Here is a 1,153,433-nt window from a genome sequence, read left to right as displayed (position 1 = left end):
TCCAGTTGAGTTTTCAACCCCTCTGCTAAACAGCAGAGACGTGCTTTCGCGGAATTGCGCCGTTTATTAATCGAACCGAACAAAAGGCGGGCAATTTTTCAAGCGTCGACCAGCTAGTAACCGCGAAGCGTACAATTTAAAAATGTCTAGGGATCGAATCGATTCATTTTCTCTCGGTCGGGACCAATGATCCGGACTATGGCGTGCTGGCTGTTACGAATCAGTTATATTAAACGGTGCCATATAACACGGTCAAACGGCTTCGAGTAATTTCGTGTAAATAAATTGTTGGAGAAATGGTGCCGAGATAGTCAGGTATCAGGTTTATTTACAGCTGGCGAACAATTCGCTGTTCTGCTGATTCCCGAGCTTATTTCCGAGATTCCCGGACCAATTTGCAGAAGACGGAGATAACACGCCGTTTGCGCGGAATCAGCGTACACACTGATGTAAGTATTACATATTCCCCTAATTTCAGCCATCGCAAATAGAACAGAATCTCTGGCAGTTGCATGCTTAGAACTTCCTCTAAAATGCAAGTCCAAGGAGACTCTGACAGACAGCTCCGTTGAACGATACTTAAAATTAACCTTTACCCAGCCGATGTATCATCAACTATTCTGCAACCATTTCTCGCACGAAGCCCTGTTAATAAACAACTCGGAAACTTCTAGAATCGATCTTAAGACTAGACGTTCCACATTATTCGTGTTACCGGTGAACGAAACAAGGTCTTTCGCGCGTATTAATGGACAAGCTCAATAACCCACGCGGTTTAACGCCGTTTCAACGAACTTGCGGGACCTCGAAAGGTTACGAATTAATTGTCGGCTGAAACTTTGACCAACGTTCGGTATCGAACTATTCGACTGGCTAAGAAGTTGGTAATTAACAATTGTCGCCGCCATCGAAAGCGGTAATTGATAACGAAACTCGACGCTGATTCTCCGACGATTATCCGCGTGTGATACGCGCTCGTTAAAGTATAATTCGCAGCTGGTGCTGGACTCGTCCTCGTGTTCCATTCTTTTCCGTATGCTAACGAAATTTCGTTCAATTATCGTTTCATTTAATAAAAGTCGAAAGACAAAGTGGAACGCGGAGGAGGCTCGGGGGCACAAGACGGTCACAGCGGCACAATTTCGCGGCGTGAGGCGACACGTACCGACGAATAAGGACTGCAATTATCGAAACTCTTGAACGAGAGTTGGCTAAACGTTGCGCTTTTAATGAAACTTTAAGGGGATACTCGCCGGCTTAATTGCGGGAACGTTCTTATCGGTTTTGTTATTGATCTCCTTTCTGTGTCGATCCGCTGTCCCAATTATCCTAATTGCGGCAAGAAACCGTAAGCGCCACCGCAAACTCGAATTTCACCAGAGTGCAGAAGGCAGTAACCCCAACTGGCCGGTTACGTGACTGATAAATGTTTGCAATGCCGAGAACTTAACGTGTAGGTAGTGAAGTTCTGAGTAAACTTCAACGCATTATTGCTGGCCATGGAACTCTACTGGATAAGGAACTTTGAGTGTAAACGAACATTTACGTTTTGGAGAGGAAATTATTCCATTTGAAGTTTGGAAAATATCTCATTCTGTTATCGAAATTATTACAGAACTTTCTGTATATTAAGCTCATCGAATTGCAATATTATTATCAGGTAAATATTTGTTTAAGCGAAGGACGCCTTTAAGATAGAAACTGTGCAAACACGGAGTTTGTTCGAGCCTCGTTTATTTATTATTGCGAAGATTTTAGTTCAACGAGAGGAACTGTCTATTTTTCGAGAAGAGAAATGGCGGAAGGAGAGAATCGACGGCGATTTCACGACCGGCAGTCCGCTGTATCGGATTCGTTTCGAAATTAAAAACAAGAAGCGCTTGGTTTGTTGGTTTTTCGATCAATTTAGATCGTCCTCGTTAAACAGTGAAGCGATCGGATATATTTTGCACCAGTTATTTGATGATCGCTTGGTAAACACACTTTCCAATATAATTGCAAAAACTAGCGATTAATTTAATAATACGAACTTCAGGAAAATATTTGCTTAGAGAAAGATGAGAAAAAGTTACAATACCTTTTATCATTTTTATTTGAGGTAGATTATGAATTTCGAACATTTTATCTTTTATAACAGCATTTGAAATCCGCGTATAAATATGATATTCAACAGGAAAGTGTGTCTACCGTGGTCTTTGAATAGTCAAAGAGTTTGCTAATTAAAGGTTACTGATAGAGTATTTATCCGGGGCTCGTTAAACATGCTTTTGCTTGTTTATTTGTCGCGTATCAATGTTTTCTGGAAAATTCCAGTCTCGGAAATTGGTCTGACACTTTTGAAAGAGCGCGCGCGAGGAAGTATGTCGAATTAGTTGAAACGAACTGACATGCTCGCACCTAATTAAAAGTTTCTCTCTTCTTTCAAAATACGTACTATTCGCTCGACGATAAACAGATTCTTTATATCCGCTCTTTGTAAACACCAAGTCCGCTAAACCTTTAAACCAGTTATAATACTCTGTTCAGCTTTCCGTGGTACAAACAAAAGATACTTGAATTAATATTTAACACTTTCATCGAGAACGGTGGCAGGCTGTACGCATTAATTAACATCTTTGCTGGCTACGCCGTCGGGAGCGTATTTTTCGTTTCCCTTTTTTTCTCCATCTCTCGAGAAAACAAACTTTCTACAGAAATCTAATTCCGCAAAGCGTCTCATCCGCCAGACACGAAAGTACGTGTCTATTCTGCGCGAGTTTAAAAAGAAGAAAGAATAATAGAGGAGGGATCCTAGGCGAAGCAAAAACACTCGAGGAATTCCAAAGGAAGGAACGTTTAGCTTGGCTCGCGTGCAAGACAAAGGAGACGCGAAACAGAGACAGCCGTGAAAATTGAGAAAGACGGAGGCGAGTGAGACAGTGAGAATACGGTCGGATCAGCCAGCGGTGGGATCCTGGCGTGATTAAACGTGTGTTAAAACCATATCCCGTCCTTCTGGAACGTTACACACGTTCAGAAGATTGCATCGTCGTGTTCTGCGCGATACGAACCCACACATGCACGCACACACGTCGTGTGTAAATTGCGAATGCTCCTCTCTTGCTACCAAGGTGCCTGGTTTTGTGTGTACACCGTGTAATAGTAGCGGTTCTCCGGCGCAGTAGGTTCAGCCGGTTCCGTGCCAGACAGCTAGGATCAACCATGGTGAACCTCGGTTTTGTCGAGATTCGATGTCGTACTTACCGTATGTTAGCTAAACGAGACAGAATTAAGTATCAAGACTGAGATACGGAGTTGAGTTTAATGCTCTGTTGCGTTTAAGAATTTTAGTATGGTCGAATTGAAGAGAAAAATGTAAAGTCCGTTTCGCAAAAAGATTACCATAACGCGAGATAGATTTTAGATAAAGAAAATTCAAAGGCAAAGAGTAGAGTAACTTTTAATCAAAAATTGTGATTAACTCGTAGTCGTAAGGAAGGAAGAGTAAATTGAATGTCTAGGTTGAAAGCAGGAAATTGCCGAGGAATGAAACCGCATTCGTCGACGCCCGACATCTAAATCACAGACACGACAATAACCAGGCATCGAGCGCGAGAAACACGAAGAGGGAAGACAGGATACCGATGAATTCTTCCATCCATTCGTCCCTTTCATCGACGTCGAAGGCTCGCTGCGACACGAAAGGTCAGCCGGCCGACGTGACATTAACAAATTGCCGTTTTAATGATCGCCGGCGAGGATTCGCGTGTAATTAGGAAGAAAGCGACCTTTTCTTTAATGTAAAGACATCGGGGTTTCCCCTGCGGCGGGCATAACAATGACGCAATAATGGCCTGGTGTAGTAACGCGCAAAACGGAAACCGGTTTTAGCCAAGCATGCAACTTCGAGAGGCTGCCCCGTCGGTAGTTTGTATTATTTGCCACTGCGGAGTGGCAGTTCTTCTAATTGGACTCGGCTATCTGCGAATCTATATTGCATTCCCAACCACCCTTCGGCGTAGCGGCGAAGCCGAGGCTGGGCGCAACCGTGGCTCACGGAAAATCGTGTTCCGACTATCGCTACGGCCCGTTTAATTCTGTAAAAATACCGCGACGGGACAGTGCCGAGTCTCGATGCAGCGCCGGCAAAACAATATCAGATTAGCAAGCCGAATGGAATATCGGCTTGGATACTACCGTGGCCGAGTCGTTTAACCGAAGGGGAGTTCGTTTCCGCGGTGTGTTTTCTACAAGAAGGAAAATACCATTCGCTCCCGTTCGTTTAGCTTTCTGCAATTCTTGGTCCGCAAATATTGAACATACTAGCAAAATATCGAAACACTGTAAATTCGTTAGTCATCAAGCTCTTAATTAACGCTGGCAAGAAGCTTGTTTCTCAAGTTGGAACGTTAAATCGAATTTCGCCTCCTAAAGCGATTAAAGGATAGTTGCTTTGGAAGAACGGAGAGTCGAAGCGATTTAACGAGACAGTTTACGAACAAACCGACAACAGCTGGTTAATTAAGGAAGAAACGACTCCTTTAACGTTTAAACAAGCTTCATCATCTACCGACTGACACACATTACCCGTTGTCGTAATCCGTTTAGATTAAACGAGAACCGCCTACTCGTTGCAGTTACCGCGATCAAAAGGAAGTTAGTTCAAGTATGCGATACGACATATCCGGCGCACGGTGTACACGCGAACACACACACACGACCATCTGTGCCGTGGCTTCGGCAGCGTGTATGCTCGCGACAAGTAACGCGTCTCCTTGATTATTGTCTCAAGGTAAAACGGCAGCGGGGATATGTTACTACCATTAAGCGCACGACGCGACGACACCAAATCCGCCGCCGCCGCCGCCGCCGCCACCGCTGCAGCAGCAGCAGCCACTGTCGCCGTCATCGTTCCGGACGGCGTCGACGCCGTCTACGAGATTGCGTTGCGTTGATACCGTCGCCGATGTTATCCGTCGACCGATCAAAATGCAGTTGCCAAGTCGTGTCCCATCTGGAAAGCATCTTGCTTAGCTACTTAATTCCAAACCGCTGAAATTCGCACGTTCGACTAACTCTTCGCTGCTATCATCAACGCCACTGGCACCGACCGTACAATCACCGAATCAGCGATATCCAGTGGCATTTCGCGAGTATCACCAACGTGTGGATGGTCATATACGAGAGCAACGACAACGTTCGACGCCGGCGGAGCCAATTCGATGGAGTTCGCTAGTACGCCGCTTGCGACCAGTTCGTGGGCTATTATTTGAACGGTTATTGGTACGATAGCGCGTATCTGCGCACCGTACATCACGGGGCCAACTCCACGGTTGTCACCCTGATTTCGACGTTCCGCCTGGTCCACGCCGCGTAACAACCCCTTCGCCGTTCACCGACCGACTCTTTCTCTTGCTCTCGCCTCCACTCTCCGTTCGTCCATCCGTTTGTCCGTCGTTCGGCCTCCATTCTACCCGCTACTCGTACAACGTACGCCGCGCCCAGTCCCCTCTGGCACGACTCGCCGCATAAATGTATGTTTCCAGGATTTCTGGTTGTCTGCCGAATGAATTATGGAGGCTCGACGACCAACGCCCGGCGACGCCGCCGCCGCGTTTCGACCAGCAGCATGGTCGAGATAGTGGGACATAAGGGGAAAAGGGGGCAGAGAACTGGGAAAAGCGGTACGATTAACTCGTCGCTCTATATACCGTGTTTACGGTCGCACAGGCCACGATTTCTTGCAGTTTCGCTGTTTACTTCGCGGCGTCTTCGCTTCAACGCGTCTGTTGTTCTCATTTCAGTCGTTTCGCGCTTCGCGGATTAGTTTCGCACTTTTTACCGGCTACGCTGTTATCGCGTTTTATTTCAGCGAATTTGACGTCGTTACCGGTGCAACGGGCTTCAGGGGGAACGGTTCTGAATTGGTGGTAGGAGAGAATTATCGGAGACGACGTGAATTCTGATAGTTGATGATAGATTGTTTTGCAGCTGGAGAAATGTTTCTAATCCGTTCGAGCTCTCTTTTACCATTATTCTTATTCGAGTTTGGTTCGTAAAGACATTTTTAACGAAAGAAGAAATGCGAACGATTTTGGTGATTCTTGTGTCTTACTCGATTAATAGTGTCATTGCAAACAGTCTAGAAATTCAAACATATCGTTCGATAAAACCATGCCGCTGCAATTGGATCTTGTGTTCATACAATTACTTTATCCAGTTACAACAAGAGACGACGCACACGCTGTTTGCCAATTACTAACCGCTACACGCCGTTATAATACTACAGACAATAGATACGATTCGAATCGCGATACAAGGGAAATCGATACCGATACTCCTCTTTGTTTACGTAAAATATGAACACGCTGTTAACAGTCACGACTCAATTAAACCGCTAATATCCCTAGAAATAAAGTTAATCGCCAAACACAAACTTTATTCCATCACTGTACAAACCAATACATTAGGTCGTCTGAAAAGTTTCTTTCGTTTTATAAGGGAGCAATGGACGCAGAACTTTTTCCGTTTTATATTATTTTATCGAATTACGTACGATCCATTTCGTTCTATGGAAATAAAGATCACAACGTTTGACAGATTAGGTTTCGTGTTTGTATAAAAATGCATCGTTGTAAAAATCGTGTCTGTAAAAGAAAGACACTTTTCGGACAACCTAATACGATAGAAACGAAATCTAGAATACAATCTTTCATTGCGATTCTATCGTTCTCTCGTTCCTCGCTATTGGAAAATTAATTTCTCGGTTCGCGTGATTCCAGCTTGCCTTCAAAGCTTGACGTGTATCGACAACCTCGGAACTTCTCAACTTCTGGGCGTTAGCATCTCGGAATTCAAGGGGTTGAAACGCGAAGTTCGTGGCCCATGTGGCTCGTTCAGACGATTCTGTCAGAGTGGGGGAAATAGAAGTCATTACGAGAGTCAAGACGTTTCTCGCGGACAGCCGAACGTGTTATCGCAATACAAACGCGAATCTGGACGTGCATTTTCGATACGCATAGATAAAAGTTGCATAGAAATGCACTTACTTCACGGAACTTCTACCTTTATAGTTGCTCGGACTCGCGCTAGTCATCTACGGTTGACGAGCGATTAACGTTGTTCAGCTTTGTTAGAACAGACGAATATTCTATTTGGTTGTTACGCAGTGGCCTTAAAACTTCATTGAAGAATCTGTGTGAGGTTTATGTTGTTGAGTATTGCGTTGTAGTTTATGCCGTCAAAGGGGTGCTTATAGTCGAGACTGTACTTATTACGATCCATTAGGTCTGATACTGGCCTTACGATATTCCCTTTTCATCGTACCGATCGAGATCTTACATCATTCTCCTCTTTTATCGTGATACATTGCAATTTGGATATCCTATACTTGTTGCATTACATTTGCAATTGCATTTACTTTGCCAATTCTTTCCACCGAAATACGTGTCAACTAAATTGAAAATCGTTCGAAACAGTTTCACGTCACCAAGAAGAAACAGTTCGGTGCAAATTTCCGGCATCGAAACCCGGTAAAACTGACACATTATCCGAAACGCTCTACTTATCCTTTGATCTTTTAAACGCTATTTAAAATAAGTGAAGGGCGGGCAGACGAGGAAACTTTTCAGCCTTCATCGAGTGGAAACTTCAAGTTGAGTACGTACTATACACAGAGACCGAAAGAGTTATGCCATTTCTGCTAATGAAACACGAACGACAAAGGAGACAGTGGAGCGCAATAACGAAGGACCGTACACACTTATAGTGGAAGTAGTTGCTGCTTTCTGTCACAACAATTCGCGGAAACGGGGTCGCTGCGAAGGGACGGGATCCTGCGAGGGCTACTGTTTGGAATGATCTCGACACCAAGCCACGAGTGCCTTCTCGAGCGGACTTCGCATCCTTGTTTTCGCAGCATTTCCAGCCATTGGACCGGAGGGATAGGACTGATTAATCGTGTCGACCGAGCCAACTGCGACTGGACAATGCAGCAGAAATATCGACATCTCTGCAGCTTCTATCTAAACCGACGTTCCGCGAGCTAACGTGCAACATCACCACGAACAACGTACAATCCCATGGTGAATCGTTTCAAATGAATAGCGACATTTATTTTCCTTGAAAATCTTTTCCAGAATTTATTGGCAAATATAAAGAAATCCGGTGAAATATTTGTTCCGTATCAGATGTTTGATGTAACGGTAACAAAGAAGAGAATGAGATCGTGGAACGGAAGTGTGTAAAAGTATCGTTTGCTGGCGACTAACTAGTTATATCTGTACATCTTTTAGTATTTCACTTCTGTGAAATAACGCTTTTAAGTAGCATTGAAATTATAGGAGGGTCGAACGTTCGCGAATCCTTTCACGCTGGTAAGAAGCGCTCCTCGAGCCGTGAATAAATAGTCTTCCGCGAGTTAACTGAAGTACCCACTCCTGGTCGTAGCCTGATAGTCCGATTCTGAAGAGTACTAACAAATTCGCGATAAACAGAGAGAATTGCTGGTAAAACTCTCTGAAGATGTATAATATGCTCGAGAATCGAAATGACAGGGAGGAAGGAGGGGAAAATGGAGAAAAAAGATAATATCATGATCTACTTCTCGTTAAATATCGGCCGAGGACTCGGTTTCAAGCCGCGAAATGTAATCGGTGTTATGGCCCATATCCAAAACGCGCTAGACGGATAAACGATGCTCCAACCGCCCTCAGTTTCGCATTAAATTCAGTACGCTTGAGATATGAAAGGGATACGAGAGACTGAAGGACGCCCTCCACGGTGGCACGCTTTAAATCGCGCTTCCTGACTGCGAATCGCCGCTTCCGCCCTGTGGATCCTGCGTTTAAGCAGGAATCAAGCGCCCTTGTTCTCGCGCCAAAAGTTCCCACGGGCCATTGAATCGAAATTTGCGCTCTTGCCTGGATACAAATGTCTTCGAGTTTACTTCGGTTCGCTACCACTTCGATGGACTATCAAAACGATTGAAACAGACAACCTCTTCTTCCATTACGTTGCGCACTCGTGACAATTGTTTCCCTCTGGAATTTTATTTCCTATTTTTATACAGCGCTTCTTTTTAATTGCACGAGACGAGACAGGTTATTGGACTGTGCGAACAACTTTTAACTTATCTTACTATTTAATTAAGTTTGTTGTATTATAGTCACTCGTTGTGAAACTTTCGACGAGCATTGATCTATCTTCCACAAAATTTACCACTGTTACCGTTATTTTCATGATGAATACCAAGAATTAGTTACTTTCGAGATCGTTTGACGAATCCGTGTCTTCTATCAACGCAACAGAGACCAAGCGTGAATTTTCGTCACATGTGCGGTTTCGTTTAACGAATCCCTTTTCGCGTATGCTTTTAGTCCAACACGGGCTCTGACCCGAACATTTATGTTCCAATTACATATATCTCGGCAAAAGTAATGGCAGTACCAACAGGCAAAAAACGTCTGCTCAAGTGTCGAAGAACCGTAAAGGATTTCAGAACGCGTTAACAACCTTTAATACCTTTCCGTAGCTATCTTAGCCCATCGGATTTATAAACAATCGTGATTTTGTGGAGAGGTCGCGACGAAACGAAGAAGGAAAATACTGACATCAGAAACTCGAGCCGGTCAAATCTCGCAAATCTCTGATTCGATGATCGGCTTCCGAGACAAAGATCTTCCGGTCTTGAGACTCGAGTTCGAGTCGCATTTACGTAAATTGCGGCGGAACACAGGCCGGGATTCAGCCCGATTTCCGCATTTACCATTCCTTCCCGCCCGTTTCCTGCTCCATCTCTTGATGCCCGTTCGCTCCAACCCCGGTTTTAGCCGCTGATTTCCCTTTTCCCTGTCCGTGACTCGTTCGTACCAAGACTTCCAGCTCCCCTTTTTCCAAGCCGTACCATCGATGTATCGTCTCATACCGGACGGCGACGATTTACCTTCCCTGGTCCTACAGACTCGCTGATTGACTAATCAGATTCAGCGCTTCTGATTCCTTTACCTCCTTTTCTTTCAGTTTCGCGACGCCTTCGCGGCTGATTGAACGCGATTAGGTCGTTCCTATAACCCGATTGAATTCGGATTTATGGATATTTGAAAGCGAGCGAGTCGGGTAATGCGGATTAGCCGCGTGACGAACGAATATTTTTCACGTACACGCGGCCCACGACATTGCACGTTCCAGATCCGAGCATCGAGATGCAATTCCTTCGAGTACCGCCACCGTTTTGCGATTGCATTATACGAATCAGTCGAATGAATAAATTTCTCGTGGATTTGTCTTCGATAAAACTTTGCCAAAGAATTGAAAATTCAGGTTCCCGTTTTCTGTATTTACATCGTAAACTTGCTCGAGAAATCTTGACGATGATTTGATGCAACTTTCATCCCCTGATTCAGAGATGTTTTATTATGTTACAAACCGAAACAGTGGGGTGACTGCGAGACGATCCACTCGTTGGTTACTCGTTGATTCAACCGAGCGAGATTATATTTCTTTTTGGTTTCCTTGCAGTTGTTCGGTTTCCCTCTGCACGTGGCTCCTTTGAAGCTCGAAGTTATCATCCATTTTCTCCCAAATAGGGAGAACACTTAGAAACCTCATGGCTAAAGCAATTAGATGGACGGATATCCGGTTTCAATGGGAAGCGTGCGGTCGACAGGCGAAAATGCTTTCGCGAAAACGTTACTAGACGAAAGACGAAACCCCTAACGAAGTGGCGTCTTCGAACGGAAAATTCGACGAGTAACCCTATACCAGCTCGCTTCTGATCCAGTCGTGTACTCCAGCCACGCCGGAAGATGTAACGAGCGGTGTAATAAACGCGTCGAGTAACCGGAAACCATCGTGCTGTTGCCTGTGCGGTGTGTATGATCCTCGTGTAATTCGTCTGGCAAATAATAAAGAGAAATTCTCTGGGAAACGTTGTACCGAATCATTTTATTATAACTTGCTTGGAATATTTCTCAATTTATACGTAGAAGCGATGAAATTATCAAGAAATATCCAGGACGATAATTCGATAAAAACCAACGACGAGTTTCAAAGCGACTCGAGTCTTTTTTTTTTTTTTTGAGAGAAAACAAATCATAGTCTGATCACCTATTATTTAACAAGAGCGTGGATTCCGAAGTCGCTGAGAAAGTCACGTGGAAAAAAGCAGAAGCGTTGGTCGAATGAGCGTGATTCGGTCGCGAAACAAGATTAAACGTATTTATACGTTCGAGCGTGGGATTTCGAGGCGTCGAGGGGGTGAGTAACACGGAGCATGACTATCCCCTGCAGGAAACGGACCAATAACTTGCCCACCCTTCCTCCGCACCTGGCCGTGATTTTACGATCGACATTTACGAACGACCCGGTGTACCGAAGTGGAAGTTTACGAGACCGATAATACGATCGATAACGTCACTCTTCGTCAGGAAGTTGATAGACGCTCGTAGCCAGCATTTCATCCTCCTCCCAGGATCCTCTTCGGTTATTATAATCAAATTTGTCGGATACGACTGCCACTAACCTGGGATTAAAGAGATCACGGGAAAGTGTGATTGGATACACGATGAAGTCGTTGAATCTTTCGTAGAATCGTTGCGTTTCGTCAATAACCATTCGGGAAAAATCAATGAATTTACATTGCTATGAAATTTTATAAAATATTTTACGAAGAAATAAATCAGAATTGCACGAGCGATCTTGTAAAATATATTGTTCGATTAAAGAATATCGTGAAGAAGGGAACTCAGTGTAATTTAAGTCAGAACAAAAAGTTTGCAAATCTAGTTCGTGATCGCCTAGATAATATTACATGATAAATAACGAGCCTCGGAGTCACGAAAACAATATTAATTTGTCATTGCACGAACGACCAAATTTTCCCCGCTTTCTCGCGTCGCTGGCTCTTGCACGATGTATGTCAGGCAAACGGCGCAGGTTTGCCCGCGCGGTCTCTGCTGACGTCCCGTGTTTCACCGCGCATTCTGCATTGGTAATTACTAAAGTAAACGCCGCCATTTACTGCCCTGTTTGCTATCGATTACAACGGATTCAATGACGGTCGCTTGATCGCCGCGGAAACAATCCTAACTCGTTCGATTTTAGTTCCATGCGAATTAATATGTAGCACAAAGGTTTTTAATTTCCACCGTTCGAACGGATTTAAGCACACGTTTCAATCGTCAGTGCATCATGAATGAACGATTCGTGTTCAATACATTCGATGACAATTTGATCAAATTACCAGGGTTTCGGCAAGTAACGGTCCTTTCCTATTCGCACCTCTGAACTTAGATGACTAAATACAAAATTTTGCTTACGAACCATACAGACAGTATTAGAAAAAGGTGAGTATTTATAAGGTATCATTCCAGACATCGAGATCACGAAAAGGTTCATCTACAAAAACGTTGTTTGAAGCTTAATATTTCACGCCAAAAATACGCTAGTAGCTGGCACGAATGAACGTCAACGAATCAGCTAACGATACTCTAATTGTTTCGCGTTTCGCGTTTCCTAGTCTGAGGAAATTCTATTATATTTCTTTCATTTACAGAGTTGAACACCCTGCGCAAGGTCGTAGGTTGTACAAATATTTTAATATACTTCGCCCATTAAGAATCGCGGTCACTTATCGTTCACGATCGAGCGGAAAAATATCGAGAGAACGCGAGATCACCTCGTCGATAGTAATTGTCAGCTGAGCGTTCTTTAATTAGCGATACCCTTGTTCCGGAGCTAATTCGATTGACCGCGCGCCGCGGCTTGCTAACCTTGGTCCGGTCGACAGGCGGTTGGAAAGGGAGAACCGGGTAATCGCGACTATCTTAACCCCAACGGACGTCTTGACATGTCAATAGGGCTACACGAACCAATTTTATCCTCGGGCTTGCCTCCTCTTTCGATCCTCACCTCGCCGCCGCCGATCTGACCTCACCTATACTTTCTGCTCATCGAGATAAACGATGCGGCGTCCGCTGCCTTATTGGCGTATCGCCGGATCACCGGTGGCCCCCTGTCACCGGCCGATTATTTCAGATAGGCGAGGAACCGGGTGTATAACTCGCGGCGCGGCACTTTGTGCCCGCCACGCGGCCTTCGACTTCGCTTGCCTAAGCCACGATGAATGCCGGACGGAGGACGATGGACGGCCACGTTCGAGCCGCGCGGCAATCTCCTCTTCGCTTGCGCGCACCGTGGAATGTCTTCGGTGAGAGGGTAAATCCCCGGTGCCGGACTCCGGACAGTTTGTAACACGCGTCACCGGGGCTAGTTACGGCGCTCATTGTGAATAGTATCGCCGGTAAATAGACGCAAAGATAAACCCTCGTGGGTGGTATAAAGAACGTTAAAGTCGCCTGTCCACCGGCTTATTCGCGGTAGAGTTCTTGTTGGAGAGTGTACGTAGGTCGGTGAAGTGTTTAGGTTGGAATAATCGAAGTGGTTTTGGTCGAAGGAATAGGAAACGGAATAATGAGATCACAGGGGGGATAACGTGAATGAATTGACACGACTGAGTGGCCTTTCTTAAGTGAAACACTATATCGAAAAACTATTTGCAGATTACATAATAGTATACGAATCTTATATTTTCTCCGTGACTGTAAAACAGATTGCTTTAAATGAAGTCAGCCTTCAAAAAATCATATCTACGCTTAATTCATCCTCCAATATTTCAACGAACAGCTCTCCGATATCTCGTTTCATTCGAAACAATTTACCTGACTCGCCATTGTCTACATTACGAGACAAACGACTATATTATCTTCTTCGCTGACTGAAATATCCGAAGATACGAAGAACCTGAGAGCGCGGTGAAAATCAGCGACACGATCTCACTCAGTCTCACGTCATAGAGTATTTTCCGTCTATTCGATGCCGGTGGTCCTCGGCTATGACATTAAACCGCGATCGCATTATTCAGATTGCACTTAATATGTTTACCAAATTGGGCGAGATTATATCAGCCACTTGCACGTGCATAATACCCGCCGCGCACGGTATGCACCCCGATCACACGGATGCTCTTACACCGCAAGCGGCTGGATCGTGTGCGTCGCCACAGACACTCGCATACAGAGACGATTGCGTTTGTGTGTGCCGCGCAACACGACGCCGGCGAAGGGATGTACGCAGAAATCGGTAACGATTCAAGCCGGTCAGTTGGTACGTGTAATCGATACACGCAGAAGTGTCCGGAGGTATTACAAGCTACGTAAAACGTGACCTAGTACCCGGTAGCACACTGTCAGAGTTTACCACGTTGCTGATACCACTAATTAATTCGCCGACGTGTAGGAGGCGAGATCGACGTGCTGAAGCTTGCTGATTCGCGAGATTACAACTTACGTATCAAGCGAGGACTACGGAATCGTGTTCGCGGCAACCCGACGGGATATTGCGGTCGATGAGGAACGTGACTTCGCAACGCGGACTACACACACTCTTTGCGATGTAACGCGAAAGCATTAAGAAATCTTCGTCTGTGACACGCGGTATTTTTGTTATTTTCGCCGCGCGCCACTGGTCACGTGTCGATCTGATCGACTTTACAGATACTTGGATTGCGTTTACCGAAGATGCGAGTGTTGGACAGTTCGTGTTCCGATTCATAAATGATCTTTCTTTGTTTATGGTACACGTTCGCGTTAAGAAAAACGACGATCAGCATGTAGCGGAGCTACGTATTAGTTAAAAATAAGACGCATCTATTTACGCCGTTGAAAATGTGTATAAAAGCAGAGCGATGTATTAAAAGATTCCTCTTCCAGTTCTAAATTTCTTCGATGAAGAGCAATGTACACGGTTTACTAGGTGTGAATGTATTGACTATACCGTTGTTTATGTTGTTCGAAGTATCGATCAGTTCTGTTTTTTTAAATATCGTACAGATGCTGCACGCATACCAATATTCGAAATAGATCCATCCCATGGCGTTGTTTTATCGACATGAATCGATAATACGGTAATTATCATGGTGGAAAGGGAAAGAAGGAGACGCATCGATCAGAACTCGAAACGTGACTCAATAACCAGTAGCTTGATACCAGGGATTTACCACGGTGCTCTGATACCGGCAATTAATTCGTCAACGTACCTCGTAACGACGCGATTGCCAGGGAAGCAGTCGCTTGTTTGCCAGCCGGTTTCAAAACGCTCACGAATCGTTATGCGCCGGCGACGAGGCGTAGTTGGTTCGTTAATGTTCCGGCAGAACCATGGCAGTACCTTAAATCTATCCTTCCAGTCGTCTTTTCTTCCACTTCTTTTTCTCTCTTTACGTTTCAAATGGCTGGCCAGTGTGTCACGAAAGACGTCGACCGATCAGAAAAGCGTGTAATTAACCAGCGACCAGGCCGCACTTCTTTTCTGGCAGGAAGTCATTATCCCCCGTCAATTCGGTTCTCCTCTGGGTAACGTTCAATTATGCTAATTCGAAACGGGCAAATATAATCGTCCGCCGGTAGAGTCGTGCCGGCGTACCTACACGGTCCTCGAATACCGCCCCTTTTCCCTCTTTCCCTTGTACCCGCCACTTTTGTTTTCCGAATCGTTCGATAGTTCATCTGTTTTCATACGATAAATACGGTGCGGTGCGAAACATCTGCCGCCGAGCCGGTTATCGAGACGCGATTAAGACGTCGACGATCGTGCCAACTAATGCGTGGCTGTCGATCCAGCAAAACGATGGATCGGAGTTTACGATCGTTCCTCAATGAACGGCTTATGGATTCTTCTTCTTTCACACGATCTTCCCGCGACAATTTTTATGCGAATAGTTATTGTTTCATTGAAATATTTCTATATATGAAACTTGTCATGTGTATATGTTCAATGGATATTCTTATAAATGTTATTTAACAGCAGTTTGATGAATAACAGGAAACAAACCTGTCTGTTAGCGCTATTGAAAGTGTACGTTGTAAGAGCGAGCGCCTCTCGAAGGTACTTCCCATGCACGAGTTGATTCGATAAGCTGAAAACGGTTGCGTTTGTAAAAGAAAAACATTTATTTAGCTTACAATAAACACACTTACATCAGTCAAGGGAAATGACGTGAAGGATCGCGCATACAAAAGACCAGAGACAAAGGTGGCTTGGAAACACAATGCCGGTAATCGTTCTTGATCGCTGATAGAACGAAGGCGACAGAGTGAGAGTCGAGCAATATATAACCTCGTCAAGGGTAAGTAATAAACTCTCGAGAAGAAATACCATTGATAATAGCGGGGTGAAGAGCGCAATGAAAACTCTCGAGGCCATCCTTGTACTTCTTTCTCGTTCCACTCTCAAACAAAAGCCTTTTCTACTGTCGATTGCAACCTTTGCGAAGCGAAAATGTGCTACTCTTGCGGACAAATTCACGCGAACTTCGATTAGGATAAGAATTATCTCACATCCCGTCCTTCCTACGTAATCTTCACTTATGCAGAATTTAAAAAATATATACAACGAATTATTTGACAAAAATATCCCAAAAAGAAGTATTTAAGTGCGTTATCGTCAACAGAAATCAAGACCTTCGGCTATTCTGTCGACTATGATCCACATTTGCTCTGGAACAGACCAGACGAAACGTGTTTTTGAGACAAGCAAGTACATTCGTAAGCAAAGGTCGAAGTGTACTCGAGGAAACGAAGAAGGCCGAACACGAATCTTCGAAAGAAATGGCTAAGCACAATCTGCTACGAATCACCGTTCCAAAGTCGATTATTCTTCTAGAACAGGAGCAAGAGTGGCGGCGATTCAACGTATATATACGGCCCTCGATTCAACCCATTGAACACATATCTCACGTCATAGTAGAGTGCCTCTAAAAGTCGCGGTCTCTGGCTCCTTAAACTCTTCGTCTTTCTTCTTTCTTTTCAATAGCAGAAAATAATTTGGCATTAAGCCGAACGGCCATTCGATTCGAGAAGTACCATTCCTTTTGTATTGTCGATCAGCTCCGCTTTTTCGCACTGTTTCTACCCGTCACCCCGTACCTTCGATGTTCGAGGGAGAAAATGAAGGAACGGAGCAGGAGATCGCGATAGCTAGAATTTCTTCTCCGCCCTTCTTTCCATGATAAACCAACGCGGACGCGTTGGATTTCGTCCAACAACCGTGTGCCGCCATCCATTTATGCCTTTGTATACTCACTGGCGTCATTAGAGCTCGATCAATTTTTCGTCCAATTAGGAAAGTCACGTGAAAGCCCGTAATGAGCGTAGTAAGTTAACGCATTTACTGAAACCAGAACGAACATGAGATGGCACACAATTCGTTTGCTCTTTGCTTTCTTATAGGCGGTAGTAGAAACAGTCGTAACTAATCAGACATCATATGGAAATACGAATATGTCTCACTACATGTAAATGAAATTCTCTACATTTTCTGACACCGGATTATTATAATAATATACAAATCTAGTTGAACTTCTACATTTGCAACTTAATTTTCTTTATCGAATTTTGCATAATATAGCGGCTCCTCTTAAAATAATTCCTTCCCACGCCCTTCGTTTTATCGAAAAGCATTTTGCCTAAGCGACTATCGAACAAGTTTCTGATGTCATTTTGCGCGCCGTCAAAGTCTGTGCCGGAAGAACAGCCGAGAGGAGAAAGAAATTGCATTTTGCCCGAAATTATCGCGAGAAGTATGCGTACAGACGTGCGCAAACGAGTCACTAATATCCGATGCAGCAGAGTCCGCAAGACGGGCAAATGGAAAGAAGTGGTCGCCATTATTGTACTCGCAAAATGAATATAAATCAATTAACCGACCCGTGCCGAAGAGAGAGCTAATCAAATTCAGTACTAGGAAAGGAGCATATTGTTTAACGGTCTAACGAATATTGACAGTGGTTAAGGAACGATGTTAATTCAATTATAGTATACGACGGAAGACGAAATATCGCGCCATCTAATGCGAAAGAGAAATCTTCGGACGTTTCAATTTTTACGCAGGACGCTTACAGTTCCATTTGCCGTGGAAAACATCGATGTTAACAAGTAGACGCGAAAATATATGCGGCTAATACAATTTATCGTCTTTCACCTTTCTATTTGTCTTCGGAAGAAAGCGTTTCCCTGATAACTATATTGCGTCTCGTTGTGAGATAAATATCAAATATTTAAGAACACGTCAGCATGAATATTACATAACTAATTTTTCATTATTTCCGCCCATTATTATAACTAACTTACGTTATCTAATAACGTTACCTTCACGATGGAAATGAAACAAACTACACGAGAACACTTCGAACGATCTACAGAGACTTTCTATTACTTTTCAGCCTTACCATTCATTGATCTCGACACTTGTTTCCATGCGTGATTTCAACGAAACGTATCGAACGCGGAGGAAGAACCAGCGCGAAATCTGTCGCTGTTAACGTTAATCCTGCGCGGAATTCAATTTGTATCCAGCGCCGCAGAAAATTGGTCTACTTCGTAATCGGGTTCGTCCGTTTCATCTTGCCTCGGCAGTTGGTTCGTGCGGGTGTCCATCATGCCGGCCGATAGCCGGACGCTCGTCCATCGTCTAGGAGGGCGAGAGAAGAGGTACGCGGTGATCATGGAGTGAGGAAAGAGAGAGGGCCACGGTTAATCGATCCGAAAGTAGATATCTCCGCAAAAGATACCCCGGGTCTCGGTAGAATGGGATCGTTCCCGTATAGACAGAGGCGTATAATAATCCATTAGTCCGATGGGCTAAATTGAGGGGCGCTTTGGGGGCGTCCACAAGAGTGAGAGAGAAGAGACAAGGGAAAGGGGCGAAACGGAGCAGGGGCAGAGGATGCGAAAGGGTGGCAAGCTTCTGTGAGGAGAACGATGGGGGTTTGGGGGAAAGAGTTGGCTGAGTTTGAAGTTGAGTAGTGGCAGGTGGAGATCGTTTTCTCTATCTCGCTTACACCTTTTTCTCTTTTCTTCCGATTCTCGTTCTCCGCCGTTTACTCTATATCTCTGTCTCTATGTACGTATATATCGCGTAGGTATATATATCGGTACATGTACACACGATATGCCTATCATGAGGGATGGAACATACCATACCCTGTTCCCATGGGGCAGACAATTAATTTACGAGTCAGGACTCTGTGGTCCATTCCTGTGTCCGTCCATTTAAGATTGATTAAGAGTCCTTCGAATCTAGGCTCTCCGTCGGTTAGTTCGTTCAGGGCATCGATCTTCCGGTTCGCGTCTTTCGCGAGAAAACAAGGAATCACCTCCACCCTTGCCCTACATCTTCACCGTTAATTAACTACTCGTTCCCGTAATGAACGAAATCGCGTCTAAAGATCTCTGAAACTAGGACGCAGACTATAGAAAGTTTCCAACGGTGAACGACTAACCTCCACTGAATCTTTGTCCCTTGTGAATAGCGTGAAACGATGTCGATAATTCAACGCTCGATAATTCAGTTTTCGATAAAATATCGAGACAAATGTTAGAAGAAACGTTTGACGTATCCTTCGCTTCAGATACATTTTAAGAATTTCTCTTATTACTTCCTATACAATAACAGAGATCTCAAAGGGATGCACAGTGGAATTCATAAGCAAACTTGCCACTAGCGTAGTAACATTAACTCGTCGCCTCGAAACGCACGTACATGCCCTTATGCGCACGTACGCACTTCGACTATGCGCGTGTATCATCGTTACGTCTATAGACGCGAGATCTGGGTTACGGAGTGCTCGTTTCGCGACATTATCTGCCCGGCTGTCCGGTCACGTAGTCTCTGTGACTGAGCAGGTTAAAGGTGGTCCGCATGCAACGAAAAGGTAATTTCGGCGGCCACTGTGCGCTCGCACCTGCAGAAAATAGCGCAACAGAAGCACGTCATTATCCACCTTATAATTATGACGCATAATTGCGACAGACAATCGTGCACGCTCTCATAATCTGCCTTCTAACGTACCTACTACTAATTATCCCGGCTTTGCGTTTTACAGAGAATGGCAAAATCTCTGTAGCTTCTTCCGATTATGCTTATAGTGTCTTTTGATATTTTTTTGCTCCTTTCAAAGTTTCCGATCATCTGTGCATTTAGCAGAGATTCGATTATAAATTTCACGAAGAATAGCGTGATCATTTCGTCATAAGTATTTATGTCGTTCGTCTTTCGATGTTACGATGAAAACTTTTATTGTTATTTTCAGTATTTAATTTGAAAAAATATATTCGTTGTAAGGTTTAATTCATCACTGATATACTTTAGAAGATCTAAATACCATAAATGACGTTTAAAGTTGCATTTCGAAGACGCGCGACTTAATCCTGTAATCCGATCCATTTCTCGCGAACGATGAATCATTCTTCGCATATTTCGCGGAAGTGCCCTAACGTTTCCTCGGAGCAGGCTAGCTTTCCACCACGAGAAAGAACGCAGAATGCTTCCTGACGCGACACTTCGATCGGAAATGGCGCGGAAGGAAAAGGGTGAGCAAGGTTTACGAGCATCCCTCATCCCGCCATTTTCGCCATAGACACAGACTCTTCCTCCTTATGATTCATGGACATATCGTTCGAATCATAGAGCCTGGAAGGGGTCGCCGCGTTCGAGACGCCAACAACGGGAAACAACCGGGGGTGAAGAACACTTTTCGAGGTCTGGCTGCTTGCGGCGGTATAGCGAGCGAGGAAGTGGGCGCGGTAAGGGGAAAATAAAGTACGGTTAGCGTGAGCATCCGACGTGGCGTGCAGACAGCGGCGTTATTAAAACAACCATCGCTGATTAGAAGAACTAATTTCTCCGGTGCACGTGAAATTTTTAAATCCGCGCGGCTGCTTCGCCGCTACCGAGTACAACTATTTTTCGCGTGTTCGCGGATCCTGTCAAAGGATGTTCCTGTCATTCGTAACACGCCTTTGAGAAGGACTCGGACGTGTACTAGCTTTGAGGTATTCTATCTCTTCTCTCTCGCTTCAATTTTCCGCTCTCGTTTTCGTTTCACTCGTGCCACCTGCTTCTGGTAACGGGCACGTCGTCTCTACCGCCCACGGCGGCCAGCCTGCCTTTTTACGGGGTTAATTTGTTTAGCCGCCTCGGTAACGACATCTCGTAAAACCACGTTCTCTATTTTTCGTTCGTAAAACATGCGTCCAGTCGGAAGGTCTGTCCGTTTCAACCAGCCTCGTTCCTCATCGCTTCCGCCTTTTTTCCCCTTTCCACTCCACTGTTGTGCACGCCATCGCCACCCTCGTATCGATGCTAAATTGCCGCTGACGGGGAGAGCCATACGAAATCGCTTCGCAACCCATGTGGGGCGACACCCAGTTCCGAGGAAACGATTGAACACTGCATTTGCAACGACGTCGGGGTCTTATGGTTTCGAGGAAATTCGATTTAGGGGAAGCGTCCGAGCGAGAAATCGCACACAGTGGTTTTCGGCGGAAAGAGACGGAGGGAAACTTCCGACTGTTTTAAATAAACGCTAATAGTAATCGTTACGCGCGAATAGTGAACGGGGTAATTATCACGATTAGCGTGTCAACTTTGTAATCGCGGTTACAGCTGCGAACTTATATCGCGAAAAAGAATTATGCCTCGTGATAGTGGAACGCGATAACGCTGTTAGATCGCCTTGGCGGCGGAACTGTAAAAGGTTGCATTTCTCTTCATCGGTGAATAATAACACCATAACCAGCGGGCGGTGCCTTCGAGGGCGTTAAATACAGGTACACGAGCAATTGCATATCGTGAAAACGCGAGGACTGCGGCTGCTATCAAGCACTGCCACCCGTAGCGGTTTGCTCGAAAAAGCAAGATAAATTTCAAACGAAAAAATAGAAGACGAAAGGAAAACCGCCGCGCCGTGCCGCCGGGGTCGGTGGTTAAAATACATCGGTCTTCTCCCCACTGGTTCGCAACCCACCCCGATTCACTCCCTACGTCGCTCTCGGGTATTCTTCACGCTCTACGAAAATTATCGTGCGCTCGTAATTTCGGTGAAAGGTATGCGAATCTTTCGCGTTCCGGCGTAACGAGGAAAATTGTTCGAGAGAGAAATAATGAATAGAGTTCGCGGATCCTGTAACGAGGAATTTCTGTCGTCGCTGTGCACTCAAAACTACAATGTAAATGCACGAAGTCTGCGTCCTTTCCAGCTTCGTTTAATCTAAAAAAAGGCTCCGGTTACTTCCATTAGTTTGTTGAAAAACCAAAACACATTAATCTCCATTGCGCGTTGCTGGGAACAGAAACGTGAATTTGTTTATCTATCTATTATTTCAAGAAAGAAGAAGAGAGGAAATTGTATTTTGTGCGGGATGTGAAATTATTTGAAAGCATCCAGATTAAACAAATTAATGTATCTCACGAAATTAAACTAAAGTTTGCGATATTATATTACGTAGGCACTGGAGGATCATTAAGAAACTTTCTGTATTTTAAATTTGGAAAAAGGACATCCCCCAAGTGTTCTATAATACCAGTACAAGTCTACATCGTTCTCTCAACTTCTATGCAAAAGATTCAAGCTACGCCCCAAGCCGTTTACAACAAGCAATACGAAAGCCAGAAACACGCGTAATCTGCATAAGAGAAATAACACTCCACATAAACTCCTGTTTAAAATTTCGCAAAAATTCCGAGTGATAATAAAAACCAGTTACTCGCGCAAGTGCAGACCTACGTCTCACATCGGACTGTTTAGAGATTCGATTTCACGGTGTTGAACCATGCACCGAAATGATTCAATGAAAACACGAAGCGACCTACGCGCACCGGTTGAACAATCGGACCATCGTAGCATCAATCTCTCTTTGGAAGGACAATACATCGCTTAACTGTCTTGCATAAAAGATTGTATAAAATACAGATATATTAGCGATGTCGGTTGACGCATTAATATTTAATGAGCTGAAATGGCGTCGTGTGCTTATTTTTTTAACGCGTTATCTATGCGTAAACAGGGTGAAATATGGGCCTCGAGGGGTAGCCGATGTTCTTGCCTCTTTTCGCGGATAACTCGAACGTTTTATGGCGACGCGTCGGCGACGGTCCACTTAAGAATGCCCACCATCGAATGTGCCCGGTGAAAGGATGTTTTAATTTACAGGCTGCCGCTAATGCGCCAGGTGCTGCACGGATCAAGCTCGTTCATTAACATGCAATCGTGGCCCCGCGCGAATAAATTTCACCTCCGCGCTCTGCGCCGAAGGGATTGTTTATTACGGCGGAATTCAATTCCGCAAAGCCCCGCGCGATTACCTTCAGCGCCTATCTCTTCGCCTCTGAATAGAAATTGATTCATCAAACCTGTAAAGTCGGAGGATATATATTCCATCGGTTTTCATAGTGTTACCTTCTTTCTCTTGTTCTACGCTGTTAGTATTTCTGTAGTTACAGGTTAGGCCAATTAAGATCCATTTGTTTCTCTTCGCATTATGGACATCGTTCTACCGTTCTTTATTTATTTTATTAGATCACGTCACGTTACGTTACGTTAGAAACAAGCTTCTTTTTCTTCCGCTTTCCTTAATTTTCATTTCACTCTTCCTTTTTCCCTTCTTTTTCATTCCCTTCCCTTGCTTCTTGCGTATCCTTCCCCGTCTTCTCTTTTCTCCGCTTCTTTCTTTCGCTTCATCACTCTCCGTTATTTCTTTTTCCGTTTTCCTGTCTACACGCTCTGCTCCTGTCTCTTCCTTTTCTTTCTTACTCTCTCGCTTCTCTTCACCTCGTAGAAAGAAATTCTTCTCTTTAACGATAAAAATGGTCAACTGTTTAATACGTATTGCTCGCCGAGTACGGGCTACCCTTTAGCGGAAACCAAGGGAATCATCAATGACAACGAGCCAGCAGGGCAAACATCGTACATTCGAAACGATCTAGCTACAGCTACGCTGACATCTGTCACCGTCGTCTGGCTAATGCACCGTTGCATAAGAAATCGAGGGAAATTAACTTACAACCGGCTAAATTCCTGAAACGTGGAAAATGGTGGCTCGTAGGAGCGAGATAGGATCGGGGATGGGAATCGGCGCAACAAAGGAGGAGAGGAGAGCAGAGGCAACGGGGGCTTCGTTGAAATCGTTATTGAGCCTCTTTCTAGACTTTCATCTCGGCTCAGAGTCGTCGACTACCATTTTCTTTAACTTCCATGGGATCGTGCAGCTTCCACTTTCCTTCCTTCGACCGTGGAAAACTTTCTTAATTCGAGCTTCCTCGCCCGTCCACGCGACAAAATTCCCGACCTTGCTGAGCTCTTCCGTTCTTCGAGTTCTTCAGCCGTACCAACCATTCGTCAGATTTTACCTAATCGTGGTAGCTGATCGTGAAACGATCATTCTGGTTGCGTGTGAAAATACGTTTCCGTACAGTTAAATATAATCAAATGATAAAGCGCAACCGATTCGTTAGTTTCAAGTTCCACAGAGAGATTAATAAAAATCTTCGATCTTGACAAGTCGAGAAACGTGGAAGTATGTAAATTTCCAGTTTGTGAGAGTTATGCTGCTATTACGAGGTATTTCCTGGTTCTCGAGGTCCGCATAAAGGTATAAGGTCGCTGATTGGTACAGGGTGTGTCCGCTTTTCGAAGAAGAAGCAGCCATGCATCTTCCAGCTAATAGAGCCGGAGTGTTTCCAGCGTGCCACGCTTCCTTCGATCAATTTATTACGCTCACTTAAGCTCGCTACCAAGTTCTTGTTTTGCGCCTTTTGCATCGGTCGTAGTTCGTTTCTTTTACGTCCTGGCTGTTCCTTCACCGCGTCTACCGCTTGGCGCACCTGATCGCCGATTTATTTCCATTCCTTCTTGCCCGTCATTTACGATTCTGGCTTCTCCATTCGAGGAAAACCAGAACGAAGTCGCCTTTATCGCCCTCGAACGCCTTCTTCTACCGTGTCATAATTCCAGAAAGAATTACAAATTGGAATTTTCCTTTTCCTTCATCCCCGATCCACCCTTTGTAGAATGGAATTCAATTCAACGCCAGTCATATTTTAATTTCGACGCTTTCTCGTCGAATATTTGCGTCGATTCTTTGCAGAAAGCTGTTCTTGAAGCTGACTCGATTACGTTGATTACGTACGCGTGACAGTTAATTCCACGTTTTCGTTGTCAATTTGCACCCTTTGCTTCTTCACGGTTCAACCGAATCCTCTTTCTACCTCGTTTCTTTCTTCTCTTTCCTCTCGGTTCGTTCTTATTGCTTCATCCATGATCGTCCAACTACTACAAACTCACCGTGATACGTATATCATCGCGGAGAACACGAAGAGACCGGTCCGCGATTATGATGCGGTGGTAGTTTGAAGTTCGCATAATAATAGGTCTCGAACGCGTGTTCCAGCGATGAGAATGCGCTGTGGGGCTGGAAACGCCGATTCCTTCGCTTCGATTAGTAGTTACCGATGCTAGACCGGCGTGTAACCAGCCCGAGATAGTTTCAGTTATCGTCTATAAAGTGCTAACGCTCGGATCTTACGCTCGTTCCTCGTAGGCTCGAGTTCCTCGCTCTCCTTACAACGCGCGTACCTTTTATTATCCATCGAGCATACTAAAACCGTTAAGATTCTCAGTTCCGCTCGATTAGGTCGATTATACAAAATCCAAACTTATAATTATCGCGCAAATCTCTCTTGATTTGCATACCGTCAAACGTGGCGTTGATTTAGATCGGTTCGTCATCTACCCACCGCCCCGACAACGGAACGCAAACTTTCTCACAGAAATAAGCTTGATTTCAGATCGCCATACAATACTTTTACGGTCTTGTGATTTTGCATGTTAGGGAACGTGTCCGGAATGCGAATAGGAGAGAACGCAATTCCTGGTTACCGCTTAATCGAACTGCCAGCCACGAAATGATTAATTCAGTCGAATAAACTGATCGACCAACGATCGGTCAGGAAAATGCCATTCTTCCGAACGACGGTCTACTTGAATGGGCCGCGGAGAATTAACAGCATGGAGAGCGAGGATCATAAGCTGGCCGTTATCCGCGTGGACGATTAAATTGAACGTATAAAAGGAGGCGGTCACGAATAACTGGTTGATTCGACGAAAATGAGCCTGCGTGACGCGGTGTAAACGATGCTGAATGGTAGTAGGTGCGCGCTAAATATGTAGAACGTAGACAGTGGAACGCGAGAGCCACCGCGTAAAACGTCAAACGGTTACGACGGCCCACCCTGGCTTTACGACGGTTTATGACCAGCCCGTACTCTCGGTCGAGATTTGGCACAGCGAGAATACGAGTGGTGTCACGAGCCTTTATGTCGGCATCGTTGCGCCACGCCGTGGCTTTTCGCCTCTTCCTTTCGTTTAAATATGAACGCGATAAAATTTATCGGCTCCTGAACAGCGGGCTACCATTCGAGTGTCGCATCGACGCGTTTATGATCGCATAGAATAGACATCGAGAGCATAAACGACGAATATTTTCATGATAATGAAGAAGAGATCTTTTTCGTAGCAGCGTAAGTGTGAGGAGCTTTTGAAAATTCTTTCATTGAATTTCGCCCAGTTTGTATAATAAACAATCGTTTGATTACCAGCTGTTGATTATGGATTCATCGTGTGCTGTCAGTATCCTTTTCATTTTTCGGTAGGTGTTCAAAAATATTGGAAGAAAAAGGGTGAACGATTTTAAGGAAAGTGTCATGAACAGTCTATCATTTTTTACGCTTTTGCTTCGTGCAAATTTCATCGCATTTTTCTTATCAAGGAAGATCAACCCCGAATAACACAGCAAGCGAAACACCCGGCAGATTTCAAAGCTTCGGGATAACCAGCTCGTTTAACCGCAAAATAAGAAAAGAAGGGAGAGTCGAAAAAAAGACATAGAAAAAAGGAGAAAATCTGTAGTAGCACCAGGGAAACAGCCGCAACGAGATTCGTTAGTTGTCTGGGAACTTGTTACCCGCCACGGCACACCGGAAATCCCACTCTCGTTTCGCAAATAACGCGAGAACGCAGAAAGGGGCGGAAGTGGACAAAACGAGAGATTGTTTGCGTGCCTCCCCGTAAAACGACCGTTTTTCCCGGCAGTGAAAAGCGTCGGAGAATTACAAGTCGAAACCGCTTAACCCGTGCGCGCGATGTCGGTGAAGGTCGACAAAGTAACATTGTTGCGAGAAGTAGACGACAGAAAGAGAAACCATTCTATCCTTGTCCTTTCTTCGGTCGTCCCCATTTACCGCGAGAAGAAAGGAAGAGCGATAGCGATACGAGAAAGGATAGTCTGAAGCGACGGTTCAAACAGCGGAAAAGGCATAACCGAGAAAAGTCTTCTCGTTCGAAATGACTGGGCTGCTCGGTTGCTCGCTTGCCTAAAGCTCGAGTGGGCTGGCTGAAAGCGTTTTCAGGCGGCAAGAAAGAGAAACGACCGTTGGTTAAACCGGGAAAAAAGAGAGAGAGAGAGAGAAAGAGAGATCAGAAAGCTGGGGTGATATCCCCCGAGACGACAGTGAAACGAAACACACACAAGGACAAGTAGCCACGAAACGAAGGGAGTGAAGAAGCGAGCCGAAGATAAGAGGCGCGGGGACCCAGAACGATGAAGAAGGAAAAGCGGACACGATTCAATGGAACCTTCGAGTTTTTCCGGTTCACGGTGTAGGGAATAATTGGGGCCGGGAAGATATTGACCCGAAAGAAGAAAAGCAACCGCGTAACCAGTGCGCCAGAAAACGGGAAATGGTCGAGCCGCGTATACGTGGCACAATGTTTTCGCACCGCAAAACGAAACGCAATGCTTAATGATTCTGACCCAAATAGGATCAATGCTGCATGCTGATGAAACCAATGACGGCTTCATTGTCGCGTGATTCGTTTCGAACGCTTTTCAACGGTGGTCTCCTCGTTCGAGCTGAGTGGGGGCGCGATTCATCTCTGTCGCACTGAATGTCCCTATTCTACTTCGCCCCCTCTCCAATAATAATTCGCCTCTTTCGCGAGTTTAAAGTCACTCTACGTTATTCCGTTCTCTGTAAGAGAATCTCGATTGACGGTGAACATTTTTTGTTTCGTATTTCAACAAAAATGTATCTTTACGACGAGAGTGAATAATGCGACTGGGTTGTGTAGGAGTTTTGTGTGTTGCGCCGGATCACGAAGAAGGAATTACCAGAGAAATTACTTCTTCCTTTCTTCCTTCCTTTTTATTGGTGCACAGGAATCTCGGGCGGAAGTAGAGGATTTCGCGGGAAACAAGGGTGTCGCCGTGCCACCGTGGTTGTAATTCTCCGTAGCGAGAATTTCATAAATAAAAAAGTTCCGCGACGACGCGGACGCGAAGTCGACGAGTGGTTGGAGAATAAGAAGTTTACCGAGCTGGCTCTGTTGCCGCTCTTCTTATGGGTTGCGATAGTTTTTCAGAAAATAACGCTTCGCCTTCGTTCCGCTCGCCACATTCGTCCTGTTCAAGGGACAGCTCGACCATACACTCACACACAGAGATATATTTTCTATTTTAAATTCGGTTTTTATTTATGTCCGCTACGACTCTGTGTCCCCGCGCTCTCATCTGCTCTTGCCTTCTCCGTTCTTTTTCCTTTTTTGATGTGCTTGTATCTCACTTGTTTATTTCTCCGAGATTTTATGACAGATTTGGGTCAACTTCCGCGCAGTGTAATGCAAAATAAATATTTATATCTTACGAAAAAAACGAATTGATAATCAGAATACATTCTCAGTAATATTTTTAGTATATTAATGTATTATTTCTTTTTACCGTGTATCTTTACGATCGGAGAAAATGATTCCTTTCGACAAAAGTTTCGACAGAAGTTTTGAATACCGTCTACTTCTTTGAATAACGAAGTCATTTCGGCGAATTTCCTCAAAATGGTCGCCTATATGGGAGAAATAGTCAAGCTCGTTGTCTCGCATCCGTTCGAGCGTCGAGTTTATTTTGCGCATTTTTAACAGGACGTTCGCGAAACACGTTTTGCGCATTCACCAAAATGTTCCAATCTATCGTGGCCTTGCATTGAACGGTGGTCGTTTCGCGCCAGGAAACGGTCGCATTACAGCAGACGTAAGCTCGCAAATCCTGTCGGCGCTTTTCCATACAATGTCGGAATGTGTATAGCGTAGAATGAAAAACCAGACACCATGGTCATCCTCGGTGAAAGAAGTTGCGAGGTTGCGTTTCTTTGCCGCCAAACGCCCCGGCAAATCTTCTCTACGTCCCATACTTTGCATCGAAACGACGAGAACTCTTCTTATGAAATTCCTCTTCGAACGCGGCCGCGTGAATACAAAGACCCGGTCAGAGTGATAGAAAAAGTTCACGCGCGTCTATTTCATCCTTCTATTCAGAGTTCCGCTCGCTTCTTCGTTCTGATCCGCGATCAATCGAGTAAATCTCGACACAGACGAAACCCTGGTGCGCTGCCGGCGAAAGAAATGCGCCCTCGCGACGTCGGATTCCACCAGCAATTTGATACTGGCAAGAGAAAACGGATCGCGTCGCTTTCCGTGGTTAGTCGTGCAGTAAATAAAGCTGTCTACCTTAAAACAATAAGATGGTCTCGCGAACGGATATCACAAGACCCGCTACCTTTCTCCCGAGCAATTTCGTTGCTGCGTCGGGACGGGTGCAGACTATCGGAAAACCGGGCATCTGCGATATTTGTCAACGGTGACTGTGGAGACAAATCGAAATGACGGGCATGAGATGGACGTTGAAACTGTCGCGAGTACGTGTAAGCGTCCTGACCTAACGATTTCTTCTACGAAACTAGCGCCTGTATATTTTGCGCCTATCATCTAAGAATTAACGCTGCGAACAGCCCTGCCACAGTTGCCGAGTTGAACTACTTCCTCGAGGACCATAAAGTTCTCTTCGTTCGTCTTATTGCTTTTCGCGATAGCAACGAGACGTTGTAGCACCTGCACTCTCCGAGTGATGAAGCGAAACACTTGTTACGTAAACAGCAGAGTCGATTTGAAAATACAGGTTTTCTGAAACGAGTACGTCGAATGGAAACGACGAAGGGAACTTTCCGTAAATTATCCGTATTGTCGGATAAATTCCAAATACACGGTAAAAGAGACTTTAATTCTGCTTATGTCAAGCTGTTTGTGGAAAGTCTACGACGAGCTTTCATATTCCAACGGCACCATTAACTTTGACACGGCGTTGCAAATTTTACTCTTTAGTACACTCGTATCCGTGGGAGCGCGAGAAAAAGTGGAGTATCGGTTCGAGTACTCCAGATAGCATGCTGGATAAGCTTCGGTCTCGAAGGCGTAATGCCCTGCCATTGTTATTCAGTGGGTTTCGCTGCCGAGCTAATGCGTTCAGATAAGAAGTGTTTTATATGCACGAAGGCAGAATAAGTTTCGAAGCCGAGTCTAGACAGATACGTACGGCCTTTCCGATTGCCCTTTAACATCCTTCGGATGTATTCTTATACTCAGAGTCGTTTACCAGCAAAGAGAGCCGAAAGTTTCTATTTTTCCTTCGTACCGCGTTTTTTCCTCTATTAATTAAAACGTGAACAAACGTCGTCAAGTAAAATAATACCAGAGTATTACACGTGTAATTTTAAATACCAGAAAGTTGCGTTATTACCGAACTAAAAGAATCGACTCGGATGAGAAATGATGCGTGGCAGATCTTCTTTCGAAGGTGTAGACAGATTATTAATCATCGATTATTATTAATCATTCTTAATTACTCTTCCGACGAACCTGCCAGAGTTATGCAGTAATCGATGCTATTTTTGACTCGTCGTATCACGGGTAAACAAATTACTCGAACATTTACAGCCAAACGTTTCGAGGATAATTTTTCACTTTGAAACATCGACACTTTCGCTTTCGCGCGAAATCCTGCGAGGCTGTCACCTTGATGGCCGGCTGCTTAATTTCCGGGATAGGCTCATTAATAACGGTAGGAAAAGGAACGCGTACAGGTTGATAGTCGGCGTGGAAGTCGGCCTTTGTTTCGACTTCCGGCCTCCCGATGCTTTTCACGGGAGCATCCACCCTTCCTGACGAGGGTACAAAACTTTCACCGACCCCTTTCTTCGTGCTCACCTCTACTCTTCGTATTCCCCGTAGGCAGTCTGGCTAGCTGGCTGACTCGTCGCTGGAACTTAAAACTTTTCCACTCGTCGACTCGAAATAGATGGATCTTACGAGGTTCGTTGCGTTTGTTTTTGAAACGGCCTCCATCTTCTTCCGTCTTACTTTCACTTCTTCTTCCCTTTCTTTCTCTTTTTTTCTTTTCTTTTTATCTTTTTGTCGGCGAGAACAGCGGTTCGCTGGAAGCTCCTTTCGATTAGCGATAAACGCTGGCGTGGAACAAGATGTCAGAACGTTATCCGAACGATATCGTCCGCCAAAGCAGTTTAGAGCCTTGAAAATTATCAAGATCCCCGACTCTCTTCTATCATATGTATTATCACTCTGTAAGAGTACCGTATATCGGGAAGTTTCGCTTCCTTGCCGTATATTCCAAGGGTGAAATTACAGGCTACGAGGGCCACGAACCCGGTGGTTAGGTCTCGCGAGCAAACACCGAAACCAATTTACGTGATTGCGAAAAATGAACTTATTTCACCCGGTGCCGGTAACCCAGCGCCAGCCGGCGATTAAGCGATCAACCTGACGATCTGGCCCGGACACGTAAGCGCTATTGCGAGGGTTGCTTTGAAAACCAGTACCCGACTTCCCACTTTTCCATCGCGCGTTACACCACGCACAAGCTTCACAGCCGCGCCTGTCTAAGTCACTAACGAAAATTGCAGCCTTAGAAACTGGCCCGCCCCGTCCCTAATTATATGCTATTACCCTAGCTGCGATTGTACGCGCACACACATGCGTTTCAAGGAATTACGTTTAGAGGAACACGTACCTTACAAATCCGCGTGTAATGGTCCCGGGCGTGTAAACGTCGACCGACACCCTCGTGTACGCTTCTCACGACGTTCACGCGAACGGTGATAAAGCGGGAAGAAAACCATAGACCGATGTATCGATTGTCCTCTAATAGACTTCAGAAGCAAGCGAGAAAGTGCCGTTCCGCGCAACGATCGGAGCCATTCGAGGACCGGTGCATGGGCAAATTATTGACATAATTTACGAAGTCGGATCGATATATCGACGATTTGCAGAGTCTCCCGGGTGGCGATGGTTCTTGGTGAATAACGAATGGGAGCCTGGTCAAGGGTTGGCGTGACGAATCGGAGGATTCTGGCCGACCGACTACGGATTCGTTGTTGCATGCAAGTAGATCGTAAGTTACCGACCCCTTCTCGCTGCTCTCCTCGTGAGATAAGACGAGCAAGCTCGGGAACGGTTTAACGCCAACTATTATAATCGACCCGCTCAGTTCTGGTAATTGCGATTGCCAGTAGAGTCGCTAATTGATTTCGATCGATAGTTGTACACCGTGGATAACGAATAATTACCTCTTAATCGCGACAGAAAGCGTTTACAACGCAAGCTATAAAATTTTTAATAAAGTATCCATAAGCAATATCCAATGTGGCGAAAATGGAATTTATAATTAATTGGCGAGTGAAACGAGCGATGTTCGATCGAGAACAGTGTACAGCATACGCAATGTCGCGATACGGGAATCGTCCCAAGTATCCTGGACTATCGTCCAGGGACGTAATAAATGCGTTATCGCGCACTGCGGAAACGATGATTTTAATTTGTCACGCCGCGTCTACTGGAGGTACGCCGTTCAAAATCAATTACAAACTTCGCAGATAGTAACAATAACGGGAGATTCCCTCGCGCGGGCTCGTTGCTCTGATTATTCAACGACCCAGTTGGACAAAGCCACAACGAATGCTCGTAGTTTACTAACGACCAACTTTTCCCGCTATTAAAGTAAATAATCTCTGATATTACTTCTTGTGGGATTGCGAAGCTTCCACAAATTGACAACAATTTATTCATTTCTAAAGTTTCCCTTGCGCTTCGATACCAAGAACTGTTTTCATAAATGCCAATTCATAATTTTCGTATTTCGCATAATAATTCTAATTTCCACGTCTTGGTCTCTACAACATAGCATCGTTTCCGAGTCGATACGTCGTAGAAACGGAGATTATATAATAAAAGGTTCAGAGCTATACGCACTGCACCGACTTGCTAACTGCCTCTTACAAGATATTCTGTTACATCCGAAACTTATTCACGACTCAGTTTACCTTCGTCGCGATATCGGTAGACAGAAAATTTCGCGTAGATAATTCATCGTGACGTAAATGGGTTTGCCTGTAAATCCTTAAGAAACCCCTTGCCGAACAGCTGCTCACCGAATCTCTTTCATCGGGGATCGTATTCCCATTCCCATTCGCTGCTCGTGTCGTCGTCTTTTGATTCATCCTGTACGAATCAGAGAAGATACACGAATCATCCACTTAATGAAACGTTTACATAAGCGACAAGGAGCTTCGTATCTTTGACTCGGCCGAAATAAAAATCTCGCCGGCAGTCGGGTCGGGCACTCCTTCCGAGACGGCGTCCTGAAGGCATAAACTCGTTTCAGGGAGAAGGCTGGTGGTTGGCTGCAACTCCAAATGCGTTTCCTCTCGGAACATTGCGTTGTAAGAAATTAAGACGTGGAAGGGAGAGGGGAAGGGGAGAAAACGTCGGGTGGGCGCCACGGAAATTTTGTTGTCGCTGGAAAAAGGAATTCTTGATACGATGGCATAGAAACTACCCTTCGCTTCTGAAAAGCTCTTCGGTGTCGCTTCGTTTCCTGCGTTGCATTTCCACCGTGTTTCGTACGCCAAGTATGTCGCGTGTACGTGTATCGCAGTGCGTATACACAGAAGGTCGACAAACAGCCGGTTTGTGTTGCTCGTGTGTATCGTCACGTCGGTGGAAGAAAAAGTTTCGGTGGCAGCGATCGTGGACGAAAGTGGACCGAGCGAACCGGGACTTGTTGTCGAGGGTCGGTTTCGAGTTCGCGGTTAACCGGAAAACGTCCGTTTCGACGACATATAAAACCCGCGCTCTGCACACTCGTGCAGTTTTTCGCAGGTCGCCGGCTACGCTTTCTGTCCTGCAAACGTGTTTGACCAAGTTCCAACATGCTGAGGAATTCTTGTCAGACCTTCCTAGAATTCTTCCAACCTCCGTTCTAATATCCTTCGCGAGATATTTTACGCGCTACGACTAGCAAAGAGATTCCTCTCAATTTCTGTACTTTCTGTTCCTTTTTTTCTTCAACGAGTATAAGTTGGGAAATAGTATACGTTTCTTGTGGTAGGAGGAGAAATTTCTGTACGATTACAGCGTGTTTCAAAGCGGCTACATCATTCGGTATCGGACGTTGAATTTGAACGACCCATAATTTTTTATTAATGTTCGCAGCAGGTGGGATTGTTAATTGCTCTCAGTCGCTGGATATTAGAAGGTATTCAAGACTGTATAATTGCGACGCCGTCGTTGACGACTGTTGAATATTTAAACGGGAAATTTAGGTATGCAGATTGGAAGTGTCTCGATTCCCTTTGGAAGATCGCTTCGAAAACACGATTTTACAATGTTGTCTTTGGAAAAAAGAACGTCGTATTCTGTGTATATACCCATATTCTATTTGATTAATATCAAACTTCTAAATTAACCGTAGATTTAATTTTCATTGGAACGATAAATTCTTTACTCGTAATTTATGTATTTTTCGGGACATTTGATTCGGAATACGAACAGAAAATTCCATGATGGTTCATAAGGAGTTATTGGATGTTTAAAATGTTTAAAGTGTTAGAGTTCGTTATCCTAAGTTCGATATCGGTCAAATTGAAAAATCCTATTTCCTACGGATTTTCTAGACCAACCTCGTACCCTTTAATAGCTCCGCCTTAACGTCAAGCACAGCCGGCGCGACATCCCTGTGGAGGACAGGGTTGAATATTTTATGTTGCGCTTTAAAGGCAGCATGCCGCGGAATTAAATACTTTTCAGCCATATCGAAGATACGAAATTACTCAAAGCAACGAGTTTTAATCAAATTTTATCGCGATACAGATGTTTTAAATAACATAGAATACAATCTTTCCGTGTTTGAAATAAACTCGTAAAATTCACCGTGTCTCGCCAGTTACGACACTAATTACAAAACAAGCGATGATTCTTTAATAAACTCTAGTCGTTTGTCGAAACGAAAACGTAGGAGAAGTTCCCATGTAGAGGAGTGTATACGCTTGGTTTCCCTGATAATACTCACTTCTTATACTAATATAGATACGTGTTTCGTGAAATCTCTGGTACTCGAGAAACCAAAAAGATTTGCAACGAAGACCGTACGATTGGAAGAGTGGCGCGACGAAGAAAATTTCAATGAAAGAGTCGAGAAGACGCTCCTCTTTCGGCGAGGCTCGTCGTGGGTGGAATACGAAAGTGGCGTGACAAAGTTGAACCTGCGTTGCGAATTCAAGGTAGAATTGGCATACGATCGGGACAGAGAACAGGACGATACTAATGCGTCGAGTGTCGCGTGACTCCGCAACTAGCTTGCAAAAGAAGGAGATCGTTATCCACGCGGTGGTAACCAGGCTCTCAAGAAGCACGCTTTCATCGTATCGGGCACGACGTTGTTTCCTTGTTGCCGAAAAAAATTGCAGTGAGAAGGCGGCTCGTACTGCGAGAATGATAAATAACACGTAGGAAGACGAGTATCATCGGTCAACTGTTAGACGGAAATCGCCTTGTTACCTGAATCGGCCGCATCGATCGAATATCTTGGAGTCGGAGGTGCTATCGTTCGTGCATCTTTTGGTAAAAGTGTATCGTGACCCAGAGACCTGGTGGCTTTGCCAGGAAATGATTTAGCTGATTGCTTCTCCACCCGTTGTTTATTGCCGAGGCATAGCCTTCTACGTTGGCATCGCGTGACGCCAGTTACACATCCCGGCTTTCATTAATCATTCGGCCATCACGCGAATTCCTGTTGTGCGTCGTCGACAACTATCGTTCGAAGAAATACTTGCTGTTTCTTCTATGATACTCCAGTGACGAGCGAATATTCGTTACGTGTATCTCTCAGGCCTTGCACAACGGTAACCTATTATTCGATCTATCGGTGAATCCTCGTCGTTCCTAAGAACAACGGTGGGACGCTCGTCGTGGTCGAGGCGAAGGCAAATTAGACGGAATGCATGCCCTTCGAGCACGGCCTCTGTCCTTTAACGACCGCTTTTACGAGCGATTCGTGGCCGCGAACTTTAACTTCGCCTGCGGCGTGTCTCGATCACGTAATTGCCATGACTGTATATCCCTTCTATCGACGTTTATTATTTCCGCCTATGCTATCGCGATAGCTGAGCAGAGAGGACGATGTACACGAAAAACGGTAGTCGTGCCGGGCATAGCTAAACACGCGATAAAATATTTTTATCGGTTGTAGGAGCGGTATAATTGCTTCTTGTTTGGCATTCCTAGCTGTAGCTTTTGCTTAAGATGAATCTCTGGCTTCCGCGTTCATCATAATGCATCTTTCGTTTTAATTATTTACACCTTCGCATCGTCGAACCGATTGCGATTTAAGTTTCATCGAATCCATTGCGATTTACTATTCGTACGTTTTTCTTAAATAAAGGAAAAAAAAAACGTAGGTACTCGAAATAAAAGTTACGGTATTATCATACGCTGGTCGTTAACTTTTAATGTCATTAGACAATCCCCGGTAAATTGTCATTAGAGATTCTCCGGTAAAGAATAACTAAAGAAGAATCGATGGTAATAACCTGCCATTAAAGAAGTAAAGAAATAGTGGTAACCGTTTCCCTTAAACGACATCGCCGTTTAAATCTCCGTGCTCGTGAGTTTTTCTTGCGAATTGTCACAAAGAGACCACGGATAATCGCTGCAAGTCGACTCATCGTGATCCACCGGCACGAATCATGACTTTCTCCACTCCGTAGAAGCACGCATTGTTCACATTCGAAGTGGCGCGTAATCGCAGCGTAACGGTCCGTAAACGTAGCCACGTTCTCCACGAAGAGAGCCACCGCGAAAAGCATCTTGGGATGGAAACGACGAGCAAGACCGCGGTTGCATAATTTACGACGCGAGTTTAACGACTATTTTCAGTGCTACTCCGCTTTTTGCCTCCACTAACGGTTCCCTCGACTTTGTTTCTCCTTCGCGCGATATCACCGACCTTTATCCCTGCTCATTCAAAAAAGAGGGACGTGCTTTTTTACGTAAGCTCGAGTTCATCCGGCGTGCCCAAGGAAGATCGATCCCGTTTCTTTCCCCCGGCTGGAAATCTCTTCCAAGCCGCCGCTTGTCGGACGCCTTGATTTGATTACACGAACAGGGGAAAGAATAGAATCGGCGAATCTGCTTGTGACGCTGCGATCGTACACGTGTACGGCTTGCTGCTTTAAAACATTAAAGAACCGTTTGACACACCCTTTTAGAGACTCTTTTTAACTCTCCTCGACATGCTGTAATATAGGATAATTAAAGGTTACGAGGAAATTTGTTTTAGCTTGCCACGCGTTACGTGTTACGTAAGTATCGAGTAATTGGATTTTAAAATTACCAGCTTTCGAACATTAAACCACGCGTCATTGAATTCATCGTAACAATCGTTCTCTCGCGACAAAGGGGGAAAAAATGTATAAAACAGGATCAGAGTCTTCGTCATAATTAACGTACCACTTAACCCACTTCGCCTAAAAAATGACGGAACCCTCCCTGCTCCATTTTTCTCATAAGTACGCCTACGTGCGTAACTGTGCTAGCAAGAAAATCAACCGCGTATTAGCAACGTGAACGCTCGGCATACCGGGCGTATGTATGTACAGTAGAATAAATTACCAATGTGCCTCGCGGCGTCGTTTCTTGTTAAAATAAAAAGCAACACCCGCATCTAACTGAAAAAGAGAAAAGTCTCCAAACTTCGAGATATTTACGTTTTCGTAGTTTTCGTTTTGAAACACGCAAAATCGTTGTTAAGCCACTGTAGTACCGTCAGTCAACGCCGAAACGTGAAAAAGTGACAGGTGCACGATTTAAAACGAATTTAGTAGATTTTACGCGAAGCTACTTGATAAAAACTTGCGAGGTGTCGAAGGGCACGCGACGGGATAGTCGCTGGATGCTTTCTAATTAATTTCATCCGACGAGCAGAACCGCGTCGTAATTGCCACGAAACAACGTTCGCACCTTACTTCCTTCTCCCACGTTTTGTGTCGACTCGGGAGCCGCTCTTAACTTTACGTCGGAGTATTTGTCACCGTGCACCGTGACAAAAGAACAAGCGTTAAGCATTCGTGCTACCTCCCCCTCTTCTCACTCTTAGTTGCTGCCCGAGCACCGTACGCGTCACCATGGAAGGAAGTGGCCTTTTGTTGCAACTTTTACTTTTATCCTGGAAACGCTGGGCCAAACAAAACGGCCAAGATAAACAGGAAAAAGGAAAATTCCACCGATCCAGCCGAGGAACCGCTCGTCTCTTTCGCTGGCGAAAATTTAAAGCACCTCTTGCCTACTGTTTCATTCCACTGAGAGTCACCAAGCATAGGCAATGTACACAAGATTTTAATTACTAAGAGAGGATCGTCGTTTATTTTAATCGTCGAATAAAACACAGAAATAAGTATTAACTCTAGTTGTTTTAGAAATATTCGAGTACATGCAATCGCCTTCCACATGCACATCGAACACGGAAATATAAATCGACGTAGTTAAACGATCGGTAACAAACGGTTTGCATTAACATAAGATAATTGAGCACCTCGAGTAACTTTAGAAGACGAGTATGAAAAAGCGATAAAGTTCCTTCGGCGAAAAGGAAACTAATCCAGCGGTGGAGTTGCATATTACAGTGCGAGATAGCGGAGTTTCGCTATGCACGGGCCGCAGACGGCTAAAAACAAACGAGTGTTTTTTGTAGCCACCGCAGCTCGTTCCTGGGTTGGGGTTGAAGCAAAAAAAAAAAAAAAGGAAAAAAAAAGAAAAAAAGAGAAGACTAAAAAAGAAAAAATGTAGATGTGTACGTCGCATCCACGAGAAGCAGCAGGGGTTGTTTCACACACGGGGCGCACACACCGCCATCTCCTGGCACGACGCGTTTCTGCCGGGATTGCGATTCGCGATACTCGCGCCCCGTTGCTTCATCAGCCGCCGATTGTTCGCGCGGAAAAGTTAATTGAACTTTGATTTCGACCGGCGCAACTAGAATCTCGAGGCAGGCGATTGATTTGCATTAGGTTTTATCAACGCGAGTCCGTCGCGCTTTCAGCGGTTTATCGTTTCATTCGATCGTGACTTCCGCTTGTTACCACCGAACGACATTGGCTCGCGAAGCTTCGTACTTCGTTTCATAAGAGAATCTCCACGAGTTGAATTTTTCGAACGTCTGTTTTAGTTCCAATCGTAGACTTGATAGATATTTAATTAAGTCCGCGGGAAATTGTCGAACATTGGGTTTGACGAGTTGTGTATCTTCCAAAATAGAGATTTAAATTGGAAGACTTGGTATGGAAATTTTGCAATAGAATTGCAAAACATATGATGGGAATAATTTTGTCTAAAATAGAAAATTATAGCAAAGAAACGAATTCCTATAATTTTAGAATTCCTATAGTTTGACCAGAGAAGTGGATAGAACATTATTATAAACGAATATACGTGAACTGTCTATGGATGTGAATATTTCTTGGAAATTTGCAGCGTATAAAAGGACAAGATATTTTAATATAGAGATAAAACATCTCCGATGTTTCAGTTTCTCCACGATGAATCCTCATTTCCGACATTGACGAATCAATCTGCCTCTATCAGATCGGAGATATGAGATATGGGATAGGTAGAAACGAACGAATAGAGAGTGGCCTGGCATCACTTAAACCTGGATTTAAATCTCGATCGACAATGTGATTGAAATGCGAGCTGATAGAGCGCCACGGCCATTGTCCGCGTTGACAATAAGGTTCGAAGGATCACAGCAGAGATACTACTACCGTTTGTCAACGATATATCCGTAATTTATCGATAACTGTGTCGCGTATAACTGCACGCCGGGGTGATCGAATCGAGAATAGTTTCGAAATTCATAGAATATAAAACAAATTATTAGAAACTGCACGAATCGTCAATTCCTTTTATATATTCCTCCTTGATTTCACAGAATTTTGAACGACACGATTAATTATTACGATTAACTTTCATTAAATTAAAAAAACGAATTTCCTTCGTAGACTGCCAATATTTCTACAAATTTAAATTTTTATGAACGTAACTAAAGAGATAGAAACTCGTTTCTTTAGGATATAAGACTTCAGATATTTGTATATTATATCGCGTTCTGTACATTTTTACGCGATACTTCTTCTAAATGCATAAATAATCATAGCCTATTAATAAATAATATCATACCGTAAACATTTAACGTGTCTTTTTCATTTCATTCATAAACGTGACAATGCATTTTCATGCTATTCCAAATAGTTTTATTTTATTTATATTATTCGCGGTTCATAAATATAGTATTTGACAATTTCTCGATTTCCCTATCGACGATTTCATTATTCCAAGAGTTTGGTTATTTTCGCTCTTTCGTTTCTTTCGTGCTTAGGTGCAGGAAAATCTCGCAACTCGACGTTCAGGAACCGTGTCTGTATACATATACACATCGTGATAACGTTCACGCTTACACGCTCAAATATATAGGTACATTGCTACGAGCCAGGAATAAAAATTGGACCAAAAATTCGTTGCCCCTGCAGTTTATACAGCTTCCCCATAATCGAGGAAGCACCGCGGCTAACATCGCCGTAACGAGGTGCGAACTTGCAAATATCGCGAATTACTTTCTACCCGGTTGGCAACGCTCCACGCGAACCCGATAAACTGTTATTTCGCGGTCGCGAAAGTTAAATTAGTCGCGGCGGAATCAGCTCCTCCGAGCGAAACTCTCCGTTTCGGAGTTTCCCGAGATGCGCTCGATCGTCTGTCAGGAAATGTAGTGGTGTCTGTTTATTTTCTTGCTGGCCCAGAGAATCATGGGTACATCGAATTAGTGCTAATTTCATTACCGAGAAATTAGTCAGCCGAGATAGGTTGCGATATCGAGCCGAGATCGTTTGAATATGCAATTGCGAATTACTTGAAAGCAATATCAAACTGTAATAGTAATTTAGAAAGAAACCTTAGATCCTAATGATACAAATTTTATTTCAAGGAAGATTCAAGCAAGCATTCGTAGTCAGACAAATCGTTTTTGTTCTTCGAAATTACAAATCGAAAATTATCGTTCGGTTTCTCCTTTAGACTATTGAGCATTATGAAGAAATGCAATATCATTTCTCACATTTCGCGAAGATGAAATCACGGTTGCCAAGCAGCACACGTGCAGATTTCGTGCAACGAGTTATTTTCTATCGCAACGAGAACCGAAAACGGGCATTGGTAAATCACAAGTAGGAATAGGTCACTGCCCATACAGTTTACACGCAAACGTGGCCCCTGTTTACCAAACAACCTGTCAAAGCTTTGCCCACCCAATTTTCCACGAGCAGCTAAGCCAACAATATAGTGTCATCCAGGTACGGTCTTTCGTGTGCTCTCTCTCTCTCTCTCTCTCTCTCATTCCAGTACCCTGTTGTCGAATCTCATACGCGTGTGTAGGTGAACATGCACGCGAGAAATGGGCGAAGAGATGAGAGCGAGAAAGAAAGACTGTCTGAGCCAAGCCGTCTACCTTTCTATTCATCTGGCTACCTGTGCCTGAATTTAGCTGCACCCAGTGCTCGTTATTACGCCTGCCTTCCAGCCTGGCCGTAATTAATGTACGAGTAAATTCGAGGGAGAGCAAGGGTGCTTGGCGCCCGTGGGAGGTCACGCGTCTTCGGTAGATACGACGATGTTGCTCTTGAGTAATTGCGCTGTGTTTTCCGCTTAGAAAAAAAAAAGAAAAAAAAAGAAAAGAAAGGGGAGAAAAGAAGGACGAATTCTTTCGGTGATATAAGCAGCAGTGATAGTAAGAACGATACGAAAATCGACAGAGCTTTCCATCGAGATTAATCGAGGCTACTTTTTGCTCGTTTAATTACGACAAAACCAAGTTTCCTCCATTAATTATATCCCCTGTTCCGCGTGTTTTTCTCTTTCTCTATCGCCGTTTCTCTCTCGTCCGAGCGAGATTAATTAATCGCCGACCAGGGCTCTATTATGCTCGCGCTCCTGTGCCTAACACGGGCATCGAAGCCAACCCGAAAATGCAGCCCGAGGAGAAAAAGCCGGAGACACCGTTCGCCGCAAAACATCTCTCAACGAATGATGATACCCCCCTCTCACCAGATATGGATTAAGACTTCCTCCATCAGTCTGCCGAACGCTGACAAAAAGCCACGAAATGATGGATGAGCCTTGTCGTGGACTCCGCGAGGCTCACCGGGCCGTAACGAAAAACCAGCCTTCTCTGTTCTCGTATGCGTACCGATCCCCAGGAAGAAACATTTCTACAAGAAACAACAGCGAAAAACCGAGAAACAAATCAGTTAATGGACGTGTATGAAATCACCGATTACCTTGCGTGAATTATCCTTAAATTGAAATGTCAACGACGATGATTTCTCTTCCAAGAAATCTTCAACTAAAAAATGAACGATATACATGTTTGGGCAAAAGATATCATTTCGTACGATATTAAAAGAACTTTTCAAATCTATCTAGTCTGCGTTTCCAACGATGCTACCTATTATGTAGAAAAAGTTAATCACGCCTTTTCAGATTATCAGGAACAATTGCCCCCTGCTTCTTCAAAAGTATCGAACGAACTTATAAAACGTTTAAAAGCTACGAACCCGGACTGAACACGACCCAACTGAAAACCAGTCGGAAAAAGTCGAACGTCGATAGGTAGCAGGTAACTGTCAGCCGTTCCACCTTGAAATTTCGGTCTCTTTATCCGGTGTTTAGTAGCGTGGCCGTCTCGTTCCCTCGGCGTTGGCTGGTCCACCGAAATACCCGGTATTGTTCGTCCCTTTCGCCAGCGGTACTCTGTCTTGTGCTCGTGACCGCTCTGCGTTTCCCCGTTCTTCGTCCTTCGTTCTCCATTATCTCTTTCTCTCTCTCCCCCTCTTTGTTCGTCCACAGGAGGCTTTGAATTCTCGCTCGACAACCCAGGGTAGAGAGGCGGACGACGCGTACACGCGGAAAGCCAGCCAACATCGAGCCAAGGAAGAAAAGGGAGAGTGGAAGAGAGGAAAACAAGAGAGGGGTATCTCATCCGCGCGCGCGAAAGCTTCCTTCAAAGAGTGCTCCATTATCCGCGCCAGGAAATCCGAGAGAAGTTCGAGCATCCGCCAAGATAATCGAATTCTTACTTCTCGGTCGCCCTTTATCTGCTGGCGGGCCGTCCCTTTCACCCCCCGCCCCTATTCCATCCCTACCCCGTGCAAGCATACATATTTATCCGCGCTCGTAATGCTTCTTCTTTGCCATAGGCTTATATCCTCTTTCCTTACCTCCATATTGCACTTATAGCAAGTTGTACACTCGTGCTCGAGGCACCTCCCATATGGTGTTAGCGCGACCCAATCGACTTGGCGGTCAAACCACTCTGTCGCGACATGTCACATTATGAGCGATCATCTGGAGATTCGTTTTTCTTTCTGACAATCTGCTACGACTACTCGCCAACTGCTTTTACCGATTTTCTCCCGCATATTTGAATTATTCATTCGTTTAGCATGTTCGAAACAGAAACGACGAGTTTTGTGTGTTCTTCGGTACTTAATACGCTCTCTGTGGAGTCCACTTTGGTTGTCCTTTATCTCTACCGATCGAATTATTAAAGTAGACAGTGAAACACAAACAATTAATTTCGCTTTGTTACGCCCGGTTCGTTATATTTTTCTGCCGTTATTCAAGAAATTATAATTACGTGAATAATTTCGCGTTGTTAGTATTTACACATACTCGTGTTGTTGATGAAGTGACACGCAGTGTGCAGAGAAATTTTTGCCTCGGTCACCGATGATTGACACGACGGTAAATGTGTTAAGTGGTACAAGTGTTAACCCATTCGAAACCGATGACACACGAGATGTATCGTTCGATATCTCTCCAAAATAGCCAATGACACACCAGGTGCGTCGTATATCGACGTTTCACGGAAAAATATTGCCACTCGTAAGAATTGTCTTACGGTAAAATTCCAGCTTCGTATTTTTGTCTCCTATGGAACATCACCTTTCCACGATCGCCTTGACTCGTGCGTTTTGCAAATTGTCCAATAAATACCGGCCACCAAAATGTTAATTAGAAAGCGGAATTTCCGTTTTCATTGTCCGGCCGTGAAACAAAGGAACCTTAACGAGGGCATTTATAGAGAAAGCAAGGAATACTGAGAGAATTTACAGTGGAGTTGCTCTCAGCAGCGCGGCCTACGGCGCACGATTCCGACCGTCGATAATTTACGCATACACATCCGATCGAAAACGGAGATTAAAGCTCGAGCGTGGGTGGCAAATTAAAAAAAACACGGGCCTCGCAGAGTCGTGAAAGCGGGGACATTTAATAAAGTTCGACGAAGCGTGGTCGGATCTCGCTGTGGTGTCCGAATCCGTGTCGGAATTGTAATTAGCGTACAAGCCAACACCGTGATTACCGATTCGATGCTCGATTCGAAGCGTTAAAAAATTATCGAATACCGTATCGCACAAGACCAGACCAGTTGCATTTCTCTCTTTCCTCGTGTTTCAAATGCAAACCGTCTCGCTTTAAGAATCAGCCAGGCTCCTGTATCGAGAGAACCTCCCAGAACTTTACTTTGAATTATTGTTAACCGTGTGATATTAATGGGAGCTTAATACAATTATTTAAAAAGGCTGTAAAAGATGAATTCTTGCGTAGCCGCAAAAAGTAATTACACGTTACTGTATTTATCATAGAATTTACGTATCAACGTACAAACAACGTAACAAATGTAAGTTTGTACTGTCGTAATCAACAGAGATAAAGCTAGAAACGGTACGAATTTTCTTCTTTATTTTAATTAATAGTTCTTAATAATAATTCTTAATTAATTAGGTTCAAGTATACTAAATTTCGTATCACTTGGCAGCATAAGAAGATAAATGAATTGTACATGCAAATATTCTTAGCAGCGACGGTAGATATTTTTAGTTTCTCGTTATATAATCAGAGATCTGAGTTCCCAGTTTTCTATAAGATCGTTATGAAACACGAAGGTAAAATAAACTGTTGAGCACAGGATCGTTACGCGTCGCATAATTCCGCATCTAAGTAGAAAAGAGTCGCTCCTTTCTATTTTTTTATCTATTATATATATGTAACAGGCTAATGTGAGATTAATGCCGAGTAGTATTAAAAATGTATCACACGTGGGCCATGACCGGGGGTCAGAGCTTTAGAATCACAATTAAGTGTGCAATTTATTCGACGCTTTATTTCCGTATAAATTTCGTTGGTCCCCGAGCACTCGAGCGGCCAACGGGGGCTGCTGGATCAGAACGAGGTAACGAGGAAGAAGGTGAAATTAATGTGTCTGCCGGTGGCCTGCAGTGAACAGGTCGAAACGCGCGAAATTCGAAGAAAAATCTGCTCCCCTCGGGAGTGCTTCCGAGATATCGCGGTGCTTTGTCGTCTAATAACTTAATCGAGATAAAAGTTGAGTTCATTTGTACTTTGTTCGATTCCAGCCAAACGATTGTCATTATAAACTATGAGTTTCGACATCTTCGTATCTATCGCTAATCTTTATTAGCAGTCTTTATAAATATTATTGGATGAGTAGATCTTACCGTGAAAAGAGTTACGTTTTCCAGGATGTACATTTTCGGTCTTCTTTCAGATTAATGGAATGTTCTGATACGTGCAGCAGGTACTTACCTGAAACAAAATAAAAATTTCGATTATTTAAATATAGCTACGGACCGACAAGAAGGCTTATAACGAATTTGTAATGCAATTTATCTCGGAACGATTTATCTCGTTTCGACTATCACGCTGGTAATACCGTAAGCATGTCGTCTGCAAACATTGCAACCGGTTTGACGACTCGCGAGAAATTCGCTGTGATAAGTGTTTTCTACGCGAGAAGCCTCGCGTGTAACAAAAACGTAAAAAGATCTGTATTACAAAACTTTACATTTATATCGATGCGTGATAAGCTATTTAATTGCAAGAAATATTGTATTAAATTGTAATATCGTTGAATAAAACTCAACGAATGCGAGGAACGGAAATTCAAGTAGATGCATCGGCAAATAACATGTTTCATAATTTTTGCGCGTGTATATGAGAGAGATGTAAAAATTACTATTTTTTTTAAATTTTGTTAAAGCAGTTGAATGAAAATTAAAATTCATCGTGACGCAACAATATATACGCTTGGAAATATTCGTTGACGAGGACGAGCTTTCGCTCTCCATCCGATAAAATTAAACGAGTTAGAATACACGCCTCGTTTACACGCGAATTTCTCCGGCTACCATCCCTTCTCCTGCTTCACTTTTTTATTCTTTCGTTTCACTTCCAGACACCAACGTCCTGGACAAATACGAATTCATTGCCGCATTAGCTGGAACGTTTGCCCCGAAGAGAGAAAACTGTCTTCCCCCTCGTCCTCCGACTTCCTTCGACGGTGAAAAAACGAACGAGGATACCGATAGGAATCAAGAACACCGCTCTTAAAGATTTCGTGCGATTTCAGTTGATTTTTATTATTACTCTCTAAAATTTCCATTTCCGGCGTATCAACTTTTAGAGAAAATTCGAAGAACCAAATATCAAAGTTAAACGTAATTTCACGTTCAGATTTTCATATTGCACCGTTTCCAACGATAGGCTATTCCAATCGAAATCCTCGTCGCAAAATTTCATATCACAGTTTTAGTTTTTTCACTACGAGTATAAAATATTGATGCAACATTGCAACGTACAAACTACGCCATAATAAAAACACAATGGGCCATTGTACAGGAAGAAAGGATCGCCGACCGTATTTGTTGCATTTTAAATACTTCATCGAAAAAAGTTGGCGTATTCATGGGGTACATGGATCGAACGTTTAACAATCCCACGGAATTTGTTAACGACCAACCATGAAACATATCCACTTGTTTCGTTTAACAATTTTTATCGCCAGACCATACCGCTCTGTATTTATCCACCATGCTTTTTTTTTCTTTTTATTATTGTCCATGCGATTTATACGCTTGTTTAAAATACCTTCTTTTTCCCTATCCACCCATTCTTTTTTTGATTTCCTTGTTTTTTTAATTGTTCATTCGTGTTTCGCGTGTTTACTTTCCAACACCGAACACTGACGGTAACTCGTTAGTTATTCACTTTGCTCAAGAACGAGCTCGATCAACGAGACGGCGTAAATATCCACGCAAATTTGACCATTGCTCACGCACGATATAGTACATAAGTTTGTTCAGCCGAATAGGTCGGTCGTTTTTTCGGTTGACTTCGTCATCGTACGAGGCTCGAACAATTATTGCTCGATGATCTACATTCGAGTAAAACCAGGGCTATTTTTTAATATCAGATCAAGCGTGCAGCACAGAGCGTGGCGACACAGACTCGGCGCGATTTGAAATTCAATCGATTCGTTTTTGCAGTACCGGCGTACAGGTTGGACGCGAGCAAAAGACAGGCTTGGCTTAATTCGATTCCACAGAAAAATGAACTGCTCGATACGAAGAAAATTGCGTACGAAGATCGGGAAAATGTACTCGATGACGTTCGAAGTGAAAATCACCCTTATAACGATTACGTGAATCTTTATTTACGTCTTATTGCGCGAAGATTGTACGTTTTGTTTTTATTACGTGGTACACATTTTTATGGTATGACGAAACGTAATTATCGCCATAAAAGCAGCTGTCACCGAATAATATTTCCGACTACTGGTAAAAGCGCGGAAACGCTCGTGACACGCGTGCGGTATTATTTATTCGAAGAGTATTGGATCGCCGATCCCGGCAAATACCACTTTTTCCGACGGAAATTGAATTTAACGTTTCTTGCGTGCCCGTTCATTTTAATGGGACAACGATCGATTTGTCGCTTCCAATTGCCGCGCCACGAATTCAACCGATTGCACGTGTTCACAAGGGGTATTACGTAAAATGATAATACGGTGAGCCTTGCAACGTTAGATTTAAGGTATCTTTGACAAATAAAACGTTCAAACACGAATGTAACATTCTATCAGATCCCCTTTTCGAACAACAAAAGCACACGAAGCAAGATAAGGAGATTTATTGCTATCCCTTCGGAATTTGTACACGTAAAAGCTTATAAAATTCTATAAAATGCTCTAGGAATATTTCACCCTTTATTAATGTATACACGGGAAAGTTTACAAAATTCCATAAAATCTTTTAAAAATATTTATCCAAAAGATGTAACAGAACTGAGGGAAACGAAGGGAGAAATAAATTTGAACTTCTCGACGAGATTTCATCGAACAGTCGAATCCTAAACAAAAGCAAGAAGGCGGAATGTTAGGTCTTGGTTTCTACATGGTATCAGAAGGATGCTAGCCACAAAGCTTGGCCATCCTCTACCGGTTTCGTGTCCTCGCGTCCGTTAGAAGGCAGCCTCGGGATCGATGTGCTCTAAATGACGCGATTCCCAGCTGAGATAAGGATGGTCCACTTTGAGTTTCGTTCGAGGTAGCTTGTCACATAGCGAGGAGAGCACGCGACGAAAGACCGCGACAAGCATTTAAACGTAGCGATAACCCTGCACCTTGTATCCCTCTGGGGCGGAAATTGGAGCGGTGCAAGCCAGCAAGGGTCATCAAAATCAGCTAGCACGATCGGCGAAGCAAATTCTGTCGCGATGTAGTCGATAAGATACTCCGTGCAGGTGCCTTAATTAAAGGTTCGACGTCAAACCGACTTTTTGGGTAGTTGACGGCACAAACGAAATTTCACGTCTGAAACCTTTTCAAATTTCTATTTTTACCGAAAACTATTTCAAAAATGTTGGTACATGTTGGTAAGTATTTCAGAACATTTTTAGATTTTGTAAACGTCTATAATGGTAAAAGATATTAGAATCTGACATAAACATTAACGTTTTGGAGTATAGATTTTTCGATGAAACATTAAAGAAGGCAAGGACTTTAATTTGTTCAACTTTTTGCTTTCGTACGTCGACCCAACTTATCGATACAACCAATTCAATTCCATTATTCGATATCCGTGTACCGAATTTCATAAAAATATTCGGTGTCCTAAACAAAACCAATCCGTACGATCAATTTCTCCAAAACCCGGACGTATCGTGATGCGAATGTATACAAGAAGCAAATATCAAATTCGGATGTAGCAATAAACACGGTGATATGAATACGAGTTTGCGAGATGTCTAACCGAATTTTCGTATTTTTTCCCCGTGGCAGCGTAATCGTTCTCTACCCGTTGTATCCCATTTCGCGGTAAATTGCAAACGTTCGCCCGGTTCAGCAGGGCAGAACATACTATCGCAAGAACGTTCGTACAGAGCGACGTGTGTACGCTTGAGCTTGTTGTTACCGATGGTTAAGATCCTCTTTCATCTTCAGAGCTCCCTCGTGTAGAGTTTACAGCGATATGGTGTGCTCAGCGTGCTTTTAGCCGTATTACTTCCGTCGGAATTGCAGCTTCCAGTATAAACTTTATTACATCTTATCGTCGTGCCCTGTGACTTTTGCCGGGGGAAAGTTATTTCGATTCCGTTGTATGGTTTATAAGGCGTCTTCGTTCCCTTGAAAATAACATAGGAGCTCGTATCTTGGAGAACCGTATGATTTTGGATCACGTTGCTCATGATATATGAACGTCCAATGACTCGTTATATCAGTAACAACTTAGAGATTCGACAATTTCTACAGCTGAATTAATTTATCTGGTGATTTGCCGATTAATGATTTGGCTCGCTTCCGTTACTAATACTCTCGTACTTCTAACCGTGACACTAATAAATATATACTTGGCAAATTTAGCATTGTAGAGAAGATTACTACTACTGCACTGTGTAACAAATACTCCATACGATTTTTAGATAATTTATTTTAGAGAATTTTAGAATTTTAGAGAATCGTCTTCTTATGATTATGAAATATTTTTAATCGGATCAGAGTAGATTGCCTCCGAAATCGTCTTTTTTTTCTATGCTAACTTAATGCCGGTTCTTGAATATATACGATAGGTTTCCTGTTACGAAAGCTAGGAAAAATGTTCCCTTTTACGTCAGCGTCGAAAGTAAGGAAACGCAAGGGGTTTCATCCCGGCGGACTGCACATAATTAAAGTGTCTTCGATGATAGAGGACGGAAAATATGAGAGAGGAAACTATCGATAATCAGCAGCCACGCTACTTCGTGTTTCAATACGTTGGAAATCGCAAAAGTGTTAAAAAGGGCTTCAAGGGCGGACTTCCCTAAGTACGAAGGGCTAGGTATTCGCTATGGTTACCTGGTACCGACGTACGCAATTAAAGAGTATCTCGCGTTCTCGAGTAGTCTGTTTCGAAACAATTAGAGCTACAGATACCCCTGTACCCCGCTCCCTCGTCTACGAAAGCTTCCGTGTAAAATAATTTCGTATAGGTTGTTAAACAGGAACGAAAACGAAACAAGAACAAAATAAAGTAAAACAAAACAATCTCTAACGTTTGCAACACCGTGAAACAAACAAGTACATTCCAAACAATTTCCAGTTACATCGTTTCGGTGAGGAGAATAAAATCCCGCGAAGTGGAAGGAGAAGGCAACCAATTTAATTCTGAATAACAACCGACACATTTTGCCTCTAAATTCGAAAAAATCAACGCGCGAAATAACATTCAAAATATTCATACCGTCTTCCTGAGTTTGAATGCTACTTCCATTTAACGCTGGTGGAAGCAGCCTTTCATAGTCGAACATTTCGGCCATCGAATCGGAAGAAAATATTAGTTGCCAGCCAACTCGAAGAAGGATTCACGGTCGTACTTGCGGACGTGTTTTCCGAAATATTCTGAGCGGTCGAAATTATACACAATACCGAATCCCACGCGTAATTATCATGTAACGTCGTTGGCCTATTGTGCATACGGCAACGTGAAAGATTAATTCGCTTAACCCAGTCGGCGCATTCCATTGTTTTGGATTAGTCCAGCGTTCTCCTGGTGTTCCCCTGTCCCGGCCGCGGCCTGCCAGCCAACTCCTCTACCATGAATTTATTCATACACGCCGGTGGTCGTCGTGGACCTTATTCCACCAGGGGCACCGCCGAACTTCGCGCACGACGGCGCAAAATGTATGATTCCGCCTTGAAATATCGCGAGCCTGCAGCTGGCATCCGAGCGCTAACGATGTTGGTAAACTTTCAACAAATGGGAAAATATTAAGCACTACTTTGGGAGAGCGTCTCTCCATCCGAGTGCATTCCCTCGTTGCACGCCACAAAACTCAACTGTGAGAAAATCATCGTACGTTTCATTGCGTTCGAATCGTTTATTAAATTGTTGTAGAAACGAATAACCAAGAACACTTAGCTACTCGAGATGGAAGAAAGGATAACGTACACAGGATAAGTGGACTTTTACATTTGTCATAACGTTCGTATATTCTCTAAACTAATTTGCGAAGTTACAAAACACCATTTCGCAACACCGTTTTAGCTTTGTACATCGCAGAGAACCAAAATTTGAATTTTAGGAGGATTGTAAAACACGGCAATTTAAATTGCCAGATCGATAGATTGGTGCGATACTTTATCAAACTTTGCCAGACCTTAAGTTCATTCGATAACAGTTTACTGCCAGTTGGACAATTTCACAGGAGAACGACTATTCGCAAATATATGGTGACGCGTGTTTAAATAATTGCAAAGTCACATAACGGTGGCAAAACCTGCTCCCAAGATATTCAAAATGGCTGGACCTTTTTCGAACAAAGCTCTAAATCATCGAGATGGAATATCGAGCTAACAAAATTTTATGGGATTCAACGGTGGCGGATAACGCATTTATTATCGGCAGACACCTTTGGCCAGTCGATACGTCCGCAAAACCATAAGCCTGACAAGCCGATCCCACGAGAGAATCGGTATTTGCGAGGTCAACACAAGGCCGCGCTCTGCCTTTACCACGGAGTCTTATCCCACGGGATGGCGGACAAAGATTCTAGTCAGTTTACTGCTATGCCGAGCCCCGCAGGGGAAACGAGAAAAGGAAAGCTCGCACCTAGATTTTCCTGCCGTCATATACCTAATCTCGATGGTGGCAGACTTCGCATTTCAGTGGCCGGCACTAGGATATCGTGCGCCTCGGGCGTGCACTGAAACATCCGCTGCCATTTCGTAGTGAAGTTCTCAGACGCACTGGAATCTCGTTAAAAACTCGATATCTCAGTTGGAATAAATAAATCGCCATGGCGCTCCGTTCTCTATCTTTTCAAATCGGAGGCAAAGGGTGTCATTTAATGATAATTCTGCAAATGTTAGCGATTGATAGATGAGAGGAATACTCGAAGATCGTAATTTATCCTGAGATACTATGAATTAGCTATAAGTAAAGTAAAGGGTTGGTTCCTGTAAAACGAGCGAAAAATATTTCCCTCCTGTAATCGATTTTCAGGCGAATCATTAGAGAAGCACGAGGCGCCGAAAACGAGGTCTTAGCTCCCTAAACCGTGCAACTCTTCATTAAGCAACTTCTTTGGCTAATCGCGGGTCTTCTAGCCTGAAAAACACGATGCTTCTTTCTCATGATGCATCGAGGCTCGTCGATCGAAGAGTTAGTTCCAGACTTTAGCTACGTCTTGGCAAAGCGTAACGGGGATGACTGGTAAACCGGCCGAGGAAAAAAGTCTCGGAGCTAATAACGCGACTCGAGACACTCCAGGCCACGAGAGCTAGCTCCGCACAAAAGCTCTAATGAAATTTACATAATGGCACGGGAACCTCCAGCCGTCCATCCGTCACGGTTTGTCTTCATCCTTCGCTCTATCTTCGCTCGGCTGTCTCTCTCTTTCTCATCTAGCAACGATGCTATCCTCGTTGCTCCTTCGACCCATCATATTCCACTCGCTCTTCGCTGCCGCATGACATTCCTGGTTCCATGGCGGTTTACACATAATTCGATATCCATTCTACTCGACGTGGATACCGCGATCGAATCACGATCGAATACCTTATTCAGGCTGACCATGTAAACGAGCTGTCGACATGGAAAATCGACAAGTTTTTCAGCTAGTAATTACGTTGAAGTTCGGACCAAAAGAATCCCATGAAAAATCGAACACCATCGCGATGACCGAGCTTGGACACGTAAGTTTCGCGAAGATCGTTACACGGATAGATCGATGTTATAGATTAACGTTGTACGGAATAAATGCGAATCGTGATGTAGGAAAGCCCGAGTTCGCGGTGCGTTCGTCAGGGCTTAAATCGAATCGCAAATTGCCCGATGCAAATAAAAATGTAGATTCGTTCCATCCTCCCCTTTGGCCTGCTCGACGAACATCCACGGTTTCGGTTCTGTTCTAACCGTGTTTTTCTCGAACTGGAAAAATTGCTGGCGTTCTTTCGCGATGGAATGAGATTTCCAGGCGTTAACCGCGAATACATATTTATAGCGTAGCGAGTCACAGCAAATTATTTAAAAAGGAATATCGCAGCTATTAAAACAGGGGATGCGCCGAGTATCTCTACCGTGTAAATCGATGAGCAACAGAACTCACGGGAAGATAAGATTCTATCCGGTGAAACGTGTAAGTGGAAAAGACAAACGACTTTCCTAGAAACGGAAACAGGAAGAAACGGAGCATGTAATCAACGAAATTTCGAATTCCTTCACGGACGGAGATTACCGGCGATGCTGACAAACGAATGAGCCGCGCATACCAAGGCCAAAAGAAAAACAACAGCAGGCAAGGAACAGGAGAGAAAGAGGTACTTTCCGCGAAGCTGGATACGAAAGGATCGCTCGATATGGGGGCTTTGAACTTAAGAAGGAAAGCACCGGAGGGCTTATCGGCGGAAAGAAGGAGAATGGAAGAATGACGATTGAGGTGGCGACGAGGAAAAGAAGGGAAAGAGAGAGAGAGAGAGAGAGAAGAGAAAAGAAAAAGAAGGATCCGGGCGAGAAAGATCGATAAAAAGGAGGGACGATTTAACCAATCGACGAAAACGTCGCAAGTGTTGGTTCGATAAAATTACAGTCTACACGCGATGAGGATCCCATGGAGAATGCAGGAAGTAGTCCTTCACGTTCTCCTCCGCCCCTTTCATCTCCATCCTCCCATCTCACGGACTCGCCGCTGAAAAGAGGACCTTCGACCCGCCTTCCTCTCATCCCTTATCGACTAGAAGGCCGGAGACAGGGAGCTAATAAATTCATAATTCAATATTGACTCGGGGATTGTCTCCGTCGTTGCCGCCGCGTAATTCCTCGCGGGTTTGCCAAGCTTTTAAACAATTAGCTACGAAAACAATTACCACGTCGCGGGCCAGACTTTCCCGGTTTTCCACGCCACCCTTTCGCGACAACAATCCTCGAAGTACGAGAGGCGGGTTATCTTAGCAAGCCGACTTCGCGCACCCCCGCACAATCGACAACACACAGACAACGCACTTTCGACGTAAGCTCAAGGTAAATATTTATCGCCCAGCATTATCCAAGGGACTCTCCGTTCCTTTGGATGTGCAGGTGAATCGGTCTCTTACTTACGAAACGTCCGGCGCGCGTGCCGATTAAGTTTACCGTGGAAATATTTTTCCAACGCGAGACGTCCATCGTGCACTTTTCGAGGGAAGCCTTTCCTTTTCTATCGGAACATCAATTCCTCGTCGTTTCAGTCATTGAGAAGGAAGGGTGGCTCGCCAACCCCATCGCTATACCTTTTAGCGGTCGATTGAAAATTGATAAACGGGTTTATAGGCCCTCTAGACGTTCTTCAGCTTTGCGATTATTTTTCCTTTCACGCGATGTACCTCGGTAACGTTACGTATCCTTTTACGTGTAAGCGGACGTGTATATATTGGACTATCTTAAAAATTTCTGTGACCTTCGAATCTCTCACGTAGAAACAGTACAACTTCGCAAATGAAAAATTCCAAGTAACTTTGAGCAAGTTCGATATAATCTTTGAGTGATTCAAACTGTCTTTCACGTAATTGTCAAACGATCTTTACTGATCTTCGCGCGAGCTTGGCTAATTCTCGATTCACTCCGACTGACTTTCAAACGGTACTAAATGGTGTTCGATTGACATTGGTTTCTTGATGACCGTATGTTTCAAAGTAATCTTAATTGCTCACTATTCGACCATTCGAATATCGTAGTAGCTTTCTTTGTTGAGATTTGCATAAACGTAATTAATCCCAGCCTCTCCGTTTATTAATCAACACTGCCAATTATCGTCGGCAAATCTTCGCCAGCAATTGATAATTCTAATTAAATGGAACTCGTGGGCCGAAGAATCGACCCTGCTCCATTCTTCACGGCAAGAAAGGCGTTGAAATGTAATCGCGCTGGTCAAGAAATTCTCGCAACGACTAGGAATACGTAATTACACGTACACCCGTGCAAATTAGTTTATTACGGCGAGCGTCAGTAATTTTTATGGAGCAAGGAATGTGGGCCGCGTTAATGAAATTTGCGCCGAACGTTTTAAAACGTCCGGCTTGCCGTGCACGTGCGGGCACAGCGCTCTACCACCAAAGTGGAAAAGAGAAAGATAGGGTCTGATTAGCGTACGCCGCAGCGGCACCAACCAGCGATAAATTATTCCCGCGGTTCTCGCGTTTGATTTAAAATTATTGCCCCGGTTTGTTCCGGGATTACGGGACACAAGGTATTACTCTTCCGTGCGCCAGTCCCGTAGCTGTGTTACAGGCGAAACTGACCGATTGTTGTTTAACCGTAATATGCACCTCGTCACGTATCGTACGGTACAACGCATAGAACGTATTTGCAAAAGTACACGCGATGAGTTGAAATAATATTGGTTCGAGTTTCATCGTAATAATCGTCTAAAATAAGATTAAAAATAAATAATCTAAATAAAAATAAAAAATAAACATTTTGTATGGTAAGCGTTCGGTGGCGTTTCGCGCGCCACGGTTGTAATATTAATCAGGACAATAATGATCTAAACTATTATTTGAATTCCATTTCAAGCGATAGTCACAGATTTTTCAATATTCCAACACTCTGTATCTCTTTAGCGGGGCCGTTTAAAACAACTCGCAATACCTTTTTCGCTCAATCGTATCGCCTATCATTAATTGAGAAGGATCACCCGGTGATCCACGAGCGAACTTGTTGAGCGATAATTTTTCGTCCAGCGACAACAAATGATTCCTTCGATACGTCGATCATTTCCACCGTACGCCTGGTGCGTCCATCGAGACAGCGAAATACCACGACCGGCTCTTTAATCCGTCGTTAATCACGACTGAGTAATGAGTTTTATCTGCAAATAATTAGTATCGACGTATCGGCTCGATGCGTCACCCTTAATATAGCGTGTCAACAGTTCCACGTACGTTGCGATGCTATGTTCTCGTCTACAATGTGTTTTCGTATCGTTTCTAGCACTTTTAAGAATCGCGTGTCGGCGATTTCACAAAATTACTTTTGGAGAGGGAAATAGGAACAATCGCCTAATTACATTCGAGGCAAATACTCTAAAAGAATTCAGAGCTCTCTGAGGAAGCACACAAGTAATCGCTGGAGGAAATTCACTAATAAATTAGGCGTTTTTACCGTACGGTACAGGGATTATTCGCTCGTAACTGGGTCGATCGATTAATGCGACCAAAGCACGACGTGTAAACGCGACCACTGACGAAAAAATAGAGAGGAAAAGACAAAAAAAAAAAAAAAAAAAACAATGAAAAAAGCGGCGATCGTTGAGATCATGCAAACTATGTTTGCCATGGGAGTCAAATCAAAAGTTACTCTGTGGGTAATTTCCTGCTAGCTACAAGAGAAAACGAAAGGTGTGGGAAGTAGCATTGGTGTGCTTCCGACTGACAGACTCGTGTACGCTTCCCTTCTCATTTTCTCTTTCGCTGTTCGGCAACCACCGGCTCAACACCGAGTATCCGTTTTCTCTCTTTCTCTTTCACCGCGTCTCGTTTTCTCTGTCCCAGTTCGAGGGTCCATGATAAAACGCGACACACGAAGTTACAAGTAGCTCTTTCGGTCGTTCGATTACGTTAACTCGTTGTGTCAGGTTCGCGCGCGAGATATTCTCTCTTCCCGATTCCACCTTTTTCTCTTTGAAGTCGGGGCCACTTAAACGGCTCTCGAACATTACCCCCTTTAGGACATCGGCCAGCAACACAGCCCTCGGAAAGAAAAGAGATGAGATCGTGGGTTTCCACTATCAAGAAGCTTTGATGGATTGTCTCGTGATTAAGATGTATCGCTGATAGTCAAAAGGACTCTTAGCGCATTTTCTCGATCACGGAGTTCTCAGTATGAAAACAAGGGACTCGCGTCGATACGGATCACAGTTTGCAGGGCTATTGCACGCGATCGAGCAAGATACTCCAAATAAAGCTCGGAGCTACGGCACGACGTAACCGTCGAATCGATCACGGCTTCGCAAATCGCTATTGGGTTTGTCGGTGTATCGTTTGCGAGGCTCGTCGATGAGCGAATCAAAGTTTCGCGGAGGTCATAGATCGAGAAACAATGCGGGAATGAGGGGGTTAAGCTTAGCGAAACAAGTTAGCGGAAGAAGCTTGTCGGAAGTCAGTTTCCAAGAGAAATCGTATCGAAGACTTTGCTGTCTCGTCAAAGATGCCGGCTACGATTTCTCGAGCGAGAGTAGAAATGGAACAGGAATTGTGTTTGCAAATATGTTCCTGTATACGGAACCGATTCGATTGATCTAGCGATTAAATATTCATCAAAGAAACAGTAGCGCAAGGTATCGTATGTATTTGACGAAACTTCGTTCGCAATTGACACGAGTGTTAGAATGCTCTGCTTTTTTCATCTCACACACATCGTATACACGACTGGCGCATGCAGCGTGATAAAATTAAAAAAGAAGCCAAAGGGTATGAACGAGCTTGATGTACGACGTGGACGAAAGGAACGAATCGTGTAACTCTGGAATCTCTTAAGAAGACGCCGTAATCTCGGGACTCTGAGCACGGTATCGAATTGCCAACGCCGTGGAGGATCGCGACAAGAAACGATGGAAGAGGAACCTAACAATTCCGCGAGAAGGTTGCCAGCAGAAAAAGCGAAGAAGCTAAGACGAAGGGTCGAACGTGCAGAACACGCCGCTGTAAAGGGGGTTGCAGATGACATCATTGGGAGCTTTTTATTCGCTTGTCCTACACGTCCGCGTTTCTCTTTTACGAGCTCTTATGAGGCGTTACGTATCACGTATTTGTTCGTTTGTGTAGCTCGCGTCGGCTAGTCGACAGAGAGGGAATCGTTGGAAATTTACGATCGCTTGATCGATACCTGGAACGAGGTGGCGAGGACCTCGTCAACTTTCCACGATAGCGCGAGAACTTCTTCCACGAACCTCTTCCTCTTCCAGTCGGCCAACTTTTTCCACGAACTTATATAAATTTAAATTCGTTGCTCGAGAGATGCGCTCCGGTATAACGGAACACGAAGGACATTAATATTTTGTAAACGTCGCCGACCGTTATGCATAGACAAAATTCTTTACGGGTGCAAAGCGCAGTTCGCGGACTACGAATATTACTTTTTAATGTTAAGACGAGCAGTTCGATCGACGGAAGAGCATTGGGAATAATATACAACGACGTCGTAAAGTTCTCTCCTCTTCCCGCGAGAAGTAAAAAAAAGAAAGAAAAAAAGAATAAACTGTTTCCGGCTGAGCGGTTCGACGGACAAGTCTACCTTTCCGCACGCCATCGAATAAACGCGGCAAATGTCGTTTTCCTAAGACACACCGTATTATTACCACTCGTCCAAGATCGTTCCAGACGTCTTTGATGACAGAGATTACAAGCGCGGAGACAGATATCCAGTTAATTAAATCCCCGCTATCCGTCTTCCTCGTGGCGCGGTTCTTAAAGAAGAGAGACAGCTTTGGAAAGGTCTTTGTCTTTGTAGGCAACGCGACTTCGGCACTGGGTCCTGCTTCTTTGGACGCCGGGGAGCGTACACATCCGACAGGAAAGTAACTACAAAGAAAGAAAACGTCCTGGTCGGAATGAAGAGCCAGTCAGCGGTGATCCTTTCAAAGGCACCGAAACTTCGACCCCACCTGTGATCTCTGACTTGGTCCGCTGAAAGTCTCCTGTAATTGGGATTACTGCCGATAGACAAAACCGGCTCGGCCTCTCTTCGATTCACTAAATTCCTTTTCTACGTCGAGACCCCTGAATGACCAAGTTTGCCAAGAGATAAATGAAAGTGGCTGACGTCAATAACCAACGAGAGATCCGCGAAAGAAATTGAGGAAAATCGATTGCCTAATAGCCGTGAGAAGCGAAAATTTAATCGACGAAAATTTACGCTCGTGTCTCACGGACGATTTCCGCGATTATCGTCACTCACTCCGTTACGAGTGCGGTTCGGTGTTCGAGTCGTAAAACAACGGTTGCCTTTCATTGTAATTGGACGTGTACAAGGCAAAAAGGATCGTAGAAGAGATCGTAGCGAGCGGCAAACTTATCGCGGCTAGCGTGAACCGAACACGATTGAGGAGGTTCGAGATGGCGGCGATAAGTGGAATTACAGCGTGCGCGACAGACACGCGCGACAATATCGGGCCACAGACGGTTAAACGAAGTACAGGTGATCGCGATGTTTTTCTCGGCGACGCCGATGGTTGGTTGTTTTCCTGTTTCTCAGCGGGCAAAGCTCCGCACGAATATCGCGGACAGAGATCTTGAGGAAGGGAAAAAACAATATTCGTCCGATAAAGCGACTTTTCGTATGACGATAAAACGAACAGCATCGGTCGTAAAACGTGGCGCTATATTTGTTTGCCGTGAGTACTTTGTATTGTTTACGAGTCGTAGCTTGCCGAAGTGGTGGAATTGTCGGCAGGACGCTGAACAGCGGGGACACTTGATTTTCTGGTATTTCGTAGGAACAGTGAAACCGTGTCTCGCATCCACCATGAGTTCATTGTGAAAGATTTCGCACGGGAGAAACAAAGAAGTTAAAAGATATCGTTCAAAAAATGAACAGATTCGTTTTTCACGGACGAACTGTTTCGAAACCTTTTATTTCGTTACATTCAAGAATTAAGCTTCAAATATAACAGAGGAAAGTGAAGCAGTCGCGTGACAGAATTGGCCTACCTTTTACCTTGCTCTGTTTCATTTCGTTACGTAATGCTCAACCTCGTTGCCAACTGTAATTTGTGCACAGTACTTTAACGCATGACCCGTGCCTCGCTATCGCAAACACACAGGGCAATCGTCGTTAACTGGCACTTCCTAAATCATTAAAATGATCGCCACGTACTGAGCGTACTTTACCATCCGGAACACGCGCCCCGATTACACTGTGTTCTAATTATCTTGATCCGCGGTCACGCGAATATTAGATTATAGTTTATATCGGTGAGCGATGCCTCCCATACTATTGGCAGTAATTGGAATAGCCTACGACAAATCGACTAACTAACAGAATCGCAGAGAGAATAGGGAAGAACGTTAGATTAGTCGTGCGATAACGTTACGGGTATATATCGCAGGGCGTGGGCGCTATATAAAAGCGATCTTCCTCCGAAAATTAAGCGCAAAACGAAAGAGAGTTTTCTTTGTCGAACACTCGAAGTTTCGTCTTGAAAAAAAATTGTTTGAAAGGAAGAATCGATTTTTACTCGACAAATTCTTTTCCCACGTTCCTCTTTGCGTTCTTTATTGAAAATCCGCTCCACTTAATCGTCGAGATTTCATTTGAAGCTAGCAAGTGGGCCAAAACAAGAGACGTCTCTTCGCCGATGGCATCTCGCGAAGAATAACGAAGAACGAGCGATCGATCGAACGATATCGTAAACAAGCATCCCAGACGATACCCGTCGAACAATACCTTTGGACAGCGTCGACAAAGACAAAGCTAGTAAACCTACTTACGCGACATACCAACCAGCCTACACCGGTCTCCATCGCTGCTTGTTGTTTCCTGTCATCGGTTTACTTCCACGATTATATCTGACCGAGTCGTTCCATTCAAAATCTGCTCCACTTAAGCGCGTCGAGCTCTCATTTGATCGCGGTGCGCCACTGCACTGCAGGAGGGAAATGTTCCTCATTATGCGGCACTACCAGTGACACGATAAAAATCATTACTCGGCTCGCGACGAATGATTTCCTTCATCGAGACAGGGCGTATTCATCGATCCAGCTAGCGACTCGCCAGCACACATGGCCGTGTTAGGTGAAACACGCGGACAGAGGTTGCATCGGAGTCCACGAAGCCCACGTGCGTGCAAAACAGGTAACATCATTCTAATATATTCTCATTAGCCGGTGTTTTAATTAGAGCGCTCATTAATGCCTGCTACGGTGCACTCGTCTCTCCCTTTTCCATGACCTCTTCTCCTTCTCTTTCATCCCGCTTCCTCCATCTCTCTTTTCCTCCGTGTCTGTCTTTCCCCTCGTGCATCTCGTCCCGCTCGCTCCAGTCTACCGCGTTCTTTCTCCGTACGTTTCCCGTCTGTTTCTTTCTCCCCGTTCACTCGCCGAGAGACTTCCAACGGGCGATCAGAATTAATATCTACATAGTTATCGCGTCTATGCTGTACGCGAACGCTACGACCCCGGCGACAGTTCTACAATCTCCACTTTATTTCCCTTAGCAACGCTTGCTTGCAGCGAGACCCTCGCCGACGAGATGGTAATCAACATCGGCCATCGTTCACGCGAATCGTTAATCGCTCCGGCTACAAATTCTCCAAGTTCTTTATTACGAGGCTGTCGGCTTTTTAACGACTACGATCGACATCGAAATGAAATTGGTAAAGTGGAAGTAAGAAAAATTTGAAGAAGTCGATAGAATAATAGTGGCGAGTGGGGATTAATTTGCATTATTTCGGGAGTTTGAATTTTCGTTGGAATTGGAATTTTGGATCGCCTACGATAGAGGCAACAAGGACATCCTGTCGACACGCAAAACCGTGATTCACAGTTCCGTGGCCGAATCAGGCCGGAGGTGGATCCTACGTCTCGTTCGCTTCCTCTTTTTCCCGAGGGAAGAATATTTTATGCAAACACGATGCTTCCCTTCGCAAGAAACGATTTCACCCCGTGGCTGGTTGGGCGAACGAAATTTAATCAAATTTTCGAAAACAACGAACACTCGCTATTACGGTTACACAAGCTCGATAATTATTCGATATCCAGTGCAGCTATCGCATGAATTCGCTTCTCGCGTGCAGAAATTAAACCGGAAGATATCGTCGTACGTGAGCTTCTTATTACGAAAACCCATGCACAGATCGTAATTCAAAAGATATACCCCATTAACAAATCTTCTTTTTCTTTTCTCTTCGATGCTAAATACTGACGCTTGTACTAAAGTCCACGCCCGAAGTATTCCTAGTTCAACATTCCTCTAACTGTTGCTTAAACCTTTATGGAAAACCATGCTTCGGCGCATTCTTTGTGTATCCGTAATTCATTCGCGAATTCAAATAACAAAGAACAATCGTGACCGTACTAGATATTATTACAGGCTCGTCAATCGATAGAGCAGGCGCGCAACTGTCAAAAACTGGGATCGGACGTGATTAGTCATCGCTCGTTCGCCTTGGCGAAATGATTTGATGTTTCGGCAACTCGTCGACTGGATCCGAACTACTCGTCACCCGACTGATATTGCGGGCAACTGGTTAAAAGATATGCAGAATGGATGCTGTCGCGGCGCACGATCTGGTTTCGCTGCTACCTAACCGGGATGGTTGGCTATCCAGCCTGTCGTCCATCCTAAATCAAGCCTAGTTGACGGACACGGGACAGTCTGCGTGGAACTTGCGGGTCACCTGTCTACGTAGGCTACCCTACCGGTTAAATCATCGCCTCCTGCCGCTTGCCCCTTCCTCGCCATCGCCTCACCCCATCCTCGATCCCCAGTAACGTGGCGAGTACCGGCAGAGCCAAGCTCTTCCCTCCTTCCCGTATGAGGAATAGCGCGGGTGCTGCTTTTGATTTAGCGGAATATGCTGCTGGCACTGACGACTCGCTCCCATTACGTTCCCCGTACCCCACCGGCCGATACACCCCCTTCAGAAACCTCCCCCGGCATCGTTACCCGGCCGTTCCTTCCATTTCGCCGACCAAGACCTCTAATTAATGGTCCAGCTCATTTCGCCGGCTCGGATACCACGAAAAATTATGCTCTTTTGAATACAGATGAACTTCTGTCTGGACGTTGCTGCCGTGCCCCCTCCCCCCGCGTCTTTTTTACCTTGTTTTCCAGTCACCGCTGCGCCGCTGTACCGCTGCACCCGGTGCCCGCAATGCGTTTTCATCGTTCGATAGGAAGTCTTGTCGGTATTAGATTTCGATGAATCTCAGATCTGTGAGTTCTAGATTTCTACGCATTTGTATTTCATTTTTACCATATATGAAACGAAATAGGTTTTAGTTTCGTTTACGCGAAGAAGTTCTCATCTTCTATGTCTAAAAACAGAGAATTAAATTTGTAAACTCTTCGAGTATTATTGTTCTCGAACGGAATTGAAAGGCTGGATAAAACAGCGAATAAAACTATTCGCAGTGAAAACTTTGGAAGCTTTAGAGAAGAAACTGTTCCGCGACAATTGAGAAAAAAGGCGACGAATTTTGAAATTCTAAATCCGCGACCACTCGAAGTGGCGAATAGGTGGCGGAATCAAGGCGAGTACGTCAACACTGCACAGACCGGAAGTAAGTGGCGGAAGTTTCAAGAAATAGGGAGAGCTCGGGCAGGATAACAAACAGTGAAAAGCGGTGATTTGTTCAAGAAGTAGAAAACGAACGAAGGAGAGGCGAGGGGAAAAACGAGCATGACGAGAGACATCGCTGCAATTCCCATTCAAATTAATGCAAACGTTCTTCGGTGCCGAAAGGAAGATTCTGGCCATGTTTTTCCTCTCTTCGTGAATCGGCGATGATGAACATTTGTGTCACGCCATTCTTTCAATCTGAATGGAGAAGGTCTGTTCTTTTTACACGCGTGAAGTCGCTTTTAAAACAGTAACAGTTTTCAAATGTTTCCTTCGCGTGCAATGAATATGGCAAAAGTAAGAAGTGGCTTATGAGCGAACGTTTATACTTCCGAGCGCTTTAAAAAATCAAAATTGTTTAAATTAAAAGAAAACAATTGTACAAGTATTTGTGGTTTTAAAAAATTAATTTCAATAAATAGAGATCTAGAAAATTTTATAGACGATATAGGATATTCTTAATCTTTAATTTTTCAATTATATTATATAATTATACAAACGTTTCCATTATTTTTCTCAAGTGTCCAATTCCTCGCATATTCAATAAAAACACGGACTCCCATATCTTTCTCTGAAAAGAGAATGAAAGTATCGATATGCCGCAACGACGTGACAATAATCAACAAAAAAGCTCGCGAAGCTCTGTGTCGGGCTCGTAGTCCTTACGATCAACATTTTTCCATTACCATGATGCGATGCGTATTGAAATAACATGAGACCGCCAAAAGGTAGTTGCCATGCTTCTCCTATGGCAAAACGCGAAAATATAATGTGGCGGCAGTGGTCCGTTTCGTCGATGACCGGACCGAGCCGCTACAATGCTGATGCGTCTCCCTCTTTCACTTTTATTTCCATTTCGTCTGTGCCAATCCCTGACGGTCCAACGTGTATGCTTTTCGTTTGACGAATTCATTCGAGGAGAGAAGGACAAAGGAGGAAAGCGGTACGTATGGGCGAAATAACGAACCGTTTGTCTGCGACGTTTCTACCATCTCGTAGCGCGTCACGTTGTGTATTAATTAAAAAATATTTCATGCATGAGAACGACTGAAATGCTCCCGGAATGAGCTACGTCTGCAAGGCGTCTGCGATGGAAGTCGTTTTTTAAGATATGCAAAAGTTGGCGCGGTAAGGTCTATAAAACTCTTGTACAATACTTGTCTTAAATTCTTCATCTCGAGTTCATAAATGTAGCTTGTCCATGGCAGTTCACTTTTCCAATTTTTAATTATAGAACATCCTCTTGCATCGAAGTTTAATGAAATGAAAATATATCTATCGTCGTATATAAATTATAAAACTATAGCTAAATTATGAACAGCTTTGGAGAATAACCAATCGCGACTAACCTAGCGTAAAATGAGAAAATATCGAGTGCAACTTGGAAAACAAAATACATACAATTGAGTCAAGAACATTAACGACGAATACTCGAGTAGCTACCGTGAATATACAATTTCTCATCGCGCAATCATGATTCTAAAGTTCCGTCCTGCAACCTTGAGCCAACCGTTTCAATCTGGGCTCGACAGAGGAAAAAAAACACGGACGTTAAACACTCGCGAAACTTGAAGCAATTAAAGTTCAATTCACACCCATCCCGAAACGTGATAAAATCGTTGGCAAAAGTCGATCGCAAAGTCCTTTCACAAAAACGAATCGACAAAGTTTTCCGGTAGAACGATCTCCCTCGAGCTTTCTGCCAAACTCGTGAAATCTCTTTGATTCGGCCGTCACTCGTGACAGGATGGTGTCTAAATGGGCCGCTTCTCTCAAGCAGCGCGATATTTCCGACGAAACAAAGGTGTGCCGGACCGATAGCGTTCACGGTCTGTCAGCTCCTTTACCTGGACCACGAATTCCATCAGCTTGTGTCTCGTTTCCCATCGTATACCCGGTGTAGGCACAGCGTTGTTGCGGTTTCTCGTGCGTGTTTATTTATTTACTCGGTCTTCCGGATAGCTGGAATCAAGATAAACGCGTGCAAAGGGTTCGAAAACTATGCGCGAAGCGAAGAACGAATAAGTTTCGACAACGAGAGTTAACGATACGATGGATCGGTTAAAGCTAACGAGTAAACGTCAAGAATTATCGCGTGTTAGATCTATCGTCGATTCGTTGGACAGTATAAAACGTTACACGCGGCGAAATGCTACGGATTACCGGCGGATGAGCACGCGAGCTAAACTCCGTGTGTCACCGAGTCGCGATTTTTCGCGCGGCAAGATGATAAATACGATTGAAAATGGAAGATATATGCGATACGAGCGTCATCGTGTATGCGAATCCTGTTACATTGCTTGTTTATACAGATGAAACTGATAATCGAAATAGATCTTTGATAGATAGTATGTTTCGAGAAAATACAAGCTTATAGAACATATCAGTCTTCCGGACTTATTACAGGAACGTGAAAATTGACATTCGGCAAATGGTAGATCAAATTTTTCACGAATCGCCATTGAGAAAATAGGGAAACTGAAAGGGTAATAATTTCAGTTAGACTGACTACAAATGGAAAAAGCACATAACCGGTGAGTTCTAGCGCGTAATTACACATTTCAAGAAGCGCAGGATCGACGGGATCGGACACTTGAATAATGCCACTCGCTAGAGATAAATTGTACACAGCCAAAGTTGAAATATCGTCGTTACGAATTTCAAACAACCAGATCCCGCTCTTTCCACGCGAAATAATCCCACGATCTGGAGAGCGAAATAAAGAGAGACGGGCATCGATATTTGATCCAGCCATCGAACAGCGACGCTGAATGAGAGTTATTAAATCATGCACCCGGAGTCTGATCAGGGTTCCGTTCCGCGCCTACTTTCACGAACGTGATCAGAATTTTTCTATCCGTATTTCCCGCGGATTCGATGTATTTACGCGGTTACCGGGGCTTGCTTTTCCTTTGGCTGCAAACCAGGCCGCCTCGACCTCGAAATAATCGGCAAATATTTGTCCGTCACGTGAGAACACGGCCAAATGATCGTCCTTGGTCGTTATTTCGGTCTTTTCGATACACATCGACCCGTTATTTGCCTCACCAACACCGCGCCCCGTGTACGATCGCACTCGAGATCCAAAGGATTAATCTTTGACTAGCAAGCGGCCGAGTGTTTGCCTTCCCGACGAGCTGAGCAAGCTGGATTATTATTACGCGCCGTGTAGGCTGCGAGATGCGTTCCATCACCAGGGAACCGCCTGTCTGCCAGATCACTTTAGAAGCCCGTGCTGATTCTCACTCGAAAACTCGTAAATAAGTGGCTGTCCGTTCCACCAATGAGGAACGTGAAACGTTACAAATCGAATTTTTAATTGACTATTATATTACAAGATATGAGTAAATACTTTATCGCACTTTGTGCCGTGAAATACTTTTTCTTTTACGGAAGATCGTTAACGTCCAGCTTCTAGACTTTTATGACAAAGTCTCCTGTCGTCTCGACATATAAAACAGTTCGTCGTGCAACAGGATATTTTTAACCGAATGAGAGATGACCCGACTGAAAGAGAAAGAGAGAGAGAGAGAGAGAAAGAGAGACTGAAATCATATTAACATCACGACGAGAGATCAGACAAAAGACCGTCCAACAGTTTATACAAACGCAACTTCAGAAGCAGCTTATATAATCGTCTTAATTGCTAAACGAGCCCGACGCAAACTCGTCCAGAGATGGCATAGTCTTCCTACGAGGGTTTAAAACATTTGTTGCGAGAAAACGACGTCTACTCTGATCCTTTCGCTTTTGTAAGTGGATCGTGGATTAAAGAACCCCTCTGTACCAGCATACGAATAAATAGCGTCGAAAAGTTACAAAAGGTACGATTTTCTTAATCGCGCGTCTTTCGCTCCTCGAAATATCATTTACGTATGAAATTTATCAATTATTATAATTAGCGAGACGACGCCGCGCCGACTAGAAACAAACGCTGCCGTATAAATTTCTATGGATTCTGGGTGTAATCCCTGGGCACCGGTGGCAGCACATGTGGAAATTAAAATTAAAGGAAGAAAAAGCTCGGGGTGGGCTATGAAGGCGAGAGCCACGGATGAAATATAAGTCTGTACGTGAAGGGAGCCACGGTAGCCGCTAATTTCCCTAATTTCGCTAATAAATTGCCCGAGACAAAAATTCCCCGGCGGATTGTAAAGGTATTAACTTCTTCTCCGATCCTTGCAGTTTTTCTGCGCCTCCCTTTCCGTCTATGGTATTCACTTTATCATCGAGTAATCTCGCGTGAACGAAATATTTCTCGATGAACACCAGATTAGAAACAAGTGGACGAAGATCAAATTGCAAAATGAGAATCACCTGATATACGAGACAGCTGTATTACTGTTCTGTATGCAAACCAACAACTTTCATTACACGACGTGGCTACATCTCGGTGGCTGTTGGCCGTTCATCCGAGCGTCACAATGTTCGCGAATATTTTCGCGGCACGGAAAAGAAACGCGGTGGTCAATTTTCGCCTGCCGCGAGCGATCCTCCGACCTATTCTCGTATAATGAAAGCCGCGACCTCGACTAGAGAATAAAAGGCAAAGCGAGGCAATAGCTTATTTTCTCCTCATCCTCTTTTTATCACGGTGCGAGCTACTTATGAATTACATTTGCAATTACGCCTGGCCGTCGTTCCTGAGACTCGTCCGCTCGCGAGCGCATATTTTAGGCGGTTCTCTCGCGACGACATGAAACGCGGCTCGCGTTACCGAGAAACGCCGTTGCTAAACACGCACCAGACTTTAGCAATTCTTTTTCATTTCCGTGTGCACACGCGAGCCCCTTCTTTTTTCTCCTCGTCTCTTTTACGTGGTTCTTCTCTCGCGCTTATTTCCCGTGGAATCTCGTGATTCATTCCTTTCAGGCTGCCTGGCAATTTACTCCGGTAACGTTTGCAGAAGTAGATACCGACAATTAGCCGGCTTAGAAATTTATTGTCCTCGTTTGATCCCTAATGGATATTTAATTTCGAGACTGACAAGACGATCTGCGGACACGTCTATTAATCATAGTAAAGTGGTGGCAATATTATCGCATCGATCTTCTTCCTGGCATACTTTTCGCGCTGGCATTCATCATTATTCGAAACGTTATCGTTGTTACATTCAACGACGCTACTGTCGTGGTCGCATTTTTCCGGTGATATATGTTCGCCGTATTTGTGTGCAGGCGCGATTCCAACTCGCGACAAGACGCAAATATGTTCGCCTGTGTTCAGTCCTCGCGTGTCAGCTTGAATTATGACCACTCCTTTCCTATTCGTCGGTCTAATCATCATTATATCCTTCTGGAACGGTAACTCTCCTTTGTGCCCTTCTCGAACTGCTTCGAGGCAATAAATCTAAACATCCGTGCGATTACTGAAAATCGTGTACGATTTTTACCGCAGTTCTTACCCAGCTATGTCACGACATTACCGAATGTAGTTCTCCGTTTAAGAGTTTAACGAACTCGTAAAAAGTCGGGTAATAAGCGCGAATAAAATATTCGCCATCTCCTTTGCAGGCTGTCCCGCCATTTGTAACAAACGTGTGGCGGACAGCTCGTAAAATCACAGCGTCCCCTGTGTCAATAAACCGAATTCGATTCGGCTTGCACCCATTCGGCACGGAATTTTCGCGTTATCGTTTCGTTTTAACCCTGCACTGTGGGGGGAAAAGAGGTGCGAAAGGGCGCTCGTGATTGACGCAAACGACGATTAAATTACGCGTAAGTCGGCAGGTTATCGAGTATCCATTCATCGATGGCAAACCCCAGCACCGCCGAACGGAATTACATTCTCTCTGAAAACGATCTCCGAAGCGCGGTTAATTTCGGCCCTTGGAAAACTCGAAGGTTCTCGAAACTATCAAATGTTTTTCATCGTATTGAAACCAATCGAGCATTCCATTGATATCGAGAAATACCTGAAACCGATCCTTAAAACCCATCGTTACAACGAAAACTTTCGGTTTTATTATATTTCTATGGAAATTCGAGCCACGTCCGAATAACATTGGAAATAAAACGAGACGACGACGGAAACGGGCGAAGAAGGAAGGGGTGACGTCATCCACCTGAAACCGAGAATCGCATAAAGCATTAACCGCGGTCTAATTAGCGCGCCCTTTCGCTCGAATAGCTTTTCGAAATTAATTCCCCCGCGAACGCGTGTCGCGACTCCGATGCTCTTCGCAAACGCACCATTGTAGAGAGACGCGCGAAGGGGGTGGGAAAAGTGGAAGACGTACTTTTAGTCGGAAAGCTCTCTTTTGGCCCAGTGACGTCGATCCATTGGGATAAGAAATGCCATTTCCTCGACACAACGAGCGTGTCATTATATGTCACATACAAGACGAGTCAGCCACGAATATACAATCTTCGTGCACCCCCTCGCGGTTCCCGTTCATCCTGCGGAATAAGGGAAAACTTCAGTCGGAAATTCGTACTACGATCGAGCTGCCTCGCGACTAACTCGAACGAAAGGACAAAGTGAATTGCGAATGCTTGTGAATAGGCGTCGGGCAAATATCTTGCATCTAGACGGTTGAAAAATTAAATCTTTCAACCCCGATAGAAAACCGAAGCGAATCTTCAATGGCAACCGATAATGATGCGATCTCGAGTTCGAGAATACCCATCTTTCGCTCTTCGACGAGTGTAACCGTCTTTATTTGAGACGCCAGCTTTAGAATATGTTTTGCACACTCGGTATACGTTGCAAGAATCGATAGTCTCAAGTGAGAATCTGCAAAGAATTATACATATATCGATGTGTCGGTACTCTTTTATCTCTCGTCGATGGTTTCTGTTAAACTTAATAGAAATTTTCACGAGACGATCAAACCAGTTAATGAAAAGCTGGAATTAAGAAGAGAGTTTACAATCGAACCTTGGATCATCAAACTGACACTTACGTTCCAACTGTGGCAGCAATAATTCCATTCGAGGCGGTAACAACATCGTCTACCTCGTAAATACAGTTTTCTATACCCAATATAAGATCCAACTTCAATCCTCTGGCGTAATTTACATTTCAACGAGCCACTACCTCGTTAAGTCGCGACAGAGGCACTGGAATTATATTACTCACAGTCTTGCCGTATTGTACCGGTTCGCATGAAACGCGCGACGTATCGTAACGTCATCGTTCATTCAAACAAGAACGTCTGAAACTTTGCGTAATGTCAGAGGCTCGTGTAGCACGTCAAATGGTAGGGTCTTCAATGTCTTCATTGTTGCAACTTTGTGCTCCTTTCGCCTCTCGTCTGATCTATGTTTCCGATTCTCCTTTACGATATTTTCTCTTCGAATCTATCGTAAACAACAGTCGTCTCTTTTTATTATTAATCGAATCCCATAGAATTATAATTATAAACCGACTATTATTCGTGCGACTCGTTCTTTCTACACAGACCGTGGAAATTCACGCGATACGCGTGAAAATCAAGATTAGAACGCGTTCACTCCTTCATTCGTCGAGATCATAGGGGTTCGTTGGCGAAGTCTCGGGATGGCGTCGATCGATTCGCTACGACTACGCAAAGACAGTTTATTTTACAATTACGATGTACACCATAAATAAACCAGCCGGGATATATATATAGTCGTGTACCTCGGTATGGTACGTGCACGTAAGCGTACGTAAGCTTATTCTCGTACGCTTTCGTTTTCCTTATTCTGGTAGTAGCCAAGGAGCGAAGAAACGCCGACCGTGCGAGATGCGAAATAGCAAGATAGCATTCGCCGCCATCCTTCACAGGCTCGTCGCACGATTTCTCATTAGATTTTTTATCGTACTACCGTCGTGGTATTAATTCGTGCGACGGCCGGTGAAATTTATGGAAGATCTCGGCGACGAAAGAAATCCGGCTCGGTGGATGGACACGCGGGGATACTCGTTTGTAATCACTACGGGTGTCCGATTAAGGCCGGTTATGCGAGGCGGAACCTCCTCGTGGAAAGACGAGCGCCTCGACTTTGTTGCTGCCTGATGAAACGCTCCGCTCCCGCTCGACTACTTCGCGGTCCTTCGATTTATGTCGGATTCGGTCGCTAGCGACAGGCCATCCTTGGTTAATTGGAACATGATTAAGCGCGTGCCGAAGATTTCGTTGCTTCGTAATTAAATTTCGACTCTGCACCTTCCCGCTGTTTCTCCTGATCAAAGCCGCCAGATACCATCCTCTCTCGAAAGGAGAGTCTCTGTCGAATTCTCTCGCGACTATGTACTAGGTACTAGCTAATTAAATTTCAACTTCGATCTCACCCCGATGGCTACACGCATCCAACTCTAATCCTCGTGCTCTTTGACTTTCGAAAATTTACGCCCGAGAGAGAATCGCCGCGGTCTCGTCGTCGAATAAAAGTATAAAACGGAGGCGAGATTAAATCGATAGCCGGCGTGCTCGAGGTAACTCGTAAAGCGTGAACGCACCTGCTGTGTCCGGCACCGCACACAAGGTGCGGGACAGGCTCAAAGCCTGCTTCAGTCGCTCCATACAAAGGCTACGCACAATAGAGTCAACTGATTTCGTAGAGAACCGACGAGGGCGTCGCTCCCCCAGCGAGACCGTCGACGCTGTTTACCGGAGGTTTTAGGGCGATGCCAGTTCGAAGGCAACGCTTCGTAACGAGAATCAAAGGCTGTCATCTGGAGCAAGTGTTACCGCCTGTCATCGCCAGATAACTTTGATCACTGCGCTTAAGCGGTCGATTCTCAAACGTAAACAGTCCTTCTGATAATTTTTTGATCGAATTAATTCTTTTCCATCGATGACGTGAATTTATTTATTTATTCACGGGTAAGTAATCTTCTGGTATACGCAAGGATAAGTATTATAAGGAATATAACATAATATTTAGATTACACTCGAAGAGGGAGATGATACTTTGAAGCAGATCGATCCCGATCTTAAAAAATATCCCTTTATTAGTATAAAGTGAAAATTTCGCAAATATTTGCTTTTAATGTACGTAAAGTCGAAAGGTCGTGTATTAAAAATGTTTGAAATAATTAAGGACGCCGATAAATTTCCGAAGATCGTTCGAGATATATTATGCCGCGCAACCTTCGAAGCGCGCCGATTATCATTTAACTAAACCGAATTAATTTGCGTATCTATCAGCTAGTTTCTCGCGCAGCTGCGGCATCGTAGCTCGATCTACGGGAAGGGGAACAGAATAGGGTACAATGTATGCGCGAATTCACGTTTCCATCCCCCGGATACGCGTATACCGAAGTATCAATGAATTAACATCGAACGATCGTAAATCCATCCGTGTCGTTGTTTGCTCAATTGTCGATTGCAAGTTTCCAATATTCCCTTCGAAACCAAAAAGACGTCTACTAGATTCCAATTCTATTAATTCCTGTCCGAATCCAATTAACTACCTTTTTGCGACTTCGTTAATCTCCAATTCGAAATTTCGCATAGCCTTACGAACCAAGATAAATCATTGATTTATCACGTAATCGACATTGGTCACGTATTGATAAATCAATGGGCACACGATATACACGTGGTGACTACAAAAAGTATTTGCACGTATTTTATCAAGCGTTATACATTTTACGTTTATAATATCGAATGTTTGTACTATAGGTATGAAAGTATAATACGTACTATCGGACGATATAGAGTTTAATATACAATACTTGGACGAATGAATGTTATACTGAACACAATGGTGTGTCGATAGTTTTCGTAGCTATTGTTGCACATAAAATGGAAGAAGCTGAAACTCCTACAAATTTATGGTTGTTATAACAGCAAAAAGTTGAACGAAATATCGTAATGTATCGAAAAATTCGATAATGTTGTATGAACGCTATTTATGCGATCGATCGTAGCTATTCATCGAGCTCGATATAAAAACGAACAGTATCGAAGAAATTTGGAAAATCCAACGATTCGGTGTTCTGCGTTACAACGTATCGTCACAAGCAACGGGTAAATCGTTGATTTAGCAGATGATCGACGTACGCACTCCTCAAATCACGTATATCAATAGATACCTATCGGGCTTGGAAAATAGATTGTAGCCCGCAACCTTCGACGATCGCCATCGGACCAAATGGAGTCAATTTGCGTATCTATCTGTCAGATACTCCTGGCGAGGAGACGATGACGGTCCGGGGGTCGCGGGATACTGCACGCGAAAGAGGAAGCCTCAATCGGTTATCGCACGTGCCTTCACGCATGTGTCACGGCACGCGCCCGCCAGCATCGAATGTCTGCGATTGATTTTAGACGCGCGTCGATGAGTGTACCGCTGCGCAACCGAGAGAGCCACGAAACCGGCTACCCTACAGCTTCTCCGTCCACCGCTCCCGGCTTCGTCCTGTCCTGCTTACAATAGACGAGCCACGCCAGGCTTTGTCGTTAATTAATTCGCAAATGCAATATTAATGATAAGTAATCAGCCGCGCCCGACTCTCACGCTCGTGGAAATCACCTATTACAATTACTAATTGCGTACACTGACGAAGCGCCACTAGCCGCTGCTGTTCTAAGCGGCAATGCATGCATGCATGCAACATGGTAACGAGACCGGAAATCGGGCTTATGCGAGGTAGTCGCAGACGGCATTGTAACCAACAGTCTGTGGTGAGCGAATGAAAGAACCGATTAGGTATGAAATCGGATACGATCTTCCAAAGAGACCGATCTCGATGGCAATTTTTATGGATAGAATTATTAAAGGGAAGCTTTAAGGGGTGGAAAAGCGTAGAGCGAACGAGGGAAGCAGCGGCTACCCGGTAATTCCAGAAACAGCCGGGATTATAGTCATCGCAGTGATCAGTACGCATACAGTTCGGACGATTAGCGTGGCCCTTTGATTAGCTCGCTCTAAACGAGGTTTCTCGTTACCGTGCGTATAACCGACCTCTTTACGCAATAGTTTGCCAATTCTCCGATTAGTCCCCCCTCATAGACCGTCGGTGGGGGGGGGTGGAACTGCGGTGAGAAAGGGTTGAAACGAATCGGACAAAGAGACAGAGCGAGAAAGAGAAAAGGGTAAAAGAGAAAGAGATGAAAACGCAAATGAGCGTCGAATCGGAGCTTCTTCGGGAGCTAACAACGCGTGGCTTTTGTCGGAGCCCGAGGCGTTCCACTGCTATACAGCGTCGCGCGTCCCTTCCGACGACTCTCGGCTTAATGGCGGCTTTGAAGCGATCTGCCGTTTGATGGATTTGACGATGTCATAATACATATGCCCCGGTAACAGCCAGTTTAACTCATCGTCTTCTGAATCATTGCGTATATATGCGAAGCCGGGCAATACCAACCCCCGTGATTTGGTTGCGGCAAGTAGGCTGGGTTGTGCGGGTCGATCGAGTCATACACGAATTAGATAATCCTGCAGGCCCTTTGTCAGATTGGCCAATTCGCTAATGTGCCGCGCAATAATGCCTGCGCTGCGTTAAAATCGCTCAACGGCCTCCATCCATTTGCGTTGGCTATTCTCGGTCTAAGTATCGCCGATAGCTTTTGCGAGAGGGGCTGGTAAGCTCTCGCACCATTGTTCATTCGCGAATTCTCCAATTTCCATGCTACCGACGCATCTGGGATTTACGATCAGCTCGACATACCGGTAGAAATCTATTCGAGCGCCAAAGAAAGATCGTACGTCAGTTCGGAATTAAATTTACACAGGTGGTTGTTAGTTACGCGATAGCGAAACTCGAGGTGGAATTATCAACGAACTGGTGAATACGATTCATCGGTACGATCTTAAGCACAGGATTGAATCCATTGTACTAACTCGTTTAATGGTGTCGAGCATCTCCGCCTAAGAGGATATTGATGACGTTAATCGCGCAGAATTTGCGTTGTTGGTTAAATTATAGCACCGCCGGGGTCGCAAAACAGTACTTTCATCGCACCTCTTTCGATCTATACGCTATAGAAAGACCTTATTCCTATTTACCAGAATGAAGAACCTGCTGTTAGAAATCTCGAGTGTTTGAAAAACGAACTGATCGTTCGTCTCGGATATTTAATTAAGCGTCGTGCATCCTCTGTTTGCACGTGTGTAATTCGATGTTTCTATACGCGCAGAGTTATACAACCCAAAACCCTGTACACGGATAAATCCGTCTTTTTAGAACGTTGAACGCCGACAGTATCACGACGCGCATCATCGACGCGGACTACCATTGGCCTCGACGCCAAAGACGGAAAACAGAATGGTTTGGGTGGTGGTGGCGGTAGGTGTACGTGGCGAGGGTGCAAAAGCGGAAACGTAGGGTCCGTTGCCGGATATTGAAAATACCTCGAGAGCCTTTGGACATACAAACGTACACCGTCTCGTGTCGTGGCGTTTCATCTGCGCGAGGCCACGCTGGGAAAGGGTCGAGGGATGATGCGACCGTGAAATACGAACGGACGGTTGCAGAGGAAGAGACCGGCCACGGATAAACATGACTTTGCGTCCAAACTAATGTCATTCGAGTCTGTTTGAGTTGCCACTATGAAGTCGTAAACGAGGAAATTCACTACGGTGAAATTCCGTTCGCATGCCATGGAAACAGGTTCTGGAGACGCGGATGATGGGATACAGGGAACGGAATGATGAACGTTCGCCTGGATAAACAGCAAAGTACGATTCGATTATTCACCGGTGAATGGAAAAGGACTGAATGATCGTTTCGTGGTTGATGACCATCTGAAATGTTTATCTTTGAATAAGAAACTACAGCTTTCAGTTACCGTGGTTATTTCGAAATGGTGTTGCATGTCGACCGAAGAGTCTAGAAACTACAAACCCTTTCTCTTGCTGGTAGTGCAAAACAGCTTTCCGATAAACAAAGATTACGCCGATCGATCTCTGACTTCTCAATTTCTAAGACGCGTTCTACTATGAAGGAAAACTTTCGTTCGTAAATTTTGAAGTAGACGTAGTTACCGAACGTAGCTGTCTAGCATTTCGGAGAGTAGTTGGTCCACGGACGAGTCAAGTTCGCGGCGAAGTTTCGGAAAACCGTGGTCGAGCTAAGTGCAAGTTTCTCGCAATTTATTAAAGATGCATTCCAAACCGACGAAATTTCGTCGACAAAAATAGCAGAAGTATCGTTGTCTATTAATCGCGGGGCAAAGTTTCATGGATGTTACGACGGTACACGATCAACGTTGTCAAAAATTTAGATCGCCGCGCTATCTGTACCGACGTTCGAGTTGGAAATTCTATTAGGATATTAAGTTAGCCGCTCGTGATGGACGCCGCGACGTTTTCAAAGGGGACAAAACGGGATCGGAATCACCAAGCAACGGCGGCCAAATTTAATCGACATCCGATCCACTCGACCTCGCGTGCCTCATCGCGCGATCGTTTCAGCGAAAAAGCGACCAGGACACTGACCACGGAACGGAGAAACAGACTCTATCTCACGAGGCATCGACACGAATTTTTAAGAAAGAAACGACGTCCCAGAACTAGGGGAAACGTGGAACGCCGACTAGCCTCATCGTTTGCTGATAAATTAAAAAACAGCCTGTGAACGCGCTATCGACGATCCTAATTGCACGATCGTGAGCTGGTTCACTTTGTCACGCGTTATGTCTGCTAAAAAATAATTAAAGTCTAGGCAAGCTGGGCTTTTGCACGCAAAATGCAAACAAATGATATTTTTATTAGGCTCGTGGCGTAACCGCGAGAAGGCTTGATAAGCCGTTTAAAACAGAACTTTAATTGCTATCTGGCATCTACTTTGGCTCGCGAATCGAGAGAAACTGGATCGGTCTGTATTTTTTCTTTCTTTTTTTTTTTCTTTGAAACATACCGGTGAAACGTCGGGTACTTTATTTTAGTACGTGTGGATGTACCTGGCTGAGATCACCATCGGGACGTTGTCTTTAGGGGGTATTATTTATCGTACTTGACAGAGAAACGCAACAAATGTTCCACGATAGGGGAACGGCTGAGAACAAGTTTAAATCTCACGACCGGCGACAGATATTCACACTCGAATACGAGTATCCGTTAAGATAACGCGCGAATAGAAGAGTGTAGCATACGGATGAACCTAAAAGCGACCCACGCGGTATCTTTATTTCAGGTCTGTTCATGTACAGGGTGCCTGAAAGTCGGTTTTCGACTTTCTCGTTCTCTTAAACTCGATCGTTCCCTCCTATCGAATCAGCATCGAAACACCTCTCTCGAAAGTCCCTAGCGAGCCTTGCGATTTTTAATAAAAGCCATCGTCAAAGGATCGCGAGAGTAGCTCGTTCAAATTAAACTGCAAGAGAATCCCGTGGACGAGACGCTTTCAGCAGAGACAGGGAAAGAAAGAAGAGCGAGGCAAGTCTCCTACAGTTTCAACGAGTCAGCCGACAGGGTATCGGGTAAATCTGCGAATTAAAGTTTCGCTGCGATCTAAGGAGAATTTCGTTATTCGCGACGGTGAATTCTGCCTAGCTCGGGAGAGATGATCCGTTATACGATCTTCGTTGGGCGGGCGATGATCGGTCGTGTTTCTCAAAGACCATCGAATAAACCGAGGCGCGGCACGTTTCCACTGTTTGGAAAGTAATTGGATCACCCTCTAGATCACGACTCGGCTCGCGAGAGACCAATATTCGAACGGCTGAGGACCGTGAACATTAGCCAGGGTTGAGACACGAATCCGCAATTACAAGATGCCGTCTGCCGTCGCAGTCCTTATCGAGTATTTACGTATCGATACCGTTATCGAGTCGTTTGCCTCGACTCGATCTGCTCGTGGCTTGGAGCATGGAGACGGGTTCTCTCACCTCGACCTTTCGATTCGAACCGTGGCGACGACCTCGGGAATGCCCGTAGTCAACGTGTGCACCGCCACGAAATTTCCTGGCGATGCCGGAGGAGCCGCGAGAGAGAGAGAGAGAGAGAGAAACGCGTCAGAAGATAAATCTTGGCTCCGGCGTCGATCGTTAATTACTCTCGTGCTTAGGCGGGAAATCAGTTTCAGATAAATCATTATGTACCTCTTCTCTCTATCTTCTCCCGCCCCGTTAAGCCCTGGTGTTAACCTCATCCTGCCACACAGCAATCCGTCCTTTTTTTCATGGTTTCTTACGTACTTTGGTGCGCAAGTAGGTGCGCGCGACCGGACCGGCAGTCGAGATTTACGCGCCTGTTCCGTCGCCGATGCAAATGCCTCCCCATAAACTCTCTCTCTATCGTCTTCCCGATAATACGGACCCGTTCGCGATAATTGGACGGGGATAGGCGTGGTGATCCACGACGCGATGACGATGTTCGTGCGTATCTTGTAAATGCCACGTGAACGTATCAGATTTGATTGAAGATAGTTGTGCACGATGGTAGTTTCAGGCGCGCTTCATCTCGGTTACGATGTTCTGGACGATAAATAATTCTTCTGCTTCCTCCGAAGAATAATTAGGCAAAAAGGCAGCGAGCTTTTTCTCCGATAGAAGACGGACAAGCTTTTCTAACTATTGCGACAACGTCGTTAAATGTATCCGGTTTAATGTAAAAATTATACGATCCTTTGACAAACTTTCGTATAATCATAACATCCGAAACAATAGCTAGCTACAAAAAGGAAAAAAGAAAAATAAAAAAAAAAAAAAAGGAGTGTGAATTTCCAAAGCGTTCCACGCGAATGGCTGCCACGCGATAGAAATTCATATTGTGTGCTCTCTTTGTTGCTTCGATCAAACGGGACACAGTGACGGGACAAAAGAAAGAAATGAAAAATCGAACAGCGCGTTTAAGAGGTGACGGCAGCGAGGACGGGACTATTTTTCTTCTGTGAAAAAACGCGGGGGAACGCCTACGCGGACACACGGGGATGGAAAAGCGAGAGAAGAATCGCGAAAATGGAGACGAAGGAAAAAAAAGAAAGAGGCGAACCGTTGACGGAGCAAGCTTTTCAAAACTGACCCATATTCTGTTCGTTCGACGATGATTCAGTTCATGCGGCGCATAAACGCTCTATACCGGGATTATCTGTGGCAATTTTTTATCCCTGCATACCGCAGCGAAACGCCTCTGGAACCTACCGAATGAATGAACCGGTGTCGTTCTCTCGCTACAAACATCAAGTACCGAATTAACGAGGCACGCAGGTAGCCGTAACTCGCCGCGAGCGTCTCTATTACGAGCTGCACCGGCTCTCGTCCGTGTGCGTTTGCTGTACCAACACGGTCATCACGTGCAATTTTCGATACGACGCGATAAAAAATTGCAAGGCCAAAGCAGCCGCGTGTCCTTGTCGTCTGATAATTGAGATCGTTTCCTCGTCGATTAATGGAACCGGGGATAGAAAGGGGAAAATTGGAGTTGATGGATGGGATGGGCTGATGGAGCATTTTTTTTCTTTTTTTCTACTTCAATCTCTTGTGTTAATTAATTCGAGAATAGCGTAAATTTTATACTTGTTGATTCCACAACTAAAATTTTGTTCTATTATAGCGATAAATGTACATATGAAAATCATAAGAGAAAATCACGTTAAGTATATTTTTCTTAATTTTTTTTTTTTTTTATTTTAATGTCAATGTTGGATATAGAACGTAATTGGAAATGAAAATAATCTGTTAATTCCGAAAATGTAATATCTCATAAGTTATGGAAGTTTTATGCAAGCCGGAGGTATAATTATCAAGACAAATAATATGTTAATATCTCGAATACTGTAATATCATTACATAATATGATTGTAATATCGTTTGAAATTGTCGAATGAGACGAAAAAGTACATGTTTAACTCGAAAACAAGATATAAAAACAATTTGGGTAATACGGGATTGATTAACAACGCACTGAATCTTGAAACTGTTCGTGTTAAAAATAGGAAATGCGATTTGTCGTGATTTTCCCTTGTAGTTTTACGACTTCTGACCGCGACAAATAGAAATATAGCTTATAAATAATAGCTTATAAAAATAAGTACAGTCGTGAACATTTCAGAAAGCAATGTTGAGTACCTATTTGCTGCGATGTCGCAACGTTCACCATTATCTGAATTTCAAACGCGCTTATTGCATTTGTCGCGTGGAGAGAAAAACTCGTAACGAGCCATGTTTTCCCGTATCGGGTAGAAGTGACGTTTAATATTGAACTGCTACCGTAGAATGTCATTTCATCCTTTTATGGCGCGACTACTTGTTCCGTATAATAACAGGCCCGGCGTCCTCGAGCAGCATGAAAAGTGACAGGTTGGACGAGATACACGCGTTCGAAGCGTTCGTAGAAAACGTCTTTCCGGAAAATTGTACGACGGACGCATTTTCGCAAAAGTAATTTGCCCGATATAGTAGAACGGAGCTTTTCGCGTGTCCCAGTGCCGTGTTGACGCACGTTGACATTTAGCAACCAGGCAAATTGTATTTGTTTTTTCCGTGAAATATTGAAATTCCCCGAATGCAATTTCGATTGCTCGCAAACGTTCGAAACCTCGTAAAACAGCCTCGAAAATCATTGTCGCGTTGTCACGGCAGCAAATTGATCATACGAAAGGAAATATCGTGCGATTTATATTCGTCGACGATATCCCTGAAAGACTCGCGGAAAGGAGTCTCGTGTTACTTGGAACGTCACGAAGCGCAACGAGACGGCGCGAGCAGTGCGTTTATCATTTCTCAAAAGCTCTGGAATATTCGTACCTTTGTGTGTCTAACCGTAAAGCCGAGCTTAGCCGACACTGTGTACGGACACACGCCCAAAAGAAGAAAGTTAAGAGGTATCAGGCAAGGAAACGGAAAGAAAGAAGAACGATTACCTTCCAGAAAGAACTGCACAGAGAACGCAGAGATAAAAAAGCTTTCTCTTCAACTGTTTCATAACAGTTTAGACTTCCGGGCTGGTGAACAACGCGGTCTTTGCCCTCCGTTACAAGAAACCTAACCGGTATTTTCTTTTTCGCTCTCTCCATCCCCGTTTCTCCGTCCCCTTTAATTTTCCCATGCACCGTACAACCCCCTTCGAGGTCCAGTCACCCTACAGATTCCATGAAAATATATACCCACGGGCGGCGCAATAACGCCTTCGATGATATCTGACGTTACAACAGAGCCACGATGTTCGTGGGGTGTCTTCGCCATGACACGATTCCATTCTACGGTTCCCCTGAAAAGTGTAGATGAAAGTCTGCTCCGAAAGCTCCCTCTTCTAATAATGAGTATAATAAACCTGGATCTTGTAACAGAAGGGAAAAGGACTTTGGTTTTGTTCATCTTCTCCCTCGTCGGAATACACTCTCCCCGTGAAATCCCTTTAGCCTCTTCATCGATAATAAAAGAAATCTCTAGCTTTGCAAGGGTGCGCTATCGTCCATTAATACACACGTTTCTTTAAACGTACATCGAATGCGGAACAGTTCGTCTTGGCGATCGTTAGTTTCTTTTGCAGCACATTGCAGCGAGGTAGCTGTATGTGGAAGAGGCGTGGTTGGAGTTCGCACGCCGTTGATCATGCGTCGTTATGAATATTGAAAGAGAAACGGGCCAAAACGTAGCTCGTTAAGCGCGTTAGTTTTTCCGTTGGTGGTGAACGAACGAATTTGTTTTTCACGCAGCAAATACGACGTCGGCTATGAATAATGGATAACCGTCAGAAACATTTGGCTGTTCGAGTTTCCACCTCTGCGCCAGAGGGGATACAGAAGTTCTCCTTGCACCTGCGCGCTTATAGCAGATGAATCGAATCGAGACACCGGGCCGGATAGACGTTCGAACTGGCAGTCAGTCACTCGGGTAGACAAGACGGACAGACGCGCGCGAGAGGGTGGTAGAATTCGTGACGTAGATACGAGACACGGAAAGCAAACGCGTTCCAACTCCAGTCTACGGATTCAGACGTTAATCGTCGATGGAGTGGATCGATCAAAAGCATTCCGTTTCACGTTTCGCGCGCAACGTTTAGTAACAAATGACCTCTGCAAAGCAACAGTAGCCGACGTGCTCAGATTGCAGGAAAGGAGACAGAAAGGCATGCGGTTTACCTCGAAGGGTGTGAATAGGTTAAAACAGAGAGCGCGAAATCGCGCCGCGATATATCGAAAAGCAATAACGAATCGGCCAGGCTAGACTATACAATTACGCCAAGTATGTGCAGTAATGCGGCGAGGATTCGCGCGACGTTCGTGGAATGCTGATTATCGGGCATCGATCGTTACGGAAATCGTTTCGTTCCGAGGCTTAAGGTGTGGAATGAATGGGTCGGGATTATACACAGCGCCCATTCTCCACACTGGAAGAAGTGGTATGAAAGTATGGGGATGTTTCAAATATATTAGACAACATTTTCACAACGAATATATCGTTAATTTTTAACTGCTGATCATTAAGAGGTATAAGCATGAATATTTGGTCATTAAGATTTCAGAATATTCGCAGATAATGTTCGCTTGTTTGATCAAGATCGCTTCAGTGTTAAAGAAAAGTCATCGGTGTCGCGTCATTGACAATTGTATCGAAGGTGATGCGAGGTTATTAAGGTCGCGTTGAAGTCTTTCCATTTGTCAGAATAATCGAACAATGACAGGAGTTTGCAGATTTTCTTGGCGAATTTGAAGAATGTATTAACTTTCAGAATCTAGGACTACATCGAACAGATATTTGCAGCTACTCGATAGCAGCTGCAGATAGTCGAGCCGAATGATTTAGCGAGACGATTTCACGGAAACCACTATCGTAAATGACGGTTTGTTTCAATATGAAAACCACTGTTCTCTCACATGCTTGTGCCCACGGGTACGCAAGCCTACGTAGAACAGTGTGAACGAGCTGGGCTGCTTTTATTATCGGTATTTCAATAAGTGTTACCTTTGATCGGAGCGTCAGCGTTAATGAAGTATGATCGTGGGATTAGGTGAAAACCGCGTAAACGAATTGCTCCATTAACGATTGGCGCGAGCCCACGAAACGATCGGGTGCGTTCAACACTATCTCTCGTGACTGCCATTTAAGCCAATTAATGTCGTCGATAGACAGAATTTTATTTGCAATTTTATTATTCTCGTTGCAGTTAGAAATTGAATATGGGTTATCGAAAATATCTCATGGATCGATAATCAATTATCATCGATTATTTTTGCCTAAAAAGGTCAGACTTTAAATCGAGCAACAGATACGCTATTCGATTCGTTTCAGGACGCTTCGAGTACCGATGTTTCTATTTTTTCTCTTTCTCCCGCGTTTTACTTCCAAGATATCGACGTATCATTTAAAACTGTTCTGCATAAATCGGTCGAAGCGTGTTTTCGAAAAGTCGTGACATTCGAGCGAAGATCAGGGCAATTTTATCCTGCTGCTTTAACACATTATCGCCTACTCAACGTTGCAAAGTGCGGAAAAGTTAAGTACAGGATACGAACTTCGGTCAACTGTTATCGAGACTCCCCTTAGCCGCAGAATGAGATCGATAGATTTAACCCACTTGCAGTGTATCAACTTTTCGTGACGGAATTATCTAACTGCTCTCCTTTCGCTACCCTGTGCCCACCCTCGGCCCCCTGTCACTAACGAAAACATATTTTTCGCTTCTTTCTTCAGCGGAAACTCTTCCTCCGAAGTCGCGCAACGAAAGTTTCCATCGCGAAGCCTCCAACTTTCCGCTTTACAATCTGTAGGCACGCGCAGGATATCTCCGTCTTTACCTCTGTTTTTATCCGAGCTTTCTTATTCATTTCTCTCTATCCGCCCTGTTAGCTCAAGGTTTTGTTTCAACAACGTCAAACATCGTTAACATTTAGCGCAAGCAGCGGACTGTTACGCGACATTGTTCCGTGTAACGTAAACTAATTAATCTTCTCAATCTTCTTATTCTCGGCTATTTCCGCTTTCTAAGAAAGTTTACATTTATATACAAGAATATTCGTATATTTTAGTAAAGAGATCGTAATTGAATTTCCGTGTTATTATAAATGGAAGCCGCAGAGAGGGAAGAAACGAACGATATTACGACGACGGATGAGAAAAAGCACGTTAGTGGAGACTAATAAACGATCAGGCCAAAGAGCGATCTTTACCCGCAGCAGATCGAGAAGCGTAGAGGGTGTGTAAGAACACCGAGACTGATTAAAAGCCGTGCATTACGACGAAAGCGGGGATAAATACAGGCACCTGTATTGTGGCATGCCGAGCCGCGTAGCGATAGTCTGCGGGCGTTCGCCGAGAGTTTATTCGTACGGCAAAGTCGTTAAGTGCACTTCCAGCCGGATAATTGCACGATGGTGCGCATAAATTTCGCGGAATAGTCGACGCCGTTCAATGGTCACCCGGTCTGTCGTTGCAGCGCCGGTTTCTAGAACCCCGCGACCACTTGTGTACATCGGACAATCGGGCCATTTCAACCGGATACCACCCTGCCGGAGTTTCGAACGTTATACGATATCGTGACGAGCTAATAATTCCGTGCGAGTTGTCATGCGAGAAACTTCGACCGACGCCAGCCACGTTTGATCTCGGAACATCGAAGCTCGTGGTGAACGCGGGACGTGGAAGAACAGAGAGAGAGGGAGCAACACTGAGATAGGGGCGCCTTTCTCTATACGTGTATATGTGTATATGTATATGTATAAACGCCGTGGGTGGAGTCGTTCAAGTCCACCCCTTAAATAGCCATCTCGCCACCGGCCTGTCCAGCGCAACGTCTACACCACGCGTCACATACTCAAAGCGGCGAACTATCGACGCGCCAAATTGACAAAGTTCGTGGCGTCGAGAAGCGCAGGATTTCCGGCCGATTCGCGCGAATAATAGTACGAATTAACGACTAGATTCCTCGAATCAAGCTCCCGGCTCGTTGCTTTTGTTTCGATTCGATAACGGCCAATTAAATATTGCGAATGTCAGAAATATTCTATTTTGCTTTCCGGCAAAAAATGGACTCTATACCGTCGATCTTTCATTCTTTTACATACACAGTCGTTTCCCCTGATCCGATAAATTCCAATCTTTCACGATTTATTTTGAAAATCGACAGGAAAATCGTCGATAGATAAAACACAAATAGACTATGGTTCGTGTTCTTTGTGAAACGTCCCTTGCTATGAGTAACGCTGGTAGTGTCGATTTTACGATTTTTGCGATAGATTTCATTGTACGATACGAGTGCTTCGACACGACCACGGTAACCGAAAAATTCCAGCGTACTATCAGTTTTGGCTGCGGAAATTCCAGCGATGTATTTCGTCGCGAGGTACCGCGACCAGAACGAGTATAACCGCATTACGATTTTAACGATACGCCAGACGATCTTCTCTTTGAAAAAGAATAGCCCGCCACGCGAACCAGTCGTACTTGGAGATACGCGGAGGGTTCGAGTTGGAAAAGGTTCGAGAGGGACACGTGCTATCGACAGATGTATATACACGGTGGCTGTGACGTAACTTTGTCACCCGAAACGTTTCTTCCATACCTGAAATTACAAAGAAACGCTTTCTGTGAGAACCGAACGATTCAGAGGTGGTGATACCGCGCAGGGAAAATATTTTCGGTGTTTGGGTAACAATGTTGACAAGATGGTGAGCTGATATTTCCCTTTTGTATATATTTTTCTTTTTTTTTTTTTAATGACTTTCGTTTGATTCGATGGAAAAATAGTAGTCATTTTTAGTAATTATTCCGAATACCGATAAAATCGCTCGAAAAATGTATTAATTTTTCTCATTCTCTGTTGTATCGGTGAGAGTAGATTTAGTTTAAATACGATCGCACAACAGTTACCTAACTATATAATTAATGAAACGGAAACGGCATTGAAATATATAAAATTGGAAGAATATAATGCCATTGCGCAAACACCATACGAGCATGACGCGTCGATTACGTTCTATTTAGGGACATATAATTACTGTCTCGTGAACGACTCAGCGCACACAAAATGGAAATTAAAAGCAAATGAAAGCTCGCAATCGAATCGAACAATTCTCGAATAAATTGTCCGTGGAAAGCGCAGAGCTTTCGTTTCGTGCGTAATTTGAGCCATCTGGCGTACCTCGGAGCGCTTCTCGGATTTATTTTGGTTTCACACGCAGATTCCAATTGAAACAATAGCAATAACCAAGCAAAAGGTATTTTCAGTATCAAACATCCTGCTATTTGCGATTAAATAATATGAACGAATAGTAGTAGAGAAGTACCTCAAGGGGAATAGGTGGAATGTGCAAGGCCATTGGTCAGACAAGTCGAAGTAATACGTCCGTGAAAAGTTAAGCTTTAATCCTTCCATTTGTGGCATTAAGCAAACTCTACCTCCACTAAATGCACGAAGCTTTCAAAACTTAAATAAACTTTCAAATTTAAAAATACGAAAATTGTACGTTTTATGCTTCAACAAACTACATTCTTATCGAAGGTACGTAACTTTGACAGACTTTTAAATTATCATTTTAAAAATACAGAAAATGTCCATTCTACTTTTTTATCTTATAACCGTACGATTACTCGTGCCAGAAATTGTCTCTTCATTAAGTACATTTAACTTTTAAATTTAACATTTGAAAAATACACGAAGTTCGTTCTACGCGTCCGTGTTTGGCAATCTTGTTCAGCTCTTCCGCAAACTGTATTCATTCTCGATAGATTTTCAAATCTAACATCTCGTATACGCGAAAGATATTCATTCTACTTCCATCTTACGTTCTTACAAGCACTCGTTGCTCGCCTACTCGATTATGATTCGCCACGTAACTTATTTTCATGTACGATGGTGTGCTGGACGTTAGGGTAGGTTAGAACTTTAACTAGCTACTTGAGCGGCAATTATTGGCAGTTCACGCGGGAATGGAAGCTTTTTCAATACCTCGGGATCGGCCTTTAATTTCCTTTCGTTTCTGCCGAGAAATAACAGTCACGCGTACCAAACTGCTCCCGCGGCCGGCGAAATTCTTCGGCCTTGCGTTCTTTTTCCTGTTGCCTCGTTTCTTCCGATCGAGGAAGTTATCGCGAAAGCAAATTACATCGATTCGAGTTGTAATTTCTTTTTTCACGGCTGTGCGTGTATACCGTTCAAGTACTAAGCGTACTTCTAAATTGCATGGCGGTTGCGTCTTTGGCAAAGTGAAACAGAATGAACGCGAAAGCAAACAATTCGAAGAGGACGACGTAACCGATCAATGATTCGTAATTTTCCGATTACACATCTTCGAATGACAGCACAGGAATTCGACGCGTCACGTTTGACGTAATTTTGCCAAAAACAATGCATCTTCCTCCAGATTGTCTGGCCCCTGAGTCACATTTACCGCTGCTTTTCGTGAGCCTAAAAATACTCTCGTACAGGATGAGCCGCGTGATATCGTTTTTTATGAAGATTGATAGTCGACCGCGTAAATTCGCTTACCAACGCTTTTCGAAAAATACTGGCGTTCTCCGATGCTACAGGTCTCTTTGATGTTTTTTCTTTAGCTCTTCCTTATTGCTCTTTAATTATATTTAATTATAATTATATGCGTATAAGGACGAGCAATTATTTCCCTTATTATTGCGAATCGTTTATCGCGTAGAAATTTCAGTGTGCGAAAAAAACGCGGAGCATGAAAGACTGTAGTCTCGGAGAATAGAAAGACTCAGTGAAGTTCATCGAACGAACGATTGTTCTGGCGAAATTATTCTCTTTTTTCTTCTACCTTACAAACGCCTATAAAATAATCAATTAACAGTTCACGTGTTCGAAACATACACAATAAATCTTAATAAAAGAAGCTTAATGACACTAAGAGAATACAAGACGAGAAATGCAATAGTTGGAAATAAATACCGACACTTCCAACTCCATTATCGAATCATGAGTTCATCGAAACGTTGAAAAGTGTCATTTACCGAGATTAATGCGAGTTATCCCCGGGCTTGGAGCTGAAATGAATACGAATCATCGGCTCTGATACCGTGATTGCCGGCTAAGTCTGTTTACTGACAACCGGCCATGGTGAAGTAATTGCCGGTTCTGATCGATGTACGTTTTAGCGCGAATGAAACGATGGCTACGGGCGTGCATGGGTTTGCGCTCGTTCATCCACCGACCGGATGGGGTAACAAGAATCTAGATAACGAGATTGTACGCAGTGGCGACAATCGACAACCTAATACTGTTAACCCCATGCGTTGTGCCTGTACAAGGCGACTAGGTATTTTTCAAAAATTGTTTCTGGGACGACTGATTCCCCGACGATTTATGATTCGTCCTTCTACCCACCTCCGGGCGAATCTTCGATTTCGCCCCATGAGTCGACGAGTTCGTGGCATTTCCATTTGTTCACGTGACACGAAACGTCGGATAACCATCTGAGCAAATGATTAATGCCTCCTTATCTGGCCTTCCATCCTTGCACAGAGAAACGGTGCAACGCGACGATACGTTCGCCCATTTGTTATCGACACGCAAGAGAAAACGAAAGCGTGTTACCGATCAGTTGCCTCGTTAAACGAGTCCTTACACGTAATTATGTCACTGTGCCGATGTTACGATGGAATTCCTCTGATCCGTCTCTCTTTGATTAATGACAGAAGCATACGATATCGGAGTTATCGGTTTCACTTCAGTTTCGCATATACATAACAACACGCTAATTCGATAAATATAATGCTCGGATAAACTTCGATATTCCGCCTTATGTACTCTTAACGGTACCCTAAATGGTACACATTTGCCGTACATGTCGTACATGCAAAGTTCATAATATCGCGGGTCACGAATTCACTAAGGCTGTAATTACGAGAAATTTCCAACATTTTTCGTGGGGAGAAAAGAAGGAAAGAAAGGAAGAAAGGGACGAAAATTTGGCTGGCAATAATTTCGTTCGGTTAAGCCATTCCTTTCGCGGAGTGCAGGTCGGAGGCGCGATAATTATACCGAATCGTTTCTCGATTTCGAGCGAACCTGTCCCCCTGCCGTCACAGGGGATTCATCACACGATAATCACCGTCTCGCTGCCAAGATCCTGCGCGCGATACGAGCCGAAGAATCGAACGAACGGACAGCCGAGCGAGCGTGTCTCTAATTACCGTCAGCGAATATTTGCAGATTAACGGCAGGAGCCGGTACCCGGTAGCCGAAATAAATGTCCGTATAAAAAGAACCGAACGATCTGCTCCACCGAGTCTTGGTCGGCAGAAAGAACGAGGAGAGGATGAGGGAAACGGTTGGAAATAAGGCGGCGCACGGCAACTCGCGTGTAAAAATTTCGCGTTCCTTTGGCTTCGAGTCGGTGGCATTGGAGAGCGTTGGAGCGATTTAACGGAGAGCCGCGTGATATTCCGCTGGACGATCGGAAAAGAAAGACCGGTGAGAAGATAGGGAAGGGCCAGTCTCTCCGAGAACTCTGGTTTAATAAGATTCAACACATGCGTCGTTTCGTTCATACATATATTCACGTGCATATATGTAGTATCGTGAGTGAGAGGCCGGGGAGTTGGCGGGTGAACCGCGTGAAGTGTCGCGAGAGCCGAGGCGTTAGGCGTTTGTTTTTCCATCGCGTAGTTTTGGAAAGAGTAGGCCTACGTGATCTTGCCCACGAGCGGTTGCCAAGCGACGGAAAAGAGGGGGAATCAACAGTCAGTGGTTGGCGAGGGGCGTTACCGAGAGAGTGTGGATGGCAGTTTGTAAAAAGTCGAGTCGTTATCTAATTATTTAATTGGGCTGTTTTCTGTATGTTTGGTGTGAATAGTTCAGGTTGAGCTACAATCGTCTTTTCTGTCAAATCAACATCTGTATCATCCATTCCTTGTAAATATATTATATCACGATATTACATTTTTTGGGGGCTCGTCCGGGATTGGACAAGACAGAAAACGAAACGGTTTAACAGAGCTATTCGCGCTAGTTGTGAGTTTACCGGTACGCGGTGCGGTAAAAGACGATATCGTTGACCATTTAAGTTGGTGTAGTGTGAAAAAATGGCTAACGTCGGGGACGAACGATTGTCGGGTGAAGAAGGTTCGACGCTGGAGGAGCTGAGAAGTAAGCTCGCGCGAATGAACCTCCCTATATCGGGCGCGAGGTCAGTGCTGATTGCGAGGCTGAATCGGGCGTGTAGGGCTGGACAATCGTATCCTAAGGGAGCGACGGGCGGTGAAGAGCCAACCGGTCAACGAGATTTAGAAAATGTACAGAGAGCTGAGCGTGATTGTAACGAAGACGAAAATGTTGAGAAAATGAATACGAAGGAGTTGAAAGAGCGCCTTGCTAGTTTGGGTTTAAAAACGACGGGAAGAAAAGCAGAATTACGCGCACGACTACAAGCGGCCATGGACGGTAACGATGTTTCGTCGGAAGAAGAAAGCGACGACGAAAGTGAGGACGAAGATGACAAAAAATACGCAAGAAGACACAAGAGAGGTACGCGAAGGGTGTATCAGGACCGTGATGAATATTGTCGAAGGGCATGTGTTGGTTCGACACTGAGTTTCAGAGACGTCGAAGATGCATTAGAGTCGTTTAGTGGCAACAAAGGTGAAAATGTCGAACGATGGTTCGAGTCGTTCGAGGAAGTCGCTGATACGTGCATGTGGTCGGATGGACAGAAGACAGTCTACGCGAGGAAGCTGCTGAAGGGATCAGCGAAAATATTCGCGAGCTTCGAGTGTCACGCCAGGACTTGGCATGAGTTGAAGAGGGGGCTAGTGAAAGAATTTTCGAGGAAAGTTAACAGTAGGCAGGTACATCAGAAACTTGAAGAAACAAAAAAGGAGAGTGATGAAGCATGTTTGGCTTACATGTACCGCATGCTCGAAATAGCCAGCCATGTGGACATAGAGGAGGAAGCAAAGGTGGAATACATAGTGGATGGAATAATAGACGACGAGAGAAATAAGGCTATATTATACGGCGCTACGTCAATCAAAGAATTGAGGAAGAGGTTAGTGATGTACGAAGAGCAGAAGAGTCGCAGAGTAAAGTCGATCGTGAAGCCGGCTAAAACCGAGAAGAAAGAGAAGCTCAGTCAATCTGCAGATGTAATGAAGAAAAGAAGATGCTTCATTTGTGGTAGTGAGGATCATCTAAGTGTTAAGTGTCCGGAGAGAGGAAAAGGTGTTAGGTGTTTCGAGTGCGGCGGATTTGGACATGTTGCAGCGAGGTGTACGGCGCGACCGAAAGAGACCTGCGTAGTGTCAAGATCCGAGAAGGGGAAGTATATGAAGGAAGTGATGATAGATGATTGTAGGTTTGGGGCATTAGTGGATACGGGTAGTGATCTCACATTCATTCGATCAGACGAGTATGCGAGGTTAGGGTCACCACCGCTAGGTAAATGTAAACTTAAGTTCGACGGTCTTAGTTCCGCTGGCAATGAGACCTGGGGTGAATTCACCAAGGTAATGTTGGTTGATGGGTATAAACTGCCAATCACTTTACACGTTGTTTCGAACAAAATATTGACGAAGCACGGCATGTTGTTGGGCACTGATTTTCTGGATCAGGTAGAATTACGGGTTAAGCGAGGCGAAGTGACTTTCTTGCGGCTTGACGAACAGACTAACAAAGACGTGCCGGATATATTTAGAATCAACGCGATAGAACAGACTGATGAAATAGACCTAACACACGTGCAGGAACCGCATTATCGGGAAGCAATTCGCGATATCATTAAGGGGTATAAGCCGGAGAAAAAGCGGGACGTTGGGATAACGGCAAAAATCGTGTTAAAGAGTGACAAACCTGTGGTTCGAAGGCCGCGAAGATTGGCACCTTCGGAGAAAAAAGAGGTGGACGAGTTGATGGAATTATGGAAGCAGGAGGAGGAGAAGGCTCAAGTTAAACGGAAGAAAGAAGCTGTTGAGAAAGAAGAACGGGAGAAACGTGAAAAAGAGCGACGAGACAGGCGTGATGGCAGTAACACTAAAGACGATCAAGACGGCGATCTTGGTAGTCCCACGTCTCATAAAGGTCGTAGTAGTAGTACCGGAAGTAGTAGAAGAGACAAAAGGCGGTCCAAATCTAGATCTAAGGAACGAGAGAGGGATCGTCAGAGAAGCGACAGAGATCGTGATAGAGATAGAGATCGAGAAAGAGATAGAGAAAGAGAAAGAGAAAGAGACCGTGACCGCGAAAGAGAGCGTGAAAGAGAACGTGAAAGAGATAGAGAAAGGGAAAGGGACAGGGAACGAGAAAGAGAACGTGAAAGAGAAGAAGCAAGGAAAACTGAAAGAGAAATTATGCGTGAAAGGGAGGAAGAGGAAGAGGCGAAGGAGAGGAAAAAGAACGAAAGAAGAGCGAGAGAAAAAGAAGCAGCTTATCAAGAGCGTTTGAGAGCATGGGAGACGCGGGAACGTCGCAAACAAAAGGAATATGAGAAAGAAGCGGAGAAACGCAGAGCAAAACGGGAAGCGAGAGAAAGGGAAGCAAAACGCATCAGATGACAGCGAGATAGAAGGCAACATCTGAGGGCAGATGTTATTGCAGGATGGCCGAGTGTAGTATCGTGAGTGAGAGGCCGGGGAGTTGGCGGGTGAACCGCGTGAAGTGTCGCGAGAGCCGAGGCGTTAGGCGTTTGTTTTTCCATCGCGTAGTTTTGGAAAGAGTAGGCCTACGTGATCTTGCCCACGAGCGGTTGCCAAGCGACGGAAAAGAGGGGGAATCAACAGTCAGTGGTTGGCGAGGGGCGTTACCGAGAGAGTGTGGATGGCAGTTTGTAAAAAGTCGAGTCGTTATCTAATTATTTAATTGGGCTGTTTTCTGTATGTTTGGTGTGAATAGTTCAGGTTGAGCTACAATCGTCTTTTCTGTCAAATCAACATCTGTATCATCCATTCCTTGTAAATATATTATATCACGATATTACATATATATATATATATATATACATATATGCGTGTATACGGATATACGTGAAAAGGGACGCGCGAATCGTGGCCGGTATCAGTATGCACGTTGTGCCACCAGCCGATCATAATTAGCATTTAATTAATTCGACTAATGTGCGAAACACGTTTATATTTACGACAAGGTAAGACCGGCAGCTTGGGCGAGTCTTGCTTTCCCCCGTCCCGACCTGTCGAGTATTCCCTTTCGCCGTGTGCTTCGCAACTGTGTTCATACATTCACCCATAGCGCACACAGAACCACGACCCACACGTACACACCTGCGTGTATCGTGAGCACGGACTATGGACACTCGATTTCGGCGTTTGATCGATTTACGAGCCAGCGCCGGGACAAAAAGGCTCGGTCCCCTCTTTCCACCCTGTTCCACCCTTTCGCCTCCACCCCTTTGCGAGCTCGCGACGTAGAAACGCAATTAATTCCGTTCAAATCTAAAAGGAATCGACGGAACGCAATTAATCCCGGGAGACGAGCAAAGAAGCGGTCGTCTAAGCGGTTTTGGTAATTAGCGAGGGAGATCGGTTCACGATTGTGTTGCATGCTGCCGTTGCCACGCGTGGGAGCAATTTCGCGTCACGATTAAGAAATATATTCTTCGGCGCTCGAGATCGATATCTCGCATGTGTTTTTTCTATCGCATCAAAATACACACACAGATAGATATATTAACGACTCACCGAAAACGATGCAAATCGCAGCAAGATGTAACACTTGCGATAATATTATAAAATTTGTTTCCTATCGAGAAATTTATTCACCTATATATACACGACCGTACAAAGATCCCACGTTCGTGTATATCCAAGAGAACCGTGTTTCGAGCTGAAACGATTCGAGAAAGGAACTGGCACGATAAGGAACTATCGCGCCAATTTCACGTGCAGCCATTCTGCCGTCGCGTCGTATCTAGGATCGAGTCGGCCTTCGACCGTAGCTGAACGAAACTGTCGGAGAAAAAGCTCGAAGGACATTTCTCTTTCGTGGGTCGAAGAAGCCGGATACCACTTGGCCGTTCGAGGATCGACCATTCGATGCCTCTCACCTCTGCTCTTTCTTTAAAAATCACAGAGAAGAACGCGGATGAACGTTGTCGCGACTCATCTTCTACCTGACCATACGCTACCGACCAAGGTGCATCGTTCTGTTACCACAAATACAGTGGCAACAGAAACGCGTGTCGTGTCGACGAACGATGCCACGTAAGCTAGCATCGTCTCGAACCTAGTACTCGCGAATGTAGCGCGCGTGTAGCCCTTTTCGTGCGTGCAAGAAGAGGATACCGTGGCTTCGTAGCTCGAGGATACCACTCTTTCATCCTTCGCATCTTCTGGTCGTCCTTCTCGTCGGCTTCCTCTCTCCACTCCCTCGTTCCCAGTGCGTGTCGAGCGCTCTCGCCTCGCCCTTGCCCTCTCATCCTTCCCTTCGACGACTCCTTCCTTCCCTCGGCCTCTTATAAGGACGCAGCAAACCTGTTTATTCTTACGTCTCGCGATGGGATGCTGCGATCTGGCGAAAGAGGAGAGGCCGAGAAGGTTGCAGGCAACCAGCTTCCAACGCGAGGATGCATGCACGAGGGGGAGCCCCTGCTCACCGAAATGCCGACCCCACTTGTCTGCCTACGAGCTGGCCCTCTTCTTTTCCTCGCAACCCTGTTTCGCGGTCCTCGCTGGCGGTAGGCGCGCGAGAACCGTCGATCGTCTCATTCAGCCACGCTTTGGCGACGAACTTTGCGCCCTCGACTCGCTCCCTCCCGAATATTCTAGTCGAGAATGTCGCTCGAAGTCGTTGGTACCGATGGAATGAAAGTGAAGAGGTTTCTAGAGCCATAACGATCACCCAAGATCAAATCGCTGCTGCTTCGCGTCTTTGTTCTAGGACGAGGTAGATCGTAGGTCTAATGTACGTAGGTCGGTGTACAGGTACAGGTTAGGATTTAATCAAGAAGCTTCTTTTTATTTAATACGCGTAACAGGAAACGATTGCTTCGTGCAAGCACGTGACGATTGTTCTATTCACGAAGAAGATTTCAAAGGAAGCTTCTGTAAAACCGTCTATGAGCAGCATTATCACAATCAACCGGTAGATGACTATTCGAAAGTTATACGTGATAAGGATTTTCCAAAGACAATCGAAGAAGAGAGAATCCCATAAGGCTTAATCCTTTGTAAAGCCAGGACAGATGTTTCAACGAAAGGATTTATCAGACGATTAGTTCCCAAACTGAGGAAGGTAAAGGGTCTACAAGAATATCCTCGGTATAAAGGAACGAGGTAAGCGGAGCAGAGACGCGTCGTATACGCTATAGCCGTTAGGGATCGGAGAACTAAAGCTCTGGGTGAATCCTCTAGATGCGTGACAGCGAGAAGAACGCGTCTCCGGGATAGAATTGGCAGCGAGGAAACACAGGAATCGACTGTGCCGGACGAACAAAGAGAGCAGCGAGGAACGATGGGATGGGGACGTCGAGGAATACCCAGGCGAAGGGGAATAAGAAGAGGCGAACGCGTCGCCGTGTCTGGACGAGCACGAATTCCATCGCGTCGCGATCGGGTTGCTTAGAAAGCCGGTCGCACTCCCGTGCTTCGCTGGCTGGTTGCACACATCGAAGATGGGAAGATACCATATAGAAGCGGTAAACGGACTAACGTATAAGAAAGCGGCAAAGTTCTTCCTTGGCCTCTGTCGATCTCTCTTTCTCCGGCCGTAGCTCGAACGCCGCCACCGCCTAGGCACCGCTGCAGCACTGATACAACAACCTGTTTCACCCGATTGCGGTTAGAACGCGACAAACACCGTGCTAAGTTATACGGTCTAATAACACCATTCGGACTGTGTGTCAGAGGCAAATTAGCCGGAAGACCGACATCGCGGTGATCTGTCAACGAGCCCGAGAAACCGACCGTGGAGGCGATCGTGACGCCGCGCTACGTCATCTCTCTCTCATCTCAGACGTGTTATCACGCGTATTCTTTATTTCCCGATTGTCATGGTGAATCTTAATGGGTCGGGGAACGATAATCCGCGAGAACGCCGATATAACACGGTCAACGGAATGCGAATGAGTCGGAAGAGGAAGCGATATGAGAAGCAGCTTGCATACAAATGTGCATGATGATAAAGTAATTCGAGGGACGTTGATACCGTGATTCGTTCGATTGGTCGGCCTGATAGATTCATCGAAAAGCAGACGAGGAAACTTCCGATACCGCGATAAAGGATACACGGATACTCTATGTAAGTCGAATTTCAGTTGAGAGCGTTCAAAGAATTCTTGCGAGTCAACTCGCGAAACGACAAATTCTTTCCATTCTCGGTGCAACGAGACTGCCTTTAGCCGGCGTGCGTAAATCGAAAAGCAGTCCCAAGAATTGAAATCAGATCTCGATTTCGGTTTTCCATTCCCCAGATCCTCTCTCGCGTATGCCCAAGCAACGCTATTCGCAGTCTCGCGCCAATGCGCATACCTACCGGTTCTCGAGATAGCTATTGATACTCATCGGGCTGTACGTCTGTGTCGCTTACAGGCTATACTTCGGATAACTATCGGCTGAGATGTGTGCGCTCGTCGATGCACGGTCTCGCCTCCGTGTACAAGCACGTCCGTTCGAGAATACGATTATACGCCATAACTCCTGTGTTATTGTGCATTCCCCGCCATTCTATCGCCGCGATATGTTGCCCGTCGATTTTTCTTAGAAACATTCGCATCCTCCCTCCGGCTACGTATTCTATCCGTTTTATCCTCGCCGTGAGGCGGCCGCGCGTTCGCGAGAGACACCGACTATTCGACCGAAGCCTCGGAGGAATCGAGCCGCGCATTACATTTATAATCGTCGCCACTCACGCGCGCTTTCTTGCCGAGTTTCATCCGAGAATCAATTATTCGGCGGATCATTAATAAAATGGTAGATCTCGAGCGCGATACCTATCGCGCCGTTACACCGAGGTACCGTCGTCGGAGTCTGCCGCGTGCTCCAACGTAGCGGACTTTCGTCGCTTGGTTGAACACAGCAGCTAGCTAGCTAAAGTCGAATGGGTGAAGTAAAGCGTGTGACGGAGGACGCTCGAACGTACTGGACACGAGAGGAAGCGAGAAAAGTTTCCAACTTCGTGAAGTTCTTGCCTTCGCCGGATTCTCTTCCCTGCGAGGTATATGGAATGTTAGAGGGAGAGAAACCGACAGAGAAAGGGATAGACAGGGTAGGAGAGAGAGAGAGAGGAAGTAGGCCACAGAGCTTTATTTCCTCTCGTTCGCCACCCCTCTCTCCTTCCTTACATACCGTTTCCACCGTCACCGTGGAGAACGAGAAAGCCGACCGTAATATCGAACTTCTGCTAAATTAATTTCCAACGATTTACATATGTCGGCCGCTATCGTTATGATAACAATACGTCGCTCCCCGTTCCCTGGCTTCCAATTTCATCCTATGTTCCTCTATTCCCTCGTAAGAGGATTTGCTCGCGTTTGGTGGCGAGTTCTGGTGTTGAGGAATCGATAACTTGAGCCAAGATGGACGAAAGATTTCGACCGTTTCGATAAGTAATGGATACCGGTAATTGGTCGCAAACACTGGCAGTTGGAAGTATTAGCAGCTCGTAAAACGTTCCTCACGCGAAATTGCACCGAACGATCTTTAACGGGCACCCAACGATACCCATGGCGAACGTGAGCCAGAAGCCTGAGAATTTTCTTAACTTCGTCGTCCTTCGGAAAAAGAGAAAAAAAGGGGAGAGAAAGACACAGAAACTCATAATGTTTTTCTGGCTGTAAAAGTCTATAAAATATATAGCTGTTAGAGCCAACTGGGAGGAACGTCTAGCGCTTGGCGTGGATCCGTTACCGAACCCCGGGCACGATTCTACTGCAACCGAGCGTAGCTGGGTCAGACAGTTGAACCGCATATCGCGCGCAGCTACTTTAGCGGGGCTATGGTCTACTTTATAAACGAAACAAGGAAGCATCCACCGAGAAACATATCGCGTACAGTTTTCACGTTCGGCACAGCGGATTTTTACCGGGAAGAAATTCCGCGTTAAAGAACTCCGCACTCGAGTATTCGTTTTCTCAAAGAAAACAAAATTAAATAATCATACTCGTACGAAATAACGACGGTATATATATCTAACGAGCATGTGAGAAGGTATACGGATGATAAAAAATACGCCGGAATAAATTGTAAAACATAAAAAATCAAATTTCGCATCATCTGTGTTGAAGTGGTGACCACTTCTAAGAAGACTCTACATCTGGTCTTTTTAGTTTTCTCAAGCACTAAAGCCATCGACAGCGTATAGACAATAGACTGGGACGAAGGCAGACCATAGACAGTTGACAGGCGACAATGGCTTCGGTGTTTTTCAGTTACAGGGTAACACTGCTAGCGCGCGGATTTGGACCAGCTCAAATTATATTCCTACTTGTACTTACACTTTTGTATTAAAATAAACTATCTACTTTACAATTTATCCACTCGTTTCTCCGTTTATACATCTAATAACCTCAACAATCTGTTTAAAAAGCGTTCAAATGAATCTGAATCGATACCCTCCCCCACCTTCTTCCACCTGACTACAACCTTTCGATCTAGTCCAATCTCATCGAGGTGTCAATGGGCCTTTTTCCAAAGTCCCCTATCACCGACCCTCGTGGCACCAGTCTGTTTTCCCTTTTGCGAATCGCTTTGAATTCGACCGATTGGCAATCGGTCGAGGTCTACCTGCAATTGATAGACGCTACATTTGAATGGAACGGACGGTCAGTATCGAAGGGGCCGAATAACAATAGGCGACTGGACTGAAAGAATAAACGAGCTTCTCTGTCGACCTTCCTCTAAGCATTGGACTCACGCTCCTCCGCGTCTGTTTCCTCTCGCTATCGCGCGTGTTACGGTCTGGTTTTCCCCGCGATCGAGCAACGAGCTACTTAGCTGGCAAATACGATTCGCGAACCGCTTCCACGACACTCTATAACATAATCAGTCGACGATGTATTTATCGGGCTATCCGAGTACAATGCCCATTGTCCCGCGATACCTGTTTTCGCGCCACGATCGCGAGTGACGTGCTTAGTTACTGGACCTGCTTTGTGCCGCTACCAATAACACTTCAAGTTTTTGTCGAGCAATGACTTATGACCGGACCTTTGTCGGGTGAGCGAGGAAAAAAGCGGAAAAGGTGCTGATTTCGATGAATCTCGTGGAAGAGCGCGGAAGGGAAGCATGGGCGGCAATAAATTTGTCGCGGAGGAAAGAAGTCGTTGAATTTTTAGGGATCTGGAATCGTGATTCTGTTCTGAATCGTAGCGTTGGGGTTTCTAGATCTTTGTTTAATTCGCGAAAATGGCAATCCGTCAAATTTTTCTCTTCCGAATATTATCGCGATTAAAGGCATCCTAATCGTTCGAATTGAAGATAAATAAATTTGACGGAATTGGTTGAAACATTCTGTCGCTTTATGATAATAGTTTCTTCGGTATCGTTCGAACGATACCGTTCGAAACAGGATACGACGAAAAGGCCATTTGCCGCGCGAATGAAGTTGATAACAAGCACGAGCAAGTTTTAGTATTTTCACGTACAGCGCTGCGATGGAATGCAGACGAATCGTGGAAGCTTCGATATATCAAATGTATTCTTTCTCCGGAATACGTTTTCAAGCTTCTGCATCCGCTTTCGCGAAAGTTCGAGAAAGGGGACGATAAATAAGTCCGTTTTCGCTGGCGTGATACGACTCTCGACTTTTCTTCCTGTCATCCTACCGGTTTGCGATAAACATATAAGCGACACAGAGTACAGAGAGCAACGAGACACAAGCGACATCGTTTCTTTCCTCCTTGTCTTTCCGCTTCTCATAAAACTGGTTTGCATTTTTTATATACATGTTGAACGGTACTTTGTGTGTTATAACGATTCATCTGCGAGAGAAGTTGCTTCTTCTTTCTTTGTCGAATTATAGACCCATGGAAGAAGCTTACAGTGAACGGAACACGCACTTATCGACTCGAGAACAATGTCTATTGTCAAGCAAAACTTATCCACTCGATACAACACGCCCGAGTACCTATTCACGTACGTGTCCCATTTGCATGCGTTTGTTAAGCTATTTCTGCCATTCCAAACTATTTCAACCAAGTACGCTTTTCTGCACGACGCGTTCTCTTATTCGCAAAAGGTCAGGATCGATAATTTGTCGGAACGTTCAACTCAACAGCTCAAGGGAACAAGAAGTTCCTTACGCAGCTGCCGCGAATTAATAAAACGAATCTTTTCCCTTTTTTCGACAGATGCGAAGAACTTGGAGAGTTAATTGAACGAAAGAGCAATGAGGCAGCTCTCCGAAGTCCTCGAAGAAACAAAGAAAGAGTCGTATAATGTGAAACTATGGCGGCGATTAGAGCAGACATATGACGTGATCACGGTCGATCGAATTCGACGCTTCGATCTGTCTTCGTTAGAGCAACGGTGCACGAAGGTGGACTGAATCGTGTTGACTCGAAGGGTGCAAAAACGACGAATAGCCGAATCTCTATCGTCGGCGGAACGGTCGGTGTCATGGAGAATCGAAGGCGAATAGGTCTTGCGCGGAAGGAAACGGAGAATTCGGTCTCGCTCCAAGTCACCCAGGATCTCGCACCATATTCGAGGATATCGAAGTTTCCGCAGGAACGGACTCTCCGTGAGATATGAGTTCGCGAACTGTCGACGAGACCGGCGTTCGCCACCGCCATCGTCCGCCTTGAGAAAATAAAATCTGCCAGATTACGGAATCCGTGCTCCGTGTGAGGTGGTCGTACGAAAGGCAAACGACGGCGGTTTGGTATATCGCAGCTTCAATCTTTCCACGTTTCGCAGAAAGAAGAAAGGAATCGCGTTTAGACGCCGTGCACGCCGAACGACTTATTGTCTTTTCTTCGTACTAGATGTATTTTCAACCTGACACTCGATTCTGACGAAGATTCTTTTCGTGTTACCGTTGATCCAACCGCCTGGCGAGTGACAAGTTGAATTTTTGATGACACGACGCTCGATCACCGAACCTATTGTCGTTTCATCTCAGGCGCCTCTTTGAAAATCTTTTAGCCGAGCCCCGGTGAAAAATGTTTCTGGAATACGGAGACCTTAAGATGGAAATATAAGACAGCGGAGGAACTGAAGTCGAATAGAAGGAAGTGGGCTTTCCTACACGCTGGAAGACAGTTGTAAAATCGACGTGGAGAGAATTCAAGCTGCATGAACGTTCGTGGAACGAAAATACAGAGGAATGTTGCCTGGTCGCGAAAATTTGTTTTTATTACGAACCATGGAAATAGTAGAAAAGAAATGACGTTGATTTTATTAAACGTGTGACTCCCCTACCCTATTCTCGAATATTTCGAATGTAAATCGAACTTCGAGGAAAGAAGATCGAGAAGCGATCGTTGCAACAACGTTAAATCCTCTTTTAAGAGGTTATTTCCTATCGCAAAAATTAATCGTTATTACAGACACGAAAGAGTTTACGAGATCGCTGGTGTCCAGCAATCGGTGAAAATATGAAAGAAAAAATCGTCGAGGCTGACGCGTGCCTCGAATTCAGTAACATTCTGCCCGGAAGTGCGGTGCAAGGGCAACGGTCGCGCTTACACACCAACTGCATCTGGTGACAAACGTGTCGGTAACCAACCGAAACCAGCGAAGGCGATTCGTCGTCAACCAAAGCGTAAACTGTGTTTCGGCTTTCTCCCTATTCCCCCAGTGGCGCAACCATTTTTCCCAACCCGCGATATATATATCATCCTGCAGCGCGATCCATTCTTCGCATTGCTCGATACACACGCCTGCACGGCGCCGGTCACACGTGTCCGATAGACGTTTTTCTCTAGCGAAACGCGACTGAAATGCACGGAAAGTAGCCTGAAACAACCCGTTTCTGGCTTTGTTATTTCTTGGCCGAGCGAGTTTTTGCGCTTTTCACGAAGATTTCTAAAAAAGGTTTGTACAAATCTCTGATATTTAAGTTCTCGATAAATCAGAGATTTTTAGAGATGTAAAACTAACTTTTCTTTTATTCCCTTTCCTCTTTCTTTGCGAGCCCTGTTCGATTTTAATTCCTATTCCATAAAATTGAAATATTCTCTTCTCAACGTATAGTCCATCTTTTCCTTAATTACATAATTCTAGCGCCGATCATTTCATGACGCATGTCTGCAGTTTGAATTTCACCATCTCGTCATCTAGGTTTGCGTAACGCGACTACGGAGGTTATCGAGGAACGTTTAAAATTGCTTCTTATCCACGCATCTGCCGGAGGCGAACCCTTTACGAGCGCAATTCGTTTTCGCGCAGTCGGTGAACACGCGATATTTATACGTCGTTATTACCTGCGCTATAACTATAACGCGCGGACAAGCGCGGCGCTTTCAGTTACATCTGGGAGCAATAAAGCGGGGCGGGTCGTGGTATAATAAAAAATGAAATAGCGAGACTATCGCGGAAACGAGTAAATTTTCAGTTGCAACCGTCGCTCGACGGTTTTTCAAACGAAATACCCTCGCGGTTCTCGCGCATCGCGGCTCCCGATGAGACGCATCGAACCTTCACCGTGAAAATTCCCGTTTTTCACCGATGTTAATGTTCCCATTACTATACAACAAAGGATTCCAATTTCGTCGAGACAATGCTGGGACTTTCCGCTCGCTTCAAAGCTAGAAAGGATCCTTTCAAACGTAGATGCACACAACGTCTTCGTGCTTCTTTCCGGCGCACGTGATCGACTTACCCTCGTGTACGCAAGATGCTCGCGTTCGCAAAGAATCTTCAATGCATGCACCCTGCCGTATAAAGCGATCTCGGGTGCGCACGTAGCAGGTAGCGAGTTCATTGAAACGGAACAGACTTTCGTAGAACGTGCACAACGCAGGGATCCCACGAAACATAAATTTCTTTTAGTCGTTAAAAAAACAGAAACACGCGGAATTCTCGTGCTATTTTCGTACGGGTATTCTATATGATATTTGTACGGCGATCTTTTTTCCATCCCTGGTGGTGGTACACGCGATTCCGTGCAACCGACACGACCCGACGATCAGGTGAAAATTCACGCGTGTACGTGCCGAGTGCGTACATTTACAGATCCGTAACCGCAAACTGTCCTGCATAATAAAGACGGGGAAATGTGTAAGGGTTGCCCGTGCGCGAAATTCCGTACACCAACGAACACGCACACACGAATGCACGCAATTCGCGGAACAAAATAGTGTGGGTGGACGCGGAGGTGTACGTGGTGGTGGTGCAACGTGTGCGAGCGAAACGCCGCTGCCGTTGGTCGTTGCTGGTTGCTCGCCGCTGCGAGGAAGACCGGGCATGTTTGCCGACAACAAATAAACGAAAATAAAGTGGCCGAGTAGCTACTCCGGAGCCCCGGCAGGGAGATCGGCTTCAATTTATACAACTCAGGGTTCGGACTTAATCTCGGAGACAGATTTACACCCACGGACGAGGATGGTGCGGACGAAGAAGGAGAAGGATGCGAAAGAGGAAGACGAAGAAAAGCCGAAGAGCAACGGAGAGGGAAAGGAGGTGGAGGCCGCGAGGCGACACGGTGGGAAGAGAACGACGGAATACAAGAACGACGGAAGAAGGAGGATACGTCAGTGTTTACTCGAGAATTCTCTCCCTCGTTCGACTTTCTCCGGCAGAACGAGTGGACGGTGAATCGAATAGAATCGAATCAACCGGCGGACAATGAAGACTAATTACCGTTGATATCGTTGTGTACGTACGGGAGACGTGCTAGGTTGAAAAAGTCGGTGGAAAAGGGACGGGAGTTTGGAGCGATGCGCGAGGAAGAAAAAGAAAGTGTGCTTCTACCAGCAGCCACTTCGTGGAACCGATAACTCTTCCGTCTGGAGCGCGGCGAGCCTTCCGCCCGGTGAAAAATGACTCATCCATCCCCCGTAATTAATTATTCGAATCGCGGCCGGGTTTATGCAACCTGTTTAATACCGTGCTCGAAACTTTCGTTGTCCTTAATAAATCTCGCGAGAGGACGTCCAGGGTCGCAACTCCGGTACGCGGCTCGCTCGACCATACTTAAGGATATTTAAGCCGAGTCGTTGCCTTAATATCGTTGCATTGGTAAAACCATTGTTTCGACCCGATATCGATCTTCTGTAAATTCGAACGACATGCACGCTTAATCTTATGCCGGCCGGAATGACAACCGCGCTCAATCTTGCCACCGAACGAGTTCGACGCACAACCATCGGTGTCCAGTGCATATGCGCGCGCCCACCCCAACCTTCGAATCTGTTATACTGCACACCCGTGTACCGATAGACAAGACGATCGACACGATATCGGCCCCGACATTCGGCTAGGTTAACATTGACATGCAAGCTATCGCCGTGATTCCCGAGGAACACCGACACCCTCGATACGAGTAAGCCTCGCTCTCGTCTCGTTCCCGTTTCCGAGAATCTCGCGCCCCGCCACCTCAACCGTGCTGTTTCAACACCGTTGTTTCACGTCCGGATAAACTGGTGTAATGGATAAACCGGTATACACGCGTTGCTCCCAGTGACTCTCGCCAGCTAGATTCCCACCTGCCTCGTCTCCCCACTTCTCTCTTTCCTCCCACGCGTGTGTCCCGTACAAAGTCGCACGACCTGGCCAGACGTTATCTCCGCGTTTGTTTATCCATCCCTGGCCCGGTGAAACCTCCGACCAAGTTGCATATTAATAAAAGTTTCGGCAAATTAGTTTAGTTTCGCTCGCTGGAGTTTAGCTTGCACGGCACGCCGACTTCCTCGGGCATGTAACTTGTACACGGACCACCACGTTTCCCGTAATTCCTTCACCTCGGCCGACCGCCACCGAAATTTCGTAGCGTGTCAAATGAACCGGCGCGAGATTAAGTGACGCTACGGTAACCGAATTATTCGCGATTCTCGTGTATCCCAGTAAACGTAGCTGCTGCGTTCAACGGCTCCCTTGGTCGACGTATCGTTAACCGCTCGACGCGATTTGTTCCTTCGTCGTTTGACAAGAACGACGATCGTCGATTCGACTCGACGAAATTCCACGTTCGACGTTCTCTTCGAAGGCTTGTCGCTGAAGCAATCTTCTCTCGAGGAAATTGCAACGACAAAACATATTGAAAATGTTCGAAGTCGGAAACAAGACGAAGCAAGTGGAACGACATATTAGGAAAATATACAACTGGTACCGTGTTCGCCTGGAAAGAAAGTTTGTGCGTTTCGCGTTCTCTGTATAGCCAAGGTTTCGTCGTTTGCACTCGGCGAATATTCTACGAATTCGTTCATATGTCTTAAGTCACGGTGCTCCTTACGTTCATGGCAGTGATCAAGAAAACGCGGAGAGTGGAGGTGAGAGGAGAAAGAGGGAAAAAGGAAGAACAGTGGATTGTGTTCGCACTTCCTAGGCGGCAGGAGAACTTGTAATCATATATCAAACTGAGTTCCGTCTCTTCCGCAGCATGGTTCGCTACTGATTCCACCTTCTGCAAACTCCTTAAGTCGAGCGGGCTACTTACGCACACCCTCGAACGTCCTTCCGTATGAATACAAATATACTCTGCCCCTATGGTCAGATGTGTCTCCGGGCTTCTATGCATAGCCCATAGCATGTAAATGCATATTCAAGTTGTTAGAATTGGACCGCGTTTAAAACCGAATAGCCTCAACAGCTATCGATTGTATTTCGTCCATTAACTCGAGAACGACTATAATGCGCCAAGGCGATAGTTTTGTCATATCGAACTACGAGAATCGGTTTACAGTTTCCTTAAACTGTGGCATATTTCGCGCGGACGCTGGTACCATAATTTGCAATTGTAAATTACCACTTGCGATTCTAATGAAAGTCCAGCCGCGCTGATTTCAAGCACAAATAACCAGCGAGTAAGAAACACATCCCAGTCGCCTATTATTCTACGGGGAAACCGTTCTCAGCGGTAGGATCTGTAGTAGGATATTCAGGGACGAATCATGGTTAGCGAGCGTAGCATGACAAAACCTTGAAGCCAAGATAATGTGATTAATAGAACTAAACGTTTCTCCCTGACCTCATCCCGTTTTCCACGGAACAGCTCAGACAAGAAACGTTCCTATTTTGTAGCGCGAAGACCTTCTCCGTGTTGTTCGGACACGAGAGAATCTAGGAATTCGCGGTTCGTCCTTTATAAAACCATCTCCTCAGGACGTCGAACGTGGAAATTCGCAATCGAAGCTGACGTGGTCAGCGTTTCGTGCGAACGCTTTCTCTTTATTCTCTTACGTATGATCTCTTTCAGAAGATTCGTCAATAAAGGAGCGAAAGCAATGTCCCAAGGCCGGGGATAAGTGCAGGAAGTGCGGTAGATCGAGTGGAAATAGCGTCGTTAGTTTTCCAGCAAGTGGCGCGAGACGAAAACCGTTTCCCGCGCTGGCACAAAAGTCGAAGAATCTTCGATGGCAGCAATCGGTCAAATGCTTTCGTTCCAACGGCGATCTCTCGATCAATCGAATTACCTCGTTTATTTAAAATGTGGTTATAACGTGGTACGATGTAACAATCGGGGTGCTATAACGAGAATTCAGTTCCAAGTCTCTTATCGCGCATTTATTTCAAGCACGATCAGCGATTTCCGCATAAGAGAAGATGTAGTTCTCACGTAGCTTGCGCGCAAACAAGCTACGAGTCGGTAAATTGTTAGAGAAGATTTTGTCAATGATGGATTATAGAAAGCCTAAGTATGAAAATCGATGAAAATGATTGATGGTGGAAATTGTATACGATGCTAATACCTGATATCGCAACGCAAAAGAGAACAGAGAGAAGAAGTTAAGCCAGCCCCTTTGCTTACCCAGCCGGTTCCTTGATTTTACTATCCCCGCTTTTCATATTTCGCTACGTAAACTAGACAGCGGTAGGTGTACTAACGAGGGGCTTCGTGTACTCTCGTCTTGCCTCGCTGCCACGTCAGACCGCACAATTTCAATGCTCGCAAAAACTGAAGAACCTCCAAGTACGTTACTACCATGCGCCATGTATACGGACGCGGCAAGCAACCCGTTGCACTAGATGATCAGAAGAAGCGTCAAGTGCGCTGCTAGCATGAACAACGGAGATGACGAGGGAGAAAGCGAGCGAAGATGGTTCCTTCGTGCGGAACGCGCGTATCGACAGCGCATCTTGACGATGCGTCGCTTCGGGTTTGCCTCGCGAAATAACCGTACCAGAAGCTATTGCGCCAGATGTCTAGTCACCGTTTTATTTCGCTTTATGATTGTCTGATAAATCGTACGATGATGTATCGCTGTTCCATCATCTCGACAAAGTGTCACATTTCTGCCTCGTTTCCCCATAGACGTACCAAGAAACGCGTCATCTCCAGTGTTCGATGCAAACACCTTTCACCTTTTGGTCATGTTTATCGTATTTCGCGAATCCACAGGTGAGCCACGTTCTTGCGTCTCACCGAAACCAGTCTCAAAGGAGATTACGAGGAACAAAGCGACCAGCGCATGGCGAGCAACAGAGCGAGAAACATGGACTGGTCGGTGGCAAGCGTGTCAGCCCGCAGACGATGTACATGCTGGTGGCTGCAATCCTGCCGATCTATACACATGTATATGTACGTACACGATGGACCGTGGAGACGTCGCCAGCGGACGTAGTCGCGATCTCGTGTTTCCATGGGTCACAAATAGAATATTTCCTATGCGTCGTGAATTCGAGCAACGACATTCGAGGAGGCAGCGATCAGGGTAGCGAAGGCTAGTGGAAGAGTAACAGGCCGTTCAAAAACGGAAAGGAGGAATGCGACGTGGCGCAAGAGCGTGTACGAGAAGACGAGGACGTGGAAACTCGACGGGGGGGCAGCGAACCGCCGTCGAATCGAGTTGCTCGAGGTGTACGCGGTTCGAGTGCGCGCGGCAAAGCTTGTACGCTGCCGCGTAACCGACCAGAAGAAGCATAAAATAATAACAAGAACAACGCGGCAGGCAGTCATCGAGCACGAGGATGTGCGCCGATGCGCATTTAACACGCCGTTGACTCGCCTCCGACCCGGCCTCTGCCGCTAAATTATTCCGACGTACGAACGAAAGGAACGTCCGCGACTCTTTGAGGAGACCGCGCGCGATCGCGCCACCGGCGCGTAAATTAATAAAACGCACTATGCCTGTACGTCGTCGCCGCACGTCAAATTAACCCCTTGGCGTGCGCGAGGGGCGGTCGCGTGATTTCTTTTGCGCCTGACGCATAGCAATTTGTACGGCTTGTCCCTCCTCACGCTCCGTATCGTCGCGCGTTCAGCTTGGCTATAGGTAAATGATTCACGGCCGGTGATTCGCCGTGTTTAATTACGACCGGATATCTTCTGAATATCATTACCCTGTATTATTGGTGGTAAATTATACCAAGATCGTAATGTACACGCAGGAGAAGATATCGTGTATCCTAGAAGTAAGAAATGGGAAAAAATGTTCGGTATTTGCAAGTAGATTAAAGTTCATCTGACTACGTAAGATATTCTACATCGGATATGCAATAAAAGCGTCGGCCTGTCGTTTCAAAGTTAAGTTTGATAATAAAACTCCGCGTTGCGATTGCAAAGTTTCAACCGCGTATCTTCCCAGAAAAAGAAACTGTAGGAACGAAGTGGCCGCTTCTAATGAACTTTCAGCAACGACTGTGCGCAGCGCGAGCTTAGAAACTCGGGAAAGTCTGTCCGTCATGTTCTTGGCGCGCGAGCTACTTCGTTTCCGCTTCGTTCTCGACGCTGCGCTGGCGAATAACGCTTCACGGAGGAAGCCTCGAGCAGCGGATGTCACTTTCCTCGGTCCCGCAATTCTCTACGATCTCCACCAGCACCCGCAGCTGGTTCACCGGGAAAACTTCTGACGCAAGATGTTTTCGCGCCAAGAATTCCCGCTCGGTCTTCCTGCTGGACGGCGAAAATTCGCGAGACCATCGTGGTTGCGGTGACATTTTCGCGACGACGCCTTTTGTACTTAGAGTCCGGTAGCGACGTCTACTCATTTTTCAACGAGTATGCGGCGTCGTTGCGCGGATATCCTACAGCGTTTCCCTCGAGAAGTTTTTCCCAGTAAAATTGTCAAAACATGTACCGCGTAGAATTAAAGAAACGAAAGATCCACTCGAGATGGGATTGCGAATAAAGAAATAAGAAAGAGAGTAATTCGTTCGGTGGAGAAGTTTCCAACGAAATGTTCCGGTTTTTCTTAGCCGTTTCCAACTTCCGAACGGCACTTTCGCGACAATTTCGAGAGTCGATAAGAGGGAACGGCGCGCGATCTTCACGGCGCTTTGTCGAAAGGATCGCTGCGAAATGCAAGAAGAACGTCTTAAGGAAACGAAGAAACGGTAGAAGGCAGACACTGTCCCGGGAATAAAATAGTAGCCCAAGGCGGGACGGAGTGGAAAAAGAGAGCGAGCGAATCGATGGAACGTTTCGGTACGAAATGACGAACAGGCGAAAAGGGGGAACGGCTTGAGAATAAGATAGTAAGCGGCGTAGTAAGAGTAATCGAACCATTGCCGCGTAAGAGGAATCTGTAACGCGGACGAGATAAAGGCGGGGTGCTATATCTATCCGGGAAAGCGGACCGAGAAAAGCGAGGAAGCGAGAGGTTAGAAGGATGGGTTACGTAGTGATTGCAGCTAGAATCGGAAGTCACCCGGGGAAAAAAGGGAAGAGAATCGGTGACTAATAGCTATGGGTCCAGCAACGGTGTTCGGTGACCGACACGAACCGCTCTTTGCTTTCTTTCCGCGTTTCTTGTCCCACGTTTTCCACAGCTTCGTCCCTCGAGTCCGCGTATTTTCGTTTCATTAGAAAAACTCGTTGCACAGAGGGACCGTTCTAAAGAGACGCAAACTTTCTCTGTATACGTATTCCTGCTGAGAATCTGTTGCGTAAAAAAGGCAAGGTAAGGTAAAGTGATCAAATATACCGCGGTCGAGATTCTCATTGAAAACAACGTTGGCTGCTACCGCGAGAATCTCTGCGCTGTAATCCTTTACTTAAGAAGAAGTTATTTCACCGTTCGTATCGCTAATAAAGACGCCAGACGCATTTATTATTCCCTTACACTCTATGAACGCATTTATTACCGTCCCCATCTCGTGGCTAATTTACTGCGTCAATTATTACTGGATATAATGCCAGAACTCGCGTATACTCGCGTAAATATCCTCTTTCAACGAGGCAACTTACAGCCATTTCTTCTGCTATCGGTTCACCGACACGTTCGACCAATGAATGCATTCTCCGAATCATTCTACGCGTTCGTGAAACCTGAAATCGTTTCATCGCGATCTATCGAGGTTCTTATTACGTCGTTTTGCATAAACAAGGACAATTACGATCCGAATAGTCGTTCAGCCGGATCTGCTTTTTCGCGATGGTTAACGGTGGAACGTTGATCCACTGGTTGGCGAACAAAAGAGTGCGTCGTCTTCGTTTTCGTGGCTGCCTTCGAGCATCGTGGACGTGACTGCGTCGATACAACCACGACGGGGACGAAAACAAGCCGGTTAATGAAGCGTACAGTACCCAGACGCATGCATCGTGCTGCTCGAGCATCTTCTGCAGCCGAGCAGTGCACCTGTCGTCGATTCAACGCCGCCAGAAGCATCCGGAACACCTTCCGCGATAACGTTCACGATCGTGCCAACGGCTCCAGTCCTCGGTGCTCACGTCCTCGGCTACGCGTGTTGAGGAAGCTTCTCAGAAGGAGCGTATAACATCGGCCAGCAGCGGAGATTAATAGTCCCCCGACTAGAGGGGGAGTCTCGGCTCGAGAGGAGAACTTCCGACGCCAGGATGCATTCGACACGTCCCAGCAGCGCGGCCTGTATCGCCGATGATTGAACGATTCGATGGCAAATGGTTAATCGCGTCGGAAGCATTGACGGATGTTATACATATGTATATTGTATTCTTGGTGGCAAGGAAATAAGATCTTTATTCCGACGTTGATGGCGAGGTTAATCCTAAGTAGATCTTTGTTAATGGCACGAAGATCGTCCAGAAAAAATATAATAAATCAGTTTTTCTGAATTTTTTAATATTACTATCGGATTTTTAAACTGTGAAAAAATATGATTTATGCCCTTTTTCTGTAACCTCCGCGTTTTAAGAGAAAATGTTTGCACCCCAACGAGATGAAAGTATATTCGCCAACGTCCTATTACAATTATCAAAAGAAAGTACCATTTCGTTCCGAGTTTATTAAGAGACACGGCAATTTTATTTTTCTGCAATTCTTCCATTGAATAGAAAAATGGACCGCTTAATTTCAGCGCGATAATCCGCTAGAATTGCTAGCAACCGCTTATAAGATCAGCGGCGAAACGCTGGTAGAAGATAACCCGTAGAGCAGAAGGCAAATGAGAGCGAGGGCATTTCACGTTTCGCTCAATGGCCATTAACCGAGTTTAAATGTCGCAGGAAAGTGCAATGTGAGGATAATACGTAAGTAATGACATTGTACGCGTACACGTGAAGGAACGGTCGACGAGTAACCTGGTCGACACTTTCTTTTTCTCCCGTTTCAGTCGTTGTAATTCGATGTTAGGCATTACACGCCAACGCTCGTGTGCGTTGCTGAACGAATGTAAACTCGCTTGGACAAGCGGTAGAAAAGAATATTAGGCTGGTGTGTGAGTATGGGTGCGTAAACCCCATCTGACAAAATGCGGACACCGGTTCTGGCTCGGAATCCAAGTACGAGCAGCATGCACTTGAACGCCCAAATAACCGATGTGTGAATTATGCGAAGAAGATTCAAATTACACAATTTTATCGAGCAGTTGAAGAGGCAGTAAAAAATACACGATTTCTGATTAAATATTTAACTAGACACTATCTAAAGTAACTAGAAATATTTATTTAGATCGAATTAGAACTTTCAATTTTAAACACATATTCCTATTCAAGTCATAATTAAAGTTCAAATTCGTATATTCTTAGTTCGATAAATAGTATATTAAAAATAATTTTAAGATGTTTTAAGATAATTTTAAATTTAAAGATGTTTAAAGTAATCTATTTCAGTTGCAGTCAATCTTACTGGAATATTAAAAATATTTTTTTCCAAGGATTACATCTATCGATTTCCCGCCAAATCTTCACGCGAGCTTCGGATTGTAAAAAAAGATAAGGGTACTATCTCGTCGGCGCGCACAGATTATCGAAACAGGCGACACCACGTTCGCATATTTCCTCGCGTTCCTCCGAACTTCGTCTTTATCGTTTTTCTTCCTACGTTACTTGGCATAATTGAAACTTTTTTTGCATATCTCTTTCCCCCGTACATTTTCCGCAGGTACTTCTACCCTCGTACACGATATCGTGCAATACGCGCGCATGTGCGAGCGAAAAACGTAAAATATGCACGCGACCGTGTGCGTGGTAACGAACGAGGATAAGTGAATTAAGAACAACTTGCTGCTCGTGTATCGCTCGAGTTCTTGTAAACGTTTTAATGAATGAGCGTGGAACGGGCTAAAAGTCGAAAATAAGCGATCCGGAAAGAGCTGAACTCGAATGAAATATAATAAACGAAATTACGTAATCCTTGTCGCACGAAGGTTTCGGTGTCGCGTTGTAAACAGATGCGACAACGTCTCGTAGAGTATTCGATCTATGCTCCAGTAGCCTACATAACCTACCATTTTGAGGTACCTACGTATAATCTGCAACAAATTTCGATAACAAGAGCGCGGCGTTTTTAAGATCAGATTGTGACACGAAGAAATAAAACACTGAAATTTTCTGTGGAGCAAATAGCTCGGTGAGTTAGCGTGGCCGATAATAACATCCCCCGAGCGTGGCTTTTGTAGGGCGCTATGTATATATTCGCTGAGAGAAACGCGCGCTGTGTGGAACTCACACGTCGCCGTTCGCACACAATTCTGATCGCTGCAGGAGATAGTTGGCTCGTTCGGAAGGCGTCGCGGCCAAGTAGCCGGAGCACGATCGGACGATGCAGCACGTTAATAAAGCACGCGCTCGCCAAAAGACCGTAATCGCGTTATGCAAAAATCCCGGCGAGATCCCAGCGCGATACGCGACGACTATGTGTAATGAAAAGTAGGCAAAAGCATGAAGGCAAAAGCCGGAAAGTCGAAGAAAAAGAAAGAGAAAGGGAGAGACAAAGAGGGGCAGAACTCGGTGCTTAACCTTACGACACCGCGTCACGCTACCCTCGACCGAACCCTCTCCCTCCATAACTTTCGACCTGCACGAAATCGCGCAATATCAACGGCGAAACGTTTTCGAACTTTTGAACCTCGTTAAAATTGCACGATGGCTGAAAAAGCTGTTTTGCCATCACGAGTTACTGTTATCGCCAAGCTAAACATACAGGTACCTACGATTGATCGCAGCGAGCCGCGGAAAATTGTTTCGTCAAACAATCGCGGCAACGATAACGTTATACGTATATGTATAACAATCTTAATTTCTACAGTTTTTGATACAGCAACTGGACAATGTTACCGGCTGAAAGAACTGTATTTCACTGTTATTTACACAAGGTGTATGTAGATGGTTAAGTAATAAGTGGTTAACTCATCGTGGCACCATGAGTCCCCTTCGATCAATAACCTTATTTACAAGGAGATATCAGGCAATTAACTACTGTAAATAGACGAACGCAACCAAGCGGAAAGGTATATTTCGACTAACAATGTCGTTGCGGATACGCAACCCGTACGCGTAAATATTTGGCCGTGGGAGTTGACTAAACCATAGCACTTTTCCTGATAAAATTAAGTGTAAAAATAAGTAAAAACTGGTAAACAACGATACGAAAGGAATGTCGAATCGCATGGTCTTTTACGGCGCATACGATTAAGTATTTTGACAGAAGGAATTCCAGCGGGAAACAAGCTGCCGGAATCGTGCCAATTAAAACGGAATTCGTTCGATACAGCTCAGGTATATATGGAGAGAGAGAGAGAGAGAGAGAGAGAGTATACAAGCACTAGCAATCGACGAATCGGTCTCACGCGCGCCCTCTTATCGACGATTCTTATCTGCCGACGATTCTGAGGCCAGTCACGGGTACCGGCAGCAAAGTGGCTTCTCTGAATAATCGATCATCTTTTTGGCCCAGGCCCGATGATGCCTCGGCGATGCAGCTTATCCGGGAGCGGCTCGAACGTCGCATTTGATAACGTTGTTTTATTGGACCGACCGCGAGCCGATGCATCTCACCGGTAATTAATTTCTCCGCTATCGCGATCACTGACACGCAACCAGCTCGAGTTATTCGAAGAAGTCCCGGTGAAGTGATAACGAACGTCGAATGGAGGAACAATTTCAGCGAGGGATACGTGGTACACCGTTCTACCGGGAAGACGCTCGCAAAGTTTCATATTTTGGCATAGAAAGATTGAATTTTTGTACGTTTTGTATTATGTGCGCGTTGTAAGTAATATAGGGCTTGCGCCGTCAGCCAACGTTAACTAGATAATAGTGGAGTCTAATAAAACGAGCTGAATGACATTCTGCTGGCACGTTTCGAGACACGTTCCTGCGATAATTGACGAACACTCAAGAAATAATTGTTTGCCACTAGAGCATCCTAGCCTTTTTACGTGTAGAGTCTATGTGCGTGGACCTAATCTAGTGATTTACGTTACTTTTCTTCGATGTGCCTAAGATGACACACGCCTGAGCTAAATACCAATACGATAAGTCCGCAAATCTGAGACTTTGCTAGTGATTTTCATAGTGCTACTCATAATTTTATCGAGCCAATCGTTGAGCGATATTTCGCAAGAAACGATCGAAAACTTGTCATTTCCCGGTTGTCCACCTTTCTTTATCTTGCCATTGTCTGCGACAAAAACTTTGATTCAACGTGACGACGATAGAATTCAGGATCCGACGCGAATTTCGTCGGTCGCGCTTGCGAACGAGCCACGATCGTGTAAAGAGGAAACGAAAAGGCAGCTGTCGCCGGTACGATGTACCGCTCGCCGTGAAATCGTAGCGAAGCGCATTTGTTGCCCCGGAGCGTGTCGAGTGCTCGTAGATCACTCAACCGAGCCTGTGCCACTTCCAATTCCAGAGAGATATATATATACGCGGCGTAAGAATGGCTCGTTTAACGTATGGCCGACTATCTGCACGGCCGAGCTCGCTAAATCGCGATCCATGACGCGCATGTTACCGCCGCGGATAGACAGTGCGTAAAACCGGCGGCAAATATCCGGCTAAGCGATAGAAACGGCCAGACCGCGAGATAGTTCATTGATAGCGGTCATGCTGCGCGCATAATCGCTAATTAATTAGCCGATTTCTATTTTACGACGATCTGGTTACTTAAGTGCACGGGATAAGCGAGGTGCTATTCGTTCAAAGACGGAGTTCGTCTCTTTGTCGAATTCTTTGTTGAATGTTGCTCGTACGTTAAAATTATTTTCATAAAAAAGGAATAAATGTAACGAAGAATACGACAATCTATAATGCTCGCATGTTATATCATAGAAATAGAATAGTGTTACTTATGCAAGGGTAGATTTAGTGTGTTTGATTGTGAATTTAAAACGTTGATGACATAAGTGGTTTTAATTAATCGATTATTCTTAATTAATGACACAAATGGCAGAAGAAGTGAAATGCACAGGAGGTAACTATATTTTTAAATATCTCTGTAAGCTATAGGTCGCACAAACGAGACTGTTCCGTCAGACTACGAGCGTGCCTTGATTTATTAATTTACAGACTATTGGTTCACGTTCGGAGCATCGGAGGATCCAGTCGAGTATTACGAATTGCGATTTGTCACGAATGCCTTCGATCGAACCATTTAGCAACTAATTGATCGATGAAAAGGGCGAAGGAAAATTCACCTTCAAGTAACACGTTAACTTAGCTATTGTACTTTGCGGTTCGAATGACTGGGAAATATCACCGATACGTTCAACCGCGATCGATTCCTAATAGTCGTGGTTATTTCCGTTCTGAACGACATTTGCAAAGAATCTACGATGAAATTGTTGGAAGAAATAGGGGCAGCAATAAAGAAATTTTTGAGGCTATAAATACAATAGCGAGCACGCGCTTCTCACCACCAGAGACACGAAACTTGGACCGCGGTATAATTTTCGTTCGCCGTGCCAACCTACGAAGATAGTTTAACTATCGCGGCCTACGGTCTCGGTGGGTTAATTAGTGTCAGTTTTCAAGTACGATAAGTCTCCGAGGGCTGTTCCAGCAACTGCAGTTTGAATAGAGTTACGGTTGCAGTTGCCGCGAAACAGTTACCGCCGGGTTTCGGAGTTTCGCCGATACAAGATATTCCTTTTATGCCTGTTGTTCGGTTGTTAAGTAGCGCTCATTCGACACCGTGAGTTTTCCCTTGTTTCCTAACCAGTGAGCGGAATTGCGAAGCCAACACGCGAAAATCGTGGCCGGCAAGAACTATAACTTCAGCCCCATCCACTAAACGTTCCCTTATACGTACTATACAAAAGACACGTTCCTCGGCAAGAATTTTCGCTTTCAAAAGCACCCGCGTTCTTCTTACCCCGGTTGGTTTCTCGTAGCAGCGCGTGCGGTTCCACAACGGGTCCGAACGAGAGGCAGGGACGGGGCAATAAATCGGATATTTAACACGTGATGCGAGATGTTATCGCGGGGTGGAAACGCGACTGCGGCGAGACCAACATTATCTCGTAAACGTGCACGAGTCACGGATCCCGTGTGGATAGCGCAAGGCAAAAAACCATCGTCCAAGTTTATCGGTAAGCAGAATCGGCATTGACTCGCGTTAATTTCGCGTTCAGCTCGGTAACCCCTTTTCGCGTGCGATACAACGATTAATACCGGCGGTTACCATTCGTTGCGAGCGTAACGCGAGCTGACTAACAGCGACGCACCTTGAAATTAATACCCCTCGGACTTCCACGTACCGCGCCGAATCTAAGAAACTAACTAGATTTATTCCGGCGAGATCGCCGGCCGAGATTGCGTTGGAATGCGCGGCAACCGTCGTGAAACGTCGCGACCATTCGACCAGAGTTTCGCTGATTTCGATAATCGTTTCGCGTGCCACGAGGTGTTAACCGATATATTTCTCTAACCCTCTGAGAGTCGAGACGAAGTCGAAACAACGAGACCAGTTCCTCCCTCCTTTTTCCCCTGCTTCCTTGAACTTCCCGCAGGTTACTGGCGGATCGTAACGACCCGAAGATTCCGTGGTGGCCTGCCAGAGGGATGGGCGACGGTCCGAGGGTTATACCTTTAATTAGCGGCTCGGCTGAACTTTTTGGCGGATAGATAAGAATATATTTACTGCGTTCTCCGACCCGTACTCCGAGTCGCGTCGCGAACTAAGGAAGCCAGCCGAACCACCTCTCTTCGACTTCGGTCTTGCCAGTATCTTATCCTGTACGCCGGGCCCCGCTGCTTCGCCGGAGATACCGTCGAAAAGCGGTCAGCGATGGATACGAGCCGTTGTTGAGATCAAACTACGCTGAATAAAAAGTAGCTACGCGTGCTTTACCTTTGCCGAGGTATCAGATAGGACGAATATAATACGTTTAGTAGAACAGATAAGCATCGTGTTTTTAAATAATTTCATAATATTACGTAGATAGTATCGTGAGATAAAAATTGAGCCAAAAGGCATAGAGTCTAGCATGACTAAAATTGTAAGCACGTGATACGTGTCCCCCGTGATATCGACGATGGAAGATCGAACGAACGCATGCGTAAAATTTGATATACGTAGTATAATACATAAAAACACGTCGAACGATCGAACTTGAGTCTCGAAGCCCGTGTGTGTTATCTGCAGCACGGCTAATTGATAACGCTGTCGAGATTAACTTTGCTCAAGCCAATTTAGGTAGTCAGATGCGCAGATTAAGGGCGAGGTGCAAAAGAAATCGCCCGCTTCCACGTCGCGACGGTGCAAATTTACTGCCGCTTGGCATGAAAGCCGATCTCTCTCCTCCTCTGATCGTCTTCCTTCGTGCCTCGCCGTTCCTCCTCTTTTTTTTCTCTCCCTGCACCCGTACCCCATCTCCCGACCCTTGCACCCTCACCTATCTTCTCTTTTCCTCGTTTTCTCCTTTTAATCTCTCTGTTCGCGCGTATCGAGCGGAGAACGCGAAGCCTAGAATTAACACGAAGTACAAGGGAACAACCAACACGATTCTATATCTTCCTTTGGTCTTTACTTTCTCTCTCCTTCTTTCATTGATAAACTAAACTAACTAAGTGGCAAACTAAGCAGATTCCCTCCCTCTCACGGCAATTTGTTTTTTTTTTTTTCACCCCTGTTTTCGGGATTGTAAGGACAAACGAGGCGTTCCAGCGATCGATCTCTGGAATCGGAGTCAAGCACCCGATTTCATGATCCGTACGCGCGAGCGTCGATAACAAGGGAGCACCGCGTTGGAAGAAGAAAAAAGGAGGAGAATGGGAAAGGTACGAGGAGATATAAAAGAGCGAAAGGGAGAAGATCAATTTCCAATCGGTACCGACGGGTTATTAAACACCGTTGAGTGCCACTTGTGCACGTCAGGGGGAAAACGGGATATAAACATCCGACGAGATAAACGACGCCCCGACGAAGGGCCCGCCTTCATCTTCGTCCCTCGAAAAGTACGTGTGCCACGCGTGCGAAAATTCAGGTTCGTTGTTTTCCCTTCCTTTTTATCAAGTGGTGAACAGTAGTTATGTGCGAAGTGTTGTAAATTCATCGTCTTTTCACGTCTGCTTTGAAACTTGCAAATATCTTTGAATATAAATTCAGTTGCTTATCCGTGTGTCGCAATATTGGAAAATAGGTAGTTTTGCCTCTATTCCGCGAATGTCGTTATTCAATGATACAATCTGTACTGATAACCGCCGAATTCCGGCAGCTATTAAACGCAATACCTGGGAAACAATCGCGGGGCCGGTTTCCAGATATCAATCACGCGACGCCGCTACTCGTCAATCCCACACGCGTTGCCTGAAAACCGTGGATAATCAAGCGATGGAAAGCGTCCTTCGTATTTTCTTGCCAATAATGCCAGAGTTGATCCGCGAATCGTAAATCGTGCGAGCGCCGACGTAGATAATGCCTGTTCGGTGCTCCGTGGAACCAGTTTCACCACGCGAAAGCTTGCTCTCGCTCGGCTCGATCTCCGCTCTGTTCTCTACCAACGTCGATCCCTGACGTGTACACCGAGTCCCGCGGTGCCCGGGGCAGTTTCTTTTCGCATCGACGTCGCAGACACATAAATACCCGCAGCTTCTGGTATACGATCGTCCCGCGATGCGACGCGACGAGTCTTCTCCTTCTTTCACGTTGCCTGGCTCGAAAACGGGCTCAAACGGACAGGTTAAGCAAGCCGCGCAAAAACTTATCGATTTTATGTCTCAATATGCGAGAGGAGCGCGCAACACGCTGCGAAATCACGATCCGCTGTGTCTCTTCTTTGACGAGCTGCAAAAAGAGATCGATGAAGCCGCGTGAAAACAGCACGATCGAGACGAAAGAAGCCGTGGTTAGATAAAAAGTGGATGAGTCTGCGACCAAGACTAAGACCGAGACGTCGCTCGAACGAGCTACGATCGAACACTGGGGAACACTATTAAAGCTTCTTACACTGATAAGCACCGTGGAACGTGACTAATTGATAATTGAGCGGCAACCGCATTGCCACGGATCGCCCGTCGGCTTCGTGGTGTTCGCGTACCTTTTGACACTGATCGAACTAGCCAACGAACGGAGAATTTCAATGTTTCATCGTGTCTGCCTGCCGCTTGCTCTTAATTTGATCTTCCTTCCGCTACTTAAACGTCTCCGATTCCCAGCACGTCGAACAGAATCGAAGTTGCAACAGGGGAGAACGATGTTGGAAGAGACGTCGATTTCATTCGCAGTTTCGCTCGATCCGTGAAAACGGGGCATCGAAACTCTTTGCGATTGGCCCGTGCTACTTCCGGAACACCGCATGTGCAAACTTTGATTCGGGCCAACTCGACGTAGCCTCTCTCGATCCTTATCGTGACCGTTCCGAACCGTAGATCCCTTGAATTGCAAGTTCCTGCCGCGCTACTTTCCACCGCCTCCGTTAAATCCTTTTCGGTTCTTGCCAGGCTGCACCTGTTTACGAACAGAAAACTTGTGTCTCCTTTCAGAGACGAGCGCTCGCTGCATCCGTCTCGAACCTCGTAATTGATTCGCGCGCTTTACGTCAAGTATCCTTCGCTTTCAGCGACTTGTTACGACGAACCCGGCTACAATTTCATTTTCGTCCTCCCATTGATCCTTGACGTTTACCTTTGCAACATCGAGACGAGAAAAATCGTATTCAAACATCGTGAACGACACACCCATGGAAAGTAATACCGATGTTCCTGTCCACGTATCGATGTATGGCGATACACGAAACTCTCAAACAAGATGAAGAATCCCTGGCCGACAACAATGCATTCTCGATACACGATTTACACGGCAGAAATGAATTCGTAACATGGAGCTGTAGAGCCTACGCGGTAACCCCACGTTCCCGAACTCGTTGCCCGTTAATCAATATCATTGTTTCGCATTACGGCGTTCGTCGTTCGACCCACGTAGGCTGCGCCCAGGGCTGCGACTCCTGACTCGTTTCGTGACCTCGAGCGAACACGAATCTTCGATTTCAGCATGGGATCCTCCGAGTATCGTCCGCTAAACGACCGATAATTCGTACGATCCGTTCTCCAGCCACTGGCTACACCTTGTCCTTACTTCGTTTCGTGCGGTTCTTGGTTCGATCGACGTCTACGACGACGACTACGACGACCCCCGGAGACGATTTTCCAACGATGTTCGTGTCTACGGCGGGTTGATGCGCACTCGCCCGGTATCTCGAGTGGCGTAGTCCGAGATTCTCGTGAAATCGTTCGTTAAACTCTCCGTAGTAACCACTTAAGAGTGGAACACGAAGGTAAAGTCGATCGAGGCAACGCGCCGGTAGCCAGCCATGCAAATGCGAAGCCTCGTTCCGTTACGAATCAATGCGATCGCTTAATTAGCGAAGAGCCCGATTCCTCTTCGCATTCGCCCTTCGTTCCACGCGGCTCTTAACCCGCTCGAGGGCCCCTTTCGTCTCACGTTTTCCATCTTCCTCCTTCCTTCTCTTCCGATAGGAATCCGAACATTCGGTTCTCTGTTCGGGGGGGGTCAAACAATTTCGAACCTTTTAAACGTCCATTTCGCCAGCAATCCGGATATTACGGCCTCCGACGTCTCAAAAGATCCCGCCCCGGGCAATGTTTCTCGAGATCCGCGCACGCACCGTTTCATTCGCTACATTTCGCATCCAGCAGCAATATTACTCTTCGACTCATCTCGGCTGGTGGAACGTTAAACTCAATTGCCCGAATTCGCAGTCGAGCACGATCGGATTTGAATAATTCGATCCTGCGATGGTACCCGCGTCCTCGCTGCTGCGGGTACAACGCATGGAACCAGTCGAACGTCTCTGCGTGTCTAATAGCGCGCACGTATTCTTCTTCCGCTATTCTAACGCAGCATCGAGGGCTTGTTTCACCGTCGCACGTCGTAAACCAGCGCCAAGTCCGTAAAACTGGCGAACGTCGTGTACCCTTCTGTCGTCAAAGTGTCGGTGTCACGTCGTAAAATTCTCCGGACAGATGCGAGTATATGTACTACGATGGGCGACATAATGTCACATCGAGTCGACATTTGGCTGGTTTAATATCCACGTTCTCTGCCGTTGTTTCGGGCTTACCATTGACCTATCTCGTTCCGCGGCCCTGTATTTCGCCTTCCGCTCTACTAAGTTTCCTCCCCGATCGGAGTCCCGGCAGTGCATTACGGAAACGCGTTCCAAGGCACAGCCCGGTGGCAACTCCATGGAACCAACCGGTGTTTCACGAAGCCGTTTGTCCGCTTTAGGGAGCGAAGTGTCGTAGGATCAAGGAGTCGGTTGATCGCGCCTCGGAGAAACGAGAGGGTGGAAGAGACCCCCGACTGTTGGCAACGAAGCACCACGAGGATAAGTCGCGGATCGGAGTGATAAACGACTGCGGCGTTATTAATTGCGGCCTCCATTAACTGATGAGCCCTCCATCTCGTCTCTCTTTCTCCGTTTCCCATCGGCTCTCGGCGCGCGCGTTACCTTCGTCCCTCCATGGCGGAGCGCAGGCTCGTTCCTAGCTGGTGTGTATTTGCGACGCTTTTTCTTCGTTGCCCGTTCCTCATTCTCGCGCGAGACCGTACGCTAGAGAGGGTCTTCGCGAGACCGAGTCAAAGGAGCCTGACGCTGTTGCGTGCCGCAAATGATCCACGATGGAGGGGCAAGGTGTACGGGCAAGGAGAAGCTACGATGCTTTGCAAATGAGCCAGGGGCAGCTCCCTAATTTTTACGGAGCTACTAATGAATCGCCTTCGCGTCCTTCGGCCAGTCTCAGACGTACCATACGGACGCTACCCTTTCTAAATATTTTCCTGCTTGTCGTTATCTTCGTTAGGATAAGCTCGGTGACTCGCTAGTAAACTGATAAGGGAATCGCATATCAAAGCGTGTAGTTCGATATACCGTGGAGATTTTCAAAAAATGCGTAATGACGTACGTACGTACACTGTGCGCTTTAAATACTCGATAGATGCTTGTGTTTGTTGCGACTCGCGTTCAAGCTTATTTTCGTCCGTTTTTCGCCAGTACACGCCGCGATCTCCTTTGAGCAGCCGACTCTCCACCACGAAGACACGATGGAAGCACGCGTTTATAGCCCCCAGCCGGTTTCTCGGTGTAATTACTTTTCGCGAAGTTACGCTTTCATAGAGGAGGGCGGTTCTAATTTTAAATTGTCATCGCCTTCAAGCGTACCGTCGCCATAATAAACGCATTTATTCGCCGCTCCGCTTTACCTTTATACGCCTCCGCCGGGCGGACCTACTTTTCGAAACGGACTGAATATAAAGAACCTTGTTACCGTGACGTAGCGTACAGTCGCAACGACACAATAATATCGGGGGAAAACGGCGTGCAGTTGGGGAAAAAGGGAGGGGAAGTGGCCCGTTGCCACAGGCATCCTCTTTCCGTATTCTAATTACTGCATTATAACGTCACGGTAATAGTTTAATAAGCGGCTCACCGTCAACGATCGCGATTTGCGCAACAAATTCTATCGCAAATAGCCACGTTACGTAGGTTTCTACTCTTTTACGGGAGTACGACGAACGATCATCGACTGACACGGTACGTCGTTTCGTCACAAATGAGAACCAGCTTGTCTTTTACACGATTCTTTCAAAGTTCTCGGCTAGTCGCGCCTTTACAAGCCAATAAATCGTAGAAACGTAATATGCAGTGTTATTTGCGGTTTAAATATTTATGCAGAAAAATATCTCTTTAGAGGAGAAACAATCCTAGTTTATCTGTCACGGTAATGAGAATTCGAAATATTCGAAATATTTGCTATAGAGAGGTTCAAGCTTGGAAATAACAAATAAGAAAATAAATGAAACAGATAATAATTAAATAAATATTTAAATAATTCATTCGTGTGTTTAAATATATTTACATTTACGTATATTCAAATATATATCCGTTACGATAGATTGTTAAGTCAATACGTCATGAGAAATCAATAAGCCAAAGTATAAATATAGAATGATTTCATCTGAAAAATGTATACATGTAAAAAGATGATAATATATAAATTTTCGCATACATGTAAATGAATGTATTCCTTCAATAATTCTCGTATCTAATAATAATTATTAATTAGATATATTTATTATATGTTTATAAATGATCATATATATATATATATAAATATTTATAAATTCACACGAAATATATCGCACGCGTTAAAGTACTATCCCATGAATGTAATACATTCCAATTTCGAAGCATAATGTAAAAAGAAACGATTACGAAGATCATTGTCTTAGAAGAGTCGATGCGATATTATGTCCCGATCGCTCAACGTCATCTTGATTTATTCACCTGTCGCGTCCATCGCCGAAATACGCAGCTCGTTTTAAGTCGAGCGTCCGAATCACCGATATAATTAATGTAAATACATCAGCGGCTCTCGAGAAGACTGAACGACGACACGAATGAAACGTATCGATCAAAAGATATCTATGGTGTTCGTAAACCCCGTAAATGATTACGCTATCGATATTCCCGCGGGGAAATTAATTCGATTATTTATTTCATTATCAAGACGAAAATATCGATACAACTTGTACGACATGTCTATATCGAATAAATCAGAAACGTAGGAAAGGCAAACGACAAAACGAAATTGCAAAGGGAGCGGAGAAAGGCCAAGATGGAAGGAAAAAGAGCAAAGGCGAAAGTATGAAAACAAAGAGCAATCATAACGATGGTAATCTCTGCGGTTGACGTATAATTACCTTCGTCAAGGCGTCTAGGAAAATAACCAATTTCAGAAGTGTTTATTGCAGTCCGTAGCCTCCTTCATTGTTCAGACCGTTAATGAGACGGAGCAGAACGAAACTGGATGGGAAAGAGAAACGGAGAAGGGAAGAACAGGGCAACCGGTATTACTTTTTAATTTTAATTGTACTTATCTGCCAGCGAGTCTCGAGGAAAACAGCTAAGGAGGAAAATAAACGGAGGAGATTGCCAGTTCGTCACCTTAGTTGAATTATCTGAATCGTTTCTAAGAGCTAGTCGACCGATTGGCAAAGAATCATAGAACGTTACGACCGATAATTGAGATATTTAATATATAATTTTGATTCCTACGAGCGGTCGTTCTTCCTCTCCGAAATTCTATGGATGAACCTTTAAAGTCGATCTGGAAAACAGCTTTTCCCCCGATGATGGCTTTTGAATCGAATCTGACTAGTCGCGTGATGAACTGCGCTTATTACACCGGAGGATGTGCTTTACTATGTCGGACAGATTTAGTTCGATCGACGCGTTGGCTGTCGCTGTAAATATTAAATGCCGCCCTCGTAAATCTCATTTGCCCTAAAACGTATCAGTGGGATATTATTCCGTGGCGAATGATAACGCGCGATTGCAGATTTATATCAATCAGGACACCGTGGTCCCCGATTAAAATTCACAGTAAAAATCGCGCTCTCTCTTTCTACCGGAATATCCGTATAAATTCGAAACGTATTCCCTTAGGATTTTACATCGAACCATTCGGCGGCATTTTAATATTTCATCTGAAATTCAAAATCGATAGACGCCGCGACCTGCCGCTTTTCCTCGTCTCCCCGAGATTACAGGTTTATTTAAACGACGAATTTCTCGGCGAAAAATAATTCTCGCCAGCGCTCGAGTCGAAAAGTTAGATCGTCTGAAAGTTCCAATCGACTCCGGATAGTAACCCGATGGAATTTGCTCGTCGATTCGATACGTTCGACTCGAAAAAGAATCGTTTAGAATCGAAATTCATTTTCTTCGGATTTGCTTGATTTGCAAAGCATGGACATCGCCACGGATGCTCTCGCGAACCTCGAGCCCGATTCTCCCGGGATCCTCGCAGCTATGTTCGAACTGCTGCTCACGTAGAACGCAGCGCGCGTCTTATTTGCTCGCAATCCTGCCGTGCGATCACGTTTGCGCGATTTAAAAGTTCTCTGTTCACGTTCCAAGTCGCGACCCTGAAGGGAAACTCGCTCGTGTATCGCCATAAACCTCGGCATCGACGATCGATTCGCTCGATCATTGAAACGACCACGAAAAAGAACGCTACGGTGAAAGAACGAGCAGATCGTATTCGACTCTTGCGAATTATTCGTGTCGAAGATTGCTGCGATATTCGAGCCGGCTCTCCCGTTGATTACAATTTTTCTCGATCGAGTCTCTCGTATTCAACGTGTCAACCTCGACGAGGATTACGCGTCAAATTCGACGAGCGAACCGCGAATGAATCGAATCGAGGTTCGAATCAACGAATCCGCGATCGAGAGCTGTATCGACGCGCGATAATAAGCTAGATACGAAACTCGATAATACGTTCAGGATGCGTCACTCGTTCAGCTTGTCTCCGTAATTCGATATATCGATCGATACCCGTAACCACGTATCCTGCGTCGTTTTAACAAACAGGGGATAGAGTGTTTGCGCTTATCGCGATAAAAGCGATGGGATTTTGCAATTAAAGAAAAACGGACGAGCTAGATTTCACGGTCGACAAACTTAAGTAGTAATTACTTGGAAAGATTTCGATCGAAACGTTCGTCGAATGGAAATCGTACTGAATCGTCGTACTGAATTGTTGAAAGTCGTCCGATAGGATGGTTTAGCGGCACATTCGGCGCGCAAGTATAAATTATTTTGTCGGGAAATGATCCGTTCGCGGTGGCTGCCTTTCACTGCGATCTCGCGCGAAAGGATAAGGCAAGGTGGAAATAAAAAGAAGCGAGCGAGTACCGAGAATCCAACACCGGTTGGCCACCGCCACAGCCAGGAACAGACGATCCAGCAGTGGCAGGAGATGGAGTGTGAAACATCGACTCATCTTTCCTGCCCTTCTTGCGCGCGTTACGACGCTCGACCTATCGTGCCTCGTAGTTGGATGAATCCTATCTTGAATAACGGAGGGTACTTTGGATAAAGCGACGATCGAGGTTAAAACGGGGATTATTCGCAGCGCAAAATTTAAAGGGAATATTCAAGAAATCTCGTTTGAAACTACTCTAGCTCTTGAATTCTCGTTTCTAGATCCGAGCACGATGAATCTTCTTTCATAATAGAGATGGAATCTCGAGAACAGTTTGCTTCCAAAACCGTTTGGCGACCAGTCAGAGCAGCGTTGATATAAAAATCGTTTTCTTCCGAACAACAAGCATTCCAACCGCTATCAGGCTATTAAAGAAAAGTCATGTTACAAAGCGCCGAAAACTTTAACCTGCTTCGCCGGCCTGATAATAGACCGATCGTTCTCATGAATCTTTCTTTATGATCGCCAAACTTCTCAAGCTCGATATGTGTAAAGCAAAGCCCACACATTCGTGGGCAGGGGATTTGAGTGTGGGTGTAGGCCAACATCCTAATACGCGTGCACACGTATAAATACATATATCTGTAGAAAAAAGGACGGAATACGTAGCAGAGATACGGCAATATATAAGATAATGTCTACGCAGCATGTTGGCTCTATATATACCACGCGCACTCGCTGTCCATGCATCATTGGCAAATACTTTCGGGGAACGACATTACCTCGGTACAAAGACTACTGCCGCGACAGCAAGTCGTCGCGCCAGTCGAGGTTTATGCTTGCTACGATCGATTCATTCGCTACCGAGTTGATGAAAACTTGGAGAGAATATAGAATAAGACATAAGATATAAATTCCAGTCAGAATATCCACGAATTTCAGCAACAACATTGTATATTTCTAAGAATTGCGATGATATATGGGATAAGAATAAGCCGAGGAGATTCGGAAAATTCGATATCTATCCTCGTATTTCGTTTAATTTTCCGGAGAAACGCGAACGAAACGCTGCAGGGCGTAGAAACGCACGGATCGAATTAAGAGAAACAACGTGGCGTATCAATACCTATGTCGCACAACATGCATCGGCTGGGTTTGTTGGACCATACTTCAATAAGCAGTTATTTATCGGTAATTCGACGGTTGTTTCGGTATCAGCAGGTAAGTGACTGAGGGGTCGCGACGAAGGAAGTAACAACAGGGGTCCAAGGGGCAAAAGACGTTGGTGAAAAGGGGGAAGAGGTGGAAGAGAGAGGGCGCGGAGGTTCGTAGCCAGAGAAATCGAGAAATGTGGGACGAGGGGTGCCATTAATTTGGCAGCCGTTGTTCGACTCGCCCACTGGACCTCTCGTCTCTCCCTCTACGGAGATCTTAGCCTACGTCCGAATTCCTCGGCTAACGTTCGAACTGCACATGCCGTAATATAAGTCTCTTTCCCTCCTCGTATCGTTCCAACTTCGTTCATCCTGTTACTCTCCTCTCTTCGTCTTCTCTCCGTTCTCTGTTCCTTGGTTTCCTTGTTTTCTTCCACCTTCGACCCCCTTCCTCTGCTTTTTCCTACCCCAGCCCTTCCCTCCCCCCTCCGACCAGCACGTTGCCATTCCTGTTCCCCGACTCTTTATTGCTTCTATCAACGTGCTCCGGTTGATTTATACATCTATATGTTCCGTTCCGCTCTGTTCTGCAAAGAGAGCAGAGAAGGCCTCGGAGAAGGCCGAGGAGAGAGGAGGCGAACGCGCTCGTGTGCCCCGCCGTACGTACGCGTTATGTGGCGGCTAGGTTGCGCAGCGAGAGTCCTACCTTGCTCACACAGGATGGATATAATATTATCGCCACGGATAAGTAGTTGCAGAGTCATACGTCTAATCGTGACGCGCGTATTGTATCTGAAGATACGTGGAGTCGGCGCGAGCAGAAATCATTTTTATACGGCAGTCCCGTTGCGAGCTCGCGAACTCTCCAGACCGGATATTGTATTCATATATCGAGTCACGCCGACCATGGCTAGTCAGTTTCGTAATTATCGCATCCTGTACGCGTTCGTCCATTGAACGTATTTATCGCTCTACTAAGAGATGGGATCGCGCTTCTCGGATTCAGGTATTTCTCGGTGAAAATAACAATCTAGTCTTCGATGCTGTTCGTACGTGTAGCGGATATCTTGCGTATCTGTACATAGCCGTAAAACGTATGACCGTCCACCTTAAGTTCGCGTGAAAAGAAAACATCAAGAACGATGTTGCAAACAGTTTAAGCGGCTAATCTCCACTGTATCCAAACGGTAAAGACTTTGTTCACGGAACGAAAGATCAAACGACAGATAAGAAGCCAAGCTCGATCGACCAAGAGCCCGTGTGCCTGGCCGCTTGCTTTTTTTCTTTTTTTCTTTTTTTTCTCCTCTGCACGTTCCCGTGTGGGTCATTCGGTTGGGCTGGCCGTCTCGCGTGGCTTCGCGTGTTAATCCCTTAAGCGCGATCCTCGTGTAAACCCGGAGACCTTCGGGATCGGATCGGTGCCAAGGCAAATACGAGTTGTTAAATACGCCGTGCACCACGTGGGGCGATAACAACCTACTACTCATGTTCGATACGCGTTACGTGCCACAGGGAGCTCGAATACCGCGTACGTAGCGCGAATAACTTGCCCCACGCTCGACCGCCTGCACGCTCGTTTCTCTCGAACCACCCAGCAACTCCCTTTTCTCCGTCATCGTATCCGGGTTCCACGCTCGCGAGTTTAAGCAAACGATGCGGCGTCGAGGGTTGCTCGAGCATAAGCCCCGATAGCCCGAGAATCTATCGAATGCTTAGGGGTTTCTATTCCAGAGGAACGGAGATAATTGTTTTGCCGCGCTTCTCGCTAATAGTCGCCTCGAAGAAGATCAATTACGAAGCGCGAATGTGTGTAATTAATATCCTTGTTTCCAAGAAGCATTTAAAAATCGTTGAGATTCGATCAACGGTGACTAGCAGATCGAGGAATCAGCCTCGTCGAGTTAATGAGTCACACATCTGTCTAAGACTGCCGTTATACGACGTTGCCCTGTAATAAACTAATGTCGCAGGTGCCGAGGTCTTGTACGTCTAATTTCCATCGCAACGAGACACGCCGCCACCCTATTATACTCGATTACGACACGCACCTCAAACACCCCGCTAACCCTAGCGAGACACGTTAACGGTAGTAGCTTCGAGAACACGTGAATCGATGCTTCTATACAATTTTCCCCTAACCCGTTCAACAGCCCAATATATCTCGCCGAGTCCGGTTGATAGGATGTAATTAGTAGGCACGATGAACGCGTTCCACGGCGCCATGAATTTCTACGTGCTGGAAAGTTAACGACTAGGAAAATTAAAATACCGAGAAGCCGACGTACGCGGTTTACCGGCCGCATCGACGATATTATCGGCCCTTAACGCACTATACGACGTTGCCTCCGGGATAGCGAGGCGGTCTGTCTAACAGCTTGGTGAACTTCGCGCTCCACCATAGATACGAAAGCGTGCATTCGATCGGATTGCCGAGAGGGATCAAAGATTCCGCTCGAAGCGGTTCGATCGCCGGCGATCGTTAATTATTGATCGAACAGCAGCGGAATAAGGGACCCCCCAGAGGGAAGCGATGCGTCTTCGTGAATTGCACAAAGTATCGCACCGACCGCACTTGTTGCGCGGCGCGCGTCCGCCGCACCGCTTAGAGCGACCGCGCTATCGTAACAATGTCACGCGTCCACGACCACGACGACGCGATACGCCGGCAGATCGCGAATCGATACGCAATTATCGTTACCCTCGATTCGTTAACCCGTTGTCTCGTTCCTGTAATAACGATAAATCCGCGGATGGGCCCTCGTAAAGAATCGCGACTCGCCCAATAAACCGTAGGTAACACGAGATTTTGGTATATAGGGTAGCCGCGTCTAATATATAAGATTGAACGCAGGCGACGATTAATTACGCTTGCCACGCGGAGACCGATTTCTGCCCTCGTCGTATTTCCTTAATTCACGAGCCTCGTCGAAAATATTATTTTTCTCGGGGTTGAGACAGGGAACGAGAGAAAGGGAGAGGGGTTGCGTACTCTACCTGAGTTTACCTTCAGTGTCGTCCATTCTCGCATGAGCATAAAGCACACGAGGATGGTGTGCGTCCGAATTCCTCGAAAGGGAACGGTGTGCGTGCTACGTCATACGAGACCTGCCTTCGGAACGCGGTATGATATGTTTAATAGCAGGATCACCAGGCCGGCTGTCCGGGGCTACTTCTCCTTTTCTCTCATTCTCAGTCTTTGGTTTTAGCTGTGAATGGCCGTCCACCCCGCTCCTTACAGTTATTAATGGCAGCATCGTCGAGCGGTCACCACCCGGCGTAGGAACCGGAGATGGCACCGATACTATTTCATACTTTATTTATTTACACGCAATCCGACGCACGATCTCGCCGGATAGCGCTCCACCGACGCGAATTTATGAAGTATGGCGAGGAAAGAGGAGCTTTCCGCTCGTTCTAGCTCCGTTTCGCGACGCCCCGAGCGTTTCCGTCTGTTCCAACCGGGGAACAAGTTCCCGCCTAATCACGATGATCGATAGAGACAAATGGAGTACACGGCTGGTTACTGCGAAACTTCTTACGATCAGACGAAAAACGTACCTTTGCCAAGCGATTACGATAAGAAGATTATAGCCTTCTCGTAGGAACACAGTTCGGAACAAATGCTTTGGAACTTACCTGAAACAGAGAAGAGGAATGTTCGATTAGGATATAGTTACTTACTTTTCGACGGAATATATATTTAATCGTTTGATCTTACGAAACAGTTTCGTCATTCAAGAGATTCTTCGTCTTTGAATTCCTAAGAAAATGACGATATGCTACGTGTGTGGTAAACTTTCTAACGGATAATTCCACCTCATAGGCTGCTGCTTTCCTAAGAAATGACGCTTCTAGTCGTTAGATCGCCATTAATTTATAAAGTCTACGTACTATTACCGCAAATCGACCAACTTGTTCGGTTAATTAGAAACGATACCTTCGTTCCTCGAATTACCGGAATCGATGCTTTTTAATCAAGCGTGTACAAACAGAAACTTGTGATAATTATACTGCTGCACGTAAAAGTGTCGACTACAGATATCTAGGCGTAATTACGCGATTCGATGTTCAGAAGGAAGGAAACCACTCGCTGTAGACAATATCGTTGGCCCGATGAAATCACATAATCGTTCTTGCGAGACGTGTGGGCGAATTGCAGGAACATGCTACTGGGACAAGTTCTTTCTCAGTTCGGCTCGTTATTCGCCGGTTGCGAAAGCGATATGCGCGTTACAGAAGCGGGAATGCGAAAGTAATTAGCGAGAGCCATCGTAATATCCGCATCTCGGCAATTACCCAGTGTACACGGCTCGTCAGTTATAGCCGAGCGTATTCAAGGTTTCCCGCAGAAACCCACAAACTTAATGTTCTTGTGGCGTTGGCTATAGGTGGGAACTAAGGCTACCGGTCATTCCGGGCCAGTCCTCGGCGACAGAGACACCAAAGACTGCAAATTACCGCGGAAGCCAGCGGCTCATCTAGCTACTTCCAACCACCGTACTACGTTGAGCAACGTTGCGGAACGATAACACGGCTTGCTACTTGAAATCAATCATTTTAATCACAGAACACAGCGCTTATCAAATACTCTTGCGCAGAAATTGTTCGGTTATTTTCTGTTTTCTTATTTAAGATCAGAGATCGTATCAACGAAAGGGTTACCGGCAACGCCATGGGGAAGAGCGCAGTGTGTTATTTTACGTTATATCGTGTCATTTTGGACGGTCCTGTTCGAATTCGGCTGTTGGCCGCCTTGCTCTCTTCTGAATCGTGCAGTGGTCGTTTGGTAGTTTTCGAAGCAGCCTGCATCAATATTTACGATGCGAGAGGATTGGTTATTTTTATGAATTAAGAGATACGTTATAAACGAATATAGATTTGCCAAAGACGAAGTACACTCGAGGAAGGCAAATATTTGACGACGTCCTACGCAGCAGCAATAACACAAAGTTTCGCATCGGGCACGCGTAAATTGCGGCATGACATTGGCGTTGGCCGAAACGACTCTCGTCGCATCTAACAGAATCGTTTCTAGTGGGCTGACACTGGAGTGCTTCCGAGTAGCTGGCGTCTGAGAAGCAGAACCTTCTCGAAATTCCAGCGGGTCAGGCTGTGGATCAACGGAACTAGGAATCCGGTACATTAACCGACCACAAAGCGTACAGTCCCACGCCGCGAATCGCTCGTAAACCGTACAAACATCGTTCGCGACGCTTCCTTTCTACGACCATCTAACTCCTCTTAACTGTCGCGTTTAAATGGCATTCTTTGCTTCCTCCTGGCAAACTCGAGCACCACGGAACCGTAGCCCATTAACGAACACAGCTTTTCCACCAATATTTATTTTGTGTACGTCACTCGTACGGGAAAGCTCAGAGAAATCTTTTGTCGAGGGCGAGCTACGCGCCTTGGAAGCTGGATCGATAGAAGAGGAATGCTCTTTCTTCGACAGAGTAACGTACCTATCACGAGGTACGTTAACTCTCGGTATGTTCGTCATACGTCGTTACGCGGGATGCTACCGTAATCTCGAATCGTACACGCGATGCAATTCCTACAAATTTATTTAGGTATCTCGGATAACGCGATAAAGTGTATATCGTTGTTCTCGATATCCTTAAACGACGAGTAAGTACACACATATCTCTTTCCTCTTTCACTCGACACCGTAGAAATCTCTACGGAAAATCGGAAGAAGGTAATTCGGAAATATACACTGGCTATAGATATATTCGATTTCGTCTTGACGATCGTTGGAGTAATTTTAAGCACCGCTGACCTACATACTGGTGATCCGACGTATCTACGTTCGGAATCAAACTCTACTCGCCGAATAGACCGATTATTGACCGTGGAGGGTCGTGCGCAGAGTGGTTGGCAACGAAGAATAGCAATGGCAGGATCATCGATGACGTTAAAAATGATTCGCGTGCAGTTAAGTGGCCCTCCGCTGGCTATGACGTTTGTCTAACCGGAATTCTAGAACAGCGGAGAAGGCTGAGAAAGCGCTATGGCTGACCAAGCTTTTAGAGGCACTTCTATCCTTCTTTTAAAGCGGAAATCAAATCGGTAATGGCTCTATTCGAGACGAAAGCCAGGGCGGAATAACCTTTTTTGTTAGCGATGAACCACGGCAAAACGTATCTATTATGTTGAAACGTCATTCGAGCACGCTTGAGCTCGGGATCCATAAATCTCGGCTGAACCATAGAGACAGATAATCTCCGCTTTCGCAGAAGTTGCACGGAAAATTGAGTATACAATCTCGGTGGATATTAAACGGTATGTAAGATACGATTTTACGCCGCCTAGAAGATTTTACAGAGAACCGAACCATAAGGATACCTCCCATCGCGTACTCGCGTCCTGGAAACGTACGAGCAAGAGCAGAGCGGAGAGTACAACGAGAGAAGAACGTAGCGACGAGAAAGGGGTCTTTACATAAAAATTTCCTACGGGCCGCATTAGCATCCGAAGCCCGGGATAATACAATAAATCGTTCGAGTACGTAGATCGTGATCCGGCAGAGAAAGAGGGCGGAATATTCGACAAGGTCCGCGAGCAAAGAAAACAACCACGAGCGATCGGTTTCATTGCGATGCGGCCACGATGCGGTCGCAGTCATCTCAGCATCGAGTATATACCTGCTAGAATTCCTCTACGGATCAGTAGCTTCGCGATAGGCAGTACAGGTACCGGTTATGTCACGGTATGCTCGAATACCCTGCGGGTCGAATCGCTACAGAACACGTACGACCTCCGAGCCGACTGGGACACTCCGCGGAGACAAAACGAAGTGAGAGGGACGTACGCGACGAGGTAGCCGACCAAGTGCCAATAATATCTTCATGGCACGTCGCGTCGGAAAGATATACACAGGAACAAGGTACATCGGGACCTGCGTTAGGTAGTTCACTCCCTCGAGGTAGCTGTACAGCGACCAACTCATCGCCACCAACCGAAAGAAAGTAAAACGAGCTTTCTCGCCGGTACAAGGTGTCATTCTTAACGATACTTCGACGACCAACGCCATCGCTCGATACGCAGCCGGTTTGTATATCGAGAAAATACTTCTGACCGGGAAGAACGCGACTCTGGTTCGTATTCCAACATGCTTGTTGAACGCGAGATACTCGATGAACGATGAACGATCGTTATCGGGGACAAGTATCGCCGAGATACGCATACAAATAGCGGTACTCGCGTGTTCGTTGCGCGAATTTTGTTTTATCGGGAGAGCGTAAGATGTCTCGACGTGGGTGGATTCGTTGTTCGTTATGGATTCTTTATTTAAGTTAATCCGCGGACTCGCTGATCGATAGGATACCGGCGATTTTCGGCTGTACGCAGCGTCGGTGAGAACGATGATTCATAAGCGACGGAACACGGCGGAGCACCTGAGAACGGGATAATTTCAACGCAGAAGTATGTAAATGTTATTACACGCGGTCGAGGAAATGTTTGACTTCGCGACAACGACGACGACGACAACGACAATGTTGAATTCGCGTGGACGGTGAAACATGGAACACCAGGTACCTGCAATTTTATATCATAATGCTATTTCAGGGGATGAACGTAAATATTTAATAGCGTGTACGACCTTACAGAATAAACGTAATAATTTGGTTTGCAGGAATTTTTGCCGCCGTCCTGCCCGAAAAGGAAAGTCTTCCATTGTTTAAGAAAGAAAAATTTCTAGGAAGATTGCGGGAATCCTCGTGTATCTTTCGTTCGGTTGAAAAATGTGCTCGTCCGTGGACGCGTACGGAACACAACAACATACCACCAAATATTAATCACCGCGACGAAGGGGGAAAAAGGGACGCAGGGTTGCGAAGTAGACGCTAAAGCTGCTCCACAGAATTCCGACCGACTGAGGTTAGATACATTGAACGCAACATGCCGCAAACATTTATATACAGGGGGAGAAGGGGGGTGCACATACACCAGCCCTCGTGTACGCAAGTGTGCCGAGACTATGGGAGCGAGACAGGGTTGGAGTAAGTAGGGGTAGCAACAACAGAGAGATAGAGAGAGAGAGAGAGAGAGAGGGAGAGAGAGAGAAGAGATACCACTTGCACCCTGGCATGGTGGTCGTGTAATTATGTCGTGATTTATAATGATGGCGGGCAGTCGCCGGTGCGCAATTCATCTACTAAATGAAACGCCCGAACCTTGTCACAGCAAGTTCGTCACTGCGACGAAGCTTCAACTTTTATTCGTATAAATTACGTCTATCGCGTACCCGAGATCCGCGGGTAAACAAAAACGTGTAATCACATTTTAAATTGCTTCGATCGCGCTTTGTACTTGCACGCGTATACATATGTATGTTCGTATGTGCGTTGATTACGATTTTATTTCGTTAAAATATTATTTCGCCGCCGAATATGTAATTTTCTCGTAACGAAGTTTGAAATAAAATATTTATTGGAATAAAATTCATTCGTTTAATTTCTTCCATTCGAAGCCATTCCTTGTAAGATATTCTCCGATCTCACGCCTTGGAAAGATGACTTAAAACGAATGATAATGAGAATTGATGACAACGCATTTACCATCTTTCGTAACCTCGACGGATCACACCGCGCCAGGCTTATCCGGAACGTAGGGATAGGAGCGTGTTTGCGCGAGGAATAGCGTATCGCTGGATGAGCAAATAAAAATGACGCTCTTTATCAAATCGCGCTTTCCTCTTCAGCCGCAGCTGACCGTCGATCACACGCGGTGGCGCGATCCACCAGTGGACGCGAGCTCATCAATCCTGGCCCGGCCATGAACGCGCTCGAAAATGTGCAAGCTTGAATTTTTCCAGGATGAATCATCTTTTTCCTCGGGTCACCGTGCCAGCAATAGCTGCCGTTTTACGTCACCCCTGGCAGTCGTTTAAGAGCACCGGTTATAGGACAATGACGTATTTGCTTCCATTCCACGAAGACGAACTCGCCCATTTACAAGATCCCCTCGAACGAAAGAACCTCGTATATCAATTTCTGTTTAATTTCTATTCGCGCGCAACATTCTCACGATCCAGCCAATTCAAGCAATCTCTCGTGTATCTACCATGTTGAAGAGTGACTGGAAATAGGAAGCCAAAGACAAACCCCTTGGATCTCGATTGCGAATAAGGTATTCCAAAGTCAATAGCGTCGCGATTGTAATCTGACCTAGGTGCGTAACAAGTGCATCTTGCCTCGTGTCGATAGATACCAGAGACTCCCGGGATCGGTGTACAGCGTCGACATCCTACACGCGACTAGTACATATATGCACCTTTGCTCCAATCAAAAGTTTGATCTACCTGTGACAGGCTGGAATTCGGGAATCGGAGATAGGTCTCGGCAATCACTTTGACTCGAAGACGTCGCGACACACGAACACACGATTCAAGCATCGATTACGAGGTATTGGATGATCCAACGAATCCTAACCGTATATCAGAGTCGTCTAGTTCGCAGGTTCTACTCGCGATTCTAACAACCGTTACCGGTAGCACTGCCGAGTTTCCGCGCCATGAACTGTTCGTCTAACTGCGTTGATTGCGTTCCAAGACTCGGCAAGTGATATCGCTCTATCCGAAACCCCTTACGCCTTCTCTTATTCCTCCAAAGATTCCACCCTCGTCTCTCTCTTCTTACCCTCGGCGTTCCACTATCTATATGTTATCTATTGCTCATCGCTGCCTAATCCTCGGTCCCCGTTCTCGTTACGGAACGTTCGCCTGTAATTTCTTTTCTTTCGTCGAGTTCCTCCCTTAAAATCTCCGCAACGTCGGCCCGTTCTCCCTCTGGTTCGTCTCGGTTCTTCCTCCTCGTCTTTCTACTCTTCTGCGTCTCCTTCTGTCTTATTCTTCCTCGGTCGTTAGGTTCGTCCACAGACTCGTCGTTCAGACGTTCTATGTTTTTTTAAGTAGGTGGATAAGGTCGTTAATGAAATTCCCTTCTGACCGGAGCGAGCGGTTCCTCTCGGCTAGTTCCTCGGTGTTTTTCACCGGTAACCTCGCTGAAAAGGATCTGCTAGGGTGGACGTAAACGGGATCCACCAGTTTTTCATCGACGACACAGAAGAGCGAGGCGGGACGTACGATAGGTTCGAGAGTCTGCCGTCACGTAGCTCGAGATTGGCTGGCTTCTTTTCGCAATGACTCGAGTAAGTTCTCCTGCCGGTCGAGTCTTCTAGTTTCCTTCTGTCTTGGACAAGGTAGGTAACTGCGCAAATGATCCGGAACGAGCAAAACACTGGAAACCCATTGCTTGTCCTTATTACACTTATTAGACGCAGAAAGCCCGGACAATGAGGAAGCTCCTGGTGGAGAATTTCCAGGACGGTCACAGCTATTGTGGATAGACTCCAGTCGACCGTTAATTGTACGTGAAGTTTATCGTGCTCCTTAATTAACGCGGTAAATCAACGCCGTCGAGTGTATGATATTTCCTGCTTCCTCTGTTTCGAGATCGGATGGATTACTACCATTCGGAGGTCGGGCGAACAGACACGCATAGTTGAAATTGTAAAGTTAATGAACACGCCCCGACTAGATTAAAAATATTCTAGCGGCGAAACGGTAAAAAAAAAAGGAAAATAACGGAAAGATGAAATAGAAGAAGTAAAAAAAGGGGTGAAGGGGGCGCGGGCAGCGGCTGCAGACTTTTTCGTAATTTAGTCGACGCTTTGTTCAATTGTACTCCATTGTTTCGCGTATTTGCCGTCGCAGAATGAAATGCATCGCGAACGACGGGAGATTTTATTAAAAATGTCCGCTTTCATCGGGCCACGTGGCCACCCTTGTTTCAGCCATGCTCTGCAAACACGTAGTTAATCGAGAAAAATCAGTGCGTAAACGAGGAGGTATGCGAGTCGCGGTGCACGGTGTAGAGTTATCGTTGCGAGAGAGGCGGTAGCACGGTATGGCGTAGCGTGGCGTGGCATGAAGCGACACGCGCGTGCATCGTATGATTTGCATCGGCGCAGAGAATACACACGATGTAATGGAGCACCGAGGCCGAGCAATTAAATTCCAATTTAATAAAGGCGCCGGGGGAATGTCGACGCCACGGCGAAGTTTCATTTCAACGGGGCTGGAATTCTGAGCGTGCGACCGCGTCTGCCTCGCGATGGTATGCGTATATACACGTTCACCGGTTGCGTTTCGAGTTACCAGGGACGAATCAATCACTGTTCCCCTGCAAAGCGATCGCAATGTTGCTATTCGATGCTTCACGACCAGCGGATAGTCGAACCGCGGCCGGAAAAAAATTCCTTTGAACCACCGTACTAACTTGGCCGTATAGCGCGAATGCCGATTCGATTCGATTTGGTTCGATACCTGTGCATCGTTCGGCCGTAATGAATTCTTTCGAATCGCTTTTGACGTCGGAGATTTCTGGATAAGTAAAAGAATAATAAAGATCCGGCAAATAGAAAAGATATATTTTTCGGAATCCAATTTCGTTGGTCGGCTATTCGAGATCGTACAGCGAAACCAGTTTCCAAGAATCCCGTATCCTCGTGCTATCATCTTGAAAATATCTGTCCAAACAAGCGAGCGAACCTCGTTTGAAAGAGTATGGGTGAAAACGACGTGAGAGCGATTTGACAGATCGATCGGGCTAATCCGCGACAAGGAGCGACCATGTAACCGTACGTGTAGTCGTTCGTGTCTACAACGGATCGCAGGATCTCGAGGAGTAGCATAGATAGAGGAGAGAAGAGCTGGAGGATACGTTTGCGGGGAGAACGGGATATAAAGGAACGATTCGGAAGCAATTCGGTAAGTACACGTCGATTTATGTCCGGGAATCGCCGATAGCTCACCTCCGCTATTTTCTCTTCCCCTTTCCCCGTGGTTGTTCCCTCGGACGAGCCTGCTTGCCACTGGATCGTCGAGGGAGGCATGCTCCGAAAGATCCGCGAATGTTATTGTACGAGAATGCCGGTCGTTTTCAGGCTCCCCTTCATATTTTATACACCCGGTATATAACGCGCCGAAGAACGTCCCCGATGGTCTATCTTATGACGTTATTTGCGGAGTGGTTCGAATTGATGGGCCGTCCGCCGACGATCCGTTTACCCGCACACCTCCTTGCTCCTGCAGGGGTAGGCCGAGGTACTTTGTCTCGAACGAATTACGACCGCAGCCCTTTCTCTGCAATCGCAAACATCGAAGATCGTTGCTCGTTCCTCCTCCGGTAGAAACATGATAAACACGGTCCAAAGTTGTAGTCGTTTCGGAAAACACAAGTTGGCAGTGGGGAACGCTCGTAGAATCTTCGATTCCATTTACCATCTGAATCGTAAATATAGTTGGCCGGAGTCGAAGAGAAAAATCGCGTCGTCGAAGTGAAAAACGACGGAGCGCGAGTTCAATTTATTAAGTCCCATCGCGTTATATCTTAGCGTCGCGAGAGAGGAGATCGCGGCGTACTTAATACTATTACTCACGAGACAGCGATTTCGTTGATGACGATGATTGATATTCCTCTGGAGTGTGCCGGTTTTGCTGTCGTCATCGCGTACACCTCGACGCTTGCACGCTATTCACCGCGAGCGAAACGCGAAGCGTTTTCACGCGGACACCGCCGCTTTCATTCGGGAGTGACACGCACGTCGCTCACCCCCAATTTTAACGTCCCTTTAATTATCGATTATTACGCTTTTTGACCCGTAATAGACGGCTCCGCGGAGGCATGCTGATTATTCAGCCGAGTTGCAGCTGTTGAATAATCCAGCCGGCCACTGATGGGTCAATGTTTTTCGTACCGTTATCCCTCATTTGCTTTATCTCTGATTCTGACTAAGACTAATGCGAGCGATTCGCCCGATCGTTTGTAACCCCCTCTGACCCTCGCACTCTCGAACCGGCTAGCACTCATTTACCCCCGGGAGCCACCCTCGTCTCGAGTCTTTTGCCGGCTAACAGGCTGTCATTTATCCGCCACGAGCCGATGTCTGGTTAGTACGGATAACTTTGTGGAAACGTTGCTATCGTTCAATCCGAGCCCGTGTCACAAGCTCGCTCGTATCTCTCGTCCTTCTATTATTTTCGTTCTTAAGAAATAATTTGACAAATTTGGTTCGTCTAAGACCGACTAAGCATCCAAAAATTGTATGCAAGGATTTGCCGAGTTTCCCACGTTTAACGCGGCATTACGCGGCCAACATTTTTCGCAAGTTTTATCACGCTCGTTTTCGAATCTCGTCGATATCAAACTCTCGTTTACCAGCGTCTAGAGAAGAACTGCCTCAATGATTGGTCGAGTTCTCTCGCTTTCGCTCATGACACGGGATCTACGCGATCATCCCAAGTACTTGCGCGACTATTCTCCAACAGTCGTGAACCTTGCCTTCTCGAAACAATGACTTTTAACGGCCAAAAGGAGGGAAACGGTTCAGCGAGCAAAAGTGGTTACACTCCGATTCCTCTGTAATTCCGTTTTCCTTTTTCGAACACTGTTTCCGACATGTTGGCCCGATTTACCGAATTATTTCCAACCACCGTTTCAGTGGAATCGACTGAAAACACAAAATAAACAGAACCAGTGGTAAAGTCGCTGAGCAACCAGATAATTATTATTTTCATCGTTCGACATTATAGAGACGTTTCGACGAACCAATATCCTGAAACCTTCCCTTCTAGATCGACATCGTTACGATGTTCTCTTAAAGGACGTTAAATTTATTTTCTCCTTGATTATTTGTTTTGCATCGGCTCTCTACTTTCATACAGCGGCTCAACCTTCATCCTTCGTTTACTTTCCTCCATTCGTCATCTCGTTTTTTGTCACAGACAACGTTACATTTCTCTGTCGTGCCGGAGAATTTACATCAGCCACCACACACGCGATTTCCTAAGAAATTCGTTGGCTAATGAAATTAAATTCCAACCAGCCAGCTTCCCTTTGCTTCTCTTCCCCCTTCGTCCACAGGATCCCCGCACAGTTTATGCGACGTATTGAGTTCCGCGCGTTCTACCCCCCGCCTCCCGGTTGCGAAAGTCCATGCAAAAAGTAATCCAAAATAATCCGCAGTGGGATGGGTCCCTTATCGTGTCGCAAGTTCGAGAAAGAAAACGAGCCCGGCCGAAGGCAGCAGAGTCGAGCCAGGGAAATAAAGAAGAGAAGAAGAAAAAAAAGAAGTCGACACCACGGTTGGCCCTCGCGCACGGCTCGTGCAAATAATTGGAACGTGCTGAACCCCTCGACTTTCTCGCTACTCTTTTAATTTCACTCGGCCTCCCTTAATTCGTCGCAGGTAGTTAGGAAAGACACTTCGAAGGATCGTTCTGATCCCTCCTCTCCCGTCTCTTCCCCCTCGATTCAAGTCGAATCGTTTCCGTCTTCATTCTTGCATCGAATTAACGCCCAAGTAGAACGTGGCTGCGTCTGGTCAGACCAATCGTACAGAGGTTTTCGCGAAAGCGGCTGGAAAACGACGCTAGAATTTTCGATTTTGGATCAGAGGAACAGTGCCCCGAAACTGATCGGATCGATACGAAATCACGTCACGCGATTCGCGGGAATTTCTCTTTGTAAAATTTCTGATCGCGAAACAACCAATCCCGAATCTGGTCAAATAAAACAAGCGTTTTTTTTCCCTAGCAAATAAATCTAAGCCTTGACGAATTCTCTGGATTTATTCATTCTTTTGTTTGCGCGTGTTCTCGCGAGATTTCGAAGATTACAACGATACTGTAAGCAGATATTTGCGAAGAGCAAATGGTCGACACCGCGACGGTTTGATTTGTAAGGGTATAGTACCGCGATGCTATACGCGATTTCAAAACAGATAGCTACGGTGTACATTGAAATTTGTATTTTTGGATGGTACGGAACGTTGAATATTCCTATAGGAAAAAAATATCGTCGATACTACAAGAGCAAGAATAACAGGAAAGTAACCATGGTGAAAATGTAAAAGAGAAATTGCGGACGTTGCGTCGGAACAAAGAATATAGATTTAATATGTCTGCGAGAGATACAGTCTAGTTTCTCGTTCGAGTACACCGGAAGAAAAATCTATACCGCATACAGATATGCTTCCTCGAGGATGTAAATTTCGAGGCTCGTGCATGTTCCCAGCTCCGAGCTATTTACATTCGCAAGAAATGGTACTCGCGGTCGATTTTGCGGCTTTCTCAACGATCAGCCACGCAACGAACCAGCTGATACTGCCGAAATAAAAAAGAACGAGAACACTGGGGGCAAATTTATCAATCTCGATGCGCGATTCGATACTTGGTATCCAATATAGAAACGTTCGCGTCATAAATCATCGTTTCCATAAAATACTTTTCTTAGACTACCGCCGTCTCGATCGAGTCGATCGAGACCGAGAGCCTATCGTTTCGAGAAGACCCTTGTCATCTATTTCATGGAAACAAGAAAAGAAGATCTCAAAGCGGATTATCGGCGTCTACTAAAAACGACATCGCCAAACATCAAAAATCGGCTAGCTCGAGGGACACTTGGTCAGCACGCAGGGTTCAGGCTGATCGATTAATTGCCCTTCCTTGTACATTCGTCTTGGGGGTCCTCGATCCCTCTCTCGTTTCATTAGAATTATTATGCGACACGACAAGGTCTGATTACGGTAGTATCAGTTCCATTTCAAGGCTAATATTACAAGCGATAATAGATCGACTTCCGACTCTGATTCGTTTGCCCGTAGATATTTCGTTTGCATCTGATTAACTTTCCTAACGCGACCATACGACACCGACCATCGAATATATTCGATGTCTCTAAATAATCACTCGTATCGATTATGTGTCGCTGATTTAATGGATAACTTAGTTTATAAAGGTTCATGGCAGCGTAATAGCGCGTGGAACTTGGAAACTTCGAAGGGCTCGCGTTAAGAAGGGCGAGGCAATATGGAAGTTGGTTCGGTGACAAGTATATAATAACGGAGGCTGGTTACATTAGGTTTGGTTGCGAAATACGAGGCAAGGGGGTCCGCCGGATTTAGGGTCGGCGCGAGGTTGTGGCCGCGCCACAGAGGCGCGTGCGAGAGCCAGTGAATCTTTGATGGTGCAGGTCGAGGCGGCCAACCCTCCATTACCCAACGAGGTTTCCCCACGAGGAATCCAACGATGGCTAGGAACGGTTAGCGACTGGCCGCATCGGAAAGCTCGGCGCATCGTGGTTCTCGTGCCGTTAGCCAGACCAAACGCTCTAACGAGGTCGTCTTTTTCCTAGAGGCCGAGCACGGACCACGTGTAAGTCTCCCAGTCAAATGTAGCCGCGGGGTCCTGAGCAGAATCTAATCTTCTCTTCAATTATTCTCGCGTTATCTGATACGGGCTGGCCCACGTGCCGAGATGAGATTCTCCTCGAGTCTGGCGATGTCTGTATGGATACGCTCTTCATCTACTTACTCGGAAAATCTGTTCTCAAGCCGACACTTTCACAGCTTGGCTAAGAAAGTTGGTTATATATAGTTTGAAGTACACGTTGATCCCAAACTGAAGGAAACTGGAAACTGCGTTTTGCAGGATAAGACATACAGAAGTTACAAGGCACGATACCATAACACGAGACAGATACTCGTATTATTCTATGAAACGAGAGCAGAAAATTAAAGCAGACCATTTAAATCGAACTTTTCTTACGAAGGTGTCGTCGCGAGAACGTCGCTATGGAGCTTTCGCCCTCCTTTTAACGTATATTCCAGCCGTGCGTACGACTTTGTTCTACAATGTCGCGCAACTTCCCGAGGTAAAGAAGAATGGAAGAAGCCGAGTTCGATACGAGGTTAAAGTCCACTCTTTCCACGTAAATGTGTCGCCGCCACTTACGCTGGCGCTTTCGAGGCCCAACCTGTGATCGAATCGCCGCCGCTTCCTCTCGAGAAGCGTAGGTGCGACGCGTGGGCAGCGGTGTATTTTCTGTTTCTTCTTTCCCTCCTTTTTTCTCTTCCGTTCTTTCATTTTCTTTTTTCTTTTTCCGCGGCCTCGGTATACGAGCCGGCAAAGGAAGAAAAAGACTCTCCGCCAGGTCAAAACGGGCAATGCATTCGTTGCATCATCGCAACGTAACGAGGCCATCTCGCCCCCGGCAAGTCGTTTCGTGCTCATCGAGGTCAGACGGAAGTAAGAAACGGACCGAGCCTACGAAGGAGGTTAAATCTCTTATCCGACAGACAAAGCTAGCGAGCGCGACTGTTTCCTTTTCTTTATTTTTCCTTTTGTACTTTCTTCTCCGTCCTTTCTTCGCCTATTCCCACCCGCAATCTATCCACGTTCCCGACGACCGGATGGCGCGGACTCGCTTCCTAAGATACAATCCTACGCAGCGTGCATGCAACGTATCGCAACCGGCTTTCGAGCTACGACAAACGAGTCTACAAAGTCGGGTAACGAGGATCCGAGCCCGGCTTCGCCTCCGGTTATATGGTCTTGCGATTTTTCCCTCGTGTCGCAGCGACCTCGAAACGCAGGAAGAATTTGGGGCTGAATGAGACGCCGCCACCAGGATCCATGAAACGAACTCGAGGAAATTCGGCTGGAAATACGTGGCATCGTGTCGTCGAGGGCTTCTATCGTTCTACTTAAGGCGCTCTTGTAGAATTTGAAACGAAAAGCTCGAGCCACGTAGAATCGGAACGATCGTTCGATGGCACGTACAACTTGGGGATTTTATAACGCTCGCGCGTCATAGAGTTCGCTGTTTCGAAGTAGCGCGTTCGATCGACGACTTTAACGTGGTTATGCACCGTGCATGTGTTTTTCGTTTGTCAATGCTCTGTGCATAAACGTTACTAACCGTAAAAAGCTCCGGGGAAAAGCCCCGGGGAGAAAGCAATCGCGCGATAACTGTTGATTCCGTTCTACGCGAGTCAATATACGCGTTAAACGTACAAACAAGCTCGTTACAAAAATCCGAGGAGAGGATGGCTCAGGCGTGTGTAGGAAATGGTAATTTGTGCACAGATTAACGAATCATCGTGTATCATTGATACCGAAATACGATTCCCACCAACCGACGCCGCACTCGAACCGAGTGAAATTACAACGAATCGGTCGCGAGCCTGCTGAACGCTAACGAAGTGTCGCGCGATCGTGATTACACGTCGCCGATGAACTTTTCCATGAATTTTTGAAAGCTATATCGTCAACGATTCTTTTCAATCGACCGATCAACGATGAAAATGGTTTCAAGCGAATACATCGTTCATGAAAACGTCGAACAAAGAGAGAGAGAGAGAGAGAGAGAAGTAAGGACGGGAACGGATTTGTTCGGCAAAGAAGAAAAACTTGTCATCGACTATGTTCGAGGTGCAGCAACCCCGACAGCAAAGGAGGATAGATTAAATGACAAAGTTTAACGTCTACGCAAAGTAAGCTGTCGCTCGAGCCAACGATCGAAGAGTGGACGAACTGTTCGCAGAAGAAAGAAAGAAAAGAAAAGGAATGGAACTGGAAAAAGAGATAGGCATTGCGAAGCTCGGATAAAGACGGAGAAGGGTACAGGTAGGGTGCAATTAAACAGAGCGGACACCACCCACCGATAGCGCCTGGGATAACTTCCTTCAGCCAGTGATTAAATTTTAATCCACTTCTAATTAGATTTTTTGTCAAGTTAAACGTAAGGGCAAAGCCCATTGCCTCTGGCGTAAGAAGGCAAGCCTGAAACCTCGCTGCAAGGGAAGAGATACACTTCATCCCGATCAGACCTGTCCAGTCGAGCTAAAAGGATTTATTTTAATTCAAACTTTTTAACGAGGATCGTTTGTCCGATATTTTAACGTCGTTAACACTAATTCCCCATCGTCGCGTCGACGGCAACAGGCTCTCAAACGTTTAGCTGTGTTGCGAATGAAAAATAAAACGCGTAACCGTTTCTACGTTTCCGATTCTCTATCCCTTTGATCGTTAATACGCCAACTTCCTGTTTTCAATGGGACAAAGCGGAATCGTTGCGTAGAAATCGAGGGAACCGATGAAAGGGAAATCTACTTTAAACGCCGCATCCCTCGTGTTTTTTCCCCACTCTCTTTTCCTCTCTTCCTTTTCACTCGCGAAAACTACCGGAACATTAAATTCTTTAGTCGATCGACAAACGCCTAAATACAGAAATTATCTCGGCGTACCATTTCCAGTTATTCGTCGGATCGTTTGTTGAATCGTTCGTTTCCCCATCGCCGGTAAGTAAATCTCCAAACATCGTTCGAGACTAATAAAAGAGACTGGCCGTCTAGCGGATAGGAGAGAGGGGAAACGTTCATGGAACGCGTCCATTTCCTCGATCAGCCTCAGGCGACGGAGCGCGATAGAAACGGTCGGGTTCGCACAGCCCAGGGGTTCTGACGTGGACGAATCGATGGGCAAACAAACGACGGATTTGGCTGGTTTCCTTTGGCGGGTTGGGTAGACCGAGAGCACGGCCGGACCGTCTCTATGCCTGGCCCTCGGCTCGGTACGCTGCAGCGCACTACCCTGTTCCTCGTGTCCATTCTACTTTGCATGCGCACATTCTGCCAGGCCCTATGGATCGTCGTACGTTCGTTCCGCCGTTAGTTTCCAGCAAGCATCGATGATTCGAGCTTGTAGGCAGCGGACCGCGCCAGGGCCGCTGGTCAGCAGTTACCGCAAAGTCAGTTCTATTCTAGTAGGGTCGACCTAGCCAATCCAGCGAGCCAGTCAACCCAGTCCGCTATTTCAACTAGCCGTACCACCAAGGAAGCACCTAATACCGTGTACCCTGGCCGCCAAACTCCTTCCATCCTTTCTAACTGGCTGCCAGTCCCTCTCATCCGCTTCGTACGGCCATTCTCTTAATTGAATTAGCCGGCCGGAATTAGCAATTTCGGATTAGCCTCGCGGTCTCTTCGATCTTTTCGGCGGCAGAAACTCGACCACGATCGAACGAGATCGTTCGCTAATAACGTAACTGCTACTAAAGATCAGCCTTTACGTTCCACGACCATGAATAGCCGGCTAAGTACCCGACGCTTTCGAAAAATCATCGAGAGAAAAAGAGAAAGGCATAGCAGAATAAAAGGGGATCGCGTTTCTTCGAGACGCGGTTTAAACGTAAACGCTCGGAACAATCTGTTTGAAAGTATCCTTTCATTTCGTCCGATGTATGCGGAGCTTCTTCCCGACGATAAACTTTACGACGAGGCTAAGTGTACGTTAATAAAATATACCGAGGAAAGACGAGAGGGAAGAGAAGAGGATTAAAGGAAATAAAAGTTTGGCAAGTCTGTTCGAATCTCCCTTACCGGTCGGGTGCTATTTCATTGCTCGGACGTGGACAGATAGACGACACTTATCCGCTGATGCTGATTTCTTCGAGCATACGCTTTCAGCTATCACGCTTCTTCCCTGGCTGTTGTACGTAACTTGCACTCTCAAACGTTTTAATATTATCCATCGATCGTTTCGTATCTTCCAAATATATATACTACACAGACTAAAACGTGATTCTATTTAATCGACTTTAATCAACCAGTTTTACGGGTAATGCCGAATTTTAAACGCAATTTAAACATATAATACGGTAGCTTGGCAAAAACCGTGGAATGGTAAAACATCGATCCGTCTTAACCTTTCCATCGGACGAATGATGGATGTCGGCATTTTCCCTGTCATTTGCTTCCTGATGCAACAAGATTTATGCTCCAAGAAACTGGTCGACGTGCACACGCATCTGTCAATATATGTAAATGAAACAGCTCCGAGCAAGCCTGTCGCAAATCGAACGCGACAATCCTCCGAAACATCCACGAACGTGCGTATGCTTCGGTAGAAACGAGAAAGTAGGTTAAAATATACAAAGACGAAAAATGAGAAAATAACACCATTCCGCACGATGATGGCCGAGATTTAATTTCACAACGTCACGTAGACGCGTTCGATCGAAATAACGTCTAACGCAATGCACGCACGGTTTACACTACGTCTCCTTGAAATGGAGTCGGGAGCGGATCATTTGCGTATCGTTGGCGCCGCTTACACGTATTCGCAGTCTGTACACTCGACGCGATGATACTCGAGAGTTCAGTGAATTTTGCATGTTAGACATTGAATTTGCATTGGTCGCGGACAAAATCATCGGGCCGGCAACGAAAGATCGACCGTCGTTTTTCAGCCCTTTCTCCTTCGCAGCTTTTATTCGTCTATCGTCCGTTGTTCGCGAGCACGATATTAAACGTATATCAATGGTAAATATTCGTTCGATTATAAACATTCGATGAACTGTATTATTTCATAGACATTTACGATTTCAAGGGAATAGTACAATATAAAGTAACGAGGAGTTACGACAAAAAAGCATAGTAGTACGGAATTAATTATTATCGGTATAGAATTAGTATGGAACGATTCAGATATGGAAAATTTCAAGACGAGACGAAACGCGAGATATATTTTACAGGAATCATTTAAAAACCTGTTGTGCAACGTGTGCTTCGAATTCCTCGACTTCTCGTCCATTGCTACCGTCCAGGTACTCGTTATCTGATATTATTACCTACTAATACCCGAGGTTCGACTACCGTCGCGTAGAGGGTACTTAGTAACTTTAGATCCGGCAAATCGGATCTAGCCTGACCCCACCCTGTCTTCTTCACTTCCGTACGCCGGGTCCGCTACCATTTATCTTCGCCTCAATCTTTCTCACGACTGAAATCCCTGTTCGACGTGGATCGCATGCAGCCCCGGTGTTTCAACTCCGATCGAATCGAACTATGCGCAGCTTAAAATCGCGTAAACGTTGCCATTGTTGCGAAATGTTCGCGGAGAATTCGGGTAAACTCCCTATTCTAACGTACGTTCTCAAGAATCGATTTCTAATTTCGAATACTAATTTTAAATAAACCATGTTGTTCCACGTAATATTCTTGAGTAATGGACGATTATTAATGATCGAGGATAATTACCGAGTAACTTTCTGTGTCGAAGAATCCGAGGTGTAAGAACGAAGAACAGAATGTCATTGGCAGCGCGCAATTGAGGATGGAGGCGCGGTTGAAAAATATCGAATGGATTATATTACTGGTATTAACGGACGCGCTTAGAATACCAAATGAATTATACAGGGATGCGGTTATTCTCAGCTTGCAGGTGTACTGAAAGCGAGAAGACCGGCTTTTTTCTCCGATGCCAGGCTTCCCGATGTCTCATCTAATCGCCGGATCTTATAATACGCGACTACTTACAAGATACGGTAGAGTGCATCTTACGTTACCACCGCACGTAGGAGCGCGTTATTCACGAAAATGGTAAATATTTCAAATAAACCCTGACTGCCTGCCGGACATATATCTTCCGGCTCTATCTCTGTTAGCCCCGTCGTGCATGGTATATCATATTCACGCGTGTATGCATCATGGTTAGTGCGTTGTGCTTGTCGGGCATCAGCGTGTTGTATCTTTAACCCCCGCCATAAGGTATCCGCGGTTTCACTTCACCCACGCCGATTATTAGAGAGAAAAAATTTCGAATAATCACGGACAAAGTCGCCAACAGTCAATCTCTCTATTTATTGGATGTGTAAGAAGCTGAATATGTTGAATACGTAAAGGCAGAGTGTGACAAAACTATCGGGAAGTTTTGTCTAGCACGAGCCAGAACCTTCGAGTCTTTTCACTTTCTTCTCCTTATTTGGCGTGAGAAGTCTGACAAAATAAGGAATACTTTTCGATGAAAGGTACGTTCTTCTTAGAAATACGAGGAAAGAATATTCGAATGCTAAGTTCGTTAACCTCGCCACGCTTTCGTCAAGATAACGAAAACGAAGTAGATAAAATCCAAGGAGGTCCGCGCTGTATAATAGATAGGGCTGTGATAGCGGTTTCTATAAACTCCACTTCCCTCAAATCATCGGAAAATAGAGTGTTCTGATGTGAAACTAAAGGTCTCTCTTGGCGGCGACGTGATCGGCGATAACTGGATCCGCTCTCATGGCCCCGTGAGAAACCGTAAAACGAACGTTATTGCCGGCAACGTCACCAAATTTCAGATCGATCGGCCACACTGTCGGACAGGGGCCAATAACACAAGCCGGCGATTTCCAGCGAACGTGCGTTCACCGTCTCGTCATAGAAACGATCGGACGTGGAAGAGACGGTCGCACGAAAAGCTAGAGGGTCGTTGGTCGCCTCTGTGACCACGTTTATCGTCCACGGCCGGCCACCGGCGGTCGTTTTTCTCTTTTGCCAGCCGTCAGCCAGTCGCGACTCTCTTCCTCTCCTCTACTTCCCATCCACCCTTCCCAACCTCACGCGCTATTAAATCATATCAGGCTCAGCCGGCAATTATTTAGGTATTAGCACTCTTTCTCCCTGCGTCGCGTTTCATTCAACGAGCGTTCCGCGCGACGCGACGCCGAGTTTTTCATTCGCGTGCTACGAGCACCGTGTGCCACGTTATTCGGCATTAGACGATATTTCTAGCTGCTTCGATAATTTGCATTTTTTTCGTTAGGTTTTTCGATATCGGATACGATGAATCATTTCGTAGAATAGAAGTTGAAACCGATCTCGATTTTGTTTCACAACGTCCGACGGTAGTTTTTATAGGTATCGCCAATTTATCGGCAGCTCGGACGATCGAAACGGGTTTAATCGTAGGTGAGGACAGTTTCCTTAAAAGAGGCGCACCAAAAGGGTAGACACGAGACGAACTGAAAGCTAGTTGAACGCTACGTCGCGTGACTCGTTGGTTTAAGTCTCCGTAGGCGGTCACGTGTCACTTCGAAACTAAAGAGACTTCGTCGTCTCATTTCTCGCGAGAGAAGGAACGCGTGCGCGTTAATGAGAAGACCGGCGTATAATGAATCGGGATCGATTTCTTGGTCACGAATCGGACTTACAAATCGCGCAGCAACTACCTACCTGTTCGTTCGCCGAAAACGACTCGCGTATAATTTATTGGATTCCTCCTGTGCGTCTTCGTGGCCAACAAGCTATATCTATCGCTCGACGATAATCCAGCAAAAAGATTCCAACCGGTATTTATTAGCCGGGTCGTCGCAATAGAAGCATCCGGGGACCGCGTGAATTCGCTTTCAAGTAAGCCGAAAAAACCTACGCCTCTCTTATCGAGTGGATCGAACTCGCGCGGATCGAGTGACCCACGACCGAACAACGGAGCCAAAATAACGACGTGGATTTTTCGCAGCCGTGACACTCCATCAAAGAGAGATCCTTTCGACTGCTATGCCCACGCGTTGACGACGTTATCGCTATTCAAATGCTATAACGGAGAATTCACTTTATATAGCCATACGTGTGCACGTAGCGCGTGAGAGTTAAAGGTTCGGCCGCTGTAAATAATCATTTCCTGCCGGCTCCTGTTTACGCCCATAGCTGGCTACGTTCGCGATGCATCCTCGTCCGGTTGGAGATTCCGGCCCGTTTCGTTTGGACGTTTCACAACGTGGAACGTTACAAGAACGCGGCAGAGGGTGGCGACGGGGTCGCCAGCAGCGACGGCGGCGGCGGCGAAAATGTTGGTCATAAAAATGTCCCGGAAAGGAATGGCCCCGATGGAGAAGAAAGCGGACGAGCTCTCGCAGCCGAGCGTGCCTTCGTGGATGGCTTCGCGCTGCATCGTCCGGCTGAACGGTGTATCGTGGGTGTGCATCGTCTTCTCCTCGTTTATGTAACCAGCAGAGTTTACGGCGCAAGTAAGTGCGGCCTGACCGTTCGACCCCGACCGACCTCCGCCTAACGTGGAAAAAGAGCCGAGCGCTCCTTCGAGATCACCGACTACTATAGGGCCCGGTGCTTAACCTCGTTTACACGCAAATTCGAATAAAGCCGCGCCCTCGTATGGCCGTTGCTACCCTTTATAGATCTTCCCTGTAACGGCGTAAGTATCCCAGAGTAAAGGGTTCGTCCTGCGAGTACGCTTGGCCGTCAGCAGTTTTTTCATCCGTTCCATATAACCGCGTTTTATGGTTGCTCGTTACTCGATGCACCTGTAAACCGCTAACGAAGGAATGGAAAACGTACGTGTTCGTATTGTCGGGTGTGAATAGATTTACGCGGTGCTCTAGTCTCGAGAATAAATCCATTCCGTTGGACACGAATATACGTGCACGTAATAGATATCTACCGATGAGATTTTCGATAGGAAACGTTGATCTCTACGTTTTCGTATTTTCGCGAAGAGACAAAGTCGAGGAATAAAGCATCGTTAAGAATTAGTATCAGAGAATATGCGCTGCGTATGCACCGTCGGACACTTCCGTGCAACACTTTCTCCGACCTCTTCTTGCTCTTCTTCCATTCAATCTGTAAGAGCTACGCTGGGCAACACTAAGTGGTCGTTACTTCGTACTTGGTCCATTTTCAGTCAGACAAGAAGATGACACGTTACCTTCTTACCTTCCTACCATTTATCTTTCCGGTTCTGCCCCTTTTACACTGTAATCTGCTTTTACAGCAAAACACCGCACGGCGTGGCTAGTCCGGGACGTCTTCAATGGATAAATTGATACCGAAGCTAGGCGGTTTGTTCGAAAGTATATGCAAATGTCATGCCACGAAAGCGTTTCTCGATGTCCTTCTCTGGTCCCTCAGGTAAAATACATCATGATAATTTATTGCACTTGTGATAGCTGGCCTCGATCCGTCGGGGTGTGCTTCTTGTGGAAGAGCACGAAATGTATCGCGTCGACGTTTTTCAGAGTAGTCAATGCGGATTGCCAACGACTTTCCGAAGAATAAAAGTCTTTCTGTTTAACCAGAGTTAAATCATGTTAATAGAGGTTGCACGAAAGCTGTGAAAAGGAGAAGTTTGCGATCGTCGTTAAATCATTTCGAACGAAAGTCTTCTCGCGATAGTCCGTGGAAGTTCTCGCGGAAAATCCAGTGTTAACATTATCGGTCGACCGAGCGTATTACCTTATCACGACAGGTTCGTACAATAGCAGAAAACAAAAACAGGACGATAATCGCATTTACCGTTTAACCACACCTGGCACAAAATCATATTTCACGCGATTTCAATCCGGTAATCGATTACGCGATAAATGGGAGAAATTACCGCGGAAATTTTACGTGGTCATCGACGCGTCGTCTACCCGACCTGGCGGTACAATCGCGGCGAAAAATTTCGCCGATCCAGTGGCGCCGGGCATCGACGGCGAAGCCGATTTCGCGCATAAAACACTTTTTCATTTTATAAGCCGTAAAATTCCGCCGCGTGTAAAAGCAAGAGTATTTTACTTATGTTTGATAGTTTATCGACCAGAGTGGGCTCCCTCGCAGACTCGATCATATTTAGCCTTATATTTCATTCCTGTGGATATTTCCTCCGCTCGTTGTCGTTGTGATAAATTTCAGCCTGGTGGCTCGTGTACCACTTACCGAAACGTCCAATAAATTCTAACGTATTAAATTAAATCGAATATACGCTGCTGGGTTACGCGTCGCGTCACGTGACATCCATCCGGGTTTGAATAAATATCTGTTTTTATTTGCGTTCGAAACGACGCGGCGCTTGAAATATTCGGTACTTTCAAAGTAAGTACTTTCGCAGTCGTTATCCGACAATCGAAATCCGTCGTTAGATTCGAGCACCCGTATGAAGAATACGAGAAGATGTCCATCGACTTAAGCACGCTCTCCTAAATTCATGGGCTCTGTCCCTTAATGGTTTTCTTCCTCGAAAGGACGAGCACGTTCCAATTAAGTGTTGGCTCTTACGGATCTCGTCCATTCGTAAAACTAAACCACTTAACCGAAGAACGAGGAAGGAACTCTCTGGCTACAAGCTACGAAACTAAGTAGATTAAATCGCGTTAAACTGTCCAGTGGTATTTTTAAACGTTTCGCAACGTAAGATCATGAACGAACGTCTAGGATTAGGATGTGCATGCACGGTTTAAATGTCGAACAAACGAGTTACTTAGTCTGTCCAACTGTTCCCGCAAGTTGAACGTTTCTTGAATCGACTACCGAGGTGTAAATACTTTTCTCTGCTTAATGAAACCTTGAACGAAGGATCAAAGAGTCGAGCACCGGATTACTCCTCCGTTACAAAATCACCGTTCGTCGTAACGAAAAATTATTAAACGAAACTTCGTTCCTGTCTTATAGGATCGAACCTATTCGAATCGTGTTTCAGATGCATTCAAAATTAAACACGATCTTCCTTATTGCCCTCTTATAACACGCGAACGTCCTAAAAAAAAAAAGGATCAGGTTTACACGCTTTATACCGTATAAATTCGATTAGAAAGCATTTGATTGAAACATTACAAAAACGTTATGAAGCTATTTAAATAAAGTACATGCTCGTTCGGCTGAAAGGCAATTTTATAAGGGGCACCTTAATACGATTCATGGTTACACGAGACGCGAGTACGGAGCGGTTAGCTTTAAAGCAGGCACGGGCATTAACGCAAAAAGAAAAAGATAACTCGACTACCTAGAAATTCCTTCGATAAACTATGGAGGCGGCGTAAAGGAACGTTTACGAGTTCACCTCTACCGTTCGTAGAGGCGTAGTGAGCAAGTGAGCGAGATGGAAAAAGTTATTGCTTCGAACAGCCCAATTAGAGAAGGATGAGTTAGATGGCAGGTCTTATATATCACTGAAGTTTCATCGAAGGCTACTCGGCTATTGTTATTCTGAAAACGGTAACCCGTTCTTCGGGACACGTTGCTCTACATGCAAACACGCAATCGGAGAACCGAACCCGCCGTGTTCCAGTGGGACGGCCGTAAAATGACCGCTTCCAAGTTATAGTTTGAAAGAAAGCGCTGGAAGAAATAATAAAATATAGGAGAAATCCTACGCTAGCTAATAATTGAGGTCCGTCTGCTTCTCCAGAGGCAGTCTTGTTCTCCTTGTCCCCGTTAACTCTTGAACTAATTGCAGATGCGTGACTGAATAACAAAGGCGCGTCGGTGAAGTAAAAAGTAAATTATACGGGAAAAGGTATGTAGTACATGCATGACGTTTGTCGACGATCGTATAATCAGTTAAGCGGAAGGTGCGATAATAAACGAAATTAGTTAGAAATCTGGACAAACCGCGAGAGAAATTTAATATCTAAAATAGTCATCTTGATGTTATAGTTGAGCAATTTCATACGGAAAAGCTTGACACATATTGCGTAACTCGTAGAACTCCACGTAGACCTTTACAAGCTCGTACAACAGGATTCGGCCAGCTTGAGGTTCGCACAGACTACTACAAACAGGAAAAACTCTTCGTACACCATGAAGGATCCATGAAATGCCCTACACATTTGTACAGACTTATAGGACTTTACACATGGCAATACGCATCCGTAGGACTCGTGGCATGTCGATAGAGCCGCACACAAACATCCTCGACAGCATAGAAGTGCATACGGACGGTCAAGAGAACTTGATCAGGCTAACATAGAACCACGTGCAAACCACTATAGAATCGGTAGAATTTGGCTCAGATCTTTGGTACGGACAACTCTCCGGAGGCATGAAACTACACGATAAACCAGCTACAGGATTTGTAGAACCTTACACTGCAGACGAGTTTCTGCCATTTCATGTAGTTTCAATTCTATCGATTGAAAAATAATTTTACGAAATATCCTGAATATACGATACTAAGATCTATAACAACTTGTACCTGTCCGTATGAACGGCGCTTACGTTAATTCCAACGACGCTGAATGATTCACTACTTTTTCAGCTACACGAAGCTACCTCGTTTCATTACGTGACAGGAAGGAAGAATAATTCATAAGTTCTAGAGAGGAAAGTTGCATGAAATGTACGGCGCCAGAGGCCATTTGCTAAACGCAGCCACTGGCATAAGGAAGAGAATACGTCAATGATCGGATTATATTACCAGCTTTCTTTTTTTTCACTGGTCACGGAGAGCCTACAATTATAATCGTGCAGCTGCATCCAGTGGCTTATACCGACCAATTATCTTGTCTCAATGCAATCTGTAATTTCAAACGCGGTCTTCTAAGGAGCCTATCATTAGATATAATATTTTTAGGACTGTTGATTACACCGTTAATTGGTCGGGAAAGGTTCCGCGCTCAGTGGTGTCGGTTAAGTATCGCCTATTAAACGGTCGATGGAGCACGTAACTAGACATAAAAATCATTGTATCGTTGAACACGTTGTACAGGCGAATTACACGAGCCATTTCCTAATCATTCTCGGTATCTTGTCTTCTTCGTACATCGAACGCTGAACGAGTCACTTAACGAGCAACAATTTGGCGAAAATGAATTTTTTTCGCTAATGGTTGCAACGTTACCGGATATGGAGGTGGCTCGTTAATTTGATCGATGCTGCTCCCTACGATACGAGAGATCGGCTCAAGATCTGCGTGTAACGTCTACCTTGTTTCTTGCGCGACAAAAAATGTTGATTACTTTTTAATATCAAGTCTAATCCACAGAATTGATCACGCGTTCATTAGCGGTACTTCTTTCGTGTCATTCTTCACGAGATAGTTTTTAATAGCTATCTAAAACACGCATTTTCTAATGTATACAGATGTCTAAAGTTTCTTACAGGAACAGGACGTTGGCAAAGCGGCATACAGTAATTGAGCGTGAAATGCACTTGCTCCAAGCAAAAAAGGTAAAACGAACACGACCATTTGGTCACACCCTGCTACGTAAACGGATTATCATCCCAGGACAAGAGTACCCTTTCATCTGAATATGCATATCGTAATCCATCTCGAATAGAAGGGAAACGCGTACGGTGTGAGATGAAACAGAAATGGCAGAAAATAGAAAGTGCTCGCGATATTTTAGAGCTTACTACTAGATTTACAAAGTCTACCGCCATTGGCATAATATCGCGCGATATAAAACTATCGCGTGTAATTGCTTTATTCGCGAATCGAGAATCGACTATACACCGCCCCGGTCCGTTCTTCGCCGAATGGGAATTATCTTTTCTCTCTTACGCGCGTATCTGACAAATCTAAAGCTCTCGCTTCAAAGAACGCGATTAAACTCGATTTGCATAATGTTTCGCTTGGTAAGGTGTGTTCGCGCGTAGACGTGACTCAGACACTCCCAAGTGACCCAAGAAGACGTTAGAAATGCTGCATGCAAAAATGTCTCGTCCTTTAAACGGTAATGAGATCGTTATGTACATCTGGACGAACATCGTTACTCGCTCAAAATCATTCAATTAACATAATTCGATGCAACGTTTTGCGGAAAAAGAGCGTACGAAAAACAGAGATGGGATAATTTTTACCTAACTCCGGCTAATTACCAAGCTCCTACCAACGTTTGTATAACAAAGGCCAACTACACGTTTGATTCGCGAGTATGTTTTCACGAATACGAAATAGCTTTCCCTTCGTTTCGTCTTGTGCCGTAACGGCAGTAAATTTCAAGAATTTCCTGGCGTCGTCGTGAATGTTAATTAGCGGAGACAGGTTGCGATCGGTTTTATTCGTTCTGTGTGACGTACAATTAAAATTTTAATAAGGGCCGAGAGTCGAACGCAGCATTACCGAAATTATAATCGAACGGGACGCTAGGAATGTCGAGCGGCTCGTTCTCCTTTCGGCTGCCAACCGGTAATTGTCCCGTCTTATGTCCCCCGACCAATTCCACTGCTCCTTCCGTGCGAACAAGAAAAAGCAGCCAATAGATTTTAGTCGAGTCGACAGTTAGTCGACCGATCGTATAATGTCGCGACGTTTCGTCTTTCTCTTCCTTCCTTCTTTCTTCCTTCCTTCCTTCCTTCCTTCCTGGCTCGGCGATCCCACCCGCTCCACGTCGCTTCCCCTCAAAACGTTAATTAATTTTACATCTCCGTAAAACGGTAGAAGCTAGTTCGCGGTGCTAAAAAGTTCGTCCATTTACCAGGGCGTGTTCCACCACCACGATGATTTTGATCCATGTGCACAATGTGCACGCCTACCTACGTGTGATGTGAATGGTCCTTTCTGCGATACAAGAAACTCAGCTCGTCGCTCCACGAATCCGATTCGTGGCTGCACGGGTAACTCTGATTTGACCAGCGAATCTTCCAGCGGTGGAAAGGTAGAGGAGAGCTAAAAGGCTCGTTCCGATTTTTGTCCGCAATGCCAGCGATCCTGGGAAAAGGGCGAACGCCGAAGAAGGAAGGAACGAATAGAAGGAAGCCGAGCGAACCGGCCGAGAGTGATAAATGGATGGGATTCAATTTGAGGCCAATCAACATTCTCGTCCTCTTCTCGTACTCCTTGCCTCGTCCGTTTGTCTTTTCACCGTTGCCCGCTGTCTTTCACTTTTTCTCGCACATTTCTACCCGTGTCGAGTACAACCTCCGCTGCTATGTTCGTTTCCTACATAGCCTTCTCCTGATACCGCGCTTTGTTTCCTTTTGCCCGTGCCGGTAGCCGAGCCAGACACATTTACCATTCCTTTTGCCTGTACACCGCGAAATAAGTACAATAACATCGCGTGCGCGTAACGCCGGCATCTTGGAATCTTGACGATCGTCGTGACTGTTCCACATCGAACGAAACTGCCCTTTTACGCGAAACGTACCCTCTTCCGAGGAATATATACTCGCATACCTGTCGCTATTTACGATCACGAAGTCCTCCCGACAACGGAATAGAACTCTGCGTGCAGTCGCTTCGTTACTTATGTAACTGGCCGATTAATTGCTCAGGGACGATATCCTCGCGCAACGAGAATTCCTTTCTCTATGAGTCGAGAGCCATTAGACGCTCGAACGATAACAGTGCTTTTCCCGAATCGGTATTTCGCAGCATTTTTTAAGAACACCGATTTATCGGATATGGTATATCCTATGTATCGTTAGACCAACCGCTAAGGGGTTTTAAAGCGAACCTACAAGCAAGTACATAGGAAGCCAACTATAAGCTCTATAGGTGTATTACAGATAGTACGGGGTTTCCTTTGCGTTACCATAATTAGGCTGCACAAACGAAAGGATCGAGGTGGTCCAAGCCTTTGTAACCGCGGCTGCAATTGCATCCGTTGTGCCAGCAAGGCGATCTTAAATGCAATTTTCGCGATGTAATTGACTTTCCGACATTTCGGGGCCGTCGAGTACCTTCGATTTACGTTCCCGTCAGAAGACCGCGCCTGTATCGTACCGCACCGAAATTTCGATCTACTACGGCGAATGTTCGAACGCGAAACTGGTCCAGGGAAACTTTGATTACCCATATTGTGTCGCAGTAAACTAAGTGAGTCATCTAATTACGTGCCAGTTTACGTGCCTTTTGTGTTATCACGAGATAACGAATGTCGATGTTCGGCCATCCATCCTTGTTCTACTTGGAATTCGTATGAATTTCAGGATTTATTCGTGTATTCTTCGAAACACAAAACGACGCTGAATTTTATCGATATACCGTGAATTTCTTCGATTCCATGTTAAATATGGCCAGCTAAAACTTTACGTCCGCGCGAACATTGCACAACGTGATGTAACGTTTTCCAAAGTATCGCAGGCGTGGAAACTTTTGTTCAACGACGTTGAAACCACGATCGTAGCTGTCTGCCGGCAAACCTACGTAAACTTAGCGTTATTATAGCGGCATAGTAGATACTACAGTTACACCTACTGCCTGTACCAACGCTCTAATATGCACTTTAAGTATGCAACCAGACGCTCAACTTCCAACTCTGTTTATCATGGCACCCGGCTATTTCACTCGCTATTATTTCCTACACCGTTTTAACGGATCTTACAGGGCGAAAACTTCGTTCGAGGATTGGAATTGTAGTTCGAATTACTCGAGAAACCTTGTTTACGAGATCCGTGTTTACGACCCAAACTCTCGGCTCTATCGCCGAGAGTCATGCATCGAAAATTAAAGACGTCAAATCGATAGGGTGTCGCGAAGGATGAGAGACGCGAACGAAAAACTAATTTCGGCTAGACAAACAGAGGAATTCATCTATTTACCGAAATGATCGATGATACGAAGTAATCTTTGGTGGCTGAGGCATCCTCGCTCGAATAACGAGAGCTTATCTTTCTCATGCAGGCCCTAACGGTGAACGACACGCTGGTCTTATACTTTTATTTCATCGAAGTGACGCGACTACGATCCCCGCAATCCTTCCATCGATCATTTCGCGATCAATCGCGTGTCAGGAAGATTGTTTCCGAGAGCCACTTATCCGGTACGTGTCTACCCTTGGCGAAACAAGGCCTCTCGCCATCGATCATCACGTAACCGCGCCACTTCCGAATTTCAAGTACGCATACACGTCGCAATTGGTTACCGTGAATTAGCCGGCCCGCTTACGAGTATTCCAAGAGGCAATCTAACGTTGATTACGCTTCGATTAATCACCGTTAGATCGGCCTGATTCTGGTCTCGTACGCAGATTCGATCTTCCCTGCTGTGGTTTCGTCCGAGGAACCGAGCAACAGAGAAGCGTCGAAAAAGGAGGCAACGAAGACGAGCAACAGTGGTACGGAAATGGAAATTTTTGCAGGGACAGGGAATTTTCACGGGACAACGCGTCACCGTGAAATTCTCTAACAACGTTACCGGGTGGGATAAACGCGCGAAACGCGGACAAACGAGGAAACACGATATTCACGGTAAAAATAATTTTATGCGCGTGCCGGCGAAAAGTTTCGGCAAGTGGTGGAAATCGAGTATCAAAGTTGGCCGACTCTCGAGCGGTAAGGAAATGAGCTCAACGAGTTGTAAAATCGCGAAGCTTTGAAAGTGTCGTAAAGATGCCACATTGCCGGGAAAGCAGCGTGTGCTCGACTACGAGAATAAAATCGTATAAACCGATCCGCGTTGTTCGACGTTCGTCAATTATGATATATAGACGTTTAATATCGAGACTTGCGGATCGAATTTAGGCAAACCGACGTACGCGTAAAAGGGAAATTCGTGTGAAAGAGAAATTCATTCGATTCGGGAATCGTCCGTATCTTCCTTAACTTTTCATCCATCGACCGATTCAGCGTAATCGGTTAAAAATATCGCCGTGCAAACAAATCGAAAACTCCTCTTCACACTCGATCTACGTCAACGGTATTTCCATAAAACAGTGACGAGACTGTAAGAGAGAAGTAACGCGGGGGTGCATCGATGGGTCGCGGGTGGTGCGCAAACACGATCGCTCAGATAGGCAACGCGTCGCAATCCCAAAGGATTTTCGCCTCGTGCTATCGCGCAATTCCAGATTCGGCAAACTCGTTCGACCCGCGGGGACGTATCTTTGGATGTAATGAGGGATGAGCAACGCGCACACAAGCGTGTGCGCGTCGAATAGATGGTATATTCGTGTGTACGAGTTGCTTATACCAGTACCAACTGGGCGAATCACCTGTAGGTACGAAATGGCAGTCGGATCAACGTGGAAGCTTAGGTGGGTAGAAACTCGTAATGAAATTCCAGACATTATTAATATTGCCAGGATAGGATAGGAATAGCAGTCAGCCGTCATGCGGGTAACTCGGCGAGGGGGATCAAGTCGCTGTCAAGCTACGTACCAGGCATCACGTGCAAATTCATCCTAGCTATCCAAAATTTCGCGAAGCATCGCGCACGTGGCTGACTCGCTTTCACGGTATACGCATGTTAAACCGTGTCAGGAAATCGGATCTCCTGAATGCACGCATCCGTTGCAGATACGCCTACCAAAATTTTCTCTTTATTTATGCATCCAGTCCCTTGGTAACCCGTCGTTGATGCGTAAATTCGCGTATATCGAAGTACGTACGAAATACCAGATACCCGCGAGCAGAGCGAAAAGTCGTAATTTCCTTTTCTTCCGCGTAATTGCGCGGTAATATCTGACGAACAAAGAAACGCTGCGGCCGCGTGTATTCGATAAATTACTCCATCAATTACCGCGCTCGGCTCGCGTGAGGGGAACAAGGTGACCTGAAACCGAGCCTGGCGAAGGGATCACGCTAGCGGAATGGGATCGGCCAGTCTTAACCCCTACGGCGATCGAAGCGAAGAGAACTCTCTTCGCAACCCTGATACGTCGCTCGAACGTTAAAGGATGGATATTCTAGTTGGATAACGTCCGGACTGGATCGCTATCTCTTATACGGCTGATTTTAATAGCCGGCAGAATTTTTACCAGGAAAAATGTTTTCTTCTCAAAGGGCAAGACCGTAAATTATTTTTCTAACGAAGATTGCTTAAAGTTCGACCCTTCTGAATATTCAGGCAGCCAGATAGGAATTTTCAAAGCGAGCCACCGTACACGTACATTCATTCGATAAAAGAGTATTAGCCAAGAATAAACGTTTCATAAGCCGGCGCTTTAATCCCCCGTATTCAGCGTCTTGGTGTGGCTCGATGAAAGAACCGTTCGATAACGAAAAGAGGAGCGAACACTGAATACGCGTGAGCACTAATTTGCGAGGAAAGCGTTATTATACGCGGAGGAGCAGGTACGCCATTAATCATCCCGGACGATCGTAGCCCGACATTAATTATCCGGGGCCATTTTCCTGGGTCGTGTGGCGCAGGCAGCGCGATTTCCCGGGTTCTGTCGGGCCTCAAAGCGTGCCTACCTCAGGGGTTCTCCGGGACAGCATTTGCGTGAAATTGATATGTTATCGCGTTATTAAACGGGTATGATCCTCGCGGCTTAGTGTAAACCGTTCCTGCGCGTAAAACGGGCATGCTCCGAGGCCTGAGAACGAACCGTATCCCGTCGTTGCCTCTGCCAGCACCCGTTCACCTACTCTCTCTCTCTCTCTCCCTCCCTCTCTCTCTCTCTCTCTCTCACTCTCTCTCTCTCCCTTCGCCTCCACTCTCTACACTCTATCGTACTTCGCACCGCGCCGGCAGATTCCACGGAATGGGAATTTGCTCGAATTTTAGAGCGATTATATCCATCAGAGCTACGCTTGCCAGAACCAGAGCCAACGTCATACCATTTATTATCCGTAATCAGAAATATGGCTGGTCCTTTACTCTTTCTTCCGCGGCAATTTTTCTCCCTTCAATTTTCTTCGCGCGTTTTATATTTTCATCTCTTCCCTTGTTGGCTCGTGCAACGATGATTCGCGATTCCGTGGAAATCCACTGGAGTATTTGCAGACAACCGCCAAACCAAATACTCTCGTTATTGAAATTTTATTGCCCGCGTCATCCTGCCGCTCGTCGTCTCGATCGCACCTGAACACAACAACGATCCGACAAACGCAACGACCAGATCGTCCCGTCGAATTTGAGTCAAGCTTAAAATTGTTTCCGCGAACCTTCGTACGTTCGGCGAACGAACAACGGGCTATCTTTGTCGACAGCTCGGGCGACCTACGTGTCACCTATACAGAAGCGAAACCTACACGATATGTGTGTCAATCGCACGCTCCGTAATCTCGAGGTGGTTTCGTGAACTTGGTCACCTACTTCCGCTCAAAACTTGTCAACCAGTTGGCAAACTACCGCGATGGAGGCAGAGTTTGAACGTCTGCTATATTCTTGGCCTCGCGTCGAGACTCGAGATTGGTCAGTCGCAATTCGTGTCACTCGAACCGCGAACTACGATCGGGGTCGAAAATCGAAAAACTTTGCGAAACTGGAGAAAGCTTGGGAGATCGAACTGCCGCGTAAAAAAGTCATGCCCTGAAAGTATGCGCGTAACCCAATACACGATTTTCCAAGTTATCGAATCTGTACGGTTGTTCAAGTACGAAACTGTTGGAGATTTGGAATGGCGGCGGAAACCGGCAGAAACGAACGTCGAACGATCCACGATCTTTTTAAATGGTCCGGTTCGATGCATGGAAGTTGGTTCGCTGCGATCGCGTTCGTTTGATCGTAAGTTCGTTTTTGTTGTCTAGCAAGCGCGATGACTAATGGTCTACAGGGGATCGTTCCCTGTTACCTGCTATTTGTGTACACGATTTTTCATAGTTTTTGCGCGCACGTACGCCTTGTTTTATAACGACGCCAATAACTCGAAATCGATTTGGCGGAGCGACCGGTGCCTTTGATGGAAGAACGAATTGAAATCGATGACTGACCGGTAGAAAGTTATAAAAGGGAAAAATAGAGATGGGAAGTCTGTCGGTGAAACTGGCACGATGGCGATACACCGAAATCCCGTAAACTTCTCGCCCCGCATTATCTCTAGAAGGTAAATAACGTTATAATCTTTGGGGACCCTCCGCGTTTTCTCGAATTTCGCTGCTACATCTGCGAACAGCACGTTGTGTAGTCGTGCTGGTCTGACTCTAGCACGTTTTTCCGATATCGTAGCAGTCAGCGGAACTGTGAGAATAATCGTTACGATTTCCGCGAAGCGAAACTCCGAGTTTCGTCCCAAATCGAGGACCAGACGATCCTATTTCGCATACGAACGAAAGACCTCGTCGAGATCGAAGGTTACGATCCTATTCGTGGCGACTGGATTCTCGTACGAACATAAGAGAAATTTCGAAGATAGCGGGAATCGTAGCGTAATACTCGCGTTACATGATAAATTCTCTCGAGTGATAGATGTTTTACGATGCAACGACAAATCGTTTCATATTCGCTTACCACTCCGAAGCAAGTACACTTTCTCCGGCGTCATTATTCTCGCAAGGTCAGTTTGCTGCAGGCGCCAGACGAAGCGAAAAGAACCCGTATAGTTGAAACGATTACAGACCGTATCGCGCGTAAACCTGGATATTATCCTGGCCCAGATATCGAGGCGAGAAACCGGTACGAAACCGTGCGTGCAGCTATGCATACTGATACGATGCACACGCGATCGAAGAAAGCTCACGGGGTCACAGCTAAAGATAGCGGGATGAAGACGGTATTTAGGAGAAGATGATCGACCAAGAAGCCGTGTCGGCTCGTTACGAGTCTGTCTTTTTATTTCTCGCCTTTTCTCTCTTTATCCGCTCGTATTACCACGTACGTTCGTATGCTTTCTCACGAACATCTCGCGAGTAACACGCTCTTCAGCTCGGCCGTCTGGCAGTCGCGGTTGAAACGAAATCTTAATGACACCTGTCTCGAGTGGCTGCTGCTCGGCGTTTCTCTTTATGTACCGAAAATCACGCGCGCGCCAGGAGGGAGGAGACGACGGATCGTAGTATTCGCGTCGGGTACACCTCTCGTTAATTCGTTAACTCCGGCCTGGCAATGCCAGCGAAAAAATTCCATTTTCACGGCAGCCGAGTTTCTCCGTCGAGTTGCAAATGTGCCAGTTCGTTTTGTCGTATTCCCGGAGAAACGTCAGCCGTCGAGTAACTGAAACGCTCGCGCGTCGATAAGATTCGTTGAAAAGGGTCGCGCGTGATGGTGATGAAACAGATGCAAAATGAAATGCACGCGAGAAGTCAAAGATCCCGCGTTAACGTACGTTGAAACACGACGGGAATAGAGAATCATTTTAGCGAATATATTCGAAGCAGTGGCGATTTTTATCCCTGGGAAGGGAACACGTGACCCGGACGACCATTCGTTCCAGGTCCAAAAGCATCAAGACTTTATCCTTCGCCCGGGCTGAATCTATCTCACGGGCCGATCAAACCGCATTCACCGACGCGACAATGCGCGTCGATCCTCGACCTCCACCCCTCTGCGTCATCGCGGTGATGGAGGAACGAAAGGAGGCGAAAAGAGGGCGAACAGGTCCCTATCAGCTCGGCAACCCCCGTCAGTCGCTGGCTTTCGTATAAATAAATATTGTCCAATGATTGATCGTTCGTCGTTGCGCTAGCGGGCAGGACATTACATCAACTAGCCCTGACACGCGGCTACGTCCCGAGGAGGGTCCGTATTTTTTATTTATCTCTTACGCTAGGTAATTTGTCATCGTGTCACAATGCTCGCCTTATGGAAGGGCCAGATAGTCGACGAGTTAAAATTCGTGTACGAATATAATTGTCGAAGAAGCCTTGGATAAGGACAAGCTTGATGGCGAACGGGATAATAGCACTCTGAAAGCAGTTGGCGAATCAACGTGGTGGGAGGTGGGAGGGGGGTATCACTCGGAAGAATGATATAGCTCGCAACTTTGAGTTATCGTAATTTTTAACGTAGTCGAACGGATCGTGTGACGTTACAGCGACGGCGAGGACGATTTTTCCGATTCAAAGGGAAAGAGGACGTACGATAAAGTAAATGGTCAAAGTTAGAGCGGGATCAACTATGTACGTATCATCGTCGATTTAAATATGTATCATTTTTGCCTCGTGATTCTTTGCTGTTTTACCAGTTACAGCTTGACAGGTTCGGATGAAAAACACGCGATTGTCAGAGCTGTCTGTTCGATTTAAATAAATCCACTTTGCACCACGTGCACCTTTAACAAGCATAATTTATGCTTTCGTGAGGGCAATTTGTTACGATCTGCTAAAGACCAACGAAAAGTCGCACCTGTGCATGCGACCGAACAAATTAATACGTCAATGATACATGTGCTATCAACCCCCATATTCAATGAGACATTAAGCCTTGCCTATATTTCATACCGTACGTGGCCCGTAATGTTGCGAAATTTATCGAAGGATGTAGCATCGTATCTTACGTGTTGCGTATATTTTATATATAGACGTAAGGAAAACGCTCGCTGGCGTACCCTTTCTATCCCATCTTTCTATTCGCGTCGGGTGCGACTGCGAGAAAGATGACGAATCGTTAAACTAAAGGTAACTGGTTCGCGTGAGATAAGTTTGAATTCCGTAGCCACGTTCTCTACACGTAAACACATGGCTGTTGACGACGTTCATTACGATCATCACCGTACGGACAATTAAACAGCCGTGAGGTTTCATTTATCACGATCGCGCGAAGGATAACTATCGCGAGAACGCGCGCGATGGTTAAAACCTTATACCTGCGAGGTACATTAAGGAGCGAAACGAGCGTTTGCCCGACTCCCCGTTCCTCGAAAGCTCTTCGCCTTACTTTCATCCATTATTCCTGACTGTAGGTAAGTCACCGCCACGATGTCGCGTGTGTGCACTTGCTTCGAACGCTTTGTACTCGCGCACGCCGTGGTTCGCGTGTAACAACCTCGTGTCCGCGAAAAACACGGAGCCTTAGAAACGCGTGAAAAATTTGCCCCTCTTTCCGTGCACTTTGCTCGCGTATAGGTACCACTGTAAAAGGAATCGGTAGCATCGGACGCTATTGTAGCTAGCGCGAGTGCTTAAAAACACGGGAGGTCGATTTGACATGTAGCAGCGGGCGGAAACATGTACTCCTCTTCCTCTGCCTCTTTCCCTTCGTGCGTTTCTTCGTGTAACTTTCTGACATAACGACCGAAAGAATGCCGAACAGCGTACCGTGCACGCGATGCAGCGAGGTCGACGACCCGTGTGTGCGAGAGATCCGCGGAACTTTGAATGAAACTTCGGAAAGAATGAGTCAACGTATGAGAAACGTTCCGTTTTAATAATTGGATCCGATTAAATTACACGCTGAATCGCGAACAGCTGGCCAAGTTGGAATACACGGAGTTATTTATTACGAAAAGAATCAACGTGAAATTTCTAGAATCGTTTCCCGCGTGATTCGCTACGCTTTATTCCGCGGTACGTTCTTCTCCTGTCTGTCGCGACCGATAAAAATACCGCGGCGTACCACCGATATAAAGATCAGCAATGGCACGAAAGAAAATCGTGGAACTGAGTCGATTTTAACTAGCATTCGTTCGTGGGTTAATTACGCGTGTTCCGTTGCCATTCCCGGCATGCAATGCTGATTCGCGTTTAAAACGGCCGGCTTAACAAAAAGCCGGACCATGATAATACACCGTCGCCGAGAGGAACAGTCGTCTTAGAAACTTCTGCCCGCTTACAGCTTAAAGTAACTCGTAAATCTCATTTTTCTCCACGGTAGCGTCTCCGGACCGGTTCCCTCTTCGCTCCCTCGTGTCACCGTACTAGCCAGCCAACTGGGACAAACTTTTTACAACGGCTTCTTAATGTAATGCATTTATTGTACCATAAAGCTTCTCGGCTGAATGTAGCTGAGAGTGATAACGAGACTCGTTTAACGCACAAATTTGATCACCGAGTTTCTGGGGAATTGCACCTCGAAAAATTTAATCATACCCTGTCCTCTTTCCTGTTATTTCAGGCCCGTTAAACGACTGAATTCTCGATCCAGCTCTTCCAAACGACTTAATTAGGCGGTGCATGGAAAATATGCGCCGACGATATTACTGGAAACCGCGTCGTTACGTGACCAGAGATGCTGCAGGCTGTCGGTCGAAAAGGCGTACGCGAAATAATAGCCGACACCATGTGTATATTCGCGATTGCACGCGCGTACTCGACCTGCGCGGAATTTCGTGCCGGTAACCATTTGCTTGTCAGAATTTTACACGTAACATCGTCGCGTTACGATCGGTTCCTTTTAAGAGAAGCATAAAGCCCAATTTAAAAGGAAGATTCGATATCTTTCACGAAGAATCGAAAGAAGGCGCATCGTCGAGCGATACCGTCCCGTTTTCGCGATATCGTCCTTCTCGTGGCACACCCCGGCCAATTCTCGATAAAAGTTCGATATTCGATTAGCGTCGACCGTTTAAAGAATAATATTTCTTTGCATTGCAAATTGGAATATGGGCCCGGGTGAGTTTTAAATGGAGTTTGGCGTCGGTCGATTTCTCCTGGCGATCGTGGATGATCGACGTCCGTGTAGCGTAAAAATTAAGTTAAAACAAAAAACTTGTCAATTTCCGAATAGGAGATCGATTTCTTTTATTTTTTTCACTCAATTTGTACAGTAAGATTTTTGATTCGCGATAATACACTTTTAATACTTGGGCTAGTTGAGAATTGTTACAGACTGACTGGATGATGATGAAGGGTGCATTTATATTGTTTTATTCGACGGAGTGGGAGAAGGCTTTGCTTGTACTTGTCATATATTTCGGAGAACGGCTAGAGTGACCGAATGCCACCCAGGCGGCTGAGAACGGATGGTGACCGGACGGTCACACGTGATAAGGCGCTCGGAATTTTGGTTTATCATAAGGCTGCTCGAATTTCACCTGTGACATTCCCCCCTTCTTAGATCGAACTTGGTCCCTCAAGTTTTCTTCAGAAGACTTTTGTGGAATCGGACTTGACGTGGCTTGAAAATTACGGCTGGTTCCTCCTCATCCTCTAGGTCGTATGTGTTGGTTGGAATATAGATGTTGGGTGTCGTGGCCAGGGTGCTTGGTACCGGTGGTGTTGTCGCATTGTGGCTATTGATTATGGTTTCATTTCGGCAGCAAAATAAATTGATACATAATTTGTTCGGTATACATTTCCTGATGCATTTGAATACCCCTATTTTGTTTAATCCATATATACCTAGTACGCCTAATGCTATGTACCCTAATATCTGGAGCGTGGTTAGTCCCCAATACTGTATATTTTTGATTCTATGTTCGAAATTAAGGGTTTCTATCTCGTCGCCTATTTTGTCGATCGTGGTTTTATAGCCTTGTAAATTATCTATTATCTTTGGTGCTCGCTCGAGTTTATCTAGGAGATGAGTGAAACTATCGTTTGTTTTGAGCGCTAGGGTTTTTGTTTTGATTTCGTATTCGACTTCGTTTTTTGTTTCGCCTATACGCATGTGTTCATCTTTGTACAATATATCGCAAGAAGTGTTGGCTCTTATAATGGAAGGCTTGTCGAGTTTTTGCAAGGTATGTTTCGTTTGGCAAATTGTGTCTATTTCTATTGGATTTGCCGGTATCGCAATGTAGCAGTTGCTAGTTTTGAGCGGTATAAAGCTAATGTCTTCAATCTTAAGTACAGTTATTTGGCAATGTTCAATGCGAGGTTTGAAGTTTATTATTTCGCTGCGACAATCGGTTCTCGAGTTTCTGTCATGGATTGGTAGTGTTTGTTTACATATAGTGGTTCCGGCTCGATTTTTACAAAATTTGTTGAAGTACTCGATATCAGCGTTTATAAATGAAAGACCTGAGGTCAAATACATCTGATGTTCGACTGCTGGAGCCAAAAATACTCCATTTCTCTTACTCGGGATAGGATATACTTGTAACATGTTCCATTCTGTGTTAGAGACTAAGGGTACTATGATTTTGAAAAATATTTTGTTATCTATTGTGAAGAGTTTAAGATCACTGATGTCGAGTATGAATTGAAAATGTTCGGTTTTGGCAGAGATCGCGGTGTTGTACATCTGGCTACCTATTGCCTTGGCGTAATTTTTTATAAATTCATCGGAGTCGAGTATTTGTGGACTGATTATTCCCTGTTTCCCTAATATCATGACGTTAAGTATTTCATCCAATTGGAAGTGTAAAGTTTGCATCGCGGTGTCGAGTTTCATGATCATCTTAAGCATAAGTCTATCGATATTTGCCTGCCGTTGTTGTTTTAATATATCGTTATGTGATTTTTCTAAGTGGTTTAGGTTTTCTGAGTTTAGAATTTTTCTAATAAGTGCTGTTTGATTAGCTATTATGGTCTTGATTTTATTATTGTCATCGAATAGTTTGTCCATATTCTCGTTTATGAGCGTAAGATCGTCATCGTCGAGAGTTCCGAACAGACTTTTCGATACGGAACCTATGATGTTGAGTAAACCTCGTGTGTTTCGGGTATGTGTTAACGCTTTCAAGTGTTTTGCGAGTTGTTTTAGGTTATTGATACGATTTTGTAATCCGTCTAACCCTTCAGCGTATTTTTTGCTGATTGTACGCGAGTCTATTGTAAACGTATATGATTCTATTGTGTTTATCTGCTCGTATATGTCGCTAGTGTCTAATCCTACTATAATATTGGCAGTATCGCTGTACAAATATCCTTTTCCTATGTTTTCTACGAATACAGAGTTTCCTTCTAATGGTGTAATATTTATTTGCGCGGATACTATTCCGGCAAAGAGGAGCGTCGACCTGGAAAATAAGGTTTTAAGCGATTACCGTGTATCTTTTTGTCTTGAATCAGATAGTATGGTGTACATACTTTATCAATCGTGTATGGTCCTAACCATTCCACATCAAGTTTATGCCTTTTATGATCGTTATGTATTAAAACGGAGTCTCCTTCTTTGAAAACTGATTGGGGTTTTATAATTTTACGTTTTTGATCGCGCTGATATCGCTGTTTGCTTTTGATCAATGTTTCGCGGGCGTGTCGGAGTCTAGAGTCCCATTCTTTTTTGCGGAACGTGACTTCGTCTGCGTATGTGCGTTGAGGATTCTTGGATATTGTGGAGGGAAGATTGGCTTGGTGTCCGAATGTAAGTTCGAATGGCGTGTAACCAGTGGAGTCGTGTATCATCGTGTTATATGCAAGGCATACAAAGTTAAGTTGATCGTCCCATTCTTCATCCGAATTTCGCTGTATCGATTTTAACATGTCCGTTACTACTGCGTGTGTTCGTTCTAAGGATCCGTTACTTTGTGGGTGGAAGGATGTCGTTTTGATATGTTTGATTTTGAACGCGTCTTCGTACTGTTGCATCAAACTAGATATAAAATTCTGTCGTAATTTCCTAACTCTGTTTTGGATAATTGATAGAAAGATTTATGGTTCGGAGTCATTTTGAGAACTTTGGGTAACGCGTCGGTAGATTTTTCCCAATCGTGATACTTTTTATCGAGTTCTATGTTCAAATTTTCGCGTTGTCTGGTCAGAACATGTATTCTAGATAATGCGTCGGCTGCAGTATTATCTTTTCCTTTCGTATATTCTATGTCGTATTCATATTCTTCTAATTTTAATCGCCATCTCATCAAGCGTGATGAGGGGTCTTTGCAGTTCTGTAGCCATTTTAGCGCTTGGTGATCGGTTCGGATGAGGAATTTCCGCCCTAACAGATATTGTCGGAGGCGTTTTACGGCCCATACTATTGCTAAAAGTTCTTTTTCTGTAGTGGAATAATTTCGTTCCGGTGGGTTTAGAGTTCGCGAGATATAACAACATGGATGTCCGTCCTGTGATAAGATCGCACCTATACCTTCGTTACTGGCGTCAGTCGTTAACGTGAATTGTTTTGCAAAGTCTGGGAATTTTAGTACGGGTGATGAACAGAGTTTGTCTTTTAATGTCTGGAATGCTTCCTGGGTTTTATCTGTCCAATGAAATGGTGTCTCCTTTTTTGTAAGTTCGGTCAATGGTTTCGCGATTTTGGAAAAATTTCTGATGAACTTACGGTAATAACCTGCTAGTCCTAGGAAAGATTTGATGTCTGTGGGATTACGTGGCTGTTTGAAATTGCTAACGGCTTCTAATTTTTTGGGATTTGGTTTTACGCCTTCGGCGGTTACTATATGTCCGAGATATTCTAACTCTGGTTTGAGAAATTCGCATTTGTCCGGCTGTATTTTGAGTCCGAGTTCGCGTAAGCGTTGCAATACTATCGCGAGGTTGCTATTGTGCTCTTCAATCGATTGTCCGAATATTATAATGTCGTCTAAATATACGAAGCAATGTTTATTTATGAGTCCTCTTAGCGCGGTATCCATCATGCGTTGAAATGTTGCTGGTGCATTCTTTAAACCGAATGGCATTCTATTGTAATGATAGTGTCCTTGTGGTGTGGAGAATGCTGTGTATTTCTTAGAGTCTGTATCCATTGGGATTTGGTGGAATCCGGAGGATAAATCGAGGGCTGAGAAGAATTTTGCGTTGCCTAATTGGGATAGTATGTCGTCTATGTCAGGTAATGGATATGCGTCTTGGTCAGTTAGCTCGTTTATTTTTCTGAAGTCTATTACAATTCGCCATTTCTGTTTCCCTGAGGCGTCTGCCTTTTTTGGTACTACCCAGACTGGTGAATTGTAAGGAGAATCAGATGGTTCTATGATGTTCTTTTGTAGCATTTCGTCCATTTGTCGTTTGATTTCTTCTTTGTGGCATTCAGGCGGTCGGTAAGATTTCGTGTTAATGATTTTATTTTCTTTTAACGTTATTGTGTGCTTAGCAAGGTTAGTGCATGGTAACAAGTCGGTCTCTAGATTGAATACGTCAAGGTAAAACAGCAATATCTTTTCGATTGGTTCGCGGAGAGTTTTTTCTATATGCGAAAGTCTAACTAAATCTTTAAATGTGGAGACTTGATCGTACGTGTTTGAATTTTCGATAAAATTGGTCATTTTGGCTGGGCACTCACCACCATTGATAAAGCATATCGTTGTCGGTTTTCCTTCCAGGTAGACTGTTTTTGACACTGCTTGTTTTGGAGGTACGTCGTTTTCCTGTTGCAATAAAAGAATATTATTGTCAAGTTTCAATTGTTGATTTGAAAGTTCAAATTTGAATTTAGATAGAGCTGGTAAACCGAGTATGCCGTCTTCTATAATTGGAAAGTTGTCTTCTACTATAAAGAATTCTAGGGTTTTGCCGAATAGTTTTACCAAGGCGTGTTCGTTAGTTTTAAATTTAGAGTGTCCCATCGAGAATTTTCGTTCTTTTGTTATTTCAGGTCGTAATACGCATCTTCGTTTAAGTATGTTAATTCCTGCTCCGCTGTCAACGAGGAATTTATGTCGCCGTCCGTCGGATCGTAAAAGTACTGTGGGGAGACTTCCTGTTGTGGCGTTAATTCGTAAGTCTGGTCTATTGTTTCCTCTGTTTCTTCCTTGTGTGTCTCGAGATTGTGGATTGCTGGTGGTCTCGGAAATTGGCTGGGCGTTTGAAAATTTCTGCATTGACTAGAGACATGTCCGATCTGATTGCATTTGAAGCATTTTAATTGAGTCCTTTGGGCAAGTGGCATTTGTTCAATTTGCCGAAAGCTTCTTGGCATTGGATTAGGTGTTGGAGTTGGTTTTTTAATGATTAGGTTGGGATTATTAGTTGTTAGTCGTCGCTGTTCAGGGAGTCGTAATCGTTCCGTCGGTTTTGGTCGTCGGTTTCGATCTTCCCTGAAGAATCGCTCTATGTCGGTGGCTTTTTTCTCGGCTTCAAGGATATTGTATGGTGGATTGGCGAGTAGTAATTGTCCTATTTCGGTTTTCAGACCTCGAATAAAATCGGTTACGGAGTCTCTTAAAATCCTGTCGTTCATAGCTCGTCTAGTAATTTCGTCACAGTATTCGTTCGTTATACTATATTGTAGCTTATTGAGCGCTCTGCGGAATCTGATGATATAATTTTGCACACTTTCGTCGTGACGCTGTCTCGTTTCGCGTAGCTGGTCTTGTTGTTCTCTAACGGAGTCTTGGGTGGCTACGTTTCGTCGTAGAGCATCGTACAGGTGTCCGTATTCGTTGATTGGTATATTGCGGATGGCCATTGCGGCTCTACCCGTGACTTTTCCGATTTTGATCATTTTTAGTAATAGCGTGGGTTCGCTACACATGGCTCGTAATTCACGTACTTCGCGTATGAACTCTTCTACTCCGATATCGTCTTCGCCGTTTAATTGTGGAATGCATGCTATCGCGTCTTTGGCCCGTAAGCTCGGAGGGGTGAATTGTGGTAGACGATCTTCGTAAGAGGGATGGTTGTCTGCCTCTGTTGGAATTGGAACGCACGGTGGGGAAGTTCTATCTCTCGCGGCAACAGATTCGTCCATGGTGATAAGGGAGCCTAGTTCTGTAGTAGCGTCGCGTCCTATTTTTATTTTGGAGATATTTTTGGCTAATAGTTCTATCTCCGCTGTACGCTTCCTATTCTCACTGTCGGCTGTCCGTTGTGTCTCTTCCATACGTCGCGTGAGAAGTTCGATTTGTTTTTGTATCATGTCGAGTCTGGCAAGAATCGAATTATCCGTAGCTCCTTTTGTAGAAACGGTTTCAATAGTTTCGACTTTGTCCTTTCGTGATGTAGACATGATTCTAATTGGGCTTATTGAACTATCGTAGCTATTTGAACTCGAAACGCTTGAGAAACTTGGTTTTCTCACACGGTAATGAAAAAATGAATCCAGATTTCTAGCTTACCGTGGTAGTTATGACCGTTGAGGAGTCTCTGGGATGTTTCTCTCTGGTTTTTTTTTTTTTTCTTAGATTCCGAATCTTATTCGTAGGCTTGCTCTGCGCTGACCGTAGTCCTCTCGTCTAGTTTCACCGTAGTGGAACGTTGAAAGTTGCTGCAGGGCTTCGTAGTAGCAAAGATTCGCGGTGGTTCGCTGATCCTTCGATCTTCAATGATGCGCGTACGCCGAAATCGTGATTTCGTTTACACTGAAGCGAATGGATCCTGGCAGGATCGCCAAAAATGTAGCGTAAAAATTAAGTTAAAACAAAAAACTTGTCAATTTCCGAATAGGAGATCGATTTCTTTTATTTTTTTCACTCAATTTGTACAGTAAGATTTTTGATTCGCGATAATACACTTTTAATACTTGGGCTAGTTGAGAATTGTTACAGACTGACTGGATGATGATGAAGGGTGCATTTATATTGTTTTATTCGACGGAGTGGGAGAAGGCTTTGCTTGTACTTGTCATATATTTCGGAGAACGGCTAGAGTGACCGAATGCCACCCAGGCGGCTGAGAACGGATGGTGACCGGACGGTCACACGTGATAAGGCGCTCGGAATTTTGGTTTATCATAAGGCTGCTCGAATTTCACCTGTGACATCCGCAACGAAGAAAAAGTTCCACGCCCGCTTTCCTTTGATTACATTTTGCATTCATAGCCCTGCTCATCATCGTCCTGCCGGATTTAAGGACTCTGCCAGTTAACGATCAATTTCGTTTCCTTCGACTCGCTCCCTTTCTAAATTTCGATCGGTCTACCATGTGTCGTCGTTACGACGTAATTGTAACATACATATATCGTCTACAAAGAGAATTCGATTAATACGGTAGAAGAAACAATTTAATATCGGATTTAACGAATTTCAAATGGACGACGATTTGACGATAAAGAGAAAGAAGACGTGAATAGAGTCTACGAAATAGGACGAAGAGTAAGGGAGGATGAGTTACATAATCGACCGAACGGCAGCACGATGTCGTAAGTTGATGAACAAATAAAACTTGACTAAGTGAATTTAGCGAATAGAGATGGAAGGAAAGAAAGTAGAACCAGTAAATCCATTGAAAAGTTTCTCGCTCGCAAACGGCGCGACTCCGGCAATATTGTTCGGGTCGTTCGTGGATGACCCTCCGGCGGTACGGCAGGATCTAAAGGCCACCGAGGCCTTCAGTTTTTTACGGGAAGCTTTAAGGTACGATGTGCATCCTTGCATGGCAAGAGGCACGGGTACGTCGATCGATGAACTTCGCAGGAATGCAAAGTACATCCGCGCATTGTTAAGTGGTTATTCGATAAATTCTCCGGGTAGAAAATACAAGGATAACACTGAATGTATGCGAATGAATTTCTGCATCGATTTCCCGACCGCTTTTAAATTATTCCTTCCGGAAAGCGGAAGTATAGTTCTTGTTCGACGTTTTTACGGGATAAAATTCGGAAACATTCGGATCCCAAAAACATGTTACAATTCCCATGCTTTCTCCGTAAAAACGAAAAAGACAAATTCTCGATAAGTTAAAAAGAAATACGACGAGACTCGGCAAGAAGCGGGAGTATAAAAAGGAGCGATCGATTCGATACGAAAGAGTGGGTCGAGTGTCTTAAAGTTGGACACTGGCGGTGTCACCTGGAACGAACATCGGTTGAATCACTTAGCTCGTTACGAGGGCAATTCAGGACGTGTCGGCGTGTTTGAGGTCTATGAAATAGAGAGAGGATAGGTTCATAGATACGCGATTTGAAAGGACATTTCGGTCCGGCAATAGGTGAAGTACGTTTCACAGGTATCGATAATTTCATGGCTCGTGCGCAGCCGGCACGTGCTTTCATCAAGTTCTCAAAGTTGCCAGACCACCCGAATTGTCGAGGACCGATTAAATTGTTCATTCTGTCGCACGGAACATACTCGTTACGCGTGGATCTCACGCCTACAAAGGGCGTTTCATTTACATAGGTGAAACGCACGCAACGGTTCTTGTGTCAAATGGAACTGCGATACCTAGGAATCTACAGATTTCAAACAGTTTTGCTACCACTCTGCCGGGACAAACGCGATCAAATATATAAATATTTCACAGTTTTAACCTTTATTCGACGGATTATCGAGAATTCTGTCCGTGCTAACGTATTGTTGTCACATTGTTTCGTTAACGCGTTTATTCTCGAACGAAGGAGAATTTACGAAGGCTGCTAACAAGATACAAAAATTATACGAATATTTCGAAGGTGAAACAGTTTGCGAATATCTGTATAGCGAAACGATTACTCTGAAGTTTTCATTGCGTATAAAGGACTACGAGCGATAGGATACGAGCAGGTAGAAGAAGAAAAGGGCATGGAAATAATAAAAAGAAGTTTTTATTGTGCCGCGACTTGGGTAGTTTTTGAACGTAGACCGCAAAAGAGTGCCGGAGGAGGAGTGAGTATATTTAGTGGCAGTGGACTCCACCCGCTGTCCGCCCAATATTAACTCGCGCCATAATGCGCTAAATTCCTACCACCATGCCGGGCATCCTTCCTTCCCCCGGAGCAAGAGCTTAAATCTCTCTTAGCACCGAAGTAACCGGCAACCTGTGCCGTGGCTCGTATATCCCGAACTCCGTTCCGAACAATCGCCCTTTCTTCCTTTTCCTTTCTCTTTCTCAGTTATGCCCAGACCGGGTGAATTTCGTCTCCACACCGGAGGAAAAACGGACATCTCCGAATCGGGCGTTTCCTACAGCGAGATTCTGATTCCTTTCACACTTTCCTCTCTCGAGGAATCAGGTCGGATACGCGAAACGTCGTACTTTTCTTTGTAGAAAAATTCGGAGAAACGATAAAAGTTTTTAGAAAGGAAGTCGTTTAAAGGAAAATAAGATGAGAGTTGGCATTCTGTTGCACGAAGCAAAGAAACGTTCTTGTAAAAAATTTAGAGACTGCACCTAGTAAAAGGAGCTCGTAAACTAGAATTATACCGCAAGACCTTAGCGCGTTATCAACGTGCTCGATACCGCGATCTAAATCTCGGCGAAGTATCTGCAGTTCGTCGAGTCTCGTCGAAAAAACCGTAACCTCGTAAAAGAAAGAGATTTAGAGACGTCCGTTCGTTTATCACCGAGCGTCATCGATTTCCACCACTAGCGGAGATCGGTCGGCTCGCGCGACCTCTATCAATTTCTCGGACACCCGGTACGTAAAGGACGTAAGTAGGTTCGCCGCATTACATTTATCTCGGTGTAACCGCCCGTGCAGACCGAGGCTGCACACCAGGATGCATTGATTATTCGCCGCGTAAAGCCCGGCATTACCAAAGTCTCTCTCATCCTTTATCCCGCGAGTCGCGCATCTGAATGCATCCTCCACGGTCTCCGTTCCTTTTTCCCTCCGTGTGGTTCGTGTTCGTCCTTCGTCCTCGCCCTTTGACCCTGTACACAGAGACCACCGCCTCCGGCTCTACTCTCCGGAATGGCCGCGCGACCGACCACGTTTTTTGTTCGCTGCGTTATATATCGGGCTCAATTAGTCATGCGACAAAAGACGTGTTAGTTTCCACTCGGAGCCGGTGAGAGGGCGATCTGCTTCGCTGAGCGCCGACAATGGCACAGGCTCGGGGCTGTCCGGCCACGCTGTCATCGGACGCAGACCGTGTTATCGTAATAACGCCCGCTGGATATCTTCGATAATTCGCGGCGAGGACGTGCCGCGATAGCCCGTCACCGCGGGTATCAGTTTTTAGAGCACGACCGAGAGGTCCAGACAGAGAGACGCGAAGAGCAAAACAGCGATGTTTAATCGTTGCAAAGGATCGCGGATCGATCGTGTTCGACGCTCATTGCTGGACCGATCGAGATTTACACACGGCAAAGGGACCGGCTATCGTGTAATCAGAGGCAGTTACGGGCTGAAAATTGCTCGACTACGAAGCTTTCGTCGTATACGGCGTCGAACGTTTTCATCGTTGTCGGTCAGAATAGCAAGAATTTACGTTCATTGGGATTTTTACGATTTCGAATTGTTTCATCATATTCCGAGTAATTTACTCCGGTAAATTTGGGAATTACGAAACACTAAAACTTTTACATTTGTAATAGATACGATTCTCGTCCTTTCTCCTCTTTTCTTCCTTCCTCGTCCTTTCCATTACACCCCCTCCCCTTTTTCGTTTGCTGTCTTTCAGACAGTTTCATAATTCGAAAATGTGCAATTTTATCCATGTTCATAGATAGCTTGAATTTCTTAAAATAACAATGCGTTTAATTTCTGAACGACGAAGGTTACACGGACGATCGTACAATGGAAAGCACGATTTTCCCCTGCCGCATCTCGATCAAAGCAGGCGAAAATAAAATCACAGTCGACCCAATTCGATTGTACCAACAATGAGAGCCGGCGTGTGAGTAAAGTGCAATTACCTATGCAAATACACCGCAACTAACGCTTTTTACGGTTCCTAGATGCCGTTCGTGATACACAACGATCAAATGCCCGGCGATCGACGTTTTCATCGCGAAGGACGGCCGCGCCCATTAAAACGATACCGATAGCGATCGCTCTTTGCTGCTTTCGACGTGCCTCCCATTAAATTCATCGACGAGGTGACCGCTGAAAAGCATCACGGAAATTCAACCCTATAACTCTGTTACGTTACACAAAATGACGATCTACTAAACGCACGTTAGCCGACAGTTACACGCATCGTTCCCATGAAATTTATGCAAACACGGACGCGCTTTAATGTATACAAGAGACAAACGAATTTCCACGATAAACCTGTATAGAAATCAATTACAAAATATTAGGCCGGTAACTAGCACTTGCTATTAAGAATGTTATATCTTCCGCATACGCGAACGAATATCCATAACGGGGAACGTCATATCATGCGAAAAGCATAATATACTCGGCAAAGAAGCCACGACCTCCGAACGTCATTATCAGTTACCGTCGCGATAATGTCAGTCCACGTAATTACATTGGTTAGCAGACATGTCACAGAAACGAAAAAAAAAGAGGTGAAGCGGGGAGGGAAAACTTACGTACATACACGCTAGTAGAAAGTTATTACAATGAGTTAGTGAAGCTACTTGATATGTAGGTCGCGTGAATTTTACACGAATACATATTGCCATATTAATATCATCGTTCTTATAAAAATCGACCGACACCCTCGATTCTGGTTTTCTTCTTAATTTTACGTTAGCACAGTCCTTGGTTGCTCAAATTGGGTTTCGCGTTTCACCATCGGCCTGGACAACGGAGAAAGGATTCGCGGACCTTTTTTCCAAATTATGAAACACACGCATTTGCATCGGAAGCGAGAACACGCGTCCACGGGTTCAAGGCCTCACGCGTTCGAAGATTTTATGCGTTTCCCAACGAGGCGCGGGCATCTCAGCGGCAAGCTGGGTACAGTAGTCGTTAAACTCCTCGACAGTTTAGTATCTCCCGCGTATTTTTATTATTCTTTTAACGAGACGCCTAATAAGGTCTACTTGCACCTTCGTTCCGTGTAATCGTGCTTCCGAGCAGACACTTTAAGATTTATTTAATTCAAAGATTCTCGACAGTCACTGTTACGAACTTTGTTTAATTAGTCCGCTCGCTTGTTATTCGCTCGAATCAACCGACGAAAGTACGCGAAAGAATACGAATGGTCTTTGGGCATGCGAAAACCCCAAAAAGAGAAAATTGGGTGATCGACAAAACGAATAGAGATAAAATTTCCATACATGGAGAGAATTGGAGAGGGGATGAAGAAGGATCTCGCGTAATAAAAGAGTCAGTTGCCTTCGTTGGGGTAATATAACGCCATAGTCCTTTCGATCGGCAAATAGAAACATTTTCGTTTATGGTTGTCCGATCGAAGCACTCCGGTGGACAGCACCGGATAACGATGCAAAGGAAGATGGTTGAAGTAAGGTGGATGAAGGGTGAAGGGATCGGAAAAAGTGTCTTAAGTCGCGTCTTTGCCTCGCAGAAATCCTCCCTCGCTCTGTTCCATCCGGTATCTCTTGTGTACGGTACACATTCGACGACAAAGACGAGCAGTGGCAAGGGCGAAAACTCCCAACCCGCCGCTGAACGGCGTTCCACAAAAGGCTAACCGAAAGGTGGTCCGGAAATAAAATGGAATCCACCATGGCATTGCGCGCCAAAAGCTAGCCGCGTTCACGATACTCCTGCCCCGAATAACGTTTTCGTTGTATCGTTGGTCTCCTCTACTGTGAAGCCCATTTCCTCCCACTTTTCTTTCTCCTTAGACCCTACGGCCGGCTAGACCGTCGTCCTCAGCAACTTCATACAACGTATCCCCCATTCACGGCTGCGTCCAATATCTGACCGAGCCTCGATTCATCCAGCGGAATGGAAGCGAGCCGAAGTACGCCGCTGAATTCGGATGTATATCAACGGAAAAAAGAGAAAAACATGTTTCTAGTGAAAGAAAGAAGGGGAACGTCCGACGAGTAATATCGATGCACATATGGCTTGTACGTGCTTGTATACGTTTAAGGTCTTACTTCCGAGGATACAGCTGGCACAGATGATCGGACAATTCTTCTCGAAGGAATTCGCTTCGCGTTGAAAGTACAGATTGTTTTTTCTTGGTTTTCGAGCGCAAAGGTAAATGGAATGAATTTCTTGTACCTTCTTGTCCTTCGATCTCTAGCGAAAGGCGGTACCAATCAATTCCTTTCTTCCGATTGGAAATGCAACGAGTTTCATCTTCGGAGGAATGGTAAACGGTATTTCTATTCCTTCGTTACAAACACGACGATATTGCAGGAGGATTTTCTTCGCGTTTACCGTTTCTTTCGCGAGAAGGATAAAACAGCGGATGATTTATTAGAGAGCCTTTAAACGCGAAACAAGCGAAGTGTAATCGACTCTCGTTGGTCTCCCAGCGGACCTTCTATAAAGGAACGTTAACACAATACTACGGTAAAGCAAGGCCTTGGTAAAGAAAAAACAGGTCGGAACATCGTTTTAATTGGAAATGAAAGTGACGAGGTGCGGGGTGGTGACGGTAAAGTGACTTAGCCACTGCCGTAGCCGAGTAGAGAGGTGAAAATCACAGGCCGACGTAAGCGCCTCGTTGTATCGACTTAATTGATGGAATAACCATAAACTCGACCTTATCGCTTCTTCGCCTTTCTTGACTACCCACTTCTCGACCTCGGTTATCGCGGAACCGATAAACCCTAGCGCCAATTTCTATCCTTTACTTTTGTCGAGATTTTATACTGCTTCGAGAGCCGTACGAGAGCGACGAATGCGAATTTCGTGTCTCAATTCTCGGCACACGCCAAACACGTACCGCATTCGAGAAGAAACATTATCGATTCTGTTTTCCTAGGTCTGATGAAACATTAATAGCACGCCAGCGAGCCTTGGGTGGAATTCCGTGTCATCCTCCTCCTATTTCCTTCTTTTTCATCCACCATTTTTTTCCATCTTCTCTCCTCTCCGGCCACGTCGCCGTCCTCTCGCTCCACCCTTTTTTCTACATCTTCGTCGACGTGTACTGCTTCGATGCAGTACGACACAAATCACATTATCTCCGTATCGTTGGCTCGGGCACGCGACTACGTGGACAAAGGGACACGGACGAACGTGGATTTCCACGGTATCTCGAATCACTACCTCCCTATTTCCATCGGCATCGTTTCACACACAGTCACAAAGCTACACGTTTCAGCGAGAAGCCATTCGCGAGATCTCGCTCGACAATCGGTCGCCACGATTATTTCGCAAACGTATACGGCGTGGCCAAGAATCCAGCTGTTTCCGGGTCAATTGATCGTTGGATGAGCTAACCGACTAGTTCTTAACATGACTGTGATAGAGGAAATGGAACTTATCCTATCGTCCTTAATCCATCTCTACTTTCAATCACCGACCAGTCGGTTGCCAAGATACTCGACCCGCTTGTATCCGTGTCCACGATTCACAAGGCAGTTTTACCTCCTTGGTTACCACGTGCAAGCGTACGCGACCGATTTATTTCCAGTTCAGGCGAGCCAACGAGTCTTCTTATCCGGCAGGAAAGTAAGCGAGGAAGCGAAATAGCCTGCATCAATGGAGACGCAACTTGTCGTATCTCTTTATTAATACATTAACATAATTATACCATAAACTACCGCGTCTTTACTACCGAACCCGCGCAACCTGTCTTCCTGGCGTCTTCTGGGGAGAAATTTGTTTTCCACGAGACGTCGTTGGCCATTTTTCAACGAGGAAATCGAAGCAAGTGAGCGATCGAATTAAACGAAGGAAAACGTTGCGTAACGACGAACCTTTCTTTTTCGATGACAAGAAAATCGTACGATAGACGATTCGCTCGACGAGAAAGGGAACAGAGAGTTAGAAAGCTGGAGGAAGGGGATGAAGTTACGGCGACTGGTGATTGCTGCACGCGTATTTGCAAGTCGCGTTCCATATGTAAAAGGTAACGGCATCTAAATCGCAGAACGTTCAGAACGGAAGTCTATTTCATTCGACGCAGCGAGAAATTCGGACGACGGTGGAACCAGCGCCGCATAGAGAATAAAAATCACCGGTTGTTCCATGATCCGTCGAGCGTTTCTCTTCTTTTTTCTCTTCTTTCTTTTCGTACGACGCGAAACGAACGCTCCTTCCATCGATTTTTATCAGTATTGTAAAAATTAGTTTCACCCAGTCGCGTACAGAGATTCCTCGATAGCGGATGAAAAGGCATGGAGAGAACAGGAAGTGTTTTCGTAATGATTTGTTTCGGGCAGAAAAAATTCGCGTGCATACACTGTTCTGCGAAAGAAGATCCGATCCGTTCTACTTTTTCGCAAATATATATATATATATATATATATATACATAGGGGATAACTAGGGAAAGGACATCTTCGACGTAACGTCAAACATCGTTACACAATATTCAAAGGATGAAAAAGCATGTGACGCGAAGGGGTGGCGCCTAATGTAGCGTGCGAGATAGATGGGTTACCACGGTGAAAGTTAATTCGCGTTTTCACTTCGACGACCAACGGGTCGATTGAAAGCGTCGCTCGTCCGTGCGAATAACGGTCACCGCAGCGTCTCCTAACGACATCGTTATCGATTTGTCTGTTCCGGGCACAACTTTATAAAGGGAAACTTTATTAACTCGTTATCAACCATGAAGTTCTTGTACATCTTCGTATCTCCGTTACAAATTCTCGCCTAGCCGATGAAAAATCGATATTTTCCCCTTAAATCGTTTGATTCCAAGTTTCTTCCTCTATGATCAGCTTGGAATTTCCGTTTTGTGTTAGGAAAACCGCCAGCCGCATCCAGAAACGTCGGATGGTCAACGTCTTATCCAGTTAGTGTAACGAAGGCAAACTAATCAACAAGCTATAAGTCGATTCCGGGGTCGGGAACGAATTCAGAGGCGTACACGTGCCGATTGGACCGATCTGCAAGTTAGTCCTCGACCAGACGCGACGTACTAATTAAAGGGCAACTTTGGAATGCAGGCTGGATGCAGAGGAGAACACGCCGATATATAGCCGGTTGGAATATTTGCCCATGTAAATGGAACCTTTCCTGGAACCTCTATTCACTCTGCAAGACGGTTCTCGTTCGCGTCTCAAAATCTATCTGCATGATTCTGAGGACTTAAGATTATATCTGGCTGCGCGTGCCGGATCGATTTGCATGAACAGATAGAGCCGTCCTTATTACAAGGATATCTATTAGGCGAATATGAAAGCACAAGCGGTAATCTAATTTTAATGCTCTCGTTGGGCACAATCTTTACGAATTGTCCTGCTCTATCTGGATAGAGTTGCTTCAATTATAATTTTGCACTCGTTGGATTAATCATATCGTAACCTATATCGCCGGCTCTTCAATCTCAAATTCCATAATACGTACGTATCGAACCAAGCTGATGACCTTATCGATCAAATAAAGAGACTGGACGGATAATGGTTGTTTCCGGATAAGACGTGTCCATCCATCGTTGGAATTACCACAATAAAATGGTGATACGCGAGGGAGACCTAAAAATCCTCGCACCACACTCCATCGTCGTCACTTACGGACACAGGTAATTTGTTAACCAACGAAAAGAAAATAAAAGACAGCTACGTTGCCCCGAGCATCGTACTACAATGATTGGTGGAATTGTCAGTTCGTTTTCGAGCAAATGAGCTCAAGTGGTACGCCTGAATGCAATCGTACAACTAACTTTCTAGTCTTTTTGTTACAATGCTTTTTTTCGTCTAGGAATAAAGTCGAACTGCCGGAAATAGAAGATAAGCCATAAGCATAGCCATTGAATCTAAGAAGGAAAAGATTGTTGCAAAGTCACTTCATCGTTTCGCAAGGGAGAGCTATGCCATGTGATTAACGTAATTAATTATCAAGCTTCGCTCTATCGAAATTAGATCGCATTGAACGAAAGCCGAAATCGCTTACATCGCCATCAAACTTTTTCTGGCCACGTTACGGTTTCTCTTGAGTTCTTGGAAAATCTCTGGCGATTTGATTAACTATCGAGCTGACGTCGACTTGATAAGCCATCCGTTCAGGAACCTTTTGTCGGATCTTTCTCTTAATGAGTCTATCGAGGATACATTTTTATGCTGCCTCAAGATCGCTAAGATTTGCGTGTTCTAAATCGTACGTACCTGTATCAAAGCGAACGTGTTCTGTGTCTATTTAAACTTCTTTGAGAGCGACACTTTTCGTTTTAAAAAATGACTAATCAGTGTAAAAATGTGTAACACCTCTATTATCTATTATGTATTTTTTGCTCCTATACAGATCCCTATTTTATTTTTTGTAAACTAACGACAGTTCCTCCCGTTTAAGATAACAAATAAATAAATTAATTGTTCGTTTTCTCGAACGACAGACTTCCCTGTTTCCTATGCTATATAGTACGATATTCTCCAAATCTTCAGTCAAACGTCGTAAAAGATTCGATCGCGAGGCTAGTCTTTGAATGACTGTGATTGAGCCGAGACGACAACCTGTCCGATCATTTGTATCGGCGCAGCACGTTCAATTGAATAACAAGCATGAAAAATTTACACGGGATGCATCCGTTATTGATTAAGCCTCGGGGACTCAACGTAAAGTAAGGGTGCCCTCGCGAAGGGAGCTCGAGTGGTTCCCGAGGGTGTCTATCCGTCCGTACGTCGTTCTCTCCACAAGTCTGAGAGCATATCGTGTACCCAGCCAACGAAAGACACATAAGTGTTAGCATGATCCCCTCTACCCGCTAACAATGTCGCTGACATGAGACAGACTGAAAAGGGTGGATTTCGTGCGGAACATTAAAATGCACATTCCACGAAAACGGTGCAACTTCCAAGCAAATAAATTACACGTATAATCTTTTTACAGCCCCGTGAAACAACTTTTTATACGTGACAACGAATCGTTACGATAAATCGGTTAAATATTTCCAACGATTACGTCCGAGACACTTGCAATTTCTCTGCAATTCCAAAGAACTATGATTTGTTTCCTTCGACGCGACCTATAGATAAAACGAAGCAACCCCCTAACCATACGGAACGATTTTCATTCCGATCTCGATACATCGGCCTCTCTCCTAAACTGACGTAAGTTATCGCGTTCATGGGTTTCATGCATCACCGTGTCCGCAGGACGTTCAGGATATAAGCAATGTAAGGGTGAAATGTAGTCTTGATGGCGCGAGGGTGAGAATCCAGACCAGAGGGAGGAATTGCCACGAATCCAGCGTACATCGGTCCCGACAAAAGGACGATATATTTTTTACGGATCACGATTCGTTCGACAACAACTTCCATCGTCTATAAACGTAACGGACGAGCCAAGTGCTTTCCGCACTTTACAGTCTCCCCGGGCTGCGTTAACGCTCTTCACCCGCGCCGACTTTTAGGCGAATAATATCCTTCGAGCAAATTGAAAAGTCGAAACTTCGAGACGCAAAACGCGTTCTTTCGAATTTATTACGCGTTTAAAGTTGACAAAGTTGGTCGGAACTCAATTCCTAGTACCATGGCCGAGCACGATTCCGGAGCAGCGTTTTAAAATACGACAACCAACGTATTACGAGGATGACTTTGAAAAACTACTTAGATGTGTAAGTAATAAATTCAATCGAATGCTGGTGGAATATCTTGACTGGGAACAGGGACAAAATAACGGGGTCGGTATCGAACGCGGCCCCGCGGAACAAGAACGAAACTTCGACGCACGATGCATCTTTGAAATTCGGAAGTAGCACGATTCCGGGGCGATGCGCATGAAAACCTACACTACTTCATCAAGTATCGTCGTAGGGAGGCACGTAGCGAGCATCAATTTCTCAACTTTCAGGCATACCTCTGTAATCTGTGCTTCCAACGTTTATCCTTTCCGACAATGCTGAAATTTTCAATTTCGCCCCGAGCGGATCGTCGCTACGTTAACGTTTCATCCGTGAAAGCTATCGCCTGCTTTGTAATTTTGAAATAAAAAGTGGCAAAAGTAAAAAGATACACGCGTAAAAGCAGCGGTCTTTTAAAGTGGTAACGACAGAGATAGTACGTAGATACGCGGGGTAATATCGAATTTAATTGGAATGGCAGAGAGGCAAAAAGCGACCTGTATCTGTCGCTTCTTATCCAGATGCGACATATAAGAGGCAATGGTAACCGGTTAGATATTTCGCCAGGAATACGGAATGTATAAATTTTTATACAGACGTATATTTACTTCGGCTTGTCAGTACCGCGAATTGGATGGTGCTAGTTTTCTGCAGCATTTTCATGAAAATACGTCCAAGCATATTGCTTCTATATCGTCAGTGCTTTCGTCTTCCTTGTACAAAATACGTAACACCCGGCTGCACGAGGAACTAGTTTTCCATTCGTAGGTATCGATCGCTAGTTTATTAACAGACGCCACGTTTCATGGGAGTCTTTCTACTTTAAATCAGTTGCTGATAAATTGATTGCGCACAATCAAGCAGAAGTAAATCTCGTATGAGATTTCAAATGCTTAATATCGTGCGCATGTCGTGCTAGAGAAAGAAAAAGATTGTTATAAATCGTGACAAGATAATTCTCCCGATGTGACGGCGGTTCGCGACAGCAAATCCTCCTTCACGAGAAAAATAATACTACAACCCTCTTACTTCACACTCATCGGTTCTACCGATCTCTATACCGGGCTTCGGGTGGGTGTTTGTACTGCCACCCTTAATTTCCCATCAAACATGTATCTTTCCCGCAAGCGCGAGGGTGCGCGAGTAAAGAAAAGGCAAGCAGCGGATGCTGTATCGATTGAAATTTAATATCTGGTCCCCAATGTAGCGGGCATCTCTCCTGTAAATAGAGGGGAACGCGTCCCTACCAGTTTTTCTCGGGGTGCCTTAGTCTACGATTTCACAGAACCTTCGCACGAGCAAAAATCTTTTCGAACCGAACGAGCTTCGAGCTCGTCCTCTTCACGCGTCAAACGCTAAGTCCCTCGGCATATTACAAACAGCAACGTATTTCCCTCTTGTGCCGGGAAACGAAATATTCCTACGGTGTATTTATAGACTCGTTCCAACGTATCTCGTATTCTATTCCGATGCTGAAAATCGTATTCACGTCCGAACGCGTACGCACGAATACGTCGGATAATACGGAATAACGAAGCTTGCGAAAAGACGAGGGCCGAGGAATGCATAATGCAACGAAGAAATTACAAGTTCAATCGAGGCAATAAATTGCATATCATCGGGCCAGTAGCCGCGCGCGCACACGGCCAGCGTTTCCATGCAGATTTATCAAGACGATAAAAAGCCTGATATCGGCGATCACGGGCCCTCATCGAGCCGATGGTCCTGCTTCATTCGTTGCACATATTTAAGTACCTCTTCCAACCACTCTGAATCGACACACGACGACGAGTCCACGGATAACGAGGACGTTCCGTACTCAGATCCAGTCGAACAGTGGCCAAGGCTGTATCCTCTCGATAGTCCCCGAGCATAATCGACTTTAAACGATCGGCCTTGCCGATCCACTGGACATCGTTAGGCAAACGCGATACGGAGGACGCCGATGCGCGTTTCATACATACAAGAACGTGAATTCCGCGACAACCACCACCAACAGAACCGTCGTTGCGTGTGTCGCCCAATTTCAAGCCAAGTCGAAACCGAACAAGAAGACGATAGGAACAGCAAGAGAACAACCTACGAAATTTGCCATTCGCTTCGAAGAAGGCCAGCAAGAATCTTGCGCTTTCTCCTGCAGCTTTTTACGTTCATCCAGCGACATGGTAAAATTCCAATATATAGCGTATGCAATTACACCGCATGAGAAAAATTTACGTCTTTTTAACAGCCGATCGTTCGAGACTCCGAGAGGGAAAATTTTACTCCGGAATAGAAGAACGAAATTTATGGCTGGAATCTCCATGCCAAAATGGCGAGCGTTTCTCGTGCAGTTGCCATTGCTAGCGGACATCCGAAACTTTGAAATTGGTTGGAGAAATTTCAGACTCGAGAAGAGTAAATCGAAAGAAATCACGGGGAAATCATTCCGGATTTTGGGACGTGCCGCTTCGATTTCGCGAGAACCCTACGAATCAAATCAAGCTAAGTGAACACGAACGAGGAAAACGAAATAAAAAGGAGTATAAAATCTGGGTATAAACTTGTTTAAGATGGAACGAAGCAACGAATGGAGATGTTGGTCCACGCTTGACCCGGAAATTGAAATTCCTGCGGACGTATTGGTTAATCGGACGCATTGAAGGAACAGCATCGAAGAAACGAACGAGTATAGAACGTGATTTTTTATCTTTTCCATCGATCGTCGATCGATCCAGTTTAACCGAGTTTTCGTGAATCTGAAAGCGGATTAGACGGAAAGACAAAAGGAAAGATACTCGCAGGACCTTAAAGGGGTTGTATGATATTTTCTCTTTAAAGGGAGCGAACGATATTCCGAATTTATAAGGCAACAGCGTCACGGCCAGCTGGGCCTTCAGCCAGATCGAGGTAAACCCACTCGGTTGGTTCCTCTATCCGAAACCTCTCTTCGTCGTTCGTAGAGCGAACGTACAGCGCCAGAACTCGAGGGTTTACGTTACGCTGTACATTACGCATTACATTGCCTCGTACGTTTCTGGAAACTTGCTGGCACGGAATTCAGAGCAGCATAGGAGAGGGTGCCGCGATTCCCGTATAACACATCGCCAAATCGACTTTCTTACGACGTCCTACGTTATCCTTTACGCGCGAGTATCGCGTGCGAGGATAACGTACCGACTGGTTGCGCTCCAGCTTTTTCGCGAAAACGTCCCTCCTCCACGCTCCCCCTATCCGCGGTGACAAACTATCGCGGCTTTTATGCGCTTTGCACGATCCGGCCGATGTACCGGATAGCTTCTCGAGAACAATAGCTACCGTCACTTTCAGCGGGAATACTGTGAATATTCTGTCGAGTTGCTTCAACCCCATCCGGCCGAGATTTCACGTACGCATTTATTTTCGAGACTTTTACGCGCGCTCTGTATATATATCTCGTTGAATATTGCCAAAATATGCTCTTGGAATATTCAAACGCCACCCTGGAGAGAATGCAAATATCGTGAAACGGTGAAACGTAATATCAACAAGAAGAAGAACGAAACTAAAGGAGAGAAGGCTCGAAGAGAATCAAAATATTTGAAGGAATACATGATCGTAAACGTTCGCAAAATGAAGACCGTAAAAATTCTCTGGCGAAATGAAAAATCTTGGAAATCCCTTTTTATCGCGACGTGGTATTCTCAATTCAGTAACAATGGCCTCGACGAGTCCCACGAATGATAACCTGACGTCTATCTAAATGGGGTCGACCGAGGGAGACGAGCTATCTGATCTAGTCCGCTACCTTGACACTGCAAAGATTAGTCGTGATTCTACCCTCGTTCTTTTTGGAACCGATCTGAAAATCCCGTCTGGTCTCCTGAGACAGGCGTTAAGTACGTCCCCAACGTCGTTCAAACGTCAAAGGCACGTAATCGCGGCTCACTCGAGCGAATATCCATAAAACGCAGTGTTTCGACATTCGGCCTGATGACAACGTTCGCCAAGTATAAAGTAAATCGTGCGAAACGAAATAGTTTTCTGAAAAGAGAAACAAAGACCGGTGAAGCTTTTGGTGGGGAAATCGAATCGACAAAGGAAAGGATAGACGTAAACGAAACCACGCGCAAAAGGAAACAGTTCCGAAAGAGATGGACGATAAAAATGGAGATATCTGTATTCTGGAATAACGATGATGAGCAAATAACTTACGCCCAATGATAAGATTTCACGTGGTTTTGTGTACCCACCAAATACGTGAAATGTCTTATTTTATTTTACCATGATACGTTACGATACCTATTGTAATTTACTTCGCCGATAAACCGGAGTAAAATGAAGATTTTCGCAACGCGAAATGGAAGTCGTGATGTGTCAATGTATAAGTAAAACAATACGACTCATTCAGGAAAAGTGGACGAAATGTACGTATAGGTGAGGTATAAAATTAAATAAGAATAAACCGGCTTGTTTCACGCATTTACCGCTTTCGTCACTCACATTATCGCGGACGCAAGATCTGGATAAATACGTTCGTTTGCTCTGGCACGCGATAAGTTTCGAGTGCGTTTTATCGTTCATTCCGCAGAGGAAACTGCGCTTTGATTCGTTGTAACGAACGTTGAAATATTAGAAACGACAGCCACGTTCCAATTAAGAAATATCAAGGCGTTTGCTTCGCACCGTGTATGCCGCAACGTGGAACATTGAAAACGATTAACACAGGATCGATACGTTTGTGCGAATCGAAATTATCAGGAAAATCTTCCGACGTTTGGTTTACGCGAAACCTGTCTCTGCGCCTCTGCTCGTAATTGTCTCGATAAGAATCCAGAATACGGAATCAACATCGTTAACGAGATTGTAAAGACAGCAATATGGCACGCTTAAGAACATCATGAAACGGGTCAGTGATTTCACCCATCATCCACAGAGCCGAACCAGCCGAGAGGAAGCATCGAGGGTTATTACAGGGAATGAACATCCATCCGTTCCCGCAACAGCATCCGTATATAACGAGATTCTCTGGCTGGTGGTTGTACACCCACGTCCATGAAAAGTCATTCCGTCGAAATCACCGCGACGACATAATTTCCTCGATCTCATCAGAGATTAGAGCAGCCAAGAACAAACACACAGCCAGAACGTCGAGAGGAAGACAAATTGAACACAGAGCAGACGCAATGCGGATTGCCAACCCAAACCCTACCATAAGCTTTCTCCTTTTTCTTTCGCGCGTTCTATGTCGTAAGCAAATTCTCCCTCACTGCGCTGGATCTCGCTTCCCCCTCACTCGGCCCCTTCTTGCGCCCTACCGTAAGAATCGAACGAAACTTTAGCTTCTTATCTATCTTACTCGGCCGGTTAGTGCGTGAAACGGAGAAGTTGGTCGGATGAGTAACGAGAAGTTAGAAACGAGACGAAGAGAAAAGAAAAGGTGAGGACTGAAAGGAGATACGAAGTGGTAGGACGAAGAGGTTAAAGCAATCGTCGGCGTGTTTCCGTATTTGTCGCTAGTTTTAATCTCCCTCTTGTCTGAATTCGATGTCCCGTTTAACGTAGATGGGACCGGTGCGCGCGAGAGAGCAATGTAATTATAAAAAGGAAAGAAACGACGGCAGGGAGATGATGGAGGGTTGAGCACCGGCCTATAATCTAACTAGTCATTGGCATCGAGACGATATTACGCTGGCCGTGATAGACATTTTTCGTATCGAAACCTTCAAAAGCGATCATCCCTCGTTTATTACGGTTATGTTCCCGCATGACAACCTGGCATTAAGAAGGGTCTGATACACCGTGTCGATCTAACGTGGCCACTTTATATCTCATCGAACGCAACGGGAAAGGGCAACGTGTTAATATTCGTGCACGGGGGAAAGTTAAAAGAGATCGATGTTTCTTTGGCGTTACAGAAATTTTAATATCATCTTCGAGTGTTTAAAACCGAGACCGGTTAGTAGAAGGAACATTGATGATACGCAAATAGTTAATGCGCTACCGCGAGCGCATAATTTCCTTTGATCCTAAACATCCTTTAATAACTCGCGCGTAAGTAACATCAGCTGTCACTACAAATACATAGGTACGTGTATCGCTGTAACGCGAATTAAGGTTAACGTCGTTACGTAAGATCTTCGTAAGATTTCAAGTTTAAACATAACGAAACCGGAGAACGTAACACCAAATGTGATCAAACGCGCGGAAGGCAGCTTTATATTTGGTCTTTCGCGTCTACCAGCGATATTCTTGGTTAAATCTAGAAAGAGCTTTTATGGATCATTGATAAAGATTTACGAAGGCTCGATATTCAACGTTCTAGAGCTTGAAGCGCTCAAAGATGCTTAAATATTGTTATACTAGCGAGTAGCCGAATCTAGTGGAACTAATCCAAAGAGACCCGCTCGACTCGAGTCACGCGCGCAGGAATAAACGAAAACGGAGCCTTTGATCTTCAACGTGCTAACTAATTATCATAATTTCTCATTTCTCATTTCTCATTTTTCTTAGTCGTGCACCTTCCTTTTGTTTCCTGCTCACTGATCGAATTCATATTTATTAATCCCCTTATCGTATAATCTAGTGATAATGAATTTGTCATGTAAATTACCGACGATGCCCTCATTGATAATCCTTCGTCATTATAAATACATCGCCACCATCTAATTAGCATACCTGAATTCCGCGCGAAGGCACATTGCGGTAGTACTTCGGAGAGCGACAGTTATGTTATGAATAAACGCGGCCTGCTTAACGAGCGTACCGCTTTAAGCTGCAGAAACTTTAGTGCTCCGAGAGCTTCCAACTTAAGACATCGACGATTCGTTTAAACCGACCGACTGACCGAACTTTTCTGATAATTCATCGAGCATCTTCGATACCACGATCGACCGTCGCGTCGGTGGTTCCGTCTCTTCTTGCAATCTCTTTGCCCTGTTTTCTCTGTTCGTGGCGTAAAGATTTCGTTATAGAACAGCGAACGTGTACGTACCTTGTGCACACGTACGTACATACGAATTCGTACACACATGTATACCTATAGGAGCGTACAGTGCGGCTCAATTTTAAAGTATCCGAGAGAAAAGTTGTAAGCAGCTTCCACTAGCGGAGTAGATACTGGAAAAGGAGTCGGTGCAGATGAAGGGGGACTTACGCTCGAAGCAACCTCATTGGCTAAGCCAGGCTCAACTCAAACTGCGCGGACTAACAACTCTGCATAATGAGAAAGTTCGGTCGTTTTCGGTTAAAGAAACTATTCAATTGGAACTTGAATATCCCAATACGACGACTCGTCGAAGCAGAGGCAAGAGTCGACAAATACAATTACGTACAGTTGCGATCATGCAAAAACAATCGAAGCGATCGTTTCAATAATTCATGGTTCTTTTGATATTCGCACGTACTCGCGATTCAACTGTTCTGCAGTCACAGACGTCTAATCGCATCGAAATAAAGCGATTGTATTACGTATCTTATAGATTCAAAGCGGTGATTCGGCTTCTGTTTCTCCATGTTCAGTTTTCACAGCGTTATTCAGCCGATAAATACGTGCTCCGGTTGGAAATTACACGATTCACAGGTTCTGTAGCTTCTATAGTTTCTGTTAAATTCCAGTGACTTTTACGAAACGAATTTGAGTAGCCTTAGGCAATTCGAGTCGTTCGTAGAAAAGGGCTCGCAGGAAATAGAATAAAACCTTTTTCCGTCGATTCGTAAAATTGCATGTAACCACCGTTCTACAGAATCCAACCGCCAATCCTTCAATCCCTACAATCCTGTACCCTCTCTCAACCTCTTCCTTCCCTTCGATCTTGCGTGACCTTTCCACAGCCGGTTACTGTGCTACGAACAGCATTAGATATTGATTGGATAAAAAGCATTGAGTAACCCTACGGATAAATGGAATTTCTTGGTTAACGTAAGCTCGCTGTACCTTTTAACCAAACTATGCGCCAATATTCTAAGAGTCTTAGACGGCACTGTGAATGTTCCAAATACGATATGAAAAATATAAATCATAAGACCAACGTCTTTTGGTCGCAATCGCGTTCGATATTCCGGGATAATATTGCGTAACTTTATCCTGTCGAAGACAAAGGATAACGCGGAACGGTAGAGATTTGGAAGACCGGTAACCGGATCCCACGCTTTGGACAAGATCGTTACGTTCGAGGAGATCGCAGAATCGAGAATTTACGATCTGACAACGTAACACGAACGAAACATCGCAGAAAGATACTTTATAACTAACCGCGAACGCTTACAGTTGGCTCATCCTTGGAATCGCTCGAGTACAACTAACGAACGACCAATTACATTCTAAAGTACGCTAGCGAAATTTAAATCATACAAGTAGCGCTCGTTTTGAAAATAGTCCTAGAATGTTCAGGATGATGAAAGAAATCGTTAAGTTACTATGACAACTAACATGACTATGTGCGATCGCCAAGAAATATCGCGTATCTCGTGTATGTATAATCCTCCTACAGAGTCTTACGTTGGCGGCATCGAAGAGTTACGATGGAAAAGGAGTACGACGAAAAAACGCGCGAACCCTACACGCGGTTAACTACCTGCAAGTTCCGGTCCACTGTGAACAGGTAAACCGGTCCAGCAGCGGCCATTATAACGACGCAAAAATATAGATGCCCCGAATACTTGCGGGAAAATACGCTCTACTCGGACCGTGACATTAACACCTAGAAAACATACGAGTGGACGTAATCGTATAAAACACGATTTCTCATTGACACGCCATCTAACGCCGACCAGTTCTTGTAAAGTCTATTCGAACAGCAATTGGTTTCGATATCGAGAGACAACAGGTTCGACAGAAAGAAGAGGAGCGGTGTACGCATAAGTCCAGTAGGTATAGCCGCATCCAGTGCCTGCGAACAGGTAAACCGGTCGATTCTTTATTTTCTCGTTTGCTTTTTTCGCGCAGTCTGTCCTTTCCACGGCGCCTTCGACGCCGTTCCAGAGCGAAAGAGGGGCATAGGCAGAAGCATTTTTATCGGATGAGTCTCGGCCACTTGCAGGAGCGGTCTGGGGGCCTGAACCGGGTTACCTGATACCAATGAATGAATACTCCTTATCCACAATGCGCTCGCTCGCTCCTCTCCTTCTGCTCGTCCCACAAAAAACCTGGCCGTTCTCGCTCTGTTCTCCGGCACGGTGTACCAACACCTTTCCCGTAGCTACGTGTCACGTTTAACGATCGCGCAGTTGCACACGCACGTGCATCACGGTTTGATGCAACGCGAAACTCACCGCACAAGACACGAACAGAGAAACACAGATACGGAAAGGGTAGAGAGGACGAAATACACACACACAGAGAGAGAGAGAGAGAGAGAGAGAGAGAGAGAGAGAGATGGTTGCAATTAGCTAATCTCTCGAGTAGAAACGATAATTGGTATAATCGATGCACCAATTAGAGAGAACGCGAAGCTAACGAGATTCGACCGGGCCACGCCGTCTAACCAACCGCTCTCTCCTCTCTCTTTCTCTTTCGCAACTACCCTCTCTGTCCTCTTTCTCTTTCTTGTTCTTTTCATCATCCACGATGCTGCTCCTTTTCGCGTTTGTGGATACCCTCTCGAGGGAGAAGATCTTCTTATCGTGGCCAACCACCGTATCGGATCCAGAGGGAGGAATACGAACCGAAGAAAAGCTTCCCATCGACCAGTGATAATAGCCATTTGGCGAGTATTATCTTGGAAAGCAATCCTAACCGGACGAACCTATGGTCGACGAACTTGGGGTAACGAAAGGCAACGATGCATAGAGGTACAGGCGCTGGAATTTAGGAAAGAAGCGTGGATGCTCGGCCGCGTTGGTTGAGAGATGCGAGAAAAGTATGTGCGGCTATGCGATGGAATTTTTATTTCCTTCTCTTGCAGATTCTTTTTTCTCGTTAGAAGGTTAGAATGAATAGGCGTAGGGAGCAGACTCGGCAGGAACGATCGGAGAACACCAAGGTGAAAATAACGGACCTTTCACACCGCCATACTATACTCTTTAAAGTCCAATATGTGCATCCATATACATACACGTGCGTACATCTATATACTGCACACACGGGCACGAACACGTACAGTGCCTCTATATGTATGTATGTACGAACTTTGGTCGCTCGCACGGTCAAAGGGTTAGGATATACCCTCTACGTTTCCCTTTACAGGGCCAGAAGCACTTTTGTCCTCGACAACGAGTATATAAGGCACGGAATATGAATTGGCGTTTCACGCTTATTGTGCGACAGGAGGTGAGAGTGTGCCGAATTAATAGCCACTCCAGAGAGACCCGGGTTTCGAATATACCGTCGTGCCACGCCGTCGAGAGAAAGAGGAGGCGAGGGTTTTCAACTCTCACCCCCGTGCCTCCCTCGAAAGTGTACCCGAAAAAAGCACGGCGTGAACTAGTCCACGTTAGTTCGCTCTGTGCACAACACTTCACAATGAAGGTGTTCCTCCGTTTTACAGACTGTATGACGAATCGACGCTGGCTTATATACGCGAAATTCGCTTTGACACGATTCTGTTCTGTGTTTAGCAAACTCCTTGAATTTCGCCTGATATTTTTTTATAAACACTCGAAAGTAAAATACCGGCTCATATTCTCGTATTTCTTCTCGTTTGTAGAACGAAATAATAAAAGTACCGGAAAGGCCGATTTCAAAATTAATCTAATTACATCGGCGCCGGTCGTAGAAAGTCGATAAAACTCCACACCCGATCCTTTTTTTCCTGATACTTTCCTTCCCAGTTTTTATTTCCTTCCTCTCTGTACTTCTTATCTCTTCTTCTTCTTTCAACCCATTCGATATGCCACGGCTAAACTCGATAAAAAGTTCAAAGAATACGGATGTTCCGATAGCGTGCTGGTTGTTCTTGTACGACACCTTACAAAGCAGTCGATGGAATCCTTCTCCGGGTCAGCTTTACGCAACAATTTTGACATTGTCTGGTTCGCTGTCGATGCGGGTATGCGAAGAGCGGGAAATGAGTTGCGGTGGACTATGCCGAACTTTAGATTGAATTCAACGCTAGAGTTCCGAAAAAGAAATCCGAACTGGACTTTCTTCGGTTATGGACTCTCGTGGATTTCCTTATTTCTTTTTCTCCTATGTACGTGTACGTTCCTTCGTCATCGGTATACGTTAGAGACGTATCCAATTTTCGGTGGATGAGACGGAATTTTTGAACTCGTTGGGAAGATCTCGCGAAACGAAGGGACATCAAAAGTCGTTCGTGCTCGTTCCTTTTTGTTCACGATCGACATTTTTATCTGGATACGTCGTTATTCGTGCTTGGGGACACGTGCTACTTTCGTTTGCCTTTCGCGACGAGAATTCGCTTTGACGCTTACGTGTCTTACGGTGAATATCAACGTCGATAAAGCGTTACGATCAAAAGGAATTAAATGACAAAGTGGCAATCCAATTTCTCGGCATGTTGCGTTTGCCGTTCGTCATAATTACATTCAATTAAAAGCCCAGCAGGTCACCACGTCCATGATAGAACACGCGTATATCGATAGATATATCGAGGCATATTCGCTGGAGCACCGCACAAGTGCGAAATCGAACTGATCCATGGAGAACCCGTATCTATAATGCATTCTCGTGCGACCACCGTAGCTGGCACACGGATGCTCTCATACACCGGCGTTCCTACAGATACGAAGCTACGTTTATTTCCGAATGGCGCTCTGTACGTAGTTCCGGCGTCGACACGATGCGACAGCCCGATCGCGGCACAAAACGGACGCCCCACCGCTTAAACTAAATAATGCATGAGATGGATCGAACGCAACATTTAAATACGTGTATTCAGTTGGAACGGTTGCTACTACCTTGGCCTTGCACGATCCGTGCCATTCGGTTAAACGATCGAATTTCTTGAAAATCGAAATTTCCCTCCTACTTTACTGCGCTACTGTGTGATATTAAAAGGGACGAAGAAACATTTGGCAGTTGTTATCGTTACATGGTTGATATCGTTGCTATCGTGTCAGCTATCGATATCCATAATGCGGCGAGAAAAGTACTTTGTAAGTTTCGTGCGAAACACGGAGCCATAAAGATCCAGGAAGGTGGAAAAAGGAGGAAAATAGTACGTAGTCGATGTCGCAGTAAAGTACGATCGTTCTTGCATGACTTACGGGCACATTTATAGGCACGAAACTGGGTTACGTGAAGACTGGTTTAAGAATTTTATTACAAATTCCCCAAACGCCACTGCTATGCCTTATATAGCGAAAGTTTTACACTTTCCTAGTTTCGAGTCAGCATAGAAGTTTGCGTTATAGTTTCTAATTTTAAAATCTGATTCGTCGCGGCTAAACTTCCGCGAAACTATTCCGTAACCGACGCACAGCTTGTCTCCGTGTATTTCGTATTTACGACGAACGAAGGAAGGATCGTAGCAAATTTACTAACAAGACGTTTCCGCTTCGATTCCCTCTTGCTACCTTCTAAGGGAACGAGTCAGTCGCGAGGAGAGCGCATCAAAGAGAAACGCGATAAGAAGAGGAACATACTGATACCTTGTTGATCAGCGCCGCTGTGATTAATCCTTTAAAGGAACTGGATCTAGTAGCCCTAAAAGAAACGCTCGTGGCCTTATTAACTTTTACTGGACGATGCACGATGCGTCGGTTACTAGAAAAGCATCGCACGCCGGGAAAGCTGACTCGTACGGTAACAAGCGTCGTTTACGCGCCGCTTAAACGATTCGCGAGGATCGAAACGGCGGGTGAATATAAATGAAGTTGTCTTTTGAGGCGAGCTGCCGCGTCAACTTTCGTCCATGTAACGTAATGAGACAGCAATCAAGAGGATTATCGGAGGTGTGACTTTGTCGGTTGCTCGAAAAAGGGATTACGGAACGCGACCCAAGCCACGAATGGAATAATTCAAGGCGGTTTGCAAACATTAACGCGTAACGAGATAAATAGGCAATTTGCGAGTTCCAACGAGTGACAAGAGTGGCGTTTCTTAAAAATTGTATAACTACGATCAATCGGAGATGGTTAACTTCGTTTAAGCACAGTTTAAGAACCTAACTCGCTGCCGCATCAACTTTCCTCTAAGAAAATTCGAATCTAAGGTGTCCTCTGCCGAGTGATCTCGTTTATTTCGTCCCGTCTGCTTCGCCGTTAAACGCTTTCCTGTTTTTCTCTCTTTTCGTTCTTTCGCGTGACTCGTGACAAAGAAACGATCATCCAGCTTGGATTACGAGCACATTTACGAGCAGTCCAGCCAACTCGTCCTTCGTTCTCGTTCTCGTCGACGTTCGCGGAGAAGCAAGACCGGCGGATTGAATCGAAAAGAGAGTGCCGAGGTAGAAGGAAGAAGAAGAGACGGAGAAACGTCGAAGTTAAAACCCCCGGAGGTACAATTTGGCGGGAAGAAGCGCGAGAAAGCGGGCAGGCGACGTAGTTCTACCGTGTTCGAGCTTGACGGCACTCAAACTGGAATTAATGCGTAATTAAGGCGCGTTCACGCGATTGTCGTCGCGGCTCAAGGGCCACTTAAGCTACGCTTCGTCCTACACTGGTTCATCTCGCTACCTTTAAATTGTTGAAATCGAAATGAACGGCGTTGATTGCGGGACGAATCCATTCGACTCTTTGTTTCAAAGAATAACGTGGTTCTTCCGCTCTTTTTTCCCCGTTTTCTCCCATCCGTGGATCCGTGACTAATTTCGTTTTAATGCTCGCTCGTCTCAGTCAAGCTCCGCTATTTTACCTTCTGGACACGCTTCATCGTATAATTACCACGGCCATAGCTCGGTATGTTTACACAATTAAGAAAGTCTACTACCGAAGAAGTGCGAACGAGCGTGTATAGCTATAGAATCAGAGAGTGTAGAGGAGAAGTCGGGGAGGCTGAGAAAATTTCTCGATGGAACTTGCCAAAGAGCTTATCCAGAGAAGACGTCTATTCACAGTTTCGGTCTTTGTGGATTTACAAGATTACCAACTTTGCGACCAGCTCGCGTTTACCTCCAGTGCCCGGCGAGACCCCTTGCTTCGGATTTGCATTCTTTAAGAAAAGTGACATCGAAAAGTTTCCTTTGCTATTTCACCTTATACCGGCTACACATTTTATTCGAACTAAACGGACACGTTTATCGATCTTTTACCTTTATTTCACGTAATTGATTAACACGAATAAAATGTTATGAATATGATTCGGAGTTGCGTGTAAAAAATAAAACACTATAAAACGTTTACTCTTTTGGTAGTTTTAAATATCATTCATAGCATCGTGACGACAAAATGATTTTAAAATTTTCCTGTCCAGCAAACTTGAAATTTCAATCGGTGAAACAAAAATACAGAACGCCACGTCATATCGCGATAACACACAACGCATAAAAATTCACTTTTAATAACGCAATTTTCTGTCAAATGCAGGCGAAAAAGGTGGATGTAAAAAACGATGAAATAAAAACGGTCGCTGGAAAAAGATACGCGTGGAATGCGCAGCTTGACCCAGTTGACAGGATGGATTTTGCACGAAACGCGCGTACTTCAACCTGTCCAAATCAACCAAAGCTTCTCGATGCGACACCGGCCGTGTATAGCCAACTTAAAATGGAAAACGAATTTTCGAACGCTTTGTCGAGCGATTCTCGAGCGATCGTTGCTCGCAATAAAAGTTAACGGCAGCTGGAAAATTAAGATCGTACAGCTTTTTATCCGAGAAAATATTCGAACGATTCAATCGCGAGGCTGTGTTTTATCAGCGCATCGCTCGAATTAAAATCGATAAAGTGATTCGTGCACAGGGAAACGAGTACGTGCTCAGGACACGATATTTCCGTAGATATTGCTCCATGTATTTATTCCGTGATGAATTATCGGACAGCATACCTTTCATCGTACTAAATACATATTTCATAATTAAACGCCGCGAAACTTGGGCTATGCCGAGAATGTCGAACATAAAGGGGATCGTGACGAGACCGGGGTGAGTTAGAAACGTGAAATTGTTCGTATCCCTTCGTGAAATATCACCCCTTCGTTCTCTGTCTTAATTCCGAATATTTAAATAGGGGGGTACATTACGCGCAGTCCTGCGCTGAAAAAAAAAATTAGTAATAACGCTTAGAGCTAGGGGCGACTTTCATTTTATTTCATTTCGCGCGGAAAAAGTATTTGTACATTGGAGAAAACGGAACTGATTGGATGGCTAATTAAAAACTATGTCGCGCGCAGCACAGATCTAAAAATGAACGAAATTAAATTCCATTTTTTGTTCTGTTTCCCATTTCCCATTTTCTATTTCCTTTTACCTTTTAAATTATCGTAGACCGTGCGTATTCGAAGGAAAAAACGAAACACGAAGTTTCTCTATGACTACGAGTAATGAAATTCTAATTTTAGATGGAGGGTTAGCAGGAAGTACACACTTATGAAGGGATATCCCGGCGACACTTAAGAGCTTAATTAACGCTACGCGAAACGTGGCTGCTTTTTGCACCGATGCATACCTTTCGAGCGGCACTGGCCCAAGCCAACCGGCGTTTCTGCTTTCGTGTGTATACGGTGCAGGTCCTTGTATGTGCACGTGTGTGAAAACATCAAGGGAGTCGAAATTAGGTTAGAACACATTGAGACGTTAGGGATGACTCGATTAAATGTAGCTTCCATCTGTTTAGATTTGGTTATGATATATGCCTTGATGATCGCCGAGGACCGATCGTATCTGCGATATAAGATCTTTAAGGATAAATATTTTCTCGTTGGAATTTATGCAGGTAAATTATGTCATATTTTGGTAAATTAATCGGATCCTTTTCGACTAAATTGAATATATCATAAGGAAATATGACCAAAAGCAAAATCTATAAATCTTACTTTCGAAGTAATATGTTATAAATAATGATATAAAAACCGAAGAAAGTCACCAGGTCGGTCCAGACGGTCGTTAGAACGGCGATAGTTAATCTCTCGAATAAGTCTAATAGCCACTTCTAAACTGTCGAAACGATCGAAGAGGTGCGCCAAATGTCGATAATGTACTTGGAAGCATACACCAGTCCGACAGTCCGCGCCCTTTCAATTTCGCTCATAACTAATGGCTCGAAACAGAAGACGATGTACGATTTAATATCAGGAATTGATATACCGCCTAAAGGAAAGTAATGCATCGCGCAATTAATTTGTGAAAAAAGAGTATTTCGATTTAATCGCGGACCACCTTGCGTCGCTTGAAACGCAAGTTTCTCTGTGAGAGTACCCGTTGCATTCATTAAACGCGATTCGCCGACATTGACATCTGTCGGGAAAATTTCCTCAAGATGAAGCGAACACCGAAAGAAGAGACAAAAACGAGAGGAAAAGAAAGGAGCGTGCAAAGGCGAAAGCAGAGAAAGGGTGGGAAGAAGAGGATAGGAACTTTAGACTCATTACTCAACCCCAGGATTCGGTAGAGAGGAAGGGCCAAGACCGGTATGAATGTCTCCTTTATTTCATTTTACGAAATAACACCGTCGTTTAACCCACTGGAGCTTGTATCGTCCAGACATCGTAATGGTGCTCGAAATGAGAACACGGTTTTTGTGAATCGCGATAAATAGGAACAGCTTTACGGCTACGGAAAACGTGTATGTCCAGCGCATAAACGCTCACCGATGGACCACCGAGTATTTCTGTTTCGCTGAAGAAATTAATGGGCAAAAGAAATCTTACTTGCAAACAGAAATATCATTGTTCGACGCTCACTTAATCTAACGTATCCACTTTGTAACATTTCGTTGAATCTCTTTTCTTATCAGGAACTATATTTCGTGGAATGTAGAATAATACTAGGACGCAGAATCGGTATGATAGTTCTCACTTGTGTAATATTATTATAACGAGTAATAAGAAAAAGTGGAGTGTACAAATGGATGGGAAAAGTAAGCCACCGTTGCGGGATGGTTATTCAAGTTAGCGGGAGTTTGAGAATTCCGTGAACCTCATAGCGGCCATGCGGACAAACAGAGTATCAATTTCCCCGGGAAATCCTCGTGTAATCCGCTAACAATGGACACTGGGGTTGGTTGGTCGACCCAAGATTCTCTTAGGCAAGCGCTGTATTTGAAACATTCAATGAAGATGAATTGTCTTATAAATGATCCCCTGATATATCCACGTAGAAAAATATTTTGACACTAAGCACTCCTCTTATCGTATTTCCACCTCGATACTTTCGTACATCCCCTTGTTTCGTTCTATAAGTTCTGTGTACGAGCGTGAAAGTTTTAGAACCGTACCGATAAAGTAACCAATAGTTGTTATCCCTTTCCCGATAAAAGCTATATTTTTGATCAGATGCTTCGTAGCGCGATTTCGCGCCCGAAGATGTATTATTTACCGCACCGCCTACCGGATATTATCTCCTACTAGAAAATCGTTTGGATTGGTCGACGCGTACCTCGATCTTCTCGCAAGGCCAGCTAAAACGAAAATGAAGGGAAAAATCGTGCACGTTCTCGAGAAAGTTTCCAAGGCGTATTCGCGTTTCTCCGGTAGTCAATTCTTACTGCGGATCAATTTAAAAAATTACCAAGAACAATGCTATCAATGCTATTTTCTGCGAAGATACGTATATCGTGAATTACGAATCTTATCGTTAAAAACTTTCTCGCCGCTTCTTAGTGGCGGCATTTCGTGGAAGATCTACGATCTCTGATTTATTATTCCATTTAACGTCTACACGTGTTGGGGCGAATGAACTCTGAAACCCTCCTTTAGTACGAAAGCTCCGTTAATTGCGGTATCGAACTTCGCAATCTCATTCGTCTTCGACCAACCGTGACGACACCACCTTCGTTCGAACGTATCGGTTACGGCCACTCTGACCGAGTGAAACGGACAGTTAGACTGAACGAACGAAGTCAGAGAAGTAGGGTTGTTCGAGCGGTCGCGGACTGTGGCGAGGGTGCAAGAGCTCGTGCGTGTTCGAGAGACGCTAAGAGCGTAAGAGACCGAAAGTGATGCGAGCGTGTGGAGCACAGAGGTAGAGAAGAATATATTATACCTAGCGTCAGCTGTGCTTTATAACCCAAGCATCAGGCTAGCGTCACGGTGTGGGTTTATATCGCGATACACAGTGCATCTGCCAACCCCTGTTCTCTCATGCGATCAGCTCCGCTCCTTTTTTCCTCGAGGTGCCATTCCTTCCCTTCTCCGTTCGCCTTCGACTATCTTCCCCTCGTTCTTCCCTTTCTCTCCTGCTCCGCTATACCGCAAGAGCAGTGGTTTTTGCGCCTCTGATCATTACACAGTCGTGCAGCTACACAGCTACACCGACCATCTCCAGAAGAGATGAAGTTATCCGTGCGTACGTGAGCAAGGTGTCAATACTTTTAGCCAGTCATGGAACTGGCAAAAACGATCACCGTCTCGACCGCAATTTAAAAAGACCAAATGGAATGCGTTATGACAGCAAGAACTGGTTCTTTATGAACATTTAATTCGTTTCGTTCGACGTTTTATGAGTTGAGAAACCTGGCGATTTCCAAGCACCATTTTTTCTACTTTTGGTTTATCGACGAATAAAACTCATCTCACAGTTGGAAACGCGGGTTATCGTCTTATTTCCTGCCTCGAGTTTCACGCTCACGCAGCCTCGATTCTCCTTTCCCTGCAGATGTCGTATATTTGTCGGTCGTAATCGCTAGACAGTCGGAAAAGTGTTCTTAAGACGAAGTCATTCATATTGTATAGCGTTTTGCTGCCGCATTCCCAAAGGCGAGATACATCTATAGACGAAAGGCGAGGAGATTTGAAGCGTAAAGCATCAAACAGGAGCCGTTGCATCGAAGAAAGCTAAGCCCTTATGAACATTTAAGTAACTCCCTAATGGAAGTTTAGATCTCGTCGCACCGTAGAAAGTTGATAACTCACCAGACACCCACCGTACACGGCTAAAATCTCGTTCGTAATTACGGACGCTGATGAGTACATACTCTGTCTCGAGCTAGCGTACAGTCAGACATGTTGACGTACCAGCTCCGTTGTTGGTAAATTTTCTAATTAAAGCAACCTTATCACGATCCTAAGTGTCTATAGAGTTTATTAAAAAAAATTCCTTATAATTTTTGGAAAAACGGGATCATTCTTACACTTCGCAGTTTGCAGGTATTACGTTATCAGACGTTTATTACTAATCGAACAAGACATATTCTCGAGACATTAGTCGCGCTCATTGTTTCAAAATGCAACCACCAAGAACGTGCCATTATACGACTCAAGACCATTTCATAGATCGGTAAAGCATGTGCTTGTAAAGCAGGCTGTAGTCTCGGCAGCATGCCGCGTATTAGGGCACGTGTGTACGATTATATATCCTCTCTACTGTGCACACGGTCCGCACACACTACTGTGAATTAAATTACGTCAGTCTATATCGTGTAACAATGCGCTCGCAAAATTACACGGGGAACCTGCACCTCTGCACGTCGTCAGTGGGACGTGTTACAGCTGTAATGAGGCAGAGTGATTTCACGATGAAACAGCGAGAGACAAGAGAATCCCGTGTATAAACCTAGAAGCCGCTGTGAATCACGTTACATTTATCTTCTTCTTCTTCATTCATGCTGAACTGTTAAGCTTCGCCTTCGGAGAACGATCTATTTGTCGGGAACGCCTTTCACCTTACGGAAAACTAAATTTAACTGCTTATACCGATCAACGCTAATCCCCAATTCATATTTCCCGACGTTTATTTATCGTAAATTAAATTAAAAATTAACCTCGCGTTACATATCGAGTGTTTGAAAACATGAAATCGTCTTCATCAAGAGGACACGTAATTTGTACAAATCGTTATTAAATTGTCTGAATAATAGATAAGCTACAACGCTTTTATAACAAATATAATGTTCAATATGCAGGACGTATTTGGCGATATCGTGGTACAAGAGCGTGTTCAATTGCAGAAACTGCTGAAGTACTTGCATCGCTTTCCGATACTATTGACAAGTGATGTATACGGTGCATATGAAAAATATCTATCCATGATACATTACACGAGAACATCATTTCGCTATGTAGCTGTTAATCGAATACACGGCGATCAATTTTATCAGAAATTTTTTATAATGTACGAACATAAATCCCATTACAACACCGTTCTATCGCTAATTTTTTTCCGATATAATTTAACAGCGCGATTCCATTCTCACTGGCTGTATAATCGATCGACGAAAACGAGACAGGGCAAAGAAAGGAATTGAAAAGAAAAGAAGGATAAAAGGACAACGACAAATTTTCGCGCGGATTACGCAACGTATCGCGCTCATTTTCATACCATCCAACGACGTAATCAAACGGCGCAATAAATCACCATCCTCGGTATGTTTTGTATTAATAAAAATTCCATTAATCTTCGCGGTACCGAAAGTAAAATAAAGGAGACAGGGAAAAAGGAGAAACAATTTAACCGAGTCTCGGTTCCAGGCCCCTAATAATTTAGTCGTCCGGTTGAGGGGTTGCCTGAAAATCGTCGCGCGATTCTTCACGGCGCAGCGTTAATTTTATTCCTGAGAGCGCGGAGAGCGTGAATTAGTGTCCAGAAAGGGATGGTACCACGCCGGCTACCATTACGGCCGAGTAACATACGTAAGGGCTCCACGTACGGACCGACCTGGCGCGATACCGACGAAGAAACATCTCCGCGTGCCGTGCTGGCACATAATTCATTGCCGGCAGGAAGCTTGTACCTTAATCTCATCGTATTCTGACCGAACCGCTGCAAAGGACGAAGATGCAGTGTGAAACGTACTGTAGCTTGTACGTGCAAACGCGGTGCTTATAAAGGCGACCAATGTATGCATGGTCCACGTACATAACTATCAGCGGAATGTATCATCTCCGTAGTCCAACGGCAGGACATGTTATTCTGACTACACACCAATCCCTGGCAATCCAATGGGAATTATTATGTAACCTCCATAATATAAATGCATCGAAGATTTGTCGAACGATAGACGTGTACGCGTGTACCTACCTACTGTACAATATTATGTGTAATGCTGTGACGCGATATATCGACAAAGATCGCATGGTAGATTGCATTGATGCGAGTGAAAATCATGTTCAACGAATCATTTTCATCGGCCTTTAATTGCATAGACACAACAGAGCATCGTAATGCAACTATACAACTATGTTGGTTCTTTCGGAGTACCTACATATTGTTGGAACTTTAAGTATCGATCGAAATTTATTGTATAATCGACGTTATACATATACACGCGCGTATATGACAACGTACCAGAAAAAGCGACAAAGATTAACGTGAAATTTTCGACAAAGCGAATATTCGACTGGACAACGTGAAGCGTGACAGCCATTCGAACTAGCGTGTTAGATCTGGAACAGAGTAGAATTTGGATACTAATTCCGTGGCGCCTGGTAGAAATTCGAGCCATGCCTAACGCACAATAACGTACTCGAATAACGCAACAACGTAAAACGACTTGGAACGAGTAGAATAATTCGTGAGCAATGCTTCGGTAATTGTTCGTCTTGCAATATGTTCGAAGATCGTACGGAAAATGAGACTTTGCACTTCATCTTGTATGTACGCGATTGAATCTGCGATGGAATTGATCGATGCACGTTCGAGTAAAAATCATAGCTAGTTACTCTCGAATACGCTTGCGCTAATACCGTCAATTTTAGTATTTTTCAATGCAATCACCTGGTAGAATTGCCTCGCATTACAATAAGGAAGTTGCATCGACCTGGGATGGAACGAAGAGCTTTACGGAGGGATTTGCAGAAAGAAACAAGGTAAAAAAAAAAAAAAGGTAAAGGAGACAGGTCTAGTGCATGTAAATAAGCGACAAGCAGCCTACAAGAAGAAAACTGGAATAACACGGGCTGTTATGGCAAAGTAAAGGCACCATGTTTTCAGCAGGCTTTGCTCCGTGATCAGGTGCTACTATGCCATTCTCGAATCGAGATAATGTGATTCGATATAGGGCCGGTTGCTAGGTAACATGCAATCAATAGGGAAAATGGAAGATCGAAGCCTATAAAAAGAACTTCCGATACAAATTCGCCCGATGTGTAATTTACTCGTTAACCAAATTTAGGATCTGCATCCGAAAGACACGAGCGTTTTTATCGACCAATCACGATGAATCTGTGTACATGCTCCAGGAAAAACGCTTGATTTATAAATTTAAATGTTAGCATACGTATAGAACACTTGTTTAATGAACCGATGGACTAACGATAATTAATACAAAACATTACACTCGAGGTTCTTGTAAACAGAGAATCAAAGAGACACTTTACCACATCGACAGCTTTAACGTAACGCACAGTCTATGTACAGACACAAAAATATTCACGTAATTTCCCTTCATTCGAGTGTGCGGATCGATCAGTTCAGTACGAGAATCATTTGATAGAAAGCTATTTGAGAATTACTAGCGTTGAATCACCGTTAATGGTACACAACGCTGGCACACGACAAACACACAGTGAGAGAAGAAAATCGGTCAGAGAGACCGAGAGGCAGAGAGAGGGAGAGGAAGAGAGAGAGAGAGAGAAAGAGAGTAAAATTGAAATAGAAAGAAAGAAAAAAAGAAAGGGGTGGGCAAATTAAAAATCGAACAATGGACTAATGCTTGGCAACCGCAATGACCACCATCGCGTGGTCGTTCTGATTTCGCAGATTCGGTCGGTAGTTATACTTTAACGTGGTGGTACTTAAATAAATTATCAATCGTGTTGAAAGCCACCGGCCCGGCCCCGGGAGAAGCCAGAGAACCAGCAGCGGGAGAAGGAGGCACGAAACGGGGAAGCCAGAAGCGAGGGGACCAACAGAAGTTGAAAGTGAGACGAAGCGTCGAGGGCGATTAAGCAAATATCCAATTTTCCTTTTTTCAACGGCCGACGTATGAACCGGTGCCTCGTTTTATACCGGGCAAGCTCGGCTTTTATTTGCGGTACGCCGGGCATTCGACGTTTGTTAAATCGCTATAAGCGGTTCGAGTGGTACCGAGAAGAATATAAATGGCTGCCGAATTGACTCGCGTGTCGGTGGAGCTACGGCGCGAGTGGGAAAGTAAATCATAAGGATCTAGGGGTGGGCGTTTTTTCCCTTTCCAACATAATTACAGACCTAAATGATATATTAGTTTGGTAATCGAATAGTGGTGCGCAATACCTCGATAACCGGTGTTGGAAGCATACGACAAACACCGCTGCATTGTAAATGCTTTCCGCGATGCATCTCGATCGCATGCATGAAAATGTAATTGTTATTTTTAAATCGAACGTAGTGAAAATTTGTAATTTGAAATAATTTGAGGGGAAGATTCTAGTATGCAAACGCAATAAGGATACGAATTTGAAATAACGCAAAGGTCGATTTAGATCGCTCCACGAAGAACGGGAACTCAATTTTCTCCCATTTTACGACGAATAAAACTCTGCTCAATGCGTTTCGATAAAGATATATACACACACCATGTATATACAGACACCAGTGTATATCGTATGCATGAGAGACAGTTTGCGAGTACTGGCTCCTTTATAGTTTGCTACCATACTCGATACATTGTGAAGATAGTGCAACATTCACTTGTCGAGAGTCAATTTTCTCGAACGAAACCATTACAAAGGGAGATCAGGTTTTTAGCGAAGCATCTCTTATCTTATGTTCTTCAATTATCTTCGAGATCGCGATAGTAACGGGGGCAAAAGTTGTTACGAGAAATTTTTATGAAAAATCCTCGCTAGCTGAATTATCAAGGCGCGTGCTGTACCTACTCTTCCACTTTTAACGTAATCCTCTTAACTTTCTTCTCTTTTTTCCTTTTTCAGACATATCTTACCAACTACGGTACCAACTACGGTGGGATTTGAATTTGTCGAGAGAAAATGAATACACGGTGCCACGATCCATTCTGGAATCTACGGTTACGTTTAGTATCGGTATCGAGATTGTGCACGAGCATTCTTACCAATGGCGGAACGTACATGGAAATGGGACTTGGAAAGTACATACTGTATTAAAGCTGGTCCAAATAAGCTTTGGAAAACTTTAAAATAGGTGTAGATTGTCTCAAATAGAATCGTACGATGCTTCGATACCGATCTACACGAAATACATGTCATTCGATATACTTCAATTAACTCTACGCCTTGTAGCCTGCTTTCAACCTTATTTGTTTTATCCTCGACCCACCAACGACGTACAACCCCTATCTTTTTTCCTTCCATTAATGAACAGGAAATTGAACTCCGAAAAAAAGTGACGTTAATGTCTTTCATTGTAGACGTGTACGCAGATACGCACATCCGACCAGCAAGACCCATCGATTTAGACGATAAAACGCGGACGACAACGCTCGACATTCAATCCCGCTTCGACAACGAATTGGTTTTTGCCCGTTAACCGAGCTCGCCCACCACTCTGCTCACTCCCATCCCTTTCTACCGCATTAGTCAACCACCCGACGAAACTCGAGGACAGATCGATCTTCGCTTCTCGACTCTCGGCTCCACTCAACTTCGATACTTGTAAAATTCTCTATCCTGGCTGGTGGTTCTTTAACGCTCGCGTGGATGCTGCACACGTATGCGCATCGTTGCACACGTGTACGCCTCGTGCACGTAACGGTTCGGCTTGCAGTGCACTTGACCCTCGCGCGAAACGCGGTCCAGTAAATCGATTTCGACGCTTCGACTCGACTCACCCGGTACATTTATAATGCCGGACCTCCGAGAGCCGCTCACGGCAACGCACGTACATCCTGAAGCCGGTAGGGGCGTGAACACGCCGGACCTTTTTCGTTCGGCTTTCAATTCCGCCCTTTTTTCCCTCGGCGTGCTACGGCGCGCCAAGAGGGAAAAGGAAACCGATCGAACGGAACCATCCACATGTACACCGCCCTCGTCACGCGTGTATCGGTGGTTTCACGGGAAGAAATATCGCGGTGATACGTCACGACTCCAATCGAGAAGCGCGCCGCGCTCGTGTACCCGGCGAAACGGTTTCGAGTTTCGAGAAGTAAAAAGCGAGAGGAAGGTCAAGAAATCGGTCTCTGAAACTCTTGCTCTATCTGTGGTTACGTTTAAAGGATTTGCCTCGTGGCGGTATATGTAGTTTATAGATATTCCTTGCTTTATTTCCTCTTCTTTTAATCCAAACACCATTGCACTTTTTGGGGCAGATACGGAACGATCTTCTACAAATGGAATGTGAAAAAACGTATAACAAAAGATTGCCATAGCGAAAGATATCATTGGGTAGAAATCTAGAGAAACCTAAATAGGAGTGTATAAAAGTAACGAAATGTAGAGGAAAAATAAAGTGTACGGATAAAGATGCAAAAATATTAAGTTGAAAAATATGATTTCCCGACAAGAAATGGTAGAATGGTCGCATAAATGGCGATAAAGATCTCACGTTCTCTATATCGAAACGGCCCCACTACACAGGAAAGCTCGCTTTTCCCACACGAGAAGGCGTTACCATTCGTGGAATGCTTCAACGTGGAAATGCGGTCGTCTCCTATCCGGAACAAGGACATTCACGGTAATATCTTGGATGAGATTAAACGGAGCTTGCATTCTTCGTATAGGGCGTAGGGTAATGTTCTCGATAAATACGATGTTTTCGGTGACTACACCAGAGATACGAGAAACACAATTGTGCGTATATAGAAACTAGAAAAACTACTTTCACATTCAAAATCTGTGTAAAACATCTAGCATTGTGCTACGTTGTTACATTTTGTGTATAAAAATTAAATGTTTTTTTAAACTATAACACACCGTTTCTAGAAGCGTTAAGTGCTTGGAATTTCTGCATTGATTATCTCGCAGCACGAATTTTGCGAATTTCACTTAAAACCTACCTTTGTTTTACACCGCAAATAATGTTAATCTAAAGTACTTGTATACGTATCTAAAAATACTTATTTCTTTGTGTAAATCGTCAAACGGAGAGTAGTACGAAGTACACGCGATCGTCGCCGAACAAATGTCTAACGGAACGAACTACATAGCTAGTTTCGCGGTATCTCGGATTTATCCGTATAGAATGCATAAATCAAGGCGATACAACGCGCGCCTCTAGAAGGTAATTACATCGAAAAGATACAGTGTACAAGATAAGAAGATTCTGTTGTAACTTACATTGGATTGGTGGAGTTCCAGTAGATGTCCGGCAGGCGGGAACAGGTGGCCTCCCGAGGGAAGGCCTCCATCACAGCTAACAGAAGAAGAAATAGGATGAACCAGGGCATGATGTCCAGCTGAATCTTGAGGCCGTTTGTATACCACTTCCAGGAAAAAGCTTTGTGTCGTATCGGTCACCTACGTCATCGGAGTGCATAATTAATAATGTAGTCGAGTTTGGCTGGATAATCAGCTTATACACGAAACACGGACGATGACTCAAAGCGTTGCTTGGTACAAGTATTTAGCGTCCCTCGGTATTACCGAGACCGAGAGAACTACTGTGCTTAAATAAAGCCGTAAACTGCACTGTGTAATTAGAATCCAAGAATTCAAGCTAATTAACGATTCAAGGGAGACTCCTATACCTTAGATATCCGCGAGAGCGTAGAAGATTCTACTGTAGACAATAAAAGGAAACTAAAAGCCCGCCGACTCGTACAATCGTAACGAAGAAACCTGGATTTAATTTGTACCACGGTACGGTCTTGTATTCCCGTAAAATCGTAACAACGTATTTTGCAGCCTATGCGTGAACAAAAACTTCGGTTTCACTCCTCGATCGTTTTTATCGTGTGACGATTCTATTAGGGCCGTACAAATATCGTAAAATTTTTATTAATATTACGATACATCCGCTGAATAAACTTATTTCGATTCTTCGATACCGCGTTAAAGATTACACGTTTATGTGCAAAGAACATAAGAACAAGGTGCAATGACGGAAATGGGTGGATCGCAAGACAAATTAAAAGTTTTACCGACTGAATGGTAGAACGATGGAGAAGCGAGATCAACCACCTAAGAGCAGCCGAAAGATACAAGAGGAACAACAAATCAAAAGTGCTGCTGATGATAATGCATTTTTCAATGCTGCTCGATGCTGCAAGCAAAGTATCATATAGTGTCGGATAAAAATAAAACAAGAAAACTGTACAATAAGAAACGATAAAAAGCAAGCAGACAGAGGCTGCCAAGTGTCCGGACGCAGCTATTGCAGTCACGTCTAGTTCAACCACGAAAGCTTGCGGGTAAAGCAACCAACTGCCTCCTGTTTCTTTTTCACGTTAACTTCGCTCAATTTATCCCCCATCTACCTGTCCTTCAACTTCCAATTCAGTACAAATGTATACATTTGAATACCGCAAAAATATGCATTTTGAATGTAATACCTTTTAATTTAATATTCGAAGAATCCGCATAAAGTATTTATTTGCAATTTTGTTACATGTCAAACGACAAATAGCAATACATCCGCATAAATTTCCGAATTTAATTTGCACGCTCGCGTCTACTGTCAGGCATGATCTCCTCAGCGAGATACCAGTTCAACGTTCGTTCTTCATTGCAAAAGACCCCCCATCGAGTGAATCTTGTTTGGAACAGAGTCACCTGCTTTCAGAGCCGTAGCTCCGGATGATCTCGAAGGGAAGGCGGAACTTTATTGCGTTCTTGCACGAAAGACACGTTTACGACGTGAGTCGGAAGAGAACGAGAGTAAAACGTGTGGCATGGTCCGATCAAGGAGAGAGAGAAGAAGACAGAGAGGCTGGAATAAAGCATGAAACACTGTACATCCAGTAGGAAAGAAGACCATTAAAGATCTACCGAGCTGTCGGATAGCTCGCTGTTCTGTTCGCGGGGCAGGCTCGGTCTTAGCTACGGGATTTTTCTTCCGTTCTCCGTTTCCGTCTTTTACTCTTTGTTTTGTCATTCCTCGCGCTCATCTTGCTTTCACTGCGACCTTTTTCTCCACTGATTTACCATGTCAACATCTGATTTTCTCGAGAAGTTTTAATATCACGATATGCGATACACCGTTTAGATTTCCCCTGTTATTCAAGGAAGTAACGTGAATTGATCGAATCTCAATCAATACACTTAGAAAACAACGCATTCCATAAAGCAACCGTAATTTCTTGCTTAATTATTTTCTGATTGCTTTTAGCTGTGAATCCTTTATGTTGAACGTTTCTTATGCTATAAAACTCTTTCTAGAGGTAATCGTTCTAGCTATTAATTAAGTTTCATTGCGAGACGTCAGTCATAAACTTCATCTCTAGAATTTATGTACTAATAATGATAAGAGAGAGAAGTACGTTGGGGACTTCTCATTACAACATAAAGACATCTTTCATAATTAATTATGTGTACACAACGGTAAACAACACAAATCAAATTCTCAATTATGTCTAATTATCTACGTACGCATACAGCTTGATAATTAAGTCCAGTTAACAAAAACAATTCCCAGCAACGTTCTAGAAAAAATAACGCATAACAAACATCGATCTACGTTACTCCGAAACTCTCGCGGTAAAATAAATCGTGGCAAAAATAGATTCGCTAACGTGGAACACAGTCATGTACACGACACTTCAACGAAAAAAAAAAAAAGAAAAAAGAAAATAAAACCAAACCATGTAGCAAAATTTAGATCCTCATTAGTGTCCCTTCCGTAACCAGCGCCTCGAAATGTTAATTAAAACCGACAAAAACAATATTGTCACAGAGCCGGTTAACTTGCAAAATGTATGCATATAGATTCATGCGTGTGCGTGTACGCGTACGTGTATACCAGCATATCCGTAATGGATGAGCACGGTTGTTTTGTTTTGAATGAATACCGGAGGCATCGCGCGTGCACGCGCACGCATATCTATATGCAGGTGCACGCAGACACATGCACAAAGGAACAGCGTAAGTGAATCGGCCGATACACATTCACGCATCGCATTCATACACATGAACTGTGGATAGGTAATGGTAAAGCGTGACAGGGTACTTACTTTTTACAAGTGACCGAGTGGGCTGCGTCTGCACTTTCGTCACGTAAACACCACCGTTTATTGTTCTTCGCGTAGACAAGCGTTTAACCGTGCGCGTGGCACAATTACAGACCGATTGCCTCCACGGAGCAACGCGTAATCCCGGCTAAATCGGACAAAGGATCTACGAAGAGGCTGGGGTGCGTGCACCACGAAAATCGAGCTCGAGAAATCGTTACTCCCGGTGATAATTGAAACCGGAATTAACCGCAACGATGTCGATTCGCGCGTAATCGAATTTCCGGCGTTAGCGTATAGAACGAGGGAATTTCCGGATACTAGCGATCAGTAGTGCAACCTTGAGAAATTCACGAAAACATACGATCAGCAAGGTGCAGATACGGGAGTAGCACGATATGTCGGATAGTTAAAAGCGATCGAACGAATTAATTAAGATGTTAATTAATCAATTAATTAATGCTGTAACGATGCGCGAGTAATTGGCCACGCGCTGTCTGTTGTCTCGATCGACACGTCGAATTTGGAATTCACGAGGTCGCGGCAATCCTTCCACTCGTACGGAGTAAACACGAGATGTCGATGACTTCCTTGTAATCCAACTGGAAAAGGAGCTTTCTTTACACACACGGGTACCTTTTTTCACGTGATGATACGATTCGTCCACGAGCACCAATCTTCGTAGCACACACGCGTACCGAAATGTCACGAACAACCACGCCGAATTAGTAACCGGTACACGCAGAACGTTGCAGTTGAATTTCGGTTGTTAAATGCGGGTTTTCTGCGCCAATGTACAGGATTCAACGTTTAGATTATAACGTTATGGCAAAACACGGCGTCTTGAATACCTTAAGACGATAGTCCTCTCTATGGTCTTTCGTAAAAACCGTGAAGGGAAGGTTAGTTCAATCACAAACCGGTCGTTAGTCGCCTCTCTCGGATTGTTTTCCTGAAGGGTCGGTCACGTACAAGTCGTGATACGCTCGATCGAATACAAGCTTCGAAACGTACCTCCTCTCTCGTATGCCAGAAATTTTATATTATTCCTTCTTCCGATATCGAGACAAATATTCCAACTCTGATATCTTCCTCGTAGTCGACCGAAAAACTATCGAACGAATCCAACCGTCCTCGAACGTCGCAACCAATACGATACTCCGTTTGCGCGCGAAACAAGATCTCAATTTTTCGAATGCGTCATATATCACAAGATTATGGTTACAACGTACTCTATATTTCAGATCAATGGCACTCCGTTGCTTCGACTTTTTATCCCCTCTTATACATCTGCAGAGATTTTGTCTTTATGACTTCCTCTGGAACAGATACTCGACCGTTGTCATCCTATGAGATACTTTTTTTTCGATTCGAGCTCGTAGATCGAACAAACTTCGATTCACCGATAGCCACCTTCAGTTAGAAACTTCGATGGTTCGTCGATGCACTCAGAGTAAACGTAACGGTGTTAAATCAGCGCACGCAACGACACTATAACACAAACCGACCGCGGGTAAAAGTAGTCGCGACGAATTATTTAGCCGCTACAACGGACACTGATCGAAGCACAAATTCGATTATTGGTAAATCTTGCGTAATGCTTTCGTACCGGTAGTGATTTCCACCATAAATAAGATACACGCGATCTAATACTTCTGGTGTATAAACCAAGCTTGCTCCTTCCCTGCAATTTGTCCTTGCGAGCGATTCGATATTCTCGTCCTGTTAACCTCTCTGATCTAAACGAATAAAATGTCACACGGCACAGATATCCCGTAAGGGTGCTTTACACGAGTCACGTTTAATCACTGTCAACAGTTTTGTTTCCTTTCCACTACTCTTTTCGCTGTCACTCTCCCTCTCCGTTATACGAATTGAAAACACGCGAGACAGACACCGGTAAGCACTGCGGCCGACACGATCGTGACCGAAGCGAACCGAACGAGATACGAGCGCTCGGTTCGAGTGGACCGAACGAACCAGTGTGTTACACCGGCAACTGATTTGCTACCGCAAAACAGTCGGTGAATACTGTTTAAATGGATGTTCTGTCACGATGCAATCCCTTCGTCTGCTTTGATCTTAGATGCAAGCGTGTATCTGTACTCTTTATTTTCACGAAGATCGCGTGGATTCTTTCAATCGCAGTCCGGTTCCGTGGCTGCTCGCTCGTCCGTTGGCGGGCTTCGAATGACGAGCTGCGATCGCTCCCCACGCAACGCTCCGGCTCTCTCACTCGTTCTCACTCGTACCTTGCGCATACTCTCTCTGTCACGTTCGTAAACGTTCTGTCTCGCTCTATCGCTTACTATCTTTCTCCCTTCCGCACGCGAGGCTTTCGCTGGCTGGCGCACACTCTCTTCCTCTTTCTCTTTCTCTCCTGACGATGCAGCCAAAGGAGAGCAACGAGGAAAGGACACGTTCGAGCGTATGCCTAGTAGCGTGTGTACGACAAAGACGAAGAGCAACGTGCGCAAGCGCCAAGAACGTACATACTTACTGGTGCTATCTGCTAGGCGGTAAAAGCACCCCCGCGAGCGCAACTTCCGTTCAGAGGAGGAAGAAGCGGGAGTCCCCGCAGCACCCTGCTGTAAGATACAGGGGGTGCGCGACTACCTAGCGCACCGAATACGTGCACACAAGAAAGATCCACCGCTATACGAACCTATCTCCTCGGTTGCGCGCGAGAGAAACATTTTTAACACCGATGAGGCGGCTCAGCCGGCCATCTCATTAAGGGTGTGCCACGGTGCAAGGGGCATGTTGCACTCGCACGATGCGTTTCGCCAAGCACGCAATTAAAAGTCGCACTTTCGTCGTCATTTAAAGTTGTTGTACGAAGTACGAAAAACGCATGAGACGCGAAGCTTTAAGTAAACTGTTTAAAATATCTCCTCGCCTTTGACGGAACTTACAGCGTATCTCGAAAGTTTTACTCGTATTTTGAAGAATTTTAAACAGTTTGTGGGAATAACTGTAACATTTCGTGATTCATTTTTTAAATACATTTTCTACCAATTTATTCCCTTTCTTTTTTTTTTTGTTCATTTAGTTTGTTTATGTTTAACCTCTGTAGCAATTTATTATTGCATGCACGCGTTGCCTGTTCCTTAATTGAATAAATGAAAACATGCAAATTCTCCATATTGGTTAAACGTTGATTTTCGATATTTTCGTTTAACTTCGTGTAAACAAAATCTCTTCTCTAATATTAATCAAATATGGTAGTTTTGTGATATATTGGATTAAACAAACCATTTTTCATTTTTTATCTTCATTCTACTTTTCAGTGAATATATAGGCAAAACATTATTTTTTATTTTGTATTGTATAAAAATCATTACTTAAAATTTATAAAAAGTAATATCTACTGTGACTTATGGAAACAATGTTTCAATCAATTCTAGAAATATTTATAATAATAAAACCTGAATTATTATGTGTGTGTGAATGGATGTTTATTCGCACAATGTGGAATTTACACGTGGAACGTCACTGATTTAATTATCATTTCTTTGTCAACTCTTCCTTTGTGCCAACTATTGTTAGTATTTACAGCAACTCATAGCTTCTGTTTTTGATCAACTTTTATTGTTGATTATTTAAAATTAATTACGATATCCATTGAGGTTCAAATTAATTCGTAAATGAAGATTGAAAATAATAAAGGTTTTTATCTATATCGTGATAAAGTTCGTAGAAAGGAATGTAAAACCTGATAGATAAGTAGAAATTTTAATAACGCGTGATTTAAACTTTGAAACTAACGTGAGAGTCTAAGATGTACTAAAACTTGCAACGGCTAACTTGTTCGGTGTTAGCTATTAAAGTCCTCTTATCTAAAAACTCCTTTAAAAGTGTACTACCAAAAAAGACGGCACCACAGTCCACAAGAAGCTAGCTTGCCTTGGTGACTTGGGAAAGATCGTATCTCTCTACTGTTTATCGACTTCACTCGGTAGTTACGCGTGCTTTCAATGCAATTTTTCAGTAACAAGCAACCTGTCAATATAGGGTAGAAAATTGGTCTGTTTTATTTTTTGAAAGGTAAATTGCGACATTTTTATTGCTAGGTATAAAATCTTTCGAAGCAATCGATACTCCGTTACTATCAGAGTTGCTTAATATACATGGAACTTTGCTTACGAAATTTATTCGATATAATACATTTACAACTCATTTAGAATGTTCATGTCCTAATGAAAACTTTCCAATTAATACGTCATATTAATATTTTATACACCGAAATTTGAGTATTAATAAAATTTTCAATTAATTTCTCGTAGCACAATATGTTTGAATGCAATGATTAGCATAGTGAAATTTTCAAGCAAATACATATAAAGTTTCAAACATTAATGAAGCTCCCTTCTTCTCCTATTATACATTGATTTAGCACTAAAAATGTTTTAAAAGAATAATTTCTGATAATGGCACCCATAATTATTAATTTCTTGAGAGAACGAATCATTGAAACGTAATCATGTTTCGCCAATGTTTCCCTCATTCAAAGATTCAACTACCGGAAGTCATTCGAGTGAAGTTTGGGATCAGACCGTGTAGAAATGTTCCATTACCTCGTTTCTATTTATGAATGGAGTATATTTTATGCATGAATAGTTAACCCAAATTCATTGGTATTCATATTCCAACAATTTCTTTCTGCAACATCGTAATCATTATAATTTTCTGAAATTATTCAGACGCCATATTCCATTACGATGTATTACATTTATGTAACGCACTCTTTTTATAATTATTACGAAATTATCTCGCATGTAAATAAAAATCGCTGCGGAAACGATTTTGGGAAAACAGTAAGTCGCTTAAATAAAGTTAAACTAAACTGTACAAAAAGATTGCAGTTTTAGTATACATGCATATGAGTAAGTTGTCTGGTAAATTACGATCGATATGTGGTAGAAACGACGTGTCGACGATCCTCATTTTTCTCCGCCGCTCTAAATAATGAAAGTCAACCCAGTCTTGGCAAATACCAGCCAGACGAGGAATTGTTGCGTGTTGCCTTGTTCCTGTCGTGTTCATTTTTGTTCGTTTCGGCCTGTCTTCGAAAGACAACCGTCCTCGTCCGTGTATTGAACTTTCTTCCTGCGATTAAATATTTAACGCCTCGATCGATACAGTTCCGTACATCCGCGGTCTGCGACACGAGCTATCTGGCTGTTCTATACGAAACTCTTCTACTGACCAGTCGGAGAAATTACTAACCGACCCTTTGCTTTCCTCGTACGCAAACACATTCGTGTACGTCACTCTCAATCTACTTCATCCTCCCTTTTCAAGCGACTAAAAACATTTTCTTGTATGAGACAGTCGAAGTGGCGGCGCCCTTGCAAAAATATCCGAGACACCCTTGAAAGAGGTCCTCTCAAAAATTCACTTATCATAACCCAAACATAAATATGTAGATCGTTCATAAAGTGATTTATAGCATTCTTTATAAAGTTTCACGAACGAAATTACCTACGTTACCTGCACCTTAAAGACAGGGGAATAAGTAAAGAAAAAATTTTAATACTTACAAAATCTACCGTAATTATTTATTACCGCAAAAAGATGTAAGTGTTTCGTAACAAAGCTACGCCTGTAACCATTGTATTGTAGTAGCCTCCATTTAGCAACTTTGTCATTTTCCTAATTGAGTTTCGATATTAATCCGTTCCTAAAAATTATTTGTATTCATCTTTAGATAATAGCTTAATAAGTGTAACGTATTATTAGTAAGATCCATAAATTACAGTAATCGTATAAATTACATTGTACAAATATTTTAAAATTTATCATATAAATATATAAACGATATTTCTCCCTTTCTAGACAGTTCTCCCTCAGATCGATATACGAAAGGCGCGTAAATGTCAATATTTATTGACGTGAACCCCTGTATCCCTTGACAATGATTGCCTTTGCTGTAGTTCACCTACCTGTCCTAACACCCACCACTTTACGTCCTTTTACCTTTTCTAACTCTCGCACGATATGTCATGCCATTTTCTTGGGGCGTGTTATAATTTATCTTCGGCAGTAACGTCGCGCTGGAAATGTAAGAAAGGGATGTTTATAACCGTGATTTATTACGTGAAACGTTTTAGAAAGCTTAAAAATACGAACTTTACAGAAATATGAATGAGCCACGATGTAATTGAAATAAAAAGTATCAGGCAATGTATTAAAAAGTGACATTTTTTTACGAACGTGTCCTTAATTTTTTCGTTTCGAACGTGTATTACATTTGTTTCATATGGACAAGTATTTAGAAGTACTTTTGTTCTGCGGTACATAAAGCTTTTAAACCGGTTGTCCCAGTTCTTTCGGAATTTTAATTCTAAAATATTCCACTACTTACTTTTTCTAACCGTTCATATTTTTATTGCAGTTATTTTCTCTCTCTGTTGAATGAATTAACTGACGCTGGTACATTGACCGCCCACCTAAAATAGAAGTTAAAGGGTAATTAGCTTAACACGATTAAGGTGGTTTAAATAAATCCCCAATAGTGGTAACAAGTTGAATTCAAACGTAGTTAAGCTTTTATAACCAGGAAGTTTAGAAATATGTGATTATGATATACATATATACTTTGTCCTTAATGTCATAGATTGTAGAATGACGATATAGAATCATTTGAAGTGACGTATATTCAAATTATTTTCAAGAAGGCCCTACCATACTTTATAATCGCCTATCTATCGTAATTTAAGTTGGATATGCGTTCACAGTTAACACAACATTTGATATGTTCTTAAGGCATCCCTTTTAATCACGATAGATCTTATCGTAATGTGATTTTCTTTACGAAGAAACCGATCAAAGGGTATTAGTCAAATTTGTTACTTATGTACATAAACGTAAATTAGTTGGTCAGAATATCTAGAGTTCATACCAGTTAACGAGCTGACCGCATGGGACAATACAGTTGACTTACGTCGTGACCGTACTGTGATCTTGCATTTGCGGCTAATCAGCAACTGAAATTGGTTTCAAAGGACTTACAGCTGGTATCGAATACATACTCCTAAATGTTCCTATAGTTGATACACCAACGATACAGACAGTTACACGTAGGTACATCTTAGTAGTATGGAAATAATATTCCAAGCTTTTCCGTTCAAATCCTCTTAATCGTCTTTCCTGTAAATCATAATTAAGAAATTATATAAACCAATAGAAATATTAATTTAATACCGTAATGTATAAGTATTATATTAAGGTGTAATTTCATCTACGTGATGTAGAAAGTTGTCCGTTTTCATTAATCATTTTCACATGTTGGTTAGTGCCGGAACGAATTTATAGAACACCGTGTATCTATTTAATCACTTTTATCGTGCGATACTTTGAAATCGATGTATACAACTCGTCAGAAGCATGTACTCAACTCTGGCACGGATGAATCTTTAACTTCATCAGCTTTTACAGTAGGTTTGCTTGAGTCGCGTCTCGAGCATCAAACGGAAAATGCAAGTCAGTTGGCCAATCCATTAAAACCATTTCATTGGAGACTTGCTGCGTAATGTCTATAACTCGACTGACTTGCATTACGTCGGTGATATTTCAGGTAGCATATGCCGAACGCTCGTAACCTGCTTCTCTTTCACGTTATTTTAGTATCTACATATGAAAAATAAAAAAGGTAATATATCTTAAAGCGAATCATCTCCATCTTTTTGTCTTAGCTTGCCCGAATGCAGGGGAAATTTATGTTACTATTTTACGTTAACTCTTCTGCGCTTCGGATCTAAATTTTGAGAAACAGAAGAAACGCGTCCTGTTATTTAGCTTAGAGTCTGAAATGCTGAAACTGTAACTACGGCTTTCCGTTTAAAATTGCTCGATAATGGCCGTTGCGGTTTCGGATCGATGGTCGGTTCTTTTGTAGGTGCACCAGGGTGTACGGTCGTGCAAACACGCTTTCATTCGTTCGTTCGTTTTCGCCCAATCCTGTCATCGAATTGTCTGTCCGACGTCGCTTCGCATGCACGTTTGTTCGTCAGTTTCGCAACTTTACAAGCAATAACCAAAAGCGTGCGGGACAGGTTTATGACTAGGCGCGGTGGTCCTTACGCTTTCGCATTACGCTCGACTGACAGCTGCGGTCGGATGTTCGTGATGCGTGCACGCTTTACGAACCATAGGTCTTCTTATCAGAGCTGATTGCATAGGAGGAAAACTACTTTATATTCAAAGAACCGACCTTCGGTTTTATCAGAGTTTCCATCATCAAATTATGGTTTAAATCCATCAAGATAGGAAAGAAAATATAATGACCTGTATCCAATATGAGATATGCGATACCGTACTTGTGTGGAACAACGAGTTTCCCGGCCTATCAATTAAGCGAAGATCGATATTCGTATAAAAAGAAAAAACATCCAGAAAATCTAGAATAGAATTCTATAGACCATGGTGCACATACGTACATGTATATATATATATATATATATATATATATACGAACGAACAACCAGGTGTCGAAGAAAGGAACTCTAGATTTCTTTATATACAGAGTTATTTTTAGTAAATCATCATGAAAGTAATGAACGACGTTTTTATCCTCCGGAACATATGCTGTGATTCTTTTCTATATCCCCGGTATAGCGTTTCCCTGTAGCACCTAGGCCAGTGATTTCTGATTGCTATAGGTAAATATATACTAAATTATTGACCACTCTGTCTATATTTTAAGAAAATATGGCGCGACAGTTCGCAAATTATCCACTTATTTCCTATGTGTTTAGCCACAGTAACGGGATAAATATTACAAGATAGCTATATCTCGACTTGTTTGTCAGAACATTCATACCGCGTATCCGAAATAGAATTATAAAGAGGACGTTCTACTGCTACATCGAAAATACGAACAATGACCCTGAGAAGAACTAACGAATTACTTACAGCGGGTTATGCAAACAACAGTCAGTCTATACTCGCGTCTCATGCTTGGCAACGGTGCACGTTCCACCCTATTACTCGGACAACTTTAAAATGGAATTCCATTTCGCTGATATTTAAAGTGATTCACGAGCTCGTTTCTATTTACGAAACAGATATCTACCGACTTCTCAGTGTCTGTCGTCATTAAAGAACAATCCGTAAGAAAGAAAACCGTATTTCCCCCTGGAGCGAGGGCACCTTTTGAGAAGGTTGGAACTGCAGACAAACTAGGCACTTTCTAACTCGTTGCGTGGGTGAAACAGAGATAGAATAAGTAGGTTAACGAAATGGTCGTTCGCAAGCTTGAGATACCGCCACCAATTTCAGTGGCCCTCAACTCGATTCGAAGTTTCTTCTAGCCGGTACGATCCCCATGGTAGAACGCGCCACGAAGCGACAACAATTTTCCAGTCGGTTGTTCCTCCTTCGTGCCACCACGCATGCATGCACAAAATGTACTTTGCACGTAAGCCTCGGAAACGGAAGATCACTGCCTCTTAGAAACGTCTGCGAGCTACGCCGGGATTGCGAATGCTACGCCGAAGAAGCGGAAAGGAACGAAAGGAAGAATTATCGGGAGCCACCGTTGGCAACGGGGTCTGCTTGATTAAGGCATACAAGAAAGACATTCCATCAGTGAATTCCTCGCAATCTGTTTTTCGACGAACGTCCAGTCGTTCCGCCTCAGCGTTAATTGCATTATTATCGACACCAGGACTAAATAACTTTTCTTTTTCTTACGTTCTCGATCTTTCTTGCATGCCCCGCATTCTTGACTTGCGTTCACTTAAAAACTAGTATTTATATATTTCTATAACGATTACTTTTTGATCGATTAATTTTATTATATTAAATAATTGACATATTTACTTCAAAATTAGACAAATTCTTCAAGATGTAAAAGGTTTTACAAGAAAGAAACAAGTAAACTTTGATTTGCACGTTGCATTCCATAAATATATCCAAACAACTGTGTTCGTGTCAGCCATACCAGCTTAGTATCGTGAGTATATCTCGATGACGAAGTTGATTCCATGACCCCTTTGGCTCTTTAGTCGGATGGTAACGTTCTGGTTTCCTGGGCCACCGTTGGTAATGCTGGCGTAGGCACCGTTACCATTGGTTTTCTGATCAAGTGCCTGGATCATGGTGATCCTTTCCCACCTTGAGACGTTGAATGTTTTTTCTTCGACGACGATCCTTCCCCAGGAAGAATTCTTAACGACACTCTGTCTGAGTACAAGCCTGTCACCAGGCATTCTGTACCCAACGATCAAGTTGTGTGACTTGTTTGTGTTGTTGGCGGCATAGTGACCGACTTGTGGAGCCGTGTTTACTTGCGCAAAGATTACAGCTACGGCAACTATTGCCAAGTAAATGATCGCTTTTTGCGCTCCCATGTTCGACGCGTTTGCGAAAGATTCGTACAAGTTCTGTGGTCTCGATTATGTTACTTTGTACAGACTGAGTTTTAATATCTGTTGGCTGCTTAAATATCTTGCACCGATCGGCTTATCAGTTACCTGACTTATCGCGATACGTTTGCAAGAGTGTACTTGTTCATTCCGGAAAAATTTGTTCTAGGAAAGGGCACTTGTAGACGATGATATTGTTTTCGTGTCATGTATGATAACATCGATCAATTATCGCTTGCGATAAATAAGCTACTTTCCCAGAATTAAATGTCACTTGTTAAAAATAAATATATCGTCTGGTTTAAATGTTCTCGATTACAAAACATAAACACTGAATCTTATTTATTCCACGAGTATAAAAAGATAAATTTGTCTAATTAATTTTATATTTCAACTATCAGTTCATCTGCGAATGTTGTCGTCATTTCTGACTCATCCTCGAAAACACAACTTGAAATTGTTCTGCGTATCATACGCAAACATTTTTATCTCTCCGCCATTTATGAAGCGTGAAACACGTCTCTATTACGATTGTTTCTTTCTTGGAAACTCGATGTAGAATAATAACTTATGAGAAAGATTCATATAGCGATATATTTTCAAATACAAGCGATAATCATCATTATCTACGATAGACCACCATGCGTAAGATGTTTGACCTCAATCTCGTAATAGACGGCGATCTCTATAATTCATGAGCATCCAACTCTATCTAATGCTGTATCCTGCTGTGTGTACTCTGTTCGCATGCACGCATACGCCCTCGGATTCTATGCACCTTCGATAGGTTGCGTTCACAAACTCACGGCATGAGGCCTTTGAAAGCATCCATATAACGTATTATGGAATGATTTAACTCATGCTTGTCTAAGTTATAGCAAAAATAGTCCAAATAACTAATTATACCGACGCAACGTAATTTTGAATACGGAGAATATACTCTACGATTCAAAGTTCGTTTACGATGTTATTATTTCCATGTATTTTGCACGTATAATATGGAGAATCAGATCTGTCCACGAATAAATATTTAACATCGCCATTGATACCTTGTATGCTCAGCTGATAGGATTTTTATCATTTTACCGCATGGTTTTTCGAGCTTTCGTTATACGCCACGGCAGATCGCGGAATTTCGCAGTTAGCGCCTTACATTAACAGCTCTGCTGACTGCGAGAGCTGGTGCCGCTTTGTCAAGGCCGTTGTAGGTTGTTTGCTCAGATGCTTGTTAACCGTGTGAGCATCCAATATGTTACCTCGTGTATGCACTTAGGTTCTGCATCGAGAGTAGATTCACTCGGATCATTAAGTCAATTGCTGGATACACGATGACAGAATATCGGTGGTAACAGCTACGACATGCATTCGCAGATGGAAATTATATCGCTAACAGGATGTTGGCTAAACTTTTGGTGTAGAAATAAAATTCGAGTGACAGATCGCTACAATAATTTCTATTATTAACCTGTTACAGCATGCGTTTCCTAAACGCGTTTCCTGTTTAATAAAGTGACGGCGAGAAACAACCCAATAATAAGCAAGTTTCGTCACTTTCATTTCCGTCAGATTACGTATGTTTATGCTTACAATTGGATCTTTCTCGCATGTCTAACTAAACTCAAAGTACATATATGTATAGTAAGCGTAGTAAGCGTATAGTATAGACGTGCATATTTCACAAGATAACCAACATAGATACCTTGCTTTCATACGCTTACAAACCATAAATACACAGGTAAGAGCCTTGGTCTCTACTTTCATACTCAGAAACGACGATGCACGATACGAGTGCACTTGCATTCTTCATTCGATGAAGGAACATTCGGTCGATTCCGGAGCTGCTTGAATCTAACACGCTGGGCGGAAGACGATATATCGACGACAATATGCTTTTACCATTAATTATCTGCTTGTGTTCGAAAATCCGAGACGAGGGTCGATTTCAACCGTCTTAACGAGCTCTCCGGTAATGCTGATCCAAGGGGTGAATCCGCTTTCCTCGTCACTCGAAACGTCTGCCTGTGAACGCAAACCGGTTGAGTCACGACAAATTTTCTATCGGTCATTGGCGAACGTTAGACGTTCGCATCTACCGCCGCGTTCGAACATCTACGGCATAACGGATCGCGTATTGTCGAATAATAATTAATACGTTACGATGAAATTTAATTGGATTATGATAAGAAGGATGAATTGGAACACGGTTCATCGGATCGATAATGCGAAACAGCGGGGATTTTCGTTGGAGCAACGTTAATTATAAATCGCTTTGCGAAGAGGAGAATGGAAGAATCGTGGGAGTATGAGGCTAAAGGGCAGGGATAAAGGGATAATAAGCGTTGAGGTTACCCGTTGGGACAATTAGGCGAACAGAAAAGTTCCATCGCAGTTTTGTAGCCTCCTGACCGCTCCTATAAGAGTCAGAATGGCAGCTACTAGTTTTCTCCATTACTCAAAGCCGTTTGCATCTTTCCAGGAATTAACATACTATATTGGACTCACACAGCGCATCAGACGGATGTGTCTGCACGAGTAACTAACGAAACGTTTATCCTTATCGATTATTCAAACACTAACATCTGTTAATACGTTGATACGTAAAGTGTTCGATCAGCAAGATGATCGACGGTAAATCTTTCTTAATTCTCAACGTAATTCTTTCCTTTAAAACACCGTGATGTTGATCGATCGATGGACGAGGATTTCGCGATATTTCGTCGACATAGTTCGCTTCAAATATAGAATTTGACGTTTCTCGAAAGTCATTGTTACATCGGTAATTACACAAACGTAATCGATCGGCTGTATGTTTGTTTCGAATCGAAATGGTGTATCGTGAATCCGTTATTCGTTGATCATACATTATGAAGAGAAACTCAGCTGCATTGAGCCGTGATAGTTTTGGTTTATGGTGTTCCGATCATCCCTATAGAGTTGCATGCGGCAGCGGCGTGCATTTGTACACGTAATTTGCATTCGTCGCAATACGATAAGGTTAAATAGTTACTCCCGACAACCACAATCCCAACGTTCTAAACATTCGATCGATTCGCTTGTATTATTACGATAGACCGTAACAATCTATCGTGTTCTTGTCCATCGTTATCGTCGTTGCGATCCTTCTCGCTGCATAATAAATATACTAATATCTAATTACGAGATCGATAAACAAACACTATGTAAATCTAAAAATCTGACAGGAGGTCAAATTGATCGAGTTCACGGCGCAACAAGGTTTCGTTAGCCTACAATTATCTCTTCATTTTCGATCAAGATATCCTATCCAGTATGGCATGACGATTACGATAAAAACGGGAATTATGGTGCACTGTGAGAAGCTCGTCGAATCGAAATTCTCGATAGATCCGTAACGTGGATGGCCGCAAGTTCCTGGCTAATCCTCGGGAAGCTCAGGCTGCAACGACGTCGATGCGCTTTCAGGAAAACGACGTGTGCGGCCGTAAAGTCATCGAACGACGTCCCGACGGTCCTTTCCCTGTGCGGGTAATCCTCGTAGATTGGCGCGGTGCAATAATTCGTCTGATATCGGCCTCATGGGGGCACGACCGGCAGGGGTGTTCAACGACCGATATTTTTTCCTCGAGAAGCGCCGGCCTCGATTTGTTACATGCCTTACCTGTCGTGCATCCTATCCTATCCTGCGTTCATCGTGCCAGTCGTGCCGAACATTCTCTTTATACGCCGCCACCTTTATGCATCGTTAAAACAGGCAGTCGCACCGCGCCAGTAGTAAAACCGCGGTAAATCGATGTATCGTTGTGACGACGATGCTTAAACGCGGCAAGGGTTGAATGGGAAGCAGAAAAATGAGAAAAACGAGAAACAGACCGAACCTCTGCTATTCGAGTGCTAAACTGCCTCGAAATAAATGAACGATACGACAGGAATATATCGAATCTTCTGAAAATTGTTCGAGGAATTGGAAAGATGTATCTTTGCTGACGCGTTTCACGTGTAGTGAAAGATCCGTTCGAACGTCGTCACGATGACAGAAATTAATACGGCAAACAGAACTTTTCGTTCGTTTGAAGAAAATTATGTAATAAAGGAAAAGATTCCTCCTGCGAGGAAGCTAGACGTCAGCAACTTAATTAAGACCTCTCGTCGTTGATCCTCCTACGAAATTTTCGTCGTCCGTTCTTCCGGAAGACGTGACAGAGACGAGCAAGAAGCGGAGAGACAAACACGGAATAGCCATGAACGCAGGAAGACCGGAAGGTGCTGCGAGGTAGCGTAAACAATTGCCAGCACAATTAGGAAACGTTTGTCCGTCTGTGTTTATCGAAGGATCCGTAACTAGCTAAGGTAACACCTATCCATTTGCTACTCGGCAACGAAGCTTCGGTTTGGTCATGCGGACAATCTACAGAAATGTTATTGCGTGTTGTGAAACGACGGATTCGTCAGAAAATCGATTATGACTCGAACGGGTACTTTCGCTCTCGATGTTATCCATCTTCGAGCACGTTATACAATGCAGTCTGTTGTCTGCCGTCTTCGACGAAATTTCTTTTTACCGCGAAAAGCTTGGCCATGGGTCAATCGCTTATCCTTATCTAGAATCGTTCCATAATCTAAGAAACTTTTATCTACCTATGAGTGTTAACGAGAAGTGGAATTAATCAAATAAAGCTCTCGCGAGAAACGTGCAATTCAACGAATTAACGAACTTGAGTTCTTCAACGTTAGCAGAAATTCGATTTGGATCACTTGCAGCTAAACGATCAGCATCGGTATAAAACGGATATTTTCCATTCTTTGTAATCGGTAAAGAACGGAATCGCTGGTTTCAGGCAGACTGCCCGGCAGATTATACGATTACGAGTTATGTCAGCGAAAATGGAGTTATTGGCGCACCAAGCACGGAGCATATGCCATGGAAGAACTTGCCCTGACGTACATTAATTTGATATTGGATAACCGTTTCCGTCGTCGGCGCGAACCGACGCGCAACGCGATTCCGAAGGCGCTACATAATGGATATTTCCTCTTTCGCGAAAAATGCATTACCGTATAGAAAATGGCAAATGTCGTTCATGCAAATTTTTTAACGTATATTGTTGATAACGAATTTTAACAGAGAATAAATCATAATTTTCTAACCGTTTGATAATTGCAAAGTAACGTAATATTTCCACCACCTTCGCGATTCTTTAGATAACTTATAACGCAATAGCAAGACATAATAAAAGCAAACGGGCAAGGAGACTAGATTTAGAAACAAAATTTCAAACGTTTCGATTATTTTCTCCTTAAAAAATGACCCTTCAAGTCGTATGAACTAACAGGTCTTTCGCATATAATGAAATCGTATCAAATTCTTTTAATATTTCATAAGAATTTCATATCTGTCGTTGCACTAGTTTAGCTACTTGTTGCGGACATTCCTCTCCGCTCGTATCTATGACAGAAAATGAGAATAGTCTTCAAAGAGATCTTAGGAAGACCTAGGAAGCTTATTTCCGTGGCGTTGTGTAGAAGGCGAATGCGTCGCGAAAAAACACTAATTTAGTTCAATCTGTCCGTTTCCGATAGATGTAGGTGTATGTACGTGGGCCGACATGCGGGTAATCGTTCTACGTTTCCAATCCCTGCGGATACAAATTTTTTAGAAAATCCTCGCTGGTCGCCCGTCGACTCGTTCTGTAATCTACAGACGTTATAACGGACCACCATTATCTCTAAAGAAAAAAAATAGTTAATGGTTGCAAAAAATTCATGAACCAAACGAGACAGGAAGGAAGAAAGGAATGATGGGAAAAGGGATACTTGCTTTTTACTTTCCTTCTTTCCCGTTCGTCTTTTACACTGCTTTACACTAGTCGATCGAACTCTATGCGGTTCTTGTTTTGCTATCGTCATTATCTTAAAATCTCGATCGTTTCGCGTAATCGAAAGATTATTATCATATTTTTCTGACTAATCGTTTACAGATAATCAAGAACGTGTAAGATGCGCTTAACTTGATTACAAAATAACGTCGGAGCTTATTTTTACAAAATTTATTACTCTTATATCGTTACATGTAATGTTCGTATTTTTTTAAACAGACTATATACTTAGTCGCAGTATAAACCTGAACTAAACGTAAAAGACGGATAGCGTGCAACGTCGCTGAAATATGGATACCGTGAAGGTACTAACAGACTCAAACAGAGAACTGGTCACATAATCCCTTGACGGCAAACTTGTCGCATTACCCGTTGCATCACGTTCGGCAACTAGGCGTTAGTTTCCAGCCAAGGGACATTAGGTTCGGAGATGCTAAGAGAGTTGACAACAGGCACGAGTCTCTTGTGAAACTAACGAGGCGAAGTTGACTTTGAGTTCTGAGAAATATGCGAGACAAATTACTGGACAAGCCCTATCGTCGCTACGGTACTTTTCCACCTATACAGATGCTTAAACGAAACTCCGTATGCACGAGACCAGTATGTGAATTCAATTAATTTCTCGATCAAGGGGAGCATTATCACTTTTTTTATCGAAGTGTATTATCTTTATCACATGCCGCATCAAATAAAAATTTATGCACCAGCTACGTTTAGAAATAGGTTGTCATAGAACGATATGACTCATATGATTGATATACGAATACGATCGTTGACAAATGTTTTATGCCATCGTTTAATTCGTGCTTTTACTTTTAAATTACAACCGGCTGTAACGTTCCACGTTGCAGCAATGAAAGGCTGATACATCATGTCCTATCGAAGGAAGCCATCAATAGCGTAACCAGGAAGCCGTCCAAAGTTCTCTAACGATGATGTATCGAGGCTGTACGAGACCCCTAACTTGCGACCATTCCGATACACCGTAAGTTACCGTTTCTTTCGTTCTTTCTTTCTTCTATCCTTTCCTTCGCCACCCTTACCGAGAGAAGCATTACGTCCCTTGGTATCCTTAAAGTTACCATCGATGATGACCGTGACAGATAGCCTGTCATAACTCGCCAATACGAAAAACATATCTGTGGTCTGACGTTTGCTAAAAAAGTAACGCATGCCGGTTTTTTGATGCAGAAATGGGCAAGAATTATGTCGGTCAAATCATGCAGCGTCATCAATTTTTCCTTAATAAACTAAGAGTTGAGTTTACGTTATACATCGTGTAATATAATATGTAAAAGTATTAAAATATATCTCTAGTTAACCTGAGGCTTTTTCATTTTCTTGTTTTCAATATATTTTAAAATACTTCGAATGTGTTTAACGTATACTCTCTGTGTGAAATATAACACAGTTCTCAGTTATATAGATCATTGGCTAAGCCGCGTCGAAATGGTATTTCCAAAGGAACGAAGGAATGCAGATTTTAATAGCTTATGGCAAAGAAGAGTTTGGAAAACTGTCAAATCAAGCTGCGATGACTTTTTAAAATAGAAACAGAGCTAGAGGGGTCAACGAGGAACTGTCAGAGTAGCTTTAGTTTTCCGAAACTGCGCCGCGTATTTCTGCATGGTGGAGACCACTCTTTTACGGTGATTCGCGACACTTTTTATCTTTCTGCTCTTTTACGCTGTCGCTCTTACTCTGGAACGACATTGATGATACATTAAAATTCATCCGCACCTTTATTGCCGGTCGTTTCATAAAAATTTTCCGGACGTTATCTTTTCGTGGCATCAGCCACGTTTCGAAGAAGCAATTTACGCGATTAGATTCGATAAAAAGGTACTTAATAATGTTTGAAATCGTGGCTGGAATACCAGAAAATAGGATTAATAATCTTTCATATAAATTATAGAAGAAGTTCTTTGGAGATAGCGTTCGTAGTAGCCTTAACAAACTCATAATTTTGGTCGACGAAACCAGAATGCTGCTTTCTATTTTGATTATGCGTCATAATTAAATTTATGAAAGTTGACAGTTTGGAACATCGTGCCATCCCAACGACGCGGAAATGCACTTGCCCCTTTAAATGCCTAAAGGGTTTACGTGCGTGCTTTTCCTCGTACACTGAAGTCCATATTTTTAACTGTTATTGCAACTCTGTGGAAGAAATTTAATGTTTACTTCAGAACTAAGAACATAATCGTTCTGCATTCGGAACTGGCCTTAATCATTAATAGAAATATACCTATATGTATATATTAAAATACGAAGCATGTATGAGCACTTACGGAAATTTCGAAAAATTCGAACTTTTAAATTTGAAACATATTTTCGAATGTTTTAAATTATAAATTGTAGTTTTAAATATTTGAAAATTCAAAAATTATTTGTTAAACTTTTCGAATGTATTAAAGTGAAGTAAAGTATTCATAATTGTGGAATGTTTTTTGAAGTACGTATATTTGATGTATATTTTTATTTTACTTCATTTCTGTGTTCTTCTTTACATGTAATCTACATATATATATATATACATATATATATATATATATATATATATATATATATATATATATATATATATATATATATATATCTTTAAATATAAAAATATTTCATAAATGATATATTGTAAAGTATGTAAACTGTCAACCTATTTATATAAACGAATGTAAAGAATATACTACATTGTATTTCAAATTTAAATTTGACGCAACGCATGCGCACTAAAATATTCGTTGAAAAATTTGAAAAGTTCACGTCACGTGACTCAATTTAAACGCGTCGCGTCGGTGTGGAAAGATGATTTTAATGATATAAATTTATATTAAAAAGTTGTTTAACTTACGCGATCGAATGGTCTTACAGACAGCGTAATGTACAAAAATTGAAATGTATAATACTCTAAATGTGAAGTGAAATAAGTGTAGAACGTTGAAATGAGCATCGATGGATCATTTACCCTGGAATAGAAATCGCAATGTAAGTCATAGATAAATTTTAGTTGCAATTTTCTTCGTTTTATTGAATAACAAATCGTATTGTTGAATATATCAATTACATACATTTCAAATATGTATAGTTTAAAGTAGAAATAAAGTATGTTTATTAAGTTAAAGAGAACTAAGAGTTTAGAATAATTTTAAACTCATTTAAATAAATGCAGTATAACGTTTATTTAATGTTTTAATTACACTGATTACATCAAAATCAAAATAGATTATACGAAGGTGAGATAAAATATATTTAAATCTTTTTCTTACTTCCTTTAATATCTTACATGAATCAACTGCTTAATCACAATTTGTATTTATCTCAGTTTGATCATTTTAAAGTGAAAATAAATATAAGACAGACAGGTAAAATCACTCAGAACAAAGTATGTTTATAGTAAGATTATCTTCATACAAATTTTGTTTACGACACTTTCCTTACAATTCTCATGAGAAATGTGTACAATTTAAAAATTATACTGGCTTTATCTCTACTTTGGGTGCTGCGTTCTATTTAAAATTTAAATTACATTATATTCAACACTCTACAATTGGAATGTTTTGTTAAATAATCATGGCATTTCTTAATTACACTTTTATAAAGTGGCAGTATATAATAAATTATCACTCTTAAAATAACTGCTAAATAGCTTAAAAATTCGGTATATATAAATATTATTTGTTAAAAGCAATGTAAAAGCAACAATATTTTGGTGATTAATCATGGTGTTAATTTGTGAATATACACTTGATCTCAACTGTAACATTCCTACTTAAACATAATGTAATCAATATCTACAGTTTTGATCATCTATTATACAGAATTATTAACTGATATGTGTAATGAATCCATAGAATATCTTCTTTCTTGTTGCGTTGTTTTCAACCATTGTTTGTGTTCGCACAAGTAAGGATATAACGGTACCACTAAGACACTGATATCATCAACCGATGCCATAGGTGAAAACTTCTCATCGGTTTCTTCAAGATTTTCTGATTTACCAACCCAAGCTCGTCCCACTAATCTACCACGTGCTGCTTGTACCAATTCTTGAGCACCCATTGTGAGTCTGTAAAACGGATAATTTTATAATCTTTATTTTTAATTACTACGAACTTTAATTCATACGAATTCTCTAATTTCTAAGAACAAAAGAAAGAAAAGAAAGTATACCTGTATTCTAATGATGGATTATCTGGAGTAAGTGTCTTTCTAAGTATATTTGCTGCCGTTTTATCTGATACAACATCCCAAAGTCCATCTGTAGCTACAATAATGCAATCACGTTCTGTGAGATTACAGCTATCTAAATTTATAGACTGCACTTCGGGTTGTGATGATAGGAATGGTTTTATATTAACTCCTGTACTTGCTGCTTTTAAGCCATGATCTCCAAAACCACGCGTTACTCCTATAGTACCCATTACACGACTCTATATAGTAAAAATATATTAAATCTTTTTTAACTAACTCACAATATTTTCTGATATTGAGAATATTTACCCTTTTGCCATGTCCAGATATAAGAGGTAGCTTCAAATCAGAGAGCGTTAAGACTTTATACGCCCAACCAGTCATAAAAGGTTCTCTATATAAAACCATAGATCCTAATTCTTTTTGCAAAGGTCGTTTTCTAAATTCTAGTGGTGTGAAATGACCTTTCAATAATTCGGTACTTCTTAGAAAACCTAATGCTCTGACACGATTTGATTCTGAATCAGGGGTATGATCTCTTGTTAACGCACGCTGACTGTCTCCCAAAACTAATACAGCTCTGTCAAGTGTACATTTGGTAATATTCTAATTTTTATCATCCATATTAGAAATTTAACTGTTGGCATTATTACCTTGAATCACCAGCACCTGCAGCATATAATCTACCATTGAGAAATAGAATGGTAATTGCTGTGCAACCTCCACCTCCTCCTTGAGCTTGTGCTTCTACCATTTGATCCATTTGTCTATATGCTAATTCAATAGCACCAATTACTAAATCTCTTCCTTTGATCAGTTCATCTTCATCTTCGTTTAGCAGCATATTGCCAGGTATTGCCATTAATCTTCCCTGGAAAAACAATTTAGGTTTAAAAATTTGACATTGAAATATATCAGCACAATTTTTATCTGTTCTTACAAGGATTATCCTATGTAAGTGTAGTCTTGCCGTTAAAGCCACTTGATAGCCAGCATGCCCATCAAACATAGAGAATATGACATAAGGTAACGTAACATTAACATCTGATAATTTGAGGTCTCCTCTGGTTGCAGAAGTTTGATCTTCATTCCATGTGCTTTTTCCAGCATTTATGCATTCTGCATAGCCAGCACACCATGGTAACCGACTCAAATCTCTTGGAACTATAATTGGTCTTACCCTATGATCAGCACTTACCTATTGATTATATAAATATTAAAGGTGTTTTTATTACTTATTATTACATATCCTGACAATAATGATGCTCTTAAATACTTACTTGAGTTTCTTCTGTTGTTAATCCTAGAAAACTGGGTCTACTATATGGTTTATTTTCTACTTCTGCAACAATGTTTAAATTAAGATAATCTGTTACTGCTTCGTTATCTGAGTCAGTAGGATATTGCAGACCGAGTTCACTTCCACCCACAACATTCATCAATACTGATTTAACTCTGTTCAGCATTTTTGATTATTATTTTTTATTATTATTTGTGAATACAGAAATCAGAAATATAGCACATATACAATGAATTTAATAGACTTTATCATGAAACATATCTTGAAAGGGAGATATCACTTCTAGTGATAACAACTGAGTCTGTTTCACTTTTTATCAAAAGACACGAATTCGCGTCTATGTACAACATTAGAAAGCAGGAAGTACAAATTTTAATTGCTAACTTGGTTATCTGTCATCTGTCAATTATTAATCACAAAACTAGTTCCGCACAAGAAATAATATTTTTATAATGCCAGTAATACTATCTTTAAAAATAAAATATTTCTGTATGGTTATGCTTCGAACTATTCATAAGTCTGTGTTTCCTTTAATTGGTATCATCTTGTTGACAAATGATTGTCAACAATAAGATAGGTTATTCCCTGACACGAGTAGCAGTAGCAGGTAGCTGTTTTACCGTAAACAACTCGCAACATAGATTTTACATCGGATATATTTTCATATTCCACGTTCTTAAGGATTCTGAGATCCTTATTTGAGATTTTAGCGTTACCAGATGATGTTACCGACGTGGTATGGATTAAGACAGAATGAGACAAGGTTTGCTTGGTAGAAATTTGACTTTTTGCATGATCGGTATTTCAGAACATGAGTCGCAAAGCTCTATAAGATGATACGTCTATGTTTTTTTTAGTTCACGTTTGTATTTAGGGCTTAAAAATACACATATGCAGAAAGCAGACAACGTTTGTACGATATCATAAGAAGTCGTAAAATTTGAGTGTTATTTATACGAATTGTTTGTAGGAATTTAATACATATTGAATATTTCGTAAATCAAATATGTCAAAAGGGAAGAAGAATGCATACAGTAGTGAGGTAATCACTTTCTTTCGTATTATTTCAGTGTGGTTTACCAACATTTGTATACCTCTTGTGAATACTTCTTCTGAATAAATATTCATACAGTTTAATTAATAGAAACATAATATTAAATTTTAGGAAGCTAGTAGTTCATCTGGCACTTCTTCTTCGCTATCATCTGACGAAGAAGTAGATGCTAGAGATTTAAAACCAATTAAAGAATATTTGTCAGATCACAGGGAATTAGCTCGTCAACTTTTTAAATCAGTTAAAGCTGAAAAAATACAAATGATGTTACCTCAAACATTAAAGGTATGCCAACTCTTGATATCATGTGTTAAGTAGGCTGTCGTTTCTCTTCTATTTATTAGAACCAAGTAATTTTATACAATGTAGTTCACAGAATTATTCCTTTCAGAAAATGGATTTTGGACAGTTAGAAAAATGGTGTGCTAATGAATTAAGTGGCATGTCAAAAACCCGTATATTGTGTATCTTAAATGGAAAACCTATGTTAGAATCATCAGATACAAATGAATCAGATGATTCAGGTATGTTTACTGTTATGCGTTTTAGAACTTACTAGTGGTAATTTATATATGGTATACAAATAATTATAGGACCCTCGTTGGAAATTATCTCAGATACAGAGGAATGGTTTACCGATGATGAAATATGTAAAAAGGAAGATGGTTCGAAATTACTTAAGGGAAAAATAAAGAAAGAGAGAATCAAACAAAAAGGAAAATCTCAACTTAATAAAAAAAGTGATAGTAAGTCTACTTGTAAGAAAATTCCTGATTGCACTCATAAAGATATACAAGTAAAGAAGGAGAATGTTATAGATAAAAGTAAAGAAAAGGATGGCGATAGCTTATTGGATTTGTTAGAGTTAGAAATGCGCGCAAGGGCAATAAGAGCTTTAATAAGGAAAGAGGAAGATGTAATACCAGATACTTCTAAATCTGTGGCAAGTAACGATACGTCAAATGAAAATGCTGCGGCTAAGACCGAGCAAGATGAGATAAAAGAAAAAGAAAATTGTAGAAGGCAATTGGAGAGAATTATTAGTGCTCAGCAGAATACAATTGCTGAAGATGAAGACGTTGTATTAGTTGTTCAACCAACTCCGACTATTGAATTATTGTCTAGTGATAGTGAAGCAGAACCTCATAGCGGTGTGCGTGTAAATAAAAAATTACAAAACGAACGAGTTATAGAGACCAAAGACAATATTAATCATACTGAGAATGGAGATTTAAATAATATTTGTAATATTAATAGCATAGAAAACTCGAAGGAAAATAAAGTAACTAAAAGTTCAACAGAAACAGATAAAGAAATAGATAATACACATAAAACTGAAACTTTTAAATGTAATTATAGCAATAATATACTTCGTAAAGATAGTCAATCAAAATCTAGTAGTAAGAGACGAAAAACAAAGAAAAAGTCTCATATAAAAGAGCAATCAAAAAATATAACTTCCAAAATTGATACAGATAATATAAAATCAAGTAATGCTAGTCAAAATATAAAAACCACAGAAGGTGACGATTGTTCGTCACAAGATGTGAACTTAGATGATAAAGTACACGAAAATAATATTAAATCAAAAATAACGCATAATAATCCTTCGGATAAACACGATTCTACCGAAACAAGTATTTCAAGCAAAGTAGGTTTAGATGAAGAAAAATCCATTGACTTGGATGAAATAATTGATTTAGATAACTATTGCGATGATATGGATGATATAGAAAATAGTGAGAACGATAAAAATAGTAAAGTTGTGGAAAAGAAGGAATGCAAATCGCAAATGGAAACAAATTCCCCACAGAAATCGAATGGAACTGAAACTTGGGCAAGTCGTTATTATCAAACGGACGATGTACAAAATGTAATAAAAGAGTCGAAGATCCAGTCGGAAATTCGTAAACGATTAAGGGAGCGTCAGAGACTTTCTAAGCTTAGCACGTCTCCGAATAAAAATTGTCCTTCGTCACTGCCTGTAGTACAGGCAACTAATAATAAAGTTATCGAAAAACATCCGATGGGTTCCGTCGATGAGTATTTGGCTTTAAAACACACTGCCGCTACAAGCCTTAATACTGTTAATAGCAACAATAGTTCTAACATATTAAAAGATAGCATAGTATCTATGAATACACATGTAGGTGCAAATAGATTAATTGAAAACGATCACGTGTCTAATGTATCTAATTCTGTATATTCTAAAAATCAAATAATTGACAAAGAACCTAACTTAAATGATAACACAAATGATAATGATATACCTGCTACGAAAAATGAGACTATAGTTAACATGATTAACGTTATGAATCCTGGTTAATATCATTTTTAAGTAATATACATAATTATAATAATTATATTTATAATTAGGTAATTGTAAATATATTTCACGAGCACTGTCTTCCAACAGTTGGACATAAAATACTTTTTGTACAACATTCCTATACTATAGAGTTGAAATAAGTCGTATTTTTCTCTGTAATTATAGAATGTAAAGAAACGAAAAATATGTAATTATAGACTCGAAGGAAATTGGTTACCGATTCTCATCTGCTATTACAATTACATAGAATCTATTGAATAGATTGATATTGGATTAGATAGAAATATGGAAGTATATGAACATCAGTTTCTATGAAAGTATTTATACTATTTTAAAAGTCTTTATCTAATAAGTGCCTGTAAATGGAATTTCATTATACGGATGAAAAATTATATTCTGTACAGTCCTGTTGGAAACTAAGTTATCAGGAACTAAGTTGGAAACTAAGATATGTAGTAAATTATTGATAGCGACGATGTTAAAAGCAATTTTTACACATGAATACTGTCTGTTACGTCAAATAGCTTTAATCCACTATGTTGCTTTGTAAATAATGATCTTAAAATAAAATTGTAGATATGGTACTATCCTATATTTTCCATGTATATTATTTTCACTATTTAGATTTAATACTTCTACTATTTAATACAAATCGTGTATGATTTAGCTTCATAAATTACAACAGAGAATAAAACCATACGATTGACGTATCATTTATATCTGATCTGTTTTTTGTAAGACAATCATATATTACTTAGAGATGATATATTACTCAAATACGTACTTACGTATCTGTCTTATGTATTTTACTTTACGAGCATTCTACATTCTAAATCACTGGCTTCTCTACTTTCGTTTCCGATTTTTGTCGTTCGTTAACACGCGGAAGAGTTTTCGATTCTTCGCAATTTCGCTAATTCGTACACTCGATAAAACCTGTACAATATATTCCTCAATCGTTCTTAAATTTCGCGAAATCATACACCCAACGCAGAACGACTTTTTCTTAAAAAGAAAGACAAACGAAGAAGGAAATGGAAAGAAAAGAAATAAAAAAGAGAGAATAACATGCATAGCGTTTACACTTGTATAATATCTATTACGATTCAAAGAGATGGGAACAGTGCGGAAGTAAAGATCGAACGTTCGATCGACGCTTGTGCACTTGTAACGCACAAACGATCTCGTACGACCTAGGAAATGCATGGGTTGGTCTGCGTAATCTCATTGACTTTGTGGCCGCGTGTACGAATGCTGTAGCGCAGGCATTACGACACCATGCACACACACCGGAAAGATTTTTCAGAACGACGACGGTCTTGGTACAAGGAACTTTCGATCGCGATGGATGGTTCCGGTGCCGTGGAACTTGGAAAGTTTCTCCGCGACGATGCAAATAAAAGGTACAAAAGGGAGGGAGACCGGTAACTTTGTACGGTAACAGAAAAGCCGATAGTAGACACTCTGCATCATGCGAGACAGATTGTTGACAAAGATTCGAGTGGAATTTAAATGAGTACATATAATCCTGTGACACGTTGCGCAACATAAGGCATTTCTATCTAGTCCACTTCCGATGAAAGTTACATTTAGAATTCCACAACACGATGTTACCGGTTAATATGGTGATAAATTCAGATGTCACCGTTACTACAGCTCTTTACGGTGATTTCTCTGATCGAATATGCATATGGACTATGGAAATAGCAAGGCTATATAATTATACATATGTATCTTTCTCTACAGAGGAATGTCCGTTTATCTGTTTCTGTTTGTACCCTTTGACTACTTTGGCATTAATAACAATGGAAAAATGAAATGCGATAGAGTACCGTCAATTTGACGTTTAAATAGAAAATTCAAACACTGCGTGCGAATAGCGAAAGATAGAAGAAAATCTGTCGAATATTCGTAACAAACGTAGTCCCAGTTTCCTCATTTTCAATAATGTTGATTAAACGGGTGTTATTTTCCACGTGGCTCCTCTTTTCCTTCAGGAATTCGATAAAGTTTTATCAGGGAGGAACATGGCTTAGGTGGTGGAAGTAATTTGTCGCACCCCTGTGAAATTACGGTCTAGTAATTACGATGAAGTTACGGTCTTATTTTAGTTACAACTCTGTTTCTCGTTAGAATTGTGCTGTAAATTGCAGGAAAAGTTCTTCGTTAACGTAACTAGTTAAATATCTTCTTTAAGGCTGTCAATTTCACGATATTACGATCTTACGAATCTTCCATTTCGTTTCATCTCAGTATCGTTTCATTTTTTCATCAACTTATGTTCCATTTTTTTCACCATGCAACAAGGGCAAGAGGGTGCGAGCAAGTAAAACGCAAACTCGAGATGCGTGCGTGTTGACAGAACCAATATTAACGTAATGTTGACGATCATTTCTAGTGCAAACAAGGTAGAGTCTATCGTCGAACGTGACTGATCGTATAGAATGAAGGATTGCATATTCCCTTCACGTCGCAACGCGTTGTATACTGGTATGGAATGCTAGAGATTTTGCAAATCTATAAGAAAGGAACAGACAACGAAAGTATGGAATACGCCATTAGATAGATAGGCATGTGACAGTTTCTATCCACATATTTGTGTCGTGCTAAAAAATTTGAAGATTCCTGTTCCGGTTGTTTCGCGAGCTTGAAACGAAACTTTTCTCGAGAGCATTCCTACTTCCTACATTACGGATGTATTATAAATTTCCATTTTCCATGAAGATATTCCATTTGCTCGATTTTGTTGACACGTATAGCAAGTTTATACGTTTACGTAGAAAGTGAAGGGGAATATCGGAAATGTATGCGCTGTACAGCAAATAAGAGATGTTTCGTCATTTGCAAAAGGAAAAAAAAAGAAGAAAAAAAAGAAGGAAACTAAGTCAGTACGAAATCAAAGGTTCAAATGTTTCATCATACGCGTGGCGAACTAGTTCGCATTCTTGCTACATTATTATATCAGGCAACCATATGAACGTTTTGCAATAAAAACAATAATAATAGCCCCCGCGTCTTTCTAATTAAAACAAGAAAGTATAGCTTTATTATTTTAACGTTGATACGTTTGCTTTCAAACGTCACTTTCGAATCTATTCGTATGGTATTCTTGTTACTTAGTTCACAAAGATTTCTTTAACGAATCTAAATGAATGCTAAATAGAAAATCTAAAGAAATAAAAGATACCTTTAACGGTTACTATCAAAGTTACGCAGGGAAAGAAGTTAGTACAAAACTAAAAGCGGTTACGTTAATGTATTCTTTATAAACGCAACAGTTTTTATCGTAGATTTTTTGTGATATGCGTACAAAAAATTGTTCTCCCAGTGTAGATCATTAACGAAACTTTATATCGTATGAATCGGATCACGGTGTAAAACGAAACACGCGAGGCTAGCGTGTAAAATCGGGCAAATAGCGGAAATAATAACGTGCGGAGATTGCACGATAACATAACGTCGCAATCGGTGCGTATGTATAGTGGGAAGCTCCTGACGCAACGCGCGGATTTCCACGTATATCAGAATAAAAAGTAGTGCGAATGTGAAGGTACCTCCTTATTCGTCTCTTCCAAGTATCTCCATAGAAGAGGCACAATAGAGATTGATGCAAACGCCAAGTCACGATTTTGTACGTTGTAAAACGAAAAAGAAAAGACGAAAGAAAAATAAGACACATCGTTCTAAAGCGGGTTGCGTAACATGGGTAGACGCGTCTACGTCGAGCTGCAGCACGTTCTGATTTCTCGGAAACACCTGGTGTTCAACGATTTCGCGCCAATTTCTGGGGAACGAGGAAGCACAGAAGTTGCTTGCCTGTGCCATGCGAATAAATAATTGGGAATTTTCTTACGTAGTTATTAGAGAGCGACTCGGCACGAAACTCGAAACGCGGTAAATGAAAGCATGCAACTTTTGATGGATTTATATTTATCTTCCGTTGAACAAACACAGAGAGCGAAACAATGGAAAATTCGAGGATTCATCGATCGATCTAAGTGTGCTTTGAATTTAGCGCGGTTTCAAGTATTTGCATATAATCTTACGATCGTGCAAGGTACGAAATGATCGTGAGATTGCATAATATAGATATGGAAAGTATTAGTCACAGTCAATGGTGTTTCCTTAAAGCTAATTACGAGTATCCTTCTATCATACGTTACGCTTCGTGATAATATTTTGCGTTGCTTACACGTCAAAAATCGTTTTGCTCGATTTAAACGCGAAACAGATGAAAATGATACGCGGGAAAAAATAATGCGTTCGAGCAAAAAAAAAGAAAAAAAAGAAAAACGTTTACATCACAATTGACGGAAACGTAACTCGCCGTATGCAATCGACATACCAGAGGTACCAATGTGTATGGTTGAGGCAATATCGTATCTGCATCGTTCCTCTTTGCACGCGACGCCATCCATATGCATTCTCCGGCTGATCGAAGAAATCTCTCTTTCTCTTTCTCTCTTACGCGAACTTCCTAGACCATTAAATATGATTACCTGGCTTGCGGCACGTTAAATAACGGGATTTGCTAACCAACAGTCTGCGTGTCTTGCTATATACGAAAGCATCGGTTAGCACGTTTTAAAACTCGCCTGGTCGCTAGGAGATAAACCTGGCTAATGGTTGTTGTATCTTAAAGACCTGGTAAATATTATACGGTAACGAAGCCCCGTTTCACCGTGGTTTATAAACTGCTTATTATTAAAACAGGTGCACTACCCGCGGTAGCCACCCCCTCTTCACGTTCCGTATCGTCGAAAATTCAATTTCGCTATCGAAAGCGTTCGAATTAATTAAACGAATCAGATACCGTTTAGTTTTTGTTACGATTCGATTCGATCATTTCCTGATATTTCGCTCGATGCGAAGCAAGTTGAACCGTGTACAATCTACAATTCATCTCGTCAATTAAGTACAATTATGCAACTCGTGGCAGCAGCAATTTGCTTGTTTCTCTAAATCAGCGATAATTTCTTCGGCACGCGGTTCGAAATAGCGAGCAGGATGCTCCAATATAATTTTGCAATCGATAGGCGAATGTTCGAAACACGATTGTGCTGCTTCGACGTAGTTTCCCTTGATCGTTGGACAAGGTCGATAGAACGGATATTCGCAGAGGGCATTCGTCAATGAGCTGAAATTGTCGTAAGCACGTCTCCTCGTTTCTGGCGAATTCGCTGAGCCAAGCAAACCACAGTCGCGTACGTACGCGACACGCTTCTGTAATTTCGTACCGCGTGTACACGTAACATACTCCAACGTTGCGCTCTCGACGCCCGTCGAACACGCTTTTCCCAGATTTTAAAATTCGATCATACGGACACCGGAGTCACTTTCGGTTTCTATTTGTTATCAGATTAGCGAGAGCGTAAAGGGGAAACGAACGTTGCACGCGGAAATGAAATCAGGCTAAGAGGAGAAAGGGTTCTTCGTTTGCTAATTACTAGGAATTATGATTCGTTCGGATAATGTCACGCTTATCAAGGAAATGTCGTTAAGTTCGGAGACGACATTTCGATTCGGAAAAATTCCATAGAAAATTTATTAGCTCGAGAAGTAGCATCGTTGTGTAAGATTTGCATGAAACACAGAGAAAGAAGACAAGGGTTGGAATGGTGGAAACATCGAGATTGCTCGAAGAGAACGGCGGGCGTGAACGTCGTCAAACTCCGCGGTACAAGTTTTTACGCGGTTGAACGTTCATTTCGTTTTCCCTTTCTACGCTATTAATTTGCCTGGCGATTCTATTCGCGTTAACGACCGTACAATTCGTACGAGCCTTTTTCTCGCTGACATTTCGCTTACGGTAAAGCAAGTGTACCTCATAACGTAACATTAATCGGTGAAAGTTCTGCCGCGATTCCTCCCGATCGCGTAACCGCTAACGCAGCTTTTTTCCTTATCGAGCAATCTTATGCCTGCGAAGGTTGCGTAATCGCTTTGTTATGTATAAAAAAATATCGCTTTATTCATTTATAAAAAACATATTATACAATAAAATTTAAGGTTCGGGATCACGGTGAATACAATATTGGTATATTCGACTGACGTCTACTACGAAGGGCACGCTTGTTCGTCGATTGGTGTTCACGTTTCGGCCAGCAAGCGTCTCGTGATCTCGGATGACCGGATTCACGAAATCAGCAATTGCGTCTTGTTGCGATCGATGGACAAGACGTACGTAGAAGGTCAAAGACTTTGATACTCTACCGAGTACAAGCCTTTGCTTCACAAATGCTCGTAACCTCCATAACCTCCGCCAAGATCGTGTCCACCTCCCAAAGACAGTCCACCACCGAATCCACCTCCGTGTCCACCTCCGTATCCTCCACCGAGTCCACCTCCGAAACCACCTCCGAATCCACCTCCGTGTTCCTTCACGACAATAGGTACAGCCTCCTTCACGACCAGGGGCACCTTAACAGGGTAGGGCACTGGTTTTGGTACAGTGACCGGTACCTTGACAGGTACCTTGACCGGCAGAGGCACCTTTATTGGCACCTTGACGGGCACCTTCACAGGGTAAGGTATTGGCTTCTCGACCGGGTAAGGCACTGGCTTTTCGACTGTAACAGGGTAGGGCTGAGGCACGTGGACAGGGTATGGCTTGTCGATTGGTACTTTGACTGGTACACTGACGGGTACGGGGACATGTTTTGTGACCTCTACTGGGTAAGGTTCTGGCACGTGGACGGTCTTTGTGACCGTGACTGCCGGGACGTGTTCCGCGGATATATGTTCGCTGCTACCAAAGCCGCCTCCGAAACCGCCTCCAAGGCCAAATCCTCCTCCGCCTCCACCTCCACCTCCATAACCTCCTCCGAAGCCATGATCACCCAAGCTAAGCTCCAAGCCGCGTTTCGTCTTCTCTTCTTTTGGTTGGGCGCTAGACTCCGCGGTCTTTTTCGCTTCCTCGGCCACGGCCGACAGTACCAGGCCGCAGAAAAGTAAGATCTGGGGGAAATAAATCGTGGATTATTAACATTGTTTTGAATGATATTTTCTATTGGTTTTAGAGAGGATTTTGATGGCAAATAACATTTTTTTTTTCGCTATTACGAGCGACAAGTAGCGAGAAAACAATCGTGCAACGTAAGTATTATTTGATCTTCTTAGGAGAAAAGTACACCGATTCGACGAATATGCTTCGATCGATTTAACCAATTGCACGAAGAACGACAACACGCTCAAATTTTCACCGGTAACGTCAGTTTCGTTCGCGTGGCTCGAGAGACGGGAATTCAAGTGGCTGCCTTACTGGAGCTACTCACTTTCAGCTTCTCTGTGCTGTTCATGTTGGTCGACAGTGAGCACACTGGTTCCTCGATGGTCTACCCTCGCTTTTATAGGGGACGCAACCGCCAGTCCGGCAGGCAACTCGAGCGTGCCGATGAAATTGTTGCGGAGTAGGAAGTTAAGAGAAGGAAAGGAAGAGAACGACGCCGTGGACGATGCTTTCCTCCGTTAGCTTTTGTCAGCCAACATTTAGCAAGTCGCTTCGCGTCCCGTTCAATTTCTTCCTGAATGCTGCCTAAGCTTTCAAAGCTTCTTTAACAATTCGGCAAATCCTTCGACACATTTTCGTCTCGTTCGATTCTTAATTTCACCTGTGCGCAACGACGCGCCTCCAACTTCTATCTAGAACAAGTCGAAATTTGTCGAATCTTCGGAGGATGATAAAAAGAGAAATATCGATCGAGTTTCGATTCAGATTATGCTCGTCCGGATTGTAGAGCGATCGCTTCAAACTTTCTCGTTACTTACGTACGTTTGCCGAGCCAGCGAGTTTTCAATTACAGGATGAACCATCAGAACGAACCGGTGCAACTAATACGGATTCGACTCTGACGGTGTCTCTTTTTAATCCGATTACTTCTCACAATACGTTCCTACATCTCTGCACTCACATTCCCGAGAGCTTCATTAATATTAAGAGCTTAATTAAAGCGAGAAGCGAATTATTAGAAGTTCTCGCAGGCATTCGAGTTACATCCTCCCGTATCTTTGCACCTTTTTCTCGTTGCTTCTGAGAACGAAGGGGCTTCTCTTACTACGAAACTCTCTATACACTTGTGTGCGTAAGTTTAATCCACATTCCGTCGGAAACTTTTTGGTTTGGAATAAAACGTTCCTTCTTGGTTATGCGCTCCTATTAAATTCAGTTAGCGTACTTTAATGATTTCTTCGATACAAGGTAACGGTACTATTGGTACGATACGAGGAAAGAACTATTTGAAAACGAAGTAGGAGATCAAGTTTTAAACGACAAAGGATCGTAATAATAAAACGATCTATATTCTTGAAAGTAAAACTAACGGAATCGTCGTCGTAACGGATATATCGACTACCCACCCGATCGAACGTTATTTGCGGTTCATTCGCGTACGCTTCCGAGTTACCGCCTGCAACGATTTTTGGTTATCACTCGGAGATCCCACGGGCGCGGTTAATTTCAGAATGACTTTGTACCTCGATCTCGCCTATTCGACAGCATTAGAATATCCCTGCGTATCCATGGTTTATCAGGCTTATCGGCGGGAATAAATTTCCATATATCTGAATTTGAATCTCCATATTTGAATCTGAAAATATTGATTTGACTCGTAGCCGTGCTAGCATGACGCGTTTCGACGGGCCGAGCTATCGCGACGTCGGTTCGATTGGGTTAGTCCGATCGGGCTGAATGAAAAGTGAGAGGAAGATGTTTGTCGATAGTTTCTGTCTCACCTTCAACCTGGATTAAATTGTTTTCGATGAATTTATAGTGATTTGCTGCGGTTGCAATCTCCTCGAACTAGAAAGTGATTTCCATATGAGAACGAAGTTTATCGATAGAAGTTCGATAGCCGTCTGTGCGTCATCGTGACGTGAAAGCGATCCGTGAATATGAAGTTCGGAAATTTATGCCATGGCATATCGGTTTGATATCGTCTCGAATGTCGAAGAGAAAATGTTAAGACGTACGTCAAGTGACATAACGACGCACTTTAATTAGACGAAACGTCGCGCCGGTAACCTGGTAATTGCGCAAGCCACTGTGACGCCAATGTGTTTGTTCGACGTTGCAGTTTCATTCATTGAATTTAAAGCTAATGACACGGATCGATGCTACGACCTGGTCAATTTTACTGCCATTAATTGTAATTACCATGCCTGCACTGATATGTTTCGTGCTGCTATTACGCCGCATGTACCCCCCAAGAATTAAAACGCGCGAAAGGTGTTAAGATGCATAAAATACGATCTGCGATACCTTCCACTTCTTCGGTTTTTGCGAGCGCTCGTACGTTCGTTTTACGTCGATGAGTACGCGATTACGTGGTTTCTCCAATTTTTTTCCTTTTTACTGAATCGTTATTTGTTAAGCAATTTGAAGCATTTCGCACGGATTATCTATCGGTGATTTGAATATTTATATAAAAAGACACATGTTAAGAAATCGTTTTTAATTACGATCTGCTTGACCAGAAACCGTTCAATTTACTCCGTGAAACACTGTACGTAATATTACGTACACGGAACTTTGTTAAGTACTCGAGATCGTATTACGTGGGGATTCTATTATACTCGTGTATGATTTTTGTCTACGATATTTCTGCCGAGAGTTCTTGCTTTCTAGTAATTCACGGCTATTTGTAACACACCAATTACATAAACGTCTGCATATTGTACTTCCTGTTATCGATACGTCGTGAATTTTTTATCGGTGCCTTTGGTTCTCATTTTCCCCAGAGCGATCTCATGTTATCGGTATTGCTTGCGGAAAAACGCACTTCCTCGATCTTTCTCGTTTTAATTCGATCGTATCGCGAACCTTCGAATCATCGCCAGACGTGATTTTAGACCACGTTCGAAGGAATCGAAGCCCTCGAACTTTGCATTCGTGCACCACGGTTACAGAAATGCAGCCTAAAGAGTACGAAGTAAATCCCTGTGGTCGACGAGCGTACAAGCAGACGGTAGGAGCGGAATTTTCGCGAAGTCTGCATTTCTGCTTCACCGACCGCAAACGTAACCTTATGCAATAATCGGAAAGGCTTTCGAGTCGGCCAGACCGTAGCTCTCATGAATATATGGATGGATGTTCTCGCTCAAGGTGTTTATCAAGCCGTTTTCCAGTTACGCCCTTTCCCCTTTTCGCCCTTTTCGCGACTTCCTCTCTTCCTCTAGAAGCAAACATAATTCGCGTTCTAGCGTGCCTTCGCTAAAGGGATGCTAAAAGGTGTTTCGTCGTCTACCTTTACCCGTTCTCTTACCTTTTCACCTTCGTCTTGTCTTCTTCCTTTATTCCACTTGTCTACGGCCTCTATCCGGTATATTTATCGACAGTATTATATCGTGTGAATATTAATGAACAAGATTTTAAGCATTTAAACGTTCAGCATAGCACGTTCGTGGTGGAGATACCATCGAATCTAATTTAACGATTTCTCGCTTTCCCGTTAGAAAATGATGACGAATATCTCGAGATATATTTCTGCCCTTTGCCAGGCGAGTTAATGTTAAAGGTACATTAGAGTCGTAGCCGAGCAGAGACTTTTTCTGCTCACGACGGAAGACTCCTTTCTAGCAGACTAGCGATACTTGTAATGAAAGTGGTCTCTGGTCAAATCACTTTGCATTAATTTCGTAAACCTGGTTAAAATATTGGCTAGCATGTCAGGAGTGAGAGTCACGTATAATGTCAAAGTATCCATAAAATGGTCATAAAACTGGTCCTGGTGAAAAGTTTCTGTCAGCTGAACGAAATATCGACGCAGTCCCGGTAGCTGTGTTATTAATTACCATCGCTAGATTTAATATCAACGCAAGATGTTTTCTCCCCTCTTCGGCCAGTTTATCGATCAGATTATAATACGTTCACAGCTCGTTAATTGCTACGATATGTGTACGATAGAAACCAATTATTAGCGTGTTTAAATGCGGCGCAACGTTGCAATTTGCTATCCGATGAATCAGCCGAAGGCGAACGAACGAACGATTCGTTTCACACGGCTACCGCAACGCACAAGAATATTGTAATTTGTTTTCTTTCGCAAAATTAAGTCACCTGTTGCTCGAAGGAAGCTCAAACCTATCCGACACACTGACTTATTTTCCTGTTTTGTCTCGTGAATCCGAGGAAAGTGTCGGGTAAAAGAAAACGACTGCCGCTAGAAACGCGCAACACGAAAGATCAGAACCGGCGTAGCATTGACGTTAGCGACAATGGTGTCGTTCACCGTGACGCCTAACAACTTCCTTCGCATATCGTGTATCTATCTTTTTTAATTAACCAAGCATCGAGCATAATGCCGGGAATCAGTCAATTAAGTACATAACATGCGCGTGTCCGAGACAAGAGGAGAAAGTTTCGCAGCGAGTCGCGTCCCTTTGCGAGTTTCGTCGTCGTGGCGCATTTACAATTTTTTTCCTTATTTAATTACAACTACATTACCGATGGAAATGGAGGAAAAACCGGCGTGCCGTAATTAATTACGGTTCGGCTCGATATCTGGAAACGTGTGCGATGGCACGCAAGTGCCATTACCTTTGCGAGGACAACGATCCAGCGATTTTCACCGGTGTTACGTATATTACCAAAAACTTTCTTGCGCGAGGTATTTTTGATCGCGTAATGAGAGGCTTGGAGGTTCCGAACTACATTGTACGAGCGAAGATTTACGCACTCAGCAGCCCCGGTGAAAGAAACGAAGCACTCAAGGCTTCGCAAATGTCTATCGGTCGATTTTATCCTCGATATTAAACCCTTAATTATACCCCTTTTACAACTTCACATCGATTAAACCTTATTCCAGGTTCTGACATTACATTTATTTTCTCTCGATCTGATTATATAAACGTTGCTTTATGCGTTGTACAATTGCTATAAGCAAATGCTTTAACACGCCACGAAATTTCGTTAGACGTTTAATCACATCTATTAGTCGATCGACGTAATCGAAGAATTCATTGCTGCAATTTATTGCAATTAAATTCGCTTTATCGAGCCACAGGAGACAGTAACGCGCGTGACGTAACGCGCTTTCGTAATAACGATATCAAATACCTAGCTAAAATACAGACAATGCAAGGACCAAAAAAGAGGAAAAGGAAAGAAATTCCCTTTAAGGAGAATTAGCGATCTTACGGTTCTTCTGTTCGATCGGAGAGATCTGAAAAATATTATCGTGTATCGAGAACGGAGAGGCATTGCGTAAGAGACCGAGGAGGTTCGATCGGAATTACGTCCGGAATCGTTTTTACGAGGCACGAGCGAGAACGACGGAATCTGAGGCGAGTAACGATCGCGCCGCTCCTTCCGAAGTGAAAGAAAAAGAAACGCCGAAGAAGACTGGTCGCTGCGATCATTGCACGCTAAATTGCTGGCTCCTCCTCGGCGAGTGAACGGACAAGAGAGCGATTCGAAACAGTTCGAATGTACAGGGGGTATGTTACGCGTGCGGCAGATCCGGGGATCCGGTAGTAATCAACCAGCTGGTTGGTAGCCCGTGGGAAAACGGCTTAACGCCGAACGAACGCCTTTGCACGGTGTGGTAGCACAATCGGTCCACTTTAATGTTGGCGGACGAGTAGGATTTTCCGGGGAGTGGGCCAGTAGCCACGGCGAAAGTGCCGGTATATATGCCAGTGATTGGCGCGATGTAACTTCAGTGTGCACCTTCGAACGATACCATGAGCACTCCACAGGTGAGCTCGCGGTTCCCCACTATATTCATACACGATACATATCATAGATTATCGTACACAAAACGGACAAAGGGATAGGGATTATGTAAGGTGAGAAACGGAGAAAGTTCGCCAGCGATACGCGGTTGCATTGTTGCGGAACATTTTTCAAACAGGCAGCTACATCGAAGAAAGCTTCTATTTTCTATTGTTCTTTATCGCGCGTTCCCTCGACACCGTTCCTCGACCTAACCGCGTCTACAGTGTTAAAGTCGTAGCCACAAGTCCGAAGAGCCGTGTTCTTATCGATAACATGATAACACGTTCGTGATAACTTACATTTATCGCTAGAGCTTCGTATATCGCTTTCGCCACGCACTTTCTCCCGTTAGGATATTATGTAAGTTAGCTATTTTCAACAACGTAAATCACGTTCGACGAAAGGAAACGTATAGACACCGCACACGATACATCATGTCTGTCGAAATACACCGTTCGTTCACTTAACCATGTTTATACCTTCAGAAGCTTATAATACTCGCCTTGGTGGCGACAGCCCTGGCCGGGGATGCTAAGGAGTCGAGCACGAAACCCGCCGTTGAGACGAAAGAAAAGAGCAAACGAGGACTGGAACTGAGTCTTGGAGGAGGCGGCGGCCTAGGAAGTTACGGAGGCCTGGGAGGTCATGGAGGTTTGAGTCTCGGCGGAGGCCTGGGAGGCCACGGAGGTTTGAGTCTCGGTGGAGGCCTTGGTGGAGGTCTCGGCGGAGGTCTAGGTGGAGGATTGGGAGGAGGAGGAGGAGGAGGAGGAGGTGGCGGTGACGGAGGTCGTATAACTGGTATCACGATTCACCGAGAGAATCAAGTTCGTGTACCACAACCGTACGCAGTCGAAAGGAACGTAGCTGTACCATACCCGGTCCCGGTTAAGATTCCCGTGGAAAACCCAATCCCTGTGCACGTACCGAAACCTTACCCAGTTCCAGTAGAGAAAGCAGTACCGGTGCCAGTGGAGAAACCGGTCCCAGTGCCGTATTCCGTGCCCGTCAAAGTGCCCGTCAAGGTGCCTTTCCCGGTTAGCGTGCCAGTAAAGGTTCCGGTCGCGATCGAAAAGGAGATTCCTTATCCAGTCAAGGTTCCCGTCGTCGTTAAGGAGTCCTACCCTGTTTTGGTTAGCGCTGGCGGTGGCGGTGGCGGCGGCGGTTTTGGAGGCGGATTTGGAGGTGGATACGGAGGTGGACACGGAGGTGGATTCGGAGGAGGTGGTTTTGGAGGACACGAACTGTCCCTCGGCTTACATCATTAGATAAGGATGAACTTCATCGACGTGGATCTTCATTCACACTCATATATTTGTATATAATGATTATATTTTTTTATGCAAAATAAATATTAAATTATTAAACGGTGTTTGTATGTATCGTGTTGGTTAGTTACAACGATTACCTTGAAATCTCTTAACCATTAAGCGATTAGACTATTGAAAATGTCTCGAGGTTTGTCGATAGGCTTTCCTTCTCTGCTGTTTAACGGCGCCGAGTAAATGAGCGTGGTTAGAAGATATCTTCCACGAAGGTATGAAACGGAAAGTATATTTATGTTTATTCCGCTCTCCGTCGAGAGCTTGGTCATATCTTCCCGAGCTTCTACCTATGTATCTTCCAAGTTCACGTTTAGACGCCGATGTATCTTTCTAGAACTATAGTTCGATCAAGATGTTTAAATACTACATCCCTGTGATGTTACCGTGGGAACACCGTGCAATTCTTGTTTGCTATTCTTAATTTAATGCACGTTTCCGTGGAAGATCGAGATGAAACGCGCATTATGAATTAAATTATTATGCTTATCTCCCTTTTGACTCCTTTGCGTCGTTTGTACTTGTTTGGTTCCGTCGTTTCACGAGGTAGAATGATTGAAATTTCATTCGAATGCCGCTCTATTTCCGCACGAGCTCTTATATTACACCTTCCGAAAGCTCTCTAACTGCTTTTTGAAGGTTCGTACCGTGGAGTATTTAATTAATTTTTGGCTTTTTCAGCGAGCTGCCAATTTTAGAAAATCTCGTTACAGCCGTTCCACGATACAACGATCTTTTAATTAATTCGACGTGTACTATTATAATTTCTAAGAAGCTTTTGTTATCGCACATATTTCATTTCCACTAATTTCATGTTGTTTACATTTAAACAAAGCGAGTTGCGTCACGAAATAACATTTATTAACAAAATCTATTATATTACAGGGAACGAGCGTTTACATCGCGCTGGTTGTTGTAACAACGTCGGCTGTTAGTTATGGCAAGTACATGAGAACTGTTTTATTAATTACGAACATATTACGATTTCCATTAAAATTGCACAATGAAAAATCCGACAATGTATGTCGACTGAATCAAACAGGATAGAAAATCACGTAGGAAATATTCCATCGCGTCGAACTCGAGTTTCTTCCGCCCTTCTCATATTTCCGTCCCATCGATGACGTTGCTTTTACTTTTCACGGAACATCTAAAGCGTCATATTTTAAAACGAGATAAAGGGAAAGTTCGGGAAACATTTTTGCTGTAGACGAAACACGCAAACACGGCATATAAACGTCGCGACGTCTCTTCCCTTTAGCGACATCGTCGCCGCCATGAACATCCGGCACTTTAAACGGCGCGATTTGCTCTTACGGTTCGTTAAAGCTGTGCTCTCTCTGCCGCGCCAAACACCGATTTCTCGATACACGGTTAACCAGAATCCGTCTTACATGAACAGAGAAACTGTGGTCCGACATGAACGAGCCTGAGCCACGCGCACCGGAAGCAAGGTAAAGGTCAGACAATTTTTCTTCCGCATCCGAGTTCCTACATCCCGTTGTTTAGATGGCGCCTTAACGATGTTTGCGAGTAATTTCATTTCTAACATTTGCGGAGCAATCTATATAACTACGTCGTGTGTACACACATTCGTACGTCTTTCTCCTCTTTCTCTTTCTTCCACCTTTTTTTTTATGTATCGGTCAATATTCGTGGAAACAGTTTCTCAAACATACAAATACTCCGATGCGGTTGCTATTGGTGCAAAAACATTGTTATCGTTTTGTAATTTGCGTTGTCCGCGTCGAATGTTTCGCAAAGTGAAAGTCCCATTTATTTGAATCGATCCATCGTGCAAATGTTTCTGCAAATCGAGTCACTCGGACGCGCCATTAGCATCGGCTTTCGTCGTTTCTTTTTCCCTCCTGTCCCGAGGATTTGCGTACGTTCGTAATGGTTTAACAGAAATTTGTTCGCGCTGGAGACGGGGGTGGGGTGGGGGGGGGCGATCATCGATGTTTCGCGCCTAATTACGATCGTTTCGAGCGGAGAGAAATCGTAAGGTCTCTCTTTCTGTCGCGAAACTAACCGTTCCGTTGAAGCTTGTGCAACCTCCCGACAATTTTCCATGCCACCGCGTCGCGTCGTGGCACAAATAAACGAAGAAACAGATGCTGTAATCTCGCTTCGGCAAAGCTGTACGAGATCCCTGACTGAGATGTGTTTTGCGTCAAAGTACGCTGGCTCGTCCTCTGTCCTTCGTCTAATCCCATAAAACTCGATATCCTTTTGATCTTGCAACGACGTTTCGTTATAACAGCCATTTTAATGCGACTCTCGCGAAACGAGATTACCTTATCCCGTGGCCGATCGTGAACTTACATTTAAAAATGGAATAGCGATTGAGTAGATTTAGCATGGCGTCCGTGATACTTTATTCTTTTACGAACGTCTAAGTAAGACATTTTTCTGCGAAGGAAATGCAGTGTATCCGATGGTAACGTGAACGCTCTCTAAAGTGGTTCTGCGGTTGCTTTTGATACTCGTCTTATTTTACGTTGTGTAATTTCACTGAAATGCTTTTTGGAGGTCAGGAGCACAGATCTGATTTCTCGTTTAAAGTCTCAACGAAGAACCAGGTAATTAACTCTACACGGTGATGCGAAATAGGTATCGCGGTTTAATTGCCTATATAATCGTGACTTTGTACGACACCAACGAATCATTTATTTATGAAATGTCAGATCGTATCTCTGGATTACATTCTTTATTTCGTTCAATCTTAATTTTACCAGGTTAACAGGTAACAGGTTCGCTCGCGTATCGAAATTTTTTCGATCGAATTCCGCGTTTCACTTAGTATCTTATATATAACATAGTCGTAAATCAAGGGGCGGAATCCTTGAAAACTCCATCGAGTTTCATACCGTATCTACTTCTTCTGACTTTCTATATTTCGTAGCTATTGCGTTCTCGGAATCGGTATCTCTTCTCATATCAGCAAACATTGTGGAAACTACGTACATATGTACGTTTCGCCGTGTGATCCGCGGCGAGACGTAAGAAAGCTTGAATATCGTCTTTTTATTGGCCAACTCAGGAATAATTACGATAGGTGGGCAGAAATTGTCAGTCGAATAAATCGTAACGATCGTTGGAAACGTTACGCGACACTACCGCGAAATTGCTGTTGCGTTGCTGCTTATCGTCGTAATAATTTTATTTTTACGACGGTGTTTCATCGCGGTAACAGCCCCCTTTTATCCGCAATCTGAAAAATTACCCGACCGCCGGACAGTCAGGTAATCATCGGTGCATAAACGGATAGCACGCGAGAAACTCAACCAGCTATGCGGAGATGTAACGCAGAGATTATATTATACACGTAATATCTTACGTCGTACGCGCGAGATTCGATTCGTCCCCGTTTCTCGCGCGGATTCTCTTAACGATACATAAAAATCTGGACTTTCTCAGAGTACCGTGACCTCGTCCGTCAGGACTTTCTTCAACGAGAAACCTTCTCGAATTAGCAAAAGTTCGTTCAAACGCGAAAGCCTCGTCGGTGAAGACGTTTACACAACTGGGCTACGTACGTTTGAAAGTCACCGTGGACTCGTTCCTCTTCTCTTTTCTCCGGGCACGCGACCATTTGCCGCAAAATTTCGAGGAAGAATGTCGAGCGATTTCCATCCTTTCTCGTTTCGCAATCGCGGCGAAAGAGAAAGGCAGGAAAAAGGAGCAAAAGCGTGGAAGAGACAAAGGAACAGTGGCGAAAGGAACGTTAAGGGAACCGATCGTTTTGGAATGAAACTCACGCATTCGATCGCACGCCTTTTCCCCCTTTCTATTCTTCCTTCTTCCTTGTGAGTAAGGCGAAAACTTGCTTTAAGCCCGGGATACCATAAACGAGTCTGTTTATGTAACGTAATAGAGCAATTATCGCAAAATCGATATTTCTTCGTCATGCTGTTTGATCCTCTTTTTTTGCTTCTTTCTGTTGCCCTTCTTTCTATTCTTTCTTTGCCCTTCCGAATGGATACTCCTTTTACTTCTTCCTCTTTCTCTTGCGGTTCTAAAGTGGTCCCGTATTAAGAGTTCAGGGAATGACGTTTCGATCTCTATCCTTTCTCCGTTTGACCAACTCGTAACTTTTACACGAGGAGCAATAAAAGATTAGTTTAGGCCGGAATCCATGCAATTTCTCCGGAAATGGTTTTCGTAACGACGACGAGCGATCACCGGTTCTCCTGCGTCGCTTGTAGTTAGACGGTGTTCCGTTTGGGCTCTGTGTATCTAGGATCTATGAGCTTCAGGTATAGTGTAAACGTAAATCATATATTAAGCTCGCTTCATACTGAAGTCCGTGTTAACGGACGCCTAATGTCCGATCGCCCCGATTTCAGGTGGCTCGAGTACAGCTGCTGCGCCGGTCGCTGATATCCGGAGACAATGTCCTCGCAGATCGATAATTTGCTGGGAATTTTGGATCTTCGAAACGAATTTCAATATTAATAGTATCCGTTAAATATCGACGTAATTATAAGTACGATCGATTCGTATTTAGTAAAATAATGTTGGCGAAGAAAGGTTTCACGGTTACCACGTTATATTCCATTCGAATACCGAAAATAGAAAAAGTTTCGCGTAGTTGGAAATTTTGCAAAGAGTATCCACAGTCGTTACGCTTAAACCAAACTACAGGACCATGTATACGTATACGTGGCGCAATATTAGCGGCTAACAGGATCCCACGGTGGCACGAGAACATTTGTATTCCGACGATATTGTTTCAGGAGTTCGAAATAAAGCCCACAATTTGTGAGAGACCACTTTGCTCTTAGCGTTTGTAATGGTAGAACGAGAGGTTTGGAGCACAGATAATTTGTCCGTGAATGGAATTAACGCCGTTAGGAACGTTAATAACACGTGTGATTCCGAGTTGCTAATTAAAAGATTTACGTGATAATGCAGCGGTCGGTTAAGAGCCAGCGTGCGAAATAGTTTTCCAAATGCGATTCGCTTATTATACCAAGTTAACGCGAGTCGCGGACAAAGGCGTGAGTTAATATTTCACACAAAAGGGAAGCAAATCTTGATAAAACAACGGGAGAGTCTTTAAGGATTCCGCGCAGCGCCGTTATAATCGAATGTTTTTTATCGTTTTCATACTCGTCGTTCCAACAGTAAATATCATGTTTATTCTTTTGTCTCGAGATTCAATTAAAATAGCGTATTTCATTGTCGTATCTCTAAAGATTTCGTCATCTGTAGATTCTTATTAGGTTTCAAGGTAGTCTACGCGATCTGTATGATATAGCAATTTTCTTTAGCGCTTTGTCTGGGATCTTGAACGATCTTAGCATCAATGGAAGTCTGGCATTGTATATCGATACACGTTCTTACGGAGCACGGCTGCACGGTGAATGGGATCGACTTTCTATTAATTACTTCCGTAGATTGAACTTACGTTGACGTCACGTGATTACAGACTTCCACATACCCTATCCGCTAGAGCTACTACTTCCGACTATTACACCGACTTTATCTGATTCGTTGAACTTTGCGTCTGGAGCATGCAGATATCTACATTCGATACTTGAGACGTGAGTCGGTAATTGTTAGAAGGTAATAATCTCTGAGGATGAAAAAAAAAAAAAAAAAAAAATAGGTTGAAACATTTTTAGGTGAAATTCCATTCTTCTCGGGTGAACAAGGACATTTTTTTTTTTCTACGATGGAATGTTTTATTCATTCACGATGGAAAGTATGTTGGAGAATTCAATTTTCTTTCAATTTAACAGGTAGTTCCGCCCATTCTTTTTGTTCCTCTTCTCCTTCCTTTTCACTTCTTTTTCTCATTTTCATTGCGTTCATTCTTTCGTTCCTTCTTCTCATTTTCATTGCGTTCATTCTTTCGTTCCCTCTTTCTCATTCCCAATTAAAGTCCTTGCCTTTCCCCTGATTTTCAGAAAAACTTTGTGATTTTCTTAATTTTTTCCTTTCAGTGCTCCATTTCCTGCCACGAATTCTCTCTTTCTTTCCTGGCTCGGTTGCTTCGCAGAATAAAAGGGAATTAATCAGTACTCGCCGTAACGGTACCATTTATATTCAATTACAACCGTGAAAGGATACACGTGAGTCGCTTCGTTTCTTTCAAGAATGTCTGCTTTTACGTTTCGTAGGAAGGAAAAACGATGGAACTTTTGTTCAAATTCTACCGGAACGAATCGACCAAGTGTAATTATGAATTTCCACGGAAATTCCGATGGCCCCTTACGACCGTGCGTTTCAAACCGTTTTGTAATCCTTTGGAAGACCGATAATGGGATTTTCTTGGTTCTTTAATTTTGCGCAAGAGCGAAACTGAGTAAATGTCCCGCGTTTGGTAAAGCGATCGATGAGCTTGTGGTCGGGCCAGTGACTTACGATTTGTACGAAAGCTTTCGAGATTTTTGCACACTTTTGTACAACGAAAAGCTTTCAGGTGGGGTGGAATAATACATGTGCAAAGACTGAGTTAACATCCGTAGCAAGCGGTTGACGTCCTTAACCGGTGATTGATTGAAACAAAGTTTCTATTTGATCAAACGATAGTTATCTTCGTCGCTTGCTTATTTTTAACCACGCTTTATCGCTCATATATTTTTCATTTTCAGAGTCATCTCGCTCGTACTCGTGTTCTTAGTTTTAGATTAAATTTCACGAGCCGACACGATGAATACGTGTCGGTAATTGTACGTCAAACGTATCGATTAACCTAAATCTAAATTCCGCAATAACGTTCAAACCCGCTTCTACGATAATTATGTGCCGTATCGCCATAGATTTTTTTCTACTCGTAATTGTAGATACCGTCACACTGTAATAACGGTTTATTCCGTCTAATTGATTTCAATACGCTTGATAACTTTTACTGATCAAATGAAACAGTGAAACACGTATGCTTTTGTGATGAATATCCATCCATGAACTTTGATTCCTGCGTTTAATTTAAATCACTTTGCTTCTGTTAACACATTTACCATTGTTTCATCACTGTGGCAAACGAAAGTATTTGTTGTATTATTCACGAACCGAATCAAATCGGGCTAATGTTCCTCCGCTGTAACGTTTCTTTTTCATATCTGATTCTTGCGTATTCGATTTCATTAACTTCAACCGTTCGTTGTGCCAATTAGATTCGTATTGCGAAATAGCAGTTTTCTGTCTATTAAATTATTTCAGTTTAGCGCGTTAAAAATATACCGAATCATCTTTCATTTACGATATGTTGAATATTTTTCCTGGAGAACGAACAATAACAGGAAGGAAAACGTTATAGCAATAGGGAATCTAAGCTGGCTGTATCACGATGGTACACATGCCCTTGTCTAGACGAATTCCCGAAGCTCCTAGACTCTCGATCGTAACGCTAGGATGGGTGAATATCGAGAGATATGCGAGCATTCCTCTATCCTCCAAGTCCCTACGGGTACCATAGCCGCACCATAGATAGAAATGCGTTTATATCGAGATGCCACGTAAATCGTGAATTCGATATCGAAGAGAACTATTTCGTTTCGATCTGATCTTTTGCTTCAACAATCTACGTTACGATTAGGAATATTTTATTTCTTCGTTCGTTTGTTAACATTAGATCGATCGATCGTACGTCTTCGTCGATACGCGCGAAATATTACTTTCATATGGTTTAATTAACTAACAGTACGATTCAGCGAAGCGTTCAATCTTTGCGTGGACTGTTCGAGACGCTAATAAAAACGACGAGAGAGCATTGGAAATTATTTTATCTTTTTGTTCGCGTATATATCCTTTCAAGTATGATATTTTATACAGACATCTCTCGTATCGTTAAGAAAGTGTTTCGTATGGTTTTGAGTACACTGGCACCTTCTCTTTGTTTCAAGTCTCATCGGAAACGTTTCGAATTCTGCGGCAGCCTGGGGGACAGTGAATCGATCGTTCGACCCCAGGAACAATTGGGTCGCTTCAATTATGCAAACCTAATTTTCGCCATCTGCGCGATTCGAAAGTGTCGGATTATTACGGAAAATCCTATTGGCAAAAGCATGTCATCTACAAAAGCGTAAATAGGACTGTGCACACGAGCTGGAAATCGTGGATTCGGTGGTGGCCAACTTATAATTAGTTAATTGCGTTCGAGATAACGATGCGTCTTTAGCGAGGCGGAAGCTCCAACTATAATAATACGTTAATTAAGAGCGCGCAATGCTCGTAACATAATCGCACTTTTTAAAACAAAATCGACCAGAGAAACCGTTTTCATATTTTCTTAATAAATAATTTCCTAATATTAAATGAAAAGAACACGATATTTGCGAGCAGTGAAATTAATATTCGGGAAACCGTGTCAGTTTTACGGTAGAAATGAAAAATTCTGATTAAAGCCCGTAACCGCTGAACATTTAAAAAAGTATTATCATTGCCGACGATCTTTGAGATTCCATACGGTTCCTTTAAAAGCATCGAAATCTTGTCGTGATACCCGTAAACGAACAAAAGAGGAGGTTATAAGGTACGGTACAGTTATTGGATCGTGGCTCGACTTTCTTTCGACCAGACTTCCTTTACGAACAAATTCCTCGGCTTAACATTCTTTACGAATGTCGTACTGCGGAGTTTGATTCTTGGTTGTTCACTTGCTCGGAAGGTTCCAGCTATAAGTCACATATAACACACACGGTCACATTTGACAAGTTGGTGCAGTCGATGGTGTGTGGAACATCGTCGACGGAGAAAAGTAATTTGGTTTGCTCCGCAAACACTGCTAGAAGTTCAACAGGAATTTTCAGTTGATCGTAGAACAAGGAATTGAAAATTGTACGAGATGCAATACTTTATAATTCTGTCACTCGTCAAATATACAAATATTTGTATTATACACACGTGTAGCATAGGTAATGACAATGGAAATTAATTGGAATTCATAGCATTTATGGATTAGCGAAAGTTCAATCGAGGTAAAACAGTATCTGTGTTGCGGTTGTTTGGTATTTGTGTGATGCGGTACAAACAACTACAGATGCGAAGGATTCGATACAGAAACTACTGGATTGGGTGCAGTCTGCTATAGACTATTTCAGGCTCTTGGATAACGTTATATAGTAGATTAGTTAGAAGTTGATACAAAGCATTAGATCTGCAGAAACTGATACAGACAGCATTGAATTATCTGAAATCTATACATGCAACTCTGAGTCGGTAGAATATGATATCGACCGTGCGAATATTATTAGAACATATAAACACCGCAATAAATATGCAAAAACCCCTATATTATAGACATCCAAATTTCTACACCCTGAATCTTGGACCACTGCGTCCAATATCAGATTTTGTGTACACAGTGGAGCTTGCGTAGTATTCTACGGATCTGATTTCGCTTCCGTAGAATTCTGATTTGAATGTTTGAATCCTTTTAAAAGAACTTCACATATAGGACGTTTATTAAAGCACCGGCCCCGTTTAATTTGGTAAATTAATGAAAGTTAATTAAAAAAATATTGTATTACCGCACTCGACTTTATCGATACTTTTTCGTTACACCTCATGCATACATAAAAGCAATAACGCTTTCTCTGATATTTTTTATATTGAACTACTCACTATGTTTATTTGATCGTATAGAGAGGAGTAGAAAGGTATTATTTTATACAGTATAAATTTCTGTTTATAAAACTGTTTGAATTTTTTAGTCGATATTTCTAGTGAATATAAAACTTACAATTTTTATAAGGTTAGATTTATTAAATCCGTTAAAAGCTAATACCCTTTGCTTTTATCGATCGCAATTAATTTTTCAATCCCTTGCATTGGGGCAATTCATAGCGTAGCATCCGGAAATGGTCAATCCACGGTTATTTTATTAAAAGTCCTAACACGAAGTGACAAGGTAAAACCTTCGCAAATGGACCAGTAATATTACGTATTAATACTTTTAGATGTCGTTCGTTCTACAAAAGCCTGTTAAATAATATTGGCACGATAACGAGCTGTGCTCATAAAATTCAAATATGAGAAGCCCAGAGAGTATGGTCCGACCGATTCAAGTCGATAGTTGGTCGACAATGTCGACTGAGATACACAGACGGCTGTAAAATTACTACTGCGATCAACAAATTACTTGTCCAAATAACATTCGAAATTAACGTGGTTATTCTTTTTCATATATTTTTCATAAAAATCGAAGAGTGGAATGACCATAAATGTTAATTTAGTGTCTCGCTATATACGTGATTCTTTGTTGTGTTCAATTTCTGTCAGAACAGAAAACACGAACGCGCGCGCCCGCGCGCTCGCGTGTGTGTGTCACAATTGGTCAACGGAAGTTGAACCACGTCGGTATCTGAGCCGAAGACAAATTTCCTCGGGGACCAGTTCGTGAATCAACTTTTTAAACTCTCTGCTGGGAGGTTCGTTAGCGATAACTCGAGCACGTCTGTACGCCACGGGCGTGAAAACTTTTGAAAGGGTGGTGGCCGGCCTTCGGAAATTACGGGCGACACGACCCTTTAGGGTGTATTCACAAGTTTTTCTCTGTTAGTTGTAATTCAGAACGAAGCGTCCGACTTGTCGAATGCACTCGTTTGTGCATTAAGAAACTTCGGTGTTGATGTTTAACGTTCCTTCATCATTTTGATATTGTATTTTACCATATATCTGTATCTATCTAGAACACTACTTTTATAAAATATCAATATGCTTAGGACACGTTGTTACAACGAATGTGAATCAATTACATCGATCGTTATCGCGATAACGAGCAGATTAATCTAGCAACTATTGCGTAATTCGAGCGTAATAATGTCTTTCTAATGTGTGCATGTTAAACGTACGCTTGGAACCTACTAATGAAAAGGCATTCCAGGTCAAGTACCTTGTCATTAATCAATCAGTTAATTGAGATGGTTTCATCGGTAAAGCATACCACTAGCCTTCGTCTTCGACAACCTCTCTGTAATATATCTACGATTCTCCTACGAATAATTAGATGTATCTGTTCAAATGTCTTACGATTGTTATTCAAAGTACGATATCACTTACTACAGCTGTAATGTTTTGTCTTTCCAATTATGTACTTTTAAATATAGCCCGATTTATCATTTTAACCAAGTCCGTAACCGCGGAAGAAATTGCTAAGTTTTTCTTAGTCGTGTCGCCATAATCGTTAGCCGCATGTTTAGGGGTAGCCGTGAATCGTCCAGTTTAACTGGTTGTTGCATATTGTTTTACCCGGCGCGTATCTCCGCACGATATACAAGGCAAAGGCGGTAAAACTGTGGCCGAGGCACGTTGCCAGGGACCACGCTCTCTCTCTTTTTCTCTCGCCACCTCACGTCGATAAATCTGACCGGGTACACCGGCATTTTAAACGCAATGTAAACCACCTGTAAAGTGCTCGCCTCTGCGCGGCCAACACGCCAACTTAACTGGACGCTCGCTGCGTCTGCCGGAAGGGCCGTTACACGCTCTCGCGCAAATGAGTCCCGTTTCATCGCGCTCCGTACCGTGCCGCGCGTTTTAATGTATTCCCCAGGCCGATATTGCTCGACCGTGCTTAAGTTTCTGACCGTTGTAACCAGCTATCAGTTTGTTTTGCGCATGTTGTTATCGTTGGTTTCTCCTCTTTCCATCTGTTCTCGCCCGCCCCTTTTCTCCTCCTCTGCTCCCTTTTTTAACGATAGAGCAATGATAGCGCAGCCAGCAAGCAGAGGCACACGCTTCACACTAGCAATTTTCACAATTTCTACGAGATAAGCGCGCGTTTTTTTTTTATCACAAATGGCTGTGTTACTTTTTTCTTTGGTTATCTCGAATATCGCAGGTTACGCGTCATCATAGATACGTTCTACTTTTATTCTTTTTCGTTTTCGTTTCGCCGGTGATGGTAGAAACAAACTATCTTATCGGGTAATTCTAGGTTCGTATAGGAGAGCCGATTTTTCTTTCTTACGTCCCCCTTGGAAAACAGAGGGGTTTTGGTCTCTTCTTAGACTCTCTTTGCTTTGCTTTCCGCTTTCGTACGATTCAAATCGCATAGATCTCAACAAGGTCGCAAACCACGATGTCAAGCTTTATGCGGGTCGTTTTACGAATCGTTTCCTGGGTATTCGGGAAGCTGCACAGCCTTCCACTCGTACAATCCCGCTGGATGGCACGAGAGGGTATATAAGAGGGATAATATCGTGTCTAGTGGGATTTGTCGGGGGTAAACAGAGTGCAAGGCCGCTGCAGGCGAACGTATTACCGCGGAATACCTCGAACACACATTCACCACTTCAGTGCCGTTTCTTTCGTTTCCGCAATACCCTTTCCATGCGTTGTATCGTCCATACCGTTTCTTTCGTGAGTCGAATCTGCCCCTTTGTGGATATCCTCGACGTTTCCTTCTATTCTCCCTTCTACTTTCCTTCCATCTTTAACTTCGCGTTCGGTCATCTCACCACCGTCCTCAAGAAATTACTTCTCACGGTAACGACTCGCGAATGTTTCAGATATAATAGAAACGAATCGTTCCTCTTACTTCTCCTAAACGCTATTTCCATGGTCACTAGAGAATGGCAGGGACACACGAATCATTTAATTAAAATCATCCCCGTTGAGTCCCCTGAGAAATCTTATTCGCGGCTAGGACCATACTCCCACGCGAATGTTAACTATACTACAATGCACGGTAAGCCAGGCGTTTGGTCGCTTGTTTTCACGTTCGGATTATATTCGCGTTCAAGAAGTCCCGCTCGTCGACGACTAAATTTTGGGAGTTACCGGGCTTCGATATCGTGCCAGGACAAACGCAATATTCCGCCTTACCCGAGCATGCACTCCGCTATGCTCAAGTAGTTCGTACGACTTTTTAATCTCACGCGACATGTGAATCCTTTCGCGTGTATAGGGTGGACCGGTGCGTGCACATTTCCTCTAGTTCTTCTATGATACGGACCGTATAGTCTAGGAATACGCAACGTGAATACGAAGCATTGCGATTCGTCGTGGATTTCACCGAACACGAAAATAACTCGATGTGATTTCATTAAAGGTACGTTACTTATTCAGTGCATTTGACATCGGGTTCTATCCAATTTATCAAGATTCAGATAGAAAGCAACGTGTACATTGTCGTTCAGCGATTTTTCACGTAATAGTTTTGCAACGAACGACCTCCAGGAATTCCACGAAGCCACGTAAATTACGATAAAATCAAGAATAACGTTATTCGAGAGATAATATGTATTGTTACGAAAAAGAATAAGGCTGTTAGAATCGGAGCGCTCGACGTCACTGCGCGATTACAATTTCCCCGAAGCGATAACACGCTGATTATATCCACTCGTGAAAAGTCGACCTTGGGCATACAGAGAGGGCTTAGGATGGAGTAATAGTCGTATCCGGGCCAAATAGATTTGGCTCGCCGCTACGTTTCCCTCGGTCCGCCGTAAATTTTGCCCGATAATCTGGAAAGTTTTCGGGCGAACGGGCAAGGAGGAGAGGACTCATTGCGAATCCCGTGCTCGTCCAGGCAAACGAAAAACGTGCGTTGTGAACGGTACAAGCGTGGCGTGTCCGTAAAGAGTAGAGATAAAACGATTTTTCATTCGATAGAGCGCACACCAACGCGTAACGACAGATTTTCGTATAAAAATCACTCGAAAAATAAACCGTTTGTATTCTCTCCATCGTTCGAGCACCAATTCCCTGTACTCCTCGTTTCTTTTCGCTTCTTTTCTGCTTTTGCCGTTTCGTTTAAAAACTCATTACCGAGAGATTACGGCGAGTTAATTTTTCGTCGAGATTAAAGTCGTTAAGAGCAACCGAACGTGTTTTCGAAAAAACAGAGCCGAACCGACCCATTAAGGTAGGATTATGAACACTTTTCTTTCTCCAGACGCACCACGAACTCGCAGATATACCTTCCGCTTCGTTTCAGAAATCCAACAAATGCGCGTCGAACGCCGCTTCTTTCTTTCTATCCGTCTCTCAGGGGATATTGCGGCGTACCGTTATACCCGAAAAGTATCAGACCATCCCCTAGGCTTCTCTGCCATTCCCAACATGCATCCGTTAAGACTAGTCTGCTCTTTCCGCTTCGTGCATTTAGGCTCCGCCAGCTACTCGATACTCTGTTACACCAGCGACGGTTCATCCATCTTTCCCGAACTGACGTACAGACATTCCCTTTTGGTTGGTTCGTTCCATCCTCTCTGTACGCCCGCCCCTCGAGAACGTTTGTTCTCGAATCCATTTTCGCCGGTAGGTAGGATTTCACGCTCTTATCCCGCGATTAACGCGATCGTAACGCGCAAATCTGCGCTGGCGCGCGGTCTGAGGTTCTCCTTGCTCGAGCGTGGACGAGTCAGTGGAAACGCGGAAAGTCCGACTGTTCGGCGACACGAAACGAAACGTAACGAAACGCGGATTTGTTTAGCTTTCACGTTTATACGCCATGAAACCGTGTAAAAATTCCGGCAGTTACGTAACAGTGTTCTAGCTATTAAGCGTTCGCGTTACGCGATGTACATTTTCGCGTGGATTTAGGCAGACGAGTTACGAAATTTATCCGCGTGCCAACTTTTCTTTCTCGATTACGTGTACGTGTCTTTACAGCGTCAGCCAACTTAGATTGAACGCGAATCCCGGAAAACTATGGTCCACGCTGGGAACTCGTTGACGACTACCAGCACGGCGACGACTGCCAGTTTCGTACACGATGCGGAACTTTGCTAATCAACGTCGCGCCGTTGATTACTGTTACGAATAAACCGAAGGAGAGCGTATTATGCTCGCTGCCTAGTTGGACTCGGTGTATGGATCATTTCGTGTTACAGGATATTCAGCTTGCAAATTGTTTTGGTTATTTAATTAATAATTCATTCCCTCTCGCATCTTTCTCTTGATCATATCGGAATGGTTTGCACAGCGTATAAATTATCGCGAATCAAATTGAATTCGTACGATGGTACGTGAAATCCTCAAATAATCCTTGTGAAAGTAATTCTCGTTAATATTGGTTTCCCATTATGCGCGTGTTATTGACAATTAATTAACAACAGCTTGTCGATAATCTCTCTTCCAAGCTTTCGTTGTCTTCGTTACGATAATTTGTTTGTTGTTAATAGGATCTTGTCGCTGACACTAGGAGGGCTCGTAACGTTTGTCGTGAGAATGTTAACGATCAGCAAGGAAGAAAAGAGGTCCTCCATTATCGTTATTTCGGGGTCCAGTGTTGCTTGGCAAATTCCGGGCATGTCGCGACTTTCACGGCAGAGGAGAGACGTTAATTCTCCTTACGACCTTTGTGCTTTCGCCCCGTGAATATAACTTATATCTGTGATTACGCCGCGCTTGAAATCGACGCTACGACCATATGAATTATTAATAATACGTGCGAACGAAAAATATGCGGTCGTAAAGGAATAAAAAGGAATCGGACAGATACGAGGTAGAAACGGCGCAAACATATTAATTCGAGATGATTGGCGAAGAAAGATGGAATCGTTTAAAGCAACGATACATCTTCGGAATTGACGCGAAGTAAAAAAATCATCTCGCCACGATCGCGAAATTTTAACCATTATTTTCCTTTTGTACTTCACAGCGAATCGAATTCTACTGTCGTTCTGTTCAAAGCATCGAATAAACAGTTCCCTTCGGTGCTGCTGTCTGGTCGCAGGATTATCGATAATTTGTTCCGCGAAATAACTCGAAGCTACGGGTCACGCTTGGAGGATTTCCTGTTATATCGCGAAGCAAACGAAGAAATCCAACTAGATGAGTATCCGTACCGTATCGGTACTACGGAGCAGTCGGGGCCAAAAGACATTAATATGCTAAGTAACCGCGCGTTGAGTCTACTACGGGGCGCGCTTTATCATGCGCAAAAATCGATGCCAGCTCACGATAGAAGCAGTTAACTTGGTCGTACCTTCTTTCATAATCGAAGCTCGAAGCGTTTCGTATTTCTCCGTGGTACGTACTTCTCCAAAATATTCTATTCGAACTTTGCATCCCTCGGAATCGTAGTTCTTCAAAAATAAATATTTCGGCGAACCTTCCGCGCGGTTGCCTTTCGAGAGCGATTCTTCAAGTTCCGCTCGGTATAGCGCATCCGTTCGACACATAGTGACGCTCGTAGCAGCGCACCCTCTTTCGGAGGTTGTTCGAAGTTACGACGAAGGAAATAAGGAGTGCGACAGTTTGTGTATCATCGATGAGGGGGAGAAAGAGTAATGCGCGATTGAGACAAGCGGATCGCCGTTTAGTTTACCAAACCCAGCCACGTTTCTTTTCTCCGCGTTCTTATCGCTGCGAGAACACACACACGAACGGAACTTAGCGGACCCAAGTTTTGTCGCGGTTTCCACGAAATTGCTTTATAATTCTTGATTTATGGTTTCTTCTTCCTCCGGTTGACGTCCTCTTCTCGCGATTTCCATCTCTTTCGCGTTTTTCTCCCAGTAGCTTTTCGGGCTAGGCCTGGTTGTTAGTCGCGCTAGTCTTCGTAACTCGCGTTTCTTCCGACACGGAGCGCCATTTAACATCCGTTTAAATATCACTTACTCGAATCACAGCCGTCTGCGAGAAGGATCGTCGCTTCGACCCTCCCGGGAGATTTCTCCAAGAAGATTCATCATCTGCGAGATTCTTTCCTTCGTGGTATCGGATGAAATTCTTCTAACGCGACACAGTGACTGATTCGACGATTAGCGAAACACGATTGGATCTTTACGAGGAAACGATGAAGAGATTACGTTATTCGGGGCGTAGCCTTTAGTGTCATGCACCCGGACACGAAATCAGATTTTGAAAGAGAAATAGAGAACATCGAAGTCAGTTTGTACGATAAGAAAAGCTATTTTCTATTTAACGTTATTTTCGACGATTCTACCAACATCCGACATATTGTCGTCTGAGAAACGTGTTCTCGGAACGTTGTAATTCTAGCAAATTAATTACGAATAATCGTACACGTAGCTGCAGTTCATTCCAAAATATGGAGAAGGGAAGGTTCAATTGAAAGGTAAAACGCGTATGTATCAAGTTAACACCGATACGTAGCATTTCGGTGAACGTGCAAACCAGTTCGCCTGGAATCTCAGCTAAACTAAGATTCTCAAGGAACAGGAAGGGTTGGTGCGCCAGAGGCTTCGTTGTCGAGTTGCTTTATCCATTCCCGAGTTAACGAAGTTAATCATTCCGATTAGTCTAACATTCTATCAGATACAGAAAGCAACCGCTGCTACCGGTGCAAGGGGATCGCGATTTAATGTCTGCGCGAGTCACGTTCGTGCGGAATTGCTGGCATCGGTCGCGTAACGGAGCTTCCTCTTTCGCGTATTGCCACTGATACGTGCTCACGTGGCTGGTAGGCAGTATCGGCTCTCGATCATGATTAGAGAGGACGCGGGTTGCTGCGCTAATGCACGGCCGTACGACTGTAGCCAGGGAATCTCGATAATATAATTACGACGTCGCCAGCCGCGTCCCTAACGTTTCCCTCGTCCATTTTCACGTAGCAGTTCGCACAATGGCTCGCTGAAATACGGATTACGCGATGTTACACTCTGCGCGAGTCGCTGTTGCCTGTGCAACTGACGATGAAACGCGTAATCGAAATGCCCGATGTAATAGTGAAAAGCGGATTGACCCTTGGGATCAATTGGCCCCCTAGTTTGGCTGGTTTGATCGATCAATCGACCCGTTTAACGCTCTATAATTGCCTTTATCGCTAATGTGACGCGATAAACTAGGAACAATTTTTCACGAGGTAATGAGACGAATATCGATAAAGGAAACAGACAAAGTTGCCGAGTACTTTTTACAGGTTTCTCTATGATTCTGTTCGTTCGAGTTAAGAAAGTTTTGTAATTTACGCGCGCTTCATTCACGAATTCGTTACGCCAAGGAAATAAACAGACGAAGCGTCGTGTAATGCATACGCAGCAGAATCAACTACCACTAAAAGTTGGAGAATGAATTGCTCGTGCGATAACTGCGTATCTCGAACGCGATACCTTTGCTCGAGAGCGTTTGTCGTCCGTATCCTAGTGTCTTTGCGAATGTAAACCTGCATACCCTAAATAATTAAACCTGACTCTTATCTCGTGAGAGAACAACTTCTCCAATAGAAACTTTTATCTTCCGTACATTTTTTTTTTCATGGATCCATTAACGCATTCAAAGGGACAGAGTTTATATCTGACAAACAATACGGACGGATTTAAAGTTAAAATCACACGTTAGGAGAGATCCGAGTACAACAGGGACAAAAGACCGATTATTATCAAATTTTCGATGGAACGAAAGAGCGGGCGACAGAGCGCGGCAAGCCACGATGTCCGCGAAACGAGATCACATTTCTTTCGTGCACGTCTAATGAAATTCATTTTTCACTGAAACGCGCAAACAATTTGATAATGTAATTTCGGCGAAAAACACGCGGGGCGTCGACGAATGAAAACACATAAGCTAGGAGCAACAACGGTGAATACAATGGAGTGGAGAACACGTGGGATGCAATAATGTTGAGAACATTGTGTGCAGCAGATAAAAGAACACGTTGATTGCAATAACGTTATCCAGCGTCATGCGCGAAAAAAGAGGAGACGCGTTGCTCGTAATAACGTCACCAAGTACGGGCAGAAAAAACGAGCAGAACGTAAGTGTGACGCCACAAAAATTCGCCGCGTAACGGGTGACGAGCTAATATCCCCGGTGAAATATTCGATATTTTCCGACAGCTTTCAGCGATGCATTGTTGAATAAGGATAGGAACAACGAACGGAACAAAATATTTATATTTGACGCGCGCGGTATCGTTGCAAACACTTTGGACGAACGAAAAGACATGCGACTTGCATTTGTTGAATAATGAAACAAAACAAAATAAATTATACAACGTTATTGGATTTGGAACTTTATACCTAGAAATTCAAGCTGTTCTGTATGGTTTTAATCCTATTGTATGTTTAATCCATTAGCGCAGGGTGTATCGCGTTGACGCTTATAAAAGAACTTCATTTTTTATCGGAAAACGATTAATAAAAGAACAGCATACGAACGCGAAATGAAATGACAGAACGAGACAAAATATTAACGCAGAGTTTGGAAAATCCATGCCTGAATATTTGATACTCCAAACCGACGACAACACAGAGAATACAAAAGACAATTTAACTTTTGTATTTAACTCGTTGTCAGCCGTACTTTATTTTAGGTGGTTGTAATAGTATGACAAAATGTCACGAATCGAACATAATGTTTGTGACGTTATAACGTTTGCAAAAGCAATCGACAACTGCTGTCTTTGTTTCACTTACATGTCGTTTTGATTGACAAAGAAAAAATGAAAAAAATAAGGAAAAAGGGTGTGCGAATCGATAGATAAAGGCTCTAGCAGGCTCCTGCTTTCGATATGGGGACATTGGATGTCAGAGAATGCTTTACAGAAATGGAATGGTTAAATGAGGACTTTCGAGGATTCTGGGTGGATCTCTCTGGTAACGAGAGTATAAGAGGTGCTATACATTGTATACACAAACGAAGAGATGAATGTTTAAACTGAGCGTGAGTGTTCTGTTGCTTGACTGAGCGTACGAGTGGAAACTACTCTAGAGGTCCGAACAGTAAACGTATTAAACTGGGAAAACAATGCTTACGTTATTTGCTGTTTGTAGATTCAAAATAATATGTACTAATAATAATAATATGCGGTAACGAGCAATCGACGTCAAATTATAAAATACGAGTCGCAAACATAATATCGCGGAGAATATCGTTTTTCTGACAAATCAGGATACGAACTGGAATAAAAAAAGAAAAACAGTGGAAGGATATAATAGGGATACGTGATAATCGATCAGTTTTAAATTCGTTTTCGTTCGAATGGAAATTTATCGCGTATCGCGCGATGTGCGAAACCACATCCGAGGCAATGCGCTTCAAAGTCATTTCGTCGTTTACCTGTATTGTATTTTGTCACGGTTGTTAAAGCGTCCAGAAACTGAAAGCCCGATCGTTCGCACCTGCTAGTCCCTTGATCGACGTACAAACGTATTTGCGAGTCAGTACCTACCTGTTTGTTGATTGCACTCCGATTTTAAGCACAATCGGGGTCCAGTGAATTTCGTTCTGCGAGCTTCGTGTTAATTGCAAGTATGCTTGGCGGCAATTACAACGTTTAACGCTTTGTTAGTGAACTCTGCACATTCTCTACGAATGCGACCATAATACTTTGTAATTTCATCATCGATTTTTCTACTCCATTTGTTTTCCGTCATTCGAGCCGATGTTCGCGTATTAACAGTTACTCCAAGTTCCGATATTCACGCTTCGATTTTTTGAAATTTTCTTCTACCTTCGAAGTTTCCTAAATCGAATTTCTACAAAATTTTCACCCTTGCTTTCAACGTTTTAACGAATTAAAAATGAAAACGAGGAAAGAAGAAAGAGGTTGAGCTCGAAGCAGATGACTCAAGAGAGTTTTCGTTAAAAGCATCCATCATGATTCTAAAACTAAGATAAATTCGTCTCTACGTAGTAACTAACTGTATCCTAGTTGCTTAATCAGCAGATGATTAAACAACGGGCGCATACACTCGACGATAAACACCGTCGAAAGTCGAAAAGCGACGTAACGAGCGCGAACAAAGTGACGCATCACGTACAAATATCTGGTTCAATTGAAATCCTAACGTCGCATTTACCTCCGAAAATTAGCAACTAGGCGACTCGGCGGATATTCGAAGAACTTTCGCATCGAGATACTACAACGAAGCAGAGCGAAAAATACTTTCGCGATACTTCGTCATCTCTCTTTCTTGGTTCTTTCTTCCATTCGCGACCCAGACAACGACGTATTTATGGATTCTGTTGACAATGGTAGAAAAAGAAAAGTTGGCAGCAAACGCGAACGCGACGCTTCCTTTCACTCGAAAAATTCTTCTTTTTCACGCGTTTGGTACTTCCTCTTCTCTTACATTTCGAACGATTATCACGAAGGATAATAAATTACCATTTTGCTTAATTAATTCACGTTGCATTTCCGTTCTCGTGCGTTTTCTTTTATCCTGCAATTTAAATGCTCGACGCAACGTTCCATTGAAATTAGAAACGAGGAATTAAGAGTCACGGGCGCAGCCAGTCGCGGTTTCGTATTTGCATGTGACGAAAGAACAGTGCTCCACTTGACGTGTGTTATTTCCGTTTCAACGAATTTCCATTTCTACAAACCGGAACGAGGTTTTTACAGCGCCGCGCGTCACGCCGCGACATACGCAAATCGTTAAACATTCAGGAAGTCATACGCTATAAAATGTAATACAAGCAAGCGTTTTTCTCTTTTACGGTGCCCGTGAGGGTCGTACGGGGTCTCGAGTTTCAGCCACCGCACCGAGATCCTTTCCACCGATATCCATATTCCACCGATGCGATCCTCGCTAAGAGGCTGAGAAGGAATACAATTTTTAAGATATACCATTCCCGAAACGTACAGATACGCCTACGTACACATAGATCCAACATTCTATTACGCTACTGTATTGGCCTGCATCGAAAATATCGACGGCATCGGCCACACGCACGAGTTATTCCGCAAAATCGTACTTGAGCCGTAGAGAAGCGTAATCGACGTGACTTTTGTCTCTACTTTTCTATGGCGTGTTCTTCATAAACCGATCGAACCATTGTCGTAGCGATACAACAAAGAACTTCGATACACAGGATACGTATCTTTTTTGTTTCTCTTTTTTCGAAATGCGAAATGCTGTAATCGGGCTGCACACGCACATCAGGAATCGCGCGTTGCACGGTAAAACCGTATCTGTCGATTGTTGGTGAAACGAGGCTGCGCTATTGAGAAGTTGCAGGCGAATAGCTCCGGAATTCTACGCGCTCCACGCATTGTCGACCTGCAAATACGTTTGGTAATTGTTCTAGTTAACTTTCGGATTCACGTCGCACCAATGGGAACGTCACCGACGCGTCTCTTCGGTACGAAAAAGAAAGAGGAATCAATCGTTAACTCTTGAAAAACGGAACGAATAGATGCGGTGTGCCGAACGTTCGACGCGCGAGATTCGAATTGAAAAGATCAGAATACCCCGAACGTATTTCTACAGAGACACGTCCTTCTTTCTTACAACTGCTTTTTCTTTCGTTAATTCCGTTCCGTGAATTTTCACGCAACCGCTTACGCCTGACATTCTCATTCCGTGGCGCATCAAGCGTCGATAAAACATTAAGCTAACGAATGGCCCGCTAGCCCAGTTTCTCGAGATACGTGTGTATAATGCAAGGAATTCGCGTTATATCGTAGGAAACTATCTCAAAGGTGTGATAAAGTTATGGTCTCCTAAAGGCTTTTAACGAGCAGCTCGCACGTGATATCTTTATTTAATCATACTCGGCCGACGTGATCTCGAATAAATTTTCCAAATAACATCATCGAGCAAGAAGCCTCACTTTGCTACTAGTCCGCGTTACCATTACGCCAAAGAGCATTGCCTTTTTGGGAAGTCGTATGTCGACGTTATACATGAGACGATGTAGGATTCTCTTCCGTTTGTACTTTGTACTCTCTCGTTTCACTTATTCGCACGACAGAGGTTCGTGGAATTTTACTTTATTCTAATTTTACTATAGTTACACTGAATATATTTGATCGAAGATACAATTTTCAGAAGGGAGGCACTTTGACGTGATTGTAACGCGATATCTCGCGATCGAATTCAAACGTTCGATAAAGTATAATCGTGGTTAGCTGATTCCTATTATCAGGTAAAATCGAACGATGATAAGAAATGAAAGTTTCGCTGACACGAAAAGCGAGCGACGGCTGAAATCCACTATCAAAGTAGACGTTTCCCTAGTGTCCCATACGTTTCCTTCCCTACTTTTCTAAAGTGCAAACCCAATGCGGATGTCCGCGAGAAACCACTCCAAGAACAGCTGCATATGGTTTCATAACCACTTCATAGATTCAAAATGCCACGCCGGATCGGTCCTTTTAATGTTACATTCGTCGCATACCGCCAGTCGAAAAATCCTGCCTTCCTCCATCGGCTTCCTCGAGTGCATTTGCTCATTCGGCGTTCGAATCTCAAATGGACGAATGCTCGCTAGTAGTGACATTGGCACACGCTGCTTTTCTATGTGGAACAGATCGTTTCTTATCTCTTCAAACTATGCTAAGCGCGTAAATTAATTCAGTCTCTTCAGATATTTATTCATTCGCGATAACTATTATGACTTAGATTTTTTTTTAGAATTTCTGTCTTTTATGGTAGTTTCGATGAAACGTTATTCTTATTTGAACGACGAAGGCTAGTACGAATTCTTTTGTTTAAAGAGGTAATCTATTATTTTTCAAATTTGACATAAAATCGAAGAATTTTACTAAGAAGTTCGAAACTTGAAATTTGTTTTGTCCGCTTTAATTTACATCGCTCACGGCAGTGTATATCGATTAAGACAGCGGAGGAAAAATGGCCAACGATCGCCATACAACGAAATTACGAAAAACATTCGTCGTGGACTGTGGTATTTCCGTGATGAAGATAAATACAGGTAAGCTGTCCCGTGCACAGCTTCGAATTCTGTTTGCTCGTTTAGTCGCGCCATCGACGCTGCGCCTTCCCAAGATTAACGATGGAAACCACCATCGGAAGTCGGAACGCTCGTCCGCCTGTACGTTTTGCTCGCGATCCGCTATCTCGTCCACGATCTCTAAACCCTTTGGCTCACGCCACTCGCGAATTAGGATAATAATCGTGCGATAGCCGACGAGGTCTCTTTCACCAATAGCCACGAAACTGCAAGATCGCGTGAGTTTTCTGTTCGGACAATTTCCTCGAGAATAGCGAGTCTCTGGTCTTTTTTGAGGGGTCGACCAAACGTTTCTTCGTGCCGCATCGCATTCGTGTCGGAAGACAGTGGCAATAAGGAGATATCGCGGCCATCAAGAGTAGCGTGTTTTCTATCGAACGTCGTCGATAGGCATTTCTAACGGCGCAGCGGCTTCTTCGACAGCGCAACTGTTCGTATCGATTGCCTCGTTTAATGTTCCGATCGTGTATCATTGACTTAGTAGCGACGATATGACGAGTTTAAGATATTCTTTCTAGAAACGCTATGTCTAAGAGACACTTGCTACGTTACTGGCTAATAACAAAGTCGAAGCATCGGATCGGCAATATTTGGTTATACGCTATAATACAATTGTTTCAGAGTCTGCGATAACAGACTGATATCAACTCCTCGTCGTTTCTCATTTTATCGCAATGACAACGTTTGTCTTGCGCCTTTTGAATCGCGATTTAACTATAGTTGAAAATCTCCGGCAAAGTTGCCTTCTCGGTTCCTATTATCTTTCCACGCATACATTAAGACCAGTTTCACAAAGAATGGCACGACTCGGCACTGTCTCGTCGTTGATAATTCAGCCGGCAGTAGGTCTAAACACTGGTTTAAACTGTGAAACCGGTGTTAAGCGACGCGTATAGCGCGGCTCGTAGCACGCGAGCGACGCCTAAGCTCCTAGGAACTCGGCCGGCCATACTTACGTTAGAACGGAAGGAACGGTAGACAGATTGCTGCAACTGCGACCCGTGCATCCTGCTGGAAGGAGAGAGTTGCACAAAGATAGTTTCCAAGATAGTTGAACTCGAATTAATTACCACGGCGCGACGTACGACCAGCCTGGCTTCAGTCAGGCCGTTTCCTTCTTTGACTTCTTTGAAACGCTCGATTTTCCACGAAACTTCGTGTCCCAAACGGAGAAGGAAACTCGCCGCAAAATCGACTTTTTTCGATAACGAGCCGTTTGATTAACGCCAACGTTCCAAGAAGCACCGAGTGGATTAATAGCGCGCCACTTCGTTCTTTTTCGTTTCTTCTGCTTTCCTTATTACGCGGAATATGGCCATATTACGCTACGCGAGAAAACCTCGTCAGCTATTTTGTCGGAAAAGTTGTCAAGTTTCGCGGGCCCGAAAAAGTACCGACCGCTGCAAAGTCGCGATTACTGGAGCGTTTGAGAAATACCCGCCTCCTACCCCTCGGCTAACGTCGTAGCCACGGATTTAATAATATGAAACGCGAACGAGCAGGTTGCATTTCCGCATAGATCGTGCTATACCGGAGTATATTAAAATCCCGCTAAGGTGTAATTGTGCGCCACTGCGTGAAACCGAAGATAAATAAAGTGCGGTCGGTAGCGCTTAGCAACTATACCTCGCTTGAGTATACTTTTCGGCAGAGCGCGCGTGCGTAATCGAAAGCGGCTCGATTATTCTGCGATGCAACGAATATAATTTCTGTATGGCTGTGTGCGGACTGCTGCTGCGTTGCTGTTACAGTGCGTTCGATAACACACATCGTGGAGTTAATCGATCGGGTAAATGTTTCCGACGTTTTTCGATCGAAAGGTTGATTAATTAATCCGCGTGAGTATCATCTGGAAGGAAGGTGCTTCCGCCCTTGTGTCTATACAACTTTATTTTTTTCATTTCTAACCTTTCGCCTACGTCGAAATCTTTTCGCCTCGTTCTAAACGTCTTTCGCGGTTGCTTTTAATTATCCAACGGTTCGATTCGGGAAAGTATTCCATTTTCAGAAGCAAAAGTTCGATGTCAAAGAAAAAGTTGGCTGTTGGCGGCACTTTCCGAACGAGTTGCGCCCCTATTGTTCGGTTTCCGCGCAATCTGACGCTTTCCCATAACTTTTACGTCCGTCAGGAGCCGCAAAACTCCATCAAGGGAACCTAATTTGCGGCGCGTGCAACCAAAGAATAAGGCCATCCGGTTTGCATAATCGCGCACAATCACACGACCGACGCGGGGAAAAGAGGGGAATCTTTCTACGAAGGACAGCTAATTAAAAAATCGTCTGCTAATGCATCGCCGTCGGGTAATTACAAGGAGTAATAGTCTCGCTACCTTATACAGTAAGCGCCCCGGTGGAACCGGGGAAAGTGAACCTTCCACTTTTTCCTCCTTTCATCCCGCCGGCATTCACTTGCTTTTCTGGCCAAGTGTGCCTCCCGGGAATAGGTACAGCGGTCTGTAAAAAGTACTCCGTTTCCTTCATTCCTGCGAGTCGGCAATCCCGCGTCGGTGAAATGCCTTTCAAAATTACCGCGTTAAAAGTTCAAAGCGACGACTGTTCGACATTGCAAGATCATCCTAGTTCCAGTATACCGTCCTCGTTACGGAACTTACGACCACCATTCGACCATCTCGTGTCCGTTTTAACTCGCGGAAAATTTATTTAAATATTTGGACCACCAGGAATTCGGGATGAAGCAACGGAGATCTGTTTCGATGTTCGTTGGTTAAAATCTAGCACCGTCCTGGATCGCTAAAGGATCAAGTAGAATGTGTAGTTCCCCCAAATCGAAACTCTCGGCTTTTGATAGGCGAAGCGTGCTGAAATTCGCGATTAAATTTACAATTTCTAATCCATCTCTAATTGAACGGAAAATTCGGAGGCTTGCGATCTGAAAACGAGGCAGAGCTTCGCGAGCTTGTTCGTTGCACGTTTCTCACGATTCCTCGATATTTGGACGCTGGTTTAAGCGAGGCAAGATGTAGCACAACGATGGGAGAACATGAAGCGTTAGCTCGTCGATCGTTAATTCCCAGTCTAATTACAAAGTCGTGGAAAACTACCGGTAAGATGTAATTTTCCCCGAGGTCGTAGATCACCAACAGCTCGATGCAATTTGTGTTTCATGGCACCGCATCTATCTTCCAAAGTGTTTGTGAATCCCGTGGAGCGGGAAGGCAGCGCACTTGACCCTCTTGCCAAAGGCGGCCGTTAGTCGCCTCTACGTATCACCTAGATACCTGGTCTTTGCATTGAAAATTTCTTTCGCCTCTTAAAGAGATCGATCGTAAAGCCAATTTTTATTTAAACTGTAGCATTCGCGTTAACGAGCTTGTTACGTTTCTTTCGAAAAAATTCATCTTAGTTTTCATTACGTGCTATTTTCGCGATAAAAACCATAACATGTCGTTCGTGTAGTATGAAAATAGATATAAGTCAAAAATAGAAAAAATATCGACACCGGAGACAGAAAGCGAGAATTTTTGAAACGCTCGAAATCTTCTATCGATCCTCACCCGACTCTTCTTCCATTTTCTAATGGAAGCGTAAATAAAGCCTCTAAATCATTAACCAGCATATTTCGAGAGATGAACTGACCTGATTTGTTTCGCGTTTATATTTTCTATATTAGAGGGTCCATTGGCTGAGGAGAATATGTGACAGAAAAGACAGAGAGCAGACAGGTAAGAGCTGATCGAAGAGAACACAGGAAACCAAGATGAAATTGCAAAGTCATCGATGTATCGTATAGCACGTCCCTCGGAATTCACACCCCGTGACGAACGTTCTAGTGTTTGTTGAACCAGCGAATATATTGGACACCTGACTCACTCTCAATTTAAAGGATTTACGTGCTTCTACCTATCTAGTATTTTCGTTGCAACCTGCTTGTCTAAACGTCGTCGGATATTCAGGTTATTTCGATAAAATAGCTGGCTGCCTTTCGATGAAAATTAATTTTCAAGTCGCTTTTTAATGCATCAAGCTTGAATAAAAATACCTGTACCGCATTGAGTAAGTTCCATAAAAATTTTAGTAAAAATGTATGTCGTCCAACGACCGTAACAATTTCAATTTGCAAATTGAATGTTTCAATCGAGCGTTACTGGCTTAGTTAAAGCTTCACACGTTATTTAACGATCATACCAATTTTTTGATACGTACGAAGATTAAAAATTTTAATTGGTTGCGTGAACCAATTCGAGTGATCGAGGAATTAATATTCTTATATTTAGATTTTAACGCTGTTCGACTGTTATGTCGATTTAAATATAAAAATTTCATTATTTAAAATCGAATTCGAACGCTATCGGACTGTCTAAACACTCGTAAAACGAAGTAATTGGTTTTCCATTTCTGTCTTTGTGACATTTTAAATCCTTTTCTATACCCTCGTTTCTCGGTTCACGTGGCGTATTGCCTGCTTGAATTACAATCTCTCTTCCATCGTTCGACAATAGCTATCGCTGATACGATAAAAGAGCTCGTGCGATTGCCTTGTACGTGTCAAGGTTCATGAGTCCGTGATCGCCAAGTGTGTTAAGTCCGCAAGCGGAAGTGAATCGGAACCGAGTTCTCGGTTCATTGCCAATGTGATTGAGATCTTGAAACGGCATTTCGCATACATTCAAATATTGCCACGAACCATGCTCCGTTTCCACGAGGATTTTAACCATCTCGCATTTGGCAAGCGAATCGATCAACGAGAAAATAAATCGATAGATTTTTCGGCTTGTTTCGACGCTTGATTAGTTACTTTTAAATGGAAATGTATCGATCGAAAGTACAGAAAAAGAAATAAATTATTTTCAAACACGTTTGATGCTCTTTTATCAGTTTTTCGCCTCGTCTCTTTAGTGTTTCACGTTTGGATAAAGCTACTTGCTCGCATCGTTCGTTACTAACTATATGTTTGGCCTTTCTACATAATGGAATAATAGACTCTGATATAATTAATCCGGTCGAACGACGCTTGAAGGGGTTTGTGATCACGACTAGCTGGTGTAATAGTCCACGGTGACTCGCATAATAGGTCTTCACTTACACAAGTTTCAGGAACCGTTTCGAGGGACGCGATGCGGTAATGCACGTCTAGCTGCAAATTGATTACTGATTCCTAAATTGTCTCTAAAGTTACTTTACACGTTTCACCGATGTGCCTGAGAAATTATATTCTCCTGCTTATGTTTACGTAACTTGGCGTGATGGATGTACGGTTACCGTCTGGTGTTAACTAACTAACCAGCGTATCATCGGTCGACCAGCCTCCTCCTAAGGTATCTGTGCCTCCCAATTAGTCGAGTTAGAATTGCAGATTCGGCTGGCATAGCTCGACGCTTCCCGCTATTTATGCATTCCCTGATTGAAATCCACGAAAGACCGCATGAAAATGAGACCTCTTGCATACACGTGCCCGCGTATCATCTATTCATCATGATAATTGGATTCTGGTGACACAGATCTCCAAGATCGGAGCACTCGAGTCCTCGTGATTGGATTTTGATCACGCGAAGCGGGCAACCGAACATGACAGGCAAGAACGAGCGTACTTGGCATAGGAAAATATAGCAAAATGACAGTTTGATGGGTCCTGAGTAGCTTTATGTGACGGAAACGCCAATCTTTGACCAGAGACTCAAACGCACAGATGTTTGCACAGGCGAAGTTGCGGTAATTTTAAAATAGTTCTCACAACTTGTCGCGGTTCTTAACTTGTAAAGTTGACGCGATTTGTATTGTAAACGGTGTCGTAGTCGATAGCCGAGATATCTAAGAGAGAAACTTTGATTTCTACGCGAGTATCAGCGAGGAGGAACGAGTTTACGTCCGCGTGACAGGACATGGGACGAGAAATTAAGGGTGCGAAGAAAATTCATCAACAAGGCCAAAAATATCGCGGAAGGATCATAAATTACCGCTAAACGAATGCGTCCTTCGAGAATACACGTTCTATCTCACTTAGCGGTGAGAAGCGTTCGGGACGAATTTTTCAGTATAAGAAAAAACTAGCAGCTCCGCTGTTGCCGCACGTGATCCAACTTGTTTCGAGACTCATTTAAGAGTAATTCAGTGGCGAGAATCCGCGTCCTTTTGGAGAACGGCGTAACGTTCGTATCAATTCTTGTTAGGGCGTGGTAATGCGCGATAACTTTTGGCAAAGGTTTCGCGGTGAAGAAATCCCAGGTTGGTAGCCGAATCGAGATAGAAAGCCCGAGTAAAAACCGTGGTACCGTTAAAAAAGGATTCGCGAGGAAAAAGAAGTCTGGAGGTTAGGTCGTATCCGATGGTTCAAAAACGACGAAGAAACAACGCGTAGGTGGATAGTCTGTTAAGAGAGGAACTGACGCTGGTACAACGGTAGAGAAAGAAAAGGAACAAGAAGAACGTTTGGAACCACCTAGGATCTTCGTAGCGATTTGTTCGCGAGGTTTGATTTATAAGTCTGCGAGAGTCGTCATGGGAGTGAGCCCAACCCCCACTGCTTTCTCGTCCGTTTGCTGCGGAATAGAAGAACCTTTGGTGGACTTTGGCGGTGTTGGAAAAGAAAAAGGAGAAAAGAAAGGAAAATGGGTAGAGGCAAGGAGTTTTAGGGAGCGATCGCCGGTCCGTGGCTTCACTTACGGATGATGCATTGCTCCGTAGTCGACTCCAGGCACAGAAGGATGGAACCGCGGTAATGGATTCGAAATGCTTGGAAATAGTCGATCCTTGTCACCGAGATACACTCGGAGCTCTGCCCCGTTCAGCATGGAATTCGCGATACGCGATTCCGCTCCGTCAGTTGAGCCACAAGCTCGCTCAACTTCGCCGTAATCCGGCCTTGATCTACGACGAATTTCGTCTGTTCCTTCGACGGAACGATTACAGCAGTCGTTCGTGCGATTAAAAATAGGGTAGTTAGACGCGGAAAATCTAGCTCCATAGACGTGGGAGAATCTTACGGATGAATGAAAATTTTCCTTTGGAATTTTTCTATTATTTAGAAATTAGTTCCTTTAGACTTATTTTGGTTCGTATGTAGCAAACAAAGTTACCGTTGCACGACTACTATCGGTATGCACCGTTTTCGAAATTGCTTCCTCTACGAAACACCAATCGAGATAAATCGGAAGAGGTCCAGTCGCCAAACTTACGCTTACCTACAGCTATTTGCTTGGAATTCCACAGAAGTTTGGCACACCCGAGTCAATACAGACATCCCCGAGGCGTAGCAACAAATAGCGACGGTCACGAGGATGTCATATCCTGGACCGACGACACTGGATTTATGGGTGCCGATTCACCTTAATACGAACTCGAAACAGCCCTGGCCTGTAGATCTGTGCGTGTACGCGCTGATGATTCGTTCTTTCACAGTTAAGCTTTAATCAAACTTTATGGCTAGCGTCGTATAGATTTTGGAATATTTGGCCAAAACAATTGACCGGTCTCGCAGTATGCATCGTTACGTACCGCAATCCACGTCAAACCACCAACGCGAACGAGCGGGCAAAATTCACGATCGCAAACGGTGTTTTTTCTTTCTTCTAAAGGGTTTGCGTCGATCAAAAACTGGCAGCCCGATTTTTATCGATCTGGATAGTCCACGGCGAAACGTAAAAACGTCGATAACGTTAACGAACGAAATTGGCGATTTTTATTTCCAAGTTGGCGCTCGTCCAGTTGTGCGCTATTTTACGCCTCCCAACAGCTCGTTCGACAGCATTGTTAGGAGAAACGCAGATTGGATATTGGATTTCACGTACGAGCTACTCGTCGCGCCTTTAGCGTGTAGGACAGCCCCTGCTCTTCGTCGCTCTCTCGATGTCCGCGTCGCCTACCGATTCTAGATCCTAAAATCGAGAGGCAATTTAATCGACGTTTCGTGGTGTTAGCCCTTTTTACGCGACGCGGTGTCCGAATCGTATTGTGGCTACGTAGCCGCGTATACATTTGGTTGACTTACAGCATCAAGAGACAGTCTACGTTATATTTTTCTTAAACAAATGTCTTGCCATTTAAAGACGCAATTCTGCGATTTACTGTGCACGACGAGACGCGACAGGGATTAAAGGGTCGAGCTTTCAAAGCTCCTCGCGTTTAATTGTTTCGACAAACAATTCGAACGTCGACGAGTCCCGTTGAATATTGTTGAGGTCATTCGATGTGTAATCAGAGAAAACTCGTGGATAAATTGTAAGGCAGAAAATATATTTAAATATAAGTGTAATTATAAGTAAGAATACAATTTGAACTGGTCCAGATCCGCACGCTAGCTGTGTTACCCAATAACTGAAAACGCCGAAGCCAACGTCGCCTGTCTACTGTTTATGGTCTGACTTCGTCGCAGTCTTTTGTCTACGCGCTGTCGATGGCTTCAGTGCTTGAGAAACTAAAAAGACCAGATGTAGAGTTTTCTTATAAGTGGTGACCACTTCAACAAATATTATAATTGGCGAATTCGAAGAGTATGGATAACGTGATCGCACTGCGAATAGAATTCGCTTCTTCGATGAAAAATCGAACTTTGCCGCATGATCCGGCCTATCAAGTTTGCTGGAATTCCGTTCGATCGCTCGAATCTTTTCGAATGGCGTACTTTTGCTGGAATTCGTCGTCGAGCTTCGCGTATCTCTCGAACGTACAAGTAAAGCACGCGTATCGATTCCGCACGATTCGCGAAACTCAGCGGCGACACGTCGCAGCTGTCCCTTTGATCAATCGACGGCTGATCGAGTGTGACGTGTGTGTCAGTGACACGGATGCCTTTGCCACATTAATGAACGCAAACGCGCGTGACAAGTAATGCAATTAATTACAGGCCACGCAATCCTCAGTTTCAATATTCTCGCCGTACCGTGCTCGCAATGTCATTGCGCTTGCATTCGCACGGCTGAGCCCGTCGATAGCAGCTTCGCTCACAAAGACATTACCGAGCTTCCGTTTTGCTGTCGCGGTAACGAGAAATGTCGAATAGACGGTTATGCGCCATGAGGAAACAAATGCACACCTGTGACCACGGGGCTAAACGTAGGGCTAAATTGCCGCTGAATGCAAATTCAGGATTTCCGGGATATTGTAAGAGCTGATCGAAGATTTTTCCTAAGGCGGTTTGCGGTTGTAGTTATCACCTCGTTCTTTGAAAGTTACTTTCATAAATTTTCATAGTAGAGCTACATTCACGCGTGTAAAGAACGCTAATGGATCTTAAATTTGCTTTTGATCATTTAAAAACTTGAACGTACGGTGATTTCGAAAACATTGAAAATCGGTACTCGAAGATTTAGATTCAAGAATTTAAGTTCGAGTTCAGATTTAGAAGTATAAACGTACAGTAATTTCAACGCCATTCATTGTGTCTCTCTATGAAAGATTTTGATTGACAATAAATAGACAGACACAGCGTCATTTTCAAAAAGCCGTATCCTAAACGAGTTAAAAACTATTCGGTGCACGAGTGGTTCCTGCGTAGTACTCGACATTGTATTTACCGCACTAAACCGATACACTCACTCATATGATTCGTTTATGTTTCATATTCAGTTTCTCTCTATGACGCGCTTTACGTTATGTTCGTTTTTTCGACCAAAAAGAGATTCTCTCGTGATTCGTAAAGTCGACTCTTAATCCTCGCGCCTGTTAAGTAAGAAAAAGATATATAACGTAGCAAATTATAAGCTTAATATTCTAAAGTTTTTATCGAGTTGGCGACTAACTGGTTGTCTTCGCCGTCGTACTCTTCTCTTGTAGAGGAGGTTCATAAAGTATAATATGTATTCAGGTATGACTAGAGGTCACCGCGTACGCTGTCGCGACGTCAATTTATAATCCTCGGGACCTATGCACTTTACGGTATAATGGATCCGGTTGATTTTACCAGCCTCTACCGTACAAACTGCTGTACGTTGTGTAGTGCAGCATATAAAGAGATAACTAGGCCGAGCCCTTATTGGTAAACCATAATTGGTTGTACCACATACGAGCACTTCATTTTCGAGATCTACAATACCTCGTTGAGTGCAGCGTGTGGCTGAACACAGTACTGCAAATTACTAGAACGCCAAAAACAACTGTGCTGAATTATCATAACAATGCGATGGGACGCGTTAAAAAACGAATTCGAATGTACAACTATCTCGAAAGGCATAAATGATTAACTTGACGTCGATCTCCACTGTACAAAGCACCGATCGTAAATGTTCGTTACATTTGTTACATTCGAAAAGACAATCACTCTTGCAAATCAAACTACGAATATCTCACGTCATGCACTCACAGATATTATCGAACAATTTGATTGGTCACGAACAAAAGTGCCGAACTCACAGGCGCGTAATTAGATTAATAAAGCTTCGGTTTCGACTGTGAACAGAATAGACGAATTGTACGTGATCGTCTATTCCACCGAGAAGATTACACCTAATCTATGGCGTTTCATTGGTTGAAATGAAATTCCAGTACTATGGAAGTCGATGGATGGAATCAATAGTCGATAGTGGCTATAGTATTTTCCTTTTGTATGAAAGTTTTATGGAAGTTTGCATTCGTGAATTTAATCATACGTTTCGCCGATCTGCAAATTCAATATGTTCATACGATTGATCATTTTCGTATTCCATTAATTTGATTGCCTTTCGAAAGGATTCGATATTGCGTTTAATAAAAATGTGTGTGTGTGTGTGTGTTTTTTTTTATTATTTTGATTCGCGGAAATAGGTTCTAACACAGATGAAAAATGTTGCGTGGCACCTGTTTAAGAGAAACTCATTCATGGATCGTGAATAAGCGTACAAAAAAGTTTTTCGGTATGGCATTGTCCCTATCGAAAATATTCGATAATTGAAAATATGTCGTTGAAACGAGTTGAATGTATACACGGTGGTGGCAACCAAAAATTCGAATGTCGTTTCAAATAACGGTGCAGCGAAACTTTATTTTATATGTCCCGTTATTATATGCCTTGCGTAGAGAAGCAGTTTAATTACAACGTATCTTTACCAGAACAGAACATGCGTGACCTGGATGTGAATTTATTCATTGAAGATCAAATAAGAGCACCTCCCTCAGGAAGTAATTACAATCTTCTATTAACTCGCACGGTCAAAGGATATTAATTGCTTCTCGTTTTCATGAGATTTACCAATATTCATAACCGTTCTCGTTTATTTAAAAAAAAAAAGCGCAGAAATTTTTCTATATAATAAATATCCACAAAAAGATAATTTAACTTTCATCGATCCTTTATGTCAATTTGACATGGCACGATAAATGTAAAGATTCGTTATGTTCTTTGTGGAATGCCCGATTGCATAGAAATTTCACGTACTTTTATTCTCGACGAAAGAATTTCCAAACTGAACTATCTGTCTTATTCGATCGCTCCACTCTAAACGATAAATTAAGTTAAGAAATTAAGTAAGTTAGTAAGAAAGTCGAGTCGATCATCGCGAGAGTTAAATATTAATTCTTTTGCAATCTCATCCTATAGATCGTGGAAAGAATGATTAGTTATTGAAAGTGAAATTTCGTTGACAGTATCGACAGGACTCGGCGAATAGCGTTTCGTTCCATTCACCACGCAACAGATTTCTCCGCAATAACGTAATGACGTTTTTCATTGATTTATTGCCAATTGATTATCTTCCGTCGGGCTGATTGGATGGCGCGACCTTTTATTCGTTTTCCTGTTGGCCGGAAACGAAAAATTTCCCGATAACGATTTTTACGGATAACGCGAGCACGTTGGCTTATCGCGTTACAGAAAATCACACAAACTTCTTTTTATGTTCTAAAAATTGGCTTCAGATACATCCACTGCATGTCACGATGAAAATGCAAGTATCACGATATTAACCCTATTACGATAGGGCATTAATATTCATTGAACGCAATTTATCACTAGATTAATTACCGTGGCCTTAGTCGCGATCGTTACCGACGTCCACCCACTGGCGCGTTTCAAGAACACAATTTGCGCGCGTAATCTCTTAACAATCCGCGACTTACGATATGAACTCGTGGCTCGTTCGCGAAGAACCGAAAGCTTTGTGTCTGCGACGTCTGAACAGCTCGCGGAGATTATTTTACCCGTGAGTGACTGTAATTCCTAATCGCCTGACGTCGTATTCGAGGAATAGCATCCGGCTCCAGCTGCAGATCGAACAATTATTCGCATACACGGTGACGCGCGCAATTTAGCCGACAGGGTCACGGCAACTTGGCGCAGAGATAATTTCGCGAGCCAATGGAGCTACTTCGTACGTGAAATTTTCCAACTACGTGTTCCGGGCAAAAGTTTACAAGTTATCAAGACCGCTTCTTAGCTCGCACTACACACGTACGCAAACACGGAATTCAATTCCGTACAGCGTGCTCGAGCATATAATAGTCTGCTATGTGTCTCTGTGTGTATTACGTAATGCTTTATGGTTTACGCTGCTTAATGCGCAAGCTTCAAACTTCCGGCCAGGGAGCGTCAGCTTCGCTCTTGCGCCTAAACGTGATAATTAATAGCAGCAACATCATTAACTCTATCGCGCGCGCCATCGCTCACGCGTGACGACGCACGCGAGTTTCATCGCGGTCGTTCTTTTTCCCTCTTTTGTCGATCGTTTTGTGAAATTCGCAACAGGAGGTCGCAAATGGTGAAATGGCGCGGCGCTGGCGAAGGCCGGTTGAATAGCAGATTGCAACGCGACCGATTATCTACGAGCTGTACACTGTGAACATAAATCATCCGAGCAAGGAACTGCTAGCAGGTGAAAACACAACGGTGCGAAGGGGCTGCCATTTACATGATAATTCGCAAGCTTTAGACGCATCGAAATTTTCCCCGATAGAGATCCATTGACGAGTTAATGCTAATCAAACTCTCGGGCGATAAATGTGCGTCTGTTAGACGGCTGATTATGGATCGATCGACTAATTATTTGTACAATAGCTAAAAGCGAATCATCGATAGCATAACGCGCAGCGTTGCTATACGAAACGCTATACCATAGTCGCTGGTCGAAGAGTCTCGTTTGTTTGCGAATATTCATTGTATAGAGACATGGAGACATTGGACGAGCGCGAGAGACGACCCGGATATCCAGTTCGGTTGGATACTCTGTTATGCGTTTACCGCTATGAGAATTTCGATTTGCTTTTCGTTCTTCGTGAATTTACCTTTCTGTTTATAGAGGTGGATTTATAACTTTTTAAATGAAGTATGGTATCGCGTATTCTCTCGACGAAACAATATCGCATGAAGAAATAAAGTGCCCGCGGAATAAATCCAGTTCCTCGGGGAACGAGCCACTTTTCGCAATTCCCGCTGGCCTATTGTAACAATGCCGGCAAAACGTTACGCGGGGGGAGCCGTGTTACACGCGATGCAACATTTAAGCAGCGCCTAAAGGGAAACACTCGATGCTATCGGCTGGTGAAATTGTACGCAACAAAGAAGGCACGTGGGAAACGCAATCGCGACTGGTTTTTCCAGCGTTTCTCGCGGCTTAAAACGCATCGTCGGTTCTTGGTTTTCGAATAAAATTATCGAAGCGTGCTTTACTGCGATCGATCGCGCCGTCATCGACCACCGCACTCGATGTCGAGCAGGAGTTGCCCGACACTTTAGAAAACAATTCGTCGATCGATGAGAATACCGGAAGGTGAAACGATAAAGAAAAAGAAACTGAGCTAAAGGGTTCTTATTTACTGGAAAGTTAGGTCGCGTTCAAAGTCATCGAGGCAATGCGACCTCGAGAACACTGGTCGAAATCAGTAGTCGATGTCGGTGATTTAAGACGTAAGATTGCCTCCTTTCTGAACGTCTTTTGTCGCGTGCACGCTCAAACTTCAACGTATTTTGAGACGGCAATTAACGTTAATAGCGTGGCAGTAGTTTCAGGAAAAATTACATTGTGCCTGGAAAACGAGAGGCTTTACGTCATGAAACGTTCGGGATAGACGTTGGTTTACTGTATCCTTCGTCTGTGTGTTTTTTGGGAATTCGGAAAGCTGGATGTAAGATAGCGTTGCCAAGTAGTTACGACAACTGATCTTAACGTAACGCCGAGTTTAAGACACAATTCGTCGACGTGAATTTATCGCGAGACGTAGGAGACGTAAAAGGATGATGGGGGAGGGATTAAGTTAGAGAGTAGTTTCTACTTTCCTGAAGTCGAGTCACGCCCAGAAACAATGAATAGGCGGTGTCGGTTTGAGAGTTTATGAACGAGGTGCTAAGTAGGCACTATAGATTGTCTTGTTAAAAGTTTCTCCCCATCACGTAGACGTGTATTTCCTTTCTCGTTAACGTTTAGAAAATTATTTTCCGCTAAAAGAATAAAGTACTTCAATTAAGATATAAAACATGCAGAGATTCTAATCTTTCCTGACGTAAAACGACACGAAACATATTTCAAAGCTGGCGTCAGACGTTCCATGATAAAATTGTTTCATTCGCGGATTGTGTTCCGAAGAAAACGACTTAAGAAGGAAGAAGGGGCGTTTAAAAATTTAATTTGCGCGGAAACCGTGTACGAGCACTGAATAATTTCTAAATAGAAGTGAAAGAGTCGGTCGGTAATTGGCGCAGAGGTTCTGTTGATTTTCTTAGTGAATGTTCCTTGGAAACATTTGCCTCATCTCGCTGTCGGTGTTACTTCGTGTATTTAAACAGCAGTCGGCTCTTAATCGTAGTTTCTGCACGTCTTGCTCGGTTCTCCCTTTCGTTCCTTAGCGCTGAACGTGTTCTTTGTTTCTGGATAGCTCTTCGTTCGTCTATTCACGAGCTTTCGTCCTTATTTTTCGGCACGCACGAAGAACTGAATCGGAATGGTCGAAGAGAGGGGAAAAAAAAAAAGAGAAGAGAAGTCGTTAGAGAACCGACGAATCCCGCGGTAATGACATCGTATGGAATTTTTCACGCTTTTCACAGGAAAGTTAAGCGGATGGGAGCTACGGCGGAAATCGTAGCGACTTATCGATGCGATAGAAATAGCGCTATGGACAAAAGGTGAAAGGGCAAACGAACGACCCTTTCTTTCATTCGCGGTACATGCCATTATTTATCGCGATTTGTTTAGAATGCACAGCGAAATATCGTTCGGATTCTCGGTAACGAAGCCGTAAGAACGTCGGCGAACGTTTCAACGATTTATCCATCGCTCGAATATCCTGGTACAGTGAATAGAGAACGGAGACAATGTCTTGGAGAAATAGTTATGATAAACGCGTCATTCGGTGTCCCTTGCAATTAAGCGATTTAGAGGGAAGCGAGATCACATAATTGAGAGTAATTACTTGGAATTTATGTTGCTTGATAATGATACCTATTACCATAGGAATTGATGTAGGCAATTAACCGCAAAATATTATGCTCCTATTTAAATCAAATTTAGTGAGTGCATAAAGGACCGGAACGATTCGGAGGATAGCCGCAGAATCCAGTAGTAACGTCGAGTAATCATCAGACACGCGTGTACACTGGCTGGAGAATGAACTTTCTGCTTCCAGAATTCTCAATGCGTATCTTTCTCTTCATCTTCCTTTCTCTGTTCACGAGTCCGCGCAAACCGCAATTTGCTACGCTCGCGTTTTTCTTTCCTCTAACTTCTCCTGGAGCTTCGTAAATCTCCTTCGTCTCCTTGCATTACTAGGCCACGTAACCGGCTCGAATCTGTTTTTTCTTCGGTCTTGCCTCTTCCACGCGGGACAAGCAGAAGACGGCGGAGTAACTCGAAGACAAATAGCACGGCAAAAAAAAAAAAAAAAAAAGAAAAGAAAAAAAGGAAGGATCGCGAACAGTGAAGGAAAGGGACAGGAGAAGAAATTCACCGTAGCACACGGCGCCTCATCCGTGCTCGCATTGTATACCCGAGACTGCTGGATATTACGAGCACGAGATGTTCCCGGCGTTCCTGCTTTCTTTTCCCTTTCTCCTGGTTACACGTTCTATGCTTTCTCCACTCTTACCGCTCGTCTTTTCTCTTTTCTCTGTACCCGAGGACGGATACTAATGGCCCGGAAGAGGCAAGAATGTGAGACTCCCAAAGGATGCCGCGAAAGGATTGCTCGCCCTTCTCGTGGATGCAATCTTTGAAGAGCAAGAGAGGTAAAATGGCCAGATTGAAGGAGAGTCCTACTTTTTTCGTTTAAAGGTACGAAATCGTTCGCTGACAAATTTCCCCGGTGATTAGATAGGGAAATAAATGAACAGCTTCGTCGGCTCGATAATGAGAACGAATGAAAAATGTCGCCGTGAGGAAAGACGGATCGGCAGACGTCCGTGATCTTATCGACTTTAATTATATGGCGTCTCTGCATGTAACACGTACTATGGCGATTACCGAGATAGAAATGAAACGGAAACGAGCGTGTACGCATCAAGGAGAATAGAGGTATCGCTGGTGCTCGTAAACAGCAAGATGTCAAAGCATCGTCGTCCTTTCTCGACAGTCATAGTTTTCCGCGTCGATATTTTTACGATCAATTTCCTCGTGAAAGCTAGACGGGCCGACGTCGTCAATTTTTGGATCCCCCGTATATCCTTGCATTTTCATTTTCCAAATAGTTTCACGCGCGAAACATTCGCCGGCAACATATCTGGACGGGAACCGGGTCGCGCAGAATTTCCGCGTGAAATTTTTCAGTCTAATGACGCACGGTTCGATGTGTAGCGTACCGAGAATGTTGGCACTTCGGGGTTGCAGTCTCGGAGGAAATTTCTTCGTTCAGGCAAGCGGAAAAGCGTGAATAACGCGTGACGCGTAAAAAAACGTTTTCGCGAATGAGAACGTAAGGGCGAATAAGTTCCGACCGGTCTTTCAACCAGGGGGAAAGATTTTGAAAAGATGCAAAAAGACGATTGACGGCCGTTCTTCCTCTCCTCTCTCTCTCTCTCTCTCTCTCTCTCTCTTTTCTCCGTTCTCTTAAATCTTCTCTCTGCAAAGAGCCCCTTTCACTGTACGCTGCCTTTTCATCCATTCAAGTCGATCGCAGCTTGAAAACTTTTGACACTATTTAAATACTCGACGTTAAGGAGCTTACGTCTTGTAATTTTCGAAAAACGTTTCGGAGTTGTATTGCCACCCCTTCTCGCCTTTTCTCGCGTTCGCAAACTCAAACAAACTAGGTCGTGTTCTAATCGATCGGGTCGTCGAATTGTTTCGCGCGTTAGATGGAAGCGAGAATACACTCTCGGGGCGAGATATACTCTCGGATGGTGTACAAGGAAACGTTACGTTAAAAGAAAACGAGGAAAATAAGCACGAAAAATCTTGAATGGGAGAAACGGTTGGACTATTTCGTTGATTTACAGTCACCTGCCAGATGGAATGAAAATCTGTCGAAACGACGGATGACCAAATCCATTGGAACGCGTAGCCACACCTAGCCGGCCAAAGATATTGGATTGCCTCCACTGTTTTCCTTAAGAGAGCCTCGAAACTCAAGATAAATCAATCGGTTGCGGATATTGCAGCGTCCCGATTTTTCACTCCGACGGTTGCGTTCGATTTTGCTCGTCCTCGGCTTCACGGATCGGATGTTACAGGATAAACTTCGTTCGCTCATGGCGTGATCGATAATCTATACCATACTGTAACGCGACCGTTATACGATAATTTAACACGGAACAGAAGCGGCAACTGCTTCGAAAGAAAGAGACAGATAAAACAGGAAGAACGAAGGAATAATAGCGTCGCGGGGCGAGAAAAGAAGAAGGAAAGCAGCAGCCGGAATCTCCGGCCGTTTCCAAATGAAACGTAGAGGGAAGTACTCGCAACGAGGACGAGACTTCTCATTTTCTTAAGTACTCGACGCACTACTCGCTATAAGGTATAACATCGCGGAAACAGGATGCCTTACCGTCGAAAGAGAAGGATCTCTCTTCGTCGTTGGAACATCCACTTCTTGACAATTTACTTAAAATCCGTCGGTAATGAAGTCCTTCCCCGAAACTTCGAATTTTAATGGAAATATTTTCTGTCGGCGTTACAACCCCAACCGGAGGGTGTATTTCATCGGATCTGATCCCTTCTGAGTTTCTCGTTGAGCCACCCTAACCTCCAATCTTTCGGGGGGAAAAAAAGAGTTCCTCGCAAACACCCTTCCCCCTCCCCCTCCTCAAATCTCGTCGTTTTGGGATCCTCGTCCTTTTCTTCCAGGGACCATCTGGCCAATCTACGCGAAACGATTTTCCTTTAAGTCATCCGAGAAAGGGAAACCATCGTATCGTGGCACGTCAAGTCGATCTTTAAATTCACCACCCCGAAGACGCTCCCCTCGTACATCGAGCTAATTCGAATCGCCATTCGCTGTCGCTCGTGACGCATGAATATCGACGAACAGCAGCAGATCTTTGAAATCTATATCAGGTACCCATACGGATCTCCTTTTACAAATTCCAACGATAGTAGTGCGAAGGACGATAGGCACGAGACCAGGTCGGTACACTGTTCGGAATTTACAAAATGATATGCAAATCCTGGCAATATCCTTCCATTCTTGGCCTCTCTTCGATTCAACCTGTCCCCGGCTCTTCTTTCTTCGTTCCACCCCAGCGCTTCCTTTCTGGCTATATCCTTTCTTCTTCCTTTCTCCTCGTCGCGCAACGTCATGACTTGTTTCCTGCATAATGCATGCCCCTCTCTTATCGACGGTCTCGGTTGGGGCTGTCTCGAGGCGTACGCGACTTCGGCAGCCTGCTGCTGAGTTCTCGTCGAGGCCGCGAGGTCGATCGTTTAGGCGTCGCTCAGACACCCGTTGAACCATTTTCGCGGATGACGATGCATCAATGTTTCACGAAAATCACGAGGGCTGACGCATCCATTTCGTGATCTCAATTATTTACGCCGCCACATTGCCTGGATGCCTTGAGTTCTTTCTTCTTCTACACCGCCATATCGATCTCCCTTCGAGATTTTATCTATCGGAGTGGCACCGACGTTTCTTTCCGATCTTTGCGTTCTTTGTATGACACGCCGTTGTATGAAATTTTGTACGAATAATTTACGTGAATATTTTTATGTCGTTCGATTTTTATCGATGGCGAAGATTATTCAAGTATGTCTGGTGTGTTTTAATTCAGATGACGGAGAAATGTTCAGACGCGTTGAGAAAATTTGCGTATTTGCGAATTCTGTCGTCAGTGTCGAAGGACGAGCGTAATTGCGAAGAACGAGACAAGGTAGGCAGCAAACACGTAGTTTGCATTTTTTCGCTAACATTGTGACATTTTCTGTTCGCGGGGATGTGAGACGCGTAATGACGTCCGTTACAAGACGAGAAGCAGAGAAACCGTAAACTCATTGTTATTTTCCTTTCGATATCGGACCTACCGAAACATTGACGAGCAGAGTACTGACAAGTGACGAGCGAAATTAGCAGACCAAGACCGTCGTTGCAAAAATTTTGATCGAATTAGAAAATGTACATAAAATTTTAGAACAGATCAAACCAGATAAAAAGCTTAAATCATAAAGATACTGTATAATAATTACTGTATAATAAATACTTTGAACGATAATTTAGATCTCGCTTTAAATTCGTTTGAAAATTTATGAATATAATGTACCTGATGAAAATGATTATTCTCTTACGTAACAATTATGTCGGAGCGTTAGCGGTTACCACGTTACAAGAAAAACTTTTGGTTCTCAGCTTAACAAGCTAGTCGCGAGCAACTGCGTAATGTTCTTACGTTGTCGCTGTTTCCTGAAAAACGTGTCCAGAAATGCAGTAGGCGGACGAGCGGCAGTCACGCACGCGGGTTACACCCGAAACGGGATGCACATCCTGTAGGAGATGGTGCACCGCTTGTCTGAATAGCTCTTGAAATATTACACAGGCTTTTTCTTCTGGAACACGTGCTGCACGGTTACGTTTTCGCGACACGAAGAAAGGAACGGCCGGCGGGACCAGATGTTATAAATACTTCGAACAGAGGCAAAAGAAATTCAATGGTATAGGGAAATTATCCATAAAAATCCTGCCAGTCTGAGCCTTTCGTAATAGTCGTAAAATTAAAAAATTGGGAGAGAAACTTTTTACGCGGGGTTAAACTTAAGCCGCCATTCTCCTTTATTTAAAATGTAGCCTCAGGAAATTTTAAGAGGAAGAATGTCCGATGGTGTAAGCATGTGAGAAACATCCGTCTTTCTGGAAAACATTTTTCTCTGTTTTTTTCCATTTTCCAAATCCATCTTTAAAAGCAGCGTCGGAATTTATATTTCACAAGGGTTCACGCCTTATCTTATTACTAACCACTTCCCATACATTTTATTGCCCCGGCTCATTTTGAAATTATGTTTATCTTGCCTAGAAACAAACTATTTAACGCCACCTTTCCAGTTTGCGAGGGATTTTAGCCAGACCCAAGGCATTCATGGCTAATTTCACGAGCGACGCCAGCTCCTGAGCGTAATTAGTCAGTGTCATGGCGCGTATTAATGTCGGCGGACACTTCATTATCAAAGAATGTCTGGTAAACGTGGCGCGTCCCTTCGAACGTAATGGAAATTCGTCTACGTGTATAGGTATAAATGCCATCCTTCATGAATCATACGTTTGAAAAGTGCTCGACATCGATATCAGCTCGATACGTCGCCAGTGTTTCCACGTGTTCGATGTGAAGAAGAGTAAACAGGCGACGTATAGTGGCCTAGAAAACTCCTCGCTGTACCTTCCTTCGGCAACGTAGCCTACTATAATTGCTAAACGCTTACTTAGCGTATACTTCTTCATGTAAGATACTTAAGGAGCTGTTTGCAAGTCATCAAGTTAATTTGTTTGGAAAATATATAGGTCGTTTGATAGCGTAGCTTCTCTTCAGCGAGCTAATATAAAGCGGTCCATAATGACCTGTGCGGTAGATTTTGCACAGCTTCTTTCTGCTAACAAGGATCTAAGGAGCGACGTCTAAATATAGTTTTGTTTAACTCGTGTTCTATATATAGTAACAAGCGACGCTTGTCATAATTTAGCATAATTTCTGTGCAAGAGCAGCATTTATCAATTCCATGAAGATTAAGACGAAGAATTCAACATCAATCATAATGGTCCGCTGCTAAAAATTAAGAAACTTCAACTATGAATTATCATCTTACTTTTGCACGTCTTAACGTTTTGGTGGACCTAACGTGTCGTGATAATTTTGGAAATTATCGATCGAAGTAATAGCCTTACACCACCGTGGAATGGAACGATCGAGGGTAAACGATCGAACGAGTTTTGAAGCGACACGATCCAATAATCGCGGGAGCAGAATGCTAATTGCGATTGGCACATTCGTCGGTCTGGACACGCGAACGAGTAACGTTGTTGCGATCATCCGTGAACAATGGTGCTCAACCGAAGTTTATTTATATGCAGCACGTTGCATGGCAGCTCGTAAATCTCGTGACGCTGGATGAACGGGTGTCGTTCGATCAGGATGTAGATGCTGTACACAGATCCGATTCCCCGGCTGGAAGAAACGCCGAAATTTCGAAACGGCCGAACAGTTACGTCGTGCCGTGGCGAACCTACGCGGCGCATGTTTATTGTCGCATAATGCATAACATTATGTAAATCACCGTTTCGCCGCTTACACTTGTACATCGTGGAAATAAACCGTGTCGGTGCGTTAGCGTAACAATGGGACCAACATACGAGTCCGCAAACGGCACCAACATCGCCGAGAATTGATCGATTTTCGATCGACATCGAACTCCATTGGCTTTCGTTATTTTAGATTATGCGGTGAGATAGAAGTTGGGTTACCTATATGCAAATTCCTAAATTATTTTTTGATACCTTTAATAGCAATCGAATTTCGATGATAGTACGGGGATGTAGATATTTCGAGATTACCGATCGTCTTTCGAATGGGAAAGGAAAACGTTTGGTCAGCCATGATTTTAGGGGAACGTGTCCGAGTGTCTGAGAAGGAAGAGTTTGCATGTTAGGATACGTAACATGGAAGTTGCGTACGCGAATTAGTTATCGAATGGTAGACGCTCGATTGCTCTATATCGTCTTATTTTATGTAGCGTAGAATATTGTAGAGTCGAAATTGTTTTATTCCGCAACTTTATCATCTTTGCAGAGCTATTACGTTAAAGTTCTTACAATAGTAGGGGGAAAATTAGCCGATAATCGAGCATGAATAAAATGTTTCCACTTAAAATCAAAAGAATATCGTAGCACTTTTGTTCGAAACTTTGAGTCGATCAAACTTTTTAAACTTTCGTGAAATTTCTGTCGAGACGATGGAAACCGGAGACAAAGGTGTTCACGAATATTTTACGGAAATAGTAGCCAGCCAATTGTAACTCGAGTTGCTGCAACTCGTCCAGAGCTGAAACAGAATAGCTCGTCTAATTGTTAATTTGTTCGTCGAAACGAAACGCTCGCGACTAATTTCGATGATCAAGTTACATCATAGGAAACGAATCCGTTTGAACGCCGTGGAGACCGAACCTAACAATTAGCATGGAAACATTGGAAACGCGCGTACGTACGTACGTACGTTGAAAATACGAGAAATCGGCCGCGTCCCAGGTGAAAACAATTAAACATGAAAACTAAATATGCTCAGACTGCTCGTGGCGGTAGGAATGAAATAGGAATTAGAATGCACAAGTTCATAGCGTTTTAATGAACGTACAGTACCTGAAACACAGCCGATAATAACCGGTTTACGGTCCAACTTGCTACACCTGTTACCAGTGAGGGTTCAATTAAAACTCCACGCGAATGATAAAAAAAAAAAAAAGAGAGGACGTAACGAATGAGCGTTAGTCTGTTAATTTATAATAATTTAATTACTCGTTGCCGTGGAAATGCGCCCGGCCAGGGGACGTTTCGACGATTAATTTGTTATTTCGTTACGTTAGCGTTCTGTCACGAAGTTGCATTGTTTCTCGTATTATCACACTCGGCAATAATGGAATCCGTTTGTTTTTAATTTCGATTATGAGCACGATTATTACCACTTCTGTAAACATCTTTTATGCTCTCCCGCGCGAGTTTACGCTTTTTAAGTGGAAATATTTTATTTATGCTCGATAATAATGCTGGGTCTATTGAACGAAGTTAACAATCATCTTAGTTCCTTTTTAAAATTACCTTTCAAAATATATCGTTAGGAAGTTAAAATACCTTACTTTATATTTCGCCCTCTATCAGTTGTTGTACAAAAATGAGCCAGATTCGTATCATTTCTGTAATATCTGCCACGAGAGATTTCTGTATTATCGCTGTTAATTCAATATTCGGCTCTAAAGATGCCCCCAGACAATTGATGATACTGTCAGTATTTCAAAGTTCTCAACATGAATGCGAATTATCAATAAACATTGACAACATTGTATCGATAACACGTATTGATCCGTTTTTGTTGAGGTCGTTGAATAGCTGTCGATATACATATATTGATAGTTTAAGGGCATCCCAACGAGGGAAACACGAGCATAGACGCGGTTTCTCACAAATATTTTCATTGTTCTTCAGCGAGCTTCTAATTGTTTCTATCGGAATAAAACTCATCTCAAATTATCATATAATTATACACAAACATAATCAAGATAACAACGCGGCGAAACACGCGTATAATTAATTTCGCGTAGGAGGTTATTCTCACTCGACGCGTACACCAACTAGCATAAAATTTCCGAATATATCTCGATGAGATTAACGGTAGGATAGCGTATACGAATCGCGATTGTTCCCTTAATTAAAATACGATATGCTAGCGAATCATCGTAGAATAATTTTAACAAAGCTTGTCAGAATCGTTAAAAGAAGAATTTACTTTCGAGTCGATCGTTCTGCATTAATTATTGTTATATATAACATGTAATATGTATAATTTGCTAATCGAACATTTCGAGTTATTACGCGTAACAGCAATGCATCGATATATATATATACCTACATATATATGAATCGTAGCGCTAATGGAAGAAACGAGTGGTTGTCGATTAATGCCGATAACACAGTTGTCAGTGTTGCGAAAATGTTACAGGAGGAATTAATACCTTCGACCATTGAAATTATTTCCACGAACACGTCTGTGCTGTTTAACTGGTGCTGTCGTTCGAAAACCTTGCTCCTCCAGTCGGCTGCCGGTAGAGTCACGTTCACATAGCTGGAACAACATTGCGACGCTTCGAATGCCCCGTTTCAACGTGCTGGAACGTCGAATGGACGTACAGTTCACACGTGGACGCACGAAAACTGGTGATTTCGGTGTGACAAAAAGATTGGATACATCGGTGTAGGTATCTCGTAAATTCTGTTTCACGGATGTGCATACTTTGTTGGCAAAAACACTGATACATCGACTTCAATTGCGAGACAATTCTTGTTAGCGCAAGATTACAACTGTTTGTTAATATTTGCGTAACCTTTCCGCGACCATGACTTGGTCAGCAAATTGAGATTGGGAAAAGCGTTCGCTTATACGAAATATCAAGGATTACGATATTATCGCAAATCACGACGATCTAATCGTTATTAACGTCATTTGGCGGAATCGTGTTATAAACGGTGCTTGGTAAATGTTCGTTTCACCATTTTTCCTTTATTTTATTACGGTCGTTGAAAAAGCGGATTACCGGTCATAAACTCAATTTGGAATAAAGAGATTTATGTCGTTAAGCCCGGTTTCATCGGTCACGTGAATTATTTTTTTCTCTCTCACCTCTGCCGTTGCGATGTCTACTTAAGGAATTCAAATTAGCCCAAAAATAACAATTTTCATGTGTTTTAATTTTGAATTAGCCCCGACGAACTTCCGTACAAAAATGAACAGCAACGAAAAAAGAACATTGAAAAATTCCTCTCGTCCTCGTCCACTGTTTCACAAACGAGCTTAAAGCCGCTGCATAAACAGAATTTTATTTCTGCGTAAAGTTTAAACGAAAAAACAAAAAAGAAAGAGAAAGAAAAACGAAACGAAATCGGTCCATTTTCATCGTGCGTAAATCTGTTCGCGGCGAAACGTCACTGGTTTCCAATAACGCGTCCACCTCTTTCACAAGCGAGCGTTTCCACGATTTGTCGGTGAATTACTTCGTCAGTAGTCATAAAGGTGGATCGTAGACGAGGCTACTGCACCCCGTTGCTCGGATTTCCCGGCGGGAAAAGAAATTCGCGAGGAAACTTGGCGGAAACATCGAGCCTGTGGCGCTCGTTTTAGCATCCCTCGTTTGAACGGGGCCACGAATAAGGCGGGGGTGGTGGTAGGTTGATTCCGGTCGTTACATTTCCTCACGTTTGAACAGACGGGAGAGAGGAGGGACGTGCGGCAGGAGAATGGTCGAGGGTCGGGTAAAATGACTTTTCATCCCCCAAGGGTATCTCCACTCCCGGAAATATGGATATAGGCAATTAAAATTACGTGACGGTCCGGGTGGGACGTTGTCGAGTCACTTCAAAGCCACTTTATGTCTTTCTTCGCCTTACCCCCATGAACTTACTTTCCCCTTTCAAGCAAGACAGGAGGGTGCGAAGAATTTGCCCTTCGAATATAAGACTGTAAATATTTGGATCATTAGTAAATGTGAAAATTATTTAGGAAGAAAGCCTGTCTTGTTTGTGCCGTTGTACAGCGATTGAACGATGAACTAATAATATCAAAAGAAACGAGTTACGTTGTTCGAAAGATTTTGAAGAGTAGTCACGGAATTGGATGGAACGTTAAGGGTGGAAAAGATGATGGTCGTTTTAAGATTATCCAAGTTTGTTCAGAACACGGTAGGTAATATCGAATCTCTAGCGAACGGGTTATTCGTTTGCTTGGAATTAATCATCGGTGCCCCAACAATGTTGCACCTCCACCTAGTTTGCTCCGGTTTAATTGAATCCGGTTTGCTCGGCGACACCTTCGTTTTATCGCGAAGCCAATATTCGCTGCATGAGTTCTTACCAAAGAACAACTTTCTTCGGTATTCGCGAAAGAGTGCTCTCGTTTGGTGTTCGTTTCTCGAACCCGTTTCTGTTTCTCGTGTCGCCTGATTAAATTCCAAAGTTTTCGTTACGATCGAAGGAAGAATTCTTCGTCACAATGTAGAAGGCATCGGCAACAGTTAAAATTGGATTCATCGACCCGCTGAGTACCACAACTGTTCTTGTTGCGAAAGGAATAGTCGTTTCTGAATGCTCCTCTCTTTTATCGTAATCGGGCTCTATCACAAGCCGCCCCCTCCCTGAAACTCAACGTAGATATCGATTCCGGTGCATCTATAATTTCGATTCACCTCGCCGAATACAATGAGAAAAATTATAATTTCCTGGAAACCATTTTTTACACAACTTCATATATTATACTACCAAAACTTCAGACTCCTAGGAAACCAATTTGGAAAACCACTCACAATTTTCTATAACAAGTTTCATCACATATGTACATAATAGACGTAAAAATATCTTTCCTTTTTAAGGAAAAAAGATACCCGAGGAAAAATTCCGGGCAAACGAAATATAAAAGGAAAAACGAGATCGGTGGAAACCGCTGGATCTGCTTATCGCGAACGAGGCTGCGCCGTTTCAAATGATACGAGCTTGGCCCGAAGGGAAACGGCGAAGACTCCAAAAAATATCCGTGGAAGATACCAAGGAATCGTGCGTCGAACCGACTTCTCGTAGATCGAATTCTCCGTTCGCGTGCGCGCACCACCGTATGAGGTGCACGCCAGCTTATCTGCGTGAATTCCGGCTGGATGTTTGAGTCGATGTTCCAGTCAAGAGTTTCGAGCGGAATAGTAGCAACTTTAAAGCCTGTGGAAAAGTTTCCACGGATCGGATAGGTATGTCTCGTCTTCGGCGAACTATAAGATCGGCTCCGAATTCGAGAATCAAGTCCGAGCTTGAAACTTGGTTTCCGGTAAAGCTCTAAGTAGAAATGTCTCTCGGTTGGACACGCCAGAAAATCTACTCGAGCATAAACTGCCTATTATGGTCGATACATACCTTCGCTCTCGAGCACCTGTCCTTTGATATTTATCGTCTCCTTTCTAAGATCATACAATAGCGTACTTCTTTGTGTCCATTTGGAGCCGATATCGTTAGGCGAACGTGATGGTTTTGGCAATTTGGTAATTGCCAAGAAGGGTCGAATGGGGAGGAAAAATTGTATGTTATATATAGTAAAATAATTTTATTAACGTAAGAATCACTTTAAACGAACGTAGACTCGCTATTGAATAGTCTGATATATCTTTGCTAGGGAATTAGATATATAAATAATGTATATAAATAATAGATATATAAATAACAAAGAGCTATCTTCTTTTAGAAATAATATTCTAGGGTCAACTATAGTGTATTCTTTTCCAAATATCAATAATACATAGGAAATACAGTGATGCTAATTGTGTAAACTATTTAGCAATAGAATTGCAAAATAACGAAATATAATGTAATTGAATACGTATTTCTTACACGTATCTGCAGCTGCATCAGAGTTTCTAGAGCGTAATAGTCGAGATTGAATGATAACGGGCACACTCGTGAGTCACCTCATCGGACTGTTTACTCTTACACTTTTCCTTTGTTGATCTATTATTAACGAAATTGTTCACTTGTACTTTACAACGCGAATGATCGACTATTTTGAGAGTTTTGTCTTCCTTTTCATTTTTCAATCGTTCGAAATCGAGAAAACAGAGTTAAATTGGTTCGATAGCGGCTGGCAGTAAATTAGCACGCCCATTTGACCTGACGTTATACCTTAAAATAGATATATTGAAAGACCGCGTATAATACGCGTCGTTTCAGAGATTCCATTACGCCCTTGGCTGTAACGTTTTTACTTTCGTTTCCGCGCAACGGTGCACTAACGTTAATGTAATATTACCTCGCCTGTCAGAGAAATAACGAACACGGTCGACGTAACATCGTGCAATGTGTCACAGATTTTCGATGCCGGTACCGATAATAATTTAATTTTAAACACGTTTCTTCGCCCTTTTGGTCGTTAAACGCGCCACAATATTTTCATATGTCTCTCTTCTCTTCATTTTTCATTCTCTTCCGCAAAAACAAGAATAATGTCAGTCTTTCAATAAACGGTAAAAAAACGAATCACTTTCTGCACGTAGAAAATTCCTACCAAATGTTTTCTATGTTACGTCATAGTTAAATATTTGTAATTCACACACGCAATTCTCCACAAACATAAGAGTATACATCAAGTAGATCTTACTAAAACATCGAAATCCTTCGTGCTCTACTTTCGCGAAACTTCGGTACCGTGAATTTCCCGCGAAACTTCACCGGTATCTATTACAACGTACCAACAGCATTCCGCTGTTTTACCGTTTCATAACGATGAGCCACAGCTGTTTAATTCTCCCTAGCAATTGCCCGACTCGAAAAACAACATCCTGAACGCAATGTGTTCCTCGTTGTTCTTTTTGCGGTGACGGACGACTTTTCGAGGTTCGTTTTACATCGTAAGAACGTTCCGGTATGGTAGGAAACTGGAAACGATCGAGAAACCATCGTGGAATCTTGGTAGAAAAAGACGATGAAAAGCGAGCGAAAGGCCAAAGGAAGAAACGTCTTCGCGACGAAGAAGGGATGCAGAAACGTCGTTTATAAACAAAGAGCATAGAGAAAGGAGCGGGAGGGCGGAAAACCTTAAGGCAGGAAATCGAACGTTTTGCGTTCGCGAGAACTGTTCCCAATTAACTTTATTGTGCACCAAAAAAACAGCTTCGTTAAGGCAGAACAATGCAATTAAGGGGTTGCCGAGAGGGATAAACGCGAATCAACGGATGGAAACGGTACCGACGACGAGGTGGCGGCAGCCGTGTCTCAGAAGCATCCGTCGTTTCTCCGCTATCGATCAGATCCAAGGAAGGGTGAACACCCCTTTCAGGGTCCTTGCACCCCCTAGCCAATGAATATTCCGCATAAACAATCTGATTCGATAGAATTGGGGAACGCCAGTGCACCGTTTCCAATGCCTCTCAGAAACTGCGTTTTCTATTTCGATTTCTTCGGTGTTCTCGCTGCTGTTCCCTTTTTTTTCTATTCCTTTCTCCGTTTTTTCTCCGTCGTTTCCAAGCTTCTAGTCGATATCGACGATTCAGCGAGACGGCTTGCATCGAGTATCCGAATCGACGACTCGATGTTCGATTTTGGATTCTCCAAGTTTCTGGCGTTGTTTGATCGAAACAATAGCGAACTCGATGCATTCTAATTCGACTATTTGCGTAATTTGTGCTTGAAAATTCGCTTAAAATTACTTACTCCTTCGTGCTCTATCGAGAATCCGAAGATACCTATTTTCAGGAAGCTAACTTTGAAACACATTCTGTGATATTGTAACTTATTATACCTGGTGGATATCTACTGCATTAAGCAGCTCCCGCGAGGTCAACTATCTCGCATACCGCATTTCATTTCTCCGAGTATCCAACAATTATCCAATTATCCGATTATCCAACGGTAAATCATAAGAGACGGTCTACAAATTTAACATTCGAGATCCTTTCTGACATCCTGCAGAAAGCGTGCCCGTCCTATATTCCTCGCCGAAGCAGCTTAAACAACGTATTATACCTCGAATATCCCGTTTCACGGTCGGTCGGGTAAAGCTTTTCAATCTCGGCCGGCTTATGACGAATCGGTCGACGGTTTCATCCAGTAACGTTCCGCGAAAAAGAAACGGAAGAAGTACGCCATGGCTGACCGAACGTTTCGACGGAACCGCTAATCAAAACGCGGCGAAACGGTTCCGGGTATAAATAGCGAGAAAAACAAGGGCCAGAAAGGAAGGAAGTAGACGAGAAGCGAGGAGCAGTGGTCCGTAACCGGCGATACGGTGCGCCGGAGCAACGTTTTTGCCACGAATCGGAGGACGAGGGTGATAATAACGAAAAGTTCGGCGAGGCGATGTTCGCGCGTCCGAGACACGGACGTCGAATGGGCGGAGAACGCGTGGAGAAACACGACGGAGCTGGAGGGATAGAAAACAGTCGAACGAACAGAAGAACGGGAAATAGTCGCGAAACTGTTGCAATTCTTCGCTACTGCCGACCGACCGAGAACCACTAGCATTCGAGTCCCTCTGTTACTGTCACTGTTACCGTCATCGAATGCCTTCGATCGGTTGCCAACATCTTTCGTATTTCTTTTCTCTCGCAACTCGCCATCGAATGCCTAGTTTCAGAGCGAAACTATAATTCGTTGCTAACAGCGAAATAAAATTGCCAAGGATGATATCTCGGAGTCGAGGGGTAAAACTAGCAACCCTGGCCTTTAAATGTGCTTGTTGGTTGAGCTAGTTGGAACAACGAAAAGTTGGAACATCGCATTATACCAGGAGTTGATCTATGCGCTCTACCGCGACTCGATCGATAGCGTCGTTCCTGCTGCACTGGGAATTGAGTTTGAGGTTCCTGGTGTCCGTTTTGCAATTCGGTATAATGAGGTGCGCTATGTTTTGCGTTTTGACAATTTGTCGAACATATATACACGCTATATACACGTTATACATTGTAATAGATGATTATTGCTATTATTTGCCCATTATACGTTGCACAATCGTACCACGGGCTTGCATTTACATAATCTCAGTTTCGAACACATAGATCGTGCTTTCGCAAGTTAGAAGGGCAACGGGATAGCGACGGAACCGTCGAATCTATTTTATTTCCCTGGGTATTGTTTTCATTTTTTATAAAATTCTAGGGAACAGAATGCATTTCAATCGCGACGCTTTCTGCCGGGGATAGACGTATCGATATCGATCGCGAGATTCGCCTTGGATCGTTTCTGAAATGTTCTTTCGTTCTCAGGAACAGCAAGCAGAATGGGAAAAGGGGGAATGGGGACGCACCGCTTTTGGAAACGTGCTCGACGCTCGAGTTTCACGTTTCGAGACGCGGTAGCGGAAGCTGTCGCTGCTCGGCTCGCCGTTGGTTCGTTTTTACAGAGAGCGAATCGAAAAGTCGGCTGCGAGGAACGAAGTGCACTCCAGTCTTGCGCGATGCAACGTTTACATTCTACGTTTACAGCCTACGCTTGTGACATTTTACGCCCCTGTCACTTTACCCTCTCTGTCTACGGGAAAACGTTTGGAAAGCAGCGGCTCCGTTAGAACGAATTTCGTTGTTTTATAGTAATGGCGTGTCTGAGTGCACCCTGACGTAAAACCGTTTGTCATCGGTCCGCGCGAGTGGTCTCCGTCTGATTGTAGAAAGTGTCGCAATGATTTCGAAATAAAACGTCGAACAGGACGACGAAATTTAACTATTTTGCCTTTTGTCGAAGCAACGTATTTTATAATGTTGTTGAACGTATAATACCAACAGTGTATTCGATATGAGGACAAATGGAAGCAAGCAAGATTCCACGTTTCATAAGCAGCTTTTCCGAGAAACAATCCCCAAAACTGAGCATCGAAACTATTTTTCGCGGTACGCGGAATAAACTCTAATACCGTTTAAGGGGACTGAATTCCAATTCTTGCTGTATCTCGTGATCGCATAGCGTTCGTACGCGGATTAATAACATCGTTGGAAGCAATGAATCGTCAGACGCGAGTCGCTTTCCATTCGTTCACATAGCAAGGGAAAAATTAATCCTGACTTCATTTCGTTCTCATTCGATAGCCGATCGATCTACCGTTTGCATTAGTCGCGTTGAAAAAACGGATAGCGAGACGAAGAGAATATTTTAATCGCACAGGAAGCTCGCGGCTAAAGCATTTACAACGGTGAAAAAACAAAACTTAATCGGCGCGTTTCATTTTCGATTATCCGGCCGAAACAACTGCAGCCACCAACGAACAGAAAAAACGAATTCGCGCAAAACGAAGATACCGCTTCCTTCGCGTGATACGACTTACACAGGGAAGATCTTGTCTCCTTTTTTAAAAACATTCTCTCTTGCGACTAGAATACGTTAATTCGCGAGGTGCACGACCTCGGTTAGTTCGTTAGGTTAGTCGAGAAATCAGTTGGAAGCTACAATTTCATCTGCGATTCAATGCGTGACATCGATAGCTCCGGAACGATATATCGTTCGGATAGATAGATTCGTCGAAAATACTTGGATTCTTTCTGTCTCTGCATCGACCACCGAGCTTCGACCAATCGGTGTAATTATTTTCCTGCTCGGCTGTTCCGCTTTAATTCTACGCTGTACGCGCTTTTAAGGAAATACGAGTGGTCGCGGTTCGATTTCGCGGAAAAATGAAACCGCAGCCTCGACGCAACGCTATTACGGAACGAAAATTTCGATACGGCGAGAAAGTAAATTTCTCCGTCGGGATGAAGATAACCCAAGCGGGTGGGACGACGAAGTAAAATGAAATTGCATCAACAGGCGACGATGGGAAATTTCGGAGAAATATTTGCGTCACACTTGTTACGAGTTGTCACTGGATTAACTAATTTGTAATTGAGCTAGGCGTTGATGTTATTAAAGTTTATAGTAAATTGGAAAGTTTTCGGTGTTGGAAGCGTTCCTGGTTGAAATCTTCCAACAGCTCGCGAACATTTATACTTGCATCGATCGTTGCTTTATTGCCAATAAAAACGATGAAACCAGTTAAAGGAAGAAAAAGAGCTCGATCGAGCAATAAACCGAATAGATCTTTCTGTCTCTTCTTCCTTCGAAATCTATAATAGCTTCGTGTCAAATAATTCCTCGTTTTCCTGTTCTTTTATACACATCCGTAACTCTCTATTTGCGAAATTCGCTTCGACTGGAACGATATACGCAGGTTGATAGACACGAAATGTCTCGTAGGTCACCTACAGTTTCACGATCAAACCAACGACCTCGATTCGATTCGATGTTAAGGTATAGCGATATCCCAGCGAAGTTCTATCCGATCTTGCCAAGGACCTACGGGACTTGGAACACCATAGCTGGACACGAAAGAGGAATGAGGGTCGCTCGAAGGAGGGTGCTCGATAGGGAAGGGGAAACACCCATATAAATCAAGTTACAGTTGCTTCCGTTCCCTTATTGGGATGAGCACTCTAACCGCTGGAAACTAGTTCGATTGTTTTCTTTCTCTTTGTTTTCTCCTGCTTTCTACGTTTCTTACTGCCTTGAATAATATTGGATTTCCGTCGATCGAATCGACGAAGAAGGGGACGATGAAGAACAGCGCAAACGTTTCAACCTCGACACACGACGTCCAACATAAGCAGCCTTAACGAGGTTAACGATAGAACGTCACGTCTAGCTACAAAATCGAAATTATTTGAAATAAGCAGTTTTCTCTATCGATTCTACTATTGTTCTATTATTTCCTTTGGATCAAGTTCTTCGCGCGATACGATTATAAGAACAAAGGATACCGATTTCTCTAAAAATCGAACATAGTAAAAGTTCGAACACTCAAAGATCAAAGATAGCGGAATATTCGACATTTACGAAAATGAGAAATTAACGAATGGTCCATTACGTGGACGATCGGTAACATGGGAAATCCCATTTATCCAATAATTATCGTAAGGCATGTCTGACACAATGGTCCATCGAGCTATTGTTCGGCACCAGAGTGTATCCCTTAGTTTAGTCGTCGAACGACCATGCAATATCTCGCGCTCAATCGTCGAAATCGCTTTACGTGCTGCATGGATGGTATCGTGCACAGTTGCAACTACGACCGCTGATCCCGCAGTAGCGTGCCGGCGCTTGCATTATGTAAGCATGACGCAGGATAAACCGAATTGGCAGCGACTGCCAAAGACCGTGACTCTCAGCCGAGATTATACAGAGTGGAAAAAGTCAATGGAGCTATTTCCAAGCGCCGTCGGTGCACGACGCGCGTCGTTTAACGATACCACGCCGCTTTTCATCGTACACCGATCGATCGTTCACCGGCCTTTCTCTATTCTCGGAGTACGGACGATATTCAAATGGAATCTGCAAACGTAGCACGAAACGGACGACTTCGTTCTCAAAACACGATAACTTATAGGAAAAACACCGCTGCCCTATAGATCTTCGAGAAATCTTTTTACAACCATTTGCAGATCGAATTCGAACGTTGAACGATGGTGATCAATGTAGTTGGGATTTGTACTCTTTTAAATTTAATTTCTTACAATATCTTCCCCGAAATCTAGATAATTCGATCGTGCCAACTTTTCTTCGCTTTTATTATTATCGTTTAGAGCGTTAGTGAAATAATAAAGGAGAGCAATCGTGTCTCAATTTTCTCTGTATTTGTCCAGAAACGTCCATTACCCTAATACCGAAATAAGAGACGCTATCGCGGAGACCGTGCCAATACATTTACAATTACGCTATCAATGGTCATCTTTGCGATCCGTCCCTCGTATTTTATTTAACGAAATGTCGTTGAAGATACTCGTATTTCCGCTGTAATCGGTAACCATTGAGAAAGAGAAACGATTGGCTTGAAACGAGAGTAACGTAAAGCGACGCGGTTCGACGTGATAATTAACGCAAAAGGAAATGGTCTGGTGTTTGACGCCTACTTGGAGTCCCCAACTGTTACCAAGTGCTCGGCACTGTCTCGGGAACTGTTTATTTATCCCGCTCCTTTAACAATACCGCGTTTCCCCCAACGGAAATCGTTCGGAGGTTGAAATCGGCATGCCTCGTTGATTACACCGACTTCTCTCTCCGTCTCCCGTCACCCTTCTCGTTCTCCGTTTTCATTTGCTCCTTTTGTTTCTCCTTTTCTCATCCCCGACCGTACGCGTCCTTCCTTGTTTCACACGATGTTTTTCTTTATCTATCAGCATCTCCCTCTCGCTTCCACCCGCTGTCTACTCCTACAGCCATAGAACGTTCTCGCCAGTGATGTTTCATTTCGATTTTCCAAAGTTCCCTGCCAGGTGTCAACTGGTCGTCGATTGGATCGGCCTTTTCACCGTCGTTCATCTTTTTCCCTCGGAAACTTCCGTTCGGTTCCTTTCCACGGAAAATACGCTGGTATTTTTTAATCACTGCGTCTAGAAGTCGACTTGGACCGACTGCAGGAGACGTCTCGCATACGAAGAGGAAAGCCAGGAATATACATATATATCTGTGTGTGTGTGTTTTTTTTTAAGAAATAGATCGTAAAAGAGAATAGATCGCAAACGGTTGCAAGAACAGATGCACGTTTACGTTTTTTTAATTACGATGTTTGTGTGAGAAAATGTATACGCCACGGTGAAGTCAGCCACCTTACATAAAGCTGCCGCTTTCTTTGGATTAAATATTCAACAGTTCGTCGAGTCGACCGCTGAAGCTGTTGTTTTTTCGAAGCTTGCCGTACAATACTCGGTTCCAGGAGAGCACAAAGTGCTGCGCAGGCTGCAGATAGCGCACGGACTGAGTTACTCTTCATTGTTGTTCGTTGTTTTCTTCCTTTACCTCCTCGTCGTCTCGTCCTTGATATTTCTGACTTCTGTTTACATAACACAAAGCCAGACTGCCAAATGAACCCGTGTGATTTCCTCGATGCAAAGGATTCCCTTGGCAAACTAAGAGCCGGACGAAAGAACAGCGCACCGGGAAAGAAGAAAAAGCCTTTTAATAAATGCAGAAGAAACTATGATAAGCGGGAGGATGACTGCGAGACGTACGCTCGTTCCGCACGATAATGCCGATACAACCGATTCGATATGCATATTTCAGTCGCAACGAACGACTGCATGTTCTTATTGCGAAAACGGTAGAAAGTTGGCGAGCAATTCACGCGGGAGAGACTTAGAATGCATATATCTCGGATCATGGTGTTTCATAGTTGATTTAAAATCCTATTATTTCGTAAAGTTTGGTGCTTTGTTTCGCTGCAACGTCTCAACAGGGACTGACGGCGACCTGGAGTTTCGAAGCTAGCTAGCAACGCCGTTACACCATGAAAGAGTTCGCATTGTGAAAGTTGCTCGAATGCGAGAATTCGTATGCACAGAATTGACAAATTTCGAACGAGAACATCACGCAGTCTTCCCGTGCGCTATTTTCTATTCTTATTTCAGCCAAACACGTAACGTAAATTTGTCTCGGTTCTCCGGAGACAGTCTCGCTGTTGCAAATATTATCGCCGGGATATCTTCGGATCGTCTTGAAAATTCACGTTGCATATCTTCGTCGTCACTTATGGAACGGTGCGCATTAGAAGAATGACACGGAAGAAGATTCTTTCTTTATATCTACGATACTTTTAACCTACTGTAATAGGAACCACGTTTAATACGAAAAATCCGTAAACCGCAAAGCTTATCGTCCAAAAAGACAAAGACGGGCGATCACGGGTTAACAAACAGTTTCCTTAAAACCTGCAAGAAGGAAACGTTCCGTATAGGAAATGCGAAAAATCGTCGGACAAATGTTAACGAAGGACCGAGATCGAGATACCATATCCGAACAAAGCGGAGCAAAGGCTGTACGATATTAGGGCGGTGAAACGAAAGGGGAGGTAAGAAAACGCTGCAACCAAGTTTTCCAATCTTACAACTCCAAACGAAGCTGAACTCACGGAGTCGAGACACGCAACACACTACGCCACATAGCGGACAGAGCCTATTCTATTTCCTATCTTATATCCCTGGTATATATATTTAGTATATATATATATTTTCCGCGATGGCCGACGGCGTATCCAACCGATGTCCCATTCAGCGTTGCTAAAACGCCAGAGGAAAAGTTTCTCGTCGCCTATCCAACATTCTCGTCCAAAAATATTTTCGCTGGACCATCATTTTTTAAGCATTCCGTGGCAATACTTTGTCGCAACGCTCGGTTTTCTACGATTATTGTTATCATCGTTTCGTCGTTCGACCGGAAGATCCTGTTTTTCCAAACATCATAAACAACCGTGTATGTATGTGTACGGTACAAATACGACAGTGTTGTCGTCTTGGACAAGTAGATTGGACTTCTTTACCGCGGTAGCTTATAGTAGAACATTCCCGACATCGATGTTTGTCAACCATTCGACGATCCTAACTCTTGACGACAGTTTGGGTTATATCACCTAATTGCAGAGTACTTTTTGTTAATCTGCGCTGTATAATTTATCCGTTGGAGACAATTGGATGACGGGACGAAAGGTAAAGTTGAAATTACCTCGAATCTAATACAAATTGTTCTGATCACTTATGAACTCATTGTCAGTTATTCCAACTGAGAACAAAAATATTTTCTGAACGTCTAGGTTAACGTTTATTCTTCTTGCTGAAAGATGCATTATCGATGAATCGAAAGTTATAAGAAGATTCAGAAACACTATTAAGAAAACAACGTTCAACGTCCTATCTCCTCAGTAATCCCCAGATTTTGTTGCCATTACATCTCTTACAAAACAATTCCTCGAGATCGTTCGAACACCATAGACGCTTTAACTCTGCAAGTTTTCTAGGATAGCAGAAGCTCGAGCCCACTCTCTGAAAGTTTTGAACGGGAAACTTGACCGTTTCCTAGCGAGATCTTCTGTTTCTTCGGAAACGTTCTTTCCACCCCGCCCTCTTCCCTCTTCGTTTTCTTTTTCTCGATACGGAAACATCGCAGAGAAGAGCATTTCACCGCGAGCGTTGTTCGTCTACCGGATAAGAATCGAAGGAACGATAATCCACGCGTGAAATTCACGTCGAACGAAGTTACGAGGAAAAAGCATTTTTGCCCGAGTTGCTATTTTTTTTTCTAGCGCTTTGAATCGCGTCAGTGTCACACTGAAAGGCTGACGGGCGATGGCGGTGCGCCTCTTCAGGGAATCCTCGAACGAATCGCGCGGCTCGTTCCGCGTTTTCCGACGAGCCGCGTGCACAGCTCGTTCAATAGAATTTCTGCTCTGGGCTTCCTCGTTCGAGTCTTTCGTGTCCCGTCTCTCCGCTGCTTCAGTCTGCTTCAGCAATTACACCGCGTCCTCGTTCATCCGCCGCGACCCGTGCTACGTGTTTGCCACCCCTCGTCGAGCATGCTACCCGGCTATATTATTATCGTTGAGAGGCACGCGAAGACGTCGAAACCGAGGCAGATATCGTTGAAGCTGGCGTGTGTTTTCGGAATTCAGTGTCTAATAAAGCCGAGCTCAAAGCAACCCATGCATACGTTGGCGATCTTTTCAGGCTGTGGAAATTTTTATACACCTCATTCTAGCTCCACTGTGTCCTTTGTGTTTTTTGATAATCACGCGAAAAGAAATTCGATCGTTCAGAGCATTTATTATCACTCCACGGTATCGTTACTCCTATTTTGTCTCATAATTTTCTCTTTTTTCCATCTAAATTCGACATGCAGCGCATAACAGAGAGACATAATTCATTTAACATTTAAAATGCAAAATTCCTCGGTATTTTTCTTCTCGAGAGAACACCGATGCATTTTTCTTTCTTCAACACACGTTTAAACGCTAAGTATTTGTTATATTTCTTCGCTGCAGGAGAGTTTATACTTGCCGCCGAATAAAGCCGCTATCCCTTCGGCACGTGCATTCTCCTCTACTCCTTTGAAACGATACTTCTCTCTTCCGTTTCTGTCGGGTCGCCTCCTCGTCGATTCGATCCTTCTCGAGATCGCTGCCTTTAGTACAGTCTCTCTCTCTCTTCCTCTTTGTTTCTTCCTCGAAAGCACCCAACTCCAGCAGGACCACCGTAGCAGGTAGTAGCAGCAGTTACGTTGCTTGGCACCAAACTGCATCAGCAAGCGAACGGGCCGGAGAATTGGCGGAGGGAAGTCAGATAAGAGAATCGCCACTTACCGGAAGAAAAATGTACCCACCTGATTAAGGAGATCGCACAAACACGAGGCGAGGAGAAGAGATCCTCTCCCTTCAACCAGTCAAAGATATTCTCGAGTTAGCCGTCGTAACTCGCTGTCACAAAGATTGGAAAAATCGGGGCAATTTAGCTCCGCCTAGGTTCGATCTATGTCGAGAATTTTGATAAAAATAAATGTTTTCATTATTAGATATTGGTGGATGTTTACACGTTTATGGAGAATTTGAAAATGCAAAAATATTTATACGATATGCAAAAGAAGAAAGAGAACACAACACACACGTATGTAAAATATTCAGGATCAAGTACTGAAACGAATTCATACTTAACTTTCATTTCTTTAATAACGTTAAAGTTGCGAGCATCTGCAGTCTAATTATTATAAATCGAGGAATTTTTCTTTACATCGTTAATGCTATTTGTTAACACGTCTTTAGTTGGTAGAACTAAAATCCTCATTTGACAAGAAAGATATTCTCTGGTTTATTCTTCTAGCAAAGCATACGTATGAAAAGGACAGAGTATAAGAAGTTTTACGCGCAATTTTTATCCAAAGCAATTTTTCCATTCGAATATGAACTTCAGCGAAAACGCTCACGCTTCTGTACGCAGTGCGGTGTTAACGCGTGGTACTAATTTTACACTGACCATCAAACAGGCAGAATCTATCAAGATTTTAACCAAAATTTAGAGAATCGCGATAAGATTACGGAAATGCAGCATCGACTGTTTCTCTGGCTGGCGCCCCGTGTCCTGCTTTTTAATGTTTCCTTCTGTTGTTCCGAAATAAAATCCGGGTCGAGGTAACAGCGAGTGTAACCGCGTAATGGGACAGATAGCGTCGAGAGATTCGCGAAGTTGGCCCATCTCGACCGGTCACGAGTTTCTTTTATCGGCAGCAGAATATTCACTGCCTTTGGATAGGTACATCACGCTGCCTGCTCTCTTTAATTCTCCGTTTCCCTCTTCCTTTATTCGCGCCTTTCTCCACCCTGTTCGTTGTTGAACGGAATTAACTGACACGGAACGAGTAACTTCAGGGATGAATCAAGCGCGTGAGGAGCATAAATTAACTGACGGGGATCGCGGTGAACGAGTTTAACTAGTTCCAAACACTTTTTGCCACGCGGTGTTACGTCGAATACTCGTGGTCGTCCGTGACCGCAACTCGTGTCTCCTTGACACGGTTGTAGGAAAGTGGAAGAATAAATCGATGACGTCTGTGTATTTTAAATCAGACTAAATGTCTTGTTTTCGCCGAGAGATCAGCTGTGGATGGTGTTATCGGAAGGAATCGTCCGAATCTCTGCGTGCTTGAATCGTTTCGTTATTTGTCGAGTATTAATTTCGGTACGACGAATTCAAATTTCGAAAGCGAGTCGACGTTCCCTTTTCCTATCGTCAATATTCTTCGTTCATTTTAAATTTAAATATTATTTTCCTAAACTCTTGAGTTGAAATTCGCGTTATTCGAGAAAGAGTAGTTTAAACGTTGATCGATTGGATCGTTCTCGGTAGAAGCAGAATATTACCAAGTTATTCGACCATCAAAGTAAAAACACCACCTCTTTCCGGTACGAAAACTTTCGCCACAAAGATCAGATGGCTCGCGGCAAAAGGAACATCGTTACGAACGATTTGTCGTAATGAAATGATCGAGGGACACGGAACAATCAGAGGAAGGAGAAGCGCAACTATCGTTGATCAAAGCTCGAATGCAAGTCCTCAAAGAGCAGTCCGTGGCTTGGTGTGTCTCTTATAGAGCTTTCGCCCAGAATCTCCTTCTTTCTCGTGCCACGAACGGAAAATAAGCACCGGGAATCGGTGATTGAGCTACGAATCCGATCCGGATCAAAAGAAAATGAAGTTCCTGTGATTCCGTTAGAAACAGAGCGAGCGTAATTACATCGAATAAAAAGGTGGATTGTTTCGAAAGATCGTGCGTTAACGTTTCCTTCGAAGAATACCGTGAAAATATCGGGACGATCGCGGTTTCGATACACGTCACCAGTTTCGGAAGGAAACCAATAATTTTCCATTATTATTGGAACAAGAAGGAAATCGCGACGGATACGGCCGTTTCGAATCGAAGTTTTGAAACAAATAACGCGAAGTTCGCGAGCGATTTAGAGGCTGTTTGGGAATTTATGAAGCTCGTAAGGCAGACTGATGAAATTCATGAAGGAGAACGCGGCTACTTCGGGGCGCGGCGCTAGTGAAATTCCTTGCGAAGCATACTCAATCTCCAATTCATTTCGCTGTAAGTTCATCCAGCTGGCAGAGTTTCAGATCCGCAGATCAAATACGGTCAGGTTTCCCTTGCTCTATATTTTCGATGGCCGCGTGCCTTGCCACGTTATTATGAATCTATCGTTGCCGATATTCTTTCGTCATTATTTTTAACGTCGACGTCCTTCTCGCTCTCTTAATACGTTTCCTTTCTTTTTCCTTCGATTCTTTTATATTTCGCCTTGCTTCAAACTATCTCCCCACTCGCATTTCTTATTTCGTCGATCAATGATCGTCGTGGATCTTTGGCAGGCAAACGTTACGTCAAACGGAAAGCGATAACAGCGCACTACTTGCTTTTGAAAACCGTACGACGATATCGTGCTGGATAAATTTCAAAATTCATGAAAAAAAATAAAGGTTCGCCAGCAAGAGGAATTGCTGGCCCGTGTTATCCAATTTCATGGTTCGCAACTATTCTAAACGCGGAGTTAACGCATAGCTGTTACACATAGTTTTATTACACGCGCATCAGTCCATTTATTGTGCAACAGTGCTGGATACAGCGAGGGAAACTTTTATCGAAGTATGCTTCGAAAGCATTCTAATTCCGGTCAGGTATGTACGATCGCTCAGGGGTGTACCGAATTGACTATCAGAATCAACTACCACTCCAAAATTACGTGCAATTTTGAGTTCCTATTCTCCAGAGGGGCGTCTATTCTCTAGAAGCGCACAAATCAGATATGGTATATACGTATGTTTAGAGTGTATTCTTCATTACGTACCTACGTTCCCACGAAAAGCTATCCGAACTTTCATCAATGAATCTTAACGGCAGACAAAATCTGACGCTGGTTTAGAATTTCGTCGATTTATACCACGTATCGAGTTCAAAATGGTAATTCCTTTTGCCCTAAGCAAGATATTTATTCTCGCGACATAGGGAAAAGAAACGGCCGTATAATAACCGACTCGTGGCATTCGATACACGTGTTAGAGAATCCATGGTTGCTACCTCAACGACTGCAATCTCTATTAAAACAGGACGTTTCGTTGCTCCGCTACTCGAAGCTTCTAAAAAGCCCTCTACAAACTCTATTATATCCAGCGTCATATAGTAATCCAAGAACAAAACAGGAGCACGAAGTTTCCGCTTGTTCCAAGGATTCCGCTCCTATCAGCCTTACCCAACGCTACTATCCTGATCATACAATTTCCCAGATCGAGTTAGATATTTATTTTGCAGCAGCCATTAGTTCGAGATTGTTAAGGATCGTTTCTTCGTTTCAGCTACCGAAGAAACGAACCGTTGCATTATTTAGCCTCTCGTTCTCCTCAATTCCTCTCGCTCTCTACGACCAACCAGCCATTCTCCGTCTTAACCATGCTTTATTCGTTATAAAATTACATTTTTACAAGAATCTGTCCGCTGCAAGTGGAAGATTAACAACCTCGCCGGATCGATTCGAAATAATCGAAGAAATTCGGCGGCGAAAGAGTTAGAGAGAGAACCGAGGCGCAGCAATAACGTGGAACTTGGAACGCGCAATAAGTTCGGCGATTGTGTCTATGCGGGTCGGGCCGCCAGAGGAAATTAAAACTTGTGCAATTCGGCAGGATCCCTGGACGGTTCTGGCCAGGTTTATCAGCCGCGGGCTCGGTGTTTCCCAATGAAACAAAAGGTCGGAGCGAGAGATAGCGAAGCTGGAGAGAGAATACGCGATATAGGCCATAGGACGACAAAGGCAACGAACAGGGAATAAACACGCGAACCTGCACGCTGAGTGAAAAAGAGCAAGCAGCAGGACCGGAAGCGTGGGACGGAGCGGCGAAGAGAAGTGTAAACGTGCATAGGTCGGGCGAAAGAGGGAAACAGTTTATTCTAGCTGGCAAATAATAGGCGAGGTGGGAAGAAGAGGCCTAGCCAAGCCGAGCGAGTATTCTCCAGGGTAATTTTAATTCTCGACCAAGCTGCCTGCGGCTCTATTCATATCACTGGCATCACTCTCGGCGAAGCTGTAGTTTTGATCATGCAGCGTCGCCGATGAGCGAAAAATACGGCGACCACAACCGCAGCCACGTTCCCGAGAGGTTGGTTCATTAGTGTGCCTGTTTACAAGACTTCGGATGATGTGCCACGACTATACTCGATTTCTCAATCTAACGACCTGATTTTTCAAGCTTGTACTTCTTCCGCCGCTTTTTATTCCACGGATTTGTATGCTTGCGTTGCGGAATAAAGGGCCTTCGTTGTTAGCCGCGATTCGGGGAAACTGTACGAGTCACGGGGACGGCTGATGTTGCTAATTGGTCGTGTAACTTTTTCATTGTACCAAGTTCAGTTCCCAGCATAGTACACTCTCGTTGGATTCATCGTTTAACCACGGAGATTTAACTGCGTAATAAACGTCAATCGAGAAATTTCCTTTATTTGGATAGAATCGTCGAAAAATCATAAATCGTTGTAGGAACGATCCCTCGAAATCAGGACGCGGATCGGACTACGTCTCAATTTCTTCGAGGGAGAAAGAATTTCACCAGAGACCGCAAGTATTCGGTGCATGAAGAAACCCCAGGCAGCGGAACGAGGGATAGGAAGGGTGGTACAGCGATGGGGAGAAAGAGAAGGTCAGAGACGAATAAAAGATGAAGGAGAGACGACGAACCGTTGCAGTTGGCAGAGAGGCGAAGGATCGCGCGAACGTTTTACGCTCGTGCCGCGTAAAAAAAAAGAAAAACGTGGTCGGTCTCGGACGGCGACTCGTAATCCGTGAAAACCGTAAGACGATGTGGCAAAACGAGAAATTTTTGTTGTCCTGCCGGCTGGACATAACCGTACTTACGCGGATATGAATTAGGATAGGACAGAGCCCACACAAAAGCAGAGGCGCTTGCGCTAAAAGCGACTAACAGAGGGGTTGGCGGCCCCGGTGGTGGCGGCGGTTGTCGAAAGAGGGGTAGAAGCTCCGTTGAGCAAGGCCAAACTGCGAGGGTGGGGATATTGGAAGCTTCTGCGGGAAACGGAGAATTTGCGAGAGTCAGTGCAATTCGCGACGCGACGCCCTTCGTTCCCACGATCCGCACTTAAAGGTGGATCGCAAGGGACCACGAGTGACACTGCTCGAACTCAGCTCGATTGGATTGCTGGCATTCACATGTCGGGAACGTGCAACGTTTCCAGAGCTCGTCCGAGTGTACGACGATAGGCAAGGAAGTAAAAATAAAGGACAGAGAGAGCGGAGAATTTGTTTGAGACTTTTGTTCACGTGCAAAGATCGCGTTGTTCGTAGTCAGTGAAATATTGGAAAGAAAACGGTTGAACGTGGCGTGAGTCGTTTCATGATAGATCCTTGTATGTGTTTTTAGCTGATTTTTCATTGACAAATGATCGGAGTATTCGTGAAGTAAATCGTAAGAATATAATCTTGATAAACGATACGAAATTTCTAGTCGGGCATTAAAGGGTACGATCTCGCGGACATTAGTCGATGTTTCACCGGCGTTTCGTTCGTGAGGGAAAATGTGTCGAGTCGTGTTCGATGGAAAGCGTGCATGGTCGACGGAATAATAAAAAGGAGAAAAAAGATAACGTTTCACAGCTGTTAGATTAACCACGTTAATTTCTTGTTCGCACCGATCCGTCTGTTCAACGAATTGCTCGATACGCAAACGGCGGCCGTTAGATTTTTGTAATCACGCGAATCTTCGTATGGTGTGCCACTGTATCTTCTGTTCCGCCAGCGAGTGCTGGGAAAATTGAAAATTATGCAAACATAATTTTCATCGTGGCGCTCAGTTTCATCCACGCTCGCGCCAGAGGCATACATCGTGCGTGTATTATTCTGCAAAGTTCATTGTCATCGTTGAAGCGCACCGGCGTAGTTTAAGTAAATTTTTCAGCTATACATTCTTCCCCCTTATTGCCGATTTTTCTTCCCGTTTTCGTTTCTTACTTTTCTCTTAAACGTTAATATTTCGGGCTTCGATAGAACTTTGCCATGTTTTGATAATTTAGCTTCCACAACTCCATACCTTATTATGAATATTTCATCTTTGCTTCCGTATATTTCCTCTGTCCCTGTAGTTTACTTTGCTTTCTCCGTTTTATCGAATCACGTAGTTACATTTCCTTCTCGAACACGACGCTTTCTTCTCGCAACTTTTCTTTATCCTTCCCATCCTCCGTTGACGCAAGTTCGCCTTCAAAATTTCATTGGAAGCTCAATTTCTCGCCAGCAATAATAATAACTGGAAGCTTTCGGGGTGATTACGAGCGTACGAAGTTGGAGACCGAGTCGAAAGTTGCTTCTTGCCCCTCCCCTCCAACCCTCCAAAGCGTTTCTCGAGCGTGTTGTCGGTAGTCGACCGCGAGCAGGGTCGAAGCAATTACGTGCTGGCTCTCGAGTGTTTCGCTCATAATATTTATTTGGAAGCCGGGCGAACGGTTCGTGGATTTGCCGGTCCGCGGGACGCATAATCGCGCGGCCTGAAAATCTCTGCCGTTAAATGATTTTTAATCGCGGCCCATTAAATGGAGTGCATCAAAATTACATGAATATTTACGCCGCGGCGCTCGACGAAATTGCGTTTTAAGCGATCCACCGGCGCCGTCCTGCGAAAATTGCATATTAAACGTCCGGCCCGTTATAATGTAAACTGATTTGCGTAAGTAAGTCGTGTAACGATCGATTAATTAACAGTAACGGCGAAAGTGCGCGCAACGTGTTCGCGATTGGGATTTTTGTTCGACGAATCGAACGTTCGTTTCGATAAGCTCGTTACGTTTTTGCGGTCGCGAAAATCGTATTAATCGGAGAGGAAAAGTTGGAGGAAAGCTTTCAAACGTTCGACCAGCGACATTTTTTCATCGGCGATCCACGCACGCGCGTATGTGGCGTTATTAACGTGTGTCTCGTTGAAGCTGTGTCGCATGAATATGAATCGTCGCAACGTTAATGCAACGCCACTGGGAACGTACGTTTCCCGAATGTCGCCGCGGTGATTACATAATTTATGACGAGACCACGACTGCATCACGTGGCCACCGGACGACTTGCACCAACAAAAAATAGGTCGGTGAGTAGATTCGTTGATTTTTGTCGTTATTAACATTTTACATGATCGAAAGAGGATCGTCTGTTTGGTTGATCGAATGCTCGGCAAATATTGGTACATTCGATCGTTCAAACTGGCCAGGACTTTTTACGCAGTGACAAAAAGGACCCGAATTCGCGTAACTCGGATTATGCGGTATTTATTCACTGTCCTCGTTAGCGATTGCAAACAGACGTATCGCCAAAACATCATTTGCCATCGTTTGTGGTGTTATAAAAATGGGAAGAATTGCTTTGTTCGTGTAGCGTTGAAGCGCGGTAGATACAACGTGTTTTAGTGTAAAAAGTGAACAATAATCGATGTATATCTTACTTATAACATTGAATGACAGTAGTGGTATAAAAACACAAAGATACGAAAATTATTTAAAGATATTTACTTATTACGATCGATCAATCGTCTTAATCCTTTAACCTACAACTACGGGTATAGCCCGTACCATATCATCGTATCATAGTACGATGATCGGGCCAAACGTAAATATTACGGGCATTCTCGAACGTAAATCGTAGGTTAAGAGGTTAATGCATTCATTGCAGATGCTACGTATTATTACATAGTTCTAGGATATATGTGTAATTTCACGATACACTAATGCTATAGAGTAAACTATCTGGTACCGTAGTATAGACGTATGTATGAAAATATAAACATATACAAAAACACCTGACACTGATAAGATCGCTGTTCGTTTGCCAACAAACAGCTATGTAGAACTACGAAGCATCGTATAACTTCACTCGATAAACACGATCTTTCCGGTTTTGCTCCTCGTAACTCTGTAAAAAATTATTTTCGGATATAGGATCACGCGAAACTTTTTCACCTATATTTTACTTTCGTACTACGTTTTACTAATCTGGCCTCGATTTATCGCGGCACCCCATAGAGTTTCATGAAACACCTAGTATCCCATGAAGATTATTTCTTAATATATAGTATTACAGGCAATAAAAATCCAATCCGCAGCAAATTTGTAAAATATGTTTTGTTTTAATCTATCGAGGTTAAATGGCGTTCGTATTTCAAGCCATTAGAAAAACGGCGCGTCGCAGGTACCGCGAATTATCGGCAAAATTTCAACGATCCTCATCGAACGATTATCTTTGCAGCTTCTTAACGAAACATTCCACGAGCAAACGTTCGTTTAAAAGTTCGCCGTACGGATAATGGAAATTCGAAAGTTTTACGCAGCGTAAGTCGATCGGTTTTTTCAGACGTAAAAATTATAGAATTATTGGAAACATGGAACGAGACAGCGGCAACGAAGAACGAAATTGATGGGGAAAAGAAACGGATAACCTGGATCTTCATCCCGTCTCATTTCGATAATAATCTTTTGCGTTGATCCGATTAGTCTGATCAATGCCACTCGACTCGCGGCTGCTACGGAGTCAAGGTTCGATCGTTAATTACATTGGCTGGCCAAGTTGGATGTGAATAATCTCGTGGCTTCTCGTCCAACTCGTATCCGGTTGATTGACAATCACTTTGGAAAAGTGTTCTTTCGCTGGCTTTCCAAGCGGAGAACTGACAGTTTCACGCCAAAACGGTATAACGAATCACGATGGAAACACAGACGAATTGATATTCCCCACTGTTGCCGTTCCACCGGCTCGTTCGATACGTGATTTCACGTCGTTATTTCTTCCGAGCAAAAGCCGTAAAATTGTTCAAAGCCATAGAGCTCGTTCACAGTGGAAACGCTGTTTTCAAAACGCGTTCCACGAAGTTCGTTAACCAAGCGTATGGTGATTTATGCTCATTAGTTTTTTCCTTGTTGAATCGCAGGTAGAAGATCGGGAAAGTTAAAAGAAGTTTTTTGCGGGGCTTGACAGCGTTACGATGGAACGGGTGGAAACTGGGTTGGTTCGAGGCATCGTTGAAAAAGCGATCGTGAATCGCTTCGTTCCTTGGCAACGTTGAAACCGGGATAGAAATATCGTTGGAAAAGTTTGCACAGGATTATAGAGTAGCATTGTTATTGATGAAAAACAGTTGAAATTGATCGTAAAAATTTCGCGCTCGTTTGTACGCTGGATTACAAGCGTTTAAAGGGATTTCAAGAGTAATAAAAACCGTCCACCCTGTAAATCGCGACGATGTGAGTCTCTGTTGGAGCAATTTTCACGAATTCGTATTATTGTTATTATACCGATTTGATCCACCGCGACCGAAACAAAACGATATTTTTACAATAATGTTTTTTTTCTTAATGCCGAGGGCACGACAAGGGTTCCTGTCGCGAATAAAAAATTCGGAGGTAAAATTTTTCATTCGAACTGTTGCAGTTCCTTCGTTGAATTAAATATTTTACGAGACTTTCTTCTATCAAAAATTGGAAAATGGAATATAATAAGCAACATTTGCTCGATTAGAAGGCGGAAGAAACGACTGGACTAGTAAAAGGGAAAAAGGTCTGGTGTCAAACACGTTTGAACTTCAACTAACTACCTTTGAACTGTATATAGCTGTTTTGAAAGCTGCTTCGAACAATTTCTCGAGACTCTAGTAAACTTAAAGACACACATAAGAGCAACTTCGTGTTTGTCACTTTGCCATAAGAAAACCTTGCACGACAGAATATCGGAGCATAGGCTCGTCGATAAATATCGTCGATCGCATAATTAAATCGTTATAAAAAGATTTTTAGTTTATACGAAACTTCTTAAAGAAAAAATTCTCCCCTGTACATACACGCTCTTCTGTACACGAGTCACTTAGCTTCACGGCACCTCTAACGCTATTCTAAAATTCTTTTAAAACGCAGTAGCATAATTCTTCGTTAAACTCTTTTCCAATAATCGGAACACGCTGTACGCAAAGTGGGACATTGTCTGGCAAATATGTTAATGCAAGATCGGCGATGCGCGTAACATTTGAAAATAAAAGAAAAATTAGGCGGAATTCCGTCGCGTACGTCGATCATAAGCTTTTAAGCCCAGCCTAAACGACGAGCGTAAACGCAGTTTATACAGTTGCACGGTTGATGCTCCGATCCGTGCAATTCCGCACGTTAATCGGGCCCCGGTGCAGCCAGCTCGCTTTTATCCCGCACGATAACGGGAAATTAGCTGCGAAACACGGCGATATAGCCGGTGTAATTGGGTGCATCGATTAAAAACCGTCGGAAAAACGTCGCGCTTCTGCCCATTTTTCCCTCCCCTCGTCTCTCACACACGTCCGTTCTAGGCGTGATGAACGCGACTAGATGAGACATCGATTCGACGCTTTAGTGCGAACTCCGGGGACGCATTAGCCGGCCTCGACGTTCGGGACCAATCGCGAATCAATAGCCGGTCGAAACGATAGTTTAGAGACACACGGTTGCGGATTCCACTGAAATATCACGGCTGTTACGGGCAAAGAATTGCCGAAGGATCGTTTGATTTACTTTGGATGGGCAATTCAAACGCGACATTCTATTACTAAAGTTCGATAGCTATTCATTCGGCTGTTTTCTTTTTTTTTTTTATTGTTAGCGTCGAGACTGAAATAGATAGTAGTTGTTTAACGATAGGTACCTATCGTAGCACCATTCTGAATGACTCTGTGAAATCGGTAATTGTACTGTATATATTCAAGACAGTGAAATAAATACCTTATGATACTAATTTTTACGATTCCTTGTAACAGATGCTAATATTTTCAAAAGTTTAAGCTACAAATACTGCGGCATGTTTATAAATACAAATACCGTATACTTCTTAATTAGACTCATTGAAAGTTTCCCAATAACGCTACTGCAACGCGACAGAGTCTGAGTGACATGTACGTGGCTCGACCAGCACACACGTGCATCGGAGACACGTAAGAGCAAGGGTGTGGCACACCTGCACGCAATATGAAACACAGTAATTCTCCGTGTTCATCTGCGTACACCATAACTGTGGTCAATTCGCCACAGTAAACGGCGACCGAGTTTCACCACGTCCCGGCAACTTCCTATCCATAACACTTCCGAGAAGGTCCACACGTGTCGCGAACTTTCGACCGTCGTCATCGTCGTCCCATTCGAAACCATTGCGATTTCCTGCTAATCGTTACTACCTGTAGGTTCACCTTCGACTGTAATTCCCCAACCCTTTGGATGAAAACGTTTTCCACGTCCATGGAGCCAGGTTTTCAACCGAAACAGTTAAAACCCCACCGTGTGCTAAAACATCACAGAACCGATCGTTATTCTCTCCATGACACACTTTACACTTTCGATTTTATCGAACGGATTAATTTCCAACTGCAGCAAGTCAAATATTGAATCGACACAGACGTGTCAATGGCGTTTCGCTATAAATACTAATTAAAAGGTAATTTCTGCAGAGTTGATTCTCCTCGAGAGAACGTTTGTTAATTTAACAGAGTTTCAAACGCGAGAATTTTCGTCCTATTCTTCCCGTTTTCGGAATCGGGTCAAATCTTGGAAAAAGTGAGAGATCTATTTTCCATACGTAGAAGGCGCCGTGACAGAGCATACGGATGAAAATCTCCGATTTTTCGATCGTTGGGAAAAAATTTGCTTCATCGGGTGATTCGATCCATCGATCTTACGAAAAGGCTCATTCCCCTTTTTACAGCTTTCCATCGTATCACTATTGAATATCATTGAACGTTACGAGCGACGTTCTACTCTCTTCAACGATGGAACGGTTCCCTTTTTTTCGTTTAGAGTCTGCAAGCAACGAGAGAGTCGGATTTGTAGAATTTCTAAACGGTCTCGCGCACCTACATACGCGTTCTGCTTAGTCTCGTGTGTCCTCTAGCTGCCTTGCTTTTAATTAACGACACGCCGCTAGTTCCCGTAACACGATTTCGACGTTGCAAGCCTTTACAAAATAACCGTAAACTGACTAGGAAAACTAGTACGATATTCCGAAGTTACGTACTCGCAACGTGACGTAAAAAACGAAAATTAAAAAACAAAAGCATAGAAGATGAAAGGAACTCGAAATACGTGTTTTACATGAACGAATTTAATCGTGAAAAATCGCGCGTACTAAACAAGAATGGATCTTTAAGTTTTGTACGATCGACATAGCTTTAAAATATGAAACGAAATATGTTTCGAGAATGGAGTTACAATCTGTGAAAATGAAAAACTGCGAAGATATTGTTTCCTGAAATTGAACGAAGATAAAAGAGCATTCGTCTGTCGAGTATTATCCTGAATAAAAGAATCGAAGTGGAAAAGCTGCATGCTATCACAGGTAGGATTAATCGTTGCTAGTGATATACGTACTCGTCGATATTTCGATCATGTACGATGCGCTTTACGGCTGCCTGACGCATACAGTAAACGTTTATCCACGAAGCAAGGCGCATACTTTGTAACAGCTGTCGACTGGGACAAGCGTTTGCGAAGAGCACGCAAATAACGGCGGCTTTTCACTCACGGCAGAAAGCTCGATTGTGCGCTCTTTTACGATGGAAGTCACTGGGTGAAAGTCAAAGGGCTCTCAATAATTTCGCAAACGGAGGCTAGGAAACGCTGTTTACCACAGAAACCAATAGTGACCGATACACGAAGCGTTGTTAAACACTTTTATTCCCTTGTGAAATCGTCATTGTTAATAAAAGGATTTCGCGACTTTATAGAGATTTCAAGGTAAAAGTTAGTAGCACGACGGCAGTATGAAACGTAGTTTCTTGTTAAACTTAGCTTGTTCGAATTTAACAGGCCATTCGAGGCTGTCCGCTGTTACACGCTTCACTTACAAAACGTACGCGGCGATTTAATTGCCAAGTAATCCGGCGGTTTGACGGATTAACGAGGATTTGCGGTGGAAAACAAAGGAAACCCCTGCTACGATTTCTGTAGTCGGACAACCCGGCTCACGTATCAGACAGCCACTGACGCAAATTTGCTCATTACTTTGTAATAACGTCACATTCGATGATTACTCTTCTATATTTACGTTCGTCGATATCCAAATGATCGTAGCGATTTCATGATATATCACTTTCCTGTATTTTTGCTTGTTATTATTCGGCATGTACCTTCCTACATAGTTATGTATATATATATTCTTTTTTATTTGTTTCGAATACTAATTTTTAACAATTCGTTATAGAAACACGTGTTTCACAAAAATGTTTCGTGTTCTTCAAAATTTAAACAATTTAGTAATTACACAAATTTAAAATCATTCCACGCGAGATAAAAGTTGAAATCGAAGTAGACGCTGTAACGTTCTTTCTTATTATTATTCTTATTATTAGTATAACTAAATCACCGTAATCCTGGAACGAAACGTTCAATTACGCTTTCGTGCCTTGATCGTTACAAGGTGTTCGAGTAGAAAGCAAAAAGATCCCCCGTTGATTTCCGTCACTCGACGCCGGTTGGAGGTGCGCCAATTTGTACGTCAATTAATATACCTCAAGCCGAAGTACCGCGACGAGGCTGTCAGTGAAGTTACATATATATATATATATGTAACTTCATATATATATATATATATGTAGTATCGGGGAAAAGGGCCTAATAAACATCGAGTTAACCATGAACAGTGTCGCGAGAGCCGAGGCGCCGTCGGGTCCATAAATGTGTCATCGGTCTTTTCAAGTGCATAGTTTCGTAGAAAAGGCCTACGTGACCCTGGCCCCGAGCGTCTGCGGAACACCTAGGGTGTGGTGGGCCTAGGAAAAGACAAAGGGATGCTAGAACGGCCAGAATGGCGAGTGGAGAAGTGCAGTGTGAGTTGAGAGGTCACGGAGTGTGAATCGGGAAGTCAAGGCGTGTGTGGTAATGATACGTACGACGATATTGTAATCGGTTTTTGTTACTGAGTATTGCTTATTAACCTACACTAAACCCTAATTAAATCATCATTACTTGTCCTTACTCTAAGATCCATAAGTTACTACATATATATATGATATTTGCCACGTTCGTGGTCGGTAATATTTTAATCTGTCCCTGTTTTATATCGATAATGACGCGTCAGAAGGAACAACGTTATTTTATTACCGATGCAAAAATACGATCGTCGATATTCGACGAGGGTGAATATTGTTTCGAAATCGGCCATGGGTAATTGAACTGGATGATTTTTCTTTTGTTTGAATAACGAACTATCGTTCACGGTTTTAAACTCGCATCGACCAAGTACAGTCTATACGCGTCGTCGGCTTAACAAGGCAATTTTGCAACGAATATTGCTGCATCCTTGTTATCAGATTTTATTCTTCGTTTCTACTTTTCGTCCAATTACCCTTCGATCTTGCAGCGTAAAAACAGCGTGACTTTATAGCTTTCGTGCGTTGGAATATTTGCAGAATCGTTATTTACAATTTAATAAAACGCCACATGAAAAAATTTGTATCTGTACAGTTTCGAGCAATATAGCGATTTAACTTTAAAAAATGTATTTCATCGAAGCGTCGTTTACATCGGTTCGAAGTGCAGCATTTTCGTTGCCTTAGTAAGTGAACGCGATGGAGAGGAGAAGCAGGGAGAAAGTTGTAATCAGATTTCTAAGCAGCTTCTAATCGTAAACACAAATTTAGAAATCGCGAACTTGTCGTAAGTGTAAATACGAAATTTAATATAAAGCGAACGTTACTTGGGCTCTATTTTTCGTTATAAAATTTCAAATTTATTTTATTCGTGTTATGACTGCCGAAATTTATCATTTGTATGGACCCAGCTTCAATAGTACGGTTCACTGTGCGCAGCTTCGGTTTATTGATGGATAACATAAGAGTCGTGGATAGCTCGTCAAAAGGAAGCACGAACATGGCATATCGATTGACAAAAGTACACTTTCACCGCGAAACAACAGGCTGTGATGTGGCAGCGGCGTGACAACCGCGCGTTAAGCCTGAACACGGACCACTTTGTGAATATCAATGCGACCAAGAGTGTACACTCGGCGGACTACTTTTGCGGAAGTACAGTCGGCTAGGTAACCGCCTATTGGATCCCTGTTCATGTCACTGAGGCTGTAACCAGCCGGGCCACCCTTTGTGATTGACGACCATGCGGTTTAATACTCGCGTCCATCCACGTCAATTAAAGTTTAGAGGGATCGAACGGGCAACCCATAACATGATCTAGATTATGATCGGTTGGGCCAAAGAATAAAGGCTTGTCCCGTGATACGAGTCAATGGGACACGAATTAACGATAATCACGGAGAAAAATACCGATACGAACTGGATATTGTACGGGTTGAAAATTAAAATGTAATAACGCGGTACATAGAAATTTCGTCCATATACATTTTAGCTGGATGTGAAAATTGAAAAACGAAGGACTTCAAAGATTTTGTTATGGCAAGTTTTTCTAAAGAATTCGAGCGAAGTTCCGTCTTGTACGCGCCGACGGTTTCATATTATTAAACGGCGCACAAACAGCGTGATTCGTGTTTACCTGTGGCACGCAATAAATTTTCTCGTACTGAGAAAACTACGTTGCTACGTATGAAAAAATAATATTTCTCCGTTTGTAAAGCCCATTCATTTGACTGGCGAGTATTCAAGTTAATTAAAGATCAACAAACGATTGGTTCCGCGAGAAGTTCAAAGATAGAATCATCCGAGTTGATTAAACCCATCTGATGAGTTCGATATTGCGTTCAGTTTGTCTAACCGTCATTCAATTTCATGTGAAATAACCAACTTTCTTTCCCGTTCCTTCCGATATTCCTGTAATATTCGATCATTAACGCTTAAGTAGATACGACAGTGTTTGGGCAGACAGCGCGTTGTTTTCAGTGGAACAAGGACACCGCGATTCGCGAGAAACAGATTCGCTCAGGAAAATGCCAATTTTGATTACGCAACTGTACTACATTCGAGTAATACGACGTTATAGCAATCTCGCAGTGATAAGATAACACTGCATAATTTGGTAGTTTTGTCTTTACAAATACAATGCACGCAAGTATACGATAAGCAACCAATTGTGCATAGAATGTAAATTTGCCAACGTAAAATCGTTTTGCGATACAGTGTAAAAAAAAAAAATCGGCAAAAAAATCGTTCGTTTTTATCAAACCTCAGGCGTCACATCGATGTAACTTAACGATCACCCTTTGAATATTGTTGTTATTCGTCGTTGGTTATCGCCACCAATTCGATCATGACTTTTTAGTCGTAACCACGTTGCTTGGACCATGGACAAGATGCGACTACCGGTCCTCGGATAAGACCCTTGCAAGAAGCGACACGTCTTTCTAGCTACCCAAGTAAACGAAGTAATTGCAACGCAAACGAAGTTTGCGCGGCTCCGTGAGAGCGCGAAAGTCGTAACGCAGACGCGATCTCTCTTGGTGGTACGATAAAATACGACAAACATATTCCTTACTTATTACTGTCAGACTTTTTATCATAATATCTCTAAAAAATGTGAAAACACAGAGATACGAGGCAATTTCAACGTCAATGTAAAAGTATTTGTAGTCAAATATATTCAAGAAATTCTAAGTTGCAACGTGTACGCAATGTAATACGTTTCATCTTTCTTTCCTTATTCTACGATCTTCTTCACTCACTTCGAGTAAACTACCCAGGCACTTTTAAGGTGTATCCAGTCACGTCCACTCTAACCTCGTGTAATTATGTATTCCTCTTTTAATGCCAAGCAGTCGGGTCGCCCAAGGATCCTTAGCAAGGCTCACTCGCAGTATACAATTGTCGGAAAATCCTCAAAACATTACCATAAAACTAATACGATTCTTTATAACCCTATTATTTTGTCTTGTAGCACGACGCGAAACAGCTCGCTATCTTTTTAGATCCCTTGGCGAAAGTATTCTGAGAAAATCGTGGACATTTTCGTGATTTCACAAACGTTGTCCCTGAAGCGTTCGTGCGTGTCCTGAGCACGTCGGGAAACGAACAGGAAGCGTTGCCTCGCCGGAAGCGAAAACCCCGCGGGCGCGCAGCAGGCGCGAAAAAGGCGAACAACTCGGTGGACATTGTAGAGTCTGAAATGTAAATTCACAGTAAACGGGAGGGAAAGGAGATATAGGAGGAAGGACAATACGCTGTTTCCTGTGTACGTCTATAAATCGGCGTCGGGACAATTCAGCGCAGTCTGGTTACAACGGGTTAATCTAATTTGGTTTCTGCAGAATTTCCACAAACCTCGTGGTCCGTGAACCGGAGAGTAACTCGGTTTATGGCCGCATTCACAATAGCGGGCTGCTTGTTGTCGATCAAACGTGAGGACCTGCTCATCATACCGGACAAAGTTTGCCTTGGAAATCGCAACAAGTCGAGTTAACGAAAGTATTTCGTGTCCAAGGGACAACGAAGCGCCAGGTTCGAGTGCAATCTTGTTTCGATTAATCACCCTCTTCAAACGGCCACGGTACGTGTGTAAGCAGCATAATGATCACGAACGCGGCGTTTATCGTCGTGTCATGGCGAACGCTATTCGTAGAATATAAGCGCGAGATCGCTTTATCGTCGGTTGAAATAAAATTACGAGCCGCTGTAAACTGAAAGTCGAATGGGAAGTTGTATGGGGACGAGCATAATGAGTTTTTTTAAACGTCGTTGCTATTTCTTTTCACTGTTTTACTCGTCTTTCTTCTGTAGATTGTCTTCCGATTCTTTTATTTGTTGTTAATTATAATTGTAATCGATGAGAGTAATAGAAATTCCGTTGCAAATATACTGTACGAAATCGGAGTTATACCAAGAACTAACAATTTGCCACGTACGCACGAGCTTTGCGATAACGAATTCCTCGTGCATACCTAGTGATACAGGATAATGTGTGCCGTGATGGAATATATTACACCGGTTTATTTGCGATTGCTCCGCAGCTCGTTTGCGATGTAAGTCACGAGGATATTTTATCGTTGTTATTACTGTCTTGAGAAAAAGTTATTAATATGGTTATATTATAATAAGAGAATATTTGCTTGAAAAAGCTCACTGTAATGCACGAGAATGTGAAATATTGCTTCCTGTTTTATTCACTTAAATTACGCTTTATAATTGGGGTATTTCGACAGATTTCAGCATTTTGTTATAGGATTAATTTAAGAAGCGACGATTTTTCATGCCGCATTGTGCGGCACAATGTTAATTAAACCGACGAGTATCTCGTTCCACTCTACTAGCTTCTTATTCGTTAAGCGCCTATAAACTTCATATTGTCCTGGCATGAATACCAAATGTGACTTTCCTCTTTTTACATCTTGCGTTTAAGTTTAATAAGTTTTCACCTGATGTATTAAATCGTTATTACTATCGATTACCGAATGTCTCGGGAATATATTGGGATATTTACATATTTATAAACATCCACATTTAGTATCTCTACATTTAGGAACATTTATCATGGGATTTACATCACATTGGTACATTTGCATTCTAAAAATACAGTAGGTTGATACAAAAATTTAAATTGGTAAATTCCTACAGAGGCATCACAATATCTTGAATAGATCCCACCGGATCGATGAAACTTAGTCGAAGTTTAGAATTCCTTTGCGATTCGATCTATACTCAAAATCTCGAACTTCAGATTCAGATCCCGGATATCACACTACAACTCTCAGACTAGAATTTCAGGACCTTAGACTTTAGATCTGAAACTTTGGACTCTGGCCGCTAAAATCTCATTTTATCGAAATGTTGCATGTACCAGGTGCTACAGGTTCCACGGTGACTGTATCGTATTTGATCGATCTGACGGTATCCGTATCAAGCGAATCGTGTAATTTCGTTGACATAACCAACTTCGACAGTTTTCGTGCGATCCAAGCCCATCGTCTATCGTTTACTAATTTTAACGTAGTTTAGTACGTTGTGAATATGACTATAATCTTCCATGAGCAAAACTTTGTTACGCATGTTTGCTCGCAGAATTCATGATGCGATATATGTACATATACGCAAATTGTTGTTCAATATTTTGAGAGTAAACAATTTTCATAGGATATTGTACAATATGTAAATCACACCGTCTCTTCGACACGGTAGATGATATAATATATATCGAACTTTCAACGTACCTATGTCCCATTCGCTCAACACACGCGAAATGTTCAACGTACATATGCAAGCTCATGAAAGATTTATGCCCGTGAAAAGCAACATTGAGACGTATAAAACGCTCGTGTTCGAGAAATCAATCCGAGGGACCCGAGACGCTTAGTTTGAATTTATACGGTGACTGCTAAACTATCGAAATAGGTAGAAACGCAGGTGAATAGAATGAACCATCGTTTATCCTGAAACAAACCTATGAAGAATAACATGCAATACATTCTTGGCACTATATCGAATAATAACTTTTGATCAGTTCCACATGATAAAGCAACATTAGTAGCTGGTTTTACCGAATTTGTCGTGTTTTATATACACTTGTCAGATAACTGCTTTTTTAACAAATATGTTACACAATTATATCTACACTCGTAGAACCTTAAATATTCTAACAGTGTTTTTAGTAATATTTTTTATCAGAACCTTTATTAAATTAAAGTTTTGATACGGTATAAAGTTTCAAATTACGTTAATCTTTTCAAGATACTTTCAAATATAGGAACTGGTAAAAGAATATATTAATTTTCTCTCGTTTCGCGTATTCCATAATATCCATTTACGATGTTTCGCAAAAATTTTACTCTTCATTCTAGTTCTTCGAATACAACGTAACCTTTAATACATCGTGAACCATGGTATTGAGAATATACTGAATTTTCACCATGAAATAACATGAAACTTTCTGTTGGCATTACGGATCGCAGCGAGGATATTTCGCGACCGTAAATCTCTAAAGTTGTTCCACTCTATCCATCGCTGGCATCTACCTACTGACTTTTATCGGTGGCCAAGGCCGTTTCACGAGCTTGAACTATGCGTGTTATTTTTAATTCCATCTAATTGAAATTTTGCATCGTTGCTAAATTATTGCGATCGTCGGTTGGATGGTTTGTTTACTTTTTACCAACTAAGGATAAACAGTAAAATAATGGACGAAGGTGGTAAGTAACAGTATTACTAAAAAATGTAAGAAAATAAACTTTGACTGTTTTGCGAGGAAAATATTGAACTCGCCAGACACGAATAGAAGTCTCATAATCTAAAAAGGAAATTGATTTATCATAGCGTTATAAATATTTCACTTTTTCAAAGTAAGAATAGTAACTGGTGGAGAAGTTTAAAAAATTCTTGCACTTCTTTTTTCATAACCACGATGTTAAATTGACCAAAAGAAATTACAAAGAAAGTGTTTAGTATGCGTACGCAACATCGATCCTTTTTAGATAAATACAGCAACACTTTTATAATTTTCAAATAATTTTCCACTACAAACGAAAGCCTGTTACTTTCAAGTCTAACGACACTCTAATAAGGAACATAAAAATTGAGAAGCGAATAGGCAACGGTACGACTATAAGCTGAAAATTTATTCGCCGATAATTGACAACCGCAGTACAGTCTTTAATCCAGGCGGGATTTAGAGGGGCGAGCGACAAAAGGGGTGTTTGAAGTTCCTCCGGCGATACGTCAGTCTCTTGCGAGACCGCACGGCGGGTGTAGTTGCCTCGAAGCTTGAACAAAGTGGGTAGACGAAGGTCGGCGAACGTTTCGCGCGGGCAAAATTGGCGGTGATTAGATTTAATCAGCCCGTCGGGAGGGCCGCGACGCCGATGTGCAATTTGCCAGGACGCCGCCGTGGCGTCTTAGAATCGGCTGTCTCCGAAGTGAGTAGCGGTTTCGCTCGTTCCCCACTCGCGGTGACTCCTATCTGCTGCTAATAGAGAATCTCGATTGCCTTTGAAATCGACTTGATGGAATATTTTGCACGCGTTCTAATTATCTGCCTTTGTTATCGTTCTATGAAAATACCAATAATTATTTTAAACAGTAATCGCAATCGTTTTAAGTACGAGTAACAACTGTGAATAATGTTGTCACGTTTGTAGAACGAACAATTTTTATAACAGAAAAAATGTTGTTATCTAATTATCGGATAATCCGTTGGATAGCTTCTTCTTCTGATAATCGTTCGGCTTGTCGTCGAATGGGAAATCGCGTTTACCTAATTTCACCGCAATTATCTTAAAATTCCGGTAGTTCGGGGAACAGAGTGGAGAATCGTGAAATTAGTGATAATTGGATTTAATAAGTCGTAGGAAGTTTCAACATGAGACGCAACGTGCACGCTGCTACGAGGTTCCAACGGAATTTCCAACGTAGCCTTATTATTGCGATTGCCTCGTTAATAGCCACTGCACGCACGTTACAAATTGAGGGGTACCAGGATAAAGTAGATTTCCAGCCCTGGTTATCATTATTTCAATGGGAAACGACGAATTGTTTGGTAAATTACGGAGAAATATTACATGCTGCTCTTCTATTAGGGGTGAAACGGTTACGAGATTAATATATCGAGTGACTAAATATGATTGAACAAACATTACACCCGTTAATATATTAATATACTGAAACGATATATTACACAAAACACTACTGCCACGGGTTGTTTAAACGACCAATTACGCGAATCATTACAAGCGATAAGAAATATCACGGATTTAGCCTCGTAAATCTTTTGTTCCTCTTTCTACTAAGATTTCACGGAATCATTGCTTTTTTACTGTTTGCTGCAGTTTACTAGCTCGCATTAAGTCCTGGCTTCATCTTTCTCGTTGCAGCGTTTACGACCGCCGCTTCTTTCTACTTAGCAGCACAGGCAAATTGTGCGTCGTAAGGTACAATAATCAGTAAAATCTTTCGGTGTATTTCCGTGTTCCAAGTTGAGTTTATCGTGGCTGAAATTTGTACAGCTTAAGTACCTCGGTCGTTGAAATCTTTGGCCAGATTTTACAGCGTAATGGTATCGTGAAAATCGACACTTCCCGCCTATTCTCTTCATACTTTATCTTACCTGCAAGCACATCTACGAAGCGCAAGCTTCTCTTGGATATTCTAGCGTTTCCTCCTTAGAATCGTGGCGTATTATTGATTTAGTATTATGTTTGCTGTCTAATCCGGAGCTCGTTGAAATCTTGATTGATCGCTCGTTAACACGGAATCTGTGCATCGATTGCATAACGCTTCAACCTGTGGTATCATAATAAATCTATTATCTACGATTTAGAAATGTGTAACTTTTATTACGATAGAATGGAATGTCGAACTTTTCTAAGATTTTGCATAAAGAACATCTTCACATGGTGACTTGAAAAAATAAAAATTTCATTTTACACGCATAGTGACTGGACGAAAGACAAACAATACATATCGAATTTCATACAAATTCCTAATTATTCTTCTTTGAAAGAAATACCCAATTAACGATTTCCTCTGTATTATAAAATCCATTCGCGCGATATTTTCCACAATTCAAAGTTACAAAATCGAACGAATAATAGGATAACGGTGGCGGATGAGAATAAGTCAGTGACAAACGGAATCAAAAGCGAAAGATATCAAAGTTGAGGGTTCGATTCGCGAGGGAGCATTGAGGTGTTGAGAAAAGCGAAATACGTTTGACCATAAAGGAATGTTTTCTTAGTAGCGCGAGATAAATCCGCTTTTCGGGCCGGCAGAAACTTTTAATTGGTGAGCCAATTATACCCCCGATGGGCCACTGACTACAGGTGAGCCGCGCGAGAGCTACGGACGTCCTACTTATTCTTTTCTCCACACAAGGATAAAGTTTTCTTCGCGACCCGTTATTCCCTCTGCTACGTGAGTCTTATGTTTTCCCACGTGACGTGACACCACACCTTGTAATCGCGATTTCTCGCTCTGAGTTTTGTGCAATTTTTATCCAGCCAACAATTGCAGAGCGCTAGCACAGCCAATTTAAAGTCAAAGCTTATCGCTAACTTGGAATCGGCGAGCTTTAATTAATCGGTAACTGGAATCGAACAAACTAGAAACTCTTTTATATACGGCTTTGATAGATCGGCTTGTCAAAGATGAAATCGGCTGAATTAATGGGTCGAAAGAGTTTTGTGGGTTTATTTGATTTGTTAGAAATAGACAGTAGAGGTAGAATACTTTTTCAACCGAATACAAATAGTTAGCCTATACGATACTAACTAGTGAGAATACACGTGTCACTTATATCGTAACTCTCGGTTCGAAACTAGCTGGAAATTAAACGAGACATCAAGCAAGTTTCAATAATGGAAGGCACGTAGCCCGCCTTCGTGGACAATGGTCGCTTTTCAGTTGAAAGTCGTGATTCGGCTAACCCGAAGGGTAGCTGGTACGCAGAGGGTTGACGGTACGACCGTGCGTCGAGGGTGTGTATAAAGGAAGAGGAAGGAGCGGCTAATGGAAGCCAAGAAAGTTCGTGGAGGGGTTGAAATTCGTTTCGTCCCCGTCTGAGGCTGGACATGCAGACAACAAAGCGCCTACAGTGCTCTCTCGCCTCGTTTTTTCCCCTCTACTGCTGAATTTCCAATCCCTGCGGGGGTCGAGTGGAAACTTGAGAATGAAAGTTAGCTGGGGATGCGGACACAGTTAGAAGTTTCACCAGGGAGACCACTGGTAATGACGTTTCAGCAAAGGTGACGATCAAGCAGGGTTCATTGTTGCACATTTTCGAATTGTACACGTGAACTTTTAGTACGACAGATTCTTCGATTACTTTGTATCACTCTTTTACCATCACTTTATCGTCGCTCTATTATTCGAAAGAAAAAATTTCCACGGCGAATTATTCTAGTCACGTATCGCGACGCGCAACCGTTTAAAGAGCTATTGTTCCCAATTAATCGCCGTTAATTGGCGTGCAAATGATTTCATTTGCGCTTCACATAGCACAATTAGCGAATAGAGGGATTCGTTCAATTTTCTGGTATTTGCATCCCGATTCCATATATTCGAGTACGATGATAAATTTTTGATAACCGAATTCTTTCGTCAAAATCAATATCCATCGGTTGAGTCGATTAATCGTTTTGGCGTTTGGTTGTACCATTCGTGGATTACAAAGTTTTGGTATCGTTACAATCAATCTACCAAGATGTCAATTTTCTGAATCGCTTATTTCGTATATTTTCTTTTTTATTTTGTTTCGTTAACGTCCGTCAATGTTTGCTTTTTATTTTTCTGTATCGAATGACAAGCAAATCGGCAGCGTATCGAAATTCTCTACCACGAATATTTTCAGCGATTTAATACGCGTCGATATTAATTTTTGAAGTAACAACGAATTTTATTATCATCCAACGACCGAGAATAATTTCGATAAAATTAATCGAAATGGGATACGTTTGTTGTTCATTTTCAATCACCGTTGAAGAAGAGTGACGTATTAGTGGAGAAAAAAATATAAATCTCGATTGAAACAAATCCATTGAAACCACGAGAATTATCGCGTATATTGCTGCGTCGATGATGGCCGGCCAACTTTCCATCGATTTAATACCGTGGCTATTCCAATGCAAATTCCGTTACACGCGAAATTTTCAACTGCGAATTATCCAGAACTACTTGTCGAAACTATTAATCGATGCGCGTTAACGAAACTCGCTAGTAGTCGCCACTAGCGAAAAGAGATTATTCCAGGAATGAACGATTCCGTAGCCCGTTACCAGTGTTCAATTACCGGTTGAACATTCGTGTCAGGATGAAAAAGTTTTTTTTTTTTTTAATGAACAATTCAATCAAACTTTCGATGTAACATATTTCACTGTATTTTAAATGTAACGAATTTCGATATAAACCAATATTACGAATTCTGTAGTTATTTCATGTTTCGTATTTTTAATCGACGTTTCTATAATTTCAGTAAAATTTTAAAATTTCTGCTTTGTATACGTCAGTTGAGAACAATGAACCTGTTGGCGATGAAAGTGCCATCGACGAGTTGTCGGAAACGAAGGGGTTAGAGCCGAACAAAGAAGCGAATGGCAAGGGTAGCGAACAGGAGATGAGAAAGTCACGTCAGCTGGTCGTTTATCTCGACCATGAACGTACGATTTCACGGGCAATTTCGCAAATTGGAGAGCCAATCGCGATTCCAAAATTCCATGGTCGAGCAGTGCTCTGTTCGGTTGCTGGCGCGTGACAATGTCTAGTCTAAGCGATGGCATGTTTTACGCGTGTCTATCTTTTCGACGTCTCTTCTTTTTGTACGGAAGTTTCCTGGAGACAGAGGGACGTTCGGCGCCGTACCACGCCGCGTCGGTGCAAAATCCGACGCCGCCTCATCGGGACGGCGCGTGGCAGAGCGAGCGAATTTACAAACGGGACGAGTCGGCAAAGAGGATTACCGTGAAAGGCGCGCCGGGAACTTTACACGGTGTCGCGAACGCACCGAGACATTTAATCTTCGTGTAGGACAAAGTATCGTAACGTAGTGGGGGATTAGGCGTTACACGCGAATTTCATTTTTCATGGACCGCGGTCGACTGCGATCTCCATTCGTGATTTTTCCACTCGTGAAAAGATTTATTCCATATAGTTTTCGATTTATTTCGACGGATGAGTTGCATTGGTGAACTACCGAAGCTAATAAGTTAATTAAGATTGCTTTAAGACCTGTGTCTCTATGCAGAATAAGTTAGTAATATTGTTGAATTAGCAAGTATCTACATAGACTGACCATCGTATAAGAGAGTTTATTAGCACTGGTAACTCGTAACTTACGACTTATAAAATTTCGTCAACGAGGATAAGATAATAAACACATTGAACTCTTAGTGTCCAAAGTATCTTATAACAGTATTTCTCTTATCAAATCTTCGCTGTAGCAAAAATAAAAATTCTATCAAATTCTATCGGATATTTCCCAAACGTAAATTGGCCAAACTATCCATTATACGTCAAAGTGGTGCTCAACGACGAAGCGGCGAAAACAAAGACTTTAATAATTGGTAAATGAATTGATCTCCTGGTCCTTGCTTTAGCACTTTTTTGTTTAATATCTACTCGACGATATTGTCTTTCGTTCTTCGCTCGTTCATTCTTACAGTGTTTATTTAAGAACGAGAATTTTAAGCTGCAGCAAACCTGTACATTAAAAAGGTATTAGCCAGATGCAATACATTAACAGGATATTAGCCGTAGGCAAAGAGAGCGCAAAGACCGGATAAAGTACTGGCGAGTCCGTCCGGCAACTTTTGTTCGTTATATATTCCACTTTGGTCCAAGGGGAAGAGCAAAAATCTGCTAAAAAAAGCTCCATTACAAGGATTTTCAGCGCATAATGTCGTGGAAATGTTTCGTCCCCTAGAATCGCTTACACAACCCGAACTCTTCCTCCACTGTTTTTCACCATTAAAAATATAACATTCGAAACATACGTGCTGGAAATAAATCGTTAAGGAGGAACGTTTTTTTTTATTACGTCGTATCATTGGAATCTTAGAATTAAACGAACAAAGAAAGCAATTTATAATAGTATGAACTCATAATAAGACATAAATAATTCATCACATGGGACAAACACTGTTTTTCCTGATATTTTCTTGGATAATCCGTGGGAAACCTGTGGTTCTAGTGCAATTATACGACGATATATATTTAAATAATATGCAAGTCATATATGCGAGTTCTTCTATGGTTTCATTTTCATTTCTAATTACATCTAAAAGTTTCATGAAGATGAAAGTCGAGCTACCTTTTTAAAAAACGATGGCGCTCGAAGCAACGAGTTGACGAGAAACCGTAAGCACCGACGTGCATAATCTCGTTCGAAATAGATGGGACGGGGTTTATTGAAATATTCATTATCATTTTTTCCTCTTTTTTTTTCTCACTTCTTTTTTCATGTCTCCGGGGGCGAAGTGCCGCGTTGGTAACTCGACGCTTGCCACCCGACTCCTGGCAAGCGTCAATGCGGCGTAACCTTTGATTCGCGGTTAGATCAGGGATCATCCACAGGTATAATTCGCCTCAGGACGACTGTAGTTATGTGTTTTATTACTACAAGCATTCTCTCGTATTATTAGCAGTCGTACATTTTTTAATTGGACGAGGGCAGATATTCCATTTTGATTGAAACATTTGATTAGTTTATATTTATGATATGGCACATTTGTATTGTCTGAAATTTTATTGATCGTGATCGCGATTATATGTATGTACAACATACTATTGTATGTATATTGTATATTTTTCAGCAATTAGGTAGTCACAAATATTACGAAAACGTTTTGTAACATATATATCTTTCGAATGGTGAATCATCGAAAATTCATTTTATATATATAAACCGTTTGTTACCCCAGGAATTGTTTTTCATGCCACGTTTATCGTGCAATGATTGTCTTTACTATGTCGTTCAAATCATTTTCAATTCAATTATACTTTCCTTTTGCAGACAAATCTTGTAAATTTGAGAAAAATATGAAAGTAAGAAATACGAAATAATTTCACGACAAAGTTCTTCTTAAAATATTACAATTCTCCGTTTCCTTCCTTAACTAAATCGTAGCAGATTTGAGTTTACATTCATTCGCAAACTTCTAATTTGTGCAGTTACGAGTATCATTAATATTCACACATTTTCTCTTGGATAACGTCAACGTTTGTATATACTGTTTACAATACCAAAAGTTTTGCCTGATGTCGCGGAATAGTTTCCAAAGCGCGTATTTCTTCGCTTACAATCGCGAATAGAAGTGGTGACAGAAGCAGCGGCGTTCCTCGACGACGAATCTTCGACTATACGAAAGTTACACTTTCGGCGTCCTCTCTCTTTTTCCTCCATTTCTCTCGACACCGTCCGCGAAGAATTCTCCATAATCTATCGACGTTATTAGAGTCGTTTCTGTCGTAGAGTATACTTTGTCCGTCGTTTCGGTACCGACTATCGATCGTTACCGCTGACGCATACACGCAAGAAATTAATTTCGTATGCACCCTTCAAAAGCGAGGCAGGATAACGACTGATTCGGAGAACGCACCGAACTCGCCATTATATTCCCACCGAAGTCTACGAATTTCTGCGAGATGGATCGTGTCTGTAAATCCAACGATCGATATAAACGTGTTTCAATCGTCGTATTCGACGGTGAAGGATTCATCCATGCTCGTTTCTTCGGAAATTCTACGAGCTTAATCATATTAAGGATAATCAAGGCGTTTAAAAAATGCTTTCACGCGCATAAATTGCTAGGTACTTGACAGATTTGGAGTAGAAACTACACTCGTATTGTGCTTACGAATTGTACTCAAACAGAAGGGGTACGATTTAACTGAAAATTAGTTTGAGCTGATGGAAATTATAGTGCGAATGTACGAAGCATCGGCTGAACTCAAAGTGAAAGTTCGCTTTCGATGTTCCCAAAAATATTAAATATCTGATGCGTAATGAAATTAATTAATTAATGCGTAAGGAAATATTTTCCTAAACGGAGTAATGAAATCTATCGTCGTTCAAAGTTTCGCTAAGACCGATGACTCGTCGAACATCCTGTATTTTTCTGGTAAAAAGATCCAGGAATGTAAATATTTCATGTAAAGAATGTGTAACGAATTGTCTCGAAAGCAAAGGTAGAATTTAGTATAAAAGTTGGAGAACGTATTTCACGTAACTGTTCCTTCCCCTTTCTCCAAAGATTCTCGTTACTCTTGTCGTTTAATATAAGGATAGTTCGCCTAGACGTTTTCTAAAAGCGACGACACGTAATACCACTATTTCCCGTTTTCTATCGTACGAAGTTGTTATCGATTTTCGTGCGATCTACGATAGGAATCGTACGATTTTATTCGGGATGCGACATCCGCAATTTTACGATGAAATTTTTAGCGTCCGCTGGGGTTTCAGAAAGCTGGAACCGGCAGGCAGGCCAACTCCGGGGCAAAAGTAGGGAAAGACTCGAACTCGATAATTTTCGGAACTTATCGAGCTTGGCCCCGCAGCCCTTCTGTACACTGAAATTTCCGAACGAGCGCATATACTCGGCAAATACGGACGTTCCGCGGGAATTTAGCGCGGATTAAGAAGGAATTTCATCTATCGAAATCCTTTTTAAAGCGATCATCTTTTTTCCCCCGCGGGATTGCCGGTCTCGATCGAACACTAACACGATGAACTACGGAGATTCGGTGTATTCAGAGGCTGGAGATGTGTAAAAGTGTCATGAAACGTTGGAAATAAGAGGAACATGCAAACGATATAATTTGAGTTGAAAGAGCGTCGAACTATTGATCGAGAAATCCTTTACTTGCTCAAAACGTTGTCCAAAATATCCGAGTACCAGTTCCTTATCCCAGGTTAATGATTGGAGAACAAACGTGGAAAATAAGAGTTTCTAAGGTCCATTATAGCGTTCCATGAACCGATGTATTCCGATGCGAGACGTTAATGCCACGTTCTAGAATACAATGGTTTGATCTTCTCTCTGTTTGGAAATAGAGAAGCGTTTGCTGCCGGATTCTCCTCCTCCTTGTTTCTGGTATTTGCCGTTAGCTTCCTGGCCAACCGGATGTACCAGCAGCGCTGCGACCCTTCATCCACGAATTACCTGCCCCTGGTGAACCTAATAATCCACTCTGTACGCTTAATCGTGCGAATACCGTGAAAATTGCCTGCTACAGAAGACGTACCGCGCTTTCTTCGTAATAACCGTGTTTCTCGAAGGAATTAAAGAAGATACTTAGATTCTCTGCAAAGAGGCCAGGTCAACATAGCTGTTGCAGGAGTAATATTGCTAGCATTTTTCAATTCTGGCCTCGCCGAGTTCTTGGATTAATCGTTATCTTGGATTATCTCGTTAAATTGGTCATCGTGTTTCGCGTTCTTTGTATTCTTCGATTAATTTCCCCCCGAAAGACATTCCGATTAGATGGATTAAATTTCGCTGTTAACTAAGAAGAGTAGGCAATTTTGGTCAATACGGATACATAATAGAACAGGGTATAGAGTTCCTTACAACAAGTAGACTGGTCAGCTTCTTAGCAAGGTGGGTCCTAAACGATGATGGATGAACGGGTGGAGTGGAAAATCCTCGGTATGAACATACAGCGTATGACGGTAAGATGCGTTTCGAGAAAACAAAATGATAACTTTTTATTCACTCGAGCATATTTGTGTCACCAGAGATGCGGCCGATGTGTCTCGTTTCCGTTTGCTGAAAATTGCAATGATATCCATTTTCGCAAAGTGGTTTCAGACTTACTTTACCGTGGCGCCGTATTTCCGGTAATAATTCAGAAGCTCGCACGGACCTTCGCCATCCATAAATTATCTTATTAAGCCCGTTTATTCCTATCTTCAACTGCATGGACACGGTTAATTCGCGTTAATTTTTTAACTATCCCCAGCCGTAAAAAGAGGATAATCCCAGTGTTCATTTATAATTCGCGACGAGTCAAGCAGACGAGAATCATTGTCGTAAAAAATCTCAACGAATATCAATTAACACCTTCGGCGTCATTGATGCTCTGCAAGATTAAACCCTTTAATTCATCCGGCCGTTGACAGACTATTCGAAACGCTGATTAATTAATCACCAAAGAGAATTCCACGGTTGCGAATAATACCAGCCTTCTATTAAAAACTTTTGCTACTATCAATTTCATCTACTTATATTCTACTTATATTTCATCTACGTACGCATGCACGTGTATATAAAATGCATAAAAGTTTTAACCACAGCGTTTACAATTTATTCTTATGTCGATTTCGCGTGCGTATGCGTAAATGAACCAGATCCAGACAGTTTGGTCACGTGAGCTCGCGATTAAAGTATTAAATATTTAATAACGGCTCGCAAGCTCGCTATAAACAACCGCGTCGTTTATCGGCGGACACGAGTGCACGCGGTTGCTCATCGATGTACAGTGCGACCAGATAAACGTCGATAAATATCCCGATTTGGTAGCTTTGATCCTCCACGGTAATATTCTCAATTTTTTCATCGACGATTTGACGATGAAATAAGAATTTTGCATCGATTGTTAAAAAATTGGATTATCAGGATATCTGCTCATGAATAGAACGATATCTTTACAATTACGGTAATACGATATCTTTACAATTACGGTAATGGGTGTTATTCGATGCGACGCTATTGAGGAAGATTATGGAGAACTAACGATGATTAGAATCGAAATGGCTAGAACTATAAGCTTGAAAACAACGATCGATTACCACATGACGCGTCTACTGCACAGTCTAACAGCACGATGTGTGATTGATGTTACGGTGGCTGTACATCTGCTCGGATTTTCGTTATGAATAATTTGATATCTATGGCTAGACGCTAATTAACCGGTTGACTGTTTATTCGTGTGGCGTTAAGAAGATTTAGCAAGGGATTCGACGACTCGGTGATTTCATCACATAGATCATTTATCCTTATTTTATGTCATGCAGTATCCTAGAAACTCGGACGTACAAAAATATACGTATTATACTCGAAATCGACGATACAACAGGTGTGTCGTATCCAAGACGTGATCTAATCTGGTTAAAAGAAAATAATCGAAATTCCATTCAAAATGTAATCCGCTTTCGTCACAAACGTTTTAAACGTGACATCGCTGATTATACTCCGTGTCATTCCAAACTATCCTTTCCTAAAAGGCATCGACCATCTGCCACTTAGAAGGTTGCCTTTGAGCCTAATCGCTCGCAGCTTGCGCCTATCAATCGGCAGGAATCACCGGCGGACCAATGACAAATTAATCCCTCACCGGACGATTAATTAAAATGTATTATAAGGCAGCTTCGTCGTGGGCGTCGCGTCACGTGACAGCGTTGAACGGCGCACGGCTCGATTCATCATGTTTTATGTCGGTGCTACGTCGATGATAATAAATCCTTGTCAGGGTAGTTCTGTGGGACAGAGATGACGGGGAGGCCAGCGAGGCCGGGGACAGGTCACGCGGCACGGAGGAAAATGACTTGTGGCAACGTTTCTGTTTCATCTACATTTTCTATAGCGACCAGTCACCCGTCGTACGCGACCACGTACCTTTCGCTTCTATTTTCCACCGTCTATTCCCTGCCCGTTAGAGGGGCTATGCTAAATAATGATCTACGCCCTCGTGGCGCGCGAATATGCGCCCTCGTTCTTCTACATGCTGGTCCGCGTGTACGTCGATGAAACGAATGTATGGGGAAGCAGCTACGATCCCAGTTAACCCCCGGCCAACCCCCGATCCCCGTTCGCGACGCGCACGTAAACACGAGGCCAACAAAATCCTGCAAGATATATTATCTTTCGCGTAAAATATTCCACGGAAATCTATCGTTATCGGTTGTTACTCGGCCAGAATGGGAAAAGAGATGGCGCTCGAGTTAATTCGATCTTCGAATTATATTTACGATCCCCTGTTACGATTTTCTTCGCTTTGGGGATTTTCTGGAATTTCTTCTGTAAAGAAACAGATAAATAAGGAGAAAGCTCTTTGAACGCAGTAGGTTACGGTATAATAGTGTTTCTGCATTATGTGTGCATTCTATTGTTGCTAAGCACAAACAGTTTCCCGAGAAAGCCATCAACGCAATGTATCGATGCCTTTTTGATCTATCGCGAGCATTTATCGACAGCATCGGATGGACTGACGTGTCCTTGTCGATAAACGTTGACGATTCCAAACTGTACGAACGAGTTAAATGACACTGACGACACCATTGTCTGGATAGACAATTGGAGGTTACATTCGATGCAAGCTTTGAGATTCGACGACAAGAGAAATGGAAAAAGAAATATCTGCACTTTCATTTTATTTATTTGGAGGTCAAGTACGCAGACAGACATAGGAAGGCGGCTTAAAGTTACGGCTTACGATGGCGCGTGTTGCCGCGGCGCTAAGTCAACCGTGCGTCGCGACGCGTCGCGTCGTGTCGTGTACGGATAACATTGTTACGTTGTTGTGTTGGAATTGTGGACTTGCTCGAAGCTTCGTGTACAAAATTCGCGAACACTGGAATATATTACCATATATTCAATCGTAGTATATTTAAACAATTTACTTCTTGACAAACATTTTCTGAAAAACAATTTCTTCTCATTTCATTTGAACTAAAAAATCATATAGCAATTTTCGCAAAAAAGAGGTTATTTCGAGTCATCCTAGGATTGTTTAAATAGTTTACGATCTGCTAATTCCGTAATCGATATCCCAAACTCTGCTTCCCAAAAATAACTACAAATTTTGAAATTAAGATGTAGAACATCCATACCGGAAATAACCATCACAGAATAAAAGATCCCACCGGTAATATTGATCACCGAAAGAACCAGTTGATTATTATACCAGGGTGTTTTGCCAACTCTACCGAATACATTATGAATTTTCCATATCCGTTCTCTCCTCTGGGACTGTTACAAAATACAGAGATCGTCGCGCCTACATGCGTGCGTCACCTCGACCACAATTCTGATACGTACGTGGAGTGAACCTCGGGAGAGCAAAGAAATATATTATTTTCAATTTATCGTTGCATTTTATACAGCTGTTTTTTTACCGATTCCATCTGTCATTGATCGTCGGCTGAATAAAGCGTTGACCGCGTATCTCGTCTGTTCGACTACTTGGCCTAAACGCGGAAACTGTGGAAAGAGAGAAATTTTATCCTTGTGGCACCAATTAAATAATCCGATTAAATTCATGCAACGAAATCTGTGGTCGTTTCGTTACAACGATTCGTTACGCTTGGCGCGTGGTACCACGAAATCAGAAAAACGGATTAATTTTGTTGTAATACATTTTGCGCGTTAAATCCTTAGTGCGATTGGCGCTGCTCTCTCTCTCTCTGAAATCCGCAAAATTATGGCACTCCGCGCTTTATTTCTTTCTCACTAGTGGATCGTTCTCTATACTATCACCTCTTTTACATTTTTTTTCTCTATTTTCTATAGCAGAGATAACAAGGAGGAAATATTTTTCTTCGAATGTTATTTAAAGAACGAATGTTATTTTTTCATACAGAACGTATGGTTAGATCTCTTCAAAATAAATAGCACAGCATCTCCCTAAAATAACATAGTGACTCAGCGAGACGTTAGTTAATATTAAGCTACGTTTCACGCGGCTTTTTTCGATAGTATAGAAATTCGATTTCTCTCAATTCCCATCGAACGGGACAACAGAGGACAACGATATCCAACGGGAACGGCTAAGCTAGCATTGATTTTCTGGCACCATTTAAAGAGCCTAACCCATACTTCTTGACACGACCACCTCGCCACCGGTGGGGATAATTTAATTTGAGCGTCGACCGGTCGCAGGCATCCAGAGAGAGAGAGAGAGAGAGAGAGAGAGAGAGAGAGAGAGAGAGAGAGAGGAATCGATCGATACCGGTTACCCGCGAACGATATTATTCAGGAACAGACAACGAAAATTTATAGGAGCGGGCGACGTTTTATACCCGATAAAATTCCCTCTTCCCCAATTTCACTATTTCCCACGATACTTCTCCGTGTTTATTCGCAAGGCAACATCAACCTCGTCTCCCTTCGATCGATCGATCGATTCTGTCGTTAATCATAAAACGAATAAGTACAAAGCAGATGTAAAATACATAAAATATTCCTTTCGCTTCAATAACGCGAGCGATATATGCGGTTAACACGGAAATTAATTTAATAGTTCCATAGTCCATTAACTTTTATCTCATAGTCGAGCGTTGTCGAGCAAGTATCGCGGCCAGATCGTTTGCGTTCGTTGCAATTGCGACCGATTGACAGATAGCTCGTTCGAATCCGTTTTATCGTCCCGTTTAACGCGATATGCTGACCGAGGCTGCTTCCTACGTAAACCGTGTCCCGTTATCGCCCCGCCAACCCTGACGTTTTCTCTGCTCATTTTTCGCAACCGTTCCTCGCGTTCGTTTCCCGCGTTTGTTCCTCTCGTTTATTTCTCACATTTGTTTTTCGCGTTCGTTCCACGTGTTCGCGATTTTCCACTATGGCGCCATTAGCTTCGCTCGAAACCCGTTGCCCGTTAGCGGTATTGCTTGCTCACGTACAGCCACTTGTCGTTTTGTAGATCGTAGGTCGATTTCGGCGGACAACGAGGAATTTACACAGGTTATTCGAAAATCGTGGCGCGTTGCTGCAATATTGAACGTTTCGCGTTGGTTTGTCTTATTTGCATGTCGCGGCGTATTTAATTATTTTAACATCGGCGTTGATCGTTGCAACGTTTAAGTCTGTCGGGACGGTAATGTATTTCGTCGTTCGTTTTACGTGAATTTTCGTGTTGCGAATATATATACAGGAAACGAAGTGTTTAACGATTCACCTGTTCCGCGTTGGTAAAGGGAATGACAGTAAATTAAATCAAAGGAAGGAAAGTAAATTTATTTAACGGAGAAGCTTTCGTTTGAAAGCGATAAATTTAATTCTCGGAGCATTTATACGCGCGGCTACGCCTTAAATCACTTTCACGCTCTTGAAATTCAGGCAGTCCTTAGGAATGGCGTAAAAGTTTCAAGGACGGATCAAAATTTCACAGCCGGTGTAATTAGAAGTATGTAAAATTCATCCTCGTTTTGCCTTTTACTAACGATGCACCGTAAAATTTGATATCGAGAGATGTTATAATGAAGTTGGCGGGATCGCGATGATGTCGTACGCCTCGTCTCGAATCGAAGCTTAAAAATTAATAGAGTTTCTAAACTGTTTGTTCACAAAGTTCTTGCAAGATCGAAGATCGTGCGCTAACGAGGGTCCCGCGGTCGCCTAGGAATTATCCTGGAATTATCGTGGATTTTATTTTCCCCTGGCGGATAATTAAAAGGATACCTAACGAAGTTTACCATTTCAATGCGAAACAAAGTTAATGGACGCATTTTTCAAACGGCAGTACTTGCTTTAATGTCCGTGAACCCGACGAATTCGAGCAAATTTTCAGATTAACACGGTGCGATGAAATAAATGCTACGACGATCGTTAAATAATCGATTTACATTAATGTTTCATTAAAATAATATTAATCCACGCGATGTTAGGAAAAAAGCGCGAATAAATCGTTTGAAATATGCGTTTACGTTAATGTGTTTATTATAAAAAATATACATTGTTATATATAGCGTAGTTAATTTTTTATGGAAAGTCGAATGTGAGATTAGATGCCATGTTTCACGAAGTTTGTTGTTTTTTCTCTATTATTCCAGTTAACAGATTACGCTATATAGAACGTATTGCAGATGCTATAGTTGAGCATCGTTGCGTAACACACCTCTCATCGAATATTTGACGCTTCCCAAGCGTCGAGTTTCAAAGTCAGCCATTCTGGAACTGTGTTTAACTTTCCATCGCGCCTGTTAGGACAACTTCCATGCCTCTAATCATTTAAAATAGCTGACAACATTTCTCATGTTTGATATTTAAACGAACGACCACGAGTTCTAACGATAACAACGTTAGATTAAAACGTAACAAGGTGATATTCTCCTAAAAAATTCTTGTCATTCTGTAGCTCTCGAAATAGCAAAATATAGCGACAGATATAGCAAAAGAGTCAACAAACTGCGAAACCCTCTAATCACAGGACTACTTGATACGTCGGACCTGATCCGCAGGCTGAAGAGACACTACCCGCTAGACCTAAACGCTAGATTCAATTAGTTATTCAAATTAAGTAATATTTACTTATTTATAATACTTACTTAAAAATTATACTTATCTATAATAAGTATTAACTTATTATAAATAATTAGCCATGTCACTGTGCCACGCCAGAAAAATTACTGAAAATTCTCAATGCGAGAATTGATTGTAAATTTCAATAAATAAAAAAAAAAAAAAAATTCTGTAGCTCTCGATTCAACGGGTATTTAGCGCTAGAAATATCTACTTCTAACATGGAAAATTACTTCTATATTGCTTAAATCATATACTCGTTCGCCAAACATTTAAACGATAGAAATATCGACCTATGTACATGATAAATATATAGATGTAAAATAAAAATAAAAAGATCGAAATAAAAATAGGTATCGATGAAGATGAACGCCAATTTTGTCAGAAACATTTGTATATTTTTTAGCAATTTGCAAGGACAAAGATCTGAGATCCGGTGTCGCGAGGTTCTAGTATTAAAAAATTCTTGTAAGTTAGCAATTAATCACATCGAAGCACGAGTTGACTCGAAATTGGCCGTAAAATCTCGCGGAGACTATTCGCGTCTATTGTTGAAGGGAAAAGCGGTACAAAGGTTCGTTTACCTCGATGGCTATAACTGGGCAACCGGTGCGTCGCGATTTTCCACGAAACACGGTAGAATAAATCCTCGGTGGTGGGTCGACAGGCGGTCCGGCGACTGGAAGCATAATCTCTTTGCGTTTCACGGTTCGAGAACATCGTGTACACAATAACGCGGGTCGTGCAGCATACTTTATTTAATTCCTCCCGGCGACTCCTTGTGCAGTCGGTGGCACGCTCGAAGCTTACGCGGAAAAGGATGTTGTTTATCGTAGGCCAACGTAGCGACGAATGAAGATATACGGCGAGTCGTGCTCGCAATCGAATTAATACGAGCGACTGCGTCTTCCAAGAGAAAACTCAGCTGTCGACTCGTGACCGCGTCGTCGCGCTTCTGAAATATATTGTATATCACGTCCTCTCTGCGTACTCGTCTGTGTCTTCCATAGAATTTTCATGGAAGAAACGCTTCGAACAAATAGCCAGAGTGGCGTGTTTGATCGATAACTCGTATGTCGAGCGAAACGCGAATACGCGTATACCAGAGAGTCGAATCGTCTCTCTGTATCATCGGCTCGCTTCCGGGCCCGCAATTTAGACCTTTGCAATTTCTGCCCGTGCTTGTATTTTGACTTGTTAATATTTGAAGCGTCGGTCGAGGGTCTTTTGATACTTTGAAATTATTGGATATTTGAAGGGCCGCGGTTTGTTCGAGGTAACGTCGGTGTTGCTGTGCACAAGAACGAACTGCGGATAGGATTCCGAGGACGATGTTTAGATGGATTTCAAGTGGTCTAGAAGCGGCGAGGGACTCGGAGTATTGATATTTCCGTTGAAATGAGATAAACTGAGTAGCTACTCGCCTCGATATATATCGATATATATATATTTTGTATCGCGTTTCAACTACCCCGTAGAATTTGCAGCGATTTATTTTACAACGCGTATCCTAGAAAACCTAACAATTACATTTTGCATATTCGCAGAGCATAATTTAGTTTATGATTGCACGAAGAAACGTGTTGTACTTTAAGCTTGGGTAAGGGATTCGCTAATTATAAACGTTGGTATCCATTTATTATTTACACAAAGTCATATACATACATATTGAATGCGTGGAATTTACTAAAATACGCGTCTCTAAATCCCTCTTTCCCTTTAGTCGATTTGTACTCGCTTATTCCCGGTTATATATAAATCATCAGGAAAGAAGCGTTATTAATGAGAGAAGCGAACGATGCAGCTTACCAGCCAGCTCGCAGAATCCCCGAACAATGCGGAAAATTTCTTATTCGACGAGGGAAGGGAAAACCAGGTTATAGGAAGTCAGGGTGTCGTTTGTCATCGCGCGGATCAGATTTCTTGGCCGTTCACCGTGCAAAAGTCGCGTCAATCTATGACCAGGTCCCTCTGACTTTTCCATAATTTACTCGCGTCCGTAAAAGTTAGGTCGGTGGTGTCTTTCGGCGCGTTTCATGCTCGACAAGTGGAAGGAAACGCGTTCCGGCTGAATTCGTTCGTTCGTACGTCACAGATGCAAAGACGGCGATCCCGTGGAACGACCACGGGACGAGAAAGACGGAGACGATATTTCTTGGGAAAGTTTCGATTCACCTGACAGGTCGTGAGAACGATCGAGCGAGAATTCCTGATTCGTCGAACACTCGCCGCGGCAGCTTGCTCGATCTTCACGCGTGTCGTAAATCAACGCGGATGCGCCACGAAACTAGCGAGCAACTTGCCGATTACCGATACGTCTGCTGAATTAATGGTAGTTTCTAGCTGCTTCGATATGATGGTTGATCGGTAATTAAACGCCACGCGAAACCTGTCGCTCGATTGCGAAACTTATCCCCCCGGGAATTACAAGGAATCCCAATCGAATACTTTACTTCTGCGATAAGACGTTCAGATCGGCTCGTAACCGATGAAAGATGGTACCTGTATGTTCACTAGCAGTTTGACGTATGAAGTTATCGAATTTATCTCTTCGAGTTTTTGGAAATAAATAATAGAGGCATATCAATAAGATATGGCAGAATCCGACGTGAATCTAACTTCGAGTACCCGAGCATATTTATGTGGTTACAAACTTTCGATATCTTGACCCGACTTGGGTTCTCGAACACCCCTAACAAATAGTATGTCCTGCAAAGAGAGTATATAACGTTCAAAGTTATTCTTCTCTCTGTTAGTTTCTTCTCCAATCTTCGGGGAAGCACGCGTTTCTTTGCGAATATTCCGAAAGATTCGCCACGCGCCAACTTCGTACGGTCGCCACCCGCATTCACACATGTATCCCACACATTTTATTGACACGCGCGACTTACCTGAACTCGCCAACCCTAAATTTCATCCGATATTCAAGAAACCACACGTGCATCGAGGGAAAACTTCCCCTTCGTACCCTCAGAGTTACCGTCATTCTTATTTCTCGCCGAAGCAAGGGAGAACACGCAAAATAAACGCGTGTCGTGTGGTTTTTTCCACGGTGGACGTTGCCAGGCAGCCATGCCCGCACTAAATAATTCTAATAACGTGTCCAAGGTTAATATCTCTGGGCAGGGTCGCCTCTCGAGTTTCCACAAATCTTCGCAAGGGCTAGCACGTAATTTCTCAGTCTGAACGTTTCTCCGTTTACACGTGGCTACGTGACCGACGAGTGTTCGTATGCATTACAATGACACGTGTTACGTCAGAGTGGGGCGTATTCGGAGCGCGAGCAGTTCGTCTAAACGAACCATCTTCGTTGATGGATAGCGCGGTCTGTTTACGAAACCGAAAGCTCGCATTATATCCGCGGGCTCCGCGAACACGCGAAATTCGACAAGCGAGACGATAAAAGCTGTTCCAGAAGATGCAAATATTTGACGTGGTATCGCCTGCCGCGGCAAAAAGGGGAAACTAAGCGTTCGATAAAACCGCCACAGGGCGAACTCGCGATCATTACGCGGACGTTTACCCTCCGAGATCGAGGAACATCGAAAAGAAACTTCTGCTTCTCCTTTTTACAACACCCTTGCTGCCTACGTGCGAATCCATTCGTGCTGTGATCGCGATACGCTGGCTTGCAATTACTGTAAATTAAGGAGACGTTTATATTATACGTTAGTTAGCTTTTATACTAATATTAGGGGAACTAGGTCGTTTATATTTAATAACTTCTTTATATTGGACTTTTAAAATATCTAAAACTTTAAAATCCTGAATTACTAAATCAAGCGTTTGAAACTTTTTAAAGTGAAAATAAAAATGCAGTGGAAAGAAATACGCAATGGTAATAAAATTTTGTTTGGGTCCATAGTGACTTAGTTTGTCTACGGAGGATTAATTAATAAGGAAAATCATAACGACGGAGAATTATAATTTTCAATGTTTGGTCCTCGCGTTGTGTTCGATCTTTAGAGATTTATAGGAGAATTTCGAATGGGTGACATTTATGATGCTTAATACACGTCAAAGGATCGATAGGAATTTCACCTGGGAATAGATGCAATCACCTGACGCGATGCAGGCGATCAAATCGAATTCTTTCGTTGAAGAACCCACGCGGCCTCGCTTAAGTGTTTTCTGACGAACGAGTGTTTTATCGTTTACGCGTCCATAAAATAAAGTGGGTATAAATGGTAGAGCCACGCGAGAACCGTAAAGAAGAAAACAACATTTATGATTCACACCAGCGTATTGTAAAGCTTATTCTAACATCTTATTTTGCGTCGCGAAATTGCGATAAAAACGTCACCGTTCGAGAAGTTTCGGCAAAGTACATCTCGATTACCCATCGTGCCATCGTATTTTACAGCCAGTGCACACAGGTGAATGAACATATCGTATATGATACACGTACACGTGCAAAGTTTGGAACCACTCAGGCTTCATAAAACCTAAAAATGTAAGGAAATATCAAAGCTCATTGCTTGGAATCTGTTCATCTTAAAATACCTTTTGATGGAAATAAAAAATATCGCTATTGATACTCTGAGATTAATCCCGAATTAATAATAAAACTAACGGAAAATTACTTTTAATACAAAAATTATACTGTACGATTGCGAGCAAAGGCAATAACTACAAAGAACAAGTAGAAGAAAACTTGAAAATTTTTGGCTGGTAATTACGCCAACAAGTTCTCCAACCCGTTATAGTTAATTACGGTAAGGTGGGACCAAGAGCAGCACGAAATTCATATTTGTCACGATTAAATGGCACTGTGAAACGTAACACCAGGGAAAGCAACCTTTCAATTAAAGTTCACAAGCCAGAGTCTGCCGCGGTATCGTGATTTAATTAAAACGTTCGGCAGTAATAGGATGACTTTACGGGCCGATTCAGCCGAACAAAGACCATATTTATCGAATGTCGGAGCGTCCTCGTTTCCTACCGTTGCCGCGTCGTCATCGACCGACTGGAATCCTGAAAATTGAACGGGAATCATTTTAATGCGACGCGCCTGAATCTAGACGGCAGATAATCGGGTCAGATAACGAGCCAGTCGGCAGGCACGCCAACTACTTTCCGCGAACGTAAACTAGAAGTAATGAGATTTTCACGATCGCATAAATGTTCGTGCGGTGGGAAATCTGCAGAATCTAACGACATTCCTTACGAACTGCAAGGAATTAGGATGAATATGGAGGACGTTCCGTTTCTTGGCATTTCGTGCGTGTATTTCAATAAATACATAACGTAATTAATTCTTTATCAATCTAAGATTTTATAAAAAAAACTTGACCACTCGTTTTCTATAGTGTTTCCATCGTATCGTGAAACACAGTGATTAACTTCGCTTTAGTCAAACCTTATTGTTTGAACGACGACCGTGGTCTTCACAGACCTTGTTGCTAAGATCCACCGATGTCATTTACGTAAATGATTTAGCTAATTCGCTCGCTAATTATCTGGGACCAAACATCGAGCAGACTGGCAACGGTATTGACTTAATAATAATGATCGATCTATCCGCCTAGTCCATCCTAATGCCTTTGCGCTGGTCATACGCATTTACACGCACAGAACTACTTCCGAAAGTTTGGACTCTAAAGGGATGACGAAACTACAGACAAAAAGATCAAATATTCAACATTCAAATTTCACCACTGATGCATACTCAGGTAATCATTCTGACTGTGAATCCGCCCGTACGTCAAGCTTACGACTCAAAGAATCTCGATGGAACAGCGTTACAAAGTCTTTTAATCGCCGATGGCAGAAGCTAGATGTTGCAAACGCTGTACGCTGGTATAATTTAAGCTTCGGTTGCAGCGCAGAACTGGCATTCTGAATTCTAAATCTCCGGTGGATCTGCTTCATGCGAAGACCATCTGCTAACAGCAGACCTAGCTGAAACCACGAACCAACAGTGTCGGACTGCATTACAGGCAAATGTTAACATACCTGACGCGTGTGGCGCGAGCGTGCGAACTGGCCAACGAGCAGAGCATACGGAGGGCGGTGGTTCCGCAGCGTCGCGTATGCGCATCTGCGGGATGCCGTGTGGAAATTTAAGGGAGGAATCGAGCGTGCAAGAAGCCGGCCTAATTAACAGATAACGGTCACCGGGATATTAGTTTATCCGCGGGCGAACCAGGCCACGACGATATGTTATCCTTGTTCCTGACGTAACACGAGCTCACGGTATTGTATGTTTAAGAGGGACCGGAAGTCGGTACGCGGCGCCTCAATCGCTCCAGGACATTCGGACACGGAGGACGACGTGGTTTTTGGTCGTTCCTCTAATGAACGTGCTTTTAATTAGTATTTGCTGGTGGAGATTGATGCCGAGGATTTGTCGCACTGTTTACTCCGCGAAATATCCCCTTGCTTCGAGGATCCATTTTTGTGCGACTGTAACGGAAGGTTGGAGCTGGATAATTTGTTTCTTGCTCGTGAAATTAAATTCGTTGCGATATTTCGTTGCTTCTCGTACGCTGCTTTTGCGTGTTGATTGATATACGAGAATTTATCTGGTTGAGATACGGAATCCTGAATTAGATCCAGTTTTTATAATTTTCTAGCGTGTGAAGTTAGTTGTGTCTAAAATTAAGGATTGGTACAGGAACAACTGGTAGTAAACGTATTTAGTTTGGAAATTGTTAATATTTGGTCCGTATATTGGGCGATTTAATATGCTATAAATTTAGTAAATCGTCTAATATACACATATGTTACGAGTTTAGTTTATCGATTTCTGCATAGATATGTATTTTAACTTCGTTTCGTACAGTTGACAAACATATATAATGCAAAATATATTTTTGCTAAGATATTGCTAATATATTTATTATTGATATATATTTTATTAAGATATTGCTAAATATATTTTGCTAAAAATATTATCCAGTTTTTTAAATTAATTCCACTTCGCCATAAAAGATGAGCAACAAGGTATGTTGGGTGTTCAGTTTCGCCAATTTCACGAGAATCTTGGTGGTTAGTCGACCAAATCTTAGCACGCAGGAAGTTGAAAGCCGCGGCCCGATCAGGGAAGCAATTCGTTTACCCAGAACTCCTCTCTCGTAGAGCCACCCCATGGTTTTGTCGTCGTTATTCTGAACGCGTCGCGGTACATCGTCTCTTAACTTTTCCGCTTTAGAGCTTAACTTTGTTCGCGTCGACACCCGTAGTCCCTCCTTAGTCCTTTTGTAAACTTCGTTACAGACGTACTGGGAGAATATATTTACCTACTTAAACGAGCGATTAGACACACATCATTTTGCATCTTCAAAGATGTCTTTATAAAAACGTTACAACAGAAAATCAGCAACTTGTACAAACCTGCAGAAAATCTATCAATGTTTCAACGTTCTATTAGTCTCCTTTTAACAACTATACTGGTTCTGCTACTACACACACGAGTAAGTTTAAGTAACTTCTTGGCTACATGTTATAAGACTTAGCTAATATAATTGAAATATAACAAGCTTTGAAAGTCGAGAAAGACAACCTCATAGAAATTTGAAAGTTCCAATATATTTAATTGAGATCTTTTAACTTCTCTTAACCTCTTACCAAGGAATAAAGAATCTCCAATTTTTCCAACATTTTATTATTCAATTTTTTAAGAGACGTTCATTAAAAAGACAAATGTTTAAATATTTAAATTAACGCATGAAACCAGTAGCAAACGGGTATCGTAAAGGTGCACGCGGCAATGGTTGTTATTAAATCTCGAGGGCGAATTAGCCGCACTATAGGGGCGCAAGTTGGAACGTACGCAGAGGTGAGACGAAGAAACGTGGCTACAGGAATGATTAACGAGCTTTTTAAAACGGTCGCTCGCTAAGTAATCCTTCTTTGCGCACTTGCATCGACCTTCGACGTGAAACTTTTGACGAACATAAATAGAAAAAGTAATAAATGTACTACGACGATAATATTCGTCGATGATGGAACTTTGTAATTGAACTGAGCGGTACTTAAAGTTAAATGGCGGGCAATAAAGTTGCCAAGTTTCGAATGTATAAGCCATTGGACAAGATCAACCGATGCTCGAGGCGTAGCGGTAACCGTAACTCGATAATAGCTGAATAACGAAATTAATGGCAGATTTACATAGATGCATAACCATCTATTGAAACACGTTTGTCTTCCGGCTCTACGATGTTAGCGCAGCTGACCAAGCTTTGATATTAAACGTCGGGGGCAAATCGTTGCTACGTTAACTATTTACCGAATTAGATTATATAGCTCTTAATAATAACTAAGCAAGACTTAAAGACATTTGATTCGCAATGGTGTTAATCATAAAATTAAGATAAGCGAAAACGAGTAGCCTTTGAGCGACATCGAAGTCTGCCGATATTAGAGAATGGTAGATTTTTATATCCAGTTTCAAATAATGTATCTGTATTTGAACGTACGTTGTACAAAATATTAGTAGCACTACGTGTTTCACGCGCAAAGAAATATAAAAGTGCCTGACTAGTCAGTTCTATGCTAAATTACATATATGGAATGTATTCCCCATATTCCCTATATAACCATAGATGTCGCGATCGCATATTGCTGAGTACGTGTTCCAACACAGAGAATGGATAAACAGGAGATTAATTTTGCAACGATTCCGGAATAATATTTTCCGCTTCGAAGATTATCGCAGTACCTCTGTACTGCTCGATATTTCCACTTACGATAGTTTACTATATAGGGCTCGTTGCTGTTTGACTCTAAGTCTACGACACAGACGAGTCTCTTAGGAGTTCGAATTTACTCTACATCTTTATCGTGTTACCGCATGTTGAGCTACCCTATCACTCGTAATCTCCACATCACGTACGACTGTTACACTTGGCTGTATTTTACCTCGGCTACACCCTCGCCCCCCGGTTTTCACAATCTATACAGTCGATTTTCTGTTTTCGAATCATCATCTTTTCACGCAAGATCGTGTATCGATCGGTTTGCAGGATAAACGTCGTACGTTATTCTTTCTCGTGCTACGATCCGTCTGTATACGCCTCGCAGCTATCGCGTGCGCTTTGATCCAAAGAGCCGGGGCGCTCTTGTCTCCGCGATGGAATTCGATTAAACTGCCTGCAGGAACGTTCGAGTTTCTTAGTCGAATTGAAAGATTCCAGTAGCTTTCTCGATCCGATACTCGCTCGTTCAGAGGGAAGCTCGTGGAAAAAGGGTCTCCTTGGCTCTTCTAGCTAAGCCATAGTTCCGCTTGGAGGCCTCCGCTCGCATCTTGCTCGTGCAGCTTCCGCCAGGGCCAATTAGAAAAAACTTTGACCGGAGATTCGTACCCTCGGGATTACTCTTATCCATAAAGCTTCGCTTGAGCGTGCGACCGAGCTACTTCGCTCGCGTCGCATAAGGATTATAAACTTACGTTTGGAAAGGTGGACCTCTGAAAGTACAAAAGCAATGGTTTTTGTCGAATCGAATAGAATCCAGAATCAACAGGATTAAAACATAAAACGAAGTTTCTCTGCAGCTGCTCCTCCACAGCTCGGTCCTTAATTACATTGTCCTCGTGTTCTCGTCGGTCGCAGCCGGTCAAATGCGAGAACTCCATGGATGGTGATAAAAACTTTCCATCCTTTATGTACCACGCACTCATAAAACCATTCGAACTGACCGGTTTATAAAGGTTCGAACAGGAACATGGGATTATTTCGAACTTCCACCGACAAGCGTGTCTTCGTTTACCAGCTTACGTTGAAACTTCAGCGGAATTGTTCCCTTCCTTTCTCTCTTCTGCTTTCTCCACTCGCGCCGTGATTTAGAATACTAACGAAGAAACATCGAGATTGTTGATACAGTAGCGTTTTGATCGCAACGGAGCTGTTTGAGACGGCACGGCACGAACAAATCGTCAGGATGTAGGAGCACGGTGATTCATCGGGGCAACGAAATGGTCGCGGTGAAAAGAAGAACTGGATCGTATACGTGTGAAACTACAGGACGCAATAAAGATAGGTTTACTGCTGGTAAAAATACAGCATAGTTGTGTATGCTTCTTGCACTTCGCGTGGAAAGCGGAATGGATAAAGTATAGATATCTGTCCGGCGAGTTATGCTGTAGCTCTGCTTGTACTAGCTCTTACTCTCTGCCTACCGTCGGCTCGATCTTCCGCGATTCACTCGATATCCGCGTAGAGAGGCAAAAGGTGGAGTAATAACGCAGTTCCTGTGTTTAATTTCCTAGCGTAAAGAAAATCGAAAGGGAGGATTCAGGTCGGAAACTTAGCGAACGAATACTCGCGAGTTTTACGTTCAATTTGATCATGGTTACTGTAATCATGGAGTAACGAACGTGAAAATACCTCTGTTTTATTACTGGCTCGTGCAACTTCCAATTTTTAATTAAATCGAGTAATGGTCGCCATCGATTGGTAGAGGTTAATGCACGAAACATGTAATATACATATAGAGTGTTCCGTAACATTTTGAAATTTGTTTCAGTGATGAATGGGGACATAAAAATGGGTATACGTTATATTTATTTCATTTAGTTTCTGGTTTGTAACATGTTCTGTTGTACAAATTAACATTCTTCTAGGCGTAATTAAGGGAATAGAAACTGAGAAGCGATTCGCTTTACCCAGTAGGTGTTGTAGTACTCTAATATGGATAATTTATATATTTTTAAATTTCCCATAAGCGTAGAAAAATTCAAACGTCGAACAGTGATTTTTATTTTCGAGTAATTCTTAACACATTCGATGTGATCTCATATAGTGCATACTGAACTTTCGAGTAATCGATATTCCAACTGCGTGTAAAACAAGTGATATCATACATCATTGATGTTACCATTTGGTTTAATCAAAAGTCGTACTAGTGATACAAGGAATAGAATTAAAAGGTAGTAATTGAAATACTCGAATAATCCAATAAATTTCCTGGTAACGTCGTGCTGTTTCTCAAAGCGACTGTGCACTTATTATTCGCAACGCGATACCAGCAGCTGTGAACTTGCCCGAATCGTCTCGAAATTAATCAACACCCCGACTGGCGATCTAATTAAACAAGTTCGTCAACCGTGACGTAACCGGAACTCTGTAACTTGCACCGAGTTTCACACTGACTTCCAGCCAGCCAAGAATTGTGGGTTCTCGTCGTTCTCGGTGTTCGATGATGATTGGGCCTTAGGATTGCAAGTCTTTGTACACAGATATCTTTGTATATTACTGTAAATACGAACTATCCAAGCAACAAACTTGTAACTAAATTAAGCTTATGTTTCCCTTTACTTCTCATATATCAAAAATATTGACCTGCCTCCAGGATTTAAACATTCGGTCATTTACAAAGGATTTAATTTGAAAAAGACGTGGGTGCAGATAAAATCTATCACAAAAATCTATAAGCTTCGAAACATTAAAATACTTACTGTAGTTATTTACAAAGCTAAACTCATTACCAGAGGATTTTCTAACACCGATAATTCTTATAAACACTCTCCGTTTCTTCCAAATTCAACGGCACAAAAATACATAGAATGCGTATAACGTATAAAAAGTTATAATTTATAAAGTTTATAATATACAAGTTTAGATATTTATAAAAAGTCCTAAATCAAGTATTCGTTTTCTAAATTTTCCTTCATTTTTTCAAGAAATGTACTAGCATCATTTTCTTATTAAACCTCTCGTCTATTGGCCATTCTCGGTTCCAACAATCAAACATCCGAAACCATCGTTCCAACAAACCAATCGATTCTTCTCCGCGGTATAAAACTTTGGAATCCCCACCTCCTTCGGAAGTACTTTGCACATCGGAAGTAAGATTGCAGAGGTCGACTATCTGAAATATTATTTCCCGTCACGGAAACCGGCTGGGATACGGGACAACTTTAATCCTTGGAACGATGCCGATGGGCCCGGGTCGCGCAGCAAAGCTTCGATTAATCATATAAGCAACTTCTACCGCAGTTCTCGAACGACGACGACGACCAGAACGGGGAACCCTGAGCGCCGAAGAGTGGCCGATGAGAGGCGATGTGGAGTAACAGAGGGATACGAAAACGGGAGATCCTGTGCTACGTTCGAAATTGTCACGATGATAAATTGCTTCGGTATCGTATATCTCGGTGGCGCGTCTCCGACCATTCGTACGCGGTTAAACCCCTGGACAGTCGCGTTCTCTCGAGCATTTGACTGGATGTACCCGTAGCCAACGGGTACCCGTGCGTCGGACTCGTTCGGGCGAGAACGCGTGCTCCGCTTGTATCATACGGGAACAATGTTCGCGGGTAACGCGCGAGACACACTGGTTGAAACTATTTTTGTACGCGACGCGGGGGCGTAGCGTCTCTCGTCGCGTATCACACGACTACGTAAAATTGTTATCGCTCTAGATAACAATTTCAGCCGTGTTGCGTTGTTATAGCGATATGTGTTGTCGATTCCACGATTCTTTAGAAGAATTGGAAGAATTGATAGCAGAAGATGAAAATTGTTGAAACGTTGAAATGTTGATATTATTTCTGTTATCGAAGCTGATTTGAGAGTGATATCGGAGAGGCTCTGCATGATTATTATTTTATGTAGAATCCTTGTTACTTCTGTTATTAGTATGGTTAATATTATGATAGATATAAAATTCATATTATGAGTACGATAAAAATTTATTTAATATAAAGTCATGTAATTTGACTAATGTAACCACCATGCAAATATTAAATAATAACGTATCTAAGTTTTCAAAGAATGTAAAACATAGTATATTGTTAACTGGAACGAGTTTTTGTTGCAACTTGACGTAGAAATGGATCGACCAATACTGACGTCGAATTTTACGTATCAATAGTATTTGAAGAATAAAATCAATATACGTTGTAATATCATCTTCGTAGCGCAAACATCGAATAAGTATTTAACTTGAAATTGAATTCGTAACATTAACACACACATGTTTGGGCGAGATTCCATTTATCGGCACCAATTCTGACTAATTAATTACATGGTGGATATTTTAAGCTTGATCGATGTATCATAGAATACACGTGCATTCGTAGTTGCAAATATGTGCATAGCATGTACCTAATCATATTGACCTGGTATATTTTGTCTTTATACAATTCATCTTTATACAACTGTCATACAATTCGTCTTTCTTTACACATAAATTTCACTCTTTTATTTATAAATCCACTTTATTACACAATCCTAATTTATTACACAAAGTATATTATACGCGTATCATATAAATTACTTTACATTCCTTTGCAACGATATACACAATTGTAGGCATAATCATACGTGACAATCGATCGTGCGAAAGTTCTATCGTATTATTTTCCACGGTTCTTCACAGAATATTAAGCAGTTAATTCGTGGATTCGACGAGTATCGGAACTTTAAAGGAAACTGCAGGTTTACACGATATGCGATAATTGTGAACACGAATGAACGCGTTTCTCTTTTTGCCCGATTTCATTGGGTTTTCGATAGTTTTGCACGGGTTTGCGCGCTTCGCGTAGTTTCACGCGGTTTTGCCCCGAATCACACACAGTGTGATACGGTTTCGCGCGAATTTGTGCAGCTTCGCGCTTTATTGCGTGGTTTTACGCGAGTTTGTTGAAATTTGCGCAGTTTCTCCTCCATTCGTACGATTTTACGTGGTTTCGATCAGTTCTGCGCCAAGTGTACGTCAATTCATACGATATCGCTTGGATTCGAGTAGCTTCGTGCGGTTTGTGTACGATTTCGTGTAATTTCACGCCGTTTGGCGTGCTTTCGCGCGAATTCACGACGCGACGATTCACCAAGTTCGATGCAGGTTCTCGCAGGATCGCGCAGTTTTCCGCGGTTTTGGCCGTTCAAAGTGAAGCAATGCGACGCGTTTGGTTTGCATCCAGCTTGACCGCGTGCATCGAGCATGTTCGGCTACCTTCACCACCGATAACGTCGCGCGCAACTCTCTCTTCCCGCAGATGTAAATTAATTAAGCGACCCTAAATCACGGCGATAAATCAACACCGTATCGTAAATCGTAACGTTGTCGCGGTGTGCGTTTGATCGAAACTGTGCGTGGCGTGGAAATCGACGGGCGTCAAGCGGCCTCTGTCACACAGAAAGCTTCGCTTTTCATCTGATAGTCGAAGTCGAGCTGTGCTGACCGTGCCTGGTGCTTAGATGGCATCGGTCGTTCCTGCATCGACGCGTGTCAAGCAGTCTGTCACGTTGAGAGCATCGCCTCTCCTATGTTCGAGTAGATTGATCCGCGTTGATCACGCTCCGTGCTTAGATCGACTGTTTCTGATACGTAGAATGTATGGTTCTCGTGTGAGGATTGCAACTAGGTTAGAGTTTAGATAAACAGGTCTTATTAGTGGAGGAATTATTTAGAGGAATTTTTAAAATTTATATTTTCAGCCAACTGCTTCTGATTGTACGTTTCGTATTTGTATTTAACATGGAATCAAGAAAGATACGTTGAGATAAATTTATATGAAACTTGTCAAATTGTAAAAATTTAGCTTCTGGTGGACATTCAGGAAGATCTTAGCATTTTGGAGATATTTGACGATTTCTCGATTACTCGAAGTGCGTATGTAGCGATTATACAGATTATATTTGAAAGGCTTGTAGGATTAAGATCATCGTACTTAGTCGAAATCATTTCACGATTACTGGATAAGCAGAAACTAGAAAACAAGGGAAAAGATTAGGCGTCGGAGTAGCCATGTAAAGTGATAGAAGATAATGTATCGTTCCGAGCTAAATCCCTGAACCCCGGCTTGGAGTATCTCATCAGAGGACTTAACCCGCATTAAAGTGTTCATTGAGAACGTTCCTGGCTGAATAGGGAGTCGAGGGCTCGTTTAAGGACGGTATTGAGGTTACGATTTGGATTCAGTAACTCACGTTTTCTGCGTTAAATGGTCCAGCAAATTTCTACATTCATCTTAATGGTTTGGAAGATTAGACACAAAGGATCACGCGTGTTTAAATAATTTTTGCAAATTTCAGGAAAATTCGCAACTTAAATATGCTCGCGAGCCACGAAACGAGATGAATTTGTTTGAAAAAAACTGATGGGGGAAAAGACGCGAAATTTTGCGTTGATTCATGTACAACAGTCGATTGGAACAAGCGGCGAACATCAGAACGAGTTCTGTGAAAAATGTACGTTTGTATTTCAAATATTTATTTGCCATTTATCGTTTTGTAACGCTGTAGAATAAAAGGAAAAGAAACGAGTGAAAATGGAAAGAACGAGGGAAAAGGAAATGCAGCCTCTTTCCTATGAAAACTTTCTAACGGGTTCGTATTTTAAGGAACTGAGGAGTTTAAGTCAAAGGATTGTGTGAGAATTTATGAGAATCCGTGTTAGTGAAAATTTATCGAGTGAATTTAGAGTATTGGATCGCAGAAGGAGAAATAAACGAAATTATATGTAAATCTGAATAAAAGTAACTATTTTCTAGCATCCCTACAAAAGCATCCCCAATTTTTATACTTCTTCGTCAATTAAAAAATCGATTCACCGCGTCGTCTACTTAAATTTCCAGAACGCTTTGTTCCTTTTCATTTCACGATTCCCATAGAAACCGTTGGTCAAATTGAGAAGTTCCGCCGTACTTTCTTTATCTTATCCCGATGAATTCGCCGAGAATCGTTCGGAATATTTACCGTCCCGAGATCGTTTTAATCGTTGCGTTCGTTAAAAGTTGGAGAGCAAAGATCGCCGGGAACGCATCAATTGATTCAAAGTTGTCGCGTTCGGGACGTCTGCGTTGTTTCTCGTCGCGTAACCGGAAGTTCCGCTCGAGCAAACAACACGTCGGATATTTGCCTCGCTCGGCCAAGTGAAAAACAAATATCGTCAGCCATCTCCTGTTCGAAAAGCTCCGGCAACATTTAGAAAGAACATCTCCGCTCGACATGGTAGAACGAACGTGTCATTATCCCTCGGTCGAGAAATAAATCAGTCAGTTGAAATCTGATGTTCTCTGTGTGTCGAGCCATTACGAGCAGCTCGCTTTGATTACGTTCGTACGGAAACTCACGTCACGCGACACGTAACATCGAGAACGGCGGGAACAAATGGAAACGCGAGCGTCTATTAAGAACAGAGGTTGGAAAAGAGAGATTTTCTTTCTCGATAAGGGTAAAATCCATCGGAGACTGAGATTCATGAACGTGACGGGTTGAAAGATAGTTCGAGGTGAAAAAGTCAAGGAAAATTAATCGACGCGAACTAGTAACGGCAGAAAACAATTTAATTCGTGCAGGAAAATTGCGAAGAAGCTATGAAAAGAGTATGAAAAGACGTAAATGTAATAGCTAAAGTATTACATCGTAACTGCGCGCCGGAAGTTTACGAAACACGATTGCATCTCGTGAAATCTAGAATTTCAAGCGCTCGCGTCGAGAATATTAACTCGCGATTCATTTCTACAACTTCCATCGCGCTGCTATATCGGAGCGTATAAATTCATATCGTCGCCGCACGTTTATACACCGAAACGGGGAACGATTCTGGTCTGAAATGTTCCGGCAGGGAGGACGGTGAGTTAAGACGCGTGTATGAACCCGTTAGAAATTGTTCCAGCACGATCAAATAGGCCTCGGGCGTTCGATGGAGAAAACGAAACGATTTGAACGTTTGCCACGCTCAGGCTGGATATTCAGATTCGTTTCATGGTTCTGTCCGCAAACACGAACACGCGAGGAGTAAATATTTTACCTCTCTGTTAACGACGCGAACGAAGTGGACCGTGAGCGTGTTAATTTCCAATTAATTCGAAACTGTTTTTCGAGATGGTTTCGTTGTTTAGAAGCGTGTCTCAAACAGAGTGTTTCATGAAATGTAAATTCTACACAGAATGATAAACTTAACAATAGTTGGAATTGTAATGCACAGACTACGAATGTTTGTGCAAATTCGTATCCTATTGATGCAATTAAAGAAATAGAAACTGAATAGAGACACTTCTTATCTTCTAATTATCATAAACAGTATTTTATTTTGAATATTTTGTACAGTTGCCTATATCAAAATTTTTCATAAATATATGAACATTCGTTTTATAACAAAACACGATGGATTCCAATAGCTCGTTATTCGTATTTCTTGGGAAATTTACAGTTTTATTTAGAACATGGTACGATATATGAGGCGATATGTGGATTCCAACCAATATCCTCGAAATTTGACGTTAAATGGCGTCGCAATCCCGATCGCGACGGTTCATTAATCGAATAATGAAACGCACAGTCATTGAAAGCCAGGGATAATCGAAATTGTGCCTGTGTGCAGGTCAAGACACACGCCTCTGATGCACGGTTAATCGATATTTCGACTAATTGATGCTTGACTCGATTAATAATTACAACAGTTTGTCGCGTGACTGACGTGTACAACTTACAAAACGGATTCGATTTCTAATCGAATGAAATCGAACATAGGAAGCCACAAAGCGGAGAGCAATTTCTTTTCAATTTCCACTTTCCTTCTATAGCGAGAGTAAAGGGCTGAGACGGCTGTGAACGTTGTGAAAAAAAATTTGTTTGCTTCTCCATTAAAATGGCAAAGTGGGTTTGTTAGCAGTGAACGAAGAACGATTAAAAGGCTGCAAATTTCAGAAGTAATTACTTTTGAGAATTTCAACATTCGTGTTGTTCGGATCTTTGTGCAAGCTCGCAATTACCTTGCAAACGGTGCTTTACAGCCTCGCGAAAGCTCTGCAATTTCTTCTCCGTGAAATTCATTAAATTAAAAGCAAAATCAATTCGAGAAAGGAAAAATGTCTGGCTTGCGGTTAACTCGCGATAAAACGCAATGAGAAGTCCGAACCAGATACAACGTGTTCGTAATACTGATTTCTTATATTTCTCTGACGAGATGTTGCTTGTCTTCTTGCAGAGCAAATATATCTCGATTTTGGCTCGCCCGTGGAGTATGAAGGGTTCGTAAGAGAGATTTGAATATTTCATAACAGTAATCTGTTATCGTACGAAACTTTCGAGGCGAATATCTAGGGCACATATATTCCATGTAATATCCAAAGTCACACAACAATCCACTTACCTTTTATTACGAGGGATAAGTGGTACGTGGCGTGTTCGATATGATTACGTATAATACTACGTATAAGAATAACCATGTTTCGTAATAACTGGCTAGAGTAAAACAAAAAAAGAAAAAGGTGGAACGGGCCTGTAAGTTATTTCTATAAAACAATCTCATTTTCACACACTTAATAATCAGACTGGATATCGAAGAGAGAATCCCTACGAGTAAAACGGAGTTACTAAAAATATCACGGCTGACTTGACAAAAGACTCGAGCCGCAACACGAAGTTAATTATCTCTATTTTGGTAGCCATTTTCTCTACAGCTTCCTATCCGCTCTTAGATACCAACGACAAACTCTCTACGTACAATATAATCATGCAATCTCGCCAGGAGATATTGAACTCTGTTCTTACCTTTTTCAACGTTGAATAGACTTGGCGCCATAGAACCTCTCGAAAAGATTTTCTCTTTATTTTTCCGTGGAGTTGAAACGACACCTAACCCTCGTCCTCGATCATGGAGAGTCGCGAAGAAAGGGACAGGACACGGAATCGTAATAACCGGCGGAGAGAGTGTCGGGACCTTTTTATTGGACGGAAGAGAGGCAGAAAGGCTTCCTTTGTGTCGGTGACGTTCTCATAACCACAGATTCCCGCTTTGCCGGGTCTCTCTTTTTTAACGGACGCATTACTTCTATCAAACGGAAGTAGCCATAATTGCTTGGCACAATTAAGGTCAGCTCCATCGGAGGGAGTCCACCCTCCTAGGCAACCTCTTTACTTTTTTTCTTTTCTATTCTAGCCCGGTTTCCCATGTTCCGTCGTTCTCGGTTGGCGTGTCCAATCAGCACCTGGATTAAGTTAACTGCATCGGCGCCTTTTCAATGGGTTCGTTCGAGCCGCGACCGCGTTCGACGAGATCTCCCACACTTCTGTCTCTTCCTCTAGGTCCACCGTCAAAGAAGAAAGAGCCAAGTTAAAGAATGGAAGCTTCTTCGTATAAAGAGACACTTGGCCAGGCTCGGGTGGAAACGACTTGGTCTCCAATAGACGCGACGACCTGTAATTGGACGATTGGATACGGAACGGGTATACTCGACTGACCTATAGAATAAGCCAGCATCCGGTTAATGGAACCGAGACTCATACAGAAACATGTCTTGTTTCTACGAAACATTTCTACGTAATAATGTTAATAATGTTAATGTCTTCTTAATAATGTTATCCGCAAATAATGATAATTTTCCCGATTTGAAACATACGTGATGATATCGATTCTCTATCTTCTAATATAACTCACGTATTATTCGCGCACGTATCAATAGGCGCAGTGTCTCGTGTTCGCTCATAAAGGCGGAGCACACAGAATTTACATTATTCATCGGAAATGTCACATCTATAAATCGAACTATAATATAATATGCCAAAAGAAGAAAGCGAACAGTATTTTTGACTATATCTTAATCGTATCTCAATTATAGCCATCTTTTAATATCTCTGAATATTTGTCTTAACGTGAACCACTCAATTGTTCAATCCTATCGAATCAAGAATATTCGAAAGGTGTTCAATTTTGTCCCAAGAAGTAGTATACTTCGCTTCAATATCGGGGAAAATGCACTGGCAATCTCTAAAGTTTGATCACCAACGGTTAAGTAGATAAGTCAGCATATGGTCTGACAGAACGCGGTAAGTAGAAGAGGAAGACCGCGAAGGATACAATCGGTGAATGTTCTCGGTGAAGCTGTCTGGCACAAGGATAGCTTTCATAACTACCTGCTGGGGCAAGAGGTCGGGTCGAATACGGTGAGATAACGAGTAAATAACAGGTTAAAACCGGCGACTTCGCCCCGACTTGTCACGTTATGAACCGCTAAGATATTACATACTCTATCTCATTATAACCATCCTCTTCTCATCTCTCGTATAACATCTTAGATATCACGGTCACTCTGGATGCCCGCAAAACACGACGATCGATAATGCCGTGTCTTACTTGTTCCTCATACCGATGGAAATACGCTAACGAGACATTGACGATATTTTCCGCGGGATGAAAACGCGAACATCATTGTGCGTGGCTGGGATCCCACCTGTCAGAAGTATTCAGTATGTTTTGTACGGATTCTCCTCATTATCGAGGGTATGATGCCGCAAGGACGTCTTATTAGGATCCGATGCACGTTGCTACGATAATGAAAGTCGGTGGAAAATTTTACTCGTCAGACAATGTTTGCCGTGACGCGAATCGAGTAATCGTTGGATTTTTGATTTTTTAAAAATTAGTACGCTGACGGTGTGAATTGGAGGCGTTATTTCGAAAAATCTTTTTTACTTTGAATAGATCGTGCGATATTTAATGATGTTTGATGTAACATTGTTCGATGAGAACTGAGGAGAAAACAGAAGTTCGAATGATCGATAAGCTCATAGAAAATTAATAGCGCGAGAGCGAGTTGTTAAGTACGCGCTATAACGATGTTAAGGAAGGTAAAGGTTAGTAAAGAAAAGGGTCAAAGAAGATCAAATGGTTAACTTTGCATGACAAAAAATGTAAATTTTATGTACCTATCTCTGAAACAGAACTTTATAAGGAAAGTAGGGAAAATTTGAGTTGATCTAACGGAATGAAAAATTAGGAGGAAGGATGATAACCGTATAAAACTAGACATGAGAAAGATTCTTAGATGGGATCTAGAATATTTCATCAGTGCTTCAGGATTTATAAATTCTTCCCTTTTTCTACTACACGCCCACAAAGATTCTGAATAGAAATAAAACAATATTTGTTATCTTTATATTTCTTTAGAATCAGTCACTAGTATAGTTGTTCTAACGAAATCCTTTGCTTTTCGGTTTTGTTGCAGACAAAATCACAATCTCGCAGCAAAGATAGCGAGAACGTGGAGAGAGCAGAGACAAAAGGCCGAACGAAATCGTGGTGTGGAGATTGAACCGAGGTCGAACGTATTCGCGTAGAAACAGAGTATCGTGACGCGCCTTTGTGAAACCGTGAAACGAGACGACAGGGCACAGATTTTTCATTCACGATGATCGTGCACGCGTATGAAACGGAAGAACGTGGTTTCGGGCAAGGTGCAGCCCCGTGTAAATCAAAACTGACGTGGAAATGAAGACTCTGTCGCGATGAAAAGTAACTAAGGACAAAGTTCCGTCGTATCCCCGGCAAGATGAAAAACAGGATGCGGAGAATAAAGTGGCGCTAATTCAAAAGTTTCTCTAATTTCAAAGCCGATAATACTACGGACAATTTAACCGCGAACTTCGAAACGCACGAAAACAGATGCTCGTTCACGGATCATTAACCTCTCCAAGTCTGTGTCGACTGTACGAAATCACCGCGAGTTTAACTTACTACTTGCGCGGCTAATTACTTATGAACGATTCGTTTAAACGTTACGTTGATAAATCTAGATACACGACTTCGATTTTGTTGTATAATTTTCACGTATTTGATTTTACGTATTTGAAACTAGTTGCCGCAGGAGGGTGGAACGGAGGTAGTTCGTACTTAGATTAGCAAAATAATTAAAGAAAGAGATTAAACGAAGTATAAGACGAAATATCGTAGAATTATTGGCTATGTTTGTTCGGGATAGAAATAAAATCGACGATACAGCGGATCGGTGTGTAAAGAAAAGAAATCGACAGTAGAGACGGAAACGTCGGTAAAGATGATATTAAGGCAGAGAACTGATTGAAACGTGGGAAATGGCGATTGTCGAGGCTGTTAGTGAGATGAGTGCGACTCGTTTGAGTGCGTGGTTCGGCACTGTTCTGTTCGTGGCTACGACGCTCGTTCACTCTCAGGTCACATGGACGCCGATCTACGTGGGCTCTTACAGTGAGTACCTTTCTTTTTCTATAAATCTTTCGTAGAGATTGTATCATAAATTGCGATCGTGTTTAACGTTGATGAAAATCGCTCGTTCTTACGCGTTTCGTTCGTCAATCGTGAATTTGACTTTACCAGTAGTTTTGCTACTTTGATTATTTTTCCTGACAAAGTGAGGTATGAAATAAAAAAAGTTGTTTTTTTTTGTTCGTTTATATCGAAAAATCTGGAATGTAGGGAGCAGATATTTATACAAAGTTTCTCGTGTATATTACACCCTGAACATTGATGGAATAGTTTCCCTCGTTTAAACGCGCAACGGTTCACTCAATCGTACAAATTTAATTACGGCACAAAGGAAGAATATTACGTGCATGCATAGAACGCGATATTATGGAATGCGGAATGACCACGTAATTCATAAAAGTGAAAACAAAAACGGGCGGGAACCCGTTATGTAGATAAACGTCACTTTCTATTAAAATCCCTGTTACATGAAATTTCAATTCCAATGAAAAATTGACCGTATCAGTCGCTACGTTCAATCTGTGATTTTTCAATTTGTAAAGCCCCTTCCTGTCTTTCTGCTTTGATTAGATCGTTTGTTGTTCTGTTCTATCATATTTCCACAGCACGAATATTTCAAATCTTTTCTTAAATAAAAATTCCGAAAATATATTTCATTAGTCCTGTGTACATGTGAATATAATTTATGACTGTCATGTCATATGACCCTCGTAAACCAGTCGAATTAATTACTCGTTACCTGAACTCTTGCTAAATTTCAACTGTATTCTCGTTGTTAACGCCATGCACGTCGTCTAATTGGCGATACTTACAATCTCGAGGATGTTTAAGACTCGTGAAAAATGAAACGGGAAAATTTACTACACCTGGTCGTAGGCTATGAAACACGAGTAACGTCGTTCATTCATGCCTTGTTCCAACGATTCATATTCCACGAGGAAAAGAGAAAGAAAGAGAGAGAGAGAAAGAGAGAGAAAGAAAGAGAGAAGAGTTCCTCACGCGCGTGCAATTTCTTTTCAACCCCGCTTGATCTTGAAACGACGCTGGTCCCGTCTAGTGGCTGCTTGACTTACAAATAACGGTATCGACGCGTTCGGTTTACATATTTTCGCAGCTCGTCACGTTTTTCATTTCGTATCGACGAATGGGGAAATGGAAACATCAGAAACTTCAATTTTTAGCTACTTGAAATACCGGTTACAGCGATTGAAGGATCGATTGTGAATAATGGAATTTGTAAAATTGGATTGTAGCTTGTTCCACTGCCTTTTTCACTATTCACTCCTTTCTTTCGACTTTATTTGGCTTCAAACGAAAAGAATATATCTTTATAATCTCCTCACACGCCAAACCGACTAATTTCACTTTCGCCGTTTTCTCAACTTGATTAATCAGAAACATAATTACTGTTCGATTTCTCAAAAAATGTATGACTCAGTTTGTCTAAAGAAGATCGTACAGATAATCGTAGATCGCAATCGGAATTTGAATGCGGTCACTTTCTCTGTATTTTAACTTATCGTATCGATCGATGTGGCTTCTGAGCACCTCGTATATCACACATACGACTTCATTTACTGTAATGTTCATTGGCAACTTCTTCGTGTGCTCGTTACATTTCGCTTCTTTTTTCTTTTTTTTCATCAAAGTTCACCAATCAGTTGTGCAGCTGCGGCACCGGGGAAAGCGTCGGATTGATCGTGTCAATTAACTGGGTGCGATGCTCGCGCGGAACTTCGCAAACGAGTACAATTAATGGCGCGTCGAGCTTGTGCGCGGGCGACAAGCAAGCCGATACGCAGGGAAAGGGAAACGGCACAGGGAGGAAGAAAAGGGCTGACGCAGCAGGATGATTTGCAATGGCACCGATAGATCTCGGATTACACGCGCGTTGAACGGCTCGACCGGACCAGGTCTCGCTAATAATTCTTCGGATACGAGAAGTTTCGCGACGACACGTGTCGTTGACAAATAGGAAAATCTGCGAGCCGTGCCGTGTTTTAATCAGCGCCCGGTGATTCGGGTCAAGTGTGACGATCAATCCGCGCTCAATCCGTTTTCACTGGCATCTCCAGCAAGCGGCCGCGCGTCATCTTTCTAGACGATTTCCCGTTCCCCCTAATGAAATTCCTGGCCACGTTTCTCACGAATCTCGACAGAAACTCGATTCGGTAAGCGAATATTTCGACGATGTCTCTTAATCAGGCTAGTTTCGCGTAAATTTGCTCATGTTGCAGGTTGTCGATTTGGATGTCGGACAAGCGTGTTGATATTTCCTGTAGAAGAAACTGACGACTTTATTAGACGAGATTTCGAATGATATATCGGCAATCGTTTCGTTAGTGAAACCAAGCCGCGTTTATTCTCGATGAATCAAGTCAGTTGGATATGTAACGAACCGTGGAAGCTGTTAATTCCCGTGGCGATTCGTTTATGTTTTAGCTGTTGATTGTTTCGGTCGGTGAAAGAGAAACTTATTAATTAGCGAGATTATCGTAGCATGATCGCTCGAGCGAGCACACATTCTTGTTAAGGTAGAAAAGTTACGCTGTTCGTTGTTGTTTTTTGTTCTCGAAAACTCGTTTCACTTATTGAGATTGGATCATTCGTCAACAGCGAAGGATAAAGCCACACCGAGACGCATTTGTTAACGACCAGCACATGCCATTCTTTTCTATTAACGTTTATAGAAGCGAGACCAGTTGTTTGCCGATCGATAACAATGCATCACGCGGAGATCGAATTATCACGCTCTGAAGACGGTATCTTTTATGGTTGAAACACGGCGTTCGCGTTTCAGTGATCACGTAGATCGGATCGAAAAGTAATCGCGTGGCCGTTCACTGAAAAGATATAGCAGCTTTGCAGGTTGGAAATCAATTCTAAAGGTGCGCGAAGTAACTGGATTTCCTGCGGATATATCTACGATTACCGATACGAGTTTATACCGATCAGAGAGATGTCGCCCAGTTTGAAACTTCGCACAGGCCGACCACAAATGGGGCTTAATCATTTGCGGTACTCGATTGCGAGAAATTAAGGTCTTATCCTCCTGTTTAAACTTCGTCAAATTTACCTCATCTGAACAAACTCAATGCTTCTCGTCAACAAACTCGTCAATGTTTCTATTGTTAAATATTTCGTCGGTTATTAAATACGAATTTGATTGTAAAATTTTATAAAACAGAATATTAATTGAACAATTCTGTAGAGCTGACGTGTCTAATCGTATCTACAAAGATTCATTGAAACTTTCACGTTACGTTTTAAATAATTCGCTTGCAATGTATACCGTTTAGCGTCGAGCAAGTAGAACAAATATATGTATGGTCAGACAGCGCAATAACTCTTACGAAGGCGTCACTCGTTCGTCGATTTACGTTTGTATTCACATTTCTGTGTCTCGAGACGTTTAATTCACAGCATAACGAACATTGTTGGTCCAAAACAAACATTTCTTTTAGTCAGTCTGTCTCATATGGAAATTTATGAGCAATTGTTCTGAAACAACTCGGAGATAACCCCGGTTGGACCATTCTAGGATCTAAGCTAGCCTTGTAAGTCCGCTCAAAGGGCACTCACGAGTCGTGTAGAGATTCGGTGGAATAATTCAAGCCACAAACATCGCGGTAAGGATCGGTCGTAGGATAGCTACGAGGGTGGTGGGGGTGACGAAGTGGTGGAGTGTAGGAAAGGGCGTGCTGGTGAAGATTCTCCTTTGCAGTTGGTTGTCGTCAGTAGCAGACTGTACTCTAATTAACGGTGGGTTAGCAAGAGCACCCGAGAGAGATGGAGAGTCGTTCTAATAATTTGTGTGCGCGCGCGAGACGAACGAATCCGCGTAGCTCGTGCCAGAGAAAGAAGATGAAGATCTGCTACGGGCCAAGAGTAGAACCAAGTTATAGCGAGAAGAAGACGTTCTCTGGTGTCGGTATCGACCTTAGCTTGAGAGGTTTACCTTAAATGTTTTTAATTAATTACGAGACGCTGCTATCCCCTTTCGTCGCTTTATCCGGTGTTCTCTTATTCTCGTCGAAGTTTCGAAAAGTCAACAAAAGAAGCGTTAGATTCTATTAGATTCTACGGTAGGTTAAGTGATTGCATTTCATCCGTTCTACGTTAATTGTCAGCGATAATTACTCCGATAATTGTTGCTCGTATTGTATAATATACGTATAATATCAACTTCCTCTTATAATATCGGGAAAGTTTTCGGATGTAACCCAAATACCGAATCATGTTACTCGACTGCTAATACGAGGAATTTTAACATCGATAATTAACGCAAGACGCGTCTTAAATAAAATATTCACATCGTCGCGTTACCGGATATCATTAACTTTTCTTCTCTTTACTCGAGCAAAATATGAAATCTAAAACACCATTACGCTTCGTGAAGCATAAATATTTTTTTACCATTAAATTCGCCTTTTCCCTCTTCTCGAAAGGATATGATTTCCTCGGGAAAGGTTTTCTTCATAAATATTCGCATTTAAATTACTCCGGTTCTTGTTGCTCTGCAACGTTACCAGCCAATCGATCGCCTTCGCGAAGCGCGAGGTCAAGTTCAGAAAAGGTCCGCTGAGTCTCAAAATGAAATTCAATCTACCGTTGCGACCTGGTGACGACGAGTCTTCGTCCGATTGTTATTCTATGCCGAATCGGTCCGCTTAGTTCGTTGCGAGCGGAAGAAAGGGAAAAGAGAGAACGAAAGATGGAAAAAGAAGAAATTTCAAGAAGTTGAACGACTTTGCGCAATTGCGTTCGCCATCATAGCGGAAAGTTTCTTCTAGCAAATGAAGGCAGGCAGTAAAAAAAAGTTGAGGCAGAACTACTCGTGAAGCGGCAACAAGAGTCAGCTCGGTCGAACGAGGCCGAATGCTGCGGTCATTTCGGGCTGCTCGTAAGTTCTTACGAACCTAAACGGCCCTCTTTCGTCACGCCTTCATTGCTATCCTCTTCCTAGGCTAAGTGGTCCTTGCTTCACGTTCCTCCGTTCTCGTTTGCTGGCCCATCTTTTTGCGGTTCCTATACCGCTTTCGAATTTTCCTCACGGATCAAACTTTGATCCGTTCACGAGTTTCATTACATTGTTTCATTAACAAGTTCCAACGGTGATACCAGATCGTGAGACGAATTAATTAATTACCTTCGTCTCGACTATTCATCTGTGTCTATTTAGTATGGATAACGCTTATTGTGGTACGCAAGCTACCACTGTGGATCAAAGTTTCCTTTCATTCTTAATTAAAAAGATACAGCGACGATATTTCGAATATTCGGTCTAGCAAAAGAAAAAAAAAAAAAAAAAAAAAAGAAAAGAAAAGAATTCTCATAGAATTGGATTGTAATATTTAATTTAGTAAAGTAGTTTTCGATCTGGTAGAAACTTGATTTACTCCGCTTTGGTATTAATTTTACACTATGTGGAAATTCGTCGATGCTTTCACTTTCAATGTTAGTGAAATTAAAATACGTTCTGAGACATTGTCAAACAAATATTGTAAAAGGAAGAAAAGGTCATGCTTCGCGTTTATTATATTGTTTCTTTTAAAACGATAAATTTCCAAGTCTAATGAGTATATCTGCAGAGAAACGACTACTGGATTTATGATTCATTATATAATACGAAACCATGAGAGAACGGTTTTGTTGCTTTTCTATGGCGCAGGAAACGTTATATTCGGAAAAGTTTGCGAAGAAGAAAACGCCTAGGTTAGACGGGCAAACACGGTGAGGTCTTGTTTGCTTTTTCAAGGAAAGAACGCGTAGAATACGTACGTGAAAAAGGGAAACGATGTCCCTCTTTATTCCAGCGCGTGTCTTCACATAGAGGAATCCAATATTGATGATCGCCTTTCCTCCATAAGCAATTTCGAACCAACAATTCCTGTATTCATAATGAAACGTGCTCGCAAACTTGAAAGGAACCTATACAGCGTTTTCTCCTTGGTAAACTCAAACGAACATGACCTGGTAAACTGAATATTGCGACCCGGACATTGAGACGTAGAGTGCTGCTGAAATGTTCCTTCAACGTAACCCGTACACCTCCGTACGATACTTCGATACTTTGCAAACAAAAGATGTTATTTCAAATCTTAATGCTTAACCAATACCAACGATACCGATGATACGTAAATTGGATTCAAACCACTAAATTGTCTGATGCTCTAGGTTTTACTTCAATTTTGATATCTATTTCTCGTGAAGTATCCGTTTGAATTAAGGTTATTCCAATTTAAAAGACTTTCAAACCAAATAATTTGGTTTGTGTATATGAATGTCAATTTAAGATTAAGCTACTTGGATTCAAACCACTGGTAACCTTCTTAATTCGAATGAGACTATACATTCAGTTTCTTATTTAAGGCTTTAAGCAAATCGCGAAGTACTACATTTCTCTTAGAAGCTGAATTTTCTTTTCCAATTCGATCCAAAGCACGGAGATCGCAATAACTTCACCACAAATTCTTCTTACGCACTTGCATCGCAAAGACTCGTTTCTACTTTCGAGACATCTCCGTTTAGCATTACCTCATATCCTTTCATACCTAACTAGTCTATATGTACAAAAGGACAGAGCATGGAATAGCAACAACGGGCTCGGTCCCAACGATTTCGCAGGCTGACGCGAAGTTTGACCACGTTCGCGTGGAAACCGCCAGTGGAAACAAAGTGAACGAACCCCGGAAGACCACCTGCGTGTCCAGTGTGCAGGTGCATTGCAGTTTCATAGTCTTGAACCTCGTGCGATAGCCAGAGCGTTCTGAAGCGAACTGTAATCCTGTTTTCTAAATGTAACCTAACTTTGGTGAACATGTGTACGTCGGACCGCAAGCACTGTTCGACAATTTGTCTCCACAGCCCGACACTCTGCAACTATCCCTTCGTTCTCTCCCATATTCCTCTCTCCTTGTGCCTTTCTTTCTCTCTCTCTCTCTCTCCTTCTCTCTCCTTCTCTCTTTCTCTTTCTATCGCTCTACCATATTTTCTCGAGCGAAGTTGAGGATTGTTACGATTCCTTCGATACCTTGACACTTTCGAAGCAACGATTCAACGTTCGAAACTATACCTTTGAAATTCAGCGGGCAAATTAGGGAACCACGACGAAGTCCGACCGCGTCAAAGCTTGCCTCGCTTCTTAAACTGGAATTAACAACTTTCATTGCTAGTGGAAGATTTCGTCCGCGTTGCTTTGCGGTTCTAATTCGTCGACGATTTCTCGTTGAGCTTTCAAACCGACATAGCGTAATACCAATTGTCTATTTTATACCCTGGAAAGCACTCGTAGGAATTTCGTTTGCGCGAATTATAAGTAAATTTTATCAAGAACAAACGCTTCGTTTCTTCTTTATCCAATTTAATGGCTCTCGAGTTTAAACCTGAATAGAAGAGAATAAACGAACTTCTTCTAAATTCTGGTTATCCAGCAAGGTATTTCTGAGGGAAATGCCTAGAACTCTGGCAGAATTCTCGAAATACAAGTGTAACGTATTGCTCGTGGTAAATTGGAGCCAGAGGAATTCAGTATTCCAAGAATTCCGGTTTATGATGCGTCTATTCTCAGCTCGAATGGTGATAAAGCGACTTCTTAGACGTTGCTTGGTTAATGAAATGCTGCCAAGTTACGTTGTACGTTGTTAACATAACCCTCCTCGTTTTGGATAGTTGCACAAATGAATATACGAATGCGACGCGTGTAAACGTACCATGATTGAACAAGTAGACGCCATGAACCATTTAACGGCCTTTCACGTTTTGGTTTACGACATCATAAACAGTTATATATTGTGTAAGAGTTTTAGGTCATCAGGATCTGACACTGACGCATAGGTCAAACAGGGATATTCCACACTCAGAAATCAACGAAGATACGAAATAGATATCTAATTTTATCGTAAGTGTATCTTCGAAAATTAGTAATTGCCTAGAAAAATTTAATTATCTTTATAGGATAAATATATCGTCAATAAAATACAATTTTTACTGGTCGAAAGTATCTTTGATATTCTTTATTTAGTTTCTCACAAAATTGATTGCAGATTTTATTTCCTTTCGTCTCTTAACTAAACTCTAACTAAATCTCATACGTATTCTATAACAATTAGATTAGACTTGCATAAATTGCAGTAACGTTTATAAATCGAGAAAAGTCACGAGCAAGTTACACAATGAAAGAAATATCTTAAAATTCGATTCTTTATAACAATATTTGGAGACGTATTTTAAATATCTAATTTTTATCGTAAGATCAGTAACGCGAACGATCTAAAATTTTTACACTATATTTTGTATTATCGTTGCTACAGATTATTAATTCCGCTAACAGATAATTTTCTTTAAGAAGCAGTTTTTACATTTTGTTTGAAATTAATCGTTCTGGAAATGTAGATGACTGTGCCAGGTAACTCATCCTTCGCACACAGCGATAATGCATACATATGTATGTGCACTCTACACGGTGGATAGGTCGGTACAGAGCGTGGATTAGAGAACGCGGTAATTTGCCACGTGACTGGCGCCAGTCCTTCGGCGAATCACATTACCATATGATAATCATTGTAATTTTGTTATCATTCAGCCCTGATAGCGGTGAAATTATCTCTGAAATATAACATCGAGCCGGTTGCTCGTAGACTCGCCACGAGGTTAATAACGATCGCTCTCATCGACCTACGCCCCTCTTCTTTCTTTTCGTACTAATTAAGAAATTATGTTATTCAATTAACCCTATTTTCGTTTGGCTAAGGTTCCGCCGCGCAGCGCAGCTCAAGCTGCCAGTATAATTTGTTTATCGATGTTAATTAGCGTCCACGACGGTAATACCTCGCAGATAACGCGAGCAATTATACGAGGTGGGGCACAGTTTGTCTCATCCCACCTCGTAGCTTGCCAAGAGCTTTATGCCTTATAATAAATCGTCCTTAATCGCCGGCTAGCATTATCCAATCAACTATTTACGTGGTCCATTGTTCACGTTTCGTTAATCCCTCCTGTTAATCCCGCATAGGGTTAAAATCATGCTTGTATCTCTCGTTTAATTCTACAAACTTTGTTGCTACATGCTCGTGAAATTACGTTTCATTGTGGGGAGAATTGCATGGAACAAGAGATTTTCGCGTTCCTCCGCAGTTTTATTTGTGTTATACATACATTGGTATTTGTACAATATGATATTGTGTTTTAATTAGCGTGTTTCAAGGTGAAAATCTGCTTGTATGTTAAGTAAATTTGGTTGAATTCTGTTTGGTTGACTGTGATATGCTCGTTGTTTCATTTTTCTGTTGGTTGTGTTTCTCATTTACGAGTATGTCGATGGGTTCGAAGAGGAAAGTGAGAGAGAAGAAAGTAATTCTATTTTACAGTAACCAAGTTTTGATTTTCACCGAGAATTCCATTTGCTGCAGCACAATTTATGTTTCTCAAGAATTTTCCTTTCACGTAAAAATACATTCTGTTCTATGTATAAAATTATCGATAATGATCGTTGTGAAATTCTTCTTTCTCTATGAACGTTAAATCGTTTCGTTATCGGAGAATCCATCGATCCGACGAAAAACGAGAAACGGAGAAAATTAGTCGGGTCAGCAGCCGGCGTCGAGGCGCGCAATTTCAAGCGCTCGTCATCGTTCAATAGCGGCTGGTAACTCGCAGCCTGGGCAAGGACAATTAGTCACGGACTCGTGGAATTGGCGCGGGCGATACAATTGGCTCGTCCCTACCCCGTTTCTCGTCATCCAGCGTCGGTTCGTCGTGATTTCAGGCCACCTCACGTGATCGTCAACTCGTCCAAGTTGCGGAGGATCGTATCGTCACTGACGCGATGTCATTTGAAACCTCTGGAATTGCGCCATCGTATCCAGTGGCGTTGAGAATGCACGCATCCTCCGACCTGCATTCTGCGCTTTCGGCGTAGAATCGCGATACGCGTAACGTCAATTGCTACGATAAATCATTGCGCGCTCTAATTGCAGTCCATTCGTCTGCAGGTAATTACCTTATTTCGGTAATTTTCAGTTTATTATGCAAATGTGGCAAAAATTGGCGAAGAGCTTTTAGACGAAATGAACTCTTCGCAAACAAATGAAACAAGAACACAGGTAAGATTCAAATTAGTACATATCACGTAGGTACTATCTACCGCTTCGTTTGATCGCATCTCTGCCGCGTGATACTAAGCACAGTCGTACAATCTACTTGTTTAGTGAAAATTAAGCAATACCTGCACGTGTCGCGGAACACGCAACGAAGCAGTGAACCATGGAACAATGGTTTTAGATAAGAAGAAAGACGAAATGAGAGGATAAGGAGTAGGATGATAATACGTCTCGATTTTGGCCACACGAGATAAAGCAAACTTGTTATAGCTCGGTTTACGACGATCTTGGATCTCGATTTCTTTCACTCGGTTTTTATGCTGTATGTATATCACGGCCTTCTTCGACGCGAAATTTATTATTCATTGTTTCGTTTCTTTGAGTTAATTCGTTATACGAGTGAAAAGTCACACATTGCACACGCGTCTCGGATTAATTCATAAATATTCGGGTTGTTTTTTTTTTTTGCTGCTGGAAAAGGAAACCAACAGAACCATCTTGATTTAATTTAGCGTGCATTTTCATCGTTGAATTAGAATTTTAATAACCGCCATAAAACGTGCAAGATTGCAACCCCATCCCGGGTATGATATTCAAAGTAACGCTATAGGATCGCTGCAAAGGAGAAAAAATCAAACTCGAAGGATAACGAGAATTTTCCGGTTGCGCCAATTAAACCGTTTGAATCAGCTCTCTTGGCTGCGTTCGCTGCGTTTCTCATAATACGCTCTGCGCGAATAAGATAATTTTTTTTCTGTTTTGCTTTCACCATGGTTAATTAATGGATCAGCGATTCTTTATTCGCGTTTATTTTAACTTCGACCGATGCAAACGAAAAATGATATGGTTTCATGGCAGATGTTACTATATGGAGAAAGTATGATTCGGAGAATTGGAAAATAAATGCTGATTGCGAAATCATGTTTCGTGCTCTCCTTCTTAGTACAATCATTCTTTCGTGGAACCTGTAACAATATTCTTTTAGTAAAATTCTTCTGGCAAAACAAATATTCCAATAGAATATATAAATTTCATTCCAATGAACGTTCCAATAGTCAGCTATTCAGCTCATTTAAAATTCGTTGGAACTTCGTTAATTTCTAATATTGAAATCTCCTCTTAATTTTTGTCAATGTTTGTTGAAATTCCTCCTCTAAAGTATTCACATAAAAATAATATCGATAGTTCATTCTCGATACATGGACATCGAGTCACATCTCAATTTCGTATTTTTACCGTACACGTTTCTTTATCCGTGATCGTACGAGAAAGAAAAGCTTACCAATGAATTCGACGAAATCTTCGAGCAACGTCTACCGTTTAATTCCACGCTGGTCGTAAACCGGAACGGGAAGAGGCGTCGCGTCGCGTCGTCCCGTTTTACGCTAAACGACGATCCGATAAGGCAAGAGTCGGAGACGAGATTACTTGTTCCCTCGACCACGCGGAACCTCGTAGCTCGCAATATTCGGTGCTGTCAGTGAGAAAAGGTTGCTTAAGCTTTTCACGAGGCTGCCGCAGATATACCCGAGTTCCCTGTTTATTCTCACGGCAAACGATTTTTGCGGAGGCACCGCCACCGTCTCCCAGAGACGAGAAATTCCGCGGCCGCGTGAAGCTTAATCTTTACGGTAAACAGAGCCCCGCTGCAAATTTCGTTCGTCCTCCGGGGAAACTGTACTCTCGTTCTTTCTTTCTCCTTTTTCCTGTTGCCCGCTTTTTCTTCCTCTTCGAAGCCATGATCCTTTGATGAGTTTTATACACACTCGATGAAGCTATTTCGATCTAGGTGGCATTTTTCATTACTGTATATTGCTGTTGCGGAAAATCGATAGGGTTCGAGGAGTCGAAACGAGGTGGTAAACGTTTGGTTGGAAGGACGAAACACGCATACGTGTGGAAATAAACGATGCCTGTAATTGAATTATTTTTGTCTTGAGGTTGAGAAAGTAATTTGTTGATGGTAATTTGTTGGATAATGTGTCCTATAAAGAACGTCTGATAAAAGAAGCGAATCGGATGTAAAATTACACGTTTTGGTAGACGAAACATCAGTCATACGTAGTTAAAGTGGCCCAATTGCGTATAACTTTGTATATTCAATTTTTTTTTTTACAAATTTTATGTTTGTTTAAAACTACCTAATCTCCTCACTCGTGACAACGTTTTTATCTCAACAGTCTCGGTGCATACTATCCGCGAAACTGTTCCAACGTTAAATGCAATGCCCCGACACAGCCGTAAACCGTAGACGTTGAAAAAGTTGATCGGTCTATTTTAATCAAGATTTATGCTCATGTTGCAGAGCAGTACGCGGAGAAACGTTGCGAGATTTAACGTGTAGCCACTTTGTTGATGCACGCGGATAAGTAGGCCGTTGGCTAGTACGCCGTGAAAACTGCAATATCTCGTTTACGAGCGGACGCACGCGTTTTCCCGCACCAAAGTCATCGATATCACCGCTCGTGATCAAGCTGTTTCCCTCGACTTTCGAATTTACAGGAGAACCTGGGAACAGCTGGATTCCGTCATGAGCTCCGCTCGTAAAATCGTAATATCTCGTAAATGAACGAGTTATCTTTCTTTTCCTCCCTCGAAGCAGCAAGAATTTTCCATTTGGGAAAATGCGCAAGACTCGATGAATTCTCGAATCAGTGGAGACTATAAATACGGCGACGCTTTGGGTTACCAAAAGTCGATTGCGATTTCCGAGGAAATAATAGTTTCCGCCGGTGGATTTCTCTCTTTCTGTCGAATAATACCGCGATATCTCTGGTTTCTGGTACCCATGCGATTCCATTTCGCTCTCCCGTGAGAGGATGCTTCCGTAAACTTAGATTCCACGATTAAATGGAGAGTTTGCCCTTAGAGGTTGGCTATGCGAATGTTTTCTCCCGCTAGCTAAATCCGAATGTTGGGCATCGTTTCGGCAAATTTACCTAGCAGTGTGCTGCATGATCGCGCGAGATCGCGAAACGAATGCCCGGAATTGGTCGAAAAGGGCGGAGATTCGAAAAGAGCCGGGTAATCTCTTTCGTTTGGCAAGTCGAGGAAAATATCGAAGCTCGTGGAACCTCGAGAATTCCCTAACGATTGACCGTCTTGAATGAAAATTTCTTGACGGACAGAGAAACTCTTTGACCGCTTCCCTATTTCCCTCAAGCGCTTCCGCTTTGACGACTTCTCAGAACGTCATTCTTATTTTTTGCGTTGGTCGTAATCATTCTTCCTTTATCTTCCATTGCGAATTCCACGTAGCTCGACATTTTCGATACACGCAGATTCTGCGCTTTAGACGCGATAGAGAAATTCAATTGGAAAGATCGTTCGGAATCGTTCGAGTGACCAGTCGATGACACTTTTGAAATTATGACAGTTTGAATAATACTTTCTCACCAACGGATCAAGTCCTATCGGTAGCGGATCAAATATTGGTTTTATATCTGTAATCATATCGGCATGATAACTCGCGTTTGCTCGATAATTATATTCACGCAAGCCAAGCCTTATTATTCATTACTTTTCCAATAATTAATAGTCCGTGATGAATACTTTAATGTGCAAATAAATTAATACCTAATAACGTACAATTATACAATGATTGATATCGATCATTTGTTGGTATTCATACAGTACTAGTAAGCACGATAAAGTATGCAGCAATGTTAGCAACAAGACAGTAATAGGTAGAGAAATTAGAATTATGTAGAAATAATCAATTTATAAATTTAACGAAAAGGGAAATCGTATACACGAAGAAATAAAAAGATCAGAGAGAACTGTGCCTTTTCGTTGGAATCGAATATTTCAGTTCCTTTTACCGAACATCACACCTGATATTTGTTTAACGCCGGATCATCGTTCACAATATTCCCAATACGAACGAGATAAAAAAGGAGAGTCGATCTGAAAAGACAGCGGACGAAAGTCGAAACGGATTTAAAACTAATAACTTTTTTCTGTGCAAGTTGGGATCGTTACCGGTGCTTCTGTCCCACTGCGAAAACCGACTCGAAATATCCCTGTGATCGCGTCGTTTGATCACCTTGCTTCTATCTGAAATTCTCGAGAGGATTCGTTGCAGACTATCGGAGACAGAGAGCCTGGTGTGGAAAAAAACCTCTGTGTTCCGGGTCTTTTTCACCGTTACGGTTTTCCTCTAGTTGTATCGAGTTTCTGGATTCCTTTACGAGCGGCTGAACAAAAGCGCCGGATTAACGCCCAGAGAATTTTCCTTCCAGCAACGGCGAAAACGCTGGATTTCCGATTTCGTTCGAGCTGTTATTTTACCTTCGCGTTATGCACGTTATCTCGAATCTTCGAACCAGTGAGCTCGTAATAAATCGACTATCGACGTGGTCAAGCTGCGTCTCGTTCACCCCTCGTCTTGTCATTTATTTTACGTTCACGCAAAAGGTTACTTATCTGTTTGCTTTTGAGATTGTGTCGACTGAAAATTCGGTGAAAATCGTCCAGATGATATGTACGAGGCATTGAAAATAATCGTGGACTGACATTGATCCTGGCGATCGGATTGTGGAATTTTCGTGTATTTATCGGAAATTTAGAGGTATAAAGGTTACACGGAATACAGATAATGTGCAAAATTGTGTAAAATATTCGAAATAGAATATTTTGTATAATTCTTAATAGGCAAAACAAATCTATATTTAGATCTTACTTCTTCAATTGTATTCCTAAGTACTGCTATTCATAAAAATTCGCGGTCTACCAAGGATGTTCAATTCTACAACTTGAAACAAAATTTGGTAATTGAAACGAAGATTTTTCTTGGACGCTGTTTTCCTTCGAGAACGCGATTCGATATTCTAATACAAGGGTTTAGAAGTATTTCGCTTAGCGCGAGATATACGATGGTGATGGCAATAGCAGACTACGAAGCTGGGTGAAGGATCGTGCGTTTGGAAAGCCAATTTTCGAGTGCTTGGGAAGGTCTTTAACGAGCAGCAGGAGGGGTACGCGCCGAAGTCGAGACGCATAATTATGCAGATTTGTTCCGGAAGTGGTTTCTCGCGGACAGTTGAATGCTTAAGCGTATCGCGCCGCGAAACACGTTATTACCATTTCAGAGTGCGCGCCGCGTTTTTGCATTGTCTTCTTCGCGAGCGTGAAAATAAAGAAAACAGTTCGGGATAAACACGTTCGTCCACAAATTGCGATTCTCAGAGACTTAAAATACTTCAGCCTCTCTGAGAACTTCCCACGAGTTGGATATTTTTAGGTCAGGGGAATGATACTCTCCTCGACCAAGCAGGTTTAATTAAACGGAATCAGGTCACTAGGTAAAAGAAGTAGGAACGTTAGGAGATTTCTAATGAACTGTTATTAACAACTCTTTTCTAAGCGGAAATGGCTGAGGAATCGCAATCGTAGATCATCGAAGTGAACATTTTATATATTTGCAGAAACGATAAGTCTGGAACTTGTTATTGTGACAAATTTAATTATTCCAATATCAAAACTTCGGTAATTGATCATCGATTTCGGTTGATCGGTTGATCGACACCTCGATTCTCTCTTACTCATTTGATAATAATATTGAATAATAATATTTGATAGTAATATTGAACAGAAAATTCAGATATTTTCTTCCATAAATACCAACGAGAACGAGTATCCTCCATGTAGCCTCTCATTTTGGTGTATGTTTACGTTCAAATAGCGGGATAATAGGGTTGTTTCGCGAGAAGGTCATCAAAGAGGAGTACCATAATCCATGGCAAACTGTTTATTTGTGTAGCTATATCCTGGTAACACGGTGAAACAGAAGAAAACGTAGAATAAACAATGTTCTATAGGGAAACGAGCTATGAGCAAGTCTGCTATGATAGTTGTTCAAAGTGGCTCTACTGCATGCGTTGCATGCACGGTGAAGTGTGTCTCCTGTTCCAAAAGCTTTCGGCCGATTCTTTCTCTTGGCCGGGCCGGTAGACTGCCTTTCATTGGGAAAAAATATAGAAAAGAACCGCAGCGTTGGTGACCACTTGCGTTTCGCCGTAGCAGTCGAAAAGGGATAGAAACGTGTGTCGCGGCGGACAATTTCGCATGGGACCATCATCTGTTATCGAGCGAGTCCTGAGTGCTCTTCTGACCATGGCTGGTTCCTCAAAAAGCTTTTCCGGGCCACGTGAAAGCGATAAAAGATAGAAGTGAAAGCGTCGAGGACGACGTGCGCCTCCGAATCGACCGGAGGACCACGGAAACTGTTTTCGTATAAATTTTTCCGTAAGAATTCGTGAAATTTTTCTAAAACGGAATTTCTTCGACTCTTGGCGAAGGGATACTTATACGGGAAAATAATTACGCGATGAAAGACTCGATTTACTAATTGCGTTACACTTTCAGGCCGTTGAGTACTAAAAAGTTTTCATTTCACTGTGTGTTATGAATTTGTTTGATTCTTACTGAAAGGATGTTCGCGCTAGGAAGTAATTATATTACGAAAGGTTTAAACTATTTTATTAAGCGTAATTAATCTGGAAGTTTACCTCTGAGATACGATGATAAGATAAGATTCTACCGAACAATGTGCGGAATCCGTAGAATTGTTCGAATAAAATCCTTCGAAACACATGGAGCAACATTCTCATGGCAACGCAGATGGAAAACAGATGCGGATAGAACAGAGGCTAGCCGCCTCTCGTTCTGATTAATTACTTAAGCCAAAGGTAACGGTGCGAAAGGCAACGGTGAAACGGTGTTTCTCGATTGTGGAGGCGAAAACGTAAAGCATCTAAAGTAATATCCGTGAACCAAGTGAAAAGAGAAAGGTTCGCTGGAATAGGACAAAAGTGGCCAGCGCAAAATGGTTCTCGCTAAGTCGAACAGTTTTCCAATATTGACGGGACGAGGTCGATTGGTAATTAGGAGTTTCCTTCGAGCGACCCGACCCCGATTGACTTTTCCATCAGTGGTCGTGTTTCTGCCACTTTATAGTCCGAGTTGCTGGTCCAAGTTTTTAATCGTTTTCGTGACTCAACCTGTCGCAGAAATGACGCTCACGTTCAAGACAGCCTTATTTGCATACATAATTCTCTGCGGCAGAATCACGGAATCCTGTCAATAATTTATTATGCCACCGCGACAGAACGTGACGTGACACTTTAAATACCAATACGCCCACCATCAACGTAACCATATCTTTATCTTACGAAGAAACTCATTCATACAGACTTCTGTGTTTTTCGTCCAACTGTTTGTAACTGATATATTCTATGGTTAACCATTTCGTAAGCTAACACTCATACGTAACGCAATTATTAATAATTATCTCTTACGAAAAGTTGAAAGCAGGTATTTTCTGCAGGCACCTGACGCCAGAAACGCAAGCAATCGTGATGATAAAAAAATTGTTGAGATATGTGTAATTTTCTGTGCTGGACTGAGTTAAATGCGTAGTAGAGATACTTGTATGTGAGTGTCGGTGTGTGGAAGTATGTGTGTGCACGGCGTCCCGAAAAACAGATGACTGTAAACTAGTCAGTCGGTTAAGAGTCGGTTAAGAGTCGGGTATGGAAGAAAGTGCTGAGACGTGCTGAGAGTGCAAGTATGTATCGATGAATATATAAGGAATCGTCCATGAAATAAATATATTACTATTTTAATATGAATCGTTAGTGTAAATTTAGTGTCCCTATAACATTATCTCGGCTCCAAAGATCCACAATTCTCAACAAAAATAATTAAAAAATGTTGGAATACAACGATATTAATCTCATACAGACGAGGTGATTGATCGAACGGATTCTTCCCTTCGTTGCCCAGCGATATCCCCACTAGCGTGCGTTCGTTAGATGTATCGTGGCGGCTGGCGCGTGCATGCTCTTCCGAGAATTCGGTGGAAGAAGCGTAAGGATATGGATGGAACATTGGGCACGTCGGTGTCGCGCTTTGACGGCGTAGCGCTTTGTATCGCGAAGTTGCTGGAAGGTTCCGTGGCACATGCCGCCACACAGGCATCTACACAGGCTTTTGAACAGGGCACTTACACAGGTCACACTTATTACTGTATAGAGAATGGGGTTCAAAATCTCTTCAGGGGTCATGGGTCACTAAGTCAGTCAGTCTGAGAATAACTAGCCAACTGTCAACATTCCATAACACTCGCTTATGTTTCTTGTAATTTTTGTTTCATAAATATCACATAATATTATTTCAACATAAACATTGTGTCTTCCACAGATTATTAATCTTAATTTCGAGATTAAATTCTAACAGAAAATATAGCTAAACAAACAAAGAAATAATTGTTTCCATAATCGTACATTCAAAATTCTTCGTCATTTTATTACATGGTCGGAGAACTGACTGACTAACGATATAATATAAAATATAACCCATAATATTCTCTTGCGAGCACGGAGTTTATGGTTCGTTTATAGTTTCATAAGTACTTGTCGAAGTACACAAGGTTGGAGAAGAGTGAAGACGCGAATTATAATACGAATAATCGGAATAAAGCAAGACGATGTGGATTTCAATTTGTAACTTACTATACAACAGTATTCCGAGTTGACAGTTGGTCGAACAATTTTCAAACAAGGTAAACAATTCCCAAGGAGAATTTTCATTCGCAGAAACTTACGCCCTGAATTTGATGGGACATGAAAGATGCGGTTCGCTTCGAATCGCTGAAACTCGACAGCACGGTGGCAGGAGAATTGTACAACAATCACACGGAGAGGTCGTCTCCAAACTTCGCTAAGAGAACGCGACGTGTCAGTTGAATGAGTGTTCGTGACACGTCGATGTACTGCGATTACAGATCGTTAAAAATTGAAGCAACTACCGGATAAATAATATTGGGAACGTTTATATACTAAGCATAATCTCGTAACGATAATTATAAACACGAAATATACTGTGTCGAAACTTGAACCGGGGAGCGGAATACATCGGACATAGACGCGTCAATGATTTTTTAAAATATCTAGACGAAGCTGGATTGCAACCAGCTACGAGTTACCGATAATTGAATATCGATTTTTCGAAACCAGACATTAATCTTTACGTTAGTAGCGCGCGACAAATCCGTGCGGACGAAGAGTCGTTAACAGAGATTGATTGAATAATTTTATCGGCCTTTTGCCGCGAAACTTGAACAATCGAATTATCAAGCCATGTCACGAGGTTGTTTCGTTTTTGCCTCTTATTAATCTATTCGAAGAAAGGAACTATTTGCTTTATATATTATAATCACATATAACTTAGTGACAATTTATCTTTCTAATAGAAATTATGGCAATGCGTTCATATATCTTTTGTTCTTGGCGTTTTTACGTAGCACTGTCATGTAAGTAAAGACATTCCTAAATTATTTCATTAAAAAGACGTTAAGGTTGTGAAAACGATTTTCTTATAATTGTTTCAATTACTTCAAAATCTTATACGTTTATAGTACCGTTTTGCATTCAGCAGGCATAAATAGAACCATGGAACATAATCGTAAAAATATTTTACGTTTGAAACACGTTGTTTCACTCAGCACGACCGATTCGACACGAGCTCGACGAGCATCCAGTGAAATCGATGTCGCGGGTACGTCGCTATTTTCAATCGATTCCCCAATTCAGCTGGTCGGTTCGGTTTCCATCAGCCACCAGGCAACTTTGACGAGAGAAAAATGTGTTTACCGCGGCGAAACGGCCGTTGTAACGGTGTCCAACTGCCAGTTAGGTCGACTGGTCGCGTTTCCATGAACTTTTTCGTTTGCTATTCGCACGCGAAACCACGAAATAGAGTTTCGGGCCGATCATTCTGTTTTCTCTTCTCGTTTCAAGTGATCCGCTGGATATTCTCGTCAACGTCGATTTCTTCACCCTTCCAGGACTATCTATGGGTCGACCATTATTGGTTTATTCGTTATTGCAACTCGTGATATTTTATTCACATGACAGTTTACGCGGTTTGTTCGTAAACACACGCGTCAGCTCGCTTTAATCGAAACGCTAGCAGCGTAACGCTATTCCCTCGATTTGAGTTTCACTTGTACTCCACCCGCGTTAGTAGGACGTTGCTACGTTTTGAAATGAAATCAATCGATGTACACGTTCGGAGAATTGAATTTTTCGCTGCTACTCTTCCTATAATTACAAAAGAGAATTTAAAAATGAAAATTTTTTAGAAGCATTGGAAATTAAACAGTAGCTGCTGAAAAATAAATGTGCTATGGTTGAAATCGAGATTTATAATTCCCAAGTGAAATATTTTTTTAGCGCAATAAATCTTGAAAGAAAATTAGACGAGATTTTCCATTTGGAGAATTTCTCTTTTCCATTCTGGTATTTCATATTACTGCAGTTAATCTAATAATTTGATTGACATTAATCGCGAGAACCGAGGAATATCACGAAACGCGACGATGAAATATTTCACAGCTCGGCAGAATGTCTTCCGGTTGACTCTTCTCGTTTCGTCCAACTCTCTAAACGAAACGAGTTTTCTTCTCACCGGCAAATCCGTGCTCGCTTTTACTGACGTGTCTTCGCGAGCACGCGTGCCTTTCAGTCGGAAAATCTCTTGACTCGCTAAAACCGGTATTTCACCTTCGCGAGCTCCACACCGTACCACGCCGTGAATATGCTGCAATTTTATCTCTTATCGAAACTCCTCTCTTATCGAAATCAGATTTTCGTTGGAAGATCATTATAGAGATATCGAGGAATATCGACGTTTTAAAATTTTGTATTCCATTATGACGTTACCTAATTACTATACGGCACAAATTCCCCTCATCTTCTATTTGTTCCACTTTCAGTTGCCTTAACAAGCACTGAAAAATATTTGTAAGCTTATTCAAATCATCCTATGTTTCGTAAAAATAAGAATACAATTCTTTCCTTTCGTTAAATCGTTCGGAGAATTCCTGGCTAGATTTCGATGTTTCGACGGTATCCAATTAAAAGTATTTAGTACTTATGTGTTACGATAGAATCCATATCAAAAACTCTACTTTTCCAAACAAACCAATATATTTCGCTAGTTAAAAAGTGACAATATAAAAACGATTGCAATAGTATTCTATAAACCAGGAAAACTCCGTAGATACACGTTCTTTCAAAAGTTGTCGAAATTGACATTCAAGGAGCACTTCGTATGCTTATTTGCCCCAATAAGAACGCGTTTCTACAGTTCTCGACCTCCTTTCCTCCCGTTTTCCTTGCTGGAACTGTGCCTCCAATGTTTCCAGACTCGTACGAGGCTAGTAAGTTGGTACGTGCATCGGAAACGATGGCGCTGCGGGCCACCGCGAGTAGAAACACTCGAGAACCCGGGCTCATATTATGTTCGCAACATCTGCTCAAACAAAGCGGTAGCAATTTCTGATGGTCAATATGCGCGAAACATCCCGAACGTATGCTTCCTGTTCTACGCCTCCCTGGCAGCCTAAAGGATCCGCTCGATCAACTTGGAAACTCGATATAATGTCGGTTAATCCCTCGAGATTGTGCGAGGGAAGGACTACTGCGCAAAATACAGGTGAAACGGAACGATCCTCGTGGAAATATATATTGGTCTACGGATGTGGGTCTACAGTTTCGACCGTCGAACGCGATGGGTTCCCTTGGTTTGCACGAAAATCGCAACTGCGGAAGTTTCTTGGTTTTCTCTGAAGAGGCTTAGCGGTGGTCCATTGGGTAGAACGGAGAAAGCGGTGTTAAGGGAGTTTAGGGGGTTGAAGTGGTAATGTTTTGGGAAGATTTGGTTTTCTGGTAGAATAATTTAGGATTAGAATCAATTTAGATTATTTGTTCCCCTTCAACGATCGCGTGTACCGCAACATTGGTCCTTTTAAAGCAAAATGTTTCCTTCGTAACTTCTCTATAGAGTAACCCGGTTATTATTATTTAAGAATGATTCAGGATCGTATATCGTCACTAGAATTGCAACTGTGACGGACAGAAACCACGCAAGAAGAAAATATCTTCGATACATCCATTCGCAGCTATTTACAAACCAACTTTCGAATACATCGATATTCGATAGAAGTTTTTTTAGTCGAACACAACTCGATAACGCCGAATCCAGTTACTTGAAAGTTGAAACTTTTCACTCAATATCCGGTACCTGCAGCTGCCACACTGAATTCACAGACCGACTTATTTCGAAGAAAGGCTAACTTTTTTGATCGAACAAATACGGGGCGGGGGGCAAGTTGCCACGTAACATCTGGAATCTCGATCGACCAGGCCACAATTAGGTGCTTCATAACTCGGCCGCTTTGTGGAAATTAATTGGAAACCAATGAATGCGAATGAGCTTGCGACGACGTTGAACTTTCACAGCGAGGAATCCGGCTGCTTCTCCCCCATTCTCTCCTTTTCTCTCGTCCTATTGTCTTACCGAAAGTCCCCAGCTAAGCCAATTATTGGACTCCGGAAACGGTGAGATTCGTCGCAGCTAATTTATGCGAGTTTCCCCTCTGGTTTCTTCCTCTTTAAAATCAACCGCCGCCACATTCTGATTACTAGAATCGCTAAATCCACGAAATCATGGGATCCCGTATCGCGCGCAAGTGCTTTCGTTGAATCTTTTTCAACTGATCGTATTTTAGAATTCAGAATCAGGACATCGTTCAATAACGTAACAACTTTCCAGATAAAGTAATTATTTCAGACAGAGATCCAACGAATGAAATTTCCAACTCGGATCGTAGTCCGCTGTGCCTATTTCGTTTCTTCTTTAAATTTCGATCATATTCATTTTAAACGTTTTCCCTTGACACGTAATACCGTTCCATTTCTCTCTGTGTCGTTTCTCGTTACCTCAAATCAGTTTTAGGAATTCCAAGTGCCTCATTCCGGAGCCATTGCCAAAGAACGACGGCAGTAGTATCGTGTGATGAAACATGTACGAGACACGCTGTGAATGCACCCAAGATCGTCTCTTTTCCAGCCAGGAGATCGTTATTTACTTGTGTTTCGGAATGGCAACTAATATTGCGAACAATATGCGAATAGAGAAAGATGGAACTAGAAAACCGGACATGCCGGTGGAAACGTAGAAAACTGTTCGAAGCTGCATACATTTGGAGGGCTGACTTGTTCAATATTTCATTATATCTTCCACTCTTACGTCTTATCGCAAGTTGGATAAATGTTATTCGTCTTTTAATTATCAGGTATGTAAATATGAAACCGGAATTTTTGTATAGAAAATACACGTTTATTGTATGAAAATGATTAAAAATATTTTATTCGAAGTATTGCCTATCGCTAGCTATACATTTTTCCCACCTGTCTGGCAATTGGTGGGTGCCACGCCAAAAAAACTGTCGCTCTTTCGAGGCAAACCAGTCATCGAGCCATTTTCGTACATTTTCGTAAGAAGTGAAGTGCTGGTCAGAAAGTGCGTATCTCATCGATGCAAATAAATAGTAATCGGACGGAGCCAAGTCTAGTGGGTAAGCCGCGTGCGAAAGTATTTCCCAACTGAACGCTTCGATCGTTTCTTTGACCGGTTTTGCTGCATGCGATGGTGCATTATCACGAAGCAAAATTACTTTGCGTTGCCTTTTTTGATATTCTGATCGTTTTTCACGCAAAGCTCGATTCAAATCGATCATTTGTTGTCGGTAGCGCTCGGTATTAACGGTTTCGCCAGGTTTTAACAGCTCGGTGATCTTTTTCGGTGGTCTTCCACGTTCTACGTTCCTCGCGTCAAAATTGCCACTTCTGAATTTTTTAAACCGCTCAAAGCACTGTGATTTACCAAGAGCATGCTCACCGTAAGCTTCGACAAGCATTCGATGCGATTCTGCGGCAGTTTTCTTCAAATGGTAACAGAAAATCAATGCTGTCCGCAAATCGTAGTTTCCAGGCACAAAATTTGACATGTTCAACGCTATTACAAACTATGCTGTTGTATGAAACTTGTATTGTTCCGAGTCGAAAATGTTTGTGAGATGTCAACAAAGACTTTTGGCATCAATGACGCAGTTTAATGATAACTACATTATCAGCTAGGGCCATCTATAGGCAAATTCCGGTTTCATAGTTACAGACCTGATACATCAGACCTTCGTTGAAAATATCCCAAGAAGGATATATTTTCCATCGCGATACGCTCATTAGCGAGAGTTTCTTACACGTTTTGAGAATAAAGACGTTAGCGTTTCCGCGATTTTAAATAAATTAGTTGATCTGGGACTGAATGTTTTTCGTTGAAAAATTTCTTTCCATACGAAGACGTACGAGACCGATCTTCGAATAAACGATACGACTAAAATATGGAAGAATTAAAATTGGCGACGTGTTCTTAACGATAATAACGATTAATGTAAAATAAGTGATCTAATGTTTGTAAAATTTTAAACCTGAGAAATTTATGCGGATTTTTACCAGAACTATAATAATTTTTGATTGATCTGATTTACGGTTGTTAATACTTCGAATGGCTTAAAACAGAGTCTCCCATGTACAACTTGGTACCCGTCGAAAAGCTCTAGAGTAAGTTGATTTAGGAAGCCGAATTACAAAGCTTTTCAAGCCATGGCCGTGTTCGGCGATGAATTTTTTAACGCGATTTCAGAAAAGGAGCGAACTGTTGACCCGGTTAACTTCCCGCCGCTGTTTCTCGCTCGGCTAAATTTAACTCCGCGTAAAAAGGTCTCGCGCACTTATTCATTACTCTTGCCCTCGCGATTTTAATTACAAAATATTCTATCGACTCCATTACGACGCCGAGTCCGGTAAAAAATAGAGAGAATAGGAGGAAACTACTCGAGAGGAAAAGGGCGCGAATGCTGTGACTCAATGACTTTCTGCCGTCCCTCTTTTTAAAAACTATCACTACGTATTTTCGGTACGTAGTGTCCTCGCGTACTTTCCGTAGGAGGTAAAAAGCAAAAATCAAAAACTGAAAACGCTAACGTAGACTTGATTTTACGCTACCTAGCCTCTATTAAACACATTAAAAGTCTCTTTTCGCGAACGTTATACAGATGTTTCTATTGGAATCGATGGGTTAACATCACGGTGGCGGCAAACGGAATAGCTAACAATGAAATCTTGAAAGCTTACCCGCGCACAAAGAGACCTTTTTGCGCGAAGAAACTCGAGGATGTCGATTAATCCCCGCTTCGAAATCGGTCAAAGTAAGCTGACGGTGTCTGGTCCATTAAGGCGTTAACGTCGATGGATCGTAACGACGGATAAAGCGAATAGATTACTAGCATTGGTGACGGAAGAAGAATGACGAGATAACTCAAGCTCGTCGTTTCGATCGTTGTCTAGATATACGAAGAAATATTAAGATGGAAAATGAGGGACTCAGCCATTATAAAGAATACGGACGATTCGATGACTATCTCCGGAAAAGATTAAAAGTTCCGACTCACTAAACTTCCTTTTAACCTTCCTTCGTGCCCTAGAAAGTTCCCGTACCTCGCTAACTAAGGCCCCTATATCCTCTTTTACTTCTCTTACCATTCCTTCCTCTCCCTTGCTTCCCTCTTTTCTGCACGCACCGCGTCTTTTTCCAACCTCTTTCTCATCGTCGTTCTTTTTTTCTCTTACGGCCATTTATTCCCTCGTCCTTCCTTTCTTTCAACGTCATCGAATAAAGGGTGAAGTTTTAGCTTGTTAAAACTACCCCGGGTGAAAAGTACGTCAGAGTGTTAGCGAGTGTTCGTAGTCGTTTCGTGGGTGAGAAGCTGAAAGAAAAACGAGTCGCGTTAGATAGACCGTGGACAGAGTGGATCGACGTGTTTTCTTAATACGCGCGCAAATTAAAGAGAAAGGGCAAATCGTTTGCGCGCATTAAACCATTCCTTTCTCGAGAGGAAATTCCTTTGACCTCGGTGGCGTTCGGTGTATGTGTTCGTCTTAGTTGAATTTTCACCTCTGGAAGAGACGACGATAGGAAGAAGGAAAAAGAAAGAAAGAAAAAAGGAGCGTGAATGAACGGTCTTTCTTTTTTCGCTGGCCTTTTGTGGCACGATTAATTAGAGGCGTTAAAAATGGCACCGTTTCCCTTCAAGAGGTCTCGCTAAAACCCTGAGCCGGAAAGAATGGCGAAAGAAAAGCTGGACTTACCCTCGTTCCTCGCCCCATCACGACCTTGGTGATATAGTGCTTGTTTGGAAAGATCTTTCCATGGGAAGTTCGGAAGGTGCTCTGAAAACTCTCTGCTGCGCGATTCTTCCTGCTACCTTCCTTTCTTCCTCGATAATTTAAGCTTTCGAGAAGAAAGTAACGAAAAACCTATTTTCTTATGAGATTTCAAACCTCCAAGGTAAATAATTCTTATTGAACTCGATTACATTAATTACGGTTGCACGCCGTTTAAACAGATAAATTCACTGATACGATGATCAAAGGTAGGGTCTGATTTTTGAAAAATAAAACAGAAATCATGGAAAAGAATTTTTTTATTTTCAATAACGAAATCGAGCAATATCTATTAAACCTATCCTGAAGAACAGTTATTAGTTTCACTAATACCACGATCAAATCTGTGATCAAACACAGACGCCACTAAAGACGACTTCGTCATTGAATCTAGCCGTCTTAGTTTCGTACTCTCGAGACTTAATCCTCGCGATACACGATTCCACTGGATTACTCGTGTTCCTGGTTTCCTCGGAGTGTGCGTGTGCAAGCCGGAAATAACGTTCTTGCTCGGAATCACGAAACAAAGCAGCTTGTCTTATCGTAAGAGCGTGTTCAGACGTTGCGTTTCATGAAATCGTGTCCGCGCGTGGACAATTGGATTATCCGCTTGTGTTTCGCTATTGTAGGGGGATCAGTGGAAAACGACTATGGACCAGCGTGGTCCGTTTGTAACACGAATGATAGACTACGAGTTTTCCGAGAGTGGCTCCATATTTTTAATGCGAATGATACGGGAACCCGTGGAAGTCTCGATTCGAGCGAGCTTTTAGGAAGTGCAGAACTTCTCTGAGAAATATGCTTAGGTCACTAAATCATTCGATGGTGAGATTTATAGAGCCGCGTGGGTAATTGGATGGCTGGTCGTAAATCTTGAATTATATTGATCGTGTATGGAGCGCATAAAATTATTCTCACATTCTTCTAAATTATCCTAAATATGAAATTTGGATAGAAAGCTGAAAGAAAGAAATGGACGGTATCGTTCAGTCTGTGGCTTTCGAGAGTTAGTAAGTATAATAAGTAAATTTCCATTAGTATTATATAAAGAAAAATTACAACGCGCATTATCTGATAAGAAGCATTTTACTCAGTTTCATGCCCACGAATATATCTACGTGCATCCTGACGGCCAAGAACTATGCTCCCTCAACCATAACAACTTACTGAAAAGCCAGCCAGCAACTCGGTTAAAGGTGATATACTCTAAAAATCGCCGGAAGCACACGTACTCGAAAGAATTTTGATTGGCAATCTCGCTTTGCATTTCCATTATCGCAGAAACGCGCTGTATTCTCTATCGGAGACGGGGGCTGGAAAAATTCTGCGCTCGACCGACTAGGCGAAATTGTTCGAATAACAGGTCGGCTATTAAAGTGTTAAAGCGACGACGATGCAGCCACAGTTACGTAAAAATCGTCGGTAGGGGAACGTTGAAAAATACGAAAAATTTCACGCTGCTTGGGGTTAGGTTTACCCTACGCGTTTATTTCACCCTTCGACTTTTAACCGAGTGGAAGAAACGTTGCGGTCGTAGTTTCTTTTCTTTATTTTCGGTTTTATCGTAGTAATCGGGCTGTGGATGATCTCGTCGGCTGTTTAGGAGACGTTTCGCGAACGTTAGCATCGTTCGTGCATAAGACGCGGTATTGCATTGCCACGCGTTACCGAGCTGATATTGCGACTGCCTCGAAAGGAAGGTAGCTAGACAAACTGTGTGGCAAAATGGGAGAGGGAGACAGAGAATGTAAGCCCGTTGGTCGGAGACGTAATGGGTTCCATTCTTGGCCTCTGGCTGAGATAATGAGGAGTGATACTGGGATTATTAAGGGGGCCATCAGCACGCGCCGCGTTTCTCCCTGATCGTCAGCCTGGTAAAGTGGAAAATTCAAGCCAAATAAATTTTCGCTTTGCCACCGCGGTGAAATCGGAGATCGCTGTGATGTCGATGTTAGGATGACAATGCACGCGACGAACCGTGTTCCAGACTTGTAATTAAGAGTGTTTGCAAGAAGTTTGAACGATCAACTGTTAGGTTTACGTTTGGAAGTGATGGTTCAAATATTTGAATGGGTTGGAAGGATTCATGAGATGTGAAGCACGCCAGGGTTAGACGGATATTTTGGGGGTTCGATTTCTGTTCCATTATCGGCCTTACAGTGGTCTTAAATTATTTCAGCGCTAAAATTTCAATTGCAAGAAGACGGATAATATATTTGAAATATCATTCGATATCATCTATTAATAGATATAGCTCGTAGATAGGGCTGTTAATACGGTAGATAGTTTCTATGGCTTTTTAGCGAACGTCGTGGATGGTTTAAGTGTCACTCTACCTTTATCGTAGATGTGTCAATTTATAAGATCTGTCATAGATCTTAAAGGGAAGTAGATGTTATATCTATGTACCTTCCACTCCTATAGAGACTTGTCCTTAAAGAGACTTTTATAGAAGAAAATACAGAATCTTCCCCGCAGACAGAAGTTGTAACATACAAATCATAATCTTTCGCTACGAAAACCTAAATTTTTGCGTATACGGAATAGACGCGTAGAAGCTGAAATAAAAGAATGGAATCTCGTTACGTTGATAGAAATATACATAATCCAAGATTCTTTATTTTTAATACAAGTATTAGATTTCAGCGGTAGTACACTTTTGTAAACCGATACTTAATGTTATCACGGCACAAACTGGTCTTTGACATGGTTGCTCGAATTTCAACGTCAGAGGTAGAAAAGGGAGCAAAGCTGCTCTTTAGAATTATCCATTATGGCTGGCGAAGTAGTAGCTATCCCCTTTTACCTTATAGCACGACTTCCTAACGGGATGGACTAAAACAGAGTGCATAAATGCAATCCTTTCCTAGCGTTTTCCAACCCAGCCGAAACAAACGAAGCATTTAGCGCAGTGCAACGATATCTCGACAGAGTTAAAATCGCGGAATTGTTGGAAAAGAATACGAAACGTTTACTGGTTTTTGCAGAAAACTCGGCCAGATTGCTCTGCTATTGTATTAGATCTTACAGACGAAACAGGATAGTCCAATCGATCGTGCCTAATCTCGTCAGGATTTACCTTCGTATTCATCCTCATTTCGCAAGATCTCGGCCGTGTTTGATTTCGTTGATCGCTGGAAATGGGGTCACATCGTCTGAGAATTCTACGAATCTCTGTACAGACTCATAGGAAACAAGAAAAATGCTGTAGTAGAAAATTATGTCGAGTGGGATGTCATAGAGTAAAGTTTTCGTAAAACTGGAAGTTATATCGCTTCTATAATCCAACGAATTTTCCTACCTCTATAAATGTTCATAAAATATTTTCACGTTAAAATATCGTAAGTTATTCTTTAATTTAAACAAATTATGGAAGACTATAAACAACTCAACTTTTGGCCTGGTTTTGCTTTATCAGAAAAAAGTCTTTATCGCGATAGATTTGATATACCGCATAATAAAATTATTTCTGCAGAAATTGAGTTTTATATGACAAAAATTCGCAAACGATACGCTGGTTGGACTAAAGCAATGGTCAGCGAGTCTCTCATCCCTCTACGCATAGGAAGTTAAGTAACTGTAAGTGGAAACGATTTGTCAGGTTTATGAGCCATCGAAGTGACTAACAACGCTATCGGATATATAGCCTCAAGACAGCCGAGACACGAACCGCTCTCGTGGAAATCGTTTGTCTGTTCCGCGGCTACGCACCACAAATAAAAAAAATACGTATGCCGCGGTGTTTCAATGCGCGGGAAAAAACAAGGGACCCTCGAAAAATTTATTTCAAAGGAACTCGACGTTTTGGATAGCTTCGAGCCTCGATGGATATGGTAACGGGATAAAGTGCTACTCGAAACAGTTTTATGGGCCGTATATTTTCCTCTGAATTTATTGTTTATGGTTGTAAGCCGTGTGCGTGGTCTGTTAACATCTCTTTCCTTGTTCTCTATAATTATAATAATTCTGGAAACGCAAAAGGTCGATACTCACATGGAAAGTACGTGCGTTACGTTTCTCCTCTAAAAAGAATTGGGAACTGAAAGTCCGAATTTTCCATTTTGTTATTTAGAAATAGATGAAGTTTTCGTAGGAAATTTTCAGACATTTCACAGTGGTATCTATTTACTATTGTATTACTATGACCGCATTCGTTAAAAATTTCGATGAGTTTGTTGGAATTCGTTCAAATACGTGAATTTCATCGGGAAAATAAATCAACTTCGACGATATTACCGCGAACTTGCTTATTATTCACATTGGAGAAGTTCATACGAGCCACGGTATTAATACCCCAGAACGAATTCTCGAGAATCGTAAATTCGCCGGTTATTTGCCCATAATGTATGAATCAATTCTCGTCTCACGTAGCCTTGTCCAAAACTACAGTAACCTCGGGGCAACGTTTCAAGCCTGACAAGTGGATCGTTACGAGCGAACAGCCTTTTAATAATTCATGTCATGGTGGGGAAACAGCGATGGAAGAGGGAGGTGACGAACTAACGAAGAAGTTTTCTGATACGTCGACCTGGCGCCGAACTTCAATCGCGCGGCTGTGTTTGAACGCTCTTCAAATCCGCCGTGCTCTCTTGTTTCGGTCGGAGCTGCGACGAGAACTTCCGATGTCGTGTTTATTTACGACATCCCCGTCGATGTCGTCACGTTTTTCCAAAGACGTTTTCTACGAGCCTCCCTTTTTCGTCGCGCCTACGCTGCACGCCACCGTTGCTTATTTATTTTCCGACAGCTTCCTATTCTAGGTATTGCCGCGGCAAACGTTTGTTCGTCAAAACAATTTTTCAAGAATGCGTTCGGCGTGCTCAAAGTCGCGCTTTTTGTGCTTCCCTCAGCGACGAGACAAAAGACACGGCAAGGCGACGATGTCTCTCGCCAAATGGAAATGCCGTTACGGTGTTTCGTGTGTCGATGTCGAGGCCCACCATTGCATGTATGCACGTAGTACATATTTTGTGGAGGCAAACGTAGACACGTGGCTTTAGTATTTTGTCCCGCGACAGGGAAAACAGTGAAGTATAATCGCTGTTAAAATAATGTTTAACATCACAGCGAATTTTACGATTATTTCTATGATATATCAAATTTCAATTTTGAACGTAATCTTCTCTAGCTTGAAAATGTGATTCTTGTTGAAGTAGTTGCTTCAAGAACAACTCTACATCTTTATTTTTGTATATCCGTGACCTGGAGACCGCTGTTACAGAGAGCGTAGAATTTAGTGAAAAAAAATATTCTAAATAAGGAGAGGTCTACGTTATTTTGCCTTTGAATATAAATTATGTTTTGGGTTGCAAGGTCTAAAAACAAAGGAGCCATAAGTAGATTTCTATTGTTGTTTCTTGTAGCCTTTAGCTAGAGCTACAAGGTTAACTTTTTTGGTAATATTCTTTGCTTTGTGTTACGTCGCCTAAAACATCACCAAAGCGTGAATCACCAAACGTGTTGTGAGGCAAAAGTATTTAATACGAATATGAGATAAATATTCGATTGCAATGTTTCATTTCCACAGAATAGAAAAGAACGCTATTAAACGTTGTACCTTTGTCATTTTCACTGAACAACAGATCCTCTAATATGATAATACCTATGACGGTTTAAGTAGTTCTTTGCTTCAGCTAGTTAGTATCTTCGCTTTGAACAACTGCTCTGTTTAGTCCGCGACCTCTAATTCGCAGTTCCTGAGTAAAACGCTCCATTCCTTGTTCTGTCTTAAAATGTTTCGTCGTTATTAAGAGGTTCCTTGATCTAGGCATTGCAACGACAGTAACTGTCTGCAATCGGGAAGACAATTTACTGGAGAACGTCTCGACTTATTCCTCTTCCTGTCTTTTCTTGCCGTTTAGTTATTTTTCTCGATTTTCACGCAACGTATTTAACGCGTTAATTAATAGCTCGTTTTGTACATTAGCGCACCGTCTTACCCGGGGTGCAAGAATATTCGAGCGTTGCATTCGTTAGTCAAGTATTTCGTGAATATTTCAACGGAACGATATACGACGTTGACGAGGAGTGGTCTTTCAGCAAGTACGCGGCACTAGATTGAATTATTAAAGAACAACGCCGTGGTACGCCAATAGTTTCGTCTTCTTAGACGTTGCTGTTTAATTTCACCTTTGATTACCGCTCGCGCCTAGAAGGTCCGAAGGTGACTGGGGAAATAAGAGAATCCGAAGATTTTCACTACGTAAGATAAAACTAGATAAAAGTGTTAAAAATTAGATGAAACTTGTCGAGGAAAGTGGTGCTACGCTTGTAGCGTGAATATTTTATAATCGTCGATATTTTAATTTGCATTGAAAGCTTGGAAACTTCTCTGTAACCTGATGGAAGATAATCAATCAAAAATCATTTATAACGTTTAGCAATAAATAATTCAGTAATATATAGTACTTTAAAATCACGATAAACGTTGAAAATAAATGGTAAATAAATCAACAACGATCTTCAACGATACCAGAACGATTCCACGATAACGACAATTATGGTCCTTATAAACGATCCTTATGAGTTCCCATGAATTTTCCATCAATTTTTGTCGCTAAATATCATTAAAGCGTCGAATTAAACGAAGAAAAGGAGAAAAGTGGGATGTGTAATACAACGCGGGACTGCTTGAATATTATTCGTGCCATTATTTAACTCAAAAACAGATTTGCGAATACGCGACGCGTAGCGGTCAATGAATAATTGATGCACTTTAAACGAGCCGGGAACCTGGTCGCGATTTTCCCCCAAAAACAGCGTATCGGGTTCCTGTTACGCGGCAATCACCGGATGCGGAAGCTCATTATTACCCGATATTTCGACACAGCGAAGCGCAGATGAAACGACACTACGCCATTTTCTCTTCTGCAGCTGCCGATAATCGGCTTGAATTCGTGCACTCGGTGCTCGCGTAATCGTTTTCGACTACCTCCACCGGCAGTATTCTCGAACGCATCCACTCCGATATTTCAATACCTCTGTTTCGATAGAATTGATTTGTGGCCGCGGGACAAAAGTCACTTCCGCGGCTACTTTCATATTTTACGTTCGGTACCATGTTCATTGATACGTACCGAGAATATTCCATTTTAGATAGTCGAGTTTCCATGTATTTTTTATTTTATACGTACAGAAATGCGTGGAAATACGCGTCTGCTAACTTTGTGATTGTCGATTTTATTTATATCAAAGAATAACCGAAATCGTAGTCCTTTGAGACTTTTAATTAATTCTGACTTTCGATAATTGTACGTTATACATTGCCAAACTATATGATTTATATTATACTTTCACTTTCGAAATTTCGTTTATTCTGATTATCAAATGATCGATACCTTTTTGCTTATGTTTTTCATACATTTAAGAAATTATATGATACGCTTGTACTTTGTTTGTTACTACCATATTATGCCTGTGGATGGTTTATTACCAATATCGTAACAGTATGTCGGATGTCACGTCTTATTACTATTGGCAATAATACAGCCGGATGAATTTTTACGAAAATGACAGCACGTAGCGAAGTTCGGAATATCGATACAAATGCAGAGAGATACATTAGGTTATTCGATATTTCGAAACGAAATAACGTCCATTTTTTTCTACGTGAAAAGAATAGGTTGGGCTACCGTCCCTTTAATTTCCCTGAATCTGATCCATGTCACACCCGGAAATTCCCGTCACTGTGCCGTCGAATTTTCATGAATTTTTTTACGTCGTATTTACATCGTATTTACATTCTCCGAAGAAATTCTTTCCATCTCTTTTAACTGTATTTTATTCCAAATTTTCAAGCACTTCGAACTATACAAACTGCTTGTATTTTATTCGTTATTCTCGAACACGTATCGAAACGCTCTTGAGAAACTTACCTCTTATGGCTCAACCGTTATACACATTGTAATATCGCGTGATCTTGAAAATTGAAAGTCGGTAGGGGAGGTATTAAAAACTGTAATGAATCACAGAACAGATGAATCTCGACGTTCGGAATAGTCGGAAATCCGACCTCCGCGAAAGCTACGTTATTAAGGAAGCTCGGCAGTAAGTTTCCACGCGGAAGCACCCAGGAACTATTTCCAGAAGAGCAGGCAAGAATGCTGCTGGTTCGGTTTCCTCCCGGGTTTCCAGGCTACTGGCAACGATCGATCGTATCTCGAAAGAAAGCGGAGAAATCGACGAATCATTAAAGTCGAATGCCTCCGGAGTGTCTCGCGGAGACGTCGAGGATTCTACGGGCGACGGCTCCAGATTCGAAGCATATTTAAAGGCTGGAACGACGAGGGTGAAGCAAAAGGGTAGGTAGCGTCACGACGTTGCCTGACAATTGCAGCGTCAACTTTGAAGTCTCGGGAATCCGGCTTCAGTCGGACTTCCGTGCTCGACTTATTGCCCTCCTTTCCTACCGAAGCCGATCGTTCAATCCTATAAAAATCATTCAACGTATCGAGCCTCCGTCGATAATTTATTTTCGAATAGAAATTATTCTTATTTCTCGCTCGAAGGAAGAAATAGAATTTACTCAGAAATCGTTCAGACTGGGAATTGAATGGCAACGAAGTTAGTCAAGAATTTATTACGTTACTCTTACAGTTCATATTTACAGTCTGCAGTCGTTGAATAAGGCTCATTTTAAATTCGCAAGATTTTTTCCTTTTCTCTTAGAAAGATTAAATGACACAAGTGAACTCTTTAATATTAGCAATGTATATTTCCTTCCGTAATATTTATTACAACCAGTATCCGTATAGTCTTGTAATTAGTATTTTCTCAAACTATTTGTAATATGGTGATTTCGGATAGCGTTAAAATTGGTCAGATTGTCAGTGGTGTAATTCCAATTCGACGACCACGATCCGTAATGGAAAGAGATATTCTGTTCGTAACTTTTTCTTCTGTTATCGTCGTAACATCGCAAAGACTATGTCCGCACTGACTATGTATCCACGGTCAGACATAACGATGGCTAAAGGCGGAAATCGAGCAAAGTTTGCTCTAAACGAACAGGTCAACGACTTTTGCAACAAAAACAAACGCGGAACGATATTAATTATAGAACTGCAGACATCTGTGGGTAGATCTGGCTCCTTGATCTTTACAAATGGCGAGCCTTTTATGGACCACTAACCCTGGCCGGTCTCGCATCCATCAAAATCACGCTGGCCCGGATCCATTTCTCGCTTTCCGGCGGAATACGTGCTGCCTCCGGCCCTTCCATCAGTTCGCCGTGTGCGTAATGCCAACAAAGATTATTCGTCTCGCTATTCGCTATTATTACATGCCCCGGCAAATTTTCATCGACACCGAGTAGCATACGTTCCAGAACGTTTTCTAGCTGAAACCATCTACTCCCTACGTAGGTATTTGGTCCCTTTTCCTGGCCGATAAAGGGCCAAGGTTACCCGCGTACCCTTTAATCTGCTCACCCGACTACTCCGCCATATGTTCCGAAGGAGGGAATGAGACCAATTTGAATTCTACGAGCACGGATATTACACGGAACATTTAATATTCGGCTGAGCAAAACGGCCCGTACGAGAGACGCGTACGCCGAGTACGGTATTTCCATGGAGGAACCGGTTCATAGATTCCGAAGTATCAGGGAACCTAATTTTGACTAACGACTCGGTCTTCTCGCGTTCCTTCTATCCAAAACCTCGATAGAAAGGCGAGCGAAAAAGAAGATCCAGTCGAACGTATCATTCGAATTCCTTGCGCGTTTCGCCGTTGTAAGTTTGCTATTCGTTCGGCGCAAATATGGCCGACCTCCGCTGCACCGGCTTCCTGGAGGCGTCAGCAACTGTAGCTACAGCTCGTTTCAAGGATATCTGGTATGCACCGTAGTCGACGGACATAATGCAGGTTCGGTCCGCACATAATGGCAATAGTTGGCTCCGATCCCAGAGGCCCATCCCACTTTCAACCGTGTTAGCTCTCCTTCATCCCTATCTAGCGACGTCGCCGCCATCCTGTTCGTCGCCTCTAGCTCCTTTCTCCGTCTTTGTCTGTGCCGTGACGAAGGTTTGACTCTGATCCTGGTCGCTGTACGTGCATCCCGCAATGACACGACGACGCGCGGACTCCGGCTCTCCGTCTCTAACGAGCGGAATCCGAGACTATCGATCTAGTTACGTAGAGCGGAGCATTCTGGCCCGCAGTTCTGACGCACGACACGACCGACGAGAACGTATAAATCTCTGGGTGCGCACCGTTCACCGATTTTCCTCGGCTACCCTTTTCCGTGAACAACAAACCGACCTTTAGCCGGCCGAGCACGATTCGGCACACTTCCAAACCTGAGCCGGGATTTCTGTCGACCGGGCGCGTTCGTTAGAAAAGTTTGCTCGCGATCTGTTACTTTTTCGTTCGTGTTAGATTTTACGTCGGAGAGTGTGAAACTGAACTCGAAGCGTCACGTTTTAATACTGTTTTTTCGATGACTGGATTTCTAGGAAATGCTGCTGTCCGACTAAATGAATTTCTGATTTATTTATTCGGCGAGAAAGTCGTGTAAGATGTTATTGCTGTTTTAAAGTAGAAAATAATTATACACCTATTATTGTCTTCGTTAGTATTTTATGATCCTTTATGAAGGTGGACTTGACATTTTATTTGACATTTTTCAGTTTTCATGTGTAAAATATGTTCTTTTATGTTACATGTTAATTTGACAGAAACACGTTGATGCTTCTTTAATCAGAAACATATGAAAATTCATGCAAATTATGAAATTGCTTTTAAAAGTAATTTGTACTGGGTATGAAAATGTTAAACGTTGTTCAAACGACAAAGGAATCAGACTTTCGAATCTCTTTTGGAACTGGCAATTGTAATTCTAATATTTTCGAAGATTAAAAAAATATCGAAATATTCAGAACAATGCAACGAATTAGATATCTGAAAATATCGCGTATCTGTGTTTACCAAACTGTATCGATATTTATCGAAACTTTTGATAAAGATAAACGTAATTCTTTCATATTTGCGCAAGAGAAAACATTCCACGATTGGAGGATTCGTCGTTCTGTTTCTGTCTGTAATTAATCGCAATGATTCAAGAAGCGTAAAATACAAACTGAACGGGAAACTAATTAGAGTCCGGTGGAACAACAATTTTTAGCGAGTTGAATACGATTTCACGGGCGACGGAGTGAAAACGTGAAACAAAGTTACATTACAGAAAGTAACGGTAATCCCTTTGCGTCGACGACGCCTCTAAAAATAACATCGAGCTTTATGGATAAAATATTCAACCGCGAGAATTTTCTCCTGCTGAAAATGTTGTCGAACTTCATTAATTTATCGTTGTCACGTAGCGAACGAAACGTTTCCTTCTTCTCTGTTTGAACGATCATCGTAACCAGGACGCGAGATTGCAACGCGAGATTATAATTTCAGAAAGTAGCGTTTGCAGTCACGAGAGCGGAACGGCACGGTTAGATTTAAGTCTGCAACAGGAAACTACGCTGCAATCGCGTCGTCTTCACCTGTCACTCCATTTTCTCTGAAATTCAACACTCCGAAGCTTTAGAACCGTCCGAAACTTTGCATTTTCGAGTAACGTGTCTTTGAATAGCAATTTAGTAGCTCCTCTGAATGTAATTCTCGTATTATCATAGAAATTCTTACAATTCCACTTAGAACACTCTTAAAGGATCAATATCTTGACTTCTCTGAATTTTCCACAAAAAAAAAAAAAAAAAAAAAAAATAAAAAAAGAATAATGGACATAGAAAGAGGAATAATTTAATTCTCTCTCGATCTTTCCACAATTAAATCCCCGCCCAGATAATAAAATAAAAAACGCCTCTTTTAAATTATCCTTCAGAAAATCCCCTTCAAATCCCCTCGGTTAACTCCGCAAATTTAAATCCGGTCATCGATCGATGCTCCGATTTTTCTTCTTGAATCCACCCCTTGGTCCACGCGTCGTTCCAACTGATTTGCTTAGCGATTCATAGGCGAATGCGCTGTGGCGACTGATATATGCGAGCACTGTTGCGTCGACGAGCTTCGTTTTCTCTGGCCTTTACTTGTTCGCCATACCCCCACACCCACCCAAAAGCGTAAGACTGGCCAGTTTTTGCTCGAGTGCATTAGGAACGCGATATTTCAAGTCTGACCCCGAGCATAGTTCGCTCGCCTGCTCTCTTCTTCCCGCTTTCTACTCCGTGAAACTCGCCAACGGCGGATCCGTTGTGGATGTATACCGCTTTAAAAACAATCGCTATACTCAGGATCTCCCAACGGTTTTCAACAACGGACGACGCTGGCCCGAAGCAACTTTCCGGAGTCTTGGTTCGTATCTGGAGGTTACTCGAGCTAGCGATGAGGGTCCGTGGCTTTAATGGCATCTCGGACAACTTTGTACCGTTCCGCGCTGTTATTACACATGCGGACACGTGTACGGAGCAGACTCCAAGCAACTTTGATTTCGACGTCCTCCAGGGTACAATTTTGACGCTCTGTAGACCGTTTTGAAGCTTTTTCGGGAGAAATCGCGGCAGATGGCTAAGTTTGGTGTTTGAAGATGGTTTTTGTTGTTTGCGGCAATATAGCGCCTCTCTGGCGATTCAGAAAAATTCGAGATACTACAATTTTGTTGGTCGTTTCATTGTTGTTTATAATGTCAGGCAAATATGATCGATCGTAGTTTTGAAGATTTTTTATTTTAGGAATTTCAACGTTTTACTTTGGGACTTTGTTAATTTATTTATTGGAATTTCTAATGCTGCGATAAGCAGTTTGTTTTTTACAGTCGCGTCATTATACTAGACACATAGTCTCGTTTTTATGGCACCGCTGGTAGACGCGTAGCCGTCATGAAACGATACTACCCTTCCTGTCATGTAGACGTATGGGTTTCATTTTATATCAGCTATCACGGATTTGCAGTACCGCTCGCTGCAGTGGTTGCTCGTCTGCTGTGGTAATTTTGATTTTTATTTCTAAAAGATTACAAAGTTTGTTATACCAGAAGCAATGCGAAAAGGAACATTGACGTTATCAATTTTTATTTATTTTTATTCTCAAACTTTCTCTACGTTAGATTTTGTTGATACGGATATTTGGCATCCTTACTGATAACTTGTTCGATATATTTGAAACAACCGCGTTTTAGACGAATCACGAACTAATCGTTTCATCAGAGGCACGCGTATCGATCGAGATGTTTTCCGCGCCTTGCAAAGTGCCGATTGCAACGTCTCTCGCGTTCAACTAAACTGCAAGCACGTTATCGGAGCTATTTTCACAAATATTTATCATCGGCTCAACCAGGCTCGATGCATCGATGCCTCCACCGATACGACAGCAGATGCTATGAGTACGGCGTATTTGAAAAACGTCACGTATAACGTTCGTGTCTACAGAACAATTTCAATCTGGACGTTGAAACATTATTCAATAGCAATAACGCGAGCGAGAAACGGGAACGAAACTGCGAACTCACGTAAAGGATAAAACGTGCGTCAGTATCGAGCAAAGGGATGGTTAAATTATATCGCAATTAAACGAATTCCGCGTCTACGTTTAAATGCGACCGAAAATATTACTGTTTTATGTAAATGAGACTGATTCTGGTTTTGTTTCTGAACAAAAGGAGGAGCTTTTAATAAAATTCTTCCACTGTTTAGTCTGTAATGAAACTTCCTTGATGATGTAATACAAAACAGAAGTATTGACAGAGATGTCACACAGCATTTTCTGTTCTTTTATGATTCTCTGAATCTTCAATATTTATACTCAATACAGTTAACAATATAGACGTTCAAATATCGAAGGTAGAATTTCTGTTAAGCTCTTTCCATTTGATTTTTTGATTAGAAAAACTTCATCTCGATGTTTCGTCTACGCTAGAACTACAATTTTACTCGATGTTTTTCTGCCAGAACTATTTGCCAGGGCAAGTACGCTGTTTCACAATATTCTAATGGCCGTTAGCGAGAGAGCCACAGTTTGTATAATCTTTACATGTAAATCCTGTTCGCCTTTTAAGATAATTTGACTCGCGTCAAAGATGATTTCACTCGCGCAAGAAATATAACTCTAACTTTCTTAAGGTTGTTATTCGATCAGTCAATTTAACTTCCATTTGACGCAATTATAAAAATACTCCTGACATTTTGTATTTTGATATTGTTGAAAGGAAATTATTCGAAGCGAAGGAAATAGCAAAAATGTTCACATTTTACGTTTCATCCCTGATCGTGTCACATCGAGCAACATCTATGAAATAGCGACAAACATTTGGAAGGATGGCTCATAAAAATGTACATTTCCACGAGTCTAAATTGCCCATGTATTGCGGGCACAATGAACAGACGAAATCCTTTGGCTCGTCACCCGTCTATTCTCACGATGGGAATCGCTGATGCTCGGTTTATCCTTCGCGGAGCAAATTCACGGGAGTGACTGCTTATATCGATACTTCACGTTCCGCGAGCAAAGCCCTGTTCGCATTTGTAACTATTCCAGAGTGGTGGACAATCGCTGACGTTTAATACCAGCGGATAAAAGTAAGAAATTTCTCGATTCCCAGTCGTCGTTCGATTTTTCTCCAGCTTTTTCTCACGAACCGTCGTGAGAATCTTCTGCTTCCACGCTGCGAAGCACTCTTCTGCGGATCTATGATACATGACCGGTAGATTATTGTTCTACGTCCTTTGCACCATGTAACGTCGAGGAGTTCACGTTTTTCCCGCTGATATCACGTGTTCTGCGTGCTTGCTCGCTTGAGAAAGATCGAATTGCGAATGATTGGCAAATTTTTGGCTTTTTATTGGCGATACTTGTACGTTCATCGACTCGTACATCGTTAACCTGTTTCGTTTAATTGAATGGTCTTGTTAGAATTTAATCTTGAAATTAAGATTAATAAACTGTGGAAGACACAATGTGTGTATTGAAACAATACTATATGATTTTTATTAAACAAAGTTACAAGTAAAATACAAGTAAGCGTTATGAATGTTGACAGTTGGCTAGTTGTTCACAGACTAACTTGCTTAGTGACCCATGGCCCTTAAAAAGGTTTAGAACTCCACTCTGTATGCAGTAATGAGTGTGACCTGTGTGAGTGTCTGTGTGGCGTCACATGTGCTACAGAACCTTCTAGTAGCTTCTCGACGTGCCCATCGAGAATGTTCCATCCATATCCTTAAGCTTCTTCCGCCAAATTCTCGAAAGAGCATGCACGTGCTAGCCGCCATGGCACATCTCACGAACGCGCACTAGTGGTGATAGCGTTGGACAACGAAAGGAAGAATCCATACGATCAACCACCTTATCTGCATGCGATTGATATCGTTGTATTCCAACAGGTCTTTATTATGGGACTTCGAATGGGCACTTGATTACATTTTTAATTTGAAGTAGTCTGAACGTTAAATTAATGTTACTGGTAATTTTAACGCAGCGACAGTTTCTTTATGCCTGTGCCACAAGAATAAACATCGATATAAAATTCGTAAAAGCCTTTTGATTCGTTCATTTCTTTCTGATAAAGAAAAATTCCCTTTTCTTTGCTTTAATTTTTCTACTCTTACTACTTATTATTAATAGCACCTGTGCTTGACATAATCTATGTATAGGTGTGGATAGGCTTCACGAAAATAAAGAGACTCGATATTTATAAATTCTTTAATATATGCAATAAAATGATCTTAATCGTTACGCTGAATGTTAATGATTTAGTATTAAGCTACCGCACCTAGTTACATGGAAAGCGGTATAACAAGATTTTTGCGCAGATTACAGCAGGAAGAGATCGAAATCGGATTTCTGGTTCCATGGATATTCGGCATTGAGCCAAAGCCGATTATGATAACTTGTCCATGTCAGTTTGGACAGTTATAAGGGTTCAACCTCGGCTCCGCCTTGGCAATAGTTGTTTCTCGCGACTAATGATGATAATTGGAGTGGGTCGTGGGCCTCGTTTCGCCGAAGACGATTAATCAAAAGGCCTGTAACTTCGATATTGGAAGCTCGTCTATCCGCTGTTGCCAATAGACGAATCACAGACACGATTTTAACGACGATGAAACGCGCTTTAGGATGTAACGAAACAAGAGATGTATTGCCACGTGTGTTTTACAAATGGTTATGATTTATATGCAAAGCTTATTATATTTAATCTATTCAAAATCTCTTATATTACTATAATATCGTGGAGCTTTTTCTAATTTGGTTATCGTTTGCCAAATACGAACTAATTTAATAATTCAGAGCACGTTAGGTTTAAGATTTGGTTTGGATTTGTTGAAGTGGTCGCCACTTCTAAGAAAACTCTACACCTGGTCTTTTTAGTTTTCTCAAGCACTGAAGCCATCAACAGCACGTAGACAAAAGACTGCGACGAAGTCAGACCATAAACAATAGAAAGGCGACGTTGGCTTCGGGGTTTTCAGTTATAGGGTAACACAGCTAGCGTGCGGATCTGGACCAGCTCAAATTGTATTCTTACTTATAATTACACTTCTATTTAAATATATTTTCTGCCTTACAATTTATCCACGAGTTTTCTCTGTTTACACATCGAATAACCTCAACAGGATTAAATCTATCGATGTTCGGATAAGAGTGAGATTAGCTTTGAATTAGGTTTATCGATCTTCGTGTTTATCGAAATTCATGAAGATAGATCTTTCCTAATCGAAGAATTGATTTACTAATATCTTTCATTTTTTAGACTCAACTAATAATTATACGTTCCCTTTTATTAATTATATTTGCGTAAATATTACGTGAATATCTAGACAAGTACCGTTATAAATCTTAATCATACAGAAATTAATCACGCGATAAATGCACCCAGCTAAATAACCACTAGAGTAAATAAAAGGCACGTAATTCCGATAAGGAACTCTGCAACGGGTGAACCGTATCGTTAGTTGTTCAAAGAAGCTACTAAACAGCTTTCCCCGTACGCTGATGAAGGGGAGTGCTCGGAAATTTCCACCGCAAGTACGCCGGAAATTGCCCTGAATTAATTTTCACTGACGTTAGTGCGGTATCTTGTTAATGCTCGAACAGATTTGGTAATACTGCTCTATAACTATAAGGATTCGCATGGACTAATCTCCTTGATCGACGGCGAGCAGATGCAACCGGGGCAAAATTATATCGAAGGAACGCAGCCGGTAAAATTAGTCTCGCCGCGGCAATATTTCGATAACGCGGAGCGTTAATGGGACGTGATTCAGAGAATTCTGTAACTAACGTCTCTAATCCATCCTGGGGACGACAATGGATCGTCCGAGCGCGAAATTCTATTATGCTATCAGCGAGACAGTGATCAACGAGCGTGCCGTTAAAGAAAGGCCTCGATAAGGTCCTCCCGTTCGAATCGATATCCTTAAGTTGCCCCATTTATACATCGTAGATTAATCTGGGTCAATCGGAAAGATTCGTGGAAAGAATAATATGGCGAAGTTCTTAAGAGAAACTTCGTATCGCAGCGACTTCTTGTAAACTTAATCTCCTTCTTTAGCGGTGCTTCGTGAAAATGGTAGTGGAGGTCGTATGAAAATGCATCTGGGAGATATTTCTCATGAATAAAACGGTTAAGTCCTGAGACCCGTAAAAGATTTTTCAAGTTATATCCCAAGATATACGATAGATAATTGTAAGGTGTAATAATATATTTAGATAACTCTAAGATACATAATTTTTAAATCGACGATCTTTATTAGAGGAAATGAAGTATTCTGAAATTAACCAAACTCTTACCAGTTACCTATGACTCGATAACGATTGAAGATCGACGAAGTTGACATAGTTGGAATTAAAATTCTTTTCGTCCCATTATACATATTATAATTGCAGTTATTCATAAAAGACGCTCGAACGATTCTCGTTTTTCTACACGTCGGCAATATCCTTCCGTAACTCTACTGCATTTAATTAGCATCTGTTTTCACGTAATTTCTGATGAAAATTAACAGTACATTTATCAATTCGAAATCCATGGGAATCTATCACGTAGGACCGAAACGGGCAAAGAATTAACCAGTCTACTAAACGATACCACGAGGCGAACAACGAGCTGATAATTCTAACACTCGAATGGATCCACTAAATCATTACGAACAAAGCGATACACGGAGGGAGTGGCGGTTGTACTCGCTCGTTCGCCGAGCGAACGGTACTGATTCACTTTGGCAGGGCATTTATCACTCAACGTCCGGCGTATCGCATGAGTTTCGAAACGTTGCCTGTTTCGTGACTGCCTAACGAGGAAAATAGTTGGCTCGCGACGTCTGCACGTGCACGGCTTCGTCGCTGCGCCGTTGGCGTGCGTATTATCGCGTGCTCGCACTAACGCGTGCACACGTGCACCGCACCGGCATTATACATATTTATGGCGCGCGAACAGAGACATAGAGCGGACAGGAGGCGGCGCGGCGAGTGCGGAGCCAATTAAAGTGCAAATCTATGGAGATGCGGATGAAATTCCAAGTAGCACAGTAACCGGACATAAAACCGTCATAAAGCCGAAACGCGGCCCGAACTAATCGACATCCGCTGCTGCTGTGACAATCGGCGGTGAAGAACTCGCAAGAAGAAGGACGACGAGACGAACGTTTGCGAGGACGATGGAAGGAAACGAGCCCTTCGACGACGACGAAGGGTAGCTGATAGATTCGAGAGCAGCGGGATTCGTTGCATCGCGCAACATGAGAATTCCGTGTCGATTGACGGCCGTGGTATCGCAGGACGATGGATACGTTTGAATCTAGAAGAGTTCTTTCGTAGAAATTCGTGGCCGCTTCGTAAAACGCGGATAAAGTAAAAAGTTAGCTGAGAATAGGGGAATCTTAACGCTCAGTGCTGCAGACGTTTTTTATCGGGCGTCTAATCGTTACTGATAGTAGAATGATAGTAGAATTTGTTGCAAATAATTTCTACCTGTACTATTTGTTAATGAATTATTTTCAAATTTCTAACGATTCGTTGAACGGTAACAGTTTCGTTGTAGCGTAAAAACGGAATTTCGAAACGTATGCGTTAGAAAGCGCAATTTCGTTGAAAATGATCGATATGTTCGTTGGTTTAGTCGCCAAAATTTTCAAACAAATCGATGCAGCAAACCAAATAATTCCACTGCAAGTCAGTTGGTGCGGAGGTAGCACGGGTGTGAGCAAACAGGGGAATGGGATCGTGACAAATTGAATCATCATCAATATCAGAGAAACAAGTAAACAGTGGGAGCAGCGTTCCTCCTGCATCGAAGTTGATAAATTAATAACGACGAACCAATGGCGTAAGCAGGAGGCGAGGGGCGCGATGAGGGGGTGGTGCGCTGGATGGGTTGAAGTGGAAAAAAATGTTCGATGCCCAACCGAAACTGGAGAACGTGAAAAATGCAGAACGTCGCGCGTGTATCAGCTGCTGTCCAATAAATTTCTCCCGTTCGTCGAACTCTGTATTTTGTTCAAATTTCATGGGGCCACTGCTACCTTCGACCAAAAATTCGACGATTTAAGTCTCCAGGAACGAACGCAATTGGCTCTCAATTCCAATACAAAATATCGTTTGCGTGTACGAAACTCGTGGAATCGCGATTTTTCTCGCCGCACATCAATCCCCGATTGTTCCCTGACGAAATTTATCGCGTTTTAAATTTCCGTTTGACCGCTCGTTACGTCGTGCAATCGTTCTTCATCAAAGAGACAATGCTATCACGGACAACGTGAAATCGAGAATATCCCGATTACGCACAAACGAAGCACGTAATTCTCCATCTAATATCGGCGATAACGAACGATCCTCTAAAATCTAGCACCACCCTTCTGCCTCCTCTCTTCGTCTCACCCTTTGTCCCCCTCTGTGTCGGCTACAGTCGCCATTTCGTCTATTAGCAGGGTAATGCGCTTGGCTTGCGTCGCAGGAGGCCAGCTGCGCGTAAGAGCCGGCTTGTGCGCGTTTAAACGAAAATTATTAGACACTTGCGAAGGGCTGACCACAGCCGGTCGTCGACTGTATCCGACGCCATTACGCGGCGGCCGCCACGTCGGATCGGAATATCACGATCTAGCGGAAGTCGGCTAACTGAAATTGACCGGCGTCCGGTTCATTAGAATTTAATGCCGGGCAAAGTGAACGCTAAGTGGATCTTTTCGCGCCGCTGTCGTCCTCCATCGCTTCGCAGAGAGGCTCGCCATTTAATTCGCCGCGAGAGCCTAACGCTGTTTTCGCGTCTCATACTCTAAAGGCAGGATCTAGATGGCTGAAGATTGACTCGTTGAATTTGAATTTCCATGGTTCGAGTCGGTGGAGACAGGATAGATTTCATCGTGTGAAAGTGGATTTGGATAAGAGGCAGCAAGAGTGGCGCAAGATGCGTGAAGACGGAGTTTGGGTTATGCAGATTTTAGATAAATTGAAATTAAATTAGACTTGGTTTCATTTACAGGATCGCAGAATATTCCAAGTTTTTTAAAATTAAACTTTGAAGTTAACGTTGCTAAGAAATGGACAGTAGAAGCTTCCCAAACTGTAGCGTAAAGCAAAGGACAGACGTAAGGAGAATAAATACGATCCCAAATTGAAAATCACGGATTTAGAGCGTCGGTGGGTTAAGCGAAGCAGAAATCTCCCTTACTTGAAAGAAAACGCGAATTGTCGCGTAAAAAGTGGCAGACCCGTGACCTCGTATCCACGACGGCGTGTATTCTCGTCCCGTGATTCATACGTTTCGCGACGTAGGTTACCGTGAACGCGCTATGGGGTTACAGACGGTCCATAATGGTCCGCAGCGAAGTAGAAAAGGAAGAAACGTTCATGAACGGAGAAAAAATTCCAGCGAGAACAGATTCCCGGGGATAAAATAGCGGAATAGCGACACAGAAACTGGACTTTGATTCTCATTTTATTTGCAGAGGATTTCCTCCTTTATCCATGATTTCGTTCTTCCCATCTAATGGCCCCATTCGCTCTTGACATTCGATTTTCACATTGCTCCGTTCCCATTCAACCTCTTTTCTTCTGCTCTTTTTAAAAAAAAGGGATCACACTACTAGCGACCTTGGACTTGCTTCGCCAAACACAGAAGTTTCCTAGCCCATTCGCCATCGACGTTAAACGAAATCCGCGTAATCGAGCCCGAATCGATGGATTAAGAATCCAATTGGAATTGTCCGACCTGTTTCTATTTCCCCTTTCCTCTCGTCCTTTGCTTTCTCAGTTTTACCGTGACATTCTTCGAAACCCTTACCCTCACTCCTTTTCCAATCGTCTTCCTAACATATTCACAGTCCTAAAACGTTCACCTACATGGACGTTTTTCTCGAATATATCTCGAGAGGCGGCCTCAATGGTGTTTGGCGGTGATGGTGGCGGTGTTGGTTAATGGTGGCGGCGGCGGCGGCGGCACCAGCAATAAAGTTTGCTTTATTTTTACTGCCCCTCTGACCAAGTACCGTCCCGTATTTCCTCGGGATATTGACATATCGGGTGTGCCTGGGCTTTTCCTCTTAACACTCTTTTTACACTACCACGGAATTTATGTCTTCTTCCACAGTTCTACTTTTCTTTTCCTACCTTTGCACCGATCTACATTTCTTCCTGCACTCTCTCTCTCTCTCTCTCTCTCTCTCTCTTTGCCTCTGCTTTACTTTACAGTTAGGAAACTCTGTCTTCGTTAGATTCCCGTGTCCTCGTGGTTAGCTCGTTGTCTCTTTCGTTCACACTGTCGATCCTTCTCCTCGTCGATTTCAGCAAAGAGGAGCAAGACAATCAATCACGCGCACATATTCCCACGTTTGCAAAATCAACCGGAAATCTCTATTAGACGTCGAATAGATCGGAACTTTTCTACTTGATCACGGTCACGATGGATTGACGTTTATGAGAACGAGATTGTTGTAATTTGCGATTATTTGTTGAACGGAAGGCGCGTAGTTTTGTGTAAGTGCAGTGCAAATGGATCTCCTTACTAGAATTTGGTAGAAATCAAAGTCGTTAATAGAATTTAAAAGGTTTGTAGGATATTTGATGTACGGTAAATTAAATAGGAAATGAAGCGGATTAATTATTTGATCGAACAGTTTAATTTTATATGTAAATTTGTGCTGATAGCGCAAGTATGAAAGTGTTTACAATAATAATAACAACCAGTTTATAGCTATATACATTCAAAGAACGTAACGATAGCAAATAAAAGAGCATCAGATAATTGTATAGCGAAATACCATATTGATTTTCACTTCGTTATCACAAAACCTATTCTATTAAATCGTTGTTTTTATGAAGCATAATTACCGTGTTACGTTTCGATCATTTCGACCGGATTATTCAGCGAATTGTCTTTTTCTTTTATAATAAAGTGGTACATCAACAAAATGTTCCCATTTAATGAATATATTAACATTATTTACCTCTCAAAACATACACGCATTTCCATAACGTTAGAAAAATTGAACATTACTATTTCTCAACATTTTACATTATGAAATAATGATAGAGTCGTATAAGTAGTAATATCATCGAATCATTAGTAGTAATCGTTTCCATTCGCAATAGAATTTACATTTGCAAGTTTCATAGAGCAACGCCGGTGATCTTGATAGAACGACAGTTTATTAATCGTCGCGAGGTCTAGATCCGGCTGTGAAAAGTGTAATAAAAGCAGAAAGAGGGAAACGGACGCGTTCGAGCCAGCAAAAACAATGAGCAATCGCTCGTCCAGGGACTTATATTCTTCCTGGTGCTCCATTTTTCGCCGGCTTTGTATTTATCGGCATCCTGGGACACGACAGTGTAATAGCGACTCGAAAAAAAAGCGAAATCCAAGCGAAAGGGTGGTGGTAGGACGGTGGTGGAAAAAGAAGGGTGGTCACGGTCGACCACAGAAAAAACGTAATCGGAATGTTGGGTAGAAAACGGATCGAATGAACCTGACAAAGGGAACCGTGGCAATATCGTTTGAACTGCAATTGCAATCGTAGAGAAGAGCGCGGGGAGCAGGATGCATTCCGTCACTTTGTGAGAAAAATTACATTTTCTGGTCGGTTCGACGGTGGTTTGGACCAGCTCGGTACACTGACAATTGCAGTAAAATAAATATTATAGTCTCATGCTTGTCATCGAACGCCACACATGCGTTAGCGCTATGTCGGACTTAAAGCGCCAAATTTTAACCACATTTATTCGATTGTCATGACATTATATTTGGAATTAGACCGATAACAGGGTTAATGTATCAATTACGTCAAAATACCTTACGATTTATAATATTTTCGTTGCGCTAACAATTTCGTATTTATCAATTCTTGAAGACAAATGTCACGCGACTATTCGTGTAGATATAATTCCAGTTTTCCGTTTATCGGCGCGTGGCATTGATAATGGCACACCTAAAAACATTTCAAATTTGCTTTTATTGAAAGTCTACATCGTGGTTTTATTTTTTATCGCGTGAAATGGTATATTTATAATACCAACGGTTCTGCGTCAGAGGACAAAATTATTATTTACTTCGCTATTACCTCGATTTTACAATAACACTTGCTCGTCTTCGATAATTTTGCGACGCTACAAGTGGAAGTGGCACATTTTGCGTTAGGTCAGCCTTAGAATGTCGTTGAAATGACTCACGATAATTTCTTTGTAAATTTTCAAAAGCCTGCCCCATAATGTGCCAGTATCAATATCAAGCAGCGTTGTAGTAAATCGAAGATGTGTTTAACGCTGTATAACACGCTATATCGTTCAGAAATGCGCTCCTTAACAGCGAATTTCAGAACGGGAGCTTGCTCGTGAAATAAGTGCGTCGCGTTTGCCATTTCTTAATTGCGTGCCTTTGCAAAGAGACGCGCCAGGCTCTCTGTGCAAAGCCGTTTCTCTAACCTTTCTCGCGTCTGGTTTCAGGTCAAGTGGACCTTTGGACACAAACGACAAACGGCTGCGCGTGCAGTTTTAATTCGTCCAGCAACGAGTGTGCGTGCTGCGTTCCATCCGGAGGATGCAGCTGCGGGGCTGCGTCGCCGGATAGATGCGCCCAATGCGGCTTGGAGCAATACTGCGCTAACAGTAAGTAGCATCGTTATACTTCGTGAGTTGTGTTCCTTAGTTCATTAGTTTCCATATTCCTTGTGTCCTGTTAAGAGACAAACGTGTATTTACCATCGGTTCCATGGCCTTTTCACACCATGGTGCCTTCGAAAAGGGGTAATTTTTGAGGGATTTAAGTAACTTGAAATCTTATAGACTTTATATCTGTAACTCCAAACTCCAAATTTGTGGTTTTTTATATGTGCACGAAGCGTTCACGGTATTAATTTTCAGCATTTCTCCTTGTAAATTGTAGGTATGTTTAAGAAAAATTGAAATTGACTTCGTTTCAGTATTTTTATATTCAATACGATGTCCTAGACAGTTTTCTTAATTCCAATATAGTGTACGCATAGTACGAAAAACATGAATACTTTGAAATTAATATCGTTACAATTTTTGTTACAGTATATGAAAATGAATATTAATGAGGCGATTGCGACAATACGAATACGAATACGACAAAATTCAAGGTTACTTGAATCGTACTTACTGGAAGCTAATAATGTGAACATTCTGTACGTACACTTAGATATACAAATTGATATAGTATAATGACAGTACGCTAAAAAACGAGTTTATTTGAAAAGTCGGTCGAATCAATTCAGAAAGACACTAGTTTCTTTCGTGTCTACTTGTTCAGTTCATCGAATGTTGAAATACGACCGGCGCCCACGAAACAGCCGAAACGAGGTTTCCAGTTGGGTTGAATTCGCCAGCGTCCTAAAATTGTAACTTCCAATTAAGCTCTTCCGATATTAAACTCGTTAGAGATCCAACTAGCAGTTTGCAACACCACTGCCGTTTTCCGTTCCAATCGTCAGATTCGTGTATTGACTTTCCACCTCCGCTCGAGGAATGTAATTACATGACGCGCGTGCCTTTGAGTAGGAATCGACGTTAGAAACAAGATTCACGTCATTAAGCCATTCTAAGTTCTCTTGGCCATAGATATTTCGCATTTTGTCGCTCGTATCAAAATTAAAACGTATCGGATGAAATCTCTTTAGAGGAGTTGCGACAGGTTACGGAATTAACAACGATAGTAACTGTATAAATAATAGCTGTATCTAGGACCAACGAGAAAAAGCATAGAGTTGTAAAGTCACGCTGGTGGATATGGGAAATCCTTTTGTAACATGAGAAACGATCGGTAATTCACAAAAGACAGCACGAAGTAGCGCTAGAGAAAATGTCAGAAACGCTGGTGAAAAAGAGGGACAGGATTTCTTTGGAATGTTTGCGAACGAGGCCCTCCAACAGAACAGTTTGGTAAAGTATAAATCCCGCTAGCGAAATTACTACCGTGTCCCGTGGCTTTTCTTTCTGGTAAGTAATTACGTCAGTGGTTCTTTCTACCTTCTTCATCCATCTAACTCCTTCTCTTCTTACGTTAATTACATCTGACGTTATTGCTCCCACATCCCATCCATCAAACCTTTCTTTCCTTTGAACCCTTCTTCTACACACGGTTGAAACGTACACCCCTCCGTCTTTTAATCATACCAGGGACCATTAATGGCGTCTTACTCTTATTTTTCCTTGCGTTGCGTGCCGATTATTTTTCAACCTGTTCTCTCATTTTCGTAAAAGTTGACAGCGGAGCTCCAGCTCGACGAGACTAACGAGTTTCCGATTAATTGATTTATCGATCCGGTTTAAACATATTTCCATTAATTCGGAGGCTCGTTCGATGGATAATGGGACTTGTATGGAATTTCCAACCTGTTATCGTTTATCCTTCGCTGTTCTCGAGGGATACTTTTCTGATTCTAAAGCGTTATCGATAGGATCTTTTGAAGCTTTTATTTCTATTTCCAGTATCTAAAGTATAGTATTGCTGTATACCATAAAAATAAGACGAATCACAAAAGTTTCGTATATGGAATTTATACGATAATTTTTAAACTCATTACGCAGTGCCACTCGTAATATTAAAAATTTAATACTCCAATAATTCCCTGTGTTCGATACTTAAACGATTTTGGAATCCAATATTATCGGAAAGATACTTTGTTCAATTACCACTAAGTCGTCTCTCATTTTTAATACTGTTAGTCGAAATTAGGAAATACAGACTTTTTCCGTAAGAGACGACGTTTCCTACGCCATTCCACGATAGACAAATTACGAATCAATTGGGATAACGCAAGAAAGTTATAATATTGCGTGCTGGTGTGGCGACTGTTCGTCGCGTCGCGTCGCCTCGAATGGAAAAGACGAAGGTCCGCCTTGTCTCCACGGGCGTCGTCAGTACGATGTAAGCAAGAAAAATCGTTATAAGCGACGGAGCACTTTTCTTTCGCTCCGGTGTTACGCTTCCACGTGACCCGGATTCCTTGTAGACAATGGCGAAATGTATCGCTTGGGAGGATGCATCGAATAAATATTTCCCCGAAACATTTATTGGCTCGAAATGTGAAATTTTACCACACCATGTTTTTGTTCATCAAGTTATTTCTGTTTCTTAATGGCTGACGAAACGTGTCAAATTGTGATATTTGAAAGAAAATTAATTAACTGTGACGACGAGGATTAAATAATTATGGTTACTGAATTAGGTGGTGTGGACCTAAAAAGTCTTAATCTGAAAATGGTTAATATGATTTCCTTGAAAAGTAATTTTATTTCTACGAGGAATTTGATCGAAAGACGAAAATACTAGTTTTGAACGGAAAAAGGAAAGTGAAGGAAGCGCTTTTCCTCTTAAGAATGCCAGAGAATCGTGCTTTAGATTGGAAGATATTCAGTGTTAGAAAACGATGAGTGGACGAAAACTTGCAGAAATAGGGTATGCTGGAATCATTTATTGGCTTGGGCACAATGGTTATATAGACAACTGATAATGGGACAGGAGAAGAGTATTTTCTTCCTTCCTACGAGGAAAATGTCGAAAGTGGGTTACGAAGTTAATATGATAAAAATTCTAACTCAAACTTAATATCGGGTCATTACGAAAAGAATTTAATTTAAACTGCAGGCTAATTTTACTTACACTGCTATTCATTCATTAACGTTTTTTACCTGCTTCAGGCCCTACAGTGAAAAATAGATGTAATTGGAATAAAATTGATTGCAATTTATATACCTTCAATTTTATACATGATAATTAAATTAAATAGACAAAATTAAATAGTTAAAAACTTAAACAGAAATTCGTTTCGCTAATTAAATGTCATAGCAAGACTAACGTTATTATATATATATTGTCTACATTTATTTTACTCTTAAATTCCCTACAAATGTACAAGCATCTGCAAACTAATTATATACGATATAGATTATTATACATATTATTTACAACATACAAATATATATTATACATGTATATGATGTGTATATATATACATCATAGAATATCTTGCATCATCTGAAAATAACATTTTCAAAATAGTTTCGATGTTGTATACAAGAGTAAGAAGTAGCTCTTTTGTGCGTCTACCTCATGCCTGACGCAACGTACATTTAATTAACATCGATCGGCTGTGAAGCAATGCTTTCCGATCGGTCGAGTGCAACAGGTGTGTTTGAAATGGATTTTTTTTCGATGTAAGAAGAGAAATGCTTACGAGAACCCTGTGTATGCATCATGAAAGCATTGGATGAAGTTGACTCGGTCAAATTTGTCCCAGCCAACTTCAACCAAATTAACCACAAATTAAATTAAACAGACATAACAATCACGTACGGTCTGAGCATTTCACGCGTTCAATGATCAATTATACATCTATGTACATACCACTCGCTAAATTGCGTGATAAACCTTCATTCGTAACGTTATTATGTATAATCGGGTCTGGATTATTCATACGGCCGACAATATTGCCAGCCGATGAGTCCATTAATGTAGGAAATGTTTCCGATTGAAAGCAGGATATATAATTCACTTCCATTTTTAATCCTCAAAATGTTGCGGTTAATGGATTTCTGGTTTTCTCGAAGTATCCGTCGACGATTTATGGATTTTCTCTGTCTCTGTTTCAGTGTGCAACATAACGTTGGACAGCAGACAGTTGTTCAGCAAATCGGATCGCGGCTTTGGGCAAATAAAGTCGCCGTCCCTCGAAGGACCATCAAGGTGTACCTATAGGTTTGTGCCGGACACCGGCCAGCGAGTCGAGTTGCAGATCTATCGACTGATCTCCATCGGACGACATAACGGCACAGCGTAAGTAATTTTTATAGTATTTCGCTATTATTCGGGATAACCACTAGAGTACCGTTTCCATTCGGCTACATATAGATCGAAATATAAACATTATTTTTCACTGTCAAACAAAAGTTCTGTATGATGGAACTCGATAATCGAAGTAAATTAGAATTCCAATAAACCGATATAGATTGGAATTTACGAAGTTTAAACGATATCTATGTTGGCAGAGAACGTTGCTTTCGGTGATATTCTTGCATATTTATATGAAACACGAGGATTTATTACTGTTGGACTGTTTTCATGTTCTATTCTTTAATTGAGTTACAAGATTAACGTTTTCGTTTTGTGTCAGGATTCGTACAGGTAGATATTCGGTATCAAGTTCCAACGTTGAATGAGAATTATTTATTCCGATTGATTTACTCTTTGTTAATTTTGTTAGCTTATCATCGCTTTCTCATATCCTACCCTTTGCGATATTTTTGCAATATGCTGTCTGCTTTACTGAAGATTATATTAAAATTTCAATCATATATAGTAAATAAATTGTATATAATGATCATAAATAAATCATAAATAAATTTTGCTTTATCACCCTTTTGAAATGCAAAGAATCACCGAGAGAAATTAATTATCAACAAATCACACCGAAAGTGTAATTATCGACATGCCAAAGGGTAGCTTAATACATTCACATTTATATAGATAAAAATCGGACTCTATTAAAAGAATCTTGTTACATATACGTCATTACACGGCCGATAGGACATATTCACGACGCATATGTTTGTGTCACTAAATGCGCACGTGTAAAGCGACACATCACCCTCATAAAAATGGAAACATTCACAAGCTTGTCTTGTTTCCAGATATATTCGTTTAACAAACAAATTTGAAAATACAGAGAAACGACGTTACAACAATATACGCCAGTCACAGTCGCGTTAATAATTATATCGTTAATGCAAAACTGTAGCAAACGATAGAACGACGCATCTATACACTGTTGAAAGCTATTCACTTACATTGGCCCAGCTTTTCAGCATTAATCAAAAGTGCTTTTGATCACTTTTGTCAAGCACATTGCTCTCGTTGCTTTTTTTGTATCGCGTTTTTAATTAAATTAAGTCCTATACTTTGATACGCGTGTACGTGCACGAATGGCCTGCTCGAAATATATTTTTCCAGTGTTAAAAATTGTTATTACAATAAATCTTGTTTCGTGACATTCGTTGATTCGGGCACTTGTCATGCATGAAACAATCCATTTCTCGTTACACGTGTCACTTGACGCGAAAGCTGTAATGACATAAAAGAGAAAAAGCGGTCAACAACGCGTGGCGTTGTACAAACTTCATTATTTAGAGTGTGCTAGCCACTTAACACCGAATTAACGAAAGAGCGTTAATTGTGAAATAAGGTGGTATAATGGCCATTTATACGAAAGATGGTGTGTTCCTTTTTCGTTTAGTAAATTATTATAACGAGATTAATATTACGACTGTAAAAGTACATTGAGTGAAATACAAAGCTTTTAACGCTAAGGCCTGTTTGATTTTTCTTAGTGATAATATTATTTGAAAGGAATTAATCATCGAATGACATCGAGTGGTTTTATGAAAACATTTATAATAATTTTATTTAACGTTACAACTCTTTTTAAACCTTCGCCTTTTCAAAGACAATGCAAGAGAAATTGCTAGGATACAAAACAATTTTCTTCTCTTGTAAGACTCAAATGTCTCCTAATTCAACAAACCAATCGGTTGCATTACCAACATTTCGCCCCGTCGTTTGAAGATTTTACGATTCGGTCAAAAGTCACGGTGAAAAATATCGAATCGATAGCATAGAAATAATGTTCCTTTAAAGCCAAAGTACGGATGCGGTCCGATCATCGAAAGAGGAATCGAGAGGGGGAAGGCTTCCAGTGGCCGATATGATTGGAGATCGCTCGTGTCGATGGTCGTTTCAATTTGTCATACTTCCGTTCTTACGAAGACTACCATCGCCGCCACACTTAAATTCCTCTCAACGTGTGTAGATGGAGCAACGCGACCTTAAGAAACGGCCGAGCGGTCTGGAAAGAAAAATTACCGTTTCTGAAAGCGTCTTTCCCGCCCCGTGCTCGAATAGGATAGCGAAGGAAGTTCGCAGCAGAGCAGAAGAGGCCTTCGACAAGCTTCGCGAAAGTTCTTACAATTTTACGACGAGACTCATCCTCTTCGCTCGCTCTTTCCTTCCCTTCGCCGTCTAAGTGGAGCTTAGAGCGGGAATGCACGTCGCGTTCGGAAACGCTTACCCTCGAACGGTTTCCGTTCATCAGCTTCGACAACGTTAGCATAGTAATGGAGTGGAAATAAAAGGTCGAGATTAATTCGTATCGATTGCTTTCGTAATTGTTTTCAGTCAGTTTCGAAGATTGATTTGTAATATGATTTATGGGAGACATTTTTTTTAAACAACCGCAAACATGGAAAAACTTTATTTTTGAATAATACTTCACGTTTAAAATAATATTCCTTTCCTTGGTAAGCTTGATTTTACTTTTCTATTTGAACATTTACCGAACGTTACCAACGATCGAGCATACATTCTCGTGTTTCTACAGTCGTGTATTTGTAGTTTTATAATTATTTCTACGCTACGCAAAGAAGTTTAGAGGAGGGGAAAGTCGCGGCAACGATATTCCATATCCTGGATTTTTTCCCGCGGCGTTCCACTGTTCCCAGTTGCTTGTACTTCGTTCGAGAATTCATACGCTCGACGAGATGCTTTTTAAGGAGAAGAAAAATCACGTTTCCTAACAAAGGATGAATATATAGAGTTTCGAAGTGCAGCAGGGGCAAGAGAACGAGCTCGGAGAAAAAGGTAAAAATAATCGTTCGCGCAAGTCTCGCGTTGGTGCATTGTAGCAGCTACAATAATTCCGGATAAACTCGATAAGCCGCTAGAATGGAATACGTATTATGGCTTTTCGATACCTTCTTTCGCGCTTCTGCTCGTAGATAATTTAAATCTGACGTTCACCGCCGTAAGGCTTCGTTGTATCGCGGCAAACAAATTACCTTCTCGACCTGTCGACTTTGCTTCATCTCTTGATAAATGTCGAAATAATTTATAGAAATCTCGATGCACGCACGAGAAATGATTCGTTAAATAATAAACGATTAATCGTTATTAAGCGAATTGCCCGATAAGTAATTTCGTAAATTTTCATGTGTATAGGTGGTTGTAACTTATTTTGTCCTCGGTTTTAAAAAGACGAATGAGTACGACAGGTCTGTTTAATAAACGATTATAAAACGTGGCGCATTTGGAAGCCGTCAGTGAAGTTCTCTTCCATGGCATGGAACTGCAAGCATTCAGCATTCACAGGACTGTTCATTACCACCATTCTTCTTTCGCGGCCGAGCCCGCTTTATTTTTCAAACTTAAACGATTTATCACCGAGCGTGTCCTCCTTTAACTAAAAGCGCAGCGAAAATGGAACTTGTAAAAAATATAAAAGCGCGGCTCGAAGTTTGCCCGTTAACGAAAGCGAGCTACGACGGTGGCTTGAAGCGAGAAATATCGTTACGCTCGCGCGTTCGCCTTTTACCTGTTCCTTGAACGTTGCCGTTTGAGAAATTGCAACGGCGGTCCTTGGAAAAATTGCGAAACCGACGTTTCTTCGCCGCCGGGGCATTTCTCACGCTAGATATCGTCCAAGAGCACGTTAATACCCTGTCGACTGTATCAGCGTGACCCGTACGTTCGAAAATTTATGATAACCCGCGAGGAACCATCGACGAAAGTAAAGTACTTCGAAACTGTATGAACTTTTCCAAAACGAGGACGAGTCCGGATACGGGCTACGCTAGAATGTAATGGCCCGACGTGCCACACAATTTTACAACGGTCGTAAAGCTCCACAGCTATCGTATTCTTCCGGTAGTTGCTCAATTACGGGCGTAAAACTGAAAGTAAAAGTTATTTGTTGGATGCCTGGCCGCGCTCGGACCTTCGCTACTTAACGCTCGTCCGACTCAGCACGGAGGTGTTCTACTCCTAGCTGGTTGCGTATGTTTGTATTTTCCCGTTCGATTGGTTTTAGAAAAATACAAATGGAATTTGACTTTTAGATAATAATTATAAATTATATTATTTTACAATTATATATTATATTATAGTATGCAAAAGTATTCCAACACTTTTATGTCCGTATTGTACGTGTTATATAAAACATTTTGAAATTTTATTACACGCAATTCTTTCGATTAAAATTCTTCAGTTCTCCAAATATTATAACGCAAACCATGTATTCGCGGAAGACACAGCACTAAGAGGAACCAAGTTTAATTTGTCAAGTAGAACCTGTAACACGTCTGGCCAAGCACGCGCCTCTTCTACTTCTCTGAAACTTACCGCGTGCACACAAACGTGGTTGGAAAGAATCACGTTCTTCTCAGAAAAAAGACCACTACTCGAATGGTATATTCAAATATTTACCCTCCTTGGAGCCTTTCGCTCCACTGTACGTACATTTTGAAACGAAGGGCGCCGCGTCTTAGTGTCGATCTTTCTTCATCAGCTTTCCGCGCATTTTGCAAAGGTGCTACCGAGCAGCACATGAAATGAAATTACATCGCTCAATGGAATTTCGTTAAATCTGCTCAGGTTGCTGTTGGCATGACTGTTATACGAGAAATCTTATAAATATTTGTTCATAGTTGAAATTTAAGTGAAGCTTTTTACGAAATGAAATCAGGATGAGCTGGGAAGGCGAGAAAAGGCGAAGGATAGAAAAATTATTCATCGACTATTTATGATCCTCATTAGTTTATTTAACGATTCACTGTTTACAATTGTTAATTGTGTTTATCCTTTACATATTGCGACCAGAGGTGAGAAACGTGATATATGAGATCTATCTTTTATAAAGGAACAACTTTATAATTGAATATATTGTCAACCAGTTAAAAACCACTTCAAATTTCATATCATTTTACACGTGTATCTTTCTTTTTATCACAAACAGTATTTACATCTTGTTTAATAATATGCTTTCTGTTTAATAATTACGCATTTTATTTATATTAATGAAATTAGACATTTTTTCATATATTCATATAATTTTTACGCAAAAATTGACACCATAGCTTAGATTAATGTATCCCTTAGATATATCGCGATCTATGAAGGAATTTTTAGGATCGCGAGTTCCGTAAAGTTAAGCAAGGAAGCGAGATAGAATGGGGCCCGTGGGTGATGGATGACCTTAATTTTGCTATGATTACCGGTAGCTCGGGAATTTGTATGAAAATCGCTCACGGCTGCTTCTTTCACGATCCTGTACCATCGTCTCCTCCCTTTCTATCCCCTTTTCCGGCATCGTTCTTCTTTCTTTCGCGCGCTGTCCCCGTATTTTTTAATCGCTTTCCCGTTTCTCGTTAATTCAATATCGTTGACTCGAAAGGTGAATGACGCTGATGGACGCTTATGAAAGTCGCGTAATTTCGAACACGGTGAATTTTCATTGCTCTAATCAAGAGCTTTTTTTCTTTTAAGTACACGAAAGAATTTTTGTTTATTTCAGTTAGAGGAACGTAATTACAGGTCCCGAAATATAATTATAAAACACAACGTACCGCACCTTGCAGCTTAATTTTTAAATTTTAGTGCGCCAGCTTTTTCATTACAGCTCTGCTGCGCTATTTACTCGTCGCCTTTTAACTTACCTTTTTCTCAATCCTTTCTGGTAAGACGCTCTTATCTTCCACTCTACACGACCTTAACATTCACGTCTTGTTCCCTACATTCCCTTAGTATACCTCGTAACATTTCTTCGAGATAAACGTACGTTAGAAACATCCTTCGCCATAATAACACCGCACTTCCCACGCAAAGAAAAACTCATCTCATCCCTTTCAAATTCCATAACCGATATTCCATCTCGAATTAGATTCCATAAAAACCTTCGAACCCAACCCTTAAACGTGGAGCAAAAATTTTATCCCGTGCCCTTTTCAGCCCTGCAAAATACACCGATACCTTCATATGCGGGACAGCCCTCGAGATAAAACCAATTTATTGTTTCGAAAACGCTAGGTGGGTGCTCCATTCAGGTCCATTTGGTGTCTAGCGCGTGTTTCTCGAATTTCGCCCGATACGGTGCATTTCGTTCCATTCTCCGAGCCGCCATTCACGCGAAGCAGCAGCCGAAACATGGTGCCAGCTAAGCTTGCGCCCGAAACGCGGGAAAAATTGATGCTTAATGTCTTCTTTCCCGCGTTGTATTATGATGGTAATCTCGAGAAGCACGAGGCGCCAGTGTTCCGAGCCGGTGTATATATGTATAATGGCAGGCTTTGAGCTCGCCAAGGGTGTAGACGTTGAAACCGTAGCAGGCGATAAAACGCGGATACCGTGTACGATGTTCGTTCGGCTTTAACGTTCCGCGGAAAATGCTGTGGCGTATTATACTTAAATTCACGCCTGTTGTCTGTTCCGCTGCTGCACCTCGGCTATTATGCAACTCGTTTTCGTTTCCGTTTCACCGTGTTCAAAATGTTTCTTTTTATATCGGGCTTGCTAGCGCCATGTACAAGTTTCGTCGCAGATGGTCCTGCAACGCGTACAAGGCGATAGCTGTGTAGTCGAGGGTTCAAAGGATTGGTTTGTTGATAGTATTAGATCGTAAGTGACCATGACAGTTTGCTTTGAATTCAAGGTAGGTGACTTTACTTTCAAGTATAAGCGTTTAAATGTCGAGACGCTCCTCTCCGAGGATAGCACATGTATGGTAACGTTGCTTTTAAAACACAAACGCTATGCAATATTTGACTAACACGATGTGAACTTTACAATTTTTTCTAGACCTTTAGCTTTGTGATACGGTATGAACGATTTTATAGTAGTAGTTTAACCAGTACTTTAACTAGTAGTTTAACATATTATCTGATTAATAGTCGGTAATCTTGTATAGTATCTGTGACATGGAAATATAATATAAAGCATTTAGAGTGGTATTAGGAGTCCGACGATTGGAAGCATCTCACGGTATGCCGACGGTGTTGAGATTAATGATTTTTTTTTTGCCATATCGTGTCTTCAAAAAAATTTCCCCTTGTCCCGGACGAGAAATATTTTATTTTTCACTTTTGCTCGAAAAAGAAACTTCTTATTAAAGAGAACGAAAGTTCCAAGTAACTTGTTAAGGAAGATAACTTGATTCAACCGGTGATTGCTTGTTTTAACGGTTTGTTTATTATTTGGCAACGAGTAATTTGCCTGCGCGGACAACCGAGATTCCGCGTCCATTTGTCGTTGTAAAGCTGCCACTCACTCGACCCCGGTTAACAATGCGGAATGTGTACGCGTAGAAGTTGCGAAACGGGTATAAGATAATGTCAATGTGAAGCGTATAAATGTCTTGAACACGCGCGCAAGCCTTTATCGTTGCGCACACGTGGACCGGTAATAAATTACTTTCCGGGTAACTCTTCTAACGGAGCATTCCGCTTATGGAATGGATGCATTCATTAAAATAGACGTGTTTATCTACGTATTTCGAGCAAACGCGATAAATTTTAACCGTGAAATATTGCCTTAATCTTGGAAGCACTTTCAATCCTATTGCGCAAAACTATGATACAATTTCGTTTCTAATGGATTTTTCTGCTTTTAAATAAATTCCAAAGGATCACGAACATAAAATAGACGAAGAACGTATCGCTGGTTGACAATAATATTGGCGTAACTCGAAAAATATCAAATTTGCTTTTATCGCGTATAAGGTATATATTATGTTTCTAAACGATATATTTATAATACCATCAATTTTCCATCAGAGGGGTTGTTATACTAATAACACCGGTAGTTAGTATTTTCAAAAATATATATTTTAGAAAGTCTCCTCTTTAAAGTTTACATTTATTCAGTTGTGCCGCTATCAATGCCAAGCGGCGATATCCAACGAGCATACTCAAACAGGACATCAATCAACTGAATAAAACAGTGCAATAGATTATTCTTATAGTTCCTGCATCTCTTGAATTAATTCTCGAAATTATCTCTATGTTCCACAAAACAAAAAAAAAAAAAAAAAGAAAATGAAAAATACAAAATAAAAGGAAAAAAAGAAAAGCTAAACAGACGAAGAATTGTTGGGAGTTGCGCGTGAAACCAGCGGTGTAATTTAATTTCTAGCGCAACCAGGTCGGTAATCTGGCCGATATGAGCGAAACCCTGTGGGCTGCCATTTGTTTCATGTGCACTCGAAAAAAGCGAACTCGGCCGTGCGGTGCAACGATAATTTCCATTCGAGGAGTTCATCTCGAGCTTGCTGCATCATGGAAGGACCGACGCCTGGCTCGTTGCGGGGAGTATTATATCCGAGGGCAGGGTTTAAGTAGTTTCATAAATTACGTCACTTTTACAGCGAGATTACCTAATCCGCAACGGAGCGGGTCGGCTTTGGCTTCTCTCGTGAAAGTGTAGCCTCTACACGAAAGCGTAGACCATCGTTGTAAACTCGTGAGGACAAAACGCGCGACTTCGTATCAAACAGTTTTCGCCTGGCGAGGAATGGATCTCGTTTCTTCGTGTCGGCTTTCTATTCAGACAAAATTCTGGCCAAGCTAAATGGTGCTAGAAACTCATTAAATATTCGGTATTGTTATATTGTACGAAATTTTTTAACGTACTCGCGTCTTTAACTCGTGGTGCTGGTTTTCGAAAAAAAAAAATTTTATTCAGCAGAGCGTGAATACTTTTTAAGACAAAAGACGACAACATTTTTGGTAGAAAGACATTGGAAATGTCCAAAATGGAGTTAACGCGAGTAGAAATTTTTGCGTAAAAGGAGATGGCAGCTAGAGATAAGTAAATGAGAATATTTCGTGAATTATTCACAGCGAATCCAGATCGGTCGAGAGAAGGAAAAAGAAATGATTTTGGTACAGTTCGGCTGATCGTGGAAGGTTTCGCGGTGGTTTATCGATCCTCAACTACTCGCGGCGTTCGGTGAAGAGCAAATTTTCCATCGGTATACTCGCGAGATTTCCAGTCATCGCGGCCCGTTAATATTCGGCACGAAAGAAGCACTCGACACCGACGCGATGCCAATTACACGCACGGCCTGGATTTCGTGTTCCTGTTCGTATTAAAGATACTACACCGGCTTCGCTTGGAAGCTTCAAACAAATTCTAATTCCTTCGAAACAGTATATATTTCTTAGAAGGCTAACCAATTATTTGGAACAGTTCCTACCATTTAAATACACAGATACATTTCTTATGGCCAGTCACTCGATATATATACCAGGTCTGTAAATATGAAACGGGAATTTGCCTATAGATGGCCCTAGCTGATAATGTAGTTATCATTAAACTGCGTCATTGATGCCAAAAGTCTTTGTTGACATCTCACAAACATTTTCGACTCGGAACAATACAAGTTTCATACAACAGCATAGTTTGTAATAGCGTTGAACATGTCAAATTTTGCGCCTGGAAACTACGATTTGCGGACAGCATTGATTTTCTGTTACCATTTGAAGAAAACTGCCGCAGAATCGCATCGAATGCTTGTCGAAGCTTACGGTGAGCATACTCTTGGTAAATCACAGTGCTTTGAGCGATTTAAAAAATTCAGAAGTGGCAATTTTGACGCAAGGAACGAAGAACGTGGAAGACCACCGAAAAAGATCACCGAGCTGTTAAAACCTGGCGAAACCGTTAATACCGAGCGCTACCGACAACAAATGATCGATTTGAATCGAGCTTTAAGTGAAAGACGATCAGAATATCAAAAAAGGCAACGCAAAGTAATTTTGCTTCGTGATAATGCACCATCGCATACAGCAAAACCGGTCAAGGAAACGATCGAAGCGTTCAGTTGGGAAATACTTTCGCACGCGGCTTACTCACCAGACTTGGCTCCGTCCGATTACTATTTATTTGCATCGATGGGACACGCACTTTCTGACCAGCACTTCACTTCTTACGAAAATGTACGAAAATGGCTCGACGACTGGTTTGCCTCGAAAGAGCGACAGTTTTTTTGGCGTGACATCCACCAATTGCCAGACAGGTGGGAAAAATGTATAGCTAGCGATGGGCAATACTTCGAATAAAATATTTTTAATCATTTTCATACAATAAACAGGTATTTTCTACACAAAAATTCCTGTTTCATATTTACATACCTGGTATATACGAAATAGATGTCGATGAAAAAGATACATAAAATACAAATATAAAAAAGTAAAATAACATACGTAGAATATTGAAGTAATTTTAGGAGTATTTGTCAAAGCAAACATCGATCGTATATAGCGTACGCGTACATTACAGTACTCGCTAAATTCAATTTCGATTGGAGCTAATTTGCAAAACGAAGAACAAATATATATATTTTGATAAATCAGAATTACGCCTTTTAATTTAAAAATCAACTATATCCGATTCTGGCGAATGGCGAATATTTCTAATTAACGTTGCACATCACCTGACTATGCTATTTCCTCGATTAATATCCACAAATTTTTCTCTTTTATCTGTGAGCAAGGGCGTAGGAGGAACGAAATTATTGTTCGACGGTAGCGTGAACATGGTTAATAATTCGTGGAAGGCGATAGGATCGACAAAATACGACGAGGACGGGGCCCTCGGGTGAAAACGAGGATAGGCAAAAGTCCGGGGATTAGAGGTGGAATCCTAAACTACGGATAAATCGTCGGAACGATCGTTGGACGGCGTGGTACCTAGCAAATTCGACGCGCGTAATGCACGGAGAATCTAGCTAATAAATAATGGGACCATTGTTTCGTCCGTTGCAGTCGATCGTAAAATCACGAAGCGACCGATCTGTGCAGCTGCATTATTTCCATTGGGTCGCGTGGACGCTTGTCGACATCGATCCGGCGAAATTTGTTTGACGCGATCAATTGTCTCCTGTTCATTGTTCTCCTAGCCCGCCTCGCTGACATTTCTCTGGTCACGCGTCTAGATACCTTGAAAAATGCTCCATTCGAATCGATTTCCCTTTCACAAGGAGGATAATAATCGCGTGCAAGCTTCGACGATTCATCCGCCGGCATAATTACCTTCGATTCATGCAACTCGCAGCCGCCATGACAAATAGCTACGTGTCCATTCGGCAACTCCGTATTTCGAAATTTCGCCCGGGTTTCTATTGTGAACATATCTAATTAAAATGGGATTCGAAGCACCCAAGTTTTTAACACAGGTTCTTTTCATTTTGCGCAAATGTTTCTGTACTTCGTCGTCAAATTATATGCAGAAGCGGTGCTACGTGTAAAAACTCTTCAATCAAGCTGCAATTAGTACGAAGCGTTAATGATCCTTTACCAAGCCGGGTATAAATTAAATAACCACGGACAAAAATGGCAGAGCTGTAGACGAAACCAATCTTTATGAAAGTTCCATCTCGTTAGTTGCATTCATCGAAACGTAAAATCGTAGTTTAATAATATCACGGTATTTTGTTAATCGAATTTATCAGTTAGGAAGAAGATATTTATAAATCGGACCAATACGATTTCTATTATTTTTATATCATAACGTTGAGGGAACCTAAACGACTCTGTTATAATTCAAAATCGTAAAGGATGCTAAAAAGCTTTGTTATAGTAATACCATAAGTACGTAATGTTCACCATAATGGCGAAGTTGAGCGTGAAAATTCACGGGCGAGGTAAACGTCCGGTGGAATTGAACGGCAATTAACGTGCCGCGAACTGTGCCGACCGCATCATTGTTTCCGATTCGAGGCTTGACCGTTTCACCGTAGAATCTGTGGAACATCGTACGCGGCTGGAGCGCCGCTGTTTTCAGAAAACTTCGGATCCAATTGGTGAACTTTCCGCATTACGATAATGCAGTTTGAGTTGGAGGATTCATCGAGGCCGCGCGCGCGCGCACAACCGAGTATCAGTAAATGAGAAAGGGCTTGGGTTTGGGCGTTGGTGTAAAGACACAGACGCTGCTTAGTTAAAAAAGAGGATAGACGCGTCAGTGGAGCGGCTCTGTTACTGATTACACGTCCCGTAAGTGAGTAAAATTTGTCTCGCCAGGAATAAATTAGTTAATGGATCAAAGTGGAACCTATAGTTTACTAATTCTTCGCCTTGTGGACGTGGAGCATCATTTTTTGGCACTTCGAGGGGAAAGATAGTTAGGTAAATGTTACGAAGTAGTAAGATAGACAATGATAAATAAAACTGTTTTAAAATAATTTCCATGAGGATGGTTGCTACTGAGATGTTTCGAATTGTAATTTAAATATATTGCGGTGGACATATTGATTGCACGTTAATTGGCGCTCTATGTAAAATGATCACTATACGATACGTGAACACTAGATGCACTTTCAATTTGATATTGCCAATCTATTTGAGGTCGAACAATTCTTGACGATCGTAACAATGTTGCGTTCTTGGGGCATCTGCGCCACTTTGTTGTTTTGAAGTGTTAATTTAGTAAATGCGTTATTATACTTTGTTATATTAATTATTTCGCAACTGCAATGTTAATTGAATCAACGTATACACGTATTAATTTGGTAAGCAAATGTTTTCGTAAACAATGAAATTTAAATGAATGCTTTTACTAGCATACGCGTACATCAATATATATTTTTTTTTTTCATATACTGTTGCAAATGTATGCACTGTTTAGTAGATCAATACCTACGTTGAGTAGGGATAGTAGACATTTTATATACATTGGCAAGTCAGTGTATGCATTTACTAATATATGTATATATTGTGCTATGCAACTTGTTATATGCACTTCATTTTACTTGCAAGCATAATATTCATTGACTATCCTGCATGTCTGGCTACAGGCTTCCCTACATATTCTACTTCATGAATACATCCTACCGTGAATTCGTTTAACTCTCAATCCGTTATGTATGTCCGTCTGGCCATATTCGGCCTCATTCTACTGGAAAGAAATCGATACAATTACTACTGAAAATCTATCCAGCCATTGATATACATAACAATTGCGTGGATTTCAGTTAACCTTAACTATATTTATTTCATTTATCATGAAAATACCATATCTTATTAAGAATGATTAAGAAATACTTTTGACTCCGCTCAAATACTATCTGCTACTAATTGCACCACGTGAATACATGATGCTTACTTCATGAATACATCCTAGTGTATATTCGTACAACTCTGTGCCAATCTGTTATGTACTACCGTCTCGCCATATTGGTTATTTAGCCATTGGCTATGTAAAATACAAAAAAGAAGCTTTATAAAGCATGAAAAAGAGAACACCTCGATTCTTATTCAACAGCGGTCTAGCAATAAAAAATGTTCGAGATGATATTCACCGAACAGCAGCGCGATATCGCGAATGGCGAGTACAGAATTTATCGGCGATCGTAATTAGCGAGGAATCCTCCCAAAAAAAAACAGAATTGCCGGTGGTTTGGCTCGGCACAACTCGGTTCCGGAGCAATATCCTCGATCGAGGTCGTCGCGTCGACGACTACAAAATGACACACTTCACGCTTCTCGTTCATTGAAAATTTATCTATTCGCACGACTCTTGCTCTGTTCGACGTTCCCGAATTTTATCGACGAAAAGCTAGCCTGCACTATAGTGGAACGACATCGACATTGAATTTCACCGACATGTAATAGCCGTAACAGGTGTTAATCAAGAGTTAATTTCGAGGGCAGACGAAAGCGCGGATTTAATTTCCGTTTTAGGGTTTAAAGAGCGGTGGAAAGGAAGATGAACGTGACAAGGCGCGGTAGATCGCGGGATTTATGGCTGGCTCGTAATTGACGGCGTAGTCGAAGCGAAATAAAATCCGATTGAGCGAACGCGACCATTGTCGTGGCCGTGTGCGACCACCGTTGCAAGAGAAATTTGTTGCCGCCTCGCTGGATATATCGAAAAGCAGATTCTTTGTTCGCGTTACTCGGACTTGGACCAACGTCGTGTTGCTTTAAGAAAATTCTACGATATGTAGTTCTTTTTATTACGTATGAGTAAATGGAGCCTTTTTTCCTTCTTCTTTATAAGGACGCGAAAGGAAATAAGAAGGAACTGTAGAGTCCGAACAATATTTTCTGTGTTTAAGACACAAAACACTAAGATCTACTACTTGGGTATACTCAGAAAAATGAACTATACTATACTTAACTACACTCTCTGTACTCTCTGTGCTCTCCGTATACACCTTTACTATACGGCCAACGAAATCCTCCAAGATTAAGCTGCATTTCTCAAAGGCTAACTCCCTCTAAAAGTGTATTAAGAAACTACGAATGAAACCCGGGGATAACTTCCTCCATAAAATGCTCGAGTTCGAAGAACCTCTTCTCTCCAAACAGCCACCCCCTCCTATTCCACATCGAGGCAAACAATTACCTACTGGCTCTAAGGGAATCATCGTTAATCTAACGAGGGGGCGAGTAATCGTGGAAAATAATCGAATCTAACTAAATCCAAGTTGACTCACTTGAAGCCAATAAGCGATGCCCTATTACGAGAAAAATATTAGATTTTTCTCTTGTTCGTGAATCGTTTCCGCCCTCGCGATTTTCTAGCGAATCGATACCGAATTGAGCGAACTGGACCGATGAACTCGAGCTGATGGACCCGTGTTTCACTATTTTCACCAAGTTCGAGGAAGAATGAACGTGAACAAAACGAGTTCCAATAGCACGCAGCTAGCTGCGCTGGGAACCGTTTCGATCGTTAGAAATTTGATTTCACGCTGGCCGCATCCATAACTTCCTCTCGGGTATGCACACAGCCACATAAACAGTAAACGCGGTGGATAACGGCCAGAGTATGGAAAACAGGAGGTCGCCAGGTTACGTAGGTGGAGCTGAACTCGGAAAACGACGAGCCACAGGCTTCCTCGTAAGTTGATCGAAGTTAGTAGGCCGTAACGGTAAAATATATGCAACGACCGGACAGAAATTGGGATCGGTGGCTCGCGGAAATGATTCGTCGCGTGGCTAATGTCGATCCTACGTTGCGACCTTTTCAACGGACACAGTCAGAGATAGCACGCCACGCGGAAATGGAAAATGGTGACCTGCGAACTCTGTCGTGTTCAGCGTGAATCGAGTCGCCTAGAATTTGTCGACCCACCGTAGATCGAAAGTTCTCTGCTCTTTTCTTTTTTTTCTATGACACCTCTTGTAAAGAATTGCAAGGGTTGGTGTTATCAAGTTTCTCTTTTCTTTCAATCGCGAGTTCTCGAATTTTGGTGGATATCGGGGAATAAGCGAAGTAGATCTAGCGAAAGAAAAGCCAAGTATTGGATAAATCTTAGTTTTATGTAAAATTTCAGAACAAAATGAAGGATATTTTATTTGCTGATAAGTACGACAGTGATAAATGATAGTTGGTGTGAAAAATGGTAGTTAGATAGTATATTTCTAAATTCCATGAATCTTGGCCAGTCTGTTGTCGTGGAAACTTACTATCATAAGCGATTGTACTAAAGACCGAACGGCGCCGGTGCGACGTTTCGGAAGGCCACTCGCTATTTATAAGATAGACGATACGAAGTAACGTCATATTATTTTTCGACGTCGGCGCTGCACCAGTGCTCTGGTTCCCAGATGTCGTTTCTTATTTTTCCACTATTTTCCGCGGTGCGTTTTACGCTTCTGTAATATTTTTCACTATACTCTACTTATTTATTGTTTTATCGCAAATATGCAGAAGAAATCATTACAATTTGTACTATTTATATCACTGTCTTAATTATAATATTATTAATAATATAATATTATTAATAATATATAATTATATATATATATTAATAATATTATATATATTATATATTAATAATATATTATTAATAATAATTATTAATAATATATTAATAATATTATTAATAATATATTAATAATATTACGAAAATTACTTATTAGCAGAAGAAAATATTATTACATGAATATTATTAGTGAGTATATGTATATGTGTTCGTTACTTCACTTCAAACGGAAATACAAATAAAAATATTCATTTCCTACATTCGTATAATTACAAATGTGTATGGATATTACTACAGTTTGTTATTAAAACTGCCATAAATTATCAAAAGTCGACAGCATCGAAAAAGTATCTTTCAGCTGTACCTCGTTTTATATAATCCAATGTTACTTGACGTTTGTATTCGTAATAAATAAATAGAACAGAATGTTTGTTTAATCGAAACTGAATGTAGATTCGTGATTACTTGGCGCGAGTCAGTCAGTATGGACGCGACAGGCACCGTCTCTCCGCCCTTTCATTTTCTGTTACAGTCTTTCGTATCTACCTCCCGTAACGAGTACACTGCCAGTGCGAAATAACTCGTATAAATCACCGATGACTGCATACACAAATTCCATGCGATTCCAGCCGTCGAGCTGGCAATGTTTTAATAAAACTCGACGAGGCCCAATTATTCAACTCAACGCAGCACCTCCCGCGCCCGTCTGAATTCCCTTCGACAGCTCCCCACTCTTTCATATTTCGGACACCGAAATTGTGACCGATACTCCGTGAGATTCATATAGTAGATATTTCGATATAGATTCATTAAATTTATGATCGAATTACAGAATAATCGAGATAGAAAATCAGCCTGATATTCGGGAATAAACATGTTTTCTATGGGTTGCTGCGCAACAGTGAAATCATAAAATCATCCAGTCTTTAGAAATAATTTAAGTGCTCGACTATCGTTTATAACCAAGGAGAATCAAACGACGCGGATTTTTTCAAATAAGCATACCACCCAGTATTTTTCCATCAGTCAATCTGTAATAGAATTTCGCCAAGTGAACGCACGTATTTTTCACCCCACCCCTTGTCCCCAATCGTTTTTATATTTTAGAGGGGCTCGATCGCATTAAGCTAGAACTCGAGTTAGTAGAGTGGTAGAACGATCTCTCGTACTGCAACGTCGCGTTTACACGATACGAAATTAAAGTACGATAATCCATTTGATTATAATCAAGATAGAAAGAGTTGAAGAATTTCGATAAAGATTTTCCAAGACACAACATTCTAGAAGATATAACATGTTGCCTACACTAAAGCTTGAAAAACGCTTATTCAAAGTAAGCATCGATAGTCCAACGGAGCAAAGTGATTCGCCATAGCCAGGTATGTTTATCGAAAATTTGATGAATCGAAAGCCGAAAAATACAGCGACAAAGCGAACCTTTATTCGAACCATTTTCACGAAACACTTTTTTCTCGAAATTCGTTCTGTCGGTTAAATCAGCTTCATCCTTTCGTTTTGGATACGCCGTTATTGCGGACTACGCGAACCGTATCGAACAAGTCTGGGCATCAACCGTGATTTTCAGAAGCTGTCATCTCGTAACGTTACCGAAAGCGGAGTTTTCGAGAACTGGCCGTGGCACGAGACGAATTTCAGATGCCAAAAGCATACACGGAAGATTGACGCGTTCCTGACAAGCTTTACTCGTCGAAAACCACTAAATAAGGCACTCTAAAGCGCAAACGAAAATTTTGGAATTACGTTACGACCGTTCTGTTACTACGACGTTATGGGCGTGGAATGATCAAGCAGTTAAATTGGTCGAACAAAGATTTCTCTTTGAGTCTACCTTTCGAGTTTCCTTCTACGATTTTTCTGTGATTCTAGTCATTCTCGTTCTCTTTGTAGATCTTATTGTCGTTCTACAACATAAGGAAAGATTTGTTTCTGGTTTCCTCGCGCGGAAAATCAGATACATATCGTCGGCTGTAATTTCTGCTTAGAAAAATCTTTTCTACCTTTAAATTCCAGAGAATTTGATCCTATTTCTTTGTGAAAATTACCGAGAAGTTATTGCATTGCAGTAAAGAAGGATGTATAATTACATTGTTATATGTATATGCGAGCTTTTAGATATTTAGTCTACGATTTTTCATTCGCTTGCAGAAAGTCTACTCTTCACAGTTTATTCACCGGTTCGACAACCTCGCGAAGATTTCCAATGCATCGTAAAGTAGTCTAGGTGAAAATGTTTACAAAAACAGGGGAATGAAAGTTCGCGAGTTTCTTCTTCGAGCTAAGTGTTTTCATAAAACAGTTAAAGACCCGTACTTTTATTATCTTATTATACAGGAGCAGCGATTCTTATTTAAGTTTCACAGGTAAAACATCTGCCCCAGGCTTCTCAGGATTGCTTCGACCGGTTTGAATAATTTCGCCTCGTTCCACTGTCGGACTGTTTCCTGTCGAACTACTCGATGAAAAAACGACGCAATCGGAATTTCCTCCATTTGTCCGATTTCTTTATGTAAGAAATTATCGACGAGTAGTGAAATCATAATGAAAAGGATATTAATTGTTATCCTAATAATAGCGAATTTAAATAAAACATGCGTTTATACCACTGGAATCCTCAAGATTTCATTTTCAACGAAGTACGAATAGTTTCGATAGATTCCGTAGAAGTCTTCGTTAACTAACTAACTAATAGGTCATCGTCATTAACGATTAATTTGATAGACACGTTTGAAATGTTTCATGAAGAGGAGAAAGGGGAGATGGGAGGAAACTGTGGAAGAGGAGGAAGGAAGGAAGGAAGAGTAGAAGGGAAGGGCAGTTATTAGGAGTAATACTTTTCTTTCTGCTAATTCCTAGGTTCAAGCAGAGATGATCTAAGGGCTGCTACAAACATACAATTTTTAATAAATTTTTAAGTACTATAACGCTTAAAATTTTAGTCAATTAGGTTGCCTACGATTAATAACTGCTGCAAATATATTACAATAAATATCATACTTGATAGTATGATTTCTTTTCTACACAATTATCCGCGTCATTGAACGATGGCACGATAAATTCCAAAACTTTTATATCTCGGCTTATCTGAAAGTGTCGTACTTGTTAGGAAGATGTAGCACAATTTTATACTAAGGCCACGCGATAGCGTTCGCGAGTACCAAAAGTCTTTCTGATGGCTATACTTAAACCATAAAGAAAATTTGTTTCTTAGCGTCATGAAAACTTTCATATCTCTATCACTGTAATAATATAAAACTTATCTGAGAAATTAATACAACCCTTGTACATTGACAAAACTCATGCATACTCGTATATTCGTGTATATATTCTCCGAAATATTTCTAAAAATCAGAACTAACAATTGCTTAGAAAACGTCAAATCAAATTGAATGCAATCTACAGCCAGTCGCTTCTCCCGAGACGATGAACATTCGAAAGTAAAGAACAAGCAAAACACAAGAAAACAAAGGCTATCAGGCTCGTCACCAGACCTCTCCAGGGGCACATCGGTCCGCATTTAAATTTACAATCCGCTCTCGGCGCAATTCCATTCGAACACCCCTGATAAATTGATTTGCAGTATAACTTTGGCTTTGACACGGCACCAGATAACTCTAGCCTTGGTCTCCCGCGCGAAGGAACAGCATGAACGTAAGAAACCTTGGATATCGACGCTTCAGACCACGGGGGAGTGAAATGTAAAATACGAGACGATCGTAGGAACAGAAAAAGGAACACGTAGGGAGAAAGAAGAAGAGATGGCAGGGTAGATAAGCGATTTCCAGTTGACTGACTGACATCGGTTGCTTACCCTTGCCTCGGGCCAGCCTTCTCGCCGTTCGCTTTGCTTCTCTCGACTCGTTCCTACACGTGCAATAGTACGGACGCTTCTTCCATGTCTCCACGTTCGCAGACACGCGCAAGAACCGCTGAATGTACAAACGTAGCGTGCATAGTAGAGCTACGATTCCGTTTTCCGCTTGGAGATTCGGCCACGATTAAGCCGCTTCGCGACAAGACGCACCAAATTGCACGGTATTTCGAAGAGGCGGTTCTACTATATTCGTGCGATATTCCTCTCTTCCATGCAGCGATCCTCGTCAAACGGAACCATCTCGGTTAGAGAAGATTACGACATTTACCACTGTGAAACTGCAACTTCTTTAAGACCAATTACCTGGTCGTAAGCACCGCTGGTTATCTCGTTATTTCATTTCTCCTCTTGGTATCTTACAGTATTCGGTGAATCAAAGGGTCGGAGCATTTCGAGAGACTTTGAGTAGTTGTGTGTGAGAATAAGTTCGGTTAGGTTCGTGTATTTTACAGCGTGATACGAGGTATTTACAATTTTCGATCCATTTGAATCGAGAAAGTATTTGTTTTTCACGCTGTCCTCTCTAAGAGATCTATAAAAAAGTTCCAAGGATATGGTTGTATTTTTTTTATTATCATTTGTGCTTCTATCTTCATCCTAAAGCTGAGGTTTGTACGAGATTCGTAGAAAACGGAAATTTTTCTCGTGTCTTTGATTTGTGTATTAAAGTTGTATAAAGAATCTATTTTTTAAAGCATTTTTTTGTATACTGACAAAATAATATTTAAATTATTTCAAGAAACTTTTATATATCATTGAGCTGCTTTGCTTCTTAGTATAAATATCGATACATAGAATTATAAAAGAAACTTTTACCCGACTTTTAAAGAGATTTTCCATCAGTTTCGAAAATACCGCGGTAGAACATCGATCCTATTTAATTCGAGGTATCGTAGCGTCAATTTTCAACAACACGAAATCCGGATTCGCTATCTCACGGACGTGGAACAGTGTCCACGAGTTGGCTGAATCGTGCTGGCGCCAACGGTGCGATTACAAGGGACTCGCGGGGACAAGAGCTTCCAAATTGCGGCAGAGCGTTTCGCAACTTCGCTTGAAAGCACACGACGATATCCTCGAGGGAACCGAGTACGTGAAACACCGCATCCTCAAGAAATCTTCGCTGCCTGATCCGAAACGTTTCTCTTACGCGCGACCATCAATACAGGAAATTTTTAACGTTTAATTAATTTAATTTAAATCCATCGCCATGACGAGCACGTAAATTGAGCTGGTGCTATCAACCACGTTTCGTTTCTATTCTTTACGAATTTTACCTGGCATCATAGTGTTTCAACATCTGATTCTCCAAACTAACTGGTTTGTGCTAGATGGGGGGAAATAATCTTCAATAATATGAAATTATAAAATTATTTAATGTAAATAAATTTAGACGTAAAGCATAGAAAATAGGATACAATGGGATACAGAGATGGATACACAGGATACAATGCACTTTACAAATAATTATTTATTTTCTGATTATGTAAATATACTTGTAGAAAATTCCAAAGGAAAATTCACATATTTTTTTTTTTATTTAATATTTCACATTCACAATTTGTCCAATTTGGACATTTGGTAGAATTTTTTAGCTGTTTGATTATCATGTGGGTGGCTACCCCCAGCGGAGTACCATCTTCGTGTTTGTTAGGTTATATCCTTTATGAGATCTGCTGGGTGTTTCCTTTTTAGTCTTCTTTCTATGCTTGATGTGTTGATCGTTTCCGCTGCCAGCCGGTTCGGGTGCGTTGCTATTCTTTCTCTGTACCTTCTTGCGCATCTGCTAATCTCCTCCTTGACCGTTGGTATTCCCAGGTCTTTCCGAATAAAATTCACATATGTATAAGATAGGTCAATACCTCTTATAATATTTTAACACGTTTATTATTATCCTTCGATAGTCATCATACTTGGTGTTGATCTCCGTGGTAGATCGAACATCGCGATCGCTCGGGTTTTGTTGCAATTTGCACGTGGTGTGTCGACTAAATAAAAACTAAAAATAGAACGTTTGCTAAAGACACAAGATAACAAGTAAACTAACGAAGACGAGATCTAATTAGAGACAATAAACAGCTGTTAGCTGTGCTATGGACTGTGCGATGATTGACAACTAAGAAGGACAACTAGCAACTACCAAAGGCGATTAACAAGTCGCTATCTATTTCTAAGAGGCAACCAATTTTGCAGTCACCATCCTCCAATGGGTTTGTAGCGAGATATACCTCTTGAGCGAGGCTAGAGAAGCTAGTCGCTGGTAGACAGCGGTTTGGCAACGAGATGATCCAGTCAGATCAAAGCTCGACATCTCAAAGTACCGAGAATCATTAGGCCCGGTACCGAGTATCTGGACGTCGGAAGAAGCTTTGAAATATGACTTTATAATATTCTTTCAGCAAGGAAATGAACAATGACCGACTTCTAAGAAGACGAATTTTTACCAAGTGCCGTATGCGGGCTGCAAGCCGGCCTGCTAAAGAAATTTGTTGAATAGCGCACTAAAATATATACGATGCTTCGCTGTATCATAAAATTACCGCGTAGCGTTCTATGACACTTGGAATTGATACAGAGGAAGAATTTAAGAAAGTAGTTCGGAGTCGTTTTTAGTTAAATTCGCGCCATCGTTTATTAGCATTCTTTTAAGTTACGATACCTTGTGATAATTTTTTAGCCGTTTCGTGAATGTTAAAATCGATGCTTTAAAACCTCAATATGGTTTTATGGTATGGAGAAATATCTAATCTTCGAATATATTTGTAATTGATTCAATGTGAAATCACTGAATTAATTTCTCTATTTAATACAATATAGAAGCGCCGATCGCAAATTTATTTTGAACTAACAGTAGTATTTGTATCAACTTCGTTAAGAATAAAAAGATATATCAATGTAGTACGAACAGTTCTTCGTAAATTTCACCGAGGATCCATCTTCCGTGAGCGATTCACCTTTGTTCTTGGAACACGTTACGATATCGATTCGTAGCACGGAAATTTCATTCCGGCGGATCCTCGTTTAATTATCCGCGCCCGATGGTAATCGAAAGCAAGCGAAACAAATATTGCATTCTTTCGAAAACATCGAGGTACAGGGAAACGCAACACACGGTGTCGCATGTACGGGAAATCGAATGGACTTTTCGGCCGCGGGTTAACTTCGTTTGATGGACAACGGTGTACAGAGGGAAACGAGTAACGAAACAAAAGTATACACGCGAAAAAGGTACAGAAATAGAGGAAAAGACTGCACGACCGTACAAATCTGGGAGAATCGCGGGAAATACATAAAAGCATCCAATTTCCTGTGGATACCTCTTCGAATTTGACCAGAACGCCCTGTCTTTTCCTATCTTTCATCGTTGTTACGCTTTTGTTGACGAGAAAGGAGAGAACGAAGCAGAGGTCTCCGCTTTTATCGTCGACTCGCACGATGCCAAATAACGCTGAAGTGCTGCTGCTAAAGTGAATTACAAGTCACGCGATGGCTCGTGTCGTCCGCGAAGAAGAAAGCAGCTAATTTCCGCCTTTCGATTTCCCAGACTATCCCAGCGAATTTATCAATTACGTGTGTCGTCCCGTCGGTTGCGATCACGTTTCGTAGTTTCACGTTTCGCCTTAGATCTGACAGCCACTTTCTGCTGTATCATCCTTTGTATCTTCTTTTTTATCTTCTTAGGTTGTCTTCGTCATTACCCGTGGCAATTTTGATCGTTCGAGCTAGACGCGAGCTATTCCAGTTCGCTGATTTTGGAGCTGAGATTTTTTAGAGTAACCATCGACGTGGAAAAGTACTGCATTCTTTTCAAAAAAGGAACAAGTACGAAAAATAGGAGAACTATATTGTCGTCACGGTGACATCCAATATTTTAATATTCAGAAACAGATAGAGATTCTTCTATCACAGTTTACATATGTCACTTTTCCTTTGAACTCGCTTCAAATACGAAATGTTTGAAGGTGCGACCTCTTCGCACCAGGGATTCTACGTAGTAATAGAATTTTCAAAAGTTGTTTCGAAAGAAAAGGACAAATAAAGACTGCGGTAAGTCTCGAATCTTCGTAAAGTTTTTAGTTTCCAAAAAGTAGTAGTCAACGAAAAAGGTGGTTAATCTGCAAGTCAATTGAAACTCCGTCTCTCGAACGTCCGTCTTTTAAGTATCCCCAGTGTCTTTCCTTCTTCATTATTATTCTCTTACCCGCAAGAATGTTCGACCTTTTTATTTCATCGTGAATGGTTATTCTCGAGTATCGAGGAGGCCGGGACGATGGTGAAAAGAGATGGCGACCGTTCGTTTCTATCGAACAGCTCGCAGCAAACAATATCGAGTCCTTTAAAAGGAAGAGATGAAAAGGCGCGAGATAATGAAGTGGCGTAAGCGAAAAATTTATTCGGTTGACCGTCGTTCCGCTGAAAAATCGCGGATAAAAATGAAATGTAATTATTTCCGTTTTCCAACTCATTCGTGCGAGCATTTTCGTCTTCAATAAAACGGAAGCTTTCCTTCGGGAACCTCTGAAATTCCCAAACCCCCTCTCCCCACCACTTTTATTGTGCAGCCCGATAAAACATTTGAAAAGGTCCCTATCCAAAATGGTACGTGAAACGCGCAATTAACGCGCAATTACCAGGCCGTGTAGTCGGCCAGTGCGTAATTGCATTCACTCCCAGTGTAGCCTTTAAAACAGCTTATTTATGAGCCCTCATTTATGAACTCTCATTTTACAACGATTCTCGCGTCTATGGTTCCGGTAAATCGATAGACATTAAGCAGCCACCATAAAATCGACGATAGCTTATGATTGGTGTAACAGTTCGTGGAGCAATCGATAAAACACGAATAATGCTTAATAGGTGCAATAAAAGTCTTGCTCTTATCTGCTTCTGAATATTGTTCCAATGCTTTTGCGTTTTTTAGTTGTGTTATACACGAAGAACGAGTAGATAGATTGCGCGAGTGGCAAGGATTAATCATATCCCAGCTACGTTTTTATCGGATAATGGCAACGAAACAACAAACATTTGTGAAACTTCGAATATTTCGACGAAATAACAGTAGTTTTCAAAAAATCGACACGCTCAATACGATTGTCAAGGCGATACTTTTTACTAATTAATTAGCGCACCAATAATTTCCATTCGATCGTCTGGAAATTCGCTTGACATGCGCCGATTCGAAATGAAACCGTCAATCATGGTAATGGAATAATTCAATACTTTTCGCGAGTGTCAAAGATAAATAAATAACGTAGAGTAATTATAAATTACAACGAACGATTTATCAACTCTGAATTGCTATCGTCGAATCGTAGACGACTTGCTGTAATTTTAGAATATTTTGTTTCAATTTTTATTCTGTATTTTACGTGATAAAAATCATCGGCGTTATTTATTGGATAAAATATGGAAAGCAAATTAATATTCAGTAACTTTTATTTCCAATTATTTCCAATAATTTACATTGGAGCGCTTAATGCATTTAATACTTAATAAACAGAAGAAAGAACATACACGATACAGAATTGGTAAAAATTTCGATGTATCAATTAGATTCTTCCAATTCCGTGGAAGCAATAGCAAACAAAGGAGAGACAGAGGTGGAAATGCAACCGAGTTTAATAGACAGTACCGGGTCGAACCGAGCGCGACCCGCAGCGACATCAATAACGTTAATTAACATATCAACGAGACAATCCCGGAGATGCGTTTCCCGGTGGTAATGCCTTTACTGGGATCATTCCATGTATCTGAGCTGGCTCATTCAAATCTTGATACAACCCCGCTCGTACGTGTACGTGTAGAGTCCCGTTCTATTGTCGCATCAAGGGTCGGATACGTGACCCCATAGTTCACCATTGTATCGTATACGTATGGTTTTGAATTAATTGCCACATAGCATCGACAAGCCGCGGATTCGATTCCTCGTTCCTCGAGCTGTATCGATGAACGCATTTCCACGATGCCACGCATATTTTCCAACGTTGTTAATCCTCGGCCAGATAAAACTTTTGATCAAAGTTACGAGGCTGCGTGCCAGATAAGCGACTTTTCGTCGATCGATACCCGGAAACATTGTTTCTTTTTCCTTCTGGCTTGGTTTCGCATCCGCGTAAACAAGTTATAAATAGCGTATTAGATTTTCAGGTATCGTTAGATACTTTACACACTTCGAATTTAGGTGTTGACTTTGGGTATTTCGAATGTTCTCATTTTACACTTTACGTTACTGTAAATATTTTTATTCTTGTCAATAATGGTTACAGTTTGGTTTGATTGAAAATAGAATAGCGTGATAGAGAAGATTATTTGAAATCGAATGATCGTAATGCTAGTGACATTTTATATGGACATAATGAGAATGGCAAGTCTTTACGTACGTAGATGTCTCTGGTAGAAATATCATTTCTGTCGATATTCAAATAAGGGAAAAAATTACTTGCCCGATATACAGATTGGGCGTGTAGCATATTCAAGAAAAATCAGTCGATTGGAAAGCGAGTAATCAGTTGCAACAAGTTTTCGGAAAGATGGAGATGAGAGAGAGAAAGAGAGAGTCAAATAGTTGAAGTTTAGAGAGTTAGGGAGTTCGTTAAAGAATCTCCAGAATTTATGCAAGTTTATAGCGGTGTATCGGAGTTAATAAGTATTAAGTGAAGTTGCCGTTAATCAAGAAACTTTCTCGCACTATGTACACAAACATTCCTACAGTGCCCGCAATTTCTTCTTCTCCCGTTCTTTTCTTCAAACTTGAAAAAACTTTCTATCCTCCGGTTCGCCATTCTTCTTCCCTCTTTAATTTCCTGCTTGGAACTTTGGTTATTTAAAGAAGCCATCCAAGCAGTTCGAACGTCATCTATTTCACCACGCGAAACGTTCGAGAATCCAGTGAAATGCATCCTGCTCAAACACTCGCAACACGATTACATTTCTGAATAATTGCAAAGAAAAATTATGTAAGACGTTCTGAGCAATCATGTAAATGCAGAATCGATTCCCGTTATTTCTTTGTCGTTTCGTCTCAATGTACCAGCTAACTAACTGTACCAGCTAACTGACACTGCGGCTGTAGGCTGGCGAGTCTTCAAAAGAATTCATTTCCATAATTATCTTAATTCTATCGAGGGTCAGAAGTGTCTGCGGCTGTCATTTGGGTTTTCCTTTACCGCGATCTTGTCCAGAAACGGAAGCAATTATCAGATTGCGTTTCCTTGTGAATTTCATCTGCAGGTATTATCGCGAATAATTTTTTATGATAAAAATAACACGGCCCAATTAACTCTGCGACAATGTTTTCATTAATTAACACCAAACTCTGGTAAATAACTCGCACGAAACTGGAACTCCCTCGCCGAGTCCTTTCAAAGTCGCGTCGTCGTCTTCGGAGAGTTCCGAAACAGGTTACGTTATTCTTCCTGTTTCATCGGAGAAATTAGCTTTCCAGATATTTGTAAGATTGTACTAAATGGAATTAAGATTTACCTTTTCGTCAGAACTTTTATAAAATTCGATGGATATTTCTCTCGCGTTTTTTCCGGAAGCCTTTAAGAAATCTGTAATTACCGATCTTTTAATCACCGATAAATATTCAAAGACGCGGATAACTTTTCCTCAAAAGGTCTCGTTTCGAAAAATATATCAGACAAACTCTCTGCGAGAGATAATCCATATTTATATTTATTCCAATCATTCACTTTCCTGGAAACTTTTATAAAATCGCTGAAATTATTCTTAGGTTCTTAAGTTTACCTTACCAACTCGAATCAAGGAAACTGCGTAAACTGTAAATCGTAGCGGCTGAAGATTTTCTGTGATCCTGACAGATAATAATCAACGAACCGCGTTAAGGGCCATTTCTCTTTTACAAGGGGAAAAGCGGAATTGCGAATCGAATTGAATCAGTACGATTCCATTCCAGTTGCGTGTTACCCATTGCGTAACTGCTCCAATCCACAGACATTCACAATTGCAATCTTCACGAAAGGGAAAACGAATCCTTTGAAGTTGCCTGTGATAGAAGCGCAATTCTGAACGACGAATGCAGCCGACAGTAGTTGTTTCGTCGTGATGCGTGTAAAGTAACTATACTAAGAATGTTTTTCTTTGTGATTCACTTATTGATCTTTACTTTTAGCTGACTTTGTCTGCAGAAGAAAATAAATTAAGGGAAAATCGTAATGTATCGATGCTTTCGATAATAAGATTTTTATTCTTATAATTTTACCGCTATCTCTTTTACGTATACGTGTGCCTTAAGAAACAAAATATTCAGTATTCACCGCATTCGTTTATTTATTTTTTTAAACACACGAATAGTAATGTATAAACGTGTTGAGACATGTATAATTTTCTGTGCTGGACTGGGTTAAATGCGTAGTATAGATACTTGTATGTGGGTATCAGTGTGTGGAAGTATGTGTGTGCGCAGCGTCTCGAAAACAAAGGAATGTAAACTGTTCAGTCGGTTAACAGTCGGGTATAGAAGAAAGTGCTGAGACGCGTGCAAGTGGGTATCGATGAATATATAAGAAATCGTCCATAAAATAAATATATTACTATTTTAATATTAATCCTCGGTATAAATTTAGTGTTCCTATAACATTATTTCGGTTTCAAAGATTCACAATTCTCAATAAAACGAAAAGATGAAGGAGTTGAGGGACCAATAACGCGTTCATGTCTCGTACAATAACACAGACGATCGTCAATATCATATGCTACAACTAGGATCAATCAGTATCGAGCACCATAGTCGCGCATGATTGGTATCGACTCGTACAAGCTAAGGACTATTACTGTCCATTCTACTGATCTCAAACTTGCCAATACCATGTGGATACATCTCGTGGCTATTAAGTTTCGTGATTCGACACTTGTCTACCAAAATCTATGACACGGGCATTTAAACTTCCCTCGAAAAACGATCCACTTCTCCGCGCGATACCTTTCAATTGCAAATCGACTATTTCATGGCGTATGTGAGACAGCTTTCCAGTAACAAATTTCACTTCTACACTCTGTGACTTAATTAAAATCGACGTGCACGTTTCACACTATCACGACAAAGAGAAATATCAAGTCAGAATTGTCAATATCAAAATTAATCGAGAAGCTTTCCGAAAGGTGGGCTTATAGATCTATTTGTATTCATTTTATAAATTTAAAGAAGCCAATGTTCTTTAGGAGTCGTGATAATTATTATTCAAACACATCTAATATTAACAAATTAGAGCTAAAACTTCCAATTCGATTGACTCTATTCACGATTTTGTCTTATCAATTTTTTTACAGAAAGTATCTCCGTTGGTCTCAACGTCGAGATAAGATAGCGTTTAATCGGAATGGAATAAGACTAACAGTTACTTACGAATGAATCGTCTTTTCGTTACAGATGCGAGGGTGGTTGGCTTCAGCTGGAAGGTGGTGGTCGGGTCTGCGGCCCCAATGAACGTTTCGATCGACCTGTTGTGCTGTTCTCCGATAGATCAGTTCCCATCCTCCATATGCAGTGAGTACATGATACCAATTACATATTCATTACATATATCGAGTTACCGTTTCACTCGCATGTTTATTTTATTTATTTTGTTTATTTTAATCGGATCTGTTTCGTTCTGCTCGCGCCTCGGTGCAGTTCGATATATCGAATCGGTGAAGGTGGAACTGGATTCCTATATGGTTTACGTTAAAATTAACACATTAACGAAAAATCTGTTTTTAATTAAGCATATTTTGCTTTATTTAATTTATTCAACATTGACAATACGCGTTGTTTCCTCGGATTATGAAATATGAACATTTGCAGAAACCTTTATTACATCTTGTTTGCGATGTATTATTAACGAATTCATTAATTTCATAATTAACTATTATCAAAGTACACAGGATATCGTATGATTAAAAACGAAGGAAAACAATGGAAGTAGTATTTATAGCGAAAGAGGAATTTATTTCTAGAAAAGTTAATGGGAAGACAGTATAAGAAACTGAAGGGGATAGGTGGTTGCAATCACGACACGATTTGCGTTACTTACAAACCCCCCAAGTGTAATGGAAAAGTGCAATCGGAATGAATTGCTGCTTTACAAAATCGATTTAACATCGTTGTGCGAATTACCGTGGACGCGAGGACCGACAACGATACAACGAAAGAGATAGAATTCTGGCTCCATTACGAAATAGGAACACGTTCTTGGCTAAGTGCTTCTTATTACTGCTACCCGAGCATCGTTTCACTTAGCCGAACGAACAACGAAAGTGTTCGCGTATCGAATTTTACCCTTACACACCTTTGGCTTTTAACCGTAACGAAAAACAAATTTTCTTATACATCGACGTGTATTTCTTAATTTTTATGAGACATTTTGTATACGATACATGTTTCAATGTACAGTTGTTTCAACGTGGCGAAAAGAAATTGTCTCTGTACGAAGGGAATTAAAGAAGGAAGAAAGGTATTCGTTGAATATACTTCTCGATGAAAGAAGGCCCTCTAGTAATTAATTGGGTCTTTTTCCCTTTGTCCACCATTCACGCGACGTTATCCGGCGTTTTTACGTGCCTTCATTTAAATGCAAATTAATTTGCTTTCTCAACGAAACGAAACGGCTTCCCCATCGTCGACTGTTTCCAGGCCGCGATTACTTTTCGTTAGAAAGATCGTGTCGGGCGTTAAACTTCCTCCTCGATCGTCGTTAATTGCGTCCTCGTAACGCGATTAATACTCCAGGTCAGCCGGACCACCTTGCATCCTTCGTCCCAGCTAGATGTCGTTAAGAATGGATAATATTTAATTGACAGTGTAAGCTATTTCCTGGCGTAACATAATTAATTAAGGTAGCAGACGAGGACAAAAGTAGAAACTCTTAAGAGCTTGTGAATTTTTGTCAGACGTTTCCGCCATAATGTTTCGTTATTTAATACATTCTTTTTTAAATACACCCTTTGTACTTCAATTATATTTAGACATAATTTGAAGAGTACAATCAAATATAATAGCTTGAGTAATAACGAAATAATTAATCGAAACTTTACTCTTCTAAAAGATTCGTGCAGAAAAGTACACAATGTTTATTATTCAACCTGTTATTACAAATAATCTAATTTCAAATATTCCGTGATTTAACTTGCTCTTAAATAGAGTTGGTCTTCATAATTCAGTGTATTTTTCTACAACAATAACGAAGATGCAAATTTGATCAAACGATGTCAATGATGCTCCTTTTGGATTTTCCTAGGGAAAGAAATTTCGGAATTTGAATAATTGATTAACAAATTAGATCATAGAAGAAAAGTAAACTAACTATATCGAGACCAATATGCTTCAACGAACCTGCTCCTTAATTGACGAGAAAGCAGAAATCGCAAGAGATCCGGCCATATCCTTGGAAAACGCTTTTCCTTACGGTGAGCTTATTAAATATTTATGGCAGAGTCACCATCTGCGATGTATACACGTTCGTCGAACGTTGTCGTATACATAAAGTATCAGCGTTTTCACTACGCATCTTATATACGCTATGTCTTGTTCAAAGATGCTTCGTCGACCCTCGTGATTCTTTCTCCACGCTCAAAGGACCTTCGACGATTTTCATAGTTCCTGAAGAACGCTTTTCTATCGTTCAACTTTCGTTTAGTTATTGTTTAAACGAGATTCCAGAAATTCTATAGATCGTTCTTTCGTAACTTCGCTAACTGGAATCACGTTAATACTGTTATGAAATTTTCTTCTTCTGCAAAATTAGATCTTAATCCTTGAATGTGTGTTTTTCACTAGTGTTCTATCGAGAAATCAATTTATCTCGTTATGAATATTTATACTACTGCTGTTGTAGTAAGTTCTTGCTTCTGATAATATCAGGTTAGAACTTTGGAAACAATTCTTTTAGAGCATTGAGAGATCATGCAGTTTTTCAAGTACGTTCAATAATGGTATGAATTTCATTACTGGTCGAAGACAGCTCCATGAAATGAGAAAACTGTAACAAAAGGACAGATCCATTATCTTAATGATCCAATGAATAATTTTTATACCAATGTTCATTAGCTTAATACACAGGCTGTTCGTGTGATTATTAGTCAGCTTTTTTGTCATAAGTGGTATATCTACGGAAAAAATAGAAACAGAAAAAGTTTTACCGTTTTTTCTACCCGACACAATAGCACATTCCATATTCGCAACATTAAAAAAAAAAAAAAGAAAATGAAGGTACAATTTTTTATTCGCAATATTTAACAAAAAATAACGAGACTGTTCTTTCATTTTTTTAATGGAACGTGTACTTTTGTATCAATAAAAACGACTGTCAATATGAATTTAATCATAACAACAGTATCCTTCAGATAACCGTTGATCGAGGGCCAGAAATGAAAAAGGTAATATGAATATTTTGTATTATTGCATTTCCACCTTAAACCATCGAGAGCTAGCGATTTCTATTACCAATTTCAAAGTCGATGAGGATCACGACATTGATTTCGATTGCTCATTTTCATCTTTACCGCGGATTCGTGGTCATCCGTCGTGTCACAGTCACCGCGTTTCCGGTCTAATCGCGAGGATTGGCAATTTTACAGGCAAACTAACAATCCGCGGAGCGATTCCGCCATAACGCGTTCTCAAAATAAATAAATCGACTTGATTGCGCGTATAATCGATCTCGGTTTTGCGGTCGCTCGACGTTCATAGAACGGTTCATCAATTTCATAAATTGTCGCGTGATCAGCCGGCGGGATCTGCAATAATCGAACTAGCTGTGGAACAAGTTTGTTTCCGTCGAGCGTATTGCGGTGCCGTTAATTGGAAAGTAGAGAATCAGCTGATTAACTCTTTAGTTTGCCAACCATAATTATTTCGCGCAGATTAATCCTGATATATACGGATTCACAATAGTGAAAATAGCATTTTCCTTTTAATCGAGATTTATAGTAATTGAAGCGTTAGAAATTGTACATTGAAATTCTAAAATATAAAACAAATTTCTTTTTCTTAATCTGCGATAGTCAAAAATCAATGTTTTAGAAATGACGTATCGAAATTTTGGGCTTCCAGAATATTAAATTGTACAATTTTATTGTTAAGCGCCACCTCTAATAATGAAAATTTGGAGATTTAGAAATGTGTAAACATTCTAGAATTTTAATTTATTCTATAGTTTACCATTTTCTTTTGAGCGTAATCTGCAGCATTTGAAATTAAAAGTTTCATAAGCTATACGTGCGGAGATTCTAGAACATCAGAATTTCTAATTATGACTTCTACAATTTCAAGAACATATATTCTAAATAAGGAATACGTACGTAATTAACAATTACGATCGCAGTGAATGTTAATCAAGTACAATCCCCTCTATGTAAAATCAGAACTGGTTTTTGCAACGCACGCCAAGGCTGTGAGCCACGCTTTGTTCTCGACTCAGCGTTATTATTTAAGCGGTTGAAGCGACGGTAATAAGGAGCAGCTGTTGTCGAAATAAAGTGTTTCGCGGGAAAGAGACGAATCTAGCGCGTTTACGAAACTCGGTGTACGTCGCGTGAATTTCGCTTACAGGATGCTCGAGGTTCTGGCAGAGGAAAAAGAAAGGGGGTGAATCGCTTTTGACCCCAAAATGTCTTCTATGCTATTACCAGCCACTTTCATGGGAGCGATTCGCCGATGGTGTTCAGCGACTGGTCTGCTCGATGAAATTTATATAAGTTACGAAAGTCGAGTGTAATGTGGTAAACTGGCGGCGCGCGACTGGCATAAATGTGCCACGGCATGATTTATGGCATCTAACTTCCGCACCTTAACTTCCACGATCTTGCTGTCTTTCTGCGAAATCGCGGAAGAAGGTATCGGCGACGGTCTTTAATTTACTAGCCAACCATTCGACTGGTTCCAGAAACTTTCCCGAAAACTGAAAGTCGCGACCCTAAAGTATCACTGGATTATCCTGGAAGTTTCGGTGACTTTATTGAAATTATATTCTTGATTAAAACAGGCAACCGTCAGTGTGTTTGTACGTGACACTTTGGTCAACTTTGTACGTAAGTTACACTAGGTTAATTGAAGGCCGCTAGATATTGTTTTAAGGTTATTTCAAAGTCAACAGGAGTCGTTTCGAAGTTGCTTTATGATCATTCCAAGGTCATCTTGAACCTATTTCATGGCTACTTGAAAATTATATATGTATCGGGTTTGTCGGGTTGGCGCTAGTTCTAGGGGCGCGTTGCGTATCTTTATTAGGACAAGCCATCGTTGTCGTTCAATGAGGTTTATATTTTCAATTATATGTACAAGTGTTGATTTAAAAGGGTTTAACAGTTCAACGTGATTATTAGACACTCTTAAAGTAAAGACAATATTCTTAGGTTCGAACGAATCCACGGTCAACGGAATTACTCTTTGTACAATCGAATATGTTTTGAAACTCAAAATGACGTTAGCTGTGAAGCACGGTATCTTTCCGACTGATTGACCAGACGTTGCGTGTAAACTCTCCAAGGTGATCGTAAGAATAAAAGACTGACACGATCACACTTGTCAATTGCGTATTGACCGGGGTTATCAACAAAGTTCCAGACGCCGTTAATAGGCAGACCCGCGTAGAGCCGTCATTGCTCCTGCCTCGGGGCTTGTTTGTTAATACAGCGTGTGCCCCTCAAAACTGGTACTTCTACTGTGAAGTAAAAGCGTCCATCCCGTGACCGTGGCTACGTTCGGCGACCAGTCGTGTCACCTCGACCCCAAGCCCACTGTCACAAACCTTGGGCAAACATAATCAGATCGTATCGCAACAACTACTTCTAAGTTCTGTTATTTAAGTACAGCTATAATGAATAGCTTGGACCAAAGTATCGGGGATCTTCCCAAAATTCCAAAAGAAAGGCCCGATGTCCCTACATCTCCGACATATGTAATATCAAAAAAGGGGAGTATACGCTTGGTCTATCGCATATTTAAGTTCGAGTTTTCTCGGGATAGTATGAGTTGTAAATTTAGGGTATAAACTAAGAATCGTAAGAGTCCTGGGGAAAAGAGAAAGAGAGAGAGAGAGAGAGAGAGAAAGTGTAAGTAAGAGTGTATGCCTTGGTCACGTCAAAGCTAAATGAGTAAAGGAGTGAGAGAAGGGTGCGAGGGTTGAGGGTCAGCATTTTTTGACCTGGGAGGACACAAGTTGTGAGCCGAGTGTGAGAATGAGACGTACGAACATATTGTAGTCAGTTTTTGCATTGGGTATTGCTTGTTAAAATAAAACTAAACTTCACTTCAAATAGAACATCCTTTCTTGTCCTTACTCCTTAGACTATTTAGATTATTTAATATAAAAGACTTTTTAGGTTATTCTAGAGTTTGTCAAGGTTTTCTTACGATGGTTTTAAGATTGTTTAAAAGTAATCCAAAAGTTATTTGAACGTCAGTTCAAGTTCGTCTTTAGATAGTTTCAAAATGCTTGCGAGTTTAATTAGTTGATACGAATCGCATAAAAACTCTCATAAAGACAGTAATGATCGTTTCGAAGAAGAAATATTTCTCGATATACGAATTACCTGGAGTATATTTTAGCGTTTGGCAAAGCGAAGAACATACGACACGGGAGATACGGTTTTGGCAATTCCATCGATCGATTCCCAGTAAAAAGAACGTTGAATCTTAGGATAGTTTTAACAAGACTAGGCGATATAAACGAGTGAATATTATCGAGAAATGAATTGCCGCACAAAGCCAAAATTATCGATTGAAATCCAATGGAACGTCATAATTGCACGAGTTTCAAAAGTAATAGGAGCATTAATGGGCCGATTAGCAATGCGAATTTACTCGGGAACTGCAAATTGCGCGATTTAACGAGCATCTCCGTAATTTGCCTGTCGCGATTTAAAATTCAAAAGGCACGCTCACGTTCGATATTGTACATATGCATTACTCTTCGTTCTTTCATCAAAGGCGTACGACTCCCATACGTGATGTTATAATAAAAAAAAAAATTCCAACCGCTCGTTTCCATAAACGTTCCGAAGGTCTGTTAGTTCCCTGTGCGGTTCCGTTCAGTCGAAACGAATTATTCCACTCGTAACGTGTTCGCCGTGGCTCTTTCGAAAACTAATGTTTTTTTAAATTCAGCGCGCATAATGTAGCCAAAACGTATAAGAGTAATAGAGAAATGTTGCAATTGGAGATAGCGAAATGGAGAAAGTTCAAAAATGCCAAAAGTGATAACATTTTTCTTCCCTCCCAGTAGTGAACGTATCGTGTCGCATGTTTCGATACACATGATTTTTGATGACTCACTAATGAAATATTAACAGCATTAGAAGGCAAACAATACTGTACAGGCCTCTTTATGGACATAGAGAAGGCATTCGATAAAATAAACCACGAATGCCTTCTACAAACAATCAGGAAACAATTCTCGGAACAAATATATCATTTATTAAATTCGTACCTAAGCAGCAGAACCTTTAGAGTAAAAATTAAAGATACATACTCCGAAGTTAAAGATATCAAGGCAGGGGTTCCGCAAGGAAGCGTCCTAGGACCAATGCTATACACACTATACACGGCCAACATACCAACAACTACCAATAGCAAAATATTGACATTTGCGGATGACACAGCTGTACTAGTCAGGCGCACTAACCCTGTAACAGCAGTCACATTACTACAAGAACATATCACAAAAATAGAAAAGTGGCTTCAAGATAAACAAATTAAAGCAAACCCCGATAAATGCAACCACATTACATTCACACTGCGAAAACAGATACCACCAAACATTATACTTAACGGCACGCAAATAACACAAACAAGGCAAGTCAAATACCTAGGACTCCACCTAGATACACAATTTACATGGACACAACATATTAAATCAATAATATACAAAATACAGGCAGCAAGGAGACAAATGCAATGGTTAACAAGTCGAAAATCCAAACTAAGCATAGAAAACAAATTAAAAATATACAAAACGATTATAAAACCAGTCTGGACGTACGGAATACCACTATGGGGAACAGCAGCAATGAGCCATATAAGGAAAATAGAGATAATCCAAGCTAAAATCCTTAGAACAATAGTAAACGCACCATGGTACGACAGAAACGAAGATATACGGAAAGACCTTGGAATACCAACGGTCAAGGAGGAGATTAACAGATACGCAAGAAGGTACAGAGAAAGAATAGCAACGCACCCGAACCGGCTGGCAGCGGAAACGATCAACACATCAAACATAGAAGGAAGACTAAAAAGGAAACACCCAACAGATTTCACAAAGGACATAACCTAACAAACACGAAGATGGTACCCCGCTGGGGGTAACCACCCACATGTTATATTATTACAACACCAAGATATAACATTTTACCAAATGTCCTACTGGACAAATTGTGAAATTTAAATAAATAAATAGAAAAAAAAAACATGATTTTTGATAAAATTGCCGCGTGAAATTTGAACGTCCCTTGCCAATTTTTGCACCGCACGATTGATAGAAACTTTTACAAGATTGAAAATTATTAACATTTATATAGTTTTCTTCTTGGAAAGGCTCGAAAGATCTAAAATTCTTCAAATAACGTATGTAATTCTAAGATGATTCTAAGACTAGTGGTTTAAAAACTTTGAAAATGCCAGTTAAAAGATAGCGATAGTTTCTCGAGTTCGTTGTGAAATTTCGTAACTTGTAAAATCTAAAATGTAGCTGCTGATTACGTAACCAAAAAGCCCGAACATACCGTTCGTTACCAGCGAAGTTAGTTTGATTCGATTTTCCAAGAGCGTTCTACATACGACGAGAAAAAAGTTAAGTGGATGTTGAAGGGGAGCGAGAGAGGGCGCGTTGGCAGGCACGGAAGCGGAATTCCATGAAACGAAATCGTTGTCTACGAGTAAGTTTATGTCGAACGGTTATAGAGTTAAGGAACAATAAACTAAGCGTAGCGAACACGAATTTCCAGTTTGGATTTCGAACGTTTCTAATTTATATCGTAATTCGTCTCAAATACCATTGTTTCAATTCCACTGCATTTCCATTATCATAAAAGCGATTTCAAATATTTGTATCGAGGCATCTATCGATTTCTACGTAAATAGAGGAACGAGCCAATCGGATAATCGATATTAATAACGATTCGACTCGACACATACAGATTGGGAAGTATATCGAGGAAAGAAATAAATTTCCAATTTGAACTGATTGAGTTTTTCCTGGATCGCGAATACCGATGCTTCCGGTTTTCGGTTCGTTTCACGTTGCTACGCGGACTCGTTTAACTTCCGCAAACTTCAATGCCCGCAATAAGATCGATATCTCGACAAAAGACGTTATCTCGACATTAGACGAATCAAAAGATGACGAGGGAAGAAAGGAGATATACAGGAGGCTTCCCACCATTCAAGTCCACCGTCGCTTCAGCATCAACTTCTCTCTCGGTGGATGAAACTTGCACGCCCGTAAAAAGCGTTCTCGTGAAAAACGACGTATGTATCGGGTTTACTGGGAAACGACGTCGAGGATTCCATGCGATTGTGCTCACAAAGAGGAATTCGAGAAACGCGGGTAGTTGTGAGTGGCTAGATCAATGGGAATAGGTTTGCATTTGTACTTTATCCCTATCTGTAAGAACTTTCAAGAGAGAGTAACGATAGGTGTTCAGAAAAAGTAAAAACAGTCTTGAAAAATGAATTAATTTATTATTCATTGAAATGTAATCGTTGAAGCAAAAAATTGTAACAATTTTAATCGAAGCGGTGCGATGAAAATAAATTCGTAGGATATTTTTATAAAATTTCGGCATTGATTTTTGTAATTGTGAGGTAAAAGATCTGACACGTCTCTGATGAGTTTAATAATTCCATTGTTAAATAAATTGAATCTCTATCCATTATCTCCACTAAATGACGGTAAAACAGCATTTTTAATCATACTGGCGACTCTATTCATCGGATTTCATATAAATTAAACTTACCACGGTATTTTTATAAAAGCGCTTAACACGGAAATTGGCTGCAAACATCGCCTGCGATATTCATCCAAGATAACCATATTTCACGATCCTTCTTTCGTTCATTAAGCGACGCTTTATTAAAATATCGTCATTCGTTAAAAGCTCGTGGTAATTTTGCAAGGGAGTAAACCAAGACGAGGATGGCTTAAGGATAAATGAAGCTACGAGAGTAGCCAAAAAGAGCGAGGAGTCACGTTAAAAATCCTAAAAAGAGGTGAGAGAGGGAGAGAGAGAGAGAGAGAGAGAGAGAGACCCACGTTTTGTAGAGAAAATGCGGCGAGCTCGAAGTAACGAAACCGTATCTCGTCTCGGTGGAAAATGAAACTCGAGCACGGAAGAACTAGTGGCGAAACAGAGGGAAAGAGGTGGAAAAGAAAAAGCTGGTTGGAGATTCCTGTCGAATTGTGATGTCGGTTTTGCGCGTGAAAACCACTTCCGCTGCTTTTCGACCTCCCTTTTTTCGAGAGGCGCGCTGATTGGATGGATGCGGGTTGGTGCCACGTCTGCATCTTTTCGATTCGCGAATCGGCGAATTTGTCGCGCAACGAAATTGCCGGACCGGCGACAACCGGCGGAACGACCGAACCAAAGAAACGAACCGGAATTCAATCCATTATGTTCCATCGTCGCGTCTCGATCCAATACGAGAACATACTTGCACCGAACTTGCTTCCGACCCTCCAACTGAATGACGGCGCGACTCGAAAGTCTTTCCTACTATCTTCCGTGCTTTTAATTGGAATGACGGTGCAGGCTAGCTTTTCGAATATTTTATTGGATAAACGAGTTTTTGCAGAAATACAATTTACACAACAGCGTCCTAATGAATCTTGATAAACTGCTATATTTTGCAAAAAAAAAGTACAGTTCGAAAAATATATTTTACCCTTGAATGCTATTGTATTTATTAAAACACTTTTATAACAATTAGGTGCAAGTTTATTAAAGTATTTTCTATGTCTACAAAAATTGCATATTATGAAAATGAAATTTATAGAACCTGATGAAAGGACACTTCGTTGGAAAATAAGAATACGTAGAAATACTTGCTGTAGCCACTGTAGAATTAGACCACTACGAGAATACAATTTTTACTTTCTGTAGCTTTTCCCAATTTTATACGAATTTTTTCAAATGTCGTAAAGAGAGAAAATCTCCGAGGAACTAGCGCACGAGCGTTGATGCACTTTTAAAGAGAAAACGATGCATCCTTCCGAAGAGTGCTATCAAGAAGGAAAAGAGTCAAACTACCCAATCTACCCTAATCACTATTTCATTGCACCCGATCTGACACTAAGCGTATCTCTGTAACAAAACCGCGCTCGTTCGATCCACTTCGTACGCATGCTCTAGTCATCTTCCTAGTTTCAAACCCTGTAAGCTCAACGCTAACCAGAAAAGATCTACCATTCGCCGTTTCGATAAGGGGATTCCAACTTTCCTAACTCCGTTCTGTTCGCCTAACATCCAATCGCTTGGAACGTGGAAGTCAGCCGTGTCATCTCACCCTTCGTATCTTGAAATCGTCTTAGGTCCTGTGCAGACGAATATCTTTGCAATTTCACGGATATTCAGGGATTTATATTTCAAATGGTTCGGTATATACGAGCATACGATTCTGTTATCGGAAATTATAAAAATTCCAAATCGCACAGTTAACGGCAATTAACATTAGACCAGGTCTACGAAAACGAATTATTTTGCTACTTTTAAGTTCGACAATTACAATGCGCGTTCTTAGTTATATCGCCTACTGTCATTTATTGCTCGGATAGCTCCCAATTTTCAAGTATTAACAGAACATTTCAGATTTCTTTGAAATTAAAATTCATACGAACATTCTTCTACGTATCTAATTACGTATCTAATTACTATTTCATTGTTTCTCGGTAGAAATTAATGTATCAGAAAAACAAGTAAATACCAATAATTATGCAATTATACAAAATCCTAAAGAAGTAAGAATTGAACAGTTAACAAAACGATTTTTACTCATCTATCGTTAGACATATTACAAGACGAATAAAGTTAAGAGAACAGATCTCAATCTGCCTTAATCGTGACAGAGAAATTAGATTTCCTGTTGTCTGATTAATCACGCTTCTATCCTATTTCAATGGCGATCCGGATGGAGACGAGCACGATGAAACGAGAAGGACAGCGAATCGAGCGATCTGTCTGGTACTCGAAGACGCGTTTCTTCTTTCAGCAGATAGAAAGATATAGGTAGAATACATTTTTCGAGATAATTTCCTGTCAGAAGACCCGTGGGAAGGACGTGCTCATCGGGCAGTCTGGAATAAGGTCGAAATACGATGATAGCAGAATCGAGGGCGATCTAGAGTTCAAGTCGACTCACGAGGAGAGCTTTCTTAGCGAATAGAATGCTCTGCAGGCTCGCGATTTATTTGACGCCACCTGACGAATATTTTATTAACCAATTAGAACGATTTATGAACGAATGGAGAGAGATTCCAGGACGATAAGATTTTGCCAAATTCCGGCTGGAAATTTACTGGATTACGAGGAAACGGGGTCTGGATAATTCGGATAGAATTTTGTAATTTCATAATAAGGGTGAAATATTCTTCTAATTCGACGGTTGAATGACGTAGTTACTTACGTTAAGAGGTTTCAAGTATATGGATCGAATCACAATTTCGAGATATAAAAATCGTGGAATTTGTACGGAAAATATAGCTATACAATTGAAGATGAAAGGATATTCCAATTTTTACATACAATATCTAACAAGATTCGATTTTATATGAACAGGATTCGTCACATTTGATGTATTCTTAGTAACAAAAGTGTTTTCGATGATTCTTTGCTACCAATGTATAAATCTAAAAATTCCTATTCATCGTTTAACGTTCGATTCAAAGGGTTTTGCTTAACTGTGAAAGAAAACTTACAGTTGGCTATAGCTTTTTACAATTATGTATTTAAAAGCTAGAAACAAATAATAATTATACATGAATTAATTAATAGAATAATAGTACATTAATGAATTACAGTAAAATAACAATCGGTAGATAAAACAAGGGATATTTAATGGATTGTATTTATACAGTGTCGAAGGAGCTTAACTTCCCAGAACTTTAATCGTGAGAAGATTACACCCCATAAACCTGCCGGAAACACTTGAATCGATTATTTTATAAAACTGTAATTTTCCAAGGAACTATCCCACTCTCTGTGTATCGTCCTTCGGAACCTGAAAGAAGTTGAAGCAGCCTCGGATCAACTTCGTACAAGCTCGTCCGAGAGACTAAGATAAACGCCGGTCCTGGAACTTTTAATGAGCGCGTAACAAAGTTATATACAAGGAATAAAGAGTTGGCAGAAAATCGTGAAGAGTTCGCGATTAAGACCTCGCTCTGTTTGCGTGAACTTTTATCTCTATCGACGCAACTATTACGTGCGTACACGGGCTGACTTGGTTCGAACGCTCGACTATCATTTTATAGCTACATCGAGTTCGAATCAAAAGCTCTTTTCTCATCTTCGATACCGTGAATCGCGTAATTCTACATTGCAGGAATTTTCCATTTTTTTCTGCTACATACATTCTAATACCATACATGTAGATGGAAGATTATATGTGAATTTAATTTAGGAACGAGAACAAGTATATGAATATACAGGGTGGTTGGTAACTGGTGGTACAAACGGAAAGGGGGCGATTCTACGCGAAAAAAGAAGTCAAAAATATAGAATAAAAATTAAAAAAAAATTTTTTTTTTTTATTTTTCCATCGAGACAACGATCTACAGTGAGATCCCTTATAACGTACTGCACGCGTACCGAGCGAAAATTCAAAGTCGATTTTCTCGAAAACAAAGCCTCGAACGAAAAATTTTTATTCTATATTTTCGACTTATTTTTTCGCGTAGAATTACCCCCTTTCCGCTTGTACCACCAGTTACCAACCACCCTGTATATATATGTTTCTTCTGAAATTAAAAGGTTTAGGATATACAGTGGCATATTCATAGAATATACAATGATGACAAGTAGTAACACAGAAGAGCTTTTTTTTCATAAAAGTTTGTACTAATTTGTAAAAAAAGCGGTTCTTTATTTAACACGCTCGTAAAATATAAAAAGTAGAGATTCATATTTTACAGCTACTTCAACACAAGAAATTAAAAGATTTATATCTTAAACTTGGAAGTTGTATTTTACAACGAAATTGTATAAGAAATGAATTTATCTAGAGACTTAAACAAAAATCTGGCATGCGCACGTTACTTTTGTTAACCACTTTGTAATTCTTAAATGGAGCGTAGACATAATTCTTGTTTTCTAAATAAATGGAGGAAACAGAGACTGAAGACGGGAGAAAACCCCTAAAGGGGAGTGCTTAATTTCTCCAAAGCTTCTAAAAATAATTTATAGAAACCTAAACCTTGCGCAATAAAAGGAAAGAGAAATATCTTTAAAAACAAAGAGCCAAGACAGAGTTCCCGTTCCATGTGATAATTTGCCCCCGTTTCTTCCGCTTGAACACTCGAATCCAGGGTGTTACCATATAAACGACGCGGCGTATAAATAACCGGGTCGACCAATTTCTCAAGCCGCAATCCTTCTAATGCTCGGTTTCGTTGCGCCCGGAAGTGGCTGCATTAGGAAAGCGAGAAACGTTGTAGCGTAACACTTCATTGCGAAAATTACGTGATGCCATTCCCTGCCGTAGCTGCTCTTACTATTCGCGCTAAAACGAAAAAGGAAAGAAAAATATGCACCTACCACCTATACAAACGCATACATATATTTACATACGTGTGCAGCGTGTAGCTTCTGTTCAAGTGAGATATTTCCGTTACATTTAGAATCATGGATCACAAGTTGTATAGATACGAACATATAATATATAACAAGAGGTAGTGATCTTTTTAGGAATGTGGAAATTTTAGTAACTTGCAGAAACTTCTTAGTCATCACCGTTTTATTAAATAGTGTTCTATATGTTTTTTAATTTTAATGGAAGACTAATTTCAGAGATGTTCAGATTTCAATGATCCATAGTAGATCATTTGTTAATTGTAATACATGTTGCAATCTGTAATGGCTCTTTTTGATAGTTTTTGATGCACAGATACCCTGCGTTAGTTACTGTATTATACAATAAAAATTTTGGAAATTGAAATAACTAAAAGACTAGATCAGAGTAAAACAGTAAAAACAGAGTTTCAGTTTAAAAAGGAGTACAATTACATTTTGTCTGTTTGTACCGTCAATCCGTCATAATTGCTTTTGGTATTTTTTGATATGCAGAGACTGTTAGTTACTGTACTATACAATAAAAATTTCGGAATTTGAGATAACTAAAAGACTAGATCAGAGTAAAACAGTAAAAGCAGAGTTTCAGTTTAAAAAGGAGTACAATTACATTTTGTTTGTTTGTACCGTCAATCCGTCATAATTGCTTTTGGTATTTTTTGATATGCAGAGACTGTTAGTTACTGTACTATAAAATAAAAATTTCGGAATTTGAGATAACTAAAAGACTAGATCAGAGTAAAACGGTAAAAGCAGAGTTTCAGTTTAAAAAAGAGTACAATTACAGTTTATAAAAACGTCAATATATAAAATGCATAAAACTATGCAGTAATTCGTACTATTTAATTTTAGCTGAAACTTTCTGCTACATCTAACGGTCTCGGGAATGCACCTTTTCCAAATTGCACGGCACATCATGTATAAGCTTCTGCACACGACAGATAGAGGAGAAGGCGAGAAAAGATGGTGCGAAGAAAGATAGAAAAGAGAGTAGGGAGAGAGAAGAGGGCATCAAGTGGATCTAGAGTGTGCAAATTACGGGACTATGGCGCTAATGTTAACTACACGTTTTAGTAGCCTTGTTACCAGACCATCCTGACGCAGTCGCTTTCGTTGAGAGAACAGGACGTCGTTAATCGTGCTACTTTTAGATACCATTGTGCCATGTTCTGCGTTTCTTTCGCGCGTTCTCCAGCCTTTGAACGTTACAGCGTTCTCGGAGAAATGGCAGTTTTAACAAAAAAGAGAATAAGGAAAACGACAAAAAATAAATTAGAGAAAAATACACGCGACTAACTGGCGGCAGCAGGGTGCTCGTATATCAAAACTGCAACATTATTTTAATTAAAAAGTTTCTCCTTTGAACGTATCAGCTATGGACATTCAACGTCATTTTCGTTACAGCGATCCTTCATTGTAATTTATTTTAGTTTTTACGCAGATTGTAATGTTTGAAGAGGGCGAGAAACAGAGACAGAGACAGAGAGAGAGAGAGTTGGGCTTTAAGCGGTGATAAATTGAATGGCGGAAGTCAGATGGGACAGAGAGCCGGAAAGAGGGTCGAGACGAATGTGCGACGCGCAAATTACGTGGCTCTGTCACCGATGTTAACGACAGACGTTAGCGGCGTCATTACAGGGTCACTTCGATGCGCCAGCTTTCGCCGGAGGAAACGGAGCGTCGTTAATCGCGCTACGCTTTCTCTTCAACCCCTCTCGCCTCTCTTTCTGTCTCACGCTAGCTCGTTCATTTTTTTCTCTTCTACTTTCTCTAGATTTACCGTTATACCCTTGAAAATAGCTCTCTCGCGACGCTATGGCACGGCTCTTTGAGTATCACCGCTCTTCCATAGTATTTTACGATCTAGTAATATATGTTATTAAAATTACTTTAAGAGTACTTTCCAGATCGTATTAGAATTTTCATGCACGTCTACATCGAATAAAATTCTTGTACAAAAAACAATGGTGATATGTGAGAATATCGTTCGACATAAAAAAGATGTCTCCATTTAATCTCAAATATGGGATTTGTCATATGAACAGCCTTCTGTTGCTTCAAAATCGGATATCATCAAGGTCTTCTTACACGATTGAAACGACACCATTTGTGAAAGTTTACGAGGCACAAGTTATGGAACTAATATTAAATTTAATTATTACATACTTCGTATTCGTATCCAACAAGTTAAGATATTTTCTCTTGTACGACGATGACAAGTTTGCTAATGAAATAAGCAAAGTTGCACAATTAAATTTCACACATTACTAATCGCCCTATGTCTGCTCCGAATCTCTAAAATTATAAATTAAAAATCTACGACATTGTAACTCATCACTTAACAAATATTCTCAATTACTTAAATCGCCATACCAGGGGATGTAGATTCGTATTAGCCTCCTCTCCTGACCTGGCCTCACGGTACCGAAACGTTAAGAACATTCGCGGATTTGTCACGACGATAATCCTCTCTCTGGATTCGAGGATGAATCAAGCCGGATCGTCCCGTAGCCGAATGCAAATCGGTAGAAATTCCCGGTCGGAGATAAGGGATGAAGTGGCCGCACGGCTAACGATCGTGACTGGCTGTCGCGTGCTCGAGGAAGTGTTAAAACGTTCGATCGTAAGGCTCGTGTTTCCAGAAACTCCGGTGAAATTTCAAGGATCGTAACCGGCGACCCGTGAACGTGAACGGGGTGAAAATTGTGAGCCGAGCCGAGCCGAAACTGGCGGCGGCGGTAGCGGTGACGACGAGGAGGACAAAGTTGGAATTTCCCGGGCGAGCGTTAACGAAGTTAACGAACACGAATTGAAACGACGAGAGCGGAGACAGAGGGCGAACGACGGTCGGAGGAAAAAAAGCAGCCGCTTGGAAAAACGAACGGCGGAAGGCCAGTGGCGGTGTCCGTGTTTTAGTAACCGAGTTGCTTCGAAATCCCGATAGAACACGGCCAATATTAAGTTCACCGATCGAGTCAGTGCCGCCTCTTTTGATCCCCTTATCCAAAACTAATTTTCCTTGAACACGGCGACCCCGTCTAAATATATTCATCCTTTGACCTCGTCCCTCTTACACCTTTCAATTGCCGCGAACTGAGTTTGACCCAAACCTCGTGGCAATTACTATTCGCGCGATACTTTGACCGGCTTCGGTCACTCGTGAAAGTTCATCGATGGTTTTCGATTGTTTCGCTGACTTCGCTGATAGAGACGGTTTCCTGATACAGATATTTTCAATAGTTTAGGAAGGATTGAATAATTTTGTAAGATTAGAGTTACTAATTTGGAGAATCGAAATACGTGCTACGAATAGAATTGATCTTTTTTTATCCTGCTATGGATTCTACGATATGTACAGAAATATCGAACAAGTTTCAAAGGTAAATTTAACATCGAAACGATAATTGCTGAGCACATATATTCGCCAGTAAATTGTAGCTAACGTATCATTCCGGACGGATGAATTCGCTATTAGGACACAATGACAATTTTCATTCTATATATCCACCCACAGTACTCTAAAGGTTAGATAGCCGTATAATCTAATATCATGTTACTAGGTCACTGTTTATCGTTCTCTGTCAAAACTTGGAAATAATCCCCATAACTATCGTGCCATAAGAAAATTTAGGTTCAATTCTCCACTCATGAAACTACAAACGCTTCTCCGCAGTAAATTCATGTTTCTGTATCAAATTCTTTTCTAGACAAAACTCTGACATACCCAATACCTCGTTCGATACCGGCTACTGTCGTTCCACACTATATGGATCCTAAACTTTCATCGAACGTAGCAATAAATTTGCCATTCAGTAATTTTCTGCCATCGTGTCAGGTTCGTCGATCTATAGCCAGTGTCCGAACTTAATCACCCAATTCCTTTGAACGTTCTCGTATCTACTCATCCTATGGACGAGTTAATTTCCAGTTAGAAGCATAATTACGACAGCGTTACGGGTTGTAAGGATTAACCACGTGGCAGCATACAGCTCGTGGAACGCGTTTTCGCCGTGTCCATCCTTGTCGAATTTAATGAGGCCTCTGGCAAACTTCATCAGTCTCGATATGGTATTCATGACGATTCCCATTACAGTCTGCTCGGCAGATATTTGATTTCAAGCGAGACCTTATGCCGATACGCATTTCGATACCGAACGAACTAATAAACGCGAACCTCGGTTACGATGCATAGCTTGTTCTTGTATACATCGCATGCTAGACGCACGCGGACGCACCGTTGGACGTTCCAGTGACCCAGCGTGCATTTCGCAAACAAATATAAGCGAACGCGCAAATTTCCTCGTTCGAAAGGGACTGGTTTGTACCGATGGCCAGTTATTGCTCTTCTGACTAGATTGCCAGTGCTAATGAGTAGTGCTTGCCGATCTGTTCGATCATCTAGATCGAAATCATCGGTTTCGAAGTGGGAATATTGGTTTATATAGGTTCCCCTTGAGGGTAGATCAGGTTTCCAATGGATATTTGTGGATCGAAATTAGTTAGAAGGGAGTTGCAAGGGAGTAATTATGGAAGAGTTAGTTGAATGTGGAATATTAGTTGTTTAGTTTTAAATAATTATGAATATTGTGCCTGACCATCAATAGCACAATCTCCTAATAAGGCTAACGAAGCCTAAACATAGTCGGGAAGAAGACTCTTGCACAATGGATAAGTTTCAAGTTGTGGATCGTAGATTTTTCTTTGAGAATTCTGCAGTTTTATGTTTGTTGAAGTAATTACTTCAAGAAAAGCTCTACATCTTTTCTTTTGTATCTCCGTGACCTGTATCTCCGTGACCTGTATCTCCGTGACCATATTATTGTGCTTGAATATAAATTTTGTTTTGGATTACAAGGTCTAGAAACAAAAGAGCTATAAGTAGATTTCTGTTGTTGTTTCTTGTAGCCTTCAGCTGGAGCTACACCCCAAGGTTATCTTTCTGGTAATGTCCTTTGCTATAAATATATGAACGTGCTCCCTACCTTTCTTCTATTGTATTGTAACACTGTAAGAGCGAGGATCTGGATCAGCACATCCTATACCTGTAATTATACCTAAACTTATTTCAATATATTTTTCTATTACAAATTCACCCACTCGTTCCTCTTTCAATCAATCTCAACAATGTTAAACAGAATTGTTACTTGTAAAATTTTGCTTGTTTTATTGCTAGAGGTGTTATTCCTACGATAGAGATTTTATTATTACTAATATCTTGTGATCGATGACTTGTGAAGTTTTATTAATAATGTAGTATCGGGAATATACATATATAGTTATTCTCGATTATTATTGATGATGATGATTTATTTACAATAAATGGATTGTACAGATGTTGATTAAACAGAAGAACGATGGTTGTTTAACTAATCACAATAACGTGCTATAATCTAGACAACTCAATAATTCATTTTCAACTCTTGTCACAACAGATCCAACGCTCTCTCTCTCTCTCTCTCTCTCTCACGGACCACACTCTCACGACAACGCTAGCAACACTCTATCTCGACAACGCAACTCGCACTCTCTAACTTCTCGATTCACACTCTTTGGCTTCTCCACTGACACTGACTGTTCTAGCATCCCTTTGTCTTTTCCTAGGCCCACCGCGCACATGTTCCACAAACACTCGTGGCCAGGGTCACGTAGGCCTTTTCTACGAAATTATTCAATTGGTTTACTCGATATCTCTTAGGTCTTTTTGTCCACGATACTGCAATAATATTACATCAATATGAGAGTTCCCTGATCGATCATTACCGACATCGAGATTATCGATTAAATGCTTGAAATACTAGAATAATGAACACGGTAAAATAACCATTTTAAACTAGTTGTATACTTTTTTTTGTGAATAATAAACATGAGTGGTGAAGGAATCTAGCGATGTAACAGGTAATGTGGAAAGGAATGAACAAATTGATAAAATGAAGTGATTTTTAAATTGCCTTTTATTTATCTGATATCTTCTGAATATGTAGTTGCAACTCTGAAGAACGTTCTTGAAAGCTACTTGAAGGATAGGCGCACCTGTGTCAAGTATCCTCAAGATCTTCTGACCTGTGCAACTCCCGTGTACGACCCTTCAATCCGCCTCGTTTACGTTTCGCCCGAGTTTATGCGGGTCGCGACTACCTCTGTGGCATTCGACAAATTAAAAAATCTCGTTCTACGCGCGCGCGCGCTGGAATAACCGGGCGTTGTATAAAATTACGAAGAAATATCGAATATGCACATACTTTAATTCTCGCTGTAACTAACATCGCAATTCATAAAAATTCCTAAGCATTTCATGAAATTAAAATTCCTACGAAATACGAATTTCCTATAGTATTATAGCGTTCGATGAAAATTATTGTATTTCGAATAATTATTCGAAACATTGGAATACAAAGAAAAGTACCTGTTCGACATTTAAACCTGAAGGTGAGATATCCAATTAAGTGGTCGGTAAGACAACAGGAGGAATGGCAGCGATTCAAAGCATTAATCGTCGTCATTGTAGCGAACTGTTGTTCTCGTTAACGGGGATACCGAGGAGCTTCCCAGTAAGTTGAACGTCCCCAAAACCACGGAAATCCGTTTTCCATTCTCTCGAGGCAAAGCCGCGCTATTCTCCTAAGACGCAACCGGCTGCTGGCTACCCTGGATAACGTTTTGGTCTGCTGATCGCCAGGGTTACACGAGTTCCGTGTATCTTGCGAACGCTTAAACCAGCCTCTACACAAACACCGTCTTATTCCAAGCTTTCAGATAAATAACCTTGGTACTTGCCTTTTTCTTTCTTTTTTGTGTCCGCTTGAGAACGCACGATTATCTTTATGTCAAGTTTCCGTGATCGTAACCGCAAAACACGCTCTACAGCGCAAAGTAGAATTTTACATAGAATTACGTAGGAATTTACGTAGAATTTTGGTTCCTCTCGGGCTTCTCACACGAGAGATTTCAATATGAAAATTCTAACACGAGAATCGCAGAGTTAGTGCAGATTCTAGTGGGTCGTTTAGAAACGTTAGAAAGCGATTAAATTCAAACTTAGCCAACTAAACGTGTTAATCGCGTTAGATAGGTAACAGAATCCGATTCGTTTTTTTTCCCTCTTTTTCGTCACAGTTCGAACAGAGGAATAACAGAATGAACGACAATAACCCATGTGTAGATTGCGAACTAACGACTTCCACTTTGCGAACGATCGAAACAGTGTGAACCAGTTACACCGCAGCTAGCTAACCATGAATACGAGCGTCGAAATTGTCACGCCAATCACGTAGCGCTTGCTCGGGCGGGATTGGAATTTTCGTTCTAATTTTTCCGCCTAGCTTTGACTTCCGCCAGCCAGTTCTCGTTTTGTGCGACTCCGTGTCGACGCTAGTTGTGACAGTGAAGTTAACGTTCTAAAGAAATACAGAAAGAGGTAAAGATCAGGGATACAAAATGACGAAACAGCAGATTTCATCCAAAGATATGGCTAATATTTTTCAAATCAATATTTTATTTTAAAAGAGGAGTTTCGTAATAAATATATTTTCAAAGAATCATTCGGTAGAACGAAAAGACAATGTTGAACAATCTACGATTAGTTGACAAGATATTGAATTTTAAAATTGCTCTCATACGAAAGATTTTTATTTTCCCTGTTTTAAACTTTATATCTGGTACAGTGTCAATACTGTATTCGAAATAGAGATAGTTAAATACTCGAATAGAATATTTGTTGAACTCTAAGACAATAGATTGAATAGAATGATATTACTTTGCCACGAAACCCAAGATATTTAGAAAAGAAAAGAAGAAGAGCATTTTGAAATACACTCGTTAATCTGAGAAAAATTTTAGGCGAAACCTAGGTAAAATTCAACGGTGGTGCACAATCAGAGCCGTTCTAAATTCCCCGCAATCGGATACTTTCACTGTACTCCTCGTTCCTACGGCTTTTCACTGGCACAATGACTGCTCTAAAGAACGCTCAGCCACGCCAATCCAATGCAAGCTCTCGTTCTTCTAGCAAAACCCTAGCTCTTGAACAACGCGGTTATACTTTACGCTCGGAAAAACTCTCATCTTTTCATAGCACGTTGTGTTTTAACGTGCGCTGCCCGAACAACGAGAGCAGAATGACGACGGTGGTTTTCTTCCTCATCACGGTCACCTGGTTCAAATTAATTTCGTACGTAATTTCGCTATATATATGTAATTAGAAATAAAAAAAAATACCAGAAAATCATGAAAATAAATTCATATTTTTGCGGATCGGAGAGAAAAGAAGTGGAACGCCGTGCTTAGAATAATTTTGAACGAGATAAATCGTGTTATTTCACGTTGGTTATCGTCTAAATCTGTATGTTAGTGTTGGAATAAAGAATGACTTCTGCTGTCTCAGCTGGTACCGAATGAAAGACATCGTTCCGCTTTTAGATCGTGTCTATTACGTGACCCGACCAGGCAAACTCGCGACGGATATCCGACGTCGACGGTCGTTACCGATTATATCGGATGCTGTTTTTAGATAGCGTACGTCGCGGAGAATTAACCCGCGAAGGTCCATTGCTCTACACAGAAGGTCTATCTGACCTTTGTCCGCCTCGTTTCCCGATAAAAACATCAGAAACAGACTATTTCCGTAACGCTGCTACGACCATCTCGATCTAATTAGCGCTTGTCTCTTGACGACTCCAAGTTTCATATAATCGCTTATTTATCGGTCGATTGGAAATTATGCATGATGTTCCAATTTTTTGTCAGCCAACGTTTCGGTCGTTTGAAGCTTTATAACATGAGTTCTAACAAATAAAAAAATGTGAAGAGGATATTACTTTGCATATAGCTTTGAGCAAGAAGGCACATTAAACAAATATTAGTATACGTGGCATATTGGTACGAAATATTCGATGATCGTGTAGCGTAAAAATTAAGTTAAAACAAGAAACTTGTCAATTTCCGAATAGGAGATCGATTTCTTTTATTTTTTCACTCAATTTGTACAGTAAGATTTTTGATTCGCGATAATACACTTTTAATACTTGGGCTAGTTGAGAATTGTTACAGACTGACTGGATGATGATGAAGGGTGCATTTATATTGTTTTATTCGACGGAGTGGGAGAAGGCTTTGCTTGTACTTGTCATATATTTCGGAGAACGGCTAGAGTGACCGAATGCCACCCAGGCGGCTGAGAACGGATGGTGACCGGACGGTCACACGTGATAAGGCGCTCGGAATTTTGGTTTATCATAAGGCTGCTCGAATTTCACCTGTGACATTCCCCCCTTCTTAGATCGAACTTGGTCCCTCAAGTTTTCTTCAGAAGACTTTTGTGGAATCGGACTTGACGTGGCTTGAAAATTACGGCTGGTTCCTCCTCATCCTCTAGGTCGTATGTGTTGGTTGGAATATAGATGTTGGGTGTCGTGGCCAGGGTGCTTGGTACCGGTGGTGTTGTCGCATTGTGGCTATTGATTATGGTTTCATTTCGGCAGCAAAATAAATTGATACATAATTTGTTCGGTATACATTTCCTGATGCATTTGAATACCCCTATTTTGTTTAATCCATATATACCTAGTACGCCTAATGCTATGTACCCTAATATCTGGAGCGTGGTTAGTCCCCAATACTGTATATTTTTGATTCTATGTTCGAAATTAAGGGTTTCTATCTCGTCGCCTATTTTGTCGATCGTGGTTTTATAGCCTTGTAAATTATCTATTATCTTTGGTGCTCGCTCGAGTTTATCTAGCAGATGAGTGAAACTATCGTTTGTTTTGAGCGCTAGGGTTTTTGTTTTGATTTCGTATTCGACTTCGTTTTTTGTTTCGCCTATACGCATGTGTTCATCTTTGTACAATATATCGCAAGAAGTGTTGGCTCTTATAATGGAAGGCTTGTCGAGTTTTTGCAAGGTATGTTTCGTTTGGCAAATTGTGTCTATTTCTATTGGATTTGCCGGTATCGCAATGTAGCAGTTGCTAGTTTTGAGCGGTATAAAGCTAATGTCTTCAATCTTAAGTACAGTTATTTGGCAATGTTCAATGCGAGGTTTGAAGTTTATTATTTCGCTGCGACAATCGGTTCTCGAGTTTCTGTCATGGATTGGTAGTGTTTGTTTACATATAGTGGTTCCGGCTCGATTTTTACAAAATTTGTTGAAGTACTCGATATCAGCGTTTATAAATGAAAGACCTGAGGTCAAATACATCTGATGTTCGACTGCTGGAGCCAAAAATACTCCATTTCTCTTACTCGGGATAGGATATACTTGTAACATGTTCCATTCTGTGTTAGAGACTAAGGGTACTATGATTTTGAAAAATATTTTGTTATCTATTGTGAAGAGTTTAAGATCACTGATGTCGAGTATGAATTGAAAATGTTCGGTTTTGGCAGAGATCGCGGTGTTGTACATCTGGCTACCTATTGCCTTGGCGTAATTTTTTATAAATTCATCGGAGTCGAGTATTTGTGGACTGATTATTCCCTGTTTCCCTAATATCATGACGTTAAGTATTTCATCCAATTGGAAGTGTAAAGTTTGCATCGCGGTGTCGAGTTTCATGATCATCTTAAGCATAAGTCTATCGATATTTGCCTGCCGTTGTTGTTTTAATATATCGTTATGTGATTTTTCTAAGTGGTTTAGGTTTTCTGAGTTTAGAATTTTTCTAATAAGTGCTGTTTGATTAGCTATTATGGTCTTGATTTTATTATTGTCATCGAATAGTTTGTCCATATTCTCGTTTATGAGCGTAAGATCGTCATCGTCGAGAGTTCCGAACAGACTTTTCGATACGGAACCTATGATGTTGAGTAAACCTCGTGTGTTTCGGGTATGTGTTAACGCTTTCAAGTGTTTTGCGAGTTGTTTTAGGTTATTGATACGATTTTGTAATCCGTCTAACCCTTCAGCGTATTCTTTGCTGATTGTACGCGAGTCTATTGTAAACGTATATGATTCTATTGTGTTTATCTGCTCGTATATGTCGCTAGTGTCTAATCCTACTATAATATTGGCAGTATCGCTGTACAAATATCCTTTTCCTATGTTTTCTACGAATACAGAGTTTCCTTCTAATGGTGTAATATTTATTTGCGCGGATACTATTCCGGCAAAGAGGAGCGTCGACCACCATTGATAAAGCATATCGTTGTCGGTTTTCCTTCCAGGTAGACTGTTTTTGACACTGCTTGTTTTGGAGGTACGTCGTTTTCCTGTTGCAATAAAAGAATATTATTGTCAAGTTTCAATTGTTGATTTGAAAGTTCAAATTTGAATTTAGATAGAGCTGGTAAACCGAGTATGCCGTCTTCTATAATTGGAAAGTTGTCTTCTACTATAAAGAATTCTAGGGTTTTGCCGAATAGTTTTACCAAGGCGTGTTCGTTAGTTTTAAATTTAGAGTGTCCCATCGAGAATTTTCGTTCTTTTGTTATTTCAGGTCGTAATACGCATCTTCGTTTAAGTATTAGGTTAAGTAAAAAGTTCTGAGCGTTTTTCGCTAGATGTCTTTAGTGAGCCATATCTCACGATGTGCACATCGCATCGAGTCATAGTATACACCGATTTCAAGGTGATATTACGCATCAAAAAGGTTCTTTGTCAGTTTTGTGTTCGGTGAAGCCAGTTGTGTGTTACAGCGTTCGAAAATGGAGATAAAAAAAGAGAAAATTCGATACATTCTTCAGTACCACTACGACCAAGGTGAAAAGGCGGAGCAGGCGGCCAAAAAAATTTGTGCTGTTTATGGACCCAGTACAGTATCGAATGCAACAGCAAAGCGGTGGTTCCAACGATTCCGTTCTGGTAATATGGACGTCGAAGATGAGGCACGCTCTGGTAGGCCAATCGTCGAAAATGTGGATAAAATCATGGAAATCGTCGAGTCGGACCGGCATGTGAGCACTTATTCCATTGCCCAGGAACTGAAGATTAGCCAGAAAACCGTTTGGAACCATTTGCATAAGGCTGGTCTCAAGAAGAAGCTCGACGTATGGGTGCCACATGAATTGACGCAAAAGAACCTTTTGGACCGAATTGATGCCTGCGATTCTTTGTTGAGACGTAACGAAATCGACCCATTTTTGAAGCGGATGGTGACTGGCGATGAAAAATGGGTCACATACGAGAACAACAGCCGAAAAAGATCGTGGTCCAATCGCGGTGGGCCGGCCCAAACGATCGCCAAGCGTGGATTAACGGCCAAGAAGGTTTTATTGTGTGTTTGGTGGGATTGGAAGGGAATCATCCATTATGAGCTGCTCCCATCGGGGCAAACACTTAATTCGGACCTCTATTGTCAACAACTGACCAGACTGAAGCAGGCGATCGACCAGAAGCGGCCAGAATTGGCCAATAGGAAAGGTGTTGTGTTCCATCAAGACAACGCCAGGCCGCACACATCTTTAACGACGCGTCAGAAGCTCCGAGAGCTTGGCTGGGAGGTTCTATCGCATCCGCCGTACAGTCCAGACCTGGCACCAAGCGATTATCACCTTTTTAAGTTTTTGCAAAATTTTCTTGATGGTACAAAACTGGCCTCAAGAGAGGCTTGTGAAAATGAGCTGGTCAAGTTTTTTACCAATAGGGACGAGGACTTCTTCAACCGCGGAATTATGAAATTGCCTTCAAAATGGACAAAAGTAATCGAACAAAACGGCACATATTTAATCTAAATCGAATAATCTTGACTATGTTAATTTCATCGTCGAAATAAAGCGAAAAAGCGCTCAGAACTTTTTACTTCACCTAATATGTTAATTCCTGCTCCGCTGTCAACGAGGAATTTATGTCGCCGTCCGTCGGATCGTAAAAGTACTGTGGGGAGACTTCCTGTTGTGGCGTTAATTCGCAAGTCTGGTCTATTGTTTCCTCTGTTTCTTCCTTGTGTGTCTCGAGATTGTGGATTGCTGGTGGTCTCGGAAATTGGCTGGGCGTTTGAAAATTTCTGCATTGACTAGAGACATGTCCGATCTGATTGCATTTGAAGCATTTTAATTGAGTCCTTTGGGCAAGTGGCATTTGTTCAATTTGCCGAAAGCTTCTTGGCATTGGATTAGGTGTTGGAGTTGGTTTTTTAATGATTAGGTTGGGATTATTAGTTGTTAGTCGTCGCTGTTCAGGGACTCGTAATCGTTCCGTCGGTTTTGGTCGTCGGTTTCGATCTTCCCTGAAGAATCGCTCTATGTCGGTGGCTTTTTTCTCGGCTTCAAGGATATTGTATGGTGGATTGGCGAGTAGTAATTGTCCTATTTCGGTTTTCAGACCTCGAATAAAATCGGTTACGGAGTCTCTTAAAATCCTGTCGTTCATAGCTCGTCTAGTAATTTCGTCACAGTATTCGTTCGTTATACTATATTGTAGCTTATTGAGCGCTCTGCGGAATCTGATGATATAATTTTGCACACTTTCGTCGTGACGCTGTCTCGTTTCGCGTAGCTGGTCTTGTTGTTCTCTAACGGAGTCTTGGGTGGCTACGTTTCGTCGTAGGGCATCGTACAGGTGTCCGTATTCGTTGATTGGTATATTGCGGATGGCCATTGCGGCTCTACCCGTGACTTTTCCGATTTTGATCATTTTTAGTAATAGCGTGGGTTCGCTACACATGGCTCGTAATTCACGTACTTCGCGTACGAACTCTTCTACTCCGATATCGTCTTCGCCGTTTAATTGTGGAATGCATGCTATCGCGTCTTTGGCCCGTAACCTCGGAGGGGTGAATTGTGGTAGACGATCTTCGTAAGAGGGATGGTTGTCTGCCTCTGTTGGAATTGGAACGCACGGTGGGGAAGTTCTATCTCTCGCGGCAACAGATTCGTCCATGGTGATAAGGGAGCCTAGTTCTGTAGTAGCGTCGCGTCCTATTTTTATTTTGGAGATATTTTTGGCTAATAGTTCTATCTCCGCTGTACGCTTCCTATTCTCACTGTCGGCTGTCCGTTGTGTCTCTTCCATACGTCGCGTGAGAAGTTCGATTTGTTTTTGTATCATGTCGAGTCTGGCAAGAATCGAATTATCCGTAGCTCCTTTTGTAGAAACGGTTTCAATAGTTTCGACTTTGTCCTTTCGTGATGTAGACATGATTCTAATTGGGCTTATTGAACTATCGTAGCTATTTGAACTCGAAACGCTTGAGAAACTTGGTTTTCTCACACGGTAATGAAAAAATGAATCCAGATTTCTAGCTTACCGTGGTAGTTATGACCGTTGAGGAGTCTCTGGGATGTTTCTCTCTGGTTTTTTTTCTTAGATTCCGAATCTTATTCGTAGGCTTGCTCTGCGCTGACCGTAGTCCTCTCGTCTAGTTTCACCGTAGTGGAACGTTGAAAGTTGCTGCAGGGCTTCGTAGTAGCAAAGATTCGCGGTGGTTCGCTGATCCTTCGATCTTCAATGATGCGCGTACGCCGAAATCGTGATTTCGTTTACACTGAAGCGAATGGATCCTGGCAGGATCGCCAAAAATGTAGCGTAAAAATTAAGTTAAAACAAGAAACTTGTCAATTTCCGAATAGGAGATCGATTTCTTTTATTTTTTCACTCAATTTGTACAGTAAGATTTTTGATTCGCGATAATACACTTTTAATACTTGGGCTAGTTGAGAATTGTTACAGACTGACTGGATGATGATGAAGGGTGCATTTATATTGTTTTATTCGACGGAGTGGGAGAAGGCTTTGCTTGTACTTGTCATATATTTCGGAGAACGGCTAGAGTGACCGAATGCCACCCAGGCGGCTGAGAACGGATGGTGACCGGACGGTCACACGTGATAAGGCGCTCGGAATTTTGGTTTATCATAAGGCTGCTCGAATTTCACCTGTGACAATCGATTCGTTAAAGAAAGCGAAATCAAAATTTACTTCTTAGGATTCATTTTTAAGATGTACATCTCGTATTTTTCTTCTAACTTTCTAATAAAGCCTTAAACGACATGCGTCTACATAAATTATCTTTCCTGTTTTATCTATGGAATATTTTAACAACGTGTAGCCGAGACAAGAACCGAAACGACCTGTGTGAGTTATCGTTCTTGAAGCAGGTTTTTCGACGTTTGAGGAAATTTCTGTGAACGATTTTATCAGGCTGAAATATTTCGACGAGCTTATCGATGCCTGATAAGAGTAGCGAGATCCCATTTCCTCGCTGTAATCGGGACAGATCGCAGTGACGTTTCCGGTACCAGGGTATCGTGAACGTTTCCCGTGAATGATGGAGCAACGAAAGAATCGGGACATCGTCTATTATTTCAAGATTGCCCTCGGCGCTCGCGGAAACAGGTCGATATTACATCGTCGACTTTCGTCCCTTTCTCCAGAGGGATCCAGGACTCGTCACAGATATCGAAAACACAGGAGGAACAAACAATAACGGGACATTAGTCATCGATAACTGGAAAGGGTGCGTTTGAAGCTTCATCGAGTTGCAAATGATTCGATCGTTTGCATTGTTGATGGTATTCAAGGGTTGGTTTAAGCCTGGAATCAGCTGTTACTGAAAGTTACTGGTTTAATAAGTGGAAGTATTTAGATATTAAACACAGAGTTAAGAAACTTTTACGTATATTGCATGACAAGTATTTGTGAGACTTAAGATTTTCAATATTAAAGCTACGGAATTAATTCTTTACAATGTTACGAGACTTGGTAATTACATAATCTATAAATTCTTGAAATTTCATTTCATTTACACATCATCGTACTATTACATTGTATCAGATCTTCTTTTCTCTTGCATTTCCTTTAATTACAACACTGCACGTTATATCCTTATATCGTCAGCAATTAATCTCATTGTAACAATTAATAATTCCAAATATTCAAACGAAGCCATTTTACTGTATCTCTAATTGTAATTTCTGTTTCCTGTAAATAAACAAAATTCCAATTACAACGGATGAGACTGAATACTACGAAGGTAAAGTTCTCCAGTAACCGTATAATATTTCAAAATTTAATATTCCCGCCATTGACACACAAAAGAGGATACAACGTCGGACTCTAATCCTCTAAGGACAAAACATTCCTCCGTGACATGGTAACCGTACGAAACGTTATTTGTCGTGCCAGCGAAGTTACTTTCACACGACGAGCTCGTGCTCCTTTTAATCTGGAGCTCAAGCCGTATGCTCGAACACTGTATGTGCTACATTTCCAGGGCGTTGCGATGCCCTGGCAATCTCACGTTTCCAACGACGCGGTCGAGGTACGTCGAGGAAGAACACGTGAACTTTTATGCGTTTCGTATCCACGTCGGGGATGGGCAACGGGCAAATCGCATTTAACTTGAAGCGGAAGGTCCGCGGGAGTGGGCGCGCACGAAAGTGAGGCCCCTTTGGGATTATAATCCGGCACCCTCTCAAGTATCCTGTTTACGACGACCGCCAAGGTAATTTCGCTCGAACCGTCAGCAGGGCCGAGCCTCGAGAGTCGAGCATCAAAAGCCGTTCTTGAAAGGAAGAACACGTACCGCTCCGGGGCTACTTAATTTTCAGGATTTTCCATCGTGGCTCCTCTCCCGGAACGCTTATAATTCGTGGATGCATTTTAATGCAACGCGGACGTTGCGTCGCTCTTGAGAATTTCGTGAGGCGAACATCGCGAAACTTAGCTGGGAATAATTTTCTGTCGGGACTATCGGGGATTTTGTTCCATTTCTCCTTCTTTTCTATTTCTTTCACTTTCCTTTTTTTTTTTTTTTTGTTTGTTTGCTCTTTTTAGAAGGTGGGTAGTGTACTCGAAGATATTGATCGAATTGTTATTAACCGAGAATGGTTCTTGTTTTAAGAACGTTATAGCGGAGTTTGAAAGTAAATACCGCTATTAGATTGGGTTTAGAAGTGTACTTTTGGTAAGAGAGCACAAAGAGATTGTATAAAGTAATGTTAAACAGTTCCTTTACTTCTTTCATTACAGAGAACTGTATTTATTTTACGGAAAGAAACAAAGAACTTATAAACAAGTGGTGTTTGAGTTTCTGAGATTCGTAAACACCTGAAAAGGCAAAGTCTTGATCATTTTATCGTGGATAGAATGTTCTGTAAGACTTGTGTACGTACGTTATTTCAAGAAATTAATTGTTCAAAGAGAATATTCAAAAAATAGAACAACATTTTTCCCCGTAAGCTGGAAATTGTTTAATCGCTTCAAACGCAGTTCACTATGGATCGCTACTTGCATAAATACCACGTATCTCCATACGTCTATTCTACACAATAATTCGCATCATTATCCAACTCCATTATGAAACTCGATCGTTCAAACGATCCCGGTACACCGATCGGACATCGTATATTGTCTGCGTAGTGAATTCACGAATGGGAATAAAGAAGTCGTTTGTATCGGTTTACCGTATCGAAAGAACGAAGGGAGGAGGTTGCCAAAATACGGTATTGTGCACAACCGATTATCACTCGTAGGGGATGATTAATCGCATTGAGCGGCGAAGGTGCGCCCGCAAATTGCGTCAAACATGCGATCGGTCGAAATTGATTCGACATGTAGCCATCTGGTCCATCGGTTATGGAGCTTGAATCAGTGGCCGAAACTTCATCAAAGTTTCGCGTCCGACGTAAATTGGAAACACCTCAAAGTTGCCCCGTTTCCCGGCGAATGAAGCCGTTGCGTTCGAAGGGGATCGATGTCTTAACGATGCGATGAAACGAGATGAAGTGGACGAGATGAACTAGTCTATATCTGAGAAAAGTTTTGAGTTTGTCTGCGTTGTTTCGTAAATAGAAGTGTTGAATGGCTGTCAGAAAATGATAGGAAGTTATATTGTTCTTGGTTATTGATCTTCAAGTAGATTCAACCTTCGAATCAGACAAGTTTCACACTGAACGGCGTTAGGGATCAACGCATAATATATCTTTTTCCATGTGTTTCTTATTTTTCTTATCAAAATATATATTGCCAAATATGATATATTTTTCATAGTTCTGTCTAAAATGGAATTCTAAGAATCCGAACCAACGCCCAACAATTTTCAGTCCACCGTGACAATCTCCGACCCTTTCCACGAAACTTCCTCCGCTCCAGAAATTCTTCGACGAGATCCTCAGTATCGATGAAGCGACATCATCCATTTCTGTGGTTGTGCATGACGACGATGGCGCTTAATGAATTCCCTGCAAAGTCGAAAAACTTCTTACTCCGACAGAACCCTTCCCCCTTTCGGTGGTAAAGGTTGGACTCGAGAGGAGCCGCCGAGTTTCGCCGATTAAAATCCTCTCGTTTCACGAAATTCCGGGCGGAGCACCGACTACTCGGTCAGAGTTTTAATATCAGCTTCTCGCGTGACGGTTTTGAGAATCGAAAGGACAAGACGGCCGTCTGGTGTACGTGGACTGTTTATGACGGCGAAGATCCAGCAATGGTTCGAACTTGGTTGTCTGCTGGTTGGCCCAGCCCCTCTGCACCACGATTCCCGCAAAGGAGAGATATTATCGGCATTCTACGAGTTCGATTGCCGCGGCCCTGATTCACCTCCTCTTTCCATTTCCTCCGGTTCGAGGGTTATCGACACCCTGTCAACGGTTTCGCGCTTTCGTTGTCGGTGGTGGCCCACTTATCGAGTCGATTCCCGTCGAACAATAAACAGCAGCCACGATGAAACCGGCGAAAACGACGACGTCGAGGTCACAGTTTCGTAAAACATTCGACGACGATGTTGTTTCAACGATAACTATGTTTCCTTCTACAGCCACCCCCTCCCCCCCACGTATTTTCGTGTATATCGCGAGGTAGAAACGCGTGTTTCATTAGAGGCTTCGTAAACTTTCCAAACGAGCCCTTTTCTCGTCGCGCTTGCAATCGATTTTCGTCTTTCACTGTACGTATTTAGCTGGAATTTCTCCAATAGACTCGTTGTTGCCTCGCATTTCCCGTAATAATTATTCTTCGTTGATTGATGTTCGCGGGTGGGTGGACGCGCAGCGTTTTTCCATTTCCCGCATCGTTTTGTTCTTCCCAGCCGGATCTGGGTCAACGGAAACGTATTTTCCATCGGAGGAACGGAAAAACGACGCGAGCGAGAAGGGACCACGATCGATCAAAATCGAATGACACCACGGGAAAAAGTTCACTCGATGGAAATGGAACGCTCGAGGAAAATGTTTCTTTTTTTCGCTCTCTCTCTCTCTCTCCCTCTCTCTCTCTCTCTCTCCAGTCCCACCCCTCGACCAGCCCGTGCGGTTCCTTCTGTCGTTCGCGTTAAATGAAAATATTGATTTTCGCGCCTCTAGTATAATATTTATAGAAATTAGATTTATCGGACTAGCGAAATAATTCTTTTTATAATATTTTATAATATTAATAGAAAGTCGATATCATGTAGAAACCATGTCATCGTGTGTTATTCTTTCGCACGATCCATCATAACCACCGTATAAACGTCCAGAAACCAAACTTTTGTCAAGTTGTTGGAAACACAAGCGCTCGAAGCGACCGTTTCATCCTCTTCTTCAATCACGATCATTGCCTTTATTCGCTTGCACGTGGTCCTCGAAATTACGAATTTCCTGTGTGACTGTGTTGCGAGCAAAAAGTTTCGGCAGTCGTCAATCTGTTCGGTCTCTTTGTTCCTCGGTAAATAATCGACAAACCGCTTCTACGGACATGAAATCAGTCCGACGAAGATTCGAATGTTCATTCGACGTTCGAGTTGTTGAAAATCTCGGGATCGGAGCTACCAGGATCCGAACACACAGCGAATGCTTCTCCTCTATCGAAGATTTCTTCCATCGATACGACAAATAATAGCTGTCCCACCCATATCCGCGTGAAGTCCTCGTCAGGGTCGGACAAGTTATTTTCCATGTTCGACACGACCCAACCGTCGAATCCGTCGTGTCTGCCGGTCCTCGTTCTTCAATTTAACGTCGCGATCCCTTGTCATTACAAATCGGATTCCGCAGCCGGGAACGTCTTTAAATCCGCAGTCGTTCTCGGAGACTTTGACCTAGTCGAGATTAGGAACCTGCCTGTCCAACCTGTGATCCGCCAATGATATAAATTTTACGGGGACATTACCTTCTTTTCTGATATCGAGTCTTCCCGCTTAACCGTTACTTTGCCAATAATTCGTACATTTTAATAAAATTTATGTTATGTATTTATATCGTTGCTACAAATATTCACACGATATGGAATACTTACAAATAGTAATGAAAATTGGAATTCGGTAGATATAGAAAGGTGTAAAGAATATAATTCTAAATTTAATGCATGTGTAATGTTATATTATAAGAACGTTAAGTTTGCGCCATAGAATCCAATACAAAATCACGTGCTACTCTTTTATGAAAAACTTAACCGCAGATACTAAAATAAAAAGCGTAGGCCCACTTCTGTTCAATACAGAAGGCAACACGCGATTTATCTACATGTACGCGAGTTCGTCGAAAAACTTTATTTCTGGAGAATCCTACAAATCTCCTTGCAGCTACCGCTTCCGGTTTATTGGCTGTGAAGCGTTATGTATGCACGTTGAAGATTCCCGAGATACGGATTTACGGTCGGCGAACGAAGACGTACATATTTTAACCCCTTCTCTCAATTTCTCCCCTTCGATTCTCACTACACGTTCGGTTTTTTCCACCATCGTATGCCGTTGTTCTGCACGATTGCCGACTCCTCTAGCTCTGCGTATGATTTCACTTTTGTAATTTTCTGCATCGAAATGCTTTAATAGAAAGCTCTTTTTTAAAGATCGAACAGGGTCGATCAAATTTCTGAAAAAATCAGAACGTGGAGGGCAATGACTGTATTCACGATCAAGCTGAATGCACTCCACTCAACATACGCGTAACTCCGATGACTCCTGCGATATAATATAACTATATATGTTTTTTATGTCATTCCTACGCTCTAGGAGATGTCAATAAAAATGCAATTTCCATGGGACGTATTGCTTCGGCAGCGATCGTAATGCCTCGCGAAAGATTTGTTTACTTACGTATCTACGATATATTCGTGCAGGAAATATGGATTCACGCCTCGGTGGAGGTAGGACGAAACATTTGAAGAACGGGCGAAGAAATTGACAGAGCTTCTTCCTTCGCTTTATCCCTCTTGCCATCCCTGTTTCCACGTTCAACCCCTCTTCGTCGATGTACCGCCAACGTCGTGGAACTTTCCCGTGGCGCTTTCTTCGCGCACCATCGCGCGCCATCGCGCCCTTTATTTCCCTTACATCCGAACTACCTTTCGATCACAGGCTTTTACTTTTTCCCCGTGGCAGTCGGCTGTCGAAGTATTTTGTAATCCCAGAAAATGGTGTATCCCAAAAGGAAACAGATTTCACCCCTGAACGCGCCCTTTATGCACGTCTGAGCTCGATATTCTTGTTTCTGGCCGCGTGCTCTCAGATTTGTCGAAATCTTAACGTACCCAACTGATCCCTTTTCCTGCAGGGGAAACACCATGAACACTGTTTTCTGTTTTCTTAAGAAACGAATAGAATCCTCGTTGATACAGGAACATGAAAAAGCCCCAGAGGATTTTCAATTAAATACACGCACTAGTATTCTCAATTATTCTCGATTATTCTCGAAATGGATGTACTATAAATCAAAATGCTTTCAATGCTTTTTCTTTCGGTTATGGATCGTGTCAATTTCTACTCAAACCATCAGAGTAATTGTTATATGAATTGTTTAATAATTTGACGTTTTAATAATTTGACGGATTGCAAGGAAATCCAGTGTTTAATCGAAGGTTAACGATATCCGGATTCAACATGCTCGTTGAACCATGCTGGCATTTAAATGAAAACTAATCAAATTAATATATCAATTTTAAATGTCCATTGTAACACAGTTCCATATCAATCCATCCGTTTAATAAAACAAAGATATTTTCTCTCAATTATTCCATGTCTAACATTGATTTATTTATTTTTATCCATTTCAATCTCTGATATTACATTTACTCGGCATTTTACAAATAAAATAGCAATATTTTAAAAAAAGACCTAAATCTTCCATTCGCGTATATTCTTTTATATTCCGCGAGAGGGTCGCACGAAATTCATTATACCAGCGAATTTCCCAATTAAATTGTCAATGCATTTGGCTGGGAAGAGCCAGGAATGACGATGAAATACACTGCGTATCGAGCAGGCTTTCGACATTAACGGGGATTCCCTCCGAAATTTATAAAGCTCGAGTTCTCTAAGCTTGCCGCATAAATAATGCATGTTCGCCACGGAAAGAAACAGATAGAGGTGGGAGGAGGGGGGTTTACTGTGAGGCAGCTTAACGCCGCTTGTCCCCCGATCCTTTTTTGCCATCGTCGTCCGTTTAATCTGCGCGAAATTTTGCAAGAAATCCGCTCGTTGATATTCACTGGGACTCGATTCGCGTGCAGGCCTCGTCTTCATGCAAATAACGCAATTAAGAGATTCGAATATAGCCGAGATAACGCTCTCTCGCCCGCAAACAGTCAACTTTTTCTTCCGGTCTCGCCCACACCACCTTCCCTTTCGCGTTCACCTGTATCTCGAACGATTTGCATAGAAAGTCACCCTCTAACGAAGTTCGGACCATCTTCTCTGTTCGTTTTCATCGAAGGAAAAGAACTAGCAGTTTAGGTCAATTCAGTTTCCAGGAAATAGGAAAAGAAGAAATATTGCATGTGGGAATAATAATTTAAAGGATGATTTCTTCTGTTGCATTAAGGCTGAAAGTTTACTTAATTATTCGTATATTTATTCGTTTTAATTAGAATTCGCTGAATGTGAGATATTATCGAAATTTTGATGATTTTACATCGTATTTTACTTTTATATTCTGTATCCTCGATATCCTTCTACATCGTTGTATTGCGATATCATCTCTGAGGTAATGACACCATTGTGTTAAGTCCAATAATTTTAATAAAGGATAATGGTAATGCAGGAAATGCAACAACTGATTAACATGTAATTAACAAAACAGTATAATACATACGACAGAGATAATAATGATAAAATATAAAATGACTTGCATACAAATAAGAAATTTAAAAACGGTACTGAAATAATTATATCGGATATGACTGGTAGCCTGATTTTAACTAGCTTCTTCCTCCTCGGGGAAAATGTCTTCGACTCCATACGCGTGTCTACTGAAAAATGGATGGCCACCATATTTTCAAGGACAGCCATGGTCAGACATCACGTAAACGTGACGGCAGCCGTCAAAGTTTTGATAATTTCTATAATACGACGAAATTTGTGTATATTTAACTCTTCCACTTTCGAAACAGTTAAATTTTACCATTATATAATATCTAGCTGAAATTAATCATATAAATATTCAATCTGAAATTTCACCTCGAATTCATCCTTGAGATCGTGCCTCGATAGACCTCTCTTATCTGAAAAATATAAACATCATTCCTAAGTTAACACTGCATGCAGGTACGTGATTCTGATAAGAGGCTCTTTAATCGTAAACGAAAAGGTAGAGACCGGCGCGAAGAGTAAGAAGGTATGTTTCACGAGAAGCTGATTTTCGGAGAGGTACAAACGTGATTGGAATTCCAATACTTTCGTCCGTGGGAAGAAGTTCATTACAGTAACGAACGTCCGTAGACCTTTACCCCGTGGGTCAAGCTGTTCTTAATTTTCTCTCAGGCATAGCACGCGAATCGATTCGTCGTCAAGAATCTGTAAATTATCGTATTGCGGAAATATTGAATTGCAAACAGATTTTGAGTCGTAACATGTTGAAGAAAATAATAAAAGCTACATTTCTGATAATAACGAAGCAATCGTAACATTAATACAGTCTCGATAGCGATTTAATTTGTCTCTAATTTCAGTCGTACAAATGGCAATTTCTAAAACGCCAACTGAAAGATTAGTCTCGCGTTGCGAGTTTGAAAAAGAATAACAGAACGAAAAATAGGGAAGAATCGTTTGACGTAGCGTCGTTTCCTCCCTCCTGCTGGTCGAAGAAAAGGTTATTCACCGTCTAGAAGCGCGAAGTTGAGAGGCCGAGCCCGCCCCTTTGTCAGCCCTTTTGATGTTAACAAGAGAGACTTCAGCTTCCTATTGCCGCGACAGCTTCGACAGATTTTCGTGCACACGTGTCGATCGATTCCACTCTTTTCGTCATCTCTTTCTTTCTCTTGTCGAAATCTTTTGTGGCCTACGGAGGTCGTGAAACGAGGGCTTCCATCATAAATAGCGTCGGTTTTCCGATTCCGATAGATGGATCGATGGAAAGTTTCAAGGTCTGTAGAAGAGAAGAAAGGGTCGACGGAAAACGAGAGAAGGCTGCCGATGTAGAAGTTGAACGAGTTTTCAACGAAATGCTCGTAAATCATAAAGAAGGTATCTGTCTATCCGTGCAGCGTTTCGTGCAACGTCTAGAAACGACATATTGTTCCCGATCGAAGTGTTCCATAAATCAAACGTAGCTTGCCACGAGCATAACCAAAGTAGATCCGTTTAAGAAACGTGATAACTTTCGAGACGACCATCGTTGTGGAGGAGGTGCAATCGTATTGGCAGGTAATCAAATCGCACGGTTGACGAAGAGCCAAATGAAGGAGGATTTATTGTAAGCAAATAGAATTAGAAGTTACGAGTGCCTTGAGTAACCTCTGGTCCCGGCTGCTGTGACGCTAACCCAAGTAGAGCTAACCTGACCTAACTAAGTAATTCAATTAGAGAAGCACCGAAGACGGTACGCCCGGAACCCGTCCACGGAATCTCGGTAACGCTCGTTGTCTCGTCTCTACCTGGCTGCGTTCCGAATCGTACCCTCTGCAACTTTGTTTCCATGGTCGATTCCTTATTGCTAAATTGGCTGTAGGTTTCAGCGAGGTCACGGCTAACGAGAAACTTAAACGAATACAATTTGTAGCGAGCCTCGAGTTTATACGAAAGGATCGGTGCAATCTTTTGCCGGATAAAATTAAGGGAAAAGATTTAAACGAAATACGGATATGTATTAGACGTTAAAATATTCTGGATAGAGGGATATTTTCACGATTGTTTGGTTCTGAGATTCTGCGTTGAGTGTTCCATTGTTGTTGACAAATTCTTTATCGGAAGATCTTCTTTGATTTATTAACTAGAGTTGCTGAAAACGACATTAAAAATTGATCACATCTTTCGTAGAGCAAATTCAATAAAAGAGAATGAAAATACGGTATAGTTACGTGTTAAATATTAAAAGGCCTTTTAAAGGAAACGTTCTTTCTATCTGCAAATTCGGAGACACATGTTGCGTTATTTTGAATAGTCTTCTTATCAGAAGATCTTTCTCAATTCACGAACAGTCTTTTTGTTGTAATCTCACCGATATTATGTACACCCACGTACTTTGATGCGCAGGTGCAGAAACTTGTCTCACGGTGACCTGCACTTTTATTGCACCGCTTGCTGCCCGGAGAATCCGGAGAAACGCCGTAACCGCTTCAGTATGAAAATCACCGATTTAGCCCACATTCCAGGATAGTTTCACAGTTTCAAATACAGTCTCACAAATAACTTCATATACAGTTTCGTTTTATATCCAGGTTTCTCTTATCGTCTTAACACTATCCGCGGATATTTCTATTTTAATAAACATTTTGTATTCTTCGCATAAATACGTAGAACAAAGAAATTCAACATCTCATGCAACACAATAACAACTTTTAGAAATACTTCTTCAAGGCATACATTTCATAAATATTTTGCGCTTCTAAGGACCACATCATTAATGTCAACCGAAGTAGGTTACGAGTCATCGATATAGGTGGAACCAAGATGGAAATCGTCATTAGAGTATAATCAGCAATCGTGGACGATTGACGTCTCTGATATCGTCATTAACGGCACACGTAATTTGAAGAGTTATTATCGTCAAACTCAATGACTACGCGTGTTATCAGTAGTCGATCCAACAGTCCAAGAGTAAGTGCAACTTCGGTTTCACCGACCCGAGGATAGTTCCTATCGCATTTCACGCTCCGAGATAACCAGTTTCTGGCGCTAAATCCCTAGAGTCGTCGGTGTCGAGTCTCAAGGCACAGGAGTCATCAGAGTCGTGCCTCGCGTTTCAGTGTCGTCGATATCTTCTCCTGGAAACCTTCTGTTGCCAATATCTTGTTCTCCTCCGTTTTAACGTTCCGTACTGCACTCTACATGGTTTCATACCCATTAAATTGCTGATAAACGTGAATTTCAAGTTTATCATACTCTGTTACGAATATGTTATATATTTACATACAGTTGTATCATTTCAAAATTTCTACACGTATAATATGTACGATATATATTTTTGAGATAGTATTATTTTATTTTAAAGGGCTCATTAAAATAATACGTATTCGCTAATGACAGAGTACAATTTTCTCTAGGGATATTATTACAATTTCCGTATAATATGAAATCCATTCGTTTTCAGACTGATATTTTTATCTTCTCTTACAACGATCCATGGAAATGTGACGAAAATTGAAAAATTCATTATGGGCAAGTAAAATAATTATAAAACTTCATACGTTTTAAATGAACAAATTCGCGCTTCAAGCAGAACTGCACGAATCTTTTATGAAACTTAGCTGAATCTCTATAAAAAATTATTTCGATTTAAATAAAAGTTACGTGTATTTCACTAACTATATCTTCCATTTCTAACAACATGTAATAAATGTAATGCTTGAATTTCCAATAAACATAGAATAAAATGTTAAAAACAACTTCGTCTACTATTCCAAACTATTCGGACGCGTTCAGAAGAAAAAACCCAAATGACATATCGTTTTAATTAAAAGAAAAAGAGCGAAGAACGTCAGGAGCGCGAAGACACTCTACGAGCGATAAGTTTTTATGTGGAACATAGGTCCTGTTGATGGAAGAAGTTCTTCTTTCTCGAAAAGAGGTTCAGATATCGATTCGCGTCCATTCGACGAAGGACTCGGACGTGCTTGCTTTCTAAACAGCTCTCCAACACGGCAAACGACCAGTCCGATCTCGGATCGATGCTGGACTAATCTCGAAGAAACTTCGTCGGCTTGACCTCGTCGATCTTTTTCCGAAAACACGATTCCTTCGATTGCGAGATACACGTTCGACCATGTTCCCGCCGTCATTCTCGATCGTCGCGCGAACATGCTTCGTCAAAAAGTTTTCGAGGAACGTTGAAACAGTTCGATCGTATTTTTCATCGTGCCACTGACTGTTTCTGCGTAATAACACGGCGATACACTCCGTTAGTTTCGAGGCACGTTTTCGTCTTCAAGACGTGCACCGTTTCCGTCTGGCCCGTCTGATCTCGTTTCATGAGAAGAATAAATTCATTTCTGTTACAATACAACATAGGTTCGTTCCTAGTTCGATGATATCTTCTTGACGTACAAAGTGTTACATACGAATGTTGTTACCTGCGAATAATTGAAAATTTTGTTTCAAGTTTATATAAATGATAACTTAATAATAATGGTTTAATTACGAAGCAGTTTCATCAATGAAAACTGCCAGAAACTGTAGATCTTGTTAAAGAGATTCGTCGATAAAACGAATCTATCGTGTAGCTAGAGACAACTGCGATTTTGCAGTAGTACGAGCTTGGCCGAGTTTCTGGTCAGACGGTTTATCAACTAAACGGTAAAAATTCGTATTTGATCAAACCTGAATTTTTTTTTAACTTTTGTACAGATGTCTCTATGCTTTTCTTCCTTTGTATCATACATTTTTCGTTCTCGTTAATTTTTTATTTCATACATTATGTTTCGGTTCCCAGAAAAATTCAAATTTTAAGACAAACGTACAGGTCGTTCATAAGCAGCGCACGCGAATTGATAAAAAATTGGGCGCTTCCTTCGCGGGCAGTCGCCTTCTGCATCATTTACGAAGAATACGTAAATTTCCCTAGCGTGTGCCATGCCATGAGAATCAGCCGTAAATATCACGGGCCAGTACGGATCACGCAATAACTCGGTTCATGATATTTATAACGAGTTTCTTTTATTGTTTCAACGCGCAAAATTCCCTGTATCTTGCACACGTGAACCAGGCAGGCTAAGTATTTACGTTTGTTTCAGAATAAACGAAAGCACCACGAGATCCCAATTCCTGGCGTACTTCAGTTTCTCGTCCAAAGCGAGCGTATCCGTTGGTTGGCCAGTAAAAGGCGGAGATCCGAAGAACAACACTGGTGAGTGAGTGTTTCATCCCGTTGCAGCAACCTGTTTCATTTTATCACCGTTTTATTTTATTGTCCAATCACATACAAAATCTGTTTAATGACGTTCATAAAATCTAAATTCACGATATTTTTGCTATAAATTTCGATATATAAAATATTATTATTTAATAGAAGGAAGGATAAATGTGGCTAAGTTATAAAATTATGTTCAGAAGGTACACTCTGAGACCTTCTTCTTGTGGGTTGTTACTTTCGAATCCCGACAAATCTCAAGGGTAGGTGATAAAGTGCAAGGTCTTATTTTACAAGTTTACTCAGCAACACTTAAAAATCTGCAACGATAAAACTCGATCTAATTTTCTCAAGATACGAGAAAGAAAACTTTTCTTGTAAAAAATTCGCGGAAATTGAAACGAAAGTTTAAGTAAAACTTACGTTAGTGCCAATTTTGAATACCAATCGAAACTGTAACGAAAAACTGTAATCTCTTCAGCCGAAAATGCTTTGTACGCCACGTTTCGTGCTTCAATGAGCAATGCAAACTCGCATTCATGCGAAATCATAAGTCAATCAGGATAGCCAAAGCAATCAAACAACACGTAGAAATTAACAGCGCCAGGTAAATTCACCTCTAGGAGGAATATCGAGCAACGACGAGATCGAACGAATACGCTAAACTGTCCTGCCTCGCAGATCAAACATTGATCTAGATCGGTTTCCGGGTTCGTTACCGATAACTTTATCTAGCTGTAGGATATTATGCGATTGTATCATTAGCGAGTTCATTTTCGTCTGTAATAGGCAGACACCTGCGGTTCAAACGCGCTACATCGATTTTCAAGCCGGTACCCCAGCGTACAAACCAATTCACCGTTTCGAAATTAACGGATCAGCCTCGGGATACCAGATTAGTGGAGCAATGTTCAATTGTAGATAAGTTTTACTTCACAAACGTAAAGTAAAGGAATAAAAACGTTATTTAATAACATTGGAATTTTTTATGGCCAGATCTAACAAAATACAAGCGCGACGTTTATTTCGCAAATTCTCCTTGTGGAAAAATAAGAAAATAATATAGGGTCAGATATTTTCGTTTTCGGCTTAATTTTCAAGCAAAATCGGATTTGAAAATTAATACTTGAACGTGGCTAATTACCGACTGAATACGAAAAACGATCAATGGGATGTCTTTCTAAATGCGAAGATAAATAAAAGATATGAAATAAAATATTTCCTTTCAAGGTTTCATTTTGAAGAAAATATAGCTGGAATATCCTTAATTAAGAATCGGTCTAGCGCATACGTATGATAAATTTTCAAAGTTGCTTTTCTTGGAAACAAAGTGTCTTGCGAAAGAATTTTATTCGACATTTATTTTTACACATAGATCTCCTGTCGATTATTTAGTACTGTCTAGTCCGGAATTATTCATGTTCCAGTGTATTTAGTAAATTTTCAAACTCGATTTTCTTGAAGACCGAATGAAAGAATTTTATTCTATATTTCTCAATTATTTTTCTGCAAGGAACGTGTTACTCGCCGGGACTCTGTATAATTTAAAGATATACGAACACGATACAACGCAGGACAGTCGATATATTCTTCTAACACCCACGCGTTCTTTCTGTCACTCGTTCCAAGCGAAATATGCAGATATTTCTGGGACACATTCAGTCACGTTCACCAAAAATCTTGGGTGACCAAGTACTCCTCTTTCACATCCCAATCTCAACGCTACATTCTTTCACGTATTTCTGGCATTCAAAACTCGGCTACTTGCGATATATAATAGCACCGAGTTCTCATTCCTGCTAATATTCTCAATAATAAAATGAGTAGTTACGATAGGTAGTTGAGTAGCTTGACCTTTTAATCTAGCTGTCGTCAATAGACGACGAAACGAAAATCTAGCGAAACACGGCTGATGTTAACGAGCAACGTGTCTCGTATCGCAAATTGTAGTGTATTTAGACTCGTCATCTTTTTTACATTTGCAGCGAGCCATTTGTAAAAATGTAGCCGTACTTAAATAAAGGGTTATCGGCTGAAACGAGTCGATGCATGCCGAATCTCCTATAATTCGACAAATCGTTCTTTACTCACTATCGATACTCTAACAAAATTCCACGCTAGAAAATAATTCTCATTTCTACGCTAGAGAATCAAAGAGGAAGAAATGGAAACAGAGAAGATCGAAAGAAATTCTGATTCGCAAGAGAAGATTAAAGAAAAAAGAGAATCCAATTTCAGAATTCGAACGTCGCAACGGATCACTCTAAGAGTATACACTATCTTCCATCTTGTCCGCGCAAGATTCACGGCAAAGAGGAACAAGAACGAGACGAAAGAAAAAGGGGAAAGGTTCTCGTGACAGGGGCGTCTTGGCAAGAGTATTCTTTTCCCGAGTGAAATCCTGGAAGAAAATGTGAGAAACGCTCGGCTTTCGAGGACCCTTGGTGTCCGTGGAATCTTTGCACTCGACGTTAATTCTGAACCGATGGAGAACTGAAAACGGTCGTGACCATGGACTTTCGAAAGAGAGAAATAGAAGATTGCCAGAAAGGATGGAACGAGGGATGAAAGCGATAGCAGTCGGTGGATGCGCGAATTTCCTTACGCAAACAGAGAAGAGGCGTAATTTCTGCCTAGTTAGAACGAAAATTATGCGAGCTTAAGTGCGAGATCGTCCGGGCTTAACCGAATAAGGGCAGTTTAGGATCCGTGGAGAATTTAGACTGACCGAGGTAAAGCGTTAACGACACGAGCTCTCGACCACCGATCTCCATAGAAACTTCTCTAATTTGCCATTCTAAAGAGTAGTATCACGACGTTACGACCTAAATTATCTATCGTGTTCGTAACTGTTCGAATCTTGGTCGATAAAGAATTCCAGAGTGGCAGTTCAACCACGCTCATTGCCATGTAATGGAGATCCATGAAGAGAGAATGTTCAATTGCGACGTTAGATAGAATCTAAATTATTAAATTCTGTTTTTTAACATTATGTTTATAGAAGAGAACTGTTGTTATTTCTTTACTCAGAGGTAGGATCACAATGGTTATCATTTTATTGAATGGATAAATCTATCACACCGTTTCGAGTCAAAAAAACCTTTATTGCACGCGCTTACAAGAACTAGGGGTAAAAATAAAAAAGCATCCTAAGCCTATCGATTAAATCTATCGATTGTAACTAGGATAATCTTCTAGTTACTATTTTTTATAACTAACGCATCTGCATGTGGATGGCGAGCATGAACTCACATTGTCATTTTCAATAAGAACATTTGAAGGATTGGTTAGTATTATCTTCGTCGCTATTTTCTGCTTCAGTTAAATTCTATAATTTTATGAAGCTCGATGTATAAGAATAGAATGATCAAATAGCAAGAGATCTCCAGTGAATTGAACAGTCAACGACGATATAGCTCCGTATCTTTATTTGTTCAATTTGGAATTTGAAATTTGGAAAAGCGCGATAAATATAAAATGCCACGTCGAAGTGAATTTCTAGATCAGGCAGCGCATTGGTATTTTTAAATCGCCGAAAGGAAATCATAGGAAACATAGAGAAACGCTTCTATTAATATTTGGCCCGGAGTTCGACTATCGATGCGACGAAATTGCACGTTCCAAATTGGCAGGTAGCTGGATATTTTGGGAATGCACTGCTGCGCGAATGACTCTAATTGGATAATGTTTCCTGGTGCAACATTCTACGCATTAATGTAAATTTCACAGCCGTTCTGCTTCGTATTCGCAGAGGCAGTATAATAACGAAATTGGTCGTTACGACAATTTTGTTTAGAACGTTGCCTTATCTCGACGCTGCAGCTGTTTAATGTAGCGCTTAACCCTCCGCAATAAACAAAAAGCAGCGGCCTCTGCATCCTGTGATATCTGCGTTTCTATATCAAATCATCGAACTTCTACTCGTAGAAAAATATCGCTAAAACCATATATATATATACAACTTCTGTCAGCTTTCCCGATAAGATTAGTTATAATGACAAACGCTTCGTGGATCTACATAGGATCATCAGCATACAGGAAAGTACGAAAGGTCTAATTTATGATTTTAATCGAAGGATCCACGCGTTCGATAACGTGCCAATTATCTCCACATATTGTATTCCGCATACATATTACTTACACGCACATTGCACCGCGCTACGGGAACAATGAATAATTTATGGAGACCGAAATTGAGCCTTACGCCAGTAGCGCGAGCCTGTTCGATCGATACAGCGCAGATTATTAACGGCGCATCGAATTGAATTTCGCTCGACACGCAAAATCAAAATGATGAAATCGAGGACAGGATCGTAGGACGAGGTTGAAAAGGGATGGAAAAAAAGAAGAGAAGAAAGGAGAAGAAGGGAAATAGTTGGACGTCAAAAGGACCGGTGCTGCTACCGTTACATAGATGTCACATTTTTACGACGTCCTCGTTCACTTTTTTTATACGACACCCTATTTCCTGGGAACAGCGTGACGAATGTGTGTCCATTCCACGGCGAAATAGCATTCGACAGTGTGGCCCCCGGTGGATATTCCTGCAAGAAACTTAATTCGTTGTAGGGTATATTGAGCGAAAATGGACGTTCGCGACTTCATTTAGTATCTCCAAGGGAAAAGAACAAAAAAGTAAAGAGAACGCGTTAACTAGCACCAGAAATTGAAACAAGATATAAACCATATCTGAAATTCCAATCGTTTGTACAAGAGTTTCGAGAATTCTCAGGATTACTATTCTAATGCTTCGAACGACACATTCTTGTGCGTTGTTTCAATTTAACTACACTGTCGTAACTAGGCTGCTGATATTTATACAAATTCGTATCTTTACGAATGTGATCAAAGAAACAAAACGTAAGCAGAGATCTGTTTCATCCAGTAAATATTATACCGAGTACTGTACTTGGATTACTTTACATATGTTCGCGTATATGCATTCGATGGATTTTGGTATCTTCAAATTTTCTATAAATGGATAAAAATTCGCAGTTCAGTCATTGGCATAGAAATCCCGAACTGCGAAGATAAATATCGTGAAGAAAGTAACTAACAAAAATCTATATGTTCGTTACATCATTCCAGCGAAAGCTAACACAGTAAGAAACATCGTAATTTCCACAAAGCAATTTCAAACTATCATCAATCTGTACGTGATACGAAGAAATGGCAACGATAATGTCCTCACAAAGAATAAAGAAACGAGTATATAACTTTCTCGATATCCTCGAAGCAGCAGTAACAAGTACATAGAAGAAGTCTCAGTACTGATAAAAGTAAGTCTGAATCACCGCGTATTATTCGTACACGTACAAACACGATGCACGTGTGCACCGAGCTATTTCGTTGGTCGCGTCATACGTTTCCAAGGAACGGATTTAAGGTTTCCTTTACAACGGGCAACGGCACGCTGCCTGGGGTACTAGCGAGTGTATCGATAGGAAGGTAGAGACGAGGCGGAATGAAGGGAACGACGGTGTGCAGCGTGGTAGAGCGGTCGTTTTACCGGTGGCGGAGTAGCAATAAGAAAGGTAGAGGCGGATGAATCCGCGCGGTGGTAAAAGCGGTGGTCCGGGGTGAAAGCTCTTCCCATCCCCCTCTTCTCTTAACCCACCCCGTACATAGGGAACGCCGGTCCACGTATAACGAGAGACGACAACGATTCTCGATTATCCCTGGGAGAAAGCCTGGGGCCTTCCATATGCGCGAGACGTACGATTCCGGACGTCGACGTGACTCCACCCACAGGATGAATTCCCTTTTCTTTCTCTTTTTGTTCCTCGTTCTCCTTTTCCTTTTTTTTTTTTTTTTGACAACCATCGTGTGGCCTGGCTTTATCGAAGTTCGTGAACGAGAAGAAACGAAAGGAGACAGAGAATAGGAAAGTCGAAGAAGTGAGAATGAAGAGAAGAAACGAACGAAAATGTCGCGGTCGCTCGACAAACAGATCAATCGTTCGGTCTCGCCTCACTTTCTCCTTCTTCTTCCCGCCACCGTATAAATCCGTTTTTGCCCCCTTTTGTCTTTTCGTTCCGCTTCTTTCGATTTAATCCAGGGAGATTCCGTTTCCCTCGTTCCAGCGGGAGAAATCGTACAAAGAGAGACATTCTTAGAGAAGTGGAAGAGGTCGATGATTCCACAGTGATATTTCAACGCGGCTCGTATGGAGAGGCGTGAGTGTCGCAGCGGTATAAGTCAGCCGGTCGTCAGACCGTTCTTGTAGAAGTGAAAGATCATTTGGTAAATCAGAATGTTTTCCAAGAGGCTACGTCGCATCTCGGGGTTGAGATATACGAGAAAAACGTGTCAGGGAAGGGTAACCAGCCACTCGGAAGAAAAACGAACCGTCGACCGATTGACAAACAAATCAATCGTCGAGTTTTACGTATGCGGTCCTCTCGTCGTGTCTGTCAATTTGTCTGAGAGACTTCAGATGCTCGATGGATATATTTCAATGTGATACACGCTGGTTTTAAGCGTCAGAATGTAATTTTGTGTTAAAAACAGAAGTAGAGAAAGAAACAAAATTGTGACATATTTTAAAAAATACATTATGCGGGAAATGTTGTATGAAATGTATATATCAATGTAGCACAAATTATACTATAAAGGAATAGCATGCGAATAGGAAAGTGTACGGTTTATTGCTTTCTTAAGCGGCCCATAACTTCATCTCAAGAACATTCTACAGCTATCACATTCACGCTACTTCTTCCAGAAGCCGGGAATATATTTCTCCTGCAACACACGATTCTTCGACAGGCTGCTGCGTAAATGCTCCGCCACTTTCTCTCTTTCCTACTGTCATCCCTAAGAGGTTGTCGCGTCGTGGTATTTGTCAGATTTCACTTCCCTGCTTGCAAATTTGGCGGTAACACTTCCGTCGATAAAAAATTCCAAAAATATACAGAAAAAATATTCGTTTGTTTATCGTAACTTTAATTTCCGTATAAGCTCTATTTTCATATTCCGATATTTTTCTATATTTTCACCAAGCTGGGCCAATTTCATTCCATGTAAAAACGAAAACAAAAAACATAAACGTAATTCGATAATAGCAACTCCTCGAAAACAATGTTTAAATTTTTTTATATGACGAAATAAGAGTGGCAAAATAAAAATGGAATAGTATTTGAACGACTGGATTTTTCTCGTTTTTTTTATATCTTTAAGCTGAAAATAAACGAGCGTATGAATATTTAACGCTAGAAATACAATACTAAAGTTAAAAAAAAATTTCCACGCTGATATCGCGTAATTCTCTTCAAAACGTTATCATTAGACGAAACGATGTTGAATATTGATGACACAGTCCATTTGCAGTGTCGCTGTGTGTTATGGTGAATATGACGTGTTGCGAAAAAACAAACTTCGCGTTCGATCCTTTCGCCATCGAACTGTTTGCATGCCAACAGAGCGACAGCTACAGAGAAGAGAGAAAACTTGTTCGAATATATGGATATATAGAATCTCGATGTATACATTCGGTTTACATTCTGTCTTCCGGATGACCTGGCAAACGTTTGCAAAGTAGGCGAAATCAAAAACGTTTCGCCGGTTTGTGCAACCTATACCGGTTACAACGCGAACGTGGCTAAAACGAGGGAACGATCGAATTGAAAAACAAAATGCACGAAGGAAAAATGGCGATGGTTGCCGAAGTAAATTGACTTTATTCAATTATATTGATTTGTTTGCGTGCCGGAACGTGGACCGTCTTTTTCCTCCTTTTATTATTAATTTCACTCTTTTAGCGTTTGCACTTTTAACCCAGCTTTTTGGTAACTTTTCAAAAGGAACAAATAACGATCGAGACACGTGCAACGAGTACCGAAGCTATTTTTTCCTTTTTCCGTTTTTTAATAAATTTTCTATGCAATAGACTGTAGATATCACTATTTGAATGACGAGAATTATTATATCTTAATTAGAGCACTGTAAACATCTTCTTATGATACATCTTGCAGGTAGTGCACAAATAGTGGAAGTGAATAATAGCGTACAGTTGACACAGCAGTGTAGGTTAAAGTAGTAGCAGACATGAAACTTTTCAATGTGTACTCTTTTATAGACAGTAAACGTTAAACGTTACTATTTAAACAGTGAAAATTATTAGATTTTTATTAATGTTACGGATAATATTTTATGGCAGAAATTGTAGATTGTAAGTAGTAGCAGTCAATAATAATAGATATCTAAGCACAGTAGTACAGATTGATCTCGCTAGATCAGACACGAAATATAAAGGTAATAAATTACTGACTCGAAAGGCATTAATTCGTACTTTCAAGGGCTTGGTTATAAAAAAAATCAATATATAAAAGTATATTTAATAGCAGGTTTATCCCTTTAATCTTCTCCTCTGCGGCAAGGTTTTCATTCTTTCCAGACGAGATAAAAGGATTATTCGTTTGGCTTCCTTCAACCGTTGATTAAAATGCATTTCGGAGAAGATATAACAGATTCTTTTGAATTTAATAAATAGACCTATTGTTATAGGAAAAAATTTACGCTGTGTATTTGAAAATTGAAGAAAACTTTTCTCTCTGTGCAAATATTTGCTTAACGCCCCCGTTCCTCGCTTCCTCTTTCTCTTATTCCAATTTTCTTGAAAACCGTGCTCGTTTGAGCAAACGAATCGACTCGCGGTATTTTAATTAACACGTCTGTTCAGCACGAGAATTTGGCCACGAACAGTGCCTTTCTTACGCTAAAACATTCCATTAAATACTTTGGTTAAGAAAACAGCATTGTTACAAAAGAAGAGAAACCGTTTCGTTAAAACATATGCAACCGGCTCACGGTGTACGATATTATCAACACTCGGTAAAATATCGAAGCATAAGTTACTGAATCATAAAATTATTGAATCAGGATAGAATATTCACGTTGGTGTTAATTTCTTTAGCGATTTTTACAATGATCTTGCGCATGCGCGAGCGTGTAAGTGTAAAGGTAAACGTGGAAAGTCCATTTAATTACGATGATGTGTTCAACTGTGACGAGTGAGAGAAAAAAAGAACGAGGAAGAAAGAAGGTAGAGAAAATACAGGTTGGAGGAGAAAAACGGAGAAAGGAACGGAATTAAGCGACTTCGGACGCGAGCAATTAGGTGGAAAAAGAACGAGCAGAATTCAGTGCAGGAAGCCGAAAGGGTGAGCTCGAGCGCGAAAAAATATGCTAAAAGACAAGGTAGAAAAAAAAAGGTCTCGAGGACGCAGAAGCCATTATATATATTCAGAGAAGCTTTGGCGCCCGTGGATTGGTCCCGTTCTAACTCTAATGGATCCACCCATTATGACAATTGCATCCTCCGGATATATAAAACTAAACAAAAAGCATGGAGGCAAATAGGACGAACAAGTGCAACAACTATACGCCGTCATCCTCCGACGCCGTGTCGGAAGAAAAAGGCGAAGGAGGTGGCGCGCCGCCGCCTGCTTCGCGCCAGAAAATATCGTCTCGCCTCGTAGAGATTCTAATTCAAGCTGGCAGGATGTAGTACGAATCGGTGGCGTCACGGTGCACTATGCTTTTAACCTGCTTTGTCAGAAGACATACCGTCCCTTGTCATTGATGGTGGCATAAATAAAAAGAAAATGACTTCTCTTTTTATTGCTCGAATATGCTTCATAGATTTCCATCATGAATCTCTTCTGTTATCTTTTATCATGCGAGGCACGAGCATATTTCTTGATCTTTATTGGTTTCACGTCATAAGGTAAAGGTAAATAAATTTAGATAATTACGAAATAAATTCCTAAGAATAAAAATTTGTAAAATGATTGTTTTAAATATTCATTTTTTTTCAGGTTATTCTATAATTGTATTAATGTTCATAATATTAATATTAATAATATTAATAATAATGTTTGACGAATACCATAGATTCAACTGATTCGAATCTTCCAAGTTTCAATCGAAAGATTGTTTTCGTTTGGAATTATGTTGCTTCCTATTTTCAACTTCGTTTGTACATGAGATTATAAGAGCTGCCACATGTCTCGCACTTTACATCCGAAGAAAGAGAATGTACAGCCGATTCGTAAATATCACACTACGCCCAGTCACACGATTTGCTTGTTAGACAATATTTGTTTCAGCGTCCCATCGCTGAACCTCTTCTCTGGCAGTGTGGATCCACGTGCATTGTTCGAAAGTAGCTCTTAAATTTGCTCGCTATTATTATGTGACCTCGCTTCCTCGCATCGCAATTTAGCTTATTCTTTCCCTCGCGAATCAATTTTAATAATAAAAAAATAACTATCAAAAGAATAATTATTGGTTATAATAAATAAAATCGTCGATATAAATATCAAAGTTATTTTCAGGAACCTCCCACACAATTGAACTAATATTATTTGTGAAATTTTACAAGTGACTAATTACAAGTTACCAGAATTAATAAATACCTTTTCACAATAACAGCAAGTTTGATAATAAAACAATATGAAATTTCGTAAGCATGAAGATTTACGAATTATTTGATTATCCTATTAGCCAGAAAATTGTGAAATCGCAAAGAAAAAATTTGTGATCTACAACTTTTAACTTGTGATTTTGCTAATGCCGTTAATTAGTCAGTTATTAAGCAAGAACGCCCAGATTTTGAAATCCTGAAATCACAGGTAAAATTGTAACAACTGCTTTAACAACACAATTTCCGTTCTGCAACGCAAAGTATCGGAGCGGGTTTGAAATTTTTTTACCGCCGTATCACGTTTAGTTTGCAATATCGCGATTCACGTTCAACGATCGAGCGTCGTTTTTCACGCGGACTCTTCGTTTTTCCTCAATCATCGTGGCGCACTTGAACTATCGATGGGCGTCGAACTGCGCCAGCCCCGCTCCATAACTTTCCCGTAATGTCCGTACACCGTGCGAGCGCCGTTGGGCGCGAGGCAGCGCGATTAAATCGCGAACTGATATTGGCATACGGGGAAATTTACAGCGAATACTCTGCGACGTTTCTAACCGTGTTTCGCGGATTTTAATTGAATGTCTGACCCGCCGCATCCCTGGCTTTTTTATCTTCCCTCTCGCCTCGAATTTTCGTCGCGACAAAGTTTCCATTAAACGAAGTCGGGGAAACGAAATTCGGAAAAATTAACAAACAAAAAGTCGTGTAAACGAAGTCAAGAAAAATTGATAAAAAAAAAACATTTCATCGACGTTAGGTATGATTAATACGTTCGCGGTTTCTTTTCATTTCCGAATATATTTTTTACGTTACACTTCTTTGTTCATACCTTTAAAAATAGTGAAAGGTTTGAGAAGATTCATAAAGCATTTAGCCTTAGACATTTTTGATCTTCGAAACTTGGCAAATAAATCTTACATAATTTTCAATTGAGAAATTGAGAGTTTGTTCGTAAGTTTGATCGAGAAACCAAAAAACTGCAATCTGTTATTCTCGTAAGGCTGTCATAAATGTTTTTATGTGCTTTTAGAGTGTGACTGGTATTACAAGGATACCGATTGCCTGGACGGATGCGTGTTAGCGAGCCCTGGATATCCTGGCCTGTATCCTCCGAACATCCGGTGTCTCTACTCGATTACTTCCGGCCCACGGATGTCCATCGCGATTAACTTCACCGCCGTGCTTCTGCCTGAAAAGTGAGTACGCCTATTCAGTGTTTTTCATTGCACTCATTTATCCTCTTATCCTTTTTATATCCTCAGAAACGACAGTAAATACTTCTTTCCAATGAAAGAAGCCAATGTTATCTAGTTACGTCTTTTAATCACTTGGAATAATTTGACAAACCAAATTTGTATAATAAATTTTCTAACTTATTTTATATTCTTCCTTACTATGTATCATATCGTTGACTTAATTTCGACAGCAAGAAGAACGATACTTGAATGACGTTTATTTAATGCTGCTGAGAATTGTGGACCTTTGAAGCCGAAATAATGTTATAGGAACACTAAATTTACACCGAGGATTCATATTAAAATAGTAATATATTTATTTCATGGACGATTCCTTATATATTCATCGATACACACTTGCACGCGTCTCAGCACTTTCTTCCATACCCGACTGTTAACCGACTGACTAGTTTACCCTCATCTGTTTTCGAGACGCCGCGCACACATATACCTCCACACACCGACACTCACATACAAGTATCTCTACTACGCATTTAACCCAGCCAAGCACAGAAAATTATACATATCTCAACAAATGCATTAGCATCTAAAAGTTTAATCAGTTTTATAGAAAAATTCTTGATTATCAAGATATCCGAATGACTCTAAGTGATTAACAAATTCTGATTATCGCACATTACGATAAACATGCTACAAAAACAAACATACAAAAAGAAATTTTTATTCATAATCCTATTTACATATCACTTAACAGCTTACAATTTTTCTGACATTAAAAATAGAAAAAATCGAACAGGAACAATTTTGAAAATACTATCACTATCGGGCAGCGAGTTTCACATGACGCCATAATTTCAAGCAAATAAGATTTCCAGTCACGGAACGGTGGTTCCTGGTATTCAACACGTTCGCAAATATTTAAACAACAACCACTCGTTCGCAGAGATACGGCTGGAAGCGTCTTGCGTCGAGTGCTAGCCCCTCTCGCCGCGTACAAGCTGTACCTTTTAACGTCAGTCGACAACGAAACCAATTTCGAACGTCGTGTGAGAGGCCTCGTGCAAACCTCTGATGAGACGACGGATTCGAAAGCGTTCCGCCGAAATTCAAGTCTATAGAATTGTCGCGAGTCAATACGAGCGTTTTTCGTGCTTACAAGGGGTTGCAGACCTTTTGTCAAGCTCCACGACAACAGGGTTTGATAATACGTTCTCGTTCAGCTGCATCGTCGACGAGCCGCAGCCAGGCACCTCATCACTGGTCGAATCATCCCCTCGAGCGGAAAGAAACACGCGCGAAACTCCTGTTATTCCGTGTATCGAGTTATCTCCGAGCCCCTCGAGCCAGTTCGTCTTTCTTGCCTACCCCTCGAACGATTTCCACATTTACTCACTCGCGTTTACTTTACGGGAATGCTTTTGAAATCGAGGGTAGTTTCTCTTTTATGAGGTGTTTTCCTGTTTGTTTGGATGGCGAAACATTTTTCCCTCTTTGTTCCGTTGCGTTTAATTGGATTGAAATAGGAAAGAAGAAATTTGAGAGATCGTTGGTGGAGTTGCTGTTGCTGAATGGAAAGGCATTTCTGAGACCATGATTTTTAATTTAGTATCACACGACATATGTTCTATTAAGACGGTACATGTAGTGTGCGTTGAAGGTTGAAGAGTATATTCCGAAGAAATAAAATATGTTCACTCGCATCAGCCTTGATAATGCTACACATTTCTTGAAAAATAGGAAGCTCAATTTTATATTTTTATCGATTTTCTACCGTTGTCAAATTTCTTTAATGCAATAAACTGGGCTCTAGGCTTTCCTATATTTCTACGCGACTTCGTCAAAAGCACGTTCAGGGTGTAATGGAGACGCATTGAGTTCGACTATTAAACAAATCGACGATAAAGATTCTCGTTAACAGGTAATTAATCTCAAATACAAAATTCGAAAGAACGACAGAGAATAGTCGGTCGTTTGTCAGTTTCGAAAACCAGTTCTAAATCCTTTTTAAATCGCACATCAGGTTACGTATTGAAAAATAATAATAAACTAAATTTCGATAACATTAGACTAGTTTTTGGTGCAACGAATGGTATTATAGAATCTGACGGGCGTCCTGCTTTCTATTATAATCACGAAACAGCAAAGGTAGTATGCATCACGAAGCTGCTCGCGTGCGTACTCTTAACTAGTTTCGTATTTCATTACACGCTGAATATGTATAAAGCATCGTTTCTCGGTTCTCGTTACCGCTTGTTTTCGAACTTCGACAATTTACCACGAGCTGTAACTTCAGTCCATTATCCTCCACAGCCAAGTGTACGCGTGTACGTGTATGTATGGTAATCCGAATGGAAGATACGCGCAGGAAATCTTCGCGCTGACTGTCGCGCAACCCAAAGAGGGACTATCAAATCACCACATACTGCCTCCCCTATGAAACGCTGTGTCTCAGCTCGTTAACAATGTATACGTTGCTTCTTAACCTAGATCAATGATACATCGGATTATAGTCACGTGCAATCTGTCGATCCATCGAAATTAATGGAAACTGCTTCCCCGGTAACTGTTAATCCTACGGTTTGCCGGAAAGTACCTATTTAGACACGCATTAACGGTGAATTATAGACTTCGTAGCATGATCGATGTTATCGCCGTACCGTTTAATGATTGATGCGAATTTCTTGAAAACATAAGTAGATTATCACGGACAGTGACGAAACTCAAGAGTATTGACAACAGATTTTCTTATGTGAAATTTCCTTCGCACGAATATTTCTGTAAAATTTTAAGTTTAGGGTTAAAACATATTATAACTCATTATTGTTAAGTTGCTGTATAGAGGAAACAAATACTAAAAAAATATGTGATAGACTATTTTTAGCAAAGCATAACAATTCAATGATTATAAAGCAGATTCGAGTTGTAGAGAAGAAAAGGCCGTCTGTGTCAATATTTTCGTCCATTCGAGAAATTATTCGACGAGATTTTTTCTCTGAATTCTTCAAGTATCGTATCATTGCATTATCGTTCTTAGAACGCTGAGTTTTTTCAATGCGGACTCTGCTATGCAAACATAGACAACGTTATAATTAGCTAAATCTAGTATGAAAAGGCGACGTTTAATTCGTTTAAGGCGTTGAAAGAACGAGCCTCGTGGACGAAGAACTCGACAAAGAATGATTCGTAATTTCTGTACGGTAACTCGAAAGCGAGAGAGGAGTGGAAAGAGGGAGAAAAGGGGAAAATAATCACGGTACATGCAAGCAGTGCGGCGCTTTTTCGCCTTCTTCATTGCCAGTGACTAGTTTTTTACTGCACCGGCTGCTGGAAAGTACTTCCATACGAGGGGCAGACGTCAAAAGTACACCAAGCACTTCCCTCTTCTTTGAAACGCGAACACGCGTTCCGTCTTTCTGTTCCGTGTTCCCCTTCACTTTCTCCAGCATCGCGCCATTCATCCTTGTGACGGACAAAGCAATTGAAAACCAGCCTGTGATCCGTTCGAAGCTTTTCGCGGAAATTTTAAATCGTACAATTGATGCTTTAATCGAAATATTCTTATGGCGAACACTCTGAACGTGTTCTTAATCTTCGTGCTTTTAATTTCTTCGGCTCTAGAAAACTTGAAGCTGCTTGGAAAGTAGTATGTTGCAAGTAATTACTATAATAAAATTTCTTTACTATCTTTTAGAATGATATACTTTTGCATCAACAGTAATCAACTACACGTTGTATGAAATTTTGTCTTATACATATATATCATAGTAAGTTGAAATATTGGTTATTATTAATTATAAATCTTCAATAATCTTCGTTACAAATCTACAATATTTTTGAATTTATAACAAATACAGGATGTAGCAAGTCGTTAACAATAATTAAGTTAATAAATATTATTTCCAATATATACTATCCCGATAATGTGATTCAAGTAAAACACATACAGAAACATTTTCAGAGCTTTGTATTCTATGTGAAAATCTCATTCCAACAGATAATTTTTCGCGTTCTCGTTTAATTGAGATGTACTGACATAAAAATTCATTTTTTCCGACGATAGAAGATGAAAGAATCGTTAGCAATTCACGGAAAATATTTTAGTGAAAACAGTCTGTCTGATCATTCTGGGTGTAGTACGAGGATTTAAATCCGACCGCATTTTGATTCCAGAAGCAGCAGGATAACCCGCAAAATCGTTCAACTTCGAAGGTATGCGAATTTTACTCGACCTGCATATGTTCGAAGTCAGCTTTCACTATTTCATCCACAGAATATCATTTCAAACTGAAAAGTCAATGAAGAACTCTATGTCGTTCGCGCGTTTCCCTTTTCTGTTCTGGTACCTCCTTGTCGCTTAAAATTCAGTTGATTTTTTTCTTCAATCTGTCTCATAAAGAATCAACGTCAAAAACATGCCACCATACATACACCATACACCATACATTCACCATACACCATACATTCACCTTACACCATACCTTGTTGTTTTCTATGTCGTCCTTATTTAAACGAACAAAAAGATTCTTGATGTTTAAAAAGAAGCTTCCTTGCGTAAAATATTTAAGCGAGAAACTACGAATAAATAACAATTCTTTTACTCTCCCTTCAAGTTTAAGAAGTTTCTAGCGATAGAAAGATTCTTAGATGCCTCAAAGGACGCAGCAACGTTGGAAAGAACGAAAAGAAGAAGATTGTCTTATCATACAAAAAGAGAGCCAATAATCAGATAACACATTGTAGCCCCAATACACTGGAATATTTATGAGACCTTCGCTCCCCTTTCATCCTCGTGGTAATAAATTCTCATAGAATATGCAATCCATTTTGATTTCCTAGCAAGACAAACAACGACATGTGACAAGTCAGAAGAATCCCAGAGGACGAAACTTATTTTCCTCTGTGCAACGTGATGGAAATTCTAAATAATCTCACGCACTATTCTAAGTTTCACCGCCATTCTACTGAAACACTCTAACAAACGAATGTTATTCCATGAAAACGGATACGGTGATTGTTTCATCGTTTAGCGGCACGGCAAAAATTGCACGAAAAAGCTGAACGGAAGTTTCGACTCGCTCTGAGCCACGATTGTCTTAAACTTCCCCGCAATAACTCGGTGACTGGACAACTTTTTCCCGCGACACGCTAATTGAAACGAGCGAAATATCGTCGTGAAAACGACAAAAAAAAAAAAAAAGAAAAGGAATATACGGACAACCAACGACTGCGGTTGCGACTGTAATTTTAAATAACGATTAATCGTATACGCTGGTGGTCGCTTTACCCGAGTCTGTATGGAAATTTCTAACAGCTGGATACTAATTCGCCAACAATATCGTTGCATGGAGATTCCATAGGAAATTACCAGTTTTTCCAACATTTTGTAAAACAACGCGAAAACTGTCGATTACGATTGAGGATGAAGCGGAATTGTATTTTAAAATGTGGATCTATGGAAAATGCATAAATATTCGCTATCATCATCGAACAGCGGTTTATTAAAATTTTCCACAAAATTTTGCTTATTATATTTCGATAATTTCAGCAGATAGAATGTAAATATTCGTTCGAATAAACACGTGGCAGACTTGTTAGCGTGGAACGATAACTACGAAATTAACAGAATTTCAACAAACGCGCGAAAAAGAATATGGTTGGCTAATTAGGAAAGTTGTAATGGTGCACAGGTTGTCTATTAACATTAACTGGCTCGAGAACGGTGCACACGAGTAACGATAATTACCCAGCGACACGTTTTCCGCTGAGGATCCTGTGACTTTGAGCCGCGAACCTTCTCGACATACCTATGGAAAAGCAAAACTAGGTTAACGACTGTAATCGATCCACTTCCTTTTACAAAGATCTTACTATTTTCTCCTCTTTAACGAAATTATATACACGTTTCTACTTCGCTATTATCAAATATTTGCCTTTTCAAAATTTTCCAACTTGTATCACATGCGTCAACCATGAAAAGCACCATGGCTGCAAACTATAACTTACTTTACCTTCGAACATTACCACACCCATAAAAATATCCACGTAATGTAACTTCATTTTCCTGACACATTCTTCGAAGAGCAAATAGTTCACAATAACTGAATTTTGTATTCTCATCACTGTCACCTTTCGTTGAGATGACAGGGACTCAAGTTTATTTAACTGATATGTGCAATTTTTTACCAGATGAAATAAATAAAATGAAGCGAAGTAATAAACAAACTTTCTTATTCGACCGAAGCAACTAAAACCTAATCAATTAATTAAAATTTCGCTGTGATACATACGCTTCAAACGAATGAAATTCAACAGAGGAAGAGATAAACCTACCAAAATAAATCCATACAAAAGAATAGTTAATCCGACCCAATTTTCCTTTAATCTCAACTACGAACTATAGTAGAATATCCTCGCCGCCCATTCGAAAGAGCGAGTAGAATCGTCATAAAAAGTAGATCCTTGCACGAGGTTCGCAACAAAGGGAGGACGATATGTTCTATGCGTTGTAGCCATTTGAATTCCCTTTTCCAGCGGTCGGCCCGGAATGTAAACCGGCATCCGGATAACGGCCGGGTAACTTGCTCGAACATCTCATAGGGATCAGCCCTAAAGGATTCAAGATGGTCAAATGTACGAACCATCTCAGGCCCGTTCCTCGTCCCGATTCATTATTCAGACCTTACTTTCGCCTCGCCGTTTGAAAGACGCTGATCGCTCTCCATCCTGGCGAATTCACACGGTGGCTGAGCCTCGCCTCGGCCAGTTCAAAACGAAGAACGGGTTGCTAAGGATAAAACCGGTAGCCACCGCCCTCATCCATGCAAACGCCGAAATTATTCCAACTACACCGCGGCAACACTGAGACAGCGATTTCTTACCGGTGAGATCGGCTTCGCACTTTCTGCCCTGTCTCTTTCACTCCCACGCAAATTTTCATATTCTCTCGCGCCTCTTTTTCTACTTCTGCTTTTCTCTGCTGCTCGCTTCTATCTCGACGTTCGTCGAAACACGAATAGCCACGGGTTTTGTGTGTAACGCTGGATCTCCGTCTAATGAGAAACATGAGATTTTTAGAATTTTCTGGTACCGTGGAATGGTTGCGTTCAAGTTCAGTTGATTGTTTGGTGCTGAAGTAATTATTTGAGATTCTTGAGGAGTGATACTACGTTTTTCTTTCATTCGTTTCACTTCATTTTGTCGACTGTATAGTTTTTATATCGAGGTGATAATTATTTAATTATATTTTAATTGACTGGGGTTTGATTTTTATTCATATGGTTTATTATAGTATTTCATACGCCGCTGTGAAGTTTATAATGTTTCTATTGGAGTAGTAGCTAGTTTGATTGTGAATATTGGAAATGGGAGAGCATTTAATTTTTGTTTATTAATAGCGTTTCTTTGAAATATTTGAGTTTCCTGTGATCCCATGGAGTTTATATTGTTGCTACTGAACAATACTTGGTTTGATTATAAATATTGGTGAGAAGAAAAGATTTAATTTCTGTTCGAATGGTTTAATGAGTAAAATCGTTTAGAATATGACAGGCGATTTTTCTTCTGACGTCGTATACAAATTGATAAACTACCTACCGATGTGTCATTAGATCTTTGATGAACGGCTCGCATCAGGAAGCTTAAAACAGGTTCAACAAATTTCCGTCTGGAACGCGTGGGATATACAAAGCGACGAGCAACATCGATCTCGTTCCAGGACATTTGATTCGGCTGGTTTTATTAAATCTGTCGCCAATAACGTCATGGCCTATGGATAGAGTGTTCCGTAGTCTTGTGTTATTAACGTTGTGGCCATCTGTCACGGGTATCGTAAAATTCTGCGTGTTGTACGTTCATTGATTCGTAGCTTCCTATGTTCCCAGCGACTGCCCTTCTCTCGGTTCCCTCTAGAACAAACCTCAAATACTTCGAATCACGAAAGCTCCACTAGACCTTTACAGCTCTCTAAATCGTAACAATTTTACAATTCTACAGTTTCGCGGAAGAAATATTAGATTGTCCCAAAAGTTTCTTTCGTTTTATAAGAAAATAATAGATGCACAACATTTTTTGTTTTACATTATTTTATTGAATTATGTGTAATCGATTTTGTTCTATTGGAAGAAAATCGTGCATCTATTATTTCCTCATAAAGCAAAAGAAACTTTTGAGACGACCAATATTTCTCGCTTACTCCATGTATGAACCTTCGCCTCATAAAAATTTGTTAAGGGTGGGCTTATTATCTTTCTGAAAAAAGCAACGTATACATAAGAACATGATGTTTATTTATTGCAATGTTTATCGTAGTTTTAAAAATCGCGCTTGAATTAAAGAAAAGTTAAACATAGAGTCGGTAGGAACGTCACAGTGGTACCGCCCTACGTATGGTCAGACACGCATTACAGAACTATCTTGAGTTTGAAACAATTGGTTTCTAAAATTTATGTACGACAAACATTAAATTATGTATTTCTAGAATCTGTTTTCCAAATTGTATACTACAACGTATAAAATTCCTATAAAGATACTACAAAGGAATAAACGATTCTGAATTAATCTCGACCAAACTAGATCATAAGCGGTTTATTTCTTTGTAGAGTCTCAGATTGTTCTTATTACTTTCGAAACATAAACTTTGATCCGTGTGTTAGTTAATTTTGTAACTTTACTACATCACTTCCTAATCTTAACTCACCAAACTTTAAAGCATCCCGAAAGTTCTTACGTCGAGTTTTATCATACGGAAAACTTCAGTAAGAGGCGTGAGCCATTAAAAATAATTCAAGGAGTCGATTCGAAGGTTCGCGGTGTCACGGGTGCAAAATAATGGCACGACTCGCATCGTCCTTAGCGATTCTCGTTGGCTGGAATTTAATAAGAACCGCATAAAGTTAGGGCGGATTCCCGTTTATTCGAGACGGCTTCCCGCGCGTACCTGCGAGCCCAGGGAATATGTGTTCCACGTACGTAAACGTCGGTGTATGTCTGTGGTTTTCGTGTGTTCGCACACTTGTCGGATCCATGTGCAACATAAAATAGAGGGAAATAGAGACAAGGAGGAGCTGAAAGCTTTTGTACTCCCCATCCGGAGTCACCTAACCGCGAGGCCAAGCTTCTGCCGCTGCTAGCTTACACTCGCTATTGGCTGCTAGTATATACGCCGCTGGACCCGCAGCTTTTCTTGTCAAGGAAACTACGTTTGCGTATCTCTGTGGCGCTAGACTGCGTCAACAGCGCCGCATTAACCTAAGACTACCGAAATGGACGAAAATTCCTTACAGAATTTATCGTCGATCTTAGCGTATCCTTCCGAGTTTGTTATTAGTGTCTGTTCGCAGTAAAAATGTCCAGGATCCTCCATATATATAGTGGTTACAAGAAGTACTTGCAAATCATTTTATTTATTATAGCATTTACACATTGCCTGATTAAGTGCGAGTACAATTTCATATCGTTTAGTACGTATCACGTGTCGGTTACAAAAATTTGATTCTATGAAAATGGAGTCTACTCGAATAGAAGAAAGGAGACGATTTTAACTATAATACACGATGCGATGAAAAGAGGAACGTCCTATTATATTTAAAAATATAAACCATGTTTTCTCTGTACGATTATCTCAGCATCGTGGAAAAGCGTGAGATTAATTTAACATTGTCATATAATTGTAAGTTTTGCTACTTTGAGATATTGTAAGAGCGTCTAATTAGAATGTGATCAGAAAGATCCCATATAATCATTTAGTTTCCAGCATATTTAAAGGATGTTAAATTGGAAATATTTCAATCGGAAATTTAATTAGAATATGATTCAAAGGATTCTTTTTCAAGAGATAAAATAATTCACGCGCAGATTACCAGATAACGGCACGTCAAACGAAAAAGTTCACATGTAGCAGAAATGTTAAACATTATTCGTACATTTATCGTGGAACAGTGGCTGGCAAATATTCCGTGCTTTTCCATGCTTAAGTGCACGCTTTCCTCGTAGCAGTAATCTACGAGATGCACGGGAATCGCGCGTGGCTTACAGTCAGAGGAAGAAAATTTCGTCCTAGGTCATGCGGAATCCTTGTTTGAAGCGGAAGAAGAGGCGAAAAAAAGCATCCTCGAAAACTGCGTGATATTAAAGCGGGAAGAGAATCTTATTAAACGCGGGTAAACAGGCGAGAAGATACACGAGGTCAATCCGCGGTAAACGCATTGTAGATATTTTTAATTAAATATTTCCACGGCTAGCGGTGTGTTTTTACGTGCTAGGCATTCGGTGTACATCGAAAAATGTAATAACGTCGGCCGCGACAGCCATCGAGAAACTTTTACTATGGGGATAGGTACGCGAACGCCGCCCCCGCCCTTTCCCGTGCGGAAAACAAAATTCCGTCGTTGTGCCATCCATAAAAATGCTGAAAGCGACGAATCTACATCCTATTAACGATGCATTTTCGTTTGATTCCCCGACACGAAGGGACGTCGCGTGGAACATTAATTAAATCAGCCCGGGACCGACGTGTTTCGGTAATTAATGAAGTGTCACGAAAATCGAACAATATGCAGATACGGTGAGGAGTCTGACACGCGCAATTTCATCCAATAAAATCAAGTTACACGCAGCTCGTCTGCTCAGCATTCGCGGATGCTATTGGAAAAATTGAAAATCACTTTAACGACGATCGTTATCCTCTTATTCGACCTGTATGCCGCGAACTGTAACTCGTAACTATAGAATCGTGTCATCGATAACCATTCCATTGGTCGATCTCTATTTAGTTTCTGATTCCTTGGTTTATTTGATCAAGAGGTGATCATTAACAAGAGAGTAGAATTCTATTCGTATTTCGATAAAATATAAATTCTTTTTAGGAAAAGTGATAGAATTAACAAAATGGATAAAGATTGTAACCACGAAATCAAGATTCTCTGTCTTTAGCTTATTTCCAGTTGAATTGACGGCGACAGTAGAGAAGCGATAAGTACAGGCCGATTCTTTTTCGAAATCAACGTGAATATACAAAACGATACATATACAGGGTGGTTGGTAACTGGTGGTACAAGCGGAAAGGGTGTGATTCTACGCGAAAAAAGAAGCCGAAAATATAGAATAAAATTTTTTAATTTTTTTTTCTTTTTTTAATTCTTCCATCGAGACAACGATCTACAGTGAGATCCGTTATAACGTACCGCACGCGTACCGAGCGAAAATTCAAAGTCGATTTTCTCGAAGACAAAGCCTCAAACGAAAAATTATTATTCTATATTTTCGACTTCTTTTTTCGCGTAGAATCACCCCCTTTCCGCTTGTACCACCAGTTACCAACCACCCTGTATATGCGTAACATCAATATTTATGTAAAACATTTCTCTATGAATTTCCTAAACGAAATTACATATCCATAGTTTTTAACTTTTAAAAGCAAGCAGGGTTACTCACAGTTTTCTCAAATTGATTCTTGTATCGCTTTATAACATAATATACCGCCTCGATCTATTTTATAGCATCTATTTTATAAACACACTTTCCATTAGAAGCTAATGAGTTGTTGTCACTGACGAAAAACTTTCACAGTATCATGTTCATTTAGAATAATATATAGAATTATAAATTACACGGAAGGGCAAATGAAGAAGGTTATTTAATTAAATGAAAATGTCTCGAGGGTAAATATTGTCCGTGCAACGAGTAAGTACCAGTAGCCAGTGCCTGGAAACTTCAGCGAAAGCGACACTCAATTACCACGCGCGTCTCGCGAATATCCCGTCGCATTCGTTATAGTTGCAAACATCGTAACGAAACGTCACGTGGTAAGGCGGTAGACGAGATTATTACGGAGGGTTGCACAATTCCATGTGGACGCTCAAACGCCATGTAACGTCGAACTCTTCTGTCTCGACGGTTTTCTCGTATTCGCGTTTTCTGTGTGACACGCGTCATTTCCACGGAATACTAACCGGTCCCCGGTGCTAACGTTTGACCGTGTTCCACATTCTTGCGCAAAATGTATCTCACGTGGAAGATAACTCCCAAAGGCAAAGAAGAAACGGGCAACGATGGACGAAGATAAAGCTGCCCCTAAATTTTCTACCAGATAAAAGAAATTGTTCAATTTGTAAAGGAATTTCATATTTAACGTGGCAGAAACTAGAGATAAAAGAATTTCTCGGCGCGAGTATGGGAAAATTTTGGACGATAAATAATACGTATGTAGTTTATTAGGAGTGTCGGTGATCTTGATGTAAGCTCAAATGGATCTGATTACTCGAATTTAACTGACGATACTTTAAACACACTTACCATATTCACAGATAATTTATGATACAACCTGGACTTAAGATTTGTACAAAAGTACGATTCTACGTAATTAATTCAAAGTACAGAATGTCACAAAGTATGTGTATATGGATATTTATAGAGTCGATTGTAGACATCAAATCCAAATAGAAAAATCCATCTTGAAAATGATGTTTGAGACATATTTTTCTCGCTCTCTTCATGCTTCTGACTCTGATATAACATTTACGTACTTTGTAACGCCCTATATATTTCCTATTGTTATTCCTAATTTTATTCTATCCTGTCGTTATACCTAAATTTCATTTATATATTCTTTGATCCCGGTCCACCATAAACTGTTCAAATTGAATTCCCTCGACGGCGGTTATCCCCTTTGTGTCTTCTCCCGGTCTAATCGTCATAAACGAAATAAAACGGCGTATTGTGCTAACGCAAAGTACCCAGAGGCTCGCTTCTTGTATCCACGAAAAGTTCTTACAGCGAGGCCAACCACGACGAAAAGGTTACAACGTTTCGATACGGTAGGTTGTGTATCATTCGTCTCTTGTATTCAACGGCGTTGTGTACACGCATACCAGAAGAGGTTCCACGTGTCCAGGAAACTAAGGCTCGTAACTGAAGATAATTGGCCGTACATGCGTTGTTCTCCCATCCCTTGTTTCATGAGCCATTAGACTGTTGTTCCACGAATTTCCTCGTCTATTCTTTCACATTTCGCGAGCAACAACCACGAGCCGTGTCACCATCGGGAGGAAAATTTTTCGACAACTCTCTCCGTTGTTCCAACGTTTTCACCGGGGGAAACCGGTTTTAATTTGCGAAATGAATTCTTGATGGCGCGACGACGCGCAGCACCGGACCCTCATAAATCGGTCGTCGCTCCATGAAAACGATGTTTCCTCATTCAACGTCTCGTTCGTTCCTTCTTCAACCCTCTCTGCCGTGCTGTATCCACCGTCTCTACCCTTTCCGTCGTGTAAATCGTTTTCCGACGAACGAATTTACGCCGACGATTTATTGCGGCTGCTTTGCCCGCGTCGAATTCCCGGACATACCACCGCCGTTTTTCATCGGTCGTATTAAGGCTTCGACGCAACGGCCGTGGATATTTAATCAAGCCGACGCGATCGATTCTCCGTCTGCGATTTAATAACGACAAATCGCTCACTGATTCGAAACGAGTATTACATAACTCGGGGTGTAGCGCGACGATCGATAGGGAAGGAGTAAGGCGGAGAAAATGTTTCTGATAAGATACAGCGAAGAAATTCCTGTTGCATTGTGCAAGGAATCGGCTTTTGGAGGTTAATAGAAATCTATAGAAAAGACCGTGTTGATATAGGAACGATTGGATTTATTTGCAGCAAATTGGGTGTATTTGGTAAAGCGAATGGACGTATCCGAAATTTTATTCCAATTAATTCGAGCTCTCTGAATAATTTCGAAGACCTGCTTATGATTTGACTGTGTTCCCATATTCCTGCAATTAATTGCATCTTTGTAAATATAATTTAATTCAATAAAATTAGGAACGTAAAGAAGCGTATGTTACAATTTGATGCTGAAAAGAGTCGTTCAAATTGAACACTGGATTTAATTTAATATGGAAGAGTAAAGAACAGAAGACACATAAATGTTGAGGTTATTTGATGTGTAAACAGGGAAACTCGTGGATAAATTGTAAGGTAGAAAATATATTTAAATAGAAGTGTGATTATAAGTAAGAATACAATTTGAGCTGGTACACATCCGCACGCTAGCTGTGTTACCCAATAACTGAAAACCCCCGAAGCCAACGTCGCCTGTCTACTGTTTATGGTCTATCTTCGTCGCAGCGTTTTGTCTATACGCTGTCGATGGCTTCGGTGCTTGAGAAAACTAAAAAGACCAAATGTAGAGTCTTCTTAGAAGTGGTGACCACTTCAACACCCTCTCTATAACTCTACAACCCTACAAACAACTATCTCTTAATATTTTTCTAACTTTTGTCGTAAATATCTGAAAATTAATTTGTCAATGCCTTTACAAATACATTTGTCAGCCGCTTTTCTCTTTTCCATTCAAATTAATTTATTACATAAAAACTACTAGAAGACTAAACAGATCATGTAGTTTTTTTTTTTTTTTTTTAGAAGTGGTGACCACTTCGACAATAAATATCATTGTTTTATTTGAAATTTTACAAAAACCTACCTTTAACTCAACAGTATATCGCTACAATTTTCTAAATTCCAACAAAGAATTTCCAGTTAAAGGTGAACGAACTGTAATTGTTGAAAAGTCCGTTATCCCGCCCAATTAACTTCCGTGACACGTGTCTGTTACGAATAGCAATTTGAAGGGTCGTTTGCTCGGTTTCCAACATCCCAGTTACTTGTCCCATTAACGCGTCAATTTTCCGGTCATCGATCGTGAAGGTTTTGGTAAAACTAGCCGACTACACACGCGACGAGAGAAAGGGGACGAGGGTCTCCAAACATTTAATTATTCGAATAATTTATTTACTCCAGTGAAACACGGCGCGAGCTGCGAGAAAGTAAACTTGTTCGTTATTTCGATAGGCCGCAGTTTGGTGAAATCTGCTAAACTGGCAGCCGCGAAAAATTGAAGGAAAATTCCTGGCCACCGTGGCGCGAATATACAACTTTGACCTAGTGACCAGATTTTTCCGCCAACTCCCACGATATTTATTCGTTTATTTACCCCGCCGAAAAGCGAGAGATACCGCGTTGTTCTGTCGCGCGAGGCTGCAATATCGTCCGGCAAACGAGCATCGTCAAACCTTTCTGCCGATGTAATAACAGCTGACAAGCTCTGACGTAGATTTTGCAATAACTATGAAAATGCTGCTGCGTTTTGGCGGGCTTTGTAAAAAGTACAAGGATTAAACGCTTTATCCGCGCACTCTTTCGCCGAGAGTTTCTTTATTTCTTTTGAAACCGTACGAAGCGATGCGTAAAACGAGGCGCTTGCTACTTTCGTGGACGAGACGGACGAATATAAACAAAAAGAAATTTTCAGGATAATTCTTGCTTTTACGTTTTCACGTGTATATTTCTACAGTTTCGTTGGAAAATATCGACTATGTAAGAATTCGTAGTACAATAGAACTTCGTTCATATGAATTTATCAGAGGACAAATAATTTCTATAAGTGGAATTCATATAGTAGGAGTCTATTGATTCTTCCCACTACCAATGATCTTTTGTTAGTATAATAAGAGTTTACATTCAGACAGGTGGATTCAACCAGTAGAAGTAGAACCAGTAGAAGTTTGTTTGATCGAGCACCAATTAAAATGTCTTTCAAATACATGGAATTCGTATAAACGGATATCTAGGAACAGAATTAAAAGTATCCTACTCGTAATACACAACTGCTAGCCTCTGAAGAATTAGTCAGTGACATACGATGCATACCGAGATATAAAAATAGGCAAACGTATCGATGTGTCAGAAATATAATCTGCGATGCTACCAAACAATGTCTTACGCTTCGTACAATTTGATATTCTAAATACGTAAGTCTCCTAAAAATTCTTCCAAGAAGTTTCCACTTCCCTTTCCATCGTGCAACAACGATTACGTGGCATTTGATAAATCGACGTCTCGGAAACTACTACCATTCTCATGGATTTTTTAAATCACCTACCAGTGTTTATTGAAAATCGAAAGAAGGGAGAAAGAAAGGAGAGTTGCGTGAGTATATTCGTCGTACCTGAAAATCGAGCAATCTTCTCTTTCAGAAACGTTGCGCCAACTAGAACGGCGTAACTTTCCCATTACGTATCCAACCGCATTTTTCCGTAGGCGATAAATCAAGTCGAAGCACGGTTAAACAAACTGCAGCCATTTTCACGCGGCCTGAAACTCTAGCTCAAAATTTTTCTGGAGGGGGAAAAAAAGGACGTGTACAAACATTTACACGGGTATACACACAATAGCACGTGTACATTGGAAAAAAGATGGGTAGGAAAAATATAGGGACGAATCGCGCGTTCGATGGTAGTAAACAAAAATACAAACATAAATCTGGCCCCGTCCAACTCCGACACACTGACCAAAATCTTCCGCAAATGCCGGTGAAAATTTATGCATTATTTATTCTCCGACTCGTCGTTCGGCGACGAATTTCCACCTGTCGATCTCCCTCTTGTCGTGTCTCTGTCGTGTTCATCTGCCCTGGTGTCATCAAATATTATTATTATTATATAATTATATAAGTATATATATATATATATATATATATATATAATTGTGATACTGTGATATTGTTATATAGTAATTAAATTAATGTATACATCAACAGGATACTAAATAAGATGGTAAATAAACAGATCGGTAGTGTGATCAACGCAAATAAACAATGGATATAAATGATAAATTAAAAATGAAAAGCAACGAGGAATACGTATAAACAATCCCAGTATATAAACAGACTATAAATAAACCGAGAAAATAAATAAACCAAGGATGTGGACAAACAAAACACAGATATAAATGTACGCGACAGAAATATAAACAAACGAGTCAGGGATCGATACAATCTTGGAATATAAATAAAGAAAAATAACTATATGATGAATAATCGTAACTAAGGCAAACAATATCAAATAATTTCACGTGGGATATCTCTTTATCAAATCAATCTATCTTAAATCAACTATTGCTCACAAAAGCTTGAATCGTAAATTCCACGTCATCCCTCATCAACCGATTCCCTCTCCAGAATCTTCATAACTCAAATTCAACCTCATATCTTCAGCTTTTACCCAGGGACAATCCCTCGCTAACGCAAACATGGAAGCAGAGAAAAGGCTACAGAAACCCTAACTCCGCTAATCCAATGCCTCTACCATTCTCTTCTTCCATCCGCTACTTCCCCATAACAAAAGAATATAATCTGGGAGTATAATCGTTAACCTTCGACCAGCATTTATCGCGTTACGTGATAACAGAGGTCTGGTCACCATATTGCGACGTTTATGCGACACTGATCCATCGCAAGCTGCGGTCGCGTGACCATTGCACGAGATACGAAATTACGTGGCTGGTAATATCACGGTACCATTTCTAAGCTGTGTTTCAGTCGTTTGATGCTGCACTTTCGGACCAAGCGTGAATTCTCCGCTTCGAAGATCGAATGTTAAGTAGGCGAGGTACCGATATAGCGTTCTGACTGCGGTTTCGTTCCACCAACGTAGTCCAAGCGACATTGGATTTCTGTATCGCCACGGAGAAACGATCTGACAAGCTGTTTCACCAACTGCGTCAGTTTGTTTTGTGAACCTCGTTGCTTTCTATCCACTATACGCAACTTGTGCTTCTGTTAACCCTCAATTATTGATAATTCGTTTTTAAGAGGATTCTAAATTTTTACTTCATTATTGTAACTTAGCGAAGAATTTTACGAGATTTAGCGTATACAGATCTTTACTCACAAAGATCTTAATACATCAATATATATAATTAAACAAGATTGTCATACCACTGGATTAATTCTTAAAACAAAGTGAGAAACTATATTCCAGAGATCAATGTCTGTGATAAATAATAATATAGAAGTTAATCGAACTCTTGCGATCAAGATTTGTAATATTCCAAATATTTTACGTGTTGTACCCTACTAGTTACCAGGTAGCCTAAATGCTCTACATATTCTAAATATTCATAGTGTTCCAATTTTAAATCAACCTACACTTAAATTCACGTTAGCTATTTACAAAGAATTAAACTTTTGACGCATAATATTTTCGTTCAAAACCAGAAAGGTTCATCAAAAAATATGGAAAGATGTAAAGAAAAACCTAGACAAATTTCGACGCTGTTATGAGTGAGATTATGACAGAAGAATGAGAGTTAGCAGAAGATCTTTCGCCAATAAGAATAGAAAGCGCTTGCAGGTAATGGTATCGCATCGTAAATTCTTGAGTTAATTTATCACGGAAGGTAACAGAAAAGATTTGACGAGCACCGTGAAAAGGTTCGCGGAACGAAATTGTGTTCTCAACAAAGATTCATACTGTATGGTATTCGCGTGCAGATGCATCGCGTGCGATTTCGTTGCATGGCTTCGCGTAGTTTGCAGCTATTGGATCGAGTAACGAGCGCAAAACGATCCTATTATTTAAATGAATACGTTTGCGAAAATATACACGTCAGAGCCGACGTTCTTTCGAATAAGGAACTCGCTTCCAGTTGAAAGGACTCGCTATCAAAAATGTGTGCGTGCAACATCCACGAACGAACAAAATTTTCAAATGTATCAAAGAAAATTATAAAAGTAAAGGAAATAAAATAGTACATGAGCTTACAGGAACGCTGCACGACGTCTATTAAAGAAACTGTAATTTTCATATATTTTTTCAAAAATACGTATCGCGAGTAAACTTTCAAAATAATTATATTGCTTCTTCAAATTTGTTAAGCTTACAGCAACTTTGGTTTTAAAATTTCATCGGTAAAAAATTCACGATAATATGTAATGCAAACGCTGAAAAGTTAAGCCATTTATGTAGCGCACGTCATACATTTATAGGAAAAAAGAAAGAAAAGGCACATTTAACGAGCGCTGGTCTTCAGCCATTCAACGATTTCATGCATGAAATTACGCGGGAAAATCGCGGATGATCCATTAAAAAATTTATTCGTTAATTTTGACATCTTTTTAAACGGAGTACTCGTTTAACTATTAAACGTTAGACAGCTGTTACACGTCGAAGGCGTCTAATTGTTTCATTAAAACGGAAGAATTTACGAGTCAATTTCAATCCTTCCTTCTACACGATACACATGCTACAGTTGTACGAAGCGATGGAAATTTTTTTCTGGTTACTCCTAACAAAGTATCCTGTGCAACTAAGCAAAATTATGCTCAGGTAACTTGTAAATCTACTAGGCTATCAATTTGGCCAAATGAATCCCTCTCTCTCTTTAATCCCGTACAAATTCGCCTTTAACGACTAGGAAATTAATTTACACCTAATTGTTCTGGAATCCGCGTTATTAATAAGCGATCGGTTTAATAAGAGGTGGGCACGAGTCGTTATGAATTAATTAATTAATATATAGAAAAAAGGAAAGGAAGGTGAGGATGAAAACGTTTATTAATCCGCCATTATCGAATCGTTGCGTGTACACGTTAATTACGAAGCTAACAGCTCTGAATATTAATCATTTTCATGCACGTACGGGTAATAACCTAACCGCGTGTTGGTTGCGTGTAAATATCATTGCGCTTCATGGTAATGTTAGCACGTTGTAATTCGTAATTCATCAGCCGAAGAGAAACGAACGCGTTCCGCTGGTACATAAAAGAATTTATTACTTCGGCTGCGATACTAATTGACTAATTAACTTCATCTGAACAATCGATGATTATTAGCGACTGTTATGGACGCTTGCCGATCGTTAAATTCGATGCACAATATAGAATTTTAATAAAATAAAAAATATCAGTGACTCGGCTGTCATTAGACCGATGAAAATAATCTCCGTCATTTAAACGCGTCCCGGAAGACGTCAATAAGAACGATTTTAAACTCCCACTTTTCCCAGTGCTCCAGATACCTGTTTACCCTTAATATCCCGTTACACCGTTTCTCGACGAACAACGGGCGCGCTCGTTAAAGTGTATCGCTGCATCACGCAATTACGTTCTTGCCACGGAATGCGAAATAAAGGGAGGGAACGAAAGAGACAATAGCGGACGAAGAGTGGAATGGAAAAAGAGAAGAATGCGAAAGGCTAAGCAGAGCCACGGGCATTGGCAATAATCCGACGACTCGGCGGTATCGCGAACGCGCGCGCTCCGCGACGGTTTTGCATTACCGTCGAAATGAGAATCGTTGGATCCAATTATGCCCGTAAAAAATATCTATGAAGAAGCTGCCAGCTGATAATCGAGCTACTTTGCATTCTACCGCGACGCGACGATCCCCCTACGAAAGGGAGAGGAAGTCTAACTGGGCGAAACGGAAGAACGCCAGCTAAGAAGAGAAGCGGAGAGCCATAGGAAGAGGAAAAAAAAAAAGGGAAGGAAGGATGGTGGTTCTCCGCTGGTGAAACAGCTGCAAGAAGTCGCTGATAAAGAGAATGGCGCGTCGCGTAGTGGTAGTTCGGTTATTTAAATCGTCGCGACGCCTGATTGGTCAAAGCAATGTAAATGCTCGTTTCGTTCTACGCTTCGACCCTCCACCCCTAACTTCTACCTCGTACCATCTCTATCACGTCGCTCTACGCTACGAACTCCACGCTACCCACAGCGACAATTTCGCTAATGCGAATCTCACCTGAGGGCCTGACAGCGATTTCAGGGGTGACGAGAGGTAGAGGATCCCTCGAGAAAGGGAATGAGTTCATCAGGTCCTTCTCGGCCTAGCCTTTCATCCCCTTGCTGGATTCTCGTTTCTACCACCTCTTTTCATCGTCCCTTCTCCAAACAGAAGAAGGAAACTGGTTCTCTTCCCCTCGAGTTCTCAAGACGTATTGATTTATATCCTGGCACCCCATGGAAAAGAGATAAGACCGTAGCCAGGAAATGAGATAACACCGTGAATTCTTATCGACCCCCCACCATTGCAATCTGTCCCGTGATAACTTCTCCTTCGACGCGTCTCCACCATGAAGACGCCCCTCGAAATCGGATACGTAAATGTCCCGCGCGTACCTCTCGTACAAGATAGACAAGATAAAGGTGAGCCAAATTGCCCAACGATAACCAGCTGTCTCTGTAGATTTTGTAGGGTTAAAGTGTCTGTCGGTTGTATTACGTGGAACGGAAACAAAGACAATGTGAGATCTAGAAATCCACGTGAACCGATCTTCTGTAATTCCAATATATTGCTGATTCTAAAATGCTATCCGTTAATATTGTAATGTTCTACAGGGTATTTTACTTTACTACAGGGTAAATTTTACTTTTAATTTTAAAATTGTTAATTTTAAAACAGTTCCTAAACTTAATGAAAATACGGAAGATTTGTTGTTAATTCCGGCTTCAAATATTCAGTAAAATATTCCTTGAAATATTAAGGCCTTTCGTTTATGAAATGAGCGCCCGGATAAATTGGACGCAGCAAAAAAGTATGCACATAATATGGAAATATATATTAAATATCCTGACAATATTATACATATAACATTTCGTAAGCGATACAAATCTTTGCTTAGATTTTTTTTTTTTAGTTATATTTACAAAAATAAAAGTTTGCATAAATTCCCCAGTTTAACGATTATACACTACGTATCTCTGGTTTCGTAAATTAATTATATCATAAATTTGCATGCATAAATATCCAATATTCAATTTACAGAAAATTTCGCCAGCCATTATCGATCACTGGCAGAGCGAAAGAATTTTCCTTGAATTTTCTAGGAACGGTTAAGCCCCGTGAAATATGCATCTTTTCTGCGTGCCCGCCGATCGCGGTCATCGGTGCAGACAACCTTAAACCGCACAGGGTCCACCGCTTCGTGGACCTGGTTACCCTCGTGCCACAGAATTAATTAACACGCAGCTCTTGCGGCTGTGATTTAAGCGCCGATAGCCGGCAGCGGAAAATCTCCTGAAAATAATCTGAAGATCTAGCCTCGGGGGCTTTTAATAAGCTACCGGATATCGAAGAAAATGATGGAGGGCTGTTATTAGCCTGCTACCACCACGTTGTCCTCTGGCGTTCCCTTCCGTTCCACCCATCCTTTTCGCCTAACCGTCCGCGCAACGAGAAAATTTTATTAAGATCCTAAGAGGTATGTCAACGCTCTTATCGATTCTGTTACGTAATTGAAGATTGATCGTGAGACGATCGTGGGATGGAGAAGAGTAATCTAAGAAGGAAAAAAAAGAGGGTTAGCTAGAGGAGGTAGATAGAGGGTGGAAAAAAGATGAGTTCTTCTCATCGAGAACAAGGTAAATCTTCGTTCGCGAGACAGTTCAGAATTCCGGGGAAAGTAATCCGCGCGCTCGGAATGGAAAATACGAGGGGAGGAGGGTGCGGGCTCGGCATTTATCTGCGAAATTCAAGGAAGGGGTAACTCGAGAAGGTTGCCTGCCTCTGTCACGCGATACGTGTCACTCTTTTTCTTTAATTTTCATTTTAATAATTCGTTTCGTGAAAACTTCTCTATTCTGCGGATTTCTTTGTGAAATGTTAAAGAACTGTTTTTTTTTTTTTTTTTTTTTAGTATATGTTCAGAGCGTATATGTTACGAACGAATCACGTCCACCTCGACATCGAAAAATCTAAATCTAAATCCAAATCTAAAAATCTAAATCTAAATTGTCATGTCTAGACAAAACATGTTTTGTCAGTATATCGAAATTAAGCAGATAATCATTAAGATAACATTTATTACCTGTGGAATTAATGTTATAAGATTTCAATTGAGAATATTTCTATCACAGTTTTGTTAAGGGTTAGTTGAATGTACGATTGAAACGTGAAAAGAAAAAGCCTTAATGTTATCGATTACTTCTTTACTAAGACAATTGCAAAGTGATACCGCTACGTACGCAATCTGTAACGTTTTCGTTTAATTCGGTTAAATCCTGGCTAGGGAAGCCATCTAGATAATGAGTTCGAGTACAACCAGAGCGTGCCGCGAAGGAAATCTCGGTCGGATACCAGCAAACTAGAAATGACACGGAGTGTTCTTTCGCACAGACGGAAACTGACCCTCTGCGACTTTCTCTTTAATGCTATCTAATTTTTTTAAAGTTTCTGAAACAAAGAAATTAATTCTCAATGGAGAATACAAGAAAATTTCTTCCAATATTTCTGACTGTTATTTAATGATTTTTTACCACAAGGTTTTTTTCAACGTGCGAAGGGCCATTTATTGTCGGCAGTTACTTTTCTCTTCCTAACTTAAAATTTGTAACCTTAATATCGATTCTTCGAAGATCTAAATCACTTTTTGTATTTTTAAGATTATTTCTCTATTTTTCAAAGTTAGATTTTATATTCTTTAGACTGTATTTTGTATTTCCAAAGCTATTGCATTATCTCTCGAAATAATACTTGCAATTTGGCCTGCAAATTGCTGTTCGTGTTTTGAATATTTAGTTTGACTGCTGCAGAAAATAAACATAAGCGTCAACACAGGAGAAAAGATTTCTGATTTAAAAATGCAATTAAAAAATAATTGTGACATTGTGATTAGTTTTATTTATATTTCAAAATGATGACATACGATCAAACATCGTTCATATTTTCCCAACGCAAATGTACAGCGCTAAACGAAGGAAAATTTTGTGCGTAGAAAATCCGATATTGGTGTTTTTCAAAATTCTCTTTGGGTCCTATTTATTCAGCTTGTACAGTTTTGTACAGTGAGCGGTTCTGGTAAAAAATTCACGCGCTATTAATACGAATAGAAGTGTCACTCGATCAAATATAGATGATTGAACCATTGAATGCAATCACGATTTCTCAACATTCCAGGCTTCGTTATTGTTTTGTTACTTTTTTCATTTTTCAATATCGGTTTCGAGCCGTGCAAGCTCTTAAACACGAATGTCAGAAAACTGGTAAAATTCTATCCACTGATCATCGTGCTTCAATAAATTTCATCGTTGATATGCAAATGTTTCGTCATTCATTAGTAAAGAAATTGTAAACTCACAAAAGATAGAGAATGAAAATATCCGTACATATTCCTAATTAAACGTAATAAAGTGTGGATTTCACGAAATTACTAACCATATTTGTTGGATTTAAACGGAAGTTATTTAACGCATTTCACATGCAAACATCAGATGTAGCTCTGCTATGAAAAAATAATGACTGAATAGGTTATAAAAGCTACTAATTTCCTGCAGCCGTAGATTTTATTCCCCACCCCTGTCTGCTGTTAATTATAAAAGTATAAAAAACATATTTGACGCAAAAGCGTTTTTAATTTCATTTTATTTCGCGTATCTCCCGCTTTTTATAATGCAAAATCCAATATTTAACCTTTATTCAGAAATCGGATGTAATATGCAAAGGCAGATAACAAAAATTATTTCCATTCTCTCACTTTATTAACGAAAATTATTTCGCTGGATTCAAAGTTTAACAAAGATCTCGAAAACAATATTCTAACCATTTTTCATAGCTCCGGTATCATATCAGTTTCCCATAAATATCAAACTCTAAATCTTTTAATCCTAGAATTTCATATTTTCATAGTTTCCAGCGTTCAAACTTTAACGCTTCCGAATTTCCAAATTTTCGATTTCTTTAATTTAACAAATTTTAAACCTGAAATTTTAAATATCAAAGTCTCCTAATCTTCCTACATCTTAATCCCTTGAAGCTCTCACTTACGAAAATTCCGAAAGCACCATGTATCTCACACAAGAGGTTCAATCGCAAAAAAGCTCATTCTTAGTAGTCAGCAACAAGTAGAGAACACGGTTCCCATGATTCCAGTAGGTAGAAGTTTGGTCGTGGTCTTGAATCGGCGGCGTGGTTTTCGTCGCGGGATCGTGATCAACGACTGGACGCGTGACCGCACGTGGTTTATAGCCGTCACTACAGGCCCGTGCAAGAAGAGAGTTCGAGGGGAGCCATTAATTCGTACGTGTTGGTGTCAGCCAAGAACGGATAAGTGCGCCCAGCGGAAGATATATATCTCCATTTAGGAGGAGATGGGACTTACTCGTTAAAACCAGAGCTTATACCAGCCGCCGTTGGCTCTCTTAATAAATTCTCTAGCCTCGCCGACGCGCTTTGCACTCCGCTCGCGATGTAGATCATGTCGGGAATAATATTTCGAATTGATCATAGCGTGGAAATCTCTTTATCGTCCATCTCGCTGAATTTCACGAATCTCAAAGGAGAAATTCTTCGCTCTGGCTTCCTTGTTATCCTTGTATTTTAAATGGCAACGTTAGGTCGCGAGAGTTCAAACGATGCAAGATATGGGGCTTGACCATGGGATAGCGTGATTTCCGTCGAGAATCTCGTGCCTCGATGTCCGTTGTTCGGACGGTGAGAAAATCGTACGAATTTTTCGTTCCATATGACACCAGAGTCTTAGGAGCTTGATAGCCTTGGAAAAGCGTTATTAGAGATTGGATGCTATTGAATTATGAGACACCATATATCGATTGCAGCCTCGGAAATTGAATTAGGGGATCTTGAAGTGTATAAATCTGTGACCTCTTCCTCTTCGGAGTATCTTCTCGTAATTGAACATCTTTTATCAAATTGATATAACCTCAGGAAAAGACAAATAGCAAATAAGAATTCTTCTCAGAACTCTAGAAAATTGAATTTTAATCTTATTATCTTCTAAAGTCATTCGGATATACGAGATGGTTCTGAATTAATTAGTGTTACCCTAAGAGGGATGAATCCATAAAAAAAAAAGGATATGAAAAAGTAAGTCAATACTATAAAGACATTACTATAAATACTCTTTGTACGAACTCTCATTTCCAAATAAATCGATATCGTTCCTTTTCACATGGTAACATTGATAGAAAAACACTTGGTCTCAAAATCACTCTCTAATCTACTCGAACTTGAAGAAAATCGTGCGAAACGAATGTATGTAAAATCTTAACGTGCCGCTGTTTAACTCGCACGTTGCGTCGTTCGCATGATCGTTTGCGGTGAGAAGAATAAATTTCCTGGACGGGCCGATTCGAGAAAGATAAAAGGGTTCGACTAAATCCATTTACATCGGTGATTTTTTAGGGGGTGGTAGAGATACTGTTTAATACGTCTCGAACGTTTCGTCGATCAATCCCGTGGTACGCGTTGGGCTGCTAACCGGATTGATTTTGCAGTGGTGCTACGTGAATCGAATGCTCAGTTTTCCTAGGAGCTTCCGACTGGTTGTAGCCATCGATATGGTTGGCTAATATGGGCACGTTCGCATCCACAAAATGCAGCATGTCGATACATAGAGAGGGAATCCGGGTCCAAGTTTCTCTCCCGTCATTGATAATCCATCATAATCTCATTTTGATTCTCGACGCCGTGATTAGGTGGTGTAATGGCGGTGTACAATATTATACACATTGGCAATGCTTTGGTAAACAAGCTTGCAAATCGTATACCGTACCACATCATCGTTCTATTAATTCGATTACGATCAGAGGGAACGGTACGAGGTCCAGTTACAGATGATTATTCTGCTCAATTAATTCATACTTCACTGTAACATCGTCTGTTTCGCGATTTAAATCGGAGTCTGTTATTTGCAACAGTTTGTTTGGGAAGAATATTTTCTTCGAGAATCTACATGCAAAATGTTTTTTAGCCCTTGCGTGCTAATTCAACAATGCTAATACAACAGTGCTAATAAAACAATCGCAGGCTTAATGATTTCTGTTTCTTACTAGCAAAGATAGTTTCAATATCCAACATTTATAAAAATATTCGTAAATATTTGAATAACTAGAAACGTCGAAAGATGTGAAATTGGATTTTAATTGTATGAAACAATAATTGAAAAATATGTGATAAATATTTCTCAAGGAAGCTAATAAAAATAGCATACCAGGAATGTAAATATGAAACCGGAATTTTTGTACAGGAAAATACACGTTTATTGTATGAAAATGATTAAAAATATTGTATTCGAAGTATTGCCCATCGCTAGCTATACATTTTTCCCACCTGTCTGGCAATTGGTGGATGCCACGCCAAAAAAACTGTCGCTCTTTCGAGGCAAACCAGTCATCGGGCCATTTTCGTACATTTTCGTAAGAAGTGAAGCGCTGGTCAGAAAGTGCGTATCCCATCGATGCAAATAAATAGTAATCGGACGGAGTCAAGTCTGGTGAGTAAGCCGCGTGCGAAAGTATTTCCCAACTGAACGCTTCGATCGTTTCCTTGACCGGTTTTGCTACATGCGATGGTGCATTATCACGAAGCAAAATTACTTTGTGTTGCCTTTTTTGATATTCTGGTCGTTTTTCACGCAAAGCTCGATTCAAATCGATCATTTGTTGTCGGTAGCGCTCGGTATTAACGGTTTCGCCAGGTTTTAACAGCTCGGTGATCTTTTTCGGTGGTCTTCCACGTTCTTCGTCCCTCGCGTCAAAATTGCCACTTCTGAATTTTTTAAATCGCTCAAAGCACTGTGATTTACCAAGAGCATGCTCACCGTAAGCTTCGACAAGCATTCGATGCGATTCTGCGGCAGTTTTCTTCAAATGGTAACAGAAAATCAATGCTGTCCGCAAATCGTAGTTTCCAGGCACAAAATTTGACATGTTTAACGCTATTACAAACTATGCTGTTGTATGAAACTTGTATTGTTCCGAGTCGAAAATGTTTGTGAGATGTCAACAAAGACTTTTTTCATCAATGACGCAGTGTAATGATAACTACATTATCAGCTAGGGCCATCTATAGGCAAATTCCGGTTTTATACTTACAGACCTGTTATACACTTCGGGTTCTGTGTTGGCATTAAAAATTGTAAGAAATTTGTTATATCGCTTACGTCGGATGATAATGTTGTCTTAGACTGTATCTAAAACAGTTTCAACCTGTTTTGAGACAAATAAGATTCCACGACTAATCGAATTCGTTCAGACATATCATGTTATTGTCTTACTAATGAAAAGTATCTAATGCGATCTTTAAAAATTTGATTAGAAACGAGGTCAGTTGGAATCCTTTGAAGAAGAAGCTTCTGAGGAGCCAAACATTGTTTCTGTTGAATCAGCGAAGGAGTTGGTTCGAATTTCGATAAAACGTGGCCAGGACTCGGAGTTATCAACGCCTAAGTGGATTCTCGGTTCGCAAACAATCTCGCGAGACAGAGCCTCATAATCCGTTATGATCCCGATTAATGCCGAGAAACATTGCACACGGATTAGCGTGGCGCGGTAATTCGAACTAAACTAAAGCGATAATGAACTTACACAAGCCAAATTAGAATAAATCGTTTTCGTACCATCCGCAACATTCATCCCGCTATTCACACGGCACACTATGAAATTCTTTCTCCTCATAGAAACATAGAACTCCGCATAGCAACATATTGTAGAAGCAGGAACAAGAATAAATGAAAAATAGAACTTGCATGATCTATCCCATGTAATATTTCAGCCAAGGTTCTCGTTATCGTCCTTCCCGTCATTAACACAAATTACCGTTGCATCTGATGTAGATTAAGCATGTGAAACCATTAGAATCTCACAATGAGAACGCTGTCAAATTTTGTAGATTAATATTTCTAATTATAAAGTGCGCGTGAGTATGCGATCCTGCTATTGCATATACGATATTAGATAGGCAAATTATTTTGATACCTTCGATAGTTCTTATATAGTACTTTAGTTACAAATAGAATATTTTCTTGTCATATAGTAATTACAACCTGTGCTTTGTTGTCCGTAACTTGAATGTCATAAACAAATTATTATTTCTAAGAATCAGAACATTAGCTTTACACATTAAACACTAGCGTATCCTATTTTCATTTCAGCAATCGGATACTTTACCCACATTTCTCTCAACTGATTACAATACAAGAAACGCGCAGTCAGAAAGTATAACGTCAACGTCGCATCGCTCGTTTGCATTACATCCTACGCGAATCTTCAATTTACTTGATCAGCTTAGACGTTAATTGATAGGCATAATGCCGCATTAATGCCACATAATCTATAGTCGAGTCTTGAAAGCACTCTGGTTTCATCGATTTATGAAACTGATTAGCCTTGGATATAACGTTAACCCGATTTCGATCCCCTTTGCTGCTCAAACCCCTTTGAAGTCGCTGATTGAGAAGAAAATTGACCACCCTTATCAAAGGTCAGTCGATGGTTCTATCTTCTGGGTAAGGTATCGTTGGTTCCTTTCCACGACGTCAAATCGTTCAGAGATCTTCCGTAACTCTGTTTAATGCAGGAAAATTGCTCGCGGATGCGCCAAAAAATTATTCATAGATGGTGTAACAGCCAGCGAGTGTGTTAGTCGTTTTGCTCGCTCGCTTTTCAACGATGCCGAGAAGATCTTTTTTGCGCCATTTTTCGCACGTATTTAAACTAATTAACTACGCGAGGACGCACGCATCAAGCTCTTTTTTATTTTATATAACGATTCCGTATACCGCGGCTGGAAATATAATGAAGCTTTCGATGATGCAAACAAATTTACGTTTATTCGACACGATCTCCGATCATTCTCCGCGATTGTGTTGGAAAATAAATATTAAGTTGTCCGGAAAGTTTCTTTCGTTTTATGAGGAAATAACAGACGCACAACGTTTTTTCTTTTATATCATTTTGTCGGATTACATACGATCCATTTTGTTCTGTTGAGATAAACACCGTGACGTTTCACAGACTTGGTTTCACGTTTGTATGCAGATGCACTGCTGTAAAAAAACACGTTTGCGAAAGAAAGACACTTTTCCAACAACTTAATATATTTTATTATGGTCTATAAATTTATAATATACGGAATAAAAATAGAAAATTTTTTGAGAGGGATGAAATTAACCGACTGTGAGCCGTGATATCGCATGTTTGTTGATCGCCCCTTTCGGGAATGGAAATCGCCCTTATCGATCCTTGTGATTCGATACTGGCAATATTGGAGCCTCGAGTGCCAATCGAGAATGGTTATTATCGACTTCCATAATTTCAGAATCATTAGTTTCGTGGATGAAAAATCGTCAGAACGAAGCACAATAATTTAATTTACATGAAAAAAGCTCTCTTTTTCTGATTAAAATTCTGACAAAAGAAATAAGAAAGAAATTCGGTGAATGCTGGGGTTACGACAGACAACTGATATAAGTTACACAAAGATTTGCTCAAAAAGATAATGTTTAGAGTAATATTTGTCTATTCTAAAGTTTACGCGGTGAAAGGTTTTACGAGGCTGCTTTATGACACGGTAAACTTACTTTTCATAATGACGCCGCGATTTAGCGATAAACCACGCTAGCAAAGATGTAAGGGAATCGTTATCAGATAATAACCGGTTGAGTGTAACCCTGTGACTTCATCTCATTTGGGGAAAATTGTTACGTTAACCCTTTGAAAAATATTTGAAGTTTACATTCAAGAATCCGCAATCGTATCACGTCAACGCATACATTGAAATTAAATTCTTTATAATAATTGTTTACGTAATCTTAGCATTTCCTTTTTTAACTGCTTCGATTTAAAAAAGTAGAAAGACAAACAGAATAATATTGAGCAAACTCTGATGTTTATGCAAATTCATATTTTTATCAACACGACTAAACCTTTGATAAAAATGAACAAAATTATTTAATATTGAAGGCAAACGTGTATATCTCATCCCCGTGAAAATTAGGTCTTATCAACTATCTCTGAAGGATGTATATCTTTGACCCCAACGGATTATTTTCATTTTCAATTATGCCACTAAAATCAAAATTAAAGATAACTTTGATACAGAAAAGCGAACAATTCTTGAACAAGAATTGTCATATTTGTATACTAGCGAATGTGTTAATCGTTCCGATATTTGAAATTACGCTCTATTAGCGCTATAATACTAGCAAACAGACGAACAGGACACTGTACATCCTGTACCTGTGTCAATCAATTACTCGACTATCACTGGAGAATCCCCGATTCTCCTCGCCGAGAGACTCTTGCAAAATGAGAGTCATGAGACGGTTATGGTTGAATTATACGAAGATGGTAATTAACTAATAAGGAGATCCTAGAATGTCGCTTCCCAAGGGCGGCGAGCCTGGAGGGGACGATTGTTAGAGGTGGAAACGATCCTAAGCAGTCGTGATTAATGCGTTACGATGAGGCAGCAGGCAAGAATTGCTGCGAGTAATAATTCATCTACCACCGGTAACCAGTCATAAATTATGCCCTGTATTTTCCAGCAACTCTGAAGTCTGAAATATGACGGTGTATCGCTGCTCGGGACGAATTAACGAGGCGGTCTAAGCGTTTAAATATTCGAGAAAACAATTCAAGAAGAATATCTCACTGATCCAATAAATCGCAATGACTTGGAGTTTTTATCTTTTATACAGCTTAAACGTTCTACGATCTTTATCGCGCGGATTATTTAAAAAGTTCTCGTCTGAAATGAACGGAATACAGAATGGAACTTTGATCCGTCGCATAAACATAGCACATCAAATCTTTCATTTCGTTCGAACAACTTTTCAAATTTAGTTATCGCAGAAAATTCTTATGTACATATTATATGTGTGATACGAAACATTTTGCAATTTCATTAACAATATAACGAGACACAACTGTTAAACCAACATTAAAATTTGAAATTAATCTGAAAATGTACATAAAAGTTACCGCAATAATACATGTACTAAAACGTTAGTATATGGTACGTAGTATGAACAGCCATTCTCCATATCAAAAACAGTACCATTAAAATTATTGAACGTTCCTAACATAATAAATAACTGAATACTTAAATACTTTATATATATATATATATCCGAATTTACATCAAACTTTCCCAGTATAATAACGATGATCTCGCCTCTTTACGGTGACAATCAAATCTCGAAATATTTCGTATAATACGCACAATATCTTCATAAAGAATCTCCATAGTTGTTCAAACACTTTCACGCGTCACTGATATAAACACACAGTACTATGATACATAATCGATCGAATGCAAATTACAATTGCTACGCGCAGATGGAACTTGTACGCGAATCAGGGCATGTTCCGAAGTAATTAGGAATACCAATATCGGCGATCGCCAGAGGATCTCCGGGTCCCGGCTCTGGGTAATCGATTCCCCCGCGGGGAAAGTTCGCGAAAGGAAGCGTCCGTTTGATTGTTCGCGTGTCCCTGGAGTAACGGGGCCGCGGCTGATCGAAACGTACAAAGCGGTCGCTTCTCTGCGAACAATGGAAATCTCCCATCCAGACACACGAGAATCCTCGCGTGTTTAATCTACATCGGGCCAGCAGCCGCGCGTTCATTTGCACTCTCGACGTTTCGCCGTTTATTCGCATTTCAACTCAACCTCGTCCAACGTCCGAAACCAGGCGTCCAGCGCTGGAAAACCCAGGCAGCGCAGCCGACTCTACGCTCGCCGGATGTTTCATTAAATTAAGAGGCTGCCGCGAATAGGGGCGCGATAGGAATAGAATTCCGGTCGTCTCGTAACGACCGCGATAGCCCAGTTCACGTTTTAGCCGCTTCTTTCGACCGTGTCTCGCGGAAACGTTCCACGGGAACTCGATTCCTTCCAAATCAAGATCTTCTCACCTGCGAATTTAATCTCCAGAACAAATTGTTGAACTGCGACATACTGTTTCGTGGATCAATCGTTTGTCACTTCAAAGATTATTCCGTATACACGCGGTGTCATGAAATATGCGGGGGAAATTTATAGAATCGATTGGATATTCAAAGGATAAAAAAGAAAAATTCAAATACAAAAATAAATTCGAAATTTATTCGTATAATGGTATTTTGTGCTTGAAATACATGTAGTATCGTGGAAAAGGGCCTAAGAAACATCAAGTCAACCATAAACAATGTCGCGAGAGCCGAGGCGCCGTCGGGTCCATCAATGTGTCGTCGGTCTTTAAAGTGAATAGTTTTGTAGAAAAGGCCTACGTGACCCTGGCAACGAGCGTCTACGAAACACGCGCGTGGTGGACCTAAGAAAAGACAAAGGGATGCTAGAACGGCCAGAATGTCAGTTGAGAAGCGGCAGTGTGTCAGTTGAGAAGCCAGAGAGTGTCAGTTGAGAAGTCAGAGAGAGTCAGTGGAGAAGCCGCAGAGTGTGAGTGGAGAAGCCGGAGAGTATGAATCGGGAAATTGAGAGCCGAGTATGATAATAAGACGTACGACGATATTGTAATCAGTTTTTTGTATTGAGTATTGCTTGTCAAACTAAACTTAACTCCAAATAAAACATCATTACTTGTCCTTACTCCAAGACCCATTTAAGTTACCACATACATATATCGATATCGATGAATCAATTGGTGAATTTTTCTCCCCAGCTCATTCACACTTACGCACGTGCATTTAACTAATGATTATAATTATGAATTTTAGCATAGAGCAGTACTGTAATCTCTGTATGTGATTATGACACGGTGCCACGACTGATTTGCTACTAATACGTGTTATTAATTTATTGATTTTCATAATTTGGGAATGAACACGAACATATTAAGAGTAAATCGCTAGGAAAAGAGATTTTTCGTCTTAATATCCTCGAATTCGATCGTTCACGAATTTTCCACGGAAAGTGGTATAAGTTGCACTAACTTTCGGTAGATAGATAATATTACCCGAGTGATAAGTTAACATGCGAGCTAACTTTCCGTGTGATTTCTGTGGCATTTTTGTCGCAACTTTCGTGCGAAGCTCGTAACGCAATAACGTCGTTGCCAGAGTTTCAGCTCCCATTTGCGTACAGTTTTTTACGAAATCTAGGAAACGTTCCTCCTAAATCGATTAGGCTCGACGAAAAGTTTCAAACGAACAGTCCTACGTTAGAATTTTGTAGATTATTCGTGAAACGCTAGTTTCTTTAAATAAATCGAGATATCATGTTCTATGACCCGTGTGATATCACCGCGTAATCTTTATTTATTACATTTTGCATTCTCGATCTGTTCGCCGTTGTAGAATTTATCTTCGGCGTTGAAAACGAGAGGAAAAAGTGGCCTGTCTGTCAACGAAAGCATCGATCAGCATCACGTGTATGCCTATCGTTTACCGCTTCCGTTGCTCGTTCCTCGTTTTTTGACCCCAGGAAACTTCGACATCTCTCCTTTCTCGTTTCGACTGCGAAAACGGATTACGTTTTTAACGGCGTTCCATTAGCCTGATGGAAAGTATCTTTCGTCTAGGTTCATACATTGTGCTTTCTGTGAACATTTTTCACGATTGTTCGAAATTTCAAGAGAACGCGTAGTATTCTCCATGTTATGAATTGTAAGTTCAAGAATAAAAATATAAATATTTATTCAGTATATTAAATAACCATATAGGTTTGTCAATTATATAAAACTAACATCAATTCTAACGAAACTACGAGCATCACACGAACTCATATCCCACCATATATCCCACAACGATGTGGCAAACATTATTTTGGTAAATTCATCTTAGAATTCACTTTTAATTGCGAATATCGGTATTATATTAAACGATTGTTACATTTTCATCAACCTGAATCGTCTATCGCGTTTCTCACTTCTCGGTATCTTTGGATCAAGTGAGCCTTCTATTATTACCTTTCATCTTCTGTTCTCGTTCATCATCGTCCTTTTAAATTTTTAATCCCCCGCGTTCGTCCATCATCTTTCATAGAATATTCCCATAAAGAAAGCTTCGTCTTTTATTCATTAAAATAACACACGGATCATGGATCATTTAAATAAAAATTACGTCAGAACAGGGGATCTCTGGTCGTTCCTGCCGGTAAGCGCACGTGAATCATGAATTCATCGAGAATTCTCGCGGCGACGCCGCTACTTAATGTCCTCGTTCCGAATGCAGGCCCCAGGCACAGTCATCCATTGCGAGACGATCGATCTTGTTCGCCACTTGGCTCGTTTCGGCAGCTATGCCAGAAATTCGAGCCCGCCTGTCTGTCCACTTCACCGTCCCCTTTCCAATCACTTTAATTTATTGCGGACAGTTACATAAGGACCAGTCATTGTTCCAACCACCATGACAAGGTAATAATACGGTAAAAGTAAGAATCGAATAGTAGATCATTTGGAAGTTTTATTGAAACAACCAAAGTTGAACACAGGGTATAGGAAATGGTAGAAAATTTCAAGATATCGATATAGAAAAATAGAATCAATAAATTATAATTTACGTGCAAGAAACTCGCGTAAAATTGGAATAATCAAAGCAAATAATTCTAACGACGATAATGATACGTTTAGTGGTGATAAAACGGTCAGAAGCGTATTCTTTCACGTCAATTCTCTTTCCCTGTCTGTTCCATATTTTATTCTTCCTTTTGTTGTCACATTCGCGTAAACGCACGGTCCAAAATGTCGGACAACTTCTACTATCATCGTTGTCTATTATTCACAGTGTCGATTCCGCTTGTCAGAATATGACGGAATTTCTCGTTCCAGACGAGACAGCCGCGTAATATTTCGTTTGCAAATAGAACTCCCTGTATACGATCCCTTCGTTTCAGGAAGATCGACGTTGGTAGTCTTTCGTTGGCTTCTCCTTTTCTCTTTTGTTATTCCTCCTGGGATTATTATTCTGAAACGCTTTAGAATCGTCTTTCTTTCTCGTGCTTCCTTCTGTCTGCACGCTTTGGTATATGGAAAGGAGATAAATGATACGACCGATAAGAACTAAACTCTTATTGTTAAATTCTATGTCATTTTGCTTTTATGTCGCGAAAGTAATTACCTAATTAAAAAGAATTAAAAATGCGGTGGATTTATTTTTCTTTTTAATTCTTAACTATTTTTTAATTATTCCATTTAGTTCACAGAATAGAGGAAGCAAATTGTTTTATCAACAAATGAACATTTTATATTCCTTATCTGGAATATTATCTAGTATTAGCAAACTTTGTTAATATTATATTATAATTTGTTTTTATGATTATAATTGATATTATATATATAACATGAAAGATTATATATTACATAGTATATTATATTATATATTATATATATATGTTATATGAAAAATTAAAGTTTAGATTATAGCGGCATCATTTTTCATCGATACAGATAAGATTGTTTATAACGTGGATGTTTCACTCGAATCTGTCACTTTTTTATAAAAGTTTGGTAAGAGGCGCCACATCCTCCGAAAGGTATGGCTTATCGGTGTTACTTCAGCGACGATAGAAGTAATTCCGCTGCGTTTTCACAGCCAGTGTTATTTATAACTTCCGAGGGAACTCACGCCTCGTACAGCTAACAATCGATCGGTCACGGCTTATCAAATTATTTCGAAAACTCGCCTCTGACATTCTAATTCTACCTTATCGTCTTACAAATTCGCAAGGAGGGGACGCAACGTCTCATGAATTATTTTGCAGTTATCAACTAACTTTCTTAGTTCAAAATAAGCAAAGAATTGGAGGAGAAGCGTAAAAGAAAGTCATAGAGGATTAATAAAGATTAATGAAATTATAATGATGGTCGAATTAAAAGAACATTGGATCACCGAGAGTCACAACCTGAATCTTTCTCATTTCTCACACCGGTTTATTTTCGCTTTTATATTCTCTCAGCAATCGCTTTTTCTATTTCCCGAGAATGTTGCATCCTGGATTCATGGATGATCAAAATCACTTTCTTCCTTCATTAATCTAGTCTTGCTTCTGCGTTATTCATCTTTGCGTAATATCTTTCTTTTTAACAGTAATAAATACCTGTCGTGTTATAACGTGAAATATAATGGACTTTCGTTTCCAAATTCGTAATCTCCGCATCAGCAATGTTTTGAAGAAAAATATGTACATGCAGAACGTTTTCACGTTTATGTGATTGTTCTGTAAAAGTATCGGAATAACCATGCCAAGAAATAGTACGATCTATTGCAGGGAAATCCAACTGTCTAAAATTTATTTCCAATCTTATTCACGCGTTGCTCGTACGAACACACCAACTACTTCGTTTTCGTTTCCAATGTCCTCGAAAAGCGTTCGAAGAAAACGGGAGTCTTCGGAACTTCATCCAATACAAAAAGAAACTTCGGGGACGAAAAGAAAACAAACGAATAAGATAAAAATGATGGGACAACGATATTACGTGTCTTCCTGGCTTCTCGTCGACTTTTGTCATCGAGGTAGACTTTCTACATCTTTTCCAAAAGTCGAGACGTTACGTTGTATCTGATTGTGCCAAGTGGAACCAAAGAAAGACGTAAAAGAAGATTGTACTGTCGAATCGTTTCTTATTTTAAGATAGCCACATCGTAGGATTAAATTCCTTTTATTTGTTTCGGTCATTTAACGAAATACCTTGCGTTAAAAATTCATAAAAAGAACAATTGTCTTTTTAATCCGACTCGATCAGATCACAGCGTAGTCGACATAAATTCCCGATTAGACGCGTTCAAGTAGAATGAGATCGCATCTTGGTGGACAGCCGGCAAGTATACTAGATCCACGTATGGTCAGTCTAAGTAGAATAGACCGGTGGCTGAAGCACAATAGGACAATGTATAGCGGACATCCGGAGAGTGAAATAGGATCGCATGTACACAGATAGCCTGTAAGTAGAATATAACAGTACATGGTCGACTGATGTCTAAATGGAATCAGAAACTCAACAAGTAGATTACATTTGTCTATACAATCGTGAAATAATACAAAATATTATACGTGAATTATATGAAACATCTACAGTATATAACAAGATTAAGCCGTCGAAACTAATTAACTCTGTTGTTTGTAAATTTTTGGACCCAGGATTACAGTAAGAATACATAATTAATGTTTATTTATCTAAAAGCCAAATAATAAATCTCCGTGAAGTTAATCAATGTGGTTTCTCATTTCAATTATCACTTTTTCAAGAGCTAACTACCATCAATGTTGAAAAAAAAATTCTTTCCACAACTTAATCCAAGCACATACTTCGTTATTGAAAACTTTTTAATTTCACTAAGAGAATATACGATGACTGAGTGATTAGTTTCTTAAAAATTAAACCCAATGGAGTGGATCAGTGCGATTCCCGTGTTTCTCAATTATCCTAGATCATTGATCTTTGAGAACTAATCTCAGATCGGTGTACCAATTCGATTAAAGAACTTCGTTGAAAGCTTTTTAATCCGATCTCTTGGAACTTCATTAAACTGATACCAGCCACTTACAACCGTATCTTTCGGACGATTATTTTTCCACGAATAACCACGATCTCCTCCGCTCGTCCCTGCTAGCATCGGGACACTTTCGGTCTTATCCTGCTTTCTCAAAGGGAGATCAAGATCTTACCACGGATTCAGACCAAGACTTTGACTTTTCCTCTACTTGTCGACTTCGTAGGGAATTCTTATTCAGCCAAGAGTCAATGTTTCTTCGTTTTTCCTCCGCGCCTCGCGTTTCCATTCTTCTGATTCCGTGGAAACTTCGCCGTGAAATGTAGCGACAAGCCAGGGCCTCGTAACGACCAACGTTTCGCGTGCGAAACTTCCCACGAAAGCCGTAAGAAAGTCCATGGAACACGAAGACGCTCGCTACAGAGACCTCGTCGAGGAAGTTACTCGTTCCAGGGCTAGTTGATCGTCGAATCGTTGAATTTAATTATCAAACTATCGCTGGACCGGTTTTCATTTCGATGCGACGACTTTCCATCCGCTCGACGTTCATAACTAAATCGCGATTAGGATCGCTGCAAATCGTTGAATATGTTTCCGAGCCCGTCACAAAAAGGAAGAGAGAGAAGAGAAGAAGATTGGTTGTCTACAATTAAATCACGGGACAAAACGAAACGGTAAAACAATGACGAAATAAATCCGGCGTCCGGCGAAGGGATTAAGCGACGCAAAAGTTCGGTTAGACGAGGAGGGGTTTCGCGAAAGTTACGTTTCTCTTGCAGCAAAACTTTCGAATACTTCCTCTAGATTTGTGTTCTTCGCCTTCTTGTTCGTCCTTTCTTTTTCTTTATTTTAGTGCTCCACTTGAAACGAAAAAGGTAATAGAGAAAGTAGATGGTTAAATGGCTTCTCGTCTCGGATATAGAAAACGGTGTATAGAACTTTTTTAGAAGGTACGTTCGTACCTTCATTATCATTATGATTGTAAGTATTAGTGAGTATCAATTATGGATATTTCAAGATAAGGTGCGAAAAAAGGACGCAGAGGTCATTTTATATTATCGGATCGCATTTAATTATTTCACGTGGTCAAATAGAATACCGAACTTCACAAAAATATATATGTATGTACGTATTTTGAATAAATAGAAATACAAAATTTATTAACATATATCAAAATTGTATAATCCAAATTGAAATTGTTGAGATATGTATAATTTTCTGTGCTGGACTGGGTTAAATGCGTAGTAGAAATGCTTGTATGTGAGTGTCGGTGTGTGGAGGTATGTGTGTGTGCGGCGTCCCGAAAAAACAGATGACTGTAAACTAGTTAGTCGGTTAAGAGTCGGTTAAGAGTCGGGTATGAAAGAAAGTGCTGAGACGCGTGCAAGTATGTATCGATGAATATATAAGGAATCGTCCATGAACTAAATATATTACTATTTTAATATGAATCGTTAGTGTAAATTTAGTGTTCCTATAACATTATCTCGGCTCCAAAGATCCACAATTCTCAACAGAAATAGACAAATGTAGAATTTTTTTTTTTTTTTTGAGGTTATTTGATGTATAAACAGAGAAACTCGTGGATAAATTGTAAGGTGGAAAATATATTTAAATAGAAGTGTAATTATAAGTAAGAATACAATTTGAGCTGGTCCAGATCCGCACGCTAGCTGTGTTACCCAATAACTGAAAACCGCGAAGCCAACGTCGCCTGTCTACTGTTTATGGTCTGTCTTTGTCGCAGTCTTTTGTCTATACGCTGTCGATGGCTTCGGTACTTGAGAAAACTAAAAAGACCAAATGTAGAGTTTTCTTAGAAGTGGTGACATCTTCAACATTTTTAATTAACGTCGATGTTCGGATTGATAGCTAGTTTAGTACACAGATATTATTCTTATTATATTGCCTAATATATATTATCTACCTGTGTTTGTATATAAATTGCCTTGCAACATCAGCTTTCCATTAAGATCAATAATAGTTGAGAAATGAAAATTTTCGAAATATAGTTGAAACGTTATTTCAAATAAATTCGAAACAATCACATTCGTGACTCGTAATCACTACCGGTGACTTCATAAGTGGTGTAATACATGGAAACTACTGAGATTACGTTCCCGATCTATCAACGGAAGCATAAGACGTTGAAAGTGTTCCGGAAGACGTAATACGGACGACCTCATTTTTATTCCCACCGCGCCAGCTCGGACCGTGAAACTTCTTCCACTGGTGCTTTTAATAAACGTAATAGAGTGTAAAGCTTAGAGATAAGGCATGCCTTTAACCGTTCACCAGATCCTCCACTCCACATCATCCACGCTCCATTCCACCCTCCTGATCTAAGGCTGCTTGAAAATTCGCCTTAAGGAGCGCGCAACTACGCCTAATCTCGTAACGATTCCGTATACTTCTATGAAATACAAACTTGTACTAGTAACATATTTAGCGAATTATCATCAAGATGAAATTTTAGTAAACAGTCGTGAACGCGTTCACTTGAGATTTTATCATATTCTACTCTATCTGTTTCTTCGATCATTCGCGGAGAAACGCGATCGCGAGAAAGCACGTCAAAGGGAGTTGTAAATTCCCGTTACGATTAGATAATCTACGCCACGAACTGATCGATCCCCTGATTTCTCTTACGATAATAGGGGTGGTTCAATTGAGATTACACTGAATTAACAGGTATAAATTAATGTTTATTCCAACAACTTTGTAAAGAAGACAATTACACTGATGCGTATGTATAAGTTAAGTAAGTGATTGATTTAAGGATAGAAACCCGGTAACGACATGTTCACTATTCTAACGATGAAGAATAAGTAACTTAAAGTGACGATGCTGTGTCGGAGAAAAGCTAGCGATGGTTGTGTCTAACGCAAGGGACCATCGGATTTGTTGATGACAATTTTGGTTAGAAAAGCGAGGGCAGTAGACATTGCTTCTGATTGGATAAAAGAAGGTTGGTAGACTAGGAAGGGTCTTGGCCGCCCTCGATAGAAAGTTGCTAATGTGAAGTATCGTACGTGAGAAAAACTAACTTTCCCGTGTCTTCCCGTAGTAAACAATAAGCTTTAGAAACGATTCAGTAGAGATGTTTGTTCGGTCTGAAGGACCTTAGCTAGAAAATTCCTGAGATTTACGATGGGTCCTTAAGACTATTGAGGGTACGCAGTAAGGATGAGCGGACGTTTGGTTCCCATCTTGCCCGCGGTGTGTGGCCTGGCCTAGGTAGAGTGTCGCACTAACACTGACGTAACGCTATCTTTTATCAAGTATTACGGATTGATTATTATTAAATATGTAAATCAATGAAACTATGGAAGAACATGAATATTAATATCTACGATACACGGGTATAACGTTAAATGGAATACACGACATCAATATATATCTGTCAACGTATAATCATTTGATATAATTCGATGAAAGTTTCTATGAATTGCGGTGGAAATATGTAGCGTAAGCACAGAATCTCCATCAGAATTTACAGGTAAAATGAATATCAATACTATTTACTATCAAATCGGTATTAAATATTATTTAATAAATAGCAATTAAAATAAATGTTATTCGAAATTAACTTCAAATGAGGAAAAGAATATACCGTTTTAATCACTTTTATTATACTACTTTAATCACAGCTTTAATCACTCTTATGGTAAAACCGGAATACTTCGCGTATCCGTATAAAATTTCATAGTCAGATAAACTTTAAACATTAAACGATACTCTCTTATCCCGGCGGGGTGGAAAGTAAGACGTAATCAAAGGAACGAGAGAGACAAAAATCCGGCAGCGTCGTCAGCTTATATTTCTTATCGCGAAACTAGGAAAAACAAAATAAATATTCAACAGGCTAGCAGGAAGCAGTTAGTTCGAATACAGCGTGCAGCTTCGGCAAAAGTTAAATAAGTGGTGGTCGGAAGTTAGTTACGGGAAACAAGCGGGCGCAATGCAAATCCATTTTCGCGCTTATCGAGAGCCTCGTTAATTTCCGTGCGACCAGCGCCCGCCGCCGAATTTGATTATTTTTGATTTTCATACACCTCCATCCCTCTCCCCTCTCTCGCTCTCTCTGTTCAATTTTATTTTACAGCGAGGTCGATGTTGAAATAAGCACCAGCGCGGAAATGAAGCGCAGCCGAAACAGGATGGAATTAAACGTGACACGAGGTCGCCAACTTCCGTTTTTCTATCAAGCAGCGCCGGAAAATAATATCCGGCACATCCTGTTGCTCGTCTTCCGTTCGTCTCGTATAAATTTCGTATTACGCCCTCCTGGTACGCCGACCAGCTCGGAATGGCGCGGGGAATCCGATTGAATTTGCCGACTAATCCAGATTATACTTTAACATCAACCATCACTGACGTAACGAGATTTACGTTTAATTTCGCTCAATCCGTAGCGCGACGAGAATCGTGTTTGAACGAGACGAATTGACCAATTCGAAGGAATAATTGTTACGGCAGCCTTTCATTCCACGAAGAAAAATACAGTACTTTGTTATGTAGGTCAGTGCTATTATTTTACTTGTTTGATTCAGATTGCGAAAGAAAGTAATTGTAATTTAAATCGTAGGATAAGAGCGCTATTATTGTAGGAAATACGTGTGATTCTGTGTTTCATTCTCGTACAAGAGTAGCGTAATTTATGTGGTGTATTACTGCGTAACGCAGTGCGACTGTTATTCGAAGTAAATATTTTCTATAAATTATTATTTATATATAATGATACCTGTAACATTTTTCCACGGAATACTAGTCTCTGATCATAACGAAGATATAGCGTATCTAATTTATATTTTACAAATGTTTACGCATCCGTAAGAAATTTTAATCTTAGATGCTAATACGAAGCATCGAATCATCGTATAAGACCACATGAAACAAAAGAATTCCATGTACATTTTTCAATCCCATTAGTTGGAATGTATACAGAGCAGAAATTGGAATGCCAGAGATCTCGAAGAAGTTGAATTCGGACCACTTAGTTATCGAATTCCCTGGATATTTACCTAATTTTTCCACCGCGGAAATATTTTCCGACCAGTGTCAATAATGGTTCGCAGAGTAAAGAGGGGGTGAGTAACGAAATCAGCCGCGCGAACAACTTCCCCTCCCTCTTTCGCCGTCCTCGAATTTTCCATTTGCGGAAATAACTGATTTACCGACGAATCGATTTAATTGTGTTCGGGCGAGTAAATCATCGATCGTTCTGTGATCTTTCTAATTTTCCTTCGATTCCTCCTTTTCCCCTTCAATTCCTAGAAAAAAATTCACAGAACGCATGACTATGTAAAAACATTAATGCAATCGTCTATATATATTTGCAGAGACGTATTGTTCGATTTATTTAATTATCCGATCGAAAATGCATTGACAGAATACGAAAAATTGTTCTTATGTTCCAGTTTACTCGTTCTTTTCTTATCTTAGTAAACAAAATGAGTTTTAATGTTCCAAGAAAAACTTAAGTGTAAACTGTACCGATAAATCGCATATATTGTTGACGATGCTATCAGGCTTTTCTGAAATTTAAGAACTTTTTTGACGATAGATATATACAGCATAAAATTATAACAAAAAAATTCCACGTACTTGCAATGATTCTTCCAAATTTTCCTCAAGCTTAAGAATTTGCTTAACTAAATAACGTAAAGGGCGTTACACGGTTAGTGTTCCATATCTATCGGTGAAAATTAGGCTTGATCGTATCCAGTTCTTACTTTGACTAATTCACTACTGCGTGGAAATGGAAACGAAGCAAAACGGTGTCGTATTTTGCGAAAACAGCCTCAAGTAACAATGCAACCGGGTCGGCAGAGTGGCAGATGCACGTTGAAGGGTCATTTGCAAATGGCTACAAGTTTCCATGCGAGAGGAATCCAGTTCTATTTCACTTGCGCGACAACAACTGTAGCCACAAGATAACATGCAGCGGATTAAGTTCTAAACCAGTAGTAATCGCGTATCGACGCTTAAAGGCTGTTAAAACGCGAGTGTCGCGGACAAGTTTCCTCTACTGTTTACCATCCTGAGGAATAAATCCGTCCTAGGGAATTAATTAACGTTGAAATGCAATAGCTGCTACGAAGTAACTGCCAAAGGAGGTGAAAACCACCCACGAGATGGTCCACAAGACAATTAACGAATTTGTGAACCTGTGTATTTGAAATTTACACAATCGCAACTTTGGACTATTTTATTACCTATTCTATTGTAGTATCGTAACTACTATAATAATAAGTTTATTAATAATAAATGGATTAAACAGAAAACAATGGCTATTTAACATGAACTAATCGTAACAACGTATTATAATTAATTAACGACTCTCGTCAATACAGACTCGACTCTCTCTCAACAACGCTAACAGCACTATCTCGACAACGCAATCCGCACTCTCTGGCTTCTCAACTCATACTGCTGTTAATTCGTTTATGTTTCTTAGCAACCCTTTCTCTTTTGTCTTATATCTTTTGTTTAAGACCCATCATGCGCACGCTCAGCAAACGCTTGTTTATAATTCGCACGACACTCCCCTAGGCCCCTCGTCCACGATACTACACTATCTTCCTATTTATATAGGTTCTACTAGATATCAGAACAGAAAGAACTTGGTATTAAAGCGATGGTGATAGTCGTTTATTTTTTCTTTGTGATGATACGATCGTTATACAACACTCGATACTAAATTTTAAACATTGAACACTATTTAACTTCATATTAAACGTTTCCCTTCTGCTGCGTTAGACGTAAAAAAGTTTACACGTATTTACGAATTTTTTTATAGAAGGGAAAGTTCGTCTGTTTATGTGTAACGCAATTTAACAACTACGTTGTATACGATAATTGACTTGTTATTAATTATAATTTAAGATATAAAATATATCACGCTTGATGATTCAATCTGTTAGCTCTCGTATTATCCTGTTAAACGTACAAGAAACTATTGGAGAGAAAACTGCACAATAAGAATTTTAACGAGATTTCAAGAATTCTAGATTAAATCTAAGAGATAATGGCGAAGTCAGGAGATCGTTTAAAATACTTGATTACTTTTCTATTTCCTTATCATTTCGTATCCTCCAGAGACAAGTTTCCAGAGTAACTTTCTGCTTTAAGAGTTCCTCATGGGAGTCGAAACTCTTTACGATGTAGCACGAAGTGTGGAACAGATAGAAAAAAAAGTCGAAGGAGCGAACCATTAAACGAAGAAATGCTAATTCGGGCAATAGGTAAACAGATTCCGTGGAAAACTTTCAGCCTCGATTTAGTTGTACGCTAGTGGAACGATGATCCAGGTATTTCCTTATTCTATGCTAAGTTACGGTTGGCTTCCACGGAAACCATTATTAAGGGTAACCAATTCCTCTTGGTCTCGTTCTATTGAAACTCCAGCAAGGATGAATCGAAAGCGGGCAAACCGATAAAGCAGCAAACCATGTCGTATGGCGGTTGTGGAAGGATCACGCCATTGGATTATCGGGTCCGTCTGTCGGAACGAACACACAGACAGCTGGAATAGCTACGATTAAAATATCGACATTTTTAAGATGCTTTCCGCCTTTGATTTCTCTTGTTAATCGAGTCAATCGTTTGAGTCAGCCGAACTTGAATAATTCAACCTTGAATTTTTCACAGAATAGTCAGACTAATTGTATATTATGAAACATTATTAGTCTCTAATATAATAACGAAAAAATTAAAAAATATCTTGTAGTTTAGGTCCAGAAAAAAAAGAAACATGAAAAACGAACGTGCAGAAAGCTGAAATAATTATATTTAAGATATCAACATTTTTTAAGTTGCTTATTGTCTTTTGAGAAAATAAGAAGACTTTTGATTTCTCTCGGTAATCGAGTCAATTACGTTAATTGTATGATAAGATATGATTGTTTGAGTTAGGTAAACTTCGATAATTCAATCTTCAACTTGCACAGATCAACTAAATTTGTATGTTATGAGATACTATTAGTCTTTAATGTAACAAAGAAAGAATGCAAAAATATCGTGATCGTTAGACCTTTAGGTACTCTAAGTCCAACAAGAAAAAATACAACAAGAAAATTAGTTAACTCTATCTATTACTCGTGGGTCAATGCAAATGTTGCCAGAGTTTACAGTGGCATACAAGTACAATAGCACCACAGGTGGCCTAACATCATGTTTATCTACGTTATGACTCCATAATTAGATGCTTGGTGGCCTCTATATGCCGCTAGTTATGGTTAGACGTTCTTGACAGTAACAGGTCTCAGATGGTTAAGTTGTTAATAAGCAGAACCAGCAAATACTGAAATATTGATCTGAATTCAACGAACGTATGATTGAAGGCCGAGCTAATGATATAAGAACTCTCCAAAGTTCGCACATCTGCTAAGTAGAGCAGCCCGGTCGTAGTCAGGCGGTAAGCCAGTGAAATATGCATATGTATTCAGACAAGAGCAAAATAGAAGCCTGCAAGTAGAATATGTAATTCATTGTCGGTATTCAAGCAGCTGTCAAGGAAAATGGTTCGATTATGATCAAACTTCCTGTGATTAATTCGTGACCTAATTACGTAATTACTGTGATTTGAAACTATACATATATAAACTATTTTACCTGCTAGATAGTTGCTTTTGCTCTCGAATATTCTACCATTAATTGGCATTAAATATTAGCATAGTTTTGACGTAAATCGTTTCACGAAAGTGTTTCATCATAGAAATCTATCGTGTATGTAAACTAATCTGACAGAAGTACAATATAATTACTGTAGACATACATTCAATAAAAAGATACATATAGTAAACATTAAAGAACGTCTTTTTGAAAATGTTTACAATATTTCTCTAAAATGAAAAACTTGCGAATAAAACTTACAATTTAACATCCGATAGCATGGTAGTATTGATAAGTGACGTTCAAAAGGTCAAAAATAAAAGGTGGTCAAAAATGTCAAGATTTAAATTTCTTCCGATATCCAATATTTGTTGCGATGTTTCCGTCGAAACATCGGCGATATTTTTCTAAAATTACTCGCAACCTCACAATTCTACATACATATCCGATATTTCGTTCAATCGTCATCGTTCCAACAAGCGATTATCCATTCTACGGGTCGATTTCCACGGCAAATATATCTACTTTACATATTTCATATTCTCGTACGCCATCGGTTCGCGATATATTTGCCGTTATCCGCGGTTACTTCGACAGCAGACAAATTTCTCCCTCGCGAGGATTCGAGCGTAATCCCCCGTGCGTCGAAGACAATTGCGCGCCACGCGGATGCAAGCTCGCGGAAGCGTGACGCATTAATCGTGCTGGAACAGAAACAGTGGCGTGGTGAATTAATTTAACGCCGCGCATACGATTCCTACATTAGTTACACGCAGTTACGTACAATATCTGTTGGCACGGTCCTGATTACGTGACACGAATGCACCACGCGTTTAATGCATCCGCGTGCCCAGTTATTGCGATCCACGGGACTATTACTATAATTGCACTCGTTGCAAATCCCCGATGCGATCTTTCCGACGATCGCAACGTTTTCGTATTACGCGATCACTCACTTGTTTATCTTGCAGCAATGCGAATATAAGGAAAGCAAATTCTTTCTTGTAAATTTATCTGAACATAATGAAAAAATATCTCGTCGCGTTATAGCGGATAACAAGAATGGTTAATAAGATCGAAAACGTAGAATGGAAAGATAAAAAGATTGAAAGGGAACGTTGAAACTGAAACGTTTAAATGCAAGGAAATATCGTTTCCGATTATTCATAGGGGGGGGGGGGGCGGGAAAGTTGAGTGGCTCGTTATCGAATTACGGTAACAGCTCGAAACTGTTCGTAAAGCAGTTATATTCGAAGCATAGGAATCCCCGATGCGATTGCGGATGGTATTACTGCGATGACTGAATGAATTCTCGTTGGAATTATCCCGATGGATTACGTTACCTCGTAACGGAACCGTTTTTAATATGTAACGAAGAACGTTCGTGCAACGAAGCAAACGAAAATTTTCGCGATTTATATATTCCAACGATAAATTCGATCGTGAATTATTATCACGGAAGTTTTCATACAAAACTACGTAACGAGAACGTTAAGGTGCATTTCTGTAATTTCATACAGATTAATCCGGCATTCATACAACTGGAAATGGAAAAAATTTTCTTGTGAAGAGCGGAAGGAACGAGATCGTGGAACGAATAAGATGAAACGAACGAGAGTCGAGATCGAGAGATTCTTCGGATTGCTTCCTCTTTCTTTCGAACTCTACTCTCGAGTTACCGCTACGAGCAAAGAATTTATTCCACCGATTACTCCGCCTTCCTCCAACCACTTTTGATTGTACTCTTGTAGAAGAAAAAAGAACAATCCCGACAACGATGTACAATATCTTCTGCAATTTCGGCTTATCTTCGTAGATAAACTTTGTCATTACCTAGAGTGGTACGCTTCAGCCGAATGATTTTAATTAGGCTCGCTCAATTATCTCAGCATTAAAGGAGCTTTCGGCAAGGACGAACGACGCCGTACTTCGGCAAATGTCGTTAACAAAAGCATTTCAAATAAAAGTCGCATAACTGTCGCGGGAATGTTGGATCACAAATAGATTTTCTTTGATTCGTTAAATCTTAAATGAAATACTAATTATTGTATAATTAAGTTGTATATGCGTTTTTTAAAGCTACGTATTCTAGCACATGTATAATCTCTTCCTTTAGTACTTTTACGTTTAAAGGGTTAGAGAAAGACGTAGAATGTCCACTTTTCGTGATTTTCCGATTCAAAATACTTTTTTTTAATGAGAGCTGGGGCTGTAAAACTATCAAATTACAACGATTACAACGTTCAAATTGTCTCCATAAAGTAGCATTAGAAATTTGGTGTATCGTTTAAAAAATTATCTGATACTACGAAAATTCACCAATATATACATGTAAACATTATCACAATTTTTTTATCATAATACTGCTAAATATGTCAATAATTTTCAATTAAATTAGGCTTCGTATTTATATATACGATGTAATAACAATTATGCTATTAGCGTATCAGTCCAAATACAAATTTTTTTATCGGAATAGAACTCGAAATCCTAGCAGGAAGTTAACGTATTTCTGTTTTACTGTAGAAATTACGGGCTAAATCAACAAATACAAAAAAGTAAATGCTATCGTTTCTAATATAATATTATATGCGTATATAGGAAGAGATATAGGAATATAAAGATAGAAAGATATTTTTGTACATCATTTTCTGCACGAGCAGCCTGAACAGCAAAAAATCGGATTCCTACGGCTCCATTTCATACAATTCAGCTACGTAAAAAAAAAAAAAAAGAAATCGCGAAAATGAAGAAAAGAGAGATAGAAAAATTCAAAGAGGAAAAGAGTGTACAGTGGACGGTGTATTGTGAACACTCAAGCTGGTATAAAATGCCCCGAAATTACTCGTCCGCAAATCCGCTGGAGTAAATTAAAAATTTCCCACTCGAATCTGTCGGTTGTGCCCACCTTTGAACAATGTCTCTCTCTCCGTTTAATTCCGATCGAATAAAACCCGGCTTAAATCGAAAACATCAACCCGGTAGAGTCATCTTTCGATAATATAATAATACCTCTAATAATATAGATTTATGATCAAATTATAAAATTATGAATTCAATGCGATACGTATTATCTTGAAATGAATTATTTCTATGGAATTGTTCATGTTCGTTGACAAGGTAAATTAATCTTTAATTCATAAAATTCTAGTTGCGATAATTTTCTAATTTCTCTCTTTTCTCTCTTCGTATTTATTTTCCTTTTCTGCGTGGTCTTTTAACTTTTACTGCCAGTAATAGAAAAACATATTTATCGATTAATTTACCATGTTCGTAAAAATTTCCTGTTAATTGTAATCGTGAAAGGAGGTTTTGTCATGAAACGACAACGGTCTTGAATAGAAAATTCGATATTTTAAAATCACACTGAAAATAGGGAGAAAAATTTCCAAAATATTCTGACACGTTAATCTAATCGAAATAAACGAAGCGAGCCGTTTACGTTCGAATTTTTCTTTCAACTTTTCCAATTTCTGCCCGTGCTGATAATCATTTCACTCGAGGTACTGGAGTAGCCCGTATATTGTCTGTGAGATAATTAGTCCCACGCGCTCGCTTAACGAAGTATCGCGTTCCGTTTCAGCTGTAATTATCATGGAAAGGTAGCGAGATCGTCTGGTGCAAGGCTCTGGCTCGAACGGCTCATAATTTATATGTTTACATGGAAGAAAGTGAGACAGCGGTGCAAGAGAAAGGGCGGTGACTCAATTATGAAGATGGTCGCGCTCTCCGCGGCTTCCTGACAGTTAATTATTCAGAAATTGGCGACGTGCCACGCGTCTCAGCCTCCCGCTACATCGGCCTTCCGTCTACGTTCACCGAAAGTTGAAGGAATTCTCGAAAAGCAATTCGGTTCAATGAAATCGAATCCGGTCGGGCATCTCGTGAACTTCTCCTATTAATTACTTTACGCCACCACCTCTTGCAGCAATTAATTAAAATTATGGGAAAAGTTTCGAAACACCTGTTACGTGTTTAGAATTATTTCTTCGCTGTTCAACCGACTCCCGACTAATGAAATTCTTCGAGAACAACGAGCGTTTCCTCTCTCGGTACAAGTATCGATATCGTTATCAGGATTAATTTGTCCGAATACTCTTTAGAGATCGGGTTTACTATTAGGATTAATTTTTCTCAATACACCATGGAATATTAAAATGAATTAATATTAAATATTCGTGTATTATACGTATTGTATGTATCATAATACATGTATTCTCAAAATCGTTCCTCATCCAGGATCACATGCGACGAAACTACGATGTTATAAATTGCTTCTGAACGTAACAAAAGATTTGTAATGTTTAACATATTACGAAGAGTAAGGCAAACAAACGTTTGATTTGTCTGGTTTCTGTGCCGTTTTATAGGACAAAGCATGCAACGTGTCTCATAAAGGATTCTTCATAAAAATATAATATGGAAGGAGCGTAATAAAAATTTCACGTACAAGGTTTGGTCTTCGTGGAATATTGGTTTTAAAAATTCGCAAGTGGCTATCATTTTCACACAGAGCACGCAACAAGTTTTGACGAGCGATCGATCGTTTGAAAATATCAAACTAAAGAGTTAGAGAGACTTTTATTAGAATTATTTAAAATTTATAATAAATCCTTGAAGCAGAGAAAATTTGAAAAATTGCATTTTATTCTCTCATAAGAATAAAAGAACTTTACAAGCGATCGTAACTATGATTCTCAATTGCAAAATACGTCTATTTCATAAATTTATATTTCACTAAGAAAGGGAGAGGCGCGCGAAAAAACAGGTCATCCTTCGTCACTTCAGAGTAAAGATTTTCAAGGAATACTCCGTTTATTACGGGTAGCGCCCTGTTATATTTTTGTGCGGCGTTGCACAGCCACGGCGGATCCAATCTTAACTCTAAATTACACCTTAATGGCCGAGCATCCGTCCGGACAGGTCCTCGGGACGTTCCTCTAATTTGAGCAGATTATTAAAATCGCATCGTCGTGATCCTCGAAATGAAGGATCACCCCGGCAGGCAAGCGACGATGGAACTTTTCTCGTAAAATAAATCAGCCGGTCCCATCGTGGTAATTCGGCACAGCCGCCTCTGCCTTACCAGTAATATTGGATGTTTTCTTAATGGTGAAACTTCCACGGGAACCGACTCCTGTTCATCCTCATGAACTCACTGATAAATCAGTACACTGCTTACCCCTTCGATGCGCGTCGACGATCCTCTTTTTATTCGATTTCAATCCAATTACACGTTTTACCATCTTATCTAGTTTTATTCGGGTAAACATATTCTTACGGCCGGAAAAATTAAAAACTTGGAAGCGTTTGAAATTCTTAAGATATCGATAGCTTCGTTACAAACTTTTATTTTGCAAAGTATAATTCTGCGGATTATAGACAGACTTGAAAATTATTTGACATCGAATGGTAGAAAATTTAGAAATATCCGAAGGTAAATGTAAAATTTTCTATTGGAATTCTAAAATATCGATAATTTTGTTCTAAATTTCTATTTTGTAGAGTATAGTCCTGCCATCGATCGTTTGTTCAATCGATATTTGAAATAAAATTTTAGTGAGAAATAACCAACGTTTAATTTGCAATGTAACAAATTGACGTGATTAAATATTTTGGTTCAATTAAAACTGGATACCTTTAATTCAACTAAAGCAAGTTAAAACATTTCCCCTGATCAACGTCGTTTCTTTACGAATTCTGTTTACGAAGCACGTGTCTGGACGTTAAAACTAACACACGTTTTCGTCCGCGTTTGTTCCAGGCACTGCACAAGCGACTACATCGCCGTATACTCGGGTTCAACAACGTCGAGTCCCCTTCTCAAGATGCTCTGTTTCAAGAATAAAACGTCGTTGACGTACAGTGGCCGGAAACTGCTGGTCGAGTTCAGGTAAGAAAGAAAAAAAAGCCCGTACAGCACCTTTGAAAGCTTTGACTTAACATAGAATCAAATTCAAACGATCAAATTCAATCTCGATTCTTTTTCGAATTTTAACAAAAAATACCAGATAGTAAATAAGAACGTCATGTTTCGCAGATCGGGTCCGGAAGTACCGCCATTCGATTATAACGGCTTTGTCGCCACTCTTCACTTCATTGAAATCACCACGGAAGCTCCTACCACGGTTATCATGGATAGCACAGATAGAAGCTGTAAGTATTCAGAGCAAGAATACTAGGAATTTAAACTTAATAAAGTATAGCAGACATGATAGTATAGTGGAAATGATTGAAAAAGAAAGCAGCTGTTAGAAGACAAAATGAAATGGCCATAGAATAAAACATATTCTAGAACTAATTCTATACATTTTTACATATCGCTGAATCACTTTCTTTAATTTTAATATTTTTCGTCAATTATACTGCAAACAACATATCTCGTAATCTAATCTAAATAAAAATCCGAACGTATTAAAATGAATATCACATATCTTCCATGATCATATCATGTCATTTATTATCGCATAATTTGGTATAAGAAAAGAAACGTGTAGCTATTAACCAAAACGATCACGATCCAACGAACGATTAAAACTGATTTAACAAGCGTCAGGGTAAAAAATAGCGCCGACGAAGCGGTTCGTTCATTAGATCCTCCGTTCCGCAGGAATTCTGAATCGTTCTAAAAAATCGGTAGCTATTCCTACCCAGAGATAATTAATTCCAATACCCGATTTTATTTGATCAGATTATAACCTATTGAAATTAGGTCGTACCTATTTGAGCAGCGATTTTAACGACTCTCCGAATATCTGCATATTTCATCGATGTTCCTGCCTATGATTCCGCGTGTAACATTAATTCGATTTTAATTCCAGTGGATATGGGCAAGTCGTTTAGCGGTGCAGGATATAATACGCGCTATAACAATCGAGACCTTCAGGATCATCGAAAAGATCAGGGCTCGGTATCAAACAGCTGCAATCTGGAGGTGAATGGTGAGAAAGTCAGAGCTGGCCACCACGATACCAGAGGCAAACTGAAGTCCACCACGTGCAGACTCGTGCTTCATGGACGTGCTTATGACACTGGACACGTCTCGTTATCCAGTTTTAATCTCAGGTAACGTGGAGACCTCGTGGCTTTTAACTTTTTATGTGGCCTTGTATTTATGTGAAAGTGGGCGAGCCTGCGAGTGGTGATTTATGTATTTAAAACAATTTATATAAAATACGTGATCAGATTATTTCACAGAATTGTTTGACACGTTGAAATATTTTTTTAATTATTTCGTTGATGGAAATATTGATTCTGTTGAAATCCACCGATACGTTGAATTATTAATAAATAGGACGTGTAGCTACATTTTTTTTTTTATTGCTTCCAACTGTATGGTATGAAGGAAGAATAAATAATTTGTTGTATAATTGCAACTCTTTATCCGATCATTCCGCTGACAGATAAACAATTTCCGTTAAATCTACAAGTGAAATGATTAAATTTATCAAAGGAATGCCTATGCGTTACAATTAATTTTCGTATTAATACAAACAATATTATTGAGGCAGCTCGAAGGGACTAGGATTTTATTCAGCCGATACAGATTTGTCAGTGTCTAATTAATAACATGCCCCAAACATATTTATATTATTATTATCAATTATTATCGCTGCCCATTTACATGAAATTTAATCAACGTTCGCTTAAGCCACTATTTGTTTGCTAACAACCGATCGATCACAATAGGATTTTCATTTTCATGTAAACTTCGTACAAACTTGAAAAAGAGAGAAACGAACCAAAAAGAGAGAAATAAAAGATTGAAATTATTCACGCTCGATGTTGGTGGAGTATAGTTTCAATATAATGAACGATTTTTACAGATGTAAAATCATTACGTTACAAATGTTTATGTGAATTCATACTTTTATGCACGTATCCAAAAGAGAGGAATCTAAAGTATATTCTGCTTTGCATATTTTTCTATACACTTCCGCACTTTTAAATTGCCTATAGAAATTAGAATATTTGAATTAGTGTATTAGAAAGATCATATCACTTTTCAAACAAACTGTATATTTTGTAAAACTCTGTTGGAATACAACGATATCAATCGCATGCAGATAAGGTGGTTGATCGTATGGATTCTTCCCTTCATTGTCCAACGCTATCCCCACTAGTGTACGTTCGTGAGATGTACCATGGCGGCTAGCACGTGCATGCTCTTTCGAGAATTTGGCGGAAGAAGCTTAAGAATATGGATGGAACATTCTCGATGGGCACGTCGAGAAGCTACTAGAAGGTTCTGTAGCACATGTGACGCCACACAGACACCCACACAGGTCACACTCATTACTGCATACAGAGTGGGGTTCTAAACCTTTTTAAGGGCCATGGGTCACTAAGCAAGCCAGTCTGTGAACAACTAGCCAACTGTCAACATTCATAACGCTTACTTGTATTTTACTATAACTTTGTTTAATAAAAATCATAAAGTATTGTTTCAATACACACATTGTGTCTTCCACAGTTTATTAATCTTAATTTCAAGATTAAATTCTAACAAACTCATATTATGAAAAAATCAACACTGATCAAACAACCATTCCAAGATTCACCGTACTCGGTTCTTATTTCGTTTTCGTTTGCTCCCAGTTTCATCCGAGCGTGTTTCCGCTTCAAAGAGGCGAGAACACGATCCCTCGACACGATTTCGAGAATCTTGGACACGGTATTAAGACGATTGCGTTGGAAAGTAAAGGCGGTGGTAGAAAAGTCGGCTACGAAATGCAGTCACGTAAAGATCCGTGTGCTACCATGGCGTGTTTGGAATTGCATTGCATTTGTTTACCTTTTTCATGGAACAATCGTCGAGAGCCCTCCGGAAATTCGGCTCGCGTTAGCAGCCCGTGGTTTTCGATCGATTGATCGTTTCGATCGACACTTTCATTTAATTATACGCTCCTCGAACGAAGAAGCTTGTTCAGCGAGATACAATGTATCAAGTAACGTTCGAGTTAATAATCGATACCGCTTCGATGATGTTGCATAAATGGCCAAAATGAACGAGAGTGAATAGTTTGAAATCTGGAAATCGAGGAGGTACAAATAAAAAGTAATACTGACATGTTCTGAGAAATTGTTGTTTTTCCCGACAAATCTTTTGGGAACAGTTTCAGTTGAATTAAATTAGAACTGTTTATAAATTTCAAATATAAATACAGCTCGTACCTAATCTAAGACTCTTACAAAGCTCTAACTATTCTTCGTAATAAGAATTAATATTCATAATAACAAAATTCTATCCCTCCGACCAATGTAGTGAATAAATGCAATATAATATATTTTTTCACTAGCTGTTTCTGATATTCTTAAAACGCAAAATCGGTTGTCAATCGAATTCTTTGCTGATTAGTAATTATTCGCTTAGTGCTTGCTTATCAGTAATGTGATGTGCGCAGTAAATAACAGTTAAACCAATCTAAATTACAACTAATTAATTCGACTGTATCTAATAATTGGTGTTACTGTAACTCGGCAAATGATCACGATTAATCTGTCATACATTTACAATTAAGAAAACATATAAAAATTAACCTACCATGGATTTCATCGCGTTATACTCTCAAATGATATCCAAATGCAGCTGCAGCTTTCAAACGAATTCCATCGAACACGTTTTCACGATCCTCCTAGAAACTCTGTCCCTGAAACCCGAAGAATCTCGTTTTCCGTTCGCAGGTATCAATCAGCATAACTCATCGAAGCGCTGCCAACGCACAGAAACCTATTCAACTTTCCCGGTTCCCTCCACCAGTTCTCTCGGAAGTAATAGATACGAAGTAGTAGTAAATCACATGGGAATGCGGCTGGCTCGTATCCCTGGGATTTTCAATTATCATGCACAATGGTTGCAACGCGCGCGGACCATGCATTCGTGGCTTTGTAGATATGTTCCCGTAAGAGATGGAACATGCGCTGGGTGGGCTGAAAGCCTTCCGCCCTTGCCTTCGCGTCTTCAAGGCCCCCTCTCTCCTCTAAAACCGTAGCCAAGGAACGAACGTAACCCCGTGGCTCCTCAGACGGCAGATATATAACCGGGAATAAACTAAGCGAAGACACGCATACCGTCGCGCCATCGAGAGAAATGCGAACAGGGCGAGAGGCTGCAAGCTTCAGACGAAGGGTTTATCGGAGGTGGCATAAATTTTCAATGGAATATTGTAAATCCGTGCTAGGTAAAAGGACGTCCTTTTGAGCATAGTTCGTAGTGGTGGAAAGGATCAAGCGATCGTTAAAAATTTTTTCTTCCTTCGCCGTATTTCTTTGATTCCTTTTATCTAATCACGTAGATTATATAATGACAATGTATGATTTATTTATTTTAAGGAAATTCGGATTAATTTAAGAAACTTACAGGAGATGGTTTAAAAGCAATGTATAAAATTCGTTACAATGGATAAACCAACTCTTTATTTAGATCAAAATCAGTTCTTTAGTTGTGTTCATAAAAATATAGATTTACGAAATCGCCGTTTCCCATCTATTTATATGTATATTATCATGTATATTATATTTATGCTGTAGGCTTTAATTAATCATTGCCTCGACAATATAGTAATATTCTATGAAAATCCTATCCTGTGCTAGAATCCTATCAAAAACTTTTGATAATAACTGTCCGTTTGTTGGATATTACGAGTCATGGAATTCCTAGGTTATTTACTATATTCGTGTACCTATTCGTATATATTAGATGTGACTTGTGATTTGTTAGATCGCAAAGTCGATATCGAGCTTAAACTTTCCTCAGATATGATATAACAATAGTTGACAATACACGGTGTACGCGCAATCAGGTCTGGCCTCGATATGCTCCAAATAGTAAATTCAAAACCAGTGATTACCAACAGATAACATGAAAGCAGATAGAGAAATTGAAAGTTTATTCGAGAAAAATGTCTCTATTTGTAAAAAATTTACAGCGTAAAAAATTTACATGGGTTTCTGATTGTTATTTTTTCGTTAAACGCTATCTGGTTCATTGACAATTCATGTTTTGTTGGTGTAATTTCCAAAGAAGAATATTTATAAATCCAAAGCGGACAGTCAACATTCAAATCAAAACTCCAAGTGTACATCGAATTAATTTCGACTTTTTCTGGCTTTTATAATTTGTATCCGTGGGTGATAAATCCGCTGATCTATATTTCATTTGAATTTTATCGGTTGACCTTTTCCGTTCGTCGCCCAAATATTCGCTCATCGAAATGTAGATACGTGACACAGAAATTTTTAACAACCTTCCAACATCGATTTGTCCAAGCTGCATTATTTATTAGAATCGATACATATTGAATCCAATACCGTTTTCTCCTTTCTATTTTACATTGGATATATTCGTATAGCACTTCTTTATTGCTGTTACTATTTACAATGAGCGGATAACCAAAGCATAAATTCAGAAACGTAATTAAGTTGTTAAAAAATTTTTTATCGAATAAACAGAGATTAATTTAGGTTCACTCGCCCGTGGAAATATTACTGAAAAGCCTTTTAAAAAATCCATCAGCGCTCCTTTAACTTATAAAGCTTTTCTATGTAGCAAATGAGATTCATTTTCATACAGAAATGACATTCCATATTTTTTAACGTTTTTGACTATAAATATTTGCTTATTATGTCCAAGGCACAGTAGGACCTTAATTATCCGAACTAATTATCGTACACGCTATTAAATAACTTTCTTTCCATAAGAAAAGAAAACGAATACAAATAGAAAATTCAATATCTCTTTCAATTTCTACTTTTGCAAGTTAACATATCGCTTAGATTTTCAATCTCTTGGACATAATAATTTCTTTACCTATGCTTCCCCTATTTTCTAATACGTGGTTTCATTTCTGCCGAAAATAGATTACATTCTCTTCATATCTAAAAGAACTAAAATCGACCTACTTGAAATTAATTTATCTTTATTAACTTTTGGTTTCGTAGTTAAATTAAATAACACGGTTTTGAAACTGTAACTAAAGGGAAGATACATCGTAGCCTTGACTTCTAGCAAGTAATATGTTTCCTTATGAATGTTGTAGTGCTCCGGATTGCCAATCGTCGATCGAAATATTCGACGGCCTTCCCGAAGGAGGGACGCTTGACACCGCGAAATCCCTCAGGAAAATCTGCAGCCCTAGCCACGAGCTTCCACCGGAATTCGTGCAACAAGATACGTAAGTGGATTCTCCAGTTATTAGACGAGAAATACCAACGTCGTCTACAGTGCGCGGCTTATTACTCGGATACTGTACTAAGAAGTCCTTGGCATTCCATTCGATTCAGAACGCGAAATGCAAACCGCCCGTACCATCCGTTGGCGAATTGATACACAGCTCGTTGAACTTCCGAAATTAATGCCGAGAACTCGTCCGTTGATCAGCGACGTTCAGTTGACATTCTCGCCATGGAACAGTATTGTGAATCATCAGCTTGGAAAATTTGTCCCGTCCGTCGCGCGAAAATGTCGCAGATCTATACTTACAATCAAAACAGCTTCCATGAATTTAAGTTATTGATAGTATTTTTGACTCGTAGAGGATCTACAGAATCTGAGCTATAGGTTTGAATTAAGTTACTTAATTTTATAGTATTCATTTTAATTAATCGTGTAAGATATAGAACGCATACTAAAATTAGATACTCCAGAATTAAATAATTCTTATGTCTAGGCTTATATTAAGTTAGGAATTTAACACGTTCGCTGCTAGTCGAATTTTTATTACCTAAAAAATGATTTCAGCATAAATCTATATCGTGAAACATTTCGTACATTTTATTTTCTCTTATATATTTTATTATGCTTTATTTTAATTCATCCTTTGCATCCAAGTCGATATCGTATATACTTGCATCGCAAAAATTCATTCTGTCATCGGTACTTGCTCAGTGAAGTTTGCTAATAAGCGAACGCGTCGATCTATGTCAACGCTCTATCAACCTGTCAACTATCAATGCTACGAAAATTCCGGATTAAATTTCCTAAAACTTCGTAAAAAGACAGACTGTAGAGAAATATCGAATGTTCCTATCCCACAGCGAAACCTATGTTGATCCCTCGCTGGGTTAATCTTCGAATCATCTTTCCAGGGTATAAACTATTACCAGTAACCTACATTAACGCAATCAATGCTCAGAAACATCAAAACCCGGCATTCACTTTAGCATGCACGATTCCATTCAACATTCCCGATGAACGCAATTGAACGAGGTCTCTGACGGCGTTCGATGAATAGAAAAGCCGGGACTACGGTTTCCTAGCGTTTCCTTTGCCTCTATTCGATCTAATCAATATGACGCAGAGCAGGCCAAGCAAACCAAGCAACGACAACGATAATAGGGCGTTTCTCGATTTAAAACCGCGCAACTTGATCGCCGAGTTGTCGATTCCTGGTATATACACGCGGAGACGGAACACGAGGAAATAGGGATGGGTGGTACGTAATCAGGAATCAGCCCAGACCTATTCGTCATTGGCGCATCCGGTCGGGAGAACGAGACGCCGAGCCGCTCATCTCGTCGGAAGTCGAGGATGAAAGATGACTACGCCGCCACGTGATGCACGCCGCCGTGTACGCATGTTTGCATTTACGTCGAGTACACGGCTTCCAATAGAGGGAAGATATTACAGAGAGAGAGAAGGAAGAGGTCGACTACACTCTCCGCTGGATTCGTCGCGATTCGAATCGACAAGATGCATGTAGACACGCGGATCACGCATGATGGCTCACAGAAGTATGCATTTGAACACCTGCAGAAGGTCATTACGATTACACGTTATACGAAATGTTATAGGAAACATTTTGAAATTTTATTAGTACTGTAATGGGACATGACTACGACTATATTGGTAAAGTTTGAAAGAGAAGTGGAAATGTATAATAGAAGCTACGAGATATTTAGTACAAGTATATATTTTGGAAAAAATCCATCTTTAGAGAACTGTTTCGTTACTTGTCTAACTCCTTGTCTTCAGATTTTCTAATTCTCGAGTAGTAAGAACCTATTAAGGATCAAGCAGCGAAATAGCGTGTAAAGGTTACATAAATGCAACTTTATTAAGCAAACGTTTTAAATCAAAAGAAAAACTATTAAACTAATACAAATTACGATATATAATATATACATAGTTAGAAAATGATTCGCAAGTTACACAGAAATGTCACAAAATTCCACGATCCGTATCGAATGGTGCTCTTCGTGGAACACGGTTTCTACGAGCTCGTAAAAAACATTTTAATGTCGGTCGATCTGGTTCTTGCACGTAATAACGTGAACATCATCGAAGGAAAAGAGACTGGTACCGTGAGAGACGAATTCCTTTCTTGTCTTTTGTCATCGTGGAATTTGAATATCGACCATGAACGCGATTTATACGATCCTTTTATTCGCCCTTTATTGCAGATTCTTTTTTTTGTCTGGTAGCCTTTGGCACGTCTAACCTTCGTTGATATGGTATCCGATGATCGTAATTTTTACGTGTAAAGCCATTCCACGGAAACGGAATTTTGAAACGGATCGGTGAAATTCTAGCGTGCGATGTCTCTAACTGTCGTGTAACGCGCGCGCGTAACTCGTGGCCTTGTCAGTGATACGTGTGTACGGTGCATGCTCAGTAAAATGGGTACGTGTGTGATCGGACAGAGCGAGACGTACAGCGCGTAAACGAGCTGGGGAAATTTGTATGATCCAGCGTATTGCAAGGGAAGCTGCTCTGTTATCGGAGTAATACAAAATTATTTTATTTATTATATCAGTGGCCCTAGTACTAATTAATATAACTTGAGTACTGGAAAATTGAGTATTCAACGTCGTGTAGTGTAATAAGTTTTTGAGATAGAGTTGTGGGATTTAAAATATACTAAGCGTCTGTAAAATTCACAATCAATTCGAAACGAACTGACTATATAAATTAACCAGTCATCGTCAGAGCAATTAACGTAGTATGTTTGGTAGTTGCAAATTCAATGCCCAACGATATAGGTATAAGGTTTCTGATACAGCAGATTTCGAAATAGACCGAACAATAATAACGTTTACGATCATTTCGAAATAACATATAACATAAACATACAAACTAACATAAATAACAATTGACAATGTCAACAATGGTCGGCATTATAATTAGAATAGCTTGTGTAATAATATGGCTAATAAATTTCTAAAATGGAATTACAAAATTCAGAACAGGCGCAACGTCAATGAGATTCATCATCGATTCGGAGAGAATCGAATATAGAAATAACTAATAAATTCTGAAATAGAATTATAAGTTTCAGAATAGAATCGATGTCAAAAAAATTCATGAGTGATTCGAGAAGAATCGAAGATAACAATATTTAAACACGATTAGAAACTCAACAAATAACAATTAGGTAACGGCTGTCTTGATAATCAGTGTAACTTGTATGATTAAATTAAAATTAAATATTCGATGATGTTTCGAATAAATTGTTCAAATAGAATAGTGATTATAAATTTGTATTATTTTATTATATAATGCTGCCTGGGAGAGTTAGAACTCGTGACATAAAATCTGCACTTTGTCTAGATTCAGTTTACTCGGAGATCATCAGGCACCGTGCGGCTTACTGCACAAAGTTAGAGAAACACCCCAACTCCGCTATAAGTTTTTTCAGAAACTTCCCAATCAAAGAATAATTAAAGCGAGATATCCACTGGACGCACAGCATTCGTCTACGTTTTCGTCATTGGACTAAAAATGATAGACGGATGATAAACACATAGCACTTGACAGTAGCGTCTCAAATCTCCGAATATTATATTATATTATATTTAATATCACAAGTGTAAAAGCTCCTATACTAGCATGAAAGTAAACATACACATGATAATAAACGATACTTCAAAGAAAGAAAGAAAGACAGAATTATATGTAAAATATATCCAATAATGCATGAAATTCACGATCGATCCGAAAAGCATCAAATTTACAAATATCCGTTCGAAGACAAGGCGATTAAGCAAAAAAATTCAAATCAAAGTTTGCTCTATCTACAAAAAGAGGGGAAATATAAATATTCAACGTATTTATTCCACGGAAAGAGAGAAACGTGGAAATGAGATATCAAAATGAAATTAGTATTTGATGTATTAAAACGCGACGTCCGGAAAGGGTCTCACCCTCAAAGGAAGCAGATCGTTCGATTTTAATCAGATAAATGTCAAAGTAGCTCGATAAAGAATCACGCAGCCTAGAATGGACGTATCTCCGGCTGAAAAACGTGACGGGAAACCCAGCATGAGAAAGACTTTCCCCTGCACATATTGATCAGCGACAGGGAGAAGGCAGCAGAGAAGGAGGGAGAAGCACGATCTGAATAGGTTACATTCCAAATCCTTTCAACCGCGATCGATGCTCACCCTCCGCAATCCGTAGAATCGTTCTTCCACGGGCGAGCCATGTCGGTCCAAAAGCTGGACTAGAAGGATCTAATTGTGAGGTACGAAGCGACTGGAATTCCTGTGCAAACGTAAACAACGCGGTTAATAGTGTGTCTGGTTTGTGAAGTTACGTACTCTAATGCACTGCTAGCATTCCTAGTCCTTAGCGATAGAAAAAAGGGCACACGATGATCATTAGGAAGTCTTAACTAGAATGTAATTATTATAGAATGAAAATTATAATTTTTATGACGAGTATCTTATTAATCTATAATATAAATTTTAAGACAGAGACACAAGTTTCCGTTTAACAGAATATTCGTGACAGATAATAGCGCATTTACGATTCTTCGTCGAATGTTTAATTCTCTACTTACAAAATTAAGTTTAGAGTTCAATTCGGAAGGTTTCCTTTCTCCGAATCAAATTAAAACTCAATCCATATCGTAGAACTACGAACCAGATATTCCAGAATTGTCGAAAAATTTCAGGAACAAGTTTCGTCAGTCCATAATTCGAGCTTTAAAATAGAAATGTAATTTTCCTTTTCTCCGAATACTTCCGATGGCTTCTGTAAGTTTACGTTTTTATTAAATCTCGACTCTGAATCTATAGAGTTCAGTCAACATTTAAGTCCGGAAGAAACCCGTACGAACGACTCCGATCCATTTTTTCCGAATCAGATCCAGGCGCTATCCATATCGATAAAACCACAAATTCCACAATTCTAGAATATCAACCTCCGCAAGACCACAGTTCCATTAACTTGCTCGCGCTAATCATCAAATTACTTTTCGAACGTGAATATACCGAGGCTCTACGTAAAGATCAACCGTAGTCCCAGAAGATCCGCAAATCCAACCTCCATAAGCTTGCCTCTTCGACGTTCGAGAATAGCCAGAAATCCCCGATAGAATGATCGTAATTAACCCAAAAAGAGATGAAGAAAGGGGACACGATATCTCGAGGACAATTCACGAGAGCGTAGGTGGCAAAGTCTCGCGAGACCAGCCCGGTCAGCCAGCCGTGGAAAGAGCACGACATACGAGGGCCAACATGGCAAACAAAGTATCGCAAACTTTCTCTTGGGAGATCGGTGGCAGCAGAAGTAAGTGCAAAAGGGAATGCCGCGGAGTGCACAGATGCGGCGCATGCATTATGTAAGCAGTGAGAAACAGACGAACACGAAATGTCCGTGGGCTTCCTCACGACGATACCTTACATCAAAAAACCAATGGAGGCTGTTTTTTAGAGGAACAGGATGCCTTATCATTTTCTAGACGGCTCGATTTTTACCTGTATAGTTATACAGTTTATACAAATAGTCTAGACACTTTACAATAAAAAACCGATGCATGACTGCTTTCTAGAAGAAGAAGAAGAAGAATATTTTCTCATTATTTTCTAGGCGAATCGATTTGTAGTTGTATAGTTATACAACTTCTATAATTAATCTAGACACTTTAAGACAAAAAAATCAATGAATGGCCGTTTTCTGGAAGAAAAAGATGCCTGATCATTTTCTAGACGGATCGATTTTTACTTATATAGTTTATATAATTAATCTATACATAGTTGAAATTGTGTAATTTTTGACGCTACTGACGAACAATATTGTACGACAAATTGAAAATCACAAGGGCCGTGAAGCAAGATTTTGAGAACCTGAATTCGGTGTCATAGGTATCTTAACTTGGAAATATATCAGCCCTTTAACGTGACGAAGAAATGAAATTTCATGATGAAGTTTTTATTTCATCCTCTGTCACGATACCTTTTCAGCACATGAAATAATATAATTAACTTTGTACAATAATAACTGTAGAACGTTCTTTTATGACAACTGGTAATACTCAGCTCTTAGTATAGGATTTTTAAAAGAATATGAGAAAAAAAGAGAACAAAATTAAATTCGAAACAAATGATATTTGAAATAGAAATTCCAAGTGTTCTCTACAAGATCTATGAGAGTGGCTGACTAATTTATGGAAAAGATTGGTTTGTTATAGTTTTAGAAATTTCAAGTTTAAACTGGTTTTTTTAATAAAAATTAGATTATTTGCATGATCTAATGCAAACAAATTTTATACTTTATTATTTCTTTGCTATATATTTAATTTTGTAAAAAATGAAGCGCTGATCGATCGTAAAATGGAAATAAATTTCAGTTGATATGAAAAAATAAAGTCGAGTGCACAAGTAGGATAATCTTTCGTTACGGTATGAATTAAAGAACACGATAAGACTGATGATATTGTCAAGGCGTTCAAGTGAATCATTCATACAGTCTAGACGCGATGTTTTTCGCGAGGTAGGCTCTAGAAATCTCACGGAAATCAAAGGTTATAAATGTGAAGTGTCACAAAGCGTACTTGACACGGACATTCATTTTATTTCGTTTCGGCTCATGAACTTCATGTCCAATTTATCTCTCGACACAAATAAACGAACGGATAAATTCAAAATTTATCTACGCTACTCAAAAATTATGCTACAAAACAGCATCAGAGGGGAAACGCTTATTATTTCAAAGAAGTAAAGTGGATTGAAATTTCGTGTAAATTTTTCAAGCCCTCGAAACGTTCGACTGGATACCGTATCGCGTTGAAGAGATCCTTTTCCCCCGGAAAAACAATAATTACGCTGAGAACAGGTGCGCTAAAACTTCGACGATATACACTGGCGTTTACCGGCGCTTCGTGAGTTGCGATAAATTCAACGATTATGTTTTCCTAGCGTATAAAAATGCAGCTATCTCGCACCGAAAGTAACTCTAAAGAGAAAAAGAAGATCGCGATCTTTCAATTCAACTGCTGTCTTTTTCAATTGCTAACGCTTAAATCGCGACTTAAATAGACTCTTGATTAAAATTTATTTCTGCGAAGGATATCCTCTAAAACGCATTAGTCGCAAAATAAGCAGAAGCTCAAACAAAATTCTCTCTCTAGGAAATTACTCGAATTTCCTTCTGTTACCGTAAATTCCGCAATAATTTCCCTTAAATTGTACAAAAACGGGCTTTAACACGAGCAATTTCATTCTAGCCGGCGATGAACACGTATTCCGGCCAAACTTCTTCGGGCTCCTATCGCAAAAACCATCGACCTTAGCTCGGCGACGACGTAGCGTAGGTTTCTCCTCTTCTTTCTTTTTTTTTTTTTTTTTCAATCAAGCTTAATTTCTAACGCCGGCTAGACAGGATTTATGCTTGGCTACCGGGAAGCGATGAACGTGCGTGCCTATGAGACTGTCGCGTGTTTTATGTCGGTTAATCTCGTAAAAATTCATGCAAAATAACGCTCGTGTTTCATCCGTTGCCCGTTCTTCTCCGTAGCCGGAGGCACGTTTTCCATTGTTCAGCCGCGGTCCGACTTTCACGATGCATTTAAAGCGACTTTAGTGAGAGGGACGCGAGCAAGAACCGGCTGGAATATTTTGTGCCCGGTAATAATGCGATCAACCACCGGTACAGGGCTTATCGTTCGTCCACGGATACGGGGACAAGCTGTTCCATGGAAAACCAGCGGGAAAGAACCTTTAACCAACGGAGAAGAGCTGGTTTGTGGTTTAAAGCTAAACAAAACGCACCGATGAAACTTGTTGAATTTCTTCTTCGTTGGTTCAATAATATGCAGACGTTGAATTGTTTCGGTAGTTGGCGATCAAGCAGAATTGATTTTTTGGCCATTGCGTTTGAAAATATGTAATGTTTGAAAAGATTGAAAGCATAAATTCATCGGGATTCGGAGGACAAATTGATAGAACTCACCATTTTCCTATGTAGAATATAGAAACAATCGACAGATTGTACTATCAGTGTACTCAAAATATTTGCTATCAACATCTTAACAACTTTAACCAAGTTTACAACACAGTCAAAAGCCCTCGACTAACGAAGTAAGAAACAATTCAAACAAACTAACCCAAAAAGGCCTCGAAACTTTTATCGAGCCAATCACTGATCACGCTTTCAAAAAACAAATTTCATCCTAAATAAACTCCACTTCGTAAAACCAATTATTGATTTCATTCACGATCCACGTACGCCAGCTACACGTGACAGCATAAAAACGAACGACCACGATTATCCATACGAGTAGGACACAGCACGCGCCGTTTAATCCGCGTCCATGCGTAGACGAGATACATCGAGGATCAATCGAGGGCACCAGGGGTTGTTGAGTAATTTAATCTCCGCGTGGCATCAGCGGCCAACTAAAAGCCACTCTGCCCGTTAGGAGGACGACTAATGAAGCGACTCCACACTGTGTCGACGATCATCGGGTCCCTCCAGCTTCCGGCAAAATCAAATGCCGTGGTACTCGCGATCGAGCGTTCGCAGCACTTAATACAGGGCAAACAATCACGACGAGAGATCCGCGCGTATAATTTCCGGCAGAGTCAATAATAATTGATCAGCGATCGCCGTAGACGAGGCACGGTGCTGGATTAAGCGGCGGTTCGACCGCCATTGTTTCCGCATCGAATTAAAGCCGTTTACTTTGGCCTTCGATTCGTAGCTCGTTAAAGCAGCGGCCGAGAATGAAAACCGATTGTCAAGAAGCCGAGATTATGATTGTTAATACCTCGTTACTCCTCGGGGTTGTAACGGCTTCTATTCAGTTGGACGGTATATATATTTAAGGTAATTGCCGGTATATATTGATTTTGAGATTGTAGGAGAAAGAAAAATCTGATATTAGTCGTTTTAACTGGCTCGGTAGTTCTCGTGTTAATACACATCTTTAAAGTAAAAATTAAAAATTGGAATGTTGTGATCACACTGCAGATTTTTATGCGTTTATGGCATGTTTGATGATACAACCATGCGAACAATGCGCATAATATACAGAAATATGTATAAAATATTCAAAGTGTCATTCACAATATTTAACGGTTAGAACATTTTTCTATCTAAATTCCATTTTGTAAATTATATTTACGAAGAATACGAATTTGCGTAAATATCAGCAGTTTAGTTACAACAGAGAAACAATAGAATAATTTTTCTCAAGAATAGTATTCTTGTTCGTAACATGTAAGAAAATCTTTAAAGCTTTAAGAAAGCCTCTAGTATGCGCTTAAAATGAAAAATTGTGCATATCAACAATGATATTTTCATGCATTTCGTTGACAATAGAAAAATACAATTAAGTCTAAAATGATCGAAAGAACACGGCAGAGTTAATCCAATTTTTCAGTGGTGTTTGTCTTTGTTAGGAAAGAGTTAATATAAATGAAAAGTTGAATTTCAGTGTATGTACGTACACGATGAATAAATTGTCAGGTGACAACAACTCTTGTATGGTCGTTACTTCGTTGCGCTTCGATACGTCCCAGCAATTGTGTACATGCGCTACTTAAGTAGAGTGGACAGAAACTAGTCCGACAATCATTACCCATGCAATAAATTGCTTTACTTACTCACGATGTTAACTTGGTTTTAGATGTTAAGTGGCTCGTTCCTCGTTCGTCAGTTTTACAGTTGTAAGTGGTGTCCTAATGGATCTGTAGCACTCGTTGTTAAGAATTTAACTCCGACATTTTATATAAATTTACACTAAATTCTTATTCCCGCGTTTGTGCAAGAATTATCAAACTACAGATATTTTTGCATTTTTGGCAGATTTAAAGATGTAAAGATGCACAGAATTCACATGGTGTATCAGAATATAGGAAATATTTAAAATATAAAATATTTCTGTTTACCTTATTTTAGTCCATATGAATTAGCATAAACGCGCCAGTTTAATAATTATCTATATTTTACTTATGTTACCCTGATCAAAATATCATAAATTGACCCAAATTTATCACCAAATTTTAAATGCATAAAATACATACAATGCACTGAACGAAGAATAACAGAAAAAAGTAATAGGGAAAGCTAAAAGCAACAATGAAAAATAAGTCTAGGAAAATAAACTCTCCGTCAGAAAAACACAACGTCATATCACTCCATACGAACGAACCGAAACTTTCATGCAAATTGCAAGGAAGAAAGAAGTTCCACGTGTATGTGAACATGACGCATAGGGATGGTTGGTCCGTGTGTAGTTCGCGTTAAAATCTCGTTTGAGTGACGTACGAGCCACGATTGGTGTCTGACAATCTTCTCGAGTAAGGTATTCGAAAAGACTGGAACGCTACGTTCTGCCTGTCCTACCTGGTTTGCACAGGAAAAGTACACACTGGATCCCTGCGAGCCCGCGCAACGATCGCATATCAGAAATTCGCGAATGAAAGTTAAAAATGTCAAGGAAGTTAAAGAGTTATTCTACCAAAACATTGACGCGATCTTTTCTGCCAATTTAATAACGTTGCTTCGTGCATTTGAAGAATTTAAGTAACCCGTTCAATCGAATATAAACCATATTTTACTTCTTGCCACAATTTTTCTTAAAAAGACTCTTTTGACATTAAGAGTATCGATGACTGAAATATAAAACAAAGAAATCAGAATGCAAAGGAAAGACAAGTCTTTATTTGTATACTTTACCAAAAAAAAAACAACTCATTCGTATGTCCAAAAAAAAGTAACATTGTGAATCGATAATTTCATGAAAAATGTTATCAACCCTGTTAGTTGTGGTGTGGTGAGGTGAATAACGAAACGTAACAAGAAAAACTGTGTGAAATTTATGCTCAAGTTTCGAAGCGCAACGATCAAAAGTAATAACGATACGTATGGAAGCCGAGATTCTTGAAAAACCAATAACGGAATTTCGATGGAAAAATCGAATTTCGTGGCAGCATTATGCGGCGTAACATCATAGTGTATGCGCGGCTCGCGAGTGAAATTTCAACGAGTTTTTGTTGTCTCATCCGAGTTCGTCCCCAACGTTTACCCGATTCGCCGCGAAATGCGATTCGCTATGCTCGTCACATTTTTCTCCTATTTTTCCCTCTTCCCTTTTATTCATTGTTGTTTTCCTTCTTTTTGAGTTGCAGGGATCTCTTGTTCATTTCGTATATACGTCAGCTTGACGTATAAATAACGGTGTAAATAACATTAACGTTGTAGGTGGTTGTTCGAGACACGAAACCACGGTTGCTCACGTGAAATTATGTTTAAACTTTCCTTCGTTATTTATGCTTGTTTGCTGCTCATTAATTAACAAACGTTGCCCGGTGCAATTATAAATTTTTCCAAGTTTTTAATCAAAGAAATCGGAAACCGCTCGCGCTTCAACGTTCCCTCGTTCGGCTTACCATCACACGAGGCTAACGTAGCATAACCGCGGGTAAAATTATAACTTCGCTAATTTCGCAAATACCAGCGTAACTGAAGCAAGTTTTGTGTCAATAACGCAGTTAATCTTCCGGCTTCCCAAATATGTATATATACAGTGACTCGCGACAGTATTCGGATATCCTTCAAAACAGAATAACTTTCTTAAAACTGGACCAAACGAACGACTTCCTTTTAGAGTTTACAAGGATTACTTGACTAGATGATATGTAAAAAGGATCTTGAAAAAATTGCTACTGATTGCAATTGAATGGGGAAGGAATTAGTAAAAGAATTTTTTACGACATTTTTATCTGAATCTGTAGTGAAAATTTGAACAGTACATTTTGTAGATTTATTTTAGTTATAATACATGGTGAAAATTTTATAGAAATCAATTAACGCTACTGTGAGTTACAATGGTTAAAAATGATGAAAATCTCAATGTTGTTATTTTTATACTCAGAATAGTTATTATTTCATTGAATGGATAAATCTATCACACCGTTCTGAACCAAAAAAAAACCTTTATTGCACGCGCTTAAAAAAGTAGGGATAAAAACAAAAAGGCATCTTAAGCCTATCGATTAAATCTATCGATTGTAACTAAAATCATCCTTTAGTTACTATTTCTTATAACTAACGCATCTGCATATGGACGGCGAGCACGAACTCACGTTGTCATTTTCAACAGTCAATTTTTCATGACTATCGGCCAGAAGCTGCAATAATTTTAAAGACTCTTACATATTTCGATGTTGGTTGCTTATTTCCGTATCAACCGATTTCAATGAAATTTTCTGCGTGTATAAAACTGATATAAAAATGTCGTAAAAAGTGATCTTTACTACTTTCCTTATGATTCCGAACAATTGGAATATTTTCAAAAATTTCATTTGCATGTCATTTAGTAAACTAGACGAGATTGGTAAACTAGTCCTTCTAACTTCTCAAAAGGACTCAAGTCGTTTGACCCAGTTTTGAAAGAGTGATCTTGTATATATTCGTTGCTTTGTCGTGCTACGGTTATCGAGACCAACGCCTTGTATCGCTAATTAAACGGAGCATTATAATTTCCAAAATCATATTAACTCAGGAACAAAGGAGTGAATCCATTTAAAAACGAATTTCCTATGTTCGCGATGTTTAATGGGATACTGTAATTTTTAGAGGCGCGCTTTTGTGCCTCAAAACTCATTAAGTAACTCTCAAACGATGTAACCGACTCGGTGAATCTATGGGATATTGCAGGATCTAAAGGATATTATGAATTGGATGAGTTCAGAAGTTCGCAGGGTTACGAAACTTCGAGATGTCTTTCCAGAGATGGTAAACGTTTCAACGATCCCGAAAGTTTAAGGGACTTCGAGGAACAAGAAGATCTTTGAAAATCGATTTTGATATGTCTCAAAAAATTGGGAGATTCCTGGACGTTGGGTAGGATTGAGAAATTAAAGAATTCTGGAATTCCAAGGCTTCTAAAATGATACGAAGATCTCCGAATGGTCTTTAGCCTCTAAAAAAATCTCTGAGATAATATTTTTAAAGTCGAAGAAATAACTCTTTAAATATTTCAACCACGGATATTCGCAGGTTTTACATACATATCTGAAATTATTCAAGGCTCTTTATGAGGAAGCACTCTCATTACCATGCTGAATTTTACAAGAACCTTTGATACCATTCTGTAAAAGTCGGAGAGATCACTCTTACAATTTCTTATACATTTAAACGAGCTAAATGTAGATTTTCATATCTAGTTTCTTATCTGTGTCAAGCTTCCATATGCTCACATTATTACTCTCACAAGAATTTTGTACCGCCTTAAAAGTTAAAAATAGTATTTTTATGACAGCTCGTAGATCCATAAAATTCACATAACCTTCTTCATAACCAATTTAATTATATTAATCTCCTTTATATGGAATTACTTTATTATTGTTCCGAGTCTCGTAAAAATTTATTGACACTTTTAAAATCCAGAAAGGTAACCGTAAACCGATATCCCATAGACCCATAAAATTCACATCACTTTTTTCGTAACCGATCTCAGTCGTATTAAAATTCCCTATATTATTTAGAAATAATATAATTCCGAAAGAGGCGTCGGTTGTTATCACTCGACGTCACGAACGCACCAAATTATACATTACAACGTAGTTTTCTATTCACTTTTTAATCACGCAACTAATTAATTTACTGAGAAATCGGTCGAATACGGTGTCGCGTCCGCCAAGCCAAAAACCGTGTTAATTTATTCCATCAATTAATAACCGTCCGATGGCACGCGACAAGACGTTATCATGGGACAAAACCGTTGCGGCAAACATTGACTTATCACTATACGCTGTCTCATGGAGGATTCAGGCGTGGGTTATCGCGAGACACCGTTCCCAGGACGTTCATTTGCAACTTCGAGCCGAGCAAAATGGAAGTGAACGACGTGGAAAATTTACATGGCGCTTTGTGCCACTACTTGCCCAACTTACATACATCGCGTGGAAACGTAGCACACATAAGCTTGTCAAGTATATGGTGAGACGTACCACTTTGACATAAAGGCGCCGGCTTCATAATTCACGGGAAACTTCCTTCGGGCGTTTCGACTTAGCGTCATAAAAGAAAAGAAACGAGTAGGATACGAGAAAGAGAAACAGAGTGATGGAAAACGATGTCTGTAGGAGGACTTCGCTTTCCTTTGTGTGTGTGTGTATGTGTTTGTCCTTACCGGAAAATCCTTGTGAATTCTATTCAGAGTCCTCGGGAACAAATCGAAGCGAACATTATTCATAATAGCCGGCTGAGCAAACGTGCCAAACGCGGCGTTTATTATTCACACGGCCGCATTCTGAGAGAAACGACTCGACTGAAAGACGTTCGACGTTCTTCCGTTACTATCGACTCTTGAGAAATACCAAACTGACAATAGCAGAATTTCAAATGGGATGAAATTGGTTTCCTTTAGTGATTGCTCGCAGGTGTTTGCATATCTACATACGATAAATATTCTCTTTTTATTACTTGCCAATCTATTACGCAACTTTAAGATCATTTTTCGACTTCTTCGACTTTCTTTAAATTTTTGTTATCTAAATCGAGAACTTTTTATCATGGCGAAACACCGAAATATAATTTCTATTAGACATAACTTACATCCGAGAGTTTTAACAACTATACCTTTACTAGCCTTTCGAAGATATTATTTCTACGTTGCTGGTGTCTATCCATTTATGAAAACTTGAAGGCTGCAGAAGTATAAAAGATATTACGCTATGTGTAAAAATAAAATAAAACGTTAGAAAATACTCTCGGTAATATTTGGTGGGTCGAGAACTAATGATTTTTTAACTAATAAGCAAGCGGGCTCGTGCGATAAAAGTCAGAATCTCTCGTCAGATCCAAGAAGCGTGAGAAAACGATCGAGCACAGGTATGTTTGCTTCTGAATTACACACGGTTCGGCTCGTTGAAACCACGGGGAGCATCTGTTCGAAGATATCCGATGGAAGATAGAGCCGCGAGCTTTACGACATTTCTGATAGCAGTCATGTGATTTACAGCCGGTCTCCACGGAACGACGTGTTTTCCGCGAAGAAATGACGCGAATCCCTCCTTCGCCTCCCTCCCCCTCCCCCCACACATACACACACATATACACAGAGCTTACGAATTACTACCTGCTAGCTAGCTAAGGTGGCTACTGTGTAAAAGCAGATTCTATTTTCGTTTTTCCTCTCGTTTCCTTTCTTTTCTTCTTTTTTTCTTTTGCAGGTATGTCGAGCCGAAAAGGTACTCGTCTAATGGCAGAGATATGACGGTCGTTCTGAGACGAGCCACCAATGGTTTCACCGACGAGGAATACATGGACGTCTCTTATTACTTTCACGATGGTAAGCCGACTATCTTTCACATCTTTTCAACGATTCGAACGTTACGTATAAAAGTATCGGAGGGGTTTTTAGATCGTTACATCGCTGTTTTCAATAAGATCTTGCCAGTTTTCAGATCCTAATGGATAATAGGTTTACTTCGATTCCTCGAACTGTCATACGTACACGGTATATAGAGAAGTAAACGTTTTTTCATCGGGTTTTTTTCAATGGAAATTGAACGATAGTTGCCTGTGATTTTATGAACATTATCAATAGACTATGGATATTTATACAAACTCGTATGTTTACGGATATTGATAAAAACTTAAATCAAAGTGATTATTCTATAAGGAATGTCATCAAATTTATTTCACTTTTGATACTATATGTATTTTTGTATTTGTGCTCATGCCTGCATACTTACATTTACCGCAAGTGTATAAAAATTCATAGTCTAACTGTAAGGTCAGCGGGAAATTTTATGTTAAAACAGAAAGAAAATCGGTAAATGATCGATATGTAATAATTTGTGTTTTGAAAGCTACGTAGCCAAATATCTACTTCTTCTACTTTATTTTATTACCACCATGTTACAAGCTAACGTGAAACGATCTGATTCGTAAGAATGGCTGGTTAGCTGCTTTCAAATTGAAATGAAAAGGTATAGTCAATTAAAATTTCTTCATCCCGTCAAGCAAACAAAATTCCAATTACACAAGGTTAATTAAGCATTGCGTAATGAATAGGAGGGAAAGAACACAATATACAGCCGAGATATTTGAACCACCTTTTACTTCACAGTTAGCAAAGGTGCACGCGTAATCAACACTGATTGTTCGATAAAAAAAGTAATGCGACTGATTGCTATACAATTAGTATGTTAATGCAAATGATATTCGAACAAAGGACCATTTTCATTCAACTTTCTTCGATATATTTCCTAATAAAAACACGAACGCAACTCGATCATATCGAAAGAATGGTATTGTTTCATCATTAAAATTTCAACCTACTGTACGTGTACCCTCGTTAACTTGTACTTTCTCCACAAAATAATATACAGTCAATCAAAAAGAAGTCGATGGAACATTTTTTAATTAAAACGAACTGAGCAAGGAATTTTCGTTCGTGTCCAATGCTTCGAGGATTAATTTACGCGGAGGATACGATCGATACGAGAAAGAAGAAGAAAATCATGCGGCCGTATGCGAATATGCATATGCATCTATGCGATAGATCAATTATTTTGACTTCTATTCTTCGATCGAGCTATCCGAGACCAAGTGCTTTAGTCTGGCTGCTAATTACCAACGACTAATTACTGCCCCTGTAAGCCGATGTATCGGACCATCCGAATCCTTAACCGGATGAATATAGATGCGTCCATGATAATCCGAGAACCTAGTTGGCTCGTGGCCAAGAACGTAACACTATCCATACAACTGCATTTACGGTCATTGTAGGCGTACAGCGCGCGTACAACTCGCGTTTCCTAAGACAATATCGGAAAAAAGAACTTATTTAACACTCATGATCGTGTGATTTAAATTAAGACAGTGATATTCAAATCTTCCAAAAGCAAAACTGATCAACTCTGTCTTTTATTAGCTTTTTAATTTCATTACGATAAGTTGCTATTCAATCAATGTTCAACTCTCAAAGGACAAAATATCAGGTCTGTAAGTATGAAACAGGAATTTGCCTATAGATGGCCCTAGCTGATAATGTAGTTATCATTAAACTGCGTCATTGATGCCAAAAGTCTTTGTTGACATCTCACAAACATTTTCGACTCGGAACAATACAAGTTTCATACAACAGCATAGTTTGTAGTAGCGTTGAACATGTCAAATTTTGCGCCTGGAAACTACGATTTGCGGACAGCATTGATTTTCTGTTACCATTTGAAGAAAACTGCCGCAGAATCGCATCGAATGCTTGTCGAAGCTTACGGTGAGCATGCTCTTGGTAAATCACAGTGCTTTGAGCGATTTAAAAAATTCAGAAGTGGCAATTTTGACGCAAGGAACGAAGAACGTGGAAGACCACCGAAAAAGATCACCGAGCTGTTAAAACCTGGCGAAACCGTTAATACCGAGCGCTACCGACAACAAATGATCGATTTGAATCAAGCTTTAAGTGAAAGACGATCAGAATATCAAAAAAGGCAACGCAAAGTAATTTTGCTTCGTGATAATGCACCATCGCATACAGCAAAACCGATCAAGGAAACGATCGAAGCGTTCAATTGGGAAATACATTCGCACGCGGCTTACTCACCAGACTTGGCTCCGTCCGATTACTATTTATTTGCATCGATGGGACACGCACTTTCTGACCAGCACTTCACTTCTGACGAAAATGTACGAAAATGGCTCGATGACTGGTTTGCCTCGAAAGAGCGACAGTTTTTTTGGCGTGGCATCCATCAATTGCCAGACAGGTGGGAAAAATGTATAGCTAGCGATGGGCAATACTTCGAATAAAATATTTTTAATCATTTTCATACAATAAACGTGTATTTTCTATACAAAAATTCCGGTTTCATATTTACATGCCTGGTAAACGAGTTAATTCACTACAAGAAGATGACATTAACAACAGCAAATTCCGAAATAAATACATTTAAAGAATATCATCGTTTTCTTTTACCTTTTAATTGATCGTAATCAATGTTGCTCACATAGATGCAAAATAACGATCAATGTGTATTTTTTCTAAATTTCTTATACCTCAAAATTAGTATTCCTAAATTAATAACACATTTCTATTAAAATTAGTAACCCCAACTCGCAATTATAAAAGTTGACAAGCAGAACAGATTACACCGTTATCTACCATTCAGTTTGTTCTATTCTCTGAATAATCAATTTATTTGCATCAAAGTTTATTCTTGGATCTTTTTATACCTCCAAATACCCATACAGGAGTAGCTAGACAGGTAACCATCCGATAGAACAGAACCATAAGATGCTGCCATAATGTTACCCAGTGGTGGCGAAAAGAGACGGGAACTATTGGTCGTTCGATCGAATGGCTATGAATCTTTTATTGGGTCCGATTATCGCCGTTCACTCTTTCGTAAAGTTTTCTCTTCCTGATTCTCTTGAAAAATTTGGAAGGCGATGGAAAGGTCTGGTACGAGACGAGGGTTGGAAAGTGGTGCCAAAAACTTTACGAAAACTTCCTACTGTTTCATAATTTGTTAAATAGAAAAGAATTGTGAAGATGCGTTCGTTTATATTTAAAGAGATATTCTTTCTTACTTTGAGAGTAGATTATTCTGTAAAGCAGCTACTTATACTAATTACAAGTGTGGCTTAAATCTTGCGCGGAGAAAAAGAAGAAGAATTAAACTGTACGATTTCTTACTCGAATCAAGTTATATTAAGTTAATTAAAATTATCGAATTAAAAATAAAACGTGATAAACTATGAAAAAGTTATTGACAACCTCCATATCTGACAACTTCATATAGTGTCTTTCGGCTTAAAAGGGGCGGAAGATCTTCGATATTATACTACGTCTTTACCATGTAGCAAAGATAAGAGCCTTTGACGTAATACTGCTACATCCTTTGTCATGTATGCTACCTTAATAACGAAACCTTGGAACAAAGGATGCCGAATACGTAAATTTTCTTTGTTCTAAATTTCATGTATAATTTAACGAAACGTAGTTCGCTTAGATTCAATGAAAAGAGATTCCATGTGGCAATTTAAAAAAAGGAAAATAAAGCAAAGCGCCGAATTTGATCGTGATCGTATAAGGAGATCGTGATATATCGTTACAAATATATAGATACGCGATTTGAATTTGATTGTCGTATGAAGTTAACCGAAAAAAGAACCGCGTATGCAAATACGGACACGTTCATTACACACCTGCACCGACTTTATTCGCCTTTATGGGGTGTCCATTAAATGGAAATCGATAATCCAGCCTGGATTTATCCTGTGTCGCGCACAGAAAAACGCAATCATCCGAAAAATCACTCTTACGCCGACGCAGACGCGTAATGATAAACGATGAAAATCGTCAGACTCTTCGATGAATATTTAATAAAACCAGCATCTCGTACCAATCCCAGTACGAGGACAGAGTTAATCGTAGTGAAACTCTGATAACTCATTGCTAAAGTACCTAAATTCGAAACGTGCAATTTATACGAACAGACTTTTCCGACCTATTCCAGTCTTCTCTTTGACGTTTTTATCTGGCTATCTCGTCGCACATTATTTCCTACTTGTTCATTTTACGAACAGTAAAGGAAACATCGACGAAAGACTCACCTGCATCAGCTTGTTCCGTAATTTAATAATTAATAATATTAGCGAATCGATTAAACACAAGTGAAAAGTAATATCGGTACGTCGCCGTTTCGACAAGTCCATCGAAAACTTTTTCCGGACATGTTGGTCATTGATTAGGTTTTTCAATTTCGATTGCGACCACGGAGTCGGACTTATCGATCGAGTGACGAACGCCGTGTTCAGACACGCGTATACCGCGTGTAAACGTAATAACGTTGACGAACGACCACGACATCCGTCAATCATCGTCAAATCGATGCCGGCAGTTTGTCGCCATGCTGACTTTCAATTCGTGACATTTTCCCGTTATTAACGGTCACCAATTTTTTTTTCCGGACACCATCATTGTGTACTGATGACTTTGTGTTACGAAATAATGCCATCAAGCGTTACTGTTTGCCGATGAATCGAAAGCACGGCGCAGATCGATCGATCAAACGTTTGGTGAATGGAGAGTCATTAATTATTCTCTTTAAATATCAATTTAAAACGAGAAAATATTTTTCTAAATACCTTAAACGATCAAAGGGAATGAATTGTGAAGATGATGAGTTTCATACGTGCGTGTCTCTTAAATTTTTTAACGACATGTTTAATTTCTGCTTAATTTTCACTTTAATTTTCACTCTAATTTATAAATTTGCAATTTTTAAAAACTTCCGATTTTCACTAAAAATTGGAAACAATATTTTTCCTTTTCTTTCTAGTTAAAAAAATAGTTTTGAATCTCACAAACGTATAATCTAAATTAATCTTTTATTTTTGGAAGAAAATGTACATAATATACTATTCACAATATCGTACCATTTTCTGAAAGATTGTTTGTACATGGAGAAGATTTACTCTACGATGAAATCACGAAACGATAATAAAGACATGTCAGATTGATCGACGGACCACGATATCGTCATGCATTTATGCATCCGACCCAAGTATTATACGAACATTGACTCGACTTCTCGATTAATAGAACATTCTTTTGAAAAAGAACGTACGGCCTAGAATACTATCGTACAATTTTTCTCGCATGCAAATTCACCGATTGTCGCTTTTAGGATCGGTATTGCCGTAATACCAAAGGACAATCTATCGGTGCGTAAAATTTTATCTCATCCAGAGAGACCGATTTTCTTATATACGAAAACTGCTCGACCAACGACCTTCGCTCGCGATGGCCTCGCGAAATTTTCGCATACGAAACGAAACGTGCAAATTTCGCTTTCGCGGCTGTTCTCCACGAAAACGCTTCAAAGTAATAAATTCGTTCGATATTGCGACGAAAAAAAAGATACGAAAAAGAAGGATCAAAGTATTTCCTATCAACTTTCTGGGATTGAAAATAAGAATATTTTTTTGGTAGCTATTTTTTCATACAACTCCTTTTTCTGAAGAAAAAGATTTGCAGAAAGACGTCATTTAGCGCCGCTATTTTATTCGAAAATATTCTCCAGAAATCACGACTTTTACGTATTTGTAGATTTATTACGAAATCGGATCCTACTTTTTTATTTGTGCAACTTTTGAGGTTTGGTGAACGGAACTTTGAATCAAGCGCAACTTTGTATCCAGGAAATATTTAGTCGATTAAAAGGCGGTTTCCGTGTCACCGCATTCGCTGCTGAATTATACAGATGGTGACCTACTTCGATCGAAACTAGTTTATAACGAGAAAAATCGGAAATGTGTGATTTTATAATGTCTCTAGGAGTTTGTTAACATTTCATAGAAATGATTAGATCGATGAAAATTTGAAAATTATTTGAAAGCATCTTACAGTTTTTTTTATACCGACACTTAATTTTATCATCAGTTACTTTTCGCAATTCAAATAATTCAAAACTCGACGTATTTCTCAATTAAAATAAAATGAAGCCTGTAAAATATAAAATAAAACGAAATAATCGAACAAATCGACATTCAACTATTTATAGATACAAATGTTAAAAAACTGGAAATGTTGCAGAGGAACGTGCAAAGTACATATCCATATATTTGATTTCATAACATTTGTTTACATAAGTATTTGACTGTAATTAAAAAGTGAGATATTTCGTATAAATAAACGCGAAAGATATTTTCAATATAGCTATATTATTGTTGCAATAAATTAAAAAGACAATTTATTAAAAATACATTTAAAAATGGGATGCAATCAACATACGTATATTTCTATATCATTCTACGTACAATATATAATATATGTCATCGGGCCTTTCTTTTGGAATTTTGGGAAGATCCCCGATACTTTGGTCCAAACTATTCATTATAGTTGTACTTAAATAATAAAACTTAGAAGTAGTTGTTGCGATACGATCTGATTATGTTTGCCCAAGATTCGTGACAGTGGGCTTGGGGTCCAGGTGACACACTGGTCGCCGAACGTAGCCACGGTCACGGGATGAACGTTTTTACTTAACAGTAGAAGTACCAATTTTGAGGGGCACACGCTGTATTAACAAACAAGCCCCGAGGCAGGAGCAATGACGGCTCTACGCGGGTCTGCCTATTAACGGCGTCTGGAACTTTGTTGATAACCCCTGTCAATACGCAATTGACAAGTGTGATCGTGTCAGTCTTTTATTGTTACGATCACCTTGGAGAGTTTACACGCAACGTCTGGTCAATCAGTCGGAAAGATACCGTGCGTCACAGCTAACGTCACTTTGAGTTTCAAAACATATTCGATTGTACAAAGAGTAATCCCGTTGACCGTGGATTCGTTCGAACCTAAGAACATTGTCTTTACTTTAAGAGTGTCTAATAATCGCGTTAAATTGTTAAAGCCTGTTAAATCAACACTTGTACATATAATTGAAAATATAAACCTCATTGAACGACAACGATGGCTTGTCCTAATAAAGATACGCAACGCGCCCCTAGAACTAGCACCAACCCGACAAACCCGACATATAAATATTCGAATTGCATTATGCTAGTCTTTATAAGTATAATACGATCGTAAAAGGTCAAAATACACAGACACGTTTTGTGAAATCGTATCTTAAACAGGCATTGCATATACGTAAGCAAACTGCAAAACAAAAATGTCGTTAAAATGAAACTCAAGGAAAGAACTTAGAGGAAGGGAAAGAAGTTAGAAACATGGAAAAGTTAGAAAAAATAGGTGATATCGGAGTGTTCTCGCAGCGAAAGTTCCCTTGTTTCCGTGCATACACGAGACCGATGTCTTCTGAAACTCTTGCAGGAGAACTTGCGTAAAGAAAGAACGTGAAAGGAGAAATGTTTCTATTTTCCTGGTAGAAATAAAATTCTTATAATATCAGAGTCTTATGCTAAGTGTAATTAAATATCAAACTTTTAATTTCAGTAACTAGTAATAATTATAGCGGATAAAGGAATAGTTTTGAGTACAAAGAAGAACGTTAGATTACTCGTAATCATAGTTTTTATGTAGTTGTACGTGTCGTAGTTATAATAATTTATACTTTAACCTTGCAAATCTCGAAAGAATATATTTCTAATATAACGCTATAATTTCAATATAACGCTTTTCCTTATTTACTACTTCAGATTTAGTAAAGTTGTCAAAGAAAATATTATATTATACTCAAAGTATTATCAGTTCAAACTTTCAAATATTTCCTTAATTTTTATACAAAAACCGTAGCGAGAAGAATGTACAGGAATTGCGTAGTGACCATAAGAGAGTGAATCGTTTGCGCAAAATTCCATCTCATCGCAAACATATTTCCTATTTTACTTTATTAAACACGATTCTGGAAAACTCACGATTAACGTTCATGTTTATTTACTGAGGTCGTATCGCGCGCAGAATTTTGGTTACCCGGCGCAGCAACGTGCGGCGAGCTTTTACAACGTGACGAGTTCACGTTTGACGTATCGTTCGCGCCACTGAAATTACTCCGCTAATTTAGCCGACATCTCGCCAACGTTGAATGACGAAATCGTCGTGCGACAAAGTATCGTGCGCCTCGATTGCGCAGAAATGAACTTGACGATATAGTACCGTGCATTTGACTTTAATACGACCGTCTATCAGTACAATTTGCTGCAGTTTGTATTACATTTATGTCCTATAAATGATGATATAAATAAAATTATATTATACCGAGTTTTAACATAAATTCATCCTGTTTTTATCTTTACTAAACTATATATAAAAACAAGAAGAATTTATGTTACAGCCCAATATTTAATTTCTTTCGTTTAAATTATACATAAAGGTATAGTGTGTAAACCTAAAAGAAAATAAAACGTGTGAAAAGAAAGGAAGAAGTAGAATTATATTTAAAAAAAACACAAATTAATTAGAATATTGGCGTTTAAGTAGAACAGGAAGGTTACTGTCTAGACAAGCGAAACAACCAAACGCGGAGTAAACGGCGCTCGAGTACTCGTTTAACCACAATTATTAACTTTCTGTGGTTCAATTTCCAGTCAAAGAGAATCATTTTATAACAGAACTACGAGGAAATAAAATAAAAGAGATTAAATATAATCGATGAAATGGTAAAATTGTTTAACGAACGATTTTCGTTAAATATCATGTTCGTTGATGGGAAAGTGATTTATCTTGCGATTTGACCGGTTGTCAAAGTATCGGAAATATATAAAAAAGATAGAAATAATCAACACGAAGTAATTAAAACTGCCGTTTAAGCAGAATGGGAAGATTGATAGTCGAACAAGCCGAACCGCTAAACACAGACTAAACCATCCGCTAACATTCATTTAACCAAAGTTATTACCTCTCTGTAGGTCAATTTCCATGTAAAGAAAACCATTTTACAACAGGATTGCAAAGAAATTGAATAAAACACATTAAATATATTCGATGAAACGTAGAATCGTTTAACGAACGATCTTCGTTAAATGCAACATTCGTTGGAAGGAGAGGGATTTATCTGACAATTCGACTGGTCATCAGAGCATCGAAAATAGTTTTAATCCTTCCGACGCCGACTTCGTCGATTGAATTCGTATCGTTCAACGACAGCAACGACTTGTCGATATTTCAGAACGCGAGGGTGGCACTCAACAGCCGGCCAGCGTGTGCGACGTCGAATATTACGGGCTGACGTCACCGGTGAAGGGTTCCGTGGTACATCCGGAGCCTCACCGATTATTCGCCATGGAGGGCCCCATAAAATGCAGGCAGCACTTCATTCCAGCAGCTAATCAGTCGGTCATCATTCGCGTAAGTTTCACGATTCTTGTTTGCCCACTCGAATTCAACGATAATCCTTTGATAGAGACATTTTTCGGAGAACGATCGAGTCCTATGCTTTTTATATTCCATCCGATATTTTCTACGAATCTCTTGTATTTCCGATTCATTTTAAAATTTCAAGCTCTTTAATTCTGTCTTATTTTGTATTTTTTTAAATAGACATAATACTGTACGAATTCATACCAATCAATTCGATACTTTGTATTAAATTTGGACACACGTTTCATCAAAATTTCCATATTTCCACGAAACGAACGAAGACTACACAAAGAAGACTATAAATCACATTTTCAAAATCAATATGTTACAATAATCCTTAGGTTTAACTTCCCCCTCTTCGTAGTTTGAAAAATATTGCTCATAATATAAAAATACTATACGCTTTAATATAACTTTGGCTTCTACAAAACTTCGTCGACTACGTCTTTGGACTTAACACGTTCTTTCCACTTTTAGCCATTTTATATTCAAATATTCCTTTTCCAGTCATAAAGCGACATTAAAATAAAAAAAAAATCCGCAAGAACACACTTATCACTTTTCTTCCTGCAATCTTCATCTGTATATTTCGGAGAATTTAAATCTGAATCTACTTCTACGTCAAGTTCATCGAATTGAACGAAAGAAAAGAAGAAGTTTGCGTGAAAGAGAAGAAGAATGGTGAGAAATTCATAGAACAAGAGAAAGTTCCATGGATTCTTGCGAGAATCTTGGTTAGACAATGCCAGATCGTGAGCGGTCGTGGCAGTCGTTGTTGTTCCTCTGTCCGTAGATCGAGAGCAGCTCGAAGCAGGGTCCGAACAACCCTTGCCAGACCAAGTGCGGAGACAGCGGCTGTCACTGTGTCAGCAACATAACCCTGGAGAACGTGGACCATCTTTTGCTTGTCTCTGAAACCGGTCACATCGTCACCTGCCTCTGTGGAAATTATCAGGTAAACACTAGACTTCCTATGAACTTTACCTACGGTTACCTGTGAGAATTCCACTGTTCGTTGTCTTCGTGCAAGGAGCACAAGCCTTTCTCAGTCTTTTTCTGTAAATACCCTGTGTCTATAAGGTTCGAGAGAAAGGATACATTTTATAGCTTTTGGTTTATTTTATACAGGGTGGTTGGTAACTGGTGGTACAAGCAGAAAGGGGATGATTCTACGCGAACAAAGAAGTCGAAAATATAGAATAAAAATTTGTCGTTATAACGATAACGAGAAGCGATAAAGTGCAGGCGTACCGAGCGAAAATTCAAAGTCGATTTTCTCGAAAACAAAGCCTCGAACAAAAAATTTTTATTCTATATTTTCGACTACTTTTTTCGCGTAGAATCACCCCCTTTCCGCTTGTACCACCAGTTACCAACCACCCTGTATAATTAGATAGCGGTAGTATCAAAAAATAGAGGTTAAATAACACGATCAAACTTCAGTGTCATATTCCATTCACAAAGGTCAACGATGCTGTATCTACACGGTCTATTTTCGTTCTTAATCACATTTGCCCAATGTGAAAGAATTTCCTTAAAACAGTTTAAGGGCAATATGGTAGAATCGTTGTCGATTTTCGTACCTTCTCATTCCACTTACGTTATTTCTTTTATACCATCAAGTATATTTTTGTTTGCTAGGACAAAAGTAAAGACTCAAACCAGGATATAATACCAGAATTCGACAATGTACTTCGGTAATGTCGTACCTAAGTAAATGAACAATTCAAGAAAACTATATACAAGTTCATTCAAATATTAATGAGTTTCTCGATGATAACCGGGGAGATCGTCGATGATCGTTTAATTCGAGAAACGCTCGCCCAGCAACCCTCTTCTCCCTTCTCTTTCTTTTTTTTTTTTATTTCCTCCGCCTACCACCCACCGCACTTTATTTCTACCGCCCACGTTCGACTGTCACCGTTTCATTCAACTTTCATTCACGGACAAACGGCCCGGCTCACCGATTGTATTGGCGGAGCACTGAATGCGCTCTGCCATTTCTATTCAACACCTATTCCATCAACCGGCGTGGAATTACTTCGAACGATTTCACTGGCCGCTGAATAAAACAAATAATGCCGACGTGTACTGAGCGAAAGTAGACAACGTAGACAAAAGAGGAGAAATTGTTTTTTAGAGAATCGAGTTGGGAGAAAGGAAGAAGGTCCTCTGTCAAATCTATTTCCAAACCGGCATTCGTTCGTCATCCGGAACGAAACATGCGAGTTTTTAACGGACGCGTTTCTATCAATCGTTCGAGAATCTTGCAATTTTTTATGTTTCAAGGCCATTTTACGATGCTTCTTCTTATTTATAGAAGAATTTCATAATATATTTCGTTGCAATCTTTTTCTATGGGCTGTACTTATTGTGAAAAGCAACGAGGGATGTTCTTTTGAGATCGTAAGGATCGCAGGAACTGCTACAATGCGGAGTCAATTCCACTTCTTAGCGATTTGAACGATCGAAAATCGATCAAAATCAAATCGATCTTTGCAACATCCTATAAATAGAAATACGTCGTTACTTTTGGAACTTTTTGAATGATATTGTATAACCAGTAATATAAATATAAATTATGTTACGAACTAATATTAATTATGGTATGAAATTGAGTATGAATGTCACGTAGAGTTTCTAGAACAATACTGTAAAATCAAGAGGCAATGATAGAAATGCAAATCAAGTGACTCGTTGATTTTAAAAACAAATCATTTTCACCCCTCCCGGTGGAAGTAGGTGTACGTCAATCGTCGGTTGTTCTGGTGTTAATTTCCTGATGATCGACGCTACGAATTCGATCAACTTCTATACAAAATCTAGCAGAGTAGATTTTTCTTGTACTATGCTTATGCTATATTATCGTCAATTGCTTTTTAATCCAGCAAACGCCCTTTTATAATCCTCAAACAGCTGAAAATAGTATAAATTACCTTCATAACAGATAAATGGTCTTATACGAGAATATTAATTCCTCTCTGAACTCGATAATGGACATTAAGCATCGGACAATTTTCGTTCTGAATATTCATGTTTAATCTACAGTGTTAATATTGTTTCGTAACGAGACATTAAATAAACTCTGAAACCGCTTTCTACGCTTGAAATACAAGTCACTGGTATAGTATGTATCCCACAGGACTGGCTGCCGGTCGGTATCCGTAGTTGGACACCAGTGTACATCGAATGGTCGAGGTCCTCGAAGGCAGGCCTCAATTTCCGTGCGGCTTACGAGTTTATCAAGGACACTTACTGCGGTTATCACACAACGACCAAGCCGGAAGGCGAGGTCAATGGCGGTGACCTGGCCAGCAGTGGCTTAAAGCTCAATCAGTATTACCAACAGAGGTGCACGTGGATATTAGACTCTTTGACGGATCGACAACTCACTATCGAAGTGAAATCTGGCCAAAGCCGTAAGAGATCTTTATTTTTACTAATAATTGTTGAGAATTGTGGATTTTTGAAGCCGAAATAATGTTATAGAAACACTAAATTTATACCGAGGATTAATATTAAAATAGTAATATGTTTATTTCATGGACGATTTCTTATATATTCATCGATACACACTTGCACGCGTCTCAGCACTTTCTTCTATACCCGACTGTTAACCGACTGAGCAGTTTACATTCCTTTGTTTTCGAGACACACACATACTTCCACACACCGATATTCACATACAAGTATCTCTACTACGCATTTAACCCAGTCCAGCACAGAAAATTATACATATCTCAACAATACTAATAAAAGAAATCTTTCGGAATATTCATACCTAATACGTTGATTTGTGATATTATAAACGTCACTGGCGATTCATCGTGCATAGGCATTGCTCTAATTATTTAAATTAGACGAACAGATATATTCGCGAAAGATTCAAAAGGAATCGACACTGACGCCAATATAAGACGCAGGCACAGCCAATCGACCATTTTTCGTACCAATAAACTCGCGTCTGCGTATTTATAAAAATACTTGTTTCCTTCCACTTTCTTCCGCACATTTTGCATCCATACTGCATTAAGAACATAAGATCAGAATTACAGAAAGATATATTATTATATCTTTAGATACACGCCGCTAAACGCTTGAGTGGTCGAGTCGAGAAAAGAATGGTAAAGATATCTTTAGAAGACCTCAAAATCTTACTTCTTCAACCTCTACGAATTTCCAGCAAATCCAAAGATGCATCGTGCGCGATTCACCGGCAAATCAAAGGCGCCCACTTACCGAAACCACGCTTTGTCCAGCGGCGAATTTCGTTCAATTCGAGCCTTGGCTACTCCGTTGGAATTTCGATCCGCGCCATTGAGTCCGATATGGGTGCGAATCGGATCGAAAGGCCAGCGACAAACGAAAGCAACCGGGTAAACAAAAAAGAAAAAGAGGTTAAAAAGATGGGTGGAACGGGTTCTTCTGGGGAAGAGGGTGGCTTGAGAACGAATGGCAGACAGAGCTGGAGATTAAAGAGACTATTGGACGCGGCAGGACAACTAGAGACAGAAAGAAGAACCGGTCGTTCCGAGCGGTCTTTAAAGAATCCGGCTTCCCTTTTTCCCTCGATTTCCTTTTTCTGCCGGTGCTCCCTGGCCTTTTCTGGCCCTCCTTCTCCCGTCTATCTTCATTGCTCGCCTATATTCGCACCATGAAACAAACGCTAGAACGTTGCAAAGGAACGAAGCTGTTGGAACCAGCCAGCCCCAGAAATGGCTTTCGCACATTGGCCTCGATCTCTGTTTCTATCCCCGCCTCGATGCTGTTTTCTTTTATTCGCCGGATTCCTCGACACGACCAATCGTCCACGTTTCGTGAACGATGAATTCACAGAGTAAGGCAATGGGTACTCGGCTCTGTGTTCGTGTATAAGTGTGTCTAAATGGTAGATACAGGGTTCTTAGGTTAATTTTCAGGATTGGAAGATATGTGATTTCGTGTTCTTATTAGCTAGGCGACATTTCGCTCCCTTCTTTTTACTTTCAGTAAAGTACATAAAGTAGATTTTTTGTATCAGAACTTGATTCAATAGAAATGTATCAAATTAGAAGATTTATAAATTAATTATAAACAGCCCTTGAATTGAACCTCTGACCTATGAACTTTAACGAGATGTCTAAGGACTAATTAAGGGTTTGTTTGAAATCTACAAAATATGTTTCTCTAAGCAAACAGGATCTTAATTTTGTTTAACTGGCACAGTGGATACTTGTTTTATTTGTCTGATCATATAAGAACTTTATTTTACTTGCTCGAGTAAAATCGAAGATTAAATATAAAAAAGAAAACTACAGAGAGATGAAATTTAAAAATTGCAAGGAACGTAACTAACCCAAACAAAGTACTAACTAACCGAACCGTGTAACTAAACAAAGCAAGATAAAAGTGGCTGACGCTAAAGAAACACAATATAAATTAAACATTGGAACGTAGTATAACATTGATGTCTGTTTCTGTCTTGCAGTTTTGCACAGTCTGTTTCATCAAAATTTCGATCGATCAAATTCGACGAAGTGCGCGTACCACGAAAATATAACGGCACCGAGCCGTGCATTAGGTTTCTAGTAACTCGATATCCCAGGAAAACTCCAAAGCTCGTGTTGATGCGCCAACAGAAAAAAAAATGAAAAAAGTTACAAATCCCTGAACGCAAACTCCAAACCGAGAAAAAAGGATGCGATTCGCGATTTGCATGCGTCAAGAGTTGGAATTTTTTCAAGCCATTGATATTCAAACATTTCGTGAAAATCATTGAAAAAGCTCGTATGTGACCAAAAACTATGTGTGTGGCCAAAAAACGAAAAATCGTTTCCCAATTTCTCTTCCCGGAATAGATTTATCATTCGTAAAGCAACAACAACAGAAAACACGTTCACAGAGAAAAAAAAAATAAAATAAAAGAGATCGAAAGTATAGGTATATACCAGGTACTTCTATGTGTGCATTATTTTTTACGCTTCATCGATAGTCATTCGTTTTTGTTTACAGCAGCGTTGCGAAAACAGTTCTCCCGTGGGAAAAATTCGTCGGGCTCTGAATGATACCAAAAAAGAGAGAAAAAGGAAACGGAACATAATACGTACAGGAACGCGCGAAAATTACACGGTCTCGAATACGTTAGCGAACCAATTGCTTCCAATTATACTGTGCTCTCGATGATTGCTGAAACATCGATAGTCCTTTTTACCGACACACGTCAAATGTTACATCCGCGGCAATTGATTGTGAAACGACCTCTCTTAATTGGTTGTTCGGCGACATTGATGCGTTTCGTGCTCGTCTCGTGAAATGGTCACGTGAAAAACGAGCATTCTCTCCATGACGATTTAACTATACCCATTAACCTCGTATCTTCCCTTCTCGTGTTATTTTTAAACATGTTCGATACTCCATAACCAATTTTAAATTATTCCAATATAAATTATAACTGACTATAGCGCAAAATCGTTATTTCATTATAATTTAAATAAAAGGATCTTAAATTTCGAACAGAATACTACGTACGAAAGTTTCAACGGAATAATCCTCCACAGCTTCCATAATACCATCCGTGTAGCTTTTAAAAGGTTTTAATAAAGTAATCCCAAATTTTAAAAGCGCAATACTACGCAAATATTGCAAGAGCGTAATCTCCATAGTTTCGACGTAAAGCCGTCTATGTGACCTTTTTTAGAAAATAAAAGGACGCACAACCATCGTTGATTCTTCTGTTCTTGACAAAAATTCGCGATAGCCAAAACTCTCCTTTTTTTTCCTTTTCTTTTTCTTTCTTCTAGGTCCTTGCACCGCCTGGAATTTAACAATACACGAATACAGCAAGAACGGCGATCCAGCTGGACTCAGGTTGCACACATTCTGCTCGAGAAATATCCACAAAAATTTCACCCTGCCATGGAAAACGAACACCGTGGTGGTTAGGTGAGTTCCGTCTATCTTTGCTCCGTTCGATGGGCCGATTAGCCGGAAGTTCACGGAAACTTCGTCCATCGACGCCGACATAACGACAGTTACGCGACACTTTCTGCACGGAGATTACGACGCCGCGGCCTGAATTATAGGAGCAATTTATATTGGCGCGCGAGCTCAGTTTTTGCGCCGATGTAACGGCAACTTAAAAATCGATTGCCCGGAAAGATTTATCCAGCGCCGATGGGGAATCGTTTCGAAGCCGGATAAGTCGCACGGAGATTACATTTGTCATGGTTTGTGTATCGATACGACGTTTCCTGAACGTGGAAAGCCGCGAATGCAATTCTTCGATGTTTCGCGCGCAGGTCTGGTGAAAGATCGTTTTGTTTTTGTATTTTCGCGGATGAAAAATCGCGTTCTGGCTTGGTCTTGATGGAGAGTCAGGAATAGTGATGCGTTTCAGAGAATACGACTTCGAGAGCACATCGGAAAGATCGTTCGTTCTGCCGCCGTTCTTTTATTCGTTTCTTGCGTATTTTGATTTGTGTTCGTTTTAGATACGAATATTTCTTTATATATTCGAGGAAGAATAATATACAAACAAGCCAGAAGAAGATAACACTTATTTAAAGATATATGTTTTCTATTTTCCAATTGTACATAAAATATCCAGAAATACGTGAGAAAAATAATGTATAACTCGCGTAATCATTTTATCTTGTGAAACTGTGCTTCGATCGAAATACCGTAGTCATTTATGTAGTATTTATGCAGTATGTTGTTTATGTAGTATGCTCACATCAAGTTTCGAAAAGAGACAAGAATGGCGAGAGAATGGAAAGAGAAACAGATCCTAATCGAGTATCAAATAAATAATTCTCTAGAATATCAGCTGTTCGATTGACTTACAAAGACAGCAGGCATTTGTTCAATGATTTTTTCAATTTTCTCCAAGTTAACAAGCACACCGGAATTGATTAAAACATATATATAGTTAAAGTTGAGATAATCATAAGATGTTATGGCAATATTGTTACACCTGTTCGCAGATTGCAGGCTCTAGGAAGGACAGCACCGGAATACACGATGAAATGGCGCAGTCAGTTTGTAATCGCAAACACGCACAAGAGCGAACCGTCACCCCCCCCGGTACCGAATCATGTGCTCCGCTCCTCAACCGGAAACAGGTCACGGGAAGCGCGAATCCTAATTCTGCTCGCGATACTCCTCGCCTACGCGGCCGGTTGTTGAGTGGATCAACTCGACACACCGTATCCATACACGTTCCTGTTCACAATGAGAGGCAAACTACTGCGAACGAGCCTAATAATAAGACTTTTAATAATGTACACTGCACACACACACACTCACACACACACACACACACTCACACACACACACACACACACACACAAAATATCATACTAACGAGGTTCGTGTTTCCTCAAAAAAAAACTTCTTTCAGCTATTCAGTTTTCTGAAAAATAAAATATAATGTAAAGTTTAAAATAGTAAAGCGTTTAAAGAGCGGAACGATGATCGCGTAAAGTGAGGCGCACTCTATGGAAATTTGATAAAGTTTCGTGTTAGTTTGCTGAAATATTACGTTCGCTAGCATTGTGGAGAACTTGCCCGTAAAAGTTTCAGAACCACCGCGCTGGTAATCACGGAGCACACTTTTGATAAAATATTGAAATCAATCACCATGAATTTACCTCGCTTTTATATCGTACGAGAACTCTATGTATTTATATCGAATAGATCGTTTGAAAATAATTACCGGTTAAACGAAGTCCTTTGGACGGTAATATTCAGCGATTAATTTGTAAAAGTTTATTATCCGGTTCGCGACTCAGTTTTTCATGTAGAACGGATATTCGTCGTCCCGATATAAATGTCGACTAATAAAACGCGTAATGAAGATTAATTCGCAATCGCAATTTCACGCGAGGCAAGGCCATCGAATATGACTGATCGAAGGACACGAGAATTCCGAAACAATTTAGTCCAAGTTTTTCAAGTATTTTTCGATTACCAACATTTTAACATATTGAACGTGTTCGGTGCCGTCACGTGCCGGTGGATGTTGATAAAGTTAAAATTTCATCGGATAAATTGACACAGATAAAGGAACGTTATTGGCAAAGAATGAAAGGCATGAAATCGAATTTTGGAATTTCACGCTCTAGTCGAATTATATATATATATACATACATATATATATAAAATAAATTAAACGCGAATCAGAAAGAGAGAAAATATATATATACTAAAAATCAGTCGGTGTATACCACTCGTTTTAACTATAAGAGTCTAATAGAGCATGTACATATTATACATACATATGCATATACATACATAAATCTATACATATAGAGGATGAGACGTTCACGAAGAAACATTTAATCGCATCCATCGTCGTTAATATCATTGAACTGTTTTCAATTTCCTCTTTAATTTTATAAATACGAGGATTAAGTCAATTTAAAATTTCATCGATTGGCGTGAACTATCGTAAAATCAGAAATTGTTTTTTCTATCCTTTATATGCGCAGATATATTCAACGTTTCTTTCTAGACGTCGCATCCTGCGAACGCGTATGAATATAATTGTAGCGATTTAAAGTAACGAGATGAAACAAGGGGGAATAAAACGCGATGCACGGATTTGAAGTAGCAAGAAATCACGCGTCATCACTTTCACGCAAATGCCAAAATAAACGTGTAAGAAGAAGTTCTATATAATTATAGGTTCTTGTACATACGTGGATAGAATAGGTAGGATTTGTACAGAGTATCACGAACTACGTTAAGACCTCAGCATTATTGTAAATTACAATTTACCGTAAAACATGGCGCGAGCCCGCGAACGAAGACAGATTGTATTTTAACGAACGAGCTTCGAGTGCCCGAGGCACATTTCGAATAATTGTTAACGCGTTCGTCCGGAAGTTCATCGAAAATCTCTTCCTGCTTGCTTAAACAAAAGAGAGAGAGAAAAAAGATATTCGCTGATGAAATGAATAATAAATGGAAAACATTTCCAAAGAATATTTTACGAAGAAGAAATTATTTTGATTTACTTTCGGACACGCGATTGGTCGTTAGATTAAGATGGAAATAAAGGCTAGACTGTGAATGTTTAATATACGTATCGACTAAGAAGGAAAATATTAAACTAAACAGGCAAACAGGCTAATTAAATTAAAAAGAACCATCCAACGGTGCGGAAATGTTTCCACCGGTTTTCATACGTTTTACAACGCCGCCGTATTGCTACCATTATTTATACAGAATATTATGAGTAATATTCTTTGTTTCTGAATAACGATATGCCGTGGTTTATAACTGTATGATATGGTGAATTCTGTTATTTATTTTATGTCGTCCTTTTATACTCTACGATAACACCAACTGTATTATTTCACCGCGTAATAATACAGTTACCTTACCAGAGATTTTAATGCCTGTTAAAACTTCTGATTAAATCGTGACACGTATTAGACGATCTCGTGTTTCACGAGATTCGTCGAATCATTACGAACCTTCGACATTATCAATTGATCTCAATACTCTCGTTAACGTTTCAAACTTTCGTTCATTGCGTTCGAATAAATATAATTTGCACGATTTGTCGTTTAACATTTTTGTTTCTTTAATAAATAATAGAGAAACGTGTGCATTAAGAATTCGATATTAATTTTGAGAATTGAGTATTTTGAGAATATTAATATTAATTGTTGAGAATTGATTTACATTAGCGAATAGAAAGACTGAATTTTATCAGAGTGCAATTTATATGTATATCATTGGAAGGCTGGTAATGATCGATACGACTAATCTATACGAAGGATAGCAGTCTAACCGCGTTGATGCATACGCATGTTAAGATTTGTATAATAAGCGAACAAGCTCGAATAGAATATTCGGCAGTCTCTTTTCCGCAACCTCGTCGAAACAGAGATGAAAGTCAGACTGTAATTAATCGGCGTGCTAAAACGAGAGTATCGTTATAGGAGAAAAGAGAAGAAGAGACGCGCGTTTAATAAATGTAATTAATGTCGGCCAGGAAAGAGAGGCATGTGATTTAAGTGACTTGTGTTTGAAATCGGTGAATCGTTTCTCGACAGAGATTTCGTTTGTTCGTTCGTAAAGAATCGTCGCTTAACGAGAAACCAAGAGAAACGAAATTACGCGTGTACCGTTCCTTTTTAAGATTACTCGATCACGTCCTCACAACGATTGTAATGCGATCTGTTCCTTCAATGGATGTACCGGTTTTGCACAAGGCACGTCTAACTTAAGAAAAAAAGATATATGTTACATATATGTACTAGCCGCGTATACTTAAGTCACAATAAATAGTCAATTGTTTCATATAAAGTACGAATAAAATAAAACAGAAACTACGCGTTGTTTGTGAATTTTCACCTGAATGTTTGTCATAGCGCACCAAAGTCCCGAGGGTACCGGGATATTTAATTTTTGGATTTGATCCTTACCTTAACATTACCAAATGTATGTGACATTAAAAGAAACGATAGGTGAAACGAGTTTCTTATTTTACGTAACACGAAAAAAACCAGTCGATACGTTCTCTTATAAATTTTTCGTGGTGGCAAAAGCTTGGTGTAAGGAGAATTAATCGATGGATCTCACATTACTTTTATATCTACGATCATCTCTAACTTCGCATAATGTCAGAGAAATCGATGGATAAAATTTACCAACCATTGACATTATAATGAACTTGACATTATAAACTGATATTATAATAATCTTAAATACAGATGAACTTAGTCTCATTCTCCTTTAAAAAAATCTTATTCAACCACGCGTAAAGGTTGATTAAATCGTAGGGTTGATTTGATAAAAAAAGGACGATTTATTCACATATGAGTTTTAATACAATCTACATACATATTTATACATCCTACGGTCGAAAGATGAAACATGTACATCTACAGGTAACGCATCTGCGATTTATTTTATCCTCTCTGATGCAAGGTGAAAGTCTTAAATAACAATTCGCTAACATCCCATAAGATTAGCTCAGACAGAAACGACGTTTCGAGTTATATCGTAATTGTACTCTCAACACGTACGATTTATGGAGTGTGACAAACATTCAACAAAATATATCCATATATACAATACATCTAATTTCGCTATTAAAAAGGAAAGAAAAAGAAAGTTATATATCAACGTACAATATATTCATATACATATACGTATAAATGTTTATATATATAGACAGAGACGTTGGATATCGTCCGAGTTAAAATATGTTAGTGGAAAATAAACTTTCAACGAATCGAAAAACGTAACTATATATTGCACACGATCCTCGTAAGTGTCTCCGGTGCATAATATAACAATTCCTATAGATTTCCATCCAACATACTTCGGATACAACAATTATCTTAATTTATATCTTACGTTCAGACGTGAACAACGATATTTATTGACATTGATTTATAAATATTAACGAGCAATTACATGAAAATCTGCCACACGATAACCGTTCGAAACAATCACCATAACCATGTATCTATATTTTCCGCAACTGTAATATATTTAATTGTTTACCAACATCAGGCAAATAGTAGATAAGCATCAAAATTTTACAACGATCATCCTGTCCTTTGCTTTCTAATTCTTTATGAACTCATTCATAACGAGGTAACATCTATTTGTTTAGAAATTTATCACACGTCTTGTAAATTATATAAAATCAGTAAAATCTTCGATAACTTTTATAGCATCCTAATGCTTAGAAAAAATATTTGTTTCGTTAAAATGTCCCTACGCACGTTACTTGCAAATCTGTGCGTGTTTTTTTTTCTTTTTTTTTCATAACGATACGAAAATTGGGAAACTCAGAAAGGCTCGTCGAGAGGATCCTAAAAACAAGCGATTTGAAAAGGGTTTCTATTTTACAAACTTAAACATCTATAAACACAACCAGGAAAATTAACTAATCTAGAAAATCAATCAGACAGTTATTTTACATACACATTCTATGACTATAAAAGACAACACATTCTCAAGAACTCGCTTTAAACAAGTCATAAAAATATTAAAATCTCTCGATAGGAATTTTAAACATGCTCCTTTTATATATTTCGATATGATCCTTTGGCTATTTATGTGTGTATAACAATAAAAACGATCGTGTTGTTCTATTTAAGACAATGTTCTTCCTGATTGTTTCGTTTTAAGTAACACGGACCCCACAGAAATTACTCGCACGAGATAAAACTGATTGAAAATATATTTAAAGATATTAATGTTTGATGTAAAATGCTTCAATCTGTTTAACCAATACAACTCATCGAGTACGATAACTTTTCTCATCTAACCCTACGTTGAAATTAGGAACAAAACCGTACAAATGCTACGTGTTACTCTCATAGTATTTTCCAGTGTCTTTAAATGCTTCTTAAGAACACACAAACTTATGCATTAAATATCATGTTAGAGTATCAAATTGAGATTCATGTACGATTAAAAACGAAATTCTGAAGTACACTTATCTCAGATTTACGTTGCTACGTTGTGTAAAATCGCGGATGCAGAATTCAAAAGGCCTAGCCGCTGTTTCTGCTTTCGTTGCTCCGTCATCTGGTTAAAAACAGACAAATATATTCCACGAAATTAATAACGATCGGAAATAATATCCAAATATTGGAAACAATTTTCAAACATGAATTACCTGATCGCGAAGCTCGGTAAGTTGTTGAGATAAGCATTTCACTAACTGTTGCGTGGACTCTAACTGAGATTGTAAACTTCTTAACTCTACTTGTTCCCCTTCGCCCTCGTCTGCTGCCAACGATTTGGCCCTTAATCTCGGGAACCAGTCAAGATTTCGATCCTGTAAAAAGTACACAGAGCTTAAAAGTTTAAGCATGATTCAATTTTTTGAAGCTCTATGGACTATTACCTTCACCATCGCGTACACGTAAGACTCTGGCCCTGTGAACTCCGTAGGATCTTTCACCTTTACCAGGACAATGAAATAGAGGTAATGCCACATATTATGCTCGTGTTTCACGTGTTCTTCGAAGGAAACCGTTTTGTTATCGAAAGATGATCTGTTCAGTCCTGCGAATGAAATGTTACAAACAACAGCAATGTACGATAAATCGGTTAACAATATGTGCACGATACAATATATCGTAAATGAAATGGCAATATAATTATATCAATAATCTTACCGCAAATAAAACAGGTATTCTTCAATATTAATTCCTTCTGCTGTTTTTCCGATCTGAGATCAGCAAACGTATCAATGATAACACCAAAAATAAGATTCAGAACGATAATTATGACAATGAAGAAGAACAGTAGATCGTATACGACTCTAGCAACGAACAAGGGCTCCTGCAACATTAACATGCATATTAATATAATTAACATGCATATGAATAATAGCGTTTCCTTCGGGTTTTGTTTCTATACTTACTGTACTAGATGGGGCCCGTAGAATATCTCCAATTCCTCCACCATTTCTTAAACCTTGATTCAAAGTTGTAACAATACACATAACAAGGGAATCGCATGCCCGTTCCTTTAGTTCTCCTCCAACGTTAATTACATCTGCCTGACTGTCTTCTTCGTTCACTGCACAAACATGAAGATGTTACTGTAATTTCGTACAATTATATTTCTTATAATAATATCAAGCTAAAAAATATAATAATCTTATATTAATTATTCTCAATATTATATTTCTATATAAACGGTATTCTATAGGAGAAGAAAAATACCATCGCGAATATATCGGGATACTGTCTCCGTTGCTTCGCATTTTTCATTATCAGCAATGTTACAAGTACCCGCCGCTGCATCCATATATGATGCTGTAATTAATAAACATACAAAATCAATATCTCTATTATTAAAAAGGCAATTATAAAGTATAATATTAGAACACTCACACACAAGCTCCTCGTCAACTGTCACCAGAAAATCGTCCTTGAAAAACATAAAACCGATAATGGAGAACATATAAACTAGAATTAACGCCAATACAGCGGTAAGTATAATAGATCTTCCGTTCCTTGTAACAGATCTTATTACATTGAGCAACGTTTCTTCGCGATACACTACGTCAAAGAGCTAGAAAAAGATACGGAAATTTAGTATGCGTTTGGTTTTAGTTTAAGCGCGATTTACTTTAGTAATGCAATACGTACTAAAACTGAGTAGAAAAATGGATGCATACAAATGCCAAGAACGCAAAATATAAGATACGATATATGATACAAAAGTTCAACGTTTGTCACTATTTGCTCTAGACTCTTTGTCAAAGTGCCCTGATTACCTATAATACTTATAAGATGTACAACTTTTAATACAACCTGAAACATACATCGATTACAGACAGTCACGTTATAAGAATAGATCTCATTTTAAGTACGTTGCTTTGAATTTACCGTAAGAAAGCCAAGTAACCATAATGTTGGTTCTGGTCCTATGGAAAAAATCAATCGTAATATCGTTGAAGCTACTAGCGTTCGTATACCGGATTCTCGAGGTAAGGTAATGACAATAACAGCTGACGAAAGCATCACCGCCCAGATAAGGGCAGATAAGTGTGAACTCAATTCTACAGTAAGCAAGAAAACAGATATTTAAATACGTTCGCTTAGTGCAAATCTGTCAATTAAAAAAAGAAAAGTATAAGAACTTACTAGGCACAGAATCTACAAATGGATAGAAGAAAGCTACGATAAGGTTTATGAGTACTGCACAGTTGAATAAAATATTACTCCAAAGTGACATGTAACTGCTCATCCAGAATAATACTGGTTGTCCTGAAAAGTTATAAAAGTATATGTAAATAGATTTCAATGAACAAGAGTAAATAACTACATTAACTATAGCAACGTTAGAACATCGTACCTCTAAGTTTCTTCTGCCATTTCATTTCGTTAAACATATCCTCGGTCCTTTCAAAGAAATCAGAAACCTTCGACCCTTGATCGTCGCGTTCTGTAGTATTTAATACTTTAATCTTCGTGTCCAAAGTAATGAGTTCACAAATCTCAGGAATTGGGAAGACAATTTGCTCCAGCGTTCTATCATGTCTAACGATCTAATGTAAATTACGAGTTTTTGAAAGATACGTAAGCAGTAAATTATTATGTACGTACAAATGTAACTGTTGTACCTCAATCTGGGCTGTATGAGTCGCATAATATTGCAATGCCTTATTAATTTTCGGATCTGCATTATTCTGTTCAGATGGTTTCAACATCGATGATAATTCTTTATTATGCTGTGCTAATTGATGACACAAGATATAAATATTATGCCCGACCTAAAAGAACAATTAATTACCAATAATTATATTATATCCTTTTTAGCCATTCTTAATTGTTCATCTCTAAAAGGAGAAATAAGATTTTATTTATCTGTAAGATCGTTACCTCTTTGGGTGATACTCCTTCTTCGCCATCTATAGAAGAATCATCCACGTCGCCATCATCGTCCAAAGATTCTTGGTGGAATGCGCGGCATGCGACATCGACTAATTGTTTTGGATTCATATTATACAGAATTCTTTCCGCATTCTCGCTATCTCCTCTACTTTCCATTATAGCAAGCAACAATTTGCTAGCGTTATTTTTTAACTCTAACACCAGGTCCATTCTAGTTTTTCCCAAAGGATTAATATCGTTCAATATCAAGGCTGTTATTATATCTAATCCGTTAGACTCGTGTGTCGCAATACAGTTCTGATTATCGTGACACGGTCCCTGGCAGTACTCTGTCAATGTTTCCAATGTCTGATTGATTAACGCAACATTTTGTTCATTTATATACAGCCCTAACAATCCTAATCCGCCAGTCGTTGAACCACAGATGCAGTCTAAGAACATGAGCGTTTCGGATACCAGATTGAAATTCGTCTTGTTATTTTGATTACGTAAGAAATTCTATAAAAACATAGAAATATTTTCAATGTAGTAAATATTATCATTAGATTGTGGATATTTATGCAAATTCACGCGTCTACAAACGCTATGAAAAAATGGAATTTAACGCAGAGATTTAAATCTTTTTCATCTACTAAATTTTATAATAAATATTATACTTTGAAACTATATTTTCAATCGTGCATAAACATCCGCAGTCGAAGCATAATATTAAAGAAAATATTTTTAATATCCCCGAAAGTCAAGAGAATTACCTGTAAGTCACGATTGTGATTTTCACACAACAATTGCAAAAAACGTAAAATTGGCTGCATTACTAAAACTTTTGCACTCAATTGCCCTTCGTCTCTCTCGTTACCAGTTGTTCCCGTACGATGCCTTTCTAATTTTTCTGCTATCATATCTTCCAACGCACTTCCCAGAGCTGCGTTGTTCGTTGGATCTTCGCCGGAAGCAAGATTACGCACATTCGCGTACGCTTGCACGGTAGAGGATGCAGCTTGATTCAATTCTTCTCGTAACTCGTCTGTTATTACTATCCCATTGGGTTTTCCTGTACGAAGAAGCGATCAATGTAAAAAGATATAAATGAAAGTTATTGGAATATCGTTTTACTATACCTGATGTACGCTTCTTTGATATCTTCTCTATTTCTTTGCTCTGTTCCTTGTCTTCGTGGGCTTTCGCTGCTATATCAGAAGTGTTCACTGTAACCGTGGATTTTATTTCTTGCTGGGCGTCTTTCATTTTGTCGTAAAACACCTGCAGAAATTATATCCTTTATTTCAAACTATATCTCTATTTTTAAGCAAGTTAATTTATCTAACATTGAAGTAGGTAGATTATATTTTTTATTTTTATCTAATTTAGTCGTTTATCAATAATGTTTAAAAAAAAATTAGATTATCAGTAATATACCTTGAAAAAGGATTGACTCAAATCACCACCCATTAGTTTATTGAACACACTTTTCTGTATAATAGGATTTCCTCCTTCCAACAACGCGATGCCAAGTTCTATAGCTTCCACAAATATACTCGGAGAGTGGACGCTTTTAATCACCAACTCCACTACCAAATCTGAGGCACCTTCACGATCGAGATGACTTTGAATCTCGTGCAACGTGCGTCCTGCCCGACTCAGCAGTTTAGCTATAGAAAAAGAAATACTTAAAATAAATTGTTCTTTATCTTTATGGCGAAAAATTAGTTTTCCAAAATTTTCTTTATACCCCCTGGTCCATGTGTAATTGGAGCAGTATGCGATACTCCAATTTCCACGTTTTCCGGTTTCTGTATAAAGGACTTTCCAAAGTAACGAACCAGGAGATTGTTCCGCAGTACATCTCCCTGAGAAAAAGGAAAGGGGAAACACGTTGGTGTGATAAAACAAATTTGAATCAATTGAGATGTACCAATACATCGTGCATAATAATTAAAAAAAAATTGAATATATTTTAAAGGGACACCGGTGCATTGTTTGTTATATATTATAAAAATATCAATAATAATATCGATTTAATACTAAAAATAATTAAATCGATGTGTATATACATTAGTTGTGCTTCAGAGTAAAAAAGATACTTGCACAGTTCTCGGTATTTTCATAAATATCCTATATAATTAACTTTACACATAGTTTGTAATGTTTAAAGAGATGCAAAAAAGACGTTGTCGTATATTTTGGAAAATGTACAGTAGAAAAAATTTGTTTGCAATCAGATCTTTTTAGGGCAAATACACGACGAATCAAGTAGGTATCATACATAAAGTTTATAAGTCGTACATTCAAACATGTTTAGTATATGAAACACATATATAAGGAGATATAGCAAAGAGAATTAAATGCTTTACATACAGTATATGTAGATGTACTACATGTATATATGTATATACTCTTGGAATTTCTAGCATTATTATTAATTATTCAATAATTCTATATTTAAAATACAATCTGATTTCTACGTTCTACGTTGCTGCTCTCATGCTATCAATTATATGTATGGCTTACGTTAAAAATAGTAAAAAGATCTATGGACGTATTGGTACACCCTATTTGTAGTAAAAGTGTATGTACATATACTGTACTTTCTTATTTCTAAACTCTATGCCCATACTGGATTGTACTTGGAAAGATATTTTACACTACGTAATAATAATACTCTGGAGACTTTCTAGAAATTTTGATTCACGATAAGTTGAAATCGTTCAACTTATTTAAAACATCTATCTGCTTATCAATTCAATTACTTATGTTCAAGTAAATCGACATAGTCACAATGTACAATACCTCCTATCGTAAATCATAATTATTTGTCATACACGAGATCACATACCTACGCTATGATGATTATATTTTATGTATGAACAGAAAAAATAAATTAATACTAGAGTAGAAAATGGAATAGAAAATGAATCAAAGTGTATAATGTAGTAAAATTAATCAAGCACATGCACATAAGGTTACCTACACAACGTACATCGTATTTTGTACTTAAGCAAATTGAATTAAGTATGTATCACGTAGCTTGTTAGCAAGCAGCTACTAAATATCATATAAATAGTTGTGGTCTTAATATTAAAGATACATCAGCAGATTAGATTTCTTGTTTATCAGCGGGATGCCCTATGCGTGTATATACGTATATGATAATTTATAAGAAAGGCAAAAAAAAAAAAAAAAAAATAGTAGAAGAGAAAGTACTGAATATCAAAAATTGTATAAATATATAGATAATAAATAACGATAGAGTGATGGTGAGATAAAATTCTCATTAGTATAAATCAAATTCATGTTGCCAATTTATATACGTTGTGCCCACAAATTACCGTTGTTATCTACTTTAATTTTTACCCGCTCTTCCTGAGTCATATGACGAGTCTCAGACTCATCGACAGAGTCTGTTCCAACTTGTGACTCGGCCTTCTGCTCTGTTTCTTCTTCTTCCATGACACCCTCGCTCTTCGTTTGCAGCATGAAAACATCTTTACCTACATATCTATTCTACGAAACCTACTCACCCGAACACTGTTTAATTTTAAATTTGTATAATGTATTCACGAAGCTTATTGTGTATTTCTATCTCATTCGCATATATTTTTGTTCTCCTTATTTTTAATATATGTATATATTGCCAACTAAAAAACTGTCGATCGTGTATATATGCTGATCATCTAAATTGTGCCGTGAACATATGGGCATTTAGCTTTTCGGCAAACATGTAAAGAACGAGTGGATATGGAGACACAAATCTTCGTAAATTTAGGTTCAACTAGAACTTAGAGAACGGTAACATGTTAAATCGGTCGAGGTGCGGTGCTAATTAACGGTAGCAAATCCCAATTAAAAGTGGCATGCTCCAAAACAGTATTCTTAAAATCTTCCCCCTGTCGCAACGTATATCGATGGAGCATTAATATTATTTTAATAAAATAAGCGATTCACAAATGAATTATCTTCATCGATAACTATACTTATACTTATACTTTGTACTTATACTTCGACATACAGTTTTTACTGCTATATCGCGCGCCATAAGATCATCTACCAAATTTGCGCATGCATTTTACTCGCTGCGTCTGTAAGCTCCAATAAAGAAAAAAAGATTTGCTGAAATTATCGCATATATCTAAAGTATAACATCGATCGCTAATTACATTCCAAAATATCGATTATTGGAATTACCAAGCTAGCTAGCATACGTAAAGCATGCCTGAAGGATTTGTTACCGCTAATTAATGTCAATAACGTTTTGTCGGAAACAACTGAATGCCCTTTTCCATAATACGTGACTCTTTTTCCGTATAGTAGATACGATTCTTGTAATTGCATGCAGAATGTAATATTATAAAACTCACCTTCTCGCCGTATTCAGGGTCAATGGCCATCATTTCCCTGAGAGTCCTCAACACCTTTACACATAATTTTTCTTCCTTTTCTTCGAGTAGCTTTTCCGTATGTTTGATTAATCTGAACGGTAGAAAAACGATCAAGGATTATTATTGATGATTTACATTAAAATATATCGAAACGATACTTCAATATAGGTAAGATAATGGATTAGGCATAGCTTGAAATGGTATAAAGCGATAATTTACCTTTTGATGAAGCCACCATTCTCGCAACGTTTTCTAGCGTCACTCGCTGCTGGGAACAGTAATTCTGGCCGATAGAGTATATCCACTAACAAAGATAATTCAGACTGAACTAGTGGTTTCAATTGTTCTTCCAATAACGATACTATGTCTTGTAAACCTTCTATGATACTTCGATCCAAACGCATTAGCTAAATAAAAATACATCATTCCGTAATAATTACATAGTACACATAAATATTTCGTTTCTATGATGCATTTACTCCTGTTATTCTATCTTATGTATAATATTCATCCGTAATGTTACGCTACTTACAAACTAATATTAACTAATATGCTACGCTAGAGCACTATAGATGTAGTAAGCTAATACACTATCAGGATTTTATGAGTGACTTTTACCTGATCTTTACTATCTTCCTCACAAATTAAGTCACTCTACATATCCAAAGATCACATCAATTATAAATCGATTACGAAAGGTTTAACGTTTATTAGAGAAATTAGTCAAACATAAAGTAATTGCTTTTTGACAAAAATTACCTGACTTTGCGTACGTTCTATCTTTGGTTGTTTCGCAGCTTGAAGCCATTTACTTGTTTGTCTACTAAGCATCGCTGCCTTATTGAACATGGAAGCAACTTGGCTTTCCAAATCTGTTGGAATGGCTATGCCTCTTCCTTTAGCTGATAATTTAAATAAATTGTATTTTTTGTTTTATAAAATGGATACAAAGAAAAATTGTAAATTTAATATTAAGAGCAATCTAAATAAGCTTACCTACGTCTGATAATGTTCTTATACAATTTTCGACATTAAATCTTTGACCAGCATTTAGCCACCCGCACTGTGAGACTTTAAAAGCCGCATGAAGTAATTGAACGAATATAGGTTGTCGTGTCTGTTTTAAAAAAGAAGTGTTTAGTGCCTTTTAATATTGTCAACATTTTTATAAATGTATATATATATACTTATATATAAAAGGAATATATGTATTATTAAAATTTTTGTTACAATTTATATCTAAATAAAATGTGAATATGTAAAGCATCTTTCATTGAAAATTTAAATTTAGACAACAAAGATGCATTCGTTATAAATTCATAATATAATAAAATTACTATTATTATTTGAATTGTTTTTCGTACGTAATATAACACACTCATTGCCAAGCTCCAATAGTGAAAAAGTTCCATATAATGTATTAAACCACAGATTCATGCTGCGTGAAGTGCAAAAGAATAGATACAGAAGAGTACTCCAAATAAAATAAATGATTTATGGCTAGTACTTATTGTTAGAAGAACAGATACAGCAAGCTTGTTCGTCGAAGACAGTGAATGTGTTAGTACAATTGTCCAGAGATATATTAAAGTTTCTATTTACAACATTTAAATTTAGAAATTTGAAAACCACCGTAACATCGATGAAGCACATATCTGTACTTATATTTTTCAAATTCCCTTAATACGTGCTGTTATTCGTTTACAAAGAGATACGCCTATTTACAACAAAAGTGTTTATGAATGATAAAACTTCTCAGATTAATTTATACTATTCAATGAATTATATGTATGTAGTGAGAATGATTTTCTTCGTTTTAAATCTCAACAGTATCCATATTAGTATTGCGAGTGTATTTACAATTGCTCATAAATTGAGTGAGCGTTTCTTTCAATTTTGGTACTCACATAGCCAGTAACATTAGTATCAGTAATCCGGTCACTTTCCTTGATGCTCCAATAAAGTCTAGCCTCGTGGAGATGTTTCTATTAGTAAATCAACCCACCACCATATAGACCCAGCACCCAGACCCAGTAAACCAATGTTGATGAGTCAAAGAAGGCCAGGTGTTGCATGCCAAAAACACAGAACATGCCGCTGATGCAATCACCAGTTACCAAGCACACATCAAAAAATATATTAACGCCGTAGTTATCGACTTATATTACTCTGGCTTACCAGTATAGGCAAACAAGTATACCAAAAAAAAAAAAAAACAAAATATATATACCATGGAGCGTTAAATAAAACAAATTAAATTATATAAATAAATACTAATGCTTCCATAAGTTTGTGATATGTACTTGGCTTTTCTAAATAAACCTAAAATTAATGTGTTTGTCATGCAAAGCAAGAAATTATCAGATAAATTAAGTGACAGAATAACTGCACAGGCTTTTGCTCATAATTATTTCATATGTTAAGATTATGTTATTTGTAGATATACTATATGCCTGTATATTTCATTACGCTTATACTTTAAATATGTATTTGAAAATTCAATTTTCTTAGAGATATTTTTACATGATACCACTATATACTTTTAATTTACTATGATACAATATAACTTTTAAGTTCAAGTTATTATATTAGTTCTAGCAGCCCATATCTTTTTCGAAAAATTACCTCCATTATGACGTACTGCAGTTAAGTAATGAAACATAATAAATATTAAATGTAAAGTATCTAAGTAAATAGCGAATTAATTATATAAACCATACTTATATATAAATACAATCGAAATATTAGAAAGTAATAATATTTTATCAATTTAATACGAATATAATATCTCATTGTGCAAATAGTCGAAAGAATCAAAATATTGGCTGTACAATCTGAAATGTAATATAAATGGATATAATCACAGATAAATCTTTTTTACGTAAGAAAATGATAAAACATAACATAGAATAAAAGAAATGCTTTTGTGCTGTTATTAAAATGATATAGACACATGTGGTAAGAAGTAATGTGTTTTTGCTTGTTAATTCCTTATATCCGAATAAATTATTGTGCTTAACAGATTGAAGTGCCATCAAATAAATACCAATATTAGTTAGGAAATTCGTGTGAAAAGTTTTGTAAATAACAAAGATGAATAATTCCTTTCAATTTAACACTTAAGCCAATTAGATTTCGTTGAAATTGTATTTATAAACACAGTACCGAGAAATAACGAAAACCAGAAAGTTCATTTAAAATTATTGAAATAGACGAATACAATACCTGTACTGTAGTACTTTGATCTGAAAATGGACTGCTAAAGAACGTTGTAATGATATTCATTAGGCAACCTGTCACATAATTTTCCAGAGCTGTGTCAGCGTGTTCACGATCGTGTGTGGCTGTTGCTATAATTCCCATGTCTACAATGAAAGACTTTTCGAACAACGACCACATATGATTTGACGTGTAAATTTCTTTCATTTCGACTTCCGTGTCAATGTAACAATGATTCAGGAAATTAATATATGCTTCTTTTACCTATAAATAAACGTTAAAATAATTGCATGTAATTTTGCAAATACAATTTCTCCAGAAATAATTATGAATAAACTTACTTCAGGTATGCAATCTGAATGCGACACCATAACAACGATATCGTCTAGTGGTAAAAGACTGTGACATTTAATTTCCGTATTAACATTTTTACCCATTGTACAACAAGCTAATAATTTAACCAATTCTACGTGGTATCTAAAATATATACATATATATTAATATAAAATATAACACATAATTTACTACGTTATTATATTTCTTAAATGAATTACTTGAGTGGACTACTTTCGTCCATCCGATGTCGTTCAGATCGCATCATTTCCACAAAATGATTGAAAGAAGCTCGATCGTTATAAAAAACCAAAACGTCCTCGCCTGCTTGAACCAACTACGACGAAAAGCGCAATTAATTCGTATATTTTTAAAAAATCTAAGTTTAAAAATTTAAGATTTACTCGCCAATACGAGTGCCACTTACTTCTTGCATTACCATTTCCTGGCATTTCCTAATAAATTGATTCTCAGCTTTTACTATCGTTTGAAGAAATTTCAAATATTGCACATGTTTCCCATGAGTTTCTATGCAATGCACAAAATGCTGTATCACCTTGGCATTTACTTCATTGCACAAAGTCGAATTGTCTTGAAAAATGCTACATACTGTTTGAGCTTCGCGTATACCAGGATTTAAAAACAAATCCAATTGCTTATGTAAAAGAACTTGATTCTGTTGATTTCCTAAGCAAAAGTTCTGTAGAAAATCGTGCGCCAGTCGCATCAACTCGTTCATTCTGACGTCTTCCTTCGCGTCAAACGGAACTTGCAACAAGTCTAAGACGACCGTATGTACTCCGACGTTGCGTAAAAGTCTTTGCTCGTGTTTTCGTGGTTTTATTTGACCACCTATCGTTTGAATGCATAACTTGTTCATTCGAATTAGGATCTGTTGTATCTTTTTATATTCCTCCGCTTGGTCTGCGTGCAATGGTGGACCAATGTCTAAATCTATCGCAGATCCTATAATTATAAATAATTTCTACGTTAGAAAGAATATTATATTTTATTCCTATATTTCTATATATATATTTCTATATTCTTTTTCCAATATCTTTTTCTATATTTCTATATTCCTATACTCTTATACACCATATCCTATATTATTTCTTTACTTTTTTAATGACTCCATATGTAAGATTATCAGGAATACCTTTTTTATCCGATGTAGACAATTGAGGCGGAGCTTTTCGAGGAGTAGCTCCATCATCTTCTTCCTCTTTACTCTTCTTCTTTTTATTACCATGTTCCTCCGATGCTTTAGATTTGTAAACCCAAAGTTCCGATTTCTCAACCGACTGTCGTAAAACATCTAAGTCGGATTTTATTTGTTTATAGGATTCAACGTCGCTATCGGAAACCAAAAGTTGTACCTATTCGCAATAATTTAATAAATCTTTCTTGTTTCTTTTCTCCCCCTGTTAATGATTCTATCGTAATTTCACGCATAACGTACTTGTTTAAATGCTTGTAAAACTTCTTGTCTTTGGCTAAAGTGTCTGAAAAGCAAATGTAACGCTCCGGAAACTAACGGTGGATAATCGTGCATAGCCAAATGTAACAAAACACGTAGAAATGTTCGGCCACCTTGGCCATCTAGATCCAACGCCACACATTCCTCGCTAAATAGAATAATTTATGAAATATCCTAATATGTAGTGAAAGAACTGAAAAACATAGATGATAAATTACCTGCTACCAAATATACCCTCTGCTTGTGTGCCTATTAATTCTAAATCGATAGTTTTCTGACCAAGACTCAAGTCACCGGAAGCTCTTTCAGTTTCATCAAACTCTTGCTTGAAGATGCTCAGCAAACAAGAAATCCTGTAGTCCAATCGAACATCGAGTATGAATTGTAAAATTTCAATTATTTTCAGCTTCGTGTCCATTACTAGGGGATATTCTTTTTTCAAAAGTGGTTTTGGTCTAGGAGATGAACTGCCTGCCAATACTTGGCCAGCTGGACCCAGTGTTAAGCTCGTCATTACTGCGCCCATGTCTCCAATACATCTCAATACTCCACCTTCCGCTAGCAAATGTTACAAGCAATTTTAAATCCGTTCTTAATTCATTAAATATATAATTTTTTAATTATTTCTACATGAATTTGCAAAGAAATTATTTCAAGCGAGATATTAGAGATTAAATATAGCAAATAGTTACGTTATCAGAATCATAATTATCATTAATAAAAATATTTATGTTTACGAATACAAAACATCAAAAATGGAAAACATCAAAGGAAATTGCTGGGAAAAATAAACAGACGTGCAACGAAGGGTATAGAGCAACATGCATGAAAGAAAAATTGTATCAAAATAATTGAATCGTAACTATTTCAAATCGTCATTAAATCACAATTATACATTACCTATGTCCTTAGAATCCACAGAATCAGCTTTAGGAGTTTTCAACATTGGTTAGTTAATTATATATGACATATATTAGAATTTGTGCTTGTTCAGTACATGTATTTGTTTAATATAATATTTTTTTAGTTTATGTCACACGGTATGGATATTGGAGGATTGAAATAAATAAAAATATGAATTATTTATTTTGTACTAGACATTTACATAGTGTCAATGGAAGAGATACAGTGGTTGGTTCTATGGTGTACAAAAAAGACACAATTATCGGGAGGTAATAATACTGTACAAGGAACGTTATGTTCAAGCGTTGTTAATTGTGAGTCGGGTAAATAAAAAATAATTTTTTAAACACTTACAATCAATGTCACCAGTTGGAATTTTTCCATCGGCTACATCGTTTTCTGAGATACAGTCCAAAATACTGAGCAACGTTTTCGTTAATCTCAAAAGATCGCTGAAGCTGTAGAAACCGAAATAAATTAAATCGCGTGCCAATTTCACGACCTAAAACATTATTAAAGTAACATTAAACGATAATGATTATTTTGCGAATAAAATATGTTCAATATATTCTTTCAAATGTCTTACTTCGAACGTAAGTTTATTCTGTTCTTGATCCGCAAAAGACCACATCTTTGCCACAACATTACACAAATAATCTTCCACAAACATTATAGTTGCGCTAAACTTGGCGCGCACGCCTTCCTTATTTTGATCCCGCATCCTGTTTGCATCGTAACTAAAAGCAGACAATACATTTCATAAATGTTTCAAAATATTATACATTCGCATATTACGTATGCACATAATTCTGCATTCTATTCACGTACTCATTGATGCTCATTTTCGAAGGAATTTCAGACCAAAGTCGGGCGTATTTAACTGGTGTCACTTGCTCTTGCGGATCTCTGTCAACGTGAAGATGTAACATAAGTCGACAAAATGAGGCGCGTAATTCATATGGCACCGTTTCGTCCTCCATACACCTGAATATTTTATTGAAACGTTTTTTATATCCTATAATAAATTAAATAGTAATCACAAGATATTTTATCTGTACTTACTTGAGTATAAGACCGATGTCCAGATGTGGTGATAAGTTATTTAACGCTAAATACTGTCTATTTAGACACATATTGCTGAAGAGATTTAATTGATGTCTATAATAGTCTAATATGGCTGCGTCTTGAACGTTGCCTATCTTTGCTGCTCTTGATAACTCGTTTAAAGACATTGTCTTCTATATAGATTATTAAACGTTTTAAATACTTTGAATAGACTTTATATTTATATAAAAATAAATATACAACTTATATAACGATACTAACCATCCCATTATTCCATACAAGAAAAACTTCATACTCTTCCATCACAGTTATTCGTGGTTCATCATTCTCCTGTTTCTCGTCCAACTCTTCGACTTCAACCTGAGTTTTCGTCATCCTGAAGAAATTTATTATATGAAATCGATATAGATGAAATCACGGCTGTTAATGAATGAAGTCTACCTTACCTAGTTTCTAACAATATATCTTTATTCTTTTCGCTTAGTACGCTTTTACAAATTAATTCTTGTGTTACGGCAATCGCTTTTCTGTTAGAAATACATAAATCTGATAAATAATCTAGGAATCTGGACTCCCAATTGTGCATATTTTTTCTCACAAGCCCCACGAAAGTTTCAATTTCCGCTGCCGTGATATGCTTTTCTAATAATTTCCTATTATTGTGTAACAATGCGGTGATAGTATCTTCCGCCAAAATATCGTACCCAATTTGCTTTTGCATGAAAGCAAAGTGTTTCGCGATATATTCCTGCGTTAGGAGGTACATTAATTAGTGTATCTCAAATAGACATGCATAATTAAACGTGAGATCGCATCTAAATATACTATACCTGGTTTTTCCGATAATCTTGTTGAGATAATCTAAGTATTCGGTAGCATAAACGAAACATATATTTGTACGGCGCGTGTCGTGGATCATTCAATTCTTCTATTCTAAGAAATGGTCCCTCACCTTCCGCAGACTCTAAGAATGGAGCCTACAAATGAAACTTTAGAAGAGTTACGCGTCCAAAAATTATAATATTCATACTATCCTTCTTCGTTAAAATGTCCTATCTACCATCTCGGAAGCGAAGAAAATTGAAGTTTTATCGTTTCCTTTCGCGTCATCTTCAACTCAATTAAAAATATTTAGTTATTTCGTAACAAAGCGTGTAATATAACTTTTATCTAACTGAAAAAGTAAAAAGCACGGAAAATTTCAAATACTTAAATATATCTTGAAAAAAAACGTTAGATAGGAGATTTTAAATAACAAAGGAAATATATTTAACAATATTTAACAATTTTACCTGAAGTATCTTAAATAATTGACCAAGTATGTATTGTTCTCGCAATAACTTTTGCCGATCCCTGACAGCATTGGTAACGATTAAATCTAAAGCTTCGGATTTATTCTGCTCGTTCTCTAAGCCAGCTATAAAATATACTATATCCTGCAATAAACTTGTCACGGCTCTTCTTTCATTGTGCGAGATCGTACCCTTTTCCAGTTTACCACTAATTGACGCTAACACTTTGCATGCGTCATTCGCGAAATCGAGATCTCGTACCTCGACTGGCGACACTGACCTCAGTGCAAACGCCTCTTTATCTTCTTTATTGATTGCACAACCCACCTTGCGATATCATTACAATTTAGAAAAGCGATTTTTTTAAAAAGAATGGAAAATAGGACAGATTGCATTATATGTATACACCGTTGAGCAAAATTTTAGAATCAATACGTGTCTCACGTAATTCAAGAATTAAAAAAGAAAAGTCGGGTGAAAATTTCATTAGTTTAGGAAATTATTTAGTCAAAAATATAAAATGTAACAAGTACAGAAAATTATCATTAATATCTGTAACATTAACTTCCTATTAATAACATAATTAGCATAATATATGATAAGTCAGAACGTTATTTTAAACTTAAACAGTGTATACATTGCAATCAGTTTCATTTAAAAGTACCTTTGACATAACAGGTTTTTCGTCATCCTTATCGATTGGTACACTGGTCGAGTGAACCCAGGTGTTCGTACATATATGATGTAACCTGACGAACGATGATTGTGGGACCAAACTGTCGCCTCTCGTTAATGTAGTCGGATCCAATTCGAATAAGGAACTTATTTCGTTACTGTGTGGTACTGATACTAATCTATATACCGGCCCAGGTGGATCTATAAACCACACGATCTATATCACGATTATATTTAGAACTGTGTGAACCACGTATGTTATAAACGTTTATTGTATAACTATGCAAGGCTTCTCTACTATTACAACATGCGGGAAAATGTAATAACTTTATGTATACATTCCCTGAAGACTGTCGTCGATTCTATTTTACACATAAATATCTATCTTACCACGCTTGCCTTTTGTGGTCTCACGTGGTTCATCGGTGTCAATTTCTGCGGCCAAATATTGTCCCGTCGCCAAATGTTTGAATCGGAACAGGGAGTTCCAATGACCTGCTCCTCCTCTGCAAGGATCGTGCTGAACGACCTGTAGAAAAGATTATTAAAATGCTTGAAAATCTGTCAATATTGCATACATATATTCTCTAATAACAAAGAATTTTCTATTATTACTATATTTCTATACCTTTCGAATCATCGGTAGCAGAAATAGTATTATTATTAAGTAAACTAACAATAAGGTATGAAAGAATCTAACCCTGACATGTTGTAGCATAGATCAAATCGTCAATGTATTCATCAATGCATCGTTACGAGGCAAGATCAGTTGCTATTCAAGCTTACTATTTACTAATTAGTTTTTTGCTTATTAATTCCTACGCCGGTAATTTCTTGTACGTTTATTTTGATTTCTTAATAAATAATTTATTAATTCTTTATTTATTCCAAGATCTAACACTCGCTACACCAATTGAAGGCCGTCCAATACTAACAATATGTAAGTAATAAGCATCAAGGATTTATACGCTAGGTTCCCTGAACACATAATATATTAATCAGACGATAATTTTCTTACCTCAACCTCCCACAAAGCTTTACTACTCGTAGCTGCAGTGGCGCTAGTCCTACCAGTAGTCCTGAGAAATACATGTTGCTTCTTCTTGTACTCGTCCATTGTAAGAAACTTCTCTTGTTCCGCGTGAAACAGACGAACGACATCGCCACCCTTTAAAATCTCCTCTTGGTTCTCCCTATGCTCCATAAATAACGTTACTTTCCAGGACGTAGCCGCATTCACTACATTCACTTCCTTGCAACCGGGATTATCGCTCAATTCGTAATTGGCGGCCACATGCAGACCTTGTCTTCCGGCGTTCACTGGTTCCAAAATCACTTTGTCACCGACGACTACGCTGTCACCATCGCTACGCAGTTTGTAGAAAGGCATTATGTAGAGCCAGGAGCCCTCGTTGCCGTTCGCGTCCAGGTACACCCTCATCGCGTTCTTCTCGAGTAGCGCCGGAAGTCTCTTGTTCACCGTCAGGAATTTATTGGATTTCAGATGCAATAGCTAGAAGAGAGACATACTTCGATCTATAAAGGATACTGCTATATTTAAAGCAATAATATTTATGTAATACAGAATTATTATTTGCAGAACTTTCAACGTTATTATTTGGAATTCCAAAGGCATCGTAAATTGAATATTGCTTTCTATAAAAATCTGTACAATTTGGAAATTGGGTATCGGAGATATTTTATAAATGGAAATTTGAAACATTTCAAAAGTTTATTTCGAAATAGCACTGGACGATTATTTATTTATTATCGTTACTTAGGATTCAGGAAAGTATTGTTTTAAAATTACATAGTAATGGTAAAATAGAATTTTCTAGTTATAGAAATTGTATGGATATCAAAATGACAGTTGAGTGCAATTATTTACTATATTATCGCACACATAATCTGGAATATTATTATTTAAGCGATTACATAAATATTTTAAACTAGAATATTATTTTCCACAACTATAGTAACATACAATTTTTAGATAATCATACCAGAGTACTCTATTATTACCTAGTAATATGGCAATTAATTGAAATAAAAGCTATCGAAAGGCAAGAGCAAAATTCTATTATCGTTCGATCCACGGGAGAAAAAAGAATGAAAATGAAGCACGGAGCGCTAAAATAAGAAGCAGGACGTCAATCACACTGGCTGGTATATTAACTTTCAAGTCTATCATAATTCCCACACATGGAAGGAATAAAGCAGCTCGATAGATCGACAAAGACCCGATGTTATACGTTATTGCATCACGTTAAGTAGACGTCTAACGACGTTCATAGACACTCGCTCGCACGCCAGGAGACGATATATTTCGCCTCCACGTATAATACATTTAGCGACCATCACTTCGCCTATATAACGTTGTTCCCCCTAGTTGTTGACGCTAAAAGCACCGCGAATGGGATTAATAATTCGATCATACACTTAAAACAACACGCAATCGCGAGTTGAAAGCCAAGACGAAATTCAGTGTTTAGATAATGCACTGCATCTTGACGATGCTTTCCGCGATAGTTTCATGCGACACGGATATCACGAAAGGAAGCTAATTCTGTTAATTGGATACTAGTTATCGTTTTGTGTTGCTTTTTTTTTCTTTCTCGCGATAAGTCGACAACATGCAGAAGGAAAATGGCGAAATATCATTAGCCTATGATATTTGATAATAAGAAATAAAAAGAAGTAAGTAACGTAGTGAGCATTTATGCTAACACTTTCGAGGTGTATTTTTCGTATAATAATGGAAGCGATAATACGATAGTATGGAGTATGATACACTTAGATTTGAAAAAAAATGTATAAAGAGATATGAAATTTTACATTAACGCTTTATAAAGGCGAATTTTTCTTGAAATATACTAATAGGATACATTAACAATAAAATATAATAATACGGAGCAGGTATAGTACGTTTAAATTCGAAGGAAACTGATTAAACACGGAGAATAAAAATTTCAAGAAATGAGTTGGAATTCAATTAACTGTCTTTTTTCAACACTGAACGCAATAACATAATAACACGGAGCATAATAAAAGAAATAGGTCAAGCACGAAGAATGAAAATGTAGAGAGAAAGCTCGAGATTTTGCATTTATTTCTTTTAAACTTATTTTTCTTTCAACAAAAAATCATTGTGTGTTTAAATGCTATAATATAATAATAGGAGTACAATGCAGGCATTCTTCAGAATGCAGATACATTCTTCTTCTTCTCGCGATGAACTTTGTAAAATAATATCACGGACGGTAAATCGCTTAAATTATGAAAAAGGTAGGTTGACCATAATGTATTACGTAGGATATATAGCTCCATTTATAATGAGATCCTGTGTCCCCATAAATCTTCCCGACGGAAGAATATAACAGCCCACAACACAGTCTTTGTAAAAGCTACCTTGGAGCGTGTTATCCAGTTAATTCTGAGAGGGTTAAAGGGAAAGAAACAGGGTATTATCGGGTCGTTTCATTCAAAAGGTATTATTTAATATTTTCATTAGTATAGAAATGGTAAGTGAAGCGTCTGTATAAAAGAGAATTCTGTCCTTGAGTTCTAAAGCAAAAGCTGAGCTTTTCAAGCGTGTAGCGCAAGGTAAATTGATTTAGTTTGTATAACGGGGACAATGTAAAAATATAGAGAAATATTAGAGAAACAAAACATGGTAGCTTTGATTCTTTCTCACCTGCACGACATTACCGTAGGAGACCACGCTGCCAAGCAGTTTCTTGTTTTCAGTCTCGTTTTGTTTCTTTTCTATCTCGGCGGCATGCTAGAAATTGATCGACACGTTAATCAGAATTAAAATGATTTATTTGATAATATAAAATATAATTAATTCATTAATTCAAACTTTAATTGTTAGATGAAATAGCGTAAAAGTTTCATGAGACTTTCAAACTCACGTGCAATCTCTTCAAAAGCACGGCGTCGGTGCCGCTAGCGCTTTGCTTTGCTGCCTTCCAAAATTGTTTTTGGGCAGAGTAACGGTTCATAGGGCATATTTTGAACAGGCAATCTAAAAATTACGCAGAAGACCAGCGACACGTTAATCGAATGAAAAACATATCAGTGTAAATTTTGGTTAAAGGAACGGAGAGCTCGTTTTAGAAACGATCGATTAAGTTACTGACTGATCTTTTATTTCTACGATAATCGTCGATGATAATTTTTGTTGATTTACCTCGGAACTTCTTGGGTGGATTCGATAAATCTCCAGCCTCGGGACATACCACGCATCTATCGTCCACCAACCTAGAAAATAATTAAAGTGAAAGAATCTGTGTAAATATTACATTTTCTTTGCATTTATTTGAAAACTCCGCGTGGTCAAAACGAGTGTTAAAAATCCAACTTGGTATTAAATTCAATCGATTAAAGGCTAAAAGTAATGAAATAGCGCGTCAAATATGACTATTGAATCTGATTTTATTGATTCATATTTGATTTTATTGAAGTGTAAGAAAATGTAGATACATGAGAGTAATAAACATATAAAAAATATAAAATAGACATATAAAAAATTACAGGATCCAGGTGAAATGACGAAAAAACTATTAAAGAAATTTTTAGAATTTCATTTTACAGTCGCAATTTAGAACGACAAAATTCGATAATTTAATTTGATTAAAAGAAATTGCGAATCGAACGTTGCGTGGACAATACGTTACTCGTTAATAAGTCAAAGCTCTCGTTTCTGTTTAAAGATCTTACAGTCTCCCCATATTTCAGTTTATGTTAAACTACTTTCCTCTTATTTCGTATCAAATAATCTACTATAAAGCTTAGAATTCATTTCTGAATAAATATTATAAAAACAGTATCCTATCCGATACTCTTTGAATTAAACTCGATTTAAACTTCACTTAAACTCGACACAAAGTGGCGAGAGCTCTAGAACAACTAAACCACGAGATTGTCTTTTGATGGCAACGCCTCGGGGTTAACAACATAATATAGGAGACAGTCGTGAAATAAGTGTGGTCCAGCTAGAACGAAAGCAACGTGCAGATCGATATTGGGGCAGACCCAGTCTTGCCCGGGAGCTTTGAAGCTACGCAGCGTCGACGAACTTTCATCTGTCGAAATATCGGCGTATCGTTGCCATCGTACGATGCTGTCGCGCGTTGAAACAAGTGCACTCGCAGCGGAGCAATATTTTCTACCCGGTGGGGTGAGCGGTTTAAAGTCTAACAAATTACATTGTTGTTCCTTTCCTGAAAATATCACAAAACTTTTCCAACAGTGAATGGTGATATGCGATGGCTGTGTAGACCAAAATAGCCATAAATCACTCTGCACAAAGAAACACAATACATGATGACAAAAATGGAACGTACGAAAGCAGTAAAAGTTTTATATAAAATGGAGTGCCATCAAATAACTGCAAATCAATAAGTTTTTATTTTTGGAGTTGAAATTTGACGCAGTTTAAAGTAAAATAATATCCTGAATATAATATTTCTCCTTTAAATGATGCGGTGTTGGGATTAATATGGAAAAAGAAGAAATAATTTTATAGCGTTTTAATTGCACATCGCAGAACGTAGCTAACAAATATGTTTTTTTTAGAACCTTTTTTAAAGTTGTCCCAGATAAATATTTTTGCAGGAAAAATTGTTAGAACAGGGGGATATTTATTTTACGTTTTACTTTTCCTTCTTCGGTAACTTTTGAATAATACGTGCCATTCGCTAGACAAACACACTTCTCCATAGTCTGCTAGTAAACTAGGTCATTCATATGCAAGTCTAACTTTTTATTGCTTTCTACTTTCAAAAGATTTGGAAAGGTTCCAGCACACTTATGAACGACTCATTGTAAAAGCGGCCTCTCTAAGTCGGATGTTTAAAATATTTCCGAATAAAAGGAAAAAGTTGAAGAAAGGAGATCTAACAAATTTTCCCTACGATTACATCAACGACCTGATTTACGTACAAAAAATTAATGTATTACCGTAGTGAATTCAATTCAAATTAACGTCCGACTTTAAAAAATCCTAATAAAATAACCGACTTGGAAAGGATCTTGAAGAATATTATCCCTTCGATAAATCCAATTTTCTTATTTCTAACTAAAAATACATTTTTCGCGTTGACAGTAAAGACCGTATACCTATTTGAGCATAGTCTGTCAGGGAAAATACAGATAGGCAAGAATAGATTCGACCAGAGAATGAAAACGGAATCGAGCATTATTTTACCATAACAAAAGCGCGTTTACAAGCTGAACAGAAACGAAGGTACATATTGATCGCGGAATCTTGCATCAACGAAGCACTGAAACGTTGGATTCCACGGTGAACGGTTACTGTAAAACATCAAGGGGAAAAATAACGCTTCCTGTCCAAATAACGATTAATTACAAAGGCCGCTTTTATGGTTGACAGAAGAAAGTTGTTACAAGGAGGGTTGATTACATCCCTTTCAGTGTCAGCCCGGCTATCCGTAACTAACCACATCGCTTGTTGTTCGTCACTAATAGAATACATAGTTTGCTAACGAGATTGCATTTAGGCTTCTTTCATCCGCAAACGTAAGCTCTTTTAACTACCTCGAAGGCTAATGCGTTCCCTATAGAACGTAGCCGCAAAGGCTGACAAGGTTCGTATAAGGTAAAACCGTTCGTTTCGCGTGAAATATATTCTTATTTTGATGTATTAATCATTGAATGTGTTTAGATTTTACAATATTATAATATAGCTGCTTCCTTATTTTGTTTCATTAGAAAGATATTAGAAAAATTATTTTAAATAATAATGATATTTGTTTTACGTACATTGCTTTATTTCCGTATCTTTCTATCGAACCGCACAAATTTCAATTAGAATTTTAAATCTGTGCTATTATATTATTGATAATGTCACTTCACTATATTCGATAAAAAGAATGTAAATGTGTTTCCCATTTGTAAGCGGTAATATAATCTTGACATATCCTGTATTATTTTATTAGATTGTAAATCAATTTTTATTACACTATTAATTACTATGATTACAGAAAGTAAGAATTTTGCTGTTTATCTTAGAATGATGTATGTAAATTTCAATTAGTCACGGATGAAAAATAATAATAAAATTCCCAGTCGGATACGATTTGCTATCGTGCGACATGCATCTTATAAAATAAATCACCATCTGACGATAAATATTCCCGGTATCATAAATCAAAGAGATCTAAAATAGCGGAAAACTACAAGTAGCAGCTACCGGCTGTGACGAATATTCAAAGTGTGGAAAACGTGAAACTCGCTACTAGCTACAAATCAATTGTCTGCGCGATGTAGCATCCAAAGCAAACAACAAAGCGAAGATTCGAAATTATATTTCATTCTCGTTAAAAACGAAAAAAAAAGTGACACTCGGTATGCTGCATCGCTATGTAAATCATAAGAGATCGACATGTTATGTCGAATGCCTCTTTATGTATATCGAGGCATGCATAGACAATGATCCGATATTCCACTTGCACCGCTAAAATCACTCACACGATAAATCGGGCTTGCACGTGGATTCTGATCGGCAAACAGTGAGAAACAACGTGTGCCAGCACCTGGCGTGTAACCACGAATACTCGAACGCGATACATCTGTAATCGAAACCACATCTCGACTCTGTCGCTCACGTTTCCTATTAATGATCCGTGGATCCTCCATAAGCTGAATGAAGTCGGGTCAAGTCAAAATATTCGTCGAAATATCTTCTATCCTATTCGATGTGCAAATAATTTGCCTAATAAAATAGGCGAATAAACGTCAGATTCGTGGTACGTTTGTTATCGCAACCATATCTCTGTCCTGCGTTTCGAGTAATAATTCACAGATTAATCTATAAATCGAATTGACTCAACTTCACTTAAGACGTTTATCGAAAGTCCTGAATCTTCGCCAACGCGTAAAGAAAAAATATTTGGCCAAAACACAATGTAAATCAATACCAGGTTTGTTATATGTTTGCAACTAAAACTATATTTTAGTTCTACCATCCACGTTCACTGATAATAATTCACAGGCTGGGTATTTTTCTAAGGTTGGTTACCGGAAGCCATTCAAAGCCGAAAGACAAGAATTGAATAAATAACAATAACAATTCGTACATCAATCCGATATGTTTGCAATTGAAACTATATTTCAGTTCTACCCGATTCAACCGAAAATGTTGGTCGGCATATCTTCGCCAGTGTACGAAGAAAATAGATCCATTGAAAAGACGAAAGCAAACCGATCTTATTCGACAATGTCTCTATACATTCAACGATCTCGATTCAATTTACATTCCCATCGAAATGCCATTACCAATACAACGAACGAAGATACACTTTTACGAGCATAGGAGAAAAATGAGAAAAAAATCTCACCAGGAACAAAGCAAATTAATATTCGACTGGCGATGCACGTCGCTCTTTTAGCAATGAATGCAATACGATCGATCGAAGAGGCGTTCTAAAGAGAGACGTGCGAGTCAAAGCTATCGGGTCAGCGAACAAGAAAGACAACGTAGACACACGATGTAAATTTTCGCAGGGGTTGCCTATAATACACATAACTGAGGAAACGGTTCGGCCACGAAAGCCGATATCGTGTCACCTACAATGTCGTGTCCATCGTACATCCATAACCGTGATTGAGTTAGCCACGTTACCGCATATAGCCCATAGTTGCTACTGTTAGACCATTAGAAGCAGAACTGAAAGCGGTTTTAACCCAAGAACGTATACGTGCATTGCGCATTATCTCATTTAAAAAGCCTTCGCACGCTTAGAAACCTAACTTCGTCACACACGTTCATCCATGCGCGCGGTTCATCGGTGTTCGTTCTTTACGTCGATCGAGTAATATCGAAGAGATGGCAAATCGAAAGCCGAGAAACCGAGATGTTACCACGTAATAATGGATTTCTAGGATACCTGCAGGAATGCAGGGTATGTGCTTTCGACTGCGTACCGTGCACTTCCTGCTGATCAATAAATCACCACGTCCCACGCCCTCGATAATTTTATTAATAACTTCGTCGACGACCGTTCAAAATTGGTAACCGTACGAGCGTTTCTCTCGCGGTGGAAGAAAAAGGTACGTGTACGAGCTGCGAAATCGATTATTCGAAATCGAAATTATACGAGATAAGCGTCAGTCAAATATTTTGGCACAGAAATTTCAAAGATTTCAAAAAACGGTGTTAACCACTTTGGTGTGTGAACGGCCCGTGTAGTGATTTAAGGGTTGAATAACGTCGGAGTAAAGCTTCTATCGATGAGAGAGGCGATTAGGAGTTGGATATCGCTGGCAATCTAATCTCGCGCTTAATTAAGCATTGACGCAAAACGATTGTGTACTCGACGTATGAAACACTTAAAAGATCTTCAGAAAGAAAAAATAACAATAAATCAACGATCGTGACGATCATTCGAACGCTGATATTGCTTTAAAGCGATAAGCATCGCGAAACTTCTCTAAACCTTGTTGCACGATCATTTGTTAACTAAATTAATGAACCCTAGAACTGACGAGGGATATAGATTTTTATCGTACAAACAGCATCTATTATTTAAAAAGTTACAAATTAAATCACTAATATTATTAATGCAGTGTTTGTTACAAAGTGATTCCGACTTTATATGATGTAGAAACTTATTTATAAAATTGTTATTGTTGTAGCCTTGGAAGACTAGTGATTTTTCTTATGAGTTAGAGCTATTACTTGATCAGGATCTATTAGCAATATTTGCTTCTTACTGATTTGTAAATAATGCAAACGATCTTTTATCTGAACGTAAAATCTCATTTTCTATTTCGAATACAAAAATTTCCATATTCATAATTATTTATCCTTTCGATATATCGATCCTTTACTGTTATATCACTGTGATTCCAAGATGTAAATTAAAATCTAGGATAATGGAACAGATAACTGAATTATGCAAGAGAACTTCTTCAAGAAAGAGTATATTCTTTACCCTAAATGGAAATGTAGAACGATCGAGAAGAAAGAAAAATTTATGCACAATAAATTTATAGTAAATAGATATAAGGGAATAATGACTTTTCGAAGTATCTTGAAACCTAAGAGCTAAAAACCTGATTGGATGAACGCGTTGTTGCAAACGTTAATTACATCCCTTTCGTTCGCACCGCGAGCTGGTATACCGAATACAGACAGCGGGTGCACTGTTATGGCAAATGACAAGTGGCCGTATAATCAAGATGCTAGCAGAAAACAGGAATTAGTAGATATACTCCATTCACCGGGACAGGGATTTAGCTTGACGAGCTGCGATCAGCTATTATCTCCGTATATTGGCATTAATCGAACACTAGCACAATATGGTCCAAAGATCGTCAAATACCTTGCACCCTGTCTTTAGAAATTTCTATCATAGATACAGTGACAATGGTCGAGAGATTCGATTATCGTATGCTTTATTGAATTTTTTGAAAGAATATACTGCTACGATATCGTGTGCTTACTGACGGTTACGTTATGATCGATGAATGTACGTTAATATAATTAAGAGTTACAGAGGAAAGGATAGGAAGAGAAATGTGATTTTCACATTATTTATTAGTCTAATACTTTTTATTCATGGAATTGTATTTTATCAAAATAAAGATATCTTGGATTCGTGGATATGGTTACGATAACAAGGATATATGTAGTTGGATAATAAATATAAACATGGAACGTTACAGTACTAGATTATTTTATGATTATATGATATTTTGATAAAAATCTCGCTAAACGGATATTGCAAAATTTGGAGACTGTCTTCTTCCACGTCTTTCTTCTCTTATCTTCAACTGGCATCTCATATTTATTCAAGAAACTATCAATTTCACCTATAGGATCCTAATATATTATTTATTTTTTAAATTATTCTTTTTAGTGTACTGTATGAACATGTACCAAGTAATGTAATAAATTTCGTTATACTTAGAAATCCACCAATTATTATGCATTAAGAATTATATTCATGGACTGTAAAGAAGTGAAATTATAATTCTAATATTATTTTTTACAATATCAAAAGCGAGCTAGACTTGCCCTAGAAGTACACTAGCCTTTTTCATATTCAAAGTATCATTTTCATATTCAAAGTTTGTACGTAAACATTGATAATTAAGATGGTTGAAAAGGAACACAATGTAAAAACGTTCTAAAACGTAAGAAATTCATGTGCCATCGTCATAATTCATACGCATATGTATATTATATATACTCTTTGTCGCAGCTACTTAGCTGAAAGCACGTTATCTTTGGCTTGCGCTATGAAAGGAGATAATAACGAATTGCAGAGACCTGCTCGCGAACTAAGTCCATTCGCAAAACCAGATTCGCGGAATTCGATCGCCGAGATTTTATTTAAGTGGCCATTCATGCCGGTGAATGCCAGTAGAGTGGGCGAAGTGTGCCTGACCTGTTTTTCGAGTGGCAGGCGAGTCTAAATGGAACTTAGCGATTAATCGCTCTTGGAATGATGCGTGTCAAAATCATTTACAAACTGAATCCTCTGCTATCGAACAATTTTCAGCATACCAAACAAATACGTATTTCCTCTATTCGTTTTTTGTTCTCTTCAAAATTCTTTCACGCTGTAAGAAATTTTATACAATTCTGCTGCGATATTTCTCTTACGATTCTCTTCTCTTACATCTTGTTAAATGTGCAAAAAACTAATATTTGACATTAACTCATGTAAAAATACAAGCAGCTTTCACGTTGAGAAATGTCAAGCAATTTCTCAAAACCATCATCGTATAATTCTTTTCTCCTTTTCTTACTAGCCAAGTAAGTTTCCTCGTTTTTCTCCTAAGTCTATGCGATTTCACCGCTCTCATCCAACAAGGAAAATGTAACTAATAAACATTAAACTTCACGTGGCTTTTAGCTTGGGAATGTCGTTTACGGTAAAGAACTTTATTCGTCTGAAATTATACAGAAGAAACGTAAAATGGTTCATATATGAACCTTGCGAACGTTAAACCGACCAATTCCACATTTTGTGCATTTTTCGGATATATTAATATTGCCGGATTGGTATCGAATGTTTTAAAAAGAAATAATTTACTTCCATTAGATCATTTATCAAAAAGTACATGACATAAAATTTCATTATCGCGAGAATAACGCATAAAAATGGTCGAAAGCCAACGATATTATAAGTGTTACACATTGTCAAAGATAGAACAAAATAATGATTTTAAAATGAAAGTGGTTTGACATAGTTAATTATTAACTTTGTAACAAGCTTAAAATCTACAATATAAGATGGAACAATAACTAGAAGATAAAAGACGCTAAGTAAAGTTTCCTTGGAACAAATAGGAAAAATTTCCATCATTTAAAAACAGAATAGTTTAACACAGTACTATTAATACTTCAATCTTTCCGAGTTCCGCAAAATTGTAGAATCTAAATAACAGAGAAAAGGCACTGACAAAAATTTCGTTAGAATAAATAATTTTGACCAAGGTTTAAACAACCAGTTGGATACTCTGTCGATGCAATAAAAGGTTTAACTCCCTTTGAAGGAGAGCATCAAAAAGGCATGTGCATCGATTTCACGAGACAGCAGGTCTCTGTGAAATACGTCTTTTTTCCGTGTCGCCTTGCACCGCTAATCGGAGCAATGATTATAGGCAATTTTCACTGGTTGAAGACCGGTTCCGGTATAAAAAGCGACAGGTATTTGCGTACGTAATTCTACGCTCGAACAAGACTCAATCGAAAAGAAAACATATATTACGAATTAATGTAAAACGATAATACAAGTCGATTTTCGAAATTACTACGTATCATATGGTGGTCCGTTTAATTAATCGATCAAAGCAGAATCTACGTTAATATAGTCGGAAATGAAATTCTATTTAAGCGAGACGTAAAATTGGAATTCTGAAAATTCAGTGAGTCCATTATTCCAATTCGTAATTAAATATTTCAAAGCAACCTTTCGCTTCGATTTAAAATTCAACAGTCTCTTTACTTTCTTATATTTCAAGTGCCTTTTTTCCAATTTTTCTTTTCTATTTGATCCAAACGCCATCAAGTGACTCCCATTTCCAACCAGGAATTTCAAAACGGTAATTCCACGATATTGCGGCACTTGCTTTTCAGAATGTTTCCAATGCTCGTCGCTGTTCCAACATCTCGTCGGCAAAAGAAAGAAAGTTATTTAACCAGCTATCAAATAAATCTCAAGTTGTCCAAAGTATCTGCTCTTCTCGACTTTTCGTAACAGAAAAAATGTGGAAATCGATGACAGATTTTCCTTTTAGCTTCTGTTCCCGTGCACAAGTTTCAGAACGAGAATTCCACGATATCGCAATGTTTATCTTTCGAAACGTTTTCGATATTTGTCGATGTTTCAACAACTTGTCCGCGAAGGGAAGTTATTTAATCAGCTTACAAATAAATCCCAGGCTACCCAGAGAGCATCTGCTACCGTCGAATAAATTCTCCCCCTTGACTCAGGGAGAACACGTGCTATTCTTTGCTCGCGTGTATTATCCGCGCGCTGCTGCTTCGTGCCAGCACAAAGATAGGATCGAGTCGATACGAGCAGGTAATAAGGCGATCTCTTTGTAATCGACCCCGCCTATCGTGTACCCGACTGCGCAGACTTTTCAAAGGGTATCTCTGCATATCGATGTTAATCTGCATCTTTAAACCATTATCGGGGAAAAGTAACATGCAGTAAAATAGTCTACCGGTAAACATATACGAGATTTTCCTGAATCTATTAAGGGACAATATCGTGTTCATCCAATATATCATTTGCAATATTTTGTCGGCACTGTTAAGTCGATTCACCTTTTCTGTTCTCTGTTTCTTCTATTTTTCTTTTTTTTTTGTTGTGATTATGGAGATTATAAAAAATCCTGAGAATTTACTTGTGACATTTATTTCGATATAAATGTGACCTATTATGCCTGATATTATATCCTTTTCAACGTTATTTGGTTTTTACTGAGATTCTATAAGAATCGGGGAAATTGAAATGTCTTTTAGCGTTACGGTAAACCTTTCGCTTAAATCGCTAAAATTTGTTGGAATCTTTGAGTACATGAAGCTAGCGGGCTTTCTTATCTTGTCAATCTCGATCGTAAAAATGAATAAAAAATAATGTTCAGATAGTTGACAATTTTATTAGAGTATCACGATCATTTTAAATCTATTACGGAATAATCTCAATTTTGCCAATATGAAAAAATGATCATAGAAACGGTTTAAATAACAAGGAAAAATTTTTCCAAGATTAGCCAAATGGCCATACAATTTTACAAAGTGTTTATCCCCTAACAAAGTTCAGATATAAATGCCGAATAAATTTCTATTATTTCTTACACGTCAAAAGATACATCCTACTAGAATGCATGAAATTGAATACCAATGCATATGAAGCTACGAATTTCTTGAATCACCGCGTAGAAATATTTCAAAGAACAAGATACCAATGTTTGTCTTGGAATATCTAATCGTCTCGGATGCTAATCGCGAGAAAGAGTTCAGAATACATATAGCGTGTGCATTAAGATTATTGAAATAACCTGGTCCCTACCCCTTCTACGCGAAGACGGAATGTCGCGCGGATAAGGAAATGAATTATCGAGCGTAAAATGGTGACACTGAGATAAGTATTCGAGATCGCAAGACGCTAATGGGAATAGTATTCCCTAGAATATGATTCGTATCTAAAGAAGGTGAAGAAGAGTATCAGGGGCTTGATAAATCCTCGAAAAAATGTAATCTTCAACTTGGTGAAATGCGTATTATGTAATGGCCAAGGTCAATCTGTCTTCTATCAGAAAGTAAATGGAATGTGTACTTTATCTGAATAAATATATCTGTGATGATGAAAACTGCCTGAAGCTTTTGAATATATTTTCGTTTAATATATGACTTTGCCAACAGATCACTTTATTGAAAAAATATAGAAGTTTTATTGAAATGCCATATTTCATTTAGTTTTATTTATATATCGTATAAATTCATTCGTTGAACGATGATTATAATTTGTTAGCAATTTTTAAGCATTCAGAATATATCTGGCACAATTTTCACTAATTTCAAATAGCTACCAGCAGAAAAGTCTGCTGCAGATCCAAACAACTCTACGCCTAAAGCACGATCTGCTGAGCAAAGCCTTATCGACGAACCCAACTAGCAGACTTCAAACAAAGGAATCCTTTCCTTTCATCTTCTCTTCTACAAGTACCCAAACTACTATTGCCTCTATCTAGACTCCTCATGCATTCCAATCAAATTCCTAAGACTTCTCTAATCCTTTAAAAATATCTCTACATACTCCTCGACCTATTTTCTACAGCGTCATTCCTATTATAATAATCGCCATAATTTTCAGAAAAATTACTCTGCTCCCTGCCTTCCACCAAAACTTAGCCGACTGAAAACACAGAAAATATCATATTAAACTAGAAAATCTCTTATCGTGCACACTTTGACCCGCCCGATTAAATGTTCCATCCCGAAAGCGTTCGTAAATCGTCCGAATCTATAATCGTATTATTACATGAACAACACGTTTTCACCTGGTTGATTTTCGTTTAAGACGCGAATTATGAAACTTAAGGAGTACCGTGTTGGTTTAACGATTTCGTAAAAACATTGTTTTATAAGCAGAATTAATTGTTACTGTTGACACGTGACTTCGAAATGATCGAGAAAGATCGAGAATCTAATTTTATTCGAATCAAAAATATTGAGAATTCGGCTTGTTCCGATACTTCAAAATATATAAGTAACGCCAATTTGAAAATTATTCGGATTTGAAATCTCCGAAGATTAAAAATCTGAATCGAAATGTAAAAGTATCGAATTTAGAGGTTCGAGCTTGATTCCTGGATCAAATTTAAAGATTCGATTCCAGAAATGTTCGCAGATCGCCGTAGCCTAAAGCCGTGTCCCCATTTTCCGTTATTAGAAGTTAAATAGAAACTTCTCGGGAGAAACTTGACTTATTAATTATTAGTAAATCCCCCGTTACTTTTCTGGCAATTCGCACCGGGGCTTCTTCTTTAAAAAAAAAAAAAAAAAAAACAGGGTACAAGTTCTTTATCACGAAGTAACGAAGCGTTAGAACGAAGCTTTGCGACGGCGGAACTATGCTAATTAGTCGGTACAATTTAATGAATATTCAACTTACCCGAGGGTGGAGAGAAAGCCGGATACGTTGCCTTCGGCGTATAGGCTGACGATGTCGCCCAAATGAAGGAAACTCGCAGAGCCGAGGATCTCGCCCATCTTGAAGCTGTTGTGTTCGGAGTCTCTCGCTCTTTCTTTCTCTCTCGCTGCCCCAAAGTCGTAGAAATTCAACCTCTTAGCCGAGTGAATTATTCATGGCTACACCTACGGGGGTAAAAACGATCTTTACTGTCCGTCGATGGCAAATGGAGCACCGGATGCTTCACGAGAGTGTTTCTTTATTCAAGATCGAATAAAGGGTTCAAGATTTACGAGAATCGGAACGTAGTAGACTGTGCATGCATTTATGGGAAATTTATGGGTGCAAAAAATCGGAGAACGCGCGTAATATGAGAAAATATATGTACAAACTATGCAAAATATAACACCTGATTAGGTATATTTATTAGGTATATTCTACCAGGTACATTCTTCTGGTTGTGTTTATAAAGATATAAATTTGCATAAATATCCGCAGTCTACTTATAAATGGAACAACAGAACCTGTTCTCGAAATTTCATATTTTCATTTCCTTTTTGTTGAAAGCTTTATAGTACTTTTGAATTATGAACGGATGTTTATTATAAAATTGGTGTAGACATTCATAGGAGAATTTTTTGGATTTGGACATATGTAGAATCATAAATGTCTGATTGTTGATCGTTTTCAATGGATATGTACCATTCGCAGCTGGGATCTTAGCTAACGGAAGGGGATACAGGTCTGATTCGTTTAACAGGACCACCTTCTGTGACATAATATGAAAAATACGACATGCAATAGAATATTTTACAGTTCAAAGGTCAGAGAAACGGATAACTTTCCATCTATATATAATATATTAATTCTACGATTCGATTGCATTCAAATTTCATGTCTCATAGAAAATTTAAATCTAAATCCATAAATCGTAATTGTAATCGTAATTGAAGCTCGTTGAGACACTTAACACAAGTGATATATTACTTGATAATGAAATTATAATAATAATTATATTGTCGGAAATGATCGACAGTTCTACAAAAGAATTGCTAAATTCAAGCTAACGAGCTTCAGATATTTTGTATTTGCCATTATTATACCAACAATATGCAGGTAGTTTTCATAAAATTAACGTATGTCGATTTTTATTCCGTCGACTCACCGTGGAATTAGCTAAACAGAGATGGTACGTTTTTAAAACTAAAATTTTAAGAATGTCATTTGAAGAATCGGTATATTTGGTACAATTTTTAAAACCAAGCCAATTATTACAAGCTGTCGTAAACCTGAAGGCAACGAATCGATTTATACATCTAATATTTCCAGGGTAAACATGTTATTACGAGCGAACCGAAAGCGATGGAAACAATTCTTGACCGATATAAGTCGCTTATTTACCGTCAAATTGTTTATCGATCCATCGTGAAACGATTTATAAACAGGATGAAAACCGGAATAATATCCGGATAAACCGAATGAATCGCATTTCCCAATCGAGTAAACGAGACGGATTACACGTGCCTCGTTAACTCTGCGATTCATATATTTCTAATTGTTATTATACTCTGGGACCAGAGTCAGGCAATTTCAACTGAAATTTTTGCATCCCCCTGGAGACTTCCGGTCGCTTTTAACGTGTTACGCGATCCTTGTGAAATAGGTCAGGTTAAACTTGATTTCACGATGGAAATTGCTACCTTTCTCCTGTCCAACTGAATCCACCACGAAAACGAAACGAAGGAAATTGGTCTACCCTGTATTTCCTATCCTTGGAATGAGCTTGCTCTCTAAACTTCCACTTTGACAAATGAAAAATGAAGGTTTGAAATAATTATTTCTTATTAAGGAGAATTCGATTAGGTTTTGGTTATTTATCAATTATTATTGGGAGTTGTTTTGTAGTTAAAGAATGTTATTAAAAGGTTTGATTAGAAATTCAACAGTCCAAAGAGCTAATTTTGTACATTATAAAATACGATGTATATGTTAAGTTCAAAGATTGAGGAAGTAACTTTAAAATTAATTCGGATTATCTTATAAAATATATCTAATTTTTATAATAGAGAAGCCTAACCTCTAGAATATACAATGATAATATTTCCTAATAATATGTTAGAATAAAATTGTGAAATGTAATAAAATTTGTTCATAAGGCACTTTGTTTCCGGGAAAAGTAAATCTGAAAATTCATCATACGTATATACTAGGCCGATTCTATATTAGCCATGTTCCTCTATTTTCTTGAAAACGAAGCCTTAAACGGAAAAATTTTGTTCTACATTTCTCACTTATTTTCATACATAGAACGACCTTCTGTCGATTATCTAGTTTTGCTCAGCCTTAAATTAGCCACGTTCAAATGCACTTGATAAATTTTCAAACTCTATTTTTTCCAAAACTAAACCGATAATGAAAATATTTTATACCACATTTTTTTCTTATTTTCCTAGAAGGAATTACGCCGTACTTGCTTTTCATGTTATTCGGCCCAATCCTATATATATATATATATATTTATATTTATATATTTATATATTTATATATATATTATATTATATTATTTATATTATATTTATATTTATTTATATATATATAAATTCATAAAAAAAGTAACTCTTTCAATCCTAACGAAACATTTCTAGTCGAACTGAACCAAATTGTTCGATAATAATCGTAGCAATAAAATAATTCTTCGATGTTGCTTAATGTCAAAGCTCGTTCGAAAATCCGTTCCACTGTTAGCTTCTCGTCTCATAACGCGAGTTGGCAAACATTTCTGCTACATCTGACTTTCGACGATCGTTCGATCATGTTGAACTGTGTACCTCGTTAAATCTTCGCACCAGCTACACAAACCTTTCCACCATATTTTCCACCACAAGAACATTATCATCGATTTCTTCTGCAAAACTGAACCCATATCTAGCTGTTTACACGTAAGCCTAAGGTTGAAGGTCAGTTTATTTCTAGATATAACCACGGCATTCTTCCTTTGCCTCGAAGACATCTTGATTACGGACAGCTTCACCCCAGGGAGTCTCTTCGTTCGTCTTGCCAACGAATTTAAAAGAAACAAAGGAAAGTTCTTCGCTTGTCAATTAATTCTTAAAAGAATTTGCTGCTGCACGGAACGAAACTTTACTCAGTTCGAAGCATCAACTGACTCTCGATTAGATGTTTTCTGTGATTGCAATTGTTTCGAGACGATCGATTGGTAAATCTCTCTTAATCTAGACAATTTTTAAATCCCTTTATCGATAGATTAGGAACGTTAAAATGGAGATAGCAAATTCACTGCTACTCGAACGTGATAATTCTTTTCCTGAAAGTGCAGACCTTTCACATTAAAGATACTGCTATCTTAGTTTAAGTAATAATTAAACTACGCACATTTATACAAATTCATATCGTTCTAAATATATTCGAAATAAATGAAACTTAGATAGAAAATTGTCGTGCGTATTAAATATCACAAACAGCGCTATAGCTTGAATATTTCATATACTTTTGTACATCATGTGTATCCTGTAGATTTCTGCGTAAAAATCCGCAAACAACTAATAGTGTTTGTTTTAAACATTATTTCCCATTTCTTATTTATCTAAATCACATTGTTAAAACGCATAAAAATTAAGACGCAGCTATTAGTAGTACGTGTTACACATATTACTGCGCAACTAAGTTTTAGGTAATTAATTTCCATTCAAAAACCTGGACAAAGGGAAGCAGAACGTTAAATTCTTATCCAAGCGAATTTATATAACGTTTATCGTAATAATAGTACACAATGCAACATAACTTTTAACCATTAAACTGCAGTTACAAGGTAGCAGTAAACAGATAAAAAAAGTAGGTTAAACAGAAAAGCAACTTGTAAGTTTATTTTACGTGCCATTTTACCGAACATTTAAACTTTAGAAGATCAGTAAATTTCTTGGTTGAATGTTATCACTGTATCTTAACGTGGCTGTCTTTACGATGATTCAGCATGGATTACGACCTCTCATCCCTCTTATAACGCTTTAATTTTAAGCTTTTTAAACGCGAAACCCTAACAGTTTCGTTTGTCTTGGCCTTATCGTGGGAGTAAAAAATCAATTTTTTTTCTTTTTCCATAAAATATATATCCAATCGATCGACGCGTCAATCGTACAGAATGATCGTTTAGCGTTTATTGTGCAGCAGGTTTCTATAGCTGGACAGTATCAGCCGCAATTTGTAGCTCTATTGTTGAGCAATTAAATCATTCGAAGCACCAGCGTGACTACTTTGCCGCGCAGAGAAACGCACCGTAGGGTATTACGATTTGATTTTGTATTGATTTGTTATTATACGAGCCGCGTTTTCACCAAGCTATTTGACTTTTGTTTGAAATCCGGACCATGGAATAAAGAGCAACGTGTTATGTTCACGATTTCATGGAAAGATTATTTTATAAACAGAATTTTAAGTTGTCTTTTTCATTTTTCAAAATTTATTTTCAATTTCAATTCGAATTTTATTTATTAACGATTAGAAAAAAAAGCTCTGCTTTTCTCTAGCTTTTTTTTTTTTTTAGTGAAAATCTGAATCGTAATTTAACAGTTCGACAATTTATATTTCTGACATTTTCACGATGATTTGAAATTAAGATTAACTGGTTTAACTTCAAAGTTTGGAAACTTCAATTTCTCTCGCCCTATTTTCTTTTATCTCCAAGACACAATCCGCTCGCGTAATTTGTCTGCCAATTGCTTTGGAGAGCATATTACAATTTCCTCGATCATTGTTACCGTATAGACTATTCGTCTGCGTTTAAACTATTCTGTGATACCAATGTACATATGCAACTATCCTATGTGAGCTACTTTCTCCATCCAAGACTCTATATCTATGTCGAACTTCCTTGTAATACATAGTGAAATGTGTTACTTCATTCAACAACATTCTATTCTTGGTGTTCATTCATAGAAAAACCCACGAGACCAGCGCGAACGCACGATGAGTCACGGAGGTAAATTCAATTTTTATCTGGGATAATCAACGTCACGTTTAAACGCTCATCAATAAGAAGATGAAAATTTCATTTAATTTATCCTTAATTAAAGCGTATATATTAATTAATATCCACCATTTCAAATCAAATGCTCCTATTATAAATTTCGCAACAAAGCAAAGCGATGATGGCTTATATTTTTATTCGAAAAAATTAACGAAATAAAATTTCATCGTTGAAAAATTTATCGTTGTAAAAAGTTCTAAGATTACAGTAAAATAATAGAATTCATAAACAAAAAAGAATTGAAAGACATTTAGGAAATTTAGTTGGTCTTCTCAGTGTGGTATTTTTTAATAATTTGTTCGACACTTTCGACCAAAAAATTTAATCGGCTTGGTTTACTGTTATTTTTTTTTTCTTTTTATATATAATATGTATGAGTTCAATCACATGACGTCTATACAATGGAGAAGTACTTGTAGTTGTAGTATATATGTAGTATGTAGTTGTATAGTAGTATATTATATATATTCGAAAATACCCAATATAAGGTGGGAAAATAATAAAAAATAATCAACAGTTTGTAAAAACGGATATACGAGGAATGACCAATACACCAAAGAAAATAATCAAATTTTTCTCCGTAAAATATATAGCAGTTTTACAGACAATGTAAAGTAAACATATCACTAAACGATATCTTTATTACTTCTTACTAAAGTTTGTAATTTTTATAGTAAATGACAACCTTTTTATTTTACGCGACGAGCGTACACGTGAAAAGCACCGAAATAAAGCTTTTGTAACTCGTATACTCGTCGAACGCAGTTAACAGATCAATTGAAGATATATAGTCTGTTTCGATACAACTGTACTTAATAGATGAAAAATCGCAGATGAATTGAGATATTTCAACATATCTTGAAAAATGGACAAACTTGAGATAATAGATTTCTAGAAACACAAGATTAAAAATTAATAAAGTCACAGGAACCTTAATTAGGTCGATGGTAAGTTTTGCAAATGTAGATATCATACAGAGAAGTAAAAAATCATAGAAAATAATAGACCTTTGAGTAAAAGAATTATTATTGTTGTATGAACTCTTTCCTGGTTAAGAGTTTCATACACGCAAATAATATATTCCATCGATATAAATAGACGGTATAAATATTAGATAGACAAATAAAAGCAGAACGCAATGAAGTCATAACTAGGCTGTAAATTTAATTAGAAGTACAGCAGGCCGTTTCAATTAGTGAAAATTCAACAAACTGTAGAAGCCGCCGTTAAATTTATTACCAACCTGGTCGTGTATTAACATATCTCTGTAAAACCAGTCCTGTTTTCATTCATTTATATTACTGCCTCTATAATCCAACTTTATATAACGAGAAACTTAAATAACGCAACATTTAAATGCTACATCTTTTAATTATTCACGGTGAGTTTATGAACTTGATATAACATGATTAAACAATTCGCAACGAGTATTACGTGAAAATGTGTTTAACGGTTAATCTCTAAAGAATACTTTCAACGTTTTGTCAAACCGATGCGAGAACAGCGTTAAACATACGCGCGTGAACGAACTAAGCCAAGAATACACAATACCAGTGATCAGAAATTAAAATCACACTACTCTAGCTCCCTCTGGATCTCCATTGAAACGATTCGCGAAAATAAATTGGCTCGAAAAAGTCAGAGTGAAAATAACCAGAATTCACCGAGCAGTCATTAAAACGAGCATTATTTCGTTAAGTTACCTACGCCGTTTGATATTCCAATAATCTCGAATTCGAAGGTATTCCTTTCGCGTGTACCGTACGTACGAAGAGAACGAGTATGAAGACAAGAGAAACGTGATAATTATTCCTGTTCATCCTTTTATTCTAACGTCATTCTGCGACTAAAACGGATATTGTAATATAAAATAAGTAAAAGTAAAATAAGCTAAACTGTTAGATCTGTCAGGTCTAAAAATACAATTGACGAAGTACAAGTATAAGGGGAGACAACATATTTAAAATTACCAAGAGGCTGATGTTTAGCATTAAAACGAGATAAAAGTACAAACGCGGAGTTAATTAAAAAAAATGGAAAATGTGACTTGTCCTATTCTTCTTATTTGTCCCTTTTTCCTCCGTTTATCAGAATTTAGCAGTGTTCTGAAATGAGAACGCTATTTTATATGGAAATGATCGGCTGACAAATTGTTCACGGGCCGTTAACGTGAACGTTTCGTCTGAAAAAATACAGTCCACGAATAATCGCTGGCTGTGCTCGAAATAATCGTAAAACACAGCGCGTTCAATGCTGTAAAACGGACGTTCTTAATTCACCGCAACGCTACAGGTTGAAAAAATTTCTTGCGACGCATAGACGATAATCGAAGATGAATGGGATTAATGGAATTTTACAAGCACCATCGATGAACCCTGTACTACGTACGATATTCAAAAACCGTCCTTAACGTTTCTTCTTTCGTTTTTATTTCTCCTTGCTTTTCTCTTTCTTCGTTTTTGTGAATGAGACGTTAATCGAATTTAAATCGAAATCGTCGAAAGAAGCATCGATAAAATATTCCAAAGTCCCCATAACGACGTTAATTAAAAATATTGTAATATAAATAAAGATATCTATAACGTAAAAAACTGTAAGCACGAGCTTAAGATTTCAACAGAGCCTGTCGACGCATAGATACGGTTTCATTAGATCGTCAATTGCCAGTCAATTGACGATTATTGTTCGATCACTGGCACATCCGACGAGGAAATAAAAGAAACATCTGCTCGTCCCCTCTATTTTTTCTCTGTGCTGCCTCTCGATAGCTGGTTTCTTCTCTTTTTCTCTGCATAGAGGATCAAACATCGTATAGAGCATTGAAAGAGCCAGCCTTTCTACTTTCTCTCTTATTCTGAATCCAATATCAATATCATACAAATTAATAACGTTCGAAAGTCACGGAGAACGTAAAAATAATTCGCAAGACCTATTTTCAGTTTTATACAGGTCATTTTTCCCTATCAAACGTATTGCAATGGAAATAGCAGCGAATTATTTGTCTTTTCGGCTCAATCTACTCAATCTTATCCAATAAGGAATAAACGAACTTTGATCAATACTTGATCGAGTTAAATTGTAATCAAATCTTATTAATGCTTATATATACAGGGTGGTTGGTAACTGGTGGTACAAGCGGAAAGGGGGTGATTCTACGCGAAAAAAGAAGTCGAAAATATAGAATAAAAATTTTTTTTTTAATTTTTTTTTTATTTTCCTACCTACAGTGAGATCCGTTACAACGAGACGTGATAAAGTGCACGCGTACCGAGCGAAAATTCAAAGTCGATTTTCTCGAAAACAAAGCCTCGAACGAAAAACTTTTATTCTATATTTCCGACTTCTTTTTTCGCGTGGAATTACCCCCTTTCCGCTTGTACCACCAATTATCAACCACCCTGTATATATATATTACAAAGGAAACCAAGTTACAGTTTAAAAACTTATAAATTTGCTTTAGTAAAAATTACAATTAAAATCGATAAGTACATCTACTGATTTGTAGATATAAGCATATTCGTGAATCATGTACATGTTTCTATATCGTCATCAAATCAAATCACGAGATTGAATCCGAAACGCGTTGGATCAACGAGAGACGATATCCAGGACTACGCGCAAGAATCAAAATTTCAAGCAGCGAATCTGTCGCCGCAGAGCAGCGTATTGCATAATGCAATAATTAAACGGATTTCAAGCCCGTGCACCTTGGCCTCTCCTCAAGCGACAGAGAACCCGGAACGACGACGCGTCGACGCGAATCGCGTACACGCGCGCGCTTTTCAATTTGTCCTGGTTGCTTAACAATAAAAGGCTATTCCATTTCACGAGAATATACTTTTCATAAGATTACAGAATCGTGGTCGTATATCGCGTTACAACGAGATAGAGTTTCGTTTTGCCAAGGTTTTTCACGACACGCGTCGCCTACACTTTCCTCATCTATCTTTTTCCTCCACTTTTTGTTTCTTTTTTACCTTCCTCGATAGTTGCATCTCACGCTTCGCGAACGATCGATTTAACGCGACACCGATGCTCATCGATATCCGCCTCGATATAAATATTTGCCGTACACGTAATTCTGCGCGTGCAAGCTAGATACACCAGATAAGCATTTTTTTTTTCTTTCTTTTTTCTTGAATTCGTCGGCAAAAGAAATTGGACGTTCACCCTATGACAGTGTAGCAGGAGCGACGAAGAATTCAGAATTACAGATTTAGAAAATCTAAGTCTTATCATCTAAGATGTCCTGCATTTCCAGTACGAGATACAACAACTTTTTGCAGGAAAAACATACACGAGACGTAATTCGTGTCTGGTCTTTTTGAGTTTTTAGCTAAAGTATTGCGATAGTTAGATAGTCGAAAGTTAGCTCACAACGATGGTGAACGGTGAAAGTGATCTGTGTCTTAATGTATCGTCGAATAAACATTAATCGATGCCTATTTTCTCGTGTGATCTACAATTTCATAATTTAATTACATACACACATATAGTTCTTCTGTGATATAATTACAGAGTACGGATATACACATATAATAATTAAGAGCATAGATATAGATATATAATTACAGATATACTCGTAAAAGTAACGTAATATAATGAATTACCTTGCTAAAAAATAAAAGAAACATAGATATTAAATGTATTGAATAGAAATAAAAAATGTTACAGAGTATTATTTTGATCTCCTGGGGAAAATCGGAACATGAAAACTAAAATCGAACAATAAAAAATCTTCCGGCCTTTGATCATGTTATGGTTTTACGATTTTATTTCGAACGTTTAAGAAATTTATGATATATACAATAATTGTTGTTATTTCTGTATTCAGAGGTAGGATCATAATAGCTGTTATTTTATTCTTTGGATAAATCTATCACACCGTTCTGAGCCGAAAAACCTTTATTGCACTTTCTTACGTGGACTAGGGATAAAAACAAAAGAACATCTTAAACCTATCGATTAAATCTATCGATTGTATCTAGAACTATCTTCTAGTTACTATTTATTGTAACTAGCGTATCTGCATATAGATGGCGAGCGCCAATTCACGTTGTCATTTTCAACAATAATTGATACAGTTTGCCCGAGTTTGTCTCTTGTGTGGTGATGGCCAAAAGGGCTAAAGAAAGAGAAAGTAAGTGGTTCGAATTTTATAGAGGGAAATTGATTAGTGGGTACGTGAAAGATGGTCCAAGACCATTTGGCAAATTCTTCAACGAGTTATTTTTGATGGACGAGGGGTCTTTCGGAATAGTTCAAAGACCTGTTAGACAAGGTCGTTTTAGAAAAGACGTAACATGGTAATGGAAATGGAGTCGGAAATGGAGCGAATATTTGAAATTCGAATGGGAGTGGAGTTATCGAATCGGCGTAAATGGATCACGTGACGTGCAATGGAGAAAATTTGATATGCGCATGGAATTTGAATGGTTCGGGAGAATTCGAGTCTTTCGAAGTATTTCAAATTACAGATGAGATGTACACGCGTATATCGAATGTTCTGTTCTTTTCTTTTGCCTTTTTCTTTTTTTTTTTTTTTTGTTAAGTTGCTTCAAATGTAAAACCAGGGTTTATATTCCGTTTCATTTTAAACGTTGAATCGAAACCGGAAATTTTGAGTATCCATTACGAAAAAGGATTATATAGCGGGGTCCTCTCTCGTGGTGTGTTTACGATGATATGTGACCTTGCTCGACAGGTCGTTGAACTCAACTTAAAAGAGGCTATCACCCTACAGAGTAAAAAATAGAACGTTTCATTAAATCTTCCTAAGGCTCTCGATTTCACAGTGCGTTGCGAAAATAATCCACTTCCCGTGAATTAAAAACACATAAAGCGTTCGTGAATATGTAGAATTTTGAAAGATTTTGAAAGATCATTTCAATCGAAGTTCTTTTGAATACCATTCATAGGATTGTAGAAATAATACTTTGCAGATAAGTAGAAAATTATAAGATCGATATAATTTTCCATAAAAACGTTATCGATAAATTTCTAATAACATTTCTTCAGATTTCAAACGAATCTCGTAATTGCTGCTAAAAATGTATGCTTGCTAAAAACAGTATCTATTAAAAAAAAATACGATAAATTCCGTGAACGTTTCACGCTTCGCTGTTTTTTATTCAAGTAAAGAGAATTTCATAACTCGAAGTTATCTAACGGATCGCTAGAAATGAACTAATTTCGAAAATATTTATCGCGATCGCTGAAAAAATTCGAACATGAGATGAATGGCTGATATCTGAATACATTGGCCTCTTTTTCAATTGCGTACTGTATAACAGTTCGGAATAGCAGTTGTTGTCACGAACGAGCGATTTTCATATGATTGTACAGATGACAATAATTTATATTTGAACATAAGATAATCTGATAGTTCTCGAGATGATAAGTATAATCAAAGTATAATAAATGTAATATAATGTAATACTGATATAATGCTAATGTAATGTAATACTAAACTGCAGTTATTTTTTCCAAATTTATATTTGTATAAATAATATAAATAAAAGAATGGCACCTAAATAGAAGACTATTTTATGTATTTTAAATATTAAAACAGTTATTATACTTTGCATATTTTCTAGATTTTTTCATGTAATATATTTATGAAAATCGAGAAACGAAATATTTAACTCGTTTGTTTATTGAACAAGTGACAATTCCCGCATCCATAGCTTTTGCCGTAAGAGGAGCAAATGTAGTATATGAGAGAGCGTCGATACTCTGCGATATCGATTCCAGGTCAGTCAAATCGAAATGCACGAAAAGAAGGAAGTTCAAGCGATTCACCACCCGCGCGAAATGTCATTAACCCTTTGCGGGATTTGCCGAGTGTACGTCTCGACCCACGCTGCATACGATGTATAATGCGATATATCCGTTTTGCATCGAAATAAAACTAATAATAGAAAGTTTCGATCATTGACGCAACAATATGCATGCACTTATAATCTACCGCCAATGGTATGGAAGAAGGATATGAGAGAAAGATATGCGAGAAAGATACACCGAAGATGAAATCGAGTTGGTCAAGTCATTGGCCTTTACTAGACGAAGTTACGTGGACGTTTTTACGATAAACGCGATGCAAATAACGTACACATGCTGTACAAGGTAGTTGCAGTCGTTGATACTATGGCTTGTCATACAAATCGTTCATTGTCTTTATTTTTCTAACTTTGTTTAAACAATATACTGTATGATCATCCTTGTAATACGAAATTATTGTAATAATTTTGATTCGAATAAATCTTGTGAAATACATGAAAAGGGACTTGATCTTTTCCTTTGCATTATTTTCTTTTGATATGAATTTTATAATTCAGTTGTCGGTAGAATTGTAATGATAAGCCTAAAAAATTCATACTACATCATTAATTTAGATATAACCTCTTGTAAATGACTTCATGTAAAATATTTGAAAACAGGTTTTAATTTTCCTCTGTATTGGCTCCTTCTGATGCAAGTTCTATATCTTAATCGACGATATAGCTGTAGCCTTAAATTTGAAAGTTGAAATTAAATTAAATTTGAAAAAGTGTAATAAACGATTCTTATTGCGAGCTACTGCATGTCAACAACGAATGAAACAAAAAGAAACAATTGAAAGATCGTGACTACGCTTATTATCGCCGCGAAGCGGAAGTAGTAGTAAGCGAATCAATTTCGCGCGTTCCCCTAATATCAAACAAATTAATTTCATTCCACGTTCCATTTTCGTAGTTTTCGCGTTCGCGGCCGAAATCGTATGCGATAACACACACACGATCGGCGTAAAGCGTGGCGTGCTATTGAAAGGAGGATAAATAAAACGTGCCGATTGAAATCGCTCGTGTGGAATCTTTTACAAGACGAATCGTATAAATCCTACACGATTCTTCAGGAACGACTAAGTACATGCGCTCACGATAGGAGCTCCTTCTATCGAGGAGCTATTTAGATGATTCTATGTATAGGTATATAAAATTTATAATTGAAAACAAAAATTAGATTGTACATTAAAGTAAATAAGATATACACAAATTAATTCTGTATAGTTGAGATTTTGTTCAGTCATAAAGATAAGAATCGTAACGTTAGAATCGTGTTCGTTAAAATGTCTTCTGTACGTTTAGAAACTAGCATAGTTACAATAAATAGGATACTTGACACCAATCATTTTTAACTACATCAATTTCTTTTTAAAACCTGTGCTGCGACAGTCGTTTGTATTGTCAATAGCGCTATTAACGCTTTGTTAATATTATTCAGGAATTTTACGAATAGGAAGGATTTCAGCTCCGAAAAGGTGTAGAGACTTTAATTGGCAACGACTTCAAATAGACTGTGTGCGCACAGAATAACAACACACTCTTGCCACAGTCGAAGTATCGAGAGATTCGAACGCGAAGGAAATTAACTTGGCGGCTAACGTCAAGCGGATCTGCCGTTGAAAAAGCCCCGTTCTAATACTGTCAGCTGATGCCTAAAAGTATGGAGAGCTTATTACAAACGATCGAAACACGCACTCGATTCTGCACGCACGTTCCTTCAGTCGTCTAAAGAAAAATGTCTGTCCCATGTTAGTTGACAGATCTATTAAAATTTATTGACACGTTTCTCACGCACACCAGTCATCCTGCGATTTGTCCTATGGAATAAAATCTAACCTATCGAGACATATAGAACAATCAAATATTTCACGAAGAAAAACAATGCAAGTAAAACATACAGAAATATTCATAGATATCAAAGATTACAAATGAAAATGAGCCGGAGGAATGAAAATAAAAGGAAACTTGTACTTTGAACTATCGGCGTTAGCCGAGAGAAGAAAAAAACGTGTTTACTCACGTTCTGGTCGCCTGTACCAGTTCCAACACTTTCGGAGCACTTCACGTTGTCGATCGAAATCGTTGAACGTAGTGCGGTAACGCACCGGTCTTACGAATGCCGGAACACGTTCCTCGAATGGCCAAAAATATTTCAAACTGCGTTCACGATGGTTCGTCGATGCACCTCAACGAAAAAGGCGAGAACGTTCGTGATTTTGCCTCGCTAGTTGTTCATGTAAGTACGTGTCACGGATACTGTGATTCTCTTCTGCACAGAATTTGTAAACGTCCACTACGTTTGATACACAGACAGAATTGGTTGAAACGTTCACGACGCTGGATTATATCGAAGACGTGCAACTTGATTATGGTCGTAAAATCACCGATACGTGCGTACGTATACACGAGAGTTTAGAAGACGACGCACGAGCAAAAACGTTCGCACCGCTCGGTGGTTCTGGCACGACTGGAACACTGGAAGCGGACTCGCCTCAACTTTACATATGGCTGCGTATCGTCCAATGATCAATCGACTCCAACTTTTTCAAATACTTTTGTGAATTTTCGAGTTTTTTCTATCGGTATAGAAATAATATAACTCCTATTATCTAGAAAAACACACACAAATGTGAAAGTAGTAATTATTGTTTAATGCAATAATGAAAAACATCGTTTGCTGATAAAGTAAACGACCTTGAAAAACTTTACATAAAAAGTGTTTTTTTAATGGATATCAGTTAATGGATATTATTATTTATTATTTATTCACTCATAATTTTTTCATAATGAAAAAGAATATCTTTTAACACTCGTAGAGTACGAGACATTTTCGCCTATTCAACTGATAGACCCATCGGTATTGTAGAAATTCTTGGATACATATTGCCATCTGTTTATTACAGACAAGACACAGCGAGGTAAAGACAGGTACAGAAGTACAGACGTGACATCACCGACCAAGTAGTCAATGGTAACATAAAATGCTTTTTCCCGTCCCACGTTTTGGTGGTCACCTGATCTCTTTACCATTTTCGCGTCACATGCGACGTTATCGATTCAGTAGAGTATTGGTTTGAATTGAAACTAAATTTTCCTATGAAATTGCAAATAATGTATTTTTGTATTATGTATTTCTTCGATTCTGTCTATTTAGATCTGAAGATCTAAGAATAGATATCATAATATTCTTTGAGATTTAATTGCGAATACGTTGCATCTTCAACCATCCAATCCATTTACCAACTAACATCAAATTGAGCTCGTTGTAAAAAATAACTAAGCATGTGTCCACCTGCTTCCTCGAGTTCACGCGTATTTGCACATGTTTCCACACGTTTCCTTCAATTTACGCGCATCTTCACGCGCGTCTCTACCTGTCTCTACCTGTTTCCTCCCGGTCAAATTGAAAATCGTTTTGCATTAATTTAGACAAGTGAATACAATTTTATTCGAATCTTTTTGTCTACTACGATCCTTAATATTTTGAGTGAACTAAATTGCAAGACATTTAACCCAAATTGAAATGTTAGGCGATATTCTTTATTCTTTATTGAATTGCGAATGATCGAGGCGTATCTCGATACTTTCGTAACGCACGAGACATTTCGTAACGAATAAATAAAGGCGCGAGACCCAGCGATACAAACCTTTTTGTGTCCTGGTTTTCTCTGTAGAGAAGAGGCTAGCTTACATGAAGATGCAACTTGCCCTTTGATGGTTGCTGACATCATTGGTGACAACAGGACTCGCGTTAGCAGACCTCAGATATCAAATACGGAGTAACAATGGAAACAAAATTTCTTGGTAACCGTATCGGTAAAACAGTAAAACGTCGATAGGCCGACGTTACAAATGTCACGTCTATTCTGTACCTCGTGGATGAGATAATCACTGACGAGTCGTCTCTGATAATTCCTATGTTGGCCGTAGAAAATCGTAGAGGGCGTGAGAAACATTTTGACTTTTTGACAGGCGGTATTTCATAACCTGTGATACAAAGTTTCATTCCGTCATGTCTATTCTGTTCTTGGTTAATATTTTATTCGTCTGGCGCATAGTACCGTGAAATTGCTGGTAACCAGTACCGACGCATACGCTGCCACAATTATAGGAATAATTATAAGCAGAATTTACACTAGTGGTAACGATAGCTTTTCGTTAATAACATTTTAAAGAGTAACGAGCGTCGACTAAAACCTACTGGAGGTTGCTCAGGAGAGTATCCTTGACGACAATATGTCAAGATCAAGGTCATCGAATCTGACTTTCATTATCATATCTACTCTTACGAAGCAAACAGTTGCTGTTCGTATAAGAAACGTGAAATCACGCAACGTTGAATCACACAACCGCAAATCATTTAATTTCGTATCAAACACATTGCTAGCATCGCTAGTAAATTAACTACGTGATCTTGAGATGCGGACAGGCTGGACAAGAGCTATCAGTTAACACACTGAGTTAACTGATAGCTCCTATCTACTATATTCACACTCTCGATCATTCCATTAATTAAGATTAAAATAGAACGAAACAAAATAGTATTTCTGTAATCATTTACCCTTTTATGATATGTATTATGTTTCAGATAACTTTTAATGTCTATACATGTACCAAATAGGTTATTAATATATTTCTTTAAAAATTCTTCTATATTTAAAACAAAAGCTTTCAACGCAGAGTGAAAGACGAATTTTATTTTCGAGACAAGCTACTTCTATACTGTGACAGAAAGATGATGCAAGAGAATTTTAGGAAACTCTGACAATCGCTACCGTATCTCATCTCTCTGGTATTAGACTATCAAATAGAACGAAGCAGACAAGAAGGTTGTTTAAAAAAGAATGTATGAAATTATAATGTACGAGGAGGTGCAATTTCAGGATGAAATAATCTCAACAACGTTAATCTTTTCATTTTATTGTACCAAAAAATTTCATCTCGTTCAATCATTATTAATTCAATATAATATATTTATCCTTTATATTTGTTATATCTTATTTATAATAAATATTTATAATAGTGTAGTATTCATCGTTATTCTTTATTGTGTCGCCATGAGCCATGAAAACGTGGAATCAGCAAGTTCTTAATTATCGTTACTATACTAACTAGAAAGACGTTTTGTGATCCTTTTTAATAAATCCACGAAACATATTAACAGATGCACGCCACGTGGTTGCGTGCTTCTCTCTTTCTCTTCCTCTCTCTCTCTCTCTCTCTCTCTTTTTTTGTATGTTTCCTTTTCGTTTTCTTTTTTTACTTTACTTTTTCTTCCTAAAAAGAGTAAAGTGCGGAGACACTTGTGTAAATTCCCAGATATTATTACCGGAAAAACAGTTTGTTCTTTCTCCTTATTTTCTCTTCTTTTAACCGTGTATATTTTAATTGATGAGAGCATTCAGACATAGACAATTCGTACGTTAAAACAATAGATATCTAAGGAAATTTTACAACTCGCTTAAGGCTCTAGTTCCCTTAAATCAGTTCGAATTAGAATCGAAACGAGGAACGTGTATATGTGTATGTTAATATTCTCCGATAATTTCGGGTTCGTATCGACAATATCTTCACCGAACGATTATTCGCAAATACATGATCTTCTTTCTCTTTTTACGCCGTGATCGTTTCTATTGATCGAACGATTAATCGAACAATTGAAACCCTCGTATGTAACTGATTTTAATGTACTAAGGCCTTAATGTGTCAAAGCAGCGGAGCTAATTACCGTTATACAATAAGAAAATATATATACCTCTACGGACACCAATAATTCGATCTCACGATTGTACGTGGAACGTAGACACAGTTCCCAAAGACAGTACTTCTTTTTCTCATTTTCTTTTATTTAACTATTTATCTTCTTATTATTTTTTTTTTTTTTTTTTACTAGCAAGTCGGTTTTCGGAAATTCGCAAACAAGTGCTCCAAAAATTTACCACGTCGCTACGTTCCTCTTTTGCTCCATTCCTCTTTTTAATTCTTCTAAAGCTTAACTTTGACTTCTTTACTTATTTTTTTCTTTTTTTTTTTTTTCTTTAACAAGTACCTCGATTCCCTGTAAACCCTGCAGTACTCGCGCGAGTCAACGAGTTTGTTGGTCGGCTGGCGTTCCGACAGGTTTACATATAGCACGTGTTGTATCTTTACGACTTTCTGCGAAAACTGAATTGAACACATTAGACTGCAACGAGAACATTTTTTTTTCCTTTTCTTTGTTCCTTTTATCGACGATTCTGTGTCGCGAAGTATTACGAGTAGACTGTGGATATTTATGCAAACTCACGTTTCTAATATATAAACATAAGCAGAGAAAAACGAAATCTAAATACCATAACGAATATCGTACTGTAAACATTTTTACAGATTCCGTGCATTCTATAATTTCTCGCATTTTTTAAGTTTCCCATAAATGCATAAAAATCCGCAATCTTAATTACGATGTATCACCGACTGACTTACTGCAGAGTTAATGACAATCGTGTTTTGTATGTTTCAGCATCTTAATGTTAATCTGACATTACACGCTACGTATTGAGAATACTTCTACCGACGCAGTACCTAAGTTTTAAAGCCCTGCATACTCGAACCTGATTTTTGTTTACTTCGTAGATCAATCGTTCTTTGTTCTTTTTTTATTTCTGAACGACTGTGACGAGTCAATAATAAAACGTGTTCACTTTCACGTGACTAAGACTCACCGACTAACAGTCGCTTAAAAGAAAATATGTTTCTTCTTTTTCTTTCTTTCCCTCCTCTTATCGTTTCCCTCCTCTCTCTTTTGTATCCGTTATTGTGCATCACCTGCCTCTTAATCGTTCATCACATATATATAATTGCATTTATGTATCAACTATTTCGCGATCGAATCAGACGATCGAATAGGATGTTCCTCAACTTCCGTCACTGCATCCCATCTCGTATAATGAGATCTACTACGCTTACAAATTTCAAAATATTACAGCGTATTTCAATGTATCAGACGCATAATGGAGAATATATTTCGTGACTCGTTTTATTCGTTACCTTAAAATTTAATTTCCATTTAACTTTAATCTCGATTCTACTAAAGTTAAAAAGAAGAAAGAAGAGAAAAATAAAATAACAAGCTCGTACCTTCGCGATAATCCTATGACCGTTCTATTCACAATAAGTACATTATTGACCATTCACGAAGAAAATTTGACAACGATTCTCTTCGTTCGTTTATGCTGAAACATTTAAACACAGAATTTCGCATTTTCATAGTATACGAATTCCTTATTCTGACCATCTTGGATATCGACTTCGCGTATAATATCGTGAAATTTGTCTACGAAGATGTTGCAAAAATTCAACTTTGCATCGTTATGCGTCGTTCATAACGGTTTTTCTTTTCCTTTTTTTTTTTTTTAATATACAGGATGGTTGGTAACTGGTGGTACAAGCGGAAAGGGGATGATTCTACGCGAAAAAAGAAGTCGAAGATATGGAATAAAAATTTAAAAATTAAAAAATTTTAAAAATTAAAAGAATAACGTCAATCGAGACGACGACCTACAGTGAGACCCGTTATAACGAGACGCGATAAAGTGCGCGCGTACCGAGCGAAAATTCAAAGTCGATTTTCTCGAAAACAAAGCTTCGAACGAACAATTTTTATTCTATATTTTCGACTTCTTTTTTCGCCTAGAATCACCCCCTTTCCGCTTGTACCACCAGTTACCAACCACCCTGTATATATATGACTATGAGCAAGCTCGATATCCATTAAAAATTCGTATACGATTTGCCCTTATTGTAACTGAAACGTAAGATGAAGAGTTTCGATAGAACGTTTGATGAAAACTGTGAAAGAAAACGGAAGAAAAGAAAAACAATAGAACTCGGTATGAATAGATGGAGATGAAAGAATCGAATGGAATATATTCTCCGTTAACGTAATAGCATCGTTGTTGGGTATCTTGTGTAAAACTAGCTTCGATCGTTTCTAATCGTACGATAACGATAAGTTCTGTATAGCTTTAATCAACCATTATTGCGAATGCGTACGTTGGCATCGTCATTAACATATTAGATAACATCGACGATATAGTTACCATATTATGAACGAGTAGCAAAAATATTGCTATTTCCTTGTCTCGGTGGAATTTATCCGAAAGTGGGAAGAAGATGTATCGCTGAAAATTAGTTCGATTATCGTAAAACTAAACGCTGAAATGTGTTACGAGAGAAGATGTCCTCAAACAGTCCTTGAGAATCTTAATGACGGAGCAAGAATAGCCATGGCAATGATGAACGCTTAACTCTTCATAGGCAAACATATTTTTTTAATTCCCTTGTAGATGAACTGAATCGTTTTGAACGCTTAATATCGTCGGTACGTTATATACGATCGTTCGTTAGATTAAACGGTTGGAACTTTTTCCATGGAAATAAAAATTCAAGAAAAGAAATACAAAAGTAAAATTTCGTTCAAGTATTCAGTTAAGATTCAGTTTATCTGCGAAGGTCTAATTTTCTTCTATTGAAGATTGTACAGAAGAAAGCATGGTATATACTACTTGTTGAAGTGAACTTGAAAAATACCATTTCTTTGTGTCCGTAAATATAAAATGTTGAACGTAATTATCTTCTTGCAATTTTATTCAATTTACCCTTCAAAGGGTTCGTTTCAAAATTAAATAAAAAGACAGTTCTATTAGTGTGTATATTGATTGACAGCCAATTTTGAATTTTAAAATTGCCATAATTTCGAAATTCTCTTTTTTTTTTTTCACGATCAAATACATACGTACGATGTTTTTCTTCGACCAATCATTAAAATATTCAGATCCTATCGTACGACTGTTCTTGCTCTGACAAAGAAGCGACTCCGTTCTGTAGCTGCGTCTAAAACGTCAGCTTCGTCGCGGCCTTACGATGAAAAATTGTAAACACGATGAACCTTAGTTGTAAACTTATGACGATACTCGAAACATTTAACGAATGGTCAGTTGATTCTTCGCAGAACAAAGCGGAAACGTGGCCGCCTCCCCTGACCAGAATGGAAATTAACGAAGTGACACTCGCTTTGGCAACGAATGGCATTGCTCGTCACTGCTTGCTTCTGCAGTTGTCCCACGATCGTGTATCCACATATACTTACGTACGTTTCATTCATTTTTGCACGAGTTCAAACGAGCGAGACATTCGTCTTTCAACGACTCGAGAAAAAGGCTGACGCGATTTCGCCGGATAACTCTGGGCAGTCACGAATAACTCTGCGTCGTCTGATACCGATCTTAATCGTCCATCTTAATTACACACGTTGAATTTGATCATAGATAACGACTCCTTTGCATTATATACGTTTTCTTTTCGTAAAATGCTACTCCACGAAAAAAAAATAAAAAAGAAGGGAAAAGACTGGAAACACAGGGAGAGATGCGTATGAACGTAAGCAATGACGTGACGTCTTTTTTCCAAGTTTGACACGCGATAAAACGAATTATAAATTGCAGGAATAATTTAGAGAAGAAAGAATCTTCGTTCGATGGGTGCGCGATTAAAATGGAATGGCATAATGTAGACTTGCGTACTACTGTTCATAGGTTTGACATCACTTTTGAAATTCGTAATTCGTGGAAGAAAATAAAATGGTTTACTATGTTTTGTCTTACATTGGTTTATTAGAAGCTTCTTTCATTGTATTGTCATGTGTGTTCGTTCTTCGTTTTTATAAAATCACGAATTGAGCAGAGTTCTTGTTCGCGATAAAATTATAATTCGAAACGTATTCTGAAATTCTGTAAGCAATACCTGAGATAAAAATACGACGAAAAGACTTTATGCATCGTGGTTTGTCCATCGATCGATCGATCAATCGTTAACTCCATTGAGTTGCCAAGGAATGAACTGGACAAAGTTAATGGGAAAATCCAATCTAACGTCTTAAACGCATCTCTAGGAATTAATATGAAATAATTGGAAAAATAAATATTCAACGAGAAAAATTGGAAAAATTTGTAAAAGGGATACCATAAATATGAGAAATTTTGATGAGGAAGAAAAGTTATTTTGATAATGAATCCTGATCCAAATCTTACTTTCTTTTTCTTATAATTGTATGTACTAACTTAAAATATACAAAAGTTCAAATATTAATTAGTATTTTTTTCATAAGAACTGTAAGTTCCTTTTTCGTTAAACGACTGATCCCATACTTGTGAGCGATAGCGTGCGAAGGAACAACAAATGAATTGATCTAATAAACTTACGAGATTAAGTATGCGGTAAGACGTACAACGTAGATGTAATAAACATAAGGAGAGACAAACAACAATTGCAAAAAAATAAAAAATGATTATTAAAACTATCCTTTCGGTTGGTTAAACAATCAGTTAGTAAAACCATAATAATACATAATAGAGTTATGCGAATACGATCAATAATAACATAATAATTAATCGATAAACCTATGTTACATGTATAAAAGTAATAATGTGAGATCTGTGAATACGACTTTACCTCGATTACTGTAACCTACGAGAACGCAAAATTTCTTATTATCGTTTCTTAAGCTCTCTTCCTTCTATATTTCTTTTCCTTTTTCTTTTCTTTTTTTTTTTTTTCGTTATCCGTTCGATCCTTTTGCTTATCGTATTAAGGATATCTTTGAAAAGAACACAAGCGCCCAAAGACGCGTCTAAAGATGCTAATGAAAACGTATTAAAGCTTGCTACGACAGTTTACTTGGAAGTAAAGAGAATATTGCACGGAGAGGTATAGAGCACGGATAAACGCTGAGAGAAATTAGCGTAAATTACTGTTCAGAATTACAAACGGTCTATCTAAATACAAAACTATGATAAAAAGAAAAGAATCTGAATCCATCGTCTCTTAATCTTTGTGTATTTTTCTTCGTGTGTTGTCCTAAATGTAATTTCGTTGAAAGAGAAGGTTCACGAGTATATCGCAATGACGAGATGATACAAAAAAGAAGTATGACAAAATGAAAGAAATATAATTTACATATATATCGTTACAGTGCCTGAGAAAAACGTCGAAAGGGCATGTGAATGCCTAATAAGCCATACAAACGCCGTATCAGTTTCACTCCATTTTAATAATCATTTCTCTAATCAGTAAATACATTGCTATACACTTCACCAACGTATAGAGCCACTGCGAATCGTACGAAAAAATACCATGAAAGCACGTCTTAAATAATCATAAATAATTGTAAATTCTGAATGACAGTATTATTTTTATCCATTTCCTTGTTTTACTTCCACGTAAATATATTCTATTTCCTTAAATAAAAAGGAAAGATTGCGTAACAATTAAAAACGTGTGGACGCAGCTATCGCTTTTTACGAATTTCACGACTCGTCCCTTGGCATAATTAAAATTAAAACCGCGTAATAAATAAAAATGAACGGAGAATTATCAAGATTCGACGATCTTGACAACGTTCGCGACTCATTGAAAATAAGAAATCAAATATGCGAAATCTCTAAATCATAGACGAATGAAAGCGCATAAAAAAACGATGCGTTGACATAAATGAAACGATAACCGCGCCCATACTACGAGTAATAATAGAACGATAATATTAAATTTATTCGTTAAAAACTAAGGAGTGAACCTATTGCAAGAATACAGACAAGAAATTTCGATTTTTCTTATAAACATTTTTTGCTAAAATTTATTCTCTATCCTCGTATCCTTTCCTCTTTCTTTTCTATTTCTTTTCTCTTTCTAATAATATTTCTCTCTGACATCGCATTTCCAACTAGCCGAACACTCTTCAAAAGAGAAAAAAAAGACTTACACAAAGCTTAACATTGTTCTTCAACGTTATCTCGATATTCGAAAATAAAAGCACACGCTGTATTAGTTTTACGTTCTTCCAAGCGATTGATTTAATTATTGATGTGTGTGTTTGTGTCTGTTTAATTAATGCTCTTAGTTTTTTTCTCCACCGAATATGTTTACCAATAAGATTTTCATTCTTCTTTCTCTTTTTTTCTTCTCTTTTTTTCTTTTTTTTTTTTTACAGAGACCCATGTAATAAGGCACAATTTTCTGCCTGAGAAGGCACTAAAATATCATTTTCTATACTTGCACGTATAGTTGATCGTATTGCATATACGTAAACCACGCAAAAGGAGAGAGATCAGTTTGAAGCGAGTTACAACTAAACGAAGATTATTGTGCACCAAGATTTGTACAAATTCGTGTCCTCCCGTTTGCTACAAGCCTTTTCGCATCATCAGAAAAAAGAAACGATTCCTCACTTCCACTAAATATTCTTCTATCATCCATTGATTTCCTTTACTTCTCGCCAATTCTGCCCCAGACTTTCACGCCGTATGCGCTTTGTTCTCTCGATTAAGCCGAACGTCGATAGAATTAAAAAAAAAAAAAAAGAAAAAACACGATGCATGAATACGACTTGCATGAACGCGCAGTTTAAAGTTACCTCTAAAAAATATCGATCGTATCAAAAAAATTGTTTTTCCTTTTTCCATCCTTTCTTATTCGACGCAAATAAAATATTACATACGCCACGGCGCTCGAATGAAGTCATTTTTCTCTCTTACAAGCGACTCTCTCGTTTCGATTAAAAATTTGGAAAAACTTTTCATACCATGCGTTTAGAAAAATCCTTATACAAACGATATTAATTGCTCTAAAGTCATTTGTTTCTTTTTCTCTTTTTTTCTTCTTTTTCTTTTTTTCTTCTTTTTCTTACTTTTTTTTTTATGATAAAATAATCGTGAGAATATCACCAGAGAATTTTTCGCGATGAGCCGTTAGACGGTTGTGTCCAGATTGCTTCTACTTCCTCCCGAGTGAATGAAATCTACGTCCATTTCCGAATACTGACGCAACTCCGGTGTGTACGCCGCGTCGTTGTCCTCTCGCAACTCTCTGAAAATTCGTACGTTCGATGTGTTCGCGTGTGTCTCGAGACAGGAGGCCGAGGTCGTTCGTAAGTGACCAGTGTCTTCGATCGTTTCCCTTCCGTCGAAAAACGTTGACCGTGCAGATTTCAACTGTGGCTGGGATGTCCCGACATTAACATCGCTACTTAAACGCCGTTTATATCGTAGATTTGTCAGTGTCTTCAACACTGTTGACGAAGCCTTTTCTCGTTGCTGCGCCCTACGAGGGAAACGTTCAGGGATGGTGATGACAGAACAGAAAGAGGAAGACGCACCTAGTATCCTATTTTCCATTCCGCTTTTTCTTTTTTGTTTCTCTTTCGCATGATAATTCATTTTGTGAACATAAGAAAAAAGAAAAGAGATCGTCTAATAACCAGATATATCTTTTGAACCACGGCAAACAACAAAAAGAAATAATTCGTTCGAACGTTAAACGAGCGGAAAACAATAGCTTTTTTCTTTAGTTTTATCGCATCGTTAACTCTTCGTGTAGTTACAAACGTACGAATCCTGTCAATTTCAAATACGATGCAATAGTCTGGTGACAAATTATCGTGCAAATTACAAAAGAGTCGTTACTCTACGAGCAAGCATTTTCGAAAACACGTGAAACGAATGTTTATTCGAAATCGATGTTGATTCGAGATCTATATCGTGCTTGCTCGTGGCACCTGTACGAATAACGAGAGCGCACAGAGAGACAGAGAATAACAAGCGTAATGTGAATTACGACATCCGAAAGATATACATACTTGTCGAGCGAACGTGATCTTTCTTTCATGTTCGTGCATCGTTCTTTTTAACGCCCCAAGACTGTCTGTGTTTCTGACTCGACTCGATCGGGAAGGGGAAAAAAAGAAAGAGAAAGAACCAGAGGGAGATCGACGAAGAATTCGAAACGTGGAGGAATAATCGAACAAAAATATTCAACGAAAAAAAAAAAAAAAAAAAAAAGAAAAGAAACAATTTTTCCAGAATAATTCATCGTAGAATTTGACGGCGCAACCGCGCGTACAATCGTTAAACGGAACGTCAACGACGCACGATGATTCGCGACTATACGATCGATGCCAGATCGCCAACAATCTGAAGGTATCGACGTTCGATCAATCGGTAGCAAAGCGGTGAATTTAAAAGAAGAAAATCAAGAAAAAAAAAATGCAAAAAAAACGAGGTGTTTCTTTCTCGAAAACGGCGCGTATGATTTTTCTCGTCAACGTCCCTCGTTGAAAAACACGACGGCCACGACGAGAGCGCCAATCTCTCGCGTACAGAGAACTTCAAAAGCGATATCCTTTTTTTCTACGTATACATCATCGTTCTCGTACTTTCTCTTTTCCTTCAAATTTCGTTTCCTTTTCATTTTCTCTTCTTTCGTTTATGTATGCGTTCCCTTTTATCTTTTTTTTCTTTTCTTTTTACCTCCCGATTCGTTAACGGACAACCTGGTCGCGGTTCAACGTTCCCTACGAAACAAAGTGACGAGTGTGCCACGCAGCTAAACCGATAGTGAGGTTTGGAGGTTCGAAATGTAAGCATCTATTTGGTAGGACGAGCGGTCGGAGTTTACAAGAAATCGAGATTAAGGATATGGGTACGGATGGTAAAATATTTGGTTACAACTCCATGTCCTGCGCCTCGTCCTCGCTGAAGTCGCTCATCGAAGACTCGCTATCGGACGACACCCCGTTTTCAGTACCGCTGTTCTCCTGGTCCCTTAGCGCCTCCTCCGTTGCGTATTTCCTCACGTAATCTGCCAAGAAATCAAGAAGGAAATTGCATCCCCGGCTAAATATACTTCGTTCGACGTTGAAAATAACTTCGAACGTCGTAGTCACGAGTTGTCTCGTGATTTCCATCGCGAGATAATCGATCAGAGAAAGCCGTAAACTGAACGAAGACGAGGCTCGTAAACACAGACTAAAACAGTGTATTTCTCGTGTTTTCGTACGAGTCCTCTCTCTCTCTCTCTCTCTCTCTCTCTCTTTCTCTCTCTCTCTCTCTCCACTCACCTGCTACTTTCTTCTTGTACTCCTCAGGTTTGTGTAGATACATGGCAGCTGCGTCGCCATTTAACGGGTCGATTGGATTAGGATATGTTAACAACTGGGGCAGGAAGGACTCGAATATATTTGACAAATCTGAAACAGTAAATGGAAAAGATGATCGTTGAATTGGTACAGAGAAACGCGATTGGCAAAATTATACGTTGGAACATTATTGGCCAATGTAAGATTTATAGAGGGTTTACGATTAAATTTCGAGATTATGTAAATACGTACCGTAAAGGGCAGTCCAAGCCTGGTTTATTACGTCTAGACACACGGTGCCTGAGACTTCGTCAATGTTAGGGTGGTACACCTTGTTCATAAAGCCGATCGAAGGAGATTTGAAGGGGTAGTGCTCGGGTAAGTGAACCCTCACTTTCCATATTCCACCCTCGTAAGGTGCTGTAACGTAATAGAAGAATACAATGTCGGTAACGATCGTACGCGAAAAGTCTTCTACGTGTAATATACGGCGGAAAGTATTAGCTATTGCAGTATCAGGAAATCTCGAAAAGCGAAACTTTGGTTTTTACACTTTTAAATTGCTTATAAATTCATAAGCATCTACAGCCAAATTATTGACAACAAAATTACCGATATTCATTGATGCTGGAAACCTAAGAAACTCGAACAATAGAACAAAATTATTGTTTCGTAAATCGTTTGGTTCTAGCTTTCGTTATACCGTTTATTGTACTACTTTGTTACACTGTCAAACAACGTGTATGATATCTCGAAAATTGATCGCAAAATGGTATCGTGTAAATTGGTCGGTATTTTGCTGGAAATTTCTCCGAAAATTCGGTTTAACGTGCCGAATCGTCCCTTTGAATCAGCCAAACACATGGTTCCCGCTAATTACTTGCGGCAGGGTATTCCATGTACCCCGATAAATCGTACGTAGCGCATAGAACGTGACCAGGAGATACCGGTCGATCGAACGTTGAGAACGTAGAGACAAAGAACAGAGTGTTCGCCGAATGAAATTTATTTCGACAACAACGAGCAACGAGACCTTCGACCGCGGATTAAAATCAATCACTGGAAACGTTCGGAATGAGTGGAGGGAAAAGGAGAAAAAGAGATTGGAAGAAGAAGAAGCGTAGAGGTAAAGGAACGAGCGAGGAACGAAATGTATTTTTTCAGCCAGTTGGTACTCGGAGCGGGAAATCTGGTAGGTAATCAATTAGTCGGCGAGTATAAACGTTTGAGACAAACGAAGGGACGGAACCTTAAGGAACCTCCGTAATTTGACAATTTTTATATTTTTACAATTTTACCTGCAACTAAACGACGATCGGTCTACTTGTAATTTGTAAGATTACAAATACAAAAGTATGCTTGCTTTCTTACTATTTTATTGCTACTTGCTCGCTGTATTGTTAATTTTGTTACGACAGAAAACTTCAAAATACGGATGTACACGCAAATTGATATCTATATAAACAGAACTGGGGAAAAAAATCCGAATAGAAATTTGTTCCATTCTGTAAGTATCATAACTGAATATTTTGCTTTGTATATTTTATATACTTTTACGTATCGCGTGCGATCTGATCGTCTTTGCACATTTCAATTTTCCATAGATGTGATTAACATTCGCAGTGTATTTGTTAATATCGGTAACTTTTACCTTGTGATTTATAAAATTTCGCATAAAATAACGCTCATACAAGAACGCCCAGATGTCAAATTGACTCAAATTAACTGTCAAATCGCGATTGAAGCGTTCTTGACTGTGCCCAAAGGTAAAAATGAATTAAAGAGAAAGGGAAAAGGGAAAAGCAGGACAAGGAAACGATGTTCTTCGAGCGGCATTGTATGGAATAAAAATATCAGACCGATATTGTGTAATAAACGGTGCGCAACGTTTGAAACACCGCGAGATACTTGCCTTCTTGTTTGCACGATTATACCATGGCTAGCTCGCTAGTTAATTCTCTTCGAAATTAATACCATAATTAATATGATCGTGGAAACAGAGAGAAATCGAGCTATCTATCGCATGATAATCGCATCGAAATCGGAAAAGCCGGCGGGCATCGATGATACGTATAGAATGGGCTGCTGTGCCGATTCCATCCTGTTCTCTGTTCACGGATATTCGTTCTCGAGCCATCTGCGACGAAATTGCGGCAATAACATGTGAGCACCGATACTGATCAATTAACGACGAGCAAATTTCACCCTCTAAAGTAGCACTGCTTCGTAGAATTATATCTATTTGAAAATGATTATAATTAGTTGAGACATGGTACAACTACGTGTCGTATAGTTGGTGCGAGTCCAGAATGCGAGCGGACCTTTTACTTCGTCTTAAGAATTCGAAGATTAAATATCTTACGTGTAAGACACATAATGTGTTAACAGGGTGTGCAGGGTGTACCCTTATACAGGGTGTACCGGTTTTTCCCCGCCAAACGATGTCTGTATATTGTACAGGTCCAGATACGAAAGAAACGTCATATACAGGGTGGTTGGTAATTGGTGGTACAAGCGGAAAGGGGGTGATTCTACGTGAAAAAAGAAGTGAAAAATATAGAATAAAAATTTTTCGTTCGAGGCTTTGTTTTCGAGAAAATCGACTTTGAATTTTCGCTCGGTACGCGTGCACTTTATCACGTCTCGTTATAACGGTTCTCACTGTAGATCGTTGTCTCGATGGAAAAATTAAAAAAAAATTTTTATTCTACATTTTCGACTTCTTTTTTCACGTAGACTCACCCCCTTTCCGCTTGTACCACCAGTTACCAACCACCCTGTATAAACATACATCGTTGCAAGCATTGTCAAAGATAACGAACGTGCGTTACTACGGTACAAAAGTATGAACAGACTAGGAAATTTACGTCTAATGATAATCAGAATATATTGTAATATAGTTCTACGACTCCAGCTTCAACGATAAAAATATAACAAATAAACGATAGTATAACTACGAATACGATAACGAAATACAACTAATAAAAGGGAATTTCAAAGAGGAATAAAATCAACTTTTCGCCGCTGGCAATCTTGTAGCGAGAGCAACGATGAATATTTTGAAATGGAATTGGAATGTAATTGGAACTGTAGATATTCCTGATCTATTCATACTTTGTAGCTCATAGTTACGGTACTTTCATACATCACTCTTTTGTTATAACTCTTTAACGATGCTTCCAACGATATACGTTTATGTGAAATTTTTTCTTATCTCGACTCGTAGAATATATCGACAACGTTTAGCGAGAAACAAAGAACTGGGATGCCATGTATGTTAGCTAGTTTCTTTATTAAACGTCTGAGATACGTACTTTGTTTGTTTAAACGAATAACAATTAGGATTTATCGATATCAATGAGAATTAAGTAATTTGTTGTTGCAAGAGAGGCACGAAAACTAATATATCAAACCGAACTGATCTATCCCTACTACTGAAAATAGGGGAGAAAAAAAGGAAAATTTCCTACTGAACGTTTTAAAAATTTTGCCTGGCAACTCCGACTATGTTGAATAACGAGCATCGTTGCGAAAAAAAACGATACGATGAATTGTCGAATCGATTCGGCTCGAGTATTCCAAAGTCGAGTAACAGAAGGCCACACCAGCTATTACGCAGACCTGGAGTGCACGGCTCTCTCGATTTTCCGTCACAGCGGACCGACTTTTGCGTTCGAGAATCACGATTCGCGAACGTACATGCGCGTTAGTACATTTGCGATCGCACCCACACACGACACAGCTTACGTACACACAGCCTACCTGTACCTCTACGCCACTGTGTGTAAATATTTGAACATTTCCGACGCTGCACGCTTCCAAATTATTGCAGATATATAAAAGTTACTTTTCAAATAAAACTCTTCAAGCTGATCCAATTTCGTCGATTACACCACCACTTGTACGATAATTTACTAACTGGTGATATTAGTGAATTGACGCGTTTACTTTGTAATTTTGCAATTTTACATTATATGGGATAAACAAACGACTTTATTTATAAAATTGAATTTATTTTATTACCAAAGTTACTGTAGCAGAAGAGCAACGTTGTGGTACAAATGTAAGAGATCGTGACTTGTACACAATCTCGCGCACAATAGCGAAACTCTACAAGAGGACTAAGCTATCGAAATACTTATGGATGGTAATGCGACTTACACACGTGGCGATGCAAACGTGCGTTACGCGTTCGCGGCAGACGCATAGGCGAGAAACGTGACCCACCTGTGCGTACACGCACGTGGAAACACGCGCGCGCCGATTCACGGTGAAAGTATCGATATCCACGCGGAATCGGAGCTACGGGAATGCACAAGCAGCACCGAGTTTAATTCCTATCCGGCGTGCAACGAGAGTTCATCGAACTTCGTGGACTCATCCTTCCTCTCCTCTTTCGTCATTTTTATTTTCTTCCTTTTTTCCTATATTTTTGTTCTCCTCTCGCTATGTACGCCGTATTCCGTGTATTTTTTCGTCCAATTTTTTTGTTCAAAAGATCGTGCACGCGTTATTGGAGCAGCGACGCGTATACGCGCTTTTTTAAACGTATTCGCATTTCTGAATTTCGTGTCTACATCATTCGACGGTTTATAAATCCAATTCGTACAGATATTCTTTTTTTTTTTTCATTCTATCGTGTGTGAATTTTTCCCTTTCAATTTTTTGTATGAATGTTCGATTATTGGTTGACGAAACATTCTGCATGCCTTCACAAACTGAGTTTAATTACGTTTTTATGAACGATCGCGCGTGTACTGAACAAATAGTCGCTATTGTTTGGACCATTTTAAACAGAGGAGAACCATTGCTTGTATAAGATCATTCTATAAGCTTCTATCTTTGCTTTGGTTTTTATAATTTTAAAAAGTAATAAAGTCGAAAGTAATTGTATATTGATCTTGAAACTTCGTCAGAGATTTCTTCAGTAAAATTTCTTGTAACTTTTCTACGAGAAAATTGATTCAACTGGATAATTAGTTCCCTTAATTGATATAGTACAACATCTAACTTCTTAGGATCAAGTTTCACGGAGGTGAATCGCATAATTTAAGAAATGAAAAGATCGACAGGGAGAGCAGTAATTGTGTATGATTTAGAAATTTCCTACAACGACACGGTGCTTCGTTACACCCTACTAAAACCTACAAGGGTTGTAAATAGCTGGTCGAACACCGTAACTGAAGCCGACCATTTCCTGTTTCTGTCTGATTGAATCGTAATGGACCATAGGATGATCTCTCGTTTGTGCGATAACTGAGCTATTGCTGCGTATTTCCTGCTTTGACCAATCCTCTCGGTCATTACTTTTCGCAATTCATATTCATGCCACATCTCTTTAAACTTCCTTCGCGTCCGATCGACTATAAACTTTATATGACAAGATCGCAATTACCGAAACTTGTCGAACAACGTCGTAAAGGTGCGTTTACATCGAACGAGCAAACGACATACAGCGAGTGCAAGTTCAGTTTGGCTTTTCAGAGACTCGTCTAGAGAAAATGACCGAGCAACAACTGGACACGGTGTAATATATTTAACTACTTTATATACCAAGATAATGTTTAACGTCTGAATATTGAAATTCGTTCAAATTTGGTCCCCTTCTAAACTCAATTTTTCAATCGTGTGAATTCGCGTCTCTCTCGAACAGATTTCGGTAAATTCAATTTCGTTCTACTGACTTTCTATTTGATAACGCTTGCTAAGTTTTCCACGAGTTAATTTCGCGACAGTTTAGCTGGATTCGCGCGAGGAAAATCGATATCACCGCGCTACGACGTGCAAAATGGAATAAGTCTCGCCGAACAAATTGCCACGAAAAAGTGTTTTTTCTGTTCGAGCGCACTTTATCGAGCCTCGTGAATTATCTTTATTAAACGTGCGCCGACCATGCCGTGTTCACCACGATCCTCTGTTAGTTTCACCTAACTGGTTACACCAACACCAGGTCGAATTTTATCGCGATTAAAAACGAGAAGAATAAAAACAACGAAGAAGGGAAGAAATATATAATTATATCTCGCTTCGTTTCCTTCTTAACGAAAGTAACTTTCTATGGTGTAGATTTCTAAAATTTAACGAAGAATCATAAATTAGAAAAATTAGTCTAGTGTCATTTCTTGGAATATTTACGATTTAATTATGTCTTTGCATCGTTAAGTATTCCCTACGTTTGATGAAAATATAGAGAAATCGTTTACGCTTTTACGCTTGACGTTGTACATGTGCAACATTGTTTTTTAATTGACCATTAATTAATTAAATGAATTAAATGAGCGGTCTTCTCAACGGTTTAAAATACAATCTCCTAACTAGTTTATTTATCATGGGAACGTAATTATACAATCAAATGTTGGTTAAATATTCGTATATTTCAGTCCGTGGTTTAATCGTGCTTATCCCACTTCACCAGATATATAACGTATAATTCACCCTAGTTATCGATGGTTAACGCTTTAAACGCGATACACGTACATAATTGAAATAAAATGCGTCGTGCTAGACCAAAGTATAAAACTACATCTATTGAAAGCAAAATTGTGTTTCTATAATACTATTGTAAATCATACTGCTCGAATAAGACATGAAAATATTTTATTTTTGTCTAACGTTATTGTATAACGCGAAATATTGTATTTTTAACATAGTAGGTGTAACTATTATTCATTTCCTAAAAATTATCGGGAAGTTTCGATCAACCGTAATTCCTTCCGAATGTTTCTTATTTTAAAATTATAAATAATCGTTTTTCCAAATGTAAATCAACATTCTGTTCGATATTCGATATTACAAACTGTTGAAAACGACGAAATCTGCTTTGATATTTATTATAATTTCATTAAACTTTATTGTTTGAGATTAATTAACTTCCTATATCGCTTCGATCTTGAAAAATGTTATCATAGAGAAAGTACTCTAAAATTAAAGGTTTCAGTGTGTGCGTTTAAAAAAAGCTTATAATATCAAAAGAAAAAGTTCAATGTTGTTTGTAGAATAGAAGACTGGTAATTCTTCTTAGACTGATAATCTTTCGTCGGAAGATAAGTCAAGGGGAATATCATAGAATATCAATGACAGTGTTTTAGAAGATGCAACTGGAAACAGCTCGGTGTAAACAATGAAAGAGATAGTGTTTCGGATGAAAGTAAAACTATCCTACAATTATTCGTCATTTGGTGTAAATAGGAAAAGTACAGAAAGCGAATAAACGAGTTACGCATGAGTAAAGCGACGAACAAAAGCCAAGACGAAAGAAAATAGCTACTTTATCGTGTCAAAGAATAAAGCATGGATTAGATAAGGAATTTTGGTATATTCCTTCTATTCCTATAATCTTATATTCACGGACGATTACTTTCTCTAACACGTATTCGATTTATCGATTTATCAATTTAAAAGAATTTCGCAATCTCAAAATTAATAATTTTCATGGATACAAAGTAACAAGAGATATCGTTAGAGAAGATTAAATGAAAATTGTATCAGTCCTTTGACGTGCGATTAAATTAAAAGAAATTTTCCATAAAGATTTCATTGAATTTCGCACGAATCTCCATACACTGAGAGATGAAAAAAGACATCATACGCCATCAAGAAATGAAAATATTTTTAATAAATAAATTGTTACCCTGAATTCCCGACGTGAAACGAGGCTTCTGGCCTGCTATGCGTTTCCCATGTCAAAATGTACAAAGGATTAACGATCTATGCCTTTCAGAAAAATATTTTAATTTCAAAACAACACACGTTGTTTCCTTTTTCATCGCTCGGAGTGTACGAAGGAGATTGGTGGCGTGCATATGTCACGTCGTACTTTTCCCATGTCAAACTATACAGTGACGTGTTTGGAATGTCATTTGACGCCAAAGGTTGATTAAATACACGTCGTTGCAGAGAACTAACACGCGTTCAAAAGTTTTACTTGAAAAGACATTTTACGCGCAACGGCTTAATACAATAAAATGAAATCGCATTAGCGATTGCTGGCCAGTCATTTTCACTTTTGTCGCGCGTCCGTTATTATTAAAAACGAATTTCTACCTTGTTCACAATTTACATTAATACAGAAGCCAACGTACAGCGTCAAGTAGCAGTTAAATTACCGAAAAACGACATCTACTGACTCAGGAACTTTTATCCTGGTAGTCATTAAGTTACATATTGATTACTGTCAAGTTGCTGTTGACTATAGTGACATTAGTAGCAGTCGGTAGTGGCAGTCAATGGTGGCAGTTTGTAGCGGCAATCGATACAACGCAGGGCTGCGAACAAAACTAAACGTTAGGAATGTGGACCTGATTTGTTCAGAATTTTAGGTTGTCCTCGGTTTACGATACGAACAACACATCTGCTATTTTTTGAGAAGTTGGAATTTCCCACATCGCGCTCGACAGTAAACCACGTGTCACGAATCTCGACTCGATGAGAATTCGACAATAAACGAAGGACGATGTCGCCAACGGGACGTTACGCATCCTCGACCAGATACGTACAAGACGCACCACATGCAGGATACCCGCGACAATTTAATAGTCACGGGATTGGACAGAAACAAATTCTCACTTCACAGGAGACGTTGATGAAAACACACCCCCTACACGAGCAGTTAGAACATAAACACACCAGACGCTTCAAGAGAAAGGAGTCTCATCGCATACTCGCCTACGTTCAAACTCTGCTACTTACGTTTCATACTCTTCCGTTTATACCAAACAGTTCAAATAAACATACTAAACCCAAGCTTACTAGAAATCTTTAAAATCTACCTTCACCTTGAGCGTTAATATCGTTCAAGGTCCGCGATCTCAACCGAACAGTTGCAACCTGACTGATCGCTACCTAAGTTGATAGGTCGCGACACTTATACGAATAAAATAATATTTAGTAACGTGATGTGACAGTAAACTACAGAGAACAGTACCTCCCTTGCCCCTATGCAATCTCGTTAGTCATCACCATATTTTAGAAGCGAAAAGGCTATACCAAAATGTAGTATTTGTAGGGCGTCAGTTTTCATACGATGTGCGTGGCTAGTATCTTTGTTTCAAACATTTCCACGAGGAACATCATTATTGTAGCAATTACAAGTTTTCATTGTTTTTGGCGTTTGCTACTTACACAACTGTGATATGTAAAAATATACAAAAGGGCAATGCGAATGTTCAAATATTCATTTTATAAACAAGAACTATTACAATTAAATGTTAATAATTTCTATGTAAATGAACTTGATCGAGTACATCAAATCATTTACAGATACGAAAAGAGGGTATCGCGAAGATATTTCAACGTGTATGGTAAAAAAGTGTTTAAGGGATGTAGCGATAACTCGTAAACCGTAAATTTCCCAAACAAATTTTTAAGCAGTTCAATAATGCAATTAAACAATGAACCTTTTTCAGATATCCTTCGCGATTCTTGAGATATTTCACGAAAAAAAAAAATTCTCAACCGAATTATGAACACGAAGGAAAATGGGGCTGTATTACGGATGAAATACTTTACTTGTACACAAAGTTCCATCGTTTTTCGAATTTCCGAGCTGCCTAACCTTCCTTGTGAGTGGCACGCGCCTGCGGCCTGCACTCTTTCATCCTTGGCCCGCTCAAGGTTTTTCACCCTCTCGGACGCATTTCGAAAGACGAAGGGACTGGAGCCCGCGGATGCAGGTTCGATACGAGGCTTCTCTCTTCCAAGCTCGACCTAGTGACCCAGTTTTTACTCGCGTTGCCGTGCGCCACTCGCGAGGGCCGTGCCACGCATTAATTTTCCATTTCTGCGATTCGAGCGTGGCCCGAGGCTGAAACGGACCTGCACAAACAAAACTCGCCGACCATGTGACCAACGGCGCGCGATTACTTTCCGTCGAATTAATGCAAACGACCGAGTATGTTTGAAGAGTGCGGCCAATGCGGTTTCCATAGGATTCGATCCACGTTCTTTCCTTCTTTCGCCTCTTCTTCTTTCTTGTCTTTGCGGATTTGTTTACAGAAGGCGTTTGCTTCCGCTAGTTTCTCATGCGCGTGGTTTAAATGTTTGAGGCGGGTTCAGTTGGCTTTAGTTATTTGAGTTGTTTTGGTTTGGCAGAAGCAAATTTTGGTGAAGCTTGTGCGTTCAACTCATTAGCTGCTCTATGATCTATGTTTGAGGATCGTGAGAGAAAATTTGTATTTTATAGTATAACTTGATTAAAGGATATATGCACTTAATATTTTAGAAACGTGCGTTGATTAAAATCATTGAAGATTAATTCGCATTTATCTATATTACAATTATATGATAATTGGGGGAAGGGACGGAGGAAAAAAACTTGAGGAAAAGAAGTTGGTAATTAATAGATGAGTCTCTTCAGGGTCGTGTTTATCTAGGTCAAAAAAGAGGTAATTTCATTCACAATGATCTTCGTTATATCTCCTACAGGGAAACTGTACCTATCTTAAGGAAAATTAAATATACATTATGTATCAGTCTCCCTGGAGAAATGAAATGTTGTAATCAGGCACAAGAAATAATACTTAGATCTTATTTTTAGCTTCAAATTATAAAAGATTATCAGATACAGATTATGTGTTTCATCTTGTTCGTCGGTATACGTAGCCAGAAAAGAAATCACGAAAGAAAGAATTAAACGCAGAAAGGAAGCAATAATGAATTCGAAAAGGTAGATGGAGTCAGGTTAATTGACGCGACGCTTGGAATTCCCTTGTAAAATAGAAATACATCCATTAACGTAGTTCTATCGGATGCTAGTTTCGCACGTGCGCACCGTTTAACAGCGACGAAGATTTACGAGCAGGAAATGAAATCTTCGACGAGACGTTTAAGAGGATTGCGAAGAGAAACGTCTTACTTTAAATTTTCGAAACGTCGGATAAGTGCACGCCGACGACGTACTCTGAGAATATCGTGGAAAGTTCGTCGAACATCGTGCATGCTCTATACCATAAGCTCGATGCAAACTTTTCATCTCGATGCATAATTGAACACGACTCTGCCTCGAATTTCCATGCAGACCCATATCATACGCTGACGAGTATTCAACGCCTTCTTCGTTAAACCGAGTCTTCATCAAACGTGCATTCTTAATCCTCGAATAATACAGTGGGCTGCTGTATTCTCTACTCATTTTTGTTTTATCTATGATTGCTCTTTATTATATACTCTTCCTGTGTATTTATTTCTTTTTTGTGATGTAAGATCAACTATGAACATTCGTAGGTTTGCAGCTGTTTGATGCGATCGTTACATCGACACCGAAACCACCGATTTATAACGTATAAAGTATATGATATAAACATAGCTACTTCAAATTAAAGCGACATTATGAAAATAGATAAGTATATACAGGGTGGTTGGTAACTGGCGGTACAAGCGGAAAGGGGGTGATTCTACGCGAAAAAAGAAGTCGAAAATATAGTATAAAAATTTTTCGTTCGAGGCTTTGTTTTCGAGAAAATCGACTTTGAATTTTCGCTCGGTACGCCTGCACTTTATCGCGGATCTCACTGTAGATTTTTAAAAAAATTTTATTCTATATTTTCGACTTCTTTTTTCGCGCAGAATCACCCCCTTTCCGCTTGTACCACCAGTTACCAACCACCCTGTATAATCATATTTCTGTCGATAAATCTCAATAATTTCGCTTAGACGCTCGAATGTTGCTACTGATTGAGAAAACGAAAGCCTAATAGTTAGCGTTAATTTCCTAGGACGGTGAAACGCTAAGGAAATTCTCAGCAGACAAATTTGAAAAATGATAAAAATGACGAAGATACGGTGGAGAAAGAGGCGGAAAGTTTAAAGTAAAAGATCATTAATAACGGAACCATTCAGACATTTACCTCTATTGAATGCAACGGAATAGCGAATTTTCTTTGATACACCAATATTACTCTGCACGATTACAGACGCTCGTAATCATTCTCGGTTATTTGTCGTCCATGAATGCTACGTATCTCAACCGAGACAAATTTACATTCACAAACACCCGGAAACGTTTGCAAACCTTTGCCACAGCTATAGTTGAATAAACATATTTTTCCGCATAAATACGTATTCGCAAGCATAAAATAGTATATTAAGTATCGACCTGCAAGCACGCACAAATACAAATAAACGGCAAATTTTCTTTGAAATATCGAAATTACTCTGAAAATTCGCAAATGTGCGCAATAATCGTTCGCGGCTCTATTTATCGTCCATCTATGCTTCGCGTCCCAACCGAAAAGCAAATACATGTTCGCAAACGTTAGCAAACATTTTACGTGACCAATGGATATCCAACTTATGAGAGCAAGTACAACATGTCGCGTGGTCGACGAATTCGCGTTCGTCGAACATCGAACGATGAAACGAAATCTCGTTAAACGAGTATTTAATCCTTCGATGGCCTTATAATCACTCGAACCTAGCACATGCTCGCGATCAGTTCTACGAGATTACATAGGGGTGGTGGAGAGGGACCCTTATGCACAACATAATTTGCAGTGTGACGCAAACAGCTTCTGCGTGGAAACTGGGTCAGCTGGAAGCGTAGCAATTTAGACGCATCGAGAAAAAAAAGGAAAGTGAAAATTAAATAGTCTATGCGTTTTTAAGCTGATAAGGGAGTTACCAGTGGGTCGACCACTAAAGGGTCGGTATTTTCTCAACTATTTTCATCCTATCTTTCTTTTCACGATTTTCACAATTATCCAGGTGTGGTTTCGTTTGGACAAAAATTTGAATCGTTGTTTAACTGTATTACGGTAGTAGAATTTATAAAGCTGACTCAATTTTGCGATGACTTAATGGGGTGTGTCTTTGACGTTGTTGAACATTGAATAGAACTGACCTTGGTGTTCCAGTGTTTCTTCAAAGATTTATCACAAAATCTATATTCGCTTGATTAAAACCAGCGATATTACAATTACACTTGTAATTATGTATATTATGGTGTTCCTCTGTTACATCTTCATTGTGAATTATTTCCAATTCTACCAATAATTCTCAAAATAATACTGAATTTTCAAAACACTATTCCTTTCTCTCCTTTCGTTCACATATTAACCATCTATTACTTCCAATTCTACGAATAATACTCTAGGTGAAGTCAGGAAATATTATACACCGAACCTTCGATACAATTTATAATAATTTCCGATCCATTTTTTTGTACATAAATAAATCTTCTGTTACATCAACAATCACGATTCTATTAACTCGATTTTGTGAATATACATATAGATTATATTTTCAATGCTGTTGAATTTTTATCCCTTTCTGTCGTATACAAATTAATCGTCTGTTATTTCGAATTCTACAAACAATACTATAAATCAATGCAGACAATATCATAAACCAAATTAACGCTAATGATTCTATCGTTACTGCGACCACTTTAAAATAAACCTATACAAAAGAAGATATTATAAACCGAATTTCCAACGCAGTTGGATTTCCAACACGTTGTTTAAATACCAAAATTAATCGTTCGTCGCTTCCTTTGATTCCATAAGGAAATCGAAGCAACGCATAGTGCGGCATACAGTAGACAAAAATGGAAATAATCATCGTTCCATCTTAATCTTATTACTCGATGATATCATCAGTTTATAAATAATGTAAATGTAAACAATAATTACCACAAAAATTTAATTTATCCAATTTAAAGAATTCTTTCCTTCTTCGAAGATCTATTTTAGAAAGAAACGATCCAAGCCATCCTGTAATTTTGATTATTCTACTCCAAGTAGGTTTTGTATTACATTGTCATATAATTTTCTTGCTACAAACTGTTACACCGAATTTTCTTCATTTTGTTTAGCGAAATCCATTCGTAATCGCGACTTGGTCGAAGAGTGGATTTCTGGCCACGCTTAATCCAAGAAAAATTTTTTAAGCTGCGCAAAAGTTCTGTTCTTTAGTCTGTTTTGAATGTCAGCACAATATTGGACGGAACGGAAGGAAAGATAAATAATTTTCGCATGGCACTTACGAAAAAATGGAAAGATTGTTTCCGGCATCGGCGCTATTTACTTAAACGTTACCGTGTGTAGTTAGACACAGAAATAAGCGTTCACGATATTTCAAGTGAACCAGACAATAGGGAAAATACAAAGATTTGACAAACAGACTTTTATTTATGTCGGATCTCCTGTTATCAGGTTTCAGGAAAGCTGCACATTAAATGCATTTTTTTATCTTTGTTCCGAATTCTCATTCAAACGTTGTACTGTGGAACGTGACAATGTGGACAAATTGTCCAGACAATGTGAACGTGGCAAACGTCGCCTGCAAACGTACAAATGTAGCCTACACCTGATCTGCGAACGTGAACTACGAACGTGAACTACGAACGTGAACGACGAACGTGAACTACGAACGTGAGCTACGAACATGCGGGCCTGCGAACGTAGCCAGTGAATTTTGATTTTTGTGCCGAACCCTCGTTCAAATGCCGCATTGTGCAACGTGACAATTAACTAGCAGTTGAAGTGGATTAAAAAAAAAAAAAAGAAAAGAGTCGCTGTACCATATGAAAGAGCTCGTTCTTGCACGTACACATACGTCATACAGCACGATCGATCCATGTGCTCGTTCTTGTGCAGATGCAAAGTGTCGTGAAAGCGCGTTTCGAGAAAAGGTAAAATGCAATTACCCCAGGCCACGATATCTCACTGGCGGCTCTCCGTGAGGCAATATCTCGATAAAGCCTCGAAAGCAATTGCTAGTGTTCTTCCCGCGGCCTGGGAAAAGAATCGAAAGCACGGATCGTGGAAACATCACTGAACAGAATGGCTTGCGCGGGATAGAAACGAAAAACAACAGGCGGAGAAGGTGGAAAACGTTTCCCGGGGCATGCAATCTGCAATTTCTCACTAATATCAATCACGTCAAATCTAGAATTAATGCGATTTCAATCGTTCGCTATTAATTTTGATTTTTAAATAATTTCGCTCTCACTTTATTTTCATCGGTTCAATATCGTTTTCATCGGTTTTCTATGCTTATCTCTTCGCTATTTTGCACTTGTTGGTAATCTTAATTATTTGATGTTGTAAATATACATGTGATTAATTACTTGATCAAGTACTTTAGTCTGATTAACGCTATTGTTCGATCGTTTGCTCCATTTTTTCTCCTGTTTATCTTTCTCTCATTTCTGAAGCATTTATTGACGGTTCTATAGACTTGTTTTATTAAATTAATCATCTTTTAATCGCTCTCTGAATCGTTTTCGATCGAATCATATTTTTCTAGCGTTCGAAAAATTTCTTAAATTTAAGGAACATATAACAGAATCATTACCGCGTGATCTGCATGATTTCTTGTCTCAATTATATGTCGGATTTACATTAGAATTAGGGTTAGGGGCGTGAAACGAATCTTCATTTGGATTACACATTGTAGTTATGCACTAGAGAAGACATTGACTACTGCAAACACGATTATTACAGAATTTGACAAGTACCAGGTCTGTAAGTATGAAACCGGAATTTGCCTATAGATCGCCCTAGCTGATAATGTAGTTATCACTAAACTGCGTCATTAATGCCAAAAGTCTTTGTTGACATCTCACAAACATTTTCGACTCGGAACAATACAAGTTTCATACAACAGCATAGTTTGTAGTAGCGTTGAACATGTCAAATTTTGTGCCTGGAAACTACGATTTGCGGACAGTATTGATTTTCTGTTACCATTTGAAGAAAACTGCCGCAGAATCGCATCGAATGCTTGTCGAAGCTTACGGTGAGCATGCTCTTGGTAAATCACAGTGCTTTGAGTGGTTTAAAAAATTCAGAAGTGGCAATTTTGACGCGAGGAACGAAGAACGTGGAAGACCACCGAAAAAGACCACCGAGTTGTTAAAACCTGGCGAAACCGTTAATACCGAGCGCTACCGACAAGTGATCGATTTTAATCAAGCTTTGCGTGAAAAACGATCAGAATATCAAAAAAGGCAACGCAAAGTAATTTTGCTTCGTGATAATGCACCATCGCATACAGCAAAACCGGTCAAGGAAACGATCGAAGCGTTCAGTTGGGAAATACTTTCGCACGCGGCTTACTCACTAGACTTGGCTCCGTCCGATTACTATTTATTTGCATCGATGGGACACGCACTTTCTGACCAGCACTTCACTTCTGACGAAAATGTACGAAAATGGCTCGATGACTGGTTTGCCTCGAAAGAGCGACAGTTTTTTTGGCGTGGCATCCACCAATTGCCAGACAGGTGAGAAAAATGTTTAGCTAGCGATGGGCAATACTTCGAATAAAATATTTTTAATCATTTTCATACAATAAACGTGTATTTTATATACAAGAATTCCGGTTTCATATTTACATGCCTGGTAACCGTAGTAATTAGATACTCGAGAAGCTAATGACAATGATCCTAGGTTCAATAACGAACCCGCGGTCAACGGGATAGCAGGATGCGCTTTCTTCCAAAGCCCAAATCTAAGCCAAGATGGAAGTATAACTAAACTAACTCTTTGTTAAAACGTGGAACATCTACCGAGCGTACAGACGCTGAGTAACTCGCTAATACGACCTCACGAGAGAATGACTTTCCGTCGCGATGATGCTGCAGAGGAAAACTATGATGGGGTGTGTCTAAGGACACGAGATCATCGGATTCGTCGAGGATTCAGAAAGTGAGGGAAATTGACGTTGCTGCTAATTGATCAATCTCCATATCGGTGGTTAGAAAAGATGCTAGCCGCCCTCGAGGGAAAGTTGCTAGTGGGAGACGACGTTCGTTGAAAGAAATAGATCTCCCCTATCTTCCCGTAGTTGGGACAAAGACTGTTTGTCTGTTTGAAGGACTTTAGGTAACAAGATCTTAATGTTTATAACGGCCCTCAGGCTAGCTGAACATGTACTGTGGAGATGCGTCGGCATCTGGTAACCATCATACCCGAAGAATAGGGTCTGCGTATGGCGAGCCACGGGACAGAAACCGTTGGAACGTTTACTGTCGCGTGCCGCTACAAATATTTCTTTTAAGGAGAGCTATAGAATTACTCCATACCTTTGTTAGACAAAGCGTTCATCCCGTGACCGCGGCTACCTTCGGCGACTGGCTATCGCCTCGAGCCCAAGCTCATTATCGCAAATCTCGAACAAATACAATCGGATCGAATGACGACAATTGTTTAATTACGCCTATGATAGAATCTAGATTACGGTGTTAAGGGATTTTCCCGAAGTTCCAAAGGGAAGGCTCCGATGTCCTTTCATCTTCGACATATATATATATCGATGATTTCTCCAAAACATTAAACTTCTTTTCTCCAGTGAAATTAAGATAAGATTGAAACGTAAAAAGTTTGAGGAACGCAAACGAATTAAGATTAGGATCAATAGCTCGATTTCCATCGACATTTTTTCTTATCTCTTTGCTTTTCTTCTTCACTCGTCTGTTTCACTTTTGTTTTTTTAGGGGATTGTCGGTAATTTTAAACATCCGAGTTTGATGATTATCCGAGGGTGGCAGAACACGTTTGCTCCGAGATGCCATTAAGGTTTTAGCGTACAATTTCGTGCATTTTAATGAGCAATAAAGTTTCTTGGTTAAAAAGAGCTCCATAAATTTGATTTCTAGCTTCAACAATTTTACCCATCGTTGAACGCGATCCTTCGTTCCCAGTTTGAGTTTGCAAGTTCGAATTGCTAATTAAAAGGTGTATCGCGAAGTTTATGGCTTAACTATGGGTCAATCAACTAGTTTTCTTCGTGAAGTTACCTTCGAGAAACAACGCAGATTCTCGCCATTCGTTTATCCACAAACAATATAATTCGACATCTGTCTTCGGTATATATAACAAGAATTTTGTTCGCTTATGAGAAGAGAAATTAGAATGAATTGCAGCTTTTTATTTTAACATTTTATTTAAACATTCTGAATTTCTAACATTATTCGAAATAACGTTACTTTCATTTTATCGCTAGCATAATTTGAGTGCATTTTTTAATTGCTGTAAAGTAGCTTTCAAAAAGTGTTCACCCGTTTCAAAGCTTATTGGGTAACGGTGCAAAAGTAGCAGAATATAATAAACAGACGGTGGATTATTATGTTTTTGCAAGGAAATGTACTAGACTGTGCGGAGTATACATGATATTTAAAAAGGTATAAAATTTCTAACGTAAAGTTCTCGTTATAACATTTAAAGTGAAACAAACCCTTACTCAGGTTTCGCTTCTTCAGTATTCATGCAAATATAAACTTGCATAACAATCCACCGTCTAACAATGCAATTACTTTCTTAATAATAAAATTACTAACTAACGATTATTATAAATAAATCGTTTCATAAATGAATCAATGGTACGTATATCGATGAAATACGACAGCGAAGTAATAAATAGAAATCAAATTTTCAAAATCTGGGAATACTTTCTATGTAACTTTCAAACAGCACCACGTTAAAGAGAGTGAAAAGATCTATAAAAATATTACGCTCGATTATGTATGCACACGATTTCCCATCGATTCTCGCGAGTTTAACGCGAAACCCTCCTAAATACGACCGTACCACGAATAATATGTAAAATCCTCATCAAATCCTCGGTATTCTATTGCGAGACTTGTTTACACGATATAAACCTCTGGTAAATCGAGTGACACGCACATGAGCACAATGTATAATAACATGTATAATCACGATATTCCTCGGCCACTCTGATAACATTACGGCGGTTACGTTATATCTCTACGTTCCTACGTTTCGATGTGAATAATAACACTTCGAGAACTAGCGAAAAGAAACTTCATCGGTCACGAGAATTAGCTAAGATAAATATGTTTAAAACACAACTGTCATCACGCTGATCGATCAGAAAGAACGACAAAGTGTAGTAACTTTGATCATATTGATAGCATGTACTTTAATCAAGATTGTCAATATCAATGAAGAAGTAAATATAAAGATAAGAAATGATATTTCTATTTTTGTTTGAGTTTCATTTTTGAAAGAAAAACATAACTAAATATATTGCAATTGTAAGGAGACAGTTCGAGTTTCCAGCAATTTAAATAGAAAACTATGTTTTCTTCCAAACGTACTATAAATTTATAGTTACGTATATCGGTAGTAAACACTTTCGTTGAATTTAGAACGTACGCCTATTTTTCGTTTCCGATAAATACAGTTTCAGTGTGTATTTAAATTCGAGTTTGAGTTTGAGCTTTAAAATTGGATGCAACAATGAAAGACACTTTTTTCATTTTCCAAGAAACTTTCCTAACGATATCATGCACGTTGTTTTAATCGAACCGTATGTATATCTTTGCCTGCGTTCTCATAAAACAAAAAATTATATAAAGTCAACAAACGTAATAATCATCAACGTCAATGCGTACAAAATGTAGCTGTTTGCTTGCTGTTGCAACTTCTTCAGTCGTTAAGTTAAAAAAAAAAAAAAAAAAAAAAAAAAACAAATAGGAAATCGTAGCCAGTTTATACAAGGATAAATGTCTTTCACAACAAAAGCTAATAAAATCGTAACAGCTTGATGAAAAGCTCCATTGTGTCCTAAGAAAACATTTACGACCGCGATTCCCACGTACGAATTTTATGATTGTTTCTCATGCGTCCATTTCGCGAATATTCGTCGCAAATCGTGAGTCGTACGTTCGTGGGCTGCTTTGAGGAAAAGCAGCATAAATTTTCTAGCTTTCGACAGGGCAACTCAAGCAGACGATAAATAGACTGCTTAATTCTTATTCATAGAAGCTGTTAAAGTCTTGTTTCGTACAAAACACCCTTAATATCCGTCATTCCGGAAGTAGATGCTCGGTTCTACGCTATCGTTTTAATTTTAGTCTTTAAATTATACGTTTAAGCGAAAGATGCATGAAAAGTGAACGCTGCTGCAGCTGTATATTTTCCACGTGAAAACCGAAGGTAATTGCGATTCATTGTTGCTATCTAATCGAATATCTTGAAAATTGAAGCCATATTTCGATTAATTTTATTAGATTACTTTATAAGTAACGCGATTTTTCTGATGACTGCAGGTCAATGAAACTCGTCACGATAAAAGTTTTACAGCGGAATAGACGTTATAGTCATATAGTTCCACGTAATATATGTATATTATGTATGTACATGTAAATTCTTGGTTATTTTGACCCAGAAAATATTCAAATAAAGCAAGAGTAAATTTTATTCTTTGTTCTTTACTCATTTTACAGCGTTTCTCGTAATCCTGCTACGGCTCTTGAACTTCTATATTCCAATTTTGCTCTCGTTTGATCGAGAATACTTTTAATCCCTTAAGGGAAAATTTAATAATAGATTAAATTGAGTAAGAAACGACGCAGAGCACAAAATAACAGAAATATCAATGCTATATTAATCAACAAATCTAAACTCTGTTTGTAACGCTAGTTAGAAATAAATTACCATCCTCCTATCGGTAATTAAACTTTTATCCGATAGCCGTCTGTTACATAATGAGCTCGTGCTATCGTTAATGATCTCGAACGACGTATCAGCGTAACGATAATAGAACTAACAGTCGACCAACGACTACGAACGAATTCCACCTTACCCGATACCTTTCGTTCTTTGTAATAATAAAAAAAAGCATACACATGCTTTTGACAAAATTAATATTCAGACGAAAAAATGATTACGTGTATATACCTACATATATCTATTTTCAATATATCGTTCGAATTTGTATAATTTATATCTGTTAAAATCGTTAAGTATACGTTAGAAAGCGACAGGTGTAATCCTAATTAATAAGATTAATTACTAAGAAATTGAACGCAATTTGAAAGCAAGAGTCGTTAGGAAAGCCAATAAAGAAAGGAAGTGGCGAAGAAAGGCGAGCCGAAGAAACGTGAAACGTAAAGTGAGCCATCGAGAACACGGCAAAAGATCGAAAATAACGTGATTATAACGCAATGGCAATGGAAATTAAAAGCTACGTCACGAGAGAATAAAAACATCAAGAACAACGAAATAACAGACGAAAGAAAGAATTTCGCGGTCGTTGTACTTACGAGATAGAGGAAGCCCCATTGATTTTAATAGCTCGAACGTTTCGCAAGAACGTTTTCCCTAGGGTACACCAACGAGAGACGATCATTCCGACTGGTCGATGAATTAATATTCGTGCAACGAAGCCGATAAGGAGAGGTGACCGACCTTTTATATTTACGACAGATGCGCACGCATCGGAAAACACGCATTATGCGTGTTTCGTTGGATGATGACCGATTAAAATCATACGCGAGACCTTGATCGTGAATTTCGTCGATTAACTTACGAAGAGTCGACATTATATTTGCAATTTCTCCTTGCTAATTTACGTTACCAAGTTCTGCTTTTTTCGACGTTGTAATTGGAAAAAGATGTTCAATGATGACTGGATTGATATATTTTTGTCATTATTTCGTCTATCGATTAGATTCTACACTTTTACGAAGTTTGGAAAAATTGAAACATTTGTAGCAGCGATCAAACAGCCAAAAAATTCTACCAAATGTCCAAATCGGACAAAGTGTGAATGTAAACAAATAAATAAAAAAAAAAAATTTGTAGCAGCGCGATAAAACGCGCTGCCTTTTTTTTTTTGGAGGCATAGACATTTTTCTTTCTGTATATTTTATGTCTATTGTTAATAAATCTGTGTTTATGATTCTAAAAAATTGTCAACGCTTCAATAAAACGATATAAGACGAGATAAACTCTCTGGATAATTTTGCGTTTCCGCATTGTTTCATTGGTTCATGTTCATTAGATTAAAATGTAATAAAATAACAACCTTGGGTGAAGTATCGTTGTTATGTAACTGACTTAATTCCGATGAATCGAGAGATTAATTGTAAACGCGAACAAATAGAAGAATGATTTGTATCTGATAGCAAATAAATTTGTTTGGAATTTGACGAATCGAAAAGCAGTAAACGTTCAACTTATTTTCTCGCATCTCATTCAAAGTTCAGCCAAATCGAAGATGTAGTTTCGCAAGTTCGAGATTATTATTAATCAATATTTATATTGATTTTATCTAAAAAGTTTAAGGGAACGAGCTACCTTCCTTTTCTTTTTCAAATAAAAAGAATATTGGCTTTCTCGCTGATAAATGTGTACACGTCATTCCAACTACGAAATCCGTGACCACATTTGTTTTGCGTCGATTGCCAAGAAGAGAAAACCTGTCCCGACCGAGAACCTACAGCGAACTCCATTTTAGAATTTATGGAGTCGAATTGTAAGACTGCAGAATTCTGTTCGAGCGAAATCCAAACCCTTGTACTGTAAGTAGCAGGTCACTGGCAAAAATACATCGACTCAGTCTTATAAATCTCGATTAATAAATTTGTTTTGCCAAGAAGACAGAATGCTTTCGTCGCGATCTAGCAAAATGGAAACAATCGGACGACACTCTTCGAAAGAACTTGATCGATAGAATTATTTTACTTGTATAACCGGAAAGTTAAAAAGCTTCGATTTTCGTATTTGTGTTTTATCCTAAATTGAATAAAATATACAAACGTGTATTATCAAACTTACAGAAAGATATTTCTCAATAACTAGTCCGTTAAAAACGATCTACGGACAAGAATAATTTCAATTTCGTGTTATAATTCTATTTTAATTCAAACTTAAGAAACTTAAATTAAAACCAACGAAACCTGAATCTTCGTAAGGTTACTTCGTTAGATTAAATAAAAGATGGAAATTATTCAAGATATTCCCAGCACGGTCAAATCGTTCGAAAGAGATTGCAAATTTATATGAAACAGATTTCAATTATAATCTCATTTTACCTGGGAAGTTAAGAGATTTAATTCGGTACAATTGTACTCGTAAGCTAAATTTGTCGTATTCCTATCTCGTTGAAACGTAAGCGCGTCATCGAAAATAAGATGTAAAAGAGTATTTTATCAAAATTACTCAAAGATACTTTCAACGTAACCAATCTGTTGAAAATAGATTGCAAAGGGGGAACAATTTCGATTTCGATTTCGATGTAAACGAACATGACGACCGTATTTACATATAAATTATGTCGGCAGTTTCTTGGCTGGGAGAATCTCGTCGACTTTTCTTTTTATGAATGTACTTTTGGCGTCAAGCAGTCGAGTCTGGTATTCCACAGGCGGAAACAACGTCAAACGACACTGTCAAGCTTCGAGTCGTTCAAACTATTGGCATCGTAATTTATAACTTCGAATTCCCAATCGTTGGTAGAAAAATAGTCGAACAAAATTGGTCGACGCAGTTCGTTCTCCCGGCTGAGAAATGGCAAGCAATTAAAATGCAATTACGGTACATTTGGCAACGGACAACGTCAAGAATCTGTCCGTCGATCGAGCTCGAGAACGCGTGCAACAACGCGGCTGTGAACTATTAATGGAAACAGAAAGACAAGCGGAGAACGCTTGTCCCTCTCTCGCAAGCAACGAGTGGGGCGATGTAATTTCAGGGTCTGCGTCAAAATTAATCTTGCGATTGAATGGAACTGATACCGCGTTGTTCGAGAAAAAGGTTACTTTCAATTGCTATTACTTGAAATAATAGACGAAGAATAGAGAAACAATAACAGATAAGAAGCATTGTGATTTGTAAATCGAATTTTTTCATGTTGAAGTTCTTTTCGTAATAGAAATATAGATAGAATAGAAAAACGATTCTAAACATAGGAACATTGAATTTCTCGAATAGAAAATCATAGAAGATACACTCAAGGGAGAAGGAGATACGTAAACACTGTTGTTACTGCCCTATCTATTTTCGTACACTTCATTAGACAATTTCTTTTCGTAATAGAAATATAGATAGAATGGAAAAACGATTCTAAACATAGGAACATTAAATTTCTCGAATAGAAAATCATAGAAGATACACTCAAGGGAGAAGGAGATACGTAAACACTGTTGTTACTGCCCTATCTATTTTCGTACACTTCATTAGACAATTTCTTTTCGTAATAGAAATATAGATAGAATGGAAAAATGATTCTAAACATAGGAACATTGAATTTCTCGAATAGAAAATCATAGAAGATACACTCAAGGGAGAAGGAGATACGTAAACACTGTTGTTACTGCCCCATCTATTTTCGTACACTTCATTAGACAATTTCTTTTCGTAATAGAAATATAGATAGAATGGAAAAATGATTCTAAACATAGGAACATTGAATTTCTCGAATAGAAAATCATAGAAGATACACTCAAGGGAGAAGGAGATACGTAAACACTGTTGTTACTGCCCCATCTATTTTCGTACACTCCATTAGACAAGTTGTTTGTTCCTCTTGGCCCTCTAACTATGAATTATACGGGTATTTGACGAACCACGGGGCAAGTAGACAAACCAAGATCTGGTTATCAGAAACAATGACGTAACCTCGTGTCTTCGCTATGACTTTGAACCTCCCTACCACAATAAAATTGTTCTTTCTAATAATATCGTAGGTAGAACAGAAAAGCGAAAAGCATTGAAAATTTTTCTTTACAGTCGGATATCACCACGGTAGCAGCATTAAGAAATTTGTCTTCTATCGACTTCTCTATGACGATGGTAAATATATCGCTTCGATTATGCGATAGTGCCATCAGAAAAATATACCGACCGCGAAGAGTTAATATTTCAAGGTGGGACATAAAACATTCCACTGTGCATACGCAAGGTGTCTCGGCTGAAGTTACCTTGATCTTTTTTATTATTATTATTATTATTTTTACCTTTCATTATTATTATTCGCAGCGAGAAATGTTCGAATGGAAGTGAATGGTTTCGAGGGATGCATATTCCGATGTCATTAGCTTCTTTGTGGATGTACGCGTCAAGGACTCATGAAGATCAACTTTGATTTTTTCATTATTTGCAATTATTAATTTATTAAGTCGTATATTTCTTAATGCACTGATCGATACAACTGGACGAGATGTTTAGGAGATGTTTTAAATTCAATTTGTCAAATTGAATATACAGTAGCGTGAAAAAGCTTCCGGAAACTGCTTTCGGTGTTACGATAGATAAAGACATACGCATTGTATGTACATGATAGATCGTAGACTTTTCCAACGATAACATATCTGCGATAACGTTTCGCCATTTTTTCGACGAAAAATTACTACAGAACGAATATTGATATTCGTATTTTCTACGCTTTTCGTCATGTTGAGTATACTTTGTATTTTCACAACAACAATTATATTCACTTTATAATTCCGCTGTATAGCGGAGAATGAGCCTGCATCAAAAGTCAAATAAAACCAATATCAAGTCATTTCCGGAAACTTTTCCACGTAGTTAGCAAAGAATTATTTGGGCTCTATTTGATATTTTTCTTGAAAACTCTTGAGGAATACGGTAACTTTTACGACGAGATATATTTAATACTTAATAATTAACAGAATCGTACATGAAAATACCCTCTACATATCTACATGCTTTTTATTTCTTCATTTCTCGTAACATAAAAATAGCATAAAAAGAAACTTCAGAAACTTTTCCATACCACTGTATGAAAGACAAGGAGAAACGCGAAGCGATATTCTCAGTGATAGATTAAATTTAACAAATTCAACTTAATCTTCTAATCTCCTAATGGTTTTTCCTTGTAAAAATGTTAGTGTGCAGGAGATGGACATCTACATCGACTAGTTCATTACAAAATATACGATTTCGTTTAAAACATCAAAGTTGACCCTCGTACTTGCTTAACGCGTTCACCCACGAAAAAGCTAATAACATCAAAGTATGCACCCCGCTAAACCATACGACTTTCATTCAAACATTTCTCATTGCAAATAATAATAATGAGAAAAATCAAGGTGATAATTTCAGGTGAGACACCCCGTATCAGTAAATAAGAACAAGGCGGAACACTTTCTGCTCCACTATAGCGACAGATATAGCAAAAGAGTGAACAAACACCGAAACCCCCTAATCACGGGACTACTTGATACGACGGACCAGATCCGCAGGCTGAAGAGACACTACCCGCTAGACCTAAACACTAGATTTAATTAGATATCTATACTAAATAATATTTATTTATCTATTAAGTAATATTTACCTACTTGTGACAATTACTTATAATTATACTTATCTATAATAAGTATTAACTATTATAAATAATTAGCCATGTCACTGCGCCACGCCAGAAAAATTACTGAAAATTCTCAATGCGAGAATTGATTGTAAATTTCAACAAAAAAAAAAAAAAAAATAACTTTCTGCTCCACTACGCACCAAAGAATTAAACAAAGTTAAACAGCTCGACTTAGAAGCGTCGTGAAGTCGCTAACGTCCACTGAATCCATTTCCTGAATGTACATTCCTGCAGTATCCGGTAGTGCGGTCACGTATAGGAGGCATAAAGCTGCGTGGTTTTTAGCATCAGTGTCGAACAGAATCTTGGGGCGTATTAGAGGGCTGTTAAAGTGGGTCACTGTGCGGAACACGGTATCTCCGATGTGTATCGTCGATCGCTCGTTTACAGGCATTTCCAAACGACTATGCTTTGTGCAGTAAAACGTAGATGGTGCGCACGCCCCGATCTATGTACGTACGTATACACGATGGAACGTGTCGGAGAAAAATGACCACAGGCTAGTGGAATGGGACCAAATTGATTTTATCAAAGGCCTGGCTGCGTCACTGGGGCGCGTTCTTTCGCGTTCTGCTTGGTCCGATGTTGTTGCGGTTACTGGTTTTATTTGCGAAGGACAGATCCTTCTGAGTAGCTCGTTACGTTGATGGAAATCGTGTGCGTGGTGCTGACGAAAGTGGCTCACGCTGAGACACAACGCCATACCGAGAAACGGTGAGACGAGACGCCATAGGAAATTTTGTTCTCTGTGGGATAGCTTGCAGGAGACTGTTCCTTGTAGCATACGACGTTATGAAAAATTCTGACTTTATCGCGACATGAAGATTATATTAGAAAAACACGATAAATACATTTTTCTTGGTTTTCTAACTTTTACGTTGCTCGGTTAAGATAAACATCTCGGGTCAATCTGTTGCCTTGTAGTTATAAATTAATTGATTAACTAGTTAAAAAAGAAACTTGCTTAAGAAGAATACTTAAAAATGGTTAGAAGAGAATTCTCTGATATGACGTAGTTGAGAACCAGGTCAGTCTGTTGAATCGGAAAATATGAAGCTTTTAAAAATAGGTAATAGATTCGTGAGGTTTTGCGAAGAGAAAAAATCTGTGTGATTATGTAGTATTAGGACGATCGATATTTCTGAAATATTTAAGAGACTGACAAAAATATTTAACCTCAAAGTCGAATAAAAAGACAGTCTTCGTAACGTGATATTGACTGATCTCGTATATCGAATTTTAAGAATGGCACACGTAACTTTTCGTATTTCTTTGCTGCAACTTTCGTATAAATATTACTGAAAATTTCGCTCCTTGTAAAGTACGATGCTAGCGAAAACTTTGTTCTTTATAAAGAAAAGAATTCTTCGTAAAGCATATTGTTACTGAAAATCTTGTCCTAGCATCATGGAAAGTAACTTTTATGAGATACGACGCCATTAAAAATTCTACCTACTTCTGTAAAACATAGGACCATCGAAAACTACCTCCATGGGATACAATACCGTCGAAAGTTGATCCTCTAAGGAACACAACACCACTGAGGATCTCTCCCCTAGGACAGGAAGTCGTCAAAAATTTAGTTTCTCGTAAAACACAGTGCCATCCAAAATCGAGCACACGCAGTGTCGTCTAAAAATGATACAAAGAAGATACGAAAGAAAACTTTCTATAATTATAGTGCTCGCGAACAGCCAGCTAGATAGCCCACGTGTTGCACATGTAATGTAACGCTGTTAATCTTATCAGTCCTCCTACAACTACTTTTACGATCGTTTGTTTTCCAACAACTTCTAGTTGACGACCTAACACGACCGTGCAATTAGCGTGTAGAAGATGAGGAAAACACCAGATGCAGGCGCTTCGTCCAAGCAAGCCTCGAGGAAGTTGCAACGTTTTTCCTCCATCCAACGATACCGTTACCTTCTCTTGGCTAGATCCAACTCAATCGGTATACTCTTGCGAGGCGACGTGAAATGCTAATGTTCAGCCCGGCGAACAAGACGAAGAGGTTCAATTAATTCCAAAGCAAACAGCCGCGCCTCATTATGCTGCTCGCTTTTCAAGACGTTTCCACGACCAGAGGACAACCTCTTGCCAGAAATCTACAATCACTTTCCTAATTGCCGCTACATTAAGTATCCTATTATTCTCCAATTTTGTTATTAATACAAAATTAATGCTGAAGATATGGAAAGCAGTTACCTGTATGTTTTAATGGAATTTTTACCAAAGACTTTATCAAAGACTTTACCAAAGACTTTACCAAAGAATCCTTTGAAGCGATAGAATTTTATCAGCAGAATATTTCAGGTATCGAGAGTTAACATTTTTTTTTTTTTTTTTTTTTGATGTTTGAGTTCAATGGAAGACTCAAATTTTTTTCAAATTGGTAGCGTATGTACATGTTATGGACAAAATACGAAATTTAGCTCAACTGTGTAATCCCTTCGAGCGATATTTTTGAAACTTCGACGCAGTGAAATTTCAATCGTAAATATCTTGGAAAATATTGGATACATAACTGTATAGCAGAATGTTTTTAGAAACGAAACGACGAAATCTTTAGCAATGTGCGATGTTTCAACTTGCTAATTAATCTTGGAATATCCTTGACACGAAGATTTTGCGCTCTTCTTATTACAGCCGTTTTTTCCGAAGTATTCCGTGGCAGAAAACGAGCCGTCGTCGTTTAACCCATGACAATAGCGAAAAAAGAAGACCGATGCAATAAGGACCGTCTGCGTACTCGTAACACGTGTTACGCAATTTTTGCTCATTGTCGGAATAGAAATAAAACTGCCAACGAGATACAGCTGAATCGAACCGGGTCTTATCATCGTTGCTATTTCCAGCTCTCTCTAGATTGCCATTTATTTCACAGAACGTTTACAAAACTACATCGATTTATGTGAAACGACGCGGAAACCAGCTTTATCACCTTGTATGCCTTTGTACGTTTTGAAATATCGCGAAAAGTTGCACAAACTATCGTGCACTCGTGCAGGACACACAGATAACCCGTTTCGAAGCAACATTGAAACACCACGGGGGACTTTCGATGGAAAACGTCGACGCGAATCTTCGAAAGTTGATAATGCTTCATCCGTGAAAGTGTAACCCCTCAACGATGGTGTAAACCTTTATGAAACTTGCGAAACAATGTGTATTAAGAAATCTCTAAGATTTACGATACTTCGGTTTCGAGGTAAATACCGAAACTAATACCGAGAGAGGTTGTCATTTACTATTCTAAAGCTGAGTTATCAAGCTCGTTTAAACCCTGAATTTATAATTCACGGATCATTCCAGTGACTCGTGAAAGGTTGGAAAGTCCCTTCTGATCCGATCGCTGCTATTATTTTTAATATTATTTATTTTGTAAGCAGCAATTTCGTATGGCGGAAAAACGACTGGAGGTTTCTGGGTTCGGCAGAGAAGAAGTTAAAAGTTGGAATGACAAACTTATAGATTAAATTATCGTGGAGAATACGTAAAACGGATTGTTTAGGGATTATCAATCGCAACGAATCGAGACTTCGAGAAAGTTAGAGGAGATACGCGCGACAAATCAAATTAAAACAATTCAGAGGAAAAAGGGAGCGTTTAAACAATCGGTGATCTGTTGTTCGGGGAGCGAAAGGAACAAATAATTAATCAGGTCGATTTCCGTGACGTTCCTAATTAAGGTTGAGCCTGTGATGGTTTCGAGCCGATTGGCGAGCTGGCTTATCGACGTCGTTCAAGTTTATCTGAGTGCAATAATTATCAACGAAGAATTATCTCTGTCAGCAATTAGCAACATTGTGTTGTGTTAAGCAAGCTTGTAGCCGCGAGTGTCGTCACTGAAGTTTGCAAATAACTTCCGATGGCTTTGAATTCTTTCCGTGATCGCTCGATCCTCTGCAATCCCACGTCACTTTGAAATTATACGCATATCTATACGTACGTAAATATTCTTCTATTATTCTATTAATGTACTTTTATATCGGTAAACATAAATTGTTCATGAGCTTGATCAAACATGATCTCTTGACCCGCATTACAAAGTGCAAAACAGTGGATGTGTTTTCGACGTCCGTTTGATTTTTCTATCTACTTTTTGTATCTGTATAGTTCCTTAACAATTATCTTAAAGTCAGTCTTCAATAATGTTCGTCGACGTTAATCCTTCGAGGCTGTGAGACCTTGGGCTAATAGAACCATTCACAGCAACGATCTTTTAATTGTTTTAAACAATGTATTTAGAAGTGCAAAGACGGAAATTCACCCTAAACTGATAGCTGAGAATTACGTATAATAAATAGAAATGAATAATAAGAATGTATTTAGACGATAGTAAAATAATGACTGATACAAGTTTTGCTTTCCTATTTTCAATTGCTATACATGCTACGACTGATAACCAAGCATATATGTACAGCGTGTACAGCCATTTATCTAGAAACGCGTAAATATCTTGAAAATTTTGTGAGATACGGAAAAATATCTGAAACAAATTACGTACAATGTCAACAGAGACATGCCGTACCGATATGTATTTTATCTTGCGATGACCTTGGAAAGCCCTATAAAGATCAGGTTTATATTTTCAAGTGGCGATTTATATATTTTTATTCCATGTTCCCGTAGCCGACAGCGAAACAGTTTTCAAAGTACTATTCGTATCATCCGCGCAAACCACTATACGGATATTAAATTTCAAATTTGATATGCCACCGGCATTGGCGTTATCCAATGTACACCGCGGGGAGGTTGCTCGGTCGGACTTTGTACATCATGGTGGGTCTAAAAAGAGCCGATTATTCATGTACGTGTGTTTATACTAAATACTATCTCTAAATACTACCTGTAAATACCGCCTCTAAAACAACCAGTCGTTTTTCCTTCTACGTTTTCAGTATTATAGTTTCAGCATTAAAAAGGCTACAACCTTGCAGAGGACTACAACTTTCTGAAGAATTTCTATCTCGATAGTGGTTTATGCGACAGATACAAGAAATAGATAAACAATGTTTTGAAAATATTCTGATGTAAGCTACAAGAATACAAAATAAGAAAATATACTTTCCATTTGAAAGTATAAACATGACATTTATAAGGTTCGTTGCAAAATGAAATGTACGTAGATACGACGTGTCCTCCTTGACATCGTACAACATTCGTCTCAAACAATTTTCCGTATCGCCCATAATTTCACAGACGTTTACACGTTCCCAGATAAATTGAACACACTGTATATAACAATTATTGGTAGAAATTAGACATATCCAGGTATACAGTTATTCGTTCAATTCAGTTATATACAGAGTGGTTGGTTACTGGTGGTACAAGCGGAAAGGGGGTGATTCTACACGAAAAAAGAAGTCGAAAATATAGAATAAAAAATTTTTTTCTTAAATTTTTCCATCCAGACAACGATCTACAGTGAGATCCGTTATAACGTACCGCACGCGTACCGAGCGAAAATTCAAAGTCGATTTTCTCGAAAACAAAGCCTCGAACGAAAAATTTTTATTCTATGTTTTCGACTTCTTTTTTCGCGTAGAATCACCCCCTTCCCGCTTGTACCACCAGTTACCAACCACCCTGTATATAATACAGTTAAATATAATACAATTAAACATAGAAATCGTAAATAAGAAGAATACCTGTAACAAACAAATGATCAGAGTAAAAGCGAAATTTTCGACGAGCAATAAAATTAATTTTATAAACGTGGCTTCGTGACACGACATTCCTAGATACCATCGATGGATCGATCGACCCGGACACACCGATTCGTTAAGTAGCATGCACTACTTGTACCTGTTTTTCTTGACCGGTGTTCGCATTGCGTAAGTAATTTATGAACCATCGAGAAAAGGAAAAACATACTGCGCTGGCCTTTCCAACGATGATAAACAACAACCTAAATCCGAAAACGCAACGATCGATAGAATGTTTTAGTGTGTTTGCACCGCGTAGGCCAATTATAACTCACGATAGTGAATATACACGGTATGGCTCAGAGTGAAGGATAGACATAAATTAATCCAGACTATACTGAATCTCCTTTGACTCAATAATAGCAAATGAAAGCTAATAAGCAAAATAAGCTTCGTATAATATAAAGACTACGAGGGAAATATATGAAAATGCCTTTTATAGAAACTTTCAAATTCGATAACACTCTCAACTAATCACATATTCCCTAAATTGTTTTTTTATTTGATTTAAGAATCACATGTACCTACTTATTCTCGATCTATTCTTCGACAGTTTAAAAATACCGATCGTTATAACGTTATTTTGTGAATCTTATACAAAACTTTTTGCATTTGCCAGCCATTTTTAAAACGTAATTACACTTTCGTGTATATATATATATATACATTAAATTCTTTTCTCCACTAATGTAAGTCGTATTAAAATTCCGCCTTTCGATCGCCAAACATCTGATACAAACATCCGACGATTAGTAAACATAGCAACATTTCCAACGAATCTAACGACTAAAACGAATATTCCTTATTATCGTGTGAACGAAGAAACGATTCAAGGCCTGTATCTACCATAAATTTCAGCCTCTGGCCTTTTAATCAAATCGGTCACAACAAAACAGGCCACCTGAATGAAACTCGATTGCGAGCGGATAATACGAGGAATCAGGGCTAGTGCTTGGATCGGCAAACCCGTCGAAAGCGATGTCAAGGAACTTTTGCCACTGGACGTCGGTCAATCGATAGTGCTTTTTGCATGCATGTCGACCAGCTGGCAGGCCGAGGAAAGCGTAAATGCACACACTGTTACATAAGTGTATCCGGTGTACGAAGAGCAGGCGACCTTGGAATATCAAATGCTGGAAACGTACAATGAACACGTAAACGCGACGGATTCGCGAGCCACGCTTCTCCTCGAGGATAAATTATTCGTCACAGCGCAAGGTTACCAGGAAACGACGGACGACGATAACGGTGCACGAAGGGAAATTAAGTAATTTATGTTCGACGCAATAACGATAAACGAGCGCAACAACGTTCGACAACAGGTAGGATATATGTATATATGTTAAACGCACCTGTGTAATTAGCCAGCAGATTTGAAAATAATTAAATCATTGAAAAATTATGGTTCCAGAATTGAGAAGACACTTCTTGGCAGTGTGACGCTTTGAAACAGGACACTCAGCGAAGGAGCGTTACGAGTACGATATTTTTCGTCAACAACGAGATAAATGTCCAGACATCTGTATTTATCTAGACGTTTATTATGAATTTTCATTTAACGCGAAAAACGAACGAAATTGTATCAATTAGAAACATTAATTAAATAAGTTAAAGATATACTATACTTTCCCTTCGAGTTTCTTAATTGTAATATGTATCGATCATAAAAGATTGATTGACTATTTGTAAATAGTATTTAGGTATGAACGCGTCTCAATGCGTTAATCGAACGACGTGATCGAAGGAAGTGTGCCGATACTTTTTCATTTTTTTTCTTACGCTCGAAGTGTTATTCATTTAAAAAAAATCTCGTTTTATATGGTTACACCAAGGTCGATCTTTTCTAAAGATCAAAGGCTTCCTATTTTGGTATTAGAAACGTGTAAAAAAGAAAAATTCAGTCGTCAGTCTATTTTTACCGTAGGAAAATCCACTGCATTTCCTATTTCTTAATCTTTACTATCTCCTTCGTCATCGGTTAGAAGCTTGTACTATAGGGAAGAAAAGGCGAGGTAATCTTTTCTACGTCAGTTTTCGGCCACGTTAGACAATAAAAATTAGACGAATAAGATACTGGTGTTATTTCAACCCTCGACTGTTACCGAAGAGTTATGGAGTGTATACCTCAGATGTAAAAACTGGCGGTAATCTTCAATTACGTCGAGCATTGCGATTGTAACTTGTAAAAATTCATACATTTAATTCTCTGTTCTCCTTCAGAGAATTATTGTATTTCTATTTCACTTAAGAGTTGCGATTAAAGGTTGCAGTTAAGAGTTGAATATCAATATGCAATAATATTTTCATACGTTGCCTGTCTTAACACTAAAACGATTAACCCTCTCGTTCTCGTGATAATCGTACGACCATATATTTAAGATTATAAATTAAAATATTACTTTCATCGCAAGCTAATCATAGAATTACAAATAAGTTTCACTCCATTTGCGAACAATCCTTGTACGTTTCTAGGCGTGAAAATATTCGTACGAGTCTGGTATTTTTCATGTGAGAGAAATATCTGTAGCGAATTAAACCAGTTCGAGAACGAGAGGGTTGAAGCAACTTACATTCTAAGATAAAAATTATACGAAATTAATGGAGTACTTACTTCCCCGTGGTCCGTAGAATTTGACGGAAAATTCGTTTAATCCTCCTAATATCGTCACTTCATGCTTACTTTCTATTCTGTAATTGGTCGATAGTTAAGGAAAATGAACGTGTAAGAGAATTTGTTCGCGGTGTTTCGGGATAAGATCGGCGATGCAAAAGGCAATTTGTGATCAACGGCCGTGCAAATAAAAAGCGAAAACATCGTTGAACAAAGATTTAAGCGTCGACGAGAAAACGGTGCAATGAACTGAGGGAAATCGATGTGGAAAGAAGTGCGAACGCAGAAGCGTGTCAGAAGTCCGGCGTAATGTTATCTTCGTGAATCGATGAAACGCACCGAAGCTCGCGTGACTACCGAGCAGAGTCGAGTTGATCGCAAATTGCAACGCTTCGCGTGCGTTCTTGACGCAACCGGGATTATAAATTTTCGAAAACAAACTAGCTGGACAATGTTGATTCAATTGAACTCATTGGTGCGGCATTAAACAAATTTTCTCATCCGGAGAAAAACCATCGATGGTAATCTTCATTAAGATACACGATGCAAAGCGTGTCGCGCAACTCGGATAAGTTATAGACTATACTTGATTATAGATTTATAGTCGCCGATGGAAAAACGTTATAGCAAATTTTTTTTTCTTATTTTTTTCACGCAGAATCACCTTCTACCCGGTTGTACTACGATCGTATACTACATCAAGCTACGTTAATCGATGTAACATGTCTTTTAAAGATACATCTTGTCCCAGTTACGTGAGAGACGCGGTGTATATATTTTTAGCTAGTTATATCGAATATCGTTTTCCTGACTATAATGAATTTGAAGAAACGATCGTATCGTAATATCTTGTATTTGGAAAAGAGCGGATGGAAATAAGGTAAATTGCGGCAAATTGTTTCCACGAAAACACGTCGAGAAAACTTTGTTTTGACATTGCTATCGATATTGGTGTACTGAAAAAGATTTTTCACGATTTTCTCTCTTAAACGGCTTTAGAACTTTGAAACGAGAATAAAACGGTAAAAAATCCTTTTGCCCATATTACTTCAAAGCCACGTTATTATTTCAAAGATCAAGCACGAAAATGGGAAAAGCTTCTGTCGCGAAGAATACAGTTTGTAATACCTTACGTGGCTCGGGCTTTATGTACCGAACGGAACAGTTCCTTTCAAATCCACATCCAATTTCAGGATGGAAAAGCGGTAAACGGTTGAAAAAGTCGACGGAAGAAAGGAAAACAAAAGTTCCCGCTCGCGTTTAATAATACACAACGAACGACGGTTGCTGAGCTTATCAAGCACGCGCCGTAGGATTTCAAGCTACATTTAATTTTAATCGACTACGTTTCATTTTTAATTCCTCTTATTTAGCTCGATACTCCACGATGCTGGTGGCGTCGCGCCGCTTCAACGTCCGCCGCCGTTACCACCACGATTTTCACATGAAATTAGTGCCGATCCGAGGCGATATAATTCGCGAGAATACAAACGGCCGCGAAGGAATCGCAGCCGCGCATCGTTGAACGAGGTCAAAAACCGAGTTCGAAAACAAGCAATATAACCAGAACGAAGCCAGAAGAACGGAACTCTAACTGCCTGCCTTTGGAGAAAGTTCAGTGAACAATATTTCGCAAGGTACACGCGTTACGAGCGAACTGAAATAAGTGGATGAAAAGAAACCATTAAACGAAAGCACGATCTTCGTCCATATTAGAGGAATCGTAACGCCGAAGAAAAATAGATTTGAAGTTAAAGCGTATAACTCAATGGACACGTTACTTTCGAATTGTAAATACAATCGTAGCTACAACAGTTAAGAAATAGCTGATGCGTTCGAAGAATGGCTATCGTAAATCTCCATACACCTTCGTCGAACGCTTTTATCAATCGACGTTATTTGATACCGGCGTAGATCTACGAAGCAGCTCGATCGTTGAAAAGGAAAATCGAATTACGACCATGTGCGTCATGTTATTCAACATACGATAAACCACTTTCTTGTTTTGGCAAGTGTTTATACGCGAGCTGAGCGTTACACGGCTCTCACCTGACGCTGTCTGCGAGAGAATTGTATTACATAGAAGAACAGGTTACATCGAAGACCCGCGAGCATCCTCGATTCTGGTCAGTATCAGTGGATTTGTTTTCCGTTGCAATCGCGCAGGCTACGCATAAACCAGAGATATACGGGGCTACGCATAAACCAGAGATATACGAGGCTACGCATAAACCAGAGATATACGACGCTACACGCGGAACAAACGCACATGCCTCGGGCACGCAGTCAAATAGAAACGAAACTAACGGACGTTTCACGCGTTCCGCGATACATGGTCAGCTGAAATAATTTTCTTGGCGTGGCAATTGCGAAAGCAATATCGGGTCGGCCAACATATTACTCAGCCGGAAGTATCACGTTTTCTTGCGTTCTATGTACGTACGAGGAATTTCATTGTTGCGTGCTTTCACGAACGACTCGCGGAAGTTGGAAGAACGAACGATTAACATAGAAATTAACGCGAAATGCATTATCGCAGCGAAAAGAAGTTAATTCCATGTCCCGTGTAATAGTCCCGAACGATCGCACGATGTTCCGCCGTGATATCAAAACGATTGATTCGATTAGTGGACCGATAAACCCGAACGAACGTTATTCGACAGGATCGATATTATCGACATAGCTGATTGTCCGTGAGAAGAAAAGTGCGTTTGAAAAGGAAACGAAGTCGTATCGTTAAGTAGATTCCACCTTAAATCGATCGAGTTAACTATCGTTCGATCGAACCAGAGATAATTGGTTACGCGATTGGAAGGGAAAATGTTAAGGTACTAGATAAAATAAAATATTAAAAACATACGGAATGTCTGAATAATTATGACGCTATTTATAAACGATATATCGCTGCCAGGTATATCGATAATGGAACAACTCAAAAGCTTTCGAATTTGTTTCGAACGAATAGAACGTCTACGTTATGTTTCTATGTTTCTTATGTAAAACGGTGTATTTATAATTCCATCAGTTTTGCGTCAGAGAGGGAAGATTATCACCTATTTATTATTATTTTTACTTACTCTTATTTTACTTATTTTACTCTTATTTTATTACTCTTATTTTTGTGACGCCACAAATGCAGGGTTCTACCGTTTTCGCGAACAGTGGCATATCTTGTCTTATTATATCAGTCTTATAACGCCGTTAAAAATGACTCACGAAGCTTCCCATGTAAATTTTAAAAAGCCTCCGCTATAAAATTTCCGCTTTTTAGTTGTGCCACTATCAGTGCCAGGTAGCGATACCAACTATAACGAAAGCTATTCGACCGTGGCACAGTTAAAATACGCGCGTACCAAATATCATTCTCGCGAAAACAAAGCCACGTATTAAAAATGTATTATTCTCGTCCTTGTTCGTCATTGTGGAATCGCGTTTTCCGATTGTATTAAAATTACTAAGACATCCTGCGTGTACGCATACAGACCATCGAATGTCATAATAACCTCGATTTCATTGAGAGCCTTCGTGCGTTTGACCCGCATGTCAAGGTGTACGAGTAACATCAGAAAGGGGCGGAAACGATTACTCAATCTGCAAGACCGTTACGGACCATTTACCTCTGTTGCGGCTGTTGTTGTTGCTGTTGTTTACAGTATCGGTTGAACCAGCGTTTCGCTAAGAACAGTCTGACAGTCTCTGTCGTTCCGCCTTTCATAGGCCATCTTTGTTTTCTCGACTCTCTTTCCCGCTCGATCGTCTGACATTCAGCGCCACTCCGCTCGATGGAGGAATCACTAGACTCTCTCGAAATACACGCGAAAACTACACGCGGCTGTGTATCGAAATAAACTGCACGTGCGAATCAACGGCCGATTTTACCGAGTCTGTCCGTGGCGAAGGCACAAACACACGTTCGTTTTAAAAGACTCGATACGCGATACGCCCTTGGCTGTATCTTATTTTTGGAAGACGCGTCTCTAGGTAGCTGCTTATCGTTCGATAAGTTCGCAACGAGATACGGTGACCGAGTCGAGTGTTCGTTTTGGTGGCGCGAGTGCGTTCCATCGCAAATATTCACGCGTAAAAACAACGAACGCGGTTCGATGCACGTAATCGCGTATCGCTCGTCTTTCTTCCTTATTCTCTTCCTTATCCGATAGCCTCCGAACGTTGAATTTTTGGTTACCGATTTTCGACTTGTTCCAATCTATTCGCTATGTTTCTATCATATAATAACTCTTGTTCCAAATAACTCGAATGTCATTTTCTATCTGTTTATGAACACAATGCGCAGATACGAGGTAAAAGAAGGAAGTATATATGCGCAGAATTTCTTCGTTTCTGCGTTGTTTATCCGATAGTGTTGCGGCGTATCTTTGAAAAAAGAAAAATTGCAAGTATGTATACAGTGAAGATACGACTCAGGTTAAACCGAATGAAACGGGCGTAAAACACATCAGACCATGAAAAGCGCGTTATGCGCACGTAGATAATTATAGCGAGTTTTTTTAAAGAGATAACAGAAATTAATACGATAGGAACATCGGACGTTAAGCGACAACGATATTATTATGTACGTTATAATAACGAGAAGATCTATATAATGGCGAGCGTAAACAAAGGCAGCCATTGGACACGAGATGAGCCCGTTGCACTTCGTTTTCCGCTTTTATTCACCGTTTGGCAGTGCTCCGAAATTCGTGCTAAAGATCATGCTAAATTCACCTAGCGTAACAAACAGCCTAATCGAACTAACCGTGGAAATTTGCAAGCGCAAGTTGTTTAAATTTCAAAGAAGAGTACCCTCCACCTACGCGTTTACGATCCGATGTACTTGCTAACGTGCTTCGACTTAAACGACCCAATCATCCCGGATTAAGAAAAGAAAACGAATGGATCGAAGAGTTAGCAGCTAACTCGAGTATCGGAAAATTTTCGAAAATCTTCCAACCACCGTATCAAAAGATCACGCTCTATATCTTTCAAAGGAACCAATTTCCAGCGATATCGAGCCATCTGTATTTCAGGACACACTCTCCTATATGCGTTTTTAAATCAATTTTTCTCCTTTCTTTCGCCCCATACGGAATCGAATCGATCCCCGATGCAAATATCCCAGATATTGATTAACTCCAATCTCCGGTATTTAGAGAACGATAATTGAAGCTTTCAACGACGAATACGGAAAGGGAGCGAGAACGCCCTACCACCCAACCAACCAACCCTTCTTTCCCCACCGCCGAGCCCTCAGCTCGAGGACACGTACACATGCAATCTACGTGAAGCCATCGAAACGCACCGATACACGCGTGCCCAGGTAAAATTGCATCACGCAGATAGCAGCCCTGATGTACCTTCTCGCGTTTGCTCGCGTGCCTCTAAACCCATTACGGGTGAGCCATTAACCGTACATACCGAGGAGCTTGTTAATTACTAGTGTAATTGATCAGCTCAATTTCGGTGGACGTACAAGGAATCTTGCGAGAGGTCCATCGAATATCGTCGATCTATAATTGAATCACTTCCGGGACCGCATCTGCGTGTATCTCACCTGGCCACACCGTTAGAGAGCCGGACTAATGGAAATTATTGGCTGAATATATACAGTTTCCGTGAACGCAATTTACCGCAACTATATCGTTACCAGCGAAACGACACGACATCCGCAAACGAAATTTACTTTAATGAACTTTCATCCCCTTTCAGCGATACGATACCAACAGTTCCCGCCACAGTGTCCATCGGAGCATGTGAGTAACGCGAACCGTCCAACGCGTCCGATGCATCCATCGAATTCGAGATTCATCGCGGAATGAGAAAAGTCGCGATAACGTTGCATCATGGTGACTGGTAGGTACGCATTTTTATGCAAATTCATATTTTTCAGAATATAATTAAAAGATGGAACCTGTGATTCGAATATTTTATATATATATATTTTATATATTCTCTCTATATTCTACTGCTTGCATTCCGTGCGATTTCGTACTTTCAAATTTCCTGCAAACGAACGAAAAGCCGCGGTCTACCGATTAAAATCGATTACACGATTGTGTTGAATTCTTTACATCGTTCGATTTGCCTGGGTGTCGTCTGTCGCTATGTCTGTGTATGGAACGGCGGAAGACGAACGGTACTTTGTGAACGAAGCTTAATACTTGTCGCGTCGTAACGCGTAAAAACGCGGGAAAATTCAATATTTCGATAAAATTCCATGGAATAAAGTTATATATATATGTATTTATACTATGTAAAAAGATTGATTTGGGAAATGATTAGAATATTTAGTTATTTAGAACGATTATACGAGGATATTTAATCTTAGAAAAATAACGATTGCATGATAACTCTTTAAACGCGATGTTTTTATATATGTATGTTAGAAACGATATATGAAACGTCGTTTGCCAAAATGGAAACCTTGTCTTTCGTATGAATATTTCCTACTAAATTGAAAGAAGAATAATAAAGATCGAAAATCGTCACTTATTTATCGATCCTCTTTTCCCATTCATCGAAAGACATTCGAATGAAAATGCATAGATCGAACGATAAATGTAACGTTAGATCAATCGAAATTGCATATAAATATGCAATTGCAATCGTAGAAGAAGAAGCAAACTTTGTCATTCGTGTCATGTAGGCGTTCAAGGTGACACTTTGTGATCGTACGATGAATGTTCTAATACATACGTTTTACAATACATTGAACAGCGTTTTTCAATGCGGCTGGATTTGTGTCAACAACATTATACACCGCCTATTATAGGGAACTTGGTAACTTTTTAAAATCTACAGAAACGATAAGAAGTTACGCAACGAGGAATATTATATGTGTTGATGTATGTACATATATATATTTTTAATTAATATTCTATTCACTATGTTTATCGTTTAAACGTTAGTCGTTAATATTAATATCTCAAATGGTCTTCCTATGCTAACGAATGCAATTCTTAATAGAACTATACCGACCGTACTTTTCTGTACAATGTCAAAATTATAAAAAATAATAAGAACGAAATACGAATAACCGATAGAACTGGAATAGCAGATAAAACGGATATATTTCAAATTAACGTGTAACGAAACATTCCTTCGTCGTAAACGTTAATTGACTTTAACCGTTTTACCAGCGTTTTAACCGTTTCATGCTCCCTAATAAAATCTTAAAAAACGAATACCTACGCTTCTACTCTTCGCGTACACGGAATACAAAAGCATAGAAATTCACGCGATAAAAGAAACTCGAGTAAAGAGCAAAGTATGTGCAAATACCTTCGAGTTATTTCGATCAAAGATTCCATTCCACCACGAGAGTCGACTTTAGCTGTTCTACTCGTACTCTACTACTACTTTACATTTTATCAAAAAAAAAAAAAAAAAAAAATTCAAGAAGATTCGATCGAAACCGTATGGAAAAATGCTGTGCTGACACTGGTTTACTGAAAACTAATTTACTAGGAATTTTTCCAAAAAAAACAAGTTTTACCAGTAACTACTGATTTTCCAAACGGAAAGATAATTTATTAAAAACCAATTCGAATTTGTGCAAATTAAGAGAAAAAAAAAACGAACACGATCAGGAATTAATTTACCAGATTTCAGGTAATGCCAATAAAAAATTTCTCAAAAGAGACGTATCGGAGAAAGAAGTATATCGGAACTTAACGAGGCAAATCCCAAGTCTCTAAGGACGAGAGAAGGAAAAATTTAGAAAATACAAGTGTTTATGAAATAGATGAGGCTTAAGTATAGAGGAAGAGAAAGAACTTAAAATAGAGAGTGAGGGATTTGTACGCGATACGCATCCGGTTCCTCCCACATTTCCGTTTCACGAGATAACAGTCAATTCGGCTTTCAATCTATTTCGATGTGAACGTCTCCTTTGGAGAATATATTTTGATTGAATCGAATCCGGGTGAAAAAAAAAAATAACGAGTCAGACTGTCGGCTTATTTATCACGAAGTCGCTATTAATACGGATTCTATAATGCATACAGTCCGCTTTCACCGTTATTAAAATGGAAATATTTATCTAACTTTATTTATCTGATCGAATCGCCGTATAAATTCAGTTGAATTTAAAATGCGAGAATTTAAAGTTCCCGTTGAAGCAGACCTGCATCGATTTCTTTTAGCTTCGCTTGAAATCTTTTTATGTTTTCATTATTACGCAAACAAACAATCCTTTTCTTTTAAAGTAAATAACCGTGTAACTTTCTGCTATTTTTATTTTTTATAAAAATATCGAAATACTTTCGATCGAATTGTTCCTAAACATCTTTTTAAGGTTGAAAGAAAATATAAAAAGGAAATTTTTAATATCAAAATATAGGCAAAGATGAAAATACTAGAAATATAAGTGAAAAATTTACCCCGCAAACAAAAATATATACAAATTTTGTCGAGTTTCCCTAAAACAACAAAGAACACGTAAGTAAACGGCGAAGATATATAAACGCCAACGAAATTTATAAGAAACGTGTTTACACAAAGGCAGATGCCTTTCCAAAAATGGACTACTACTAACGTTAGTACGCGTAAACGAATCGAGAGAAAGGCTTTCGAGAAATTTGAAAACTCACACGGGGGATCTCTATCGAAGGAGGAAGAAACGAACAAGTCCAATTCACTTTGCTCACCGAAACGCTTGCAAATTTAATGTAAGCTTCAACAAAGACTGATCGATGTTACGGGGCACTAAAGAACTCGATAGAGAAAGAAAGAGAGAGAGAGAGAGAGAGAGAGAGAAAGAAAGAAAGAGACTATCATCGTTCTAGAAAAACTGACTAGCATTCGTACATGAACGTCTGCACAGCAATGATAAGCGAGACGCGACGTTACGTTACGCAAAAATCAATTTCTTACGAATCGAGGTCAGATACAAACATGTACAGGTATATTTGTGATTCGTTCTTTTGTCTTTATAATTATGAATTATTATATACCTTAATTTTTTGTGTCAGTATTAGTTTGTTACATGGAGGATTAAACGAAAGTTGGAAATAACGAATTCCATGACATTGATAATATTAAAATAACGTTAGGATAGTCGTTAGGAGGTGTGCGTGATATTAAAACAATTGATCTTTTTATCTGTAAATACGACGATTAGAAGCGATGAGAAACGTCATCGTTCCTTTGCGTTTCTATGAGAAAGTGTATATTACCTTTGTTCTCACCACCTAACTCAAATGTTTACCGTGGAGGGTTAAGAAACTATTAGTCACTAATTGTCACGCGATTTATCCAAGATATCATTGTATGGAAAGAAAAAATCGCGACATTGTTGTAACTATATTATTTTTATTGCCCTTTCTTCTCCTCTTACTCCTCATTCATATTGTTTATCGTTTTTACGTATTATTATCGGTGTAAAATTTGACACATCGCGTCATTCCCATGAACTACTCGCTTCAGGTTGAAACACGTTGATGACGTCTCAATTATCGTTAGTTGCGCTTCACTCTATGTCAAACCAACGCTAACATATATATATGTATATATATGTATATATATATATATATATATATATATATATATATATATATATATATATATGTATGTGTATGCCATTATTTGACGCGCAACTTGAAATATTTACGGTTGCCAATGTATGTATAAATATAAAAGATATTTCAAATACGAGTCGATTCGAATCAAACGGTCTCGACATTAAAAACTTCGTTAGTGAAATCTGCGATACAAGACAAAATGGAAAGGCTAAGATGAAACAAAGAACTGGAGAAAAAAAATGAAATCTAACCTTTAAAACCCACGACCGTGTAGCATACACTCGCCGTGCGTTATTAAACGAATAAGATAAAGCTGCGCACACACGTAGCACAGAGACGTAGAGTCAGCTGGTTAAAAACAGCTGTGTCCCGTCATCGACAAAACGAGGAATTAAATATCCCTCATCGTCTCGTGAAACACCATTGACATTGCACCGCGTTATTTCTCGTCGACCTATAAACCGATCATACATGATAAACAACCGATCCCGCGGTAACATGCACATGCATACTGCGTAGGTCTTGCATTCGCAAACCCATGTGCAGGCCTCTCTTGCACTCGATTGCAAGCACGTGCGATAGAGCGAAAGAGAAAGAAAGAACGAGAACAAGAAAATGGGAAGGGATACGAGCAGAGTGGTGAGGGAGGAGAAGGGTGAGAGAGACAAAGAGAGGAAGAAGTGGGGATGAAAAGAAGGAGAAGAAAAAAGAAGACAGAGATACAAATAGCAAGTAGGAGAAATAAAAGTGAATTTCAAGGATACAATTTGAGAACGTCCGTGTCCATACGTCGTTTTCCAGCGCTGGGGGACGACATATTTATCGTCTATTAACGCAGCAGAGCCCTTCAGCAGCAAGTCCTTGAATCAGCTGAGCTCGATTGTCGTTTAGGAAGGGCCTCTGACTGCTACGGATTATTTACCACAGCAGAAACCCACGAAACGTATCGGTCTTTTCACCACTGTGATATAACACACTCTCTCTGTTTTCCTCGTACAGTTATTCAGCACCGAGAAAAAAAAACAAAGACACGCGCGCGTGATGGTCGCTAAGTCAGTCGTTGGATGTTCGGACGCTCGCCACGAAGGAAAACGACACGGGACGAATTCCGCGACGTCAGCGTTTAATGATGTTTTCTACGGATGAACAAACGTACGGTCTCTTGAACAGCAGCGATATACAAAAGGTCTTCCTCTTTTGTCCGTCCGGACCAAGTCAAAAACCTCGGGCTAGAGAATCATTTCACCATCACCAACGACGACCCGTTTTCAGAGACTCGTTACTTGTCGACACGTTTCTCGCGCACACAGAAAACAATTCTTTCCCCTAAACCTCCTCCGCCTCCACCACTACTGAACGCCTGTTCTCGTGCACCCCACTGTCAACTCACAGACTTCACTGCATCTGATTCCGTTTCTGCACTGCTCTCTTCCTTGCTGCTACCTCTGTCTCACGTTGTGCCAGTGAATGCGCGCGCACAATACAAAATCCCTGCTATGATCCAACGAATCACCGCTGGTTCTTTCGGTCAACCAATATTACTAGAATTAGACCGAATTCCATATAAACTACCTAATATTGCCTGCTATTTCATTTTCTAGAAAACTACGAAATTCAAATTCCATACCCAATAGATATATGTACGTGGTAATATTTTATAAAAGAAATACTCAAATTTCAAAGAATATACATATTCCAATACTTGTTTATATTTTATTATTAGATGCTTTATCTACGCGAATTACTTACTTTGTTACGAAACATATATGAAATAATAAATTAATGTTGTATTCCGTAAATAAGACGATTACAATATACGTACAATATATAACTACTTACGTCATGAAGTATTTACGATTTTAAGATACGCAAAACATCCGTGATAAAATTATCGTATATGAAAATAAGTACAAGATGATTATGGATAAATTTGAATATGAATTGATTAATGTTTAATTTTAAAAATACATAAAAAAAATCACTAGTTCCTGGTAACACTGTGAAATAGTATACATCAATGACATATATCTGGAATTTGAATTTAAATACATTATGAGAATTCTGATATTTATATAAATAATAATAAGATATAAACAATACACAAAATATTTATAAATATCCTATAAATACCTTTTTTAACCAACGATATAAAATCCAATATCTATTAAATTTTAAGAAATCTGACATTTGAAATTAACCCTTCACACACATATTATAATAAATTAAATGAGCGCGTATACGAATAAAATTATGAGGAAATAGTTCAATTACACAGCAATTATTCTTGTAAACAAACAAATTGCGAGGACGGTTCGACAAGTCGAATGTGGCACAATTCGCCTTTTACTTGGACGTTTAATAACGTTGAAACAAAAGACATATCTACAACGAGAATATTAACATATACATAACATATATACATATATCGCATATGGTATTATCATAATATTTAGTAATTCGATAAAGTTATTCTAACAAATTGATTTATTTAAAAAATGTATAAAAATTACGAATATAAAATTTTGTCTAATGTACAAAAGAAAAATGTGTGAAGTAAATACTATACCAAAGTTCAATAATAAAAATATACAAAAATTTGAGTTTGTTAAAATATTAATACGTTACATTTTAGTTACTCCATGTTCTTAAAATTATTTCAAAAATATGATAATTAATAATATACAAAATTTGTTCGATTATTGTTCATTAATACAATTCATTCAATACATTGAAGATATAGAAAATACTAGTTCTGCTGCTTCAAATATAAGTACTCTACATAAGTAATATGCACTAAATTCATTCTACTAAATTGTTACAAATTTATTGCACCCTTTTTTTGTTCAGGTCTACCTTGTTGCATGCATACGTCTTAAACTCTAATAATTATAGCAATAATGCATCGGAGTTAGTAAAAATATGTATGAAATATATATTATACATATTGATCGAAAGGAACTTAATACTGCCAAATGTAGATTAATCCTTTTTGTATAATAATAATAAATAATATTGAAATACCCATGTTCACTATCATATAGCTACCATTAAAATGCACGTTTACAAATGTTAATTATGGATAAATGCCCAATATTGATATGTTCTATGAAACGACGGAATAGATTATTTATCGTTAACGAAAATAGGTAATGTGAATTGTTCAATAGAAGATATTTAGATATTTAGATTTAAGATGGAATGTTTTATAAAATAACGATACCTATGTATTATTCTAATTTGATAACGTACGAAGACGAACATGAAGAAAATCTAGAGATAAAATGGCTCGCTATTCATTTCGCTTAGAAGTAATAGTTGTTAAGTATATAAAATATTAAGTAAATGTACCATAGAAAAAGTAAAGCTTAAAAAATATTTTTCATAATAAATAATTAATTTTGGCATTAAAAGATTACTTGTCAGAGTATTATCAGTCCTTGCATTCTCTATAAATATCGGAAGTCCTTAATTCATATTTATAATTTTCCATGCTAAGTTTAAGTACAAAATTGCGTTGACTGGTCGGTTACCACTGTTCTACTTCTTATAAAAAATGTGTACTACTTATTCTAATGCTGCTTTTCGTGCGAATGCTGTCAAAGACAACGTTTCATTAGGATCAGTAGATAAACGTGAAAATTCAATTTCTTCGCTAATACTATTTTCTGAAAGAAAATTAAATTCACACCAAATTGAGAATACGGTACAATAAATAATTAATAAAAAGATATAGAAACATATACAGGAAGTATAGTTACCAGATGGTTCAATAGGCCACTGTTTATGTGATGGTGCATATAAACACAATAATGCTATAATGTAAATATTCCACATCCCGTATACACCAGTGAAAAATGCTGATGTCATTTCCAAATGTAATTCTTCATCCCATTTCCACTGCCCTTCCGCAACCTATATTATGAGTATAATGACATCATTCCTCACTGCGCTAATTTATTTCTCCTTCACACATTAAATTGTTAATATTAACGCAATATTTACAAACACAATATTGAAATAAATACCTGGCCAAGAATAAAACCAACAACCGTTAAAGATGCACACAATAGCGTAGCAATCATCAAAAATTTAAATCGATATATTACGCCTTCATAGTGTAAACGTCGTGCCGAACTCATACTAGGTAATGCAGCTCGTTTTGCACTAATATTCATGAATACTTTCCATATCATGTAAGCCAAGAATATTAAGTACACGCCAGCAGATACTCCAGCTAAGATTATAAAAGACAACTATTTATTGTATACGTCAAGGAATACAAACTGTTCGAACACAGAAAGAAGATATTTAGTGCAAAAGGATACAGCAAATTTAGTTCCAAGATCTGTAACCCAAATTGAGTAAAATGGATTTCGTAATTGCACCCCACGTTCACACATATCAAATACAAACAATGATAGACATCCAATGCCTACTGCAGAAAGATGACGCCAGTAACATTTTAAAGAATTTCTTTGTTCACCTTCCTAATTAGAAAACAATAAAAAATCAAATTTTCACGACAATACAATCATATAAAATATTATGACAGACTTACCTGTATCTGTAGGTGATAGAAGGTGATGCATAAACAGAAAGAATTCATTAGTATGTAAAAAGTCAAATTATTTTCATATATTTGATGTACATACCATAAGATGTTCTCCTGCAAACACAAGCCAAAAAGATAAAAGAATTGCATAGAACACTCCCTGTCTAATATCGCCCAATAAAAGCATAAATGGCATATCATAGGCAAGTGTTAAATATTCCAGAGGCACTAAAAGAATTACATTCAAACATAAATATATAGTCAATTCTTATATAACAGAAATAAAACTATACAACTTACTGTTTAAAAATGATAAAGCTATGCCCAATGCTAAAAGTAAGTACTCCAACAAAGCTGGTGATCTGGAAAGCATATGTACTCGTCTCCAGTACCAAGTAAGAACACACAGGACGATTGGAAAGTAAATAGTTTTTAAACTGACCCATACTTTTGTAAATCCACCATTTTGATTGATAGCCTGAAATATAAAAATGCTAACTTAATACTTCAAAACTTTATATACGTAAAAATTAAATTTGAAATGCTACATATTTACTGTGAACCATAAATCAGTTATATGTCCCAAACCCTGATTAATATTTCTATCAGTATCAGCAGGAAGACGAATATTTAGAAGATAATAATCATGAAATAGAGATCCAAGTTCAAACAATGGTACCACACTGCAGTTGTAATTGTACTGCTCCATTGCCTATGCAAAATAACTATATCAATAAATATATATCTACTTTAATTAATATGATTATAACTGCTATTTTATATATTTACATCATCAATACTACAATCTAGCATTCTTTCTACCACAGAGGCTGCATATGGTTTCCAAGCATCATCTGGATCTCCTTTGTTCCTATAAGCAAGTCTTGCATCCAATGTTATCTTAGTCCTAGGAGCTACAAGAAATGACAGTTAATATACATAACTGATATCTACTAATAGATATATATTTTTTGATAGATTACCAATTTCTATCTGACTGTGGTAAACAATATCCACTTGCAAAACACCTATTAAGTTTTGTTGCCATCTAGAATAATCAAGTTGCATGCTACTTCGAGGTACAGGCATCTGTAAAATAAATAATAAATATTTAAATATGATTTGTATTTCTTGAAATAACTTAATTTCAAACACATACCTGAAATGTATAAACAACTTGATATGCTTGATGGTGACTGTCAAAGCTAAACCGATTCATATCAACAGGAGTACATGATCCTTTTCCCCTTGAATAAAACCATTTTCCTCCTCCTGGTTCAGATCCATTTATACGAATATCCTTGCAAGGTGTACCAAGCACATTCTGGCTACTAGCTGGAGTTGGAGCTAAAATATTATATATAAGTTAATAGATATATAAATAATCATTTGTAGTAACCAATTTCATTAATTGAAATGATTAGTAAATAAATTCATCACTTTTATTCAATACAATTTTTGTTACAGAGAGTAGATAAATTCTATAATTATCCTTAATAATAATTTAAAAAGTAAATATGCAACTATTTATTTACATATGATCTGGTATCTTCTTAATAGATTTAAAATCAAACTTAACACTTAACTATAGTCAGAATTGTAACAATTGTAACAAAAATGTTTGACGTTTCTTAACTTACCAATAAGCCCGCCTATTAGAAAACAAACTATTTGCGCGATAACGAGTAATATTACAAGTACCGAAAGCTTTCTACCGCTTAAATTTTCTATGATTGTTCCCTGCATTTTTTAAATACAATTATTTACTGTACTCGTTTATAATATCATCTATTCAAAATACAAAGTCACCAAAATGACGCACAAGGAGACGCGTTTGTTCGGAAAGTATGTGAAGAGCAGTTTAACGTGCTTTTCGAGTAGCTTCGCTTTTCAAAATGGAAGCTGTGACATACCAATATTTATAGAAATTCTTGTGAAAATCTCTAAAAAGATCCTATGAACCAATCATCTTATATTCAATGTTGCCAACGATCATTGCAGAGATTTACAAAGTATAGGAATATTGCAACAATTTTCAGTTCCTATCAATAAAATTTTGAATATACCCGGAAACTATTAAACATTATCGAACGCAATATAGTACATCGATTTTTTTTTATTAAGAAATCGATAACAAAACTTGTCGATCAAATATTTGCGGATGATTCGAGTAGTCGAGAAAAAATATCGATTCATAAATTAAGTCTGAGATGCATTACATACTGCATCTCTAATCACTATTAGAAAATGCGTGACGTAGCGATGGATGCGAATGGAAATGGGAAGCGTGATCTTCCCCGAATAGTTCTACAGCAACGAATTATGAGTACCGAAGTGAGTAAATGCTTTGTCAACTAAGTGCGAAAATCCTGCCAAAAATAAGTAACAATTATCGGCGTGGATCAAGTTGTCTCTAACCTTTTTGACAGAAGCCTATACTACTTAATGCCTGGATTATCACAATCTGTTTATCAAATCAAACGATACGTGAATAACGTCTCATATCCTTTTCTGAATAATAATCGTTGAAATTAATATACATAAAATGGTACATACAATACTTATAATTGATATTTTATTGAAGTAAAAAGAATGCTAACATTTAAATAGTAACATTTTTGCATGTCCTTTTTTTTATTTTTATGTTTAGGAAACATCTAAATCTACGGATTTGGACTTTGTTTATGACGATGCGGATAAGCATGCCACTGAAATTGCTGAATTGTACAGCTATTCAGAACAGTCTGAATTACATGTTAACCTCACAGTGAGTATAGACGTCCTCATAATACTCTAGGAAATACTAACACAACACGGATGTGTTTATCCCTAGGCATTTGAAGAGCAAATGGAATTATATAAATTAAGACCATGGTGGCAAAATTTATCAGAGGCGCAACAGAAATCTGTAATTTACAAATTATTAGATCAGTTAGAGGTTTCTAACAAACAATTAAGAATGAAGGCAGCAAGGTGCATCTTGTATTTAGCTCAAGGTTGTTGGGCTGAAGTGCAGTCTGATGAAGAGCAACGAGAATGGACCAGAACAAATGTTATGTTATTATATGAGGCTGGAATTTTCCCAGCATTTGTTGAACTTCTTAATATTGAAATTACGTATGTTGCTTCTTTCTCATAAGAGAGTTTTATGTATCAGTAATTTTTTATAACTCACATTTTTGTATTCTTAGGAATAGTAGGAGAACTGCATCTGCAATGAGGAAAATATCTGTTAGTCTTGATGATTCCACTGATTTAAGAGTAATTTTGTCTGTTTTATATATTATAACAGAGGTGATGAGGGAAGAAATGAAAAATTTAGAACATAGTATTTATAAGAATAATGTTGAATCTTTCAAAGAAGATTTAATAAATCCATATGGCGAAGAGTTGCTTATAGTTAAACTTCTTGGCATGGTGACATACTTCTGTAGTGGAGCAGCTCCACATTTTCCAATGAAAAAGGTTCTTTTATTGCTGTGGAAATTGATCTTGGTATCATTGGGTGGTATTGATACACTAAGGGAGTTAAAAAAACAGTATCGCGAAGAGGTTGGTCTTGATACACAACAAGAAGATACTTTAGAAGTTGCAAAGACCATGAGAGCTAGTTCTCCTCCTGTCAGTGCAGCAGATTTGATTGAAACACAAAATCAAAAAAAGAATCATAGATCTTATCGACGAGTATGCTATATTTTTGTGTAAAATATTATTAAAAATTTCTATTTTCATAAATTATTATTTGACAATTCATGTTTTCAGTTTCTAATGAAACAAAGTTCATTAGATGAACCAGGCTTGGGAATGGAATATGAAGGTGCAGAAGTGGGGAACAATACTACAAACAATGAAGGTGAAGGAGAAGCTAATGTATTTATGAACCAAACTGTTTTGACTCAGTTACGAACTTACTGTCAAAATGAGAACAATCAGCCTCCAATAAGACCTGACACCCCACAACTTACTAAGGGAAAAAGTAATATTTTTATAAATACATTTCAGTTTCAAGAAGTGAAAGAATGAAAGAGATATTTCCTTAAAAATATGACATTATTTATTCAAAGTAATATATTTTTCATAGGTTTACCATGGACACCAAAGGTGAGACAAAAGGATGTTGACACATTTCTTGAAGCATCAAGATTAAAATTTGTTGGTTACAACTTGGAAGGGGACAGACAAAGTTTGGCAGGTTTACCACAACCAATACTTGAAGGTGTTAATACACTTAAAAGAGTAAGTTAAATTATCATACATTCTGTACTTATAAATTTGAAGAAATAAAATGCATATCTTTATATTTTTAGCATATGTATACATCTTTAGCTGAAATACAAATCCAAAAAGAGGAACAAATGCTTAGAAATCCTATAAGCACTCCAAGGTTTCCAATTCGTCAGACACCAACAGAAATTGTATATCATGCTATATTACCATTTGTACCACAATATATGATTGCACTATTAAAGATTTTATTGGCTGCTGCACCCACCACTAAAGCTAAGACAGATACTACCAATATTATGGCTGATGTCTTGCCAGGACAAATGCCGTAAGTTTATAAATCTATGTGGAAAATGTATACTTTAAAGATTTTTTAATGTATAAAATGCCTTTATTTCTTGCAGCATGACTGTTTTTCAGTCGATGAAGCTTGGTATTGATGTAAGCAGACATAAAGAAATCATTGTTAAAGCAGTATCTGCAATATTGCTTCTTCTGTTAAAACATTTTAAACTAAATCACATATATCAATTTGAATTCATGTCACAACATTTAGTATTTGCTAATTGCATACCACTTGTTTTAAAATTTTTTAATCAGAATATTATGACTTATATAGAGGCTAAAAATGTGTAAGTTCCATTTACAAAAGCAAGTCAATCATTAATGGAAGTGTACTTAATAAGTGCGCTTTTCTTTACAGTATTCCCATCTTGGATTTTCCTATGTGCGTTATTGGAGAACAACCAGATGTGTCCCTAGATAATCTTGAAACTGGGGATAATCTACCATATTCATGGAAAAACGTTTTTTCGTGCATTAATTTATTACGTATTCTTAATAAACTTACAAAATGGAAACATAGTAGAATTATGGTGTGTATTATTTTTAATTGTTATACTTGTTTATTTACTATGACTGTTTTAATTTTATCTATCTTTATAGATGTTAGTCGTTTTTAAATCATCACCCATATTAAAACGTGCATTAAAAATCAGACATGCAATGACGCAATTATATGTCTTAAAATTACTAAAAATGCAAACTAGGTACTTAGGGCGACAATGGCGGAAAACTAATATGAAAACAATCAGTGCAATATATGCAAAAGTTAGACATCGTTTGAATGATGATTGGGCTTATGGCAATGGTAATGTATTCTAGATAATGTTTAACATCATTTTAATATAGAATTTGTCTATATTTAAAAGCAAAATATAAATAATTTATTTTATTTTTTATTAATTAGATCTAGAAGCACGACCTTGGGATTTCCAAGTAGACGAGTGCGTATTACGTTCTTGCGTTGATCGATTCAATAACCTACGATACACTAATATTCCTAAGGATAAAGATATGGAACCTGTTGATAATTCTGTTACATCAGTACTCGGGGTAAATATGGAATTAAGCGATGAATTTAAACAACATTATGAATTATGGTTACAACAAGAAGTATTTCAAAGAAGTATTAATTGGGACGAATTATTGGATCCTGAAGGGTGTGAGATTTAAATTTTTAATAAGTGTAATATAATATATATATACATATATAATATTAAAATCGTATTTTCGTCAATCATAGACCTGGATCAAATTTTGACGTTTTTATAAATTATATACTATTGTGAAGTGTTCAAAAAAGACATTGTCATATCGATGCATTGGAAACTGAATTTGGTTTGTATACATTGATCAGTGAGTAATCCTAATGTAATGGACGTTTAAGAAAGAGACTAGTGACTTTTCAAGGATGGTTTACAAGATAATGTGTAATTTTTTTACATTTATTTGTGTGTATTTAATTCAATGTGCATTACTTGTAGCAATATTTTATTATTACTATTATAGTTGTAAGAGAATATATATAATAATCATGAAGAAGTAGGGTAACTTTATTCAAATATATGGTTCATACCGTTCGCATTCATATTATATAAGTTTCTGTAAATTAAAATGTTAATTTCCAATAATGTAACAAACTGCGAATCGTATGCCAGCTGGAACTTCCCGTATTTTATATAATTTTTATATGTACTCTATTTCATTGTGACTCGTCATTGCCTAGCAATACTATTCATCATGATACGGTATTTACAAACATATAAATGTTAACATGTATAATGTATTAATTTAATTTAGATTGCATTTTTTCTTAAAAATTTGCTAATTTTGTAAATTAAATATGTTTTGTTCCTTATTAAATGTAATGAGTGTTTGACCTGTGCGTTACGTGTAGGTGATCTCTTTATACGAGAGAGAGAGAAAGAGCTGAATAGCAAAATCACTTGTATATAAACTCATGATGCAAAAATGTATGAAGCGCTCCTATGGTGCTTTCGTCTTATAGCATTATTTCATTTGATAGGTAAATATTTAAAATGTAGAGTATATAAATTGTAGACTGAATATTCAACTTTCTCTTACTTATTTATTGTAATGTATATTTAAACAATTTCAACGCAAAGTACCACATAATTTATGTTATTTTATTTACTGTACAGAATATTTCATGTGATTGGCGTCATGTTTAAATCGTCAAAAGTAAAATAAAATTATGGTCTACATACAAGTTGTAATTTTTAAATGGTTGGAAAAGGTTTTAAAGAGTTATCTACAAATTGCTAAATTTCTTGTATAAAAATATATATGTAATATATACATATAACATTATATATCTACTATAAATTGTTTCCTGGAGTGATATATGTTTAAAAATGAAACAATCACATTTTATTCATAGGTACTTCTGATATAAATATTAACCATATGTTTGAACTCTTTCAAATACATATGATAATATCTGCACACTCTTTAACTAATAGAATATATTTTACACTTAAAGGCTGCTTCAAAAAATAGATAAATTTAACTTCTTAATAAATTAAATGCATAAATTAGTTACAATATATGTATAAAATTTCGGAAATTACCGTACACACCTTAATGTACGATATGTGGAATGATTACAGATGATGATTTGTGGTATAGCTTTTTGCGATCTGTATAGTATATGTATATATTTTACAGTACTAATGTTACAAAAATCTTAGTGTCTCGCCCATTTGTAGGAACCGTAATAGTTGAAGTTATTTGTCTTCGCCATTTCATCGGCTTCTTTAGGTCCTCGTGAACCATAACTAAGTTTGAAGAGTATACGTTATTAGTTAGAAAAATAACAAACAAAAATACTTTTTTGATTGGCAGAAAGACTAACTTACCTATATGGAACTGGTTTGATCTTTTCATTTTCTATTCGATGAAGCAGAGGCGTGAAAATTCTCCACGCTTCCGAAAGTTCATCGTTACGTACAAAATGCATTTGCGAGCCGCAAAATACGTCCAAAATTAATCGTTCATACGCGTCCGGGAGTTTCAGGCCCTACATAATCACATGTATTAATTGAAATATCTCTACAGTTTCTATATACACACAAACATAATAAATAGGGAATCCTTGAACCTACCTTGTACCTGTAACCATACGTAAGGTCTAACTCGGTTTCCTCCATGTCGAACGCGATACCAGGCGACTTCGTCATCATTTTAATATACAACGCTTCACCTGGTTGTACTCTAATTACCAATTCATTCCTCTTCGCTTTTCCATCGAATATATCACCAGATACATCCTGATATTGTATTCTAACTTCTGCTTTTCGTTCATTTAACGCTAATCATAAATATACCACCACATTAAAAAAACCGATCATATATTGAAAAACCAATCATTTTTTAAATCGATACGCTTATATCATTTTACCTTTCCCACACTTGAGGATAAACGGAACACCGTCCCATCGTTCGTTATTAATTCTTAACACGGCGAGAGCGAATGTGGGAGTATTAGAACCAGCCGGTACGGTTGAATCATCCAAATAACCAAGTCGAGCATCAGGATCAGTCGATTCAGGATTACCAACGTATTGACCTAACACAACATTCTCCAACTCCAAAGACTTTATGCACTTCAGCACTTTTACCTTCTCATCTCGAATGTCATCTGGATGACAAGACACCGGCTTCTCCATCGCAACTAACGATAGGATTTGCAACAAATGATTCTGCATGACATCCCTAATGATACCGAATTCATCGAAATAGCCGCCTCTTCCTTGTGTACCAAACGGTTCTTTAAATGTAATTTGTACAGAGGCAATGTTATCCCTGTTCCAGGTTGGACCAAATACTCGATTACCAAATCTCAGAGTCATCAGATTTTGAACCATTTCTTTGCCTAGATAATGGTCGATACGGTAAATCTGATCTTCTTTAAATAACGACGCTAGGTGATCCGATAGATACTGTGACGTAACTGTGTCACGACCAAATGGTTTCTCTATAATCACTCTGGTCCAGCCTCTTTAAAAGAAAAGAAATGCATATATATTTTATATGACGTCGATCTTAGCATATATTGTAAGGTAATCGTGAAATATATGCGACTCACTTGTCACTCATACAAACGTTCCTAATATGTATGGTTACGCTTTCAAAAACGCTCGGCGGCAAGGCCAGGTAGAACAGTCTGTGAGTGATTTGATAGTTTTGTTCGTATTTCTTCAGTTCATTGTTCAGCGCTTCAAATCCTTTCTGTGAATCGTACGTACCAGTGACATAGTGATTCAGTTTCCAAAACTCCTCGTATTTCTCCTGCTCGTCTGGTTTCACTTTCATGTATGGATGACACTTTTCTCTTAATTGATCTACAGTGAGGTTTGTGCGCGCGTAACCGATGAATGTGGTGGGTTTTGGTAAAAGATTGTCTCTGAACAGCCACCATAGCGTTGGGTAGATTTTCTTCCTCGCTAGATCGCCCTAAATTTAGCATAAAATTTCTCGGTTAGTCTTTTTTCGTGTAAATAACTTAAAATCTATATATTATTACTTGAATTTATTAGTTGTCTTTTTTATCATAATTTTTTTTTAACTAACATTCGTATTATTATTTCTATATTTAAAAAGAAAAATTCTACTTACAGAAGCTCCAAGGGTAACAAACACGTGAGGGTACAATCTATCGAAATGGATACCCTCAAGATGATCCATTTCATCCGATTTCAATGATTGCCTGATGAAGCGCAGGCTTTCCTCTGTGGACATTTCTGTAAAACAGAAGAGATCGTCATACAGAGAACTTGAGTTACTGACAAATTAATTTAAAAATAGCTATTAGTACCGTGGAGTTGATACGCGTCAGAATTGATTTGAACTTTCCACGATTCGAAATATATTTTTGCTGGAATATCACGCGCAATTAAGCGTATTCGTTCTTAAGTTGAATATTTAATGGAATATTCAATTTCATTTCACGAAAAGAAAGAAAAATTGAAAAATTGAAATATCGAAAAATTAAAAATTTAAGAAGGACAAATTGAAAGGAAGGGATGAGAGATACTATGAAACTGGACGTATCAAAGTCATTTTAAAGTCACTGGAACTTGAAATACTTGTTGCCGCGAGTTCAAAGAGCGGAATTAATTAAATACACGTGTAGATAAAATAACAAAATTTAGTCGAATTCAAGTTACAAAGGTGAAATTTTATTTTTACTTAAGATTTTATCGTCGAGTTCGAAGCTTAAAAAGCTGATATATATTTTCAATGTTTGCTTTCTTTTAAATCAAATATTTCATTATATAGCTTTGTAATCAGTCAACATAGTCCTCTTGACTGAACACTTTTATCTAACGAAAGTAAAATTGTACGGAAGCTTGCAAGATTCTGATACTGATAAATATTGATAATGATTGGGTAACAACCTAATCACAACAGAAAAGCTATAATAAAATACGTAGAAAATTGTAATTACATTTTTTAATTTTATAATATTTTATTATTCGATCGTGTATTGGAACAAAAGGATAACATCGTTGATTAAAACTTATGTGTTAGCAGAGGTGTCATGGAACATCTAAACATGCAAAATGTATGCCGAACATATGTATTTAAAAATATACGTTTATTATTCAAATTAACTTCCACAAATCTTACGTAACGACAATAAAGTTGACCATAACGTAAAACATTTTTTATCCAGCACATAATATGAAAACGTGCGAACATGGGATTGAATAAAAGTAAAAAATATCTGTAAAAAGTCAAAAAGTAATTTGAAAAAAAAAAGAGCTGTCTCATTCAATAATACGTATCAGCTTTCGAATTCAAGATATACGAATTATATAATATTATTAATATTCTATATAATGTAAGTACACGGGCTGTAATGTACTTGTACCGGCTGTACAAGTAATGTAAGTCAAGGACTCCAATTTGAAGTGCAATTTGCGGTCGCAATTTTATGTACAATTACACAAATCAATCGATTTATTGATTATTTATAAACAACAGCATTGAGATCTCGCACAAAACAGTCAGATTAAGAAATTTCAATTCTTTGAAAATATAACATTTTCTGTCTTAAGCGCTTTTTTTTTTTTAAATAGATATACACAGCCCAATATAATTACTTTCCTTATCGCTTATCCATGGCTAATATATTCCTTTCTACGAGCCATATTTCGACACACCTCTAAAAATGCACCGATAACAAAAAGTGGAAGAAAATAATCGTCATAAGCACTTTAACAAAACTTACTCATCATTTTGACGAAAAATTCCTTAATAAAACTTAGCGTAGAAAATCAAAATTTTCCCCGGAAACGTAACCCGAACAGAAGTAAGAAGAACGTCCAAAGCCCACTGTGCGCTTCAACTGTTTAACTCGAACTAATCGTCACGATACTCACGATCGACACTGTCACTATTTTACAGCCTCGGAAAGATGCAAGGTTTCGAAGCAGAAACATACCTTTACCATACCAGAAGATTAAGATCCATAAAGCAACAAAGTATCTCAAATTCTTTGTATTTTTCTATTCCTTTCTATTGAGCTAACAATAGAAAGAAATTAATGTCTATGATCATACCATAAATTAAACTTCTCGTTTATTTCTTTACGACGTTTGCATTGAAAAATACCGTTGCGAAAAGCATTGTTTTTCTGTAATTAATTTCTTACTCTTTTGTATTATCTTTTCTTCTATTCTTACTGTTGTTTTCTCTTAAACTGTAAATTTATTTTAACAGTTTGTATTTTATGCATAAGAAAATAGTAAAAAAAAAAAAAAAAATAAATGGTTAATTATAACGAAAACCTAATTTCTTATCTGTTTTCACATGTAACTGTAACGGATAAGTACAAATATAAATCATAATGAAATTGCCACATATCATATCGTTGTGCGATTACATAATTATAATATTACTTTTTCTTCGTTACAGTAAATTTCCAAGTTTTTCCTTTTAGCTCGCAAATCAAAATTCATGTTATCATAAGTTTATTTCATTTGATATCTTCGATATATGTACAATTAATAAATTAAATATGTAATTTTATCTGCTTTTAATGACAATTGGTTATTAATTAACTTAGTCTTAATGGTACATTTACGAATTTCCTTCAAATGATAGTTACGAAAACATGTTAGGGACTGAATTAAAAAACTTATTATTTAATTAAGTTTTGTTATTTAAGAATCCTGAGAGTACCTAATATCACCTGCGACGGTGCGTAGTAAAGACTACGAGTAGAAATCAAGGACATGATAATGTAAAAAGTAATAGCTAAAATTAATTATTCAATATCGAACTAGCTATTCGTTATTGAATGTCAAGATACTTTTTATCAGTAATACACATTAATAATAAATAGTAACTATTGGCATGTTATGTTGATCATTATTACAATACGACTTAATGCATTGTTAGGTGTAATTCTTATGTAGTAACTTGAGTACATACATTTTCAATCATTTCTATATTTTTTTTTTTTTGTTATTTAGTTCGTTTTTCAGATAAACTTATATAAAAAAATTATTTACGTCAATAAAGTTATGTCACGATCAACACACCTTCCATGACATCAATTTACTGTGAAAGCGTGTATGTATGTGCTATACATGTATATGACACATAAAATGGCCACGTGTGAATCTCGTAAGAGCCAATGACTTTGCAACAAAAAGTGAGTCATAGTCATATCCTATGTGAGTTGGTTGACGTTTGCTCTTGGATAATGTCAGAAATTCTGATAGTATTCATATACAGATTTGTTAAACAAGATATATATCCTAGCATCGTTTTCATAACCAAGCTTTACAATTTACACACGTTAATAATATGCTAAACAAATCAAAGCAACGACGTAAACTTAATCTTCGATTAATACACTGTGAGATAGATAACGTAGTCTGACGTTCTCATTGCTGTGAACACAAAGATTTTAATTAACATTTTATGTTAATTTAATAGAAACTGAACGTGTTTATGTATCTTTGGTGCATATAAATATTGTATAACCTCTAAGAAAAGTACTATTGTAGTGAATGAAACGCATAATATCCGGACTAAAAAAAAAGCATGACTAAGAAATAAAAAACAAAATTACACTATGATCTTATACTGAAGTATAAGAATAATATATAGTACGTTATCGTGGAATTTTAATTTAAATTTATTGTTTTGAAATTTATAATTTCTATATAAATATCGTTTAATTACGTAAACGTTACAAAAAAATTTTATTTATTTGTACTAGTATCTTTCTTCACCTTTTTTTATTATCATTGCATAAGATAGTGATCGATTTTATGGTATCGTAATTTACTTGTAGGTTAGGAAAATCACGATTTGTTGTCCTACTATAATCTTCGCGATAATTCACAGATAAGTTACGAAAAATGTTAAATAATAACATTCCGGATTTTTATTTAAAAATTTTGTAAAGATATGAAGTTGTTGTGGAATTCACTGTTCGATATTCTTTGCGCAAAGAATACTCCACATCTATGTTAATCTAAGTGCGCATAGCCTGATAAGTTTTTTCACGCATTTATCAACAGTAACGCGTGACGTAACACAAAAGTCGCGCGATCCATATACGCAGTCTCATTGCTTCAAGTAGTTTAATTTCTTTTAAATCTTCAGGCACTTATCCGCGAATCAATCCTCCTAATAATAGATCGAATAAATTTCTGGAAATCAGTTTTTAATGTTTTAATGAAGTTTATGATACATTTTTATATTTGCAATTCAATTTCATAAATATATGATACATAAATACATTAGATAACTCAAAATGTATATTCGTATATTCATAATAGGCCGTACCATTTGATGCAACAATTTTCAATGTCAAATTGATGTTGTAGACGTACTTTTCATTCCATTTACAATGACTTGCAGGAATATAGAATGTCACACGCATAAAGGATGCAGTTTATTTTTAAATATTTGTTGCAATAACGCATGTTTAACGATAATAATATAAGACATATAAAACAGTAAAATCAACAATATGTTGTTTAAACATACATATGTATGAATGGTTTACTGGTAAATATATCAAGATAAACATAATGTTAATATCTTTTTCTAATTATCTTTTATCAGATCGTGTTATAAGAAGAAAAATCTAATTGTATGATCCTGCAATGTAAATATACTACCCAAAAAAATAGTAACTTCAACGATTTCATAAAAATTGTACTAGAAATATTACCAATATAATAAAACTGTGGAAATGAATTTAGTATTATTATTTGTTTAGTATTATTATTTTCGAACATATATACACATAAAGGAGAGCTGGCTAAAACTGTTCTACTTTAAAAACTCTACAGAGTAAGCAATTCATTAATCTCAATTTACAATATATAAATGAGTATATAAATGAGTGAAAAACTTACTTCTTACTTTTTCCATTGTAAACACAAGAAAATATAAAGAATGCAAAATAATAGAAAGTACAACTTCACAAGTATTCTGTTGCGTATTTCAGGAATTACTTGATGTATTTCGAGATGATTATAAAAGATTCACGAAATTAAGGTTACGCTGAAAAACATAATGCGGTGATTCACGCATGAACTGATCAACTGGCATTTGAAAATCCTGTTCGTAAACTTATTTCTTGCAGTACCCCGCCACCCTTATTTTGGGCCAATCTCGTGCTCTTCTTCCTTTCTCTTATTCTGTATATGAAGTTTACGCCTTCTTATATCAAACATTTAAGGAATAGAAATAAACATTTTATTTCTTAACTGTTAAGTATTATTAAGATCTTTGGATATGATTTTTTATGATGTATATATATACTAACAATAATATATAATCTGTCCCACAATCATATAAACAGGTCTCGATACTTGCTAGGGAAAACCATCTGAAAATTGAGCCGTATCTACTCTTGAAAAATCAACATAAAAGATTGACAAAGTCTACATTCTTACGAGAGAGACAGAGATGAGTACAGTATCTCTGTCTCTGTCTGAGATATTCACAGCATGTCAAGCATGCGCAGAACGACAACCTTCCTGTCTTCCATGTTTATCTTTCACAGTTAGTCACGACTCAATTTTCAGACGATTTTCCCTAGGCTTCAGTATCGAGACGTATTAATATGATCGTGATCTGTCCAACAGGACGAGGCAGTAAACGTAAACAAAATCTGACATTCAACTTTCACTAATCGGTAATCGATAGTTGCAATCGCAGCAATCAAATTTTATTTACACTTGCTCCTTCGTCTCATTGGAGAGATTGTATAACGTAGTAAATTTTAGTAAAAAAAAAAATACATCCTGTACAATGTCATTTTGAAGTTAATTTATAATAATTATATATAGAATTTAAATTTTGTATAATGTAAATAACAATATAAATTATGGTGCTACTATTAGCAATCAATGTGTTATTATCAATTGAGTTGATTCGTTAATCCTTGATAGTGGTAGGCGCCATCTGTTACGAAACGTTTTCCTTCTAAATAAATTGTGATATCAAAGGTATATTGTTAACTGAATGAAATAATTACTTAAAAATGTATTTTTAGAGGATTTTTGAAATGTTATGATACTGTATAGGCTGATATTAATAATATTTAGTGAATTCTATAAAAAGTTCAATCTTACATTTCTTAACCTCATATTTATAATCATTTAATAATTTTTCATTTCTAGAAAATGAGACTAAGCTCAATATATTTGAAAAGTGGTCCAAGAGCGGCTCAAAATGTAAATAAAGTGCAGTTTAATGAAGTGATGCCTTTAAAATTAAAAAATAAAGTTACTGGGGGCGTAATGAAAACTCTTGGTAAATATTATATTTCATAGTATAATGAAATCATTTTATAACACTATTACAAATAATGCTCTTACGTATTTTAGAGGATAAATGTTTATATGAAATGACATTAGTATTTAGTTGTTGGAAAGAAAATGGTTTTGAAAATGGCATATGTGACAAAGAAATGAAAAACTTGTATGTATGTTATAACAAATATATGAAAAATGCTGCTATGAACAAGGAACTACAAAAAATTGAAATTCCTGTTGCTAATGCTAAAACTCTTACAAGTAAACAGGTTACATACTTTTTACGCAAGTATCCAACTGTTTAATGATTTTAAATAAAATGTTAGAGTATTAACAGGTTACATACTTTTTACGCAAGTATCCAACTGTTTAATGATTTTAAATAAAATGTTAGAGTATTATATAAAAAATACTTTTATTGTCACCTGTATGAAATTCATGTTATCGCTATTATAATAGATATTATATATTAGTAAATATATATAAATAATACACATATACTAATTAATTTATATTTATAATATTTAATACATAATAAACATAAACAATAATTAACTTGATTTATACTACAAAAGAGCTTCTGTACTAGTCTGTCTATTTGCCTGTGCTTGCAAACGTTTGACACTTAATCGTGTACAATAACCTATATATGAATAAAAGCAAAATGATTTTAATCAACTGTATTCTATTTATATTATAGCAGAAGATTGCAATACGTACGGACTGGATGTTTTGTAGAAATAGATGTAGTTTCTTGCATGGTACTTAACTGATGTTCAATGCGTTTTAACGCTTTATAATTTTCTACTTGTTCATCTCTGTAATAATAATATGTACAAATTAACGTAATAGCACAAAGAGTGAGAGCTATTTTTCTATACATCCATGTTGTACTCACTAAGCTGTCCTAAATTAAGAAACAAAAATTAATTTCTTTATGTTTACTGTTTAGTAGTATAAAAAAAATAATATTAATAATACTTTCATAAATCCAAATCTATATTACCTTATTGTCAATGGAATGATACACATTATCATAATATTGAACTAACATTCGTTCTACAATAACATTTAAACTTAGGATTGTGAAGAGAGTGATTCTAGCATCCGTAGTTCTCTTAGAAGAACTAAACACTGCAGACAAAATACAACTGATTGTGTAATATATAATGGACTGAAACCAAGAGACTTCTCCAACAATCCAATTTTGAAATGTGCGAACGTATGAAAAGATTTGGAACAATAATTCTCTTTGATCTTTTGCTGATTCTCTATAATTAGTAATTTTAGACTATCATTGATAGAAATTTTATTTACTACATGTAAAAAACTTTGATGTACTTACTTAAAATCTCTAACCAGGTTGTTAACACTTTCAGAAGAAGACTTTAATACAGAACCAAGTTCTTTTCCATGAGATAAAAGCTTGTTTTGCATTTGTAGACTCTGCTTTTGACTTTCAAGCATGTTTCCTTGTATTTCTGAAGCTTCTAACAATTGTTCCCTCATCCGAGAGGAAACTTGGTATAATCTATAATAAAAGAAAATAATATAATTTTTCCAAAATATATCAGTGGTTAAACATAAGAGAACTTACTGTTTAATAGTATTGTCAGTTTCAGCTCGCCAAGCTTCATAATTTAAATAAAAACACATGTGTGTAGTGTGCACATAAAATTCATTATACACACTAAATGCCCTATCTGACATATTATTAATGCACTTACTGTAAAACCAATGAATTATTAAATAAATGTAATAAAGTCAATGTATATATATTAAAAAGTATAATAAATTTACCGGCGTTGATTTTCTACATCAATAAGATGACAATCATAAGTTTTATGTCCAGAGTCTTCTAAAAAACAATTTGTCAATTTTAAAGCAATAAGAGCATGCTCTTGATCGTTTAATTTATCACAGCTAACTTTTATTGCATTGATAACAGTCTGCCAACAAATCCCATGTTGCGATAAGGAAGATTTTGCTATAAATAATACCAATAATAACATAATTTATATAATCAATTATAAGATTAAAAATGTGTTTTTATGTATAGGAATAAATAATATATACCTTTAATCATTTGGTACTGTTTCTCTCCTAATTCTTTCAATATTGCACTTCCATCAATTGCAAATAAGAAAGAAATAGGAAGGAGCAGAAAAAAAGTCACTTTATATTCCTTTAATATTTTTAACATTGCGTACGTTTTTCTTTTTAAAATTCAGTATTTGCTTCAGCAGTACATCATGTATACTAAAATTATAAATATACATGTCAAACAAGTCTTAATTACGCATTACGCATTACTATTCTTTTGCACCAATTTGTGTAAATCTATTTGACTGCTGCACTAGCATTTATATTAATCAGGTAGTCAAATGTTGAATAATAGTACACACATTTTTTAATGTACATACACTAAAGATAAATAAGAATTCACTTTGTAATATGCAGAATCCTTTTCTTAACAACTATAAAATTTAAAAAATATACTTTTCACTTAACTTTTCAGTAAATTTTATATAGAAATTAAATGTCAAAGAAAGCAAACATTTGTACTTGTAACGGCTGGAGGCGCTAAAACATTATGGCGCCTTTTTAAATTTGTTGTTTACCAAAATTTCAATAATTTAACTAATAAAATTGTATAAAATAATTATGTTATTTTTACTTTTCTCTTAACATAAACTGATCACTCTTCATATTTTGCATTTTATTTAGATAGTGAATATTTGAAACTATGAGAGCTTAAAATTAGTGACACGTACTATACAAACCTGTAACATGCACTATAATAGCGTTACCATCTTCGCTGAAAAGTGCCTGCACATAGAATATAGTACTGCCGGGTTAACTGACCGGAATTTTGCTCCTTTAAATGGCCATTGCTATCCCCACCAGTTCTTGAAGCTACGTGAACTGGAATTCTAATGTTATGTACGTATACAAATACATTTCCGCATCTCACTCATGCTTAATGGAGGAGAGAAATATTCAAGATTTCCTAGAAATATGCCTTTTTCTATAATTGGCCAAATGAAAACTCTACTCGTGGCCAATTATACTGTATATGCACTATACTGTATTCAGTAACACGACGCAATTCCTGATTTGCGCGCCACCTTGTACACGATTTTATTATCAGTTTGAAATGTCGGTACATATTATTCATTCTGTAGCAATTTTAAATCTTATATATATTTCTTAGATTTTAATATCAGATAGACATATATTTAACCATATAGGTCATACAATTTTTTAAATTTAAAACATTGGTTTTAAATCTTAATCTTATAATCTTTCTCTAACTAGGAAGCTTGAGTACTTACAGATAAAGAAACAAAGAGGAGTAACAAGGTTTAACATACAAAATGTTATTAAATAACTGTAAATAGCTGGATACTAAATAACTAATAAAATGGGAGCTAGTAAATGTTTTGCAAATAGTGAGATACATCTAATCTCAGTTTCATCCATTGTCTCGTATACGATACGTGATTCCCAAGGAGGTTTTCGAAAAGACAACGTGCTACAGCAGCAATACTGGCAATCAGCCACTATCTTTTGCCATTGAATTTGGCCGGACCGAAAATAAGTGGTCGGTATCGAGATAGGAACAGTGACACAGGTTCGATCTTCTCTTTCGCGTCTTAAAGACCGGTTTATTCTCCGGCGAGCACCGGACACATTTCGCGGGATCGTTATTTCAACAACAGTAATTCGCTGTGTAACATATAAAAGGTTTGAGAGAAAAAATGATCTTGTATCAACATTTTATTTCATTTAATAATTTAGCTAATCCTTAAACAACGTTATTAATTTGCGTTTTGTATTATCGAATTCGTATTAATTGGTTAGGTACATAGTGAGACATAAAACAGCGAATATAAGGAGATAGTGTTTGTGCATGTCACGAACAATGTCTACACATATCGTTCTACTAATGAACAATATTTCTGCGCATACACCTAAAACAAACGCAAACAAATATTTTCTAAAACCGATAAAATGATGCATCCTCGTAATAACCTCAATGCACATACTGTCAAATCATTTAACGAAATCTACCATAAAAGAGTACTAGTCGAACGAAGCATCGAACACGATAGAGACAAGACATTTCTGTAGAAAAATTACGAGTAGCAAGAGAATTATTACTGCGTTCGAGCAAAACGAGAAGGTAATCAATGGAAGTATAAGAAGCCTGTTTGACGTCACTATTGTAAACTGTACATCATGTGAGATTAAAAATAAATGTAACCCGGAAAAGCATTCAATGTCATATAACTGCGATTCTATATCTGTTCCAGATTCCCAGTCAATTTTCCCGCGTCCAGCAGATCTCGTACCAAAACAATGCGGACACGCTCGTTCCTGATCTCCGGCTTTGCTCTAAATCGAAACGCTCTGATCATGATAAAAATACACTTTGTGAGTGTGACACACTTAGACGCGGGGAAAAATCGATGTCGACCTATGTTGAGTGTCAATGATTAACGACTCGCTTAGCAGAAATTGCTAGCAGCAAAGTAAAACGAGACGCTTGTCGATATTCTGATTAATTAGCTCTTGCCTCCTACCGGAACAATCGGATCGTAATTCGATAGCTCGCTGTTTCGCGACATTACGCGACAAACCTACATTTCTGAATTTTGATCGACGTTCTTATACAGGACATCGCTGTATGTATTATAATTTCCACTCTTTCGTTAAATGATTGGTATCAATTATCGGAGGTTAGGGTACGCGAGTATCTCGACGAATGGCATGAAGAAACTACACTAGTTGCTAACAGTCTTTAAAATGCTTCCTTTAAAATAGCTTCCAGAAAAAAAAACGAGAATAACACGTACGCTATGAAAAAGTAGTACTCTGACAGTGCAACTGCTTGCGGAATGCAACTTTAAATAACAAAAAAAGTATTACTGGTAATTTGTAGAGGCTTAACGTAGGGATTTGATTAACTTTAGATCCGTTGTTCAGATTTTTTGGACGGATACTTCATGATATACTTAATATTGTGGTAATTTGAAGTGGTCAGTAATGGTACTTGGATATTTGTAAAGATGGAATGAGCCTGGAATTAGTATGCATATATGTACACATATGTATTAGGTACGTAATGTATTACGCTGCATTAACTAATCGTGAGTCGGGATATTATGCGATCAGTTATCAGGGGAGCCATAATACTAGCAAATCTCAAGATGTGAGACGCATAGATACTCGATACATTTATTTATTTTACACGCAGAACATTAAAAGGCATCGCATCGTAAGATCAGGATTAAGAACTGATATAGATAGCAAAATAACCACTTAACGAAGCAGACTTTTAATCAGTTGATGTGGCAGTACTGTAATTACATTTGATCGAACGAGGTTCCTTGTATCGATCTAGCTTTATTTATTACATTGACCACTTTTTGTTGAAAAATTGTAACGATGAATCCGAATCCTGGGAAGCCTCATTTTCGCACGAAAGAGATTCTGAATCTGTTTTTCATTAAAATCTTTTGCGTTCGTCAAAGAAAAACGCTTAGCTGGGATATGAGATAGTGACCTAAATTCAATAAACTTAATAGGGCGATAAACATACCTGTTATCAGATTCGATTGTTGGTGCTTACGTTTAAGTATGCAGCTTGTGTTTCCGTCAGGTACGATAATTATCATCCAGTTGTTTAGATCTGAAAGAATTGAAGAGAAGCCTATCTTTGTGAGTACAGGAGCGGAAAGGAACTAAAAGGGGATAAGGACTCGAACGATCAACACTAAGGAATCATTGACGCTATTCGAACTCGAGAGTCTTTCAATGATTCCTTCTTCTCTATTCGACCACAAGAGGTATGGGTTGGTTTCAACAAGCTTTCAGCCAGCAAGCAAATTGTTCGTCTCTCCTACGCGTTTCTTCCTATTTTTTCTTTCTTCTTATTTTTTCTCCTCTTTTTCGTAGTCCAAGCGAAATACACTGTTATAGGATAACGATGGAATATTTTTCATCGAAGGAAGAAAGACAAAAATGGTAAGAAGAAAATGATCAAACTTCTTCGGTCTTGTCAGATGTTTCGAAATGGTAGACAGGAACTTTGACTAACGACAGCGGAGTTTGACGATAGCCTTGGAGTAGCGTGATCTCGCTGGCTGGTTCTGATTTTCAGACGGAAATTTGCGTCAATGACGTACAATGAAGATTTAATAGTTTGGCAAAAAGCCCGACGCAACGTTTATCTCTTCAGATGTTACGGAACCTTTGACGTTGTGTCTCGTCTCTCCGCTTCTTTTTTCTTTTTTCTTTTTTTATTCATTCAACGGTGCCGTGAGGCAACGTTTCATAAAACTCATCTTCACTGATTCTTTCCTCCGGTGCGAATAAGCAGATCCATAAATTCTGGACGAGTTACAATAACGGGAGAAAAAAGAAGAAGAAAAACGAGAGGCGCGTCTTTCTCCTCGGAACACGAAAGTATTTGCACGCATATATGAAAAGTTTTCATGTATATGTGCATTGTATACAACATTTTGAAGCTTCATTAACGTTGTAATGAATCACCAACGTTATCATATTATTTATATTATGCCATTATGTGTGCAAAATTTGAAATCAATTTATAAGTATAGACATTCTAACGCATTCACCGCAGGCATTAGCTTGGCGAGAAATTAATGCACGGCATGAATAGTTGTCTGGAATACAAAATAAGTGCCGAAGACGTTACCACTGAATATTCAAGTTTCTTGATATAACTGATAATTCATTGTTCACGTACTTTTGCCATCTCTGTGAAATATATCTTTGCACTGATGACGAGTATATCTTGTGGCCTCTATACATACACGTTTATTTCAGATTTGGTTGAAAGCAACGTGATCATGATATTCTCGTTGCAGGTACATCAGTATATTCGCAAAAGTTTCTACAAGCGTTCAAATACTTTCGTGAGAAACTGTACGACATTTGTATGGATTCTACTCTTGTCTCTACTATCGAAAAGTACACAAGTAAAAAATCGAGAAAAAAGGTCACAATAGCCGATGTTAACTGTCTCAAGCAGCGTTTATTTCGTTTCTTATTAATCAAGTCAGAGCAGTTCTTTAAAAAATCAGTTTCTCGTTCTCGTGACTCTTGGCGAGAACGCGTTACAAGTACGCTTGTGTATCGGAGGTTTCCAGGGGTTTCCCGACAAATGTGGCGACAAGACATTCTATAATAACTATCCCACGTGTTTATCACCGCGTCTACGCCATTTACACGTCTAATCATCGTAAACGCTCGAATCGTACCATTCATATATATTCTATATGCGTAAGTTGCGTTCTCCTGACGAGAGGATGTACAACGACGCGTTGGTTCCATCCCCTGTTCGTTCGTACTCGAGGAACAGGCGAGCGCGAAGAAAAGGGATCAAAAATCAAAAACAAAAAGGAAAAAGAAGATGCTGGACGCAACAAACGAACATGATTCTCCGCATTTCGTTCACTAATTTAACGTATTTTTATCTACACGTACGTGTACGCGCGCGCACCAAATGCGTATCTATTATAATGTCGTATGCGCGCGTGTCAGAGATCAAAGGTTTTGCATTGCCGCTTAAGAAATCACGTTTTACCCTACGAAACTTAACGTTCTTAATCGCGCGTAGGCTGCGGATTATTATGCGTTTATTTTCTATACGAAGGTGAACTTTGAAGGTGAAATCTGAAGGATGCATAGAATGCATACAAAGCACGAAACTGTGTAAAGTCTGCAAAGTGGAATACTAGCTATAATATTTAATGAGTGAAACAAATTGCTATTTAGATTCCATTTCTTCAGGTGTATTCGTAAATACGTGAAATTGTATAAGAATCCGCAGTCTAATCTATCTGCGGTAGAGCGAAGCACAGGGCGGAGAGAACAAATTAACGAACAAAAGACGGTTCATACGCATACTCTCTCGAGACAGGACTTATCAGAAGCGTGCAGTAACTCGATGGGGATGGTTATTATTAAGCTGCCGCTGCAACTAATCCACGAAACGAGAACGACGATCCGTTCATGAAAAAAAAAAAAAAAAAGAAAAAACAAAGAAAGTAGAAGATCGCAATGATGATAAGTAAAGGGTGTAATATCGTAGAGGTACTAAAGTCAGTCACACTTTTCGTTTTAAGATCGTCCGCCATTCAATGAGGGACGATTCGTTTCTTATTTTCACCTTTTTTTATCTTTTTTTTTATCTTTCTTTATATATGTATATATATACAAATCGAGGTACACAATCAAATACAAGACGATCATAGATATCGTTGGAGGTCGATTCAATTAAAATTAAGTGTAAACGCAATGATGAAAACGCACGAATCGAGGGATTTGTTTTGTTGTATGGTACAATTGATGCGCGAACGATGACAGGCTAAAATATCATTACGCGTGAAAGACGTTATTATTCTCCTTTCTTTCTCTCCTCGTGTGCACACACTCATAATACACGCACATACTCGCATACTCTCTCATTCATTACTTTTTCCATTATTCTTTCTCTCCGTTGCAGCGGCACATGATCGAACGAAATATCTCGCTCGCTCTCGCTCGCGCGTTTAACGGCGAGCGTTCTGCGACTAAAAAATATAGAAAAGGCCTTAAAGCGGGTAGTAAGTTGACTAAAAACGAACGATAATACAAAATACATATTATCGTGGAACGAATGGTACCACTTTCAGAAAACGATCCGCGGATACAAGGATAAAAGGGTTGCGTGCAGAAACGTACGCGTGCGAAAAAGAACATCGTTAAATCGAGGGAGGATATTTATGCATATGCGTGTGTATGTAATATATATATACGCGCATATATATATATATATGTATATATATATAACATATATATTTTGTACAGAGTATTTTTCATTTTCATCGTACAAACGTCTTCTAAAGTGTCTTTTACGATGACTCTACGAAATTCTATCGGCAGCATACTTATTTTCGGTCGTTGCTCTACTATTCTCTCATACTTTTCTTCTATTTCTTCTTTCTTTCTTCAGACACAGAAATCTTGTTTGTACGACTATCGATCTTACCTTCGCGCGTACTGTGTGTTTTATCGAGCCGTGACACGATCGTTTTGCGCATTCGTCGATCGTGTGTACAACGAGTTTTTCATAGAAAATAAAAAATTAAAAAACAGAAAGAGAGAGAGAGAGAGAGAGAGAGAGGTGGGGAGAGAGGATATGGAGTAAAGAAGTAAGATACGTGTCCGATATCGATTTGATCGACGCGCATGCAGAGATTAAAAATCAGTTGCGTGTTGTTAAAATTCTACGGTTCCAGTCGCTATCGTATATCTCGTATGAAAACGGTTTGTTTACGAGGCCGGAAAGCTTTTTCGCAAACGGATTAGTTCGACCGCGGCAAACACGCGGTGATACGGTCCGTTGGGAAAGCCGCCAGGATTCTCGTTTCTCTCTCTCTCTCTCTTTCTTTTTTCTTTTCTCCTCCACCTCTCTCTCTCTCTCTTTCCTTCTTTCCTTTCTCATTTTTATTTTCGCGACGGATCTTCAAGTCGCGTTCGACCGACCCGTGAAAATCAATTGATCTGCGCGATGCTTGTTCGGCCAATAAAACACACAGTGGCGGCGAGAGGCAGTGTTTCACAGCGAATAAAAATGCACGCTTCGTTGGACACGAAATAAAAGTCGTGATACGCTACGGCGCACGATCAATTGGTCGTTCCCTCCGGAAGAGAGACGCGAGTTAAAATAAATATACATCGGAACACGTCGTTCTCATCGCTAGGTAAAAAAGAAAAAAAAAGAAAATAAAAAAGATAAGGACAAATAAAAAAGAAGACACAAAGGAATAGAATATCAGCGGAACTATCTACGATCTATCGGACTTCTTCGTTCTTTTTTTTCTTTCCTTTCGCTTATTTCCTGCTACTTCTTCCTTCCTCCTTTCCTTCTCTTCTTTCACGCTTTCGTTTCTCGTCTTCGTGCAACTTCGATTCGATTAACGTTAGTCTCCCGTTCCACTCGTTCCTTACCTAGTATTACAGCTTATAATCGATTACCACTATTCGCTTAACGATTACTTTATTACTTCTTCTAGCTCGAGCCCTTTGTAAACGCTGTTGGGCGTGTTCCGTCAAGGTTCGTCGCTAAACAACACGAATTTTCACCTGACGAGCGTGGTTTCGCCGTTACGTTCGATTCGTTTTATACGAATCACAGAATCGGCATTGCGATCGAACACGACGACGACGATTGCGATCACGACGATGACGACGACGATGAACGATGACGTTGGCGTTGGAGATGTTCGATTATAGCGGCGGGAAGGCGCGTTAGAAGCGGAGTAAAACGGATCGAGATTCCAATCGTGTTTCACTTTTCGAACGATGACGACTGGGCAAGCGAAAGGGAGAAAGAGAGGAAAAAGAGAGGAAAAAGAGAGGAAAAAGAGAGGAGGCAGCACGGAGATTCACCGGAATGGCGAGATCGGAAAGAGGTAAGGTCACGGAACGAGGCAGCCGGCGTTCAACGAACTTGAAGCCACCACGCCGCGCTGATCAATTCGATAAATCCACGTCCCCGGAGATTAATTCGCCAATCCCCTAATTACCGCGCGCGTAAACGTTTATAACTTACGAATGTACGCAGATATGTACGTATTAATTAACAAACTAACTGCCATGATTTTTGCTCGACGACGAAAAGAATTTTGCACAAATATCGAAGTATCGGTGCGTGACCACCGACTTTCAGATATTCTTACGCGTTAATAATATACGTATACGTATTTTCATCGAATACAATTCATCGAATATAATTTACCGAATTAAACTTGATAGAATTATATACAAATTTTAGAAAGAAATACTATGGCAGTATCGAATTAGAAATCACAGAAGAAGAAACACGATAAGTATGTGACCGTTGATTGGAAAGAAATATTTTAGTGTAAAATTTAACGAAAAGAATCTGTCACGTTCGGGCAAAAGTATAATTGTCAAAACAAACAATATTTTAATATCCTCGATGTTCTTTCAATATTTCAACGTTATGTCAAGAAATCTGTCACGTTCAGGCAAAAGTATAATTGTCAAAACAAACAGTATTTTAATATCCTCGATGTTCTTTCAATATTTCGACGTTATGTCAAGAAATATCCTTCGATGGAAGAATATATTAAGGTGGGAAACGTGACTTATCGTGTTCTTCGCCTGTAGCTTTCAATTATAATAATCTTGGCAAGATTTCGTATCGTGCGTTTCCTCCCTTCTTTCCCTTTTCCCCTCTATAGCTTATTGTTTTCTTTCACGTTTTTACAGGCCCTTTTGTTAAAATCGGAAAATCGAACAGTACAATGTATAAGCATCGGTTTATTTTTCCTCGACGAAACTTTCTTTCATCCTCTATTCGACAACGTTCTCGATTAACGATTCACGAGATATTCGTCTTCGTTTTTGAATAATTCAGAGACGAACACTCAGACAGACTAGAGATCAATAATTTTCGATTTGTACAGAGATTGGCGACCGATAACGTTCGTGTCGTTGTTTCGACCGTGTTTTCTCTATCGAACGACTTTCTTCCAATATAAATATTAAAATATACCGTCATACAACACACTGTCCTGTGTATTATACATTGTATGTACGTGTGTACGTACGCGCGCGCGCGTGTGTGTGTGCGCGCGCGTGTGTGTGTGTGCGCGCGTATGTACATATTATCCATATGTATCATAATATGCGTATTACATACGCATCGCGACGCAGACGCATAATAAAAGCACTTAACGCGGTGTTATTAACTTATTCAGTCGAATAACACCTTCTCGACGTTCTTTCAACCCTGCTACATTCTTCGGACTCGATGTTTCTGAATTTCTCTTTCTCCGCTATCGTCGAGAGATTTCTTAAATTTCACGAAGGGTCATCGTCAATATGCCGGATTTCTCGTTTCAATTCGATACTAGAGTTTCCCTCAAACTTGCCAAATCTTTTTCCGCTTGTTGAAACGAGACTGATATCAGAACGTAAACGCTCGAAGACTGTAGCAGGGTCTAACAGATACAACGATTCGAGTAAACCGGGGTAAACACAACGTTCTTCGTTCTTCAACGATCGATTGCTTTCGTTTTCGATCTCGTCATTTCGATTTTCCATACGAAGAGAAAGTCTTCCGCTCGATTTATGTTTCTAAACTTTCTCCATCTTCGTCATCTACTCCGCTTCGCTGCGATTCACCAAAGTACGTTTCTCGCAAAGTGTATTCTACTACCAAGTATTCCAGTCGTTTCTAAGCAACTTCGGCTTTACACTTTAGTCGCGGTGTCTCTCCTCGACGTTCGTTTCTCTCGCCGCGAGTTAAATCATTCGGTCCCAAAGAGACGGAAACGCGCGGTGCAAACGCTATTGGGTGCAACATGCAAAAATTCGTCGACCCTTCCGTGTTCCGTTTTCGTCCGATCGAACCGTTTTTCCCTGGTTAGTTCTTTTGTCGCGTCGAAACGCCCAGCGTCCTATATTTCCGTGTTCGTACAAGCCGAAGAGATGCATGCATACCCGGACACGATACATAGGTACACGGGGTACGGGGTGGCCGGTTGTTAAGCTTTAATATGCATTTCCGCCAGGTGAATATCGTGAAAATCCGTGACAGCGTTTATTTTTAATAGGCAGCTTTGATGTTCGCCGGGCTCCTTTTAGGAAATTCATCGTCCGGCTATCGAGCACACCGACGACCACCTATACATACGATACATCGATATCAAATAACACTTGATTCGCGAAGAATCGCGTTTCATTGTCCTTTAAAAGGCTGTCTCGTTTCGGATTTTAGAGATATCGCTGCTATAGGTACGTATTGTTCCGTGTTTACAGGCAGAGTATCCTTAACCCTCTATAGCCAGAATTTGAATTACATACGAGAAGAAGAGATCGAAGCTAAATGCAGATTTTAATTTTAACTTAGCATTTTAGGAGCAATTATTTTATAAATAAAATACGCTAACCCGCGGCTCGGCACGGGTGTAACAACGTATCGACGAAGCGTGATATCGCAGCAGTCGGTAGTTCAAATAAAAATATCAATAGGTAATTTTGTAAGTTACGTTACTGTTATAAATAAATCGTTTAACGTTGGCGCGATATATCGATGAAATATTGAGCCGTCCGCAAAGCTCGTTCCGATTTTACATTTCGATTCCATATACATTTATCACATTATACAAATACCATTTTCTTCCATGGATTTTCTCTATCACGCAACTTGAATATGTCGTTCTTTTAAAGCCTCTTAACTTTCTCGGCGAAGAACTTTTCGATATGATCTTTCACGTTGACCATATTCCTTAAAAATCGGGACGAGTCTTCCGGGCAACCCGATATAACGTCGCAGTAATAAATAGATAAAATAATAATTAATTTCCAAGTTTACTTTTTACAAGAGATCATTCTTCGTACGTTCATCCGTTTATACGTTTCAACAATTATCTTGTATCGTTCTCACCTCGCTACGTGTTTCTTTCTATCCTTGTGATATCGGTATTTTGTTCAACGATCCATTTATGACAGTGGACGATTCTTAGTTCTTTGTGGTAAGAACGGAAAACTGTAATTAACGGCATCGTTTTTCTCGAAAGAAAAATTCGGTTATGGAAGGTCAAGGCAGATCGGTAGTCTTGATTTTTCGTTTCGTCGTTTTGCATCGAACACGAGAATTCAACGAAGCAATGTAAAAGGAAATACAAAGTACGAGCGAAGCGCGCGAGCAACGAAAACGTATCGTCCGTATCTGGTTCTTTTTTTCCTCCGCGGGTTTTTTTCACCAGAAGAGGAATCTTCGAGCACGCCTTCCAGACAATCGGAACACACCCTCGTTTGCCTTGAGTTAAAGCCTCGACCTTGGAACGGTCCGCGCTTATATCCCGGCCGTGTATACGTTATAAGCCTAAAGCCATCGCTTAAAACTCATTGGCGTCGGGACGCGTTGCATGAGTAGTAAGAAAGCAATTAAAAACAAGAAAGAAAGAAAAAAAGAAGAAGAGGAGGGAAGAAATACAGGAAAGAAGAAGAAAACAACGTACGAAGAAGAACCTAGAGAGACCTAATCGCTTATAGTTATCGTATATCTATATAGGTATATCTCTCTCTTTCTTTCCAAAACAAAATAAAAATAAGAAAAAAAAAGAAAAAAAAAAGAAGAAGAAGAAGAGAAGCAGGATGTTCAACGAATTTCTCTGCGCAATCTTCTTCGAGATCAGTCAATAATGTAATGTATACACATGATTAGTTTGAGCCGAAGTTTGCACCGACAACGAATATGGACAACGTTTTGATCACAGTAAAGCACAGTGAGTGATCGATTAAATTAAATCGTAGGTAAAAACTCGAGCGACCTACATCTCTGGTTAATATTATAAAACAAAACTCGAGTAAATGGTAAACGTTTCACCTGCGTCTATACAGTTGTCTTTTTCTTATCTTTTCTTTTTTTTTTATACGAACTTTTTTCTTATACGAACAAGTGTGAAAATGCTACCTATTATTTATAACAATGACACACACGGCCCATAAGCATGCCCAGCGCGTTCATTACGATAATCCTTGTGCGAACACGACGACGACGACGACGACGACAACGACGACGACGTCGGCGACGACGAGGACGCGCTATTGAAATTTTCACTGCAGGAGACTAGGATCGTAAATAATACATGCGATCACTTTTCCGTGTATCTACGAGAAAACGAGAGCCCGAACTTATGTAGGAAGGTATTGGCAGTGGTATTAACGATCGATCGTTGGATCACGCGCGGATACGTTGCTTGCTAACGTAACGCGAAAAATCCAGGTGAAACTAAAATCCGACGCGACCGCGAAACATCGATTGGCGGATGCTTGTGTTTCCTCCGCGTTCCTCCACCGGCGGATGAACGAGCCTTTACATGCTGTACACGCGTTACGAAAGAAAAAAGGATAAAAAAAAAGAGAAAGAAGAAAAAAAAGACAGGAGAGAAGAAAAGACGAGTGGACGTTCTCTCTCGGACATAATTAATCGGAAACGGTACCGCGAACGCGGTGTACGTTCTACGAAAAGAAGGAAATAAAAAAAGCAAAAAAAAAAAAAGAGGGGGCTAACGAAGATTCGTAATCGCAAAAGAAATTAGAAATAAAAAGGAAAAAAGGAATCTTGAAAGATATCATTACATACGTACACATATAATAATCGTGCAACGTTCCACGAAACCGTTTTTTCCCTTTTTCTTTTTGTTCATTCTCACTCCTTGTAACGCGTTTCATTTTATTTTCTTTTAGCTGACTACTTCTCACTACGCGCGTATTTCTTTAATAATCGTAGCGATATTTTTGCCTTTTTTGTTTCCTCTCTGAATCAGCGTTACAACGTATTATAATATATAATATATAGACGCATTTTATATATATATATATATATATATGTATGTATATATATATATCTATATTTATCTATGTTCATCAACGTGAACCCCAGTACACCTAAATTCCATATCACAAGATATCTTGTTCAATATCACGATTTAATGACCCCGTGTCTCGCTGCTTATATCCCCCCACCCATCCCACCCTTCCCACAATTCGTTTCTTTTATCAAACACGCTTCTCGTTCTATCTTTTCGTAACTCGTCACATTATAACTCGTCTCATCGTTGGCTAATTTACAGTCATCTTCTCTCTCGTCTCGTTCGCCATCCCGATAACTCTCTCTCTCATTCTCTCATTCTCTCTCTCTCTCTCTCTCTCTCTCTCTCTCTCTCTCTCTCTCTCCTTATCGTTTTCTATATGTTATCCTCGCGCTGTCTCCTCGTTCCTTTCGATCGTCGTTCGTCCACATCTCGTGCACGTCCTTCCACTTAGGATGTTTTCGCCGATATCGTGAAACGCATCGAGCGTTCACCGAGCAAACTAAAATTACCACGAATTCGCTTTGTGCCAGGGTCGCGACCGAATTATACGAGCGGGATCTCCTTCGGCAGATTCGCGCACGTCGGTGCCCGCCATCGTTTCTCGTACCAATTTTCTTTGAAAATCTGCCGTTAGAACGAGTCGAGCTATCTGCCGCTACGATATCGAATTGCAAAGCGCGTCTTTTCCATGAAAAGACGAGGGAAGAAAACCTCGAGCGGCGAGCTCGAAGCTCGCGAATCCGTTTCCGTATCCGCGTCCGAATCCTCGTTCGACGCGATTCCCCGCGATAAATGCATTTTCACGGCTTACGCTACGAAATGCAGGATTAAATGAACAGCTCTCGTTGCCACGAGCTACCGTCCTCGAGTCTTTCTTTGTTCGCTTTCGAGAAGAATTGGAATATAAATGCTGATAAACGACGAGAGAATAATGAATACGTAATGCGAGATTCGGGGCAGTTGTCGCGTATGGCGCGGGGAAAGTCGATCGCAAGAGTATTTCGCGGGAGTGAGGATTTCGTAGAAATTGAAAGAGAGCGATTTTAATGAGCAGAGCTGGAAAAGTTCGTCTTCGAATTGGAAGTTCACGCTTGCAGACAAAGGAGACGAAAGTTCAAAGGTGAAGCGCGGATCCGATTCTAAAATCCGTCTTCGAAGTATTAGACGTCTTCAAAGTATTATCATCAAAATACTGGTCTGTTTTAAGCTCATTTTTCGTTCACGCGCAGTCTATTTATTTATTTTTCTTTTACTAAGAAAAAGATAAAGGAACTTGCGATCAAGCTTGGCATTTTCGCTCGAAATAATTTAACGCGGCTAAAATGCTTACTTTGAATGTCACGTTGAAAAGAAAGAAGAAAAAAAAAAAGAAAGAAAACGAAATTGAAATTACATTAAAAAGGTAGAGGAAGAAAAAGAAACGCGTAGCGAATGCTAATGCCTTTGTATCTCATGAATTTTTTTTCTCGATATCGACGTCGGTTCCTTCGTGTTCTTGGAAAAACAGCATCCATCATTTTCACGATCGTCGTGTCCCGTTTGATCGATGCTTCGGCTCGAGCCGAAGGAGACAAGCTTGATCTCCTTTAATCAACAATTACGCTGGCACACCCGAGGGAAAATCAACCTTCCCTTCTGCTCCATACCGATAGTATTACAGAGGAATTTTCTGACCTAAAAAGCTTCTCGGATCGATCTATTCAGCGAGGCACATGCCCTTTGATTATTAGATTTCTTAGTTGAACGTGAAAAGGTCCTCGTATTGCGGCGCCTCGGTAATGTCTGGATATCCACGTCCTAAATATCCACGAACGAGCTTCGCCGAGCGACCCTCCTCCTCGGTATCATAGAGAACGGTCGCGCGTCAACTGAATAAACCTCTCGACTACCGCTTCTCACCTTCGGAGAATCGATTCATCGACGTGGCGCAAATCTTTGGTTCCCCTGCTTCCCTTGGCACAATAACCTCGGTGGTCGTCCTCCCTGTTTTCACGATAATAGGACGCAAACGCGACGCAGAAGATACGAACGAACGAATACACGTAACGTGTCAACGCACACACAGCGGCAGATATCTTTGCGAATCGTATCGAGTGGTCGACCACAAAAGTGAACATCAAAAGCAATCGTCCTCGATTAAACGCGACCAGATCGTGCAACGCCACCTTTTCTCGAGCAAACGGCGACGAGAAATGGATCCTGGACAAGCAAATTGGAGAGCAACGCCAAGCTAGGTGAGGTACATGATTCGAGGTATCGCGATCGATTTTTCAGTTCCTTCACCCCTTTTCACCAGTTCTTTCGTTTCTTTCTTTCTTCTTTTTTTTTCTTATTTTTCTTTTTTTTCTTTATTTTGCAGTAACATATCGCGTAGATCACAGTAGTATCCGGAGGTCGAAGACGAGGCCACTTTCTCTATTTCTCTCTCTTTCTCTCTCTCCTTTGACTCCGAGGAATCTTGTCTCGTCGAGCGAATATATTACCACAGGCAGGAACACCATTAGTACATTCCGGTATCGTTCGACAACGAGTTGTGACAACGCGTCGAAAGACGACCGTCGAGACAGACGATTATCCGACGAACCAACGAGACACGAGGCCAACGATCACGGTATCGATCACACGGTAAACGTGTTAGAAAAAGGTAGTAAGGCTGACCTCGTATTTCTTATGAATCGTCTCGGTTCCTCGAGAATGTCCTTGCTAATCATTGTCCACCGTTTCCAGCCACTCGAGGAACGATATGCTCCATCCGTTGGATCCGTGCGATCCATGAGAACCATGGGATCCTTGAGAACCATGAGATCCGTGCGAGCCGTGCGAACCATTGTTGTGCTGTTGTTTTCCTTGCAATTGGTGACCATGCTGCTGCTGTTGTTGCTGCTGCTGCTGCTGTTGTTGCGGCTGTGCTTGCTGCTGTTGCTGCGGCTGAGGCTGTTGCTGTTGACCACCACTAGTGCTACTGCTGCTACCGTCACCACCACCACCGCCACTACTACTAGCGTCACCACTAATAGAGTTCAAAGATGGATGACTGCTGACGGTTGCCGCTTGATGATTCGTTGCTACCGGTTGGCCTTTTCCTCTTGCTCTTGTACCGTCGTTACGTTGCAGCGCCGAATAAATGGTAGACATTGTGTGGAAGATGTCGTTGAACTGTTTCACCTTGTTCGTGTTCTCCGTATTGTTGGTCTGCAGGGTGTTCGACTTGGTCGAGCTCTTCCTACCGGACGCGGAAGTACGAAGGCCGGAAGCGGAGGTAGGCGGCGCAGAGGCTGCCGGCAACGCTGGCAGAGCGTCGTTCGTTTTCTCTGGAAGCTCTGGTAACCTGCGACGCAGCCATATGTGTTTCAACGCTTTGCCAGGTGTCAGCCGTTGTTCCGGGTCCCATTTGAGACAACGATGAATGAAATCCAGGAAATACGGGTCATCGCAATTTTTCAACACCTGTCTCAGATTCCTGGAACCCGGTGGGCCACGGTCTTTGCCTTTCCTGGAGAAACCGCCGTTCAATACTATCGATCCGTCGGACATCGTTATAACGGTGCAATAGCGCGGATAACCCTTCGAGCTGATGAACTGTCTGCGTCGTTTCGCCGATTCTAACAGCTGAGGCGGTGGCATGCCTAGCAACTCGATGATACAGGCTAGTTGGTCCGCCTCGTCTTCGCCTGGTAGCAATGGGAAACCGGTAACCAGCTCCACCAGGATACAACCGAGGCTCCACATGTCGATCGGCATACCGTACTTAGCGCCAAGGATCACCTCCGGAGCGCGATAGAAGCGACTTTGAATGTACGTGTAGACGCGTTGGTTCTCGTAGCAGCTCGAACCAAAGTCTATCACCTGGAACATAAAGAGAAACAGGTTTTAACCATCAACTAAGCGAGAGTATATTTTATACAATAATGCGTTTCGATTATGAGACTGGTTGTCAATGATCCGGTGATTATTACAGTTTACCGTTTTCAACAGTACTACCGTTTCAAACATCAGCGGATCGTTTTAACTACTTAGAATAATTTGCTTTTTAATAACTGCTAACTGAATAACTGATTTTATTGAACGTCTTTTACAGAGTGTAACGTATCGCGTGTCAAATAATTACACGGAGTTGGAAGAAAAAGAGTGGTTAAATTATTGCTTGTAAACGTTTGCAAACTTATAATAAAATTCTCTGGATAAATACAGATATTACGTGTGGTTTTCCGTACACATTTCGTTTATAAAAAGATATACGTCTCTGCTATTATTTCACCGAGCTTCCATTATTCCTGATGCTTCCAGAAGATTTATATTCTTATCGTACATTCTTTGAACGATAACGATTAATCTTAATAATAGGTATTAGACGCGGATCGATAAATAGTGTCATTGATAATACCAGAGAATTCCGTTTTAATGCTTCCAGAAGATCTTAAATAGTCAGTCACGCTGATGGAATACTATATCATTCGCAAACTCCGAGACGATATACGCTCCGAAATCCAACAGCCGTCTGAAGTGTATCATGAATACTCTACGTGGTCTGCATGAAATCAGAGCGGAGTATCGTTTACGGCACATTTGGCAACGGAACGTGACAAAATAACACGATTCTCTAACGAAAGGACCAACCTTTGATAATGGTCCGTCATTTTTCTTGCTGCCTAGATTACATGCTTATGTAAATTCTTATTTTTATGAATAGAACGAATAAGTGAAACTCGTATACGTATCAGCATTTGATACCTATCCTAATCCACATATTACAACGAGTGCTCTACTTTGGATATTTTATATATTTTTCCATATAAATATGTAATAATATAGTTGGTATATACAGGGTGGTTGGTAATTGGTGGTGCAAGCGGAAAGGGGGTGATTCTACGCGAAAAAAGAAGTCGAAAGTATGGAATAAAAATTAAAAAATTTAAAAATTAAAAAAATTAAAAAAATAACGTTAATCGAGACAACGATCTACAGATCCGTTATAACGAGACGTGATAAAGTGCACACGTACCGAGCGAAAATTCAAAGTCGATTTTCTCGAAAACAAAGCCTCGAACGAAAAATTGTTATTCTATATTTTCGACTTCTTTTTTCGCGTAGAATCACCCCCTTTCCGCTTGTACCACCAGTTACCAACCAACCATATAGTCGATAAGTAAATATAAAACCTGCGATATAGCAACGATATACGCTGATTAATCCCCCCCTAATGAAATATGTTTTTTCAAATTTCATAGGCAAACTTGGTTTCTCACGTTCCATCTTAACTTCTCTGTTATCCTAGACTTCCAAGATATTTAGAAAACTTATGAAATACTTATCGCTACACAACAACTTTTTACATCAAAAATTCGAATTTGCTTTTTCTTTCTCGATAAAAGTTGGTAAGAAAGAAACGTAAGAGCGAAGAAGTTTTGCTTGGATTGTCAACGAGCTATTTCGACTGAAAAGAACGAACATTCGCCTGACGTTATTACAAACTATTAAGACGTCGGCGAAGAATAAAGGCGTGGCTAAAGAAAATTGACCAAGGCAGCGGATAATTTTGTGCGATCATATCTGTTTTTGCTACCGGCCTACTTTAATATTTCGGGCAACGTCGAGTGCTCACGTGTGCGGCCAACAGGAACGCCACGTTGGAATTTATCCAGGATTATAGCGGTTCGCTCGGTTTATTGGCGAACCAGGCCCTATGCAAATTTCAATAAGCTGTAATATCGTTGTTCGATACCTAAACGATCATTCTACGAGCGTTCATCCCTGATTATAGCCACGAACACCGGATCTATTCTGTTGGATAAGCGTTAGATCATCCGAGTAAGAAAATGTCCAAGAATACAAGTTTTTGTATTCTCAGAGCAATTAAAAGTATCATATTTTGTTAGTTGAACGCGTTTCTAAAAATTCGGAAGCTTCCAAAGCTCTCGTTACTTTATTATAATTTAGAACTTTGGACGATCATAGTTCATCGACATTTACGTAAATGTTTAAGAACTTATCGATATTAGCCTGCGATTCGGTAGTTGCTTAAAGATTAATATGCGATGGAACAATTTATTTTATCATATTTATCGAAAAGAAGCGTCAGTATGCGTTTGAATGAATTTCTACGAATTGGGTCCACATATTTGAACACGTTCGGACGAGATACCAAAGGTAGTAGTAGGACGAACTAATGAATTTCCATTATATGAACGTCAGTTATATGCACGAATTGTTTGTCTCGCGATATATTCAGATAAACGGAGTTGTATAGTCGAAAGTCTAAGCTATTCTTGGGAGCTTTGGTTCGAACTTAACGCACTCCAATGTACTAGCAAGGAGCATAAAGATAGAAGATACGTGGGATCAGTGGGTAGAGCGAGTAAAATGTCTTTGTATGCTTATACCGAGCGTCTCATTTGAATCTTTCGTAACTATCTCTTACGCTACCTTGAACTATTCCAATCATTAGGAAGATATATCTTAGAGATACGCGATTTAATTTAAACCGCTTCTACGATGATTTCAGCTACGTTTGCTACCCGCGCGATGATCATTTAATTATTCTCCCTTTTCAAATTGATATACGTACACTTTCAAATATTTTACACGCGTAACAACAATCTCACGCCTCACTGTACGTTCCAACAACGTCTATGCATTTCCAATTACGTTCTTAGAAAACGCGTCTCAATCGCAACCAACATAAACGTTCGATGATATCTTCTTTCTCCACTCGGTCCTCTCGATCTTCTCTCGTCTACGCTGCACTCGCAAATCACCCACTCGACGCGATCTATGACTCAATCGGATCCACGCTTACCACATACCTACCATACGTATCAACTTATCCGCTTTGAAAACATACTTCCCATGAACGTGTCGGTTTTTTTCAACGAGAAACCGGCGCGTTGCCTTATTAAAGCGAAGCAGCACTGCCTGGGAGAAAGATATCGATTTTTCGCGTGAAAACTATCATCCACTCGTTCCCTCTACGAACATATATACGTAGATGTTCGCGTATAATGTGTAGCCGAAAGCAAAGCAAAACGATCCCAACGATCGGGTTCCCGCGCGTACAACGCGTCAACGTAAATAGAAAGTGACACACTTGATCGATTTCGACGGTTGCCGCGCCGGAAGCCCGCTGAAGGGTACGTTCTTTGACGGAAGTCGTCCCAGAGGGACGGACGTCGTCCTGGCCGCTCTCTAGAAAACATGCTCGTACGTGTGGGTCTGCCATCTAGTTCAATGATCGTACGTCGAACCCGTCCAAGCTTTTATCGTCAAGTTACTTTACCTTAACTTCGTATACACGGCTAACTCAAAAATCGTAAAATGTCACATATGACACAGAGACTCGTAGGAATCGTTTTTGGTTCATAGAAATAGACATAGGTCATCGCTACGAAATTATATTAGATTTAGCGTGAACTTTGGATTTTATTTACGTTCATTTGTCCCAAGAGTACCAATGGGACCTATGGGACATGTGGGAACCATCGTGATCCTCGAGTTTGTATCTCAGGAATTTATCCGACCTTCCAAATCCTCGATTCATCCAAGTCTGAGTCTTTAACCTTTTGAGGTTCACGGAGAGCGGTCGAATCTCTGAATTCTGAACATCGATACACGCTATTGTCACGTAAAATAACAAAAAAATAAAAAAGAAATTTGAGGTGAAAAATAAAAAAAAGAAACTTTATTTTTTCTAAGAATAATCCATTTTACAATCCACTTCCGAACTCTAGGCGTGACTTTCCAAGACCGAAGCTCTTACAATTTGACTTTTGATCGGATCCGATTACTTTCTTTTGTCATCCCTCAACATCCCCACCGTCTCTTTCTTCTAGAACCTTCGGTGGAAGGACCGTTGGGATCTTGATGGTTCATTAGGCACTTCAGCGATATACATTGTCGCCGAGTGCCGCCGCATCTTTATCTCTATCGTCAGTCCATCGGATTTGAAGTATGCCGGTCGTGACACTATGGTGTATCATCCATCCAAAACTGTCCAAGACCATCCAAGTTTCTGTCCCAATGAAATTCAACGCTGACTTTGTCAAAAATATCTACATATTATTTGGAGTCTCGCGAAGATACGACATCCGAAACCGATCATTTCGACTGGGTCGGTACTTCTAGTGTTAAGGGCGATTTGCAAAATCTTCTCAGATATAGTCTACGTCGATCGTAAGGGAATATATGGGTCTGTTGTCTCGTTCAGTGATCGTACGTCGCATTCGCGCTTCTATCGTGAAATTACTTTATGAAACGATGTAAACAAGCGCGAGCATCCGGCTACGCGCACATTTCGCTAAACAATCAGCTACGTTGCTAATTTATCGCGAGCACAGTGTTACCCGCAACTGTACGTTACGGATTTACCACGTCTCTCCTACCCCTTTTCGTTCAATGAAATTTCCTCGCGGTTGAAAGCGTGCCACTGGATTGCAAAATATGTACCTTGTTCCCAGACGCCGTCGCTGAAAATCGATTTGCATCCATTTCTTTCCTCTTTTTGTTCTCCTTACTGCGGAACAAACTGCACGAGTTAAAGAAGACCGCATATTCGTGGCAGAATATTTTACAGCTCTCAAACGCGTATACAATGTGCGCGCGATGTATGCGACGATCTTGCGCCGTTTGTTCGCATCTACGCGAGAAATTTCCGTGAGGACTACGAATTCGTTGCGTTTTTTATTATTTATGTAGGATCGCCGGCTGCTTAGCGCTGTAGATGGCACTGCTGAGTACGGCCGCTTCTCTTCTAATTTCTGTATCGTGGAAGAAAAATCGGACTCCGGTGCCGGGATTCGAACCCGGGTCCCGAACGTTCGCAACCTAAGGCGCTAACCACTGCGCTACCGTCGTTTTTTTTTTTAAAGTTTATTTAAACCAAGATACAATTTTTAATACATATTGGGTATTCACAATAAACTATGAATTTCGATAAGATGTGTTAGGCGAAAGTACCGATACGCGACGGTACGACGTAGCCGTACTATATTATGTGTCGGCGTTTAACATTTTTTGTGTTTTAAATCTCTTTTTTGGATTTAAGCCGCTGGGGAGCGGAGCTTTTATGTAATTTTGTTTTTGGTTGATTTTTTTGTCCTGAAAACTTGGTCGCAAAACAGGACGCTTCGGTAGTCTACATTTTGGCTTCGGTAGTCTACATTCTGGGCTTCGGTAGTCTACGTTTTGGGCTTCGGTAGTCTACGTTTTGGGCTTCGGTAGTCTACGTTTTGGGCTTCGGTAGTCTACATTCTGGGCTTCGGTAGTCTACATTCTGGGCTTCGGTAGTCTACGTTTTGGGCTTCGGTAGTCTACGTTTTGGGCTTCGGTAGTCTACGTTTTGGGCTTCGGTAGTCTACGTTTTGGGCTTCGGTAGTCTACGTTTTGGGCTTCGGTAGTCTACATTCTGGGCTTCGGTAGTCTACGTTTTGGGCTTCGGTAGTCTACGTTTTGGGCTTCGGTAGTCTACGTTTTGGGCTTCGGTAGTCTACATTCTGGGCTTCGGTAGTCTACGTTTTGGGCTTCGGTAGTCTACGTTTTGGGCTTCGGTAGTCTACATTCTGGGCTTCGGTAGTCTACGTTTTGGGCTTCGGTAGTCTACGTTTTGGGTTTCGATAGTCTACATTTTGGGGCGCTACCGTCGTCCGACACTAGTTAGCGTCGAGTGGTGGTATTTGTTATCGAGTACCACCACAGGCCCTCTTTCCACGATACTACGTTTATGTAAACTCTCTAAGAGTTCAAATGCGAATACGTTTGTACGACCGAATCTCGACGCACGACTCCTTTCGTTTCACGGACAGAGCGGCTTTCTTTGTTTTACGGAGAGCCATTTTGAGAGACACGCATTTCCCAAACGTACGGACAGAGATCAACATCGGAGATAGACAAGATCACAGAAGAAAGAATAATTATTTAAAACATTGAAGACTGACGGAGAAAGATCGGTAGCTCAGGACGTTGAAAATCGATTCTCGATTTTCAGGTAGACATTACACAGAACTTGTTACTTATTGTTTGCTGTTATTAATTGGTTGTTGTTTATTTAATTATTACCGTTATTAATTGTTGTTTACTTCTGTATTTCATTTAAGCATTTTCACAATAAACTCGATTTTCAGATTTTCAGAATCGATCCCTAAATTATCCTAGAATTTATTTTCTTAGGTTGCTTTAAGTTAGAAACAATACACGGACCGCGCATGTTTATATGCACATTCATCTTTGTACGGATTTTGACGCGGAAAGCGAGCTTTGCATTTCTGCTTATGCTTGTATCTGTTCGAATATTCGCGATATAAATACCTATAGTTTAAACATGATAAACGTAGAGACGTTAATAGAAATTGTTAGAAATTACTCGACTTCCTCTAATCACGTGGAAACTGGGAAATTTTGAAGGAGAACGACGTGTAGATTAGAAAAGAATTGAAAAGTTCCAAATTACCTGACTTTTGCTGTCGTTAGCTAATCTTGCAAGTTTACATTGGTTGATCCAACATCTGTTCATCTTGTTGTCTCCTCTAAATCATTCTACCTAACCGTATTCTTTTAAACAGATTTTAAAAGATCTCTCGAATTCGAGAACATGTATTACCCGTTATCTTAATTTCACGATGAAAAACGTATAAAATAAAGCAATTTGGGAGATCGGAAGATTCTTCGTTATAACGTAGAGCACCGAGAAATTTGTTCTTTTATTAACATGGCTCTCTTCGACACGAAGGATCACCGCTGCAATCGTTCTCTCGTGGCCTGTAATTAGCAGGTCCGTTTCGCGAGTAATTAACAAAGCTCGGCAGAATACACTGGATGTGTTTTCAAGAAAGGGGTCAGCAATTGTCCAACACTGAGAGACGCTTTATCGTAGTCCCGTGAAACGAGATACGACGAGAAAAATGTTTATTCGCGGTTTCCCTTTCATTCCGTTGCGGGAACAGCGATAAAAAGAAGCTCGTTCCCCTAATTGGAGCGGCTGTTTAGCTTTCGAGGTAACAGGTGGTACCTGTGCGCGCTACTTATTCACGCGAAGCCACCAACTAGCCTCGGGAAAATCTGTCGCTCAACATCTACCGCTGTTGTCCTCTTCTTTCTGGCCAACGTCTATGCAACCGATGGAAAAGCAATTCATCGATCCAACGAACCAAACTTATTTCCAATATCTTTTACAACGTCTGCTCGATGCGTTTCTTCATGCAACTCGTCGCAATTCTTTTCACGTGCGCGAGCAACGTTTTACAAGACAGATTTTACAGTAATTTTTAATTATTCGATATCATCGTTGGACGATTTTTTAGATTTATTGGATCAATGGTAAGTCGTGTAACAAATTCTTTTAACTCGACTAATTTTGTTGGATCATAAGCGACCATAACGATTTAAATTCAAAGATTCCACGAAGAATAGGTTGCTTTAACTTTGTTCAAACTTAAGATATCTTCTTAATATTAATTCTGTGTCTTCTACATTTTCCATGACAGATAATATTCGCGTGTGAAATTCAGATCTAGGATAAAGCGCTTTAAAATTAAATAATTGAACCTATAATCTATAACCTATGGCCTACAAAGATAACGCTGTTCCAAAATAATGTAACGGAGCTTAATCGTAGCGATAAATGCACTTCTTCGCATTCTTGTTCGATGTCAATTACTTGACCCGTTATACGTGTCTATTTCCATTCGTTCCACAGCGAAATATCATCTAAGACGAGAATTTGTCTACGCGTAAGTCGCAAGATTATTGTTCTATGTTGTAGTATAAATGGAAAACAGCGCGAAGAGTTGGAAAAGCAGGCGGAAATAAAGACTTCTACATGTAATGAAACATCATCGTAATAATAATTTATATTTTATCATGAGGCCGTTTGATAAATCGAATCTTTAAAAGGAGATGAAACTTGTATTGTTTCATGCTTGTTTTTTTTCTTATTTCTCTCTTCTCGTCCAATGAATGAAGCAGAGCTGTACCCAGAGGCAACGTGTCTCTCTACCGAGGAAGGCGCAAAATGTTGGCACAGTGGTACACGTATTACCCCCGTGAACGTCGCCCCTTAAGGCGAAACAAAGAAAAATAAAAAGAAATAACGAGGAAACGAAAAGAAATAACGACGAAATAAAAATTGAAAGAGCACAGGAATCGAAGTCTAATATCGTCTTCGAATCCAGAAATCTTTCTCAAGAGAACATCGTACTTCTCCGCTTTCTTGTAACTTGACTGAAAAGACTATTTGATAGAACGATAGAAAAAGGATGTCCAGAGATACGCGCACGATGAGAGCGTTTAAGGAGACTTTAAAGAGACTTAAATTAAAGCACGTTGCGCCTTTGACATATCCGTAATCAACGATGTGTATGGTAACGCGACTACTATATCTTTGCCAGACGATCGATTTTTTTCATCGACCGATACCGAAGGTCTCCGACGAACCTTGAACTTTAATTCTACTCGAAATTCTATTTCACCGTGGTCTTCATATTGTAACGACAGATTTACGTTACAATTATTCTTATAGCATTGGCGATTACGTTTAACGAATTATATCCAGAAATAGCTAAAAGATTTTAATTTATAACTCCTAACACTGATATATCGCGTGTATTCTAAAGTAGGAGCGAGCTAAAATTATAGATACAGGTGGCTCACGAAAGCACTTAAACACTCCTCACAGGACTATCACGATGCGTGATCATCTCCATAAAACTTAAATATACAGGATATAAAAATACAAGTACAGAAGCTACAAAACGTTTATCGTCAACGTACATATATTGAACTCGTTAGAAAAAGATAATCAACATCACTTTTCGGTAATTTTTTCGTTTCAGCGTACGAATAACGTAACTGGGGTTCAACTCACACTTCATTTACACATTCAAACGGCTATCATACCATTAATTTATTTACTGCAAGAAGATGACATGAATAGTGATAAATTTCAAAAACGTGTGTTCGTAATATCATCAGTCTTTTATAGTTTTCAATTTACGGAATTGACGATTGGCTTCTGTTACAGCTCGCGCGATAGATATCAAAGATGGTCCGACCGAATATCTAAACTTATCAGTACCGTTTAAATCTCGTGATTTTTGTAAAATATACACTTCTACTAAATATCGCGCGATTCTCTTTACGTATTTTCAGATCTGTTTCAAACTTTGCCAAAAATGTTACTGATAATCGTGCCTCACCACAGCGCTAATGAAACGAGATAAACAGAATGTTTCGTATAATGCACATAATACAGGTTGGTTTATAACTGGTGATACAAGCGAAAAGGGAGTGATTCTACGCGAAAAAAGAAGTCGAAAATGTAGAATAAAAATTTTTCGTTCGAGGCTTTGCTTTCGAGAAAATCGACTTTGAATTTTCGCTCGGTACGCGTGCACTTTATCGCGTCTCGTTATAACGGATCTCACTGTAGATCGTTGTGTCGATTGCCGTTATTTTTTTAATTTTTAAAATTTTTAAATTTTTATTCTATATTTTCGACTTCTTTTTTCGCCTAGAATCACCCCCTTTCCGCTTGTACCATCAGTTACCAACCACCCTGTATATTCGTACAAGGTTTGTACAAGTGTTCGAACACTTTCGCGAGCCTCTGTAGCTAGTTATCAGTTGTAACTTATCAATTTCTGCCATGGAGATGCACTTGACGTGCGAACCCCCGAGTGTAATGACGAACGTTCGAAAACAGAGATGTAAAATCGTCGAGAAAATCTCGAAAACGATCTGTAACGCGACAGAGAGGACGAAAAAAGGTCAAGGTTGGAGACGTTTCGTTCTACGATGACTATCAAGGAATTCGACGCACACGGATATAGAAACAGATAATACGCGGAATGTGACCGATAATCAAATCGACGTTACGTATCGGAAACGTTATAATAACTGTGTTAACCGCATCTACTTGATCTGCCTTGACATGGATAACGCGGAAAAGCGTCGTACCAACGAAAACACGTTGCGTAATATCGATGGACGTTGAATCCGTGATTCGCAGGTTGGTGCAACGTTACAATGATACAACGTAACAGAAGACGTAAACTAGAACGTTGTTCGTAATGAGTCGTAACAGGAAGAGCAGGCGGATTGAATGTTTGCACAATGAACAAGCTCGTAGCACGAGCGTGTAATTAATACGCATTGATCAAATGCATGCTAAGATGCACTTTTCTCGTTCCGATGGGAATTATCGATTTTGAACGATGCATGTGTCCCTTGTTATTGGACAATGCAAACGTCGAGTCTTCTATTTATTCTGTATTTTTCCACTTTCCTTTTTATATAATCGAACCATCCAAGATGGCACACGCGTATATTTTTCACACGTAACTAGAAATTATTTAATTAGAATTGTTCGTCGAATCTAAGCTTGGGGATATTAATAGTCTGCAACTCGTAGACACAGATGTGTTCTGTTATAGACTGATGGAAATCGAAATAGAGTAGCCTCGAACCAGCGGAAGTTGATGCTCCCACGTACTTACAACACATTCAGATCGACGTAGTTTGTCTGAAAACTGTAGAAATCTACATGGCTCATTCGAAAATCATACAGGTGCACGCACGATAGTTCTTAAACATAGAACAAAAATCGATAGGAGGAGTCATCCTGGATTCGTAGAAATCGACGGAGGTCGCACCGCAGTAATATGAACTCTGAATTATCTATCTTCGAGCTCGTCTGGCTTAAGAGCTTACACAGAGGCTTTGAGTCTATCAGACCCATAGAAACCATCGATTCGGTATTCGACTTCACAGAGAGCAGGCAAAACTCTGAACATCAAAAGACATGATTAGTATCGCTCAAAGCTACGCAGCAGCCTCGTGTGTAGTCATGTAGTCTTATCCGCGTATCCTCGACCTTTGCGATATTGCTAGCTCATTGGTGTCCAAATTACGAGCCTATACGTTTCTTCTATCTAATTTCCAGACTATTTCTATCGTTTGTTGCACAAACAGTAAACGTATGGGTGAGGCGTATAAAGCTTGAAGGATCTTGAATAATCCGTGCATGGTCTATTAATTTCGGATAATTTCTACAAATTTTCGGCGCGATTCGTATCGGCTGTAAGGGAAGCAGTGTGATCTAAATTAAGTCCCACTTAGTGTGTACGGTCTTCAATGACCCACATGTGTCCAAATCAAAGCCAATGAATCCGATATGACTTATATTGAGTGTAATGAACCCAGAGTTTCGCATTGAGTTCGACGAACCAACGGTCGCCTGTATTGAATCTAATGCGTTCATATCGGGTCTAATAATCCTAATGCTATCCGTGTCATCTAATGCTTCCAAAATTATATGCATTAACTCCGATCTAATCCTGTCCACATTTATCTCGAAATACGATGATCGTTCGCAGATCGTGCCGTATACCTTTTCCTCAATATTCGGTGATTTTTCAACAATCATTCCGACGATTTATTTTATCAAACAGTTCTACGATTCCGCCTATTGAAACTGTATACAGAAGTTGCAAAATATTTATTGGAAATATACCTACGTTTTGCAAATCTCATCAAAATATTTAAACAATGATTTATTCTTGTTATTCGCTATATCAATAGGCTACGATATAAAAGACTAATCTTTAATACTAGTTGCGCGTTTGACGCTACTATCCACGCTGTAACATCAATTTTTCATTGAACGTACGTTTGCAATAAATATTTTGCGACTTTCATACGCATTTTCGAGTTGCTTGGAAATTTTCTATAATTATAACTTATAAGTTATAAGCAATATATCAATATGATAAGTAATTATACAGGGTGGTTGGTAACTGGTGGTACAAGCAGAAAGGGGGTGATTCTACGCGAAAAAAGAAGTTGAAAATATAGAATAAACATTTTTTTTTTTCATTTTTCCATCGAGACAACGATCTACAGTGAGATCCGTTATAACGTACCGCACGCGTACCGATCGAAAATTCAAAGTCGATTTTCTCGAAAACAAAGCCTCGAACGAAAAATTTTTATTCTATATTTTCGACTTCTTTTCTCGCGTAGAATCATCCCCTTTCCGCTTGTTACCAATCACCCTGTATAGTTATAATTACAAAAAGTTTCACACGATGCGCACATAATGTACCTATAAGAAAAATTCTCCGGTAAATGTTCGAATACTTCCGTGAGTTGCTATGTAACAGTTTCATAAAGTCGTTTTATGTAGAAATCATGGTGAAAATGAGATAACATCGCGAGCCACATTGTAACGAACGTTAGGATACCATGCAGTCGGGCGATCCACTTTATTGTTGAATCGTTGTCCCTCGAGACGATAACCACAGGGAGCTGTGAGTCACCGTTGACGACTGCAGGGAAAGCCAATGTGGCCAGCTCGTTACGTTTCTGGTTACTACTGCTTTTGAGTTCACGATCGATAGACGTGCTCCCACTACTCCCTACGAAAGAATACTATAACGATAAGATCGAGGATTTTTGCGTATCCCTGTTACCTCGTTAGGCCACCGTGTTTCAATTCCGGAAATTGAACGAAAATGCTAACGACAATGGATGCTCTAAGCGCATTACTTACATTACATTAATGCTTAGCACAGCGTAACCGTGGAATTAAGAAATTAGACTAATTGCTGGAAATAATTAGCGCAATCTATTCCGCTAATTTTATCGTTCTATAATACATTTTGCTGTTGCAGAATATTGGACATACTACGCTGGATATTCGACAGAAATATTAACTTTGTTTTCGCGTGTCGGCTGGCCAAACGCGTTTTAAAACCGTGTTTTAGTTGGCATGCGTTTGTGACTGTGTGATGTACGCGTTTCTGCGGACGATGAGCGTGTGATATCGCACGTATGAATACAGCAGGCGAATTAACATATTCCATATACAAAATTTTATATGCAAAAATATGGAGGCAGTGCGGGAAGTTTAGATATTTGAAAGTTATACAAACGGAGTTACAAGTTCGTTTTATAACTGTTAATTAATTTCGTTGGATCATATAACAGATCTCGTTGACATTTTGCTTAATCGGTAGAAAGGGAATTGTGCATTTCTGCAAATGCGTAAAAAACTCCGCGGACTATCGGATATCCGCATATTTTAAGCTATAAAAAACACGTTAAAAATCGAAATGTAACAGTCGAAAATTAAGTAATTCGATCTACAAGTATCTAAAACGCGTCAGGACCTACCGATAACGATTTACGTCGTAATATATTACATTTTTTCCTGCCAACTAAAATTACAAAATTACTCGATTTCTTTCCAATACCTAATTATAATATTCACTTTATTATAATATAATTTTTATTATACAATAATATACTCTTGACCAAAGTCCCCGCAAAATTCTAAACGTCGATTTTCTCTCAACGAAACTACTTTGTAACATCTCGTATTTTTACTCTCGTCCCTTGCCATAAAATGTAACGATGCGACAGTGGAGTAAATATTCTGTAAACAAATTATACGCTAGCGCATAACAGAGATAATAAAAATCCGATCGACGATTGAACGGGTTAAATCGTACTGTTGTATGGCCGCATCGTTCTCATTGAAAAAGAAAATCGATGCCGCGATGCATGTTGTGCGCAACCAGGTCGCGCGACGTTTCTTGTAACTCGCGTTCTTTAACGTTTATGAATAATAATTCAACAGTAGCTTTGAGCCTGCTTGGCCGTAAAGAAAAAATCGTACGATGCGTCAGGTTGGTCGCGGTTGAAATAACAGAAAGTTATTGTCAAGGTCAGCCATTGCATTTGACCGGAAATGCTTTGGCTGCCTCGGTTCCTATGGTTCGCTGCTGTTGCATCTTCGAGGAACAATCGACACGCATATACGGTATATCATATTTACGCACCGTGCGTATTGTGGCATTTTAATTTACCCCCACTCCGCCTCCCTTTATTATATTCATATTAGACGCGTACGGTGTACGCGATTCAATTACGTGGAATTTAAATAAACAAAGGCTGCGCGGACGTAACTCGTAAATAAAGCGATAACGTTCAATTAACACGAAACAGGAAGCAAGAAATACGTACGGAATAACGAGATAGAAGCGGAAAATTGTTAGAAAATTATTTCAACTGTTAAGAATTATTACTTCGTCTTATAACGGTATTATAATAATATAATATATATAAAAATGTATCATCTATATAGAAACTTACTGATCTCTTAACCAATTACTTGAACGATGTTTTCATCATTCAATCGATTTTGACATTCGCGTTATTAAATTTTCTACCGTATTTGTTATCCTAGATATATTGCGAACGATTCCGCAAACAATAATTTTGGAAACCTTTCCAAGTTCTCGATCGAGTATATTCTCAATTTTTGTTAACGGAGTGTAAGCAGAAACTGTGCTATATAGATAAAAAATATAATCACTAATTTATATTTCGTAATGGGGGAAAATATTACAAATATTTATTCTACAAAAACGTTCGTTAACCAATCGTTCCTCGTATGATCTAATTCGATTACCACATCGTCTGCGAAACCAGCCGATACTCTGATATTTACGAACAAATATATTTATACTCTATAGATTTTGAGAAAACAACACAGTAGCACGTTGGAAACGCAATCAGAATTTCCGACTGCTCGCCGCAACCGGAAGAGCATACTTCCGGCAAGGAAAAGTTGGAAAAAAGCTCGTTACATTAACGAAGATAAATGTCGGGAGGTAAGTAGAACTCGCCGTTTCATTTGGTCTAACTATTATTTCCCCAACCTACTCGGTGGAAAACGATTGTATCGTTGGAGAACCGGACCCTTGAGAAACCAGGTCGATCGAACCTCTATTACTCGTTTCGCATTAAAATTATTAATTAAAACCGTTTACGCCGCTAGAAGCCGTAACGAGTTACGTGAATCGTTGGAAACAAAGCGGAGAACAACAAGTATCCTTCCCCTAGTCTCGATATCGCAGCGGCCGGAAGATGAAAAACGATGGAAATCGATGGAATATATCGACGAAACGAACACGGTACGCGAGCGCAATAATAGACACAAAAATATGAACGATAAACGCGGAAACGATCGGGATACTGCGCTGTGCCGTATCGTTCTGTTTTTGAAATATTTTCCGTAACGCGCCTCCGTCGTCGTAATAACGACGAAACGAAAACTACGTACGAAAAATACGTATTCGATATTTGCGTAAATATAAAATTGAAGTATCAATATTTAACGAACCGTGACGGTGTTTCGAACGCCGTGTACGAATGCTCTTGACGTTGCATCGGCCAGCCGGATATTGTAGGATACACACGGCTTGTTTCCGTTGTCAGTTTGCGCTATTCTTTCCTCTCCGGATTTGCCCGACGTTTCTCACAAAGCTCTCTTTTCCCGTCATCCGTCCCTTACCCTCTCCACGTTCGCTCGTAATCGATGCTTTAATATACGCGTAAATATGTTGGAACAACGGTTACGAGGAAATTGTGTTTTCAAAGAACGACGGTGAACGGAAAAAAGAAGAAAACCGGAGGCAGGTCGTTCGGTCGTAAAACGTCGATTGAAACGATACGACGAATATCAATTACAACGATATCGTTGATACTTAATTATTTAACCACATCCACGCATCGTCTATTGGTTAATTAATGATCTGGCGAATAATCGACGACCTAAAAACACCGGAGCGAGAAATATTCAATCGCGGAAATGAGAGTCTCTCGCGGATTGTGTGCTCCGCGACAAATTGACGATAATGGAACGTGATTCTGGCGTTGCGGTTCGTGCGGATTTGTCGCTTCCGCTGGCGCCTCGCGCGTGATTATTAGAGGAGTTATAATTAATCGTTAAATAACGTATGACGTAGGGAATCTACTTGTTCTTCTATTTATTTATTTATGTTTCTCTTTGTTCCATAACTACATAGCTATCAAAACTTTCGAAGTTTTGATTTGAACGTATCCAATACTGGCGGATCTTGATATTTTATAAAAAAGAAAATAGCGTAAGAACTTAGTTCACTGCGATAAACTTACGTATACTGTATCGGGAGAAGGTAGCTTTAGACGTTCTTGAAATACATGAATATTAATGCACTTGCTGCAAACATGTGCATAATCGACACACGCTCGACTCTTACCTTAGCTGTTGCTTTTCACCGATTTAAACTGTGATATCTTGTACTTGGATATATATTATGAAAAATATATTCGATATGTGCAACGTACCGTGATAACGATGACGAATTCTTAATAGCAATTGTCGCACTCCAATTTCACTAGCGCTTTCAAAGGACCGATATTCTTAGAAAATGTGAATCTTCGCGGAATTTCTTCAGCCCTGATATCTCATTTCCCCTCAATTACTACGATTCCTACGAGCGGCCATGGAATAAGGCGTCGGATTTTTCCTGGATTTCGCGATGAATCCCGCCAGTTCGCTATGGCCTAGTTCGCCGATTCAATCAAGGACCCGCGATTAGTTTAAAAATTCATCGCCCCGACCGGAAAAAAGGGATTCACCGTTCGAACGAGGACACGACAAACCACCACGAATAGGGTTGCCGTGTGGAATTTATGTATCGACAAAGAGGCAGAGAATTAGCCGGGTCGATGAAATTGTCCTCGTTGTCGGCAACATGGTCGTCGTCTTCGTGGTTCTTCTTCGACGCGTCCAGACGATAGGGCCGCTTCTTATTTTCTCATCTCGCGGAAAACGCAAGCTGCAAGCCCCAATTAATTTTCAATTATACCCTCGACGTGATCTAGCCCTTCTATTTCCGTTAGTCACGCGATGTTGCACTTGACGCACGATCAACTTTTACATCATCGCAAGGGAGAGAGAGCCCATCGTGTAAGAAGAGATAGCGTACAACATACATCTCTCTTTTACTCCTCTCTCTCTCTCTCTCTCTCTCTTTCTCTTTTTCTCCCTCGTTTTGTCCTTCTTTACTTTGTCGTCCGCCCTGTCCTTCTATTTATCACGATAGAGGAATCTCGTTGCATAAATCGTTAACGATATTGCGTATGTAGAGTAAACAGACTTCTCTGTACTCATTTACGGTATATGGATCTTGCGTTTGTATTTGTATCAGTTTTGGGAAAACGTGCACTTGTATCTTCCGTAGGAACATCGAGATTCGTACGCCACGAACACATACATCGTAGATATTGTTAGCTCTTTTATCGCCAAGAGTCAACTTTTAACGTAACTCTGCATTATTACACGCTACGACGTTGCAATTTGAAGGTAACCGGTCAACAAACCAAGATGTTAGTGGGAATTGGACCTTTGTCCTGTCACGGAATCACGCCTCCAGCAAATTCCCTTGGAAACCGATCACGATATCTCGTGCGTACCTCGAGTGACACAAATCGGTTTAAACTTGTAAGTTTCTCATCAGGGTAACTACAATACCGACGATAGTCTAGAATTACTTGGAATCTCGAGCGAGATCCGGAACAGAACTAGAACGTTTCCAACAGTTTGTCAATGGAAAATTCGAAAGCTGATATTTGCAGTGCTAACGTGTATGTACAGGAAATAACAAGGAAGGAAAGATGAAATATCGAGCAAGCGAGTGTAAATGAACGCTTTGTTCGTAAAACAAAATTCTAGCGTGGCGTGAGAGCGCTATGTGTATGTATATATTCTGCAGCTCTATGGTGCACAGTGCAGCAAAAGGACGAGCCAGCAATTCGTATCCAGCATGGAAAACCGGTCCAGTCCTCCGTGTCGCGGAAGTGCCACAGGCTGGTCTGCGGTAACGTTCTTAGTCTAACGTCCGTATACTCGATTAAAGCGAAACAATGAGAAGACTCGATTCATTCACCGATTGACACTGCATCCGTTAACGTGTAACGCCAACCATGCGGATAAGGCAAAAAGGAGCGAAAAATGTCTTCGAGATCGTTGATAAAAATCGTCATTGTGTCTTTTTCAGGCGTTTGCCATGGCGAGATTACGCGATGGAATTTCCAAAGACGATACTACGTGATCGAGCTACGCTTCCTCACAGGAGAGCAACTTTTAAATTATATGTCGGGTTTATTGGGTTGGCGCTAGTTCTAGGGGCGCGTTGCGTATCTTCATTAGGACAAGCCATCGTAGTTGTTCAATGAGGTTTATATTTACAATTATATGTACAAGTGTTGATTAAACAGGGTTTAACAATTAAACGTGGTTATTCGACACTCTTAAAGTAAAGACAATGTTCTTAGGTTCGAACGAATCCACGGTCAACGGGATTACTCTTTGTACAATCGAATATGTTTTGAAACTCAAAGTGACGTTAGCTGTGACGTACGGTATCTTTTAGACTGATTGACCAGACGTTGTATGTAAACTCTGCAAGGTGATCGTAAGAATAAAAGACTGACACGATCACACTTGTCAATTGCGTATTGATCGGGGTTATCAACAAAGTTCCAGACGCCGTTACTAGGCAGACCCGCGTGAAGCCGTCACGGCTCCTGCCTCGAGGCTTGTTTGTCAATACAGCGTGTGTCCCTCAAAATTGGTACTTCTACTGTTAAGTAAAAGCGTTCATCCCGTGACCGTTGCTACGTTCGGCGACCAGTCGTGTCACCCCGAGCCCGAGCCCACTGTCACGAATCTCGGGCAAACGTAATCAAATCGTATCGCAACTTCTACTTCTAAGTTCTGTTATTTAAGTACAGCTATAACGAATAGTTTAGACCAAAGTATTGGGAATCTTTCCAAAATTCCAAAATAAAGGCCCGTTGTCCATACATCTCCGATATATATATCATATATATTTGAATATATAAAAGATATGGATCGTTGTAGCGTTTGTTATCCATATACAGAGTCGATCAACGTTTCAAGTAGTTGATAAATTTAGAATTAGTTAGAACAGTTAGAATTTAGCGTGCGTTCATAGTTCAGAATTTGTAAAAATTTAGACAAGATATAGACGCTGTTTGTGACTGAGAATTAGATCATTCGCGCTGGAATATTAAAAGCAGCAGATATGTACAAAGGTAGATGCATACTCCTAGTAGCTTTATTTAGCCTTACTCTCCTTCTTCCTCTTCTTTTCTCCTTATTCTTTCTTTCATTCCTTGTTCTTCTTGTTCCTCTACCATCGTCTTTCTTTTCTTCTTCTTTTCCTTTTTTTCTTTCTCTACCTTCCCATCACTTAGTGCACTTACAGCGTTTTTCCTGTGTGGTCTTCATTTAGCTACATGCCTCGAAAATGCTGATTACTCGAAAATAAAATACGCGCGATCGATCGAGGAATAAATTACACGTAAAAGATTTATGGGAGGAAGCGGCAGGAATCGAGTCGATTGCAAAACGAGTCGACTTTATACAGCGTACGAAACACGACGAACGAGAAACGGTTGTGTACATTAATCGAGCAACGTGGTTCTCGTAAGTATGTACGAGACAAGCTGTTATACCGGTGTATTCCAATAATCTTCATTCTCCAACGAGAAAGTCCAACTCGAATAAAACGACCACTTTGCTGGATCGCGGTTCACGAAAACAAACTGCCGGCTAATAAATTCCTTGAAACACACAGTAGGTAGATACACGCGGTATATCTAGCAATCTTCAAACGAATAATAAAAAAGAAATACGTTCGTGCGAAAGTGAGCATAATCGCGTGAACGACGAATAATACAGAAACGAGAGAATAAACGTTTACGCTAGTGTAACAATAGCGAATGATTGAAGATTTAATGCGCGAATTACGTACGAGATATGTGAAAATCCGACTATACGCGGCGAGGACGTGTGTTGCGCGTGTGAGAATCATAAAAATGCGATATGATTATGAAACGAGAACTTTATGAGTCATAGGAGAGTCGAGAGTGAAAAAATCCAGGATTCGATAGAGTGAGAATCATTGCGGTGACCCACGAAAGTAATATTTGTTCCAACGCTTACCACAGAAGACTCCTATCTGCGTGTTTCGTGTGCGTTATATAAAACATTTTGAAATTTTATTAGCACCGTAATGAGACGCAACTGCCACGATTACGTTGGTAAAATTTAAATGCAACCCGAAAATGTACTCTGACGTTACGACATATTTACCGTAGATGTGCATATTTAATACAAAAATTAATTTATTTCGAATTTCATCGATACGATCGTGATAATCGGATGATCAACGCAATAATGAAATTTCAAAATGTTTCATGTAACGTATTCGCGAAAGATTTGCACGAGTGATCGAATAGCTTGGCGAACCACGGTATTTCGAGAAATTCCTCTGGCAGTATTTTTCATACGTAGGATCAAACGCTATTGTTCATAGGTCGGTAAAAAAACGGCGACCGTTTAACTGTAAAAATGAGCGTAAAACCTGAAACCGCATGGAACGCGCCACCACTTTACGTTCTGATTTAAGTACCACGGAAGTGCTATCGCTCGTGTAACGACACTTCAAGTGGGCGCAGCTCAATTAGCCTCGGAACAATGAAGAGAGCCGGGTAGTTCATTCAGCGATGGAAACGCTAAACATGTGATACACGTGTGCGCTTATTGAATCTCAAGTCACATCTTATTTACAAGCCAGACATCTTAATGGCCTTTAAATTACATGTTGCACGAAACAATTAGGGGATCGGGTTCCTGATCGATCTTCAAATTCCTAACGCCAAGTATAGGAAAATTAACCGTTCAATTTAACCAATCTAGGGACAATCAGTTTGTATAGGAGATTTCTATAGCATTTTATCTGCTATCGAGCTTTGCTTCGAGTAATGGGAGTTCACGTCCAGATGCGGTAGAATGTTGTCTATTGGAAGAAAATTTTAATTACTACACGACTGAGCGAACTTTCACAGATTGTGTCCATTTATCCGAACGTGAACTTCTATTAACCCTTGGCATACCAAGATGCAATTATACTTAGAAACTCCAGTAAAATACATCTGTAATATCTATGTATAATAATAGATATATGCTATACGAATAACATTTACGACAAATAAAACTCACGATTGCCAGTAGACAATACTTTTATCGGATTCAATGGGAACATTGTTATTAAGAGGATTCGATAAAATGAACTGATATAATGGCGAAAATTTCCTTTTAAGGAAAGAATTCTTTCTAAACTTCTTTCTAAAGGTTCAAATAATTGGAATTCTATTATAATAAGAATTCACCGATTATTCTTTGTTCAAATAATAGATCACGTTCAAATAATTCGATAAGCTTATCTAACATCAGAACCTAATTTAATCGAACCTACTAAAAAATTTTCGTTCAAAAATGCGAATATTTCCGCAAAAATTAAGTCTGTACCTTTATTGGAATAGAAACACGATTTTACATAGCCAGTTATTTGTATCATAATACTGTAATCACGATAACGTGTATATACATAGCATATTTAGATGTATGTTACCGTAGATTGATAATTACAGAGTTCCGTTTCAATAAATGAGATCGAACAAATGCAGTTCTAGCGTGTTAAAGAGTAAAAAGGAAGTACGTGGAAATGTGACACAAGTGTACAACTTCAACGAGTGTAAGGTATCATGTATATGCCTGCTTTATCAAACGTTTAAGGCAGCCGAGAAAAACTTCGAGGAACACCTTGAGTATCGATAAACCGATTCGAGCCAGGCGAGTCACAAATTATTTTGAGCGATGCATTAAAACGAGGCCGGTGAACTATTTTTACTGCAATTCCGTAAGTGCGCAACCCGTACGAACACACAGGTGAAATTGCCGATCCGAGGTAGAAAGAAAGAGAGAAAAGTCGAATGGTAATTAAGAAGTTTTTAATACGGGAAAAATTTCAACGAACCGGTTTTCGCCCGCTTGGCGCGTTAACGAATTTGTTCTTTTTCTTTCTTTCGCAGGAAGAAAAAAATATGTATACGTTGGAAACCGAGCCTGCCACGAGCCGAACCCAAGCTGTACTCTGCACGCGCTGCAATTTCATGTTCACGCTTTCGCCCATTTTTCCATTAACGACGCGAGTAAATATCCAGGTTGCTTCCGTGCCGGTCGTCACTCGAATAGAACGCTTTTTAACAAAACGCGAAACATATAGTAAAACTTGCTACACGTATAACGACTCATGAAAGTATTTGAACGCTTATACGGATATTTTAATGGCTATACAGGGTGGTTGGTAACTGGTGGTACAAGCGGAAAGGGGGTGATTCTACGCGAAAAAATAAGTCGAAAATATAAAATAAAAATTTAAAAATTTAAAAAAATAACGTCAATCGAGACAACGATCTACAGTGAGATCCGTTATAACGAGGCGTGGTAAAGTGCACGCGTACCGAGCGAAAATTCAAAGTCGATTTTCTCGAAAACAAAGCCTCGAACGAAAAATTTTTATTCTATATTTTCGACTTCTTTTTTCGCCTAGAATCACCCCCTTTCCGCTTGTACCACCAGTTACCAACCACCCTGTATATTGCGTTTGTCATAGAAATTTGTTCATATTTCATTAGTGCCACAACGAGACACGACTATCGCGAGTATCGCATATAAGTTACATTAGCAAAATTAAAAACAATCAGGAAAAATTAACATTACAGTACGAGGGATTGCGTCGAACATAAATATGTTAAAAATTAAATATCTTGTGGTTCCTATATATATTTTTTTAGTTTTATTTCGAACTTGGCCAATATAATCAAGATCGTGGTATCTCGTTACGATATATGTACTCATAAAAATTTTCTCCGATAAGTCTTCAAATATTTCATCCAATACGTATACTCGAGCGCAACGGGGATTCCTTGAACATCAAGATAAAAGGAATGACACGTCCCGAAAAATCACCGAGTTGATTCCCCTTGCTTTCTTCCGCTATTTTTACCTATTAGAGTCCACTGACCTGCTCTCTGTGTACGCACGTGTTCGCATAGACTGTAACAAAACCGTAAGACAAAGTACCGGTATATGTGGTTGTTGTGGAAAACTCATTAACCCTTAACTACGGTCCTCCGTATCTTTGCCATTACTACAAACTATATGGAGTCTCTTAAATTACTCGGCGATTGCATTTGTTAAATTACCGTGGCATACAGATTAATGTATGTAACTATTTTGTTTTGCGATATGTATACTCATTTGTTAAGGCTTTTTCTACTATTTCTTATTAAATTACACTTAAATTCTAGAGTTTCTAAATTTCTTTATCAAATCCCTAATGAAGCGAAATTTTAAGATTGTGTAATTAGAATTCAGTCTAGTTTGTACGATATTTAAAAAGGAACACTGGTTTTTTGCGATTTATTGAGACAAATGTACTTGATGTTTATATTATCAGTTATACTATCAGTCAATAGCTATTGTTTGATAATGTCTTCACGTTTTTCTTTAAATGAACTATATTTCTGAAATAACGTTATTACTGGACGATAATAGGAAAAGGAAACTTCGTTATACCGTCCACAAACAGAAAAATTCTCGTAAAAGATAGTAAATTCTGTTTGAGCGGCTAATGGACGAGGACGAGAAGACTTCTTCGTTCTTTCGAGAAAAATAAGAAATTCTGTTATAAAACAGATTTCGAGTCCTGATTACAGGTTAACAGGACACTGTTCGGACAGATATGTTTGTTCAAACATGTCCACACAACTTTGCTTTATCTTTATGATATTAGATGTTTTGACGTTACTCGTATTATTTTCAATAATAAATGATTTTATAAATCTTATCTCTTCAAACAAACGAAACATCAATTCCAGAAAGTTTTATTACCAAAATATGTCGACGTTGCCAGTCAGAAGTATCGTAAAATTTTCTGAATGAATAAAATTTTCACAGTGTCTGGATATATCAAACACACACCACGTTCAAACAGTCACATTTAATTTTACGCGACAATGTTTCTTCGTCCGAATGAAATCGCCTTCCTATCGTTTGGCGTCTGAACACGATTATAAATCGATCTTTAAATATCCATTAATAAAACCTATAAATTAAATAATTCACGTTAAAATACACTTGTCCGAATTCGAGGAATAGCGGTAAACGTTTATTCGACTGAAGTATCTTTAAACTTGTCCGAGTGTACTCGTATAGATGCAGCAACCGGTAAGAGCAAATAAATAAGCAAACAATCGAGAAAAAAGAAGAATGATATGCAACTGTTATCCTAGAGGCTGCAGCACGTCTAGGCGGTGACGTAAATTTCTGATAAAGCAGAGTTCGTGGATTAAAGTCGTCGAGTATCGACGCACCACACTATTAATAGTGAACAGAGGAAACCTATTCGTTCCCTATTTTTATAACCGAGCCGCCGCTAGTTCGTGCATCTTCCTCATGCCTTCGAACCACCTTCCTGTGCCTCCTCGCCAATTACATTTAGGCCGTCGTGCCTCGTTTAAGTATATTTATCCTGTTTTCCGCATAATTGCGGCCACCGCTATTTAAAACGTTTCGGAATAAAATGTAGAAACGCGACGCACGGGAAATCGACGGGACCGATTCCTTCCTTCCACTTTCACGTGATTTAACGCGTGCTAACGTCACGATCGTGCAGCAAGATTATTTTCACATTTCGAGCCGACGAGTAAAAAGAACAACGTAGACGTTGGTCGATGCTTTAAAAAAGAAATGGATTTTTTAAAAATAACTAATGCTCGTGCAGGCTATTTAGAAAAATAGGAGGAAAATATTAAAAATATAAAACGAGGCCTAAATGAAAAACAATATCTTCGACTTCGTAAAGCTGGAAACTCTACTTTGACAATTATCTTTCCTACGTGACGCGTTTATCATTCAGCGGGAAAAAAAGGCCAAAGTCAATTTCAACGAATTGCGTGTTTAACATTTCCTTATGTACGATACGGTATACGCTCTTTATCACTGGCTGTGTCGCATCGTGACTATAAATTTCTCGAGTTTCACAGTGATTATTAAAGAAATTGAGGTGCACAGTGGAAAAAATGGTTTTCATGTTTTTTTTTTAGAGTTTAACGCGTTATATATCGCTTAAGATTACAAGTAAAAGTTGAGAGTGACGCAGAATAAAACGAAGAATAAAACGATGCCTTATTTTCATTTATACGAGAAAATACGAACTTGTCACATATATTGAAAAATATATATTCGTCCTCTTAGAAATCCTAAAACACGACATTTCCCCTTCTTTTCGATGGTAGACCTATCGTCACACGTATCTTTCGACGATTACGTTCGAGTACCGTGTGAACCAATTGTCGTATCGAAACAGCTACTACAAAACAAAGATCATACACGCGAAGATTATCCAGATATCGAACTAATCGTTATCTTGGAATAATATTTATTTGAATCTTCCATACGTGGATTAAGCTGCATCTTGGTTGTTCCCATGGTGGCAACTTAAAGGCTCTCTACTTTCTGTTTAAGCATTACTCCCACATTGTACATCTTCACTTGCCAACCTAAATATAAGTTACACGTTCGCTCCCCAACATCTATTTTTGAATTCGTTTCTACGACGGCCTTTCCCTTCTTCCGATAAACAGGACGAACGATCCTCTTTTCGACTGTTTTTTCGTTTCGCCTCTTTTGCCTCTCGACAGGGCCTTGCCGTTTTTTGTATTTCGTTGCGAAACTTTTCTCCACTCCCAACGCTCGTTCGACGAGAAGCTCATTCGCCGTGACAATGGAGAATGAAATAAAGGGTCGAAGGATGTTTTAAGCGACGTCAGGCACTCTTCGGAAACTCATTTCCGAACTTGAGGAAACGCCAGCCAAACTACTGGGATAATGCTGTTCTCTGTCTGAGTTCGTTTTCGCTCCATAATTTATTCGTATTCTCTTCGTTCTTCATTAGTACTTAGTTTGTAGTAATTAATTTAATTCGTTCTTCTTCATCCTTGTTTTATACCTTCCGTGAAATATATTTTATTTTCTCCATTGCTTTTTCTTCGTATTTTGTATTTTTAGAAGGTTCAGTGATAAGTAATTTGTTGTTATTTCTATACTCAGAGGTAAGATCGGAATAGTTATTATTTTATTGAATGGATAAATCTATCACACTGTTCCGAGCCAAAAAAAAACTTCTATTGCACGCGCTTACAAAAACTAGGGATAAAAACAAAAAGGCATCTTAAGCCTATCGATTAAATCTATCGATTGTAATTAGGAACATCCTCTAGTTACTATTTCTTATAACTAACGCATCTGCATATGGATGGCGAGCACGAACTCACGTTGTCACTTTCAACATAATTCCTCTAATTTTATATTATTGTTAGATGAATATCGATATCCTCTAAAAATACAAAATATAATGAAATTAATGAGAAAATGCGTTATGGGAGTTTGCTTATTTTTTGAAATCCTTAGTGTACATCTTCAATAAACAAAAGGCTGTTGTAGAAGAGACTGCGCAGCTATATGCAGTTCAGGAAACGAATTCGTAGATTTGCACTTTGATTTTATTACATACCTCAGACATGGTCCTGGTATCTTTCCAATGAAAGAATCGACCACATGTTCAAATTCTTTCTTAAAGTTCCCTAAAACTTGCGTCTACGTTTAAACAATCTTTGAAAAATGAGCATCATACGTCTTATTATTGTTAGATGAATATCGATATCCTCTAAAAATACAAAATATAATGAAATTAATGAGAAAATGCGTTATGGGAGTTTGCTTATTTTTTGAAATCCTTAGTGTACATCTTCAATAAACAAAAGGCGATTGTAGAAGAGACTGTGCAGCTACATGCAGTTCAGGAAACGTATTCGTAAATTTGCACTTTGATTTTATTACATACCTCAGACATGGTCCTGATATCTTTCCAATGAAAGAATCGACCACGACAATGTTCAGATTCTTTCTTAAAGTTCCCTAAAACTTGCGTCTACGTTTAAACAATCTTTGAAAAATGAGCATCATACGTCTTATTATTGTTAGATGAATATCGATATCCTCTAAAAATACAAAATATAATGAAATTAATGAGAAAATGCGTTATGGGAGTTTGCTTATTTTTTGAAATCCTTAGTGTACATCTTCAATAAACAAAAGGCTGTTGTAGAAGAGACTGCGCAGCTATATGCAGTTCAGGAAACGAATTCGTAGATTTGCACTTTGATTTTATTACATACCTCAGACATGGTCCTGGTATCTTTCCAATGAAAGAATCGACCACATGTTCAAATTCTTTCTTAAAGTTCCCTAAAACTTGCGTCTACGTTTAAACAATCTTTGAAAAATGAGCATCATACGTCTTATTATTGTTAGATGAATATCGATATCCTCTAAAAATACAAAATATAATGAAATTAGTGAGAGAATGCGTTATGGGAGTTCGCTTATTTTTTGAAATCCTTAGTGTACATCTTCAATAAACAAAAGGCTGTTGTAGAAGAGACTGTGCAGCTACATGCAGTTCAGGAAACGAATTCGTAGATTTGCACTTTGATTTTATTACATACCTCAGACATGGTCCTGGTATCTTTCCAATGAAAGAATCGACCACGACATGTTCAAATTCTTTCTTAAAATTCCCTAAAACTTGCGTCTACGTTTAAACAATCTTTGAAAAATGAGCATCATACGTCTTATTATTGTTAGATGAATATCGATATCCTCTAAAAATACAAAATATAATGAAATTAATGAGAAAATGCGTTATGGGAGTTTGCTTATTTTTTGAAATCCTTAGTGTACATCTTCAATAAACAAAAGGCGATTGTAGAAGAGACTGTGCAGCTACATGCAGTTCAGGAAACGTATTCGTAAATTTGCACTTTGATTTTATTACATACCTCAGACATGGTCCTGATATCTTTCCAATGAAAGAATCGACCACGACATGTTCAAATTCTTTCTTAAAATTCCCTAAAACTTGCGTCTACGTTTAAACACTCTTTGAAAAATGAGCATCATACGTCTTCGAAATGCCCATTCGATAATTCGCACGATGTACTACTGTCTTTACCTATCTCACAGTAATCATCGTGAACATGCAAATAGTCCCTTCGATAGTCAGCGCGCAAGCTGTTCCTCAATTACGGTTGTAACGTTCTAGTTCCTATTTAGGAAGGAAAAAGTTGCTTTCATATTTGCACAATCATTAATACATTGTTCGTTTCCGGAATAAAAAATTCTCATTTTTCAGTTATTCTGGTTTGACCACCGTTCTCAAGCTTATTAGTCTAATTCCTTCGTTAACGAGTGTTTGATTAGGTTCTTAAAATTTGTAACACGCGCTTCTTCGCGCGGATTTACCGTTTTATATTTCCTCATAAAAACATAGGGAGAAAAAGTAAGAACCAAAAGTGTGCATCTAACGTGCACATTTAAGGATTCCTTTTGCTCAAAGAACATCTGCTTCCTTTCCGAGCAACAGACGCCACCGCGTAACGACGGTTTGCGTCGTCCTGTTTTTACTTTTACCAACCAGACGTCTAGTGATTACAGCCTGTATATTTGGGTGCGAGATAAGCCAATGTACATACGTTTAAACAACGATTGCTCTGACCTAATTGCGTGTTATCGTTCAACAAGCAAGTGTAGCGTAGTAATCATCGTCTAGTAGCGCGTTGCAACTCAAAGGAAAACGACAAATGGATTGAAGAGGATCGCCACTGTCGAAGCTTGTTATTCCATCGAAACGTAATCACTAGAGTTTCATCGTGTAACACGAAAGCCAAAATTTAGTCGTCCAAACACGTGCGTGCGTCTCTATCGCCGTTTAACACGCCTATCATGTGCATCGACTAGCAACGAATAAGCGTGGGTATATAAGGTGTTACAGAAAGGATGGACTCTGAGATTTTGTGCGAATTTTTCTTTTGTCTTATCGACACTTTACTTTCTGGCCATTTCATCGTTATCATATTCTATTAAGCGTGAACAATACGATTTAATAAACTGTTAATAAAGACGTACAGTATGTCCGTTTTAGGTATATACACGCGATTATTGGTGTAACTACAGAGAATACGAAAAAAACGTTTCAGACAAAAAATTTCATGGTATCAAAGGGAATACAATCTGATGCATTTAATTTGTTTCTGTAGGTGGCCAAATAGACATTACGCGAAGGTAACATACCTTCATATTTTTATAAACGAAATATCATCTAAACTAATGGTTTTTCGACACAACCGATTTTTGTAAAAAATCCCAGAGGCGGATGGGTTACTGTATTTGAAACTATACGTTTTCAGTTAGAAAAAAAGATATGTCACTTTCATATCGCTTCTAATTAGCTATCTACAAAATAATCTACTAAAATAATGGGATTATGTCCCATTTATCATCATACAACTTTTATGTCAAACCATTTCTCGTATTTTTCATAGAAATAATCGCGTATATATATTTAAAACGTACATTTATATATACGTAAATGCATATTGTTCCATTTTAAAATTATTTGAAAACAAAGCGATGACGCTTCTCTCATCCCGCACGCCCTGCGTTTATACTTTATTAAGAGGAATGAAAAATGTGGAGAGAAGTACGTTCATTCTAAACGTAGAAAGAGAGAAAATAGTAAAAAATATATCTCAAATAATAAATAAAATCCAGTGTTCGAAGAGACTATTTGTTTGGTCCTCCTCGTGCTACATTCATCTTTCACTGGAGTATTCCATTCAAATGTAACAATAGATAGATAAACGAATAAATGCAAAACTTGATATAACGTCCAAACAATTGATTTTAAATCCTACGTTCGTTGAACTTTTTTCACTTCTCTTAACAAATATTACGAAGTTGTATTGAGAACGATGGAAAGAATGGAAAAGAAAGAAGAGGATAGAGCCAAAGTAGGAGAGTGCAACGTAGAGTAATAAGATACGAAGTGGATAGTACAATTAGACGTAGATATAGTGAAAATCGAGCGATCGTGGGGAGGAGCTCGATTCTAAGAATCGACACCGCGAATAGATCGATTCCTTGATTTCCGTTAAGATAAAAGGGGTGGTTGAGGTGGTACAACGCTGCGATTAACAGTATTATAAAATATGTATTTCCAACAACTTTGTACAACGACACAAGTTGGTAACTCCGCTGCTTAAGATATAGGTGACGAAGAAACGGATTGCTCTGATATGATGAGAGAATCCGGGTAGATACGTTGACTGATCTGAAGATCGAGATTGAGTACGGGTAGTTAGGTGGTCTTCGAAGAAGTCTCGAGGGTTGAGAGTATTCGAACTGAGATATAACTGCCGCTCTTATACGGGGTGGTTGGTAACTGGTGGTACAAGCGGAAAGGGGGTGATTCTACGCGAAAAAAGAAGTCGAAAATATAGAATAAAAATTTTTCGTTCGAGGCTTTGTTTTCGAGAAAATCGACTTTGAATTTTCGCTCGGTACGCGTGCGGTACGTTATAACGGATCTCACTGTAGATCATTGCTCCGTGGAAAAATTAAAAAAAAATTAAAAAGAAAATTGTTATTCTATATTTTCGACTTCTTTTTTCGCGTAGAATCACCCCCTTTCCGCTTGTACCACCAGTTACCAACCACCCTGTATATGTCGGGTTAATGTTGGAATTTTGGGCGTTTGACGAATCTTCACTCGAATTTGCCATCGCGGTTATAACTGATGTTTATTAATACAAATGTGGTTATTATAAGAGGCTACAAGTAATAGCGGCGATCGAATGGTCGAGATGTTGATGACAATGAATTTCAACGGGATGACGAATGCGATGTGATACACGTATGACCCAACGTACAAGTAAAACTTATCCGAATGAACTGCTCTGCATAGACTGTCTCCCAGTCCAAGTGGAACTGCCCTTATATAGTCCTCTCCCCACCTCTCGGGTCAATCTTTATTTTTAAGGAGAGCTATATAATTATTCCATACCTCTGTTAAGTACACGTCCCTCCCGTGACCATAGCTACGTTTAGTGACTCGCTATGTCACTTCGAGCCCAAGCCCATCGTCATAAACCTTGAGCACAACTATTTCTTAGTTTTATTACTTAAGTGTAGCTATAGTAAAAGTCTGGACTAACGCATTAGGGTTTCTCCCAATATTGCAAAAGGGATTATTGCCCCGACGTCCTTTCATCTCCGACATATACTTACGGAGCAAAGCTCGGTATGTAGGTAATTTTTGAACGAAGGAAGCTGATTCGTTGTTCGCACTTTTCGTTATGAAAAGCGAGGACAAGGATCCGCGATACCCATTGGCTATGACCAGCGTTGACGAATTAAGATAGGAGGAGCAAGCATCCTACCAATTTGGCTCATGGGTGACCTTGTTCATGGAAAAATCCAGACATTTCCATTAGGTAAATGTCCAGTTTTTCTCATTATATAATTACCAGCTTCTTCGTAATTTCTAAGAGCGCACAATAAACCTAAGGACTTTTCTAAGGAACACCCATAAATCGAAAACATTTAAGGAATTGCACGTGAAAGATGAATAGGATTATCTAGAATTACTTAAAAGGTCTAAGTTTATGGTGGATCCTTAGGTTTGTCGAGGGTCTAAATAACGGTCAACGGACCCTTAGCGACCCAATAGCGAGGGACGTCGCACGGTTCCTATCACGCGACGTAACATATAATTTATGGTTGTTTAATTTAAGCAGAGTCCTAAATCTAACTAATATATCTCTAAAAGGTAAACGTTATTGTAAATAAAAAAGAAAAAATCTCACCGAGTCTCGAGACTCCTTTTTTGCATCAACCTGTACACGTGTTCGTCGCGACGATAAACGCATGGATTCGAGCGTGTGTTGTACCCCACCGATATCGTAATATCCGTTGAGTAACTACGAGTAATGGGTACTTAAGGATTATATCGAATTCACGAACCCTTACCAAGAGTCGATTTAACAATATTACGATTAATTGACCGTCAGCTCGACACAAATTCTTCGCTCTTAATCTAATCGCGAGTACCGTTTCAATTATGTCTCGCGTACACCTTCTGTATTACATTTTTCTCTCCTTTTCGCCAGACACTAAACCCAAATTCAAGCAACCACGTTTTATATGCACTCTATATTCGCATCACGATTTATAACTCTTATGTGGGCAAACAAAATGTTGCGGTTACCCAACAAGTGTATAAGATCGAAGCTTTAGTATTTTATCTTGCATAACATTTTAATATTTTATCTTGCATAACATTTTCTTAATTTATCTTGCACAACGTTTTAACATTTTATCGTGCATAAACTTCGATGCTAAAATTTTCACCACGGCTCTCTTGCACACCGATTTACCAACTAGTAATATTAGTAAATCGTTTAATTACCAAACTTGTTGGTTACCAAACTATCATGTAAGAGCGTTTATTGATATTCGTCGGTTGTAACTTATGCCTTGTAAAATATCGTCGATAATATTAATGCAATAATCGTACAAGGCAGTCTAGAGAGTAAAACAATTGTTCAAAGAAATACAAAAGTTGGTATCCGAATACCTGGTTGTCCACACTAAGGTTAAACCATCTTTCGTTTCAAAATAACCGGTGAGCAACAAGAGTAACACGAGAAACCAGCTGATAATTCGTTCGAGTGGCAGACAACCGTTGCAGCATCAGAAAGCGGGAGAAAAAGAAGAAAAAAAAAAAAAGAAAAAAGAAGAAGGAAAAGAGAGAAACGAGAGACCACCGAGAGGCTGGAAACACCTACTTTCGACGAGACTTCGATACCGCTGGTGCAATACCTGACAATTCGTCGATGTGCGAACTACTCACGCGGCAATATCACGTTGATTTCGTTAATTACGAATAATAGACACTTGAACGAGTCTCGTGGAATTTATGTCGTCTCTAATGTCCCCTATCGAGCATCGTATCTAGAACGACATTCAGATTATTAATTGGCTGTCTTCAGTTCTATTAGAAAGGATCGAGTCTGCAGAAATTGATGTCGTCACTGTGAAGGGTCAAACAGTCGTTACGAGTTTTTGTAGTCTTGATTTCTTGTCACTTTTCAAGATAAAACGCACGTCGAACAGATGTTAAGGTTCAAATCTCGGGAATTTCATTTTGTATAAGATCCAAGGTCCCGTTAATGAACTCAGAAAATGATGGAAATGGCCTTAATAACAATCGTTTGGGGATAATATACTTTTTAGTATGTAGTACCCTTGATAATAATCATGTTTTTGGCCCGAGCATAGATATCATAAAAACGAACGTTATTGTTAAATGTTGTTTCATATTCAATAACATTTCTCATCAGTTTGGAAATCGACTGATTTTTTTTTTTTTTTAATTTTTTGTTTTATTGGAGCATCAAATACTCGATGAAAATATACAGACGGAATACAGAATGAAAAATCAATCGTTTTATAGGTGTATAATTTTCAATGGTTAAAATAATAAAAGCGCTTTATTTCAAACGTTTTGCATATTAGACGAGTGTCGAATTACCGATAATAATGATTTTAAACAGACATACAGAGAACATCCATCGAATAAAACTATAAATATTCCATCGACTCTATAATTCATCGTATTTTATAGTTTTGCATGGCAAGTGGAAAGATTATGACTCGTGCGTTGTGTATCAATTATAATTCATATCGCACATGCAGTTCGAAAATGGAATGATTCAAAATGATTTAAATCAAGATGGGAAATTACAAAAATATTATTTCACCATTCGCTGTTTCCTAAAATCTATTCCTTTCGGCAACACTACGCGTTTAACAAATAATTTTATTCTAAGCTTCCAAATAAATTTCCGCTTTTCCTGCAAAACTTGCTTCAGATATGTCGCTTTTGTAATACGTACATACACGTGCTACACCTTACGTTATTATTACAACTCATTGTATATCGTTGTTTCTTAAGACGTTAAGATACATTATATCGTAGTATCGTAAATATAATAATAATTAGTTTATTAATAATAAATGGATTAAACAGAAAACAATGGTTATTTAACATGAACTAATCGTAGCAACGTATTATAATTAATTAACAACTCTCTTCAACACAGATTCAACTCTCTTCAACACAGATTCAACTCTCTCTCAACAACGCTAACAACGCTATCTCGACAACGCAATCCGCACTCTCTGGCTTCTCAACTCGTACTGATGTTAATTCATTTATGTCCCTTAGCGATTCTTTGTCTTTTGTCTTAGCCTCGTATCTTTTGTTTAAGCACCATCATGCACATTCTCGGCAATCGCTTCTTTACATACAATATTATATTACAATAATATTATTGTAATATAGATTAATGTTATATTAAATATACAGGGTGGTTGGTAACTGGTGGTACAAGCGGAAAGGGGGTGATTCTACGCGAAAAAAGAAGTCGAAAATATAGAATAACAATATTTTTTAATTTTTTTTTTAAATCTACAGTGAGATCCATTATAACGAGACGCGATAAAGTGCAGGCGTACCGAGCGAAAATTCAAAGTCGATTTTCTCGAAAACAAAGCCTCGAACGAAAAATTGTTATTCTATATTTTCGACTTCTTTTTTCGCCTAGAATCACCCCCTTTCCGCTTGTACCACCAGTTACCAACCACCCTGTATATTACAACAATAATACAAGAAACCCATTATACATGTAAATCCTATAGCAAAGTCCTGAGACTAAGAACAGGAAAATAAGGAAGGAGAGCGAAGAAACGGTCGTCATAATGACCAGCTTCGAAGCTCTAGTAATAAATATTAAATTTCGTCAATGGATAGCGACAGTCGAACTGACGTCGAACCAGATCCATTTGCCCGTGATTACTATAGTAATGGATACCTCGGAGGTCTTTCTTTGTATCGATCTGACAGATATTCCAAAAGTACATTACGTACAGCGACCACTTCGAGTATATATCGGGGCCACCTTCCAGGAAAATCCACGACGGAAGGAAAGGAAAGGAAAGGAAAGGAAAGGAACGCTGGTAATATACGTATATAGGAGAGTGCGATTCTTCCTACGCTTTTATCGAATAGAAACGAATCGCGCGGAAAACTCCGGCCCGATCTTGTTACCGTCACGGGTTATGCGATCTGGAAAGTGAGATCATTCGTATTTCTCGCGCGAGGCGAATAACAGAGAGTCTCTCCTACACGCCGCGACAAGATATTCTCGTCTGAATGAGCGTAACGCGTAGAAAACCGTCTCTCGTTGCTGTTCGATCCACTGATTCGCGTTCAGCTCCAACAATGTTAAAAGAGGCGTTGTAAATCGTAACGTTCGAAGGTTTATGATACCACTGACATCGATGATCCGCACGAGCTACCGGAAGCCAGAGGACAGGCACGTGGCTAATGGAGCATATCGAATAAACAAGATATTTTACGTCAAATCGAATCGATAGAAATTTTCTCCGTTTCTGTTCTGTTCTTTTGTCTTCCTAAGACTACAAGGGAAGAAAGAATGAAATTTTGTAGCTTTTGCGAGGGAGCAAGTATAATAGAATTCGATACGTCGTCAGTGGATTAGAAACCTGTCTTTTTATTTGATTTTCGAGCTGAATATCTATCTATCTTGTTGGTAATTTAAAAAATATTATCTATCTGTCATAGTATGAAAATATCGAACAGTAGCTTTGGTTTTTACGAAACCTCGTCAACTTATGGGCGAGCTAGTTTTAAGAGGCTTATATCTTTGAACCTAACGGTTGAATCTAATCCAAAACAAATTATTTCCTTTCCAACTACCTTAGCCATTAACTGATATTAAAATCAAGAAATCAACGAATGGGCTATGAAATAAACTTATTAACTTACCGGTTCTCCTTCGTTTATTTCAATTTCTGTTTCATCGATATTTTCGTTCGTTCATATTCATATAATTATGTGGCAAAAACCTATACAGTTTACTTTTCGCTGTTTACGATTCACTTACGTTTATATGTCACGATCAAGTTTTATAGTTTACTATAACACGTTTAGAGGAACAAAGTACCTATTATTACAAAGTACTTATTATTATTTTTGAATCACGACCGCTGAGTGAATGAGAAACGAAGAATTTAGTTAGCGAGGAATTCGAAGCTTCGATGTCAAGCGTGTAATTATTTAATATTAAGATCGATATACCATCGAACGAAATAAAACGATTCACCTGATCGGAATAATTATGACGTGATGTATAATATAACAAGGTGGTCGTAGTAAACCTGATTCATAGTACCCACATCATCGTCGTGCGAATACGCGACAAATTGCTTAGGATACTAGTTCTTAAATCGTGACCCTTTCCAGTAAATTGCTATAAACTTCAGCTTCCTGTTAACCACGAAGTATGTACATAAATCGTGTCGTCAGGTTTTCTTCTTTGGTTATAGATAGACTACGGATGTTTATGGAAATTCAGATGTTTCTAAAAACAACCGAAGGAACTGACGCTCGATCAAAATTCGTCTCATCCTCTGAATATTACAACGAGTATTTTACTTCGAATATTTTATACATTGGTGCAGATTATACGAAGAAGAAGATGACCAGCACGAGTCGTTTTTATGACTAAAAAGAAACATAGTATCTTAAAACAAATAATAAAAAACAACTTGTTACGTTCAGAGAGATAGAAAAAGCCGTTGAAAGTGGCTTGACAATTATTAAAAAATTATCGTAAAAACCGAAAGTATTATCATTGGGACGAGAAACGGTTTAACGTTTTTCGATATTTTAATATCGTGACGATATTTTTAAAATGACGAAGAGAATCGAAGGATATGTATTGCTCTCCGGTAAAAAATAAAAATTGAAAAAGACATTCGTCGTGTCGTTCTTCTGCAGCCTTCGTACGAACTCTATATATTTTTGTAGATTCTAATTTCTCATAAATTCGCAAACATCCGCAGTCTAGTTATGGCTTCCTTTGCCAAACATCGTGCGCCGTCTAATTTACGAGTTCGTCGCGACGCGTCCGACCGATTGCTCCTCCGTGTAACTTTATGAAAAGGGGAATAAATTCCTTTCAATCTGGCTCGCGTCTGCGGGGCAAGGCTCTAAAGAAAAAAGGAACGAGATAACGAACCATCGTATATACGGCGAAGAACAATGGAACATGGAAGAAGAAGGAATATAATTAAGCAAAATGTGATATTGTACGTGTCCACGAGGAATTTTTCTCTTTGTGCTAGCTGAAATATCGATGAATATTCAAGCGCGATGAAACGATACTCCGAAACTCGACGCGTTAAATATTAGGACTTAAATATTAGAAAAGTCAAATTGAGAAAACTGAATTATCATCGAATAATACGTTATAAATTATTCATGATTGTAATAATGTAGACTTGGCACGATGTTTGATAATGGTACAACTCGGCGCACAACATTCTAAATTTAGTTTCAAAAGAATTCATTGTATACGAGAAAGAAACGAATTTATGAAAGAGAATTAATTTTAACCCTCTACAATCGGAATTCTGTTTCTCAGAAAAAATTGCAATCGAGCTTTAAAAAAACTCAACCTTGAATGTTAAGGTTCGCAACTTCCAACGCTCGTATATTATTTATTATTCGAGAATCGATAATAATTCTCAACTTGATACTATTAAATCTTAATATCGAATCACCGTGTGATATTCCTATGAAATTTAAAAAACAAAAACCTTGCTACTCGTTTTCGCTCTTATACCTAAGAAAAAGAAAGAAGGAGCGCGATGCGAAGGATTCTCTCTCCTATAGGATAAATTCTTTTCTCTAATTTTTCTTTACTATCGAAAGCAGCGGAGAAACGAAGGACAGCAACAAGTTCAGCGCGAATATTCTATCTGCTAGAAATTTGACTTATTTTCTCCTATTCAGATACGATTCACACTCGGCTGATCGCGCCTGATACATCGCCACGCGCCCCATTCTTCCAAACCTTATTCAAAATATCCGATAGCGTATCGAGATTTGTAATCCGCGCGCTCGAGTAACTATACATCGCTCAACGACTGACGAATATCATTACCGGCAGGTAATGAAACTTAATCGCGATTTCGCGCCGATTCGACGCGCAACCACTTTCCCCAGTTCATTAGACCGATTTAAGACCGATAATGACACGCATCAAGGAGAATGGAAAATAAAATTTTCAATTTACCAACAACGCGATGTTACGACGTTACGGTCGACAGATTCCAAAGTTTAAATAAAGTTTATAGTTTATCGAAGGAAACCGAGCTTGGCTAATTATATTCGTTCGCAACGGTTCTTTTCCAACTCCTCGAACAAATTATTCGAACGCTGCGAGCCATTCTTTCCGGGCACGCTACTTCTGTTTCTCGGTAACTAAGATGCTAGGCTCGTTCCTTATAGAACAGCCTATACCCGGAAGCTTCGGCGTATACAGCATTATCGTGCAAAAGCCTCAGAGATCATCTCTTAGAGGATCTTGCAGTTGCAAGTAAACGCATATTGGGTATAGTCTTAGAATGGCTACTAAACGTACGTACTTTTAAGGAACGTTTCCACATACTGTTACGTGGAAACGAATTTCAAACTAGTTCTTTAAAATAGTTCTCTGGAAGCAGCTTTTTATGGTAATTCTCGTTTATTGTTTCGATCGACTTACAAAATGGCAATACGAAACGAATACAAGGACATAAATTTCGATAAACGATACGATTGCATACGTATGTACGCATAGATAAAATATCGATTTAATTCTTCAACTTAATTCTTTTTGCACCATGCAATGACACGATTAAAGCATTGGCAAATATCTTTTTATTCGTCGGTGAAAACGAAACATTTCTGCCTGGTAACTAAGCTGAGATCTTTGCACCGTATAACAGCTATGTCCATCTGTTTCGTGAATCTTTCGAACATTCTAAATCGACCTATGAAAAGTATGTCTTCTACTGCGAATCATACAGGACGAGAATCGATCTTCTGTTCGTTTCATTGGCAAAAGAATTCTCGACGCGATTTTTATATCTGTCTATTGCTACCTATCGCTCGTTCTCATAGCAGGGTCATCGCGTAGTTAATAATTCGAGAAAACTGCAGCGAAGTTCGTCGAGGAAAACGTCGATGCGAAAGCGAAGCGTGTACACTTTTAACGTGCTCGGCCTAGCAAGGTCGGCGAAGAAAGCGACCAAGCAGTCGGAAAGTTCACGATATTGCGTGCGAATTCTATAGACCGTCACAGCGAGATAATAGCGACGCTACCTGGACGTGTACACGTTTCTCAGAGCTTATTACAAGGGACAAGGACACCTCGTCTGTCGTCCCTCTATACGTGGTATGTCTCTGCATACGCGTGCGTGATTGCATTTGTCAATACGATAATCTTTGCGTATTGTTGTGTAATCCCGTAGTTTACCATCTGTGTGCACGCTGACACACGAAATCCATATGTTTTCGCGTGGTATATAGCAATGTACTGTCTGTAGAAGAGATACCGCATGTGGTAAAGCAGGATAAGCTAAGTAGTAGGTATTAATTGAAAATTAATTTCGTGCGATCGATTAGTAAGAATTATATTATGCGCAAGTAAAGGTAGCCTGGAAAAAGTGCTGTACGGGAGACACCGCGAAGAAACAGTAAATAGAAAGGAAAAAGGAAAACGAACAGGATGGTAATAAAGCAGAAACAGAGTAAAATAATCCATATTTCCAGATATGATTGAAATGAAAAAAATAACAATAATAATATTATGTGCAATTTTACTGCAAATTTATTAGAATTTACAAGTGGTTGAACGCTACAAATTTGAGAAAATGGTTTGAGATTAGGTGCTGAAAGAGGGATGCATGGTCACCCAATGGTTCTAGGAGAACGTGATTGACGATGAACGAAGAAGATTAAAATTATAAAATAAAGAAACGGAGAATTTTTAATCTTAATCTTCGCGTTTGGTTCCAACCGCTTTGCATTATGCCGGATCGTGGTTTATTTTCTCTTTTAAAGCTATCCGTAATACATCTAATTGTAATCTTATTTGGAGTTTGCTGCTTTACAGGCTATTTTTCACTCCTCCGAAAATAACAACGTGAATCTTCGCAAAAATTAAATTAACTATAGCATTTTATTATACGGTGTATTATATAGCTAAATATAAGATCGCCGATCAATTTAGAAATCAAACTAAAACAATCAAACATCTTGAACGTCAAGTTGCAATCGTCATTTATAAATGAACATTTAAAACTCTTGTTTACAATCTTTCATTACAATCGTACAATAGTAAACTCTTTGTTACCTTCCTGTTACTGTAATAATCGTTATATACGAAGAACTGTTTTAGTGCTAAATTGATTTATGCTTCTAACGCTATTCGAGCACTATTTTCCCTCAGAACTTTTCAAATTTCAGTCTCGTTCAGGAAACACGTGTACCTTCGAGTCTGACTAATTTTACGATCACGCTATATCTCTTCCAACAACAGTACGTACTTGCGTACCTACGTATAGAGTATGGTATGTATAAAGCATATCTGAGCACGCGAGCCAGCTTGTCGCGCTTATTCCGCTTGTGCCTGCCGGTATTCACGCTAACGACGAGCTTGTGTTCCCTGTCTGTTGAGAGGAGACGCGCCGTTTAATCTCGGCGAACGAAGAGCGTAAAAATCCAGCACGAAACGAACAACGTATTAGATACCGACACGTGAGGCAGTTGTTTATCCTCCCCGAATCGAAGCGTTTGGGCAAAAAATTGAAAAAAGACCAGGATGAAGATCAGATTTCTCACGAATACGAATTCTGTGAATTACAAATATCAAGAACTTTCACGAGGTTCTACCAATCTTCATTAATATATGCATTCCTCGTTCGTAGGAAAGTCGAAGTGAATTTACTGCGATTGAAGATCGTATCGTATAATACGACTAGAGATTATGTATAAGATAATATGATTAAAAATGATGATAATTTAGAAACTTTTCTTCTATCTACCAAGCATAAAAAAAAAACGATTTTGGACTGTGCTATTTCCTGTGTATTTTTAGTACATTATTTGAAATATATATAAAAGTTTAAATGAATGGATAGGGAGAAAAAAAAAGAGCAGCATGCACTTACCTTGATACCACTGCGTCCCTGCTGTTTCAAAAGAACATTCTCCGGCTTCATGTCGCAATGAATGATCCTGTTCTTGTAAAGAGCGTCGAGGCACTGTAGCAGCGAGTGCGCGAACTTCTTCACGAGCTGCATACTGAAGCCCAGGAACTTGTTCTTCTTGATCAGCTCGTACAGGTTAATACTGAGCAATTCGAAGGTGATGCACATGTGATTACGGAACGTAAACGAATCGAACATGTGAATGATATTCATCGTGTCGTCCTTATCTTGTTCGCGTAGCTTCCTCAATATCTTCACTTCTTCCTGCGCCTGACGATGGAACCTTTTCTCGTTTCTGACCATCTTCAGGGCAACGTGCTCCTGTTTCTTGTGATCGTACGCTTTCACAACCTGACCGAACGACCCTTTACCGATCACCTTCAGCACCTCGTACCTGTAGGCCACGTGATCGTGAGTCACGTGGATATAGGAACCATGTTCGTTGTCGTAGCCGTTGTTGTGAGGCCGACCGATTATCCCCGGCCTCTTCTTCGCGTTCGCCCCGATAAAGTATATATGCCGATAATTAAAGATCTCGTGGTGCTCGTAAGGCGTCAGCTTATCCACGTAAATCTTCAGCACGACATCGGGCGTGGCGGTAATCGTCTTCGGCTTACGTATACCACTGCCGCAGGAACTTCCGTTCGAACATCCATTCTTCACCACCAACGCGGTGCTCGATTGACTGTTTGACTGCGTATGCTGAGACTCGTGAGCTGTGGTGGTGGTGGTGGTGGTGGTATGACCGAAATTATGACTGGAATTATGAGTGAAGTTATGACTGGAATTATTGTGACTCGAATTATGACTCGAATTGTGACTCGAATTGTGGCTCGAGTTGTGGCTTGTGTGCGAGCTCAGGCTCAAGTTTAAACTTTCCGAGTTGCCGGTCAGGCTGAGCAGGCTGTTGTTAGCGCTGGAACTTAAGCTCGGCAGATGAGTACCAGCCATGTGACTGGTGCGGGTCAAGTAACTAGGCGACGATTCGCTGGCAGACTGCTTCAAAGCTAACGTGTTACTCTTCAGGGGTGGTAGATGATTGCTTTCGCTCGTCGGAGCGGTGAAAGTCTGCGTTGAGATCGCGTTCGCGGGTACGAACAGTTTTGGTCTAGACCGGGGCATCTCGAACGTGCTCGAAGATAACGTTAAGCTAGTCATTTGTGTCCATTTGACGATGATGTTCGAGCGTGTGTTTCGTCCCGGGCAGACCAACGGGTCGTTTATCGAAGGAAATGAAACAAGCAATCATTGGATGATTACTCGTACCCCGATACGGATGATCGATAAGGTGTCTTCTTTCTCTAAGGTCTACTTTCTCTCGTGATTTCGGCTATTATTATTTCTTCTAACGTGTCACCATGTATTGTCGTTTGGATAAAAAACATATTGGTTCGTTGAGATTAATACACTAGTTAAACGCGATTGTTATTGCTCACCTTGCTTCGATCTTCCTTCCCGTTTTGCAGAGTTCGCAGATCTACGTCGGTTTATTTTATATTTGTATACAATATATATGTATAATATAGGAGTAAATCTAGTCAATCTGCCGATCTCGTTAACTAGCTTTTCATGTATGTTAGTTCGCCTCGAATAAATTAATCGACTAAAGGATTTAATGCGCTTTGAATTTCAGTCTCGTTCTCGGTGTCTGCTGAAATGAAACGTGCAAAATGCTTCTCCTTTTCTTTCTATGCTTTGTCTTCTCGACGACTATTTAGTGAACCTTGAAATTATTAATTAACTCTCCTAAGACTTTACGAAGCATATTACGAACAAACTGCGTGGCGTGCTCGATAAATGCGCATTAATTCTTTAGAAGAGCGTGTCGAATAAGATTCGATCCCTGATGCCGATGAAGCGGTCGCACGTGCGGCTTGAAATACGATCGATCGTCTAAAAATATTTCGTCGAGAAAGGAAAGAAGAAAAGAAAAAAGACTTCTCGATGTAAATGCAGCGGACTAGAAATTGTGATGATTCTTCTTGTTGCAGCGAGCGCGAGCGACGATCGTCGATCGTTAAAAAAGCTCGACGTGGTCGTCGACGGCTATATTCTTTCTTTCTTTCTTTCTTTATTTCGCGTGTTCGCCGCTTTCGTTGTCACCCCTTCGTGCACGGCCTCTGTACGCGGCTTCGAACGATGAAAATAAGAGGAACTATGAACCCAACACGACTGACGTCACTTCTGACTACCATGCACAGCTGTCTACCCCCCTCAGAATTATTCATCCGACTTGTATTAATTCCCTTCGTCGCTTGACCCTTCGCTCGTTATCACCAGCCAGTGTCTCCACCTTCTTTACCGCATTCGAACGACACGATGCTCCTTTTACCTTCGTACGAAGTTTCGAACGTCTAATTTTATAATCTATCAAGCACGAGGGCAAACGCATCGTGCGAAAACTGTCTACCACCTCTCTGACTGGAGGTTATTGGCACCAGGCCGGCCAACACGAACGACTTCGCTCCATTGAATATTTTCTTTTTTCCTTTTCCTCTTTCTCCTTTTCTTTTTTCGAGTTTCTTCAACCGACAAACTTTCGAATAGAATGTACGTCAAGCTCTGTCAAAGTAACAACATTGTCGTTTTTCGTACAATGGATGTTCACTCTCGACGAGATTCACCTTTCTTGAAGCGTAATAACCGTTAATCAGAACAGCCATATACGATTCGATTCGAACGATTTGTCGCGAAGAGGATTCTAAAAGTAAATCGTCCTCGTCGAATGATCGTTGATAATCGATGGAAAGTCATTCGATGGTCATGAACGTCGTACACGATGAATATCTTTTCTAGCAGTAGAATTTTATTGACGGATTTTTATTAGAAAAGTACAGCTTCTCGAGTCTTCTCGGGCAGTTAATTATTCGTATAATCACGGACGAACGTGTTCTATTTACATGCGTCGACATTCCCTGTGGTTCGTAGCTAAATCGTTCACATTATATCAATTCGAAGGAAGATTCCTCGCGATAGCAATCCGGCGAACGTTCGTCGTCATCAAATCGTGCCGAATTTTTTCGATCGCAACATATCATATTATCACACCTACGACGACACTGCAAAATCGAAATCGAGCCGCACCGCGTTGCCAGACAATATGCTGAATTTCTCACACGCTCGGTCGTGGACCCCGTGCACGCATGAAAATCGAAGCAAACACCGCGAATACGATGAACGTGGCCGCACCTTGATAACTGTTTACAAGCGAAACGTCCTCTCTCAGCGTTAATCGTGAGAAACTTGTTACTTTCGTCTCTTTGTTCTCGTTTGTTAAGACGATAATAAATGAATAAATGCAAAAGTTGGGTGGATGTTCAGGAACGACAGATTATTTTTCATCGAAACAAAGGCAAGCACGAAACGAAGTTCGTCGCTTCTGGCACACTGACTGGCTGGCTGGCTAGCTAGCTGGCTGACTTCTCTTTCTTTCTCTCTCTCTCTCCCACCCTTCCTCTTTCTCCGTCCTTCTCCCTTCTCGCGATTCTCCTTATCTATCTCTCTCACGCCGCCACCATGTTTATTCTTTTTATACCCCCGTTAAACGTTGTGTCAGGACGGTTCAGAAGGGGTAGACGACCAGGCAGAAGGATGAACGGCCAGACTAACTGGCTGATGCACGATCTCTCGCGTATTTAGCTGTCGGTTTTGAAAGAAGAATAAAAGCGATACCTCGCGGGAGAGATTTTTGCGAATCTTCGGCGGTTAGACGACGTAGCATGACGCTTCCGGTGGTAAAGATCCCTCTATCGTGATTTCTACGATTATCGAGATGCGATTATCTATCATTTCTATGATGGATTCTGTGTACCTTCTCTATCTATATACTTCGAATACAGATGTTTTTGTTATCCCTTTCCCTTGTACTGAACGTTTTGCGTGTACCAAGCAAGTTGCACGGTCAATTCCGAAGAACGATAGGTACGTTGCTGAGACTGCATTTAATAGCACTAAATTCTTTTACTTAATTCCGGCACAACTTTTCACTGAGAAATCCACACTCGCTGATTCGCGAACCACTCAAGGCGGGAGCACCATTACTCTATTCATAAAGAAACGCCTGCTGCGACACCCACGCATGCACTCTCACGTATACAGACAGTTGGTGCTTGCCGCACGCACAGGTGTCCACAGTCCATACGTATTCCTACATCAAAGACAGAGGGAGGACATAGACTAGACTGTTACTTTAGATGATTCGGTATCTCTTCCACGTTTTAGTTCCCATTTCCTCCGTGAAGTGCCTCGCGATATTATTTCACTTAAATTCGTCCAATGAGTCGAGTTAGAAGAAGTAAATAAAACCACGTATTCAAAATATAGGGGAAACAAAATTATAATCATCAAATATTAAAATTAAAAGTTTCTAGCTATTGATCATATCGTTTCACCACGTGTATCAAGTTCAGCAGCTCAATTTAAACATTTTCTACGATGATACAAAAGTATCCCTAAAGATTATAATTTCAGAGTAACTAAAAGCCAATAGCTGGGGCGCTACCTGCATTATATAAACGGAATTATTAATCTTTTCTGACTCAATCTGTTGAACAAATCAATTCCATTATTTGATTTTCTATTCAAATAAAGAGTCTTTTTAGCATAGAAAGTTTTATATACTATAATTCCGTTATACATATTACACTATTAAATTTCACTCGATGTATATCTTTGTATTGTGCAATTCATGACGGAAGTTCGTTTCCAAAGGATAGGAAGAGAGAGAAGAAGTGGTCGAGTACAAAAACCACTGGCAAGTATCAAGAGGGCAGCATGTACCAATGTGAACGTATATTAGCATTGTCTTCTTCAACCTAGCTTAAACTGAAAACAGTCAGATATTGGCATCATTTTGGCCCGTTAAGAATACATTTTTGTGCTTACAACTAACATCACTCTAAGCGTCGTAATAACACATAGTGAATTCAAGATGAATTCAAATCCTAAATCATTTAAAGAAAAACGTTCGTTCGGTAAGCATACCTTTTTTTATATTAATTATAATGTTTTTATAATTAAAATTATCAGACAAATCTAAACAAACAGCACAGCATATCTGCGATGTTTTGCTTACTTTATAGCTCGATATACTTTTATTTTATTGATAATATTGAATCATGTACCCTTCATAACAAATGAATAATATCTTGTACAAGAGTAACATTCGTTTAAAGCTGCTTGTAAATATATCTTTAAATTAATTTTAACAAATTAAATAATATTAAAAATTACATCCAGAAATATTATATTATCTTTTGTGAAAGATTAATAATCTTTAAAAGTTCGTTAATAAAATTTAGCACAAAGGTCTGCTGATGTGGAATTAATTAGACGACAACATCCAAATAAGATACCCATTGTTGTCGAAAGATACTATGGAGAAAAACAGTTACCTATATTGGACAGATCCAAATTTTTAGTACCCGATTTTTTGACTGTTGCAGAGTTCGTTAAAATTATTAGGTATATTTTTTAATATTTTCTAAACTACTTACAGAACTAATATATAATTTATAGGTAATAATATTTATTGATAATAACTAATAGACGCAGACTACAGCTACATCCGACACAGGCATTTTTCCTATTAGTAAACCAAAGAAGTATGGCAAGTGGTAGTATGACTATGGCACAACTTTATCAGAGAGAACAAGATGCAGATGGCTTCCTTTATGTAGTATTCGCTAGCCAAGAAGTATTTGGGCATTAAATTCCATCATTTTAGTTTACAAGTAAGTTTAAATTATTTAGTGTTAAAAATATTTATGATTACTTTAATATCTTATCATTTTTAATTATAGGTAAAAATAACCTTCTTGTGGGATATGCTATGTTCTAAATACTTTTAAGAACTCTTAGGAAAAATTTTAGATCTATCCTGACTTATGTCTGCCATCAACTGGATATGCAGAATATTTGTGATCAACTTGCAGTACCTGCTGAAATAATTAACGAAACAATCAACATTGACATTTTTGTGTAAAACTATCATGGTGCTTTGGTCTTTCAACATATATATCAGTTATATTTCACATAAGTTACAGTATAAGATTAAGTTTATTGCTAATAACAGGACACACTTTTAAAATTCTTTAATAGTTACAGACAACAACTATAACAACCATTAGTCTTAATAGGTAAGAAGGTTACCTATATAATATTTTTATCTAGTATCATTAATCTGAATTTGTTTACTTCTGTATTTGTCTTATGTATCTAATAGGTTATAATGTATAAGGAGGGAGTAGTACTATGTAAACAATATAGTAACAAGTAGTGACCAGTTTATATATAACAAATTGTAAAGTATATTTACAAACGAAACTGGAATCAAATTATTCTATATATGTTTGACTTTTGCTACTATGCGAATTATGTAATAACTTTTATTTATATTCATCATATGCCTGTTCGTAGTTTACGTATGTATCAGACAAATTGTTAATAGGTATATGGAATCTTTGAGAGTATGTGAAAAAATGACTTAAATTACTTAAGGTATCTATAAATGAAAATATCTTCTCCAGTTAATGTATTCTGTTCACAAAATGCTGAAACAGTAAAGAAAGTGTTCATATAATTACACAATATACCATGTGTATTGATATGTGATAATGTTATTACACTCGTATCAGTTTTACTAAACGTATTTTCATTATGAAATTCAATTGGATTATATTGGATTCTAACTGATATATATATATAATTATGCACTTAATAATACGATTATTATCTTCTACTGTTTAATACTTGTAACTTATGACAGTTGTCTTGAATTATGTCTTAAGTTTGAAAAGTTATAAGCGCACTTATCTTTGATCTTCAGAGAAGTAAATTAAATAAGAAACAAAAGTACCTGGTATCGTAACTAAGAGTGAAAATAACAATCATTGTATCAATGAGACAATTCTATAAGACTTAACAATTCAATACCATTTTCAGTTTTACTATTGTTATCACTTTCAACATTTTACTACGAATCTTATTTACCAATACGAATAATTAATAAGAGCTGATATCACGAATTGTAAGAAAAAAACCTGCTAACAATATGTAATCATATAATATTATTTTTAGGCAATAAGTCGTGATTAATATTAATTTGATACAAATTGAGTTGAAATTTACTTTGTTTACATTAAATTTTTCATGTGTGATTAATAATAAAACGTGGCTTTCTACAAACATTTTTAAGTATCTATAAAAAATATAATAATGGTAAAAACAATAAAAGTGAGCCCTTAATTCACAGATAGATGGATATTTCAATAAAGATGAAATTTTAGTAGTATATTAGTGATATTATAAATATTGGTAATATTAATGATACGCTTTATTGATACTTATATATATATAAATAAATATATATATATAAGTGTTAATACTTATATATAATGAATTTATGTATAACATGTATTACATGGAAAATTGTTTGCAATAAATAACGTTTTGCAATATATCGAATGCTTTCTTACCAAATTTGTATTAGATACTTTCAATTTTTTAACGCTAAAGCTTACGTTAGGAGCTCATATATGTATTCTGAAATTTAATCCTTTTATACGAGATAGGATAATAAAGAAATTTAAATATAAATTATGGTTATATGGCAACTTCCTTTTACCATCATGGCGATACTTCCTGAAAACAGTTCTTAAACTTACCGAGGATATGGCGCGACGTACAAATTCTTCAACAAAGGTTCGAAATCGTGAATCTGTATACAACCGCGTATCGATGGCAGCAGATGTATTGTCGAGTGGCTATAAAGGTGTGCGGTGGGGTTAGGCACGGGGGGGGAGGAGGCAAAGGAAAGGTAAAGGTTAGAAGAGGTTATGAACTCTAACCCACGGATGGTTGACGAAGTCTAGTTGTTGCTATGAACTGTCCAAATGACACATAGTCAAATCTATCGTCGTTATTAATAACAAAGGTAAGTCCGTACAAAAATTACATACTTTTTAGTATTTAGCTTTGTGTTATCCTTTCGTCGATAACGATGCATGAAATCCGAAACGTTGACTCGCCCACATCGAATCAATCTGTGCACGTTCCTTCATAAAATTAAATACTGTAAAATACATATTTGCAGGTTTCTCCGCAATTCGATTGTTAGTAAATAAAATACTATTCTTCCTTAAGAATAAAATAATCATTGTATATTTTGACAATGTCATTATGAAATCTTGTAACTCTGTTGATAATAACATTACTTTTTCCATTATTCTTTTTTACATTCAAAAATTTTCAATTTAATATTTTATATTTATTGTACAACTAATTCAAACGTTGCAATGTAAAATATTTTTTTGTAAGCGAAGTAACTTTTAAATTCTTTTCTCATATCTTCATACATTGCGAAACTGAAAAATAATGAAAATACCTAAAAATTATAAGAAAATAATAAGTTTGTCTATATTTTAGAAGTTAAGAATTTACGTCATTATAAATTCGCAGATAATAATAAAAAGATTGATTATGATAAACAAAACGGGAAAGAATAATGCGTGATTAGTAGTGCAATTTTAACGCAGCAAGTGGGATTACAAGATAAATCTGTGTCGATACGGTGATCAAGTAGGTAGGAGGTAACCTTCGGACCCACAAGCGACCTTTACCTGTGAAGTCCGGTCGTATAGATAGAAATAATTACTCTCCAATGACTATTCTTCTTCGCTGATGCTCTTCCAAGAAATCTTTAGCTAACTTGAAATGACCAATCGAAAGGTTATAAGTCAACATGATATATTTAAGAGATGCTAATTTAACCGACAAAAGTAGAATCCATATTTTTAATAAATTAATATATCGATTAAAATTATATAAGATTATTGCTATAATTATTTACAGTTCATCCAAAATTTAAGTCTATTTTTATTTTGAAATATAAGATGCATACGCTTGAAATAAAAATACATTCAAGATAATTCGTTCAGGTAAAGTCGTAACTTTTTTCCTACGTTCCAGTTTCAAAATTTTCACATATTTAGAACGAAAAGATTTTTAAATATCGAAAATTTTCTATCGAAAATTTTAATTCAGTATCTGTCTTCTAGTCTCCAATTTATTTATAATGTACACAATATGTTTCTCTAAGCTTATATGCTTCTAAGCAATATGCTTCTCTACCGCTAATAGATATCAGAATGTAGTTTCGTTAGTTAAAAGAACATTATGTTGTATGTGCACGTCAACGTAAATGATTCCCCTAATATTCATATCTGAAAGTAATGGTGCATAGGAATATTTGCTGGGTCATGATATGCATTTTTAATATAAATTTTTGCCACTAACTGTTCGTGTTTGACCTATTCTCGTTCGACGTTGCGACCTCGAGCCTCAACCGATAAGTCATCACGGGCGTGTATTACGTGACATAACCTGTAACGCTCGTCGAGAAGCCACTATGCGGTCCTTTACAGCGAATGCTCTCGCTCAGGTAGAAAAGCAGGCAAGCGGGGCGAGAATGCACCTGGCCGGTGTGTCTTGGCGGTATACAAGAGAGTGACCTGCCAACCTGCCAGTACAGCGAACGGCCTGGCTGCGTTCACCTGTGCAAGGTTGCCTTTAAACTTCAGACGTGGTGTTTTTGTGCGCGAGAGCGCTCATACCGAGTAAAAAGATTTCGCATATATACTGCGAATGTTTATCGTGTTTCCTCGTCGTTTGATTTATTAAAAAGTTGTTTTTTTGAATATATATTCGAATAACGAATATATATATATACATATATTCCGCGCGTATTACCGCGTGGCTAGCTACGTTATATTTTCAGAACTGTGCGTGACCTGTGAGAGCGCCACCGCCGACACACGCAAATGCGGTGATACAGGTCGACCCAACAGGTAGTGTATTGTGCGTACCGTCCTCGAACTTTAATGTAAGACACGTCGCGTGTTTTCTAAGGTCGGTCAGGAAAATGCAATTCGTTTCATAAAATGTTTTAAAACGATATATTCATGACTATATGAGATAAATAAAATTATAAGGAATTAATTTATTTTAAAAAATTATAGTTCTGGATTCTGGCTATACTTCTTGTACTTTCAATTAAGATTCACCTTTTATCCATTAATAACATATTTCCAATTGTTATTTGGCGGACTGTTCATCATGGTGCATGAAATACTATCGAAAATAGGATCGTCGAAATGTAAACGATAAAGGCGGCCGCGATAAAATTTGTTAATAGTTTATAATGACACGTGTCTAAACGGGTCAATGGCTCAAGTTTGAAAAAAAGAAAAGATCGACAGGTGTCATATTACTATCGTGAAATTCTTGATCGCAAAATGGAATGACGTTGAATCTCATGCATGACACTTCCGTGAAATCAGATACGTGTGTTATTATTGATCATAAAGATAAAGTAAGTATTGTGTGTATACAAGTTGATGGCTTGTATGAAAGAAATTTGATTCTAAATGTAAAAAAATTTCTAAAAAGCACAAACGTATTTTCGTACGTTCGAAAGTAGCTGTGGTTATTCGGTTGAAAGCTTTATCGTGATTAGAAAGGTTGTGAGAGTACGCTTACAGAGAGAGTACGATGCATAACGAAACGTAAGGTCCAAGAATGTTAAGTATTTTGGAGCAACGGTACAGGCATCGTTTTCTCATGTTACTGCACTGACAGTGGTGACGAAGTCGGATCACGAGTGTATGGAAATGGACCATTCGCTCTATGACAGCCAGTGTAGCATGGCTATGGTATCGGCATGCGCTTAACCACGTAGCAACCTACGAACCGAACAACTCGGGACCATCTCTTTCACTTCTTAAAATGGTAGGGGGAAAGGGTTGCGGCAGGTAGGGGCGGACGGCAAATGCTCCAGTTTTCATTTTTATACCGCGTCGACGCTTAGGCCTTTAAACGATACCTTCTATCTGCCTAGATCAAATCGGATTGTACATGATCACGATTTATCCGATCCTACTCGATGTAATGCTACCAATATCTGTGGAGCATTATGCAATCTTCATAGAAAAGATTTTTTTTATGTATTCTTTCAGTCACATTAAAGCTAGATCTTTCTTATACAATTGAATAATGTTATTAGTAAATTATTTTATGTTACAAGCTTACAGGTTATATTGACGCTAGTAAATTTTCTTGCATAACAGCAACAAGTTTGGAAATAAAACGAGCAAATTTCTATAAGTGAATTTCACAAGCAAGCCAGCTGTTTGTGCTATTTACCGTAAAATTGTAAAAATTGTTTGAAGTTTATAATTTGCAATTTACCTCTGATAATTTGACATTATTTGTTGGTAAATTATTTTGTAGGAGGGTCCAGATTATTGTGAAAGGAATGGTTAATTAATTGTCTATTTATTTGAATATGAATGTAAAATTATCATTGTTCTTTCAAAGACATGTATCAACAAAGCGGAAAGACATTAATTTATGAATTCTATACGCAATTTCTTTAAACGACAAGTGGTTTGCAAGTATTTGCGGTTGTTTAAGATATATGTAATATAGATATGTATAGTGACGTCACCATAGGAATATTTTATGTTTTACGAATTGTACAATTATGTAAGTATCTTTATTTGTTATTTTTGCAGAAAGAAATGGACAGGGATCATAGGGAACCACATGATCACGATAATTTAAATGAAAACGAGGAGGAACGAAAAGTAGGAATGGATTTCCGTAATTTATCTCGTCACCATGGTATGGATCATGTAGCTGATGTTGAAACAGAGGTGCTTATTTCATTTTTTAATGATTTAAAAATTATTATCCTAACTTAAATGTTCAAATTGCTTTCTTGCGATTATTTAATAACAACTTTTTATTTTTATTACAGCGGGATATGGAAATTGATCAAAACGATCGGGGTGAAAATTTACAAGACGATAAATTAGATCAAAATGTAGGAAGAAATTTTCACAGTTTAGCGCATCATCCCGCTGTGGTATAATTTCGGTGTATTAATTTTTGCAGAAATTAGGAACAGAACTTTTAAGATACTTTTTATTAATTGTATAATGAACTATATATTTTTAGAGAGACATGGAAAGGGATCGAAATAATCACGTAGACAACGTACATGATGATAAAGTTGATCACAAAATGGGACGAGATTTTCGTAATTTGAGTTCTCATGCAGGCATTGTTCATTTACACTCTGGAATTGAACATTTAAACAATGTTGATGTAGAGGTAGGATTTTCATCTATTTTTTTCTTAATTTTTACATTTCATTACTTTTGATTTGCTTCACATTTTATTACTTTTCAGGTAAAATTGGCAAGAGATGTCCGTGGTTCTTTAGGTTTGGGACTGTCATTAGAATTATGCGTGGTTTGTGGGGATAGGGCTAGTGGAAGACATTATGGGGCAATAAGTTGCGAAGGTTGTAAAGGATTTTTTAAACGTAGCATTAGAAAACAATTGGGTTATCAATGTAGAGGAAGCAAAAGTTGTGAAGTTACCAAACACCATAGAAATCGGTGTCAGTATTGTAGGCTTCAGAAATGTCTTGCAATGGGAATGAGAAGTGATTGTAAGTTTATTTAAGATACTGAATGAAGTGTTCAGTTTTTTAATTTAATTATAAACAAGTTTATAATTGTTAACATATTGTACTATAATGTTGCAGCTGTTCAACATGAGAGAAAACCAGTGTTAGGCGAATCAGCAGGAACAAAAGTAGGAAATAGAAGTCCTAGGGTTAAACCAGAACCACAGCAATCAGTATCTGAGACTCCTCCAACTTGGGAACAACCTGAAAGCCCCAGTATGGAAGACCAAAGCAGTGATAGTGATCTTAGTGATGCATTAACATTAGCAAGAGAACGTTTACTTATTTCGCATGCATTAGATAGCATGGCTAAACTTATTGGAGATGTATGTTTCATTTATATCAGGCAAATCTTTGCAAAGTATCTTTAAATGTTTTTGCGACTTTTATATAATTTTATTATAGAGTGTTAATGGTTCAAGTGAGCCAGAAGAAGAATGGACTGGCCAATTAATTTCCGAAAGACATACGTTATTCGAATTAAGGGCTCCAAGCCCAGCTCCTGCGTACTTATCGATACATTATATTTGCGAGAGTGCCGCTAGATTACTTTTTTTGTCAGTTCATTGGGCCCGAGGAATTCCGGCATTTCAAGCATTACCGTGCGTAAATAAAGAGCATGATATTAATCAGAATGATACATGTAAAGATACATTGGATAAACTAATTAATTTTTACAGATCTGAAGTTCAAACAACGTTAGTGCGCAGTTCCTGGGGACAGCTTTTTACTTTAGGACTTGCACAATGTGCATACACTTTATCCCTTCCCAGTATTCTAACATCAATAATAAATCATTTACAAGCTAGTATTGCACAGGAAAAAATTACAGCTAGTAAAGTGAAGTCTGTCACAGAACATATATGTAGACTACAAGATTGTGTTAGTTCACTTCATAAATTACAAGTGGATTCCGTTGAATACGCGTACCTTAAAGCGTTGACTCTTTTCAGTGCCGGTAAGTAAAGAATACTCCATTTATACAAAAGTTGTCTATTTTTAAATTGAAATTTTTATAGACAATGTCTTAGCCGGCGTGTGGCGTAAAAAGGTTGAAGTTTTACAAGAAGCTGCGTGGACAGAATTACAACAACGCGTAGGATCCAACAGGTTACCGCGCCTTCTTTTAAGGCTTGCACCACTTCGTTCAATTAACCCTAGGGTCTTGGAAGATTTATTCTTTGCAGGTCTTATCGGTAGGGTAAGCGTAGCTAGTGTCGTGCCTTATATTCTTACTATGCAAGATTACAAAGCTGAACCTGAAAGTCATATGGGGTGACAATTACTAATTGTGCAATGTAAATCGTGACCTAAAAAAGTGATATCTATAAATACATACATATGTTATATATATGTATATATATATATATATATACATATATATATACATATACGCGTTAACGCTAAATGACTTGAATATTTTTATACATTGAGAAAGGAAAATGTAACGAGGCAATGTTGATTTTTATTTTTCATAAAAGAATTATAATTCTCTCTCTCCCTATATATATATATATATACACAATATATATATATATATATATATATATACATATATATATATATATTTCTCACAAGCCTCTTTTTAAAGTTGTTAAAACTCAGGGTAGATGTGTTTTAACTTGTTAATCAGATGTAATATTTAGCTTAAAATATTTCAACGTTTAGCATTTTTTTATTTATTATAAATTGACTGCCTGTTGTACAAAACTTTCCGTCTTGCACAAAACGTTGTATTTGTAAAAAATGTTAATAGTAACATATTTATTATCGAAAATATTCTTATCATTGCTATCAGTATAAACTCGTCCTTTCATTAAAATTACAAACAATGTTACAATATCATACGTGACTAATTATCACTTGATCAAAAATCAGAAAGAAGCTTTAATTTCGAGTTTTTTAAATAAAAATATATACCTGGAAAGTTTTGTATTGGCATATATTATAAAAAAACATGTGGATCAATATTATTATACTTATAATTTATTAGCAGTGAAGAAAGATAGCCCTTTGCTCGAATTAATAATCTTTTACTTCATCAATTCTACAGTTTTTTATTATATGTATAATATTCTAATCATTTTTACGTAAAAATGTTGAAAAATTGTAAAAAAATTTCAGAAAAATTTTTTTTCTGTCACATACATTAAAATCTTCACAGAAATTTAAAACGTTAACTAAATTATTTCTTTATGATCACTGCATTTTTCCGTCCAAAAAATCACTAATGTCTTAGTTTTGATAAAAGAGGAGGTAATTCAATATAACTATCAGTACAAACAAATTACATATTTCGTTGTAATTTTAATGACATAGTAATTTTGTTAGATATGAGTTGGCATATGCACACTTTTTACTTATTTTTCTAGAAAATAGTCATTGCAAATATGATATATTTCTAGACTGTGTTTTATTGTAGATTAAGTAAAAAAAGATGCATCATATTTAAAATGCCCATAAAAAAATAATACATTGTGCAATAATACTAATTTGTGCTACATTCAAGAAAAATATATCATATCTATTTTATTTTCAACAAAATAGAAACGGAATTTTCTTAAATATTGATTTTATTATGCATCAAGTATTATTCGCTTCAAAATGGACAATAATAGTATATTTTTTATGAAAAACAAAAACACTTAGCAAGTTAAAAGAAATAAAGAAATAAATATGTATGCGTTTACTTAATAAATTGTACATTTTATATCTTACTGTTAATTATTGTAATTATATTCATATAATAGAATATAAATGTAAGCGCATATATTATTTGTATGTACTTGAAAATTATGAAATATTAAATTAGCACTAGTAAGTTAGGATAAAAGTAATGCTATGTATTTAATGTTATTAATAATATTTAGAATATGGATATTTTTCCGAGTTATACTGTAACGAATGTACGAATCGTTAAATATTTTTAAACTGTTCTCAATTGTTAATGTTCATAAAAACGTTTCGCTGGTTGAGATTTCCATAAACATTTTTCTGATTAATAGGTATAAGTACTAAGTACAATATTTCTAGCAATGTTTAATATTTAGTTAAACATAAGTATTTTCTCTAATTCGATAATCCAAAGATTAAACCACAATACGTTTTCTTTTCAAGATGTTCTGTAAATTATATCTGTTGATTAAAATCTGATGTAATTTTTAGTAACTATTAACAGTACGTACTATGTACTTTAATAAAAGTAATAACGAATTTTTCATGAAACGATACTGTGGTGCATTGTACTAATAACGATAATACTGATAGTAATTTAATTTTACAGTATCATAAGTGATATTGACTGTAATACATAGAAATTGTTATTCGTATATTATGAAAGAACTTATTCATTGCATCACATGTCACGTACAATCTTTTAATGACAAATTGTATCAATAGAAATTATCTTTTTGGCTCTCATATACTTTGTGTGATACAGTTTTTATTTAATGAAATACTTAATGGACAATATGATTAGAAATGATAAGATGAAAGAGAAACCTGTATGTAAATATAAAATGTGCCTGTACGAAAAGATATATTTATATTAAATGTAATAATTTTGTAATTATCTAAGTGATAAAAATGCAAGAGACCTGAAGATTGTTGCCCCCTTCAGTTTTATTACATCGAAAAATTATGTATATACATGCATACATGTCTAATTGTAGTGTAACATAAAATAAACCTATAATAATAATAATTGAAAAAAAATTATTAGGTTGTAAAGCCGTATTTCATTTGATCACTCTGTCATCGCTTTAATGTAGTAGATCTTTTAAAAACTAAATTTCATAGAAGAAATTATAAAAGGGGCCCAAAATACTGACGTATGGACCTAAAAAATTATAGCGTAGAGTCGTCCCTGTGTAGTGAGTCACATCCTAAGATTGCTTGTAGGGGCGCTTCGCTTTGCCGCCATAGCCGTTTTATCTACTAGTGTTTGTGAATTGGCTTTTGGTATGAAAGTCCGAGTCGTTGAGTGGACTTGAGTTCAGTAGTCAGTAGTGGTCGGTCGAATGCACGGAAAGTATGGTTATGGAAAAAGTTGCGTTTGGTTAACTTTCTTCTTATTAGGTTTTTCACAGCGAGAAAAAACAGTTTCCAACGGCGTCATCGAATAATTTCATATTCGTGTTAAAACCGGCTATTTTACGACAGGTCAGGTAGACAAATATTTTGATCTTTTTGACCGTTTGGTATTCGCGTGACACACCTCCGAGAAACTTTTTCTTTTTTTCGTGTGAAACAAACGAATAGAAGCATAGTTACATTCTGAATATTCGTGAACATTATTTTTTATACCGTCGCATCGAATTGTGATTCAGTGTTATGACGTATCGTGACAAGAATAATTCTTAAGAAATACTAATCGAGTGTTCTCATGACAGTGTGAAATATAAAATGTTGTAACAGTGGTATTCTTTCTTTCAAATATATCATTTTATGGCGGGAAATTGAACTTTGAAGAAGCGGACGTCACCAAGTACGTTAGACAACCAGCATAATTATCTTTTATAATCATGCCAGAGTTCTTTTTTTTTTTTTTTCTTTTTTTGTTTTTTCCCCTGATTTTCAGTTTGCCTTATCTTTAATGCATTTTATTTTGTTTGCATACGTCATACGCTACCGCTATTTTAAGTAAATCACTCAGTGAATCTTGATAAGGTATAGATGGCGAATTTGGCGGTGGATATACGTTTATGCAAATAGATCTTCGACAAGTCATTTTGTGTTCTGTTCCTCCCATTGTGTTTATATTGCCAAGTTCATGAATCTTTTGGCTGTGTAACTTGCGTAACAGAAATGCGATTCATCTCATTAGAAGTGTTGAGATAGACACACTGCATCCCGTGTAATCCCTCTACACATATGTACATACGCACATGTAAAAACTTGCTTTCTGATAATTGCTTTTTTGCACGCTTCTTTCCATCGTCAATCACCAGTTTCATTATTGAGGATGAGTTATATTAGTTTTTTTATCTTCGGTTTTCAGCTGGCCTCTTCCCTCTCTGTGCGATTATTCTTTGGATATCGAGTTTTGAGTTACGATTAGAGACACATTCTTATTTTATTCGACGACGCGGAGCTCACACAGTTAATCCATAACTCACCGCTACCTGACTGTGTTACCTCTGAGAATTCTTTGGAATTTCGGCCCTCCCGGAAGGCGATGCTTTCTATCTTCGTTCAACGATTCGATTAGAAAGATTTCGAAACGTTAAAAAAAGCTACACAAATGCCGAAATCGGCAGCCAAGTGGACATTTTGGAGGTCTCTGTCATATTATTAGACTGCAGATGTTCATGCATATTCATACTTTCATAAATTATTAATTAAAAAGAATGAAACTTAAATAAACACTTATATTATCCATTACATAATATAACATATAATTCACTTTGGATATCTTGTGCGGTTTCGCGTATTACGCTCGTTTTATATAATTTCCGCTTTTAAATTTCCCATACATGCATAAACATCTGTAGAACGTATTATATTTTATTTCCTCGAAATCAATATATCAGATTGATTTAAATACGATAACGTCAACTCGTCCTTTTGAATAATACGACGATAAACACTATTCCTCATCATTCTTTGTAAATTTCTGTTCGTTGCAATCATAACAATTGCACATTATTACTTAATCTCGTGCTGATTAAAACTTGCGACTGATTTTTTAACCCTGTTTTACGACGTTTTTGTCCTTTGTTTTTTGTTTCTTTGATCTATCGATCGATCATTTCTGTTGCTGTTTTATTGCGTGTATCGATCATCATTAAAGCAACACATAATCGACGCACCCGATTGGGATAGTCTTGATAATTTCAAAATGTTCCATTCACGTGCGTTGAGCTATGTAGTATAATTTTACTGCAATCGATTGAACTTAGTTGTGTAATACATAAAGGTGTGCGCGTATTTCAGTAAGTATATCGTGCTATATCGTGCATGTGTACTTACAGCGTGATCATACAAACGAATATACAGTTTGCCAAAATATTTCCTGTAAGTCACAAAGTAAATTAATTTGATCAATTAACTAATTACCATACGTGATATACACTTAAGCGTAACCTTTTTACCAATTTTATTTCCTATAATTGGTTTAATAACTTTTATAAATTTAAAGATTTAGTAATTACGTAAAGATGTAAATTATATAAATTACATGTACATAATCAAACATTGATATTTTCTATCGCAATGTCAATTTGATAACAACATGCGAGTAACTGCTTGGCGTACCACGTCGCGATTAATCAGATGATAATGGACTTATCAGTTTAAGGTAATAAGAAATACTTGAAATCTGTAATGAGTAACTTCTTCGTACGAGTCTCGCGGCGAATAACAGGAAGTACGATTTACTTTCAAAAGGATATAAATCGCGTTCCGTTGGTAACTCTTAAAGATAAAACAGGCGCCGATACGAGTGATAAAATAGCTTTTCGTTGGCAAATAACTTTTTTTTCTAGCTATACTACTGTCAGTACTGTCATTCGCGTGGCGCGCTCACAAGTGTCAGCACGAAATATGCTATCGTTCTAAGGTTTTTCTTACCAACGGTGCCAGTCAAATCGTCGTACTTCTTCGCATTTCTCATGAAGTGTCTCAATTTTCTTCGAATATTTATGGTGTCGGTACATTTGCGTTATTTTTTTTTTTTTTTACATATATATATATATACATATACATACACACGTAGTACACACGTAGAAAAAGAAGAAAACTAAGAGTCGAGTCTCTTCTCCCCCATGGGATGAGAACGTGATTGACGATCGATTACCATTTTAGAAAGTGCAAGAGGCCCGTCGGCGAGGAGAACGAGGAGAATAAGAAAGGAAAACGGAAACGAGCAGCGGAAATAGAGATCGAGGTGTCGACGAAAGAGAAAGAGGTTTCGACCGTGGAAACCAAACGGAAAACCATGGAACACACGGTCACAAGATGCGACGTCCGTTTGCCAAAAGTCACACCGATCACCGATGACTATGAAATCAGTAATCACGTGCTTGGTCTTGGAATAAACGGAAAAGTTGTTCAGTGTTATGACAAAAATACCAGGGAAAAATATGCGCTCAAGGTGAGATAACGATCAATGATTTCTTCCGTGGAATCGGTCATTCTTTTTTATTATTCTTCGTTGGTTATTCTGTCGAATCGGTCATTTTTTTTTAAATCAGTCTCTGTCAGTTATTCTGTGAAAAATTACATACGTGTTTGTCTTTTGTATATACGTATACGAGAAAGTGGATTTAACCCTCCGCATGCAACGCGAGACATGCGATTTTAACCTCCCAACGATTCTTCAGTCGCCAAATAATTATGTTTAAACTTGGAGTTTTTAACAAGAAATTGTTTAATATTTCATCTTGACGCCTATCAGGATATCGTAGTAGAGACGTTAAAAGCAGCCATAAATTTTTCTAAATTTTTCAAAGCCTCGAACACGTTAGAAACACGATCTTAGATGCCCTACCGTGGTACGCTGTGTTAGTAAAAAGTAGCTTGCACCCGGAGGGCTAATTTTGTGTTAATGGACTTAATTTTAATGGAACATAAATACGAAATGGAGAAATATGAAAGCTTCGAAACACCGAAATAATCGGATTATTTAGTTCTTCCTTTGTTCAAGGGAATGGCGCTATATGCGTATTACGGTGCAAGCAAACCTGATCGAATCCTTTGGTTTCTTTATATTCTATTTTACTGTGCGAAACCCACCCGGGAGCTGGCAGAGTTGATTAAAATTTCACGCACGAGCAATAAAACGTTGTGTACAGGCATGTAATTACAAAAGCGGCATGTATGACGACACGTGTAGGTTGAAAACGTCAGACATATTATTTTTCATATTGCTACTCGATTATACCGACCGAGATAAACGTAACAGGGTTTACGAACGTTTCGATTGTTATCAGTAGATATAAAAGCAATATATGTTTCATACATATAAGTGTAATATGACACATCTGGCCTTAGTTATTTTTGGAACATGCGGAACGATGCTCCAAGGATGTACCGGATACCTTATTCGATGCGTGTACATTTTTACGCATATATAGAACTGTCAGAAATGTACAGTAACGTCACGTTAATTGTTCGCCATTTCGCTTCTCCGGCTAGCTGGCTATCGCTATCCCCACCAATTCTTGATACTGATTTCGTGAGTGTACCTCTGGCATTATGTTTCTAAAATAAACAAAGGTATCGTGTACTTGTATCTCACTCGCACTCGACAGGGAAAAGAGATGTTTGAAATTTCCTAGAAATATACCTACCTCGATAACTGACCAGTTAAGGTTCCGGATCGTGGCCAGTTAACGAAGTACTGCTGTATCGATACCCACTTAGCGGTGCTAAAGTATGATCATCGACTGACGGTGTCCAAGCGAGTCCAGACCGCGAGTCATCTTCTATTTATACTCGGTGATTTCCCATTCGACGATTCCGACCATGCGGTGTATCGCTCGAAGTCTGTTCGTCTCTCTTATTTTCTCTGTATCGCCTTGGAAAAATTTTGGGGATCCTTGTGTTTTCGCCTTTTCGCGGTCCGTTTGTTGTTCTTGCAACTTCTCGCGCCGTCGTTCCCGCACAGAATTCCACGGGCAACTGAACAAACCCCAAATGTGAAATGTCATTGCAATCGAAAATATTATATGAATCGTGAAATGAATCGCGTGTCTATGGTAAAAGTACCGGCGAAGATAATAACGAATTCAGAGTCGTGATAACTTTGTCGCGACTTATTAAATATTTTATCACTAACATGTATGTAACCGTTGAGAATAGTTTTATCAGTTTTTAAAAATTTGAAAAATAATTTAAAATAGGTTTTGAAAGAAGTATTGATCAAAGGCGTACGTACGTACATAGAATGTCAACGACCGATTACGTGAATCATACGATGCCACACGCGCGACATATGCCTTGCTAATTTAGGAGCTGTTCCTTGATAGATTTTTCTTGTTATAAACGATATTTTAAAGAATTCAATTTGAAAAAAAAAAAAAAAGATAAGTTTCGATATCTTTTCGTAGATCATACTTTGAATACATAAATCAGTTGGAAATTATAATATATTCGTATATGTACCATATATAGTTAATAACATATCTCCTATCACGCTTTAACATATCAAAGTATAATATATTTATATGCTATTGTCTGCTTTTTGTATTTATTTCTCTTTTATCGATTTAGTACGCTCTTTTCTAATAATAGTCTAGTTTCTTTCTCTGTAAACTAGAAAGTAAACACGCACTTAGGATATGCAAACATCTGATATACAGGGTGGTTGGTAACTGGTGGTACAAGCGGAAAGGGGGTGATTCTAGGCGAAAAAAGAAGTCGAAAATATAGAATAACAATTTTTCGTTCGAGGCTTTGTTTTCGAGAAAATCGATTTTGAATTTTCGCTCGGTACGCCTGCACTTTATCGCGTCTCGTTATAACGGATCTCACTGTAGATCGTTGTCTCGACTGACGTTATTCTTTTCATTTTTAAAATTTTTAAATTTTTATTCCATATTTTCGACTTCTTTTTTCGCCTAGAATCACCCCCTTTCCGCTTGTACCACCAATTACCAATCACCCTGTATATGCTGTATAATTGTGACTGTATAGACAAGAATAGCTTGATAAGTTTCGACAGTAATATGTCATTATTTATACTTATGTATGTAGTATCGATGATCTCGTGTTTGCTTGTATAAAAATTATCAATGCTATCAAAGGTATCGACCCGTCAACTAATCCAACATCGAAAGATTAAAATACATTTCTTGTCATAAACCAACTATCAATAGATATTTTCTTTTTCTACGTAACATGGTAGTTTCGTAGCAACGCGTAAAGGTGTGTAGGTCATCACGATCGTGCGTGTCACAGATATTAGTCAATTCCCTATCGATTTTCCATACAGACGATATCTCAACGAAAGGAAAAAAAGAAAAGCTAAAGGAAGAGAGGAAGAAAAAATTCAGCAAAGAAAAAAAGAGAATTTAATTTGTATAAAGCAATTCGTTTCGAATTAATGGTTAGCAAGCAGAGCGGAATTTAAGGATAATTTATCACGTCGAATTATCGGGACCGAATGATTGGAAACGAGTCATATAAATCAGCAAAACAGTTTAAATTACGCAGTATGACCATGAAGAGATCCAACAGTAACGACGATAATTCTATTATTCCGACAGTCGCACACTCTTAATTATCTCTTTACATTAACCTTCGAATACTTGCGATTCGATGCTAAATTGATTCGACGCCTTTGCTACACAATAATTATAATTGTCATCAATATGGATGCATAATACGAATTTATTAATGCGAAATGTTTTTATGCGTGTCATTGAAATAATGATTTTTGTAGGACGTGTGGTGGTCGCTATACGGTGTAAGCTGATACCAATGTATAGATTCTGGTAATACAAGAAACAGCACCTTGAGGCATACCCGAGGAGAAAGTCAGAGAATCGTATTTCCACGCGTATCTTCACGTAGCTACAAAAAAAAAAAAAATCAATATTTGCGGACTATGGCAGGAGCCAATGTTACAAGCAAGTGTTCCTGTTACGAATTTTGTTTCGTTGATTGATTACTTCTTGCCTCGGATACGATCGGTCGGACCGTTGTCACCATTGTTTCACATTTCTTTGCCTTGACTGCAGCATTCCGAGAATACTTGAATTTTTATTTTTTCGTTCTTGTACGAACGAACGGTTTCTGTATTTCTGCGATCCGTCAGTAGAATCTCAATAACAGGAAATCAGTGACGAAAATATCGTTGCGATTTCTTTTTATAAAAAGATTCTTTTCTCCTTTACACGTAAGCTTGATGAAAATGTCGAAACGTTTTATACGTTTATTACGTTATTTATGATATTGATTACATAAAAACGTTATATAATTTGTATAATTAAGGTGAGAAAAGGGAAAAAAAGAAGAACAAATGATCAGCTGTATTGCGCGTTTCTTTTTCTCCGTAAAATACGCTAGTGTAGGCTGCTGAGCATAATCTGATCGCACAGCCTATTAATAATAATCCTACGAGTTCAGTTATGCGTCTGTTAGTCGTCGTAACAATGGACATGTCACTTTGTGCTAACGCTAATCACATTACCGCGGAATAATACAAAACGGTCGAATGCTCGTGAGCACGTAACCAATGTATTTTCATTTATAAGGGGAGCGTAACAATCGTGGAAAATCCTGCAAATCGAAGCACCTTCACGATTATACGCTGTTCAGCAATATCGGAGAAATCCACTTGCTTAGGAAACAGTTGATTTTTCGTACTTTAAGGACAAAAATTTGAATTTGAATTCGACGTTCTGTAAATTGGAAAATTTCAGAATTTAACGATTAAATTTGAGCCATCTTTCGTTACAGTCTCACTTAACGTAAGGCAAGTTTTATGTGCAAATGAACGTATCTTCTTATGTAACGAGTTTTTCGCAGAGGTTTCATTTATATGTGAGAGTTGTCTATTTCATTATCACCATCGATACAGCAACTTCAAGTCGAAACCGGTTTCGACCTTTTCAAGCGCGTTCCGCAGGTTTTAATTGTATTTGAACATTTTTAGAACGCCCAATGTATTCGATGCTCTAAAAATACTGCTCAACCGTGAGACACTTTTTCCGCCCTTCTTTTATCTCGCAACTTTATATCAACGCCATATTTTTCACGACGTGTATTTTTACGAACTGATGCATAAAATTACACACCACAGATATTGTAATCTTTGACTTTAGAAACATTCTATAGCTATTGAACGCGAAATAACAATATTTTAATTAAGAATAATGCTCACATTATATTATAAAATATATGAAAGCAAAAGGAAGAAACAAACTAAATGAAAATGAAATGAAGTATTATACTAGTCAAGAATTCGAGTTTAACATGGGTCTTGATCGATGTTACTTAAATAAAGGACATTTATACTGTGCCAATAGCGACTTTGTAACGTTAGATAAAACTTTTGTTTGCTCTGCCAAGTAATTCTTTTAGCTGAACGTTACGAGCTGGTTATACGTACGACATGTTTCCAACAGTAATATTTTTTATTATTTTACGTATTCACAAACATAAAGTGTTTTTTATCGGTTGTAACATAAAGATGGAAGACATTTAAATTTCAAATAAATGATATGTAATATATATACGTACACATAATATATTTTAATTCAACGGTATAAATTAAAAACAGTGTTAGTAAATTAGAATATTACAGTATTTTAAAACTACGTTGTACTCATCGATACGGACTATCGTACATTAACTCAAGAATGTTAGGTCGCGAACCACTACATAATGCAATAAGTTTTATCGATTTAACGATGGAGTCAGCTGTTTTTAGGTCATTCACCAGCGATTTTTAAAACGAATATACGAGTATCATACGTGTGTATAAAATTCATACGCGTTCCATTGCGTATTCTTTTACCTATTAAATATTGTACAATGCTATACGATACTGCCAGTCACTATATTATCACCTCTAATGTCTATTCATTTTTATCTTAACAGATTACGTCACTTCATTTATTCAAGGTTTCGTGTAAATCCCCTATAGCCTCGAAATTTTTATAAGCTGTATGCAATTGCTATATTTTGGAATTGTTGAATTTAATTTTGATTTTTGTTCAATTTTCTGCTTATAGGTACTGTACGATTGTGTAAAAGCACGAAGGGAAGTTGAATTGCATTGGAGAGCATCAAACTGCAGGCACATAGTGCAAGTCAAAGATGTATATGAAAATACATATAGTGGAAATAAATGTTTATTAGTTATTATGGAATGGTAAGCTTGTAAATATTTGGACTAAGTGATTTTATCGTATAAATGATATTAATGAGCAATATTAAATAATAAGTTTCATCAACTTTTAGTATGGAAGGAGGAGAACTGTTCGAGAGAATACAAGATAGGCAAGATGGTGCTTTCACAGAGAGAGGTAAACTAAGTTAACGTATTATATTTTGATGATGTACTTAATGTAAATATAAGAAACATTTTCTGATTATCTTATGTAATTTTTGTATAGAAGCTGCACAAATAATGTATGAAATTTGTGTTGCTGTAAAGCACCTGCATGATATGAATATTGCACACAGAGACCTTAAGCCGGAAAATCTTTTGTACTCTAAGCCTGGTATGTAAATAAGTATATTAAAGCTGAATGAATCATAGAAATGTTTAACATTCGTTGAATTGTACTGAATTGAACTTATACATAGATTATGTATTTCGTTTTTAGATAGTACCGGAATATTGAAACTTACTGATTTCGGTTTTGCGAAAGAGACCCATATGAAAGATACGCTACAAACCCCGTGTTATACGCCATACTATGTTGGTAAGTTGTTTTTCAAAATTCTAATTTTATTTTTAACCAACTTAATTGCGTAACCATATGGAAATAACAAAGCAGATATTTTTTCTGGTTTATATAGCTCCTGAAGTTTTGGGACCAGAGAAATATGACAAAAGCTGTGATATTTGGTCACTTGGAGTTATAATGTATATACTGTATGTAACTATTATTTACGAATAAATATTTTAAATTTATATATAGATTCTAAAACATATCAATATTTTATAATATTTTAGATTGTGTGGCTTCCCACCTTTCTACAGTAATCATGGTTTAGCAATTTCACCAGGGATGAAAAAAAGAATTCGGTTAGGCCAATATGACTTTCCAGCCCCTGAATGGTCTAATGTAAGCACAGAGGCAAAGAATCTCATCAAGGGTATGTTGTGTACAGATCCAGCTCAAAGACTTCAAATCGACGAGGTTATGCGCAACAAATGGATTGCTGTAAGAATTCTGTTTCATTATTGTCAATTCATGCGTTGTACGGCCGCAAATATAGATCATTGTCTGTTTTATATATAGCAATACACGGAAGTACCCCCCACGCCTTTACATACTGGTCGCGTACTCCGAGAAGGCGAAGAACTTTGGCCAGAAGTTCAAGAAGAAATGACACGGTCATTAGCTACCATGCGCGTAGACTACGATACGGCCAATTTGAAACAATTAGATCACACAAATAACGCGTTATTAAACAAACGTAGACGAGCGAAACAAAAAAACACTGTACCACCGACTGCTAATCCTACGCCAGCATCCTAGGGAGACGCAATAAGAGTCAGTCAACACTGGCGTGTCTTTTTACGAAGATGTATAAGGTATAGTGTAATGACCATGAGAATTGTTTTTTAACAGTTACATAATGTAAAATATAAAAAATTCCTGCAGAATAGTCTTGAAAAAATCCTGCCTACGTCGAGATATTAGGCGCATGAAGTTGTATTTGACCATGCAATTACGACAATTTACGACATCTTAAATATTTTTAAAATGCTATCGATCGTAATTGCCAAATTTGAATGACAGGAGCACAGTTGACATAATAATCAAAGAATATTTTACCAGTTATGGTGCATTTTTCGCGACTTAAAAGATTTAATAATACAAAAAGAAGTACCAAGGATTAAAAATCAATCTGATACGACTAAATGTATATTACAATTTATATTTATTGATGAAACGTTGATAAGAAAAACGTTTTGTCATCAGTAACTGCATATATAATAAATTCATATTGAAAAGAAATATAAAAAATATTTTTCAATTTTAAATGGAATGTTGGACTTCATAATGAAGGTCTGTTATCTAATATAAAAGAATACGCCACCTAATTAGCAGCTTCTCATTGATTTACTTAAAATTTAAGTCTTAAATCATAAATTATAATGCTTGGTAATTTTTATGTGTATAGTGTTTCTTTAAATTATTAAACTACTATTATTTATCGTGATTGACGTATAAGACAAAAATATATCATGCCAATTTTTATTAGTACGTTTTTTCAGTTGTTATCTGTGTACAGTTACAATTCGTTCAAACTATGAAAATAACGTTTAATTAAAAAATAATGCAAACATGTGTAATGTACTTTTAAGTGATATTTTGACTGAGGCTGAATACGTGTAAGAATCCTTATAATCGTTGCAAGGTGCTAACATACGTTGCTCTAATTATTTCGTAGGTATTAAAACAATACTACAATTTCCTAATTTTTTAAATAAATAAAATTTATAGTAACAGATGGAACTTAGGAACAAAGATGTACACATTACGATATAAATGTAGTAATTATATTTTTTTAGATGTATTGTAAAATAAAAATTGAAATTTAGACTAAAGAAACGCCTTAACCAACGTCAGATCAATTTTTAGCTTAATGTTTAATTAGCATAATTAAATATTTCAGTTAGGTACAGATCCAGTAACGTTTAAGGTGAGAGGTGATAAAATCTCATGAATGTATCATTGTTTCTTCTAAGGCGACGTCTATGTTATGAATGTAAATATTATATGTACGAAGTATTTTTAATAAGATACTTGTAGTTGAAGCCATGATTATTCATATTACCAACAGCTCTCCATGATAAGTATTAGAAATGTTTAATAGATGAAAATAGATCTTGTGACTGATAAATAACGAGAAAATTAGGCCTTAATTGTTTTCACAGTTCTATATCATTGAATTATTTTCAGAATAATAGAATTCTAAACTAAGTACTATATTTAGTAATATACTTATTATTAAGTAATAGATTATTTTAGAATCGTGGAAACAAGACTTCTTCAAAATAAACATTATGTAATGGTTTAGCTTCTAAACCTCATTAAAAATAATCAAACTGAAGGTCAACTAGTTGTATAGGAAAACTGACACAAACTTAAAGAAAGGATAATTCTACGCTACATTTTTAAATTAAAATAATACGTTTAATTTCAAATATCATATAAACGACTGTTGCATTATTGTACTTGATAATACCGAAATAGTACAAGTGTTGTTTACGATTTTATAGATTAACATTATTAGAAAACGAAAATAAGTATGCGTGCTTTGAGTTGGACTATAGTATCGAAATATTTTTGTAATGGATTCAAGTATATTGATTTGCACTGCATTTATAAAACTTGACAATAAATGTAAAAAGTATCTTTAATTAATGCAATGTCAGTAAATCTTTGTTTGGTACAGCCTTTGTCCACTGTATAAGTGTCACTTTATTGCTACAAGTAAGCGTAGCGCGAGATACCTTCATATAACACGTGTTTTATAATGAAGTATTATCAACGTGTATAATTTGCTTTCGATAAATAAAAGCAACAATTTTGAAAGTTCAATAAAAAGGTAAAAAATTGTATTATTGATATAACTGTGATAAATATATAAATAAATATGAACAAGTAAAAAATTAAATTTAAAAATAATGTTGTGTATGATACATTTCGAAACACGGAACTATACATAAGCCTACATTACATTGTTTACAACAATATCTTGAACAACGTCTTTTATCAAGTTTGGCACATACAACACATCTCCGCATTGGGTTTTTTCTATTAGCTTTATCACTCTTATGCAAAGTCGGAAAATGTCTTTCTGTAAGACGTAAAAGGCTTTCGGATCTAAGAGAAGACACTGTCCCCACTGATCGGGGATACGATTGTAAAAGTTCCGTAATTAATGCTAAATGAAATTCGGACATTGGTAGAACCTTTTTGGTCTTGAATTTATATAAACAATACGAATTCCACACCGAAAGATCCAATAAATGAAAGAATAATCTTTTGTGCCATTGTAAGGTATTCCTTGTGCATTCAACCGTGTTTATTATACAATTAGTTTCACTAATAATTTCCATTGATTTACTGTAATCTAATATACACGTAGGCTTCTGTAAAACTTCACCTGTACGATAATTTATCTTTCTAGTGTTTCGATATTCCGCTGAATGACTTGTGGATAACATCCAAACTTCGTGTTTGCTCTGCCATTTTAATGCAAGCAAATTACCCGATGACCGAAAACTTAATTCTCCACTTTTTAATTCTTCTCCCATTTTCGGCATGCCTTCGCGTTGTTTTTTTACTGTTCCGCATGAGTTTGTAGTACAATCATGCAAAAACTTGAATAGTGCGGGGCTTGAGAACCAATTATCGACAAACAATTGATGACCCTTTCCTAAATACTGTTGTAGCAAGTTTACCACAATGTTGCCTGAACTACCGAATTTTTCAGAAAATGTATCAACGTCAGAAATAGCGCCGGTATAAACAATAAAATCTAAAACATATCCTGTCTTACAATCGCACAACACAAACGTTTTTATTCCAAGTCTACTCCTCTTAGGTTTGTATTGTTTAAATGACAATCGTTTTTTGTAAAGCATATGGCTCTCATCAATACATAAGTTCTTGAAGGGACAAAATGATTTTTTGAATGTTTCGCGCAGTTTGTTGTAAGGTTCACGAATTTTTATTAGTAGGTTTTTAGACGTCTCTGATCTTTTGTCGCTAAAATGAAGCACCTTTTGTAATGCGACATATCTATCTCGTGCCATATGTTTACCAAAGACATCTGTTCTAATAATTTCATTGGTACTCCAATATTCATTGAATGATAATTTTTTTAAGCGCGACATTGTCAGCGTCAAAGCAATGAAACGATATAACTCGTTTATCGTAGTGTCATGCCACTTTTTCAGTGAGGAAGGAATGTTGTCCAATTGTTCGACTGTACATCGATAAAAATTGTTTGTTGTGTTCGTTATATATGTCATCAAATCCTCGGAAAAAAATATTCGGAAATAATCTATGATTTGAGATGAATAGGTAATATTCTCTGTTATAGTTCCAGAATTTCTATCGTCGAACGTATGTATTTGAGGTTTTAAATTCGCATGCAACCACTTTATATTTGAACTACGGCTCTTTTCTTTGGTTATTTCTGCCTCTGAATCAGACGAAGTAAGAACTCCTGCCCGTTCGACATTTCCACTGTTGCGACAGGGAACGATGTCGTTTTCGCTTGATGAATCAGAATACATTGTGTACATTGTCTACAAATTATTTACAATTTGAAGTAAAGTCTGAACGATTAAACTTGCAAGCAATAATGACAAGTAGTTATATTATGTAGTACTCATATTCCGCCCAATTGTAATAGGTACTTATTTAAACCGAGAATTTGTACAATAATTAATTAAAGATGACAGTAGGCTGTATATATGTATGCTTTTAGTGATTACTGACTTTAGCTGAAGGTCAACCGTGGGAATACATTCGGCGACTGTCGACTATAGTTGACGCTCGTACTGAAGAGGTTAATTATTCAATTGTACTCTGTACTTTAATTACTAATTTAATAATAGAATTATTATAAAAATTCGTTAAACTGTAGTTACAGAGAAATAAAAGAAATATACAGTACCAAGTATATTAAAATCACTAATATTATTTCTTCCATCTCTATCTCTAAAATAGATATAAGGATTTAAACTAATTTTTAGACAATATATCAAACCTTGTCTTACAGTGCCTATACTAATTAGATTTGCTCAATGTATAATCAATGTATTTATATTTTTCTTTTTACATTATATTTTTAAGTCTACTTAAAGCTTTCTGTGCAAGAAATTCTAAAAAAAATGACATTGGTATTATTTATAGAATTTACTACCATATTAAATGTCAAGACTAATGTTCAAAATATATAAATATATATTTACATGTACAGTATAAATAACTTACTTAAGCTATGAGTAAAGTAAATCTTATACAATCATTCTATTACAACTCATTATTTGAATTATGCTACCATATTTCATACATTATTAAGTAAACACGGACATGTCGTAACACAAGTATATTTTATTGCAGTAATAAAAATACTTTTTAATCCATGCTTAACTTTACAAAAATAAATAGGAGCTAAAAGAGAATCCGAATATTATAGAAGACATGTAAATATTTCTTGTCTCATATTTAAACTTTATGATTAATTATAAACAATTTGTAAATAAATATTTTACAAATTTTTATGATAATATATCTCTCACAAGTTATGAAAAATATGTATAAAGAAAATTTCATCTCTCTACTAATAGACGATCTCTTCATGTCAAATTTGGGGGATAAATTCATCTAAATATGATCAGTAGTAATTTTTGTTCCAATGTTATAAATAAAAATGAGTCACATATGTATAAAAAAATTTGTACGATTATATTTTTTTGTAACAGGAATACCATATACTTATAGTATTATGTACTTATTACATACTTATAGTATGAAACGACATACTTGTTAAAATGTATCAAATACGAGTAGTATTTGTAGTTTTTATGCTTTATAACATTTAAAAATTTATATACTAGATTTACTAGAATTTATTTTTTTATTTAAAAGCATTTATTTTTTTTTATGTAACTTACAAAACCAAACACTGTATATTTATCATTTATATGTTCGTTTCTTGTATACACTGTATACTTACACATTTAAAAGAACAATTACACACAATTGGCTTTGCACACCAAATTATAATTGTTCCTACACAAACTGCACTTTATCTCTATAACATTAAATGCTACATCATACATGATCTTTATCATTAATTTCTGACAATACCTTCGCGATTTAAGTATAAACTTTAATTAGCAAGGCATAAAAATAAAATTATACTAAATTATAACATCTTATGAGAAATAACATCCTTTTTATAAATTTGCTAAGAATTATTGGAATGCAAAGGAATGACAAATTTTGGTCCAAAAGGAGACCTATATGTTATACCAACGTCTGCATATACTTCGTTTGGCAATGCAAGATTACATAAATATAATTTGCCATTGTCAACACTATGAGATAATGGTAATCCACCAAGCAGGCTACATTTACTAAGAATACCAGGTGTTCCTGTGGCTGGTGGTTCAATGGCTAAAATAGGCGCCCTATTATTATTTGCCCATTTTGCTATAGGTGTAATCATTCTTGGTGAGTTCTCGTCACAAAGTGCTACAAGTATCAAATCCACCACTGATGGCAAGTTTTTAAATTTAGTTTCTACCTTGTTTCCTGTTAACTTGTACAAAGACAATTCTTGTAGGAGAAAAACATCCTCGGAATTTTCTACAAACACTATTGTCTTAATGCCGTGACTAGATAACTGTCTAGCACAATTAACACCCGCAGCACCAGAACGATGAGGTCCACAAAGTGCAATAATCGTTGGCCACTGGTGTGCATTATTTGGATTAAGTCGATGGCTTCCTCCTAACAATTGCAATATAATTTCTGTACCAGCACGACCAAGAAGTTCCACCTAATTTTAAAATTAGTTTCATTACACAAAAATATTGTAAGCTTCTTTCTTATATAAACTAATTGTACATACTCTACGCTCCCAACTAATACCCAATCTATCTGCTGCTCCTATTAATTGACGATGAAGGTTAAGTGTTATGCTAGGAATTATTAAACCATTGTCTGTTACATATTCTATTTCACCAGCACTAGGTACCAGTATCTGTCTAATATCTGCACGTTCAGAAACAATAATATTTTCATCGTGCCTATAGTTTACTTGCTTTTGTTTCTTAGATTTCAAAGAATTTATTTTTTGCCACACAGCCTGTAAAAAGTGTACATTACTTTTAATACTATGTTAATAATGTGCTATGTAATGAAACTATAAAGAGAAAGAAGCATACCTCTTTATCAAATAGGGCTAAATTCTTTTCAAAATCAAAGTCTTGACTCAAGGATTGATCAATTGGAGTACCAAATGTGTGTTCATTTCTTTGTTTACTACTTAATTTTTTTTGTATTGGTTTATCAATAGATTCACCTGAAAAAGCAAATTATCAAAAATGCTTTACATTTACTTATTATAAGAAAAGTTAAAATTCTTAACTATTATACCTAATGGAATTTTCCCATTTGCAGGTTGTTCTATTGTGGATTGAGAATTATTATTTGGCTTCTTAAAATTAGTTTGCGTTTGTGATGATGTGGATTGAACAGAAGATGAAACACTTTCGGAAAATGACCTACCAGCTCTTTTGGCAATAGGTCTCTTTACAGTTATATTATTCTGTACTTGATTATTATCACTTGTATCACTACTGTCGAATCCTATATTATTAATTGATATAAACTCTACATTCAATATATCCTTCGCACTAAAAATTAAAAAACAATCTGTGCTTAATTCTACGTGCTTTATTTAATGTTCTTATTTATAAGGAAATTGATCAAATTCTCATCACTAAACGATACCATAATACAACTATAGGTGAACTATGAGGAACTCCATTACAAAAAGCTTTTGAAAGTATAATACAATCCTTATTTAAATCCACTATTTGTCCTTGATAAGTTCCAACTTCTTCGATACACTTTACAGAAACTGTACAGCCCACAAATTGTTCTGACATCTTGATTATCAATCTAGCTGCACATAACAGACTTATAAAAATCATACATCCTCTACAAGGTCTTACTTGAATGAAACTAATTGTTTTATGTGAGTAATGATTATAGAAATATCTTAACATAGTAACAACAGTAAATATTTTATGAATTAGACAATTAAAAGTTCAAGAAAATCGGAATTTTTACGAAAACAATTATGAAAACAAAAATCATACAAACCTAATATAGATGATTAAATCTAAATATATTTTTATTATTCGGCTAACAATGATTACGGTTAATTTAAAATTCTGTTATTATTTTGATATTTAAAAGTATCAAACATATGACAATACATTCATTAACGTGGAATACCGGACATAATTTCCGTATATTTTCATACAACTCCTACTCTAACCCCACACCATTTGTAAGAGCCTACAACGCGCTATATGAAAACGAAACATACCTCGATACTATTGGTTCGTTCCTCTTGTGATCGATTTTTCACTAAAAAAATACTAGAGATTTTCAAATGTTTAAACTACTGTTTACGCTATTACATAGCAAATATTTTATGAAAAAAATAAGTATGAATTTTATTCAAATATAAAAAAGTTCATAGAAGATAATGTATAAAATAAAATTAAAAATTATTACTGAAAAATTTAAGTGGTACATTAAAGTTATTGGTTGTTGTTCTTTGACATTCTTTAACATCCGATAAAGATATTCGTAACATGCATTCTGATGTTCTTCATCATTTATTATGTAGATAATTACGTACTAATATAACTTTGCATTTTTGTGATAGCATCAATCAAATTGTGATTGACACATTGTATCTTTGGCCTTTGTGTCTTCATTTAAAATGTAGCACATATTCAACAGATAATTAAATTATTAAAAAGTGCGTAATGTTCATTTTATTATATATATAAATTAATATTTAATTCAAGATTAAATAAAACTTTACAATACTAAACTTATCTATAATTATCAATACAAATACATCATGTTTTATATTTTATTTTAATATATTATAGTATAATATTCGCAGAATATAAATAAAGATTATGTTATATATGTATATAACACAATATTTCAAAAATGTTTTTTTTTTACACCTTCCAAATATTTTACTTTGTTTCTAAAATAACTATGCATCGTTATATATGGATTTTGCCTAAACATTTTATTTATATTTCTTATGGTTAAAAATAATAAAAATTATTATTTTAGAGAAAAACCTCTAATATATAAGATATACCAATATTTAATAATTTTATTACTCTTCCATAATTTTTTAATGAAATAAAAAATTATAATAGCACACTTTACTTTGTTCTATTATATTCAATGGATCGTGGAATGATGTTGGTATAAATCCTTGTTAAGCGAATATCTTTATTATAAAGTGCCTAGGAATGTTTTAAGAGGGGAAGCGTTACGCTTTAGTGTATTTTAAAGTCTTTTCTACACGAATACATAGGGACTGAATATACGACTACCAGCAGGAAGGAAGAAGCTACGTTAAAACCGGGAATGCCAGTTTATACACGAACATGTAAGAATAAGAACCCACAGTGAACACAAAAAAGATTCCTGTTTCGTTGTGCGTCATGACAGTCATGGCCGTCATGGGACTCTCATTGCTTATGTGAAACAAACCTAACTGTGGGTTGTTGGTTGGTGTAGTATATTTCTTCTTCGTATGCCTAAGAGGGAGGGAGCCATTACCGTGTAAAGTGTAAAGCTATAAGGTGTAGGATATAGGGTGTAGGTGTAAGTGATCTTACGCTGGAAGTACAACGGCAGATTAACGAAACGGCGTATCTATAATTATTAAATTTTTCTGAATTTCTAATTATCTTGTATATTTTTGTTAACTGAAATTATCACGATATCGCACAAAATATTATGAAGAAAAGTTATATTTTTTATGTTGCAACTTGCTAATTTTAAGTTACGCTTTATTCATTTATGACGTATATTTTGTTTATCTAATTATGCTAATTCTTATTATATTTCCATTACGTTCTGTATTCTCTTAGCTGCTAGCAGATAATTTGAAATTTGTATCTTAGATTAATCGTTGTAAATATATCAAATGAAAGTAATGTATGAAAGGTAAATACCTTGTTTCAATACAAAAGAATCCAACATTTTTGGTAGATGTTTGTTCAAGTGCTGTGAATTCTTAATTTTATTACAGGACTAATTTTTTTAATCCTCCTTCTTACAAACATTTTTATGTAATGATATGATAGCTATATAATTAATTAAAAAAGTTATAAGTCAATTTATTTATAAAAAATATTTAAAAAAATACAAAATATACAAATATAAAATTTATAGAATATCAGTTTATCTACTTAAATATTATTTACATGATTTTGTCCTACATGAAACATCTAGGACAAATAATTAATTTTTATATTGTTACCATTACTTCAAATCATAAAGTACTTAAATTAAATTCTTTGCATTTAAGATTATCTACTGTGTTGTATTTTATTTTTGTTGTAATTTGCGTTGTATCAAACAGACTTGCAGAAAATTGTTTATGATCTTCCAGTAACTGATATATATTTTCATTTATGTTGGAGCATGTCAGATTTTCTACTACATTACACATCTTATTTACACTTTCTTCAGAAATTGGAAATTGGTCTAAAGTTTGTAGCTCTTCTTTCAATACAGTATTCAAAATAGTAGCCTATAACGTTCATAGGAAGTTGGACTTTACTTATTATCTCTATAATAGCATAAAATTTATATTATATTTAAAAAATACTTGATACATACATTTTTTGCTCTTTGCTGTAAATCTTCTAATCTTTGATTTATATTTTCAAATTCTGTGTCACTATACTGTATCCTTTGGTACTTGTCCTCTTCCAATAGAACGTTACTTGGAACAGCAACATATTTATTTACAATATTCTAAACAAAAGAGTCATATGTGATATATACATACTTCTTTACATGTACTAGAAGAAATATTTTGTTGATATACCTCTGATCAATGTAATTACCTCAATATTTTTCAAATGTGGCATTGCTCCTTTAAAATATGCTGTCTCTAAATTCTTTTGATTTGTTTTAAGTACTGTTAGATTCTCAGAATTTAATTTGTATGTTTTTTCAATTGTTTGACACATCTTCTCAATTGTGCTAAGAATCCTTTCACTTACAATACTTTTCACTATAAAAAAAAAACAATTGAAAATACTTCTACATTTATACTCTATCAACCTTCTTACTGCATTACTAAATAATTCTAGAAATCTATGAACAAACTTTAAAAATTACTTTTAACAGAAATAAATTAAAATACTTGTTAAATATATAATATAATCATTTGTATTAAGTCATTTATTACATATATTTTTTACACTTTATTCAGACATTTGAATGAAACAAAATTAATACAAAGCAAAATTTAAAAAATGCAACTGGAATTTGATACGTATATCGGCTCAAGGTCAATTTTTATTTGTTTGCTCTCTGATTTTGAAGCGTGAGAGATGAGAAGGAGAAAGAAGCGAAAAGAATAAGAGTAGAAACGAGAGAGAAGAAAAAAAGTGAAGCGTTAGTCGTCCTTATGATTAACTTCGTCCGTAGGGGCCGGTGAAAGTATTCCAAGCAATGGACGAGTGTGACTCTAGTCATGATCAAATCTACATGATACCAGAGTGCACCCGTCCAACGATTGGAACATGTGGTTATACACAATCAGAATGCTGTAAAATCTGAAAAACATTCAAGAGAAACTGAAAACGGTGGCGCCTTACAAGTAGCGTACACGGCTCTTGAATGAAAGCTAAACAGCTGCATTTCGTATTCTTCCATCTTGCGTTTTCGTAATTCCGAGGACGCCATATCGTTCTAAATACACGTTAACTTGTAATAATTATTCAATGAAACCACTATTATACTATCTTGATACTTTTTCCTGAAGTAACTGTGCTTCTTTCCGATGATCACACCTTGACGTCCGTTGACAAATGAACATGGCGTCTATCTGCCTGCGTACGACAGCGTCCTTTGTCCCTTCGCGTTCGGCAACGCATCCGGATTTCTTAGCGGCACTTCAGTCCGTTTCAAAATCAACCAATCAGACATCATCCTTTGCCAATGAAAATCCACGGTTCCGGTTACACCGGAAAATGTTTATGATTACTCTTTTATATGTATTTTTCTATTTACATTAACGTATCCACAATCACGACAAAAATATTTCCTTATTACGAGATATTAAATTTGTTTTTTTTATACACTTGATAACCCGTATCGTAGGTCATTATATAAATCTTCTATGTTCCAGCTTCGCAATATCATCGCGAGATGGCTACACTGGGAACTTGAGAAAAATAAAATATTGTTGTGGGATACCTTGTAATTCGCACGAAGTAAACCAATCTCTTCGATCACATGAATTTTGAAAGTTAGACAAATAAATGCTCTGTATAAATAACATTAGAAATAAAACTTAGGTATCAAAGTTATGATATAAGTTTACAGGTACGCTTTCATGAGGTATGTACCCAGAGAGATAGTTGTACGTGTAAGGTAAAATAAGGGCTTTGTTTATTATCACGGGAAAGGGAAATGAAACGTGTTAGGCGTCTACTCAAGGGTAGTGCATATAAAGTTCAAATATTTTCTCTTTCTACCGTGTTATCAACAATTTAAAGTTCAAATGTTTCTTCCCGTTGCCGAAGATCTCTTTAGAGTTCTACGTGAAATATATATGACTAAATCATAAAAATGAATATGGTCATGTGTAAAAATTATTAAAATATTTACATTTTTGTTTTTAGGAATGTCGTTAATCCTTTAATAATTTCACGAAAAAAATTTTTAATCACTTCAAATTGTTCATTAATTTGTATTTAAACGCTCAAGCTCAAATCATACATATGTGTATGTAAATATATCTTACAAATGACATCATCGCAATTTTTTGTACTGGTATGAGTCATTCGGTTAATAATTCATGCAACATTATTCGGAATTATTTTTACGTTCACTCTCGTAACCGCAATGACTACAATCTTTCTACGAATCTACATGCAAGTTAGTTTCATTTCTATAAAGGAATTACTAAATTTGGTATAATGATAATTCTCTTTAAACGAGATGAGACAACGTATAGAAATAACTATATACACTGATGTTATTTGATTAATGTATCGATCGATACCTAATATAATTTTTTAATTCGTTTAGAGATAAAAAAGGAATGCGAAGAAGTGAATGCTCTTTGCCATTCGTCTTATGCACAATGACAAAGTGAATGGATGAATCGAAAGAGGTAAGCGCTCGACGAAAGTAACGTGCAAATACATGCTTCTCACGCGCGTACATATACGTGTGTGTGAGCCGATACTTTATGCGTTCGGAACTCCGTACACAGATAAATTCGATATTCGATACGTATTCTTGCTTTTATCTGTCTGCGCACATTGATTTATGCTCAGTCGCGATTTCCTATAAAATATATATGCGCTTCCTGTTCTCTCATCCTATATAACTTTTGGCATTTAAAATTCAAATTTAAATTTCAAATTGAAACATATCTGTGTTTCTTATCAACTGATACGAAACCTTACACGCAATGTGACTTGAAATTGTTCTGAAAAATATCAGCGACGAGGAAGGAAGATAAAGAACATACGTGTATACCTGGCGCCTTTTTAGTATTTTTAGATCGAGACAGCTTCTTCTTTCAATTTTCTTTGGGAAAATCATTCCTATTTGCTGTATATTCTATAGGGCGGTGGTGATACGCTGGTCAATTTCTTGATCGTACACGTTATCGTTTGTTATAATAAAATAAAAAAAAAATTTTACGCAATGTTCACTCGACATTGCGCCATTGAATACATACTCAGTTTTGTATAGGCGCGCGCTTCTACAAAGCCATCGGTGCACGTACACAGTCATACATCGTAGGCGTGTAAGTTTATTCCTACAGGAGTTGAGGCGCGTGTCGAGTTTGTACGGCGCTGAGTGCGCAACCGGTCGGCGCAGGTCCCTGTAAAAAGCCGGGGGCCCGGTTCCGTCGCCGCTCTTCGGATACCACGCGCGCTCGTTCTCTCAGTTTGTATTCGGTATCCACCTCGTATCGGTGGATACGTTCGGTTCTTTATTCAGTTGAACGATCATCCTTGCGAAAATACCGTCCACTCGTATACGTACGTTTCTCAAGTCGAAAATTAAGTTTCAAGCCAAACGACGACTGTAGTGCCAATTGTGTCGTTTGTTGACAGTGTTTTCGAAACAAAGACGGGAAAACATGTTACCACTGCGATTTCTTGGTCTATTGGTGATACTCTTTGCCGCGCAGGGTGAGTTTTCCTCTTCATTTTTTTATTTTTATTTCAGAAGAGCATCGTTAACGAATGCGATCAACCTTTTAAGGATAAAATTCATCCTGTTTGTTCCAATTCATCGGGACGAATATTGAAATTTGATCAATGGCATACGTTATGTACATATTCATGAAATAGTTTTTTTAACTGTAAAACTCGAGTGAAGTGATGCTCGTCCTTGTTGTTTCACGCGGCGAACACGCGTCCTCTGCGTCTATTCAAGGATTCCATTAAGTTAATTAAATCTAGATTTAACGCCTGGCGAACAGAGCGTGCGCGTTGGCGTGGGTGCTGAGTAGATCGTGCTAGGAGACCTTAAAGTTCTAGGGTCGAGACGACGCGCATGATAATTTCGCATGCATCACGACTAACTAACAGTTACCTCACCGTCCGCTCCGTATAAGCAATTGCAACAATAGTTACCATTGCGGGGCAGCATGGACGAGCATCGGTCGAGCGATCGTTCGTTGCGGAAGGAACAATTACTGTATCTTAAAAAAGCTTAATTACTCTTCCTTGTGCGCCAGTTTAGCCAGAAGCGCGCCCGTTGCTCGATAAACCGGTAATTGCGTACACTTTCAATTTGCCATGTTGACGATGTCGAGTACTTTGATACTCTGCGTCAGCCTGTTTGCTGTTTCATAATTCTATAATTCGATGGTCGAATGTACGAAACACGCGATAAGCAGACCTTTGCAATCTAATTTCGTCCATACGTTGCTCACCATGCCGTTCAATTTAATTCACTACCTACAACCAGCTGTGCAATATTGAAATAAATTGCCACGTGAGAAGAAATATCAACTGGAGACGTTTATACACTTAAGATACTTATGGCAGAATAATAATACGATTAGGTGTTTTGTAAAAAATGCATGTTATGTATGGTTATCGTAACAGACAATCTGCGGTGATAATTGGTAGCCACTACTAAGCATACATCCTATGTGATAAGTTTAATTGTAAAGGTATATCATTTATTTCGTCCTAGGAGATAGAATATTAATTGAATATTATTATATAATATTAATGGAATATTGATAAAATGCACATTATCGCATAAGATGCCCAATCTTTAAACGTTCAAAGCAATTTGAAATATTTATCAATTGATAATTATTTTCGTTTAATAATTTCATTCAATAATATTAAACGCCAATTAAATCGAATCATACGTTATTGGAATACTAAATTTTAGAAAGGGCTTGCAATAACAAGTATCTTATTATAGATCACGTGTTACGGTACTGGTTAAAACGACTCTTCAGATTAGACGCTCTCTCTTTTCTATTAAAATATACACGACCTTTGCTATACAATGGTATAGCTAGCCACACGAGATGTTAGATTGTAAATGTTTTATATATTAACAACATCACGTATTCTATTCTATTGATGGGATGCAGCACGTCTGAAATAAGTTTCCTGAGTAGATGTAGCGTCTGACGAGTTCGAGCTTTTTCACTTAACGAACAGGCTCTCTATAGCGTTGGCAACCAAATATCTATACGTATTCGGACTCTAAGGAACTAACGTTCAGAAGAGTAATAAATCCTTGTACGATAAATAGTCACGGCGTGTTTCACTCTTTCAAACATCTGGGATTCGTAACGTTGAAATTATCCCTCGATTCCAGGGCCAGGCTTGCCAGCAAACGTTAGTTAATTGTTTCATTAACATTCCGCGTAAACTACATTCCTGTGCATATTCGAGCGTGTACATTTAACGCTCGATTGGCATGCATTTATTTACATGGCGAACGCGCGAGAAATGGAGTTTACTATAGGAACAGCATAGTTCACTTTGCGATGCCCGAGTATCGAATGCCATTGAAACAAGTAATGAACTTGTTAAAACGAACGATCTCGACTAATCGACGAATAGTGGTACAAGCGACAGGATCGATAATTTCACAAAGTTATAATTGAAATTAAACTTTAATTAAAAAGACCACTTCGAACATTAAAATATATTGCTACCTAAACTGACAAAGTAAAAGCGCTTTCAGCGACAAAATTCCTCATTTGGGAAAGTTATACGTCAAATCAAATTTTTGTGGGCAAGCTATAGCTGATACTTGACGCAGAGCGAATGTTTACCGCTGTTATTTATTTTCTACTTATTTTACTATAAATTCGTATCGCATGTTCCTCTCGACGTGGAATACTAAATAAAGTAAAATTTGTTAGTTTCTTCGGTATATGTAACGAACATGTGTTTCAATATTTACGGTCAGTAGAGTGTCTGATTTTTAGACCTCGAAACCTACCATTTTTACATCGGTGCTGCAGATTATTTCACACAGTATACGTTTCTTACAGCGTTTCATGTACATCCAGCGAACATCGAACTAGAGAAACCATTCAGATAAGAGTATCGCTGAGCTAACTCGTAATTAGGGATCGTTTCGCATAAGTCCGCAAAGATCGACGAGCGTGGAGGTCTGTTTCTTGCGTGGAATTGTCCAGCTGTTGGCAAATTCCATTGAGAAAAATATGCGGGAGAGGCTCCGGTATCTTGCGAAGGCAGTAGCCTCTTTTGATCCCCAAAGAACCGGTGGTAGTAGTTGGCAGAGAGGTTGCTGAATGGCCTGAAAAATAAGATAAACGAAAGTATCACAGGGGGTAGGTGGGAGAGACGCCAGGTGAACACAAGTTTCAGGTAGGAGAATGACCGGAGGCAGATGGTCAGGATAGTGGGATGGTGGAGAGACGGTTGCCGATTGCCCCGTGTCCAGCGTGGCATTCACAGATTTCTGGTAACTCGCTCACGGTCGAAAAGATGGGCTACCAATCTCCCGAAGGATGTTCCATTTATTCCTTAATAATAGGAGCGGCTTCTTCTTATCCCCAATAAGAAGAAGTTCTCGGACCAACTCGTTTCGTACGTGACGTAGATTTCAAACGGAAGAATAAGATACGGAGGTTCTACTTGGAATGTCCGGTCGAGACATTGATATCAAATAATATAGGGTAATTCCGGCAGAAATCGAGTCTTCGTTTTAATAACTTAAATATTTAAGCAATGGATTTAATTCATCGTGAATCAAATAATCGCGTAGTGAGAACATTTAAATGTACGATATCGTAACGATAAATCTGATTTAAATATTTTAACAGATCGAACGTTACAGGTACTCGCATATTTGTACAGTCGATTATCTCTTTGAGAATGTGTAATTGTTATAGTATAGTATTTGTATAAATAACTACGGATGTACCTCTCAGTATTATTGTTGTAGGTAAGATGGACCACTTTAAAGAACATTATATTGTTTTACCGAATTGATCGATTAAGTCGATCTGGATTCACTAAATCCGAAATCATCGTCGCGAGTTAGAATTGCAGTTGTCCGCTATTCAAGCTTATTCCACGAGAACAATCTGACGACGTGTTCTCAAACAATATTACTAAATTAAATAGCGCTAAAAGTGTTATAAAGAAAATACGTATATTCCATCAATGATGTTCTACTTTTTCTTTTCTTTCCTATCTTTTTTCTTTTTTTCTAATACTCGTCGGAGCGTTGGACGCGTAACACGTAGAAATCCTTTCTTGATAAAATCAGAGTTCAATGGTCCTCGAGATAAGCGTCGATAATGTTTGCTACAGTATTTTAAAATACCGTCCGGACATTGTCTGTATACACGACTGTGGAGAAATCTGACGGTGGGCGTTTGAGGTTTTCCCTTTTATCGTGTATCCACGAACCGAGCCAACAACAGCTTGAAATCGAAGAAACGCGTGTTTCTTCGCACGTGTACCATCAGCGATCGTGGTTAGATAACGATAGAAATTATCGTAGAAAATCGTGTACCAGTTGGTAGCTCGTGTCACGGTGAAATTGCTAATTTTCAGTTATACTTCAACAGTTTGCCATTATACGTGACCGTGTTAGTAATACGTTGATTATAATGCAGCCGTACTATATATTTCTTGCTCGTTCCTACTGTATTATTCCAAGTTCTTAGTTTTTCTCTTCCGTCTTTTTTTTTTTATACCTAGTAGAAAAAGGAAAACATTTGTTTTCGTTGTGCAATCTGCGCACACTACGGAATACGATTTGCAATGCGCAATGTACGAGATGCTGCAAGGATCGTCGTTTCCTTGTATTTCCTTTTTTCTTAGCATGTGATAAAACTGAAAGCGTAGAATTAATACATATCGTATAAAAGACGCGATAAGCTTGCTCGACGAAGTCCGTCTCTTCTTCTTCTTCCTGATGCTAACGAGCGTGTTTTGTAATTCTCGAATTCCAGAAGACTGCGTATACCTCACGAAAGGTGTAATTTCGTAATTCAGAGAGAGAGAGAGAGAGAGAGAGAGAGAGAGAGAACCGTTGAGAATGGTTTGTAGTAGTCGCAGTATATTTGCTTAGAATTGTAATAACCTATACGCAACGAGGGGGGAAAAAAACATTGACCAGTTACGTCCGTGTACACGGGTCAAGATACGCGTATGTACGTGTTATATCGGTTACTCGTGTGTAGTTTCCTTAAATCTTGTATACTAGCGCCGATTTGAATACGCGATCATCGGAAACTAACAGGGTCAGCGATGTTCGTGTAAGTGGCACATGAACTCTTATCAAAGATTGCGTCACGTTGATCCGGGTTTATCCGAGTAATTAACTAATTGAGCTTTATTGGACCGACGATGGGAGAGGTGCGACGCGAGAAAGGTCAACCCGCATGAGAAAACGCTTTTGGCCGACAAGTTTTTCGAGAAAAGATCTTCCAAGTTTCTCAGCAGTTTCTCAGAAGTTTCTCGGTAGTTTGTCAGGATTTTCCAAGATCTAACGAGAGAGGAAGCGAAAAAGACCAACAAGAATTAATCGGTATACCTGCGTCGCCCACTCACGTAGTCGAGAGGAACGCGATACCTTGACGCCAGATTGTCGTGCCTTTTTTCACGGAAAAGAAGGTTTCGTGATTTCAGCTGGTAGACCAAGGGGCAGACACGTTCAGAGCGAGGAATTTTTTACCTAGAAAACGCTCTCAATATTATACGTTCTCACCTCTATCTTTCCATCGATGCTTTCAATATTTTCTTTAACGTTTCGCTAAGCTGGCGTATACGTACGGTACGTATTGGTAGTGAGACCGATAGACCTTACAAGTCGCTATAGAACCGAACGTTGGAATTATGCATTCAAGGTTTCGTTGTTTTCGTTTAAAATTAGATCGATTCCGTTTCGCGTTGCGCAACGAGAAATCGTCGGAAACGAGGCATCCGCCATGCTTTTTTCCCAGCTCTTGAATAAAGAGACACGATAACACTGTTCTTGCGCTACGTATTTACATAAGAATCTTATCTTTCCGCTCGTTAAACGCGCTCTTAAGTACGACGTGGTTCAGCGGCAAAATTAGCGAATGATTAATCGTCGATTACAACCTCGTCGAGACAGATTTGCCGGAACGAGGGAAAGCACATGGACAAATCGTTAAAGGAACATCCTGTTGCGACATCAGATAACCAGAATCTTGTCCCGTAATTGTCCTTGACTTCTTAACCAACCAACCAACCACCAGATAATCGGAATTTTACGAAATTTCCGTTATTGTTGTGCAACGTATCTTTCCTCCTATAAATTCAAACGTAGTCACCATATAATTTTATGTTATTTCTGCGAAAATGTCTTCGTCTATTTCGAGCAGGGATCGTTTAATTATTCCGAGTAATCGCAGATTGTTCGGTTATTCTTGGTAATTGTTGCAACGAAGCATCGACGATAAATCATCGGATATGAGAATTCCAAAGAAACGCGATTATTTTAATACCTCTACGTTGTCGGATGTCGATGATCTCGCGTTTATTTCAGAGCAGAAACGTAGTATAGTCCGAGGCACGATTTCGGCGTTCCCAATTCGTATTTAGAGCGAACGACGGTGGATCTGTGCCTCGTAATTCTTCGGCTCGATCCGAGATCTAGAAGCCGGGCTCTTTTCAATCCTTCCGTTTTATTTATCGTCGAATACCTCGCCTATGTTCCTACCTGCTGTTACAGGAATTTAAACAGCTACGGTTAGAATTTTCGCAGACACGCCGGCTGTCCCGTCTACTTTTTCATCTATCAGGTCGATCGGAATGTTAGATGTTGTTAGATTTTACTTTTTATTACGTTCGCAATCTATAAATTACGATTTTTTTTTTTTTTTGACGATTTCTACAAATCGCAGATTATAATATATATATGTCTGTATTATAATTATATACAATATAATTCAATGATATGTAATATAATTATTTCGTAATTCTTTTATTCGAAATTGAAAACAACTAAAACTTATACTAACGTCTGAAAGTTTCAAATCAAAAGCCGCGACTTTAAAGCAACGTTCGCCTACGAATCTTAGCAAGTTTTCTCTCAAAAATTATTTATTAAGAATTATTGATACAGTTAACAGGTGGCGATACAACCTTGTTTTCCATCGTGTATACGATCATTTCAATTATCGTGAATTGTTTTCGACTACACGTAAAATCTCACGAGAATAAGAACCTGGGGTTGTTCCAAAGGGTTCCGAGTACGGGTCGCTGAAGGCCGGCTCACAAGCGACTGTATTTATTATCATTCTAAGTAGATTCGTTGAAACTGTAAAAGGGGATGAAACCGAGGTCCATTAACATCCTCTATTCAGCTGTTGTCCTGGAATTTTAATAGGCCGGACCCGTTGAAGAGTAGTCCGTCTCGACAGAGGATTTACGAGCATCGGTTTATTTGCAAGCACTAAAGAGAGAAAGGTTGAATGATAAACGAGATCAAGATCGTTCAAATAAACTACGTTGCGAATATCGGAAAAACGTACGCCGTTGACGTTGCAAAATTATGTAAGAATAGATTTTGGATATACGACGACGTATTCGTGTTTTGATATCGCAAAGATACGTCTTGTTTTATTTCTTTTTATCTACGTTTCCTTGATAAAATTTGCATGACTTATTGATCGAGAAATTATGTAACGTACAAATGTCAAGGATCGTTAAAAAGTGGAGAAATCTCATTGGAAAATGGTTCTTTCTATTTATAACGCTAAATATTGTTTCTGCAGTTTTGTTGGCTAAAGACGAGATTAAGAATATCGCGAACATCGTTGAATGGCAAGTTTCGTATACCTCGCGAGGACTCTGAAAGGAAGAATAATATTTTAAGAAGACTCGAACCTCGTTAAGATACGTCATAAGTAGTTTAAGAAGTATAAGTGGTACTTTCAAGTACAATCAAACTCTGATTAAGTAGATTTGAATATTTTACGAGTACCTTAAGCGGAAGTTTCTTGTTCTGTGAATAGAAACAAATTTTTTTCTTTTCAAGAGAATATTATCCTCTTTGCAATTTACAAAGTTTTTGTATCATCGACGCATGTAAAAGACGCGAAAGCGAAGGTTCCAATAAGAGCAACGCGATACGCTATAACGGAATGCGAACTTATCGGATGCAATTCAATCGCATATCCTACAATTAGCCTGATGCGAGCAGGCGTCGTCGTGATGCATCTCGTTCGAACGTTTAATTATCGAACACTTTTGATTATCTGTCATACGAATATTACCGAATAATAACATATATATATCCGTATCCATAAATCAGTAATTTTTAAATTAGACGTTAACACGAGAGAACCTACAATTTTTGTCCTAACCGTGACAAAGTCTCCAAATCCTTTGCTTCACGATTTCGGTGATCAACCGCGTGCACCCGCACAGGGCTTACGCCTACGGTAATTTTGATTTCTAGTAATCCGACTCCATTAATAAACCGCCCACCAGACGCCATCGGTTTTAGGACTTGGAACTTATCTCGACCGTTTCGGATATTTTTAGTCGCTATACTTTCGTTCATGCGTGCCGTTTTAACCATCCACGTATGCTTTACGCGTGCTACGCATATGTGAACAACTATCTCTCTCTCTTTTTCTTTCTCTCTTCCTTCTTCATCGTCTTTTTCATTCTAGCCTAGATCATGATATACACACGTGTACATACTTGAGCGAACATAATATTTTATAAATAGGGATTAGCTAATGGTATGCGAAACAGTGATGCAGGTTTTATTTTGGTTTACCGGTCCCAGCTGCGATAACGTTCCTCTGTACTTTATCTTGCTTAGTCTACATTCTGCCTGTCTCACGTGAGTATAACGCTAAAGAAGGATAATCATACGCGAGAATATAAAACAAAAAAAAAAAAAAAAAAATAAAAACTGTTCTGCGTACTTCTCTAATCTATCAATGTTAAGTGGCAGTTTGTTAGTTTTTGATAATAACTGGTTGATCGTAACGTTATCGCAAGGATGCGAACACGCATCGATTTAAGAGGACTGGTTCTGCGCGAGTACAGGATTATTGCTCCAGCGAAAGTTGTTCAAATATTTTTCTCTATTGGTTTATGTAGTCGACTGTGATCGTTTATAATGAGTCACCAGACGCTTTTAGCGTAGTAACTTGGACAAGAAGGATGATTTGTCGCGTTCGATGAATCGTAGAGCCTTCTTTATTTGATAATGTTTTAACACGCTTCGGCGGTAGAATTCGATTAAAACTCGGTAAGTAAAAAGAAAGAAAAAAAAATACTCCGCAAGATATTATACCACCTATTTTCTTTTTTTTTTTACAAAAGTTTTAAAATTTACAGTACGTCGTCAAAGATAAAGAGATATTCCGAGTTCGTCGTCATTTTATTACACAATCAAAAAGTTAAAGTAACAAGAGATAATAGTTCGAAATAAGGTTGGGCAGGCAGTTGCTTTGGATAGTACGGATATAGTGATTCTAGTACCGTTATTCCGAGGCAAAGGTGAAACTTTTACCATCTGTGGATAGTCCAGTTGGATTCAGTAAATGTTTGCTCTACATGGTGAACTAGGCTCCGACGTATTCTTTTCGCGTATTGTTCGTTTAAGTGCAAGAAAGTAACGGACGAAAGGATTATTCGAAAGTAGTAGATCAAGTTCGATAGAGGGACTTATATGGACGAATGGATGGTCGAGACTTTGCAATTGATCGCAAGGAATTACGTACGAGTGCCTAAGGCGAAACAAAGGTTAAATCGGTTGTTCGCGATAGTATTCCATTTCTGGCTCTCCTATGTCTCGCGCAATTTAACGATACAATATGATATCGCGTTTTTTACGCGATTAATTGCGAATATTTCCTTCTAAATAATTCAAGGCTAACGACGAATGACTGACTGTTGCATCTTTGGATCAAAAAGATTCGGGACTGCGTGGGTCGATCATCATCTGACGCTAGCAATCTATACAATCGACGCAACTGCGAAGTAGATTTCGAAACTCGAGCTTTCTAAATTGAAAATTAAGAAACTTAAAATATTCGGATTTAGATATTCGAGTTTCGCAGCTTTTAAACTTCGATAAACAAGTGTCGAAACGTTACAAGTTTGATAGGACTTAAATGGCAAATTAAACGGCGGAACAGTTTCTGCAGAAACTGCTGAAAAGCACGACAGGAAACACGATTTTAGATATTAATCGCTGTTAGAACTTGGTAAATTATATTAACGTTCACCGCTATCGGTCCGGAGCGTTACGTGAAAGCTTTACACGCTCGATAATCATCGAGATCAAGAATTCGATTGCACGATATCGCGTTCTTGACACGCGCACCGAAAGCTATTACTCTTTATCACCGGAACCACCTAGAGCTTTCCATTTTCCTGCGCGTTATATTCCTTTGTCGGCCGAGAGTCTATTTGCATCAAAGGATTTCAAGGAAACGGACGTTGACAAATTCATTCTTCGACCGCTACAAAAGCTTCGTCGCGCTGAGACGTCGCGTCGGTTCGGATACCCTTCGAATCATCTATCTCCTTTTCCACGCCCGAGACCAGTTCGATGGAGAGAGCGAGTTACTCGATCCCACTGTATAGCCTTTTTATCTTTTCCCTTTTGCTCTCGTGTAAACGAAAGAATGGCTCGTTCGGGACTATAACCCGGTTCGAGACACGCGTAAGAATAAAGAAGAAGAAAAGGAGAAATAAAAATAAGAATAAAGGATGAATAAAAAGGAGCAGTAAACGCATCATAGGTCGTTCAGTTCTCCAGCATGATTTTCACTGGCGAGGAGAAGGCACGCCAGTCACCGGTGAAGTCGTTAGACTACTAATGATACGTCTCTCTGTCTCTTCCTCTTCTATTTCTGTCTCGTTTCTTCTTTCGCCAGAATACAAATGCCGTGTTTTTATTTTAATTACGAGACGGCTTGCGCTTAAGCCTTCCCATCGATATCGACCTTCCTCGTCGCTGTTCCTTCTCTTCCTCGCTTTGTATGCGCGCGTGGAGGCTGGGTCTTCGTTTGGCCGTTTGTTATCCAAGCGAACCTACGATTCAAACGCGTGTCTCTTTGAATGCAACGGATCCATTCAGAGTTAAACTCGGCTGGTTAGTTATCGAAGAAATCCACTGCCGTAGCCAGCGTTCGCGAGAACTCGCGTTCGCGGAACGCTCGTAACGATTTGTCCCGGTTCTGTCGTGTTCGTTACGAACGTCCGTTAACGATAAGACGACGCGCGGCGTTATTACCGAGATATCGGTCGAACGGTTCGTGTAATTAGCGATATGTATATTACTCTCGCCGATAACCGGATTTACGCGTCATTTGAAATATCGAAAAGAAAAAGAAGAAAAATGGAAAAGAACAGGGACGAATGACGATGAGTATATTTATATACAACGTTGACACGGATATTTTATCATTTTCGATAGGCTATTGGAGAAAAAAAAGGGTGCAGGGAAAGTAATTACTCGTTCTTTCTGGCAACGTTAAACGAATATCGCAGCGCGTGGACAGTTGTTATCGAGAGACGCGAAGATCGACGAAGGGAACGCAATTACAATTAATTGGAGTGTCTTATTCGCCGGACGGTCCTTTCTCGTCCTAACTATTTCGTCTCTCGTTCCACGTTTGTGACGGCAGATGAAAATAAATGAACCGATCTAACGGGGTTAACGGATGAAATTATCTGTGAATACCGTGTTTGCCTTATCGCTGGAGAGTCGCATGAACTCGTGTCAGCACCTAATACGTTGAAATCGTTTCGATCATATTTTATCCTGAATCTCGAAACATAACGCTTCTCGACCACTGTGTCGGCGAACGATATTTTCTTTTATCATTGTTCGTTAATCGGGATTTATAGTTGTATCCGAATACACGTGTTTCGCATGATATAACTCTCGAGAGCAATCGTATTTTATTCTTTTTTAATCTACTGCCGAAACGAGGTTGTAACGTTATTTTCGAACGAGATAGATTAATTCCAACAGTTTTAGACTACTCGTGCTCGAGACACTTCAACGAGTGCTTGGACCGGACAAGTGGTTCGAAATCGTCGTGCAACAACGAACTAACCGTAAAGTTTCCTAACCATGGAACAGTATCCGTATATTGTCATGCACGAAATAACCTTTCACGTCCTTGACATTAACGTAACATTCGAGTAGGCTCATCCATACGTTAATCATTTCTGCATAAAGATTCGCATGCATATTGAAGAGCCGATTCGAATTCAATTCCCAGCTGCTATATTCAAAGTAAAATACATATACATATATGTCAGTCTGTCTGTGTTGTAATTATGCTTTCAAGCAACTTGGTACAATAACTCTCAAATAGCTTCGTTCAACTCGCATTAAAGATTACTATCATCGCAGGCGCCACGTTGCAATCCCATCATTCGAATTAATATCCCCACACATTACATTCAAATGAAAATATTCGTCGTTTAACAATGTTAAAATTCCGGTTTCATTGCTTTTCCACAATCTACGATAACTCTCGGGTATTTTCATTAAATTCTCTCTGAAAATGATTTCGATCGTTGGCGCCACTAGTGTAGTATCGTGGAAATTAAGATATAAATTTTTTCCCGATTACTTACAATTTATTAATAGCGAATTAAATATACAAGTATTAATAGGACAGAAAACGACGTTTGTTTAACTGAAACTAAATGCGATACTCGTCACAACGAATCTAATACTCTCTCTCTCTCTCTCTCTTTCAGCAGCAACTCTAACAACTCTACAACACTGACAACTCGATCAACTCTCTCAACTCTACTCTTCGATGTCTCGATCAACTCTGATTCTCGCAACACACTCGCTTTTCGACTCGCATACTCTGACTTCTCGGTCACCCCTCCTTGAAAACCGAAACCGTCCTTTTGTTCTAACGCTGTTTATCGTTTTTCTCATACGTCTGCAAGAACTAGGTGACTTTAGTCACATAGGCGCTCTTAAATGCAAACGAACCACAGAAGGACGACATACACGGTTTTTTCTATTTTCGACCGATCTAAAATTAAACTCTTTTACGATATTACACTAGTTTCAAGTTACTAGCCACGAAGCTCAAAGTCATTTCCTCTAGAATGTCAAACGTTCCGCGAAAACTTTCATACTTGTATCGTCGGCCATAAAGATTCATTATCTCATCGGCGTAAATTAAAAAGTCATGCTCGAAACGTTAAAACGCAAGCGGTCGAGCCGCTCTTGAGGCCACTGTGGTCTTAATTACATCGGATTAGAGTGGAGGGAAACGCCGCCTGGTTGACTGTTTCTCTTTCTTTGTAAAAAGTTTTCCTAGATACTCATCTAGTCGGTGGACTTCTAACACCAGCCAGAGGATCTCGCATACATCAGGTTGGAACGCGCAACGCTTGTCAGCTTTTATCCCATATGTTACTGGTTCGTTGTGTCTGCCGGCGACCGTCCACGTCCCCAGGTATTAGAAGTTATCCACCGAGTTTACTTTGAATCAAGCGGTGAAATTTCAATCGTTTACCGTAAAACGAATACAGTGTATACACGCGTTAAGTAAATGGTGGCAAGGAGACCATCGCGTCGCGACGTCCATTGTTTTCTGGTTAGATCGGCAACGTTTACAGGTTTATACGACGATTCGTGTGTTATACATATTCCTCGTTATCTCGACTAATGCGCTTGGTTACGACTCGGAACCTTGGGTTCGTTTACATAAAACGTTCCACTTTTTCCATGATGACAATGTCGGTGTCCTCGATTAAGCGCACTTGTTGAAGGCCGTATCTCTTAGGGACTGCGAGCTTTCTAACTCGTTTCCTGGTAATTTCCCTTTCAAATCTCCAGTAGATACACGTCCGTCTACAAATATCACGATGAAATAAAAACTATATCCGAAGAATTTTCAAGAAACGTTTACGAATAATTATTTGCTTCGGCATTTTCGATCGTGAAAAGTCTATACTATTGTAGATATTATAGTAAAATCTTTCTACTTTTTTTTTTAGCTATTTCTATTATTAAATTTTCTTCTGCACTCTCGTTATTCGATTCCATACCTGTCGCAAATCATTCTACGCGTCATATTTGAATTTCGAGTAGCTTCTTCGAGATTCGTTGCAGATTTGTTCGACGATTTTAAATCGTCAGATCGTAGGCATCGACGCATCATCTTCTGTTCGTAATTTCACGTCAAATAAATTTGACGAGTTCTTACATTGTATCTTGAATTATCGTTGAAAATGACAACGCGAGTTCGTGCTCGCCATCCATATGCAGATGCGTTAGTTATAAGAAATAATAACTAGAAGATAATCCTACTTACAGTCGATAGATTTAATCGATAGGCTTAAGATGCTTTTTTGTTTTTATCCCTAGTTTTTGTAAGCGCGTTCAATAAAAGTTTTTTTGGCTCGGAAAGGTGCGATAGATTTATCCGTTCAATAAAATAATAACTATTGCGATCCTACCTCTGAGTATAGAAATAACAACAATTATCTCACGTAAATACAAATCTTGACCGACTTCCTTTATAATCCATATCAATTATCACGTTTCATACGATACAATCGAGTATTCTTTCACGTGGAAACATTGCACACAGAGCAGGATTGTACGTCGATATCTTCTGGTAAAATTTTAGCGAGTGGCGAAATTGTATAGTCTGGTGCGTCTAAAAGGACTCGAGGGGCGTAGTTGGTTGCTCCGAAAATACGTGTGATTTCGTGGAGGCAGCGTGGTGTGGGTGCCGTTTAGAATTCGGCGTTGCCATCTAATAGAGAGTTGAATAGGTCAACTGGTAGAAACGTACGCGCAATTGCTGCACCGCAGTACCCTTTCATCTCGCCGTCTTCTCTCCCCTGTGCTCCCTCGACGCAGGCTTTCACGATTGCTACGCCACCAGAGTCTGTGCCTGCCTGTGCAGCCTTTGAAATCACGAAGCAACGCTAGACGCTGCTTTGACGCTAGAACCGTTATTAGGCGAGACGATGATACGGTTTTCTTGCTCGTCGGGTTGAGAGAGAGTAGTCTGGCTCTCGACCCGCGACTGGCTCTCTTCTCGGTGACGTCTAACAAACCGAACGCTATAACGTGCACGCTTTCCAATATTCTTCGATCATCGTTTTTTATTTCGCCCTACGACTCGATCGATACGATCGTTGTTACAGTCGTTCTTCCTCGGTTTCAAACGACGAATTACTCGACCAACGGTGAATGAATCGAGCGATTAATTTCCAAACATTAACGAAATCGTGTTTCGCTTTTCCGCAATTAATCACGTCTCGCGAGATTGTTTGTACGGTTAAACGCGCGTAATCTCGAAACTGTCACGTTTCTTTGCAGCGCGATTAATCATCGATCGTGTCCGAGGCGATCGTTTCTCACGGAAGTAAGCTCGAGCACGTTCGTGTGTTCGCGAGCAGAATAAAGACGTATTTTCGTAGTCGACAGTCGCAGAAAAGAGATACGCGTTTCTCGTTCCGCGCCCACGTGGGCGGTTAAAAAATTCCATAGAAAATAGAGAGGGGCTTACGGGTGTTGTATTATCTCATGGCGTGGCAATTGAGAAAGGTTAGGTAGGGTCAAGTATGCTCGTCTCTCATCACGTTCCGAAATAACGAGGTACGATAGAAGCGGTCGTTCGTTCACTCTTGTTTCGCGACCTGTTATATTCGTAATTGATATTAGACACTCGTTTGTATAATTCTCTTTCCTTATGGGAACCACGAGGCGTACGTACTGTGCTTTCTTTCTCTCGTACCATCTGTTCGTGACAAGTTAATTAACAAGAACGTTACAGCACCCGCTTCGACCTTTCCTACGATCTCTTTTTGCACGATTATTACTGCAAAACGGGCAAACCGTACGTACGGAAGATAGGAAAGAGAGAGCCAGGGAAGGTTTCGTAATTGAATCGATCGTGGTAAAAAGTTAGTGGCACGGTCGAACGTGAAGGCATGAGAACACGGGATAAAACCGGACGGGGATCGGCGAACACACGAGGCGAAACGGCGGAGAGAGAACGCGCCGAGCAGGATTTCGGGCAAAAAGAAGCGCAAGGCGCAACGAAATACAGTGCCCTACAGATGGTGGGTAAATGACGTCATGCTATAAACTTGACGAGCCAGCCGTTTTCACGAGGGAATGTTATTTTCACCCGTGGACTACTGCAATCCAGATCAACTCTGCGACGAAAATTTACAATTTCCGCTTAAACCATCATCGAAACGGTCGCTACCATCGTCGCTACCGTCATTCACCACCATCAGCTTCTTACAATCGTCTTCTACCCCGTCCTTGGTAGCATGTAGGTCGATTGTATCGTCGTAAACTACTAATACGAAACGGTTGGCTTCACTTCCGCTCTTTCGTACCGCGTGCCCGCACGTATTTATACGATACGTACCTTGGTTTTCACGTAACGATTCATCGCGATAAAAATGTGATCGTCGAATCGTCGAGCGTTGCAATTGAGAATGAAACGAGTGCCAAGACTACGATGCACCTATGCAGAGAAAATAGCCGATTGCGTGCAGATACCTGTTTTTTTCTCTGAACTTAGAAACACGGTCTATTGTCTTGCGTGCAAACCGTGATTGGCGAACATTTGCCTGTATTATCAGATTTACCGACGGGCTTAAGTGTGAACATCCTCGTTCCGATGCTAAGCGTGAACATCCTCGTTCCGATGCTAAGCGTGAACATCCTCATTCACTTGTAACACTCGATCAAGTGGGTCAAGTATACTAGAATACGTACATAGGTATGACGCCGTTCAATGTTAAAAACATCATCGCTACGACAACAATCGAATCGCAGAGGAACGAGATGTAAATTGTTTTCGGAGCAAGTCCTACTTTTCGAAACGTTTCGAACGGAGATGATTTCATCGATCGTTCGGCTACCTACGCTTCATGAAGACGATATTTATCGGTGTCGTGTTACCATCTTGCTGCGACTAGAAAAGACGAATCTATTTTCGAAGGACATTTGCAATCATCGTTCGAACGGGGCCGCACGAACCCTTCGCAGGCGATGATGTCACTGGAGCTCTTTCGTCCATGCGTCTCTCTGTATGTACACGTATGGATACATACACGTACGTAGAGTCGGAGCAGCGTAGCAAGTAATAACGAGTATCGGGATGATGATGTCACGAAGCATGGACAATGTGTCCTAAAATTACGAGCCGGTTTCGGTTCACTACCGCTCCGAGTGGCTAATTTTAAGTTCGTGTCCTTGGTTAATTAGACAGACCAAAGGCGTGTACGTGCACCCTGTTATAGAGTAGATATCTCTGCAACTGTCGTTGTCTCTATAATTGCCGTTTAACGTACTTTGTTTAATGGTAAAGTAACGTAACGAGAGACGCGTACAGGAAAATTTCATTAGGAAATGAGGATTGCGAGTTAACATAAAGACGACGAAGCGGCATAGATCTGTTCGTCTTTGGTATCTAAAAATTAATTTTTCAAAATGAAAGTGTAGCTGTGAGCACCAAAAAAATTTATTATTATTAGTAAAAGGCTTTGACGGTCACTTGGTTACGTTTAAGGAGACCGAGTGACAGACATAGAGACATTGGAATTTTTTGCAGATTCGAATCGATTAATAATTAACTTTTTTACATCGAAGGCATAAAAACATACTTGTCTCATAAAAGAGACGTCGAGTAATATCATAATTCAAAGTGAGACGATTTTTCGTCGAAACGACATCCAAGATGACGAAAGATGACGAAAGATGACGCGGTACGTTACAAGCTTACGATGGCATCTATAGGGACATTTACCCTATATCGAGTTATATAAGTGAAAGTTAGCATATAGTCGGAAAGTAATAAATTTGTCTTTTAATAGCGTGGCTGGTAATCGTTGCCAGAGTCGCAACGTTCGAAATATCCTTGCAGGAGAGGTAATTTCTCGATAGGCTGTTAATTATATCGGTTGAAAAGCGAACTCACCGTACGAAAGAATTCGATAAAAAGCAGAAATTGTGTTGCAGCCTTCATTCATACGCGTGCAAGACCGGTAATTGGATTCATTCCTTAGTAGCACGTAATCTTATATAGCCTTTGGAATAATTTTACGCCTGCTGTGATATAATTTTCTCCAAGCTTTATGAATCTTACGCTATCTAATGGGAGGAAAATTCGATTTAGAATCTTCAGTTTAATAACGCGCTAGAAAGCGCGTCATTTCACGGATGACGTTAATCCGCCGAGCAAAGAAAGTATATTATGTGTATTAAGATGGAAAGCGGTGGTTATCTTTAGCGTCCATGAGCTAATCGGTCACTCGTAACCCGTTGTCACTAACGAATCAATATCGTTATAGACAGAGGAATTATCCGAGGAGACAGGAGCAGTCAACCGTTCAATGCCCTGTATAAAGCGTATGATGCAGTTTAATTAATATATAACGGTCAATAAATGTACGTTTGCATCTCGTTCCGAGCTGTTATCAGTCTCGATTGCGTTACGCTATTTCCACTTCTGCACGATAATATCCTATGATTAATCGTTTCTTTCCCTTTTTTCTCTTTTATTTCGTCGTGTCCCTCGCGATCGAGGTGGACACTACGCTTTTCACGCGACAACGATGGAATCTGGGTCAAGTAGAAGATTCCTCGCGATCGAAACGTTCGATTGTCGAAAACCAGTGAATAGGAATTCGTATCCTAAATATTTTCAATGTTATTAATATGATTGTACGTAGGCAGGGAGAAAACGATAAAGCTGACAAAGTCTTTTCAATCAGAGAAGAGAGAATATAGCTAGCTTATAACTCTAACAAGCTACAGAACTGTATATCTAGGTTTTCGATTGGAATCGTAAATTCTTTTTTATTCCCATATTAGAGAACCTTTTTAATTGCCGCCTGATGCATTTAAATTTAAATGATACGGTAGATTACAAGCTGTTCGGTTCGCAGGAGCGTAGCAACTGCGTTTAACTGCATCGTCGAGGGTGGAACAACTGCTTAGGTATAGTTATATCTTTGAGGGTCGCAGCCTGGAAACCTCTGGGTTAGATAGATAAGTGAATAGGTTGTGAGTCACACATTATTAGAGACAAGCTTTTAGGTCGTTTTTTGTATGCTTCTCGGTCAACGATGTTAACAAAGTCGCTGGCTTTGAGCTAGCGCTAAGTGATTAAGTAAGCGTACAAAGCTAAACGTCAATGCGAAAATACCAATCTTGCCACCATATTAAACTACATGTATACACGATATATAGTATGTTCGAAAAATAACAGGATTGGCAATACGTTGATTCGAATTAGCATCAGTTAACGTCATTGGTCGCACAAATAAAAATGACTCATTTCGTCCTTTTGATACTAATATTAGATAATCTGTAGCGAGTAATGCAGTTTTTTCATACATCGATAACTCACCATCTGCTATGTTCTTCTGTCATGCTTTTACTAAGATTCCTCTATTCTCCTTTCATGAAACTTGTTTTCATCGCGATATTGTTTTTAATTTGGTTCACGGAGAAAGTTGCCTGTGAAATGATAATACCAAGACTTATGAATCGATGTATAGACAGAGTTTTGAAGATCGAAATAATCTCAAGTGTCCTCGTCACAGCTGCTTGTAAGCTTCTCGTTACTTTCTAGCGAGTTGCTATTCTTGAAATTTTTAGTCTTAGAAATAGGAAGGAATTACTGGGAGCCAAGTAGGGGAACATGGCGATTGCGCAAGCGCTCCTTTATTTTTGGCAAAAAATATACGCTTGTGGTATGAAAGGAATCAGATGTACTATGATGATACTGTTGCTTCAATCGCTACGACTCATACGATGATATATATTACGCTAGACGTGCATGAAAAATTTACTATCAGCACATCCAAACGTAACTTTTGAAAACGTCGCTACGTTACGCACAAATTTAATATACTATACGTACACTAAACAAGACAATTACTACAGCAATCTCATTATTTTTCAGATATATTGTATATGACATTAATTTTATTTTATCGTTAATTTTCTAGCAGGATAGACTTATAATCGAATATCCTCTTTAATCGATTCGAAAATAAGCTTATCGTTCGACGTACCACTCAGACGGATCGTATGATCTAAAGAAAGTGCAATGTCGAACGACGAAGGTTACATGGTTGCAATGTCAATCCGTCTATCAAACTGTCGACGAGTCGAACGCGTCACTTTTCAAGATCTGCTGGGTGTGACGATAAAAACCGGATATCGAGCTATCGTCTGGCACGGCCTAATTGGACAATGTTCTCATCGTTCGGTAAATAGTAGGCTGTTGCAGAATGATGTCGCGAAGAATCGTCTAAATTCGATGGAACGTGTGTGCAAACAGCATGTATCGTGCTTTACATGGAAACCGGCTTAACCGTCTTACAGCAAGCTAAAGTAACTCGTACGAATCGTATCTCAGCTGATCTTGCTCGTATTTTAGCAAAGTCTAACCTGTTCTTGTTAGTAACTGTTTCACAGTATGAGGTACAACTCTGTTCATTGAAACGAAATTTTAATTAGTGGCAGATTAACTGGATTTCTACTGGTTAAATCATCTTATCCGAATGCAAACTTCTATTATTTGAACGAGGAATCATAGATAATAGAGACAATTAGTGTTATTGGGGGTACTACTGTTCTACTGTTATTACAGTAGAGTTCCATTTATCATCTAAAACCATCGGAGGACAAACGGTTTATATAGCAAGAGTTCATCGATTCTTTCAATTTCAAATAATGAAAGTTAAGAGGAAGAATGGGAACAGATAAAGAGATTTAATTGGTAGAATTCGTTCTAACAGATCAAGTTCTCTTGCATGTAACAGTTACTACTATATGCAATTATTATCATATAATAGGATTATTTGTTCTATCTGGATTTGCAGTTCTATTGTATTTACTATGAAATAGCCTAATTTAGATTTTTACTGGAAAAGGAGGATTTCTATATCGTAATATAAAAGTTCTTCTCACCACAACTATGACGTTATTGAAGTCAAAGAACTCGAGGAATATGCCCTAAATAAACTAAAATACATAAGACCAAGTTCACGCAAGTAACGAAGCTTTACTTTACCTAAATACGAAGTTGTATTATTTGAATAGGAGATTATCGATAAAGCGAAGAATCGATAAGTTGCAGTTGCGTGAACTGTACCTGTCGACAGGTTCAGATAAACATAGTTCGACCGTGAAAGAGAAGCATCGCCCTTTAACTCTTGTACCTCGAAGGTCGTGAGATTCTAGGCAGCGAAACGCGTGTTTCTGAGAACGCCAAGATAGTTCGCCATCGTTGAATTTTTCCTCGGCCACGCAGTCGACGTGTTTCTGTCTTGGCATACCGCAAAGGTCAAGGTTGTCAAGTTCAAGGCCGCTTTGACCATCGAAAAAGACGAATTCCCTTTATCAGCCTGTTGAGACGCGTTGTTCGCAAAGAATGGAAAAAAGAAGAAAGAAAAGACGAAGAAGGGACAAGAACGGGAGAGAGAAGTCTTTATCTTGGTCGTTGCTCCATGTTTACCGATCCATTTGTTTGTTGCTAGTTCAAGGACCAATAAGCTCCAACAGCTCTTTTGCATTCACGTGTTCGTTCACCTCGTGGCAACGCTGCGTCGTACCATGGTTGCCATGGTTGCCAAGCCCATCAAGGTCCATGGCTCTCTCCGCAGCACCCGCACATGGTGCCTACGATGACGAAGAAAAAAAGCTTCAACCACGTCTCGCCATCGAGCTGACTGCATCGTCCAGATTTTTCTCTGCGGTTTCACGCGTCAGGATATGGACAGAAACAAACGACACCATGCGATCGCTCCAAGGGTCTTATCGGGGACCCAGGTGGCACGGTCGAACCGAACGTGGGACATTTTTTTTATTCCCATTCCATTGAAAGGAAAGTCGACCGTCCCAATTTCGATGGCGATTTAAAGCGACGTTAAAAAATTCCCAGTAGGTTTTCACAGTCGATATGACGCGTTCAAATCGCGTGGAACGGGAGTCAGATGGTCGATCCGATTCTGGCGGCAAAGTTTCAGTTTCAACGAGTTGCCTCTGCTTTTTGCTCCACATTTACGAGTTCTCCTTATTAATAGCGTCTCACAAAGAGTCCGATTATTTTCGACTCGTCGACCTAACCGGGCTAAAGAAACGGATCAAAGAAAACAATGAATGAAGCAATCTCTAAACGAGTCACTGATCGTGCAGCTTCTCGTAGCGTGTATCTATCGACGCGTGTCCTTGACGGATTTGTAGGATGAAGAAGCTGCGGTGTATCCACCGACGATTATCAGCGCGTCGTCTCGCTTTCATTGGTTCCTCGACAGTTATTAATTCAGTCGAGTACGGGGAACACGGACCCTCTCTTCTCTCTGAGCCATTTTCTGTCTGACCGTCTATAAATACCGTTGAACGCTGGCTTCGCGTATACTCGGCGAAAATCGTGCACCACGGTTTCCCCTTGTTCCTACGTCTCGTCGTCGTGTTTCCAACTTGGACAAGCGCGTCGCCGCGTACAATTTCGCGTAATTGCGTTCATAGACGCGTTCATTGTTCCAATAGCGGAAGCCGTGGCTGCCTCGTAAAATATCGAGGCTGTGTTTTCCTCGCTCGGATAGGTTAACATTCCCATTTTCCACGCTCACGAGACGCACCGAACTTTTAACAGTCGAGTTCACATTTATGATGTTGTCGAACTCTCTTGCAGCGCCATGGGAGGTTCACCAGAGGGTTTTTGTTAACGAGGGTTAGCTGGAAAAACGTGGAGGTACGGGCAAAGGATAGAAGGGAGCGTAGATGTTCGTGGAATTCATCGATCTAACGATGCTCGCTAGCTTTGATTAGAGAGATGCAAGTCGAGAGGTTCGGTCGAACCACGAGGATACGACGAGGATGACGAGGAAGCCGACGAGCATGGCGATGATTATGATGATGATGATGATGATGATGATGATGTGCATTCCTCGAAACGAAACGCAGGCTGGGGTAGCGAGGGAAAAGAAATATTATGGTGTCGAAACTCAGTCGTGAGACATTTCATCGGTGTCTCGGATGGGGCGATTGATAAAATCAAGATCATCGGATAAAAACATGGCGTCTCGTACTGGGTTGCGTCACTGCTTCTCGTCTACTAATGCATCTGGCAGTAGCTTTTCACGGTAATACGTGAATCATTTAACATTGAGAGCGGCTTCATGAATGAAGTTTCGACCGTGGTTGATATCGGTATAAAATTCCATTTACGAGTGTACGCATTGTGAATCGAATATTATCGTGGTGCGATGTTACTTTTCGTCCTCCATTGTTCCTTATCGACGATACTGCGTTCGTAGTATTACGGCACAGGAATGATTCATGCGTATATCAGAATGTCAATCGATGAGAGACAATAAGGCCAAGAGGTTACATGCTCGATGGTGTTGAATGGAATCGTTCGAGAAGTTTTCTTACGATTACCGCTTCTCTCGAGTATTACCGAGATACTTCACGGTTCGATTGTAACGCGATTCTCTTTGCGTCCCAATTTCCTTGAAATGCAGCCTCTTAAAAAAACAAACGCTGTTATAACGGTTCTTTCATCGAACGGTGATTAACGTGCAAACACTTTCACGTAAGCTCCAACATTTGAAGCCAGATGTTGCGGTTTTTATCTTGGCCGCGGCATGGTCTCCGACACCTCCATCGAGAAAACATGTCTCATTCATAAACCGGTTGAGTAAAAGGATTCCACGGCTGGCACTTAATCAGACTGTGCCTTAACATGTGATTTGGCGCACATCACGCTTCGTGGTCGCTTCTGCGGCTCTGTTCTCCTCCGAGCCTCGACGCGGCCAACAACTGTGTAGCCACTGTGTGTGCCCTTATTGCCACTCTTGCTAATTAACTATAAATTGCTTCTTGCGGCTTCCTTACGGAGGGAAGAATACCGCTATAGTTAAATCCGTGCATCTATACAGAGAAAATCCATCTTTCACCGTCTGCCATCGTCTACGATTCGTGTCACCTTCCCTTTCCTCTTAAACACGCGAACGGAGTTTCACTTTTTTCAGAATCGATACACGAGAATTGATCTCTACCGTGATTCGCTTTAAACTTGTCGAGATGAATGATTGGGCGGATGGATTTAGTGGCTGTGGGTGGTCGAAAGCTACCAGCACCAACGCAACGTTCTACAACCTTAATCTAGGTATTAAGAATCCGAGTTAGAATTCGATGAGGGTAGTCACGGATGCAGTGAAGAATGAAGAACGGAGAGGTGGGGGGGGGGGGGAGATAGAGAAAGAGAGAGGAGGAAAGTCGAGACCATTATGCATTCGCTGCACTTATTAACCTTCTTTCCTCTCCGTCAGTATGATTCTGCGCTGTAACATCATCAACGATGACTTTCACAAAGGCGTATACTGTTTCGAAAGTACATCGTAAGATCCGAACAGAACGCGGAGGAACTGGCGAGCGACGTTATCCAATGTTCGTGTGGACCAACACGTAGCAGACCACCGTCATAGGCCTATCATAGAATTTATTATCAAGGACAAGTGGCTCGCGAATAATTCATAAAAGTTAACAGGCAAATAACGTAAAATTGAGCTGCTAACGTGGACCGAGGTCGAGCGATCTTCGCCGTTTTAACCGGTGTATTCTTTCGTAATAAACGCGTGTTTTCATTCAACCTCGGCAGCGTTTGAAATTGAAACGATGAAACTTAAATTATCGATGGACCTTGTCGTGGCCTTCTAGTTATTTAATGTATTGTTACGCGTTCGATGGTCCTCTTGTTGCGTACTCGTTTGCTATTTATTACTATACAGTAATCTTTCAGGTATATATAACGCACAGTACAAGAATATCGGTATACGCGTTTACGATACGAGATTGCAGAAACGTTTGACCGTTCTTTTCCGCTTAATCGATATCGTGATCGATCGATCCGCGAAGATCGTGTTTTTAATTCTCTGTTGCGATATTTCTTGCCTTTGACGTTCCAAATACTGTAGCTATTTAAGTGGTATAATATATAAGTAGATATAGCTATAGCTGCTAAACGAACCATTCAGTATTTGTTAAACAAACTTAAGCAAGTAAGTTATTTGTTTGAGGATATAACTTACGTAATGAAATTTGACAAGATGCTTCTAAGAGATACAAATTGCTTTAGCTGTCGATTATTCGGAAAAACAGTATCGTTGAGAGCGTATACTCCGAATCTAACAAACTCTACTTATATACTTGCGAGGTGAACGCGACGGTGTTCTCCTCGGTGTGGTCGCGAGCATCTCGCGGCCCGATCTCAAGGCGTATCTTACCGCTAAATTTACGACCGCGTAAAAAGTGCAACGTGCACCTTGAAAACACAGACAAGTGGCCACAGACGCCTGGCTGTAAGTTGGTCGAGGGAGGCGACGGTGTCGGAAAGGGCGAAGGGAGAGGTCTAGATATCACGAGATTTCACCTCGTCGCGCCGTTGTTTACCTTGATTATCATGAATCCAGGAAATGTCGAGTGTGTGATATTTATACAGTGAAGGCTCGGCTGGACGATAACACACCCTTGTGCACAACGGTGCATCGCATGCAACAAACGCAAGATTATATGTACCGTGAAATTTTATATATGCACCAAGGAGATTAATCGCGGTTGCTTAACGTTATCGAGCTTAGATTCCTCGAGAACGAATCGTGGTTATAGAATTCCTCTGGTAATTTTCCTCTTACCCGTACGGATCGAGTTTGCCAGTTATCTTCTCTGTGGCGTGTTGTCTAACAGTTGCAGAGGTTTCTCTGTTGAAATTTAACTGAGCACGCTGATTAATCGCTACTATTTGTCCTGGACATCTGAGGAGGAAGCTGGTAAACCTTTCGGGTCATCCTCGTTACGATCTTCTCGCGATGAGATCGGAATCAAGATTAAAGCTCACCTTCGAGGGAAACGAGTGTACACGGTGTTTCAAAGGGCTAGGGATAAACTTCGGCAGCATGTAGTATTTGTCGAAAGAAGCAAAAATGTTTCGAGAAACACGGATTCAGGTATCGTTTTAGCTTTAAAGTTACAAGACGTTTTCATCGCTGAAGTATTATCTACGATACTTAGGAGTGTTATAGATACGATAAAAAACCGGTCTCTCAACTATTTGCAAAACTACCTTGTTGAAGTTGTAGGCGCGAAATGCTGTCGATCTTTTACGACTTTGAAAGTCACCCTTCGATGTACCAGTCTCTCTTAGCTGGTAATGCGTAACACAGAACGCGTTACTGGTCGAATGTTTGCTGCTTGGGAAAGCTTCTTCAGTAAGTATAATACGAGATGACGAATACTTTTGCGATAAAGTCTCCCAAACTGTTACAGACTCATACTTCGAAACACTTTATAACTCTGAAACTAACGATATCTGGCTCTACGTCTATCAAGACTTTTGGCTTCTTTTCGCAAGTATTTCGATTTAGTTCCAACTTTTTGAAACAATCTGTATAATGGCGTTTGCTGGAAAATCATTAGGGTGCATTACTTTACTCTCGGTGAACGATTGCGTTTGATTGCAGGTAACTTAATAACTTTATTAGGATAATTGATCGTTGGTACGATGTTCGCAACGCGATATGCTTGGCCGTTTTGCCAGTGAGATATCTGCCAATATCCACGGTACGTACTATCTCCAGTCTCGTGGGAACTGAAAGTCGAGGGAATTCCACTTTGTAACTTTCTTCCATTCTTCGTGCAGGACGTGGATGTTACGTAATCGTGCTGAAACGGTGACTCGTGACAGTGGATGTTGGTATTCATGTCATAGAATCGCGAGCCAACCTCTGGTCACACGTTGCGAACCACCAACAACGGAAATCGTCCCTTTGTCTTTTTCGTTATCCAGCCGACAGCTATCGATAATGCTTCTGTCGACCGTCGAAACAATTTCGTAACTGTCGAACATTAAATCTGTTCGGTCATAGAGGTGGGTCAAACGGAGGCAACGTTGACCCACATTTCGAAGAATCGTCCAATAGTAAGCCGATCTTTCATTGGTATTTCTGGCTCACGTGATTCATACACGAGAATACGTGGTATCGTGTACGCAATCGAGTAAAATTTCAAATATCCGACCCAACACAGTTTGGTAATTAGGCGACTTCCTAGCCAGCGAATGTTCGTGAGGTCACGCTAGGTTTCGTTGAACTTTGCCTCCAGTTAATAACACAGTTCAGGTTTCCAGATCGATGTTCTATCGAATTGATCGAGATAACGAGTACTCTGTGTGACTAATGCCATGATTACGTATAGCGCCGAGGGTACAAATAAGAGAATAGTCGTCCGTAAATTCAACGAATCGTAATATAAAAAAATGTTATATCTATTTTTCTCTGTAATATAGAATTTGAAAATATATTTCTTATTTTTTGAAGTATTATAATTTACAACTCACAAACGTAGAAGTTAAATGAAATTTGGTATAAAAATTGTCTCTATCTATACGGTCTTCGCTGTATGCGCGATGCTTGACGAAAAAATGGTCACAGAGTCGAATTATTTTTTATTTATATACGCGTTATTATCGTCGATTAATAGGAATAATTAAACGAATGACTCACGAGTCTCTTTCCTGTATTCAAATCATTATCTTCGTTGAAGCAGCTGTCAGCAATTTTCTTCGTGGAAAGTAAATGCTTAATGTCCGATTAATAACACGCCTATAATATAAATATAACGCGTTATTATTAAAGAACGTGATCTAACACTTCGTCAGACGAATTGTAGATATTCCGAAGGGTAAATAACATTTTAATTAATACGAGAGCTGCGATCATATTTTTCGGAGTCGAGTGCAGCGTAAATAACTCTTTGATCGATATATTAAATGAAAATAGAGGGACTGATTTGGAAATACTCTAAAATATGAAAGAAAATACATGTTGCAAAAAGATGCAAAATTATATTTTCCTTCAAAATTATCAATTTCAGGAATTATATACATCGACTGACCATTGTTCGTTTCTCTTGGTGACTGTTATAGTCTTCTACCTTTGAATTACCTTTAAACCTCTGTAGAACGAAGTGCAATGGTCCTTGACAATTATAATTACAAAATCAAACTTGCCTATTAACCAACAACTCTTTGACAAATATTCGCATGTTTAAATCATGGTATAAAGTCTTTCTTCCTTGTCTTCTTCCGTCTCGACGATATTTCCCCCTTTTCCTTTTTTCTCCATGCACCGATGGCAGCAACGTTACGTCGCGTTAGTCGGTTGCATGTGCCGATTGCGTGTGCAACGATCCAAAGATTCCACGGTCGGCGTGTCGTTAAAAAGTCAGAGAACGACAGGGCTAACCAGTTGACACCAGGAAATTACTATGATTACATGCGGGCGAGCTTCGAGTTCTTGGTTGCCGCGCGGATACTTACTCAACCGGGCGATCGATTTAATTAATTTGTCCTCACTCGATCGCTTATCAGAGGAGATACAAAGAACCGATTAGAGCACGTTGGATTTTCTAATTGTTTATGAGTTAAACGACAGGATAATAATGTTAGGATAAATATAGAAAAAATTTATGGAAAGGAATTCCAAGAATGCTCAATGGCTTTGTCGTCTCCTTCTATCCAAATTCTACGATTTTATCAACTTCGAGGAAATTGGAGTATCTTGTGCCGCGCTATGGTCGCTACCAAGCTGTTTATTTTGTTTGCTCGCAGTGTATTTCCGTAATACGTTTCTCGACGAAACTTTTTTTTTTAGTAATATCGCGTTTATGCAACTATTACGCAAATAAACCGATGCTCTTTCGCGATTAAATTGTCATCCGCAGGTCAGAAGAAATTTGAACTGTGTTTGACGAGTTGAACTTTGACGATATATCGTAGCATGCCAGCGCTACAGCGAACGATTCGTCCCTTTTGAATTTCGTGGAAATCGAGGTTTTTTTCCAGTTTGCGAGCTCTATAGACCAATATCGCAAGCTGCACAGCGGTTGTTCGATCGATCGATTACAAACCGGGTGCATTACGGTGCAAATAAGTTAACCATCGAGGCGTTTAAAACGAGTCTGCGAGGAATTATTTCAGTGGTTATCGCGATACATTATTTTCTTAAGCCGACCACTCGAGCTGGTTCGTTTCTGCTCTGCGTGACGCTTGTAAGCCAGTTTGCAACGAAAGTGTTAGTATCCGGCTAGATCCTTTTCCGCGAACGTATCATTAAAATCAGGTTTAGTAAGATAGAGCGATGCTAGATAAATAGGAAGAAAATAAATTTCCGCCGTTGTGTTTCTTAACCTTTATCTGTTTCTTATCCGATTCGTTTTAGATGACTAATTTAAACTCGAGGTATTGAAATATATCCAGTATCGTTTTATTGCGCTGTAACGTGTTAAACGTTCGCTTTTTTCGATTGAAAAGAATAATCGTTATCGATCAAACCTTCTGTTTTTCTTTTATTAGAGCAAGTAGAATAATCTCATGCGTTTATATCGCAAAGAAAAATACAAAAAAAATTTCCAATACAATTTCGCAGATAAAAAAGCAGAAGAAAAAAGAAAAGAGGAAAAGTATAAATCTCTGAATTCTATATAAACCATTCTCCAGGCATCTGATATATTTTTCAAATAGACACCGCGTGTTACCAATATATTTCTACATCGACAGAAAAACCTCTATGCATTTAAATGTACGTCAAACTGTTCGTACGAAACACGCCTGCACAAGTTAAATATCAGGTGTTTCGTTTCCACGTTTTTCACTTGGCTAGCGGCAAAGGTTAAAACCTGACCCTGTACAAATGTACCTGTCGAAAAAGCGATAACTAACCAACACGGCGCGAAAGGTTTCACAATCCATGCGCCATCAACGGTCGGTCGTTCAGACAAAAACATTGTTAAAGGCTCGGCCGTAATCGTCGAAGAAGAGAAGAAGCCGCAGACAAACGAGGACTCCGACGTATTCGTACCGAATATCTTGCCAGACGTTTTTCTCTTTGTTCCATCGTTATTCTTCAACGTGTGCATTACATGCCCGTGTATTACAGGCCTTCTTCTGAAGTGCTTTTACCGTCACGTGCTCTCGGGGATGAGGCATTATGAATATGCAGCCGTTTCAATCCTATTGGCGTCTTGAGATTACCGACACGAGGCGCGAGTCATGCATATGCGAGAGACGCACACCTTGCAGACTTATCCAAACTTTTCCTGCACCGCAAACCGGCTGTCGTGTCGGAAATAGGAGCGATCTCTTTCACTTTCTCTTGGTCTCTTTCTCTCGTTGAGTCGTCGATGGCGATAAGCCGTTAAAGCACGAGCATCCACGCTACGGATCGATGGCTGGCGGATCCACGCGGATACAACGAAACCGCATTCTCGCGAGCGGGAATTTAAAAAGCTTGAATCTAAGAGGCCTTCGGCCGGTGGAAAGGAATGCACGATTAAGGTTACTTTGCAGAGCCTATTGAGACAGCGAGTGATAGAGCGACAACGCGGTTCCTTTCAAACCAACCTTATCGTACACGATTAATTCTAGTACGTTCTTCGCATCGTATTTGATGGAATTTTGATTTTCCATCGTTAACGGAATTCTCTAAGTCCGAGACAAATTTGAAGGAATCGTATGATAAATCTAACGTACTTGTGGCTTGTTTCAATTACAATAATACACAAAGGTCTATTCTCGGATATAAAAGGTGTTCTTGTTTGCTAAAACGAGAAAAATGCTGAGATATAAAAATTGTATTACTTCTATATACAATGTAACTACTGTCGCATGTGAGCTGATACGTAGTATCTCAAATAATAAACGTCTCGCTATCGTCCCACGCTTCAACAGATAACATAAATCAGACTGAATCCTTTCGTATGATTATCTGTTAAATACGGTATTATAAATCCCACGCGTTTTAAATATTACCACGCGTAACACGCTTATTGAAAAATACTCGTCGGAAACAAAATATCTTTAGAAGAAATAAAGAAAGATAATCGTATATAAATCTCTCTCCTCTAAATCGTTCGTTTTAGATTCCCTTTTTATTTTATCATTCTGTGAAGGGATTAAAGTATATCGAGGGCGGCGGCATCGCATGTACGTACGTACATATGTATATACTTTCACTGGTCGAAACTCAAGGCACGCACATAATATATACAACCGTGGCTGTTCTCGACGGAATATATCGTTATCTAGATAACGATGTGAGATCGTAAGCGGACCAGAGGTTCTTTCGCGCCGCCCCCTCTGTGTCGTTACTCGCTGTTCCTTCCTCTGCCGCATTGTAACGTTTAACAAATGACGCGACGCGACGCAACAATAGATGGACGGAATGCGACGGCTGATCTTATCGAATACGTGGCTGCAAGTGAAACGTTTCCAACGCTTTCGCGTCCTAAGTGCTCCTTTCCAATTTACCAAACTCTCTTTATATTTAGCATCATTTTTCGAATATCTCTCCTGGTATTCCAAGTGAAACGGACTTTCGCCGTCTGTGTTTTCCCTTATCGAGTCCCATTACCCTTTACCACCATCCGTTATCCTTACGAATTTTTATTTTTTTTTTTTTTTTAAAGGAAAGTATACAGGCTGACAAAGTGCAGGAGAAGAGAATGCAAATAGATGGGGCATCCTATCGACAAGCACATTAGTCAGAATCCGTCCTTCCTCTTCCGAGATTCCTCGCTTGGGACCGTGCATCCTTTACATCCGATCTATCGGCCACATTTTCTATCTTCGGGTCATACCTCGCCACCTTCGTTTTATCTTTACAGCGAGAACAGTAGACAGTCGCCGGAAACTTTTGTAAGCTAGCACTTTCGATTCGTGTCTGGGAATAGAACGTGTTCCATGAGACTCTCGCGGCGACGAACCCTCTCTCTAAACCCGCGGCTAGGTCTGTTTGTGGACTTTTCACAGAGCACTGCCGTCTATGGGTGTTTTCGGTGCAGCCTGTAATCGTTAAAACAGACCCAAGCAAATGCCTACATCACCTACGTCCGTTGACAACCGAGTCTTTCGTTTACTCACATGCCATGGGATTTATTATCAGTGTCAGGGCGCCGGATAGGAAGAAGGGAAGGAGACTAATTATCTTTCGAGGGATGAATGCCAGCACAGAGAAACGATTCTACCCGTTTACTCGACTATGCGATAGTTTCCTGCGTCTCGTGGCGGTCTTCTTTGTAGGATTATAGGTCCATTCGAGTTGGTTACGCTTCGACCTTTTAAATTTTAACCTTCAACTTTCTGTAAGAATAATCAAACACGTCGCACATTGTGAAGACATTGTCGGTATTTAACGAGAGAATAAAAAAAATAACTTGTTTTTCTGAGTACAGTGAATGGAAAAGTATATGAAGAATGACGAAATAAGTCATTTAAAATATGAATTTGAAATACGAAAATATGAATTTGAGTCAGCGAGGTTGTACTTTATCGAACAACGCGCGAGAAAAACATGACAAATCCATTCTTGTCAATTTCTTGATTCCGAACCTGTTAGTTCTACAAACTAGAGGTTTTTTCAAGATAGTCGCTCTCGCCCTAAGTTCCACAAGCGATGGCACGTGATTAGAACTCGATCGAGGGTACAACGTTCGCTGGATTTTTGCGATAAACAATTTTCAGCACCACGATTTTAATATCGATGCAAAATGAGATCGCGACGACGGTAAAGGTACGTCTGTCATTTAGGGCAAAGTCGAACGCGCTCACTGTTGTCTTGTACTTGGCTTTTATTGTAATTACCCGCATTTTTTGTCAGTTAATTGCTTACGTGTATATATAATTTGTTCTATATCATCGGCTTTTTTTAGAAGAGTGATAAATTTAAAACCTCGTTAATTTTTAATTGATTGTAGAAATTAAATCTGTAAGCGAGCTATTTGCATGGATGAAAGTATCGTGATTAAACTGCCAAGAAAAATCTTTCTATTGCCTAGATAGATTGAGTAATTGACAATCTTCCATTCCAAACTTTCTATTGCAATTTTCTTCTATTTTCAATTTTACTTTCCTTACAATTAATCGTGTCCTATATAGGGCATGCATGTATATTCATATGGCAAACATTCTGTACGATAAAAATATGTCCTGAATAGAGATCTTGGCGTTAGTGAATTCTCGATACGTCTCATATGTCCGCGGCAAGGCAAAAGTTATTCGAAAACTGCACCAGTTTCTCGTTCCAGACTTTCTAGAATTCGTTGATAAAGCAGTCGCGTGAGATTCTGGGTTAAACTCTCCGGATGACCGTTCTTCATTACGCGATAAACTCATAAGGGATTACAGTTTAATTTCTAGGGAATAGGGACTTTAAATTCTAGAATCTCAAGTTGCGGCTTATTAAAACGTCGTTTGATATTTACCATTCGAATAATCTGGAGTTTATCACGAAACATTCTCAATCTTCTGTGGCGCCACGTAGGGGAAAGTTAGATAAGATTTTTTAAATCTTGTTTCATTTTGATTTTTATTGCTTTATTAGAAAAAAAGATCTTTTTTTACAGAAGCTCGTTATACGGATCGGAGATGCAACAAAATTTCTACGATTTAAAATATTCTCCGATTTCTTCAAATTTCCCTAATACCAGCTAGAAAAGAAACAAATTGTTACAAAGAAATATAATAGAGAGAAAAACAGAATTTAGCAAAGTAAATTGACCGAAAGAAAACCGACGAATAAAATAGTGCAATTTTAATACAACGTTGGCTCGTTGCATACAACGTTTGATATATTAAACTCGCATCGTATTCTCTTGCTTAAAACAAATTTTTGCCGTAGAACCTTAATTGCTCGACGTTGAATAATCGTGGAATTTTCATCGTCAGCAAGCAGCGCCGACAGTGGTTTTAATCGAAAGTCGTAGATAAGATTCACGTCATTTCGACCGAGAGATTTGTCGTGTCGTGTAATATCGTAGAACACCAGGAGCATCGAGAGTGTTGTGATCGGTGAACAGCAATTAATTAGTCCAGCGGGTCTAACGGACCATTCTCTCGTTGGATACAGGTTCAGGTACGTTTAACCTGCTGGGACACCTGCTCGAAAGAATGCACGCTCGCTTCTTCTCCAGCTTGGGATTTTTAAAGCACCTGGCCATATTGTGTCATCAGACAGCGGAGACGTATCTCACCTCGCCGTCTCGAGTTTACACTTTCGTAGCGGCATTCAATAATTCATCATCCTTCTTCCCTCTTTTGTGGCTTTTAACAAGCCTCGGTATTAAATTTTTCTCAACATTGTACCTGGCCACGTAGATCGTAAACGCGATAAAATTGAAAGACAGCTCACTCGTTGGTGCAAAGAATCTCTTTGTCCTGGCAATGTCTAGTTTCCGGATTTTATTTTAGCCTTCTGTGCTTGGGTCTATCTTTGGCCCATATCGTCAATGGTCAAATTTTTGAATGTACTCGTTGTAAAATATTTAGTACCTTTCGTTAGGATCGATTTTGTTGCGAAAATTAAATCGATTAGATGACTTATCGGAAGATTTATCGCAGCAGGTTTAACATCAAGATTTTATTTTTATTGATTGATTTTGTCAGTGGTATTACGACTCATTTATAGCGACTGATTTATAGCGACAATTGTTTATGTCAGTGCTCCATCGTGTTTCCCTTATACGTTACGAGGAAAAAAGCACATTTCTTGATATAAGAAATACGAATAACATAACGGTTTTACGCATCTGTTTATTATACGAACGTTTTCGTACAAATAAAATGTTATTTCTCGTGCTTCGTCATTTACCAAATAAAGGTTACCAATCTGACTGGGAAAAATATAGGAAGAAACGTACGTACCTACAGACGTGTCTATGGTGATTTACGTAATTGCTAGGGTTAACAAGTGTCAAGGTATACTTATCAGCGCGAAAGATCGAACAGGGATTCGTTGCGAACATCCTCTCTAAAGCGTCGTCGTCATTTGAATTTCGTTATGTGCAAGCACGACATTGAATTGTAAATCCGTGTGTTGGTATTGAAATTAGCACATCATAATCCCTCGCGAGACTGCGTCGCTCATTATATAAGGACAACAACGTGCACATAGTTCCAACGAATTTATTATTGATAATTATTCAAATTTTTACATCAGTATTCCTCGTCTCTCTCGAGCTTCGCGGCCCCGTTATATTTCACGGGTTTCGTATACGTGAGCACAAAATCGGTATTGAACCGCGCCGACGACCATGAATAATTATTATGATGTACGCGCGCTTCTAACGGGCTATCGAATTGTCTCGTGAACAACGCTCTCGATTCATTAAACTTCGTCACGAATCGTAACAGGCGCCATTCCAAATCGGCATTGCCGTTTCCAGTCACATTCGTTGTCTCGACTCGGAAGAAAAAGGCGTTCGTTCTTAGTCATCTAGAAATACATCGTTACCCGTGGAAAAAGGAAATTCGATTTTCCCTTCGTTCTTTAACGCGTTGACTGCCACGACACTCGTATTCGGATGTCAGCAAAGTTTCTGATCAGGCCGCGTAACCCATATTCGGGTGTCGCTTATTTGACTACTTGCGAAGGATCGTCGTAGATATTTGAAAAGATATTCCATAATAATAAATCGTTAATTAATAATAAATTGTAATAATAGTTGAATTGTTATAAAATATAAATACGAAAATGGTTTACTAAAAAAATTATTCAGAATGTAAAGCTTCAAAGCATTCTATACATAGCTGAGGTTGGACGGGACAATTTGGACAATAAGTTGTTGTTTTCTTCAAATTCTTTTGTGCCTTTGTTCGGTCCATTCGACGTCTCTTATTTGCATAATATAGTTTGCACGCGCGTCTAACGCTTCTTCCGGAATCATTTTTCCGAACGGCGATATTATGCCGAGTCCGTCGAAGACAAGAATTTTTTCTATTTTCAGACAACTCTAATAATTTTGCAACCAATAATTGTCCAAATATTCTAATATTTATATTTTTCCTTGTTGCAATTTTGTAAACCGTCAAAGCGTTTACAACGGAAATTCCCAGAAGGAATCGAGTGCCAAGTTTTCTGTACCGTTTGATTCCTTTTCTAATTGTGGTGGCATAAGAAACCATTTATCTAAGCAATAATCTTTACCACACTTTCCTTCGTTATATTCAACAACAGCTAGTGGTTTTAATGTTGCGAACAAACGAAACGAAAGATCATTCTTGAGACCACCGCTTGAGCGACTCGCATTACTAAAATATCGATGGGAGCACCTAGCAGAGGTACCCTACGCGAGTTTCTCTTATATACGGTACAACTTCGTTTATTCGGATCCATGGAAGATAAAAAGTTTATGTAACTGAATTGTTCGTACAATAGGAGTTCACTGATTCTCGGCTCCATCTATTATGGTTTCTCGTTCAAATGAGAGTTCACAGTCAAATAAGTGGATTCAATTGGCAGGAGTTTGGGTTAGGTTTGGTTAATTGAGCGGTAACTAGTAAAATTTCGCTCCAATAAACGAACCTCTGTTGTGTTTCAAAATCCTCGATGAGTTTTAACCCTTATATTGTTATTAATCGTGGTGCCTCGAGGAGACTTGGCAAAATTACTGAATTATAATTTTTTGTAATACCATCGAGCCTTATTGGAACATAAGATCCCGCTATAAATGGAACTACATATGTATATCCAATTTGAAAAATTATGATTAATCGCGTTCATTGTCAAAGGGTTAATTCTCCGTTGTAAGTTGTCAAAAAGCCTCGAGAAATTCCATTCTATCTATCGATGTATACGTTACACAACCCTCGGATTTATCTTTCAATCAAAATAAACATTCGAGGAGAAAGATTCAGAGTGACAAAATTCCTAGAAAAATCCTAATCGTCAACGACCTCAACTTTGCCGCGACAGATTAATCAAAAATTGATATCGTGTGACGAGAGTTCCGAATGAAAATTCATCAGGGAGCAACAATGGACTCGATAGGGTGTCAGCGGCGAGATACAGTTCCATAAATCATCAACGAGCACGCTCGCACTTGATATCGTTGTCCGCCTACTTGTTCCTTTCCATGTAGCTGGAGACTCGATGGCCCTGGCTGCTCGGGTTTGGCGACAGTACGGCCATTATTTTCAAGACGATGGCGTACTGCAACGGCAAAAGGATGCGGTGTATTGGGATCACGGGAAGACGAAGACACCCAGGGCGTTGAACTGGCCGCGGCATTCCGTCGTCGTATTGCTTCTTCTTCTTCTTCTTCTTCGTCTTCCTTTGCTTTACCCCTCTCTTCTGACCTCGAGAACGCATAGATGAATTTTTAGGCGTAGACGATGGATCACCGAACGAATACAGAGCAGCCGTCTCTCTTCGTACGCGTGCACGTACATCGCGTGAAAGCACGTGTTGCTCGTTGACCACGTGATACTAGGAAATGCTTCGAGATGTGCGTGTAAGTTTGGCACAAGCTCCGTTCAGGCTTTATAATTCGTGAGACGGCTGGTTGCAAGTGTGACTGCACGAGTAACGAGACCGTAAGATCTCGGGGATTTCTTTGATGTTCCTTGACATCGTGTTTTATCGGCTTGCTTTTATCTGACAGTTTTTCGGCTGGCCGTAACGGGTCGCTGATTTCTTCTTTTTTTCTTTTTCTTTTTTCTTCTCTTTCAATCGTGAGATATATGCATGCAGGATTTTATCGCTGGAAGGGATTAACCGCGTGTTTAAAAAAAGGGGAGAGAAAAAAAAAGAACGACGGGGAGATTTATACGTCAACTGCAATTAAATATTTCAAGCATGCCTCGGAAAGGAACGCTTGGAAAATGGTGACATAGAGGCAAGAAGAGGGTCGCCGACACATTGAATATTTTAGCTGTTTCTGGGTCAGGGAAAATTATGTCAGCGGTGAATTAAAGCCGCTTTCGTTGTCGTATACTCAATCGTGTCGAAGTTAAACAGTAAACACGCAACTGGCGTCGCCGAGTGTATTACCACAGATGCTTACGTGTATGTGCAAAATCATCTTTCTCCGTTGATTAATCTTACCAAAGATTAAAGCGCGAAAACGTTTGGTAAAAAATATCCTTTCGTTTCTCGTGGAATATTGGCATTTATGGAAAATCGTTTCGTAAAGTGTTTCCACAGTTGTTACGACAACTTTCACGTTTCTTTTAACGTCGTGAAAATATACGCTATAGAGCGAAGTTATAACTTGGCTAACCATGAAACTAAATTATGCTATCTTAACGTTATTTATTACTCCGAAGAAAACAGATAATTATCTTCTTTCGACCTTAATAAAAATTCGTCTCCAAATAGGTTAATGTAACTTTCCAAATTAATACCTTTTTAACACACAGATTGCTACTAACACGAGCCATAATAATCACGGTACTTCGTGTAGAACTCCAATCTCCCCGACAGTAATCACGCTAAACCCGTAGTCTGTAATTCAATTTAATCCTTCGCCACGAAATACGGAAATTAACTGTCGCTCGTGGGAGCCGTTATATCGAGTCAATTAGTTTCTCGATGGACACTCTTAACGAAGGACAAAAAGCCAAATAGAAAAAGGTAACTCTACACGAAAGAAGAAAAAAGATAGTTGTCAAATCACTAGCTGGCGCTAACACGAAGATCGATCGATCCTTGGTACGTTCGGATTCGCTGATAAAATTTATCACGGACTAACGTTATCGCGATAACGTGGTTTCGTGGCCATCCTAAAAGAGTTCGGATGAAAATTGAAACTCGCGTGTCACGTGGTCGATATAATAATTTACACGTTAACAGCGTGTGCCTGTTATATACGTCCATGTTCTACATTCTACGTTCTAGAGACCGCAGCGATCACGAATCAGGCCACAGCTGGACAAGGGCGATCTTTTCGAAGGAAGCGTGGGTTCTAACCCGCTTTTCCGGGCACCTGCCCACACCACACACATCTCTACGCTAACGTTCATTTCTTACCTGAAACATTTTTTCTGGTCGTTAAATTTAGGCGTTACGGAGTTAGGCGTGTACGTGTGCTTAAAATTTCAGGGCTCGTCCGTGTATTGTTGCACGAAACTTTTGTTAGCATTGCCAACGCGGATTCCCCGTTATACGATCTTTGACGGGTGTCTGCGTGCCTTTTCGAATAGTAGGAGCTCGTATAATGGAGATTCCGTGGCGGGTTTCATAAATATCGTTGCGCGTTGCGTGTTGACAAGAGTACTGAGGTTAAATAGTAGCGCCTCTTTATCGAACGGTCATCGGTTGGTGAAAGGAACGTTGTAACGATAGTATGGTGAAAAGTATTTTATATGTTTTAAGATTAGCGTGATCAATATGATTGATAGATTGCGCCAAACGTGATAAAATACACAGGTGTGGTAATTACAGTGGTCGTAGATGAGAGGGTAATTTTCTAGTAACATTTCCAGTAGCGAAATAAAAAGTCCAACGGAAATGGGTTAACGTTATATCGTTACGTGTATCCAATACGGTAATGCTACGATCAAGAAATGTACGTAGATACAGGATCTGACTCAGGGATAGGCAGGGATTTAGCCTCGAGGATGCATTCGAGATAATACGTGAAACTATTGCCGCTACTGAATTCCGGCATTGGCAGGGCAACGATGCTCTCATTTGCATTATCGCCAGAGGTCTAAGTGCGCGCATAATTTACATAGACGCGCACGCAATAGCGAGCTACTTTTGCGGAGGAATCTTCTTCTTCTTCTTCTTCTTCTTCTTTTCGAGGCGTCGCCTATGGAGAGAACGATTCTCAATTAAGAGGATATTGTCGGTTTCGGTAGGCTAATTAACGATCTCGCCCAACCATTCCGTACACGGTGGATCGTCAATCGCGAATTCCGGTCGTGGGCGTTCTTCGTGAAAGCGCGCATCGGGCGGGCAAAAGTCATAAAAGATATAGGAATATTCGGAAAAAAGAAGAAGGAAAGCGATAAAGACAGTAAGATAAACGTAAAACGATGGAGAAGAATTTCCTCGTGGAGGAATTTCGAAGTAACGTCGAACCGTGCGAACCTAATTAACGACCTCGACGTTCGGTATTTACCGTCTGTGCTCATCAATTTCGATCAGACTGCGTCGTGCGAGTGATTCGCAAGAATTAATTGCAAACTCGACGCCACACAGACTATTCATGCAAGAAGCTTTAACGATTCGATACTGTCACTTGTTTTTATCATCGATTTCTTTTTCCTCTTTTATGTTATTATACGCTAAGCGAGTAAACTTCCCATTCGACGGAGGAGGAAACATTTACACGAACGTAAACGAGTTGCCAGTTGTTTCACAGGAAATTTTCCCCAAACGAAATAACATCGAACGCCGGAGGGGGTGGCTCCGCTTCCTTTGTTGTGAATTCTCTGCCGCTTCTAATAATAGGGCCTATTTCCACGAGTACACTCGCGTGGTGGCTGTTAAAAATGCAGCGAGTCTTCCACGATACACGGTTACACGCGTGTATGCGTATACGCGTACGATATACGTACAACGTAGAAAGAGATAGGAAATGAAAAAAGCGTAGCAGGGCGTCACGCACGACGAGTTTTTCGGTGTACGATAGACCTCGTGGGTGGAACACAGCCGCCACGTGAAAACAAGGAAATCAACGATGAAAGGGCCTCTTGTTCGAATCGTCCCATATCCGATTGTTGCGTCGGCATCGGTTTCATACTGGTGTGCACGGCCGTGTTTAACGGTTTTGCCCATGTGTGCTTCTATGTGGATCAATTAAGGCTACCGTGCGCTTCTATTGTACCCTTTGTTGTCCGAGGACGAGTTAGGTTTCGTCAAATTAATCGGGATCAGTCTGTTATATCGGCTTTTAATGTCGCTTTTAACGTCGTCTTTAAACGCGAACGTGCCGACGGTGACTCACTGATTGTCGCTTAATTTTTATTTCCTTCGTTCGTTTAGAATTTAATCTGTCTTAATCGTTCAAGGATATTTATGCATTTATGGAAGAATTCTAATGTACAGAATGCAAATAACATGTAAAAATATAGAAAATGTATGAGATAGATAGATAGATAAATATTGTAATTTATTTCAGCCAAGGAATAAATACTTCGTTATAAGTTGTTCCAAATATTTTACATTCCATTTGCATTGTTTCGGTTTTCTATACTCGTATTCATTTTCTTCCTCGTTTCCTTTCACTTCCTCTTTCTTTGTTCTCGCGCTCCCTCCTTTCTATTCCTACAGCCTATTCTTCTCCTTTCACTACGAGATATTAATATGTACAGGATGAAATAAATCTCTATTCTGTTTTCATTTCTCTTCGCTCTCTAATGATCCGTAATTTAGTAATGGCTATGCTAAATTCCCGCGTTATGGAAAATTTACAGGAATTTCATCTACGTCTATATGACTTGCTTAGTTTAGCCACTTGTTTACGAGACATGTAAATTTAGTATTATCAAAATACACACGCGGCGCATCTGTTCTGTAAGTCTGGTTTACTCGTTTAAAACGCTGCATTTTATCGAGAAAGGGAAGGTAAATACGATATCGCGCGCTACGTGTTTCTTTTTTTCTAATTTTTCAGTGAAATTTTAAGTTTATTCGTGGACATTGTCGAAACAAATTTTTCGTTATTACTGGGCTTTAGAAATTGTTGTAAAATTTAAATTAAAATCAAGTTAATCAAAAAGATTAAAAATCAGGTGGAACCAAGTTCGGAGAATACACGCGTGTAACGGAATTTCGCAATTAGGATTAAAAGTTACGCGCTTCGTAATCATCGCGGCGAGATCACACGTTGCTCTAAAACAAACTCACCCCTTTTCGTTCCATCGCTTTTGTTCCAAACTCATCGCTTAAGGTACAATGTTACCGTTACATTACACGCTTCGCGAACAAAACCAAAATTTTAGTTACAAACGCACCGATTTAATTTACACAGCCAATAATTAAATCGATCGAGCCACGATACCGTTTAACTTCCTCCATTCGTATTTACTCAACGAGTTCGCGCGAATTTGCCGACAACGAGGCTCGTTGATGGAAACGCTGAGACAGCGAACAAACTTGTTTAACAATCGGCGCAAAGTTCGGCGTTATTAAGAGAATAAACGAGACTCGTTCGTTAGTTGGTCGGTTTTCGGGTCGATGGCCTGCGGAACAACGGGCCGGGCGCACTTACCATCGAAAATAACATGCAAGCCCCCGTATACCAGATATAGCCGGCGTTATTATGCGAGTCCTTTTACTCTCCAGTAAACGTGTTTCGTACGGTGCGCCATTTTATGCCGTGTGTTAGACGGAAGGAAGGACACGCCGACAGTGGAAGACGCGTCAATTTGTGCCACGCTCTTTTGCTCCTCCATTTTCCTCCTCCATTTTCCTCGGCGTGCTGGTAGAACGGGGAAAGTTTCAGCACGTGTCGAGAGACAAGTCACGGTGTATACAAGCGCGAAAGAGGGAACGCGTCGTGAAAGTTGTCGGTGAGCCACTCGAAAAGCTCACGCAGAACGGCTTCCTCGAGCGATGACAGGTTTAATTGGTGACTCATGCATTTGGTTAAGTAGTTTTGTCATAAATTCTTAGCGCCTCAGTGTCAATTAAACGATAGACGCGCTACCGAAGAGTAATCGTCGCTGAAACCAAAGAGTAACGAGACACGAGGCAACGTGAATCATAGAATAACCGTCAGATGAATATTTATAACGCGTTTGACAGGCCACGTTGTACCATATCATGATTTGTATATCGATAACCCGTTGTCGCGTTTCATAAACCATCCGCGAGCTACGCTGTCGTGCAATGTCACTGACGAACATTGTCCGGCTGACATTCTCCTTGAAATTCTTTCACACTGGGTAACTTAGCCTCTCGCCTTCTAATATCGAGCCAAAAATTGTGCTATAGGATTACGATCGCTATTTCAATTTCTATTAATTCTAATATCAAAGAATTCTAACTTTGCTTTGAATTTGTCATTAAAGAACGTTGTTATTTCTATACTCGGAGGTAGGATCGCGATAGTTATTATTTTATCGAATGGATAAATCAAAAATGGATAAATATAAAATATTTAAAAATAAAATATAAATGGATAAATAAAAAAAGCATCTTAAGCCTATCGATTGTAACTAGGACTATCTTCTAGTTATTATTTCTTATAACTAACGCATCTGCATATGGACGGCGAGCACGAACTCGCGTTGTCATTTTCAACAAAGAACAAAACAAATTGTTAAAAGAAATGTACAATTGCGATATCTGGTTGTGTCTTCGCTGAAAATAACGACGAATAAAACCGCGAAGCAAAGGATTATCGACCCTTTCGTTATTTGATCATACTGGCGAAGAAAAAATAGTATTTTGTAGCGATATCGGTGTAGCTCGATGAACCACTGGATAAATATTTCGAGATTACGTATCATCAAGACGAAAGCGTATCATTTTCTAACTGTCGGCAGTGCAACACGTAACTCCTGTTCTATATATCAAGCCTTTACGGTTTTTACGTTCGTGCGCTTTATTGCCGGAGAGGCGTAGACGGTTTATCAATGGCTAACACAGGACCAATTAATCCCAACCTAAATCGGAGTAACAGGACGTAGTATGTATGTACTGCGGATGTCGTTTTTGCGGTATCGGATATCAGTATGACGCGACCCTCTATTCCAAGAGCGCATAACTTTCTCCCTGTGGTTTGTGGATACCGTACCAATGCTTACCAGCTATATACGTGTCTGTCGTCGTGTGTATGCCGGCATGGCATGCACGTTTCGCGCAGCTTTACGAGATGTCGTGCGTGGGATCGAAATAATTACGTCACCATTATAAACGGTGATCGCGAAGCTGACGCGGTGCCTCGTCACAGGACGAAGAAAATGTTCGTTTCAACGGGAAAAGTCGAAGGGCTCGCCTTTCTTCGAGAAGGCAAAACGATACTCCAGCAATTTTAACTAAACAAGAGAGAGCGAAAGAATATTCTTTTTTTTATTATTTATTGAAATTTACAATCAATTCTCGCATTGAGAATTTTCAGTAATTTTTCTGGTGTGGCGCGGTGACATGGTTAATTATTTATAATAAGTTAATACTTATTATACATAAGTATAAGAAAGAATATTCTAACGCCAAAAGTATCGGCTTCTAATCGTGTATTTCAATTTTTCCAGACAAAATATTCATCGTATTACACGGTTCTTATAAATGGATAATTACAACGCAGACCAACTATATCTAATTTAGTTGCGGATCTTGCGATAAGGGTTTTATAAAACCGATTGATATTCATTCGATAACGCGAATCAAGTTATAGGTCAGTTTCTGTGTCACTTGGCAAGGGTCGTTTTTGTCACGAGTCCCTCGATCTTTTCGAAATAATCGTTCTCGACGAATGACGGTATTCGAGATTCTAAATAAGGTTCGAGCAGACGAGAGGTACAACATCGTTGCGATCGTGCAATGGTGACACTGCGATTCAGCAATTTCGAGCTTGTTGCAGAGGGGCGGTTCGATGTTGTGATTTCGCAGCGCTGACGCTGCGCGACTCAGCGATCGTGTTCCTAATACGACGATGTACATAGAAAGTGAAATGCTGCTATCGGAAGTGTAAAGTTGCCGATCCGTGCAATGTCAATATTCAAAAAATTGCATCGGCATTGCATCGTTCGTTAACAGAAAACTTTTCCAATAACGAGATCGTATGTTCGCGTGCGTTATAAATATAAACCGGCAAAATTGCGCACTCCGAACGTTGCACGATAACGACTCGTATATTGGAAATATAAAACTACCAAATTGCAACAATGTTCGTGTGCACCAGGTTTTAAAAATACGAAACTACGAAATCGTGTAAAGTCACTGCCGCAAAATTGCTACTATGTCGCTCCATCCTATTCTGAAGCGATTTAAAATTACAAAACTATAGGAAGACGAATGTCGCGTTTCAAATTTCAGTGGACAGTTCGCCTTATACACCGAAGTTTCTTGATTTAACCGCGAGTTGTACAGCCAGCTCCGATTCAATGATGAATAACCAGAAGTGGCAAGAACCATCGAGAATGTCTGTTTAACTTGGTGACTAGCTCCTTAGAATTCTGAAATCATTTCTTATTTACCCGTTCCTCTACCTGAACGGGCCAGGATGTTACGAGATACGACGATGAAGAGCACTTAAGGACGGCTGGCAAATATTTGCCCGCTTTTAATGGCAAACCTTATTCATCGGTCAACCAAGTTTTCGAGAAGAGGCCAACCGAATATCAACGTTTCACATAATGAAATTTCGAACGGTCTTGCGAGCAAAAACGGTCCTGAATCCTCGACGCGTTCAAAAATTATTTACAGAATGCTTCTCGCTCTCGGCAGGCTTCGGCTCAAAGAGAAACTTAAGAGACCTAACTACTATCAGGCTGCTGGTATATAAAAGACCATCGGAGCTTTCAAGCGGATGAATTAAAGGAGCTCGTTGAACGAATTATTTAAATGGAAGCGCGAGCGACTCGTGCAAGATTTATCTCGTGTACACGATACAATAGGATAGAGTAGTTCTTTCATTTACAGATCGTGTCTTTCTTTCTCCAGTCCATTACGCGTCTCGATAAGTTTATCGAACCTGATATCTGGCAAATATTTATAGAATACTTCGAGATGTACAGGGGTAAGCAAATTGTTAAACTCGATATCACTTTTCCTCGTATTTGTCAATTTTCTGTAAAAATTCGACGGAATTATTTAATTATTCCCGTTCTGGATCTATGTTAATTACAGTAGGTACAATAGAAATGCCTTTTTTCCATCGATTGTTTTATCTGTTAATTATTATCGTTTACAATTCAAGACATATTTCCTTTTCCTGTCTCAACGTGATTTTTTTACCGTACATTTATACAATATTACACGAGTAGATTATCTTTGAATTTCATAGATTATTTTCTTTCGTATCAATCGAAATAATCTCAGTAATCAGTTTCATTGAATTACGTAAGATCAGTATCTCTGTAAAGTCTGTTATCCATAAGAATTTTGATCAAGTGCTCTAAAACATAAAACTCGTTCAAAAATTATGTATTATTAAGTACCTACGGTGGTTGCAAAAAGTATTTGCGCGTCATTGTATGTAGAACATTTACACACTAAATCGATTCAGTCCAAGTACGTTAAATTTCGTATCATTTATAGTACTTTCGTATGTCTACAATTTGATGCTGATAAAAGAATGCTTCATTGATAAACAAGAATATATGCAGATACTTTTTGCAGACATTGTATAATATCCTGTACAGCTTTATAAGATTGTCATTAAAAAGTTCGTATACGTAACTCGAATGACAAATAGAACAAGCGTCGATCGACGGTGAACGAACTAACGCCGCACTCGTCATATTCCTTCCATAATTCAAGGACAGCATTACGTAAGTCGCGAGCATATTAGGAAAGTTCGATCCATGAATGCTGGTCGTTTTTGTCGTTGTGAATGAGCCAAAGAGTGCGGGACGAATTCTCAAGATGTAAATGTAAAAGACGGCACAATGGATCCGGCGCGTAAGCGCAACTGGTTGCATAAGCGGAAGCGCATTCGGCTGTTGCCGGATAATATATGCACTGGAGTACACCGGAGGTGATTTATAGCGGCGAGCTGAGTATCTCGGGGGAACAAAAGATGCTGCGGACCTTTTCGTTTCAAGGGTGGATGAAAAACTGAACAAGCCCCGTCGAGATTAAGATTTAAAGAAAGAAGAAAACAAACCAGCCTCCGCATCGAACCTGGCGCCTTCTTTCCTTTCGCGCAGCGAACAGAGAATGGAAAGTGGTTGACGCGTTACGCGCCTCGTGTACTGTTTCAGATACGCTCTGAATTTTGCATTAAAATCCTATTAAAATATTACTTGAGAATAAATAATATGATACAAAAGAAAACGAAGATAAAAGCTGGGCTGCTTAAAACGCTGTTTCAACTTTGTGTCGTTAAAAGGATCTAACATCGAAAATGGCTAAAAAAGGTCAGTGAGTGAGTCAAACTTCGCTAAAAATTGCAGACTATTATTTTTGTTGGTTCGTACCGTACTTACTACTTTATCAGCTATCTGTCCTTGAAAAGATACGCCGCGGCGGTATTTATCATTGCAGTTGTACTGTTTATGAAGTATAATTGTTTGAAACGTGCTATCAGTCTCGATAGACCTAGCCGAGTATAAGCATACCAACACTTTTTATCGCGAAAACTAACACGAAGATATATATCCCAGACAATCGCTATCTTCTGATGCAAAACTGCGCTTCGCCTAATCGTCGATGGCAATTTCTCAATCTTATGACTACTTTGTGTCGTTAACGAAACTAATATACATAGAATCGTCGTTTGGAAGCTATTCGAGCGCTGGAAATATTACAGTATGAGTAAGACATATCAAAAAACGTAAATATATAAAACGCAGATAGACAAAAAATGACACAGCTCGATCCTACGCACCAACACATTGTTTCGTAATTTTGCTCATCGTATGGCATGAATAATACAGCAATGGCATTTCAAAAGTATTGTCCGATGTGTTTTCCTTGATTATTTGTCTCGCGTCTGTGTAAAACCTTGTTCAAATTAGTCAAGTTACTTAAATTCAAGCCGCCTTATCGTTCAATTAAACTTATTAATCCAGGCTTTGATTTAACGTTTCTTTGATTAATCAGTGCCCCCGAGGTATTTCAAATTATAATTATCTAATATGCGATACTATAGTTAACGTATGAATATTATCATATACATATCTAAAGCAAAAAAATATTAATCGAAGATGAGGACGAAATACTTTAAGGTGTACGGACGATGCACGGGAAATAGCAACGAACGGATCGAGAAAACCGTCTCGATTCAACTAGAGACCCTAGAGACCCACGAGAAGATTCTTAGCGACGACGATGGCGTAAAGGTCAATGTCGACGCGCGATCGTAAATCGATAGAGACGCTTGCATTTCTTCGAGGACTGCTCGCTTGTACGATCTATAGAGAAACTTGTGCACGCGTTCATACCATTTATGTAACCAGACTGACTAGTCAATTAACGTGGCCCGTACCCAGAACAAGTCGAACGGTTTGGCGCTGTAAAGAGCTAAATGGATCAATAAGATTCGCAAGTTATTCACAGTCGTTCGATAACAGACGATCGCGTTCCTCGTAGGAGCAAGTTCGATTCATTGTCCTGTGTGTTGGTTTGCACGGATCGGGAAAAGGTCAATGAAACTCTTTGCGTTCACGGGCACGATCGGTATCAGGACATCTCTTTATCCTTCCTCTGAGGGAGCCCGGACTTCTCTCCAATAAGGCTTGCCTCTCCATATACGAAACTCGACAAACTGGTCGATTGAGTCTTTGTGGAGAAGTGTTCGTGTAACAGGCCAGCTACCTGAATTAAAAAAAGAATCTGTCACGCGGCTTTCGATAAGAATCCATCGAGATTTATGGAAACGGTAAAAGCTCGCCTTCGCCGTTCTTCTTTATGTCGGAAACGCACGATTTGTTTAATGTCGGCATCCTGATCTTTGGTATTTTATTCGATCTAGAATATCATTGGTGACTGTTTCGACGGTATGTCATTTTCTTCGCTTTATACATGTTTTTAGGAATCATTACCGTCAAATGTGACGTATTTGATCATATTTTTCTCTAGTTTCTTAATCGATTAATCATTTCCGTTGAAACGTCGGATGCATCATGGAAATATAATGAACAATCGATCATTTTATACGTAATTCTCGAAGAATGAAATAACGTGTTTATACCGTACGTAGTATCGAATTAAGTGGAAATAATGCTCTCAAATGACTATAAAGAGAATCCATCTTAATAAAATTGTGCATTGTATCGTACACGTCAAACAATTTTGAATTTTTACGGATTCATTAGAACGTCGAGAATTAGAATCAATGAAAAGGAAAAGCTGAAGAGAACCTAGATAAGATAATCACATTCAGAAGTACAGTGTCCTCTTTTTACTTAATTATTTTGCCTTTCTTCGAGTATGTAATTTTTTCATTGTTTAATGATCTCGATTTAATTGCGCCCAAGACGCATCAAAATATAAACTTTCGACGAGATCGTGAATAAACTGGAATAGTTACGTAGAGAACAGGCAACCGATCAATTAATATAGTCCACGATACGCCCAAGTGGCATGGAGCAACATACGTCGATTCCGCAGTGTCAAGGAACCGCAGCTGCTTATCTACACCAGTCACGGCTCGTCGGCTTCATTGAGGATTCACGGAAATCCACCGTGTTCTCCGTGGCGTGTGTTGTCTTGCTCATGATTTACCGAAGACACTCGTAAGTAGGTCAACCGTGACTAACTGTAGGTTTATTGAGTCGTGGTCGCCGCTTTTTTCCACGATTTACATCTCGTTTCTGTCACGATAAGTGAAAAGCCCGCGTCACACGGTATTACAAGCGTATGTTGCTCTACCATACCGAGTACCATTGGGTCATGGCATTTCCTTCTTTCTTGGAAATGACATACGCACTCCAATATTCGTCTTTGGATTTATTAAAGGTGTTATCATTGATAACATTATTGATAAATATCGATACTGTTACAATTTTATTCGTTCGATATTGACAAGCTGAATTTAACTCTTAACTCTTTTGTTCAGATATCCTAAAAAATCTAAAGATGAAAAACATTCTCGCAAAGAGAATTTAACTCGGTTAATTTTTATACAATTCTTACAAATGTAAGATTAGATTTGAATAGGAGGACTGTAAGCTTACTATCGCAGCACGCATCGTGTACTTCTCTCTCTTCTCCATTATGTTTGTGTAATTTTGTGTATTTCGTGTATATTTGTGTATTTTCGTAGTATACAAATAACCTCAAACCTGACTGATAAATTCATTCAGTTGTTTTCCTCAAAATATTTAGAGAGTTGTATCTTTCTGTTTTATTCGTTGCGTCGATACAGTGATAATGTTATCGACGTATTAATAAGTATCAAAAAATTATCGATAACTTATCGACAATTAATAGCTCTTCGAACGACACTGGCGCACCACTGAGTAACCTATTTCTTAGCTTAAATCGCTTATCTCGAGATTACTCTGTGAATTAAAACGAAGTGCTTTGGACGAAAAACATTTCTGATAACGTTATATCTTTAATTAGCAACGGAACGAGCTGCGATTAACTCCGCGAAGAAGCAACGTAAATCATGAATGAAGGATGGATAAAAAAGTTGTACGAAGAAACGGTAGACTGCGATACGCCTGCTGCCCTAATTGAGAGTAATTACGCGTTCGTTATACTTAAACGGGAATAGCTAAGCAGAGAAACGATGATTTCACGATGGCCATAATACAGCGTGTGGCACGTGGTCAAGATTCAGTGAGGTAGCGCAAATGAGTCTACCGACGACTTGTCAATATTGCGTAGGAGAAAGCACACTGACAACTATTATCGGTTACCGCCACTAATTTCTAGAGTAAAGGAATCTGCCCGCCCGTGTTTGTCTATAACGCAATTGTCAGATCGCTGTACCATAATGGTGGCATGATATCTTCATATTTACATATCACAAATATATGCTTTCAATCCTATTAATTTAAATGCGATTTTCATATTTCCAAAAGGATTATTGGAAGATAATTTTATTAAATTGTCCGATATTCTCTAAAATTGCACGCAACAACGATACAAAAACTTAACGAACGTTAAAAATGATTTTATATTGAAAAGTACCAGCAAAAAATTTGGAAATGTCCGAATCGAGTAATCTCGATAGGTAGCAACGATAAATTTTATAAACTGCACGTTTTCCGTCATAATCACAAGGATATTGTAATATTGAAAATATTAACTAGTGTATGACTAGAGTAGGAAACTGGCACCGATAAAAATACACCGTCGTAAATGCATAAAATTTCTATACAAAATTACCGACTAATCTCGTTTTGTCTACTCTTTTAAATGTAGCATCGAGTAGAGAGAAAATTTCTGACAGTAAGATTTGCAACATTGTTGGCAAACAAGATCGCACAAATTCGCCTAATACGAGCTATTGGAAATTGGTTTGCGGAGTAGGTATAATTCTATCTCACCTACGTGGTAGGTAGAAAGTAAGTAAAGATAGGCTTCACGGTAACCCGACATTCATACTACTTAAGGCTTTATCAATGGTAATGAACGAGATATAATGCCATTACACGGAGTGTTAGTCGTGTCAGCGGTGTACACACCAGCCATCTACCCACGACACTATCCGATACTTCATCTTCGCAACATACATTTACAGAATTATGTGCGAAAGAACGGTCATATCTGACGATCGATTAATCGTATTTACGATTACGATATTCCAAAACTTTCTCTGTCCATCAAACACATTCGACAAAGTTCCTACAAACTTTGCATAACACGATCACCTTCTAGCTTAGGATCGTGACTCATCGTTTAACGACTGTTTAACCGTGTCCACAGAGGAAGGATCCTCTGGTGGCCGAGAGTCGTCTCGCACAATGCGTCGTCGGATGATCCACGACACGAAGATCGAGAATGGGGAACGCACAATGGTCCATGTGGCTTCGTCCCCGTGTAATCGTCGGTATAAATCAAACGAACGGCGATTTTTATAGGTTCAGTCGATGCTTCGATGCTTCGCTACGAGAGATATTCTCTTTTTCTTAGTCTTTTTTTAAGATGCACGCGTGGGTTTCTCTCGAGGCGAACACGATTCCCAGAAATATCGTTTCCAAACAAGGGAAAGTATTAGATCCTGCAACGGGGGAACGTGCGTAGGGTTAAATGTCTACGTGACCGGATTACACGATCGATTCCGTGGTTCAAGTTCGTCGTTCCGCGAGGGCGAATATCAGCGTTGAAAACCCTTGATTGGTTTCCCTCTCGTGTTTATACGTATCGCGTTACCAAATCTCGCATCCATGACTTTTCCAAGTAAAAGGGTGAAGGGGGATGCTTCTCGAGTCGTGTTCTACGATGTTTATTTAATTCCATTGGTACGATACGAAGAATCGTCGAAGAGTCGACGTGCTTGGTGATGTCGGCGGTGTCAGAGGTGAGGACTTTTAGCGTGAACGAAGAACGAAGTGTTTGTTAATTTCGTTACGTGCATCGTGCGATTTTAGCGCTAGCCTGGGATCGTTCTAAAGGTTAAAACAAATTATTTTGTCGCTTACGGCGTGCACTATCGCACACAGAATCTACATCCTTCTTTAGCGAACAACTAATTCTTTGTTTGTTTTCTCTTTCTATTTTATTTTTTTAACTCCATGATTTAACTATCAACGCAACTATCTATTTAGACAGTTTGTATACAATTTTTATCTTACTACGATTGGTTATCTTTTATGTTTAATGTCAAAAGTAGAGGAGCTTGGAGGATATATATGGTACAAAAGATAAAATCTTTATAAATAATAAAATAATACTAAATAATACTAAATACAATTAAAAGCTTCGACAGAAGAATCTCTGTGATTTCAAGGTCGTAAAAATTTGTGCAAATCTCGTGTATTATTTTCTCGTTTTTGCAAGAAAATGAATTTGTGCCTTTCTATAATATATAATATAATTATATTTCTTTTCTTATATTTTCTTTCTATAATATAATTATAATAGCTTTCTATACAATTTCACGCAAGAAATATTGAAAAATATCGAGTAAACGCGTTATATTTTAATTCCATTCCATCTGCACACGTTAAAACGCTAGCACTCGATCTCGCGAATATTTTTCAGCTATATGTCTCTAAATGTAAATTCCGCTTCAAGTTCGCTCATTACGCTGTATGAGCAAAGGTAGTCATCGTTTACACAATGAACGATAAACTGTTGACATTCGTCTACTAACGCAAGATGAGTACGCGGTCAACAAATAATAATTACCACATCCTGCTTGCCGCCATACCGAAGGTCTTGAGAACCGTGACCGTTTTAAGCTATTAAGAAACTTTTTGCGTTTGGTATTGCCGATTAACAGAGCTTCGCGCAGAATCTCCTTTTTTCGATCCGTGTCACATCTTTTTCTCATAATTTCTACGATATGTGACTTCCTTACTCCGAAATAAAACGTATAGATCGAACGTGAAGATGGAGGAAATTGAAATTTTTTAATATTTTGGTCACCGTTGTTACATATTTGTATCTGCTCAACACTTAGACACATTATATTATATCGAAAAACAATAAATGTACATTACATTGCGAAAATAGTAAATGTAAAATTACGCGAATGATTCTTTACTTACAGCGAAGTATAAACGTGAAATTACGCGAGAGCTACCGACTTCTAACGACGTATAAACATACAAATACGTGAATGATGATGAAATAAATATTTCGTAAATCCTTTACAGATACGTATTATAATCGTAAAATACGGAAAGAGTTACGATATGCGACTAATTAGAATTTATTAGCCTGTGTAATAACGAAGAAAATTGCAAGGTTATCAGTCGGAATGATCACCATTCGTTTCGATGCAAGTTTGCCTGGCTATGATGGTGCGCATGGTTTCTAAAAACATTCTCCTAGCTACTTTTGTAAAGAAGCTCTCTTTAAATTATTTAAAAGGGAAATGTCTACTGTAGGCTATATCTTCTAATTATTTTCTATTTCTATGATAGTTCACCGTGACTACATCGCGGATGTTTAAGCAAATTTATATCTGTACGAACACGACAAAAGAAGCGGAAATTAAAGAAACATTTGTCGTACCTACTAAATATTATACAAGGAGTACTTTCGATATTTTTAAAACGTCAAAAATCTGATCTATCGTTCTAACGAATGGAACATGTGAATACGATGTCTCGAAAGAATTTAAATATTTGATTGTTCCGACGTATTTGTTAATTAACATATCCACTGCGATAATAACATAAGCGTATACCTAAACGAACATAAGAAAATATCCATCGAATCTATATACAACTCAATTTACGCCTAGACTGCCTCTCTCTCTCTCTCTCTTTCTCTCTCTCTCTCTCTTTCTCTCTCTCTCTCTCTCTCTATTAGATATCCCTCTCCGTGGAAATTATCTTTAGACGCTCGGTATAAATTATTTCCTATGCTATGCTATCCCCCAAAACTCCTTCCCTTCCTGTATCGTATAGAGGCGTGAGGCGAAATCGGAGCAGAGGAGGCTAAGCAACGCTGCGGAGGTTTCTGGAGAGAGCGAGAGACGCTTTCGTTGCTCCGTCAACGGAGCTGCGTCTAAATCAGGCGGCTTTGGGACTTGGTAAAAAATCCGGGCGTAGTCACGGTATCTTCTTCGTGGTTTCATTTTGCTCCGCTCCGTTCACGCTCTCCTCTCTCTCTCTCTCTCTCTCTCTCTCTCTCTCTCTCTCTCTTTCTCTCTGGTCACAGCAGTTTAGCTCAGTTCTTAGATCCCGAGCCAGGGGAAAGAGGGAGCATCTGCGATCCTATGTTATCTTCCCGTTTGGCAGCTCGCCATCCGCACGTTGTCTCGTCCTCCCTTTTGCCATTTCGCCGCACGCGGGACGTTATATTCCTTGCAGCCGCACACGGTTATTTTCGCGTGGTGAGAACCAGCTGCAATCTACGGATTATTTCGAATCGCGTTCTCCGTTTCTCCACGCAGCGATGGCTCTTCTTCGTCGGCCAGGTTGCGCAATACATAGTTGCTTCCTCTAGAGTGGAAAAGATGACATCGTCGAGGGGCAAGTCAGCAGCGAGTCTTCTTCTCTGTTTCATTCGAAAAACTGTGACGCAATTCATTAGTCCGGAGAAAAGAGAAGGAGCGACGTTGCATTAGTTGAAATACGACGCTGTGAGAATTAGACCATTAGTCGTTAGTTCGAGCGAATTAGAACGTCGCCCTTTAGAACTTTCCAAGCTATTGTTAGACGGAATTGTATTAATTACCAAGGTGTCTTTATTTCCGGTTATGAAATTGTCGCTAACACGCTACTGGGAAAATTGTTGTACGGAGATAATAAGTTGTATTTTATCGGATATAACGAATTGGATCGAGTCATAAGTAGATATGCAATTAAATGCGCAAAAAGGTATAGAGAATGAATATAATACGTAAGAATTTACAAAGTATCTAAAACAAAGTACCGTGATTGTAATAATGTTTGGAACAAAATGAATCCATATTTGAATTTCGTTTCTTTCGTTACATTTACACAAATCTGAATTTACATGGACATTTTACTAGGCACGAGTAATGTCATGTTTCAAGCAAATCCTAGAAGATGTTTCCAAGTATTGTCTTTTATTAATTCTAGTATACATACATTGTTGTACGTTGAATACAACGCGTTTTCATCAAAGTCTCCCTTACATTAAGAACTAAAAGACTTTCATTCGAAAAACATTAATAGATACCTATATATTCTTGGAAAGCTTATTTCAAGGAGAGCACGCAAAAAGGATCGAAATAACCTAGCCTAACTCGTTAAAGTTACGTATCACTCGAAAATACCTCAATGCCATTGTTATCAACACGCTAAATCAATTTTTCAAGTATAATACTTTGCAAAAGCAAATTGCAAATAGCATTTGAAAGATTAAAAAAAAGAGAGAAACAAATAACTTATGACTCGATCTAACGTCTTATCGAAGCTAACGTGATACGGACGATTAATCACGAATCCATCCCCTTCGAGGAAACTTCGGAAAGCGTTGTTCTCGCCGCGTGCCAACGTTAATCGATGGCGACTGCAAACTTGTCGAACCGCTTTCGAATCGTTACGCCGTAATGTTTCGTTCAGATCCTCCATAGTTAACTCGTAGGAGAAGAGATTCGCATTCGCCATATACGGCGATGCGCGAAGGAGAAGAAGGAGTAGGATGAAACTCTTCGCCTCGAAAACATCGTCCTCGATATTTACGAAACGAACGATATCGTTGATTCTTTGGGAGACCAAAGACTTTTTCGGAGGTTCGTGCTATACGCCAGCGTTGTGTGCTAACATGGGTCAATTCGGCCAAATGGCACTCCCAGTTTTATTATCCATGTTCCAACACCAGTGTACAATGCACGTCGTGTTGCACATTCCATGACACACGTACATCGTTGGTGTATACATACGTGGACACGCAACGACCCCTACCTCCTTTCGTGGTATTTTACGCGCACCCACGAATGCGAGGGCCGATGTTTACAGGCGCACACGTGTTCAACGCGGCATACGTGAAACGAGAGGTTCCCTCTTGGAATAAGAGTGCGTGCCTCTTAGCAATAATAACCATTAAGGCGTGAGGGAATGCGAGAGGTGACGTCAACCCATTCAACATTCGTGATCCATCGAACACTGTCAACTTCAGCCTTCGCACGATAAATTCTAAATGTTAATATCTCGTCGATATTTTCGATCGTTTTCCAACACGACGTTCTGTATGGTAATCTCTTGAGAATTTCTGCAAACCCGGACTTCCTCTTGATTCTTCGTTAACCATGATATAAGACAGTAGTTGCGCAATAAGTCAGAAAATTAACGACCATGCTTGAGATTTCCTCGTTCGATCGTCATTACATTTGCGGTCGGTTTTAACATAAAATATATAGCATGTAAGTTGAATGTTGCTGCGAGTCAGGTAGGTAAAAAGTTTTCAAGGAAAACACGACTGGATGATTCAGACATCATGATGCATTATGATAATTGAAGAGGGCGATCGTGTTTGCCTTACGAAGACGCCAACCATCGATAACTGGGGAAAGCTATGGTGGCTTTTCTACCCTATGAGGCGACGACACTTCCGCGAGGAAAGGAAGGCTCGCCGAGGCAAACAGACGCAAGTTTCATAGGGGAGGAAAACGATCGATGAGGGAAAAACCCGAGATGGTTATACCGTCTCGTCTTCGTATTTCTTAACGAGATATTCCGTTGGGTTAAGAATTTTTCATTTTCGCAATTGTTAATATTCAAGTTTATACGAATTAAGTATTTATTTATCCTTGATGGATCTAGTTTCTTCGAGACTCGATCGTACGTTCTATCGTTTGATAGTTGCAGAAGCTAAGAAAGATTATTTTACCGCTCATAGCATTTTTTATCGCATTTCACGTAGAATTTATATCGTTCTTACTAAAAAGGTAGCTTTTTACATTCTTTGGCAATTTGTGATCCAAGCAGAATTTGACATTTAATTCCAACTAATTTATAGCCAATAAGTTACTTGGAAAAGTTCTTTAAAATTCTTCCTTCGTAACCGATAATTTCTGTAAAATTAATTTACAATACGAAAGATACGTTTCATAATTAAAACCTGAAAGAAAACCACAAAGGCTTAACATTTCAACTCCACGTTTAGTTCTACAACAGAGAGGGAAGATACGATTAAAGGGCAACTCGTTGAAACGGATGTATCATAGATCCGATGACCTTTCTTTCGTAAGTGAGGAGTAGTATCGATGAGAAATGGCCGATTGAGATTTATCGATGCAACCGGCATTCCTTGCACCTTGTAACTGCCGATGTACAAAGCGGAGAACAGTTGTAATTGCATTACGGTTTCTCGTCCATCATCGTTTTCTTCTCTCGAAACGTTTTCATCGGAATTAGCTACTGGTGTCTTCTTGTATCTACTGTTACTATTATCCACTGTGTGTGTCGCGTGTGTGAGTTACTTGAAGGGATATGAGCAGGAAAAGAAGGATACAGAGTGTAATTGCAAAAACGGCTCCGTTGCGTTTGTGCAGATGGGAACAGTGTAATCGAGAATACTTCTGCTTACACGAAAAGAAGCTGTAGGTCTGTGTATAGGAGGAACATGACGTCGATCTAAATTGGTAGTATGACCACCGAGAAATATTCGAAATGTCAATGCGTGGTCGGTCTTTATCCTCTGGTAATATTTCGTTTCTACGAAACCATGTTTTGTTGGCATAGAAATTAAAATTCGATGAATAATCGCGGAAAATCCGGCTGGATACCTATGTTGTAAGAAACTTGTATGCGGTTTGATCGTACGTGATGAGAGATACGAAACGAATGAGATATAAAATCTTAGTTGTTACTATTGCAGTATAATTGATGCAAGCTACATTCAACAGGAAATGTATCTCGAACGTAACATCATCATTAATCTGACATCTATGCGTCATTTACGAGAGCTGGGATTTTGATTCCGATTACTTCCATAATATTAGTCAGTATTACTCACACAGTCGTCACTTTCAACAATTCTGCGAAATAGTATTCGATAATTTAATTTTATAAAGTTCTCAACTATTTGTTACTTCTTCCTCAGATCTAGATTGATCGTTCTAAATGTTGCAAATATTACCTTTTCTTGAAACAATATCACATCGGTTTTAAAATCACAACGGAGTAAGAGACGTTGTGCTTCCAGATTCGATGGTAATGGAAAAGTGACCGATCGTTTTATACGCTCGAAACACATCATCGTCGTTCTTTAAGAGAGTGTTCAGACGATCGATATTATTCGACGTATTCAGGGTTCCCCATATTGTACCGACGATATATATTGAACATGTAAAGGTTCTTTTACGTACGATAATGCTGAGAATCCTGAGTACTGACAATAATATTGATCGTCTGTACGCTCCTTCGCGCTAAGAACATTTATAAAATGAGGCATAAAAGGTGGGATGTTACGTTTACAAGTTGAATAAATTTCCTTCCAGTTTGTGTCGGCTAGGGCCGTGAACGTAATTGCAGCCTGCAACAACACCCTGACATTTCGCACGCCGCATCGACCACTCGATGCAGTTCTAGCCGATCTCACCCGGTCGATTTACAGTCTCTATCCTTTTGATTTGTGGGGGTGGCGGTCGGCCGCGGAACACGGCGCAAACACGTAAGAAAACGTGATCACGTAAGGGCAAACGCATAAACAGGATGACGTGTACTGTTAGGATGAATCGCGAGCATGAGGCAGGTCCTTTTTTTGGACATGTCGCTGGGATGACATCATCGTTTGTTACGCGTGCGCCTAATGCAAAACGATTTTGCGGTTTTCAAGCACGTCCGTTATTCTTTCGTGTTTGTATCGAGTCACCGTTCGAATTCCAATAGAAAACAGAGAACAAAGGAAGGCGGGCGACGAAGAGAAAGAAACAAGGGGGAATTGGATTTCTTTGGATTTCTTTTCGATTTCGCAAGATCTCCACGATGAACCAATGCATCGAGCTGTGCTTGCGTCTTACATTGCGTTTGCTCGAATGCCTGGTTTATGATGCATTGCGTATTGCAGTCTCTTTCACCTTGGACGCCGGATGTCCAGATCGTCGCCGAGATGTCCTTACCTTTGTCCCTGTCATTCTGCTGAAATTCGAGGGAGAAGATTTAGAATTCAATATAATCGCCAAGGACAGTCGTAAATTTTGCGAGAAAAGATTTAAAGTCGTCGCTTTATCGGACTTCTTGTAGTGACGTTTAATCGCAACACGTCGTGATAGAACAAATTTCCCTTTGTTCTTGCCAAATTCTCGACAGATACGACTGACGAAATACTCAATTTCAAGAAACTACGAAGATACGCAAAAATCTAACGAATAATTTGGCAATTTTATTATTTTTACGTATTACGTACACTCAGTACATCGTTGTATATTCATATTCAATACATACAATTCAATATTCATTATTCTCACATTATTCTCACATTCAATATTCTCATAAATATATAAGAACCGTAGACTATTTATAAAATTAATTGATAAAAGAATTCATCGAACTTTATGATATAAAACAATTATAAAAATTGAACGATGTTACTATTGATAAAACCTGAATTTCCATTTTCAAGGATGTCTGTTAAGTGAAATATATGTGTTCGCTTCGATTGGTCATCGAAGGTCGACAAAAAGGGAAGAGTACGTTAAGCACCCCATGGTGAGAATAAATTAAGCAATGGAACACCGTGGCGACTTTTCTAGGCCGTTGCCAAGGGATGTCGACGCTGAGTCGCTAGCAAGGGGTTACAGGCTAAGTGGAAACAGAACTGGCTACCGTAGTGGTCAGCCATTAACCTAGATTTATAGGTCGTTCTTGATATAATCGCAGTTATTATTCCAAATAATTCAATCCTTTCGTGTAATAATACTCGTATAAACGTTTTTCACCTCTTTCAACGTTCTTGCAGCAAATTACACCTAACATTCGCAAGAATTGCAAATTCCTATTTCAATCTCGAACATCTTTCATTAATATCACGTCTTAATGTCTTTAATCGTGCAAAAGTAATCAAGTTTCATCGGAATACAAAGACTTTGAAGGTTCTTTTGAAACTCGCAATGTAATCAAAGCTTATCAAAGAGGCGTTCACGGTGTCCTAAATCTGAAAGCTTTTCAGATCTAGACTAACTAGCTATTCTCGAATCAAGCATAAATTCACGAAGGCTGAAGTAAAGGATACCGCGAGATCTCGGGCGTATCGACAATGCGAAGCTCACGCGAGCGTAGTGGACCTTAAGTGGGGACCGGAAGTGGGTCAGCCGTCGACGCTTTTACCTGCTTCTCGAGTGTCCGATAACGAAATCAAAAGCTCCAAAGGACATGGATCAATTATTCAAAATTCATCAAAATTATTTTCATTTTTATTTCATCCAGTGACCCATCTCGGCTACAACATCGCTTCATCTTTCCATCGACGATGATGTGCTGTTTCTGGTCCAAAGAATCTGGTCTAAAATTATTCAACGTTTATTAAAATTCTTCGATTTCGAAGAAAATTTAGTAGCATACTTTACTTTTATTTCATCTCAAATTTTCGCTATTATCTTCGTCTGTCCATGGACAGAGGTGTGGTGGTTTTAGTTGACATCGAAGGCGATCGTAGCGTGGATACGTAAACGATGAACATAAAACGAACGTGGCTGAAAATAGGGCAAAGTGAGCATAGACACGCAGCCAACGAGGGTGTGGACCTCTTATTTCATTCGTTCCACTGTTCACCCTGAAATTTTTTATCCTGTTAAACCGTGGCCTCCCGATAGCCGCCGCCACACGCAAGTCACACGCAAACAAGCAGAAAAGAGCATTGTTGGGAAAGACAGACAAGTATAGGGCCGTGTATTATTAGAAAACTGTGTGCTTACATACGCTGGCCTGAAATTAAGCGCATGTCGTGCACTAGAAATCTAATTGCAACTGGCGTGTCCTTCTTTTCGACCGTTGTTCGAGGCCTCTCCTGGATATAAATCTTAGGTGTTTCCTTTGAGAAAGAACTAGGTAACAGCTGTTAGCGATCGGTCTATAACAATAGATTCGTTCTTCTTTGTGTGGTACGCGAGGTCGGTGCCCAGATTTCGGATGATTAATCGTTCGAGCGAGGATTAAATTTTGAAGCAGTTACACATGAGTAATTAATTTTTAATATTATTAGGAATATCAGTGCGTGTACTGTCGGTATTTCGAACGTTTCATTCTTCATTAATTACTTTTACTATACCGTCAGTTGCTAGAATTCGAACGATTAACCTTCCGAACAATGGATAATTTTGAAAAATTCGCATAATCGAGGCAATTAATTTTTAACGTCGATATTGTTATCTTTATTGGCGTCATTATTATAACGAGTCCAAATTAATATATGTATTAACTATGTACTAACAAGAAAGTACTAAACCGAAAGTTTTAAGTATACAAACAGATTTCACTCGGTAAATCGTAAATAACATTGACATTAAAGGTCCTACTCTACTAGCGATCGTGAACGCGAGATCGCGATTTTTGCATTCGTGTTTGAATAGAGGATAAAAATTCTCTTCGCCTTCTTAGCATTTTCTTTGCCATGTTAATAAAGCGTACAAGATTCACGGGAACCGAAGAAAACGACGCGTGTTCAAAGAATTTTAAAACGAAATTCAGAAAGAAAATACGTGTTACGGTAACGTATTCCTTTTGATTACAGCTTGGTGCAAACCGGCTAAAAGTTCCGAGAGTGTCGATTACATCGAAGACGATCCACCGTCTGATTATAACGACGATGATACCATCGATGACGAAGATGATACTGGAGCTCTTGAGGAACCACCACAAATCATATCTAAGCCACAGAGTATACACGTGAGAAATGGAAGCACCATATATCTACATTGTCTATTGAAAAATGCAGGTTGGTACGAAATCAACATGTAGAATTTCTACATTTTTAATGTTTTTCTTAACCCCTTGCATCCGGAATACAAGCGTTCTGATACGATCTTTTTAATGTATTGTGTCAGTTCGCAAAATTGCTAAGCGTGAATATTTTGTCAAAAAGTACCTTCTTTTTTCATCAGAGATATTCTTCGTGATCCATTATTACATATGTATAATATAAATTTGTTCTCCACTGTATTTAGAAATCAGAAATTAAATATAAAAATGGTAAACGATCGAGTAATCTTAATCAGCTTTCTTGATTTTCTCAATAAGAAATTCACGAAATGCTTCGTTTTATCAATTTTAATGATACCATTGTAAGATTCATTGTCTTAACAAGAAATATCACAGTTTAAAATATGAAATATTTATTTTATAACAAAACAAGTAACTGAACATTTTATCTCGCGATTTCAATTTTTAATTATCGAATTGATAGACAAAAACGTTAAAATGCTTCTCCAGTGCAAGGAGTTAAATCTAAATGTGTACAGAGATTTGACCAAATTGTAATATCTTAGAAAAATTCGCTGTCACGTGGAAGAAAGACGACGAATTTCTCTACTACGACTCGAATCCGATGAACGCAGACAAGGAGAGGATGGTTCGACTATGGGACAATACATTAGTGATCTACAATGCAACGGTCAATGATACTTCCAACGATTACGAGTGCAGTATTTTGAACAAGCCGCCCATTACGATTAAGCATAGAGTGTTAGTTTCTGACCAAGCACCGGTTCCATCGACATCGTCGCCAACGCAGCAGCATAAAGCACCCGTGATACAGGTCATCCCTGCGAAAAGAGTAGAAGTCAACGTCGGTCAAAACATTACCCTCGGTTGTGAAACAAGGATAGAACCGATAAATGAGATAAAGTGGTATCACGAGGTAAGATAATATTTTTACTCGTATTCTGTACGCGAAGGAACGTGACAAACTCTGGCAAAAATTTATTTCATTTGCAATCTTTCTCCGAAGTCAGGACGTCTTAACATTCTGATTGTAAAAAAGACTCTAAAGAATTGTATCTTGTAAAGAGAAATATTTTTAAAATATTTTCCAGAATAATTGAATTTTCCCTTTATTTAGGATACAAATTAAATATTGCTCGATACATTTCAAAAAGTAAATTGTTAAAAAACTGGCTGAGGAATGGCTTCGTGAAGGATGTCGAGGAACTTGAATAATGTTTAAGATCCAAAAATAAAATAATATACCTTAGATTATCCTTTTAGAAGAATGATATGATATATTTAGATTAATGCTTCTACCTAGAACGTAGTCTCTCGTAAAGATTGGAAAAATTAACGCGATCATCTTTTTACTTTTTAGTTTCCCTGATTTGTATATAGTGGATTTTTATGAAGTATTCGCTATTTCAATACGTTTGTTCTACTTCTAGAAAACAGCATGTAAATTACTTTATTCGCATTTTCAATAATATTGCGTTTACACAACTTTTACGTGTCATTTCATTGCTTAGTCTTTAATGGGTTAAAGATAAATGAAAAAGTTTCATTGGAACGTTTAATTAAGGAAAAGTAATGATCGCAAGAAATCGCGATTCTTATTTATAAAACGTATTAAGACATTTATTCGACGAAAGTCTAGTAAATATGGTTCATACATTTCTCACCTTTTTCTTTTTATTTTTTATTACAGAACGAAAGAGTGCATAATAACGTAATCGTCAGTGGCAACCGTATAACTATAATAAATATTAACAAACACGATGGTGGCCGTTATCAGTGTTTGATGGAGAACGGCTTGGAGAATCCACCTGTAGAAGCCATTAACGTCGTTGTTAACTGTAAGAATTTGTGGTACACGTTCTCGTTGTTACAGTGACCTACTATTCTATATTTAAATGTTGCCTCAATGGAATAAATCAAACATAAAAGAACGTGTACAATTTGTTTTCGTAGACGCTCCCGAAATAGAGACAAAGGGGAAATGGGTGCATACCGGTCTCGGTGTTGAATCACAGTTGATGTGTAACGTGCACGCTCATCCGCATGCTAAAGTGACGTGGATGAAAGATGAAAAGGAAGTGATGCCGAAAAAAGGAAGCATAGAGATCAAGGGGAACAAAACACGGCATATCCTCGAGATTCTGCATACCGAAAAGGAACACTTGGGAAATTATACGTGCATCGCGCAAAATAAATTAGGACGAGCAGAGAAAACTATTTCCCTTACCGGTATGAGTTTCTTCTTCTTTTTTCAATTAGAAGGGAAAATTTGAAAAATAAAATAAAACACGTTAGAGAGCGACTGAAATGTTTCGATGTTTGGAAATTTTTAACGCACAAAAGTTTGAAAATGAAGAAGATTCTAAAATTTGAATGTTCGAAAATTTGATAGTTCGAGGATTTGAGAGTCGCAAAGTATGGAAATTTAGAGATCTGGAAATTCGAAAATTTGTAAAGCCAAAATTTCGAGAATTTGGATATTTTATACTCGAAAATAATGTGCTACAATGAAATGCCGATTAATTCGCTTTACAGGTCTTCCGTCTCAAGCGATGATTTTTGGTGGTGAGATGACAAAGACCGATTCGGGATTGATTTTAAAATGGCAATTGGAGAGTTATTCGCCAATTACCGAATACAAGGTAATTAAATGCGTATTACCGTTCTCTACTATCTTCGTATCTATTAGTATCTCTTTTCATATGATAATATAAATGTATTAATTGCATAATATAGCTACAATATCGTTGCAAAGGAGACGATAATTGGACAATTCTGAAGCCGACGGTAACGAATGGTAAAGGAAATCAATTTACCGTGGAATATAAATTCGAAGGGCTTGAACCTGGATCGTATGAAGCGATCCTTATGGCCAGAAACGATTTCGGATGGTCCCCGCCATCAAAACCACACATGTTTGTAGGAGGTAAGAAGATGGAAAGATGACTTTTGTAATCGTTCGTTGTATAATGAAGTTGCTGGTTTACTAAAGTTTCTTTTCCGTTGCTTTACAGTATACGCGGGTGAGCAAGCTGAGAATGGTAAATATCGCAATATATACATTGAGTAATAGCATCTCTTTGTAAATGAGCATGATTCTTATGAATATTTAATGCGTTTTCAGTTAAAGGATCGTCATCAAGCGCATATCGATTCGCGTTAGACATTACAACCTTATTCCTAGTCGTTTCGTCCTATGCTCTAAGTCTGTAATTTACTGAACTCCTTAAACTATAATAGGTACGTATGCAATTTACAGACAGAAATATTGTTTTACGAAAATATACGTATCTCTCAGGAACATAAAATAATGGATCCAAGAATTTCAAAACTGACGATTTTGGAAATGTTTTCTTTAAAAATCTATAGAAATATTTATTATTCTTTTACCGAAGAAAATACATATTTTGTCTCACTGTGTAATAATCTTTCCTACAAATATTTCCAATCTGATTTTTCTACGTTAAAAGATATTTATAGACTTTAATTAAAAATTCATTTCATAAACATTTTTCTGTGTACAGGTAATTTGCTGCAGCCAAAGCATACACCAGCAAATGCAATGGTGGGTTTAGTGAAACAAGAATGTCTAGGAGAACTGTAAATTGCTGGTGTAATATATTTTTTAAAATAATGTATTAATTAATGTTTTAAGCAAGCGCTAAACGATCGATGTGTTCCCTGTAGGAAAATAATATTTGCGATAGCACGTTATCTACGATTTCTATCCCTGCTTGTTGCTGGAGTAAAATTTCACGATGGTACAAAGAAAAGAATTATATCGTCATTTCTATGCAAGTACAACGAACACGGATACTTGTTTTATATCAGTATGCCGCTTCCTTTTTTTTCTTTTTTTTTTTTTACAAAAATTTGTCGAAATTTAATTGTGGGCATTCCTTGTGTATAAAAAGGTAGTTTCAGATTATTTGACATGCATTAGGTAATTCTCCTAGATGTTCTGGTACGTATTATTAAAAAAGAAAAAGAGCATTTTCGTTGTATTCTAAATCAAGAATAATTATAAGGGATACTGTACTTTAAAATATATTTATATATCTATATATATTATATATATACGTACACATAATATAGTATTCATTGTACATGTATAAGTTCAAAGATACATGATTATTATTATAATTTATTTTTGTATGCTTAAGATTACTAGATCCGTGTTCTATAATGTTGTTTAGTGCCATGTACGCAGGTTTATTTTAACTATCGATCGTGTACAGAAACTGGCACTGATAAGCCATCCTTCTATCGCGAACGAAGGACATGTAGGTACCTAATGTGTAATAGCAAAGAAATAATGTTATTAAGGACCGCCGTAGTTAGTCGACGAAAACACGCGGGTTGGAAGCACATATACCGCACTGGCACCTTTTCAAAATCTATAATATTACAAATTTCCTATATGTGCTTTCAATTCAGACTTCAATGTAATAATGTTATGAGTGGAAATGAATGCCTGATGGAGAATGCAAGAAATGATGTATCGTTTTCCAAAATAGCTTCGTAGCTTCTAGTACAGAGACACGTCGTTGCATTGATTTATAACAACCGTTACAATTAATAGATTAACAAATAAATATTGTACAAAAATACAGTCGGTTCCAACAAATGGTGCACATTATGTAAACGTTTACGCGTAGGAATTTCAGTCACGCTTAACTTGACGCTCTGTATAGGACAACTACATATTACTTTTGTATAGAGTTCGTTGCATTTATTCGTTTGATAATAAATTCGTTGCATAATTTTAAACGCATTATACGGATACTCCTTCGACATTTTTAAAAGAAATTCATTACTACCTTTGGACGATCTAAATAAATTTATTAGTTCCGATTTTGATAACTCGATTTTATGTCCTTATCACGTTTTATTTGCGTAAGATTTTATTATCACAGATGAATTACAGAATAGACTTAATATGTAACTACTTTTTTATTCCATATGATTTGGACAGTTGCCTAATTCTTTTATCGAACTTATTGTAAAGCAAGGTTGTTAAATATAATAGAAGATATTTTGACCAATAAAATCATTTAATTAAAACGAACCATTACTGTATTACACTCTATACCCAAAAACTTCCTATGGGATCTGATAACCGATTAAACGAATGCTACACGATAAATAGAAGAAAGCTACGATAGCTACAAAAAGCATTTGGACATATCCTTATCTCCCAATGAAGCGTTTTCTTCTATCTGGTTCTACATATTTTATTTGCATAGTACATTTTTTTACTCATATAGAGGTACTAATAAATAAAATGAAACTTAATATACTTAGATCTAATAATTAGTAATATTTTATAAGGTGTTAATTCATTGAAAATATATTAAAACTATATATTTCTACTTCCATAATTTCGTCGTTTATATCGTATCCAATTTTTTAACAGTATCTAATTAGCGATAAAACATCTCTTCTTTTCACCAGCCGGTATTTCAGAACATGTGACACGAGATCCCCCAAGCTGTTAATAGTGATTAAGTACAAGATACCGACAGTGTATGGGATTTTCTGCCTAATGTCCTGAAATACCGACCTCAAAAAATCAGAGTGTTTTTTACGCCCTCTACGATTTGCTACGGCATAAATAGGAATTATATTCAACTTAAATCGAAAGCGGTAACGCAGAAGCCGCTATCTAACTTTGAATTCATGAACTTTTAATCGTCCATAGAAGAAAATTACAACACTAGTCATGGTTTGAGATAAAATTAATTTTGCTATGAAATTATAAACGATATACAAGGAATGGTATCTTAAAATTGCGATATGAATGTCCTCGCGATACTTATTCGTCCTAACACAAAATTAATGATAACTATTATTAAAATTAAATTAATGATATTTACTAAAAAAAAAAAAAAAAAAAAAAGAAACTAGAAGGTAAGAACCTATGCCATCTTTACTCATATAGAAAGCAATGAAACATATTTAGTGAAGCTAATTACAATCGCGATCACAACCAATCAGCTCGTATTATTTCTTATATAATAAATAATTGTATCACGTATCGATTCTACACAATTTTAACTATTCTCGGGTAATTTGGATGCCTATCAGACTAATATATTTAAGCATTAACTAAATTGTTAATAAAATTATTTAAAAATTATACCAATAATATTACAACAAATTAAAAGATATTTAGTAATATCAAACACAACTATATCAGTTGCATCAAGTGATCCAGGAATCGGGAACGTACTTCCACACTCACAGTGAAAGAGGCTTGGGCATCGCGTTTTATCAACGCAACACTAATTAAAGAAACGCGACTATTCATCAACGCAACGCTAATTGTAAAAGTAAGCAAGATAGTCGCGACTGAATAATATCGCAACACTAATTCTTAAACTGAATCAAATAAAAATTACTATTTCTGATCGAACTATCATAAAAGCTACTTTAATTATTCGCAATAATTAAAAATCGCAATAGTAAAAAATTAATTAACATTTAAATAGAAGAGATATAATACTTTAAGAAATTCTAATAATTTATAATAAGAAATGCTAAGAACAATCTATTATAGTTCGCAATACTACAGCAAACACGATCGATATTTCGTCGCAACGCTAACTCAAACCGTAGTCACCATTTTCTCGCAACTCTGATTCAAACCGGTATTATTATTCGCAACACTAAGAAAAAACAAAGATTTGCCCAATGTAACGATGAGCCGACATCGTAAATCGGCCAGAAGAGAAGTACATACTACTACTACAAATACTAAAGAGGAGCATAGTGACAAAGTGATAATACGAATGACTTTCCATGCTCTGGATGATCCAGAGGATGAAGAGCCATGAGTAGTTGCCCTCTTCAATGACAGTTTGTCGGGCCTCTTCGGCTCATAGCCTCTTCTTTCTTCGGGCGCAATGCCCGCTGAAACTTAAACCTAGGCTCGAGTCTTTCTAATCGCAAAATAAAAAATAACTTATAAGGATAAAATAAAAATATAAATCGCGGATGCTATCTCCCCCGTGCACATAGACGACGAACGATCATTATGATCGTTGCCCAGTCGCATGTGCGTGCTCGAGCAATAAACGTTCGTTTCGAGCTTACTCGCGACCGCGACCGCGAAATTCGAAAAATCGATAGGCAAAACCAGAGACGAGAGCATGCTCTACCCGTGCCAGTTTCACCGTCGATTTTTCAAATCAGATTTCCAGAAACAGGTTTGTCACACGAAGACGCGTCTACCCGACCAGAGACTGTGCCAACCTGCCCGGTCCTACCTACTTATAATTAACAGACACACCAGAAAGAATACTACCTATCCTACCTAACCCTATATTTAAAAAATGGCAACACAAGTACACCAACACACTCGCTCCACGGTTCTCACACATAACACCCGGGCGCAAGAGCCTACACTAGAGAGAACGTCCCGGGACGCCTCCGACACCCGAGTTTGACATTCAACTTTCACACTCCAATTTACGTACCGTTTTCCTGAAATCAACTGACGATAGTTAGCGACCATTGTGCGATACAAATACATACACATTTTAGTTTTAACTAAAAATAAATTTACAATTGAAGATATATATGTATTGCATTTTCTAAAGAAGTGACGACTATTGAACAAATGGTACGAAATTTGGTACCATTACATTGTTATTTGAATGTTATTGTAGAATAAAGAATATTATTATCTATATTTGTGAATTTTTTGAATATTAATAAGAATCGAAACGACGACGCAATTCCACAGCCTAACCACACACGCACACAATGTGGAAATTACGTCGTTCACGATACACCAATTATCGTCAGTCGCTAATAAATTATGAAGTTTATGGTCATCGTACCCATTGCCTTTCCTTCACCCGCGTAGCACCTGGGCACGCGAATAAGATCCTGGAAATGGGTACGGAAAGGATTAAACCTGAAAATCCTGATCTAAAAGATGATTAGTATATCTGCTTTGTATGCATCTAACGGATCTTCATTTTTCATTTATTCATTATATTTGAAATTATTGTGAATCTACATTAATTTACTGAATTTAATAGCATAAGAAACTATTGAAATTCTAGTATTGTAAAAAAGTGGGCAAAGAACTTATTTATGAGAAGGAATTTATTTATGAAAGAAAACATTAAAACTCAATGCAATGTATTAATGGACTGCAGTTTAAACATTAATGTTAAATAATTTAAGGTGATCTCTTCGTCAAAGCATATTTTCGAAATCACGAAAAAATATTCAAAATTTGTTGCTTTGATTCTAAAATCTGCCTACCGCGAAGTTCCTTCTTGCACACAGAAAATACATTTTTGTCCGGAAGGAAGTGGACTTTAATACTTTTACAGTTATGTATAATATGTATTGTCATCCATTGCCCTAAAGGGCCACGAGCACTTTCATTGTTTTCTATCTGCAGCTCATCAGTATTTTCGAAATGATTTTTCCACGATACTAGAGTATTTAACTTCTTCAAAATAATCAATTCAGTAAGTAATTTCAACATTTATCATTTATCGAAACATTCATATTTTATTCATACGCGTACTTACATCCGTATAAATCCACTCATGATCATTCATAATTAATTAATCAATTACTAACATTACGTAATATTATTCATGCTAATAAAAAATGCAATATGCAAGAAGACCTATCCTGAACTAATAAATAAAACACATACAATAAAAATATGTATTATCACTTACGGGTATATTAGATACCCGTGGTCACTATGCTTGTAAAAAATTCTACGTAATACAACCAGTCTCCCGTGTCGATTCGGATCTTTCATTCTACGGCATGAGTGACTGATTGGAGAAACAAAAAAGCATGCGACTCACAGTTACATATGAAGAACGATGTGGACAATGTCAACGTAGCTCATAACAAACCATCATGAAGACCGTCATCTCGGAAGAATCATCGAACCTTATGGTAGAAGTATTAGTTGTGAAATATCTGTAACAAAAGATAAAATAGCGTGTGTGTGTGTGTATATATATAATTTATTGTTGAGGACAAAATTTTATAGTTTATCAATGTAATAGGGAAAAATAAGAATTTTCAGCAAATATTATTTCTTGATCAATTATGATTAAGGAAAAAAAGAAAGAAATACAGTTAACTGCAGTACAATACTTACATTCTTGGCTTTTAAAGCACCATAAGATCCTATCCAGAGAACAGGAGGAAATGGAGATTGTGAAAAATCTGTAACAAAATATGTAACATTATAATTTACTTTTAAAATCACAGTGTTGAGTGTTCCAAATGTTCAAGATAATGAACCATGAAATTCTATTAAACTTAGAACTTTGATTATAATCAAAATTGAAATTCTAATAAACTGTAATTACTATAAGAATTGGAACTTTAATAGAACAATTTGAAATTTAGATATCATAATTCAATATTGAAACTTTGAGACTTAATTCCAATAGATATTCAAATAATTCAAACAATACACAAAGAATAAACTAAATTCATGAATAATGTGCAAAAATACTTACATTGCTAAGCTGCAGGAGAGGCTTCATCCTCTTGAGCACTGATTCGAATACCGAAAACGAATATTTAAAAAAGATAACACAAAAAAAAGAAAAAAATTACCAACGCGCCCGATACATAAACCGGCGAACAAACACTGACTCTAATTTCGCGTGTAACTATTAGAATTAATACTAATAAGAGCTATTTTGCTCTGAGAAATATTGAAATTACAATTACGAAACACACACTGACTCAACTAATCGCATTGCACGAGATCACAAAAACTTTCTCTGAAAGTGTTAGGGGGAGGGGAGCTGTAGGGGAAGAAATAAAACATGTTTAAAGTTACATATCAAAACGATGTCTACAGAAGGGTAAAGTTTTATTTGCTAATTTTATAAAAATGTATCTCTATACTGAACACTAACGAATATTCTAAATGCAATATATCTAATTTTAGAGATTATATTGTGTTACCGGAGACTGAGATATATCTTCTAGCAATAAACCGTATCACATTTTATAAATACTCGAAAATCTTTGCAACAAATCAAGAATTCCTTGGCAAAACAGTTGCTTGAAGAGCACAATAATATTACGCGCCAAAGGCTGAACTTGTAATGGCGTCTTCTTCAGAAACAATAAAAATTATTGATAAAAGTCGTGAGATGGCGGTGCTATAGAAAATTCACGCGGGAAATGCAACAATGTACAACTAACTGCAATCTCTTAAAGGAGACTACACATATACAATAAAATCAAGTCAATCGACTTTAAATTAAATTAAATTAAAAAAGTACGAAAGAAGTAGAAACGTTTATCAAGAACATTCATTCTAACTGTACAGAATACTATTTAAGATATATGTAGATGGAAACAACGAAACAATTCGTCTAATTTTTTTGAATTTCGCAGCATCCCTCTAATACTTCGAAGTTTCCCTCGCAATCAAACAACGATCTGCACCAAAAAAGAAGTGTTAAAATAAATGTATAAAAAGAGCAAACTGTACGAAAATGAAACAATCAAACCTAAATTGCATCTTGAAAGCTTAATGTACGAGCTACTGGAACAAAGCTACTGGAATAAACAGAAAAAAAGATAATCGAATATTAGATTACAAAAGATTTTAATAAATTATGGAATAAAAATGTACCTTCGTTAAACGAAGTTTACAGTAGCGTGCGTTTCAGTGGTAAAAGAATGATTATAAAATATTTATCACACAAATCGACACCTGTTACGGAGTGATACTGAAAGGCACTTTCGACTTTCGGCACTAGACTAACCCCCCGCGTCTCTGTTTACATAAGCAATTTCAGTTGGTAAGAAGTGTGGGGGCCCTCTGGCAAGTCGAACATATACATATATATACTTATGCGATAAGAATCGTTAAATTCTTGGAAAGGATATATTTTCCATAGGAGGGTATTATGTTTCAAATAAAAAACTAATACGTTAAACTGGTTGTAAGCATAAGCTAACATAATCTGGATGAACAAAATTTATGAATTCGAAACCTGGATATCTGTGTTTAAAAATTAGCACGCGTGTCATAATGTAATTTGATTAAATAAAATTGGTTAAAAAATAGAAAAGATGATAACATTTAGTTTGAAATAAAATAATATATATCTTAGGTTAGAAAATTATAATTATACATATTTTATATGTATGTATCTTATATATTTCTTATGTATTATATATATATAAGTAAGTATTTATACAGATGTTTATGTATACTAATTGTTTTTTATTGCTTTTAATTTCATAGATATAGGATAGAATACGATAGAATAGGATAAAGTAGGATAAAATTGGATTCTATACATGTACTTATTTTTAAAACATATTTCTCTAATTGCATCTACATGTACATCTATTTTATAATTAATTAAAACAAAAACGTACGACATCCCATGATGTCCTTGCAATGTTCAACGACATCCTATGAAGGATGCTAATAATTCACTTATTAACGAGTATGTATTTACAATCCAATCTAGATCATCCAAAACCCCTATGGAAATTTTCAATAGTGTAGACTCGAGTATACAGAGAGTTAATTCTTAACTTAGCATCAATTCCCAAAGATTAATCGATTAATATAAAAATAATGTAAAGCGAGTAGAAATGACTACGCATGAGAACCGCTCATGAGCCACTCGACATTACATATAAATCACGAAATTCACGGTATTAACAAGAACATCGAGTTCTATTTGATCATAAACCTGCATAAAGAAATAGATATTTCGTAATCTAAGCTGCGAGACATTTATCTCCATACAGCGGAATCTTACAAGGAAGTTATATATCAATCCGCAATCCTACTAGCAGCATTCCGTGTAAAAGACACTTTTATCTAGTTTAGAACAAAGAAAAAAGAATATTATGATATTGACACTATTCTGAACTCTGTAACTTGTAAAGGAATATTCGGTTCGGTATACTGAACTATACATATAACTTTACTTCCGCAACACTGATCTCTTTAATTTCGAAAGAAATATATAATAACCACAAAATGCTCAACTTCCTTTAAAAAGTAGATTCAAAAATATGAATATTAAATAAAAATCACGGCGCCCTCGAAACGAACTTCTATTACTATGGCTACGAGTTATAAAAAAATTGATTTCTGCCACCACGGGCCCCTTTTGATTTTGCATACCGCATTGAATGTATTAAAGTATTCACAATTTGAATTTTACATGAATACTTCTATTTTTGATAACCCACGTATATTCAATTTTTTAAATTCACGAAGTCCGTATATAGACCTTTCCGCGCAAGCGTGCAATGGTGCGGGCGTATTGTCCGAAGACGATGGATCAGCAGAACCGAATTAAAGTTCTTGAGGCCCAGAACTATTGTTTCAGGGACGGCCTCTTTCATGGAACAATGAAAGAGAGTATTAAAATGAAATAAATTTACGTAAAAACGGAATAAAATTTATTTTGTAATAAGTTATATTCAATATTTCTTAGTATACATTTTTAAAATACAGTTGTTTTCTTTTTGCGTCGTTGATGCTCGAAATTGCTCACGAAATTGACGATCAAAGGCACATGTCAAAATGCTACTACACAGTTGCATGTGCCATATTTGGTTTACAGGTAAGACACGTGTAAATGAAATTCAGTGGTTGATGATACACCTACTTTATGATTGTAAGTTGCTACAATAAATTGAAATCCATTTTGATAAAACCAAAATATTAAATCTATCTCTCTATCACGTTTGTACACGAAGATAAATATATCAAAGAAATATCTTTCAAATAAACTAATGAAAGATTATCAAAATTTATTTATCTTGTGCACGATTGTCATAAAAGTCATGGCAATCGAACTCATGTTTGAAATCAGATAATCATATTCAAATTAACATAGGAATATTCAGTACTTATTAATAATCAGGTAATAAAATACTTGGAATAGAGAGGCAAATAAAAAAAAATAATAAAATAAAATGGACAGAGACCGTCGATTAGGTAAGAACCCTAATTAATAGTCCTTGTTCATTCTATTCATATTCTACAACTATGCTAATTAATTTTGTAATTTATTTGATACAACGTTTGTGTAGCAAATAAATTCGTCTCACAATTTCCGATACTGTTTATATAAATTGCAACGAATATTTTCGGAAGTTCATATATACAGAAATAGAGAACTATTACCAAGTTATCATTGTCACAGTCAATGACATTCTTATTATAATTATCTACTTATAATTCATTAATTCTTATGTTTTTTAGAGGTCAGAACTACATTCATATTTCCATAATACTAATTACCACAGTAATTCCATAGTAAGCATAAGTAAATCTACAGCTAACCTATTTACTTGTTTAACACTATAATCTATAGACAATATGAAATATAATATAGGATGCGTGTTCTCTCCCCTGAGATATATATCTGTACCTACATTTTCTACCCGAGTCAACTATAGATGCTTCGTTATCTTCCTTTACCTGAGAACATATAGCTGTATTGGCAGTGACACATCGATCACTGCGATTGGTCCATTTGAGGAATAACGTTTCACATGAGTATATCTACAAATTCTGTATGGTTGTGGGGGTAAGCAGAAGAAAGAAGGGGATAAGGAAAAAAGCTTAGGAGGATCAGTTAGTTGTCGACAGTTCGCTTATTTAGATCGTTCTTTTCGTTGTGCATAAATTTGTGATAAAAGTTCTTCACTTTGCGTCATAATGGATATAACTAAGAACACGCGGGAAAATGCTGTGGGAGAGTGCCAGTTGACGATCAGATTGCTGGAAATGTTGCAAAGAACGAAATACGAATTGGTGCAAGAAAATGGACAACGCCGTTTAACTGCTCCAGAAATCATTCGTGGCGAGAAGCAACGCGTGAAAGGTGCTGAAATTTTTCTTGGCCGTCTTCCGCGAGATTGTTACGAGGACGAATTAATGCCGATGCTGGAAACGGTCGGTCGTTTGATTGAATTACGATTGATGCTCGATTTTTCTGGATCAACTCGCGGATATGCATTCGCCTTGTTTGAAAATTCAAAAATAGCAAGAAGCGCGTGCGCGAAACTTGACGGTTACGAAATCAGACATGGACATCGTATCGGCGTCGTTAAATCGGTTGATAATTGTCGATTGTTCTTCGGTGGTGTACCCAAGAACAAATGCAAAGAAGAATTTATGCAAGAGTTGAATAAGATTCTTGAGGGCATCATTGATATCTATCTGTATCCAAGTGCACATGACAAGACGCTGAATCGTGGTTTCATATTCGTCGAATTCAAAGATCACAGAGCAGCCGCGATGGCAAGACGAAAGTTAATACCTGGAAGAGTCATGTTATGGGACCATGAAATCGCGGTTGATTGGGCCGACCCTGAACCTGGTGATCCTATCGACGAAGAAGTTATGGAAAATGTAAGCTATTTTAAGCTGTGTGAAAAATAAAAAAAAATGTAGAATCTTATGTTATTAGAAAAATACACATAAATTTTCTATATTAATAATATAAGAAAAAGTATTTATAGCATTTGCTATTATTTATAGGTTACTGCTTTATTTGTACGAAATCTATCTTTGAACATGCCACAACAAAAAATTCGAGATATCTTTCAGAAAAATACAAAAATTCCTATCTTAAAATTAAAAAAAATTAATCATTTCGCGTTCGTACATTATGAAAATCGTAAAGCAGCACAGAGTGTAATGGATATTATGACAAGTATGCTTATTATTTCATGTCATGTTTCATTTCGTCTTTAATCGTTGTACACACTTTATTAAAATAAGAACAAAATAGGACATAATGGCGTCGCTGAGGCTGAAGGATGGGAAATACGTTGGGCAAAACCAATCGGAGCCACGAAAGTCTTAGAAAGACAACGATGTATCAACGAAGCTCTAGCAAATGCAAACTCACGTAATCTCGAACCAAGTTACGTTAAACGCACACCAGTGAAAAAGTCTGATCTTAAGAATATCGTGGACGTGAACGCCAACAATATACTCGATATAACCTCAATACACACAACTGCTTTACAAAACTTCATTAGAGAAAAGTTTGGCGGTACTTGTTACTTTAACTGTTTGCGCGTAGCGAATGAGTCCACTTTTATGTGTAAAGTAAGTGTATATGATTATATTCATTTATATTTGTTTTTATTTTCTCAACATATTTTTTTTAGTTTCTGATTATTTATTGTCTGTTTCCTTTTCTTTCATTTTCTTAGATAACTATTGTTAGACAAGCCCTTATTCTGTTCGAATATCACGGAGAATCAATGCCAACGAAGCAAAACGCTATTGTTGCTGCGTGCACAAAGATGTATCAGCTCATAGCTTCTACGTTCCAGGATCTCGGTGAGTATATGAAATAAAAATATTTTCTAAAAATAACATATATATCCAGCTAATTTTCGCGTTCGAATTCATGGGGAGACGAATGAACGTAATTCAATACATGATACGTTCTCCGCGAATGTAATTGATATCAATTTCACGTTTCGTATAATTCTTTATCTTGATGTCTCCATTCTTCTCGAAGTTTCGGATGTATGAAAGTTTATTTCTGTATTTCTTTGTTTCGTAACTGGACTTAGAAACAAGTAACATGAATATTGCATCAATAATTAATTAACGATAATCTAACAAATTTTATTTAACGAATATTTTGGAAGCTTGTAAAACATTAGTGAAAGAGAGACGGTGGTAAGTATGTAGCTGTGATTTATGAATATTTTTTTGTCTGTTTTCAAACAGTGCTACGGGAAAATGAGCACTATTGCATGGAACAAAAGCTAGGCATTAATCCTGTGGTTGGGTCGCCAGTCAGCTGGAATAGGGAAATACATTATAATTAAAGAAATTACTTTCGTTGAATGATTTTTATAGCGAAACATGCAAAGATCATTGATATTATTTATAACGTAGAGATCCGAAAGCATGATGACAAAAGTATTAAGGAAATATTTCAAATGTAAATTAACTTTTGCATTTCTGACATAAAATTGAGATTTTAACGGTAAATTTTTACAATTGAAATGAATTTTAACCAAATTTTCAAAATATATTTGTACAAAAAGATCGATCGGAGTATATTTACAGTTTTATTCAATTATGATATAAAGCGCATTTTTAATGATCGTTTAAAATACCGTGAAATGTTGTGAAAATTTTAATTGTAATATCTATCACAAATGAAGTTGAACAATAAGCATATTTTTTTAAAGTAATCTACTAGAAGATTGAATTTAGAAAATCTAGCAACTGCAGGTTCTCTACGTTAAATATATAGTTTAAATATATATTAAGTTAATTTTACTCTGCCGGTACGAGTTAAACTATATACGTACTGCTCGTTAAAAAGTTAATCGAATATGTGATAATAATCTGTGAAAATCAATAAAAGTATATATTAATTGGTTCGATTTTCAGATTTAACGTAATAATTTTTTTACTTTTAAAATTGTACAGAAGCATTAGTAATGATAATGATGTATTATGTTTAGTTGTTTGCACAATCAATTCACAAAATTGTATCTACATAAACGTTCAAATAAACGGACACATTTAATCGTCTGTTTACGATCCTTTTCCTTAAACGTTTTAAAAAACGAAAAACCACGAACGCGTTTACCTAGCTCAAAAATTTATATTAACAATTATTAAGAAGTAACATTATTCGATCTTTAGAACTTAATTTATAATCAGAAATCATATGATTATCCTCCATATAAAGTCCTCGAAGCCATAACCTCATTCTCTCCGGTTTCCAATTTTGATCTCTCTCATCCAAAAGTTTAGATATCATTTGCTTTAAATATCCAACCGTTTCTGAATGTGAAATTGGAACTTCCAGTCGTGGTCCTTCTAGCCTATATATTGTTATAATTGGATGACACCTGCATGCTAATTAAATATTTCTTACATAAAAAGAATGCATTTTTTTTTATCATTCGAAAATAGGTTTACATATTATTACCATGTTTACGGGACATTATGCCATGCAATTTTAGTTGTAATCCATTTAACTACAATTTTAGTAACAAAAAATCTTGAATCACAAGCAGCTTACAGTAATTCACGTAAACTACAATTTTGAATAATTTTATTAGGGTTAAAATACACAAGAAATTAGGTACATCGCGCACTCAAATAGATTTTCTACTCGTACCTAACTTCCCATTACTTTGATATAACTTACATATACGTTTAGAAGAAACATATAGATATATGTATTTTGGGATTTAATTAAGTGCTTCATAGATTTAAGGAATTCTAATTTGCGGTGGTTTAAATAAAACGTTTGATCTGAACATTGTCGGTAGAATCGCTGTGTAATCTTCAAGTATTCTTCTCGCAGTCTCGTCGTCCGTATTCCCAGTAATATTTTTAGGTCTCATACAGCGTACCAACTGTTGGGCTTCCCTGATACATTTGGTGTCTTGCTGTTCTGTAGAAAACAGTTCGTACGTGTAATTCAGTAAGTTTTCAACGATGCAATCGAGAACTGTATCTTGCGGTATTACTCCGTAGCCATTTTGGGAGCACTCTTTGATGACGGCGTTCATCCATTCCCATTCGTCCCAATCTTTACCATAATTCACATTCATAGTTTCAAACTTCCATGTTAAATGTGCACGATATCTATATATTATAAAACAAATTAATTGCTTTAAAATAATTTACTCCTTATAGATACACGTTGGAATGTAGTACGTCTCGTGTGTAAAATATCAATATTTTCACATGTATATATACATTGCAAAAAGAAAAATAGTTTTACAATATTACGAAAGAATTCTAGCATAGCATTTATACGGAAATCTTGATTTGGAAAACCACGAGTTTCTACTATTGAAATACAGATAAGAATTTAAGGAATTTGCTTTTAAATATCACATTTTGTATCACGTCGATCAATTATCCATTAATTATTTTAAGAACGTAGTTGTATCTACATAAGTAGCACAGCTTTTAAGAATACGCTTGACAGTGAGATCGAAAAAGAGCCGACTGCCTCTTATATTTTTCCGTAACTCATTTAAACTAGAAACCGCAAACGATAAAGTTCCAGAATTACTTACCCCCAGAACCACGGGTTCTTCTCAAACTTTACATTTTTAAGGTTTCTCAAGTAGTCGAACATTTGAAAGTTGATGACTTCTATTTTATTGTAATCGAAATAGAAGTTCTCCAAATTGGGAAGCATTGTGAATACCATATCATAGATCATAGAGATATTGTTGAACGACACGTCTAGGGTTTTTAAACTGTATACATTCATGTTCAGGAACCATTCATAGTTTACGGTGGTCAACTTGTTACCCCACAGTAGCAAGTTCTCCAGTTTGGCGAGATTTCCGAACGCAGCAGGACTTATAGTCTGTATGTCTGACCCGTGTAGATCCAAAGTTATGAGACTCGCGCCAAATCTTTCAAAACTGTATCTATAAACAAACGACACGTTTCATCAGAGTTTCCAACTTAATTTTAGTTCATTTTTGTCGTCATTATCTTCTGTCTGGCTTTCATGTTATCAAATACGTACTTGTTAGGAAGCTGACATCGTAACGATTCTAATGTTCAATAGTCTCAACACAATTCGATATCAACTAGTTACAAATTTCATACTTAATATTTTCAATGAAATATTAGGTCATCTCATAAATAATGTCGTTTTTGGACTCTATTAAGCGACATTTTTTCAGTGAAAAAAATTAATACTTACGTTTATATTTAATCATCGATGATCATCCTGATTTTTTGAAAGTACACTTTACCAATGTTTCTAACAGTATGTTTAATTGTACTGCCTTTTTAAATTTGTATAGCATACAAGGCCGCAAATTCTTTTCGTTGACACTCATTTTATAACTTCTTTTAATACGAAAAAGCCGATCTAATTGCTTCGGACTCGTGTCAAAAACCATCAAGAGGATATTGTTTAAGAAACACAGAAAGGGAGAAATTCCTACAAACATATCAGCGAAACATGGTACGCACATTTATCTAAAGAAAAATAAAAAACGACATTTGTTATGAAATGACCTAACAACGTCAGGATATAATCATGTGGGAAAACCTATCGTTGTAAAATCTTATATCTATACTGTCCAATTATAAAGAAGAATAGCATCTGTCGAATAAACAATTTGTAATAAATTGACCTAAACTTTCGCAGTTTCTAAAGCGATTGCAACTACATATATTTATAGATTCAATCTGAGTCCAGAATATCTCTGTTTCGATAAAATAGAAATATACATTTTTCAGATTATTAAATGTCTAAAACTCGAACATTTTCGACTCAAATATGACTTTTGTAGTTCTGAAGTATGACCTTTTCTTACCCTGGTATATTATATATTCTCGAATCTGAAATCGTGATGGACGTACTATTGCTATACCCTTCCTTCAATACCGTTAAGTTCGTGAGTCCCGTGCAGATCAACGTGACTCTCTTATCTTGCCATTTGTTGATGATTCGACAATTGGCCCGCTCCGTTACGACGTTTGCCAATAGATTAAAAATGAAAAGTGCATGTAGCAGACGTTTCATGATTCACGCGAGACAGGAACCGACGTTGAACACGAGCGTTTAATTAACTGTACGTTTCTGACATCTCGGGCGATGAGCAACTGAATCGTGTGGGCGGTGCGGCGTATCCTTCGACTCTTGCTACGTTTTCCTCTTTTGATAAGAGAATCGGACTCTTTGTAACCGATCGAAAAAGTCGTTTCGTACTCTATGAAAAATAAAAGAACACGCTATCGTGCCTCTTTATTTTCGCTTTAAAGTTGGTCGATAATTAAAAAAATTCGAGTGTATCTTCTTTGCGTCTACGGATAAAATATTTCACGATGCACTGTCGTTCATTCGATGAGAAATCTCGGTTTTTCGATACTCGTATAAAAGAAAAATTAAAAAATTTTGTATCTAAAAATGTAGCACATCTTTTACGTAGTATTACTTTAGGAATATTCCTTGCATTTACCGGCAAGATGCCTTGCAAATTGATTTTTAGTTAAATCTCGCGTCACTAAATAATAAATATTAATGGTAAGATACGCGAGATATTAAGTTATATATTAGTTTACTGGTTCGATAATATTCCTAAGACAACCGTGTTCTATTTCTTTCAAAGTACAACATCTAGAGACACGATTTTCGAATCAATTTTCATTACGGATATAAAGCGATCCAAGTTGTCACGAAACAGCAAAAATATCGCGTTCTTGCAAAACAATAAATTCATACATTTGCAAAGAACGTATTGATTCTTACTTTGATGGACAAATTTTCCTTTTAAGACAAGTTGCACTGTTTGAAAGGATCGCTGATATTCACTAGAAGGGATAGTGAAAAAAGCCATTGGTAAAAACAACGTTTATTGTCGTACATACATACACAGATACACAACTCAGACGTTAACATCGATAAACAATACATTCATTTGTTACTAATGAGAACGTTCATGAACCGATGATCGGGTGTGCAAAAGTAGATCTCGTTCCGTTCGTTCGATCACATTCATGCCTGAGCAACCGATTTTTCGAAATAAAATTTGTGGAAAGCGGCGAATAACGGTTCCCCCAACATGCACACGCACAAAATATGTATAAACAATTAACGTCTACGTTCGCGTTCGAACGTATATTCGAAAATAACTGTACATCATATCTGTGTTCGGCAGTGTGACACGAGAGATTGGTCTAAAAATGAACATCCATCGATTCGGTAAATTCACATACACGCTTTCTACACGTGTATCTGGCAACGACAACAGTCCGCGAGCGTTTTATCGGTGATGGATGATTGTTCTACCGATTTACCGTATACAACTACAGTTATTGTCATAAAAAACCGTTCGTTATTTTTTTTCACCACAAAACGATGTATATCGATGCGTTTGACATAATCACACATGTGTGAACGATAACATCTGTAGTCCTAAAGGTTGTGCGTGTACTTTTCTACACGATAGAAGCGTCGCTGACCATTTCCCGCGTTGGAGATAAAAAAGAATATAAAAACATTGTCTATGAATCGAAAGTATGAATATTTAACGTAAAACATAACGAACGTTAGTTAGGATAAAATGGACTCTTGTTTCCAAAGATATTTTTGCTTCCTGCCTTTCCCTCATTTTTTTTCTTTTAGCTCCTTTTCTTTAATCCCTGTTCTCGATTAATCCCCGTGAAAGGTGATTTGTACTCTTCCGTACATACGAAACAGCCGATTGTTTACGAGTTACAGATCACTATCACTAGGAAAGCGAACATTAATCCTACGCAGTTTAATCGCGAGTGTTGTCGCAGCGATGTGACGCTATTCTGAACGCTCAGTTGAGTCGGTGTAGAATGCGCTGGCGCAGGTGCAGGTGCCGGATATGATGAAACTTTCGATTTTTTCATTGTGACATCCGTCAACGTGTTCGAACTGTTTCTCCTTAACATCGGCTTTGTGTGACCCATATTTCCATTTTTCGACAATGAACCACCTTCCCGTCCGAATCCATGGTTCCCTGTTCTGTCCATTTGCTTCTTCGAGCCGTACTTGTCTAAGAAGTCCGTGTTGTGGCGAATAGGTATCGACGTGGTTCGTGTCAAATGCAACTCTGTAACCATTTTATTTTCATATCATTTGTCAACGATGTAGAGAATTCGATTTACGAAACGGTATATTTATTTATTGAAAGAGCAAAAAATATAAAGTGAAAAGAAAATATAATAATTTAGGTATCGCGTCGTCACATTTCGATCAAACATGTGTCGTACGTGTCCGATTGAACGAGTTACCGAAAAAAAGAAAGAAAAAAAAAAAACAACGCGTTTACATCGATCTTCTGACGGGAGGAATTAAATTTTCGATCACATTCCGATGATATAAACGAAGAATACTTTGAAGAATATACGGTTATGATCTTTTAAAATCTTTAAGCTTCTGCAAGCTTTTGCCTTTACAACTCCCTCGGTCTAGCACATGGAGGCGAACCGATATCGGTTTATATATGAGGAACATATATCAACGAATATAATTGCTTTCCGTGGGTACGTGTCAGAAAAAGCCGCGGTAAAGTTCTTCAAGCGTGAACGGCGCAAAGCTAACTATATATATTTCTTCTTCTTAATAAGTTAAATAAATAGTGTTATTTTTTTAATGCTAGATATAGCTATCAATGTATCGTTCGATTCTATTAAATATGTTTTTCTTATACCTCCGAAACAATCGTGGAAAAGATCTTTCTCCGATGAAAATAATTTGCTATTATTTTAAGCGAAGAAGAATCCTCTAGCGTTAAATATGTGTCCATGTAGAATTAATACAAAATTTCGAAAAGATTGGTCGAATTACTGTATTTTCATCAAAATATTTCAAATTTATGAAGTGCGTAGACTTTGATAACATTTGATAACTGACTGTATATATGAAGCGATATAGTAATCGAATGTGAAAAGATTACCTTGTAGTCTTATCGTCCCTTCCGCCTTGCCAAGCAAATTTTCCGCCGAGCAGCTGTAACTACCGAAGTCGTCCCTATTCAGTCTTCTGATGGTCAAGTTCAACTGATACGCATAATCGTTCAACGGAATCTCCGTTAGATCGTGTTTCTCGTCCGACAGTAATTTCATACCTATAACAATCGTCCGTCGTAAGATTGGTTTAAATATTATCCGTTCAAACACAAAACGGCAACGATCCCATTCGGATCAATATCTTTAGTGTTTATATTGTCAGTCTATGTCTGATGGATATAAGAGCAATATCTTTCCTTATAGTAACTATCGTTTGACAATGTTTTCACGTTTATTATCAAAGGATTTTTTCTTAAATGATTATAAAATTATTAAACAACGAAAAAAAGGTAAAAACGGAAAGAAAGAAGAGAAAAAGGAGAAGAGAACTTGAAGTACATACTAATTTTCACTCCTGATTTTCAAACTTCAAACATGAATAACTTAAAGCTTGTCTAACTAAAACTTCTGAATCCTGGCTCTCTAGTACCCGACTGTAATTCTGGTTTATCTCGAATCGATTGAATCTGAACTATTTGAATTTGCTGAGAACGATGGTCAGCGTAACATATCTGAAAAAGCCAGTATATTATGTATATATATATTTGTCTGAATGGAACCATGCTGTTACTGCTCTGAGTCTGAATAGATAATACGAACCAACCTATGTAACCATTAACATTGGTTGGAGTATAGACGATAGAATTCACATAACAAGACGCGGGATAATGGTCACACTGAGAGCGATATTGAGAAATAACGCGTGAGATTCAATATTATAATGCTCACCATTCTCCCTGTACCATGTATTCAGAGCTTTCGGCCAGGACTCGACGTAGCAATGAAGAACGACGTCGCTGTTAACAGGTGCCGCTACTAATTGGTTCGAGACTTTAATCAGCGGTTTAACTGCATCGGAGAAAACTATAATTAATCACTGGAAGTTTCTTCGTCGAGGTGCCCGCCAATTTAACGGGTCCGCCGCTTCACTTACATCGTACGTTCACGTAATATCGTTTGCTGACCGTTGGCGGCACGCCGTTCGAGGCGATGCAAAGGTAAGAGCCCATCTCCTGCCGCAGAATGCCCGTCAGATGAAGTTGCTCCCCTTCGTACGACTTTACTGCGTCAAGCATTATCAACGGGTCATATGAAACGTCGGGTCAGACTCTCTAGGCACATATATGTTATATCGATATTCCTATTCTATTTTACTGCCGTCGTTTAGACGATAATTTTACCCTATTCCGACGATTGTAAAATCTCCTTCAGGAATCCTATTGATATTTCTATTCTAAATCCTTAGAAGCCTGGAAGGATATTTGAAAGATATTGTACTTCACATGTAATTTTCATGTTTCTACTTTATGTCGAAATGGATTGGATGCAATTTTCTGAACATTATTTGACTGTTTACGGCAATTCATATTCTTGTGAATACGATTAAAGAAATAGGATTTAAGAAATTCGTTTTATTTCTTTAATATTATAAAAAAACTGTATTATGCATATTTCATGCTTTCCTACGTATTATGTGTATTTTTGCATCATCACATTTTTTTACGTTACATTTAAATGTCTATTTATAACGTTAGCTATGATAAACAAATCGAAATATAAATAAAATTCTTTACATGTTCCTACAAGCATAACGTCTTTCTATGATATGTATACAGCATAAGGATGAATATTACCCTCATTATGAAGTTAATTCCATTCTTTCTCAATAACTTCAAAGTATTTCGTTTGTAGACTATTATATTTTGTCCTTTTGAAAATTTCCCAACAGGTCATATTGCGTACCTGTTGTATACGAATCGTATCCCGTTTGAATATTCCATATAACATTTTTATTGCGGTTTCCGGGGAACGTAACGTATGGGGAACGACGGTGGATCAGAATTGAGCTCATTAAGGAAGCCGAAACAACGGGAATACTCCCCTATGATGCGTTTTACGGAAAGATCGTCGAAACTCCGGCACGATATAGATTCTGAGTGGTAGACACTTTTGCGGCGCAATGTACACAGCGAATATTGCAATCGGGTATGCGAATCGATGGGGTCGGCGAAGAGGAAATATATGTAAAGTCAACATCCATCACTCACTGTTAGAAAGGCTAATCGGCTGGTTGATTTTCTGCGGAACGCGATGGACCAGACAGGATCGCGCTTTCACGTTGATACGTTCAACGAATATCTGGTTGCGTGGAACGGAACTGCATTGAAATACTCGAGGCACATTACACTTATGTACTTATTCATGTATGCATCTTTTTTATAAGCACCAGAAACAAGATTTAATTCATGCAAATCAGACGCCCTTAACCGCTTAATAATAAAAATACATATTGATTCTCTTTAAAACGATCGTGACTCCGTTATTGTTGAAAAGTTTGCTGTGTTTCCTAATATTTATGATTTATGAAAGAAATAACAAATAGTATTGTTCACTATTTTGTTGCTTTCGACAGATTTATTAAAAGCTTCTTTTGTTCTACTGTCAGTTTTGCAAACGGTAAAGTTTAAGTAAATTTCCGACATTACAGAACATTTCAATTCGAAATTATTTTAATACAGCGTAAGAATTTCCGTAATCGCAGCTAGAATAATAGAAATATTCAAAAGTATCTCCTTCCAAAAGTGTATATCTATAATATCAAATATTCATCCGTTTCCAACGAAAAATCCAAGTTTTTAATAATCTACGCGATTAAAGATAAAAATCATCGGTGATGTCGGACCTAAAGCTTGTTAGAATCACTGATCGATCAAGATCATCGAAATTGGTAGTATCGTCGATATAAACTGTCAGAAATAATTCTGGAAAATGTTACCTCGTTGAACACCATGCTCCGTTCGAAGAGTAATATTTCGTCCATCTTCTCGTCGCCAAGTGACCACAGGTTTCGGTGTTCCTGTGGCGCGACACCGTAGTCGCAGATCACTGTTCTCTTTCGCCGTTAGGAGATCGGCCGAATCGTCCAAATCCATGATATCGGGCGGTATCACTACCTTCATGTGACCAATCTACGCAAAGATCGTTACAGACTATCGTATACCACCATTTGTCTGTATGCGGAGAAGTCTAGTCTGACCATACTGTGCCAACCTACTCTTCCCCCTTTCTCCCTCGAAACATTTAAATCAAGCTTAACTCGCGGATTCAAACCTCAACAAATACGGCTGTTCCAACATTGAGACTTCCCTTTAATCTAGGTTTATCATCGGAAAAAATATATATACGATATATACCAGTTGACCAATCGTAACGATAACACTGAAAAATACAATGAAACGAATCGTCTCATATTTTATATCTGCTTCGTTTTATCTCGCGTGTTTTCGTTCGCCCTTTCGCGACGAAATTTTATATTCAATTTTGTCGATTTTATCAACGGCTATCCCTTCGATAGTAATATTTTTGACGTGTCAACCGTGTTAGCTGGAATCGACGGTAATGCAACAAACGTTATCTATTAACTCGTCTCCCTTCGTCCGTATTGTATCGTATATACGATATCGAGACGATTTAATAAAAGCAACATACAAAAATAATAATCGTTTGTAACATATCACGTATATAGATACATATATCTACTTTTAGGTAGAACCAAAATATGGAACCAAGTACGCTGGTTTAATAATAATCGAATGAACGTACGAAGATGAACGTACGTACTAACCTGACTCCTCATAGGATCCGTATTAACTTGACACATGTACGTGCCAGAGTCGTTCGGTTGGACGTTGGTCACGTGCAGTTTCCACGTGTTATGTCCATTGTGAGTGACAGACAACCGTGGGTTTTGAGCGACCATGTGCGTATGAATGGCCAGGATAGCTTTCGAGTCGGACTTCATCCAAGCGACCTGCATAATACAATCACGGAGCATGAATGTTCTCGCAGTTTCAGCAACCGATTATAAACCGCAACTCGCTGCCCGCATTACTTACACTGCTCACCCCCTTATAATACCGTCGTTTTAGAATTAGTTTGTTATGAATGATGTATCTTGTTCTGCCTAGTCAGTAACATAGCGAATATAACATAGTGCATATGTATATATATGTATATATATGTATATGTACATTTTCGCTTGTAATACATTCTCCGGTTCAATAAGGTTCACGTGGGCGAACCTTGCAATAAGAATAATGCGTTCCTCGCTCGAATGTACCAAGACTGATTACTGGAGTTGTAAATGCTGCCGCTTTACTGTCTATTGAACGTTCCTAGGTATTACCTTGGTTACTTTCTTGATTAGGCAGTTAAACCTACCCGGTTAGAGCGGCCAAGGCATTCTTCGTTTCAAGGTATTCTTCTTATTACGCTCTTTTCTTTGCCTTTCTTTCGGACCTTGCACTCGTTTACGAGGTATGAATAATAAATTTCGAAAGAAACGTTTCTCGTTGGACGAGTGTTCCAGTGGGTCGAAGGCAGGAAATAAGGAATACGAATGGATAGAATTCTGTTTAACATATCTTTTTTTCTGTTGGTGTTGTCCCTGTTATGGTCACACGTGAACGAAAAAATAAACATGAAAAAAAGGGGGAAATTACGGTAGGAAAAGAATGCAGATAATTTACCTTTCGCAAGCTGTTACGTTAAGATAAAAGAATATTATTTACACGCACGCGAATTATATATTTCAAGCGATATATGAGAACAAGTTTCTCCCTGCGCGAACGTAAAATGTTCTCTCCGATTTCCTTCTGCATTCATGAATTCCGACATAAATGCGCCCGTTAAGACTCGGAACGTAAATATTATACCGCAATAAGAAAGGAACTGGAGAAAAAAGAGTCGTATTACGGCGTAATTCAACTCTTATTTTCCATTTGTTGCTCCCTGGAAACGAACAATGTCGAAATTAAAGGAACGTATTCTGCGGTTGTCTCGTGAAGGAAAAAAGGAAAATGAAACGATGGGGTAACGTTAGACGAATTTCGCCAACTAAACGAGCATCAATCGCGATCTGCTCGTTGTATGAGTTTGAAATTTCGTTTGTACGTTCACCACCCCCTTCCACTCCCCAATGAAGCGTAATTATTTACTAGAGTATCCTGACGCGAGTGAATGAACACTGTTATTGGATTCCAGGATTCAAATTCCGATCGGTGATCGTACTTCCCCGTTTGGTCCCGTTTGTACGAACATACGTCCTGCGTGCTCGATCTGTCGTATTTCAAACGACGGTTCTATTGAACGGGTGAAAGGGATTTTAAATCGGTAGAACAAAAGCGGCGTTTTGATCGAGCGGCAATGGAATTTAAGGTGTGCATAAATAACGCTGATGGACCGTTCTGCCCGACAGAATAATTCTACGTGTTGGCGGGAAAAAATTTTTTTTCTCTCTACGCAAACAATAAGCGATCGAATGGTGGCTTTACGCGTATGGCATCTGTTATATCTCACGCGTTTAGAATGACATTGAATCGTCCAATACATACATCTCGCGTTTTCGATGGTACTCTAAAACGTATGCCGATCGATGCTCCGATCGTTTAGAGTAATTACTTTTGACGCATCGTTTCTCCGCTGAATTTGAACGAATCTTCATCTCGATACGTTTGTGACACGCCGTCAAATATTATGGTATACGCAGAATCTGTGAAATAGAAGCTTTCTTAATCAAAATTACCCTTACCGATTTTTATCCCTTTTTCAGCAGAGAAAAAGATATACCGCAGCATGTTTATTTTTTGTTTCATGGATTTCCATTTTATTTTAACAGAATATTCATCGTGTTACGTATAACCATCGTAACTGTTCTCTGTAATGTTTTACCGAAAAAATGGTATCTAGTCAAATTATGAAGTTGGAAATTAAGTTGAAATAAAAGTGTTATTAACAAGAACGGAAGAAATAGATCCGCTCGTTTGGTGAGAAACGGTTCAAAAAAAAAAAAAAAGTTATTTCTGTAAAACCGGTCAATTTTCATTCCGCAATAAATCAGAGTACAGATCGTTTTCAACGATATCGGTTTCATCATGTTGCGAGTCTGACTACTAGAATTTATCTAAAAAATCAACAAAATTCGCCAAGGGTTGTTTTCGTTATGGCCTCTTCAAACATATTTTTTTCCATTTTTGATATTCGACACGATAAATTGTTTTGCATCGCGATATTTCGCTTTCCCTACGAAAAATCTCATATAGAGTTATTGCACTTTTAAAACAGAAGCAAATGCTGCGAAGGGAAGAGAAAGGGAAAGGATACGGTGCTCTTGGACTGGTAGAAATCAGACCCATTCACGTTGTACGGTATATTAGCGACTCTGATTTATGTCTCTTCTTTCGAGCTTCCTTTCTTTTCTCCGGGTACTCGCCTGCTCGCTGTAACATTCGAATTCCCTATGCTTCCACTTCTTCCACTTCTTTTTCTTCTTCTTCTTTCTCTGCTTCTCCTTTTTCTTTTCCTCCACTCTCTTGTGTCCTTTTCCATCCCTCGAATCCGACAGGACGAAATCCTCTGAACACCCGCCAAGAGCGTTTCATCTCGCGATAGAAGCGATTGTCGATTCGAGCGCGCAATCAAACTTGGACTTCTTCTCGAAAGTGAATTACTCGGCAGGTCTGTCCCGCGTGGGGCTCCGGACAGAAGTCTGGATGTGGACTGACGAAAGTGCAAACCTACGTGCTTTACCATAATCGACATCATACGTGTCTATTTCAACTGTATTTCGCCGCTTACATATGCCCCATTGATTTCTTTTACGTACAAACATGTATAAAGTGGAAATATCAGGGAACGTTTGTAAATATTATACTCTGTTAAGCAGCTTGGTTATGCAACCATAACTACGTTGTTCGATTTGGCACGATCGCGTTTCGAGTCGTGGCCAAACATTTACGGAAATACGATTTAAGTCATTACTTACGATTTCGAAGCGTTGCTCCTAATCGACTTACTAATTACACCGACACGTGAATGCAATTACCTTGTAAGATTGAAGATGATTAACGACGCAGGTGAAGGAGACGTCACGACCTTGAATGACCGTATGGTTCTCCAGAAGTGCTAGAAATTCTGGCTGGATCTCGGACTTTGGCATCGCTTGACCTAGGCCAAGGGGAATTATACCGGGTATAATTAACGATCGTGGGATTAATGATCCAGCAACGTTACATCTAATTAATTTTAAGCGTTACGCTCCTCGAACGAAAACAATGTGCTTCAACGGGAGAATGCATCGTAGCGTTCGGATGACAGTCACGAATTCTACAATTTCATTGGACGTTTGCCTTTCTCCATATATTCTGCCGGGCTCGATATTGATTTCTTTAATCTTTTACATCTCTCTTAACACGACCAGCTTAATCTAGCTCGTCATGCATATCGCTCCTCTATAGATTCATAGCGAGTGTACGAGGCAAAGTTATGGGGCAATAATTCTTTTTCCACTGAACTATTCAGATTTAGTTTCTCTCCTTCGTTCAACGAGCTTTTTGTCCGTAGAGGTACGCGTGTGACGCGTGTCGTCTGAGCATCGCATCGGCGAGAAATGGAAGAAACGAAAGAAAAAAGACAAGGAAGGCCAGGGTGTCGCGTAGAGAAATGTTTATTAACTATATCAGAGTAAATTATATCAGAGCGTCGCAGCCTCTGACACCTTATTAAATAATAAACGTTCCCTGCGGTGAGACGCGCGGGAAAGATGAATTTGAAGAGAGCGTTATGCCTTTGTCACGCGTTACCGGACGATGAAACGAGAAATTAGATATTAAACGAATATTTCGGGAGAAACTAGAGGACGGAGTAACGTTTAGCCGAGCTTCGCTCTGGTAATTTCTGCTTCGCGTTCACCTTGCGAACGGGAATGCTTTTACGGAAGCTCTGGAGACTTCCGATAGTGCTTTTAGGAGCATTTTATTTGATTCTTACCGAAAAGTGGAGCAAAGAAACACGGAGAGAAGGAAAAGTAGCTACGGCACGATGCTATTACGATACAAGAGATTCGTTCGTATCATTTTGTACGGATTAAAAAACTTGTAACTTTTGCGCCCCGTGTTCCGACCAATTCAAACTTGTTCTTCTACGCCTCTTCTCGCCGCTACGATTGGATGAAGAGTGCTACTTTTGATTCTAAGGAGAGCGAGAATATCTCATTTGATTCTTACCGAAACTCGAATACAGGAAGGCAGCAAGGAAGAAGCAGAGAACAATGTCCCGCGATGCCATACCATAGAGCAATGCCATACGCCATACGTACTGCAACAAAAATGATTTATTCGTTTTTTGGACGAAAAGTAATCTTTCAGAATCAGTATATTTATCTTGCGAACGTAAAAATCTTCATCTATCCTGTTTTTAGTGATATAAAAAAGATACAAGAACGCCAAAAAGTTTTAATGAACCTATTAAACGAGAAAGGGGGAGCGAATTAACTCGTTATTCAGATCCCAGTCTCTTGAAAATATGACGAGTTCTCTATTTATAAATATCCTATTGTTTAATACGTTTTAATGCTATCGTTTAATACTTATCATTTTTGTTGAATATAAATTAGATCATATTTACATTTGCAAAGATTAAAATTAAACTAATTGGAATTAACTTGTTTTGATCGATTTTTAATTATAGAAATTTTTGGTTAAGAAATGATCCCATTGAAATATCAACCATCGATCAGTTCATAAACAATTATAATGGAATTTGATGTGAATTTAATTTAGATTACCTAATTTTACATGATTTTTAGACTACGGTAGATTCTATTAACCGAACATAATATTTCTCGGTAACCGATGCTCCTTTCCATTTCAAATATATGCATATTTGATTGTATCAGTGTTCAGGTATTCTTTCCTTTTAGCGTTTAATGAGCGTTGAATAACGAGCGTTAATGAGCGAAATAAAATACGACATAATTAAAAAACTTTAAGATGATATAAATGCAATAGAATTAGCAGAAATACATGGTATTGGGAAAGCCAAAATCGCAAGGATTATAAAACAAAAACATAATATTGAGAATCATCCAAAGCTCGTACATTCCTCCGACGTTGACAACGGCAGGACAACCTTAAATTTACCGATGTGACGAAGTAGTTTCGTTGAAATAAGGACAATAATAACGACGATTTTACACAAGTGGAAACGGTATTCCTCAAGCCGAAGCATCCGCGATATTCGAAAAAGCGTTCGGATGATTCGAAGCACAAGAAAATTATGGCTCTATACGTTTACTTACGCTGAAATGATTAGGTGACTTAGTAGCCAAAAAAGATATGGAATGCATCAGTATTTAAAGAAACTATCGATTAATATTAATCTGTATTCGAATAAATGTAATTTCATATGAGAAAAGTGATTTTATTCTGTGATTCATTATCCGAACAGTTTTGTTTCCTTATTAGCTCGGATAAGAGCTCTGCTGTATTTAAATGCAGTTTGTATTCGTCATTAATGGCATTTATCTAAATAAATATAAATAATAATAAATATAAAACATAACTATAAATAGAGATATAGTACTTGAGAATCACGCCCGATCTAACTGCATCAATCGATTCGGTTAACAAACACAATAGCTTATTACGAGAATCTATCGAATTCTCTGACTCGGCCATAGTCTACCGCGATTACCATAACTTCCTGGTCCCTCGTGAGAGAGCATACAGAAACATACAATATACCAATATACGGCAATCGGTCGGAAAAGAGCCAGTGAAGGAAAGACGCATAATGCTTTGGTCGGTAAGGCGAAGTGAAGAATTTCGCATGGCCGTTCATGGGCGCGGGTTTGACGGGGTGGCACGGGGTCAAGCTGAATCGCGTGAATATTAACTCGACAGTTGGTCGCCACATAAACGCCAACCGTTGATATATCCCATCCTCACCCTCCTGCAGCCAGCACCGCAATAATACTCGAATAGTGGGTGACTGCCGCCTCTGCTCTTCCCTTTTCAGCCGCTACCCTTCGCCGAGTATCCTCCGCGACCCCACTACGAGCCGAGGCGAAGCGAGGCCCGCGCGAAATACGCACACTCGCGCGACTAGAGGCCGGTCAAATGAAAATTTCGCTCGTGCCGAAGCCTGGCCTTTATGACTTCGGGCCACGTTCTCTTTGCATCGCCGAAAATTACGCCACGACTGCGGTATTTAACTTAAATAACCATCCCCCTATCCCCTCTTTTAACCGACAATTTCAAGAGACAAAGACAGACAAAGGGTGATTTTGGGAGGGATAGAGACCCCCGGGAAAACACGATACGCGTTTAATATCTTTCAAGGTTCGATGACCGGTCCAGTTGTCCGGAAAGAAAGACTACTGGGCTACATATCCGGAAGTTATACAAAGAGGATAAAAAGTTCGTTAAGTGGCTAGCATTATGATATAGGTACCTACATGAATGTATAATTGATCGTTTATAGAGCGAGTGTTATTAACACCCCCAAGATGGATATTATCGCAGACTTTAACACGCCTGGTACCGCGCCGTTTTCGCGAATGTTTTAGTTCGAGCTTTATCTACCAATGATAGCGCACGTTGGTTTTTATTATATATGGACAGGTGAGGAATTGCTATTTTATTATTAACTCTAAAATTCGGTTTGTTATTTATGGAATTACGCGTTTCGTGTTTAGCGTACTAGAGTAAGATACTGATCCTCGAAAAATCCCACGCATCGAGGGTGTTAATATTGTCTGAAACGTTAAAAAAAGTTTTTTCATGCATATCGGAAACACAGGACAGATGGGGTCAAGGAATCAAGCTACGTCAATGTCAAATGCAGCGGCACGCGTATATTTGACGAAATCATGGAGAGAAGCAAACGAATGTGCGCGAGCTAGAAAGTACGAAGTTAGACCTCTAAAAATTCGTCCGCGCTTTTCCTCGTACGTAACTCGGACCGACGAAAATTACGGCAGCGCCGACGCTGTGAACCACGACGGCCGACATGCATACATATTCCCGTTAAACAGTCCTGCGAAAGTGCATCGCGTTTCACTGGACTGCTGCTTTTTAGGCGGATATACGAGGCAGTCGAGTGGTGGCCATCAGCCGGCGACCGCTTTTTGTTGCCTCTTTTTCGTTGTTTTTACAATATTTACATGGGGACAACATCGTAACCATGACAGGAGAAAAAAGCTTTTAGCGATTACATTGTCGCGTGTTGATTCCGAGAAGGCGAATCGTTGCGAAGAAGGATGGTTCTGTGAGGTACTAAGCGCAATTAGCGATCGTCTCGCGGTTTCCAATGGAAAAAAGCGAAAGACGAGAAGAATTTCAGAGCTGCAAAACTGAGCAATTAATCGAACTGAAAGTTACGATTGTCTATCGGTTAATAAATACGAATGTAGTCGTAGTGTAGTCTGGGTAAACTTAAAACTTTTACGCTCGTGTAAATATTATTCTGTTTCTCTTTTTAATTAGTTTGCACGAATCTTTTCATCGTTGCTTTTATGCGAACGCGTACAACATTGTAGAAACCGACTCGATTTTTATTGTAATTAAACTGGACAATTGTTTCGATTATTTGATAGAGGATTTCCGAGCATCTCGCGAGCTGGTATCGCAGTCGAGAATATGGAATCTAGGTGTTTTGAACGTTGCTATTTATCTGGAACGTGAATATAATTAAATGCAAAACAGTATCACGCGATCTTTTGAATGTCCGTCATTAGCTGTACCATAGCAAATTAAACATCGAAACACCAATTTCCGCGCAGAGCATACATTTGCACATCTATCCAAAGTGTATGCACAGAGTATTATAAACGCGCGCACGAGAATTGCATGCTGTATTACCGAGAGAATGAATAACAGGCAACGAGTGCCTCTCTGAGAGGTCCAATAAGCTGTTCTGTTGGTCACTTTTGACTCGAAGGAAACTGGACGTGGTTTGGCTAACCAAAAGCGTCTTTGATTCTCCATATAAAGTCCATCTCTCTCTTCCTCCCTCCCGCCCCTCGGTCTTTCTCTTCCTCTCGCTCTCTCTTTCTTCGTCTGAATATCACGGAAAATCTTTCCATGCACAATTACTACCGTATATCAACACCTTAATGTATTTTCCAACAGATACGAGCACATCAGAAGAGTTTAATACGCCAAACGATACACGTACGCGCTTCATTGCATTCAAAATATCTCTGGACATAGAGAACAACGTTCGTTCAAAATTCGTTCTGGCCCTTTCATACGTAATACGAAAGTTAGGACGAAAGAAGTCTCTAGAAGAGTTTGATTAATTTCGTCTTCGTTAATTTTGAGTGGTATTTAAGCTGGACAACGTCCCTTAGATACGGTAAAAAATGTCTCGCGCATGAGAACGACTGGGAGTTCCCTGAACGTAAAGTGCGTCCGGAAAGCTTCGAAGTCTGTTTGGGAGGTCTTAAACGTTAGAGTTTAACCGACACCCACAGCAGTACAAGAAGAACGCCACGGTAAGAGAGTACCAAGATGTGTAGGCAAAAAGAAAGTAAGACGAGGAAGAGGGAAGAGAAAGGTAACTTCGGTTCTTCCACACACAGCAGCGGCTACGACTCGTCTTTTCTTTCGTTTCTTTCCGCCTCTTTGTCTAATACCCGTTCTTCTTACTCTTCTACTGGCTTTTCGCTGTTCTTCTCTGTCTTTTTTTTTTCTTTTCTTTCCCTCGCTATCCTGACTTCTGAAGCGCGAAAGGAAATAAGAGTCGCTCCATGGCATCGTCTATCCGTTCATTTTACCAGGTTTGCTGTCGGAGCTATTACTTACGAGTTTCCACTTTCTTCCCGTTTTCTCCTCTTTCCCTTATCCCTGACCTCTTTCTCTCGTTCGTTCAGGTATCGTTCTACCGTACAGTTAAAAACCGTACACAGTTTTCGAGCACTCTCATCGAATTCCGTCGGCCGAAGCTCCTTAGGTTCGTCGAGCGCCGGTTCCTTTGCATTCAGCTAATCTTCTCACCGGATTTACTTCGTCGAGTTTCTCGTTTTTGCCAGCAAGAACAAGCAACCTCCGTCCTAACTAAGTGCCACGAATCTTTCCGCGGTGGAAAACCGGGAGAAAAGAAGAAAAACAAAACAGTGTCTCCTTTTACGAGTTCCTGAAGGATCGATTTTTGCGGTCGCCTTTTACTTGGAGAACAACCGTAGTTGAATTAGCAAGGGTCAAAAGGTCGGGCAAAGAATAGAGAGCCAGGGGTATCTGCAAAACCCGTCACAAAGTGTTACAAACTCGTAATTCAATTCGGTTCGCAATTCGAGCAACTCCCGATAGATAATTCCTGCACTTTTGCACGACCAGCAGCGTGCCTCCATTAGGCCAGTTTACATGGTACACTTGCTAGAGCTCCAGCTAAATACCACACTCAGACTATCCTGTGAATCAGGCATTTGGCTAATACGACTTAAGTAGGCATCTCGATCGATTTTAACGCCATCTGGGCATACCCATATATGTAACGCTCGATCGATGTGAAAGCTGTTGTTTAAGGCCAAGCAGGTGCGTTATAATCAAGCATTCGGATGATTATGAAATTTGCATAGAATACGGTGAAGCGGTTGCCACGTGCATAACCGATCCTTCTGATAAAAACGAAAATCGATTACATGCCTCCATCGCAACGAAGTGTACAAAAGATCTTAACGATTTGCCTTCTTTAAGTCGACCTATAATCCTTAATTGGGGAAATTTTTATTCCTTAAAAAGCCCCCGTACCCGGAATACGAGCAACAAAAGTTCTCTAGCATATTCATTTTCCCCTCTTCTCCAGTGATCTGGGAAAGTGCAACTGTGTAGTCCTCTCGAACGTGTTCCTTCCCATCTCCTAGGCTCGCCTTTTCGCTTCCTTTCTCCTTCCTTTTATCCCTCCATTTTCCCTACGCTCCCGGCTTTCTCCCTCTTCAACGCTCAGTGCTCGTTAATGTACCGAAAAGGTACAGGGAAATGGCGATTGACTATCGATGAGAGTCCGACCGTTGCCGGAGGATGCAAACAACTTTTCGCAGTTTCGACCGAACTCGATACGTATTTGCATACGCGTTGGTTTAACGTTACTTGGAACCTGATTGTTCGCGATAAAAGGTACACGTGGCATCCTTATATTTAATCTACCGTGGCGGCCGGAGACAGCCGCTTTTGTCTTCGCGTATATTCGCTAGTAATCGTCCATCGAATTCGACTGGATCAGAAACGATCGATATCGCCGCGAAATATGGATTCCAATTTGCATTGGAATTCCGATAGAACGTTTACTAAGCGTTTTAGCAAGCGATCGGTCTATTCGGACGATATGGATACTTGGGATTCTTTTCTCGAAAAAGTCAGCCAGTCTCGACTTTATTATCGATTAGCGCAAGTTCATCCGCGATAAAAGTTCGGTGTCACTTAAGAGAACGTTTGAAATTCCTTGTATACGAGGACGGAGGGCGGAGGATAACCGTGAAAGTTTCTATAAGCCATTAAACGGCACGGTCAATGGAAATCAGGAAAGTTCGATTCGATGATGTAGAGTCGTTCGACGAAAGCAGCGTCACACGTCCGAAAAGAAGAAAGACCTCGAACGTCCTCGAATCCTATATACCCTTTAATCTGTGCTAACACGAGTCACTACTGCGTAACACATGTGTCCAGAAATAACATTTTTTTTACCTGACTCGGAGGAGGGTGACACACAGCGGTACACCGGGAGAGGCACCCTTCATCGGCGAACTTCGATACTTCAAACTCTCGTCGGATTTCTGGGCAAACGTAATCGTGCTCCGATAGAGGCTGAGAGATCCATCAACTTCCTTTGTTAACGAAACAGGGTGCGATGATGTGAATCGTTAAAATTTTGCACGCGTGCATCGTCTCACGCGAGAAGTAATAATTAGCACTAGCAGGTAGCGTTAAAAAAAAAAAAGGGAACGCGTAGAGTCAGGCCTTCCTAACTTTCGCACAGAGAAAATTCTCGCTTTATTAAATTTTCCTGGCAACCCGTTGATCCGAACAGATACTCAAAAGCAATTTTATCTTCATCCTCGTTACCATGCACGCGTTCGCACGCTCCTGCTAATAGCCAGACCGGTAATATTTCATTTTTGATGAGATATCGCGGGATTGTGGGTACGCGAACGGTGGCATCCGCGTTCCAGAAAACCATTCAATTGCCATCGTTTTCCTTCCGCGGAGGCATCTTTCCTTAATCATTTTCTTCTTCCCGTCTGCGTCCGTCGAAATCGAACGGGAAAGAAAGAAATGAAAAATGATTTCCCCCCGCGTGAAATCGGATCTTCGAATAGGTCTTACGTAGCCTAGGTATATATCGAGGCTTATCGATCGAACGTCTTCGAACTGGCTCCCACGGTATCTACGTAGTACCGCGGATCGTTCAACGAAACGCGGCAGAAGCACACGTAACGTACCACGAAATGGCAAATTGACTATCGATGAGCAGAGACTGCCACCAGAGTAATAGCCGCAGTTAGGTTTGCACGAGAATTCGAGTTTCTCCGCGTGCTGCTTTCTGTGCTGCTGCTGCTGCTGCTGCTGCTGCTGGGTTACTCTCTCCTATCCTATTCTCTGTCTCTTCTCTTCTCCCTCGAGTAGAACGACAGAACTTAAGGATTGTGGTTTAAACTGTCTGTAAAGTTGGCTGCACCTTGACTTCGCCTCCTATGGCTTTCTGAAGCAACGACAGGCCATAGTTCGAGACCCGCGTATGTACGTACCCGCGATACTCGCTCCCCGAGACTTTCACGAACGATTCCACCCGGTTGCATATACCATGCCACTGTCATGGATATCAGCGGAACGTGGCGCGAAAATATTACAGCAGCTCCGGCTAGACGGGGACGAAAATTCACTTATGCACTTCCGTCATGCCGTAAATTGAATCGAGGGAAATGAGGCACACGACCACTGGACGGCAACGATATGGAAGAGTCTCGCCGATGCACTAGACGCGAATCCAGCGATCGAGGCCGATAGAAAAGTAAGTCAAACAAGATTGATAGAATTACGAACGAGCCAGGGATTTAAAGTCGTATATGCCGCCCCTAGGTCTGGCTGCCATGCGTCGCTGCCGATCTCTCCTTCCGGCGGTCGTGACTGTCCGTGGAATTTCGACCAAGAATTTCCAACATCGTGACATTGGACTCCATAGCTGGGATGCACGGACTAGCATGGAAAATATCGGATGAATAGAGTTTAAGAATTGATGCTTCAATCTCGCCGAGAGAAGAGAGAACGGCGCTCACTTGATGTAATGACACGTGTTGGTAAACCAGTCGTCGTGTATTTGCGGTTTTCTAACGAGGGTCGTAATATCCATTGTGTCTGTATGTTTACTCTTTCTTGATGAATTCGTGAATAAATAAGCTCTCGGTGGCGAGAATGCGTTTTAAGCACGAAATATTCATACTGTTTGTTATTCACGGTCTAACTGCGTTAACATCGGTTTTTGTTCTATACTGTACACCGTTTTGTTCCGGTACGTTTTGCCTTGGAAAGTCGGAGCCTCGCTTCGTATTTTGTCATGGCGCCAAATGTTAGGTCTGACGCGTTCATTAATCACTCGAGATGAAGATGTCAATACGCAGGACGCGTTTCGTGTCAGTTGGATGCGTTCTTCCCGCTTTCCACGCTGAAATACTTGTACGCGTAGTGCTCTCTGACTGAACCCTGATGTTTATCAAGGAACAGTTTCCAAACTGCTGCGTAGGGGAGCGTCGAACAATGACGATGTGTAAGCACGCGAACCGGTCAAGATGTACCAGAAACATCGTAGAGCTTCTAATCTCACTCGCACTGTGTTTCTCATAGATTCAATTATGACACTGGTTAGATTACTGTGCATGCATAGCGCTGTAAATTCTCCGAGAGTTCGAAGATCCTCCGACTCTCCTACTCTCCGTGGAGCCAAGTTATCTCCATGGGGAGAATCTTGCGGTCATTGTATCAAAGGATCGCTTACGGAAGAAAATGTTTACCCGCATCTTGTATTCTCTGTAGATCGATGGAAAATTATATTTCGATAATCGAGATAGCATACGTCGTAGAAAAATAAATTTAAAATATAACTAAGTAGATAATATTGACCAGATCTAAATAACGGAAAGCACAATCGGCACTGTTTGCAGTTAAATGAATTATTTAACGTTCGATATTATTCATTCAGATTGATTCGATCAATTTGTCGACGTATTATAATGCGCGGAGATAATATTTACTAAATAAGAATTTATCTGACGCTGCACGTTATGTCGTACATTATGTAGAAACGTGCTAATTCGACGTGTAGAAATGACTTGACAAAAATTCGATATCGGTAGCAGAATTCTTGCGGTTAACGCTGGCTGTTCTTCGTCATCAAATATTTGTTACGCGCGTCATTTCAATACCAGAATAATAGCTAAATCAGTTCGTTTGTAACAAGTAATTAAGCAACGTTACATTAATATCAGACTGAATTGAGTGAATTATTGAAACATGTGAAATTTGTTCAGTCGCGTTATTGACACGTACGATAGAGAATTCCAATTTCTACGATCGAATTCCAAAGTAGCTTCAGTTTAAAATAAAAACATGCAACAGCATGTATTCCCTGTCGTTTACGACTATCCTTAATTATATGTAAATTTGCTAGAGATTACAGCGATCAGAGATACAAGTCGGCGAATCAGGTCAACTTGCTGAAGAGTAACGAAACAGGGTTTAGAGTAAATTAGCAGGAAAAAAGGCACATACGTAAAGAGGCTTAGAAGCGATAAACTTGGCACATAGTGCATCGTAGCACTTTGCAAGACCGCAAAATCCTTGTTTTCCTGCTTGCCATAAGTGGAGCCTAGGGATTTATCTAACATTTGAGCATCAAGTATGCTTCTACTCATGCGCTCTACCGATCCCCCGTGGTAATAAGACTCGATGGATTCGTAACAGGTTGCGGTTAGAGAGAAACTTATAGAAGATACGATGATTTCAGGTATTTTCATGCGGTAACTTTGCAACATTCGGGCATCAATTCGCATAGAATCGATCGATCGAATTTTCATACATACAATGCGGTAAATTGATTTTAGCGAACATCAACCGTGGAAATAGGCCATTATGAATTCTAATACAATAATATGTCAAGTGGCGACCAAATTATTGGCGAAGCGGCTCCGCGCGAACGTAATGCAGTGCCGAAACAGCCACGAGTCATACTGACAGAATCCACCGATAATTGCTAGGGAAGCGAAATAAGCGAGAGTAAGAGACCCTTTGATGAAAAATTTCTACTAAAAACATACTAGGCGAATTCGCAGAAACAAAGATTATCTTCCAAAGAAGGATGAGGTGGGCTGATTGTATTTTAATAAGCATTACGCGCGAATTGCTTTCAATCATAAACGTCTGCATCCTAAACAACAACTTAGCACTCGGATTTCGAAAGGATCAGACACGGAACCGAGCCCGAGGGATAAAGGAGCAATGGTGGAAAACGCGAAAGACGAAAACGAAAGAGTGAGAGACGCGAGTTATGCGCTACAAGCGGAACCAACACAGGAAGCTCATTAAGTTGCACCCCGCGGCTGAGCCGTGCACAGAGAGATACACCAGGTGCCCCTTTTACCCCCTTCAGTACGCTCGAAGAATCCCCACCTGTTTCGCCTGGTCTGTTGTTTGCCTGGATGCGCGACGCACGCCTTCTACGCATTCAGTGTCACCTTCGTTAGGCGACATTGAGAAAAAATTATGATAATGACGATCGTGCCCGAGGGAATTTCCGCACTGCGTTTTCTCCGAGATTCGAGTGCTTTCCTCTTCTCCCTCTCTCTGTCCCTCTTTCTCTCTCTCTCTCTCTCTCTCTCTCTCTCTCTCTCTCTCTCTCTCACTGTGTTTTCCCTCGAATACCGGGCGAGACGACTCTATTCTGGCCTAGCGGCGAAGCCCCGCCAAAGCATTCAACCGTTCTCTCCGGCTAAATAAAAAATTTCGAACAGCCACGATATAAATCCGTATCGCCAACCACGGATTTCTATCTCTAGATAAATAACCTCTAAATGATTCGATTGGCAGAGCTGAGCGTAAAAAACACAAACGCGTAGAGATTTTTCTTTTTCTCTTTCACTTTCCCAGTTCTTTGTATCTTTATTTTCTCCGCTTTTTTCGGTACAAGAATATAGTCGCTCGAGTTTTCCGCGCCACATAGGAAGCTTGATATCAAGAAAAATTGTATTTCTCGTTGGTTAGAACCTAATTATACGTGCTTGTCGTTCTTATTCAATCAGACGCGATACGACTCTGTAATGCGAAATTTCACTATTTTCTTCCCCTTTCGTGGGGCGAAATTGAATTCGACTAGTTGCTCTCGCGTCTCAACTTCCGGCCAACTATCGTCACTTTACCCATGGAACCAGCTGCCTCGCTGAACCTCTACTTCCGTTGACTTCAATCTTTTCTTTTTTTATCTTCTCTCCAAGCCCACTCGACGCTCAACGCTTACAACTACGGGCAAGTATACGTGTCTCGAAGATAAATCTGTACGGCTGACTAAGGGTGGCAAGAAGAAGAAGAAGAAGAAGAAGAGGTGTGACTATAATAATTACCGACATCCGTCGATATATTGAATAGCAGTCGATGGTGAAAGGTAATAGGGGCATACCAATAACATCTAACGGAGAACGGTATCATCAGTCAATCTACTGGCACGGCATGTTTATTACGGGCACGAGTTACTGTCGGTGGAACAAATGCCTCTACCGAACGGAAAGCCACTCTAGCCAAACCTGTCCATTATTCCTGTCGTTCACTTTCGTCACTTCCCCCATATAACATCCCTCGTCACGATGCAACGTGTGCCACGATGAAAGGGTGCAGAAACAAGCGCGCCACTGTTGAAATTAGAAGTGGATTGCAATAAGGCAGTTCGATTTTTACGGTGCACTGGGGAAAACCTCGTTGATTAAGCGTGGATTATCGTAGAGATTTGTTCCATTTTCTCTTCTCCTTCTTCTTCTTTTCCTGCTTCTTTTTTCGGTCATTTCCTTTTTCAAAATCCTTTCTTCGCTACAGTTTTGCTTATCCCTGCGATATTCGTTTCCTGAATTTCTTTTATCGAGTACCCGAATCGGAACTTTTGAAGGACTTTATGTTTACACCAATGAACGTGATCGAATCGGAACAAACATCGTAGCGAAGCTCGATAAAACTAAAGCTCCCTTTAATTGGAGAATAACCATGAGCGTAGCCAATTCGAAAATAGGAAACAAAAGTAAAAAAACGGTTTATCTTTTTACAACAGCTTTCAAAGCTTTTCACGTCATACGTTTTACGTTCTTCCTGTTTATAACTGTTAGATCTTTTTTCTAATGGTCAGAAATTTTCCGCCCGCCCGTGTAATATCTACTCACCCCTGTGCAAATGCAATATCCCTGTAGTCACATTCTTATTCAATCCCCCTGGACTATGTCTAGTTTTTAATATATCTTCTGGACGTTTTCTTTTGTTCAAAGATACAACGAACGGTGAAATGTTAATAAAATGAGTTCAGTTTACAGAATGTATAACAACACCGGTTTACATACAAAAGCTATTACTGGATAGAAGACTGGTTAGAAAAAAGGATAAGCATAGACGTTGAACAGAATACGTTAATGGCACCTGTTGTGAGCTGAAACTCACATTAAAACATCAACTATTTAAACTACTACGTTTCCATCTACTTTCACCCTTTAAGAAACGAAAAATTAACAATCGATACAAAAAAATGTTAAAGTCGAAATCTATAAGATTCATTCATAGTATATTTAAAATCTGTTTACGAATTATCCCTACGTACAACTAATGTAAAACAAAAGAATTACATTCATGGTATTGCATATGTCGATCGAGAAATATCTAGGAATCCTCTATTTTGATTGCAGGGATAGGAATAAGATATCTGTTTCGCGTACACATACGTACGAAGGAAATGAGATTTGCTATGCATAGAAAAATAAACTGAACCTTGTTTCCATTTCCTGTTACAACTATATAAAATCCAATAGGCGTTCAACAGGGTACATAACGGTATTCGAATGGTAGGGATTTATCCGTTTCCATAGAAATATCAAATTCTTCTCAATCCTGTTCCAATCTTCGCAATTAAATGAAAAATGTGGTAAAAAGAGGGAGAACGGATAAAACAGAATACGACACGATCATTAGCACCGTTAATGTCAATTCCTGAATATCATAGATTTTCGAATTCCATGTGCCACTTATTTCGGAAGTCGTTCCATTGCAACGCTACTTGATGATAGAGAGCGATAAAAAAAGGCGGGCGAAGAGAAACAGGATAACGGAAACATCGTAGCAGTTTTATTTAATTCAATCTTGAAAACTTTTAACTAAGGAAGACTTCGTAGACATCGCTTACTGCCACCCTTCCTTTCTCTCTCTGTCCTTCTCCACCCTATACCATCATCGTCCCTTCTATTTCCCTATTCTCATTCTATCCCCCTTCCACATTCTCGGCCTCGCACTTCCACTATCATCGCGACATTGCCCGAATTTTGAACATTAGTTTGCGAACCATTTAGCACAACTACTCGGTGCTTGCGAGTGTAGTTCGAATCACAGCACATGCATCGGCGTGCAACTTAAACCGCAATACTTAGTACCGTAGTGCTCGCCGGTACAGTTATTGTACATTATGCTTGGCGAGTCTTCATCACTGTGGCAAAGCGTGTAATAGCATTCGCGGAACATGCGCGAAGATAATTGGAAAAAGAATCGAGTACCGTACACATACAGCGAGGACGATAAGAGTAAAAACTGTAAAAGCTATGATGCCCACGGTACTCAACATGCATAATTAGAAGATTGGCTAGTTGAATAAGGTATGATCGATATCCTGTGACAGCTAATTTTATTGGAAAACTTCGCTCAACGAAACTTTTGCGATAATAAATACGTGTTGTATATTTAATAAAATACGCTGTTGTCTTCTTTCTTTTATCTTTAATTAATGATATTCTGTATGATAACACGCGTGTATATGACTTTTGTAATTTTTTAAGAAGGTATAAAAGTGAGCCAGATTCGAATAAACCACGCAGTCCTTTTGATATAGGAAAAGAGCGCAATTTCACGTTACGCGTAATCCCTTAAAAGCAACTCTTATGTTAGTTAATTACCGTAAATGTAGGAGTTAGTACGTCTTTCTAGAAATATTAATTACCCCTCGCTACCGGTATATTAATTTTACCTAGCGAAAATAATATGTTCTTGGGGTTTCCTGATATTAAATATCATTGTAGAGTTTCAAGAAGTAATCGGGTAATTAATAAGAGGACGTAAATTATTATAAGAAATAAAATTTCAATTCTTCCTCCTTCGCGCTTTTTTCAACCTATTATTCAACGGCGCATATTGATTCAAATTCGGTATAAATTATCGAGCCATATTTGGATTTCTATATGCTTTTTCTCGCAACTTCTAATTTATTAAGGTAGTAGTTATATTATAAAAATAAAATTTAAAAAGTGTGCAATATTATCATGGCTGTTACGATAAAATAACGTTTTCTTAACAAAAATTGCACTTCCTCCTATAAACAATTCGTGGTTTATAGTTTGAATAGTTGTATACTAGTTGAAAAGTTGTATACTATCCGCCAAAATTTAACTATCAAACTTCTTTTTCGTATAAGTAGGAAAAAACGGTTTAAAATTGAAAAGAAAAATCACGTTACTCACCGCGCTTAAACGCGTGACGAAATTTAATATTGGACGTTGTCAGCCAATGACACAATGATCTGAGGGCATAACTGTTGCTCTTCTCGAGATGATGCTCGAATCAAGCGTAGCACAAATGTCAAGATGTGGCGCGTACCGTACTAACGGGCAGACGGTGCACGACTGTGCGCTGAACACCCTCGCAATCTCCCTTTCATGGGCTTTCTCACGGCGCGTCCACTCGTACATCGACTATCGCTGCTCCTCTACTCGGTCCTTTACCTCTCATCGAATCGTAGCTTTTGCAACTTTGTACTTTATTACTTAATATAATTATTTTTATCTAACTCAACGCCATGTGTGCTACAAAAACAAATCCAATTTGTACAAAAAATAAGACATTTTTTTACAAGGGGATAATTAAAAATAAAACACTATGATAATTTTGATTAAAGTAAAACAATTTTTTATTCTATATGCTGTGTATGCACAATGTTGTATAATAAAAAATACACGATCACATTGTTATGGTAACTTTCTTTTAGCTGGCTCTTCGTGTACCCTGACTTGAAGCGTGGAACGCGGTCCGCATTTCCACACATTGCCATCCTTGTCAAGTATACTCGCACTTGCCGTGACTTGATATTGTCCACCACTACTGTTTACGTTATTGTTGACATTAGTTGTATTACTTACACACTGTGTTATAGTTGTACCCGGACTTCCTAATGAAAGTAAGAATTCACAAGCGAAGAAATCGCGATGTGGCGTAACCGTTTGCTGTAGTTCGTTGGTATTAGAATCCTGCTAGTAAACATTATTTTTATGGACTTGGTATCAATATAGATATGTATAAAAAAAATTTACCATAACGAATATATTTATTCATACCTTCTGATCCGAATTAATCTTAGATGGAGGCGAAGTAGAAATAGAAATACAAACAGCAGCGACAGAACGATAAAGAGAAGCGCGTCGACCATGTCGTAACACTCCTTCAACTTTTAACGCTAATTGACTTCCTTGAGGAACGGATACTGGTTCACCAAGAACACGTGGTTGTGGTGAGACAGACAACTTGACACTAGTTGCTTGCAAAGCTTGGAAATAATATCGAGGTATAGGTAATCTCATTTTTGTCCCAGCTAATAACATCACCTGTGAGACTAAGCAGTTTATTCTCGAATGACTAAGTGCAGCTGCCTTATTTTCACCTATATAGCTTGGCGCTAAACGACGTAACTCGGTGCAACAGCGAGCCAGTTGACGCATTTCTACGGTATCGCCAAAATTAAAATTGACTTCGTTTTGTTGATACGTTTGAATTCCTGTACCGCCGCAAACACGCTCGACGCTATTCGCTAACAAACGACAAATTTCTTGTAATCTGTATATGGTAGGTCAAGTCAAAAACCATACTAAAGTTAACTATAAATTAAAAATCAAATACGTATTGAAAAGGATACGCTCGTATGTTTATTAATGATCCAGGATCAGCATCAAAAGCTGATTGATAAAGTTTCTGGTAGTTCTCCGCACAGTTTTTAAGTTCTTGAGCTGATTTCCTCAACTTTTAAATATACATCATTTTGTAAGTATTATATTCAAAATGGGTCTGAAAATGTAAGATAGAATAAAGTACCTGATTAGTAACACGTCCGTATCGCTGTAGGTCATCTTTTGTAGTTAAAACTACTGTACATGTAATAGCAGGTGGTGGAGCTGTGCAAAGAGATCTAAAACATATTTATATTTATGTAATTGTTAAAAATTAAGAATGACAGTAATTTTATGATATTTATTCAAAGCACCTGCATGAATGTAAAAGTTGCACGATGGCTTGAAGAAATTCACACCGTAATTTCGAATATTCGCTAGCAAATTGTAAACTTCGTAATGGCGTACTAGCAGCTTTTAATGAAGCGCATGCACTCGCGTAACTCGCAATAGCTTTGTTTAACTTCCCCACGGTATGAATTCTTTCTCTGCCCTCTATTTCTCCTGTTTTTTCACTGTAATGATTTGAGAAATAGGAATATACTTCCATAAAATCAGTTATATACAACAAATAGAAACTAACATGAGAAAACTTTCAGCTTTCGTAACTAATTCCAAACCACATAACCAAAAGTGTAATTGTTCAGACGCAACTGTTTCCTTTAAACTCCTAAATATTTGAGTTGCTATCGTATGATGACCATATCTTGCGGCACTACGTGCAATTCGGTATTTGGCCCAACCATCTACATTTTTAATAACCTCTTCTACTGCTTCCAAACATTCTGAATTCCATTCATATCCTCCCGTTATCATTTGAAAAAGTAGCGTACATAACATTACCTTTGACAAAACTTGTTTTATTTTATTCACCTTTTATGAAGTGTGCATATATATATTTCGTTTAACTTTACCTTCGTGTGTACATGCACAGTTTGTTCAAGTTTTATTAATATGTCTGGTAAAAGTGGAAGTAATGTATTTTCACCTAAACTTCCAATAGCACCCAATGCTTCGCATAAAGCAAGTGCTTGTTTCTCACTTTGTCCACCTTCTGCATGAGTATTGAAGAGTGTACTACCTATAGCATCGACAAATATCGAACAATGGCTAGGTTGAGCTTGACACAGTTTTACTGTCGAACGTAAACAAACTTTCAACTGATATAAATACTTGTCATCCAAAGCTAATAGTACAATCAAAGATTCCAAACAAGATACAACATCTTGTATACCATAAGCTGGCAAATTTTCTTCATAGCTATGAGTAAAAAGTTAAGATTGGGGTTAAAAATTCAGTTATACATAATTCAAGCTATTCTATATTCTAACATCACAGATAAAAAAGTTATTAATTACATACCAATAACATGCAACTCTAGCTAAAATAGTAATTGCTTTCACTGCAATGAAAGGATCAGGAGAATAGCAAGCATTTACACATAATGATAGTAGGGGATTCCCTTCTTCCCTGTTTGCATCACATGTTACTGCACTCTGACTAAGTACCTAAATTAAATAATATTAAAAGTTTATTTATAAATCCTAATATTTAAAAAATTTTCTTCCTTCATTACTATTTTATAAATGAGTAATAACCTCGATTACGTCTAACGTTCGTATAAGAAGGTCTTTATTCCCAGCACCATCTTGTAGAAGTGTTGTAGTACTTTCTAAAATATAAAATTCATTAAACACCTATCTTTATTTATCACATAAAATTATCTATTTATTACATTTACCTATCAAATTATTAAGTGCGCCCTGCGGCCATAAATGTGCTCCTCTTCTTGCTAACGAATGCAGTAGATGTAAAGCATGGCGTTTGATAGTCAATCTTGGATCGTCTTGTAGGTAACGTAATAAAAGAGCAACTTGTTGTGGAACATCAATTAATGTTGCAGAGGCTAGTGTACTTAAAGCACTTAATGTGACTCTCACAAATTCAACGGCTGGATAGCTACCAAGGAGTTCCATACAAAGCTCATTTACCTTTAACAAATTTATTATTAAAAAAATATTTGAATTCTATTTAAAAGTTTAAAGTTTATATTTACATACCATTGAAGCTGTGAAAGTATCATGATGCATATATTGTAAAATAGGTATAAGTTGTAATTTCATTGATGCTGGCGTTGCTTGACCTCTAATCATATCAGATATTTTGCTACACATGGAAACAGCAAATAATTTTGATTGTGCAGCAAACATTTGGGCAGCATATATTGCAGCTCCAACTTCAACTGAATCATGAGAGTCTAATGATCTTCTTATACTATGATGAACCTTATAAATTAAATAATATTTCAGCTTTAAAGTTTGTACGTATCATAAGATACAAATTAAGGTATAAAAGTTAATAAAATTATACCTGTTGTCTTTCTGGTATAATACCAGCCACACTGCCTAATGTTCGCAGAGTCAAAGCTCTAGCAACAGGATCATTAGAATGTATAACACTATAAATACGTCTCACAAACTCATCAACATTTAAAATTTTATCTAAATGCTTCTCACTTTGCTGGCATACTCTAAGGACCCAAACACGTAAAAAATTACTGCCAGTACGAAAAACTTCTGCCAATTTTAATAAAGAAGAATTTATTAATATAGGAAAAGGATATTTCTCGAATAATCGAGGAAATCGCACTATGGCTTCACATTGTTCGCCAATCTTTGTTGATCGTAAACCTAAAAAATATCTTTTACTACAATAAGAACTGTAGAAAAATTGATTCGAGGTTAACTTGAAGACCTACATAAACATACCTTTATCTAATTCTATAAGTGCGGTATTTGCATCTTGTTCTGGTTCACCAAGTCCTGTATCATTAAACGCGTTCATTCGCATACCAATCATTATTTTCAAGGTATAAAATTCAGTGAATAAGAAAGAATTAAATGAAACGTTTTCATTGAAGAACAACAAATCTAGAGTGTCTGTATATAACGCCAAATTTAGTGTATTTGGAGTACACGTGCTTATGTCTAATCTTTACGTATATTATACGTAGAAAGCAAAACCATATCTTTGAATGAAGGATTACAATCAATAAAATTTAAAGAAATTGCCGCATACGGCTATCGTATAAACTTCTACAGTATTTAATCATGCATTTTTGAATTAAACTATCGTATACTATTTTAACAAGCATTTTTTGTGGTAAAGAGGTATACAAATATTTTTTATTATCACTAATGTCATGAAATTTATATTATTAATATTATTAATAAAAGTTAATTACGTATATCGCATATGTTTATTAATTCCGTACGAATCAATTTAAATAATTGAGAGTCACTGGTATGATACATCGAACGATTATCTCGTGCGAATATGTTCTATGTTCACACCAATGTAGTTGACAATTAAACTTCGACAAGTAAGGGCGTCGTATTTCTGCTTTTACAAAAATAAGAAAATAAAAGAAAAACTTTATACACAAGTCATATTTATAAAATAGTCAGTTCCATCAGGATACATTATTGAATAGAAAGCACATTTAACCGGCTGAACGATGGTGGATTATAGCAAATGGAAAGATATTGAGGTAGGAACCCTAGTTTTGGTCCAGTATACTTATGGAATATTCTAGAGTAATAGTAGAAATTCCGAAGCTATTTTTTATTTATACACTTGACAAAAATATAAAATAATTATGAAATTTAGAAGCTGTCTAGAAGAAAATTTTTTCATCTAGATATTTATTGTTTATAAATTGAGAAAAAATGGAGTACATTCTTCAGTACAATCTTATTATACTAAATCTAATATCATTTTTTTTTTTAATATTTGTCCTTTTGTCTATTTTTCTCATTGAGTGCACATGTTTATAATTAGTATATTTATGTACCTAAAATAATTTATGAAGTATATTTTATGTATAAGCAATGATATGTATGTATGGTGCTAAAATTTATACTTGTCAGATTTCAGACGATGAGGATGATACTCACCCAAACATTGATACACCATCATTATTTAGATGGCGTCATCAAGCAAGGGTTGAAAGAATGGAAGAAAGGAGACGTGAGCAAGAGGAGCATCAGAGGAAAAAGACAGAGTATGTTAATTTCTAAGCATAAAGTTACATACATAAATTATCCACAATAGTAATATGTATATTTTACCATCATTAATTTAAAAATTGATATTATTTATAGAACTCGACAAAAAATGAAAGAAACAGAGGAAAAAATTAAAAAATTAGAAAATGAACAAAAGGAAGCAGATTTAACCGAACTAAAAAAGATTTTGCAAGATCTTGAAAAAGAAGATTTAAAGATTAAAGAAAGGGAAGAGGAAATAAAGAAAAAAGAGAAATTAACACCTTGGAATGTTGATACTATTGGACAAGATGGTTTTACAAAAACAGTGATTAATAAGAGATCACCACGTAAGGGAGATGACAATGGGTTGTCAGATGAAGAGAAAGAAAAAAAAATGAAAGAATTTGCAAAAGAAAACGAGAAAAAGTTGAAAGAATTTGGTATGCTGGGAAGGTATGAAGATAGTAAGAAATTTTTACAAGATAATCCTCAGTTAGTATGCGAAAATACTGCAAATTACTTGGTTATCTGGTGTATTAACCTAGAAATAGAAGAAGTAAGTATATATACAGTTGAATGTTTGTAATAGATAATAGATAATGACATGAATCTGTTTTATCAATATGTTATTAATTTCAGAAACATGATTTAATGGAACACGTTGCACATCAATGTATATGTATGCAATATATTTTAGAATTATCAAAACAACTAGATGTTGATCCAAGAGCATGTGTGGGTTCCTTCTTTAGTCGTATTCAGAATGCTGAGTTAGAACATAGAAATTCTTTCGAAGATGAATTGAGAGCATTTAAAGAAAGAATACGCAAGAGAGCTGTTGAAAAAGTAGCAGATGCCCTTAAAGAAGCTGAGGAAGAAGAGAAAAAAGCGCGTCGAGGTCCAGGTGGCCTTGACCCGCTTGAAGTATTTGAAAGTCTACCAGAGGTACAAGCAAATTTATTGTAAATATTTCTGCTTATTATTTTGATATAGCATGTGTTTACTGCAATATATTATTTTTAGCCTCTACAAAAATGCTTTGAAACCCAAGATCATGCTTTATTGCAAGAAACGTTAGCAGTGATGCCACGAAAAGAAGCATTCTATCACATGAAACGATGTGTTGATAGTGGTCTTTGGTTACCAGATGCAATAGCTAAAGAATTGATAGAGGCAGGAGTAACTGCGGATGATGCAGAGGCTAAAGAATTGATAGAGGGAGGAGTAGCTGCAGACAATGCAGAAGCTAAAGATTTGATAGAGGAAGGAGTAACTGCGGACGATGTAGAAGAAACCTCGGCGGCCAATCCTGAATAACGTGTGTCTGTAAATTACATATGTTGACTTTCATGACTCATTTATGCAAGTATATATATATATATATATATATATTCTTTAGTATCGTGAATATGTTACAATAAAATATTGTCATTAGACAATGAATACAACATTCTTATCTTCGTTGTCTTTTTCTTATTATAATAATATTATACTATGGTTATGCCTTGAATTACTTTAAGACTGAATTGTCACATAATTTCGAGTTATTATAGGAGGTGTGAATATTACAATTTGTTAATTAAACATGATAATTATCTAGTAAAACGTGATGCACTTTATCTTATATTTAAATTGAATAATTAAAAGTTACTTCTGATATGAATATTTACAAATATTAATATTTATATGTACTAATGCATGTAGAATGCATATATATATATATATATATATATATATATAAATCATAATTTGTTGCGTTACTTAAATATTTTTTATCTTTTTCTTGGAATTATGTCATATGTACATTGAAAACTGTAAACAACCTAAAGTTGTAATGTAAATAAAGAAAATACATTTCACTGTCTCTTTTACGAATTTCCAAAATAACTTATACGCTCCCGCGAAAATTTATCCATTTCGTATTTTAGTTTTAATTTCTTTCTTACAATAAAGATAAATGTATAAAACTATGAATATATAGCATATTTAGGATATTAATAATACACATAGATCAAATACAATGAAGAATTAATTTTTTAAGTTTAAGAATTTACTTTAAATATATGTATATATTACTTTTATTATAATTTAGTATTGTGCTAACATGTAGCAATTTCATATAATTATTTTACGCGCCCATCGCCAAACGAGATATCGATATGTGGAATGGAATGATAAGGCAAGAAATCGACTTTCAACCGGAAATCGTAAATAATCGTATATCGAACCCGCTGGCTTTTCTTCCTTTTCCGATATGACGTGCCACGGGTGTCTGGGTAATATTTTTCGTCTTTCATTCTCGTCATAATACATTAGTTACAACGCCTGCGAAAATGCAAGCTGGTTTTCATTGGACCGGGTAAAACTATTTGTTTTATTAAAAATATTTTTTTTCTATTTAATGTACCTAATATTTTTATAGTTTCAATTCGATCAAATTTGTCTTTTGTCTCTACCCAATCTGATGTAAAACGACAGCTTTTACATATTATGTTGCTTTATAAAATTGCTTATTCACTTTGCATGGTAACATCATTAACTTTCATACAGTATCCAAGATGTCATACATAGCTTCATAATAACGTCCTAAGAAATAAGATTAAGTCTCTGAGCTCGAAAATAATATTATATATTCATGATTTCTATATGTACATAAAAACATATTTCTGTATTAGCCAAATTTTTCCTATATAATATCTTTATTCTTAAAGTCGATTAAGTGAACATTAAATTTGACTACTACAACTGAATAATTACATTTTCTTCTACATTTTAAAGGATATTTTCTATAAAATGAGAAAAAATTGTTATAACGAATTATATAAGTAAACGGATTTCATTGCATGATTACTCGATCACTATAATTGCGCATATACAGAGCAATAGAAAAACTCACCAGGCATTCTGGGTAAAATTTCTGTGAGTAATCAAAATGGCTGGCATACAACGATTTCCGTTTTCAGACTACGTTTTAATATAATTCATTAAAACGATATTTCTTTGAAAAATTGGGGAATAAAATTGTAGAATGTAAATGTTTATTTTTGTAAAGGACCGTCTTTTTACAGATTTTGAAATTATGTTGATAAAAGATCTAATTTTTATCAGATTTACAGGGCGTTTATTTCACAAAGGGATGTAGATGGAAGAAGGGGACGGGAGAGGTGCGCGCGCGCTGCATGTTGGAACGATAGGCGGAGGACGGTCGGGGAGGGCGAAAGAACGAGACTAGTTCACAAAATGGCGGCCAAGCTCAGGCCCGTGAACATATAGTACGTGGAAATTCGATAATTTTGTACGATGTCGCGACTTTGTGTATCAATAGTCGATTAATACAACGGATACGTGTATACACGACAGTTTAATTATTAAATTAACGTGATATTGTGCGTGCCGCGTGTTATATCGAGATATTGGTGCGACGCGCAGACGGAACGATGCAGGTGAGTGGTCGGGTTCGAAAATTGTTTAAGTTTCAGCTTTTCGTCAATTTTTTTTTAGCAATAATTGTTTGTTTCCGTTGCCAATACGAGCGTCAATGTTGTTTTAAAGAACAATTTGCGTGATATAGTAGTGGTGTTGTTTGGAGTAGGGAAAAATCGCGTTGTCACATGCGTTTCATTGATCTACAAGGAGAAAAATCCTCGTAAAAACGAAAAAAACCACTGGAAATTTGTTTAAAAGGTTTTTGCGTATAGGGCGGGGTCTTACTGACCTTATGAGCTCAGGGACTTGTCTTCACTAAATCACAATTTTCTGCAATTTTACATAGTTTCCAGCTTCTTAATAACCTATAAGTTTGTTTACATTCATTCATTTTGACATTTATCACTTAAAATATCATTGTTCCACCCTAATTTTCGTTAAAAATGATTCCTTGAATTCTCCTTTACCTTGGGTCCATGCTTATTCAAAAATTTTAAATAGACCCATTTTTGCAAATTAAGCTCAAAGATTGATACACATTCTCTGTATTATAGTTGAGACTGTGTAGCACAATCACCTGCAAAAGCTCTAACAATTACATGCTTTTCACATGGAAAATATTTCATATATTCTGAGCTTTTTCCTTTAGGAGGATTCTTTTCTCTGTATTTCAAGAATTTTTATATATTATGAATAATATCTGATTCTTTATTTATGATATGTTTTCCATAAAATTTGAATTTGTATGGGCACAAGTATATCATACATTTATTTTCTGTTTACAAATAACCGCAAGATAATACATTTGTAACTTTGAATGTCATTTTTACTAGAATTGTATACACATAAGGTGTAAAATTAAGGGGGACAATGATTCTTATAAATGCAGGCCTTACATTTATCCTATATTAGATACATTTTTATAGTTATATAATATTTAATATATAATACTGGATAATACATTTTACCAAGATCTACATAACAAAACATAATACTGAAACTTTCAAGAACAAGGATTGATTATATAAATATCATAAACAAGCTTATATCCCCTTGTGTTACTTAAATCTGAAGAAGTAAAATATAAAACTTCCTATGCAATGAGTATTTAAAATTTATTGTTTCTTAAGTTCGTAAGATATGATATAATTTTTACATACATATTATATACTGAAGTATATCTTTATTATATATAAGAGTTATTCGTTGACGTTTATATCATCGTTAATGAATTAAGTATGGTATGATATTTGAATTAACTGTATTTTGGTTTTCATATTGCTACGTAGCAGCAAAATGCGCACAATTTTAACATTTCAAACATTTCTTAATCTTATAGACAGTTTTGAAAAAAGTAAAGTTTTGGAACCTATTGAAGAAACAAAACTTGGTCAAAATAACAGTACTTTTCATCTACAAAAGTTTTGTTTCTGTTATATAGAAGCACATGATGTTGCTGTATAACTGTAGATATAGATTGTTTTCATAAGATGGAATGTAATATAGGGTTTGTTTTCAAACAATATTGTGTTTCACATGACAGAGTTGTATTTTGTGTTGTCTCCAACATAGATTTGGTTTTATTTATCTTTGTCAATCTTTTAATGCTAAAAATATTTAACTGTAGGTGCAGACCACAAATATTATTTTGATATTGAAATTAATGATGGCTACTATAGAATTATTGTGAAGTGAGTGTGAACAGTTTCTTTCTTAACTTATATGTTGTTCAAGAAACAGATGTAAGTTTAGTCAAGTATTGTGCATAATGTACTTGCTGAAATGTTCAATAAATCTGTATAGTACTTAAAATGTTGAATTACATTATCCTGAATTACCCATTATACTTTATACTGGTTATTTACAGAAAATTATATGTTCCTTAGATTAATCATTTACAGGAAATTCTGCAGTACTCTTCTATCAATTCATGGTCTAAGATAGTTACATACAATGCATAGCAAATGTAGAAAGAATACTTCATTTGTTCAAAGCTTATGAACCTTCTTTTGGTCGAAGAATATTTTTCTTAAAGAATAGAATCTTCAATACATGTATGTAACTATCTTTCTGTTTGATATTTAGTCTTTAGTAGTTTAATCTATATTAATGTAGATACCTAATTATATGTTTTCTTTACTAATATATAATTGAATGTAATCCAAAGATGTAAGATCAAATATGGTTCCTAATATTTTATTGAAGTGTACTTGGAAAGCTTTCTAAAGACCCTGAAAATTAAGCATTTCTTAACTGCAAAATGGTGGTCAAGAATTATAAAATGGAGGAAAGATCTTCCTGATAGATGGCACTGTTAATTTATCTGCGAGCTATGTTCTGAACATCAAAAATATGCCAAGATATGGGAAAGATGTTGTATTATTATCTTAAAAATATGCTAAAATAAATTTAAAGAACTGCTATATTAAAAGACATAAATAATACATTCAGAAAATTACTTATATTAGCATTAATGAGTAAAAACTATTCCAAACAACACATTGCGACTTATATATTTTTAAAGATAGGATAATGTTAGATTTGTCTGATTAAATTACAGAAAACGTTAGAGTCTGAGTCTGGTAAAGAATCTGGATCTGATTCTGAAAATGAAAGTAAAAGTGATAGCTCTTCTTCAGGAAGTAATACAGGATCTGGTTCTGGATCAGAAAGGTTGGTATTGAAACTACTATTATCTAATCCCTTCCTTTCAGAAAGTCCAAGACATAAGGCTATGTGTTTATATTTTACTATTCCAATATAGTATTACACAATTGTTACCAATATAATATGCTAATAATAGTAATCTAAAACAGCTAATAATAGTAAGATATTATTCCTTTATATAATGTGTGTTTGACTTTCTGATATTTAAGGGATTATTTGACATGAATTACTTAACTTTGTGTATTGCTATAGCTTTATATAGCATTAACATTGCTTTGACAATCATGCTAATTTAATGTATCCCTTGAATTTTATATAAGCACAATGTTCAAGTTTCTGTTACTCATGCAATGTTTTCTTGTATATTGAAACAATTTAAACACTAGGTGAGCTAGTATCCTACTGCTTCTACTCATTTTACTTTTAATGATAATTTGTCCTAATAATATTATACATAGTGTATGTTAATTTAGATTGTACAGAAAGGTAAAAAACGGGAATATTTTCACAAATACATATATTGAAATATAAATGCTCAAGAACAGAATTACTAATATTAAAGTATCTAAAGTTATTTCAAATTATCTAAAGTTATTGCAATTAATTAATATGCATTGACAAATCAACATTTACTCTATTAAATATATAACGCCTTTGAGTTTATTATCTACATTTTTCACTCCAGACCATTCTATAATGAAAGATTACAAAATTATAGTTCAATATTCAGTAATCATTATGAATGAAATCATCAATAAAATTTGGGTTTGCAATCAATTGTTGTTTTAAGTTAACAGCTGATATTTATATTTGGAAAATTTGATGTTTATATATTTTATGAATTATAAACAATGATAGTGAAATAAAACATTGCCCAACTGCAAATGCAGTGACTCTAGCTCCTCAAGTGGTTCCGGGTCTGGATCAGGTTCTGATTCTGATAAATCAGAGAAGTCGGATGCACCTGCACAAAGTGATAGCTTCCAGAGCAAAAGTTCAAATCACAGTACAGAAACAAAAGTTAGGCTTAAGAATGAGTCTAGTCGCGAGTGGGATGAGAATCCTGACATTTATGGGATCAGAAGATCTAGCCGTTCTAGGAAAGAGCCTGAAAGGCTTGCTACACAACGTGAAAGCGATAGCGATAGTCGCAAGAAATTTAAGAAAAAGGGGTAAGTAATATGAAAAAATTCAAGTAATTATCGGAAATTGAAATTATAAACTCTATAATCCTTCCAGTTCCTTATGAATTGAATTAATATAACTACATATAATAAATAAATGCAGTTTTATTATTTAGACAATGGTAATTCAGAATTTGCATTTTTTAAAAGATAGTATTTTATAAATTTATGATATATCTATTTAAGCAAATATAAAAAATGAAGCTCTTTATTTTTTAACATTCAAATGTATTTCAAAAGTGTGTAGAATCATAATCATAAAATCAAAAATATTATAAGTCTTAATTTTTATAATTTAGAAAAGTGATATTTATTGGAAAAATGAATTTGGATAATATAATATACAAGTAGCTGTTATGTAGTACGTTTGTACCTTGCAATTTCAACTGTGATAATAATTCTATGAAGCTTTTATGTTAATAATGTATGCACTTTTCTGTATTGCATATATTGTGTATCAATGTGCTTTTATATTTTTCATTCTTGATGTTTATATTTGTGTTTAATAAGCTTAGTGCTTCAAATAAATTTTTCCACTATAGCACTATTGTTTGTTTTCTATCTTATCTACAATTTTGTTTTGTTGAGTAAATTATTGCATTGCATTAAATAATTTTATTATTTATTGCACTTTTAGTTTGTGCTATATATCTATTCATATGCACCTATGTGATTCATTAAAACTTTTACTCAAAAAGAACCATTTAATAAGTATGGAATCTTTCACCTGAATTTGTGTTAGATTACCTGCATGTATATATACAAAATCTTATCAATATGCTATAGCAAAATACCACTTAGAAACCTTATGTTCTTATTACTAAAAGTAAGTAAAAATTATTACACCAGAAAAAGAACATTTTTTCCTTGTTATATATTACAGTTTTAATAAATTACACAGTAAATTGCTGTATTAATTATTAGTTAATTATTCATTAATATTTTATAGAAGAGAACATTTTTATATCAAGCATGTGAATTAATCTGTATTTATTATTGAAAAGTAGAAGAAAGATTTTAATAAGTATAATTTAAATATATCATTGAAATAATAAACTTATATTATATGATAAAAGTATCAAACAATAAAATTTATAAACGTATTTCATTTTTTCATTATTATAATATTTCTTATATTATTAAATACACATGTGCTAGCATTGTCTTTTTTTGCAGTTCACATAATTCATGGAACTCAGACAGTTCCGATTCTGAATCTGATGATGTCGAAAGCAGGAGACCACCACCTAGTAAATCGTTGAATAGACGCGCGGCACAAAAAGCCAAAGAAAAGGCAAGGACAAGGAAGAAACGAATTTCAGAATCATCTGAAAATTCTTCTTTTGATAGTGATGATAACAGGAGGTATTTTATTTTATTTTTCAAAAATAAAATACCATAAAATACTTTAATACCATTTAATACTGATAAATTAATGTTAATTCAAATGTGTTAGACAAGTTACAAGAAGAACTGGAACTGCTATTAGCTACAAAGAGGAAAGTGAAGAGAGGACTGATAGTGAAGACCTTGTAGAAATTGAAGAAGGTAGCACTGCAAATGCAGAACCAGATAATGCGGAAACAATTGAACGAATTTTGGGACAAAGAGTTGGTAAAAAGGGAGGTTAGTCTATCAAATAATTGCAAACTGTAAATTGCAAAATAATCACAAACGTGATCATATCCTTATTTTCTCAGATATTCTTCTATAGCATATCCTCTTTTAGTTACAGGAAATGTCACAACAATTTATGCCATAGAAGAAAATGGCAATCCAAATCCAGAAGATTTGTCCAATGAAGAAACTGAACTGCAATATTCAATAAAATGGAAGGGATGGTCTCATATACATAATACATGGGAATCAGAAGAGTCATTAAAAGCACAAAAAGTAAAAGGATTAAAAAAGTTAGATAATTTTATTAAACGAGAACGGGAAATCAAACAGTGGCGGGATTATGCTGGACCCGAAGATATAGATTACTTTGAATGCCAATTAGAACTTCAACAAGATCTCCTAAAAAGTTACAATAATGTTGAAAGAATTATTGCTGAATATAACAAACCTGATTCAGATCATCCAGATTATTATTGTAAATGGGAAAGTTTACCTTATGCCGAAGCTACATGGGAAGATGGAGCACTGATTGTTAAAAAATGGCCAGAGAAAATAAAAGAATTTCGTGAAAGAGAAGAGTCAAAAAGAACACCAAGCAAACATTGCAAAGTTCTTAAATCCAGACCCAAATTCCACCAATTAAAAGGACAACCAGACTATATGGGAAAAGGTCGGGATTTGACTCTTAGAGACTATCAAATGGATGGATTGAACTGGATGATCCATTCTTGGTGCAAAGAGAATAGGTAGATTATATTTCACTATATTATATAATCTCTCAGTATATTAATTAATCTCTTAATATACATATTATATTATAATGAATTTTATTCGTTTACAGTGTTATTTTAGCAGACGAAATGGGTCTTGGTAAAACTATACAAACAATATGCTTCCTTTATTATTTATTTCACACGCATCAGCTTTATGGGCCATTTTTATTAGTGGTGCCCCTTTCGACAATGACTTCCTGGCAAAGAGAAATGTCACAATGGGCACCAGATATGAATTTTGTTACATATCTGGGTGACGTTACTTCCCGTAATGTTGTATGTAGTATCTTCTTATTCTTATAAATTCGAATTTCTTTTGCAATATTTAAAAGAGTTGCATATTATAAATATATTTATCACATATTAAAAATTTAATTTTGTTTATGTGTAGATTAGAGAGTATGAGTGGTGTTATAGCTCAAAGAGATTAAAATTTAACGCCATACTCACGACATATGAAATAGTACTTAAGGATAAAGCGTTTCTGGGTGCCTTAAATTGGGCCGTGTTGTTAGTAGATGAAGCTCATCGATTAAAGAACGATGATTCGCTCTTGTATAAAGCTCTCGCTGAATTTCATACGAATCACCGGCTCCTAATAACTGGTACACCATTACAAAACAGCTTAAAGGAATTATGGGCCTTACTACACTTCATAATGCCTACCAAGTTAATAACTTTTTATGATTTTACAAATTTTCTATTAGTCATAATAGTTTTCTATAACCGTCTTTTCTGTTTATATAGATTTAGTTCATGGGAAGAATTTGAAAAAGAGCACGATAATGCAGCTCAAAAGGGATATTCCAAATTACATAAACAATTAGAACCATTTATTTTGCGACGTGTTAAGAAAGATGTAGAAAAATCTCTGCCTGCTAAAGTTGAACAAATATTACGAGTAGAAATGACATCTTTGCAAAAACAATATTATAAATGGATATTAACCAAGAATTATAATGCATTACGGAAAGGTGTTAAAGGCTCTACTATGACGTTCTTAAATATTGTTATTGAATTAAAAAAATGCTGTAACCATGCTTTTCTTACAAAACCTACTGAAAGTGAAAGGAAGGACAATAATGAAGATTATTTACAACAATTAATTCGCGGTTCTGGAAAATTAGTTCTACTTGATAAATTATTGGTGAGATTACGAGAAACAGGTCATAGGGTCTTAATATTTAGTCAAATGGTCAGGATGTTAGATATTCTTGGGGAATATCTACAGAAGAAACATTTTCCATTTCAAAGGTTAGATGGAAGTATAAAAGGAGAACTACGAAAACAAGCACTAGATCATTTTAATGCGGAAGGATCGCAAGATTTTTGCTTTTTATTATCAACAAGAGCAGGTGGTCTTGGTATCAACCTTGCTACCGCTGATACCGTCATTATTTTTGATTCAGATTGGAATCCACAAAATGATTTACAAGCACAAGCTAGAGCACATCGTATTGGACAAAAAAATCAGGTATTTCAATATTTTGTATCGACATTATAATCATTATAAAATAGTGAACATTTTATTAAAAAGAATGTATCATTTAATATAGGTAAATATTTACCGCTTAGTAACAAAAAATTCTGTAGAGGAGGAAATAGTAGAAAGAGCAAAGCAAAAAATGGTTCTGGATCATCTTGTAATTCAACGAATGGATACAACTGGTCGAACAGTATTAGATAAAAAAAGTGCAGGGACCAATAACAATCCATTTAATAAAGAAGATTTAAATGCTATTTTAAAATTTGGGGCTGAAGATTTATTTAAAGATGAAGAGGATGGAGATGAAGAACCTACTGTAATTATTCTAAAGAATTTAAATTATTCTAATTTAAGACTATATGTACAGATGAAAAGATTAGTTCTTATTATTTTTATTTAATTAGTGTGATATTGATGAAATTCTGAGGAGAGCGGAAACAAGAGATGAAGGACCTTCAACAGTTGGAGATGAACTGTTATCAGCATTCAAAGTTGCTAGTTTTGCTGCATTCGAAGAAGAGTCCGAACCAGTTAATCAACCCAATGATAATGATGATGAGAGTAAAGATTGGGTAAATCTAATTTTTTGGTATCAAATATACTTTATAATATTTCTATGTATAAAAAAATAACTAAAACATTTTTATTCTGATTGATTTTAGGCCGAAATTATTCCTGAAAATTTCAGAAAAAAAGTTGAAGAAGAAGAAAAATCAAAAGAAATGGAGGATTTATATTTACCTCCAAGAAGTCGAAAAACATTGCAGCAAATTAATCAAAGTGGAGAAGGTATATAACGCATTAAATATAATATTATATATTATTCAATGTTTGCTTTATTATTAAGGAAGAGGAAGAAAACGGAAGAAAGTATCTGCCGATGATAGTGAAGAAGGAGAGGATTCCGGAAGTGAGGCTGAAGGTAGCGATGATGAGCGTCCTAAAAAAAGGGGTAGACCAAGGGTTACGCCGCGAGAAAACATTAAAAGTTTCACTGATGCAGAGGTATGTACTTAGTTTTGTACTTTATAATAATTTACATGTGTTCGAGTAAATTTAAACTCTTTTATTACACAGATACGAAGGTTCGTTAAGAGCTATAAAAAATTCCCTGCGCCATTGAAACGATTAGATGATATTGCGGCAGATGCAGAATTGCAAGAAAAACCAATGTCAGAATTACGCTTCTTAGGAGATCAACTAAAATCTAGATGCGAAGCTTGTTTATCTGAGTTTGAAAGTACCGCGAAAGAGAATAAAGGTGAAGAAGAGGGTAAAGGTCCTGGTCGTAAGAGAGGTAGAGGTCCTACATTTAAAATTGGTGGAGTTATGGTGAACGCAAAATCTTTCTCTGCCGCGGTAAAAGAATTAGAGCCTCTAGAACAAGCTTTACCATCGGATTCGGAACAACGATCTAATTGGCATATTGATATTAAGTGAGTATATTTTTTATCGAATTTTTGCATTAAGATATATTTATATACATACATACTTATTTATTTTATTATAAATGCTGCTACACAGATTGAAACCGGCAAATTTTGATTGTGATTGGAGCTTCGAAGATGATTCTAGGCTTTTAAGAGGTATATACCAACATGGCATGGGTTCATGGGAAGCCATAAAAATGGATAATAATTTGAAACTGGGTGATAAACTTCTCCCAAATGGTAGCAAACTTCAATTAAAAAAAATAAACACTCGAGCCGAATATCTACTAAAAGTACTCAAAAAACAAATTGACTCCAAATTAGGAGTGGTAAGATATTATTTTACTTTTATTGTATTCCCATAAAAATCCCTTTTATCATTGTAATCTATCTTGGCAGGGTTATGTCCTTATCCCACATCCTGAATATCAATTTAAGGTAATTTCCAAATTCCTGATGGCTTTCATCTTTGTATGGTGACGATATATAGATTTATAATTTATAGATTATTCATTTCATATTTGTATTTATTATTGTTTAGTGCGTGCCTTTCGGTTTTGGACGAACTTTCGGTTTTACATCTCTTACATCTAATTCCCTTCTTACATGTCTACCTCCCCTCTTTTCCACTCTGTTCTATTGCACTACCTTGCTTATTCTACCTCTAAAAACTAAGCATTAAGAACTATAAATTATCAACTGATGACTAAAAGCTATTGCCACTTTGGTCTTTAGCCTCCTTGTTGTGTCTTCTCCTTGTCGTTTGCCCATTGTCGTTTGTCTATTATTGCTTTCAGTTCTGCTAAACCTTCTCCAGTCTCGTTCAGCGTTTTTCCTATGTCTTTTGGTCCTCCCGTTATTTCACATTCTTCTATTACATGTCTTAGGTCTTCTTCTTTCCTTCTGCATAATCTGCATCTTTTTTCCCCCTCTTCTTTCCAGTATTCCCTTGCTTTGGTCTCGTTTCCGCATCTGAATCTTGCCAGTATTCTTCTGTTCTTCCACTTCATCCTCCCTTCTAAGTACTTTGGTAATATTTCTTTGGCTATGTTTTTGTAGTGTATATTATACTTGGATTCCCTTATCTTTTTCGCCCTCTCTTCTGCTTCTCTCTTTCTTCTTTCTTCTATAATTTGGTCTGCTGTCATCCTTTCTTGCTCCTCTCCTGCTTCTATCTGTGTCCCTCCCTTTCTCACCTCTTCTAGTCCCTTCTTTCTCTTTCTTGCTCTTTTTCCTTCCTGACCATTCCCCCATTCTCTCTCTCTCTTTCCTTTATGCACTCTTTTACTAATTCCTTTTTTGATTCTAGGGCTTTTTCTTCGTACGTCACTGCTCTTTTTAATGCTTTTTCTTTCATTTCTATTAATTTGCATTCCTCTACCAGTATATAGTTTGGTGATGTTATATCTAAGCCTAATATCCATTTCACATATTCCTTGTGAACTCTGTCCAGTCTTTCTTCCATGTTCCATCCCCATACCTCTGCTCCAAACAGTGCCACGCTCTCTACCAGTGCTCCAAACATCTTCATTCTCCTTTTGTAGTCCTGTTTGAATATTCTTTCTCCCACACTCCATGTTTTCTTCATTGCAATTGTTGCTCTCTTTTTCCTGTCTTGTATGTGCTTCTCATCACTTCCGTTTTTCTGCAGTATATACCCTAAGTATCTTACCTCGTCCACCTCTTCTTATTCTTGCTCTCCCCACTTCCATTTTCTTTGCCTCCTTTTGTTCCTTCTTTTTTCGAAGACTATTATTTTAGTCTTTTCCGTGCTCAGCTCCAAATCGGCTTCCTTCAAAAATTTTTTGAGTCTCTTCAACATCTCCTTTAGCTCCTCTTCTCTATCCGCCACCAGCACAATACCGTCTGCGTATGTCAATGACCATACCTTTCTTTCTTCTACCACTATGCTCCCGGCTTGTCCTTTCCTTAATTCTTCTTCTAGTCCTGCTATGCAGATGTTGAATAACGTCGGGCTCAATAGGCATCCTTGTCTGACTCCCCTCACAGTCCAAAATTCTCTTTTGTTGTAGTTCTTGACTCTCACTATATTCCTCGTTTCTTCGTATATTTCTCTAATCCTTCGGATTAGCTTTTCGCTAATCCCCATTTTCCTCATTTTCTCCTCCAGTTTCTCTCTGTTTAGCCTGTCGAACGCCGCTCTTAAGTCCGCAAAGCAGGCATATAATTTTCCTCTTTCTTTGCTTAGCTGTTTGTCTATGATGTGGTTTATCATGTAAACCTCATTGGTCACTCCTCTTCCTTTTCTGAATCCAAATTGGCTCTCTTTCAATTTGTCTTCAATCTCTGCTTTCAGACGTTCGTCCAATATTCCTACGTAGATCTTGTATGCAGTATCCATCAGCGTTACCCCTCTGTAGCTGTTCGCTACTCTCTTGTCCCCCTTCTTATATATCGGGCATATCACCCCTTTTTTCCAGTCCTCTGGTATCCCTTCTCCTTTCCATATCTCCCTTAATAACTCCCATAACACCTTCCCCACTTCCTTCGGTGCATACTTCCACACCTCATCTTTTAACCCGTCTTCCCCCATTGCTTTCTTTTCCTTCAAATTCCTTAGCTGGTAAATCACCTCTTCCTTCCTTATATTATCTTCTCTCTCCTCCGTTGTTTTCTCTTCCTCTCTATGCCCCCCCGTTTTTCGGCTCTCTTCGTGCTCTGTCCCTTCCAAAATTCCCATGAAATGATTTTTTCACTCTTCTTCGCTTATATCCTCATCTATGCCTTCCCTATTTCTTCTATATCTGTTAATGTATTTCCACGCTTCTTATTCTGTTTTGATCATCTTTATCTTCTCCATTTCTTCTTCTTCGTGTCTTCCCTTTCTTTCCTTACACCACTGTTTGAATGCCTTTTTTTCCTCTATGAGCGCTTCTCTGCTGCATTTTCCTTTCTTAAACCTTGTCATCTTCCATTTCATATTTGTATTTAAGGGGGTATTCTGGTCTAGGAATTTGAAAAAAATCGAAAAATTTTTTTTCATATTTCCAAAGTTTAGACATTCAAGAATATGACCTTAAAAGGATTTTTCAAAATTTCACAGCCAACAGCCATTTTTGTGACGCAGCATCTGCTCCGGTCCGACGGATCTGCTACGTCTCAAAACTTTAAACGCGTTTTTCTCGAAACTACTTTTTTCGAGTTGACGTGCACGATATCTCAAGTTCTAATAAACCGATTTATTTTAAATTTGGTCTGAATATTCTTTATATACTCCTCTATCGTCCGGATTACGCTCAGCTCAAAATCTTTAATATTACTATTTTTTAAACGTTCGGAATTGTCAAAAAAATGTACGAAATAAGAAATTTTTTTTCAAACTGCCGTCATTTTGTGAAAAAATGTATTGACTTTTCCAAATTTCAAACGATAGCGGCATCCATACTAATTAAGAATCCGTTTGCATTTTTTGTTTCGGATGACCAGAAGGGTTGATATCATGCACGCCACGACACTCCATTTTTTTGGCAGCATCCACTTTGCCAGCTCATAACTCTTTAAATATTGAGTTTTTTTTAGTGAATTTTTTATGTAATCTCGAAATATTAATAAACAAATGCTAAGAAGAAAGATAGCAAAAATATTTTTTGTTTCGCTTGTACAGAGCTTCAAAAATCGCCCGAAATTCATGCCTCTAGACCAGAATACCCCCTTAATATGTTCAAATATTAATTGTAGACTAAAGCAAGAAAACCAAGAAAACCAAAAGAAACAAAAACTGCAATTACAAAAGAAATTATAGAGGAAAATGATAGTTCAGGCGAAGAAAGCAATAAATCTAAATCCAAAGTCGAAAAGGTAAATTTATATACAATTAAAAGTATATTTGTGTTACATATTTATATTTAACTCTAAGAAATATTCTATACATAAATGTTTTCATGCTTATTTTACTTAAAGCCATCTACAAAGAAAGAAGAAGAGATTATCGTAAAGAAAGAAACTAAAGAAGAAGTAGAAGAGATAGTAGAAGAAAAGAAAAAGGAAAAGAAAGCTAAAAAGGAGAAAAAAGAAAATAAGAAAGCTAAAAAAGCAAAACAAGCAGCGGGCCCGATGCATTTTACTGCTAATAATGAACCAAGAGCTCTTGATGTTCTTGGTGATTTGGATCCTTCTATATTTAACGAGGTTATTAATTTAATTTATTTTAAAAATTTAATGTTACTTTTATATATTAAATTTACACAATAGTTTGAATATTGAATTTTCTACTATGCAGTGCAAAGAAAAGATGCGGCCAGTAAAGAAGGCACTTAAGGCTTTGGATAGACCAGACCAGTCTTTGAGCGAAGCGGAACAAGTCGCTCACACGAGACAGTGTCTTGTACAAATTGGAAACCAAATTAACACTTGTCTAGAAGAATATAGAGATCCTGAACAAATAAAAGAATGGAGAAGTAATTTATGGTATTTTGTGTCTAAATTTACTGAATTCGATGCGAAGAAACTTTATAAATTGTATAAACATGCGACGAAAAAAGGAGGTGAAAGTAATACAAGTGCTACGTCTAGCCCAGAAAAGAAAGAAGAATCAAGTAATGTAAAGGTATAATTAGAGATTTGTTCTTATTTTAATATTATTACAATGTAAGAAATATCATCAATGTAATTTATTTTATAGAAACATACCGAAAAACATATCGAAAAGCAAGTAGAAAGTATTAAAGAGAGTAGATTACAAAAACGAAGAATCGAAGATATGGAAGAAAATTCAAATAGTAGCAGCACACCGAGTAAGAAACATCTCTCGATTATATCTGCTGTAAACAGTATCAGCAATACATCTGCAGTTACTATTGGTGCTACCACCATTACTCCCATTACGTCGACTCCAAATTCCACTTCAAGTACCACTAATAGTGTGGACACGCCGCGACACAAAGAGAAGGAATCAAAACATAAAGACATGAAGAGAGATCGAGAACGTGATAGGGATAGAGATAGATCGCATGGTGATAGAAGTATGGACAGGATGAGTGGAAGTAAAGATGAGCGAATTAGGAGAGATAGCGGCGGTTATAGTATAACTGGGCACTACAGTGGAAGCAGAGAGGATGACCATTGGTTATCCCGTGATGGAAGAGATATGCGAGATGGAAGGTATGTATAATCAGTGTGATAGAAACAGTACAGATTCGTTTTTGTATAATACAATATATGATTTAGATTATCAATACCTAAATTTGGAGATCATAAACGTGACCGGTTTGATTCTTATGGACGAATGTCTAGTGGATATCATCGTGACAGAGATCGAGATCGCGACCGTAATATCCATATGAATGACAAACGGAGGTAAGTTATAAATTTAAAAGAATGAAACAAGATTTGGAATAAAAATAATATTCATAAAATTCGTGTTTAGTGATTATTATAGATATCCATCAGGACCACCCAGTTATGGATACGGTCCAGGAGGATATGGAGGTGGAGGTGGCGGTGGTTATCCTCCATCTGATATTCCTCCGAGCCATTTTAGAGGTCGAGGTTATCCTGCAGATAATTATCCTAGCGAATGGCGACCAAACAAAGATTATAGACGAGACTATGATAGAAGACCACCTCCGCCAAATGCTAACTCCTAGTGCTCCTTCCTCATTACCGTCCTTGAATGCGTCGTTGAGCAACTGTAATTTCGATGGAGCCTTGTGTTGTTTTACCTGACTGAGCATTTTATATTATGCTCCTTTAAACGTGGTTATTGTTTAAACGTGAAGTTCTTTACACAGTTTATTCTGTGATTTAGTACTACTTGTGACTTGTACCTATGTATAAAGTGTATTCCATTGCTTATTTAATATGTAAGAATTCTACCTGGATTGAATGATCTTTTTAAGATTTTTGAGGAGAGGTGTGAAAATAATGAGTTTATAAATATTCTCAACATATAGTTAATAATTTTTTTAAATATATCGGGTTTCTTGAAAAGAAGTGATGTTAAAATTTTAAGTTTCTATTCATTAATATTTCCGATATGTAAGAAATTATGTTTACGTATCTGAGTCCCTTTTATTACAGTGCAATTATTGTAAGATTTGATAACGAACTAAGATCAAATTAATGTGTTTGTAGTGTATATGATTACGTATGATGTTTAAATACGTACTTCAAAATGTATGCCTTCCCAAATCGCATGTAACATATTTTGCATTTTCGATACTGATCATGTATGTTCAATAGATGTGTAGCTTATATACAGTTCACCACTTCAAACTATACTACGTTTCAACATAAAAGTCTTCAAACTTTAATGATTGATTTATCGTTTAATAATTAATCTTACATTAACTGATATTTTATTGCACTGCGATAGGTATTAAAGTAATGATGTCTTATTTCATATGATGTCTGCAAAAATTGTACAAATTATATATTCAACATTATATAAATTTTCTATTAACTGAAAACCCAAAAAAATTTTACATCAAAAGAAATATGTAGAATGACATCATTTTGTGGTGATAAGCAGCGTACGTGAGCTATATTGTCATACTACGCATGTATTTATTGTAAAATTAGGAACAAAACTACAAATATGATATTTGCTAACAGATGATTACATTCTTAAAAGAGAAAACAAATATTAACTTTCTCCTCTTTTATAGAATTTATACTTTCGCAATTGAATAGGTAGATAAGAATTCTATTTTTCCGTTCATTCTTTTAAAGTACTATAGTTTTGTACTTTATCAAAAACAATGTGAAATATTGTAAATATTAGAATAAGGAGATAGTTATATTCGATGTATATTTAACTCTGGAATTAATGGAATAGTATTCTGCTTTCTTGTAGAAAGAATAAACAAAAGGCTAGACCCCTCAGTCTTGCATCAGTTAAAAGTTATTGAATATAACTATAATATTGTAATTAAAAGGAAAGGATATGAGTTTTTAATTATTCAACGATCAATATCTCTAAAAGAGTATAAACATATTTCTCGAGCTTAAGTTGCGATAAGGATTTGTAAAGTACATAAGTTTTTGCGAAAACTTTGTATTTTATCACTTTTTCCATTAGAACATTATCAAAAATATTAATTGCGCTTCATTTTCGTAAGAAATATTTACGAATTTTATATTCATAAAAAAATGAAAGTCATAAGCTTTTTGTATGTATGCATTAATTTTTTTTCAACCTAGAAATCACGTAAACGCTAAATATTTTTTTTTCAGTAACGTAATTTTTTTTTCATCATCTCAGATTGCTTGGATCGCCTTTATTGTGCTATAAAATAACAAAAATTATTTTATAGATTATTTTATTCATATAAGGTGAATTTCTTAACAGTAAAAATTTATAATTTTAGCGTGCATTTCTGTAAATAATAGTGTATACATGTGATGATATATAGCCAAGAGAAAGCGGAATTGTACACACGTTAACGATACTTCGTGTCTTACGTATACATAAAACAAAGTACATTGAAATTAAATCACAATAGAAATTTGCTAGTTTAGGTTTTTAATTGCAAAGTGATATTCTAAACAGTGAGCTATTTACATATAATTTATTACTAGCCAAATACAGACTACAAGTAATAAAACAAAAGATTGTTGTAAATATAAATTAAGAAAAATAAATGATGTAGTAGAATAATTTAATATTGTATAATTGAAATAGGACAATTACGGTAATGCATTTTATTACTTTTTAGAAACATAAATGAAAGTTTTTGATGACATACAAGTCATTCCGAAAATTAATTCGTTTGACTATTTGCTAGAATTATTTTTTAACATATTTATTAGTATAAACGAGGGAGATCCTTTAAATATGTATTTAAATAATGGAAATATAACAACGGTTGGTTGTTAACATTTTACTCATTTTATTCATAATATAATAATAACAATATTTTGTAATTATAAATATTCTATATATTTCTAAATTACAATGATTAATAATAAAATATAAATATTAATGCACAAAATACGAAATTATAATAGTTTATAATTGCCGGTTTTGACATGTAAATTCATAGATATATGTACATACATATATAAAATACAATACGTATTGTACTAATAAAACACATTACCAAATGCAAATGCGTCGAAGTAAGTATCTCTGTATAAGATAGTATTATATTTTCAATTTTTGAAAATAATTTTTATAGTTAAAAGTTTGTATTTGATGTATAAAAACAGCAGACCATTGAACATTACGTAATAAAATCCCCTCTCTATTGGTATTCAGTATACATATATATGTATATGTATGTATGTATGTACTCTGGTCAGGCTCAATTCGATTCTATCAACATACGGATAGAAAGACGTAATTGTGAGAAAGACTGTAACGTTACTAAAGTTAGCACGGAAAAAGGTTGTGATCCTGTTTATCAACGTTTATACAAGGTATGTATTTTGTCGACAAGATATAAAAATTTTATACTTTTGCTAAAGATATAGTAAGTTCTTGAGAATTATAATTATATCAAATTACCGGCGAAATGACATTTCAGTCTACAGCAATATTCAAGATAGTATACTAAAAGGCGTGTCTTTTGTTTTTATTTAATATTTCCTAATGCACATCTTAAAGAAGTATATTCAAGGATTATTATTGTTCATATCTTATTTCTTATATATAATTCGCACTTATATATATATATATATATATATATATATATATATATATATATATATATGTATATGTATATATAAATAATTCATATTTATTAATTAAAGACCTTCAAACCAGATCTAGTTCATAATAATTTATATACTGATAACGTTTAAGTAAAAACATGTATTTTATTTAAATTCATTATATAATTGTAAAATTATTACATGCAATAATACAACATAATAATTTATAAAATAATTTTCTACCTGAGCATATTCAATTTTTTTATATTCATAAAAATATAAATTTGCATTTGTGTATATAAATAGTCTGACCACGAAATATTAGTTTTTTACCTTTGAATATTTAGAAGTTAAATCAATCATACGGTAATTATAGTCTTAATAAGAGACTGATATGATCATATACGTGTTTGTGGTTTGATGCAAGTACCACTCTCAGTATTTATTAAATTCAAATATTAGCACTTAAAGATATGTTAAAAAAATTTATGTTCAAATAATTTCTAACACAGATGTTTCCGGTGTTCCAAATTTCTTTTTTGATAGAAAGAAACAATAAAATTTATGTTATTTTCGTTTTTTTATGTTGACTTTGCTATTTTCTACAGAAGGTTTATTTTAACATTTTAACATTGGTATATACAAATGTTATTATAGTCATTTCTACATAGAATTTGAAATTGTCTTTTGTTATATATAATATACAATTGTTTGCAAACTTAATATCGGGTTTAACTCATTTTTGCAAAAATATGACATTGGCATTTCTTATACCAAACCAGAGATATATTTTATTATTTTTAGGTGTCATCATAATGACAGACGAACGATTAGACTTTGTCATATTTGGAGCTACTGGATATACTGGAAAATATGCAGTAAAAGTAGCAGCACAACTAGCTAAAGAAAAACAAATGAAATTTGGAGTATCTGGACGCAGAAAGCAAGCTTTACAAGCAGTTGTTAAAGAATTTGCTCCTGATATTGGTAACGTTAGATCATTAGGTTCTTGCATAATATTGCTTATATTATAATAATATGATGAATTAACTTTAGAAGATGTACCTATATTGATTGCTGATTTGAAAGATGAAGAGTCTTTAAAAAAAATGACAGCACAAGCTAAAGTGCTTGTTAATTGTTGTGGCCCATATAGATTTTATGGAGAACCAGTAATTAAAGCATGTATTGCTACACATACTCATCAAGTTGATGTCAGTGGTGAACCACAGGTAATTTTTTCAAAATGTTTCAAAATTATTAAAGTTAATAATAATATTAATTCTACTTGTTACTTGTATTATATATTTTTACATTATTTATCCTTTTATTTTTGTATTACAGTATATAGAAAGTATTCAATTGAAATATAATAAGGCAGCAGAAGAAGCTGGTATCTATATCATAAGTGCATGTGGATTTGATAGCATACCATGTGATCTTGGTATCATTTTTACACAACAAAAATTTAATGGTGAAGTCAATTCTATTGAAACCTATCTAAATACATGGGTAACTACGAAAGTTAGCGGTGCTCTCATTCATTATGGAACATATGAATCAGCAGTTTATGGTATTGCAAATTTTCATGAATTACGCGAGTTGCGCTCTAAACTCTATCCTGAGAGATTACCTCAATTCTGGCCAAAGCTTAAACCAAGGTTAACAATAAAATAAACATAACAATTATAATTATATAAATTAATTATAAATATATTAAATACATTTCTGCATTGTTTATGTTTTCTAATCCTAATAATCTTAATAACCTTTTAGGGGTTTCCTCCACAAATCTTCTATATCAGAAGGTTGGTCTATGGTATTTCCAGGATCTGACCGTTCTGTAGCTCTGCGTACCCAGCGATTTTTGTATGAAAAATATAAACAACGGCCAGCTCAAGTTCAAACTTATTTTACACTCAAGTAAGATTTATATTTATCTTATTATTAAGCTACTTAAAGTCAATCATAAGAATTATATTAAAAATTTCATATTAAATATACCTTTTTCTTTTTTAATGATAGATCTCTTTTCTCTGTGTTGACAACCGCTATTTTTGGTTTAATATTTGTAATGTTATCTAAATATGAATTTGGTCGTAATTTGTTACTAAAGGTATGTCCTATTTTTTTTATTATAAAATACATATTTCATATCAGTTTGATACTTGAAACAAAAGGTAATGCAAGTTTTGCAAGATTTATTTGATTCTGTTTAGTACCCTACATTCTTTTCCGGTGGATATATAAGCCGCGAAGGCCCTAAGCCGGAGATACTGGATAACACTCGTTTCTCCATAACCTTTAAAGCAGATGGATGGACTGAAAGATTAGTTGAACCTACTGATAAACATGACAATTTACCAAACAAAGTAATGATTACTAAAGTTAGTGGAACCGATCCTGCATATGGCGCTACATGCGTTATGTTACTACTTTCTGCTATAACAATACTTAAGGAATCCGATAAAATACCTGTAACGTACGTTTATAACTTTTACTTGAATGTATATTATTCCATATACATATTATTTTATAATTTTTATTATACTGTTTTAGTGGTGGTGTTTTATCTGCTGGTGCTGCATTTAATAAAACATCATTGATCGATGAGTTGATAAAGAAGGATATAAAATTCGAAGTTGTTTCTTCCATTGAAACATAAAGCCTTTTATATACTTACAGGTTACAGGTACAACTTTGTTTTATTATAGCAAAAACAAAAATATAGGAATGGGGAACATTGCATTTTTTGTTTTGTAGTTATATTTAAATTTGATACTAATATTTTCAATTTTCCAACTAATTGACACTCCACAGATAGCTATTTTTTATAGAAATATTTTTATCTACATAATCGCATTTAAAACAATTTGCAGACGTTAAAATATTTTTTAAGTATTTTTGAATACTAAATAACAAGCTTGAGTTTGCAAAGATTATTTGAAACGTGCTTTGAATATGCACATAAAAATATATTCATATATATAACTAAATATATATATATCAAAGAAAAAAATGCAAAACATACTTATCTATGATAACACTGCATTTCTTTTGTATTTAGTTGACAAAATTATTTTTATGAGTGTTCGTAATTGTCGTAATTTAATATATGATAATAATGCTGATATAATAAAATAACTACTTGTTTTGGTAAAAACAATAATACGTGATATATACATATGTATATATATATAATCCATTTACATTTTCTATAAATGTATCATTATATAAAGTATAACATAAAGAAAATATATTTATTGATTACTGAAACTACGTATATGTGCTCGATTAACGCACATCATATAAATCTTTATATTTCTAATTGATGAATGAGTTAATGTTAATGCTTTATATTTTATTTCTTATACTTTAATAGATGTTAATCATTTGTATTATCTTCTTAATAAAACTGCTTTTCATTACAAATAAATTTACGTTTACATTTAAACCAAACCATTATATGATAGGATGAAAATTGACTTTGTTTAGATAACTATTCATCGTCCGCAATAGACATATTCAGTCACTTCATTTTTCAAATGGAGATTACATTTTGATGCAATTGCTTTATATAACTGTACTGTTAAGTATTTATTCAGTATTGCATAAGATTTTAATTATTGTTTTGATTTTCCATAAAATCCAAATGAATGTATGTCATTCATTTATATAACTTCCCGCTGAAAAAAAACTAAATTATTTTTCTATTTTTATTAATGATCATAATTTAGAATGTTATGTCGACACTATAAACGATTTTCACAATTCTAATATCATCTATCTACGATTTCATTACTGTTCATTTTTACAAAATTAAAAAGAGATAATTCGCCTTTGTATTATAGTGAAAATATCTTTGTTACAACTTTCTTTATTCTTAGTTTCGAAAAGAAGTGCTCGTATTTCCTGCTGTAATACCAAAGTGGCAAGAGATGGAAGGGGAATCAGCTTGACAAAGGTTTTTCGATCTGAGTGGAGATATATAAATCTGTAGTTGGAAAGAGAGTCGTTAGTGAACGATTCATACTACAGTCTTAACCGTCGCGTTTTTCCTCATCATTCCTTGAGACGTCATTGTACAGTTATCATATATATATATATATATATAATACATAATACATAATATATATATATATATATATATATATATATATATATATATATATAATAGAAATTGTACAGAGAAAACATTAATCTTTCTTATTATTTTTTAAAGAATATAAGTCCTGCAAAAGTAATCCTCGATTTTCATGAAGAAATACATCGAAGATCATCTTAGAGATAAAATGAATTGCATAGCAAAAAGCGGTAAGTCTCATGTTAATATCGTAATTTCTGTATTTCTACCAATTCACTGAACTCTTTATATCTACATAAAGTTGTAAACCTTATATTTACTTTTGCAGAGTTTATTAACATTTTAAGTTCAGTTATTCTTTTGTTTAATACTTTAATGATAAAAAGTGTATTGAACATGGAATCAGTCTTATAAACGGAATAGAAATTAAATGCTTGTAAATGCTTGTAATTACAAGCATTTTATGAATTAATTATAAATTAATAGCTATTGCACACATATACACATAGATATGTTAGTTAAAATTTATCATGACTTTTTAATTTCATCGCGACTTCCTCAATTATTAGACTAGAACGAGTACATAACACCTATGAGGGATTATATCTTCTCATATTCATTGCATTTCTTTTCAGCATGCGGCTCGATGTCATGTTATAATAGATTTATATTTGCCAATCATATTAAATAACGATAAAACGATATCGTCGATATCGACATGAGACTATATAATCATATCAAGTATCTGCATACTCTATACTTTGTATTAGGGTAAAGCATGCGGTATTAGGATAGAGCAAAGAACTTGGATATAGAGTTTCTAGTTCACGTTATCACAAAATATAGGTCCTTACTGTTTATTATTTATTTAAAAATTATCATTTGTAGAAATGAAATTTTACTATCTCCGAGATCGATTTTTAAATAATTAAAATAATTATTAAAAGAAAGATATTGTATTGATTATCTCCTATCTATTGCTATTACATACAGAAGTAAATTATGATGAAACAGTGATTTTTGCTAGAGAGCTCTCGCTTTTGTGACTCTATGCTTAAATGATTCGGGGTAGATCCATTCTTCGCGTGCCTATCATCGTACATTCCTCTGGCATTGATTTGCTGTTGTTGTTACATGAGAATGACCTCGAATTCTTCACCGATACACTTTAGTTTTCTATACGTCGCCTTTCCTTTAGTTTTTCCCCCTTTATAACGCAACCGCTAAACCGGTGCAAAAAGCTTCACGCTCGTTAAGTCGTTAGACGAACGTTAATAAAATCCGCACAATGAAACGTCGAGAGTATTTTCCTTCTTCATGGATTTCAAGTAGACTCTTGTAACAAGGTGAAATTTTATCGTTTCGTCGAACATATTCAGCGGGGTTTTTGGAATGTCAGATACTTCGCGATGTACCAACAGCAGCTTTGTATTGATTGCAAGTAGTGAAGGTCAGTTGATCTCACAATCAGACGAGTTTCAGTAGTGCAACTATGAATACGGACGAGAAATGTAACTTTGCGCGCTTTTGTACAGTTCGATAGATACGCTATTGTCGTACAGAAAATAATATGAGCTAACGCATTATTTTTTCGCGCAGATCGTTTGGATAAAACAAAGATTTATGCTTTATTCATTCAGTAATGCAAAGTGCAAAGACTCGTTTAAAGTATACTTTTCGATACATATATATATATATATATATATATAGGTATAATGTCATTCCAGCTTGAATTGACTAACTTATTAATCATAATTTATTTTTGTTATATTTCCTTATTTTAAAAAAGCGTAGTTGGAAAGGGAGTCCTGTAAAAGTATCGTACAATTAACAGAAATAGTAGGAGAATAGAACAAGTAATGAGTAGGAAGCAATAAGTAAGTGTAAGTCATATGTAACTTGCTAGTCAGTTAACGGATTCTAATATATTATCACAAACTATAATAGACGTATAGTAACTTTACTCATTCCACCTTCAGGTCCCCTTGTAGACTAATAGCCTAGCCGGAATATCATGATAACCTCATCGACGTTGAAACTTAATTACTGAAACAGGGAATGGCCAGTTGCATGCGACCACCATCGCTTTTATCATTGTCGCTATTAATTACCAACAGTACTTATAGGGCTATCGAGATCTTGTTATGTCGCTGTTTTCAAGGTCATCGCTTGCATCTGAAAATGACGATTATACATGCGTTTTCATAATAACTCTACTATATTTCCATAGCGTTTTAGGAATGTCTTGATAAATAGAAAATAAAAATATATAAGTTTCTTCGAGTCGTGCATCTTTCATGATGCTTACGTAGAGAAGATAGAATGTATAAAAGTCAAAATTAAGTATGATCTCGCGAAATTGATGTTTGACGTACGCGTAAAACGTGTACTAAGAAAGATCTATGCGCATGAAACACGTTTACACGGTCTTAAGGAGTCCTGCGAATAAAAGGAAAAAGATCAGTGCCGAGGAACCGGTCTCTTGGAAATCACAATGACGTAAATTCTGACTCGCGTTCTAAAAACCCATAAAGGATAGTGCTTCCTTTCCTTCTGTGCTTTCCTGTTGCTCCATCATAAATTTTCCTTGCAATCAATCTGTGGTTACTCCCATATTAGATGAGTACAATATATATATATATATATATCTATGTATCATAAATTAAATCATAAATTAATCAATCATAAATTAAACCATAGAAAAATCAAAATGCTTGTGGCGATGGATTTTACTTTTCTTTTTTATCTTGCAATAACTAAGAACATTATATAAGCAAATTAGTGTTGATTTTTATTAGGATCGGAAAATATACCTGCTTTATCTTCACTATAGACGCTGGTTATTTTAGAGTTAAGAAGCTATACATCTTAATGGAAGTTATTTAATAAAGTTATATTCCTGCAGTATTAAGTCCCCTCTGCTTAAACAATAATTAGTAAAGGTTGACCTGTAATTGTTAAAAATTAGAATTCGTGCTCTCGAAAGAAATACATAATTCCAAATTGATATTGATGGCCCTGAAAATGGCTCGAGGTTCTTAATCTCTGCAAAAATATCTTGGAAAATTATATGCTTGACAATGGAAAGGGTTACCTTTACTGTTTCACTAATATCATTGCAGCTCTATATTATTTTCATCTAGTATATTTCATTGCGAATCTTAATTATATGTATCTAGAAACGATAATTCTCACGGTATTTTTGCACGCTAAAAGCGTAACCGTGTGCCATGTCGACCTCGCAATCGCAAGTTACGGATATCTCGACACTTTCCTATGGCGAGGCGCTACTTGTCACTCGACACTGCACATCTCGCAGTGTGTAGTCCGGGCAAAGTTGGGTATTTCCCTCTCGAACGCTGTAGCGGGAGGATCGTTCGCCTGGAGGGAGGTATTCTCACTTCTATGTCACTCTCACCGTGCAGTACTTGCATTCTCCCGATATATACTGAACGTGACGCGAGATTTTGCTCATCAGTCGCGAGAATTTGCTTTTTGGGGGTCGAGTAGTGACACCACGCTTCAACGGCTACGGTCACTACAGTTTTCTACATAAAACAAAATAGAGGTTAAAAAAAAAACGAGAGGGAAAAAAGTACTTGTTGGGAAAAAGAGAGACGGAGACACGGTGCGATTAGGGCGGAACAAAGACAGAGGGGAAAAGAGATAGAGACGGAAGAACCATAGGGAACATTCGTACTCTCCACAGTTCCGTCGGTTCAGTCACACTGCGTCACTTAACCGAGCGAGTTCGCGGTCGTTTCTCTTTCCTTTCGGACTCGTTGACCACTCTCTTTTTTATTTTCTTATTTCTGTCTTCTCCCGTGTCTCAAACCTGTCTCATTCCTTTATTTCCCCTTTCGTTTTCGTTCATTTTGTCTAAAGAATATAATAATATTCGCGATTGTTCTCTCATGAGTACGAACGTTTAATCTTGGGAAAGCGACGTCGGACGTTTTTAACGACGTTTCACTTTTTTCGTACCGGTGTTTGACGAACATCCAAGGGGTGCACGTGAACCGACAGAGTCAATCCGACTGCGAGTAAGTTTCATCAGTTTGATGGTAGAACCCGATTCGCTGAAACTTGCCGAGTACTATACACATAACACGCGTATTGTTCGTGAATCACGTGGTAGAGGATGTGCTGAAACACTTTGAATCGCTTTGAATATGATTTGATATTTAAAGCTTTTGAGAAACTTGATAAATCTTGAAAGTCTCTGTGCTTATATAAATCTTAATATATCTTAATATATATTATATTTTATCTGTACAGTGTGTTCCATCTTCGATATTTTATATGAGTCACGAAAATTTAAAACAGACTCGAGCTCTATCAAGACACAAGATTCAAAAATCATCGGGACTAACAAATTTTAAACGTAAAATCATATTTGATATTTTAGAAGTTTCGAATTGCTTCGAAATTCATATTGAAATACCTAGAGGCATCAAGAGCAAATCGCGCGTCATTTGTTACGTGGTTCCACAATTCTTAAAGAAGGATTCTCTTGTCAAACGACAGAACAATATTTCCTCGTCAACAAAAGTTCTCCTATAATAGAAAGTGGTAATACTCATTCACCGTCGCAATAATTACCCGGTATATATACCTGACACATCTATTTATTCTACATACGTAATATCAGAAGCTCTTCCAAGTCAGTTCCAAGAACTGGTGGGGGTAACGGTGGCCAATTAACGAAGTATCAATTATCAACATTCCAGAATTAAAAATGGAACAGATTCTCTTTTTACCACGATTCGACGAATATAAGCCACTATTGCGGCGATGTGTATATGTATTAGTAAATACTTTAATAATACAATTACTATTATAAACTCGGCACGTTCAGCGTCAATCGCTTCGATTCTCTACCGTTTATTACGTTTACTTTCTGCTTGCTGTGTGCCTTCCGTTTGAAAAACGCATTCAACCGATTTTGATAGAGCGTTTGCGTTCCTCATTGATCGATCATCTATCGGATTGAGAAGAGGCCGTGTTACTATTGCTACTATAGTTCAAGTGGCGAACAGGATCGGAAGACGCAGTCATGAACGGGATTTCCAATCAATGCGCGAAAATCAAGGACCTAAGCATATACGACGACGAAGACGACCACAAGATGAAAATAAAAAAGCCGGGACCAATAAGAACTGTTTCCTGGTCGGAGAGCGTCGAGGAGAGCAATTTGGATGTACCGGGGACGCCCAGAACTCCACGAACTTCCACCACGCCAGGTATCGTTTCCACGTATGATTAGCAGTCCTCCGATTAGGGATTTTGCCACGTTCGCGTCACAGGAAATTTCCGAGATTAATAACGAGTAACGAACCGGTGGAATGTTACGAATGTTATCGTGTTACCACGATTAGTCGATTACCAAGTTCGTTTGAATTTACAAATTTTCGAGTTAAATAATATAATATATATACGATATTAGGTGTTATTATTACATAGCGAAACCTATTAGCTGAAAGGCGGTTCTCGTACTGGTATTTTGCGTAATAGATGGAACGGGAATGTTCATACGATAAATAATTCAAGTGTGGTAATATGGATGTATCGTTTGAAAGTTGTATAAATTAGATAGATACACAAAATAGATAGATACGTTTCTTCTGTTCTCCAGGGCCATCTTGCATTATAGTCTACTTGCGTTATAGTTAACTGATAGGCTATAGATTTATCTTTTTCGATATTAGATACATCTTTATGTCGCGTAGGGTTTATGATTTACAAAAGTTCTACTTCATTGCCAATAAAACCTGTTACTGTGTAACACTGCTTTAGTAGCAAGAATCTGTAACACCTGATTCGTTAAATTTCATTCATAACGTTGATCGTGCAAAGGGTCCCAGATTCGAGACTTTACAACTTTGCCGGATCAGACGTTTTTTGAGATTGGAAAATTTGAGGAGCGGAAATTGATACGTCGGAATACTCGCGAATCGTTATTAGAATGCTTCTTTTTCTATCGAGCTATTAGATATACTTGTTACAACAAGTGGCAGCTACTTTGTTGACTTGGACATTTGTGATAATTGAACAATTTCCATTCAGGTTTTCATATTACCTACGCTCCGTAAATTGCAGTAACGCGCCATTAAATTTTTCTGTAACATTGATCGTTATTAACTCTGTTATGCGCTTTATCTGCAAATTCGAAGAACAATTATTTCAATTTTCACAAAACGACGGAATCTTCTGCCGTTAATTGCGTGCCTAATCGATTGCACGAACATAAGCAACCGTAGCCTGTTGCACTTTCCGTAAAAAGAAGAAGGAAGAAAGAGAGGGAATTACGTTACGGTATTATTTACGTATTAAGGACCGCGACAAAACATTCATACACTTGATGCTCTTTTTATTCTCCACTCTCCATTGTTGTTAGTCTAATCTCGGTCATCTCACCGACTTTTAATTTTATTTCGGACAGCGTCGCTGTCATTGATCAAACCGTGGTCCGTGACAAAGATTTGGAGAGCACTGTGGTCATAGTTCCCGTTTCCAGGTCAATTGTAACCTGCTGATCGTAAAATGATAAAAGACCCTGGGAACTGTTGGGGTACAGTTATGATGGAACGTAACTCATAACTGTAATGTTACGAATGTACGATCCCTCGTAACGCGACTATCAACTTTCTGAAGGAACAGAGAGCATCTTTTATTTTTCGGTGAAAAAGGTTGACATAATTTCGTACACTTTCGTTCACCACGAATTTGCAACTTTAGAAACGGGAATGACTTCATCGTTTTGAATAAAACGTACGTCGATGATCTTTCAATCGCTGCTTTCGTGTATTTGCTTTCCTGCTTCTTCGATATCTTCCAAATATAATATCTTTGCTCGCTAAAATAGATTACGAAGAATCGGTGGGTTTTTGCACGTGCAATCTTTCCACATAATTGTAAATATTGAAGAGATCAATATTTACATAATAACGAAGTGTCGTACGTACTGTAGGAATGGCCAACAAGCGGACCACGATCGGTCGGTCGACTTGTTGATAAATATTAATATTAATAAAATGCCACGTTCGTTTAATACCTCTTCTCTCTTTTTCATTTATTAGTACACAAGGCACATGTTTGAATGTGTTAAACGTGAAGATTTTAATAGGTAGATCGCGAACACATTTTTAAGAAAAATAGTCGTCATGTATTATATAATGAAGTTGGCCACCTCTGCTGTAGAGTGCAAAGCAACGTATGCTACGTTTCGTAATAATATCTCTTTCTTGTTAAACCTTCTTTAATTTCCTTTCTCGGGAAAAGGTCTTAAGATTACGAAAAATTTTGATCAAATCAAATAGAACCAAAACGTTAATAATTAACCCAATTTACCGAATTTGGAAACATTAACGTTCGTCTATTTACAGGAGCAGATTGAAAAGTTTGCGGCATCCACGCTAAGATTTGCTTTATTTGTCTTACTGTCATTGTCATTTTGGAAACTTTTCAGTCTGCCCTCGTAATTCAGCGTATAGTTATCGAATCGATATTTAGCCTTCTATAAAACAAAAATCATACAATTCGAGATAACTAACGTAACTATATCACGTACGTATAATAAAGTTGAACCTGGCTACCAATTTCCAGGAATGCGTACAATATGCGTGCATATTGATACAGCGTATTGGAGCAGTGCCGTTACTCGATTGAATTACGCGATACCGTTCATTAGCAAGAGCATGGTTTAACTTAGTTTTCCATCTTGAATACGTCAATTCCAGTGTTAGATTCTATCTACCGCGCTTGCAAGAACAAATCTATGCCGAGAGAAGTCCCGAGAACTGATTCTCTTTAATTTAATACGTTCTAGATTGCTCGCGAATGAAGCGTTATACAAGTGATAAATTATGGCTATCGATAGAAATCTCGCCTTCTGCTTGATGTAACGCCATCGTTAATCGTTATGCAATAAGTTCGGCAATGCATGCAAGACGACCGTCAACGACAAACTTCGTCGTGGATCAGAACACTTTGGAATATTACAGGCATCGTTCGAAGAGTAACGTGGGACCCTCGCCGAACGATCGATCCATCGATCGATTCACATTTGCGAATGTGAATTAAAGCGTTATGCTAATCGTGAATGGAAACATTTAACGTTTATGAATATACAATCTTTCGTACCCGTTAAAGGAAGCGAGGAAGAAGAAAAAGAGAACTGGTCCAAAGTAACAAGCACGGATTAAGGTTGTCTTACGTTACGTTTCATTATTACGTTATTAATTCCTTTTATGTTGTTCCTTTGATTTGTTCGACTTGCCAATTAAAATCGTGTCACTTTGTTAGACATCTACTTTTATTAAACTTGTACCCGTTAAACTCGTGATTCAACTTTGTTTGCCGATCGATCGTGTCTTTGTCTAGAAATCTTATTGCGCACCTTCTTCTATACTTTGCAAGGAGTATCGAGAGACAAAAGACGCATTACGAAAATCTTTGTTCGTCAAAATTTGCGAACAGGTGTTTGCTGGCAGAGGTATCGTAGTATGTATTAAAAATAGCAAATACGTACTTGTACTTGTTATCAATATCGAATATGTGTTTCTCATAGGAAGGCAACAAATTTGTTTTTCGTTACCACACGCAAGCAAATCTATCGAATCGTGAGTCTTCCGTCAGCGCGGGTCATTGCCAACGATAACGATGATGTTTAAAAAAATGAAATCAGGTTTCATAATCGCCAAGAACAGGATCTAGTAAACATTAACGTTTACATATATGCGAGATAAAATTAAATTTAAATAGAGTTCAGTGAATTTAATAAATATTGAAAAGTACGATGAACGATTGATAGAGATACTTCAAAGTGTTTGCTTTACCAGGACATGAAAAATGTACCTTTCATCACGATTTGGAGCTAGACCATAGGCCACCCACGCGCGAGGCTCTACTTCCGGAAATGTCACGAAGTTACAAGCTACTTTTGAGCTCACTTGGCGAGGATCCTGATCGACCAGGTCTTTTAAAGACTCCGGAACGTGCTGCGAAAGCCATGCTGTTTTTCACCAAAGGTTACGATCAAAGCATCGATGGTAAGTCACTTGTCATTAGCTATCACGTTTTTATTACCTTGTATAACAAATGTACGAGGAAATAAGTTGAACGAAAATAATTAAATAATTAAGAATAAAAAGATATCGTACAGTAGGAACCAAAAATAAGATAACAAGATAAAGATAAGAGAATATAATCTAACGTGATTTTCTATAAATCAGATAAGAAGTCGTCCGATTTTTTAATCATAAAAGATCTTTTATTTAACTGAAAATAATACGGGCATTTAATCATGATTCTCTTAAGGTATAGGGTCGATAGAACAGATAAAACCATGAATATACCCACTCGAGGAAAGTGCCGTCCATTTCTTTCCTCCCTCCTTCAAGTTACTCGAGATCCGTCACAGGGGAAAAGAGAGGAAGTCTTAAGCACAATTCGAAAAAAAGAAGGCGTAAAGCTCGTGATATAAATGGGTCTCAGGAACGTACAGCGACTCGAAGAAAATACCTTTCATCTTTCTCTTCCATTTGTCGTGTATCGCGTAGAAATGCTACTGTTCCCCGGTAATTATGATTCCACGAATAGCTAAGTAAAGTAAAAGCGACATGCCTATTAAAGATGCCCTGATATACCGCTTTAATTCGATATCTAAATTTCAATTTATTTCCTCGACATAATATTGTGTTCGGATATACGTATATAATTTATAATTTATATTAGAATCTTAATTAAGAAACAATTTGTTAGTCATGTCGAGAATCCATCGAATTGATCTAATTGATGCGCTATATAACCCGTTTGATATTTTACTTTCGCTTGTACGAAATGGCTCTCGATAAATAGTACGATCTAACACAACGTTGATGTAGTTGAAACAGCAGCTACAGGTGGTGGTGTCCCTTTAATTCATTTCGACTTAACTCTCCATCCACCTAGAGTGCAACTGCCCTCGAGATAAGCCTGGTTAACTGCAGTTCTACTCGCCCCAGTGAATTTGAAACGAGTCCAGAGCACTTTCCTACGAAAGCTCAACCCACGCTCTCTTTTAGTCACCCACCACCAACTCCTACGGAACCGTTCCCCTATAATAAGTTCCCTTTACCTTTCATTCTTATCGATAATGTATCAGGACATATAGTGGTATATCTATAGTATACATTCCATGAAACCATTAATCCTCTGTTCTTCGTTAATTTATTCTTGTAGAATCGTGAGCAACGATCGAGTCAAAATCATGTTTAAGTGCTACTATCTGTTTTAATACGCTAATACTCTAATTAACGATAATTAACGTGATAGTTAATTCTAGATTATACTATGCAAAAGATATTGCATATAACACACGGTTCTACAAATACAGTGTCAAAATCGATATAGCCTGTGGTCTGACGTTTCTGTGCCATATGTTTGCGATTGCACTTTCCCTTTTACATCCCTTTTTCGATGATTCCACCGTTGTCAGAGGTTACCAATAAAAAAATATATAAAAATTATTGGATCGACGATGCTCCATTTTGTTAATAATATTCTACATAGTTGTTTTGATCGATAACATAAATCTCGGTGGAAGGTTGATCGCGTCAGATCACCAAGTGGAAAAATTAAACTGTACGCTTTCAGCATCTCCTTCAAAGGTAGTTCGTATAGAAGAGAGGAAATTGCTCGAGTTTAGTCTAGTATAGAAATGGAGGTGTGCACGTAAAAGCTGGTTGAAATGAATTTCCACCGTCAAAGCGTTTGGAATTTATATATCATTGTTTCGTCGCGTTAAAAGATTTCGAGGGGTCATTTATTTACAGCGGGCAGGAGCATCTTATTACGTATGGAAAAATACACTTGGTTAACCGGGGCGCGAATTCGTTTCATCATTGCCGGTCATTGTGAAGGTGTTTCTTGTTAAGGTTGCCGTGGAAACCGTGGAGAGCACCCTCCATTTCCCACCGACACCTACCAACCACCGATTCATACCTATACACCATCACTAGTATGAATGTCGTAGTAAGTAGGTCAATATCGAGTAAATCACAGCTAGGATCGCGAGGACCTTAACCCACGTGCAAGATGTTCTTTCGCAGAACAATTTAAACGATAACCATTTTCCCACCTTTGTACAAGGTTGGTTGTTTTTTGCGCCAACGGAGTCATTAAAATTGTGTAGCGATCGCGCGATCTCAGTAAACGAAACAGCGTCTATAAATATGTATACAAGATTTTTTTCATGCAATATCTTTTCTACTTTCTGTTTTTTTTTTTTTTTTTTACTTATATACATACGAAGGCTGCGAGAGGATAAGTCGATGCGATAAATCACGAAAGAACAGGTTTGCAATCCATTGCGTTATCAATCAATCGCGTGTTATCAAAGCTATCCTTTTATTTGGTTTTTGAAACTAAACACAAAAACGTCGTTCGTCCTAGTATTATCATCCAGTTTCACGAAACTTATCACTGGTCAACTGTTTTTAAAGAAGTTACGCCTTTGGAATCAACAGGTTATTTTAATATTCAATTATATGACGTTATAATTCTAATTTTGCTTGATAGTAAAATAACGTTGTAATTACTTCACTCAAGTGCTACAGAATATATATTTATCATGTTTTTTTCCTGTGATCTTTTTATAATATTTACATATTTATTCCAGACGTTATAAACGACGCGATATACGATGAAGATCACGACGAGATGGTTGTAGTGAAGGATATCGAGATGTTCTCCATGTGCGAGCATCACTTGGTACCGTTCTACGGTAAAGTCTCGATCGGCTACCTACCATGCAAGAAGATCCTTGGGCTGAGCAAATTGGCCAGGTAACGAGGAATTTTCTTTACTAGAAAGCAGCGTTTATCGTAAATTGAATTAACACGAGACATCGTGCCGGTGCAATTGAATCCCGTGAGAGCAGCTGAATCGTTCGTCAGATTAAGACAGCTAATATCTTGTCTCGTGGAAATGGAGATTAATTGATGCTAGATTATTTGTACCAGCGATCAATTAAATCGCGTTGATTGAACTGTCATCATTGCGCGACGTTTTATTAACGCTATTAACCGATACGTACTGATTTATTTTTGACGTAATTAAAGCGAGCCTCCTACAGAGATTAACGAACTTAATCATAGTCGACATAATTAACTTGATATAAGAATTATTACATGCTGTATCCTACAGTCTGTTTCGCTTAAGTGAGAACAGTGGAATATCTCATAAGAGGTTGAAGTTATTAAAAAACTGTTTTAACAAAAGTCGATCGATTCGAAGGATGACATATTATGGCGCAAATCATTTTTTTACAGGGCAGATTTTAAGCTCAATTCCACTTTTTTGAATAGAATCATATATTTTTTAATATATTAATCGATATTCATCTCGGCATTCCCTACACGTTTACGTTGTAACGTATGATACATCAAGACAACGTAGACACAAGAACACCGCTTCGGGTCTTTCTTTGTTTTCTGTTACGCACGACTATCTTGCACGTTTTATCATATATAACATTTTAGATACCAAGTCAGAATTTCTCCTTATGCTCATCCTATATTCAGAATTTATGTTTTTATTCTGTTACTCATTTATAGTTTCTAACGTTTATGTCTTCATATACCTATATGTCTGTACACGTTTATAAGTCTAAGAAATTCTGACTTTCCTAGCATCAATAACCTTATGAAGCCATGAAGCATTTACCTCATCATTAGTAGCTGCCTGTCAGTGAGCAGAGACTCAGGACTTTTCCCTCAAATGATAGTCCGATGGTCTGATATGATCCACTCCGATAACGTGGAGGTAATGATGTACACTAAATCTAAACTATTCGAGATGAGGTTCTCATAGTCCCTCATACGAGGGTTGTTGAGAAGGGAGGAACACACGAATCGGTTGTTTATGCATTTGAGCTTGTAAGAATGGTCAGATCAATATGATTTATGAAAATTCTTCTACAACTGATCACCCCTACGTTAGCGGCACTTGAGAGTACGGAGCAACCTGTGAGGGTCTGCACGGGAATTCCGCGGGTTTTTCACAACAATCATAGCACGCAACAAACCCCATGAAATAAAAGGAGGGAAAGGTGCTGAGTTTTTCAATAACTTCAAGCCGTTATGAGATACTCCACAGTTCTCGCTTAGACGCGATTAAACGGATTCGCTCTTGGATAGATTCTCGTAGATCATTACAATAACTAATAAGAATAATAAAAATTATCTTATTCGGTATAAACAGTTTCGTTATCGAATTTAGTTCGATATTTTTACGTGGTCATGATCATGGTGAAAAAAGATTCGTTAAAATGTTGATAGATAAAACTTAATTAAAATAATAAGCAATACTGTGATATTGTATTTCACAATTTCGCGATAACAAATTGCATTGGCAGTAATAGCCGGCAATAGCTATCGGCCTTGATTAGAGAAATATTAAAGCGAGAAGAAAAGAATACGCCGATCGTTGGCACGCCGACCACTTTCACGCACTGCTAGACTTAATCGACCGGTGTCCACTTACTTGTTAAATGTTATGAACTTAACATTAGCCTTCAAACGGTAAGCAACTAGTGGATTTTCAGACATTCGAGCCAGGGTCGTAGCAGGAACTTTCATTTTTCGTTATCTATCCTTTATTCCATATTACGTTCTATGTAAAGTCGTCTTCTTTGTATCTTTATTCTTTCTTTTTCCCTTTTTAATAGCCAAATCTTTTCTACTATATTCATCTCTGTTTTCCTGTCTGATGTCTTACAGAATCGTAGAGGTCTTCAGCCGACGTCTTCAGGTTCAAGAACGTCTTACCAAACAAATTGCATTAGCTGTAACGAAAGCGGTGCAACCAGCGGGAGTGGCTGTGGTCGTCGAAGGAGTGTACGTATTTTTTAATTTAACGAAAAAAATTCATTCGCTATTCTTATAATAAACTTACAATTGAACAGAGCAAAGAAATATGAGAGACATAGGTTGGCAAGATATTTTCTTCATATTTTTATATTTCCTTCGGTTTCGTTCCAATACGCTCGGATCTTGAGCAATAGTTTTCGCAAGGATTAATCGTATATAGGAATACGACCTTGTACTAACAAGGTGCTATCACTCAATAGAAAACGCTTCATTCCATACTTAAGAACGTATACATGAAGGCGTTTAATAATTATGTATAAATCGTTCACGTAACGATTCGATCGTGTACTAGCTGCGAACAAATCAATTAAGATTCTTGTGAACAGGATGTATCTATAATATGAAATAAGAAGTTGCAATCATTAGTGATCATCTAAATTACGTATACCGAATGTTCAATAATTCAAATATCATAATTTGTGTTGTATATAATCAACGTAATCATAAATTGCGAACGAATTACCTAACTTGCGTGCAATAAAAGAGGAAAAACAGGTTTAGTGGGAGGGGAAAAGAGAGCGATAGTGCTTCAATAATTGGTAATTAAAAAACTGTGTCGATTAAATATTAAGCGTCGCCTTGAGAGCTTACAAAAATGAGGAAACTAATAAAAAGATTACCAATCGGTTTTAGTACCAATACTTTTTTCGCAACTCCGAGATTAAGTATCATGTACATTAGAACGAACGTAGATTGTGTTTAAAATGTACAACGTAACGTATCTTGATTATAGTATTTATTTTATTTCTTGCCCATTAGATAACAGTATCTTTGTTAACATAGATTATAGCGAAATCTCAAACTCGTTTAATATATACATGGTGAATTAATTACTGCCATTTTTAACGGTGAGATATGAGTAATTATTCGATATATAGCAGCAGTGAATAACTTAAAAATACTTTGTTTACGTTACAGGCACATGTGCATGGTAATGAGAGGAGTGCAGAAAATAAACAGCAAGACGGTTACGTCAACGATGCTCGGCGTGTTCCGGGACGATCCAAAGACTCGCGAGGAATTCCTTAATTTGATCCACAACAAATAAACTTCTTTCATCGGACCGTCGAAGCATATATCTTTTTCGTTATTGGCCAAGGGACCAATCTAGAATGGCCCCGATACGATTCTTGTTCAAACGTTTTTGTCATACTGCTACCTCACTACAAAAGTCGTCCAAAAAAGAAAAGACAATTGTTGATTTGACGGCAAGCTTCTTTGTAACATTCCTTTTATTTCTTTAAGGAAAACATTATTTTGTATGCGCCAACGTTATAAAAAATTAACAGGATTAACTGTCGACCATAGTTATCGTAACAGAACGACTAATAACACAGATTGGACGATGTTGTCTAAGACGTCTTTGAACAAGGCGTTCTTAAACTGCTGAACGAATGACACAGAGACAATATGGTAGTTACATACCGAAACTTTACGTAAGTTCTACAAACTGCTCGTAATACTTCTAGTACGTGAAAGAAAAAAGGAACTTACAGATCGTTTCGCAAAACGACAACGCATATGCTTGAGAAAGCGTGTGATATTTTCCTTAAGGAAACCCAAAACTTCACTAAAAACATATTAATAACATTACCATGCTGCTGGATCAGCTGTAATTATCCGTTCGATTAATGTTATACTTTGCAAATATTTTTGTAATGTTATTGATGTATTCAGGAAATGGGCGAATAACATTCGATTCGGCGTCCTTCGGTAATGCAACTGGCGTCAAATATGAAAATGCACTTAAGAAATACCGAAATCGAGGCTTCTCGATCGGCATGAACTGAACGATTGCCAGGACACTTTCAACCAATGGCCTCGTGACTCGTGACAATACGTATTTTAGATTCTATACTAGCGATTCTGTGTAAAAAAATGTTCGCATCGTGATATAGCATGCTGATCGAGAAACACAGATTAGCCCTATTATATCTTGAAAGCAAGTGCTCACGGCGAACAAATAATAAATTCTTCCGATTTCGTTTCCGTTTCCAGTTTGTAAAACGTTAACAGCCATACGTCTTACAACACGAAACGTTTTAAAAAGTTTCGTACTGTCTTTACATTCTGTCATCGTGATTCCTTCTACTATTTTTGAGTCTCTTATCAAAGAAGTGCAACCACTCGTTACTTAACGAATTTTAATACTCAATTGACATTTATATCTCTGTAATCTTTATTAAGAGTGTATAAAAAATTTCGTAAAAGAAAGCAGTGGTTTCGACACACAATTTTTCAGCCATACAATGTGTGCCGAAAAACGTTTAAGAATCTAAAAGAATCGATAGAAAAATTGCGAAATTTTTTCAATGAATTATGTATGATTATTATTAATGCACGACTTCGAAATGTTTTGACACATTCACTTTTGTCGTCGTTTCATATAGTTTCATCTTATCGAATTAATTGCTTTAAGTAATCAAACTAACTTCGTATTTAAATCATTGGAATTGGATTGCGATGTGTCGATGATGTTTGAGGTTCGATACGATATCACGCAACCTTTGGTATGTCCTCCAATTCTATCTTACATTGAATAATGGAAAATATCTTAATGTTATTTATGAGAATGGATGTTTAATATTTATAATATTTTTCTGACGATGTTATATAAAGTTATATTTATACTTTCAATATCATGTTTCTTTATTATTTCCACATCATAAAATGAAAAATTATCAATAACTTTAAATTTAAGTGGTTCGTCTGTTTCATTTCAAACAATTCAGGACTTTTGTCACGAAGCAAGTGCTTATTACTATTATATACTGTGAACGTTATTATATAATGAATCTAGGACACGGTGGTATTTCAATCTTTTTCATGAACGGTGAACCGCAAACTCGAGACATTGGCGTGTTATTCGAATCACAAATATTCTCTGTGTCTCCCTGATGAAGAAGAAAAACCATGCTATTGTTTGATGCAGACTTTCGACTTTTTCCAGAACAACAAGGACTGGCACAAGGTCGTTTTACAGTATAACAACCTTGTTCGCGAACAGCCGTTTTTCCACAAGTGCCACTACGTTGAGTGACGCAACCTTTAGCGATCGCAGCCGACGCGCCTTCCTTCTTACAAGACACAATCGGTTCCCTGAGAGTGAAACTTGAATGAGTCAAGATTGACCTTGCTTAGATATAGATCAATAAATGTTTTTTCTTTATTTCGAAGTGAAAGGATCGCAAGTGTTTAAAAAGTATTCAAGCGTGGCATACAGATTATCATCGTAGAACATTTTTTGCTTAATGCCTTTAAAATCAATTTTCTCATTTGTATCCTTCAATTCTCAATTATTAATTTAATTGTAGAACATGAAATATAAAATCTTACATAGTAGAAGCAGGACAAGGTGCACAAGGAGTACAACATGGAATTGGTGGACAACGCATAACTCTCAATGCTTCGACATTCAATGAGGAAACACCTCGTAACAATGCTCGTTGTATCGCATTCTCATATTCGGCACGTTCTTTTATTATACGCTCATTTTCTTTGCGAAGCCTTGCTATCTCAGCTTCAAGCTATTACAATTGAATTTTCACATTTTAATAAAAGAATATATTTCGTTCAAACTCGAGGATAAATGTAAAAGATTAAGATTATTAATTTACTTCAATTTCTCGTCTTATCCTGTCTTTGTCTTTCAAAATTGATTGAATAGCTACGTCGGTACAAATAATTTCGATGTTTTCAGGTTCTTTCATTGCGACAGACTCCTTTATTACGGTAGGCTCTCTTTCAGGATTTTCTGCTGGTATTCCCTCGGTAACAGATTCATAGACTGGATTTGCCATTGTCGCTATTTCTGGAACTTCAGGTGATTCGCAATTTATTCTAGGTTCAACCGTTTGAGTAGTTGCCACTGATTTCTATAATAATATTATTATGTTAAAAATTACAGAGAAATAAAGATTTTAATTAATAAACTTGCCTCTCGTTCCTCGCATTCTGCCAATAATCTCCTCAGATTGTCGATTTCACAAGCTCGCGCTATCAATTCTTTACGCAATGATTCGATCTCGTTCTTACAAATGTCCAATTTATTTTGAACCAAACCAATCCATTGTTGTATTCGACCAAATATGTCAGCGAACATTAACTTTTGTAAAAATAAATTCAATTTGCGTGTATTACCTTATATATATTTATGTTTTATAATATTACAGAGCTAAATTTTCTTTAAATAACGGATTACGAGTTTATTCGTATTACGAAATTGGGAGTTTTAAAGGACAGTCTAGTTCATTCATTTTTATTTATTCGCATATTCAATCTTATAAAGAAACTTTATTTATTTATTGTACCCCCATTTTCCCAATTTCATGACGGTTCTACTTGCGTACAGGGCTCAACCTTTGAATCGTGCTCAAAGTTCTCGCCTAAGGTAGCCAGTGCTTTACCCGCTTCTTGTAAATTTTGATGCACATAATCGATCATTTCATCCACCTTCTTATCTCTGCATTTACAAGACAATATTTTTTATAAACATGATTTCTTAACGTTTCAATTCGTCTAAACGTTCCTCCAATATAAATTCACTCCCTTTTAAAAATCGGATGGAAAAAATACTATTTATACCCGGTTGATCCTGGTACTTGTGACATACAAGTACAGCATGGTCCAGCTGTACGAATAAGTTTTCCATCTTCAGTTTTCACACTAGATGTTGATTCCACTACAACAGTTTGCTCTATAGTTTCTTCCGATGGTTTCGATACGTCTCCGCTTTCTTCGGGAACATCTGCTCCTCCTACTAAACGATCTAGAGTTTTCACAGTTGAATTAAATTTACGGCTTGCTGTAGTTATCGACTTTTTAAATTTGAGCGCTTTATTTGATGGTCTACGATTTTCATCGATAGCATTTCCTAAAAATAATTTTCTACCGTTACTTATGGTTATAATTATTCATGAAAGCATCTTACCGCTTTTGGATGTATTTAATGGTGGACGAGTCATTTTTGTTTAGTTCATGTGTAACATAATGAAATGTGAGAATATAATACGAACTAATTTAAATAATTTTTACATAAGTTGAAAAATTTAGTTTTGAAGAGTTTATCTGAATAAAAGAATTTATAAGATGTAATTGTAATTTTCATTTGTTTTTGCAGTACTAAAAACATATAAAGTATATCTCTTAAAGTTGGGTAACATTTAAAATAAAAATAAATACTGTATACAATTAAATATACTATATGGCTTTTAAAATTCGTTTATTTGTATGAAAGTATAAGTGAACTGATCATATGATATTTAAAATATAAATTTTGCATTAAACATTCGTACGTGTATGTCTTTTTCTGTATACAAAATGCACAGGTACAATAATGAAATAAATTCTGTTGTAGAAAATGTTCGAATCATCTGGATAACTGTCTACTTTACATTATATTACAGATTATGAAAATAATCTGTATATCATATATCTTTCATATATCTTCATTCGTAATTAAAATTTATCGCATATATTCGTAGTCACTATAATGTTATCTTAACAATTAAATAAAACATATATACATATGCATAATTTTAGGTAGCTTTTTTAGGTGGCGGCCTATAAACTCCAACTACAACAGCATGATCTCTTTCATATGGTTCCAATGTGATTTGCTCCTGTGGTTTCAGTTTATCAGCAATTAATTTTTTTACTTCCAAGGCAAATACTGCTTCAGGTTGAGCTGTAGAATCTATACAGCTCGCCTAAATCAAAATAATGACTATATAAACTTAAAGGCATAAATAAAAAATAATACAATATTTGAAATCTATTAAAATACTAATTAATATACTTGCCTTGATAGAAATAACAAAATGACCTCCATTCTTCAGGAAATATTGGGCATTCAAAGCTACTATCCTAGCTTGATCAGGTTGTGCCACGTCAGCGAATATTGTATCTACCATTCCAATAAGCATTCTATACTTGTGAGGATGCCTCGCATCTTCAATTATGGGAATAATATTTGTTCGTTTCTTAGCAACATTTATAAGATCTCTACCAGATCTATGAGAAAATTCTACAGCATATACTAATCCTTCCTAAAATAAGAAGAAGGAATAAATTTATCATTGTGCATTACAAATGATTTGTAGGCATAATGTGGGTCTAATTGCATTAAATAAATAAAAAGGATTAAATAAAAAGGTAAACTGTTAATTTTGTACAAACGTCTTTTTGGAGCAAGATATAACTTATCTTACTCAATCAGAAAAACGGCAATGTGATTTCTGTAGCATAACTCCGACACCAAATTAGCAATAATACACTAAAGTGGCTCTAATGTATGCAATTTATACATATTAAACAAAATATTTATATAAACTCACTGGACCAACAACATCTGCTACATGTGATACTGTAGTCCCAGATGCAGCACCTAAATATAAAACTTTGCTTCCAGGAGGCATGTGAATTTGATCTACTCCTCCAAGTATAGCTGCAGCTAACTTTGATCTAAAAGGGTTCCAAACTCTATATTCAATTTTTTCACCATTCTCTCCCTGTAATATTCATATATGAGTAATTATTATATTTTCCATATTAACATAACAAATTATAGTAACTTGCTTATGTACCTCCACGCTTATCCTCTTTTCACCATATACTTCTGAACCTGGTACCAAATTTAAAGTAACTAATGCATCTTCTTTTCCTCTTGCTATAAAGACACCTTCGTGACGATGTGGTTCTATGACTACAGTTTTGCCACCTTTAAAACTGCCTCCACCACGTCCTCCTCTTCCACCTCTACCTCCACGTCCCCGTGGAGTACCTCCACCTCTACCACCACCTCGACCACCTCCTCCTCCTCCTCTGCCTCCACCACGTCCACCACCACCTCCTCGTCCACCTCCTCCTCGTCCACCTCCTCGGCCTCCTCTAAATCCACCACCACCTGGTGAAAACCCTGCAATGAAATAAATTTTGTAACAATAGATACAGTAGCATTGATATAAAATATTGATACGATACATGATATTAAATAACATATATATACGAGAGCATTGTTATAAAAACTTATATTAGTTTAATTGTTTCAGTACATAAACCATTTGAAGCAGGAAATAAATTCAAAAACATCTTAAATATACAAATATAGGTTAATGTAACATACTATCACACAAATACAAAAATTATAGTTTATCTGACTGAATGTCCAACATATTCATATAAAAAATTATTAATTACGTTCAAATAGATCCATATATATATTTTATAAATTAAATAATCTTATACTCCATGAGTATAAAATAAGTTATTATTTACGCGTTATATTGTAGAAATCGTGTTGTAGTCAAAAAAACCTTCATTTTGTAAGATATTAAATATAAGAATAATATTTTTAAACGATTACTATTTACCTGGCTTCCCCATTTTTAAAATTAGGTATATAAATTTATATTCCTAATTTATTTTAAGTTATGACTGTCCACACACGTGTAGCAATACAGACGCTAAATCCTCACGGAAGCGACACATCTTCCGGTTTAGATCAGCACATCGATTTAAATATATATCGATACGTAAAGATCGATTCACACTTCGAAAATATTAAAAATTTACGAATAATTTAGTATAAAATTTTCAAATATTATTGAAATTTAAAATTATTTACATATTACGATTACAATGCGATTATAATTATTTCAAATATTGATTATTTTTAGAGTACATAAAAAAATTTATATATTTTTTCATATCTTACGCATAATATAAATTAAACCTAATATAACTAAACCTTATTAATTCTAGTATGATCTTTACTTACATAAGTGCACATTAGTAGGACTTCGTTAGCTTTTTAATGTGTTACCTATATCTATATTGTAGTGCTCGTTATTTGTTTATGTGTTTATTTCTCTTCCGGTTTAGTACAAAACAACGATTATAAAATTATAAAATATAAATTATGTAATATATATAATTAAAAATCTCAAAATTGTAATATATTACAGTGTTTCAATGTAATTTTTGTAACTTATATACTAAGTCTTATATTATTATATTATAATAATACAATATCAATTATACAACATATTGAATGCATATATTGAAATATAGAATGTTTTGTATTGAAATAAATTAAACAATTATTCTTTTAGAACATTAAAAATTTCTTGTTACATATTCAAAAGAAAAATTGTTTTACGAACACAAGATTCGTAGTTGATCTATGAAGCGTATAAACGTAATGTATTCGCTTTCATGTGCAATGACCAGTTTAAATAACGTTATATATATAACCTTATCCGTTGTCTGAAACTTAATGACTTTTATATTAATAAATAAATGATATTTGCTGTGTATAAAATTGTTATTTATTTAATAACAAATATAGAAATATGAAGTAATCATAAATTTCCATTTAACAATATTCTTAGTTATTTAAAATATAAAGTTTAACTATATGTTTACATTTACAGAATCAGCGTTGACGGCTTACTTGTATATTTTCCTTACGATTACATTTATCCAGAACAATATGCATATATGCTCGAGCTCAAACGTGGCCTGGATGCTAAAGTATGTATTTTCGACACTTTTGTGTCATATGATTATTAATTAACATTTAAATTTTATTTATAACTTTAGGGGCACTGTTTATTGGAAATGCCATCAGGCACTGGAAAAACTATAACTTTATTATCATTAATTGTAGCATATATGTTGGAAAATCCATTGGATGTGACAAAATTAATTTATTGTTCCCGTACTGTACCAGAAATAGAAAAAGTCATAGAAGAATTAAAAAAGCTTATGGATTATTATGAAAAAGAAACAGAAAGTAAACCTAAAATTGTTGGCTTAGTTCTTAGTTCACGAAAAAATATGTGTATTCATCCAGAGGTAATTAATTTCAAACTTAAATGCTTTTAATAAATGTACCTTATATGAATGAGTATATTAACAATAGATTTAAATTAGGTAAGCAGAGAACGTGAAGGCAAAATTGTTGATGGTCGTTGTCATTCTCTCACAGCATCATATGTTCGTGAGAGACATAACTATGATGAATCAACACCAATTTGTAATTTTTATGAAGGATTTGATATGGAAGGTAAAGAACAATTTATGCCACCAGGCATATATTCTATTGATGATTTGAAAGAATATGGAAGAGACCGCAATTGGTGTCCATATTTTCTTGCAAGGTTTACAGTAAGCATTTCAGAAAGCAGGTTGTTTATTTTAAGACGATATAAAGTACTAATGATTTTTATCATGTTATTCTAGATTTTACATGCCCAGATTGTAGTGTACAGTTATCATTATTTATTAGATCCCAAGATTGCAGAAACTGTGTCAAAAGAATTAAGCAAAAGTTCTGTAGTAATATTTGATGAAGCTCACAATATAGGTACAATGCAGCTAATACATTAGTTACGTGACAAAAATTAAGTAAAGTCTAACTACTTAATTAATTTTAGATAATGTATGCATTGATTCAATGAGTGTAAAAATTAATAGAAGAACTTTAGAAAAAAGTTCAGCCAATATACAACTTCTTGAAAAAACAGTGGCTGAGTAAGTTATGTTTTAAATGTTACATTGACTAATATATAATTATAAATCCATTATAAATATTTGTGATTTAGGATGAGAGAGGATGATGTAAATAAATTAAAAGAAGAATATGAGAGATTAGTAGAAGGATTAAAAGATGCACATGTTGCAAGAGAAACAGATATTATCTTAGCTAATCCTGTCTTACCAGATGAAATTTTGCAAGGTAAATTCTTAATTCTACATCTGTTTAAAATAATTATGGATTTAATTTATATATATTTGTTATAGAGGTAGTTCCTGGTAATATTAGGAATGCAGAACATTTTGTCGGTTTTTTAAGACGATTTGTAGAATATTTAAAAACGCGTCTACGTGTGCAACACGTAGTTCAAGAATCACCTGCTGCGTTTCTGAGAGATGTTCAAACAAAAGTTTCAATAGAACGTAAACCATTAAGATTTTGTGCAGAACGACTAGCTTCTCTTTTACGTACTATGGAGATAACCGATTTAACCGATTTTTCACCAGTTATATTAGTGACACATCTGGCAACATTAGTATCTACATATACAAAAGGATTTACAATTATTGTGGAGCCATTTGATGACAAAACACCTAATATTTTAAATCCAATTCTTCATTTCGTTTGTTTAGATTCGTCTATTGCAATAAAACCTATATTTGATAGATTTCAGTCAGTAGTAATTACTTCAGGAACATTGTCTCCATTAGACATGTATCCTAAAATTTTAAATTTTCATCCAGTCATAATGTCATCTTTTACTATGACATTAGCTAGACCTTGTCTCTTACCGATGGTAAGTGTGATATTGTTTAGAATATTAATTACTAAAAAATTAATTAAAAAATAATGTCAGATTGTAGCGAAAGGTAACGACCAAGTTGCAATTTCGTCAAAGTATGAAACAAGAGAAGATGTTGCTGTTATAAGAAATTATGGTCAACTATTAGTTGAATTCGCAGCTACTGTTCCTGATGGTTTAGTCTGCTTTTTTACCTCCTACTTATACATGGAATCTGTCGTTGCTGCATGGTTTGTTTCAATTAATTTATACTGATAATATCATTATAATAATATAATTATAGTTTATTTTTATAGGTATGACCAAGGTGTGGTAGATCAACTTCAAAGACACAAATTACTATTTATTGAAACTCAGGATTCCGCAGAAACGAGTTTAGCTCTTATAAATTACATACGAGCATGTGAAAATGGAAGAGGTGCTGTTCTCCTTTCTGTGGCACGTGGTAAAGTATCAGAAGGAGTTGATTTTGATCATCATTTGGGAAGAGCTGTTTTGATGTTTGGAATTCCTTATGTGTATACACAATCGCGTATTTTAAAAGCACGACTAGAATATCTTCGTGATCAATTTCAAGTAGGTTATTAAACAAAATTGTAGATTTATAAATATTTATATTAATAGTATCAATAATATGACCATTTCTTTCTTCTCACAGATCAGAGAAAATGATTTTTTAACTTTTGATGCAATGAGGCACGCAGCACAATGCGTTGGAAGAGCAATTAGAGGAAAAACTGATTACGGTATAATGGTATTTGCAGACAAGGTAACAAAAATTATGACAAATAATTCTAGTTTTTTACAATCATTTCTTTGACAATATTTATTTTTTTAGAGGTTTTCGAGAATGGATAAACGAAGTAAGTTACCAAAATGGATACAAGAACATTTAACTGATAGTTTATGTAATTTGTCAACTGAGGAAGCTGTGCAGGTAAAACTCAAAATTTAGAGCACCTAAAATAAATATTAGTAATTATTAATCGTAACTTTTAGATAAGTAAACGTTGGTTACGACAAATGGCCCAACCATTTACACGTGAAAATCAGTTGGGATTATCCCTATTGACACGAGAACAACTTGAAAAAGAAGAATATGGCAAAATTGAACAGAAGGCGCAACAAAATTAGATATTTAATATGACATTTATAACAAAGTTTGTGCCATTTTTAACAAATATGATAACGTATAGTGTATAAAAACATACTGCAACTTGTGTTTTGTATAGTATTTATATTATAGTACATATAAAATGTATTAATTTTTGCAATGAAAAATATTTTTTCCAATAATATACGATTTTTATAAATTAATAGAATTAATATTTAAAAATTTAACCACAACTAACAGTAAAAATTAACAAAGTACAGCAAATCACTAAGGGTACAGAAAATATATCTATGCAATTAAAAAAGTTTAATAACAAAGTATGGTGATGAAATCTTAACAGTGTACAAAATACAATTACATCTATGAAATTCATTTAATATCACCATCTTACAATAACTTGGTCTCCATCTTGTATTGAATAATATCGGAGTTCCTGAAGCGGTTTATCAAGAAGTATTTCATCTTTCGAAAGCTAAAAAATTACATAAAAGTAGTATAAAAAATACATAATAAATCCAAATATATATTGAGGGTGTATGAGTCCCGTAAGTTTATGATCACGTAAATACATTTAGGTGCACGATATGAGTTCCCGACGCTATCCTGTCGTACCCGACGGCGGCCACCGTAATGGGTAAATATCCCACACTACTCCGTCTTCCCTCCCCGAGTAGGGTGTCTTTAAAAGATTTCTTCCACGTAAAAAGTACACGATAACGCAAACTTGTTATTTCGCTCAAGTATACCCCAATATACATATATAAATTGTAAAATGTTATAATTACATTTTGTTGTATAAATGAAAGTCTTGGAATTTTTCCTCCAGTTCTAAAAAGTCGTTGTGCAAGTCCAATAACTTTTTGAACTTCCATATCTTTTAATAGTTTTCTTTTAATTCCTCTAGGTTGATTTGGATGATCTGGGCATACAAACTCTACTGTTATGACGTTAGAAACCATTTCCACTTTCACTTTAGGTGATGGAATATCGGAAATTCCACATTCTAAAAATTTTAAACAATATATCATGATTAAAAGTTAAAGAAGTACTAACTTTTAAACGTATTCATTGTATTTTTTATTTACTTGCAACTAATGTTGGATATCGAGGGTGTTCTATTATGAACCTATTTCTCTTGTCTACATCATTTTCCGTTTCGATCCACTTCGATAGAAATAATTTCAAATAGTCATACTCAGCACCACGTCTTTCATCTTGTAAGATTTCAGTGCCATTTAATGATTTTAATTTTGAAATTCTCGCTATGATTAACTGACGTGCAGTTTCTAAATTTTCATTTTTCAAAATAGGATTTTCTCTAAATTTCAAATCTTCCAAATTATTTAGCTTTTCTAATTCTGATACAGATTGCCACTATAAATTATATTATCAAATTATTTTACTTTATAATTTATCTATGTCATATAAATATTTATTTTACCTCTGATATGTTGTTTTGCGATATATGTAATTGCCGCAGATTAAAAAAGGCTGTGGTTTTTGCTGTTGGTTCAACAGTTAGGAACCTTATTTTGTCTATCTTATTGGAATTTAAATTAAGGTACTCTAAACTGTAAAAAATCTTCAATATAAATATCTTACTAATAAATAATATATTAATACAAATTATAATCAATGGTACACACACACACACACACAAAATCAAAGTTATTAACTTGCCGTGGAAGCGATCCCAATTTAAGAATATCATCCCAATTAGATATCAAATTTCCTTCAAGAGTTAATTTACATATTTTCATTAAATTTTCATCTTTTATTGGCTTGTGTATGATGTTCACAATGTTGAAAGAAACTGAAAGTTCTTGCAAAGATGGAAACATACTCATACATCGTTGAATGTCAAACCAATTATAGTTCATTCTTGCTATAGTTAAATATTTAAGCATAAAAAATGAATCTTTTAATATTTCCATATTTTCTTCAGTTGGTAAATAATTTTCGCTAAATAAATAATAAAAATAGATATTAACAATGGTAATTACTTATTATTAACATATTTAAATAAAATTTTGGTAATCTACCTCAGATTAAGCCGAACAAGACAGTCAAGTTGACAACAGATATCTGCTATAATTTGCCAACTATTTATTAAATTTTTAGATAAATCTAATTCTTCCAAATTTGGACATAATTCTTTTAATTCTCCAGGATTACCAGTAGTACTAACACATTGTTCTCTTAACCACACAATTTTTAATTGATCAAATTTGCTTTGCTTCTTATTTACTTTGGAAAAACCAACAACTTCCAAAAAAGGTGCATTAATTTCTTTCTGTAAGCTTGTTAAGGTGTCCCTATCAATGCCAGCTAATTCATCATTGATAAGGCCATAACGAATTTTAATAGCTTCAGGACAAGAAATCCCAAATTTTGCTTTACCTGGTCGTATAAATGAACCTGATGTAGGATGCCTATTACAAAACAAAAATATTTTATTTATATATAACTAAATTAATTATATAATTATATTTTTGTATGGTTTTACCTAGCTTTAAAATATTTTACTCCTTCATATGTACCATTGTGTTTTCCACGTGTTGGATCATCCCAATCTATACCAAGCCACAAACCTTTAGTTTTACCAACAGGACCAACGTACTTTAATGTACCTTGATGTCCATCACACTCAATTCGGCTGTCAATTTCATATTTTTTATCTTCTACCATACTAAAAGAGAAAAATTTGAATGATATTAATCATAAAATATATTTGAATTGTACATCCTTTTTATTTCAAAGGCATAATTCGAAAAATATCATTCTAATTTCTTTAGGGTATAATTTTTAATAATAAATACTGATATATATCATGTTGCGGTTCGAAACCTAACCTCAATGTAATAGATGATCATTGAAAATTATGAGACTAACAAAATATTAATGATATAAACGAGAAAAGATTATCACAGGATACTATTGCAAATAATACTTAGGTCAAATATAAGTGGCTATACAGACATGATTTAATCAAAATTAAAAGTCATATACGGTAATATGACATTTCTCTGTTGTATACAGCTAAGATACCTATGACTAGGAACTCTGTAGCGTAAGATACTCCACTCAAATAGTATTACCTTTATGCATGTGTGTATATGTTTGACATGTTACTATACATAGATGAACCGATAGTAATTTTCTATACTTTCCATTCACTCGATTTCATGCATGAACGATAGTCAAATAGAATGAAATCATATTTAAAACTATATATACTTATATATAAAACGGGGGAAAATTTATGTGAATCTATTTTTACAAAAAGTTGATTGTTTAAAAATAAATATTTTGATTTTATTTACTAAAGAATAATTAGATGTTACATTATACATAAATTATACATATAACACAATGTAATATAATAATGTACAGGTGCTATAAAATATACATAAATATGAATAATTACAATCTTACAATTTTACTATGCACATGTACATGTACATATAAAATTAAATATACATATGCATAAAAATGATTTGGTTTAGTTCTGATTGTTTTGTTTGATGAAATTTATACATTTGTGAGTATTCAAAAGAATTACATTATGCCAAATCCTTTATTGATTTGGTATTAAATTTGCAATATTTACTGGATTTAAAATTTCAATCCAATAACCATCTGGATCTTTGATAAAAGCAATTCCTTTCATGTTACCATCATTAGGCTTCTTTACAAATTCCACATTTAACTTTTCAAATCTTTCACATGCTTTTTCTACATCAGGTACTGTGATTCCAATGTGACCTACAAATTAAGGGAATATGTTGTACATGTATATAATAATTTTTTGTTTTGTATCTCAACAATTATATAATAGTTAAAGAGTATATTACCAAATCCTCTAGGTTCAGTATTTCCATTATGGTACTTGGGATCAGGATCAGTTTCTGTACCCCAATTGCTACAAATAAGCAGCCAAAATTAATTCCAATAAATTTAAGTTAATATGTTAGACTATATATATTTTTAAACATACTGAGTAAGTTCTAAAGTAGCTTTACGACTAAATGTCCATTCAATGCTTTCTCTCTTATCAGTAGGTATGTCTTTTGGATCTTCATATCCCAAAAAGTACAGAGAGAATTTCATTTCAGGAAAGTCAAGTTTCTGTAATAACTGCATACCGAGTACTTCAGTATAAAAAGGTAATGATTTTCTTGGATCTTTAATACGATACATTGTTTGTTGCATTATATAACCATTTGTCGCTGGGTCAGGCTTTCTGCAAAGTTCCCGAGCCTCACAGTTTGTTAAGCCTGTGTGTTCACCCATCTAAAAAAAGAAAAATAATAACAGATTTATTTAAGTATTACATCATGATTAATGATAATAATAAATTTATATAAAAGAAACTCTGCAGTTACATTTCTTTGTGATATCTCTCAATTTTATCAGCCTGTAGATAAAATATCATTAGATTTCAAGGACATCATATATTGTAAGAATATTTTTACGAAATACAAGAAGATCGAAAAGCTGATAAGAAAATTAAAATATAACTAATTTAAAAACGAGAAAAGCTATTCTAATAAATAAAAATTTGATATCTTTATTAATATAGGTTTTTGCAGAAGTCAATCTTTTTTTATGATTTACCGCATTAATATATGACTTCTTTCGCGGTACTCTGCCATGAAAATCATTGTTTCGTAAGATTCGTCGACATAATTCCGGGTAAACTTTTTTATGAAACATATCAGCTACCATACTTGCGAGTTCAGGAGCGGATTTAGTAGGATTTTTTTTTTTAATTCGTGAATGATAACTTTCTCCTCTCTTCCAGTCAATTTCTTTGGTCGACCTGATCGATCTTTGTTTGCAAGTGTTCCCTCATTCTTTGACTTCTTTATTATATAATGCATTGTGGACTTCTGTTCACAATTCCGGCAATCTCGTTATATGATCTGCCGTTTTCATGTAATCGGAATATTATTTCTCTTCACACTTTTTTGTTTCAGATTTTTTGGTATTCATTTTAAATACTATTGTGCACACTTTTACGTTACTGTTACTGAAACGATATCCTAACATCAAGTGAACGTACCAATATTTTCATTTAGCAACGATGTTTACATTCGGTGCAAAGGAAGATGAAAAACTATCAACAGTGTTACAACGTTTGAATACTTTTGTGAGACACTTATCATGAATGTTTCTAATAAATCTATCACAACTCCTGTCTATATTGAATCGTTTTCAAATTTTACTGATGTAATCTTGAGACTTTCCCATCACTATATATACCAAATTGTTTTAACAAATTAGTTTAGTACCTCATTTTATTAATTGAAATTTGTAAGTGTAAGCGTTCGAATACTTTCGCGAGCCACTGTATATGTTATATATTTCACCAAAATTGTATAGGTTAAATAACAAATGTGTGAATTTTGTTAAGACACAATTATCATACCAATAATGAGATACGATATATATTATTATGTATCTAAAATGTTATCTACTGCTATACATATATTGTTTTTTGATATATTTTTTACCTTTTTAGAAAATAAATATGACGGCCGACTCTTGGTTACACGCTGACACACAAAGCGGAAGTGTGCGAGGATTTGCGCAAAAAGTGGAATATCTTTCATTGAGTATAACGTTTATGTAGTTGTGTTGTGGTGTCTGCTTTACTTCGATTTCCTTTATCTGTCATATCGAAGAGATTGGTTATAAGTACTCTGATAATATCAAAGAGAACACGTTAATTTAAATTGTTAGTAAAATGGCACATTGGTTTCATCGTAACTTGCTAAAAGCCACGACAAATCAAAAATTCGAATTAAAAATAACTGATCCTACTGATGCTACAAGAAAACTATGCAGGTTAGCTATATTTATGAAGAAATTAAATTAAACGCATTTACTTCTGCATATGCTTGATAAATATTTCAAATATTTTCATTATATTATAAAAAATTTATTTCAAATAATAAAATATAATATTATCAATGTTACATTGTATTATATTGTTCATTATAGTGATCTAAGATTATCAAGAAGTCGTCTTTTAGAGTTAATAAAAAATGCAAATAATTCAAGTGATACTATAGAACCAGCCTTTCATAGCTATTTAAGCTTAGTGTATGGATTTATTTGGGAAATAAATTCTGCTGCAGAACAATCTGAACATGTTGGCAGACCTAATCCTAGCAAACTTAGAAATGTTATTGTATATAAGTGGACACACACTTTATTGGGATCAAGTACCTAGTAATATATTCTTTTACATTTGTTTAATCCAAAATATAGTTTTACCATATAATTTAAAATATCTATTATAGTTCTAGTGCTGATTCTGTTTATGAAGCAGCTAATATGAGCATGAATGTAGGACTTTGGTTCATGAAACATGCTGCAATGATTGCTGCCAAGGATGAGTAAGTATAAGCAATAAGATATAAAATAACCAGAAATGTAAAATAAGTAATATTACAAGAAGTACCATCACTACAATTTAGTATAAATATGAATGAAGCAAAAGATGTACATACTATGCTAAGACGGGCTGCAGGAATATTTACTTTCGTACAAACAGAATTTTTACCACAATTGGCAAATCCTCCACCATTAGGAAGTGATCTAGATCCAAGAATAATAAATGCATATGTGAATCAATGTACAGCGGAAGCACAGGAAGGTTGAACAATGAATAAATTTATAATATTATGCAACATCATTTGTCATTATTCAGATGTTAATGAATGTATATTTTTCTACTCACATTATGTTATAGTGACAGTAGCCAGAGCAGTGGAACTAAAACATAATGCTAATTTAATATCAGCACTAGCTAATGAAACAAGTAAATTATTTCTGGATGCTGCTAATACCTTACGTCCATTTAAAGCAGAGATATCAGCACAGTGGATTAAATATCTGGAACTCAAAGCAGCATTTTATCAATCCTATGTAAACAAATTATTAAAAAATATAAATATGAAAAAATACAAATTTCTTACACAATTAAACTTTATAGGCTTATAATTATTGTGGTGAGAATTTATTATCTATGGATAAGTGTGGAGAAGCAATTAAAGCCTTACAGGAAAGTGAAGCATGTTTAAAGAAAGCAAAGACATTATGTCAGGAGTATGGAAAAATAAATGGACCAGCACCTAGAGTAAAGCCAGATCAACATGCTGTATTTAAACGTCTAACACCTATAGTAAAACTTACTCTTGATAAATGTAACCGTGAAAATGGTTTAATGTAAGTATCATAATGTAAGTCTCTCTCTCTCTCTCTCTCTCTCTCTCTCTCTCTCTCTCTCTCTCGCTCCCCCCTCCCCCCTCCCCCTCTCTCTCTCACTCTCTCTCTCACTCACTCACTCTCTCAGATTAAAGGAAGCAACTTCTGAATAAAATTTAATTTTAATAATTTGTACTTTAAAAGTTATCATCATACAATACCAGGGGAGGTTCCAACATTGGATACAAAAGCTACTTTTGGTTTAGTGAGTCCAATTGATTTTCAAATGCAATCGCATCATCCTATATGGAACTTGGATGTATATAGAACATTGTCTGGATTAAACCCTGCTAAACTAGAAAAAGAACAAAATTTACCTCCTGTTAAAGAAGATTCAATTCATCAAACTACCAAAGATCCAAAGAATACAAGTGGATGTTTATTGCAATAAATTGTTTAATGCAGAAATACAGGTGGTAAATTAAGTTTAGAGCTTTTTTTATCATTGAAACATACAATGTTATCATAAAATTAATCTATTAATTTATATTTAAAAATTAGCTTATGCGTTTAGTAAAGTGCAAGCTGACAATATAGTATTCAACTAGCATTTAAAACTTAATTGGTTTTGCTTATGCATTGAATATTACATATATATATATAACTAGTCTTAATTCAAAATTCCTGCACGAACTAAGTTACATATTAACATAAGCAAAAATATTTTCACATCCATGAAAAGAAATACATCTCTATATATTTCTAATATCTTTATTTTATTTTACTAATATTAATTAATTATAATTTACATTTGTGCAATTTAAAATACGAAAATATTATACATGTAATGTAATTGTCCCATTTTCATATTGAATACATAAGATATTCTTATCATTTTATTTGTATAAAAAATTAGACATATTAGAGATAAAATTCTTTTTCTTTTTTTTAATTTTTACATTCCTATACAAGCTAGTCAATGTTTGGCAGGTTAGAGCATAATAATATAGTAACAAAAACTACGTTTCATGGAAATATAATTAATAAAAAAGTATAGTTGTTTTCCATAAAATATTTTTTATGAAATCTATTTTTCCAAAAAAGTATCTTATGTATCTACAATATAATATTAATATTGTACATAATGAAAAATACTTTGTGAAATTATGTTTTATATTTATTAAAACTATATAGAAAAGTGCAATTATGTTATATATAAAATATTTATTTCTAATTTTTATATATACATGTATATAATTACGTATACATATATATCATTAATTAAAATCTTATCAATGTACCTAATTATGTATATATGTTTGTTTTTACATGTAAACTAAATTTATTTTTTAAATATTATGAATTAAAATTCGTAAAATATATGATGCTATTTACCAAAACAGTGTTGTGATTTTCGTTTAATCTTTCATAAATACATGTCAGAAATAAAAATGTAAATTAAAAATATTTTTATTTAAAAGTCAAAATATTTAATTTTATTAAATAAACTTTTCAAATATTGCGCTATCTTTATCGAATGTTACATTTGTTATACGCATTAAGAAGCATTCCACTTCACGATTATACACTACTATTGATAAATGGATTCCACTTCCACACTTAACCCAAACCTAACCCGAACCTAACTCGAATCTGGTAACACTGCTTCTACTCATTGTCAGTCGTCGGTCGTGTATCGTCGCTTCCACTCAAGTCATATTATTCACATTCTGTAGTGTCGTTATGTAGTAGAAGTATGACGTGCATAAGGATGTAGTTTCTTCCATATATATATTTTTAATTATATTCACCTTCTGCTGCAGTGTCAGTAACTGTGAATTAAATTCCAAACATTTATGTAATAGCCATGAGAATTCTGAAATATACAACTCTTTCTTTTAAATATTAAAGTTGCTGTATGTTCGCGTCAGACATTACTTGCAAGTATAGTGAAAGTTGTTCGTGTCTTTGACCTAATTCAATTTCTTATGTCCCTTGGGCATAAATGTACATTTGCAACATTCCAAAATAAAATAAGCTTGTTATATAATAATTATTGTTGATAATATTATATGGTAATTAACATACGAAAAGAACAGAAATTTGAGTTGCCATAATGACGAGTGCGGACGCACGTGACGTAATCCGAGTTGGGTCTCGGAAAAGCGAGGTAAATGTACAAATACGTTAATTTTTTATAAGAAAAGAAAAAGTATGATTTTGTTATATTCTTATAGCTTGCCATTAATTACTGCTGTAATTTGCAAAATTTTATATGGTTGGAAATAATAATAATGATTAGATAAATACGCTCTGTTATTATTCTTCAGAATGTAAAAAGGATAAAAAACAATATTCTTTCCATAGTTTTATCTTAAAATAGCTCTTCTCATCCATTTTAAAAAGTTATAAATTATACTTGACACGCAAATGACATAATATATGATTTATAAAATGTCATAAGATAATTATTGTTCTTGAATGTACATTAGTCAGCAGTTTTTAATATTGTATCCTGATGCTTTATGTATTGGAAAATATTTAGTATTTATTTCATACTATGTATTTTGAATCTGTAGTATGCAGTATGCCTTATCAAATATATATAGTACAACTGCATATTTTATACTAAATTTTAAATATCATTATAATTATTTCAGTTGGCTTTGAAACAAACAAAATATGTAATAGAATCTTTAAAAGAATATCATCCAACAAAAGAATTTAAAATAAGTAAGTAAAATTATATATACAAATTTTTATTTATTTAAAATTCTAAAATTTGTTTATTAATAATTTATTAAACATTTATTTATTATAATATACGTAGCATGTATATATATGCTTTTAAATGTTTTTATATTATCATTGTTAATAAATAATCATTACGCACATGCACAGAAATATATACATACACATTAAAATTAAAACTCTTATATAATATGTAAATTATAATAGACATTATATACAAACTTATATAAGAAATACCTATATGACTTCTTGTATATGTATTTATCTGTAGATAATTTGTTTCTATGGAATTCTTTAATGAACTTTTGAATGACAAGTTGTGAATCTTATTTGCAGTTACAATGGTGACCAAAGGAGATAAAATCTTAGATAAATCTTTACCTAAAATTGGGGAAAAATCTTTATTTACAGAGGAATTGGAACTTGCCCTTGAAAGTGGTCGTGTTGATTTTGTGGTACATTCATTAAAAGATTTACCAACATCATTACCAGAAGGAATGGCATTAGGCGCCATATTAAAGTGAGTATAAAATAAAGTTAATGATATTGCAAGCAAATATAATATTCTATTCATGTTTTGCTACTTCAAAATGGTGGTTTATTTAGAATTTAAATTTGTAATAAAATTATCATATTCATGAAAGGCATGTACTACATATGTAAAATACGTATTGTCTACAGTCTATGTAGATTATTCTGGTTAAATTTTATTAAGTGGAGCACTTTCATATATATTATTCGACTTTAATATCTCTTTCTTGTGTTTATGTTTAATGGCAAAAAATGTTACTGTAATATCTGACAATATATAATATGTTTTCAAAATATTCTTCTTATAATTTTACTGTGTGTATTTTGTACATTTCATTAGTTTACATTAGATAAAGTAAAGCTTTTGATATTTTAAGTAAATATTTTTATAGACGTGAAGATCCACGTGATGCAGTTGTTATGTCTAAGAAGTACAAAAATGAAACATTATCTACCTTACCAAAAGGTAGTGTGATTGGTACTAGTTCATTGCGTAGAACAGCCCAGTTAGCTAGAAATATGCCACACTTAAAAGTGGAAAATATTCGTGGCAATTTAAATACTAGATTAAGAAAACTAGATGATGAAAATGGACCTTTTGCAGCAATTATTTTGGCAGTTGCTGGTTTAAAAAGGTTGAATTGGGAGAATAGAATAAATCAGGTGAGTTTTACTACAGTTTTGTATGAAATTATAATAATTTTATTTTTCATTATATATTGAAATTATAATAATTTCATAATAAAAATTTCTGCATTTTTTATTACATTTTATTCTGATAGATACTGGAACCAGAAGAAGCATTATATGCTGTTGGACAAGGTGCATTAGGGGTTGAATGTCGAGAGACAGATTGGAAAATATTGTCTCTTTTAGAGCCATTATATGATGTGGAAACAACTTTAAGATGTGTATGTGAACGTTCTTTTCTAAAGACATTAGGTGGTGGATGTTCAGCACCAGTTGCTGTTTCTTCAAATTTAAAAAACAAAACTCTTACGCTTACTGGTGCTGTGTGGTCTTTAGATGGGCAGAAAATTGTCAAATGTACTTCTGAAAGTAAGCTTTATATACCTGATGATGATGGAGAACCTCCAAAGTAAGCAAATAAGTTAAATAGATTATATTATAATGAATATATTATGTTATTCATAAAATTTTTATTTGTTGCATGATAGAAAATGTCCATATCGAGAACCACAACTGTACTGTAGTGTTGCACCTGGTAAAGTAAGCAATTTAAGTCTTTTGGGTGCTGAAGAGCTCGGTAAAGATCTTGGGAAAATTCTTATACAAAAAAATGCTCTGGATGTTATGGCGGAAGCAAGGAATGAAATTTTAAACTCAAAATAGCGCTCATAAACTGCGATATATAAATTAGTTTTTCTTGATGATGAAAACAAATTAAAAAAGTACGGAATTCAAAAATTTTAATTCTGATATTCCATTATTTAATTCCATAATTTAGAAAGATATAAAACCTAACTTATAAAAGTTTTATAGTATATTATTGTACACTTTATCATAATTTAAAATGATTAAGAAGGTTTATCATATATCATATATTTCACAATGTTCATTGTGATAACTATATTTAATTGCTCAAATTGTATCTCGTTTGTCGCTTTGTAAATGTAAAAAGAATTGTACAGAACTGATTATAATATTAAATACAATTTAAGTAAAAGCTATACACTGCCGTATTATAATTTTCAAATTATGCAAAATGTTACTGCATTATTTATAATAATTTGCACCATTTAACATGTTGAAATAAAATTATAAATACAAAGGAGCTATATTTGGAAACTTTATATATACATGTAAATATTGCCTATTTTTTTAATACAAATATCATTATCAAGAAAACTAATTATATTAACATAGGTATTAGGATGAAATATGTTTACAGAATATTATATCATGAAAAATATACAAAATCTAGTGTTCATATTTTAATTTGTTAAATGATTATAACGATGATAACGAGTTAATTTATCATTGCAAAGCATTGTAAGACGATTTATCTCGATTCAAACATTTGATCATTACACCTATACATATGTATTTCTCGTTTTCTATTCTTACTGTGGGCACTTTTTTGATATTTTTTTTTGCTTCCTTTTACTTTTATTCGTTATATCAAGGGCATGTGTTCATTCATTTTGCTGTCTGAAGAGCAAGACATTTGTATATTGATTGGGAGCTACCTGTATAGCGGTAGTGACTGATCAGATAACTCTATAGTTAATAGAAATAATATTTGTAAAACATTGTATAATGTAGTTATGTTGAGGGGAATTAAAGGACATAACATATTATATTATATTTTGTTTTATTAAAAGAAAATATGTTTGATAATTTCTTTATAAAAGATACTTTCAAATCTTAATTTTGATATTCCATTTCTTTTTTTAAATAATTACATAAATTACATTATATTCATTAAAATTTTTTAATACAGAAGGTATTACTGAACGTATTCCTTTTTTTATTAATAACATTTATTTAATTCCGCATGATACAGTTTTTTAAGAAAAACAGTTGTTGCTAAATACTAAGATATAAACAGATTCTTTCTTATTATTGCCTTTACTTTATAAGAATAGAACATTTTTTTATACAAAAAATAATTATAAAGTGTTTAGTATGCTAGTGAGTACCGTTGAAAATAATGTCATGTACATATGCTTATAATGATACATCTATTACAAGGATATTAATTTTATATTCACAAGGTAGAATATATATTTGCATAAATTTGTGCAAATTTTATAAAATATATTCATTATGAATATATAGTCATAATAGTATTCTTTTAGCCATTTGTAAATGCTTCTAGGAAATAACATGTTATTTAGGATCACATTTCACATGAATTCCTTTTTAAGGGAGTATAATATTTCAACATGTTACAACAACCAATACATAAAATTATTCTGAAACTTCTACAGCACTAATTATATTAGCTTTTATAATAAGATCAATGCGCTCCTTAATTACTTTTATACTTCTGCTCACTCTTAAAATTGTGAAACATTTAACAAATATGAACAATTTATTATATTCATTTCGTATAAAGAAAATCTTGTGTGACTAGAGATCTTTCTAGAGTCTGTGTGTTATATATATGTATCTTCTGCCATTTTAATTAATACATACTTGGTCTGCACACTATAAATCATTATTGTGGCAGTCACAATCTTAAAAATAGCTGATGAAAATTTTTAAATAGAGATTGTATTTAGAAATCAATACAAGAATTTCTTCCATTTATAATTTAAATGCATATAAGTAATCATGTTTTTACTTAATAATATACAATTAAGGAATATGGAAGTTTAGTCAAGGAGAACAAGACATATAATTGAAAAGCTTGAACAGATTAAAGACACACAAATATCTACATCATCAAAAAAAACATACACTTTCTACTAATGGTTTGATTTTATTTTTTGGAATATTCAACGCAATTTGTATAGTATTTTACTCAACATCTTCCTCAGCCATTGCAATTTGAGTTGATAATTTCTGTAACAATAAGTGAGAAACCAAATTTTCCCCTTTCATTGTCCCTATTAAAAGATTAGTTTTGTTACATACCTGACTAATAGGTTGTAATCGTTGTAATAAAAGGTGAAAAATTTGTGGTGGCAGTGTCTTTTGAAGAACTTGTAACAACTGTGCAGGTTGTCCACAAACTGCAACTGCATTTCCTAAGTGTTCAATTCCTCCTTCTACATCACCACAAGTAAGCATTTCTTCTCCTAGTTGGACCTTTAAAACATATTATGGTAATATAATAAAAGAAAACTAATTGACTAATATTTGATAAACAGTTAACAAATATAATATTACCTCTTGTAAGAAAAATCTTTGTACTACTTCATGGTCTTTCAAATCTTGGATTTTTGAAGTAGAACTCTGGGCTTGTTTCTTTGCTTTTCTACCTACAAGCATAAAATAATAATATTAAGCTTTATATATCTAGTATATATAATATCAATATACCAAGTAATTTATATATTGAAATACTATTTCCAAATCTTAAAGTATATTGATAAGAGACTCTAAAATATTAACAATGATATGAAATTTAATAAAATAAAAAAATATAATTTTCTAAAAATAATGAATTATCTTTATGAATAGTTTGTTATTAAAATAATTGACAAATATTACAAGTGTTTTTTATATAGAATCATAAATAGCATGGATAAGCTATGTATCACATGGTTTGGAAAAACTACCTAATAGCTTGACTTACGTTCACGCAATTTCTTTTTGAAATCTGGATCACTACGACGCTTTTGATCGAAATAAAAGCAATATCCAACAAAAATTCCAGCTATGCCAACAGCAATACCCACTGCAGCCTTTGAAATCATGGTCATCCTAATAGAGAAATTTATATCTTACAATGACGAAATTTACAAACTCCTTGCTGAACATAGGCCAGTCTAGAAAAGGCTGCGTCTGCTATCAAACGTATAGAATTTAGCTGCAGAAACAGCATTTTAACATAGGTTCCAGACTGATGCATTAATATAAAAAAATTCCCTAAGTTCATAAATACTTCCTATGAAAACCTTCACCAGCCTTTATTCTAGCTTTACATATTATTTTGTATATATATTAAATTAAATTAAGTAAATTAATATTAGTGTAAGGTTAATGTAAGTGATTAATGTAAATAATATTTAAATTTACACTTGTACAATTTCTAATCAAAGGGATACAATGTGTACAGTTGGAGAATGCGCGCCAAAATACAGGTGTAGAGGATCACAACTTTCTGATGAAAGATTTTAGAAAGTTAGTTAATATATTATATTCAACTATATGTTATTAATTAATCTATTGAAAAATGCCATTAATAAAAAAACCTATGCGTTATGCACATCCAGAGGGACACACAGATGTTTGTTATTTTACTGGTGAAAAGTAAGTAAAGATATAAATACTAATCAACATTTTTTCATACACTTTATGATATTTTTTGTTAATACTTTTAATATGAATATATCTTATTACATAAGTGTTTTTGCAATTTTTGCACATTTTTTAACTATTTCCTTTGTTTAGAACTTTTTAGTGATATAAAAAGAAACATTAAAGGAAAGCTCAATGCATTCAAAGCAATCTTTTAAGAATACAAAAAAACATGTAATTAGAAAAATAATATTTATATTTTTAGGGGAGGGCTTGTTACTTGTGGATCTGATGGAGATGTTCGATCCTGGTTAAATCTAATGGATGATGATCCAAGTGCATGTTGTGTCTCAGAACAAGCTATATCAGTTGTATCAAAGGTAGAAATATTAAACGAAAATATTAATTATGAAATCTATTTTTATATACTTACTGATATTCATAATTTTTTACAAATCTTTCAATGATTTCAGAATGGAAAGATATTTGTTGGCAATGATAATAATACAATTCAAGTTCTTAGTTATCCAGATCTTGAATATGAAGGAATAGTTACCAGATTTTCAGCACCTGTTTCAGCATTAGCAACAACAAAAAATAGTAATATTATAGTTTCAGGAGGGTGGTATGTAAAATATGCATAAAACATTTTAATAATTTTTAATTAATATGTATTTAATACATATTACATTGTAGTGATATGAGAATACAAGTTACGGATATTAATACATCAGATAACATAGAACTAATAGGTCATGAAGCTCCTATACTAGGTTTGTCTTTGGATCCAAAAGAAGAGTTTGTGGTAAAATATATACTCGATGCATTTTCTGTTTTTATGTAATGATACTTTTTATAATATTTGATATATGTAGGCATCATCAAGTGCAGATGGTACAATACGAGTATGGAATATTAAACAAAAACGTGTTGCATATATTTGGGCCAATGTTATGCCCAAAAGTAATTCATTTTTTACAGCTAAAATGTATAATGTACCTTCATTTCATCCTAAGGATGGAAGTTACCTTGCATATCCTAGTGCAAAAGATGTAGTTATAGTTGAAAGATCTTCTTGGAAGGAATTGTTCCGTTTAAAATGTATTAATATGAAAACTGTATGCTGTCTTTTATTTAAATATTTTATTTAATATAATATGTATTCTATTATATTATTATCTTCATTTAAGGAAATTAATATATGTAAGTTTTCCGAATGTGGCACATTATTAGCTGCTAGTTCAGTACAAGGAGAAATAGTTGTTTGGGATGTAAAAAGTAAAGAATTAATTGGCTATATTGGACATCAACAGAATGCTAAAATTACTGCATTATCTTGGAATATTGATAAATCAGATGAAATTGCATTCTGTGATTCTTTAGGCCAATTGGGATGTATTGATGTTGTAAGTACATATATGTAAAACATATATATTATTTTTAAAACTTTAAAAATAAATATATCATTTTTATATGTTTAGATAATTCCCAATAGGACAACAAGTAATGAATTACCTTTAGAAACAAATGGAGATGTCGAAGATAGTAATGTTGATATTCCAGAAGATGATGATGATGATGATGGCGAAAATGTTATATCTTTAAACAAAATTAAAGCATCAGTAGAACTTGAAGATGACCAAAAAAGTCATTCTGATATAGTGTCTGAAAAATCACAACATGGTGCAAATGTTTTTATACCTGAAATTCATTTACAACCACCATTTCAACCTGGTTCATCACCAGTACATTTGTTATCTCGATTTATGGTAAAATCTTTTGTAAATTTTAATATGGTATCATTATATATGTACAAATATATACATACATATATTAAAATGTTAGTTTTCATAATGTATAGGTGTGGAATGATACGGGTATGGTAAGATGCTTTACATCTGAAGATGGAGACGAATCTAGTATTGAAGTAGAATTTCATGATGCGGCAGTACATCGTAGTATTCATATCAATAATTACTTAAGACACACAATAGCTGCTTTATCACCAGAAGCATTTGCATTAAATTGTCCATCAAGTAGTGATACACGAAGCAAACTTGTTGTAATAGCATTACAAGGTTAATACTATACATAATTATTGCTTAAACCAGATTTATTCAATTTATTTAAAAAGTATAATTAAATGAAAAATAGGTTGGGGTTCTGGAAATAAAGAATGGTCATTAGATCTTCCTGAAGATGAAGAAGGACATTGTATTGCAGCTGGTGATAATTTTGTAGCACTTGCAACGTCCAGGAGACATTTAAGAATTTTTACTGTAGGAGGCACCCAGCGTGAAATTGTAGCTCTGCCGGGTCCTATAGTAGCAATGAATGGACTGAAAAATAATTTAGTACTTGCTTATCATACTGGAACAGGTATTTTGATCATTTTTACTTTTTATTTTTTAACAAGTTCTTGTTAAAAAATGAGATATTTAAATAGGGGCGTCAGGAGATCAGTGTATGAATTTACTGTCAATTCAAATTCGGGGAATAAATTTAATTAGTCGAACACTATGTCTTCCTTTGTCACCATCATCAGAATTAATGTGGTTAGGAATTACCGATTTTGGATCCCCTATAACAATGGATGCTGATGATGTTATAAGAGTATATAATAAAAAGTCTTCTTTATGGAAAGTGGCCAGTGATATGAGTGAACAAGTAAGAAATATATTTCACTACATTACATCCGTTATATTACATTAATAAATTTGGAACAGTCTAAGGGTAAAGCAGATCATTATTTTATAATTGGGATAAACGAACAACAAAGTATCGCTCGTTGCATTTTATGCAAGGGAAGTCATTATCCGCCAACTACACCTCGCCCAGTAATAACAGAAGTATCGTTACGTCTGCCGCTTTGTGAACCTGAAACTGAGAAAACGGAAAAAGAACTAAAATTATGGAAGTTAGGAACCAGTCCTCCAGAAGAGAATGAAGCAGTGCTGTCTCTTATTGCGGTAAATTTAATATTTGTGGTTTATTAAATTTATAAATTATTGATGTATCTTTCTACGTATTTATTAATTTTATTTAATTAGCTTGCTTGCCGAAGTAATTTGGAGTATCGAGCGGTAGAATTATGCGAACAAATCGCTTCAGAAAAAGTTATAGAATTGGCAATTAAATATGCACGAAGAATAAATCGAATAGCTTTATCGAATAAATTGGAGTCGATTGCTGATATAAAGGTAGAAGAAAAGAAGGAGGACATAGAAAATAATGACAACAATGATGAAAATATCAATAAAAGTGACGATGAAGAATTGAATAATGATATTGAAGAGCCCACACCTTCATTAACTATTACGAAAAAGCCAGATATAGAAATTAAACCATTATCTATGACTGAATCATTATCAATAAGAAGAAGTAATCCTTTTTTAAAAAGTGGAAATTCTCCGGCGACGAAAGGTATTATTACTAAAATGGGGGAGGGGGGTGCAATGGGGAGAGTTATCTTAGTTTAATTATATTTTCAAATTTTATTTTTGATGTAAAATAGGATTAGCTGGGTTAGAAATAACTCCAGATAAACCACAGAAGTTAACAGCACTAACACCTATACCTTTAAAGTCGAAAACAAAAGAGGCAAAAGATGGACCAAAGAAAGAAACGTTTATCAGTTGGTATGCTAGAAATAAAAAAAGTTTGCAGGAGGAATTTCCCGAGTTGAGTGCTGCGGATTTAACAAAAACTGCCTTGGCAAGATACAAAGAAGAGAGTACAGGTTCACAAAACAACAATACTTCGGAGAGCTCGGAATCGAAAAAAAGAAAATTAAGTCTGGAGAATGAACAACATAACAAACCAAAACGTTCCTCAAGTAAAATGCTTAGCTCGTTTGCATTTGACAAATGAATACCTATTTAAAATGTAAAAAAATACAATTTTATAATTTTATACAATTAATATTTATTATCTTCCATCAATATTTTTTATTATGTATACAAAATAAACGTAAAAATATCCTGTTTTAAAAAGAGCTTATTTATTTATATCTATTAATATTTGTAGTACAATGTTAGATTAACCTAACCCCAATCATTGTAGTAATCATTACAATCATTACTTACTGTTAGATACAATACAGAGATATGGTGATAACATAACGATCAAAAGTATCGATAAGGTAGATATTTATTAACTTGATAGTTTTGCTTGTGATCTACATCGATAAAACAGATAAAGAACAGAGTCGAGGCTCTTTCAGTTTGCCTCAGCCACTCAACAAAAGTTGAAGCTTTTAAACATTTAGACACGCGTGGTATTGTGTAGATAGTAATTGCATAAATTAAAATAGAATTTTAACATAAAATTGACAGAAATTTTAAAATACAATGCTTGAAAAGGCGATAAAAGGTAAGGCAATATATATATTTAGCACGGTTACATCTACTACATTTATTCCTGTTAACATTTGAAACACAACGTGAGTCTAAATATACATTCAATTTTGTGGTATAATCCGCACGTCTGCAATTACATCATCGAAATGTGTACGTGAAAAAATAATTGAAACTTATTATTTATGCTGAATCTACAAAGATAAAAAATCAGTAATCAGAGACACAATTTTTGGACATAGGTTTTATTCATATAATCTAATATCGTAATATAGAGAAATATAGAGATTTACTTACTTAATTCCAAAAAGCGAATATCTTTTTCCTTTTTACAGTTTCCACTTATGAATAATAATTAATAATGAAATATATGGGTTTTAAAATCACAGCGAAATTCTTTAATGTTTTAGATTTTGATAAACTAAAATCTTTTCTGCGATATGTACTTGTCATTTGTTTATCTAAATAAAATAAAATATATGTCTTTCACCTTAGAAAATATAATTTAGAAATCGAAAGATAACATTTCTTTGTTGAGAAAATAAAAAGGATACAAATTTGTTAAGAACTGATACATTTATCACTACATGAAAATTTCAATTTTGAACTTCAACCGTTCAACTTCAACCGTTAAATTTCAACATTCTGCATTTTAATATTTTTTGTATGGAAATTTAGAAGCATAACGTATAAGTTATAGGAATGCAGTTAATATAAAAATTCTGTTTGTTTTCAAATGCTTTATCTATGATCTATTAATAAATGACCTATGTTACTAGTTATATATTTTTTATGCAATTAAACAGATTTCTTAATTTTCAAACTGATCGAAATGTATTAGAATAGAAAAAATACGTATTTATTAACAGATAGAATTTTATTTCTTAATGACACGAATTATTTTTATGTAAAGACTTACTTGACTAATTTACAAATAATACATAGTTTGGAATACATTAGAATCGATGTGATTAGAAAAAAAGAATTAAAAAAGAATTTTTTTGAATTGCAAATATTTAAAAATGTATTCATAAAATTTGCTGTTATTTTCCTTCTATCTATTTATACATATTTTTCAAATCCTTTTGAATTTTATTTTAGACGCGTACGTAATTTGCGTATTAGAAATTTAAATGTATATATACATATTTCTGTCATGATTTTCTAAAGATTATAACGTTTTAATATTACTGTATAAAAATAATATTTACTTACGATATAATTAGACACTGTACTTGTATATATACTTTGATAAATATGTTATTAACTCAGATAAATTTTTCTCGGATTTCAAAATTATGTTACAGTAACCTGAGTAATATATACATGTCATATAAATATCGTTATTATACTTGGAAAGTTGTATGTTACAATTATTCAGTTATAAGTGTGTTTAATAATGATAAGTTACGATAGCTTTTCTGTGGTTTTATAATATGTTTGCAAGTTGTTTTACCTTGTTAATAACTTTTACATGTAGTAACGCTTTTAACCTTATTAATAATATCAGTTTTTCATTAATATTATTGAGTTTCGTAGTAAAAATTAATAAATATGTATATACATGAGTTAAAAATAAATACTAGTTTTACCATAGACATTATATATAACGCAAAAGTATTAATATTTTCCATCCGTCGATAATGTAGAAATGATTGGCGGCAATCATAATTTAAATTATACGTGTGCACTTACATATGTATGATAGTAGTGTTTCTTTTATTTCAATCTAATTTAATTGTTATCGTTCTAATTTCAATTTTATTATTATGGAATTATGTACTAAGATGTAGAATTATTTACATGTAATAATTGATAATTAAGAATGCTCTGTTTCAGAACATGCACCATTAGATGTTATACAGAATGCTATGGGTGTAATGGGCCCATGGCACATTGTTATTGCTGTGGCATTGTCTCTTGTAAAATTTCCGGTTGCTTGGCATCAACTTTCCATTGTATTTCTTGCACCTCCAACTAATTTTACATGTGCTGCTCCAATCTCAACCACTAATGTATCTACAATAATGAAATGTTATATAGATGTAGGGAATGGTACAATGGAGAAGTGTACAAGTTTTAAATATGATAGACGCACATTTAAAGAGAGTATAATAACTCAAGTAAATTGAACTTTGAATTTATTATCTTACTTCCAAGAAATGAGTTTACAAATTACTGCACATAATTTTTTTCAGTGGGACTTGGTCTGTGATAGAGAACAATTAGCAAATTTTGTACAATCTTGTATAATGTTTGGAGTTCTTATTGGTAACTTAGTATTCAGTATAATGGCCGATCGGTATGCTAAATATTATTACGATGTAATAAAAAGCATAAATAATAAAAATAATCTTTGTTCCTTTTTCAGAATTGGTAGAAAAAAGCCTTTGATGATTGCCATAGGATTACAATCGTTAACTGGATTTATAAGTGCATTTGTTCCATGGTTTGAATTATTTGTGATATTTAAATTTATTTCTGCTGTAGCTACAGGTGGCACTATGCTTGTTAGTTTTGTTTTACGTAAGTATAATTGATAAATTATATAAGTAACATAATATATAGATTTATGAAAGAATATAATTTAATATGTAATAAATTATAGTTATGGAGATTGTAGGAGTAGAATGGCGTTCAATTATGTCAGTCCTTTTCCATGTGCCATTCTTACTGGGTCACCTAATGAATCCTTTAATTTCATATTTAACACATACGTGGGATGGTTTTCAAATGGCAGTTTCCATACCATCCCTTTTCTTATTATCATATTATTGGTACGTAATATTAATCATTGAACATTAACGATATTAATTTAGGAACATTATTAATATTAAACATTTATGTGTCATTAAGTTGGAGTAGAGTTTAAACACATTTTTATATATTGTAGGATTATACCTGAGTCACCAAGGTGGTTACTTGCTGTTGGCAAGCTATCGAAAGCAGAACAAATTCTAGTCAAAGCAGCTGGCAGAAATAAAATACCAATAGAAAATGTTAAAATAGCAATTGAAACATATGAAAGCAATATTGGACTTCGTCATAAGCAAAGCAAAGAAAAATATAATATAACACACTTGTTTAGAACTCCCAATTTAAGATTAAAAACTATTTGTGTATGTTTCAATTGGTTTGTGTGTGGTACTTGCTTTTTTGGATTAGCACAATATATGGGTTATATTGACGGTAACATTTTTGTAAATGTTGCTGTATCAGGTAAGTCTATATAATACCTATTTTCATTTAACAAAGATACATATTTAAAATTTGATATAATATTTTCAGCTGCTGTTGAACTGCCTGGAACTATAGTAGTTTTATTTTTAATATCACGTGTATCACGTTTAAGAATTCTAATAAGTGGAAATCTTCTATCTGCTGCAAGTTTGCTATTACTAGCTGTGATATCAAATTCAAATTTCACAGTACTTTTGGCTACATTAGGTCTTGCAGGAATGTCACTTAGTTTTCCAACAATATATCTGTATAGCAGTGAGGTATTTCCAACTGTAATTAGAAATGTTGGTGTTGGTTTAGGAAGTGTTTGTGCAAGGGTTGGGAGTATGATTGCTCCATATATTGCAACAATGGTAATATTTTTTTTTCATATTATATGCTTAATCCATATGTATTTTATGACTGTAGTATAATAACGTTATATTGAATTGTATGTATATTTAGGGAAAAGTTGCACCGTGGTTACCACCATTAATATTTGGAACTGGACCATTACTTGGTGCTTTATTATGTTTCCTATTACCAGAAACAATGAACTGTGAATTACCAGAAACTATTGAAGATGGTGAAAATTTTGGGAAGTAAGTATATACAGAGAGGAAATTCTCTGGTATAATGTAAAATGATTTTAAATTATATGTATTAATCGTTATTACAGAAAACAGAGTAAAAAAGCTGCAACAAAATAATATTTATTTAAAATTAACAATAAGAGGGAAGCCCACAATAAAATAATGAAACAGATCCTGCCTTTTAAAACAATAAATTTACAAATTTTATATTAAAAACTGTAATTGTATATATATACTTTTTTTTTATTATAATAAATATATAATGATTTATAATTAACGATTTAATTTATTCTTTACATTATATTAAATTATTTTAGTAAATATATAAATATTTTATCAAAAATAATTTTAACAATTATTAATATAGTATTTAATATAATGTGAATCTCTGAATATATCTTTTTATACTAGCTTTATAATATACACTTACTTTATGAAAAATCAGATTTTTCATGTTATCTAATACTATATTTAAAATTTATGTATATATATGTATATTTACGTTATTAAATGAAAAAAATATGTATACATGTCTATTAAAAAAGTGATAAAACTTTTTACTTAAAACTACCTCGTTCATAAAATGTAAATAATATTAGACAAAACATGTTAAAATAAATCAGCCTTTTTTACATTTGTTGATACAGACAGTCATTAAGATAAAGAGGTTCATTTGAGTTGTTCTGTAGTAATTAAACTATAGTATATATATAACGCTATAGTTAAGCTATAAAAACATTTAATTATTATATATATGGCAACATATTTTGTAGTCTTTTCTGTTTTATGATGAAAAGTAACTAGATATTTTTTGTTGCTCTGAGAGCCTAAAACTTAAATAAAGAAAGTAGAAAAATTCAGGCTCTGGTAAGTCCTATATTTTAATATAGATAAAAATATAATTCAATTTGTAGTTTGACCTAAATAAAATACTTTACTGGGTAAAGCACTAACTACTCCACTGGTCTTTTTATGGACAGCATCAAACATATGGTTACCATACTTGACAGTATTACCAAGAGATCCAAACCATGAAGACATAATGTTTTTAGATGATGGTTTTTCTATATGATTTATTGCACCTAGAACACAATTTATTCATTGCATAACATAGTATTTGTAAAAGTTTATAAAATGACTTACCCATAAAAAACTTCAAGATTGCTTCATTTACTGTATCTGGTTTTTGTTGGTGTGGAAAATGTTGAGCTTCAGAGATTACTTTCACATTAAATTTCTCAACATATTCAGAACTTTGTACAACACTTTCTATCGTTACAATTGGATCCATATTTCCAATTATAAGCAAGGTTTGAGTAGAAATTTGATCACGAGTATCTGTATTAAGTCTTATTAAAGGAAGGTTTCTATAATAATTGATTGCACCTGTCCAGTCCTCTGTAATTAACCATTTTAATTTTGTCATCTTTTATATACACATAACAGGCATTATTTAAATTTTTTTTGAGTTTATTTACCTTTCCTACTAAATGCATATTTATATGCTTCTACATAATCCTTCTCATTGTTTGCATTATTCAGTTGAAGATGTTGAAATGCATCATTTATTATTGATAAGTCTTCTTTAAGAGCATCAATTTCAGGCAAAAATGGTAATCTACTGAAATGTATCCATCTAAACATTAACGTAAACAAATAAATGAACATATATATCTTAGAAATAAAATATGTTATAAAACTTATAGATATAATAGATTTACTTTAAATCAAAAATAGAATCTCCAGGTCTCCCATTCCAATACAAATTAGGATGTGGGCATGAAATTGCAACAAATTTATGAATCATGTCCCCATATAGGGCTACCATGTACCATCCTAAAAGTCCTCCTAAATCATGACCGATTATACTGCATTGCTTTACTCCAAGAGTTAAAATAAATTGTTTCAATTCCTCAATTAATACTTGTATTTTGTAACAACTTTTAGCTGCTGGTTTATCACTATCTCCAAACCCCTTCAAATCTATTGCTATTACTCTGGATGAATAAAGACATAATTAATATAAAAAAAAAAATAGTCTCATGATTTTATTAAAATATTAAAAAGAATGAATTTTGAACCTATAATGTTGAGTAAGACATGGTATTTGTTTTCTCCAAGATAACCAACAATCAGGAAATCCATGTAAAAGTAATATAAGTGGATCATTTTTATTTCCAGCTTCTACATAATGGAACTTTACACCCTGTAAGAGAAATGAAAATTTTCCTCTTTAAAGATTTAAAGATATTTTAGTATTATTAAATTAGAAATAGATACATTTTGTCTGACAAGAAGAAGTTTTAAGTTTTCATGTATAGATGTGAGCAATAAAAAATTAATGATAAATAAAAACAAACAGCGATAAGAAAAAGATTGATACGAGATAAATTGGATTGTGTTCTAAAAGAAATTGACACAGCTGTTTTCGATATCCGTTAAAAATATATGTATTATAATCGTATCTATCAATCAAAATCGGATGTGCATCAGACTATTAGGTTGCCAAGAGTTATCAGAGGTCGACCATAATACATTTTTTAAACGTTTACAATCGAAATTCGATTTTACGTTATGTACTTACCCTATTAAATTATAACAGACTTTATAATTATATACATACTTACCTTGATTTTTACGTAAGAATGAGTTCCTAAATTATTGTCCACAAGACAAGGTGGAGGTTTATCTCGCTGTTGCATCATAAAAAACTTCTTAGGATCCCAGACCCACTTAGGAAATCTTTTCACTATTAAATACAAGCCATACACAAAAGAGAGAAAATGTAATTTAACTATCTCCAAAACTGATAGATAAACAATTTTATCATTTGTAATCATGATTATTAATAATAATGATTAATAATATACGTAGAAAATTTTTTTTTAATTTGTACGTGTTAATTTTATTCCAATTATGCACTAAAACAAATTTGGCTTTTAAATTTTTGTATATATGTGTGTATACATATTTACGTACAAATGTACGTTTTAAAAATATACGTGTTGTGCTAGTCAAACCGAAGAAGATAATCAAATAATTCTTAAGTTTAATTTAAAGATATAAATCGATATCGTTTATGACGTTAGTCATACATAAAATTCCGCGCTTTCAGTGAAGTTGACAATGTATTACTGACGAAAGTTTTCATCTCCATACAGATGAGAGTAGAGGTCATCATGAGAAGCGAAGTATAACTCCTTATCGGATCTGTGTTCAACGTCAAAATGAATTTTACTAAAGCCTACAATCAAATGTTCCTAGAAATTATATCTTCTAAAAATGCTTACGTGACATATTTACGAAAAGCTATGAGTTCGCATTTTGATGTTTTGTCAGATATTACAGTAGTATAATGTCTAAAATACGCGATTGTACAAAATTATCTTATAATATTAAATATATTTCTCTAAAATATTATTTATTAAAATTTTTCTGGTCAAACAATTATTTTAAGTCTGATTTTAAATACATATGTACATATTAGGTTTACTTTAATTGATTTCATTTTCTTTTATAATACATAATGAAATCTATGAACATTTTTATATTGATTTTGTTAAAACAAAAGTATATCCAAAGAAATTAATCATATGTTTCACAAGATAGCTAATATTAACTAATATATGTACATATGTATTGTTTAGAATTAGTAGGATCAGAAGTGATTTATATTTTGTTAATATTCGACTGTTATACTTTTCCTTATCTAAGATAAATAAAGTTTTAGATACATGTTTCATAATGACAAAATATTTGTAAGGAAACATTTATTTCACTTTTGAATAAATTAGAAAATAGAAGTGATTTAGATGAACCATTGACTAAGAATAGAATACTCATTTCTATACAAAAATAATATGTATATTACATAAATGACTGTGAATTATAAATAAATATATAGTATATAAATGTTATAACTCACTTTTATATTTTATATCTTAGACCATTTTTTTGTACAATAACAATTTCTGTAAAATGAAATTTATATTTCAATATCAATACATATCATCTCATTTAATTTAATCAAATATACCTTGAAGCTTTTTGTACAGAGTTTGCATCTGAGCAAACAAAGTCCCTTGCTTATTTCTACACAAAAATAGCACAGAACATAAAATTAGCAAATACTTGTGTTTCCCATTTCCATCTACTTTACTTCATCAACCTTTGCCTTCGGTTGCTCCTACTATCTTTTATGCTAATTTAAAAGACCTTCTGCTAAATTTTTCATAGCTACTCTGAATCGATTTCAACTGGTTTTGAACACACTGTTAGTAGTTACAGAATTACTTTTTTTTATAAAAATGGACTTTTTTGGACTCTTCAGATTGTTTCTTATTGGTCATAACATAAAATTTATGTAAATAAAACAATTGTTGTAATAAATAAAGAAATAATAAAAAATAAAATTTTTTAGAGTTAATTTCTAAAATATTGTGATCATAAAGTGTAGAAATTGACATCACCATCTTATTTGAACACAAAAAATAAGATTTTAGTAACATAATTATATAGATGAAGTTATAAAAATATAATTTAAATTACTTTAGTTTCTTTTCAGATTCATATTTTTTTAAATAAAATATCAGAATTTAGCTGAAATTAATTACATAACAATATTAGATCATAAAATAATTTTATGCGGTAATAAATGACAAAATAAAATATTTTCTTTTGTCATTTCATCATATATTTTCGTTTCAATTACCAGGTTACACGTTTGTGCATTGCGTCTGCTGCAGATTTCCAGGGTGCACGGACATTTCCGTTTACAGGGAGTTTCATATTTCCAACATGAGCAATGTTTTGATTTACTGATTGATCTGCATTTACACTTCCTTTCTGCTAGTTATGCCTTCAAGTAATGACGAAACATTGCTGCAGTCTGCAGTGGATGGAAAATAAAAATGGTATTGTTCTTCAGAATTAATAATACAATGATTAATTTCTATGAACTATGAACAAAATTGAATGAAAAATGAATTACATTAAAAGCACGTTATCTCCTCCAGTGATTTGTACATCGGATGGGATACTGACCTAGAAGGTGAAGAATTTGAGGTGAAACTGAATGATTTATGTAAAACATAGATCGATTCCGATAGTAATTAGAGGGAAAATTTCTTCTCTACTGTAATTATATCGAACATTAATTTAATTGTAATTTATACTGTTCCAATAGCGTCGTTATCTTATCTTATACTGAATCGATAATGTCGCATGTGACAGTAAAATGGCATGAGCAGCTACGTAGCCCCCGGATCGTGTGACACATTTTTACATTACAAGAGAAGTCTATCCTATTCTTGGTCAATGGCTGTATATCTGTCTGTAATTTAGCATTTCTGTAAATGCTATTACAGATTGCTTCCTTATTGATGCTAGATAATATCTATATATTTATCGGTAAAGTAGAACCTCTATTATTATCTCTATTATTTTATTTATATACGTACATAGTAATTCTACATTAATTGTATAATAAATATACAATTATTCTAATACTTTCACTATTAATACTAAAGTTATTTCTAACATATCTGCTTAGAATGACTCAATTAACTACTATGGTTATTATTTTATTTTCATTTCAACTGCGCTAATTTTATAATATGTATATTTTCTATTGGCAATTAAAAAATTGTTTTACATGACTGATATATAAAAAAATTTGGCAGCGGTGGGATTCGAACCCACGCCCCAGATGAGACTGGTGCCTTAAACCAGCGCCTTAGACCGCTCGGCCACGCTACCAGATGCCAAATAATTTTTTATAACTAATTTTTGTGTTCAACTTATACAATTAAATAGCTATAAGCAGTTAATATGTACAACATTTTTCATATATTTCCATATTTATTAAAAGTAAAATAATACGAGTGTAAATTTATCTAAATTTATGTTTGAGTCTTCCAAAACCTTATGTTTCGTTTCAATCTAGCTTATAAATTCGCGATATATACATAATTATTACATATTTACTAATCTCTGTAATTACAATGTCTTATTACCTATTCGTTTAATGTACATTCTCATCATTATATATATTCTTTTATTATTAAAAAAAGAACAACGACACACTCATAAACGCCTGTACAACGTGTAAATAAAACATTATTATCTAACCTTAATTGAGGTTAGCACGACAAAAAATGTCCTGAGCTTACTGGCATATTTCGCGCCATCGAATTCCCACTCACGTCATGCTTTTTAGCATCTGTGGCGTATTGCAATCCAAGATTAGGATCCCGTCGAGAGACAAATTCGTAGTTTGTTGGCCACATGTCGTGGGCGTAGGTACCGTGGATTAAACAAAGGCAGTCACCGGGCGGAGCTTTCGATCCGTGTAGATGACGCATGCGCGTCACGTCTTTCGTCCCCCACGAGCATTGCATTCTGTGAACCAGCATGTGGTACACAGAAGCGAGAGGAGCTAACGCATCCCTATTTTTTTCCACACTTCGCGACGGCCATTTTGTACGCCGACTTAATATTCGCCTCTCATTTTCTCCCTTCGCATCTGTAACTTTATATCAGCGCGATGAAGCTCAATTGTCACGTTGGTGGTCCTTTGTTCTCGCAGGCCCCGAACCATAATCGAGTCAGTTAGCGCCCTTACGTAGCGAATACTAACGATTTCAGAGCGGATTAGTCATCGATCGGTAACAATAACCGATCCCCCGTCTTCCTTCGCAACAGATAAGTTATGGAAATTGAAAGTTAATCCATTCAGATCGCAACGATCGAACGTTGTTTTAACAAAGTATAAACAGTTGTAATAAGGTTTCTTTATGTACATACTGCTCTTCTTGCCATTTCAAAACTGGAGACAACTGAAGTTTTATAATAGTGCTATTTTCGTTCTCCTTCAACCTATTTGAAACACCGATGTTATTTCATAATAAATAGCTTGTGTAATATAGCTCTAGCTACTTGAAAGATAAAAAGCACGAAGGATCTACAAATATTTTGACGTACACTAGCTCAATAATGAAAGCGTCAGTCATGAAGGTATTTGTATACTTACCATAGAAAACTTTTGTGGCCATATTGTATTACATACTACATCTATGTTATATGAAATATTATAAAATTTCATTAGCACTGTAACGAGACATGATTGTCATGATTGTATGCGTTGCTATTTACTATTTAATGCTAATCCGGCACACATAATAAGGTAGATGTATTCATAAGAACTGTTTACAAGTGTTCGAACACTTTCGTGAACCAGTGTGTCACAAAAAGTAAAGCAATGAAATGATTGTTTGAAACCGAGTTGAGGAACCACCACGCGACAAAATACCGTAAATATTACTCCGATGATACGTACCACGTACATATTTTTATCTTTTAGATTTTAGATGTAATATACAAATTTATAAATATACTTTTTTAGCCGATCTAAATCAAAAGGACATTTTATAATTTGAAACACGTACACGATGTTACTTTTATCTCTATTCTAAATATAGTACGTGTGACGCGTTCATATCAAACGACTGTCATCGTGAACGATGTTTAATTAAACATTCGACGGTATTTATAGTAACGATAAGGCAGTTGATTAATCGAGATGGGAATCATAATGGAAAGTCGGAGTGTAGCAGTGGTAGCGCAAGCTCGACCGCGTGTACGAGTCTGAATAAGGCGTAGGAACATCCTCGTGGTGAATTAATCATTTCAACAGCTGCTGTCGCATTAGCGAGAGCGGATAAGACAAATGAACGTCGTGGAGCTTGTTAAGACGTAATCCGAGAGATGCGTCTGCGTCGCCTCCCGCTACCACCTTCGTCACCGTCATCCTTTGCTGCCACCGTCACATCCGTCGTCTCATCCGGGATTAGACGCTTGTGTATCAGGTCGCCATTTTACTCGATGATCCTCTTTTGTTTATAGATCTTACCTTTTGTTTACTTTACTTTACTTTACCTTATCTTACCTTATCTTACCTTATCCTACTGAACTTTATTAATCCACGTAACAAGAGAGAAAAATTTTACAATCAGTAAATATAGTTAGCAGTGTATACGTACAGCAGTGTTCGATTATAGTCTGATTTTGACTGAAATGTAAGAGCGATATCCTCTTAGACTATATATATTAATGTTCTCAAGTACAAAAATCAATATGTATTGTTAATACGATATTGTCAATATTCAATATTATACAATGTTGTTGAGAACCTTGAAATATCGACGATATTATACATTACCTGAGGATATTCTAAGGTTGCAAGTTGTAAGTTGATTTAGGGCTGTATATTGATAAATTGTCGCGTATTATTAGATACGAATGTGTCGCTCCTTTAAATTGTAGCATTATGTAAAATTCATCGACACTTCGATATTATTATTGCTTTCACTTATTCTATTCTCAAACTCTATTTCTCCTCATATTGTATATCGTACGTAATCAGATTAAGTGTCGTATTGGAATCATTGGAAGTCCATCAGACTTAGCTGACAAAAAGATAGTCTACCATTCAGCAGGAACCGCGAAGATAAGATCTTCGGGTTTCTTTTTCAGGTTGAACATCGTCAAATGCGATGCTCTGTCGTGGGTACGCATGGGTTGAATGGTCTCCGATGACAGATAGCGTCGATGCGGGCGCTATTATTGAACGACGTTAAAGCAAAACGCGTGGACATGACGCGATCGTAATTCTGTTTCCCTTTGTCAAAAGAAACTGGTTGCACTAGTAAAATAAAGAAACTGGTTGCGCTAGTAAAATATATATCGTATTTAATTTCTATAGAGTTTAGTAAGTCATACAACGATCATTAGAATATATCTTCGTACGATATATTTGTAATTTTATAAATTTGGAATATTATTATATTATATTATGGAATATTATTATTAATAGAAAGTTACGTCGAAGTAAGTGGATTGAATCGGCAGTTCGCTAATTAAAATTTCATTTATATAAACGGTGTTCACGCGACCAAAGTTCTATCGTAGTCGTTAAACTGTTACTTATGGTTTAATCTATTGGGCATATTAGACTGTTAATAATTATCATCGATACTTTCGTAAAGGTATTGACCATTTCTACCTATACCAAGAGATGTTTTCCTTTTTCGAATTCGTTTAAAAGAATTTTAATCATCGGGCGGATGCATTAGCGCGAAACTTTGCGAGTTTGCTTATTTGCTTCTATATAGATTTCGACTTTTCAGGTACAAGTTACACGTAGCCGAAGAACTTCTTCGATTCTACTTCGCTTTTGTCAGACCGAGTATTGCGCCTCTCCATTTTGTCATCCCCTAGCGGGGTTTCAATGTTGTAACCATGGAGACGTCGCGTTTCCGCAAGGGGAACGTATAAAGGGTGTCGGGCGTACGTAGGCAAGTATGGTGAGGCTACCATTGTTAAAATTCGCGGCTGTACTACGTGTCCAATTTGATGATAATGAAAATACGATACAGTTGTGAGCATAGCGTGAGCGATGTGTCTCATCTTCGTGTACATACTTAACTCTAATACGTATACTTTTAATTTTATTTCTATTATCTTCCCCTAAATGTTACAGTTGCTCCTTTCCCACGATTATTCGTAAAACAGAAGAAACCACGGATTAAACCAGCTTCTGAATTCGTAATTATAATCTTTTCGCGTAATTTGCGAGTTTGCGAGTAGAAAATGTCGCAAAGGAGAAGAGAATGATTGACGAGAAAATTCGCACTCGAGCTCGTCAATCCTTCAGCGTTTATCGGCGCGTCTTCGCCGTTAAATGGCCAATGAGTTTCATAGGAGCCATTAAGGGGTCCTTGATTCGTAATGAGACTCTCAAGGAGAATCTTATGATTATCCCCCATTAGGACAATAGAGAGAATAATAGTAAGCCAGACTAGCGGGCGTTTCATTCGAAAAGTAACGTAATTTTACTTCCAAAATCGAATTCCAAAACATCAACTTTTCTTCTCCCTATATTAACAGATTTCGTACGATTAATAATATTTAACCGTTCACTCAATTTTTTGGATTTTCCGTATTTTTTTCACAAAGTTTCGTAACATCCGCGTACAATTCACGGGTGTGTATACGGTTGGAAAAATACGGTGAAAGAGATTGCGAAAAAAAAAAAAGAAAAAATAATCGACACTTTCCAAGCGAAGAAACCATTTGTTAGTTCTGGGCCATGTCACGAACGCAATTAGTGAGTGATTCGTCAAGCACTGCGAAGTCCTCCACAGTAATAGCGAAGGGCTCTTCAACTGCTCGAGTACTCTTCCGGTAGCGACTGCATTTTGATTTGTGCTTCACTGTGCTTCCTTAAAGTGCAAGTTCACACAAACCAACGAACATTACTACAACGGTCACTCTTTTATCTTTCTCGGACTGACTTGTCCCTTTCTTGTTCGTGCAACGAACTGCACGCCACTTTGTAATAATACGGTAGATTTCACGTTTGAGAAGCATTAAGTTAATTGATCGGAGAAACGAAACGAATTTTCGTAATTAAACTGGCGAAGAGAGACGAGCGCTCGTTAATGTTTTACGTCCGTAGTTATCCAATAGCACAAGCGCTCATCCGACGGAAAGAAAAATGTATCGCCAAACTAACGCGTAGCTTCTGTTTCAATCCGAATTTCCTCCTTTTACCTATAATTACGATCTGTATTTTTCGTAGCCAGATCGAGTCCTTTTATCTGCAATTATAATCTGCATCTCTGGTAGCCAAGTCAAGTTCTTTTACCTACAATTACAACCTTTATGTTTGGTAGCCAGCTAAAGACATGGATCGTGTTTGTCAAACTTTCACGAGATTTTTTAGAAAGGAGCTATCCAAGATTTTTTCATCGTAATTCTATTCTACTTACTCTAACTTTGCTACGTTCTTTCAGTCATCTTTGATCAAATTATATGTTTCTAACGTTGAAAAAAAACGTATTCAGTTTCAACAAAATTCTGTGTTTAAACACCTTAAAACATTAAAAATCCTTCGTGTTTGTTTAAAACGATTGAAATGTAAAAATTCGAAGATCGTAGCAGGCTTAAGTACTTGGCTGATGCGTGTTTAGACTCGAGGATGAATAGTTGCTGGTAAAAACTGTTCAGAAATATCGGAAACCGTCATTAATTCGTAACGATCAATTACAATCCACATTCTTCGTGACCGACGTTGTGATACGAATCGTGTTTTTCATATTCTTACGAGATCCCCAAGGAACGACCTATCCTAGATTTTTCTTGTGTAATCCTATTCCACTTTAAGTAGCTGGAGCATATTTCGAAATCAGCGCAGATAAAGACGATACAGAAATATCGAAAACCGTCGTTTTACCCTGTAGCATCGAATATCATATTCTCGACCTAACTGGCAAAAATGTGTTTTTCAGGGCAAAAGATTCGATCAGTGGTCGGTGTGACTGTTTACACGCGCGGGAAAAGCGACGACGTTGGTTAAAAGGTTTCGGTGTAACCAGATTCCCATTAAAGCAACACCTTTTGTAGCCAGAAACGGCATTGTGAAGATATTATTGTGCGCCACACGGAGTGCATTATAATTCATTGTGTTCTTACAGTGTAGACCGTTCTTTGGCGCCTAGCACAACACCTGGTAGGTGTAACGTTGCCGCCATTTTCTATTATAAGGATAATTTGATACATATCGCGAACAGGGTGTCACAATGGTCCCTCCGGGATTCTCCTAAGTTTCCGGTGGTAAATTCGTGGCGATACGTCTTTGGTATACGATAGTTGCGGTATGCGGTAATCTTGATCAGATGCTGCCGTTCTTAAAAAAGATTTACTTACAATACGCATTCATTGACGTATACTTTTATTTGGTCAAATTCTATTAATGCTACATCGTAGGTACCTTTTGTTACTAAACCGTGGATGTTTAGTAATGCTTTAAAAATATGCTTTCTTGCAAATTCGTGTTTTTACGATTACGACCAAAGAAATGGGGTCTGAGGAGAGATTTGTTTCATCCACTAAAAATTATAACGTGTTCTTTGGATATCTTATATTATTATTATTATTGCTTAGTCCGTGCCTTTTGGTTTTGGACGAACTTTCGGTTTTACATCTCTTATGTCTATTTCTCTTCTTATGTGTCTACCTCCCCTCTTTTCCACTCTATTCTATTGCACTACCTTACTTATTCTACCTGTAAAAACTAAAAATTAGGAACTATAAATTAGCAACTAATGACTAAAAGCTATCGCAACTTTGGTCATTAGCCTCCTTGCTGTGGCTCCTTCTTGTCGTCTGCCCTTCTCCTCTCTATTATTGCTTTCAGTTCTGCTAAACCTTCTCCAGTCTCGGATATTTTATATCTTTCTGCGTATTATGCGTGTTCTGTATAATTTAATGTAACTCAGTGTAACATATTAAAAACGATAACTTCGAGATAGCAAGCGTACGTCCCTTTCATTTATATGCTCCTCTCTTGTTTATCTTCAAAAAGAAGCGAAGTTAAGGAATACATTATCCGATACTTCTGGCAATGTACATTTTTGTAGCGCGTATCGTACGCTAGTTCCATATCCAGCCGGATTTTGGTCACGTAGAAACCCCATAACGAAGTTAGCCTAGAAGCTCCTTCTACGGGCGGACCATCGTATAACGTGTCTCGATTCCAAGAGCCCTGTATACTCGAGAGCCCATAGAACCAAACTCAATATGGCGGAGTCAATTGGACGTTCCGTACTTTGGGGTTCTTCCTTTCTCTCTCTCTCTCTCTCCTTTCTCTCCCCCATCCAGTTTCTGTTTCTCGAGCACCCGGCTCTTCTCTACTTTCTCTCGCTTTCTTCCTCTCTCGGTTGCCAACATAATGGAAACACAATCGACTTTGAAACACAATCGATAGTTACAGAGACCACCGAGAGAAAAATTCATGGCTCATCTACTCGTCGACTTTGAATGGCACACACGGAGCCACCCCCATGGTTGAAGCAATTCCCCCTACGGTTGCGCTAGAATTGCAATAGAAGCGTTATCGTTGCGCGGGTAGCTTTGTCCTGTTCACCATTTTGTTTTCGATACGAAAGCATCGTATATCGATAGTGTATGACGAAACTTTTACATTAATCATAATGATTTTTCAATAAGAATCTCCATTATTATTCAACTTTGATCGAAGAATTATTATATTTATATACCATAGTAATTAAATATTCATTTCGTATTTCATTCCTCGAGTATCTGCTACTTACGTACACATCCGTATTGGTTCTTCTAATTTACGTAAAGCTTCCCAAGAAGCTGTTCTCCGAACGAAGGACCATTCCATTCAAACATTCACGTCCCTGTCAGAGACAGCTGACTCATCGAGGTTCCAACTTACATACATACCAACATTTGTAAATTCAACGAAACGATCTCTTCGAAATGTAACTAAATAGAAGAACGCTAAATATATACGACACAAGTCCATTTATTTAAATCCATCGATGAAGAAACAGTTCACAGTAATTAGAATTCATCGACGTAGGTGTTGGACATTTCTTTGTAACAACTTTTCTCGAAGAAATAAATTTTCCAATCACGATCCTCGTCGATGGTGTTCGAAGCGTTTCACGGTGGCGTCTCTCGAGTTAAAAATGCCGATCGGCCGCGTCCCATCGCCATGGCGACGAGCGTAGACGTTATAGAGTGCGGCGCTCATTTGTTTGTCATTTCCTCGCGGCGACTCGCGGAAACAAAGGACGAGGCACAAAGCGCGAAACAAAAAGCAATCCGGCAGCGACGGGCGAGCAAGCGCGAAAAGCATCGAGGGGGTGGTACGGTTGGTAGGTTGATGGGGGACAACCGTTGTTGTTGCCTACGGTGGAGGAATAGAGGGATGACGCGATGGGGCCGACCGCGACGAAGCTTGTGTAGGTAGGCAGGAGGGAGAGAGAGTGAAATATCGGGAATTACCTGTTCGGAAGAGAGCATTTCGTCCTCATTTTTATTTCATTTCCGCGGAAAACTCGCCGACCGGCGCGGCGGAACATCCTCTGGCGGATCCTTGCCACGATCGAGCCGATCGAGCGATGCCATCGGTTCTCGGGAGATTGAGGAAATGTCGCGGAATGTGCATTTTCCTGATCTCGTAAAACTTTGATAGATTTTTTATCTAAATGTAAATCGTCAAGAGATACGATCGTGACACTCGTCGTCGCAGCTCAGGCTGTTTGCTCGCGGTTATCTCGTTTGATACATCTTCGACCGAAGGAAATATTGGTAGCACGGAATAACATTGGTAGGAACGAGTTCCTATATTTGTAGCAAGGGTTTTGCACTGTTTACAAGAGGTTCTACGTTACACGGACATCCGAAGATGGGATAAGAACGATGCAAGAAGAGACGAGGAAAGAAAATGTTCCCAGCAAGGTAGTTCGATATCATTAAGCGTAAAGAATAGTATTAATATTACAAACAGTGTGATATCTTTACAAAATATGTTGCTGCGAATGGAACAAAGGAAGTAGCTGATCGATTGCAATGTAACCAGCGAGATACTTCCTTTCTCCCATAAATAGGTAACTAATATACATTAGATAATAAAATAAAGACGTTATTAGGCTCGAGAATTTCGTAATCGTGGAAATAAAAAGAAATTTCTTATGAATGTTCACTCGTAGAACTCTCAAATCTTAGCTACTGATACTTCTTATACGATATACCAATATTATTTCAGTTATAGGTTCATAGATCGGAGTAGATTAGTTTCGAGCAGTTTAGATTATCAGGATCTAATAAGTTTAGATGTAAGTAAAAGGATGTTAGCAACGAGTATACATCGAGTACCAAAGTGACGTCCAAAGAATAGATATGTGTGTATCCGTATAGAAAATAGAAGTGTAAGATCCGAAACACGTGATATGGAATGGAAGGTTGTGCGATTTAGTATATTTTGTGAATTACATATTAATGAAAAAAATATTATTTCAGTTACAGAGTACCCGCCATATTATTATTTCACCTCGAGCAGGCTCGCGTGATAGCAACGTGTCAACTATATATTTAAAAAGGTTTCGCGGCCGAGCAATTTAGCGGTAATGATCGCGCTGTATTATAACGTTGGTGATCTGCATCATGGGATCTTAACAATGGCGATAATATCTGTCGCTAAGAACGAAGGTATTCTCGAAGGAAGAACGTCAATAATGACCACGGTTGGCCGTCGTCGTCTCGTTAGCAACGATGACTCTTCCACTTTTTAGATCCGAACGGCTACGCTTCGAAACTATTCCTTTTCGTCTCACGGTAGCCGAGTGTCGATTACACACGCCGTGGTTATAAATAAACCCGCGTAGAAATTAGTTTATGGAGCGTTTCTTTCACATATACGATCTTGGATTAGCCGTCAGTTCCTTTCTCGTCGCTGACAGTCACAATTTTAAATAGACGCTTGTGCAATGATTTCCACTTTAATTATATTGCTTGTCTCGTTCGTTCGCGCTAGTAAGGGAAGGAATTCAATTCTAATACGACCATTAAGTAATTATTTTTTACGTCTGTTTTACCTCGTTCACAATCGTTACACGATTCCAAACGAGATCGTGCAAACTTTTCTCCACCAATGGAATTTATCTAGGAGCGGAGAGTTGTTTATTTTTAACTACCGACAAAGTTTTCGAATAACGAGCTGTCTTTATTCGTACATTTAATTGAACGAGAGACTTACTTTCGCCCGACGATTTCCGTCAGTTACACAAATGTTTTTTCCGTTCCATCGAAACGTTTGGCTACGATAAAAGCTTCTGCAGCTACATTCGTAATTATCGTAATTTTTTAAATTACTATTTTAATTAAAATAAAACATATGTTTCTACATTCACAGTTGCGATTTTCGTTAATGAGATCCACCTACAGTGGAAATCCGTGCTGTTAAACAATTATTTTAGTTTCATTGGCTCGAAACGATCAACGAATAGAATCGGAAAGTGACAAATTTTCCAAGTATAGAAAATTATACACACCAGTTTTATTTCAACGCATCCACTTTCGCATAGTTTTCACGACTTCTTCGAGAGAAAGAAACAGAAATATAATCTTTAAATTCTCGTGATAATTGCAGACGCTTTCTTCATATCGTTCATCGATAATAGTTATCAAAGAAAATTTCTGATAATGTCACACAAAATTCCAAATTACAATTGTTATATTAATTCAAATATCGGATGTATGGGTGTGCTTCAGAACTCGTTAAAAGGAAACGTTTAACGCATCCACTTTCGCACAGTTTTCACGACTTCTTCGAGAGAAAGAAACAGAAATATGATCTTTAAATTCTCGTGATAATTGCAGACACTTTCTTCATATCGTTCATCGATAATAGTTATCAAAGAAAATTTCTGATGATGTCACACAAAATTCGAAATTACAATTTTTATATTAATTCAAATATCGGATGTATGGGTGTGCTTCAGAACTCGTTAAAAGGAAACGTAATCTCTAAAGTTTCACGATAATCATGGAAATCTATGGAGAGAACTTCTTTATACCTGCCATTCATCGATGTTTTCGATCCGTGATACTAAGTAATTAACAAGCGTATTATCCAGTGTATAGGACGTGTTGCAACCCTATATAATACTCCTCCATTCTCCATTCCTTGCTCTTTGGATAACCGAACGAGAGACCCATTGACTTCGTTCATTGATTTTACGTCAATCTGTGGAGAGCACCCTTGTGGGGTCTCCGTGATGCATTTACCATACGCGATAAGGGCGGTACGGGATGGGTTAGGGAACCGTCGACACACCCCATGAAAGGGAAATAGAATAGAAATGACCCCCCACGGGAGTCGCATTAGGGACACATGGCCAGGCGACAAAGCCCGATTTTCTGCCAACCCTCCAGGATCTTAGGCATGTATACGGTTACATAACGTTACGTGCTTGTTACCCCATGGATCTGAAGGGGCTGGAACCGAGGGTTGGAATATACACGCGTTACCACCCCTCGAGGGTAGAAACGCCATTTTGTATGTTCAGGATGAACGTCGGACGGACATTTTTCTATTCAAGATTTCAGGCCTTCGTGGTCGTCGATGTGTGGACTTTATCGAAGTCAAGATCTCTCGAAATATCTTTACTTGCGTTCGAACGGCAACCGTCGTTGCTTCGTCTTTTATATTCCGAAAGGATCTAAGGAATCTTAAGTACCTCGGTCCGTAAGAGTTTGTTAAGATCGAGTCGTTTTAAACGTTCGAAGGAATTATTTTCGCTATTATCTTTCTATATCTATTAGCTATGATGAGAGAAGAGAAAGGACTGCTATAACCGGAGCTTGTGTCTTCCTCGAATTGTCCAAGATCATCTGGAAGGATTCACTTTCACGGCTCGAAGTGCTGAAACGACAGGACTGATCGCGGCAAATGGATTCGACGGAGCGTACCGTGTAAACCGGAAGATTTGTCGATCCATATCGCGGCTTCTATGGACACCTGTTGTGTCACCAAGGATAGTTTTAGTTTCGCGTTATCGCGACCGGTTGAGTGAGTTTTCGTGTAAACTCGACATATCAGCTCTGCCGGGGTGGTGAAGCGGGGCAAAGCGGAGACAAAGGTTAATTTGGTACGAGCTGTAATCCGTCTCATCCGTCGGATAGAGCAGCAGGACCCCAGGACGGATGACAGGAGCCCGGATTAGTGCCTTGTTCCGTCAAGGATTATATCGAGCGCGAAAAAAAAGATTAATCGATATTTCTAGTTTAGCAGGCTGCCACCATACTTTTAATGAAGTTACTCCTGGGACCATTCCGCGTTCGTGTAAAACGCAAAGAATCGGTGTCGGTGTTTATTATCGACAGAAGCAATAATCAGCAAGTTGAATAATTTTCATTCGATATCGTCGAGAGATACTTGCTTTTCCTCCTTTTTAATTCATCGGTTAAATCGACGCACGTATCCACCGGCGCAATTCGATGCGTAATTTAAATAAATCGTTGTTCGATCGCAGAACGAAACGAGAAACGGAAGCATTTAGGTTCGTGAAAATTCTACAATTCCGTGCTGGCAATTATTCAATCAAAAAAATTCCATTTTTTACGCAACGTTATCGCGCGTCGCAGAAAGACGAGCACCTAAAGTATGAAATTTGGAAAATGGTCGTCTTCCGCCGGACTTCAATTAACGAGGTACAGTGTGCCGGTGCCTCTACCGCCACCGCCGCCTCCGCGATTTGCCTCACCACGGGGTGGAAACGTGCCCTGGATCGCGATGTTACCATTGTTCGTCATGGTAACATTGCGATACGCGTGTAACCATAGCGGGACTGGGAAGTCGAGACTGGCGTGTTCGTCTCGTCGTTAATATAATGACGAAAATGGTGAAACGGTCCGACATCACGTAGAGGTAATTCGGCACGCGTACACTCGTCTATCAAATTGATTTCCACACTCTGTGTCCTTACCAACACGTTTATTTCGTCACGTTTGCCGGACGTTGGGTAATGCAACATCGTTGGCAAATAACGAGAACATTGACAAATTTTTTTTACTCCCATCGAGGCGTGATTGTCTTTCCAATCTCGTTATACCGTTATTATCATCAACATGAGACTGTAATCGAATTTTTAAGAAGAAAACAGAAGAACTGTAATTATCTAAATTGGACAAAATTGTACCTATACATACACACACACATATACAGGGTGGTTGGTAACTGGTGGTACAAGCGAAAAGAGGGTGATTCTACGCGAAAAAAGAAGTCGAAAATATAGAATAAAAATTTTTCGTTCGAGGCTTTGTTTTCGAGAAAATCGACTTTGAATTTTCGTTCGGTACGCGTGCGGTACGTTATAATGGATCTCACTGTAGATCGTTGTCTCGATGGAAAAATTAAAAAAAAAAAAATTTTTTTTATTCTATATTTTCGACTTCTTTTTTCGCGTAGAATCACCCCCTTTCCGCTTATACCACCAGTTACCAATCACCCTGTATATAGTGTTTGAAACTGATCCTTAAAGTATGCTTCGAAATAAGTACATATGTTAAAACGATCAAGATCTTAATCAAATTTTCTGAAATGTCGATACTATTAATAACGCTAAATGGCATGTATTATCGTAATTATCAATGACAGATTGTAATCGTATTTTTCAAAAAAAGAAAGCAATCTAAGATAACATTTTCAGTTGCTGAGCCTGGCTTTTAAGCGTACTTCAAGCGAGAAAGATTACGTTAGATGGTATTCACTGATTTCTACTGGTAAATAAGCATCCATCGGTACAGGTCATTTCACTGTTCAGAACAGATCATGGGCAACGTGTATTTTTCTCTACAGATGTTGCACGTAAATGGCTGGTAGAACTAGAAACGGTAGCCAGAATATAAGGCTCGAGCACAGGACGTGACGGATCACTTTTGGAATACACGTTGGAGAATGAAGATCGAGGAGCGTAAGTGCAACCGTCGCACCGCTGGTTCTGCTTCCTTTCCTTTCTAATTGACCAACGTTGCCAGTCAATTGAGTGGTAAATTATAGGTCTCAAGGAAAGGATAATGATTATTAGTCGAACGCTAGACTATAAACAAACGATAATAATTTCGAGTTCCGGCAAAGGAAGAACACGTTGCGAATCATACACGTAACAGGAGAAACTATATCTACAAACTTGTAGGTTATTTAACGATTCCAAACAAATTCACCCTTCTGTTCGCCTAATTAAAATTTTAATAACTTCATTTGTCGAATTAAATCGATATCCACATATCGGTATACGTAGCTATATATACATGAAAAATTCTGACAGAAACGGTGCCGACGATTTAGCGGGTCAAAGGCGTTCACAATGCGGTTCGACTAGGTTTGAGGAACGATTGAAAATGGTATCTAGATAAAGTTGGCCACATTTAAGGGTCGATCGAAATCTTATCGGTGATGGCGATCATAGACGCTGTGGGTCACACTCGAGTTGGCTGTTTAATTTATCGAGCGTGACGATAATAACTCGGCACGGGTTTCGACGCTGCGGAACGAACAAGGGCGGTCGATGATGACGATGACGATAATAATAACGGTGCCGGTCGTAATAATAAAGAGCCAGTGGAGGGCCACTCTCTGCGATTCGAATACGCCGTGTGGTTATTTCAAAGGTCTACTTAGCATTCGGTGTCACGTAGAGCCCACGGTTTAATACATCAAAAACTCGGGAATCCATCGTCTACCCTCTCGGTCCTCCTTACCGTCGCGACACCCCTGGGGGTACCACGGTATTCATTTGTTCAAACTTGCAACCCTCTCGAGGACTGTGCGTGCCTTTTGTTTTGGCCGACACGAATTCTGATTGGATCGTTCGCCAGGTACTGCCGGCCATGGCAGCCTTTTCCCGGACTAGGGTTATCGGGCCAATAGTCTCCTCGAGGGCGTTCCTGGGCGGGGATTCAAACGCGTCCTACATCTGTCGCTGTTGTCATCATTATTATTATTATCATCGTGGTTCGTTGGACGTACACCTTTATGAGTTTCCGGCTGAACCCGCAACGTCGGTAACGCTACTCCTATGTGGCGCTTCCGCCACTACCTGCTAGGTGGCGATAGTTACATGTCTGTTGGCGTTTGATAGAAACATGTTTATAATCTATAACGATATTGATATTAATGGATTATTAATTATTTTGATATTAAAAGTAGATTTTATCGAAGATTGAAATCTCTTATAAGATAAAATTACTGTGGCAGATTGTCGAGAATAATGAGTTTATCGCGTTTATAGGGGATAGGTTATTTTACTTTCGATTAACGTTGCATTAATAAGTTTGTAGAATAATACACATATAACGATACGTATGTAAAATACGTAGATATTAATACTGTAAGATGTTAATTCAATCTTCAGAAAAATACATCACGTTTCTCATTATAGTCGTTATTCGAATATTAAATACACATATGTAAACGTTCATTTATGGGAATTTTCATGACGATGTTTCCCGCGGTTATGTCAAAAAATTAACGGTCATCTCGCCATCTATGTAACTCATAGTTGTTACAAAACGGCGGTGCACGGTGACGTGCTCTTGTTTTACAACGATAAAAATTACAACGAATTAGCGAAACCGGCCGTTTTATCCTCGGTCTATGTCGGGCTGAAGTATCGCGCGAGTAAATTCGAGTGCGTTTAGAGTACTGAAGTGGCTGAAAGTTCCGTGGTAAATGCAATTTTCGTCGAACGTCGCGATCACGTTGGTCGCGTTGACGGGCATATTTTTAAAAAACGGAGAGGAACAACGCGCTCGGGGTTCGTTGAATGACGTTAATCGCTTTTAGTGTTCTCGTGCGGATCGTTTAATGGCATCTAATTTCACATGGCCCTGGGAGAGAGCGAGAGAAAGGAAGAGAGAGAGAGAGAGAGAGAGAGAGAGAGAGAGAGAGAGAGAGAGAGTGTATTCGGTAGAGTTTACAGCGTCGTAATTTATCGACGTCGAGGCTTCGATCTGCTGCCTGTTGATCGTGGGAGCCCAGTGTCCTTAACGGGTAAGTGAATTTCGCATGCGTGTCGATCCAGCTGAAAGAAATACGCCATGTCAGAAAGCGGAGCCGAGTGAACTTCGGCACGATTCATCCTGTCAAAGGTCAGAGGTTTTAATATCCTGTGCTGGACACCCACTTGGCAGCGATAATTCGAATTAATAAGCGCAAATTGCCGAGTCGTGGTTAATACAGGCACATTTCGGGACTAACTCTGTACCGCGCATAGGGATATTTTAACCTCAACGAAATGGATTCTCGGAACATATCGGAACGACCAATCGTGACAGACAGCTTCCGCAGTCCTCAGAACCGTACGTTCAGAAATTAATGCCCGTAGATCGGTCATATTGGAATCGAACGTATTATACGTTCGTTCTATTGCGAAATTACATGCAATATGTAATTACATCGATATCGTTGATTACGCGTACGCGTAAAGAAAATGTTTAGAAACAGGTGTTTACATAAGATATCCAAGAATTTTGGCGTTACTTTGTGAGAACTCTCTAACGATGTAAATAAACGAGAGGTTATGCAAACATACTTTATATTTACATCGATCTATTTTTATCTTATTGTATAATAACATTCAAATAACTACTTCGTATTTTATATATTTTTCTTACAACTTTTTAAACGATCTAAATTTATATAATATTATTCTCCCATTTATATCTATATAACGTTCAGATCAAGTTTAGTCAGAAAAAGAAAGACTGGAAAGTATTCAGAATATAGGATTTTCGAAACGCGTGTTTAATCGTAGTTTTGAAAAAGCTTATTTAATATTGATATTCGCCCGATAATGTTCGACGTGGCCGCGGCTTCCAGACGAAACGTGTTTTCGTCATTAATCGATACAGTTGGCTGGTCAAGAGTGCCAATATTTTCCACAACGGACTTTTAATTGTCTGGTGCTTGCCGCGGTATATTGCGTTGCATTGTGCAGCGTTGAAAGAAAGCGTGTCACGTGGTCGAATCGAAATTAATATTTTCTATTTTCGCGGACAATATCCCATTTTGTATAGCCGAGCGCATTCGCTTATTGTCTCGTGTATGAACGCACGAAGCGTCGATACAAGGCGTGCATGTGCGTGTATAGAACATCCAGCTAGAGAAAGCGTGAGGGAGAGAAATGGAAAGAAAGAAAAGCAGAGAAAGACGCGAGCGTAGTGAAACATAGTGTTAGGTAGAAAAAAGAGAATATAAAAAAATGACGACACTTGTAGAGACGCGTCCATACTTTTGTATCCTATTGCTGGGTCCGGGGTACAAATGACACTCATTTGTACTGATAGGGATCGTTGCTCGTCTCGCAAAAAGCGCGGGGCTTAATGACCAAGATGCACCTATACGATATCTCGTCACAGATCCGTCAGCGATATCGAGCGTGGCTCAACAATGCGTTCGTCGGAATTAAAAATGTATTATACAAGCTGTCGTTCGGCCTGCGTTCCGTTTAATCGACTCGATCCTCGTTACAACGCGAAACGGGAAAACACTTCACTCGAATGTGCTCGTTTCACGTTTTACCGTTCTGGTCTTTTTTTTTTTTTTTTTTTTGTACGAAACTTCTTTTCGCCACTGTTAAAATTTTCTTTATTCGTTAATATGTATGAAAATGAAAAATTCAGTTTTTGAAAGTTAAATAGAAGAGATAGATAGATAGATAGATAGTTATTGAGGTGAAACATGTTAGGTTAAGCTTGATTCATAGTTGTATAAAATATTTGCTTTCGATGTTACATTTATGGGCGTGTAAAATATAGATTGTCTGAATGTAACTGAATAAATGAAGTAATAATATAACTGGTACTTTCGTCTATCTGCAACGGTATCTTCCCGAGTTTGTTTCATATAATACATTACAATTGAGGAACTTTATTAAATTCCGATTAACCGATCCTTCGAATTCTAGCATTTCAGCATCAACCGAATAACGTTTATTCTTCATAATACGTCATTCATCGTTGTTGAAATAATATATAGATATTCAAATTTTAACATTTGCATAACAATACACGTCATCTGCGAAGATGGCGTACGTGTTTGTGCCATAAAAATGATCACGTGTCCCGCACAAATGACTAAGACGTTTATAATAATTTACAATAATATGAATATGTCGATGCTAGTCTGATGCTATTCTGTGCTATTAAATGGGCGATACTTTTACAGCTTCGTCGTATTCGTACGTCATTCGACGAGAAGCGGCAATAATAATTGAAAGTAATAATAAATCATTCGTTACAACAAAAACAATTATCTGACGATATCTTAGGAATATTGTATAGAGTGCAAAACGCAGGAAAATCGATGGGATAAGATAAGTGGATAGCTGTTTCTCACGAAGTAAGTATATTTTGGCAGCTACATTCGCAGTTAGAGCGGAGATTAGTCGCAGTAATTATCGGGGTAGCATTTTCCTTTGAATCAGGCCTAGTATCGAGCGATTTAGCGGTTCCCGCTCGGCCAGAGGTGATGATGCAAGCCGAAGACGATAATCAGCACGATAATGCGAATGATTGTGTAGAACGCCGGTCCGTGTTAATTATATGTTTGCCGATACATCGTGCGACGCGCCTCCGTGCATTATCCGATTTATCGCCGGCGGACGTTTGAACGGATACGCACTGTTGTGTACGCTGCATAATGCGTCGTGTTTACGAGTTCGCAAAGTCTGTCTCTTGCATTCTTCGTCACATATTTGATTGAAAAATTCGTCAACTCGTATTTCGTTACATACAGGGTGGTTGGTAACTGGTGGTACAAGCGGAAAGGGGGTGATTCTAGGCGAAAAAAGAAGTCGAAAATATAGAATAAAAATTTTTCGTTCGAGGCTTTGTTTTCGAGAAAATCGACTTTGAATTTTGGCTCGGTACGCGTGCACTTTATCGCGTCTCGTTATAACGGATCTCACTCTAGATCGTTGTCTCGATGGAAAAATGAAAAGAAAAAACAAATTTTTGTTCTATATTTTCGACTTCATTTTTCGCGTAGAATCACCCCCTTTCCGCTTGTACCACCAATTACCAACCACCCTGTATAATACATTAAATTCGAATCGATATCTCGAATATTACGAAGCTAAAGATAAATGTGTCGTGAATAGTTTCCCGCTAACCTTTCACATTGCGAGGCTCGTGAGAAGGTTTACGGATCAGATTTAAATATGAAAAGACACGTTCGATAGGATTAGTATTATAAATGTGTTTAGTTAACTAGTCAAGCAAATAAATACGTACGTCTTGTAAATAACGTAACGTTAATATGTAGACAGCTACTATAACACGATATCCTCTAATTGTTTAATAACAAATTCGGTAAATGGATAAATACTGTTTGTTACAGCGTGTAAAGAATTTGCTTGTTTAAAGAGCCACGAAAATGTTTCTTAAAGCGACGGCTACAAAATACCGACGAATAGTTGATTAATTTGATTAGAATCCGATAAACTTCGAATCTTCTGTGTATCGCAGCTGTTCCTATTTTCCAACACGAACTAGATTAGATGTTCAAGTATATTATCGAGGAGTTTGCCAAAGAGACAAGAATGCTTGTTAAAACACCACCTTATTCCCGTTACAAATCGGCGAATTAAACGTTTCAAGCTTCACGCGCACGTGAGTTTGCACGGGGACGCTAGCACGCTTTTAACCATCGGCCTAACCGTTCATCGAGCCTTACCTCTTTGCCTCTGTGAAACCGTTAGTTGTTGGCTTCGACCAACGAAAAATCGTCGCGAAGAAGCGTAAAAGACCGAAAAGGCGAACGAAAAAGAACGACGAAGAAGCGAGAGAAACACGACTGTAAAAGAGAAATGGGTGAAATAGGGACGCTGACGAAAATAGAAAAAAAGGGAAGAGGGAGGAAGAGAAAAGAAAGAAAAGTAGAAACGTCGCGATGCGGCGGAGGAAGTTGAAAAATGTCAGCCGGTAAATTGGAAGTACGGGTCGAGTACGGCAGCCCCGACGTCAAATAAACATGCCAGGACGAGCAATTTCGTATATTAGAAGGTCCCGCAGGGTAGGTGCATCCTGCGTCAGGGCGCGTGAGCTACGGTGATGATGTTTGACCGCAGGACGCATCAGGGACTCACTTGCACGACCGATGCAATTGCATATGCCGACCGCAAAGTAAATGGGCACTGGCTGGTGGGAATTAAGGATTCTCGACGGAGAAATCGAGTGTTCCCTGTGCGCAACGTTCGATCAGTTCATGTACGCGAGATACACGGTGACGATTTTCCATGGTTCTTGGGAACGATTTGAGCAAACAGACGACGGCACTTCGTTTAACGCCGCTGTTACGAGACGTCAAATTGATGAAATCGTCGGTTATTCCTGCGGTCTTGCGGTGGACAATTTAATGCACGTCTTTAAAGGACGTCGCATCGACCGATGTTTCTTTTGCACTAATAACTGGACGTTGCATAATTCGAACGAGATTCGCGGATGCGTGATTGGATCGTAAATGGAACATCTTTGCATTGTTTCCAGTTAGTAACCGCGTAATATGGAACCTCGTGTAGGTTATGTAAGGTGGTTGCATCAGATCGCGTAGAATATTACTTTTTCGAACGGAAGAGAAATATCGGAGACCTTCGTCGATTACCACCCGTGTTATAAAATTACTTATTCGCCGACTGTTTCGACGCAATTACGAGAGAAAGACGCGAAACATGTCGGTCACGTAACGATCCGAACGTCGAAACAAAGCTCTTCGGTAATTTGGCAACGAGTTGGGGTGAGAAGGTGAAAATCTTCGAGGTTAAATTCGAGACACGCGAAATTTGAATAATCTTCGGACGAAAGTCGATCTGGCAAGGGTGGCGAACCCTGTAATCTCGGCCACGTGCAATAACGACAACAGAAGGGGGCAAAATGGTCGGAGAGTGCAAAACGGGAGAGCGAACCAGTCGATAGCAGCCGGCTCAACCGTAGGAGGTTCGAGCGATAAGTATCTAATAGGAATGTAGTACGAGCTTGTAATAACGTTACACAACGAACCGGTGTAATACGATTGATCGTGAAAAAATTTATTTGCCCTTACCTGCCACGGATCCACGGAGCTACGTGAAAGTCCCTGGAATATAAGATTCGAGGGAATCGAGCGGCACTCACGAGTGCAATTCGCCAAATCTAATTTGCATGCGATCGAACGCGGAACCCACTTAAGCACGGAGTTCCGCCGTGGAAACTTCCCGCGGGGGAAAAAAGTTCTCGTCATGACTGCATTTCGTTTCGAGCTCGTTGAATTAGATGCCGGTATAATGCCGGCTTTCTGCCATTTTGATTATTTCGTTCTGCCGTTTGCTTGATACGGCTTTAATCCGTTTGTACGCTTGCTGGAACAAACCGTTCTGAATTTCATTTTTCCCAAAGGAGTTCATTCCTCTTGAATCGATTCTGCGAGTTTGATTTTACTTCGCGATTAACAGAAAGTATTTCGATGTGACATAAATAGTATTTTAATACGGTCTGCTAGGTTTAAAGATAAGATACAGACAGGATTGAAATATTATTAAAGACGAGATTAAAATAGAAGAGATGCGAAGTTTCCTTAAGGATCGATATTTAATGTTACGCTAATGGAACATGTTTCAAATATTCGAGAGAAAAGGATGTATTTAGTTAAAAGGATATATTTCGTTAGATCGTCGTGAAATCAAACTAAAAGACAATTTTACTAATACGAGATCGATCAACCGCGTATCGTGTTCTTCTTTTGGTCTTCGGTTATTCCATTAATAGTACATCGATAATTACTAGAATCATCTTAGTATCGAATACGATCAACGACAAGGGGGAAAGATATCGTCCTGTTGAACGAAGAATATAAAAATAATTCTCACTCATCGAATATTCGTAACACGTAATTCTCGAGCGACTAGATCGGAATCGGTTCTCTGACAATAATTCTTACGGAAGAGAATCTCAGCCCGTGATTCGTTTAAATTATAACGCCTAACGTTGTCGAGGCAAGCAAGCAAACACGAGGGCGCCGGGATCATCCCGATACTATCGATAAATTCAAAGAAGAGAGGGGTCCAATCCATTCGAAATGCCAGATCCATTTCGCGCCTGCTCGATCTTCCCGGAGGGCACAGCAGTGCCGTAAGGACTCGTAACTAGTTAGAGGGGAAGTGTTTTGTCCCTTCCTTTTTCTTCCTCTTTTTACCTCTTTCTCATCCTTTCGCCGCGACGCAACGATTGCTCGTACCATTTCCATGATGAAACAGCCGATGGTGGAGGGGCCCATAGAAGGGGGCATGTAACGTGTCGACGACGTCTCGACGATGACTGGTGCATCCTGCTCGAGAGACGCGAACGAGAGACGCGTGATTCTCAGAAAAGGCCAGGTCTGCCTTCGGCCCGTCCGATAGAGTCATCACGTGTCGGCGCTAGGATAGTGGTTTTATTGTAACATATCGAACGTGGATACCAGTTGGGGGCCAGGTTCCGAAGGAGAGAGGGCTGCGGGCACGTTCTTTCAGGCCAGCAGCCACAGAGAAGAAACGAATTGCGGGGCTAGTTGTCCTGTATCGCAGCGGGATGTCTGAATGCACGGTGTATGATTGATCTGACACGTAGTGGGGGCACCGTGGTCTGGTCGCACGTACCTGGTACTTCGATTCGTTCAGCAACCCTTCGCCTTGGATCCTCTTTCTATCTTTGTTCGCCAACCGTTTGTCGATATTGCAAACCACGCATCGTGACGCGTTTACAATGGAAATCCAAAGGATCTTGTACCTAACGATCGCGTCTCAGTCGTAAGGCTGTGAAGCGTGTTTGCTCGCGTGTGCGCGTCCTGGGATAATTAGACCTTGGAGGAATCGTTTCGTGAATTTCCACGGTTGTTGCTGATCGTTCGATAACGTTGATAGACCGAAATTGGTTTCATCCTACGTTAATGACACCTTTTCAGAGAGCTTCAATTATCCCCCGCTTGTTCCCCTGCGGTCTACTTGGTCGGTCGGTCTCGTCGTCCATACGCGGTGCCGCGACAAAAACGCGAGCGAGAACGTGAGACGTGTTAATTAGAAAAATGACGAAACGAACCGCGACACACGCGGTGTTCTCGCTAACGCGAGAGCACGGCCCTCGCCCGGGCAAAATGCATTATCGTAAGTACAAGATTGCGTGTTTCAATTATGAGAAGGCTCGCTCCGAGGTATATTGGGATTGCTTCCATCCTTCTCTTCCCGTTGTCTTCTTGGTCCACACTGGGAGAATCGCTTCATCATAATCGGTCATCCAACGTTTTTCTACGGAGCATACCCCCCGCTGTCTCTACGCCCGGATATCTTAGCATCGAAATGCCGCGCTGACAGGCAAAGAATTTGATATCGTGATTAGCTCGTTACGGTATTGTGCGTTAACGCGTTGCCACGAACCCTGGGCCCTGCCCGATCGTTATTTCACTCGAAACGCGGCCGAGCGAGACTTTACGAGCCTTCGATTCGTTGTCGAAGATGCGGAGTAATTGATTTCGAGCCACCATATGCAAATAGGGGATGGAAGCTGTGGTTCGTGGCCGATGTAAATGTTTAATTGGATCGTGCGGGTACGTCGAGGGAAAATAATCCTGTGGTTAATACGTGCGTGGGAACCAATTAATTATTAGAAAGGCGACGTCAGCCCCGGAAAAGCGTACATTTTTTCTATTAACTTTAAATATTTAAATATCTTGAAAACGCGTATAACAACATCGCAACTTTTTCTGTTCTTCTTTCAAGCGTTTCACGATGTCTGTTATAGTTTTCTTTCCTTAACCAAATTGAATCTAGAACAACAAAACGAATGAAAAGAGCTATCACGAACTGAGTCGAGTTTATTCTACAAATATTTGACTAATCGCTCATTTACCTATATATAATTACTTTTTCCTTTTCAAAAGATCAGGGCGATTAAGTTTACGTTCGATAAGATTACTCCGTGGAATTTCTCGTGTAAAAAGGCTCGTATTATAATAGTACTCATTCGATAAAGGTCAGTGTCGAAGGTGTATACGTCTTGTTTGCGAAAAAAGTGGCGAAGGAGTTTCTTGGCAAAGACTATCGGGTAGATCTGTCGGCGAGATTCGCGGAGTATTCGAAGGTGTTACTGGAACTCAAACTCGGCACTCTTCTATTTGCCGTTTGAGTCCTTTCGACGGGGGTGCAACGGCACAACCCCCGTTGCTCAACCATGGCCTCATTACCAAAGCAAATATTTTATAGACGAGCCCTCGGTGACGACTCGAGCAAGAATCTGAAGGAGGCGAGATGCTGCCGGAATCGATGTAAAAAAAGGCCTCGAATAAAGCGCGAGTTCCTTTTTCCTGTCTTCCAATCTCTGTCCTCGACCGAACCCCCTGGCTCGACCTCGCTCCGTAGGCAGCGGAAAACGACAAGGGAGGAAGAGAAAGAAAATAGAAAGAGGAATCTCTCTTTTCACTGGCTCTCCCCGATTTACTTTTCAACTCGCTTGTTTTATATCCACTGTCGGCTCCTCCTTGTCCTCTCGAGTCGTCGATATTCCGACGTGAAACGATCGGCGTTAAAAATTAGATAGGTCGCGCGGCCTCTCTTCACCCTCTTCGCCCCCGTTTCCGTGCTTGCCGCGAAGTTGACTGAAAGATGAAAAAAGGGAACCACGGAGATGGAATCTCTTTCTTCTTACCGTGGACGTCTGCGTGGAACGAAGTCGATGATATTATTATGACAACGTAAGCTTAGCTTCACTTTGTTCTTTGTTTAGTTTGGATCAATCGTAGGACGAGTTTCGTCGGAACTAAAAAATCGCGATACCTTCTGCTCGATTGGATATACCGGGGACAAGCGTTTTAGCTTGTGTTTTACATGTCGAGATTTAGTTGGGACAGTGGGGTCTAGTCGTCCTGCGAATAGACGCGTGGAAGAAATACGAGACTCCTGCGGTACTCTCATTGTAGGATAATCGCTGTTAGTAGGATGATACGAAACCGTATCGTCGCTTCTTACACCGATCTCGGAAAAGAAGGAGGTGTATCAATTCGACGAGTATATTTCTTTCCCGTTTATCGTTTCTTGCAATTCTTAATGACGTTAGAATATTCCAAGTTCGAAGATCCCCTTTCGTCGTCGCTGTAATGCACGATATTCTGGATCGTCAATTTCTATAATACGCTTAAATTGATCCTTTAGGCGACGCTGGCATTGACGCAGTGTGTCCTTTAGTGTTCGACTGAATCGTCAATTTGTCTAGCATTATCCAGAACGTAAGGAAAGGATGGAGGGTCGAATTGTAGAGGGGTGGCGAACTAAGGAAAGGAGGGAGGGGTGGCAGCAAAGGCGGACCCAGCGTCTCCAAAGGATTTCGTGTATTTAGGATAACAAGCTGCTCCGCCCCTGAATTGGTATGCAGAGACCCACGAGTAACTCCTTTATATTGACATATCGTGGAACGTGATCCAAATACATGCGACATTATACCGAATTGCGAACAAAGCTGGCGCCGCTGCAACGGCAGCAGCCTCGTCAAATTGTCCATGAATAGAAAACAAATCGTCCGTAAGGCAAATTCGTGTTCCCGGGGAACGACGTAGCCGTACGTACGAATCGATTACGAATGCGACTCGATGTCGAGACTGCGTCGATTTCGCTACCACATTGCGTTTCCACGTTTATAATTACGAATTACGATGGATCGCGGTTGTATACGCAAATTTATATTTTTCTCAATGGAATTTGTTTCGCCTTTTGAACATTGTAACGAATATTTTTTACATCGAGTATCTTCTATATTCTTTAATATTACGATCTTTTATTACGGACCGTGTAGATACGAGTAATACGCTTATGAACGTGACGTTACGTTCGACGTGGTTACGACACGAGGGCCAAAGGGTAAAATTTCAGACGCGAAACTCAGGAAACTGATATCGATGGGTCACGAAAAGCCGACTGAAAAAATAATAATAGGAAATGAAGGTCCTTTCCACGATCGCGCCGGCCAAATAACAAAGTAACCGAAGATGGATATCCGTTTCAAATATTCACGCCCTTTTCGCGCCGCGGCGTGAAATTGATGCGTTTAGGAACCCCTTTACTGGTAGGCGGACAGTTACGCCGGCATAAATATTGCCAAGAGCCCTGCTGACCACATGGCACAGATACGGCCCTGAATAATGTGCGTGCTTGCGTACTGCGTTTCCGCAGGCTAACCGAAAGATTTAACCATAGCCGAAACATAGCCAAACACCAAATAATTTATTATTAATTTCATTGTTTCGTCTGTGCAATGAACATTATCGAACAACGCGATAATCTTCGCAAATGCTTCACGTTGTATCTCTCTGTGGCAATTTTAAAGACAATAGAGAAATGGCGTTTCGACGGGGAGGAAAATCTGTACGTTGCGCGCCGGTGTGTTTACCTCGCCACGGTTACATCGGCTTTGCGAGGTAGGAAACGATATTTGTTCAGGCATCCCGCTAGGAAATTCAAGGCGACTAAGAGATTATTCGCGGCACCCGTTGCGTGAATATATAATAGCGTGGCGTGTTTATGTATCCAGCTATGACAGGCACTTCCGTTTCCGTCGAGCGCTCTTGACTTCGTTCCGTTTCTGACCGCGTAAATGTGTTTACACCACGCTGTCGTCTGTCGCTGGTCTCCCTCGTGAGGAACGTTCCTTGTATTCGTCATGCACGAATTCCCAATTTTCCATTTTGCCAAATTCCATCGATTCGTCGAGACTTGCTTTGCGCATCGTCTGTAAATCTTTCACGATGCGGCATCGCCGACGATCGTCGTATAATTTTAGCTTTTCGTTACTTTGAAAATGACGATCAGCAATCAACGTCCCGCGAGACGCGTCGTAGTTATTAATTCGAATATAATTTCTGCAATTATTTCGAAGCAGTCGTCCGTTATAGAGCGTTATTTATTTTTCTTTTTCCATTTACGTCTCGTCCTTCCGGCCATTTTCCTCACCAATTTATCAGCTTCTACCGCCCTCTCACGTCCATTAACTTAATTAATTTTTCTCAAGTGTTCGTTCTACGTTTCGGACCGCGAAAGCTGTGTGCCGAGAAGTGTCAAACTAACGAACGTGTTCTGAAAAATGGAAGGCTCGAATGGTGGCTCAGGTGTTGATTGTTTCGTACACGTACAAACTCGCGGTCGGTCGCGCGCGCGCGCGCGAGCTCGAACGCTCACAGGGCGGCGAATGCCAACGGTTTGTACGCTGCTAATCGCCATCTGTTCCGCCAAGTGACTCGACACATTGCAATATTGTTAATTATTCAAATTCGCGTTGTAACGCCATGCTTGGTAGATGTTCGGTAATCTTATCGAGGCAACCTCGCTACCTTTTGTACACACATGCATCCACTTCGCACCTCATTATCAATTCTTAATTGAATTTTACCTAAGCGAATTCCGTTAACCCGTTTGATATCTCTAACATCATCCTTGCGCGAATCTCGTCCCCCGTGTTCGTTATTTCATCACAAATATGATCTTGGTAAATTACATAGCAGGATCCTTGAAAAAAACCGAGAAATCGCTGAAAACTTGCTGAAAAATTCATGAAGAACCCTAGCTTAGGAGCGGCGATGTGAACGAAGAAGTTCAGTTCGTCACGCTGAAGGAGTCTAATATTAGAGTAGGCAACGATCATATACTATGAAATACGTACCAAAGAAATCAGAGTGAGCAGCATGTGGAAAGATAATAATTCGACAGAAGAAACTAACTTTGGGCCATACGTTTCACGATAGATCGTTAAAATTCCTAAAAATCCAGTGAAACGGAAGGCTATCGAATTGGTCATTTTGACCATTTCTATAGTCGCGGCTATATAATTCTGATCTCAGCTGTTATCTATGTTACGATTCATAGATGAAACAGTCGCAATCGATGACAAAAATGCGCGTGCTGTATCATTATGATTGTGCCAGGAAAAAATGGTCGTATGAAAACGAACCAGTTTCCCTCGCCAGACGCAATTAAATAGAGAAATACGCGCTCTACGTTCATATATCAGCCGCAACTGTCCCAACTCTGCGTCTAAAAGTGTCTTCCACTTATCCATGGAACGCGAACTTTTACTTTTGCTGACGCAGATATGAGTAATTAACCCCGCGAGTAATTTCCATCCGGTCTGGAGTCGGAGCACGAGCTCGGAGCGGTCCTGGGCGTCGATCATAACTCGAACTGGCCAACAGCAACGACAGCAAAACCGCGGCAGCAACGTAGAGACACAGAAGAGTTCTGACACTCTCTCGCCTCGCGTATGGTACCTATATCATTGGCTCGGGTTGGGCGGAGTACGGCGTGAAGTTGGCGCCGCCAGCGATAGATACCGCTAATTATCGATCGTAAATAACGTCGCGGGGCGCACGGCAGCCCGATCCTATCGGTCCTTCGGCCGGTTTCATCCCCCCTCGTGTTCCGCAGTCTTTCGATGATATAGGTGCTATGTGCCGAGTCGCCTCTAAAACGGGGTTGGCCGAACGTCGGAGGAACAGGTCCCTCCTGACCACTCTAACGTCGTTCTCTTGGGTGTGCAGTCGCCTCTCAGGGTGGCTTGGATATATTACAAACGGTGCTCGTGCACGGTTATTACAACTTGTACGCGGTTATAATTGCGGGCAAGAGGCCCACCGGCTCGAAACGTGTGATTTGTGCTCCCGCGGGAAGCAAAACGGCTACCTGGCACGGTTCTCTACGGTGCCGCGACACGCATACATGGCTACTCTGTAAAACGTTCCCGTATCGATTCTCATTCCGATAGCGGTGGCCTCTTTTTCAGAGAAAATCGGAGCTCGCACGTTTAATGTACGATGCTGAATGCTAGCCTGTCTAGCAAAGTATAAATAGCCCTTTGGCGATATCGGCCCGTTCCTCTAGCTACCTATTGCTCTTCTGTCCAGCGTCGTCGTTGTTTACGAGTTCGATATGGTAATGGACTGGCGGTTGGACTCGCGTAATCGAACGGATATTACCGGACGGGACTTTATAAAATCTAATCTAATCTAATACGTTGAATCGAAGACAGATCGAAAGGGAGACTGTTTTGATCATTCGCGTTTAATCCTCTTGATAGCTCCGTAGCGGTTTAATTTACGTATTGCGCTGCCAGGTTGGATGAATGCTTCGTAGATAGCCAACGGGGAACGCGGTATCGATTTTTGTCTTGATACGGTTCCACGCCAGTTTCTTTGGCCGTGTTCAAAGAACGTGCCCGACGAATACCACAAGTTCGACCAACTTAAACGGATGACGTGGAACAGCGACTCTTCGTTTCGATACTGTACTTTTAGAAATCTTTCGTCGAATTCCGATCGTCGATTCGTCGAACGATATCGTTCGCGAATAATCGATGAATTTCCCACGTCTCAGAACGCCTTGTTGACACTGTGCTTCGTATCCCACGTGGATCTTATATTTACGTATAACAGCACAGATCATTTATCTAATTAATTTCCTGATCTGCAAATTTAAAATTAAAGTATCTCGTTCATCCTACGTGAAAAAGAGTTCGTCGTTCGTTAAGAAGTTTGCCTCTGTGTAAAATTTCTGCCGTTCCAGTGATATTCATCTTCCTACTTCCTAAAGATGAAAGAAGGACCGAAGGAAAGGTTTCTTACTCGACTTTGTTCAACTACGAACTTCTCTTTAACATTAAGCGACCAACGCTCTCCCTATCTTAATGGCTGATACACGATTACTCGTGTTCGTCGTGCTGCAGTTGACACCTTCTGCGAGGCTATATTTCCTTACGTGCCCCACCCATCGGCTTGTAAGCAGAGCAAGTGGTCGTTCTCTCTCGGTCCCGTGAAAGGGATGGTCGTTTGACACGGTCGCCTACGCTGGGTGTTGGGATAAAAGGGGGGAGTGGGAGAGGGTAAGTCGTGCCCTATCATGCGGGGGCGATATCGCGTTACTAGAGCCGGCTTTGATCTCGCGACACTTACAATTTTCCCGACTGGCGATACACCCTTATTTCGCATCGCGCCACGCGAGTCCTAATGAGAGGCTATGTTCTCTGCACCCAGCACCCGCCTCTTGCCCCGTACCAGGGGTTACCGGTAATCACAAGGCATGATGGCTCGTTCCTGGTGCTGTGTAACCACCCACCACCCCTGGCTATCCACCACCAGCTACCTCCTCGTCCTTGTCGCACCGCTTCCGCGTACCAACGCCCCCTGACCATGAGGAACAACGTTGTCCAGCCGTGCTCGCCATTACGCCGTGTGAAATGCTAATGCGAGAAGCTTCGCTGGCGTTTACCGTGTCAGACGATAGCACGAGACAAACCGAAGATTCATCGACGATGTTCACGATACTGCTCAATTTGTTTATTTCAAGCTTTTTGTTTTATTGAAATTTTATTGGAATTGTAGTTAGTAGCCTGACCGATACTTACGGAGTTAATTCTCGATTATTTATTTCTTTGTAGTACATTAGAAAATGCAGCATGCAATCTGAAATACCAGATCCTAGAAACGCACAATGTGCTATTTTTCACAGGATGCGTAGATATGAAGAAATTTGATATATTAATTTACAAATGACTTTTACATTTTAAGATTCAAGGTACTCCTCCACTTACGCTCTTCTATCAGGTATAAATAATTCGTATCTCTATGGTGTATTTGAACGTACAATAGGTTAGCTATTCAAGAATCTAAAAGAGAGTTGTAATAAAAATAGGATAGCTACGTATATCTAAGAAGAGTAAATATCAAGTGTAAATCAAATAATGTGCTAGGTGGTTGTAAAGTTATATAAGATTAATTAAGACTGTTTACTATTCTTCTATCGCTCTAATTCTCCAAACCAAGAATATTAAAGATTATCTATTGGTCACCGTAATTCATCGCCAAGAAACAGACGATTGAAAATCTTCGATTACGATACAAATATCAAATTCGAAGATCATACAGATTTCTCCGTGTGAATAAGAACAAGCGTTTCCCATCGCGTACACACGTGTCAGAGCCATCGCCCGGAGCTTCGGTGTAAATACAATAACCCTTTATTTGTTCCCTTTTCCTTACGGGGCTGGCCGTGATTCAACAATACTCGACGTGTAGGCGGCAAACATCGCCGCCACATCGGGCCACTCGCCCTCGGCGATTTTCGCGAAATTCACCCAACGAATCCACCTATCGACGATTCGGAGATGAACGATGGCCCGTGTCGAGTGAGATTCGAACGCGTGAGCTTTCGACAGTCAGGATGAACGAAGACGGGAGCACGCGTTCTCCTAGATAGAAGCGACAGTGACGCGTGATAAACTTGAGGAAACTTCGGGGTAGAGTTGGATAGAGAGAGAAAGAGAGAGAGAGAGAGAGTTGGATAAAGAGAGAGAAAGAGAGAGAGAGAGAGAGTTGGTAGATGGGAGAGTTAAGGGTATGGGGAGGGTAAGCGTTGTTGGACACACAGAGCAAACACTTCAGAAGATTGCCGTTTCTGCGTTGCAACCATCACCCTTCCATCCTACGGAAATCCTTACTTTCCCCGAAATCCGTAATCTTCCTGAAGGGCGGATTAATTCTCTGGACTTATCACGTGTGCCAGCTTCGCTAGATCTAGATGGAAGCTATTGCCGATCTCCTTCCGTGGATATTGTACTTGCAGATGTTTCGATCGTTCGATTGAATAACGGGGAATGTTGTAGCGTAAGTACACTTACTTATTAGAAACGATTAGCGTGGTAAGAGTAATTAGAAAGTAAGCGAGGATAGCAGCTTTATAGGAAGCTTTTACTTGGAAATAAGTCGGAAAAGAATCGAAATAAAACGTGGAAAAGTACCTAATGTAAGGGAAAAACAAGCTTCCATCTGAAGTACTCAAAAATTCACCGTAACGCAAACCGGAAAGTTTCTGTGAAACATTACGGAATTATCATTTTAACTAACTCCGTAATTTTAACGTTAGAGACGTTGGATGCACGGTACACGTTCTTGTCATGCACAGTCAAATCCCTTCGCGCGAATTCTAAACTCTTCTTCGCTCGCTACCAAAATGATGTAGCATAAAAGTTCAGTTTTCAATAACTCGCCATCCACGATCGAATTTTCATTTCCATGATATCGAAGCTACAAAACGTTCTCGACAAATTTCTCCCCACCGCTTTCCACATTTTACATCGTTTACCTGCGTGATAACGCGTATGGTTGAGAATTTCGCTTTATCTTGGATGGAAACTCGGTTTCGTGCAGGTGGAATGCTAAGAACTCGTTTGGATATATCCTTGGCTTCGATGCTGATTCTGCGTTTCACGGGCCGCCGGGGGAGGGTCCTGAAGGAGCAATTAAGCCTGAAGTGTTTCCTGCAAGGTGTGACTCGTAGAAACGGACGGACGGGAACGAGAACGCCAGCCACCTGACACGAGAGACGACTTCTCTCGCACGTCAAACGGTAGTAATTCAACTTTTATTGGAGAAGGATGCGATATATTCAGCAGCCACGTCTAGAAGTCAAAAACCGATGCTCATCGATGGCTACGCGAGCCATGCGTAACCATAAAATTACGACTACTATTGGTAGTCGACTTTGACCGGCCGAGTGGATGGAAGAAAATAAGACTCGCAGCGTGTCTTAAAGGAGCGTTTTGTATAAAACTGAATGGAGAAAAAACGTATTATACACCGTAGACATATTATACATTGCGGGTATAGTTACTGAGACAGATTGGATAGTTTGATGAAGAGGTCTGGATTTAAAGATTGTTCGTGCGTGTCGCGAACGTACTAGATAGAAATGAAATCCTCTAAACCGTTGTTCAGTGAAGTAACGCGTATCGTAAGAAACTGTAAGTTTTTACGAAAGATCTTTGTCGTCTTCTCACATATTTTACGAGCCACCGTTCCCTGCACCATTGTATGTATTTTCATTTTTCCACTAAAAGAACGTCCAGCGGATCGTGAGAAATTCACCGCGCAACCGGCTACGCTTTGTGTATCAGTGATTTCCTCCAGAATGATGGTTACGCCGGATAATAAAACAAACGTGTTCTTTTCAACAGCGACAGAGAGAAAGAGAAAGAGAGAGAGAGAGGGAGAGGGAGGGAGAGGGAGGAGAGAGAAAAAGAAGAGAAAGGGGGAAAAAAGGTGTGGAAAAGTAAGACGGTCGACGTGACGCGGCGAGCATTTTAGTTCGCGACCATTCGTCGCGCGAGCTCGTATTTTCTTTCCTCCTTCTGGTTACTTCTTAATTGCGGGAATAATAATCACGAAGTTGTCACGTTGGCTACGTGCTTCGCACAACCGGCGGAGGTTCCTGTCTCCTCGGGACACAGAGAAAAAGGAAGCTGGCATAAAAGGGAGAATTGAATAAAATTTTGGCCCGTCATGCCTCGGATAAATCTGAATTAATTAAGCGGTTTCGGACTAGACTTTCAATCGTTTCTCTTTCTCGCTCCATCACTTTATCCTCCGCCCTCTTATTTCTCTCTCTTTCTCTTTTTCTTTTCTTTACTTCCTCCCCCTGCTCCTCCTCAATGCTTCACTTCGCGTCGACTTCTCGTATTCGTTCTCTTCTTTTTTTCACGTGGAGATTTCGTGGTAACTTAAACGCGGGAGCCATTCGGTAGCTGATGGGTTAATTGAGAGTCGAACTAGCCCTTAGACACAAAGGCCTTTCACGGAACAACGTGAATGCGATGACGAATTGCGCTCACATAGTATACACGCTTTTATGTCACGTTTCATTGCTCGAAAAACCAGAACGACCATTGCCACTTTCTTTTTTTATGTTTGTTGTCAATTCAGCGTTATCTGTTATCTTTGTATCTCTGTTAGTATAATGGTAGACCGAACGTATTTACGCTTTTTAAGGAGAATATTCCAACAGATAGAACAGCCTGTCCTACCTCGTTGTCTGTACGAGAAAGCTGTAATAACAACATGAATATTTCATTCTATCCGAAGCTAAAAAGAAAGCTAAAAATCCTCTTCAACTGAACCCTAGTTGAACCTTTTCGGGTCATCAGAAACCGTTAATTGTGATCAGTAGTCGAATTTTAGCGTCCTTGAGACTGGTTCATCCACCCAATGAATTCAGTGTTTCCGCAGCTTGCGACAGCATCCGGTAATGAGATGGTTCTGCATCAGGTTCCTGGACCAGTTTGTCTTTGCTCCTCTGTTTTTCTTTGCTTCCTTCCCCTCTGCTGCTATACGATGGACGATGGTCAGCACAGTGGTTAAGTAACTGGTTCGTTAGAATGTTTATTTGCTTAGGGATCTTTTGTCAGGCCTTCGACTAATGTTATGACGACCTGTTACCGTCCCCGGTTTCTCTTCGTCGCATATGTTTCGTGAGCACAACGGACGTCTTTCAGCTATTCTGGCGGTCTTTCTGAAAAAAATCTCACGTTTCTCCAAGACAAATCTGTCGAAAAAAATGTCGACTTCCCAATTCTTGTCCGTCTAGTTGGTAATCTACGTTAAGCTGCACGGTTTGCTCATAATGGAATAATAGAGTATTCAAATCTTTCTTTTCCTAGTTCGACGAAATTGTTAAAATTTTGCGACAAGCGAAATTATTTGGCACGATTACGGCATAAAAATTAATATTAAAGAAATTCGAACGAAAGGTATAATTATTTATTTTTAAAAAATCATTTAGGAAATCCTTTAAAAGATTCCTTCGTTGGAACCTTTGTGAATCTACACCATTTCTACGGAAAGTAGAAATCGGATGTTTCGATAATTTTGGAAGCCGTAATATCAATTACCTAAATTTTTTCTCGATTTGAGCTATCAAATTAAAAAGATACGACTTGGTTGTCAAGTTGGCCTATGTTCTCGATGTTCGTATCATAGAAAGGGATAGGTATAGGTTGGGACTGGAAATGAAGACGTTTCAGTCGTGAAAATTCCTTTCATCAATTATAATCGTCGACGTGCACGGGACAGTAGCCGTTCATTAAAAGCGTATATACGAGTCTGCTCGTTGCTTGAAGAAAAATACGCTAACGATACCGCTCGTGAACGTGTTCTGAATACTCGGTTCGCGCTCTCTTCTGTATTCGTAATCCCCCCGGTCGTGGTGTCTGATTCTTGGCCGAACGTGGCCGTTCGGGAATAATGCAAAGTGTGGAGTCACCCTGTGGATGGTAGTCAGGTATCGCTTCTGCTTCTTATTTATATAAATGACCAACGCATAACTCGCAGCAGCCGAAGACTAACGCAAGCCTATTGCCAAGTTGAATGCTCTGCTAACGTGTCGACTCGATGATAAATTAATTGTGGAAGGGAACGGTTGTGTTATGGTTAATGTCGAGATTCAGTTTTCAACCGGTTTCTTTTTCTCCTCTGCATTATTTTCAATCTACCTAGAATTCAATTTATACCTTTGTTACCGTGATATTGGTTTTTTAAATTATTCTTTCTTTTTTACATAGGAAATAATATGGATAATCGTTTAATGTTTTGGAAGCAATCATTCCTTTAATAGAAATATATCACAGTTACCGGTGCCGTGAATCGATAACTGGTTACTCGTATGCTTAAGCGATATTGTGGACGGATCCGACTATGGTATTCATTGTTGACTCGTCACGCTTTTCAAGAGACGTCTTCCTGTTTAAAAGCGCCATAACTTGTCACGTTGGATTCGCGGGCTACCGGTGGCTTAAGAATCGCATTCTGCTTTTCATCGTTCACCTCTCGGTTAATTAGCAGGAATAAAAAGCATACAAAAATCCAGCTGTGTTTAAGTGGTTATAAATTTGTTTCTTCCTCTTTCAGCATTCTGCCGCACAGAATTTCTCTTCTATTCATTCCTTTCGAATCTTTGACGATACTCTAATATATATATATATATATATAGGTACCGCTACCCGAATATCAAATCCACGAGCTACGAGTAACCCATACAAAACTCCTCTTTACGTTTCTTTCCGCGAAGATGCGCGAAAGATTCGTGTCTTCATTGTGTGTATCTACCCTGGAAATAATAGGCCGCTCAACCAGCGGAGCTTGGTTAACCCCATTTACTTTTCATTCACGGAGCAATTGGCTTGTTCCTTTTGTCGAAAACAATCGTTTTCGTCGACGTACGTAGACCTGTATCGAAACTTTCCTTTAGGGGGCAGGAGTGGAGGGGGAGGGGGCACGACACGTCTCTGAATCCCGTTAGTGGAAAAAGACATCCTGGGATTGCCTGAATCGCGTACGATTATTCCTCTGGTTCGTGTTAAGATCTTGGCCGACTAGCGATCAAATCGATTGTAATCAGAACCCATCGAAAATCATCCCCGGATCTGACTGGGTGTATGGCAGTAACCGATGAATATTAACCAGCAAACAGCGCTGGCCAGAGTCTGCTGTTGGAATGAAGCGTAGCCAGAGCGTGGTGAGAGTGGACCACGTTGGAGTAGCGAGTGCCAGAGTAGGAGGGTACATATTCATGACGTTAACGAGCCTCCGTCGAACGTTTAATTCCGCCAACCGCCTGAGTTGGGTTAGGGTAACTCGCTCGGCAAACACGAGCCCTAACTAACCGTGCATCTCCCAGTCCTGTTCTCGCTCCAACCCGCTCTTACGCTCTCTCCGTCACTCACCTTCTGCTACCATTGTGCTCGTCATCTTTCGTCTCTTTCGCTCTCTTTTCGGTCCCTATACCCTATGGGTCCCCTATTTGTCTTTCGACACCGCGAAAGAACAACTCTAGCGACGATAGCAAGTGCGGTTGCGCCTGCTTGTGACGTTTATGAATGCAGGTATTGCGGAACTTCTGTTCGGACTGTTTAAGAGAGGTGTTTAATCGACGATTCAACTCAAATATTGGTCGGTGTGGAAAAAACTTCGGCCTTTCGATAATCAGACCACCGTTGGTTGCAAACGAGTTAACGATGTTTACAAATCCGCGACATTGACATAGTTGTTCCGTGTATAGTAAAGCTGACTCGATTACGTTTTAACGTAGATACGTATCCTAACGCAGCTGAGCGTTCTATAAACTTCTAGATAAAGCGCGATGAAATATAGGTGTATATTTAGCTTTAATTATAATCCAGTCTGGCGAAGGTACTTTTCATTACGAAAAAACAAAGAAGAAACAGAGGGTTTCGTAAAAAAAACTCGTGGAGTTAATGCGTTTTGCATCGATCAATCGCGTCTTGTTCTTGATAATGTAAGATAGCACAGCAGCAGGTAACTTAGGTAACACGAGAACTGGAAACGAGCACAAGAAACAGCACCAGCTTACGTACATTCCAGCGATCGGATATCTGGAACCCACCTTCTCCCAGGACGTCTTACTTATAATACCAGAGCCTGGACGAGTCTCGGGTTAACGTGTTACAGGAGTGACTTGCGACTTGGTAATTTCATCCCTGGCGTGGTGCCTCCTTCTCTTTCCTTTTTTTATTTTACGAGCCACTACCTCCGTTGCCATCGCCATCATCATCATCTTCGTGGTCCTACTTCGCCTCGGTCGCAGTCACCGTCATTCTGGCTATATCGTACCTGAGCGTTGCCTATACACGTATCAACCACATTTTGACTAACACACCGAGATCTTGAGCGAAGAGTCAGTCGTGTTTGCCTACAAACAATCCACTTCAACATAAGCTACGTCTCTTATAAGCATTTCCTCCCTCTCCTACGATCCTTCCACTTCGATCCTTCCCAACGTTGCGTCCTTGTCTACGACACAGTCGAAGCAAGTTAGCCGAACGTAGACGTCTTCGAACAAACGCATTTTCCCACGTGCAACAGTCCAATCTGTTCCGACGATCATCGAATTATCTTTCGATTATTAAATCACTGAATCTGAACAACTAAACCAGATTCTGGCCGAGACTATTTGTAGACGTTAAAGCAGAAGAACTTGGTGTATTTTGTGAGATAAGCATGGATCAGATCCCTTCGAAGGTAGCTAACCATACGATCAACTCATCCATTATTAGGGGCTCTTTACAGATTATACGTGTCATACTTCGATAAGCGTAGGCGCAACATCGTTCTGGACGAACTGTTTAATGCGGATCAGTGTATCCATGCAATGAGAGAGAGAGATCCACCGATACCCTCGAGATCCATTTTGACAGCTGGCCTTTTGTTTTACTCGATGGATGATGATGATGACCGAGAAGGTTTCTCGGACCACCGTCTCACCATCCCTTGTTAGAATATAATATGAGAAGACTTCGTCTAGATCTGGTGGGCGTCCGTAGGTGGTGTTAGTGGCGCCAAAGATAATCCTCGCGATAGTTTCCCCTCTTCTTTCCCTCACGTCAATCAGGATTGGATTCGGTTTAGAGCTCTCTATAGCTGAACCCGTCGTATCAGAGGTGCTCAAATGGAATCCGATAACTGTATAGTGAAATATCGATAGATCCAAGATTTTGCTCCTATCGTATTAAAAAATTCATCGGCCACTCGCGATCGCGCGTTATGTTCAGACGTATTACGTTCCTGTTGTTAAAAAGGAAAACAAATATTCACCAACCAACGTACACTCGCATGCGTGAAACACGTTACGAACGAACAAGAAAAAAGAAAAAAAGTTATCCGCGGTTAAACGAATCGTGCTATGGTTAGAACGAATATGTTCTCCGAGGAATTAACGTTTTGAAGTTCATCTTTTGCGAATTTCTCAATTTCATTACGCAGATAACACGCATATCAATGTCCAGTTCTGAAGAAACGGATGATTTACTTCTATACGTCGACTTACTACGATACAAGGAAATGGCGCAAACAACGATAAGTGCCAAAGTCAATTTAAAACATAACATTTGTAACATTATATTTCTCTATTTTCCAATCTATGGAGTCGATCGACGATGTGACTTCTACCATAAACGGTTCATATCCACATTCATACGCAAATAGCTACATTGTTCTTCAACTACTTTATCTATGAAAACGACAGTTTGTCGCAGAAACACGTTGCAGAGAGCATTCACTCCGATCATAGTTTTAAGTTAAATTAAAGGAATATGTTACGATAATATCGGTTATCCTTTAAGAAGGAGACTCGGCCGGTCTGCTTCGGAATCAACTTGCCCAGGTGCACTTGCACATCGAACTCACTTCCGCTGAGAAAACTCGTGTACTTACACGTTCCAACCAGTATGTATAGGGTCCGTTAAGGGGTACTTAATGGCTATTTAATTCCTAATCCAACCGTGGCTGCAGCTTCGCCGACGGCGCTACTTTCGCAATAATCTGGCTGCCGCCCGTTGCCGTCTTCCTCGAAAACAGAAATACGGCAAAGACGGTCTAATCCACCGCATCTGCGATTCATGAATCCCTCTGACTCTTCCACGCGTCGCACTTCTGCCGCCCTCCACCTCCGCCACCTCTTTTGCTACCTCCTCATTCACCAGCGACGCCGTGGTACTACTACTCCCTACCAGCTTACCCGGTTTACCCAATCGGCCGACGGGGCTCCCACTCTTCCACTTTGTAGAGAGCTACTTCCATATTTACATGGGAGGTAGTCGCAAAAGCGAAGTTAGTGTGGCTAAGCTGATTTAAGCATTCGTTATTATAATTCTTGGAGAAGCAACGGCGGCGCTTTCCAGTTTGAGCCGCGCTCAACTTCCAGCACCATCGCCACCAGGCGGAGGTGGGATTGCCGCTAAAAGGATGCCGCGCGCGTCTGCTACAGCGGTCGCCACCGCTCCGCGCTCTTTACCGCTTCATCAGGCTAGAATTCTAATTTATCCTATGAATTATCCGGCAGAAATAAACTTCAACGTTTCCCGTGATTACGTTCATTGTGACTCGTTGATTTCCCTTGTTTCCCTGCTGGTTTTCAGCCGCCGTGTCCGATGATATTGCCATGTCGTTAATTATCCCGTCGCGGAATAAAGTTTGTATCGCTTGGTATTTGAATTCTTTTTTTAACGCGCTTCAAGCACGCTGTTAGAGCTCGTTAAAATCTGGTCGGTTAAGAGAAATTAAATTGGCATTCGACGTTATAAAAATTGTATAATTGTAAATTTTCCAATGCGAAGGATCAAGCACGAAACTCGAACGTTCGAGTCGTAAGGTCGTTCGAAAACGATTCGTCTGCGAAGGTAGCCGCATCAAGTTTATCGGTGATGATTCTTTGATGAATTTCACCATTAGACGGTTTCGTATTAATTAGCAGCCGTAAAACACTTTTTCCTGTTTCTCTGTCTATCCCGTAAGCTTCTGTGGGTTCCATGCCGTGCGTTCGACGGTAATTAAGTTTTGGTGTTGCTAGCACGCGTAGTCGTAGCCTAGAGGTATCCATATCTCGGCCCGGTCGGTCTCCTAAGTTCAGAATCCATCGTGCACGATTAATTTCCCGGGGTCCCCTGGGCAAATTTCAGGCTGGTACGATCACTTGGTCCGTTCGTCTGTCCGTATTCTTAATTAATAACCGAGGCAGCTGCCCTGACGCTGACGTCATTAGCCTTTTTGCCTTTCTTCCTCTTATTCGTATCCCTTGTTTTTTAATTCCCGTTCCCGCTTATGAGATATCGCTAATATACATCACTAGCGCCACCAACGGTGTACCGTGGAAAGCCTTAATGAAGCCGTACACCGTCGTTCGGCCATGTTAAACCTAACCTCTAAGCCGACAATGAAACGACCTGACGAGATGATCGTGTGGCCAAGCCGAGAGATGAATGCAGCATGCACCGTGAAATTCGCTAAACAAATGTCGCTCGTTTATGACGCTTCGAACGCTATCGACATAGGTACCCGCGTTTCTCCTCTCTACGACTCTAAAAGAAACAACTCTCTTTCCCGACTACCTGCGTGCCAACGCGTGGCTCTCGAATCCAGCTGACTGTTAGCGGATGCACAGTAATGGCGATAATGATGATGGTGATAGAGGCTTTATGGGTCTTCAGAAAAACTGACGCTGGAGCATGTGTGGAAACGGATGAAGTATAGGCAAGCCTCTGTAGCGCTCGGTTAAGCCTGTTGACGCAGCCTCGCTTGACTGATTGCTGAGTCGAAGCGATCAATTCGAGTTATCGGTCCGTGGTACAGACGCGTTCATGGATTCGATAATTTTACGCCAAGCGGAAGATGTCTTGTAGCTAGGAATAAAAATCACGTTATAATCTATGTAGCAAAGTAAATGTTTGCCTTGCGTTCGTCGCGTCGACCACTGGTGGAATCAGGTTCTCTTGGTAATTGGTAGATTAGGCTCGCCAACGAACGGTAGTTATCGAACTTGTATAATACGACGAACTTTCTATATACGTGTATATAGTTCGTGGTTCGTTCGTCGTTTACCCGAATTCCAAGTGTTCGAGTCTCGAAGCAAACGTTAGCGAGCATCGAAAGAGATCGAGAGAGGCATCAACGGGTTGATGGTATCTACGACCTTCTCTCTGTTGAGAATTCTGTCGGTGTCGCGGTTCCTACAGAGGTTAGGCAAGCCGGGGACTCGATAACGAATGGCCGGTCGTTACGGTAAATGTCTTACTCGAGGCCCCGAACGACCGATGGAGACCACTGGGATAATGATATTATTACGGCCATCTTGATTCTCCTGGGCTACACTATCATCATACGTCACCCGTTGCGCGCGGACGCGTTGAATCCACGCCGTATTACGGGCATATATTTCCTGGCGTGTCCTGGCCCGAGCAGTTGCTTTTTGCCGCGCGGTTACAAAGTATGATGATCCTGCGGAGACGGGCCTGATGAAATCATCAGGACGCGCCAGATCGTCCGTGGCTCGAGTTAATATCGACTAGAGACGCCTGCCAGGACAAAACGTTCCGTTTCTTCGTGCGGAATGAGGCAATTTGCTCTGCCTCCACGGATGGTAAGGGAAAGAGAGGCGAGAGGCTTCGCGGTGAGAAGGACCTGCTGCTGCAACTTCCGCAATCATGAACCCTTTCGCTCCTCGGAATCGTTTGGATTCGTTTCACCGGTTCGGGAAGAGCGTTATAATTGATTACAGGATAACCTGGATGCTTCGAAGGACCGATTTATCGGGAAAGTTTATTTCTCAAGTGGATTTACATGTACACAGGAAATCGAGTGGCTGGCAGGATCATCGAGGTTGAGATTTATTCGCTCGGTTCGACGGTAAAATGAAATAAAGAAAAAGAAAAAAGAAAAAGAAAAAGGGAGAAAAAGGGGAGAAAAAGAAAGAAAAGCAACGACGTCTGACGGTTCTCGGAATCCATTAGAGAAACCATTCGCTGTTGGACGATTTTAAAAGCCGCAGTATTGCTTTAGTTGGCGTCGATATCGACGATAAAGATATACACGTATATTCTTCCCGGTAGGTGGAAAGGAATCGCGCGAGGATCGCATCGTTTAATCATCGTTTTAACAAGCCTCCGTGCTTGTCTTTCGTTCACGCGACCGAGTAATTTGGCAAAAAAAGAGATGGCCATTTTCCAAGAACAATTTCATTCCTTTTTGCAAGCCTGAAATTCAGAAATTAACCGGACACGTGCCGTTTCTGCTTCCTCGAACAGTTGCCGTATAATTATCCGCACGAAATGTATCTTTTAAGGACTTGGTTATGAACGCGTGTGCTGGTTCGCGTTCGTTCGCAAATGTGGGTCAGCCTGTTTGTCAATCAATCCTTAATATAGCCTGCCTCCCCTCTTGTCGTTTAGGTTGCAGTCAGTCGTGGCTTGCGTGCAGTTACGTTGATGAGAGTGAACGTCTGCCATTATTGAATTCTCCCGGATTTTAAGTGATTTAAAAGAGGAAGAAAAGAAATGCCAAACTATCTTCGAATGTCGCTCGAATTTCCTTGAAACCACGACACGTTGGATTTAAGCTCGTTATCGGTCGACGATCTTCCTCAGTCAGCGATAGGTCGCCCATCGATTTCGTTTTATAAACGTTCGAAACGAGGTGACCAACGACGTTTAACGCCAGGATAAGAACGAAAGAAGCGACAAATTAACCACAGACTGCGGCGGCTTGACCTCGTTGGCCGTCGTCGAAGTTAGAATACAACAGGGATACGACGAGAGAAACGAGGATAGAGAATGAGAAACGATAGAAAACCTCGAAGAAGAAGAGGGAGGCGGAGGTCCGCCAGTCCCAGCATCCTCTCTGATGAATTACTCCTCTGGCGATCAGTAGTTCCCAACTCTTCCTCCCTTCGATCGCTAGATATCGACAAGGAAAAATATTCGATTGGAAGTTACATTGGGAACCACTGGCAAATACTGATCCGGATAATAGGAGTCCTGAATCCTTCGAGGCAATGTTCCGCAGACTTCCTTGTGCCCGTACAATGTACAAATACAAAATGAAGAGTGTATATTTTACTCTGGAAATATTTACGCGCAATACCTGGTTTTATCCGTGTTCGATGCAACAAGAATCGAAATTATCTATTTACAGAAGAATTAGTTTTTAATATCAGGAAAATTTTTAAATTACGAATTCGTAATTACCCAATTTTGTCGATTTTGTTCGACCATGATGTATTTACGAATCGAAGCGGGAGATCAAAATTACCTCTATCTATGTAACAATTATTAATTACTTTTAATATCGTGCTTCGAACACTTGGAATTTTCCAGATTTTACATTATTTTGCTTTGGTTCGTATCCGTTATATCGACTGACGCAAAGAATCGAAACTATTTGTCTAAACAAGAATTATCATTATTCATCTTAAACTTGGAATCCTTCTTTTTTCAAATCGCCCGATCGATGCTCTCTAAAAGCCATAAATCAAGGTTAAAAATCACGTAGTGTCACTGATTAGAATCACGTCGAGGTTACTCTTTTCTCGTCGAATATACATCCTCTTGGACATGCTGTGCGTTTTTCACGCCGTTCAATGGTAGAGCGCACCGTGTAAAAACGGTCGACATTGTCGACGGCGACGTCGTCGACGTCCTCGAACAACGATGCCTCACAATGAAACATGAAACGTCGAGTCGGGCTCCTCGCTCCACCGGGGAGGAACTTACCGATTAACTCATCTATCAGAGGCATTGTTGCCCTCAATGAGAGGATACCGGTCGCGTTTATTATGGATATCGCGTTATTATACTAACCTACTCGCTTTTGTGCGGCGATATAAGTTTTCCGGTCGGTTGTTCGTCGACTGACCATAGGGGCAGCATCGGTGAACGTCACCGAGATCACTTGTAGATCCATCGAAGATACGTAGGAATTAATTATTCGATAATTGGACAATATTTTCTAAACACATTTACATTCTCAAAATAATTAGGTACACGCTTTATGGAATTTAAGGAAATTCGAGTAAAACCGGGATTTTCAAAGTAACGTTAATAAAGTTCTAATGTTAATAATGTTAATAGAGTAAAGGAGAAGTTGGAGAAGTTGTGGTTTATGAAAACGACCTCGTGGGTAATGTATTATATAATTTTGAAGAAAAGATAAAATGGGAAATAATAGTGATTTTAAACGTACTTATATATACCATTACACTTATATATATCATATAAACATAATTACGATTTCGTTGTATGATTTGATGAAAAATGGATATCATAGTTAATATACCATTTTTATGATTTATAGTAATAAAAATTCATCCAATTCATTAGACTTCCGATTAACGTCATCTTTATAAATCTTTATAAATCCACGCAGAACGAGTCAACGACATTTTCTCGCTATCTTACGACTGCCGTATTGTAATTCCTACGTAATTACGGGTAATTTCGTTGGAATTTGAAAATAAGTACAACTATTGCAATTAGATAACGTCTAAGATATTGTATAAAATTACGTGTGCAAAAACATATTACTCGATTATTATGATTAACCTAGCACTTGACCCATAAGCAATCGCATGATCGCCGGGAGATACGTACTTTCCCTTCGACGAAATAATCCGCTGGTACAGCGGCATTATTAAGAGACGAATCTTCGCTTACTGTTGAAAATTGCAGGCAATCGCGTGATTTAATCTGCAATCCGTATGACGAAAGTCGCGGTATCATTAAGAAGATTTTAATCACCGCCTATTAATGTCGCATTAAGAAATCAAGATTGATCGTCTGCTCGGGCTCGTTCAGCCTTCCGTAGATCTCTTTTTTCATACTCTATATTAGTATAACGCGGCCGAGATTGCTTCATCCGATGATACAAAACGTCTTTCTCTGTCTCGACGCGATGGAACGCGTTTGCACCGAGGGGATATAATAGTTTGAGGACTAATCGTCGTTAACACAACGAACGCTCGCTAGTAAGATTAATATAAACGACCACGCGATACAATAATAGCCGTGTAATAAAAGAATACTCGATCACTTTCACGGAACGTCCAGGCTTATACCAATAGAAATTAATTACGATCGCGATTATACGAGCCGCGAAGAAGCCACTTTACCATCGTACCGTACGATCAACTTTATACTTGCAAGAACAAAAGAAAGCGACGATATTCCGAATATTATTATTTCAAATTTACTTTCAATTATTTACCTGTAGATCGTTATTTTCTCTTACTATAATAATTATACGTAAAAACGAAATCGTTGTCTTCCGAGAATCTCGTAAAATCCGTCAGATCGGTATCAGTGTATCGCTACCAGATTATCCACGAAATTAAATTCTTCCTTTTGCTACCATTGTGCGTATATGCTAAGAAATTCGATTGTTCGCCATCAATGAGACCATTCTTACGAATGTTACCATTGGGCGATAGTTTCACGTTGAAGCGGTCGATAGACACAGCGAAACGAAGATTCGCAGTTTGCTCGTCTACCTTCTACCGCTGAATCTTGCCGTGTCGATCCTGGCCTGGGGATACCAACACCTCTTCAGCAGCGGTGAGAGATCAGATGTACATACACGCTTGCCGGATAAGTATCAAGTATACAGGTCGAGCAGATATAGTCGGCCAGTATCGACCGGGTAGCCAAGTTCAACAGCCAATCCTCGGCTGCGCGTTAAAACCACGCCCTTTATTTCGCGGTTGCATTAACCACATCTCGCTGTCTGTATTTAAGTCAACCCGGGGATACTTAAACTTTTTCGCCGCCGCGGAGGCAGGGGAAAAGGGTTAAAAAGCTGTCGACGTAGAAGCACAAGTCACGTACGTTGAATTAGGAATCCTTCTCTCGTCACGTTTCTTTTCTGCGATTTCGTTTGGATTGGCGATCGAACGGTTTCCTAGAGCAACGTCTCGCCTACCTCTTTATCTCTTACTCTTGCCACGAAGCCACGCGACGAAGGGAAACTTTGATTCTACCCTGCAACGAAGTAGATATTTTCACTTCCAATGAAATTAATGACGTTGCGCGGTAATTGTTCGTGGAAACGTACATACGTGTCGTTAACGAACGTTCCACGAGTACCGATAGCGGAAATACGTGCACAGAGAGAGAGAGAAAGAGAGAGAGAGAGAGAGAGGGAGGGAGTGGGGAGAGAGAGATGCTCAGCGTTTAATTGAATTCATTCGATCGTAACGAAGAGGAATAATTACGTTCGACGCGCCCGTATACTACTATTACAAGTCACCGAAGAAAGTGTCATTAAAAGCGACAGTAATCACGGTACGTGCCAGTTCTATCTGCCTTTGTAAGTTCGATTGGTTTTATTGCCGCGAGATCAACACGGAATTCGAAGAAATCGATGGTCCCCGATGTCTGTACCATTAACGTGCCAGATATGTTTGATGGAGCTTATTAAAAGAACCAGCTGTAGGTTAATCGAAGAGAGTTAAGCTGGCTGTATTTTTATCGCTGAAATATATTATCTTTGTACCGAATGTTTATTGAAACGAATATTAACACCGTTAAATGTGCACCGCGTCGATCGGTTACATGAAACGATCGCATTGCAAACGTACGTGCAAGACGTTATATTGTTTAAACGGTAATGCAATTGTGAATAATTTTACGTAATAATTAAAGCCACTTTGACACAACTTTATATTTTCCTCTCGGTATTTGGATTAATTTAAAGTTACTGTTCGCGGTATAAACACCTCATTAGTTAAGCGTTAACGTAATTAGAGACGTTTTTCATTCTGTTTTTCGAATGTATCCTATTGAAAGCGTCGAAGACTCATTTTATCCCGGCTGCACGAGTGGAAATTACACACGTTGCACCCTATGAGATAAATTTACCGCAATTTACTGCCATTAAAGCTCTCGTATTTATGTAAATGAGGAATTCGGTTCGGCTTGGTAGGAAAGGAAACGCGAAAGGGGGTAAGGGTGTATTGGTCTCACCCAGCTCCGTTAAGGATACCGGATGCTAAGATGGAAGGTGCGTCGATGTAACCAAGAGAGAAAGAGAGGGTGAGAGAGACGGAAGAAGGAACAGAAAGCTCTCGTTAATGAGCTTCCTCACCCTCAAAGCTTTGAAAGCCGGTTACACTCGTCTCACTCGATCTGCCGGAGCGAGAGAGTTGTTCAATTCAAAGCTTCCAGGAAATTATACGTCTGTTACCGTTCTATCTTGAAGCAAAGGCTCAAAACTCGTCTCTAATAACGGCAATAGCGTATTTTAATCTCGGTCCGAGGTAGTGCATTTGTCATTTTCCTGTCGTACAAAAGCTTCTCGCCTTAGAAGCTGGAATTTGCCTCGATGATTATTCGTTCAGCACGGTTTAACCACGGCGACACGTTGGATATCAGAACTTCCTTCTCGCTCGTCGGGAAGTGAACGTTTCGCGTCTATGTTTCTATATTTCCGTACTCGAAAGTATAAAATTATTTCCCTCGATGGAGAAACTTACCATCCAGCATCTGTCGTGCCGTTGAAAAGGATGCGTATTTTATAAAAGGAAAGGAGGAAGAAAAGTGTGTCTTTCACGTAACGTAGGTATCATAAACTACAGAAACATCGATTCGTATGAATTTATACGCTATTAGAGAGATTTTTATCTTGTACAAAGGAACAGCGCAAAGATGATACGTCGAAAAAGAGGAAAGACGATAATCCCAGGAAAAGCACTTGAAAAACTATCGAACTTTCAAGTATCTATAAATAATAAAATTAATATTACAAGTAATTGTTCTTACAAAATATATTTCTATGAGGTAGAAAACATAGAAAGAACCCGATGGGTTGCCATATAGTAACGATATCATTTTTAGGCCTTGCAATTTGTTACGGTGGAATGTCTATCGTAAATGTCTAATCTATGCGTATACGATAATCATTAACTGATCATTTTGTGAACATTGAACCGATGATAATCATAATTTGTCATTGTTTAACATTTATTATTCACCTATGTTACACAAAGCTAGGCAATGCTTGTAACAAACGTAAAAAGTGTGAAAAAGTCTTCTCGCCTGCGATATTTGTCGAAGAAAATGAGCGATAAAAACGTGTCTTACGCTTGACGTAAGTCGGTTTCACGGTATGCATCGTTGATAAACGACGTCGAAGTTTCCCAATACTTCGAACGTGTTACCTTTCTTGCCATCGTGTATCATGACACGAGCGCCTCGGTTTTCCACGATGCTTCCCTAAAAACGGGGTATTAGGAGAGCCATCTGGACAAGGCACTTCGATGCTGAAGTATTCCACGCGAACGGAGTTTCGACTTGGGTACGATGTCATCACGGCAATTTCTCGGGGGAATGGTTACTTACAGTGTTGGCTTAAACAACATACTTAACCGGGCTACTTAGTACTCACGGCCGCAGACGTACCCCTTGCAATAATAACATTTCACCCCCTTTAATCCGTAGCCTGCTGTTAGTCCTCGGCTAAGTATCTGGCCTTCTCTTACCCTCCATTCTCGTTCCATCGCTTTTCGAGCGAAATCAAAACACGGAAAAGCCGATACAGTTTTGCGTAATACCCTCGTCAGAAACTTCCTCGAAATGTTGTCGGTCCTGTTGCTGAAGGGGGCAAAAGATCGTGCCTCGAGAGAAAAAAGGAAACTACGACGACGAACGGTTGTTTTATGTACAAACTGCAAACTACGATGAAAGTCTAATTAATTGGCCAATGTTATCGTCGCTCGTAAATATTAAGGGATGAGATTTTTTATTTTTGCCAACCAGGGGATTTTTATACCGTTATTTCGTATCGAAGCGATCGTTGTATGTTACTTGTGTTATTTGTAATTGTTTGTGGAGCTGAATTCTGTTCATTGATCTTTGGAGAACCTCGCGTATTGGTACTTCGCGCGTATGACTGAAAGATAAGATAGCGTATATAGCAGGCGAGATACGGATTCCACGTAAGTTCTATAGAGTTAGAAGCTACCCCATCGAACATAATACAGCATAAACTCCAGAGTGGTAAGCAGCTTAGTACCTCGCAGGGGCAGTAGTGACGCCTGACGTATCCATATATGTTGCAGATACGTGACAGCTTGGACGTAGATGTACCGAGAATTTTCTTCTTACCTCGAACATATGTAGATATACGTATTTCCACACCTAATTATGCTTTGTGAAATGAAACGCGCACTTTTAAATTTCTGTTGCATTCGAGCCACGCGGCAGCTAATCCGATAAACCTCATCAAGATGTAAATCATTTAATTAAAAAAAAAAAAAAAAAATACTAAACGTTATTCTATTACGTGAAAGAAATTAAGGAATTAGAGTTATCTGAAATTAGGTTGATTTTAGATCATCGGAAATTGATAAAATTAGTTGATAAATTTGGGGAAGTGCGAGGAAACGAAATTGATCAGCTTGGCTTTTGAGTGTCTCACTTATTATCTCTTGGATTTATCGAATCGTTTACTGAAACATCGATCAAAATTCATTATTGTTCGATAAGAACGGTGTTTGTCACGATACAATAATCTATCGAGGAAGGAAAATATTTTCAGCCAGTTGTTCCAGTTAGCTAAATATTTTGTTTTTCCCATGAAGTTGTCGCAGGCCTGGCCGAAGGGGCCAGAGGTGACGCGTGACACACCCCCATTGAAATCCTATGCACGGGATATACTTAAATTAAATGGGCGCCGGTGTCGCATTATGGTCCAAAATGGCAAGTTATATCTAACCTCTCATTAACCCCGTGTGAACTCGGATACGATACGAGACCCCCGATGAAAGTCGACACGCCGATTTTCGAATTTGTAATTTGCAATGGGGCAGTTTATTATGGGTTGTAGCAGGTCATGCGAGACGCTTTAATCGACCAGGGGTATATTTGTCCATCATCGGGATAGCTGAAAAGATTTCAGAAAAAGTATCCAGAAAAAAATGTTTGATCGTAGACATTTCAGGGTGAGAATAAAACTCTATATAATAGAATTACACCCTGATATACGTTCTTTCTTGCTTACGACGTTTCTATGCGGCATTTCTTTAAACACATTCGTGTCCACGTGTTTAGTTCTCATGGAAGTTTCAAAGATGCATTTAGTATAATTTACTATTTTATTTTGGTTTATACGTAATCGTTATTTCTAACCCGCACGATCAATTTTACTTCTACGATCACTTTTACTAATTAATAGAAACCATATGTCTTAATTTAATCAAATCTTAAAACATACAACACGTGTATACACCGTCACATGCATCATGTTACGTATGTCTTACATCTGACCTACGTGTCTTTTTCTAGTTGAATCCGTAGTCGGTTACCATACGTAAGTCTAAGGTACGACCGTATCTTATTATCACGCATGGAAACATCGTTCGCGTCTTTCGAACTTGTAACTTTTACAAAGACGAAGAAATGAAAATGCGATTTGCCGCATTGTGGATCGTTCCGCGTCACCGTTCGTGATGCTCCATTATTCCTTGTTGCGATCTCTCCAGCACAATACCGATTTCTCTCGGCGAGTATCGCGGCTTTTCCCCTCTTCCTTTCGAGTTCCGATCGCACCCTTAAGCAGCCAAGAGTCCATGATCTCGCTGACACTGCCGGAAGGGCAGATCGAAAATATAGAACGTGTGCACGAGCGAGCGAAGAGGAGGGGAGGAAACAGGGATCCGGGAGTGAGAAAGATCCGTAAAGCCTGAAAAACTTCTTACCGCAACAATGGCGAGCAGCGATTTTAAAAAGATTCAACGAAGATTTACCATCACTTTCACACCTCTCCATGGCACCCCAATGTCTGCCTAAGACCTACAACAAATACCTGGTGGGCATCGTAATCTCACTAAGGCCTCCCATAGTGGGGACCCTGTGGGCCCCCATTATGGTTTTCGCGGCATTGTCACGTCGTCGAATCTGTCTACAAATAACCACTAGAGAAATAGTTACTCTCTGTCGATACTCTTCCGTTGATCTCGCTTCATCCTCCTCTCCTCGATCACCACGAACGTCAGCCATCTCTGTTTCTCTTTTTCCTCTGTCGACGCTTCTCCCCGCTTCTCTCCTCGCCCTCCCGCTCATTCCGGGTCTCCCCCATTCAGAGTGGACTACATTATTTTGTTGCAAGGCCCAGACCACACCGTATTATCCTAACATCTAAATCCGGACAGCTGGATGTCTATCAGAGTCTCTCAACTAGAGCGCCTCTCCTACTTAATAGATTACGCTCCCTAGTTTTATCCATTTGAATGCCGATAGAGAGACAAGGAGCCGGAGACTCGATCGTATCGATAACGATCACCGAAGGAGATTTTTACGCGAACGTTTTGTTACCACGGTGGCTTGAAGAGCAAATGTTCGGATGGCAAGGCATCGAAACGTGGTCATTTTTTTATTTGCGCGTAGCATTCGTAAATTGATCTCTTTGTTGAAATTTGCATCTTCGCGGTGGCTCGTGTATACTCGACAATGACTCGATTAAACGTTATATGCTATTTAGGATAATTGAGCGACGGATCGTGAAATTATTATTAAGATTGAAAAATGCGTATATTATACAAAGATATGTGAAATATCCAAAGTGCTCGTCAAAGTATTTACGGTGTATAACAGATCTGCGTTTCCTCAGTTACGTCGATGAAAAAATAAATTTTCACGAACATTCGCGATATTAGCGATTAATAACTCGCATAATAACAGCGCGAAAATCCGTGTTTCATGTTAAAATATTTTTCAATTCTTCAACAAAGTATAAAAAGGAGAAACAATAAGCGTGAACTCTCGAATATCTGTTTACATCAAGTTCCAAAATTAAATTATACTCGACCCTCCACGGTTACCTGGGATTGAGAACCACTTTCTAATGAATGTGCCAGAGGTGTCAGAGCAGCAACTGTCAAAACACGACCGGCAAGACGACCGTGCCATCCAGTGTGCAACAAAGATCAACGTAGAAATGGAAGAGAGCGAACGAGAACGGCCCTTTTCACGTCATATTGGGTATGTAGCTTGAAAACGGTACACGGAACCGATGCGTATCGATAATCGCGACATTCATCCTTTCATTTCTCCGCCACGAAATTCTTTTCGCGTATCCGATACGTGGCGACGCGACGTTGAAACGAGGCATTGTTCGGGTTGCGCGTGTTTGTTGCACAACGGTTGCCCGCCTTCCGCTCGTTGAATTGCAGACGATGCTTATCGGGAAGACCAGGACGGATGTTTTTAAAAGAACGAGCAGAAACCAGAAATTAATAACTCGTCATCATTTAACGCTTAGCTCGTCGTACCATCGAGAATAAACATTCCTCGTGAAGTTATTACGATATAAATTCTCCGTTCATTGTCATGATACGGGTAATTCGTCTTCGATCGAATCAATGCAACGACGTTCGTATAAATATCTAAACGAGTTACTTTACAAATTACACATTGTTCTTTGATGTTCTAATTCGATTCGTAAACGTTTACAAACTCGTATTCGTTGCATCGTTACGAGAAGTTTTCCATTTTCTGTTACGATACGAGTAATCCATCTTCGATTAAATCAATACAACGACGCTCATAGGAATACTACAATAAGCTACTAGATACTCGACAATATCGCTATATCGTCTATCGATAAGTTATTTCGATTTATACGTTTCATAGGTATTGCTCGTATCTTGGTCGGAGTACAAGTTGTCCAGTTTCAATCGCGATACGCGTGATTCATTTTTCATCGATTCAACGCAATATCGTTCGCCATAAACACCAAAACAAATTGCCGCGCGAATAGCACTGGCGCGTTCTTCGACGAATTTTAATTTAACTTGTAACCATTTGCAAGCGTTGTGTCGACATCGATCGTTCATCGATTATCTGGCCGGTGATCAGGCCGTTACGCGGCGATTAGCTCTCTCGAAGCCCGGCTCTAAACACATTTCGCTCAATGACCAGTTTCAATTACGGCAACTTCATCGAAGTAATTTAACAACTCGCCGGTGAAACGCGCCAGCCGCGGAGAATATCTCTCCATTCCCGGGCAGCCTCTAACGACTCCATCTTCCATCGAGGAATCCACCCAGCTGTCGAGAACTTTCGCCAACCGGTGCGACAGAGAGAGACAGAGCCTCGTCTGGTGCGTATACATCGAATGAAGGAACGCAATGCGAACGGCGAACCGCAAGGGCGACAGACAGAGAAAGACGAAGATAGAACGTACGATACGACGGTGAGAGGAAAAGCGACGTATAAAGTAGACGCGTGGAGAGTGGAAGGGTGAAAGAGAAATATATAATAGAGAGGGAAAGAGGAAGTGGTCGCATGTGGAAGCATCAGCAGGCAGCAGGGTGGAGTCGGCGACGAGAACGGTTAGGCGTGCGCTCTGGGCATATCGGCTTTTTGGAGAGTCTTGGTCGATGTTCCTGGTTCCTGGTTAACCCGCGGGATCGGTTACAAGGCAACCCAGCCAGCCGATTGGTCCATTTTGTCAGCGACACCCGCCCACGCCACGTTATCGCGCAACTACTCTCTTCCTCTCTGTCGCTTGCCTTCGTTCACCCTATTTTTCTCCCTTCCACTTTACTCCATCGCGTATCCCCTTGCTCTCTTTCGCTAACTGCAGTCCGTGTCGATAACCTTCCTACGCCTCGTCTCCGTTCTCTTTTCATCTCTGCCTCTTCACGCGCTCCTTTTCGTGCTTACGTTTTCCATGATTCGCCTTTCTTCTCTCTTTTTCTCCTATCCCTTCGCCGTTATCCCTTCGCCAACCATCGACTCGCTCCTATTGACCTTCGACGAGAAGAGAAAGATTCGCGTGTTTCGAACGCGATCTCTTCTTCCGTTGACTTGGTCGGGTTTGTTAACAGGGAGTCGAGTGACTGTGCGAATTTCGTTGGTTACTATAGCCGTGGGTAAGAAGAGGAGACCTTGCGAGCCGTTTAAATTGTGGGAAGGACGCGGCCACCTGAATCGCCTCGCTCTTTCTCGCCTTCGAGTTATTGTAATCGTTTTAGCCGCGTTGCTTGGTATTGCTCGTATGCGCGTACCCACACCTAGAATTTGCCAGGAGCGTCGATCAAAGGCTAGGTGTGAATTAGCCTGGCTCGCGGAAATAACGATATTAATAGATACAATTGGCAGGAGAAAATTGGCCGACGAGCGAGCACGCGAAACGCGAATGTTAATTGCGCGGGGCAAACCGTGTTGATTTCAACGGGTAAATTTTGGTTGATGTTGGGAAATTTTGACGAGCCAGGCGAATTTTGGCAGATGGATACCTGGCTGGGTACGGTATCGAGTTCCATGGATGGAGATTGGGTGTTGTGATCGATTCAGGAACAAACGATGAATTCAACACTCACAGTATAGTTTTGTTGTAATATCATAATAATCTGTTAATATATTTTCGCGTGAATGTATGTACAGGCGCAAATAATAATATTAATAATAATATTAATAATATTAATAATAATAATGAATCATCTTCTTCTCATATATTTATATATGTATAGTTTCGTGTTAATATTCTTTACGTAAGGTACTTATGTATACGTGGGCTGTAGTATGTTCATATTTATAAGAGGGAGAAAGGGCTGATTATACAAGAAATTCTGCTAACGTGTGTCGTATTTATGTGTATATCTACAAAGAGAGAGAAGGAAATGCGAACCGACGTATGTTCGCGCTATTTCTTCTTCTTCTTTCTCTTCTTCTTTGTCTTCTCCTTCTTCTTCTTTTTCTTCTGCTTCGTTTTCTTTCTCTTCTTTATCGTTTACCAGACTCGACTTGATCGATCGATCGTCTTTGTCTCTTGACAATCGTGATCGAGCCGCGTGTTACTCCGAGAGTAAACGATTCCTTTAACGAGCGTACCGATTAAGGAAATTTACAAATCTCTAATCTCTACCTAAGCTAAAGGGGGGGGGCGTTTTGCGAAATACCTTAAATTATATCAACCGGTGTTCAAATTATTTATCTCCGATAGACTGTTTCTTTATGTTTATGTATATCGATTTGTGCCGACAACAAACGACACCGTATCGCTTCGATCCACTAGAAACGGTGTTTGAATCGCGATACATAAAATCGTATCTGAATTTGATCGATGGTTAGCATGAACGATTTCCAGATTTTGTTTGTTCATTATTATTTTTTAACAAGAAAAAAAAAAAAGAAAACCAAAAACTATTTCGATACGAGACTTTGATGTTGTAAATAGATAAAAAGGCTCACTTATAATAGTCACGTACAATTTTATAGAGCGAACAACGCGTTATTTTCGAAGCTCGGCCTCAGTCTACGTTTAGGCCGTTCATAGTTCTACGATCTCGGGTTAGTGTCCTTTCTTATTTGAAATAGCTTAAGATTTGAAACAGATTCATGTTAAATTTTCACGTTCAACGTAGCTGACCAACGCATTTGAAACAACGAGTAACAGTTTTCCGGGAGATTCTTACGTTCAAACAGTGTCCTTCTTTTTTAACGGGGGTATCGCTATGTACATTCTACAAAACAGGGGAAAAAAAACAAATAAAAAAATATATCGTTACACGAAATTTGTTATTCTCAAAAACGGATCGATTTCGCGTTCCATTTTCATTCAACGAAAAAATGTGTCGTCCAAAGTGTGATCTCGTTATTTACATGCGATCATCGTTCGCATCTGCTTCGGATAATTGCACACGTCCGCTTCTGCCATCTACCGACGCCTCGTCCATTGGAACATTCGGGTTGCTTTATGTTATCATAGTGCAACATACAGTTACAAATTCTACATCGTCAGCCGTATTGCAAAATGTTTACCTTGTCTTACTACTTGGTAACGAACACTTTTAACGTAAATTTCAACAACAACATCTTCGTCCAAGTAAGCTTTTCTATTTTTGTCGACTTTTCCTCGATATTCGTCTTTTTAATAATTATTTCGTAGATTCCTAGAGCTCGAAAATCTTCGTGTTCGCTTTACTCCTTTCATAAAACCTCGAAACGTTTGTCGAGAAATTGACTCTCGTCGCTAGCTACGATTTTTCTCGATACAATGGATCGATCGTGTTCATTCCCCCTTGAAATGACATTTCCCAATTCGTCGTATCACGCTGGCGAGAAAGGTCTGTGGATCTGCGGTGGTTTCGGATTCAGTGGAGGTGGTGTCGCCACCCTTATCAATCCCTGGCCTTGAGACTGACCCTGGGGAGTCTGTTGACTGGCCGTTGGACTACCCCGCGAGGAAGGCGTGTGAGGGCTCGGAACTGCGACCCTTAACGGACCCGTCACAGACAAGTTCGTCGCCATTAATGGCGGGCTGTGAGCTTCCGATAGGCTGTCTGACAGGCGCGAAATTCCACCATCGGAGAGACGCGAGCCTTCCGATATCCTCGACATTCCTTCCGGTAGCTGATGCTGTATTTGCGGATGATGGAGCAAACTGTCGTGTGGGTGCAACCTCGGCGGTGGTAGACCCAGTGGATCCGGTAGTCTGAAATTGAAAAGTGTAGTTCCAGATCAATATTTTCTTAGAAAAAATATTTTCTTCGTGGCTTTCGAAGGAATTCCTTTCATCGACGTTAGTTTTATTAAGCTCGTGCGCTGATCGTCGTGGTCGTCGTTGACGACGCATATTGCATTGAATCTTTCAGAATGATTACAGTAAGTTGACATATTTGTCGATTATTCAAGGATTGGTAATTTGTATGGCGATATAATACTTTAGAAAAATCGTATATCGTATTGTACTCCGAGTTTATCGAAACATCTCGATCAACATGCATCGAGCATTAAGCTCCTTCGGCATGTAATTCGCAAACGGCGAGGAAACTCGCAAATACAGATACCGTCTGTTAACAGGGTCGTTCCTTAAATATACAGCAAGCTCTACAGTCACGGAATACAAATTTTATATGATAAATCACTGTTATCGAACCAATTGATTAGTTGTCAGAGACGTTATTTTGTCCAGCGATAAGACATTGTCGATTCGAATAACGAGTTAATCTACAAACACCTCCTGTTAACAGATCAAAGAAAAGACTTTTACAAAAGATCCTGCCGATCGATCCAATGGATAAAACGCGAGAGGATTTTGAAACGTTTAGTTTTGAATTTTTGAGATTCATCGAACGCGGATTAATCGGAGAGCGCGCGATTAAGAATAGGTTTTTAAAAGCTACTCGCCTCGACCCAAGATCACCTCTCGGTCCCACAGCTTGGAACGGGCTCGTTTCCGTCAGCCTGAAGATTCCACCGCCAGAGATGTTCGGATGATTGTGTTGCGGGCTGTGCGGTCCAAATCGGAAACCCGCCGGCGGGAATTTGAAGGCCGTCGCGTGGTTGAATCGAAACTGCGATTGCGAAGGATCGAAGCGGAAATTTAAGGATGGTGGAGGTAGAGGACCTAGAGGCCCGAGAGGAACAGGAGATGGTTGATGAGTTGGCGGAGGTGAGGAACTCGGCGACGCAGGCGACGTTCCACCAAGCGAGATGTCGGAATCCTCTGAATCGCTGGCTCCTGGTCCAGGACTCAGAGTGCGTCGTGTACCTCCGTTTCCTGTACCAGATTGCTGCTGCATTCTGAAACACAACATGGTTGAAACACAGAACGTGTTTTCGCGTTCATAAAACTTACGTTAATTGTAGTCGAAACATGGACTTGATTGATTCGATTGTGGAGGATTGGTCGAGGATAGATATAACGTGAAATAACGAGAGCGAGAGATTGCTGTCGCAATCCGTCAATTATATTTCGAACAAATAAATAAATTAATGTACAGACGTATACGCGAGTCGTTAGTACGAAATATAAATCGCAGAATAAAATCGCGGAATAAATATTCGTTAATGCTCGTCGCGTAGCTCGGTAAATACTCGTGAGATTCTCGGAAATACTCTGTAGATACTGTACGATACTGTACGATGCTGTTCGATACTGTACGATACTGTACGATGCTGTTCGATACTGTACGATACTGTACGATGCTGTTCGATACTGTACGATACTGTATGATGCTGTTCGATACTGTACGATACTGTACGATGCTGTTCGATACTGTACGATACTGTACGATGCTGTTCGATACTGTACGATACTGTACGATGCTGTTCGATACTGTACGATACTGTACGATACTGTACGATGCTGTTCGATACTGTACGATGCTGTTCGATACTGTACGATGCTGTTCGATACTGTACGATGCTGTTCGATACTGTACGATGCTGTTCGATACTCTGTCGCTCGCGATCGCGTCCGTTTATTTATGCTGGTCGAGGGAGAGTCGGAAAATTCAAATTCGTCTTCATTCGACGGTTGCATATAGCGGCTACATTGTTTTGCCCGGAGTCTGTTTATCATTACATTTCTGCGTCAAGGCTGAGTCAATGTCCTGAGGCAAAACAACAGCATGAGTCGCTCTCGACTCGCGTCGTCCTTTGACTCCTGTGCCGCTACAGAGTCTTCCAAAAATGTATTTTTACTTTCTCCTACGTTCTCTGTTACGATGTATTTCATATCCATACTAGATTCAGGTAATGTTAATAGCTTGCCTTAATTTAGCAAAATCAAGCATCCTATCCGTATACGTACACTTTTTAATTCCTTGTCGTACGAATTTGAACGAGCGTCAAATATTTCGACCATGTCGAAACATTATAGCTGAAACTACCCAACTGAAAACTCCGAACCACCCAAACTTCGTTAGAAATACAAACTGCCTTTATCGCCGATATTACGTCGTTGTCTTATACGACGTATAGAAAATTAGCAATTTTCTTAAGCGAACCAACGACGTTTCTCGCATCTGCTATCTCTTATCGCTCTTTCGCGGATCGTTTACTCGAGCACGCATCTGCCGTTGAAACGTTAACGAGAAAGGTCAGCGATTATTATTGGTAGCAAGTCGGTCACCTTCATCTCGTAGCTGAAGTGGCGCGTAGGCGCGTTGATCGCGATGAGAATTTCAATTCGTTCCCGTCCTAGGACAGGCTTAGGTGGATGTACCCCCGACACTGAAAACACTTTGTTTCCAGTCATCGCCGCGGAGCGACTATAATTAATGAGCGGGCTCATCCTTCCCAGGTGAGCAGAAGGATTCACGGGAGAGTAACGACGATTCCCTAGGACGGGTTCGTACAAAAGGAGGATCCACCTCATTACTCGAGAGATTACGGATAGATACAGAAACGCTTCGCGAACTTCTCACGCGACTCATCCATTGCGGTCAGAGATAAATGACGAACAGTCGTGGCACGATCGGAACGGATGTCCCGACTTGTCGACGGGAAAGTATTATTCATCGTGCCCACCCACGGTCAAGTATTAAACCGGCCGGCCGACAAAGGTATCGAGAAAATCCGTATTATAATTCGCTTTATCGACGAGCCTCGTGAGAATGCGTTTTTCTACGCTTACGAGCGAAGGAATTTTCAACCGTAGAACCATGGAAGATGAAAACTGCAAATACCTTGAACTTAAGGTGAACGTAATTTTTCCGCCACTTTCGATCGCGTAATCCTGTAACACGGGAAAAGGAAAACACCGTGCGAAGAATTGTACCTCCATCGTGGAAAACGCTTTCTCTAGATGTGGTATTAACAGAGAGGAGAATCATTCGCTAGTCTGCCAGAGACAATGAGATGTTGTGGTCGCCTTAAAAGCCTCTTTACTCCAGATCGATTCAACGCCGAGGCTCCTGAGATACTCCCGTATTTTCTTTGCTAATCGAGTTTCCAGCCCGCACTGTTACCACGGTAACACCTCGAGTGATTTCGAACAGGTTCGCTGCTCGAACGAGAATCGTCGGATCGTTCGATGCTTCTTCACGCTCCAAAAAGACGAACGTACGCGTAGGAACCGCGCCAACTATCCAACTGATTCTATCATTTAAGTTTAGACGCTTGCCCCACGCGCTATTCGTCTCCTTCGCACCTTTCTAATCCTATTTTCGATAATTTTACTTTCGTTTCGACTTCTCTTCTTCTTACTTCGTATCTTATGACAAAATGACTCGAAAATAACCACATAAAACAGAGAGCATCGATATTAGAAAAGAAACTATTACTTAAACTAGAGATACTCGCAAGATACATTGACAAAAAAAAAAAAAAAAAAATTCCTATTTATTTGTTACTCGTAAAATTATCACCTTGAGGTTTGCCTCTGTATAAACTTCCTGTTTCACAACGTCCATCATCAAGGGGTTAAATCATATATCTGGCCGGCTCTTTTCTATTCACCAACATCCCCCGTAAGTCTGACATTCCTTTCACACTTTCTATATATAGAAATATATAACGAGACGTCAATTTCCCTGACGAAGGTATGAAAGCGATTTATTCGATTCCGTGGGTAATAGAGGAAGGTAAGAGCGGTAGCGAGACGCGATTCGAGTAGAGGCCACTCTCACATGGACCTGTTTGAAACGCGTTGGACATGGTAATCGAACCCGTACCTACCTACTCTCCTTTTCTCTCTCTTTTTCTCTCTCTTTTTCTCTTTCCCTCTTCCTCTGTTGGTTCTTTTTTTTTTTCTTTTTTTTAACGTGTCTCGCATCAGCGGGACACTCGACGCGTTTTAATTATGCCTCAAGACCGCTTCCCCTTTGTCTCGGCCCTTTCACGAGACACCCGCACGAGCGGTGCGACTTATTATGTGCCAGCCTCTCCCGTTTTGTTCCACTTAGTGCTCGTCCACCGATCGTCGTCCCTATTCAACGCGTCTTAATGTCGTGGCATTAAAGTGCGGAGGCTCGAGCTTACGGTGTCAATTTTTCGCCGTGAATACCACCAGACCGACATTAATTTCTCTGATTCTTTGCGCGATTTATAACCAACAGTATCTTTGAAACGTTGTTCGAAGATATATTTGAAACTGATACGGTATATTCTTTCTATATTGAGAAATATCTTATATCGTCAACATCGAACGAACAATACGTTTGTTACGTTAAAAAGTAACTCCTTAATACGAATCTATGGAAGTAAAAAGGAATATCGCCGATGTCTTCCTCGCCATTGCTGTTGAATCAATAACGAAATTAACAACGATTCAAACTTTCGCCATACGATATAGGTTTCTTCGCATATACGATCTCTCCAAAGATTGACTTATTGACCGATAAATTAATACTTTATCGACAGAGACCGATATTCTATTGTACGATCGATGTTAACTTCTACAGATATTAAATCCATCGGCTGTGTTCCCATCATTATCGTCGTTGAATTAATCGAAAGCTTAACAAGGGGGCGTGGTGTTCCATTTCAAAACACGAATTTTATTCCTGTTCACACGTACGAACAATTACGAAACTGCGAGACAGCGTCGGCTCGAGTTATGCCAGCAAACCGTGTGTTGCTTCTACACTGTTTCCGCGGTTAACGAGGGATATCGGCGTTCACGGTTCGGCCGCTCGTTAAAACTCAACGAGCTCGCTACGAAAAAGGGCCACGGCCCGACGAATATTGCAACGAGCTCCGTTTTTTCTCTTTCCTTATTTTCCTTTTTTTATCGTTATTTCGGTAGGATCCGGTATGTTTAATATATTCGCGGCATGTGTCCGTGCGCGCACGCGTTCGCAAAAGTTCAGGGCGTATTTCGCGTGGCGAATCGAGGACCGCGTCGAACAGCTCGAACGAGCTATCACAGGTGACGCGGTAAGTTTCGGCACTGCCGATGGCCATGATTAAAAAAGAAATTCATCAAGCGGCTTCTACCGCCGCCGGGGAAAGTATCAGGTGCAACGTAAGGAACGCCGCGCGGCGATGAGGATGCGCCCCGCCGTTAAGTATTTACGCCGCATGACGAGTCACTTTTGTAATCCCTCGTGTATGTTGTAAAGTATTATGCACGCGGACGGCGACGCGGGTCTCAAACCGTGACGGAAGCTACTGTAATTACGCGCAAGATGGTCGTCCTTGCGGTGTGTGCCGGTAGAAGAGTTCGCCCGATTGATCTGCGATCGAGAAACTACGGCCGGTGAAAGGATGCCGGTTTTCGTGCCGCGTCTGACAGCCTCTTTAAAGAGTGATTCGATCGTTTCGACCAGTTTTAACGCCGTCGATATCTATACGATATTTGTGCTCGACGATTATTAGTCGAATGTAAGGATTTTTGCGAGTTAGATTTTTGGCGCAGCATATGCGAGAAGAGAGTTCACCGACGACCTGTAAAATATTCGCCCGATCACAAATATTCGATATATCTAGGTATATAAATATGTAGCAATGTTATATTATAAGTTTATAGAAAACAGTATGATAAATACAATATCGTTGCACTCGCACGAAATCGAATATAATTCTACGACACAACAACACAACGAACCTCATACGACCACGATAAATTCAACTCTGACAGCATTTCCCATGCTCGTTTTTCCCTTAACATACCTTGGTTGCAACAGTCCGCGACAACATTAACATATTTTGACAACGCTAATAAACAATTACCTCTCACGCCACGTCCTTCCCTGACGTCACACTATCCCACAAATATTATAACTTGAGAATGAATATTTCGTAAGTAGACGATATTATATGCACCTTTTCATGTTTACCATGTCTCAGGTGGTTATTAAACGTGTTGGTTCGTTTAATAAAGAGACGAGTGATAAAATTGTAATAGTCAACTATATTAAAATCAACGTAGGTACAAGTGCAGAAATAGTGTATACTGGACGTAATCGTTGCTCGCTCGAAATAATTCAATTCTTCTACCCGTTAACTATTCAACTATTTAACTGTCCTAGAGAGCACGTTCGTCTATTTATATCAACGAAGTTAGAGTTCATATGTAACTCCGGTTGACGATTACAAGTAACGGGAATAATATTTTGTCCGGAGTTTGTTTACCTTTAGACTAGCAAACCAAAACAACGTTGGTATTCCAAGGCACGATGTTACGAGTCTTTTCCCTATTCAAATCTTCCGTTGACTCATGTGCCGCTACATGATCAATTGTGTTTGAAGATTTTTTTAGATTCGAACATTTCCAACCTACCATATTTGAAGCACGAACAATTTCCTCGCTGCAGACCAATTACATACAAAAGTATCAATCCTTTGCTCGAGAATGACTCGAATTTTACTCGTATTACTGTCTTTACTTCGTTGCAACATCCAAAATATCTCCAAACCAGTCTGCTCTCCTCTCGAAACTAGTTTCTACGATTCTCCCAGGTACTACAAAGCAAATGAAAGAAGAGAGAGGGGAAAAAACGCGTGGAGAACGATCAATTTCAACTTGATATCAGAATCGGATCTATTCTCGACTCTACCAGAGTGACGAGGGATATCATTTTAACAGAATCTACCCCCGTGTGTCGAACACAGAGAGAGAGAGAGAGAGAGAGAGAGAGAGAGAGAGAGAGAGAGAAAGCCGTGGATTTTCGTGCCGTCTCGTACGAGTCCATCTCCTTGCTGCCCTCCTCCCTTCCCCCGGGTGAACCCTCGATTTAGACCAACCCCGTGCCATGCTAAATACTCGTTGCGCACAATGGAGAACATATCATTCGAAAATCTGAGCTATACGAGGGCCTGTACAAAAGGTAACTGGATACCGGTACGAGGAGGAGACGGCATGTGAACAGAGGGCCCGCGATTTCAAGCAACCGGGACCCCCTTGACCCACCCCACCCTCTCCTGCCTCTCGTCCATCTCTTACCATCGTTTCACCGCTTTTTTTCGTCTCTAGCTCATTTTTAATAGCCGCTAATAGAGACGTTAAAACGATACGGGCCCTCTTGGCCGACTCGGTTCCGATGCTCAATTCTTTCTTCGCTTACAGCCACTCTTTTTCTCTCTCTGTCTCTCTTTCTTGTATTCCACCCCTTGGGTATAGTCACGTCTACGCGTGTTTGTCTCTTAAAACACCGCTTTCCACCCTCGATTATATATACTGTTGGCTATTGAACAGCGTTCGTTTGAACAACGTCTGTTTCACGTAAGAAACGGGGGTAACTGTTGGACGAAACGCGTGCTTATTTAGAGTCGGTTTATTTAATTTGTTATAGCAGCGATGCCTATTTCGAAAGAGACGAAATTGGATTTATTGGTATTTTGAGCGTAGAAGTGTAGAGCATGTTTGCCTTTGTTAAGGAGCGACGATCGATACGATCGATGATATTTAAGGTTCTCGATATTACCGTAGGTGAGAAACCCTCTAGACGATCGATAAATATTGTCAATCCAACGTTGAGAACCTTAAGTATTGACAATGATATTAACGATAATATCGACAATATATCGATCGTCCGAATTAATGGTTCTTTAGAGGATTCACAATTGTAGATTAGATGCAACATCGATGTTTAGTATTGCGATAATGAAATGTGAGTGAGCCAAAAATTACATGTCTATTTGGCACGGTTGAGAAGACAGCTGGTAGATTTGCATGGGAATAACAAGCTCCTCAAACCTGTGGATGATTAATTTGTAGGAGATTCACCTTTGTCGATAAAAAGAATGCTCTATATCCTTAAAATTCTCGCGTAATGTGACCCTCTTACGCTATAAATCGATCGAATTTGGATTTTTTCAACTAGCCAATAGCGGTCGTTCGGCGTTCACGACTTTCTCGTTGTACAGCGATCTCTTGTAGCTCTTTAATCGTATTATACGAGACTTATCGAACGAGATATTTAACGGAAGGTTGGAAAGCGTGGCGTTGAATTCGTCGAATGAATCATCGGCTAGTGATTTGTTTGTTCGTTCGCGTTACGCTGTTACGCGCGAAAGGAAATGAAGAACGCGTTGCTCGAGGAAGAAGCGGCGAAACGAATCGTGGCATCCGCGCTTTCGCGAAAATTTCATCCTCGACGCGTTCTTTTACCACTACCGAGTTTCTCTGAAGTAGAGGATATATCTGGTGGCACGAAACGAACGAATGAAACGATGGAACGAACGCGAGAGGCTCGTTCACAGGTAGCCCATGATTTGCAGTATTTTAATCCGGGCCGAGATCGGGCAAGCGTCGTCGTCGTCGTCGTTCGCCACAATATGGCGTCTAAAAGCGAACACGGCCGCGTTTAGAGTGGCCCCGTTTGCGGCCCGACGATCGTTTTCGTCTTCCTGTTACCCTCCACTCCCGAGAAACCGGGCAAATGTTTGTCCGCGGACAAAGAGAGTATCCACTGACGCGAGCGTTTCTAAAATCAAGACCCGTTCGAAGGGTCATTAAGGATCACGCAGCGAAATAGCGCGTGAAAGTTGGGAAAAATGCGACTGAAGTAACTCGAATATCGTGTTATCGAGTTATAAACATCGTACGAGATAAGTTAGCAAAGATTAGATATTATTAGATATTATTCGCAAATATTCCAGAAAAAAAGAAAGTATAAATTAAACAAGAAGGAGATGCCCTATATACATTGATATATATGACGCATATATGAACATATATAACACAGGAAGAAATAGTTTCTAATATTTTAGATAATATTCGGATAAGTATGATTTGCAATGGTATTCCCAACGATCGACCTAACGAACACATCGTTCGAATTTACATGACAGCATTTTCGATATTCAATGACATTCTCGAACGGAAGTATCGAGTAATAGTAAATAAGATTTTATTGGAAATATTCGACGAAATATTCTACTATTACAAATATCAAACGCCGGACAAATAGAAAAATACAAAAATAAAAATTCGATAAGTTGGACGATACGTAAGTCTGCGATACGTAACAGCCTAACTATAACGCATTAGCAAATTACTGCGAAAAAGAATTCTCAACGATTTCGTCCGAACGACACTGTTTCCCGCTTTGGAACATCCTCGTCATCTCCGAAGACCGACAAATAATTTTCTACAGGGCCATAGACATTTCGAGTGTTTGCGGAGGCCCCCAGAGTTAGGCGTCTACTAACCTGACCGCTTCGTGGGAAAATCCTCGGAAATTAAATCCTTGCCTTGGCCTCCTTTGAGGAGGATGCTTCGACGAGACTAATCCCGTTGTTTTAGGCTTTTCCGAGCGGCTCCCGGGACAAAAATTATTCTCAGTTGGTTAGACATCGCGAGTAGTCCGACGAACATGGAACGCGATTTGGAAAAATGCTTGTCCGTCCGACGAGTCGTAGAAACAATATTTGCACTCGACCGAGATAAACGAGGAAGAGGGATAATTTTTCTTCCGGAAAACGCACCGCGTCTCTTGTTATTGCAAGTTTCGAACGGCGACCGTGTACCTCGCTGGAAAACAATTTACCAATCAGTTTAATGATCCGAGAGGGCAATTAACCAGTTTCGATCATCCTTCAAGGAACTACACGATGATGAACAAAAGCAGCAAAGTTGCGAGGGTCGGATTTTTCTGCTAAAAATACGCGATTCTTCCGTCGATTTTTCATTTTGAAGATTTTCCATTTGAAAGACTAAATGCATTCTAAGCGAAACTATTCGTTGTAGTTACGACACCGATTCCAGTTCTTAGAATAATCCTGACAAATTTTTAGTTCGTATAATTGAAATTTTCGAACTGTATTTCTCTCGGTTATTGTTCCCATATACAGTTCCAGAATCACCATTCGTTCTTTTTTATATTCTACACCGATTGCAAAATGATCGTACGATCGATTCTTCTATGAGAATTAATTTTCCAGCGATCGAAATCTGAAAGTTTTTAAAGCTCTAGAAAATTGTATATATTTTATAATCTGTTTCACAGATTTTATACGTTGCAACGGATACGTGCATTTAGAAAGAAATCGGGCGAAGAATATAAAGTTTTACCGATTTACGCAGGATTCTAGAGGGAAACTTGGAAACGTACCCATGCTTTTGTTCATCGCCGTAGATCGTTATCGAATATTTCCCTTGTTCGCTTCTACACGATGTTAAGCGTGTTCCTCTTCGTGTATCTTTTCCGGGGTTATTTTCTGCTCGATGAACCGGCCAAGTAGAACGCAAGAAAGCCTATTTGCCGCTAATCGCCGCTATATTAGTCGGCCGTCTCTCGTAAACGGTATCTTTTTTCCATGACATTTGCACGAGCACGTTTAGAGACACGATCTCGATGAGAATTCCGGCGTCTCATTTAATTTAATGACCCGTTTTCGAGAAGCTGGTCGACGCATACATCGGAAATCACTCGGTAAATAATTAATGTGTAATCAGACTCCGTTTGTGTGCGCGAGTGAAAGGGTCGACGACGAATGCCATCGACTCACTCGAGGCAGTAGCAAGGGCGCCATCGAGGCAACGCGAGAACGGAAGGGTGTTTGTCAGCAAACACCATCGAGGACCTCTTAACGCATTCTAAACCTATGCGTGGGGCTCTTTTCGTCGGACAAACTGACGTGGAAGATAGGTATCAGAGAAGAAAGCAGGAGAGCTCGTGCTCGTCTTTTAATTTCTGTTCTGCATTCTCGAGAAATCCGACGGACAATATTTGCTCGACGAATTCTGTCTGGAAAACCGACTGGCGAAAATAAACTTCAGTCGTTTGTATATCGCTCAAGTTGAGACGATTAGAGTGGATACGTGAATTTATCAATTTATTCGCTTGGTGACTAGCGGTGGAAATTGGATCGCTGTCTCGTTGCAAAAGAAAAAGTACATTAAACGGTAGAAGTATTTGGATGTAAATTATATGCGTAGCTATGAAACTTGTAACAAACGGATCAAAATGTATGGAATATAGCGAAATATATCGTGGAAGAAACGAAATGAACTATCGGTCGTATATTTTACATAGAGTCACGCGTATCTCCAAAATCGTATCGTTGTAAATTACAAATTGACCATTCTGATGATTCTGACAGTTCTAGTGTCACTTAATAGACTGTTATCGCTTTACATACGGTACAATACCATGATATTACACGATTCTCTTGCAATATAGTTCTTGTTATTCGCTACAATGTATCACGAAATCAGATCATAGGATAACGAAGAAAGTAAACGCGATTAAAATCACTGTGATTTCTATATACGAACTCCGTCGCAATTATAGTGGCAGCAATTTTCATAACGTTTCGAAAACTTCGTAAGCTTGCGTGGAATTTTTGAAACGGTAGAGAAGCTTCGTTGCTTAAAGGACGGTAGGAGTTTCTCAGGCGAAACGAGTGCACCACAATCGACGTCTCTCAATTATCGCATGACGAGAAAGAGGAGGAACTTCAATGGCATCCGATTGAGGCACGCGCCGTCGCTTAGAGGCTCTCCGAGGTTCGAGAGCCCTCGAATTGATTCGAGTCCCGTGGCACACTTCGGGGCAAATTAAGTTTCGCTTCTGAAATATGCTCTTCTCCCTCTTTCCCTTTCTTTCGCCTACCGCCTCACAGACCGCCGTGTCTTTCCATCGCCATTCATCTTTACCTGTCTTTTATCTGCGGAGATCGGTTCAGCGAATCGTGTTCCGTACCGTTGCGAATCGCATCGAGGCCGATTGTTTTCTTAACAAAACGTCCACCATGAGTAGGAACGACGGGAGATCGCGACACTAAAACGTTCCTCTATCGTTCCTTCTGTCCTACCTCCACCCTTCCAAATCATCCTGCTTCGATCGTTTTCCTCACGACAAAGTGTGTCTCGTTGGGCTTCTAAAAGCGAGCAAAAATTTCGACAATACTCGGAGTGTATCGAATTCCCGAAAAAAAAAACTCTTGTCTCGCGCGATGAATGGAAAGGGGACGGGGTGGGTTTAATTCCTATTACACCGCGGACAAGGAACCCGAACGTAACTTAAGGAGGTCCGGTCGGAGCGTTAGTGAAGCGAGAAGCAGGCGAGTTGGCCGACCAGCGTGCAAAAAGAGGAAATAGCCCCCGGTAACCTCTCGTTTGCACCGGCGCACGCTCAATTAACCATTTCCAGAGAAAAAATTCGCCGGCCAAATTCTACGCGACAGCCCGTGAAGTCCGCGGCTCGTGTTCACCGCGAGGCAACCGAGCTGCACGACGCGGAACACGTAGGTAGAAGGAATCGAGAAGGAGAAGCAGAACGAAGCAGGGAGCACAGCTATATCGATGCGTAAAAAATGGAGAAAATAACAAAAAGGGAAAGGACAGAGGGTAAGACGAAGGGAGGAAAGAAGATGAAGAAAGCAAGGGGAGGACCATTGAGGCAACCCTGTATCGTTTTTCAAGGAGTATACCCTCTCCCGTTTGTCTCTTTCTTTTCGTTTCGACCTTGTTCTCGACTTTTCTACCCTTCTCTCTCTCTCTCTCTCTCTCTTTCTCTCTTCTCTTCCGTTGTCTTTTTGCCTCTTCTTATATACACGAAGATCGTACCGTACCGTTGGGTGTAAGATTTCACGTATACGCGCGGGATGGATCAGATTGGCCTGGCCTTAAGCCGTCGCAAATTACCCCGTAAGCCTTTTAGTCGCCCTGTGTGTTTTGCTGGCTGCACCCTAAACCTCCCCCGTCCACCACCTTTCCTATCCTACTCGTCGTCCACCTCTGGCCCCGCCATCCCTTCGTTCTCGACGGTCTTGCGTTATTATTTTGTTGGCCGGTAATATCCTGGAAACCCCCGTGGGGTTTCGCCAGGCCACTCTAAAGAGAATTTAACCGGAGCTCGCGGTCTAGGGGTTGCACGTTACAGAAATAGTTGTGAACTCGGCGAATTATCAATCGGCTACGGGTTTGCCCTTTTATCCCGCGAGTACGGAATAACACGGACAACTTTAAATTAGGTGCGCACGTTCTAACGTTTAATCGTTGGAACAATTAATTCTGGCACGGAAAGTAAGGGTTCCATCGTTTTCCTTTATAGTTTGCCTGTGATAAAGATACTTGCATATTACGTTGGCCGTTGTAACAAGTATTTTGTATATTAGAAAACGCGCTTTAACGCGGGAAGTATCGATTTGATGTTAAAGCGTGAAAGCTGTACCAGAAAAATCAGAATGGAAGGTATATGGAAGAAAATATAGCGCGAGATAAGAAATACTTTTCGAGATATCATTAAAGAACCTTTAAAAATCGTAGATCTAAAATTTCTATGGAAAATTACGAACGATACTCTGGTGATTCTGGAGGTAAATTCCATGGGTATAAACGTTTGGAGCTTAATCGTGGGGAAAAAGAAATTTTGTACGGTTTTATGTTTCTCTGCGAGATCGATCGACTCGTTTTCCAAAAAATTGTGAATTTTAGTACTGAAAACAATGTTAAAGAAAATTAATACTCGACTTTTCAGCCAGCAAATGATTGTACTCAATAAAGTTTATCTTTTGTGTAGATCATATACTGGTTTTTGTAATAGCTACTCTGAATATTAGAACAATTAGGAAAACATGTAATGAACATGTTCTTCGTGACTTCCCATTCAGACTGCGTGTGTCATTGATGAGACGATATGATATGATACACGCTACAGTATTTGTTCCGTGTACTCTATAAAAACGCGTGTTCTATGGTAATTACGTTTATTTATAGTGCAATGTTGCTGGCATTTCCGATTTGTCAATTGTCCTTCTTGATTTATTTTACATTTTCAAGTCGCTTATTAATACGTTTCGTCTACATTTGGAAACGTTTTATAATAACGGTACCTGCTACGATCTGAATACTAAATTTTGGTCCAGACGTACCAACAGAAGCATCGTTACACCATAATGTTATTTCACGATTTCTAGTGCATCCTCGCCCTTCAACATCCTACTGATTTCCAACAATTGAACCACGAATAATAAGCAAATAACATCGTTTCCATAGAATTAATTATCATAGAAAACAACAGCCATGTTTGCATTAAAAACGTAAAAGTTTCAATTTGCGAATAAACCTTAGTCTAAGGAATATCTTGAAAACACTGATGGGATACGAAACGCGATATATCGTAGCAGCTAAATCTGCCTTCTTTATCCGGTTGATGGTGCCAGCATCAAAAGACTAAGGCCCGAGGCCCTCGGGGCGCGGGAGTAAAAATTTAACGCAATTCCAAGTGATTACCGCGGCTCTGTGATACACCCCTTATGTATCCACCCCTTGATTGGCCTACATTGTCGATGCTTAACTGTTTCATGCACCAGTGACCGACTAGGGGGATATCATTGCGCGCGATAGGGGTAACGTTTTCATAGCCCCGGGGGCGGGGTTGTCGTCATTGTCAAGATTCAAATGTAAAAATCGTGGCGGGAGGTCGACGATATTCCGTAATCCCATGACTGGAATGATTACAACGTTGAAACGGCTTTTTGGTCGTATCATTTGTTCCCATTATAGCCGAAAATAATTCACGAATCGCGTGACGAAAAAGTTAACCCTTATCGCTGGCTGATGCCACACTTTTCTCTAATTCTTATTTTCTTTTCTACGTACATGCGCACGTACCATACGTTTGGCAACACCTATCGCCGTGTCTAATACGCGTCGCCCGACGTATAATTTCTTTATCTTCCAGTTAGATCGCTAATACCAGTATCTAATAATGGCTGATCCATCAAATATTTAGAGTCTAAAGTCCCTGAAACGTCAAACCTTTTATTCCGTTTCATAGTTGAACGTGAATAAAGAGATAGCTATCTTCGAACGACGAAGATCGATTTTATATTTTACCGTAGTTTTTCCTATAAAGATAGCTCGATGTGTAATTAAAAAAAAAAGAAAAAAAAAAAAAAAGAAAGAGGAAGGGAGAGAGATCGTACAGAGGGTGATATGGAATACACATGGTATTTCTTATGGAAAGTATTCTCCAGAAGGATCATCAGGCTCGATGCCTTCGCAGATAGGAAATAACTCTTCGTGGCTCGTTCGAGCGACAAAGAATTTATACCATAGGTTACTCGATACCTTCCCGTAGCATAATACGCACACCATACGTGCGTGCAACGCGCTTGCGACCCAGGTACGTACGCGTTAAACGTACGCGTCTCGTACAGAACGCCGGAGATACCATCTCGTTTAAGGATCAGGATCAGGAGTACAGTGTTGCATTACATCACCGGTCATGGTTATCCCTTAATATACCGGGTGTTCTCTTAACGAGCCCGTAAACGAGAGTCGTGTTACGAAGGGATCTTTAACGACAGAAAAAAGAAAAAAAGAAAAAAAGAAAAGAAGGAAGAGAGTCCGGACGAAGAAATATCGGAGAAATATTTCAAGACATGTTCGAAGAAATGTTCGAAGAAACGTTCGAAGAAACGTGCAAGGAATATTTAAATATAGCGTCGTTTATCATAATACCGATGGAGCCCGGCTGTTTTACCCGGGACAGGATATCACAGCGACGTAACGTTTCATACAATTACATAATTAAAATACCGGCCGTGGAAGCGGCGATCGCCGAGCAAATTACAAACCGCGTGTCATCGTTTGACATCTAATCGAGCGCGTTTACGAGCTGTTATTACCGATTATTTCTGCTAAATACCAACGCCATATGAATTGCCAGCCTCGCGAGCCACCTCTCAGAAGACACGGGCTCTGACATTCGCGTGTCGCGTTCAATTGCAGCAACGTGTTCATTTCGATCAACGGGGAAACGCACGGCGTTGGACGTTCACGGACGCGAATCGACGAGGCTAAATCGTTCGTGCGACCGACAAAGATGCAGAACATCGTATCGTATCGTGTATAAATGCCTGTGTCGCAAGATTTACTACGTCTGATTAAGCAATTAAGCCGTACGGAGGCGCTTGGTGGAGTTTTTGCCGCGTGGCCAGCCAGCAATTCTCGTTATAAATTCAACCGTCTTCGATATGGAAGCTTGCCAGGTACGACGCTGCCTCTTCCTCGGCTACTCTGTTTCTCCCTCTTTCGTTGTCCGCTATCGTCTTGCTTAGCTGCGGCCTTACGACGATACAAGACGAATGGAAAAAGGGGAGGGAATACGTCGGAAATCTCGTCACGGTATAGCCCGCTGTTAATTGTCGCTATAATCTACGCGGCAAGACCGAAATTCCAAGTTGCTAGAAGCTAACGATTGCGGAGCCGCAGAGAGGAACAGAGGGGTCGTTAATTATCTTAGCTAATAACGCGAAGGTTCGCGCGGGACGATCCCGACTTTCCATCGTCCAAGCTATTCACCAGTGATCGAGGAAGAGTATATTAATGGAATGGATGGAGGCAATCTTTTCGAGAAAACGGCCAACATATTAATTTTAACCGTATGATTGCGGCTCTGTATCGGTTTTGCACAAGCGGCCCGAGTTAATCAAGAATTGATTTATGTAACCGTGCGTGCAGCATAGGCTACCACTGAACGATGAATTACGGGAACGAAGCAGAAGCTGGAATTCACCGGCAATTATTTAGCAGTGATTAGACGCGATTTCGAATTAAGAACGTCGAGAGCGGCGAGCGGCCAACAGTCGAGTCACGTCGAGAAAGAATCCGTTTAGCTAATTTCTGTCGGCAGACTCCGAGAAGAGCAGGCCCCCCCACGGCGTTCACTGTTGATTCATTTTATTAATTTTTCTCATTCCCCACGATAATTCGATCCGGAGACGAAAGCAGAGGCGTCCTCGACGACTGCTGAATTAAAGACATTACGACGAGTCACCCCCGAAATCGGTCCGTTCGAGCAAACTCCTTCTGTTCTTTGCTGCTGCTGAAAGGGAAGAAAGAGAATAAGCGAGGAAATTACCAGGCCCGTGAAAATTCAGCGACGACGTCGCCCGTCGGATTTATTACCGACCTTCCACGTCATTATCATTTCCAAATTACGTTCGTTTCACGACTTCGTTTCGAGACACCGAAGAAATTCTTCTTCGTTAACATGCTACTCTATCGAGCGTAGATACATGTAGCGATTCGCCAAAGTATCTCGACTTTTAATTTAGTATTAATAAAAATACAAATTTCTACGAACGTATTACGCGCGTTGGTGCGAAGGTTCGAGATTCCTCGCAGACTTCAGACTTCAACGTCCATCGGTGTGAATCTCTTTCTCTGTTTCTTTTTTCTTCTTTTTATCTTTCTTCTGCCTTGTCGTCGATGAGGAATAGAACGGTAGTCTATGGGGAATAAACGTAGCCGAGCAGAAAAATTAAACGCATTCAGTATCCCATAGGGTGGACCAAAGAAGGGGGAGAGAGTGCGAATCAATTTCTGACGTGTCGGCCGTGTCCGTGTAAACCAATTTCAGGCAATTTCGCGTCAAGAATAGCCTCTTCAACAATGAATTGACCCCACGCGAGGACCTTTCCAATTTTAACCGATCTCGAGAATACTTCTTCGGCAACGGGCAGGCGTTCGTGTTCCAACTCACCGCTAGCTTCCCCTTCGGCGACGACGATCATGAGATCGAGATGAATCAGACATCGCCGAGAAAGCTTTTCCTCTCCTTGACCGAAAAATCTTTCCTTTCGATTTCGTTTTTCAGCGAAGCACGAGTCCAGGGAAAATGTCATTTATAAGACAGAGTTAATCCGAGATGTTTGATACCGAGTCTGTAAATATTATTTCGTTTAACGTATACTTGGTGAAAGAGATGAGGTGATCGTCGGTGAAGGTGACCACAAGAAATACTCTTGATTTTCAACAATAACGCTTATTAAACTCGTAACGATTAGCAACGGTCAACGATTAACAACGAACTATCAAGAGTGAATAACCCGTTTCTCTGATTGTGTTGGCTTCGCGTAACCTTTCGCGCATCGCAGCTCGGGGCAGAATGAATCTTTTGCTTTCAAACCAAACAGATTATTTTCTTTGTTGCCCCTCGATATCCCCAGTACGCGCGCGTTTATTAGAAGTCCGCGACGATTGCCGCGTATGCATTCTTCCGAATATTCGGCCAAAGAACCGTAGGCATATCGATGGTACGTTAGGCCTGTCGGCCTTAAGCTTCGAAGGTATAGCGCTTTGTGTCGCGAAGCCGTTGAAAATGTCCGTGGTCGAGTGCCGCCACAGAGATACAGCGACGTTATAAATTGATGCACATGAATAGATAAAATCGATCGATGCAACCTTACTCAGAGGTGTACGCATTTTGTGGGAACGTCCTAAAATTTCAGACAGGAAAGATCGTTTGTCGATCGATGCGATAAGTATTGGAGAATAATAATAATAATAATAATAATAATAATAAAAGTATAAAAAGAATAATAATACATTCGATATATACATCAACTATAAGATAAAAGACACAGCAGTCTTCGTCGTTTCGAAAGGAACAAAATCCCAGTGTCGTCTCCCAAGGGAACCGCTCGCGTACCGCTTTATCGCGAGTGTATTTTCAGAGAGCCGCGTAGCCGCGTGTCCTGAGTGAAATTAGCAAATCCCTGCTCCCTCGAGGCAGCAGGATACGCGTCGTCCATGGTTTGGTCGTTGTGTTACAACACGCACCGCTTCGTATTCCTGGCCCCTTTTCAATGTTCCGGTTTCTTCGACTGTCAAATTTAATAAGCTCGCTATCCCGATTTTCCTCGGACCGGAATACACTCCGCAAAAGCCACCTTCGAAATATCGAAGCATCCTCTCGTGAATACAATTTAAAAGAACGTTTACACTATCGTTCGATATTTTCGTCGTAAGTTCGATAGAAGAGTAACGGTGAATTTTTTCCATTTGCGAGATACGTTATCGTATTGATGCGATAAATAGTAATCCACGCCGTATAATTTGCTTAGACGTCGTGGCGGAATTTAGTACGCTCCCCGCAAAGGAGTCAATTCCGCGTTTCAGGGAAACTCGATTATCGAGGCCGCATAAATTGCCGATAGCTTTCTGTCTTCCTCGTCCTTTCTTTCTCCTTCGATCGCGTTACCATGATTCCATTTTATTTCTTTGCTACCTCAAGCTCCCTCTAGTTACCAGCGACGAATAGTTAAGGCAATACCCTGTTCATGCAAATTTTGTTAACGTCCTACGTGAGTAGTACGCGGATTGATAGACGTACAGAAGTAGCCTTGCACGATGGTAGCTGAAAGGTAGCTGGAAGGCAACTGGAAATATAAACATGGAAATATAAAATACCGTTTGCCGTGAGAATGGAACAAACGTATCAGACCAACGATCGAAACATTAGTGTTTAATATTAACGATTTGCGCACCGCTCCCGGATAATTACATTTCGCGCAATGACCGAGCCCTTGTTAAGACATTGGCTACCGGTTGACAACGTTGCATGTTGATACGACGTCATTAACACCAGCCACGTCGTTTCGTATATATGTCGGCTGCATATTGCACCGGGCAAACATTAAGGTCGCGTCCACCAGCTTATACTTTTATCGTTCGAACACGCTTGCAAACTAAAGAACCGTACAACGAACTCTTAAATGTAGCTGCATACACCTTCTGCTTAAGGAAACCATCGAAACGAGGTGTTACGCGTTCGACTTATGGTGCTCACGTACGAGTTGTACGCGCAAGAAGCTTAATGACGATCAGAGAGGGTAGAGCTTGACAAAACGATACAACAGCCGGTTACCCAAAAGAATTTCGTCAAATTATCTGGCCGCTCGATCGGTCCCGGCCTGTTTCCTGGAAACACGGTAGCTGGATTACATGCAGATTTCTACCAGCTCAGCTGGATCGTTACAGTTTTTGCCCGGGTTACACACTTTCGTCGACTGTTCGCGAAGCAGCGGGCCTGCTTTTAAACCGTTTTAGAGCCGGCTCGCGCACACGCGCGTGCGAAACGCTGCTGCGTAGATCGTATCTCGGTCGGGTGTTTACGCGAGAAAGGTGGCTGGACAACGGAACAAAAGGTCCAAGAAACTATACGCGGGGCCAGGCCGCGAGCTAAGAACTAATTAACCCGTTATCTCTACCGTCCGGTCACGATTAATTTCGCGTCTCGAGGGATCGTCGATGGTTCTTCGTACGTGTTTCGTATGTACGAAGAGTTATATACACGGCATTAATCAAAGTTGGAGGCCCCGGTGGATGCTTCCGGGACGAAAACTCAACCGTCTGTTTCGTGTGAGAGACTCCTTTTTAATCCTGGTTCCATCAGTTACGTCAGAGGCTGTCGTTGATTCTTTCTGCGGCTTGCAACTTGTAATTAACTCCGGGTATAAAGCGGTATCAATCGTGGGCTCGATCACGCGAATTCTCCTGAAACGCGTTTCCACGGGTAGCTCTCGGTGCGGGACAGGTTGATTTTTCGAGATTTTGCAATGTAGCCGACGGGCGCCGACCGGTTTCTCGATTACGCTGAAAGTGGCGCGTTTTTTTCTTTTTCTTTTCCGATTGTACGGCCGAATCGATCACTTATTGGACATCGTTGATAGCGACAAGTAGCGAGATAGCTAAGTGACTCGCGCGATTTTAATACGATCCTTTGAAGCTTGACGATGATTCCACGGTTTAATAAGTCAGGGTTCTCGTCGATTCTTTTAACAATCGCTAAATATTTATCGCTGTTACATCCTCACGCTTAGTCCGGGTATGCACGAATTTGTTTGACATTTCTTCGAAATAGTACAACTTTCTCGTCGTGCAAAGTTTCGATTATACATTTATACATTGCATACATCAAAATATACGTCGTTAACTTAAAAAAAAAAAAATTGTTATTCCAAAAAACGTTAAACTAACTCTGGCTAGTCGCGAAATATCGTGAAATTATCTCGTTCTTTTCAAAGGATAACAAATATATCCGAAGAATATTGCGATACCGTGGTAGACTCATCGATTTTTGACTAGTTCGCCTAGACAAAGATCGATAACGAGGCTGTAGCAACGACATTTCTGATAACAAGATATCCATGTAGTCGCTGGAGACTCTGTTTCGTCCGAATTTTTCCTGGCGTCTGTTTCTAGAATCTCCCGCCACTTCTCTTCTCGAGAGGACAACTCGCTGGTTTTTGCGTTTCACTCGGTTAATTTACAGTCCTGCCATAAATCCTTCTGTAACGCGGATCGCAAACGGCTACCGTATCTAAAAACATGGCTGTAATTATCGCTACTTTGTCCGCCGGTAATTACACCGTGCTATTACTCGAAAAATGCCTGGAGTGTTGGACGGTGTGCGCGCGTTCCATGCAGACAGGAAGTACATAGAGGCGAGCGGAGGAAATCGTGCTTTAAACGATACCCACGCGCGTTCGTACGCGAGTGTTCGCTTGCTCGTTTGTTCGTGGCCCGCTCGTTTGATCGTGCAATTATTACGCAACTCATCGCTACTATATCACCTAACGTTTCGCATATAGCACAGATTTTTCCATCAACCAGTCTAGCGCAGGCTATGGTGTCGGTATATTTCGATATGTGCATGCACGTGTACGACGATATATACGGATTCGTACGTACGCTTTTCCATTTCCGCTGTAATTAGAACGACCAGCTAGCCAGAGGTGAACCACGAGCTCGTATCTTGGCCGTCTAGTGGCGTTCGCTACGAAATTAGCAGCAGGCTTTTGCGTAACGCGAGAACGAAATTACTCGCCGGTCCCATTGTGCGCGCAAATGTATGCCTGTTTTTGTTTTCTGTCCTCTTTTTCTTTCTTCTTTTTTCTTTTTTCACTCTGCTAGTTGCAGTTGCTCGGGATTTTTCCCCTCGCGAATACCTGCAACCAGAAACGAACGAACGAGCGGACGTCTCGCGAAACTAGGCGTCTCGTTCGTAATATATAAGCCGCGCAGACCTAGTGCCATGGCGTTGCGTATAGAAATTTCGATTCGACAAAACGATAAAACCGGTTTAGAACGATCCCGGTGGATTAATATCGCTTTTTAGTGGACGTCGAACGCCAGCACGGAGATATACACGGCGCAATGTCTCGGTTGCTAGTCTTCGATCGGCCGATCGTATTACGAGAACGTACGGTGGAAAAAGCGCGAATACTGTTGCCGCGAGTTCTAGTGATTAAAAACCGGTGTTTGCCCCGTAGCGTCGAGGTGTGCTCTCGTTGGTAGAGAGTCGCGTTGTAGGCTAAAGGAGAGGAGAAGACAGGTATATAACGCGAGTCACGAAGCGTTCACGCATTCGTCGTATTCGGAGCAACAGGAGCTTATCGCGGCGTGGAATCTTTTCCTCGGTCGAAAACCTCGCTTTTCTCCGTAAATTAGGGGCCCGTGGCTATTTTCGATGGCGGATGTGACGTTGCAGCCTTCGGAAGTGGCCCTTTTTGTTAGGAGCCGCGGACCATTCGCTCGCCTGGCCGGCGTTAATAGCGGTTTGCTGCCCTTTCTGCTCGTTTGCCGTTAACCATCGCGCTTTTTAGCGGCCCTCCGTCTATATTGTTTTCGGATCTCGTTCGCCCGATAAAAAATATTCACTTTGCCCTATAGAGAACTTCGTAACGGATAAAGAACTACCACCGGTTACTTTATATTACGTGTAACGAGTATTTTTCTATTCACGCGTTGCTTCTATCAACTTTTCTCCATTTGTTCGAGCATCTAATAACCGAGTAATTAGTAAGATATCCAAAGCCAATTGTACAAAGTTTCATCCATATAATCAAACACACGTGGAAATAGTATTTTATCGTAGTTGATTCAAGTATCGTATAACGAGCGGCGATGAAATTCCGTTTGGTGAGTATTTAACATCGTAAATCGTCGAATAATAAGGATCTCGGTCGCGCGCACTATTTTCCGTCATCCGTGTTATTTTGATTTTATCAGATTTAAAGATCGACGATTTATGCGTTTACGTGCAAGAATCGCTGTATACAGGGTGGTTGGTAACTGGTGGTACAAGCGAAAAGGGGGTGATTCTACGCGAAAAAAGAAGTCGAAAATATAGAATAAAAATTTTTTTTTTAATTTTTTTTAAATCTACAGTGAGATCCGTTATAACGAGACGCGATAAAGTGCACGCGTACCGAGCGAAAATTCAAAGTTGATTTTCTCGAAAACAAAGTCTCGAACGAACAATTTTTATTCTATATTTTCGACTTCTTTTTTCGCGTAGAATCGCCCCCTTTCCGCTTGTACCGACAGTTACCAACCACCCTGTATAATATGATAATATAACAATAATTTGTTTTCTTATCGACTTTGCTTTTTTATCAATCTCGTTAAAACTTAATGGAAAACTTAGTAGATGCACCAAATATCTATGTTCCGTCTAAAAACGAATGGCAATATGTGTCTCGGAACAACGTATAAAATAAATAAATAAATTAATTCCGGGAATTTGCAAGTATGTAAAAATACATAGCGTGTATTTCGATGAATGGATAACGGCGATTATAGCCGCGCTGTTGGAACGAGCGCCTGTAGCGTTGCAAGAGTTCCTTTCAAACTAGATAATCATAAAACGCAACCCATTAAACCACCACTTTGCTTACTATCGATGATAAAAAGGTTAGCAAACGATAACGATCCCCGGATAATTCGGTGCACGGGCAAGAAACGCCTCCGTTAGGAAGGTTATAACGATCGTGTAACGAAACGCGAGACGAGGAGGCGTCCATTTCGGTCTCTTCTTCCACTCCTTTTCAACCTCGAAGCTACATCTCGAAGGCAACCGAATGAGACGGCGATTTCTTTCCGCGATCCACGTAGCTGTAACAGGCGTGCAGTCGTTCGCGTAAATGACGACGTTGGTAACGGGGATTATCGAGGTCTCGTTAAACGTCAAGCGTAAATCTCCACTGAACTGAAGCTCGCGTCGTCTAATTGTTTTACAAAAACAACCGGGAGAAATTTCAAGCACGGAATCTGTCACGTTGTCTCGCAACGATGGAATCTCGATAGGCTCGATTTGGCGTGTCTGACTCGCGGCTTCCTTTCTCCTCTTCTTTCTTTTATCATCTTCCTCTTCTTCTTGTTCGATCGGTCGTTTGATCGGCCGGCGAATTTCACCGTGGCTGAAACGCGACTCGCAATTTCGCGGGATGAGAAGCAGGAAATGCCCGCGGAGAGCCACCTGTCGTTCCCGGCTAGTTACGTCGCGCGGCTTTCCGCTTTGACGCCGCGTGTCATCCGCGATTTCGTGCGCACGTAGCCGCCGCAAGAACGGCTACCCTTTCGCCCCGCCATTTGACAGATGGATCGCGAAGTATGCGAGAAATGCGAATCTACGAGTTCATCTTCCGAGAGACTGTACGACTGCGGAGCTTAATCATGGAACATCGAAAGGTATTGAAGCGGGGAAAAAATCAATGCTTCTTGGTTACGCTGGATCTATCCAGTGACGGAGCTTCTTTCGGTATAGGAATTTAAAATATTATTTGATCGTAAGATGAATTGTATCTGCTATTTAAACCTTGTATTTTCCAACACGTATTCTGTATTTATATATTAATATCGATTTTTTTTTTTTTAAGTAGAAACAGGAATGTAGCGAAAGCAAGGTTCTAAAAGTTGAGTTATTAACTTTCGCGATCGTTGAGGTTGACTCATTGAAGAACGAGTGGATGAATTTGTAATAGGAAAATGTATTGAGATAAATAAAGATATAAGTATAATGTATGCTGATGCAGATCCTCGCTTTTATAGTCTTACGATTCGATAGAAGCGATGGGATACGATACGATAGAAGCGGACACGTTCGTATATTTATAGTAAAGGACATTGCAAAGAAAGTTAATCTCGTAGCTCTAGATAAAGGCTATAAGAAACAACAATAGAAATTTACTTACAGCTCCTTTTTTTCTAGACCTTGTAATCCAAAACATCATTTACATTCAAGGGTACAATAATATGGATTCCTCCTTACTTAGAATATTTTTTTTTCTTTCGCTAAATTCTATTCTCTTCGTAAAAACGGTCTCCGAGTCACGGATATACGAAAGTAAAGATGTAGAGTTTTTCTCGAAGTAATTACTTCAACGGTGATCGACCTTTTGCAACAGCGAAGCTTTTACGATACCGACCATGTTGTATACCTGAATAATTCACCGATTCTGAAACATCGTATTTTGATAAAAACGGAGCGATATAGTAGAGTATACAGCGGTATAAATACAGTCTGTACCTTGTTGGAAAAGCTGTATAAATTTCGATCAAATACGTTCGTTTAAAGCAAAACGATACAAGTTTAAACGGCATGAAAATTGTTAAAATTCTCAATTAATTTTCGATATTAAACCAGCAGTTGGTATTTATATACTCGCGAAGTAACCACGAAGTTAACTACAGTGCGGTCGCGCAGTTTCGCACGTTAGTGCGTTAAATAGACGCGAGGCAGTTGAAACAACGTCGGTGCCATATTTAGCTTCGTTGGTCGCGGTGACGTCCGAAAAAGTAGCGAAGATTTATGCGCCCGAGTGGTCGCGATTCGGACCACGGAACATCATATGCGTGTCACCGTGTGTCTTTCTCGAAACGAAAGGTGGTCGAGAAACGCGCAAATCGCGTCAGCCACGCGGTTAATTATCCCTTACTAATCAGCCAGAGGTGAGGCGTCCATCTGGTCCTTCAGCGAGGCCCAAAGGCTGCGCGCGGCCACGATGGCACGACGATAATCGCAAATTGGATTATAATTTGCAGGAGATAAGTCACGCTCGTCACCTCGACTGCGAAATGGCCGAGAACCGGAGACCGAGAGAGGGAATCCGCCCGCGGAAGAAAGAGAGGACGCATGAGAGCGCGTTCGTCGAGAGCCCTTTCGACCCCCTCCGCGTCTCTTTCCGCAGCGTAGCCAGCTTTCCTTCACCCTCCCCGTCAATTATTTAGTAATTGAATGCGAGGAAGCCGAGAGTCATCGTTTAAATTATCGTTTCTGGTGAGCCACCGTCGGCGTTACTGTTTATCAGCAGCTAGATACGAAGTAAAACGAAACAACGCTAACAATGTCCGTTCTTCGTCTCTTCGCCGAGTATTCTTATCTTCTTACCGGATCTCTTCTTACTGAAACGTTCCCGTGGAACGTTTTCATTTAACGCGTATCCGCGACTAAGGCTCGTTTGTCGATACCAGGGGTTAAAAGACTTCGTTTCCTAGTCAGAAGATTGTCTCCGCGACTAATGCAGGAAAGATACGATGACCGTTTAGCAGAGAAGAATGATGGCGGAAATGTACGCGAGAAGAAACCAATCCGACAGATAACGAATCGACTTTCTAACCGGTATCCGTTTAGGATATCGAATAGCCCCGAATAGGACGAAGGTTAGAGACAGGGCAAGAGAGAGAGAGAGAGAGACAGAGACCTTGGCGCAACTGCGAAGAGTTGGCCGTCATCGCTAGCCGAGCTTCTCCTCTGTGAAGCTCACGATTCGTCTGGAAGGAGCGGTTGGCGCGGGCGCGAACGCGTTCACCGCCGATCCTTATCCGTCTAATAAATAGCTCGAGACGTGACTACAGCGTTTCGTGACAAGTTAATCACGCGGAGAAGGAGCAATCCCCAGGAGGAATCGCCGCGGTACCCCTCGCTATAGATGAATCCACAGAAACTGCACATATTTATGTAAATGGCCGCCAACCCGTGTTCCCTAGCCTCCTCTTTGTTTTACAAATATGGCACTCGACGCCGCAGGAACCGGGCGGCCATCTTTGTTTGATGACTCGACAAGTAACGCGCGACTTGTACGCCAGCAACCCCGCCGATCATCGTCCACCCATTGGCATACGATTAACACGAATTCCGTGGGCCCTGTTCAGACCTACGACGAAGACTACCGGACCCGTTATCTATCATTTTCTTCTCGTTCGATTACTTGCGTAATTGTTGTTACCGGTTATCGTGGACGGCTCGACAACGTCGAGCGGTACCACGGTTTGCAGATTTTCTAGCCGTGAGAGCGTAGGCAGAACGATTAACATAGACGTGACGACGATTGTAAGACGACACCGGGAATGATTAACGCTCTAGGCGTGTCTTCATTTAGCGTGAGTGTCGCTCAGCGTAGGCAGGAGATATTTCGATTGCAGAATTGGGAAGAGCGAATATGCGAATACGTTGTATCTTGTTGTGGCTGGCGAGGATAATAATTCACAGTCGTACGACTGTTTCTTAAATCGATGTGACACCAGGGCTGTCAAATCTCGTCCGTTAGACATTTTTTGACGAGCAAATAAAACAGACGCGTGTTTAATCGCGAGGTTCCGCGTTCACGAGTGTCGTCGCGCTTACGATCCTCTTCGAGGAGATCGTCCTGCCTCTTAATAGCAGCCACCTTTAAAGTTTATCATATGCTTTTCCAAACTATCGGATCTTCGACAACGGTTAAGCTAAATCGCTAATAATTTCGAATTTCGCATTTGCCAACTGTCGTCGATTCAAAGTTTTCAACCCTTTTTTCGCCATACTTTTTGCCACCCTGGCCGTAACGCAGCTTTCGATAAAGTAGCTTTAGTACGTAGAAAGGGAATTATATATTCCGTTGATAATTTTGAGCACGTTAGACTATATCAGATTTATATCGACAAGCAGATGACGATTTCTCTCGGCGAAGGATTAAACCTATCCTCTTACCTCACCCTCGGACGTGGTTGTTTTCCATTTTACACGGTGTATGTTTGCGTTTCTTGACGGTCGTAGTCGCGACGGAGGCGGGATTAGTCCAAATGGTAATCCGGTAGGCAAAGCGTGGTATTACACGACCGGTAGCTGGCGATGTTTTTCCAACGGGGACACGTTAACGCCCCGTCACTTGTTTCGTGTTTGCTCGCTCGTTTGATCTTCAAGCACGCTTCATTTGACGCTTATTTGCCCTCTGCGAGCAGTAACGTGTCCGCGTATGCGTCTCGTCTTCGTTCCGCCGCCAAGAGTCGCAACATAAGGCTGAGATTTCACAAGCAACCTCGACTTTTTCAATGAAAAAGACAAATATCCTCCAACTCCGGCTACGACGTCTCCTTCTCGATGTAACGAACGTTCCGCTACAAGTAACCATTTTTCCTACTCGTCAGAGACGGTTGTTTCATTCTCGGAACGTAATCGTGGCCTGACCGATTCAACCGCTTTCACTCGATTCCTAAACGAACGTGCTTCGATGGCAAGGCAAACCGAGCGATCCCATTCGCGCGCGATTCACGCTCGTATCTTTTCGATCCTACGCGTTGATCAGGACAGGTTCGTGTCGGTTGGAAGAGAGACGAGAACGTATGGTAGTAATGGTGAGGGATCTCCATCCGGTATCGGGCACGAGCGACGATCAATTTTTCTTGAACGTGAGGCCGCGGACGTCAGGACGTGCGGATATGAAAAATTTCGAGCAGCCGGTAATGAGGTGCGTTCACAAAAGAGCCGCGTTCACGTTTGGACAGCCACTGTCATTTGTTCTCGGATCCACGGTCATTTGTCTGCTCACGGGCCGGCCTGTCTTTTGTTACACCGTCAAAACAGTATTGTGCCGGACTAACGACGTTCATCTCGCGCCACCCCTCTGCACCGATACACCGGGACCATCGTTTGATTTACGCGTGCTCCCCGTCTAATCGTGCGTTTATCAAGGTCTCGCCTACGACTCAACGATTCTTGAAAATTTATTCGCTCGAATTTCCAAGGTTGAGAATGTTCTCGAAGAATCCGATAATTCGCAAACGCACGAATCGTCGAAACTAACGTTACGTATTTTCGATCTACGCTTCGTTCTCGTCATATTCATCGAGCTATCCTCTTAATAAATTACATTATTATTACATTAATAATATTATTAATTACATTCTTGTTGCAAGAATATTCGTTCGGGTATCGAAGGAAACATTCGACTGCGATCTTCCAAGTTAAAAGCAGATTGCGTAATGTCTCGCTCGTATTACGGCAACTTACTTAACCGAGACACGCGAAATCAAAAATGATCAAACGCAAAGGTTCAGCGATCCGGTTAATTAATGGCGCGTAATTCCTATCGGGTTTTAATAGATATCGCATAGTCGACTACAACGTTTAGAGCTGTCGGCGATCGGCGAAACATTAATCAAACTAGTTTCCCAGCGAAATTATAATCCGGTCTGTTCTCGCGTCCCTCTTGCGGTACTTCTTGAGCGAACAGAAATTGCAGATATCATCTATATGTAATTAGAAGCTCGACAATTTTCAGATTCGTGATATTCTTGTTTCTCCATTCTCTGTCTCTCTCTCTCTCTCTCCTTCTTAAAAAACTGGTTCACGCTTGATCAACTAACTTTCCCGAAATTAACTGATCGAAATCACGCGTTCGTTCAATCGGTACATTGCACATTTTCTAGATAACGGTCTCTGTTTTATATTATTACATCGTAGAGCCTTCATTATCCGAGCATGTTTTACCACGTGATATTCCACTATGCAAACGTTTTATTAACCCAACTATGTTTTATCAGTCGGATTATGTTTTTTCCACTACTTATAACATGAAATTAATATTACGTGCTTTAACGCGGTCTGAGTAAATTGGTATCAAACGAGGGATTAGAGACGAAAACAAAAATAGTTTAGAGCTGAGAAATTGGTAATGCAAATATTAGCAAAGATCGATAAAAGCAAAACTGTCAAAGGCATTTTGCGCTTCGAATCATTTACGGTATCAAAAAGAAAAAGAAAAAAAAAAAGAGAGAATTTATAAATGCCTCATAAATTAAATGTAATTTAACCGTCCAATTTAACGCTGTTCTAAATTATATCCAACGCTATTTCGATTAATTTCTGTCATCTAGCGATATCGAAGATATTAATTTAACAAGTAATTAAACAAGCGTTACGTCTTATCTCGCGTTACTGTTGTTGACAAATATCCCGTCTGAGTCATAGGATAATCGTCGTACGTAGAAATAACCGTACTTTCACCCCAGAATTCTCTCGTCTAAACCGTATCTCTATTAATTCGAATACCGAAGGTTCAAACTGTACTCGTTACTTTTGTTGTTTCGTTGCACGAGACGCGTACAATACGGATCCATTTCGTTGACAATCGGTGGCACCACCCACCGAGATGCTGCGGCTCGGCTATTAGCATCCGGGAACAATCGACCGCCGCGGGTCATGACAGCACGAGAAACCTTATGAATTTATCGTAATTTTATGTATGGCACAATCAGCGGCCTCGGTGGCGGATAAAAAGGAAGGCGTGATTTACTGCCTTTTAAGAACGCGGCCGTCTCGCGGCCACCGGGGGACCACAGTAGTAGAGTTCAGTGTATGACTGAACGCGTTGAAAGTGATACTTTCCAGGTCCCTTTTAAAACAAGTCATTATTTATAATGTCCACGCACGACGTTTATTAGACACTCGGGTTTACGTTTTATTTTCAACCAGGCGCATTAGCGTCTGCAACTTTATATAAAATCGAAACAGCGTGTTCGAAGACGTTATAATGTTAGTCGTAGGAATTTTTAATTCCTCGCGATTACTAAAATACACGCGCAAGTACTCGCAACGAAATTAACGTTGACTTCTATCGAGATAGAAACGTAATTATATATACTTATGGATTTTCATTGCACGAGTTTAATTATAATTATCTGTGAGTGTTTTTTTTTTTCATCATGGTATATTACAGATCAGTGGTTGTGGTGTTAATGCCGCTGACTATTTCATTCCAATAAGTTTTTTATCTTCCTCTCGCGTGGCGCCTTCCACAGAACGGAGTACGAGACGTTGAAATCACCAGGCTGCCCCTAAGTCATTAGTGTGCCACGGCATAATTATACAGCTAATGATATCCTGAAGTGTTTCGAGACACCATGGTCGTCGATGTTGAAAACATCAGCCGGGTTGCACGAAAGATAAACCTTCTTGACTTCCCGTTACCCGCATTAACCGTACTACAAGTAAAGACGAGTCAACTCGCGATGATATCATAAATTTCTGCATGCACTGAAGAGGAAACAAAGTTGGAAAAGGCCGCTGTGTATGCCTATCTTTCACTATCATTTATGACAGCAAACGCATCCGCGTAAATTACCATCCTTTAATCAATTTTCTTTACAGCCAACCCTGCATCCTTTCAAAGTACCTACTTACGCGAAATACATAAAATAGCTGACTGAATCAACAAGATCTACGCGTCCAACAACATTTACGGAAGCGTGTCTAAGCTTTTTTCGTCGATCTACCACGTCTTTCAAAACCTTCGTTTCAAGCGTGCAACTGTACTTTCAACGATAACTCGTCGTAACCGTATTAAGTTTCGTTCGCTTAGCTTGTTAACCGAGCCATCTTTTACGACGATGCCTCTCGAATTAGAAAATTGAAAATTAATATAAAGACACGATCGATTTCAATTCCAATCGAGTCGATTTTGTTTCGCACGCGGATGAATAGATGACGCGTACGACGATCGGCAAAATCCTTCATTCAAATTCACACGCTATAGATCAATAATTCTAACGACGAGTTAACTGGTCTTCACCGGTTAATAGATTTATCATTATAATTATAGCGATACAGACGTGGCTCCACTTTTTTATCTCCTCTTGTATTTCTTCGCTCCAATTAATCCCTCTTTACCGTGCATCTGATATCAAATGACTTATGTCGGTTAATGAAGAAGTAAGTGAAATATATATACACGTAACACGAATTACATATTCGGTCAGCAAATTCAACGTGTTCAAGCACATCTGATATCCCGAGTAACGAGGATTCCTCGAACGAAGTCAGCTGCATCGCGACACACATCGAGGTGGGCCTTTTTGCGGAACGGGCTAAGATAAATGACGAGAGGATTAATCGCCTGGCGATCGGCGGGACCAAGCGAACAAAACTGTGTGTAATCGTCGGCCGTGGTGCACCGGTGGCCGTTAATCGGTTGTTGCAGTCGAGTAATTTATGCAGCGTGCAATCACCGCGGCCACGAATTGAGCCACCGCAGGAAAAAGGAGCAGCTCGGTTCGAGATTTACTGCGTGCTCGGCTTGATAGACTCTGCAGGGAAGGAAAACAGCCGAGAAACGACGAACCAATCAAAACGCACATGACCACTTCACCGACTGAATTCCTCATTTGCATGCCCTGGTCCTTAACAAACAATAGCCGCCGGCCACCTGAACAACTTAATCTGCAGACCAATCGAAACGCGTAATAAATGCAACGGGACTATCGTCTTACCGTAACGCGTAACGATATGCTGTCGCGTGTAACAATTCGCGAAGGCCACTTTAAGGATCGTCCTTCCCTGCTGACGAGAGACAACTTACCGTGCGAACTTTCGCTGTCTCGATCTTTATCGTGGAAATTCGAACTGGATCAGCGAGGTTGAAACATACAGCAGAGCATAAAAATGTAACACGATCGATATATTTGATTAGATTTTCATCCAGTTCCGCTTGTAAAGATTTACGCTTTTGCACACAGCTTTTGATAACGCTTCCTTAGATCCGAAGATCGCGATGGTCATGGTAAAGCGATTCTCCTCTACGAAATATCTCTTCGATCAAATCAAATTCTGCCATCTTAGTGTACGTTGAAAAACAAATATTCAGACGTGTCGTAGTACGAATATATATTAATCGTCTGAATCCGATTCGAACAGTTTGAACAATACTCCGATCGTCGCATCGCTTTCACCAACGTGTATCAACGTGCCTACGGTGCATTCTAATTTGAGATATTCACCCTTGCTATCGTGTCTATCGTATGGAATTCTATCAGAAAACACTCGATTAAATTTCGATGTACGTGTAGTAACTACGAACATATGTGTGTATATATCGCGTAACAATTCGCAAGGAATCGCGACGACCACCTGTAACCGGTATCATCCTTTGCCTGACAGACGCCTTTCGTGCGGACCTTTGTTCGTTCCTTCGGTAGTTCGTACTCTCGATCTTTATCATGGAAATTCGAACTGGCATAGCGTGGATGAAACCTCGACGTAATTCTCAGTCTGAAGTTAAATAGCGGTGGTGTCTTTGACGAGTCGAACGCAGATCGCTTCTCGTCCGGTCGACTTTACCTAACGATCGGAAACGATGTCGTGGCTTGACGAGGCTAGTACGCGCGGTGCAAAGACCTGGCATACTTTGTAACCTCATATACCGTGTCTAATTGACACGCGAGGCGTAGGGTATCGCGTCTTGGCCGAGCGACGATAATCTGGGAAACACCGAGTCCGGTATTACGTATTATACTTTATAATAGGAGCGGCGGACGACGACGACGAATAAAGGCGACTACTAGTAGTACTAGCGGCAGGGCGAGAAAAGAAAAGAAAAGAAAAGAAAAAAAAAAGAGACGAAGAAAGAACGAAACAACGAGGGAATCGACGCCGACATTCAATTTTCTTGCTGGCGACTCGAGGCTATACGAGTGAAAAAAGAGAAACGAACACGTCTAACGTGGCTGGTCGACAGAAAAAGTCATCCTAGTGGGCAGTACCACGATGTTCGACGGCTCTTTTATGCCACGCGACCTGTTCCATCGACGTGTAATGAAGACGTATTATTTAATGTACGTGCCGATCTGCCTCGCGATTCTGTGGCCGCCCCGGCTATTGTGCGCTCTACACACACCGTAATCGTCGAATTTATCGGCGGCCACCGCGTCTCCGACTCCTACCCAGCTCACGCTGAATTTTACCAAAACACGCTCTCTCTAGCGTTTCACGGCCGATTACCGTTCGATTTCGACGCGGTTCCTCGGTCGTTTCGTGGCCGCGTTAAAGAGGATTAAAGATTCATCGACCCAAGTGGCGTCCTATAATTCTACGCGGTAACGTAATCATTCCGTGGCGGCTTATTTTATCGCGTCAGATTACTCTCACGCTCCGTACGCAAGCTCCATCATAGCTTCTTATTTGGAATTGAAAATCACTGTCGTCGACGTTCGATACTTTCGCCTGTCTTTACTTTTATACTTTGGTGTTACAACTCTTTGCGTCATTGGCAGGAATACGTAGATTTTCAAGAAAGATCCAAGTTTAACGTTAAACGGTTTAACGTAAGCTTCGAGAGCAGAACCAAGCGTGCAGTCTCACGCAGAAACTTTCGTACATACGTCCTACGAAAAGGCCATTTTTATTTAAATTAATACAACGCGGTATAGTAAGATTTTATTTCTGAAAATATAATAGGAAACGTAGTACGGCTTACTTGTGCTTGGTAACTATATGTATATCGGTCGCAAAGATGTCAACACGTAGTTGCAGGAAATTTTTATCAAAGTTCCAGCAACCTTTTTCATACAATTTTGCGCACATTTTGTACGATCGTTCGCTTGAGGAATTCTTAGCGAGATATCGTCGAGTTGGTCGCTCGATTGGACGCTATGTTTGCGCAAGATCGCATCGGTACACTAGGAGGGTGGCGAAAAGAAAAGCGACGTGGCACGGTGAAGTGTGAAAAAGAGAAAAACGAAACACACTCGGAGGACCAGCTCCGAATCGAGTGTCACTTGTCTTCGACGCATCGAACGTCCCCCTGGGCGCTCGTCGAGTGCGTTCACCAAGGGGGAGAAGCGGTCAAATCGATACAGTGTTTTGTTTTAAGTGACGTTAAAAGGATCGGACGAGACAAAACACACACACACGAGGGGTGAACCACCCCCGTCGTCCAACCGCTCGTGTCGCAATTTTTTTGACGCGTTCTTTCCTTCTTATCGATGAGCCATTGTCCTTCCATATATTATATTTTTTAGATTTTTAGACATATATATTTATACGCATACGTCTAAAAGTCTCGCTGATTTTCCCTGCTTCCGACGTTTTCCACATTTCTATCGGCACGATTGAGCGCCGGTGCGCCAGGTTGAATCGCAGAAAAATTTCAACAAGTTCGCCGAACGGTTAAAACGTCCATAAGAGTAAATCTCCGACATTTGTATCGCGGCCAGGGGCTTTGTTTAATAAAACCGCGCAACGAAACATCGATGATTTGATTGCGTACGGTCAGGTTGGGGCGGTTTTTTCGCGCGTTGCGCACGTCCACTGGCACACCGAATCGAAAAGAACCACGGGACATTAAGTATGAATGAACTCGTCCATATAAAATATGCAGGCACGCGTGGAACGCGAAATCCCGCGCAATTTACCCGGTCGGTACGCTGCCGTCCTCTCTTTTGTATCGGCATCAACTCGTATAATACCATTGATAATTTTTTCAATTTATAAAACGTTACACACAAAATACAGAGAGAGAGAGAGACAGAGAGAGAGCGAGAGAGAGAGAGAGAGAATGAGAGACGGGGTAACGCGTTGCCTTCGGTGGTTCGACGGGGGCGGTCGATCAAAGCACCGTGGCATTGTGACGAGAAACACGAATTCCTGGTCTGGAAACGAGTGTTTTAACAACTCCCTCCCTCGCGGACCCCCCGTTGCCCGGACCCGGGCTCTCTCAAAATCTATTTTCATCGTCGGACAGATGTAACTTCGCTCTCTCGCTGGCAGCGACGCGTGCATCGATCGTCAGATGTCTCTCCCGTGAGCCCTCTCCGAGCCCCTCGTTCTCTCTCTTCAATCTGCAGTCAATTGTTTCCAGCTAAACTGTTTGCCTTTCAGTCGGCACCCTTTTGCCGCACGGCACCGTCTATTTGCTCCGTTTAATGTGGCGCGCTTTCGAGACTCGCCCGAATTTTCCAACGACAGAGTAACAGAGATGGATTCAGCGAGGGAGAGAGGCTGTCGTCGAGTTCCATCGAGGGGGTGAACAGTCGAACGCAAGAAACTTTTCGCCAGGGAACGCGAAAGGAGGCTCGTGTAGCGAATTTCACCGGTGTTTCCGTGGAATCGTGTGAAAAAATCTCTACACACAGTACACACGGGCAAATTGAACGAATCTTAAGATACTGGAACGACAGAATAAAGTCATGGATAAGGAAAGAGAACGAAAGTTTTGTTTCGTACGAACCAGTTAATGCTGAGTTTCAAGCGGTGGAATTTGCAGCCGAGTTCCTATTATGAGAAATACGACCGAATGTAGTTTCAATTATGAGGAACGTGAGAGTCCTTTTAAACGGATATAATAGGTGATCGCTTGATACAGAGGCGACGTAATAACTATCGTAATAACGAAAGTGTATAGAAGTTCTCGATTTCGGTCTCGTTCAACGAGCGCTCCTATTTATCAAAAGTAGTAACAGGTAGAGACCTTATCGTGTACGCTATCGCGATCGATGTTACGTATTCATCGGCGAATCGGTATCGAGTTTTGATCTATAACTTTGAACGAAGAAAGATTCTGAGGAAATTCGGATACACCGGTCTTCTTTCAAACTCAGAAACTCCCCTGATCTCTGGTTTTCTTCGGAAGTAAAATTATCATTGAAGCGTAGAATATACATATATCAAATCATAGACGAGACAAAGAAGAAGTTGAAAAGTAGAAGGAACGTTGAGGTAAATGTACAAAATGCCAAGGAGGATATTCTTAAGAACGTTAAAAGGTCGTTACCCTCCACGCGTAATTTCTTTTCAACGTTAAATAGTTGGATACTCTGCTACCGTCTCTCGTATTTCTACCAAGAACCTCTATTCTGGTCACAAAGTATTTCCATTAAAACGCACGGAAATTCAGCGTAAAATCACTCTTTTATACGGAACAGGGTATAAAGACTCGATAACTTCGAAGCAACCACGGTTTCGTTCCTTTTTCCCTTGTTTTTAAGGGTTCAACCGCGTTTACGACGCGTATAGAGCGTATAAAGCTGCAGACTGGTTTCACCGGTGTTTGTTATTCATTAGTTTTTTAACGTCTGCAGGGGAACCGGCCGCGTAATTACGCCTATAAGTTCCACGTCTTGTACTCTAGCTGGGGCACGATGAAATTAAGACGGTACCGCGATAGGTTTTCAATTCGAAAACAATTAATCACCACCGCCTCCCGCGCGTCCGTGCCTTATATCCAGTAACGGCTTAATTATAAAACAATCACGCTCAAGCTGGGGCACCGGGTACACGTAAAAGGCGATCGAGACGCGAACGAGCCTCTCGCTGGAATATGTGCTAAATCATCTGCTGGTCGTTTGTTGGCAGGTACAGGGGCCGCCTCCTGGTGTAACTATCAGCCGTGGGGCCAAGAAACGAGAGACGATGCCTTCGATACTTCGACGATATAATCCGCTCTCGTTTTCCTTTGATCCATCTTCGACGAATCGGTGAAACGGTTGGAACAGACTTCCACTTCGTTGTCCAGTTCGCAGGAATTAGATTGGTAAGCGAATGTGCATGAAAATTCTATTTCGTTCTTCTATGAATTTTATTTTTGTATATTCCGCTGTTCTCTTCTTTTTTCGATCAAAAGTTTAGCTAAAAATTACAGAAGAGTACGACGAATTGTACCGTTCATGTATGCTTCCTCAATTTCTATCGGACCTTTGCTAGGGAAAATAAAATTTCCACTCCTATCTTAGAAAATTCTTACGACTCGGAAGTTGATTCAAATTTCTCACAAAGGTTTCCATCGAACCTCGAAAGCTACCTTTGAAATGTTCTTGCGTGTAATGCACCTACGCCGGATCGATATTTTCCGTTGCTACTGTCGCTTTACTTTTACGAGATTCATAAACTACGCGTTGTTGCGAGCACTATCGTTGCGATCTTCTTACGACGTTCGACGCGATATATACAAATTTCCACGATAGAAAGTTGGTCCATTCCTAGTACCAAAGTTTCACAAAAGAGAAATCGATCGTCCTCGAGAGATCATAGACCACCGGTTCCAGCAGAGTTAAGTTACAAATCCTCGAGTCAAGCGTATCCACCATGTTCCAGCTATCCTGACAAAAGCGAGTAACCCTGGCCGGACCCACGCATCGATCCACGTAAATCAATCTTCGCGAGCCACTCTACAGCGCGACGTTTCCAAAAATTCCCGATCCTCCTATACGGTTCATCGATCTATCCGATCTTTCCTCCGGTAACCAAAGTCGCCGGCCCTTTATGTACGCGTCGCACCACTGATCCCAAGCAGGAAGGTGGACACACGACGAAATACTATTCGATGGAAAGTTCTAAAAAAGCGCTGCCGACGATCCTGTGGATGGGTCTTCCCGAGGTGGGCCCTGGTAATCAAGATGATCGATATCTTATACAGTCCCTGCTCGTACTCTGCCTCTTCTCTTCTCCGATCTTCTTCTTATTCTTCTTCTTCGTCGTCTTCTTCCCGTCTTCATTCATGCTCAAGGAATTCCTTCTGTTTACGAGTTCCTGAAGATCGCGGACCCCCCTGGCCGCTAACCGTCTCGTGGTCAGATTGTCAGCCGCTTAATTAACCGTGAAACGAGCGAGGGGTAGTCGGACACCATAGACGAGACCGCACGATGGCAGGATATTCGATACACCCCCGAACTCTCTCTCGCTGGAACAGCAACGCGTGGAAAGAGGAAAAAGAGATCGGAATCGAGAGAGAGGGGAGTAACGATGGAAGGAGGAGAGTGGATGAGGTTCGCCTCTCTATACAAGGTAGTCCTTGAAGAGCAACGTAGGTAGGTTGCTCCAACCAGGTAACCGGACACCCTGATCACGGACCGCTGGAACTCTATATCACAGGTGGTAGTGGCTGCGTACGAAGGTCCTCTGACTGTCAAAGAGATGCTCTTTTTTTATTCCTTTCTAAGAAGCACTTTTCTCTCTTCTGGATTCGTTACGGTAATCGAGTGTATTAGGAAACTTGCAATAAGGATCGAACGTTGATGCGTGTTCGTCAGTTCTGATTCGATTTATCAAATTTGACGCGATGATCTACCTGTGATGTCTATCATTTTCATAGAGATTTTTCGTAAAGTAACGTCATTTTCTTTGATTTCATTCGCGCATTCGTGCGAAATCAACGCGACAGCAAGAAATTAATTAAAGAAACGTAGATAAATTTGCAACACGTCGAAGAATCGACGCAAGAAAAAACTAAGGATTTGAGCAGCCTATCGTGCGTCCTCGTTTTCCTACGACCAAACATCCCAACAGAAATTTTTGCCTCTGTATCAAAGTTCTATCGGTATCGATTAATTTTCTGGCATAGTACGGAACGCGTCGAGGCTCTACGATGATCCCGACTTCGCAAGTAGCAAGTTTCCTAGTTGGCGACCCGACTCCGTAACCCACCACTGCCGGTGACGTTAATTGATTCGTAGCTCGATCGATTAGCGTAATACCGGCCCCCGACTTGATTCGCGCTCGTCACGTTTACCAAGCGACGAAACACACGGCTTGCGAAACTCTGGACGAAATCAAACAGGAACCCTCGGGGGAGTAGGCAGAGATTTTGCAAACGACCTTGGCTGTCTCGTATCGAAGCAGGATATCGTTAATTATCCGACGAGCGCGTTATTGCAGCACGCGTGTAATGAACAGTGTCAGGTGATCGAAGCTCGTTTCAGTGGATCGGTTGGCAGCGTTGAGGCCAGCCAACAACACGAGGTATATCCTTGTGCGTCGGCACCCCTTTCCGAGTTACTTAATATCATGCGATACCATGCCGGTGATTCATTGCTCGTTACGCGTTCTTCGACACCTGCCTAGGCGCGGGCAACCGGATTTCAAAGGATCCCAGCGAAGCTGCAGCAGTGCAACGCCGTTGTTAAAGAGGAGAAGTCGATGAACTGTCCGTCGATCGGCTCTACGACCCGACGATTTTAAATTCGATTCACGCGATGGAATTTTATATTTCATTTCCACCGTCTGACGAACGACTTCCAATAGATTACCAGACTCAAGTTGGTTATTTATGCGATCGAGCGTATCGCACAGTGTGGCTTAAAAGCAGCGCAACACGATCTCCATACTGGGAAAAATGTAATAGCTGTAAAGAATGGTAAAACTCTGTGGTGTTCAATGGAAACAGTGAACAACGTGGCATAATTATTACACACGTAAGCATCTGAAAGGCACAGCAAATCGATTCCTCGATCTCACTGTCTAGATACGCCATCAATGTTCGATTTTTCAGAAACAAATGACTCGTGATTTTGTCGTAATTCCATAGATAATACCGGCCCATCTCTGAACTAAATTTCATTTCGAAGCTGCTTAATTTACGAACTTCGTCGATGTAGCTTCTGCAGAGATTAATACGCGTTACCGTAGTATTTGTTCCGCTTTTTCGCACTCTATCGTTCGACACACACAGGATGTACTTGAGACGTAAACAATCTGCGAATCTCTTTTCCACCCTCCACGCAATTCTGTCTCCTAACGCGAAATCAATTTCCTCGAGACACGCGTCAGCCGACCAAACATCGTAATTAAAAATGTCCCGTTACCATGTGCAACACTCCTCGTATACATTTTTTCAGCGAGGCTGGTTTAGAGTCTCGTAAGTTGGAGCAGCAACGCGACAGGCTAAGGAAGGTGGGAGTCAGTCGGGACCGTACGCCGACACGGATCCTCCTCGGAAGGGAGGCTCGTCCGCGACTGCGTTTCATCGCTATATTTCATTTCCAGGTCCTGTGAACAAAGCGGTATCGAGAGAAAGGGTATCGGTTACCTCGTGAGCCCCTTCACGTATCTCGAGTACTCTTTTCAACGCCTTCCACGATCCCTCCCGCTTAAAATCCTCTTCTCTTTTCTTTTCCTTCTCTCTTAGCCTCTCTCCTTCGTCTTTTCTTCCTCTTTCTCCATGCCGCGAGTCTTCCTCCCGTTCGCCACCGACAATCCGGCATCTTTCGCTGTCTTCCTTGCACGACTCCTCGCCACGGCAACCCGGCTGGTACGTTGCTTCTTTTCAGCGCGCATAATACGCTCCTTTAGCTCCCTAATGAGCGGCAATTACGGTGTCTCTACGACTAACGATCAGTGACGATCGATGATCCCTCTCGCGGAGGGAGAGCACGCCCTCCGTGAACCGGTGGTCATTTGTTCGCGGGGAACAAAACAAAGGAAACTGGAAGGAGTGTGTACGCGCGAGCGTGTAACGCGTTGTTGAATGAACCGATGAGGTCGCACGTGTGTGATCATCGTCCTCCGTTGGCCCGGCAAACGACGTAGGACGATGGATCGAAGGCGTGAGCGATGACCGATCACGATCCCAACGTCAGACGGATGAACATAGGAGAGTAGGTGAAACAAAGGGAAACCTGACTCGTCTCGAGCTTTCGTATAATCTTGTCGGGGAAAGGATCGCGTTCTCGCGTATTACGTTAGAGACTGACGTTGTGGAATCACAAAGGAAGTAGCGGCCTACGGTGCACCGGAGTAATTGAATTAGTTTCAGGACGTTGGAAGCGCGTCTTATCGCCGTCGATCGTGAATTAAATGCCAAAAACTACAAAAGCGTAATTATTTTGGAGTTGCATGCGAAGAATAGAAAATCATGTAGATTAGTTCGTTTCGTGAGAATGACGCGAGTCGCATTACGTAGAAGCCAAGTTGATTATCTCTATCGAGGACGACCATTTGATTTTAGAAATGTTAAACAATCAACGTTGCATGATCCGATGTCCGCGAGAAGGTCGCTGAAATTCGCCGAGACGTGTCGTTTTTGACACTCAGTTATTTGATCGATCGCTGTGATATCAACGATAAGTTCGATGCTACAAACTGCTGGTTTGTTAAAATACTAAATGCGTCGTGCCGAAGATAATTTACAAGTATGTACGTATATTTTTCACGTTTTTCCAAGTAATGAATTCAAAAAAAAAGGAGACGAGAGAATGGATCGACCTGTCTTTGAAACGGCTGCCACGTAGATGGACAACGGAGGAAAGTTAATGCACGAAAGATCTCTGAATGAGTTACCGAAGGTCGATCGTCTCCATTAACGAAATATCGTTAGTTCAAGTAGAATTAACCTTTGTATGAATGACAAAGCGTTCGTTGCGTTCCGTTTGCCGTTTAATATTAGCTGCGCGATTAAACGCGTCACGTGAACGAATTATTTATATCTCGCTTCACCAGTCGATAATTCCCAACCATATCTTCTTCAATCGCCTGCGTACATGCGTGAGGAAAATCTCTTTTCTCAAATCCTTTCCTACCGACGCTGCGCCATTATCCTTTCACCGATACTGTATAATCAATGATATCATAAACGCGTGAAGTAAAACGAAGATCAATTGGAACGATTTCAATTCCATTGGGATACAACTATCGAAATCGACATTTTCCCTCGAAACGACCACGTTACGCTGCGAGTATAGGTTTTCGTCACGAAACGAGATCGTCGAACGAGACTCTCGTATCTAGCAAGGACAAAGGTTCTGGGATGCTGTCCAAGGCATTAACTGCAGGATACTGGACGGTGGGAAGAGGGTGAGTCTGTACACGGAACGGGAGAAATTGCCGGATGCACATCACCCGAACGATTCCGTGTCCGAATCGATATCACCGTACGAATTAGTAGCTTGCGGTCCAATATCTCACCCTAATATTTGGGCCGCCCTCCGCGTCCAGAATGTTCAAGCCCCCCTTCCTCCTCCTACCCTCTCTCACCTTCCTTCGTACGTTTCTATATCCGCGTTCGTGCACACACGGCACGCGTGGTGTGCACGAAGGGGAACCCCCATGGCGATGGCGTGAAAACAGTCACCAGGCTCGAGTTCGCCTGTGCCCTGCTCGACGAAACAAAAAGCGACCGTCACGGAAACAAGTGACAGCGGAACACCGTGTCGCGTCAATTACCAGCTCCTACTACACGCTTTTTTCTACTTCTGTTATTGGTGCACCTAATTACACGTCAATATGTCTCGAACGGAAGATCGGCGATGAAAGGACCAGCAGGAAGGGAGGTTCGAAACTAGATGTTCGGGGCGACCCGTGTGTCAGAGAAGAATTAGGGTTACGGAGAAGGCGGCGCTGCGACGATTTGTCAGGAGATTTGTAGGGTGTCTTGTGGTTTTGGTGATGAAGAATTTTGTGGTGAAAAGGCGGTGTGCGACTGTGTCTAGAAAAGGTAAATAGTCTTGTTGGTGTTTTACGTACGATGAAAATTTGTACGGTGGTTTGTGGTTGCGAATGAAGAAACTTTGCGGCCACGTAAAAACGACGGTACATTAAGAATATCGAATGAACGAAATACAATAATACGTGGTTAAATAATGAGAAAGAAGTGGGAGGGTTTTTAAAGGCACGGTTTTAAATCAACGGGCTCACCTGTGAAACCACTGATAAAGTGCAACGAGGTTAATCGTTCGAGCTTTGAAAAATTATATCCTGATCATATATTCCGATACATTCGGTTGCTACCAGGTTTATCTAATCGCGGTATATAATAGCACTTGGACTCCTAATTATAGCGTGCTACGTGTTTCTAACGCAACGTTTCTAAATTCAAAGCAGGTGATCGTAGAATATGATCGTTTAATACGATGAGATCGGAGATGCGACTTTGAAACTGTGAAAATCAACGAACGATCCATAGAGTGGAAATACGATTCAGATTGACGCGATAGAATGGAGGAAATATTAATGAAGATTAACTCTAAGAGGGTGACTGGTGTTAGAAAGAGCGAGAAAACGCATTGGAGGGCGCTATGGTAGAAAGAAAAAAATACGATTAGCGATAAGAAGAGGTGGAAGATTTGTGGAGGGCCGCCTCGTGAATCCTTAACGAGCACTGTCAAGGGTGCCGCGGAGCGTGACAATTAACAGCGTCGCTAATGCGATCGCGTTTTGGCTGCCATTTAATTACGGCGCATACCAGTCGTGCGTTCTTCTCCTCTCCTCTCCTCTCCTCTTCTCTCCTCTCCTCTCCTCTGGTCTTATTAATTCATCGTTTTTCCTGCGGTTTCGTTCACGCGGCGCGGGCCGCGCGAGAACACGAATTTCTCGTGATTCGACCGTGCCACCGTCGCACCATCAATCACGTTACATCGTGACAGGCTTTTGACAAAAAGCTGCCACGCGAATTCCGTGGCCACCCTGAGAGAGAGGCTGCTGGCCAGTAATACCCAGGCGTTTCTTTTCCATGGCTTCCTGAATATCGCTCAGAATGTCGAAATACGGAATCATTAGTAACCGGCCGTGGACGATCCGCAAGCGAGATCATCGCTTCTCTCTCCCGTCTTTCTGCATCGTTGCTGGCCATGGTAATCTATCACGAAGGGCTCGTGCGAGCAGGTGTCATGGCAGTCTGCCGCTAATGATCCTGGACATCCAACGTGGAATTAATCATTGCCTTTGTCTCTCCCGTGCTTTTTGCCATCGTCGTACGCGATGCCGCGCTCCTTTTCGGCTCTTGCTTTTCCATCGCGCGCAATTCGCCTGTTGCTCTCCTCTCTCCTTTCCTCTCAGCTTCCTTCGGTCATTATCATCGTTAATTTCTCGCTCGTCAACCGTCCACCGATTTCCGACGTTCCTTAAACGATCGACTCTTTGCCTGTATCTCAGATAGGCAAAACATTTTGCTTCCAACGAGCGGTCTTTCCCTTCCTGGAACCGTGGTTGCCAACTACAAACAGAGTTGCGGCCAGAAAGTTAAATCGAATATCGAATAGGTGCTGTATTAACCGAGTATATATCGAAACTAACAATGTCCATGGGATCTTTCAGAGAAGGCTAGTGGAATAGGTTAATTCGAGCAAGGGTTAGAAACATGGATGATTTCGCCGCGTAGATCGCCCGCCGCTTTTCAACCGGAATTCTGTTCGTTTCGTCAGACAGCTGTCGTTCTATCCAAAGAAGAATGGGTCCGAAGACGCCAGCGACAAGACGTTCCTTTTTTTCTTTCGTTTCTCGTTTCCCTTTCTCTCTCTCTCTCTCTCTCTCTCTCTCTCTCTCTCTCTGCTTGTATCACGGAGCAAGATTGCGCAACGTGTGCGCCGATGACATTCGCGTCTTCTTGTATTCCTTTCTCGTTTAGGGTCATCAAGATAACGGAGGAGATGCGACTGATGCACGGTCACGACTGAACGAGCTAACAGGTATTCTCGCGATAATGATTGCCGCGAAGGCTCACTGCAGGAAACGGCGCGCGGCCGTAAATCCTGCGGCCACTCTTTACGCTGCTTATTGAAAATTAAAGTGGAATTCTTTGCCGTTTACGCGCCGGCGAATCAACGGCATTATCTCAATCGTTCGCTAATCGAAATCCCTCTGCCGTCGATGCGATTCGGAGAAAAAGGATCGCGGCGAAAGAAATTTTCATTAAGAAAAATAATCGTCCGGAAACATGCACGCGTTTGTAACGAGCAATCTCTTTCCTCCTCCCTCCTCTCCCATCCCCTCGCCCCTTCGTCGAATCGTGTTGCGATAAAGAGAAAAGGAACAACACTTGCGCGTTGAGAATTCGACGAGGCGACCACAAAGAAAGAAAAGTAAGTAGCACCCCACAGATCCTGATGGAACAGAAACAGAAAGGAAGGAGGAAAAGAGAGGAGAGAGAGAGAGAGAGAGAAAGAAAGAGAGTGGAGGGTGGAGTGAACGAGGTGGCAACCAGACAGGATCTGCGTGGAAACGCAAACAGCGCCGGTCTCTAATACACCGGGGACTTTATCAAAATCTGATAACTTCAGAAGCGAAGGCAACAGCGAAAGAGGAGAGAGGTGAAACACGCTCGAGCTAAGCCACCCCCGAAAAGCCGGCTACGCGGAGGGTTGTTGAGGTGGTTATCCCCTCTACTTCCTACTGACATCCCTGTGAAAAGCCTTGCCACTCCTGTTAGCTCTCCTTCGATATAACGTGTATACGTACGATATGAAAATTTACGCTCGAGGAACGCGTTCATATACCGAGGGAATCCCTTGGTATCACGAATACCTTCGAAAATGCAACGTTATTTTCTTTAAGTTAATATGTAAATACTAGAAGAATCCTAGAATTATTGTACTTTGTCCGCGGATACGCGCGTACGACCGAAAGAAATCGGTAGAAACGAGTCTATCCTTAATAATTCAATAATTCCTGGCAAACTCGAATTTCCACGTTTCCAACTGCCGATCATGCTATAGACTGATCATTTCCAGGCTACTGTTAAATCCATACTGTATCGTCGTTCGATATACTCTTTCCACGCGATCTGATTTCCGCGATAACATTTTCAATAGCGTCTGACAACGACAGAACGATTCTCCTTGCTTGACGCATACGTTGCGTCACCGATAAATCAGATAGACATCGCATGACGCACATAGTACGTCACCGGTTCCAAATGAATTAAATATCAGCAACAATCCCAGTCTGAAAATCTTCCTCTCCCCATAAACAATTTGTCATATGAATAATTCGCTGAAAATACGCGACAATCTCGGTTCGAATACGAAGTTGGCGATCTGCAAGTTGCCGCAACGTAGCGCGGTTTAGAACGTGACCGATTGCTCGCATATAGCAGAGTACTAGCAGACGGAACGTACGTGTCCCAGCCTCGTCCTCGTAATATATAACTTCTACATAGAGATGAGCATACGTCGTCGTCGTTTCTCGTATCACGTACTTATACAGGTTCGGTCGTGTACGTACGAAGAAACACATACACACACACAATCATTCGCGCAGACACGTAGATAGAGTTCAGACAAGGTACATAGGTATATGCAAGTACGTGCGAGCACGGAGATTGCTCCGGGGCTTTCGGGGTTGAGCATATTGAATAACTCGCTCGCTGGACCGCGAAAATATACCGCGAGGCTGCTAGTATGCGGATCGACGTTCCTGAAAGGACCTTGCAGGATCCTCGGGGCGGGCACTGTATCCTGTCTACAGTGTCTGCCTAACCCACCCTGAGCGAAATGACGACGACTATACCCAACGTTGGAGGAGACCTGGACGCCTGTATTACCTCCGTGCCCGATGCTGAAAATGCATCACTAAGGGAATTTCGCGTTGCGATAGCATTGTACCGACGAAACGATCGCACGTGTGTGTGTGTATGTGTATATACATGTACATATACATATATACACACACACAACATATGTGTACACGTAAACGCAACAAGATCATCTTTTCGTGTTCCCTTTTACCCCGTACACTGGCAAAATCCTGTTAGGAATAACGTGTTTTAATCGTTTCTCCGATTCGAGGAACTAAATCTAAAATCGATGATGGATTCTTGTGGTATTTTAGATCGTGGATCTGTTTTGTATGGTTATTGGCTGTTTCAAGAGGGTTTACGGGTAATTCTTGCGGTGAAAAATGTTGCGCTCGGATGTTTCGAGCGCCAGTGAATGACAAATGGGAATGGGGGCAGAGGGAGGAAAAAAAAAGGAGAGGAAGGGATAACTGCGATATAGAAGTATTTTGTACGGACGTCGAGTTCAATACACGAATCGATGTTTTTTAGCGAAGCAGTCGGAGCTTTTGGTACGCGTCGGGACAGGATGTGGGTACGTAAGGGAAGAGGAGGAGGATTCGTCCGGGGGATTCGCAGGATTACGTGCAGGAAAAATGTGGCTCCAGGCCAGAAACGGAATGTCGTTACGCTGGGGTAACGATAGGTACGGGTAAGGCCATTGTCGAATAACCTGACTAGAATACACAGCTTCTATCGCCAGAAAAGTAAAAAGAAATGGTCATCCGGGCATTTACGATCGTCGGAGGTCATTCTTTTGCAAATTCATAAAAAATCAAAGATCTTCTTTCTGTTTTCTAAGCTCTTTCCTGCCCTTGATTAAAGTAATTTCGTGTCGTTGAACTCTTTCGACTTAACAATGGAAACAAACGAATCGCATTTCCAATCCTCTTCGAACGTTTATTGAATATTCAACGTTGTCGTGTGAATGGTTTTATGTAACAAACCATTAGAGACTAGTTGCTACGAAAATAACGTGGAAGTTTGAAATTTCAAATAAGAAATAAAAATTGTATCGTTCGAAAGTTGATGTCCGAAGTTTCAAAACTCGATGTTTGAAACGCGAAATTTGAAATTTGAAAAAACCTTACTACAGCCACCGATGCCAATTAGCGGCGCAGAAGTAACGTCTGACCTGCAATTACTTTCTCTACTTTGAAACGCAGTACGCTCGAATAGCCGGCCAGTGTATACACGTTGAACGTAATTTCGAGACTACTAATTGAACAAAAATCATCGCTATCGAATACCCGGAGAACGATGCAAGCGATTCGAAGACCGGGTATCCGAATGCAAATTCCAAAATTACTAGAATTCGTAGGAAGTTGAAGCTGTAAGGAAACGATCTGGATGCAGAGTAAAGACAGCGCAAGACTGAAACGTGTAATCTTTTTCCCGTTGTGCGGCCTCATCAAGATCAATTAGACCAGTATAGTCGGACGATCCTCGGTCGTTAACGATATATCAATTACAGCATAGACGTAGGTAATAACTATTAATGACTTCATTCAGGGCACAGTAATTACAGATGTCCGAGCACCACCAAGAATCTGGGTCGAGACGATTCTCAACTAGCGAATCTACTAGCTGTCGACATAGAAAAAAAAAAGAAGAAAAGAAAATACGAATTCGCGGTTCCACGTGCGAGTAAAACAAACTTTTATCTTACATCGCAGCGAATCTTCGAGTTTATTAATAGTTTCTGGAAAAGATAGAATCGAACGCGTCTCTTATAGCGTACTGCTCTTTAAAATGCTTTTTGCATCGTAAGACTCGAAGTAATTTGAAACGTTAAACGTGTTTTCATTTTCTTCTTCGACTCCGAAGACGTGCGCTACGTAAGAATGTGAAAATGCATGCTTGTACGCTTTCGTTACGCCGAAGGGGATTCAATTTTTCAAGCATTTGAACCTTTACGCTGTCATAAAATACTTTAACACGTGTGAAACATATGCAAACTTATGTACACGAGGCGCACAAAGTTTGTAAAACGTTTTTCGGAGGACCTTTCCTAAACTCGTAAATCAAAGAGAAATTTCGGTCCGTCCTTCGAGGTTTCTGACGTCAGAAATACAGAGAAATTTAGCAAAAGTTTCAGGTACAGGCTATGGGAAAAACCAACCTTAGGACCCTATAACGGAAACAATGTTGACACTATTCAGTCACGACAAATAATCGTACAATATTGCCACCAGGCGTTACCCAAGAGCGAGGTGCTTCGAATCGGAACGACAGGTTGTGCAGCTGCTTTTTCTACGATCGACGCCCGAACGTCGACCTCTTAGCGACGATCAGTCGTGACTAATCGAGATTGGAGCGGATTATCACGTTCCTTTCTTTTATTTTAGTAGCGGTAGAACAGTCGAAAGCGCCTCGACGGTTACGGCGCTGTTCTGCTTGGTAATCCGTTAGACGATCTGTCTGTATCAACCGTTGTATTACACGTTTCTCTTTATCTATCCTAGGACGTTAAAATTAAATTTTTAATTTCCCAAGAAAATTCCAGCTCGTGGAATAAAATAAACGAACTTTATAACCGTTAATTTACGATTATTTAAATTGTTGGCGAATAATTTAATTGGCGATAGAAATCGCCGGATGAAATATCCATTAATGATGCAAGAAGATGTTGAAAGATAGATCTGGTTATATCATTCGATAGCTCGTTTCATATCCTGTTTGAAACAGGAGAGCGCCACGAAATTGACTGGGACGGTGTTCAGAGTCGATTTGGGCAGGACTCGTCTATGCAGAGGACGTATCGTGGGACGAAAGGAGAGGAAAGCATCGACGAAATACAATTTGAAAGACGTAATTCGAAAATCGTTGTACGCCCGACGGCAGCGACCCTCCGTCGGACGTCAAAATGAAATTACGCGACCCTCGACGCGGGGACCTTGGGACCAGCACAAAGGCTCGTTTGCCGAGGACACAGCACAACAATCTGACTAAAGGGACCTAAACCACTAATCGTTTCGCGATTAACTTCCATTAAACGCTACTTAATGAACAAAACTTTCGCGTCCTGCAACTAACCGCAATCGTTCGCGTATAAAAACGCAACGTAACAAACGAATTTGTTAATCGACTTTCGATTTATTATAAAATAAACTTTTTCACTGGTTAAATTAAATTCCGTTAGATTAAACATTGTACTCGTGATCGCGCGACTAATAACAGAAACGTGAAATAGATCACGATATATGTTTATATACAATATATATATATATATATCCTTCTCGATAAGCATAACATATTCTTCTTCGTTCTACGATATACCAAAACATTGTCTCTTAGAAACTTAAAAGGCGATTGCGTCGATCGAAGGAATTATTTGTCGATAACTCGCTGTTCGTAGTTTCTTTAACCGAGAAACAATTAACCCAGGATGACAGTCGTTTCAATCAGCAGGCGATGTATCGATAAACAAGAATATAATAAATGTACCTATTTTTCGCAGCAGCAGCCCGATCCCTTTGCCTTCTGTTCTTGAACCAATTTCCAACTTGGGTCGGCGTGAGCCCCGTTGCAGCAGCCAATTCTCTCTTTTTTCCGGGATTCGGATAGGGATCCTGAAGATACCATTCTCTCAGCAACGATCTGGTTCTCTCCTTGAAGCAATGGGTTTTCTGTTCTCCGTCCCAGATCGTCCTGGGCAACGGAAATTTCTTTCGAACTCTGTACTTATCCACTGGACCCAGTGGTCTTCCACGAAGCTTCTCGGCTTCTTGATAATGCGCCTCCAGCCACATCGCTTGAAGTTTACCATGAGAGTCCTTGGTGAACTTATGCCTCTCCAGTATGGCGTACAATTCTCTATAGTGGCCCGAATGAAACGCGACAATCGCTCTGGCTCTCAGCACGGCCTCGCTTTGATTCAACTCTTGGATATTTGGATGAGCTACTGGCAGACTCCAGAGGAATCTCGCCAGTCTCTCGATATCGCCGCTCTCCTCGAGGGTCTCGCAGACAGTGGCAACCTGGCCGACGGTGAACGATAACGTTGGCAATGCAAAAACAGGAGCCGGTACAATTGGACCATTGGCTGTGGGCGCTGTGGCACCGGTGCCCGCTGGTGCAACAGCCGACATCTCTTTTGCTTGCCCTTCTAAGATCCAATTATTTCGTGTACTCTAAGACACTGATAACCTTTTCAATACATCGATTTTGTCACACGTAACTGACGATTCCACTCGGTAACCTAAGAAACTCTCCGACTCGGTTTGTGTTTACTTTTGGCGCTTTTCATCCTGTTGTCTCGACTCGAATCTTACTCAACTTCTTAGCCGCTCGATCACTCCTATAGAACTCTCGACCATCAAGGTAGAACTCACTTCACGAATAGTTTGCACTGAATATACTGTTTCAACCGATTGGACACAAAATGTTCACCAGTTTCTAATGACACGAGGGATGCTGTTTTTTCCAATGTTTCTACAACGAAGAACGATACATGATTTACGCAATACGGTTTGGCGAGAAATACGAGTTTTTCCTTTCCAGAAATACGAAGGGTTCGCAGGACTGTTTCGGGTAACATTCGGGAACGGTCGGTTCGCAACGAATGAACCATTGGTCGCTGTCCGCTGCTTCGTCTCTCGCTGACTGAATCTCACCCCCGAGCGCTATCCGTCAGACGAACCCCGGTGCAAGTAACATTCTCCAAGTAGATATCCTACGGGGTCACATCGGACGCAATAGCACACGTTGACGTTCTTCTCAGCCGTGGGGATATCACGCGAGGCCGCTGTTGCCTGGATCGTATCGTATAGCAAACTGGTTTCGTTTACAAGCCGGCATCTCGGCACCGGCCCTACCCAGCATGATACGTTTGTACGCGCCCGTTACAACCGGGTAGTCCCGCCGACTCTTGCGACCTACCTCTACATCTCTCTTTCGCTTCCTCCCTCTCTCTCTCCTACTTCCACTCTCGTGTCCTCGTCCTTTCTCCCTGCCCCCTGCTACGAAACACCAACAGAGGGGTAACTGGAGAAAAAGAGACGGCTATACCGATGCTCGGGGGGCCAATGTACAAGCCACGCCCATCAGCCAAACTGGGATTGGCCGGATCCCATCCACGTTACCATGGTAACCTTTCTTCGTCCTTCCGTAACCAGCGTCCGTGTTCACGTGTGTGTCCGTTTAATTATCCCTTCCACGTGCTATCCAGCAACACACCGTTCGCACCCCACCAAAACCTTTCCGCAATCCACATCGTCCCCCACTCTCTGTCTATTCCTTCGATCATCCCCTTCGCTCCTCGTGCCGTAACCCATACCCCTGCCAACGATCCGCGAATGCTCCCGCCAGAGACGTCCCTCGTGTCCCCTTACCTCTCGCGCCAACCATAAAGCGAGAGAGACGAGGGAACACGGAGAGAGAGAGCACGATCGATTCGCCGAGCAGAAAGTGGGACGGAGAGTATGGAAAAGTGGGGTGGAAGCAAGGACGCGGGGAACGAAGGCATGATCTCCACGTTCAACTGCTGCCGTTCCTGCTGCCGTTCCGTACCTTCTGTTGCTCCTGCTGCCGTGATCTCTCGACGAACTGCTTTCGAGACCAGACTCGCCGCTCTCGTTCTCGCGCAACATCCACGACTCTAAGGTCCATCGGCTTTTCGCCTCTCTGTTTCTCTGTCGCTATGTTCTACTCGCGCCATCACTTTCTCGCGATTCTCGTCTCGACGTTTGGCATCGTTCTAGAAAAATCTCTGCTTTCTAGAGAACGCTCTCTTTTCATTTTCGTTTCACGTTTCGCAAACGTGGGATTCGTGCATGTGCTTCCGGGGGATCTTTCAATCGCGTCTCGGCTATAAGTTATGTTCGTTTCAGCGCAGATACGTTCGAAGCTCGATTTTAATAGGATTTTTATCGCCGTTAAGAACTTTCCGCGATCATCGAAGATTTTGCCGTGGTTAAATTACACGTTCGTGGTTTCGAAGGATCGAGATGTCGTCTCTTTGTTGGCGCATCCGACGAAAAAAGGACGTTGAACCTACGGACTCTTGCGCCATTTTTCATTCGTCGCGTCTTCGACAGAATTTCACCACGCCGATATCGGGGCAATACGGATAGAAGCCCTTTATCGACACGCGACTAGATTTCATTTCTCGTCAAGACGACAGGTGCACGCGTATCGAGAAGCCGAGGACGCGCGACGGCGCCGAAGGCGTCTCCGTTTTATCGAACGCACAGCCGCCGCAGCAGCTTCAGTCTCGTGATAAATATTCTGATTTGTAACTCTGACGTATCCAGGCCGACGTGTCTACTTTCCTACCTTCGCGATATTGGTCGTCAGCCTTTTTACCAACTTTTTCACCATACTTCACCTCTGCTTACCTTCAAACAACTTACATACCATTCCATGTAGCAACCCTTAACACCGACTTAGACGAATTGATGGAATAACCTGGCAAAATCTCCTCGCAAAATCTACCTAATATTTCCACGAATTATCGCAAATATTATTTAGACACTAAGGGGAATTTTTTCATACTAAACGTCGCTTTACGACCAAGGAATGGTATTTTGATACGAGTTGTTGAAAACGAATTCGATCTGCGTTATGTTTGGTTCGAAGATGTAGATCTCCCAGAAACAAGCCGCAAGTTACCATTATAAATTTGAGTGTCTTCGATGTTTTAACTTTACGTGGATTTGCGATTACGAGGAGGTTGAAGCGGCAGTTTCCAAAACCGAATAAACAGATAATTTTCACAAACGCGTGCAACGATATACAAGAATTTTAAATTGAATTCTTCGACTTATCGTCTAACTATCTCTCCCGTAGTCTTGGCATTTATTTTCGGATAAGTTTCTTGGATATCGCGTCGCTCGAACGAAATGGAAGGAAATATAATCTCGAGCGTCGATGATGCCGTCGATTGGTCTCGTTTTGCGATCGTTCGTTCCGTTATACGACCGATACCAGACCGATTGGCCCTAGTTAAATCGTATTACGGGAGAAGCTGGATCACGAGTTTTTCGAAAGACATCCTTCTCGTCGTAACTCCCTGCGTTCTTCCGATTAAGAGCTACCATCCATCCGTTTGCGTCACCTCGCAAGTAGTCAAGTAAATGGAAACGGATAGACTTTAACAGCGATTGCTCGATAGTGACGCAAGTACGCGCGCGTACGATGGATCAGCGTTGGTGTTCAAAATTTCAATTACCGTGCTATGAAATCGCACAACGTTAAACCCGGATAACGACTCGATTTTATTATCGAAGGAATATAGGAAAGTTGCCACTTTCGCAGTTATCACTTTGTCCTCGGTTCCAAGAGGCAAGTAGCGTTAAATGCTACTTCCTTCCGCTGACTTATATAAATGACATATTTCTTTTCCTTTGTCAAATTATATATTGTATATATTATCTTCGATGGTAATTTACCTGTTAATGAAGGGTCGGTTTTTCATTTGTTTTTAGTCGATAATATGTAACCTCGTATATATTGAGCTTCATATATGTTTACTTTCTAAGGTTTAATGAATTTGATTAGTAAATACGGTAACACGACGGTAAATGTATTAGCATATAGATAAATCCAGGATGTTCGCTCGTTTAAAACGACTATTGAATCTTTATATCTCAAACGAACTCGAATATCAAATTAGGCGTGTCAAAACGGTTTCCTCTGAAACTTGAGGTTTCATTTCACGCTGAAACTTGAGGTTAGCAACAGCGAAGTATTATAGGCTGTGTCAATAAACCTATTGAAAAGTGCAGCGAAATTACATATACAACGTATTTCCTATGCGCATAGAATACCATGGGATCTCCTAACGTGTACGTTACCTGCCATCTAATAATGTACATCATATCTACGGTCTAGCAATATATACATATCAAATGTTTTTCATAGCGTTATTGTTATATTCGCAAAGAACTATGTGTAAAAGGTATTATCGACCTAATTATTTACTGAAACATCTATTACCGGATTTATAACGAACAATGGGAGAACAATGGGAATTCTCTAGAAATGTACAATAGAGACAGAATGTTGTATTCTGGTCGAAGATGTTGAAAATTAGGTGTAATGTGCCTGGAATATGCTTTGTTTCAAGCCAAAATATGTGTTTCTCCCACGCATCGTGGAATATTTGGAAAATGAGAATTCCTGGGTTTTCCCCAGTGGTCTTGACAGCACAATAGACGTCCACAAGTCGACTAGGTACATGTAATAAAAGACCCAATGAGAAGGCACCAACGGTCTCTGTTGAAACTTCCAACGGATCCCTGCTGAAACTACCAACTGACCGCCAAAATCCGGACATGGTACACACTTACTTACCGAACTTACAGCTCAATTATTCTACGACTGGTGGCTTCATTCTGTTCTCGTACTTTCCTTGTGACGTTGCCTACACTTCGAGTATTAACGCTGCACGATTTCATATTTCTGCTGTTCTTGCACGTAGAACTTCAGTAAAAAAACATCCGACCACTTTCATACTTTTAAACAAAATGTATAGTCGAAGTCGTAGACGTAAATTAAGATACGGATTATAGAAATAATTTCTTTTCTTCCCGGCAAATTTGATCGGTTATCAATCGATGGATAGACGTAATCTATTTTAAACGGATTTATAAATGGAAAATGTCGGTTGTATAAGTAATTATTAACGCTCGCTATATGTATTAACTCTTTCTGCTGGCTACTGATAAACGTTAATCACTTTATTCCAACTACAGACCTGACGGACTTGCACAGCTGCTAAATTCTAATCGTCGGCGTTTGTTTCGGACGGCTGCGATTCTATTTAATTAAACGCGCATTGATAAATATATCAGTGATTAATATAAATGCGTTTGCGTTCGACGTGAATGCACGATTCAAATTGATATTGGGACAGAGAATATTTTTGATAAATAGAGAGATGCGTATCGATAGGGATCCTCTATAGTTGCCAGAAAATTGTTGCTAATTTCGGTTAATGGACGAGGTTATGCGATCCTGATCGTGACTCTCTAAGCGAGTTTAGTACGGTGCGGATTCTTCGTTGACCTTCACCTGTCTTTAATCTTCGTGAATGGTGAGCAATTAATCGTCCCGTCTAATGGATAAATTCCTCTGATTGCGCGCATTAGTAGGCACGAACGAACAGATACGTGTTTGTAGAGTTGTATAGGCGACGGTGGAATACGCGTATTGCATAATGCGATAACGGACGCACAATTGTTTGCAGATAGTTCTCGCAAACTTTGTCAATAAATACACGTAATCGGTGAATGCGCCAGTGTATTATTCAAATCAATTAGTTTCTTTAATTACGATGTTCTTTCAAACTTTCTTAAATTGTCGCGTATCGTTTCACAAATTTCGAATAGGATCGATATGCATCAACGAGTAGATTGTAGATGTGTTTATAAATTCACGGGAAATTTAAAGACGATAAGATAGCCGAATACAAAGTTCTGTTATAAAACGGATGAAAGAGATTTTCGTTCAGGTTTCATTTGCTCGGTAGCGTTCGTAAAAATATTTGAAAATTTTCCTAAACATTCGCAGCTTATTAATCGACTATAACGCCGTTACCCTGCACTGTAAACGTATAGATACGTTTTACCTATTGCATAGCTACGCGTAATCGTTTGTCCAATTTCAAATCGATGTAAAAAGACAGCGAACAAATTGTTGGAATTTTATTTTTTCGTAAGGAGGCGAACGTCAAAGTTCGGAGAATTGATAGCGAGTTGTATAAATTAAAATCCAAAATTCCCAGCAGCTCGTACTAGTCATCGGTGTTTTACGTCGACTACGCGAAATTTCATTCTTAATTACGTACTAAGGAACGTGACGGATAAACGCGTTTAACGATGACCGGCCATGCGCCACGATTGAATGATGAATTACATTTGCCGTCGAATATAATAGAATATCGGGGTGCCAAGTGCCAAGCAGATAAATGTCGCGATAACGACAGGCAGGCCGTGAGTATTACACCGTTCCATCATCCAACCTCCGATTACGCGGATCGATCTATCGGCCGCTGGTGTCCGTTTGTTTGCTGACCTTCCTAGACAAATGATTTCGTCGCACGACAACCATTTTACCATTTTCTTGTCCCATCTGCTTCTTCTTTTCTTCGCTGGTGCACCACGCGGCTACGCTGTCGTTCAGAAGTATCAGGATATCTGCCGATCTCTATGATACCGTGATGATAATCGATCCAGATGACGAAAGAAGGGATCGGAGGTCTATGATTTTACATTGGTGCAGGATAACGATCGAAAGTACAGGAGGAAAGTTCGCAGAAATTACGCGCAAGAGCCGCGCAATTAACAATTACCCATTCGCCTTTGCAATCGCGTCAAATTTTCAAACAAAATTGAAACAGATGAGAAGGGAAATTCAGAGAAGAATCAAACTCGTGGAATGATTTATAACACACATAGGGCCGGATATAACGTGAAACTTCGTAATACGAATATTAAAACTGATTAAAGCTGCGTTCCAGATATGTCACGGACACGCATAAAGAAAATTAACATAATGCTATTGCCTCCGTATAATTGATCAGATTGGTATTATAATACTGGAAATACACATAAATGCTTTCGTCTAAAGTTTCGTACGAAATGTTATAACGATAAGCTTCAACGTTGAAACTACCAAACTTGGACACTTTGTGTTTTCACAATTCACTAACAACGCGCGAGACTTTTGAAAAAATTAACTGTTACTAACAGAAACGTTTATTCCTATCGCGATTATCTCATCGATCCTCGTCGTCCATATACGATATATTTAAATACAGTTAAATAATCGATAATATCTCATTGACAATAATTTCCTAATAATTTTACAACTCTATTCTTTATTGTATACTTTAGCTTACGCGTATGTTCCAATACTTAGGAACGGCGGTGTATGTCCCAACTTGTTCCAGTTTCCAAAGCAATTGCTCGTTCGTTGCTTCCAACAACCTTCCATCTTTTCGACCACGTTCCTCAAACTCGACGGGGGAAATCTCTCACTCGACGAGAGGGCGAGAGAGAAATATTCGCTCCTCTTATCACGCGTTCTCCGCTCGTACCGGTAACAAGGCGTCATCTCGCGTGTACCGGGCCCCCGTACAAAGGTTCTTTCATTGAATTCCATCGGGCACCGCTATTACTTTCCGCGATGAGAACTGTCAAGCGGGACTCGTTACCGAGGGTAGATTAATCACGGTCTAGAAACCAAAGAAAGGAAAACGTCGGACGGCGTTCGCCGCCGCGTATCGCCCGGATACATTGTGTCCGCGCTCGCGACACGCATAATGAATTACGCACACGCCGCACCCGATGTCTCTACGGATTAGAATATCGAGCATGCGAGCACGTTCCGCTGATTCGACGTTGTGGACATGCAAGATATAAGAGAAACGAATGTTGATTTTTCCAGGACTGAATTTTTGTTGATTCGTTGATTCGAAATGAGGATTTTCAACGTTATCTCGAAGATAGAATTTCAAGCGAAGGAAGAAGAGTTTGGCGTGTTAATTATTGGTGGGAATTTATCGAACTTTCTAATACGTTCGAATATATCTTTCCTTTAACCTTTCCTTCGATATTTCGAAATTACATGGTCGTATTTACTGTATCTGATAAAAATGATTTGAAGTATGTCGTTATATCGTATACGAAGAATCGTTTCGATTGATATACGTTTCAATAGAAAATTTCGTACGAACGTTGAAACGCATCGAACGAGCTGCAACAAAAATTTGAAAATTTAGAATAAGATGTATCGTTTTATGAAATTACCTAATTTTTCTCTCAGATGCGAAGTTGATCCTTGCAGAAACGATAGAACATCGAGGCAGACCCGAAACCATCGTTTGGACAATTTTAACAGTTGCGATGTAGCGTAATATTCTTTTCGCGATTTATACTTAGAAAATCGCCCCTGTGCAAACCGTATCTACGCTTTATAATCGAATACTCAAGGATTACGCGTTTGGTAACAGTTTAAAAGCTAACAAGGCACCGCTGCAAACGCGCACGGGATTACTCTGTATGTATTACACAGTCGAATAAAACGTTCCTGTTTGTCCCAGGATTAAATCGTGCAAATCACTCGTCGAAACGATTCCATCGAACGCAAGCACGGTTCTATCCGAACGTACGAGGAGTTTTCGTGCACGACACCGGCCTAACGGTGTTGGTTGCCGGTACAGAGAAATGGGGAGCGTTACACATATCGTTGTGGAATAATCCTCTTCTGGTTGTGCGGGCTATAGGGTGCCTAATATGGAGGCTTTATTATTTAACGACGTGCTAATGGGGCGTTGCTCGACCCGGCCTCTGTATTATTCCGCAATCTTGCGTGCGAGCGTATTTCGGGACTGGGATCCAACCAGATTCCTCTCTACTAAAATCTTCTTTACAGTTTATCGTACGTATTGCAAATTCGTCTTCCGTTGTTACTCTTCTTTCGACGCTATATCCTTTGGAATATCCTTCCAAGCCTCGGTCATTTGGTATTTCTTCGACAAGGTACATGTGTACTCGAAAGCTTAACTTCGTATCTATTATCATCAGTATTGACAATAGAATTATCCGCAAGACGAAAGAAGGACTGAAAACACAGAGTAAGTAGAGAAGAAAATTACAGGAAAAACCAATTGCTGAATAGTATGCTTTGAAAGGAAAATTCGGGGATTCGACTGTAGCTTGCTTTCCTATCGTTCTCTTAACTTTTCTGCATTCGTTCGAGCCATCCGAATTCGGAAGAACGTGTTATACAGATGTGGTTGGTTTTCGCCGGTGCAGACGCGTAGACACGTTTCGTCGAAGATGTAGTCGCGTGTAATTTTGGTGTATTAAAATCTTCTCTATAAGAATATCGAACGTATCTGGAATTTATCTTTCATCGACTTGTTTCAACGCCATTTCATTTTACGATATTCATCGTCGTCGCTCGTTTACCATTTCCTCGACGATGTATTCCGAAGCTTAACTTCTTTTTATCTATTACGATCAGCTAACAGAAGCGTCCGAAAGATGAAAGTAGGTGGGCAGAGAGGCTAGAGACTAGGAAAATGCAGCAAGAGAAGCGGAGAAGTCGATTTTTGGGTAGGTCGTTTTCGAGAAGCTGCAAGTGGCGCCCGGCATGCCCCTCCTCGTGCTATGTTTACAGAGGAAACTTGGAAAGCCGGGGATGAAATTTGAGGTTTGAAACGGCCGCGACGCGACCGAGGGGTTAGACGTAGACGGCGAAGGAAAAGCTGGCGTGGATCGGCGCGGAATTCGTTCCAAAGTCTTGACAGGACTCATCTGCGCGATGGCGCCACGGCCATTTGTTTGTTTTACTTTTCTGGGCAGGCTGCCTTCTAACCCGGCCCTCCATCGACTCTAACCGTGAGTTAATGAGGTCGTTAACGAGACTTCCACTAATTCCACTATCTTAGCCGGGAAGCTGTGCCGCGCCTTCTTTCTGCCAGATAATATCGTACCTCGTTGGAATCCATGCTGGTTTTGTTTCCCTTGTTTCGTTCGACCAGCTACCTCGTGGCGGGCCTCGAATCGACGTCTCGTACGACCCTCTTTCTTTCTCGCCGACGTTTAACGTGTTCTTTATTTTTCAATTATTACTTCGTTTAAAACAAAGCAATTAAACGAACGTTGTCTCTTTTATTTTATTTCTATATTTTTTCGTTTCCAACGGACTCGTAGCGGCACACGAGCCAGAGGACAATTCAAATTATGTTGTTGTTTTGCCTCGCAGTAGCAATATCGTTAGGATACGTATAATGTGATAATAAACAAACTGCGGGCAAAACGATGTCGCCGCTACGTGCAACCGTCAAACGAAGACGAATTTGAATTTTCCGGCTCTCCCCCGACCAGTAAAATAAACGGACGCGATCGTAAGGAAATCGGTATCTATGAGTATCTACCGAGTGTCTATCAGTCATCGACGAGTCATTAGCGATCTTATTTTACGACTTATACACCGTCTTAGCGAATCCGTTAGAACGTTATCTGTATTTATTTATTTAACATTTTAAATATACTCGACGGTTTCAACAACGAGCAATCTCGTCTAATAAATCTCACGATCAACCATCCTCTACACAAGTGCTGCACAAACTCAATGTTTCTGGCGACTGCTTTATGATTTCGCTTCGTTCGACTCTTGCAGCCGCTATGTTATATTATTAAACTGTTTGAAATTTTTCGCATCGTGGCGTGATAGGAAAAGTAAAATTACACGAGCTACTGAATTATATCGTACTATAAAGTAATGAAAATAGCCACGATAGTATTAACGGTCGCGCATAATTAATCGTTGCGCGGCACCGTCTTACGGATTACCCGCGATTCATTTTTGAAATGGAGCGACGCGCAGCCCGACTCCGTCGTCAAACTTTAAAGCGACGCACGTCGTAGAAAATATATCCCGGTGCAAACAGGATTTATTAAAAAATTGCTTTTCCGCGGAATCCTGTTTGCGCGTTCATCTGGCCGACGCGCTTTTCCTTCGCGCTGGAAAAAACCTCATCGTTCACCGTTATATCCGAAATACGGAAGACTCGTAGCGACAGGCTTTTTCAACGCGCCACCCCTTTTCTTTTTTCCTCTTTTTCCTTTCAAATATATACCAAAAGAGAGAGAAAGCGAGAGAGAGAGAGAGAGAGAGAGAGAGAAAGAGAGCTTGCCGTGCGCCGATTAAACGTTCCACGCTTTTTTTCATTCCACCTTCGACTCTTCCTCGCCCACTGATTCCCTCCTTTCCTTTTACGTTTCTGTTTTTTAAACCCTCTCCTCCCCCCTCCCTATCCCTCTTCGACGATCGTCATTTTATATTCTTTACGTCTACCTTCGCCCGCTCTTCTATTCCGCCTTTTATTTTCTTTCTCGATTTTATCCCCTTATCGCGGTCCTCTCGATTCCTCTCTTCGCTTCCACCTCTCTATCCTCTCGATTTTTATTCCCACACTCTTCCATTATCTTTTTGCCCCCGTACGCACCCCTACCCCTTCCACCAGTCTCTCTCTCTCTCTCTCTCTCTATCTGCCCGCTTGCCGGCTCGTTCTCTTCCGTCTCTATCCCTCTATCTTCGTGTCCGTCTCTTTTCACCAGCCGCGTCCTCTCATTATTACGCTTTTTCGTGCTCTCCCCGGCAACTCATTACTATTTTTCGCACGGTTCGCTACGCGTGCCGTTGCTCGAACGACCGATAAATTTTGCCGCGATATTGCGTTTGGCATTATCGCAATCATGAGCACCAAGTACCTTCCTTGCCGCCCTTCCCGCGTCTACCAGCCCGCGTCTGCCAGCCCGCGTCGTGTCGCGCCGCGCGTGTAAATACGCGTCTGTATTTCTACGTGTTACGCATGCATACATACGTGCGCATGTGTTCACGTGTATACGTACAGGTGCGTGTGCCATGCACGTTGTCCCGAATTTACATCGCGCTTTTAACATCGGTCGCCTCCGCCATAATTTCCCCGCTGGTACCCAAAGCTGGCCGACCGGAACGCGCGGCTCATTACGTTTTATCCCATGCACTGACACTCGAATTTCGGCCGAAATATGTACAAAGAACGCGGCCTGACGCGGCCATAATTCGCCGACGTGACGGTGATTTTACATTCGCCGGAAAATTGACGGCGCCGATGATTATCGCCGGCCAATCTCCCGTCCCTTCATTCCGCGTGTTGTTGCCCCGCGTGTTTTTTCCACCCCTCCTTCTCTAACCCGCCATTCTCCATCCCTCTTTCTTTTTTCCTTCCTCCTCGCGTATTTTTCTTTTTTCTTTTTTTTTTTTTAACAGACATACTTTTTTACACGATGCACTCGATTTTTCATTTCGACGAAAATCCTTTCGTTGCCGCGAGTATTAATGAGATCGACGGACTGAGAGATTCCGTGTTTATAGGGGGATTATCCTTCGTTCCGTTTCATTCGTTGTAATTAATGCAATCGTAGGATCGATCGATAAAACGAATATCCAACGCCAACGCTAAATCGTCGTCGTAGGAAAGAAATCTTCTTTCCACGGATTGTTTTCACAAAACGAGAGAAATACGTCGAAACACCTTCCTCAGTTACGATACAAATTAGCCAACGAGAATATAGATATATATACCGGTGTTTGTTGTTTCAATTGGAAAATTTGTCCGCGCGTCGCCCGTCGTCTGCAACGTTCCCGTACGTGTGTTTTCGTACGTTGGCTTTTTTATCGGCATAAAAACCACCAAGGAAACGAAAACGATGGAAAGAGACGTGAAACGAAGAAAGAAAAAAAAATATACGTTTGCGACTAAATGCACTCGTGAGAAGGTCTATTCCTGATGCGTTCAAGGGTGGCACTCGTCACTCGGTAGAGACGTCAGGTCGGCGAGTGCAACGGCGCCACGAGGCAAGAAGACGATGAAGGAGCGCAGGAAGTGGCCGGGAACTCGATCTCGCCCCGGGCAAATACGTTTGCCTCGGGGCTGTTTGTTATGTTACATCTTTGCTTGGCGAACGGGGTGGCCTTTTAAAACGTCTCGTTGTCACTTCGTGTGGCGCTAGCACGAGAACCTTGTCGACGACGACGACGACGACGACGACGACGACGACGACAACGTCGACTCGTTTCCCTTGGTAATGCGAAAAGGGGCCTGTCTAATCTTCGAAAAATCCGCGAGCTTTCACGCGGCTCGTTCTTCTCCCCGTTTGTCTCGAGGTATAACAACGAGCTGAAATTAAACGTTACACTCGGTCTTCGTTGCCGCGAGCCGTCTCCTTCGTTTCGAAGGTTACCGCCGCTTAAACGCCAACGAGATTTTTGCACCGGCGCGACGCTCTCTGCAAAGTGGCAATAAAGCTGTCGCGCGTATAAAACGCAGGGTAAATAGAGGACTGGCACGATGACCAAGAAAAATCGAGCTACCAGACCATTGACCTTCTCGTGTGAAAGTTCTTTTCAGTGCTTTAAAGTTATCGTTGATCTTGGTAAATGTTCCTCGATAAGAGAAATGTTGGTTAACTGTCGCTGTTTGTAACGCAGTACGAATCCAGATAGTTTGCATCGTTTAACAAGTCGTAAATGTGAACTTACATACGTGTTCGAATACGAAACTATCGAAAATTTTCATAAGATGAAAAGATACATCGGAAGGCGTTAAATCAACATACTTGGTAATAAACATATTACGTCGTAAATTTTACCTTGTTTCATTACGTGAAATAAAACGCATTCCATCTATAAGGCAGTAAAATATATTTCAACTTACTTTTTCGTTCGCATATAAATTATTAAATTTCCCATCGATAACAAGGATAAGTTTTGGCGAACCTCTGCGATCAAATAATCCTCGACGAAATTTAAACCATTTCGACCTATCGAAAGTATTAGCGATATCGAAGAAGACAGTGCCACACGGACGATCCATATTATACTGCAACGCTTTCGTTAAGATTTCGTTAAGATGAATGAACGAAAAGCGTATTATTCGACACTAAATAAAAAATATTTTCTTACCCGAGCACTTCGTTCGTCACGCGCGAACAAAAGGCAAGAGAAAAACGTACCGTAGAGTCTCGTAAAGAAATAGTGTCTCGAGACTATTGAAGTCTCTGGCGGAGTGATGCAAAAATGAGAACCTGAAATCGACGAAAATATCGTAAGATGCGGAATGCGAATAATAGCACCGAAGCGACAAGGTGGTGGAAAAGTTTTCGTACTGAACTACTCGAATTATCAATTACGAGTGATTATTATCTAGTAGTAGTGAATCTTACGTTAACTGCACGCGACAAAGGTCAGGTTCCGGTAGGTTGTAAGGAATTTTACAGAACTGCGATAGGTCGTCGTTCAAGGGCTTAACACTTAGTTGGGTCTGTCTACAACAATAAAATCGAACGTGTACCAGTCGTACATAAGTCGTTACGGCCGAGCGACAGCACATCTGGAAGTAATTACGGAGGATACTGACCCAACGTTCAGGTGTAAGATCCTTTAAGGTGGAAATGGAAACTCGAGGTGGCAAGGTAGCGCTACACGCGGTATCGAACGTGACATTTCGTCAGGTACCGGGATTAGTGGCCGATGCTTTTCGGTTTTCTGGTTTTCTTCTTCCTCACGGAAGAGGCAGAAGTCGCGATACAATCTCTTTCTTTCTTCGCAGACGTTTCGAAACAGTGTGCCATCTGTAACCGTATACCGAGACAAAATGTATTATTCACCTGAAAGAGATTGGTCGTTGCTGTTTTACATGCAACCTCAACACCAGTTTCGTCGTCCCATTACCTTCGTTTTGGTGTTCGACACGTTCGTTCCGCTCTTTCGAGAAAAAGTGGTGTGTCAACCTGTTGTGATCCAAGTCGTTCTTCGCCTTGACTGTTTCATATTAGGTCGGTAGATATTATATACTTAAATATTATACACTTTTGAAAGTTATTTATAGCGCCAGTGTATTTCCCTGATTGGTCGCCTATGTTATTAAAGCTTATTTATTTATACGTAGATAGCCACGAAGAGAAATTTCGCATCGCGTTTATCTGCTTTAACAACAACGACGCGAATCTCACATCACGACAGCTCTTATTAAGTCACATTGACATTTAAGTAATTTATTCTTTTTCTATCGTTTCCCGCAAGAATCATCTGGAAGAATCTGAAGAATACGAAGACGATGTAATCTTCAAAGTTTCGTATTACCCGAAGAATTTTGCATTTTATCGTAACATCGCGTTTTCCGCAATTTTAATACGAACAGCAAGAAAGCGATTAATTAACGAATTAAACCTAAATACAATATTACATTATCATTTTCTATGACTTTATTATTCGATTTATAAATATTAACAGAACTTTCCATATCGTTGGATTACGTCGGATGATCTACTGTCTATGTTTGATCACCATAGTCGCTCGTAACATGCAACGATGACTTCGTTGTCAGCGATTATGATATATTATAATGATCCATGCCAACGAAACGGTTCTGTAAGATTTATCGTCGAAAAACTAAAGTCGATAAAACTTTCTTTTAACAAATCCGTGTATTTGTCTATTTATAAGTCCGATTATGTAAATACCTCCGGTAAGTTAGTTTAGATTTAAGAGCAGGAATTTTCTGTTATTTCCATGACAGAGAAATCGAAAGGTAGGAAAATGAAAATTTGACGTAGAACGATGAGTCGCGTCTCGACCAATTGCCATTCGATTCGCGTTGCGATATTATTTCGCGGCTGGAACGTGCCTCGGCCTGAATTGCCGCAGCTTCAGGCAGCCTCTCGTCCCAGAGAAGTGCCCGTTGGGTATTTAAGAAGCATATTCCGTCCATTTGGCATTGTGCGCCGTCGAATGGACACTTTCGAGCGTAGGGCGTGAGAGACTAGCCGAGATCGAAGGATCAAGGTATTGATCGTAAGCGGCTTGCCCCCGTGGAGACTTTACCTTTGTACTCGGAACCAGCTATTTGCTAGCTTCGTAAATTCACACCTTGGCATAATCGGAGTATCCGGCAAAGCTGGAGGCACTCGCCCATTAGAGTCTCGACATTTATACCGTAAGCGAGGCTCGTAAAGGTACCAGCCACGTGATTGCGAGAACCATTTTTCCAGAGTATTTTCGTATCGACGAAAGGTACATTCGAAATAGCCGTATCCGTGTAATTTGAAATCTTTTAAATGGTTCTCTTTCGACAGCTTTTCTCCGTATAATTGCAGTGTCGTGTTGCTTGAAACAGTCAGAGAGTCGCTGTCGCGAACTCTTCCATTGTATTCGTCCAGCAAACAGGAACGTAAAAGCTCGGTCGGAAAACAGAAACACGATTCAGGCATCGCAAATGAAATTTTATCGCCAACAAAACAAACAAATCTACTTTTATCAAGCCACGAGTGTGACTCGATATTGCGAGAGTTAAAGAAAGAAAAAACAAAAAGAAAAAAAAAAAAAAAAAGGGAAAAGGAACAGTATGCAGCGTCATCTAAAATCTCCGTAACTTGGTAACTTCCGTTATCGCTTATACGTGAAATTAATATGTACGCGACATCGCGCTTCCTGTTCGAAGCTCTACGACCGTCATCCGGCCGATTTTTCCTCGTTATAAACTTGCTCGAGGGAAAAGCGCCATTTGTAACAGCAATAGGTAACCATGTAACCCCTGATTTGCCGTTTAAATCCGTGCTAGATCTCCGAGGGGCTCGGTAAAACGTGGCCATGGAAAAAGTCTGTTTTCTCTTCTATCATGGAGTTCGCGCGTAAATGCGTAACGTACGCGCTTAACACGCGCCTATGCACGCGTGTAAGTGCATGAGCCTCTCTCTCTCTCTCTCTCTCTCTTCTTCCCTCTTCTACGGGGGACTTCATAATGTAAGTTCATCGCGGGCGCGCTGATGCGTATGTAATCCCGTGGTGCTTACCGATACTATCGTGGGTTTTATTTTCATTATTCATTTGTTCGACCCGTTCCCCATGGATGGCCGGCAAGCTTACACGCGTAACCCCGTGTTTCTATGTTGCTTTAATCAGATAAAGCCCCGGAACGCCAAAAATCGCCGCACACTAAACCAGCGCGGTTCTACTCTTTTCTTCTGTTCGCCAAAAGGAGAGCAGCCCTGATTTCCGACCCCCGACACCCGTGTTTCGTCGCGTTCTCGTTTTCGTCCATCGGCTATCGCATCGTCGACGATTCCCTAACGTTTATCTTTCCCTTTTACGACGAAACTTTCGGAGGCGACACGAGAATTTTTGCCTACGTTAGGTCGGCTCGTACAGGGAGAGACGGTTTCTCGCGAAATATACTTTGCTGGACGATAGTTTGATTTTACTATACGAATTTTAGGTGTTACATGAAATCGATCAAATTATATCGCGCGATAGATTATGCTACTGCGTTTCGGTACATTTTCGGGAATTTTACTTAGCTCGCGAAAGTATTAATTTCGGCGAAAATGCGTTATATACGGGAGAAGCGTATAAGGAAAAACAATTGATTAGGTTTAAAGGGGAAATATAGGCTGTTTACGAATGTAATTCTACGCAAACCGAACATAATTAATCATACTACGATGATACTGACTCTAACTCGTAATTCTTCTTTGGCCGCGTATTTTATACACTTACGTTTATACGTTCGCTTATCATGTTTGTAATCCAATCATTTATGATTAATGAAACCGAAGAAGAGGCGAAGAAACGAAAAATGAATAGCCGCCCGTGTATCTGCCACAAAATCCTTTAGATCGCCGTAAAACAATTTGCCACGTACAAATAAAACGATCACTAACCGAATGAACATGAATATTCAAAATCGTCGATCTACGTTTCCTACAAGATCTTTCGTTCGTTCACGAGTCGCACTACGCGAAGGATGAAATAGTAAAAAAATGAGAACGAAATTACGGCAACGAGATCGGCATCTCTGGTTACGTTCGAAGCTGCGCTGGGTTTGAAGCCGTCGTGGCGGCTCCTTTTTTTCCGCGTTTCCGGCGGCCTCGGGCCGTTTCAAACAGTAGGCGGAATGTCGGAGGAAACGGGAGGCCGGCGGGAAACGAGAGCAGAAAGGAAACGGGCGAACTATCGGAGGTACGGTAATTAGCAGGTCAGCTTAGTTAATGCAAGAGCACCGGCTTAACGAATCGTAATGGAAAGTGTGATATTTCGAAAATACGTTTCACCGAGTGCTAAGTAAGCCGTGTACGCGTTTCATTAGCCTTCTATATACATCCGAGATTCATGTCGAATAAAACGAAATCGAAGGAATCGTTTAATCGCTGTTCCATCCACCAGTCATCCCCTTTTTCTTTCCTTTCAATTTACCTTCTCTTTAAAACTTCCTTTAAAACTTCAAATCGTACTATGTACAGCATGCGTAATTTCGGACATCGCGTGACCGTGTTTCGTTAATTTCAGCGTATTGTTAATTTATCGTCGTTCTTTCTAAATTTGGATATTTCACGGTAACGAAGCAGTGAACGAGAAGTACAGACAAGTGCGAACCATCCGAATGAAAATCTGCGTGAGGTGTAGCGTACAGAAGCGCGCGTACCTGCAATAATAGACGAAAATCATATAAAATGTAGCCAGAGCCTATGCTACGTACGATTCGATCGGAAAAAGAGACTTCGCTTAGGAATAAAAATTTATATAGTTCGTAAATCCGTCGGTGGTTACTGTTTAACGTTTCATATACACAGGGAAGAGATTTAAACTGGCAGCGATAAACGAAATTGCAATTGAACCAATGAAATACTAACTGGTACACATCCGCGTCTTTCTTTCCGTATGCCTCGGTAGAACGAAACAAGTGCAGTTGAAAAAGTGCAACTTTGCACTTGGAGAAAATAGTTGAAAACGTTGAATATGTAAAAAACGTGTGGATCGTCAACGGGTTGATGTTCGCTTCTTCGCAAAATTCGTTACCTTTTTAATCCACGACGTCGACCAATTTTGTTCTTCTTTTCTTCGCTTCCTCCCTTTATTGTTTGCTTCTTTTTCCATCGAAAATATCGGCAGGACTATCGAGGCGTCTTAAGGGAGGATCTCGTATTTGCTTATGCCGGAAACACGATATTCCCGATACCCCGGGACCTGGGCTACCCACGTGTTTTACGTTGACCGTTAAAATTCGCTTCTCCGCGCTACTCGCGACATGCCGTGCCTCCGACGCTGGTAGGCAGTGTATTATTTTTCCGCTGGCTCGCCAAATTGGCTCGCACGGATTCGATCTCGAATTACGGACACTCGATATCGCCGCGCAAAATTTGCAGCATCCTCGTCCGGTCCCGACCATCTCGCCGTGGAATATCCAAAAAGAAGTACCACAATGTCCCATTGAGCGCGGATCGGTATAATCGAGCCGGGCCCCCGATCTCGTCTTGCTTTTCGTCCGATCGAACCACCCGTAACTCGGTTCGTCGATTTTCACGCGGCCGTAAACTGTAACGCAATTGATGGCTCTTTATTCTTCTAGCTTAGTATTTAGATCGGTAAATTTATAAAGAAAGCGTGACGATCGAGCGACGTATAAAAAGTACACAGGGTTGCGATTATTAATAATATTAACGCGCTAGTTATCCCTCGTCCATACCTTTTTTTTTTTTTTACCAAATACACGGTACTTTGCGTTTTGTTCTCTTCGGAGTTTTTCGATGAAATACGCAAAGCCAAAAACACGACAAATCTTCACGTACCAAACGATCGAATCACCGT

At 39.5% G+C, this 1,153,433-nt stretch overlaps 39 protein-coding genes, 6 long non-coding RNA genes, 1 other non-coding gene and 1 pseudogene across 108 annotated transcripts; 21 read left to right on the top strand and 26 right to left on the bottom strand.

Annotated features, from left to right (window-relative positions):
* Positions 1–221,712: 221,712 nt before the first annotated feature.
* On the bottom strand, positions 221,713–225,283 carry LOC138180723 (uncharacterized). Of its 3 annotated transcripts, XR_011173363.1 has the most exons (5): positions 224,216–225,283; positions 223,873–224,120; positions 223,336–223,420; positions 222,914–223,024; positions 221,713–222,651 (listed from the first exon to the last, which is right to left on the bottom strand). It is a non-coding gene; the product is annotated as an uncharacterized LOC138180723 (long non-coding RNA). The 3 variants fall into 3 exon arrangements; XR_011173362.1 differs by having other exon boundaries at positions 223,873–225,283; XR_011173361.1 differs by lacking the exons at positions 223,873–224,120; positions 224,216–225,283 and having other exon boundaries at positions 223,336–223,665.
* A 1,635-nt stretch (positions 225,284–226,918) lies between these two features.
* Positions 226,919–227,323, bottom strand: LOC138181316 (probable salivary secreted peptide). The gene has a single exon (XM_069116061.1). The coding sequence runs from the start codon at positions 227,321–227,323 to the stop codon at positions 226,919–226,921; it is 405 nt and encodes a 134-aa protein (XP_068972162.1).
* A 9,038-nt stretch (positions 227,324–236,361) lies between these two features.
* Positions 236,362–239,304, bottom strand: LOC138180889 (protein phosphatase 1H). The gene is made up of 6 exons (XM_069115196.1): positions 238,662–239,304; positions 238,322–238,579; positions 238,035–238,252; positions 237,691–237,961; positions 237,361–237,620; positions 236,362–237,256 (listed from the first exon to the last, which is right to left on the bottom strand). The coding sequence occupies exons 1-6, from the start codon at positions 238,845–238,847 to the stop codon at positions 237,001–237,003; spliced, it is 1,449 nt and encodes a 482-aa protein (XP_068971297.1). The 5' UTR covers positions 238,848–239,304; the 3' UTR covers positions 236,362–237,000.
* Positions 239,305–239,549: 245 nt separating this feature from the next.
* Positions 239,550–242,765, top strand: LOC138180814 (putative uncharacterized protein DDB_G0274535). 2 transcript variants are annotated; one of them, XM_069115038.1, is made up of 5 exons: positions 239,550–239,723; positions 239,847–240,020; positions 240,127–240,259; positions 240,329–240,481; positions 240,554–242,765. In XM_069115038.1, exons 1-5 carry the CDS (start codon positions 239,688–239,690, stop codon positions 242,059–242,061), a joined length of 2,004 nt encoding a protein of 667 aa, XP_068971139.1. In that variant the 5' UTR covers positions 239,550–239,687; the 3' UTR covers positions 242,062–242,765. The 2 variants fall into 2 exon arrangements, with proteins under 2 accessions (XP_068971139.1, XP_068971138.1); XM_069115037.1 differs by having other exon boundaries at positions 239,551–239,723; positions 240,329–242,765.
* A 5,269-nt stretch (positions 242,766–248,034) lies between these two features.
* LOC138180815 (keratinocyte proline-rich protein) lies at positions 248,035–253,184 on the bottom strand. Its single transcript, XM_069115039.1, has 3 exons — positions 253,118–253,184; positions 249,339–249,705; positions 248,035–249,021 (listed from the first exon to the last, which is right to left on the bottom strand). The coding sequence occupies exons 2-3, from the start codon at positions 249,360–249,362 to the stop codon at positions 248,296–248,298; spliced, it is 750 nt and encodes a 249-aa protein (XP_068971140.1). The 5' UTR covers positions 249,363–249,705; positions 253,118–253,184; the 3' UTR covers positions 248,035–248,295.
* Positions 253,185–254,691: 1,507 nt separating this feature from the next.
* Positions 254,692–256,101, top strand: LOC138180908 (shematrin-like protein 2). Its single transcript, XM_081833733.1, is given in 2 exon segments — positions 254,692–254,757; positions 255,262–256,101. Coding segments are annotated over 2 exon segments (846 nt in total). The 3' UTR covers positions 256,042–256,101.
* A 68,481-nt stretch (positions 256,102–324,582) lies between these two features.
* Positions 324,583–607,872, top strand: LOC138180545 (uncharacterized). Of its 2 annotated transcripts, none has more exons than XM_069114509.1 (17): positions 324,583–325,618; positions 376,038–377,035; positions 427,155–427,316; positions 431,322–431,505; positions 460,546–460,662; positions 502,942–503,054; positions 514,511–514,676; positions 567,064–567,192; positions 567,340–567,455; positions 568,121–568,364; positions 573,338–573,472; positions 588,702–588,820; positions 598,116–598,294; positions 599,100–599,261; positions 601,449–601,725; positions 605,086–605,227; positions 606,268–607,872. In XM_069114509.1, exons 2-17 carry the CDS (start codon positions 376,903–376,905, stop codon positions 606,467–606,469), a joined length of 2,580 nt encoding a protein of 859 aa, XP_068970610.1. In that variant the 5' UTR covers positions 324,583–325,618; positions 376,038–376,902; the 3' UTR covers positions 606,470–607,872. The 2 variants fall into 2 exon arrangements, with proteins under 2 accessions (XP_068970610.1, XP_068970609.1); XM_069114508.1 differs by having other exon boundaries at positions 324,583–325,622.
* A 3,606-nt stretch (positions 607,873–611,478) lies between these two features.
* LOC138180553 (inositol 1,4,5-trisphosphate receptor) lies at positions 611,479–658,538 on the bottom strand. 13 transcript variants are annotated; one of them, XM_069114529.1, is made up of 48 exons: positions 658,077–658,538; positions 644,171–644,373; positions 632,200–632,270; positions 631,922–632,034; positions 631,702–631,788; positions 629,026–629,520; positions 628,398–628,536; positions 627,997–628,208; positions 627,333–627,659; positions 626,871–627,017; positions 626,487–626,788; positions 626,302–626,416; positions 626,038–626,213; positions 625,804–625,959; positions 625,562–625,712; positions 625,330–625,477; positions 624,973–624,999; positions 624,291–624,630; positions 624,055–624,220; positions 623,752–623,971; positions 623,023–623,561; positions 622,817–622,932; positions 622,604–622,739; positions 622,269–622,526; positions 620,951–621,028; positions 620,040–620,160; positions 619,803–619,945; positions 619,662–619,697; positions 619,263–619,450; positions 619,023–619,134; positions 618,019–618,126; positions 616,397–616,514; positions 616,084–616,316; positions 615,786–615,927; positions 615,420–615,718; positions 614,656–615,165; positions 614,397–614,546; positions 614,129–614,321; positions 613,918–614,040; positions 613,660–613,832; positions 613,420–613,584; positions 613,162–613,342; positions 612,991–613,083; positions 612,687–612,844; positions 612,439–612,604; positions 612,165–612,325; positions 611,934–612,095; positions 611,479–611,842 (listed from the first exon to the last, which is right to left on the bottom strand). In XM_069114529.1, exons 2-48 carry the CDS (start codon positions 644,266–644,268, stop codon positions 611,762–611,764), a joined length of 8,433 nt encoding a protein of 2,810 aa, XP_068970630.1. In that variant the 5' UTR covers positions 644,269–644,373; positions 658,077–658,538; the 3' UTR covers positions 611,479–611,761. The 13 variants fall into 13 exon arrangements, with proteins under 13 accessions (XP_068970630.1, XP_068970631.1, XP_068970636.1 ...); XM_069114530.1 differs by having other exon boundaries at positions 628,407–628,536; XM_069114535.1 differs by lacking the exon at positions 618,019–618,126.
* Positions 658,539–666,623: 8,085 nt separating this feature from the next.
* Positions 666,624–716,302, bottom strand: UbcE2H (ubiquitin conjugating enzyme E2H). Of its 2 annotated transcripts, XR_011173332.1 has the most exons (6): positions 715,681–716,302; positions 705,399–705,475; positions 671,253–671,420; positions 670,983–671,111; positions 669,723–670,723; positions 666,624–669,187 (listed from the first exon to the last, which is right to left on the bottom strand). XR_011173332.1 is itself a non-coding variant. In XM_069114557.1 (5 exons), exons 1-5 carry the CDS (start codon positions 715,731–715,733, stop codon positions 670,587–670,589), a joined length of 564 nt encoding a protein of 187 aa, XP_068970658.1. In that variant the 5' UTR covers positions 715,734–716,302; the 3' UTR covers positions 666,624–670,586. The 2 variants fall into 2 exon arrangements, 1 of the variants encoding a protein (XP_068970658.1); XM_069114557.1 differs by having other exon boundaries at positions 666,624–670,723.
* wls (Wnt ligand secretion mediator) lies at positions 715,886–721,417 on the bottom strand. The gene is made up of 12 exons (XM_069114563.1): positions 721,109–721,417; positions 720,628–720,815; positions 720,452–720,557; positions 720,258–720,382; positions 720,025–720,180; positions 719,769–719,946; positions 719,569–719,696; positions 719,475–719,480; positions 719,242–719,403; positions 718,942–719,169; positions 718,675–718,828; positions 715,886–718,581 (listed from the first exon to the last, which is right to left on the bottom strand). Exons 1-12 carry the CDS (start codon positions 721,212–721,214, stop codon positions 718,481–718,483), a joined length of 1,638 nt encoding a protein of 545 aa, XP_068970664.1. The 5' UTR covers positions 721,215–721,417; the 3' UTR covers positions 715,886–718,480.
* A 112-nt stretch (positions 721,418–721,529) lies between these two features.
* Strip (striatin interacting protein) lies at positions 721,530–725,967 on the top strand. The gene is made up of 12 exons (XM_069114543.1): positions 721,530–721,802; positions 722,119–722,235; positions 722,302–722,585; positions 722,660–723,152; positions 723,231–723,444; positions 723,550–723,704; positions 723,776–724,020; positions 724,097–724,324; positions 724,396–724,567; positions 724,638–724,842; positions 724,942–725,194; positions 725,278–725,967. Exons 1-12 carry the CDS (start codon positions 721,716–721,718, stop codon positions 725,321–725,323), a joined length of 2,499 nt encoding a protein of 832 aa, XP_068970644.1. The 5' UTR covers positions 721,530–721,715; the 3' UTR covers positions 725,324–725,967.
* Positions 725,968–726,697: 730 nt separating this feature from the next.
* Zw (glucose-6-phosphate 1-dehydrogenase Zw) lies at positions 726,698–733,641 on the bottom strand. Of its 2 annotated transcripts, none has more exons than XM_069114553.1 (7): positions 733,442–733,641; positions 728,673–728,797; positions 728,143–728,510; positions 727,456–728,054; positions 727,160–727,365; positions 726,914–727,074; positions 726,698–726,832 (listed from the first exon to the last, which is right to left on the bottom strand). In XM_069114553.1, the coding sequence occupies exons 1-7, from the start codon at positions 733,455–733,457 to the stop codon at positions 726,742–726,744; spliced, it is 1,566 nt and encodes a 521-aa protein (XP_068970654.1). In that variant the 5' UTR covers positions 733,458–733,641; the 3' UTR covers positions 726,698–726,741. The 2 variants fall into 2 exon arrangements, with proteins under 2 accessions (XP_068970654.1, XP_068970655.1); XM_069114554.1 differs by lacking the exon at positions 733,442–733,641 and adding an exon at positions 730,291–730,467.
* A 430-nt stretch (positions 733,642–734,071) lies between these two features.
* Positions 734,072–735,786, top strand: LOC138180564 (small ribosomal subunit protein mS37). 3 transcript variants are annotated; one of them, XM_069114562.1, is made up of 4 exons: positions 734,072–734,226; positions 734,714–734,846; positions 734,921–735,117; positions 735,186–735,786. In XM_069114562.1, the coding sequence occupies exons 2-4, from the start codon at positions 734,717–734,719 to the stop codon at positions 735,219–735,221; spliced, it is 363 nt and encodes a 120-aa protein (XP_068970663.1). In that variant the 5' UTR covers positions 734,072–734,226; positions 734,714–734,716; the 3' UTR covers positions 735,222–735,786. The 3 variants fall into 3 exon arrangements, with proteins under 3 accessions (XP_068970663.1, XP_068970660.1, XP_068970661.1); XM_069114559.1 differs by lacking the exon at positions 734,072–734,226 and adding an exon at positions 734,233–734,539; XM_069114560.1 differs by lacking the exon at positions 734,072–734,226 and adding an exon at positions 734,233–734,539 and having other exon boundaries at positions 734,921–735,258.
* On the bottom strand, positions 735,351–737,800 carry LOC138180560 (uncharacterized). Of its 2 annotated transcripts, none has more exons than XM_069114556.1 (8): positions 737,623–737,800; positions 736,925–737,107; positions 736,649–736,835; positions 736,446–736,574; positions 736,194–736,379; positions 735,855–736,119; positions 735,569–735,755; positions 735,351–735,491 (listed from the first exon to the last, which is right to left on the bottom strand). In XM_069114556.1, the coding sequence occupies exons 2-8, from the start codon at positions 737,049–737,051 to the stop codon at positions 735,415–735,417; spliced, it is 1,158 nt and encodes a 385-aa protein (XP_068970657.1). In that variant the 5' UTR covers positions 737,052–737,107; positions 737,623–737,800; the 3' UTR covers positions 735,351–735,414. The 2 variants fall into 2 exon arrangements, with proteins under 2 accessions (XP_068970657.1, XP_068970656.1); XM_069114555.1 differs by having other exon boundaries at positions 737,632–737,800.
* Positions 737,801–738,287: 487 nt separating this feature from the next.
* LOC138180566 (uncharacterized) lies at positions 738,288–739,471 on the top strand. The gene is made up of 3 exons (XR_011173333.1): positions 738,288–738,595; positions 738,713–739,034; positions 739,165–739,471. It is a non-coding gene; the product is annotated as an uncharacterized LOC138180566 (long non-coding RNA).
* A 23-nt stretch (positions 739,472–739,494) lies between these two features.
* LOC138180567 (uncharacterized) lies at positions 739,495–742,926 on the top strand. The gene is made up of 2 exons (XR_011173334.1): positions 739,495–740,700; positions 740,810–742,926. It is a non-coding gene; the product is annotated as an uncharacterized LOC138180567 (long non-coding RNA).
* A 6,070-nt stretch (positions 742,927–748,996) lies between these two features.
* LOC138180556 (dual specificity tyrosine-phosphorylation-regulated kinase 2) lies at positions 748,997–799,523 on the bottom strand. Its single transcript, XM_069114545.1, has 2 exons — positions 795,071–799,523; positions 748,997–754,122 (listed from the first exon to the last, which is right to left on the bottom strand). Exons 1-2 carry the CDS (start codon positions 796,265–796,267, stop codon positions 752,980–752,982), a joined length of 2,340 nt encoding a protein of 779 aa, XP_068970646.1. The 5' UTR covers positions 796,268–799,523; the 3' UTR covers positions 748,997–752,979.
* A 357-nt stretch (positions 799,524–799,880) lies between these two features.
* Positions 799,881–801,069, top strand: LOC138180563 (microtubule-associated proteins 1A/1B light chain 3A). Its single transcript, XM_069114558.1, has 4 exons — positions 799,881–800,082; positions 800,410–800,572; positions 800,657–800,841; positions 800,911–801,069. The coding sequence occupies exons 1-3, from the start codon at positions 800,040–800,042 to the stop codon at positions 800,817–800,819; spliced, it is 369 nt and encodes a 122-aa protein (XP_068970659.1). The 5' UTR covers positions 799,881–800,039; the 3' UTR covers positions 800,820–800,841; positions 800,911–801,069.
* Positions 801,070–802,866: 1,797 nt separating this feature from the next.
* Positions 802,867–809,155, top strand: LOC138180557 (orphan steroid hormone receptor 2-like). 7 transcript variants are annotated; one of them, XM_069114549.1, is made up of 9 exons: positions 802,867–803,042; positions 806,680–806,820; positions 806,925–807,032; positions 807,125–807,280; positions 807,359–807,623; positions 807,720–807,967; positions 808,047–808,243; positions 808,322–808,599; positions 808,661–809,155. In XM_069114549.1, exons 2-9 carry the CDS (start codon positions 806,686–806,688, stop codon positions 808,918–808,920), a joined length of 1,647 nt encoding a protein of 548 aa, XP_068970650.1. In that variant the 5' UTR covers positions 802,867–803,042; positions 806,680–806,685; the 3' UTR covers positions 808,921–809,155. The 7 variants fall into 7 exon arrangements, with proteins under 7 accessions (XP_068970650.1, XP_068970651.1, XP_068970648.1 ...); XM_069114550.1 differs by lacking the exon at positions 802,867–803,042 and adding an exon at positions 804,815–804,954; XM_069114547.1 differs by lacking the exon at positions 802,867–803,042 and adding an exon at positions 804,992–805,478.
* A 2,389-nt stretch (positions 809,156–811,544) lies between these two features.
* On the top strand, positions 811,545–823,960 carry LOC138181293 (MAP kinase-activated protein kinase 2). 10 transcript variants are annotated; one of them, XR_011173479.1, is made up of 11 exons: positions 811,545–812,127; positions 812,641–812,918; positions 814,446–814,734; positions 820,322–820,461; positions 820,551–820,615; positions 820,706–820,813; positions 820,919–821,017; positions 821,115–821,190; positions 821,272–821,482; positions 821,561–821,856; positions 821,927–823,960. XR_011173479.1 is itself a non-coding variant. In XM_069116029.1 (11 exons), exons 3-11 carry the CDS (start codon positions 812,884–812,886, stop codon positions 821,798–821,800), a joined length of 1,263 nt encoding a protein of 420 aa, XP_068972130.1. In that variant the 5' UTR covers positions 811,546–811,802; positions 812,112–812,127; positions 812,641–812,883; the 3' UTR covers positions 821,801–823,960. The 10 variants fall into 10 exon arrangements, 9 of the variants coding, with proteins under 9 accessions (XP_068972130.1, XP_068972129.1, XP_068972136.1 ...); XM_069116029.1 differs by having other exon boundaries at positions 811,546–811,802; positions 812,112–812,127; positions 821,561–823,960; XM_069116028.1 differs by having other exon boundaries at positions 811,546–812,127; positions 821,561–823,960.
* LOC138181297 (uncharacterized) lies at positions 814,591–816,259 on the bottom strand. The gene is made up of 2 exons (XR_011173481.1): positions 815,933–816,259; positions 814,591–815,843 (listed from the first exon to the last, which is right to left on the bottom strand). It is a non-coding gene; the product is annotated as an uncharacterized LOC138181297 (long non-coding RNA).
* On the bottom strand, positions 823,456–825,298 carry LOC138181295 (piggyBac transposable element-derived protein 4-like; annotated as a pseudogene).
* Positions 825,299–827,261: 1,963 nt separating this feature from the next.
* Positions 827,262–828,969, bottom strand: Edc3 (enhancer of mRNA-decapping protein 3). Its single transcript, XM_069116027.1, has 5 exons — positions 828,812–828,969; positions 828,455–828,714; positions 828,244–828,380; positions 827,928–828,164; positions 827,262–827,855 (listed from the first exon to the last, which is right to left on the bottom strand). The coding sequence occupies exons 1-5, from the start codon at positions 828,967–828,969 to the stop codon at positions 827,262–827,264; spliced, it is 1,386 nt and encodes a 461-aa protein (XP_068972128.1).
* A 2,222-nt stretch (positions 828,970–831,191) lies between these two features.
* LOC138181296 (protein MIS12 homolog) lies at positions 831,192–832,999 on the bottom strand. The gene is made up of 4 exons (XM_069116037.1): positions 832,744–832,999; positions 831,985–832,154; positions 831,755–831,892; positions 831,192–831,665 (listed from the first exon to the last, which is right to left on the bottom strand). The coding sequence occupies exons 1-4, from the start codon at positions 832,829–832,831 to the stop codon at positions 831,405–831,407; spliced, it is 657 nt and encodes a 218-aa protein (XP_068972138.1). The 5' UTR covers positions 832,832–832,999; the 3' UTR covers positions 831,192–831,404.
* A 2,015-nt stretch (positions 833,000–835,014) lies between these two features.
* Positions 835,015–900,397, top strand: LOC138180675 (neurotrimin). The gene is made up of 10 exons (XM_069114742.1): positions 835,015–835,302; positions 896,326–896,529; positions 897,080–897,450; positions 898,225–898,372; positions 898,488–898,763; positions 899,070–899,176; positions 899,271–899,460; positions 899,549–899,575; positions 899,659–899,774; positions 900,059–900,397. The coding sequence occupies exons 1-9, from the start codon at positions 835,251–835,253 to the stop codon at positions 899,745–899,747; spliced, it is 1,464 nt and encodes a 487-aa protein (XP_068970843.1). The 5' UTR covers positions 835,015–835,250; the 3' UTR covers positions 899,748–899,774; positions 900,059–900,397.
* A 9,782-nt stretch (positions 900,398–910,179) lies between these two features.
* On the top strand, positions 910,180–913,039 carry LOC138180712 (APOBEC1 complementation factor). Its single transcript, XM_069114800.1, has 5 exons — positions 910,180–910,944; positions 911,074–911,248; positions 911,327–911,649; positions 911,757–911,886; positions 912,286–913,039. The coding sequence occupies exons 1-5, from the start codon at positions 910,249–910,251 to the stop codon at positions 912,384–912,386; spliced, it is 1,425 nt and encodes a 474-aa protein (XP_068970901.1). The 5' UTR covers positions 910,180–910,248; the 3' UTR covers positions 912,387–913,039.
* Positions 913,040–913,616: 577 nt separating this feature from the next.
* Positions 913,617–916,163, bottom strand: LOC138180714 (leucine-rich repeat and transmembrane domain-containing protein 2). Its single transcript, XM_069114803.1, has 3 exons — positions 915,879–916,163; positions 914,613–914,975; positions 913,617–914,172 (listed from the first exon to the last, which is right to left on the bottom strand). Exons 1-3 carry the CDS (start codon positions 916,085–916,087, stop codon positions 913,794–913,796), a joined length of 951 nt encoding a protein of 316 aa, XP_068970904.1. The 5' UTR covers positions 916,088–916,163; the 3' UTR covers positions 913,617–913,793.
* A 743-nt stretch (positions 916,164–916,906) lies between these two features.
* Positions 916,907–941,871, bottom strand: LOC138180713 (lachesin). 2 transcript variants are annotated; one of them, XM_069114801.1, is made up of 9 exons: positions 941,681–941,871; positions 927,168–927,258; positions 925,988–926,109; positions 922,730–922,915; positions 921,881–922,073; positions 920,039–920,167; positions 919,834–919,953; positions 918,993–919,163; positions 916,907–918,146 (listed from the first exon to the last, which is right to left on the bottom strand). In XM_069114801.1, the coding sequence occupies exons 2-9, from the start codon at positions 927,244–927,246 to the stop codon at positions 917,773–917,775; spliced, it is 1,374 nt and encodes a 457-aa protein (XP_068970902.1). In that variant the 5' UTR covers positions 927,247–927,258; positions 941,681–941,871; the 3' UTR covers positions 916,907–917,772. The 2 variants fall into 2 exon arrangements, with proteins under 2 accessions (XP_068970902.1, XP_068970903.1); XM_069114802.1 differs by lacking the exons at positions 925,988–926,109; positions 927,168–927,258; positions 941,681–941,871 and adding an exon at positions 923,001–925,976.
* A 231-nt stretch (positions 941,872–942,102) lies between these two features.
* On the bottom strand, positions 942,103–946,365 carry INTS7 (Integrator complex subunit 7). 2 transcript variants are annotated; one of them, XM_069115200.1, is made up of 13 exons: positions 945,925–946,365; positions 945,527–945,846; positions 945,217–945,441; positions 944,898–945,147; positions 944,755–944,828; positions 944,519–944,664; positions 944,071–944,416; positions 943,740–943,999; positions 943,471–943,671; positions 943,302–943,395; positions 943,126–943,229; positions 942,551–943,046; positions 942,103–942,466 (listed from the first exon to the last, which is right to left on the bottom strand). In XM_069115200.1, exons 1-13 carry the CDS (start codon positions 946,013–946,015, stop codon positions 942,185–942,187), a joined length of 2,889 nt encoding a protein of 962 aa, XP_068971301.1. In that variant the 5' UTR covers positions 946,016–946,365; the 3' UTR covers positions 942,103–942,184. The 2 variants fall into 2 exon arrangements, with proteins under 2 accessions (XP_068971301.1, XP_068971302.1); XM_069115201.1 differs by having other exon boundaries at positions 942,103–942,463.
* Positions 946,366–946,519: 154 nt separating this feature from the next.
* Cdc37 (cell division cycle protein 37) lies at positions 946,520–949,080 on the top strand. Its single transcript, XM_069115212.1, has 5 exons — positions 946,520–946,706; positions 947,086–947,219; positions 947,320–947,761; positions 947,845–948,150; positions 948,229–949,080. The coding sequence occupies exons 1-5, from the start codon at positions 946,674–946,676 to the stop codon at positions 948,520–948,522; spliced, it is 1,209 nt and encodes a 402-aa protein (XP_068971313.1). The 5' UTR covers positions 946,520–946,673; the 3' UTR covers positions 948,523–949,080.
* Positions 949,081–949,434: 354 nt separating this feature from the next.
* On the top strand, positions 949,435–966,920 carry Chd1 (chromodomain-helicase-DNA-binding protein 1). Of its 2 annotated transcripts, none has more exons than XM_069115199.1 (21): positions 949,435–950,648; positions 953,192–953,304; positions 954,189–954,470; positions 955,659–955,847; positions 955,939–956,108; positions 956,212–956,848; positions 956,944–957,151; positions 957,267–957,544; positions 957,623–958,349; positions 958,432–958,677; positions 958,766–958,933; positions 959,024–959,150; positions 959,209–959,366; positions 959,439–959,797; positions 959,886–960,120; positions 963,491–963,610; positions 963,713–963,940; positions 964,032–964,358; positions 964,434–964,912; positions 964,994–965,107; positions 965,178–966,920. In XM_069115199.1, the coding sequence occupies exons 1-21, from the start codon at positions 950,643–950,645 to the stop codon at positions 965,395–965,397; spliced, it is 5,391 nt and encodes a 1,796-aa protein (XP_068971300.1). In that variant the 5' UTR covers positions 949,435–950,642; the 3' UTR covers positions 965,398–966,920. The 2 variants fall into 2 exon arrangements, with proteins under 2 accessions (XP_068971300.1, XP_068971299.1); XM_069115198.1 differs by having other exon boundaries at positions 964,979–965,107.
* Positions 966,921–968,024: 1,104 nt separating this feature from the next.
* Positions 968,025–971,646, top strand: LOC138180568 (saccharopine dehydrogenase-like oxidoreductase). 2 transcript variants are annotated; one of them, XM_069114565.1, is made up of 8 exons: positions 968,025–968,170; positions 969,209–969,391; positions 969,464–969,636; positions 969,749–970,065; positions 970,181–970,327; positions 970,430–970,520; positions 970,624–970,886; positions 970,964–971,646. In XM_069114565.1, the coding sequence occupies exons 2-8, from the start codon at positions 969,220–969,222 to the stop codon at positions 971,067–971,069; spliced, it is 1,269 nt and encodes a 422-aa protein (XP_068970666.1). In that variant the 5' UTR covers positions 968,025–968,170; positions 969,209–969,219; the 3' UTR covers positions 971,070–971,646. The 2 variants fall into 2 exon arrangements, with proteins under 2 accessions (XP_068970666.1, XP_068970665.1); XM_069114564.1 differs by having other exon boundaries at positions 969,461–969,636; positions 970,964–971,642.
* Positions 971,647–972,451: 805 nt separating this feature from the next.
* Positions 972,452–989,035, top strand: LOC138180569 (GTP cyclohydrolase 1). Of its 3 annotated transcripts, none has more exons than XM_069114568.1 (6): positions 972,452–972,486; positions 972,627–972,718; positions 981,329–981,538; positions 984,148–984,313; positions 986,249–986,365; positions 987,317–989,035. In XM_069114568.1, the coding sequence occupies exons 2-6, from the start codon at positions 972,661–972,663 to the stop codon at positions 987,444–987,446; spliced, it is 681 nt and encodes a 226-aa protein (XP_068970669.1). In that variant the 5' UTR covers positions 972,452–972,486; positions 972,627–972,660; the 3' UTR covers positions 987,447–989,035. The 3 variants fall into 3 exon arrangements, with proteins under 3 accessions (XP_068970669.1, XP_068970668.1, XP_068970667.1); XM_069114566.1 differs by lacking the exons at positions 972,452–972,486; positions 972,627–972,718 and adding exons at positions 975,933–976,531; positions 977,441–977,731; XM_069114567.1 differs by lacking the exon at positions 972,452–972,486 and having other exon boundaries at positions 972,584–972,718.
* On the bottom strand, positions 973,168–975,127 carry LOC138180571 (uncharacterized). 3 transcript variants are annotated; one of them, XR_011173337.1, is made up of 3 exons: positions 974,956–975,127; positions 974,448–974,663; positions 973,168–974,296 (listed from the first exon to the last, which is right to left on the bottom strand). It is a non-coding gene; the product is annotated as an uncharacterized LOC138180571 (long non-coding RNA). The 3 variants fall into 3 exon arrangements; XR_011173336.1 differs by having other exon boundaries at positions 974,453–974,663; XR_011173335.1 differs by having other exon boundaries at positions 974,462–974,663.
* Positions 989,036–991,890: 2,855 nt separating the features above from the next.
* Fib (rRNA 2'-O-methyltransferase fibrillarin) lies at positions 991,891–993,883 on the bottom strand. Its single transcript, XM_069115279.1, has 4 exons — positions 993,769–993,883; positions 992,983–993,314; positions 992,734–992,907; positions 991,891–992,445 (listed from the first exon to the last, which is right to left on the bottom strand). Exons 1-4 carry the CDS (start codon positions 993,779–993,781, stop codon positions 992,134–992,136), a joined length of 831 nt encoding a protein of 276 aa, XP_068971380.1. The 5' UTR covers positions 993,782–993,883; the 3' UTR covers positions 991,891–992,133.
* A 316-nt stretch (positions 993,884–994,199) lies between these two features.
* On the top strand, positions 994,200–998,020 carry Xpd (general transcription and DNA repair factor IIH helicase subunit XPD). Of its 3 annotated transcripts, none has more exons than XM_069114748.1 (13): positions 994,200–994,371; positions 994,831–994,930; positions 995,000–995,254; positions 995,333–995,566; positions 995,642–995,765; positions 995,836–995,932; positions 996,004–996,137; positions 996,203–996,732; positions 996,793–996,968; positions 997,035–997,314; positions 997,397–997,507; positions 997,577–997,675; positions 997,738–998,020. In XM_069114748.1, the coding sequence occupies exons 2-13, from the start codon at positions 994,898–994,900 to the stop codon at positions 997,870–997,872; spliced, it is 2,208 nt and encodes a 735-aa protein (XP_068970849.1). In that variant the 5' UTR covers positions 994,200–994,371; positions 994,831–994,897; the 3' UTR covers positions 997,873–998,020. The 3 variants fall into 3 exon arrangements, with proteins under 3 accessions (XP_068970849.1, XP_068970850.1, XP_068970848.1); XM_069114749.1 differs by lacking the exon at positions 994,200–994,371 and adding an exon at positions 994,560–994,595; XM_069114747.1 differs by lacking the exon at positions 994,200–994,371 and adding an exon at positions 994,602–994,754.
* Positions 998,021–998,206: 186 nt separating this feature from the next.
* LOC138180683 (tubulin-specific chaperone E) lies at positions 998,207–1,000,945 on the bottom strand. Of its 3 annotated transcripts, none has more exons than XM_069114751.1 (8): positions 1,000,832–1,000,945; positions 1,000,359–1,000,541; positions 999,895–1,000,284; positions 999,533–999,814; positions 999,294–999,423; positions 998,938–999,226; positions 998,638–998,855; positions 998,207–998,324 (listed from the first exon to the last, which is right to left on the bottom strand). In XM_069114751.1, exons 2-8 carry the CDS (start codon positions 1,000,538–1,000,540, stop codon positions 998,232–998,234), a joined length of 1,584 nt encoding a protein of 527 aa, XP_068970852.1. In that variant the 5' UTR covers position 1,000,541; positions 1,000,832–1,000,945; the 3' UTR covers positions 998,207–998,231. The 3 variants fall into 3 exon arrangements, with proteins under 3 accessions (XP_068970852.1, XP_068970854.1, XP_068970853.1); XM_069114753.1 differs by having other exon boundaries at positions 1,000,901–1,000,918; XM_069114752.1 differs by having other exon boundaries at positions 1,000,705–1,000,840.
* A 193-nt stretch (positions 1,000,946–1,001,138) lies between these two features.
* On the bottom strand, positions 1,001,139–1,003,508 carry LOC138180901 (lactoylglutathione lyase). Of its 2 annotated transcripts, none has more exons than XM_069115228.1 (4): positions 1,003,369–1,003,508; positions 1,001,850–1,002,145; positions 1,001,707–1,001,774; positions 1,001,139–1,001,617 (listed from the first exon to the last, which is right to left on the bottom strand). In XM_069115228.1, the coding sequence occupies exons 1-4, from the start codon at positions 1,003,465–1,003,467 to the stop codon at positions 1,001,430–1,001,432; spliced, it is 651 nt and encodes a 216-aa protein (XP_068971329.1). In that variant the 5' UTR covers positions 1,003,468–1,003,508; the 3' UTR covers positions 1,001,139–1,001,429. The 2 variants fall into 2 exon arrangements, with proteins under 2 accessions (XP_068971329.1, XP_068971328.1); XM_069115227.1 differs by lacking the exon at positions 1,003,369–1,003,508 and adding an exon at positions 1,002,470–1,002,995.
* A 52-nt stretch (positions 1,003,509–1,003,560) lies between these two features.
* LOC138180896 (BRO1 domain-containing protein BROX) lies at positions 1,003,561–1,005,535 on the top strand. Of its 2 annotated transcripts, none has more exons than XM_069115209.1 (7): positions 1,003,561–1,003,702; positions 1,003,859–1,004,089; positions 1,004,161–1,004,256; positions 1,004,338–1,004,516; positions 1,004,613–1,004,788; positions 1,004,856–1,005,088; positions 1,005,272–1,005,535. In XM_069115209.1, the coding sequence occupies exons 1-7, from the start codon at positions 1,003,602–1,003,604 to the stop codon at positions 1,005,516–1,005,518; spliced, it is 1,263 nt and encodes a 420-aa protein (XP_068971310.1). In that variant the 5' UTR covers positions 1,003,561–1,003,601; the 3' UTR covers positions 1,005,519–1,005,535. The 2 variants fall into 2 exon arrangements, with proteins under 2 accessions (XP_068971310.1, XP_068971312.1); XM_069115211.1 differs by having other exon boundaries at positions 1,003,569–1,003,702; positions 1,003,891–1,004,089.
* A 1,227-nt stretch (positions 1,005,536–1,006,762) lies between these two features.
* Positions 1,006,763–1,010,670, top strand: l(3)02640 (porphobilinogen deaminase-like protein l(3)02640). Its single transcript, XM_069115225.1, has 6 exons — positions 1,006,763–1,007,237; positions 1,007,728–1,007,800; positions 1,008,155–1,008,338; positions 1,008,742–1,009,012; positions 1,009,132–1,009,448; positions 1,009,528–1,010,670. The coding sequence occupies exons 1-6, from the start codon at positions 1,007,184–1,007,186 to the stop codon at positions 1,009,700–1,009,702; spliced, it is 1,074 nt and encodes a 357-aa protein (XP_068971326.1). The 5' UTR covers positions 1,006,763–1,007,183; the 3' UTR covers positions 1,009,703–1,010,670.
* A 1,107-nt stretch (positions 1,010,671–1,011,777) lies between these two features.
* On the bottom strand, positions 1,011,778–1,012,814 carry Tom20 (translocase of outer membrane 20). The gene is made up of 4 exons (XM_069115230.1): positions 1,012,617–1,012,814; positions 1,012,208–1,012,299; positions 1,011,953–1,012,126; positions 1,011,778–1,011,880 (listed from the first exon to the last, which is right to left on the bottom strand). Exons 1-4 carry the CDS (start codon positions 1,012,741–1,012,743, stop codon positions 1,011,836–1,011,838), a joined length of 438 nt encoding a protein of 145 aa, XP_068971331.1. The 5' UTR covers positions 1,012,744–1,012,814; the 3' UTR covers positions 1,011,778–1,011,835.
* A 107-nt stretch (positions 1,012,815–1,012,921) lies between these two features.
* Positions 1,012,922–1,017,228, top strand: LOC138180892 (WD repeat and HMG-box DNA-binding protein 1). Of its 3 annotated transcripts, XM_069115203.1 has the most exons (15): positions 1,012,922–1,013,025; positions 1,013,100–1,013,164; positions 1,013,257–1,013,293; positions 1,013,547–1,013,661; positions 1,013,755–1,013,906; positions 1,013,978–1,014,086; positions 1,014,157–1,014,399; positions 1,014,472–1,014,687; positions 1,014,763–1,015,050; positions 1,015,143–1,015,359; positions 1,015,436–1,015,660; positions 1,015,728–1,015,948; positions 1,016,008–1,016,250; positions 1,016,332–1,016,704; positions 1,016,796–1,017,228. In XM_069115203.1, the coding sequence occupies exons 4-15, from the start codon at positions 1,013,602–1,013,604 to the stop codon at positions 1,017,149–1,017,151; spliced, it is 2,703 nt and encodes a 900-aa protein (XP_068971304.1). In that variant the 5' UTR covers positions 1,012,922–1,013,025; positions 1,013,100–1,013,164; positions 1,013,257–1,013,293; positions 1,013,547–1,013,601; the 3' UTR covers positions 1,017,152–1,017,228. The 3 variants fall into 3 exon arrangements, with proteins under 3 accessions (XP_068971304.1, XP_068971303.1, XP_068971305.1); XM_069115202.1 differs by having other exon boundaries at positions 1,013,100–1,013,293; XM_069115204.1 differs by lacking the exons at positions 1,012,922–1,013,025; positions 1,013,100–1,013,164; positions 1,013,257–1,013,293; positions 1,013,547–1,013,661; positions 1,013,755–1,013,906 and having other exon boundaries at positions 1,014,010–1,014,054; positions 1,016,796–1,017,226.
* A 256-nt stretch (positions 1,017,229–1,017,484) lies between these two features.
* On the top strand, positions 1,017,485–1,021,725 carry LOC138180894 (organic cation transporter protein-like). The gene is made up of 9 exons (XM_069115207.1): positions 1,017,485–1,017,652; positions 1,019,476–1,019,759; positions 1,019,835–1,019,938; positions 1,020,008–1,020,162; positions 1,020,245–1,020,413; positions 1,020,530–1,020,855; positions 1,020,925–1,021,229; positions 1,021,321–1,021,457; positions 1,021,535–1,021,725. Exons 1-9 carry the CDS (start codon positions 1,017,631–1,017,633, stop codon positions 1,021,563–1,021,565), a joined length of 1,533 nt encoding a protein of 510 aa, XP_068971308.1. The 5' UTR covers positions 1,017,485–1,017,630; the 3' UTR covers positions 1,021,566–1,021,725.
* Positions 1,017,523–1,019,400, bottom strand: LOC138180905 (uncharacterized). The gene is made up of 2 exons (XR_011173400.1): positions 1,018,852–1,019,400; positions 1,017,523–1,018,097 (listed from the first exon to the last, which is right to left on the bottom strand). It is a non-coding gene; the product is annotated as an uncharacterized LOC138180905 (long non-coding RNA).
* On the bottom strand, positions 1,021,539–1,094,030 carry LOC138180898 (epoxide hydrolase 4). Of its 11 annotated transcripts, none has more exons than XM_069115215.1 (9): positions 1,026,492–1,026,641; positions 1,026,160–1,026,406; positions 1,025,459–1,025,540; positions 1,024,076–1,024,198; positions 1,023,530–1,023,654; positions 1,023,170–1,023,445; positions 1,022,927–1,023,084; positions 1,022,592–1,022,846; positions 1,021,539–1,022,530 (listed from the first exon to the last, which is right to left on the bottom strand). In XM_069115215.1, exons 4-9 carry the CDS (start codon positions 1,024,151–1,024,153, stop codon positions 1,022,352–1,022,354), a joined length of 1,071 nt encoding a protein of 356 aa, XP_068971316.1. In that variant the 5' UTR covers positions 1,024,154–1,024,198; positions 1,025,459–1,025,540; positions 1,026,160–1,026,406; positions 1,026,492–1,026,641; the 3' UTR covers positions 1,021,539–1,022,351. The 11 variants fall into 11 exon arrangements, with proteins under 11 accessions (XP_068971316.1, XP_068971317.1, XP_068971318.1 ...); XM_069115216.1 differs by having other exon boundaries at positions 1,026,160–1,026,336; positions 1,026,439–1,026,633; XM_069115217.1 differs by having other exon boundaries at positions 1,026,160–1,026,336; positions 1,026,492–1,026,633.
* TRNAL-AAG (transfer RNA leucine (anticodon AAG)) lies at positions 1,027,124–1,027,205 on the bottom strand. Its single transcript has one exon. It is a non-coding gene; the product is annotated as a tRNA-Leu (tRNA).
* Optix (optix) lies at positions 1,081,364–1,135,183 on the bottom strand. Its single transcript, XM_069115231.1, has 3 exons — positions 1,133,739–1,135,183; positions 1,084,140–1,084,556; positions 1,081,364–1,083,480 (listed from the first exon to the last, which is right to left on the bottom strand). The coding sequence occupies exons 1-3, from the start codon at positions 1,134,380–1,134,382 to the stop codon at positions 1,083,081–1,083,083; spliced, it is 1,461 nt and encodes a 486-aa protein (XP_068971332.1). The 5' UTR covers positions 1,134,383–1,135,183; the 3' UTR covers positions 1,081,364–1,083,080.
* Positions 1,135,184–1,153,433: the final 18,250 nt, after the last annotated feature.

The sequence above is a fragment of the Bombus flavifrons genome, chromosome 6, assembly GCF_040668555.2.
Source record: "Bombus flavifrons isolate JBK064 chromosome 6, iyBomFlav1_principal, whole genome shotgun sequence".
NCBI classification, from domain to species: Eukaryota; Metazoa; Arthropoda; class Insecta; order Hymenoptera; family Apidae; genus Bombus; species Bombus flavifrons.
Note: the sequence above shows the minus strand (reverse complement) of the source record. Positions and strands in the feature narration are given on the sequence as shown.

What these genes read in the sequence shown, in the direction of transcription:
- LOC138181316 (XM_069116061.1), bottom strand. Translation starts at nt 227,323, where the DNA reads ATGGGAGCGCAAAAAGCGATCATTTACTTGGCAATAGTTGCCGTAGCT.
- LOC138180889 (XM_069115196.1), bottom strand. Translation starts at nt 238,847, where the DNA reads ATGCTGAACAGAGTTAAATCAGTATTGATGAATGTTGTGGGTGGAAGT. An exon ending in ACTTACATAGGATAATCCTT is followed by an intron (nt 238,253 to 238,321) that starts GTAAGAACAGAT and finishes TTGTTTTTCCAG; the next exon opens with GGAAGATTAATGGCAATACC. An exon ending in TATCTGGACATGGCAAAAGG is followed by an intron (nt 237,621 to 237,690) that starts GTAAATATTCTC and finishes TTTACTATATAG; the next exon opens with AGTCGTGTAATGGGTACTAT.
- LOC138180814 (XM_069115037.1), top strand. Translation starts at nt 239,688, where the DNA reads ATGTCAAAAGGGAAGAAGAATGCATACAGTAGTGAG. An exon ending in AGAATGCATACAGTAGTGAG is followed by an intron (nt 239,724 to 239,846) that starts GTAATCACTTTC and finishes ATTAAATTTTAG; the next exon opens with GAAGCTAGTAGTTCATCTGG. An exon ending in TGTTACCTCAAACATTAAAG is followed by an intron (nt 240,021 to 240,126) that starts GTATGCCAACTC and finishes TATTCCTTTCAG; the next exon opens with AAAATGGATTTTGGACAGTT.
- LOC138180815 (XM_069115039.1), bottom strand. Translation starts at nt 249,362, where the DNA reads ATGAACAGCACAGAGAAGCTGAAA. An exon ending in ACAGCACAGAGAAGCTGAAA is followed by an intron (nt 249,022 to 249,338) that starts GTGAGTAGCTCC and finishes TATTTCCCCCAG; the next exon opens with ATCTTACTTTTCTGCGGCCT.
- LOC138180545 (XM_069114509.1), top strand. Translation starts at nt 376,903, where the DNA reads ATGGCGATTGTCGAGGCTGTTAGTGAGATGAGTGCGACTCGTTTGAGT. An exon ending in GATCTACGTGGGCTCTTACA is followed by an intron (nt 377,036 to 427,154) that starts GTGAGTACCTTT and finishes GTCTGGTTTCAG; the next exon opens with GTCAAGTGGACCTTTGGACA. An exon ending in GCCTCTGTGGAAATTATCAG is followed by an intron (nt 599,262 to 601,448) that starts GTAAACACTAGA and finishes TGTATCCCACAG; the next exon opens with GACTGGCTGCCGGTCGGTAT.
- LOC138180553 (XM_069114529.1), bottom strand. Translation starts at nt 644,268, where the DNA reads ATGGGCGAGATCCTCGGCTCTGCGAGTTTCCTTCATTTGGGCGACATC. An exon ending in TCGAAAATGAGCATCAATGA is followed by an intron (nt 625,713 to 625,803) that starts GTACGTGAATAG and finishes GTCTGCTTTTAG; the next exon opens with TTACGATGCAAACAGGATGC. An exon ending in GTCTACATCGGATAAAAAAG is followed by an intron (nt 623,562 to 623,751) that starts GTATTCCTGATA and finishes TTATAATTATAG; the next exon opens with GATCTGCGATAGATTTAGAC.
- UbcE2H (XM_069114557.1), bottom strand. Translation starts at nt 715,733, where the DNA reads ATGTCGTCCCCCAGCGCTGGAAAACGACGTATGGACACGGACGTTCTC. An exon ending in GACACGGACGTTCTCAAATT is followed by an intron (nt 705,476 to 715,680) that starts GTATCCTTGAAA and finishes GACCAATTACAG; the next exon opens with AATAGAAAGTAAGCATGAAG. An exon ending in GGCTTGGACTGCCCTTTACG is followed by an intron (nt 671,112 to 671,252) that starts GTACGTATTTAC and finishes TTACTGTTTCAG; the next exon opens with ATTTGTCAAATATATTCGAG.
- wls (XM_069114563.1), bottom strand. Translation starts at nt 721,214, where the DNA reads ATGCAGGGAACAATCATAGAAAATTTAAGCGGTAGAAAGCTTTCGGTA. An exon ending in TAGATTGTAGTATTGATGAT is followed by an intron (nt 720,181 to 720,257) that starts GTAAATATATAA and finishes TATTTTGCATAG; the next exon opens with GCAATGGAGCAGTACAATTA. An exon ending in AGCTTTATCATTTTTAAACA is followed by an intron (nt 719,697 to 719,768) that starts GTAAGTTGTATA and finishes TAATTCTTTTAG; the next exon opens with TGCCTCTGGAATATTTAACA.
- Strip (XM_069114543.1), top strand. Translation starts at nt 721,716, where the DNA reads ATGCGTGACGTAGCGATGGATGCGAATGGAAATGGGAAGCGTGATCTT. An exon ending in ACAACTTACTAAGGGAAAAA is followed by an intron (nt 723,445 to 723,549) that starts GTAATATTTTTA and finishes TATTTTTCATAG; the next exon opens with GTTTACCATGGACACCAAAG. An exon ending in TGATTGGGCTTATGGCAATG is followed by an intron (nt 724,843 to 724,941) that starts GTAATGTATTCT and finishes TTTATTAATTAG; the next exon opens with ATCTAGAAGCACGACCTTGG.
- Zw (XM_069114553.1), bottom strand. An exon ending in TTGTTACCCTTGGAGCTTCT is followed by an intron (nt 728,511 to 728,672) that starts GTAAGTAGAATT and finishes TGCTAAATTTAG; the next exon opens with GGCGATCTAGCGAGGAAGAA. An exon ending in CGTATGGTTACAGGTACAAG is followed by an intron (nt 727,075 to 727,159) that starts GTAGGTTCAAGG and finishes GTGATTATGTAG; the next exon opens with GGCCTGAAACTCCCGGACGC.
- LOC138180564 (XM_069114562.1), top strand. Translation starts at nt 734,717, where the DNA reads ATGAGACTAAGCTCAATATATTTGAAAAGTGGTCCAAGAGCGGCTCAA. An exon ending in GGGCGTAATGAAAACTCTTG is followed by an intron (nt 734,847 to 734,920) that starts GTAAATATTATA and finishes TACGTATTTTAG; the next exon opens with AGGATAAATGTTTATATGAA. An exon ending in AAACTCTTACAAGTAAACAG is followed by an intron (nt 735,118 to 735,185) that starts GTTACATACTTT and finishes GAGTATTAACAG; the next exon opens with GTTACATACTTTTTACGCAA.
- LOC138180560 (XM_069114556.1), bottom strand. Translation starts at nt 737,051, where the DNA reads ATGTTAAAAATATTAAAGGAATATAAAGTGACTTTTTTTCTGCTCCTT. An exon ending in ACTGACAATACTATTAAACA is followed by an intron (nt 736,380 to 736,445) that starts GTAAGTTCTCTT and finishes CTTTTATTATAG; the next exon opens with ATTATACCAAGTTTCCTCTC. An exon ending in TTCTACAAAACATCCAGTCC is followed by an intron (nt 735,492 to 735,568) that starts GTACGTATTGCA and finishes ATTCATATATAG; the next exon opens with GTTATTGTACACGATTAAGT.
- LOC138180556 (XM_069114545.1), bottom strand. Translation starts at nt 796,267, where the DNA reads ATGACTAGCTTAACGTTATCTTCGAGCACGTTCGAGATGCCCCGGTCT. An exon ending in AGGGACGCAGTGGTATCAAG is followed by an intron (nt 754,123 to 795,070) that starts GTAAGTGCATGC and finishes TTTATGTTCCAG; the next exon opens with GTGATAGACTTTGGTTCGAG.
- LOC138180563 (XM_069114558.1), top strand. Translation starts at nt 800,040, where the DNA reads ATGAATTCAAATCCTAAATCATTTAAAGAAAAACGTTCGTTCG. An exon ending in TAAAGAAAAACGTTCGTTCG is followed by an intron (nt 800,083 to 800,409) that starts GTAAGCATACCT and finishes AATAAAATTTAG; the next exon opens with CACAAAGGTCTGCTGATGTG. An exon ending in GAGTTCGTTAAAATTATTAG is followed by an intron (nt 800,573 to 800,656) that starts GTATATTTTTTA and finishes AATAACTAATAG; the next exon opens with ACGCAGACTACAGCTACATC.
- LOC138180557 (XM_069114546.1), top strand. Translation starts at nt 805,793, where the DNA reads ATGACAGCCAGTGTAGCATGGCTATGGTATCGGCATGCGCTTAACCAC. An exon ending in TAGCGCATCATCCCGCTGTG is followed by an intron (nt 807,033 to 807,124) that starts GTATAATTTCGG and finishes ATATATTTTTAG; the next exon opens with AGAGACATGGAAAGGGATCG. An exon ending in CCGGCATTTCAAGCATTACC is followed by an intron (nt 808,244 to 808,321) that starts GTGCGTAAATAA and finishes TAATTTTTACAG; the next exon opens with ATCTGAAGTTCAAACAACGT.
- LOC138181293 (XM_069116029.1), top strand. Translation starts at nt 812,884, where the DNA reads ATGCCGAAATCGGCAGCCAAGTGGACATTTTGGAG. An exon ending in GCCAAGTGGACATTTTGGAG is followed by an intron (nt 812,919 to 814,445) that starts GTCTCTGTCATA and finishes TTACCATTTTAG; the next exon opens with AAAGTGCAAGAGGCCCGTCG. An exon ending in TGGTGCTTTCACAGAGAGAG is followed by an intron (nt 820,616 to 820,705) that starts GTAAACTAAGTT and finishes ATTTTTGTATAG; the next exon opens with AAGCTGCACAAATAATGTAT.
- Edc3 (XM_069116027.1), bottom strand. Translation starts at nt 828,969, where the DNA reads ATGTCAGAACAATTTGTGGGCTGTACAGTTTCTGTAAAGTGTATCGAA. An exon ending in TCACCTATAGTTGTATTATG is followed by an intron (nt 828,715 to 828,811) that starts GTATCGTTTAGT and finishes TTTAATTTTTAG; the next exon opens with TGCGAAGGATATATTGAATG. An exon ending in AAATGGGAAAATTCCATTAG is followed by an intron (nt 828,381 to 828,454) that starts GTATAATAGTTA and finishes TTGCTTTTTCAG; the next exon opens with GTGAATCTATTGATAAACCA.
- LOC138181296 (XM_069116037.1), bottom strand. Translation starts at nt 832,831, where the DNA reads ATGGCGTCCTCGGAATTACGAAAACGCAAGATGGAAGAATACGAAATG. An exon ending in AAGAGCCGTGTACGCTACTT is followed by an intron (nt 832,155 to 832,743) that starts GTAAGGCGCCAC and finishes TTTTTTTTATAG; the next exon opens with TGAAAAGTATTGTAAGTGAA. An exon ending in CACATTTGAAAAATATTGAG is followed by an intron (nt 831,893 to 831,984) that starts GTAATTACATTG and finishes TCTTTTGTTTAG; the next exon opens with AATATTGTAAATAAATATGT.
- LOC138180675 (XM_069114742.1), top strand. Translation starts at nt 835,251, where the DNA reads ATGTTACCACTGCGATTTCTTGGTCTATTGGTGATACTCTTTGCCGCG. An exon ending in TTGTCTATTGAAAAATGCAG is followed by an intron (nt 896,530 to 897,079) that starts GTTGGTACGAAA and finishes GTAATATCTTAG; the next exon opens with AAAAATTCGCTGTCACGTGG. An exon ending in ACCACACATGTTTGTAGGAG is followed by an intron (nt 899,461 to 899,548) that starts GTAAGAAGATGG and finishes GTTGCTTTACAG; the next exon opens with TATACGCGGGTGAGCAAGCT.
- LOC138180712 (XM_069114800.1), top strand. Translation starts at nt 910,249, where the DNA reads ATGGATATAACTAAGAACACGCGGGAAAATGCTGTGGGAGAGTGCCAG. An exon ending in TGTAATGGATATTATGACAA is followed by an intron (nt 911,249 to 911,326) that starts GTATGCTTATTA and finishes AGAACAAAATAG; the next exon opens with GACATAATGGCGTCGCTGAG. An exon ending in TTCTACGTTCCAGGATCTCG is followed by an intron (nt 911,887 to 912,285) that starts GTGAGTATATGA and finishes GTTTTCAAACAG; the next exon opens with TGCTACGGGAAAATGAGCAC.
- LOC138180714 (XM_069114803.1), bottom strand. Translation starts at nt 916,087, where the DNA reads ATGAAACGTCTGCTACATGCACTTTTCATTTTTAATCTATTGGCAAAC. An exon ending in AGAATATATAATATACCAGG is followed by an intron (nt 914,976 to 915,878) that starts GTAAGAAAAGGT and finishes GTTTGTTTATAG; the next exon opens with ATACAGTTTTGAAAGATTTG. An exon ending in AAGAACCCGTGGTTCTGGGG is followed by an intron (nt 914,173 to 914,612) that starts GTAAGTAATTCT and finishes TATAATATATAG; the next exon opens with ATATCGTGCACATTTAACAT.
- LOC138180713 (XM_069114801.1), bottom strand. Translation starts at nt 927,246, where the DNA reads ATGGCATTGCTCTATGGTATGGCATCGCGGGACATTGTTCTCTGCTTC. An exon ending in CTTCCTGTATTCGAGTTTCG is followed by an intron (nt 926,110 to 927,167) that starts GTAAGAATCAAA and finishes CCCTTGGCCTAG; the next exon opens with GTCAAGCGATGCCAAAGTCC. An exon ending in CGGATCCTATGAGGAGTCAG is followed by an intron (nt 922,074 to 922,729) that starts GTTAGTACGTAC and finishes ATCTTTGCGTAG; the next exon opens with ATTGGTCACATGAAGGTAGT.
- INTS7 (XM_069115200.1), bottom strand. Translation starts at nt 946,015, where the DNA reads ATGATTGGTATGCGAATGAACGCGTTTAATGATACAGGACTTGGTGAA. An exon ending in AAAGCTGAAAGTTTTCTCAT is followed by an intron (nt 943,672 to 943,739) that starts GTTAGTTTCTAT and finishes AAATCATTACAG; the next exon opens with TGAAAAAACAGGAGAAATAG. An exon ending in ACGGACGTGTTACTAATCAG is followed by an intron (nt 943,230 to 943,301) that starts GTACTTTATTCT and finishes TATATTTAAAAG; the next exon opens with TTGAGGAAATCAGCTCAAGA.
- Cdc37 (XM_069115212.1), top strand. Translation starts at nt 946,674, where the DNA reads ATGGTGGATTATAGCAAATGGAAAGATATTGAG. An exon ending in CATCAGAGGAAAAAGACAGA is followed by an intron (nt 947,220 to 947,319) that starts GTATGTTAATTT and finishes TATTATTTATAG; the next exon opens with AACTCGACAAAAAATGAAAG. An exon ending in TATTTGAAAGTCTACCAGAG is followed by an intron (nt 948,151 to 948,228) that starts GTACAAGCAAAT and finishes TATTATTTTTAG; the next exon opens with CCTCTACAAAAATGCTTTGA.
- Chd1 (XM_069115198.1), top strand. An exon ending in AATTGGCATATTGATATTAA is followed by an intron (nt 959,798 to 959,885) that starts GTGAGTATATTT and finishes GCTGCTACACAG; the next exon opens with ATTGAAACCGGCAAATTTTG. An exon ending in CATATGAATGACAAACGGAG is followed by an intron (nt 965,108 to 965,177) that starts GTAAGTTATAAA and finishes ATTCGTGTTTAG; the next exon opens with TGATTATTATAGATATCCAT.
- LOC138180568 (XM_069114564.1), top strand. Translation starts at nt 969,220, where the DNA reads ATGACAGACGAACGATTAGACTTTGTCATATTTGGAGCTACTGGATAT. An exon ending in AGAATTTGCTCCTGATATTG is followed by an intron (nt 969,392 to 969,460) that starts GTAACGTTAGAT and finishes AATTAACTTTAG; the next exon opens with AAGATGTACCTATATTGATT. An exon ending in TCCGATAAAATACCTGTAAC is followed by an intron (nt 970,887 to 970,963) that starts GTACGTTTATAA and finishes ATACTGTTTTAG; the next exon opens with TGGTGGTGTTTTATCTGCTG.
- LOC138180569 (XM_069114566.1), top strand. Translation starts at nt 977,545, where the DNA reads ATGAACGGGATTTCCAATCAATGCGCGAAAATCAAGGACCTAAGCATA. An exon ending in GGGCTGAGCAAATTGGCCAG is followed by an intron (nt 984,314 to 986,248) that starts GTAACGAGGAAT and finishes GATGTCTTACAG; the next exon opens with AATCGTAGAGGTCTTCAGCC. An exon ending in GCTGTGGTCGTCGAAGGAGT is followed by an intron (nt 986,366 to 987,316) that starts GTACGTATTTTT and finishes TTTACGTTACAG; the next exon opens with GCACATGTGCATGGTAATGA.
- Fib (XM_069115279.1), bottom strand. An exon ending in AAAAGAGGATAAGCGTGGAG is followed by an intron (nt 992,908 to 992,982) that starts GTACATAAGCAA and finishes TGAATATTACAG; the next exon opens with GGAGAGAATGGTGAAAAAAT. An exon ending in TAGCAGATGTTGTTGGTCCA is followed by an intron (nt 992,446 to 992,733) that starts GTGAGTTTATAT and finishes TTCTTATTTTAG; the next exon opens with GAAGGATTAGTATATGCTGT.
- Xpd (XM_069114747.1), top strand. An exon ending in AACGTGGCCTGGATGCTAAA is followed by an intron (nt 994,931 to 994,999) that starts GTATGTATTTTC and finishes TTATAACTTTAG; the next exon opens with GGGCACTGTTTATTGGAAAT. An exon ending in ATCTTCGTGATCAATTTCAA is followed by an intron (nt 997,315 to 997,396) that starts GTAGGTTATTAA and finishes TTCTTCTCACAG; the next exon opens with ATCAGAGAAAATGATTTTTT.
- LOC138180683 (XM_069114751.1), bottom strand. Translation starts at nt 1,000,540, where the DNA reads ATGGTAGAAGATAAAAAATATGAAATTGACAGCCGAATTGAGTGTGAT. An exon ending in GTAAAATATTTTAAAGCTAG is followed by an intron (nt 1,000,285 to 1,000,358) that starts GTAAAACCATAC and finishes GTTTTGTAATAG; the next exon opens with GCATCCTACATCAGGTTCAT. An exon ending in CTTGTTCGGCTTAATCTGAG is followed by an intron (nt 999,815 to 999,894) that starts GTAGATTACCAA and finishes TTATTTATTTAG; the next exon opens with CGAAAATTATTTACCAACTG.
- LOC138180901 (XM_069115227.1), bottom strand. Translation starts at nt 1,002,580, where the DNA reads ATGGTAGCTGATATGTTTCATAAAAAAGTTTACCCGGAATTATGTCGA. An exon ending in AGAAGTCATATATTAATGCG is followed by an intron (nt 1,002,146 to 1,002,469) that starts GTAAATCATAAA and finishes TTCTTTTTTTAG; the next exon opens with ATGGGTGAACACACAGGCTT. An exon ending in GCTACTTTAGAACTTACTCA is followed by an intron (nt 1,001,775 to 1,001,849) that starts GTATGTTTAAAA and finishes GCTTATTTGTAG; the next exon opens with CAATTGGGGTACAGAAACTG.
- LOC138180896 (XM_069115209.1), top strand. Translation starts at nt 1,003,602, where the DNA reads ATGGCACATTGGTTTCATCGTAACTTGCTAAAAGCCACGACAAATCAA. An exon ending in ATGATTGCTGCCAAGGATGA is followed by an intron (nt 1,004,257 to 1,004,337) that starts GTAAGTATAAGC and finishes ACTACAATTTAG; the next exon opens with TATAAATATGAATGAAGCAA. An exon ending in AACCGTGAAAATGGTTTAAT is followed by an intron (nt 1,005,089 to 1,005,271) that starts GTAAGTATCATA and finishes GTACTTTAAAAG; the next exon opens with TTATCATCATACAATACCAG.
- Tom20 (XM_069115230.1), bottom strand. Translation starts at nt 1,012,743, where the DNA reads ATGACCATGATTTCAAAGGCTGCAGTGGGTATTGCTGTTGGCATAGCT. An exon ending in AAAGATTTTTCTTACAAGAG is followed by an intron (nt 1,012,127 to 1,012,207) that starts GTAATATTATAT and finishes TATGTTTTAAAG; the next exon opens with GTCCAACTAGGAGAAGAAAT. An exon ending in GATTACAACCTATTAGTCAG is followed by an intron (nt 1,011,881 to 1,011,952) that starts GTATGTAACAAA and finishes TTATTGTTACAG; the next exon opens with AAATTATCAACTCAAATTGC.
- LOC138180892 (XM_069115202.1), top strand. Translation starts at nt 1,013,217, where the DNA reads ATGCCATTAATAAAAAAACCTATGCGTTATGCACATCCAGAGGGACAC. An exon ending in CTATATCAGTTGTATCAAAG is followed by an intron (nt 1,013,662 to 1,013,754) that starts GTAGAAATATTA and finishes CAATGATTTCAG; the next exon opens with AATGGAAAGATATTTGTTGG. An exon ending in CAGTGCTGTCTCTTATTGCG is followed by an intron (nt 1,016,251 to 1,016,331) that starts GTAAATTTAATA and finishes TTATTTAATTAG; the next exon opens with CTTGCTTGCCGAAGTAATTT.
- LOC138180894 (XM_069115207.1), top strand. Translation starts at nt 1,017,631, where the DNA reads ATGCTTGAAAAGGCGATAAAAG. An exon ending in AAGAGAGTATAATAACTCAA is followed by an intron (nt 1,019,760 to 1,019,834) that starts GTAAATTGAACT and finishes AATTTTTTTCAG; the next exon opens with TGGGACTTGGTCTGTGATAG. An exon ending in TGTAAATGTTGCTGTATCAG is followed by an intron (nt 1,020,856 to 1,020,924) that starts GTAAGTCTATAT and finishes TAATATTTTCAG; the next exon opens with CTGCTGTTGAACTGCCTGGA.
- LOC138180898 (XM_069115213.1), bottom strand. Translation starts at nt 1,024,288, where the DNA reads ATGATTACAAATGATAAAATTGTTTATCTATCAGTTTTGGAGATAGTT. An exon ending in ATTCTTACGTAAAAATCAAG is followed by an intron (nt 1,023,655 to 1,024,075) that starts GTAAGTATGTAT and finishes TTTCTCTTACAG; the next exon opens with GGTGTAAAGTTCCATTATGT. An exon ending in ATATGCATTTAGTAGGAAAG is followed by an intron (nt 1,022,847 to 1,022,926) that starts GTAAATAAACTC and finishes GGTTAATTACAG; the next exon opens with AGGACTGGACAGGTGCAATC.
- Optix (XM_069115231.1), bottom strand. Translation starts at nt 1,134,382, where the DNA reads ATGTCGGCTGTTGCACCAGCGGGCACCGGTGCCACAGCGCCCACAGCC. An exon ending in GCTGCTGCTGCGAAAAATAG is followed by an intron (nt 1,084,557 to 1,133,738) that starts GTACATTTATTA and finishes GTTGTGTTTCAG; the next exon opens with AATGCAGCAGCAATCTGGTA. An exon ending in CGAGTAGCTTTTAAAAACCT is followed by an intron (nt 1,083,481 to 1,084,139) that starts ATTCTTAATCGC and finishes ATCTGGAACTAC; the next exon opens with ACTTTTCAATTTCAGACTAC.